At 49.2% G+C, this 840400-nt stretch overlaps 6 protein-coding genes, 1 long non-coding RNA gene and 2 pseudogenes across 11 annotated transcripts; 3 read left to right on the top strand and 6 right to left on the bottom strand.

Moving 5' to 3' along the window:
* The first annotated feature begins 15265 nt into the window (after positions 1 to 15265).
* On the top strand, positions 15266 to 67757 carry SEC14L5 (SEC14 like lipid binding 5). 2 transcript variants are annotated; one of them, XM_066382677.1, is made up of 16 exons: positions 15266 to 15508; positions 16235 to 16348; positions 34309 to 34458; positions 34858 to 34989; positions 35888 to 36016; positions 36581 to 36773; positions 42426 to 42538; positions 44211 to 44400; positions 46867 to 46955; positions 47058 to 47128; positions 48587 to 48758; positions 51472 to 51606; positions 52783 to 52917; positions 53288 to 53521; positions 55214 to 55374; positions 65737 to 67757. In XM_066382677.1, the coding sequence occupies exons 2-16, from the start codon at positions 16286 to 16288 to the stop codon at positions 65849 to 65851; spliced, it is 2082 nt and encodes a 693-aa protein (XP_066238774.1). In that variant the 5' UTR covers positions 15266 to 15508; positions 16235 to 16285; the 3' UTR covers positions 65852 to 67757. The 2 variants fall into 2 exon arrangements, with proteins under 2 accessions (XP_066238774.1, XP_066238773.1); XM_066382676.1 differs by lacking the exon at positions 15266 to 15508 and having other exon boundaries at positions 16237 to 16348; positions 34219 to 34458.
* Positions 67758 to 76433: 8676 nt separating this feature from the next.
* Positions 76434 to 86464, bottom strand: NAGPA (N-acetylglucosamine-1-phosphodiester alpha-N-acetylglucosaminidase). Its single transcript, XM_066382671.1, has 11 exons — positions 86347 to 86464; positions 85804 to 86259; positions 83606 to 83745; positions 82598 to 82706; positions 81097 to 81225; positions 80414 to 80619; positions 80263 to 80310; positions 79079 to 79207; positions 78750 to 78881; positions 78603 to 78666; positions 76434 to 77194 (listed from the first exon to the last, which is right to left on the bottom strand). The coding sequence occupies exons 1-11, from the start codon at positions 86430 to 86432 to the stop codon at positions 76984 to 76986; spliced, it is 1710 nt and encodes a 569-aa protein (XP_066238768.1). The 5' UTR covers positions 86433 to 86464; the 3' UTR covers positions 76434 to 76983.
* A 7916-nt stretch (positions 86465 to 94380) lies between these two features.
* C4H16orf89 (chromosome 4 C16orf89 homolog) lies at positions 94381 to 106101 on the bottom strand. The gene is made up of 8 exons (XM_066379982.1): positions 105858 to 106101; positions 104283 to 104432; positions 103049 to 103199; positions 101844 to 101961; positions 100131 to 100266; positions 99371 to 99475; positions 96851 to 96919; positions 94381 to 94656 (listed from the first exon to the last, which is right to left on the bottom strand). Exons 1-8 carry the CDS (start codon positions 106060 to 106062, stop codon positions 94481 to 94483), a joined length of 1110 nt encoding a protein of 369 aa, XP_066236079.1. The 5' UTR covers positions 106063 to 106101; the 3' UTR covers positions 94381 to 94480.
* A 6941-nt stretch (positions 106102 to 113042) lies between these two features.
* Positions 113043 to 113666, bottom strand: LOC136404335 (GTP-binding nuclear protein Ran-like; annotated as a pseudogene).
* Positions 113667 to 114065: 399 nt separating this feature from the next.
* On the top strand, positions 114066 to 127100 carry ALG1 (ALG1 chitobiosyldiphosphodolichol beta-mannosyltransferase). Its single transcript, XM_066382666.1, has 13 exons — positions 114066 to 114288; positions 115182 to 115259; positions 115374 to 115477; positions 117227 to 117375; positions 118704 to 118793; positions 119123 to 119233; positions 119996 to 120117; positions 120305 to 120343; positions 120862 to 120921; positions 121607 to 121717; positions 123566 to 123680; positions 124592 to 124667; positions 126491 to 127100. Exons 1-13 carry the CDS (start codon positions 114081 to 114083, stop codon positions 126620 to 126622), a joined length of 1395 nt encoding a protein of 464 aa, XP_066238763.1. The 5' UTR covers positions 114066 to 114080; the 3' UTR covers positions 126623 to 127100.
* Positions 122733 to 145270, bottom strand: EEF2KMT (eukaryotic elongation factor 2 lysine methyltransferase). 4 transcript variants are annotated; one of them, XM_066382669.1, is made up of 9 exons: positions 145151 to 145270; positions 142775 to 142834; positions 140531 to 140611; positions 139284 to 139385; positions 132482 to 132615; positions 132104 to 132399; positions 130304 to 130453; positions 129253 to 129298; positions 127249 to 128431 (listed from the first exon to the last, which is right to left on the bottom strand). In XM_066382669.1, exons 1-8 carry the CDS (start codon positions 145244 to 145246, stop codon positions 129261 to 129263), a joined length of 957 nt encoding a protein of 318 aa, XP_066238766.1. In that variant the 5' UTR covers positions 145247 to 145270; the 3' UTR covers positions 127249 to 128431; positions 129253 to 129260. The 4 variants fall into 4 exon arrangements, with proteins under 4 accessions (XP_066238765.1, XP_066238766.1, XP_066238767.1 ...); XM_066382670.1 differs by lacking the exon at positions 129253 to 129298 and adding an exon at positions 143785 to 143834 and having other exon boundaries at positions 145151 to 145207; XM_066382668.1 differs by lacking the exons at positions 127249 to 128431; positions 129253 to 129298 and adding an exon at positions 122733 to 122839.
* Positions 145271 to 146455: 1185 nt separating this feature from the next.
* LOC136402517 (ectonucleotide pyrophosphatase/phosphodiesterase family member 7-like) lies at positions 146456 to 180885 on the bottom strand. Its single transcript, XM_066379981.1, has 6 exons — positions 180592 to 180885; positions 162724 to 162869; positions 153660 to 154286; positions 150650 to 150890; positions 149383 to 149506; positions 146456 to 147369 (listed from the first exon to the last, which is right to left on the bottom strand). The coding sequence occupies exons 1-6, from the start codon at positions 180836 to 180838 to the stop codon at positions 147279 to 147281; spliced, it is 1476 nt and encodes a 491-aa protein (XP_066236078.1). The 5' UTR covers positions 180839 to 180885; the 3' UTR covers positions 146456 to 147278.
* A 60898-nt stretch (positions 180886 to 241783) lies between these two features.
* Positions 241784 to 245977, bottom strand: LOC136404334 (coronin-1B pseudogene; annotated as a pseudogene).
* A 10373-nt stretch (positions 245978 to 256350) lies between these two features.
* Positions 256351 to 796369, top strand: LOC136402619 (uncharacterized). The gene is made up of 3 exons (XR_010751012.1): positions 256351 to 256467; positions 551469 to 551528; positions 796336 to 796369. It is a non-coding gene; the product is annotated as an uncharacterized lncRNA (long non-coding RNA).
* The last annotated feature ends 44031 nt before the right edge of the window (positions 796370 to 840400 follow it).

The raw sequence follows: 840400 nt of genomic DNA, 5'->3' as shown, positions 1-840400 counted from the left end.
CCTGGCCCAAATACGCAGGAAGCTCGGCCATCATTGTCATCGTGCCATTTAGGGTGGACAAAAAATCCTTTGAAACTTGATAACTCCAGGCTCTGGCAGAACAAAACTCCTTCATAGCTGGTCATAAAAGCTTCTGGATTCCTATTCAGAACAGCCACATCGCACAGTTCTGCCAGCATGTGCGCCGTTATATTGTGAACAGCAGAGAAGACTGCAGCTTAACAGTCAGTAAACTCGGTCCAGGGGGTGAACCCAAAGGAGGCCCCGACTGCTAGGAGAGTTCAGCGCCACTTTGGAGGGCACTGAGGGCTCTGGGCCCAGCTGGGAAGGAGGAGCACTGAGTCTCCAGGGGAGATTACAGAAGGCAGCAAGATAAATTAAGGCCAAAGGGCTATTTTCGCTTAGACGGGAGCAATGGGGCTTGCTGGGAAGGGATGCAGGAACCCACACAGGGCATTCAGATTCCTCAGGCTAGTCCCTTCCCCACCTGTTTTTTACTGATCAAATAAGGAGGTTGATGGGCAAGTGGATTCCCAAGGGTTTACCCTGCCCCACACCCAGCAGCCTTTGAGAATACCTAGTGTCCTTTGAGGCTTCTTTTGTTTCTGCCACCAAAGGACTGTGGTTTCAGTGTTGTGGAGACTCTAGAAAATCTTATTCTTAATGGGGCAACTGTAAGTGAGCTTAAGGGGGTCTGTGAATTCCCCGGCACTTGCTTTCAAAATGCATGTCCATATGTGCATTTTTCTGAGGGAGGGTCTATCACTCTCAATAGGTTCATTCATTCACTCATGCAACAGATACTAACACTCTCCCGACCTTGACGGCCTGGTTCTGCCACATCGATGAGAAAAGGGAAAAAACAAACATAATAATAACAACAAAATATAGCAAAAGGACTTTCTCTTGAGAGAGGGGAGAAGATACATTCATACTAATAATTTTTTTAAATTGATGACCCTTAAATGAACTTTTCAAAAAGGTCTGGGAACATGACAGGAGGAATAAAGGGCCCTGCAAGACATATGGCTCTGCAGGTGTGCATCAGGATCCCCAGGGGAGTGTGTAAAAATGCAGTTCCCAGGGCTTAGAGCCCCTGTGCTCCTGAGGGGAGCGTGGGGAGGGGCCCAGGAATTTGAACTTTTGTCAAGGTCCCCTGTGAGAAGCCAGGAGCGAGGGCTCTTGCCTGTGGCCCCCCAGCTTCTCGGGATCGGACCTTCCTGCCACATTCCCCTTGTGAACACGCCTCTGCCTGGCTCCTCTCTCAGCACCCCTGCCCCCACTCCGCGGGGAGTTCCTCACTGGGCAGCCAAGGGCTTCGGCAATTCCTTCTGTCCTGAAGTGAATTCCTTCCAGGGTCTGAGGTTAGGACGGAGCCTGGAGGGCAGGCACCGAGGACCTCGCCTCCAGCCAGCCTGCTGGAGCATGTGCCAGGGAGGAGTCAAGGCTCAGAACACAGGTGGGGACCCACCTGGGACCTGCCGAAGCCTCAGCTCAGCACAGCACTTGGTCACCCAGGACCCCTTTCCCACACCCCAAGTGGACCACAGACAGGGGCTCAAGGAGGAAATCTTGTTGGTCCCCCTGCTTTGCCCATAGCATAATTCTGCCTGGAAACCCTTTCCTTAACCTCCCACCTTGCATTATTTTTCCCTGAGGAGGCCCTTATATGGACGCTAAACTTGCCTCAGGGAAATCCATTCAGGGCAGCACTGTTGCTGGGAGGAAGCCATCAGAAGGCCATTAGGAGGCGGGGTTAAGTAACCTAGGAGGCATCCACACCAGGAAAGATCTTGCCCCTGGAACAGAATGAGAAGCGATGTGGAGTGCTGCTGAGACCTGTGGAGAGGCAGGAGACAGAAGCAAAGTGCAAGGGAAGGGAAAGAATACACATGTGGCCTGACCAGACAGTGGCGCAGTGGATAGAGCGTCGGACTGGGATGCGGAGGACCCAGGTTCAAAACCCTGAGGTCACCAGCTTGAGCGCGGGCTCATCTGATTTGAGCAAAAGCTCACCAGCTTGGACCCAAGGTCGCTGGCTCGAGCAAGGGGTTTCTTGGTCTGCTGAAGGCCTGCAGTCAAGGCACATATGAGAAAGCAATCAAAGAACAACTAAGGTGTCGCAATGAAAAAACTAATGATTGATGCTTCTCATCTTTCTCCGTTTCTGTCTGTTCCTATCTATCCCTCTCTATGACTCCCACTGTCTCTGTAAAAAAAAAAAAAAAAAAAAAAGAATACACACGTGTGTGTGTGTGTGTGTGTGTGTGCACAGAAAACTTCTAGAAGGATCCACAAGAAACTTAGCCATGGTCCCTTCAGGAAAGAAAGACAAGAGAGAAATCTGAATCTTCATTGTATACCCTTTTATATAAAAATATTTGAAATTAAAGAATCTTTTCTTTTCTTTCCTTTTTAGGTGAGAGGAGATAGTGAGGCAGATTCTTGCATGTGCCCTGACCAGGATCCACCGGGCAACCCCATCTGGGGCCAATGCTCCAGTACTGGACTATTTTTAGTGCCTGAGGCCGATGCACTCCACCAGAGCTATCCTCAAGGACCTGTCCTCAGCACCTGGGGCCACATTCAAACCAATGCCAATGGAGCCACTGACTGCAGGAAGGGAAGAGGGAGATAAGGGAGAGAGGAGGAGAAGCAGATGGTTGCTTCGCATGTGTGCCCTGACCGGAAATCAAACCTGGGATGTTCATATGCCGAGCCAATGCTCTATCTACTGAGCCACTGGCTGGGGCCAAAACTTTTTAATTTTTAAAAAATGTTTTGAGGCCTGACCTGCGGTGGCGCAGTGGATAAAGCATCGACCTGGAATGCTGAGGTTGCCGGTTCGAAACCCTGGGCTTGCCTGGTCAAGGCACATATGGGAGTTGATGTTTCCTACTCCTCCCCCTTCTCTCTGTCTCTCTCTCTCTCTCTCTCTCTCTCTCTGTCTTTTTCTCTCTCCTCTCTAAAATGAATAAAAAAAAATTAAAAAAAAATGTTTTGATTTTTTTCTGTGTGTTTTTTGATATGATACATTAAATTTTTTAATTTATTGATTTGAGAGAGAGACAAACATTGATATGTTGTTTTACTTATTTGTGCATTGTTTCTTGTATGCGTCCTGACTGTGGATTGAACCTGCAACCTTGGTATATTGGGACAATGCTGTAACCAACTGAGTTATACTTAGTCAGGGCTGTATGTGTTTGAATTGCTTTTTCCAGTTACTTAAAAAAAAATTTATTTTTAAATGACCGAAATCTGTTATTCCCTCTTCCTAGAGCCTTCTTCCCTCTTTTTTATTTATTTATTTATTTAACTTTTTTACAGGGACAGAGAGAGAGAGTCAGAGAGAGGGATAGATAGGGACAGACAGACAGGAACGGAGAGAGATGAGAAGCATCAATCATCAGTTTTTCTTTCCGACACCTTAGTTGTTCATTGATTGCTTTCTCATATGTGCCTTGACCGCGGGCCTTCAGCAGACCAAGTAACCCCTTGCTTGAGCCAGCGACCTTGGGTCCAAGCTGGTGAGCTTTTTGCTCAAGCCAGATGAGCCTGCGCTCAAGCTGGCAACCTCGGGGTCTCGAACCTGGGTCCTCCGCATCCCAGTCCGACGCTCTATCCACTGCGCCACTGCCTGGTCAGGCGAGCCTTCCCTCTTATCTCATGTTCCAGGGAAGGGCACTGAGGTTCTGGAGTTCTGTGCCAGGTTGGATGGTTCCCAGGGCAGCCTGCTCAAGTGCTGGAGCTCTTGAACCCCGACCCCCTCCGCCCTCCCTGGCTCCTGCTGACTCCGCTGCCCTCTATACCGCCCCCCAGCTGCAGGGAGGACGAGCAGGTTTAGGGAGGAATTTGAGTTGTGCCTCACCATCCCTCCTCTCATTCTCTAAAGGCTGAGCTCTGAGCTGGTGCCGTCTGCACATGTGAACACATGCGTGCACAGCGGGTCTCTGGACAGACCGGACGGGGTGGAAACTGCGCCCTGGCCCCATGCATCCTCCTCTGGGCAGATGGGATTTGTTTGGTTCTCCTCTTATGCCAAGTGACTCATCCCTCTGCCATGTGGGATGGGGGTTCGGGGAGGGTGTTAGTTTTCCTGGCCCTTGCTTGGTGGTTAACCCCATGGAGATGGCACCTGCAGGGCCATGGCGTTCCCTGGCAACCAGGCCGCCCTGAGCGCCTGAACCCTGTCCGCTCTCTGTAGCTGGGCCAGGCTGCTGGCTCCCAGGTGGCCACCGCTTTCCTGAAGGGTCAGGAAACACTCCTTGTTTGCTGTCATCGTTTCCCCAGCAGCCAGGAGAGTTGCTCACTCACTGGCTGGCTTGGGGTGTTTCTGTGAACCAGTTTGAAACAAGCAGGGCAGCATTCCCCCAGGCCCGGAGAGAGGGGAGTGTGGAGGACCAGCAGCCTGTTCCTTACCAGAAGAGCCTTCTCCCAGGGCGGAGGCCTCCTCACCCTCCCCTGGGCAGCCATTCTCCCATCTCCAACCCAGGGACATTTGCAAATGGAGATTCCAGAGTCCCCCCTCTGAGGTTATGATGGGCATGATGGGTGGGGCTAGGTAGGGCCCGGGAATCTGCACATTAACAGACACCCCCACCCCAGGCTGAAGCAGGTGGTCTCTGGGCCCCCCTGAGAAGCACAGGGAGCAGGAAGAGCTGCCACACAGTGCAGGCCTGGTCTGCTCCCCCTGGGAAGAGCCCACAGGCTGCAGCTTGAAGCTGACTTGGGCTTAAATCCTGGCTCTGCCACGCATCCAGCTGTGTGACCTTGGGTAGGTGGCTTAACCTCTTTATACCTCGGTTTTCCTACCTGTAAAATGGGGAAGGGCCAGTGTGCCTGGCATCCAGGCCCTGTGCTTCCCCCCTCTTCCCCGCCCACCAAAGGGACAGGAGGGGGCTGGCCCAGCTTCACCCAGTGTTTTGTAACACATATTTACTTTCCTAGCAGAACAATATGAGGGATGGAAAATCATGCTGGCCCTCCAGCCAAGAAGGGCTGACTCACATTCGGTCCCGGGGACCTGGTGAACTCCCCACACTCCCCGCTGGGGCCAGATGGGAAGCTGGGCCCTGGCAACAGGGGCAGGAGAGGGTCCATGATGAGTCACCGTTCTGCCTGCCCCTGAGTCATTCCCCAACAATGTGCCAGGCAGCCATGCCCTCCTGTGCCCCCAGGGAGCCCCTGCTCCAGTGACCCCCTGCTAGCCCTCCCAAGAATGCAGGTGTGCACCTGCCAGCAATGCCTGTTACCAAAATATTGAAACAGTTCCCCACCAGTGGTTAAACAGCAGCTGCTCTGAGCCTCGTGCCCCTGGTCACCTGGGCCCTTCCCCCAGGACCCAGCCCTGAGGGATTAGCTTTCAGCTCAACAGGGGGCCTCTCCAACCCTGCCTCTCCCACAGGCTGGCACCCAGTCCTGACCCAGCCTTACTACCCCATCAGGCCGTCTTGCAGACCCAGGCTTCCTCGTGAACCCTGGTCCGCTTTCCCGCACAACCAGTCCCACATCTCTGGACACCTCATTTCCCGCCCATCCCTGGGCCTCTCAGACCAGGCTGGGAGGGCCCCACAGTAAAGAGGTCATGCTGTCAGGGCAGAGAGTGGAGGGAGCTGGGTGGAGCCAGACCGGCTCTTCCAGGCCTGGGATCCCCGCAGAACAGGCTGCCCAGCCCAGCCCCAATACTCGGTCCTCCCCTCTACTACGCCTAAGTCTACTTCCTCCCCAAGCCTGCTTCTTCCCAGCCCATCTGCCTCACAGGGCTCTGCCAGGGCTCCCCTCTGCCCGGACCGGTGGGGCTGCATTTCTGGGGCCATCCTGGAAGGGAAGGCCCAGGGGGGATGGCCCAGGTCAGGAGGTTAGGATTCCAGTTCTAATCTGACCGTAGGCAGGTGGCTTAACCTCTCTAAAACTCAGTTGCTCCTTCTGTAAAAGCAGGAGAGCCAAGGAGCTTAGATGTCAAGTCCCAGCTTCTCTATTTTCTAGCTGTGTCACTCTGGGGAAATGTCTTCACCTCTCTGAACCTCAGTTTTTCCAGCCGCAGAATGGGGATATTGGGCACCTGCTCCATAGGGTCTTGAAAGGATTCAGTGAAATCAGACATGCAATAATGACTTCAGCCACTTTTGTTGAGTGCTTACTATGTGCCAGGCCCTGTGCCAAGTGCTTGTCTTGGGGGGTTGGCGCTATGTTTTCCAGCTGTATTGAGGTACGATGGACGTGCAATAAAGCGCACATATTTAAAGTATACCATCGGATGGGTTTTGACATAAGCACCCAACAGTGAAGCCATCACTGTGATGGAGATGATGGTCTGGGCCTCTTCCTCTCTCCCCTTTTCAGACAGGGAAACCGAAGGTCCAAGGCATTACACAGCTGCTCAAGGCAGTGAGGAGGAGACTGAGGATTTAAACCCTGCAGTCTGAGCCAGCACCCTCGTCCCCACCTTCACCACCGTTCAGCAGGGTGCCTGGCACGGAGTAGGTGCTCAATGCCATTGTTAAGTGAATGAACGCATACATGAATGAAGGGGAGAGTCAGTGTACAGTGGTGGGTATAGGGAAGGTCCCCGATGGAGAAGCGACCAAGAGTTAGTAGGTCCCGAGTCGGGACTACGGTAGAGGAGAAAAGGTTCATCCATTTGTTCATTCAATATTGATCAAGCCCTTGCTTTGTGACAAGTCCTGGGCTAGGCACTCAAGATACAGCTCAGCACAACAGACACAGGTCCCTGCCCTTGGAGAGCTTACTACAGAGGCCCAGGACCGGGCTAGGGGTGGGGGGACAGTATAAGTTTGAAGCCACCTGTGGGTGGAAGACGGCACCTGTCCCATGTCCTCAATGACAGAGCACCCCAGGCAGACAAAGTTGTAGTGCAAGGGAGAAATGCCTCTAGCCCACAGGCTGAGAGCAGTCGGAGCCCTGGGGAGGAAGGAGGGACCCTGGTTCCCTCATCACACTCCCTCCCGCACATCACTGACATCTCCAAGGGGCCAGGCTCCTGGCCCACCCTAGGGGAGGATCTCCACTTCCTGTCCTCACACTGCCTAGCCATCCCCCCTATCCACTCATGAAGCACCAGAGCATGCCTAGCCCTGGGGATACAGCAGCTAACAAGATACGGACGGGCGGCAGAGACTCGCCTAGCCTGGGAGGGGAAAGGGCAAGGAGAGCAAGCGGACAACCACGTTTTGAAGAAATGAAACAACCTGGGTGCCCATCCAACAGGGGTCAGGAGTGTGGTGGGCGTGGTGGCCTCGCCAGGAAGGAAGCCCCGGGAGAGTAAGTGAGAAAAGGAAACGGGCCACCGTGGGGTGTTGTATTTTTGCCGTTTGTAATTTAAAATAGAGCTAGAGGCCCTGGCCGGTTGGCTCAGCGCTAGAGCTCGGCCTGGCGTGCGGGGGGACCCAGGTTCGATTCCCGGCCAGGGCACATAGAAGAAGCGCCCATTTGCTTCTCCACCCCCCCCCTTCCTCTCTGTCTCTCTCTTCCCCTCCCGCAGCCACGGCTCCATTGGAGCAAAGATGGCCCGGGCACTGGGGATGGCTCCTTGGCCTCTGCCCCAGGCGCTAGAGTGGCTCTGGCCGCTGGTGGGCAGAGCTTCGCCCCTGGTGGGCATGCCAGGTGGATCCCGGTCGGGCGCATGCGGGAGTCTGTCTGACTGTCTCTCCTCGTTTCCAGCTTCAGAAAAATACAAAATAAATAAATAAATAAATAAAAATAAAATAAAATAAAATTGAGCTAGAGCTGCCTCCATACCTCTGCCCCCTTGCCCGCCTGCCTTGGTCTGGGTCTGCCTGGGCCCTTTGCCCACTCTGTGTGCTGAGGTCAAACATTCCTGCCCGGGACCGGGGTGGCCAAGGCCCCACGAGCTGCCCTCCCTGTCCACTCTCCTCCCTGGCTCAGGCTTAATCCCTCACCCGGGGCCCAGGCCTCCAGGACTGATGAGTCAACACAGCCAGCTCTGAACAATCACCCCTCTTCCTGACCCCGGGCCTCTCCTCCGCCCCCGCCCTGGCCAGTCCACCCTGTTCCCCAGAAAGCACCCAGCCTCTGCTGGTCTGGGCGACTCCACAGCTGCCCTGTCCAGTGGGAAGAACTTCCTGCAGTGATGGAAGTGTTCCCACATACGGCTATTGAGCTCTTGAAATGTGGCTATGCAACTGAATTTAACATTTTATTGTTTATACTATATTTGCTATCATTCATATACATGCATGATACGTTCATATCCATTTAATTAATGTTAACAGCCGCATGTGGCTGGTTGCTAGGAGGATCCAGAGTCAGCCAGGGTCCAGGTGTGGAGAGACGGGCATCCTGGGACTGTGGCTTCTGCCCCAGTAGTCAGCTTGGGGGGTGGTTGGACAGCTGGGGCCTCAGGGACTGACTGGGGGGATCCCCTTGGGGTCCGGCTCTATTGACAGGGCTGAGCTGAGCTTTGGGTGCCTGTGGACTCCCCTCTACCTGCCCGGCCCCTTGGTCTGACTCCGGCTTGATGGGCATGATCATGAGCTGAGCTGACCTCTTACCATTGGGCTGCCTGGCCCCAGCACCATGTCTAGCTTTCTTCGTTCTCCCAGACCTCTGACTGAACACATCACAGCCCTGCCTCTCCTTCTGCTGGTTCCTGTCTCTGTCCCCACTCCAAGCAGCTTCCAGAGGACCTGAGGATGGGGGGTTGGTGTCATATCTAATCTGCTAAAAGGCAACAGGACACATACTCCTTCCAGCAGGGGGACTCACAGTCTGCCATTGCCCTGACCCAGCCCTCACAATGAGCTTGGGTATAAAGACTTTGATTTTGAAGTAAACCCAGGGCACAGGATCAGGGCAGGAGGAAAATCTTGTGGGGCGGCGGTGGAGGGGGCGATGAGTGTGGGAGAGGGGTGAGGTAGGAAGCTGACCAGCCCAGGGTGCAGTGGGCTAATGGTGGCCTCCAGAAGATACTGCTAAGTGCAAGACCTAACCCCCTGCAACCTGAGAATGGGATCTTATTTGGGAAAAGGATCTTTTTGCAGACATAATTAAGTTAAGGATCTCAAGAAGAGATCATCCTCAATTTAGGATGGGCCCTGCGTCCAATGACAGGTGTCCTTATAAGAGAAAGGCAGGGCGGGGGGTGTTGGAGACACAGAGACACATGGAGAAGTGAAGAAAGCCATGCGACCACTGACTGAGGCAGAGATTGGAGTGATGCGATTTGGGGATGGAGGAAGAGGCCGTTGCCAAGGATGTCGGCAGCTTCTGTGAAAATACTGACAACCACGGGCTTGCACCCTAGAAATGAGTGGATTGTATGGTGTGAGGGTTATGTTTCTAATAAAGCAGAGTTATCACTTCCCAACACTGCACCATCTCAAATGCCACCCCCCTCAGCCAAGTCCCATGGGAGACAGCCCCTCCCTCCAAGCTGGCACTATTTACCCTTATTGAAAAGTTTTTTTACAATGTGATTTCTTTTAGTGTTATTGTGGTAACATACATAACAAAAAGCTCACCACTTTAAGCACGCAGCTCAGTGGTAGCAAGCACACTGCCGTCCTTGTGCAACTGTCCCCACCAGACACTGGAAAAGGCCAGGAAATGCTTCCCCCTTCAGAGACTCCCGCGGGACCTAGCCCTGCCAACACCTGGCCTTCAGCCTAGTGAGACTGATTTCAGATTTCTCACCTGCAGAATTGTAGAGAATACATTTTTTTTTTTGTTTTTTTAGTCACTAAGTGTGTAGAAATTTATTATAGGCATCATAGGACACTGATAAATGTCCCTTCTTCCCTGCCTCACAGGGGAACCCTGTCTCTGCCCTCATCAAGGGGCCTGAAGCAAGTCATGGGTGAAGGGGAGAGAGCAGGGCGATAGGGTGGGTGTCTCTTTCCACCCTCTGCCCCCTCCCCTGCCAGTTCCCTGGAGTCTGCCCAGGTGTGTCCACCCAGGACACCCCCTTTAGTTACCCAAAGGATGAGCAGCATGTTGGTGGTTCCCTCAAAGGCAGAGATCCTTGCGTGACACTCCATGATTCCGTGGGGTCTGTACTAACTGCAGGTGGTGAGGGTCAGAATGGAACTGTAGGATTCCCAGTTGCTGTCCAGAGGGTTAGAGAATTGGTTGCTGAGGTGGAAAACCCCACACATTTGGGGCCAGAAGTGTTGTGAATAAAAACAGTTCGGCTGTGAAAAGGAATGAAGTTTGGATACCTGCTATGACATGCCTGATCCTTGAACACATGACGCACAGGGAAAGAAGCCAGCCAGCCACAAATGACACGCAGTGTGCGATTCCACTCACGTGAAATGCCCAGCACCGGCAAATCTGAGACAGACAGCAGATTAGCGGTGGCTGGGGGCTGGCGGGAGGGCCAGTGGGCGGGCGGGACTGTTTCGGGTTTGGGATTTCTGCTGGTGGGTGAGATGTTCTAAAATGGATGGTGGTACCTGACCTGTGGTGGCGCAGTGGATAAAGCTTCGACCTGGAAATGCTGAGGTCGCTGATTCGAAACCCTGATTGCCTGGTCAAGGTACATATGGGAGTTGATGCTTCCAGCTTCTCCCCCCTTCTCTCTCTCTGTCTCTCCTCTCTCTCTCTCTTTCTCTCTGTCTCTCCCTCTCCTCTGTAAAATGAATAAATAAAATGGATGGTAGTTATGGTTGCAGCATTCTGTGAAACTACTGAAAACCGCGGGCTTGCACCCTAGAAATGAGTGGATTGTATGGTGTGAGAGTTATGTTTCACTAGAACAGAGTTATTACTTTCTAACTCGCCACCCCCTTAGCCAGGTCCCATGGGAGATGGTCCCTCCCTCCAAGCTGGCACTATTTACCCCTATTTTTTTTAATATTATTGTGGAAAAATATACATAACATAAAACTTACCATTTTAAGTGCACAGCTCAGTGGCGTTAAGTACATTCACGTGTACAACCATCATCATCAACCATCTCCACAACTTTCTTCCCTGGCAAAACGGAAACTCTGCCCCCATTAAATATTAACTCCCCACGCCCCTCCTTCAGCTCCTGACAACCGCCTTTCTAGTTTCCGTCTCCGTGACTGACAACCTCAGGGATCTCATGTAAATGAAACCGTACAATAATTGCCCTTTTGTGTCTAGCTCCTTTCACTTAGCATAATGTCCTTAAGGTTCGTCTGGCTTGTCGCATCTGTTAGAGTTTATTACCTTTTAAAGGCTGAATATTTTCCACATTACCCCCCTTTTAAAGGAGACATTGCCACCAAAATCCTGTAGAGAAACTGGAAGGGGGCAGGGCCAGAGCGCACACCCAGGCCAGCCTGACTCGGGCACCCACTGCTCAACACTGCAACCCCACGCTCTCCTCTCCGAGCACCCAGAACTCCCTGCGCCCCCCTCCCCTTGTTTCTGCCCCCTTCCTCCCCACTGACAGCTCCTGGGGCTGGGAGTGCCTTCCTCTCACCTGTGGACCCGGAGTGCACATGCAGCTCCAGGTGGAGCCCAGAGGCAATGAAGCAGCATTTGTGGAAGTGACAGGAATTAGAGGTGGGTTAGGGGTCGAGAGGTGGGGGGGGGCTGGCCGAGCGGCTCCCTGGGTCAGGCATCCCTCAATTCTGCCTCTTGCTCAATCCAAGTCGCCCAATGACCAGGACCTCTGCATTGAGTGTGCGGGCTGCAACCTGCACCCCTGCACACAGCTGCCCTGCCAATGACACCTAAGACCCTCCATTCCCAAGCCCAAGAGGCCTCTGAGCTCTGCTCTGAGGAGGGAGAAGAAGGAAGGTTGAGGCAGCCCTGGGACAAATGAGATTAGTGCAGAAAGCAGATTAGGGTTTCCAGGGCTGGGGGAGGGGGAAGGAGTGACTGGTGGCACCAAATTTCCTCTCGGGGTGATGAAAATGTTCTGGAATTAGATAGTGGTGCTGGGTGCACAATCTTGTGACTGTATTAACAGCCACTTAATTGTATACTTAAAAATGGTTACGTGGTGCCTGACCAGGCAGTGGCGCAGTGGATAGAGGGTCAGACTGGGATGCGGAAGACCTAAATTTGAGACCCTGAGGTCTCCAGCTTGAATGCAGGCTCATTTGGCTTGAGCAAAGCTCACCAGTGTGGACCCAAGGTCGCTGGTTCGAGGAAGGGGTTACTTGGTCGGCTGTAGCCTCACAGTCAAAGCACATATGAGAAAGCAATCAATGAACAACTAAGGTGGCACAACAAAAAACTGATGACTGATGCTTCTCATGTCTGTCTGTCCCTGTCTATCTCTCTGTGTGACTCTCACTGTATCTGTAAAAAAAAAAGCAAAAAGAAAGATTGCCGGTTTGGTCCCTGGTCAGGGCACATACAGGAACTGATAGATGTTTTAGTCTCCTACTTTTTCTCTCAAAAATGAATAAGTAAGTTTTAAAAAAATTAAAATAAATAAAATAAAGATTAAGATAGTTGAGACTTGAAGAAGTTTTTTTTTTTAAATTTAAGTAATAGTCATATAACATAAAATAAAAATTTTAACCACTTTGATGTGTACAATTTGGTGGTATTTAGTACATTCAAAGTGTTGTGCCACCAGCACCTGTATGGAGTTCCAAACCATTTTCATCACTCCAGGCGTTGTTTTTGAGAATTCAGTGTGTGAATGTTTGCAAAGCCTTAAAGTAATGCTTGGTACATCAAGAGCCTAGGTGCATGTGCTCAATGAATGGCAGGAATGATTAGTGGGACAGTGGTCATAACAGGTGACATGTGGCAGGTGGTGGGAATGTCACTTCCCTTGGGCTGCAGGAGGAAGAGTTAGGTTATCACTTCCCTCTGGGTCCCATTTTCCACACACTCTGTCCCCGTCCACTGTCACACCCCTCCCCCCACCCTAAGTCATGTCCTCACCTGTTGGAAGGCAGGGGCTGATGGAGCCAGGAAACCCTAGCCTCTTCTGCTGTCTCAGGGACTCTCCTCAGCCCCTTCTGGATCTTCTTGGCCCACTCCCACGGCTGCTGCTGCTTCCCAAGCTGTCACCTTGTGTGGTTACGGAGACACGTGTGCGGTGGAGTGGCCAGGAAGATCCAGTCTGGGTGAAGAGAATGAACAGGAGTGGAAGGATGCCCACATCTGGAAGGAGCTCTTACGAGCAGACCTCCCTCATTTACTCTGAGCATCCTGGGATACCCTGCATCCTGCATCCTGCAGATCCCTGGGAATCTGCATATTAACATGTATCCTGCTGAAGTACGAGGGAGCTGGAAAGTTTGGGACAGACTACTCCTGCCCCATCCTTCCAGTGTAAACATTCTCACTCTGTGGTTACTTTGTGTCAATTGAACACATTTCATTTTGTGCTGTATAAATAGCGAAGTGTTACTGCTCACTATATACACTTGTACTGACACCCAGGAGAAGCGTGTGAATTTCCTTGATAATCCTGGGGTACAGCAAAACATCCCTAGACCCATTTCCCCAATTTCCCAACATGTGAAAATCCAGAAGCCATGGACTGTCATTTGCTGCCACCTTGTGGCAGACTCGGGAACTTTGTGCTCTTAATTTCCATCCTTGATCACTCTAATTAAGAAAACACACTGAACACCTACTGTGTGCCAGATCCCCCGTAAGATCCTGCGGACCTAAGTCAGGCAGAGAAAGATAAATACCATATGATTTCAGTTATATGTGGAATCTAAAGAAAGAAATAAATGAACAAACAAAACAGAAAAAGACTCATAAATAGAGAACAAACTGAGGGTTGCTAGGTAAGAGGGGTTCTGGAGGCTGGGTGAAAAAGGTGAAGAAATTAAGAAGTACAAATGGTAGTTAAAAAGTAGTCACAGAGATGGCCCTGGCCGGTTGGCGTCGGCCTGGTGTGCAGGAGTCCTGGGTTTGATTCCCGGCCAGGGCACACAGGAGAAGAAAAAAAAAAATAGTCACGGAGATGTAAAGTACAGCATAGGGAATATAGTCAATAATATTGTAATAACTATGCATGCTGCCAGGTGGGTGCTAGAATTATTGGGGGATCACTTTGTAAATTATATAATTGTCTAACAGCTATGCAGCACACTTGAAACTAATATAAAACAATATTGACTTTCAAGTGTAATTTTTAAAAAATCCTGTGAACCTGGAGTCATATAACAAGACAGACATGGCTTCTGACATTGTGAAGCTCACAGCCTTCCAGAAGAGACAGTCAGTAACCCACAAAGAAATAAAATGAATGAATAAATAAGATGACTACAGAGTGTGATACAAGCTAGAAAGAAAATAGGCTGGGTATCACAGAGTGAAAAGATATGTTTGAAAAACCGAGTATCTGTCTCCCTGCACACCCACTTCCCTGCCCAGGACTGTGGACCATTCAAGGGCATGTGTGTCTGTCAGACTTCCCCCTTGTGAATGGGTAAAGTCATCCAGTGCTGGCACATAGTAGGTGCTCAGTAAATGTTGAATGAGTAAATTCAGGACAACTCTGTCCAGAGCCAGCTTCTTGGCTCCTCCAGGCCAAACAGATGGGGAGAGGATAGGGGGGCTTATGGAAGGGAGGCTGAGTCCCCCGGGGTCCTGGGAGGGCTGTAAGGATGATGGACAATTGTTACCCTCTCACGGTGGCCCCAGTCCACCCTGGTTTAAATTGTATCCGTACTCGGTTTGCTTCTTGAACCCCTTCCTAGCCTATTTTTTTCACTTTGGCATTTTTCGCCATCTCACGTACTATATATTTACCTTATTTATTTAACCTCTGTCTCCACACAACCCAGAATGTAAACTCCACGATAGCAAGAATTTTTGTCTATTTTGTTCACTGATGGTGCTGCAGTGCCTGGAAGTGCCTGACACTTATTAGGTATTCTGTAAATGTTTGCAGAGTGAATGAGTGATGCATGGGCGGGAACTGGGGACAGGGCCATGAGGACCCTGGGGCTAGGCCCGTGGAAGGGGAAGGGCTCAGAGCTCGAGCAGGAGGTTGATCTGAATTACCATAGAGGCCAAGTGTAAATTGTACTAGGAGGGGCGGGGTTGGGTGGGCGAGGGTATGCTTAGAGGCAAAGCTACGCTTGGGGCGGAGTCTTGGGCCGGGGTTTTCCTGGGGTTGGGCCGTTCCCGCCGTTGAGTGCTTTAAGAACAAGACTAGTGTGGGGGCGGAGCCCATGAGACATGGCCAATCTGGAGGAAGAGCCGGGCTGAGGGCGTGGCCAAACAAGAAACATAAAACAAAGGGAGGGGCTGAGATTGGGCGGGGCTGTGGCAGAAAAGTGGGAGGGGTCATTCAGGGGTAGGGCCAGTCCCGGGGCGGGGCCAGGCCAGGATCTCTGCTGTCCCCGGTCCTGGAGAGCTCCCGCGGGGCAGGTCTCTCTCCCGACCTGCAGACCCCTCCCTGGCTGGCCAGGTCCCAGGGTGAGCAGGACCGGACTCCCCAGGCGAGGCGACTGTGGTCGGGCCTTGTCCCAGGCGCTGCGCTCTGAGCCAGGCGGCTACGGGGTCTCTGGCTGGCTGAGCTCTTCAGTGTCCCAGGGCTGCGTCCCCAGAGACTCCAAGGGCGAGGGTGAGCTGACCCGTGCATGCACGCGTGTGTGCCTGCCTGTGTTTGTGTGTCCACGTGCGCATTAGTGTGCGTGTGGACGTCTGTGTGTGCACCAGAGGAATAGTGTGTGAGCATGGATTTGGGTAGATGCATTTTGCAGGGAGCCGAGTGTGTGCAAAGTTATGTGCGTGTGCAAGAGTGGTCCCATGTGGGAGGAGAGTCGTGTATGTGCGTGTGCGTGTGTGTGTGTGTGTGTGTGTGTGTGTGTGTGTGTTTAACAGAGACAGTGCATGTGAAATTTGGTAAAGACTGTGTGGATCAAGGTATCTTGAAGAAAATGGGAGTGATTCTTGCGGGCATCTGTAGCGAGCTGTAGGGTGCGTGGGTGGTAAATTGTGGGAGTGTAAAAATTACGAATGTGTGTGTTTCCTTGTGAGTGGCAGTGAGAGATGCTTCTTGGGGGCCTTCATGTGAAGTAGTGAGGACCAAAGAAAATTTGGGGGTACTGATTGCTCTTGGAGGGTGAGTGTGGTCTGGGGCAGTCTGTAAGGGACCCGACCGGTGGCGGGTGTTGCGGCCTGGCCGAGAGTAACTTGGAGATTAAACCGGGTCCCTTGCTTTGAAGGCTAGGGAGATTTGTGGGTGGGGCCATAGGGGTGGCCCTACCCCATGCACCAGGGAAGCAGTAGGTATGATTCTTGCTTCATGGGGAGGGAACTGCTACCTCACCAGTCACCTGTCACCCAGGCTCCTGCTCACTTCTACCTGAGTGGCTTCCCCTGACGCTTCTGCGAGAACATGGTGCAGAAGTACCAGTCTCCTGTCCGCGTCTACAAGTACCCATTCGAGCTGGTCATGGCGGTGAGTGATCCCTGATTCTCCTGACTCTGTGTGATGGTTGAAGGGATATAGGAGGTCAGCTATGATTGTAAGGAAAGGGAGCCCCCCAGTCCCTGGATTGGAAGGCGTTATCGAGCTACTTTGTTGACATGGTGGGTCCAGCTTCCAACCAGTGACCCCTCAGCCTGGCCATCCTACCTCTTACTACAACTCCTGGAATCCTTGCTCACTGACTAAAACACAAGGTCTATTTTTCTTTTTCTTGTTGAAGCTTACCTGTTCTCTTGTCTCAGGACCCTCTGACAGAAAACAAGGACATCAGGGGATAAGCCACTGTTGTGTAAGGATAGGAATAGTAACAATAGTAAACACACTAATGATGATGATGATGGCAGCCATTCACTGAGGGTGTACAGTAAGTACAAAGAATCTATGAAAGTCTTTACATCTATTCCTTCATTTAATTCCTAATAGCTCCTATTATTCTCATTTGCCACCACTAAACCGAAGCTTGGACAGGTGGCAGGGTGGCCCCAAGTTCTGTGGCTAGGAAGAGGTCGAGCTGGGGCTCAGATCTATGCAGTGGGGACTCTAGAGCCAGGATTTGATCCTCGATCGTTTCACATACCCTGTGTGTGTCCTGCCTGATCTTATTCTATGATTCTACCTACATATGGGTTTGTAGTCACACAAATGATGAAAAATTATCACCTGAGTCTTTCGTACACATTGTGCTGTTATGTGTAGATGGTTCCAGGTCAGGAAAGAAGCAGGGGCCATACTGACTAGCTGGGTGCTCTTGGGCAAGTTACGCAGCTTCTCTGAGCCTTCACTCCCCATCTCTGGAATGAGAATTATATAGTTTCTAAATCTGGGCATCGTGCTGAGAATTAAATGAGTCAATATATGTAAAGCTTACCATGCAGGATCTGGCACAGATCAAATGCTGTTATTATTGTTGTTACTATTATTGTTGTTGCCTGTGGCTGTGACTTTTCTTCATTTGTAATGGGGGTGGGACACCAGCAGGTGATGAAGAGACTAGGGGACAAGTAGTCAGAAGCTCTGGGTCCTTGTTGCTGCTCTGGAGTGCCTGGCTTTGTGTCTTTGGGAAGTCGCTGAATTTCTCTGAGCCTTGGTTCCTTCATTTGTGAAATGAGGATAGTTATACACACTTCATATGTTGTCGTGAGGATTAAAGATGACTAGTGTGTGTGTGTGTGTGTGTGTGTGTGTGTGTGTGTGTGTGTGTATGATCTAGTGCAGGGCCTGGTCTATACTAAGCAGACAATAAATGGCAGCTAAATATAAAGAATTGTCCTCTAAGGCTCCAGGCAGCTCACCTATTCTAAGACCCTAGAACTCATTTGTTCATTCATTCATTTGTTCAATAGGAAAGAGACGCCGTCACCCCCATCCCTCTGGGACAGTGCAGGGACCTGTGGTTCTCTGCCATGAAGTGGAGACAAAATAATAATCGGATGGAAAACTAATAATTTTTTACTATTGCATGGACTTAATAAATATACATTTAATTTAGCAAGTTTAGGATTCTCAGAAATATTTACAATCATTGCACTTTAAGATAAAACATGTCTGTAGCGCTTCAGACCATATTAGCAGGACTGGTGATGCACACGTGTACATGTGTTTCTGGGCTGTGTGAAGCCTGTTCTGGAGGCTTCGTGGTCCATAAATGAAGGCTGGTCTCAGCTTGCTCCCCGAACTGTTAACAGTCTATAGGTGTTGGTGTGTAGACGCTTGTGAGTACAGCAGGGAACAAAGGTTTTCAGATATTTGTCATCTAGCTGCTTTAATTTAAGTCACGTATATTTTTCAAATACCATGCCACCCTTATCTTCCTTACAGTTTTTGTCAGTGAAAGGGCTCCAAACCGCTGTGACATCCCTGACAAAGCCACTTTGCCGTCTGTTTACAAAACATCATTGTCCCCAAAATAGCTGCATAACTCAACATAACTTGCGCGCTGTGTGGACACAAAAGGGGTTTTCTGCACTTGACATCCGCCTTTGTTTCTCAGCTAAACCCTCGCCCTCCGCTGGGGTCAGATGCCAGGGAAGTTTTGGATGAACTCAGCTGTTTCCACCACATCCGACTGACCAGACCAGCTGGCCTTTGGTTTTAACAAAACTGACTGGAGAATCAAAGCCTCTCTCATGTCTTCGAAAGTCCCCCAGGGTTAACAGAAAAGACTACAACTGGGCTGGTGGAATTGGTTATAACAGAGCACTGAGGAAATCTGTCAAGACCCAGCCTTACAAAAATTTTGTTTTAAAAATATTTTTCTCTTTGTTTTCAAAAATTTAACTAATCCAATAAATGGCCATCTCTCTCCTTGGGCCAAATCCCTTGACATGAATTCTTTTTCTGAGGGGTGAGATTCCAGGGGAATTTTCTTTCTTTTCTCTTGGTAGCACTCTGTATTGTTTGGTTCAAACCAACAAGCTTGGATCATATTGGTAGACAGAGGGAAGTAATTAAGACAACAAAGGCAGCTGCCTTATCCAAGGCTGGGGAGGGTCCTTGTTCCCTTCGCATATGAGTACCAGAAGGCGGTGCGTGTGGGTCTTTGCGGAGATCCCTGTGTATAGAACACGGAGGCCTTGTCTTAGACTGTAGATTGTGGTCACTTAGGTCCTGGAGGGCGCTCTGGTCAGCCCACAGCCCGCTGTGAATGTATTCTGGACTATCTGGGCTCTCTGCCTAAATGGCTTTCCAACAGCTGGGTCCCTGCTCCAGTGTCTCACCTGGAAAAGCGAGATAATAAAGGTCTGGCCCCTCAGAGAGCTGAAGTGATGATTCAGTGAAGAGATGTGGGTGTCCAGACAGGGCCTGGCACATTGTTCATGCTCGTGAAACAGTGCTTAGGTTTGTTATTATTATTTATTGTTTCAACAGCTTTATTGAGCTATATAGAACTCACATAGCATTCACCCATTTAAAGGGTGAAGTGAGTGGTTCTTAGTATATTCAGAAAGTTGTGCAACCATCATCACTGTCAGTTTTAGAACATTTTCATTCCCCCAAAAGAAACACTGTACTATTAAAAACCCCCAAAAACTAAGTTATTGATTTTAGAGAGAGAGAAGAAGGGAAAGAGAGACAGAAACATCGTCTGTTTCTGTATGTGCCCTGGCTGGGGATTGAACTGGCAACCCTGTGTATTGGGACGATGCTCCGACCAACCGAGCTATCCACCCAGGGTGAAACACTGTCCTCTTTAGTCATCATCCCCTAACCTCCCCCATTCTGCTCAGCCCCAGATAACTGCTAATCTACTTTCTGTCTCTATAAATTTGCCTATTTTGGACATTTCATATAAATGGAATCATAAAATAGTTGACTTTTTGTGACTGGCATAATATTTTAAAGGTCCATCCACATTGTGGCATGATTCAGAACTTTATTCCTTTTTATGGCCGAATGATATTCCATTGTATGGATGGACACATTTATTTATCCGTTCATCAGTTAATGGACATTTAGATTGTTTCCAGTTTTGGGCTACTATGAATTACATTGTTACAAACATTTATGTACAAGTTTTTGTGTGGACACATTTCTCCCGAAGAAATCCCTGGTGTGAATGATGGTAGTTATTTAGTGGGCTTAAGAAGATTCTTTATTAGTAGATATAGATATAGATATATATCAGACAGAGAGGATTTTAATTTTTTTTTAATTTGTTTATTTTTTTACAGAGACAGAGAGTGAGTCAGAGAGAGGAATAGACAGGAACGGCGAGAGATGAGAAGCATCAATTATCAGTTTTTTGTTGTGAAACCTTAGTTGTTCATTGATTGCTTTCTCATATGTGCTTTGACCGCGGGCCTTCAGCAGACCAAGTAACACCTTGCTGGAGCCAGCGACCTTGGATTCAAGCTGGTGGGCTTTTTGCTGTAACCAGATGAGCTCGCGCTCAAGCTGGCGACCTTGGAGTCTCGAACCTGGGTCCTTTGCATCCCAGTCCGACGCTCTATCCACTGCGCCACCGCCTGGTCAGGCAGGCAGAGGGGATTTTAGAGAGAAGGGGAAAGGAGAGAGAGAGAAAGAGAAACATTGATCTGTTTCTGTTTGTGCCCTGACCAGGGATCGAACTGGCAATCTTTACATATCAAAATGATACTCCAAGCAGCGGAGCTACCGGGCCAGGGCGAAGATTCTGTTGTAGGCCCTGGCCAGTTGGCACAGTGGTGGAGCGTTGGCCTGGGGTGTAGATGTCCTGGGTTTGATTACCAGTCAAGGCACACATGAAGAAGTGACCATCTGCTTCTCTTCCTCTCTCTCTCTTCCCCTCTCACAGCCAGTGGCTCCACTGGTTTGAACGTTGGCCCCGGGCACTGAACTTGGTTGATTTGAGCATGGATGGCCCCAGGTGGGAGTTGCTGGGTAGGTCCTGATGGAGGCACAGGTGGGAGTCTGTCTCATTATCTCCTCTCCTCTGACTTGAAAGGAAAAAGAAAAAAAAGAAGATTCTATTTTAAATTTTATTTAACAGACTTGCACACAGTGCTTCCTAGGTCCCAGGCACTGTTGTAAGCCAGTTCAAATATTAATTCATGTACTTCTCATACCATTCCATGATATAGGTTTGGTAGAGGTAGCCTCATGCTACAGATGAGGAAACTGAGGCACAAAAGGAATGGATGAATGACCCAAAGCCACAAAGGGAACAAATGGCAGGTGAGGATTTAACTGCAGGCAGTCAGCTCCAGAACTCACATTCCCAACCATGAGCTCTGCTATTTCTCAAAGCTGAGGATCTGAAATTATGGGGGTGACTTCTGGCTTGAGGGAGTGGTCCCACAGGGGCAGTTACCATCGGGACTGTGTCCAGAATGCCTGCACCCCGTAAGACCCTGCAAAGGGGAGCGCAGCCGAAGCCTGCAGACCCTGCCTCTCACGGGCAGCTGACGCGTACAGAGCCTGGGGGCGCTTTCTGACCCCCCTGAAGCCCAGCCCTTGCGGCCAGCTCAGAGGCAGGTCCTCTGACAGCAGCCTTGGCTGCAGCAGAGGAGGACACTGAGGCTTAGGGAGGTTAAAGAGGCCGTCCCTTAGTCAGTGTCCTCATTTGCTGCGCTGTGTAACAAAGTACTACAACCGGATAGCTTAGAACAACAGAAGATTAGTGTCACACAGTCCTAGAGGACGGAAGTCCAAGATCAAGGTGCCAGGAGGCCGTGCTCCCTCTGAGGGCACTGGGCAGGCTTCTCTCCTGGCTCCTGGTAGTTTCTCAGTGGTGGCAGTATAACTCCCAACCTTCACACGGGGCATTCTGCCTGTGTGCACCTGGGTCCACATTTCCCCCTCACTAGGATACCAGTCATATTGGATTCACAAGGAGACCCTTGCGACCTCATTTTAACTTGATTACCTCTATTAAAGACTCTACATCAGGGGTCCCCAAACTACGGCCCGTGGGCCACATGCGGCCCCCTGAGGCCATTTATCCGGCCCCCGCCGCACTTTCGGAAGGGGCACCTCTTTCATTGGTGGTCAGTGGCGGATGCATCCTGTGCTCCTGGAGTACTATATGTGGTGGCGCTGCAAAGCATGGCATCGCTCACGTACAGTACTACTTCCTTCCAGTGACACAGGACGCATGCGTCACGGCTCTGGAAGCGCGTCATATCACTTGTTACGGCTAGCAGTGACAAATATGGAACTGGACATTGACCATCATCTCATTAGCCAAAATCAGGTCCATAGTTCCCATTGAAATACTGGTCAGTTTGTTGATTTAAATTTACTTGCTCTTTATTTTAAATATTGAATTTGTTCCCATTTTGTTTTTTTTACTTTAAAATAAGATATGTGCAGTGTGCATAGGGATTTGTTCATAGTTTTTTTTATAGTCCGGCCCTCCAACGGTCTGAGGGACAGTGAACTGGCCCCCTGTGTAAAAAGTTTGGGGACCCCTGCTCTACATCCAAAGAAGACCCCATTCTGAGGTACTTGGGGGGACCTTTTCTGGAGGGGATACAATTCAGCCCACAATGCTCAGTAAATGGCAGAGGTTTGAACTTAGAGGACTGGACCCCACAACCTGAGCTCACAGCCAGACACTCTGGGTTCCGGCTTGATGTTCAGTAAACTTCTCTGTGCACAGTGACCTCTACGGCTTCAGTGACCTGGACGCCTTTTTTTCCCCCCCCTGCCCTGTCAGGTTCAAAAACTCCATGGCTTCAAGTCATCTCAGATTCTGCAAACCTACAGGAGGAAGGCAGCACGGAGTAGAATTTCCTAAGCAATAAGCCTTCATTGCGGAGGAAGGGTTACCGAGGTGAGGGCTGTCGTCAGCAATTAAGTGTTAAAATATTTAAAGACCTGGCTTTTTGTATTGATAAACAGCTTGTAATTTAGCAGATGGGTTATTAATAAGGAGCGACCTCTGACGGTATATCCTTGCAGTCCAGGCCAAGGGCAGTTACAGTTGAAATTGTTGTTATGGATGTAGTTTTAATAAAACAGCAGGGGCCTTATTTAAAGGAGTTTAAATTAGTTCCCTGGAGCCTGTTGTTATCTGATCTGTTGCTAACAGATTAAGAGAAGCAATGTTTTCCGCCCTGGATTGTCTACAGGGCTCTGAGACGCTCTGATTTGAGCTGGGAGAACAGAGATGATCCACCGCCCAGAAAGGTGATCTTCTGATTTCAAGGGTCCCTAAAATAAACAAGGTCCTCATTCATTAGTTTACACGTGCATTAATTCATGCATGCAAATATTTACTGAATTTCCCCTGAGTGCCAAGCCCTGAGCTAAGTGCAGTGGCTATGAAAGAGTTGATTCCTAGTACGTACTTTTTTGAATTCATCATTATTCTGTTAATTGTATATGGAATTTGCTTGTTTGCTTATTTATATGGGTCTTTTTCATAACAATAAGCTTCAGGAAAGTGGGACCATGTCTGCCTTCTAGTTCTGTCTTGAACTGGTTTTCTTGACATGATCCCTTTTTTCCTGGACTGTGTTTAGTGTGTGTGTGTGTGTGTGTGAGATAGAGATAGATAGATAGATAGAGAGAGAGAGAGAGAGAGAATGAGAAAGCATGAAGGATGATTTGTAATGGGGGAAGAACAAGTCCAGCCCAGGGTCTCAGGGCAGCCAGGTGGAGCCCAGCTGAGGGGTGGCGGGCCAGCCATGTGCAGGCCACTCGGGGCAGAGCTTGTCTCTGCGGAAATGAATGTGGCAGGGTTGGGCCCCAGTGACAGTCAGAAAGTGACTGGTGGGTCACTTTATCTCTCCAAGGACTTCGGGAGTTTGAAAAGTTTTAAGCGGGGGTGGGGGGGTGGGGGAGACATGGTCAGATTTGGGGGTTAGGAGGATTCCCCGGCTGCCAAAAAGTGGGTCAGCGGGCTTTCTGTCCGGAGCCTGGGGAAACAGAGGTGACGGAGTTCTGGTGCATTCCTGAGATGCTTGGAAGATCTAGAATAGCATTTCCCTCCCGTCAAGATCCTGACATTTAGTGGTGGCTAAATGTCAAGACTCGCTAGGCTGGCCTTGCTGCGGCCTCATCCCTCCAGGAACTATCAGGGGTCCCAGCTGATCTGGGAAGTCCGTGGGCAGGGAGAGTGTTCAGAGGAGGAGGGTGTGCCCTGCTCCTCACCCCTGGGCGAGTAGCACAGCAGGGTTTTGTGCAGTTGCTGGGCTGGGCAGGGAGGCTGGTGACCCCCACCCCCACCCCGAGCTGGAGAGCCCAGGCGGTGTGATGGTGTGATCTCAGAAGGAGACAAGGTCCCAGCCAGGCAAAGCGGGGACCCACCCTGAGAAGAGCCGTCAGAAGCAGAAACGAGTAATCACTACACTGTGCTAACTCTGCCCCATGTTGCGGCCTTGAGATCAGGACCCAGTGAAAAACAGGCAAAGCTGTTCATCTGTACCTTGTTCAGGATAATTTCTTGGTCAATAGCTAGAGATGCACTATCATGACCAGAGGGGAACTATTCAGGCATTTATTCACCTGTGCAGGAAGTGCCTTCCAGAACTTCGGTCTTTATAGGTGGACAGTGAACAGCAATGCGCACACACAGGTTACTCTCTGGGCAGTGCACCTGCTGCAAGGCACCAGCAGGTGTAGACAGAAACCCCCCCATGCTGAGCTGGGGGTACTGTGCCACTCAGTCTGCTCTTCTAGGCACTATATATGTGATGTGATGAGAGCTCCAGCTTCCTGCTCTTTGCCCCAGTACCTGTGCCTCCCTCCCTCCTCCCTCCTTTCTTTCTTTCTTTCTTTCTTTCTTTCTTTCTTTCTTTCTTTCTTTCTTTCTTTCTTTCTTTCTTTCTTTCTTTCTTTCTTTCTTTCCTCCCTTCCTTCCTTCCTTCCTTCCTTCCTTCCTTCCTTCCTTCCTTCCTTCCTTCCTTCCTTCCTTCCTTCCTTCCATGCATCCATCCACAAACATTGGCTGGGTGTCTGCAGTGTCCCAGGTTGTACGAGGATGCTGGAGAATCCAGTAGTGAAGAAAACAGATATAAAACAGAGGCGTTGTCTGACCAGGCAGTGGCGCAGTGGATAGAGCGTTGGACTGGGATGCGGAGGACCCAGGTTCGAGACCCTGAGGTCGCCAGCTTGAGCGTGGGCTCATCTGGTTTAAGCAAAAGCTCATCAGCTTGGACTCAAGGTCACTGGCTCGAGCAAGGGGTTACTCAGTCTGCTGAAGGTCCGCCGTCAAGGCATATATGAGAAAGCAATCAATGAACAACTAAGGTCTCGCAACGAAAAACTGATGATTGATGCTTCTCATCTCTCTACGTTCCTGTCTTTCTGTCCCTGTCTATCCCTCTCTTTGACTCTCTCTCTGTCCCTGTAAAAACAAAAACAAAAACAAAGGAACCCCCAAAAAACAGAGGTTATTAACTATAAACAAACACAGAATATCATATCCTATCCCAAATCATGACTGATGCTTTTGGTAAGGCTATAAACCACCTAGGAGGAGATGGTTTGTTTCTTTGTAAAAAATTGTGGTGAAATATATATAATATAAACTTTCATATTTTAACCATTTTTAAGTGTACAATTTAGTGGCATTAAGTACATTCACAGTGTTGTGCAATCATTACCTCTATCCATCTCCGCAAATGTTTTGTCTCCCCCAAATAAAATTCTGCACCCATTAAACACTAACTCCCTGTTCCTCCTCACTTCCCAACACCTGGTACCGGCCATTCTACTTTCTGTCTCTATAACTCTGACTGCTCTACATACCTCATGTAAGTGAGATCATACACGATCATACAAGTACTTGTCCTTTCGTGTCTGGTTCTTTCACTGAGCATCATGTTTTTGAGGTTCATCAGGTTGTAGCATGGATCAGAATATTCTTTGTTTTTCTTTTCTTTTTTAGCAAGGGAGAGAGACAGACAGACAGATGGACAGACAGGAAAGGAGAGAAATGAGAAGCATCAACTCATAGTTGTGGCACTTCAATTACTCATTGATTACTTCTCATGGTGCCTTGGCCATGGGCCTCCAGCTGAGCCCTTGCTCAAGTCAGCTACTTTGGGCTCAAGCCAGCGCCCGTGGGCTCAAGTCAGCGACCATGGGATCATGACTATGATCCAGTGCTCAAGCTGGCGACCCTGCACTCAAGCTGGCAACCTTGCATTCAAGCAGGATGAGCCCGTGCTCAAGCCGGCGACCTTGGGGTTTTGAAACTGGGTCCTCAGCATTCCAGGTTGATGCTCTATCCACTGCACCATCACCAGTCAGGCAGAACTTCCTTTTTTTTTTTTACAGGGACAGAGAGAGAGTCAGAGAGAGGGATAGATAGGGACAGATAGACAGGAACAGAGAGAGATGAGAAGCATCAATCATCAGTTTTTCGTTGCAACACCTTAGTTGTTCATTGATTGCTTTCTCATATGTGCCTTGACTGTGGGCCTTCAGCAGACCGAGTAACCCCTTGCTCAAGCCAGCGACCTTGGGTCCAAGCTGGTGAGCTTTTTGCTCAAGCCAGATGAGCCCGCACTCAAGCTGGTGACCTCAGGGGTCTCGAACCTGGGTCCTCCACATCCCAGTCTGACACTCTATCCACTTCATTCCTTTTGATAGCTGAATAATATCCCACTGTATGGATAGACCACATTGTGTTTATCCACTCATCCATCAATGGACTTTTGGTTTGTTTTTACTTTTTGCTTATTGTGAATAATGCTGCTATGAACACAGGTATACAAATACCTGTTCAAGTCCATGTTGATTTATAGCCCTAAAAACTCTACTATGTCCATTTAAAAATCTACTATGTGGTATTTGACACAACTAAATGCCTTATACATATTATCTCCCATCAATCTTTATAGCAACCCTTAAGAAATAGGTATTATCATCCTCATTATCCTTCTTTCTGAGGAAGCTGTGTCTCAGAGAGGTTGAGGTCACCCAGCTGGCAAGTGGCAGAGGCTGAGCCCAAACCCTGTGCTGTCTCTGGTGCCCTACCGTACCCCTCACTGGGTCTGGGTGCCCTGCCTACAGCCCCTTCTGACCCTCTGTCTTTACTGTCTCCTGAGCAGGCAGGCTTTGGCTAGGATAGCAACAGCTTTTTTTTTTTTAAGACTTTATTCATTTTAGAGAAGAGAGAGAAAGGGGGGAGGAGTAGGAAGCATCAACTCCCATATGTACCTTGACCAGACAAGCCCAGGGTTTTGAACCTCAGCGTTCCAGGTTGATGCTTTATCTACTGTGCCACCACAGGTCAGGCTGGGTATAGCTGTTTATAAAGGGTATATAAGGCAGTGATTTCAGAAGGCTTCCAAAACAATGCCACTGTGGTTCTGCCATGCCCACTTCCTTTCATCAGCTGGGATGACAGTGCTGCCATCGGGTGTCTGATGGCTCACTTCCCAAGCTCTGATTAAGCAACTTGGCCAAGTGTTGGGGATCCAGACAATGGCATATTACTCAGCCATGAAAAAGAATGAAGCATTCTCCAAAGAGGACATACGCATGGCCAATAGGCATATGAGAAAATGCTCAACATCACTAATCATTAGAGAAATGCAAATTAAAACCACAATGAGATATCACCTCACACCCGTCAGAATGGCGCTCATCAACAAAACAACACAGAATAAATGCTGGCGAGGATGTGGTCTGCTGGTGGGAATGCAGACTGGTGCAGCCACTGTGGAAAACAGTATGGAGATTCCTCAAAAAATTAAAAATCAAACTGCCTTTTGACCCAGCTATCCCACTTTTAGGAATATACCCCAAGAAGGTATATACCCCATAGCACTGTTTCAAAAGGAGAAATGCACCCCTATGTTTATGGCAGCATTGTTCACAATAGTGAAGATCTGGAAACAGCCCAAGTGTCTGTCAGTGGACAAATGGATTAAAAAGCTGTGGTACATATATACAATGGAATACTATGGGGCCATGAAAAAGAAGGAAATCTTACCTTTTGCGACGACATGGATGGATCTGGAAACTATTATGTTAAGTGAAATAAGCCAGGCAGGAAAAGAAAAATATCATATGACCTCACTCATTTGAGGAATTCAATGAACAATGTGAACTGAGGAACGGAATAGAGACTGAGGAGGGATCAAAGGCACCAGAGGAAAAGAGGACAGAGGGAAAGGGGATGATAGGATAGGATAAAGCTGAAGGGAAGGAAGGAGGGTACAATGGGGAGAGGGCAAGGGAGATGTTGAGGGGAATACGGGGAAGGGGGATGCATTTGGGGCAACACTAGAATCTAGGTAAACACAATAAATTCAAATCAATAATAATAAAAAAGAATGAAGCACTCATACCTGCAGTAATAGGAATGAACCTTGAAAACAATGCTCAGTGCAAAAGTCACAAAAGACAACATGCTGTATGATTCCAATGATATCAACTGTCCAGAGAAAGCAAATCCATAGAGACAGAATGTAGATCAGTCGTTGCTTAGTGTTGGGCAGATAAAATATCATATATTATGCTCACTTTGTTAAAGATGGCGCTGCCCAGGTGGCAGCCGTCTCCCAGGTGATATTAATGTGTGTTGGGGGCGGGCTGTGGGCAGGCAGGATCCTTGTAGCCTGGAGCTTGGTTTTAGGATTAAACCTTTCCTACCCTTTTTGATGTGGGGTGGACTTTGTATCAGAGACTTCTCTATTTTGTATATTGGATTAAAGGTTTTCATTTCTACACTATAAAATGGGGGCAGACCGGGAGCTTGCTCTCTCAGTTCCTGAGATTAGCATTAGAGAGAAAAGCAGAGAGTAGAGCAGAGAAAGGCCACGTGGAGGAGGCCAGGAGAAGCAGCCAAGATGGCGGAGTGCTGAAGGAAAAGCCAGTTAGTGCAGAGTTTGTGCAGAGAGAAGGAAGGAGATGGAGAACAGAGGTGAATAAGTCTGGTGAGCTAGAAACCTTTGATTCTAGGAAACTCGGATAAGTCAGTAGCTTTGTGAGCACTGAATGAGTGGGTTTTGGAGCCCAGTGTGTGTTTTACTTGCCCACTGGGTGCAAGCTAGGATTAAAGATAATGGCCCACCAGTTCTTGGCTCTGTTGTTTCATTACCGTCTGTCCGAATCCAATGCGAACCTGCATGGGCCAGGCTGCTGTGATGGTGGCCGCGGCTACTGGCTTCACACTCAGGGCTAGGGTGAGGGGATTGGGTAGTGACTGTCATTGGGTATGCAGTTCCTTTTTGGGGTGATCAAATGTTCTGGAATTAGATAGGAACGATTGTTGCATAACCTCGTGGATGTTCTAAAACCCATGGCGTTGTACACTTTAAAAGGGTGCGTTTTATGGTATGATAATTACATCTCAATTATAAAGAAGCCTTGGGGGAGCTAGAGTACTGACATCTGTCTGTCCCGGAGTCGCCCAGGCTGGCAGGGCTGAGCTGGCAGGTAGACAGGGAAGGCTCTGAGGTGGTCACATGGTGGTCAGTCCCCCAAGCCAGCCTGGAGCGTGGCGAGGAAAGGCGGCACACTGGGCCAGAGGATCTTTGTGCGGTTTGGATATTCCTTCCACATTTGTGGTTTGAATTTGCATGAGGAAGAGCAGGAAGGAAGGAGGGAGAGGAGGAGGGAGCAACTGTCAAGTGATTAGCAGAAATAGCTTTCCTGTACTTTATAGAATCTCACCCTTTTTAAAAATTTAAATTTATTTAACAAATGCTTCTGTGGAATGAACCATGTGTCAGGCTCTGTCCTCCGCACTTTACCAAAACAGGCTCCTTTGACCAAAACTCAGCGCCGTAGGTAGCGGTAGCTACTAGCTAGTCTCTTATTCTCCTTTTAACAAATGAATGGATTAAGGAACTGGGAGCTTGAGGACTTGTTTGCACGGCCACAGAGTTGTTCAGAGGCTGAGCAGAGATCTGAAGCCAAGCACCAGAGTCCATGCCCTCAATGACTGTGCTATGCTGTCATTCACTCATTCATCATGTCGATGTTTACTGAGTGTCAACTATGAGTTAGGCGTTTTTCAAAGCACCAGGGATTTGGAGGTGAGCAAACCCACTGCCGGGGTCTGATGATTTCTTTAGCAGTGTGACTCAGAAAGGAAGGAAGCAGGTACAAGTGAGTACACGTGGGGAAGGTCCACTCTACATACGGGAGTGAAGGGGGAGAGAGGACATGCAGTGCTCACGGTTCCCCAGCTTAGCTAGGAGCCCGGGGCTATCTACCTCCAGCTCCCCATTTCCATATGTCGCGTGTGTCTGGATTTTTGCAGAATGGAGGGAATATGGGAAGCATGTAGTGGAAGTTTCCATCAGCCTCTGTCTGCCCTGGCCAAGGTCCTGGAAGATGGGTTCTGGGCTTTGGACCGGCTTCCTTTCTGAGCCGGCAGGCTTGAGTGTCCCTTCCCAACTGCCTGGCAGAAGGGTTGTAACTGAATCCTTCTGCTGCCTTGTGTCCCTCAGGAGGCCAAACCACGTGTTTGTCCATCAGGGAGAGGCTCAGGCCTAATTTGTGGGACAGCAGTCCCAGGGGTCTCCAAACTTTTTGCACAAGAGGCCAGTTCACTGTCCCTCAGACTATTGGAGGGCTGCCAAATACAGTGGTCCTCTCACTGACCACCAGTGAAAGAGGTGCCCCTTCCAGAAGTGCAGTGGGGGCTGGATAAATGGCCTCAGGGGGCCGCATTGCGGCCCGTGGGCCCTAGTTTGGGGACGCCTGTAGGCTCTTTAGGCAGGGACTAAACCAGCTGTGTGAGCTGGTTTCCAACACAGCTTGGGGCCTGTGAATTCTTTGCTCCTGTAAAATCCTGTGATGTGTTGAAGGCAAAGGGTCCTTGATTTGTGGGTTTAGGTCAGGAGGACTCAGCATCTCTAAACCACAGACACTTGTGATATCGTCAGCGTCCCCGTAGAGGTAGGACAGGGTGGTTCAGGGCTGGGGTTTGGGTCAGCAGAGCCTGGCTCTGATCTTACTACCTACAGTGGTCATGTAGCGTCTTCCCAAGCGTCAACTTGCTCGGCTGTCAAGTGGGGAAACATTAGTTCCCATCTCATCAGGGCATCATAGGAAGAAACAATGCAGTTAGCATTTTGTACACGTCGGTGTCATTTTGTAAACATCAGTGACAACAGTGTCAGACACGAGATCTCACAAGCCCAGGGAATCTCCAGCTGACCGTCCTGACACTGGAGAGTGGGTTCGGGATGGACCCCTTGTATCGGGGCCCCTGCCTTCCAGATGAAGTCTGAGTTCTGGGCCCCACAATGCCTGGGGTGTCTCTGTCGTCGGAGCAGCCACTGTTCACTCAGAGAAGGCAGCGCCTTCCCTCACACAGACAGGGTATGCTTGCCCAAGCGCCTGTCTGCCGCTGTTCAGCCCCTATGCCTGCCTCCCCTCTGTTATCTGGGGGCTCCAGATGGGGCTCTTCTAACAAGAGCATCGTTAGAGCAGGAAGTTGGCCAATAAAATTCAGTGCCCTCAGCTGGCTGCGTTTGCTGAGCCATGGCCCTTCCTTGGGGCTCTTTGGGACTTCGGTAAGAAGTTTACATTATTTCGTTCTCTGCTCGTTGGCATTTCTCTATGAGCTCCCAGTGTGTGCCAAGAGCTGAGGTCGATGCAGATGTGAGGCCAGCGTTGCTGAGAAGCACGCAGCCCAGGCCTTGGGCGTACCACTTGCAGGCAAGTACGTACCTGTGGTTAAAATGTGCCACAAGTGCTATCTGGTAAATGAACGGGGTAAAGGACAGAGAACAGGGGAGATGCAGCTTTGCAGGGGAGGTGGGGGAGGGTGTCCCAGGAAGAGGGACCAGCCGAGACAGACAAGTCCCTGAAGCCTAGTGTCTCCTCAGCCCCCATCCTGGCCTCCTACTGACTGGGAATTCCAAGGACTCCTACCTCCCTCGCCCCCTTCACTGTCAAGTGAATTAATCAGTGTTCCAAGCAGAGGAAACAGCTAGTGCAAAGGCCCTGGGCAGGCACAAGCTTAGTGGGTGGATGTCCTGTTTCCTGTGGCTGACATAGCGAAGTACCACAAATTGGGGGGGCTTACACAGCAGAAATGTTTAATCTCACAGTCTGGAGGCTAGGAGTCCGAGATCAAGGTGTCGGTAGAGTTGGTTCCTTCAGAGGGCTGGTGGGGACAAGCTCTTCCAGGCCTCTCTCCTAGCTTCTGGTGTCGTCGTATCCCTGGTGTTTCTTGGCTGGTAGAGGAATCATCCTGATCAGTGCCTTCATCTTCACGTAGTGTCCCCGTGTGTATGCGTCTGTGTCCACATTTCCCCTTTTATAAGGACACCAGTCATACTGGATTAGGGCCCACCTTATTCCAGTATGAGCTCATCCTAACTAATCATACCCACAGCCACCCTGTTTCCAAATAGGTCAGATTTAGAGGTCCTGAGGGTTAGGGCTTCAACACATGAGTTTTATTGGAGGTGGGGGGAGGCCTGCAATTCAACTCATAACAGTGTGTGGTGGAAACAGCAAGGCTGGCATGGTGAAGGCAGAGGAGGGAGGCTGGGGTGGGAGGTGGGCTGGTGGGACAGATCTCCCAGGGCCCGGCAGGCACAGAATGGAGTGTGGGATTTGTTTTGAGCATCCAGGCCTGTTCTAAGTATGTCCTTTCATCTGGGGAGCAGGAGAGAGACTGAACAGTCAGTAGAAGTGGAGAAGCTCAGGGGCAGTGTGGCCATTGCCTGGCAAGCGATGAGGGACTGAGGGTGGAGAAAGGAGAAATCATGACTACACAGCCCCGGCGGACAGAGCCTGGCTGTTCCCCAGCTGCCTGGGAGAACAGGCCTGCTGCTGAGCAAGGGCTTCCTGAGCCAGCCTGGCATTCAATTCCAGGTTCACTGTTTTTGTGCTGTGTGACCTTGGGTAAGTTTCTTAGCCTCTCTGGGCTCCAATTTCCTCACTGTTGAATGAGGATGCCATGCAGAGAATTAAATGAAAGAACACACACAGCTGGAAGGGCAGAGTCAAGGCTTGAGGAGTACCAACTACTCTGAGACACAATCTGGTGACATCCTCCCATTACAGATGAGGAAATGGAGTCTCGGAGAGGGCAAGTGATTTGCCCAAGGCCACCCAGTGAGAAAGTAGCAGAGACCTGAACTGAGCCGGACGGGTTCTGAAACATGCAGCCCTTTCCCTCCTTATACTTTCCAAACACAGAGGCGGGCGGGGCTGGCTCCTCTGCCTCCCTCCTGCGTTTCATGCCAGCAGAGTGCTCCCAACTAGCTGGGAGGGAACGTGTGCTGTTCTTCCAATCCTGTACTGTGCCACCACTTTGTCCTGTTCCTGGAGAAAGAAAACGCTGGGTGCCTGCAATGTGCCAGGCTCTGCATGAGATTGTCAACCTGGTTTTGTTTTCTGGGAGACAAGCTTGGTATACACACCCCTTCTCCAGATGATAAAACAGACTTAGTTCTCTAAGGAACTTGCTTCTCTGTTAGGAGGAGGTGGCGCTCCACCCAGCTCTCATCCACTCCGCTGTGAGGCTTCCTCCTAAGCCCAGGAAGGCGGGGGCTGGGGGATGCCTTCCTTTGAAAGAGGGTTGGGGGGGGCTCCCTTGCCAGCCCGCAGAGCCCAGACTCCTGATTGGGAGCCCCCTGGTGCACTTTTATCCGGAGGACCAGCACTAACGCTAGTGTGTTTGTACAAAGCGACCAGCTCTGACTTATGGCAGGAGGCAGCCCTATCCTCCTGACCCTGGCGGAGGACGCGCTGGGTTGGCCTTGCGGGGCCTGGGATAACACCAAGGGCACCAGGCACGGTTTCATTTCTTCCTTCCCCCTCCCCTGCCTCTGCCAGTCGGAGCTTGGGTGGGTGCCGCCTCTTCGCTGGGAGGGATGGGGGTGGAAGTGTGTGTCCTCAGATGCCGGCACTATATTTGGAGCTCGCTTTGATCCTGATTCCGGGGCACGTGGGCTGTGACAGGCGCTTGCGGCAGACCCTGCTTGAATGCCTCTAGATGCCGGCACGCCCCCTAGTGGCTCTGACTCTGGCACTTCTGGAACCGGGCACATACTCGAGCCTTCCAGTCTGGGTGCCCTTTCTTCCTTTTAGTTGCCTACGTGCTTGCTCTGGGGGGGAAGCGGCCAGAGCAGACGGCCTTGCCTCGTTCCTGCTCTGAGTGGGGAAAGGGTTCCGTCTGTCACCACTGAGTGGGTTTGCGGTGCTTTTCTGTAGATGCCCTTTGTCAGGTCTCTCCTCGCTTGTTGAGTTTTTATCACGAAGAGGTGTTGGATTTTGTCCAAAAGCTTTTCCCCTGAGATATGCTTTCTTTTAAAATGTCCCAGGCAAGTCCACTCTTCCATCTGAGGGTGAAAGCTCAAATGTAAAGCCAGAAATTGGTCTGCCAGGTCACTGCGCAGGCACACGGCGGTCTTGTTGGTTCAACAGCAGTGGTCACTGCACTTCCCAGGGGCCGGGAAGGCTCGTCTCACTCTCCGGACCTCTCTGTTAAGTGAGAAATGAGAGGACACTCCAGCCAAGGCAGGAGGAGGGCTGTGCCCAGAGGACCTTGGCCAACCCTTCGCACTCCCCTCCACCCCCAGGCCTACGAGAAGCGCTTCCCCACCTGCCCGCAGATCCCGGTTTTCCTGGGCAGCGAGGTCCTGTGCGAGTCCCGCAGTCCCGATGGCGCGGTGCACGTGGTGGAGCGCAGCTGCCGGCTGCGCGTGGAGGCCCCGCGGCTGCTGCGGAAGGTGGGAGTCCAGGGGGCCGGGGAGCCGGGAGGAGAACAGACAGGCGGGTGGGGGACAGCAGAAAGAGGTACTCAGGGCCAGGGCCAGGCCGTGGGCAAATGTGTGAATGTTGGTGCCAAAGGAGAGTTATGCGGTGTGGTCTGGGTCGGAGGGCCGGATGAGTCCAGAGGGACAAGGGCTGGGAGTCTGGGCTGGGACAGGCGGGGGACCACGGGCGAGCAGGGGTCCGGGAATGGGGGTTGGGAAGATTGAGTCAGGGGCATGGAGTCAGGGATCCCGGCCTAGGCAGGAGGGCAGGCGTGGGGCTGGGGTCCCGGGGTCCCAGAGTGACCGCGGCCAGCCCGCGGGGTTTGTGCCGCAACCCGTCACCTCCACGCCCCCGCTGCCCCTTCCTTGCAGATCGCGGGTGTGGAGCACGTGGTCTTCGTGCAGAGAAACGTCTTGAACTGGAAGGAGAGGACCCTCCACATCGAAGCGCACAATGAGACCTTCGCTAGCCGCGTGGTGGTCCACGAGAACTGCAGCTACACGGTGAGCATCCGCTAGAGGTCCTCCCATCTCACCCCCCCTCCCTCGCCTGCGCCCTGAGAACCCGCGTCCCGCCAACTCCCTCCCTCCCGGGGCCTTGTCGGATAAGATGCAGCACGTCTGCAGTTTGGATACACAGCTGATACCTTTTTATTTCATTGATTATTATTGTTTTTCTGAGAGAGGAAGGGAGAGAAACATTGATCTGTTGCTCCACTTATTTATACATTCAGGGATTCTTTATTGATTGATTGATTTGCGAGAGAGGGAGAAAAAAACCCCACCTGTTGCCCCACCCATCCCTGGGTTCACTGGTTGACTCCATGTGCTCTGACCCCGGATGGAGCCCGCAGCCCTGGCGTATCCGGATGCTCTAACCAAGGGAGCTACCCAGCCAGGGCACTTTTTCTTTTTTAAAGTTTAAGTAGTCTCAAATATTGCTTGAGACATACTAAAATATTACTCCTCACCTAACAGGTGATGGCGAGGTTGGAAACCCCCGAGAACTCAGGCTTGAGGGTGAGCTCCTGGGCTTGAGCTCTGGTCACTGGCTTGATGTATTACATTAAATACATTACCTAAATATGTGTGTGTGTGTGTGTGTGTGTGTGTGTGTGTATGTGTATGTGTATATATATATATAACTATATGCATATAATTTTTAAGGGACAGGAATGTAGACCTCAGATCCCCTTACTTCCGGCCCATCCTGAGAAGGTCCTTTTTTCTCTGACACTTTAGAATCTGTGTTGTGCTCGGGACGGAGCCCTCAGGTGTTGCCAGCTGTGATGGTGCTGTCCACCGCATGCTCTAGCTAAGCCCAGGTCACCAAGAGAGCCCCGGGGGAGGGCATGGTGTCCCCCACCCTCAGACCGTGTTGTCGTCCCTGCCTTGCTTTTAGGTCCACCCTGAGAATGAAGAGTGGACTTGCTTTGAGCAGTCCGCCTCACTGGACATCCGGTCCTTCTTTGGCTTTGAAAGTGCCTTGGAGAAGATCGCCATGAAGCAGTACACAGCCAACGTCAAGAGGGTGAGAGGGGGCTCCGCTGGTCACAGGGAGGAAAGGCACAGACCTTGGGGGCTACCAGTGCTGGTTCCAACCCCGCCTTGCCACCTGACAACCCATGTGACGATCCTTAACCTTCCCCATCCTTAGAATGGGGATTCTCTCAATGGCCATATCACAGGAGATGGACAACTAGCCCATAATGGGGGCCTTATAATCACTGTCCTGATTGTTCCCAGGATTGAGTGTGAACTCTGTGGACATAGGAGGGGACGTTATGTGGTGCTTTCTTCTGGTAAAACTGTTCCTGCTTGGTTTAAAGATATCAGACCCTTCACTGAGTGGAAGCTTTTTAGTGTAATAAAATGGATGAAATCCATCTTAATAATATATTTTGTCCAATGCGTTATCAATATAAAACATATTTGGGGGCTATGGTTCCATTTGGCCTGACCACATTTCTGCTGCTCAATAGCCATGTTTCAGGGCTGGGCCCAGAGCCAGGTGGGGGTGACTCCCAAGCTGGCGGCGGTTACCTCAACTGTCCTGCCCCGGGGCTGACGTGTCTCGGTTCTCTCCGGCTTCCAGGGGAAGGAGGTGATCGAGCATTACCTGCACGAGCTCATCTCCCAGGGCATCTCGCACATTCCCCGCTGGACACCTGCCCCGGTCCGAGAGGAGGACGCGTGCTCCCAGGCCGGGCTGGGAGATCCCTGCTCCCTGGAGGTCAGCGGGCCCAGAAGCACCCAGGACCCTGCTCCAGAGATGGCTGGTAGCGACGGTAGGTGACTGTGGCTGAGGCCCAAAGTCCTAGGAAGTCTGCGTCAGGTCTGCTCAGTGCATGGGGGGAGCCTGGCCTTGGAGCCCCTCAGGGATGGGGCCGGGTCCTGGAATGACTCAGCCTCCTCCCTCTCACGGGTGCTCTGCCCGCTCTCTCTTCCTGCCCAGGAGCCAGGACTGGTTTATTTCTAGACCAGGAATTGACCTGATCTGGTGCCTTAGGGATCCCTCTTCCTCTGGTTTTATTACTACTTTAAATTATATGAGTAATGCACGCTCACGGTGGGAAAAACCTCAAATTGCTCAGAAGATGTCAAGTAGAAAGTAAGACTCCTTTGTCCTCCTTGGAGGCAACAATAGTTTTGTGTTTATGAAACTATCTAGGCATCTATACATACTTAATACATACATACATACATACACGTATAACCTACATTGAACAGATGAGGGCATATTATACACTCTATTTGATACTTTGTTTTTTTCACTTACTAATGTTTCTTGTGCAGCTTTCTGTGTCAGTGCCTGTGTCTGAGCACTTTGCAGTATTACATAGTGTGGTTACAATGCAACTTACTTATTAATAAACATTTATTGATTTTTTAAAATTAGTTTATTTAGCTAGTCCTCTACTGATGAATATTTAGGTTGTTTCTTTTCTTCTTATTTTTTTTTTAAGTGAGAGGAGGGGAATAGTGAGACAGACCCTTGCATGTGCCCAGCAACCACCCAGCAACCCCCATCTGGGGACTGTGCTCAAATCATCCAAGATATTTTTATCACCTGAGACTGACCAACCAAGCTATCCTCAGTGCCCGGGCTGACGCTTAAACCAATTGAGCCACTGGCTGTGGGAGGAGAAGAGGGAGAGAAGGGGGAGAGGGAAGGGGAGAGAAGCAGATAGTCGCTTCTCTTGTGTGCCCTGACTGGGAATCGAACCTGGGACCTCCATATGCCAGGCCAATTCTCTATCCACTGAGCCACTGGCCAGAGCTTATTTCTATTTTTATTTTTTTGTTTCTATTTTAAAAAATACAAATAATATGGTATATCTTTGTTTTTAAAAAATATTTGCATGAGTATATACATAACATATAATTAGAAAAGTTGAATTGATGAGTCAAGCTTATATGCAGCTAAAGTTCTGGTAGATTTACCAGTTAGGCCTGCAAACAGGTTGTACTAGGCAATGTTTTCACCAACAGTGTGTAGCCGTGGCTGTTCCGACTTCATCCTGGCTCCCTACAGATTGTCATTAGACATTTTAAACTCTGAAAGGCAAAGAGTGATCACTAGTAGATTAGTGATTATTTCTTTCCTATGAGTGAGCTCAAGTATTCTTTTTTCATGTTGAGCGACTCTCTTTACCTTTTTTTGTGAATTCCCCGTTCTTGTTCTTTGTTCATTTTCCTATTTGCCCATTAATTTCTTACTGCTTTGTGAGAGCTCTTTGCATATTAAGGTAATGAACTCTTTGTCATAGTTCAGTCTTTTATTGACATGGAAAGTGCTCACAATATGATGTCAAAGGGAAAAAACCCTGGAATACAGAACTGCACATGCACATGCCCCTGACTCCAGTGTTCACCATGTGTATTGTGCTCACCACACTTCAGCTTCTCTGAGGGGACGCTGAGCTGTAGGGCTTGCCTGACTTAGAGTCCATGGAACCAAAAGCACACCTGGGCTGTGTTTAGGAAGAACGACATTCATTTGCTTAACAGATACCTATCCTGTGCCAACTGTGTGAACTCATGGCTGCTATTGTACATACATTTTAAAAGTATGAAGACACATTTTTTTACAACACGGGTCAGGTCCTGTGCCCTCCTCGTTTCACACAGGACTTCCTTCCTTCTCTGCCTGTGCTGCCCACAGTGGGACTGGCAGGCGGGATGGCCGGGAGGAGGCACAGTCATGCCCCTTCCACCCCGCTCGGAATCACTGAGCCTTTGTGTTCAGGAGAAAGGGGCCTTCACACTGCGCTGGGGGCCGGAAGAGTGCTGGGATCTCCTGCCTCCCTTGTCTTTCTCCCTGGCCTTCCTGGTCCCCCCGCCTCCAGCCGCTCTGCTTCTGATCTCGCTGGGTGTTTCGGGTCTGGAGAGTCCGCCGCCCCCACAGCATCCCTCCTGCCTCTGGTGACCCAGGTGCTGCCTAGAGCAGATGGCGTGACCCCCAGCCCTGGGCTTTGTTTTCGAAGGAACCAGTTAGGTCCTGCTGCTAGATGTGAAGAAATCCTGTTTGTTTCTTATTGTGCCATCAGCACACTAAAAGCAAGCTATGCCTGGGGGGCTGCTCTTTGCAGAGGGTCCCCACCCACTGAACGGCCAACACACCAAGATGGCTTGCCATGCCAGCCTCTGCTGCTCCCAAAGTTAAGAGCGGGCGACAGGGCCTCAGGTTGGAGCCCAGCCTCTGAATGCTAGTACATGTTGACCCCAAACAGTCCAACTGTGTGAAACAGGGTTGAATAGTGAAAATGATCTGTGCAGCTATGGTCTGTAGTTTGGGGTCAGGGCTCTGTCTATCAAAAGCCTTGCACCCCACAGTGGGCCTGGGGTGGTGGAGAGGGAAAAGAGACCGGTATTCATCAACCACCTGTTATGCTGGGCGCACTACATGCATTTGTTCATTTGAGTTTACTTAACCTCTCTCAGTGTCAGCTTTGTGTTTTCTCAAGTGGGAACAACAGTGATGCCTGCCTCACAGGTGTGTTGGGAGAACTCACTGAGATAATGCGTGTCATATTGTTAATAGTCTTTAATCAATAGTGAACCATCAGGCCTGACCAGGCAGTGGCGCAGTGGATAGAGAATCAGACTGGGATGCCGAGGACCCAGGTTTGAGACCCAGAAGTCGCCAGCTTGAGTGCGGGCTCATCTGATTTGAGCAAACAGCTCACCAGCTTGGACCCAAGGTCGCTAGTTTGAGCAAGGGGTTACTCAGTCTGCTGAAGGCCCGCAGTCAAGGCACATATGAGAAAGCAATCAATGAACAACTAAGGTGTCGCAATGCGCAATGAAAAACTAATGATTGATGCTTTTCATCTCTCCATTCCTGTCTGTCTGTCCCTGTCTATCCCTCTCTCTGACTCTCTCTCTGTCTCTGTAAAAAAAAAAAAAAAAGTGAACCATCAGAAGGAGAAATTAAGAAAACAATCCCATTTACAATTGCATCAAAAAGCATAAAATACCTAGAAATTTAACCAAAGAGGTGAAAAACCTGTACTTTACATTTTATTTATATGCTCAGTTAATATACAACGAAGGAAGGAAAATTATACAATGGGGTAGACAGTGTCTTCAATAAGTGGTGTTGGGCCTGACCAGGCGGTGGCGCAGTGGATAGAGCGTCGGACTGGGATGCAGAGGACCCAGGTTCGAGACCCCGAGGTCGCCAGCTTGAGCGCGGGCTCATCTGGTTTGAGCAAACAGCTCACCAGCTTGGACCCAAGGTCGCTGGCTCCAGCAAGGGGTTACTTGGTCTGCTGAAGGTCCACAGTCAAGGCACATATGAGAAAGCAATCAGTGAACAACTAAGGTGTCACAATGAAAAACTGATGATTGATGCCTCTCATCTCTCCGTTGCTGTCTGTCTGTCCCTGTCTATCCCTCTCTCTGACTTTCTCTCTGTCTCTGTAAAAAAAAAAAAAGTGGTGTTGGGGAAACTGTACAGCTAGACATGGAAAATGAGATTGAATCACTTTCTTATACCATACACACACACAAAAACCTGAAAATAGGTCAATAACTTAAATGTAAGACTTGAAACCATAAAACTCTTAGAAGAAAACATAGGCAGTAGAATCTCTGACATTGCTCTTAGCAATATGTTTTTGGATATGTCTCCTCAGGCAAGGGAAACAGAGGAAAAAGAAACCAATGGGACTACATCAAACTAAAGCGTTTTTGCCCAGCAAAGGAAACCATCAACAAAGCAAAAAGACAACCTAATGAATGGGAGGAAACATTCACAAATGATACATCTGATAAGGGGTTAATATTCAAACTATATAAGAAACTTATGCAATTTAATACCAAAAAACCCAATAATATGATTAAAAAATTGGCAGAGGACCTGAATAAGCAGTTCTCCAAAGAGGACATACAGATGACCAACAGACATATGAAAAGATGGCACCATCACTAATCATCAGGGAAATGCAAATCAAAACCACAATGAGCCTGACTAGGCGCAGTGGATAGAGCATTGGACTGGGATGCAGAGGACCCAGGTTTGAGACCCCGAGGTCGCCAGATTGAGCGCGGGCTCATCTGGTTTGAGCAAAAAGCCCACTAGCTTGAACTCAAGGTCGCTGGCTCCAGCAAGGGGTTACTCGGTCTGCTGAAGGCCCGCGGTCAAGGCACATATGAGAAAGCAATCAATGAACAACTAAGGTGTTGCAACGCGCAACGAAAAACTAATGATTGATGCTTCTCATCTCTCTCCGTTCCTGTCTATCTGTCCCTGTCTATCCCTCTCTCTCTCTAAAAACAACAACAACAACAACAAAAACCCCACAATGAGCCTGACCTGTGATGGTGCAGTGGGTAAAGCATTGACCTGGAATGCTGAGGTTGCTGGTTTGAAACCCCAGGCTTACCTGGTCAAGGCATATATGTGAGTTGACGCTTCCTGCTCCTCTGCGCCCCCCCCCCACCCTTTCTCTCTCTCTCTGCTCTCTAAAAAGAAGAAATAAAATCTAAAAAAAACAAAAACAAACCCCCCCCCACACACACAATGAGATAGCATCTCACACCTGTCAAAATGTCTATCATCAATAAATTCACAAATAACAAGTGCTGGCGAGGATGTGGAGAAAAGGGAACCCTTGTGCCCTGTTGGTTTGGTGTAGCTACTATAGAAATCAGTATGGAAGTGCCTCCAAAAATTAAAAATAGAGCAGCCATATGATCTAGCAATTCCACTTCTGAGTATTTATCTGAAGGAAAACCCCCCACTAATTTGAAAAGATAGATGCACCCTTGTGTTTATTGCAGCATTACTAGTAATAGCCAAGATGTGGAAGCAACTTACGTGTCTATTGATAAGGAAAATAGGCAAATAGATGAAGAAGACCTGGTACATATATACAATGGAATATTACTCAGCAATGAAAGGGAACAAAATCTTGCCATTGGCGGCAACAAGATGGACCTAGAAGGTATTATGCTAAGTGAAATAAGTCAAAAAGACAAATAGGATTTCATTTCTATGTGAAATCTAAGAAAAAAAATAAAACAAATGAATAAACAACACAAAATAGAAACAGACCCATTGATGTAGAGAATAAGCTGATGTCTGCCAGAGGGGAAGGTGGGAGGATGGAAGAAAATATTCGGGGAAGGGGGTCAGCTCCAGAGGGTGGGGATTATTTCCATTCCTGAAGGACCAAGGGGACATATTACTTGCCATTGTGAGATCCAGGCTTGTCCCAGCACGGGTTTTCAGAACCGCCCTGGAAATGGATCAAAAAGACTAAAGGGCCTGGAGCCCACGTGGCTGTCGTCTGGTGAAAGGGCTACTGTGCCCCTTGGGACTACATTTCAGACCCAAGGTGGCCAGTCAGGCATGGGTTCCAGGAAGGGCAGACAAGGAGGTGAAGAGACAGAGCATCTCCCTGTTGTCCTGAAGCCCCCTTCTTCTCTCGCAGGGGACAAGCTGGACGCAGACTACATTGAGAGGTACCTGGGCCAGCTCACGCCCTTGCAGGAGAGCTGCCTGATTCAGCTTCGGCACTGGCTGCAGGACACGCACAAAGGCAAGGTCGGTGCAGGGCTGGGACCCGCTGGAGCAGCTGTGTACTCGGTCGTAGCGGCCCAGACTCACGTCCTGGGCAGGAAGGGCCAGGGAGAAAAGTTTGTGTAATTGGCCATGCTGGATATTTAGATTTTGACTTCTTTTCATTGTATCGTGTATCTATAACACATGCTGTGCGTTATCACTGCTTTGACACTGTTGACATTTGAGGCTGGACAATTCTTGATGGTGGGGACCATCCTGTGCACTGTAGGGTTTTGAGCAGCATCCCTGACCTCCACCCACTAGATGCCACAAGCTCTTTTCCCCTAGTTGTGACAACCAAAAATGGCTCCAGACATCACCAAATGTCCCCTGTGGGGCACACCTCCAATTGACAACCACTGCTGTTCACCAAGCCAGGTATACTGTTCTTTTTAAGAGGAATTTAGTGACTTGCGAGGGTTGATTTTTGACTGTATGTAGATTTTGTCTTTAGACTCTGAGCCCCATCACATGAAGGTCCCAAGCGTGCACTTGACTTTCAACTCTGTTGAATAAGAACTTTCTGTTTAGTCATGAGTTGCTGGCCCTTCCTCCTCAAGACCCCCCCCCCTCCCCACTTTGGAGGTCAGACAAGGGAGTGAGTGTTGGGCTGTGATGTAACCTGTCTGCCTGTTTGCTCATCTGTAAAATGGGGATAACATTAGCATTCACCTCCCAGAGTGAATTAAAGGGAATTCACGTCAAGTGCTTGGAGCCATGTCTGGTTCAGAATGAGCAGCAAGTAATTGGGGCTGGCTTTCTCTTGATTGTTGATATTTGCCCTCGGGCAGGAAGGAGAGCTGGTGGGGTCTTGGTTTGTCACCTCAGCTATTAGACTCTTTGGGCTATATGTGGCAGGAATGCCGCTTGAACAATAAGGCAAAAAAGGGGGGGGGGATTATTTATTTATTTATTTAGTATTTTTCTGAAATGAGAACTGGGGAGGCAGTCAGACAGACTCCCGCATGCGCCTGACCGGGATCCACCGGGCATGCCCACCAGGGGAAGATGCTCAACCTATCTGGGGCGATGTTCTGTTGCAACCAGAGCCATTCTAGTGCCTGAGGCAGAAGCCACAGAGCCATCCTCAGCGCCCGGGCCAACTTTGCTCCAATGGAGCCTTGGCTGTAGGAGGGGAAGAGAGAGACAGAGATAGAGGAGAGAGGGAAGGGTGGAGAAGCAGATGGGTGCTTCTCCTGTGTGCCCTGGCTGGGAATTGAACCTGGGACTTCCACATGCCGGACCAATGCTCTACCACTGAGCCAGCCAGCCAGGGCCAAAAGGGGGGATTATTTATTGGCTCAAATAACAAACTGTTAAGAGGGGTGTATTAATTTCCTGGGACTGCTGAAACAAACTGCCACAAATTTGGTGGCTTAAGACAACAGAAACTTATTCTCTTCTAGTTCTGGAGGCCAGACAGGTGAGATCAAGGTGAGAGCGGGGTTGGTTGCTTCAGGAGGCTCTGGGGAAGAATCTCTTCTCTGTCTCTCTCCTGGTTTCTGGTAGCTGCTAGCAGTCCTTGGCTTGTGGATGCACATGGCCCTTTCCCCAGCTCAGTCTCTTCAGATAAGACAGGAGATTCATTTTCCATAAATTCATCTCCGGGGTTAGGGACTACCATTCTATGGGCTGCTCCCCCTTCTTCTCTCAGATTCCCAAAGATCAGCACATCCTTCGGTTCCTGCGGGCTCGTGACTTCCACCTGGACAAGGCCCGGGAGATGCTGTGCCAGTCCTTGAGCTGGAGAAAGCAGCACCAGGTGGACCTCCTCCTTCAGACCTGGCGCCCCCCTGCCCTCCTGGAGGAGTTCTATGCGGGGGGCTGGCACTACCAGGACTTAGGTGCGTTCCCTGACCTACATAACGTAGAGGGCACATGTGGTCACTGCCTGATGCACTTTGAATAGCACTCTTCATGCTTCTTATTTTTCCTTTTGACTCTGCTGGGCTTCCGGAGGTGACGACACAGCCAGGAAGATGGCAGAGCTGGGCTTCAGGCGAATGGTGTCCTGGGACTGCCCTAGCCAATGACCTCAAACTGGGTGGCTTAAAGCCTCATCTCTCCCAGGTCTGGAGGTCAGGAGTCTGAAGTCAAGGTGGCAGCAGGGCTGTGCTCCCTCTGCAGGCATTAGGGGCGACTCCTTCCCTATCTTCAGAGCTTCTGGTGGCCCCAGGGGTTCCTGGGCTAGGCAGCATCACTGCAGTCCCTGCCTCTGTCTTCCCGTGGCCTTCTTCTCTGTGCCTCTCTGTCCTCTCCTCTTCTTATAAAGACCCCTCCGGTCTTCGGATGTGGGGCCCGCACTGATCCAGTGTGATCACATCTCGATCCTTAACTAGTTACAACTGCAAAGACCCTATTTCCAAATAAGGCCACATTCTGAATGTATGGGGTGGATATGAATTTTTTTTGGCGGGGGATATTATTCAACTCACTATAAGTATCTTTAGATTTTTAAAAATTAAACTGACGTTGAAGCCAGTGTCTATTATGATTTTCAATGTCCTTTATATAAAAATTCAGAGTTGACTCTTTTTTTAAAAAAATTTTATTTATTTATTTACAAAGACAGAGAGAGAGTCAGAGAGAGGGATAGACAGGTGGGAATGGAGAGATGAGAAGCATCAATCATTAGTTTTTCGTTGTGACACCTTAGTTGTTCATTGATTGCTTTCTCATATGTGCCTTGACCCCAGGCCTTCAGCAGACTGAGTAACCCTTGCTCGAGCCAGCGACCTTGGGTCCAAGCTGGTGAGCTTTGCTCAAACCAGATGAGCCCGCGCTCAAGCTGGAGACCTTGGGGTCTCGAACCTGGGTCTTCCACATCCCAGTCCAACGCTCTATCCACTGTGCCACCGCCTGGTCAGGCTCATAGTTGACTCTTGAACAATGTGGGGGTTAGGGGTGCCAACCCCCCGCACACAGTTGAAAATCCTCATATAACTTTTGACTCCCTAAAAACTTAACTACAGTTATCCTTTTGAATCCCCCTGAGGGTACCAAAATCAGCAGATGCTCATGTCCCTTACATAAAATGGAGTAGAACAATGCATACAGCCGGCCCTCTGCATCACAGATGCCCAATAGCGGACCGCTGATCTGCTGTTGGTTGAATCCATGGGTGTAAAACCCAGAGATATGGAGGGCTGATTGTACATTTATTGAAAACAATCCACATAAATGAACCCGCGCAGTTCAAACCCATGCTGTTCAAGAGTCAGCTGTGTGTTGATCAGAGCCAATGCTTGACCCTCCTGAACTGGCCAGGACACTTTCTTTGGCTAGAGGGTCATCCTCATTATCTGTGTATTACATAGTTGTGAATTTGCCTCCCCACTACAATTTATTTGTAGTCCCCAAGTCAATACTCAGGAAGCTTTTGTAGTTACTCATGGACATATGCAGAGTGGCAAAAAAATCTGAATGTCCCGCCCTGCGTGTCCGCAGCTGAGGTGGAACGAGATGTCTTCCTGCCTCCTGTTTCAGCTCTCATACTGCGAACAGGTGTTCTTTTTGCAGTCTACCCTAGTGCCATATATATATTTTTTCATTTTTGTGCTTTTGGTGGGTGATTTTGCTGCTTACAACAGTCCCCCAGCATGGTGCAGAAGTGCTGTCCGGTGTTTCTAAGTACAGGAAGGCTGTGATGTGCCTTGCGGAGAAAAGGCATGTGTTAGATCAGATTTTTTCAGATACGCGTTATAAAGCGCTGCTGGGGCTCAATGTCACTGAATCAACCATACATACTATAAGAAATAAGGCGTCCTTAAATAGGAACAGAAAACAAGATGTGTTTTTGATCAGTTGACAGAAATGTTCTGCCTGGAGGCTTGCAGTGGTCCCACGTTCACTAATTCAGTCAGTGTTCAAGGTCATTTTACGGAACAGCTAAGGCAAGGAACAAGAATCGACTGTGTTAGGGTATCGTTCCTCATTGTTCTGTTTGCTTTGGCTGACAGGACCAGGAATGGTCCTTCATCACATCGGTCATAGCCTCTTTTTAAAAAAGTTTTTAACTAAATGTTTAATGTTAGAACAGCTTTGGGTTTTCAGAATAGTTGCTAAGATCATAGGGCAAATCCCCATGTGCCTCTCACCCAGTTTCCTTTATGGGGTTAACCCATGGGTTTTCACCTGTGTGTTGTTTCTTCCACCGTAAGTGGTGTCAGCCCCTCTTAGGAACAGGCAGTAATGGGTGGCCTGGGCCCCGCTGAGCCACAGCCTGGCGCCTTCTTCCCCGAGGAGGGTAAGTTCTCATCAGGGCCCTGCCCTGCCCTCTGACCAGCGTTCCCTCTCCTCTCTTTGCAAAGATGGCCGCCCCCTGTACATCCTGCGCCTGGGCCACATGGACACCAAAGGCCTGATGAAGGCTGTGGGGGAGGAGGCACTGCTGCAGCATGTGAGTCAGCCCCCTTCCAGGACCCCCCGGGGTGGAGGGTGGGGCGGTCCCTGTGGGGGAGGAGCCAAGTGAATGTTCACCAGCGCACGCTCTCCCCTCCAGGTTCTTTCTGTCAATGAGGAAGGACAGAAGAGGTGTGAAGGGAACACCAAACAGTTTGGCCGTCCCATCAGGCAAGAACCCCGCCAGGGACAAACGCCCCTGAGTAGTAAAAACAGCCAAGGTCCGCTAAGCCTGGCGCTTCACAGCCCTGTCTGCGCTTAATTTTCATAATGATCCCGTGAGGCAAGGCCTGTATTGTCCCTGTTCTCGATGGAAGGGGAAACTGAGGCCCAAAGTAGTGACGCTCCTCCAAGGTGGCTCAGCGGGTGAGTGGCAGAGCTGGGATTCGAACCCGTTCCTGTCTGGCTCAGGCTCACGCCGTCCCTCCTCCTCGTGGTCTTTGGGGCCACCTCCTCACCCCAAGCTCCGCCTTGACTCTGTTTCCCCGGCATGCGGCATGCAGACTCGCAGCCGTCCTGGCACATCCGGGGACCCACCGCTCTTCTCTGACTCCCCGAACGTCTGCGCCTGCGCCTGGTTTCCCACGCCCGTGCTCACAGTGGCATCGCCAGCAAAGGCGCTGCACCTTTTCCCGTCTGTGAAGTAGGAACAGTACCACTAGTTCTAGGGTTTCTCTATGGATTATCAAAAACAGTAACCGTCAAGATATAATACAAACGTGCATATAGAACTTACTACATAGTAGGCGTGCTTCTGAGCACCTTGACCCCTGTTATCCTTACCGCAGACCCGGGAAAGAAGATCGTTTTCTACTGAAGCTTTTATCCCAAACTATCCTGAGCTTTGTGAAAATTTTGTTCCTTTGCTGGGTGGTGCTTTCCTAAGGGAACATATACTAAGGTGGGGGTGGGAAATCAATCAGTCAGGGTCCTGGCCAGAAGCAGAATTGATCCCAGATGGCTCAGATGACAGGGTGTCACAATGGGGCTCCTCACAGAGCTATGGCGGGGCGAAGGGAACGAAGCTGGGATGGAGGGGCTCCCAGGGACTAACACAGCAGTAAGACGGTCATTTTCCTAATGAATTAGTACTAATGAAATGGGGGCACAGAGAGGTTGAGTAACTTGGTCAAGGCCACACAGCAGATGGCAAAGCTGGGATTTGAGCCCAGGAGTGTGTGTGCTCGTAGCATTTATGCTCCATTTTGTCGTCAGTAGTAATAACTAGCTTTTACTGCGTGGGCACTAGGTCTCTGTCCTTGTGAAGACTTCTACATAGTCCCTCTCATTTAATCCTAGTAACAGTTGCTTGAGCTGGGGACTGCTACTGTTATCACTACTGTCCTGATGTGGAAGAAGTTGCCCATGTCACACAGCCCCTGGGGATGCAGGGGACCCTTGAACTTGGGTGCTCAGCCTCAGAGTCCACACTCTGAGCCCCTTTGCCTCACCATGATGGCAGGACCCACGGGTGTCTCCTATGTCCCCTGCCCCTTCTGTGACCAGCCCTGCTTCATGGAGCCTCTCTGTCCTTCCCTGGCCGTCAGCCCCTGGGGCCCTGTGGAGGGTGCCGGGGGCCCTCCAAGGTGGCAGAGCAAGGTGGAGTGAGGGGACTGGTGTCTGCTGCAGCTCCTGGACCTGCCTGGTGGACCTGGAGGGGCTCAACATGCGGCACCTGTGGCGGCCAGGGGTGAAGGCCCTGCTGCGGATGATTGAGGTGGTCGAGGACAACTACCCGGAGACCCTGGGCCGGCTGCTCATCGTGCGCGCCCCCCGCGTCTTCCCGGTGCTCTGGACGCTGGTAAGAGCAGGGGCCTGAGATGCGAGGGGTCCCTCTGCGAGCTGCCCTGCTTGCTTGTCCTCTGTCACTTCTTCTAACTCATACCCGTGACGTTTAAAGTGCACAATTCAGGGGTTTTTAGTACACTCTCCGGTTGTGCAACCATCACCGCTACTTAATTCTAGAACATTCTCATCATCCCAAAAGGAAACACTGTACCGGTTAGCAGTCACTCCTCTCCTCCTTCCCCCTAGCTCCTGGCAACTGTGAACCTACCTTCTGTCTCTGTGGATTTACATATTCTAGATATTTCATATAAATGGACTCAAACAAGATGCAGTGTTTTGCGTCTGATTTCTTTCACATCATGATTTCAGGTTCATCCACACTGGAGTGCATCTCAGTCCTTTCTTTCTTTTTATGTCTGAATAACAGTCCACTGTAGGACAGAGCACATTTTATGTATCCTTTGTCCTGCTCCGTGGGCACTAGAGTCACACTCAGCTGTACAGGCTTCCTGGGACTCCCAGGAGCTGGTTCCGAGGAGTGCTGGCACCCTGTGCTATAGGGATAGTGAAACATTTTGCCCACGACCCACAGAAATACACTTTATCTTGCAACCCCACACATGCACAATTCATACACGCACACGCAGATAGGCTAGGCACGATGTACTAAGTTGATCTCACAACCCCTGACAGGCTGTCACTTGCAGTTGAGAACCACAGCCCCCGGGCCTTGCTGCTGGTCCGTGGGCCAGGGCAGTACCAGGCTCCTTCAATTCTAGAGTCAGGGTTAGCATTTACCTAGTGCCGGGGTGTGTGTGTGTGTGTGTGTGTGTGTGTATGCGCGCGCGCGTGCGCGCACACGTGTGTTTTCAGTGCCCACAAAAGCCTGAGCTGTAAGTACACGTTTGATCAGGATAGAGATTCAAGAGTTGGAAGTTAAATGGACTCAATGTTTTACTAAGCACCTACTATGTGCCAGGCCTGTTTCTAGGCCCTGGGGATTCAGAGTGCACCAGCCAGCCACTATCTCCTGCCCGCTGTCATGGGGTGGGGAGAGAGAAACCAGAGAACCCCACACAGGTAAATGCTTCATGGTTCCCTGTGACAGGGCATGAGGACGTTCGGGGTTCTTGGGGAGACTAAGCCAGGTAGGGCTTGATACAGGAGGATAATTCAGATTGGGAAACTGAGGGCGGCTCCACTGAGAAGGCAGTGTGAGGCTGAGACCCCAGGAAGGAGCAGGAGTCATGCAGGGAAGGGCAGAAGGGAGGGTGTGGCAGGCCACCTGCGCAGCACAGGCAAGGGCCTGGAGGCAGGGCTGCGCTTTGGAGGAACTGAAAAACCAGCCCAGGGGCTGGAGCAAAAAGGAGCAAAACGGCTGGCCCGCGGCCTGAGGAGGCTGAGATGATAGATGCTCAGGGACCAGCACCTGTCTGTCGAGTCCAGGATGTGGCGATGATGATAGGACCTTGCACTGGGGCAGCAGGGAGCCCTGGAGCACTGTCAGCAGGAGTCGGTGTAAGCAGACTTCTGGGGCAGAAAGTTCTCTGGCTTCTGCGACTAAAACAGAGCTGGCCCGGGGAACAGGAGCTGTGGGAGGGACAGGCAGGACCTGGTACTAAAGCTTTCTACCCCAAAATATCCTGATCTTTGTAGACACTGTGTTCCTTCTGCTATCTGGAGATTTCCTAAGAGGGTGTACGTTGGGTGGGGGTGGAAGCCAGTCAGTGGGTTCCTGGCTGGAAGGAAGGTTCACCCAGATGGCGCAAATGCAGGGGTAGGATGACGTGAAGAAGCCCTTGCAGAGGTGTGGGCAGGATGGAGACCAGCCACGGCAGTGAGCTCTAACCACCCCAGCACCAGACGGACAAGAGGAGGGGTCAGGCTTGCTACCAGAGCCATAAGAGCTAGAACAGGGGTGAGGGCGGGGGATGCCAGTGAAATCTCCCTCTCATGTCAGTGCCCCAGAAGCACTCTCTCCCATCTCCTGCTGCTGCTCCCATCCCCTGACCTCACTAGGTGGACCAGGGGACTGCCTCCTGGGAGGGGTGGCTGAAGGAGTGGCCACAGAGGTGGGATCCTACTTCCCAACTGGTTTTTTGCCTGTAGCATTCCTCGCTGAATTGGCTTGTGTCCTGCCATGCTGAGTGCCTCCTCCCTCCCCACTTCCCTCCCTCCCTCCCCCCCATCCCTCTTTCCCTCCCCACCTAGTCACTGAATCAGACACCACAACAGCATGAGGATGTTGTGAAAACCCAATCAACATGCAGCTTAGAGCTCGATGTTGAAATCCATCTGGGATAATCAAAACATGGTCATCCAGACAGTGAACAGTCTTCAGTCATGAAAGGGAAGCCCCGATAATGCTAAACATGGATGCATCACGCAAACATTATGCTAAATGCAAGAAGCCAGTCACAAAAGGCCTTGGATCATACCACCCGTTTATACAAAATGTCCAGAACAGGCAAAACTATAGAGACGGAAAGCAGATTGGTGGTTTCTGGGGTCTGGCTGCAGAGGGGGAGTAAGTGCTAATGGGTGTGGGGCGTCCTTTTGGGGAGATGAAGATGTCTTGGAATTAGATATAGGTGATGGTTGCACAACACAGTGAATGAGCTAAGAGCCACTGAATCGTCCCCTTTAATATGGTTAATTCTAAGGGATGTGAATTATACCACAATAACGAAACAACTGTCCATCTTGCCTCACCTCCCGCATTTCAGATCAGCCCCTTCATCAACGAGAACACCAGGCAGAAGTTCCTCATCTACAGTGGCAGCAATTACCAGGGCTCCGGAGGCCTGGTCGACTACCTGGATAAAGAAGTGATCCCCGACTTCCTCGGGGGAGAGTGCCTGGTGAGGCTGCCGGGGGTGGGGGGTGAGGGGAGGGAGGCTCGAGGAGGGGGTAGTTTGTGGCCTTGAAGCACCCAGGGAGTGCTGGGGCGGGGCTGGTTTGATTGATTTTTAGAGAGAGAGAGAGAGAGAGAGAGAGAGAGAGAGAGAAACATTGATTTGTTGCTCCACTTATTCATGACATCATTGGTTGATTCTTCTATGTTCCCTGACTAGGGATTGAACCCATAATCTTGGTGTATCAAGACAATGCTTTCACCAACTGGGCTACCCGGCCAGGGCTCAGGGCTTGTTTTAGAAGCTTCGCCAAAGGCGACTCCCCTCTGGAGGAGGGCAGCCTTACCTTGGTTCTTTCAAACGAAGTGAGTGAGGCAGAGTTTCCAGAAGTCCAGAGACCAGGCCAGTCCTTTGATTCTAACCCATCCTGTGTTCGCCAACCCAGTCTAGGTTGCTAGGATACAGCCAGAGTTTGCACCCTCTGCTACAGGGGGATGTGACTCAATCGTCCTAGAGGTCTGGACCCCAGAATCAGTGTACCCACGGGATTTATCCCCAACTCACAACCCCTGGGCGTGGGATGATTGGGCAACTGCTTCCAGGGGACGTAGCCCTCGCCCCCTCCAGTTGCCCCTCGGGGGGGGGGTGTGAGATGACAGGCAGGGGGGACCCTGGTCACAGCTGGTCATCTGGCTGTGGGAGGGTAGGCTCCTCTCCCTTCCCTAACAGAAATACTGTACTAAACAGCATGCTTAGAGGATTTCCTGATAAAAACAAACAAACAAACAAACAGATTTCCTAGGAATTTTGCCAAGCTTGCCCACTGTATCCATTTGTCATGAGACATATGCACGGCTTATATTTAGCCGACGGGCCTGCATGGCCAGCACAGCAGTAAGGAACACGCTCCTGAGAGCCCGAGAACACGGGTCTGTGCCCTGGCTCAGCCACTTCTCCTGCCTTACTTCTCCGAGCCTCCGTTTTCCTCCTCTGTGAAATGGGAGTGGTCGTTCCCACTGCACTGTTGTGGTTCTGGGGGTAAACGGGGTCAAGGAAGCCCGGTGCCCAGCTCACTAAGAGATCACTGTGGTAAGTGTGGTCTCAGGGGTCACAGAGCATCCTTCTGTGGGTCAGCCAGGCCTGGCTGGGCCCTGACCCGCCACCGTTGTCTTCGTCCTGTAGTGTAATGTCCCCGAAGGAGGGCTGGTCCCCAAGTCCCTCTATCTGATGGAAGAGGAACAGGAGCATGCAGACCAGCTGCGCCAGTGGAGAGAGACCTACCAGTCGGCCAGCGTGCTCCGCGGGGCCCCCCATGAGGTGCTGGGGCCGCAGCCTGGGAGGGCCCCCTGGGCTGGGGTGTCATCGTAGGTCAGGGTCCCCCAGAGCAGAGACTGAAACAAGGGTTCTCGTGCTCGCGATGTGCTGAGGGCAAGCTCTCAGGAGGAACCTGTGTGAGGGGTGTGGGCAAGGTGGACACAGGCACGAATCTCAGGCCAGAGGCTGTCTGAGCCGGGCTGACCTGTGGGGAGCGCTGGGCCTGCAGAGCCCCATAGAGTGGCCGAGAGCCTCTCGTACCCTCTTGTCTGCCAGTCAGTGGCTGTGGGCCGGCCCCCAAGGCAGGGGGGACATCAGGCATTTTATAGATAGATGGAGGGTCCGTTCTCAGACCTCACCTGTCCCCCTGCAGGTCATGGTGGAGATTTTGGAGGGGGAGTCAGTCATCACCTGGGACTTCGACATCCTGCGAGGGGACGTGGTGTTCAGCCTATGCTACACCAAGCAGGCAGCCAAGCCGGGCTCCCAGGAGCTTGGGGCCGGGGCCAGGGCCAGCGGGCGACTGATGGACAAAGGCTGGGCCCTGGGCACGGATTACAGCCGCGTGGAGGCCCCCCTCGTCTGCCGGGAGGGGGAAAGCATCCAGGTTCGACTTCCTCGGTTCATTTATTCACTCATCACTCAGGACTGAGTGCTGACTGTGTGCCCGGGTTCTGGGGGCACCGCAGTGGACAAACAGGACCAGCTCTCGGCCTCAGGGAGCCTGTGTGACAGTGGAGGACGAGGGCAGATCCAGGCAGATCCAGGCCCCAGACCTTCAGGATCCTCTGAGACTTGTGTCAGAGATGCAGATGTCCAGGCCCTAAGCCTGGCAGGGTGACTCAGCACCGCGGGATGTGGGGCCTGGGGCCTGTACCCTCCCCCTCCCCCTCCCTCTCCCCCTCCCCTTCCTCCTCCCCTTTCCCTCCCCTCCCCTCCCCCTCCCTCCCCTCCCCCTCTCCCTCCCCCTCTCCCTCCCCCTCCCCTCCCCTTTCCCTCCCCTCCCCTCCCCTCCCCCTCCCTCCCCTCCCCCTCCCCTCCCCCTCTCCCTCCCCCTCCCCTCCCCCTCCCCCTCCCCTCCCCCTCCCCTTCCCCCTCCCCCTCCCCCTTCCCCTCCCCTCCCCTTCCCCCTCCCCTCCCCTCCCCCTCCCCTCCCCTCCCCCTCCCCCTCCCCTCCCCCTTCCCCTCCCCGTTCCCCTCCCCCTGTCCCTCCCCCTCCCCCTCCCCCTCCCCTCCCCTCCCCCTCCCTCCCCTCCCCCTCCCTCCCCCTCCCCTCCCCCTCTCCCTCCCCCTCCCCTCCCCCTCCCTCCCCTCCCCCTCCTTTCCCCCTTCCCCTCCCCCCTCCCCTCCCCCCAGTGATCTCTGATGCACAGTCAAGTTCCAGAGCCGGTCCTGCACAGACACTGCAGGTCTGGGAACACAGCGCAGACATGGCTCCAAACGCGGCTACCCTGCTGACCTCACATCCTCCGGGAGCCAGTGCTTGCCGGTCAGGCATCACAGGCCCCAAACACATACCCACTCATATGTGCACACACACACGCACACACATGTACACATGTGCTCTCACACACACACCCCCACATACACGTGCCCCACACAACGCAAACATGTACAGTGCTCACACATGCATTCACACATGCATGTCCACACACATTCACACATCCGTGCACCTACAGACACACGCATGCACACATACACTTGCTTTCTCTCTCTCACACACACATCCACACGTGCACACAGCACTGGCGAGCACTGCCTGACTGAGGCTCCTTGGAGAAGTATAGGGCACCAGCACCCTGTTGGGGTGCCATTGAACATCCCAGCCCTTCCCTGAAGTTGCTCTTATTATTTCGTTTTTACTTATTTTTATCTTTTTAGTTTTTAATTTATTGTGTTAACGTGGTTTCAAGTGTCCCTAAGCTGCTCTTCTTATAACAGCCAACACCCCTTTCTCCTTCTCTCCGGGTTCTCAGCAAACTAGCTACCTGCGAGCACCCCTCCCAAACCCCTCTCCAGAACTCAGTGTGTAAAACCTGCTTCACAGAACAAAAGCGCAACAAAATCCAGGCTGTTAGCCAACCACACCTCTGCTGTCCCACTGCCGCACCTGCCGGGCCTTGACCCCCTCCCCCAGGTTCAGAGAGAGGTGCTCAGCTGCCAGGGATGGGGGGTAACAGTGGGCGGGGAGCAAGGATGGCTTTGGGAGGCTCTTGGAGGAAGGACTTACAGGCGGGCTGGTTTAGAAGGGGCTCTGTCCCCAGGAGAACTAGCGCCTCAGGCATGGCTGCCATTGCAGGGCTCCCACGTGACCCGGTGGCCTGGCATCTACCTGCTCCAGTGGCACATGCACGCGCCCCCTGGCGGTGTGGTGGAGGACGTCCTGACAGCTCTGCACAGTCCTGGCCCCAGGTGCAAACTCCTCTACTACTATGAGGTGCTGGCGTCGGAGGACTTCAGGTAGGAGGGGCTGGGAGAGGGGGCCCCGGGCAGGCTGGGCCCCTGCTCCCTCCAGGCCAGGCGGGGGCGCTGCATTCACCTCTCCTACTTGCCTCTGGGCTTCTCCAGGGGTGGGGCACTGGCCCCTGTTAAAAATTTCCGGTGGTTCAGCCCCCTTAGTGTGAGAAGTGGACACTCTATCTAAACTCTGCCTCAGCTGCAGAACCGATGGGGGAGCCTGAGGTCCTGCTAGCTGGACCTCCCCTCACGCCTAGCATTCCATAAGACAGGATTTGGAATGTTCTAGAACCGTCTAGACTAGAGCCTCCCAAATGGTACTTTCAGAGAGACAGGGAATCTAGTGGTTAAGACCACGTGCACTTTCTGGTTGCTGTGTGACCTTGGGGGAGACATTTCCCCTCTTTCAGCCTCAGACTTCCTCTCTGTTAAATGGGACCACTGGAGCCCCAGCGTTGTGGGTGGGCTGTCACGAGGATAGAATGGTGGAAGAAGCCTACCCTTCACCGGGGCATTCAGTAAGCACAACGTAGCAGAAATAAAGCAGAGGGTGAGGAGTTAGAGCAGGAGGCTTCTCTAAGGCCTTGCGTTGTATCTTTCAGATGTGAGTGTGACTTTGCATTCTGCTTCATGAAATAGCTGTAAGTCTCTGTCTAAAAATAACGCTTTAGAGGTGGGTCCAAGATGATGGCGTAGGAGGATGCTGAACTCACCACCTCCCATGACACCCTGGAAAAGCACCTACTTTTAGAGCAATTTCTCCTGACAGACAACTGAGGGCTGCTTGCACAGCTCCTGCACAGCAGAAGAAAGGAAGAGAGACCGCATGGAGGTTGGGGGACCACAAGGTCAGAGGGAACTCTTCCAGATTGGAGGTGCTGGTGTGCGCCATTGTTTACATTTCCCCTCCACCTGGATAGCCCAGGAGGGAGCTCTCTCCAGGTGTTCTGGTTAAGCCACGAGGCAAGGGCGCTGCTGAGCATTTCAGGCCATCCTGCCCTGGAGCGTCCTTTAGCAGGGCCAACAGGGTGCTGTGGCCCACGTGCGGAAGATCAGCATGGCCCTGCCACACACACACACCGGCTGTCCTGCCTGGAGCCAGCTCATGCAGGGCCAACAGGGTGCTGTGGCCCACGTGCGGAAGATCAGCATGGCCCTGCCACACACACCAGCTGTCCTGCCTGGAGCCAGCTCATGCAGGGCCAACAGGGTGCTGTGGCCCACGTGCGGAAGATCAGCATGGCCCTGCCACACACACACCGCTCTCCTGCCCTGGAGCCAGCTCATGCAGGGCCGACAGGGTGCTGTGGCCCACGTGCGGAAGATCAGCATGGCCCTGCCACACACACACCGGCTGTCCTGCCTGGAGCCAGCTCATGCAGGGCCGACAGGGTGCTGTGGCCCACGTGCGGAAGATCAGCATGGCCCTGCCACACACACACCGGCTGTCCTGCCTGGAGCCAGCTCATGCAGGGCCGACAGGGTGCTGTGGCCCAAGTGCGGAAGATCAGCATGGCCCTGCCACACACACACCGCTCTCCTGCCCTGGAGCTTCCTTCAGCAGGGCCAACAGGGTGCTGTGGCCCACGTGCGGAAGATCAGCATGGCCCTGCCACACACACACCGCTCTCCTGCCCTGGAGCTTCCTTCAGCAGGGCCAACAGGGTGCTGTGGCCCACGTGCGGAAGATCAGCATGGCCCTGCCACACACACCGGCTGTCCTGCCTGGAGCCAGCTCATGCAGGATGCTGTATTGTGCGTCCACTGGGCTTCCCAGCCCAGACCCCACTCCAGCCATAGGGACCTGGTTCAGCAGGGTGCTACCATGCACACATGTGCACACTGGGAGCCCCATCTGGGGAGCTCGTTCTGGTAGTTCCCACAGGGCACTCTGGTGCACGTGCATTGGGCTGCCTAGCCCGAGCCCTGCCCCTGCCATGGACAAATGGAACAGCAGGGCACCACCCCCTCTGGAGCTTGCTCCTGGGGGACTGCAGGGCACAGCAGCATATGCACAGGGCTGCCCCACTTGGACCTCCCATTCTAGCTGCAGATAGCCAGACCAACAGGGAGCCACCACACACGCATGCGCACAAGGGGCCACCTTGTCCAGCCTGCTCCTCCCACCAATCAAGCACCACAGGCACTGCATGCACCTACCCCAGCTCCAAGTGGCCTGCCAAACCTACCCAGCACACAATCTGCACAGAGGTCACTTTTTCAAGATGGGGAGAGATGGCTATCTCATCCAATTCACAGGAACAAACACAAAAATTCAAACACAATGAGAAGACAGAGGAATATGTTACAAATGAACAAACAAGAAAAAATGGAAAAAACCCTAATGAAGCAGAGATAAGTAATTTGCCTGATAATTCAAGGAAATGGTCATAAGGATTCTCACCCAACTTGAGAGTAGAACAGAGGAACTCAGAAGTTCAATAAAGAGAAAGAAAATATAATAAAGAACCAATCAGAGTCGAAGAACACAATAACTGAAATTTAAAATCTATTGTAATGAATCAACATCAGATTAGATCATGAAAAAAAAAATATGATTTAGTGACCTAGAACAGTGGTCCCCAACCCCTGGGCCACGGAACGGTACCGGTCCGTGGGCCATTTGGTACCGGTCTGCAGAGGAAGAATAAATAACTTACATTATTTCCATTTTATTTATTTATTTATTTATTTATTTATTTTTTTTTTTCATTTTTCTGAAGCTGGAAACAGGGAGAGACAGTCAGACAGACTCCCGCATGCGCCCGACCAGGATCCACCCGGCACGCCCACCAGGGGCGACGCTCTGCCCACCAGGGGGCGATGCTCTGCCCATCCTGGGCGTCGCCATGTTGCGACCAGAGCCACTCTAGCACCTGGGGCAGAGGCCACAGAGCCATCCCCAGCGCCCGGGCCATCTTTGCTCCAATGGAGCCTCGGCTGCAGGAGGGGAAGAGAGAGACAGAGAGGGAAAGCGCGGCGGAGGGGTGGAGAAGCAAATGGGCGCTTCTCCTGTGTGCCCTGGCCGGGAATCGAACCCGGGTCCTCCGCACGCTAGGCCGACGCTCTACCGCTGAGCCAACCGGCCAGGGCTCCGTTTTATTTATATTTAAGTCTGAACGATGTTTTATTTTTAAAAAATGACCAGATGCCCTCTGTTACATCTGACTAAGACTCACTCTTGACGCTTGTCTCGGTCACGTGATACATTTATCCGTCCCACCCTAAAGGCCGGTCCGTGAAAATATTTTCTGACATTAAACCGGTCCGTGGCCCAAAAAAGGTTGGGGACCACTGACCTAGAAGATAGAATAGTAGAAATAACCCAGTCAGAAAGGCAGAAAAAAAATAAAAAAAGAATAAGAGAAACAAAGGTGACTTGTGGGACCTCTGGCACAATCTCTAACATATTAAAATTCATATTATAGGGAATCCCAGCAGGAGAAGAGAGAGAAAGGGGCAGGAAGTCTATCTGAAGAAATAAAGGTTGAAAACTTTCCTAATCTGGAGAAGGAAACAGACATCTAGGTCCAGGAAGCACAGAAAGTTCCAAACAAGATGAACCCAAGGAGGCCCACACCAAAGACGTATTGTAATTAAAACGGCAGAAGTTAAAGATAAGAGATAGTCTTGAAGGCAGGAAGGGGTAAACAACTATTCACATACAAGGGAAACCTGGTAAGGCTATTAGCCGATTTCTCAGCAGAAACCTTACAGGCCACAAGGAACTGGCAGGATAATTTTAAGTTGCTGAAATAAAGGAACCTATCACCTAGAATACTCTACCCAGCAGGTTACCATTCAGAACTGAAGAAGAGATAGTTTCCTAGACAAAAAACTGAAGCTTTACAAGAAATATTCAAGTGTCTTTAAGCAGAAAATAAAAGGCTATGACCAGAAATAAGAAAATACATGAAAAAGAAATGTTACAGGTAATGGCAGATATATAATAAACAAAGCATATCAACCACTTAAAAGGTTAGTATGGAAAAAAAAAAAGGTTAGTATGAAGGTTAAAAGACAAAAGTAGCAAAATTAATTATAACTATGATAAATAGTTGGGAACACACAAAAGAGAAAGATCTCAAATATGACATCAAAAACAAAGTGGAGAGTGGAGACTAAAAATGTAGTACTTTTAGATGGATATAAATGGATTTGATTTATATGACCATATGGTAACCACAAACCCAAAACCTAATAAAAATACACAAAAATTAAACAGAAATGAATCCAAACAAAAGACTTAAGAAAACCAGCCAACCAAAAGGAAAATGATCAAGAGAAGAAGAAAGGAACAGAGAAAAATTACAAAAACAACAAAAGTTGAACAAAATAGCAATAAATACATATCTATAAACAATTACTTTAAATGTACATGGACTAAATACTTGAATCAAAAGACATAGTATGGCCCTGGCTGGATAGCTCAGTTGGTAGAGCATTGTCCCAAAGCACCGAGGTTGCCAGTTCAATTCCTGGTCAGGGCACATAGAGGAACAGATTGATGTTCCTGTCTCTCTTTCTCTCCCTTTCTCTCTCTAAAATCAATGAAATAAACATTTAAAAAAATTTTTTTAAAGACATAGGGTAGCCCTGGCCGGTTGGCTCAGCGGTAGAGCGTCGGCCTGGCGTGCGAGGGACCCAGGTTCGATTCCCGGCCAGGGCACATAGGAGAAGCGCCCATTTGCTTCTCCACCCCCGCCCCCTCCTTCCTCTCTGTCTCTCTCTTCCCCTCCTGCAGCCAAGGCTCCATTGGAGCAAAGACAGCTCGGGCGCTGGGGATGGCTCCTTGGCCTCTGCCCCAGGCGCTAGAGTGGCTCTGGTCGCGGCCGAGCGACGCCCCGGAGGGGCAGAGCATCGCCCCCTGGTGGGCAGAGCGTCGTCCCTGGTGGGCGTGCCGGGTGGATCCTGGTCGGGCGCATGCAGGAGTCTGTCCGACTGTCTCTCCCCCTTTCCAGCTTATAAAAAAAAAAAAAAAAGACATAGGGTAGCAGAATGAATAAAAAAACAAGACCTATTTGTATGCTGCCTACAAGGGACTCACTTCAGTTAAAAGACACACACAGACTAAAAGTGAAGGGATACAAAAAGATATTCCATAAAAATAGAAATGAAAAGAAAGCTGGGGCAGCAATACTCGTATCAGACAAAGTAGACTTAAAAATGAAGACTAGGCCCTGGCCAATTGGCTAGCGGTAGAGCGTCAGCCTGGCATGTGGAAGTCCTGGGTTCAATTCCTGGTCAGGGCACACGAGAGAAGCACCCATCTGCTTCTCCACCCTTCCCCCTCTCTTTCCTCTCTATCTTTCTCTTCCCCTCCCACAGCCAGGGTTCCACTGGAGCAGAGTTGTCCTGGGCACTAGGACGGCTCCATGGCCTCTGCCTCAGGAGCTAGAATGGCTCTGACTGCAACATAGCAATGCCCCAGATGGGCAGAGCATCGCCCCCTGGTGGGCATGCTGGGTGGATCCGGGTTGGGCGCATGCAGGAGGCTGTCTGACTGCCTCCCCGCTTCTAACTTTGGAAAAATACAAAAAACAAACAGACAAAAACAACAAAGAAAACACAAAGACCTAAAAGAGACAAAGAAGCACATTACATAATGATAAAGGAGTCAAAGAAGTGGATATAAAAATCATAAATATTTACTCACCCAACATAGGAGCACCTAAATATATAAAGCAAATATTAATAGACATTAAGGGAGAAATTGACAGTAATACAATAATAGTAAGGGATTTAATATCCCACTTACATCAATAGGTCATTCAGACAGAAAATCAATAAGGAAACAATGGCCTTAAATATCACATTCGACCAGATTGACTTAATTGATAATTATAAAACATTTCATTCCAATACTGCAGAATATACATTCTTTTCAAGTGCAAATGGGAACTAGAAAAAGTACAAACAAAACCCAAAATAAATAGAAGAAAAGAATAAAGATCAGAGCAGGAATAAACAAAATAGAGACAAAAATATGAAAAGATATATAAAATTGACAAAACTTTAGCCAGATTCAGCAAGAAGAAAAATGAGAGCCCAAATAAATAAATTCAGAAATGAATGAGAAGTTAAAACCAACCCCACAAAATATAAAGAATCATTCAAGAATATTATGAACAATTATATGCCAACAAACTACACAACTTAGAAGAAATGGATAGAAACATGCAATCTTCCAAGACTGAACCAGGAAGAAACAGAAAATCTGAATAGACCAATTACTAGCAACAAAATATAAGCAATAACAACAACAACAAACCCTCAACAAATGAAAGTTCAGGACCAAACGGTGAATTCTATCAAACATTTACAGAAGAAGTAATACCTATCTCTCTCAATTTTTTTTTTAAAAATTGAAGAGGAAAGAACACTTCTAAAGTTGGCTTCTACAAAGCCAACATTACCTTGATACCAAAACCAGACAAAGACACTACAAAAAGAAACCAACACAAATAAATAAAAATAAAACTATATGACAATATTCCTGATGAACATATATGCAAAAATTCTTAACAGAATATTAGCAAACCAAATTCAAAGGATCATACACCATGATCAAGTGGGATTTATTCCAGGCACACAAGGATGGTTCACAAAACAATCAATCTGATACACTACATCAATAAACCAAGGATAGCCCTGGCTGGATGGCTTAGTTGGTTAGAGGACCATCTTTAAGTACATAAGTTACTGGTTCAATCCCTGGTCAGAGCACATACAGGAATGGATAGATGTTCCTGTCCCTCCTCCTTCCTCTCTTTCTAAAATCAATAAAATAAACATTAAAAAAATGAAACCAGGATAAAAATCATATGATCACCACAATAGATGAAGAAAAACATTTGTGAAAATTCAACTTCTATTTATGATAAAAACTCAACAAAGGGAATATAGAGGGAATATACCCCAACATAATAAAGGCTATAAATGACAAATATCCAGTTGTGAAAAGCAGAAAGCCTTTCCCCTAAGATCAGAGATAAGACAAGGATGCCTACCTACTCTTACCACTTTTATTCAGTATAGTATTGTAAGTCCTAGCCATAGCAATCAGATAAGACAGAGAAATAAAAGGCATCTGAATTAAAAAGGAAGAAGTAAAACTGTCACTATTTGCAGATGACATGATACTATATATAAAAACCCTAAAGATTCCACTAAAAAAATTATTAGGATAAATGAATTCAGTAAAGTTGCAGGATACAAAATCAATATGCAAAAATCTATTGTGTTTCTATATACAATAATGAACAGTCAGAAGTAGTTAAGAAAACAACCCCACTTACAATCACACCCAAAGAACATAAAAGACCTACTAGGAATAAATTTAACTAATGAGGTGAAATACTTATACTCTAAACACTGTAGAACATTAAAAAAAAAATTAAAGAGAACACAAATAAATGGAAGGATATACCATGCTCATGGACTGGGGATTAATATTGTTAAAATATTCATACTAACTATAGTAATCTATAGATCCAATGCAAACCCCGTCAAAGTACCAATGGCATTCTTCTCATAACTAGAACAAATAATCCTAAAATTTATATGGAACCACAAAAGACCTCAAAATAGCCAACACCATCTTGAGAAAGAAGAACAAAGTTGGAGGTACCATGCTGTCTAATTTCTTTTTTTTTTTTTTTTTTTTACAAATGGACATATTAAGTATTTTTTATTTTATTTATTCATTTTTAGAGAGGAGAGAGAGAGAGACTAAGAGAGAGAGAGAGAGAGAGACAGAGAGAGAGAAGAGGGGAGGAGCTGGAAGCATCAACTCCCATATGTGCCTTGACCAGGCAAGCCCAGGGTTTTGAACCGGCGACCTCAGCATTTCCAGGTCGACGCTTTATCCACTGCACCACCACAGGTCAGGCATGCTGTCTAATTTCAAACTATACTAAAGGCTGTACAAATCAAAACAGCATGGTACTGGCATAAAAATAGACACATAGAACAATGGAATGGAATATAGAGCCCAGAAATAAGCCTTTGCTTATATGGTCAATTAATCTATGACAAAGGAGGTAAGAATATACAATGGAGCAGTGCCAGTCCCTTTAATGAGTGATATTGGGAATACCGGACAGACCTGAAAAAGGTGAAATGGCCGCTCTTACACTATGTACAAAAACTCAAAATGGATGAAAGATTTAACTGTAAGTCCTGAAACCATAAAATTAGAAGAAAACATAGTAAACCCTTTTAAAAAAACTTTATTTTATATTTTTAGTAAACTTATTTTTTTTATTTTTTTATATTTTACAGAGACAGAGAGTGAGTCAGAGAGAGGGATAGACAGGGACAGACAGACAGGAACGGAGAGAGATGAGAAGCATCAATCATTAGTTTTTCATTGCGCATTGCAACACCTTAGTTGTTCATTGATTGCTTTCTCATATGTGCCTTGACCGCGGGCCTTCAGCACACTGAGTAGCCCCTTGCTGGAGCCAGCGACCTTGGGTTCAAGCTGGTAGGCTTTTGCTCAAACCAGATGAGCCCGCGCTCAAGCTGGCGACCTCGGGGTCTCGAACCTGGGTCCTCTGCATCCCAGTCCGACGCTCTATCCCCTGCGCCACCGCCTGGTCAGGCTATATTCTTAGTAAACTCTTTGACATTGATTGGTCTTAGCAATATCTTTTTGGATATGCTACCTCCATCAAGGGAAACAAAAGCAAAAAGAAACGAACGGGACTACATCAAACTAAAAATAATGCTTTAAATTCCTCACCATGGCATTAAAGGGAGGCTCCAGAAAGGTGTTGCATCTGGACCCACCTCCCAGGCATTGCTGCAAGGATCCTCAGGGCACAAGCAGCCCAGCGTGAGAAGCACTGGGCCACCATCTTTTCTCTAAGTAGGGTCCCATGGTGTGGCAGGGGGCTAGTGTGTCCCTTTTTGGGAGGTGGCCTGTTTTGGCCAGAGGGACTCAGACATGCAGACATAGGCATCAGAGGACGGCGGGTGGGCACAGAGGAATGGGCTAGACACTGCTCCCCAGCCTGTCGGCTCAGTTGGGGAACCTGCATGCTCTGTCCTTCTCAGCCTCATGGAGAACCAGTTCACAGGCTGTTTTCTGGCCACACTCAGTGGGCAGGCACCTGGCTGGGCCCTGAGGGGTGGGGGAGCCAGACAGACAGGGTCTGCTGTCGTGGAGCAGGAGGCCACATAATTCACAGATGTGTGCCCTGAAGGTATTCCAGCGTGGGGTCTTTATCCTGAGGTCACACAGCCAGGAGGTGCTGGAGGTCTTAACGTAGGATGCTGTCAGAATGCACAGCAAGGGGCCTGGCACAGGGTGGGCAAGGGGTGTGGGGGAGGTGTCTGGGAAGTGACATTGGTGCCCACAAGTCACCTCTGGGGCTTGTCAAAATGCAGCCCAAGAGTGTGTGCTCCAACAAGGTCTAGAAGACAGGTTGGGGCTGGCCCCCAGTCCACACTGAGTAGCCAGTCCCTAAAGCTGCACTGTTCAACCAAAAGCTACTAGCCACAGGCAGCACTTTATTTTATTTTTTAAGGCTTTATTTATTCAATTTTCAGAGAGAGAGAGAAAGAAAGAGAGAGAGAGAGAGACAGAGAGAGAGAGAGAGAGAGACAAGGGGGAGGAGCAGGAAGCATCAACTCCCATATGTGCCTTGACCAGGCAAGCCCAGGATTTCAAACCGGTGGCCTCAGTGTTCCAAGTCGGCGCTATATCACACTGCGCCACCACAGGTCAGGCACAGGCAGCACTTTAAACTTGGCTATTAGAATGAAATAAAATTAAAAATTCAATTCCTCGGTCTCCATAGCCATATTTGGAGTGCCCAGTAGCCCCACGTGGCCAATGGCTGCTGTGATAGAACAGATATACGTCTGTCATCACAGAAAGTTCTGGACGGTTCTACTCTGAGGTTTGGAGTGGGAGTTAATTAGACAAAGTGGGCCGGAGAGCAAGGCTTCTGGCAGGAGGCACAGACATACAAATGTCCCAAGACAGGAGTGTTGGAGGAGCTGAAAGGAGGGGGTGAGGGTGGGGATAGGGGCTAGGGACTTCCTAGGCTGTGGGACCACCCTGGGCTAGGCTAGCCACCCCCCACCCCGTTCAGTGAAAGCCCGGAATGGTTTGTAGCAGGTTGGGCTCTGCTTGTGGGTGCAGGGGCAGGGAAATGGGTGGAGCTTCATTTCTCATCTTGGCCTCACTTGCTTTGCCCTCTGCACTTGCCCTCTGCACCTGGGTGTTCACCATCCCTGGGGAAAGAGCCCTGGGGGCTCACTGGCAGCAGCCCCAGCCTTCCCACTGCTGCGGGTGAGCCCCAGGTCTGTGTCTCCACCGCAAGGTCATATTTGTGCTATGCCTTTCCTCCCCAGGGGCTCCATGTCCAGCCTGGAGTCCTGCACCAGCCGTTTCTCCCATCTCAGCGCTGCCACCTCCTCCTCCGCCTCCTCCGGCCAGTCCCACAGCAGCTCCCTGGTCTCCAGATAGCCAGGACTGAGCCCTGCAGGGCCGTCTACTCGCCTACCGTGTCAGGGGTCTGCAACCAGAAGCCAGCTTGCACTGCGACCCAGGACCACGTGGGCTGCAGCTTGGGTCTGGACACTGCCAGAGTTGGGGTGTCTGAAGCTGACAGCAATGATTCAGCTCCTGGCTTGCGTGTGGGAGCCTCTAAGTCGGAACCATGTCCTTTGGGCTTTGGGCAACGAAAAGCCAAGGAGTGGGTGGACCACTTTCAGGTCTGCCTGGTCTGGGAGCTCAGGGATGTCATGAGGCTCAGCCCCGCTCTTTCTTTCTGCCTCTGCTTTTTCTGGGATGGCCTCCTTCTCAGGTACCTTCCCCATTGCCACGAGGCTCCACCCCTCTTTCCTCCCAGCTCAGCTCCAGAAGAGCACTTCCTTCTCCCAAAGTTTCTCCAACCTCTCCGAACTGAGTCTAATCAGCCTGCCTGGGCTCCATGCTAGTCCCGGAACCAATTACAGTTGCCAGGGAAATGGACAACACTGATTGGCCAGCAAGGTCCTATGCCCAATCTGGACCAATCACTGTGTGGGGAGGAGGGTGCTGTGATTGGCCAGCCTGGACCACATGCTTGTCCCTGGAGCCAACAACCAGGGCTAAAAAGCACAAGGGGCCTCTCATATTGGGGTCCTCTAAGGAGAAGAGGGAAAGACTACTGGGCAAGCAGAAATGGCAGATATTCACCAAGGCAGGTACGGTGAGCAGATAGATGCACTACAGGCTTTGCTTTCTGTGGGGAGCAGCCCACCCTGGATTTGAAATCCATTTTCCTAGCGCTTGGCTGGGAGGGCCTCACCCTGACCACCCCTAACTTGAAGAGGGTGGGAAGGCGCATGTTTCTGCTAAGTGTCAGGCAGTGATGACGCGGTTCAGGGTCTTTATACTCCTCTGGAGGTCCCTTTCTCTCCTGGGAGCTCGCTCATTATGACTTTTTTTGGTTGTAAGCTGTAGAGACCCACGTAGAAAGGGTCACCATCCACGGGCACAGGTAACTGGCCAGTCCGGGAGGGCCTGCATGTCTGGTACAGGAGCTCAGCCTGGCACCAGGACTTTCCTGTGGGACGGAGGCTCTGACTTTGCCCTGGGTCAAATGTGACTCCTGGAACCAACTCCAGGACTGACAGACTTTCCCCGAGTTCCCGCATGGGAGAGATGTGTACACCCTTGGGGCCTGAGGACATTTCTCTTTTTTTTTTTCCTGAGCCTCCAAAAAGACGTCAGGTCATAAGTTGCCAGGTGGCAGCCTGCAGTCTGATCTGGCCTGTCTTTAGTGGGTTTTTTTTGCCTATAGAGCAATTTAAAAGTTGGGAATTTCTGGCTTCCCTTAGGCATTTGGTAGTGTTGGCAAAACAGGGCCACCATTGCCACATAAAGGCAACAGACACACAAAGGCCACGCCAGTCCCACCCCTATTAGATCCACCCCTAGCCCAGGTCACCTCACTTGCCTTGTCTGCGGGCAAGCCGCCTCACTGAAATGGCTTGGCAGGCAGCCAGGGCTCCCGTCTGCAGCCGAGAGGCTCGTGCTACTTCTATCTCATAACCTTACTTACAGTTGGGGTGGTCTCGGGCCATCATCCAGAGTCACTGGGCCTTGCCCAAGGGGTGGGTTTATAACTGTGGGGATTGTCGCTTCCCTGCAGGCTTGGCATGATGGGACAAGAAGAACAAGCTTACTTCCATGCGAACCCCAACCCCAAACCTAGAGCTGAGGGAAGGAGACACCCTTCTTCTTGCATAGAGGGAGACTTGTCTACCTCTGTAGGTTTCCGTTTGCTTTTCAGGTATAGAAACTAAATCTAAACCCGCATCCTGCATCAAGGTGTGTGCGTGCATGTGAAGGAAAGAGAATGAGGGAGACTGGAGACATTCTCAAAATGAATTGCCCCGTGTGACCACGCACTTCTTTTTTTTTTGTATTTTTCTGAAGACGGAAACGGGGAGGCAGTCAGACAGACTCCCGCATGCGCCCGACCGGGATCCACCTGGCATGCCCACCAGGGGGCGATGTTCTGCCCATCTGGGGTGTTGCTCTGTTGCAACCAGAGCCATTCTAGTGCCTGAGGCAGAGGCCATGGAGCCATTCTCAGTGCCCGGGCCAACTTTGCTCCAATGGAGCCTTGGCTGCAGGAGGGGAAGAGAGAGACAGAGAGGAAGGAGAGGGGGAGGGGTGGAGAAGCAGATGGGCGCTTCTCCTGTTTGCCCTGACCGGGAATCGAACCCAGGACTCCTGCACGCCAGGCTGACACTCTACCACTGAGCCAACCGGCCAGGGCTACCACGCACTTCTTGCTGAGAGCCATTTGTGATACTGTCAACCACCTTTAGATGAATTTCTAGCTTGCCTCTTAAAACTACGTGTTACCCTACAAGCATTTTGGGGTAAGCTGCGCTAGCACTCCCTACATGCTTATTGTCTAAGACTAGCACCCAGCGAAGGGGGAGAAGCCTTTCGTTGACTTAGGGTTAGAAATGGCTTTTGATAACTGGAAACTGAGTCTGCCGATTCCAGAGGTGGGGGTCTTCTGTCAGCAGTCCAGGTGTTTTACAGGAGAAATAAGGGGCCTCAGGCCCACTCAGTTCTCCCCTTCAGAACGCCCCCACCCCAGCTTCACCCAGGCCTCTTGGCTCTCCCTCTCTTTGCACACTGGCCTTGTCTCTCCTCTCTCCTCTCTCCGGTGGGAAGTGGCTGCCAGCATCCCCTAACCTACCAACCACAGGGCTCACCATCTCTAAGGTCAAGACGCTCATTCCATTTCAGACCCCACAGAGGGCTCGGATGGGCCCTGCATGAGCTGCATGCTCACCCTGTGGATGCACTGGCCACGGGGGTTGGGGCTCTGTGATGGACGTTCCCTCCAGAAGTGACAGTGGGATGAGGGAGTACCAGTCACCCAAGCACAAGGGGAGCTGTCCAGAGAAGCAGCAGGTGGCCACAGCACTGTCTCCTACAATTCTCTTGTGTTGAAGGTCTCTGGGGCCCACATGGGAACATCGGCCGTCAATACGCCATCTTCTGACCTTTGAGAAGCTTGGAATGAAAAATTCCAGGAAGGGCTGCCAAGATCTTGGCTTCTAAATGTCCCCGGCCTCAAGGCTGGAAGTTCCTTGGCTTGGTTTTTTCTCCAGTTTATTCATTCACCTGTTGTGACCAGGACAGAAACAACACACTCATAATAGGACCTGCCTAGACCCTGAGTTTAGGAGCCTGGGTCTTGAAATTTAGACAAAGTGGGATTCAAACTTAGCTGTGTAACCTCCAGCAGGTGACTTAACCTCTCTGTGCCTCAGTTCCCTCATCTGTGAAATGGGGGCAGCAGTGCCTACCTCATCCATTGGGTTGTACTGGGATGAAGGAGTGGCTGTGACGTCCACAGCCCACCAGCGAGTTCACCAAAAAGTCAGTGGTTATTCTGGTTATTAAATGCTTCTCATTCAAAGACAGTGCACTCCTTCCAAGGATGCCTGCCACTATTTTTCATGGGACAGAAGGCTCAGCGCCGGAGGCATCTGGAGAAAAGTAGGTGTCGAATATTATCTCCCTCTGACATTCCCTTTCAGTTGTTGCTTGTGTTTCCTGGGCAGATCCTCTCAGGTGGAACCGCCACTCGGAGTGGTGTCTCCCTCAACCAGCCAGGGACTGTGCTCTCCGCAGGTTGAAATAAGGGGAGTGTGAGACTTTTTTCCTATGCTGGACTCCCTGGGATTTTCCTGCCTGGAACATGAATTGTTAATGAGAAAAGTGTAATTCTTTTCCACACAGTCTGTTTCTTGGCCTGATCATTTGCTCCAACCGGAAGCATTAAGTGTTTCAGATGCGGACATACCTCTACTGTCTACTTCCTGAAACCCTGGAGGTTTCCCTTGGCTTGTTCAAGAATTACCCACCCTGGTCGGGTAGCTCATTTGCTGAGAGCACCGTCCCTATACGCCAAGATTATGGGTTTGAGCCCCAGTCAGGGGCTCAAACAAGAATCAACCAATGAGTGCATAAATAAGTGGGACAACAAACTGATATTTCTCTTCTCTCTCTCTAAAAAGGAAAAAAGTCAATGAAAAATATAAAAAAAGAATTGCCCAACTGTTGTCTAAGACTATAGAGCCTTTTTTTTTTTTTTTTTTTTTGTATTTTTCTGAAGCTGGAAACGGGGAGAGACAGTCAGACAGACTCCCGCATGCGCCCGACCGGGATCCACCCGGCACGCCCACCAGGGGGTGACGCTCTGCCCACCAGGGGGCAATGCTCTGCCCCTCCGGGGCATCGCTCTGTCGAGACCAGAGCCACTCCAGCGCCTGGGGCAGAGGCCAAGGAGCCATCCCCAGCGCCTGGGCCATCTTTGCTCCAATGGAGCCTCGCTGCAGGAGGGGAAGAGAGAGACAGAGAGGAAGGTGGGCACCTCTCCTGTGTGCCCTGGCCGGGAATCGAACCCGGGACTTCTGCACACCAGGCCGACGCTCTACCACCGAGCCAACCGGCCAGGGCCTATAGAGCCTTCTTAACAAGGGTTATATCACCCTCAGGGGTTGTAAGTTGGTTCTAGAGGACAGGGGGCACATTTTTAATATAGAAAGCACAGATGTATTAGTTTCCTGGGGATGCAGTTACAAATGATCACAAACTAGATGGCTTAAAAACAAAAGAAATTGATTCTCTCCCAGTTCTGGAGGCCAGAAGTCTGAAATCAGTGTCAGCAGGCTCTAGGGGAGGATTCTGCCTGCCTCTTCCAGCTCCAGTGGTTCCTGTTGTTGCTGGGCTGGTGGTTACATCGCTCCTATCTCTGCCTCCATCTTCCCATGGCCCTCTCCCTTGTGTTTCCTCTTCTTGTTAGGATACGCTTCATCAGATGTAGGGCCCACCCTAATCCAGGGTTTCATCTCAAGGTCCTTAACTAATTATATCTGCAAAGACCCTACTTCCAAATAAGGAGGTTCTGGGTAGACGTGAATTTTGGCGGACACTGTACAACCCTCCGTGTATGCATACAGCACATACCAGATATGTGCAGTTTATCCATGGTATTAAATGCAGGTTCCTGGGGCCCACTCAGCACTGCTGACTTGGGATCTCGGGGGGTAGGTTCCTGGGTTCTACTGACCAGGTATCCAGGTGGAGGTGCGAGGCCTGCCGCCCATCTTCCTGGGCTACCCTGCCTTGTGTTCTGGGGTTTTACTCAAGTCCTGATGTCAGGAGGGGGTGGGGCCCTTTCCCGGGCAACACCTGTTCATCCCAGGAGCTGCCTTGGGATACAGCAGGCATGTTGGCTGCCACATGAGTGGGATTCTGAAAAGTCTCCCTTGTTTTGAAGCAGGAAGCCAAGGACTGTCACTTGGGGAGCAGAGGAGGTGGGTTCCTTTGTGTGACAGCACTAGGGCCACCTGTCTCCACCCGCCTCTGTTACCCAGCCCTGCCCAACACGTGTAATGGAGCGAGAGGAAGCAGCCCCGCGTGCGGCGTCACAGCGCGTTCACTCCCGCCCTGCGAGCTTTCCGTGGAACTGTGTGTGAGGGTGCTCCAAGGACAGCCAGCGGACTGGGTGTGGCAGGTGTTGAGAAGGACAGAGCTCCCTGGGGCAGGTAGGCAGGTAGGCAGGCCACTGCTGACGTCTGTTTCCACAGAAGTGCTGCCCCCGGAGCCCCCGGGGGTTTGGGTCGGAGAGAACAGAACATGGAGGGTCCCCTAGGGACTGCCTCTGGGACCAGTTCTTCCTCCGGGCCAGGGCTGGCATCCAAGGCGGACCCCTAGGGCCTCTGCGGAGGGAGCTTTCAGGGCACTGGTGTGGGAGCTTGGGCAGGCCTGGAGGAGCTGGGAAGAGCCAGAAGGAGTGGAGTTGGGGGCCCTCAGGGATGTCAGAGGCGTCTGCTGCTTGCACGCTCCTCCCCAGCCCGTTTCCTCTCCCTTCCCCTCGGTGCCTCCGCCACACAGGGCGTGTCTGAGCAATGTGGGTCCCCAGAAAGCACAATTTGAAACCTCTGACTTGGGAGGTTTCTGGTGCCAAGATTTCTCCACTGAAAGCTGTGGCATTGCACTTGAATTGTTTCCATTGTCCACCTGTTGGTTCCGGAATCGGAACTTTTTTCTGGACTCTTTCCTGATGCTAAAGTTTTATAAAGAGATGCCAACAGCTGAGCTGTGTCACCACGGTAACAGCCTAGCACACAGAGTACTTAGGGTTCCGTGTCATGCCATCAGGACTCCCACATTCCACCAGAACCATGGAGGGCACCCTCGCGCTGCCATAACTAGGTCACATTAAGCTCCAGCCCGCAATCCTGAAGCTCGAGGACTTTAGCCCTTGCATATTTGTGTCACAGTCCCCCCACCCCACACCAAAGGTAGGTATTGGAATCTCGAACATACTCCTGCCTCTTGTTCCATGGCCCATCTAAGCTCTGCAAATGCCCGAGTCCAAACTATGCCTCTCCTGGAACGGCACGTTATGAGTGTCAGACTTTGTGGGTTGCCAGAGACCCAAGAATCTAACACAATCTGCCTCAAGCAAAAATGGGGATTTACTGGCCCACATAATTGGGAACTCCAAGAATGACAGTGGCTACAGGTACAGCTGAATCTAGGGGCTCAGCTGACATCTGTTCCCTTTCTCTCGGTTCAATTCTCCATGTTGGCTTCACTTTCCTCCTCCACGTGGCCCTGGACACTGGATGATCCCTGCGGAGTTTCGTTCCATCAGAGGTCCCGAGAGGGAGGGGAGCCCTGGCTGGCCGGCTGGGACATCTGGCTATCTCTGAGCCATGTGCTGATGTCACCTGGACTTGGAGGTAGGGGATGCTGCCAGCTGAATCACAAGGATGGAGAATAGGGAAGGGGTAGTACCCCAAAGCAACTTGACGAAGGCTTGTGGTTGTGGCTCAACCCACCGCAGCCTGTGACGCCCTGCCCACCTTCCCTGGACATTCTCATGACCGCAAAGGGCGTGTAGATGCAAGAAACTTCCATTTTCTCCCCAACGGCTACCTGAAGCACGCTTGGCCCCTGTGAAGCAGGCTGGCAGTGCCAGGGAGTTAACCCCCAGGAGCAGCTCTCACCCACGGTGAGTGAGTGCTGGCTACCTCCCACCCCGCCTGTGGGTGGCACAGGTGTTTAGTTCTCTCCCAGAGGGCCCCATGGGCAAGCCTGGCTGCCCCCAGTGGGGAGCTGCCCACTCACGTGCCATGCACAGATGTACAAGCTGCCCTCCCTTCTCTCCTCACTTCCCTGTCTCTCCATCCAGGGAGTCTTTTTATTTTTTATTTTAAGATTTAGAATCCATTTCTTTTATTGACTGATTCCTGTATGTGCCTGGACCAGGATTGAACCTGCAACCTTGGTGTATGGGGATGACACACTAACCAATTGAGCTACCCAGCCAGGGCTCCCACCCAGGGATTCTTGGGGTCACCTCCCAAATATACTACTTGCCCTCACATCAGGTTCTGCTGCGGGGAGGATCCAGACTCAGACGGGGCAGTTAAAGAGGAACTGGATGTCAGGCAAAGAGAATAGATACCCCTGTGACAAACTAAAAAATAAAAAAATTCCTTGGGGCCACAGAGAAGGCGGACATGTCCCAGTCACTGAACCAGGGACCCCTCGGGCATGCCGTGCTGCGCCCCCTTCAGGCCCTCCCCGGAGCTGGAACCCAGCAAGCCTGTGCACAGAACTGTGACCTGCGGAGCAGCTGCCGGCACAGCCAAGGACACGGAGAGGAGCCCTCTGCAGGCGTGGAGCTGTCATGACAAGGCTTTCCACAGTCTGCTGCCTCAGCCTCTGCGGGTGCTCCCTGCAGGTTCCTGGACCCCTCTGCTCCTGGCATTCTGGCTCAGTGGGTCTGCGGTGGGGTCCGGAAGTCTGCAGGGAGGTCCTAGAACATCCCTGGGGAACGCACTCTGACCCACAGCCAGGCTCAGGAACTGTACCCTCAGGAATACGCCGAAACGATCCCAAGGTGTCTGGGAACTTGCTCGAGCTCTTGCCACTATGTCCTACCCTTGATCATCAGAGCAACCCGGGGCCGCTTGGTGCATCAAAAGAAAGCAAAATACAAAATGCACCTTCCAGATGGAGGAACACATGAACTTGTTTCCATACATTTCCTGAGGGAGGAATTCCAACTTGCAGCATTCACTTGGTTCCTTGAACAAGTGGCTGTCCCCGAGTCCCGGACAGGCTGAGAATGCTCTCCTGTAATCCCTCTTCCCCCTCCCACCTGGGACACAAAGCAGGAGAGGTGCTGAGGAGGTGGACCCTTTAGTGACTGGCAGGCTGTGTGGCACTGGCCAGAGGACTGAAACACAGCACCCTGTACGGGAACATCAGTGGCTTCCACTTACCTATGCCCATCTTCAGGGGACAGACAGAAAGACACACAGACCCACAGACACATCCTTACAGGACCTTGGGAGGCTGAGAGCTGATCACTCTTCTGCATTCCTCTTTTCTAACGCGAAACTACAGCCACTTTATAGTAGCTCGACTGCAGCGACGGGTGCAATGCTGTGGCCGAGGCCAGGCGGGTTCACACTGGATTCGGGCAGACGGTAGAGGAACTGCGGGGCTAAAAAAGCGTTGGGCCAGGCCCGTTTATTGGAGGCTCACAGAGACGGGGTGAGTAAATAAGCAAAGGAAACTGCTTTTCGCAGTAGAGGGCAAGGGATCAGGAAAACCACCTCTCGTGGTGGCAGCTAAGGGAACCAGGGAACCTCACCTCGCAGCGGCAGAGCGACCTGGGACAATCGCCACTGAGGGCAAGCACCATAGCTTTTTATAGACACACGCGTGGCTTTCTGCCATGTGCTCATGCACTAATCATGCAAAGTGCTTGCAGCTGGGAGGCCAGCGAGCAAGCCTAACACAGCTGTTTTCCTCATAATGGGCTGGTTTCCTATATTCATGTTCCTCAGCAGCTGGTCTCTGGAAGGGGTGGAGTCTGTCTCCTTTCCCGGGAAAGCCAGCAGGCCTGGGCACTGATAGATAGGATGTGGGCAAACAATCTGAGCAGAGGCTTCAAAAGGCCTCCCTTGCTTCTTTTCTGGAATCTGTCTCCCTCCCCTTTGACCCAAGCCCAAGCCTGCCTCCTGGAGGACAGACGCCAGAGGCAAACAGAACTACCTCCGCAGTGGTGGCCCTCTGTGCCAGCCCGAGCTGGCCCACTCGCTGGTGGGAGGCACACAGTGAGCTCTGCCGAAGTCACTGATCCCAGCCCACATGAACAGAATCACCCGGTTGACCCGAGAATTGTGAGAAAGTTAGTTTTTCATGATAAGCCACAAGTTTGGGACTGGTTTCCTGGTCAGCACGAGGTGACGACGCCAGGTGTGCCACGTCTCCCAGCCTGCTCGGGCTGCTATGACACATGCCAGCCTGGGAGGCTTAGAAACACGTAGTCCTCACAGTTCTGGAGGCTGGGAACCCAAGGGCAAGGTGCTGACACGTGTGGGCCTGGTGAGGGCCTGGCTTGTAGACGCTGTCAGCTCACTGTGTGGGCGTGTGGCGAGGGGGCTTCCTGGTCTCTTCCTCTTGTGAGTGCTAATCCCATCAGGACGGCACCACCCTCACGACTTCAGCTAATTTACTTAGATCAAAAGCCCAGGCTCCTCATACAGTCACACTGGGTGTTAAGGCTTCAACATATGGATTTAAGGGGGCCGCAAACATGCACCCCATCACGTGCACGGGCATGTTTGAAGAGCTGCCGGGAGCTGTGGCCCTCCACCATGCCCCTTCCGGAACAGCTGCTAAGCACACAGTGTGATGCACACAGTGTGACACCTATCCACGGTGCAGGGGGGCTGTCGGGCACTTCCTAAAGACCCTGCAGGGCCACAAGTTATGAATGGATGCTCACAAGGCTGGGAGACCCTGGAGTTGCCTGCAGGGCTGCAGACCCCCGCCCTGGGAGCCCCTGCCTCCTGAGGGCATCCGCTGGGGCCACTACCACTCTCTTAAACAGAAACCAGAGACCTGGAGCTGTTCCTCTTGACTTCTGAACATTGGTAACTAATTTAAATGCTACTGAAATACAGTGCGCTAAACCTTTTCCGTTCAGTGTGCCCAGGGTCAGCCTCGGCACCACCTGGGAGCTTGTTAGACTTCAACTCTCAGCCTCGGGCCAGAATCTGCATCTTAACGAGATCTCTAGGTGTCTCACGTACACATTCAAGTGAGAAGCCCCGAATTACCCACAATACACCAGGGAGCTTGGAGGGGACTCCTGACTCATCCTGACTCAGGTGAAGCAGCCCCACCTGTTAAGACCTGAGTGCCCTGAGTCCATGGCTCAGAATTCAGCCACTGCCCAGGGGCTCCTTTTACCCACTTATGCCTCATGTTACATGACTGGAACTGCACCGTGCAGGTTATTGATACCCTACTGCTCAAGGGCAATGCCAAGGTCTGACTTCACACACGTCTGCCTCCTGAGGGTACGTGGTGTCACGTGGTGCACAGTGAGTCGCTGCTGCAGACACTGGCACGCTAGGAACTTGTCAAAGGGTGGTGTGAATTTTCGGAAAATTTTTGAAGAACTGAATTTCAAAACTTTCAACCTCCTGCAAAATGGGTTAATTATATTAATTTATTCCATTGGCATAAAAACCCTCTCAGCAGTAGGACAATAAAATAGAAAGCTTGTAAACATGATTTCGCCCTGTCCCTTCTAAGGAGCTTCCTTTGATAGGAAATAGAATTCTGGTTGGCAAATGTGGTGATGAGGTCTCTAAAAAGGGTCCTGTGATGCGGCCACTCTTTGATCCACTCCGGTCCAAGGGGCTGCCTGGACCCTGCCGCCTGGTCCCGGTGAGCTGCACTCGCTAGTGGCCCCTGCCCCAGCAGGCTGGAGGCTCTCTGGCAGAGACCCTCGGAGGACGGGCCTCGCGGGCAGCAGACGCAGGCAGGCAGGCGGGAGGCAGTCTCTCCCCGGGGACACAGGTATTGCTCAGGTTACGTGTGCCATGACAGACATTCAGGGGAGGGCTGAGGGCCAGGTGAGGGGCTGAGGCACAGAGGCTGAGACCACCCAGAGTCAGTGGCCTCGGACTTTCCCCCGCAGAAGCCAGACCACATGGAAACGAGCCTCCGTAACAGGCTCTGACAGACAGCTGGAGGCTTCAGTCCTTAAAGGGGTTGCGGGCATCACCTGGCTGCTCCTTGTCGGTGGCTGAGAGCTCCCCGTTCATCTCCTGCAGCGGGTGGTAGACATAGGACCCATCCAGGTCTCGGCTCCGCTGCGCTCTGCAGCTGAGGAGCAGGGACACGTTTGCCATCGTGCTGATCAGCAGGAGGAAAGCCAGCGCCAGGGTGAGGGCCAGCCAGGTGGTCCTGGGGGCAGAGAGAAATCCTGAATGGGGCTGCTGGGCAGACTCAGGGCTGTGGGAGCACTGAAGGGACGTTCCTCCCTCTCACAGGGCTCTTCCACCCAGAACAGGGGCAGGGTTGGGGCCTCCAGTCCCACACAGGGACAGTGGAGGAGCAAGTGGGCCTGTGGGGCTGAGGCACACCCCAGATGCATGTTCAGGGAGCAGTGGGGACAGCTGCTATACGGGATGCAGCTGGTGCTGCCACATCTCCCGATACTTCAAGAGAAACCATGAAAGAGGGCTCTATGTGAATGCTACTGAATTCCAAATGTTGTTAGTAACCTAATCCAGGCCCGGAAGGCATCATTTTGCCTCCTGTGCTCCATGGGCATTTGCTGACAGGGGACTGGACTCCACTCCAGGGTTCTCACAGCAGGCAGAGCGGGAGGTGGGGTGGGGGACGACGCACAAACGGACACCCCTTCCTCCAATGCAGGGAATGGCAGGCATGGGGCGGGGTCTTCAGTGATCTTTTTCCTTCCTATGAATCTTCAGCCGAAGCCCGCGAGGCCAGAGCGACACGGGCAGACTGCTGGGTGCGGGACCTGCGGCCATGTCTGCCAGCCTCCTGGCTGGCTCCCCTCCCCTCCCCTGTGGCTGCCAGTGGCTCTAAGTCAGAGCGGGAGAGGGGCCCTCACCTCTCACACCCGAGGAACGTGGGCTGACGGCCAGGGCCCTGGAGGCCCCGGGAGCCCCTGCTCCTCCTCTGGTGCGCTCTGAAAGCGCATTTTCTGTTTCTGCCGCCCGGGCCTCGCCCTGCCCAGACTCACTGGGGCAGGATCCCCAGGAGGGCCCGGGCGTCTCCTTACTGATGAGCTCCCAGGTGCTGCTTCTGGAACGACGCTGGGAGCTCTTCATACCCACACCTGGTTTCTCCTACAGAGGAGGCTGGGTGGGGCAGGTCAGGCCGGGCACCCAGGCCTGGGCTATGGGAGGTGAGAACCACGAGAAGGGGGTGCTCAAAGCATGTCCCCGCGCCATCAGTGTTGGCACCACCGGGAATGCAGATGCTTGGGCTCCTCCCTAGACCTATTGAGGCAGAAACTCCAGGGGTGGGGCCCGGAGTGCATACAGGTGCCTGAGAAATCCTGCAAGTTCTTTGGGGCCTGGTGCTTCTGGATCGGGAGCTGAGAACAAGTCCTGAATGTCAAGGACAGTAAACCCACGCCTGGCCCCATCGACTCCCACCATGGTGACCAGGGTCCTTCTCAGCATATCCCTCTGAGCATCAGCTGTGACTATCCCTGTACTCATGTCAGAGAAATGTTCCCTGGGTGGCCAGCTGCCACCTGCAAGCCTTGCCCAGTCCCTCGAAGGTAGAGGGAGGGGTCTCCTCTCACCCCTGCCCCAGGTCCCACCACAGCACCTACCCAGTGAGAAGGGAGAATTCTCTTGTCTGTACGGTGACCTCAGACGGCTGGACACACTGCTTCACTGTAAGAGAGCAGTGAGCTGAGGGTTCCGGAGGGTCCAGGCCTGCCCTCTGCTGCCCCCAGGCGGCTCGGGAGGGGCCGTACCTCGGGAGAGAGTGCTGTTCAGGGTGGGTGCCTGGGTGAGGTTGCAGCTGCCGGTCTGAGGGTTGCAGGGACACTGGTGCTCACACTCACAAGGCCTCTGGCAGCCTGGCCCGTGCCAGCCAAGGGGACACTCTGCAGCGAGGAGACAGGAAGATCGAAGTGGAGGTGCCAATGGCGGGGCCTCTCTGCACTGACAGGCTAGGCCCCAGGTGTGCAGAGCCCAGCTGAAGGAGAGGTGCACCTGCCTCCACACACGCCCCCACGCCAGACCCTGGGGGTGCCCCGGGGGGCGCTCCCTCCTGGTTGACTCAGGAGCCCACCCAGCTTACCCTGAACGCAGCTGTCTCCAGTGAAGCCAGGGGGACAGGTGCAGGTCCCCCGAGCCGGGTCACAGGCAGCCCCATTCTGGCACTGACACTTCTTGGCACAGTCCTCCCCGAAAAAGCCACTGCTGCAAGCTGGGGTGGGGGAAGAGAGGTCTTTGCAAAACCTGGCCCTGACCCTCCCAGGCTGGGGCCAGCGGGGCTGTAATGGACCTCAGGCCCCCCAGTGACCGCCAGGCTCACATATTCTCCCAGACAGTCACTGAGAACACGCCGGGGCCTGAGGCTGTGCCCTCACGGAGCTTCCAGTCTAGGAGGGCGGGCAGCCAGCAAGCTAGAAAAGCAAATGTCAAAGTACAAGTGAGGGCAAATACTGCAGGGACGGGACCTCTTGGCAGCAGCAAACCACTGAGGGGGTGGGGTGGCGGGGAGGCGTCTGAGAACACGACATTAGGCTGAGACTTAGAGAGGAGAAGCAGACAGACACAGTGAGCGGGGAGGGGCTGGACCACCCAGGGCCTGGCAGGTCACACTGAGCACCTCAGGGTTTTCACTACCTGTCAAAGAAAGCACTGAAGGGTTTAAGCTGTGGATAGCTATAGTGTGTTGACTTGTGTCCTCCCTCTCCCAAAGATACACCCTAATTCTTAGACCCTGTAAATGGGAACTTATTTGGAAATAGGGTCTTGGCAGATACACTTAAGTTAAGGATCTTGAAATAAGATCATTTTATATTTAGGGTGAGCCCTAAATCCAGTGACCAGGGGTCCTTGGTAAGAAAACAGAAAAAGTACTGAACACACAGGTGAGCCATGTGAAGACAGAGAAAGAGATTGGAGTGGTGTGGCCACAAGCCAAGGCATGCTGGAAGCCACCAGGAGCTGGAAAAGATAGGAAGGATCTTCCCCTAACCTTTCAGAGGGAGGATGCCTCTGAGGACACCTGGATTTTGGAGTTCTGGCCTCCAGAGGTGTGAAAGAATAATTTCTGTTGTTTTAAGCTGCCCAGTTTGTAGAATTGTTGCAACAGGACAGCCCCAGGACACCAACGCAGTGATTTACATGTGAAGAAAGAGCGAGACAAGAGGCAAGCGACGTGCAGACTAAGGGGTGAGGATGAAGGCAGCCATCACGCTCACCCTCTCCCCATGTGCCCGGGGGCCGGGGAGGGGCTGGCCTGCTGGCTTTTACCTTCACTGCAGTTGGACCCTGTCCATCCGGCTTCACAGCGGCAGCCAGCTGCCAAGACAAGACCGAGAAGGTCAGGTGAGGGCCCAGGCAGAGCTGGGGGAAGAGCGCCAGGAGCCCGGGTCAGAGGTGCCTCCCCAGGGCCCCCACTCACCCTCCGTGCAGAGCCCGTGCTGGCTGCAGTTGGAGGGCCCGCAGTCTAGCTTGTCGCAATCCGCGCCTCGCCAGAAGGGCCCTGTGCACTGGCAGTGCCCCTCCACACAGGTCCCATGGCCGTTGCAGTCAGGTGGCTGGCAGCGGGGCTTGTGCACACACACCACAGTGGACACACTTCGAGGACAGCGCCACATATTGTCCTGGCTGCAAGAGGACAGTGTTTCAAGAGACTGTGGTGCTGGCCATCCCTAGCCAGCCCCTCCAAACCTCCTCTGTAACCCACGAGCGCTGCCTTTCTTCACTGTCCCATCTCCAGACTTTTACAGGTTCTTACCAACCCCCAGGCCCTCTCACCCCAGGCCCTCTGCACATGCTGTTCTCTCTGCCCAGAAGGCTTTCTTACCACCCTGTCTACCCACCTCTTCTTCCTTCAGATCTCAGCTCACACTTCATTATTCTGGGAGGTTTTTCCTGACCAATCAATCCCCTTCCACCAGCTTGGGTAGTACTGGTATGCTATGTGTCTTTCCTATAAGCAATGAGAGGCAGGGAACCTGACGCTTCCTGTTCACTGCTGAATGCCCAGGGCCTGGCACCTAGCAGGTACTCAATATTTATTGAATGAAATAATCAGGGAAAGGCTTGAACTTAGATGTCAGGAAGGGGCTCTGGTGTGTTTACCAGTGGTCTGATGGGTAACTGGCCAAGGTACCATTGAGCACGAAGGTAGCAGAACCCCCTCCATCCAGGTTGATGGCGTTGACCACATCCTGTTTCAGCAGAAACTCCGCCATCTCCCACAGGTTAATGCTGCAGCACAAGAGCAGTGCGGTTCAGTGCCCTACCACCACTTCCGGTTTAATTCTTACTTCCCATGGTGGGTGGTACCACGTCCACAGCGGCAGGCACACTTCTAAACGGTCCCCCCAAAGATGCCCCATCACAGTCCACAGAAGCTGTGAACAGAATGAGATCACTCCCATGATTGTGTTACACTACCGGGCACAGTTTTCCACCAATGGGACACTGGCCTGGATTATCTGGGTGGGCCCAATGGAATCACAAGAGCCCTTAAAAACAGAGAACTTTCTCTGGCTGGTGGCGGAAGATCACGTGAGAGACTGGAAGCACGAGGGGGTCAGAGGGGTTTGACACGTCTCCGCTAGCATGATGACGAGGAGGGCTCACACTGAGGAGGAGTGTAGGCAGCCACAGGAGCCAGGGCCCCAGCTGGCAGCCAACAGGGACACCAAGGCCTCAGTCCTGTAACTGCGAAGAACTGCATTGCGCCAGCAACCTCAATGAGCGGGGAAGAAGGTTCTTTCCCAGAAGCTCTAGATCAGGGGTCCCCAAACTTTTTACACAGGGGGCCAGTTCACTGTGCCTCAGACCGTTGGAGGGCTGGACTATAAAAAAAACTATGAAGAAATCCATATGCACACTGCACATATTTTAAAGTAAAAAAACAAAACGGGAACAAATACAATATTTAAAATAAACAACAAGTAAATTTAAATCAACAAACTGACCAGTATTTCAATGGGAACTATGGGTTTGCTTTTGGCTAATGAGATGGTCAATGTGCTCCTCTCAATGACCACCAATGAAAGAGGTGCTTCTTCCAGAAGTGTGGCGGGGGCCGGATAAATGGCCTCAGGGGGCCGCATGCGGCCCGCCGGCCGTAGTTTGGGGACCCCTGCTCTAGATAAATGCCCTGCCCGGCCAACAGCTTGACTCTGTCTGTGGGATGCTCTGAACAGAGCCCAGTGACTTCTGACCCATAGAACTGTGATGTAAATGGGTGCTTACTTGTGACACAGATACAGCATAATATACTCTTTACAGAGCAGGAAACTGGCTCAGAGGAGATCAGTGACAAGAGAGCTAGCAGACAGCTCAGCTGGGGCTGGAATTGAGGTCTTTTCTCTGCCAACTTTGTGGTCATTTCCTTTCACCTCAAATGAGGCTCAGGAGGGAGGAGGCCTAAACTGGGGGGACTGGCAGGAAGTGTGTGGGGGACGGTGAGATCTTGGAAGTGGTACAGATTACGGAAAGGCAGGGGACAGATGGGCGTGAACATCCTCAGGGAACAGTTGGGAGGTCAGAGTGCAGCCCTTAGGGGTGCAAGTTCCTGAAAGCAGGACCCAGCCCAGGCCCAGAGGCTCTGGTTCCTGGAACTTACCCACGCTGCTCCGTCTGTCCGTCTGCATGGAAGAGCACCAGCTTCCCCTTCCGGTCATGGCCGACAGCTGTCCTGGCCGATATCACATTCACAAATTTGCTGAAGGAACCTGAAAGAGAAGCAGCTGGCTGATCACCGGCCCTTAGGGAGGCTGTCTGGGCTCTGTCTGCCACTTCCTGCCAGTTCAACACTACCTCCCAGTCCACGACGTCCAGCGTCTCCCTGTCTCTCCACTGCTCCATTCCAGTCAGTCCCATGTAGGAGCCAAAGGGTTCTTCTTAAGTGTAAACCGAGAAATGCTGGCCTCCAGGTGAAAACCCTCTTATGGCTCCCATTGTTCTTCGAGCAAAATCCAAACACCTTTCCAAAGCCCAGCATGACCATCCTGGCCTGCTCTTCTGCCTCATCTCCCGGTAGTCACTTTCTGTTCCCTCTGGCTGGACTGTGTCTTTCCCTAGCTCTTCCCACGGCTTGCTTTTTCTGATCTAAGTCACCTCCTCCATGAGGCCATCCCTGACTGCTCAGTCTAAAATAGCCCATTTCCACATTAAGCCCATGGTATCCCTTCACTGGCCCAGCATGCCATATCGCAGTGGTTTTAAAACTTGAGTATCTATCAAAACCACCCGATGGGCTTTTTAAAACACACAAGCTTGGGCCTCCCCCTCCCGGTGATCTCGTAGGTATGAGGGAGGCCTGAAGTTCTGCATTGGTAACAAGCTCCTCGGTGACCCAGATGCTGCTGGTCCACAAACATATTAGCAGCACTTCTCTGTTCCCTTGCCAGTAGCCCTTTCCCCCACCTAGCCCCTTCCCCCCAACTTTATTTTCTTTCTTAGAACTTACCATTTCTTTTTAGCAAATTATATGTCTCTTTTCTTTTTATCTATTGAGCAGGCACCTATCAGTCTTAGTCTCTGCTCCCCAGCACCTGGGACAGCACGTATTGAAAGACTTCCCCCACGACCCACGGGTCCTGGTTCTCGGGAGGAGCCACCCCCACCCCACCTGTCTCCTGTGTCTCATCGCACTCAGTGGCCTGGCTCTCATTGATGTAGATGCTTCCATTTCGAATCAGCCACACGACCCCACTCAGCAGCTGCACAAATGGATTCTCAGTGTCCAGCACCTCCTCTTCAGACAGGTACCTGGACACAGGGAAGGTGTGAGGTTCACTTACCAGCAGGGGCAGCTGTGGAGAGTGGGGCTCCTTCCCCACTCCACCCCGGACAGCCTGGCTGCTGGATTTCTTCTGCCCCAGGAACCTGCCTGGTCCTGATCCCGAAAGCAGCCTTATAACCAGTCTACACAGTCCAGGCTTCACGTCATTTAATAGAAACAGACTTCAATTTCCCAGGCTCTCATCCTGGCGTCACTACCACTGGATGGCTGTCCAGCTGTTGCTAGCCTCCTTGCTTCTACTATGGGGTTCTTCAGCCTAGTCTCCAGCCAGGGTTAGAGCAAGCTTTTTTTTTAAATTAACTTATCTTTAGATTTTATTTATTCATTTTAGGGGGGGGGAGCAAGAAGCATCAACTGCCATATGTGCCTTGACCAGGCAAGTCCAGGGTTTCAAACCAGAGACCTCAGTGTTCCAGATCGATGCTTTATCCATTGCGCCACCACAGGTCAGGCCAAGAACAAGCTTTTATTATTTTATTATTATTATTTATTTTTAATATTTTTTATTTTTTTACAGGGACAGAGAGAGAGTCAGATAGAGGGATAGACAGGAACAGAGAGAGATGAGAAGCATCAATCATCAGTTTTTCGTTGCGACACCGTAGTTGTTCATTGATTGCTTTCTCATATGTGCCTTGACCGCGGGCCTTCAGCAGACTGAGTAACCCCCCGCTCAAGCCAGGTCCATGCTTGGGTCCATGCTAGTGAGCTTTGTGCTCAAGCCAGATGAGCCCACGCTCAAGCTGGCAACCCAGGGGTCTTGAACCTGGGTCCTTCCGCATCCCAATCCGATGCTCTATCCACTGCGCCACCGCCTGGTCAGGCTATTATTATTATTTTTAAATATTTATTGTATTGTATTGATTTTAGAGAGAGAGAAAAAGGGAGAGAGGGCGAGAGAGTCTGCAACATTGATCAGCTCCTGTATGTGCCCTGACTGGGGATTGAACTAGCAACCTCTGCACTTCGGGAGGATGCTCTAAAAAAATAAGCTATCTGGCCAGGGCTAGAGCAAGCTTTTTATTTATTTATTTATTTATTTATTTATTTATTTATTTATTATTTTTGTGACAGAGACAAAGAGACAGAGAGAGGGACAGACAGACAGAAAGGGGGAGGGATGAGAAGCACAAATTCTTTGTTGCTGCACCTTAGTTGTTCATTGATTATTTTCTCACATGTCCTGGGGCGGGGGCAGGGACTACAGCAGAGCTAGTGACCTCTTGCTGAAGCCAGAGACCTTTAGGCTCAGGCCAGTGACCACAGAGTCATGTCTATGATCCCACACCCAAGCCAGCGACCCCATGCTCAAGCTGGTGAGCCTGTGCTCAAGCCTGCGACCTTGGGGCTTGGTGACTGGTTCCTCTGTGTCCCAGTCAGATGCTCCATCCACTGTGCCACCGCCTGGTCAGGCTACAGCAAGCTTTTAAATATTCAAAGTCAGTCCTGTCATCCTCTGATACTCGGCTCCTTCTTTCAGTCCTTTATACACACCAAGCCCCTATGCACTCTGAGTCTTAGCACTTGCTGTTCCTTCTACTGCAGTGCTCTTCCTCCAGTTCTGACCCTGGCAGAGTTGTGATTAATCTTCAGGCCTCAGCTCAAAAGTCACTTTCTCAAACAAGACTTTCCTGACTACCCTCCCTAAAACCAACACTATTTACAATAGGTTCACTGTGTTCACTGCTTCATTGCACATACACAACCTGAATTAACCCTAATTATCTCCCTGGCTTTTGTTTACTTTTCCAAGTAATGGGAGAGGTCCGTGAAGGGAAAGGCTGAGTGTGCTTGTTTACTGCTGTATATGTATCCCCTGTACACAGCACACTGCCGGACACAAAGCAAGGGCTCAATGACGGCTGATGACGAATAAACCCTGCAAGGAGGGTATTCCTTCTCCCATCTGCAGATGAGGAATCGGAGGCTCCGCTGGGTTAGGTGATTTGAACACGGTAGTACGGCTACAACCCAGCTCGCAGGCCCCCCGCCCCCGGCAGTCCCGGGGCTCCCCGCCTCCTCACCCGGTGACCAGGGTCCCGTCGCGGCGGATCCCGAACTGCGCGTTCTGCAGCCCCCCGGCGCTGCTCACCCGCCGCCCGTCGCTCACCACGTTCCCCAGGCACTCGCCGGTGTTCATGCGGAAGAAGCCGCCGTTCTGGGCGACGCTGCAGCCGGCCGCCCGCGCCGTCTCTTCCACGGTGGCGCGGCGCCTGGACGCGCAGCCGCCGGGTCCCCCGGGCTCCAGCACCGACAAGGTGCGCAGGGGCTCGGCGGCCCGTGTCAGGTGGCCGGCCACGGCGCGGCCGGCGAAATGCGAAACGAAGGCGCGCACCGCGGGGCCGCGGGCGCCGGGGGTCGCGGGGGAAGGCGGCCAGCTCTCGTGCTCGCGGGCGCCGGCGCGCACCCTCGCGCAGTCCCGGGCGGAGCGCGCGCGCGCGGTGGGGTAGGGCAGCAGCAAGTCGTCGTCCCGCGAGGCCCTGCGGGGCAGGGGCGGCCGTGAGCTTGGCGGGCGGGGGCCCCCCGAACCTGGCTCAGCCCGCACTGCCCCTGGGAGCTGTACTCACCCCCCACCGAAGCCGCCCAACGCCTCCCAGCGGAAGCTGAGCAGAGTAAGGAAGACGAGAGGCCGGCGACCCATGGGGGCCGCCATGTTGAACTCGGGCCTCCGGTCACGTGTGCTCGGCCCACGTTACTCCAGACCTCTGGTGGCCGCTTTCAGCTCCGACGGAATTGGTTCTTAACTTCGGATGTGGGTGAGGCGGGACAAGCTGTGCTGCTTTTGGGAGGGGACGTGGCACTGGGGTGGCGGCGGCAACTTTTGATGTATGTAGTTTGAATCCTACAGAAGTTGCAAGAGCAACTTTTTACTTTATCAGTTGTTAATGTTTGCTCCATTTGCTTCAGTATTTGTACCTTATGCATATGCATTGTTTCCCCTGAACCATTTGCAGCCAGGGCAGACATCGTGATCCTTCACTTCAAAAAGTCACTTGCCCTGGCCTGTTGGCTCCGTTGGTTAGAGCCTGTCCCACAGCGCAGAGGTTGCCGGTTTCATCCCTGGTTAGGGCACATACAGGAACATATTGGTGTTCCCATCTCACTTTCCCTCTCCCCCTCCTCTTTCTCTAAAATCAATTAAAAAGAAAATTCACAATGTTCTTCTTCCTACAAGAACATTTTTCTTGCATAACTACAGGCAAAGTAAAATCAGGACCTTTTATACTGGTGAAGTTCTATGAACTAATCCACAGCTCACATTTGAATTTTGCCAGTTGTCCGTATAATGTCCCATCAAAAAAGAAGCAAGAGGCCCCAAGTGGAATCATTTATGCTAAACCCCACATCACCAATAGAGACTGAATACCTAACCTAATTGCAATTTCAGCCCCTCTCAGGAAGGTAATCTCAACCAGTCAGTCTGAATTTTCCTGGCCAGCACTATAGAGCAGTAGTCCCCAACCCCCGGGCCGTGGAACGGTACCCGTCCGTGGGCCATTTGGTACTGGTCTGCAGAGGAAGAATAAATAACTTACATTATTTCCATTTTATTTATATTTAAGTCTGAACGATGTTTTATTTTAAAAAAAATGACCAGATTGCCTCTGTTACATCCGTCTAAGACTCACTCTTGACGCTTGTCTCGGTCACGTGATACATACATTTATCTGTCCCACCCTAAAGGCTGGTCCATGAAAATATTTTCTGACATTAAACCGGTCTGTGGCCCAAAAAAGGTTGGGGACCACTGCTATAGAGGTAATGTGTGTAGACAAAAAAGTGGTTCTATGGAAAGTAACCTCACAGGATAATCTGATCACAGATTCTTAATTGGTTCCTGAGATTAGCATTAGAGGAGAGAGCAGAGAGAGACCACGTGGAGGAGGCCAGGAGAAGCAGCCAAGATGGTGGAGTGCTGAAGGAGAAGCCAGTTTGTGCAGGGAGAAGGAGATGGGGAACAAAGGAGAATGAGGCTAGTGAGATAGAAACCTTTGATTCTAGGAAACTCAGCCTGACCAGGTGGTGGCGCAATGGATAGAGCGTCGGATTGGGATGCTGAGGACCCAGGTTCAAGACCCCGAGGTCGCCAGCTTGAGTGCGGTCTCATCTGGCTTGAGCAAAAAGCTCACCATCTTGGACCCAAGGTTGCTGGCTCGAGCAAGGGGTTACTCGGTCTGCTGAAGGCCCGCGATCAAGGCACATATGAGAAAGCAATCAATGAACAACTAAAGTGCCTCAACAAAATACTAATAATTGATGCTTCTCATCTCTCTGTTCCTGTCTATCCCTCTCTCTAACTCTCTCTCTGTCTCTGTAAAAAAAAAAAAAAAAAAAGAAACTCAGATCTAAGTCAGTAGCTTTGTGAGCGCTGAATGAGTGGGTTTTGGAGCCCAGAGTGTGTTTTTACTTGCCCGCCAGGTGCAAGCTAGGATTAAAGATAATGGCCCTACAACAGTTCATGGCTCTGTTGTTTCATTACTGTCTGTCCGAAACCAATGCGAACCTGCATGGACCGGGCGGCTGTGATGGTGACCGTGGATACTGGCCTTACAGACCCCCTGTCCTGGGCTGACCAGTCTGTAGAGATCACAACCCTGAGAGGGCATATCTGGAAAAGCTGATGAATATTCTATTGAAATCCAGCAAGAGAGAGAGGGAAAGGACAGACAGGGACAGACAGGAAGGGAGAGATGAGAAGCATCAGTTCTTTGTTGTGGCTTCTTAGTTGTTCATTGATTGCTTTCTCATACATGCCTTTGCTGGGAGGCTCCAGCCGAGCCAGTGACTGCTTGCTCAAACCAGCGACCTTGGGCTCAAGCTAGCAACCTTGGGCTTCAAGCCAGTAACATTTGGGCTCCAGCCAGCAACCATGGGATCATGTTGATGATTCCGTGCTCAAGCCAGTGACCCTGCACTCAAGCTGGTGAGCCTGTTCTCAAGCCAGATGAGCCTGCGCTCAAGCCAGCAACCTTGGAGTTTTGAACCTGGGTCCTCAGCATCCCAGGTCAACGCTCTATCCACTGCACTACCACTAGTCAGGATTTTTAACAGCTTAATTGAGGTATAATTTGCATATCACAAAATTTATCTGTTTTAAGTATACACTTAAATGTATGGAGATATCTCAACATCACTCCAGTGTACTTTTTTCTTAAATTTTTTTCTAAAATGAGAAGTGGGGAGGCAGAGAGACAGATTCCTCCTGCATGTGCCTGACTGAGATCCACTTGGCAAGCCTCCTAGGGGGCGATGCTCTGCCCATCTGGGGCCGTTGCTCTGTTGCAATTGGGGCCATTTTAGCACCTGAAGCAGAGGCCATGGAGCCATCCTCAGCGCCCGGGCCAACTTTGCTCCAATGGAGCCTTGGCTGCCTGCGGGAGGGGAAGAGATAGAGAGGAAGGAGAGGGGGAGGGGTGGAGAAGCAGATGGGTGCTTCTCCTGTGTGCCCTGGCTGGGAATCAAACCCAGGACTTCCACACGCTGGGCCATCGCTCTACCACTGAGCCAACTGGCCAGGGCTTAGGACTTTTTAATCACTTCCTTCCTCAAAGTCTTGTCAAGAGATTTTATTTGTATTAAATGTCTGAAGAAGGCAAATAGGCAGACAGAAAGCGGGTTAGTGGTGGCCTGGAGATGGGAACAGGAGCGACTGCGAACCGTGGGGAGGGCTTTAACCTGAGGCTGACAGCATGGGCACTGAGGGCGGTGGACTCCTCCTCTCAGACCTCGTGTATCCACCCTGTTCGGCTGTGGGGCACGTTTCCTGAACAGGCCTCATCTATTGCTGTTGGCCTTTTTCATGCATTTGCAGGCTTTCTGACTGAGCATAGGATATAGAAAGTATCGTTGTGATTCCTGCACTAACCTAGAACGTGAACAACATTTATGCATTGGTATATATGGTTATGAATTGAGGGGAAGACAAAAATGTTTAAGCAGTGCACCTCGTCTTTCCCCATCATAAGCTCGGTCTGCTTGATTAAACTGTTTTCTAACCCTGGTTCAGTTGGTTAGAGTGTTGTCCAGATATGCCAAGGTTGCTGACAAAGTTATAGGTTCGAGCCCCGGTCAGGGCACATACAAGAATCAGCCAATGAATGTATAAAAAAGTGAGCAACAAATCTATATTTCTCTTCGTTTCTCTCTTTCTCCAAAAATCAATAAATAGATAAAAAACAAACCCTATTTACTAATGTCTGTCTCCCGCCTTGAGTGCCACCCCTGTGAGGGCAGAGACCACTGCTTTCCCCCAGCACTGCACAGTGCCTGGCACACAGTAGGAACTTCACAGGTATTTCTTGAATAAATGGATTGGAACAGGGTCATTGTTTGTGTTCACAGCTGCATTTCCCGTGCTCAGAGCACAGCTTGGCACACAGCAGACTCTCAATGTTTATTGAACAAATGGATGGGTATGACCTCATTTGCCAGTAAGTACTAGGCGACTGATCAAACCCCAGAGGTGGTATGGATGCTGCGTTTGGTAAGACTCATAGGTCACAGCCACCAGAGGTCATCTAAAGCTTGGCCACTGTGCAAGGGCTTACCCTGCATCATTTTATCGGGTGCCCTCATGAATCCTAGAAGGTGGGTGTTATTAAGTTTTCCTTTATACAGCAAAGGAAACGGAGGCACAGAGAGGGCACTCTCTGGCCTGTGGTCACACAGCTATAGGAAGATGAGGCAGCTGGTTCTGAAGCATGAGCCCATCCATTGCCACTGCTCTCCTGCCTAGAAGCAACTTCTTCCTCAAGTGGGGATGCATGTTTGTTTTGGAGTCTGGAAAACCATTGTTGCTTTTTATAAAACCTTGTTAAGAATAATAAAGTAAGATCATTTTCTTATGTTTGCATTGTGTTCTGTATCTATTATATAAAGTGCTACGAGGGTATTTATAACATCCTAGAACCAGCTTTGAGGTTTTGAGAGGCAGGAGATTCTGTCATATGCTCCATGTCTTGGGGTGGGGGTGACGTTAGGGGCCCCTCATTCTGTGTGGACGGGGGCGGGGGCTGCCGGCTGGCCAGATCAGACTCAGCAATGCTCATAGCCCAGTCTCTTCCATTAGCTAAGACTTGGACACAATCCAAAGAGTCTGGTTTTCTCCCCCTCACCATTTAATTCCACAGACAAGTATTAAACACTTCTGCTGCCAGGCAGCTTAGTAGGAGCTGGGCACGGGAAGAGGAGCAGGATATCGTCCGTGCCCTTAAGTGGTTTATGACTTGATGATAGAATCGACAAGTACACAAATAAACGCCAGAACCAAGAGCCGGAAGAGCTGTCTATAGGAGAAGCAGGGAGGGAGGCAGGAGGGTGGGGAGAGATTTCACAGGACAAGTGACCTTCCAGTTAAATCTTAAAGGTCAAGTACAATCTTAACTGGGGACTGGGAGCAGAACGGGCAATCCAGATGGAAGGTGGAGAAGAAGCCGAGGCCTGGCAAATGCCGAGGGCCTGGGGAGATGCCTGACGCAGTCTCCCGGACTGGACCGGCGGGGTGTGGGGAGGAAGGAGGCCACGTCGCTGGGAGAGAGGACGGGGCAGAGCGGACGCTGCGCTCCTCTCTCGGCTCTCGCTAACTGATTTTTCTTCCCTTTGTTCTTCTCTCAGGTCTGGTTTCAGGCAACTGCAGAAATTGTTCCCACAAACTGATTCACACTAAGGTGACTCCACAGAGAGTCTTAACTCATGACTTTTCCCATTTTGCATTAGGCTTCCCTCTTCCTGCAGGTGACTTGTACGGTCTGGTTTCTCCCAGAGTCACCCCCTGGTTTGGTAACCGGAGCCTTCTGAAAAGAGTGTCAGGCTCCAGTGACTCATCCGCCCGAGGTCAGGAAGGACGGAGGGACAGGAGGCGCGGCTCTCCGCTAATCCAGCCATGTGCCTGTCTAGGCAGCCTTCTGTCTGCAAGGTACGTGAAAGGCATCCTGACGTGCACAGACAGCGAGTGCATATTAAATTCTGGCCCTGGTTCCTGGGAAAACCACAGCCTCAAAAGCATGTCAAACTTGCCCTGGCCGGTTGGCTCAGCGGTAGAGTGTCGGCCTGGCGTGCGGGGGACCCGGGTTCGATTCCCGGCCAGGGCACATAGGAGAAGCGCCCATTTGCTTCTCCACTCCCCCCTCCCTCCTCTCTCTCTCTTCCCCTCCCGCAGCCAAGGCTCCATTGGAGCAGAGATGGCCTGGGCGCTGGGGATGGCTCCTTGGCCTCTGCCCCAGGTGCTGGAGTGGCTCTGGTCACGGCAGAGCATCGCCCCCTGGTGGGCAGAGCGTTGCCCCTGGTGGGCGTGCCGGGTGGATCCTGGTCGGGCGCATGCGGGAGTCTGTCTGACTGTCTCTCCCCATTTCCAGCTTCAGAAAAATACAAAAAACAACAACAACAACAACAAAAAAAACCTTTAAAAAACAAACAAACATGTCAAACTCATCAGCAGAATCCGGGAACATCCCTGTGGGCCTAACAACTGAAGAGCAATTTCTGGAAAGCATCCGGGGCAGCGGCAAAGAGGAGTAGGTGGATGTTGGGCGGATAAAATATATCATGCTCACTTTGTTAAAAATGGTGCTGCCCACATGGAAGCCGTTGCCCAGGTGATATTAATGTGTGTTGGGGGCAGGCTGTGGGCAGGCAGGATCCTTGTAACCTGGGGCTTGGTTTTAGGACTAAGCCTTTCCCACCCTTTTTGATGTGGGGTGGTACAATCCTATCACGCCTCAGAAAGTGACTGTATTAGAGACTTCCCTATTTTGTATATTGGATTAAAGGTCTGGATTGCTACACTATAAAATGGGGGCAGAACGAGATCTTGCTCTCTTGGTTCCTGAGATTATCATTAGAGGAGAGAGCAGAAAGGAGAGCAGAAAGAGGCCAGGTGGCCAGGAGAAGCAGCCAAGATGGCGGAGTGCTGAGTGAGATGCCAGTTTGTGCAGAGTTTGTATCTGGGATAAGGAAGGAGATGGGGAACTGAGGAGAATAAGGCTGGTGAGCTAGAAACGTTTGATTCTAGGAAACTTGGATAAGTCAGTAGCTTTGTGACACTGAATTGTGAGTGGGTTTTGGAGCCTAGTGTGTGTTTTTACTGGAACAGAGGTGAATAAGTCTGGTGAGCTAGAAACCTTTGATTCCAGAAAACTCGGATAAGTCAGTAGCTTTGTGACACTGAATGTGAGTGGGTTTTGGAGCCCAGTGTGTGTTTTTACTTGCCCGCCGGGTGCAAGCTAGAATTAAAGATGACAGCCCATCAGTTTTTGGCTCCGTTGTTTCTTTACCGACTGTCCGAATCCAATGCGAACCTGCATTGGCCAGGCTGCTTTGATAGTGGTAGCCCAGGCTGCTGGCTTTACAGTGGAGCAGACCAACTTTCAAAGGAGAGATTTAGAAGAACTCCCCCCCACCCTGGGCATTTTCTTTTTATTGATATTATTGATTTTAGAGAGAAAGAGAAACACGAATTTGTTGTTCCACTTATTTATGCATTCGTTGGTTGTTCCTTGTATGCGCCGAGTGGGGATCAAACCTGTACCCTTGTTGTGTCGGGTCAGTGCTAACCAACTGAGCTACCTGGCCACGGCACACCTGGTGACTAAATTGCCACATAAGGATGATCAGCAGTGATTTCCCACTTTGAGGAAAAGCAAGGTGATGGCTCAAAGAGCTTTCCAGCCCAAGTACTGGATTTTAGCTGTTTTTTTTTTTTTCTACCCTGGAATCTTAATTTTGATGTCCGTCTGATGCCGCTCTGAAATCAGCACCACAGACAGGGCCTGGGCCCATAATAAAGTTCCCGAAGGTCTTTTCTCAAGCCCTGGGGTATTGTCAGAGCTCCAGCGGACACGTCTAGGTATGCTGACACTGAGGCTGAGCACGAGGGGAGACCCACAGATTGGGATAAGAGAAATGTTGACAAGTCAGCCTCCCTTCCCACTGCTTGGGGACCAGCCCCTACGTAACCTGACATCACCAGAGTTGTGGTGGTGGGCAATACTTACTGGGCACCTACTCTGTCACGGGCTCCATTCTCAGTCCTCTACAAACATAACTGTTAGCGCTGTAGCTCACCTTGGGGTGAGTGCTCTCGTTATCCCGATTGTAGGGAGGAGGAAACACAGTCACAGACACTAACTGACTTTTCCCAGGGACACTGAGCTAATTAGGGGGACAACTGGCACTTGGACTCATGCATTAGGCAGTCAGGGTACAGAACACACAGGTCACCATTGGTTTCGTTGCCTTCTGTAAAATGACGTGCCTGTGACAGGATGTGACTTCATGACACCACAGAGATTTCTGCACAAGATATGAAGATTTGGTAGGCTGTCTCTCAGGCCCCTCTCTCAAGGTCTAGGTCACGCCTTAACTTATTTTTCAAGACCCCTACTTCTCCCACTGGGAAAGCTGCAACAATCGACGTCTAAACAAATTGTCTTTAAGACTCAAGTTTACAGGTCTTTAGAATTGTGTCGAGTGGGGTTGAAGACTCAGAACACAGCCATGGAAGTTGTCCGGAAGGCTGAGAAACAAGGCTCACCTCCCCACTCACCTGCGCTCTGAGTTTATTCATCTGTTGTGGTGCCTGCATCCACCCCAACCCCCCCCCCCCCCGCAGCCCTGGCCTCAGGGGACAGAGCTGGGGTGCTTTGCTCTCAGCTGCCTCCTTCCCAGGGTGTGACCCAGGACTTCAGGGAGGAGGGACTAACGTCACGGGTTTCCTCCTCCTGGGGGAGCAGGAGTGGAGCCATCCGCGTCAGTGGCCGCTGGTGGCACCAGGGTGGCTCGCCACAGCTCTGCGTGTGCCGGGGCGTGTTGTGCCAGCAGGTAGAGGAAGCCTCCCATCGCCGCCACGGCCGTGGCTGTGTTGTGGGAGGAGCAGCCATCTGGGGAGAGAGACAGGGTCCCTGCTCTGAGTGCTGGGTGGGGGGCCACAGACCCATCAGCAGTGCTTTTCAGATACCCCCCAGCCAGCCTGCTGCCACAGCTCCACCTTGCTGCTTGGGCACCCGTCTGCCAGCTGCTGCAAGTGCGTGGGCTGCTAATGGGCCCCCTTCTCCGGAGAAATGTCTTCAACCATCTGGGAGGCTATACCTCTTCCCCATGACTTAGTAACACAGGGACACAAAAGCCAGGCCCCTGTCCTGGGGTGTGACTCTCTGGTGCAATTCCCTGTCCTGGGGTGTGACTCTCTGGTGCAGTTCACGCTCAGACCCCACCCTGTGGGAGCTGACCTGAGCCCACTCCTTGTCCAGCTCCTTCCTGTCTCCCCTGCCCTCAGGCCCTCATGGCCGAGGTTTATAGCTGGAGAGACACTGAGGCGCAGGTAACAGAGCTGAGCTCCCAGCCCTGGTGAGCCCGCAGTTCATTTCTTGACCATGACAGCTTCCCTTATTGCTGCCTCAGGCCTGCGGGTCCCACGTGAGCACCTGTCTGAAACAGGAGGCCCTTCGATGTTCTTTAGTTCTCTGAACTCAAAGTGGGCTGCCCACCTTGAGTCTCTGGGCAGGTGCAGGGAGCCAGGACTTCGCTCTCCCCTCACAAACTTGGAGAAAACCCCAGCCAGGCCCCCCTGGAGGGAGGGAGAATTCCTGTTTCAAGAAGTCTAATTACTCACCCTGGCAGTCCACACTTATCAGTGACCCACCATGCACCAAAGTCTTTGCACAGTGGTCTGATTATTAACCCTTACAGCCCTATGAAGGACTGTTTGATGAACCTGGCTGCCTCCCGGCGCGTTTTCTAGGCTGCTGGCCAACTATAAGGGGCCCCAAGAAGGGCCTTGGGCTTCTGAATCTCTACAGCTCCTCTCCAACTGTCAGTGTTGAGGGAGCAGGCAGCTCCCAGAGTGCCCACAGCAGGCGCCCTACCACCCACCATAGGCAGCCCCAGCCCCTCTGTCACGCAGACCAGACCAGGCCGGGGCGGGGGGCCTTTAGGGGCCTCCTGCGAAGGTCTCCGCCTTGCTCGCCCCAACCCTGGGGGCAGCTACAAAGTGGACCCAATGGATTTGTGACCCCCCCCCTTGTCTAGCTGCAGGTAGGGGATCAGGCTGTTGGAGGGCTGATGGTGAGATGTTCAGTTACTGAAATCATCCCCCGGCGTATGCTGGACACCTGCCCTGCGCTGACTGTTCCACTCCCCTTCCCACTTTTGCCTTGCAGTTATTGATTTTTGTTAATAAAAAGACTGAAATCAAGTCCCCTCTCTCTCTTCTTCCTCCCTCCCTGCCTCTCTCCTCTCCATCCCTTTATTCCATATTCTGTCTCACCTTTTTTCCCTTTCCAATAGAGTGATAGCCTATCCTCAGTCTCTCTGCACTGGTGGGCTGGCCACATAACTTACCACTTCTACCAGGACACTTTGAGGAGGAAAAGGGGCACTATTCGTAATGGCACCAGGACAGCTGGTGTAAGCTGGGGACAGCAGGACGCGTGGCCCCTGGGATTGTGCTGGCTACTCACCTGTTGGCTCTCAGACTCCCTCTGTGCCCTTCTTTGCTCCAAATGCCAGTGTACAGATCTCTTCAAACTACATTTCCCAGGCTGCCTTGCCCACCACCAGCAGGCCCAGGTGGGGCTAGGGGAGAAGCTCAGGTATTTCTCCCACCCCTCTGTCTGTGTCCGGCCTCTGAAGGTTCTGCTAACGCCTCTCCCTGCCCCTCCTGCTGCTCTGCCTCCAGGGAGGCCAGTGGGACCCTCCGCTGGTTCATCTCTGGGCTTCCTCACCTCTTCTGTTCTCATCTCTTACAACACCTTTGAGGCAAGTTCCCTGTGTTCAGTTCCCTCGTGGGAAGTTCGATGTGTGGATTCTATTCTCCTGACTAGACTTTGATGGAGAGGCGTCATCTCTGTGATTCTCAGTCGTACACGGAAACTTCTCTTCTTGTTCCTTTCACTGAGACCCTGTTTCCGGACTCCCCACTTTCCCAAGGGAGGGTATCGGGACTTCTACCCTTCTCTTCCCTCCCAAACACAAGGGCCCCCGGATCTGGCCCCTTCCTGGATGCCGGGGTCTGTTTTCCACTGAGGGCCACCTGTGTGTAGCCTTTGTGGGGGGTCCCTTGAGTATTGTTAATACCTGCAAATTGTTTTTCTCGCCTCTTGACTCTTCTCAAATAATGCTCTTGGTGTGGAGTGACTTCGGCATCTGAGAGAAGAGGGAAAGGTGAACTCAGGATGGAGTTTTAAACATGACTTGCCATCCCTTCCTCCCCTCACAACACCGTGAGCAACTCAGGTCCTCTCTCGGATCTGGAGGCTCTTCCGGAAGTCTCCTTGAACACCTGTCTGAAAACCCTTCACATGGCCCAACTTTGTCATCTACTGGTATTTCTCACCTTGTGGCCCCCCAACCACCCACATCTGAATGTCCAGAAGAGCTCATTAAAAATATAGGTTCAGCCTGACCTGTGGTGGCGCAGTGGGTAAAGCATCAACCTGGAAATGCTGAGGTCGCCACTTCAAAACCCTGGGCTAGCCTGGTCAAGGCACATATGAGAGTTGATGCTTCCAGTTCCTCCCCCCTTCTCTCTCTCTCTCTCTCCTCTCTATAATGAATAAATGAAATATTTATTTATTTATTTATTTATTTATTTATTTATTTATTTATTTATTTTTGTATTTTCCTAAAGCTGGAAATGGGGAGAGACAGTCAGACTCCCGCATGCGCCCGACCGGGATCCACCCGGCACGCCCACCAGGGGCGACGCTCTGCCCACCAGGGGGTGATGCTCTGCCCCTCCAGGGGGTCACTCTGCCTCGACCAGAGCCACTCTAGCGCCTGGGGCAGAGGCCAAGGAGCCATCCCCAGCGCCCGGGCCATCTTTGCTCCCATGGAGCCTTGGCTGCGGGAGGGGAAGAGAGAGACAGAGAGGAAGGAGGGGGTGGGGGTGGAGAAGCAAATGGGCGCTTCTCCTATGTGCCCTGGCCGGGAATCGAACCCGGGTCCCCCACACGCCAGGCCGACGCTCTACCGCTGAGCCAACTGGTCAGGGCCTAAATGAAATCTTTAAAAATGCAGGGTCACTTGACCTGTGGTGGCGCAGTGGGTAAAGGGTCGAGCTGGAACACTGAGGTCGCTGGTTTGAAACCCTGGGCTTACTTGGTCAAGGCACATGTGAGAAACTACTACTATGAGTTGATGCTTCCCACAATCGCTGCCCCCATCTCTCTCCTGTCTCTTAAAGAAAAAAAGTAAAAAATTAAAAAATTCAGGTTTATGAACCTAATATGATATTATTTGTCAACTGTAATTGAAAAATAAAAAAAAATTTAAAAAGCAGGTTCACAGCCCCCCCCCCTCTGCTGAATCTGAAGGTCTGGGGGCATTATAGTTATTTTTTTTTTCAGAGACAGAGAGAGAGTCAGAGAGAGGGATAGACAGGGACAGACAGACAGGAATGGAGAGATGAGAAGCATCAATCATTAGTTTTTTGTTGTGACAGTTTAGTTGTTCATTGATTGTTTTCTCATATGTGCCTTGACTGTGGGCCTTCAGCAGACCAAGTAACCTCTTGCTCAAGCCTGTGACCTTGGGTCCAAGCTGGTGAGCTTTTTGCTTAAGCAAGATGAGCCCAAGCTCAAGCTGGCAACCTCAGGTCTCGAACCTGGGTCCTCCGCATCCCAGTCCGACGCTCCATCCATTGCGTCACCGCCTGGTCAGGCCTTATAATCTTTATTTCACAAACCTCTCTGTTTCAAAAATAGACTCTCTTATTTCAAAAGCACTGCCTCTTGGAGCATCACAAGCTTATCATTTAGGACACCAGTATTTATTGGACGCCTCCTCTGCACCCAGGACAGGCTGGTTGGCTCACGTGTGTTATGTCTGCTCCTCGCAGTTTCAAAAGCAGAGTATTACATGCCCATTTATTTACAGATTGGTAATCTGAGGCTCAGAGAGGCAGAGTAATTTAACCTACACCGATGAGGCCCAGCTGTCCAGTGTCACGTGGCTGCACCTTCCACCCTTTGCTCCTGAGTCACCCCCTCCCAGACATCTCCCCTGACCACTCAGGCTGAAGAACACCCCAGGTGTTCTTTCCCTCCTCTGCCTGTGATTCCTTCCAGGCCTTTCAGAACTCAGTGATTTCTCACGGACATATTTGGGTGGATTCTGCCTCTTTCTCAGTGCCCTAGTTTATCTGGAGCCCAGAACAGGGTCTGGCACACAGTAGATGCTCAGGGAACACTCGTTGAAGGAATGGATTTGTGAATGCAGGTGCAGGGGACCAGCATCTTCCAACATGGCTGCCTCCTGCCCTGCAAAGTTTTGGCTTACAAAATTTATTTTTAAATGTTTATTTGATTGATTTTAGAGAGAGAGAGGAATGGAAGAAGAGAGAGAGAGAGAGAAACAGGAACCTAGGTCTGTTCCTGTAGATGCCCTGACCGGGGATGGAACCAGCAATCTCTGCTCTTCAGAACGATGCTCTAACCAGTTGAGCTACCTGGCCAGGGCAGGCTTCCAAAGCTCTGAGCCCATTTCCACCCATGCATGTGCGTTCATGTGTGTTCCAATCTCTCTCTGTGTCGCTAACACCACTGCACCCCGTCCCCACCACCCTCTGCTCCCAGCCAGGGCCGAAGGGCAGCTCACCGGGCTTCCCAAAGCAGCCTGCCTGCGGCTTCTGCCAGCTGAGAATGGCCTCCAGCCAGTGGAGTTTGTAGAAGTCGGAGAAGCCACCAATTCCACAGAACATGACTAGAAGCAAACACAGGGGACCCTCTGCAGCCCTGCTCTGCAGGCCCTCCTCTACTCCCCAAGGCCACTCCAGTGCCACCTGCCTCCTCCTGCCAGCGCTGGGCAGTGCCAGGAGGTGGGCGCTGAACGCCGTGGCTGGGGGAGGCAGCCCTGAGGCTCTGCGTTGGCGAGCAGCTCTCCCAGGCCTCCCAGGCCTCGGTCCTGCCTCCCACTCAGGGCCTCGTTCGAACTGGCTCAAGAGTCAGGATCAGGAGAGAGATGTGGGCCCCAAGGCCAAGGAGCAGCCGCCCAGGGACTCCCTTTCTGCCTCATCTCTGAGGCTCTAAGTGTCTGTAGGCCAGTCAGTTAGTTAGTCTGCTCAGACCTCTGTCACTGGGTCAGCCTTTGAAACAGTCAAACCAGTGGCAGATAAAATACAGGGTGCCCTGTTAAATTTGAGCTTTTACTAAACAACAAATTGAAAAATTTAAGTATGAGTATAGCTTGTGCCATGATTGGGATACATTTATAGTAAACATTATTCATTGTTTATGTGAAGCTCAAATTCTCCTAGGCATCCTGTATTTTTACTTCCTGTATCCGGCAGCCCACTGTGTGCGTGTCTGCCCGTGTCCAGGGACGCCCTGCTGCTGTGTCCCCGGAGAGGAATGCCCACTGTTTTCCATGAAGATGTCCCGGGTGGGGTAGGCATATCCAATGGCTTCAGCTCTCTGGTTCCGGTCCATCATGTTGGCGCAGAACAGGTTCATATAGTGCCGGCTCTGGCGGAACAGCCCCTCTACGCATCCCTTCTGCGGGGACAAAGGAAGGTGGCGGTACAGGTGACAGATGTGCGCTCTGTCATGGGAAGAGTCTTGCAATTCTGAGATGGTCCTACAAGTAGCTACCTTTGGGTCAGATCTTTCCCCCTTTCCCAGAATTTCCTCCCCACCTTACACTCTCAGCTGCCCGGACGCTCAGTCACTGAGGGTCAGAGAAAACCAGGTTCGAGTCCTGGCTCTGCCACTTAGGAGCTGTGTGAACTTGGCTCCGCTAAGTTAACCTTTTGGAGCCTCCAGGGTCCTCACAGGGATCCGGCAAGGCTGCTGGGAGCTGCAGTGGAGGGGTGCTCACACAGGGTGGGCGATACAGTACTAGAAAGTGCCCGACAGGATGCCCAGCGCTAGAGGGCACTCTGTAGCCGTTAGCTGCTGTTCTACATTCTGATCCCAGACTGACTGGTCCGGAGGCTTCAGCGCTACTGACAGGGTGGGACAGTGTCGCCGAGAGAAGACAGGAGGTGAGAACCGGCTTTAGAAACCTCTCCATAGCAATGTGTCAGGGTGACTTTCTACCTGTCGAATCTAATAGTCAAAATAATCCTCCTTGTAATTTGGTTTTTATTGTATTTACAAAAATACCGGTCCATGATGATTTGCAAATAAATAATAATAAAAGAATCCGTTAAACAGAACCATCGGGTTCCTTTTCAGCTAAAATTTCTGGACATTTAATAACTTTTTTTCTTTTCTTTTTAAGTGAGAGGAGGGGAGATAGTGAGACAGACTCTGCATGCACCCCAACCGGGATCCACCCTGCAACCCCTGTCTGGGGATGATGCTTGTATCAGCCAAGCTATTTTTAGCACCTAGGCTGCTGCTTGGACCAATGAGCTATCCTTAGCGCCTGGGGCCAATGCTCGAACCAATAGAGCAACCAGCTGTGGAAGAAGAAGAGGGAAAGAAAGGGAGATGGGAGGGAGAGAAGCAGGTGGTTGCTTCTCCTATGTGTCCTGACCGGGAATTGAACCCAGGACATCCACATGCTGGGCTGACGCTCTATCCACTGAGCCAGCCAGCTAGGGCCATTTAATAACATTTTGAATAGAGATAATAAGCCTTACCTTTCTAAGTAAATAAACACAGATTTAAAAAATGATCATTATTATACTTAGGGAAGTTTGAGCTCTTGGACTTGGAAGAGTGTTGGGAGCCGGAGAGGTCGGGTGGGACTGGTTTGGTCTTGATTTGGTCTCTGGAAGCCTCTATCAACTTCAGTCTAAGTCCTTTCCTCAGTGTTGGTATTTGCTGAGTTCTTTCTGCTGCTTCTCTTGACTCTCTTTTTGGTTTTCTGATGCCTTACGACCCACTTCAGCATGCAAAGCTCTCTGTCCAACAGAACCCCCGCCCCCACACCCCCCACCCCAGTTTGGTTCGATTAATAGCCAGTGGGTGGCAGACTACTCTCACTTCTCCTTCCCGATGTCCGAAGCACAAGTCCAAACACCTGCTTATTTTCCCAGCGTGCAGCCTGCAAAACCACACACCATGCCCCTTCTCTTCCTCCTGCACCTCCTCGGGGCGCGGCCGGAGCCACGCTGGGCGCTCACCATTCTGGCTGCGAGGAAGAAGAGCAGCTGGTGGGACAGGCAGTAGCCTGAGCAGCCAGGCTTGGTCATGAGGGTCCTGCAGAAGTCTGAGAGCCTGCAGGGCCGGCTGCTGTCCGTCCTGGGAGAGAGATGGGTCCAGGCTGTTAAAGGTATCCTAAAGGTAGCCCAGAGGTCTGGAGCCTTTCCTGGTCCTGGTTATCAGTTATTAGAACCCTTCCCTGGTCCTGACTCCCCTACTAGTTATTAGAACCCTGTAGGTTCCAGGCACCCAGCTGGGCACAAGGGGCTGCAAGATAAAACATAGGTGTCTGCGTTTTGATTGGCTAAATTGATACCCCCCCCGCACAGGGAGGTGACCTGGAGCTCTCTTGGATTGGAGGAGCTACTCAGGGCTGCAACCTCCCATTGCTTCATGGGAACTCAGAGCCCAGACAGCTTGGGGTCTGGGCCTAGCATGCTCATCCCCCCCTGTGCCAGGCCTGCCCCATGAAAGGGATAGGGCAACAGGGGTGGGTGCCTCGCTGGATGGAGCGCAGACCCTCTGTGAACCCAGATGTGCCCTGGCCCAGACACCTCTCTGAAGGATGTTGAGAGGATGGGGCCTCTCTGTCCACGGGCCCCTGCATCTAGAGCTGCCTTGGGGGACGTGCTCTAAGGTCATGGCTACCAGTGGTGCTAGGAGAGGCAGCCCATTGTGAGAGGTCAGCCTTGCGCATTGGGGTCAGGGAGGGTTCTGGAGGAAGGATGCTGGAGCTGGTCCACACCCATGACCTGTTAGGCACAGGGGTGGGCTGAAGCGGTGTGGGAGGAGGCCCCGCAGAGGCAAGTTCTTGGCAAAAGGACAGGCTTAGAGTGGGCGGGGCTTGGGGACCTGGAAGGCAGTAAGAGGCAGGGCTTTGTCCTGAGAACAACAGAAAGCTTTGCACTGGGGGTGGGTGTGCAGGTGTGGTTTTTGACAAGAGCCCTCTGGTGTGGGGAGACAGCCAGGAGGAGAGGGCGGGAGTGCAGAGGTGGGGGTTGGCCAGACAGGCTGGCAGCCTGGGTGGGAAGTGGGGCCCACTCACATGTGGTGGGGGCGAGAGGGCGGGGCAGGGCAGCCCTGAGGAAGCTGCTCCTGGCTTGGGGTAAACCCTTGGGGACTTGGAAGCTAGTGGAACTGGAGGACTCTGGGGTTTGGGGGAGGCGGGCGAGTACAGGGGGCCCACCCGGTTCCCAGCAGCTGCACCAGGCAGGAGTCACTGTCCTCCTCTGAGAAGGAGTCCAGGGGCTCTGTAGCGGAGTACACCATGGAGCTGTTGGTGTGCGTCCAGATGTGTGGCAGCTTCCAAAATCCCGGCTGGATGGTTGGCTGGAACTCTGGCAGAAAGAGGGGGGAACAGACCCAGGAGCGGTGGGCTATGTGATGCTTAACTGCCCCCCAGGCTTCTGGGGCTCAGAGCCAAGGGACCGGGCGAACCTCTCTGGGCATCCCTGACCACACACGGGTCTGCTGAGGGCTCTCAGCCTTGCCTGCTGGTTGGGCATTGTGTTTGAAACAATCAGAAGGCTCTTTCCCTAACCCTGCCCCCAAACCACAACAACATCAACCCCAAAACACACACACACACACACACACACACACACACACACACACACACACACCATGAAAATATCACTAAAACAATGTTGGTCTGGCTTTGGCTAAATGCACTGCACCTGGAAACTTGAGACTTATCTAAAAGGTTGTGTGGTTCCTTCAGTTAGAAAATGAAGCTCTTAGAATTGAGCTACCCAGCCAGGAGGCTTCTTTGGGATAATAGGAGCTGGGAGGGTGTAGGGACCAGGCCTGGGGGCGGGCGGAGGACCTCCCCTGCAGAGAGGGAGGCCAGGGCTCGGGAGGGCTGGGCTGTGGTCACGTGCATGGAGCGCTGGCAGGAGCGGTGAGCCTGGGACAGAGTCAGACGAGCTTGAGGAGCTGGTTTTATAATCACCCCTCCCAGCCCTCCGAACAGCTCAGACCAGGCTTATAGGATGGGGCCCTCGGCAGGGTGACTCAAGGCTGACAAGGAGAGGAAACTCTTAGCTTTATAAGGCACAAGAGAGATGCTAGCAAGATGCTGATATTGGCTGTGCCAAGGGCTGTACCATTAAATTCCCTCCTCTCGTGCCCTCTGGTCTAGGATGAAGGTCCCTAAGCTTGGACACAAGGTGAACCAACAGGGGGCGACATGTTCCCTACTTTCCACCCCTCTATGTGGGTCGGAGAGGTCGTCGCAATCTGAAGTCACGGAAGAAGTGACATTCCCCAAGGTCAGCCGTGGTGCTGCTTGGCTGACAGGACACTAGGCTACGAGCCATCTGGACCCTCCCTCTGCACCTGGGGAGCCACACTGGGTTGTTTCAGAAAATGTCCCCGGAGGCTGTGTTCCTGAAGAAATGGGACTCCCCCCATGCCATTACCTCTCAGGTACTGGGGGTCACTCTGCTGGAGGTAGGAGATGGATCTCTGGAGGAGAGGCGCCAGCTCTTGCACCAGCCTCCCCACGCGCAGGCTCTGCGGCCGCAGCCGGGGGTCCCGGGCCCACTCCTCCTGAACACCCGTCAGCTGCGCTGGGAGGGAACAGAGCGCGCTCACTCCACCACTTGACGTGCCACGTGGATAGAACAAAAATAGCCTAATATATATAAGGCTTACTGAGCCTCTCTGCCTCCTCCAGCTCCTGAGGGGGAAGAATTCGCTGAGCTCATTGGAAATCAGGCTACTGTGGAGCTCAGCTGGGCCATGGGCGTGGGGCCAGATAGAGTGACAGAAGGTTGTGGGTGGCCAAGACACCTGGAGCTGGGCCTGGGTTTGAATCCTGAATCTAATGCTTTTTTGTTGTGGTTGGGTGACCAGAGAGTCATTTGATTTCTCTCCACTTCACTTTCTCCATCTGTAAAATGGGGATAATGATAGTCCTTACTTCTTGGAAGAGGGGGTTATAAGGATCAGTTGAGCTGATGCATGAGAGGACTTAGCATTGTCCCTAGTGCAAAGTAAGCACTTAATAGAGTTTAGCTCTTAGTATTGATTCAGGAGACTTAGGGTTGCTAGGCAGGAGAGAACAATGGGGGGACTCCGAGTGCAGGGTGCAGAACCCCCACGTCCACTGAGCAAGCTGTACTCCGCCCAGGGACCACCCGTGTTCCTATCACAGGGTGTATGTGTACTAGGGCGATTTTCCAGCAGATGGCAGTCAAGTGACTTGAGGAAGGGGGTGCCTTTTTCTAATTCTCACAAAGGTGCCCTGTGGATGGACTAGCAGTGGCCCTGCAGGGGTGGGAGCGCATGCTGGTGGCTGGAAGGAAAGGAGATGTCCAGGGTCCCAGAGCCCCTACTCCTGCTGGGACCCGGGGTCCAGCAGCTGAAAGCTGCACGGGCCACACAGAGGGGGTGATGTGGGATGAGGGGGGGGGCGCCAGAGCCCCAGGCTGACGCCCAGGCTGCTCTTTGTCACTTAGGTGGCTTACTGCAACTCACTGTGTGTGCCTGGGGTGGCTCCCTGTTTGCTTTGGCCTGTCTCCAGGCCCCACCTTGGGCATCTTGCATTTCTCAAAGCGGAACAAACACTTGGCTCTTTTCTCAGAGCCTCTGTGTGGCTGTGGCAGGCAGTAGGGGGAGCTGGGGCTAAAGCCGACCTTGGGGGTTCCTGGTTTGGTCCATGGCCATCCCCCAAATACCCCTTCAAAGGGCACATTCCGTCTTCCCACCTTCTCCATGACATGTCAGGAGGGAGGGACTGTCAAATGGATCATTTCCTACCAGGAAAATCATAATTTCTTAATCTTTACTCATGTGGTCTTTGAATCCTTCCTGCTTCTAAAACATATGATCACAACAGAGCCCCCAAACACCCCAAAGAAGGAAGCCCCCCTGCCCCCCTTTCCTTACAGTCGAACCAGACGGTGGCCGGGTCCCAGAGGTGCAGAGCAGGCGGGCCAAGACCGAGCACTGGTTTTCCTGGGGGCCAGTCCGCGGGCCGAGAGCACACTCACCTTCCAGCACCCGGAACCCCACCACGCCATCCAGGTTGATCTCCGGCAGCCTCTTCTCCAAGAAGGAGGTGGCTCCCTCCAGTGCCGAGAGGATGAGGCCAGTGATGGTGGCCTGGCCCTCCGGGGTGTCCGGTGGTGGCAAAGAGGAGGACCACGCTGGCACTGCCAGCAGCGAGGGCAGGAGCAGGAGCCCGAGGCTGGACATGGCTGGCTTCTGCTTGAAGCTGGTGGAGAGTTCCAGCCAGGCCAGCCTGCCCCCACGCGCCTCCTCCTGCCTCCTCCTCCCCTTCCCCCTGCAGAGAAGTGCTGGGCAGGACTGACCCGGCAGCCCAGGTGGCCTGGGCAGAGGACTCTGGGAAGGGCAGCCAGAGGGGACTGACGGCCGGAGTCCACCAGTCGGGTGAGGCCTGGATGTGAAGCCCGCTGGCCAAAGACTAGGGAGAGGGGCCCCCACCCTTCTGACTGATTCTCCAGGCCCACAGGCTGCAGCTTTGATGCAGCAATTGCACTTACAGTGCAGAAATCCCCTGAAGCACTGAAATGCAAAGTTTCTTTTTTGTTTGTTTTTTTAAGTGAGAAGAGGGGAGACAGGCTCCCGCTTGTGCCCCAACTGGAATCCAGCTGTCAACCTCTGTCTGGGGCCGATGCTTCACGTTTGGATCAACAGAGCTATCCTCAGCATCTGGGGCCAATGCTCAGTCGAGCCACTGGCCGTGAGAGGGAAATAGAAGAGAAGGGGGAGAGGGTGGTGGAGAAGCGGGTGGTCACTTCTCGTGTGTGCCCTGACTGGGGATCGAACCTGGGACGTCCACATGCCGGGATGATGCTGAGCCAACCAGCCAGGGTGCAAAGTTGTTTTTTTTAAAAATGAGTTTGGAACAAACTCATTTGAGGGCACACTTGCCCCAAACCGACAGAAGATTCCTACAGCAGCACCTGTCCAGGAGAAACGAAACATGAGCCACAAAAGCAAGCTGCATGGCCACTCACCAACTTCCTAGTAGCCACATAAAAAAAAAGCTGAGAAGCAGGTGGAATGAATTCTAGCAATATATTTTCTTTAACCCAGTAGGTCCAAACTACTACCTTTTCAACTTGTAATTTATAAATGATTCATTTTTACATTCTTTTTAAAATATTATTTTTGTCATACAAAGTCTTTGAAATCTAGGGGTGTTTTTACACTCAGGGTGCATTTCAGCTCGGGCTAACCACATTTCAAGAGCCCTATTGCCACATGTGCTTCTGGACCATGAGAACTTAGAGCCTGGAGATAGCTCACTCAGTGTGAAAGCACCACCATTTCCCTGGGGAAATTTTGATGTTGGCTTATTGCAGCGGATTTTCCGATGGCTTTAGGCGACCCCTGTGTTTTGGTCGTTCGACCCCCGCCAGGGTCGCGACCCACAGGTTGAGAACCGCTGGCTTATTGAGTGCTATCCCAAACCTTGCCCCACTGTCATGTGTATGCGTGCCATATTCTCTTTCTAAAAGTCAAAGAACTGTGAATTCAGAAACATATCTAGCCCCAAAGCTCCAGTTAAGACATTACAGATATGTATATATAATAGAATTATTACCATACCAGTTAAGAGATTACAGATATGTACATATAATAGAATTATTATCATACCAATGTGCATCTGGCGCTCCTTGTGGGCAGGCTCTAGATCAGGGTTTCTCAACCTTTTCATTTCATTCTCGCCCTTCCCCACATCTCTGACTTCCAGCCTTTTTAGGCATTTTTTCCTGAACATCAAAGAATAACAGATTTGTCTGACCAGGCAGTGGCACAGGGGATAGAATGCTGGACTGGGATGCAGAGGACCCAGGTTTGAAACCCCAAAGTTGCCAGCTTGAGTGTGGGCTCATCTGGCTTGAGCGCAGGCTCACCAGCTTGAGCGTGGGGTCGCTAGCTTGAGTGTGGGGTCATAGACATGACTCAACGGTCGCTGGCTTGAGCAAGGGGTCGCTCGCTCTGCTGTAGCCCCCCCCATCAAGGCACATATGAGAAATCAATCACTGAACAACTAAGGAGCTGCAACAAATAATTGATGCTTCTCATCTTTCTCCCTTCCTGCCTCTCTGTCGCTATCTGTCCCTCTCTCTGTCTCTGTAAAAAAAAAAAAAAAAAAAAAAAAAGAGTAGCAGATTTATCTTTATTATATGCGGCTTAAGTGTCTGTTTGTCACCGATAGCTTATTGGTTGCTTGTGTAACTGTACTAGCCAATGGGGTGAAGTTGCCACGGCTGAATGCAAATTGAGCGGGTCAGGGGGAAGGTGAACATTTGTTTGCATTGGCAATCATCTGCTTTTGAAACAATTTAAGGCTGAACGCAAATTGAGTGTGTCAGGGGGAAGGTGAACATTTGTTTGCATTGGCAATCATCTGTTTTACATAAAAACTACATCTTAACGTAATTTCTTTTAAGAATGCCTCCTAGAAAATACAGCACTGAAGAGGAGAGAAAAGGAGCTAAAGCTGCACAAAAACGACTTTCTCGACAAAAAGAAACCACTGAGCAGAGAAAGACAAGGCTTGCTTCAGTCGCAGAGCAAATGCGTCTTTCTCGGCAAAATAAGACTGATGAGCATAGAGAAACAAGGCTTGCCTCAGATGCAAGACAAAAAAGCCTGTCTCAACAAAATGAGTCCCTTGAACAAAGGCAGGAGAGAAATGCAAATAAAACGACAGAGTAATGTTGACCGAAATGCAAAAAGGATTAAAACAGTTTCAAACGGAGAAACTTTAATTTTTGAGCATTCCTCTGGTGACATGAATATTAAATGTGAACACTGTCAGTCCTTAAACTTCAAGTTAGAAACTAATTGATTTGACCGTGGCAAGAAAGGATTTTCTCAATGTTGCAAGTACGGAAACATTGTAGTTCCACTAATTGAGAATTATCCACGTAGACAATTTCCTGTAAAACTTGCCTTTGCTATGACCATCAATAAGTCTCAGGGCCAAACGCTTAAGTGTGTTTGCATTTTTTTACCTGAGCCTGCATTTGGACACGGTCAACTTTATGTTGCCTGTTCAAGAGTTCGTGAAAGAATGGACATAAAATTAAAAATAATTGATGGTCCTCTGCAAGGCGAGCTTAAAAATGATGGAAAGATCTACACAAGAAATGTTGTGTACAAAGAGATCTTTGACATGTGAATTAACATTTTATTATTTAAATCACCTTTATTTATTGAGCTAGCGGTGGCTCTTAAGAAATGTACCGCCAGTGGTTTCCTTCATTGCACTCTACTTTAAGCAATTAAGCAAGTAGAAGGGGGAAACCCCATGGGGCAGTAAGCAAAGGGGCGTCCTCGCCGCCTGCCCTGGGTAATTCAGTTTGAATTAGCAGACACCTTTGCACAAATCATTTTAATTAGAATTTATAATATCTAGAACAGAGGTCATTTTGTATGACCGCTGGGCTTTCTAGTAGAGATATAATTCACATACCATAAAATTCACCCTTTTAAAGTGTACAGGCAGTATCTTTTAAAGTATATTCACAAAATTGTGCGACAACCACCACTGTCTTATTCTCGAACATTTCATCACCTCAAAAGGAAACCCCATTCTCAGTAGCAGCCACTTCCCACCGCCCCCACCTCCTCAGCCTTCCAACCCCTGACAACCACTCATCTACTTTCCACTTATGGCTTTGCCTATTCTGGACATTTCCTTCTTTTTTCTTTCTTTTTCTTCCTTCCTTCCTTCCTTCCTTCCTTCCTTCCTTCCTTCCTTCCTTCCTTCCTTCCTTCCTTCCTTCCTTCCTTCCTTCCTTCCTTCCTTCCTTCCTTCCTTCCTTCCTTCCTTCCTTCCTTCCTTCCTTCCTTCCTTCCTTCCTTCCTTTGAAAGAGAGAGGACATTTCCTTCTTTTTTCTTTCTTTTTCTTCCTTCCTTCCTTCCTTCCTTCCTTCCTTCCTTCCTTCCTTCCTTCCTTCCTTTGAAAGAGAGAGGACATTTCCTTCTTTTTTCCCTTCCTTCCTTCCTTCCTTCCTTCCTTCCTTCCTTCCTTCCTTCCTTCCTTCCTTCCTTCCTTCCTTCCTTCCTTCCTTCCTTCCTTCCTTCCTTCCTTTGAAAGAGAGAGGACATTTCCTTCTTTTTTCCCTTCCTTCCTTCCTTCCTTCCTTCCTTCCTTCCTTCCTTCCTTCCTCCCTCCCTCCCTCCCTCCCTCCCTCCCTCCCTCCCTCCCTTCCTTCCTTCCTTCCTTCCTTCCTTCCTTCCTTCCTTCCTTCCTTTGAAAGAGAGAGGCAAGGAGATAGACACATAAACTGTTTGTAGATTTTTGAAACTAGTGACAGGGCTCCGGCCAGATGCTCAGTTGGTTAGAGCATCGACTGTTTGTAGATTTTTGAAACTAGTGACAGGGCTCCGGCCAGATGCTCAGTTGGTTAGAGCATCGTCCTGAAGTGCAGAAGTTGCCAGTTCTATTCCTGATTAGGAATAGATTAATGTTCCTCTCTCTCTCTCTACCTCCTCCCTCCCTTCCTCTCTCACTAAAACCAATCAATAAAAATTCAAATAAAAAAAGATGCCTGACCAGTGGTAGAGCAGTGGATAGAGCTCCGACCTGAGACGCAGAGAACCTAGGTTCGAAACCCTGAGGTCGCCAGCTTGAGTGCGGGCTCATCCAGCTTGAGTGCAGGCTCACCAGCTTGAGCATGGGGTCCTTGGCTTGAACGTGGGATCATCAACATGATCCCATGATCGATGGCTTGAGCCCAAGGTCACTGGCTTGAACAAAGGGTCACTGGCTCAGTGGGAGCTCCGTGGTCAAGGCACATATGGAAAGAAATCAAAGAACAACTAAAGAAATGCAACTATGAGTTGATGCTTCTCATCTTCCTCCCTTCCTATCGGTCTATCTGCTTAAAAAAAAATTGGTGACAGGCACATAGGTGACTAATGTATAGGGCTTGTTTGGTGAAACTTTATTGTCATTACCTTTTCAGGACAACCACACTCAGATATGGTATGGGATGTTCCGATTCCTTTGGCCCATACTGCTTTGTTGAGCCTGTGTCAATGTACACATTGGGATTCCCATCTCCTTCATGGCAAATTTCCAGATCTCTTTGAGTGCCGAGGGGCATGTTTCTTGAAACCCACTCCATGGATGCGCTTGTAAATGTTGTTGGTATATTCTCTAGTCACTACCTTGTTGATGGCAGAAAAAACCTTCTTCTCATAACCCTGCTTTGTGGGAGTCACTCTGTTGGGCCCAAATTGGAAAGAAAGAGCACAAGGTATTGTCAGCATAACATTTTCTTTTTTTTGTTGCATTTTTCTGAAGTTGGAAACGGGGAGGCAGTCAGACAGACTCCCGCATGTGCCCGACTGGGATCCACCCGGCGATGCTCTGCCCATCTGGGGCGTTGCTCCGTTGCAACCAGAACCATTCTAGCACCTGAGGCAGAGGCCACAAAGCCATCCTCAGTGCCCGGGCCAACTTTGCTCCAATGGAGCCTTGGCTGCAGGAGTGGAAGAGAGAGACAGAGAGGAAGGAGAGGGGGAGGGGTGGAGAGGCAGATGGGCGCTTCTCCTGTGTGCCCTGGCTGGGAATCGAACCCAGGACTCCCGCACGCCAGGCCGACGCTCTACCACTGTGCCAACCGGCCAGGGCCTTGTCAGCATAACGTTTTCAAGGTTCATCCATGCTGCAGCATGAGTCAGTACTTCATTCCTTTTTATAGCTGAATTGTGTGGATGAATCACATTTTACCCAGCCACCTGTTGATGGACATTTGAGTTGTTTCCACCTTTCTGATGTTGTGAATAATGCTGATACAAACATTCATTTATAAGTTTTTGTTTGGAAATCTGTCTTCAATTCTCTTGAATATATACCTAGGATGTAATTGCTGGGTCAGGTGGTATGTTCTATGTTTAACTATTGAGGAGCTACCAAATTGTTTCCCACAGTGGCTGCACCATTTTACATTCCCACCAGTGATGTATGAGGGCTCCTCACGCACAAGCTTTTGTGCAGAACTCCCATGAAATTTTAATACTGAAGATATACTGTGTATTTCTTTATGCGCAGTATGTACCTGGGATTTATACATAGAAGAATATGTTTTTCTTTGCTCCTTAAGAACCATTTTTTTTTTACCTTTTTGATTGTTCCATTGTGAATGAATGTCCCAGGCAAAACTTGACACAGTCATCACTTCTCTTAATCCTTACAGAGACGCCCAAGTGGGTACTATTTTTATTCCCTTTTATACTTGAACCAAAAATCTTTGGCTCGGAGTGGGGTAAGTGACTTATTGTGACCCACTGGCTCAAAGCTGTATCAGGTGGTGCAGGGATGCCAGTTCCTAAGTTGTCATCTTCAGCATCAGGTGATCTTGCCAGTGTTTACTTCCCATCTCCAGGAGGGGGAACAATATCCTCCTGACGTTGGAAAGGACTGAATTTCACGTGTGGTAGGTATCGACGGGGCAGGCAGGATAAGCAGGGCTTGCTGGTGATGCATCTTGCTCCTCTAGAGAAATGTCCCCAACTTATTTTCTAATTGAAGTTTCATCTTCGATAGCTAGGCTTTACTCTCAGTTTGTCACAACCATGGTGCCTGGTCCTTATCGTCTTAGATCATCAGAGCAAGAAGATAGGAGATATGAAGATCCCTTCCTTAATTTACAGGCCAGGAAAGCCAATAGATCAAAAGTGACTTGCTCAAGATCAAGGAACCCATGAGGCTGAGGTCTCCAGCCCCCAGCCCCGTCCCACCACTGAGGGTGGACGCGGTGGGCGGAGCACATGCAGCTAAAAGCAGGGGCCTCACTGGTAACCGAAGCAACGATGGGGCTGGGCATGGTGTCTGTCTGCCCACCCCTCCCATCTGTACATATTTACTCCTTTCTTTCTTCAGCTCAGGTTTCAAGCCCTGCCTCTGCTACATACTCATTAATGGTGTGACTTTTTTTTTATTTATTTATTCTTTTTTTTTAGAGAAGAGAGGGAGAGACAGAGAGAGAGAGAGAGAGAGAGAGAGAGGAGAGACAGAGAGAGAGAGAGGAGAGACAGAGAGAGAGAAGGGGGGGAGGAGCTGGAAGCATCAACTCCCATATGTGCCTTGACCAGGCAAGCCCAGGGTTTCGAACCAGCAACCTCAGCATTTCCAGGTCAACGCTTTATCCACTGCGCCACCACAGGTCAGGCCAATGGTGTGACTTTAAATGTACTTTTCTGTAAAAAGAGGAGTGACAAGGTATTGTGAAATCAAACAGGAAAGTCCTGAGCTAGGGTCACTGGGGAAACACATGACACCCTCCGGTGGGGCGAGAGCACGCATGGAGACAAACTCCTTGTTAGGGTCTCCAATTAGTTTTCTAGCAAGCCAGAGGAAGGGCTTCTCAAAGTTGTAGACACTTTTGGCAGAAAAGTAGCAATGAAAAGTCTTTTGATGGAAGACAATTGTTTTTGCTTTAATTCTCTTGTCCTTAATATCCACTTTGTTGCAGCACAACACAGTGGGGATGTTTTCATACACCCGTACCAGATCTCTATGTCAGTTAGGCACATTCTTGTAACTCAAAGTTACATCAGACATTATAATGGCACACTGGGCTTGGATGTAACAGCCGTCCCTTAGTCCATGAACTCCTGCTGGCCCGCTGGGTCCCACACAGTGAACTTAACAGGCACTCGGTTGCTGTGAAACACCAGGAGATGGACTTCAACACCCAAGGTGGCTGCATACTTCTCAGATTCACCAGATTCATGAATGTAGTGTTCCCAGTCCCACCTTCAACCAATACAGGCTTGCACTGAACTTTGGCTCTCCTTCGGCAACCATCGGGATGTTACTTCCAAGAAGCATTTCAGGTTGGTCTGAGAGCTGGAAAGATCGGAGATTACTTTTCATTTTATACAAATGGATCCAGCCAGCATTTACTCTTTGGCGTCTGGCCTCTCTCCTCAACATTATGCTTATGAGATTCATCCAAATTGTTGTCTCACTATATTTTGAAGTTATCTTAGAACTTTTAAATAAATGTTCCTAGACTGCTACTTGGTAAAAGCTTACTTAACCTTACTGCGACTGATTCTTGAACCTCAGGGGCTCCTCATGGGTTCCCTAGACCGCCACCTACGGAAGGACGCCTTCGTGTACCTTCTCTCCGCCCACCTCGGGGGGCTCGACCTGCGGCTGCGCACAGAGCACCCGCCGGCAAGAGCGCAGTCACGTGACTGCGGCCGGCCGGCCAAGATGGCGGCCTCCTGGGTGGCGGAGCTGGCGCTGTTCATGCTCTTACCGCTGCTGCTGCTGGTCACCTGGAAGCGCTGGCAGCGGGGGCGCACGGCCCGGCATGTGGTCGTCGTGGTGCTCGGCGATGTGGGCCGCAGCCCCCGAATGCAGTACCACGCGCTGTCATTGGCCAAGCGTGGCTTCTCCGTGACCCTCCTGGGGTTCTGCAGTGAGTGCCGGGCATCTGGGAAGAAGGCATTCTCTCAGTCCTTGACCCGCGGCTTTAATCTCCGTAGAGGGGCCGGGGCGAGGACGCCCCTTTTCTCTCTCCTCCCTCGGGCAGCTCTCCGAGATTGGACGAGCCCACTTCTGGCCTGGACAGCTGCTGCCAGGTTTCTGCCTTGGCTTTCTTTGCTGGGTGGGTCTCTAGGAACAGCCTAAAAGAGTGTCTGCCATGTACCAGGACAGCGCTAAGCTGAGTGAACTCATGGCACAGTTCTCACTTATTCCTCCTAGTAAGTGGAAAGAGGGACTGGAACCCAGGTACCGGTGCCCGCATCTCTCAGGCTGCTCTTGTCAGTCTGTGTCTGAGACAAGTTCCTCTGCATTCCTCTGCAGGCAGGGGGTGTTTTTCATTTGCGCAGCAGGTCCCGCTTTTTCCCTCCGTGTGCGGGGTCAGACTTCTGTTCCTCCATCTTCCTCCATGTTGACATCTTCAGATAAAGGATAGCGCAGTTCCTTCTCGGGGACAAGAAGTAATGGCACTGGATGATGCCTTTGGTCCCTGTTTAGAGTCTGCTATCCCAGGGTGAGGAGGTGGCGTGGGACTTCAGAGAGGTCTCCCTGTGGTGGGATAATCCACCATCCAGGGAATCTAGATCACTTTGAGGTCCTACTAGGTGCTTTGCAAAGCTGGATGAGATTCGGTCCCTTCTCCTATGGGCAGTCTAGTAGAATCTGGACAGTAATCCGCCACTTTGTTCTGGCTATTGAGGAACAGAGAACTGTTTGCCAAAGTCCTATTTTCCAAAATACTCTCCATTGTTTAGCCTGAGATGGCAGACCATCTGACTTTAAATGAGTTTGTCCTGGCTAGTTCATTAAAGGGGACATTCTTTTCAGATTCGAAACCCCACGATGAGCTCTTGCACAGCGACAGAATTCAGATTGTGCCTTTGACAGAACTTCAGAGACTTGCAGGTAGGATGCAGTCAGCTCCAGATTCCTTTGAATTGGTGTGTGTTGGGGGGAAGGCATGGTTCTGCAAATTGCCAAGAAATCCTTTTGTAGTGACAGGTGTTTTCTGACTTGCAGTTGGGCCGCACATTGTTCAGTATGGAGTCAAAGTTGTATTTCAGGCAGTGCATTTGCTGTGGAAGTTGATGTGCATGGAGTCAGCGGCCTACATCTTTCTGCAGGTATGTGTCAACCCTGCTTCTTTCTGCGAGAATCACTGTTAGCAATTTTCTTTACTTTCCAGCCGTTAAAAATGCATAACTTGGTAAGTAAATTGCACGTGTGTGTGTGTGTATAAACTTTTAAGAACATGAACAGGAGTCTATGCTATGTGTCCATTCTATTTATGGTACCCATCCAGTCTGTTTTTCTGTGTCATTACAGATAAGTCTTACATTGAACTTATTACATCTCTAATAAGTTTTTTACATGTATTAACTCATTTAATCACTCACAACAATCATAAGAAGTACGTTCTTATATTATGTCCATTTTAGAGATGAGGAGACCTAGACACAGAGAAGTTCAGTAAGTAGGCCATCGTCACACAGCTAGGAAGTGCTGGAGGCAGGATTTGAATGAGATAGTCTGTCAGGGTCTGGAGTTATGCTCTTAACTTCTTCCTTTCACTTTTTAACATATAGAAAGCACCTTCTTTTAATTGGCGGATGTACCTTAATGTGTTTGTTTAGACTCATCTTGATAGACACTCAGGTTCTTCATAATTTGTTTTACTTTTACAAATATTGTGGTAAAGAGCATCAGTGAACATATGATTTTTTTGCACAGGTCCAGTCTCTTTCTTGGGATAAATTCATAGGGCTGGAAGTGCTTGGTCAGAACTCATGCACTTTAAAATGTTGCGGTTTGCAGGCTAGCTTTAGCTTAGCGTTCCTTGAAGTCAAGTTCAGTTGTTAAAATGTTGCAGTGTGGCCCTGGCCGGTTGGCTCAGTGGTAGAGCATCGGCCTGGCATGTAGGAGTCCTGGGTTCGATTCCTGGCCAGGGCACACAGGAGAAGCGCCCATCTGCTTCTCCACCCCTCCCCCTCTCCTTCCTCTCTGTCTCTCTCTTCCCCTCCCGCAGCCAAGGCTCCACTGGAGCAAAGTTGCAAAGTTGGCCCGGGTGCTGAGGATGGCTCTGTGGCCTCTGCCTCAGGCACTGGAATGGCTCTGGTCGCAACAGAGCAACGGCCCTGATGGGCAGAGCATTGCCCCCGGGTGGGTGTGCCAGGTGGATCCTGGTCGGGCGCATGCGGGAGTCTGTCTGACTGCCTCCCCGTTTCCAACTTCAGAAAAATACACACACAAAAAAAATGTTGCGGTGTGCAGGCTGGCTTTAGCTCAGCGGTTCCTTCATGTCAAGTTCAGTTGTTAAAATGTTGCGGTGTGCTACTGAAAAGTCCTAGAGTAAGGCTGGGCCAATTTATCCCCCATAGGAGAGGACGCCTCTTCTCCCACATCTGCACCACCACTAGCTGTGGTGTTTTCATTTCCACCTAACTAAAATAAGGGGATCAGGGAACATGCAGAAAGATACTCCAGGACTTTCAGCTTTTTGTATAGTGCATTTTCACCAATGAAATAAGTTGGGTTTGCACCTCATTTGCATAATCAAACAACTTTCTTTGACTTTGCTTTTCTGATGTTCTTGTTTAATAAAAAAATCGAATGCTTTGTTTTTTATCACTTCATATTCATTTTGAAATATCCCCTAAGTTTTGTGAGTCATATAAATGCACCTCATTGTTCCATTTTTTGTCTCCTGGATTATTGATGATCTTGGACTTTTCAGGTTGGTCAGTTTTGTTTCTTTTTATACCTTCTCTAGTGAGAAGAGGGTCTTCTGCTTACTGATCATGTATGTTGCATTTAGTTTATTGTGAATGGTGGTCTGGTTTCCTCCTCTTCATTCAAGTCTCTCTTTCTCCCAGAACCCCCCGGGCCTGCCTGCCATTGCCGTCTGCTGGTTCGTGTGCTGCCTCTGTGGGAGCAAGCTCGTCATTGACTGGCACAACTATGGCTACTCCATTATGGGTCTGGTGCATGGCCCCAGGCACTGCCTCGTTCTGCTGGCCAAGTGGTGAGGGTCTGGGAGGATGGAGCAGACCCCTTCCCTACACTGTGCTAGAAAGGAGGGCCTGTGCAGAGATGCAGTGAAGCTGGTTCCCTGTATTCTCTGTGGGGGAAGGGCTAGGCTGGGGACTTGGAATAATGCTCGTTAACAGCGATGGACAAAGGCCTAAGCAAAGGAGGGCATCTGTTGGCTCATGAAACAGAGGAGTCCAGAGAAATGGCTGGCTTTGAGCTCAAAAAGTGTGTTATCAGGCCCCCCTCGCCCCTCCTCCCACACCCCCCTTGGGGGATGGGAAGAAATGGAGGCATTTCTCAGGGCGGCAGCGCCTCTTGCTTTCAGCCTCACCGCAGCAGGCCCAGAGGAGAGAGTGAGCCCTGACTGGCACCTGCCGTCAGCACCCCGTTGTCTCAGCTTGGGACAAGTGCTCCACTGTGAGAGCTGGGGTTCCAGGTGTACCCCGACCAGGTCCCCAGATAAAAACTGGGACTGCTGCTGGAGGGTAGGGACATAGGCCACAGTTTGCAGCAGCTGATGAGTCAGGGAGAGGGAAGCAGGGCCTGTGGGAGCAGGGTTGACCTGCAGCAGGAAGAGTCGGTCTGTTCAGAGCCCCAGCGGGGACTCGCAGTGCCCAGCCATCGCTGCGGCCTTTCCCCTGATGGGTCATGCCTTGATGGTGGCAACAGTGGCCGTGATCGAGCACTTGCTGCATGCCAGACTCGGGCCAAGTCCGTTACCCCATTCAGTCTACGCGGCCCCCCTTTTACAAGCCACACAGCTAAGAAGTGTGAGGACTAAGACTGGGTCCCAGGATCTCCGATTCTGGAGCCTCCTCTCCTCCCGAGTTAGGAAGAAGCCATGATACACCAGTGGCGCCAGCCTGGAGGCGTGCTTTCCCCCTTTCCGGTTCTCTTTCAGGTCCGCCCTGTCATCGTCTCAGTTTGGAGCTAACCTGTGGTTCATGCCTCCCTAACATTTGCTAGACTCCCTTTATAACACATTGGGAGCATCCTCCGCCCCGCAGCCCTCACAGGGAACAGAGCAGTGTGGCTAAAATTTAATAACAGATCTTACTGTATTTCTTTTTACGGCAAGAGAGACTGGATTTTCCCTCCTGTAGTGATAGCTGTTTTCCTTTGAAAGTAATTTAAGCTGAAAAGCGATAGGATGTAAAGAAAGGTGTGAAGAAAATAATGGCACAGGTGGAACTCAGATAGTACTAATTCTGGGACCCCAGCTCTGCACCCTGTTCTGTATGGGAGTTTCAAGTTACATGGTGGTTGCCTTCCTGGGGCCTGGCCCAGGGCTCTGGGTTGACCAATGATATGTCTTTTCAGGTACGAGAAGCTTTGCGGGCGCCTCGCTCACCTGAACCTGTGTGTGACCAATGAGATGCGGGAAGACCTGGCAGAGAACTGGGGCATCAAGTAGGGACCTTGGGGGGGGTGTATGGGGTCCCAGCAGCTTGGTCCCAGCTGCAGTGCCTGCTTTGTCATATGGGCGAGGCCTCTGGAAATACCCCCGGGCCTGGGAGAAGGCTGTTGTCTTTGGGAAGCTGAGGGAGGGGAGGCTGGAGTTTCGTTCCTAGCCAGCCAGAACTTTTCTCTGGGCTTCCCCAAGTCATTTACAGCTTCTTATTGTCGTTGTCTGAGACTTGGATCCCCCAAATGCCCTTCATTTTCTAAATCCTCCTGGGTCTTCTGTTCCTTAGGCCATTCTCCACTCCTCCTAGAGCCCCCCAATGATCTCATTGCAGAGCTGTGACTGTCTACGACAAGCCCGCGTCGTTCTTTAAAGAGACGCCCTTGGACACGCAGCACCGGCTCTTTATGAAGCTGAGCCACACCTACTCAGTGTTCAGGGCCAGGTAGGTCTCCTGTCTTCTGTCTTCTCTCGTGTTCGCTGCTGTCCTGGCTCTCCTCCACCCCCCTCTTCCCTGCAGACCTGGGAACCCCCTAATACACAGGCTGGCTAACTATGGCTGCAGGCTCACTACCTGTTTATAAATAAAGTTTTATTGAGATGCAGCATATTCATTCATGTATGCATTGTCCATGGCTGCTTTCACACTGCAACAGTGGAGCTGAGTTTTGCAAAAGAGATTGAATGGCCCCCAAAGCCTGAAGTATTTATTCTCTATTTAAGGAAGTATTTGTCCTGTGCAAAGCTGTGGGCATCTTTCCCTCCTGCCTACAGGTCCTGACCCCGTGGCAGGGTCTGTGGACCTGTGTGTTCTGTGGGCTGTCTCACAGGGCTAAGGGAAGGCCCTCCGAGCAGCCCTTCACACACCAGCTGTTTGCCCCTTTTAGTAACCTGGGAGCCGTTGGGAGCTCACAGCATCCTCAGCCTAAGTTGAGGGAGTGATGAGAATAGTAAGATGGTGGAGCAGGGTTGAATGGCCTTGTCTGCTGTTGGGACCTCAGCACCTAGCAACAAAGAAGTATTGATGAAGAAAGCAAGGTGCATGTCTGTGCCCAAGCCTAGGGTGGCGGGGTCGGCTCGGTGTCTCTGACAGGGCCGTACTGTGGTCTTCAGGAGCCTCTGGGCCTTGCTCTGGCGGGAGATGGCCACCCTGGGTCCTGTGGGCCTACTCCGTGACAGGTCATAGGCTCTGTCTCTGCTCCTTCAGGTCGGAACCCCTGGACCCGGCCACGGAGAGGTCAGCCTTCACGGAGCAGGATGCTAGGAGCGGGTCGGTGACACGTCTTCGTGGGCGGCCAGCCCTGTTGGTCAGCAGCACAAGCTGGACAGGTGTCAGGACCCTCCTGGGCACTTGGGGTTTATACAGGCACCTGTCTGGCCTGCGTTCTCATCCCTGCCAGGCCTGTGCCCGTGTATTTGGGGCGCCCCGAAGCCCTGAGGAGAAAAGGGAGGGTATTGAGCTGGGCGGGGAGGCATCTAGAAATCAGCCGTGACACTTCGCCCTCTTTTCCCGCAGAGGATGAAGACTTCTCCATCCTGCTGGCAGCATTAGAAAGTAGGTGTGTGGCTGTGGTCAGGAGCTGGCTTGTCAGGGGCTGTTGAGCTGCGAGGTGCTCACCAAGCCTTGCATGGTGTTCTCTGCAGTGTTCCCGCCCCCAGGGCTGCAGGGTGGGTCAGCCTGAGCACTTGGGCGGTGGAGGTGGCAGCTCTGAGTCCCCGTTTGGGTCACTGAGTGACCAGGCCCTAGACCAGAGGTCCCCAAACTTTTTACACAGGAGGCCAGTTCACTGTCCCTCAGACTGTTGGAGGGCCGCCACATACAGTGCTCCTCTCACTGACCACCAATGAAAGAGGTGCCCCTTCCGGAAGTGCGGTGGGGGGCCAGATAAATGGCCTCAGGGGCCACATGCGGCCCACGCCGGGCCCGTAGTTTGGGGACGCCTGCCCTAGACCCGAAGTGCCACCTCTGGGAGAGTGATCCTGTGTTTGGCAGCTGTCCTTCCCCGCTCCCCTCCCCCACCCCCCCTCCCCTAACTACATGGTCCTGGTTATCATGTATTTATTTTTTTAAAGAGTTCGAACAGCGGATCCTGAAGGGAGAAAGCTTTCCTCCTCTGGTCTGTGTGATAACAGGTACCGCCCGGGCCCCTCCGCGTTCCTGTATGTAGCTTAGGGGCAGTGGAGTGGGGGATGCCACCTGCTTGTCTGTTGTCTTCCCTAGTCGGGCACAGAATGCTCCTGGTTTCCTAGTCCTGTGGCAGCTCTCTGACGGGGTTTTCTCCACCTGCTTGACAGAGGGGGAAACTGAGGCTCAGAAGGCCCTTCCGGCAGGGCGTGGCGTTCAGAGTTGAATCTCAGATAGCACAGCTTCAGAGACACTGAGCTTCCCCCTGCTTTGCAGGCTTTTTTTTTCCTTTTTTTTTAAACAAAGAGGCCACTGTCCGACATAAAATTGCTTCCAAAGTAGCCCAGTGGGGAGAGAGCTGTGGTCGGAGGAGGGGTTTGGGCCAGCTGCCCCACCTTGCACACTGCCCTCCTTCTGGCCGCTGGGCTCCCGGGCTGGCAGGAGCCCGTGCACATGCCACACCACGCGGGCACCTGGCCTCAGCGGTCAGGGGGAGCATCCTGGGGCGTGGTTTCTGGAAGGGGTCGGATGGAGGCTGATTGAGCTGCGGAGTGTGGGCCTCCTGCTCACACCTTCGCAGGGGCTTCTCAGACCTGGGGCCGGGGGCATGGGGTCGGGATGGGGTCAGGGGATGGGGCCAGGGGATGGAGCCAGAGATGGGCCCAGTGCAGAGACTCCGGTTTTCTCTGCAAGGCAAAGGGCCTCTGAAGGAGTATTACAGCCGCCTCATCGGCCAGAAGCGTTTCCAGCACATCCAGGTCTGCACGCCATGGCTGGAGGCTGAGGATTACCCCCTGCTTCTAGGTGAGAACGCCTGGCAGGTGCCTGCAGGGAGAGGGCCGAGGTTTAAACGGGAATACTTCAGGGCTGGGGGACAGACTGTCTCTGAAAATGGCCAGATTGTGTACATTTTTGACTGGCCTCTGTTATATATTCTTTGTTTTGACAACCCTGTAAAAATTTAAAGCCATTCTCAGCTCAAGGGCCATTCACACACAGGCCTCAGGCTGGGTTGGTCCCTGCCTTGGGCCTTGCTCCAGGGGCCACCTGGGCTGGAGAGATGCCGCCTGCCAGGTTCTGCCAGGAACCTGTCCAGGAGCTTTTGTCTGAACTCCAGGAAGTGAGGCTGTTTCCTGGTGTGCCAGCTCCTCCCTGCCTGGTGGGCTGACCCGCTCTTTTGTTCAGGCAGAACGGGGGCTAGGGCTTGGGGTGGGGCCCCACTGTTCCCAGAGCGTGGGAGGGTAGGGCACAGACATGCATTAAACGGTGTTAGCTCTCCCAGAGAGAGTGCCCCCCCTCCACCTCTGCCCGCCTCCATTACTCTGGGGAGGGACGGGGCTGGGGTGGCTCCGAAGCCTCCCTCAGCCTCCTCTCCCAGCAGCGGGTGAGCAGTCGGGCTGAGCGCTGTTGGTAGGCGGGCACTTCCAGCCATTTAGTGATGTGAGGTGGTTTATTTGGCTTGACTTTCACAGTGACAGCTGCTTTTCTGTTGTCTGCTGTGGGCTCTTTTCCTAATTGTGATAAAATATATATAGCAAAGTTTGCCAATTTAACCGCTGTTCCGTTTTTAAGTGCACGTACGGCTCAGTTTGCCAATTTAGCAAAGTTGTTCGTCTTTAAGTGCACGTGCGGCTCGGTGGCAGGAATGACATGCACAGTGCCGTGCATGCGGCATCGCTGTCTGTTTCCAAAGCAGCCTCGTCACCCCTCGCAGAGACTCTGAACCCAGTGAGCATAACTGCCTCGGGTTCTTCCAAAATAAATTGTGGTCAAGTAGAAAAATGGAGTCAGTTGCCCTGGCCAGTTAGCTCGGTGGGTTAGAGCGTTGTTCTGAAGTGCAGAGGTTGCTGGTTTGATCCCCAGTCAGGACACATAGAGGGACGGGTCAATGTTCCTGGTGCTCTTTCTCCCTCCCGTCCTCTCTTGCTAAAAACCAATAAATAAATAAAAATTTAAAAAGAGAAAAAGGGAGTCAACTTAAATAAAAATGTTAGTGCCTGGCCAGGCGGTGGCATTGTGGAAAGAGTGTTGGACTGGGACTCGAGGACCCAGGTTTGAAACCCCGAGGTCGCCAGCTTGAGTGCAGGCTCATCTGGCTTGAGCACAGGTTCACCAGCTTGAGCAGGGGGTTGCTGGCTTGAGTGTGGGATCATAGACATGACCCCATGGTCGCTGGCTTGAGCCCAAGGTCGCTGGCTTGAGCAAGGGGTTACTTGGTCTGCTGTAGCCCCCTGGTCAAGGCACATACGAGAAAGCAATCAGTGAACAACTAAGGAGCTGCAACAAAGAGTTGATGCTTCTCATCTCTCTCCCTTCCTGTTTGTCTCTATCTGTCCCTCTCTCGCTGTCTCTCTCTCTCTCTCTCTCTCTCTCTCTCACACACACACACACACACACACACACACACACACACACACACACACAGGTTAGTGATAGACAGGTTGTTTTGCGATAGGGCTGAGTGGCCAGGAAAGGACGCTGCTGTGTCCCTGCCCTGCACCGGGCTGCTTAGCCAACTCCAGCCAGTTGTATGTGGGGTCGGGAGTGTTTTCCACTTTCCACTTCCCACCCAGGATGTCAATCCACAATCCTTTCAGGATGTGTGGTCAAAGGGAGTGTGGCCAGTGCTCTGACGGCCCTCTCAACCTGCAGGGTCAGCGGATCTGGGTGTCTGCCTGCACAAGTCCTCCAGCGGCCTGGACCTGCCCATGAAGGTGGTGGACATGTTTGGATGCTGCCTGCCCGTGTGTGCCTTGAACTTCCGGTGGTAGGAGCGGAAACTGAATCTTCCTGGAGTTAGGAGTTAGGCTTTCAAATCAGCAGCTGGGGATCCAGTGCTGTCAGAGCTGCCCCCCCCCCTCCCGAAGGCGCCACCTTCTGATCTCTGCAGCTCAGCCAGGTGGCTCTCGGGAGCAGGAGTCCTCCTGATGGGCCGAGTGTTACTGCAGGCGTTTGGCTTCCCCTGAAAGCCCATGCTGAATGAAAACTACATGTCCTAAATTCTCAACTGGGGGCTTGCGTTCAGAGGATAATGTGGCTAGAATTGCCTGCACAGTTTACATGATTTTATTTCCCTCTCTGTCCCTTTGGGCTAAGCTGATTTACTTGGATTCAAATCAGTTAAATGAGTGTAATTCTCAGTCTCCACACTTCCTGGCAAAGACGGGTGTTTGGAGAGGGCAGGGTTAGAAGAGGCTCTAGAAACAGTGCCCTTCCGTGGGCTCAGAAGGTGGCCTCTGAGTGGGAAGTCGGGATGTTAGACCCTTGTGTGAGCTGAGCTCTGCACACGGGCCTCCCCAGGAAAGTCATCCCCCCAAAACGTAACCCTTAATGTGCTGCGCCTGCCTCCAGTGGGGTTGTGTCTTACTTGTTTCTCTGCCGTGTGATTAAGAAAAAAAGGCAGAACCCATTGAGTGTGTTCTCATTGAAAAGAGCAGAGCGTGAAGAGGCCCAGGTCCCCGTCACTGCCCCGCTGTCCCTGAATCGGTGTGGGTTTCTGATGTGTATATTCCCAGGTCTATGTTCTAAGAACAGATTCATTGGAACCAGCCTGACTGATGCTGACCCCTCGCTTAGCCTGTGGGCGGGAAGTGGTGGCTTGGGGGGTCCGGGTGGGCACCATGGGGCCCTGGTTTCTTCTCCAGGCAGCTCTCAGGCCTCCCTCGATTCTCTCTGCAGCTTACACGAGCTTGTGAAACATGAGGACAATGGCCTGGTCTTCGAGGACTCGGAGGAGCTGGCGGCCCAGCTGCAGGTAGCTGTGAGTGCCCCCATGCCAGGGCCTGCAGAGTTTGCAGGCTGGCACTGAGCCACACTCCCAGGGGCCTTGCTCCTGCCGCCCAGTGGTCCTGTGCCTGGTCCGAGTGAAAGGCGGGAGGGAGCAGCGGGCCCAGAGGCTGGGCCTCAGTGGGCCAGGGGAGTTAGGGCGCACTCCACCTGCTGTCAGGGTTTGTGGAGGACACCACGCAGATGATGTTGCACAGGTGGACGTGTGGCACTTAGGGAACGACTGGGTATTAGGAGGGATAGGGGGGAGTGAAGGGAGCTTCCTAGACCGCCCTTACAAGATGGGCAGGGGCCTTAGAAGTACACTTATTTCCTGGTACAAAAAGAAATACAGCATGGTTTTTGACAGTCGAGACCATGCGTGGCAAACTTTCTGGAAAGGCTCAGGTAGAAAAGTCTGTGGCGTGACTGTTCCAATAAAACTTTATTTACAAAAACAGTTGGAAGGTCGAATTCAGCCCACAGGCTGTAGTTTGGATACCTGAACTAGTTTAGCAAAACTGGGAAGAACAGGGACGTTGCCTTGTTCCCAGCCCATGGGCTGGATGGTGCTGGGCAGGGGCTGAGGGGTGGGTGTTCCTGGGGGAGGGACAGCACGGCAGAGGCTGAGGGGTGGGTGTTCCTGGGGGAGGGACAGCACGGCAGGGGCTGAGGGGTGGGTGTTCCTGGGGGGAGGGACAGCCCGGCAGAGGCCGGGATGGGGGTGCTCTTGGGGGGAGGGACAGCACGGCAGAGGGGGGTGCTCTTGGGGGAGGGACAGCACGGCAGAGGCCGGGATGGGGGTGCTCTTGGGGGGAGGGACAGCACGGCAGAGGCCGGGATGGGGGTGCTCTTGGGGGGAGGGACAGCACGGCAGAGGGCAGGATGGGGGTGCTCTCGGGGGGAGGGACAGCACGGCAGAGGGCAGGATGGGGGTGCTCTTGGGGGGAGGGACAGCACGGCAGAGGCCGGGGTGGGGGTGCTCTTGGGGGGAGGGACAGCATGGCAGAGGCCGGGATGGGGGTGCTCTCGGGGGGAGGGACAGCACGGCAGAGGGCAGGATGGGGGTGCTCTTGGGGGGGAGGGACAGCACAGCAGAGGCCGGGGTGGGGGTGCTCTTGGGGGAGGGGCAGCACGGCAGAGGCCGGGATGGGGGTGCTCTTGGGGGGAGGGACAGCACGGCAGAGGGGGGTGCTCTTGGGGGAGGGACAGCACGGCAGAGGCCGGGATGGGGGTGCTCTTGGGGGGAGGGACAGCACGGCAGAGGGGGGTGCTCTTGGGGGAGGGACAGCACGGCAGAGGCCGGGATGGGGGTGCTCTTGGGGGGAGGGACAGCCCGGCAGAGGTGGGGGAGGTGGGCTGGGGGTGCTCTTGGGGGGAGGGGCAGCACGGCAGAGGGCAGGATGGGGGTGCTCTTGGGGTGAGGGACAGCACGGCAGAGGCTGAGGCTATTGCAGGTCACAGTGTGAGGACGGTGAACAGGGCAGCATGGCCGAACTGCCAAGCAGGAACAGAGTAGATGGGGCCTGGCCCTGGTGTGAGGGCTCTCGTTGCCCGCTGAGGGAGGGGGCTGCTGGGTTGGGTGTCGGCTCAGAGATGCTAGAGGCCAGTCCAACAGGCTGACTGGAAGCTGGGCCGGCTGGCACCGGAGGCTCCGGGACACTGGTGGCGGCAGTTTGGCCACAGAGGGCGGGTGTCAGAGTCACTCGCCTGGCAACTGGTATTTGTACTGTGGTTCGGGTCCAGGCTGCTGGGAAGGAGAGGGGAGGGAAGCGGAGATGAGGGAAGTTTTGGGCTTCATTTTTCCTCTAGATGCTTTTCTCAAAGTTTCCTGATCCTGGTGGCAAACTGCACCAGTTCCGGAAGACCCTCCGGGAGTCCGAGCTGCTCCGTTGGGATGAAAGCTGGAAACAGACAGTTCTTCCTTTGCTTACGGACACGTGACTCGTTGGGCCAGACCGAATCCTTTTGAGCGCGTCCCGGTCCTGGACGTCAGGAACAGGGAGGCTCTGGCGCTGCTGCGAACCCCTCCCTGCTCGCCCATCCTTCCCGCTGGAACCTGAAACTTCCCTCCCCCAGGCTCTTCCAGCCGCTGCCCCGTCCCTGGGCAAACTGTTCAGAGCAGCGCCGCCCAGTGGCTGGCAGGTGAAAGGACAGCAGCAGATGCCTTTCTGTGGAATGGTTTTTTTCCTTCACTTTTCTTTAAACTTTAATTCAAGAGGCGAATTCGGGCAGTTTCATGACCTTTTGGTCAATAAAAAAATATCCTATGGTCATTTCTAAGTTTCCAAACACAGTCTCAGTTCAGGACAGAGAGGGGAGGGCAGCAAGGAAGTTTCTAACTCCTCGGTGCTGGTGCGGTGGCTTCCCACCACTGGACCACTCCGTCGCTCCCGTGACACGGGGGATGTGCTTTGCCCAGGCAGGCTGCGCTCGCGCGCTCGCGCTCTCTCTCTCTCTCTCTCTCTCTCTCTCTCTCTCTCTCTGCCTCCCGTGTGGGAGGTCCGCTCCACACACAATCTGGTGGAAGTCCCATCACTTCCTGTAGCCAGTTTTTTTGGAGAACGATCTAAACACCCCCAGACAGCCCATCTCTCGCGAAGCCTTGTATGCATCGGGCAATCACAGTCGCCAGTATTAACACGTATCAGAAATGGAGGAGGAATCTCAAACCAGAGGGCCACACATGGAATTTTCAGTAAGATGGAGGAGCTTGTTCACCAAGGGACGTGCTAGCTCCCAGTGTCCACTGTCAAAGGAAATCTCTGAAAAACCATTTCACTGCTCTTCACGTGGTCTCGAGGGTGGAAGGGTTTGGGTGTTGGGCCGTTCGGCGGGGGAGAGATTCTGTGATGGATTTTACAGAGCACTGCAGCCGAGAGGAGGTGTCTGCCTCGCACCCCACACTTCAGGAGGGAGCTTCCGTCGCTCCGCCTGTGAGGCTGACGTGACCTTTGTAGTACAGGGGGTGTGGTGGTCCGGCACAACTAGACAGCCAGCGATGGGCTCCCCAGACAGGCAGAAGCGGCAGTGCTGGGATTGGAATGACGTTGTTGTAATGCCCAGGGATTTGTGGCCCAGCCTGGTTTCTTCTTTGGAAGCCCAGTTACTCCTCTCTTCTCTCCTCTTTGTGTCTTTTCCTTCCCCCAGGTCATTACTTTTTTGTTATTTGCCTGTGGCCTATTCAACATCTCCTCCCTGTTTTTGTCTTCCAGTGTCTGCCTTTCTTAGGGTCTGCTCTGCCGTGTCCCTAATATTTTCATTCCTGCCTTGAAACAGGCACTGCAGCCACCATGCTGTAAGCGGAGACATGTCATGTGCATCTCGGGGTTGGCTTTATGAGGGACGTGTGCCCAGGACGGGGGAAGACAAGCGCGATACCTGTGCTTTTGCACATATGGAATGCTCATCTCTGAGCCAGAATGTTCATTTCTGATTTGTGGTTTGCTTAACAACCAGGAAATGCTGATAGGAACGGGCATCCCACACCTGAGCAGTTTCTATTTTATCAGAACATCATCTGTGATTCCTGATTCAGGATTTAACATTCTTCAAACATTTAAGCCCAGTGAAAGTTTTATCACCTTTCCCACTTAAAAGTCCCTCCCAGGTGATTTAATTTTCATGGTCGTTTTCAAAAATGTTTGTAAACCTACAGCATTAGTCTCAGAATTGCCATCTCCGAGTTCTCTTCATAGGGAAATAGTTTCTGGTTGTGACGAGGCACCGCTTCCCATGAGATCCCAGCCTGGCCTGGAAACAGAGCATTTGTGTCTCAGGATGGTGGGGTTTGGGGACAGGGCCTCACCCTCCGGGGCAGGGCTGCAGGACAGGCCTGGGGGGAGGCTGGACAAAGCAGGCCCCATCCAGACACCTAGAATCGGCCTCCAGGGGCAGGACCAGCAATCATGTTTTTAAACAGCTCCAACAGGCAGGTTTGCTGCCTCTGTCCGTTGGGCCATGCCCATCCCAGGAAGGTCACAGCCTGTCTTGGTTCCCTGTGGCTCTCTGCACCTGTCCCCCACCCTGTCACCAGGTGTAGCTTGGGTGGAGCTAAGACGTGAGCCTGTTCTGCCTGACTGCTCACCCCGGGGCCTCCTCATGCATCTGAAGGGGCTCCTGTCCCCTTTGTAAGCGCGGATGTCTGAAGAGCCCTTGGCGAGGCCCATTTTATCATCAGCTTTTTACGAAGGAAAAATTAACATTATAAAGGAAATATGGGACATAGACGTGTAGGAGTATCTATAATCCTGCTGTCCAAGTATAAGCACTGTTAACTAGTGTATATTCTTCCAGATTTCTGCTCAGATGAATATAAACATAAAAGTGATTATTTTTTAAAATTAAAATTGGCTTATACTATATATGCTGTTTGACACTTCGCTTTCTTCACTTAAACTATACTGTGGATTTTGACAGTTGCCAGCTGGGAGGGAGGCTGGGTGAAGTGGCGAAGGGAGTGAGAAGTACAGAGTGCTGGGCGCTGAACGGTCGCGGGGATGCCAGGTGCAGCGTGGGGGACACGGGCACTCACTGTAATAACTGGTATGCTGTCAGGTGGGTATGAGACTTACCAGGGCGATCATAACTTACACAAATGTCTAACCACAGGGAGTACACCTAAAACGAATATACTTTATATTAACTAAGTTAAAAAGTATATCGTAGATATTTCCCCCCATCTGAAGGACTTCTGTCTTGTCTGAGGCGCACAGCATTCCGCGATGGGGCGTGGGCACGTGGGCGGGCGTTGGGTGGTCTGTGTGTTAGCGGGGGCTGCGGCAGGTGGGGCTTTACTGGGGGTGGTTGTGGGGCCAACGGGTTCTACACTGCTGCCAGGTTTGGAAACCCTGGTTGGGCCTGGCATGTGGGGACTGCAGCGCAGCGGTCGTGGGGCGGGGGCTGGGATGGAGAGCGGGAGCTGGCCGCTGCCTCCAGTCCTTGGCCTTCCTACACCCCAGTGGATCCCTGAGTGACCCCAGGATGACGCCACAGCACTCCTAGCTATAGAGGGGCTGGCCTTTGTCAGGTCTGAGGACAGTGCCTGGCCGCAGCAACGCCAGTTCAGGCCGTAAATGGCAGTCCTCCTCCTCCTCTATTTCTTCCATCTCACCCCTGTTCTTCCATTTCCTGGGTGCCTAAGCCAGGAACAGCAGCTGCCGTTTCCTGGGGGTTCCCGTGATGGTTCCATTGTACTGGAGACCCGGAGGCGGGTGTGCTGGGACCCACCTCCACAGCCTGTGTCTGCCTCCATGTGGCCTGAACCTCCTCCCACACACACTGGCACCCGCCACCCCTTCCACTTCACAATGACACAGGCCAAAAGGCTCTTGAAGCCTGCTCCGCACACACACGTGGGGCTGCTGGCCTCGGCCCTCCAGGATCGCGATGTGAGCTGCCTCCTGCCTCTGTTAGGCAGAGCCCACGCTCCACCCTGCCCCCTCCGTTGACCTTCAGGGCGGGAGTCAGCAGCCAAGCCCTGAGGCTTACTGATTTATCCTCGGGGGCCCCGTTTTCCTTCTCTGATGTCTGCTGCACCGGTGTCCTGTGTGGGGCCAGCACAGGGGCCCTGCAGGCCTGGATGGCCCCTCAAACAACAGCCCAGCCCGGGGTCCCGGGACTCACCCAGCTTGGTGGTGAACAGCTGGCACGTCTCGGGGTTGCGGACGGTGAAGGCGACGTAGGCGTCGGGGGCCCGCTGGTCCTCGCGGCAGTCAGAGAGCCGCTGCAGGGCTCGGACCAGGGAGAGGGTGGTTTCTGGGCAGTACAGCACGTCTGCAGGGGAGAGACCCAGGTTACCGACCCAGGCCTCAGGACGGAGGGCCGGGGTGCCAACCTCGGCAGGGGGCGAGGGCCGGGAAAGGAGCAGGTCTGGCAGATGGAGAGAAAATTACGTGGGTAAAAAAGAAAGTCCTTCGGAGAGAATAAAAGCAGCTGAAATGTAACAACGAAAAATCTTTTTCCTTTAAAACAAATCAATTCTTTGCCTATGGCCTATTTAGAAGACGCTTAATAAAGCAAACCGAGTCTGCGTCAGCCTTCCGGGTTCTGGTGCTGCCGCTTGGCTCTCCGCAGCGTGGGGCGCGGGCCTTGCTGGGCAGAGCCGGGCTCTCTGCAGCGTGGGGCGCGGGCCGTGCTGGGCAGAGCCGGGCTCTGCAGCGTGGGGCACGGGCCGTGCTGGGCAGGGCCGGGCTCTGCAGCGTGGGGCGCGGGCCGTGCTGGGCAGAGCCGGGCTCTGCAGCGTGGGGCGCGGGCCCTGCAGGGCGGAGCCGGGCTCTCTGCAGCGTGGGGCGCGGGCCCTGCTGGGCAGAGCCGGGCTCTGCAGCGTGGGGCGCGGGTCCTGCTGGGCAGAGCCGGGCTCTCTGCAGCGTGGGGCGCGGGCCCTGCAGGGCGGAGTCGGGCTCTCTGCAGCGTGGGGCGCGGGCCTTGCAGGGCGGAGCCGGGCTCTGCAGCGTGGGGCGCGGGCCCTGCTGGGCAGAGCCGGGCTCTCTGCAGCGTGGGGCGCGGGAACTTGCTGGGCAGAGCCGGGCTCTCTGCAGCGTGGGGCGCGGGCCCTGCTGGGCAGAGCCGGGCTCTCTGCAGCGTGGGGCGCGGGCCTTGCAGGGCGGAGCCGGGCTCTGCAGCGTGGGGCGCGGGCCCTGCTGGGCAGAGCCGGGCTCTCTGCAGCGTGGGGCGCGGGCCGTGCTGGGCAGGGCCGGGCTCTCTGCAGCGTGGGGCGCGGGCCCTGCTGGGCGGAGCCGGGCTCTGCAGCGTGGGGCGCGGGCCCTGCTGGGCGGAGCCGGGCTCTGCAGCGTGGGGCGCGGGCCCTGCAGGGCGGAGCCGGGCTCTGCAGCGTGGGGCGCGGGCCCTGCTGGGCAGAGCCGGGCTCTCTGCAGCGTGGGGCGCGGGCCCTGCTGGGCAGAGCCGGGCTCTCTGCAGCGTGGGGCGCGGGCCCTGCTGGGCGGAGCCGGGCTCTCTGCAGCGTGGGGCGCGGGCCCTGCTGGGCAGAGCCGGGCTCTCTGCAGCGTGGGGCGCGGGCCGTGCTGGGCAGAGCCGGGCTCTGCAGCGTGGGGCACGGGCTGTGCTGAGCCGGGCTCTGCAGCGTGGGGCGCGGGCCGTGCTGGGCGGAGCCGGGCTCTGCAGCGTGGGGCGCGGGCCCTGCTGGGCGGAGCCGGGTTCTGCAGAGCGGGGCACGGGCCTTGCTGGGCAGAGCCGGGTTCATTTGTCTGATGGAACCACTGCAGTGGGTGCGTGTGGCCATTTTCTCACATGGGAGGACTGTGGCTTTAGGACACCCAAGGGGTACACTCTGTGCTCACAGTGACCCTTCTAGAAGTCTCATCATTATCCCCCAGGGTGCACGGTCCCCTGGTCCCCTTCCTCGAACCGAGAGCTGGGTGGAGCCACAGGGAAGCTACGGCCCCCGTGGCTGGGGCTGAGTGGTACCTGCGGCGATGACGACATCTGGCTGGAAGGCGGCGAGCTGAGGGGCCGTCACAGTGTCCCAGTCCAGCCGTGCCACTGTCACCCTGGGGCTCTCTGAGTTCTGGGTGTTGTGTCCTGGGTGCTGCGCAGTGCTGGTGGCATCTGGCTCCAACAAGAGGCCGTTGAGAAGGACGTTCCCTCTAAGCTGCTCGAGGACACGGCTGTGGCAGTCACTGAAGACATACGCTCTAGGACGGCACACCTTGCAAATGGCCAGGCCTGTGAGGCCGGCTCCACTGCCGAGCTCTAAGACAGTTCTGAGAGAGAGAAGGGGACGTGTGTCCGCCACTGCGCCGGGGCACACCCGCCTCGGCGCCCTGCCCTGCGCCCCGAGGTCACCTGTGGGTGAAGGCCTCTGGGTTCTCTATGGCCCATTCTGCAAGGTAGAGCGCTGCGTTCCACGTGACCAGGCCGGTGGTGCCGTGGGAGATGATGGCTGGGCTCTCAGAGAGTGTGATGGAGTCCCCGGAAGGCTGGATGGGGACAGGGGGAGAGAACAGCCCAGTCACCAGAGGACAAGGAGCTGGCGTTAAAGAGAAAAGAATCACAACAGGTGGCTGGCTAAACAAACTGGTACGTCTGTGCCATGGAATACTACACAGCAGTAAAAAAAGAACACCCTGTTGATGCACGCACCACCCTGGACGGAGTACAGGGGTGTTATGTTGAGCAAAGAGAGCCAGTCTCAGAAGGTTGCATACGCTGTGATTCCATGTATCTACCCTTCTCAATATTACAGAATCGTGGGGATGGGGACAGCGGGGGGTGCGGCTATAAAGGGGTGGCCTGAGGGAGGCCTTTGCAGTGACAGAGCAGCTTGGTGTTTGTGCGCGTCTGCACGTGTGATAAGTGGGGCAACATTACACACACACACACACTGCGCCAATGGCAGGGCCCTGGCTGTGACCCTGCGTGAGTGCCCGATGTTTCTACTGGGCAAAGCCAGGACCCCTCTGTGCTATTTTTGCACTTTCTGGGAATCTATAATTATAAACAACGACAAAGTTACCACACTCTGGTGTCATGAGCCATGTGTGAAAAATCGCAGTGCGTGGGGGCTTCCTGAGTTCAACCTGACATTTGGGGCTGGGGACTTCTCTGGCCTTTGGAGTTTCCTGCCATTCCCATTCCCAAAGTAGGTGGTGGGGGGCCCACGCTTGGCTTGCTGGAATGTGCTTCCTGAAACATCCAGTCCTGAAGTGTGCTGTCCAACCCGGGCTGCTGAGAATGCCACCCCCAACATAAATCACCCAGGGGCGGCGTCCTGGCTGGCTCTGAGCTTCCAAGACTCACGCAGAGGGTTCAAGTCTCTGGAGTGTGAGCAGTCATTCGCTCATCCGTCTACTCATTCATCATCACATTTTCCCCGAGCAACTACTATGGGTACTGGGGATTCAGCCGTGATAAGAAGAACTCATTTTCTGTTCTTATGGAACTTATGTGCCAGAAAGGGATACAAACTATAATAAACAAATAAGATAATTTCACACAGTTATCCAGTGCCATGAAGAAGACAGAAAGAGACCATACAGTAACAGAGACTAGGGATGGGAAGGGGAGGTTTCAGATGGATTGGTCAGGGACAGCCTTTTTGAGGAGGTGACACACGAGCTGAGATCTGGGTGAAAAGGAGAAGTGAGGCATGTGCGGGTTTGGGGGGAGAGCATTCTAGGCAGAGCAAGTGCAAAGGCTCTGAGGCAGCACTGCAGTTAGTGAGTTCAAGGAAGAGAAAGAAGACCAGGGGTCTGGAGCACAGGGAGAGTAGGAGGAACCAGACAAGAGAGAAAGGCTGGGGCATGGAGGGTCTCACAGACCACAAAAGGAATGAGGAGTGAGTCAGTGCAAAGAGTAGCCTCTGGTGGCTAATGAGCAGGTGAGCAGCATGATCTGATCTGATCTCTTACATCAGGGGGATCACCCAGGGGAATCTGGGGACGATGGCTGCAGTGTAGTTTTGGATCTTCCTGAATCCCACATAAGAAGAGACAGAGCAGCGAGATAGGGGCAACACTGACAGCACAGTATCTGTGAACCTGAAAATATCAACAGGTCAGGGAAAACCACAAACAGACAACCGTCAGGCTCAATGTGTCTGGAGACAGAAAAGGGACACAGTGGGGCAGGTGGCAGACCCAAGCACAGCGGAACACAGAGCAGACAGGCTTCACCGGGAATGCAGGGGCCGGCCCAGAACAGCGAGAACACCTAGGAGGGAACTTGACCCCCGAGTCACGGGGGGTGTGACGAGCCCAGGACGAGGCCTGATGGCGACCAGAAACACTCAGATACGTGTGACAATAATAGAAGACGGCATTTCAGAAATAAAGACTACCAGAAGGACCATGAGAATGAAAACAAAACAAAACAAAATATAAAGTAAAGAGAAATAGGAAGTGATTTTTATTTTATTATTATTATTTTTTATTTTTTTTATTATTTTTTTTGTATTTTTCTGAAGCTGGAAACGGGGAGAGACAGTCAGACAGACTCCTGCATGCACCCAACCGGGATCCACCCGGCACGCCCACCAGGGGGTGACGCTCTGCCCACCAGGGGGCGATGCTCTGCCCCTCCGGGGCGTCGCTCTGCCGCGACCAGAGCCACTCTAGCGCCTGGGGCAGAGGCCAAGGAGCCATCCCCAGCGCCCGGGCCATCTTTGCTCCAATGGAGCCTTGGCTGCGGGAGGGGAAGAGACAGACAGAGAGGAAGGAGGGGGTGGGGTGGAGAAGCAAATGGGCGCTTCTCCTATGTGCCCTGGCCGGGAATCGAACCCGGGTCCCCCGCACGCCAGGCCGACGCTCTACCGCTGAGCCAACCGGCCAGGGCCGTGAAGTGATTTTTAAAAATAGAAAAGAAATGAAGATATGCCCCCTGCTATCCCCCCAAATTCATATTCTGAAGTCTTAACCCCTAGTACTGTACCTCTGAGTGTGACCTTATTTGGAGATGGGGTCATCACAGAGGGAATGTAGTTAACATAATGCCATCGGGGTGGACCCTAATCCAGTATAACTGCACCCGAATGAGGAGAGGGAACCGGGCCCCAGGAACACTGCAGAGGGACAGTGACGTGGAGAGATGCAGGGAGGAGACGCCGTCTGCAAGCAAGGCCTGGAACACGCCGCCCGTCGCAGCCCCGCCGACACCTTGGTTTTGGAGGTATCGCTTCCAAAACTGACAGAATGATGAATTAATTTTGTTAAAGTCACCCATTTTTTAAGGTACTTTTAAATGAAAAACAAAAGCAAAGAACAAATGCTATAAATTATAATTCTAGAAAGTATTCACGAAAAAACAAAAAAAAGATTTGAAATACTACTGAAGGAGTTCCTACCTACACTGCACCAGCCCAGAAAAATCAACCTCGAGACACAGTCTGGCAAAATCACTGAACTTCAAAGAAAGAAAACCCTTTGGCCATCTAAGGAAAAGGGCCTGCAGCATAAAAGGGAGAGAAAATTAAAGTATCATCAGGCTTTTCCACAACAATGCTTTATGCCAAAGAAAATGGAGAAACATATTTAAGGGACTCCAGGAGAGAAAATGTGAGCCAGAATTCAAGTATGAATGTCGTCAACACATAAGAACTCCGGGAAGGTCAATCCCAGAACCCTTCTTAAAGAGTCTACCAAGGAATGAACTTCAACCAAAATGGCTAGCGAGACATCAACATGTAGATTGAGCTCTGAGAACACACAGATTGGAAAGGAAGAGACTGTGGAATGTGTGCTAGGTCAATAATGCCTATGGCCTAACCCCTGGACCCCGTGACTGTGTTTTGTTACACGGCAAAGGGGTTCTGCAGATATGCTTAAGGTTGCAGAACGTGAGATGGAGAAATTATCCTGGATTATCAGGGTGGGAGCAATTTCATCATCTGAGCCCTTAAAAGGAGGGCATTTTCCCCTGGCTGAAGACAGAGATACGTAGAAGAAAAGGGGCAAGAGAGATTTGAATTGCAAGAGGAACTTGACCCACTGTTGCTGGCTTTGAACGTGAAGGGCCCATGAGTCAGGGAACAGGGGGCGGCCTTGGGAAACTGAGAACAGCCCCCAGCCAAGAGCTAGAAAGGAAAGAGCCGCAGGAAATGAAATTGTGTCCAAGACGTGCATGAGCCTGGAAGCAGGTTCTCCTCTAGGGCCCAGCCCTGCTGACACCTCGACTTCAGGCCTGTGAGACTCAAGTAGGAGAAACCCTCTGAGCCCACCAGACTTCTGACCTACAGAACTGGAAGGTGATACAACAATTGATGTTGCTTTAAACTGCTCAGTTTGTGGTAATACTATGTAATGCCTTTATGATAACAATGTAGTTATACTATGGCAACAAACAAAACGAGGGAGAATGGGGAGAGTATATGTAAAAAATTTACATTGTTTCAGTAACCATAATTGGTGGTTAGGATTAGCACTATTGTTCTGAGGCAGCTGCACGAGTATTATGGGATAGAGCAAACATGTGGTTGGGGGCTATCCTAACACTGTCCCCTGTGTTTTGAGAACCAGAATTTCCAGTGTAGGAGAAAGGAGAAACAGATGCATTGTAAAGAGGTTCAGTGAAACACTGCAGTTCTGATTTTGACACAGAAACATCAATATGGACTCAAAGTATTCTATCTTAAAAAGTATACATAGTATATCTAATTTTGTATTGCGGATTTTTCCCTATATTGTGGGATTTTGCAGTATATAGGTATTTTTATATATTTATTACTTTAACTATTTTTGTGGTAAAACAGCATTTTCTAGCCTAAAAAATTGAAAACAATATAAAAATATTAATTAAACATACTAGTATTCACTGGTGAGTACCCATATAGAATTTAATATATTGTTAAAATTATGTAGGTTTAAGAGTGTAGAACAGGGGTCGGGAACCTTTTTTGGCTGAGAGAGCCATGAACGCCACATATTTTAAAATGTAATTCCATGAGAGCCATACAATGACCCGTGTACGTTAGGCATTATCCAATAAAAATTTGGTGTTGTCCCGGAGGACAGCTGTGATTGGCTCTAGCCACCCGCAACCATGAACATGAGCGGTAGGAAATGAATGGATTGTAATACATGAGAATGTTTTATATATATATATATATATATTTTCATTTTTCTGAAGCTGGAAACGGGGAGAGACAGTCGGACAGACTCCCGCATGCGCCCGACCGGGATCCACCCAGCACGCCCACCAGGGGCGACGCTCTGCCCATCCTGGGCGTCGCCATATTGCGACCAGAGCCACTCTAGCGCCTGAGGCAGAGGCCACAGAGCCATCCCCAGCGCCCGGGCCATCTTTGCTCCAATGGAGCCTTGGCTGCGGGAGGGGAAGAGAGAGACAGAGAGGAAAGCGCGGCGGAGGGGTGGAGAAGCAAATGGGCGCTTCTCCTGTGTGCCCTGGCCGGGAATCGAACCCGGGTCCTCCGCACGCTAGGCCGATGCTCTACCGCTGAGCCAACCGGCCAGGGCAATGTTTTATATTTTTAATGTTATTTTTTTTTTATTAAAGATCTGTCTGCAAGCCAGATGCAGCCATCAAAAGAGCCACATCTGGCTCGTGGGCCATAGGTTCCCGACCCCTGGTGTAGAAAGTGTTTAAGAGCATAGGAAGTGTTTATAAGAGTGTGGGAAAGGTTAATAAGTGTGGGAAAGGTTTTTAAGAGTGTGGGGCAGGTTTATAAAGCCTTAAAAATATATAAATAATAGAATAAATATAAGGTTGCTACTTCGCAGATTTTCACCTATTGTGGGGGGTTCTGGAACCTAAACCCCGTGATAGACGGGGGACCACTGTATAGATCGCCACTGATATCTCAGTCTGTCCACTGGAAAGGCCTACACTGCAGCAATGAGCATCCAAAGGCCCAGACTGTGTGATCTCTAAATACCATTTCCTGCTAAAAGAAACCAGGGCTTGTTGAAGACATGGCTGATTCCAGCTCTGGGACAGTAAATACGCAAGATGTGTCTGGAAAAGCTTGATAAAAAATAAAGAAAAAAAAAGATTAGGGTAATGTCAAAAGGGCTTAAAAGCTTATTTGAAGTGATTCAAAACAGCACATTTTGAGCTTCAATAAGGACATAATTTGCGTGGGCTGAACTCCTTTTGGGGATGACAGGAAACCAATTCACCATCTTGAAAAGAAAAGATCAAGCCTGTATCCTGCTTTTTTTACAAGCTGTACCTGTGGGTGACCAAATAGTGGGTAAAGGGAAGCACCTCCTTATAAAATTTCTCCAGCTAATCAATGAAAACAAAATGATAGAATCAGGAAGTCACCCTTTTGCATCCTCCAGTGAATGAATGAGTCTAAGCTTTGAGCATCCCTAACCACCATCATCAAGAGGATGAAAAACATACATGATGTGCCTCCTGGGACCCCGTACTGTGTGCTCACCAAAGCAATGAAACAGACATGAATCTGAGTGGACCTCTGAATTCAGACACCAATTTTCCGGAAACAGAATGGAGGAACAAGGTGAACAGCACCGCATGTGTGCAACCAAAAGCCAGCCTGTGGAAAGCTGTCGAGGCCAAACCCCCAGGACTGTTCCAAGGAGGCCCTGCCAGGAAAAGAAAGAGCTGGGATGGGGGCAGGGTTCCCGCGGATGAAGGGAGACTTCAAGCCACACCCAGTTAAGACAAAATGCTAGCCTGACCAGGCAGTGGCGCAGTGGATAGAGTATTGGACTGGGATGCGGAAGACCTGGGTTCGAGACCCCTGAGGTCACCAGCTTTAGCGTGGGCTCATCTGGTTTGAGCAAAGCTCACCAGCTTGGACCCAAGGTCCCTGGCTCGAGCAAGGGCTTACTTGGTCTACTGAAGGCCCGCGGTCAAGGCACATATGAGAAAGCAATCAATGAACAACTAAGGTGTTGCAACACACAATGAAAAACTAATGATTGATGCTTCTCATCTCTCCGTTCCTGTCTGTCTGTCCCTGTCTATCCCTCCATCTGACTCTCTCTCTGTCTCTGGAAAAAAAAAAAAAGACAAAATGCTAGTGCCCAGAGTTGGACAGGGCAGCGACAGACCCGCGGAGTTTAATCTGAAAGGGAGATGGTGGTTACTTTTGTAGGGATTAAGGGCTGGGAGGCGGATAGATCAGGTGGGGGCCTCACAGGTGAGGAAGGCGTGTGGCTCCTACCAGCAGATAGCTCCGGTGGCAGCGGGTGGGCTCCTCGGCCGTCAGGGCCTCTGCTATCGCCTCGTACAGCTCGTCCAAGGGCTCCTCGTGGACGGCCTCGTGCTGGGGTGGGTGGAGCGAGAGCTTCAGCAAGAGTGTTACATTGACCGTCATGAATCAAACAAAGGTCCTGGCTACTGGCTTTTACTGACTTTTAAAAGCGGCTGGAAGATTTTCACCAAATCTGGAGGGGAAGTTTGGGATGGACTGACATAATATAGGGTGTCTGACGTAGGAAAAAATCCACTTGGTGGGGGGGGGGGCTGGGGGTATCTCAAATAGGTGCAGAGAGGGTGAGGGTGAGTAAGGTGTCGTCTAGGGCAGCAGACACGGAATTGCCGGACAGCTGCCGTGGGACAGGGACAGAGAGCTCTGCCCTTCGACCATGATGTCCTGGGTGCAGAAAACAAATGGTGCTTTTAAGTAGGCCCAGGCACAAGCACCGAACAGCACTCCACATTTCAGTGTGGCTTCGGGGGGGGGGGCAACCCCTGTGCTGTGCCCCCGAGTGGATGGGGCAGCTTCGGGGGGCCATGCTCCTCCTGGCGAGAACCGGGGATGGAGGTAACGGAGAAGCTGGGATCAGTCCGTGTGCTAAGCCTGGGTGCGGAGCGGCCTCTGCATTCAGAGGCTGAACACAACGGGGGGTCTGCCCCGGAGGAATCGCCTTTCTGAAGTGCAGTCTAATGTGAAACTGAGCAAATTTGGGCTCATCCTTAAAATCTATCCTGTATCACCATTCCCGGTAGTTCACTGGGGAGAAGGCCGTGAGGAGAACCAGTTCTAAAGGCACTGCAGGACGTATGTTCTCCAACGAGGACAGTGCAGAACTCCAGCGATTGGCAACAGCAGGGAAGTGTCCAGACCTCTCAGGTGGCGGAACAGAAGGAGAACGTGGGGATTCCGGTGCTCAGGCTGCCCGGTAGGAATGAGAACTCGTGCAGGACTACAGGGGACCCCTCGAAGCAGAGAGGGAACAATGCCCTGGCTTTCCCTTTCCTCCCGTCCTCCATGGCCTTTCATTGGTCGAAACCAGCAGGGGACAGTTGCCCACCAAGTGCCTGCCATAGCGGGGTTTGCAGAGCGGGCAAAGGTATGGGATAGAGCTGAGCTCCAAAAGACAAAGCTGGGCAGAGGGCCCACTTCTGGAGAGCCAGCCAAGTCCCAGTCGCTGTTTGGCTACCGGACAGACAGTGCCCAGTACTGACCCTTCTGATGAGCTCCGAGAGAAAGCCCCGGGCATACTTCACCGACGGTGGATGCTTCACGCACAGAGGATGTTTCACGGTCTGTGACAAAGGACACATGTGAGATGCTGGAGAGACCTGGCCTTAAGTCTCCTATGAGCTTTAAACTGAGCACAGGGCAAAGCCCAGTTACCCCATCCCTCAGCAAAGACATGTATGGACACAAGGGGTCTGGCTCCAGGTGTTCCTCACACATCTGAGTTTTAAGAATAAGTCCTTTCCTAAAGAAATTCTCTATCACAGCAACACGTTCTGGGCATATGGATCCAAGCTAATACCCTGCCATTGACTGAATGTCTGTATTTCCCCAAATTCATATGTTAAATCTACCACCCAATGCAAGGTATTATGAGGTGCGGCCTTTGGGAGGTGATTAGCTCATGAAGGTGGAGACCGCATGAATGGGATCAGTGCCCTTTTAAGTGAGACCCCATAGACCTTCCTTGCGCCTTCCACCGTTTGGGGACACAATGAGAAGCTGGCTCTCTGTGAACCAGGTAGCAGACCCTCACAGACACTGAATCTGCTGGCACGTTGATCTTGGACTTCCCATTCTCCCAAACTGTGGGAAAGAAATTCCTGTTGTTTCTCAGCCACCCAGTCAGTCTCCGGCCCTCTGTTACAGCAGCTGGAATGGACGAGGACACATCCCTTCCGAGGGCAGCCAGCAGGAATTAGAGTTTGTAGTAAGGACAAGTGTGGGGTGGTCTGGCTCCGTGGAAGAGGCAAGAGTCCAAATGGTGGGAACAAGGAAGACTGGCACCTGTCCTGGAGCTCACATCCTGGCCACGGAGGCGAGCGGAGCCAGACGGTGATGAGAGCTATGATGGTCAGGACAGAGGAAGATGGGGGCTCTGTCTGGGACGTGGAGGGGGGGAGGGGGCTCTCAGGGGCGATAGTTCAGCGGAAACCTAAAGAATCAAAGAACAGGCGGGAGCAAGATCCAGGCAGAGGGAACCAGCTTACGCAGGTTCCAAGGTGGCCACAGCCTGGCATTCTGGGAAGGAGGGCAGGGTGACAGGAGCAATGAGAGTAGGGGCCAGGTCATGAGGCGGCCTGTTGGCTGGAGGGACATGATTTTACCCAAGGGCAACAAAATATCCACACACTGCTTAGAGGCTCTCTAGATGGCTGCTGTTAGGTGGGGTGAGAGCCAGAGCAGGCCACAAGACAATGAACAATGACCTTGGGCATCTCAGAGCTCACAGCCTGGATACTGGATTGCCTTGGAAGTCTCACAAGCCTACAGCTCCATCTTCACCTGGCGGTCAGATGGATATTCCTAGTTCACCCTCCACACAGGAATTCTTTTTTTTTTTTTTTTTTAACTTTGTCGTTTTTGTTTTTTTTTATTTTATTTATTCATTTTAGAGAGGAGAGGGAGAGACAGAGAGAGAGAGAGAGAGAGAGAGAAGAGACAGAGAAGGGGGGAGGAGCTGGAAGCATCAACTCCCATATGTGCCTTGACCAGGAAAGCCCAAGGTTTTGAACCGGCGACCTCAGCATTTCCAGGTCGACGCTTTATCCACTGCGCCACCACAGGTCAGGCCACACAGGAATTCTTAATCTGCGATGCTTGGATGGGTTTAGAGGAGAGTCTGTGATTCCTTTGAATTTGTATGCAAAACATATTCTGGTGCATTTTTTCAAGGGGAAGAGTCCATAGCTCTGGGTTTTGAGAAGGGTTCATGGCCCTTCAGGGGGTTGACAGCCAGGATGCTGTGTGATCTGCACTTAATCCACACGGCCAGGGGCAGGCTGGGGCCAGCCAGGCAGAGTGGTGGTTCCATATATACCCTCACCCGCATGCATCTTAGAATCAAAAACTCGCCCGCAAAAAGCAGGGGCCCATCTACATCTAGAAAAGAGACACAAATGGGCAAGACTTGCATCCTTATTTTTTCCTTAAATGTAAAGAAGAAGGTCTCTGAACAGCTAGCAAATGCTAGATGTTCCCACCGCTGTCATCTGTTTTCTCTGTGGACAGTTTAAAGAAACACCCTCCAGATCCCCCCTTTCAAGTCGACTTCTCTATATTCTGCTATGTTCACCTAAGAAAACAAGCTGCCGGCGTGCTCTGAAGTGTTACAACCCAGACACACTTTCTTTTTACAGGATATAAACGTACTCACTGCACTTTCCGTCACGTCCTCATGGGCAAGTCAGGGGGCTGGTGACGCGTCCCAGTGACTCTGTAATTCTTACCTTCTGCAAAACATCCAGCAGCAGCTCAGAACCCGAGTCCCTTACTTTCTCTTCTAGGCTCTATTTGGAGACAGAAGGGGAGAGAGAGAGAGAGAAATCTCAAGGGCATTTTCACAGGAATATTAAACATGCAAGAGGACATGTTGGCAAAGTGCTTGCTAAGTGATTTCTCCCCGGGGACCTGGGGCCAACTGGAGGTGGAAGCCACAGGCAGCTGAAAGCCTGACCTTGACAAGTCCCAGGTTACACCTGGATGAGTTGGAGAAAGAATATCGAGAGACAGCCTTGGTTTGCATTAGCCCTGGCTGCTAAGCCTCACCTGGGTCACAGACCAGCTCAGTGGCTGAACTAACTGGTCATCCAGGAATTACAGTTAGCCACGACATCAGTGTTTGATGGCCTTGCTTTGGACTTGACATCCGAGCTAAGGTGGACATATAAAACGTGTAGCGCCAGGCCCAGCTAAGTACTCTCTTCTCCAGCCTGGCGGTGAGCTCAGGCAGGCTGCCTGGCTGGTGTGTGACAATGAGCAAATTACTTCATTTCTCCAGAGCAACTTACCACACCCTGAAAGGCCTAGAAGACCGGGCCCTGGCCTCTCACCTCATCTGCCACCACCCCCATCCCATCCCTGCTCACCCCACTCCAGCCACACCGGCCTCCTTGCAGCAGCTGGCTCTCCCTAGCAGAACCTGTCTACTCCCTGCTCCCCACGACTTCCCACAGCCCACTGCTTTGCTGTTCAAGTCCCAGTCCACATGTTCCCAGTCTAGGAGGCCTTCCTTGACTCCCGTACTTTGTGATACATTTCCTTGTTTTATTGACTTTATAGCCCCTGTCATCCCCTGGCCTTTTCTTGCTTATTCATATATGTGTTTATTCTCTGGCTCTCCCTTCTGAGCAGGGCCTCATCTGTATGCTGCTGATCCTGGTGTCTGGCTCATGAAAGTCATTCAGTAAACATTTGGCGATGAAATAAAAAATACTAGCTGACACTTATATCCACTTACCATGAGCCAGGCACTGCCTCAGGTACTTCTCATGTGCTCCTGACAACGGCCTTATGAAATAAGCATTATTATATCTCCTGTTTTACTAATAAGAAATCTAAGGCCCAGAGGGGTGCAGTCACTTGCCCAAGGTCACACAGCTTGTATGGGATTGGGCCATGATTCCAAAGAGGCAGGCTGTCTCCCAGGTCTGAGCTCTCCACAGGTGCACCCTGCTTCTTTTCTATATGAACAACCTTTGTGGTCAGACACAATGATAGTAGTGGTACCCACCACATGGGTGTTGTGGGCCAGCCTAAGTAGACATTCAGTTGGTCCTGGTACAGAATATGCACTCATTTCTTGTGAATAATTCTAGTTGATATTGAATTGGGTTCCATAAGTGCTGTTATGAAGGTTTAAGTTTTGGGTTAAAAAATGTACATATTCCTTTCTGACCAGATATGAGGTCTCAGAATGCTAAATAGTTTATGTCAATGAAATACACGTGACACAACACTTAAGATGGGGAAGACGGGAATACATATCCAAACTGAGTCACCCCAGTGAGCTCACCGCAGGCACATGAATTATAAAGGAGGCCGTGTCATTAGAAGCCCCCCTTGGCAGAAGGAAGCTGCTGTCACACCATTGACAATGACAGATCCCCATGGCAGGGGAGGTGAAGCCTTTTGCATCTGTTTTCTGGCCAGCCTTGTACCTCCCTGTCTCTCCCATCAGAGGCTTAGGAGCCTCAAGCTGCCTCCGAAATGATTTTGTCCAATGCTGATGATACAGAAAAGAACACCCAGGCATGTGTGTGTGCCTGTCTGTGTAAGGAGTTTGTGACCGATGTGGTCACTGCGCTCATTGAAACGTGAACTCCAGCTGTCTTGAGGCCGCTGTTTAAATGGGCAACAGCAGCTGGTACTCAATGGCCAGGATGGTAACTGGATAAAATAGTCATTAAAATTATTGGGAACTGTCCATGGCCCTAAAAAACCCAAGTGAAAAGGGAACTGGGAGACCTCTGTGTGACCTTGGGCAAGTGACTGCACCCCTCTGGGCCTTAGATTTCTTATTAGTAAAACAGTTCTCCCCCTTCAGTTCGTGGGACTCAAGTATTAAGGACAGTCGATGGCGGGAAGGGCCCGGGGGAGGAGGGAGCTGATGGCCGGGTGTGGGGGTTCCCGGGGCGCGCAGGAGCACCGCTGTTCCCCGCCGCCAGCCCGCGCGGGCCACGGCGCAGCCCCGGGACGAGGACCCGAGGTGCCGCCTGACGTCCGAGGAAGTCGAGGCCATCACGTGGCGGGGAGGGAGCCCGCAGCGCCTCCCTCCCCAGTCCTTCGCCACCTACCGCTTGCCCTCAGCGCGCCCAGCCGCCCACCTGCCAAGGGAAGGAGCGCAGCGCCCGCGCCGCCAGGAAGCGGCGCTCAAAACTCTGCAGCAGGCGCGTGGCCTCCGCGCTCTCCTCCGGCGCCATGGCGGGGCGGAGCCGCGGCCTCGCTCCGGAGACCGGACGGAAGCAAGGAGGCGCCCAGAGGAGGAGAGCCAGAGCCGGCGTGAGGGCCGGGGGCGGGATCGGGGGCGGGACCGGGGGGCGGGACCAGGCGCTACTCAGGCTGTGGGAGGCGGGGCTTGAGGTGTCTAGGCGGGGCCGGGCGGTGCTCCGACCCCAGGTGTGGTGTTGGGGAGCGAATCAAGGTCTTCCGAGGCCCTGGGAGGCGGGACTTGGGGGGGGGGGAGGTTTGAGGCGGGTCCTGGAGGAGGGCTCAGAGGCGAGGTTTGAGGCTTGGGAGGTGGGGCCAGAGGCGGGGGGCGTGGTCAGGGCACCTCGGGGCGGAGTCAGGGTTTGTGGCCAGAGTTTCGCTCCGCAGGTTCCCTTCGATCGTCCCGTGAGGCTGAGATTCTGGTAATCATGCTCGCTGTTCCTGCACCTTTCTGAGGCTCTCATTGTCAGGGGCTGCCCTGCGGCCCTATCCTAGCCCTGTCACCTTCAGTGCCACCCGTCTGTGTGGATGGGCAGGAGGGACCCTCACTGCCCTCATGCCCCTCGAGGGTGCGGGTTGCCTAGCCAGGCCCGTACCCGTGGGCTCAGGCCATGGCCGCCTTTTCTCTCCTCGGGAAAGGGCAGTTAGGTCAAGGTGTTGGATTCCACACTGGCTGCTACACGGAGGGCAAAGAGAAACGGAAGCGAGTCAGGCCTCTCCAGATGTCTTGTCTTGGGTGTCTCAGGGGGAGTAGCTACCGGCCAGAAGCTTACACGTGTTGTGCACGTTTCTGCAGATGTCCGCGCCGGTTCAGCCACGTACCCAGTCCAGGTGGTCTCGTCACCACAGTTCTCTGAAGTCTGTGTCCGAGTATCGGCTTCCACCGTGGGAATGGTGGGCAGGGGAGGGCTCCAACTGCCCTGGGCCAGCTCGCAGGTCAACCCGCAGTCAAGTCCTCTCGAAGATCTCCATCCAGCAGAGGCAGGAGCTCTGGCTTCCCCAGCCTTTGAGTCCATCCTTAACCCGTGGGGACTTTTGTGCACCAAATACTTACTAAGCACTTTTTCTGTGCTTGGCTCTGTCAGGAACTGGGGCTGCAGCAGGGAGAAAAACCCAGAGTGGTTCCTGTTCCCTAGGGACTCAGGGACTCTTGGGGGAAAGAGACATTGAACTAATTACGCACAGATACATGCAGAAGTATGATGTTATTGTACACCAGGTGGGCGAGCACATGGGTTTTCATTTTGCAGGAAGAAGAACTCTGAAAGGGGGCTCTTGGGTACCAAGAGGTGGTACAGAGGTGGGGAGGGGGAGGAAAAGAGAAAGATAATTACTTGTTTGACATTATTATGTCTTGAGTGAAAGGCAGGGCAAACAGTTCACAACTCACCAGTGCTGCCTTCGTGCTCAAAGTCTACACAATTACCTTGACAAATCTCTTGTAAAACGCCACTGAGAAGCTTCTTGAGAGCTAATTTGTTAACTCTACTTGCGGAAGGTAGATGAGAGGACTGATTAGATCTCATTACCCCTTTCGGGTGAGGAGCACTGGAGCCCTGCTCGGTGGTGAGCACAAGTGAGAATTAATTCCAATTGAATGTATTTATTCTCTCATATCTGTTGTGCTTCTTCCACAACCAAGGGAGCACAGGACCTGACACAAAAATTGTTCATCTTTTCTTATCTCAATATTGTATTTTTTAAAACAAATTTTTATTTAAAATATTTTTAAAATTTTACTTATTTTTAGAATTTATTTAGCCAGAGAGGAAGGGAGAGAGAGGGAGAGAGAGGAACATCGATCCATTCCTGCACGAGCCCTGACTGGGGATCGAACCAGCAACCTCTGAGCTTCCAGATGATGCTCTAAAAACTGAGCTATCCAGCTAGGGCTCAACACTGTTAATTTAAATAAAGAAGGTGTGCTGTGGTTATTGCTGTGTTTTCACATGGAATTCATGCATAAATCCTCTTAGTCCCGGTGTTCTGAGATAGAATCACCTGTGATACAACAATGAGTCTTAACTATAATTTGATGCTTCGTTGTGTAGGACTGACGCTTGGAAGCTGGGTCTGGTGAGCCAGTTCACTTCTGCTGTTTTGATCAGCTCTCTGCCTGCAGTAGAAAAAACAATGGGAACCAGTCAGTTAAACTCATAAATACAGGGCTATGAAAACACAAGATAACTATTAATTGCCTTTCCTCTGAAGAGCAAAAGCACATGTATAGTCAATGCCACAGTAACACCGTATGACGTTATACTAAAGTATTAATCAACCCAGGCTGCTGGTCCAACCTTTTCTAATGCCACAGATGGGATGCAGATTGGAGAAGGACCCTGAGTGGGCCACAGTATTGATGTACACTTGAAAGAAACCTTTATCTTTGAGTGTGGGCTCTCAGGAGGGACAAAGGTGATGCATTTCAGGTCTGAATCTGGAAGGATCAAGGCACTGAAGGGATGGTTAACATTCTTTGGCCCTCAAAGAATGGTACTGTTCAGGAGTAGGTGAAGCGAGGACTGCTGTTTAACGTGACAAGTAAAAATTCCAGGTGGTGTTGAGATGGCGAGAAGCATTTGGACATATCCCAGTGGTCCTCCTAGTGGCCAGAGGGATGTGTATGTGCACATTACATAGTAAAGCTTCAGCTTCTGGATTTGAGGCCTCCTTTAACAGTAATAAGAAAAACCTAGTGCGTTTTAACTGTATTGAAGGGTTTCCTTTTAGAAATTATGCTGTGGGCATGGCGATTCAGTTAGTACATTGCAGTTTTTCCTGTAGCTCTCCTATGGCTAATGGTTTCTATAAAAAAGGACCAATTGATTTCTTTCTAAAATGTTGCTTCAGGGTGTAGAGACCTTTATAGGTCATGTTTCAACTTACAGGAACATTTTATAGTTTAAATATAAATTATGTTAAATGCGGGCTTTGAAATGGAGTTAAGGTTAAGTACAGTTCCAACTGCCCTTAGTTTATGGTGTTTTGGAAGCCCCCATGCTATGTTAAAGTAGAAGAATGGTCAGGATTGGGTGTAATAATACGAGAGGTACAGTCTAATGATAAACCATTGAGATGTAGAAAGTGGTGAACTAGGTTCATAGAATGCTTTGATTGGTGGTAGGACCAATATTATGGGTTGAAGGTTGAATTGTGTCCCCTCAAAAGATATGTTAAAAGCACTAACTCCGGCCCTGGCCGGTTGGCTCAGCGGTAGAGCGTCGGCCTGGCGTGCGGGGGACCCGGTTCGATTCCCGGCCAGGGCACATAGGAGAAGCGCCCATTTGCTTCTCCACCCCCCCTCCTTCCTCTCTGACTCTCTCTTCCCCTCCTGCAGCCAAGGCTCCATTGGAGCAAAGATGGCCCCGGGCGCTGGGGATGGCTCCTTGGCCTCTGCCCCAGGTGCTAGAGTGGCTCTGGTCGCGGCAGAGCGACGCCCTGGAGGGGCAGAGCATCGCCCCCTGGTGGGCAGAGCTTCGCCCCTGGTGGGCGTGCCAGGTGGATCCCGGTCAGGCGCATGCGGGAGTCTGTCTGACTGTCTCTCCCCGTTTCCAGCTTCAGAAAAATACAAAAAAAAAAAAAAAAAAAAAAAAAAAGGCACTAACTCCTGCTACCTAGGAATGTGACCTTATTTGTAGATATGATTAAATTAAGATGAGGTCATACTGATTACACGGAGCTCTAAATCCCATGACTAGTGTCCTTAGAAGACAGAGACACAGGGAGAAGGTGGCTGTGTGACAGAGGGGTCAGAGATTAGAGAAAGAACATAAAGGGTTGCTGGCAACCACCAGAAGCTAGAAGAGACAAGGAAGGACCCTCCCCTACACGTTTCAGAGAGACCCTGGCCCTGTTGACATTTGAATTTGGACTTCTAGTCTCCAGATCTGTGAAACAATACATTTCTGTTGTTTTAAGCCACGCGGTTTGTGGTACTCTGTTCTGGAAGCTCTAGGAAACTAATACAATCAGTGCATAATTTGGGGGCGGGGGAGGGCAGTACAACGTGAAAATGCAGGGTCCTTGTTAAAAATCAAGAATTTTGAGACTCTGACAGTAGATGAGGAAACGCAGCCGGGGCTCTTCTGAGCGCTGGGCCCATACCGTAGGGACCCCAAAGGCCACTCACTTCTTTTTCCGACGAATCGCTGTGTATGTCACCATAGTGACAAACAGAACTGCAAGGACTCCTGTGACAACCCCAAGACCAATCCCGGTTTTTTGGAGAACAGACGCCCTCTGCATCTCTGCTCCTGTTAAAAAAAATCAGATGGTTTTTAATTGTCTGATTATTAAGAGGCTGTTCCAGCTGCTCCTGGGTCCCTAGGAAGTTTCCCATCCATGCGCTAGTGAATATTAATTATGGAAATGAAATGTATATTTAACCCAAGAATGTGCTCACTGCAGAGAAATCTCACAGGGCAAGTCGTTGAAAGACGATTTACTAAATGACCTATTCGCCGAGTGACCCATTTGCCTAATGACCACTTTGCCAAATGACCATTTTGCTTAAAAGCCAATTCACTGAGAATCAGCGGCGAGGATGTCCTGCTTCTCAATAAGTGATGGTCAAACACACCTTACCCCGGCTCGCAATGAGCTATTGGACAGAGAGGTAGGGTCCAAATAGTTGAACAGAGCTCTAAAGTTAAAAAAAAAAAAAAACTAGCCTGAATAATTTGCTGAAGTGGTCATTTATTTCATTAGTTTTCTGCAAAACGGCCTGCTTTCTGTAAATTCACAGGGAGATCGTGGGCAGTGGCTTGGAAGAAGGGAGAAGGGTGATGTTGTTTATGCTCTGCTTTCATTGAATGTAGTTGCTCTAAGCACTCGATAAATCACCAGGCAGTAGCTAAGTCTCTCCCGGCAGAAAGAAAAGCTGGCTAGTGTATGTAAACAACTGAATTCCCAGAGATGATTCGTTTCTTCCTTTATGTTGCCCAGATTTAGGAATTAGCACCTCATTTACAGGAACCCCTGTCTCCCCCTTTATTTTTCAGCAACGACTGGAATGGCAGGCAGCTTTCTCCCAGGCGCCAGCTTCACGGAGTTGGGGAAGGAAGGCTAGTTTTTCATATCTACGAGGGGCATCTGGAGGCAGAGTGCAGACAATTTCTGAGGCTCAGGAGGATTATCCTCTGACTTCCTCTGTGGAGAGACTTCCCTTTGTCCCAGAGGCACTGTAAAATGTCACCAGCATGTCCAGGGTTCCCTACTTTCTCTGCTATCTTTTTCGAGCTGCCGACACCTTGGGCTGGGGGTGCTGATGCTACCGGGAGACAGGATTATTCTGCTCAATTTCTCCCTTCTCCAGGAAGCCACAGCGTGAACCTGTTCTCTCTCAGTACGGGACAGAACACACTGCCAATTTTCTGGTGGGCGCTTTTGTATCTCACCTGGCTGCTGCTGGTCGTGCGAGTCCACGAGCATTGCCTGGGTGACTGCCAGGGAGCCGTTGTGGGGCTCGGGGGTAACCCTCAGGAGCTTACACATGAGTGGGTAGATATGGATGCTGTCAAAAGGCTCAGCCAGGTGATTCTTCTTGAAATTTGGCCCGAAAGCTCTGAATATGGTCTTCATGTCCATGAGGACATTATCAAAGCCATGATCTCCTTTGTTGAAATATATTATGAGTCGCTGAAAAAGAAGAATAACCAAAAAGCCATTTTAGATTCCAGTTCACTGAAAGAAAACTGCCCCTTAGTTAATATTATGCTTGTTGGATCCATCAAACCTTTGAAATTTTAAATGACAAGGGAGGATACTGCTTTCTACGGTGGCAGAGAGAAGAGCAAGGAATTGAAAGATCTCTGAGAGAGAATAAAGAAAGCATATCCATTAGAAACAGCAAGAAGATAACAACACTGACAATGACAATAAGCTCAAGCACAGAGCACGCAGTGTACCATGAATTGTGAATGCTTTAAAAATATGTTAACTCTTTTTGCTCTTCTAGTGGCCCAACAAAGGCACTACTATTATTGTCCCTATTGTTTTTTGTTTGTTTGTTTGTTTTTTGTATTTTTCTGAAGTTGGAAACGGGAAGGCAGTCAGACTCCTGCATGCGCCCGACCGGGATCCACCTGGCATGCCCACCGGGGGGCGATGCTCTGCCCATCTGGGGCATTGCTCTGTTGCAACCAGAGCCATTCTAGCACCTGAGGCAGAGGCCATAGAGCCATCCCTAGCGCCCAGGCCAACTTTGCTCCAATGGAGCCTTGGCTGCAGGAGGGGAAGAGAGAGACAGAGAGGAAGGAGAGGTGGAGAAGCAGATGGGCGCTTCTCCTGTGTGCCCTGGCCAGGAATCGAACCCGGGACTCCTGCACGCCAGGCTGACACTCTACCACTGAGCCAACCGGCCAGGGCCTCGTTCCTATTTTGAAGATAAGAAAACTGAGTCATGTAGTAGCAAGGTTTGGAGCAGGTATCTGAACTCAGACTGTCTGGTTCCAGAGCCAGGTATATTTTTTTATGGCACAAAAGTGTGTATATATACTAAGTATGAGAGGGTCCTGCTAATCATGATGTATGCTGACTCTGGGGGCTGTTTGGAAAGGAGGTAATTGTGTAACGAGTGCTCTTTTTCAAACGACTTAGTAACATCAATCACAGCCTGTATTTTCTTAGGACCGACAGATAGTCTAGCATGTAAGAAATGTGATGCTATGTACTTTGGTAAGTTGGTCTCATGTTTGGCTTGGTGAATACAGAAAGCTCCTATAATTCAGCTCAGGCTCCCTCACCCTTGCTAAAGAAACCAGTCTAATGACCTTTGAGGCCATGGGGCAGCCCACCAAGAGCAAGTGCCCACGTGTTGGCCTCATGTGGTTTGTCAGCTCCTCAGTCCCTGCAGAGAGAAGGATAGTGTCCACTCTACTCTGTACCACAAGGCAGACAGGCGGATGGGAGTCTGAGAACTGTGCTCAGTGAGATGTACTGAGACCAAAGGATTTTCTATCTAATTGTCACTTTGCCAGGAGATTAAATTGACCCCAGCATCCTATTCCCTCAAACTATGTTGTTGGTCATGTTGGGAATGTGTCCCATTAAATGCCTTCACATCAGTGGATAGACTATTGTCCCAGAGCATCAAAGTTGCTGGTGTGGTCCTAGGGCCACTGGCTCGATCCCGAGGTCCTTGGCTCAATCCTAGGGTCACTGGCTTGATCCCAAGGGCATTGGGTCAACCCTGAGGTTTCTGACTCAGGTTCAAGCCCCAGTCAGGGTGCAGACGAGAAACAATCAATAGTTGCACAACTAAGTGGAACAACAAGTTGATGCTTCTCTCTCTCTCTCTCTCTCTCTTTCTCTTCTCTCTCCTCCCTGCCTCCCTTCCTTTCTATCAAAATCAATGGGAAAAAAAGTTGTAGCATGTTTCAATTCTTTGCTCCTTTTTATGGCTACATAATATTCCACTGTATGGCTATACCGTATTTGTTTATCCATTTATCAGTTGATAGGCATTTGCATTGTTTTCACCTTTTGGTTATTGTGAATAATGCTGCTGTGAGCATTTGTGTATAGATTGTTTTTTTTTATATATGCAGAGGGGAACCAGGAGGGTTTTTTTGTGTGAATCTTCTGGTGATCTGTGCATAATAAACAAGCATGCAGGCTTGGGTTCAGACCTCAACCTTCCACTTCTGATCCCAAACCACTTTTCTCTAGCTCTGGTTTCTTCCTCATTAGAATGAGGGAGATAAGAGTATTTCTAGGGTTGTTGTGAAGACAGAAATGAAATAACTCATGTTTTTAGCACAGCATTGGACACTTAGTCTTGGTCAGGAATATTTATCATTATTATTATTTTTTTGTGTGTGTGGTTTTTTTTTTGTATTTTTCTGAAGCTGGAAATGGGGAGAGACAGACAGACAGACTCCCGCATTAGCCCGACCGGGATCCACCCGGCACGCCCACCAGGGGCGATGCTCTGCCCACCAGGGGGCGATGCTCTGCCGCGACCAGAGCCACTCCAGCGCCTGGGGCAGAGGCCAAGGAGCCATCCCCAGCGCCCGGGCCATCCCCGCTCCAATGGAGCCTTGGCTGCGGGAGGGGAAGAGAGAGACAGAGAGGAAGGAGGGGGTGGGGTGGAGAAGCAAATGGGCGCTTCTCCTATGTGCCCTGGCCAGGAATTGAACCCGGGTCCCCCGCACGCCAGGCCGACACTCTACCGCTGAGCCAACCGGCCAGGGCAGGAATATTTATCATTATTATTGCATTATGGTAACATGGGGCAGGGTGGTTGGGTGGGATGGGGGGTAAGGGAGTGGGTGGGGAACATGTAGAAAACAGTGGGTTATCACTCATTGTGCGTGCATTTATATCTTACTGTTTTCTAGAACTGTCCCTATCCAGTGGTGCTCTCCCAGGTCCAAGATGACTTTATTTATTTTAGAATCAACTCACCCCGTTGATGTTATAACCAGAGTCAGCATACATCATGATGGGCAGGATCCTCTCATGCTTAGCCAAATGGAAGCGTTCCGGAAATTCCTCCTTCTTATAGACATGGAGGTGCGGGTGTGCATTCTTCAGCGCTTGGTAAAGGGCTTCCTCTTGCCCTGGTTTGGGCAGGATCATCCCAAAGCCTCCATAGTCCACGATATCAAACTTGACCAAGTCCCTGTACCTGATGTATTTGGTCAAGAGGATCTCAGTGACATTGGGCTTCTTTTTTACTGTGGTCATGCCGTGGTCCGACGTGATGATGACATTGAGATGCTCAGTCAGCCTGTGCCTCTCAATGGCTTCTACCAGGTACCCGAGTGTTCTGTCGATTTGCTGAATAATGACCCTTCTGTTTTCTGTCTCAGGCCCAAATTTATGTCCCACGTTATCTGGCTCTCCGTAGTACAGAGTCACGAAGTCAAAGTCTTCCTCAGTGAACCAGTTCATGACAATATCAATGTTCTCCCTCCACTCTGCCTCGTCGCTGTCTGGGTGAGTGTAAGACTCCACCAGGGACCGCTGGACGGCTTCCCCTTGGTATTTAGCCCCTCCGCCGGGATAGTGGAACGATGCAGTCTTCCTCCCCTGCAAACACAAGAGGAAAATCCCATCAGGGCCTTTTCAGGTACCTTCCTCATCACAAGCAAAGCTCAACATGTTGACACCCCCCCCCCCCCCGCCTTCCTGCAGAGGTTTAGAAAACACATGGGCTTTGGAATTAGGAGGGGTTGGATTTCATTCTTGGCTTCCCCAGGATTTCATTGAATATAAAATTTTGTGCGGTAGAGCGTCGGCCTAGCGTGTGGAGGACCCGGATTCGATTCCCGGCCAGGGCACACAGGAGAAGCGCCCATTTGCTTCTCCACCCCTCTGCCGCGCTTTCCTCTCTGTCTCTCTCGTCCCCTCCCGCAGCCAAGGCTCCATTGGAGCAAAAGATGGCCCGGGCGCTGGGCATGGCTCTGTGGCCTCTGCCTCAGGCGCTAGAGTGGCTCTGGTCGCAACATGGCGACGCCCAGGATGGGCAGAGCATCGCCCCCCTGGTGGGCAGAGCGTTGCCCCTGGTGGGCGTGCCGGGTGGATCCCGGTCGGGCGCATGCGGGAGTCTGTCTGACTGTCTCTCCCCGTTTCCAGCTTCAGAAAAATGAAAAGAAAAAAAAAAAAAAAAAAAATTTTGTTAGCTGAAAGACATGCCCTTATTTTATGGACTAACAAGAAGCTGCCAATTGAACCACTACACGCCAGTGATTGGAAGATGTACTCTAGCTTCAGAGGGGGCAAAATGAGAACAAAAAGTTCCTAAGAATGGAAGAAACACGGCTTTCTAAGTCGGTGCTGCTGAGTTCTTTAATCTCTTATGCTTTAGTGTTTCTACATGTGAAATGCCAAAACGTTGAATGGGGTTTTAGAGGTTTGAGCCAGATAACTTTAAGATAAAGTGTTGGGCATCATGTTTTGGCACCTAGTAGGCACTCTTTGCCTCCAGGTATAACAAGCTACCCCAGGCCCTGTGTGTAAAGTTCCCAGTGTGTGTAGTGGACAGTTGATATGTTTGCCTGCCCGGCACCCACTCCCCTGTCTGCTGGTTCAGAGCCCCCTGACTTCCCCTGGAGACTCCCCTCTGTGCCCTCGCTCCATGCCAGGTTTGGGATGTGTTGGCTCCACATCAGGCTCCAGATGGGGGATGTGGCTCTAGCTTGGTTACAGAGGACACTCATTCTCTGGCCACTGTATTTGGTCTAGTCTTGGGCCCGTGTCCCAGTCAGAACTAATGAGATATGATCTTGGGACTTCCTCTGGGGTCATTGAAGAGGGGAGAAGCTGCTCTGATTCCCTATATAATGCTTTCAAATTTTGGGGGTGTTTGCAAGAAGTGGGGACTGCTCTCTTGTGCTCTGTGCCAATCTTTGCTCGACCACTGGGCCCGATGACCTGCCCAGAGGCAGAACAATGTGGCAGTTAAAAGTGTGCTCTGAGGCTGGATTGCCCGGTTACATCCTTTCCCCCCACTTGGATGCATGCTCCTCATGCCCTCCACCTCAGTTTCCAAATCTGTAAACTGGAGATGATTATGCCACTTCATGGGGTAGTTGCGAGAACTAAATGCATGCAGAGCACATTAGTAAGTGTTCAGTGAGCGTAGCTTTTATTTTCCCTGGAGAGGGACAGAGAGCACTGGGCAAGGCGGAATGGTCAGGTGAAGAGGGGAAAGGATGATTTCCTCCGGGTTCTGCCTCCTGAGGGGCACTGGAGGCGAATCGGTACCTTGGTGTGTACACCCCAGGCTAGGGCTCTGCAGAGGGAAGATGAGACCGAGGGCTTCAGTAATGGCAGAAATGGCTGCAGCAAGGGGCATCGGGTTCCTTATATCAGAGGAGTGCGGTGAGTCAGCGAGGGAATGTGGCTGAGTCTTGCAAGGCCTTAGAGAGCCTGGGATTGCTGCTTGACACTGAGACCCTTGTTAGTGGGGCCTGGTGACCTTCCCTCTATGTCAGGCCATGCGCAACTCGGCAGGGCAGCAAGTTACAGCCAATAGGAAGAGGGTCAATGGCCTCCTTACAATCTGTCATGGAGGAGCTGATGTCTCTTTCTTCTCCCTGTTCGCAGAGAGTAAACCGGGAAAGGGTGTATGTGTGTGTGTGTGTGTGTGTGTGTGTGTGTGTGTGTGTCTGGAAGAGCACAGACCACACTCCTTCTCCTCCAGGCTGCTGGGGCCACCAGGGGGTCTGTGGAGAGAGAGGGTAGGGGGCATCTGGGGAGGAGAGCTTTGACTTGGATTGGAGATGAAGGTTCTACCATGAGCAGAACTGAATTTTCAGCAATGGGGCTGTTTTAACAACACAAGTGACTGCAAAGTCGTGAAAATATTCTCAAGTGATCTGCACCAGTGACCCTCAGGAGAAAGGTGGTTTTGGACAAAGCTTGGTAAAATAGTTAGGAAAAGAAAATACTTTTCTGTATGCTCACCGATGTGTTAACAACGAGATGGACACTTTTCACTAAGTAGGTTCCGTTTTTGCAAAGCAGCTCCTCAACCAGGAATGGGCACAGAGTAGGTACTCAATAGATTTTTGATTCAGTGAAGAAATGGCCTGCTTATCTGGGGAGTAAATACTTCCCTTCATCTCAGCTAAGCTGTTACCTTGAGGGCTGCTCTGTGACACTGCCTGGGTCACCCGAGATTTGGATATCCTGACAAGTTCATTGGCTTCAGGAGCACCAAGGGATGGCAGTGGTATGACTATGTTGATTAGGTATGGAGAATAAATGACTGCGAAGACTTTTGGGATAATGGCCCCTCGGTTGTGGTTATTTAGTCAACAAATGAGCGGAAAAGTATAACCAAGACTATTGCCCAAACTTCCCATATACGTTTAAGAAGTAGGAAAGGGATTTGGAGTTGAAGGGAATGCTATTGGTGCCCCACCCAGATCCCCTTCCTGGGCCAATGCACCCACACCCACTTATTTGAGGGTGGCTGCTAATGACTCTCAGCTGCCTCATTCTCTGGAAAATTACCCTCACCAAGTAGTCAGGTCCTGTATCACCTGGGAAGGTACCCCACACCGCTTCTCTTCCACCTCCACTTGCCTGTGAGCAGCGACTGACTGGCGGAGGACAGAAAGCCAGCTCCCTGGCCTTAGGATGGGTTAACATTAGGGTTCATTCATGCTCCAGAGCTCCTCATGAGGTCAGGCTGAAGCTGGCTCCGGCGGGGACCACATCTCACTTATCCTGTCCTCTGCGCTGCCAGTCTTCCTGACCCCCGTGTCCTGAGACCTCTCCCTCAGCGCTCTACATGCACCGAATCCCTGCCTCAGGCTCTGCTTTTAGAAAACTTGACCTAAGACAGCGTCTGAATACTAAATAGTATTTGCAAGAGTCCGGGAGCTTTGCTGTTCATAGCTATGGGCGAAATACTATCCCCTCTGTCCTCCAGCATTCATTTTCTATTAGGTGATGCAGTCTTATTTTCTCTGAAGTGCTTTCCCCAACCCATAATTATCTTGATTTGTTTACTTACTTACTCTGTCTCCTCTAGAGAGTGAGCTCAAGGAGATCAGGGGCTGTGTCTATCTTGTTGACCACACTTTTCCTGAGACCTAGGACAGGCCTGGCTCAGAGTAAGTCCTAACTGTTGATTAAATGCATGTTGAATGAATACATGAATTATATCTTTTTGTGGGTGACTTATGGAAATAGTCACAGAAACTTTCTCTTCTGGGTCCTTAGTGTCTTATTTACAACCTCCACAGGTAACACATTTCCTTTCTGATACAAATAGAATTTCTGTGGTTGCTTTAACTTGCAAATCCTCTAGTATTTATTTACCGCATTTCTGATTGGCAATCAACATAATTCTCAGTTTTTAGTGACGAGGTTTTGTTTAACTTACATGTGAATTGACTTGACTCTGAAGTATGGACTTGGCTGGAAGAAGGGTGATACTTCTAACATTTTGTAGGTGGAAGTTTGACTGGCTATTTTATTACTTAGAATAATTGACATTGCCGTTCCGAGGAACTTAGGCAGCCCTGCATATCCAGTTGAATTTCTGATGTTTGCATGTTAAATCTCAGAGGTTCCCAACTTGAAGTGGAATTGTTTTCTTGTGCTGTATTCTCAACACCTACCTTCTTTAACGATGTTTCAAGCTATATCTTAGGAAGCTATGATTTTTCTCACTTGGTCCCATAGGAATTTTAGCTGTGCTGCTCCATGAAATCAGCTCCAGAGAGAAATGTGTGTGTAGAGCGTGTATGCACACAAACACACGACTGTTTATTTGGGACCCGTGATAATCAAAAGTGCCACATTCAACCAATACTTCTGAGAAATAATCTGAGCACTTAATTGGATGCAAAAGAGTTGGTATTTACTATTCTACCCTTTAATTAGCATAATCACCGTTTCACTGGCAATAGCAATTGGAAAATCGCTAGTTTTATTAGGTTCATTATTCTCCTTTAGCATAGTGTGGCGTCAGTGTGGCCATTGCTTTCAAGATGCTTTTTAAAAACAAGAGTTGGTACTTCCTACGGCAGGGGTCGGGAACCTTTTTGGCTGAGAGAGCCATGAACGCCACATATTTTAAAATGTAATTCCGTGAGAGCCATACAATGACCCGTGTACGTTAGGCATTATCCAATAAAAATTTGGTGTTGTCCCGGAGGACAGCTGTGATTGGCTCCAGCCACCCGCAACCATGAACATGAGCGGTAGGAAATGAGTGGGTTGTAATACATGAGAATGTTTTATATTTTTAACGTTTTTTTTTTTTGTTTTTCTTTTATTAAAGATTTGTCTGCGAGCCAGCTGCAGCCATCAAAAGAGCCACATCTGGCTCACGAGCCATAGGTTCCCGACCCCTGTCCTATGGGGAAATCCTGACTGTTGGGTTCTGAGCAGACTCACAAAACTCTTCAGAACCAGTCGTTCTGGAGGAAACGTTTCACTTTGGCCTTGCTCTTGGTCTCATCTCTTCCTGGAGGCGACAGATGAATGCCACAAGGCACGCGTTTTATGAAGGCCCCTGTGCTTTGGCGGGGGGTACGTGTGGCTCAGGGAAAGGAGTTCCTTCCACGTTTCAGGGAATGATTGGGGTGGGGGAGGAGAGATGGGCCTCACGTGTTGGCAATTCAGAAGTCGAAATTGGTGCTGGGAGTGTTCAACCGCTTTTCTGTGCTTAGGAGGGGCCACTGGGCAGAAGGCAGCTAGATGGTCAGGGTTCTGTGTTCTCCCCCTCCTCCCCCGCGTTTGGAGGAGAGACTGTTATTCTTAGAGCCTTTATGATGTGTAATAAAGACACAGGTTGGGCTAATATTGGGATGCGTTACCTTACTGTGTTAGGCGGATCTTGCTCACAGCTCTTCCAAATTTCGAGGCTAGTGGAGACGGGGCTTGCCCTGAGCACCCAGAGCGGTAGCTGCCCTCCCACACCCTCTGCCCAAGTCCCCTCCTGGTAGTCGCCCACTGTGGTCCTGTTACAAACTCTCGGCACCCGTGAGGTCTCACTCAGCCCGTCCTCTGCCGTCACACAGCCGAACGTGCTCTATAGCTTCTTCAGGGAGAGGCGAAGAAGGTGCTGATAGAAAAGCTGCTGCAATCAGATCAAATTCCTGCAGCCCCGGCTAGTGCCCCATAACAGCACTCCAGCTGGCCCTAAATGCCGTTCAGGGGCACATCTGTATTGCCAGGCAGATTTTCACGGTTTCTCTGGGTCTCACCGTCGTGGCTGCCTGCCTTTCTCAGAGCGTTAGGGTTTGTGAACCTTGGCCATGGTTCATATTCAGTTATTTGGGGTGCTCACTGACACTCTGAGCCTGCTCTACCTGGGGCCTCTTGGTCTATCCCCTGACCTTCAGGGAAGTCCTGCTGGGATGTGAGCATGCTTGCGGGCTGTGACGAATGAATGTAAAGGTGGACGGGAATCCTATCTTTTAGGCACCATCCACCAGGGTGTGTCAGTTCTCGCGCACCTTGATGGACTCCAGCAACATTAGTGTCACCGAAGGAAAGCATTTTAGTCCTATCAAAGGTTCATGTATCAATCTGCACTAAGCTCACCGCGAAGAGACTTGGGAAAGGGATGTATTTTCCAAATGACAGATACAGGGCAGGCCCCCTTCCTCCAGCCCTGCCTGGCAATACAGATGTGCCCCTGAACGGCATTTAGGGCCAGCTGGAGTGCTGTTATGGGGCACTAGCCGGGGCTGCAGGAATTTGATCTGATTGCAGCAGCTTTTCTATCAGCACCTCAGGTTGCTGGCTGTCAGCCCTGTCTCAGGGCAGGGGCTGCCGGTGGCAGAACGAGATATACCAGTTAGACATTCATTTGCCAAATGAGTGGCGTGTTGTCAGTTGCCTGGCCATGCATCAGATCCCTTTTTTGCACAATCACTTATGAATTCAGCAAAGAGCAAAAACACTCTGATTATGAATTGAGCAGAAGGAAGCAAATCCTGCAAATAAATGGCAACGAGATAAGAACCATAAATAAGAAAAATGATAAGAAAGGAGAAAATTGCCAGAGGCCCATGCCAGTGAACAGATACCCTGGCAAGAGAGGCCCTGGGGTTTGAATAGTGAATTAAAGAAGACTGGAGGAAGAAGATGAAGAAGAAGAAGGAAGAAGGAAGAGAAGGAGGAGGAGGAGGAGGAGGAGGAGGAGGAGGAAGAAGAGGAGGAAGAAGAGAAGGAGGAGGAGAAAGAGGAAGAAGAGAAGAAGAAGAAGAGGAGGAGGAGGAGGAGGAAGAGGAGGGGTAGGAGGAGGAGGAGGAGGAAGATAACGAGAAGAAGAAGAAAGAGGAGGAGGAGGAGGTGGAGGAGGAAATTGTCTAGCCCTCCCCTGCAGCTAAGCAAATAGAAGATGTAGTATGAAATCCACAGCTTAATGTTTTGGCCACAGAAGTAATGTTATGTCATGGTTAACTGTTAAGAATTGCCAAACTCAGGGCAAAGTTTACATTTCAGCTCTGCCTCTCATTAGCGTTGTGACTTTGAGAAGCTATGGCACTGCTCTCTGTCTCAACTTACTCATCTGTTAAACGGGTATAATCACAGCACCCACCGCAGATGTTGTTATGCATTAATATATGTGTATATATATATATATATATATAATGTTGTTATATATGTAAAGCACTTAAATCAGTGCCTGACTTATAGTGTTATGAGCATTATTTCCTTGGGAGGACAGAATTTATTCGCGTGGTCTATGCCTCAAAGTTTAAAAACATGACAGGAGAGGAAGGAATTAAGGCCCAACAGTTAGAGAAAAAAAATGAACTTGAGGTAGGATGGGATTATTGACCACCCACTGTGATTCTTCTAGAGCTGCACTGTCCAATATGGTAGCCCCTAGCTACAGGTGGTATTTAGATTTAAACAGAAATTAATCCAACTTAAATACAATTAAAATTCAGTTCCCCAGGCTCACTAGCCATATTTCAAGGGCTCAGTAACCACACGCAGCTAGCGGCTCCCATATTGAACAGTGTGTGATAGAACCTGTTTGTCGTCACGGAATGTCCCATTGGATAGTTCTGGCCTAGAGCTGTAGTGACCAGCTGACCAAGTGCTAGAATGATTCAGCCTCCATTCAAAAGCATGACTGATATTTTTGAGCACTTAGATCTAAGTACCTTACAGGCATTATCTCAGTTAATCAATCCTCCCAGGGACCCTATGAAGGAGGGACTCTGACGATCTTTACTTTACAGATGGGGCAACTCAAACACAGAGAGAAAGTCACTGTCCAAGGTCACACAGCTGCGGAAGGGTGGAGGCAGCTGGGCGCCTGCCACGGGTGTCTGAGTCCACAGACTCCATTCTGAGCCGCTGCCTTATGCCGCCTTGCAATGTGACATGCTTAGTGTGGGCTTGGGACACAGAGATGAAGCCCTAGCACCAGGAAAACTTTGGAGGAAGGGCTGGTGTCTTGGGGAAGAAGGAAGAGGTTCTATTCTAAAGTGACGACTGGACGCTCATTGAGAAAATGCAAAGCTGGAAACAGGTGTTGGAGCCAGGAGTTGAACACACAGCTCTGATTTCTGCCTTTTCAAAGCAGTAATGAATGGCCATTGGAATCCTTTCAAGTGAGTGTTCTCATCAGGGCTTTTTATGATCCAAAGATTCATTAAATAGTCAGCTTTGTTCCTAAGGGCTTTTATGCCTAAGTCTGAGGCAGGTGTATGAACAGATATTTATTAAAGAGCTGCTGGGGCCAGACGCTATGGTGAGCCCCGGAGGTACAATCGTGATTAAGCCAGTCTCTGCCCTGACTTGTCCATCCATAACAGCTAAAACTTACAGAGCATTTGCTCCATGCCCGCTGCTTTTCACACATATCTCATTTAATCCTTATACCAACTCTGTTAAATAAGCGCATCATCATGATCCCTATTGCACAGTTAAGGAAACGGATGCTCAGAGAGGTTAAATCACTTTTCCAAGGTCACACACCTTCTAATCTCCATCCCACATGCCTTAGAATGAGAAGCCAGCCTCGGGTTTCTGATGGTACCTGTCTCTGGGCTGTGATCCAGAGGGGGAGTACGCCATTGTCCCACCACTCAGTCTTGTTCTGTGTGGTCTTGAAGGAGTACTTCCAACCTGTCTCAGTGTTAAACATCATGTTGTGAATGACTCCGTGATCTTCAATCCAGCGACCTTGGGGATAAGGATGGAAGGTGTAAGTTCTATGAACAGATGCTGCTCAGGATATAATGTGGTCTTAAGACCACCTCCCCCGGCATCCTCTGGGTTGGCCTGTGTCTTCTGGTGGGACTATGGCTCCAGGTGGCCACCCAGAGGCTTCAGACTTGCTTTTCTGCAGGTGTGAACAGTGGTAGCCACAAAGGAAGGGCTAGTCGCACCTCACACCTGCCAGATCGGATCTGCTCCCTGGGACAGGCCTCACAGCCCAGGGGGAAGCCGTGTCGGCTGTGGAAGCTGATGAAGGTGGAAGGGAGGCAAGGTGTAGGGAGGCCAGGTTTTTCGGGTTATTCTATGTCTAGAAACTAAGAGCCTGGGATTTGGACACTTCCTGTGGGGTTATTTTTCTTATCTTCTGCTTACGGTGATCTGATTCCATACTGAACAACCAGTCGGCCCGATTCTCAGCAAACCTTTTAGGGTTTCTCCTAGGACTCCCATGGGCTATGCTGTTTGAGGGAACCAGAGGACTCAGGGAGGATTTCCAGACATAGAGACTTATTTTTCTCTACTTGAGGGAGGAAGGTAGATGTTGGGGAATGTCAGCAAGCTAGATTGTTCCTGAAGACACCGGAATTGAACCGAATATGAAAAATCCCTGTGCTCGTACATCCAACCAGGGAAAAGGAGAGGCCACGTGGGGGCCAGTCTAGGGGGCACTGAGCTCCCGCTCCCCCGCCTCCTGGAGGAGAAAGAGTCTGGATGACCCTACTGACTGTAATAAGATGGAGATGATTTCTCTTATGTCCAAGGTAAAATGAGGCAGGACATTCCTGGTCATGGGAACAGTGAATGGGAAAGCGCTCTGCCGGGTCCGTCACCACCAGGCTGCTGGTGGGGAAAGTCCCCCATGGTGGCCCAAGACACAAAAAGAGTTGTTGCTGTAAAGCTTTAAAGAATTGTTTCCACCTTGTAGGTAGGCCACAGAGCCAACCACACGTGGGGTTACCGGAAAGAATTTGTATTGCTGCCCGGGGTTGGGGGCCTTGGAGTGTCAAGATGCTTGGTCAGGGAACAGATCAGACTGTCAGCAGAGGAAGAGCAGTGACCTAGAATGCCCAAGAACTGGGTGCCAACCCTGACATGACTTCTGAAGTTGCTGTGTGAACTTGAACAAGCTCCTGGCTCTCCTGGCCTTGGTTTGCCTGTGAAACAGCGATAGGTTTGTGATGAAACCATGGCACACGTTAACCACGCCAAGTCCTGTAGGGCAGTGGTCCCCAACCTTTTTTTGGTCCACGGACCGGTTTAATGTCAAAAAATATTTTCACAGACCGGCCTTTAGGGTGGGATGGATAAATGCACAAAATAAAATTATGTGACCGGCGTAAAAACTGTGGTATTCTTAAATATAATTGTCGAACTTACGAGACAAGTGTCAAGAGTGAGTCTTAGACGGATGTAACAGAGGGAATCTAGTCATTTAAAAAAAATAAAACATCGTTCAGACTTAAATATAAATAAAACGAAAGTAATGTAAGTTACTTATTTTTTCTCTGCGGACTGGTACCAAATGGCCCACGGACCGGTAACGGTCCGCGGCCCGGGGGTTGGGGACCACTGCTGTAGGGATATCAATTCATGTAACCTGCCCCAAAGCCCTGCAAGTGGGCATTACTATAGGCCCCTTCAGAGATTTCTCCCTTTACAGGAAACTGAGGCACAGAGTTTGCTTAAGGTCGTGCAGCAGAGCTAGGCTTTCAACCTGGGAGGTTTGGTTATAGCCCATGCTTTTTTGTTATTCATGTAAAATTTACATAACTTAAAATTACCATTAACATTTTAAAGTGTACAAGTCAGTGGCAGTTTGTGCAATGCAATCATAGTGAAATAATCACCTATCTCTAGTTCCAAGACTTTTAGTCACCCCGAAAGGAGACCTGTATCATTAGCAGTCACCCCCCACCCCCGCTTCCTCCATTTCCTGTTGGCCATTAATCTACTTTCTGTCTCTATGGATTTGTCTACTCTGGACATTTCATAGAAATGAAATCATACAATATTGACTTTTTGTCTCTGGTTTCTTTTACTGAACATAAAGTTTTCCAGGTTCATCCATTCTGTAGCATGTATCTCTATTTCATTCTTTTTCATGGCTGAATAATATTCCATATCATTATTGAATATGGAATATTCAATAGAGTTTTTTTTATCCATTCATTAATTGATGGAAATTTGGGTTATTTCCATTTTTTTTTGTCTACTGTGAATAATGCTGCTATGAACACTCGTGTAGAGGTATCGGTTTGAATCTCTGCTTTTAATTCTTTTAGGGGTAGAATTGCTGAGTCATATGGTAACTGTCTGTTTGCATTTTTGAGGAATTGCTAAACTATTTTCCACAGTGGCTGCACCATTTTACATGCCCGTCAGCAATGTACAAGGATGACAATTTCTCCATGTCCTCACCAACACTTGTTATTTTCCTGTTTTGAATCGTGGCCAACCGCGTGGGTGTGAAGTGGTGTGTCATGCTTTTGACTTGCATTTCTCCGTGCCTGATGATGTTGAACTCCACAGCCAGTGCTTTTAATCTCTGTGCTATACTGTCTCTCAGGAGTCGCCTGGACACCGCCAGTGGGAGTACTTTGTTACTTGTTGGTGGAGGCTGTAATGGGCAAGAACCGTTCAAGCCTCACCAATTAATCATGGAAGCCCCCTGCAATCTACCCTGAGCCCTCCTCTTGTTACAGTGCCTGAGCCTTCTCACGGCTGGGCTGTGCCATGTTCCGGCAGACGAAACGGAAGCACACAGATAATTCACCCAGGGAGCCGCTCGACTTTGCCTTCTATTTTTTTTTTTAACCTGAAATATCCTGGATTCTGTTCTGTCTTCCTGCTCAGTAAAAAGCAAGTCACCCTGGGATTACAAACACCTGCCATTTTGCCTAGTGTAGGGTTTCTCCACGGTAGTTTCTACCATCAGTCTTAGACTTGATAGCCCTTGCTGAATCCTCTCCTCTGGCGTGGGGCCTGGGAGCCTGAGTTTTAACGAGCTCCTAAGGTGGTGTTAGTGCCCATGGACTGTCAGCTTCACTGGTTCAGGGGCTTTAGTCATGCACACATGCATATGAGTCATTAACATCCACGCCTTAATTCCGGCAGGCGGCCCACCATGGAGAACCAGGGAGAGGGCAGGCAGGCATCAACACCTGGCTCCCTCCAGTATCTGGGAAGGCTCGGGGTCCAGAGCCCCTGGGAGGACTTGGGAGAAGGGATGGGAGAAAGCAAAGGGTGCCGTGGACATGGAAACTTCCCCCTCCTGCACCTTAAGGATGCTGATTGCATGCCCTGTGTCAGCCACAGGTCAATTATAATTCCAGCTAAGTAGACTAGCCTGGGAACCAATCATAGAATCCATTTTCTCCTCAAAGCGATGTTACCCAAGTTTCAAACAACTAAGCTAAAATGAGCTCAGGGAGCATGACCCTTCCATTCCGCACACGGCTAGTCTCAGTAATTGCACACGGGGAACCATCTCCGTGGGGCTTGGGTTATTTCTACCCTGACACTTAAAGGCATGTTCTAAATCCAGCCGCTAATGACCCGGCAGGGGTTTCCGCGGCCCCTTTGATTCCTCCTTCCCGCTGCTCAAGCCTCTTTATCCTGGTCGAGGGCCCGTTCTGGAATGTGGGCGCAACACGACAGAGGAGAAGAAAAGCGGAGAAAGGAACAGCTAGCTGTAGGGAGCAGCATTCATATTTTACTTCAATTGCGTTTTCTACTTTGGCCACAGCCAGGGACCTGGCTAGAAAGCCGAGGTGAAGGGTGCAGTGTTGCCTGGGCTTGGAGTTCCAGAGGCAGCGAAGGGGCGGGTCCCACTCAATGCTGCGCAAGGCGGGCTGGACTGCAGGAGAGGGTCGGTCTTGCCTCTCATGAGCCCCTTACTCTCTCTCTGGGCCTCAGTTTCCCTCTTTGTGAAGCAAGCCACGTTAACCATTTCCAAGGGCTCTTTCCTTCTCTGTCATACTGAGCGTCTGTCATCCATGTCATTTCAATGCCTGGTGATGTGGGCAATTAATTATGCAAGCTAAACCGGAAGTAGGATGAGTTCTCCTTGTGAATGAGATTTCTGCAGCTTGCTAATTACGCTCTAATCAGGGTACAATGCTGACTCCCACGCCATATCACTTATGGCAAGGTGTGGGCAAATGTACCCAGCCGAGCATTTCAGGTCTGGGAACAAACCCAGAGAGATTCAGCTCCTTCTCTTGGTTCTCAGGGACTGACATTTCTTTCTCAAACATACAGAGTGAGTTTAAGAAACCACGATGTCCAGAGTGTGGTCCAACTTTTTCTGTCTCCTTCCCCTTCTCAAATATTTTGAGCCAAGTATTATCCTGGATTGTCTCAGGGTATTTACAGAGAGGGGGGCAGGAGAGAGAGTTAAAAACAGCAAAAGTACATTCTGGAGTGCCTGCAGTGCTCACAGGAACCTTCTCTTAGAATCCCCTACTCATAAATCCTGATGAAAGGTGGGTCTAGGCACCATGTTTGTACCACGTGGTGTCTCCTCCCTATATTCAACTGGTTGGCCGGAAACCCAATTCTCTCTCTCTCTCTCAAGACTTGAGCCAAGAGAGACAGTAGCTAATCAGCTGGTGGTGGGCTCTGCTGTCTACCGTGGCTGACCATGGGCAGAAAGAGAAAGATGGTTGAGAGTGAGAGAAGCAGAGATAGGAAAGTCCATGGTGCTGATAAGAAAGACTGCTGGACTTCTGAGCGCCAGAAAGAGGAAGTTTCCATCCTTTAATGGCCTCTAATGTGGTTCTCACATTCATGAGTTTGCTCACTAGAGCCTTGCAGTGTGGTCCTTCCCCTTGAGCTAGCGTGAATGGATTTCTGTTTCTTATAACCGTTTTTCTCTGACATGCTGAGAGTAGGGTGGTGACATATTTATGTTGGAATCTCCCTGGCACAAAGCATGGGGCTGTTCCTTTAGTAAGCATTCAATAAATGTTTGCTGAATTGAATTGAATAAATTCCCTCCCACCCTACATCTCATTTGCAGTTGGCCAGGTATGATCGAACAACTAGAAAGCAGAACTTGATTTAGTCCGAAGTCAATTTGGGAAAAAATACTTTAGTGGAATTAAAATAAACCATGCTATAATTTAAAGACACAATAAAAGCACTCCCTCCATCCAACATTTCCTCAGCTTCTACCTACTAATTTTCAGGTGCAACAGTATCTATCAGGGGTAGTCAACCTTTTTACACCTACCGCCCACTTTTGTATCTCTGTTAGTAGTAACATTTTCTAACCGCCCACCGGTTCCACAGTAATGGTGATTTATAAAGTAGGAAAGTAACTTTACCTTATAAAATTTATAAAGCAGAGTTACAGCAAGTTAAAGCATATAATAAAATTACTTACCAAGTACTTTATGTCGGATTTTTGCTGTTTGGCAGAATAAATCTTTATAAAACAACTTACTATAGTTAAATCTATCTTTTTATTTATATATACTTTGGTTGCTCCACTACCGCCCCCCATGAAAGCTGGAACACCCACTAGGGGGCGGTAGGGACCAGGTTGACCACCACTGGTCTATATATTTGCAAATAGTCCACTTGGGCACTGACACGCTTTCATGCATCCACTTATTTAACAATCATTTGAGGACCTACTGTGAGTCATTTACTAATTCCTTTGAACTAATCTAGCATATAAGCTTTAAATGTACCTTCATTTTCCTTCTGATTCGTGAGGTCCAGTGCTTCATTAAACTCACATTCCCAAAACTAAAGAAGAAAATGTCTTAATAACCAGCCAGTATGAAATCAGCAAGTACAGCTGCCAAATCAAGTCAACCAACCACCTGAAATCAACCCAGTGCTCCAATCTTGAGCAGACAAATTAATGCAGAACCACAGCCAAATTCCCACTGAAGGAATCCCTTCCAGGGCTCAAAACCACACTCACCCCAAGTCTATAACCCTGAGTGCCACCCACTGATAACATAAAAATATGGAAATAAGAACAGGTGTTTCAGTGCACCAACTGAAATGTGACACCTTACCAACTCCTGCTCTAGAAATGAGGCCTGACCTCCACATTTAGCACCAGATAATGGCAGCCCTTCTCGGGATAGAGAAAATAAAACCCTAGTGCACCCATTTTACTAAGCTGCTCTTGCTCATGTGTATATGCAAATGAGAAGTGCTGACGCTGCTTCTTTTTGACATTACTTTTTAATTATAGCCATCAATAAATCATTGCATCCTTGAACAAGACTTGAAAATGGCTCTAAGGCAGAGGCGTGATCCCTTAGGAACGAGGCCAGCAGAGAATGGGCTTCCTCACCCGCACCTCTTCCTTTGAGCTGCTGTCAGAAACAGAAACGCTCTTTCTTCAAGGAGCCGGAAGCAGAGGTGCTGCCCTTGAGTTGCATCTGGGATCCTTACTGACACACAGTTCTACCTTTGGCCCGATTTACTGGCCATTGTCACCGAGACAGGATCTGTCCTTGCTTCTGCATATTTTTTTTCACTTTACCATTTCTCTTACCACGGTAATGGGCTGATGGTACCCCCTTTCCCTCCAAAGATAGGATAATATTCTTATCCTTAGAACCTGTGAATGCAGCCTTATTTGGAAACAATGTTACCTTACTTTACAGAAGTAAGGATTTTGAGATGAGGAGATTATCTTGGATTATCTGTGTGGGCTCTAAACCCAAAGACACATTTCCTTATAAGAAGCAGAATAGAAGAGAACACAGGCAGAGGAGACAATGTGACCAGGAAAACGGAGACCGGATTGATGCTGCCACAAGCCAAGGAATGCTGGCAGCCACCAAAGAAGCAAGGTAGGTAGGATTCTCTCCTAGAACCTCCAGAGGGAGCACAGCCCTGCCTGGCACCTTGATTGTGGATTTCTGGCCTCTAGGCATTTTGTTGTTTTAAGCCACCAGCTTGTGTTGCTTTGTGACAGCAGCCACGGGAAACTAATACACTTGTGCTGTCCGTCTCCAGTGATTCCAGCTTCTCCTCTCACTCAAGGCCTTGGAAGCCAGAGCAGTCACGATGTTTTGCTTGGTTGCTATGGTGTTTTGGGCTGACCCTTCTTCTTGTGTGCTCCATGGACCCTTGGTGTCAACCTCACTTGGGAGCTTGGTAGAAATGTGGACCCTCAGGCCCCAGCCCACATTCCCTGAACCCGAATCTGCATTTTAACCAGACGCCCCGGTTGTCTTTGAGCAGTGCTAGTAGGAGAGGCTCTGCGGTGGCAAGTAGATCTTTTACACACTTGCAAGAATTCTATTAATAGTTTCTTCAAGTACATCAGTTAAATCTGGCATGGAAGTTATGTAGAAACCAAACCGAACCAAACTCTTAGAAATGCATACTGATGTATTATGGATGGGATGACATGACGTCTGGCATTTGCTTTAAAAGATTCCAGAAAGGAAGGAAGGAAGGAAGGAAGGAAGGAAGGAAGGAAGGAAGGAAGGAAGGAAGGAAGGAAGGAAGGAAGGAAGGAAAGAAAGGAAGGATAGAAAGGAAAGAAGAAAGCAAAGGGCATTGTGTGGGGACAATGGAACTAGAGTGGCAAAGTATGGACAAATTCTTGCAGCTGGGTGCTGGGTGCGCAGTGGTTCATCATGAAACTTTCTCTGCTTTTTCTGCAGAAATTTCCATAATGAAATGTTAGGAGAGACCTTGGTTTTCCAGCTTTCATTATTTTCAATTTTTTTTCCATGATTCCATTTTTTTCTCCCTTTGTGGAAATGACAGGTGTTATAAGGTCATGTTTTTGTTCCAAATCTGTTGTTTCTTAGTTCTGCTTGCCTGTGTTTTGGCCTTTGTTGACTTCCAGGACTTTTTTAGCCAGGGGCTGTTGCTGGGGGAACAGGATGGGAGCTGATTAATTTTGACAGGATCTTCCAACTAGGTTTCCAACATCTGCTGGGCTTGTCTTGTTACCAGCAGCAGGAATTTAATTTTCTTTCTTTTTCTCTACTTCTCTTACCTCTTGCAGACTCCCCCACCCCCAATGGTTAGGTTGTCATCTGCGTGACCTTTGGCTCTCTGATTTACATGTGATTTGAATATTGTACATCTTGTTCAGGGGTTTTCAACTCGTTAGTGATTTGGCCCCATAAGAAACATCTGGCAATGCCTGGAGCCAATTTTGGTTGTCATAACTGGGGGAGAATGCTGCTGGCCTCTAGCAGGCAGAGGCCAGGGATTCTGTTAAATACTCTATATGCACTGGATGCCCATCCCCCCAAGACAAAGAATGAATGATCTGGCTCAAGATGTTGATAGTACCAAGGCTGAGAAACTAATTTTGTCCTAAAGCTCATCCAAGTACTTTTGGCCACCTGTCCTTTGCTCCTGTTCTCATGGAGAAGGGGAGGTGGACTCATGACTGGTTTACATCTACGGGAAGTTTTTTACCTCCTGCAGGTTGATTTTGGGATCGATGATAAACAATGGATCATTCGTGCAAGTTGTGCACTGCACACCTGCAGGGGGCACCACTCATATGTTATTCATGGAAACAGACCCCCAGGATTGTGCTGTTCACAATCTACATGGCTGTAAGTGGTTGCTCTGGTTTTGGGGTTGCCCTGGGGGCGGTTCTAGAACTGGAGACTTAATTTTTGGCCAGCAGGGGCCCCTAGGCTGCCATCAAGTGTCCTGTCAAAGAAGGAGAAAATGTTGAACAGAGAGAAACTTACTTTTATTATTCTTGACCAGTATCTAGTTATGGAATGTCTCCTTTACACCCCAGGGCCATATCCATTTGACTAGATCTAAAACTGTCAAATTATAATATCATGGCTATGCTTTTGATAGATTTTATCTGAAACACAGTGGTGATAGCTTCTTAATTTTAGTCGGTTCCTCGGGGGGAGAAAATATATTTATGCTGCTGCCATAAGAATTCCTATCCACCCCCCCACCCCCCATTTGCTTGGCAGGATTTCCTTAGTTTCAACAACATAACTTTTACGGGTTCTCAATCATTTTGTAATAAAAACTGAGATTGCAAAAAATGTTCATTGTCATTACTAGTGATGGTACAGTAAGTACAGGCTTCTCAAGAGAGAGAGAGAGAGGGAATTGGGTGATTTTGCCTATCAGAGTGAGCTGCTAAGCCTCAGAGCATGGCTTTTCATTCTGGTGAGATCTGAGGGGAACTATAATAGAGTTCAGAGAGATGGAGGGACAGTGCTGGGAAGTGGCTGTTTGCAGGTGTGATCACTAGTTCCCTGCTCTGTGGGTGGCCCCACAGACAGAGGTGTGATTTCAGGGGACTGAGTACTGGATTCTGGTCTGCAGACTGCCAACCCTGCCCTTCATGGTTACACTCAGGCTGAGGTGGTGGGCTTCTCTCAGTTTTGCCAGGCCTTCTTTCCTTGCTCCTCCCTCTGATAATAGTCCCCGACTTTCCACTGGGGACCCACCAGCCCACCACTCACAGTTCACACGCTTTGTGCTGGGCTAACCTGGGGGTGGGCATGTGGTCCCAGCTAGGATGGTCAACACCATTCCATCACCCTGACCACAGCAACTGGTTCTGAGAAGAATATTAGCCCAAGGAGAGTCATCTTGGGAATTCTGTGGTCACTCTTAGGAAAAAAAGGAGAGAGAGAAGGAGAGAGACAGAGGGAGAGAGAGAGAGAGAGGGATAGAGAGATCCTTTTTTTAAAATTTTTTTATTTTTAAAATTTTTTTAAATTTTTTAAATTTTTTATTTTATTTTATTTTATTTTTTCTGAAGCTGGAAACGGGGAGAGACAGTCAGACAGACTCCCGCATGCGCCCGACCGGGATCCACCCGGCACGCCCACCAGGGGGCGACGCTCTGCCCACCAGGTGGTGATGCTCTGCCCCTCCAGGGCATTGCTCTGTTGCAACCAGAGCCACTCTAGTGCCTGGGGCAGAGGCCAAGGAGCCATCCCCAGCGCCCGGGCCATCTTTGCTCCAATGGAGCCTTGGCTGTGGGAGGGGAAGAGAGAGACAGAGAGGAAGGAGAGGGGGAGGGGTGGAGAAGTAGATGGGCGCTTCTCCTGTGTGCCCTGGCCGGGAATCGAACCCGGGACTTCTGCACGCCAGGCCGACGCTCTACCACTGAGCCAACCGGCCAGGGCCGAGAGATCATTTTGATGACATAATTTGAGAACCTGGATGTAGCCACACCTGAAGCCATCAATGAATTATGAGTTGAATTGTGTTCCTTTGAAAAGATATGTGGAGGCCCTAAACCCCAGGTCCTCAGAAAGTGACCTTATGTGGAAATAGGACCATTGCAGAAATAAGGTCATACCAAAGAAGGACGGACCCTTAATCCAAATGACTAGTGTCCTTGTAAGAAGATGGCATGAGAAGACAGAGACACAGGGAGAGCTCCATGGATTGCACAGAGGATTGTAGTGATGCATCTACAAGCCAAAGAACACCAAGGATTGCCTGTGAATCACAGGAAGCTAAGAAGAGACAAAGAAGGATTCCCTATAGCAGGGGTCGGGAACCTATGGCTCGTGAGCCAGATGTGGCTCTTTTGATGGCCTCATCTGGCTCGCAGACAAATCTTTAATAAAAATAATAATGTTAAAAATATAAAACATTCTCATGTAATACAATCCATTCATTTCCTACCGCTTATGTTCATGGTTGCGGGTGGCTGGAGCCAATCACAGCTGTCCTCCGGGACAACACCAAATTTTTATTGGATAATGCATAACGTATATGGCTCGTTGTATGGCTTTCATGAAATTACATTTTAAAATGTGTGGCGTTCATGGCTCTCTCAGCCAAAAAGTTTCCCGACCCCTGCCCTATAGGGTTCACAGGGAGCATGGCTCTAATGACACTTTGATTTCACACTTCTATCCTTCAGAACTGCTAGACAACAAATTTCTGCTGTTTTAAGCCACCCAGTTTGCAGTATTTGTTATGGAAGCCCTAGAAAAAGCATGTGAGCAGTTACAGATTAATAATCTTCTTTCTCCTGCTCCTCCATCTCCTCCTCCTCTTCCTCCTTCTTCTTCTCCTCTCTCTTCCTCTTCTTCAAAATCATCACAACCATCTTAGTTCTCATCCTCATCTTCATCAGCTTAATTTCAGCAACAGAAAGGGACTAATACTAATGAGGTGACACATGGTGATGTGGGCGGTCCACCCTCTATGGTCGCTCCTTGCCCCTCTTGCACCAGCCCCTGGGGCTCAGAGGTTAGACCCTAATTCTGGAAGCTTTTCTGGGGTACCAATCCCTATTTCCGGTTGCCTTTAAACAAAGACTGATGCTCACCCCCTGGTTATCTGAGCCCCCATCAAGAACCTATTGATGTAGGCAGAATTCCAGCATGGCCTCCGAGATCCCTGCGTCCTCATATACACACCATGTTTAGTTCTCTCCTCTTGGACATGGACGTTGCCAGTGGCTTGCTTCTAACCAATAATACATGGAGAAGTTGAAGGGATTTTGCAGATGTTACTGAGTGAGACCTCTAAGCAGTTCACTTTGAGTTAATCAAAAGGGAAATTATCTAGGGTGACCCTGACCTAATCAGGTGAGCTCTTAAAAGAGGGTCTAGAGCAGTGCCTTTCAACCACTGGCCCACGGTCTGGTGCCAGTCATCGGAAATCCATGCCCGTCTGCAAAAGAGTTAACTACCGGGATAGTGTATGAAGATTATAGACCCAATGATCTCAGTCGAATTTGCTTATGCTCAGAGTGATTGCCACTTATCAGCCTGTATCACTGATAAAAATACTATTGAAGTTGTCTTAGGTATTTTTGGAACTTGTAGGCTTGTTTATACAACCTTCTGCACCATCAGAACATTAGCAAGTCATGTGCAATTGGCAAGAAAGCGTTCGGACAAACTTACATGGTATTCAATGCATCATACATGTGGAGTTTGGAAATCAAGCACCAGCTTGTATCCTATTGCACTGTTATGCACAGTAAGATAAAACTTTATTTGTTGCATGTTTCTGTTGCCGGCTGGCTAAGTCACTTGTCCCCAAGTATAAAAAGGTTGAAAACCACTGGTCTAGAGGAGAGAGACACTCTCTTGCTGACCTTGGGGAAACAAGTTGCCATGAGTTTTAAGCTGCAAAGAAATGACTTCTTCCAAAAGCCACATGAGCTGGGAGAAGACCCCAGCCTGGCCGACACTTTGATTGCAGCCTTGTGAGTCCCTGAGCAGAGGACCAAACTCGGTCACGCTCAAAATCCTGACCTACGGAAACTGAGAGATAGGAAGTGGGTATTGTTTTAAGCTACTGAGTTCGTGGTAACGCAGCCATTGAAAACTCATCCATCCAGCTTCCAGCTTAGGGAACTTTCAGGTGCTGTGGCCGGCTCCCCTCTGTGTGGGGCGGGGGCATGGAGCTGGGAGGATGGATGGGGGGGGGGGAGGAGACAGAAAACTATCTTGGAGGAAGTCATGTCCCATCCGTTGAGGGAGGGGAGGAGCTCAATGAATGTGCAGGCTTGCCCAGTGCTCCACCTTGGGGAGCTGGAGGGAGAACGTCACTTCACAGCCAGGTCTTGCTGCACTTGGAAGCCTTGATCCTAGACAGAGGCCTCACTTCCCCTTCTTGCAGGTGGTGCTGGTGGGCAAATACTTGAAGGAAAAATATACGCTCTTCCCCCCCCCCCCCATTGATTTGAGAGAGAGAGGAAGGGAGAGGGAGGGGAAGGGAGAGAGAGCGAAAGGAGTATCAACTTGTGTCACTTAGTTGTTCCATTTAGTTGCATACTCATCGATTGCTTCTCCTATGTGCCCTGACCAGGGTTGAACCTGAGATCTCTGGGGAACAGAGACAACCTGTTGCCTACGCACTGAGAGACCTGGACAGGGAAAACCTATGCCTTTCTTAGGGGGGCAAAGATTTTCTTGAATGGAGACATGATAAGTTGGGCTATTTTGAATTAACAGCCAGTTAAAATGCTCTCTCCCATAGCCTTTCCCTTATTCAAACAGCCAGGACTTCTGCCATGCTTCAAGGAAGGGACGCCATGGGGGAAAGTGGAGAAAGCAGAGACACCCCTGGCTTTGACTTTCACAAGCTGGGTTCCTTGTGGGAGCCACAGGGGAGTTGGGGTGCAGATCAAGTTTTCGGGGGGACACAGGTGAGTAAGAACAAAACTCCCCTGTCTGACGCCCTAAGCTGTCAGAGAAAAGAGCGGAGGTGGAAGGGTTCCCAGGACAGTGGCTTTTTTGTCCTTCTCCCTGGTAGGACTACAGAGAAACAGGAGCAAGCCCCGCCAAAGGTCTGCGGGACCTGGGGGAACAGGGGACATGGGCATGTGTCATAGGACAGGCTGTGGGAGGATGGCAAGGCCCTGGGGACACGTAAGTGTCTAGTTATCACTATCCTCACTGCCTGGCCCAATGGAGATGCTCAAACAATAACCGAATGAAAGAATGCATATAGCAGAGCATCCTAAAAAAAATCTCTCCAGGAAGACCTTCTTCCCTGGCAACAGGGAAAGCTGATGAGACTCCTGAGATCCTGGCTCCGGGGGGAGGCGGAGATATTCACACACCTGGCTGTCCCAAACACAAGGAGGGCCTGCTGCCCAGATGTGGGCTGTGTCCTGGGTGGCCCGGGGTTCTGACCTGGGCAGCCAAGTCAGCTATGCTTTAGGAGGGCCTACTCTTAGGCCCTGGGCCTGGGGCCTGGCTTCTCCAACCTTGGGACCACCTGGCCCTGCATCCTTGGAGTCTGTCTAGGGTTCTCGCAGGGGTGACCAGGTGGCTCTGTGGACCTAGCCCTTGTTGGCGCTGTGCCATCCTACTTTGCAGCTGAGATCTGGGGCAGTGTGGCAGCATGCCCCGTCACCCCCTCTCTCCCGTGTTAAATTGCCCAGAGGTGTTTGTAAGAACATCGGTGAATTAGCTGTGGGGCCAAGAGAGCCTCTTTTATCATAGTTTGTGTCAGGCCGACCCCCTGGAATCTGATGAGGTCTTTGGGTGCCAGCAGCACCAATTTGTATTCATTATTTTTCCTATTACAGATGATTCTTTTCCACATTGGAGTCAGGCAGAGGTCAGCGTGAGCTCAGCTCATGAAGACAAATACCAGTGGTTTTGCTGGGTCCAGGGTGGCCTCTCTCTCATTAATACAGCTATTCAGCATATATACTCATTGCCTGGAAGATCTGAGGACAGGCAACATTCAAGGGGGTTGGGAATGATTACTTAATCAAAGCAAAGATATCAGAGGGCTGTAGTCATCTGGAGGACAGGGGCTGAAGACCCATTGTCTTAACTGTTCAAGGCTGAGTTCGAATCCTGCTCCTGCCCCAGGGAAGATTTGTGTCTTCTGTGACCATAGAGAGAGTAACTGTCCTGACCTCATATCACTGTTAATGAGAATTGAAGGACAAGATAATCGTGATATTTGCCGGGCATCTTCATAAGCCAGGTTCTGGGCTCAAGCTCTCCGGGCAGTGGTTTTTCAGCCAGGGGCATTGGGCAATGTCTGGAGACGTTTTTGGTTGTCATAGTGGGTGGATGGAGGCTGCTCCCCATCCCACCGCGCACAGGATGGCCCCGCCACGGAGACGGAGCCGGTCCCTCGTGTCAGTAGGGAAACACCGCGCGCAGGATGGCCCCGCCACGGAGACAGAGCCGGTCCCTCGTGTCAGCAGGGAAACACCGCGCACAGGATGGCCCCGCCACGGAGACGGAGCCGGTCCCTTGTGTCAGCAGGGAAACACCGCGCGCAGGATGGCCCCACCACGGAGACGGAGCCGGTCCCTCGTGTCAGCAGGGAAACACCGCGCGCAGGATGGCCCCGCCACGGAGACGGAGCCGGTCCCTCCTGTCAGCAGGGAAACCCCGTGCACAGGATGGCCCCGCCACGGAGACGGAGCCGGTCCCTCGTGTCAGCAGGGAAACACCGCGCGCAGGATGGCCCCGCCACGGAGACGGAGCCGGTCCCTCGTGTCAGCAGGGAAACCCTGTGCGCAGGATGGCCCCGCCACGGAGACGGAGCCGGTCCCTCGTGTCAGCAGGGAAACACCGCGCGCAGGATGGCCCCGCCACGGAGACGGAGCCGGTCCCTCGTGTCAGCAGGGAAACACCGCGCGCAGGATGGATTAGCCGCAGAGCCAGAGCTGGTCCCTCATGTCAGTAGGGAAACACTGCGCGCAGGATGGCCCCGCCACGGAGACAGAGCCGGTCCCTCGTGTCAGCAGGGAAACACTGCGCGCAGGATGGCCCCGCCACGGAGACGGAGCCGGTCCCTCGTGTCAGTAGGGAAACACTGCGCGCAGGATGGCCCCGCCACGGAGACGGAGCCGGTCCCTCGTGTCAGTAGGAAAACCTGTTTTAAAGTTGAAGCAGAGCGAGTCCTGCTCAATCAATGGAAGGTCTTGTTTTAAATAAGGGGGATACAGAACTTGCCTTTTCCACACGGGTGAGTTAAAAAGATTTTTACTTTGTGTGTTATAACACTTTGTTTCTTCTAGTCAGTATGTCCACGTGGTCCAAGACCTATACCACATACGGGGCACACAATCTGAGTCTCTTTCGCACCCCACCCCTTTCCCTGGAGGACCCAGTGTTACCAATTTCCTGTTTACGTATCCAGAGGTCCTCTCTGCTTCTAGAAGCAATTGTATGCGTGTATATCCACATGTATAGAATTTGCACACATACACCCATACTGCACACATTCTTCGCATCTCACTTTTGTTACTTAACACATCTTGGAGATAGCTTCTTATGGGGCACCAAGGCCTTCCTCGTTTTTTTTCTTGGAAAGGTGACAGAGTATGCCATTCTGTGGATATATTTTACTTAGCCACTCTCCTCTGGGTGGGTCTTTTCTTTTGTGGTTACAAACACTAATGCAATGAGTAACTTTGTAAGTACATGGTTCCCCCCCCTCCCCCGCACAGATATATATCTGTAGGATAAAGTCCTACAAGTGCTATTGCCAAATAATAAAGTTCCTGCGCTCATGATCGTGTGGAAGCTGTCAAATTGCCCTCCACTGGAGCTGTTCTGTCCCCATTCCCCGCGGGCAGTGAGCTAGGAGAGGAGTTGGGGGAGATTTTGTAATTTTAAAAATTTGCTCTCACTGTTTATATCTTCTCATCAAAACCCTTTTGGGAAGAAATAAAGAGTGGGCAAGCCTTATAAAATTTCATGCCCATGTATATTCTCTGTGGCCAGGGACCCAGCACCTGCCCACGGGAGATCTTTGAAGTGTTATGAAGTTAGAGCCACCGGGAAGTGGTGTTTGCTTTTTCCAGAAAAGGGCTATTTAGTCCCTGCTTCCTGGTGCTAATAGTTCCCAAATGGCTAGCCTCTCAAAGAGTTTACATATAGGAAAATCTCTCTCAGCAAATCTCCCTCTGAGTGGTCGTTCAGCTTTATCTTTGAAGTTTCTGATTAGAGGGCCCCTCGGAGAGTCTGGTGGAAGAGATAAAACCCTCTCCCTGAAAAATGGCGCCGGCAGTTTGCATGTCATCTCAGAGGTGCCTTGAGCTGCCCTGGGAGCCCCAGAAAGTGGCACCTCTTCACGCCCTGTGAGAGGGGTCGGCGGATTCCCAGTTCCCTGTGGCCAGGGGCACCCTGCTTCCAGGCCTGGCCCCTCCCTTCCCCACTTCCTGGCCGAGCCACTGGGCAGCTCTTCAGCTTTAGAGTTCTCATCTGCGCAATGGGGACAGTGCTTTGCAGTATTGTATCAGAGTTAACGGAGGCAGAGCACCTGCCATGGTGCTGACGTCAAGCCCATGTGGGAAACGGAAGCAAATGTTATTCTTATTATAGTGGGGATTCTGGGACAACCATGATCCTTCTTGTCACAGAGACCTCACTCATGCTGTTCCCTCTGCCTAGAACACTTTTCCTTCCTCTTGTCCCTCGAGGTCTCTTTCACTTGCAGCTCAATTGTCCCCATCCTAGGACCCTTTCCTGCCTCTTCAATTTCATATCCGCTCACCCTGGCCGTCTTCTCCTGGAGAAGCTCTCCTCTTCCTCCCTGGTGCCTCTCCGAGTTGTAACGAGATCTAGTAGTGTGTGTGCTTGTCTAATGTCTGCCCGCCCCGTGGACTACCTGCTCCAGGTGAGCTGGGGGAAGCAGCCCAGGCAAGGGCCCTGAGGCAGGTGGGGCTGCCAGGAGGTACAGGTAGGAGGCCTTTGTCATATGGTGGGAAACACTCGAGGGGAAGAGAGGTGAGAGAGGTCAGGAGAGACTAGGAACCAGCCCGTGAGGACTTCTTGGCCCTTGAAGGACAAAATTTGCATTCTCTTCAAAGAGCATCCATGTCCCTTTAACCTGCCAGCGTTAAGCAGGGGGAGTTGCCTGATCTAACTGAGTTCTTTAAACTTTAAGGTTTTATTATTTTTATAAAATTCTTTAATGACTTACTTTTTAAAAAGACCACCAGCCACTGTGTGAGATGCGGGGTGGAGGGTGGGCTGGGTCTGGGGGGCACGGAGGTCCCTTGGGAGACTACAGCCCTAATCCTGATTCTGTCTGTAGCTCAGTGCTCCGTAGCCCACGGGGTTCTAGAAACAGCCCTGAGATCCCAGGGTATTCTAAGTTAGTGCTTCTTCCAGGGGGTGACCCCAAGTGACACGAGCTGCCTCGGTCCCCCCAGAACTGAGACAGAATGGGCTCGGCCTCAGGGAACGACAGATGTAGGGGCCTTCCACCAGCACGTGTGGACTGGCTGCAGAGTGGGACTCACCTGAGATTGTGGTGAAGTGAGACGGGGAGGTCATTGTCACAAAGGGCGGGGTGAGGTACTTGGCCTTCACTCCCTCCCGGGCCAGGCGGTCCATGTTGGGGGTGTCCACATCCTGGTCGTAGTCCCAGCGGAAGCCGTCAAACGAGATCAGCAGCAGCTTGTTGAAGCTCTTCCTCCCGGGGACGGGGTGGCCGCTGGCCCAGCCCAGTAGAACGGGCAGCAGCAGCCCGAGGACCCTGAGCCCCATCGTGCTGCGAGCACCTCGCAGGGACACGTCGCAGAGTTCACGGGCCTGCTCCCGTCTTCTCCCTTTTGTATCTGTGGTTGAACAAAGTCCAAACTGATAATTCGGCTCTAGCTCTGCTGAGGATCAGAATACCCGGAGTGTAACAAGATGGCACGTTTTCCACGGCGAAAAAGTTCCGGAAATGGGTAGTGGCGATGTTTGCACAGCATTGTGAATGCACTTACTGCCACAGAATTGTACATTTTAAAATGGTCAATTTTATGTTATATGTATTTTACCCCGATGAGAAAAGCCAAGTCGCGTGAAATATTTTGGACTCTTATACTCATTCTACTGTTGTAAAGATTTGGGAGACAAGTTAGACTGGGGCTTTCCTTTGCTTAGTAGATCCTGTTTGTATAGGGACGACTTTGCATTATAATTATGAAGACAGCCAGCATGATTTAAGTGCCCATGGGGGCTGGGAACTGTCTATACATTCTCTATCCTATTTTAGGAGTATTTTTTCAAATCTTAGGAAGGTTATTAGTTGAAAATTCCCCATCATAAGAATTAAAAAAAAAATTATTGTGGTCATACAGACATTAGATTGAAGTTACCACTTTAACCAGTTGCAAATGTACAAATTCAGTGACATTGAGTAGATTCACAACATTGTGCAACCATCACCACTCTCTATTGATAGTTGCAGAATATTCTCATCGTTTCAAAATGCAACCTCATATCCATTCATAGTCATTCTTCATTCCTCTCTCCCCTTGCCCCCAGCAACCGACAATCTGCTTTCTCTCTGTTCAGGATTTGCCTCGCCTGGACATTTCATGTAAGTGGAATCATACAGTACGTGGTCTTTTGTGTCTGGCTGCTTTCAGTGAGCACCATGTTTTCAAGGCTCATCCACACTGGAGCATGAATCAGTACTTCATTCTTTTTTATGGCTAAATAATATTCCATTGGATGTAATATATATATATATATATATATATATATATATATATATATATATATATATATATATATATATATATTACATTTTATATATCTAGTGACCAGCCGGTGGACATTTGGGTTGTTTCTACCTTTAGCTATTGTGAATAGTGCTGCTGTGGATATTTGTGTACAGGCTTTGGTTTGAATAATCCTTGCTATCCATTTAATTTTTATAATGTATGAGTTGGTGTTTTACTTTGTCGCTGAGTAAGCAGCTCATGGAGGCTATGGGGTCACTCCAAGGTCACACAGCACAAGTGAAGTCAGGACTACAGGGTTAATACTTGGCTACATGTTTGCTGAGCACAGGGGGGTTAAATTCCCCAAGGGATCAAATGACTTTGAACCAGCTTAAGTGTCTCCCCACCCACTCCACATTTATCGTGCGGGAGACACAGAGGCACAGATGCAGAGGTGGCCTGTGTGTGGCTGAGAGTCTAGGGGACCAGTGAAGGTTCACATGCAGTGGAAGGTCCTGCCAGAGGAGGTACGTGTGGGAAATGATATAGGAGCAGGTCCTCACCCTGAGAAGTGGGACAGAGGAGGGCTTCCTGCAGTGGGGAGCGCTAGACTTTAGTTTTACACGCTGGGAGGAGCTAGTCTCTCGGAAACATCTTCACGCAGCCACCCGTTTGGATATGACAAGTCTCCCGATGGATCCCCCTGGATCTGGCCTTTTCCTGCGGGTGCATAGATGACACTTGTCTTTACACTTTTAGAAAGTTCTGTGGAGGAGGCAGGGAGAGGAGGGAATAAATGGTGTTGGAAGAGACTTGACCAGGGCTGGTGAAGTGTTATAGAATCGTGCACCTGAAACCTGTATAAGTTTTGAAATCAGTGTCACCCCAATAAATTCAACTAAAAAAGTAAAAGAAGTACAAAAAATAAAGAAAGAAATGCAAAAATAAATTACTTCAGCCAGTACAAAAAGAGAAAGTTCTGTGAATTGTATAAAAATGTCACCACTGGGTTTTCTGGTGACAATCTGTCTGGGTTTTCAGTTTAAGCTTTTGGAGGGGTTTTGTCTTGACATGGTGGGCTGAAGGCTGGCTTTCAGATTTAGGTGAGATGATCCATCTCCCTTTTGCAGAATTGCTTGAGAGTTCTGTTCCAGGCCATTTGCTTAGGTTGACTCTCTGGAGTGCGGAGGTGGTGTGTCAGGGGAGCTCCACGATGTATTTGCATAACTTGGCTTGTTAGCACGGTGTTTTGCTAAATGAGGGATTTTCACAGAGTTTTGTGATGAGTATGCAGCACCATGGTTGAGAGTGTTTTGATGCTTGCCGGGCCTGGGTTTACATCTTGGCTCTGCCACTTACTATCTATGACACCTGGGAGCAAGTCCCATAACCCCTCTGTTTCCTGCTCTGGAAGGAGGAATGGCGATGTAGTTCCGGAAGCTGTGAGGCTCCCGTATGTTAATGAGTGTTGGCAGGAACATGTACTGCTCCTGGAATATGCATGTGCTCCCCTCCTTCCCCAGACCCCCTCAAATTCATGGCCAACATGCTGTGAATAGAAGCCACACGCATCACTTCCAGCCCGAAGCTTTCCAAGGCCGGGGCATTGCCATCCCACTCTCTCATCCCCTCTGCAGGAACTGTGAAAGCCTTGTGCTGAGATGGAGAATTTCCATCATTCTAGCTCTCTGAGTGACCATATGGAGCATAGTCCCCAGCCAATTCGTGATGGACATGGAATGTGAGAAAGTCAACCTCTGTTGCCAAGCCACTCATATTTCGGGGTTGATTTGTTACTGTGGCATAACCTAGTCAATCCTGGCTAATGCAACATGTCAAGCACTTACATTGGTCCCTAGTAAGTCCCCAACAGATATTAGTTACTTTTAGTATAACAATAAATTACCTGATCTGATGAGGCCAGTGATGGACGAATTGGACTTGGCACTCCTTCCAGCATGTGGGAGGAACAGGCGATCAAGGGCCAATAAATTACTATCATTATCTTTGGTTTGTATCCCTGGATAACCTTGGTGATGATGAACAGCGTATGCTACTCTGAGACGGCCAGGCCCAGAGGAGAGTCGTTGTTGATACCAGGATTAGGACTTTCCAAGGCCAAGAATTCTTTGGTCTGGAGAGAACCTTGAGTCCCACGCGTGTTAATTCTCCAAGAGAATATAAATACTTGTACTAAGTGGTTAGGCTCTTTGGGAATTGTATCCTAATCGTATACTAATTGTATACTAATGGCCCTTTTGCGGCAATCAGCGCATACTATAATCTCTTTATTCTGGAAACAAGATAAAAACAGCCAGCAGTCAGGCAACAATCCGCCAAGTCCACTGAAACTTCCCTAAAGTGCCACATTTGGTGTAATCAGCAAGGCCTGATTACCCATTGGTGGGTGGCCAGAGAGAATTCTCATTATAGTCACTGTGATCCTTGTGGTCACGGCGTCGTGGTGTGTCTTGGTTTCTCTCTGGTGAGTTCTGGTTTAGGAGGCATAGATCTATTATTTGTTTAGCAAATATTTATTGAGCACTTTGGACAGCTCAGAGAACAACATATGAAGGAGACTACATCTCTTCCTGCCACTCTGTTTTCAAGGGGTCCTAGTACTCAGCTCCGGGGCATGCAGGCTTGAGGGCAGACCCTGCAACAAGGGAGAGAGTGCAGGTGGTTTATGTAAGAGATGACCCCATGGAGCCCCCGTAGGGGAAGGGGGGAAGAGCGTCAAGGAAGGGAAGGAGGCCCCCACGAGGTGCTTCAGTCTTGGGTGCATGCGACTGGAATGATGGGTCCCGACAGGCGGTGGGCGGGGCATCTGCAGTCATTCCGCAGGAAGGCGGGGCTGTGGCTGGGCTCCGGGGCCGGGACTCACAGGCCGCCAGCTCTCTCTCTCTCTGTTTCTGTGTCTGCCTTTTTTTTGCACGTCACCTTAATTTGCTCTCACTCAGGACTGGTTTTCTCCATATGGTGAGGAATGTGATTACAAAAGCTCCTATTTTTCTCACTTCATAGTTCCTGTCATCACAGAGAAAGATTATACTTTTCCAGTTCCACTTAGGACAAAAAAATCCAAGGGAAGAAAGAGCTTTGTTTGGCCTTAATGGGTTGGATGCCCATCCTTGGAGCAATCAAGCGTGGCTGGGGTGGGATGGGGGGGGGGAGCATGTGGGAATATGGTAGTCCCCACTAGAGCCACGTGACTGGCGTAGGAAAAGGTACATGTTTCAGTAGAAGGGAGAAAGAGTAGGCTGAAAAAATAATAGATGGCTGTGATGAAAGGATTAGGAGATGCAGCCTGTTAAACCGATAACAAGTTTAAGCCCCTGTTAACAGAAGGGAAAAAACTGCTGTGAGCCAAACATCTCCTATGCACAAGCTGTTGCTGTGAATTCAGAGACTTATGGATTGATCCAAAGATCAATTATGATGCTTTGCAAGCAACATAACTCTGATGGGGTTGCTTATGATGAGGCTGGGGTTAAGCAGGAAGAGAACTGGGATGTAGGACAGTCTAATTTCTTTCTTCTATTGAGTACTGTCAAGTTTAGGCTCTGGTTGGCAGTGGATGCACCTCAAGGGAGGGTTGCTTATATGTGTGTGTGTGTGTGTGTGTGTGTGTGTGTGTGTGTGTGTGTTTTAGTTTCCAAGATAAGTGAAACATCCCACAAATGCCCTTTGCAATGTGATTGTGAGTCATTTCATTGAGAGGTGGAGTTTATTTCCCGCCCTTCATATCTGGGCTGGCCTATGACCTGCTTTGACCGATGGATGTGGCCAAAGAGATGTTGCTCAACTTTTGGTCCTAGGCCTTGAGAGCCCTTGTAACTTTTCTTATTTATGCTCTTTTGGAAGCTAGCACCAAAATAATCCCTTGATTATTAGCCATCAATACCTAGGCTCTGTAACTGATCGAGGTACTCATTCTTAGGAGTGAGCTGCCCACTCACACCCTTCTGAGTGTACCCTTACACGGCCAATAACCCCTTCTCAAGGGACTGTGTGGACATGGAGGCCCTGGAGGACAAGAGGCCATGTGGAGGAAACCCAGGTTTCCCAGCTGACAGCCAGCACCAGCTGCCAGGCATGTGCATGAGACACCATTGAGCTTCCCGCCCAGCTGTGCATCCAGCTGCACGGAGCTGTATAAGTGTGCCCAGGTGAGACCAGCAGAGCAAATGCCCAACCAACTCACAGAATCATGAGAAGTAACACATTGTTGTGGGGTAAAGCTATTAAGTTTTGGGTACAATAGATGTACCCCATGAGGGTAGGACATAGGGGGGTGCATATATCCCCTCTGCTGAAGATCCATGAGTTCCCAGGATCCAACCCAGAGCTCACATCTTCTCAATGTCTTTCTTGTTTTAAACGTTCATGAAAAAATGTTTCAAGACTTATTTATTTTTATTTTATTTTTTTGAGAGAGAAGGGAGAAAAAGAGAGAGAGAAGTAATCAACTCGTTCCACTTAGTTGTGCACTCATTGATTGCTTCTCATATGTGCCCTGACCAAGGCTTAGATTGGTGACTTTGGGGTCAAGCTGGCACCCTCAAGATTAAGCCAGTGAATTTGGGATTGAGCCGGTGACCCTGGGATTGAGCTGGAAATCTTGACGCTCTGGGACAACTTTCTATCCACAGTGCCACTTGCCAGGGCAAGACATAATTATTTATTTTTAAAGTTTATATAGTTTTTAATTAAGTGAGAGGCAGGGAGGCAGAGAGACAGACTCCCACATGTGCCCAACTAGGAACACTCAGCAAGCCCTCTGCTGGGGCAGTGCTCTGCCCATCTGTGGCTGCTGCTTTGTTGTTCAGCAACTGAGCTATTTTAGTGTCTAGGCGAGGCCATGGAGCTATCCTCAGCGCTGGGGCCAACCTTGCTCAAATCATTTGAGCCTGGCTGTGAGAGGGGGAGGGAAAGGAGGGGGAAAGAGGGAAAGGAGGGAGAGAGAGAGAGAGAAAGAGAGAGAGAGAGAGAGAAGGAGGAGGGGGTGAAGAAGAATATGGTCGCTTCTCCTGTGAGCCCTGACTGGTAATCAAACTCAGGACTTCCACATGTCAGGCCTATCTATACTCTACCTCTGAGCCAACCTGCCAGGGCCTGAAGACATAATTTTTTTAGAACAACTTTAGTTTCATAGCAAAATTAAGAGATTTCCCACATACCCCCAACCCCTGTGTTACCAGTGAAATGACAAGACCTTGCTTCTTGTCTTCTTTAGAGAAAGAATTCAATCAAGAGATGTACTGCAGCAAGCAAAGCAAAGGTTTATTGGCCGTGCAGGGGGTACACTCAGAAGGGGCTGAGTGGGCAGCTCGCTCCTGAGACTGAGTGCCTTGATCAGTTACAGAGCTTAGCTATTGATGGGCTTTTACTTCCTAGACGTTCTCATTCCTGTTTTTTCTTTTGCAAGCTCTCTTGCTTATCTGTATTCATTGTACTGCTATGTGGCTGATCCTGTATGGGGAGCTTGGGCCCACCAGTCTGGGTGTGCTGAGGGCTGTTCTGGCTTAAAGATTCATCTAGACCAGGGGTAGTCAACCTTTTTATACCTACCGCCCACTTTTGTATCTCTGTTAGTAGTAAAATTTTCTCACCGCCCACCGGTTCCACAGTAATGGTGATTTATAAAGTAGGGAAGTAATTTACTTTATAAAATTTATAAAGCAGAGTTACAGCAAGTTAAAACATATAATAATTACTTACCAAGTACTTTATGTTGGATTTTCGCTAAGTTTGGCAGAATAAATCTTTATAAAACAACTTACTATAGTTAAATCTGTCTTTTTATTTATACTTTGGTTGCTCCACTACCACCCACCATGAAAGCTGGAACGCCCACTAGAGGGCGGTAGGGACCAGGTTGACTACCACTGCTCTAGACCCTGCAGACGTGCAGGAATGTATAGGGTCATTTCATCCCTTCTCCTCTTTACCTGTCCTGGTTCATGTCTAATTAGCTACCTAACCTAACATTCCCAAAGCATTTGGGAAGCTGAAGGGCAAAGGTCTGGCTTCAGTAACTTCTTCCTGCTGTTAGTGGGTGTAGACTGGTGGGTCCCAGCCTCTTGCTAACTGTCAGGGACAGGATTAGGTAGGGTAGAAGCGGATTCCTGCAAGACCTAGGGGGCTGAGTCTTCTATTGAAGGAATGGGCTGAAATCCCTTCATGGCCATAGTCTGAAGCTGGATTGCCTGAATCCTGGAAGAGACAAAGCGAATGAGACAATTAAGTATGCACAGAGCAAAAAGTAAAAGGAGGAGAATTGATGTTCAGGGACCTGCGAGTGGAAGAAACCAAGTCAGTTTGGGAAGCATATTTTGGATAGAGTCCCAAATGGTATTTTCAATGCCCTGTTGGCTGTAGTTCTGCAAGCAATTAGCATGTTCCATAAATTTCTTGGTGCTCTCTTCGATTTGGTACTTATGTAAAAAGCAGCAAGAAGCATACATATTTGCTATAGCGCAAACTCCGCCTTGTGATGCCAGTAGGTAGTCTAGCGCTGAGTGGTTATCTAATATCATTTTGGCAAGTGAGTCTAAAGACTTTGAAAGCAGCTGGGAATCCTTCCCTGCTACATGTGCAATGACAGCATGGATACAGTTATATTCTCTGCAATTATGGCATACCACAGTGAGTCTCAACACAATTGCAAACTCCAGTGGGGGGAAAGTTAGCATATAGATCAGTGTAAAGAAGGGTGGTTATGGGTTCAAAGCAGCAGTGCTGAGTGGTGTTAATTGGAACTGCAGAACCTCAAACAGCTGCATCCGGGGTAGACAGAGGAGCCGGTAAGGGCAATGTAGAAGTACATCCTTAGGATCGGCGGGTCGGCCCAATATAATATCTTCTGCTCCCGGAGTGGGTTGTTGGTGGCCTGTCCGACTATCGGCTTAGACACCTGTGACAGTATCCCTTGGCTAGTTAGGAAGAGAGAGTTATTCTGCAGGATTATAGGTAGGGATGGATTGTAGTAAATAATAACTAGCAAAAACATATACATGTTGACTTGCCCCCTTCTTTAACCCATTGGGGACAGAAATATTCCTTTCCTGGGACTTTGGAGTATTTGCATAACAGCATGAACATGATATATAAAATAACCCCAATAAACAGAAGACTATCACACTGAATTATCTTGCGTTGCTGGTTTGTTTTCCTTTTTCTTAAAAAGAAACTTAAGGTCCTCCAAGGGTTTACTGATCCATTTAATTTTTTTTTTCCATTTTCCTTTTTTCCTGGCTTGGTGTGACGGTCGGGCTTGACTCTGGAATGGTGTATCCAGCTGGCAATCCCAGTACTTTGCTGTAGGGGTGGAAGGCAGGACAGGGTACGGCCCCTTCCACAAGGGTGTGAGCCGAGAACTGGGAGAGCCATCTCCGCAGGTTTTATTGTGACACCTTAGTTGTTCATTGATTGCTTTCTCATATGTGCCTTGACCGCAGGCCTTCAGCAGACCCAGTAACCCCTTGCTCGAGCCAGTGACCTTGGGTCCAAGCTGGTGAGCTTTGCTCAAACCAGATGAGCCTGCGCTCAAGCTGGCGACCTCAGAGTCTCGAACCTGGGTCCTCCGCATCCCAGTCCGATGCTCTATCCACTGCGTCACCGCCTGGTCAGGCTGTCTCTTCAGGTTTTTTTTTTTGTTTTTTTTTTTTGTATTTTTCTGAAGCTGGAAACGGGAGAGACAGTCAGACAGACTCCTGCATGTGCCCGACCGGGATCCACCGGGCATGCCCACCAGGGGCAACGCTGTGCCCACCAGGGGGCGATGCTCTGCCCCTCCGGGGCGTCGCTCTGCCACGACCAGAGCCACTCTAGCGCCTGGGGCAGAGGCCAAGGAGCCATCCCCAGGCCCGGGCCATCTTTGCTGCAATGGAGCCTTGGCTGCGGGAAGGGAAGAGAGAGACAGAGAGGAAGGAGGGGGAGGGGTGGAGAAGCAAATGGGCGCTTCTCCTATGTGCCCTGGCCGGGAATCGAACCCGGGTCCCCCGTACGCCAGGCCGACGCTCTACTGCTGAGCCAACTGGCCAGGGCCCTCTTCAGGTTTTAATGAGAACCTGGAACCCGGCTCATATAAAGAAGGAGTATTAGCAGTTGGGAGGTTTATTTGGTGACCATAATCTCGTAAGGCTTGTTGAAATTTGGCTAGCGATGTGAAATAGCGGGTGACTTGAGCTGCTTCTTCATCGAACAGTAGGTGAGCGTAAAGAAGTGTCTTCCATTTAGGGCTTCAGAAGGGCTTCAGTGGAGTTGAGTAGTTGGGCTGGCGCTAGGCCTTCAAAGAGCAATAGGGAGAACTTGCAGCCAGTTTTGTTTGGAGTCTTGGCGGAGTTTGTTCATGTTTCTCATAATAGTCCAGTTAGCCCTTTCCTCTTTCCCTGAGGATTGAGGTCTCCAGGCTGAGTGTAAGTGCCAGTGGTCCCTGAGCACCTTACAGACTCCCTGTGCAATCTGAGAGGTAAAGGAAGGCCCACTGTCATTTTGTAGTGACCTGGACGAGTCCAAACTGGGGGATAATTTCTTTTTAGGAGAAGGCCTGACAACCTCCTGGGCCCTTTCTGTTCTGGTTGGATAGGCTTGTATCCAGCCAGTAAAAGTATCACTAAAGGCAAGTAGATATTTGTGACCTTGACATGAGGGCATTTGAGTAAAGTCAATCTGCCAATCTTCCCCTGGGTAGGGTCCTCTCCTTTGAGCTGGTTTTATTAAGGGAGGAGGCCTTGATCCCTGGGGTTATTTCTAGCACACAGGACACATTTCTGACAAGCCTGACAGATGGTTTTTGTTAGACCCTTCTCAGTAAAGAGATGTTGACAGACTCCTAATTTGTCTCTTCCAAAATGGCAAGAGTCACTAGTCCTTTAATAACCTTCCATTGTAGGGCTTGTGAGAGGTGAGTGAGACCTTCCTGCTGGGTCCAGCCCTCAGTGTTTTTGGTCTATCAATGTTGTTTGGCCCAGTTAATTTCCTCCTGGGTGTACCAAGGAGTGAGGGTCTCCTCTGGGCCTATTGGAATTAAAGGCCCTAAAAGGGAACTTTGAGCAGAAGCTGCTTTTCTAGCAGAGACGTCAGCAAACTTATTTCATACGCTCCTTTTTGATGCCCCTTGCAGAGAATAACTGCTCTTTCCTTGGGTAAGTTTACAGCTTGGAGTAATCAAGGATCTGAGGTCCACGCTTGATAGGGTTATCTCTGGCTGTGAGATATCCCCTTTCTTTCCAGATAGCGGCATGAACACGAAGTACTAGAAATGGGTGTTTAGAAGCAGTGTAAATATTGATTCTTTTCCCTTCCCCTAGTTCAAGGGCCCCTGTTAAGCCTATTAGTTCAGCTAACTGGGCAGAAGTCCTGGGAGGCAAGGCTAGGGCCCCAATGACCTATTGAGATGTGACAATTGCATACCCAGCATAGCCCACCTCATGCCCATTGAAGCTACTCCCACTGGTGAACCAGACCTCATCTGCATTGTCTGGCGGCCCGTCCTTCAAATCTCTCCTGCTAGCATAGGTTTTTTGTTTGTTTGTTTTGTTTTTGCTATTTTTCCAAAGTTAGAAGCAGGGAGGCAGTCAGACAGACTCCTGCATGTGCCCGACTCAGATCCACCCAGCATGCCCACCAGGGGACGATGCTCTGCCCATCTAGGGCGTTGCTCTATTGTGGTGGGAGCCATTCTAGCACCTGAGGCGGAGCCCATGGAGCCTTCATCAGCGCCAGGGCCAACTTTGCTCCGGTGGAGCCTTGGCTGCGGGAGGGGAAGAGAGACAGAGAGGAAGGAGAGGGGGAGGGGTGGAGAAGCAGATGGGCGCTTCTCCTGTGTGCCCTGGCCAGGAATCGAACCCGGGACTTCCACACACCAGGCTGATGCTCTACCACTGAGCCAACCAGCTAGGATGCTAGCATAGGTTTGATCATTGATTTCATTGCAAGAGTAGAGGGGCTTCTTGTCCCCTGGAAGGGGCATTAAGGTAGCTGGACATAGAATCGGAAAGCACTCTATCTTGATCTGGGGGTTTTCTAACATTAACACCTGGTACTTTAGTATTCTGCTGTCAGTAAGCCAGTGGGGCCCCTTATGCTCTAGGAGACAGTTTATTTGATGGGAAGTATAAAGAGGGATTTCTTGTCCAAGAGTGATCTGGATGCTTCCTCAGCCAGCAGGGCTGCCGCTGCCACTTAAGGCAGGGGGTTCCCTCCCTGTGCTATGGGTCTAGTTACTTAGAAGAGTATCCAATAGGTTGTTGGGCAAGCCCTAGAGTTTGGGTTAAAATCCCTAAGGTTTTCCCCGTTTTTCAGTTACATACAGGTGGAAGGGTTTCTCTGGGGTTGGCAGCCTGAGAGCAGGTGCCTCCATTAGAGCTGTCTGTTGTTGAGTGAATGCTTGTTCTTGTTCCCTGTCCCCAGGCCGAGGGTTCTGTTCAGACTCTGATCTGAGAGCCTCGTATAAGGATTTTGCTATCTCCCGTATCCTAGGATTCACGGTCAAAAGTATTCCATTAATCTGAAGAAGGCTCAGAGCTGCTTTTGGGTACTGTAATGGGAACCAGGATCTGTTGTATGACTTAACTTTCTGGGAATAACCTTCATTCTCTGGGGGTGAGGATGAGTCCTAGATAATTTACCTGTTGCTGTAATATTTGTGTCTTCTTTCTAGTTACCCGGTATCCTGTTCATCAAGATAATTTAGAGTCTTAGAAATATGCCAGAGACCTAGCTCTTGGGTGGGTAAGCAAATGAGTAAGTCATCAACATATTGACTGACCTGGCCATGCCCCTCAGGAGACAGGTCCTTCAGGTCCCTTTGCTAAGGTCTGTTCAGATAGGTAAGGACTGTCCAGAAAGCCTTGGCACAGTCCAGTCCGGGTAAGTTGTTTTGAATGTTCATCTTTCCGTTCAAAAGCGAATAAAAATTGACAAGATAGGTCTAATGGAATGCAAAAGAAAGCATCCTTAAGGCCCAAGACCAGAAACCGTTGCGTCTCTGGGAGAATTTTCCGAAGAATTGTATATGGATTGGGGACCATGGATTGAATGGGTCTTATGACCTTGTTTATGGCTCATAAGTCTTGAACTAATCTATATTCCCCACTTTTCTTTTTGACTGGAAAAACTGGTGTGTTACAAGATGAGTTGCAGGGAATTAATAATCCACGCTGAAGGAATTTTGTGATTAAGGGGCATAGTCCCTCTCTGGCTTCTGGTTTAGTGAGGTATCGTCTGCAATAGAAACTGGTGGTGGGGGTGTCTTTAAGTTTAATAATGATAGGATGTGCTGTTTGGGCTCATCCAGGTATCCTAGAGGGGGGTCTAATTTAAGGTTTATATTGTCTTTGAAGGTGTTGGGACCCTCCTCAAGGCATAAAGCCGATGGAAAAACGTTGACCCCAGAGCTGAGGACAAAGTTATTTGGGTGCCTAATTTGCTTAAAACATCTTTCCGGGGGCAGGGAGGGAGGGGAGAGGGGCATTCTGCCATTACTAGGACCTGAAGTGAGAACGTAATCCGGCCCAGAGACAATGCAGAGGCGGAGTGAATCTTGCGTGGGCAGGCACCTTGTTCGTGCCCGTCACTTGGCTATCCTGGAGGAGAGCTGTCCGGAGTGGACCGTTAGCACAGAGCAGGCGGTCCCCGTATCCAAAAGAAGAGGTACGGTCCTACTTCCCACACCCAGGGTACCCTTTGATGGTAGTTGATTTGGGGGCTGGCCAGAGCATAGGGCCCCCTCAGTTCCAGGCCGACACAGACTGAGATTCAGACCCGGGAACCCTCCTGCCATTGGGGCAGTCCCGCTTCCGATGGCTGAATTTCTGGCAGAGGGGGCAGGGCGCACAGGGAGGCCTTCCCCTGCCTGAGCGTTCTCTTGCCCTGCCATTGGGGCAGTCCCGCTTCCGATGGCCGAACTTCTGGCAGAGGGGGCAGGGCGCACAGGGAGGCCTTCCCCTGCCTGAGCGTTCTCTTGCCCTGCCATTGGGGCAGTCCCGCTTCCGATGGCTGAATTTCTGGCAGAGGGGGCAGGGCGCACAGGGAGGCCTTCCCCTGCCTGAGCATTCTCTTGCCCAATGGCCAGGCTTCCCACAGCGGTGGCAGTTACCAGAAGGGGCCCCTCGTTGGGCCCCTTGGGGGCAGGTGGCCTTGTAGGGCAGCTGTGAGCTGTGCCTGCCATTTCTCCTTGGGTTTTTTTTCTTATCCCATCTTGGTGAGAAAAGACCGAAGTGGCCACCTTTAGGATGTCAGGCGAGGGGTGCCTGGCCCCATTCCTAATTTTTGGAGTTTCCTTTGAATGTTCGGGGCAGCTTGTATTAAGCACTGACCCTTCATGATCAGACCCCCTTCAGGTGAATCACAATCAAGATGTGTGTATTTCAGGGGGGGCCTCCCGCAGCCTTTCTAGAAAGGCGTTGGGCTTCTCATCTGGCCCTTGGTCGATGGTGTCTAATTTATTTATTTATTTTAAAAATATTTTATTTATTGATTTTTTAGAGAGAGGAGAGAGAGAGAGAGAGAGAGAGAAGGGGGAGGAGCAGGAAGCATCAACTCCCATATGTGCCTTGACCAGGCAAGCCCAGGGTTTTGAACCGGCAACCTCAGTGTCCCAGGTTGACGCTTTATCCACTGCGCCACCACAGGTCAGGCCATGGTGTCTAATTTATTAAAAGTTCACTGACTTAGTCTTGCTGGCCCTCATACCTTCAAGTATGCCACTCAAGATGTGATCTCGCCCAGAGGTCAGCTGGGGAGTTGTGATCTGACTTTGGGGCATGTTGGGGCGTGGCGGCTGCACCCTGTGGAAATTGTTGATCGGTGATATGTAAGCTGTTGGCAAAGTGTGAGGCTGCCTCGGCTATGGTTTGGCATTCCCCACGAGTGAGAATTGTATTAAAGAGGAGGGCAGTACCCTTCCCGGTCAGGTCAAAGGTTACACAGACCTTTTGGAACCCTGTTATGAATTAATCGGGGTTATCCGAGAACTTCCCTAGCTTGTTTTTGATTTGAAGGAGACCCTGCATTGAAAAGGGAACCTGCACTTTGATGGGGCCTCCAGGACCACTGCTTCTTGGAGTGGGCATGGTCGAGCCAGCTCTGGGCAGGGAGCAGGAGGCTAGGTCCCAGGGTGTGGAGGTGCCTGTGCTGGCGCTGGGTGTTGGGATAGCTAGAGCTTCCTTTTCTATTTTCTTTCCGCATGGTGCCTGGCTCCTCCAGCGACTCTATCTTCACTGGGCTCTGTTGTTCCTGAGGTGGTGGGCTGCTTATAGCTAGAACAGCTGGATTTAGTCTGCAGATCTTACAAAGGTCTGGGTTGTCACTGAAAGCCATAAAGACGTGTCCATATGGTACCTCAGTCCATTTGCCCTGATGGCGACAGAAAAGATCTAATTGGAGAATGGCACTGTAATTTACGCTACCATCTTCTGGCCAAGCCTCCTGATCTCCTCACTGACGTTGTGGCCAAGTAGTGTTGCCAAAGAACGTTAGGCTTTTCTTCCTTAAGGTTTGGGAATTTGATCGGTTCTTGAGGCTACATCCTAGGGGCGAGTCCTGCGGAATGGAGGAGCGGTTTCCCACATGGAAGGGAATAGAGGGAAGTGTGGGAGAGAACAGGTGTCCCCTGTTTTCCCTAGTGTGTCGTGGGCCCCGAGAGAGCATCCCCCGCTCTGTTCCTGGGTTCCCAGGGTCAGCCAGCCTTACCGTGCAACCCGCCCCTGGTCTCGCTCTGCTGCAGACCGTCCTTTGTCTATACACTCACCGACGGGACCTCCTTCCTGTCCGACCCATGGTCTTGAGCAACTGAGCTCCGCAGTGTGTACCTCGTCATTCCCATTCCCGCTCCCCAAGATGCCTTTAGCAGAGCAGCACCTGACCTCAGGGATAAGGACTTCACTTCTAGTTGTTCCATTACTTGCCAGAATTTCCAGAAGCAGCAGCAGCAGGCCTAGTAGACAGGACCACCGATGCACAGAAACCTCTGCCGCCTTTCCCTCCCTGCCCTGAGGCTCTCTCACGTCCCGTTCCCTTGGATCCTGAGGCCTAGTTCAGGAGGAACGGGAGGCCCTGCGAGGTCAGTAACCATGGTGACATGGGAGGGGGCGGGGCTGGGGTTCGGTCCCATAGATTGCGAGCTAACAGGAGGCACGAGCAACAGGTTTTATATGGACTTTTTCCATCTGCTTGATCTAGTAGCAGTCAAATGAGATGCCTGAATTAGACAAAAGTGTTTAAATATCTATTGAAAGACGTGATTTCTTAGTGGAGCAGACTGGAGACGCTAAGAGGAAGACATGAATAAGTACCTGTTAGTGGGGCTGGACCAGTGTCCTTTTCCCCAGGGGAGTAAGGGCTGGCATCCCTGGGACGCGCTGCTTGGCAGAGGAACAAACACAGTAAGGTTCACGGAGACAGGGGAGAAGGGACAGAAGAGCATGGCACCAAACATCAAGAAAGTGTTGTTGCATGCAGAGCGTAAGCAGATCTGAGTTGGCAAGGAGGCAGGGTTGTATCTCTGAGAGGTCGTTTCCGGTCACTCTGTTTATTTCCTAGCTTGGGAAATGCCGCAGGGGTGGGACTTGGTGGGTTACACAGTGTGCCTCGTTGCACAGACGTTCTCTTGTGGCTGGTAGGGCTCCTAGAGCAACCTTCCCGGGTCCGTGACCAGCTTGTCTCGTCATGGGTTTTCTAGCAGCGAGTGCCCTAATGGCTCTTAAATGCTCAACCTGCGCCTGTGCCTGCTGTGGTGCAGTGACGAGCAGAGAGAAAACCCCACGGCCGGAGGAAAAGGTGAAAGGAGGGATGAAAACCATGTCAAGTCTTCAAGCCATGGTGGCGGGGACGACCTATCTTCCCAGTAACGAGAGCGGAGTCATGGTGTCAAAAAGAGGTTACTGGTGAAATGATGAGACCTTGACTCTTGTCTTCTTGGGAGAAAGAATTCAATCAAGAGACATACTGCAGCAAGCAAAGTGAGGGTTTATTGGCCGTGAGGGGTACACTCAGAAGGGTCTGAGTGGGCAGCTCGCTCCTGAGACTGAGTGCCTCGCTCAGTAAGAGCTTAGGTATTGATGGGCTTTTACTTCCTAGACGTTCTCATTCCTGTTCCCCCCCCCCCCCCCCAAGCTTCTCCCTCTTGTTTATCTGTATTCATCGTACTGCTATGTGGCTGATCCTGTATGGGGAGCTTGGGCCCACCAGTCTGGGTGTGCTGAGGGCTGCTCTGGCTTAACAATTCATTTCCTGCAATCATGTAGGAGTGCGTGGGGGAAATTTATGCTTTTCCCCCTTTGTCTGTCCCAGCTCACGTCTAACTAGCTACCATATCGAACACCTGCACACACATACTCTCCCTCTGTTATTAGCATCTCCCAACAAACTGTTTATTTGTTACAACTGAGGAACTCACACCGACACAGCACAGTCACCCAAAGTCTATTGTTTATATTACAGTTCACTCTTGATGTTGTACCAAAATTTGGACAACTTGTATGAAATTTTCACAGATTGGGACCATCTCAGGGAAGTTTCAGAGCTCAGAAGTTATTTTTCCTCTTGGAATATTCCACATATGATTGAGCCTTAGGGATTTCTGAGAAGGATCTGAAATGAAAGAGAAGTTTAAAGAACATATTCCTCTGGCTTCATGTCAGCAAGATTCACGTTGAGTGTTACAGTAAGTAAGAGTGTTAATTAGATTAGTAATAATGTTCGATTAAGGAGCTGTGTTAAGTCAGATCATGTTTCCAAACACTCAGACAGCCTTGGGGTTGGCAGGATGGGAGTGGCCTCCCAACGTCGATGACATACCTGGAAAGGTGAGTTCAGCTGGAAGGGACCCAGATCTCTTTGAGGTAATATGCTATTTCATTAAGACAAATGCCACCCATGTCACATCCTCTCCTATAAATCTCCACTAATACAACCTCAGGAGCACTGAGAAAATATCCAGTAAAATAATTTTACGGAAGATTTCAGGAGAATGTAGAAGAAGAGATTATGTCTCACGCCACACGGCAAAACCTCCGTCTTTTGTAATTTCAGTTTATTGCTCTTTGTTTGATATTTTGGGCCACGCTGAACAAGTCAAATCCCTCTTTATTGCAACAAATGTTTGCATTTAGCCACATTTCCACCTCTTCTTTCTCTCTCCCTTCCCTTTCCCTTCCTTTTCTAAAGTTGGGTTGGCCAGATAGTAAATATTTTAGTCCTTGCAGGCCATATGGTCTATTTCATAACTACTCAACTGTGCCAATGTTCCATGAAAAAAATCCATAGATAATTGTCAATAAATACAGGGTGAGGGCTGGTTGGCTCAGTGGTAGAGCATCAGCCTGGCATGCAGGAGTCCCGGGTTCGATTCCCGGCCAGGGCACACAGGAGAAGCGTCCACCTGCTTCTCCACCCCTCCCCCTCTCCTTCCTCTCGGTCTCTCTCTTCCCCTCCCGCAGCCAAGGCTCCATTGGAGCAACGTTGGCCCAGGTGCTGGGGATGGCTCTATGTGGCCTCTGCCTCAGGTGCTAGAATGGCTCTGGTTGCAGCAGAGTGAAGCCCCAGATGGGCAGAGCATCACCCCCTGGTGGGCATGCCGGGTGGATCCCGGTCGGGCGTATGCGGGAGTCTGTCTGGCTGCCTCCCCGTTTCTAGCTTCAGAAAAATACAAAAAACAAAAAACAAAAACAAAATCAAAATACAGAGTGAGGGAAAAGGTCCGTTTACAGTTGTTCATATGGAAAATAATTCAATAATTAATAAATATTGATACAAGAATAAACTCTGTTTCACATACTAACAACTGTGGCTGTGTTCCAATCAAACTTTATTTACAGAAACATGGGAGTAGGTTGGATTTGGCCCAGGGGCCACGGCTTTCTAATCCCTTGCTGCTTCAAAAACTTCTCTCCAGTTTGATCATCTCTAACTCTTTGGACCGTTGTGTTTTGGTGTGGCTTTGATTTTCTTTCCTACGGCGGTAACCATTTTCTGAATGCCTGTTAATTTTTCCATCTCTTAAAATGTGGTCCCCAGAACAAGATGCCTCATTCTGCAAATGTAACAACGTAACACTCTCTCACGACACATTCTGGGCAGGAGAAAGAGAGCAGGAGTGACCATCACCCTTGGAAACTCCAACCTCGTGCAAATTTGGTGAGACTTCTCCGCAAAGGTTGTAAACCTGTTAATTCACAGGCCGGAAGGACAGAAACCAGAAGTGTGACCTGTCAAGCTTGAGGTTAATATTTTTTGCACAGAGATCTTGGGCTTGTTTGGTAGAGTGTAGAAGGGGTGGCGTCCACATAAACAATGTCTATCCCCAGGGGAGAGTCCAGAAGAGACTCTTGTGAGCAGAGCTTCCTGTGAATTGAGGTGAGGGACAAAAGATAGTGTTAGGAGAGTGAAAAGGTCAATATTTAAGTCTATGACTACATTGAAAGAGGCAAAATAAGAAAACTAGATTGCCAGGCAGGAAGAGCGAGAAATCACTGATGGCAATTAGCAGTGTAGAACTGATACTAAAGGCCTTTTTATTCTCTCATAGTCAGAAATTTTTTCCTTACACTCAATGGGGGAGGACAAGGCAAGTATGTTGAGAATCCTATTTCACTAAATACGGAAGGAGGATTCTGGGAAAGGTCGCTGAAGAATGAGTCACATGTAGGGGTTCATTGGAAGTCATCAGAGGCTGAGCCCCTTCTTGGCATAACGCAGAGACTGAAGGACAGAGGACAGCACACAGTCAGGTCTTTGCTTGGCCAACACAATCACCTTGACATGTTGGTTGTTCTCCCAGCCTAGCCCTGACTTCCTTCTTGCTCTCTCTAGACTTGCTCACTACACGAGCCCATCCATTTCCCTTGGCTTAGCTGCCATTTCTTGGCTGTTGACCCCTGAGTGTCTGTCTCTAGCTCAGACTTCTCCTTTGAACACCAGATTTACACAGCCAACATTTTTCTTGGTTTTTTCACGTGTCAACAAAGTTAACCTCTAACACTTAATATGCCCAAAGCCGCTATAGCCACTCTTACTTTTCGTCCCCTTCCCTCCTTATGTCCCATCCACACCTTCCCCATTCTTTAAATGGTGCCACCATCTGCCCAGCTTTTCAGGGCAGGCAGTAAGCCAGGCATTTCCCTCTGTGCCCTCTTTTGCCATCAGCAAGTCCTGGGATTCTGGACTTCATCTCAAGTTGTCCATTCCCTCCATCTTGACTGTCACTGTCTTAGTCCAGGACACCAACCATATTTTAGGCGCATGTGGCGGCAGCCTCCTGGCTGGTTTTCTGCTCCCGCTCCCGACCCTTAGCAGAACATTTCCCACAGGGCAGTAACGTGATCTTAGGGTCCCTGCATTGGTTTCCCGTTGCAGAGAGAGTGAAAGACCTTGAGTCTCCTGGTGGCTCCTGCCCACCTTTCCACCTCCTTCAGTCACACTGGCCCCATTTTGGTTCTTTGAACCCAACAACCTCTTCTTATCTTGGACCGATTGTTCCCTGGGATTGACTTTCCTTTGCTTTTCCCCAGAGTAACCTCCTAACCCCCTTTAAGTCTTATCTTAAATGTCTACACAGAGCGGTCTCTCCTGACAGTCTTGGTTTTCCATTTCAGTTTCTAGCTACTCCCTTCTTGAATTTTCTTTTTCTAATTCTATATTTCTTTATAATTTTTTATTCTTGTCTTCCCAAGAGCCCATATGAGGGTGGAGCATGCCTACCTTGTTCATCATGGCATCACCAGCACCCAGCACAGTGCTTGACTCATAACGGTTGCTTAGTAAATAAATCCAGAATGAAGGGATAAATAAATGAAGAGTAACTTCTCTGAACTACAGACAATGAACTTAAACACTGTGTTTTTCTTAGTCAGACATTATGTGCAATAAATAGACACACAATAAATGAGGATGATGAAGACAATATCTGTGTCTTGCCTGATGTTCATCACCAATCACTAGCTTAGTCAGTTGTGCCTTTTGGACAGTTCTGTTCTCAATCTAATTATTTGTTTCTTTGAAGTTATGGCTGTTGGCTTTGTTTGGGTTTATTAGCCTGATTGAGTGGCAAATGATATTAGCATTTACTCTTTCATTTATGTCATTACTTTTTAAAATGCCTTAGCTTTTGGTAAGAAGCCCTAGTTAGGATAATGTATTAGGATGGTTTGGGTTATGCTATTGTAACAACAATATCCAGTCTCAGTGGTTCAACTCTTCAAGGTTTATTCTTGGTCATGTTCTATGTCCAATGTGTGTCTGGGTATTGTGGGGGTGGTCTGTCCATTCTAGACATTCAGGAATCCAGGCTGTTGAAAGCATCTGTAAACATATCCTTTATCAATACTGCAGGAGGTAGGGAATGTGGTAAGTCAGTCTCTTAAGTCTTCCACCTGAAAGTAATGCTAATTACTTTTGCTCATGTTTCATTGGCCAAAATAGATCACATGCTCATTCTCAACTTGCATGTGCCTGGAAGGCCAACCAAAATGTTTGTGAATAGCCTTGTGGACTGCTCCCATCGGTTATACAGAAGACCTCATCTAATGTAGCTACCTGGTTGTAATTCCCCTGAAGTAGATTGTAACCTGTTAACACGCAGAAGATGTGCATTTCCAAGCTATTATTGGCATCATTTTGTTTCAGAATGTCAGACCTAAGACTTTTGTGAGAGGGAAATATGGTGTGATGGTTAAAAGCAAGGCTATCTCTGTTGCTTTTTGACTGTGTGATCTTTGACAATTTTCTTTACTTTTTCATGCTTTAGTTTTCACAATAATAAAAGTAATAGTATTATTAATAATAATAAGATCCATTCCAGTGGGGATAGCCCAGTGTTTAAAACATACGGATTGAAAATATGATTTATTTTTCTTAATTTTGTTGAAGTCAAGAGTTTAATAACTTTTAACATTTGGTTGGGATGTTTTATTGAAGGAACAGATTTTCTGAAGAGCAAGGCAGAGGAAGGGGGGAAAATTTAGTGGGTGTTTTAAAGATTGTAGCCTTGGGGCTGACTTCTAGGTTAAGCACCAGATAGCAAGGCAGCCTTTACTAAATTCCATCACTTCCTTGGGCCTCAACCTCATCTGTAACAAATGGAGTTAATAGCAGCCACTTTTTTCAGGACCAAGGTAAAGCTGATTAAGAGGGAATGGTAGTGCCTGATCAGTGATGGTGCAGTGGATAGAGTGTTGACCTGGGACACTAAGGTCTCAGGTTTGAAACCCCTAGGTTGTTCGCTTGAGCGCCAGCTCATCTGACTTGAGCCCAAGGTCGCTGGCTTGAGCAAGGGGGGTCACTGGCTCAGCTTGACACCCCTCCGCCCCCATAAAGCAATCAATGAACAATTAAAGTGACACAACTAAGAGTTGATGCTGCTCATCTCTTTCCCTTCTGGTCTCTCTCTCTCTCTCTCTCTCACACACACACACACACACACACACACACACAAAGAGGAAATAGCTAACTTTCATTGATAGTCAAAAGTCTTAGTTTACTTCTATATTAATATTCTATTGTTGTATAACAAATTACCACAAACTTAGTGGCTTAAATATTTTCCACTTATCATTTTATGGTTTTCATAGTCAAGAGTCTGGGCAGGGCTTAACTGGGTCTCACAAGGCTGAAATCAGGGCATTGTCTGGAGAGTGTCATTTGAGGCCCAGGGTCCACATCTAGGCTTGTTTGGGTTGTTGGCAGAATTTAGTTCCTTGTGGTTGTTGGACTGAGGTTCTTTGTTCCTAGAGGCTTCCCTTCTCCACATGCAACTCCCAGAATGCTGTCGGCTTTTCCTTGGAGGCCAAGGACTGAATCTCTGAAACTTCACTTTTTTTAAAGGACTCACTTGATGAGGATAGGCCTACTTAGGACGGTCTCCCTTTTGATTAACTCCAAGTCAACTGATTAGAAATCTTAATTGCATTTAGAAATTCCTTCCCCTGTGTTATGTCACCCAGTTGCAGATTCTGCCCACATTCAAGGTGAGGAGATGATAGAGGCACGAACACTTGGGGAGTGCGGATCTTGGGGTCCATCTTAGAATTCTTAGACAACTTATTTTCCCCAGGAGGAGCAGATGGCAGGGGTGGTTAGCACAGATGAGCACAGCCCAGAGGTCGAGAGAGCCATGTGTTGAGCTAGGATGAAGGAGGCTGAGAGGCAAGTGTGAAAAACTTCCTCCATTCTGGGCTTTGATGGGGCTGTACTCTCCCAACCAGCCAAGACCAAGGTAATACCAGGGCATTTTTCTCTCTCCCACCCTGAGGCCCACCAGGTGTGAGCTGGAATTACCAGGCGCCGTGATCAGAGATGCCGGTGAGCAATAGACAGAATCATGGGAACAAAGAAATAGTCAAGATAGTGTGTCCCACTGGCTTCATAAAGCCCAGGCACAGGAAAACAAACCTCAAATGAAATAAAACCCAGAGAGAAGATGAATTTTAAGTGGTGATTTTTTTTTTTTCTGGAGTCTGCCAGATGTTAGAGGCTCTTTGAAGCAAAACAAATGCCGTCTCGGTTCTGCAGAAGGAGGTCCAGAGAAGCTGGTGTGCTGTGCCGAGAACCGAAAAACAAATGCCGTCTCGGTTCTGCAGAAGGAGGTCCAGAGAAGCTGGTGTGCTGTGCCGAGAACCGAATTGCCAACCACCTGTGCAGGAAAACAGCCTCTTCTTGCTCACAGGGCCACGGGCTATGCTTGCTAACAAGCAGGATAGAAGTCATCGTTGGCGAGAGACAGAAAGCTGCTAACCCAGAAGACTCTAGGTTCCTCCAAGCAAAGCTTTGTGTATAACAGGGTCATTCCCAGGGAGCGACTGAGAGGGTCATTCTGAGACCCCTTTCAGAGGCCTGTGACAGATGCCCACAGCTCTCTGATGGGACTGCAGTGGAGGAAATCCGCAGGGGGTCTTGAGCCCCCCTGAGAGCCCGCTCCCCTCTCTGCAGGTGAGGCTCCGTTCTGCACTTTGACATTGCGTTCAGTACCTGTCTACATCCGCCCCACAGGATGGACAGAAATCCCTCGCTTGCACATCACTGCCAGGCAGGACGAAGAACGACCCTCCTCTGTCCACAAAAAAGGCGGCATGATAGTTAATAAGATGGAGCATCAGCTTGGCTTATGAAGGATTCTTAGAGTTGATATAATTCCAAAAGGGGAGGGAGAGCCCCAGCCGGCCCAGGTTTGGACCGACATTGATAAAGCCGGCGTCGCTCAGTGGGATACAGATTAGAAGCAGCCTCTGTCCTCGCCCGATGCTAAATGTGCTGCCTGCGAGATGAACTAAAGCTCAGTCGGTAAACAGCCGCAGAAGACCACATATCATTGAGCATTGTTGATAAGTGTCAATGAGTCGGGAGCCAGCCCTCGAGAGTGGGTAGAATTGACTGAGAGAGGAAATGAAATGCACTGACCAGTTCTTGACTATCTAAGGCGTTTTGTTTAAGACAGTGGTCCCCAACCTTTTTTGGGCCATGGACCGGTTTAACATCAGCAAATATTTTCACGGACTGGCCTTTAGGGTGGGACGGATAAATGTATCATGTGACTGAGACAAGCGTCAAGAGTGAGTCTTAGATGGATGTAATAGAGGGAATCTGGTCATTAAAAAAAAATAAAACATCGTTCAGACTTAAATATAAATAAAATGGAAATAATGTAAGTTATTTATTCTTTCTCTGCGGACCGGTACCAAATGGCCCACGGACCGGTACCGGTCTGCGGCCCGGGGATTGGGGACCGCTGGGTTAGAGCATCAGCCTGAAGCGCAGAGGTTGCTGGTTTGACTCCTGGTCAGGGCACTTACAGAAACAGATTGATGTTCTTGTCTCTCTTCTCTCTCTATTCCTCTCTGGCTAAAATCAATAAATACAAATTAAAAAAAAAATCTGATTTAGTGGGCCGGAGGCGGGGCCTGAGGTTCTGCTGTTCTGACCGAGTGGGTGCCGCTGTCCATGCTGCCGGCCTGAGGACCTCGCTCCTCACAGTCAAGGTTTCCAGGGTCCGTGCTACCACTGTGCGCACCAGAAGAGAGGTTCCCCATCCCTGACACTCACTGAGCCTCGCCTGTCTGCCCCCGGTCTGGGGGTGGCTGGGGAGCTCAGCAGGACAGGGGGGAGCCATAGCTACCTTCACCTGTAGAAACGGAGTGGGGAGCTTTGCTCCATGTGACAGAAAGGTTTGGAGAGGTTCCCGCCGCTGCCTTTAGCTCAGTGGATGGAGCGGGAAAGGGCAAGCATGGCAGAGAGGAAACACAGCACTTGGAGAGCCAGCTGCCCGCCCTGGGCCACATTCTAAGGGCGCCCTGGTGGAACCTGGTTGTCTACCCAGGCCGGTGGTGTCTGGCCTCTCTTCTCCTGCAGACATTTTTCTTTTAGCTCCTGGAAGAATTGGACCCATAAATTGAATCCGCCTTCAGGCAGTTTAACTGGCGTGGCCAGCACTTACTCAGCAGTTAACCACAGCCTCGTCAACCTTGGCTGTTCTCGAGAGGGTTTTTGGTGGGGTGGGGGGAGCCGGTGGTGGTTGTGGTGGTCATAGAGCTTATGAATTATTCTTTGCTAATTTCTGGGTTAGGTTGGGAGCAGAGTCATTTATTTTGTTGAGTAAACACAGTTGGTGTTCCAAGCCCTATTTGTCGGTATTGTTGATGTGTGTGTACACGTGTACTGTGTGAGTGTTCATGCGTGCGCACTTGTTTTAAATGCTGACTAGTGACTTCTCCCTGAAGGTGTCTCTTACCCACTTGGTGTTGCCAGGAGATCTGGAAAACCAGTGCCTTGGGTCTGTTAGCACCATCTGTCTCTAAACGTTGTCCTTTGCCCACCTGCATCAAATCACCTGGGACTTGGAAAATGCCGTTTCCTGGGCCATGCCAGGGACCTGCTGTATTAGAATCTCTGGTGTTGGAGACCAGGAGTCTGCATCTTTATCAACTCTCCCTGGCGACCCTGATGCACAGGACTCTGGAGGATCCAAGCTGTTGATGCGACTCACAGGGTTCCTTCTGCACGTGGGCCAGGTCCTTCCGCCTATCGCTGAGTGAGCGTCTCGCCTGTGCGACATGCTTGTGTTTTCTTTTACAAAGCGCTCGTGTTTCTCAGGGATCACTGGGTTGACTTGTTAAATGATCACCATGGCCCAGTGTAGTGCCGTTTGCTGCTTGCCTTCATTTCCTCCTGTTCTGTCAACAGCTTTGGTTGTAATTGGAAACTCTAGCCTCAAGGCCCTACAGCTGGTAGGTGGTGGAGTCAGGATTCAACCCCAGGAAGTCTGGCTTCAAGGCTGGCTCTTTTATCCACTGTAGTTTGCAGCTGTTGCAGACTGCTGGGCCCCTGCTTTCAGTACTCACATTCCTTTGTGCACTGAATTTCTTCTTGCACCCGTGACCACCTGCCTGTACAGACAGTGCATGGGGTAGACCAGATGTATTAGGAAGTTGCCACACCGGAAGCAGTCCCCAGTCAACCACAGGCAGGCGTTCGTGGATAACCCCCCAGCTTCCTTCCCCTTCCGGAGAGAAGCCCCTGGGACATGCTGCATGCAGTCTTTCTGAATTTCCCAGTGCAATTGAGCCCCCGAGGCCCACAGCAGGATCTGCTCATCGGACCTCCAGTATTGGCTTCTTCCTGTCACCGTCTGACATCTCCGCTTCCCTACCAGTGCTTCTTAGGATCACCTCCCAAATCAACTTCTTGTGCGCAAACCCCTGTCAGAGGGGGTCTGCTTCTGGGCCATCTTGTGCTTCAACCACCGTAGGCATATCATCTCACTTCATCTTCACCTCAGCCTTGTCCAGGAGGAACCATCGGCAGCTCCATTTCCTCATTTTACAGATGAGGAAACTGAGGCTTGGAGAATGGAAGCCATTTGGCCAAGCTTCGTTTCTGAGCCAGGACTGGAATCCAGGCCTGTTGGCACCGACGCCCAAGCTCTCAGCCTGTATCTTACACTGCGAAGTCTCTGGATACGTGGTGGGTGGTAGGTGATGCGTGGCGGGTGGTAGGTGATGTGTGGTGGGGTTGGGTGAACTTTTCTTGAACACCCCATCCCAACTGACAGGGGTGTTCACGGTTCACCTCTTTAAATTTGCAAGATGGGTAGAGAAAGCGAGAACTCTGATCTCAGATGTGGCTGCTGTTGCCCCATGGAGAGCCAGTGTGCCCACACAGGCCTGGCTCACACAAGCCTTTTGGACAACTCGAGCTGCACTTGTCAGAAAGAACCCCAGCCAAGACAGATCCTTTCTGGTACAGTGCCTGCCCCCTTTCCTTGCTGCTCCTGGCCTTAGAACCCCCCCCCCCCCATTCCCCCACTGTGAGCTGACCTCTGGGTCCCAGCGAAATGCTTCTTTCAAAATGGACTTTTCCTGGTGGGAAAGCCTTCCAGGGTTTTTGTGTTGATTGATTTCAAGTCTGTGATCATGTTTGCAGCCGCCCCGGTTGTTCCCAAGGTCTGCCTTCATGTTATAATTTTGCACTTGAGCCCACAGGCTATTCTGCCAAGAGTAGAATTTCTGTTTTAAAAGAATAAATAATAAACTGCTCTGGAATGGTAATAACTTCCAGAGCCTCCTTAGGTCCAGGCTCTCACTTGTTCATTTGATGAATTCAGCAAGTTCTTGAGCTCCACAGGTACAAAGAAGGGAAGGCAGACACCCACTGGTTACATGTCTGTGGAGTGATTAACATGCACAGGCCGGTGGCTGTGTATCTGCAAACGCAAGAGATGCTGTTATGGAATAGAAATGGTGATATATGAGAGAGAATGACAGCAGGCCCAATTCTATAACCGTTATTGGGTTTGTTGTATAGATTATTATATAATTTATAGATCTCACAATTAAATATATAATTATATATCTTATACTTATCACCTGTAGTTAACAATGGTAGGTTATTCTCCATACTCACGTTCATATGAAATACACACAGACATCAAAGGGATTATACCATATACATTAGTTTTCAACTCGCTGTTTCTTTTACTTTAGAATATAGCATGGACTTCTTTCCAAGAGAATACGTAAAGATGACCTCATTTTAACAAACGTTAAAAAAAAAACTTTTATTGAATTTATTGGGGTGACACTGGTTAATAAAGTGTACAGGTGTCAGGTGTACAATTCTGTAACACATCATCTGTCTATTCTATTGTGTGTTCACCACCCCAAGTCAAGTCTCCTCCCATCACCACGTACCCCCTTTACTCTCTTCCTCCTCCCCCACCTCGTCTCCCTGGTGATCACCATGCTGTTCTCTGTATCCATGCGTCTGTTTCTATTCTGTTTGTCTATTTTGTTCATTAGATTCCACAGAGAGGTGAAATCATATGGTGTTTGTCTCTCTCTGACTGACTTATTTCACTCAGCATAATGTTCTCCAGGTCCATCCGTGCTGTCCCATAAGGTAAGATTTCCTTCTTTTTTCTGGCTGTGTAGTCTTCCAATGTGTCAATGTACCACAGCTTTTTTATCCACTCATCTACTGATGGGCACTTGGGCTGCTTCCAAACCTTTACTGTTATAGATAATGCTGTAGTGAACATAGGGGGGTGCATATATTTTTTGGAATCAGTCTCTCGGGTTTCTTAGGGTATATTCCCCAGGGGTGGAATTTCTGGGTCATAAGGCAGTTCCATTTTGGGGGAAGTCTACACTGCTTTCCACGGTGGCTGCACTGATCCTCGTTCCCACCCACAGTGCGCAAGGATTCCTTTTCTCCACATCGTTACCAACATTCGTTCTTTGTTGATTTATTGATGATAGCCATTCTGACAGGTGTGAGATGACATCTCAGTGTGGCTTTAATTTGCATTTCTCTGATGATTGGTGACACTGAGCATCTTTTCATATGTCTATTGGCCATCTGTATGCCTCTTTATGACAGAAACTTTCAAAAACATACGAAAGTAGGGAGAATAGTAAAATGAGCCCCCCCCCCCAGCCAGCTTCAGTAATTACTAACTCTTGCCCACACTTATTTTGGGTTGAAGCCCCTTCCCATCTATTTCCTCCTCTCCACATTGTTTTGAAGACAATCCCAAACATCACATCACTACATTAATAAATGTATCAGTATACCTCATTCTTTTTTAACTGCTATGTGATACTACATTGATACATATACCATTATTTATTTAGCCCATTTCCTATTAAAGGGCAACTCAGTGGTGTTTAACCTAGGTAAAACTACCTGTTCAGTTGTAAGTGTGGAAGTAAATGAAAGGTTTCCCCTCCTCTGAAGGGACCCTTCCACTGAGGATGCAGAATCTCTAGACGTGAGTAAGATGGAAGCATGGCCCTTTGCTGCCCCCTGCCCCCTCCAGACCCAGTGGGGTGGGGGAGAGACGGGTTTCTGAGCCAGGCAGGACGGGATGAGGTGTGCCTGCCAGGGGGTGGGGGCAGGTGGTCATCCCCACGGCCTGAGAGGCCCCGAGAGGGTGTGAGTCAGGCCACTGGGTTCAGGAGACACAGCGGTGTCACCAGTGGGTCCCAGCAACTGTTAGGGCCACAGAACAGACTCGAGTGAGTATTGCCCTCTCCTGGGGCTGCCGCAACAAATCACCACTGGGGGGCTTAACCACAACATAAGTTTATTCTCTCACAGTTCTGGAGGCCAGAAGACTGAGATTAAGGTGTTGGCAGGGGGATACTCCCTTGGAAGGCTGTAGGGGAGACTCCTTCCCTGCCTCTTCTGGATTTTGGTGGCTTCTGGTGTTCCTTGGCTTGTGGCCCTATCCCCCCAGTCTCTGCCTCTGTCTTTACATGGCCTTCTTCCTTGAACACCTGTATGTCCTTTTCTGTCTCTTATAAGGACACTTTCTTTCATTGGATTTAAGGCCCACCCTAATGATCTCATCTCAGTTCTTACCTTAGATCAGGGGTCGGGAAACTTTTTGGCCGAGAGAGCCATGAACGCCACGTATTTTAGAATGTAATTCCATGAGAGCCATACTTGTATTTAACACTAAATACAAGTAAATGTGTGCATTTTATGTAAGACCAAGTCTCTGAATTTTAAAAGTACACTAAGTCTCTGAATTCTTTTTAATAATGTTGTTATGCTGTTGCTAACCAATGATGAATAAAGTACTTCTTACCATTAATGAGACTTCTGGTGCTGCATGGTTTTGCTGATGGCTTTGTAGTCTGGTTGATACATGGTGAAGTTAAGCTTCACGCAGGCGCTGAGACTTCTATCTGTTAAACGTGATCGTAGGTTTGTCTTAACGTTCTTTAGATGTGAGAAAGACTGCTCACATGCATACATAGAGCCAAACATTGTCAGTACAGCAATACGCACACGCTGTAGTGTGTGGTATGTGACGGGAAGCGCGTTCCAAGTTTTGACAATCAGCTGGTCCGCAGGTTAAAGTTTTTTCATTTCTCCTCACTTGTGTTTGCTCACCAACTCTGCTTGCTGTCGTGCAAGTCTTTCCAAATCTTCATTCAGTAACTTGAACTTATTCACCCACATGTCTGAGGCCTTCAGGTCAGCAGCTTGTAGCTCAAAATCTCTGACAGAGACATCGGGGATGTAACTCAGGTCGGCACTGTCCACTGCACACTTGTGTGGATGGGTGATGAACTTAAAAAGACGAGTGCACTCACAAAATTCTCCAAAGTGCTCTTTGAATGACTGCAGGAGATTAGATGTGAAGCCCGCTAGCTGCTGGAGATCAAGATGTTGAGCAGGGTCACTTGCTGTGCATGCATCTTTAAACTCTGCCAGTTTTTCAAAGTGTAGTAAATGACCTGTTTCATTGTCGGCAATGAAGAGTTCCAGCTTGTTGCAAACACTGCTTATTGAAGGGATAAGACTGTATTTCCAATGTCTTGCATTTTCACATTGAGCTGGTTCAGATGTTCAGTCATGTCCGTGAGATAGTAGAACTTCAGGAGCCACTCAGTGTTAGCTAACGCAGGATGCTTGAGATTTTTCATTTTAAGAAAAGTCCGGATTTCGCTCAGATAAGGCATGAAATGGCTGAGCACCTTCCCTCTTGACAACCAACGCACATTGCTGTGCAGAAGCAGACCAGGATAATTATTTCCAACTTCATCCATCAGTGTTTTAAACTGGCGATCATTTAAAGCTCGGGCAACAATAAACTTGACCACACAAATGACCAGCAACATCACCTCACCAAGCTGCTCGCCACACATCTGAGCACAAAGTGCCTCCTGATGTAGGATGCAGTGAAAACTTAGGATGGGTCTCTTTTCATGTTCATGAAGAAGTGCTACAAATCCTCTGTTTTTCCCCACCATGCACGGAGCACCATCAGTACACACCGAAATAAGTTTATCCATCGGTAGATTTTTTTCTTTAGCGAACTCAGTGAAAGACTTGAATAAATCCTCCCCTCTTGTTGTCTCTTTCATAGACAAAACAGCAAGACTTTCCTCACGTAGTATGTCACTGACAGCATACCTTGCAATCATGCTGAACTGGGATAAATGGCTTACATCTGTTGATTCATCCAAAGCGAAAGAAAAGAGTGGTGCTGCATTTATGTCCTTCACTTGTGTTGCCTCAATCTGATTTGCCATCATGATGGTACGATCATGAACAGTTCTTGCCGACAGAGGCATGTCTTTTATTCGTTTGATTATCTTGTCTTTATCTGAAAAGTCGTCAAAAAGTTCATTGGCAACATCAAGCATAAATGTTTTGGCATACTCCCCATCTGTGAATGGCTTTCCATTTCTCACAATTGCTAAAGCACCAGCAAAGCTAGCCGAATTCCAGACACCTTGTTGGGTCCAAACATGGAGTTGCTGCTGACTAGCTTGCACTCTGCACAGTAGCTCTTGACATGCTTTCTTCCTGCTGTCTCCTGCTGGATATTTCGATGCAAATGTAGTATGGCGTGTGTTGAAGTGCCACTTTATATTTGTTTCATAGATGCAATTTTATCATTGCATATTAGACACACTGCAGAACCTGCTGTTTCCACAAAGGCGAATTCTTCTGTCCATTCCTGCTGAAAAGTACAATACTCCTCATCTTTTTTTCTTTTAGCCATCTTCTTTGTCAAAAGGGTTTCTGCAATTAGCTAGCTGACTACTTGATTAAAAGGAAGGAGGTTTACTTCCTGACCTCACAACGACCCGTGTACTTTACGCATTACCCAATAAAAATGTGGTGTTGTTCCGGAGGAGAGCTGTGATTGGCTCCAGCCACCCGCTACCATGAACATGAGCAGTAGGAAATGAATGGATTATAATACATGAGAATGTTTTATATTTTTAACGTTATTATTATTTTTATTAAAGATTTGTCTGCGAGCCAGCTGCAGCCATCAAAAGAGCCACATCTGGCTTGCGAGCCATAGGTTCCTGATCCCTGCCTTAGATACATCTTAAGGTCATATTCTGATGTTTGGGCTAGACCTGATTTTTTCGGGGGATACATTTTGGCTCACTACAGGGAGCGTCCTGGTACTTTCAGTTGAACCAGGCAAAAGGCCAGGACTTTTGGAGGATCAATAGGTGTCACTGTGGCATTCGGGCAGTCATAGGCTAGGCCACTGAGCAGTTTGGGAACATTCACTTGCAAGCAACTAAGAACTCAACTCCTGGTAGGTGCGCAGGAAGATCCACAAGAAACCTGAAGGTCTTTCTTTATCTCTCTTTTCTTTCCTTCCTTCCTTCCTTCCTTCCTTCCTTCCTTCCTTCCTTCCTTCCTTCCTTCCTTCCTTCCTTCCTTCTTTTTCCTTCCTTCTTTGTCTATTGATTTGAGAGAGAGTGAGAGAGGAAGGGAGAGAGAGAGAGAGAGAGAGAGAGAGAGAGAGAGAGAAGCATCAACTTGTTCCACTTAGTTGTGCACTCACTGGCTGCTTCTCATATGTTCCCTGACCCAGGCTCAAATCCATGACCTCAGTGTGCCAAGATCCATTAAGCCATTTGGCCAGGGACTTATGGTTGGTATATCTGGGAATGGTTCCAACAGCTCTATGATATCAGGGTTCTGGATTGAGGGGTTTTGCAATTTTCTTGGCTTTTCCCTCATGGTTGCAAGATGGCTGCTGTGGCCCAAGTTGGAAACCTTTACACAGTTCCATCCAAAGATATGAAATGTGATTAAGGGGACCTGGGACCAAGGTGTGTGTGTGTGTGTGTGAGAGAGAGAGAGATAGAGATAGAGAGAGAGAGAGAGAGAGAGAGAGAGAGAGAAAGAAAGAGAGAGAGAGAGAAAGAAAGAAAGAAAGAGAGAGGGAGAGAGAAAAGAAGGAGGAAGAGTAAGAGGAGGAAGAGGAAGAAGAGGAGGAGGAGAAAAGGAGAGAGATGGTGAGAGGGTCTTCCTATGAAGGTGGAGATATCCCTCCTAGGAGATCTCCCTTTATGTCTCATTGCTCAGGACTGAGTCACAGGGCCACCCCTAACTGCAAGGGAGGCTGGGAATGGAAGCATTTCTTTTATTCAGTCTCTAGAGACAGAGACAAGAAAGGAAGGGCTGGAGAGGGGCCTCTACCCATGGACAAACAGCCCTCCAACTTTTCCAGACAAATCCCTAACTAATCCATTATGCTCATCTATCCTGCTCCATTCAGAGCACCCCACTGCAGCGAGCCACATCATTTTGTTTATCGCTTGAGACCTTCGTGCACCAGCTCGTGTCCGGGACTGTCTTGGGCAGCTTTTGTTTGGAAGGCTCATGCCCCAAGAGGGGGACTTTCTGGAGGAACACTCTTAATTCAGTAGCACTAGGTTTTTTTCTCCCTACAATTAGGACAGTGTTGAAATCACCCTCTTTGTCCATAAATATTGGTCCATCTGGGACTGCATTTTGGTAGGTTAGATTTATGGATGAGGGTTTGCTGTGTTTGAATACCCCATACATTTCTCATCGGGAGCTTTTTCTAAGGCCAGCTGAAGATCCCACTTGCTCATCTTCAAGCCAACTGTAGCCCACGGTGTTCAGGGAGAACTGGGCGGTAGCGTGCGTTTCTCTCGCTTCCCCTCCGAATCCGTTATCTCGGCCTGCTGTGCCTTCCCAGTTTTGGCAGCAAGGTTCGCTGATGCTTCTGGAGCTGTTGTATATACATTATTCATACATCTTCTTATATCACCTACTGTGGCACCAGCTGGGGACAGCAAATACTACAAACATGGCACCAATAAAAAAGAATGTGTAATCAGTCTTTAAAAATTCCTTCTCGACTGCCAAGGGCGGCACATGAGGGTGGAAAGCGAGCAGCTGGCGGTCCTGCTAATTTTAAGGCCGCTCCACTGTGAAAAGGACGTCTGCTTGGCCATCCTTCTCTCCCCAAACCGACCGCTGGAAAAGGCAATCCCAGGAGCCCTGGGAGATTATATGGGGAGGGAGCGCATGTCCAATGCCGTCAGTGAGGGGGGAAATGATTTCTTAAAGAACAGCTACCTTCTCCGCGAGCAGATGGTGTTATTTCTGCCTTTGTTTCTCAGAGGCTGGCAGGGCCGTGCGATGTGTTGGTTATTGCTTATTTTTTCCTTCCGTTTTGATTTATGGAGACATCATACTTGTACAATAACGTGCACTCATGTTAACTGTGCAATTTGATGATATTTTATGCACGAATACACCTATTGTTGTGAGTTGAATTGTGTCCTCAAGAACGTTACGTTGAGGTCCTAACGCCCAGAACCTTTGAATGAGACCTGATTTTAAAACAAGGTTGTTGTAGTTGTAATTTGTTAGGATGAGATTATACTGGATTGGAGGGGGCCCTTCATCCAAAGGGACTGGTGTCCTTGTAAGGAGACGGAAATTTGGACACAGGCACACACACGTGGAGAGAACCACGAAGAACCGGTGCAGACAGAAAGGCGGCCCCTATAGGCTAAGGGGGTCAGGGGTTGTTGGCAACCACTGGAAGCTGGAAGTTGAGTGCAGGGTTCCCCCCCCCAGGGTCATCAGAGAGAGAGAGAGAGAGAGAGAGAGAGAGAGAGAATGTGGCCCTGCTGACCCCTTTGCCTCAGGCCTCTGGCCTCCAGAACTGTGAGACCACAAGTTTTGGTTGTCTTAAGCCACCCACGTTATAGCAAGCTGATGTCACTCGTAAGTACCACTGAGATGAAGATACAGGACCTTTTCAACACCCAGAAGTTTCCTTCGGTCCCTTCCTGATCATAACCTCTTCCTCCACCCACGGTTATCATCTGTGCCGATTGCTATTATCACTGAGGCACTCTGCCTGTTCTATCCAGCCTCCTACGACAGAGACCATCTGGTAGGAAGTCTTTGTCTGGCTTTCACACAACATCATATCTGGGAGACTCCTTCATTGTGTTGCATGTGCAGATTAGTACTGAGTTTGTCTGCAGTCATTCACTGACCACCTGTGATGTGCTGTGTGCTGAGTAGGCGCTCTAGGGGTTGGTTCCCTGTCCAGTTTGGAAGGGAGAATTGTAAACCACTCATCAGGAGATGGTGTGGATATGTGTGGATAAGGGTATGTATGGACTTTGGGAGCCTGCAGAGCATGGGGAAGCCAGGTGAGTCTCCACAAGAGAGGCAGGATGTTCATGCTGGACATTCTGGGGTGGTGGACCAGCTTGGGCAGAGGCATTGAGTGAGGGTGCAGGGTTGCATGCTGGGAACTGTGAAGAACACGGGGTAGCTCAGGTATAACACATTGTGGGCGAACACAGTAGACATTTATCAACTAGTGCAAGGATTGGCAAACTACAGCCCTCAGGACATAAACTGGCCTTCCACCTGCTTTTGTAAATAAAGTTTTATTGGAACACAACCGTGTGCATTAGTTTACATATGTATGGTTGCCTTTGCCTTAAGTAATTGTGATAGAGGTTGTATGGTTCACAAAACCTAAGATATTTACTATCCACTCTTTAAAACTTTAGGTGACCCCGGGTCTACTGTATGCCAGGAGCTGTGCCAGGCACTCTTCAATTATACTCCCATTTAAGAACCACGGCAGCGCCGAAAGGGAGCCATTGTTTCCCCTACTATAAAGATAAGACCCTAAGACTCAGAGGTGAAGGAGCTTTCCAAAGCCACACAGACAGCCCAAGGAGGCACCCTGCTGTTTCGGTTCTAAGGAGCTTATCCAGAGGAACTAGAATCTTCCCAGCAATTAGTGATCATCCGAGGAAGTAGGTTGAGGCCCGAGTGTGGAGAGCCATGCCTGCATGCTCATCTTTGTGCAATGGGGAGACACAAGTTTCCTTAAAAAATTAAAAATTATTGATTTTAGAGAGAGGAAGAGAGAGAGAGAGAGAGAGAGAGAGAGAGAAATATTGATTTGTTGTTCCACTTCTTTATGCATTCATTGGTTGATTCTTGTTTGTGCCCTTACTGGAGATTGAACCTGCAACCTTGGTATATCAGGATGATGCTCTAACCAACTGAGCTACCTGGCCAGGGCCTCTGAAGTTCTTAAGAAAGGGAATGGCAATTTCAGGCCAGTTTGAGACCATCACATTCAAGTCCTTATTTGGGTGTGGGGTCCAAGACTCATCAAAGATTATATTCTCCCACAAAGTTCTCAGGAAAGTGCTGACCATTCTTGTTCATTTCTGAGTCATGCCTTGGAGCTGGAAGGTCACACAGAAACTTGTACAGGAATGTTCAAAGCAACAATACTCAAAATAACCAAAAAGTGAAAACATCCCCAAATTTCCATCAACTGATGAATGGTAGTTATTGCACAACTTTGTGAATATATTAAAAAACACTAAACTGTGCACTTTAAGATGGTGAATATTATGGTATGTGAATCATATCTTAATAATAATAATAAAAACAATAATAAAAGGCTCTTATTTACTATAACACAAGATTGTCAGGGTCAAGGTTGAACCCAAATTGCCTACTTCCAGAGCCCAAGCCTGATCACATCCTATCCGGAACCTGTACATCCAAGTAAGATAGTCCATGTCATACCTAAGAAATCCCAAATTACTGGTTTTATATGCTTTGAAAGAGAAGCATACATTGATCTAGGACAGGAGTCCCCAAACTACGGCCCGCGGGCCGCATGCAGCCCCCTGAGACCATTTATCCGGCCCCTGCTGCTTTCCAGAAAAGGCACCTCTTTCATTGATGGTCAGTGAGAGGAGCACATTGACCATCTCATTAGCCAAAAGCAGGCCCATAGTTCCCATTGAAATACTGGTCAGTTTGTTGATTTAAATGTACTTGTTCTTTATTTTAAATATTGTATTAGTTCCTGTTTTGTTTTTTTACTTTAAAATAAGATATATGCAGTGTGCATAGAGATTTATTCATAGTTTTTTTATAGTCCGGCTCTCCAATGGTCTGAGGGACAGTGAACTGGCTGGCCCCCTGTGTAAAAAGTTTGGGGACCCCTGATCTAGGAGATGGTGTGGCAGTGGTTGAATCACTGGATAGAATCTTTGCTCTGCCGCTCACTAGCTGTGCCTCAGTTTCCCCATCTGGCAAATCTGATCGGTAATAACAGTACTGATCTCATAGGGTTGCTGAGAGGAAGAAATGAGTTAAGACAAGTGAGCTATGTGGCAGTGTGTCTGGCTGGTGGCAGTGTGTCTGGCTGGTGTCAGTGTCAGTGAATGTTTCCCTGCCTCTTTCTGAGCTGTCAGGGATCTCAGTCTGGACCCTGGTTCATAGTCTTTGAGCTTGGGTGTGTCTGCAGCTGTCCCATCCTGACTGTCCCAGAGATACGGGATAATATCAGGCCCATGCTGTGGTCCAGGTACAAAGGTGAGAGGAGAAACCCCCTAGGGATGGATGACACCAGCATCAACCTTTGATCCTTGAATCATCACTATTTTCAGTTCTGCACAACCCTGCTTTTTAGCACCATATAAGTAAAGTTTAAAAAGATCTGATGGTAGAGGGGCCACATAGTAATCATAGCAAGTTTTAATATTGAAATTAGAATTTGAGTGAACTCAGATAATCAAAACTTTTCAATTCTCCTCCCCATTCTCTGCTAGGTCTTCTCAAGGCTGAATAGCTTTGAAATGGCCGTAAATTTGCATAATGGCTTCCATAAAGCTAATCACTTTAGGTCTGGAAGCTATTTTTGCCTGGGGCTATTAGAGTCTCACTGTTTCCCTAGCTGATATATAAAATCAGAAGCAGTGAGGATTTTTTAGTTAGAGCGAGGGGTGTTGGAGAGTCTAGCTGGGGCGACTGGAGCACTGAAGGATGGACCAGGCTCCAGGACATGCTGTAGGTGACATCAGAACTTGTTCCATTTGCCCTTCCTGGGTGGGTTAGGGAGGGAGCAGATTCCAGAGGAGGCTGGCAAAGGTCTATAATATGGGCTTTGTCTATTATTTGGGAGAAATTTGCTCTCTGAGTCCATCTTCGAAGGAGCCACTGGCTGATTCCCTGTGAGTCGGTGAGTGCCAGGTAGCCAGTGAAACCTGGTGAGATTTTTCTCCTTTTATCTTGTCTCTTCTTCCCAGATACCCCAGGTCTTGCATAAGCCCCAACCACTGAGTAGTGATCACTCTGTTTCTATGCTTCTTGAGTTTATACAATTTGAATAATCTGAACCTTAAAAATCTATGTGTTGCCTTACCAGGCGGTGGCGCAGTGGATAGAGTGTCGGACTGGGATGTGGAGGACCCAAGTTTGAGACCCCGAGGTCGCCAGCTTGGGCACGGGCTCATCTGGTTTGAGCAAAAGCTCACCGGCTTGGACCCAAGGCTGCTGGCTCAAGCAAGGAGTTACTTGGTGTGCTGTGGCCCCACGGTCAGGGCACATATGAGAGAGCAATCAGTAAACAACTAAAGTGCCACAATGAAAAGCTGATGATTGATGCTTCTCATCTCTCTCCATTCCTGTCTGTCCCTGTCTATCCCTCTCTCTGACTCTCTCTCTGTCTCTGTAAAAAATAAAAAATAAAAAAAAAATCTATGTGTTATAGTAGTGAAGTTTATTTTAACTAAAATTTTATGTTTTCGCTATTCAATACATTCTAATGGTACATTCAAAAGGTATAAAGGGTGTGCTATAGACTAAATGTTTGTGCCCTCCACACTCCAAATCATGTTTTGAAATCAGAACCCCCAATGTGATGGTATTAGGAGGTGGGACATTTGGGAGATGATTAGGTCATGAGAGTGTAGCCCTCATTAATGACCTTATAAAAGAGACCCCAGAGAGCCCTCTGGCCCCTTCTATCATGTGAGGACACAGAGAGACTGACATCTGTGAACCAGGAAGCGGGTCCTCGCCAGGCACAGAGTCTGCCAGCACCTTAATCTGTGCATCTCAGCCTCCAGAGCGGCAAGGAATGAACTTCTGCTGTTCACAGGCCACAGTCTATGGTATTTTGTTACAGGAGCCTGAATGGGCTGAAACAGGGGACACATTGAAAAGTCACCCTTCCATCCCCTTTTCTTTTTTTCTTTTTTTCTGTATTTTTCTGAAGTTGGAATCAGGGAAACAGTCAGACAGACTCCCGCATGCACCTGACTGGGATCCACCCGGCACGCCCACCAGGGGGCGATGCTCTGCCCACCAGAGGGCGATGCTCTGCCCATCTGGGGCGTTGCTCTGTTGCAACCAGAGCCATTCTAGCGCCTGAGGCAGAGATCATGGAGCCATCCTCAGCGCCCGGGCCAACTTTGCTCCAGTGGAGCCCTTGATGCGGGAGGGGAAGAGAGAGACAGAGAGGAAGGAGAGGGGGAGGGGTGGAGAAGCAGATGGGCACTTCTCCTGTGTGCCCTGGCCGGGAATCGAACCCGGGACTCCTGCACGCCAGGCCGACGCTCTACCACTGAGCCAACCGGCCAGGGCCTCCATCCCCTTTTCTTTGCGACTAGTTCTCACCACAGGCAAACTGTGTTACTGGTTCCTAGTCTCCTTCCAGACAGTATATCTTTATTATACAGATATCTCTCTCTATACCTACACCTATTCCTATTCCTAGACCTATCCATCTCCTGTAAATGAGAGCTTGCTATAAACACCATTTTTGCACCTTGCTTTTTCCACTTAAATTACATGCTGGTTTCCAATTGCTGCTATAACAAATTAGCACAAATTTAGTACTTAAAACACTGCTAACTTACTTTTTTGTACAGTCTGGAGGCCAGAAACCCCAGATGGATCTCACTGAGCTAAAAATCTAGTCTCTAGCTTCTAGAGACTGCCTGCACCCCTAGGCTCATGGCCTCTTCCTCGCTTTTCAAAGCCAGCAGCATAACATCTTGAAATACCTTTTTGACTCTGTTATTTTACTTTTTTATTTTTATTTTATTGTGTTGACATGGATTCAAGTGTCCCACTCCATGTAACACCCTCTATACCAGCGGTTCTCAACCTGTGGGTCGCGACCCTGGCGGGGTCGCCTAAAGCCATCGGAAAATACATAATGCATATCAGGTATTTACATTCTGAATCATAACTGTAGCAAAATTACAGTTATGAAGTAGCCACCAAAATTATTTTTTGGTTTGGGGTCACTGCAACATGAGGAACTGTATTGCGGGGTCACGGCATTAGAAAGGTTGAGAACCACTGCTCTACACGTTGCATTGTACCCCCCACCCTCCACGCAGTCTCTTTCCACCCCCATCTCCCCCTCTTTGCCCCCCTTCCCCACTCTGTTATCATAAGAACTCTTGTGATTGCATTGGACTCAACTGGATAATCTGATTTCAAAATCCTTAACTTAATCACACCTGCAAAGTCCCTTTTGTTGTGTAAGATAACGTAGTCTTAAATTCCAGGGATAAGAACATGAACATCTTTTGGGGGGGGAGCATTATCCTGCCTGTTACAGTTTATCTTGGAGATCGCCCATGTTAGGGTACAGGGTGTTCCTCTCCTTTTATCAGCGGCATAGATACTATTATGTGGATGTGCGATGGTTCACTTAGCCAATCCCCTCGTGCAGAATGCTTAGCTTGTTTCCAGCCTCTTGCTCTTACAACCAGCGCTGCAGGGAGTAATACTTTACTGGGCACTGTTGCCAGTACAGCTAATTAACTTCAAGAGGTGGAATTGCTGAGTCAAAGAGTGTGTACCGGTATGTCTGTAATCTTATTAGATAGTCAAGTTGCTCCAAGGGTGCTTAAGATTTATTATAGAAAGTTTCAAATATATAAAAAATAGAGAGAGTAGTTTCACGCACGGTTTGCGCATGGTTTGTACTCCCCACACATTTCAACAATAACACTTACCAACTCATGGCTAATCTTATTTTGTCTATAGCCTCCCTTTCCCATATGCTCCTTCCCCCACCAAGCACCTAGGTTGATTAGAAGCAAAACCCAGACCCATATATTCCAAAGGAGAGATTTAACAGCTTAATTTATTATTTATTAATTTTTTTCGTATTTTTCCTAAGTGAGAAGCAGGGGGATGGGGGAAGGCAGGCAGACAGACCCCCGCAGGTGCCTGGCAGGGATCCACCTGGCATGCCCACCAGGGGGCGATGCTCAGCCCATCTGGGGCGCTGCTCTGCTGCAATCCAAGCCATTCTAGTACCTGAGGCAGAGGCTATGGAACCATCCTCAGCACCCGGGCCAATTTTGCTCCAATGGAGCCTTGGCTGCGGGAGGGGAAGAGAGAGACAGAGAGGAAGGAGAGGGGGAGGGGTGAAGAAGCAGATGGGTGCTTCTCCTGTGTGCCCTGACTGAGAATTGAACCAGAGACTTCTACACGCCGGGCCGACGCTCTACCGCTGAGCCAACTGGCCAGGACTGAGATTTAACAGCGTTAAACATGGCTGCATCTATTAATGAGATTCTTGTGGCAGGACAGAACTGAGAGGAGAATCCTTCACAGATGTTACATTTGGAAGACCTGTGTCCCTCAGAAAGTGACCCTTCACCTGGGAGGGCCAGGGTGTCTCCCATCTGCGGTCTGCCTACCTGCCTCCCCCCCAACCCCAGACCGTTCCTTTGTAACCAGAGGATGATCCCAGAAACCAGCATTGCTTTGCAGATTTTCGGAGATAATGTTCTGGAAGTTGAGTGGTTATGAATTTGCTGACTCAGCCAGCTGCTTTGAAACTCTGATACTGAGCAAGAGCCCAAAGCAATAAAAAAGTACTTTTGACCTGCCATATCTGATCATTATCAATAAGTGAGAGCCTTTTCTATGGCAATACCAGAACTTTGATATGGTGCCTTATCAAGTTTTCACACCACTTTTCCCAGAATAACAGAAAAGGATCCAGGTGGGGGCGGGCTTTGGGGAGACTGGCTCTGCGGGTAGGAGGTTTCCTCCACCGCTCATATCCGGACAGAGGGTGGACTTTCTCTTAGCGAATTGGAGGGCGTGGCATTTGTGACTGGTGTAATTGGGATGGTAAGTCCTTCTCCCATCAAAGCTGTGAGTGTTAGCACTTTTGAACCTCGAGAACTTCTTCCTCTCTGAATCAAACAAAACATCCCAGGGAAGAAGGCCAGGTGATGTGACCACTGTCAAGATAGGGAAAAAGAAGGCACAGAAATGTGAAAGGACAGGAAAAAAAAAATCACTCCTGAGATCCACATCCTCGTCCCATCCGAGCAGAGGTTGGGGTTAAGTCACCAGAGGTTGAGGGCTTCTCCCTGCCTTCGCCTCCACGGCCAGCACCCTGCTCCAGGCCTTCCTCACCTCTCCTCTGAGTTATTACAGCACCTCTGACCGGTCCTTCTGCTTGGTAACAACCCCTCTCACCCACCCCCACGCAGCTGTCAGAATATGTCAGTCCTGGGCTCACAGCAGCACAGTGGCTTCATCTCACTGGGGCAAAAACAAAGTCTCCTACCACCTGCTGCTGCTCTACCCTCCCTCACCTGCTCCCAGAAAGCCTCAGGGCACTCACTATTGCTGTTTCCACCACCTGGAATGCTCTTCCCCTAAGAAGGCTGCAAGGCTTGATCCTGACCTTCAGGGCCTACTTGAAGTAGGCCTTCCCTGGCCACCCAGCTAAGACTGCAGCCCACGCCTGGCACTCCTCACCCCCTTACCTGCTTCACCTTCTCCTTAACACTTAAAACTAACAAACCAACCATCTCTGACTATAAAATATGTGCATATGTAATGTCTTAAAATATAGTTATATGCATTATTATTATATTACTATATCTTAATTGGATATAACTATATATTAAGACATTTCAAACATGATGTATTAATAATACATTAATATATTAACTTGTTTATTGTCTGTGTCTTTCTGAACTAGACTGTAGGATCCATGAGACCCATGATTTTTGCCTCTCTTGCTCACTGCTGTATCCTCAGTGCCTGAAGTGATACCTGGTACATAGTAGGTACTCAACCAATTCAATCTGGGGCCGATGCTTGAGTACCAAGGTATTTTTAGCACCTTAGGCTGATGCACTCCAATGAAGTTATCCTCAGCACCTGGGCCCTGTGGGAGGGGAAAAGTGGGAGAAGGGGGAGAGGGGTCAGATGGGAGGGGCAGAAGCAGATGGTTGCTTCTCCTGTGTGCCCTGACTGGGAATTGAACCTAGGATGTCCATATGCCAGGCCGATGCTCTATCCACTGAGCCACTGGCCAAGGCTTCAGTCATGTTTTTGAGTGATGACTGGGTCCAGGGTTGGTCACGGAACTCCAATTATAGGAATTATCCTAGAGGGGATAGGCTGTTGTTATCCTGAAAGCAGTGGCTTAGGCATCTTATTTTTGTTTATTTGATTTTTTAAGAGTGTAGCATCAAAAAAGAAAGCTTATAGCTCTGGCTGGATGGCTTGGTTGGTTAGAGCTTCATCCTAAACTGCAAAGGTTGCTGGTTTGATCCCCAGTCAGGGCACATACAGAAACAGATCAATGTTCCTGTCTCTCTTTACCTTCCTCTCTCGCTAAAATCAATCAATAATTTTTTTATTTTTTTTTTTAAAGAAAGACTGTAGTATCTTTGAATGTAGAGGGATTTTAATTCTTGGTTAACATGATTTTCTTGGTTGTTGTATCTGGGGCATAGTAGTGGCCTCAGCCATACATTTTGTTTCTATTCTTTCCCTCACGCCCCTGAGCTGCATGGGGAGGGTGTGACCAGCTCCTGCCCCGCCCGGCCCGAAACCAGGAACTACTGTCCAAAACTCCTTCCTGCACACGATTCCCTGAACGCACCCTTGGTGCACTTCTTAGAAAGGGCCTGTACGTCTGGGGCACTATCCCGGGAACCAGGGCGTACTTTGTCCTTTGGTATACAATAAGATAAATGGCCTGAAGAGCTGAAGACAGATAAATACACAATCTGATCTCATTATTTTGTTTTACACGTGTGTGTACATTCTCATCACTTTATTTTTCTTCCTCTCAATTGCAGCCTGCTGCCAAAAGTTAAAATAAAAGGAAAGTATTGCCTGGCCTGTGGTGGCGCAGTGGATGAAGTGTCCATCTGGAACGCTGAGGTCGCCGGTTCGAAACCCTGGCTTTGCCCGGTCAAAGCACATGTGAGAAACAACTATGAGTTGATACTTCCTGCTCCTCCCCTATGCCTTTCTCTCTTTCTCTCTCCTCTCTCTAAAATCAAGAAATCAAATCTTTAAGAAAATAAAAATAAAATAAAAGTATTTAAATGACTCAGTGATTAATGTTTAGTTTCTGTCTGGATGCTCAGCATATGGAAAGAGCTACCCAAGTGATTGCTTATGTCTGTCTTTGGACAGCTATGCCAGTGTGGGCATGCTCCCCGTGCCCACCTCCACCCCAGTGATGCAGAGTTGCATCATCCCTGGTGTGTCGGGGAATAGTTCAGCTGTGTTTAGCTCTCCGGAAGAAAGAGGCATATTCTTATCAATTACAGGATGCAATAAAAGTAGGGGTGGAATAGCCAGCTGATGCCTTGGAGAATCACAGGATAAAAGCAAAAGCGAAGCAGTGAATATGAAAAAAAGCATATATATAAAGTTTTATTGTTATTAAGTTATAAATATTTGGTATTTTTTATTGTGATTTCCCATTTAACTTATTTAAATTATAATTTTTTTTTTTTTTTTTTTAAACAGAGGCAGAGATAGACAGGGACAGACAGACAGGAATGGAGAGAGATGAGAAGCATCAATCATCAGTTTCTCGTTGCGCGTTGCGACTTCTTAGTTGTTCATTGATTGCTTTCTCACATGTGCCTTGACCGTGGGCCTTCAGCAGACCGAGTAACCCCCTGCTGGAGCCAGGGACCTTGGGTCTAAGCTGGTGAGCTCTTTGCTCAAGCCAGATGAGCCCGCGCTCAAGCTGGCGACCTCGGGGTCTCGAACCTGGGTCCTTCCGCATCCCAGTCCGACGCTCTATCCACTGCGCCACCACCTGGTCAGGCTAAATTATAATTAATATTTAAATTATTCAGCAGTATATTTAAAATTTTCCACATGTATGTTGTGTTTAGCTGCCTTTGTTTTTTTTTTACTGTTGATTTCTAATTTTGCTGCATTATGGTCAGAAACTATGTTGGTAGAATGTCAATTAGGTAGGGGATTTTGTTGAGATTTCCTTTATGGACAAATAAGTGATCATTTTTTTTTGTTTACAAACATGCCACATATGCTTAAAAGCAATATGGATGACTTCGGTTTGTTTATTGTCTGCGGAGAGAGTTTTCATTTTTAAATATTATTGACCTTAAAAATAAAATAGCAAGTTATTTTTACCAGCAAAACATGGGTATATTCAGGAATAGCAAAGAACTGCAATTTGGGATCAGCATGGTTTGGCAAAAACTATAGGCAAGTCTAGCAAACAAAAGAGAGAACAGTTGCTTTATTTAAAAAAGAAGGAAGTGGGTAGAGGTGGTTTGAACAGAAAGTCCGTTGGAGGAAAGTGAGAGTTCAGGGTGGCGAGGGCTTCTCATTGACTAGCAATGGTTCTCATTGGCTTGGCTTGTTGCTGGGCAAGGAGAAAATCTGCCCCCTGCTGTGGTAGTAAAGTGGAGACACTTCTTATTGGGAATGAAAGGTATGTCACTTCCTGTTGGGTGATGTTTCTTCCTGTTGGAGTATGTAATTCATGCGGAGTGGTTAGTGCATAGGTACCCCCCCTTTCAGGCCTCCTGACTCCATTTTAAATGAGGTTTCCTTTATTCATTTTCACAATCAATAATCAAGGTTAGCAGTGTAATTGAAGTCTACTTTTTCTGTCTGCTAGAGCTTTCTGAACCTTATATGTTAGGGTAACACGAGACAATGCTGTTGTGACTAATAAACTGAAAATGCCGAGGTTTTGCAAAAGCAACCATTTATTCATCACCGATGTCACAGTCCAGTGTCATTCAGGGGCTCATTGGTGGCTCTCCTCCAACAGTGTTTCAGAGAGCTGGGAGGTTTCTACCTTGTAATTCTGTCATCTCAGAGTTTTTTCTTTGTAGCCGCATGGATGGGAAAAAGAGAAAACATGGAGAACTCACACTTGCTTTTAATTATCTTGGACCAGAAGTTACATGTGATTTCTTACATTTTTATTGGTGGAAATGCGCTCCTGTGGTCCCAATGTAAACACAAGGGATGCTGGGAAACGTCTTCCTGCTCGTCCAGGAAGAGAAATGGTGTGGTGAAAACGGTATTGTGCCTGGCACACCGAGAGTATGCTAAACATTTCTTACTCTAATTGGGGATTTGTCTGTCTTTCCATGTACCCTTCTCAGTTTTTGCTTTCATAGTTCCAGGTTGCGTTCTTTGGTGTATTCAGCTTGATGATTATTATGTCTTTTTGGCAAAGTAGTAACGATTTTTATTAGTATAAATGAAAAGTATTTTGTAGATAGGTGGGGTCATGAAATGGAAGTACTTTCAGGGACCTTGAAGACCCTCCTACTTCTCCATTTTACAGACAAGAACAACTTGGAGTCCTAGAAGGGGAAAGCCATTGGTCACACTAATGAGAGGCAGAATTGAGACCAACAATGCAGTAAATAGATTTGCCTTTCTGCCATCCTGTTCTTCACTCTCTCCGTTTCTCCTCACAGTCTCCTAGCACTAAATGTGTAAAGATAGTGATTAATCTGAATGTCTCAAGAAACTCCTTTCCAGGTTGGCTTTGGAAACAAAAAATCTCAGTGGATAAAAAACATCAAGTAGTAGTACTTCTGTGAATGGCTTTCAAATTAGTCCCTTACCTTTTTGTTTTTTTCCTTCTAGAAGCATAGTTGCAGGAAACACATTAACCTGAGATGAAGCACATATTAGAGAAAGGCTCTCTTCATAGCATTATCTATTACCCTAATGAGCACAAAAAAGAAGAGAGGGGACACTCTCTTTCTAGCTATTATTACCTCCACCATAGAGTTGACATCTACAAGCTCATTATTGCATTATGTTTTATTCAACAAAATAACTTTAATGTTGTAGCTTAAATTGAATTCGCTAAAACATCTTCATCTCCAGCATAATGTGCCTCAAGTGTCTTCTTGGTGCCTGTGTTTTCTCCAGAATTATAGTGCTGAAGCTATGGAAATGGCGAAATTATATGCAATCTGCAAAACAATGTGGCTATAACGTGGTAATTGGCCTTCCACATAATTAAAGGAACATTTCCTCATCAGAGCTGTTCCATCGAAGACCCAAAGGCTATCATTGTACAAATCATCCACTTAGGAAAACCTTTATTCCCAGTAGCCTATAAAAATCTGGTTATGCAAACAGATTTGCTTATTCAGTAACATTAATGGCTCCTCACAGTTAAAAAATAATCAAGGTGATTGACCTATAATTTGCCTCCTCCATGACTGAGTGTCATTTTTATTTTGATAGTTGGGAGTTTTTGACTCTGTGAAAATTATTCACAGTTGGCATGAGGACCCAGGGAAGGGAATCTCAAAAAAACCAACAACCTGTGTATTCCCAGGCTGTTAATCAAAAGAAAATCACTTCAACTGGATTAGGATCTTGTACCTGGTAGAAAGGCACTTACCAACAATGAAATTGGATTCTTACACTTGATGTGACACCCTCTTGAGTCAGTTCAGATTCTTGTTTGATAGATGCTTACTGGAAGATTGCTCCAGTGTCTGTGCAATAGCTGAGCTGTTTTTTTTAAAAATTAATTTATCTTTTTAAAAAAAGCAGCATTACATGTTTTGAGATCTTCCAGCAGTTATTTTTAGATATGATCTTCAGATATGGTCCTGAATAACTCATACTAAGAAGACCTCCAGTCAGTGATTTTTGAAGAAGATGTCTGATGGTTGATGGTTGGTTGGCTTTAATCATCAACATCTCCTCTTCTGCTTCCCTCTAGGTTCTATTCTTATTCCTTCACACTGTTTTTTGTGGGATTGGGGGTATCACCTAATCTCAAGGTCCTCACATCCTCTTATTTACATTCCAGAACTCTCTGTATGACGCTGCTCTGGCATCTCTAACTACCCACTGGTCACATCCACTTGGCTGTCCCGTTTGAACTTGACCGCAGCTTACCCTTCCTCTCCTGATTTCCTCTTCTGCCTGGGTTCATCGGGCCCCAACTCACCCCATGATCCACCAAGCTTCCAAAAAACTGAGATGCCATCCTGTATTTCTCCTCCTTCCTCAGGCAAGTTAGTCCGCCACTCCTGGCCTTCTACAGCACCACAACCTTGGTCCAGTTGACCATCTGGTCTCGCTTTGGTTATTGCAGCCTCCCACCTGGTCTCCTAGCTCTCTCTCTATCTATCCTCCAGACAGACTTCTCTTTTTATAGCACAAGGATGATCATTACTCCTCTACTTAAAGAGATCTTTTGGCTTCCTTTGTCTACAGCGGTGGTTCTCAAACTTTTTGATGTCGGGGTGCATTTAAAATCCTACAAATAATTAGGCGCACTATATACACATTTCTGAGAAATATGTTATAATGATTAAGTCAAATATTAAAGAAAAAATATAAAGTCCAAGCATGCTTTTATGGTAATTAAACAAATATGACAAAATTAAACTTATTCTGACATTAAAAAACATTTTTATGTTACATTTTTTGTTATGCTTCTTAGAATTCATAAAAAAGAGGAATTAAAAAATAAAAAATGACAAAATTATATTTTTATATATATAGATACATTCTTAGTAAGATTTAGTAAATTCGGCTGGTCCCAGCATGAATGTGTTAAGTTTTTTCATTCTTGTGTTTCTGAGAAACATGAGCCTGATGTGTCCTAGTGATTTCTTCAATGTTTGGGCAAATATTTGAAAGGCAAACTCTTATTTCCTCATCAATACATTGAAGAATTCCTCTCTTTTTACTCTTAATTGTGTTGGGTGCAGAAAACCCCCACCATACATATCATCTTAACTTTACACCAAACAAAGGATAGAAAAAACTTGCCTCCAGTCTTTCCAGGTAACTTGGGGGGTAGTGTAAACAATCCAGCACCACAGCTTAACAGCCTTTTGCAACCTAATCAGGCAAGTGAGGTGGGGGTTGGGCAGACTGTCAGCTTACAGCCAATTCCCCACACCTCTGTCCCTCAAAAATCTAAACTCCAAAAACCGTGTTGGTTTTTTGGTCCCCAACAGGCACATATTTCTCTGGAATACCATAGGGCACACCTGGAAATCTTCTAGGGTGCACCAATGTGCCCTGGCGCACACTTTGAGAACCACTGGTATACAAGATAAACATGGCTGTCAAGAACCATTATGATTTGGTTTCAACTTACTTCTCCATCCTTCAGCTCTTACCCTTAGAATTGTATGAACTACTTTCATCTCCTCAAAAGCTCTGTCAGCTCTCAATCTTTTATTTATTTATTTATTTATTTATTTATTTATTTATTTATTTATTTATTGTGACAGGAAGGGAGAGAGATAAGAAACATCAATTCTTCATTGCGGAACCTTAGTTGTTCATTGATTGCTTTCTCATATGTGTCTTGACCAGGGGCTACAGCAGATCGAGTGACTCCTTGCTCAAGCTAGCGACCTTGGGTTTAAGCTGGTGAGCCTTGCTCAAACCAAATGAGCCTGCGCTCAAGCCAGTGACCTTGGTGTTTCGAACCTGAGTCCTCTGTGTCCCAGTCCGATGCTCTATCCACTGTGCCACCACCTGGTAAGGCTCAGCTCTCAATCTTTGCATACACTCTTCCCTCTGCTTTGAGCAATCTTCCACCCTCTGCCTTATTCACCTGGATAACCATCACCTTCTAGGCTTCAGCTGAAAGGTTGTTTGATGGGGGAAGTCTTTCTGACTACCCGAGACTAGACTAAGTGCTCCTCTCGTGTGGTCTGTGCGAACACTCGTCATAGCACTTTCCACTCTGAGTCACAAAAGGTGTAAACTGTTTATTTCCCTCACGAAATGCAAGACCCCTGGTGGTTCACTGTCGTACCCCAGCACCTGACACTTGAGAAAGCCGATGTTGTTTCCCACCTACCACGTGGTCTGCTTCAGGGCGTGCACACGAGTTCTTCCTAGCATCCATGCTGAGCTGGCTTGGAGAAAATCCAATAGCACTTCCCAAAACTCGAAACAAAAGGTTAACCTAACCCTAAAGTTCTTCGACTCCTGGCTGAATCAGAATCTCCTGGGAAGTTGTTACAAATGCTGACTACTGTGGCCCACTTTTAAAGAGTCAACAAGTTGCTCCCTCTTCAAAATAAATCCAGAATCCAGCCTCTCCTCAGCACCGGTCTGGACCGAGCCTCAGTCCACTCCCACTTGCGCCCCTGCAGTATCTCCTCGCTGGCCTCCTGCTTCTGCCCTTGTCCTCCCCAAGTCTGTTCTTCTGGAGCCGGCGTGATCCTTTTAACACAGAATTCAGGTCGCATCAGTTCTCTGCTCGGAACCCTTTGGTGTCCCCGCCCTTTATCTCACTTAGAGTTGAAGTTGAAGTTCCAACTATAACCCACGGCCCCGCATGACTTGGCCCCCAATTGCCTCCTCTCCATTCTCTTCTGCTACCTCTCTCCCTGTCACTGCCTCTGCCCAGCCACAATGACCTCTTCTCTGATCCGTAAGCATGCCAGGCCTGCCCCCTGCCTCGGGGCCTTTGCACTTGCTGTTCCCTGTGCCTGGAGCACAGTCCCCCCGACACCCAGGTTGCTGGCTCTGTTTCTCCCTCCAGCTCTCTCACCTCTCAGTGAGCCTTTCCCAGCCTCACTGTCTAAATTAGCAACACCCACACTTCCTCCAACACTTCCTGCCCCCTCCCTCCTTTGTTTTCTCCTTCACGTTCATCTCTAAGGCATACACATCTAAAGTATTATACTTATTTATTTTTGGTTCCTCCCACTAAATGTCAGCTCTACGAGAGCAGATTTTTTTCTTGGTTTTGTTCACCGCTGTATCCCCAGCACCCAGGCCAGTGCTTGGCACACAGTGAGCCTCCAATAAGTTCTGTTAACTGAATGATGAAATTAGAATCTGCGTTTTTTTTTTTCCCTGTGGTAAATACACATTCCATGAAATTGATCATTTCGACCATTTGAAGGTGAAGTGTACAATTTAATACGTTCACTAGGTCGAGTGACTTGTCACAGCAGCTTTTATGTTTTCCCAGAGCTTCTCCACCTACAGAAAGAAACCTCGCACCCATCACTGTCACTCTCACTGCCCTCCCAGCGCCTGGCAACACCACTCAGCTTGCTGTCTCTGTGGAGCTGCCTCTTCTGGATATTTCATGTATGGAATCACATAATAGGTGGCCTTTTGTGCCTGACTTCTCTAACTTAGCAAAATGTTTTTGAGGTTCACCAATACACAGGAAGCTGCATTATTTATTTGTTTATTTGACAGACAGAGAGAGAGAGTTAGAGAAAGGAACAGACAGACAGGAAGGGAGAAAGACGAGAAGCATCAATTCTTTGTTGTGGCACCTTAGTTGTTCATTGATTGCTTTCTCATATGTGCCTTGACCGCGGGCCTTCAGCAGACCGAGAAATCCCTTACTTGAGCCAGCGACCTTGGGTCCAAGCTGGTGAGCCTGTGCTCAAACCAGATGAGCCTGTGCTCAAGCTGGCGACCTCAGGGTTTTGAACCTGGGTTCTCCACGTCCCTGTTCGACGCTCTATCCACTGCGCCACAGCCTGGTCAGGCAGGAAGCTGCATTTTTTTAAAAATTTTTATTTATTTATTTATTTTTTACAGAGACAGAGAGTGAGTCAGAGAGAGGGATAGACAGGGACAGACAGACAGGAACAGAGAGAGATGAGAAGCATCAATCATTAGTTTTTCATTGTGTGTTGCAACACCTTAGTTGTTCATTGATTGCTTTCTCATATGTGCCTTGACCGCGGGCCTTCAGCAGACCGAGTAACCCCTTGCTGGAGCCAGTGACCTTGGGTTCAAGCTGGTGGGCTTTTGCTCAAACCAGATGAGCCCGTGCTCAAGCTGGCGACCTCGTGGTCTTGAACCCCGGTCCTCTGCATCCCAGTCCGATGCTCTATCCACTGCACCACCACCTAATCAGACGGAAGCTGCATTTTTAAGAAGCCTAGAGATTCTAATGCAAATGAGCTGAGCCCCGCAGACCTCCTCCCACCTCCCTGTCTCTCTGTCTCTGTCTCTGTCTCTGTCGCTGTCTCTGAGAGCTGCCTTGGGCACCTGTGTGATTCCCCTCAGCTTTCACACCGATACTCTCTCCAGTTGTGCCTTGATCTGAATCCTTGGGTTTCTATCGACTCTGTCTGTCTTGGGAGGAAGAGCCAAGTTCTCCTCCCGGACACGCGGCCCCCACGCACCTCTCCTCTCCCACACTGGATTTTGGTCTCTCACCTGTTTGATTTCCCCCCTAAGGCCACCAGCCTGGATCCCCTCGTCCCCCACCCAGACTGGGTGACTTCTCTCTGCATCCTACTAACAGAATAATTTCAAACACAGGCTTTGGGGGGAGAAAGCATGATGTTGAGACCCAATTCCACGACTCGTTAGCTGTGTGACCTCAGACTAGTTACTTACCTCTTTGAGGTTCTGTTTTGCTGCTATCAAGTGGGAATTGCAATGGTGCCCAACTCCCAGGGCTCCCAGGAGGATGAAACAAGCTAATTCTCAGCACAGCTTCCAGCCCTTGTTAATGTTAAATTAACAAACTACCAGACCCACGTCCACCAGCAGTGCACTTGCTGATTCCACTGGAAATCAGTTTCCAAGTTCCCAACGACCAAACTGGGTAACAAACAAGGGGTTAGCCCACAGCTTGGGAAAAAATATTTCATCCCCACACAGCGACCCTAAGATGCTGAACCAAAATCCCCCCTGACACATCCTGCTTTCTCATCCAAGTTCAACATCACCCATCACGGAGGAGGGGCGGGGGCTGTTGGGGCAGGGTTGGTGACCACTTAGAGAGCAGCGATGCTTTGAAAAGTCAGCTGAGAATCGTGTACTTGATGGATGGCACCGCAGAGTGCAAATGAACTCCGACAGAGAAACTCGTCCCGTTGGGGGAAATGTGCGTGGGCTGGCAGCCACGCCGGCACGGAGGGCTTTTCCTGCGGGCTCTCCTAAGCGCAAGCAGTCGGGAGGTTTTGCTTTCTGAGCTAAGGGGAACCATGTGTCTCGCTGCACATTGCCAGTCCGCAGCAACTGTTTATTCCCGTTGCACTGATTAAAAGTGCTTACAGAAGAGGTTTGAGGGGAGTGGTGACAGCGTGAGTTATGGCTCCGCCGGCTGCCGATGGAGCCTGCACTCTGCGCGGCTGTGCAGGGGTGTTTTGAAAAGTGGTTGGACCCATCAGGAGTGACTGAGTGTAAATGTTGCTGCCACAACATCTTGTAGCCTGATTGGGGCTATATTTGCAGAGCCCCAAACCAGGACGCTTGTTCAGACACATAAATAAGCTTACCTTCCTGCCTTCTGTGCTGAACCCCCCTGCTCTTTGTTTATGTCTCTATCCAGAAGTGCTTTTAGTAACCGAGTGACCCCTGCCCTCTCCCAATCTCTTCCTGCAACTGCCTTTCCGCAGGGGCAAGGTGGAAATCCTTGATGAAATCAATCACAGGACTGTTTGGAGGACTCTGGTTAGGCCCCAAGGTGTTTGCATTTTTAAATTGGTTACTAGTTATCTCAAATGAGTTTCTAATTAGCAGAGCTTCAGGCATTGTAAGGAAATGAAGTGCAATATCTAAACATTGTGAGGGAAGGCTCTTTCCCGTCTGCCTGCCCCATGAGTGGCTTTTACTTATCTGAGCTTCTTTCTTTGAGTCCAGCCATTTTTCTAAACTTTCAGGGAGGGTCCCTGGAGGTGGCTTGTTGGAGGCGGTTGTTTTTAAGTTTGTAAATTAGGACAGCTTGATGAAGTCAGGCAATACACAGTTTGCCGTGGCAGACTGTATTCCCTGAGAAGGTGGCCACAATAATATTTCCTATCCTGTGGACTCTTCTAGAAGCTTGTCACACCCCAATGGAGAAGCGGAGTACTGTTTCTCTCCCTCTGAATCTGACTGTTTCTACAAATAGGATCTGGTGGCTTTGGAGGCTGAAAGGAAAGCTTCCTCCTGGTTCTCTTCATAAGCTCATGTTTGAACTCAGCCACCAGGCTACGAAGAAGCCCATGGAAAGGCCCCCCCTGCAGAGGACCCCTCCGGCCCACAGCCCCGGCGGCTCTCAGCTGACACTGGCATCAACTCTGTAGCCATGGAACGAGCCATCGTCTTGAGAGAGGTTCCTTCAGCTCCTACGCAAGACACCCGGCTGATACTGCAAAGAGCAGAAACGGGCCCTTCCTGTGGAGCCCTGACCAAGTCACAGACCTGTTAGCGGAACAAGTAATATATATATATATAAATAATATTTTTTAAGCCACTCAATTTTGGGGTTGCTCATTGTACAGCAAGAATCAGAACATCTACTTTGCATAAAGCCCCTGCAATTAAGAGGCCTCTGGAGTGAGAATGCCTGGTCTCAATTCCCTTTTCCACCCCCGCATCCTCTAGTCTAGGTGACTTATGGCAAATTCCTTAACCTCCATGTTTCTCAGGTCCCCACCTGTAAACTAGGGATGATAATCTCTACCTCCTAGTTGTTGTGAGGGTTTACTACTACTACTGCACGGCTACCACTAGTAATATTGGATGGGTGATTCTGTCCCGTGAATGTGAATCCCTTCACACATGTGTTTGGCATGCCTATTATGTGCCAGGCTATGATAGGCATTGGGGAGAGAGTGATGAGAAAAATGGTCCTGGTGCCTGCATCCTGAAACTTATAGCCTAGTGGGGCACATGGGTCTATAAGTAACCAATAAGTCAACATATGATGATGGGTTCTGAGGGAGGCTGAGACGTGGGCGAGGGCTGGGTGTTGGCCGGATGGAAAGCCAAGGGAAAAGCATGTGAGGTATAAAAGGGAGGACTCAGACCGCCAATCTGGTCCTCACTCAGTGTATCACAACCGAGCACCTTTCCTCAAGCGTCTGTAAGTACTTCTTGCTGGCGAGCCTCTAAATGGTTTCTGTTTCCTTTGTGTAGAATTGCACCAATGCCCATCATTTGAAATATCCTCGGGGCTGCTGGCTCTGAAACCAAAACACAATGAACACAATGAAGTGTGGATCAGTCAGGATTCTTGGCTGCAAGCAACAGCAACTCACCTCGTTGATGAAGCAAGAAGGGAGTGCACTGCACGTTTTTCTGGGGGCTCAGAGAACACACAGGCACCTGTGAGACCAGGCTTGGGGAATGGGCAGGAGTGTGTGTGTGTGTGTGTGTGTGTGTGTGTGTGTGTGTTGGGGAAAAAGGGGGTTTAGAGCCAGCTAGCTAGAGCTATCCATGAGGATAAAACTGACCTCTTTCTTCTTTTCAAGAGTCAGAGCCCTGGTGGCAAGCATCATGGGTGTTGGGTATGGGGGTTGCGACAGTGAGACAAGGATTTTAGGATTTGCCCCCTGAAAGGTTGTACTCAATGAAGACTTCTCCTTGTTGACCTGGAGAAGGAATGTACCTACCAAAATGAACTCCTTGTGGTTAACAGGGCCTAGATTCATAATCAAAGTCTAGGAGCCATTGTTTACAGAGGCCTGTCCTGTCATGCACAACGTATATCAGGGAAAAGCAGAAGACTGAACCTTCTGTCTCCTGCACTGTGTTCCTGCTGTCTTAACTGAACCTTATAAAGGAGTTCCTGGCATTGTACTTCAACCAATGGGCTAAAACCTGCCCTGTCCAATTGTAGCTGTGCAGCTTTATCCTCATTTGCATCTTTACTGACCAATCAGAACAGCTCCATAATGACAAATCAGGATGCACAATTCTGACCATTTAGGACCGGGATTTCTCATTTGCATAAAAATGGAGCAATCAGGAGGGGGTGTATGTGGGGGGGTGGGAGGGGGTGAGAGGGAGTTGGCATTATCTCTATATAAGCAGGCCTCCTCTTTGCCTCCAGGAAGTGTGCTTTCATTTTCTACCCAAGGGTGTGTTTCCCTGGTTTGCAAACTGTTTGCCTGAATAAAATTTCTCCTATTACTGCGATCCAGTTTGGGGACTTCTGTTGGCATCAGATTGGTGACAGCAAACTTTTGTTGACACCCCAAAGACAGATTTGGATGCTAATGGGAATGTCAGCTACAGACCCACAAATGTCCACTCTCCCATCTTTCTTGGAATGCTTTTCACGCAGAGTGTAAGGATGGCTGTGTTCCCTGTCCACCCTGGCTTCTTTGAGAGAAGTCGTGACTCCAGAGTTCATTCTGCCTTTTCTCCACCTGCTTCTCCTGCTGGGAAGCATCACCAGGGTCTGAGAACTTTGTCTGACCAGGAGGCATGCACCAGCCTCATTGCAGGGCAGCCGTGCTACAGAAAGATGTTCTCACATGACATCACCGCTTTGGAGTGATTCCTAATTCACTTGTGGCTTTTATAGCCTTGGCTTTCTGACACGAGTATACAGCATTTGTCATTTATGGGACATGGTGCAGCCTCGGGGTTGGTCTTCCTCATTTCTCCTCTGCTCTGTACTTTCGTTTTATTGGAAATAAGACAAAGCATCCTCTCATTTGTGCCCAGTGCAGACCTTGGCTCTGAACTTGAGATGGAAAATTGGGAGCCTTTGTCAATATGTGAGTAGATTTGACCATGAGGCATTCTGGGCTTCCCTGGGGTGGGCTGGTGGGGAGGGGCAGGGAGACTGAGCAGAGTGGGGCGGAAGAAACGCCTTAAGGAGGGGGTGGTGAATCTCAGCATTCTCGATGACCACGAACACAGGGGAATGGAGACTATAGGTAGGCTTTGGGCTGGTGATTCTATCTAAAAGTGGTCCAGCTGTGGGGGTTGAGCTACCAGCTGTGATTTTGAATCAGTGCTGATCCTTAATCCAATCTGGTGGTCTGAGAATTGGGAAAATGGTGCCATCCCATTCCTGATGTGTAGGCAATAGAGTCCAGTGTCTTGGGGGAAGCTTGAGGTCTGAGCAGAGCTGCACCTTGGCATAGTAGCTTTGGACTCAGAGAGAACTCACCTGGAATCCTGGCTGTGACACTGACTTGGGGAAAGTGACTTACTTTCTCTGAATCCTAGTCTCCTTATCTACAATATGGAGATAAAATGGAATCCACACTTCAAAGGGTTACTGCTAGAATTAGTTGATATGATGCCTGATAAGCTCTCATTAGAGTTCCTGGCACCTAGAAAGTACTCAGAACTTGTTAGCTATTGTTAATAAAGGTTGGGAGTCTGTGGTTTGCTGAGCATGGAGGTGGATCCCCCAAGCTTATCCCAAGACCACTACAAATAATTTTATTGCAGCAAGGTGACCTCCAGGAGCCATGACTGGTGCACCTGAGTTTGCTTGGCCAAACTGGGTTGACATCTTTAATGCTTATGTCAGAGGCTGCAGGCTCCCTCTAAAATGACTGCAGACACTATCTCATCTCCATAAGCAGTCCCCTCAGGTTCTCCCCATTCTTTCTTCTTTGAAACTCCCGACCCCTGAGATCCTCAGATCCTTTCTCTCTGCCTAGACTATTTGGATAGCCATCTTGCTTTCCTGTCTCCCATGATGCTCTTCTCTTTAGGTAGTCCACTGGCTGATGGAAGGCACCAAGTTTCCAGACACCCAGTCCCAGGTAGTTCAAGTAGTTCAAGAGCAGTGATCTGGTACTCCTGGTTACCTGGTTTCTTGGGTAGAGGTTGGTTTAAAAGTAGGAGTGGAGTCTTCCCCAGCTCCTGCAATGGAGGAGGATGGAGGGGCAGGAACCAATGGCCTTTGCTTTTGGCTGTTGAAGTTCTTGGTCTTTTGGTTTCTATCAGCTAAGTTGGGTGTCAAGAGTTAGTTAAGATAGTGTGAACACTGAGTTCAGTAAAGGCCAGAAGGATGAGTGCTTTCATCTCTTCATGGGGTATTCTTCCAGAGTTCTGCACCTAACTCACTGAAACAGAAAAGGGAACGTATTAGTTTATACAACCAGAGCATAGATAGAGTAGCTCTCTCTTGCCCATTTTCTCCCTTCCTCTCACCTCTATATCTTGTTTTTGTTCCTACTTTAGATGAAATTTTATACATGGTGGGGATCTTGGCAGAAGTGTCTTTGGCATTCCTCTTTATGGTTTAGTTGTCGGGAGAAATAGTGACTTCCCTTTCCTAGCTCCAGTGTGAAAATTCTCAGGGGAAAGGTTGTCATGGGCCCTCCTGGGCCATTTGTCGACAGGCAGGCCAAAGGGGTTAGGGTAGTATGATTGGCCCAACATGAGTCCAGGGTTAGATTGGGCACTCCTGTTACCAGTTGAACATAGATAGGGGATTGGTGGCACAGACAAGGCCACCAGGAGATAGCACTGTGAATTGGGTCTCCCACAATAGATGATTCTGACAAAGCTACTTGCAATGCCCTATTTCTTAGCCACTTCTGCTTCTTTTTGGAATAAGGCAGGCCACTGATACATTTATCAATAAGAAATACGATTTTGTTATGGCAGAAATGAGCATGAAGTTAAAACAAAGAAACCCCCAGAGGGTTATCAGTAACCAGGAAATGACAAATAAATTAGTTCTGCCTTATTGTTCTTGATTATTTGTAGTTTTGAAGGCATGGGTGAATAGGAGATCAGGGTAAGGGTGAGTTCTTAGGCTCTCAGCCTGGAGACAATTAAAAAATAGAAACCCAGTACTTCCAGTTACCATGGGAGCATCTTCACAAATCTTGACACTGCAGAGGATAGGGGCTGTGGCCAGAGAGGGAAATAATTCCAAGACTTGGGAAGCTCTGCAGACCAAACAAGGTAGCTTCTAAGAGATGAGTTGAGTTGTAAATACAGCTAAAATATTACATTTGAGGTTTTTATGTAGACATATTTTAGAAACATATTTATTTTCTTGTCTGTAAAATTCTACATTGTCCTAGAGGCTGGCCTGCATAGCTTTTAGCTTAATAATATACAAGGTGGGCAGTGTTTGCAGAGGGATGAGGTCACTTAACTACATAGACAGTGTCACATTTTTAATTAACTATTGATTTGTAGGATTGTGTATTGAGGTTAATCAGCTTCAAGAAGAACAGATAACTTTACTTACCTGGCTTCCCTTAAACTCAAGCACATAAATCTGATGTGGAATGACTGCATATTAGAAATACAACTTTATTTATTTATTTATTTTTGTCTAGAAGTAATCAATGCAGCCTTGAAGAACAAGCACAATTCAACCTTCTATTTGTGAGAACCTTGTTTCATTTTTTTTTTTGGGTTATGGAGTAAAAGGGGACATATTTCTTTCTTGTTTGTAAATACCTCATTATATACGCTGAGCAAGGGACAAATGCAGTATTTTTCCAACAAGGAGTCACGGTACATCCCAGACCTCGCTGGAGCTAAAGTACAAGGATTAGTCAGGGCAGAAATATTGTTGAGCTTCCTAATAACTCGGGAGAATCTTCAGGTTAAATTTTAAGTTCTGGTGACAAGGATGAGAAAAATACACCAGGTGAGAATTCAGACTTACTGAAAGATGACTGTATCTCAGTGCCGGGTGGATGAAGCATGATTCCGTTTGTTGTGAGGTTGGGATCTAAGAGTGAATTTCAACCACATGGTTCTTTATCTGGCAGCCTCCCAAGAGATCCCGGAGCTCATGTCTTTCTTGACTAAATCTAAACCAACAAACCAGCGGCTCACCTAGCTGTCATTCTGGAATTTGGGAATGGCTATAGTTCTGTAAGCGTGGGCAGAGAAAAGCTAAGGAGAGGGTGCCCAAGGCATCACGGGACTTTTTACTTTTCACTCCCCTACAAGGTTTGGAGTTTCGAACCCTTTGTGATTTCCTATATTCTTTTTTGTTTAATTCCAGCTTACGTTTATTATTAGTCTGTATTAGTTACAGATGTGTAGCATAGTGGTTAGGCAATCATGTATTTTACAGGGTAATCACAAACAACATTTCAAGCACACACCTGGCCCTATACATTCCTATGTTCTTTAGATGGGCTTGCTGACTACTGGGTACAAAGGGCAGGTCAGCACTTCTCCCTTTGTGAGCAACTCTCTTTCATATTCAGAGTAATGTTGTTTAGTTCATGTAGTCCCCAGTGGTCATGTGACTCCAGTTTGTCCAATCAGATGGCTTGATCCTGCTTGACACATTGATTGGCTTGGGAACGGACATATCTAAGAATATCTCTGTTGCAACCACTCAACTCTGCCATTGTGGAGAGAAAGTAGCCATGGACAATATATGAGTGAATGGATGGATATAGCTATGTTGCCAATAAAACTTTATTTGCAAAACCAGCTGGTGGGCCAGATTTGACCTGCAGACTCTAGTTTGCTGACCCCAGAGTTAGACTAATTGGTACATGTCATTACCCTGGTGACTGTTATCTGACTGGTCGACATGTCCTAAAGTTGACCTAGTAATGCTGAAGGGAACTTATATCTCATGTATGAGAGAGAGGGCTTCTCTGCTTCCTCCTGGGAATGAAAGTGGAGCATGGAGCCCCACATGACATCACAGCGATGCTGTGAGCAGGCAGGGGACCAGCCTCAGGGTGGAGTGCAGGTTGAAGCTGGCAGAGGAGAGAGATGGAAAGAGTCTGGGATCTCGATGGGATTATCCAGGTACATAAGGCACTCAGACCCTGCCCTACCACAGGCCAGCTATTCATGCAAGTAGGCCACACAGATTTCCTTATTGAGTGAGCCAGCTTGAATATGGATTTCATTACTTGATTTTAAGAGCATTCTAACCAGGACAGTGTTCAAATAGATTTGAATGAATCTGGATCATTGGTCACTGAGTGAACCTGAGTAGTTTGGGGACACACCTTAAATTTCGGAGGGTGATATCATACATTCTCCAGAACAGGACCATATGCCAGAGTGGAAATTCCTATTATGTGGAAAATGGACTCAGAGCAGGAGAGTATGAATTTGGGACCCAACAGTGTTTATCATAAGGTTATTATTTGGTCTTTTGACTAAATTTGGAAGTAATTTATAATTGTTATGGATCCATTGATTTAGGAAAAAAAATGTTTTCTCAAAGAAAATGAAGATACAGGAGTTTTGACCAACTGCTTCAGGCTGAAGGCAGGGGCAGGATGGGGACACCTGGGGTGAGGCGTGGGTGGCGGTCCTCACAGAAGAGCCTCTTTTGTCTTTGACCCTGATCCCAGCCATCACCCTCAGGTTTCGTCCAGGTGGCTCAGGACAACAGCACATTTGTAAAGCATTTTTTCTGTTTAAAACATTTTATTTTTTGGTTGAGAGTATACATAATGAAAGTTACCATGTTAATCATTTAAAGTGTAGCATTTAGGGGCGTTGAGTACATTCACATTGTCGTGCAACCATCACCACCACCCTCTCCAGAACTTTCCGTCCCCCACACTGAAACTGCAGGCATTAGACATGCACTTGCACCCTCCTCTCCCCCACGACCATTCTGCTTCCTGCCTGTAAGTCTGATGATTCTAGGTACCGTACGTGAGTGAACTCATACAAGATGTATTGTTGCTTTTTTAAGAAAGGGAATACAGAGCCCACCCCTCCCACTCCTCCAAGGAGGGAGCAGGGGTCCAGGTGGGGGTGGGAGATGCTCTCTCAGAGTCTAAGCTTGCCTTGGTACAGGCCCCCCCACCCCCCAGTAACAATGACGAAAGCGGGCCGTGGCTCTGACCTGGGCCCGTAGGATGGGTCGGTGCAGACTGGCCCCTGGACCTGCCCCAGAGGCTGTCGGCAGGGGCAGGGGGCGGGGGCGGGGGCGGGGCAGTCAGCCAGCAGTGTGACCTGCCGGCAGAGGCTGAGTGAGCAGAGGGTAGAGGAGGAGAAGGTGCGGGTGGAATAGCACCCCTCGGCCATGGTCCCATGTGTCCCCACTCCCCACGTGGCCCAGCTGCTCCTCCGGGCCGCCAATTCCCTCCCCTCGCTCCTTGACAAACGCTCTTAGTGCCCGCAGCTCCGGCATAGCCTCCTCCGGCTCCCCGGCCTCCCCAGCCCCAGCCGGGCTGCTGCCGGGGGTGGTTGGACCGGTGGAGGTGGCAGGTGTGGGGGCCCCCAGGCGAGCGGAGCCAGGGGCCACGCCAGGCTGGCTGTCAACGCCTTGTCCCGGCTGACCTGCAGGTCCCGCTGTTGGCTGGGCACAGAGGCCTTCCACAGGGCGATGAGGACGGTATGGGCACCCCGCTGCTCACCCACTCCTCCGCCTCCAGGGCCGCCTGGGGTCCTGCTGGGTCCGGGCACGGCGCAGCCTTCCTGGCGCAGCCATGGCAATGGGCTAGCACTTGCGTTCACGCAGTCGGTGGACCCCGGCCAGCTCCCACTGGCGGACTCCCGGGCCCCTCTTGGCCACGCCGCCCCTGGTGCGCGTGTTCAGGAAGCGGGTGTGGCGGGGCTCCTGTGACTCAGGGTGCCGGAGGCTGGAGTTGCCCTTGTGGCAGATGCAGATCATACTGGAATTGGGGTTGTAAAAGGGCACCAGGGTCCTGCTGCTTGAGTCCAGCTCCTGCAGTGCCGGGGGTTCTCAGAGTTTTTCCCAGAGTGCCAGCACCACGTGCTCACGTGGCTGAAGCCTGGGGTGAACACCTTGCCATCCGCCAGGAAGATGCCCTGCTTCCCTTCGTCCCCTCGTGAGCCTTCTCCTGCTCTGCCACCAGGGTGGCCCGGGGTCGACGACGCACACTCTCCTGTCCTTTCACACAGTCCAGAAGGGGCTGCCCTTGTAGGTCCAGCTGACGTTGTAATGAGGTCGGGGTGCAGGCTGGCCAGGCGGTACAAGCTCCTCGGCTGTGCCCGCGTTCCACGTGAGCGCCACATTGTCGCAGCCTGTGTTGAACAGCACATGCAGCCGTGGTGCCAGGTAAGGATGCCCACTCACTTGGTGTGCCCCTCCAGCACCTGCACGGGCTCTGTCAGTGGGGAGCTAGCTGGTCCTCTGGGACCTGCCACACCATGACTGTGCAGTCCTCTGAGCTGCGGGCCATGACTTCATCGTTGCGGGGACACCAGTGGATGTCCAGGACAGGTCCCCTGTGTCCATCCGCCCCTGGGCAGGCCTGTCAATGCGGCCTGTGGGGGGCGCCTGGGGACCGCAGCACCAGCCTCTGGGAAGCAGGGAGGCCAGATGTGTCTTTTTGTGTCTGGTTTATATCACTGAGCATGTCTTCAAGGTTGTAACATGTTATATACTATTGTATATTTTGTTAAAAAATCTTTTATCTTTTATTTATTTTTGCGGAATAGCACATTTTTAGAAATTGTTATTCCAAATGGTGAGTTCAGAAAGAGAGATACAATAAGACATTAGGACTAACCCCCCCCCCCCAAAAAAAAATTAAAATAAAAAAGAAAAGCCCGTGTGTAGCCCAAGGTTCTGCTCACTGTCAGCACCTGCAGCTGCTTTAGTTTCTCTTTATCTGTGTCCAGGATGGCTCCTTGAACTCCGCTTGCTGTGATCTCCAGTGTCTGTCTCTCTGTGCTGAGACCCTGTCACAGGCAGAGTGGGAGGGGCGTGGGCTGTCATTTCCTAGCCCCGAGCCATTAGGGCTCTGAGCCTCAGTTTCTTCACCTGTAAGATGTGGATAATGACTGTGGTAAGTGTGTAGATATGTGTGTGTGTGTGTATTTAGATGCATGAATGAAATCACACTCGAAACAGCATTCTGCAACTTCCTTTTTTTTTTTTTTTTTTTGTATTTTTCTGAAGCTGGAAACGGGGAGAGACAGTCAGACAGACCCCGCATGCGCCCGACCAGGATCCACCCGGCACGCCCACCAGGGGTGATGCTCTGCCCACCAGGGGGCGATGCTCTGCCCCTCTGGGGCGTCGCTCTGCCACGACCAGAGCCACTCTAGCGCCTGGGGCAGAGGCCAAGGAGCCATCCCCAGCGCCCGGGCCATCTCTGCTCCAATGGAACCTTGGCTACGGGAGGGGAAGAGAGAGACAGAGAGGAAGGAGGGGGGGGGGGTGGAGAAGCAAATGGGCGCCTCTCCTATGTGCCCTGGCCGGGAATCGAACCCTGGTCCCTAGCACGCCAGGCCGATGCTCTACCTCTGAGCCAACCAGCCAGGGCAGCTTCCTTTTTTTCATAAGCCATACATATGTCTTGCAGATCTCTCCATGTCAACATGTACAACTTTGCTCCATTTCTTAGCAGCTGCATATATTCTGCTTCCTGGCCACTTATTTAGCCCCTCTTCCAAGTGTGGACATGTATCCTGTTTCCGGTGATTTGCTTTCCTAAATGATGCTGCAGTGAATTTCCTTGTACACCATCTTGGCTCAGGCATGTAAGCATCGCTCTAGGATCAGTCCCTAGAAGTGAGGTTTCCGGGGCAGTGGGTGTGAGCATTTAACATTTCAAAAGATGTGACCAACGTAGACAGTTTCATTTGCAAGAGTGTTTTATTAGGACAAAAACCTGTTAGCTTAGGTCCACCTTGTAAATGTTATAGTTGAGTAGTTCATTTATTAAATTGATTTGTGTTCTGCCTCTTCTCCAAAAGGGCTCAAGGAAGCTTTTCGCAGGAGGCAAAACAAATAAGGCGGAAAATAATAAACTGACAGTGAAAAGCCGGCATGGTAATAGTAACAGCTAACGCTTATTTTGAGAACTTGCTCTGTGCCCGACACTGTTCCAAGTGCTGTGTACGTATGAACCCATCTAATTCTCACAGTCTCACTAGAAAAGGATTGACAACCTTATGTTATAGATGGGGAAACTGAGGCCCAGAGGGGCTAGGTCACTTGTTTAGTGTCACACAGTTAGTAAGTGGTGGAGCTGGGATTTGAACCAAGGCAGTTTGGTTTCAAAATCTGCTCTCTTCGTGATTATAATGCTCTGCCTCTCCCAAATCAGGAGTTAAGGAGAGGAAGGGGGGAAGGTAGACAAATAAGATTATCAGTATTGCTGTGATTGATTTATTCAGCCTTTCTTTCATTCATTCAGCCATTTGTTTATTCACTCACCCATTCAACAAATAATTATCCAAGGCTGCTCTTTGCCACAAGTGCTGGGGATAACAGTGAGCGAAAGTATGTGTCTTGACCTCTGCTTTATTGTGAAGGTCAAATCACTACATGAATGCCCTCCCCTCGGTGCCAGACATTCTGATCGATGAGTTCATTCAAGAGTGAAGCCCTCTGAGCTCCCAGGACTTCAGCAGACCCCAGGATTGCTGTCCTGGTCCCCCTCTTGCGCCATCAGCCAGGGCCTGAGGCCTGATCTTGTAGCTTGTCAGAACCCCCTGGGAGGGGAAGGTGGGCAAGTGTGCAGGCCGTGCCGAAGTCTGGTCCCTGCACTGAGCTGCGACATATGACGTCCTTATTGTTAGGGTGTGGTAGCCTCTGGTCCCAGAGGGAAAGGGGACAGTCTTGAGTTTCTACTTCCTGTTCTCTGGTGAGGAAAGTGCTGGCCACACGGGCTCTCACTTTGCTTGGACACCTGATTGGCCACGCTTGGATAAATAAAAGTTTCTAGACTTAATTTTCCCATCTGTAAAGTGGCAAAAATCAGTACCATTTTTGCTTTGTGTATTGAAAGCCTGCATAAAGTAAACACAATACAACAAACAAACAAAATTTCCATTCCTTCAACAAGTAATTGTTTAGTCCTCAAAGGTGCCAGGCACTGAACTAGGCACTAGGGCAGGATGACCAAGCTCCACGTTCGCGGAGCACCCAGGCTTGTGGGGAGACAGACATGAATCAAACTGTCCCAGCACAAGTAACAGCAGGTGTTTATGGAGTGCTCACTACCTGCCAGCACTTACTTAGTTTACTTATTTCTAAGCACACTACTGACGTCAGCTCTGTCCATCTTTATAGCAGCTCTAAGAGGTGGGTGCTTTTATAGCCCCCCACTTTTTAGGTGAGCAGACTGAGGCACAGAATGATTAAGTAACATGCTCAAAGTCACATATAATAGAAGGAGAAATGAGGACTTACCCACAAGTCCCCAATTCCCATACCTGTATCCCTCAACAGGACATCATCTTGCTCCTATGCTATAAAGTGATATGGAGAAAAAGAATTGGATCGTCCATGAGAGAATAATAGCTGAGGGTCTGATTTAGAGTGGGGCTTTGCAGAAGACTCCAGGGAGGAGGTGGCATTGGAGAAGAGATGTTAAGAAAGAAAAGGAGCCAGCCTTGCAAAGCTGTGTGTGTGTGTGTGTATGTGTGTGAATTAAAAAGAGGCAGAGGGAATGGTACGTGCAAAGGTCCTGAGGTAGGCAAGGCTTTGGGGGCAATTGCAGTATAGCAAGAAAGCTTGGGCAGCTGGGATTGTTGAATTGAAGGTGCCTTTGAGACTTGCTGCAGTGCCTGGCACACTGGAAGTTGGTGTTTGCTGTGTCCTTTAGAAGAGATGAGAAATCAGACGAGCCATGGAAACAAGCTTTCAGGGAAAGCTTGCTGCCTCAAGCCTGTACGTGAGAAAAGGAGGTACCATCTCAAGGCATTCGCATCAGGAGCAGATACAGTACATCCCATCTGGTCTCCTTCACCAGTTGTGGGTCCTGCAGGGGACTTTTTTGCTGGGGAATCCTGGAGGGGCTTTGGGTCCCCACCTTTCGAGGAATCCTCTTTTGTTGAGTTCATTGTGCCTGTTTCCTCCCCTGGCCTTTCCCCGCCCCAGCCCCCATCAGCCCTGGAACAGGAAGAGGTAGTTCCAACTTGCTTTGAGAGCTGAGCAGATAAAGCTCTTTTACAATTGGTTCCATTGTAGAGACAGCATTCGACTGATTTATTCAAATCAATTCTGAGTAAAAGCCATAAAAGAGAGCTTAAAAATGAGTTCAGTTTTCCCGAGGAAACCCAGCTGATGTATTAGCGCCTGAAGCAGGTAGGCCTGCGACTGGTTCCAGAGGGGACTGGGGATCAGCCGGCACTCCAGGCAGATTCAGTGAGCTTTTTCCTGGGGGACTGACGTTGGAGGTGGCCCCCACCGGTGGCTGGGGATGCCGTGCTGCTTAAGCTCCCGGGTGGGGGGAGGGTCCAGTACTGCTTCTTCTGTGGCTCTTGTGGGGCAGGAAGCCTTGTTACGAAGCACCTTTTGGGCACGCAAGCTGCTGTAGCTGTATGAACAATCAGATAACCCGGGTGGAGCCCCTCCTTGTCGGCAGCCGGAAGGCCGGCGTCCTGGAGGGAGGCGAAGGCCTAGAGAACTGCAGCAGCTTGCCAAGTTAGTGGGGGGGGGGGGGGAGCCGGAATTCAAACTCAGGTCTCCCGGCAACCTTGTCTGGTGCTGTTTGCATCGCGGCATCAGTGTCCTGGCTTGAAAAATACACCCTGCCAGTAAGGTCTATTATCATTTATCCAGTTAAAAACAGCTATGTTTTGATTTAAGTCAATTTTCTTTTCTTTGCTACCTCGTATACATAGAGAAAAACTCATCGTAGTTGCTTTTATAAATATTTCTTGCCCTGGCCGGTTGGCTCAGCGGTAGAGCGTTGGCCTAGCGTGCGGAGGACCCGGGTTCAATTCCCGGCCAGGGCACACAGGAGAAGCGCCCATTTGCTTCTCCACCCCTCCACCGCGCTTTCCTCTCTGTCTCTCTCTTCCCCTCCCGCAGCCAAGGCTCCATTGGAGCAAAGATGGCCCGGGAGCTGGGGATGGCTCTGTGGCCACTGCCTCAGGTGCTAGAGTGGCTCTGGTCGCAACATGGTGACGCCCAGGATGGGCAGAGCGTCGCCCCATGGTGGGCGTGCCGGATGGATCCCGGTTGGGCGCATGCGGGAGTCTGTCTGACTGTCTCTCCCTGTTTCCAGCTTCAGAAAAATGAAAAAAAAAAATTTCTTGTTGAGATTAAAGACAGGAGGAAAAATAATTTCTAAGCTTGCTAAAGCCCAATTCATTGATCTTCCCTGCATAGAACTAGTTTTGGCCCTTTCAACCACGTTGTTCTTGTCGTTTAAACGCTTATGCCTGCGTCTGTCACTGACTAGCTGTGTGACTCTGATCAAGTTACTCAACCTCTCTGAGCTTCAATATTCTCAGCTACCTGATGGAAATAGTGCCCACCTCACAGAGTTGTTGTCATAATTAGATGACACAATGCATATAAAGCAGTTAGCAGTGCTTGGCTTTATCAATTGTTCAAAAATGTTAACTCTTTTAGAATTCTTTGCTCAAGGTAATAAACCTCTTCCCAGGTGGATCGTATCTGTTGGTTTTTCCTGCTCTAAAGCTGATTTGACCAGCATCTCATCCTATTGCTAGGGCTGTTCATGAACACGTCCCTCTCTCCCTAGCCCTCCCTGTCTCCCCCACGCATCTCTGTACACACTGAGCCCATTATATGCACACCTGGACTCTCCTTTCTGGGCTTAAAGTAAGAGATGGTAGCACGTGTGGGTGGGTGGTAAGAAAGGGTGAGTCCTTACTTCTTAGCCCATTTAGTCCCCAAGATTTCCCCTGCTCTGGACTGGGATGGAAAATGTCACATTTGGAGTTAGTGCATCCTGGGACCAGTAAGTGCAATGTCCACCCAGTATTTAACCCCTTTGATCCCTTATCCCTTCTACAGGGGCTCAGTGCCCAAATCAATCAGATGTCAGAGCCAGGACAAGGCATCTCCAGGCGGTGCTTGTGCCTGGTACCCACACAAATGCAGTGTTTTCTTGGCCAGCTGGACTGTGTCCCTGTATCTGTCATAGACACTTCCCTCCATGGGCACAATTTTGACATCACCACAGGTGTGCTCAAATAGGATTAGGTAGAGGGGAAGAAAAGGAAAGGGAAAGAGGAAGGATAAGAGAAGGAGAGGAGGAGGGGGAGAAAGAAGGGGTGTGAGAGGGATAGACGAGGAGAGAGGAGGAGTCAGAAATCCAGTCATCCACTGTCCTGAAGGAAAGGGGGAGATTTGCTCTGGCCGTGGTGCTGAAGTACAAGTCTAGCTGCTAGGAACCTTAAAGAAGTGAGCCAGCCAGCAAGAAAAGGGATGTGTGGTGAGGGTCATCAGGGATTATGTATTGACAAAAGAGGAGAAAGCCCAGGAAGAACAGAGAAAGTGAGAGAGAGAGAGAGAGAGAGAGAGAGAGAGAGGGAGAGATAAAGAAAAAGAGATAAGAGAGTTAAGAGAGGAAAAGATGTTTGCCAAGAGATAGTAGTGGGAAGGCTTCTGCCTGGATAAGGGGTCAAATGTCACAGACTCACAATAGGAAGACAACACATACTTTTTTTTTTTTTTTTTTTGGCAAGCATTTTCATTCTCCTCCCTGGGGGGTGGGGGTGGGGGAGAGAGAGTGAGCAAGAGCATGTGTGTAAGAACAGGGGTTATTATTACTATATGAATGCTGCTCAGCATTGGAGCCATTGCTCGGAGAACTATTTTACTCATGCTCATGAAACAGTATAGTAGCAGAGCTGGGACACAAACACAGGTGCCCTTGCCCACTGGGATTTGCTGAGGACTGGCAGCTCTGTGGGAGGAGAGATGAAAGATACTTCTGTTTTGTCTTAGGAATCTTTGACTCCTTGCTTGGCCTGAGGGATGGGGAGTCTCCTACTCTATCTGGATAATCAAGGGCCTCTCTCAACCCATGTGGTTGATGTGGTTGATGTTTGGTTGTCTCTGGAGCAATCTTCTGGAGGTAACCAGGGCTAGCCGTCTGCCCTCTGTGCCTCACACGAACCCTCCGGGGACTCGCTGCTCCCCACTAAGCCCAGGGCTTTCCATGCAGGAGGATGAGATGTTGGGCAGGTGGCTCATCATGGCCCAGCGCTCAGACTTGGCAGACAGCTGTACTTGGGTTCAGACCTGATTCCCTTCACTTCCTGAGGTCTGCGTGAGCTTTGTTCACCTGTTATTTTGTTACAAATATGGATGCGGAGGCTCTTGGGTGGTGAGTTGTGTTTGAACACAAGAAAGAGATAAAGATGAGGCTCTTGCAAATGTGAACCCTGGAATTAGAATAGACCACACTGTGGTCTTTGCTGGTCCTAAACAGTCAAGTCAATCTGATATTAAAGTGATCGCTAGAAAGGTCTGAGAGGTTAAGAGTCTTGGCTTGATGCAGACATATGAGTTTCAAGTCCAAGCTCCACCCCTTACGAGTTGGGAGACCTTGGATAAGTTGTTTAACTTCTCAGAGTCCCAGCTTCCTCATCTGTAAAATGAGGATATTAGTGACAACAACAACAATCATATCGCCCCAATGGGTTGTAGTGAAGATCTAATGAGCGAACACACATAAAGTGTTTAGAACAGTGCATGGCACATATAATACTAAGCTCTCAGAAACACCAGCTATTTTTTTCTTTTTTGCTAATATTATTACCATTTTTTTTATCAACCGGATGGCATGTGGAAGAACTTGTACTCTATCCTCAGTTTCTTTATCTGAAAAATGGGGCTGTTGGTAATAATTACCTCATAGAGTTAAGATGAGAAAGCAATGGGATCATATAAAGTGCCTCAGGCAGTGGTGGCACCCAAAGGCACTTCCTCCTTTCCTTGGTCATGTTCAAAATCAAGGTGTAGTAAATATTGGAGTGAACGCAGTTTGCCGTTTCTTCCTTTTTTTTGGGGGGGGGGGGGTCACAGAACTTGTTGCAAATTTAAATGCAGAGTCAGATCTTTTGAGAAAAAAAAGAAATATGCACATATCATTTTAGTGGTCCAGTCGTTCACGAGTTATTATTATTACGGGTTTTTATCTTATGGCCCCCGAAATAATTTTAATCTCCCCTTCACACAATGAATTACATAGACTTGCCTAGAAAAAAAAAGAATGTGATGCAGAAAAACCAGCCTTTAAGCGTCCAGCTCTGGTGATGGTGAGATGTTAGGGGTCTGAGGGCCCCAGGAGGCTTGGCTGTGAGTCTGTGGAGAGGCTTCTGAGCTCAGGACCTCTGCCTGCTTCGGGACTCATTGCGCTCAATGAGTCCGCCCCACACCCCTGTCTGGGGCCATCTCACGGCTCAAGATGATGGCGTTGGGTATTGGAGGGGCGCTGTCTTCCTTCTTCCCCGGTGCTGTCTCTCGTGCACGCAGGCTGCGTGGACGCTGCCTTTTACTCTCTCTTCAATAAACTGCAATTTATGGTGCAGTTGTGCCAGGGTGAAGGCAGGAATTCATCTTCGTTGTGAGTGTTGTACGTGTATTAAAAGGCAATTGGAGCAATCAACATCCCATGGCAGAAAACACTGGGACACAGCACATACCCATTTAGTAAGAGCAAGAGGAGGGGAGATCTGGATAGTCAAGATAAATATCCACGCACCCAGGATGCCTCTAGGGAGGTCTGGCAGGAATGGGTTAGGCAAATACGAATGTCTGATGTTTGTGTTCTTGTCCTGGCAGATGCTGTCTCATCAACTTGGTTCGGAGCCAAGGAGAGAAAACTTTGGGTGCTGGGGGGGAGGCATGGAAGAGACCCTCAGACACTCTGTTCATGAATTGGGTAAGTAGATGAAGAGCTGGATTGAATGATACTTGGGAGGAGAAGGAGAAAAACACAAGGATCTAGTCACATCCCAGAATTAAAGACAAGATAGGGAAAAAGTGACATGTTTGAACCTGGAATCTGATGATTTGTTGGAATGTCATTTGCATCTTGATAATATAACAAGAAAATTTTAAATTAGGAATAAGCCACCCACAGGGCTGATGGAAAGCTTGTGATGGCCCTGGTGGGAACTATGGGGTCCCCAAGAAATGTGCAGGTTCAGGACATACTGATACGCATGTGTTCCAAATGAAGTGAAGCAGGGAGACTATCAGCAGGGCTACATGACACTTGGGCAGATAGTTTGGGGGGGGAGACAGCCACCCTGTCCCCAGTGACCACAGATGGGAAGTAAGGTAGGATTTATGGGGTTCTCAGCAATATAGAGCAACACAAATCCTATTTTTTCTGTTCAGTATATTGGGGGTCATGGCCGACATTGGGAGTCATGGTTGTCATTGGAAGTCTTGGCTGACCTTGAAGATTATAGCTGACCTTGGGAGTCATGGCTGACAGCCGATGAAGATGCTGTATGTGGTGTGTAGGCACCAGATGCTACATGACTTGCAGGGCAGTTGCCCGAAGAAGTTATGGGTTTGGAAGGGTCAGTACTCCGTGTTGTGATTTCTCTTTGGAGAGGAAGCATCAATACCTTGGGACTGGGTGTCTTCCCTTATGGGGGCCAGTGCCCAGATAGCGGGGACGGGGAGAGTGCTTGTCTCATCTTGATGGCGCCCTGGCCCTCAGCCAACACCCTAAGGGGGGCATTAGTGGGAAGAGGGTTGTCCTAACTGCTGAATTCCTCCCTCTGCCTCCCAAATGGCTAGAAGTTTGCAAGAGGGATTTCAGGGGGGGAAGCTGTGGGTTTTCCGCTCAGCATGCCCTAATTCACGACCAGCTCACGATGTCAGACTCAGGTTCTTGTGGCAGACCTGGCTCCAGCGCAGGACGCAGCTGCCTGCCTCGCCCCCCGCCCCGCCCCCCAGCCCTGGCCTCTGACTTCCTGCCTTTGGCTGTCAGTCTCATCTATTCAGTCTCCCTCCTTCTCCCCTCACATCTGGAAGCCTTAGGACTCTAATTTCAGGACCAGACACGCTTTCCTTATAAGAAAACATATGGGTTAATGTTATTTTAAAAAAAATAGATACACTTTCTTTTTGAGCCTTTATGGTATGCCAAGCTAAGAGCTTTGTGTGCAGAATTTTGTTCAGTTCTCACAATTATCCCACAGGTGCTGTAGCGCCATTTTCCAAAGAGGGAACTGAAGCTGCCCAAGTTCAGGTTCCCCATTTGAGGTTATGGGGCTCAGCGTGAAGCCGGAAGCCCAGTCGCGCTCTGTCCCCAGCTGAGCTAACCTGCTCTCCAAGCCCACTGTGGAAGGATGACCGGGCAAAGGAGCTCCCCTCCCAAGTTCTCCTGACTCCGCTCTGCTTACCTCTTTCTGCCTGGAGCCAGCCTGGCCGCTGCTGGGTCGGGCTCCAGCAGATGTTGTTGGGACCTTTACCCACATCCCTTGCTCTCACTGCTTCTGCACATGCTAACTTACCTTTGCCTGAGGCTCTCTATGGCTACCAACTCCCACTTGCTGCAAGTACTTGGGAATTAAGACCCTCTAGGATGCCCTGGCCAGGTAGCTCAGTTGGTTCAAGTGTCATCCCAAGGTTGTGGGTTCAATCCCCGGTCATGGCACATACAAGAATCAGCCAATGAATACACAAATAAGTAAAAGAACAAAATGATATTTCTCTCTCTCCCTCTTTCTCTTTTTCTCTAAAATCAATAAAAAAAGACCCTCTAGGGAGTAGGCTGCCAGTCTAGATGTTGAGACTTGGTGGATGAACACCCCAGCTCCTGGACCTGAGGTGGCATGACTCCGAGGGCACTGTCTACACTTTCTCCCCGTTGGCTTAGCTCTAGGTGTTCACAGGGGCGACTTGGTTGACAACAAACCCTTTGTAAGCTGCCCTCCCTTCTCCATCCCATGTCCCCAGTCTATCACCAGAGTTTCCTAGAACCACCTCCAAAATAAACTGCTTACATTTGAATCCTTTGGGGGGGGGGACTCAAGGCTGTCTTTGGGGTCAAGTGCACCTTCTCAGTGGGTGTGTGGGTTAGGATGGCAGCCCAGAGACCCTGCCCATGCAGATGGTATGTGTTTTTGCAAATAACCCATAACCTCTTCCTCTGTTTCCATCACTGTAGCTTGTTGTTTTACTTATTTTTTTCCTATACCTGAGGTAGCATCCCGAAGAATGTATTGACATTTTCCCAGGTGAGGGTAACAGGGCTTACCTGGTCTGACCTTCCCCTCACCTTCCCAGTCATGCTTCTGGGAAGCTGAGGAGTGGTCCCTGGGGCATCTAGTCCTACTGGCTAGGTAAACGTGTGCCCTTTCTTTTGACGTCAGACCCTATGACCGTTTGGTTATCTCAGATTTCTCTGCCTAGTTTCAAATTCTGCAGAAATGTGGTTGACACTTTGACTGTCAGCCAGACTGGGGGTGTGGGGACTGGAGCCCTGAATTACACTTTCTTCCTAGTGATGTCAGGCTTTGTCGTGGTTAGGAGCATAGTAGGCTCGAAGTTGGAGACCCTGGGTTTAGACCCAGCTCGGCTGCTGTGTAATAGCCATAGGATGGGGGTGGAGACCCCCTGCACACATTGGGAGATGGACTTGAGCTAAAACTCCACTGGCCACCTGACCTCCATCAGCTCTACTCTGACTGGCGGATCCCCAGTGACCTTTTGAGTCTCCCAGAATTGGTGTCAGTACAGATTGTGGCCGGTGTCCATTGACCTTGGAAAGGTCTGATTTGCTTTCCCTCACTGCAGACTCTCTGGTGAAAGGCTGTGGATTCCTTTAGGCAATGCTGGGAGGAAGACTCATGATACACATTCTGGCAGCGTGCTAGGGTCTTCCCTCAAGGGGACCTGGCCACCTCTTCCTTCGGGGGTTCAGGGTCTGTAAACTGGCTCAAGTCTTGGAACTTACCGGGGGAGCCATGACTGTCTATTGTTTGTGATTACATTTGGACATTTTGTTCACTTGACCCAGAACACTTTTGCTTATACAGATCAAGTGAGAATATAGTAGGCATCCTATCTATTTCACTTCTAGGAACATTGTGATCAACTAACCAACGCTATAGGTCAGCAAGACTTAGACTCATCTGATTGCCACGTTGACTCTGTCATTTTGTACAATAACCATGCCAACTCGCCTTTGGTGCCTGAGTGCCTCCGCTTGGCCCCTGTCCCCCTGGGTTCCAGTGACTCTCGTTGCATTTCGGTTTCCCAGTTCAGGGGCAGCAGTCCCCCCTATAGTGTGCCTTGGGCCTGTCACCCTTTTTATGCCTCAGTCTCTTCCTCTGTATAGTGGGGGTAATAACAGGATTATTGTGGCATTTAGATGAATTAATTTGTGGAAAGTAATAGACGAGAGTCTCAAAGCCTCTCTGTGGTTATTAGAATTGTTTGTTGTAGGGGAGGAAGAGATGGAGGAGGGAGGAAGGGGCTGGAGCAAGAGAGGGAAGCTGTGGGATGCGGAGAACCCTTGCAGGGAGTGGATCCATTTACTCACCCAGCAAATAAATGTTCCTTGAGCACCTACAATGTGCCACCCACTTTTAAAAGTAAAATCATGGACAAGGCAGACGCAGTTGGAGAGGTAGGGGCAACAATGAAACAAGTAATAATAATACAGTCTGAACGCTTGGTCGGGGAAGCTTAGGGAACAGAGGAGCCTGGCGCTCACTCAGCCTGCACTGGGCACTGGACAAAAATGTCTCCGAGTCCAAACAAATAACTCCTGGTTCACGTCTGTCCATCGGCACTGCTGCTGTGCTGAGCCCTGCAGTGGTGCTCTGGCTGGTCTGGTCTCACACGCCTGGTCTCCCGTCAACGCTCCGCCCACCTCGCTGCTTACCCCTCCACCGCCTTGCTGCAGCCCCGCAGCGGAAGCCTTTCCCCCCCGCCTCTGGGCTGTGGCCCGTGTTATCCCCTCGGCCTGAACACTCTTCACGGAGCTGAGAACTACTCATCTTAGAATCTCCGTTCAGTGGTCAGTCCTCTGCCCCTCTGCTGGCCCAGACCTGTGAAAAGGCCCTCTTCTTTTCGGTCCCCAGTTCCCAGCACTTCTCTGCAGTCCTTCGCCCTGTTGACAATGTCAATCAATCACCACCTTCCCCACCGGGCACTGGGCTCCACAGGAGCAGAGGAAATACCTGTCACGATCATCCTTATAACCCCCTCCTGCATGGCCATGCTGGGCCCATAGACGCTTGATAAACATCTTTGATGGATGATGCCTGTACATTAAGCATGTCACCCTTCAGGCCAAATTTTCAATGCGTTTTGAACAGCCTCCTTTTCCCGGTCACCTCCAAATCATTCACAATGCACAACGTCCATCCTGGCAGGGCGTTGGAGAAGCAGACGTCTATCTGTCCCTTCATTCGTCCCTTCCGTGGGCAGGGAGACCACTAGGTGCATCTGGGCGGGGGCAGGGCTTTGCTAGAGTGGGCCTGGCCCTGGCCCCAGGCAGGGGACAGCGCGCGGACTGTCCCGGCAGGTGAGACCCGCGCAGGCCTCTTCCAGGCGTGCCCGCGGTGCCCGCGAGTGGCCAGCAGGGGGCGGCAGAGAGACAGGAGTGGGCCACGGAGGAGTCCAGCTCTGAGCGGCGCGGTGCGAACCCGCCGAGGCCGCGCTCAGAAGCCCCGTCTCCCACAGACAGGCCGCCGGGCTCGGGAGGCTGCTGGGTCCTTGCTCTTCCTCAAGTGCGGGCAGAGCCCCCGGGAGCCATGGCCAGCCCTTGCGGCAGCCCCGAGGACGCGGGCCGGCTCCGAGGCAGGGACGGCCGGCAGAGGCGGGAGGAGGAGGACGCCCCTCCGGAGGAGAAGAGGTTGAGGCTGGGGCTGCCCGGAGGAAGCGCCGCGCAGGAGGAGGGCGAAGACGCTGCGCGCCCGGGCAGGGAGGAGACGGGCACCCAGACCGGTGTTGACGGCAGAGGAGTAAGTGAGCAGGGCGCGGAAGGGACGTGGCTGCGGAGGGGGTGGCAGGGGCGCTTCCCCTCTGTCCGCCGCCGGGTCCAAGTTGGTCACTGGGCAGCAACTCCTGCGGGCGGGCGCGGCGTGACAGCTCGTGGGGACCTTCTGGGAAACTAGACGTTCCGTGTTGATGGCAACTCCCTTCTTGTTTATGTACCTTATGTACCGGACTTGCTGGTTCTCCCTGCCGTCGCTGCTGCTGGGGGACACCTGGGATGTGCGGTTGGATGGAAGGGGAGGGGGGTCTCTGCGTTCTGCCCCCCACCCCCGGGGAGGGGGTTGCTCTGAGCGGCTCACCCTGCGCCCTGTCCTGTTGGAAGGGGAGGTGTGTGTTCTGCCCCCCACCCCCGGGGAGGGGGTTGCTCTGAGCGGCTCACCCTGCGCCCTGTCCTGTTGGAAGGGGAGGTGTGCGTTCTGCCCCCCACCCCCGGGGAGGGGGTTGCTCTGAGCGGCTCTCACCCTGCGCCCTGTCCTGTTGGAAGGGGAGGTGTGCGTTCTGCCCCCCACCCCCGGGGAGGGGGTTGCTCTGAGCGGCTCACCCTGCGCCCTGTCCTGTTGGAAGGGGAGGGGGGTCTCTGCGTTCTGCCCCCCACCCCCGGGGAGGGGGTTGCTCTGAGCAGCGCTCACCCTGCGCCCTGTCCCGGACAGCCCGCTCGGTGTCTCCGTGGGACTTCGCTGGCTGCGTGTGCCTCTCTCCGGTGAGGGCTGGGGTGGGGAGTGTCTGGGCACCTGCTATGCCGAACCCTGCCCCGTCAGCCTGTGCACCGCCGCTCACCCAGCCTCCCTGCCCCGTGTCTTCCTGTCACTGCTCCCGTCCTGGCTGGACAGTGACAGTTCAGCGGGAAGGCAGATGTCTTCCACCCCCCAAGTCACTCCCCTCTCCCCCTCCCTTCAGGAGGGACAGAGGCAAAGTTCTGGGCGAACCCCACTGCTGCCTGCCTCAGGTCCCTGCCGGCTGCAGGCATGTGCGAGGGTGATTTGTGTGTGTGTTCGTGGGTATATGAGTCACTGGGCGCGTGTGGGACGGGTCTCCGTGGTCAGCTTGACCCCACCCCACCTCCAGCCCCCGCTTTCGGCTTTCTCTCCTGAATCTTCCATTTGTGACCCGGCTGACCTTACTTTGGGGAGCACAAGTGTCTGGAGGACAGACGAGGGTTGGCTGAACAAGCTGTCCCCACAGTGAGGGCTGCCACCTTGAGAGTTTTTAATAGATAATGGGATTGACCTTTTTGTTTTTTCCACATGTTTTTATTTTTGACCATTTGCTTGGCTAAGCATGTCTGAAAAACTAGATTAGTGACCGGTGAACCCCAGGGAGAGTTCTCCTTCTTTCTCCCCAGTCCCCGCAGGTAGCAGCAGCCTCCTCCTGAAGGTTAGTCTGCATCACAGCCAGGCTGACCCCGCGTGCCTCCCTGTGGCTGTCATTGTGTCCAGGTCCTGGGCCACCTGGACACCCAAATCAGATGGCTTTCTCTCTGAGATCCCAGGAGAAGGATGGTGCTTTTGGAAGGCTTCCTGGGACCCATCACGGAAAAGCTGAGAAGGGAGCAGTGTCGCAGTGTGATGGGAAGAGAGGTCCTGTGTCTGAAACACAACCTTTTATTTTGAGGGGGGGGCGATGCAATGCTATGACACCTTCACTGTTAGTAGCCTCTCCCTCCTGCTGTCACCTCCCTCGTTTACATGGAACTTTGCCAAGGACCAGGATACCAGCATGAAGTGACCAAGTGCAGGGGCATGCTTAGCGGTGGGGATCTGGAGCCAGACCACCCGGGTTTGAATCCCAGCTCTGGCTCTCCTTAGCTGGGTTACCTGGCACCAGTTATTTAACCTCTCTGAGCCTTAGTGTCCTCCTGGATATGTTAACAGGCCTCGTTTCATAGGGTTATTAAATAAAGATTAACCACAGAAGACACTTAGCATGGCATCTGACACGTAGCATGTACTCGATAACTGTGATGCAGTTCTGAAATTCACTCTGTGCGGCTTGCTGGCTGCCATGTTCGGTTCTGGGACTCATGACAAGAGACAAGGGTCTTAGGCCAGAATCTCCACCTGAAATGCTTTCTGGAGGTCAAAGGAACCATGGGTAGAGGATAACATTTTTAAAAGGCAGAAACCCCACTGAAATTTTGGTTTGCATCTGGAAACGGGGGTCCCATAGTTTGAGGGATTATGTCGTACCTGGACAGAAACGGTTCTTGCTTCCCGAGCCTGAAATATAACTCTCTCTCTCTGGGGACACTTGGCTGTCCTGGGGGGGGGGGGAGCAGTGGCACCTCATGGACATGGCATCTTCGTTTTCAAGTTTAAAGGTTGGCTACAGGCTGGGCTGCCCGCAAAGCCCTTCAGATAGATTTCTCCCCCCTTTCTAGTTTCTGTAGGAATATTTTCTTTAAGGAACGAGGAAGCGGTTTCAGGCTGGAGCCAGGAACAGCAGCTATTTCTCTGAGCAGAGCCCATTTCTTCACTCACAGACCACATCCAAATGGACCCACAAGAACAGCAGGCTTTCTCATGAGGGTTTTTTTTTCTGTGTGGACCATTACTCGGCTGAAATGTCAAAAACATCCTTGTTCTTTAATAAGTGCTTATTTTTAGATGTGGATCATTTTGGGCTTTTCTCTGCAGATGATTTTAAGGATAAAACACCCTCTTGCATCACCAGATCTGTCACTCTGGATGGCAGAGGTTTCCATGGGACAGGTGTCCCTCAGAGCAGCTCCTGGGCTCATCTCTCGTCTTTAAGGAGGGGACCACCTTTTCTGGTGATTGCTAGGGGATGCCTGTAGGCCGTCACCTGGAGCCCAGGAGCCCTCTCGGGCTGAGTCCTGCTGGAGGTGCGGTGGGAGGAGGGGCGTGTCTGGTGAGGGCTGATCCTCCAGCAGGAGTCAGAAGTTTCACAGATTTCTTCAACCCCCTCAGGACCACTGCTGTTGAGCTGGTATGAAAAACTGGTCCTCCCAAAGCCTTTATTGGTTCTTTTAGAGCGAGGTCAGGGGGAGTTCTACCCCCAGCTCTTCCCGGAAGGAGAGAAGACTTTCTCCCAGCTAATGGGTTACCAACCTCAGTCATTGTGCAGTTTGACCCAAGACCAGGCAGCTTGGCATAGATTTCTGGGTTGTGTTGGGCAGAACAGAGCTTTCAAGGGTAGCAACTCATCGGAATTCCTGATCTGCCCAGAAGGACTCTCCTCTCAAGAGTCCTTGGGGTTGAGTCCGGAGTGGGAGGTTACCCTTGGCACGGGGCCCCCTGGAGGGTGGGTCCCGGGAGGGGTGGGTCCAGACTGCAGGTCTCTCCCTTCTTGCTGGTGACGGTCTGTATCTGGCTGCTCCACTTCGGCACTGCTGACATTTGGGCCAGATAATTCTGTTGTGGGCCTGTCCTGTGCACTATAGCAGTGGTCCTCAACCTTTTTTGGGCCACAGACTGGTTTAATGTCGGAAAATATTTTCACAGACTGGCCTTTACGGTGGGACGGATAAATGTATCACGTGACCGAGACAAGCGTCAAGAGTGAGTCTTAGACGGATGTAACAGAGAGAATCTGGTCATTTTTAAAAAATAAAACATTGTTCAGACTTAAATAGAAATAAAACAGAAATAATGTAAGTTATTTATTCTTTCTCTGCGGACCAGTACCAAATGGCCCACGGACCCGTATTGGTCCGCAGCCCGGGGGCTGGGGACTACTGCACTATAGAATACTTAGCAACATCTGTGGACTCTGCCCACTGCATGGATGCTGGTAGCAGTGCCCCTCCACGCCAGTTGCGGTAACCAAAATGTCCCCAGACACGCCCAATGTCTGGGGCTGAGGGAAAAGGCAAGTGAAATCACCTGGGCTGAGAGCCACTTGTCCACACTTGTAAAAATGTTTCAGAGAATAGTTGAGTTTGGGTCTCCGCTGTACCACTTATAAGCTGTGAGGCCTCGGGGAATCTGTACCACTTCAATGGGCCTCAGTTTCCTCATCTGTAAAATGGAGATAATAAGATACAATCTCAATTCAGGTTGATGCGGGCACTCAGTAAAATGACAAGATTGTAACTGGAATATGCTTATAGCATTTAGATACTGAAAAAACATAAAACGAATGGCCAATTTAGTTTTTTAATTATTTGGAGTGAATCAGATTCCATTCTTCATTGCCTATCCACTGGTCAAGTGCGAGGGGAAGAGAGCGTTCAGCCCAGCTGAAAGGCAGATTGGATTCGGGTAGCTCCTCAGATTTCTCCGTGGAACTCACTGATCTCCCCCCGCCCAGTTTCCCCGCCCTGCTCAGGCCCAGGACTCCAGGAGGCCGGGGTGTGGGCAGACAGTGCACCCTCGAGGTTCACTCTCACGTTGGAGAATTCCAGGGCTGGCTCACAGAGACAGGGCTTCTGGAGCAACATCTGCATTTGAGGATTCCCATTTGAGCACAGCTGGACGCCACAGGGCTGAAGCTCTCTCTGCCAAGACACAGATATTTCCCTGGCAACCATCTCTCAAACTGACACGAAGACAGGGCCGCCCACTGGAACGTGGAGTGTCTGCCTCGGCGCTCCTGTAATTGGTGAGGCTAGCCTCTGAGGACGGCAGGGCGTGAGTGGGGTGCAGGAGAGGGTTTCCTCATCCTCCAAGGGCCAAGAATGGGGTGCAGGTTGGTGGGGGGGGGTCCTTGGAGGAGGGAGAAGGCATTTAGAACAAAGAGGCACGGGTCGCATACTGGACGGTTCCGACCTCTTCGGGGAGGTGTGAGCGTCTCCGTGCCTGCAGCAGTATTGAAGTGTGAGCTGCGTCGCCCATGGCTTCAATCAGTTCAGAAATATTAACCTCAGTGATCTGGCCAACTGGAGATTGATTTGGGCTCTTCAGCTAGAAAGACTTGAACTGCTGGCCGATGCCCTTCTAATTCTTAAAATTTCAGTAAGATGTTTGTTGTCCCTCTGTGTCCTCTGGAACAGGACTTGGTGCTCAAGGAGCAGGAAGGAGACCAATCTAGGGACTGGGACAGGGGTCTCTGTTGGGCTTGCTGGGAGCTTGGACAACGGTGATGGTGGTGGTGGTGGAGCTGTGTGCCTGAACTGAGGAAAGCCTGTGAGATACTTAAGGATGTAAGCATCTACTGGGTATTGGGAGTGAGAAGGAGGTGGCATCCAGTTGATACCCAGAATGGCAGGGGAGACCACGACTTTGATTTTGGACTCTGGCCGAGGTCACTCTGAGACCCACGTGACAATGTCTAACCTTGTAGATGAGTCTGGGGCCGGAGTCATGAGTGTAGATGTAGTTCGGTGATGGGAACACCCGAGATTGTCTGGGGAGAGAGTAGAATGGCGTAAGCGGGGGCTTTGATATAAACCTAGGGGAGTCTTAATGATGAGAGGAGAAGAATCCGTGAGGAGGGTCAGAGGGAGCAGCAGGCAGAGGCCACGTGGCTCCCCAGACGGGGGAGGGAGGAGGACTGAGGTCACTTGTATTGAAGAGAGCCTGCTGGGTTTACTATATCATGCTCCTTAGCTATTGTTGGAATTTTAATGGAGGTCAACCGTGAGAGGTACAAAGATTCACCTTGAGTCTGGGCACCCCAGCACCCAACCAGGGTGTGCAATGCTCACGGTCTTGACTTTCTCGCAAAACTGTAGTTTGTATGTATGACTCCAAAGCCTCTGTCCTCTCCACAATGCCTGGCTGTCACTCTTCCGAATTACCTTGGAAAAGGATCCGGCCTGGGTGGAGAGCCCTGCCCTGGCTGAGTTTCTTCCCACAAGATGATGCCCACGGGAGACCCTCACCTCTCTACACCGAGGGCCGCTTGCCCTTCTCTTTCCTCCTCCAAGTATTTGAGCAGCTCCGACATGCTAGGGGCTGGGCTAGGGGCTGGGCGAGGGGCTGGGCGAGGGGCTGGGCGAGGGGCTGGGCTAGGGGCTGGGCTAGGCTACAAGGTGGACGAGTCCCTGTTTCACTGGAGACCTTGCTCTCCTGGAGGACACAGACTCTGGTCTAAGGGCCAGTGCTGGCCCCCTGCCTGTGTCTATGAATAAAGTTGTGCTTTTGTTGTTGTTGTTGTTGCAAAATCCATATTTTATTACTTCACAAATGGCTATTCTGAAGTTGATCTTTTTTGTCCTCTTCCTCTTTCTTTCCATTAGAAAAGATTTCATAGAGCTGTGGGGGTTTTGGGTAAGCACTTCCACTGGTAACTACTGGTTATCCCATCCTTTCTATTCTGCATCCAACTTATTGAGGCGTTTAGAATGAGCCCAGTACTGACCAGAAGGTCATCGTGATTGATCTGGCCATTTATCACAGTAATGAAAGAAGCCAATAGACTAGAAAAACTGGCCAGATATGCCTCTGAACATATGTCATAGACGGAGGCAGGAGTAGAAGCCCTAATCCTATGTTTATGTTGTCTGAGACTTGTCTTCAACAGCAGATGTTCAAAGCAAAGCCAGAATCTTTAGAAAACATCTGTGAAGAAGAGCACACAAGGAAATGCTACCTTAGCCTAGCTATTAACACTGTGTTAGGAAACTGAACTGTGATTTACTTACTTGGAAAGCTTGTTGGAGGAGAGCCTCCAGCTCTGTAAGAGGAAATTCAAGCCTATTTTAGCGGGTATTTTTCTGTAGAGCTCCTCTGTGGTGTGAACTGAGGATATTTCCCCGGGGGTCATTTTTACTTTGTTTATGTCAGTCACCTAAGAAGTAATACTGGCCTAGGACCAATTTTAGGCTCATTCCTTGGCCTCCCCTGCTGAGTTCTCAGGGTGGCCCTGCTGAAGGGGCCTGTCCGGAAGGAGAGAGCAGAAGCGAGACCAGGCTGCTGTGGAGTCACAGACAACATGGGAGGCCAGCTGGAGCCCGACACCTCCACGACGACGTATTAGCACTTAGACATGTCCTGGGGGGGGTGGGCAACAGAAGCCCTGGCTGTGGCTGCACTGCCATATTTAATTCCTATTTGGGGGAGATATTTTGAGGGTGTGCAAATAGTCTTTCTTCTTCAAGTTTCAAACACTGCTTTTAGCATTTACCTATGGATCTTTGCCTGCAATATTTATCTAGTGACAATTTTATTTGCCTAATTCATTTATTTTAGGAATAGTTCTTTTTTTTTATTTTTATAAATAAATTTTTATTTTAATGGAGTGACATCAATAAATCAGGGTACATATATTCAAAGAAAACATGTCCAGGTTATCTTGTTATTCAGTTCTGTTGCATACCCATCACCCAAAGAGAGATTGTCCTCTGTCACCTTCTATCTAGTTTTCTTTGTACCCCTCCCTCTCCCCCTCCCCTTCTCCCTCCTTCCTTCCCCCCGCCCCCCGTAACCACCACACTCTTGTCCATGTCTCTTAGTAGGAATAGTTTTTTTTTTTTTTCTTTTCTGAAGCTGGAAATGGGGAGAGACAGTCAGACAGACTCCTGCATGCACCCGACCGGAATCCACCCGGCACGCCCACCAGGGGCAACACTCTGCCCACCAGGGGGCGATGCTCTGCCCCTCCGGGGCGTCGCTCTGCCGTGACCAGAGCCACTCTAGCGCCTGGGGCAGAGGCCAAGGAGCCATCCCCGGGCCACCTTTGCTCCAATGGAGCCTTGGCTGCGGGCGGGGAAGAGAGAGACAGAGAGGAAGGAGGGGGGTGGTGGAGAAGCAAATGGGCACTTCTCCTATGTGCCCTGGCCGGGAATTGAACCCAGGTCCCCCGCACGCCAGGCCGACGCTCTACCGCTGAGTCAACCGGCCAGGGCCAGGAATAGTTCTGATATGCTTTTTTTTCCTCTGAATTATTTGTATAATAATTCCTTTATGTCAGTATAGACTAATACATATTTATTTCACTTATGTTCTTGGGTCATCTTGTAATTGGGAAATGCAGATTTTAATCCTGTTCCATCTATAAAGAACTTGAGATGCAAAATATTTCCATGACTGACCCAGAATCACTAGTCACTTGGTTGCAAAACAGGACCTGAAATCATGTTCTCACTCCCAGCACTACTCTGCTCTGATTTTACCTTATACACTTTGCTGCATAGTATTAGTTTAATAAATACTTTTTTTAAAGAAGATTTTTTATTATTATTAATTTTAATGGGGTGACCTTGATAAATCGGGGTACATATGTTCAGAGAAAACGCCTCCAGGTTATTTTGACATTTGATTATGTTGCATATCCATCACCCAAAGTCAAATTGTCTTCCCTCACCTTCTATCTCAGCGGTTCTCAACCTGTGGGTCGCAACCCCGGCGGGGTCACCTAAAGCCATCGGAAAAATACATAATGCATATCAGGTATTTACATTCCGAATCATAACTGTAGCAAAATTACAGTTATGAAGTAGCCACCAAAATTATTTTTTGGTTTGGGGTCACTGCAACATGAGGAACTGTATTGCAGGGTCACGGCATTAGAAAGGTTGAGAGCCACTGTTCTATCTGGTTTTCTTTGTGCCCCTCCCCTCCCCCCCATTCATATAGTATTGTCTGTGGTTGCTTGACTGCTGCAATGAGAGAATTGAGTACTTGGGACAGAAACTGTATGGCCTACAATGCCAAAAGTACTTACTCTCAGAGTCTCAGGTTAAAGGGCTTTGCACCCATGGGGTCCCACGGGGAGGAGGGGGCAGGAGGACAGCTGCTTTTGAAATGCATACAGCTCTGAGGAGGGGTTGTAGCAAGTGCTTAATTGCAGGACTGCGCGGAAGAGAGGGTGACAGGCATCCTGCTCTCAACCTCGTGGTTCTTGGGTGTCAAGGGACTCTGACGGGTCTCTTCTCACCCCTGCGGCAGGGCCTCAGACTAGCACCATTGGTTTCTGGATGGGGGGATAGAAAGGAGGAAACGAAGGGTGCCTCGCTGACCCCTTCCGAAGCATCTCCCTAAGATGGGACTGGGGTTCTAGTTGGCAGAGTTACCAAAGTCTGGTGAGATCACCCTTCAGGGTGCTGCGACTCTGAGGTACCGAAACATCAAAGAAGAAAGAGAAAAGAAAGATGGTTTTTGCAAGCACAAAAGTACTCGGGTAATTGAAATTAGCATTTCCCCCCGAAGTTTTATAATGTCTGGGCATGCATATTTAAGCATCTGCCTCAAAACCTCTCGCTAATAAGCAGATGGTACATTTAATTTCCTCTTTTTGTTCTCTGAGCAACACAAGGCTTCCTGCGTGACCCTCCTTGCAGACAACTGCGTGTGGAGGTGACAGGACTTCTGGCCACCAGCACAGACCCGCGGGAGGCCACGGGAGAGCCCTGCGTTTGTGGGGCTGTTCTGCTGAGGAGCAGGCCTGTTCCCTTCCTTTCAGCCCCAGCCGGGAGTCGGCAGGTTACTCACGGCCCGCAGGGCTCCTCCTTTGCTTCTCCAAAGAGTCTTGGCTGCATCTGAGCCCCTGGACCTCACCAGCTGGGAAGCCGGGATCCCAGGCAGGCTGGGGTCTGAGAGGGCAGCCCTACAGGGGAGGGGGCCTGGGAGAAGCTGCTGGCGAGGGCGTTCCAGCAGGAAGGTAGAAGCAGAGTGGGGGAAGGGAGAGCGGGCACGCAGAGCAAGGACCTCGAAGACCCAAAGGAGGAAGAGGGAATTTCAAGAACAGAGCAGGGCAGGCCCTGGCCGGAGCGTCAGCCTGGCGTGCAGGAGTCCTGGATTTGATTCCCGACCAGGGCACACAGGAGAAGCGCCCATCTGCTTCTCCACCCCTCCCCCTCTCCTTCCTCTCTGTCTCTCTCTTCCCCTCCCGCAGCCAAGGCTCCATTGGAGCAAAGTTGGCCTGGGCGCTGAGGATGGCTCCATGGCCTCTGCCTCAGGCGCTAGAATGGCCCTGGTTGCGACAGAGCGGCACCCCAGATGGGCAGAGCATCGCCCCCTGGTGGGCATGCCGGGTGGATCCCGGTCGGGCGCATGCGGGAGTCTGTCTGACTGCCTCCCTGTTTCCAACTTCAGAAAAATACAAAAAAAACCCAAAAAACAAACAAAAAACCAGAACAGAGCAGGGCAGACTCTGTTAGTGTGCTCCGGCTGCGGCCGGGCGTGATGAATCTGCTGGCTCTCCTTCTCCCTGGCTTCTCTTGCTGTGTCCCAGGGGGGCACAGAAACAGCGCGGCGGGGGCTCCGGGCGCTTTGCGTTCCCATGGACTGCAGGGGCTGCCCCTGGGGCTTCCTCACCTCTGTGCCCCTCCTGTCCGGTCCCTCCAGCCCTGCCCGTGCGGGGACTGCCCTTGCCGGGTCTCCTCTCAGACCTGCGTCCTGGTGAAACCCGGGCGAGGTTTCTTTGCTCTGGGGTTTGTGTCTCGCGTGTCTGGAAGAGGAAGACTGCGACCTGCACACTTGTTAGCTTAAGTTGGGAGACGCACGGTGCCTGAGAAGGAGCACCCACCGCCCTCTTCAGTGGCCTTCTTGACCCCGTGTTCTGTGTTGTCCTGGCGGACTTGTCAGCCGCAGCCGCTAGGAGTTGGGCTGGGTGAGAGTCTACAAGGTCTGAGAAGAATTTCTTGCTTTTGTTCTGCTTATTAGCAATACAAGTTATGATTTGCTCATTGTGAAGAATTTAAACAGCGCCGTATATATAAAACAAAAAGCTCAAGTCCTCCTGTGTCTGGTTCTCCTCAATCTTGCTTCTCAGAGGCGACACCGGGGAGGGTGGAGATATAGTCTTCCGGCCCTTTCTCTGTGTGTGCGCAAGCACTCTTATTTGTACATGCATAGTTTGGTTTTAATCTTTTAAAAATAACAATAAGGTAATGCTATCGTTGTTGTTTGGAAAAGCCCCCTTTTCACCCAATGATGTATGTCTGACATCATCTCACACTGGAACCTGCTCCGCCTTCCTCTTAAGGGAGTTATTCTGCATTGCGCTTTGTTTAGCCAGCCCGATACCTGTAGGTTGTTGAGTGGTTTCTGCTCTTCCCCTAATACAGATGGTGTGCTCCGTGCCTGTGTTTATGTAAGTTGTTTCTAGCAGCAGGACAGCCGGGTCAGAGGGCGGTCTGTGCTGAATTCATGTGCAGGTTAAATATCCCCCTGCCTCCCCGCCCCGTCAGGCTCTGTGTGGCACCCTCCTCTGCAAGGGTCACCCTCCCCAAGGGCACCGTTCAGCATGGTGTGGCCCGCCTGGCTTCCACCTAGATCAGCCACACCCTTGTGCCCTGGGGCCCCAGCCACCCCCACCACTCCCTCCTGGCTGCGGACCCTGGCAGGGGGCCTCACCCCACAGGGAAAGTTTGCTTTCCCAAACATCCTTGGTGATATGACTGCAAGTTCCAAGGTTGGCATTTGCCTCCTTCGGGCCTGGCAGCTTCCCGCCTGTGTGTCCTTGAGCAATGCCATAATACATATAATAATAGCGATAATGACCGCCTCCTGGGGTTGCGGGGAGGATTCAGCGAAACCACCACCACTTCCACACGCGTGGCTCATGCACCCTCAGCAAGTGCCGGGCAGTCATTGCTGAGTTTTCAGCGTGCTGGGCTGTGGCTTTGACAGGAGCTGTGTCTTTGGTACCGAGCTGAGCACCAGGCCCTGAGGGCTGCCCAGTAAGTGCCCAGTGAGAGGGAGATTGGGGCTGAGGCAGGGGCAGCAGATGAAAGGAAACAGGCCCCCCATGGGTCCCTTGCTGGTGGGCTCCAGGACGAACCTCCAGCCCTAGAGCCCCTGCGCCTTGGTGGCACATGCCAAGGTCCCCAGGGCTCTGCGGTGTCTTCCAGGCGGGAGCGCAAGAAGCTGGGTCCGGGCAGGAGCTGGCCACTCACTCTCCTGCTGAATCGGGGAGACTCCCTCTCCATCTGGGACTTGGATGCAGAGTGGCCCCCAGGGGGCAGGGGCTCGGCTTCTTCTGAGCCCAGAGACAGCAGACAGCGAAACATGGAGGGGTGGGACCCTCATTTGGGCTCTTGCTTTCTCCTTTGCTTTGGACACTGCAAGGCAGTGTGTGTGTGTGTGTGTGTGTGTGTGTGTGTGTGTGTGTGTACATGTGCTCGTGTATGTTTGTGTTCTCGTATGGGTGTGCTTTCTCTGTGAGTTTTCCAGATCTAGGTGGTGTTTGTGTGGGATCAGGGCTGCCAGATTCAATACAGGAAGGAGTGCAGTTAAAACTTGACTTTCAAGTTAACAAGCGTTTTTAGTATAAGTATATCCCAGTGCAGTATTTGGGACCTGCAGTCACAATGATTTGTCATTTGTCTGAAACTTCGGTGTAACTGTCACCCTGTGCTTCCTCCCTGCTGTATCTGGCAATCCTGTGCGGGGGCTGGCAGTGTGCTGGTGTTTAGTACACGAGGGCCGCTCTGTGTGTCTGTAGGTGCCAGGATGGGGATGGGTTGGGAAGACCCTCCTGGGCTGCTTTAGCGGCTCAGAGGCTGCGGGATTGGATGCTTCATCCCCCGGCCTGGGCCGTGCTCCCCAGCTCTGCCTCTTCCCACCACCTTCCTTGGCTCCCCTCCTGTCTCTCTCCAATCACAGGGGCAAGAGCTGCCCCATCTGCCCTTGGCTGGAGCAGAGCCGCCCAGGCACACGAGATGCAAATAGCACGCAGATGGTTGCAAAGCTTCCCCTGCTCCCTCTGCAAGGGGCCCGCGGATGAAAAGGAAGCCCTTGTCCTCACCCCCACCCCCCTCCAGAGAACCTGGGCCAACAGCCACCATGTTGCTGCTTTGGACACTTCCCTCCCGGCGATTAAACCACCCTGTGCTTTGCCAGACAAACGAAGTCCTTTATTTCCACCATAAACTTGTTCGGGTACACATGAGCTTGACCCACCAGAGTGCCTGGCTCAACTGCTCCCGCTCCTGCGGGTGAGAGGCTCTATTCCCAGACCCTGTGAAGACCTGCTTAATTTCCATCTGAAAGAACCCCAGCTGCAACCAGCCACAGGTTTGGAAGAAAGCTGCTTCTTTCCCTCTGGCAGGTTCTCTGTGGCTCTTGATATTTGATCATCACTCAGATCATCCGGGGCCCTGGCCCTAGGATCCCAAGCTCCAGGGGGCCTTTGTGTCCAGCTGCCTGGGTGGCTGTCAGGGAAGGCATTGAACTTGGGCTCAGCCTCCATGACAAGGGCTTCATGGGAAATGCCACTCAGGAAGCTTGTCCTGTGTTGTTAGGAGAAATGACTACTTCGTCACTTGCTGAACTCCTTACAGAGAGGGTCTCGGTTTCCTTGCAACTCCTCTATGTTGCATCCGCTGAGACGTGCAGGGTGGGGTAGGGGTTGGCATCTCCCTTGGAGATCCCAGACAGGGGGTGCCGAGGATGGGGCTCTGGTCCTCACTGGCAGAGGTGGACAACAGCCTCCCTCCATCCCCTCGGCTGGAGGTCTACCAGAGTTGGGTCTGGCTAGTTGGGCTTAGGGAGCTGGCAATGGTGGTGGCTGTCACCTGTCAACACCCTCCCCATGTGGCATCTGGCAAGTCTGTGCCTCCGTCTCCTGCCTGGAGCCTGGGTTTAGGAATGCCAAGCCTGCTGCTCTCCCAGGACAGCTGAGAAGAGAAGATTAGATGACAAGTGAGGGCCCTTTGAAAATGAAAACATTCTATTTGAATGCAAAGTGTTTTGTGACTGTGATATTTTTCTTTTGTTTGTTTATTTATTTATTTTTGTCTTTTTCCAGAAGAGAAGCAGAGGGCTGTAGACAGACTCCTGCATGCGCCTGACCGGGATCCACCTGGCATGCCCACCAGGGGGCGATGCTCTGCCCATCTGTGGCGTTGCTCTGTTGCGACCGGAGCCATTCTAGCGCCTGAGGCGGAGGCCATGGAACCATCCTCAGGGCCTGGGGCCAACTTTGCTCCAATTGAGCTTTGGCTGTGGGAGGGGAAGAGAGAGACAAAGAGGAAGGAGATGGGGAGGGTGGAGAAGCAGATGGGCGCTTCTCCTATGTGCCCTGGCTGGGTATCGAATCCGGGACTTCCACTCACCGGGCCGATGCTCTACCGCTGAGCCAACCAGCCAGGGCCTGTGGTATTTTTCTACCCTGTGAAATCATTGTAGACCCTGAAACTGTCTGTACAACAAAGTGAATGGAGTTGACCTATTCCCATGTCTCTGCTGGAGGAGGGACTTTGTCAAAGATTGTTGTTTTATACACAGAGGATCTAAGGAAGGAGCAAAGCCAGGGCTGGGACCCCGGGCCCCGACTCTCTGACTACGTAGGGTCTACAGGGGAACCACTTGGAGGTCTCCCTGCCAGTTTGCTCTGTAGGAAACAATCCTCCTCTAATATTCACAGTGGGACCTTAGTATCTACAGACAAAAGTGGATGTTGGGTGGATTCAGTCATTTCCACAACCAGGACGGCTCCGGGGTTGGAGCAAAGGGAAACATCTTTGGAGTCACAGATTTGGGTCTGAATCCCAGATTTTTACAGTTATAACCTTTGAGAACTGAGGTAGGTTGTTTAACATCTCTGGGCCCCGGTGACCTTGGAAGATAGGACACGTTATACCGTAGCTTGTAGCGGAACTCCCACCTGGCTCGTGGCCAGCAGGGCAGAGTTCAGGTGGCTCTGGTGCTAACAGAGCCGCGGTCGTTCCCACAGCTGCTTCCCTTGCGGGGTTCTTCTTGTACTGGGGATCACGCACTCAAGATGTCGACAGTGTCTGGCACGGTAGTCACCATGTACAGGTTTATTTTATTTTATTTATTTTATTATTTTTTATTTTTTTCTAAAATTGGAAATGGGGAGGCAGTCAGACAGACTCCTGCATGCGCCCGACCGGGATCCACCCGGCACACTCACCAGGGGGTGATGCTCTGCCCATCTGGGGCGTCGCTCTGTTGCGACCAGAGCCATTTTAGCACCTGAAGCAGAGGCCACAGAGCCATCCTCAGTGCCCGGGCCAACTTTGCTCCAGTGGAGCCTTGGCTGCAGGAGGGGAAGAGAGAGATAGAGAGGAAGGAGAGGGGGAGGGGTGGAGAAGCAGATGGGCGCCTCTCCTGTGTGCCCTGGCCAGGAATCAAACCCGGGACTCCCGCACGCCAGGCCAACGCTCTACCACTGAGCCAACCGGCCAGGGCCTTCTACAGGTTTATTTTAGTGCCTTCTTTGGTGGTTTGCATAGTTCCATATTTCTCCAGCCCTTAAGAACATCAGAATCATGTGTAGGGAGGGTTTTTATTAAATATACCAATTCCTGGGGCTTGCTTCCAGAAATCCCATGCTCAGGGGTTCTGTTTGAATCTGTTTTCAAAAAGCTCCCAGGTGAGTCTCATGGAGCTAGCCTGGCTCTGGCTGGGGGATCCAGTTTGGGAGCCAGTCCTCAGTGCGGCTTTGCTTAAATTTCAAGTTTGGCTCTTCTACTCCTTCTCGTACGGCCACTACTTGTGTTCAAAGTCAGCTTCCCCCTCGGGAGGGTGAGCTCCTGGATGTCAGGGTCACCGCCCACTCATGTTAGCCTCCGTGAACCAAGCTTGACCTGGCTGCTCGGCGGAGCGGATTCGCTCGCCGAGTGGGGTCAGGCTCTAGGGAGGCGCGCGTGCTCACACGTGTGTGTCAGAGGCATGGTTCTTTGTTAAAAGAATTTGTGTTAAAACAATCTTTGTTGAAAGCGAATCTCTGCGTTTGCCGTGAGTCAGTGCGATTCACTCCAGGGGGAGCCAGCGCGGCTTGAGCGGAGGTCTCGCCTCGCAATGGGGTGGGTTATAGGCGGGCAGAGCTGCTGAGGGCTTTCCTGGGCAACACTCCAGTGTCATCCTCAGCTGGCTGACCTCAAGGTTTCGCTTCCCGTACACACTGCGTGGAGCCCATTCTGATTTCTCCGGCGGAGCTGGTCCTAGCAGAGTACCCACGGGAAAAGCGTGTGAAGGTGCCTGGGGCCTGGGTTTGGGGACAGAGGCGGTTGGACCGAACAGAAAGCTTGGGACACTGAAGCTGGAAGAATAGGTGTCAATCTCGATGACCCCCCGTGAGTGAGGGGGGACTTGGCATCTGAGAGGAGAGCCTCCTTTTAGGTCCTCACCTCTCAAACCATTCCTGAGTCCCTCTCGTGTCCCAGCGACGATAAAGGTGAAGAGAGGGCTTTAGGACAAAGCTGTCAAGGCCCCCTGTGCAAGGCTGGGGTGTGTAGACGCTTGCCACGCAGTCCACGCGTGGGGGGCGAGGGGGTGGGCATCCTGGCCCCGCCTGACCTTTGCTGTGGAGGACTCTGTGCCCTGTGCCTGGGCCTTCTGCATGTTCCCTGTACCACGGCCGTTCTCTATAAAATGTTCACGGGTCAAGGGTGACATGAAAAAACCCAAACCCAAACCGGGAAGATGTGGTGGGAATGCGCACATTGCTGAAAGAGAGCTTGATGGTTGTTCTTCTTTGCGGGTTGTTCTTTACTCTGAAATTACCTCTTTTCTATTTTATTATTTGGGGGGGGGTATATTCAGATTGTCTTCTTTTATAAAACGCTACAGGGTAGGAATGTCTAATATTATATGCAGTGCTCCTCCTCTTGTTGGCAGTGGAAGGACCCCCCCCCCCCCCCAATTCAGTGGTGGGGGACGGGACATCCTGGCCAATGGCCAGCGGGGGCATTGGACCCACAGGGACGGAAGTGAGGTGTGTCACTTCTAGGCTGGAGCATTGAGTTCCTAGTACCTGATCTTCCAGCATCTTCCCTTGCTGCCCTGACAGGTGACAGAACCTCGCCTAGCCTGAGCCCCCGGGTAAGGACAATGTGGAAATGGAGCTCCCCCCGCGCCTCTGCTCCTTGACCTGCGGTGACATGTAGCACAAGTGAGGAAAACAAGTCCCGCTGTTTTAAGTCCCCGAGACTTAGGCTCTGGTAGACGTCGTGGCAAAACCTGATCTAGTCTGACAGTTTTTTTTTCCTTTTTGTGGACTGAGGGTGAAATAGGTCATTTAAGGAAGTTCTTTCTTACCACATTCCCCGAAAGGTGTTTTTTGTATTTTTCTGAAGCTGGAAACGGGGAGAGACAGTCAGACAGACTCCCGCATGCGCCCAACCGAGATCCACCCGGCACGCCCACCAGGGGGCGACGCTCTGCCCACCAGGGGGCGATGCTCTGCCCCTCCGGGGCGTCGCTCGGTCACGACCAGAGCCACTCTAGCGCCTGGGGCAGAAGCCAAGTAGCCATCCCCAGCGCCCGGGCCATCTTTGCTCCAATGGAGCCTCGGCTGCCGGAGGGGAAGAGAGAGACAGAGAGGAAGGAGAGGGGGAGGGGTGGAGAAGCAGATGGGCGCTTCTCCTGTGTGCCCTGGCTGGAATCAATCCCGGGACTTCTGCCCGCCAGGCGGACGCTCTACCACTGAGCCAACCCGCCAGGGCCCCAAAAGGTGTTTTTTAAAAAATATTTTAATTAAAAAAATATTTTTAAATTTATTGTGTTGACACGGTTTCAAGTGTCCCACTCAATATAACACCCTCCACACAACTCATCGGTGTCCCCCCCACTGCATGCAAAATTGGTTTAAGGAATAGAAAACCCGGGAATCAGCAGCTTAAAGAACCGCAGCGTGCGATGTTTACAAGGTCAGGCTATTTCCCGTTCCAGAGGCTTGGCCAAGGCTTGGAGTATTTCATCCTCCCCCAGTCCCCACTCCGTGGATCTGGAGGGGCTGTTGCCAAAGCGCTGCGGTGGAGGGGGCGCACGCAGCCCCAGCACTCCGACTGAGTTCTTCCGCGGGCGCCTCTCTCGCCTTAGACTGAGGAAGCTTTGTGCTGCTGTGGCGTCTGTCTCAACCCTTCAGAGGTGTTTGTTCTGTACGAATTACATTCAAGCACGGCCAAAGCCTCTGTTTCATGGTCCCCCCAAATTAAACAGCTCAATCACGCAAACACACCCAGTTGGATTTAGTGCGACAAGTTCCCAACTAAGGACGTAATTAGATCATATTTTTCCCCAGTTCAACTAAGAGAAAATTGCTATTATGAAGTTTGCTCTCCGCCTTTGATGGTGTGTGTGTGTCTGTCTGTGGGTGGATGTCTGGGTATAAACAACAGTGTATACCTGAGTGGGTGTAGGAGGAATTCCCAGGTGGACCTCAGCTCTGTAGGGAATCTTAGGGCCTTGACCCCAGGGGATGGGGGTCAAGGGGGTCAAGAAAAATCGCTTGAAAAACGAGACAGAATTGAAATAAAAATCCCAGCTCTAAAGGCACAAGGCTTATGGGCAGCACTGGGATTTCTTTGTTTGGGATTCTACCTGCCTCCAAATGATACGTCTGCTTCCTATGAAGTGATCACATCACAGGGTTGAAATTGATCACAAGCACAAAAGTGTAGCTAGTGTATGATTCTCTTTGCATCAGGGCTTTTCAACCGAGAAACCGTTGATATCTTTGGTTGGCAACCCCCCCCCCCCCCGGTTGTGGGGCTGCCCTGGGCACTGTGGGGTGTTCAGCAACATCTCTGGAGTCTACCCAGCAGCTTCCAGGAACGTCCTTCCCCCCAAGTTCTGACAACCAGAAATATCTCCGGACCTTGGCGAATGGTTCCTGGGGAGCAGAATTGCCCCTGACCGAGAACTACTGTTTAACATAAAGCACAGAGTCAGGTGTAAGGAGTTGAGGTTGGCAGTGAAGGTTGAGCAGCAACTGAAAGTGGGGTACCCCTACCCCACTGGAAGGGGGCTGGAGTGCTCCGTTTCTGGATGTAGGCGCCGGTTATACGAGTGTGTCCAGTTTGTAGGAAATCTGTTGAGTCGGCCTCTTGTGTGTGTTCATTTCCACACGTAGGCTATAATTCAGCAAAGCATTTCTAACGAATCGGCCATAAGAGGAATGATTTGCAAACTCAAATGATTGGCATGAAGGCTGATCACCTTAATTCGAACCGCTGTCCGATGAACATGGGGGGCCGCCCAGATGAGACGGTCAGAGGGTTGGCCAAGGGGAGGGAGGGGTGCGTGTGCACTTGTACGGGCCCACGTGACCGGGTCCGCTAGGTACACAGAAGGATGAGACCTCCTCTTGAGGCCAGAGCAGTGACACAAGTGAAAAACCAAAGCACAGAGCTTCCTCGATGGACCTGCTAAGAGCTTGCACGCAGTATAGGCTTCCAGCCCCATCCTGGTGTCCGTATAAACGGGAGTTCTGCAGCCCGGGCCACGCGCGGGGTCTGAGTGTAGATGGAGAAAGCACAGCGGGACTGGGGAATTTGGCCACGGTTTCCTGGAGATATCCACAGTTTCTGGAATCAGAAACATTTATGGCCTGGCCTGTGCTGGCGCAGTGGATCAAGTGTTGACCCGGAACGCTGAGGTCACCAGTTTGAAGCCCTGGGCTTGCCCGGTCAAGGCACACACAGCAAGCAATCCGTGAACAGCTGAAGCGAGGCAATCATGAGTTGATATAATACTTCTCGCTCCATCCCCTCCTCTCTCTGTAAACTCAATAAATAAAATCTTTTAAAAAAAAAAACAACATATCTGGAACCACTGTGTTCCTAGAACTTGCCAGGGTAGGAGGTTAAAAAGATAGTTGTGAAACAGAACCCATCAGAGGTGCCTCTATCCTAAGACAGATGAGATAAAACACAAGGTCTTGCTGGGCAAGCGCTTTGATAGACCTCATCCTGTGTAGCCCATTTAAGAGTAAAGCATGCTTTTTTTTTTCATTACACATAAAAATGTATCATGGTTCATATATACAAATGCAAATCTGTGTTAATTCTACAGTGGGGCAATGCCCATATTCTTACCATTTGGTTTTGAGAGGTTTGTTTCTCTGAAAATCATCTCTAGGATATGTTACACTGGAAATTTACTCAGAACCAATAAAAGGTACAGGAAAGTCAGGCCTTATGCAGCAGGTTCTAAAGTCACTGGGTAAAGCAAAAATAAATTTAGTACAGTCAACATTAAATTCTCTCCATCTTTCATAAAGTCCACACTCACCAGGTCCAACCCAGCATGTCCTCCTGCAGGGCTGGAATAAAGCGTGGTTCCTTCCGTGGGTAGCTGATGAAGTCATCGAGGGGGCCACGATTTATGAAGACTTGTCTTCAACCCGAGAATCATTCATCAAAGTGAGATGTTCATACTGGGAAAGGCAAATAGTGACGAGCGCCTGTTGTTTGCAACTCCCCTTTCTCTCTCTCCCCTTCTCTTTGTTCTTGCCAAGTACTGACAGTTCATTTTCCACTGATTAAAAGAGCCCATGTTGGTCTATGCTGAGGAGTGAATTTGCTGCGTCATAGGGTAACTCTGTATTGAAACGTTTGAAGAACTGCCAGACTGTTTTTCAAAGAAGCTGCACCATTTTACATCCCCAGCAGCAGCGTATGAGGGTTCCGATTTCTCCACATTCTCACCAACACTTGATACTGTCTGTCTTTTTGATTATAGTTGGCCTAGTGGGTGTGATGTGGTATCTCCTTGTGGTATAGACTTGCATTTCTTCCACGGGTAATGAGGTTGAGCATCTTTTTAGGTACTTATTGGCCACTTGGTATATCTTTCGTGGAGATATGTCTCTCCAGAGTTAAAAACATAGGTCCACACAAAAAACTTATATATGAACACTTATATATAAGTGTAGCATCATTCATAATAGTCAAAGCCAAAAGGTGGGAGTAACCCAAATAGCAACAGATGACGAGATAAACCAAATGTGATGTATCCACAGAATGGATAGAAAAAGGAGTGACGTTCTGATACCTGCTTCTCCATGGATGAAACTTGAGAACAGGGTACTGAGTGAAAGAAGCCAGACACAAGAAGTCACATATAGGATTTCATTCATATGAAAGTCAATAACAGGGAAATCTATATAGATAGAAATTAGTGGTTGCCTAGCGCTGGTGAGGGCAGGGAGGTGGGTATAGGATTTTTGTTTGAGGTGTTCTAAAATCGACTGTGGTAATGGTTTTACATATTGGTGACTATATTAAAAAATATTGACGTGTGAAAATAGGAAAGGAGCCCAAGCTGCAATCCTGTTGGTCATTTTGACGGAATGCAGATTTTTGAGACCCACCTCCAGTGATTCTGACCCATTGGGTCTGGGGAAGGGCGTGGGTATCCTGAGGGATTCTGCTGTTTGGCCTGGTTTGGGGCCCATTGCGTTCTTAGGGAACCCTCTTTCCTCTGAAGTCTAGAGTCATGGTGGATGACGGCTCATGTTTGGGGAGAGCTCATCGTATTTTCGTCGATGTGCCCATCACCTTCCTCTCATCATCTTCTGTTACTTTCACAGTAACTTCCTTATGGGGTTCTGCTTTAGAGGGGAGGAACTGGGGTCCTAGAGGAGTTTAAGTAACTCGTTCAAAGCCCCAGTAGGAACTGGTGGAGTTGGAAGATATCATGGAGACATCTGCTTGGGAACCAATGCCCTCAAGCCTACAAATTTCACGATCCGTAAATATCTGATGTCCTGACTGAGATTTCTGCTGAGACTGAGTCGGAGGCTCAATATCTCAGAACCACCCCAGCCCCCTGGGCACTTCAGGCAATGCCTGCTGCCTCTATCCCACACGCTGATGACCAGAAATACGGTCCCTGCTTTGATTGCCACAAGCAGAAGCCATGGACACCAAGCACTGACGGATTTTGTTGACTTGTTGAGATTGGGGGCCACGAGGAGGGTCACGTCACTCCCCGCTTGATCTTGGCTAATATCTTGACTTCTCTCACTTTGCATCACCCCTCCATTTTCTACTCACCTCCTCCCTTCTGGATTGCTGTGGGAATTCTGATTCTTGTCCCTCTATCTTGCAGATGCCCTTTACTCTTCTCTGCAATGAATCCCAAAAGGGTGTAGTCGAGCCCACGTCAATGCTCAATGTGCAAAGGATTCCGCACGAGCTCCGCCCTCTGGAAAGTGGTAGTAGTTACAGACTGATGTGGAGGTTATTTTGTTTCCCCTATAAAACGTACTAGTTAGTGATCAAGCCGTGGCACCTGGCTGCTGTCCTTGGCTGGCGGCGCTGGAGTGGATACTACTCCTCTGTGACCTGGGAAGGAATAATGCTGCGTACTTAGAGAGAGAGAGAAACGGGCTCTCTTTAAGGCAGAAGAAGGCTTCCAGAGCTGATGCCAGGTTGTTTGGAGGCAAATGGTTTTTGTATTAACATTGCCCAGATGTGGGCTGATGCCTGCCTGTTCAGAGCTCACAGCCATGGTTGCTTGAACTATTTTTCCTTTGGTTGGTTTTCCATCCTGTTGCATGGCACGTTTCTGCGAATAACTTTAACCTCAAGAGTTCAGTTTAACAGACACTAACAGCACCTACGATGTGCTGACTTAATAGTGCCTCCCATGTGCCAGACACTGGGGATCCCGTGGTGAGCAAGATACACACAGCCCTCGAACGGGAGAGTGTGGTTCCCACTCTCAGCCTCTCAGAAAAAGAGAGGCCATCATAGGTCTTCTGAAGACACCCCTGCATTGTCTCCCTCAAGAGGGAAAGGGAAGAGCTTTGCGGTCTGAGGCCCACTGGGGAAGGTTTAGCTGGGTCATCGCCAAGGTCTGGACTGATGGCAGGAGCTGGCACCTGTGTTTAGAGGTGGGAAGCAGGAGGGGTGTGGTCTGAGAGGGAGCCGAGAGTAAGAGGAGGCTGTCTGGAATTTTCAGGTACAGTGAAGACCTGTTACATAATGGAGGGCTCTTGTGGCTGAGCCTGTGGCCTGTGGCAATGGAAGGATCAGATGAGGGTCTTCCTGTAGCAGACAGCTCCAAGAGGTTAACAGTTGGGAGCAGCTGCAATAGTGGTGACCTCCAAGGACCTAGTTCCTGCCTGGCTTCCCAGCAACATTGAGCCCACAGTTCTGCTGTAAGCTCACGGAGAAGAGAAAGAAGCCCCGATCATCACAAGATCGAATTCCCCACCTGCCAGGCGTACGGGGGCTTGCGACAGATTTAACTGCAGTTACAGAAATAGGAATGTGACATTTCTTACACCTGGATGTGGCGGAACGGAATGTACTCCCTCTGGTTCGGAGGGAAGAACGCTAGCAGACACAACTCAAGTTTCCATCCTTAAGCTGAACGTCTAGACATGCAGCTTCTACTGGGTCCACAGACCAGAGCTCCAGAAGCACCATAGCCAGGGCTGCATGTCTGCACCTGGCCCTGGCCCCAGCTTCCCCTGTCTGTCCCATAGAGCAGTGGTCCCCAACCCCTGGGCCGCGGACCGGTACTGATCCGTGGCCCATTTGGTACCGGTCCGCAGAGAAAGAATAAATAACTTACATTATTTCCGTTTTATTTATATTTAAGTCTGAACAATGTTTTATTTTTTAAAAATGACCAGATTCCCTCTGTTACATCCATCTAAGACTAACTCTTGACACTTGTCTTGGCCACGTGATACATTTTTCCGTCCTACCCTAAAGGTGGGTCCGTGAAAATATTTTCTGACATTAAACCAGTCCGTGGTCCAAAAAAGGTTGGGGACCACTGCCACAGAGGAAGGAAGTACAGGCATCACTTCTGTCCCCTCAGGGCTGAGCTGGAGCGGGAGTCTCCATGTTTTTCTGTATGTTTTTGTGAGAGGACAAGTTGATCTGGTTCCCAGATGTGAGTACCCAAGATCAACCAACCACCAGCTGACCTGCAGAGCCAAGACAGCTGTTGTGTTAAGCCACTGATTTGGAGTGGCATGTTATGCAGGTTGAGGAAATGCTAATTCCATCAAGCCACGTTTGTTTGGTTCGATGGGTTGGTTTGTCGAAACTGTGGCGGTGGGATCCCCACCTTGTTCCTTTGCACAGGACCCAGGCTTTTTGGGTCAAGTGGGACGTGTAAGAGCCATCTCTAACAGAGCCAGCCAGCCAGGGACCTACCACTTATTTTGAACAATGGGGATTTATCATAGTTTCATGTATTAAGACCAGAGATAGCCGATTTCAGGTTTTGCTAAATGAAGAGCTTGAGACAACGAGTTGCTGGTTTGACTTTTTTCACGATGCTCTTGCCTTTCTCCTAGTGGTCACAGAGGCTGCCTCAATCTGAATATGAGGTCCACACGTGACATCACAAAAAGGCAAGAAGGAAGGGGCACAGTATCTCCCTGCGTATTTCTATATTAAAGTCCCCCCCTGGGAAGCCCCCAGCAGACTTCCCATACCCCAGCCACATCATGCTGGACTGACAGGAAGTGCGGAGTCTCTCAATAGAATGACCAGAATGGGATCTTGGGACCAGTCCCAAACCAATTACAGGCAAAGGAGGGTTTGATTAGCATGGTTAATCTAGACCAGGGGTAGTCAACCTTTTCATACCTACCGCCCACTTTTGTATCTCTGTTAGTATCAATAATAACATTTTCTAACTGCCCACTGGTTCCACAGTAATGGTGATTTATAAAGTAGGGAAGTAACTTTACTTTATAAAATTTATAAAGCAGAGTTACAGCAAGTTAAAGCATATAATAATAATTACTTACCAAGTACTTTATGTCAAATTTTTGCTAAGTTTGGCAGAATAAATCTTTATAAAACAATTTACTATAGTTAAATTTATCTTTTTATTTATACTCTGGTTGCTCCACTACCGCCCACCATGAAAGCTGGAACACCCTCTAGTGGGCGGGAGGGACCAGGTTGACTACCACTGCTCTAGAATGTAAGCCTTAGATTAGGGGACAGCAAACTTTTCTGTAAAAAGTGGTAATATTTTCGGCTTTTTGGTCCAGACAACCTCTGTTGCAACTACTCAACTCTGCCATCAGAACCGTAGACAATGCATAAACAAATAGGCATGGCCTTGTGCCAATAAAAGTTTATTTACAAAAATAGTGGGCCAGATTTTGCCCTTGGGCTGTAGTTTGCCAAACCCTGCTTAAGTCAATTATTATTTATTCCCTGGGGCTGGGTCAACATTTCCTAGGAAACAGGGCAGCCAGTACCTAAGTAAAATAGGAGTTCTGCTAACAAGAAAGGAATAGCCAGTTTCTGGATAGGCAACTGAGAATGTCAGGGCCAAACTAGCTCTCCAACCCACCTTGTTAAAATAAAGGTCATTAGAGGGCCCTTGTCTAGCCGCTTGTTAAAATTTGGTTGAAACATATAGAGGTAAGGGATAGTGACCCTTGTATCAGTTATCTATCGTCACAAAAGTGCTGCATAACATGCCACTCCAAATCAGTGGCTTAACACAACAGCTGTCTTGGCTCTGCAGGTCAGCTGGTGGTTGGTTGATCTAGGGTACTCACATCTGGGAAGCTGTGCTCTAGTGTCTCTTATCTTCCCCTGGGACCAGCGGGTTAGCCTGGCATAAGCATAAGGGAGAAAGAAAAGGATTGAGTATCTACTCTTCAAGCTTTAGGTCATGAAACATAGACCAACATTCCATTGGCCAAAGCAAGACACATGATTAAACCCATCATCAAGGGCTAGAGAAATACACTCTTTCTCTTTACTGGGAAGAATGGCAAAGACATATGGCAGAGGGCCTGGATATAGGGCATTGTGAGGAATTTGGTCCATTAATACACCATCATCAACTATAACTCCCTAACCACCAGCAAAATTTAAGAAATATTTTTCTAATGCATCTGTGTCTGAATGCTCCTGGCTGTAGCCCAGGCAATGGGGACCTGGCAGGGGAGAGACCATAGCAGGGGTACTCCTATCTCGGAGTCTGGGTAGAATCGGGCACGGCTAGCTCTGCACTGACCATGGCTGACTGGCCTTGTCCTGAGTCCCCGAGGGGTCATGCTTGGCTTCAGTTCATTCCTGAGTAATTTTGACAAAGTTGGTTTCAAGAGCGCAGGAAGTAAATCAATTGAATTTTGCAGGGAGTGAGAATGGTTGAATTATATACAGGCTTTTACACGCTGGTAATTGTTTCCTCACCACAAAGAAGGCTGGTTATTAGGAAGCTGCTGTTAGATTCATTTGCCCCATGAGCTCTCTCTGGGTGTATATGCATGTGTGTGTGTGTGTGTGTGTGTGTGTGTGTGTGTGAACACCCACTTGTTGGAGCTACTTCCTTTTATAATAGCACGTACCAACATCTAAATAAAGGGAGAAAATGAAATAGGCTTCTTCAACAGACACTCTGCCCTGTCAAAGTGGATCACCCATAATAACATAAAACACAGTCACATTTTAAAAGACTCTGTGTTAAATTGGTTCTGGCTTCAACAAAGACACTATTTGCCTGAACAGAGGAAGTTCCTTGTAACCCTACATGATTGCATACAGCAGTCCCACACTCTGTTCCCTTTTCTTAATGAATTCAAGTTGCTGAAAAGACCGGCTGGATGTATGTGACTGTTCAAGTTTTGAAATTATTTTTGGAGTGGAGGTTGGAATAGATTCATTGATCCGTTTTCAGCAAACATTCAGGGGATGCCTGTCGTGTCCTGGGCGCTGTACTAGGGGCTGAGAAGACAGTAAATAATGAGCAGAAGCAAGCGGGGTTCCTGTCCTCAGGGAGTGAGCAGTTCAGAACTGCTCCTTGCAATAAGGTGGCAACTAAACACGGTAGTTTTGGGGCATGTGAATTGTGGTGCGTATGAATCGAGATTTGCTGGAAATGTACAGTACACACTAGATTTTTTTTTAAATCATTTTTTATTTTTCAATTATAGTTGATGTACAATATTATATTAGTTTCAGGTGTACACCCCAGTGATTAGACATTATCTAGCTTACTAAGTGATCATCTCAATAAATTTCATACCCATCTGACACCATACATAGTTATTAGAATATCGTTGACTCTGTTCCCTAGGCTGTACTTTACATCCCCACGACTGTTCGGAACAACCAATTTGTGCTTCTTAATCCCGTCACCTTTCCCACCCACCCTTCCAACCCTGCTTCCATCTGGCAACTGTCAAAATGTTCTCTGTATCCATGAGTTTGTTTCTGTTTTGCTTGTTTGTTTATTTTAATTTTTATTTCTTTATTTGAGAGAGAAAAAGAGAGAGAGAGAGAGAGACCAGACAGACAGGAAGGAAGAGAGATGAGAAGCATCAACTAGTTGTTACAGTACTTTAGTTGTTCATTGATTGCTTTCTCATATGTGCCTTGATGGGGTAGGGGAGCCTCCAGCTGGGCCAGTGACCACCTGCTCAAGCCAGCAACCTTGGGCTCAAGCCAGACACCATGGAGTCATGTTTATGATCCCATGCTGAAGCCGTCAACTCGGTGCTCAAGCTGGTGGGCCTGCGCTCAAGCCTCAGGGTTTCGAACCCGGGTCCTCAGTGTCCCAGGTTCTATCCACTGCGCCACCACCTGGTCAGGCTTTTTAAAATTTTAGATTCAACTGTTGACAGACATGTATTTATTGCCATGTTATTGTTCATATTTTTGATTTATTTTTCCTCCTTCTTCTTAAAGAAGACCCTTGAACATTTCATGTAATATTGGTTTGGTGATGATGAACTTCTTTAGCTTTTTCTTGTCTGGGAAAAATCTTTATATGTCCTTTGATTCTAATGATAGCTTTGCTGTGCAGAGTAATCTTGGTTGTAGGTCCTTGCTTTTCATTACTCTGAGTATTTCTTGCCACTCCCTTCTGGACTGCAAAGTTTCTGTTGAGAAATCAGCTGACAGTCTTATGGGAGCTCCCTTCTAGGTAACTAACTGCTTTTCTCTTGATACTCTTTGAACCAGTGACCTCAGCATTTGAGGTTGATGCTTTATCCAACGCGCCACCCACCACCTCCTTTGATTCTCTTGATACTTTTAAGATTCTCTCTCTGTCTTTAACCTTTTGCATTTTAATTATGATGTGTCTTGGTGTGGACCTTTTTGGGTTCATCTTGTTTGGGACTCTCTGTGCTGCCTGGACTTGTATGTGTATTTTCTTCACCAGGTTAAGGAAATTTCTGTCATTATTTTTTTCAAATAAGTGTTAAATGTCTTGTTCCCTCTCTTCTCCTTCTGGCACCCCCATGATGCAAATGTTGGCACACTTGAAGTTGTCACAGAGACTCCGTCCTACACGGTCCTCATTTGTTTTGGATTCTTTTTTCTTTTTGCTGTTCGGATTGGGTGTTTTTGCTTCCTTATATTCCAGATCACTGATTTGATTCTCAGTGTCATCTACTCTGCTCTTTTTTTTTTTTTACATAGGCAGAGATAGACAGGGACAGACAGACAGGAATGGAGAGAGAGATGAGAAGCATCAATCATTAGTTTTTCATTGCGCGTTGCGACTTCTTAGTTGTTCATTGATTGCTTTCTCATATGTGCCTTGACCACGGGCCTTCAGCAGACTGAGTAACCCCTTGCTGGAGCCAGCAACCTTGGGTCCAAGCTGGTGAGCTTTTTGCTCAAACCAGATGAGCCCGTGCTCAAGCTGGTGACCTCGGGGTCTCGAACCTGGGTCCTTCCGCATCCCAGTCCGACGCTCTATCCACTGTGCCACCACCTGGTCAGGCTACTCTGCTCTTGATTCCTTCTTCATTTCAGTTAGTGTATCCTTCATTTCTGACTATTTTTTTTTATGGTTTCTATGTAATTTTTCATGCTGTTAGTCCTTACCAAGTTCTTTGAGCATCCTTATAACCATTGTTTTGAATTCTGTATCTGGTAGTTTGCTTGTCTCCATTTCATTTAGTTCTTTTTCTGTTGATTTCTCCTGTTCTTTCACTTGGGACATGTTGCTTTGTCACTGCATTTTGGCTGCTTCCCTATGGTTATTTCTATATACTGGGTGGAGCTGCTACATCTCCCAGACTTGGTAGAGTGGCCTTATGGATGTGTCCTCCTATAGGGCCCCGTGGCACAGTCTCCGCAGTCACCAGTGCTGCATGCTCCAGGTGCATCTCTGTGTGGGCTGGGTGCGCTGTCCTGTTGTAGTTGAGCATTGGTTGCTGTTGGCACCACTGGGTTTGGCCCCAGGAACTGGCTGTGAGGACCAGCTGGGAATACAGCAGAGCAGCTGCTGTGCAGGGATCAACTGTGTAGTTGAGCATTGGTTGCTGTTGGCATCACTGGGAGGGTCTGGCCCCCAGGAACTGGCTGTGAGGACCAGCTGGGAATACAGCAGAGCAGCTGCTGTGCAGGGATCAACTGTGTAGTTGAGCATTGGTTGCTGTTGGCACCACTGGGTTTTGCCCCAGGAACTGGCTGTGAGGACCAGCTGGGAATACAGCAGAGCAGCTGCTGTGCAGGGATCAACCCTATGGAGCAGGACTTGCTGCTGTGGAGCTTTGGTGCTCACCGAGTTTGCCCCTTGAGTGTGTCTTTTATGGAAGTGGTGGGGTTGTAATCTGGCTTGGTCTGAAGTTGTCCTCTGGGTACAACTCTGGTTTTAGAGCCTTCTGGGAAGTATAAGGTCAGCCAGTGACTGTGCCCTGCCTGGGGCCATCTGGCATGAGCTACGGGGTGATGTGCAGATGGCTGCTACTTGTGCTGGGCTTGGGGGTGTCCAGGAAAGGCCAAGCTGTAAACCAAGGTGGGTTGCTGCTAGTGCTTGGCGTGGGGTCACTTAGCAAGTGTTATGGGTTATACAGAGGCCAGATGCTGCTTGTTTGAGGGATTTTAGGAAAGTGCAATGCATGAAGCAAGAGAAGCCAATTGTATGGAAAAGCCACTGGAAAAAGATTGAATGGGCCTGCCATTTGAGTGGGGTGAGGTCTCAGGGAATCAAGAGAGCAGTGCAGACAGTCTGAGCCAGTTTGATGGAGACTCCGATACGGCACCCACCTGTTGGCTCTGAAGGGGTGTCTCAGAAAAAGAACAATGGCCTCTGCCAGTACTTTTGTCTGGCAGAAAGCTGACCCCCCAACTCTTGTCCTGATGCCAGACAATTCAGTTCCTCCCCATATGTCCTCAGTTCCTTTTAAGCTGCTGCCCCAATGCTGGAGCTCAGAGTGAGTAAGTCTGGTTAACTTTGTGTGCAGACCCTTTGAGAGGAACGCCTGGGACTCCCTCAGCCCCCTGTCTCACTCAGCCACCATCCCCACCGGTTTTTACAGCCAGAATTATGGAGACTTCTCTTCCTGGCATTGGAACCCTGGGCTGGGGGGCCTGGTGTGCGCTGTGACCCCTCGCTTCTCAGGGGGTACCTCTGCAGCTGAGATATCCCTCCGATTTTAAACTGCCACATGTGGGTGTGGGACCAGCCCGATCGGCATCTCTGCTTTTCCTACCAATCTCGATGTGGCTTCTTTAATTCCCTAGTTGTAGGACTTCCGTTCAGCTAGATTTCAGGCAGTTGTGAATGATGGTTGTTCTGTAGTTTAGAAGTGAGTACTGCGTTTACCAATGCCTCCATCTTGACGGGCAGTCCACACTGGATTTTGAACACTTAATATAAAAAAAGAATGTAAAATGTTTCATTAATATTTAAAAAATAACACATGCTGAAATTATTTGCTTAAATAAATGATGTTCTTAAAATTACTTTCACCTGCTTTTTTTTTTTTTTTTTTTTTTTTACAGGGACAGAGAGAGTCAGAGAGAGGGATAGATAGGGACAGACAGACAGAAACGGAGAGAGATGAGAAGCATCAATCATCAGTTTTTCGTTGTGACACCTTAGTTGTTCATTGATTGCTTTCTCATATGTGCCTTGACCGCGGGCCTTCAGCAGAAGGAGTAACCCCTTGCTCGAGCCAGTGACCTTGGGTCCAAGCTGGTGAGCTTTGTGCTCAAGCCAGACGAGCCCGCACTCAAGCTGGCAACCTCGGGGTCTCGAACATGAGTCCTTGGCATCCCAGTCTGACACTCTATCCACTGTGCCACCGCCTGGTCAGGCTCACCTACTTTGTTTTGCCTATCTACAGAAATGTGAATACTATAAAATATAAAATTGAATGTGAGGGCGTCATATTTCTATTGGACGTGGATAGTCGAGAGAGGGTATGGGCATACATTGAGAGCTATCCAGGTCGTTATGTGTTTGCCACAACTGCTCCAAAAGAGAAGTACAGAGTGTAAAGAAAAGATACCGACGAGGAGAGGGAACCTCAGTGTCAGAGGGCCAGGAAGGGCTTCCTGAAATAGGCTGGCAGTTCCTTTAAAGGTTAAATATCGCATTGACATATGATCCAGAAATTCCACTCTTAAGAGAAATGAAAATGTGTCTATACAAAATATTTAAGCACATGCTATATCAGCACAATTCATAATAGTCAAAAAGTGGAAGCAGCCCAAATGTTTGTCAGCTGATGAGTGGATAATAGAAGGAGGTCTAGCCATACAATGGGATATTACCCATTCCATAGAAAGGAATGAAACATTGGTACATGCAACAACGTGGAAAAACCTTAATAACATTATGCTTAGTGAAAGGAGCCAGACACAAAGGGTGTTGTGTGGTTCCATTTATGTGTAATGTCCATAATAGGCAAATGCTTGAGGACAGAAAGATGAGTCATTGCCAGGGGCCAGGGGAAGAAAATGGGAGGTGCCTGCTAGTGCATATGGGTTTCTTTTGGGGGTGGTGGAGATGATAAATACGTGCTAAAATTGATTGTGGTGGTGGTTACCCAACTCGGTGCATGTACTAAAGACCATTGAATTGTATACTTTGAACAGGTAAACTGCTTTGTGCATTATATTTTAACAGATGTTAAACAATAAAGTCTTCCTTGATGAAATGACACCGAAGAACTGTGAGAACAGCTTTCCAGGGCAAAGGACAGCACACGTGAGGGTCCTGAGGTTGAAAGGAATGTAGTAGATTTGAGGGGCTTCAAAGAGGCCTGGTGGCGGGAGCCTGGAAGGCAGGGGCGAGTCAGGAAGGGAGGCTGGAGGAGGGAGGTGTGGGGCCCTGGAAGTCTTGCGTCAAAGGTGCTGAAACTTCACGCTAGCTGTGTCACCGTGGGCATCCCGCTTAACCGCCCAGCGGTGAAGTAAAGGATGAAATGGAATAATCCATGCTCAGTAGAGATGTTCACAAACAACCGGTTAATCATGGTGTCAGAAGCGCAGCAGGGCAGTGAATGGATTCCGGAGAGATTCAGGAGGTAAAATGAATAGGACTTGGCCATCGAATGTGGGTGGGGTGGGGCTGGAGGTCTGGAGAGGCAGACAGGAACCAAAAACTTGAAGCCAACTGCCAGGTGGGTCCCCCAGTCTGAGACGCTCTCTGCGAACAGGAGTGTTGGCGTGGATGATGAAGCTGTCTAGACTTCGAAATGCCATTTGCAGTATGTTCTTGTGCAGACAGCAGCTTCCACCCCCACCCATGTCCCGAACTTATTAATTCTTTGTTTTAATTTATCGCAGAGGGATGTTCATTTGCTTTTGTGAGAAATACAGAACGCTACCGAGAAAGCATATTAAAAATAATCTGATTGCCGTGGGGGAGTCACATTCATTCAGATTTGTGCCAGTTGTTATTATTTTGGTTTAAATCCACTCTGGCCGGCAGCGGAAGGACAGTCAGTGCTCCGCTGGCTCTGCCTTGCGAGACCCCTGCGGTCAGTGAGCACCTTGGGCGTTGCGGCCGAACCCCGTTGTTGTGCACAGCAACGTGAAGGTCCTCTGTTGGTTTCCCCCCAAATCATGTGGCAGAAATGTCGCGGGGAGCTTCACCGCTGATTTTCTCTGGTTTAAGATCTCCGTGGCAAGCCTGCACGCACACGAGTCCCTGTGATTAAGCCTCAGGTCCAGCGTGGGCTGTGATTTGTTTTCCCGTGAGTGACGGGACCATGTTTTCCATTAAAGCCTGATGCAGACAGACTGTGGGAGGCCGACACTGTCAGTGCCTCCGATTGGGAGGAGAAGTCAGCCGGGGTGATTCTAGTTTGGTACGCTCACCAGAGTTGTTTGCGAAAGCTCATTCCTCTTAAATGAACTCTGGGGTGTCCCACTCTGACTTTAGGGCAGAACTTTGGGTTTTCTAGAAGTGGCGATTCAAGTTTCAGAAGGAATTTGGAAAGTCAGGTTGGGTTATGGCTGAGATCAAGGCTGATCTCTTTATACCTCAGGGAAAAAAATGGCACAATTTTTCTTTGCAAATGACCCCTCACTGGTTTCCTTGGCCTCCTTGTAGCCTGGACCTGGCGAACCCATGAGCCATGTCAACTGTCTGAGGATCAGGAGGAGCTGAAATGTGTACCCATGCTCTGAGACTGGGGTTGCCGTGGTGACACCTCACCCCCATCTATTTAGCTGTTGGGTGTTCCACGAATGGTCCTCCTCAATGAAACGTCCCTGCCTCCCCTGACTGACCTATTTCATTCAGCCTGAACTCTATCTGTTGCTTAGATCAGCGGGTCTCAACCTTTGCCGTACCCTGGAATCCCCCAGGAGAGTAAAAAATACCGACGTCTCTTTCATCCAGTGGTGTTTCTGTGGTTCACCCAGGCCACAGCATGCATTGACACTTCATTCCTTTTCGAAGCTGCATAGTATTTCATCATAGGCAGAGGTAACGTTCTGTTTATCCTTTCATCCATGGATGGGCATTGGGGTTGTTTCCACCTTTTGGTTATTGTGTATCTTGTGTGATATGATTCCATCCATATGAAATATCCAGTGTAGGCAGATCCAATGAGACAGAAAGCGGCTCAGTGGTTTCCCGGAGTGGGTGTGACTGCTTCATGGGTGTGAGGTTTCCGTTCGGCACGGGGCAGATGTCTTGGAACTATATTGAGTGTGCATGTACTAAATAATACTGAATTGTATGTACACTCTAAAATGGTGACTTATGTTATGTGCCTTTTACCTAAATTAATAAAAAATATGGATGTCCGTGTTCATCCCTAGAGATTCTGAAGTAATTTGGGGGTGGAGCTCAGACCCTGGGGTTTTAAAAGCTCTCAGGTGATTCTTTTTTTTTTTTCTTCTTCTTCTTTTTTTCCAAGTGAGAGGAGGGGAGATAGAGAGACAGACTCCTGCATGCACTCTGACCAGGATCCACCCGGGCAAGCCCACTAGGGGGTGATGCTCTGTCCATCTGGGGCCATGCTTGCAAAGAAGCTATTTTTAGCACCTGAGGTGGAGGCTCCACAGAACCATCCTCAGCACCTGGGGCCAACACACTCAAATCAATCAAGCTATGACTGTGGGGGGGGGGAGAGCAGGGGGGGAGAGAGAGAGAGAGAGAGAGAGAAGGGAGGGGGAGGAATGGAGAAGCAGATGGTTGCTTCTTCTGTGTGCCCCAACTGGGAATCGAACCTGGGACATCCACATGCCGGGCCGACACTCTACCACTGAGCCACTGGCCAGGGTGAGTTCTCAGGTGATTCTAAGTGCAGTGGGGCTGAGCACTCCTGCCTAAGACTCTCCTCCTGGAAGTGACCCTTCCATGTTTTGCTTGTGTTCACTTCTAGCCTCTAGCATGGCCTTTCCATTTTTCTTCACATTTTTTGGGGGTAATATCTATAATGCAATCTAAGGATCAGCTACATCAGATGCTCTGGGATTCCTGTTAACTGTGTGGTGTCTCTATCTGCAACTCAGAATCCTATGGGTCGGGTGCGGGACTGTGCATATATGTAATAATCATCCCAGGTGATTATGAAGTGCACAACGATCTGAGAACTTCCACCAACGCTTAGGCTTCTCACTGCTTGCCCTGTCTTTTGTTTCACGGTTAGGCCCCTCCATGTATCAGGCACTAAGCTGTTGCCCTGCGCACGTAGCATGAAGGAGACAGAAAGGGTTCTTTCCGTAAGCTCTCAGGGAAGGAGGAGAGCACACGATGTTCCTGATGTTCCTTCATTCCTCAGAAATGCATTTGGCACACGTAGCGAGGGTCACGTGTTTGGCGTATGTATAGGAAACCCCTAGGCAGAAAGGGAGAGTCATCACAGCCCTGCATACCACTTTCCCGGGATGGGCTTCCCCTGAAATCAAGTTAAAATTCCAGTTTTATATCTTCCTTAGGTATGTCAGTTATGGAAGCCTCAGTTTTGACATGAATTGTCTATTTTTTTTTTTTTTTGTATTTTTCTGAAGTTGGAAACAGGGAGGCAGTCAGACAGACTCCCGCATGCGCCCGACTGGGATCCACCCGGCACGCCCACCAGGGGGCGATGCTCTGCCCATCTGGGGCGTTGCTCTGTTGCAACCAGAGCCATTCTAGTGCTTGAGGCAGAGGCCACAGAGCCATCCTCAGTGCCCGGGCCATCTTTGCTCCAATGGAGCCTTGGCTGCGGGAGGGGAAGAGAGAGACAGAGAGGAAGGAGAGGGGGAGGGGTGGAGAAGCAGATGGGCACTTCTCCTGTGTGTCCTGGCCAGGAATTGAACCTGGGACTCCTGCACGCCAGGCCGACGCTCTACCACTGAGCCAACCGGCCAGGGCCTGTCTATTGTTTTGTATCAATATTATCACAGACTTAGGGAATGACACACTTTCATTAGGTCATAGTTTTTGTGGGTCAGGACTCCAGGCACGGCTTCGCTGGGTCCTCTGCTCATGGTTTCACGAGGCTGCCATTCAAGGTATTGGCTGGGCTGTGTTCTCATTCTGAGGCTCAAGTGGTGATGGGCCTGTTTCTGAGCTCAGGTGGCTGTTGGCAGCGTTCAGTTCCTTGTATGCTTCCAGACTCAGGGCCTTGGTTTCCTGGTAGCTGTTGGCTGGAGGCTTTTCACAGCTCCTTGTCACAGGGGCCTCTCCATTATGGTAGCTCACAGGATGGCAGCTGGCTTCTTCAAAGCAGCCAGAGAAAGAGTCTCTTAGTAAGGCAGGTTTCCAGTCTTGTCTAACAATCACAAACACCCCATCCCCTTTGCCATATTCAATTGGTTAGGAATGAGTCACTGGTCTCATCACACTTGTGGTAGGGGATTATACAAAATGCATGAACACCAGCAGGTGGGAGTCTGCCATAGTTTTTCATCTATAAAATGGAGGTAACTGCTTTCTACCTCATAAAATTATGGTAAACATTATATAAGAGGATGCATGAAAGGCACATGATAATACAGCAAAAGCTTAATAAATATTAATTTCATTGTCACTTATTATTATCATCACTATTACCATTGCCAATATTATTATCAGGTCATCACGGGCCGTTGGTCTCCTGGCTATGACAGGCACCCCCTCTATGGTTCCAGAGTCCCTCCTAAGATCTTCCAATGCTATCTCACAGACACCTGCTTCACCCCACCTGGAAGATCTAACCCTACCTAGGCTCTGTGTCCTTTTCTAGTTTGACTCACCTGAAGCATGCACTAAATTAGCTGGGTGTTAAAGTTGGGTGGGACATTAAAAAAACACAAACAGTGTTTTTACCCAAGTTTGTGATATCCTTGAGGGACTATGTTCCTGGTGGCCTCTGTTAACTTTGGTCTCTTAGAGTTCTTTACCAGAAGAGACAGCTTCCCTTCCTGTTTAAAAAGTCTGCATCCCAGTCTCCCACTTGAGAGATGTTCATATTTCCAGTACCCACTGAGTCTATTTAATGAAAAACATGTTAATGCTTTCATCCCGATATTGTTTTTGGTTTCAGGAATGATGTAGAAAGCGATAATGCACATTCCCTGGTCTTTAGGGAGCTCAAGTGGAGCTATCTGGACTTGAGGCCAGTGTTTCTCACTTTGAGACAGAATATTGCTGGCTGCGTGCAAAGAGAATTTAGGTGTATCAAACGCCCGATTGTTGGTGATACACAGAGTTAGCGTTAACGAATAGTTCAGTTACAATGTGATAAAGTCATCCCCATTTTTGGTTCCCTCTTATCTTTATGATTATGTTAAGAACTAACTCTAACAGGTGCTAATATATCATAAACACTTTATGTTCTCCCATTGAAACCCATTTATTTGGGTCTTCTTTAAGTAACTTTCAGTATAGAAGTTTTATAAATCTTTCAGATTTATTCCTAGTTATTTAATGTCTTTTCATACTATTTTAAATAATATATATTTAAAAGTGTATTTTCCAGTTGTTTACTGCTAGTATATAAAAGTTTGACTTCTATTTATTAACCTGGTATCTAGAAATATTGCTAAACTCATTAATTCTGGTTAGCTTTCTGTGGCTTTTAGAGGTTTTACTGTGAACACACCATCATGTCATTTGCTAATAATGACAGTTTTACTTCTTTTCCTTATCATCTTTATGACTTTATTTTTCTTGCCTTATAGAACTAACTAGGACTTCTAGTAAAATATTGCATAGAAATGGTGATAGTGGACATTTTTGCCTTATTCTTGATCATAAAAGACAAGTATTTACTATTTTATCATTAAATGTGATGTTGGTTGGAGGTTTTTAAATATAAATAGATGCTTTTTGGCCCTGGCTGGTTGGCTCAGTGGTAGAGCGTCGGCCTGGCGTGCAGGAGTCCCGGGTTCGATTCCCCGCCAGGGCACACAGGAGAAGCGCCCATCTGCTTCTCCACCCCTCCCCCTCTCCTTCCTCTCTGTCTCTCTCTTGCCCTTTTGTAGCCAAGGCTCCATTGGAGCAAAGTTGGCCCGGGCGCTGGGGATGGCTCTGTGGCCTCTGCCTCAGGCGCTAGAATGGCTCTGGTTGCAACAGAGCGACGCCCCAGATCGGCAGAGCGTCGCCCCTGGTGGGTATGCCGGGTGGATCCCGGTTGGGCGCATGCGGGAGTCTGTCTGATTGCCTCCCTGTTTTCAACTTCAGAAAAATACAAAAAAAAAAAAAAAAAATAGATGCTTTTTATCAAATTGAAGAGGTTTCCTTCTATTTCTAGATGGATGAGAGCTTTTAAAATAATCATGAATGGGTGTTAAATTTTGTCAAATGTTTTTCTTCATCCTTTGAGAACAATCATGATTTTTACGTGCTGTGGGGATCTATCAACACCATGATGCTTGTATTCATAGGGTTCATGATTATTCTCAGGGTTTTTTTAATGTGATGATGAATTACACTAATTGCTTTTTGAATGTTGAACTAATTTTGCATTCCTCAGGTAAACCTCATTTGGTCATGTTGTATTATCGTTTTTATATAATGCTGAATTTAATTTGCAAATATTTTATTTAGTATTTTTGCATCAATATTCATGAAGAATATTGGTGTGCAACTATTTTTGTGTGATGTGTGGCTAGCCTTATAAAATGAGTTGAAGGTATTATTTCTATAATATTTTCTGAAAGAGTGTATAATATTTATATTATTTCTCTCTTAAATGTTTGACAGACTTCAACAGTGAAGACATCTGAGACTGGGCTTTTCTTTGTGGGAAAATATTAAATTATGGATTCAATTTGTTTAACAGCTATAGAGTTATTCATATTTTCTATCTTTTTTTTTTTAGTTTTGGTATTTATAACTTTCAAGGAATATATCCATTTCATCTAGTTGTTGAATTTATTGACACAATTTTGGTCATTTTATCTCATTATTTTTATAGTATCTGTTCTATATGATCTGTACTGATATCACCTCTTTAATTTCTGATACTAGTAATTTGTGTTTTTTTCTCTCTCTTTTTCTTGATCATTTTTGTTAGATTTGTCTGTGGGAGACAGTCTCTAATATAGCTTCCAATTTTCTCTGCTTCTTGATGTTCATACCCTTGTGTAATTCCCTCCACTTGAGTGAATCGCTTTTAATGACGAGAATATGAAAAAAATGAGGGGATGTTACAAAACAACCCTAGATTTTATCTTGCACATTCTTTTTTTCTCCCTTGCTTATATTGATATTTCTTATAAATAGCATGTAGTTTAATCTTGAATTTTTGTTTAAACTATCAATCTGTGCCTTTTACATGGAGTGTTTAGGACATTTACAGTTAATGTAATTACTGGTATAGTTGGGTTTAAGTCTACCATCTTAGGTTTTATTTTCTATTTGTAGTCTCTGTATTTTGTTCCTCAATTTCTTCTTTCCCACCTTTCTATTGGCTTAATAAAATTTTTTTTAAGTATTTTTTTTCTTTTAAAGATTTTATTGATTTTAGAGAGAGCATAGAGAGAGAGAGAGAGAGAGAGAGACAAAGGCAGGGTCAGGAGTAGGAAGCATCAACTCATAGTAATTGCTTCTCTTATGTGCCTTGATTGAGCAAGCCTGGGGTTTCAAACCAGCAACCTCAGAATTCCAGGTTGACACTTTATCCACTGTACCACCACAGGTCAGGCTCTATGTGTGCTTTTTGAAGTGTCCTTTTGGTTGATATAGAAAACTTTAACTTAGAAAATAATCTTTATTATTTTTGTTTCAGGAAAAAAATAACTTAGACTCAGAGACACGGCTGGTCTAGACCAGAGAGAACACTTCACTAGTTTCATTAATCCAAGCATCATGGTGTTGATGGATCCCCATAGCACATGGCACGGTGGATATCATTCTTGCTCTCTCTGGGATTTGCTGTCAGGCTGCAGTACATAAGCCAGACTGGCAGAGGATTATACGCAGACAGGCCACGCACAGGGCTCAGTCTGTGTGGTAAATGCTAGTCTGGTGGAATGTGCATTTCAGTTCCATGGTTAAGCTATGTCTCTCTTTGGAGGCCTCTAGACTTTGGCCTGCTGTCACCTCTCTCTCCATCACAGCTGCTTCTCTCACTTTGATAAGTGACAGGGAACATTCTGAAACCTCGGAGAAAAGCTGTTTGTGGCAGTCACAGACACTAGCGTTTTAGATAAACTTTAGACATGCTTCTGATTTTGAGGGATTTGATTCCAAACAATGCTTTAGTCTCCTCCCCTATCCCACACCATGGTGCATATTTTACGAAAAAGGAGCTATGCCTTACAGGTATTGAATTATCATTCATTCCATTTTTTTTTTCATTTTTTCTTTGTTTATGACTTAAATTAATTCTGAATCACTTGTACCTGGATGCCTATGAAAATTCCAATAAAGCAAAAATGATTAAAATTGGATTGCTCATAGAAACTGAGATGCCGTTTTTCCCTCGGAGCTAGGTACAGCATCTAAATAAGGAGGGGAGTCCAAACCCTGCATATTAGCCTTTTAAACAAGGCACAGTGGGGACACCTCAGTTTGGATCCATAAATACAAAACAGGAAAACTTAAATGGGATTTTTCTCTACAGTTTTAAAAAAATCCAATATGAGATTAGAGATTTGATCATAACTTAATTTTTCCCTTTCCCTTTGAACTTTAATTTTACTTAAATTTTCTCCTGACAAATCTCCAAAGGAATGTTTAAGTGGCATGGCATAATGCTGGCAGATTGTTCATCTCTTAGCCCTTCGGCGACCAACGAAGGCTTCGTCCTCTCAGAGTGAGTTTTATTGGAATCCGTAGCTCACAAAATATTGCTTTCTGACAGTCCCTGTGCAGTAGAATTTAAAGGCTTAGGTTTTGGGAGAATTTACACATTGGGGGCATCCTCCACTACACCTTTTAGGAACATTAAATCAGCGGGCTCCCCAGTGATACGCCCATGGAAAGGTGTTAGGCTAGGGAATCCTCTGGCATTTATCTCTAGATAGGTTTGTGGGGCTTAGAACAGCCCTTCTTTTTCTCAACTCTTTTAACCGGATTGGGTGAGTGGAAGGCAGCTGCTGTGCCCTTCCGTCCAATGTGCTTTCCCAAGGGAGAGCAGTCTGCCTTGGTGATGTAAACATGAGTGCAAAACCCCATCCTGGGGCTGCTGCAGAGATTTAATTGTGCTTCGTTCATTCATTCATCAAACCAATATTGGTTAAGCACCTACTATTGCCAGACACTCTTCTAAGTCTTGGGGACATAGTGGAGAGTAAATCAGACATTATTGATCTCTCATGGAGCACATGGGCGAGCAAGGAACGCAGAAATTAAAAGCACATAAATCCATTGTAACTGGTGATGAGAGCTAGGAAGAAATTAGCACCTCTGTGGAAGACAGATTTCAGCTTAGACTCGGAGGATGAGTGGAAGTTAGCCAGACCAAGGATTTTTTTAATTTGTATTGTCTCTAGTCCCAATGATTATTTGTTTACTTATTTTTTATTTTTAATCTCTTCATGGGGTTCTTAGAAACTTGGATCTGGTTTCTGGTTTCATGAAATCGGCCTCTTCATGTCTTTTCTCCGTTTTTCAATGAGTTGCCTTTTGCTTATTGATTTGGAGGACTTGCTTTTCACAAAGAGGTTTTAATCCACATGCAGTGTGTGTGCTGTTCTCCAGGTGGGCTCGCAAGGGGGCTGGGGCTCAGCGATGAGTGCCCTGCGTGGAGAAGTCTGAGCGGGTGGCCTCACAGAATGCTGGTTTGGTCGGATCGGTCTGGGACCAAGTGAGAGCGATGTGTTTTGGAGTCTGCTTTTTGGGGCTTGCTTTTCCTGCTACACTGAATTACAGAAGCTGGGACTTGTATTGAAAAGAAGTCAAGCTTCCCTATTCTGAGCCCTGCACTGCATGGACTTCTATTGTGATCAGCAAAAGCCTGGTGGGGATTCTTCCCACGGAGTCCCTGCAATACCTGACTTCTGTCGTTCATGGTGCAGGGGCTGGTGCTTGCTTCTGGGAGGGTAACTAATGGGTGGCTGGTAGTAAACACTAGGGTGCTGCTTTTCTCCTCTGTTTCCTGTGTATTCTTTAAAGACCATGCTTTATTCCTTTAATTAGCAAGACAAAGCAGCTCTCAGAAGCCTGGTGTTGAATCTGAATTTTTATTACATTTCTCTTCCTCATATTGCTTGTCCTTGTAGGAAACTTCTTGTGAGAATAAAGGCCAGAGAAGAAAGAAATGGAAAACCCATTTCATCATTTCTTCTGGATTTGTAAGAAACACTCTGTGCAGGAAAGGCAAACACCTGTGATGCTCTCTATCCCCCATCACTGTGCACAGTGCAGACATCACTAATCGAGCCTAGCCCCTGTGTGGTGAAATCTTCAGGATCCTTGTCTATGCTGCACTCCAGGAAGTCACTGTCGATGAGTTGGAGCTGGCATGTAAATGGAAATATCCTGGCTTTCCCTCACTAGAATTCTTTCTCTGCCACTTTCCCACTACAGCTAGGTCCCCTTGAATCTCTTTAGTCTAGAATTTTCCAAGAAACACTAATCTGACAAAAGAGTTTTGAGGTCAAATAAATTTGGGAAATGCTACACACTGAGATCAGTGAAGGATCTCTACATCACTGGAGAGAAGCAGAGTGCATAATTTGGTTAATCCTTAAAACATAGCGCCTACTGGCCCTGGCCAGGTGGTTTAGTGAATACAGTGTCATCCCCACGAGCCAAGGTCACAGGTTTGATACCCAGTCAGGGAACATATGAGAAGCAACCAATGAATGCACAACTAAATGGAACAACTAAGTGGAACAATGAGTTGATGCTTCTCTGTCTCTCTTTCTCTTCTCCCCTTCTCTTACTTTCTTTCTCTCTCTCTCTCAAATCAATGGAAAAAAAATAGTGCCCATCACCATCCTAAGAAACGTGGAGTTTGCTATCAGAAATGGTGTTCTATTTATTCACCAATTAAAGAGATATTTATTGGGCACTTACTCTGCGCTAAATCTTTTAGATGATAGGTACTTTAGAAAAGAACAAAGCGGAGAAGGTGGATAGTAGGTTGCCAGGGGGAGGGGTTTCAATGTCAGTAAGGTGGACAGGGATGAAAGAATGATGTCCAAACATGGAGGAGATGAGGGAGTGAGATATGTTGATAACACGGAAAGACATGCTGGACAGAGAGGATGGCAGGTGCAAAAGCCCTGAGACAGGAGCAGTTTGGTTGGGTTCAAGAAGAGCAACGGGGCTAGTGTGGCTTCAGCGGAAAGAATAGGGGAGAGTATGCCGGTAGGTGAGGAGGGTTGGAAGGCTGTCAGGGGTCTCCAAACTTTTTACACAGGGGGCCAGTTCACTGTCCCTCAGACCATTGGAGGGCTGCCAAATACAGTGGTCCTCTCACTGACCACCAATGAAAGAGGTGGCCCTTCTGGAAGTGCAGTAGGGGCTGGATAAATGGCCTCAGGGGGCTGCATTGCGGCCCGCAGGCCATAGTTTGGGGATGCCTATGACTTGTAAGCCATTGAACAAACTTCGGCTTGGTGGGTTTGAACACAGAAGCGGCATGATTTGACTTCTGCTTGAGGGTTCAGAAGGGTTCAGAGGTAGCAGGGTTGACAGGTAACTCAGCGAGGAAGCTATTGTGGTAATCCAGGAAAAAGGTGAGGGTCGTAGGCCGGTGGGGATGGTGAGCAGCTGTGAAGTGCTGAATGTATTTTGGACGTGGGATTTCCTGACAGAGTGGTTGTGAAATAGTGTGTTAATAACAGAGGCATCACAGGTGCCTGCGGGGTTTCGGCCTGAGCAATTGAGGACACAGTTGTTATTACCGGCGCTGAGGAATTAAGGAAGATTTAGGGAAGAAGTACGTTTTTTGTTTGCTGGGCTGTGGAGGGAGAGGATAGGATGGGGAGGATATGAAGAATTCATCCATGACACGTGAAGTTTGAGGTACCGATTAAACACGCGAGTGGGGAGGAGGTGTTGAGAGGCAGACTCTGAAGTCAAACTGCTTGGTTTTGCATCCTGGCCCTTCTGCTTTTTAGCTGTGTGACCTAAATTCATCTATAAAATGAAATGATAGTCCCCGCATAGGGCTCTTAGGAGGTATAATTGATTCAGTGTATGCAGAGTGCCTAGAAAGACCCCTGGCACGCAGTGCATGTTTGCTGCTGCTGCCGCTGCTGCTGTTACTGTATGTACAACTCCGGCTCAGGAGCTACGTTTTGGTGATGGGCATCCATCTGAGGTTTTAAACAGGGAGTTATACTTACATTTTAGGATGATGAATGTAAAGGAGATTTAGAACTTTTGCTGACATGGATAGCAGCTCCTACCAGTGTCCCAGACACTCCCTCTTTAAGGGCAGGGATCTTGTAGAATTCTGACCATCAGAGATTTATCATAAAAGATTAAGTTAGATGCACCGCCTTGCGCCATGGGGATTCCTTTACTCTCTGTATCCGCTGCAGCCCTCACCTGTCTGCTCTGCTCTCCGCAGGACCTCGGGGCAAGGTATCAGATACCGCTGGGGATGGGGACAGACGGACGAGCGACACAACGACAGGAGATACGACGACGACTAGCTTTCATCCCCTCCATGTTCTTTGCTATTATCAGGGTTTGCAGGAGTAATTTGGTGTAAAGAGAGAAGACTCGTTTCTAGAAGCAGCAGCCACGGGGGGGGGGGGGGGGGGGGGGAGGGGGGGGAGGTTTATTTTGCCTCTCCCGCAGTTGGCATCTCAGCAAAAACTTCAGCAATTTTGGTTGGTTGGGCAAAAATATGAAATTAGTATTTTCACTTCCACTTAAGCTTCTCAGTGAAAAAAAAAAAAGGCTCTTTCTGGGGCTTGGCGAGTCATAATGGTGACTCGCTTATTAAATTTCAGTTGCTGGATCCCCAGGCATGCCATTACTGTGCTTGCGTTCCATGCCCCGCAGGGGTGAGTGTGGCATTTGGCGGGTGGGCTTCCGCTCTCAGACCGGGAGATGTTTCTGGGCACTCAGGTGTGCAGGCCGTTCCTGTATTTACTCTGTCCACGCCCCCTCCCAGCACGGTCCACACCCTGGGTTCTCTCCCTGCCACCCTCCCCACCTCACATCTTAAAACAATCACAGAAGTAACACACGCTGGTGGTAAAACCGAACAGCAGAGAAGTTTGTGAAAGAAGATGAATGCTCCCATCTCTCCTTAGTCCACTTTCTCTGAGGGCGCTTCCTCCTCGCCCCTGTTCATAGAGGGGAGTGTTTTATTCCAGGCTTTTTGATGCTTTTACTACTAATACGTATCTGATCTCAGACCCAGAGAGTCATGCATACGTGTACACATTCACATGTGCTTGCGAGTCTTAAAATACATTTAATTTAAAATGATGATTCTTGTAGTTAAAAATAAAGTAGTATGGAAAAGCATGTAATGGAAAAAAAAAATCACTTAATCACTTTCTACATTTGTTCACTCCCCAGAGGCCATAACTTTGAATTCTTTTATTTTTTTAAATTATTTTTTATTTTCAATTACAGTTGACGTACAATATTATATTACTTTTATGTGTACAACTCAGAGATTAGACCAGGGGTCCCCAAACTTTTTACACAAGGGGCCAGTTCACTGTCCCTCAGACTGTTGGAGGGCCGGACTATAAAAAAAAAACTATGAATAAATCCCTATGCACACTGCACATATCTTATTTTAAAGTAAAAAAACAAAACGGGAACAAATACAATATTTAAAATAAAGAACAAGTAAATTTAAATCAACAAACTGATGGCCTGACCTGTGGTGGCGCAGTGGATAAAGCGTCATCCTGGAAATGCTGAGGTCGCCGGTTCGAAACCCTGGGCTTGCCTGGTCAAGGCACATATGGGAGTTGATGCTTCCAGCTCCTCCCCCCTTCTCTCTCTCTGTCTCTCCTCTCTCTCTCTCTCTCTCTCTCTCTCTGTCTCTCCCTCTTCTCTCTAAAAATGAGTAAATTAAAAAAAAATCCTTCAAAAAAAAAATCAACAAACTGACCAGTATTTCAATGGGAACTATGCTCCTCTCACTGACCACCAATGAAAGAGGTGCCCCATCCAGAAGTGCGGCGGGGGCTGGATAAATGGCCTCAGGGGGCCGCATGCGGCCCGTGGGCCGTAGTTTGGGAACCCCTGGATTAGACATTATATAACTTACTAAGTGATCATCCTGATAAGTCTCATACCCATCTGACACCACACATAGTCATTAGAATATTGTTGCCTGTGTTCCCTGTGCTGTACTTTACATACCCATGGCTGTTCTGTAACCACCAACTCATACTTCTTAGTCCCTCCACCTGTTTCATCCCTCCCTGTAACCCCCCTCCCATCCGGCAACCGTCCATATGTTCTCTGTGTCTGTGATTCTCTTTCTGTTCTGCTTGTTTGTTTATTTTGTTTTTTAGATTCAATTGTTGATAGACATGTATTTATTGCTATGTTATTGTTCTTTTTTTTTTTTCTTCTTAAAGGAGACCTTTGTACATTTTATGTAACACTGGTTTGGTGGTGATGAACTCCTTTAGCTTTTCCTTGTCTGGGAAAATCTTTATATGTCTTTCCATTCTAAGTGATAGCTTGGCTGGGTAGAATCATCTTGGTTGCACGTCCTTGCTTTTCATCACTTTGCATATTTCTTGCCATTCCCTTCTGGCCTGAAAAGTTTCTGTTGAGAAATCACCTGACCGTCTTATGGGAGCTCCCGTGTAAGTAACTGACTGCTTTTCTCTTAATGCTTTTAAGATTCTCTCTTTGTCTTTAACCTTTTGCATTTTCATTATGATGTGTCTTTTTGAGTTTATCTTGTTTGGGACTCTGTGCTTCCTGGACTTGTATGTCTATTTCCTTCACCAGGTTAGGGAAGTTTTCTGTCATTTTTTTTTTTCAGATACGTTTTCAATTTCTTGCTCTGTCTCTTCTCCTCGTGGCACCCCCACGATGTGAATGTTGGTACATTTGAGATTGTCCCAGAGGCTCTTTACACTAGCTTCATTCTTTGGGATTCTTTTTTCTTTTTCTGTTCTGGGTGGGTGTTTTTGCTCTCTTATATTCCAGGTTACTGGTTTGATCCTCGGCATCATCTATGCTACTGTTGATTCCCTGAAAATTATTCTTCATTTCAGTTAGTGTATCCTTCATTTTTTGACTGGTTCCTTTTTCATACTTTTGAAATCTAAGTTCCTTGAGCGTCCTTACAACCACTACTGTTTTGAACTTTGTATCCAGTATTTTGATGGCCTCCTTTTTGTTTAGCTCTTTTTCTGGAGATTTTTCTTGTTCTTTCATTTGGGACATGTTTCTTTGTCTCTGCATTTTGGTTGATTCCCTTTGTTTGTTTCTATATATTAGGTAGAGCTGTCACATTTCCCAGACTTGGGAGAGTGCCCTCATGTAGTAGGTGTTCTGTAGGGGCCGGTGGCATAGCCTCCACAGTCCCCTGAGCTGGGTGCACCAGGTGCGCCTCCTGTGTGGACTATGTGCACCGTCCTGTTGTAGTTGAGCTTTGATTGCTGTTGGCAGCACTGGGAGGGGCTGACCCCCGGGCCATTCAGCTGTGCGGACCAGCTATGACTAGAGCCGTGGAGCTGCTGTGCAGCAATCAACCCTGTGGAACAGGACTTGCTTCAGTGGGCTTAGGTGCTCACAGAGTTTGCTCCTTGAGAGTGTGGTGTGCGGAGGTGGTGGGGTTGTAATCCAGCTTGGTCTGAAGCTGTCTCCTGGGTGCCCTGGCTTTGGGGCCTCCCAGGAGGTGCAAGGTCAGCCACCACCTGTGCCCTGCCTGGGACTACCTGGCATGAGCTACAGAGTGATGTGCAGATGGCTGCTACTTCTGCTCGGCTTGGAGGTGCCAAGAAATGACCCAGTTGTGAACCAAGTTTGGCTGCTGCTAGTGTCAGGCCTGGGGCCCCTTAGCAAAAGGAACGAGGTATACAGGGGCCACAGACTACTTGTTTGAGAGATTTTAGGAAAGTCCAAAGCATGAGGCAAGAGAAGCCATTCGTATGGAGAAGCCACTGGAAATGTGTTGGGTGGGCCTGCAAGTTGGTGGGGTGGTGCAATGCTGTGGCCGAGGCCAGGCGGGTTCATGCTGGATTCAGGCAGATGGTAGAGGAACGGCAGAGCCAGAAAGCGTTGGGCCATTTCTGTTTATTAGATTCTTGCAACAGTGGGTGAGCAAACAGGCAGGGAAAACCTCTTCTCACAGTGGTGGGCGAGCAAACAGAAATAATGCCCCTCGTGGTAGCGGGCAAGTGATCCACAAAACTGCCCAAAGGGAAAATACCTGTAGCCTTATATAGGCTACGCTCATGTGGCATTCTGCCACGTGCTCCCGCACTAATCATGCAAAGTGCAAGAGAGCTAGCCTAGCACAGCTGTTTTCCTTACAGGCAGGGTCTCAGGGAATCACCTAAGCAGGGCAAACAGTGTGAGCCAGATTGATGGCAACTGTGATATGGCACCAGCCTGCTGGCTGTGTGTGTGTGTGTGTGTGTGTGTGTGTGTGTGTGTGGTGTCAGAAAAGGAACAGTGGCCTCTGCCAGCACCCTTGTCTGTCAGAAAGCTGCCCCCGCCGCCCCTGTATTTCTTGCTCTGATGCCAGACAATTCAGTTCCTCTCGTATGCCTGGGATTCAGGCAGCCCTGGGTCTGTCGTCCTTAATCCCTGCTGGTTTTTATAGTTAGAAGTTATGGGGACTTTTCCTAGCACTGCAATCCTGGGCTGGAAGGCCTGAGGTGGGGCCGGGACCCCTTGCTCCTTAGGGGAACCCTCCATGGCCAAGACACCCCTCCTGATTTTAAACCGCCACACCTGGGGCCAGCTGTTCTGCATCTCCACCCTTCCTACCCGTCTCGATGTGACTTCTTTAAATCCCTAGTTCCTGGCTTCCAATCAGCCAGGTTTCAGGTGGTTTTGAATGATGGTTCTGTGTAGATGTAATTTTTGGTCTGTTAGTTGAAATTTTGATGTGGTTATGGTTATGGGAGCATTCCGGTACCATGTTTACCTATGCCACCATCTTGACAGGAAATTCAACTTTAAATTCTATCAGCTTTGAGTTCCTGGTGGTGGTTACCACCGTAGCTCAAAAACAAACAAACAAACAAACAAACAAACAAAAAAAATGTATATCTCAGTGGTTCTTAATTGATCAACTTCAGTCATTATTAATTCACATTTCTGGCTGTGATGAACAAGATTTAACTTTATTTCCATCCTGTACTCCCCCTTCCCTCATCTCAACCTCAACAGATTATTATTATTATTATTATTATTATTTTACTATATTTAGGATATTAAATAAATAGCACTTACATTGTTTGGGCTATGTGAATAATGTTTTTTTCAGAGTCAATAGTACTAAGATGACATTTTAGCTCTTATTTGTTTTATTTTCTTTCTTATTATTCTGGAGTTTAGAGTTGCCTCTTTGTCTCTCCTTTGAACTATTTGCTTTTCTTGTGTCTTAATTTTTTTCAAGATTTTCCTTATGTTATGTTGATGGTTAACACTTTCCTCTTTTATTTTTTTATTTTATTTTATTTTATTTTATTTTATTTTGTTTTTTTCTGAAGCTGGAAACGGGGAGAGACAGTCAGACAGACTCCCGCATGCGCCCAACCGGGATCCACCCGGCACGCCCACCAGGGGGCAATGCTCTGCCCACCATGGGGCGATGCTCTGCCCCTCCGGGGCGTCGCTCTGCTGCGACCAGAGCCACTCTAGCACCTGGGGCAGAGGCCAAGGAGCCATCCCGAGCACTCGGGCCATCTTTGCTCCAATGGAGCCTTGGCTGCGGGAGGGGAAGAGAGAGACAGAGAGGAAGGAGTGGAGAAGCAGATAGGTGCTTCTCCTGTGTGTCCTGGCCGGGAATTGAACCCAGGACCTCTACACGCCAGGCCGACGCTCTACCACTGAGCCAACCGGCCAGGGCCTTCCTCTTTTATTTTTTTCTGGAGACACCCTCTCGATCCTCGCTGACCCCATCTACATGGCCGAGCTCCTTGGGACCTCCCTGCTGGTTGCAGGGGGGTTTCTCCGGTTGATTATTTCCGGGTCTCCAGGCTCTCTTCTTAAAGGCAAACTGGCTTCTTCCTTGGCCGACCCTTCTCCTTTTTCAGATTGTCTTGCCTGGAGTTTCCTCTGTCCGGCTTCCTGTTACCCCTCCCTCAACTATGATCCAGGGATTTATTAAAAATCTGTCTTAACAGACGATTCCCCACCTTTTCTTGTAAATCTTGCATGTCTCTTCAAGGCTTTAAAAATTCCTTTACATCATTGTAATGGGTTTTTAGAAGAGAAATGTACATACACGGTCTTCAATTTGAACCAGAAGTCCCATTTAGGGTTTCATAGAAAAGTCTCTCTCAACTTGTTTCTCTGTCTCTCTCTCTCTCTGTTATTATTTGCAGTAGGATACTGTATATGTAATGACTGATGACAATACTCTCAGACACAACTAGACAGAACTGAGTGCTTGCACTCCAGTGAGTGACATCAAAGTTAATTCATCCTGAAATTTACCTAGGGGTTCTTATTGCTTTGTCATGTGTCTGAGCCATCTAAAATTTGGTAATGACATTCAGTATTTTTTAATGACTATCTATAGGAGCGAGACTTTATCATGTGATGAAATATAAGAAGATCAATTTTATGAAATGATATGATATCTGCCTAGATATTCACAGACATACAACTACAGTTCATCTGATTCCTAAAGACTTTGTTTACCTGCCTGACCTTTTTAGATGTGTCATGGGCATCTGTCTTTGAGCCATTTCTGAATTTATACCGGAACCAGAGCTTCTCCTGGTCCTGTGGTTTCAGGTGAGCTGCTGGTTCCTTACTTTGAACAGATAGGGGGCCTGAGCCATAGGTGTGCTGTTCCTATTTTTCTCTTACGATTCAGCTCCTCTCAAGATCTTTTCCGGCCTGCCCAGGCCTAGGTAGCAGGGTGTAGAGGTGAAAGTGTGGACTTTGGGGTTAGACAGACTTGTGTTAGAACCTCCAGGTCAACACTTTCCAGGGACAGTGAACATCATTCAGCATCTTCAGGTCTCTGTGTCCTTAGAGTATAACAAGGGGGGCAAATTGTACCCGTCACTGTCATTTAGCTGGGCTAGAAATTTGTGGGCAGAGACCATAAATGCCCACAGAGGTTAGAATCAATCCTCAATTTTTTTTTTTTTTTTTTTTGCATTTTTCTGAAGCTGGAAACAGGGAGAGACAGTCAGACAGACTCCCGCATGTGCCCGACTGGGATCCACCCGGCACACCCACCATGGGGCGACGCTCTGCCCACCAGGGGGAGATGCTCTGCCCATCCTGGGCGTCGCCATGTTGCGACCAGAGCCACTCTAGCGCCTGAGGCAGAGGCCACAGAGCCATCCCCAGCGCCCGGGGCCATCTTTGCTCCAATGGAGCCTTGGCTGTGGGAGGGGAAGAGAGAGACAGAGAGGAAGGCGCGGCGGAGGGGTGGAGAAGCAAATGGGCGCTTCTCCTGTGTGTCCTGGCCAGGAATCGAACCTGGGTCCTCCGCACGCTAGGCTGACGCTCTACCGCTGAGCCAACCGGCCAGGGCTCAATCCTCAATTTTTGAGAAACTTGAACAGGGGTTGGTGCTCAGCTGGGGTGACACTGTGTACAGTAGAATCTTACTAGACCTGAGAAATTAATTTCTCATGCCATCACCAATCTTTTCTTTCTTTTTAATATCCAGGGTTTGTATTATTATTATTTTTCTACACACAAACATTTTATTTATATTGAAGAAGTATTGTTTAGAGCAGTGGGAGAGGATACTTTTCAGTAAATGCCTGAGGCCCACTGATTAATGTTGGAAAAATACTCATCTTGACTCTATCTCACACCAGAAACCAAAGACCAGTTCCAGCTGGATTTTAGAGTTAAATGTGAAAGTTTAAACCAGTAACATGGCTAATAGATAACACAGAATATGTTCATGGCCTTGGGGTAGGCAAAGATTTCTTAGAACAAAGTATAGTAAACATAAAAAAAATATTGACCACTAGGGTCTTACTGGAATGAAAGAAGTTCAGTTTATCAAAAGACACCTTTAAGAGAGTAAAAAAAAAGGCAGGCACAGAGAGAGGATAAGCATTTGCCCTGTCTAATATCTGACAGAAGACTTACATTTAAGATATGTAACTAACTCCCATAAATCATTTGCAAAAAAAGATGGCTAATCCATAGGAAAAAGACTGGCACAGGTTTGAGGAGGTGCTTCGCAGAAAAGATAACCACATCAAAATCAGTGTGTATGAAAAGGTGCTCCTCGTGATTCCTCATTAGGAAAAGGCGAAGGAAAACCACCACGAGCTACTACCCCGCATACGCCACAATGGAGCAAAGAAAAATAGTGCCGAGACCAAGTGTTGGTGAGGACGTGGAGCGGTTGGAACTTTCCTGCATGGCGATGGGACTGTGAAAACCATTTCTGTATATGCTTTGGTGTTGCATTATTTTTCAGAAGGAGCTTACACAGAAAAACTACACCGCTAGTGGGGAGTAATTATAGAGACCCTGGTCCCTCCTTGTTGTCAGTCCAGCTCAGGGGTCCCCAAACTACAGCCCGCGGGCCACATGCAGCCCCCTGAGGCCATTTATCCGGCCCCCGCCGCACTTCCGGAAGGGGCACCTCTTTCATTGGTGGTCAGTGAGAGGAGCATAGTTCTCATTGAAATACTGGTCAGTTTGTTGATTTAAATTTACTTGTTCTTTATTTTAAATATTGTATTCGTTCTCGTTTTGTTTTTTTACTTTAAAATAAGATATGTGCAGTGTGCATAGGGATTTATTCATAGTTTTTTTTATAGTCCGGCCCTCCAATGGTCTGAGGGACAGTGAACTGGCCCCCTGTGTAAAAAGTTTGGGGACCCCTGGTCCAGCTTCAGCAAGCCGCCATTGTTCACGGGAAGTCCTTCCGATGCGGTTCCCTCTCTAGACACCCATAGTCACGTGCTCCTTACCACAGTGCTGTAATGACTTGTGGATGGGTCTGTCCCCCCAGGAAACCAGGAGCCCTGTAAGGGCCGGGGCCATATCGTTGCCTTCTGGAAGACACACAGTAAGTGTTTGAGGAGCTACGTGAATGAAACCCCATATGAATCACAGAAAGGGTCAGTTTGTTATTTCATTTCATAAAAAAAAAAAAAAAAAAAAATAGCCAGGTACATTTTACCAACATGGAAAGCACATTTAGGATATTCTGTTAAATAGTATAGGCCTGCCCTGGCCGGTTGGCTCAGTGGTAAAGCGTCGGCCTGGCGTGTAGAAGTCCCGGGTTTGATTCCTGGCCAGGGCACACAGGAGAAGCGCCCATCTGCTTCTCCATCCCCCCCCCCTCTCCTTCCTCTCTGTCTCTCTGTTCCCCTCCTGCAGCGAGGCTCCATTGGAGCAAAGATGGCCCGGGCACTGGGGATGGCTCCTTGACCTCTGCCCCAGGTGCTAGAGTGGCTCTGGTCACGACAGAGCGACGCCCCGGAGGGGCAGAGCATCGCCCCCTGGTGGGAAGAGCGTCGCCCCCTGGTGGGTGTGCCGGGTGGATCCCGGTCGGGCGCATGCGGGAGTCTGTCTGACTGTCTCTCCCCGTTTCCAGCTTCAGAAAAATATAAAAAAAAATAAAAATAAAAAATAGTATAGGCCATATATTCTAAGTGGAACTTACTTTGGGTGGGAGAAGTTCTCTGAGGCACATTTCAGAACATATAGGCAGTCATCTTCCAGGGCTGTTGAAACGTAGGGTGGATTTTCTCCAAATTGGAAAGACCTGCCTTAAATTGTAAATGGCACGGGATACATTAGATTGATATAGAAGGCTCTGGGGGCTCCCCATAGAGAAACCTGTCGTCTGTGACAGTGGCTGACACTGAGCTTCAAGGAGGGACCCGTATGGGCCAGCTAAGATGTTTTGAACTATCCTCCGGACACAGCAAACGAAAGAGTATTTCCAGGTACAAGGCCAGAGCAGGGGTGGTATCAGAGCAGACGCGGCCGATTGCAAGATCGCCTTTGCAATCCTGCCGCTGCTCACATGAGCGACTCCAGTTAGCCTGCTCCAGCAGGAGGAGCAGCAGGCGTTTATTTGCTTAATGATGTTTAGTGACCTTTCCCCCAAGCGCGTCAGGGAGCGTGGCCGGCCCCGGGGGGAGATGTGTCCGCCTCTGTGATGTGCCAGGCGCTGAGCTGGGAAGCCACCCTGGAAGGCAGATACTGTTGCCGCTGCTTTAGAGATGAGGGAATGAAGGCGGGGGTGGTGATGCTGACTGCTCCAAACCATGCCCTGCCAAGTGGCACGATTCGGACATGGGCCTCTTCCTCCATCCACTCAATGCATGAGACTGCCTTCTCCTCCCTGAAGTTTTCCTGGGTGGCCCCAAGTCGTGGCAGTTGACAAGGGGAAGCAAGAACCAGGTGACAAGGCTGCCCTAGGGATGGCTGTCCCCACAGCACTGGGAATCTTAGCATTAGCACCATTCTTGTTTGGGGGGGAGGTTAGTCTGTCCTCATCTTACTCACCAGGGCTTTCCTTACAGAACCAACAGAGTTGTCTAAATATGGGCTCATCGTTTCCAAGGTGACCCAAGGTTGGGTAGGTAGGTTTTAGACACTGAGAGTAGGTGGTGAGGGTCTCAGCTCCCTGGAAATGGATGGGACATTTTGGACGTTCTTTCTCTGGGTAAGGTAATAACTCTCCCATCAGATTCTCAAGAGGGGTCTGTGACCTGGGGACATCACCACCACCACAATTACACAGAGCCATCTGCCACTGATGGAGCACCTTCCATGTTTTATCTCATCAAATAAATCCTCCTGGCAGTCAGTGAGGCAGGTGCTGTACCCTCCCCACTTACACGTGAGGACACGGTGGCTGGAGAAGCAAGGTCGCTGGCCAGGGTGGCGCGGCTGGTGCTTGACGCGGCTGGGCTGCAAGCTCAGGCGCTCTGACTGCAGAACGTGGGTCCTGCCAGCCCCGGAGGAGAGCAGCCCTGGGGTGGATACACAGCTGTATGCCCTCTCTCGTGCCTGCCTGCCAGCCGCTCCGAGGGGCGGGCCAGCTTGTATCAGAAGCTGGCTTATCGGCTGGAGAAATTTATTTGGGCTCTTGAGCCTCGTGAGTCATGATGGAAGCACTTGGAACATGTGTAAAATGCAGCGTACAGATCGAGCTGTCTGTGGAGCGGGGGCTGATGGCGGGAGAGGCAGGGGGGGTTCTGGACATGAACTCTCACTGCGGCCCGTCGGCTAAGGCAGGGGTCCCCAAACTTTTTACACAGGGGGCCAGTTCACTGTCCCTCAGACCGTTGGAAGGCCGGACTATAAAAAAAACTATGAACAAATCCCTATGCACACTGCACATATCTTATTGTAAAGTAAAAAAAACAAAATGGGAACAAATACAATATTGAAAATAAAGAATAAGTAAATTTAAATCAACAATCTGACCAGTATTTCAATGGGAACTATGCTCCTCTCACTGACCACCAATGAAAGAGGTGCCTCTTCTGGAAGTGTGGCGGGGGCTGGATAAATGGCCTCAGGGGGCCGCATGTGGCCCGCGGGCCATAGTTTGGGGACCCCTGGGCTAAGGGAAGAGGATGAAGGCCACCCATCTGTCCAGGTGAAATGTCTTAAGTCATTTCCATGTTTAATTCCACCATTATCGCCCCATGGGTTGCATAATCGCTGGTGATTGAATGGAGACAGAGGGGTGTGCCTAGAATTCCTGTGGGCCAGGGTCTACGTCAGCAGCGTTAAAGGGCCCTGTCGTGATTCTTCTCAGTTCCCACAGGTGAAATGACGGGTCTCGGAGCAGTGCTGGGGGTGGCGGTGTGTCGCTGGGCCCAGCGCTGCCTCTGCAGGTGTTTTGTGTTGGAGTGATTTCCCTCCACTTCGGGGGCTGGGTGGTGGGTGACAGGGGGCAAGGGTCCCAATTAAGCCTGATATTTGTTTAGCAGGAACTTCATTTGTTAAATGCAGTGAGTGCTTTTGCAGTTCATTTAAGGCCTTTTAAATTTGCTTTGCAGGGGAGCTCGTTCTTCTTTAAGCACACCAAGGAGGTAACTGCATGACTGCAGACCTGCATTGTTTTTTTCTGGTAGCTGGGCAGAGGGCGGGACCTTCTGCCTTCCCCCTGAGACCGCATAGGGTGGCCACACTGGGGTGTCCGACAGTCTACGCCCTCACACCGTCTAGGACCTTCAGAAGCACCCTGAAGCCAGAGCAGGAAGAAGACCCTTCATGCATATTCACGCGTCTGGATTTGGAGAGTCACCTGTTGGATAAGGCAGAATTTTGTGACAGATGCCATCTGGCCCCCATGTTCTCTAGTCCCACCCTCTTCGTGTTCTCTGGGCACCAGGGATGCCCCACTGTTGTCCTTGCCCTCTCTGTTCCAGCCTCACTGGCGGTCTCCTGCTCCCAGACTGAAAGTCCCGCCCCTCCCCCAGCCCCCTGGCACACGCTGCCCTTTGCAAAGAATGCCGTCCCTTCCGTTAACTCCCTTAACTCCTAATCGTTCTTTCCCTCTCAGGTCAGGTATAACTTCCTTCAGGACGCTTTCTCCACCTCTCCTCTTTTTTCTAGGCATCGTATTGCTTTTTTCTTTAAAAAAATTAAAAACTTCAAAAAAGTTGAAAGATATATCATATAAAATGTGCCATTTGCACCATTTTAAGTGTCCAGTAGCACGAGGTGCATTTACACTGTTGTGCGAACATCGGCACTATGTATTTATTCCCGACTTTGATTTTATAATCTCAAATGGAAGCTCTCTCCCCGTTAAGCAATAACTGTCCTTTCCGTTCTCCCCTCAGGGCTCGGTAACCCGCACTCCTACTTTCTGTCTCTAAAAACTGCTTTTGAAGAGGCAGGAGAAGGCTGGTCAATGAAGGCCGCCCTGGGCCTCTGATATAAAGAGCGGAGTCGTGTTCTGGGAAATGCTCGTGGATCTCTGCAGGTCTGGATTCGGGCTAAGATGTTTGAACTAGGTTGTTCGCACTGACGGATATTAAACCTAGCCGGCACTCCTCGATTTGGTCTCTGACACGTTCCCACTCAGAGTGAGCAAGCCCTCCCCTCTCTCACCCCCCATTACTTTGTGGATCATTTGAGATTATTTAGTTGGAAGTAATAGAAACCTCTTTTTGTTGACTTCAGCCAAAAAGGAAACTTTATCCTGGGGAGACTGAGGTTCCTCAGTGTGGTAGAATTCCAACATGGTCTCTCAAGATTCCTGTCGCCCTGGCTGGTTGGCTCAGTGGTAGAGCGTCGGCCTGGCGTGCGGGGGACCCGGGTTCGATTCCCGGCCAGGGCACACAGGAGAAGCGCCCATTTGCTTCTCCACCCCTCCCCCCCTCCTTCCTCTCTGTCTCTCTCTTCCCCTCCTGCAGCCAAGGCTCCATTGGAGCAAAGATGGCCCGGGCGCTGGGGATGGCTCCTTGGCCTCTGCCCCAGGCGCTAGAGTGGCTCTGGTCTCGGCAGAGCGACGCCTCGGAGGGGCAGAGCATCGCCCCCTGGTGGGCAGAGCGTCGCCCCCTGGTGGGCGTGCCGGGTGGATCCCAGTCGGGCGCATGCGGGAGTCTGTCTGACTGTCTCTCCCGGTTCCAGCTTCAGAAAAATACAAAAAAAAAAAAAAAAAAAAAAAAAGATTCCTGTCTGTACGGGCACCTTCTCCCTGTTACCCAAACGTGAAGCCAGCCACTGCGGCAAAGAGGTTTTGCAGATGCATCAAAGGTCCCAAGTCAGCCGACCTTAAGCTAGAGAGGTTCTCCAGGTGGGCCTGACTTACACGGACCCTTCGAGGCAGAGAGTGTTCTCTGCTTGCAGAAGGGCAGCCAGAGGTTTGCAGCATGAGAGGACTTGGCTCCCTGTTGCTGGCTTGAGATGGAGGTGGCCCCATGACAAGGAATGAGAGTGACCTACAGGAGCTCAGAGTGGCCCCTGGATGACAGTGAACAGGAAACTGAACTTTGTAAACAAGAATGAGCTCAGCAGTGGATTTTTCCCTTAGAGCCTCTAGACAAGAATTCAGCCTGGCAGACACCTTGATTTTAGCCTAGAGCAGAGAGCCCCATCGTACCATGCCAGCCTTCTGACCTATGGGACTGAGAGCTAATACACGGGTGTTGTTTTGAGCCGCTGCATTTGTGGTAACTTGTTATGCGGCAGTGAAAGCATACGCTCCTGGAATCCAGGGCAAGAATGCAGCTGGGTCTCTGGAAGAGACTAAACTGAGGATTAGAAAATGCTCGGGGTCTTGGCATCTTCCTCTTCTGTCTCTCCTCTCTGCCTCTTGCTGGATATCTGCTTTATCTTCCTTCTCTGGGTGCTGGGGACAGAGGATAATCAAAGCTAGGTGAACCTTGTCCTTAGTGAGTCCCCACTCTAGTGGGGGAGAACGACCATTTCAGTGTCATATATTAAGTTCAAAGAGAGAGAGGTATTGTATTAGCCAGGGAAAGTCACGCTAGCTGCTGGAATCACTCTAAAATCTCGGTACCTTGCGCAATGGAAGTCTGTTGCCCACATGGCAGTTCATGGTGATGTTGGCGGACAGCTTTCCATACAGTCACTCAGGGATCTAGGTTTCTTTCATTCTGTGCTTCAATCATCCTTTGGGCTTTGGTGTTCTCTGCTGAATTCTCTGTATCCACCCAGCAGATAAGGAAAGAGAAAGCCTGGAAGATATCATGGGAGGTTTACCTAGGTCACCTCTGCAAGGGTTGACATCAGTTCTTTTCACCTTCCTTTGGCCATAATATGGTCACCTGGCCTTACTGCAAGGGTGGCTGGGAAATGTAGTTTAGCTCTGTGCCCAGGAGGAAAAGGAACCGGGGCTTGGTGAACATATGGCTGTGTTTTCTCTCTGCCACCAATGTGCACAGGGGTTCTGGGATCACAGAAGAAAAATCATTTAGCTCATTCTGGTGGGTCAGAGAAGGGTTCTGGAGAAAATTGTGCCTGAACTGTGTCTCGAAGAATACGTATGCCTTAGTGAGCTAAAACTGGGTGGGGATGTCATTCTAGGGAAAGACAGAGCTGGGAAGTGTATTGGCGTGAAAGGGAACTTCCACTGTTTAGGTAGAGAGCAGGAGGAATTGTGTTAAGCAAGTTTAGTGGTTTGCTAGTTTACAGAAAGCCGGGAACAGAAAACAATAGGTCCAGAACAACGCCCTCCAAAGACTCTCTCTTCTTTTTCTTCTATGTCTGTTAGAGAGCTCAAGGGTTCCCTAAAATCATTCCATCTCAGACATCAGACCTACTGGGTTTTTTTTTTTGCTGCAGAGTCTGTAAAATGTGCCTTGAGAGAGCGAGAGAGAGGTGATCTTAACACTCCTGAATGTAGGGTCTGACTGGCGGGGCTGTAGGAGTGATGTTCCCGGGCAGATATAGTCAGGGACTCTCCTGGAGTGACGGGTTGTCAGGAAGTGGCCCTGGAAAGGTAGATGGTCGAAGGATCTCTCAGATTGCCCAGCGGATACAAATGCAACCTAACTGCATGCACAATCTGGGTGCTGGGCTGGGCTCCCTGGGAGTGGGGAGACGCTCACTTTCAGAGCCTGTGCTGAGCGGTTCTCACCACGGCATCACTCCTGGCCTGGGAGGCACCCTAGTCTGGAAGGCAGCCTAAACTGATCTGTCCCTCTCGGGCCAAAGGGCTCCCAGTGGTCGGAAACCCCCTTGCTCAAGGCCTTTTGTCCTCTGAGAGCTTATGTGCAGTGGGACACTTGAGCCTCCAGACCTTCCTCATCCTTCAGGGATCAGCTCAGATCCTGTCTGTGGTGCCACCTCCCCTGACTGTTCCACTTACTAGCTCGGTGGCCTTGGGTGAACTGCTTTCTTTCTTTTTTTTGTATTTTTTTCCCCTTGAAGTTAGAAGCAGGGAGGCAGTTAGACAGACTCCCGCATGCGCCTGACCGGGATCCCCCCGGCATGCCCATCAGGGAGTGATGCTCTGCCCCTCTGGGGCGTTGCTCTGTTTTGGCTGGAGCCATTCTAGTGCCTGAGGGAGAGGCCATGGAGCTGTCCTCAGCGCCCCGGCTAACTTTGCTCCAATGGAGCCTTGGCTGCGGGAGGGGAAGAGAGAGACAGAGAGGAAGGAGAGGGGGAGGGGTGGAGAAGCAGGTGGGCACTTCTCCTGTGTGCCCTGGCCGGGAATCGAACCCGGGACTCCTGCACGCCAGGCCGACGCTCTACCACTGAGCCAACCGTCCTGGGCCCTGAACTGCTTTCTTTCTGTGACCCTCGTTTATGATCTGAACAATGAGGATGGCCATAGCGCCTTCCTCACTTTATTTCGTTTGAGGGTTAGATGTGATAATGCACGTAGAGCACTCAGCAGAGTAGGGCTCACGCCCCCATGGTAGCGGTGGTTAGCAGCTTTTATTATGCTAACACTCATGGTGCCTCTCTCTCCTGAACCTTTGTCCTTGGAGTCTGAAGTCCTTGGGACCTAGAGTTTGGTTGAAATTGTGGGCTCTCAAGTCAGACCACTTGACTCCCCATCAGCTAGCTGTGCCCTTGGGCAAGCTTCTCTACCTCTTGGTGCCTCAGTTTCCTCCACCATAAAATGCAATCGGAATATATACCTTATAAGGATCAAAGGGTTTAATGTTCTCAAAACACTTAGAGCAAACTTGGCACGTGACACAATGTGATATATGTGCGTGCTGTATTTTCTTGGTGACTCAGCCTATACACATATGTGAAATATATACAGTGTGTCCATAAAGTCATGGTGCACTTTTGACCGGTCACAGGAAAGCAACTAAAGATGATAGAAATGTGAAATCTGCACCAAATAAAAAGGAAAACCCTCCCAGTTTCTGTAGGATGAGGTGGCAGCATGTGCGCATGCGCAGATGATGACGTAACACCGTGTATACAGCAGAGCAGCCCACGGCCATGCCAGTCGAGATGTGGATGGTACAGAGGAAAGTTCAGTGTGTTCTGTGGCTCGCTAAATTCTTATCTGTGACCAAAGTGCAACGTGAATATCGGCGCGTTGATAACGAAGCGCTACCACATAAGAATAACATTACTGGGTGGGATAAGCAGTTGAAGGAAACCGGCAGTTTGGTGGAGAAACCCCGTTCTGGTAGGCCATCAGTCAGTGACAAGTCTGTAGAGGCTATACGGGATAGCTCCCTAAGGAGCCCTAAAAAATCTGTGTGATTTTTTCACTGCAGTGAATAAGTATGGGAGAGTTTTCCTTTTATTTGGTGCAGATTTCACATTTCTATCATCTTTTGTTGCTTTCCTGTGACCGGTCAAAAGTGCACCATGACTTTATGGACACACTGTATGTACATGACTTCACATAAGACTTGCCTTTACTATTTGCAATGCATTCCCTTCCTTTCTTTTTCCCTTCTTTTTTTTTTCCCATTTGGTTAAAAAAGCTGCCAGTCATGACCCACTGAATTGATTTCATGACCCACAAATGGGTCATGGCCGGCAGTTCACAAAACACCGCCAGACCGGCTTTGCCCTCCCAGATCGCTCACGCTGATTGTCTGGGTCCCCGGCATCCCAGCCATCTGGCCCCACATCTGCAGCCTCGCCTCCTTCTCTACGCCCCGCAGCTCGGCAGACGCTTTGTTCTGCGCACCTTCGCAAGCCTCAGATTAATTAGACATTTTAGAGGAGATGGACTTTTAAAGCAATAGCTTCATTAGCATTGCTGTGCTGGAAGCTCTGAAAAGTGAAACTCAGTTCTCTGTATGTTAATAAGCCAACCCGGCTTCCAATGCCAGTGGATGAGCTTCGACTTTCCTCCACGGACCTCACCTGGCTTAGCGACTCACGCTCAGCCTTGCTGATAGAGCTGTGAAAATCTGCCTATCACCAGGGTCCCTATGACATCAATTGGGGATAAACCTGTGGTTTATCTCAGGCACCTGGGATCTGAGCTTGGGCTGGGTTTAGTTTTCACCCCTTCATTAGGCACTGAGTTTTGGGGATGCTGATAGATAACTGTGTTATTTTTATGGACCTTGTCATATTACATTTGTACGCCACTCAACAGTTTTCTTTTTCTTTTTTTAAATTTAGTGAGAGGAGGGAGGCAGAGAGAGACAGACTCCCGCATGTGCCCCAACTGGGATACACCTGGCAAGTCCACTACGGGGTGATGCTCTGCTCATCTGGGGTGTTGCTCTGTTGCTCAGTAACAGAACTCTTCTTAGCGCCTGAAGTGGAGGTCATAGAGCCATCCTTAGTGCCTGGGGCCATCTCATTCCAATTGAGCCATGGATGCAGGAGAGGGAGGGAGAGAGAGAGAGAGAGAGAGAGAGAGAGAGAGAGAGAGAGAAGAGCAAGAAGGGGAGGGTGGAGAAGCAAATGAGCACTTCTCATGTGTGCCCTGACCGGGAATTGAACCTGGGACATCCACATGCTGGGCTAATGCTCTATCACTGAGCCAACTGGCCAAGGCCAACAGTTTTTAAAGTGCTTTCTTATACTCTCAGGTGAGATGAACCCAGGCAGACCCACACATGCATACCGCTTTTATTGTTGAGTCCCATTTCTAAGTGCAAAGTCCCTCTGGCCAGTGCCTCGCTTCTCACCCCAGGGTCCTGAGGTCCTGAACCAGCGGCAGCAGCCTCATGTGGGAGGTCCTTAGGAAGTCAGACTTTCCGCATCCCCCCAGACCTTTTTTTTTTTTTTTTTTTTACAGGGACAGAGAGAGAGTCAGAGAGAGGGATAGACAGGGACAGACAGACAGGAACGAAGAGAGATGAGAAGCATCAATCATCAGTTTTTCATTGCGACACCTTAGTTCATTGATTGCTTTCTCATATGTGCCTTGACCACGGGCCTTCAGCAGACCGAGTAACCCCTTGCTCAAGCCAGCGACCTTGGGTCCAAGCTGGTGAGCTTTTGCTCAAACCGGATGAGCCCGCGCTCAAGCTGGCGACCTCGGGGTCTCGAACCTGGGTCCTCCACATCCCAGTCCGATGCTCTATCCACTGCGCCACCTCCTGGTCAGGCCCCCCAGACTTTCTTATCAGAACCCACATCTTAGCAACACCCTCAGGTGGCTTTCAGGACCCCTGGAGTCTGAGGAGCACTGAGTTTCTACATATCGTCTCTTTTTCTTCCTCCTTCATACCTTTCCCCTTCTCTCTCACCCCTCTCTCCCCTCTGTTGCCTTTCCCCAACTCCTTGTAAAAGGTACAAGTTAGGATCATGACTCTGACATGTGGGAACACAGGACTCACTTGGTTCTTTGTATCTGCACTTACTTTTATTTGATAGGCTCCTATTCCTGCACAGTAGTGTGAAAACTAAATTTAGCCCAATCCAGCAGATTTTCTACGATGTTCATTTTTTATTTAATTTTTAAGTTAAATGGACAGTAAGATGGACTTTTTGGGAGGTGTACAGCTCTATGCATAGATTCATGTACCCACTACTACAGTCAGGATACAAAACAGTCTACCACCCTCAAACCTTTCGAATCACATCCTCCTGCCACCCCGACCTCTGGCAACAAGTGACCTCTTCTTTGTCCCTGTCGTCGTCTTTTCAAGAATGCCCTATAAATGAAATTATGCAATCTGTGAACCTTTTCAGAAGAGCTTCTTTCCCTTACCATAAGGCATTCGAGAATCATACAAGTTGTGTGGTTATCAATAGTTCCTTTTTACTGCGGAGTCATATTCCATTGTACGGATGTACCACAGTTTGTTTATCCATTCACCCCGTGAAGGTCATTAGGTTTGTTTCCAGTTTTTGACTTTATGAGAAATGCTAAGGTGTTTTCCAGAGTGGCTGTATCATTTTACATTTTCATCAGTAATGTATGAGCATTCTAGTTGCTCTGCATCCTTGTCAACACTTGGTTTTGTCAGTATTTTTTGTTTTAGCTATTCTAATAGGTGTGTAATAGCATCTCTGAACCCCTTTAACCTTTTTCTATTTCCAAGACTCACCCTGATGTTGTGGCTGGGCTCCTGGGCTCCTGCAGTAAAGAAGATTCAGAGAGAGAATGTGACTAGCAGAGTCTCCAACTTTATCAGCCCTAGCACAGACGTCATTCTCCCACCAAAGAGACTCAGAGATTTCCACAGTTTAGCACCAATTAACAACCAAGTCCTTCTCACCGCTTTGGCCCCACCCACATACTTGAGGATATGGAGAAATTATATGAAGGACACAGGAAGTTACAGGAAGAAACTACTTAGGAGCCCAGCTTTTCTGTTGTAATTATTTGTCCAACAAGGACTTCCTCATCCTCTGACATTCCTAATGGGCTGTGAGCAGACAGAGCCCCTGATGTCCTTGTCCTGTATCTCATTCTAGACTTTCTATCACAGCACATGGACAGCAGACAGTCTTCACTCTTCCTAGCTAGACTGTAGATGGCTGTGACTCCTCCGAGGGCCTTAGCATGTTTGTTTAGCAGAGGTAATAGGTTTCTGAAAACAAGAGAAACATTTTGAAGCAAGACTGTTAATTTGACTCTGGGCAGCCCCGATGATCATGTCTGGCCGTGAATGGGGGAGGGAAAAATATACAAAAGTTTTCTGCCCGTTAGACACTATCTGCTAATTCCATTTTAACATCAGACATCCAAATAAGTAATATAACATCTCAACAGAAAGCACAGCACGGGCTCCAGATAGTAACGAATTAATTCTGTAATATGTATTACATACTGCGCACCAGGCTCCGGGCTAGGACCTGGGGATATCGCAGTGAACAAACAGGAAAATCCCTGCCTTGTAGGGGCTGCTGTTCTGGTTTGGGGAGGTATTGGTGGCTGGAGTTAAAAAGTGATGGAGTGCTTTGGGACAGGTAGATTGGGGCAAGGAGCCAGAGTGCTGATCCAGGAGATGAGTGTTTACCGGTACAGAGGAAAGAACTGGGAACAGCGGTTTCCGAGTGATCACGGAATAAATTTCCACCCACAGATTCCAAAAGTCTGGGTTATAGACACCCCGTATCAAAATGCTCTGGATCTTGTGCAGTAAGCCCGACCCTTCGTGCATCTGCTGATCGGATCGTGTCCTGGACCCTGCCCCAGTCTGCAGAATCTGCACACATGGCGGGGGGGAGGCCCTGGGAAGTCTGCGTGCCCCACAGCTCCGCAGGCATTCCCAAGCACCCCAAAGTGTGAGGACCGGTCTCTGAAGAATCCAAGATTAAAATAGGACATAATCCTCTCATCCCAAGAAGTGATCACAATCATCTCAAGCTGGGTCCAATTAAAAGAGCATTCACTGGATTAATTCAAATCTTGACACTGCCTGCCTTTGAAATTCGCAAATTTTAACCTTGCAGCTGCCACCGCTTAATTTTAGCCTTCAGAGAGGGAAAGGCCCCAGACTTCCAAATCGGTTCCCGGGCCCTTGATTGGCAAGCACCCTCCCCCCACCTCCCCACTTCCTCGCTTTGGAAACAGCGGAGGAGCCCTATCCCCACTACCCAAGTCCCCGGTCTCGGCAGCCAGCTGCCCTACTTTGCAAAACGAGAGTCTCTCACCTCATTAAGCCAAAATGAAAATGAAATCCAGGAAGATAATTTTCTTCTTGGCACCCCTCATAAAGCCACCGGCAGCCTCATCCATAGTTAAAGCATCTCATAACATCCAGCTTTTGGGGTCTTTGGTCTGGGAATGCTCAGAAGTAAAGCTTAGAAATGGTTTCATCCATCTCCGCTTTTACGTCTTTCTGATTGTGGTTGTTTCTAAGAATGAGGCCCGTCTTCCGGGAGAGGGAGAGAGATCACAGGAGAATTGAAGGTCCGGTAAGGGGACCAGGAAGATCTAAACCCCACGGGGCCCCGTGCTGCTCAGGAGGCAGGCACCGGGGGCCAGTGATTGCTCGGGTTCACGCAAAGCCCCTTGTGCCCGTACAGGTTTAATTGAGCGCTTCCCCCAATTTTGATGTTTAAGCTCGGAACCCTGCGCCAGAGTCCCAATGTGTCTGAATTTGGGGATAGGACCTTTACAGGGGCGATTAAGTTAAAATGAAGTTGTTAGGTGACTAGCCCAATCTGACTGGTGTCCTTAGAAGAGGGAATTGGACACATACGGGGACACACACAGAGGGAAGACCGTGTGAGGACACAGCAGGAAGCAGGGATCTGCAAGCCAAGGAGAGAGGCCTCACCAGAAACCAGCTTTGCTGGCACCCTGATCCTGGACTTCCAGCCTCCGAAACTATGAAGAAAAAAACAAGCGCTTCTGTTGTTTAAGCCGCCCAGCCTGTGGAGTTTTGTTGTGGCCGCCCCAGCCAACTAATACAATGCCTTCAAGGAAAACGCAGTCTTGGTGGCAAAGAATTGCTAATACCCACAAACCCAGACCAGAGAGCTCTTCCTAGGCTATTTTATTCAACTAAACACTCAGTTTTTGAGGTTCACCAAACCCAGGTCTACACATGATAGATATACAGTAATGCAGACATATCCATCTTTGCCCAGTCCTGGCTGTTCTCATGCTCATACTGAGCTGCCAGCTTGTCACTTACGCCCACCCCTTGGCCACAGCTGATTGGCTCAAGGGTGGCCACCGAATTCAACCTGGGCCAATCAGATTTTTCACATCCAGGGATCAGAGAAGGAGGTGTGAAATCCACATGGAGATGAGACCCGGTGGTTTCAGAATGAGAAAGAACCAGACCCTGTCTTGATTCCGGGTTCCACCCAGTTCTTCTTTCACGTGTCCAAGGATCAAAACACGGTGGGATAATTTAGGTGTGTCTCGGCTGGGTGGTTGGTTTTGTTCCACACCTTTTGTCTATCTCCCCATCTGTTTTGGGACTGGTGGGCTAGCCTGGGTATGTCGTTAAGGCAATGGCAGAGCCTAGCCACATAAACTCTTTTCCAGCCTTTGGTAACAGCAAATCTGTTGAGATTCCACGGGCAAAGTCAGTCACGTGGCCAAACACAAGTCAAGGGGTGGGGAAACAGGCTCCACCTCTTTAGTGGGAGAAACTACAAAGTCATCTGGCCAAAGGGTCAGGCTGCAGGGTGGGTCGGAGAGGTGGGGCTGCTACTGCAATCCACCACAGGTTGTCAGCAGAGCAGCCTGTTTGGAGTCTCTAAAGAGACATCCACCTGGCAGAGAGGAGCTATCGACCCCCCTGACCTTGTGGAATGAAAGAAATGAATAGAAATAAATGAATGAAAGGTGTAGACTTTAGCTCATGCTGTCTTCCTATTCTTCTTCTCCCATCCCCACTTTTACCTCTCTCTCCTCTAATGATTAATTTTATAGCTTGAGATAATGCACTCTGTATTAATCAATGTGAGGCAGTGTTTCTCGACTCTGTCATAGACAACACTAGGAAATTATTTCTACATTTCCTTCCATCTCACTTGCGCCTCCCCTGCCTGCTTCCTATTACTTTCACGTTGTCAAGGTTTCTTGTAGCATTTGTCTTTTCTCTTTTCTGTCTATAGATTGATTCTGAACATTGAACACCAGTAACCGGCATACAGAATATTATAACTCTACAACTATTATTCACTGCAGAATTGAGTTGGGATCGGGGCCATAAAAAGATGATGCATTCTGGACATTTTATGTAAATGAAATAGTACATTATGTGACTTTTTTGTGTGTGTGTATTTTTCTGAAGTGAGAAGCAGCAGGGAGGCAGACAGACAGACTTCTGCATGCGCCCAACCAGGATCCACCTGGCATGCCCACCAGGGGGCGATGCTCGGCCCCTCTGGGGGTGGTGCTTCACTGCATTAAGAGCCATTCTAGCACCTGAGGTGGAGGCTATGGAGCCATCCTCAGTGCCCGGGCCAACTTTGCTCCAGTGGAGCCCTCGATGCGGGAGGGGAAGAGAGAGACAGAGAGGAAGGAGAGGGGGAAGGGTAGAGAAGCAGGTGGGCACTTCTCCCATGTTCCCTGGCCGGGAATCAAACCCGGGACTTCCACAAGCCGGGTGGACACTCTACCTCTGAGCCAACTGGCCAAGGCCCGTTATGTGACTTTTTGTGTCTGGCTTCTTTCATTTGCAATTAAGTTTTCAAGGTTCACTCATGCTATAGCATGTGTCAGTATTTTATGTCTTTTCAGTCCTGCATAATATTCCATCATCTTGATATACCACACTTATTTACTCACTCGTCAGTTGGGAGATAGAAAGTATATTAGTGGTTGCTTACAGCTGGGGGCCCATGGGATTGGAGGGTGAGGGTGGGGGTGTGGAGTTTCTTTTGGGGTTAATGAAAATATCCTAAAACTAATTGTGGTGATGGTTGTATAAATCTGTGACTACTAAAAGCCATTGTATTGTACATTTTAAATGGGTGAATTGTCTGGTATGTGCATTGTATAAATATTTCAGTAAAGCTGTTTTCAAAAGGAAATATAATCCTAGGTCACTAAATTTGTGTTAGTCAAAGGAGAACCCACCATATTTCAGTGGTTCTAAGATATACTCTCCCCTTTTCCCCTCAAATACGATATACATATATCTAAAATCAGGGTGACATATCATATGTCTTATCTTTCTTAGGGGTTCCTAAAATAATGCTGTATTTTAGAACTGATGGTATCTTAGTTGTAATGAAATTCAGCAATTAAGACTATCAACAGGAGGAAGCATTAAACTGTAACAATTTAATCAAACTGATGTCAGATGCCATTACTGTACCACCAAGACCATCCAGATTTTCTCTCTATTATGAGTATCACCTTCTTTGCAGGTATGGCCTGACCTGCAGGAAGGTGATATGTAAGAAACTGGCCCCATTATTTCTAGTTTCTAAGTCGTCAGGTAGGAACAAGTTTACTTTAATCAAACTACATTAGAAAGATAAAGAGAGGGAGGGAGGGAGAGAAGGAGGGAGGAAGGGAAAAGGAAGGAAAGAAGGAAGGAAGAAAGGAAGGAAGGGAGGAAGGAAGGAAGGAAGGAAAGAAGGAAGGGAGAAAGAGGGAGGAGGGAGGGAAGAAGTAAGGAATGAAGGAAGGAAGGAAGGAAGGAAGGAAGGAAGGAAGGAAGGAAGGAAAGAGGGAAGGAAGGAAGGAAGGAAGGAAAGAGGGAAGGAAGGAGGGAGGGAGAGAAGGAAGGAGGGAGGGAAAAGGAAGGAAGGAAGAAAGAGAGGGAGGGAGAGAAGGAGGGAGGGAAGAAGTAAGGGAGGAAGGAAGGAGAAAAAATAGGATTAAAAAGCAATGGTAAAATTTATAAGTGTATGTTTGACAAATTAAACTTCTGTCACACTCACACACACTAAGTGTAATCCAGCTGTTCTATTGATCACATTGGACTTATAGGAATAAGGGCATAGTGTGCCGTGAGCAATGAGGTCTGGCAATCCAGAACAAGCTAGAGTTGGACAGTAAACACGCTTTGTCTCCATTCTGCCTGAGGGTCGTCGCGTTCCCATGTCATCTAACTTGGAGATAGTATCAAAAGTTGAAAAGTGAGGCCCTTCATGTGTTTTAGCTCAGGGCAGATGTCCTTTTTGGCTCCCTCTGGGACAGACCCCTCTCAGCCCCTGACCACCTTCCTCTGTAGCTTCCCGGGACATTCCCATCCATGGTGACCTTTCTGAGGCCTACTTTCTGGATTACACACTTGGTATTTTACCCCGTGGTGCTGGTGACATCTAATTAGAACAAGGTTTTATTTATGTCTCAGCTGCCTGACCTTTGATGCATCTGTCTCCTCAGGCCGGGAGCAGGGTGAGGTCTTACTGGGTTCTCACTGAGGTGGTCAGGGGCTGGACAGGAGAACACTGGGACACTGAGAACTCCTTTTCAGGATTAAGATATTATTATTGTTATTCTTTTTGTCTTATTATGTCCTGGTATGCCAAGCATGGTCATATGCTTAAACATATGTATTTATTTTCTATTATATAGCTTATGTATCTGAGACCACAAATAAAGATAATTTTACCACAATAAAATGTTTTCTATTATCCAGTGGCAGAAAGGAGAGCAGTGGTTGCCAGGGTCCCGGGGAAAGGGAGAAAGGGGTTGATGGCTAAGGGGCACAGGATTTCTTTTCAGGATAATTCAAATATTCCATAATTGAAAAAAAAATTCCTATTAGAATGTAAGCTTCATGAGGACTAGAATTGTGTCTTGTTTATTATTCTTCCCTCGATGCTTTGAAGAATGGGTAGCATGTCGTTGCTCAACAAATACTGTTGAATATTGAGCAAATATGTAACTTTTTTTTTCCTTTTATTGATTTGAGAGCGAGACAGAGGGAGGGGGTGGGGGAGGCAAAGAGAGAGAGAGAGAGAGAGAGAGAGAGAGAGAGAGAGAGATGCATCAACTAGTTCTACTTAGTTGTTCCATTTAGTTGTGCACTCATTGATTGCTTCTTGCATGTGCCTTGACCGGATATCTAACCTGTGACCTTGGCATACCAGACAACACTTTATCCACTGAGCCACCTGGCGAAGGCTTAACTTCTTTTTCTTTTAAACATCTTTACTGAGGCATAATTTATATACCATAAAATTCACCCATTTTAAGTTCAATTCAATGGTTTTTTTTTTTAGTTGATTTAACACATAATATTTTCAAACTATAGGAGTTCTGCAAAAAATTAAAATTATAAAGGAAATCATCAATCTAGAAGGTAGAAACTGGAAGCTTTCTCTGTTTTACACCAAGTTCCACTCCTCAAGGGTAGCCATTTCTAACAAGTCAGTGTGGAACGTCTAGATTTTTTTTCTTTGCCAACAGAACGCCCCGGCACACAATTACAAAAGCGGGCTAATACCGAGATTGTTTTGAGGATCGCTCTCCCCACTTCACAGAACATTGTAGACTTCCTTCCGTACAGTTAACTCCTTTGTGAAAACAGCTGCATCGCATTGCATTGTATGAACCACCGTATTCAGGTTTCTTTTCCCAGTTCTCTGTTGGTGGATACTTAGCCTGCTCCCCATTTTCTCGTTGCTACTGTAAATGATGTTCTAATGAATAGCGCTGACAGGATAGTTTTGTTCACTTGTTTGTCTGCGTGTTCCTATAGGACAGATGCCACTGGACTTCCTTCGCTGACTCAGTGGGTTTGCACACTTTCAGCGCTGACAAACCCTGCCAGAGTGCCCTCCCCAAATCATTGTTTCCGTTTCTGCTCTCTCTGTTTTTGGGGTGTCTCCTCCCTCACAACCTTGCCAAGAGCAGGTAATATAAATTTCTTACTGCTTTGGTTGTGTTTTTCTCCTTGAATAGCCAATTCACACTTTTTTTTTTTTTTTTTTTTGCAATTTAAACAGATTGGGTTCTTTGTCTTTTTTGCACAGGTCCAAAGGAATTCATGATTTATGACAGATATTAGCCTTTTGGTTTATTTGTTGGGTACATTGTGTATTGAATGGATTGAGTGCGGCCTGAGGCTTGCTGGTGTGGGACAGAGGTGAAGCTATGGGGGTCCCGGGTATTGGGGGTTCACATTGGGAGGGAGAGAGGTGGGGGCTGGCGGTTTCCCCTCATTCCAGGCCTTGGGGGGCAGTGGCTTTGTTGTCTACTCCAATTTCTTTATTGCTCATGAGTGACCAAATTAGGAGACAAAATGGAAAAATATTAGTGGCTTTTTTTTTTTTGTCTCTTTCATTAGCTTGGTGAGGGCGGGGACCGCATCTGTTTCTACTCATTGCCGTGTCCATGAGAATGCTGCCTGCACTTAGTGCTGTTTAGGAAATACCTGTTGCATGCATGAGTGAATGGAGCCCACCAGAGGCTGTTCTGAGACTGTTGAAACTTTGGGTGTTGGTCACGGTCACGGTGATCTGCCATCTTTGGACTCTTTCTTTGAGCCAGGCACTCTGCCTTGGCATTCCTTGTTTTATTTAATCTTCCCAGCCAGACTTGATGTACAAGTTATCATTTAGCCCCGTTCTACAGGTGAGAAGACTGAGGTTCAGAGAGGTTAAGTGACTTTCCCAAGGTACCACAGTGAGGATTTAACCCAGGAGGTGAGGTCCCAGAATCTGAAATCTTTATTGCTGCACTTTTGTGGGTTGCAAATCACCTGTTCCTTAAGATACATGGCCCTTTTCCCATCTTGGGGGCTGGAAAGACCAACAGAATGCCTGTCCTGCTGCTTTCTAACTGAAGGGGGCAGCACAGAGACCTTAGAGAAATGAGCAAGGACTAGGGAGATTGGAGGCTGGGTCTTTTCCCTCTTTGGTGATAGTGATTCAAGGCACAGGTTCTCAATTCAGACAGGCTCTGGAGTCTATTCCCTATTATCCATACGGCATTGGGCAAGCTAGCGCCCCTCTCTGAGTTCTAGGGATTATACAGGACTTCTTGTGCGAGCTTGTTCCGGGGATTGCACGAGAGCATACACGCGGTGCTGCCCCTCCCCAGGCTCAGAGTTAGCCTTGTCAGTGGTCAAAACTGTGGACAGCTTGATCCTGGGCATGCACCCTCTTGGGTAGGGGCAGAGGGTAGCTTACCTCTGTGCCCACTTGGACTTCCCTCCTGGCCTGTGCCAGGCAACCTCCCTCTCTCCCTTCCTCTGTGAAGCATGTCTGCTTGGCTGCCCTGGGAGACGGGTAGTGATGGCTCACTCAGGAAGCTGAAAAAGGAGCATAACCCTCCTCTGGGGCATAGCTGCTTCCAGAAGCCGAGGGCCTTGGGGGGGGGGGGGAGCTGGCCCCCTCTCCTTCTGCCTCGTTCTCAGTTCACGACTCTCAGGTGGACTTTAAATGGTGTTCATGGCTTTTTAAAAGACTTCTTCATCTTCCCAGATGCCAGAGCTAATGGATTTATGGATTCCTCCTGCCATTGGGGACATACGAGATGCCTTCTCTTTTCTCACTGGCTGCATCCTACAGCCATAAGTACCTTCCTTACTGGAGCTCAGGGAGATTTAAGAGGCACCAAATTAATTGCTTTCCAAGCCCAGCTGGAGAAAAGAAGCCAAACTCTTGGTATTTACTCTCCCAGTGGGTGGAGAGCAGAGGAGCACTTTGAGGAGCTGAGGAGATGGCCAGCCCACGAACAGTTGCCTCAACAGCCTGAGGCTAAGCCTGTGCATATGGTCCAGGTGGTGAGCGGACTTCCTTTAGCTGGGGCTTTGGCCTGTTGGGCTGTCGACTGGGCCCATGACAAACTCCTTTTACCATGCAGGCAGGGTGGCCTGTTGGAATGTATCTAAGGCATTTTTGATTTTGTAGGCGTGTAATGGTGAGTTTTCTCAAAGACCATTTTCCTTTATTGGGGGGCATCACCTGGGTATTGGTGAGCATATGTATCAAATTTAACCAGTTCATTCTGATTTCATAATATATATATATATATTCAGACAAGGTGATTTGCTAAGAGTATGAATTAATTTATAGATCCTTTAAAGGTTTTTTTTTTGCATAAGTAAATGCAGAAATTAAAAATAGCCCTTCATCAGACCAAGTGACCTAATATTTCTCTTAGTTTTATAGTTCCTAGAAGAAGAGTAGGTGCTCAATAAATGTCTTCTTAATAAATATTGTTGAATGTATGGTTTGGAAACCATGATCATCTTATCTCTGGGCTATGTAAGTTAATGGAATGAATTTAAAACATTATTATGGAAGAGATGGATTCTTCTCTAGGCTCATGAGGTCTGTAGCTGATCAAGTAGTTGAAACTAGAAAAAAAAAAAACGGCCTGCTGACTTAATATAGAAACTTGATAAGGCAAGAAGGGGACTGGAATTTTGGAATATAATTTATAGCCTTCTTCTAAGAATAGAGGGTGACACAAGGAAGAGAGGGTCCCGGAACGATGATGCTGGCCACGGTGGTTGTTACTAATTCTTTTTGAAGAGTCTGCTCAGGCCGTAGCTCCTTTTCTATGAGAACAAATCCTCCCATGATATGCCTGGCTAACCATGTTTTTATTTCATGGCCATAGATGATTGGTCAAGAGATGGGCACATGACCTAAGCTGGACCAATCACATTGGCTGTCCTGGGAATTTATAGTTGGGAAGTAGAGATGCTTGTTAATTTCTGCCATTGCTTCTCCATGTGAACTTGAGATCTGTGAGTTGGCCATTTCTTGTGAAGGAGAAGGCAGGACAGATGATTTGAAGAAAGAAAATGAAGGAGACCTGGAGAAAGAAGCAGACACTAAGATCATCTGATCCCAGAGACATAATGTGATAGCTTTCCAGCTTCTTCTTCCAGGTCCTCCTGGGAATCAGTCTGCCTCTCTTGTCCTCAGGGTGCATGGATCTTACTGTTGCTGTAATATTTAGTGGGTTTTAATTGTGCTATTATTACAAAATGCTAATTTAAAGCAGTTAAGGTAGATTTGTTCATTTCAACTAAAATGTTCCTAACAAAGGCAGTGGTCATTAAGAGACCAGAATCGTGTTAGTTTATGGTGAAGGTTTTAGAGTTCACCAAAAGTTAGAGCCAGCCTTGACAGTGAGTCTTCAGAGAAAAAACAGATGGGGTGGCCAGGTCAGGGAACACAAACCTTCCAGTATGGGGCACTGAAGCCTGGCAAGGGTGGTTTGGGAACTAAGTGGGAGAGCTTTTCTCGCTTGGGGACTGAGGAGCTACAGGACCCCAGGTAGCTGCAGGATGACAGGAGGCTGAAGGCAAGGACCCACATCCAACATTTCAAATGACTCTGGGAATCCCATTAGACCTTAGATTGGTGCCATGTTTATATGCAGAGCTGTTTAGAAATAAGTAAAGAAAGGTAAGTGGTCTGTTTTCCCAGTAAGCAGTGCCAGTAAAATCAAGGTGAAATTAGATTTGAATTACCTTAGGGTAAGGAAGCTGAGCTCTGTAATCCATCCACTCATTGTTTTCCTGACATTTTATTTTAAGTGAAGTTCTTCACAGAAGTATAATTTACTCTAGGTTGAAGTATGATAAAAGGCCATTTTCCATATTCTGGGGCTGTTGTGGATGCATTAATGTAATGTTCTCTGCCTATTAATAAGATCATTTATTAAAAATGGTTGGGAGAGGCAGGTGGACCATGTTAGTGATTTTGAGATGTTTCATCATATTGTTAAGTTAGTATAGAGATGCCAAAAATGATATTACTTCAAGTGTAACTTTCATCATTAGTTATGGTTTCCTGGAAGGGTATTTTGAGACTGATTCGGAGACTGTGTCCTGTCTTAGTGAGAAAGAATTCTATGTTTTATTAGTAATGCCTGGCATAGGCATATAATGAGGCCTGGTGACATCTGTCATTCTGAACTGGCAGAGTATTTTTCGGTGATAGTTAATGAACCTATTCATGAAGCACTTGGTTTATGGGAGTTGAGTTTAGCATTTTGAAGACTTTAGAAATATGAATTGGCCCTTGCCCCTAAGAAACTTTCACTACAGTTAATATAAATCAAGACATATAGACATGGATCAGCAACGGATGATTTAAAGCAGTACATAATTAATTCAATGAATTCATATACCAAGCACTCTCCACAGTTCTGCACAAGGGCTGGATATGCAAGGCTGATCAAATACCTACTCCAGCACGGGAGACAAAAGAGCAAACCAGCACAACAAACAGCCACAGCGTTCCAGGGAGTGATAAGTATTCAGGAGAAAAACAAAACCGAGGAAGTGGGAAGAAAGTGAGGGAGGTATGTGGCTATTTTAGAAAAGGTTTTAGAGAAATCTTCTCTGAGGAGATTATGGTTGAGCAGAGACCTGTGTGATACAAGGGAGCCAGATAATTAAAATACATGTGAATCTCTGAGGAAAGAGTGTTCCACACATAGGGAACCTCAAGTGCAAAGGCCCTGAGGCAGGAACAAGCTCAGTGTGTTTGAGGTCCAACAAGGAGGCCAGTGTAGCGGGAGCAGCACGAGTAAAAGAAGAGCAGAGGGGGCCCTGGCCGGTTGGCTCAGTGGTAGAGCATCGGCCTGGTGTGCAGAAGTCCCGGGTTCAATTCCCGGCCAGGGCACACAGGAGAAGCACCCATCTGCTTCTCCACCCCTCCCCCTCTCCTTCCTCTCTGTCTCTCTCTTCCCCTCCTGCAGCCAAGGCTCCATTGGAGCAAAGATGGCCCAGGCGCTGGGGATGGCTCCTTGGCCTCTGCCCCAGGTGCTAGAGTGGCTCTGGTCGCAACAAAGCGACGCCCCGGAGGGGCAGAGCATCGCCCCCTGGTGGGCAGAGCGTCGCCCCCTGGTGGGCGTGCTGGGTGGATCCCGGTCAGGCGTATGCGGGAGTCCTGACTGTCTCTCCCCGTTTCCAGCTTCAGAAAAGTACAAAAAAAAAAAAAAAAAAAAAAAAAAAAAGAAGAGCAGAGGGAGTGAGGTTGGCGAGGTGGGAAAGGGCCAGATCACACATGCCCTTTTCGGAGGCTGTTTCAACACAGTCCAGAAGAGAGATTAGGGTGGTTAGAATGAGGGGGTCAGGATGGGGCTAGTGACAAGTGGTTGGACTCAGGATGTGTTTAGGGTTGGAGCTGACAGGACTTGCTGATAGATTCGATGTAGAGACATCTCATAGGTTTCAGGGATATCTCATGCCCCATAGACATGCCACCCGCGCAGGGGGCCGGCGCCCAGCACTCTGAAGGGCCCAGTGCTTGGGGTCACACTTCTGTTGTTGCCATTTTGAAATTGATAATAACTTTGGGACAGGGGCCCCTGCCTTTCATTTTTCACTGGGTCCCGCACATTATGAAGCTGACCTTGCCTGAGTTATTGGGCGAATGGTGGCCCCATTTGTGGAAATGGAAGAGACCGGAAGAGGGTCATTTTTTGGGAGAGTTCTGTTTGGACCATGTTCTGTTTGAGAGGCCTGTTTGACATCCCAGGGGAGCTGCTGGGTGAGTTCTCTAACAGAATTTTCAAAGTGGGGAGAGGATTGGAGTTACGGAGGACGTTTCGAAGGAGGTGAGATTTGAACTGGCCTTTTGGGAAGAGCAGGTGCCAAGTCCTGCCTCCCCTCCCCCCGCCACATGGAACAGGGTTTGGTGGTGGGCACGGTGCTGGTTAAGTCATTCAGTGCTGCCTTTGTCTTAATTTTTATTCCAGAGCTTGGGCCAGATAGATGGTACATGTTGACTAACTGGACAGCCATAATTTTTCACCTCCTGATTGCTATGTTAATATTTCCCCCTTCCCCTCACACAGGGTCTGGGGTGACCGCCAGCTCCAAAGGAGAACTCTTCAGCCATCTGTTGAGTTTTGAGGAGACTCAGAGCAACTTTGGCTTTAGAAATTTGGATCCATCATGGTGACAAGTCCCAGGCTTTGAGTGACCCTGTCAAAGTCAAGGGGCTGAGTGACTCTGTCAAAAATCAAGGGCTACTAGCCCTGGCCGGTTGGCTTAGTGGTAGAGCATCGGCCTGGCGTGCAGGAGTCCTGGGTTCGATTCCCGGCCAGGGCACACAGGAGAGGCGCCCATCTGCCTCTCCAACCCTCCCCCTCTCCTTCCTCTCTATCTTTCTCTTCCCCTCCCGCAGTGAGACTCCATTGGAGCAAAGATGGCCCGGGCGCTGGGGATGGCTCCTTGGCCTCTGCCCCAGGCGCTAGAGTGGCTCTGGTCGCAACAGAGCGATACCCCAGAGGGGCAGAGCATCGCCCCCTGGTGGGCAGAGTGTCGCCCCCTGGTGGGCGTGCCGGGTGGATCCCGGTCGGGCGCATGCGGGAGTCTGTCTGACTGTCTCTCCCCGTTTCCAGCTTCAGAAAAAAAAAAAAAAAATCAAGGGCTACCAAGGAGGGTCCCTGCAGGCAGTGGGGTTTGTGGCTAACACTTCAGTCTCTTCATGCAGAGGGCCTTCCTCCCTTCCTGTTCCCAGAGCTTGGGAACTCCATCCACCCTCCATGGACCTTGTCTCTCTATGTGTAAAGGGAAGATAATAACATTTCCTGCTTTATTACATTCTTGTAAGGTATGAGTGAGGCAATGCAGACCCAGGAACAGGAAAATGACTCGAAGATGCTAGTTGCTCCTACCTCTCTGCAAACAGTTCTTCTTTCTGCTCTGGGGAAGCAGAGCTGCTCCTCGATTGCGTCATGAAGGACTTGGACAGTCACTAACTTGCATCTCAAAGCTTCTTTCTTCTCTTTGGGGCCCCCTTGACACACCAGACCCTAGTTAGGATTGGTGAAGCAACTGCCAGTGCAGGAAGCACTTATTTGGTTTTCTTTATTATGAGCATGTCGCTGTTTTTCCAACACCTACTACTCCCCTATCATGAAGCAGAGCCATGCAGTGTGTGTGTGTGTGTGTGTGTGTGTGTGTGTGAGAGAGAGAGAGAGAGAGAGAGAGAGAGAGAGAGAGAGAGAGAGAGAGAGAGAGGTGGGGAGTGACCTCAACCCCATATCCAGTGAAGGGTCCTGATTTGATCAAAGAAATACAGGTAATCCCTCCTCCTTTTCCCCAGTGATTCATTCAGGGTTAAGCATACCACTGACTGGCACTGCATGACCACATTGATTGATAAAGAGTGAATGTTCCAATAAGGGCGAGGCTCAAGACTTTTGTTTCTCAATGATCGGGTGCCAATTCCTCAAATAGTGAAACAGGGTTTACATGGTTCCTATATTTGTATCTAAGAATTTATGGAGGATTATTCAACTCAGGACTTTCGAATATAGCAAAGGATTATTTGAGAACAATGACACTCACATTTTGGAGTGATAACCTACATATTTTACTAAACATTTTCCTTAGAGGTACTGATTTTTGTAGCATGCAGTCTATGCAGGGGATTTCTGGTATAAATATGTGCTTGTTTCTCTCTAAGGAAATGGTAAATTGCTAGGGCACATGTTCCGGAGAGACTAGTCTCTCTCTGGGTCTGGTCTGGCTCACCCTTGCTGACTGACGCCTTGTACAGTCCGGCCCCCTCTCTCCCTTGCTGGTCTGGCTCTCCCTGCTGACTGACACCTTGTATTGTCCGGTCCCCCCTCTCCCTTGCTGGTCTGGCTCTCCCTGCTGACTGACACCTTGTACAGTCCATCCCCCTCTCTCCCTTGCTGGTCTGGCTCTCCCTGCTGACTGACACCTTGTACAGTCCATCCCCCTCTCTCCCTGCTGACTGACGCCTTGTACAGTCCATCCCCCTCTCTCCCTTGCTGGTCTGGCTCTCCCTGCTGACTGACGCCTTGTACAGTCCATCCCCCTCTCTCCCTTGCTGGTCTGGCTCTCCCTGCTGACTGACGCCTTGTACAGTCCATCCCCCTCTCTCCCTTGCTGGTCTGGCTCTCCCTGCTGACTGACGCCTTGTACAGTCCATCCCCCTCTCTCCCTTGCTGGTCTGGCTCTCCCTGCTGACTGACACCTTGTACAGTCCATCCCCCTCTCTCCCTGCTGACTGACACCTTGTACAGTCCATCCCCCTCTCTCCCTTGCTGGTCTGGCTCTCCCTGCTGACTGACGCCTTGTACAGTCCATCCCCCTCTCTCCCTTGCTGGTCTGGCTCTCCCTGCTGACTGACACCTTGTACAGTCCATCCCCCTCTCTCCCTGCTGACTGACGCCTTGTACAGTCCAGCCCCCTCTCTCCCTTGCTGGTCTGGCTCTCCCTGCTGACTGACGCCTTGTACAGTCCATCCCCCTCTCTCCCTTGCTGGTCTGGCTCTCCCTGCTGACTGACACCTTGTACAGTCCATCCCCCTCTCTCCCTTGCTGGTCTGGCTCTCCCTGCTGACTGACACCTTGTACAGTCCGGCCCCCTCTCTCCCTTGCTGGTCTGGCTCTCCCTGCTGACTGACACCTTGTACAGTCCATCCCCCTCTCTCCCTTGCTGGTCTGGCTCTCCCTGCTGACTGACACCTTGTACAGTCCGGCCCCCTCTCTCCCTTGCTGGTCTGGCTCTCCCTGCTGACTGACGCCTTGTACAGTCCATCCCCCTCTCTCCCTTGCTGGTCTGGCTCTCCCTGCTGACTGACGCCCTGTACACTCCGGCCCCCTCTCTCCCTTGCTGGTCTGGCTCTCCCTGCTGACTGACGCCCTGTACACTCCGGCCCCCTCTCTCCCTTGCTGGTCTGGCTCTCCCTGCTGACTGACACCCTGTACACTCCGGCCCCCTCTCTCCCTTGCTGGTCTGGCTCTCCCTGCTGACTGACACCTTGTACAGTCCATCCCCCTCTCTCCCTGCTGACTGACACCTTGTATAGTCCAGCCCCCTCTTTCCCTTGCTGGTCTGGCTCTCCCTGCTGACTGACACCTTGTACAGTCCGGCCCCCTCTCTCCCTTGCTGGTCTGGCTCTCCCTGCTGACTGACACCTTGTACAGTCCGGCCCCCTCTCTCCCTGCTGACTGACACCTTGTACAGTCCAGCCCCCTCTGTCCCTTGCTGGTCTATGCTGGGGTGGAGTGCACACGTTTCTATCACCTGCCTATTATTGTTCTTGTTTGTCCAAGGGTTCGTATTAAGAGCTGAGCTCTCACCTTCAGTATTTCTGTGGGAATCCCCCCTAGCGCCCTCTGTGAACACCTGCTGCTGTTCACCTCGTTCACGGGGTCTGGGTTCTCTGTGTCCTTGCCCCTTCTCCCTCAGTCACCCACGTGCCTCCGGCCTTGGGTCGGTTCCGTGTTCTCCATCGTCCGTGTCATTGGTAGGGAGCTGTAGGCCGATTCCTTTTGGCAGCCAGAGTGACCTGATTGGAGGGCAAGCTAAAAACAGCCTCTTCCCGTAATGCTGCGCGTGCCCAACTGAGTCACGGTCCCTGGCTGTTGCCCGTGTGGCTCCCCCTTAACTGCCTCCAGCCCTTTCCAGTTCAGAACTCACCCGTTCACCGTCCTGCGATGTTTCTTTCTCCACGTCGGTTTGCAGATCTCGCACTCAAAAGGCTGTATTCCCTCCTGGGGAGTTTTTCTTGGCCACGAGGACACCCCGACAGCCGTCCATGTTGGGGAAACCTGGTTGGAACTCTCACCTTCAACATGGATTTTATCTGCATTCCAGATTATATCCATTAAAACTTCACAGAGTTTTTGTTTTTGTTTTTTGGTTAGTGAAATATAGCTTTACTAAAATTATCCAACTTTATTTAAAAAGCACATGCGCGCTCAGGCTTTAAGGGGATAGGGGTGTCATCCTAGTACCTCCGGGCCTTGCCTCTGATGATACCGAGGGAGGCATGTTAATATCCGGAGCCCACGTTCATGTTTTTGCCTCGATCTATATATACGGGTCATCCAGGTCCAACTCTGTAACATCCGTCTTTCTCCCAGTACCTGAGCTGTATAAATGCCCATTCACCTCTATACGTGTTGCAGTCACCATCACGAAGACAGTTCTGTCCACGCCCCTGGGGGCTGCCTCTCGGCCCTCCTCAGACGTCCCACCCTTGAAGTGAGAGGCAGAGCTGTGTTCTGTAGTGAAAGGGGCTAGTTCGTCTCCAGTTCCCATTGCACTGTGTCACCCGGACCCCACAGCGGCTCCCCTGGGGCCCGGAGTCTCCCCAAGACCAGGCCAGGCTCCTCTAGTCTCCTCATTTCCTCCCTCCCCAAGGTGCCCCTCAAAACAAGAAAGCACAAAGCACCCCATCTAGACGTTAGGTGAAGCTCCGCTTCAATCCTGTGTGCCGACCCGTGCCCGTGGGATCAGCCACCCTCCACTTCCACCAACAGCCGAACCGTGAGCTTGGGTTCAGTGGCTCCCCAACCACTGCCTCGTAGCAGACGAGTTCTGTTCATGTGACGCGGCAGCGTTAAGATTTAATTACCGAGTCTGCATTTGGCCCTGCCTGTGGGGCTTCCTGGGCACCCAGGTGCCTCTCGCTCAGCCTGGGAGTTTCCTGCTAATCCACGGAGGGCGTGATGGGAGCCGATGGGCTAATGTAGTGCGTACACCCCCTTCCCTCCGGGTTTCCATTTTAACAAGGGGCCTTCCGGACGTGATGTCTAGACTTCAAGGAACGATGCTAATGGCACTTTGGTGGGCTGGTGGGGGAGATGTTTCAGGATTGGTTGACCTTCCAGGAGCTCCCCAGCCATGCTACGTGCAGAAACCTGCTAATTATGCCTGTGTGAATCTACCTTGCTTCCCTGGAGACCTGTGGAACAGCATGGTGTAGAGGACAGTCCCCAAATGCTTGCTTCGTGCCTTTCCAGATCTGTGCTGGGACTTGGAAACTCAAAGGCTCTTTGCCTTCCAGTAGCCGGCAGCGTACAGGAAACAGACAAGCCCAGGGACAACCCTGACCAACTGCGGTCGCTCTGCGGAGCTCCCGGGCTCCGGAGGTTCACATCCTGCATTGGGACCTTCCTATCTGTATGGGCTGGTGCGGTCCGTGCCTCCGCTCTCAGTGTAACCAGCCAGCAGATAAGAGCAGACACCGCCCATCCGATAGGGCCCTGAGGAGAGTCAGAAACACACGCGTCTGGCACATCGTGGGCACTCAGCTGTCTGATTTCAGTCATTATTGTTGGATAAATTGTCATGAGAGTAAAAGTGAGGAAGGAGTTACTTTGTAGAAACTACGGAGATGTGGTGATATTTTCACCACGTCTTAAGGGATGCCTCGCGTTTTGCACGAAGGCCGAGGAGAGGGTGCTCTGCAAAGAGGCGAGAGCAGGAGCGGACTCCTCCCGTTTCTGCACCAGAGTGCGCCCGACCTCATGGCTCATCTGGAGTTCCTGCTTGGCCCTCGCGTTAAGTCATCTGCGTCCTGCTGTGTGCACGTCTTACCTTCTCTAAGGGGCTTTAACCGCAGCATAGCGGGGCAGAACGTGACCTGGGAGAGGAGTTAGAGCAGGTCCTGGCTTTGCTGTTGTCTAAGGCATGGCCAGTTAGGAGCGTGGTCTCTGGAGTGGAGCTGCCTTAGCTCAGCCCCATTCCTCAAGTGACTTTGTCTTTCTGCTCCTCAGTTTTCCCATCTGCACAGTGGGGATAGCAGCACCTCCCTCAGGAGCTGATGTGAGGGTTTAATAACTGATCATATGTTTGGTACTTAAAACAGGACCTGGCACATGGTAGTACCTGTCACTTTAGGTAGATAACTGTTTTTTAATACTGGCTGCTCCCTCTGCCCAGAAAGCTCTTCTCCTGGACCCCAGTTGGCTCTCAACTCCTTCAGGCTTTTGCAATAGCAACGCATTTGCAGTGAGACCTTACCTGGCTAACCTATTAAAAATTGCAATTCTGTCCACCCCCAGGCAACTATATATGTCCTCTTCCTGCTCCATGTCTCTTCAAATATATGTTCCCTATTTGCCTGTTATTGTCTGTCTTTCCCAACTGGAGTATAAGCTTCATGGAGGCAGAGATTTCTGTTTGTTTTGTTTGGTGCTGTATCTGATACATAGTAGGTGCTCAACAAAGGCTAGTTGAATGAATGAATGAACTCAGCTTTTTGATCCATCCTTTCATCTTCCGTAAAATGGAAATATTAGCCTATGTCAGAGAGAGTACAAGATGCCTCTTTATAAACAACAAAGCACTAGATATATAGAAGAAGTAATAATTATCACTGGAGGCAAAGATTATGTCATATGTCTTCTATTGACACCATATATCTAGAAAATTACTATTCATTCCATCCATCCACCCATCTTCCAGTCACCCTTCCGTCCATCCATTCATTCAGCTGTCCATTGGCTCACCCATCTATTTCATTCCATCTCATCTCATCCCATCCGTCCATCCATTCATTCACCTGTCCATTGGCTCACCCATCTATTTCATTCCATCTCATCTCATCCCATCCGTCCATCCATTCATTCAGCTGTCCATTGGCTCACCCATCTATTTCATTCCATCTCATCTCATCCCACCCCCGCCCCCATCCATCCATCTATACATCCAACAAATATTTATTGGATGTGTATTAATTATTAAGCATTGGAATAACATTAATGACTAATATTACTAGGTATAATTTGTTGAGAACTTAATACATGCCACACCCTGTGTGATGCATTTTGCAAAGAAGATTTTATTTCAGTAGCCATATGAAGCAGGCACTAATATCACACCCCCTGTTTATAGATGAAGAAACGAAGGCATTGAAAGGTTAAGCGACTTGCCCGAGATTTCACGTCCACGAAGTGGTAGAGCTTGGCTTCGAATTCAGTTGGCTGGCTCCACCACAGTTATCCTGAACCCCCTCAAGGAGTTCACAGTCTGACCATAAAGACGGGCATGGAACAAGTAATTACGCAAAAAGTAGGCACTCAATAATTGTATTTAGTGGATATGTGCTCTTTGTATGTTAGTTAAGAATGAGGATTCCTTTCCTAGGGAGAGGGCCAGTTTGTGGAAATTCCCACCCCCAGTGCTGATTTGAAAACCTCTTAGCCTTTCTTTCTCCCGTCATTTGTGCGCGGACACTTCGGCAGATCCCATGTCTTGGCTATGATGAGTAGTCCTGCAATGAGCATGGGAGAGCAGATAGCTCTTCCTGAGACCCTCATTTCAATTCTTTTGGCTATATACCCCAACCTCCAAGTGGCTGGACCATTTTATAGTCCCACTAGTAGTGTACAAGAGTTCCAATTTCTCCACATCCTTGGTGACACTTCATAGCTACAATGGAATATTCTTCAGCCCTAAAAAAAGAAGGGATTCCTCCTGTTTGCATCAACATGGATGAAACCGGGAGCTGTTGTGCTCACTGAAATAAGCCAGTCATAGAAGGACAAAGGCGCAGAGCTCACTTATATGTGGAATCTAAAATCGGCAATCTCATGGCAAAGGAAGGCTGGAAGGGTGGTTCCAGGGCGGAGGGGCGGAGAAAAGGGGGAGCTGCTGTGTAATGGGCATCAAGTTTCAGTTACGCAAGACGAATGTTCTAGAGAGGTATAACACTGTGCCTACAGTAAACAATACTGCATAGCACACTTAAAATTTTAAAAGGGTAGAGCTCATGTTATGTAGAATGCTTATCACACACACACAGAAAGAAAACCTCCCTGCCTCTGAATGGCTTGGAAACGACTGCTGTCGACCTGAGAAGAGGGAGGGAGCCCGGGAGGAAGCGGAGCTGGGCCGGGACTACGGTGGCCTGTGCCCGGGACTATGGTGGCCCATGCCCCGCAGCGCTGTGCGGGAGGCTGGGAGGCTGCAGGGGACCAGCCCCGCCCCCACGGAGCCTCCGCCTGGCCAGGAGCACCCTTGCGCCGTCCTCCAGGCCCCACTCGCCCGTGTGCGTCCCCACCACCAGCCATTTTTCACTCCTCTATAATTACCCAGACTAATTAAATAAATTGATCTGCTGATGTACACTCCACAGTCGTTTCTGTGGTGTAATTTGGCTTTAATAGAACTGCTGCTTGCGCGAGGAAAAAAAGAAAAAAAAAAAAAAGAAAAAAGAAAGCCCCGGGTAAAAGTGGATCTTTTAACTTTCAGGAAAAATTACTTTTTCCGGGGGGTTTTCGGTTCCCTGCGTGTGCATAATGTATGCACTTGCTGACAGAATTAACTGGGAAACGGCAGCTGTCTGGTAAGGAGAATACCTTGGGAACCCTTCTGTAACGAGGAACTCCGACCAACTCCGAGTGTTGACAGGAAGCTCATAACTTTAGAGACAAATGGGGCATGAAGCACACTGTGAACTGCCTGGTGGCCAGAACGTGGGCTCTTTCCTCCGTGGGGATGTCCTGGTGACACATGGGGTGTGTCGGGCTGACTCACTCTAGGGCTGGAAGGATGAGGGGTCCCCAGGACCAGGTGATGGTTCAGGATGTGGTTTTGATCCCGAACGCTCTGGTTCTCGTGTCACCTTTGCCGTTTGCTAGATGTGCATGTCTTTCTGCACGGTGCTCTGCCTCCTGGAACCTCAGTCCCATGTGTGGAAAACATACCACCTGGCAAGGCGGTGGTTGGGAAAGAAATGAACTTAGCGAGTGTAACAGAAACATTAGCTGCTGCTCATGTGTGTAGCAAAGCCATTGCTCACCCGCCCAGCATTGATTAAACGACAGCCATGAGCCAGGTACCATGTCGGCGGCACAGGGTGCTTTCAGAGAGGTCTAAGCTTTGTTAAGACGAGAGTCTCTAAGGCAGGGGTCTCAAACTCGCGGCCCGCCGAACCATTTTGTGCGGCCCGCAGACTAATCCACGAAGTTCAAAATATTTTGGATAAAATTAAGTAAGCCTAGGGGCCTACTTGTATTTTTCATTTCTCTAGCATCCTAGCTAGATATTAGCTTAGTTAACAGCAGTTGTGATGCGAACTACAGTTTCTGGTCGTTTTGTGACACTGAGTAAACTGCATGTACGATTGTGCTTGTTGTACTGATTTTTTTTTGTTTTCAACTGCAGTGAGAAAAGTGTTGCGTAACAGTTGCCTTTTGTAGACCTAGTGCGGCCCGCGGAACGGCTGTGATCTTGCTCTGCGGCCCACATGCTGAGTTGAGTTTGAGACCCCTGATCTAAGGGGAGCCTGCTGCTCCGGGTCTGCCCACAACTGGAGTCAGGATCCTGACTGCGTCTCTAATTTTATTGATTTAGTTCACCTGGCTGTGTCCAGGCCCTGCTCCAAGCACTTTATGGTTCTAGTTAAATAAGTGATAAGTGTTATCTGTTGAGCCCCGTGCCAGACCTTTCATATGCGTGATGTCATTTCATCTTCCAACTACCCCATAAGGTAGCTACCCTGTGAGAGATAAGGAGAGTGAGGCTTAGAGAAGTTAAGGATGAGGGTCACATGGCTAGTGGGAGGGAGAGGCAGGACTGGAAATTGGGCTCTCTGACACCAGAGTTTTAACCATCTTGCCAAACTGCTGTCCACGATGGTGCTCAGGGCAGGTCTCAGAGTCCCTGGATTTACATGTAATAGTATACAGTTCAGGTGTTAAGATGATGATAAAAGGTTTTGTTGAAAATGGTTGAGCCTTCCCCTTCCATGGAGACTTGTGTGCAATTTACTGTAGGCCTGTGACCTTAGGAACTGATAAGACCCTCTAAAGTGGCTGAAGGAGGAAGTCAGTTAGGACCCCTTTATGTGGGAGGCCTGGGGACACTGCTGTGCGACTCTCATTGTTTCTCTTGGTGGCATCGATGATGTCTGTGAGAACTTGGCCATGATCACACGTCATTAGTGTTTTGTCTTCTCCCAAGATAGGCATGGTGTTGACTGATTTATTTCCCCCTCCTTAAAAAACCCCTGCAGGTTTATCGAAGTATACTTTACATACCACAAAATCCGCTTGATGTACTCACACAATTAAATGATGTTTAGTAAATTTACAGAGTTTTGTGCCCATTACCGTGAACTTGTTTTGAAACACTTCCATCAAGATGGCCAACAAACACATGAAAAGATGCTCAACACCATTAGTCTGTCAGGCAAATGCAAATCCAAAGCACTCCGAGACACTACCAGGGTACTGTGATGAAGACAGACAGGAACACGTGCTGGGTGGGATTTGGAGGAATTGAAACCTTCATACGTGGCTCGTGGGAATGGAAAACAGCACAGTTGCTGTGGAAAACAGTTTGGTGTTTTGAAAACAAGTTTGGCGTACATGCATCATATAACCCAGCAGTCCCATTCTTAGATATCTTTCTCTGATATTGTTTCTCTTGGTGGCATTGATGGTGTCTGTGAGAACTTGGCCATGATCACACGTCATTAGTGCTTTGTCTTCTCCCAAGATAGGCATGGTGTTGACTGATTTATTTCCCCCTCCTTAAAAAACCCCTGCAGGTTTATCGAAGTATACTTTACATACCACAAAATCCGCTTGATGTACTCACACAATTAAATGATGCATGCATACACATGTATGCATGTGTGGGTGGGTGTGTAGGCATGTAGCTCAAAAAATTTCAACTCTAAGGAAAAGAGGCAAACACAGTACACTGAATATCTACATACCTTTTGCCAGTTGTTAAATATTTTCCTTCATTGGATCTTTCTCTCTCTGTTCCTTTCTCTCTCTTCGTACACACACATATATACTTTTTATTAGACTCAATCAAGGGTAAGTAGATATTATGACACTTCACTCTTAAACACTTGATCACGTATGACCTGAGATCAAGGGCATTCTTCTACATGACTACAATGCAATGATCACACTCGAGAAATTTAATGATGATATAATACCCTTACTTAATATATATTCCATAGTCAAGTCCTAATAATATTCTTTATGGCTGCTTTTAAAACATTCTAGCACCCAGTCAAGGACAATACATTGCATTTAGTTTGCACATTTTTAAAAATTCTTTGCTCTGGAGAAATTCCCTAGCCTTTGCTTGTGAGTGTGTATGTGTGTATGCCTGTATGTATGTGTGAGTGTGCATGTATGTGTCTGAGTGGGTGTATATATATTTGTGTATTTGTCTGACTGTGTGAATGCACCTGTGTATGCATGTATGCATGTGTGGGTGGGTGTGTAGGCATGTAGTATGTGTTTGCATGTGAAGGTGTATATGTGTGTATATGTATATGTATGTGTGTGCATGTGATGCTATCCATGTTTTTAAACACTTTGGGTCAGATGTTGGCAGAACATCCCATTTGCAAGTGCAGGATGAATTTCTCTGATTGCTGCCTCCTGATTATATTGAGGTGAGCCATTCTGGCAGGCTTACTGCAGAAATGATGCTGCGTCCTTCTCGGTGCATCATGTCAGGAGGCACATGATGTCATCACGTGCCGACATTGGTGATGTAAACGGAGACACAGTTTAAAGTCACTTTGATGAGAAGAAGAGTCACCTCCTGCTTGACACCCTGACTGGAACAAGATGCCGTGCTCTGTCCTGCGGACGGCTGAGCGCCCCCTTTGGGACATTCAGGGGTGCCGTGCATTTGCTCTGCCCGCTCCTGCGTGGCTGCACAGAAAGCTGGGGCACTAAGGCAAAAGGATGGACAGAGTCTTCGCTCTACAAGGGCTGGTGTCTGGAGGAAGGGGCGGCAGGACGCAACATCCCAGAGCACAGAGATAAGTGCTGAAAATGAGGGTGTGTACGGGGCAGCCCTGCCTGTGTCGCTTGGGGGCCGTGTGACCTTAGGCTAAGTTGTTTCACCTTGCCAAGGCCCCGTGTTCTCCTGTGTGGTAGAGCTACAGCAGTCCCTCCCCTGGAGGGCTGCTGTGCACGTGAGCTGGCAAAGGTACCCTGTTAGGATTACAAAGCTGTAGGTAATCCTGCCTGGCTGCCTTGCTATCTTGAGGCTCAGAGCCAGCTTTGAAGAGGTATTGAGGACATTGCATTCACAGGCAGACTTTCTCCTTGATGGAACGAAAAACCGAAGGAGAGTTGGAATGGGACTATACTAGATTGAATAGTGTCCCCCAAAAGTTATGTTCAAGTCCCAGCCCCCCCCACCCCCAGCACCTGGGAATGTGACTTGACTTGGAAATAAGGTCTTTGTAGATGTAATGTAATTAAGTTAAAGATATCAGGATGAGATCATCTTGGATTTAGAGTGGGGCTTGAATCTGATGATTGGTGTCCTCAGAAAGGAGAGGGAGATTTGAGACCAGGGTCACACAGAGAGAAGGGCCATGGGGAGGCTGGAGGCAGAGACTGGAGGGAGGTGTCCACCAGCCAAGGACACCAAGAATTGCCAGCAGCTGGAGGGGAGGCATGAGGTGGAGTCTCCCTCAGATCCTGCAAGAGGAACCAACCCTTTCAACACCTTGATCTTGGACTTCTGACCTCCATATTTGTGAGAGGCTATATTTTTGTTGTTTCAAGTCAATGAGTTTGTGACAAATTTTTTTTTTTAAGAATTATACGCCAGAAGCCTATATAATTTTATTAACCAATGTCACTCCAATAAATTCAATAAAAAACAAAATAGCATGAATCTTTATCATATATATTTTTTTACAGGGACAGAGAGAGAGAGAGAGTCAGAGAGAGGGATAGACAGGGACAGACAGACAGAAACGGAGAGAGATGAGAAGCATCAATCATCAGTTTTTTCGTTGCGAGACCTTAGTTGTTCATTGATTGCTTTCTCATATGTACCTTGACCATGGGCCTTCAGCAGACCGAGTAACCCCTTGCTTGAGCCAGCAACCTTGGGTCCAAGCTGGTGAGCTTTTGCTCAAACCAGATGAGCCCCCACTTAAGCTGGCGACCTCGGGGTCTTGAACCTGGGTTCTTTACATCCCAGTCCGATGTTCTATCCACTGTGCCACCGCCTGGTCAGGCTATCATAATTTTTACATGCAAAAAATTTTAAAACAGATACGCTGAAAATAATAAATTTAATAAGTACTATAAAGTGAATTCAGAGACTGTGGTCTGGATTTCCTTAGACGTCACTAGACTTGAGGGGCAAATTGGTTGGTTTGATTACACTGATATTGTCTGATGTCATTATTGTCATCTTCATTAGCAGTACTAATGGTGATAGCTGATCTTTACTGAGCGTTTGCTTTGTTACGAGGCATTAAGTTAAGGGCTAGACATATGTTATTTTGTTCAAGCTTCACAGGTACCCAAGGAAGTTATGTCCTATTACTTTTTCCATCAGATATATGAGGAAACTGAGGCTACAGTTTAAGCAGCGTGCCACAGCCATCCAACTCAAAGCCGTGGTGCTCAGAGTGGCACACAGGTAGCCTGATCAGAGCCTGTGCTCTTCACACCATGTTCTGCCACCACTCAAGCTTGAGTCCCACGAGCGTTTACTGAGTGCACCTCTTGGGTCGGCTGTCGGAGCCTGTCCCTGCTTTGGGAACTGCACCTCCTACCCCCAGCGGTATGATACACTGCAGCCGGTCTGTTCTGTGTGGTAAGGCTCCTTGGCTGTAGCTGATTGGGCTGGGGATGAGCACATGACCAAGTCTGAACCAATCAGAGCCCTCTGCTTAGAATTTACAGTTGGGACTGAGGAACAGGGAGCCATCGCTGACCCTGGGATGTAGGCAGGTGTGAAGTAGCCATGGGTTCTGGCTTCTAGATGAGGGGAGAATCAGTCCACAGGGAAAGAAGAAGGAGGCATGTGTTCAGATGTGAGAGAGAGACAGGGAGAGAGAGAGAGAGAGAGAGAAGAAAGAGGAGGAAAGGATGAGGAGGAGGAGCAGGAGGAGGGAGAATACTCTGGATTTCTTACAACTGTGCATCTGAAGCTTTAATGTGCATACGAACCCCTGAGATCTTATAAAAATGCAGGTCTGGATCAGTAGGTCTGGGGTGGGCCTGAGAACCTGCATTTCCAACAAGCTCCCAGGTGATGCTGATGCTGTCCGTCCATGGACTGTAGCCCAGGCTTTGGTTCCAGCCCAGTCCTAAGGTCTGCCAGTGTCCCTGTGTCAGGGCCTGAGAAATGTTTACATGTCCGCCTCCTCCACTAGATTCCGTAAACCGGCTAACAGGCTTCTTGCTGGCACTTTGTATTTTGTTCATCATCTGTCCCCTTCTCCTGGCACATAGGTGGCTTTCAAGGAAGGTTTGTTGAATGAATGAAAGAAAGACTATCACATGGGATGCAGAAGTCCCAAGTTCTAGCAATGACTTTCTGGTTAAATCTCTTACTTTATAAAATTGTTATTCCGTTTGCTGTAGGTGTGCTGCTGAAACTATCACCTGTGAATTTTCTCAGCATTCTGTTGTTTTATTGTTAAGCACTGAGAAAGATTTAAAATTTTTTTTTTTTGCTTGATCACATTTCTATTTTGGCTTTTCCTAATGGGAAGCTTACAGACCAATTTGTCGTTTAATCAGTAATGGAGTAGGAATTCATGGGTCACATTTTACCCTCTATTCTTAACTTATTTTATTGTTTAATTTTTCCTGGTGCTTGTTATTTACATATGTATATTTTTCATCTGTTCTTTAAATGCTGTTCAAAATCCTTGATATACTGAAATGGGATATAAACCATATAAAGTAAAAACAAGTAATAATAATAATAATAACAATGAGTTTGAATACAGTAAAAACTGCTAGGTGACTTTATTAGTTCCATAAGACTGTCAGACAAAGTACCACACAGTGGGGGGCTTAGCCACCAGAAGTTTGTTGTCTCAGAGTTCTGGAGGCTGGAAGTCCAAGATCAAGACGCTGGCAGGATTGGTTTCCTCTGAACCCTGTGAGGGAAAGTCTGTTCCATGCCTTTCCCCCAGCTTCTGGCTGTTTGCTGGCATTCTTTGGCATTCTTTGGCTTGTAGGTGCGTCACCCTGATCTCTACCTTCATCTTCATGTGGCGTTTTCCCTGTGTGCATGTCTGTCTTCAAGTTTCTCCTTTTCAGAAAGAGGAGAGAGAGAGAAGTGGGGGGGAAGAGCAGGGAGCATCAACTCATAGTTGCTTCTCGTATGTGCCTTGACTGGGCAAACCCAGGGTTTTGAACTGGTGACCTCAACACTCCAAGTTGACGCTATATCTCCTGTGTCACCACAGGTTAGGCTAAGTTGGATTAGGGCTCACCCTACTCCATTATAACCTTACCTAAATTTAACTTAAATGTAAATATGTCTGCAATGACCCTATTTTCTATTCTTTTACTCTCTCTCTCTCTCTTTTTTTAAGTGAGAGGAGAGGAGAGAGTGAGAATCCTGCATGCGCCTGGCACCCCCTGTCTGGGGCTGATGTTCAAATCAGCCGAGCTATTCTCAGTACCTGACTCTTGAACCATTTGAGCCACTGGCTATGAGAGGGGAAGAGAGAGAAAAGGGGGACTGGGAGGGGATGAGAAGCAGATGGTTGCTTCTCATGTGTGCCCTGAGTGGGGGTTGAAACCAGGATGTCCGTCCTCATGCTGAGCCGATGCTGTGTCCGCTAAGCCAACTGGCCGTGGATGACCCTATTTTCAAATAAGGTCACATCCTGAGGTCTTGGGGATTAGGACTTCAACACATGATTTTTTAATTTTTTTTATTTTTGGTGGGGACACAATTCAACTTAGAACAGATTTTGAGTAAATAGCTTCCTCTATGGGCCTCAGAGTTCTCACTTATAAAGTGGGGATGCTGGACTGAATGGTCCCTAAGGGACTTCCAGTCCTCCCATCTGATGTTTCTCGGTGATTCTTTTTCCCTGTTCTCATTCCAGAGGCGTTGTTCCAGTGGGAAAGCACTCTAAAAAATAATTTCACAGTCAAGTTTAGTAAAATGATCCCTCGTGGGCGTCTGCTTGTTCAGACTGTAAGGGCAGAGTCATTGTTGTGCTGCAGATGAAACCACTCCTTTTAGGGCACAGGCCGTTGTGGACATTGCTCTATTGTCTGCTAATCATCCCACACCTGCAGCCACCTTCTCCATCTGCAGATGTGGCAGGCTAGGGAGGGGTGCCTGGCCGGCTCCGTGCACTGCTGACCTGCTGTGGGAAGGCTGGAGGGCTCGGCATAATTAACGGGCAGGCTCCTTCTGAGATAAGTGCTCCGGGCCTCTCTGCTTTGGAGCATGTCGGCACCGCGGAGCGCGGAGCTCGATGCTTTCCGTGTTCTGCAGCTTGAGACTGAATGTGCGAGTGGGAGGAAAGATGCTGGGCTGGCTGCTTGCTTGGAGGCTTCCTGGGGGCAGAGGCATGTCCCCCACCTTCACAGCTACTAGGAGAGACTGCACCCCACTTTCTCATAGTGATCAGCTTTATGCTAGCCCAGACCCAGTGAGTTAAAGATCTGGGTGTCAGCCCACGCTCCCTCAGAATGGTGTCTAAGTTAGAACCTTGGGTGGCAAACAACAGAAACCACTGTGACTAATGTAAGCAAGAAGGGGCGCTGGTGGGAAGGGCGTGGGGAAACTTCCGGTGTTGAATGGAAGGCTGGACAACTAGACAGCTCCAGAGAGTCTCTACAGCTGGCATTGCCCACTGGTACTGTCTGGACCATCGACGGAGGAATCACTGAACCCATGGCACAGGGTTTGGCATCTCTGGTGCTCCAGTTCAGTTTAGGGAAGAGTACGATGATGGAGTTAATATTATGAGCTTGTTTCACCAGCAGCACAAGCACTAGAAGAGGTGGCTCTAGTGGGAAGAGCACCCATCTTTGTCTTCTGTGGCGAGGAGGCGAGTGCCCTGACTGGTGTCCGCACCAGGACTGTGCCAGGGGCAGGGAGAGAGGACGGGGCTCCAGAAAGGCTGGTTGCTAACATGGTTGCTTACCATGTGCAGCACACTCTACATCCACAGAGACGGCGGCTCCAGAAAGGCTGGTTGCTAACATAGAGTGCTTACCATGTGCAGCACACTCTACATCCACAGAGACAGCGGCTCCAGAGAGGCTGGTTGCTAACATAGAGTGCTTACCATGTGCAGCACACTCTACATCCACAGAGACGGCGGCTCCAGAAAGGCTGGTTACTAACACAGAGTGCTTACCATGGGCATCACACTCTACATCCACAGACTCACTTAACCTCCACGACAATCCTGCCACTCTATTTACTTTTCAGGTTTAGAGAGTTAGAGGAAATAGGGGCTCGGGAGAGGTTTAGTGTCTTACCCAGGGTCACCCAGTGGGTCAAAGGCAGAGTTGGGATTTGAACCCAAGTCTGTTTGGGTCCGGCATTACTGCTCTTAACTGGTGAGGTGCTCCTGTCTCCTGACGCTGCCAGCTTGTCCCCCATGGTGAAGGGAAGAACTGTAAACATTGGTACAATTGCTGCCCAGGGATCCCAGCAGTTTTTGGCCCCGGAAATAGGTGAAGGAGTGGGCCAACTGGGTAGCTGCCCAGAGGGCAGGTTCAGAAAGAGCTGCGGGGGTTTTTGTTAGAAGGAAGCAGCTTTGTTCTTTTGACCATTATTCTGCTTGTAAAAGGGGCCGTCAGGGACTAGGACAGGTGTGCTCTGGTCAGCTGGGTGGGAAGACAGAGAGGCAGTTGCATTAATTTGCAGGGTCCAGTGCAGAATAAAATCGTGAGGCCCCCGGTTTAAAAAACTGAAGGATTTTAAGATGGCGTCAGCAGAGCCTTGTGAGTGGGGTTCCGTGTGCCTGCCTGCGCACCCCGCGCACCCCGTGCACCCTGTGCTCCCTGCATGCCCGTGCTCCCTGCACGCCCGTGAAGCAGCCCTGGGCTCGGAATGTAGTAGATGGTTGCTGAATCTCGACTGGGAAGTGGGATCCTCATTACCTTCAGGGCCTCCCTGCTTTGGGCCAGGCTTCTTGCTGGGCCCAGCACAGGTGAGCCACAGGCAGGTGAGCCCGCATGTCCCACGTGAGGCCTGGGAGGCTGACGGTGCAGGGAGGGCACTTCTGGGGCTGCAGGGCGAGGCCTCCTGACAACACAGGCGATGGGTGACCACAGAAATCATCTGTGCGTTCTGAGAACAGTTCTGACAGCAGGATAAGGCCAAAACAGCACTTCATTCACACAGCTAGGAAAGACAGTGCCGCAATCAACATCTCAATGAATGGACACCTACTATGTGCCAGGAGCATTGCATGAGCTACTGTGTTTAATGTCGCCCTCCCCTCTCTCACTTCAGCCATGAGAGCTTTCTTTCAGTCCCTCCGAGTGCCCTGGACTTCAGGGCTCCATGCAGGCTCTTCCCTCCGTTGGGAACATTCTTTGCTGTTCTCTGTTGTCTGGAGAACTCCTCCCCCCTGTAGGTCTCTGGTGCTCAGAGCTGCCCCTTCCCTCAAGATTGGGAAGCACCTTAGACTTCAGAATGGTGGCTCTTCTTGTACATAACATAGATCACGTGTGGAATCATTTGCTGGTCCTTCTCCCTCTCGTGTCTGTGTCTTGGGGGCAGGGACCCTGCCTGTGTAATTGTTGTTTCGTGGGGACCGGAAGAGGCAGGGGTGTCCACCTTGGGCCACTAGGGGCTTCCAGGGGACTTCATTTCTGGGTTGCTTGGATGATTCTGTCCGCTCATTTCTCTGCCAATACTTTTGCGCAGGTGAGCCAGACACGCCGACAGAGCTCTCCCCTGAATCACAGCTCCCGCCCGTCTCCGTTGTCATCCGGGGCAGAGCTTCAGAGCGTCCGCAGCTCACTTCACAATCGAGTGGTTGGTTTTTTCCAAGAGAAGGAAAAGCCGACTTCACGCGGGTCACTCTCCCTTCCCTCCCTGAGGAATTCCCCCTGCGGGGCACCAGAACCAGAGACCCGCGCCAGAACCAGAGACCCGCGCCGGGTCCCCTAATGAGGAAAGCGTCGGAGGATGTTTTGAAAAGTGTCACAGCTCAGGTTGCCCATCACTTCATTAATTTTTAAGTCGCCTTCACATTTCTGTGGGACAACTCCCTCTAGAAGTTCCAGCCAGGTGCGAGGTTCTCACTTGGATCCGTGCTGGTTTGAGACGGGACTGCAGCAGCAGTCTCCTGGGAGGACGGAGAGCACAGGACCCCTGGGCTGAGCTCTCCCCCTCCCCTCTCTTGACAATTTAAAAGTAGTTGTGCAGCTGTCACTCATTTTTCTAGAAACATAAGCCAGGCCCTAATCACCTTGGCAATACCCAAGCTCCAATTAGAGGTTGCCAATGGCAAGTATGACCTGGGCCAGGGAGCCGGCTTCGTTGGCCCCCCCAGTGCCCATGGTCTGGTCACAGAACCAGCTTTTTATGTTCCTAGAGGTTTTGCTCCCTGTGATCATAATTGCTCTATGTAAAAACATCTCCCCAATCACTCTTGAAATCTAACTCTTTTGAGCTCATTTCTTTGTGTCGATGGCTCAAGTTCTCTCCTGGCACCACTGGAAACCTTGGGTACCTACTGCTTTTTTAGCAAGCCCCAATGGGCTAATAGAAAGCCCCAAAGATTGAGCTCACTCTGTCCCAGGATCCTCCCTAAAAAACCTGATGAGGTAGGGATTGCTCTTCAGCCGGGGAGTGGAGGTCCAGAGAGGGGAATTAACTTCTTTACACGAATAGTAACAGAGTTGGGACTTAAACCCGGTCTGTCCAGGGCCACTGCCTGAGCTCCCTCCACTCCAGCACGCTGACCGGTGGGGTTGCACGAGAAGCTGGGGGGGATGCCAAGGAGGAAGGAGCCTCCTTTAGACGGTCTTAATTTGGGTTTCCCCCCAAAGCGGACCCTGAGGTGACGATCTGAATGCAAGGGTTTATTTGGGGGTGACCCAATGATGGGGTGTGGAGGAGAGAGACAGAAGGAAGGGAGCCAGTGGCGCGTGAGCCAGCGAGCAGCTTACCGCGGGCAGCCGGCGTTCCATCCTGTGGGGGCGCTCTGGGGAGGGCGCACACCCTGCTTAGGGTTTTCCCAGCTGAGGCCCACCGACTCTTACCCCCCCGCCCCCCGTTGCGTGTCATTCCAGGGGTCGTCACTCTCTGAAGCCTCCAGCCTGCCCAGAACACAGGCTGAGCATGCTCCTGTGGAGGGAGGGCGCTCCTAGGCAGAGATGCGGGCGTGTGGGGTAGAGACCCCTCAGTCTGGATGCGACTGTCTCCTGAAGTTGCTGGTGGCCACCGACTTGGCCTGAGAGCGTACGGGCATCCGCTACAGGGACCATAGGGAAGAAAGAACTGAAGTCATATCCATAATGTCACTGGAATATTAGATTCTTACAAACCCTGCCTGATGGATACTCTGGCAATATTTCAAATCCTGCCCATCCTAGAAATAATCCCAGCCCTAGCGACCATTTCTTAAATGGTCTTGAACCCGTGATCATAATTGCCCTATGTGCCAAACACTGTGCTTAATACTTTATCTACAGGGTGGGGCAAGAGGAGGTTCACAGTTGTGAGTACAAGAAGCATAGAGCTTGTTTTTATATCATTATTTATTAATTATTGTATTATTTTCCATGTGAACAGCTGTCAACCTACTTTTGCCCCAGCCAGTATGTATTTATTTCATTGAATTCTCACAACCACCCCAAGACTCAGAGACCGTTATTATCTTGCCGTTGCAGGTGAGCAGGGTCCCTCCCGCATGCAGAATGTGGCGGAGTAGGCTCTGAAACCCGGATCAGTTCGTTTCCAAAGTTGCAATACTTGACTTCCAGGCTAGTGAGGTTAAAACCAATCTTTAAAACAAGGAGAGGTTTTCTTTTTTTTCACTCACTCTTTGACAGAACCCTGGACAATGGAAGATCCAGGCTTTGCTCATTTGACCTGGAGTTATCAAGAGTTTTCCATTTTCTATTTGAATGAGATGCTCTGCACTCCATGTGGGTCCTATGAAGCAGGGAGGATCGTTAAGTGAGAAAGGTGGCCACAGTCAGAGAGACCCACATCAGCTCCAACTAGTAACAAATCAGGTCAGACCATTAGATTTGTCATAAAAGTGTGATGGATGCTCATTCCCCGGTCTCATATCCAACCTCTGGGAGCTATCTGTTTGAATGATGTCACTGCATAATGTTTGAAGCTGCTAATGTGATTATCTTGAATCACTGGAGAAACACGAGGCTTGAGCAGATTTCATAATACCTTTCTTTGCGCTTGCGACTGCATTTTCATCCATCAGTTCTATTCTGGTACCAGGAAAAGCTCGCATTTCTTTTCCTTGTGTATTGCCGTATTAATGCTGATGAGAATTGCTTCGCAATGCCCAGGCAGCTGACCCGGGTGGGTTTGCATCACCCTCCTCCCTTGTTTATTTTTCTTGAGTAAAGAGTAATAAAGAAAATGGCCTACCTTTATAGCAAGGGGAAATAACATCTGTTTAGAGGAACTTTAGATGAAAATATGCTTGTTTCATATTGGGTAATCTAATTGAGTAACTCTCACTTAGCTTCTACTTCCAATGATTTAATAAGCTGCAGTATGTATGCGTTTTTTAACGAGTCTCACCACCATTCGTGCACATTTTCTGAACTCTGTTCGAGAAACAAAACCCCAAATGCCATCCTTTAAATACCTGGCCCTGCCAGGGAGCAGGAAGAGGTGGACCCTGGGCGCCATGGCTGTGACCTCTGTAAGCAGGAGGTCTTAGTTGATTCTTTTAAATCTAATCCAGGATCTTTTTGACCATTCCTAGACCGGCAAGCACACAGTCTCTCGTCCAAAAAGGCCAGCCTTTGCTACTACCTTTCGGTTTTTACAGAATAGGAGACACGTGGGTGTGCTTGGCTTCCTCCCTCGAGTCTGGCTGCTGTTGCTTGAGCTCGCTTTCCTTGCATTATTCTCAAGAGCATTGAAGAGGAAAAGAACACAGGGCTTAAAGATTTTCCAACAATGCTCCCACTGCTCTTCCAGCCTTCCTCATTCTCATGAGGTTAGGACCCTTGGAATGACCAGGGACAGGCAGCTGACGGACGCGCCTCCCCGGATCACTGGCCTTTACAGAGGACCCACTTTGTGCCAGGCACCGTACTGAAACGCTTCATGCCAGGCCTCTGTTTTTTTTAAAAAAATATTTTTTTATTTTTCAATTACAGTTGACATATGGCATTATATTAGTTTCAGGTGTTTAACACAGTGATTAGACATTTATGTACCTTATGAAGTAATCACCCTAATAAGTCTAGTACTCACGACACACCTTACGTAGGTATTACAGTATTATTGACTGTGTTCCCTATGCTGTACTTTAGTGGTCCCCAACCCCCCCGGGCCGCGGACCGGTACCGGTCCGCAGAGAAAGAATAAATAACTTACATTATTTCCGTTTTATTTACATTTAAGTCTGAACGATGTTTTATTTTTAAAAAATGACCAGATTCCCTCTGTTACATCCATCTAAGACTCACTCTTTTTTTTTTTTTTTTTTTGTATTTTTCTGAAGCTGGAAACGGGGAGGCAGTCAGACAGACTCCCACATGTGCCCGACAGGGATCCACCCAGCACACCCACCAGGGGGCGATGCTCTGCCCCTCCGGGGCGTCGCTCTGTCGCGACCAGAGCCACTCTAGCGCCTGGGGCAGAGGCGAAGGAGCCATCCCCAGCGCCTGGGCCATCTTTTGCTCCAATGGAGCCTCGGCTGCGGGAGGGGAAGAGAGAGACAGAGAGGAAGGAGAGGGGGAGGGGTGGAGAAGCAGATGGGCGCCTCTCCTGTGTGCCCTGGCCGGGAATCGAACCCGGGACTTCCGCACGCCAGGCCGATGCTCTACCACTGAGCCAACCGGCCAGGGCCTAAGACTCACTCTTGACACTCGTTTCATAAGTTCGACAATTATATTTAAAAATACCACAGTTTTTACGCCAGTTGCATAATTTTATTTTGTGCATTTATCCGTCCCAACCCTAAAGGCCGGTCCATGAAAATATTTTCTGACTTCTAAACCGGTCCGTGGCCCAGAAAAGGTTGGGGACCACTGCTGTACTTGACATGCCCGTGACTAATTTTATAGCTGGCAGTTTGTACTTCTTAACCCCTTCACCCTTTCCACCCATCTCCCCAACCCCGACTCCCATCGCCTGGCAAACACCAGCCTGTTCTCTGTATCTAAGAGTTTGTTCTGAGTTTGGTGTCAGGCTAAGAGGTTTTGAATGCGGGGGCGATAAGCTAGTGTTTGCTCTAGAAGGAAAAGGGGAGTCTCTGAATGCGTTTTAACACAGGGATGGTTGGAGCTGGATTCTAGGAGCTGTGGGGGACGGGTGCCGTGCAGGAGAACAGGGCTTGGCAACTGCAGTCTGCCCTTCAGAGCCGCCCACCGCCTGTTTGTCTGTGCTCGGTGTGCGAGCGAAGAACTTCTACATTTTTAAAGAGTTGAATAAAAATACGAAAGAAGAGTTAATACTTCGCGACATGTGAAAATCATAATGAAATTCAAATCTTGGTGCCCATAAATGAATTCTGAATTCTGCCAATAAATGGTTATAGAAATATGTTTTCTCTCTTGTTACATAAATACCCTTGCAATGCCTGTGAGAACCTACAATATTTACTGTCTGGCCTTTGCAGAAGTTTGTGACTTCGTGGGACAGTTGGCAGGGGAGGGACCCGGATCAGGAATCTCGGAGGCGTGGCCACGTGAGAGACCCGGGCAGTGGCTCTCAATCTGTTTCGTGGTGGAAACAGCTATTAGGTGGGAAGAAAGGGTTTTGTAGCCATATGTGTTTGCTAAGTACTGGGTTACATAGAATTAAACATCTTTTTGTAGGACTTCTCAGAGCCTTTACCACGTTCATGTTCACTGTGACTCTTCGAGAAGATCACATGACATGCAGCATTTCCCAACATCAATGAACTGTGCAACGCCCTCCCTTTCCGAGGGCCAGGGTTCTTGGGAACCCACCTTGAGAAATGTTGGTCTAGGGACGGAGAGTGAAGAGGAAAGGAGAATGACAAAAAGGGGGGATATGGCAGAGGAGTGTGGCGGATGCATCCCCAGGATTGGAGGGAGGAGAGGAAGGCCAGAAGGACCCCAAGGCTTCCAGCCTGAGCTTCTGGGGCTGCTGACAGTGACAGTGATGGGGACGGGGTGCTCTTGAAGGAGAGCCAGGGGGAGGGAGGAGGAGAGGACAGTGTGAGGCACGTGTGCAGGGACTCCTGGCCTCTGTACTCACCTGTAAAATGGGATAACAGGAGTTACCAACAGACAGGGAGGGCTAGAAATAAGATAGCACGTGTGACGTGTTTAATGCGTCTGGCAACTACTGATACTGTGACATCCAACATTTATTAAGCACCCACCACGTGCCAGGCACTGTGCTAGGGGTTGGCACACTTTTCCTGTCAAGGCCGAGATAGTAAATGTCTTTGGCTTTGAGGGCCAAATGGTCTCTGTTGTAGCTACTCAAGTCTGTCATTGCAACTTGGAGGCGACCGCAGACAAGCTAAACCAAGGGGCATGGCTGTTGTTATAAAACCTGATTTACAGAAGCAGGCAGTGGCCGCATCGGCTCTGCCAGCTGGAGTTCACCTACCCTTGCATGGTGCCGAGCACTTTAATGTGCTACCGCTGAACTCAACAGCCCTCGGGGTGGAACTTTACCAGCCTTTTAGAGAGCGTTGGTGGACTGACCAAGGTCAGAGCAGGCGAGGAGTGCAGGCAGCGTTTGAGCACGGGCAGGGTTATCCCGAGAGCATTCTCTGAACGCACACGCTGCGCTGCCCCACATCTCCCCCAGATCTGCCCCGCTGCTGCTGCTGTTATTTCTGGCCAGAACTCAGGGGAAGAAGCCCCGGGCTCAGGAGTGACCTGCCTGGCTGCACAATTTGCTGCCTTTCTCAGAGGATGGGGTGGGGGGCGAGGCCATCTACGTGGATGACGGCGGTAGGAGAGGAGTTGGGATGGAGACCTCCACTGGGCAGGCGGGCGGTGATGGGAGAATTGGGAATTGGGAAGGCAAAGGGAGCGGGAGTTCTAAGAAGGAAAGGATGCCCCCCCCCCCCCGCCAAATGCTGCAGAAATGCATTTTCAGCACAACGAGGCTCTCTGAGACACTGGGGGTGGGGTGGCATGTGCTGACTGGGTCTCCAGTTGTGGCAGGTGCTGCAAGCACCCACTCTTATCCCCTTGGTACCCACCACTTCTGCCATTCTAATGGGTCCTCTGGTGGCACTCAGGACTCTGCCAAGGGGCCTTCTTTCATCCCAAGCCCGGTAGACCAGCGGTGTCAGGTGTCAGGGATAATGCCCCGGGCGGCAGCCCTCAGACGGTGACGAGTGTCTGGGCAGGGGACGGGGAACTCCGTGGCATGTTCTTCATTCTCTCCCTGAATCCCCCAGTTGAACTCTAGTTGCCCACACTGGTCGCGTGCCTGATAACACACCCTATACTGGCTCCCCTCCCTCCCCTGACTCCCGTCCCCACCCCGGGATCACCTCCTAAATAAACTCCCTGCACTTGTATCTTTGTCTGGAGGTCTGCTCGTGGGGGAGCCCACCCCAAGGAACCACTAACGGTCCAGGGAGCAGGTCAGTAAAGAGGCTAGGATCAACCACTTGATCCTGCAGGCACGAATATGAACTGAGCACCTATTGCACCTGCCAGGCCCCGGGAGAGGCCCCGGAGATATGAGCGGGAACAAAGGGACAGGACTGCCAGCCTTCACCGAGCAAACATTCTCGTGGGAACCACAGAACAGTGGGCGCGATGGAGACTGCACATCACACCCACGATCCAGCTACAAGGAGTGAAGCCCAAAGGAAGCTGCAGAGTGTTGAGGGAGGGAGGGAGAGGGAGGGAGAGGGAGAGGGGTGGCAGAGGGAGAAGCAGAGTGAGAGGAGAAGAGACTGAGAAGAAGAAGGGAGAGAGGCGGGAGGGAGATGCCTGGGTGGAATAGGAACAGAGAGGGAGCTCTTAGCGGTGAGGTCTCTCCAGGCCGGGGGCCCAGGCGAGGCTTGCAGTCCCAGGGAGGACTCAGTGCTCCAGCCTTCTGTTTCTCCACGTGTCCACAAGTGCTCCTCCCTCTGATTCTTAGCAGAGGAAGGAAAATAAATACAGCAGAAAGACTTTTGAAACATTCAGGGAACATTTAAACACAAGTTGGAAACACAATAGCAGGGTCAACATCCTTTCTCTTGAGAACATTATCCACTTGGAATGTTTTCTTACTTCCCACTATTAGGAACCCATTCAGGCAATTTTCTTTTCTGTCTTTCATTTATTTTTAAAGACTCGTTGTAAAGTACAAGGACCTTTATGTTTTTTCTTTCTATAGTCGTTCCCAGTGAGAGGGAGGCAACAGGACACAGTGTCACGTCGCCTGTCAGTTTGAGTGGAAAAAATAAAAAAAGATATCTAAAAGAAAAAAAAAATAAAGTAAGTCGACAGAGACATAGAGCATGCTGTTGCTGATATGGTGTGCGCTTTCTAGAATATTCAGCAACAGCTTCTAAAGGGAAGTAAGGTGACCACCTGTCCTGGTTACCTGGGACTCAGGGAGTCCCTGGGACTTTCAGAGCTTAAACCAGGGAAGCCCCTGGCAGAACAGACTAGCTGGTCACCCCAGGAAAGCAGCGCAGAGGAATGCATCAGGTGGCGCCCTCTGTGCAGGTCTCCTGGCCGGATGCTCATTCTCCAACACTCACATCTACATTTGCTGTCTTTATTTTTATACCCCCCCCCCCCCCGGGCCAAGGCAGGACTCAGCACCTCCTCTAAGTTCTAGTTAACCATGTGACTTTGCTAACGGCACCCCCACTGCCAAGAACGTAAACATTCATATGAAATATTTCTGCTCTCTGAGTAGCCTCAGTGGACCCTCCACTAGGGTGCCCAGTCATCCCAGTTATGCCCAGGAATGCAGGTTTCTGGAACATGAGGCTTTCAGTGCTAAAACCCGAACTGTCCTAGGTCAATTGGGATAGTTTGTCACCCTGTCGGGAAGGAAGAGTTTCTGGATCCCCTTCCTACCACAGAGTTGACCTGTGAGATTTGGGTGACTTATGTTTCTAGAGTCTAAGTTTTGTCATCTGTAAAATGGGTCTCATCCTTATAAAGTGTTTAGTGTCGTGCTGGGCTTACGGTAAGTGCTCAATAAATGTGTGCTGCTATAATAATTGTGGGTTAGGCAGAGCAGACTTTATACATGGGAGAGATTTCAGGAGCCTGAGATGAACTTTCTCCATTGAAAATCTTTTTGTTACTCTGTTGCCTGTAACTTTGCCATCACAGAGTCATTCCTTTAGCTCGACTTCTCAGATTTTTCTACCAAAGTATCTTAGAGGCTCTTAGAGGCAGAGGAGAGTGAGTTCATTTTGGAGCCAGGGCTGGAGGGGGATACGGTGGATTCGTCTGAAGGCACTGACTGCAGGGGCAACCTTGATTTGAAGTCTCTAGTTTAATTATAAAAGTGTAGGTGAATTTCACATTTTGTTCTGATTTCTGTCAAATTTTTAAACATAAAAGCAGCGTTTATAATTTTTTGTTAGTTGTTATTTAACTCGTCCGCACCCAGGCCTCTTAAGTGAAATCTCTGATGCGAGAGTCCTGCTTTTTTATTTTGTGGGTTAGACTTGGGCTATAGGGTTGAGAAGTCTGGCTCTAATGGAAAACATCCCTGGAAGGAGAATAATCTCTGAGTGAGATAAACGTTCACACTTTAGTCTAAACAAGCACAGGCATTGCAGAAGTTGGTGGAAAGCATGGTGGCCTGGGTGTCGGGATACCTGGACTCTGCTACTTACTTTTGTGTGGCTTTGGGTGAATGACTTCCCCTCCATGGGCTCTAGCCATCACATCTGAAAAAACAAACTGGACCAGGTGAGTGATCTATAAACTGTAGAGGACAGTGGGTGTCTCAGGGGAGATGAGGCTGTACCCCTTTAACCACCCAGCTTTGTTCAACCTTTTATCTGCTTTGTAAATTAGGATTCTGAATAGGATTTCAGGGTTTGGCTACTAAATCATAAAATCACTGTACTACTGGTCATCTTTCCCGTCTCTGCTGGCCAGAGGAAGCTCCTTTTATCATACTTTGCCTGGTGGAAGGAGAATGAGCACTTGGGGCGCCGTAGGAGGGAGAAGTGATCGCGGAGCAGGTGCCTCTGTTTATTGTGAACCTGGGAGCCTGGGCGTGGCCTCACGCACGGGGCCAGGCGGTATGAGGGCGCCGGCACGGCAGCCAGCTGCGGCCGGAAGTAGTGACTAATGATGTGCTTCCCAATTTTGAGAGGGTTAAGGACAGCTATTTATTTTGAGCGTGCCCCAGAATGTCGTCATCCTTCCCGTCCTTGGCAGAGACTTGGACGAGACCGTCTTCCGCCTGGCTCCGCTTCCTGGCTGCTCCGCTTCCCCAGCCTGAGATGCTTGGCGCTCCGCTGCCTCTGCACGTCCAATTCACTTCTAGTGGGGAGAAAGCAGGACCAATCTCAGTGCCCACTCGCGAGGGACCGCTTCCCACACCCTGGTGCATCCATCCAAAGGACGGACACACAGAGCTGTTAAAAAACAATGCGGGCGATGTCTGTGCATCTAGTATTAAACTATCCCCAGGGCTGGGTCAGCTGCACAGCAGGTTCAGAACCCAGGTCCGGTGTGGCCATCTTTATGCTGAAGGTGCACTTGTGTTTGTGGGGGGCACATTTAGGTCAACACATAGCAGAGGGTCTAGGAGGCTAACTTGCTTATTTATCTTTGAGGAAAAAAAAAAAGGAGTGACAGGAAACACTAACACTTCATATGAACTGAGCATTTCTCAGGCAGACCCTTGAGGCCCAGACAGGAAACTGAGTCACAGGAAGATTAGGAAGTTGTCCAAGAACACCCGGCTGGTAAGGAGTGGAGCTGGGATTCAAACCTGGGCAGTCTGGGGCTAGAGCCTGATTTGAATCCTCAGCGGTTTCTCTGCGGTAGGGGCGTTCTCTTTGAACTCTGTACACGTGTGTAGAATTTCAGTAGTTCATGTTGAGGATGTATTCGTGCGTTATTTACATATAAAAAGTAGGAAACACTAGAGAGACGGCGTGTGCTTTGCGACATGACTCTCGTGTGCCCCTGGAGTCGCTAATGTGAAGAGAACACTGCCCAGGACTTGAGGTTTGGCAGCATAGATCTGGGTTCTTCTGTCAGAGGTAGAAAAGATGGCGGCAGCTTGCAAATATCTCTGGGAGAGGCAGCACGGCCCTAAGTCATTCACACCATAGTGTGAAATAGATAAGCCAGGGAGAGGAGGCTCAGGATGTTGAAGGAGGAACAGGGGCTGAGGAATCAGAACTGGGCTGGACTGGCAGCTCTTCTCCTTTTCACAGCTGGTCTTTATCCATGTTGAGACTTCCTAAAAATCAGAGCACACCTGATACCCTTAGGGTGTTTGGTATGGACAAGGTTCTTTCATTCCTTCATGAGAGCTTTGCCAGATCCATGCGTGTCATGACTCAGAGTCTGAATTTTACTCTAGGGAATCTCTCTGTAGGCTACAGACAGTGATGACAATAATTAATATTTATTTACTGTTTACTTAGGGGCCAGGCCCTGTCCTTCGCTTGTTGTTTCTCAAATTTTAATGTGCACATGAATCCCTTGGGGAGATGGCTAAAATGCAGACTCAGAGTCAGCTGGTCAGAGGCGGGACTGGGATTCTGCCTCTTGAGCAAACTCCTGGCGATGCTTGGACCACAGTGTGAGTATAAAGAATGAAGAGGTCAAGACATCGGCCGGTGGGATTTGAAAACCGCACCCGTTACTTATTTCAAAGGGTTGTTATAAATATGGAATCCAATAATGTACATTCAGGCTCTTGGCACCATGCCTGGTGCAGAGAGAGAGCTTGCTGAATAGCAGCTATTATTATTATTATTAATATCTCATCAGATTCTTCAACAACCCTGAAACGCAGTTCTTATGATGTCCCTTCTTTGACAAACGAGGGAATTGAGGCTCAGGAAGGGGAGCTGACCCCTCAGTTCCATGCAGTTAACAGCAGCCTGGCTAACTCCTGGGCAGGGTTTCCCCACCTCGGCATGACGGACATTCGGGGCCGATCATTTTCGGTTGTGGGGACTGTCTTGTGCCTGTTGGAAGTTTAGCCTCATCCTTGGTTTCTTGCCAGTGGCGTTGTCATCTTCCCCAGTTAGTGACAACCAAAAATGTCTCCTGATATTGCCAATGTCCCTGGGATGGCAAATTCAGCCTCACTCGAGAACGCCTGCTCTGGACCGTGAGTGGTGGCCCTCCGAAGGTTCAGGCTGTTCCAAAGGCATAGTTGAGACATAGTGTTGTCCTTCCGGCCATCTAAGAGTTAACTGAGACCCAAGTATTTGAGAGAATGATCTCTAATGCAGTAATGCAGTGACTGAAGAAGTAAGAAGTCAGAAGTCAGGTCTTTTTTTTTTTAAATGTGTGGAAAGCTCCAACTGAGTTGTTATTAAACCATTATTCAGCTCTGAAACATTTTGGGTCTGATATTACATATTACCCCTTGTCTGAATATGTTGCTGTGAAATCATGCCATTTTCGTCTCTCTCTTTTGAGATAGACATTGCCAACTCCGTCTTTAAGTATCCTTTTCTTTGCCTTCTGGTATCTACATGTAACAGAGCTTCTGGAAAGTGGAACTTACGATTTGCAGTCTGTGGACGTTTCTGTGGCGTTCCGATTTGCAAACAGGATTCACCCCCTAGTTGGTGTTTTTCTTGTGTGCTTCCTTACGTCTGACTAATTGAAGGTGCTAATAGAGGCGCTTGTGAAAAGTTCCCTTATTTATCACTGGCGCTGCCTGAGCAGCCTCAATGAAATTGCATTGACCTCATTTAATTATTTGTAAAACCCATGTTCCAATTCACTTGGCAAGGTTGTAGGTGTCTTTTTTTATGTTTAAGGAAATTAAAGAGCAAGCATCAGATAATTTATTGGGTGCTTCTGATGTGCTTCTGCAGTTTATTTCTCTGAATCCCCCAAACGTTTCTTGGAGGTATTTTATGTCCAGCATATCTGTTGGAAAACTCAGATCTTAAATCTCCAGGTAAGATAACACGGAGAGTAAGTGGTAGGGGGTAGTATTTGAACCCAGAGACCACAGGGCTCACGTCTTTTCCTGCTTTGCTAGGATGCATTTACCGATCAAGAAGGACTGGAATTAAGGCTTTCTTTGCCCCCACGCTGTAAAGCACCCAGCTCCGCCTGTCTGGTAGGTGCCACGGTTTCCAGATGTAGCGTAGCCAGTTATCTGGATGTGCCGTCTGCCCAATTTCACACTCCAGCTGCTGAGAAATAGCTGGATTTCCAAAGCCATGGAGACACGTCAACGAGTCTTCATTCATTCTCAGGGAAACCGAGGGATCGCAAGGCACCCCTGAGGGCCTGGTGGGATCTGAAATCCATGAATGTGTAAGTGGCACCCGTCTACATGGATGTGAATCTTTCTCAAGTGGGCTGAGGAGCGGGGGTGGGGTGGGGTGGGGGGTAGGGGGGTGGCGGCGGTGTCTTGGGGGTAAAAGTGAACTGTGTTGAAGCAGTCAGGTTATAGGCCTGCCAGGAGGGTGAGATGGAAGGAAGAGGTGCTCAGGCTGACAGATGATGGCCGTTCAGACCGGGGCCATTAGCTTTTTTCCCTGCCTGGTCTCAGACAGTCTCCTCCATCCCAGGGCTCAGGATGCCAGCTCAGGGGCTTCAGGCCAGTCAGACCTGGTCAGCTGGCACTGATTAAGCACCGCTGTGTGTGAACTATGAAAAATATTGGGAGAATGAACAAATACTTAGACTAGATGGCCGCTCTGCTTATTTGGAACAAGTTTCTTAAACTTTCTGAGCCTCACTTTCCCATCTGTGAAATGGGGATAGGACTGCATACGCAGTCTCCAGAATCAACTGAGCTGCTGTTCAAGGAGACATTGGAGGCTTCCAACTCGAATTTCATTGCAGCACAGGATGAAAGGATGTTTCAGACCATGAGTCAGGCCCCGGGAAGATGAGTTAGGTTACACTGGTCTTAGAGGACCTCAGTCAAGGTCTGGAGATTGTTCTGGTCACGGCTCCTTAGGTTACAAGTGATGGAACCTCAATTCTAACTCTCTTTATTAAAAAAGGAAATTTATTGGTTTATATAATTGAGAAGTCAAAGAATAGAACTACGTCAGGTAAGGCTCGATCCGGGAGCTTGAGCAATGACTCAGGTTTGTGTTCGGTTCCCTTCCTCTCCTGTTCTCCATTCTCCTCCACTCTGGCTCCGTGCTCAGAAAGTACCTCTCCCCGAGGTGGTCTGCCGGCACCAGGCTTTAGTTTCCCGGCTCTGAATCTGCTCTCAGGTAAGCAAGTGCATGTGTGCGTCAGGCGTCTTGGGGTTCAGTCTCATTGGCTTTGACTGGGTCACATTATTGCCGCTAAGGAATCCCTATCGCCTGGGATGGTGTATTGCTCTGACTGGCGACACACGGGTCACAGGCTCATTCCAGGGGTCGGGGTGGAATCAGTTCACCCACTGCAAGGACTGTGGGGAGGAAAGTTCAGGGCTCATGCCAGAAGAAGGGGGGGTGTCTCTGTCTACTACAGTGGGTCCAACAGGCAATACAATCTGGCAAATGCCAACCAACAGAGATTGTTTTTCAAAGGTGAGAGGGGGTATAAGGTTGGGGCATCACTCTGTCCCAGGGAGAGGTATTCAGAGAGTTCTTCCTGAGGCAGTGGGTTTTAAGCTGGGTTTTGAAGGGTGAATTTGAATTTTCCCAGAAGAGAAAGGGTGGGCCACGCAGAGGGATAATCAAGGAAGGGGGGCAGACTGAGAACCTGGGATTAGAATGAATTTCAATTTTGTGCTAGAGGTGATGAGAGGCATTCAGGCTTTGGAGCAGAAGAGGGACTTGATAAAAGTGAGGTTTTAGGACACTTGGGGGAGAAGAGAAGATGGGTCCCAGGGAAATAGCTTCAGGAGCTTCCCGGGGGGGGGGGTGAGCCTGTTTGGCCTCCACAGAAAACACACGGGTTAAGACTTTGCGGTGAGTCACTCACTAGCTGTGTGACCTTGGGCAAGATGCTTAATCTCTCTGGGCCTCATCTATAAATGTGCATATTTATCATACCTGCCCCCGCCATATGGGGTGGTTGTGAGGATGAAGTGAATTCGTTCCTGTAAAGCAGTTATATCTGTCCTTGGCTCATAAGGTGGCGTAAACAACTATCAAACTAGAGCAAAACCATTTACTGAAGTCTTTCACAAATAGTGTTTGGAGGGAAACCAGCTTCATAGGCTATAACCGATGTTGGTACGAAAGAAGGGTGGAACAGTTTAATATGTTTTAAAAAAAACTTTGCTCAAGATTAATAATTATTATTTTGTAAAATAAGTTTTAAGTGCTTACCATGTATTACACACTGTGCTTTGCATTTTTTCCCCCTCTAATTTAATTCTCACAACTACCCTCCAGGGTTACACCGTAGGAAGTGGTAAGGCTGGAATTAAAAGTCTCACTCCAGAGACAGAGCTCTTACTCCTGATGCTACACTGATTGCTTTTCTGCAGGCCTTCTCAGAGCCTTTATGTTTACCTGTGCCCTGAAAATTTCCAGTTTCCCGGTGGAGAGAATATACAATGTATCCCAAGGATATTGAATAAAACCTCTCCCAGCCCCAGCGGATGTTCTGAGATCTGAAAACAGCCTTCTGAATAGAGAGTGCCTAAACGATCACAATGACAAGTAGTGATGAGAAGGTCTTGGTTGATAAAGTGACGTGAAGAAAGAAGAAAGAGTAATTCAGAGAACATTCCCCTCAAAGGGCTCACTGCTGTTTCCCCTTTAAATTACCTGGACCAGCCGCCTAATGGGCTGCCAGTGTCCTGTGTAAGCAAAAGGACACAGACATGACAGAATTTGCTGGAGGTCCTTCCCCACTCCATCTCATTATCTGTGTGGCTGCAGCTCTCTCTGGGTTTTGCATCCTCTGCTCAGGGAAGAGAGGTGAGCGCTGTCGGATTTAATGGGCTGTTGTTAGGGCCACCCTTGACCCTGTACTTTAGCAGTGACTTTGATTGTTTCCTGTGAATCCTTCAATCACTGCCACTATTGAAATTGTCAAGAGGCAAGCCCAACTGATACAATGCCTGATGGGTCTTGTTCTGTTCTGGGGAGGCAGGTGGGGGTTGGAGGCTGCATAGATCCACATTAGAGTAAAAATGCTGAACCATATTTTTGCACATCTAAACCACAGATGTATAGAAAGGAGGAAATGAATGCTTTTTTTCAAGCTCCTGCCAACAGCTCACGTTGCCTAGGGGAGGGACAGAGTTTGCCAAGCCAGGATAATTTATAGATCCCAGTTTGAACTTTGAGATTCTGCCGCTTTTTTGAGGGTGGATGAGGGGAGTTTACTTCATCCAGATTTATTAACAGTCGGCAGCTGAGGGGGTCAAAGCTAACAACAGGAAAGTGAAATAGGAAATGAAATTAGCAGCTGTAACGTGGAAGGCGTAGACAAGAATTAGGTTCTGGAAGCCCGAGGCTAGTTGTGTCTTCCTGCTTCATCCAGCGATCTGCGTGGGGAGCGAAGCGTGGGGAAGGGTTCCGAGAGCATCTGCATCACACCGCTCATGGGAACAGGAGAAGAGGCTCAGGCATTTGACATCTGTCTCTGTCCCTGCTCAACCATCCGGCTGGCTTCTCCTGGCAGCCCCACCATGTAAGCGCACTTCTTCAGTTTCACACGGCTCACCTTTTCTACTGCCCCTGCCCCCAAATGACCTCCCCTGTTTTCAGCACTCTGTCCATTGGACTATTGACCCACTGAGTGTCTCATCATCCCCCCACCCCGTCCCCCGCACGGGCCCTTGTGTGATTTTTGTCTTGCCCGTGACGTTCCCTCTGACTGGCATGTTCCCTCCCCTCTACCAGCTGCAGGCTCTCCTCATTCTCCTTTCTCCCCCAGGCGGAGCTCAGGCCTCCCCAGCCCAACTGCCGTCCTGGTAGAGAACGAGTCCGGCACATTGAATTGCAACTTACGCTTGAACTGTCTCTCCAGGCGAGGCCTCGAACTCTTGGGGCCCAAGGACTGGGGCAGGCTCCTGCTTGCATCTCTATCATCTAACACTCTCCGTGCACTCAGCACGCTCTTCATACATGCATGTTGAGGGATCAATGAATAAATGAATGCTTTTGTCCTCAGAAACCCTTAGGAACTTCATTTGGCGGTAACAGAACTTACTCCCACCCCCCCAGGGATATTTAAACACACAAATGTTGTTTGTTTGTTTGTTTCCCTCCTACATAAATAGGTCCAAGGCCGGCCCTCTAGGTTGTGTGGTGACTCGATAAAGCCACCACGGACCCAGGCTCCTGTCAGCTATCCATTCCATCGTGCCTATAAGGTGGTGTTGTTGCGACCCAGTGAGGCTGCTGCAGCTCCAGCCATCACATCTGATTTTAGACAGAATTGAGGAGGTGCTCTGAAAGAAGTGTTCCCTCTGTTTAAGACTTTCTGGAAATTTTACAAGCACTTAAGTTTCTTATCTTACTGGCTGAAACCTAATCTCCTGGCCACATCTATTTGCAAGGGAGGCCGGGGTTTTCTTAGAGGGATACGGGAGCGGATGTCTGATGTGGTAGACGGAATAATGCCCTCCTGGAGATGTCTACATCCTAGTCTCTGCATCCTGGGAACATGCCTTGCCACACGGCAAAGGGACGTTAAGGTTTACAGAAGCAATTAAGGTAACTGTCTGACCTTGAGATGAGAGTGTCCTCAGTTAATACATAGGTGGGCTCAATTGTAACCACAAGGGTCCTTACATGTGGGAGAGGGAGACAGGACAGTCAGAGTCAGAGTGAGGTGACACGAGAAGGACTCTACCAGCTGTCTCTGGCTTAAAAGATGAAGGAAGGGGCTATGAGCCAAAGAATTCTGGTGGCTTCTAGAAGCTGGGAAAGGTCAGAAAATGGACTCCTACCTAGAACTGCCAGAAAGGAGCCAGTTTCGTCAACAACTTGATTTTAGCCCGGTGGGGACCCTTTCAGACTCTGCCCTCCAGAGCTGCGAGGTAATAGCCTCATGTTTTAAGCCCCCGGCGCAGCAGTAGAAACCCTCACGCATGTGCCTAGGCGGTCGGTGGTTTCCGCTGCACCCCTCTTTCCAGGGCGCGTCACAGAAGGTGGGACTTTGTTTAGTTTGGGCAGGGGGTGGGGTGGAGGGGAGCTTTTCAGTGGGAGACTTTAGAAAACAAACGATGATTTATGTCAGCCAGCTTTTTCTGTCCAAGTCCAGAGAGTAAATATTTTAGGCTTTGTGGGCCCACAGGCAACACCAAGGCTGTTGTGCAGGTGCTTCGAGAAGCAGTTAAAAAATGCAAGCATTTCAGCATGTAAAAACCCCGTTCAGATGACGGGCTGCCCAAAACTCAGCGGTGGCCCGGATGGGGCTGGTGGGCTGTCGTTTTCGGGCCCCTGGCCTATGTCGTCCCTGTGAGGGATGTTTCTTTTTATTTATTTATTTATTTATTAATTTATTTATTAATAAAGGTAAGATTTTTTTTTTTTTTGGTAAAAATTTCGAAGAATGAAATATAAAAAAGGGGGGAAAAAGTGGAAATCCCCTTTTACGACTCGCCTCCCTCACATTTTACCTGTGTAACAGGAATCTCAGCCTCGGCAGTGTTGACACGTTGGGCTGGGTCAGTCTTTGTTGTGGGGCTGTCCTGTGTGCTGTGGGACATTTAGCAGCACCCCCTGGGCTCCACCCACTGGGTGTCAGGAGCACTTTCCTGCCACCTGAGTTGCGACAACCTGAAGTATCTCCCTAGAGCAGGGGTCTCAAACTCGTGGCCCGCGGGCCGCATGCGGCCCGCCAAACAATTTTGTGCGGCCCGCAGACTAATCCACGAAGTTCAAAATATTTTGGATAAAATTAAGTAAGCCTAGGGGCCTACTTGTATTTTTCATTTCTCTAGCATTCTAGCTAGATATTAGCTTAGTTAACAGCAGTTGTGATGTGAACTACAGTTTCTGGTCGTTTTGTGACACTGAAAAGTGTTGCGTAACAGTTGCCTTTTGTAGACCTAGTGCGGCCCGCCGAACGGCTGTGATCTTGCTCTGCGGCCCACATGCTGAGTTGAGTTTGAGACCCCCTGATCTAGAGGCAGCATCACCCCAGTGGAGAGCCACCCTGCCTCTGTCTAGCGGTCAGAACTATCCTTTTGGGCATCTCTCATTCTGACTCTGTCTCTTTGTTTAGTTATAATTCCTTCTACATTCCCTCCCTCCCTCATTCTTTTTCTCCTTCTCCTCCCCTTCTTTTTAAAAATAACACCCTACTACTATACAGTTTTATTCTGCAACTTACTTAAAAAAAAAACCATTGAAGTTTGACACAGATATATATATACATAAAAGTGCACAAAAAAAGGGGGTGGGTTATGAATTTTAACAACCTAGTTACATGTATGAGCTAGCACTCAGATTTTAAAAAGTTACCTCTCATCAACTTTATTTACCATGTATTTTTATGGGTATAACATTATTTAATAAAATATAGATGTATATAAGATATGATTGTAAATATTATAAAATATGTATTTTATATATTATTTGTATACAAAAGTGTAACGCTATAGGGTGGCTGCCTTTGTATATCACCATGTGTAAATCTCCCTCATCTTTGCTGCAAGATGGCTGGAGTGGGGCCCCATCTCCACTCCCCTAGGGACGACCTGAGCAGAAGCCAATCATCACACTGCATTCCTCAGACCAAATAATTTGTTCCAGAATAGACCCATGTCTCAAACAAAGCCAGGAAAGAGGTGCTTACTCTTTCTCACTGGGCTTAAAGGAGAGTACATGTGATGCTGGAGCTTAGGCAGCCAACTTGTCACTATAAGGGCACACTAGGGCCCACCTGGAGGAAACAGAAGGAAGACTGGATCCTGGGTGACATATTTTGAGGCCTGATTAAGCCATACCTGAAGCTAGACTCGCCCTGCGGTGATCAATCTAGCATCCTGGCAGGTGAGACGCTCAGCCAACGGTGTGATGTCTTTTTATTTTTCATTCTTTCATACATCACGCCTTCCCAATCAGACTGCAGGAACTTTTCCTAGAGATACAACCAAACACACATACTTTTTTTTTTTTATTGTTTGGGTTTTTTTTTCCCCCTTAGGAAAGCCACTTTGCTTGAAGTTTTAAAGAAACTTGGTGCATTAGTTTTGGGTTGCTGCTGGGACATAGGCCAGGGGCAAATGACCTCAAACGTAGTGGCTTAAACCAACACAAATGTAATCTCTGGAAGTCAAGAGTCCATAATGGGTGTCATGGGAACTAAAATCAGTCCAGGCATTGGCAGGGCTGTGTTTTTCTTTGGAGGTTTTAAGAATGTCTTAGTCTATTCAGGTGACTTATAGACAACTGGAACTTATTTCTCACAGTTCTGGAGGCTGGGCAGTCCAAGATCAAGATGCTAGAAGATTCGGTGTCTGTGAGGAGCCACTTCCCGGTTCACAGATGTCAGTCTTCTCACTGTGTCCGCACATGGCGGAAGGGACGGAGGAACTCTGGAGTCTCTTGTGAGGGCACTAACTTCATTCACGCGGGCCCCACTCTCCTGACCTGATTGCCTCTCAAAGACCCCCATGGCGCTGCTGGGTGAAGCCGAGCTGCAGCTCTCTGTGGGGGTCCCACCCCTGAGGTACGGGCAGGGGCTTCCTGGCCCACTCAAACCAGAGAGGAGGGCCTACCCTTTGAAACACCCCACCCGTTGCCTCCTCCTACTGCCCTTGCACTTTGGGCTTGTGATGGTGATGGTGATGGCAGTTCTGATGACATTTTAATTGCCTTTGACATTTAATTGTCTTTCCATTGTCTTGAGCAGTAGCTCCTGATTTCTATTGAGATGTCTGCTCTGCACTGATCTCCTTATCAAACGGTCACTTGCCACACCCTCAGCGCCAAGTGGGATACTGTAACCCTGAGGTGCAGGTTAGACCTTCCAGGAGAGATGGCAGAAAGTCGCCTGGGAGTGTGAGCCCAGGATCCAGAAGGGTTGTCATGGAGGGGCCCTGGGCCCAGGGCCTCAGCATGGAGATGGCTCCCAGAGGGGTGCAGACGGCCTCTAGCTCTGCTCCTGTCTTCCCACCCCTGGGCCATGGCTCTTCTGAGTTCCTGGCCCCCAACATTGGATACAGGTGCCACCTGGAAACCCCAGAGAGATTCGCTGAATGAATGAATGAATCAGATGAATACTGAGGAGCAAGGCCTGACTCCCTCAAAGAGCGGGGCTGTTATATGGCTACCTGGGAGTGTCTGATGGGACCCAGGAGCTGCTGGGACCCGGGAGCCCTGCTGGGACCCGGAAACTGGGACCCAAGAGCTGCTGGGACCCAGGAGCCCTGATGGGACCCGGGAGCCCTGCTGGGACCTGGAAACTGGGACCCAGGAGCTGCTGGGATCCGGAAACTGGGACCCAGGACCCGCTGAGACCCGGGAGCCCCACTGGGACCCAGGAGCTGCTGGGAACCGGGAGCCCTGCTGGGACCCAGGAGCTGGGACCCAGGACCCGCTGGGACCCAAGAGCCCTGCTAGAACAGCCTGTGAGGAGCTAATCTCCCCCTCTGCTTTTCTTCCTGCCCCTTAAGTCATTAAGCAAATCTCAATTTTGATTTTGAGCAAGTTAAAGAGGATGGGGTAGGGAGCTGATGAGCAGGGACATTCATTAGACTGTCACTTTTGATAAATGGCTCTTTCTGAGGGTTGGCACCTGGGGTTTTCTTCTGGCAAACATGGCTTCCGTGGGAGAGGAGCGGCCCAGGGGCCGGTGTCTGGACCGTGCTCAGTGGTGCCGCAACTTCCGGTAGCTCCCTGACGCCTTTTCCAAAGAAAGCTTCTTTTCTAATAGTTTTGGTAATATATGCATAACATAAAACTTATCATTTTAACCATCTTTTATAAATGTCCAATTCAGGGGCATTCATGCCATCCACAGTGTTGTGCAACCACCATCACCATCCATTTTCAGAACTCTCTCAGCTTCCCAAACAGAGAATCTGTCCCCATCAAACACTAACCCCCCCCCCCCCCCCCCAGCTCTGCTTTCTGTCTCTGTGCGCCGCCCACTCTCGGGCTTCGTCTGAACAGAATCATGCAGTATTTGTCTTTTCTGTTCGGGCTTAGTCCGTTCGCATAGGAGATGAACAATGTCTTTCCCAGAGAGCCCGTGCCACTCTATTCTCTGCCCTCCTTTGACTCCCTGACACCCCTGCCCCCATGCAAACCATTGGGCTCCCCTCCTGTCATAGGACCTGGCTCTCAATTTCTATTAAAATGATCACTTTCTGATTTTTTTTCCCCCCTGAAACCCATCTCCAATCTGTCTTTCCTTCTGGTCACTACATCTCTACTTCATCTCTTGCTTGGACCAATGTCATAATGTCCTAAATGGCCCCTTTGTGTCCACCCAGGCTTGTCTGTCATCCGATGGTGCTGACCTGATCCACCCTCTCCATTGGCTCCCCTTGCTCACTAGCTCCAGGTCCCAAGCCAAGTGTTCGACACCCTTCACAGCCTGTTTCCAGGCTGCGCCCCGCCAAGCCTCCGTCGTTGCCTTCAGGTTTCAGCCTCATGAAACCACCTGCTGGTGCTGGAACATACCAGCATCCTGGGGGCTCCACATTTGTATTTGTAGCCACACCCCCTTGGCATTCTTTGGCTTCTTTCCTTTTCTCCATCTAGCGAACTCATCCTCAGGCCAGGCACCAAGGGCCCCCAGCAGGGCAAACCCTTCCTCCCAGCCCAGGCTCCGTGTTTACTCGTCTATTGGATTCTTGCCAGATTGACCAGGAGGACTTGTTGCTGTCTCCGCGGTAGGTAAGGGAGACTATGACGACATGAGGGCGGCAGTGCTTTTCCGAGTAATGCACTTACGGGTGAGATCATGGGCCGTGGAGTTCTTCATTCTCGACCTCAAATTCCAGGTCCTCCACCTGGCTGTATGCTGGTGTGTGTGTGTGGGTGGTTGGTGGTTCAAGCCTTAATTTTTTTTTTAATCTGTCTAATGCATGTGCTGGTTAAACTTTGAGGTGGCCCTTATGATTCCCGCCTCCTGGTTCACGACTGTGAGATGATCTCCTCTTGACTGTGGGTGGGACCCAGGACTCACCTCTAACTAGTAGACTGTAACAAAGATGATGGGGTACCACTCCCCTGATATTCTCTGTTCTGTAAAACTCCATCTGGCCAGCGAACTTGCTCTCTCTCCATGGCTGGCCTGGAAGAAGCAGGTTGCTATGGAGTCGGTGGCCAGGCTGGAGAAGCCCACGTGGCCAGGAATTGCGGGCAGCCTCGAGGATGGGTAGGGAACTGATGGTGGCTGCCAGCGAGAAGTCCTTGGTCCTGAAGTCATATGGAAATATATCCTGTCCACAACCTGAGAGACTTGGGAGAAGATATTTTCCTAGTCAAATCTCTGATGAGACCCCAACCCCACCAACATCTGCATTGCAGCCTGGAGAGACCCCGGAGAAGAGAACCCAGCTAAGCTGAGCCCAGACTCCCGGTCAATAGAAACTGTAATATAATAATGTGTGTTGTTTTCCGTGTCCAAGTTTATGAGAATCTGTTAGGTGGCAATAGATAACTAATACAATGGGCATATTTCAGTATCTGCCCTAAGTGGACAACCCTCATCATAATGGGTGAATAAAACAAAGTATCTAGAACAATACCACATGGTAAATGTTAGATGTTATTGTGATTGCCATTATCCTTACATCCACCAGACCTTAACCCAACCAGAAGAACTGGCAGCTGGCTGAATGGATGAATGAATAAATATCCCCCACCCAGTGCTAGATTCAGGAACCTAGCCCTGTAGTCAAAGGCTCATCTGGATCTTGGAAAAACCAAAGATAAATGTGATTTCTATTTAGCTGGAACATTTTATTATTTCCTTGAAGTCGGGAGAGTGCAGTGGAGAGAGCAGATTGATTTCTTAAATGTGCCTTTGCAAAGAGGTAAACTACCATGATTTGTAGAGATTCTCTGCTAGAAGGGAGTTTGGGTAGCTTCTTGTCCAGAGACCTGTCCATCACCTCTGGGTAAGGGCCCACCTCCCGGCCTTTGTGTAGCCAGTACCAGCTTCTTGCCTTTGAAGATCTCAAGTCGTCTGGCTTTTCTGGGTCATCCATCCCAATGGCCACAACAGGCTCTAGGCAAGAGCATCTTGAGGATGAGTAGGAATGTCTGAGAACAGTCTGCTCATTCAAAGACAGATGTGAGAACAAAGTCAAACTGCAGCTGTCTGGTCACTTAGACCTCCCTGGAGGAACCTCTCCAATCCGTAGCAGAGAAACAGGGGAGCATTCTCAAGGACTTCTTCTTGAGGCGCTGTACCTCCTCTCGTTTCATGGTGTCCTGTATAACCCAGGTGCTCCACACTGCCTCCTTCTGGAGCGGCAGCCCCTCCTGGTCCCCAGCTCTGGACAGTTCTCCAGCTCTGAGTGTTGGTGTTGGGATCCATTTTACTAGAACAGGACCCAGCAGGCATCTGTCCAGTGTCCCCTGCGATGAGTGGATATGAAGTCTGTGATGCCTGCAGTCTAGAGGATGGGGTGTCATGCTGGGAGTCCTGGCACCGGGAGAATGCCACGTCATTAACCCCCGTCACAGAGCCCTGCTAGAGACATCGCTAGACACAAGACAGGGAGTCCTTCCTGAAAATTAAGTATAGGAGGACAAAGGACGAAATCCTCCAACAAAATGGAGGTGTGAAGAGAAGGAGAAACTCTGTTACGGATTAAAAGAGACTTAAAGGGCACCTCACCCAAATGTAATGCGTGGACTTTTTTAGGATCCTGATTTATACAACATAACTATCAAAGGATGTTTCTAAAATCTGAACTCATTGAAGGTAGTCTGGCATTTGATTTTATTAAGAATCATTGTTGATAATGTTGGGGTGACAATGGTATCATAGTTGTTTTCAAAAGCCCTTATTTGGCCCTGGCCGGTTGGCTCAGTGGTAGAGCATTGGCCTGGCATGCGGGAGTCCCGGGTTCGATTCCCGGCCAGGGCACACAGGAGAAGCAACCATCTGCTTCTCCACCCCTCCCCCTCTCCTTCCTCTCTGTCTCTCTCTTCCCCTCCTGCAGCCAAGGCTCCATTGGAGCAGTTTGCCCGGGCACTGAGGATGGCTCTGTGGCCTCTGCCTCAGGCGCTAGAATGGCTCTGTTTGCAACAGAGCGACGCCCCAAGATGGGCAGAGCATCGCCCCCTGGTGGGTGTGCTGGGTGGATCCCGGTCGGGCGCATGTGGGAGTCTGTCTGACTGCCTCCCCGTTTCCAACTTCAGAAAAGGGGGGGGGGAGAAAGCCCTTATTTGTTAGGATTACACATTGAAGTATTTATGGGTAAAGAACATAATGTTTGGGATTTGCTTTATAATACTCAGAGAAAACCAAGCACCCAACCACCCGACCAACCAAAGTGGGGAGGCCAGGCAGATGAAATAGGAATGCAGGCCTGGTGGCAGTGCAGGCTGGATGGTGGCTGCCTGCTGGTCTGGTCGTGTTTACTCTTCAGTGTGTGTATTTGAAAATGCCTATAATAAATGTTAACATATTCAACGTCTGTCACCTCTTAGGTCCTGGTGACTGCTGGTCCATGGTGGGATCAATCTTTAAAATGGTTGCAGTGACTCCTTCCCTCCCAAGAGCTATTCATTGACTTCCATGTACCATTACTCTGTGTGCTGTGTGCTTCTACACAAGTCTGAAAGTCCCCATCCCCAATGAGCTCATGGACCGGTGGGAGAGACAGATGTTAAATAAACCTTGGCCCAGGGATGCATTTAATTCAAGTGTGGTCAGTATTGTAAAGGAAAGCCACAGCATGCTGGGAGAGCTTATACCGGGGAGATTGGACCCCAGAGCTGGACAAATAGTGTCACAAAGGCGTCCCTGTTTTCCATGACATTTAAACTGAGACTTGACAGGTGGTGGCTTGGACAAGTGTGTGTGGATGTTGGTGCATGTACATATGTGAATGTCTATGCATATGTGTGAATGTGTGTGCACACATGTGTACATGTGTGCTTGATGTGTTGGGAAGGAGGAGGAGACAGAGTAACAGCTGTGCAAAGGTCGGAGGCACACTCAGAGCTGGGGTGATCAGGAGAAGGGGCGCAGGAGGTGGTGGGGAGGGGGCTGAGGGCTCTGAGCCTGCTGAGTGGCATGAGTGGCACCAGGGTCAGGGGAAGGTACCAGGGACAGCTCCGGCGACTAGCAGCACCTTGGGAACGCTGGGCATATTTCCGAGCAATTGAATTTGAGTCTGATGTAAGTTAAATGTTTCAGGCATGAGTCACACTGCCCAGAGACCCTATTATACGCTTCATTTGAGCCGCCGAGGTTCTGAACCAGAAAGGCAGCCGGCTTGGTGCTGGACGCGGCGACCACCCCTCGGTTCCCGCTTTCTCCTCCGCGGTGTTCTGGGCTCAGCGACAGCTGTTATCTGGGGGGTGGGGGTGGGGGTGGGGTGGAGGTAGGCCCCTTCCTCAAAGTCTCTTCTTACTTTAGTGTGTGAGAGTCAACTTCTCTTGGGTTTTATTTCATCCCAGAGGACTAGCAGATCTCTGCCAGAGGAGATTGGTTTCCGGAGGCGGGGGGTTCAGCTCCCAGCTCTGCCTTTTACTCCCTCGGCGACCTTGGACAGGTTATCTGACCATTTGGAGCCCGGCTTTCCTCGTTTGTGGTTGGGAGGAGTTGATGAGATGAACAGGGCACATGATGTGCCCAGTAATCAAGACTTTTTATTGCCAGTAATACTCTGTTATTACTAATAGTCGTTATCCAACATGGATCTCAGCCATAGGTGGGGTCAAGGGCTTGATCTTGAGTTATGTCTTGAGCCGACCAGATATTAGAGTAGGATAGGAAGGCAAGGAAACTGACGTGTCTTTTGAAGCCTATAAAACATGCCATTTTCCTTGTAGAAAATCTGGGAAGTAGAAGACAGAGGGGGAAAGAATAATTGTGCTTAATCATCTCACCAGGAGACTAGCGGCATGAACATTTTAGCGAATTGACTCCCGAATCTTTCTCTTTTTAACACTGAATTAAATACAACCCTTAGTCATGACATGATTTTAGCACTGGTTCAGTCATGGCCCGTCTTGTCCATCTGTCATCTGTTGCTATTTATTAAAGCAAACTATTGAAATCGCTATTTTTAAGGATCAAAAGAAGTTGATTATTAGCAATTGTACATGATTTATCATCATATTTATTTTATTTTTGATTAGGTAATAAGAACCGCGAACCCCCCCCCCCCCCGAACAAAAGCCATGTCCTTGACAACAACCTCTATTTAATTATATGTGACTCTCCCCCCATCCCATCTTCTGTGCCCTTCCTGACCAGGTACTTGTCACCTGGGACCTAATGTTCACCATTCTATGGCTTGATTTTCTTTTCTTTATTTATTTTTTTAAAAATCTATATTATTTCTATAAAGCATATATATTTTTCTCAGTTTTATCTATGCACATATATAATTCTCTTCAAAAATAAAATTGAAATCATGCCATATATAGCTTTTTTGTCCTGATGAAAAAATATTATCTCTTGAACATATCTCCTAAATGAACAAGCTGAACAGGAACAGACCCAGAGACAGAGGACATTTTGATGGTTGGCAGACGGGAGGGGGGTTGGGAGGACTGGGTGAAACAGGTGAAGGGATGAAGAAGTACAAATGGGCCTGACCTGTGGTGGCGCAGTGGATAAAGCGTTGACCTGGAAATGCTGAGGTCGCCGATTCGAAACCCTGGGCTTGCCTGGTCAAGGCACATATGGGAGTTGATGCTTCCAGCTCCTCCCCTTCTCTCTCTCTCTCTCTCTGTCTCCCTCTCTCTCTTCTCTAAAATGAATAAATAAAAAAAAAATTAAAAAAAAAAAGAAGTACAAACGGGTTGTTATGCAGTAGTCACGAGGATGTAAAGTACAGCATAGGGAATGTAGTCAGTAATATTCTAATAGCTTCGTATGGTGTCAGATGGGTGTGAGATTTATCGGGATGATCACTTAGTAAGTTATATAATGTTTAGGGTGTACACCTGAAATTAATATAATATTTCATGTCAACTGTAATTGAAAAATAAAAAAAATATTTAAATAAAATAAGTCTCTGGAAATATAAAATGTATTGCTTGCATAATATTCCATATTTTGCCTGGACCATGATTTATTTATAATTTTCCCTTCCAGTTGGGCGTTTTTGATTGTTGTTTTTTTTTATTGCAAATAATGCTGTATCAACTTATGAAGGATTCTCAGGGTATTTTATTAAATTGCTTTTAAGAAAGATGTAAAAAAAAATTACTCCCTGCCTACCCCTTGGTTCCTCACCCCCCAACAAGTCTTTTAAAAAAATGTTGCCAATTTGATATGGGTAAAGTGGTATTAAACATATTTTCATGTGTTTATTGCCTACTTATATATTTTTTTCTGTGGATTCTCCATTTAGATTCATAGCCCTTTTTTTTTTTTTTTTTTTTTATCATTGGGACATTAATGCTCTTCTTACTGATTTCGAAAGAGCTCTCTGCACATTGAAGCAGGCAGTCCTGATCTGTCCTAGTTGTTGAAGATATTTTCCAGGTTGGCCATTTGCCTTTCAATTTGGTTTATGATGATTTTAAAATAGAGATTTTTTTTCTTTTTCACTTTTAGGTAATCAGTTTACTCAGTCTTCTTCTTGGTGATTTGCTCCCCATTGATTTTGTGCTTGGAAAAGCCTTCCCCATCTTTTTTTTTTTTGTATTTTTCTGAAGCTGGAAACGGGGAGAGACAGTCAGACAGACTCCTGCATGCACCCGATCGGGATCCACCCGGCACGCCCACCAGGGGCGATGCTCTGCCCACCAGGGGGTGATGCTCTGCCCCTCCGGGGCGTCGCTCTGCCACGACCAGAGCCACTCTAGCGCCTGGGGCAGAGGCCAAGGAGCCATCCCCAGCGCCCAGGCCATCTTTGCTCCAATGGAGCCTTGGCTGCGGGAGGGGAAGAGAGAGACAGAGAGGAAGGAGGGGGTGGGGGTGGAGAAGCAAATGGGTGCTTCTCCTATGTACCCTGGCCGGGAACCGAACCCGGGTCCCCCGCATGCCAGGCCGATGCTCTACCGCTGAGCCAACCGGCCAGGGCTGCCTTCCCCATCTTAACATCAGCTAACAGTTTATCTAGACTTTGTGCAAATTTTTATGGTCAGTTTTTTTTTACATTTTAAATGCTAAATACACGTGAGACTCATGCTGATGTATGTATGTGCGAGGCTCTAACTTGATTATAGTCCTACAAATAAAACAATTTTCTAGAAACCAGTCTGGGAGCAGTCTTTCTTATTTCACCGGTTTAGGAGGCCTCCTTCAGCTTATGGTAAATGTTTCTATGTACAATCTGGGGTGGTTTGGATGTCCGCTCTGTGACTCTATCCATCAAGTCTTGAACTCACTCTTCTGTGCTTGAATGGCAGCAGCTGATGACAGAACATCTCTTCCTGCTATTAGTCCCATTTCACAGTGTGTTTATTAAGCCTTCTTGGCTATTTCTTCATCCAGGGAGGTTGGGAATAATTTTGTCGCTCCTCCCCTAAAAACACTTGGAATTTTGATTGGAACTCTCTTAAACTTATAAGCTAATTTGGAAAGGAATGGTCTTCCCATTCAGGCAAGCTGGTGTAGGCCCTATCAGTTTTTGTTGGGGTTTTGTTCCTCTCTCTCTCTCTCTCTCTCTCTCCCTCCCCCCATTTTGGTTGCTCTTGGGAATGGAATCCTTACACACCCAATATAGGTACATGTTCTGGCTGGAAACAAAAGATATACTCAAATTGGGTTATTTAAAGAGAGCCTATAAATGGACTATTTATTAAGAAGAGGGAGAGGGAGACTGTAGGAAAATCATAAGGTATTGCAGAGCCCTCCTGTGCTAATAACGGGGGGCCGGTCAGCACCCCAAGGCTGAAGAGGCAAGAACAGGGAGCAGAGACCAGAACCCAGAAGAGGGGTGCAGAGAGGGCCTCCTGGGCAGGAAGTGGAATCTTTGTTTTCGACCCTCACCTACCGGAGGAATGGGAGGGAAGGAAGTGGGGGAGTAAACGCCCCAGGCTCTGCTCCCTCCCTGGTATCCTGCTGGTGTTCTTCCTCAGCTAAACCCACGTGGAAGCTGAGAGCCAGGGGGCCCAGATGCCGTCCTCACAGATCAGCCTTGCGGATGGGCGGAGCAGACGGGAGAGGAGGCGGGGGAGACAGACAGAAGATACTCACCCAGCGACCCTGCCTCACTGTCTTCTTCCCCATTGTAATGCCATCTGGTATTTGTCAGCAGTCCAGGGACAGTTGATGCTTATGTCTCTATTCTACGATCCAGACGTTTTTCTGAATACTTGTTCTTTTGCTAAGGATTTTCTAAGAATTTTCCAGTTGATTCCCTTGGATATTTCAAGTGTATAGACATATGATCAAGTAATTATTTTGTCTTCCTGCTTCCAATGGTTGTGTCTCTTATTTTATTTCCTGTTCCTATTGCAGGAGCCAAGCCTGCCGTAAAACTCGATGTGGTTTTTAAGAGGCCCTTTTAAAAGCCTTAATATCAGCTCTTGAGAGTCATGAGAAATCTGTGGGTTGGTCTCTCTACTTCCTCTTCCCCCTGTCCCTCTTTCTTCCCTTCTCTTTCTCCAACCTTTTGTCCAATATATATATATATATAGTGCTAACCACATTCAAGCAGCGGGCAATTCAGAGAGACAGTTAGCAAATAAACAAAATAAACAATAAAAATAACAGAGCAGCATTTCTCAAACTTTCTGAACTCATCCCACAGTAAGAGTTTAATTTGACATTGTGTCCCAGCATATACGCACACGCACACGCACACACGCACATGCACACGCATGCACACAAGCACGCATGCACTGGAACAAAAGTTTCATTGAGCCCTATTACATGCAATGCAACGCATTAAATGTACTGTGATGTTTTCTATTCCAATTCACTTTATTTATAGAGAAAGAAAGGAAAGAGAAAAAAGCCTGCTGGTTTGGTTTTCACTCAAACGATTTCATGCCCTGTTGCTTGCTGCTGGCGTGCAGTTTCAGGAACACTGGGTCAATGAAATGTATGGAAGTAAACGGAGATGTAAACGGGGAGGGAGGAACAGGGTGGCAGCTTCAGTCGGGTGGGCTGGGAGGATACCTCCGAGGAAGGACACCTAATAACAAGGCAACCTAACTGTGTGATGATTAGGGTTGGGTGTGGGGTGGGTCGCACAGGGGAAAGAGCAGACGGAAACGCGCTGGTCTTGCTTGGGTGACAGGCAGATGGCCAGAGAGGCTGGGGCATTACTGTGGAGACGGGGGAGAGGGAGAGGGATCCAAGGAGAGGTGAAGCTGGTGGGGCAGAGGGCTTTGGTGGGAGGGGCGAGGAGTCTGTATATACATATGTAGATGTTGCTTGCATTTACAGACTCTCAACAAATGATGTATTAGTTTTCTATGGTACCACAAATTCAGCAGCTTGAAACATCACAGATTAAGTACTTCATTGTGGTGTCACAGTATCTCCTATGGGTCGGAAGTCTGAGTATGAGTCAAGTGGGTGGTCTGCTCAGGGTCTCACTGGGCTGAAGTCTTTGTGTCGGCCTGGGCTATGATTCTCCTGGGGGACTCTGAGTCCTCTTCGAAGCTCCTCCAGGTTGCTGGCGGAACTCATTTCTTTGTGGGCCAATTAGACTGAGGATCTAATTTCCTCGTTTGGTATTGGTTGGAGATACTGCTCAGCTCCTCGGGTAACCTACAGCTCCTTGCCACATAGCTGCCACGTAATTCACACTTAGCTGTTTGCTCTCTTCTGGGCCAGTGGGGGGGAGGGGGAATCCAGCTGACTTCCTTGCTTTTAAACATTAACCTGATTAGGTAGGGCCCACCCAGGATGCTCTCCTTTTTGATGAACTCTGACTTCTTGTTTTAAAGTCTTCACCTGATCAGTTCAGACACATCCAGGATGATCTCTCTTTTGATGAACTCAGAGTCAACTGATTAATAACCTCAAGGGGGGAGGATTATATAAGGGCATATACACTCAGGGATGGCCAGAATCTTGGAGGCCTTCCGAGGATTCTGCCCACCGCAAATGGTCAGGGCAGAAGATCAGGAACCCCGAAGTGATGAGGTCATCAAAGCTGTTATTCCAAAAGCAACCCCATCTATCGTAGGACTTAGAGTGAGCCCTCTCTGGGGGCACAGACTCTTATCGGATAACTTGGGAATCCTTTTACTTGCAACTGAAAGCATTCTAACTTAGAACTTGTATTTGAAATTCATTTCCTCCTATTCATTCACTATGCATCCAGGAACAATTTATTGTGCACATAATACATGATGGGCCCTGCACTAAGGGATGGCGATTCCATACTGAATTCAATCGTGAGTAGGAGAAATAGAGCTTCCTGTGGTGGGAGGCAGGTGAGAATCCAGTATCAACGGTAGTCACCACCGTGATACTGCTGTGAAGGGGGAGGATACCTTCAAGCTGCGTGATGTGGGGGGATGGGTCTCGTGAGGAGATCAGACGGGTTTCCCCAAGGAAGTCAGCTCTGAGGTGAGGGCTGAGAGAAGAGTAGGCGTTTGTTCAATAGGGAGGGGAGGAGGGGATGGGTCTCAGGCTCGCCGATGACTGAGGACAGGAGCTGATGGGTGTCCCAGTTGAAGTAAAAGAGTGAATTCGCTTGCCTTTCCCTGTTTGTTTCACTTGAGTCCTCAGTAGATTGATGATACCCACACGCATTGTTGAGGGTGAACTTCTTTACACAGTCTACTGATTCAAATGCTGTTTCCCTTGCAGACACACCCAGAAGCATTTGACCAGCTATCTGGGCATTGTTTAGCCCAGGGGTCGGGAACCTATGGCTCGCGAGCCAGATGTAGCTCTTTAGATGGCTGCATCTGGCTTGCAGACAAATAAAAAAAATAATAACATTAAAAATATAAAACATTCTCATGTATTACAATCCATTCATTTCCTACCGCTCATGTTCATGGTTGCGGGTGGCTGGAGCCAATCACAGCTGTCCTCTGGGACAACACCAAATTTTTTTTTTTTTGTATTTTTCTGAAGCTGGAAATGGGGAGAGACAGTCAGACAGACTCCCGCATGCGCCCGACCGGGATCCACCCGGCACGCCCACCAGGGGCGACGCTCTGTCCACCAGGGGGCGATGCTCTGCCCCTCCGGGGCGTTGCTCTGCCATGACCAGAGCCACTCCAGCGCCTGGGGCAGAGGCCAAGGAGCCATCCCCAGCGCCCGGGCCATCTTTGCTCCAATGGAGCCTCGGCTGCGGGAGGGGAAGAGAGAGACAGAGAGGAAGGAGGGGGGGGGTGGAGAAGCAAATGGGCACCTCTCCTATGTGCCCTGGCCGGGAATCGAACCCGGGTCCCCCGCATGCCAGGCCGACGCTCTACCGCTGAGCCAACCGGCCAGGGCCAACACCAAATTTTTATTGGATAATGCGTAACGTACACAGGTCGTTGTGTGGTTCTCACAGAATTACATTTTAAAATATGTGGCGTTCCTGGCTGTCTCAGCCAAAAAGGTTCCCGACCCCGGGCTTAGCCCATCAAATTGACACATAAAATCAACCATCCCAGAGGGACAGTGGAGGGGAGGTCAGCCTGGGCTGGCCCCCGGGGGGGCCTGGGTGCCATAACAAGGCCTTTGGTCTTTACCCCAGGACCTGTGGCGGTCGTTTTAAGCAGCGGACAATGGGAGGAGATTTGTGTTTGGGGAAGATCACTGCACTGGACTCCATTTGGGTTGAAAAGCTGTCACCAGTTTTGCAGAGCGGTGACCATTCTGAAATCACAGCTGGGTGCTGAGCCCTTTTCTCTCCCCCGTGTGGCGGTGACTGCAGCTCCGGGGGCAGGTGTGCCTCACTCGGCTGCAGTGAATCACGTTGGGTTTGACGCAGGCTCCTCTCTCTCTCCTGGCTTCGCCGCCACAGCTTCCGTCTGAGGAGAGCAGGGCATCTTTTCTGCTGCTCCGTGTTTGAACGCATGTTCTGACAGCAAGGCGGGCCGTGGGCAGCATGGGGTGTGGGAGAATCCAGAATATTCCAAAGCCTTAAAACTGCAGCCTGCACTCTGTGATGGGAACAGGTTAGGTCCCGTCCCGTCCCACTCAAGTCTGGCTTCTCAGGGATTTCTCTCCCTCATGGACCGCTCCTCTGGGCATCCAGGACTCTGCTTACAGCAGGGGTCCCCAAACTACGGCCTGCGGGCCACATGCGGCCCCCTGAGGCCATTTATCCGGCCCCCGCCGCACTTCCGGAAGGGGCACCTCTTTCATTGGTGGTCAGTGAGAGGAGCATAGTTCCCATTGAAATACTGGTCAGTTTGTTGATTTAAATTTACTTGTTCTTTATTTTAAATATTGTATTTGTTCCCGTTTTGTTTTTTTTACTTTAAAATAAGATCTGTGCAGTGTGCATAGGGATTTGTTCATAGTTATTTTTATAGTCTGGCCCTCCAATGGTCTGAGGGACAGTGAACTGGCCCCCTGTGTAAAAAGTTTGGGGACCCCTGGCTTACAGCTTGAGGTGGGCAGGTGAACCCTGTGAATGCCCTGCACTGTGGGGACCTTGGATAGAGCTGTGCCAAGTGTCGAGGTGGGGTGGACCACATTGCTGCTGGGCGGTCAGTCCACAGGCAGCCAGCAGGAGGCAGCGGGAAGAGTGCCCTCTGCACAGTGTGTGCGACAGCTGGAGGGGTTTCAGCATAGAGCAGTGTGGCCAGCCCATTTTAGCGGCTACTGCTGGACAGGAAGCGCCGCCCTGGCCTTTCTGTGCGTCGTTCGGGCCAGAGGGACAGAGACCGGCTGCCTCATCACACAGACGTCTCTTCATGTGGCCCTTCGCCCAGGTCTGGTCCCCTCAGACACCTCACTGACCCCCTTCTAGGCGATGTCTCATCCCCTCTGATCTCTTCTGACCTTAGTGACCCTCTCTGATTTGTTTCTATGGACTTTTATGACTCAAGAGGCTTTACCTTTCTCAAAATAAAATAAAATAAAATAAAAGCTCTCTTACAAATCAAGTTTGGAGCTTCCAAATGATTAATTCTGATGTAGCATCAGGAGCATTCTTTAAAAGTTAAAAAAAAAAGAACATTTTTTTTTTCCCTTTCTGTAGTCATCCAACAAATATTTATTGAGCGCTTATTATGTATCAGGCGTGTTCTAGATGCCAGGGATACTGCAGGAAACAAAACAGACCCCTCTGTCCTTGTCAAGCTCACCTTCCCATTAGAGGTGAAAGGAAAGCATGCGTGGTCCCCGACCAGGGCAAGGTCCCCCAGCGAGGAGAGCTGGGACAGAAAGGCACAGATATGGCTCTGGCCGGTTAGCTCAGTGGTAGAGCGTCGGCCTGGCGTGCAGGAGTCCCGGGTTTGATTCCCGGCCAGGGCACTCAGGAGAAGCGCCCATCTGCTTCTCCACCCTTCCCCCTCTCCTTCCTCTCTGTCTCTCTCTTCCCCTCCCGCAGCCAAGGCTCCATTGGAGCAAAGTTTGCCCGGGCGCTGGGGATGGCTCTGTGGCCTCTGCCTCAGGTGCTAGAATGGCTCTGATTGCGGCAGAGCGACGCCCCGGAGGGGCAGAGCATCGCCCCTGGTGGGCGTGCCGGGCGCATGCAGGAGTCTGTCTGACTGCCTCCCCGTTTCCAACTTCAGAAAAATACAAAAAAAAAAAAAAAAAAAAAAAAAAGAAAGGCACAGATAGGACTGGTCCGTGATACCATCTCCCTTCACTCTAGTGGAGTATTTCTTGGAAAGCAACTAGAATGGCCTGGTCTGAAATCCACTTCTCCCACGTTCCTCCAGGAGAAAGGTCAGTTTCTGTCTCTTGTCACTCATGGTCTTCGGTATCACTTCCGCTTGCATGTCCAAGCCTCTTCCTCACTCCTTCCCTTCACGAGCTCTGCGTCCCTGTCAGTCAAGCCTGTCCACGGACCTCTGCCTGTGGAGCATGCCTTCCTTCCTCTGGGCCTTGGCTCCAGCCATCTCCCTGTCCAGAATGCCCTCTGCTCTCTTTTTAGACGTTCTAAATTCAATCCACTTTTCAAAACCCCATTGGAAGTACTTGAACCTAGTGCAGAATGAGTTAGATACACCTGATTTCAGATACTGGCTCAGCCATAAGCGCGGGACAATCACTCGACCCCTCGGAACCTTGATTTTCTTATCTCTCAACTGGGTCGGGCCCTGGCTGGTGGTGCAGTGGGTGGAATGTCATTTCAGAGTGCCGAGGTCATTGGTTTGACTCTGGGGTCACCAGCTGCAGCCCAGGGTCTCCGGTTAGGGCACTGGCTTGATCCTGAGGAGGCCAGCTTGATCCAGAGGTCTCCGGTTTGAGCCCTGGTCAGGGCACTTATGAGAAGCAATCAATGGCACAAATATGTGACACAGCAAGTCAGTGCTTCTCCCTCTCTCTTCCTCTTTCTCTCTCTTAAAAAACAAAACAAAACAAAAAACTGGGTTGGTATGAAGATTAAGTGAGCTAACACAGCAATGTGCTTACTTATCAAATGGCAAGCACTCATGCAATGTGAATGGTCATTATTTGTGTATTTATTTATTTATTTATTTATTTATGTGTTTTTCCGAAGTAAGAAGTGTGGGGGGGAGGGGTTAGACAGACTGACTTCCACATGCGCCTGACTGGAATCCACCCGGCATGCCCACCAGTGGGTGATGCTCTGCCCATCTGGGGCATTGCTCTGATGCGGCCAGAGCCATTCTAGGGCCTGAGGCGGAGGCTATGGAGCCATCCTCAGTGCCCGAGCCAACTTTGCTCCAATGGAGCCTTAGCTGCGGGAGGGGAAGAGAGAGACAGAGAGGAAGGAGAGGGGGAGGGTGGAGAAGCAGATGGGCGCTTCTCCTGTGTGCCCCGGCCGGGAATCAAACCCGGGACTTCCACATGCTGGGCCGACGCTCTACTGCTGAACCAACCGGCTAAGGACCTCATTATTTATTTTTAATGTATTTTTATTTATTTATTTTTAATTTATTGATTGATTTTAGAGAGAGACAGAAACACCCATCTGTTCCTGTATCTGCACTGACTAGGGACTAACTCAAAGTCTTTGCCTATTGGGATGATGCTCTAACCAACTGAGTATCCAGCCAGGGCTGAATGGTCATTATTTACCCCTGTGATGGGTTGAGACTTTTGGGGTGAATATATTTTGCATGTGAGGTGAATATGAACCTTTTGGGGCCAAAGGGCAGACAGTGATAGGTAGAATAATTGCCCCAAAGATGTCAACATCCTAATTCTTGGAAAGTGTGAATATGCTGTAGGCAACTTGTACTGTTTAAAGACACTGAGTTTGTGGTAATTTGTTACAGCAGTAATAGAAAACTAATATACAGCCATCTTCAGTGATTCATGCTCTTCCTTTGGTACACTTGAAAGAGTCCGCTGAGGTAGTTACTATCCGTTCAATATTTCTGGTTAGCAGGACAGCACAGACACTTTCCTTAGGTACCGTCTGCCACCTGCACGCACGGGATTTTTTTTTCACCCTATATTGAAGGTAGTCTGCATTCATTATAGGGTTGTCACATCCTGACAACCTGATACAGCCCCGAGGTCAAGGACTGAGCTCTGGGTCCACCTAGACCTGGGTCTGAATCCTGAGCAACTACTATGAGAACTGAGGGAAGTGACTCCCGTTCTCTAGTCTTTAGTGTGCCCATCTATGAACTAGCGACACGAACTCAGCGCTATCCTAAAGAGCATAGGAAATGATGCGTGTAAAACCATGTGTGGCACGTTGTAAATACTCAACAAATATTAGTGGTTAGTGTTATTATTGCCATTAATCATTATTGTTAACTCGTATGTGTTATGGGCTTGGGAGTGTTATAGGGTAATTCCTGGGTGTTTAGGGGCTGTGGATGCTGTAGTCTTAAGAATCCCAAACACCGCTGCTCATGGATGACTGAGCACACATGCGGGTGGATTTGTTATAGAGGAAGAGATCCCAATTTTAGCTTGTGTGCTGCTAAAGCAATTACAGCGGGATGGGTAAGATGATGCCCAAGAGATTTTAGAGTAGGACAGTAAGGGGGTCAGATGTACTGCTTAACACGGAGTCCTTACCATGTGCTGGCACTTGCTAAGGGCTTCGCATGGATTTGCGGATTCACTGCTTCTAACAGTTCAGAAGCGTGGGAATTAATGACTGACTTCACGTGAGAGAGAAGAGATCCAGACCAAAGAAGCCAAGCAGCCCGGCCAGGTGTAGCTCCTAACCCATAGCTACCCAGCCTCGTCTGCTGGGCTTCACGTTCCTGGGAGGGAGCTCGGAGTCCTATAGCCCCACCATGAGCCGATAGAGGCTGGAATGCCCCGGCAGGGGTCGTCAAACTTTTTATATAAAAACCGCCCACTTTTGCAGTGCTGGTCAACCTGGTCCCTACTGCCCACTAGTGAGCGGTCCAGCTTTCATGGTGGGCCAATTGCAGCACTGTTTGGTTGCGAGGTAGGGACCAGGTTGACCAGCACTGCAAAAGTGGGCGGTTTTTATAAAAAGTTTGAAGACCCCTGCGAGAGGTGTGACCCATATAGAACAAATTTCCAAGAGCTTTTCAGTTGAAATAACACAGCCCCCTGGCCGAGCAGGAAGGTGGAGTGGCACTGGCAGTGCCTTCCTGGCGACGCTCTGGATAAAGCCACTCAGGCGTGTTTTGAGGAGAGGCTGCCCTGGCGGGGGAGGGGTGGAGAAGAAAGGCTGCGTTATTGATGTTTCCCATCACGACACTTACAGTTTCTCCATCTCTGGTCCCCGAGCCTCAGGACTCCTCAGTGCAGCTGCCAAATTGCTTCATGCTCCAGAAAGTGGGGTGCCTCTTAAATAAGGAAAAAAAAAAACAGGCATTTTCTACCAACAGCTCCAACTGTTACAGCTTCTTATAATATTAACAAGGCTTCCACAGCATTCCCCAGAGAACAACATGCTTCTTTTTCTTTCTTTCCTTTCCCAGAAAGGGCTTTGTTCTTCCTTGCTTCTTTCCTGACTATCAAGGGGACATTATCTTCTTGGCTTTCAGCATTGGTAGGGGTGCTGAGGCATCCAATATAGTATCCACAACATCTGTGCGGCTATTTAAATTTAAATTAATGAAAATAAAATAAAATAAAAATTCAGCTTCTCTGTTGCAGTAGCCACATCTCAGATAGTCATTCGCCACTGCAGCTAAACACAGCACACATAGCTTGTGGCCACCATGTTGGATCGCACAGATACAGAACATGTCCATCCTTGCAGAAAGTTCTGTCGGGTAGCCCTGGTCTAAGGCATTCGTTTATTCATTCATTCAGCTCTTATTGACTGAGCACCTGCTATGTGCCAGACACTGTTCCAGATTCGGGAAAATAAGCAGTCAACTAGAAAAGCAAATGCCCGCCCTTCTGGAGTGACTTACGTGGTGGGTGAGACAGTCATCGGGAAAATAGTTGCAGGATGTGGAAAGAGTCCAGAAGAGACCAGGAAAAGTGAACTGATGGAGGGTGATGGCGAGTGGGAGGGTCAGATAGTCACTGGGGAAGGCAAACACAAGGTGAGTGTTGGTATTGGCTCTCCACTCCCCTTCTGCCCCAGGTCCCTAAGAGCTCATTACTTCAGCCCACTCCGAATCCTTCAGCTGGATGGTGCCTGTTCAGATGCAGGGGAATGTAAAAAGGCTGTCTCTTCTCCGTGTGGGGTTGGGCAATGTCTTGTGATGAGATAAGGAGAACTTCCTGCTGCACTCCCCAATGCAGACACACCGTGGAGAAAACAAGGACGATCGCTTGACTGACGACAGGCTGGGAAAGGCAGGGTGTCAGGCTTTTTACCTTGGGGTGGAGGGAAGAGATATTGTTGCCATGAAGGGATCTCTATTCCAAAGCACAGGCTCCTCCCTCAGTTACTACTCAGTTGCTAAGGAATTAGGGTCCAGCTTCATACTTGACCTACTTACAACCCTCTGACACTGAGGATTGATGTTTTCATCTTTGTGGGCTTGCCTTAAGCAAAAAGTGGTGATACTAGTGACTTGTCTTGATGAGAGGAGATTTGTTACCTCTAACCAACAGAGTGCTGGGCTATGGTGAAAATCTGTTGGCATCCGCTACGGGTAGGGTCCTGGGCAATTATTGGGGCTGCTCCAGGCACGGTGTCTCCCACCATTGATTGTTTCATGGATTGGTGCCCAACTTCCAGAGATGTTGGTGAGAGGTGACAGGTGGACTCCTCCCCCCCCCCCCAGCTTCACCCAGTACTTCCATTAGAGTCCATTTGATTGTGTCTCAGTCTAAGAATACTGAAATTTGAAAGAGCCTCTAGCTGCGTATTCACCACTGGTCCAGATGGAGAATGCTTGCTTGGATCTCAAGGGTGGAACGGGCGAAGGCCTGGATGTAACTCAGCAGGAGAGGTTTGGGGTAGCCTGTGGCAATCGTACTCCCGGGTAGCCTGTGGCAATCGTACTCCCGGGTAGCCTGTGGCAATCGTACTCCCGGGCAGCAGTCCGCTGGAGGGAATTACAGAGCCAGTGGGGGCTGAGGATGTATGGGTCAGCCAAGGAATCCGGGTCTAGGCTAATAATTCATGCCTGTTCTTCATCCTTGGGGGGGGAAAGTTTTATTCTCTACATCTCATCACATTGTTCGGTTTTGTGTCGACCATATGGCAGGTGGTATGTCTCAATCTTCATAACAACCCTGTCAGGTTGGCCCCATTTACCACACCTGTTATACAAACGAGTGAACCAAAGGTCAGCCATTTGAGATAATGTCCACTCTACCCAGTGACTGAGCCACAGAGCTGGAATTCCCATCTTGGAGTCCAGCTCCGGAACCAGCTCCCTAACTGGGGCGGAATGTCTTCAACAGAAAACACTTAAGCACCGAGGCCTTAGCTCAGAGTCTTGGCAGACGGTCGCACCTAGCCAGAATTTAATATCGCTGTTTTTATTGCTTTTATTTTTACTTGAAACGACATTGGTTTCCTAGGTACAGCAGTGATAAAAATTTCCTCTAAATGTCAATGTATTTTATGTAAAAAAAAAAAGAGTGATCCCATTTAAATAAAAATATGAAGTAATTGTAAATGTGGCAAAAGCAGTGACAGTGGCACGAGCATGCCCGCGCCTTTCATTAGGGCTGAGTCACGGGGTCATCGTTCGTCACAAGGGCGAAGGGTGTCATAGAGGGGCCTTCTGGACATTCAGAAAGCACAATGCTAAGTGCTCCTGTGTGTGTGTCTCTGTCTGTCTGTCTGTGTGTAGAGACCACTGAGGCAGAGCTGAGAGTTGGAATGCATTTGATGGTGGCAGACAGGGGGTTTCTCTGAAACATCTTATAAAAGGGAGGCTTGATTGTGGCAAAGCAGGGCAGGGCTGAATTTGACCTCTTGCTGGGAAGCACTTGTACACTTCCTTTAAGGAGAGTTGACACGAGGCCTTCACTCTGTGTCAGCCACTTCGTGTTCATCATCTCATTGGATCCTTGAAACAATCCCCTGGACCCTTGGGGTTCCTGTTTTGCAGATGCGAACCCCAAGGCTCTGGAAAGGTGAGTCATGAGGCTAAGTCACAGAATTATGGGTGATGGAGCCAGGATTAACACTCAGGGAGCCTGACTCCAGAGCCCTGCCCTTAACCTCTGTGTGATGGTTAATCATGCAAGCTACGTAGACATACTTCATTTCTCTTCTTTTGACCTCAGTTCTCTGATGGATTGAAGAAGAGTTATTGATTTTTAATTTATTTTCCCCCCTTATTTGGATTGGAGTGAAGCCTTCTAAGCTCCCTCCATGCTGGACTAGAAACCTTCATTTTTGAACAATATTTTCACGGGGCATAGAATTTTGAGTCGACAGTTCTTTTTTTCTTTTAGCACTTTTAAATGAATGTCACTCCATTGTCTTCTGGATTGCTTGTTGTTTTTTTTTTTATAAGAAGTCTCCTGTAATGCTTATCATTGCTCTCCTGCGTGTAATGTGTCAGTTTCTTCTTGTTGGCTTCAAGATTTTCTTTTTTTGTTCTCCTCTGAGCCATGGTGGGCTTGAACTCCCCTCCTCCCATTAGCAGGTAGGTAGGGCTAAGAAACGTGCTTTGGCCAATGGAATACAAACAGAAAGTTCAGAGACTTTACATAGTTTATCGCCTTCTCTTTCCCGATGCCGTGGCAAGCGGCAGCAATGTGTGCCATAGCGGTTGCTCTGCAGATCTGCTTCTGCTGCGAAGACAGAGTGGACTGATGCCTCCAGCTGACCCACCGTGAACGTGTAGCATGCAGTAAATAAATTTTTACGGCCGCTAAGGTTTGAGGAATGTTTGTTATTGCGGCAGAAGCCAGCCTACCCTGTCTGACAGACTACATCAGGTTTCCTTCAGATGAAATCAAGGGGATGGTTTGTGGGAGAGAACCCAGTAATAAAAAAAGTTCTCATTTCTAACCCTCACCCCCTGACAACCACAAAGATGGAGGGAGAAGCCAGGAGGAAGATCCCGTAGAACAGAAGAAAAAGAACCCCACATAGCCCATCCTATAGAAATCCCGCAGACCCCCACCTCATCTTGCAAACAGCAATAGCACTGCTGGGTAATTAAGATGCATATGCCACCTGACATTAAGCAGCCTTTTGTGAACTGTTAATTAAGATTTAATCAGTCGCATATTTTATTCTTACTGAATTAGAAGATTAGTGTTAACTCTTGGCAGGGTTCCATTACTCCCCGTTGAAGGAAATCAATGTATCCCAATGTAATTTAATAAGAAGCTGGTACCGGAGTGAAAACAGGCTGGGGAGACATTATCTTGATATTTTAGGTAATTCAGTAAGTCCGGCGAAAGGGGAGTGATTGACAAAGTCATTATTTCTTCCACCAAGGGGGAGAAAGCACATTTATGACAGTGCATTAAGATTTTGGTGGTGAAAGAACACGGTGAGAATTAAGAAAGGAGCTGATGATGAAGTGCCCACTCACCACCTTGTGTGTGGCATCCGGACAAGGCTCATCTATCGTGGAATTTGCACTCCTGGCTCGAGACAAGGAAAACGAGCGGGACAGAGCAGAGGTGGACGCGCGTGGGCCAGTAGTGGTGGGATGCTTGTTGGCAAGGTGTTTTCAGGTTGGGTCTGGTGAGGACTGCTGTTTGCAGGAGGTCCGCCTGGTTGGCCGTGCAGCGGGCACTTAATAAACGTCTGTGGAGTGGATAGGTCCACAGAGATGAATGTGCCTTCAGAGAGTATTAGGTTTCCCTTCACTGCGATAAGTAAAATCTGCAGAAGTGCCCTCAAAGGTGTCACATCTTCTCACTGTATTGAAACCATAGTTCCTTAGGCCTATTTAAAAATGCAAAGAGAGATAATGGTCACTAGTTGATTTATGGGCAAACATATTAGGTGTTATCTGTTTATGATGCTGATTGGGAGATTATGGGAAGGCAGGTGGAGTGGGGTGTGTGGGTGGGCCCTGGCCCCTGATGATGTCTGGGAGCAAGGCCGGTGGGCTCTCAGGTATCGGTGTGGCACAAAGCAGGGAACCAAAGCAGAAGCTGGGGACCCAGGGGCTCAGTGTGAGCATCAGGTCCAATGTGGTCAAGCCAAAAGGTAATGACTAAGTGAGGCCAGGAAACACCAAATCAATGGGGGCAGAACAGGGACCAGGAGATGAACTCAGGAATTTCTGCTTCTGTTGAAATGGAGAGAGAGGGGAAGAGGGGGCTTGGAGGAGGCGGCGGAGGGTGGGAGCGAGAGAGACCATCAGAAGGTGCTTCGGCCTTGCCTGTGCGTAGGAATCTGCATCAGATCGTATGGGATAAGGATGGGTTTCTACCCCCCCCCCCCCATCTCTTTTTCCTTTCCCTTTCTTTTGGCCTTTCCTTCCACCCTTTCTCCCAGCATGCCTGTTTCCCTCCTCACACACTATATATTTATGGAGAACTCACAGCAGCGCTGTGTCTCTTAGCAAAAAGAAAGAGCCCCGTCTGGGGAAGAGACACACCACTGTTGGTTACACAGCATCCTGAGCAGACAGAATGGGTGCGGCGGACGGGCGCGTCTGGCTGAGGTCTGAGTCAGGCCCGGAGCACTGCAGGGCCAGCCTGGGCCAGAGCGAGCGAGCGAGCGAGCGAGGTTTAGGGAAGACACCTCACGGAGAGACCAGCCCGGGGTCCTGAAGAACCAGCTCAGCAAAGCCCCGCGGATTTCTCAAGGTGTGTCACATTCTGGGTGTGGTAGGCAGCGGCCTCAGGACTCCACACCCCTGATCCCTGGAACCCGCCAATGTGCTGATTTGTCACTCCCGTGACTGTGTTCTGTTCTATGACACAGTTCCCAGTGGGTCTAAGCAAATCCAGGGAGCCCTTCGAGGCCGAGCACTCTCTCTGGCTGGGGGCGGGAAGGGAAGTGAGAGAGACCTAGCAGGAGAAGGGCTCGAGGCTGCTGTTGGTTTGAAGACGGAGAGGGCCCCCCTGAGCGGCCTCTGGGAACAGAGAGGGGCCTCTGGCCAACAGCTACCATGGAAGCGGGGACCTCGGTTTACAGCCACAAGCGGTAACAGCCTGCATGCGCTGGGGGGGGGGGCAGAATCTTTTCCAGCTCCTCCAGACAGGAGCCCGGGTCAGCTGATATTGTGACTTTAGCCTGGGAGGCCCTGAGCAGAGAGCCCAGCGGAGTGTCCTACACTGCCAGACTGGGGGGTGTGTGTGTGTGTGTGATAAATGAGTGCTACTTAAGCTGCCAAGATTGGGGTAATTTGTTACGCACTAATAGCAAACTAATACACTGGGTCTTATTTGGCCAGAGTCATTCTAAGGCTGCATCATACAGAGGGCTGACAAGGTAGGTTTAAATAACAAGGTGGGTTTATGTTCTGCCTCTGCTTAGCATGGCTTGGTTGCCTTAGGTAACCAGGGAATAGTAAGAGAAATAGAAACAACTCCATATGCACGTTTCCATTCTGTTGAGACGTTTAAGAATGACACTGAAGGTTTTTATGAATATGAAATCATTTTATACGCACACCTAGCTCAAACAGACGCTGTGTCTACTTTCTTATATTAAAAAGAATAGAATTCGGCAAAAAGGGCAGCCTGGATTGGGCTTCTTACTTCTGCACTATGGACTCTAGTCCCTCAGCTGGGCCGGGATGGCGGACGCAAGCGTGGACCTCGGCCAGCCTGCCGTGAGTCCCAGGAGGGGGTGCAGAACAGAGCGGGCCCTGTGGGTGGAGCGAAGTCCTGAGGGGAAAGCCAAGTGAGGTCTTTGCCTCCGTGGTCTCAGAAGGAAAACACCCTCCCATCTAAGAGAGCCTGGGGATGCAGAAGGCATAAAAGAAGAACCAGACAGAATTGGCTCTTTATTAAAAACGATGTTTGAATGGAAAACTATCATAATGTCAATAGATGAATGATAGACTCAAAAAAAATATTATGCAATAAATATGTGAAGAAATCTTACGAGTCATCCAGATGAGCTGAAGAAACCGAACAGAAAAATGGTTTGGGCAGAGGCAGTCAACAGATGAGCAGCTCAGATGGCTGGCAAACTCAGGAAAACACGCTTGCATTAGTGGCGTGAAACCCCAAACCCTGTATCAGTTTCTAGTTTTCTAAATGTCCGGAATATAAAAAGAGTCCTCCTAATGGCTGCTGCTGCTGGTGGGAATACGGGGGAGCTGTCCACACACTGCTGGTAGGAAGGGAAGGGTTTTCTTGGAAAGGAATCGGGTGGCAGTTATCCATTAAAATTAAAATACACAAATCTCTCAGCTGAGTTGTCTTGCTTCTGGAAACAGCTCTAGCCCTTGGAACCGAAAGCATGAAGAAGCAAGAATAGATGAGAAAGGATGTTTGATGTGGCTTTGTTTGTAGAGGCAGAGAAGGAGGACGGCAGGGAGGGAGAGAGAGGGAGAGAAGAAGGGAGACAGAGTGAGTGAGATTGTACGTGCATGTACCTCTCAGCATCTTACTTGACTCAACAACACTTCACAGATATCCCTCCAACACAGCTGGTATTGCTCCAATTCATTCCTTTCAATGGCAGGAAAGTTTTCCTAAGTATGTAATTCTTTAATTCAACCATTCCCTTATAAGTGATCATTACCTTGTTTTCTTCCTTCACATTCTATCATCTATCCATCTATCTATCTATCCATCCATTATCTATCTATCTATCTATCTATCTATCTATCTATCTATCTATCTATCTATCTATCATCCATCCCTCTCTCTCTTCTTCCTTTCCCTCCGTCCTTCTCACTACAAAGGGGCTGCCCCTTATTCTTGTCCTCACCATGTCCCAGAGGGAGCATCGTGGGAGCAGAGCCCCCAGCTTTCCCCACTGTCCCTCAGTGAAGGTTTCACGGGCACCGGGCACACTATGGGCGCTGGCTCCATGTCCCTTCTGTGCCCATCCCTGTGGCTTCGCTGCCTCTCTGTGCCCAGGGCTGGCTCATCCTGCTCTGTGCCGCTGTCCTTTTGATACGATACCTTCCTCTGCAAGTCCATTGTGCTGTTTGCTCTGCCCCTTTTCCTCGACGAGGGTGGCTTTGAGCAGCTCCTAGACTCATCCTGTGAAATTGACTCTTTTCATACATCGTCCCTGCCCTGCTCCAGGTGGGGTCTGGCCTGACTCCGGCAGGAAGGGCTCTTGTCCTCTTCTGCAGCTACAATGGCCTGGCTCCTGCAGACGGGCAGCGTCTTTTGTTCAAGCATCTCACAGTTGTTTAGAGAATACAATGCCTTTCCCTGACAACCCTGAGAAGTGTCCTGGGTGTCATTACTCAGAACTCAGGGCTTTACAGCTCCCATTACTCAGGCAATTTAGGGAAAAAGGAGAAATCAACTAACCCTCAGCCTCCTGGGGACCCCTATGCCTCCTTGCCCTTCTCTGGCCCTGGCCCACTGGTCACTGTTCAGCTTTATGCTATTTCCTGTCCTTTGGTCTCACTTCCCTTCCTGTGAGCCTCTTACTTAAGTAGGTACTCAATGAATTTTCAAAGAACTAGGGCCCCTCTCTCTTTTTCTCCCTCTCTCTAGTTTGTTGAATTTCTTAGCACACTGATAAGGGCTCAATGAATACCTGCTGAATTGTATTGAAAGCACCACTTAATTTTGGCCAAATTATATGTATTATGACTTGTCCGCTGTGTCGTTTCTCAGTGTTGGGTGTTGGAACAAGACTGGGCTGGCTGTGTAGCCTCGGGCAATTTACTTCATCCTTCTGAGCCCATCTGTGGAATGGGGATGCTACCGTTCTGTAGGGCAAAGGCTAAGATTAACCAAGTACCCAGCACTCAGGGAGGATTTGGGCATTCGGCTGTCCTGTTACTTCTTTTGCCTCCTGGTGCCGGTCCTGTTGCAGGTGGAGGAGATTCTTGTTATTAGGATCAACACCTGTGGAGGGGGAGCCCACACCCATCTGGGCAGATGGAGCAGGTGGGCTGCAATGCAGTCTGGACCATGGCTTCTGTGGGGTGTTCTGAAGCTGGGATGGCGCTTGAGAGGCGTCCCCCAGGGGCGCCGGAAGCCTGGTGCTTATAACCTGTAACCTCAGTCACTGGATGGCGGGCTGCCCAGACCTACAGCAAGCCAGGTCCCCCTGCTGAGGCGATCCCTGGCAGGGTGACGGTAAGGGGCTTCTGCTGGCATCTCTGCCAGCAGCTCTGGGAGTAAGATGCTCGATCTGGGGGTGCATCACAACATCCACCAGACTTTGGTGGTGAGAGAGGGGGAGGCACTGATTCCTTAGGCTGTCTCTGAGGCAATTTGCAGGGTGCTTCTGAAGCTGTTTTTGGCGAAGACAGAAGTGCTGACATGAAAGGGTGCTTTAGGTAGGACTCTATCTAGGTTTTGGTTATAGAGCCTCAGGGCAACAGAAAAAGAGCCTTTTGACCTCTGTGCTGATTTTCTGGCTCCTGAAGGCAGATGGCTTCAGGATGGTTCTTGATTCTCTGGGGAGGATAGCAAGTCAGTTTAATAGAGCTCGCCAGTTCAAGCCAATTGCTCATAGTTGCGCGAATCGTGGTGTGAAGGATTCTGTGCTACTGTCTGGGTTTAGCAGGAAAAGCATTATGGTTGATTAGTAATGTCTGCCAAAGCGCAGGACTCAGAAGAGCTAGTAGGCATGCTACCCAGGGCTAGTGCTTCTTGAATCACCACATTTTTTAGGAACCCCAAAGTAGTTCTACAGAAAGCTGCTGGAGAAGGGGGTTTTATACTTTCTAATCTATTTTCCTCTCTTCTTCTTCATCCAAGGCTCCGAAATCTTTGAATGTTATTCAAGGAGATTCAGCAGCACTTGGCGCCTGCTCAGGCTACCAGTGTCCTGCTGCTTAATTTTTCCACAGACGGTGAAAATACTCCCTGAGCAATGCTTTCGCTTTTCCTAAATGTTAGTTGAGTGTTCCACACTATATCAGCAACAATGACTCATTATGCAGTGGTATGTTTTACATAATGAAATAACATTTGGCGGTGTTCATTTTATTTATGATCTATTAAGATTATTAATAAATAGTTATAGCCTGTAATAAGTTACTAATTAATGTATGCCTAATATATGCAGGCAATTTATATCCCTTAACTCATAACACCTTATCTCATTTACCAAAAGGGAAAATTGAAGCCCAGAGAGGTTAGGCAACCTTCCGGAGCTCACACAGCAGATGCTTTTTTTTATTCCAGTGGTCATGGCCTTTGTACTAGGTCACACTGCCTCCTTGGGGCCTCTCAGACTTTTATTTTCATGTTCTTTAACTATGTTAACATACCTTCCAGGATTCTTAGGGTTTTTCTAATTACTCCACAAGGAAGGGGAATAAGAGATGGATATCCAGAGAAGTTCCCCAGCAAATGCTACTATTTGATGTCCAAATTCTCATTTCCTGATCCTTGTGTCTGAGCTGTGTCTATGCAGTAGGTGATTAGGCATCTCCTTGATGCCTCAGGACTCTTTGGTTGTTATAAATGCCAGATCATGTAGCCTAAAGAAAGATCAGGATTTGGCCTGACCTGTGGTGGCGCAGTGGATAAAGCATCGACCTGGAATGCTGAGGTCGCCGGTTCGAAACCCTGGGCTTGCCTGGTCAAGGCTTATATGGGAGTTGATGCCTTCAGCTCCTCCCCCCTTCTCTCTCTCTCTCTGTCTCTCTCTCCTCTCTCTCCCTCTCTTTCTCTCTCTCTCCTCTCTAAAAAATGAATAAATAAAATTAAAAAAAAAAAAAAAGATCAGGATTTGCTGTGACCACAGGGGCATCTTGGGAGCTCTGAGGTCAGGGAGTCGGCTGGGCCTTCGGAGCTCCTGGGACCAGTGGAGCTGCTCTCTTCCTCTGCTCTGCCTCTCTGCACGTTGGGCACCTTTTCCTCTCCCATTGGAGGCTGCCTCGCTGTATTTCCCTGTCTACGTGACAGGACATGGCAGCCTCTGACGGCTCTCGAATTCACATGGCCTCTGTTCAACACACCAGCCAGAAAAACTGGACTCTCGTTTCAAATTCCTAGGCAAGGACTCTGGTTGGCTCAGGTGACTGAACAACCATGGCCAGGAAAGTGGTTTTACGTTGTACAAGTATGGCTGATCTCGTGCCTGGGAGAGAAGGAGGATTACCAAATTCTTTTAAAAAAGGATGGAAAAGAAGCAACAAAATTTAGTCAAAAGTCCAGAGAATTGATCAGTTGCTATGAAACTTGGACTGTTTTCTAAGCCTGCCACGCACTGGTTGCGTGGTTTTGGAAAGCCCCTTCGACCTATTTGGTAGGTAGAAATAGCTGACATTTACGCAGAGCCTTCACCATTGCCAGACGTTTACTGTTTTAGCAATTCTATGGGTCAGGATGGGGGGGGGGGTAGGTCACGCAACCTGCCCAGTACCCCCCAGCTAGTAAGTGGTGGGGCTGGGAGTTGAACTCAGGCAGTGTCAGGACAGAGTCTGCTCTTCCAACCAATGCACATGACTCTCTGCCATGTAGGAAATGAGGACAGAGAGTGGGGTGATCATCCCTGATTATACTCACTTTCCAAGAACAGAGCTGAAAGAACCTTGGAGAAATCCCTCCGAAAGTGACCTGCAGTGAAAATGTACCTTTGTCGAGTGGCAGCCCTGGCTGCAGCATGGGCCAGCCATGTCCCCAGGCATATGCCAAGGACCACTGTCAGCAATTCTGGGGGTGATGGGAATGGTCATGCCCTGGACTGCCCTTCTCTTCCTGGTGTGTGTACATTACATTTTGCATTTAAGGCCCATGGTCACATGAAGTCTCTGTGGTCCCTGACTCGGGCACCGACTATATATTTAAAGTTCTGATTGTGCTTTTTTTTCATCCGGAGAGTAAGAGGTGTCTATCTCTCTGTGCAAAATCGGGACTGCCAAAAGCAATGAGAAGTTTCTAAAAATACAGACTGTGCGAAATGCCATTTCACGGAGGTTCCGGATGTCGTTGGGTTTGCTGGTGCCCACGTCAAGCAGGTGAGGGTTTGGGCAGACTTTCCCCAGATCGGGCTTTTGTGCCTTTTCCTCCCGTGAGAAGATGGCATGAAACGTCTTGTTCTCCCTTCCGGTGACTTCACCTCCTAGGAAAGGATGTTTTGAAATGATCTGTTCATGTCCTCTGTCTGCGGATAGAGTGTCACTTCCGTGAGGATCCGTCTGACCCACCCTGATTCCTCACACAGCGTCGTGCGCACAGGACACGCTCTGCGAGTCATGGTCGAATGGGTAAAGAAATTAAGTATCTCTTTGTCTGCATTTTGTCTTGCATACTTCCTCCTGCAGTCACCAGATCTGTGCGTGCAGGATGACGTATTGTTTAGGAGCAAAGGGTCATCAGAGTCTTTCAAAAGATGCTGTGGTTGGATTTCACGCGTCTTTCCGAAGTTGCCTCTCGGAATGTCAAGCAAAATGTTCTCTCCCTTGGCTCTTGACAGAAAGCGCTTCCAGTTGCAAGCTTTTCTGGGGGTGGAGTTGATACTTTCAACAGAACGCCATTCTTCTTTCTCATGGCTGCAATTGGGCTGCCTGTTCCTGTCAGCATCTGCAGCTGGGCTCCCAGAGGAGAGGGGTCCGGGGCCACAGCCTCTATGTTTACTACATGGGGCCCCCAAACCTGCTGAATGATGGGGGGGGTCCTTTCCTGGCCAGAGCCCCCTAATCTCTCTTTGCACTGAAGACCTCTCAGGAAAGAGAAGAGGATACAGTGACTTAACCTCCTATTAAATGATGTCTTCTCAAAATGGGCACGATACAAAGTCAACTGTGAGGTTTCCCCTCCTTCACTGTGGTCCCCACACCCCAGAATGAGAGGCCACTTCCTTTCTCCATGGGAAGTGGACCTGGCTAGGCGGGGCGGGGCGGGGCGGGAGAGGGGAGGGCGCCCGCAGCGCATCCGTGCAGAACGGAGCCAAACGGGGTGTGCTCGCAAGCATGTGCCCCCTCGCACGCACGCACACGCTGACACCGTCAGGTGCTCGCCCCGCCCAGCTGGTCGGGACCCTCCTGCGTGCCTAAAGGGGGACTTGGGAAGTCTTGTCAGCTTCCCCCAGCTCTTAGAACTCTGCTTTTCGCTGCCAGTAGAATCCTAAACCCTGCAACTGTGTCGACAGCCTGTCCCTGGCTCAGCAGTGTGTGCCCCTTCCCCCCCCGGGTCTGGCGTTCACCCCTGTCGCTCACCCCACGGCCACCTGGGTCCGTCTCACCCCGGGAAGAAGAGGGCAAGCGGGAGTCGAGTTGAGGCTGGAGCGGAGGCGGTGCTGGCGGAAGTCTGAAACCTGAAACAAAACAAACCTCCAAAGCAAAGCCCTTGGAGCCTTCGTGCTGCCTTAAAGCCGGTTTAACATTCAAGTGGAATTCAAAGACATGGTTTTCCCTAAAGTGAATTCGCTCGTAACAGATGAAGAAATAATAACCGCAAACCCACCCGTTCCGTTGCTGGGCCCACGTGGACCTGGCCCCACCCGAGTTAGATGGCTGTGTGTCAGCGGGAGCGTGCAGGGACCCGCCCCTCCACGGGGCGCGTGCAGCATGCCTTCATTCCTGATCTGACTCGGGACATCTCTAAGCAGGAGGGCGGCTGATTTTTATTTTTATTTTCGAAAGGAATGAATAATTTAAAACCAGCAGATAAAAGTACCAGTTCCATTGAACCTGAAAGACCCACACGGTACCCAGTGTTCACAGCCGCTGCCAGGGTAGCTGTCAATAATGGAAAGGCTGGAGGAGGTGCTCCCGGGGTCAGCACAGAGTCTCCTGCTGGCTTCTCTCCAGGGACGCTACAGATGGTGCAAAAACACTCCCCCCCCCCCCCTTTTGTGTTATTGAATTCTTTGCTGGAGGAAGTGGCTGTTACCTGCTCAGCACTGAGTCCTGAGATGGCTTCTCACCAACCTGTTTGCTACTAAAATGGACTCTCTAGAGAGCAAAGAGCTGCCCCTGGAGACTTCTTCTTGCTCTTGCTCCAGGGAGGAAGGCAGGGAGGCTTCTGACTGAGCCCAAGGGAGTGGCTGCTCACTAGCCAACTGTTCCTTGTTTGCGCAGACCTGTCCACTCTGGCTGGGTTCCCGTTAAACGGTCTCGTTGGAGGGTGGGGTGAGGACCCCGCCAGGTGGTGAACAAATGACTCGATGACCTAGGAGCAGCAACCATTCCAGTTTTACAAACGAGAAAACCGGCGCTCGGAGAAGAATGGCCACTTGCCCAAAATTACGCCTGAGTAAGTGGATTCAAATACACGTTGCTGTCTGGCTCAGTCCATCCCAGGGCCCCTCAGTACCCCAACTCTGTTCACGGCGCAATCTGTGTTTTCTTGGCTCTCACCTCAGGGTGTCTCCCCGACAGCAGACCTGGGGCCCCAGCCATCTTCTCTCCCCTTTCCACAGAGTTTCGACCCCCGCCGGGGTCACGACCCACAGGTTGAGAACCAGCTGGTCTAGAGCACCGGGGCTGGTCTTTCTGATGTGCCTGGGGCTGGCTGTGACCTGGACGATGAGAGCCTTTAGTGGTGTCTGAGGCTTCTCCAGAGAAGCAGAACCAGTAAGACGTGTGGGTGTGTGCCGCTGCTCCCTTCTCTTTCTCCATGCTGCTATCTCTGTATATACAGAAAGAGATTCATTTTAAGGAACCAGCTCAATGATTATGGAGGCTGACAAGTCTAAAATCTGCAGGGTAGACTTTCAGGCTGGAGCCCCAAGAGGGCCAATGCTGCAGCTCAGGTCCAAAGGTCACCTGTTGCAGAAATTTCTCTTGCTCTGGGGAGGTCAGCCTTATGTGCTACTCAGACCTTCAACTGATTGAGTGAGGCCCCCCATACAAGGGAGAGCAATCTGCTTTCCTCCAAGTTGAACAATTTAAATATTGATCTCACTCAAAAACATTGTCAAGGAAACAACAAGAATAACATCTGTCCAAATATCTGTCTGTGCACTGTGACCCAGCCAAGTGGATACAAAAATTAGCCATCATAAGTAGAGTCAGGTCAAGCTGGAAACGTTTGACCCTGAAGCTGCTGCCATCCATGCCTACACTGTGAAGTTTGGAGGCTGCAGTGTGGATTGCTATGCTGCATGGGTGGCTTTGCCATGCAGAACCTGTCTCCCAGAGCGGTAGAGAGCAGGGGAGCCCTAGGGACTACAAGAGGCTTTCTGTGCGTGCGTGTGTGCATGTCTGCATGCATGGTGCATGGTACATGCAGTGGGAGACCTTCCCTGAACCTTCCCCATTTCAGAAATACATCCCAGCCATGCCTTGCAAAGCCAGAGAGATGCAAGCCTGCCATTGTTTGCATTATGGAACGGTACACGATGCATCTCAAGCATCCAGTACAGTCCCGGCATGTAGTGGTTACTCATATATGGTTGAGTGAGTGGATGGTCGGTTCAGTAGCAAGTGTACCCAACAGAGTTTCAGTCATCTGTTCAACAACAATTGAGTGGGCACCTGCTGAGTGCCAAGTGCTGAGCTGAGCTGAGCTAAGCAGGGAGACTCCGCAGGGACCGAGAAACGTGGTTTCTGCCCTTGTGCTGGCTGCGTTCTATGGGAAAAATGCAGCAAAAGAAGTCGTCAGGCAAATAAGTAGTAAACTTTCACATTATCATGAGCACCGTTAACAAACAAACATGAAGGGCCAGGAGTGTCTGACCTTTGCCAGGGAAGGCTTCTCAGAGGAGGTGACTTTTAAGTTGAAACCTGGAGAAGAGTGCTCTAGACCAGCGGTTCTCAACCTGTGGGTCGCGACCCTGGCGGGGGTCGAATGACCAAAACACAGGGGTCGCCTAAAGCCGGGGCATGCAGGCAAAGTCGGGAATGTCAACGTAAGAAACTTCTAGACTGGTAAGAATTTATTATGAGTTTATTTGAGCCAAAGTGTCCACAGTTTCTGGGAAGCAAAGTCTCAACGGATTGAGAAAATGGTCTGGAAAATCGAGGTTTTTACCAGGTACTTTATACATCAGAATCAAAGGGAAAGACAGGGGGGGTTACATGAAATTGATTGGTGATGGATTAGGGAGGCGGGAGAACCAAAAGGCAGGCATCTCTGGCATTGGATAAAAAAATGTGTAGAGGTATCTATCGACTTACGACCTATGCAACTTATGACCATTCGACTTAACGACCACAATCGCTAGCCACCACTGCTCCGCGTCTGGCAGTGCAAGCGTTGCCCAGCTGGGCGAACGACAGTGCTGGCCAATAAAATGTTTTGTACATGTTTATATATTTTGATATGTTTTGCAATTGGGAAAATGTTTCCTATGGTATTTTTTACACCTGTATTTTGTATTTTTGTATGCACCTGTATTTTGTAATTTTGTATGTTTTGCAAATATTAAACCAGTTGTACTGGTAATGCAGTGTTTTATTTAAATCCAACGAATGTAAAAATAAGAAACAAAATGGTGTAGAGATGATAACAAATGACAAAGAAAATTATGATATATAACAATAATGAAATAAAATTATGATAAAATATGACTTAAAGATTTTTATAACATCATTTCACAGTACTGTACAGATAGCCTACTCAACTTACAACCAAATCGTGTTACGACCGGTCTGTTGGGACCAATCGTGGTTGTAAGTCGAGCACTAGCTGTATACTGAAACTTCTTTTACCTAGGCAAGAATAAGATAGTTAACAATGAACCGGGTACCAATTGCAGTGGTTTTCTGGTTCTTGCTCTGGTGTGGTGCCTGCCCTGAGGGGGGCAGGAAAAGACCTTACATTTCAAAGGTAGGTTATTGCCTATACAAAAGACAACAGACAGGCTTGATTAAGTACTGACCTTTGTTAGAGTGAAAAACCTCCCTAGGACAGGACCACCCACCATGAACTGCTTGTAATTAGAAAGTTTTCATTTCAGACCATCCTGTGTGTTTACTTTAGGTTTCTGAGTCTTCAAGGCCACCATGCAGGGCTCACCTGAGCTTGTCAGGTTTAGTGTGTGGCCCTGTCTTTTTTCTTTTTCGTCCACAGGGACTAGGTGCCCAGAGTCCCATGGAGGCTTCTCTTGCTGGACAGTTACTGTTTTGTTCATGTACAGGGGGTCCTTGGCTTATGACAGTCTTGACATACAATGTTTCGAGTTTACGACACTCACTGCCATAAAAACTTAAAAAAACTGACGTGATGTTTTGACTTACGCTGTTAGTAACGTACTTAACGCTGTTAGTAACGTACTTACGCTGTTAGTAACGTACTTACGGACGACGTGGGCGACTAGTTTGGCCGCGGCAGAAGAATACACAGTAACGCGGTGTATGAGTGAGGGAGTTGACGTTCCCCAGACGCTTACCTATGCCATTTTGGACTGTTAAAAGCACAAGTGTTCCGTTTGTATTGCTTTCTTTAGTGACTTTTTGGCCCTTATCATGGCTCCTAAATGAAAGTCAGAGCTATTGGCATCCCATGGAGAGACACTGTCTGCTGAGGACCTCATTCAGCTGGAGAAGGAGCTGATTGAAGAGGAAGAGAGAGAAACCCCAGAACCCAAGAGATTTACTACCAAGGGTTTGGCAGGTTTTTCTCTGGTAAGAGGACGGGTTTGCAAGTTTCAGGCTGAGGACCCCAGTGATGACATTCAATAAGGTCTACAGAGCTCTTATAGAGGCCTAGCAATGCTATAGGCAGATTTTTGAAGAGAAGAAGTCATCAACCTTCCGGACTAGCCTGGAACAATTCTTTAAGAAGCTAGAGAGGCCTGCCACAGGTCCTGTATCCTTCTGGAGATGAAACACCTGTAGTACAGGTAGAATCATCTCTAGTGTCTCCTGCATGTTCCTGACCCAGTATTTCCAGCACTTGCTGCAGGTTCCCCTGCCTCTCCAGCTTCCTCCTCCCAATAGGTCACTCTCTCCCGCCTTGCAATGCCTCGTCCAGTGTGCAAGCCAACCACAGGAATCAAGGTAAGGGATTTTGTTTTACACTCACTTTTTCCTGTTACTACAGTACAGTGTATTTAGGTCCTTTTCCTTTATCTGTAGCTTAGTTGTGTTTTTATGTTCTAGATTACGAATTTACAACTGTGTTAGGATAGGTAAGTGATTTTTGACTTACACCAAAATTCAGGTTGCGTCACTGGCATAGGAACTGAACTGTGTCGTAACCAGAGGACCTCCCTGTAGTCATTTGACAAGGTCACTTGGACGGCTGTCTCTGTGAGGACCTGAGTTTCCTCGGCTCCAGGACAGCCCTCTAGTCTGAGGATTGTAAATGAGAAAGAAGCCTTGGGAAGGGTTTACTCAATGTTGAAGGTGTTAGCTTGCCTGGCTTTCAGGGTGGAGAGGGAGCCGGAGAAGCAGCCTGCACGGAGCTGTTTCCCTGCTGCCGTCTGGCCAACTCGCTGGAGCCCCATCTCCTCTCATCCTCCCCAGCAGGAGCCCTTCCATAACGCTTTCCCCACCGGGATCTCTTCGCTCAGGGCAATGAGTCTGGAAGCAGGGGTGGGTTGGTATGGAGCCGCTGCGGCTCCTGGTCCCCTGTGAGTCTGTGTCGAGTGGTTTGCTGGGGTTCATCGGCGCGGGGGTCACTTTGCCCCATGAGTCTCGGTGCTGCTCAGATGCTCCGGTCCCGGGCTGGACTTGATGGAGAGCCAGTTTCTCATTGACTTGACATTTACTGAAGGCATAGCTCTGAAGTGGTAAGGTACATTACTCTCAGCCACCTGGGGATTTCCAGGAGAATTGGGGTGGGTGGGTGTGTGGCATGGGGTCCTGGGAGAGTGATCTGAAGCGTGGCTGAGGCAGGTACAGCCTCTGATGAGGATGTGTGCAGTGCGTGGGTCTACACTGGGCCCTCTGGGATGAGGTAGGAGTGGCCGCAAAGGCCTGGAAAATTCACTCTCCCTCGGCTGGACCGTTTCCCCTCCTTCCAAACCATCCCGAATGGGCCACTGCACCATCATTCTGCTGTTAGCAATAAGAAACCAGTGCCAGTGTCTGGCCGGCTGTGGTGGACTGCTGGGTTGGTTCACTGAGCATCTATTGGGCCACGTGCTGTGTCGGGTGCTGGGGCGACATCGGTGAATGAAACAGACCCACGTCCATGCCCCAGGAAGCCGACACGCCTGGTGAAGATTTTTCTAGAAATTCTTCCCCCGAGGACGTCTAGTACCGATTCCCACTGTGCTGATCACACAGGGAGGCGCAGGGAAGGCTGTTAACTGTCTCAAGAACTTTGCAACACGAGCGTGGGTTTTCTGTTCACATTCACTCGCTCTTCAGTAAGTATTAATTAAGCAGCAGCTCTGGAGTTGTCACCTTTTAGGTGGGGGGATATAGTGAGGAAGGACAGAGGAAGAAGCCCCCATTCCTTATGGACCATTGAGTTAGCAAGGAAGGCAGATGCCCAGCAGATAATCACGTAGTCTGTTACAATTTTGACCACTGTTGTGCGGGAAACAGTAGCAGGTGGCGAGGCCTGACCGGGGCTTGGGAGTCAGGGGAGCTTCTCCAAGAATATGTCACCTGGAGAAGAAACAGAGGGAGGGGGGCAGGAACAGTCCAGGAGGAGGTGTGCACAGCACAGGTTCTGAGGTAGGGAGGAGCGCGGTGTTTGAGCAGCAGTGAGAAGAAGAGGTGGCCGCGACACCAGGAGGGGTGGGCTGGGCAGGGGCTGGAGGCAGCAGAGCACCCAGGAGTGGGTGGGGACACCAAGGTCCTGCCCAGAGCTCTAAGGCAAACCCGGTGGCCGAGGCTGTGAAATACGGACTGTCGGGTAGCGGGACTCCAGGCACCCACAAGTCGGAGCTCAGGGCCAGCCCCGCCTGGTGTTGACACATGAGCAACACCATAGAGCCTACGTGTGAGGCAGACACAATCAGACCGAATGGCCTGACAAATACTTTGCAACAGCCCCTTTTCAACAAACCTACAGATAACACAACCCACATCTACCCACGGCATCAAGAGAAATCTTTTCCAAATGTATAAAGGAGAAATAAAAGGAGGCAATTTATAATAATACGTACTTCAGTATGTAAATGCTCAATTATGCCGGAGTACGTGATATGAAGTAACAGCTCTCGAATCTAATGCTAATGGATTTTGGGATTTTTAGAGAAGGATGTCAGCATCCTGCTGGGTGTTACTGATGCTCTTTTTTTTTAGAGTGACATTTGGGGATGGGGGCCACTTCAGGATGCTTGTAGGCATTTAAAAATGCATAGGTACGCAGCAGAGTGGCTCTGAGTGTGACATCTACGGAGGCTGGTCTGTTGTCCTGCTGACTTGAAAACCATGAGGTGTGCTGTTCTTGGTGACTCAACTTCCCCAAATGCTAAACCGGTCTTAGTCAAGTTCGAATGGCACCAGGTATAATCTTTCTTCTATTTTTATATGTCCAAACACTGTTTATTTCAACCATGCAAACACACTTTGTATTTACATGTGAAGTGGACGGACGGTAAGGGTGAGATCATTCTAAATTGGCTTATTTATTCGTATTGTTTGCTGCTGAGAACGTCTGGCAGGCCAATTCAGAGCCGTGTGGCACCCGGGAAAGTGTGTAGGTCTGTCCTTCCCAAGGCAGGATGCCGACCCTTTCTGCTCACCACATGCCAGTTGTGCCCCCAGAATCAACCTGACAACCCCCAACCATGCCCACAAATTCTCGGAGCTCCCTCTGGGGGGAAACACGTTCCCCATGGAGAACCATAGCTCCAACAGGACTCACGCCCTGGATGTATTAGATATAAAAGGACTTTGGGGGAAGTTTTCAGACACAGTTGGTTGAAAGACACAATTCTGCAAGAGTGGGCAGAGAATGAGGTAAGTTGTGGCTTACAGTTCTCTCCTTCTTGGAGGTAACAAAGATGTCTCTTTTGGAGACTGCGTGGCCTGGAGCCTATGGGATTCGGGCCATGAGAGCCCCCCCCCCCTGTAGGCCCTTGGGGTCCCGAGCAGAGAGGAGGGCAGTGTGAATTTGCATGGGGAGGCCTGGTTGTCCCTACCATTTGAAAACCTTTGTGCCATAAATCTGAAAAACTCAATTCTGCAAGCATGGGACAGCATCACATTGGCCTATAAAAATGAAAACGTAGTTACAGCAACAGTGAGATGAGCTGGGGAAAGGCGGGCGCTCTCTGCACGGAGCTGTGGCGGCGCTAATCAGATTAGGCGCCTGTAATGGCCCCGGCGCGAGGCTCTCAGCCGCAGGCCTCTGCCGGCCCCTGTGATTTAACTACAGGACGCACCTGTGTTTACTGTCCACCCTTAGCCTTGTCTATTGGTCTTTATTGGTGCGGGATTAAGTTAAGGGCTCTGATTTTCTATAATTTTTCATTTTATAGCCTTAGCTTACAACTAGGAAGATCTTTTTTTGTTTGTTTTCGCTCCTTTCCCCCTCTAGCAAACATGAACTGGCAAAACGAGAAGAATCACTTTTTTTTTTTTCTGTTATCAGAGAGAGCACAAAAGCTCAGAGGGTGGTGACTGTGGATGCCAAGAGCCCATGTTTATGGGCAGCCCCTCTCGGCTATCAGGCGACGACCTCTGCCATCCTGGGTTAATGAGATCTATATATTAAAAAAATTTTATTTATTAATTGATTTGAAAAGGAGAGAAACATCGATTTGTTGTTCCACTTATTTAAGCATTCATTGGTGGATTCTTGTATGTGCCCTGACTGGGGATCAAGCCTGCAACCTTGGTGAATCGGGACGATGCTCTAACCTACTGAGCTGCCTGGCCAGGGCAGGACCTATATTTTTCATTGCTTTCTTAGTTCTCTTGGATAGTTATGGTCGGAAAGCAGTCAATGGAAACATCAAAAAGAACCCCTGACTGCAGGCCCGGGCCCTGTCAGAACCACGCCGCACGCGTGTTTGGAAGGTCTCCTCCTCTATGCCCTCTGCCCACCCTTCCCACTCCTTGCTGGCGGTGACAGTTTTAAGCCGCGTGCCTGCTGTATGCAATCACTCTGGCCACTTGCCAGGGTCTCAGGACACAGATTTTATGGTTGTAGCTTATGATGGCTTGAGGGGCAGGTTTCCAGCCCTTGCTTGGAGATAGAATTATAGCTCCTAATGGCTGGCGTCTTCGGGAAGGACAACGTTGCTGACCTCCAGTCTCTGGGAAAAGGGAGGGGCAGAGTGATTAAAAAAAAGAGAAAGAATGGATTTAAAAAATATCATCTATTTATTTCCTCCCAATTACAAAAATAGCACATAGTTTGACAGCACCCTTTCCTTTTTTGTGTAGCATTTGCAGTGATTATTATTATTATTTTTTTGTATTTTTCTGAAGCTAGAAACGGGGAGAGACAGTCAGACAGACTCCCGCATGCGCCTGACCGGGATCCACCCGGCACGCCCACCAGGGGGCGTCGCTCTGCCGTAACCAGAGCCACTCTAGCGCCTGGGGCAGAGGCCAAGGAGCCATCCCCAGCGCCAGGGCCATCTTTGCTCCAATGGAGCCTCGGCTGCGGGATTGGAAGAGAGAGACAGAGAGGAAGGAGAGGGGGGCGCTTCTCCTGTGTGCCCTGGCCGGGAATCGAACCCGGGACTTCTACACGCCAGGCCGACGCTCTACCACTGAGCCAACCGGCCAGGGCTGCAGTGATTATTGAATGAGTCGTTGCAATGAATTAATGAATGAGTTGTTTGCTGAATAACTGCCTCTCCCCACTCTCCCCACAGTGAGTTCCCCCGTCTATCGAGCTGTCTTGTTCACCACCCGATGCCTCGCATCAAGCACAGTAGGTGCTCAATAAATAGCTGGGGGAAGTTTAGGAGACAGAAGCCATTAGAAAGATCATACTTTTGCACGTCCACCATGCAGAGTGAGCCCGTGCTTCTCGGTCCTCGCAGCGCATTGAAGTTACCAGGGGTGCCTTCATCTAACCGTTCCTGAGCCCGCGCCAGACCGATCCGTATGAAATCTGAGCTGGAGGGTACGGTTCGGATACCAGAACTTTGAAAAACTCCCAGCTGACTCCAATTTGTAGGCAGGCAGAGAACTTCTGATGTATATCCTGCCATAGTTCCATTAAAAAATTTCTTTTTTACTTATTGATTTTAGAGATGGGGGGTGCGTGGGGGAAGAGAGAGAGAGAGAGAAGAAAGAGAGAGAGACAGAGAGAGAGAAACATCAATTTGTCGTTCTAGTTATTCATGCATCCATTGTTTGCCTCTTGCATGTGCCCTGACTGGGAATTGAACCCACAACCTTGGTGTATTGGGGTGACGCTCTAACCAACTGAGCCACCTGTCTAGGGCACTCCATTTTGTTTTAAAATGGTGTGATTATTGCATAACTAAAACATGCATGTGCTATGCAAATCAGGGAATAGAGAATCAAAACTCTTTTGCACCCCCATTCTCAAACCCACACATCAGAGGCAACAACTTGGAGCCATTTGTGTGTTAAGCTCTTCCAGTGACTCCCCTCCCCAACCTCCAAATGGTGTGCCAGTATCCTTATTTCTTGGTTATCAATTTTAAATGCCATATATATCAACTCTATCAATATGGATTCTTTTTTTTTTTTTTTTTTTTGTATTTTTCTGAAGTTGGAAACGGGGAGGCAGTCAGACAGACTCCCGCATGCGCCCGACCAGGATCCACCTGGCACGCCCACCAGGGGGCGATGCTCTTCCCATCTGGGGCGTCGCTCTGTTGCAACCAGAGCCATTCTAGCGCCTGAGGCAGAGGCCACAGAGCCATCCTCTGCGCCCAGGCCAACTCTGCTCCAATGGAGCCTTGGCTGCGGGAGGGGAAGAGAGAGACAGAGAGGAAGGAGAGGGGGAGGGGTGGAGAAGCAGGTGGGCGCTTCTCCTGTGTGCCCTGGCCGGGAATCGAACCTGGGACTCCTGCACACCAGGCCGACACTCTACCACTGAGCCAACCGGCCAGGGCCTCAATATGGATTCTAATAGAGAAATATCTACTTATTGACATAAAAGGAATTCAGCTCATTGGCACTACCTTCTCCCCTTCTCCTGATTTTCGGTGGTTCTAGTTATTTTGCTGGTTCCCTTTACACCTTTCAATAATGATCTTAAGCCTCTATTTTTCATCTCCTTTACATAGTGTCTCTTGATAGCCCATTAAAGAAGATGAAAAAATGATTAGGGCCCTGGCACTTAGCTCCATCTCTGCTCCTGCCATTCATTTTACATTGTCAAGGTTTATAACATTTCCGTTTTCTTCGGTAACTGTCCTTGTCATCCAGGCTTTGTCTGTTGATTGATTTTGTTTTTTAATAAAGATGTAAAAGCAGTTATTGATACTCATTATAGAACAGATAACACGATTGATTTCATGATAAGGAAAGGTCTCTTTACAGATACTGGGGTGGGTTTCCTCTGTTGAGTGTGGATCTGTTTTCCCATCAGGCTTCACCTCTGAACTGGAGTGCTGATTGTGTGTGTGTGTGTGTGTGTGTGTGAGAGAGAGAGAGAGAGAGTGTGTGTGTGTGATAGAGAGAGAGAGAGGGAGAGATAGAGAGAGAGAGAGAGAGAGAGAGAGAGAGAGGGATTTGGTAGGCTTTGCTTTGGGGAGTGAGGGAATGGATGGTGCTGGCAGGTAGACTGGTCACGCTCTCCCCAGTGCCAACACAACTAGGGCCATCTTGAGGGACAGGGACAGTGTCCTAGAAGTGCTGGAGCTCCCTTAGAAGGGTGGATCCATTTCCTTAGCAAATACCTGCCTAGTTCCACGTTCAGGTGAACTCCGTTGCTAACAGTTGGCACACAGGTAGGATGCAGGAGGGCCACTTACTCTTTCCAGTCTTGGCAGTATCATCATGTTTGTTATCGTTTCTATAAGATCTGGGGGCTGAGTGAAGGTAAACCTGTGTCCCCCAAGCCGTCATATTGAATGTTGTCTTTTTCTATGGACAAAGCAGTTACATAATTGCTTTGTGAGCTGCTTTTCAAAAATATCACTACATATTCTCTGTCACCTCAATTTTAGAGATCACGGGGCATTCTACTGCAATATGGATGTACATAATTTATTCCATCAGCTCCCCACTTCTGGTTGACCCTGTGGTTTTCCACTCTGAGTAGCGTTGCCATGAACAGCCCTGATGCTTCAAACTGGGTACCTACCTCAGTTCCTTAGAAATTTGAGCTATTTTTTTTTTTTTTTTTGTATTTTTCTGAAGCTGGAAACGGGGAGAGACAGTCAGACAGACTCCCGCATGTGCCCAACCGGGATCCACCTGGCACGCCCACCAGGGCGACGCTCTGCCCACCAGGGGCGATGCTCTGCCCCTCCGGGGCATTGCTCTGTTGCAACCAGAGCCACTCTAACGCCTGGGGCAGAGGCCAAGGAGCCATCCCCAGCGCCCGGGCCATCTTTGCTCCAATAGAGCCTCAGCTGCGGGAGGGGAAGAGAGAGAAAGAGAGGAAGGAGAGGGGGAGGGGTGGAGAAGCAAATGGGCGCTTCTCCTGTGTGCCCTGGCCGGGAATCGAACCTGGGACTTCTGCACTCTAGGCTGACGCGAAATTTGAGCTCTTTAAAGACATTTGGCACCCAGCTCTAGCCTGCCCTTCTCAGGGAAGCTTTTAAAGGCTCACATCTAAGTGGAGAAACAAACTGTAAAAGCTCATTTTCAGACTCAGTGTCCCAGTAGAAGCAGTCATGGGAGGGTGTGGGGGGGGGAGGGCCAGGGTCGGGGTGAGCAGAGCATGAGGAGACCCTGCCGTTTCCCTCACTCCTTTATCTGGAGGGGAGGGGGCTGCTCAAGCCTCCGGGTCCTGCCTGGGACCGCTCAGGCAGTGGCTGGTGACTTAGGCTGACCTGTGCCACTTTTCTTCAACAATGAAGCCATTTAGTGACCTTGGTTTTGAAACGCAGGCAAAAACCACTGGTTTCGGTGGATTGGATCAGGGACCACCGAGGACCCAGTGCCAGAAATCCCCATCACTCTGCGTAGCTGAGTGATTTACACTCATGCGGAGTTTCTTCTCTAAGCTCATCGCTTTCAGGCCACGTTATTAAGCAGCGCTTCTTTGGAGGAGATAAAAGATCCTTAGAACTCATCCTTTTTGCATTGAGACAGGGCTCTATTTGACGTGCCAGGAGACGATCGTTCTTTCAGATCACTTACATTCTTTGAACTGAGTTTTTAATTTTTATCCCCGTGCAAGTCAACCCTCAGAGTCATTTCTTCCACGTTGACTTTCTTGCCCTTGACGTATACCGGCCCCTGTGCGGGCAGGAAGGGCCGTGGCTGAGGGGGCTGGCATTCTGATCGGTTAATACTGATATCCAGAGCTGTGGACTGAACTATGGCCATATCTCATGACCAGACGGTGAACTTTTAGAGATGGTTGTGGGAAAATGCATTGACTTAGAGTTCTGCGGTGACTAATGGAAATTCATGGGTGGGAATATCATAGGAAAGAAATGAAAGGTAAGCGCTGAGAGGCACTCTTGAATTATGTCAGGAAATACTTAGGCACAGAAGAGAGAAAGCCAAAGTCAAAGTCACTCTGCTTAAAAGCAAACCATTTTTCTTTTTTTCTAAAAAAGGTAATTTGCCATGTCTCTTTTGGGAAACAATTTGATAATATAGATAAAAAACCTTAAACGTATCTTTAACATGAGTCCAGAGATTTTGAACATTTCTCCTAAGAAAATCACCCTAAGTGCCATAAAAGCTTTAAGGATAAAAATGTGCTCGGTGCTGTTAAAATATCGCAAGCAACCTAACTGTCTGACTGTAGGTGAACAGCTGAGAAACTTAAGGTTCATCCAATTGATGTAATTTTATGTAGTCATTAACAATTCTGTTTTTAAGGATTATGATATAAGAGCAGAAAGAATGGTACTATGATATTAACTAAACCATAAGGCACTCTATTGTAGTATTTACGTAGCATAAATCTAGCTCTGTTAAAAACAGTTGGACCCAGAAAAAGATGTCAGAATCCCCCAATGGCTGTGTTTGGATGATGGGGCTATGAGTAATTATTCTGTTCTTTCTCATGCTCTGTCTATTTCAGATCTTTTTTAATGAGTACACCCCTCTTTCATATTAAAAATAAATATTAGGAGAGCCATTGTAATATCCATTAGTAGCTCTAATTAAGGCATGTCATTGTTCATTGGCTGTTGAATATGACATTTTCATTTTCCTTCTAGTGCAAATGGTGACTATTCAAAAAGAAAGGCTCTGACCATGTCACCATGTTGTAAAGAGACACCTCTGAGTCCAACAGTTTGGATAAAAGAATAAATGAAGGAGCTGACAGGTACTAGTATAGAAGGCCATTCTTTTTTTTTTTTTTTAATTTTAATTTTATTTTATTCTTTTTTTTTTTTTTTCTGAAGCTGGAAACGGGGAGAGACAGTCAGACAGACTCCCGCATGCGCCCGACCGGGATCCACCCGGCACGCCCACCAGGGGCGAAGCTCTGCCCACCAGGGGGCAATGCTCTGCCCCTCCGGGGTGTCACTCTGCTGTGACCAGAGCCACTCTAGCGCCTGGGGCAGAGGCCAAGGAGCCATCCCCAGCGCCCGGGCCATCTTTGCTTCAATGGAGCCTTGGCTGCGGGAGGGGAAGAGAGAGACAGAGAGGAAGGAGAGGGGGGGGGTGGAGAAGCAGATGGGCGCTTCTCCTATGTGCCCTGGCCGGGAATCAAACCCGGGTCCCCCGCATTCCAGACCGACGCTCTACCGCTGAGCCAACTGGCCAGGGCCTAGAAGACCATTCTTTATCCATAACATTTGTTCTTTTGGAGCTGAAACAAAACATTGCATTGATCTTCTCCGTGAATGTTACATTTCCACTCCACATATGGGGCCCCCTTTTCCATGGGAGATATTGTCCCAAGACCCCTGTGAATGCCTGAAACCCCAGATAGTACTGCCTCCTATAGACATTACGATTTTTTTCCTATCCATGCTTGCCTATGGTAAAATTTAATAAATTAGGTGCAGTAAGAGAAGAACAACAACTAATAAACTGGAACAATTTTAATACTATTCTGTAATAAAAGCTGTGTGAAGGTGGTCTTTCTCTCTCAAAATATCTTACTGTCGTGCACTCTCCCTTCTTCTTGTGATGACGTGAGGTGATCCGAAGCCCACGTGTTGAGAGGAAGTGAGGTGGATGAGGTAGGTGTTGTGACAGGGTCAGGCTACTTACTGACCTTCTGATGACCTGGCTACTAAGTGACAGATGGACACAGTGTGGACAAAGGGGCGATTCACATCCCGAGCAGGACGGGGGAGGGGGGACGGCACCAGGTTTCATCATGTGGCTCAGAACGCCGCACCATACAAAACGTATGAATTGTTTATTTCTGGAAGATTTCGTTTAGTCTTTTTTGGCTCATGGAGCTGAAACCACAGAGAGCAAGGCTGTGGATAAAGGGACAGTACCGTACCGACGAAACAAAGCTGGTTAGGGGGTGAAACTGAGGGGAGACCCCCGTACAGAAGCAACCCTCGGGAACTCTGAGCCACACTCTCTCCCCACCAGGTCACCCGGGTTACCCCAAGTTCTGGAAGTGTCTAGATGGTCAGACTGAAGGTAGAAAGAGGGGGGATCTATTACTTGGTCTCCTTCCTCCGTGCAGTAAGTGTTTATCGAGGACCTGCTATGTTGCAGGCACTGGACATAAACCAGTGGACAAGTGTATGGCAGGGCCTACAGTTTTGATTGCCCTGACAGCTGTGGGCCTCACAGGGCCCCAAAGGCCTAACCATGAGTCCCCTTACTGTCATCGGAGCGGCCCCCACCCAGCCAGACCAGCTGCACTCCACCCGGTGCTTAACAGAGAGGTGAAATTATTCAAATAAGCCCATCGCACCTTCCCATGGGAACCAGGGGGCACCTCGCCCTCTTGTCATGAGAAAGCCTGCTGCTCACAGTCCCTGCTGGCTCACTGTATTCCCAAGCGCCATGCTGTGCGGTCTGGCCTGGTGTGCGGTGTTCTCTCCTCAGGCTGTGGGTACATGTGGCTCATAATTGATGTTGATCTCATCTGCCCAGTGCCGGGTGTCATGAGCTCGACCATCTCCTCCTGTTGAGGGTCCAGACCCCTCCTTCACCAAAGGGGTGAGTAGCAGGTGATCAGAATAGCAAGAGAGGCAAGGTCTCCTTGCTTTGAAGCTGCTACTCTTCTAGGGGTATGGAATGGGAGACCATGAGAAAGTAGTGAATAAATGAGTGTGTGGATTTCCAATTCTACTAATACCAAGAAAGTCACGGCGTGATGTGGTAGAGAGTGGTGGGGACACGGGGTAATTCCGCTCTGGGTAGGTGAGCAGGAGGAGATAACATTGAACTCAACTTGCAGGTGAGAAGGAACCAGCCTTGGGGACAGACAGGGGTCAGCCAACAAGGTGGGCTAGGTCTTGACCAGTGTGGCCAGCTCCTCGCTTGTCCGGAGGAGAGTGATCTGATGCGATCTGACCAGACATGCGTGGCTTCAGAAACCTTGAAGAAATTGGGCTCGATTTTCCATGTCATAGGCCATCACTGAAGTCTTTTAAGCAGGGAAGGGATGTGATATGGTGTTTGTTTTAAAGGGTTATTTTGGTAGCTGGGTGGAAAATGGATGGTGAGGAAGCAAGAAGACCACGTCGTCACCACAGTGGGAGAGAGAGATGACAGTGGTTATGGGTCAGGGGGACGGAGAGAATGGACAGACTCAGGCTATGGGCCCTGGAGGTGGGGACCCGTGAATCCTGCCGATGTGCTGGACGTGGGGGGGGGGGGGGAACGAGGAAACGGACAGGAGGATGTCTCTGAGGTTTTCGGTTTGAGTGGGTGGGTGGGTGGGTGGGTCGTGATGCCGTTGACGAGATGAGGAAGGCGGGGAGAAGATGAACTCGGAACAGGGTCAGTCAGTATTGAAAGCCTGATTTAGATTTTGTTCTGTCCAAGTAAGTATTCATGTGGCGACATGAGGCTGGCAGCGGGAAGTACTGTTATGTAGCTCAGGGTAAATGCCAGAGGCAAAGATATTAGTGTGGCTATTACCGCCATTTGATAGTATTTAAATTGGTTGAATAATATGGGGAGATGATAAAAAAAAAATTAGACTGATTTATCCTCCTAGAACAAATGTCATGTTAGATATGTTTTAATCCCATCAGCGGAATAATGTATAAGACCGCGTGGAGACTAGGAAGTGCGGTGCAGTGGTAACACCTCCTCCCACGGCCGTAGGAAGTACTCCGGCCCTGCCTGCACAGCCCCCGCAATTCTGGGCTCTTTGGCGCTCTACTGTTTCAGGCACAAAATCCCTTCTGCACTGTATACCCCATCCATGTTCCTTAGAGGGCACCTACCCTTCAGCCTAGGCCAGTGCTTTAGAAGGAATTCTTGCTAAATATTGGGAGTATTGGAGAAAAGAGATAAAGCTCATGGAGATAAAATTATCTTTTGTTTAGTTGAAAATTTCCACTGAGTTATTTTAGCCTCAACCTAAATGGACTAGGGTGTCTAGGGTATTTTGACTCGCACGGGAGTTTAGAGAAATGTACAATGTTCAGTTTTTCCAGGGGCCTTTTGGCTGAGGCCAGGGACCTCTCCGCGGCTCTGGGTAAACAGTCAATAATGTTATTCCTGCGAAGTGCTGGAGGTCATGGCTTCACAGCAGGACTGGCGGGAGGCCGTGCTCTACCTGGCCAGGAATCACATGACAAAGGATCTCCTTTCAAGGAGGTGAGTGTACGTTTGATAAAATTTAGTTGGGTGGGGTTTGGGGCGTGGGGGGGGATGAATTCAAGGGCAGTTATTTGAATTTCAAAGAAACAAAAATGAGATTCTCATGCGTTGGTCTTCCAGACTCACTCACTTGTTAAATAGTGGAGGCTGTTGGGGCCCCGAAGAAGTTAAGAGATTTTTCACAGGTCACAAAGCTGGTTGAGCCACATTTCTCTGACTTACCTTGTCATATGCCACCCAAGTACCAGGCTCCTCTTCGCTCCTCATGTAGGCATGTGCACATATATGGATGTAGATTTCCAAGGACAAATCGATGTGTAAATTAAGGTTTGTCTCCAAGACCATGGTGTCTTGATTAGGGCCATTGTTCTGGCCTAGAATATTGTTGTTTGGATTATTCTGGTAAGGGGACTCTAGTTAAATGACATGCGCAATTTCCATCTCATATTTATCAGATTCCTGTCGGGAGAGCTGTGAGGATTCATTCATTGATTCCTTTGTTCATTGGATTTTCTACATGGGCCAGGCTCTAGGTTTGGTGTTGGGGATACAGTGGTGAGTAAGACACCATCATCCTTGACCTAAAAAAACTCTTCACATGGCCAAGGAGATAGACAGGTGATTAGCACATATACTGCAGAGAGAGAGAGAAGTACTTTGATCAAGGTAGTCAGGGAATAAACAATAAGGCACTTACCTCAGAACTGGCCGCTCAAACTAGGAAGGCTTCCTGGAGGAGGCAGTGACTTATCTGAGACTTGAAAGTAGAGCATGACTTCATGGGGTCACATTCAAGAAGGATGGTGTGAAAGGATGTTCTATCCAGCCGGTATAACATTACAAAAAAATGCAGCATGTTAAAGGAACTGCAAGCCGTTCTGCATGGTTAACGCAACAGCTGGAGCTCGAGTTGGAGTCAGAGTCGAAGCTGGAGCTGGACAAGGAAGCAGGGCCAGACCCTGGGGTCAGGAGAGTTTGGACTCTGTCCCGAGAGGTCTGGGAAGTCCAGAAGAATAGAGGCCCTAAGAGGAAATGCATGTGAGCTCTTTGTCTTTTCTGTATGTAGGAAAGCCCCCTCTGGTGGCTGTGGGGAGAATCGAAGGGCACTCAGAGGTGATGACTCAACAAACTGTTGATGTAATTTAATAACCCAGACTGGGCATGGCAATGCGGACAGAAAAACCAGGTAAACAAGGGAAGTGAGGACAGCTGTGCTTCCAGGGAAACGTGCAGCTCTTTAAAACCAGCTGGCTTTGGGGAGTGTAAATTAGCATAGTTGTGTCTACATGTAGCTCCTACTGATGCCAGCTCTTGACCAAGCAGCTTATGTGCAATTTTCCCACTTGACCTCACTCACCATCCTAGGAAGCAGGTTCTATCATTACCCCCTGTAGTGGGTTGAATAGCACTGCCCCCAATTCATATCCACTTGGCACCTTGGAATGTGACCTTCTTTGGAAGATGTTAGTTAAGGATTTTGAGATGAAATCATCCTGGATTTATGAATTACCCAAATCCTAGACAAGGAGAGGACATACAGAGAGAGGCAGAGATTGGAGGGATGCTGCCACAAGCCAAGGGATACCGGGAGCCACCAGAAACTGGAAGAGGCAGAAAGGGTTCTCCCCTAGAACTCTGGAAGAAGCATGGCTCTGCCGAAGCCCTGATTTGGATCTCTGGCCTCCAGAACTGTGCAAGAGTAACCTATTGTTATAAGCCTCCAAGTCTGGGATTACTTCTCAGGGCAGCCCCAGGAAGCTAATATAGTAATGCCCTTTTTAGAGTTGGGGAAAAAAGCAAACTAATGCTCAGAGAGGTTGGCTGTAAGCCTGCGGTCACCCAAACTAAGAAATGGCAGAGATGGATTTGGACTTCATCTTGTGACTTGCAGTCCGTGATCTTAACCTCTCTAGTCTTTGTGCTCCCCTCCCCCTCTCATAAGAGCTAATATTTATTTAGCGCTGACTCTGCACCAGGTACCATCTTCAGCATTGTGCTTTGATGATTTCATTCATCTTGAAGGTTATCTTGTAAGAGGTAAGTTCCTTAGAAAAATATAGATGGGGCTTGTCTATATTTGAAGGGCAGTAAACCATTTTTTAAGGGCCCCGGATTTACTTTTTAGCTTGTCCCTGGCATCTCATTTGCCAAATGGAGATTTTTTTTTTCCACCTTGAGCAAGCTAAGCAGCATGAGACAAAGTGTCGAGCATGTCAACCAACAGCTCATGAAATATTTCATCTTGTAATACATTAATAGAGAAAATCGAGGCGATTTGCAGCCCCTTCCAGTAAATTGGTTTTAGCACTAATGAACTGTTCTGTTTGAGCAGAGCATTATTGGCAAAACGCTGACATTAATAATGACACGGAGGCAGTTGAAACTCCATCAAAAATTATAATCTCAAAATAAAAGGCTGGGAAAATTCCTGTGTTCTATTAATTAACGTAGGTTGTCTGATCAATGTTTTTAATCGGTAGCAGATTAAAGAATGGATTTCCGGCATGGCGGATTTGCAGATTGGCTGTCTGGCTACCTGTTGCGTCTGATGACCTCATTCCCACATTTATATTCAAATCTGATAGCTCAGAGCTTCAGTAGTCAGCGGGTCATAAATTTCACCCAGTTCCTCTGGCTGAATTTCAAGCGTGTAGACCATGTGCTAACAGCGAGAATGATCGGGAAGACAGTTGTAGACAAACGGAGCATGAAGAAAATCATTCTTATTGGAGGATGTGGCAGAAGCAATTTTCCTCTGTGCTAGGCAGACATCAGCTCTGCAGAGGTGGCCGGAAATAAAGATGGCTCCAGCGATGGACTGTACCACAGGGAAAAAGAGGGTACCTCCTCCCCAACCCACATATTTCAGGGTCTCAGGGCAAACGCCCATGGGACTCACGGCCTGGACGCACAGAATGGCCAGAGTGGGTTTGTGCAAAGACAGAGGTAGGACGAGCAGAGGGAGGAGTCAGGTGAACAACAGCCATCATTCATGGAGCGTCCCCGCATGCCCGGCGCTGCGCTAATCCCATCTCATCTTACTACAGACAGCCTTGTGAGGAAGGCATCGAGTTGAACCATATGGAATCGCCGTTCTTGTAGGTCAAAAAGAGCTGAATATTGGCAGTTACATTTCGTTCAACCTGTGCCATGATCAGCTCCCATTTGTAGCCGAGGAAAGGAGATGTTGAAGACAATTGCCCAAGGTCAACTTGCTAGGAAAGTCACGGCTACTCAGGGAAGCCACAGCTCCTTCCCCTCCTCTTTCTCCTCCTCTTCCTCCTCCACCTCCCTCCCCTCCTGTCTTACCCCTCCTCCCCTTTTTCTTCGGGGGGGGGGGCTTTATCAGGGAGGTGGGTGATTAGACTTCAAACACCGCTCTGGGCCACTCTGGCAGCGTGTGGGGTGTGTGCGGCAGGGGACCAGGATGGATTCCTGGAATCTCTTTAGAAAGCTGTTCCGATAGTCCTTGCATAGTCACTTGGTGGCTTAGGCTAAAGCGACAGCAGGGGAGGTGTGGAGAAGGAGACTCACCTGAGAAATACTGAGGAGGGACAATCAACAGGACATGGTGTTTGACGGCTGTGCCCCATCCCTCTGGCCCCTCCTCTCCCAGCTCCTGGGTCTCTGCGTTACCTGTGTTGGTAACATCTCATACCTTCCCTTTGCTACAGGGATCTCCACGGATGTAAGCTCCCCGAGGGTGGCAATCCTGTCTCTTATTTATGGCTGTCCCTAGACCCATCATCTTGTCTAATACTTAGTAGGCAATCAGTATTTGTTGGATTAAATGAAAGAATTCAGAGCAAGCAATCAATTCCAACCATCTCGAATCCTTCCTGCAGCTGTCACTCTCCATTTCCTCGAATCCTGGGTTCCCTGACAGGAGGCTGTCGGGGCCGGAGAAACACTGTCTGCGATCTGCCCTGTGATTCCTGCCCTCTGTGATTTCTGCGGCATCGTCTCAGCCACGTGGGTGGGACTGTGCTGAGCTCCACAGCCTGCTCTTCAGTGTCCACATCTACAGGGCGACATGCCTTTATCCATGTCACTCAGCTAGTTTGGACCATTTCCATTAAATTTTTTTTTTCTGGACTATTTAATAAGGAACAGTCTGACCAGTACTGAATGCTGAATTGCTTTTAAATAGGGGAAGTTTTGTCACCTGCACAATAAAACGTCTTTCCTCTGATTTCTTTTTTTTTTTTTTAATTTTTTTTTATTTTAAACCAAGTATGCTTTGAGTAGGGTGCGGAGTAAAAAGAACCCTTAGTTTGAAGAATCTTTATTGCCCTAACAAGTAAAAGACCCTTTAACAATCACATTGATTTTTGCTGATGGATATAAAGGGTTCTGAAAGTGAATTTCTTACCCTGGGCAAGACCCACGTGGATATGCCCAGATTGTACTGTGTGCCCTTATAAGACATTAATGGGAAATGAAGGAAGACAGATTTCACCACGGAAGTAACAATTCCAATTGATGAATTGCGTCAATAGGGGGACAATAGAAGTTGAGTAACTGACACTTGAGTGGAGATATTTGTCAGGTAAAAGCGACAATGATCTGGTGGCTGGTTTTGGCTGGCAAGGGATCAGAGAGAATCCGGTGGCCTCGGGGCACTCAGAAAACCTTAAAGGGAACGTGGATGGAAGCAGAGGCAGCGGTCGCCACTGCGCAGAAATCCAGGACAGGCTCCGAATCAGCAGCGATCCTGGAAGTGTGACTTCCTTTCTTGTCCGCAACTCTCTTAAGAATTTTGGAAGGTTTCCACCTTTTTAGCTGTTGAGTGTCCCTACTGACTTTTCCCTGGGTGTCGTCTGGCTGACACTTCATCCCCTGAAATGTCCTTTGGGCCCTACTCTCCATCCCCCATGACCAAGATGCTTCTCTGGCCTCTCTCTCTCTGCTGTGCTCAGCATGGTGGAAAAGTCACATGCCACACAGCCATGTGGTCTTGGGTGGCACATAGACCTGGCTTCACCAGAAAGTGACTTTATCATCTGTAATGTGGATTAATAAAAAACTCCTGCATAGACCTCTTGTGGCGTGGTCCGTGGGATAAGTGATATGAGCTTCTGGTACATATAAGCACTCAATAAAGGCTAAACGCCACCCCCCCCTCCCACCCCCTAACCTGACCTCAGTAACAGAAGACCATGCCAGAACTGCAACGCCAGCCCCGGGGCTGGTCTCTGCTGCCAGCGCCTTCTGCTCTTACTCTGCAGACCCCTCTCCTCCTCTGAATATCTTCCCCGCAAAGCATTCTACCTGCCACCCTCCTGCAAAAAGCAGCGTGCGCTGTCCCGAGAACTCAGAGCCTGGAGTTAGGCTGGGGCTCAAATCCTGGCTCAGGCTCTTACAAGCTGCGTGGCCTTCGCTCCGTTACTTACCCTGCGTCTGGCCTGCTCTCTCTCTGGGCTGGGCAGCCTCCCAGCACACTCTCTTAGTAGGTATTGTCTCCCTCCCCGATCTCTCTGCAGCCCATGGTGACCTGGCTTTGCTCACTTGTAGAGCCAGGGGTCACCATAGTCACAGTCATGCATGTGCAGGTTCTTGTTGGATTCAGGTAGACAGTAAAAAAAACAGTGGAGCCAAAAAATAGTGGGCCATCCTTTTATTAAAGTCTTGCACCGGGGCCAACCAGCAAACACACAGGGAAAATGCTTTCCTTTCACTCAGAGCTCCCAAAGCCCTGACACATTACCTGGTTCCACAACCGGGAGAATCTTCTCCAGTTCTTCCTGGAACCAAAAGCCCACCAGTCTCAGGGGAGCTCACAAAAGCCCCTCACCTCCGGTTCCCCATCTGCACACCGTCTCCCTCCCTGCCAACATGGCTTCTTCCTCAGCACCCTGCATTCTCTCCGCTCTCTCATTCGGCAAACACGGCTTCTTTCCTGCCTCTTCTCCTTCTTCTCTCCTTTTCAAAACTCTCGGGCACGAAAACCTCTCCCCCAGCAAATGTCAGCAAAACAATGGCCCTTCCCACGCAGGAAGGTAATTTGCAATTTCACAGACCACATATCCCTGGCACTGCCCAGCGCCATTTTGTAACGATAAGAGTGAGCCAACTCAAAAAATACAAATTTTACAAATTCATTTGGCCAACATCACTTCTCAGTCTCTTTCGTCTGGAACTGCCTGGGCACACAGGCTCAGGTGGCTGCCACCGCCTTTCGCTAGGGGGCTTCTCAGTTCATGTGCCTGTGGCTCCGACGACGGACGGCCTCTTCCCACTCACTCTGTGCAGAGTGAATCTGACTGGTGGCCCATCAGCCAATGGATCGGTTCCCTCTGGGTCAGATCACCTCCATCCAATCAGTTGAGGTTGGTGGTGAGGTCACAGGGGGCCACATGGCAGGGCGGGAAGTGATTGTGTGATGGAGGTCAGTTCCTAGACACTGGTCTGGATATGCCTTTTTTTTTTCTTTTTATTTTATTTTTTGTATTTTTCTGAAGCTGGAAACGGGGAGAGACAGTCAGACAGACTCCCGCATGCACCCGACCAGGATCCACCCGGCACACCCACCAGGGGCAACGCTCTGCCCACCAGGGGGCGATGCTCTGCACCTCCGGGGCGTCTCTCTGCCGCGACCAGAGCCACTCTAGCGCCTGGGGCAGAGGCCAAGGAGCCATCCCCAGCGCCCGGGCCATCCTTGCTCCAATGGAGCCTCGGCTGCGGGAGGGGAAGAGACAGAGAGGAAGGAGGAGGGGGGTGGAGAAGCAAATGGGCGCCTCCCCCATGTGCCCTGGCTGGGAATCGAACCCAGGTCCCCTGCACGCCAGGCCGACGCTCTACCGCTGAGCCAACCGGCCAGGGCCTGGATATGCCTTTTGACATCAGGTTCCTCAGTTCGGAGGTGTTCAGGTTGCCAGGAGGGGGCAGCCCATTTTTTTTTTTTTTTTTTTTTTTTTGAGAATCGGAGAACAATACCTCCGTTTCTTCACCTTTTAGCATTATTGTATTAGGCACGAACCCCATGCCTTCCACCTTCACCGCACCCCCATTTAGGGTCTCAAGTCCCGCCTGAACCCCACTCTCCTACCTGGGGAGCAGAAAGGAGGGAGGTGCTGTGTGCATTTCCAGAGACAAAGAACCTGAATTAGGTGTGTTGTGTGTTTGGGACACTTCACCACAAAATGGGGCTGTTTATTGAAATAAAACGAACAGCTGGGAAATAAACCTCTCCTATGTGGGCTGTTAAGCATAGAATTTCCCTAAAAATTGCTGCGCAGAGAAAACCGCTCACTTTCCAAGCCCTGTCGTGGCACACCCAGGTTTTCTGTGTACTTCTGGGGTGGCGGGGGGTGGGTGGGTGGGTGGGTTACAGACCCTGGGGAAGGTGCTCCGGGCAGGTGCTTGAGGACAGCAGCCTCTCATAGCTGTTGACAATCTAGAACCCTGGACTCCCCCTCTGGCGTTGCTCACCAAGGACCAGAGCTCAGTGCAAGGTGCATTCACCCCTAAGTGACTGCCTTGCTAATAATAAGTTATACGAGCTCGCCTTTTATAAGTTCAGCAAATATATTTTGAGCACCAACTATGAGCCTAGCATTGCTCCGGGCATCTGGGATAAATCAGCAGAGCTGATGGAAAGCTCTGTCCTCCAGCTAAGATGTTTATTCTTGAAGAAGGCGGGGTCTGCCTGCCGCCTGCCCCTCCGGTTTGGAGTCCTCGTCTCCTCCGTCTCTTGCTGCAGCCCCCTGGCTGTCGTCACTAGACCGCTTCCTTCCCATTACGGGGCCTCTGCACGTGCTGTTCCTCTCTCTAGGACGCTCCACTGCCCTCTTTACTGACCGACCCCTGCTCCTCTTAGCGTCCTCGGAGAGACATCCCCCAGGCTACCTTCTCCCCTGCCGGATGCTGTGGGCTGCTTTGTTGTTTTGCTCTCTCGGAACCATTCTTCTTTCTTTTATAGAAGAAAGACAAATAGCAGTTTCTGTTTATGCGTTTATTTGACTCCCTTTCTCTCACATTAGACCCTAAACTACACGAGGCTCAGAGAGGTTGAATAACTTGCCCAAGATACAAAAGGATGTGGCCGGGCTTTGAGCCCACCCTGCTCCACACTCCTTCCCCGGTCTCACACCGAACTGCCAACAGGGAGGTACTTGCGCCACCCCGGGCTTTCGAACATCTGCCCTCTCAAGTCACCTGCACCTCTGCAGAGCTCTTCACTTGCAGTCGGCTGTGTATACAGATAATAAGAAGAGCTAACATTTCACATTTGCTGAGGTCTCACTGTTCGCTTGGTTCTGGGGTAAATAAGTGCCCTCCTTGTGTCTGAGGAGGCAGGAAATGTAATTAATCCCATTGCACAGACAAGGAAAGTAAGGCTTGGGGAGAGGACCGGATACACCAGGGGTCCCCAAACTTTTTACACAGGGGGCCAGTTCACTGTCCCTCAGACCGTTGGAGGGCCAGACTATAAAAAAACTATGAACAAATCCCTATGCACACTACACATATCTTATTTTAAAGTAAAAAAAAAACAAAACGGGAACAAATACAATATTTAAAATGAAGAACAAGTAAATTTAAATCAACAAACTGACCAGTATTTCAATGGGAACTATGCTCCTCTCACTGACCACCAATGAAAGAGGTGCCCCTCCCGGGTGTGTGGTGGGGGCCGGATAAATGGCCTCAGGGGGCCGCATGCGGCCCGTAGTTTGGGGACCCCTGGGATACACTCAGGGTCTCACAGGCAAGGTCTGCAGCCCATCCTGCTGGGCTCCCAGCCATAGCGGCTCCTCGCTGTCTCCCTTTGGACACTCTCACTCCTGGATGAGAATGGAAGTGGGGTGATGAGGGGGTAAGCTCAACAGCTCCGGAGATTTACAAAGGGATCTGGTGATGCAGGGCGGGGGCAGGGGGTGGATGATTCACAAGTGTGTTGTTCTTGGATTTCTCCTGCTTTGGCGCACGGAGAGCTGAGAGATCGTGAGCTGGCTTGGAGAGCCCCTTCAGATGGGCTTCCCTCATGCTCAGACCCACTGCGGGGGGGAAAACCGAGGGGCCGGGCGGGCGGTGCTCTGTGTCATCAGAAGACGGGGACACTGCTTGGAGAGCCTGGGCCACGGCGCTTTCCTTCTTTGCTCTCAGGGCCTGTGTGCTGTTCTGCTCAGCTGTACACAAAGGTTTCTGTGCAGGAATCTCCGTGCGGGGGCGGAAGGGAGGGATCGCTGCCTGCGGGCAGCCGGAGGTAGGAGGAAACTCGCCGCTGTTGTCCTTCCGCGGTGACTTTGGGGCTTCAGACCGGGGCAGCTCTGTGCCTCCTAAGCAGGCTCCTCTGGGGCCCGAGTGACTCGGAGCTGGACACTCACACCAGGTATGCGTGTCAGGCTGCTCTGGGGAAACGTGAATAGGTTTCAAAGCAGACCGATGCGTCCTAATAGCTCCATGAGCTGAGCAGGCTCCTTCACCTCTCTCAGGCTCAGGACTCCCCACCTGGAAAACAGGGCTGATCATCGTCCAAACCTCTCAGCGTGGCTGTGATGATTAAATGGGGTCACGTGGAGGCTGCTTGGCTGGTGCCTGGCGTACAGTGGGCGCTCAATGAATGGCCGTGATACACGAAAAATACCCCATTATGATCGAGGCCCGAATAAAGCCTTCCATTTATTCCTCTTAAGCAGTATGGATTCTGCCTGGAGTGGGCTCGGAGAGAACCAGAACACCTCTTCCCCTGGTCTGGTGGGTCCCGCTGGTTAATTTCAAAGATCCATTTAATATATATATTTTTTTCTTTCGCTTTCAAGAACCAAGATATCCTGCAGGGAGACCCGGAAATGAGAGACAGTAAGGGGACCTCTCAGAGAGTGACGACTTGTAATGACCCAGCAACAGGGATAAACTCCGCTGTGGCAGAAAATAATGAAACATCGATTCTCAGAACTTATTAAGAGTCAGATTTAAGGTGGGAGTTTAAAAAAAGCAATTAGTCTGGATTGAAACTAATTAGTGATTTTCCGCCCCATCCTCAGATGGTTCAGATTACGGGGAGGTTATTAAGGACCTACTACGTGCAGGGCTTCAGAGGACTCAAAGGTGGGAAGTAATCTTACTCTACCTGAGAGAGATTAAATGCAAATTGAAATGACTGTTATTTAAAAGAGAAACCGGTTCCCCCACCGAGGTACCAGCAGCAGTGTCCTGAGGTTTTCAGAGACACGGATCCCTCTCGTTCTGCTCTGGCTCGGCTCGTGTAGGGTCCCTCTCAGGGCCTCTCGCCAGCTCTTCTTTCTGCACCGGACTGGCTGAGTTTTCTCTTTGGCCCCTTTCCTCTCACTCCGCGTACTTACTCTCCACACGGGCTCAGTCGTATCGGCGGCTCCCGACTACCCCCCAGGTGTGCCGACTCCCAGCCTCCCCATCTCCAGGCACCAACCCTCTGGTTGACCTCTCCTCCGGGAGGTCCAAAAGCAAACTCCCTCTCCCCAGGTGAACATCCCCACCATCCGCCCAGTCCCCCAAAGTGCCAATTCTGCAGTCACGCTAGGCTCCTCCCTTTATCTGCCGTCTGCGGTCACTCTAGGCTCCTCCCTTTATCTGCCGTCTGCGGTCACTCTAGGCTCCTCCCTTTATCCGCCGTCTGCGGTCACTCTAGGCTCCTCCCTTTATCTGCCGTCTGCGGTCACTCTAGGCTCCTCCCTTTATCCACCGTCTGCGGTCACTCTAGGCTCCTCCCTTTATCCGCCGTCTGCGGTCACTCTAGGCTCCTCCCTTTATCCGCCGCCCGGGTCTAACTTGGTCACTGAGTGCAAAGATGTTGCTCCTGAAACATCTCTTAGGACTGTTTTATCTTCCGCATCCCCACTGCCTTCCAGCAGGGCGATTAGATGGTCCTCTAGTCGTTCCCCTGCCTCTCCTCTCTCCTGCCCCAGTCCCCCCTCTCCCGACTGCTGCCTGCACGACCTTTCTGAACCACAACCTGGCTGCTCGCACCTCTTTTCCTTGACACTCTGCAGTATCTCCTCAAGGTCCTTAGGTGACTCTCTGCTGATGTGCATTTCAATAAGGCCTTCTGCAATCTGGATTCTGTTCGCCTCTTACTTTTGTCTCTTGCACCTTCTTCCTCTAATCTTATTTGTCCATCCTTCCATCCATCTGATATTTATCAAGCTCCTGCTCTATGACAGGCACCAGGATAAGCTCTATGTTTACAGGGGTGAACAGAACAGACACGGCTCTTGTCTTCCTCAAGGTCACAGTCTAGGGGACAGACCAACAGTAAACAAACAGGTAGCGAATAAAGCTAAGTGTGTAAGGTGCCCCGAGGGGAAGCCAGGGTGAAGCAAGAGACAGTGGAACTAGGGAGGTGCACGAAGATTCTTTCTCGACTCAACTAAGCATTCAGACTCTCCAGAACGCCATAGTTCTCTCTCGGCATCATAAGCTTGGGGAGGATAGAGGATGGGGAACCCAACTGGTCACCAGGGCAGTGTCAGGTGTCCCTCCTCATCAGCGGTCCACACAGTGTAGCTCCGGGACAAGGAGATGGCCCCACACTGGGCAGGCGTGGGGCTGCCCTGGCTTAGCATCAGCCAGTCTCTCTTGTCACAACCCTACAGGCAGAGCTCTCAGGGTCTCTGCATGGAGCATCTTATTACTGAGTAACGAGGTCCGAAGTGTGGCATTCTGTCAGGTACTTATAGTCCATTTACAGTTCTTCCCAGGCTGGGTGCAAAGTGCCCGTGAGAGATCACTTACACCCTGGGCCATGTTGCCTAGCGATACAATAGACATCCTCACTACTGAGGTTACCGGGGAGACAGTGTTCGGACGTTGACTGGTGGCTCAGTTCTCAGGCAGGAGCGAGAAGGGGTTAGTTACCCCTTTGCCCATTTGGGGTTTCCTTAGATAGAGTGGTGGTCGGGGAAAATGATGTTAAAGCTTAGTTACCAAGCGAGGGAAAAGAGGGGAGAAGGGGATTGTAGGGGAAGAGAGTAGGAGTTCGGTGTGACCCACGAGGGTGAGTGAAGGAACGGGAGCATTAGGGAAAGCCATCGGAGGTAGGCCGGAGGGGGTGGGGGGCTGAGGCCAAGTGATGCCCGCCCAGGTGAGGAACTGGGGTTTTATTTGAAGTTTGGACTTTAATTCTTGTCCTTGCTGTCCCAAGGTGAAACGCAGTTTCTCACTGAGGGAACAGCACTCACGGTGACTCAGATGTGGAGGCGCCTGGCCCGAGTCCTCCACATCTTCCTTTGCAGGAGTCTCTGTCAAGCGTGTCCTAATGTCGTATCACTGCATAACAATCCACTCTTAAATTAAAGGCATAAAACAACAACCCTTTAATTCTTCGAGTCAGATTTTTGGACTGGTGTGATGGTTAATTTTGTGTCTACTTGGCTGACCCACACAGTGCCCAGATATGTGGTCAAACATTACTCTGAGTGTTTTTTTTTGTGTTTTTTTTTTGACATGGGGAAATGAAACTGAGTTTAATTCTGAGTCTGTTGAGTTCCATGTGACATTGGGACGTACCAAGTGGTACAATCGGACTAAAACTCCGGTGAGCAGTCACGATGAAAATGTAAATGCGAAAGTCATCAACCCAAAGACAAATGTAGAATGTGAGCTATTCAACTAAGTGGAATAAATGACCACTGAGATGTTCTACCTTGTCCACGGGTCACTAAGAGGAGCCTCCATTTGTTTGTCTCTGGTTCTTCTATTTCTTAGTTAACATGACAAATGTTTTAAAAAAAAGCATCTGGCTTCTGAGGAGCAGGCAGGCAGGAAGGGGCATTCTCATCATCTATGCATTTGGTTTTCATTTTCTGAGAGCACTCTGAGTGTTCTTGTGTGGCTGTTTTTGGATGATACTTATATTTGAATTGTGGACTTCGAGTAAAGCAGACTGCCCTCCATAATGTGGGTGGGCCCCATCCAATCAGTTGAAGACCTAAATAGAACAAAAGGTCTTTCCCGGGCAAGAGAGCATTCTATAGCAGAAGACCTTTGGGCTTGAACTGCACACAACCAATCCAATGTGTGTGCATGTAGAAAGACATTTATTATAAGGAATTGGCTCACATAATTATGGAGTATGGCAAGTCAAATCTTCAGGAACCTGGGACATCCACATGCCAGGCCAATGCTCTAACACTGAGCCAACTGGCCAGGGCCCCGTGTCTCTTCTTATAAGGGCACAAATCCCACACAGGAGAGCTCTACTTTTATCACCTAATTACCTTCCAAAGGACCCACCTCCTAATACCATCACACTGAGGGTTAAGATTTCCACATGTGAATTTTGGGAGCACACAAACATTCAGTCACTGGCAGCCTTTGACCCAACTCTTCCCTCTGCTTGGAGCACTCTAGCTTTTCCCCCAAGGATGTGAGTTCAGATATTGCTTCCTCCAGGAAGCCTTCCTTGTCCGTACTCCCCCGACCACTCCCACGTGTGGGTTAGGTGTCCTGCGAGTGCTCGGTGTGTGACTATCTGCAGGGTTCCCTTCCTAGTACTTCCTTTAGCTGTCCCAGTGTTTTATGTTACTTCCCACCAGATTGTGAGCTCTGTGAGAACAGGACCTCTCCTCTCATTCCACCAGGTCTCAGCCTAGTGGCCAGCACATAGTGTGCCCTCATTAACTATCTGAATAAATGAAATCGTGGCTGCTGCTTCCTGGCCCAGCTCACTCACAAGATGATAACTCTGATCCACTGACAAGAACCGGCTCACAGCCTGCCTATATTTGCTCTCTGTGGGGTAGAAAATCATCGTCTAGGCAGAAAAACTCTTTAAAACAGAATAGGCGAGTGCTTGTGTAAATCATTAATAAATCTGTTTACTGCTTTTATTTGCATTAGATAACAAATTAAATATTGCATCGAGTGAGTTAAATATTAATATTGCATTAAATATATATTACATTTAAAAAATTAATTACTAGATTCTCTTCCTCGGCGTTGGGTTATGAAGACTTTAGCACATTCAGCCCAGCATGTGCTGACTGTGTACGGTTGGTTGTTCTGTCATTGATGACTGATTAGAGCCCCCAGGAATGAGGGAAAAGGTAAGAGGCTGTGGAGCCCTGGAGATGGGTGGTGTGGCTTGGAGGGCAGCCCAGCACGGTGAGAGCTAATGTCAGAGGTCGGGAAAACCGGAAAGGAGAGGAGGAGGGGGAGTATATCATTTATCGTGCACTCGTTATATTTGCCATATACACTGTCCTAAGCGATTTACCAGGAATATCTCATTTAATTCTCATTAGAGACCAATGAAACCGGTGCTGTTATTTTTCTGCCTTACAAAGGTGAAAACTGAGTTTCAAAGAGGTTAGGAGATGTGAGCAAGGTGTCATGCCTGGAGACTATTGCAGGCAGTCGGACTCACATTCATGGCTATGATTAGCTATTGCTTCTTGAAGGAGGTGCTTTAAGGTTGCTATGATTAGAAATAGACACATAGGTTTAAGGAATTTTAAATTTTGGTTATTTGTATTCTTAATAACAGGGGAACATAGTAGAATTTAGACCTATTTACCCATCCACCCATCCACCCACCCACCCACCCACCCACCCATCCACCCACCCACCCACCCACCCATCCACCCACCCATCCACCCATCCACCCACCCACCCATCCATCCACCCATCCACCCACCCACCCACCCACCCACCCACCCACCCACCCACCCATCCACCCACCCACCCATCCATCCACCCACCCACCCATCCACCCACCCATCCACCCACCCACCCACCCACCCACCCATCCATCCACCCACCCACCCATCCACCCACCCATCCATCCATCTACCCACCCACCCATCCACCCATCCACCCACCCATCCACCCATCCACCCATCCACCCACCCATCCACCCATCCACCCACCCATCCACCCACCCATCCACCCACCCACCCACCCATCCACCCACCCACCCATCCACCCACCCATCCACCCACCCATCCATTCATCCAGCCTACTGGTTGTTGTTGAGCTCCTGACAGGTACCAGGAATGGCCAGGTTTGGGAATATAGTGGAGAACAAGATATAATCCCTATGCTAATGGATTTTGTTGTCTAGTGGCAGAAGCCAGGACCACCTGGCTTTTAACATCCTAGGCTCTTTCTCCTCCACTGAGATGCTTCTGTAGTGAGCTACTCTTTGTCTATATGGTGTGTCTCACATAATATGATGTGTCTCATGTAATTTATTCATAAATTATGTGTGTATCTCATAAATTATGGTGTATCTCATATAATTTATTCATATGACTGGTCTGTAGACCAATCCTTTAAAAATTTTGTGCCAGCCTTTGAAAGAGGTAACCACCCTGATCTTTTATGAAGATTATAGACCCAATGATCTTAGTCGAATTCATTTATGTGCAGGGTGATTTCTGCCTTAGTGGTCCGGTAATAATTCTCCTATTTTCACTGGTCTCCAAATGTAAAAAGGTTGAAAACCACTGGTGTACCCTGCATCCCATGTCTGAAGAGCAGGACGGGGCGTGGTGCTGAAGGGTTATGGTTAGCTGCTTCTTCTATTGCTCCATCCAAATCATTCTCCATGTGCGAATGAGAGGAATTCAGTCCCTTTCTGCTATCATGCACATTGACTCCCCTATGTACTTGGAAATACTACAGGCTCCCGACTTGTCCTGAATTCTAAGGCTCCTCTGATTCTGTCCCCCCCCCCCTGTCCCTCGATCCTCACTTTATGGTCACCTTCTAGCTTGCTCTGTCCCCTCAGCTGGAATGCAAGCCTCACGGGGTATGGGCCACTCTGGGCTCAGCCTGTAATACCAGTTCACCAAGCGCAGCGCTGAGACACAGCAGCCCCCAGAAAATAGTAGGGGAGCGGCTGAATGAACAAACCAGGCAGCTTGGTGATGGGGCAGGTAATGATTCCTTCCATGCAGTGGTGGGACACAACTGACTGGGCTCCTTGCCCTGGGTGACACGATCTCCCTCCAAGGATGACGATGCTCTGTCGGTGTTGGGTTGACAGCTGCCTTTGGCTATTGAAAAGACTGAGCACTGTACTTTTTAGTAATCCTCATCCTCCTGGAAGCCAGCAGGAGGCCTCTGACCGATGAAAAGTCTTATATAAGCAGGGGCACCAAGGAAAAGCGCCACAACGAGTCCAAGTTCCAATCCCATCACAAGAGCAGAGCGTGTCACCTGCTGGGGCAGCACGCAGCCTCTGTTGTGAATATTGTTGCTTCATCTCCCAACATTATTGTAGTTTTTGTACTTGTCATCAGGGTGGGGGTGGAGGGACAGGCTCAGATACCAAGGGCGACCTTCTGCTCATGAAATGAATGTCAAGGGCAGGTGTGTCTGTGAAATGCTACCTTTGCCACCCTTTCTCTACCAGGAAGACGGACAGCAGAGAAGCTGCTGGCAAGCCCAGCCATTTCCCGGGGACTCCTGCAGTTTTGCGCTCTTGGTGATTGCATTGCTGGGAAGGAACAGAGAGAGGGTGACCGAACCCCATACTGGAGGTGACCGAACCCCACCCCGTGGTGGTCTTCCTGTTTGCAAGTTTACCTGAGCAGAGAGTCCGTTTTCAAGACTGGGGTATGGAGTAGTAGTACCATCTGAACTTCCACGGAGTGCAGTGGTTTGGTAATTAGTTTGCAGTTAGAGACACGATGGGTTCTGCTCTGAACTGTCTCCCGCCTTCTCTTCCTTTCTCGCCCCTCATTCCTTCGCCTTAAGGCACTCCTGTTCCCAGATCCGGAGAGCAGAGGGGGCGGGGAGGAGAGCAGCGGCCGCCGGGAGGGAAGGTGAGTAATTATTGTACTGGGCACTGTCCAGAATTAGGACTTCGGGCTCCGCAGCTCCTGCAGCAGCCGTTCTGGCTCTGATGAAAGTTTCATGCGGCTTTCTCTTCCCTTTAAAGCCCGTCGGGATAGTTTCAGCAGAGGAGAAAGGGGCGGAGTTCGCCTTAAACCTTCTCTGTCCCCTGTTTCTGCCTTTACGTGGATCCAAGCCGAGCCTTGTAATTATCTCAAAAAATAGAGCCGACAGCCGCGTTGCACGGTGCGGGTTTCCTTGGTGGTGTCTAATGAGAAAGCAGGTGAGGAGGAGCCGGCTCGTTGGCAGGGTGGATAGATGGCCCTGCGTCTGTTAATCTCACATTCATCTGTGTTTAAGCAGTCTCTGAGCACATTAATTGTCTTTCTGAGAAGGGCCAGGCATTTATCTTGGACAGCCATCTAGTCGCACTGGTTTCATGCAGATTAAGGAGAAGGGAAGGGACAGACGGAGCTCTCTGGTCTAGCTCATTTTACTGAACAAGAAGCAGAGCGTTAGATAGGGCGACGGGCCTCCCCGCCCACCAGAAAGGCTGCCCCACTGCCACCCCATCAGCAGCATAGGAGAGTGCCACTGTTCTACGCGGCCACCAGTGCTAAAGATCTCCCACCTCTTCTTGGCACAAGGTGAAATTCTGTCAATGCCTGCGCCATATAAACAAACACCAAAAAGCACATAGCACTGCCTAATGCACACAAGAGTATCTGTTTTAATCAAATGAGGAGCACAGTAATTCAAATTTTACAAGAAGGATAAAGTAAAAAAAATATATATCTCTTGTGTGTGTGTTTAACCGTTGAATTCCTCAGATGCACTTAAAATAGATTTTGAGTGTTGCTGAGTAGGGGAATAGTTAAATAAATGATGGTACATCCATAGTATGGAATTCTAAGCAGCTGTTAGAAAAAGATGGCTCCACCTCAGCGGTTCCCATGGAGGGGTCCTCTCGGGGGACCTTTGGCCATGTCTGGAGCCAATTTTGGTTGTCACAATTTGGGGAGGGGATATGCTGCTGGCATCTACTGAGTAGAGGCCAGAGATGCTACTAAATGTCCTACATGCACAGGACAGCCCCCACAGCAAAGGCTTATCCAAATGTTCTACAGTGCTAGCATTGAGAGTTGAATTACCTGGAAAAGGTATTTACACTCCATTGAAAAGTTTATAAAAACCAAGGGTGCAGATCAATATCTATAGCTCTGATCCATTTCTTAAAATGTAAAGTATATTTGTATATATGTATGAATATACAGGCAGGTATGTTTAGGAAGAAGGCTAGAGGAATACATGTCAAACTTGTATGTTGATGTTGTTTTCGTGGGTGAATTTGGTGAATAGTAAGGACTTTCTTCATTCAAAATTCAGAACTTTTGATTTATATAAATTCAGTTGACAACCTACCTTTCCAGGATCGCAGATGGGTGATGGGGCAGGTAATGATTCCTTCCACGCTGGTGGTGGGACACAACTGACTGGGCTCCTTGCCCTGGGTGACACGATCTCCCTCCAAGGATGACGATGCTCTGTCGGTGTTGGGTTGACAGCTGCCTTTGGCTATTGAAAAGATTGAGCACTGTACTTTTTAGTAATCCTCATCCTCCCGGAAGCCAGCAGGAGGCCTCTAATTACCAAACCACTGCACTCCGTGGAAGTTCAGATGGTACTACTACTCCATACCCCAGTCTTGAAAACGGACTCTCTGTTCAGGTAAACTTGCAAACAGGAAGACCGCCACGGGGTGGGGTTCGGTCACCTCCAGGATGGGGTTCGGTCACCCTCTCTCTGTTCCTTCCCAGCAATGCAATCACCAAGAGCGCAAAACTGCAGGAGTCCCCGGGAAATGGCTGGGCTTGCCAGCAGCTTCTCTGCTGTCCGTCTTCCTGGTAGAGAAAGGGTGGCAAAGGTAGCATTTCACAGACACAGATATTACAAAATGGATTTTCACAGGGCAGCACATTGGCATAAAGCATATGCATTGCTTTCCAAGGGACAGTTGTGTGACACTATCTAGATGGATGCTGTAAACCAGATTAAAAAAAATTATTGATTGATTTTAGAGAGAGTAAAGGAGAGAGAGAGAGAGAGAGAGAGAGAGAGAGAGAGATTAGTAGTTCTATGTATTTATGCACTCAATTCTAGTATGTCCCCTGACTGGGGATTGAACCCTCAATCTTGGCTTATGGGGATGATGCTCTAACCAACTGAGCTACCCAGCTGGGGCAGTAAACCAGATTTCTATAGGAGACTACTTGTTTTCTGTGTCTGCCTTTGATTATAGTAGAGCCTGGTAATACCAGGTCTTGATCCCTTAAAGAAATAAAATGAAACTTCTACTCTGGGTGAAAAATGGATCCAAGTGGTGAAAGGTGCGTGAAAATTCTTTAAAAACCACGTCACGGCACATCAAGATGACCAACGCTCTGAAAAATAATCACCGTGGAATATTCATTTTGACCAAATTGTTCTGGGTCCTCTTGCTTTTAGCCAAAGTGTTTTCAGCAGCAGAAAGAAGACCCGTCCAGAAGCCTTTGAAGAGTCTGGTACTATGCAATTCTTATGCTAAACCAGGCCCCAGGCCGGGGAGGAGAGCCCAGTGCAGGAGACAGGGCTGAGGGGGGATCAACAGGGACTGGACATGGGAGCAGTGAGAGGTGCTGCCCGGGCTGCAGGCTCCGGGGCTGGGAGCTCTGTGAGGCTTTTCCCTGGCCCAGGAGATGGAGGAGGGGCGGCTGGTGGAAAGAGGACAGAGAGAGGACAGAGGGGTGGCGGGGGCCATGTGGAGTTGAAATATCAGCAGGACAAGGTCATCAGGACTGGATGCACACCGTCAGGATCCTAAAGGAGGTGGTGTGTGGAGGTCAGGCTGGGGCAGTCAGTGGTTCGAAGGGTGAATTAGATGCACACAGAGGCAGGTTCCCAAAGGAGGCTGGTGTCCTGCAATAGGCCTAGGAAAAGGACCCCAAAGCAGGAAGTGCTTTGGAAAAAAAAAAGCCAGAAAAGGGACAGACAGAACTCTCAGAAGGGAGTGGAGAGTCCCTGCAGAGGGCTCCAGGAAAGGTGAGAAGAGAGAAGGGGTCCTGGTTGTGCCATGACGCCGTCTGGGCGGATGGAGCCCCGGGCGTTGAGGAGCAAATGAGAGAGGTGAAGGCCCCGCACCCCTCTTCTCCTGAGCTGTAGCCTTACATGCGCTCTGTGATTCCCTCCTCACGGCCTGCTCCCCGCCCCAGACTGTAAGTGCCACCGGGGACCCTGAGCTCCTCCTCGTGTCCCCCATGGTAAGCACGGTTCTGCAGGGTGGATGGAAGAAGCAAAGAGAACAGGGTGGCTACAGTTGCTAAATGGGGTGAAGGAGCAAGACAGAGAGGAGCTAGGCTTCTGGGCCCAGGGAAAGAGGTTTCTGGGCCCAGGAGTAGGGGTTGAAGGTAAGGAAGGGGAGGAGTGATGGCTGGAGGAGAGGCCGGGGAGGCACAGGCCTTGGATCTAAGATCGTGGGCGAAAGGAACAGGTTTACCCCCCACCCCGCATGGAGACCCCCGGGCTCTATGTTGTGCACTCGCTCTTGGTGTGTGCCTCCCTTTCATGCCCGAGGCCACGGGCCCACCTGGGCCAGCAGCACAGTGTTCTGGAAGCTGACATGGGAGGAGAAGACAGGCGCTTTACCCTCTCTGTGCATTTCAACACAGGCCGGCAGGGCAGGCTCTCTTGTTCACACCTTGCGAACTGGAGAAAAATGCTGAGGGCGCCCGGTGTAACAGCCTTTGGGCCAGGGTAGGAGGAGCAGCGGCTTCTCTGTCCGGTGTTTACCCAGCATCCACCTGGTGGGTTGTCAGTGTTATATGATTTCTCTTTAGGTGGACAGACTGTGCTGGCTGGCTCTAGCCCATGCTTCTCTGCCTTGGAGTCCGAGGAGATGGTGGATCCCAAAGGAACATGATAAAGGGGCTCGATCTGAGCTTCTGGAAGGAAAAAGGGGGAGCTTGTGGCATCTTCTCTCGCTTTGGGTGGGAAACCATCTTGGCCAATAGGAAATACGGTAGAAGTACGGGCCAGAGAGAAGGGCGAGAGAGAGAGAGAGAGAGAGAGAGAGAGAGAGAGAGAGAGAGGAAGAGAAGGTTTTCTTGGCTTGGAGAATGATGTCCTGGGCTCCGAGGCAGGCTGCCTCTGAGAGTCGCATTTCCCCAGGTGTCTGTGCAACTCAGCAGGACCCTGTCTGTGCTGGGTGCTCTGAGAACGAGGTGAGCAGGAGTGTGGGGCCAGCTGCGGTTATTGAGCTGGACAGGGTGTGGCTTATGGTTCTGTGAAAACACGCTGAAAAAAAATCTTCCTGTGTCCTTCCAACCTGCTTAGAGAAACAGCCAAACTCTAAATGTTGACCTTCAGGGAGAAACCTGATCTGGTCCCTGACCACCTCTCTGGTGTCTGACTACCCCCCGTCACGTGTTAGACACTCAGTGAACATATTTGGAATGAATGTGTCTAACACTTCTTTCTAAGGAACACAGCTGTTTTGTCTAAGAGAAAAAAACAAAGGACAAGCAGTTGTTTCAATGTGAAACTCAACATTTCTTGTCTTGGTTCATTCTTTCATGCAGGATCTACTGTTCCTGACATACAGCCTGGTCAAGGGTCAGGTAAATACTCACTGTGTCCTAATTTAGGATTTTTGTTAAGTCTGGTGGAAATGAAGGAGTTAAAATAATCTCATGTACTCAATTGCTATGCAAACCCAGCCTGTCCACTTAGGGGCGTGAGTAAGGAGAGCGGTGAACATCACCGGTGCTAATAACCGATCGTTCCTTTTTTTTAACCTGCTTTCTCAGATGGAGGGGCACCTGAGCATAGCAGGCACATACTCACCACCAAGTACAGCACTCCAGTCCTGTGCCCGAGGCAGACATCTACAATCAACCACAGCACCATTCAACCCTTACACAAAAATAGTCACTACTAATTGATCAGGGAAGTCTGGTGAGAGACACCTACTTGGCACCGTTAATGTGAGAAGTCAGTTTTGCCAGCGTTTGGGTGTGTGGGTGGGTGGTTACACGGCTTCTTATTAGGAATGACGAAAGCGGCCGGGAGGATGCAAATTATGCCCTCGTCGCCAGTCCATCCATCAGCTTTGGAGGCGAACGAAGGGAGCCCACACCTTCTAGCATTATGTCATATTTACATTAGCATTGAAGCCACCAGAGCTTGGCCATGTAAGAATATAATTGCACCAAACGGATCTATACCTTGGGGCAATGCATTTTTTTTTTTTATTGATTCCAGCTCCACATGATTATTGTTGCTTAATGAGGAACTAATGTAATTTCTAATGAAGCCACATGGCCCTCGGATAGATGAAGTAAGGTTTTATTTCCCTCGTGATGCTGTATCCTCTCTTCAATTAAAACCCGGGAAGGAGAATTAATACAAATGCAAGAAAATTCTTTTTTCTAAGATTAGTGTCAAGGCCGAAGCCTTTTATTACACATGTAAATTTCCTGTGTGATGGGATTGCAGGGGCGCGTGGTCGGCCCTTGAGCGGCCGGGAGGTGGTTTAAGTGGCAGAGGCGGCTTTGCGGGGAGGCCGGATCTGTGCCTCTGTCACCGGAGTGGAGATTAGAGTGCTCTGTGCTCTCGGGGACCCTCTCTTCCTGTGGGTGTCCCTGCGCGTTGGAGAACTCCCCTCCCCGCTTCTGCTGCTTGCTGCTGGTGATGGGCAGAAGAAATTTGAGCAACTACATTTTTTTTTTAAAACTAATTAATTAAGGTACAATTCACATAACAAAATTAGCCGTTTTAAAGTGATTGAGTGGTTTTTAGTACACTCACAATGTCATGTGCTACCACCAGCTCTAGACATTGCCGTCACCCCAAAAGGTAAACCAACTAGTAGTCACTTCCCCTTTCCCCTCCCCCTTCTCCCCTCCCACGGCAACCGCTAACCTCTGTCTGTCTCTGTGGATTTGCCCGCGCTGGACATTTCACAGAAATGCAGTCGTACAATATGTGGCCTTTTGTGACCGGTTCTTCTCCTTTACATCATGTTTGTGAGTTTCACCCGAAGTTGGTAGCAGGCATCGGTCCTTCATTCCTTCGAGAGCTGAGTAATATTCCATCGTGCGAATAGATGCCATTTCTCTATCCATTCATCTCTTGGATAATAGTGCTGCTGTGGACACGTGTGTACAAATATTTGTTCGAACACCCGTCTTCTGAGGGCACGGCGAGGAGCGGAACGGCAGGGTCAGACGGACAGCAACGCTGGGTTTAACTTTCGGAGGGACAGCCGAACGGTTCCCTCCCACCACGCGAGGAGACTGGGTCTCAGCACCGCCTCTGCGATGCCCGCTGGGGTTGGCAGCCTGGAGTCCTGGCTCTGAGGCCCGGGTTCCCAGCCGTCCTGGCCTGCACTCGGGGGTGTCAGTCTTGGTTAGCGTGCTCTAGTCTTTGTGCCGTACCGGGGAACGCAGGGGTGGGGAGCAGAGCGGAGAAGGGACAAGCTTCCCTCCTCTAAGGGGACCCAGTGCATGACTCTGGCCGTCCTCTCCCGGGGGCTTCCTGGCCCCTGAACTGCCCTCTTTTCCCCGTCGGCATCGTGACCTCTAAACTTAGGGGAGTCTACGAGGTTGCTGGGGGTCACTTGGTTGAGTTGGTTTGTGACCCAGCAACCTCGTTGGTTGATAGGTTGGTTGACCCAGTTACTCAACCTCTTTCTCACTTCCTTTGTCTCAGGGCTGACAAAGTCAATGTGATAAAATAATAACAATTCACTTGGTATCAGCTGTGAGCCATCAGATAACACTTGCATTTGCCTAAATCTCCACAGCACATAGGCCGACTAGGTCTCATCCTCCACCTTTTTCCATGATGGGGGGGGGGCAGAAGCCCAGAGAGGTGAAGTAACTTGCCCACAGTCACACAGCTTATAAGCGGTAGGACTGAGATTTGAACCAGGTCTGTGCATCTCCGCAGTCTCGATTCTTCCTGCTGTGTCTGCAGCTTCTCCAGACTCCCCCAGGCATCGTTTTCCACATGAGTGTGGTTTATTATTACTTTTAAACCTCATTACAGTTTTGGTTTTCCTGGACCTCCCCATCCTCCCATCCTGAGATGATACAAAGTTCCAAGTCGGTGGAGAAGATATGAGAATTCCCACTGGGGGGGGGGGGGGATGGCATTCAATTCTTCCCTCCTCCTGGTGGTTTAGTGACCAGCGTATTGCAGAACAGATGATCTGGTGTCTGTCTGCGGTCAAGGCGATTGTTATTGTTTGACTGACTTTGCATCCTGCCTCTCATTACCTTGGTAACTGGGGATGGGAGCTATTCATCCTTCTTCTCCTGCGGGGCAGCTCCACAAAACTGGACTGGGGGTGGGGGGTGGGGTCTGGGTCCCTATTGCTGCTGACAGCCCAGGTAGCTGGAGGCAGGATGCGTCTCAGTTGAGGGAGAAGAGGGTGATAAAGGTGACAGGAATAGGTAGGTCCTTCCCCCAGGGAGTCCCTGGTTGTCCAGGTGCCATCAGTTAAATGCTTTGCGTCTTTGAGAGTGAGTTCTGGGAGGCTGCACTTCCCTGGGTCCCCTCTTCTGAGCATGATGAAGCGCGTAGGGGAGCGGGGGCATATTTACACCCGCTCTGTGCACCAGTTTCAATGGCAGTAATTCTCTGACCTTTTAAAATGGATAACTCTCCTCAGCAGGGGCCTATTTCTCAAGCTGAGCTCGGCGTGCTTAGCCCAGGCCCTGGGAGATACGGCCACACCAAGGAGGAGATTGATGAACCCCGGGAACCCCAAGCAGGTCTGTTCTGGAAACCCGCCACGCCTACGACCCCAGTCAGCCTGGTTTGGGTAGAAAAAAAAAAAAAGTATGTTTTGGCTGGAGTGGGAGTCCTTGCGTCACCTTCCGGATGGATGAAAGCAGTCAGGCTGTTTTTCAGATTTCAACGGATTTATTCCTTTGATCACCTGCCTTCGTCTGCCTCCTCTCCCAGCGCTGATGGATGCTCTGTTCTCCTGTCTCTGTTATTCGCAGGGAACACAGGGAGAGAATCTTATTATCACCGGTTCTTAAACTCCCCTCCAGCAGCTCCAGGGAGCATAATAACTGCATGGTGGGCGGTCCCCTTCCTTTTATTCTCCTTCCCTTCCTCCTTGTTTCAGACCTTCTTCTGACCAAGAGGTGTGGAAGAACCCAGGGAGAAGGGTCTGACATTTCTTAGACACCTACTGTGTGCCAGGTGGACCCCCTCCAGAAAGGTTAGTATTAAACCATTTGCAGGTCCGGAATCTCCTGCTCAAGAGAGGCAAATAACTAGCCCAGTTCACCCAGCTCACTGGAGGAGGCAGGATGAGAATTAAAATCCGGACGTCGGAGCATTTGCCCTTTCTGCTGTTGCCTCAGGAACAGGGAAGGGTGTGTGGACGCTCCAGGGAGTCTCCTGCCCGAGGTCTGGGCTCCTCACTTAGTTCTCAGACGCCTCGGGGCTGGGGCTCACCTGCTTTCATCAGCTGTTTGTAAATGCATAGCACCCTCTCAGAAGCTGGCACTGGTTTCCCAGAGATCATTTTCTAGCAGAAGGGGGGTTCTTTCCTACTCAGCAAGTGTCGGTTCATAATCACCAGTGTAATTAGAGCAGGGTTTACCATCTGAGTCTCTGTGGATGCCACCAGGCTGCCTGTCTAGGTGGCTCTGGCTTAGAAGGGTGTCTGGCTCCCCAAGGAGCCCATAGTATCCTCAGGGCCTTGGCAGGACCATGCGGAATTACCTGCTGTAGGTACCCAGGCAGACCCAGAGGTTTCTCGTGGTTCTCAGGGAAATGCCCAGACACCCTGGCATGCATGGCTCCCAGGCCCCTTGCCGACCTTGCCTCTACCACCCCCTGGATCCCGGAGGCCCTTGGAGCCAGGGCCACCTGCTTTGGGAGTCTGTGATGACTGGCCGCAAGTGTCAGCATCTCTTCTGCCCCTCCATGCTCTTGCCACTGTACTGCACTATCTGCAATGACATTCTTTTCCATTCTCATGTTTATTGACTGACTCTCTTCCTCAAACATGTAAAAGAACCATTTCTTGTTCACTTGTCTTCACATGTCTCATTGAATGAAAACCTGAGACCTCAGCTGCACCTTATTATTCCTGTCACACTCTATCACGTCCTATTGTTCATCATCATGCCTCTGTTTATAATTACTTTGTCTAGTTACCTACCCCCTCTTTTTGTGTGTGGAGGAAATCTACAAAATATCTAATAAGGGGCACTTTACTTGGTATTATTCCATCTCCCCCAGCACCTTTATGTGGTAGTTTGTGTGGAGAAGATTCTTAACATGCATTGGCTGGCTGGCTGGCTGGATGGATGGATGGATGAGTGGGTGGATGAATGGATGGATGGATGAGTGGGTGGATGAGTGGGTGGATGAGTGGGTGGATGGGTGGAAGGGTGGAGGGGTGGATGAATGGATGGATGAATGGGTGGGTGGGTGGGTGGATGGGTGGAAGGGTGGAGGGGTGGATGAATGGATGGATGAATGGGTGGGTGGGTGGATGGGTGGAAGGGTGGAGGGGTGGATGAATGGATGGATGAATGGGTGGGTGGGTGGGTGGATGGGTGGAAGGGTGGAGGGGTGGATGAATGGATGGATGAATGGGTGGGTGGGTGGATGGGTGGAAGGGTGGAGGGGTGGATGAATGGATGGATGAATGGGTGGGTGGGTGGATGGGTGGAAGGGTGGAGGGGTGGATGAATGGATGGATGAATGGGTGGGTGGGTGGATGGGTGGAAGGGTGGAGGGGTAGATGAATGGATGGATGAATGGGTGGGTGGGTGGATGGGTGGAAGGGTGGAGGGGTGGATGAATGGATGGATGAATGGGTGGGTGGGTGGATGGGTGGAAGGGTGGAGGGGTGGATGAATGGATGGATGAATGGGTGGGTGGGTGGATGGGTGGAAGGGTGGAGGGGTGGATGAATGGATGGATGAATGGGTGGGTGGGTGGATGGGTGGAAGGGTGGAGGGGTGGATGAATGGATGGATGAATGGGTGGGTGGGTGGGTGGATGGTTAAATGGGCAAATGTGGCTGAATTTTCCTGAAATACCCCTAGGACCCTTGTAAAGGTATGCTCTTTATCTGACAAACTTTATTAATTTTACACTTTGGGAGCCCTGGGTCATTTTTTTTTTTTTTTTTTTATCTGAAATGGGTTGGTTAGGGTCTCCAAGAGTTACTATATGTCTGTCAATTTTGTGGGGGGTTTTGGTCAAAATTTGTGCTTTATATATATTTTTTCAGTTCATGTCAATTGATTCGCAAAGGCTATTTATCAACTAGCACTGGTATGGATCGACCATTTCATTAATATCAAATAACCATCTTGAGCTCGGATGATGCTTTCTGCTCAGGATTTTTCTGAAATCAATGTTGCTTTCCCTCTTTCTCTGGTTCCTATGAGCCTGCACACACCCTCTCATTGTTATTCTTCTTTTTTCATTTCCTTTTGTTGCCCGTGTCTCTTGGAAGTGGCCTATGGATGAGTCTTGTATATTCACTTAGTCTTAGAATCCTTGCCTTTTAATAAAGGAGTTCACTATAAGTACCTTCATAACAATAGGTGTGTTTGCTCACCTGTCATTTAAAAAGTTATTCCTGTGAAAGAACTTTCTCGCTGCTTCATTTGTCTTCTCTCTTCTGGGCTCTGTAGATTGTTTGATTTGCTTTTATGATATATTACCTGCTGATTTGGAAGGTAGGCATCCTGTTATTAATTCCACACGTGGTTGCCTTCCACTTCTTTGAAAAGGATGCTGTAACGCTCGCTCCTCTAATAGCCAAAGTCAAGAAAGAAATGGCATCTTTGAACTCCGTCCAGGCAAGATGGGGAAATTGAATTCACCTGCACTTTGCATTTCTTTACGCCTTCTTCCCTCTTCGCAGGCTTTGTTACTACAGTCGGGACCTGCAGGGCCAGCTTATTGTCCACCAGCTATGATTCGGACACAGTCATAGTAATAGCGGTGCTTGTGGAGGGGTTAATATGTAACAGCCACTGTGCTAAGTCCCCCAAAATAAATTTCTCACCCAATCTTCACAACAGCCCAATGAGGAACTATCCTTCACCTCCACTTTTAAATAGCGTGAGTCTCTGGAGGTTTTGTGACTTGTCTGAGCTCACACATTTGAGGTGGTGGCAGAGCCATTATATCACTACCTGGACCCGGCTCCCGTTTCTAACCACGATGGTTATGTTCACTCTGAGAAATGGCTGCTGCCAGCTGTGACTTTGGAAATGTGTTCCCACTGAGCAGCTCACTGTGGCTTTCACCTGCTCTGTCCCCACCCACCCGGCTCCCTTTGTGGATTAGATTTGCCATTGACCCCAGACCTCTGGACCAGCTTCACTCACATTTCAGTGTGTGGCAGAAGCCACCCCCTCTGGGGCTCTTGTTAAAATGCAGAATCTGGTTCAGCAGGTCTGCAAGAGGCCTGAGACCCTGCCTTTCTCAGAAGCTCCAGGCCAGTGATATTGCTGCTGCTGCTGCTGCTGGCCCGGATGCCTTTCTGTGATCGCGGGAGTCTGGCCGGTTCCGGAACCTCGTTTCACTTGGTGCTGTAGCGCGTTGCTCTTTAATGCCGTGGTTAAGCAAACGGACCCTGAAGACAACTGCTTCGATTCAAATCCAAGCTCTGCTTCTCACTTGCTAGGATGACAGCACCCATCTCGCTGGTTGTTGTGGCTTTAGGCAAAGGAAGAGAAACGAAGTGTTTAGAATGGTGTCTGGCACATGCCGAGGGCAAGGCACATGCTGGGTGTTATTATTTGCTCCATCGAAGCCCTCCAATTTTTTATTATGCGAACCTTCGCTGCTTCTCTCAGCTCCATTCCCAGCCTCTGGGCTGACCCTGCCCTTCGCCCTCAGGTCCTCCCTGCTTCCTCTCCATGAATCCTTTCATCACCTCTTCCATGCAGCCCTCTGGTGAACTTTTCTCAGTCTAGTTCTCCAGTTAGTCTTATAACGATGTCTACCTCTCCATCTAGCTGCCAAGAGTACATATTGAGCTTTGGTAACTGGCATTTCTGTGTGTGCCAATTTGAGAAAACACACTTGGACAAGCTGATTGGACCAGGGGCAAGGCCCCAGGGCACTAGCTGAGTAAGAACGGAGTGCTGTGGAACTACTGCAGGACGGCTCTTCCGGCGTCGGTTTTACAAGCTCAGACTCCAAAGGGAACTGATCAGGATAATAGAGGTGTGAGCCTAGTGGGCGGGGTTAGCAATGGGAGCAGAGGAGAAAGAGATGAGAAGCAGCTACCATGTGGAAGAAAACTTTGTGGAGACAGATCAGAGATTTTTAAAGGGAATTGTTGGGAAGTTCTGCTGTGATGTGCAATGTTCTCCTCTGTCCCGTCAACCCACGAACTGTTCAGCAAAATGTCCCTTTCCTGTCAGTGTTTTGTGGTGTTGGTTCTTTTTTGGGGGGATGATGATGAAATGCTAGGTGCGGTCTCAAGGGGGGCACGGCCGGGGTCAAGCTGACACGTTGTCAGCTCGTCCACACTTAGGTGGGACTCAGGTGTTAGTATTTTGGGAAACTTCCCCAGATGATTCTGATATCCAGCTAAGGTTGGGGTCTTCGAGCCATGTACCCCCACATCTGTTGTGTAAGGTGTTCATAGTGTTAAAGTTCCCAAGAGAAACTTTTCAAAATGGAGGTGGTCTTGTTTCTGCGGTCAGGTGAGTTTGGGAAACAAAGCTAATTAGGTTTCTTCGCTGCAGAGCTTACCAGCACCTTTAGTACACTGATGGTACCCTCGACCACTCCATCGTTTTGAGGGGATATCTCTTACCATCACGTGCGTACTTGGTGCCTGCTCTTTAGCTGAGGGCCCTAAGGCCAGTTTCCACCGAGACCTTTACATCGGTGGATGTGATGGTGATGACAGTACTGGTGAAGGAGGAAGTGATTTTGATTATGATTGTCTCATGACCCTGCAAAGATTCAGAGGACCAGGAGCCAAAGGCTCAGTGCCCACCATCTCCTCCTCTGCTCCGGGACAGGCTGTCTTCCCTTCCAGGTGGCCCGGACTGTCATTTCCAATTTGGGAAACAGTCTTATTTTGCATAAGTGATTGAAATAATTGCACTGGCTGCTTCTCTTAATCTGCAAGATGCTGAGTAGGGATGGGGCGGCTAATGGTGTTAGTTCTGATTTTCTCTAGATTGGTTTTGATCCGCAGTCACTGCCTTATTGCTCAGCCTAATTGCAAACTCCATATTGGGCGCTTGGGTGCGTGTGATACCGAACCCTCCCCTCTTCTGACGGGCCTGGACGTCAGGGTGGGTCCCTGATGGCTACTTCTCTTATGTGGATGCACCACAGCTTTCTGATTGCACAAAAGGTCCCCTAGAGAGCCAACCTCCTGAAGGTGTGCTGTGTCACTGAAGGAAATTCCTGGCTCGGGCACTATTGTTCTTCCTCAGCCACTTAGTGTGACATTTTTCATCAGCTCCGGCAGAAGGAACGAGATGGAAGGCAGTTCTCCTTTCCCATCCTGGGGGCCACCCTGACATACCCCACTCGTAGGCGACCATTCTTTTCTTCTTCAGCAGCTCAGGAGAGAGGGAGGAAGAAATCCACACGTCACAGAACTGAAAGTCTGCGCCCCCCCCTAAACCTCCCCTGCAGAGGCAGGTGACAGAAAAAGCAACCAAACATTCCTTATTCCACAGCCAAATGTTACCTCCTCCCTGGGGGCTCAGCTTGGTGAGGTAAATTTCAGAGCCTTGGCATTTTTCATCCCAATTGAGGTTAGACTAGCAAAGGGAGTTTGATTTCTAAAAGTGGGACAGGACTCACACCGTCTGATCCAAGCAGACAGAGAGCGGGAGGGGGCCCCCGGAGAGAGCGGAGGCTGGCGGCGGAGTTCCCGGGGTGCCTTCCAGTAATGGGTAATAAATGTGCAGTTATTTAATTTGGAGTCAGCGCGGCGGCGTTATGGATTGTCTGGACCTCTCGCGCTCTGGACGGTGAAATCTTGTGTGAGGCGCGTCTGTAGCAAATCGTTGAGCATTTAAAATTAAACACACACTGATAAAACATACATGAGGTCATTCTCATTGGCCTCATGAGAGCAGGATTAGCAGTGCTGGTGAACTCTGAGAACCAGCCCAGTATGCAGATCTGCAGAGAGATGGATGGATGGGTGGATAACTTCTGCTCGTGTCTCCAGATCCACTTTCTGCCCTTCTCTACCCTGCGCCGTGCCTTGGGAGGCTTCTCTATGCAGACCACAGCGCCAGGCTCCCTTGTCCACTGGTTGCTGGTTGAGTTTGAGCAGTAGGGAGCCACAGCAGGGTTTAGGGGAAGGCAGAAGTGGGCAGGTTATTTATAGACGTTGCTCCCTGCAGTGGGCTGCTGCATTCCGAACCTAAGACCTCAGGCACCTCTCTCTGTCTGGACTCAGGCTCAGAGACGACGGCAGAGCCTGCAGTCCCACTGTTACTAGACCAGAGCACTGTCTTATCTTGTGTGGTTTCCTTACCTCCGGCCCCCACCTTGATAAATAGTCCCTTTATTAAATTCCTCTCAGATGATCCTAATTTGAGTGTGCCGTCTCTTCCCTCCTGGGACCCAGGATCATATAATGGACCAGACATGGCTTATTCCACTAAATCAAAATGGGTCACAGTTTAAATGCTAGCTTTTCCGAGAGACCTCCCTGAGCCCCGTCACTCTCTAGGACAGCATTTGTTCGATTTCCGTTATGGCCCTCAGCCCATCTTGGTGCTGTCGTTGGACTGGCTTGTGATCTGGGCTTCCTTTCAATGGGAGACACGCAAAGGAAACCCCAGACATTCCCTGTAGAATCTAAAGATATGTGTTAAAATGTCTGACCACAAATGAAAGCTGATGGAGAAGGGGGGAGGCTCATCTAATCTTCCTCAAAGGACCCAAGGAGGCTGAGATAAAAGCGCATGCATGGCTGTTACACGTCCAGAAACACCTCACCCATCTATACATCATCTGCAGATGAAAAGCGGCTTCTGTGGTTTTGTTTCTCTAGACCGTAGACACGTATAAAGAAGAAAACCAAGGTGTGTTTCCTGATCCATCACCTAGTAACCCCTGCCGACATGAACAATGCACGTGGTTAGACAATTCAGGTGAGACAGAGAGGTACCAAATGCCCCGTCTCCCGAGCCCCCAGCCCAGCCTATCGTCCTGTTCTGTGGCTTCCTGAATTTCTTCTAGAAAAATCATCTACGGCTAAGCTAATGTATACATGAATGTGCGTATGCAGCCTTAAACATCGGTACCAACGTGGTCACGTGTAATGCACTCTTTTGTGACTTGACCCTTTTCTTCTTGTACCTTGGACTTCTGTCCACGTGGCACAAACAGTTCTGGTTTTCTTTTTCTTGCCGTGACTGCATAATACATTATTATCGTATGGATGCACGTGACTTGTTTGATCTTGACGAGTTGTTTCCACCAGTTTTCTCTTGGAAACAGTATGTCAGTGAGCATCCTCATGCATCTATCTACGCAGATTTTGCAATGCAGGATCCATCCCTGCTGGTGAGGACAGCCCAGTCATAGGTCAGAGCAGTTTGAACTTCAGTCGATATGGCTAACTTACCTTTCCTGCTGGTTACAGCCACATACGTGGTCATGTCATTTAACACGAGTGTCTGTATTCCACACAAGTATGTTAATTCTAAAAGAACTCACACACCCACTACTGGAAGTGAGGGAGTTAGTTTGTGCTTTTTCTTTTTTTCTTTTTCTTTTTTTTTTTCTGAAGCTGGAAACGGGGAGGCAGTCAGACAGACTTCCGCATGCACCCGACCGGGATCCACCCGGCACGCCCACCAGGGGGCGATGCTCTGCCCATCTGGGGCGTCGCTCTGTCGCAACCAGAGCCATTCTAGCGCCTGAGGCAGAGGCCACAGAGCCATCCTCAGTGCCCGGGCCAGCTTTGCTCCATTGGAGCCTTGGCTGCGGGAGGGGAAGAGAGAGACAGAGAGGAAGGAGAGGGGGAGGGGTGGAGAAGCAGATGGGTGCCTCTCCTTTGTGCCCTGGCCGGGAATCGAACCTGGGACTCCTGCATGCCAGGCCGACGCTCTACCACTGAGCCAACCAGCCAGGGCAGTTTGTGCTTTTTCTTTACATTCACGTTGGTCCGTACAACCTCTGTGGCGGCATGTTTCACGTGGAGTTGACTTTTCCCATCATGTCTGCCCCCCCGCCCTACACTGATGTCGTCGTCTCAGGCAGGATGGGGGTCTTCAGTTCAGCATTCTTACTCAACCCAGCAGCTACCTTCCAGCTGACGTCCACGCATGCTGGCTTGAATCTCTCAGCTGCTCTGTTCCGGATGACAACGCCATGGAAACACGGTCTCAACTCTTGGGGCTGCGATTGCCACCCAGCTGTGCGCCTGTCTTCTCCATCATGGCCATCTGCGGGGTCCTGGAAAAGGAGACGCTGTGTGTCTCACCTCGGCTAAAATTTCTCCTTCAGCCTTCGTACTACTTTGCTCAGGCTGCCGTAACCAATTAGCCACAGGCCGGGTGGGTGGTTTAAATAACAGAAATGCATCTCACGGTTCTGGAGGCTGGAAGTTCCAGATCAGAGTATGGCAGGGTTGGTCCCGACTGCGACGTCTCTCCTTGGCTTGTAGATGGCCGCCTTCTCCCTGTGTCCTGGACATGGTCTTCCCTCTGTGTTACTGGTGGCCTAATCTTCTTCTCTTATCAGGACACCAGGCACATTGGATTAGGGCTCATACTCTAATGATCTAATTTTACCTTAATTACCTCTTTAAAAATTCTATTGCCCAATACTGTCACATCCCAAGATACTAGGGTCTAGGGCTTCAGTGGATGGTTTTTGGAGGGGCACAACTCAGCTCATCGTAGCCATCCTCTTAGATAGCGATGACAGGGACCCTTGTCCCAGTAAGGATCCTACATTAGCAACTTTCACTGTGCTGAGTCACATGATAAACCCATGGGACATCCCCTTCCACCATCACGATGCCTTTTCCAGTCTCGTTTGGATACCTAGGACTTGTACGCCTCTTGGTCCAGGAGAGCTACCCAGTGTCTGGGCCTGGGGGACCTGGGGCCTGATTAGCTCTCAGGCTGTGGACACGGATGACTTTCCTATGCCCTCACTCCTGCTCACGGAAGGAGTCTGACCTGCCGTTCTCTACTTAGAAGCGAGGAGTTTGCCTCCCAGGCCGAGACGGAGATGGGCAGATGTGTGCTAGCTGTTTCTCCTGCCTCTTGGAGCCCAGCCAGGGCTGGCTGGGGAGGTGCAACTTTCCGCAGGCGAAGCCCGCACAGGAAGAGAGCCAGGGCTGCTGGCAGGAGGCGGTGTGCGAGCCGGGAAGGAAGACAGAGTGGGCACTTGATTCCAATCTAATTTTCTGTGCTAACGCCGAGGGATCATAGGCAGTGCTTAAGTTCCGCTTATACCCAGATTCTGAAACCACTCCCAGGCCCATTGAGAAAGGATGTTCTGCTCAGTGAAGGGTGTCTGTCCAGGGTACGGGGCGGAGTATGTGGGCATTTGTGCCATTCTTGCTTCTATGTGTGCCACCGTTGTGTAGAAAGCAGGCCACCCCAGCACTTACTACCCTTCGGGAGGCCTCTGGACAAACAGCTTGTGTGTGGGGAGCAAGGAGTGTACCTTTGGGCTTAGTTTGCTCCCTGGACAAGGGACATCCTCCAGGTCCTGAAGGGCAAACAGTAAGGCGAGAATCATTGTTCTCTGGAGACTGGAGGCAGCATGTGGGTTGGAAGACCCTTTTCCAATCCCTTGCTTTTGAATTTTCTCAGAGAGGTGGCCCCGTAAGGCAGATACAACCTGTCGTCCATCACGGTCCATGAGACCGGTCCCACACCAGTGTCCCAGAGTTCTGACTCCAGGAGGAGCCCTCGTGTCGCTAGCCCGTGTCCACAGCGTCCTGCCTGGGGTCGTGACTGCAGGGGGGGTCCTGCGTGAACTGGGGGCGTCCTGCATGAACTGGGGGCATCCTGCGTGAACTGGGGGCGTCCTGCGTGACCTGGGGGCGTCCTGCGTGAACTGGGGGCATCCTGTGTGAACTGGGGGCATCCTGCGTGAACTGGGGGCGTCCTGCGTGAACTGGGGGTGTCCTGCATGAACTGGGGGCATCCAGCGTGAACTGGGGGTGTCCTGCATGAACTGGGGGTGTCCTGTGTGAACTGGGGGCGTCCTGCGTGAACTGGGGGCGTCCTGCATGAACTGGGGGCATCCTGCGTGAACTGGGGGCGTCCTGCGTGACCTGGGGGCGTCCTGCGTGAACTGGGGGCGTCCTGTGTGAACTGGGGGCAGCGATGTGAATATTCTTGCTGTCTGAGACCAGCCGGAATCCTTTATGACCTGGTGCTTGATAATGGGGTAGAGTCACCTTTTCTGCTGGAGTCATTCTAGAAGCACCAGAAGTAGAGTGGCAAATGTGAGGTACGTGCCACCAGATGCTCTTGGCAGACGTCATTAGTCCATCAGGACCCACTTGGTCTCTGCTAATGTGTGACCACCGCTCTTTCCCAAGTCTGGGTCCACGTCACCCGGAGAGGAAGCCTTGCTTGAGTAATCCTAAGACCCCCCCACCTGTTCCCCCCACTGGGAACACAGTGGAGTTGTTTCAGATTTTAGGGCTCCTTCAGATCTGCTTGTCTCCAGTTTCTACACCCTTCCTATTTCATCTTGTAGACAGACAGCTTCCTGTCTGTATGGCTATCCTGGCTGTCAGGCCCAAGTTTGGAAGTGGGAACTGTGGGAACCTCACCACCTCTGGCTGTGCTGATTTGTCCCCCATCAAGCTCCAGACAGGATCAGGGCTGAAATTTGCCTTCTGGTCTGCTGATAAAGCAGAGGCTTGTTGAGTGAATACAGATACGAATGAGCGAATCGGTTATCTATGGCCGTGTAACAAATTACCCCAGAACTTTGCAGCTTAAAACAACAACCATTTATTACGCCACGATTTCTGTGCAGTGGCTCAGCAGGCGATCTGTCTGGAGATCTCTCCCAGACTGCGACGGAGAACTCAGCCGGACTGCAGTCCCAGACGTTTGCTGGGGAGGAGCCATTTCTGAACACACGCAGGACGCTGGTTGGACCGGGAGCCTCAGGTCTTCACTGGCCTCTCCATTGGGCAGTTCATAGGGTACCGGCTTCCCTTAGTGAAAGCAAATAAGTGAGAGGGGGCACCCCCCCCCCCAAGAGAAGCTGCGGTTTTTTGTAACCTAATCTTGGAAGTGACATCCCATTACTTCCGCTTTATTCCCTTCATTCAAAGCAAATCCATACCTTCTTCCCACATTTACGTGGAGGGGATTAGACAAACGTGTGGGTAGCAGGAGGTGGGGAATCATCGGGACCATCATGGAGGCTGCTGACCACAGTTAAGGCACATGGTGATGTGCTTAGTAATAATGGCAATACTACAGATAGTAAGCACTTGCCAAATGTCAGGGACTTACATGGATTTAAACATGTATTCCTCATTGTAAGTCAAAGAGAGAGATGCCACTGTCCCCATTCTACAGACTGAAGAAATTAGGACATGCAGAGGCTGTGGCGCTTGCCTAGGCATCCGACTCCGAAGCCCAGGATTTTAACCATGGGTCTCCATGACACTTGAACTACTTTAAGCAGTTGTTGTAAAGCCAATAGCCAGGGCCACTATCGTAGCAGCCGCCTGGCCCATGCAGGTTCGCATTGGATTCGGACAGTCGGTAAAGAAACAACAGAGCCAAAAACTGATGGGCTGTCATCTTTAATTCTAGCTTGCAACCGACGGGTAAGTAAAAACACACACTGGGCTCCAACACCCACTCACATTCAGTGCTCACAAAGCTACTGACTTATCCGAGTTTTCTAGAATCAAAGGTTTCTAGCTCACCAGAATTATTCACCTCTGTTCCCCATCTCCTTCCTTCTCCCGGCACAAACTCTGTATAAACTGGCCTCTCACTCAACACTCCGCCATCTTGGCTGCCTCTCCTGGCCTCCTCCACGTGGCCTTCTTCTGCTCTCTGCTCTGCTCCCTCCTCTAATGATAATCTCAGGAACCAAGAGCGCAAGCTCCCGTTCTGCCCCCACTTTATAGTGTAGCTTCACAACCTTTAATCCAATATACAAAATAGGGAAGTCTCTAATACAAAGTCACTTTCTGAGGCATGATAGGATTGTACCACCCCACATCAAAAGGGGTGGGAAAGGCTTAATCCTAAAACCAAGCCCCAGGCTACAAGGATTCTGCCTGCCTTTAGCCCACCCCCAACACACATTAATATCACCTGGGCCACGGCCTCTGTGTGGGCAGCGCCATCTTTAACAAAGTGAGCATAATATATTTTATCTGCCCAACAGTTGTTTTAAACACTGTCAACAATGTCAGAGGTGCGTGGGAACACAAGGATGAGCGTGGGTTGGGGACAGAGATCGAATTTGTGCTCTGGTTCCTTCTCTGTCACTTAACACTGTGACCTCAAGGATATTTTCATCTTGGACCTACATGTTTTCATCTGCAGAACGGAGGTGATGGTAGTTACGTTGTAGGATGACTGTGAGCATTGAAGGCGGCAGCACAGGCGAAGTTCCCAGCTCAAAGCAGGAGTTCAATCTGAGCTCGCTTCCCAATCATTTATTCTAATTTTGACAATTCTTCTCTCTCCCCTGAAGCACTGCCTCCAAGAATTGCTTTATTCCAGCCATTCTCTAAAGTAATAACACTTAAGACCCTCTAAAAATGTTCTGCAATGCAAACCACCTCTCCCTAGGAGGTCTCAGTGATGAGCCCTTTGGGCGGGGCTGGCAGAGTGATTGAGGCTAACTTTGACCTCCGCCCAGGGGTCAGCTGACTCCCTGAAACGACCCTGGGATGGAGAGAGCATCCGGAGAGATGGACCAACGGGGCCCCGTGAAACGTCTCGTTCTCCGTCGGACCTCTATCCTGGATTTCCTGCTTTCTGAGCCAGGTGACAGGGGCCGAGGGGCCGTTCCCGGCAGACACCAGTATTAAACTCCCTCACTGTTTGGAGTGGCCCATGTTAAGTGGACGCCCTGGCACGGGCAGACGGGGAAGCTGGGGAAAGCAGGTCTGGGCAGGTGGCAGCAGGTGCTTGGAACGCCAGACTGTCCCTTATGTGTCAAGACTCTGGATTGGGAGGAAACAACGCTTTCTCAGGGAAGTGCCCGGAGTGTCCCTGTGTCCCCTGGTCAGCTTGACCAGTCAGTCTCTCCCTGTCTCCCGTTCCGAGTCCGCTTTTGGCTCTGCTTGGATCAGTGCCGGGGGATAGAGGACGCTGATCAAGACTCAGTGCCCTTCTCATTTCAGAGCACAAAGCAAGCACTGGTAAGACTCAGGCGTCTTTGTTTTTCTTTTAACTTAAAATTTCTTTAATGGCTTCCAGGGATTTAAGAGTAAAATCCCTGTCTCCTTTACGTGGCTTAAAATAGACCCAGCAAAGTCAGAGCCCCCTTTATGTTGTCAGCTTGGTCTCTCTCTCTTTATCCCCGAACACCTGCCTGGGTGGAGATTCACGCCCCCCCTCCCCCCCAGACCTCCAGGCCTTGTACAAGCTTGTTCTCACAGTGCCTTTCCCTAGCTCTACCCTGTCCCTTCACTGTGAGAGTTCCTACTCAGTGTTCAGGGCTCAGCTCATGTGCCACTTCCTCAGGAAAGCCTTTCTGGAGTTCCCCAAGTAGGTCAGACTTCGCATTACATGCTAGAAAAGCTCCCTGTGTCCCTGTCTCCTCCCCCCACCCCCCACCCCGCCACCGCCCGGAACCCATTGTAGCTGTCAGTATAGCTCTAATGACCTGTCAAGCGTCCAACTGTCCCATTCACTAAAGGCTTCTTGAGGGTAAGGATAAGGACCATCTTGTTCTATACTGTTTCTTGAGTTCCTAGCACAGTGCCTGGGAATGAGAAGATGCTCATTTATTAAATTTTTTAATGAACAAGAGAATGATGTGGAGAAACAGGAGAGAGGAAGGCACCAAAGAAGGTATGAGGGTCACAGTGCAGGAGCTGGCAGTATGGGTGGCTCTGGGCGCTCTCGATTGTGGGGTGGGACTTATGGGTGAGGTGCCTTTGGCCCCGTTTCCCTCTCCTGGGCACTCAGGTCTGGGGGGACTGGGCCTGGTCCTGGGAGGTCCAGAGGCTGTGTTCCGGGGGAAATGGAGGCACTAGAACCTTTGTTACTATCCCTGGGATTCACTTGTGTGCTTAAGACAATGGCATATAGAGTCTAAGGAGCAAGACAGGGATAATAATGTCTCCCGAAGTGCTGGAGCTCGTGTCTGCCTTGCAGGGAAGGGCCGCTTTACCAAATATCTCCTTGTCTTCCATGCACTGCACCTTTGGTACACACTATCTCCTCGGAATCATGATAGTGTTGTTAATGATAATGGATGGTGTTGGTGGTGCTAATGGAGGGTGACGGGGATGATGGTGGTAGTGGCAGATGGTGGTGATGATGGTGATGGTGGCAAATGGTGGTGGTGATGGCGGATGGTGATGATGTCGGATGGTGGTGATGGCAGATGGTGGTGGTGATGGCGGATGGTGGTGGTGATGGCGGATGGTGGTGGTGATGGCGGATGGTGGTGGTGATGGCGGATGTGGTGGTGATGGCGGATGTGGTGGCGGATGGCGGATGGTGGTGGCGGATGGCGGATGTGGTGGCGGATGGCGGATGTGGTGGCGGATGGCGGATGTGGTGGCGGATGGCGGATGTGGTGGCGGATGGCGGATGGTGGTGGCGGATGGCGGATGGTGGTGGCGGATGGTGGTGATGATGGCGGATGGTGGTGGTGATGGCGGATGGTGGTGGTGATGCTGGTGATGATGGCAGATGGTGGTGGTGATGGCGGATGGTGGTGGTGATGGCGGATGGTGGTGATGATGGCGGATGGTGGTGGTAATGGTAGATGTGATGGTGATGGCGGATGGTGGTGGTGATGGTGGTGATGATGGCGGATGGTGGTGGTGATGGCGGATGGTGGCGGTGATGGCGGATGGTAGTGATGATGGCGGATGATGGTGGTGATGGTGGATGTGATGGTGATGGCGGATGGTGGTGGTGATGGCGGATGGTAGTGATGATGGCGGATGGTGGTGATGATGGCGGATGGTGGTGGTAATGGTAGATGTGATGGTGATGGCGGATGGTGGTGATGATGGTGGTGGTGATGGCGGATGTGGTGGTGATGGCGGATGGTGGTGGTGATGCTATAATAGCTAAATGTGGAGTGCTGGTTTGCATGTCAGTACTTGCCCAAGCATGTCAAACACACTATCTCATTTAGTCCATGCAAGGACATTTTCTGGCATTATTTGTATTTTCATCAATGAAGATACCATATTCCAGAGGGTCACTTAACTCTCCTGATGTCACACTGCTACCAAGTGGCAGAGTCAGGCCTGATCTCCAGCTCTGGCTGACACTGTGGGCAGACATTTCTGCATTATGGGAGTCCTGGGTCACTGGCAGCTTCGTCCAGTTTTCTTCTCTGACCTCCTTTCTTCTCTCTCTTGACTGTGCTCAACTCTGTGCTTAAAATAAAGAGTCAGGGACCAGGGGCTGAGTTGAGAGTTGTTAGCCTTCTTGGAGGGAAAATAGAGGACAAAGAATTGGACATAAACAACCTTAATGTCCAGGGTTTGCCCCTGAGGTCTGAGATCTGAGACAGTGACCTAAGTTCTAATACAGCCAGGTAGGTTAAAAGCACAGTTCTAAAACTAGACAGGCTTGGGTTCAAATCCAACTTTTAGCCCTAACTGGCTGTGTGACCTTGGGCAAGATGAGTCCTTGCCTTTACTTATTTTAGGAGTAATTTTCTTTGTCTGTAAAATGGAGACCATGGTGCTCACCCACAGGGCTGTCATGCCATCTAGTACGTCCTTACTTAGTAGCTGGTATTATTATTGTTGCTATCATTATTTTTCATGAGCTCGGAGCCACCCTGAGCTGCTATGTGCGAGGTGCCTGACGCAATGACCTCACGTGGCTCTTATCCCCTATAAGACAGGTGACTTCCCTATGAAACAGATGGCTCTGAGAGGGCAAGTGGTTTTTTCAGGGTCAGCCGATTGGGTGCCAGAGCTGGGATGTGGAACCCAGTCTTAGTTCTTCAGCCATCTTCTTCCCTCTGCCAGACCCGGCTGTTCCGAGTAGCTGCCAACCTTCTTGGCACCATAAATGCTGAATCCTAGGACATCGCACAGCCCAGAGCATCTGGAAGGAGATCAGACCCAGGCCTGGGCTGCTGTTTCCAGCTGCTGTCGACTACGGTGCTGCCAGCAGGCTGACCTCGGCCACCCTCTCACGGAGCAGAGGGCCACGAACTGTACCACTGGTCTGGCATGAACTTGTCCTCAGCTTCCTCGTGTGGCAGAGCTGGCTGGATGTAAGGAGATGACTCCTAATGCCCCTCTGTGATCACTTAGTACTGCCTAGGGGAGGAAGGGGGAGGGGCCCTCCGAGCCAGCACTGTCTACTTCAGTTTGGTAGAAATAGTAGCTGCTGATTACCTTCCGAGCCAGACAGCACAGCCCCATGAGGCGGGTGCTATCCCCTCCTTTCAGAGAGCAAGAAACAGAGGTTCAGTGTTTTGTTCAAGGCGACCCTGCAGGCAATGACAGCACCAGGACTTGAACCCAGGTCTCCCAGACTCTTAGCCACATGCCCTGTCTCTGTGTGTGCAGGGACTTGGGGAGGCAGGGGTGAGAAGGGCCCCAGGAGTACAGCGTTGCTATCCTGAGAGCTCTTTCAGGTTACTGGCTTGGGGATGCTGTGAGCTTTGAGGATGGAAGCTCCAGCCAGCTGTGGTGCAGAGCTCAGGGCCAGGGAAGGAGAGTGCGGCCCGGCTTTGCCCTGGCTCCTCTGGGCACTCTCTCCTGTGAGCTCGGAGCATCTGCTGCTCTCCAGGCAACCCTGAAACTTCAAGGAGACCTGGCCAGCCAGCCAGATTGCACACGGAGCTGGAGCTGGGAGAACAGAGTTCATGAGACTCCCGCGCCCCCTGCAGGCCGCAGGCAGGCGGTGCACACACCTCTGCACTGTGACTTTTTATTTTAAAGAAATATTCAGAAATTTGGAATATAATATATATACAGAAAAACAACTGGTATTAAGAATACAGCGTGCTGAGTTATCACAGAGTTAATGTATCTGGGACATCAGGACCCCAGTGCCACCGTCTGCCCAACACCCACTCTCCTCAGCACTGCCTGACTACCTGAACATAGGTTAACTCTGCCTGTCTTGAACTTCGTATAAACAGATTCACACAGTATTCATTGTTTTGTATCTGGCTTCTTTCCCCCCCACAAGAAATGCATACGTATGTTCACCAAATGATACGTACTAGAATGTTTATAGCAGTGCTATTCGTAATAGTCCCCAAATCATCGACAGTGAGTAAATAAAAACATCGTAGTATTTTTATACAATAGAATTCTTATGGTAATAGAAGTAGGTAAACAGCCGCTAGGCACAGTAGCTCTGAGGGACCCTCTCTGAGTTTTGCTTGCATGCATGTGGCTTTCAGATGTGCTCCAGAAGCTGTCCCGGCAGACAGCCGTGAGCTGGACCCTGAGGGGACGCCCCAGCAGCGTCTCAAACTGCCGCTGCAGCCCGGCCACAGCCAGTGTGGGAGCCCAGCCCCCAGGACAGCTCTTGTACTATAAACATCCCGTAGCCCGGCTGTTCTTAAGCTTAGCTGCACACTGGAATCACCACGGGGCTTTTTAGAAACAAAACAAAAACAAACCACAACGTCCGCATCCCAGCCTCTGAGCTTCTGATTGAACTGGTCTGGGATAGAGTCCTGACCCTGGTATGCTTTTGAAGCTTCCCGGGTGATTCTCCCGTGCAGTTTACCCACATCAGAGCTGAGGTTTGCAAAGTGTGGTCCCTGGGCCAGCAGCAACAGAACAGCATCACCGGGAGTTGGTTGGAATGACAAATTCTAGGCTCCATCCCAGACCCGCTGACTAACAAACGCTGTAGGGTGTAGGGCCTGACCCGGCCTCAGCGAGCCCTCCACGAGGGCTCTCGCACACGAGGGCGGGAGAACCGCTGCAGGTAAGGCTTCCGTACGGATCTGTTGGCTGAGCGGAAACTCCAAGGTCACAGGTTAACCGTGTTTTCCAGTTCTGACTAGAGTCTTCAGTGCCCACTTATTTAATACCTGTTCACTGAGAACTTCCTTCACGCCGGCTCCCTGCTGTGTGCTCAGTGGCAGGTGGGCAGGCGTGGCCTCGTGGAGTTTGCGGTCTCGTGAGGGAAGAGAGACCATCACATTGCAACATACCTGCAGTAAGAGCTAAGCACCTATGCCACAGGAGTGCTTGGCAGGAGTGGGCCACACCAGGCAGGTCTTCTCTGAAGGATGTCATCTTAGCTGAGACCAGGAGATGAAGAGGATTTAATTGAATAAAAGTGAAACAAAGAACATTTTAAGCAAAGAGAGCAGAGCATGTGCAAAGGTCCTGTGGCCACTGATACAAACTTATGCTTTTTTGGTCTAATGGGTGAGCCGTTTGGATGAAATGACTGAACCTTCTCCCACTAAATCATCAGCCATTAAAGTGAGGTCTTCTGCTTGCCCAGCACTGACCTGTGTGGGAGGAGAGAGCTGATCTTGATTTTCTCCATTTCCTGTGGGATCCTATTTACTTGTTTTGACCCTGGAGCCTAGATCAGGGATTGGTAAACTACGGCCCAAGGGCCAAATCTGATCGACTCCCTGCTTTTTTTTTTTTTTTTTTTCATTTTTCTGAAGCTGGAAACAAGGAGAGACAGTCTGACAGACTCCCGCATGCGCCCGACCGGGATCCACCCGGCACGCCCACCAGGGGCTATGCTCTGCCCACCAGGGGGCGATGCTTTGCCCATCCTGGGCGTCTCTGTGTTGCGACCAGAGCCACTCTAGCGCCTGAGGCAGAGGCCACAGAGCCATCCCCAGCGCCCGGGCCATCTTTGCTCCAATGGAGCCTTGGCTGCGGGAGGGGAAGAGAGAGACAGAGAGGAAAGTGCGGCGGAGGGGTGGAGAAGCAAATGGGCGCTTCTCCTGTGTGCCCTGGCCGGGAATTAAACCCGGGTCCTCCGCACGCTAGGCCGATGCTCTACCACTGAACCAAACGGCCAGGGGACTCCCTGCTTTTGAAGATAAAGTTTTGCTGCAATCTCACCAGGCCCATTCAATGATATATTGTCTGTGGCCGCTTTCATGGTACAGTAGCAGAACTGAAAGATGTGACCAGGACTGCATAGCTCTTTTCAGAAAAAGTGTGCTGACTCCCAGCCCATCCGATTCCTGAAGCTCAGACCCCTAAGGTCTGGCTTTCACTGGGACCTGATCGTCTTCCACAAGACAAACCGTCTCCTCCGTCTGCGTGTTTTTCTCCTCCTGCAATAAGAACTATCTGCAGTCTCAGGGGTGATGACTTAGAAGTAGGGAGAATGAACTTCCCTCTTTAAGCACAACAACCCCGTTGCCTCCGTCAGCCTAGCAAAACCTTACCAAGCCCCCACCCTCGCTGGCTTCCTCGGTGCTGATTGATTTAACATAATATTTTCCCTGCACACCCAGGTTGGGCAAATGAAATAAGAGCCGGGAGGGATGACACTACCGATCTGGGGAGATTGATGGACTAGCCGGGGCTTCTCCCCAGTGAGGCTGAGCCCGGTGTTGATGCAGCAATATGTTTGCCTGCTCTGCTCATTAGAGTTTGCTGTTGGAAAACTTCTTCTCCTTCGCCTCCCATCAGAGATCTTCTCGAGCGAACGAGGGAACGACGCCAGAGACTGATTAAAGCTTTACTTTTTTCCACCGGCGTTTGAGGGAAGGTGTTTCTGCAACTAAAGCCAAAATGTGAAATTAATCAACCTGTCTCATTTTGCGACTGTCCCGAAAGCGATAGGGGAAGAGGAAAGAGAGACAAAGGGAAGAAAATAGGAGGGGACTTGGGGGAGGCAGAGACGAACAGCCTTCTCACGGGGCTCTCTGAAGACTTTCGGGTGAGGCGATCGGCTTCCTGACGCAGGAGAGGGGGCCCTCCGGCAATGACCGTGCATTCTGTTGCCTTTTATTCTTGCTCCTGTGCTTTGCTGTCCTAAGCCTGGGTGCCGAGTCCTTGTCAGAGCTCCGAAAGGAAGCGGAGGCTGAACTCCATACGCTTTCTTCTCAAACGGTTCTACGCCGTCACACTGGTGGACCCCGTCCTAACGGAATTCTTTGTTCCCCGAATGCAGACGTTTGGACTCCAGTCTTGCCACTAGAATCTGCAGGATGTGTGACCTTGAGCAGACGCTTGACTTGTGTGTCAAAGGCGCTCATCAGACCGTGAGCTGCCTGTGTCCGGGAACGTGCGAGAGAACTGAGTTCTGGATGTGCCATCGCTTTCTAGCGCATACACAGAATGTGACAGTGACAGGTGACTCTGGGGGCATCGAGGGGTCTTGGGTAGGTGCCCGAGATCTGACCTGAGAGCCTGTAGAGGGTGCCAGGCTGTGGAGGGCACGGGAGAGCTGGCGCCACGTGCTGCGGTCGGTGACGCGAGGGAAGCGGAAGTCGGGAGGTGTTCCCACGTGTCCCTCTGCTCCCCTAGGGTCCCTCGGAGGCAGTGTGTTCCTGGGCCCATGGGCCGATGGCAGGAGAGCCATGCCCACTTGGCAGTCACTGGGCATGCTTGGATTTGTGTTATGGGGTACTGAATAGTGGGAATGGGATGGAGAAGGAACAAGAGGAAAGGTGACTTCCCTGGTGGTCCCTTTGGGGTCATATTTTCTTAGTCTTTGGGTTGTCACAGCAAAAAATAGCAGAGATTGGACAGTTTAACCAGCAGAAGATTCCTTCTCACAGTTCTGGAGGCTGGGAAGTCCAAGACCATGGCGCTGGTGGCTTCGGTGTCTGGTGAGGCCCCCTTCATGGTCCCCAGATGGCGTCTTCTTGCTGTGTCCTCACAGGGAGGAAGGGGCAAGGGAGCTCTCTGGGTCTCTGTCAGCGGGGCTCCAATCCCGTTCCTGAGGGCTCAGACCCCTAGCATTATTCCACCCACATGACCTAATCACTTCTCGAAGGCCCCGCCTCCTAATACCATCACCACCGGGGTTAGGTTTCCAACATACGAATTTTGGGGGACCATAAACATTCATTTCATTGTGGGTATCCAGTAGCTTTTGCTCGGTGGGCGTCTTGGGCAGACCAACTGAGGAGCCCCACAGATGAAGATGGTGACTCAAGGTGATGGAAAACCCCAAATAACAACTGTGATCCCAGACTGACGCCGCTGTGTCCACCCCTTGTTCGTTATGCCCCAACTGTACTGATCGTCTCCTGGCTCCCTCAGTTGCCTTTGCTCACTCTGTTTTCCCGCCTCCCCATGTCCGGCTCCTTCTCACTGTTCGGCCTGGTCTTCGATGTCCCTGCCTTTGCAAGGTCTCCCCACCTACGTGGCCTCTCTGTTCACACTGCACTCCGGCATCGTGTTTACTTCCGTCATCTTAGGTGTCACGATCGATCTGTCATTATCTCGTTGACTCGTTCGTTCGCCCTTGTTGGTCAGGAAGAACCGTGTCTCTCATGTTTACAGCTGTTGAGCGCAGGGTCTGCGCAGGGCACGCATTCAGTAATCGGGTGGGAGGTAACAGGGGATGGCTTTTTCGGGAGGAGGAATGGTTCCTGCTTGGAGCTCTCTGCGTTGCCAGAGAGTTTGGTGGTTATTACGTCTGTATTTGCAACTGGCCGCTCCATCCCCACATTGTGACTCATTTTTAGTCGGAGATCATTTTCAATTAAAAAGTGCATAAACCACAGCTAGGCGTTCAGACATTTCTGCTCAGTAGAAAGACCCAGATCATGGATTTTATCATTTGCCACCATTGATTTTCCATGAGTAATAATTACATTTTATACACAACATCTGCACTAAGTGATATTTATATCTGCAATTATCTGGAGTAACTTTTAATGTTAAATTATATTTTTTGGGAGGGGGGGAGGTGGAGCGGGATGTTGAGTAAATTGAATTTTTCACTTTTGCCATCACTTTTTATCCAGACAATGCTCTTTCTCATATGAAATAATAATTTGGCAATCAGAGCCTGAAATGGTTTTATAAATGAGGTTTGAATTGACATTTCCACCAGCTGGGATGGTAATTTTCAGCTTGCACGGGGGGTTGGTGAATTTAGAGCCACTCTTGAAATTTACTTTGCTATTATTATCTTTGAAGTCCTCCGGGGATTTTTCTCAGATAACACAGATGCCTCCTTCACCGTGCGCGGGGCTTTGCCCTCGCTGTGAAGTTCTCGGCAAATCTTCCTACACTTTTGCTCGGCATTCAAGGCTTCCTGCAACTGATGCAGTTTTTTTTAACGGATTCAAAAAGTGTTTGTTGAGCCTCACCGATGCACCGTGTATTCCAGGTGCCTGGAGTTTATTGGTGACTGAGACATTGCCTGTCCTGCCCCTCTCCCGGGACTTACAATCTGGATGGAGAGACGTAAAGAAGCAACTGTAGGCGAGAGAGAGAGAGTTGACCGATTCTGATAATTGCCCCAAGAGAAATAGGGTGATGTAACAGAAGGTCAGGGGGGAAGGTGCCTTAGGTAGGCTGGTTATTGAGGAAAATGTCCCTGGGGAGGTGACATTTTTGAAGACTAGAGAGGAGCGCAGAGTAGCTTGCGTGAGTGAGCACGGACAAGGGCCAGGCCCTGGAGGACGCTAAAGGTCTTGTCGGGGGGATTGGATCTCATTCTAAGAACAGAGGTCGGGAAAATTTAATTGGTGGTGGTAATGGGTGAGTGTTGGTCATTGCTCAGTTTGTTTAACGTGTGTTTTTAGAGATCACAGTGGCTGTTGTGAGGACACAAAAGGGCCAGGAGATCGTTTAGGAACGGGGACTGTTGTTCAAGCAAGAGATGATGGTACCTTGGTCCAGGCTGCCGGCGGTGGGCCTGGGGAGAAGTGGGTGCATGTGGGAGGGGGGCAGTCACACATTCAACCTGTATTCTCTTTCCTGCCAGCAGTAATCTCTGACAAGTGATCCCATGTGGGAGGGGGGCAGTCACACATTCAACCTGGTATTCTCTTTCCTGCCAGCAGTAATCTCTGACAAGTGATCCCATGTGGGAGGTGGACACACATTCAACCTGGTCTTCTCTTTCCTGCCAGCAGTAATCTCTGACAAGTGATCCCATGTATGATGCACTTTATTCTAGCAGGAGATGGGACTTCGCCTCTGGGTCTCATGTTCCTCACCCTCTGCCTTGTTCCTTGCTTTCTGCCACCTGTTGTCACCTCTGTGTTCGTAAGCTGGGCTCCAGAGTCCCTCTCCCACGAAGCCCCTGGCCACCGTGGGTCTGCTGATGCGTCTTTCTCAGAAGTGCTGTGTCAGTGGTTCCCAGTGGCGGTGTGTGTAATTGGCTCCTGGGCATCTTGATGAAATGCAGTTTTCAGAACTCACCTTCTGAGTTCTGAGCCCCTGGTTCATGGGGTCTTTGCGGGGGCCCGGGGCTCGGACTTGCCACAGCATCCCAGCTGACCCTGATGCTGGCAGCCCAGTCTGTTCTGTCTCCTGCCATTGCGGTTTTGTTCCAGCTTCTGTTCTAGGACCATACGCCCTCCGAGGGCAGAATCCGGCCACGTTTCATGTTTGTAACCCCTCAGGGCCTGGGTCCAGTGCTGTGCATGGAGGAGAAGCTCAAATCTTCACCTTACTTTGGTAGAAAACCCCAGAGAAGTGGCCAGCCTCGGTCACCAATGGCATCGCCCTCCTGCCCCCTTGCTGGACTCTCCCTGCCCAGGTCTCAGTTTCTCACCCCACACTGCTCGCTAATGTAACCTGCCACTCATTCAGGCCCCGATTAGAAAGTTAACTCTTCATTGTCCCTTTCACCCCCATTTTACAGAGGGACACACAGAGACTTAGAGAGACTAGATTACTTGACCAAGGCCTTGTAGTTATAAAAGGCAAGACAAATATTTGAACCAGGGTTTCTGACTTCAAAATCTGTGCTTCAAATGGCCACTGAACATTTCATCCCTTCATTCAGAAAATATTGATTGTGTGCCTACAATGTGCCAGGCCTCCTTCTTTTGCTGTCTCCCTTATTCCTCTTCCTATCCTCAAATTCAGGGGTCGGGAACCTTTTTGGCTGAGAGAGCCATGAACGCCACATATTTTAAAATGTAATTCCGTGAGAGCCATACAACGACCCATGTACCTTACGCATTATCCAATAAAAATTTGGTGTTGTCCCGGAGGACAGCTGTGATTGTCTCCAGCCACCCGCAACCATGAACATGAGCTGTAGGAAATGAATGGATTGTAATACGTGAGAATGTTTTATATTTTTAATGTTATTATTTTTTTCTTTTTTTTTGTATTTTTCTGAAGCTGGAAATGGGGAGAGATAGTCAGACAGACTCCCGCATGCGCCTGACCGGGATCCACCCGGCACGCCCACCAGGGGGCGATGCTCTGCCCCTCCAGGGCGTTGCTCTGTTGCGACCAGAGCCACTCTAGCGCCTGGGGCAGAGGCCGAGGAGCCATCCCCAGTGCCCGGGCCATCGTTGCTCCAATGGAGCCTCGCTGCGGGAGGGGAAGAGAGAGACAGAGAGGAAGGAGAGGGTGGGGGTGGAGAAGCAAATGGGCGCTTCTCCTATGTGCCCTGGCTGGGAATCGAACCTGGGTCCCCCGCATGCCAGGCCGACGCTCTACCGCTGAGCCAACCGGCCAGGGCTATTATTTTTTTTTATTAAAGATTTGTCTGCGAGCCAGAGGCAGCCATCAAAAGAGCCACATCTGGCTCGCGAGCCATAGGTTCCCGACCCCTGCTCAAATTCATCCTGAATCCGCCCTCCGGGAGAAAGATTAGGTCTGCTCTATCGCTAGTATCCACCCTGCAGATGTTTGTAGGCGGATCTGCAGCTTCCCCCTGGTTCTTCCGACCCTCGCCCCAGACACGATCTCCTCGGCCGGCCAGTGTCTCTCACCTGTGGGCCTCGGTTCTGGGCGCCTCGGGCCCGGTCCCAGCAGGGCAGGCTGGTCCTGCCAGCATCTGACCCTGTCGCCTCTGCCTCCATGCGCTCCCGGGATGGTGGCTTCCTCACGCAGGTGACTTACAGGCTTCCTGGTCTCCCTACTGTCAACCTGCACTCTGTGGTTAGAAGCTGCCCTTAGGATTGTGATGTTTGCCCACTTTACCCCTCATTCTCCCCGGCTCCCCGAGAAACAGATGGTAAGGACAAGGCGTGGATGACTAAGAGGAATTACAGCCCGGCGGTGTTTGTCCATGACCAGACATCATAATTTTTAATGTTGTTTGCCACAATCGCTTTCAACCTTTCATGAGCCTCGTAAGAGAAAACATGATTATCCATTTCCCGGCCGTAAAGGGCCCCAAGTTTCTAAATCAGTCAATAGCCCATGAACTATAGGGTCACCCCATTTATCAAGCGAGGGGCGGAGGGGAGGCAAGGCGAATCCTCTCTGGAGGCAGATGGGGCTGAATCCAAGCTGCAGCTGGCTTTGGCTGAGTCCCTAACCCCTCAGAGCCTCAGTTTCTCATCTGTGAACGGAGGGCGACTGTAGCACCGCCCTCCCACGCTGCTGAGATAGCAACTGAGACGGTGCACGCAGGTCTCTGAACACAGTGCACCCAGTGAACGGGAGTCTGGTTGCCGTTGTTCCCGGGGGAGACAGGCCGGCGAGCAGCTGCAGTGCAGACTGAGCCGTGAGGTCAGCAGAGTGGGCTGTGGGCTTAGGTAAGCCCGGGGAGGGCATGGAGGGGGGCCTCTAGGGGACGGGGGGTGGTGAAGGAGATGCTACATAAAAGGCAGCAGATGTGGGCAGAGGGGTCAGACATCCTCAGGGCAAGAGGACAGGTCTGGATGCACTTCAGCCCAGGGGAATAAGAGCTGGTCCTCCCTTCCCTTTGGGGTGTCCCAGTAGATGGGGCCACTCCATGGGGGGGTGTGTGGGGAGAAGGCCCTGAGTATTTGTCCCCAGCCGGGCCTGAGGGGCTGGGGAGAAGCTGCGCTTTGGTCCCCTGGTGCCCCGTTTCTCCCCCGAAGCACCCCACTCTGTTTCTCCAGGGCTGGCTGGAGACCTGCCTTTTGTCGCAGCTGCTGTAGGTGGCAGCAGAGGCCGGGCGAAGCCCACGTCTCCCGGGCAGCGGGAGGGGAGAGAATGCAATCAGACCCAGTAGCCTCCAGCCCCGGTTATTTCCACAGCGGTTAGACGGGGAGCTGAGGCGGCCCGAGCAGGCAGCAACCACATTAAGAGAATTCTCTATTGAGTTATAGCCTCTCTGCAGACGTCGTGGGGACGGCAGCGCGCCAGAGCCTGTCCCTGTGGGCCCGATCTTTATCAGACCCCCTTCTGTCAGCTCCAGACTCTCCTGCCTCGAGGGGGACCCCGAGAAATAGGCAGAGCAGGGAGACCAGGGCGCAGATGCCGAGCCGGAGTAAGGCCTGGAGAAACCTGGACCCGGGAAAGATGGAGTCCCCGCCACGGAGCGGGCCCCGAAGTTCTGTTCTTGCCCACGACGCTGGCTTCGATGGTTCCGTTTAGTGGCGCCAAATACACACATCTCTCCTAAAATGTTTCTCCTTCTTTCCTGGTGCCCGAAGCAAGTGTACAAGTGGCTTATTAGTTGGGGAGGATGCAGCCCAGCGGTGAAGAGGGCAGGCCGTGGACCCAGGCAGGCTGGGGAGGGCTGCCGTTTGCCGCTGTGTGATTTCGGGCAGGAGAATTAATCTCTCTGTGCTGCAGTTTCCTCTCCTATATCTTACCTGCTTTCTGTTCTTACACGGGGATCTGAGAAGACCTCTGGCTCTGTGGAGAGTCATGCCCATGCGAAGTCGCTGTTCCCCCACCAACTCCCTCTCTCTCTCTCTTTTTCGGTAACAACTTTGTTGAGATATAATTCACATACCATATAATTCACCCAGTTAAAGTGGACAAGTCAATGGCTTGAAGTATATTCAAGTTGTGTAACCATCACCCCAATCAATTTTAGAACAATGTCATCACCCCTTGAAGAAACAAGTACCTTGTAGCTATCAGCCCCCCAATCCCTACACCCTCGGTGCGCGTGAGTCTGCTTAGTGTTATCACGTACATTCGTAATAATAATAATCTGCTTTCTGTCTCTGGGTTTGCCGCTTCTGGATGGCTCATAGAAATGACCTCCTCCCTTCTCTGGAGGGGGTCAGCCATGTCCCCTCCCCGTCATGGCGTGAGAAGCTGGCTTGCTCGTTCCCCCCGGGGGCTGGGTTGGAGCTGCCTCCCCTGTCCCTCCCTCCGGTCCAGAGGGGGCGGCATTGGAGCAGACCTGCCAGCAGGCCCCGCGCTCACAGCACAAGCGGCTTGGCTCTGGATAACTCATCTCAAACTCAATTTGCGGCCCTGCCAAGAGCAGCAGCATCCCTGGAGCATGGAACCAGATTACTCCCATCCTGGCCCGGGGCCCGGGGCCTGAAGCCTGGAGGAGCACACAGCGTGCAGCCTCCCAGGACTGACAGCCACCCAGCCTGTCACCAGCCTGCCTGCGAGGCCTCTGACTCTGCTCAGAAGTGCCCGCCCCGCCTGGCCCCAGCTCCCAGAGGACGGGTCGCCCTCGGCTTTTGTCTTCGGGACACTGAGAGCCAGTTTCCTGCTGCGAGGCCAACGGTCCTGACCATTACGACTGCAAGTTTGGCCAGACTCACTGTTCACCTCAGTGATCCTGTAGATGCTCCCATTTGTTGAACAGAGTCTGGGTTAAGCCCTCCATGTGCGTGGTCACCGTTTATCTGCCCGGAACCCCAGAGTCGTATCTGTTATCTTCGAGAGGGAGGTCGCTGCGCAGCCTCTGCCAGGCCAGCCAGGCGCGCACATGCGCTCATGGCGAGTGCACCAGGCGGGCACATGCGCTCATGGCGGGTGCGCCAGGCGTGCACAGGGCGGGTGCGTCAGGCGCGCACACGTGCTCATGGCGGGTGCACCAGGCGCGCACAGGGCAGGTACGCCAGGCGCGCACATGCGCTCATGGCGGGTGCGCCAGGCGCGCACAGGGCAGGTACGCCAGGCGTGTGAACACAGCGGGTGCACCATCTCCCACTGCTGAGTGTTCCTGAGTGCAGACGCCATGGGAGGTGTTAACTTGTTTTACCCTCCCTGTTACATGAGTAAAGAACAATGATTGGCCTCGTGGTCCAACGAGGATGCTGACGCTTAGGAGGAAGGAGTGACGACAAGGTTGGAGCTGGGGCACAGCCGATGTTCTGGCTGCAGGGCTCACGCTGACCCCCCAGCAGAGGAGAATGGAGGCCATTTCTATGAAATGTCCAGGCTGGACAAAACAATAGAGACAGCAAGTAAATTAGTGGCTGCCAGGGGCTGGGGATGATGGGGTGCGGGGGAGGTGACAGCTAAGGGTACAGGGTTTCTTTTGGGGATGATGACAGTGATCTAAGATTGATTTGTGTTGTTGGTTCCACAACTCTGTGAATATACTAGAAACCATTGAGGCATACATGTAAATGGGTAGATTGCATGGTGTGTGAATTATGTCTCAACCAAGCTGTTACAGATAGAGAAGAAATGAGGAATTGACCTTGTAGATTGTATAAACATTGTGTCCCCCTTCACCCTTCACCATCCCATAATAAGAACCTGGAATTTATCAGCTTCACATTTAAGCCAGGGGTCATTGGAGTAATTCTGACTCTCAGTGGCAGAAGCCGTTGACCTTAGCCTTGATGTGCCTTGTTCAGAGCCTGGGGTCTTTCCCCCCTGCATTGCCACTCATAGGATTCAGGGAATGTTCTGTCTCTCATTTCAGATTGTCGGGGTAATCTCTGTGGGTGGGCAGACCCTGACCTGGGCCCTCACTCCTGCCGCCCCTCTGGCCCTCACAGTGGTCTAGCTTTTGGGAAAAGTCGACACACCACAGGACCTAGGGACTGTGCTACATGTCACCCACCCCCCTACCCCCACCCCAGCATGGGCTCCTGTGTCTACTTCTGCAGGAATGGTACCTGCCTCCTTTACAGCCCTGTGTTTAAGGACAAAAGGCCTTCTTATAGGAAGAGTGAGAGGGAAGAAAAACCCACCCCAGCACACGTTTGAAGGCCCCAGCTTCTAGGGGACCAGGTGGAGGTTCCTTGTGGAGGCGTCTGGTGCATTCTTCTCGGAATGCGGTCCAGGGTCTGAGTATGTATCTGGAAGGGCAGGAGCCTCCCTCTGCCAGCACAGCACAGCACGGCATCACTTTCTGTGTGCTGGAGACCTCTTCGCACCCTCCCAGCTCTGAACCCTCCCCTGTTCCAGCTGGGGAAGGGGGAGATGTTGACTGAACTTCAGACTGGCTCTGGGAGTCCCGAACCCCGAAACCCCCAAGAAGAAGGAGAAGGAGGAGCCCTGCCTTGTCTTTGAGCCCAGACGGTTCCATGCGGCACTTGCCTGTCGACCTGGCTTTGAATCATTAATGCACCATGTCCCCCAGCGTGCTGGGGACCCTCTGAAGGCAGGGGCCCCCGAAACCCTCTCGGCTCCGGCGCCCAGAGCTCAGCATGGCGCCTACATCGGCGATGCACTTGGGGCGTATCCAGGTGGATAAGATGCCGGCGGTCAGTAGGCAGGGGGAGTTAGAGTGGACACACGCTTCTCACAGAGCCCCTGTCCAGCATATCCAGTCTGTCCTTCTCTGCCCCCCTGGACTCTGCCTTTCCTCCCTCCCCCTCCGGTCCCTGAACCATCCAAGTCCAGTCATCCAAGTCCAAGTAGGTGAAGCCAGACCAGAGAAAAACAAACAAATTAGGAGTGTCCCCAGTGCAAAATGAATATAAATAAGTCTGCAGGGGCTTCTGCTCCGCCACTGATTACTCACACGCTGCTCCGGAGGCGTCGCCAGCCTCGCGCAGCTCCCTGGAAGTTAATGATAAATTAAAACTATTAATCACCCCGGGCAGTGGGGCCGGCCTGAGCGTGCACGGGGCGGGCGCGCTGTAGGACGGAGAAGCTGCTGCAGAAGGAAGCCGGGGTGCGTTCAGCGTCCCTGGGCCGAGGCAGCGTTGAGCACTAGGACCCCTCTTTCTTAGTGTGCTGGCTGCTGGGTATTCCAGAGCTGCTGGCCTCGGGAGGGGGCAGCTCCAAGCCCTTCCCCCACGAAGGATCACTTTACCATCATCACATCTTCCATTTACAGCCCCCCTCCCCCCCCCGTGACCTGCCACAGCCGTCTGGCTTCTTTGTTTGGGTCCCTGAAGCTCAACCACCTGGGTTTTAGATCCTGGCTTTGCCTTTTGTTGTGTGCAGACTCTCTGTGCCTCAGTTTCCCCACCTCTGAAATGAGATTTTTTAAGCGGCGATGCCATAAAGTCGCAGTGAGGATGGAGAGTGTGGATTCACACGCAGTGTTTAGAACGACTCCGGGCACACAGGAAGCACCGTCGGCTGCCGCCACTGTCCCTGTGACCGTTGGTACCACAGCAGCTGTGTTGTTATTCGTACTATTTGCCGTGGTTAGAAATGGTCACTTTGACATGCTGGCATTGACTGTCGTGGCTCCCCTCCCCCGCCCCAGGCAGAACATGAGCTCCGTCCCAGCAGCGGTTTTCCTGGTTCTGGTCCCCTCAGTTTGTCTATCGGTGGCAGCATGTGTGGGTGCTTAGCAAACGTGTGGCTGAGCCTAGAATGGGTGGGAATCGGAGTGAACAGCATGCGTAGGAGCCGGCAGAGAGAGCCACACAATGGTGTGTGCCAGGTGTGAAGACAGCATCCGCTGTGGGTTGAGTTTTGTCCTCCCATCCCCCCCAAATGATATATTGAAGTCCTAATCCTCGGTATCTGTGAATGTGACTTATCTGGAAATAAGGTCACTGCCGGTATAATCAACTTCAGATGAGGTCATAGAGCCTTAGAGTGGGCCCTCAGCCCATGACCGGTGTCCTTAGAAGAAGAGGAAATTTGGACCCAGACACACACACAGGAAAGGGCCACATGGAAATGAAGGCAGAGAGCGGAGTGATGCATCCACAAGCCAAGGAACTCTAAGGGTTGCTGGGAGCCGCCAGGAGACAGGAGAGGCGAGAAAGAGTCTTTCCTGGAGAAGGTGTGGCCTTGCCGACACCTTGATTCTCGACTTCTGCCATGCAGAACTGTAAGAGCGTGAACTTCTGACGTTTTGGGCCATCTGGTTTGCGGCGTTTTTGTCATGCAGCACCAGGAAAGTAACGACGTATTTCCATGAGCAGGGCTCCCACCAGGGTGGGAGAGAAATGGAGGTGGCAGCCCGGCTCAGTATGTAGCCCTGTTGCTACATAATAACAGTGCACAAACTCAGCACCTTAATACATATACATTTAGCATCTTACAGTGTCTGTGGGTCCCGAGCCTGGGCGGGGCTTAGCTGGGTCCTCTGCTTCTGAATGGAACAGACTGTCAGCACGGTATTGGTTACGACGGAGGTCTCATCTGAGACACCGCTGGGCAGGATTCCACCCCAGCGGCTGTAAGACCAGTGGGGCCCTCGGGAGTTCTCCCAGTCTCCAGGGGACGGGCATCATTAATAATCACTGTGCCTTCAGTAATCACCGTGGCTGTCACTCTTGCCCACTCCATGTGTTGAAGGGGTAAGTGGGGATGCCAGGAGGGCAGACACGGTAGCTGCTGTGAGTTCAGGGCCAGGTGGATGCCTGCATCTCGGGATGGAAAACCCGAGAGAGGGTTTTGGAGGAAGGTTGACGGGGCTCAGCAGAGGGGGTAAGTGAGTGGGTGGGAGGTGTCCCTGGTGCACCCAGTAGCCTGGGTCATAGCCTCGTTGAGTGTCTCTTGAATCAGAAGGTTGTCAGTCATTTAGTTCCTTTTCTGTTAGCAGGTGGCCACATGGTGTCAGGGCACAGGTACACCTGTGTTCAAAGCTCAGCTCCATATTTCCCAGGGTGGACCCCTGGAAACTTCTGATGTTCCATTGCCTTCTCTGCAGAATGGGCCTAAAATACCCGCTTGTCAGGATCATTGTAAAGTTGCATGATAATCAAATGAGTGGAAGCGCCCAGAACATGGTCTGGCACAGAGTGGGTAGAGGGGGAACCAACAGGCTATGAAACCTCTGTTCCTCAGTTTCCTCATTGCCAAAGTGAGTCCCATTGTTCAGGGGTTGCAGCAGAACAGACCATCCCAGAACTCGGTGTATTTACATGACAGTTACTCACTATTGCGCACAGCTGCGGGTTTCCTGGGGCTCAGCTGATCTTGACTAGGTTCGGCTGGGATGACTGCCTCGTACTGCAGGTCTGAGTCAGCGGGATGGACCCGTGCCTTGTGTCTCATTCTTCTGGGGTCAGTGGGATAGACGGGGCCTCCTGTTCACAAGGAGCTGGCAGGGGGCTAAGGGGAAGCAGAAACCTGTGGGGTCTCTCAGGGTACAGCCTTGGAACCAGCATGTTGTCACTCTGGACCAAGTGCCATTAGCTGTGGTTAAGTCCAGACTCACGGGACGGTGAATAACAGTCTGCCCAAAGAGAAGCCAGGGGGAAGGTGAAGAATTGGGGCGGGCAATTCAAGCTGCTGAAGTTGATGATAGTGGTGATCTCCTTTGCAGGTGAGTGTGGTAGTTAATTTTATGTGTCAGCTTGGCTGGGCCATCCGCTTCCTATACAGTCAGTCAAACACTATTCTGCGTTTTTTGGCAAGGGTGTTTTGGAATGAGATTGACATTGAAGTCAGCAGACTCGAGTAAAGCAGATTGCCCTCCATTGGTGGTGGGCCTCACCCAATCAGCCGAAGGCCTGAATAGAACAAAAGCCCAGCCTTCCTTGAGTAACTTAATCTGCAGCAGCGGCTCTCCCTGCCTGCTGGCCTCTGGACGGGAGCGTCAGCTCAGCTCTCCCTGGGTTTCCTGTGCTACACGCCAACCTGCAGACTTTGGACTTAGCAGCCTCCATAATTACATGGCGCCAACTCTTATAAATCCCTCTCTCTTTCTCTGTCTCCCTGTCTGTGTCTGTCTGTCTGTCTGTCTATCCAGCTCTCATTGGTTCTGTTTCTCTGGAGAACCTTAATACAGTGGGCAAGGAGCTACTACATGCAAAGCTCTTAGAACACAGCCTGGCCCATAATACATAATCTACGTAAATCAGAGTCTATCAACCTCGGCACCTCTGACATCTCTGGCTAAATAATTCTTTCTTGTGTGTGTGTGTGTGGGTGTGTGTGTGGGGGGAGGTCTATCATGCATTCTGCAGGAAGCTGCACAGCATTCATGGCCTCCACCCACTAGGTGGCAGTAGCACCCCTAGTCTTGACAACCAAAAATGTCTCCAGACATTGCCATGCCCCTGGTTGAGAAAGTTAGTTGTCATGACTGCTGTCTGAGTCCCGCAGGTTGTATGATCCATACGACTTTCCTTGGCGGTCTCACTTAAGTCATTGCTCTAAAAGAGGAGGTCTGTGGAAGGCGAGAGAGCCTCCACAGGCCGCAGTCTGCAGTGGGAAAGCAGTGCGGGTCGGTGTCCCGAATCGTCCTCCAGGGAATTAGAAAGTCACGGAGAGCTCAGCCTAAGCCCTGGCCTCCTAAGTTTTCTTTGGAAGAAAAGACAGGCAGTTCTTGTCACCAGAAGCAGCAGGAGCGGCATTTTAAACGATGGCACGGACTGAACACAAACACGCTGTGATAGCTTCGGTCCTCTGGCTTAAGGACAGGTGTGAAGCGGAGAGGAGGGGGGGCTTCTGGTCTCTTTGCTCTGTTTTCTCTGCAGAGAACCTTTATTTTCCTTGCCATGTAAAAGGTTTTTGTTTTCATTTGGTCCTCTCTCATTCTCTCTGTCTCTCACTTACACACACACACACATGCACACGCACACATGCGCATGCACCCACACACCATAAGCACGTGAGATAGGTTCCAATTTTATCCCCATTTTATAGATGAAGAAGCTGAAGCTCAGAGAGGTAAAGCGACGAGCCTGGAGTTGCACAGCTAGTAAGCGAGGCAGCTAGGATTCGAACCCTTATTGGTCTGATTCCAGTGTTGATCTTCCTAACTACATTATGATGCTTTATCAAGGTGAATGTAATGGTGTCCCCGGAGGCCTCAGAGTTGCAGGGTGGGGGAGACCAGAACACTGAACCGAGTTGTCTCCCCCCCCCCCAACTGTGTGGACTACGTCTTGCATGAAGGGCACAAAGCACCAGGTATTAGAGTTTATGAGTCTATTAATCCACGGCTTTGGGGGAATTAAAGTTTCATATTGATGATAAACCTTCCCTAATAAAACGTAAGGGAGGCAGGAATAAATCTCCAATTTCACAGGACCCCAAACCACTTAAACAATCGTATGCGAGATGGATGTGCGCGGGGGCAATGGGGTGACACGTCTCGTCCGGTGGAGGGTACTTCGGCAAAGTTTATTTTTTTTTCGCTCCTGCTAAGTGGTGGAGATAGAATGATGGATGTGTGCTATTGATTTCACGGTGGTGTGCGGGAGGGCGAGCACAGCTGGCGGAGGAGCCCGTGGCGAGGCTGAAAGCTGCTGAATATGCATCTAGGAGGAGAGGAGAAGAGGCATGTCGGATGGCCAGTCTCATCAAAGGCGAAACCATGGCAAATATACGGCACTGATCTCTCTCTCCCCCCCCTCTCCGCTCTCGCTCTCCTTCCCGCCTTTCTTCTCTCCTCATTTCTTCCTCCCTTCTTCCTCCCTTCCTTCCCTCTCCGTCCCTCCCTTTGTTAGTTCTGTCCTGTGGACCGGTGTCACGGTGTGAGTAGGTGAGCTGTAGGGTGCTGGTTTAAACGGGGTCCTGGATTGGAATCTCAGCTTTGTCATTTATTAGCTCCATGACCTCGGGCAGTTGACTTAATCTCTCTAAGGCCTCGGATTATTTATTGACTCGCTTTTAGCAAATCATTTGTTTTATTTAGACTAATTTTTAGATTTACGGAAAAGCTGCAAAGACGGTACAGCGAGCTCCCATTCACCCTGCACCCAGCTTTCCCCGATGTGGACAATTTTGCATCCCTGGGGCCCATTTGTCACAGTTAATGTACCGATATCGATGCGTGTTCCCGACGAAAGCCCGTGCTTTATTAGAGTTTTCTTAGTTTTTACCGCGTGCCCATTTTCTGTTCCAGGATTCCTGCCAGGACGCCGCATTGCACTTACTCATCGTGTCCTCACCGTGACGGTTTTTCAGACTCTCCTTGTTTTTTATGACCTGGACAGTTCTGGGGGGGGAGGAGGCTGATCAGGTATCTCACAGACTGTCCGTCAGCTGGGGTTTGTCTGATGTGTTTCTTGTGGTTAGACTGAGGTCGGGGTTTGGGGAGGAGCCCTGTTCTCATCACATCCGGGGGACCAGCTATCAGCATGACTGTCACTGCTCATGTTGACCTTCATCACCTGGCTGAGGTGTGTTTGTCTCAGGCTTCTCCATTGTTTAAATTCCGTTTCTTCCTCCCTTCCTCTCTGCTGTAGTCTGCGGAAGGAAGTCACTTTGTCAGCGCACATTTAAGGAGTGGGGGTTGATGTGCCCCTTCCTTGATGGGGAGTATCTAAATAAATTATGTGGAGTTCTTCTGTATGGGATATCTGTCCATTTCCCATGCTATTTATTTATTCAATTATTTATTCACACCAATATGGACTCATGGGTATTTACTTTGTGCTTTGAGTTATAATCCAATTCTGCATTATTTATTGTGTTGTTCAAATTATTCCAGCTTCATCTGGCCCGCACATTTTTTTTTTATAGATTTATTTTTATAAACAATAAATGGGATAATCAGGGCTGAGAATACGGTGAGGTGACTGAGTGGCACCAAATTTAAGGAGGCACCAAAAAAAACACCAACCCCAAAAAACAACCACTCAGTAATCAAGATAAATAATATTTATATATTAATGCAATACTTAAAACAAATAAAAATTCATAAAACAAACTTCATGATGAACAAAATATCAACATTTCAAATCGAGCCAGGAGCCATAATGTATGTAAATTATTTAACCAGGTGCTTAGTATTTATTCCATATTTAATAGCACTTGATGGATTATTTCCATCAATTTATGCAGATATCTCAGTATATCAGTGATTTCTTTCTTAATGTTGTGTAACAAATGACCCCGAAACTTGGTGGCTTAAAACAGCCAGCGGTAGTGTGGCTCCCGGGCCTGTGGGTCGGCTGGGGGTCATGCAGCTTGCCTGGGTTCACGTGTAGGTCCAGTCTGTTGGCTGACCTTGGATGACCTCAGCTGGACGAGCCAAGGCAGCTGGGCATTGCCCCCACGGCTCTCATCTTTATTCTGAGATAAGCAGACACGCGTCCTTGTCATGGTGACGGCAGAGAGGAAGAGAAATGGAAACACGTAAAGCCTTTTGAGGTCCAGATTCAGAATGGAGCACCGTCCTTTCTGCTCCATTCTGCTGAAACAAGCACGTCACCAAGCAGGCCCAGGTTCCCTGGGGAAGGGACAGTGAGATCTGCCTCTTTAGTTGTGTGACAAAGGACATGGTGTGGGTACAGGGTGGGGCAATGAATGGGACCATCTATGCATCAGTCTACCCGCCAGGCACTGTCGTAGGTACTGGGAAGGCATCAGTGGACAGACCCAAGTCTCTGCCCTTTGGAGCTCCACGCGGTAGCAGAGGTGATGACAGCGATGACGGTGATGAGGATGGGCAGACGAGTTCCCTGTCTCTCAGGCCCATGGAGGCCGTCAGCTCCACGTGGACATGTGAGTGGTTTGCCACGCTGTCCTCTGTGGCAGTCAGCACCTTGAGGGGTGCAGAGTGCCCGCTTCACTGCCAGCTTTGGGTGGCAGGTTTAAGTCCAGGGAAGGAACCAGACCCCAGCAGATATGCAGAGAGGGGTGCTGTCCCCCAGGGACGCTCTGTCTTATGGACTTGCTCACTAGAATCAAGTCAACACCTCCTACCTTTGCAAAACAGATGCCCTTTTCATTGAGATATTGGAAGATGCACTGCCTTAACTTCTGGCTAATGGAAAATCCTCAGGCCTGATCAGTTTGGGCCGGTTTGAAGCAGTTGCTGCTGTAAAGAAAGTTCATCTCAGGTTATTCATGTTAAAAACCAGTCTCTGGCCCTGGCCGGTTGGCTCAGCGGTAGAGCATCGGCCTAGCATGCGGAGGACCCGGGTTCGATTCCCGGCCAGGGCACACAGGAGAAGCGCCCATTTGCTTCTCCACCCCTCCGCCGCACTTTCCTCTCTGTCTCTCTCTTCCCCTCCCGCAGCCAAGGCTCCATTGGAGCAAAGATGGCCCGGGCGCTGGGGATGGCTCCTTGGCCTCTGCCCCAGGCGCTAGAGTGGCTCTGGTCGCAATATGGCGACGCCCAGGATGGGCAGAGCATCGCCCCCTGGTGGGCAGAGCGTCGCCCCTGGTGGGCGTGCCGGATGGATCCCGGTCGGGCGCATGCGGGAGTCTGTCTGACTGTCTCTCCCCGTTTCCAGCTTCAGAAAAATGAAAAAAAAAAAAAAAAAAAAAAAAAAACAGTCTCTGATAATTTGGGGAAATTCTGCTGCAGGAGAAGTTTTGGGAACGAGTGAGACTGGTGGGACCTCGGGTTCACGTTCAGTGCCAGCGTCAGCCTTCTGAGAAGTCGGTGAGGAGCTCTGGGCACTCCTTACTGGCTTCTCAGACAGAGGTCCGGCACTTCTGCACACATCCCCATATTTACTCTTCCCAACAGCCCAGGGCGATAGTCTATTCTTAGTTCCAGTTTATATATGAAGAAACTGGGGCCCAGGATAGTGTCGCTGAAACAGTGAGTAAGTAATAGAGTCAGGATTTGAGCCCAGGATCTTCACCACTCTATTGTCTCCGTCTTAACTATTTCCCAAGGTGGCTGGTGCCAGTTGAGGGCACATTCCCACCTCTGTCTGGGGATGGTCAGCAAAGAACACTGATTAAGCATGGGTGGCATTCAGAGTTTTGTATCTGGCCCCCAATTCCTCCCCTCTAAAGGAAGTTAAATGTTATGGTAAATGAATAATCTGTGAGATCAGATAGACTGTCTCCCATCATTTCCAGTCTCCCATTACTTTCTGTTTCCTATGACTTCCTATCTCCCAGCATTTCCTATCTCCCATCACTTCCCGTCTCCCATCACTTCCTGTCTCCCATCACTTCCCGTCTCCCATCACCTCCTAGTTCCCATCACTTCCTGTCTCTCATCACTTCCCCTCTCCCATCACCTCCTAGTTCCCATCACTTCCTGTCTCCCATCACCTCCTAGTTCCCATCACTTCCTGTCTCCCATCACTTCTTACCTCCTATCACTTTCTATCATCCATCATTTCTTATCTCCTGCCCCTTCCTTGCTATTGGCTTTGGATAAGTTCCTTGACCACCCTGAGTCCTGGTTCTTGGACTGTTTAATAAATGTAATAACACCCATGTTTTATGTATATGAACTGAATACTCAAGATGGTGATTACCTTTCAAGCACTCAGGAATATCGATTCCTCTCCCGACCTTCCTCTTTTGTGGCCCTTGCCCTCAAAAGTCTCCTGGGAAAGCTGGTGTGGAGGGGCAGGGAATGAAATGAAGATCTGTGAGACAAGCCGACGGCCACAGAAAGGACACTTTGGTCGCCAGGGACAGAAACCCACTCAGGCCAGCTCAAGTCAGAGGAGTTTGTGGGAAGGGGATTGGTGCACATCACAACATGTAGCCTGGCCTGAGCTGGGATCTGGGAGATCAGCAGGGTGCTCAGGCCACCCCGGGGCCCTTCTCAGAGGCTGTGTGGGCTGCCATGCCTGCCTCTCTCTTCCCACCCACTGCATGGTTGTCTCACCATGGACGGGTGTCCTCCCCTCCTTTATCTGTCTGGTCTGTGTCATTTCTGTCTCACCATGGACCAGCGTCCTCCACTCTTTTATCCATCTGTGCCCAGCCCCTGGTAGCTTTCCCAAATGGTGGCCTCTGCTCTGAGTCTGCAGGACCCTTCAGCTTGGCTTCTAATAACTCATTTTCCCAACCTCTCAATATATTGAGTCCAGTGACCCCAGAAGAGAGAAGCTGATGGGTCCATATCTGAACGGTTGTCCAACCCTGGCCCAGTGAGCTGTGGACGATGGTTCTGCCTCTATCAGGGTTTGGACAAGGTGAACTCTTTAAGACGTGTGACTGGGGAGGTCACATCAGGCATCTCCAGTGCGTTGGACTTTCAGAAAACTCATCAAGGGGACGAGGCCCCAACCAGATCAGAAACCGAGCAGGAAGGACTGCCCTCTCCCGCTCACTTGCATTCAGCTCACTGGGCAGTTCTCTCCCAGGGCTCGCCAGGGGGGACAGGGCCATGCGCTGCAGCAGTCCTCAGGCCTGGGCGTTAGAGACTTGGCCTGGAATGGGAACATTTTCCTCAGGGAGCCCCAGCGTCAACATAAATGATCTTATATTCATGCTAAACTTAAATGAACATTTCTTAGATAGTACAAACATAAAAATACTTATAAATGCCTGATGGTGACGGCTCTTAGATAGCTGTAAAGCTAAAACAAATTTATAAATGAAACACAAACAAACTACAAAACCAATAAAATCCAAATTAGCAGCATTAATTTAAATGTGATAGATGATGTTCCCGGGCCGAAACTAAATTACTTCTCGCAGAGCGCATCGGGGACCGATGGCTGGCGTGCGGCTTCCTTTGGGGTTAGAAGTGCCTGGACTAACTAACGACTCTTCGCCACTGCTGAATGACAGTGTTTGACCTTGTCTAGTTGACCTTCAGCGTGGAGGCGTTAAGGTCACCTCCCCTCTCTCTCATCAGCTCCAGCCGGTTCAAGTCGTATGAGCTGGCGCCCAGGGCCTTGTAAAGACAAACCACCAGTGCTCGAGCATGTGGTGGGATTTGCTGACTAAGGGAGCCAACTGGGCGATACCGAAACTGCACCTGTCCAGTCCGATTAGATTATCCTGGGATTTAAATTTTAAGATAATGAAAGTTTAAAAAATCAGAGAAAACTCATTAAATCCACCAGGATGTGTCCCTGCTAGGACTCCAGGGCAGGACTTGGAATTAGGGTTTAGACTAGTGGGTTCACCCAGGGATACAGCCCTGGGGCGGGGGGGAGGGAGTCTGTTTTCCTTCTGATTTACTCGCCTGGACGCCAGGCTTCCTGCCCTGCGTGAGGCACAAGCCTGATGTCAGGAAAACACAAAATGGAGTATCTGAAATTGCATTGAAAAATCACAAATTCAAGTGGTGGTGGTCATGGGGTTGAGTTGTGTTCTCCCCGTCCCCCAAATTTATCTATTGAAGTCCTAACCCCTCGGGCCTCGGAGTGTGGGTGTATTTTATAGATAGGCCCTTTAAAGAGGTAATTAAGGTCATCTGAAGTCATACGGACCGATTCCGTAGGACTGATGTCTTCATCAGAAGGGATTAAGGACATAGACACGCTCGGAGGGAAAGCCACGCGAAGACACAGGGAGGAGAAGACAGCCCTCGACAAGCCGGGAAGAGAAGCTTCAAAGGAAATCGGTGCTGCTGACACTTTGATCTCAGATTTCCAGCCTTCAGAGCTGTGAGAAAACGAAGTCCGGCTGGCTGTTCAAGCCCCCCAGCGTGTGGGGCTCCATTGTGGCGGTCTTAGGAAACGCAGACAGAGGCCAAGCTGGCAGGTAGGAAGTACTGGCACGTGGGTGAGCAGATTACCTGGGTTCTGGAGCTAAGGTGGTGTTTTCCATGCTGGGGGCACTTTCTTTTCTTTTTTTTTATTTTATTTTATTTTATTTTATTTTTTTGCATTTTTCTGAAGCTGGAAACAGGGAGAGACAGTCAGACAGACTCTCACATGCGCCCAACCAGGATACACCTGGCATGCCCACCATGGGGCGACGCTCTGCCCACCAGGGGGCGATGCTCTGCCCATCCTGGGCGTCGCCATGTTGCGACCAGAGCCACTCTAGCGCCTGAGGCAGAGGCCACAGAGCCATCCCCAGCGCCCGGGCCATCTTTGCTCCAATGGAGCCTTGGCTGCGAGAGGGGAAGAGAGAGACAGAAAGGAAAGCGCGGCGGAGGGGTGGAGAAGCAAATGGGCGCTTCTCCTGTGTGCCCTGGCCGAGAATCGAACCCGGGTCCTCCGCACGCTAGGCCGATGCTCTACCGCTGAGCCAACCGGCCAGGGCAAGCAGTTACTTTCTTACCCTGGTTTACTCTTCTCTGAGACGTGGAGCTCGATAGGTGCGCTCTCTCTCTCTCTCTCTCTCTCTCTCTCTCTCTCGTTATGGGCATGTGCAGTATATACTTCACTGTCTCCTGCCTCCTCTGCGCCGGGCACTGCAATGAACACGAGCTGGAGTTATAGTGGTAAAGATATAGCTCCTGTCTGCACGGAACCTGCGCTCTACTGGAAGCAGACATTAAAGGGTGAACGAAGAAACAATCACACAGTGTGGGCTGTGCCCTGAGGCCAGGGTAGAGGCTATGATACAGGCATTTGAGGAATGTGGAGGGCAGCGTTCGGGACCAAGCCTGTGTACAAGGAGGAGTGGCGGTCTGCCTGGCTGGAGAGTGGGGCGTGAAGGGGAGTGGGTAGGAAAGGCAGGTGTGAGACGGATTCACCTGAGATCTTGTAGGCTGCGCTAAAGATTTGGATTTCTTACCCATTAGAATTTTTTTTTCAGCGTAAAGTAGCAGAAATCTTAACTTTAAATGTCTTAAACCAGTGGTCCCCAACCTTTTTTGGGCCACGAACTGGTTTAATGTCAGAAAATATTTTCACGAACCGGCCTTTAGGGTGGGACGGATAAATGTATCACGTGGCCGAGACAAGCGTCAAGAGTGAGTCTTAGATGGATGTAACAGAGGGAATCTGGTCATTTTTTAAAAAATAAAACATCGTTCAGACTTAAATATAAATAAAACGGAAATAATGTAAGTTATTTATTCTTTCTCTGCGGACCGGTACCAAATGGCCCACGGACCGGTACTGGTCCACAACCCGGGGGTTGGGGACCACTGTCTTAAACAATTAAGGTGATGAATACTTTCTCAATAACAAGCAATTTGGAGGCAGGGCAGTCAGCTAACTCCGTTGGATGGCTAACTCAACCACCATTCTCTTCGCTACCTTCCAGACGGGAGTGGTCATGTGATCCAGTTCTGGTCAATGAGCTAAAAATGAAACTGCTTTGGGGTTCCTGGGAAAACTGTGTACGACTCTCTCCCTTCCTGTTTCTGTTTTTGTGGATTGGGACGTGATGGCCAGAGTACAGCAGCCATCTTGTGGTCTTGAGGGAAAATGGCCACGTGGCAGATTATGTTCCTGATCACATCTGTTTGCTCCATCCCCTATAAGAATATTATAACCCCTGTTCTTGCTGTGTGGCTTGTAAAGTCTCCCTCTAGGAGGCACACACATCCACTCTTCATTGTCAGACACGGCCGTGGAACTCTGGGCAGAAGCACGTGTGCAGATGTGAGAGCTGATAGTCTGAACAGACGCCCTCAATGAGTCAGACTCAGCCTCTCTGATCCCCTCTGTCAGAAGAAGGGGGATTGCACACGTGGGATATGGCCCTTCAGTCTGGGTCCTGGAATGAAGTCACGGGGGAGCACGGCCACAGCCAATTGCAACCTGTATGTCCCCTGAGTGAGTCATGCATATTGTTGTTGAAGGCCACTGAGATTTTGGGGGTCATCTGTCCCTTTAACAGAGCTGATTAGTAGAGGCCATGGGGATGGATACACTAAGTGGCCTCTGATTTCTTGGAATTTGTATTTATTGAGAGAACCCCTTGTTTGTTTAAGCTGCTGTCATTGGGTGTTCTGACTCTAGCAGCTGAGAGCATTTCCAACTGAGATGAGTTTCAGGGTTGGTTGACTCAAAGGTCAGCGGAATCACCAGAGCCTCGAGCTCCTTCCATCTTTCCGTGTGCCGTGCCCGGTGCATGCTCCAGCTAAGCCCATCTGAGACTGCGAATCTGTGCAGTTACTGCCTCAGGTCCAGAAAATCCACGCAGACTCACAAATCCACGCAGCCTTTCATCCCTCCGTAAAAATTTGCTTGCTTGAAGCTGCTCTTCTTTTGGTCCATGATACTCAGCATCCTTCCTTATACTGCAGGACCTTTGCACGTATGTTCTGCCCGCCTGGCACGATCATCCCTCCTCCTTCGACTTCATGAATCCCTAGTCATCGTTCTGCTGGAGAAAAGAAAAGATCATCCTGGCCACGCGCATCTGTCTTTATTATCCAAAATCATTTCTTAGAAGCTCCCAGAAGACATCTCCCTCCCTCGCAGCCCCCTTCTACCACAATCTCTCATTGACCTGGACAGGTTACCATGCCCATCCCTAAACCTATCGCTTAGGTTGGTAAGTGAGACCGCCGCGATTGGTCCATGCAGATTAGAGTTTTGCAGAGTTCCCCGGGGACAAGTGGAATCAGAAAAACAGTTGTGGGCTCTGCCAGCGTGGACTCTGGACGGACAAGCAATTGTCTGCTACAGGTTTCAGCTGGGAGCCAGTTCTGGCTCTGAGGTGAGTTAGGGGCATCTGTCCCTGTTCTCACACTACCCACCGGTGCCCATCAGATTTCATACTGGACCGCCATCTATCATGTACTAATGTGTCCGTCACTCTAGGAAGTTCACATCCTGCTCTGTCCCCAGAACTAGTCCACCCTGGGAGAGAGCAGTGCCCAGTGAATGCTGAGATGGCTGAATGGAGATGGTGACCTGTTGGAGGTGTCAGGCAGTGGAGAGGCTGGAGAGAGGAAACACTGTCTAGGTCAGGGGTCCCCAAACTTTTTACACAGGGGGTCAGTTCACTGTCCCTCAGACCGTTGGAGGGCCGGACTATAAAAAAAACAACTATGAACAAATCCCTACGCACACTGCACATATCTTATTTTAAAGTAAAAAAAAAAAGGGAACAAATACAATATTTAAAATAAAGAACAAGTAAATTTAAATCAACAAACTGACCAGTATTTCAATGGGAACTATGGGCCTGCTTTTGGCTAATGAGATGGTCAATGTCTGGTTCCATATTTGTCACTGCTAGCCGTAACAGGTGATATGACGCGCTTCTGGAGCCGTGATGCGTGCATCCCACGTCACCGGAAGTAGTACTGTACGTGAGCCATGCTGCGCTTTGTGGCGCCGCCACATACAGTACTCCCGGAGCACAGGATGAGGATGGATCCTGTGCTCCTCTCACTGACCACCAATGAAAGAGGTGCCCCTATTGGAGGTGCAGCGGGGGCCAGATAAATGGCCTCAGGGGGCCGCATGCGGCCCGCGGGCCGTAGTTTGGGGACCCCTGGTCTAGGTTGTAAGACACACAAGGGCAGTGACTTACTCACCTCTATGTTCCTGGCACCCAGGATTTAGCAGGTGGTTCAGGAAATGTTTGTTGAGTGAATGTATGTATACGTGCCGCAGGCAGCCAAACTCGGGAGTGGTCAACCTGCTTTATCCCCCCAGCTCCTCTCTGTCTTTGAAGGAGTTCAAATCTTGACTCCTCTACTTTTTTGGTGTGTGACGTTGAGGAGGTTGATATATCTCTGCGAGTCTCTGTTTGTTCATCTATAAAATGGGGCTCATATTAGATCCTATTTCAACGTCATAATGTGCACAATGCACTTTACAAACACGGAATGTAGTTGGCTCTCATGACATAGTGCTTTCCTTTCTCGGTGGTGGGTGGAGGGGCAGGCTGCAGAGCTCCTGGGAAGACAGAACACAGGGTCCCCTGGAGTCTCACTGAGGGGCTACTGCAGCCACCCTGGCCCTACTGAGCAGCAAACCAAGAGAGGGGTAAAGTTATCAGCACCCCTTTGCCTCCTGCTGGCCCAGGACAAGACAAGTGGTCTTTTGAGTGTGCTGCCTATTTAAAGCTAGATGATCCACAGACACCTTATAACCTGTTTCGTCTGTAGTTTAAAGGGTTTGTGGTTGAAAAAGTGCCAAATTCATTCTGCCAGCACGCAGGATGCAGCAAAGACACACTCTGGGAGAAGCTATTTAAAGAACGCTAAATGTGAGGTGGGAAATGCTTAAGAGCCGAAACAAAGCTGAGCTTTCCAGCTTATTGGGCATCTGGGTCCCGTCCGCACGGGATTACCCGAGCAGAGAGTGGACCTCTCCCAAGGGTGCGATTGGAGGGAGCCACATGCTGGAACTTCCGACACGCTCAATAAGCTCTTCTTTTAAAATTCTCTAGGTCAACCCTAGGGAGCCCCTTAAAAACCTGTGAATTTCTTTTTTAATTGAAGAGGTGGCCTGCTAGGAATTCTTGGGGTGTCTGGGGGTTCAGGAGCCTTGGAGGGGGCTAAAGGGAACAAAGGATGTTCTCACTTCAGCAAAGCCTCTTCTCCCTCCATAAAAATTTGCTTGCTTGAAACTGCTCTTCTTTTGGTCCATTATACTTGCCATCCTTCCTCATACCCCAGGACCTTTGCACGTATGGTTCCACTTGCCTGGCATAATCATCCTTCCTCCTTTTTACTTCATTAATTCCAGTTCAGTGTTCTGATTTCCTCCCTTTTGTCATTTCCTCAGGGAAGCGTTCTCTGGTTTCTCTGCCTGACTACAGCTCCTCCTGCCCCAGCAGGTGCGTTTCTATCAGGAACCTTATCTTAGTTGTAATTTTACATTTGTTTGTGTGATTATTTGATTAATGGCTGTTTTCCTCAACAAAGCTGAACATTAATCAGGGCAAGACATTTGTTTCTTCTCAACACAGCTTCCCTGGTGCCTCAATAGATGGGCTGGCTGGGTAAGCAGAAAGAGGGTTGGAAGGCTCCCGGGGGGACAATGGCTTGTTGGGAAAAACCCTCAAGGTAGTCCAGGAACTTGACCTTCTCCTTGCGGGGTCAGGCACCTGATTTGATCACTGTCCCCCAGTTGAGCAGACATGGAGATTAATAATTAAATCTAACGTTTATCAAGCACACTTCTGAGGCTTTTACCTGGACTATATCACTTCCTTCGCCGGCAGCCCTATGAGATGGGCGCTGTTATGATGCTGATTTGACAGCGGAGGAAACGGCACAGAGGGGCGACGCAGGAAGAGCGGAGCTCAGGTTCATGCCCCACACGGGCCGGCTCCACGGCCCACGCTCTCAACACAGCGACTCATGCTACAGAGCCCCCTGCCTGATGTGTACACCAGGGCCAACTTTTTAATACTAATCTACAATAAGCCATAAAAGGTTCAAGGCTAGTGCTTCTTCCCTTGAAGGCAAGCCTCATTGTGAACCACGCTGCCATGCGGAGACTGCTTAGGGAGTGTGACCACAAAGGACCACTTGTGTCAAGACTGGTATTTGGGGACCGTATGATTGTGACAGTCTCATCTGAGATGTGGGTGAGTCCCAGGTGAAGCATACTGACCCCTGGACAGCATGTGGGCGGACACTGTGAGCCCCTCAGTTTCTACCTTCTCAACCTCCTTAACTGCTCAGGTCACTTTCTACCTTCAGGGGGCTGAAGCCTCCATCTGGATCCAACTAAGCCACATGGTTTGAAAGCTGCTCTGTCTCAGGGGTGACTTTGTCTGTCTTTCTGTCCTGATATTTGTGTATTGAGCTCTAGAATTAAACTTACAGAAGGAAGCTTTTGTTTCCCCTAGTTTCCAGTGTTTCCCGTGCCCTGGTATCAACCTTAAACAATAGGACTTGTGTCCTCTTCCTTTTATGAGCTCAGAGAGGTTAAGTAATTTCCCCAAGACCACACAGCCCATGGAGGAGAGCTGTCATCCAATCTGTGTCATTTTACTCGCAGAGTCTGAATACCTCACCCCTTCTGCAGCCTGTGTCTCTCAGGATGAACCTGTATTTTATATAGCACATGGCCAAGTGCTTGGTGTGTGCTAAGCATCCATGCAGCAGGCGTGTGTAAGAGTGTGGGCTTTGAAGTCAGACTGCATGGATGGGAACTCAAAGCTGATTGGCTTTACCATTTGGGCGTGTTTGCTGGTCTCCCCAGCCTTGCTTTTCCCATCTGAGAAATGGGAATAATAACAGCAGTAGTCATTCATAGGGCTCCTGGGAGGGTTAAAGGAGTTCATGCATACCTCACACAGCACCTGGGACACTGCCATCTTGCCAGTGGGGGCTCTTTCAGTAACTGGGACAAAAAAATTGGCTCTCATCAGTTTTTAAAAAGAATTAGGTGTCCCGTTCCCTGGAAAGGCCTGTGGTGAGCTAAGGCTCGAGGCTTGGCTGGGCTCAGTGCTTCCTTCCAACTCTCACTCGGAGTTCTGGCAGGTTAACCCGACCGTCAGCCCACGGTGGGTCCTGGGCAGTGCGGGCCATGCTGTCGGGGTGGCCAGACGGAGGCCCTGCGCTGGGGCTCGTTATTTCTGATCATTCTACTTCAGATGACGTGCCCATTTCTGAACCGTTACCTGTCAGGGAAGCTGGGCACTTTGTTCAGGTATGGGTCACATGACTCCATCTGCTGGGTCCAAGGGGAGACAACCACTTCAGAACCAATTGGTGGAGAAAAGGGAGGATTAACCCCCAAATCAGGATGAATGGATACTGGGTGAGGGGTTGAGACTGTCCACTTGACACCCCCACACCGGTTCAGCATTATTGCTGTTATTATCATCATCACCTTTGTTGTTCAGCTCCCCATGATAACCTGGGTTGGGTTAAACAGCCCCGTGATTGAGTGTGGAAGAAAACAGTCATTATTTATCAAATCCATTTCCCCTTCATTGGTCCAAATGAAAACACTAATACTTCTGTTCACATTCCATTGGCTAAGACTTAGTCACATGATCATACCTAACTGCAAGGGAAGCTGGGAACTGGAGTCCATGAAACCCTCCCACACAGCATCCTCCCTGCTCTTTTCTCTTCTGCTAGCTGGATGCAGATGAGTATGGTGCTCTTAGGAGCCACATGTTGGAGGTGGTGATAGAAAGATGGAAACAAGATGGAAAGAAGCCAGACCTCCAGATCATTGCTGGAGGAGGGCTTCTCTCTGATCTGGAAAGGTTGTTTTGGACTTTATGTGAGCAAGACATTTTTCCTCTTATGCTTGAGCCATTGTCTGTGTAGGGGCTTGTTTGTCTCAGCAGCTAGTGCTGGCCCTCACTAACACAGTGCCTCCTCACCTCCCTTTTCCGCTTCTCCCCGCCAGAGGGCCGGGCGGCGGTTAGGGAGTTTCTTAGGACCTGTGTCTGAGTGGCAGAGTTGGAGAGGGCCGTGGAAGACTTGGTCCTCTCAGTAGCTTCTGGCCTCTCCTGGAATCCTCACACTCTGTGTTTGAGAGAGCTTCAAGGGGGCCCCCAAATGACAACCCGTCACCATGAATGAGCCTTTGGGTTTTGTCTCTGATACCGCAGGAAACAAAGTGGGATCATCTAAGAAAATATTAGGTATCAGTTTAATTGTAAAGCATAGAGGCTCCCCTGAGAGCCTGCACAGCGACTTCTACCTTTATGAGAAATTTTATGGCTTTGAATTGCCCGTCAGGATGTTTAAACAGCCCCTCAGAGCGTCTAATAGTGCCCTCATAGTCATTACACACCACTAATGGGTGCTGAGCTTTCTAAACACCTATTTACTGTGTGGATTTAGTCCTCCTGGAGGACTTACTTCTGATTAAATAATACATGACTTCAAAGTGTCTGAGTACAGTGTATGTGCCCAGGGCTGCGCTTCTGGGTCCTAAGGTTCTCCAGCTACAGACATTCTCCTGAGCTTCCTTGACGGGGACCCACAGAGAGCTTCCTCTTTGCCAGGATTGGAAGCTGCAGTGTCTATCAGTTTTCCTTGTGGGAGTGTAGGAACAGCAGAGGTCTGGGCCCTACCCTAGAGAGTCTAAGTAAGTATAGGATGTGGAGTCTGCATTTTTAAGAAGCATAACCAGCCCTGGCTGGTTGGCTCATTGGATAGAGCATCAGCCTGGTGCATGGATGTCTAGGTTCTATTCCTTGTTGGGGCACATAAGAGAAGTGACCATCTGCTTCTCTCCCCCTTCTATCCCTCTTCTCCTCCCACAGCCAGTGGCTTAATTGGTTCGAGCATCAGGCCAGGTGCTGAGGATAGCTCAGTTGGTCCAAGCATCATCCTTAGGTGCTAAAAATAGCTTGTTTGATTCAAGCATCAGCCCCAGATGGGGGTTGCCAAGTGGATATCGTCTGGGTGCATGTGGAAGTCTGTCTCTCTATCTCCTCTCCTCTCACTAAAAAAAAAAAAAAAGGTGATTCATTCACTCCATAAATACTTATGGTTTGCTTACCTACCTCGTGTCAGGTTCTGTGCTCAGAACCAGAGCTGTAACTGAGAACAGAGCAGACCAGATTGCTGTCTGCATGGAGTTTACTGTCTAAAGGTGGTGGAATTAGAGGGCAAAGCAATTTGTGGTCTTGCATATTCCCCACAAAGTTCTTTGTTTCTTCTTTGGCTTTACCCTGCCTGATCCCAATCCTCTCATTTTTCAACAATTGCCCTGAAACCCTTTGCAGTCTAGTAGCATGCCGCAGAGTAGCTGTGGCTCCCTTCCTCCTGTTTTCGATGGCTTGCTTGTGCCAAAGACTCCCTTTCTCTCCCATCAGTCCCTGCAGAATTTTCCTCCTTAGAGCCAGTCACGTGGACAGAAGACTCCCTTAGGCTGTGCTGCTAGGTGCAAAGTGTTTACCCTTTTGAAGCCTCACTTGGCTTATCTTTGAAATGGAGATGATCATAACTTACATGCCCAAGGGTGACCTCAAGACATTCTTTGATATGGTTGGAATTCTACCCCCCCCCCATGTTTGTATGTTGAAATCTTAATCCCTAGAACCTCAGAACATGATCTTATTTGTAATTAGGGTCATTTCAGAGATAATTAATTAAAAGGGGCTGTGCTGGGGCAGGGTGGACCCCCAGTCCAGTCTGACTGTGTCTTTGAGGAAGATTCGGACACAGAGGCACAGGGAAAACGCCATGTGAAGATTGGAGTTATCAGCCAGAGTGTTTGAGATCTTACTCCCTGGCATATATTGTCAGTTCAGCTCAGATAAACTCTCTCTCTCTCTCTCTCTCTCTTTTCCTTCCTTCCTTCCTTCCTTCCTTCCTTCCTTCCTTCCTTCCTTCCTTCCTTCCTTCCTTCCTCCCTCCCTCCCTCCCTCCCTCCCTCCTTCCCTCCCTTCCTTCTTTCTTCTTTCTTTCTTTCTTTCAGACAGGGAGAGAGAGAGGAACACTGAGAGATGCTCCTGTATGTGCCCTGACTGGGGAACTGAACTGGTAACCTCTGTGCTCTGGGACCATGCTCCAACCAACTGAGCTATCCAGCCAGGGCTTAGTTTTTATTGACTTTTAGAAAGACGGGGAGGAGGAAGGGAAGCATTCATTTGTTGCTCCACTCAGTCGTGCATTTTTTGGTTGCTTCCTACGTGTGCTTTGACTGGGGATCGAACTCACAAACTTGTTGTTTTGGGATGATGCTCTTAACCTATTGCACTAACCAGTCAGGGCCTCAGATAAACTTTTTTTTTTTTTTTTTACAGAGACAGAGAGAGTCAGAGAGAGGGATAGACAGGGACAGACAGACAGGAACGGAGAGAGATGGGAAGCATCAATCAGTTTTTCATTGCAACACCTTAGTTGTTCATTGATTGCTTTCTCATATGTGCCTTGACCGTGGGGCTACAGCAGACCGAGTAACCCCTTGCTCGAGACAGCAACCTTGGGTCCAAGCTGGTGGGCTTTTGCTCAAACCAGATGAGCCCATGCTCAAGCTGGCGACCTCGGGGTCCCAAACCTGGGTCCTCCGCATCCCAGTCCAATGCTCTATCCACTGCGCCACTGCCTGATCAGGCTCAGATAAACTCTTTTAAAAATTGAAATAAAGGAAGGAAGGAAGGTAGGAATGAAGGAAGGAAGTAAGGAAGAAAGGAAGGAAGGAAGGAAGGGAGGGAGGGAGGAAGGGAGGAAGGAAGAAAGGAAGGAAGGGAGGAAGGAAGGAAGGAAGGAAGGAAGGAAGGAAGGAAGGAAGGAGGGAAGGAAGGAAGGAAGGAAGGAAGGAAGAGAGAGAAAGAAAAGCTTGGAGTTCTCTGGCCACAAGCCAAGAAGCAGCAAAGACTGCCAGCAGAGAACTAGGAGAGAGGTGTGGAATATAGACCCCTCCTTCACAGCCTATGGAAGGAACTAACTCTCATGACACCTTGATAACAGGCTTCTGGCTTCCATACTGTGAGACAATAAATATGTTAGGGCACCCAGTTTGTGGCACTTTGCCACATCAACCCCCTTTGAACCTGAGGTGGCTGATTCTTGAGCACAGTTGTAAGGGCCTTATTCCCAGCCGTCCTAGGGACGGGCCCTGTGTTGAGGTCTATAGCAAAACAACACCATACTGAGGTCTATAGCAAAAGGTCTATAGCTTGATGAAGAGAAGATGAAGATGGTTATGATACCCACTCACCATTTATTGACTGCTTTTCCTGTGCCTGGTGCTTCTCTTACTTACTGTCTTATCGACCCTGGGAAGTAAGCCTTGAGAGTCCCATTTCAACGGTCTGGAATTGAGGTTCAGAGTCATGACGTGACTTGCTCAAGGTCAAGCAGCTGATAAGCAGGAGAATCAGGATGTGAGCCCAGACTACCTGACTCTAAGGCATGGCTTTCATCACTACCTTATTAAGCCTCCACGCTCTACTGTAACTATTGGTATTCAGTAGGCATTACTCTCTAAGGCAGAGTTTCTTAACACCAACACTATTGATATTTCAGTTCCAATAATTCTTTGTGTTGGGGGCGGGGAGGCTGCCCTGTGCATTGTAGAATGTTTAGCAGCATCCTTGGCCTCTAGCTACTAGATGCCAATGACAAACCCTCTTGTGCCCAACTGTGACAACCAAAAATGTCTCTAAGCGATGCTAAATGTCCCTTGGGGGGAAACAGTGCCTCGATTGGGAACCTTGGTTGTAAGGGATGTATTTTTTTTTTTTTTAGATCAGAGGCTTAGTGGTCCAGGAAAAGGGCTGTTAGGTGCATTGGGCATTTCAGAATGTCTCGAAGGAGGGCTTCCCCTCTGTGCGTAACACATGCGGTCCGTCGGGTGGGCAGAGAAGCCTGATTGTCTGCACACTGTGGGCCTTCAGGGGCAAGTTGTGGCTCCAGTAAAGAAGCAGAGGAGGGGAAGGCCGGGGGTGATGGCCAACCTTTGTGACCCTTTGTCCATGCTGTAAATTGTGGAGGGGGAGACTTGGGAACTCATGTAGACCCAGGAATGGGAAATAGAATGAATTTCTTTAGCTCACTATTTAACTCTTAAGTAACTTTTGAAATGGGACAAGGATGAGGATGTTTAAGAGCTGTGCTTGAGTCCTGGCTCTGTTACTAATAGGTGTGGACCCTGGGAAAGAAGATACCTACTAAGAAGGGATCCGGGTGGCTAATGGGGCTCAAATGAAAAATAAAACAAAACAAACCGCCCCACCACCACCACCAGAGTTTAGCAGCCATTTCTATATGATGGCTGTTTCACAGAAATCAGCCTCTCAAGAAAATTGGACATCAGAAGAAGCCGGCGTTGAACTGCATGCCTGCACTGTGTTTCTGCCACCTGAGCCAGCCCTTATAAAGAAGTTCCTGGGATCCTATTTCAACCAATAGGGCTGAGGCTTTCCCTATTCACCTGATGTTGCAGGGCTGTATTTCCATCAGCTTCTTCACTGACCAATCCCAGTGGCTCTATTCAAATCAGTCAGGACAGTGCCTTTTGGACCAATCAAACTGTGAGGATTTAGAGTCCTGATTTACATGAGGCCAGGCCAATCAGGGACCAGAGGTGGGGACTTCTGAGTATATAAGTCAGCTCCCCTCTACTCTGAGATCGTGCTTTCCTTTTCAGCGGAGGACCAAAGGATGTGTTTCCCTGACTGAGAAGCAGAGCTGTCCAGCGGACAGGGGCCTGGCCCCAGGGCTGCCTTGCAGCTGTGCTGCTTTCACAGTCCTGCTGAGTCACAGTTGAGCTGTTTTGCACTTCCTCTAGTTGTGACAACCAAAGATGTCTCTGGACACTGCCAAATATTCTTGGGGGCAAAATCATCCTTAGTGAAAACCACTTTTCTAGTTTATATGCTGCTTTAGACTTCCCTACTCAGTATCAGCATCACCTGGGAACTTGTTAGAAATTCAGATTCTCAGGCTCTGGCCCAAGCTCACTGGTCAGAACATGCATTTCAGCCAGATCCCCAGACGAGTCAGGTGCACAGGGAGGCTCAAGGCACAGCGCTTTAGGGAGCAGGCATTCTGGGTATGGCCCAGAGCTGGCACTGGGTTAGTTGCAAGAATTAACGGGTAAGTAAATGGTGGCAAAGATAAAAGTTGTTCTCTTAAGATTCTAACAGTCACCCACTTTTCCACTGCCATGCTCTGAGCTTGCTGGCTCAGACACAGGCCTGAGATCAATACTTTATCAAAAGTGGCTTTATCTAGGAATCTCAATTCATCCAGGCCCTCCCAGATAAAGGTGAATTAGAGTGGTGGGGGAGTGGAGCAGGCAGAGGCAGCTGTGGGCAGAGCTGGGAAGTGTTGACGACATGCTCCCAGCCTCTGAGTGGGGTCTGTCCACTCCTGCTCCACGTGGAGACCTGGATACCAACATCTGGGTTGGGCACCTGGAAGCAGTGCTTTCAAATGCCTCTCAGGTCATGACAGTGAGGAGAAGAAGGCATATAAATATGATACATTATATCCTGTAATGTTTTTGAAGTTTGTGCTGCAGTGAGTTTGTAAGAGAACATTAAAAGAAGTTTCCAGTACAGTAGCTTCAGAATTTTTCTTGTTTTGCTCCTACAAGTGCCGTCAAGGTGAAGGGAGCAAGGGAAGGCAGTGCTTCTAATGGCAGAGAGGAGAGGGAGTCTTAAGAGCAGAATGGATGCCTTTAGAATGTTGGTAAATACTCTGCAACGTGGGCCAGGGTGCTGGCGACTTTGAATTGGTGCTGAAAGGCAATCCACACAGCCCCTTTTGCAAGCCTGCAGTCTGAAATGTCAAACCAAATTGCAGAGATTAGACATAATGCTTTGAGAAACAGGCATCAGGTTTTAATGGTGTTTATGAAATCTGCTGAGCCAATTGCAAAAGGAAATGTGCCTTAATAAATACTTTTGATGGTAGCGATGAGAATTAGCCTGCGGTGTGGATAATAACGGGGGAAGAGGTGATGAGCTGCAGGTAGACCGAGAGAGACTCCCTGTTTAAAAACGTGGGCGGAATGCGTGTGTGTCCGGAGAGGCACGCGCATTTACAGTCTGAGCAGACTCCTGACAACTTCAAATAGGGGCTTGGCAGAAATCCCTCCTGGGCCCCAGCCGTCATCGCAGCATGGATGAAGTATTATCAACTCGTGATGAAGATTGATTTTAAAATAACTGGGTTCTCGAAGATCCTTATTCTGGAAATCAATTAGATTAATCGGCCTTGTAAAATGACAGTGTGGAATGTGTTTCAAGGTGACTGGGGAAGATTCTGAACCCGTCAGAACACGGAGCGTGTTGTGGTCTGTGCTGCTGGTGAGTCTGCTTTGGTTTCCAGGGTGGCTTGGAGAGGGAGCTGAGTTACCTGCTCCCAAGGTGCAGTAGGTAGGCTGGGGTTTTCATCAGAGCCCTGAGAGGCAAGTGACAGAAGGTGACTCGGGTGGTTTAAGGAGAACAGGAGTCCCTGAGCTGGCCATGAGGAACCCACACAATCAGAGGCGATATAGCTAGAATCGTTGCTCCGAAGTCACACCATTGAACTAGTCCCACACAGAAGGGAATTTCTTAAACACAAGAAGGAGGCCACAGGAAATGACACACTTTCAGTATAGTAGAATAGACATTCATTCACTCAGAAAATATATATTTGTGGGGGTTCACTATGAGCCAATACTCTCTCTGTGCCTGGCAACTCATGATGAACAAAACAGGCCAAAATAATTACCTTCATTGGACTTATATTCTGTTGGGAAGAGACAAAATTAGAAATATTATAGGGTTATGTTGACCACTATGATAGCCACTAGCCCTATACAACTAAAATTTAAACTATTAATTAAAATTAAATAAAATTAAACCCCCAGTTCCTTATTCACTATAGCCACATTTTAAATGCTCAATAGCCACATGTGACTAGTGGCTACCGTATTGAACACAAAGTCCAAAATCTTGTCTAAATCTCATTAGCTTGTCTAAATTATTCAAATTCAGTACAGGGGAGGCTATGAGTATGAACTATCCTGGTGCACAATTCCTTTCCATCTTTGGACCTATAAAACTGAGAAAATTCTCTCTCCCAAAATACCGCGGTGGCACAGGCATGGAATTACAGCTGTAGTTATCCTGGTTCAAAACAGGAGAAAAATGGAAGGTCAAAAGGTGTCACCAGTCCTAAGCAATTTATAAAACCAGCGAAGAAAATTCCATCAAGTTTCAAGCCCTGGGAATAATCCTCTGCTTTGTAGCTCCACCCTCTGGATTCACAGCTCCGCCTGCTGGGCCCTCTTACCCTTCATGAAAGGAAGCCCGTGTTTTGCAGTTGAGTAGCTTCACCAGTCTGTTCCCCGACTAGAGAATACGAGGGGCGGACAGCCTTCTTTCACTGTGTGCTCTTTCTTTAAGTCCAAGCTGGCAGTGTTTTGCTGATGTAAGTTTCTCAAGAATAGTGTGGATCTCTCATGCGCATCACCAGGATTCACTACCTTAGACAAGAGGATTGTCCGTAGATATTTCTGAGATCATCTTTAATTTGGGCTTCTGCTGAGATCGCTGAGGACGGGGTCCATAAGCCATACTTTAATGTCTGTGAAGAACACTTCTAATGATTGAATAATCTGAAATTTTGATCTTCCTGATAAATAAGAAAAGGTCATATAACCACACCCTTGGATTTTCTGCAGAGCGCCCTTTCCTAACAGTAAATCTCTTCATTTTGGCATCTTTTGCCGCTTGGGTAGGCTTATAGTCCCAGAGTATCCAGTCCTGCTTTATTTTACTTTTTTTTTTTTTTTTTTTTGCTTAAGAGTTCTTTCCTCAATTTATTCTTCTTCCTTTCATATTTTACAATAACTATCAAGAAAAAAAATAGTTGTACTCTCAATATTTTCTTGGAAATATTCGAAGTTAAATATCCAAGGTCATCATCTACAAGTTCTACTTAACACAAAACTGCAGAATACATTATGCTAAACTTTCTGTCAATATATAACAAGGGTCGTCTTAACCTGGTTTTCAGTATCCTATTCACACTTCCTTCTGAGTCCTCACTGGCAGGGTCCTTAAGGCCCATGTTTCTATTAACAGTCTGTTCATGTTGATTTCTGTATTCTGTAAGGCAATAGGTTTCTCTATAATGCTTTTCATTTCGTTCTGAGCCCTCACCAGTGGAATCTTAACATCCATATTGTGCTACAGTCTGTTCAAGGTGGTCTAAGTTACTTCTATCATGCTCCTCATAATTCTTCCAGACTGTACTCATTGCCCAATTCCAAAGCCACATTAATGTTTAAATACTTGTTAGATAACCAAAAATGTGGCTTGTGCTGCCTGTCACCAGCACTTCCAATAAAGCAGAGAGAGATAGACTCTTTTCCTTTTTTTTTAAAGTGAGAAGAGAGGAGATGGAGAGACAGACTTCAACATGTGCCAAGACCAGGATCCACCCAGCAACCCCCATCTGGGGCCGATGCTCGAATCAACCAAGCTATCCTCAATGCCTGAGGCCAATGCTCCAACCAACTGAGCTATCCCCAGTGCCCAGGGCCATACTTGAACCAAGCCACTGGCTGCAGGAGGAGAAGAGAGAGAGAAGGAGAGAGGAAGGGGAAGAGAAGCAGATGGTCGCTTCTCCTGTGTGCCCTGACTGGGGATTGAACCCAGAATGTTCGCATCTCGGGCCGACGCTCTGTCCTGTGAGCCAACCGGCCGGGGCCAAGACTGAATCTTTAAAAGCACTTTATTCAGAGGGTCAGCCAACTGAGAAGACAGAGGGCATCTATGCCTCCAGAGCCTGCCTTCACAACCTTAGTTGGCAGGCCTCTTTTATAGGGTGATCAGGGCTAGTCAGGGACAGGAAGGGAATGTGGCTACATGTCCTTTCTCAGATTCTGACCCTGTTCTTCATTAGGCCTTGGTATGCTCCCCATCCTTGGGAAGAGGTTTCTGGTTTTGTAATTTTTCTCAAGGATGTGGATCGGGTCTGAGAACTCTGTGGTCCGGGCTTTGGACTCCTGGATCTGGTATTGTTTTCAAGGCCTGATATCAGGCTAGGGAAGCAGTGCAGCTGGCATCCCTCTGCCTGAGAAAGAACCACTCAAGACAATTCTACAGTACAGAGTGTAAGACTAATGTGTTGGGACTATGTCTCCGTTCTGTCCCCTGACAGTCTCAGTAACACTTCACATCAAGGTACCAAAATCTGTATTATTTGTCTATTGCTGCTGTAACAAATTACCTCACATTTAGTAGATTAGCACAGACACACTTTTTTTTTTTTTTTTTTTTTAATACAATTCTGAGGCCTTGGCCGGTTGGCTCAGCGGTAGAGCGTCGGCCTAGCGTGTGGAGGACCCAGGTTTGATTCCCGGCCAGGGCACACAGGAGAAGCGCCCATTTGCTTCTCCACCCCTCCGCAGCGCTTTCCTCTCTGTCTCTCTCTTCCCCTCCCGCAGCCAAGGCTCCATTGGAGCAAAGATGGCCCGGGCGCTGGGGATGGCTCTGTGGCCTCTGCCTCAGGCGCTAGAGTGGCTCTGGTCGCAACATGGTGACACCCAGGATGGGCAGAGCATCGCCCCCTGGTGGGCAGAGCGTCGCCCCTGGTGGGCGTGCCGGGTGGATCCCGGCCGGGCGCATGCGGGAGTCTGTCTGACTGTCTCTCCCTGTTTCCAGCTTCAAAAAAATGAAAAAAAAAAATATTACAATTCTGTAGGTCGGAAGTCTGACTTGGGTCTTACTGGGTTGAAATCAAGGTGGTGACAGGATTTCCTTTCATAGCGGTGACTCCTGGGTAGGTATCTCTTTCTTTGCTCATTTCGTTGTTTGTAAAATGTAGTCTCTTGTGGTTGTAGGACTGAGGTCCTTATTTTCTTGATTGCTGTACCGAAGCTTGTTCCCAGACTCTAGAAGCCACCGCATTTCGTGGTCTGTGGCCTCCTCCTTCCTTCAGAGCTGACAATGGTGGGTTGGGTTGAGCCCTTCTCATTTCCTACCTGCCTAACTGTTCTCAGACCCAGCTGGGAAAGATGTTCTCTGCTTTTAAGGATTTGAGTGACTAGACTGAGGTCACTTGGGTAATCCAGGATAATCTCCTTCTCTCAAAGTCCATGCTTTGAATGACATTTGCAAAGTCGTTTTGCCACATAAGGTAATGCATTCACAGGTTCTGGGGATTTGTGTGGACATCTTGCAGGAATTGTTATTCTGCCTGCCATGAAGTGTCCAGAGTTTCCCCACACTCACTGAGAGCTATACCCGCTTTGATAGAATCAGCTCTTGACTCCGGAGACGTGGTCTGCAGGATGCTACAGCCCCACTGTCCACTCTTAGGTTCCTCTCCTACTTGGCAAGAATAGCCACCTCGTTGCTCTTTTCTTTGTTGCCATCAAAAATATGCCCACAGATCCTTTCCATTTTAAGAGCTTTCTGGAGACTAATTAGATCAGAAACTGATTAGATCAAGCAAAAGGAGCAAAATTGGGTTGATTAGATCAGAGACTGTTTTTGATCAGAGCCTGATGAGATCGAAATGTTGATTAGATCCCTGATTTAGATAAAAATGATTGATTGGTCCAAGGCCTATTAGATCAAGGGCTGATTAGATCAAGTGCCATCACACCAAGAAAGGTGATTAGATCAAGCGCAGAGCAGATCAGCAAAATCTGATTAGATCAGCACTTGATCTAGAATCAGAGGTTGATCCAATCAGCATCTCATCTAATCATCTGTTAATCAAATCATTTTCTGATTTAACCAATCTCTGATTTAATCAGAATCTGATCTAGCCCAGGGGTAGTCAACCTTTTTATACCTACCGTCCACTTTTTTTTTAATCTCTGTTAGTAGTAAAATTTTCTAACTGCCCACTGGTTCCACAGTAATGGTGATTTATAAAGTAGGGAAGTAATTTTACTTTATAAAATTTATAAAGCAGAGTTACAGCAAGTTAAAGCATATAATAATAATTACTTATCAAGTACTTTATGTTGGATTTTCACTAACTTTGGTAGAATAAATCTTTATAAAACAACTTACTATAGTTAAATCTATCTTTTTATTTATACTTTGGTTGCTCCGCTACCGCCCACCATGAAAGCTGGAACGCTTTCCCAGGGCGGTAGGGACCAGGTTGACTACCACTGATAGCCAAAACTTGATCTAATCAGCCCCTTAATCTAATTGGCACTTGAGCTAATCATCCCTTAATCTAATCTGCACTCAATCTAATCAGCCCCTTAGTCTTAACTGGGCTTGATTTAATCAGTCTCCAAGGGCTCTGAGGCAGGCACATCCTGACCCCACAGACACAAAGCAGTGGTTGACTGGGGCAGGGTCGTTTATGGAGACATCAATGATCAGAAAGTCTATGCTCTAGGAGGGGATAAAGGTATAAAGCATAGAGGCAAAGAGCCTGAACTTGTCAGATAGGTCTGGATTCAAATGCCAGTTTGTCCACTTGACTTTGAATTAACTTTGAGCCTTTCTAATCTGTAAAATGGGGATGATGCAAATATGTATGTCAAGGGTAAATGTTGGAAGAGGATTCAGCTGAGCAAACCATATGAAGCCCTCACTACCCATCTACTGTACACACATGTCTTTCTCAAGGGCCTTCAAAAAGAATTTGGGAGCTATACAGTGTGTCCGTAAAGTCATGGTGCACTTTTGACCGGTCACAGGAAAGCAACAAAAGACGATAGAAATGTGAAATCTGCACCAAATAAAAGGAAAACTCTCCCAGTTTCATACCTATTCAGTGCAGTTTGATGTGGGCTCATGCACAGAGTTTTTAGGGCTCCTTAGGTAGCTATTCCGTATAGCTTCTACAGACTCGTCACTGACTGATGGCTTACCAGAACGGGGTTTCTCCACCAAACTGCCCGTTTCCTTCAACTGCTTATCCCACCAAGTAATGTTATTCCTATGTGGTGGCGCTTCGTTATAAACGCGTCAAGATTCACGTTGCACTTTGGTCACGGATTCGAATTTAGCGAGCCACAGAACACAGTGAACTTTCCTCTGTACCATCCACATCTCTACTGGCATGGCCGTGGGCTGCTCCGCTGTATACACGGTGTTACGTCATCATCTGCGCATGTGCTCATGCTGCCACATCATCCTACAAAAACTGGGAGGGTTTCCCTTTTACTTGGTGCAGCTTTCACATTTCTATCGTCTTTTGTTGCTTTCCTGTGACCTGTCAAAAGTGCACCATGACTTGAGGGACACACTGTATATGCTGATTTTTTAAATGCTCCTAGGACAGATAAGATCACGCCTTTCAGCCTTCCTTGGCCCTGACTGAGGGGGTGAGGTTATAACCCTAAAACACCATTGTAGTTCTAGGCCCTTGGCTCAGAGGGACAGCAGGGAATGATGGGAGAGAAGGGATCTAGGAGAGGCCTCGGGGATGCTGCAAAGTGCACAGGGGTCTGGGCTTTATTTCCCAGGGAGAATGTGGAGGAATCACTTTATGTCTCTACTTGTTTTTAAATCTTGTTCTAAGGGAGTGGTGGAAACAATTGATTTGCAAGCATGAGGCTATTATGAGATATATATTTTTTCCCCCATTTTCTCCTCCAAATTATGCTCTTATGTTGGGCAATAATAAAGAAACCAAAACCAAACTTTGAACTTTGCTTAGATGCACATTTTAAGCATTATGATCTTGCAAGTTGGATTTATAATTAGACAAATGATATAAAATATTTACATGGACTTTATTTTTGATGACAAGGGAATTTAGGAAATTAACACTGAAGAGCTAAGCATGTAGCCCTGGCTGGGTGGCTCAGTGGATAAAGTATCATCCGGGTGCACCGAGGTTGCTGTTGGATCTCCAGTCAGGGCACATACAGGAAGCAATCAGTAAGTGTACAACTAAGTGAAACACCGAGAGATGCTTCTCTCTCTCTCTCCCCCTCCCTCTCTCTCTGAAATCAATGGAAAAATTTAGAAAGAGAGCTAAATATACATTTTTCTGCATATTTTAAGAAGAATTTTTACTTTTATAGGGTACAATTATTTTTGTCTAGGAAAAGTACAATTTAGCATTTAACCAAGATCAGCATGTTACATTCTTTCACAGATTTTTTTTCTGTTCTGTTTCCTGCCAATTTTCTTGAATGGAGGACAGTTCTTTTTCCAAAGCTAAGAAACAGATAAAGATGAAAAGCAAGGGGGGTGAGCAGGAAAACAAAGGAAGTAGAAGCCTTTAATGTTTTCTTTTTAACTTTACCTTTTTTATTTTTCAATTCGAGTTGACATACATTATTGTATTAGTTTCAAGTGTATGACACAGTGATGAGACATTTATATATCTTATGAAGTGATCACCACAGTAAGTCTAATCCCTACCTGGCACTGTTCACAGTTATTACAGTGTTATTAACTATAATCCCTGTGCTGTACTTTACATCCCTGGAATTGTTTTAATAACTGGAAATTTGTACTTCTTAGTATCTTTCACCTTTTTCACCACCTTCCCAACCCCCCTCCCATCGGTGACCACCTATTTGTTCTCTGTATCTTTGAGGTTGTTTCTGTTTTGCTTGCTTGTTTTGTTTTTTAGATTCCACATATAAGTGAAATCATGTGACGTTTGTCTTTCTCTGTCTGACTTATTTCACTTAGCATGTTACCCTCCAAGTCCATCCATGTTGTGACAAATAGCAACATTTCATTTTTTATGGCTGAATACTACTCCACTTCAATCTATGTCACATCTTCTTTATCTAGTCATCTGTCTATGGACATTTAAGTTGATCCCATATCTCAGCTATTGTAAATAATGCTGCAGTGAAGATAAGGGTGCATGTGTCTTTTGAATTAGTGTGTTAGATTTCTTCAGATAATATTTCCAGAAGTGGAATTGCTAGGTCATAAGTAGTTCGATTTTTACATTTTTTTTGAGGAATCTCTATATTGTTTTCCATTGTGTCTGCAGTAATTTACAGTCCCACCTACAGTGTAATAGGATTTCCTTTTTTCTACATCCTCACCAACACTTATTTGTTGATTTATTGATGTCAGCCATTTTAACAAGAATGAGGCCATATCTCAATGTAGTTTTAATTTGCGTTACAGAAGGCTTATTATTTTTTTTTTAAGTGAAAAGGGCTGAGGGCCTTAGGCACCATTTGGAACTGCTGAAATATCAGTTTGTTTATATCCCTGAGCCTAGGATTCTCCAGGCAACTGTCTGTAGGCCACAGGCTGTTAACACTCAAGCACAGGAGAAACAGGTTGAAGAGCCCTTGTTCAAACAAGTTTGGGAAAAATCGGCATAAATCAGTTAAACTGCTTTTATAATACAAAACTTTTCAGAGGGGATGGATGTGCCTTATGAAACGTCAAGAGCAGGACAAAGTAGCCAAAATTTCCCAACCTTAGTTGACCACCAACTTTTATTTATTTGTCTGTTGGTTTTTATTTATTTGTCTGTATGCAGCGTTGGTTTACGCTTAGAGTTCCAAATCTAAGTTGAAGGAATACAACACATTTCTCTGTGGAGAAATTTGGTTGAAGTTGAAAGGAATCCTTAAGTAAAAACTGGGGAAATCCACATTGTGCTGGGGCAGCATTTTTCCACATTGTGGCTCAGGAACCGCCTGGATCGGAATCGCCTGAAGGGTCTGTTAAAGATGCAGAGGCCTGGTCCTGGTGCCAGCTAGCTCTACTGTATGAAACTCTCTCGGGCTCATGTCCTGGGCTCTGAAAATGTAAAAAACACCCTAGGTCTTCACTGCCTGGAATCTTGTTAGAAGGCAGAATCTCAAATGCATCCCCGTCCTATTGAATCTGAATCCGCATTTTCAAGACTATCCTTAGGTGACCGGGTTTGTACGTTGAAAGCAAAATGCTGTGGGTTAGGGAAGAAAGCATATCACTTTACTTAGGTATTTTATATTCATTATATCTTGATCTAATGATGTATTCTGTTTAAAAAGCGATTTGAATAAAAAGTTCTATTTTAGTTTTAAACAAAATCATGATTGAAGGGGTAGCCTTGGTGAGCTCTCTGTCAGTTTACTGTGGCAAGCAAGCATTGATGTTCAGATTAGGGACCTGTTTAATAAACCATTGTTCAGTTGCTATCAGTGTATAATGACTTTATTCAAACTGCTGGAAGAAAATAGCCTTCTGAAAGGCTGATCTTATTCCAAATTTATGGACATGATGATAACTGTCAGATCTAGAGTGTGGAATATCTGTCAGGAGTAATTGACTCTGCACAGCTTAATTCTACCCCCTCCCCCCTTCTGTACCATCCATGAAATGCTTGTAGTCATCTCAGTTTAATAACCTAGATATTGATTTTACTGACTGCCTTGCATTTCAGTCTTGGAAAACAATGAAAGAACAAATTTTGAGTGGACAAAAAGACCACCCAACACTTCCACTGTTGCATTGATTTTTTTTGCAAGAAGGGCCAAACTGTCCATTTGAAATAGGAGTTTCGTGAGGTTTAGAGTAAGCAGGCCACAGTTATGCTTTATTTCTTTGTAGGTTCTATGATTTGATACTTGACCCTTCATATTAATCAATGATAAGGCAGGGTCCAAGAAGGTTCAGTGTCTGCTCAGTGACCCATTCTAGGAAACATAATTTAGCAGTTAAAAATTATTGAAATAGCCATCCATAAGGATTACAGGGAACTATGGCTGGTTCACCCATGGCTGAGAGCAATGCCCATTCCACCAGCCAGAATAGAAAACCTCATATTTCATGAGACATTGGGTGCTCAGATGATTCCTGCCCCCACCGTAGCGAATAATTACCTCTGGACTAAACATGGCTCTCGTTCTGTCTAACAACTCTTGAAAGTATTATCTGGAGGATCAAACCATTTCCAAGTAACTTACCTGCATCTCAGAACAAAGCTCAAGAATATTTATAAGAATACAAAAACACCCAGCCCAACCAGGTTGTAAAGAATATTGAAAATATAAATTAAATGTAGAGAAAAAACAACCGATTGAAAATAATACAGAACTGACACAGATGTTAGAATTAGTAGAGAAGAATGTGTTAAAAAATTAAGGAGAGACTTGGAAGACATAAAGAAGACCTAAATTAAAACTCCAGAGATAGAAATCTATAATATCTGATATGTAAAAAATACACTGGATGGGATAAACAGCAGGTTAGACATTGCACACACACAGAGAGATTAATGAACATGATGATATAGAGGAAAAACAGGAATAATAATGGGAAAAAAATGAGCACAGAACCAGTGGCCTCTGGGACAACTTCAAGCAATCTAATTTATGTGTAATTGAATCTTAAAGAGAATCAATGAGAGGAAGGGATAGAGAAAAATGTATTTGGAGACAGTGGCCAAATTTTTTTTAAGTTTGATGGAAACCATAAACCCAGATGCAAAGAAGTTCAATGAATACCAGCCAGAAGAAACATTAAGAAAACTACACTGAGACATATCAGGATCAAGGGCTCAAACCCATTCACAAACATCAAGATTTAAAAGGACCCATAGGAAAAAAGGATGGTTTACTTACAGAGGACCAAAGATATGAAAAAAAGATACAATCTTTTTTTTTGTTTGAAACAATGAAAATGAAAAAGACACTAGAGCAAAAATATTTAAAGTACTGAAGTGAAAACAAAAACAAAATAAAAAATCAGCTGTCAATATAAAATCTTATACCTAGCAAACACATCTTCTTTTTTTAAATTTTTTTTATTTTTATTTTTTTAATAAATAACTTTTTATTAATTTTAATGGGGTGACATCAATAAATCAGGATACATATATTCAAAGAAAACATGTCCAGGTTATCTTGTCATTCAATTCTGTTGCATACCCATCACCCAAAGTCAGATTGTCCTCCATCACCTCTATCTAGTTTTCTTTGTGCCCTCCCCCTCCCCCTCCTCCTCTCCCTCCTTCCCTCCCCCCGCCCCCCACATCTTCTTTGAATGAAGCAAAACAAATATATATTTTTTGCTCATAAGAATGCTGAAAGGATTTATCACCAGCACACACACACTATAAGAGATGTTGAAGTCCTTTGGGCAGAAGGAAAATGATACCAGATGGAAATAGAGAATCTACACAAATAAATGAAAACACCAGAATTGGCAACTATGTGGATCATACATAAACCACTTAAAAAATGATCGACTGTTTTATTTTTTTATTTTTTATTTTTTATTTTTATTTTTTATTTTATTTATTTATTTATTTTTCATTTTTTCGAAGCTGGAAATTGGGAGGCAGTCAGACAGACTCCCGCATGCGCCCGACCGGGATCCACCTGGCATGCCCACCAGGGGGCGATGTTCTGCCCCTCTGGGGCGTCGCTCTGTTGCATCCAGAGCCATTATAGCGCCTGCGGCAGAGGCCACAGAGCCATCCCCAGCGCCCGGGCCATCTTTGCTCCAATGGAGCCTCGGCTGCAGGAGGGGAAGAGAGAGACAGAGAGGAAGGAGAGGGGGAGGGGTGAAGAAGCAGATAGGTGCTTCTCCTGTGTGCCCTGGCTGGGAATCAAACCCGGGACTCCTGCACGCCAGGCCGATGTTCTACCGCTGAGCCAACCAGCCAGGGCCACTGTTTTATAAACATAACAACAAGGTGGTGTGGTGATTATAATATATGTAATAGTGTAATATAAATATATAGCAACAATAACACAAAGACGGAGAAGACAGAAATGGACATATGCTAGTGTAAAGTTTTCATAGTCTATATGAAGTGCTATAATGTCACTTGAAGGTGTACCAATAAAGAAGTATATCATGAACTCTCAACCAGTAAAATAAAATAAAAAAATCAAAGAGTTATAGTAGATAGACCAACAAAGAAGATAAACTAGAATCATTAAAAATATTCAACTAATCCAAAAGAAGGCAGAAAAAGAAGGAAAAGAGAGCAAAAAGCAGATACGATAACTAGAAAACAAGTGGCAAACTGATACTTAGCTGTATCAATAATCACAATAAATGTAAATGACCAAACACCCCAATTAAAAGACAGAGTTTCTAAAATTAGATTAAAAAGCAAGACAACTGAATTTATCATACTAAATGCCTTTGTCAAATTCCACCATAAGAAACTAGAAAGAGAAGAGCAAATTAAACCCAAAGAAAGAAGATAGAAAAGAAGAAAGATCAGAGCAGAAATCAATGAAATGGAAAATAAGAAGAACAATAGAGAAAATTAATGAAATCAGAAGCTGGTTCTTTGATGAAATGGGCAATTAAAGACACAATCAGCCACAGTGGTCAGAACAAAAGAACCTCAATTAATATCAGAATGAGAGAGGTGACATTACTATAGAGTCTATAGATATTAAAAGAATAATAAGGGAATATTATTAACAACATTATGCTCATATAGTTGACAATCTAGATAAAATGGACAATTTCTTTGAAAGACACAGACTACCAAAGCTCACTCAAGAAGAACTAGGTAACCTGAATAATCCTATGTCTATTTTTTAAAAATTGAATTTGTAGTTAAAATTTTCCCACAAAAAAACCCTTCAGATCGCTTTTCTATTAATTCTAACAAATATTTAAGGCAGAAATAACACCAGTTTGATACAAACGCTTTCAGAAAACTGGAGAGGATGGAATACTTTCTAATTTATTTAATGAGGTCATTACCCTGATACCAAGACTGACAGAAATGAAAAGAAAACTACAAACTAATGTCCCATATGAATATAGATGTAAATATTCTAAACAAAATTTTAGCAATAGTATATAAAAAAGAGTCCAATAGTATATAAAAAAGAATGCATGATATTCAAGAGTCATTTATGCTAGGTTGGTTTAATATTCAAAAATCGTCAATCAATATAATTTACAATATTAAAAAACAAAAAGTTAAAAATATATCCCAGTGGACACAGAAAATATATTTACCAGGATTTAACATCCTTTTCAGACTTTATAAATTCCAACAAATGAGGACTAGAATGCAATTTCTTCAACCTGATAAAAGGCATCTATGAGAAATAGTCAGTTAACATCATGCTTAATAGCAAAAGACTGAATGCTTTTCCCTTAAGATCAGGAACAAAATAAGGATGCCTGTTTTCATTTCTTTTCAACACTATGGTGGAATAAATCACTCTAATAAGCCAATAGATATAAATAAAAAACACATATATTGGAAAGGAAGAAATAAACCTGTCGTTATTTGCAGATGAAATGGTGATCCATGTTGAAAATCCTATGAGAACTACGAAAAGATCTACCAGAACGTGTGAGTTTAGCAAGGTTTCACGACGAGATCGTTATATTAAAAGCAATTGTGTTTCTATATACTAGCAACGGAAAATTGGAAATTGAAGAAAAAAATACCATCTACAATAACATCAAAGAATATGGACTACTTAGTTATAGGTTTGACTAAAGTTGTACAAGATCTTTACACTGAAAACAATAAAACATTGAGGAGAGAAATCAATGAAGACCTAAATAAATGAAGGGATGTTTGCAAATCAGAGGGGACTGAATATTGTTGAGATGTCATTTCTCCCACATTAATCTACCGATTCGATGCAGTATACAAATCACAGTCTTTTTTTTTTTTTATTTCTTCTTAATTGAATGTATTGGAGGGGAAGAGGGTTGGGGGCTGGGTGGAAAACGTAAAGGGATTAAGCAAAGAAAAAGACTCATAGACGTAGACAGCAGTATGGTGAACACAAGAGGGACGGTGGGGTGGGAGAAGACAGAAGAGGAGAAAGAGCGGATACATGGTGATGGATGAAACTTCACTTGGGGTGGTGAACACACAATACAATAGACAGATGATGTGTTACAGAACTGGGCTCATCGCAATTTTAACGGGGCTTTTTTTGGGTAACATTCAGCAAGCTGGTTATGAAATCAGATGTATCATAGAATGATGGAATAGCCAAAATAACTTTGAGAAAGAGGCATAAGGTAGGAGGGCTAACACGACCCGATTTCAAGATTTATTGTGAAGCTATGGTAATCAAGACAGTGTAATATTGGCACCAAGATAGATAGTTATATCGATGTAATACTAAAGAGAGTTCAGTGGGGAATAGTCTTCTCAGTAAATGGTGCTGAAAAATTGGATATCCATATCCAAATAAATGAACTCCAAACTATATATACCTTGTAGCATATAAAAAAAAATTAACTGACAACATATCACATAGTCACATGTGAATTCCAAATCTATAAATCTTCTAGAAAACATCATAGGAGAAAAATCTCTATGACTTTGGGTTAGGCAAACATATCTCAGATATGACACAAAAATATATGAGCCATAAAGATTGATAAATTTAACTTCACCAAAACTAAAAACTATATAGTTTTCAAAGAGAACATTCTGCACTTTGAAAAATAGTGTTTAGAAAATGAAAAGCCACAAACTGGGAGGAAATGTTTGGCAAATTGCATATCTAATAACTTTCATCTAGAATCTATGAAGGACTCTCAGAACTCAATAATAAGAAAACATGGGCCCTGGCCGGTTGGCTCAGTGGTAGAGCATTGGCCTGGCATGCAGAAGTATCAGGTTCAATTCCCGGCCAGGGCACACAGGAGAAGCGCCCATCTGCTTCTCCACCCCTCCCCCTCTCCTTCCTCTATGTCTCTCTCTTCCCCTCCCACAGCCAAGGCTCCATTGGAGCAAAGATGGCCCGGGAGCTGAGGATGGCTCTATGGCCTCTGCCTCAGGCACTAGAATGGCTCTGGATGCAATGGAGCAATGCCCCAGATGGGCAGAGCATCGCCCCCTGGTGGGCATGCCGGGTGGATCCCGGTCCGGCACATGTGGGAGTCTGTCTGACTACCTCCCCGTTTCCAACTTCAGAAAAAAAAAAAAAAAAAGAAAACATGTAATAAAACTGAAAAATATTTAAACAGGCACTTCTCCAAGTTGGATATACATGGCAAATAATCACATGAAAAGATATTCAACATCACCAGTCATTAGGAAAATAACAAATTAAAACCACCATGTGATACCAAACATCTAGACTGACTAAAATTAATAAGATTAACCACACCAGGTGTTGACAAGAACAGGAAGGACCTGGAACTGTCGTATGCTGCTGGTAGGGGTGTGAAGTGGTGTAACCGCTCTTGAAACTGCTTTTGAAGATGTTTGGCAGTTTCTTATGTGGTTAAGCACACACCTGTGTTGTGATCTAGCCGTTCCACTCCTAGGTTTTTACCTGAGAGAAAGGAAAGCATAAAGCTCAAAGACGTAGACATGCATGTTTGTGGTGATTTTGCTTGTAAGTGCCCGAGTCTGAAAACAACAGGTGGATGAAGAAACCATTTGTGGCACTTGCACCTCCTGGAATACCGTTCCACAATAAAGAGGAACGAACTATTTATGTGTACAATGACACTGATGAATCTCAAAAGCTTTATACTGAGTGAAAATGCCATGTACTCTCTGATCCTATTTATATGAATTTTTAAAAAATGCAAACTAATCTATAGTGACAGAAAGTGGTCACGGGTTGCCTGGAGACAGAAGTAGGGGGAGGGAGAGGGGAGGGGTGGGGGAGGGGTTACAATGGCCCACAAGGAAACCTTTGGGGCTGCTAGATGTGATATTTCACTGGCTTTATAGTGTGTTGGTGGCTTCATGGGTATATAATCTACATCATGGCTACTTATCAAGCGTACCCCTGAGCACTAAATTTAACCTTCTCAGGGAAAACACCGGATCTGTGGAAAACGCGGGTCAGGAAAGACCTGTCCAGGAAGAAGACGGAGGGACCACACGGGAGCTTCTGCCAAATGAAACGCCCCCCACATCGCACATTTCTCTTTGCTCTTTCTGAACATGTTCTTTGATTGGAGGATGATTCCACTAAAACCGGGTTCTGAAACGGCTCCTAACAATAGAGGCTGGCTCCAAAGCAGAGGGGTGCAGACTGCAGACTCTCTCCCGCAAAGGGAGGTGCTCCTGGAGGAGCCAGAATTTGAGGGTGAGGTCCCCAGCAGCCCCTTGCCGCCGCAACCCAGGCGATTGTCCCTGAGGTGGCTGTAAGCAACTGGGAAAATGGAGAAGGACCTGAAATGCAATCAGCATTTGGGAAAGCCAGGGAGCCCCCTCTTTCCAGCCCGCTGGCCTCTTTATCTCACTATCCCACTCCCTGAGCTTGACCATTCTGGGGTGGATTCTGGTCTCCCCGCCGCATTCCCTACCGGCGGTGGGTCTGCATAGGGTTGCCACCGAAAACCACAGTGTGAGGGGTGATGCTGATCAGAAGGAATTTCACTCTATTAGCATTCAGGTAGGTAACGGGTGTAGGAAATGTATCTTGTAGGTGATTCTGTTTGTTAAAGTTTTCCTTATTGGTTACAAGTTCTGGCAAACAGTTTGGTAAAAGGAACGGCTTAGCCAGCACGAGGCTCAGAGATGCAGATGTAAAAGGGGAGATGAGAGAATCAGTTCTGCTACGACGAGGCATGTGTGCTCCTAAGAGTCACCGCTCTGTGCAGAGTTGCACAGTAAAACTGCATGGATTGGAGCACATTGTTCAAAAACTTCATCAGTGAGACATTCAAAAGAGGTAGAAACCTAGCTTGACTGGCAGTGGTGCAGTGGATAGAGCGTCAGTCTGGGACGCTGAGGACCCAGGTTCAAAACCCCGAGGTCACTGGCTTGAGTGTGCGCTCACCAGCTTGAGCACGGGGTTGCTGGCTTGAGCTTGGGATCATAGACATGACCCCTTGGTCACTGGCTTGAGCCCAAAGGTCGTTGGCTTGAGCAAGGGGTCACTGGCTCAGCTGTAGCCCTCTAATTAACCCCCCACTCCCACCAAGGTGCATATGAGAAGCAATCAATGAACAACTAAAGTGATGCAACTACAAGTTCATGCTTCTCATCTGTCTCCCTTCCTGTCTCTGTCTCTGTCTTGCTAAAAAAACAGAGGGGGGCAAAGGAGGTATAATGGGGAACAAGGGAGGGGGATGAGGGTGTTATATTGAGTGGGGCACTTGAATCCATGTTAACACAATAAATTAAAATTAATAAATATTAAAAAAAGAAATCTAATAAAAAATGATAGTACAGTTTTATACTTAAATGGTTAAGCAATACACACATACTACAATAAGTATCACATTTAACCTTGGAAAAGACATGAAGGTCTGTGTGGAAGTGAGTATGGGAAGGAATATAGTTTGTGAATAACTATGGAGGATGTGTGTGTGTACTCACGCTGTGTTTTGCACACTTCTAAGTGCCTCAGTTCAGCTGATTATAGCAGGGGTCGGGAACCTATGGCTTATGAGCCAGATGTGGCTCTTTTGATGGCTGCATCTGGCTTGCAGACAAATCTTCAATAAAAAAAAAAAAAACGTTAAAAATATAAAACATTCTCATGTATTACAATCCATTCATTTCCTACCGCTCATGTTCACGGTTGCGGGTGGCTGGAGCCAATCCCAGCTGTCCCCCGGGACAACACCAAATTTTTATTGGATAATGTGTAACATACACGGGTCGTTGTATGGCTCTCATGGAATTACATTTTAAAATATGTGGCATTCATGGCTCTCTCAGTCCAAAATTTTCCCCACCCCTGGGTTATAGCATTCCACATTCACTTTGTGTTTCTGGCAGACAAACTCATGCATAAGCAAACGCAAAATATGTGTTATGCTCAAATTGTTCCCTAATGTATCAGGCGTATTGGAACAAATTCACATGTTCAAAACAAGCATTACTGCAGAAACTGTCATAGAGAGAGAGGGGCCGTTTGCAGGAGCACTGGAACGGAGCGTTTGTGGGGACAGTGGCTGAGGTACTGTGGGGAAGGCTCTAGGGTAGAGCTGAGCTGTAAGATCTCAAGAGAACTGAACAGGGACACCTGCCCTTTCTTTTGTTACTGGTATTAAGCCGGGAGTCCAGGAGCCCGTGCCCTGCCACTGCTGCTACACGGGAGGGCAGGAGGGGCAGCTCAGTCTGCCGGTGGCTGTTGTGAGTTGACCCAGGTTTTAGTTACTGGTCTGTCGGCCCCGTTTGCCATCAGAGAGGATGAAGGCTGCCCAGAGCAATGGGAGCTTTTTGACTGAAAACTGAGAGAGTTGTGCACAAACTTGGTTCCCAGATGTGCTTTAGAACTGTAACATTTAAAAAACAAAACGAAAAGCAGAAGTCACTGGTCTAATGTTGCCAATTCAATCAACAAGTATTTGTTGACTTACTGAGCACCTACAATGCGCCAGGTAGCATTCCAGGCACTTCAGATACAGACAAAAAATACGTGCCCTTCTAGAGTTTATATCCTGGTAGGAGAGTCAGATGAATGATGCTCATTGTTTTCCCAATAAGAACATAAATAATTAAAAAATTAGCAATAGCATTAAAAACTCACACTTTCATTAAAAAAAGAAAAAAAAAAGAAAAAAGAAGTCATCTGTGTTTTCTTTTTTTTTTTTTTTTTTTGGTATATTTTTCTGATGCTGGAAACGGGGAAGCAGTCAGACAGACTCCCACATGCGCCTCACCGGGATCCACCTGGCACGCCCACCAGGGGGCGATGCTCTGCCCATCCGGGGCGTCGCTCTGTTGCGACCAGAGCCACTCTAGTGCCTGGGGCAGAGGTCAAGGAGCCATCCCCAGCGCCCGGGCCATCTTTTGCTCCAATGGAGCCTTGGCTGCAGGAGGGGAAGAGAGAGACAGAGAGGAAGGAGAGGGGGAGGGGTGGAGAAGCAGACGGGTGCCTCTCTTGTGTGCCCTGGCCGAGAATAGAACCGGGACTTCCGCACACCAGGCCGACGCTCTACCACTGAGCCAACCGGCCAGGGCCATCATCTGTGTTTTCAAAGGGCATTGTCATGGGGCTGTGACGATTTCCAGAGCACTTTATGTCCACGTGGAGACTCTTGGAAAGCGCGGCTGCAGAGCAGGGAAGGGTTAAGCCATGAGAAAGACCTTGGTGGGCGTCTTGTCTCTGGCCTGTGGCTCTTCGAACTGAACCTGCGAATTAATAGCTCAGAGAATTGATGTGGCACTTCAGTGGTGGACATGCCCCTGGGTTAAATTGCAGTCTTAAAGGCCCGCCCTTCCCCCATGGGCCTTACTTGCTGGGAGCTGTCTCTTGCCACCTCTCATCATTAAGGTGAGTGACTTCCCCCGACAAGCTCTTCCCTGCCCGGTCCCTCCAGTCTGAAGGCTCAGCAGAGGCCTTTGGGCCTCAGTTCCATGCTCCTCAAGGGCTGTTGTGCCTTTGAGGCAGTGGCCCTGCCCCAGGACAGGCTACAGGGCACGTGCAGGGACACCTGCAACCCAGACACTGCTTGGTTGTTGCTAGGGGGTGCGGCTGGCGGTGCTGGCATCCAAGGGAGGGTGTTTCTGATAAGTCCCTTTTGCCACCCCCAAATTGTGGGGCAGCAGCAGCCATAGAAAGTTCCAGTTTTTTTTTTGTTGTTGTTTTTTTTGTATTTTTCTGAAGTTGGAAACGGGGAGGCAGTCAGACAGACTCCCGCATGCGCCCCACCGGGGGTCCACCTGGCACACCCACCAAGGGGCGATGCTCCGCCCATCTGGGGCGTTGCTCTGTTGCAACCAGAGCCACTCTAGCGCCTGAGGCAGAGGCCACAGAGCCATCCCTAGCGCCCGGGCCATCTTTGCTCCAATGGAGCCTCAGCTGCAGGAGCGGAAGAGAGAGACAGGGAGGAAGGAGAGGGGGAGGGGTGGAGAAGCAGATGGGCGCTTCTCCTGTGTGCCCTGGCCGGGAATCAAACCCGGGACTCCTGCATGCCAGGCTGACGCTCTACCACTGAGCCAACTGGCCAGGGCCAGAAAGTTCCAGTTTTCTTATGATATTGAGAACCAAAAATTCCTCCCCGCACAGCCTGCTTTGGGACCCTGGTCTATGCCACGTGGCCCTCGGGCAGTTTGCTGTCAGCAGGGTGATGAAGCCTGCGTGTTTCAGGGCTCACTGGGTCTGGGTTCAAGGCTCAGCTCCTTGTCCTGTCAGCTATCATTGCATCAGTAGCTTCTCTAAGCTTGGGTTTTCTCATCTAAGGATAAGGATAACGATAGAACAGACCGCATAGTGTTAGGGTAAAGCCTAAATAAGATGGTGTAATTAGCACACTCTAGCACATGGTAAGAACTTGACACCCACAGCTTCTGCCAACAATTTATTGCAGCTTCTCTGAGATACCTCTCTTGGTGACTGCCAGCCCATGACAATGAGTCTCTCCCTCTGGGCTGGAACAGTTTATTATCCATCTCTCCTTGGGCATTTAATCATACGTTGCCTCCTATGGAGTTTAGCATTCATGGTGAAGTGCCTTATTTCCCCATAATATTTGCTGTCAGTTTATTGAGCTCTAAAATGACAGATGTTGAACTAGATACTCTCCAAATGTTACTGTGTTTAATCCTTACATCAACTCAAAGAGGTAAGGCATTATTATTCCATTTTCCAAATAAGGAAACTGCAGATCAGGGAAGCTGAGTAACTTGCCCAAAGCCACACAGCTAGTTAAGTGCAGAGCAGTGGTTAGAAGCCAGGCTCTTCTCTCTACCCAAACGTTGTATTGCAAACTCTCAAGAGAGCTCAGGTCAGGGTGTGCTACATATTATTTAACCACAGGGAGGTTAACTATTAAAAAAACTGAAAATTGGCCTTGGCCGGTTGGCTCAGTGGTAGAGCGTCGGCCTGGCGTGCAGTGGTCCCGGGTTCAATTCCCGGCCAGGGCACACAGGAGAAGTGCCCATCTGCTTCTCCACCCCTCCCCCTCTCCTTCCTCTCTGTCTCTCTTTTCCCCTCCCGCAGCCAAGGCTCCATTGGAGCAAAGATGGCCCGGGTGCTGGGGATGGCTCTTTGGCCTCTGCCCCAGGCGCTAGAGTGGCTCTGGTTGCGACAGAGCGACGCCCCTGAGGGGCAGAGCATCGCCCCCTGGTGGGCGTGCCGGGTAGATCCCGGTCGGGCACATGCGGGAGTCTGTCTGACTGTCTCTCCCCGTTTCTAGCTTCAGAAAAAAACAAAACAAAACAAAACAAAAACCTAAAAATTTACTCAAAACCCCCCCCTAAAATGCCAGTCTTCCTTCCACAGTGCTTCCAGGCAGGTGGATTCTGTGGCTGGATGTAATGGCCAGACAATGAAGTTAATGCTGCTAAACAAACAAACCCCCAGGCCTTAGAGTCGTTGCAGGGGTTTGTAAACAAAGGAAAGGAGGGAAGGTCAAGACTTTTCCATTTTCATCTTCATCCCCAGCTTGGAGCAGGAGCTCATAGGCAATGTGCATGCCATATGTCTGAATATTTTAAAGCTGCACATTAAGCTAAAACAGTTAATGCATTAAAATTTTATAAGAAATTATTATTTTAAAACTTTGCACTTTTTTTAGTGCTATGGAGATAAGCTCCTGGTTGTAACTCTTTTGAAGTGAAAGTTGAGGGTCAGGAAATTTTTGACAAAGTGTGGACATATTCCTTAGAAACGCTCCTCCCTTTTATTCTGCTTTTATGATTTATGCTTAAGCCATACTGTTAGAATTTATGTTGGGGAAATATGAACACACGCTAGTTAAAGAGCACATTTCCCTCTTGTGGTTATGTTGGGAGAGTCTACAGAGGGTCCTTGTCATATTAATGCTGGTTTTGCTTTGCCTAAAGAATAATTCTGATCCTGCCATCTACAGAGCGGGTTATCAAAGGGATCTCAGCGTAAACGGTGACATTCGGGATTGGCTGCAGTGGGGGCTTGTCCACCCTCCCCAGCAGCTGCTGAAATTGAGCTGTCAGACGAGGAAGATGAAATGTTACTTTGTTCTATGGCTTGAGCTCCCAGAGGCAACGTTTCCAGGTCATTTGACTTTAGATCAGAGGATAGGAAAGTATTTATCTTTTTTTTTTTTTCTCTAAAACTTAGGGGGAAAAAAATGTTTTCTGCTTATTGGTAATTTGGAAGTGACAGGTCTCCAGGACAGCCTCCTGCATGTTTGAGGAGAGACGTTTAGCAGGCTGGCTGGTGGGAGTTCGGAGATGCCAGCTGAGTACCAGGCACCATGTTCCAAGCATCAGCCCTTAATAAGCAAGTCGCATACTGGCCGTCTTTAAAGCAATGCTTCCCGAAGGGTGTTCCTTGGGACATTAGTTATACACGATGCTCCAAGGAAAGGAAGATGCCGTGAAAAAAAATGAAAGTGTTTCTGTGGCTAAATGAGTCCGAGGAAAGACTGCACGCTCTCTTGATCTCCCTTCTGTTGACACACAGTTCATGTTAGTATTTTAAGGCTCTGAGGATTCCTATAGGCAAGAGACTTGTTAAGCTTTGCTTAAGCTAGAATTTCCCAAATTTATTTGAATTTTTTTAATTAAAAAAAAGAAGGAGACTTTTTAGTTTCTGTTATGTGTCTGGCACTTTACAAGGCACTGAGATGAGAGATTCAATGGTGAGTAAGGCAGGTGGACCTAATGTGGCTTTCTGGAGCTTATCGATAGAGAATACACAAATAAACAAGCAAAACAATGAATAACTACCCTGGTGATACGTGATGTGAGTAAATAAGCAGAGTGCGTCAGTAAGAAATAATAGAAGGGGTAGATCTATTGGAGGACAGGGAGGGACACTCCAAAAAGGCAACTTGTAGCTGAGAAATAAAGCATGTAAAGGAGGTAGTCATGTGAAATATGGGAGAAAGAGATGGGGAAGCATGTGCAAAGGCCCTGAGGTATCCTGGGTCTAAAAAACACCATGTGAAGCTCTGAAGCCTGTGTAAACTTCCCTGTGACCAGAGCAGCTCCTAAGATATTTACAAAGGGCTTGGTACAAAGTATGCAATCTGAATAGAATTGGTCCCTTTGGCCCTTGCTGGTTGGCTCAGTGGATAAGAGCATCAGCCCGGCATACGGACATCCTGGGTTGGATTCCTAGTTAGGGCACATATGAGAAGCAACCATCTGCTTCTCTCCCTCTCCCTGTCCCCCTTCTCTCTCTCTTCCCCTCTCTCAGCCAGTGGCTCAGTTGGTTCGAGTGATGACTCTGGGTGCTGAGGAGAGCTCAGTTGATTTGAGCGTCGGCCCCAGATGGGGGTTGCTGGGTGGAACCTGGTTGGGGCACATGTGGGATTGTCTCTATCTCCCCTCCTCTCACTTAAAAAAAAAAAAGAATCAGTCCCCTTCCTTCCCTTGTGAAGGGGATTTTGACCATGGCCATCAGGAAAGGTCTTGGCCTTGGACAAGCCCCGTGACTCTGTTCCTGCCTCATCTCAGACCTGCTCAGCGGTGTGTGGGGTGGGGCTCTGGCCAAAGCCCCTAGTTCATATCAAGTTTTGCATTTTGGGCTCATTCGAGGTGCAACAGTGAGAGTGCAAAGGGGTTAGACACCGAGCTCGGGGGTTCTCAAGCACCAGTGTGCGGAAGAGTCACCTGGAGGCTTTGTAGAACTCAACATCCACAGGCCCCTCCCCTGGCCCCTCCCCTTCCCCCTCGGACTGTCCGGGATGCTTCACCCACCGGGCCCCGCACTTGCTGAGTAGGCCCTCGGCACACACCCGGTTCTGGCTCTGAGCTTGCTTAGCCACCGTTTGTGTATGTTCTGATCTATCAACTCTCAGGGACATCTTACAGGCCACCGTAAACCTTGATTTAGAAGCCATTCCTTTGCAATCCAGCGTGGCTGTGGTCCCCAAGTCTGAAATAGGGAAGTTGGTGGGATAGTAAGTCAGGAAACAGACTTATTTATGTTCTCTTAAAATGAGAAAAACAAGGCTGTAGAGTTTCCACAGGTAAATGAAACCCACACCCATCAGGCTTGGGGCTCGGTCACTGGGGACAGAGGAGGGTGGCCCACAGCCCTGTCTTTAAACCCAGTCTGATTCCCTGTTCTACAGGGACCCCCTCTCTTCTCCCAGATGTTTCTCTATCAGTTTTGTCCTTTTGCCCTCCTTTTAGGATATAAACTCCAGCCTTTCTCATCTGAGGAAGGAAAATTCTCCCTTGTCCCTGACTGTCTTTCTTGCTACTGATCACGCTTCCTCGCACAAATCTAAAACTCTTCAGGGACGGCCACCTTCCTCCTATTGCTGTTAGCGTTAGACCCGGCTCCTGAATACGATTTCCAGGGCTGCCTGCCCCTGCAAGCTGGCATTTCACCCCTAGCTCCCCGGCTTGCTGTGCACCAGACGTCCTGAAATCCTTCCATTCTACCTACCCAACCCCCACCTCCGCCATGATTTTCTCAGCAGGATCTATTTGTGTCTGGATGATCATGTTTGTTTATTGTCTGCCTCTTCCTAACTAGAGTGAGAGACCAGTGAGTTTAGGAATCTCGTCTGTCCTGGTTCCCTGCTCTATTTCAAGTGTCTAAAACAGCGCTTATTTAAATGAGCGATAAATATTTATTATTTAAATGAATACATTCATTCTCTTCCGGGTCTTGGACTGTGTCGTTTCATTTGCTTGGGAGTCTCTCACTTCTCCCCCTCTCTGTACACGCACTGTGCCTGCTAACTCTTGCACATCCTTAAATTCTCAGCTCAAAGGTCACATTTCCCAGGAAGCACCCTGTCACTTCCTCCAGAGAGGATGACCTGACTTCTTTAGTTTGGGATGGGTTTCTCCTGTTTGCTCCCAGAGTCCTTATCCCACTTCAGTACAACTTCCTGTTTGTTTTATTTTTTGGTAGACTGTACACTTTAGGGGTGCAGGGGTCCTGGACTGTGTGTACCTTTGAATCTTAGCCTCCCTCCCACAAGTGCTAATATAGTGGCTGTGCCTGGTGGATATATGCAGAGAATATTTATTAAATAAGAGGTTTTTATCCCTCCGTCCCTCTTCTCTAATTTTTGTCTAAACATCTCAAGAGGGCCCTGGCTGGTTGGCTCAGCTGTAGAGCGTCGGCCCGGCGTGTGAAAGTCTTGGGTTCGATTACCCGCCAGGGCTCACAGGAGAAGCACCCATCTGCTTCTCCATCCCTCCCCCTCTCCTTTCTCTTTATCTCTCTCTTCCCCTCCCACAGCCAAGGCTCCATTGGAGCAAAGTTGTCCTGGGCACTGAGGATGGCTCCATGGCCTCTGCCTCAGGTGCTAGAATGGCTCCCATTGCAGTGGAGCCGAACATCACCCCCTGGTGGGCATGCCGGGTGGGTCCTGGTCGGGCGCATGAAGGAGTCTGTCTGTTTGCTCCGTCCGCCCCCCCCCCTACTTCTCACTTCGGAAAAATACAAATAAATAAATAAACCAACATCTCAAGAGAAATCTGTGCTCAGTGTCAATCTATTGCAAGTTGACTCTTGGACCTGCTGTTGGACTTCTGTGGGCAAGACTCTTGTCAATTACATGCTGCCAAACCCAACAGACACTCCCTAGCCCTTACCTGATTGGTCGACCCTGTGGCATTGAACACGCCCACCAGTCCTCCTGGACCTTCTTTCTGCCTGTGCTGGGAGCCATGGTGCCAGGTCCTGCTGCCATGTGCTGTGCACCGTGCGTCATCTTGGCTTGCAGGTCCCAGAGATTCCCGTGGCTGACTGACAAACCCCTGTCGCAAGAGAACTGGGTAATATGGAGACTTCACCTCCTGCAGAGAAAGGGCTTTTTATAAAGCCTTTATTATAGGTTGGGGGTTTATAAATTATATCAATTATATTACTTCTATTAATTCTGTCCTCCTTTCAATACAACCCTGTAACCGTCCACATCCGCAGGGCGGGAAGGGCGGGGACAGGAGCAGGAGCGGCTAGCTGCCTGACCCTTGGCTGGGGAAGGGATGTCCACATTAATATTCCCGAGAGGTCATGAGCATTCTCCTCTCTGGCCGGCGGTCAAATCTCAAAAATTCTTAATTGTGTGTTTTGAATCCCAGAGAGTGGGAAACAGACATTTTCCTCCCTTCCTGCCATATAGACATTTCTGGAAGCAAATCTGTTTAACAGAGGTAGTTTAAATTAATTAGTTGGGAAGAAAAAGTACAAAAGAACACCATTATGCAAATGTCAGGCCCTGTGAGGCACCAGGGAAAAGGTGACAATTTAAGCTTCGGAAAGTATTTCCAGTTCTACTTTAATGTTAGACCTTTGTGTGATTATGATGGCCAAGAATATGCCTCCACGCTCTTTGCCCTAAGGATGCTCTTGATCCTTGCATCTCTGAGGGTCTTCAGTCGTCTCTGTTGGACGGTCTGCTCCCTGCTTTGGGGGTGGGAGGGTCACTTGTTCTACTCGCACGTGTTTTAATAGAAATTACTTGAGGACCATGGTCTTCATTTCTTTTATCGCTGAAGTGTAGAGTTATGAGTCTCGGGTTGATGAGAATCCCTGTCTCCCACGTGTGTCACATCTGTTGAGGAAGGTGAGCCCACCCCATTTTATTCTTCCCAGGCCCTCATTCCACTTGTCACCAACACAGGCACCTCTGGGGTTCGTTACAGGGCTGCAACTTTATCAAATAAACAGGGCTCAGAACAAACAGGAACTTCCTGATATTTTGCTGAGCTACCTCCATGATATTCTGGGACTCGGAAGGAAAAGTGTGTGTGTGTGTGTGTGTATCAAGCACTCGGCAATAGAATTTGGAGGTGACTTTTCCTTCTTCATGACAATCTGTAAAGACAGTAGAATAGAAGTAGCCTGGAATCTTTTCTGTAAGCTGTCCTGTGATATTTTCCAATAGCCAGTCTACTCGGGCTGGCGTTGTGTAAAAATGGAGCTAGGAGAGGCTCCTTGGGGTGGGGGTCTTACTCCCACCAAACCTGGTCTTGAATCCTCCCCAGTTGTTCTTAGTTTTTTTGTTTGTTTGGTTTTTTTTTTTTTTTTTACAGAGACAGAGAGGGTGTCAGAGAGAGGAATAGATAGGGACAGATAGGAATGGAGAGAGATGAGAAGCATCAATCATTAGTTTTTTCATTACAACACCTTAGTTGTTCATTGATTGCTTTCTCATATGTGCCTTGACCTTGGGGCTACGGCAGACCAAGTAACCCCTTGCTCAAGCCAGCGACCTGGGTCCAAGCTGGTGAATCTTGCTCAAACCAGATGAGCCCACGCTCAAGCTGGTGACCTCGGGGTCTTGAACCTGAGTCTTCTGCATCCCAGTCCATCACTCTATCCACTGCGCCACCGCCTGGTCAGGCTTAGTTTTTATATGAAGGTTAATAGATGTCGGCCTATGTAGACTGACTTTTTCAGCTCTCCAGTTGTCTTCCAAACATCAGGAAGATAGACAGTAGACAAACAATCAAACACATAAATATCCACTTCCAAATAATTGTGCAGTATGTCAAGAATATTTAAGTGTCAGGCGTATAGTGGCATTTACTTTAGATGGAGTGGTTAAAAATGAAGATTTTTGGAGATAGAATTTCATATGCACTGACCTATGCCTTCTGGATATTATATTTTGTTTCTGGCTGACTTCCTGAATTTGGTTGATTTTTTTTTTTTTTTTTTTTTGTAACTTGCTCCATTTCCTAAAGATGGCAGAAATGCAAGAATAAAACAAAAATCAACTACAGTGTGGATAAACGGCCTGGATAGCTTTAGAGTGCTTTAAAACTGTTTATTTTTTGTTGAGTATTAGACAGGGAGACATTCACAAATGAGCCACAAGACAATTCACCTGCAGACACTCCACATCGACTCACACCCTTCTCGTGTATTTAATCAAATAGCCGCGTAATAAATTAACAGCAATTCGTTTGGACACCAAATACCAAGTTGTTCTCCTAAGTGACCTGGATTGATTTCCACATGTCGCAATTCATCAGAAGGAAGTGGCTTCACAGCTGGGAGTCCAAATTCTCTAACACGTTTCTGTTCTCGCTTTCACTTTAACCAGCAAAAGACATTTGGTTTTCTGCCTCAGATGGTAAACTTCACAATTAGTGGGACTGGAAATGCCAAACAAAGGTCCCTCAGATGGATTGGTTCCCCCAGAACAGAAAGGCCTTGTGAATCTCCTGGGGGAAATCGGATGGAACCCTTACCCGGGAGAGAAAGGCTGGGACGTCTGTCCTGTACCTCGTGGCCTTGTGGGTATATGGGCAGACATACATCCAGGGCTGTGTGTATATATCCACACGTATGTCCAGACCCCAGGGCACATCCCTTTGGAGCAGTTGTGAGTTATAGCACAGTTGTCAGATTAAATACTGATATTAATAGCTAACATACACTGAGCCTTCAGATGTGTGAAGCATTCTTCTAAGCACATTACAGTTACTAACTCTGTTCATCTTTATAACCACCTCATAAGGTAGGTAGCACTATAGTCTCCATGTTAGACACAGGGACAATGAGTCACCAGGGAGGAAGTCATCTGCCCATGGTTTCAGTGAGGTCATCGTGGATCGAGTCTTCAATATGAGGCTTTCTATAAAGAATGGGGCTAAGATCTATTTCTATGGGTGGAGGGGAAACCAGTTCAAACCATAGCAGTGGAATATTCAGATGGACAGCGAGAGAGCCTCTGGATGGAAGGGCTCTGTGGACATTTAGGTGAAATCTCCATCAAAACCACCACCACCATCACGCCCAATACTATTGCTATACGTTGTCGGTAAATTCATTGTCAGTGTTGGTGAGATGGGACACATAGCAGCTCAAAGTTCATGGGGATAAGTGCATACGTAGTACTTTGGAATTTGAGAGCGAGGCACATAGTGATATAGGAATGGGTAAGGGTTGGCATTTTGTCAACTTTTGTCAACCGCAGTGGGTTGGCATAATTTGGATACATTTTATGCTTTCCTATAGTTTTTTCTCTGCCCACCTTCAGTATGAATGTCTCCTCTCCTGTTCTTTGTCTCTCATCCAGACTCTTCTTGCGTTGTCAGCTTCACCCAGTGATAACCTTAGGACTCATATTTTGAAGTCAATACTTAAGATGTCTGTTTTTTACACGTCCTTCCAAATAACTCAGCCGAGTTTGGAAAGTCATAACAACTCTTCTTCATGTGTCCTCACGAGAGGTTGAAACCTCTCTCCTGATTAAGGCATTGGTCAGGCATAGAATATATGACAAGGATTGACTGCCCCAGTGGGGGTGTCCTTGGGATGAGCTTTGAAAACAGATACATTTGAAACTTGGTTCTGACTCTCTGAACAGAGTTCAGATTTACTGTCTGATTCTCTGGTCAATGGAATGAATGATGCTCTCTTCAGAAAATATTGGTAAGGGTTTATGATAAGAGTTTAACTTTTGTTTGAGTACTGTCTATATTTCAGCTACTGTGCTAGGAACTTACATTCACTATCTGGTTGGATGCTCAGAACAGCTCCAAGGAGCAGGTACTTTATCATCCCTATTTCACATATGAGGAAACTGAGGTTTAGAGAGATTAAATTAACCTCCCACAGTCAATAAAATGATGGGACTGGAAGTCTATATGACTCCTCCAAAGCCACTTCTCCTAACCACTCAGCATGAGAGAGTGGGTCAGGTATACAATTAATGAGTCTCCTTTATTCCTTCGTGATATCCCCTCTGTGTGACCTTTTCTACGCACAGTGCCGTGAGGTTGAGTAATAAGGATTATTTTTTTTCCTCTTCCTTTCTTGACATGGGTCTTTCTGATAGAGCAGTTTGGGGTTCATCCTGTTCTGTCTCCTACATAAGAGTATCCTAGTAAGAGAAAAAGACATCATTTCAGTCATATTGCAGATATCATAAAGATTAAAAACCCAGAGTGATGGGAACTCAGCAGCTAAGCGCAAACTTCCACATTAGGAGTGGGGCTTAAACTTTACCAGTCTTTTCATAGCTCCAACACACAGTGGTTTTGACAGAGGGGCATGTGATTGGGCACGGGACACAACACATGGCCAGGCACTGGGCGTGTGCTCCTTACCTGCCAGACTTCACGAGCCAGCACAGGAGGCTTCCACTGTCTGTGTTGTTTGCCTCCCCCCTCCCCCCCCCCACATCTGTTCTCTTTCCTTCCTCCCAACCCTTTCTTCTAACAGCTGGGTTCGTGTACAGCATACATGATGGGCTTGAACCGATAGTCTGGGTTCCAATCCTGATTTTGTCCCTTACTGGCTGTGGACTTTGAACCTCCATTTCTTTTCTTTCTTTTCTTAGACTTTATTTTTTTATTTTAGAAAGAAGAGAGGGGGGGGGGAGAGAGAGAGAGAAAGGCAGGGGAGAGGGAGGAACGGGAAGCACCATCTTGCAGTTGCTTCTCATATGTCCCTTGACCAGGCAAGCCTGGGGTCTTGAACCGGCAACCTCAGCATTTCAGGTCAACGCCTTACCCACTGTGCCACCACAGGTCAGGCTGAACATCCGTTTCTTTTTATCTGTGACATGGGGATAATAATCATTGTCATGAGGTATTTTTTTAAAATGTTTATTGTATTGCTTTTAGAGAGAACGGAAGGGAGAGAGGGAGAGAGAGACAGGAACATCGATCTGCTCCTGTATGTGCCCTGATTGGATATTGAACTGGCAACCTCTGTGCTTCGGGATGATGCTCTAACCAACTGAACCGTCCAGTCAGGGCTAAGCATGAGTTAGTACATGCCAAGGCCTGAGAAGACTTCCTGTTCCCCAGGAACAATGTCTGCCATGTGACCATTCTGAGCGCTTAATCACTGGCAGGCTAGGTTAGCCCCTGGTGGGCAACTAATGTTGGACATTAAGAGCATTTCATTTATTATACATGGAGACCTTTTAAAAAATAACACATTGAGCCCAGAACTCCGAGATATCTAGGAGGGTGTTTTATTCTTTGTGGCCCGATGGTGGGCTGATGCATCTTTAACTTTTATAACGAAGATAGTAGACCCTTTTGTCTTTCTGTGTCTCATAGAAATGCAGATCTGTTACAGAGCAAACCATGCATCTCTCCTGGTGCAGAGCAAGCCTTTCCACACACCTCAGACGTGCGCTCCTTCCCAGGTGGTAACTTAAATAACCGGTTGGGAAGGAAAGGACATGCTCCAGGTGGTCCAGGAGGGAGCCTAGAGTTCTATCCATCCATTCTGCACCAGATGCGGGAGACCCAAACATGGTCAGGGGGTCCTCCAGGCTTTCCTGAGCTTCCCCGGCAGGGTTGCTCACTCCGGGCAGTTTTAATATTTGGGCCAGATAATTTTCTGCGACAGGAAACAGTCTTGAGCATCTGAGGGTGTTGACAACATCTTTGCTTTCTACCCACGAAGTGCCACTAGTATGGCCTCCTTCCTCAGTCCTGACAACCCAAACCTCTGCAGGCATTGCCAAATGCCCTGTGGCAGGGGGCAGCCACCTGTGACTGAGAATCATTCTTCCATGGGGGGAGGGGGGTAGTGACTTGTCAAACAGTGCCATTGAGAAAAACTACTCAGGGGAGAGAGATGGATCCCTGGGGTGGGGTGGGCTGTTTTACAGACGGTGCAAAGCAAAGCCTCACTGAGGAGACATCTGAGCCTGTGGACCCTCAGTGGGGGAGGGGGACAGGAGGAGGACAAGTGCAGGAGAACGTGTCTGGAACAGAGTGAGCGAGGGGACAGGGCTCTGGGTGGGAGGCCAGGCAGGCAGTAGTGGCAGGGCCGGGGGGCAGATGACCATGGGAGGCTCTTCCTCTGGGGGAGACGGGGAACACTGAAGCCTTTATGAAGAAGAGGAGCATGACCTGACTTCCTTTGGTGAAGGGTACCCCGGCTCCACAGGGCAAGGGCAGGTGCCGGCGGAGGTGGGGGAGACTGTTTAGGAGGTTATCATAATGGTGGCGGTCCAGACTGGGGTGGTGGAGATGACGAGGGCAGCGTGTGGGTGTGCTGGTCACGCTCTAAGAGTCAAGCTGGCCGGCTGACTAAGGGGTTGGCAGTGGGGTGGGATAGGAAGGGAGGCATCGGGGCGACGCTGGGGCATTTGCAGTGAGCAGTGGAAGAAAGGGGTGTCAGAGTTTCCCAGACTGTGTTGGAGATGCTGGCCCTTGTGCCCAGCCTCAGGTGAGGCGGTGGAGGCCAGTAATGGAGTTCCTCTCCGGCTTTCTCATCACGGCTCTGGCCTGAGCTGTTCCACCCCCTTCCTCCATCTGTGTCGTGATCACTCGGGGGTGCTTGCTAAAATGCAGATTCCTGGGCCCCACCTACGTATACTGAATCAGTTACTGGGTGAAGCCGGGGAAACTGCATTTTAGGATAAGCTCTAGGGTAGAAATTTCATGTTGGTCGGCCCTGATGTCTGGAGATGAGCATAGGCCCAAGGATCTTAGCCGAATTCACTTACGCTCAGGGTGACTTCTGCCTTAGCGGTCCCCGAAACAGTTCTCCTATTTTCACTGGTCCCCAAGTGTCAACAGGTTGGAAAGCCCTGCTCTGGTGATTCCTACGCCGCTCGCTTTGGTAGCGCCAGCTCGGGACGTGTAGCTCTTCCCCTCCTCTAGAGGAGATCGCCTCTGTCCGGCTGTCTCCCTGGGCCCAGCCGCTGGCCCCTGTGTTTGTCCTTCCCTGCCTGGCCTCCCGAGGCTCCGCTCTGTGGATTAGGCCTGCCCTAGGCCATCTTGTGTTTATATCTTTTAGCTTCTTCATCACATTGTCTCTCCCCTCCCCCAGCCGGGTGACATCCTTTTTAATGAGATCTGCAGGTTTTAAGCTATTATTGTCTGGTGGCAAGCCGAGTGACTTGAACAACAGGCAGACTGATCCTCTTAGAGCGGTAGAATTTTGCACCCCCAAGGGACCTTCGAGGGCATGGGGGTCATCTGTTCCATTTTTTCCAGGTGAGGAAACGAAGGCTCAGGAGGAAGTCATTTCGTGCGTTTTGACCCAACACTAAGGCTGTGAGGTGCCGCTGCCTGGAAAACGGAAGATCTGGTCCCCCACCAGCCTGGCTCGCCACATCGTAATAGCTACTTTTGGTTTTTAACTTAAGGAAATCGTGGTGTGGCTTTTGCAAAGGGTGTGACGTGACTTCGCTCACCGTATTTTGGTCCCTGCCCCTCTGAGCTCTGTTTTAGGGAAATCGGGGGGGGGGGTTAAGGAAACTCTTGAAAGTTATTATTTTGTTTTCTCATTTTGCAACAGAGCGTCAGCCCCGGAAGGGGAAGCGTCACAAAGGCGCAGGGTGGTGAGCGGCAGGGGTGGGAACAGCCCCACTGCGGAGCGGCTTGACTGGCTTTTCAAATCCCGCTGCTTGATAAATACTGTGCGCAGTGGGCCTTGGCCCCGTCCCCCTGACTAACCAGATAACAGATGGATACGTTAATAACTTTGTGATAATAAGGGGCACTCACCTTGTGTTACTACAGCCTCTGCTGAGGGGTTTCACGTTGGGATTATTTTATTACCATGGAAGCCCATTAGCTTTACAAAGAGAACATATTTTTACCACAATGGTGAAGCTACCTTTACCCTTAGAAACATCCCACTTGCTCCCTCTGAATAGTCAGCCTCTTCATTCTAATTCTGAGAAGTCAAGCACCGTGGAATGGGTGCAATAAAGGCAAAGTAAGTCATTTGTCATCATCCCTGTTGGCGTTGTCACCGTCTTCACTGTCATCATCACCAGCCTTAGCATCACCTTCAGCATCCTCACTGCCATCATCGTCACATCATTGGTTTTATCACTGTCGTCACCATCATCAGGATCATCATCACAATCACATGACCCTCACTGTCACCACATCATTGTCATCATCAGCTCAGCGACTGTTTATTGAGCTAACTTGTCCTTCATGTTGTCTAATCCAGATGACCATCCTGAAAGTGTTAGGTCAGGTCTGACTTGTCTCATTTGATGGCTGATACACCCAGAGCTCGGTAAAGTGGACTTTCTTGTACCAAACCATCAAAGTCTCTCGAGGCCTGATCAGGTGGTGGAGCAGTGGATAGAGCATTGAACTGCGGACTTGGAGGACCCAGGTTTGAAACCCCGAGATTGCTGGCTTGAGTGCAGGCTCATCGGCTTGACCGCGGGGTTCACCAGCTTGACTGCGGGGTTGCTGGCTTGAGTGTGGGATCATAGACATGACCCCATGGTCGCTAGCTTGAGCCCAAAGGTCACCAACTTGAAGTCCTAGGTTGCTGGCTTGAGCCCAAGGTTGCTGGCTTGAGCAAGGGGTCACTCACTCTGCTGTAGCCCCCTGGTCAAGGCACATATGAGAAAGCAATCAATGAACAACTCAGGTGCTGCAACTATGAGTTGATGCTTCTCATCTCTCTCCCTTCCTGTCTGTCCCTATCTCTCTCTCTCTGTCTGACTCTCTCTCTGTCTCTGTCAAAAAAAAAAGTCTCTCTAGAACATGGCAACATCTGGCACCAGATTCCCTGGCAACTACTCCTGTCTGATGGGGGTGGAGCACACGTCTCATGTCAGTTAGGGCTGGAGCGATCCATCGCAGAGATAAAGCTTCCAGAGGCACATAGAACAGTCAGAAGTGCTACCTTGTGTAGATCCTAACCAATAAGTAGTTAGTTAATCTTGACGGATAGAATTGGGCCGACCACCTCCCTGTCAAAATAGGAAGAAGAGATGACTCCATCTCTATTGGTTACGGCAGGTCACCTCTTCGGGAGCTGGAATTCACGCCCAGAGGGTCTGGTGCCAGTATGACCAATTTTCCCTCATTAAAAAAAATAATAATACCAAGGCCTGGCATTATATGAAGTTTGCAGCAAATGAGCCACCAAATGAGCTGCTTGCTTATTTGGGCTGATCCCCTGGGGCTGGAGGCTTTGCAGCCATGTTTCCTCGTGATGGAGTCAAGAGGGACTTCGCTTGCTTCCTTCCACCTCTCCTTTGCTCCTTCTCTGCTCATCTTTCTTGTGGGTTCCTACGTCCAGCTCCACCAAGAAAAGTCGTTGAAAAATTCAAAGCAAATAGCTCCCACTCACCCACCTAAGAGAGGAACTCAAAATTTTGTTCATCCGTCAGTAACTGCAAGTTGCTTAACTGAGGAGTGATCATTTCCCAGATGAACACTTTGAGGATTGCATCCCGGCCCCTTTCTCCCAGACATCCAGATGATGTTTTGCATTAACAGGTAGTAGGGGAAGTGCCAAAGTCAATCTGGGGCTGCTTTTGGAGAGATGGCACACACGCTGACTCATTTATCTCTCTGGCCCTTCCTGAGTGTCCACCTTGGGGAACCGCCATCAAAGCCCAGTTCTTAAACGCACACCTTCTGGGTTGATACGTCAATAAGCCGCCCCGATCATAAAGGAAGTGAGGTGCAGCTGCGGGTATCATGGGGACTAAGAAGCTGAAGTGTCTGAGTGCCGTAGAGCTAAATAAATACAGGGCAGGATTTTTCAGAGCTGGTATTGATTGGGTGCTGAGGAGTTATTAAGTTCTAAGAATGGCTTATTACACCACTTGGGCCAAGATTAAGAGGAGTTAAGCCACAGATATCCATCGGGAGCCATTTCTACAGTTTAGAGTCCTCTGCTGATGCCCTGTCCGTGCCCATCTCACTCCTCTCCCCCCCAATCTCCCGCTTCCTCCCCCCTCCAGGTTGTTTGGATAGACGGTGCTGTCAGGATGCTTCCCAAGTTGGTTTATCGCTCTTAATTGAACACCTCTAGGAGCCTGTGTGGGATGTCTCTATTGAATCACACACACATTTACCCAAGTTCACGCAAACCATTTTCCAAGAGAAAAGGACATTGTCATTATGTCGTGTGGATCTGAGAACAAGCGGATTTGGGGTGTAATGAGAATCCTCTCAGGCCGATTGGCTCTGTAACGAACAGCTTCCCCTCTTTGTGGATAAGTCAGGGTTTTCCTTTAGATTGGGGGTGTTAGGCAGGCATGAACATGTTTCGGGGGAAGGCTCACCCCAACATTGCTATGTGAAACAGGAAGCGACCTCATCAACTAGAACTGTAATGGGGATAATGGTGCCTTGTATGTACTCACGTAATTGGCATGCATGGACCCCTTCCCCATCCTCCCTCCCAAGTGAATCATCTGATGAACAGAATCTTGTACGTGGAAAGGGCCCCACACGTGATTTGGAGGACGGTTCCAGTACTGCAGGTTTACACACCCCTGTGGCCAGGTGTGGTTTGGAATTTATTGTATCATTTTTCAGATTTCAGAAAGGCTCCGAGGTCCCTGTGTTGTACGTGACATCATGCCTCCGGGGGTGGAGCGGGGTTCTGGGCACCACGCTGTAATCAAATGCATTAATATTTCTGCAAAAAAAGCCACTATCACACTAAGTGGGATAAATTAATATCATTAGGCTGACAAATGGTTATTTTTTAGGTCAGAAAGAGTCCAGTCGAATGAATGTTGGAGATTTCTTTTTGTTCAACCTAATAGAGGGGTGGGTAAAAGTAGGCTTATAGTGGAGTGGTTCATATGGAAAAAGACATGCAGTTTATGATTATCCCTTTATTAACTCAAAAGAATGTCACAATGCAACTGGAAGCCTGCTTTTGCTCCCCAGTATAACGAGTCTCATGGGAGGCCTGGGGCGACTTTGCCACCAGATAAATCTAAGTTAGATTTAAGCAGAAACCTTCAGTTTATGGAGAGGTTCCGGGTTCCCGAATTTCTGGTGGGTGACCTGGCCTTCTGCTTACTTGCCCTCTTTTGTCAGAAGGTATATCTTTCTGGTAACCCAGTTTTACTTGATGGATGGTGTGTGTGCGTGTGTGTGTGTGTGTGTGTGCGTGCGTGTGTGTGCATGTGTGTGTAAGTGTAAAAGATGGGCGAGAGAGAGATGTTTCCTTTCCTTCATCCTTCCTCAATTTCAAAAAGGACCTTAGACCCCAAACTCCGCTAGGAACACCCCATCCATGGTCTGACATTTAGAAGTTTATTGACTGGAATGAAAGAATTGTCAATTTCAGAATGTGAAAAGCCACAGGGAGATCAGGTGCTTTCTGCAAATATTCTTGCCCAGTGACTCCTGGCACGGGGGAAAAAAGAAAGAAAAGCTGCCTTGTTGTTTTATTAATTTAGCTCTGACAGCTGTTGGTGCTGAAGCCTTCGAGGTTCTCAGCAGATATTAAAAGAATCCTCAGGAACCCCTCTGTGAGGTACCAGTAATGAACCATGTAGGAAAAGGAGGTCAAGTGAGGATGAAATCTCCACAGGGCAGAGCGGTTTCCACCCCTTTGCCCCAGAGGTCCGAGTGCATGCAGCATGCACACCCCTGATGCTGCAACCAGGTCAAAACCGAGCCCGCCGTCTTCTCCCCAGCTGGCATTTCCATGGGGACTCAGGTTTAGGAGAGCACAAGAGGCCACCCAGGTGCTCACAGAGACCCAGCGTTACCCTGTCCTCCCCTCCCTCACTCCCCCACGCCCCTTTGAATTCTCCCGTCCTGGGAAAGCCACGCCCCGAACCCCTCCCCGCCCCCAGCTCCTTCCTAACACCCACCTCCCTTGCATCTTGGGTTCTCCGGTTCCCCTTGCCTCTTTCTGCTGTGTTCCTCCCATTTACTCCTGCACCCCCTCCCCCAAAGCCAGAGCCATCTTTTCAAACACACAGCAGATCCCGCTCAGACACTGCTGCTCTCTGGGAAGGGCCTTCCAGACCTCAAATCCGCTGTCCTGCCTGTTTCCCGCCCTCCCTGCTGCCGTCCTCCGGGGACAGTAGGTTGGTCTGTAAACTACCAGCCCAGGGCCTTGGCCCGGCGGCCCTCGCCAGCGCTGCTGCTAGCCCCGCTTCTGCTGCCGACTCCTGTCCTTCTTTGGGTCTGGTTGCACCAGGGAGATCTCACAGCACCCTGACTCCTCTCCTGGCGCTTAGCCCACCTGGCTAGCGGTTAGTTCTGCGCGTTCCTGCTTAGCACCTCCCACAGCGCGCAAGCCCCGAGGGCAGCGAGCCTGCCTCTCTTTCCGGAGCTGCCCCCACGGGCTCCCTGGGCCCAGCACAGTGACGGCCGTGTCAGGACCCCAGCGTGGAACCAGCACAGTGATGGGCGTGTCAGGACCCCAGCGTGGAACCAGCACAGTGACGGGCGTGTCAGGACCCCAGCGTGGAACCAGCACAGTGACGGGTGTGTCAGGACCCCAGCGTGGAACCAGCACAGTGACGGGCGTGCCAGGACCCCAGCGTGGAACCAGCACAGTGACGGGCGTGTCAGGACCCCAGCGTGGAACCAGCACAGTGACGGGCGTGTCAGGACCCCAGCGTGGAACCAGCACAGTGACGGGCGTGTCAGGACCCCAGCGTGGAACCAGCACAGTGACGGGCGTGTCAGGACCCCAGCGTGGAACCAGCACAGTGACGGGCGTGTCAGGACCCCAGCGTGGAACCAGCACAGTGACGGCCGTGTCAGGACCCCAGCGTGGAACCAGCACAGTGACTGGCGTGTCAGGACCCCAGCGTGGAACCAGCACAGTGACGGGCGTGCCAGGACCCCAGCGTGGAACCAGCACAGTGACGGGCGTGTCAGGACCCCAGCGTGGAACCAGCACAGTGACGGCCGTGTCAGGACCCCAGCGTGGAACCAGCACAGTGATGGGCGTGCCAGGACCCCAGCGTGGAACCAGCACAGTGACGGGCGTGCCAGGACCCCAGCGTGGAACCAGCACAGTGACGGGCGTGTCAGGACCCCAGCGTGGAACCAGCACAGTGACGGGCGTGTCAGGACCCCAGCGTGGAACCAGCACAGTGATGGGCATGCCAGGACCCCAGCGTGGAACCAGCACAGTGACGGGCGTGCCAGGACCCCAGCGTGGAACCAGCACAGTGATGGGCGTGTCAGGACCCCAGCGTGGAACCAGCACAGTGATGGGCATGCCAGGACCCCAGCGTGGAACCAGTGGAGAGGGCTGCACCTGCAGAGGTGGCGGTGAATGCCGTCTGGCTCTTCCGGGTCCCGGGAGCACCGGTTCTGATCCGGAAGCAGCTGCAGAGACTGATTGGTGTTGGAGCTGTGGGAGAACATCCCCAGCTGTGTGGGTTTCAGCCTCGCACGGCTCTGGTCCCTTGGGACGAGTGCCGACTGGCTGAGCTTGCAGATCTTCTCGAGAACTCGGAGGAGTGGTCCCCACCCACCCCATGGAGGTACAGACCACCCCACTCCACCACCAGTGACTCGGCGGCTGCCCAGCACCGGGCCGTCTGCACGGCGGCCGTTAGACCAAGGCCAGGGCAGCTTGGCTGGTTTGCCACCTCCAGCTGGTCCTGCTTCAACCCTGTCATTGTCCTCTGGAGGCTTTCAGCTTCCAAACATCTGCTCCATGTAGATTTTGAGCTCCCCGCGCGGGCCATCTTGGTGCCTGATGCTGCCCTGGCTTTGCTTATGGGGTGGTGCTTCCTGATCCCACTGCCAGCCAGGGGGTGGGGGCTCCTACAATCAGGTTTAATTAAAGGCAAGCCGGTGGGATTCCAGCCTAGGGCAACCCAGATGCAGGCGACTGTTCGGCAGATGGCATTACACTTCTGTCATAACCTGTCTTGATCCCAGTCCTCGAACGGCGGAGCCTGGTACAGTATATACATCAGGGCAGGACCTTCCCTGTCCCCTTCCAATCTCTCAGCGGGTGAGAAAAGGCCAGAGCTCTTCGGGGACAGGCCGAGCCACGGGCATTTCCAAGGAGGAGGTCGGCAGGCTGTGCCCATGATTCAAGGGATGTCTGCATGAGTCTCAGAGAGGTGGGAGGGGCTGCCTGTCTCCCTAGTAAGTGCAAACACCCACATCAGCCACCCTCAGAGGCTGTGCTTGACTGGACCCAGAGGAGGACAGGGAAGGGCTGCCCTGCACCCGTATTTGCATTTTTCTGACAGAAGAAGATTAGAAGCCCAAGCCTGAGTGTGCTCTAGAATGCTGCCATTTTAGACCAGGCACGTTCATGTTCCAGAGACTCTGCTAGGTTCTCTGAAGGAGCAAATCTGGCTAAGGAACGGGCCCCACCTCGGCAGGTTGCGTTCATTAGGAAGAAGAGCTGTTCGAATGATTAAACATTCCTTCATTTAACACACATGTAACGAGGACCTGCGGTGTGCTGGTGGGGGCTGTGCTGGGGCTTGGAACAAAGCCGCATCCAAGGGACATGGATGGGACACCCAGGACCGTTATGCAAACAATGCAAATACCTAATGTAAATTAATTGCAAGCTTTAAGAAGTGCCACAATGTATGTGAGATGTCAAGGGTATGTCACTGGGGTTTTATATCTACTGTGATGCATTGCAGGAGGCTTCCTGGAGGAGGTGATGTTTGGATTGTGACCTACAGGATGTATAGGAGTTCAACAGCAGAATAGACCTAGAGAGTTTTCCAAGCCAGGGTGACAGCAGGTACAACTAGAGCTCAGAGAGTGAGAGGGCAAAATAAGAGAGTGGGGAAGTGAGTGGGGGGTGTGTGTGTGACCATATGCAAAGCCTTGTTTTGTTGGCCCCATCAGCCCTTTGGAGGCTAGCTAGGAACAGAGGGAAGCCACCGAGACGCTGGGAGCAGCATGAGCTCTAGGAAAGCAATGGAGGACACTGTGACATAGCCGAATCAGTGTAGTTGAAAGCAAAGCTGAGAAACTCATTTGAGGCTTATGCGCGACGCAGGGATTACACTTGAGCAGCAGTTGTTCCGAACAGAAGGTGGCTTCTAATTGCAGTTGTTCGGCATCGAATCCACATTCAAACTTGCAATTATTTCACTGTTAAAATAGCTGACAGCTCGCTCTTCTGCAGGGAGGCAGTCTCCAGGGAGCCCTAATCACTGGGACTTGGCTTACACCCGGGGCCTGTGAGTATCCGACCACATTCCCAGGGAGCTGTTCTATTGGTGGGCGTGGAGACAGATGGGGCACGGGGCATGGGGTAGAGATGGGCTGAAGAGGAGGAAGGGTAGCTCATCAAGGACCCCTGGAGCTGCTGAGTGACAGAGGGCAATGTGAGGGTCTCACCTTCCACACTGGGCACTGGCCTGGGGCCAGCAGGAAACCTCGAGAGCAAGGATTCCTGACCATGTACTGAGGAACGGATGCGCTATTATGATTTGCCTCTTTCAAGGCAGAGAGGTTACACAGCTCTCCACAGTCACGGGTCAAAGTGAGAGCAGAGCTGGGACTCGTACCCAGACTCCTCTGATTCCAAAGCACCGTGCTGGGTTTCAGCGGGGCCTGGGAATTTCCCGGAAGACGAGGTTGTCGTTAAGCCCCAAGTGCCTACTGATTGGCACACAGGAAAGGAGAGTGGGAGCTACAGTGAGACGGACTCGATCACCAGCTTTGTGTCCTTGGGCAGCTTGCTTGCCCTCTCTGGGCCCTGCTTGTAAGATGAGCTAATGTCAGTGGTGACACTGATAGTCACATTCATTGAGCCAGGACCAGGCTCTGTTCCCAGACCTTCACACATCCTAACTCATTTAGCTTCATAACAGCCCTGTGGAAAGGTGCTGTTACTCTCTCCATTTAACCAGAGGAGGAAACTGAGGCACAGAGAGGTTAATAACCTGCCCAAGGTCACACAACTCGGGAGAGGTCCAGTCTGGCTCTTGAGCCTCATGGGTAGAGATCAAATGATATGGTTCATATGAAAATCTTCCCACAGAATGCCACACACACAGCAAAAGCCATAGGTCAGAGAAACCCACGGATAAGCTTCAGTTACCTCTGTAAACTGGGATAACAGCTTGAATTTATTGAATGTTTATAATCGGCTCATTTAACAGTCTCCTACGATGAAGGCTGTTATCCTCATTCTACAGATGGGAAAGTTGAGGCTTGGGGAAAAGGAGCGAGTTGTTCAAGGTCATGCATAGAGCAAGAGAGAGAGCAGGATCTCCAGCACTGGCCGGCCTGAATCCAGAGCCCATGCTCTTAACCCTGCGGTGTAGTCACTCTCTGGCCGGTGGCCTCTTCCTTGCAAATACTTCTCTCCAGATTGACCCAGGAAGCTCAAGGCTGCCCCAGGCATTCCTGGTTCCACGGAGCCCGGTCCTTGTCCCTCTAATGAGCCAGCTCAGTACCCCGTGCTCCAACTATCCCATTTCTGCACAAATGGCCCGTGATGTCACACGGGTTACAGACAACTTCTCTCCCAGGAACCCTGAAGAAATCCTGGGCAGATTGGATAAAAAGCCCTTGTCAGACATCCTAATTTTAGTGTTCTCCCTTGTGAGCCCATTCAGGAAGTATTTATTTAACACTTCACTTGTTTTGCCATTCTCCCGACTTCATTTTGCAAAAAGCCTGGGTAATAACCCCTGGCTTCTTCCACAGCCCCCCTGCTGTCCCCGTCTTTGGGAAAACTCGAGGGCTGTGTTCAGCCAGAAATATGTCCGAGCTTCATCTTGCATCACTAATGCCCTCCTTCACCTCCGTGCGGCGTCTCCCAGCATCCTGTGTGCCCCGTCTTCCCTCGACTCATTACGTCCGTTTCAGACGTTGCTGCCCATGTGCACACGGTCATTGTTCACGCCCAGAGCTGCCTTGCAAGGGCGTGGCCGCAAAGTGTTTTGTCCCAGACTGGCTTTTATCCTCCCTCTCCAGCTTGTCTTCTCAAACATCTCCCCTTGCCTGGCAGCACAAGAAGGGGGGCTCTTACTTCCTGAGTGTCCCTCACCCCCGGGTGTCGGATGCTGTCCGCGCACCGTGGAGGGACCAGGGGGGCGTGGTTACCCGCACCTCACCCACTGACAGGACATTGAAATTCTCGTGGCGTGGCGTTGGGAGGACAGCAGTTCTGCTGTCGCTCGTGCCTGTTTCTTGATTCAGTGAATCGGTAACTCTATTAGGCATTACTGATACAGTCTCTATTCATTTTAATGGCTTTTGAGGTGAATAGGAGAGAGAGAAAAAAGAAACTTCTCTTGATTGTACAGATATATGTAGAAGCCTGTGGTTTTATATATTTCTTTTTATTTAAAAAAAAAATACGATTGGGTCACCAAAAGAGCGATAGTAGTCTGGGTCTCTTGGGATTTTTTTTTTCACTTTTAAATTGAGGTAAAATTAACATAACATAACCAGAGCTATTTGGAAGGTAACAATCTAGTGCATTTAGTGCATTCATAGTATAGTGTAACCATCACCTCTGCCTAGTTCCAAACATACTCATCTTCCCAAAATAAAACCCTGTGGGCCATGAAGCAGTTTTATCCCATCTTCCCCTCTCTCCCTCGACCACTTGAAACCACTAGTAATCTTTCCGCCTCTACAGATTTGTCCAGTCTGGGTATTTCACACCAGCGGAGTCCTACAGTCTGTGGCCTTTTGTGTCTGGCTTATTTCCCTCAGTACAATGTTTGCAAGGTTCACCCAAGGTAGCATCTATCAGAACTCTATTCCTTTTTATGGGTGAATAATATTCTTCCACTGAATGACTAAATCCACATTTATAGTTTATCCAATCATTGGTCGGTGGGTACTTGGGTTGTCTCCACCTTTCGACTTGGTTGGCTTTTTAAATTTGGCAGACTTTGTCCCAGATCCATGGCCACCCTCAGCACTTGGCTATTTTTAATTTGTGAATATCCTGTATCTCAGCTCGCCTCTCTTTGGAGAGAGCAGAGAGAGCATGGTTAGGAGCTGCCATGGTAAGTGAGAATCATAGGATCCTACAATGGAAAACCTGGCACTGCTACTGGCCAGTGTCCTGCCACCCATGGGGTGACCTTGACTCCTCAAAAGACAGCCCCTTCCCGGACCACCACAGCATTTACTTGGGGCTTAGAATAGTGATTCACAGCCTGGCTGCACACTGTTGTCACCTGGGGAGATTTAAGATTTACCCAAACTGGCCTTGGTCGGCTGGCTCAGTGGATAGAGCGTCAGCTTATGGATGTCCCGGGATCAATTTCCTGGTTAGGGCACACAGGAGAAGCCACCACATGCTTCTCTCCCTTTTCCACTCCCCCTTCTCTCCCTCTTTCTCTCCCACAGCCGGTGGCTTGATTGTTTCAAGCATCAGTCCAGGCGCTGAGGATAGCTCGTTTGCTCTGAGCATTAGTCTCAGACACTAAAAATAGCTTGATTGACTCAAGCATCAGCCCCAGATGGAGGTTGCTGGGTGGATCCCAGTTGGGGTGCGTGCAGGAGTCTGTTTCACTATCTCCCCTCCTCTCACTTAAAAAAAAAAATTCCCCAAACTCTTGCATCACCACCAGAATCTGACTTGATATATGTGGGGTCAAGCCTTGGCATTTTTTATTTGTGTGTTGAGTGGGATGAATAGTGACCCCCAAAACATTCCAAGTCCTAACCCCCAGGGGGTACCAGCATAGAAAGCTCCAAAGAAGTGCTGTGGCATGCCACATTGATTGTTTATAGGCAACAGGCATAACTAGGCTGCGTTCATATAATGCATTGTTTAAAAGTAACCGTACAGCCCAAAGAACAGGAGAAAATAATTGCAAATGATACATCTGATAAGGGACTTGTATCTAGAATATATAAAGAACTCTTAAAACTCACTTGTAAAAAGACAACTCAATTTAAAAATGGGCAAAGGGTCTGAATAGACAATTCTCCAAAGAAGATACACAAACAGCCAATGAGCACATGAAAAGATGATCAACATCATTAGCCATCAGGGAAATGCAAATCAAAGCCACAGCCAGATACCACTTCACACCCAGTTGGATGGCTAGAATCAAGACCACAGCTAATAACAAGTGTTGATGAGAGCATAGAGAAACTGGAGCCTTCGTTACCCTCGAGAGGGCTCGTGAAGTGATGCAGCCACTTTGGAAAACAGTGTGGCAGTTCCTCAAACAATTAAACAGGGTTACCATATGACCCAGCCACTCCACTCCTCCGTGTGCACCCAAAAGAACTGAAAACATATGTCCACATTAAAATAGCTACACAAATGTTTTCTGTAGCATTATTTATAACAGCTAAAAAGTGGAGGAAACAACTCAAATGCCTATCAACAGATTAGTAGATAAACAAAATGTGGTCTATCCATAAAATGGAACGTTCTTCAGCCATTAAAAAAAGGAATGCAGTTCTGATAATGCTACAGCTTGACTAAACCTTAGTGACATAATGCCAGTCACAAAACACAACATGTCACGTGACTCCATTTGTATGAAAACCCACAATAGGCAAATCGACAGACAGTAGATTATTGGATAGTGAGGGTGGGGGTCTGAAGAGAAAGGGGGTGCCAATGAAAACGTAGAGGGTTTCTTTTGGAGGTGATGAATAGTCTAAAAATGAGAGTGGTAGTAGTTGGATGCATCTGTGAATATACTAAAGACCACTGAATTATACACTTGAGTGAATTGCATGTTACACAAATTTTATCTCAATAAAGCTGTTTTTAGAGAAAGTGACTGACAACTGTGGCCCAGAGCCCAGTCCCCCTTCCAGCTTCTGCCACTGACCTCGCTGTGTGATCATACATTAGAGCACTTAGTATGTGCTCAGTTAATTGTGGCTTTGCTTTTCTAACATCACATCCCAGGAGGGCTGGGCACTTCCGCTGTTGCTGCGTCAGAGTGAGCATCGTCAGATGCGGTCTGTGCAGTGTCTCCATGACCGAGTGACATATTCAAGGACCACAGTCCTCGTTGCAGCCCCCGCATAAATGATGGGCAGCACTGCAATGTTCCAGGGACATGGGGGCGGGGAGTGGAAAGGTGTTTAAGTGGGAATGACATGAACCAATTCATACTGGAAGACGACTCCTCTGGCTGTAGAGTAGAGAATGAACTGTGGGGGAGAGAGGGCGGGGTCAGGGAGCCCTGGGCGGAAACCACGGCAGTGAGAGTGATCTGAGTTTGAGCAGGAGCACTGGGATGCCGAAGTGGGACAGGCAGTTTGCAGGTGGAGACATTTCACCGGTGGGGCAGTAAGTCTTGGTAACTGATTGGATGGGCAGGCAGAAATACAGGGCTGGCTTTTGCTGAAATGAAGAGAGGATGGTCTGGGACCACCTGGATATTGTGGCTCCAAGGGGCACCTGGTCAATCTGCTAGATGGTTGAAAAATCAAATACTGTCCTGGTCAGTTGGGTCAGTGGTAGAGTATCAGCCCTGCATATGGATGTCCCGGGTTCAATTCCTGGTGAGGGCACACAGGAGAAACACCCATCTGCTCTCTCTGTCTTCCCTGTTTGCAGCCATGGCTCGATTGGTTTGAGCACATCAGCCCTGGGTGCTGAAGATGGCTCCATGGAGCCTCCACCTCAGGTGCTAAAAATAGCTTTGTTGCAAGCATGGCCCCAGATATGCAAAGCATTGGCCCCAGACGGGGGTTGCCAGCTGGATCCCGGTCAGGGTGCATGTGGGAGTCTGTCTCTCTATCGCCCCTCCTCTCACTTGGCAAAGAAGGGGAAAAAATCAAATATTATGTGAGGCCATCTATGGCTAGGGTTGGGGTGGTGTGTGTGGAGTGAGTTAGGGAGAAAGCATCTCCTGATGGGAGAGGTTCCACCCACGGGGAGATGCTGGCCCCATTCTGCGACCTCTCACAGGTGGGTTTGTGGGATGTTGGCGGAGGAAATAGGAGTGTGCTATGGAAATATCTTGCTTACCCATAGGGTTTGCAGGAGTAAGTCCTGTGTGCACTATGATCACCTGCCTGGGGCTCTGGGGTTTGTGGCACCCTCTCCACCACGGGACCTGGGAAACCAGAAAACAGCGTTGCCTAGGGGATGGCACAATGGCTTTGGATGCATAGGTTCCAGGGTTCAGACCTGGAGCTGCCTACGTTATGAAACCTTGGCAAGTCACGTCACTTCCCTGAGTCCAGTTTACTCACCCAACTAAGTGAGTATGATAGTTCTCTCTTTGAAGAAACAGGTCATGTCTTTACTTCCATTTTCCAGAAAAATAAACTCAGGGACTAGGAGTTAAGTATTTTGTCCAAAGTCATGCAGCTCACAAGTAGCAGAAAGACGGTTTGGATACCAGCAGTCAGACTCCAGAGCCTGTTCCCTTAACCAGCTCACTACCCACCTCTTGATGAAGGGTAATTGCATGAACGTGGCCATCTAGACTAGTTCTCCTGGGTGTCTAACCTTTGACAAAATCCATAAAGGACTGAGCTGAAGGGTCCTGTTAGATCACCTACCCCTCATCTAATTTTAAGTAATTTTACAGCTACACACTCTGAAGTTCAGAGAGGTTAAGTAACTTTCCCAGAGTCACACAGCAAGTCAGCCAGACTCCTTTCTGGAACCCAACTCGGACCCTGTTGCTGTTCTCCTTCTACTTCCCTGACCTGGTCTGCAGAGGGTCATTGCTGCGTCCTGTTAATCCTGTCCTCCCCAAACTCATGCCCTGAGCCATTGGGCCGCAGGGCAGAGCCTCCCCTGCCGCTTCCCTGACTGATGCGAAACGCGTTTTTCTGTAGCTGCATATTGACGCCTTAGACAACAGCCTAGCATTTCAGAGGAGTCTGCATGTTACAAAAAAGGGCAGCAGGTGTTATTTGGGCTAAATTGACCTTGAAATTGATTTCTTTATTTTATGACTTACTGAGAGGAGATTAATACTTTTTTTTTTTTCCTGCAGTCTGAAACAATTTACATGGTAATAGAAGGCATAGTCAGTCAAATAAATTGCTGGAAGTGGTCGTGTTCCAAGGCAAAAAAAAAAAAAAAGAAAAAAAAATACAGAGCTTACTCACATTGATTTCTTTGCCCTGGGGAGAAGCCGAGATTTTTAACATCTGGGAATAGGGAGCTAAATTTTATCTCTCATTTTAAAAGCAGAGGAATGAAGAGCTTAATCTGACATTTACACAGAATTTTCTAAGTTGGGGGAAATGAGGGAGCCTGAATTCGCTGCTGAAGGTTAACTGGCGTTTCCTCAGAAGGGCTCTGGGTGGTTTGATCTGGGGATGGCAGGTGGGGCCCCGCTGACATTTTCAGAAGCTGGGCCTTGGGAAGTAGGCTGCTGTGAGAAAGTAGGCTCTGGTGGGGGCAGTGAGAAGCTGGTGACAGAAACCTGTGCCCAGGCCCTGGTTGGGTTGCTGAGGGATTGTGTGAATGGAGACCATCCTCCTGGCTTTGCCCTGTGGCTTCCTCACCCTACCTAGGGGCAGGATTTGATTTCAGCTGACCTGTCAATGTGCGTGGATAGGTGGTATATCTGAGTGTGTTGGATTGGATCCTGTTTATTGCATCTGGGCTCAGCACTTGATTAGTGCTGTCTGCCCTGGGAACTGAAAAGGCAAATATAGCTTGTATGCCACATATTTCAATTTCTGGGTAAAAACCATTAATGGTAATGTTTCTGTATTCAGACCACAGTGACAGGGCTTTTGCCCTTCAAAGAAATCTCAAATCATTTGCCACATTGTGTGAGCTCAATTTTTTTCTGTAAAATGTTAAGAAATGAATTTCATACCCAAAGGGCTCTGCTAGTACTGCTATGTGTTATTTTCTTAAATTAGTTTTCTTTTTAAAATAAAAAAAAATGTAAGGTAAAATAAATCTTTCTTTTTTTTCTTCCTTCCTTCCTTCCTTCCTTCCTTCCTTCCTTCCTTCCTTCCTTCCTTCCTTCCTTCCTTCCTTCCTCCCTCCCTCCCTCCCTCCCTCCCTCCCTCCCTCCCTCCCTCCCTCCTTTCTTTCTTTCTTTCTTTCTTTCTTTCTTTCTTTCTTTCTTTCTTTCTTTCTTTCTTTCTTTCTTTCTTTCTTCCACCTTTCTTTCTTTCTTAAATGAGAGGAGAGAAGATAGTGAAACAGAATCCTACATGTGCCCCAACCAGGATCCACCCAGCCACCCCCATTTTTGGCGTGATGCTTGAATCAACCAAGCTATTTTTAGCACCTGAGGCTGATGCTTGGACCAACCCTGCTATCCTCAGCACCTGGGCCAACGCTTGAAACAATCAAGCCACTGGCTGCAGGAGGGGAGGAGAAAGAGAAGGGAGAGACAGAAGGGGAGAGAAGCAGATAGTTACTTCTCTTATGTGCCCTGAGATGTCCATATGCCAGGCTGATGCTCTATCCAGTGAGCAAACTGGCCAGGGCCTGAAAAAAATATTTTCAATTGAAAATACATACCCAGAGTGCACAATTAAGAGTCAGAAGAATAGTGCCTGACCTGTGGTGGCGCAGTGGATAAAGCGTCGACCTGGAAATGCTGAGGTCGCCGGTTCGAAACCCTGGGCTTGCCTGGTCAAGGCACATATGGGAGTTGATGCTTCCAGCTCCTCCCCGCCCCTCTCTGTCTTTCCTCTCTGTCTCTTTCTCTCCTCTCTAAAATGAATAAAAAAAAAAAAAAAAAAAGTCAGAAGAATAAAATGAATTTTCTTACTACCTTATCCTGCACAGCCAGTTCCTCTCTCCCAAATATGCTATTTTTAAAAGCATGAAAAAACAACAATCTTCTGGAGATGTCAGTGCATATGCTATATATGAACATACCCCTAAAACAGCAAACAGATTGTGGCATGCTAGACATACCACTCTGCATTTTGCTGTTTTGTTCCTTTCTTTTCATACTGAGCTGCCTTGTTATTTTACCGAGGGTGTCTGGATGCACCCTAACTTATTTACACGGTCTCTGAGTAATGGAAATATGTGTTTCTCCCCGTATTTTGTGATTAAAAAGAAAAACTCTTTAATGACTATCTTTGGCATCGGTCATTTTCCACATGTGCAGACCTATAGCAGACATTTCAAGAAATGAACTTGCTTAATTCGAATGTTATCAACTTCTCCAACGTTGGCCAAGGCATGATTCCACTCTGGGTCAGAATGCACGTTCCTCTGTGCTCCTACCACCTCAGTGCTTTGCCTAACTTTCCTCTTTGCCAGTCTCAGTAAAAAAAAAATAAATAAATAAAATAAAGTATATATTATCTTAATTTGCATTTTTCTTATTATGGGTGGAGTAGAGGATCTCTTAATGTGTCTCCTTTGTGAATTGTGTGTCTCCTTGGCTTATTTTTCCCATTTGATTTCCATTGACATTTTTCTTATTGACTTGGGGAGCTCTTTATAAGTGTAGGAAATTACCCTTTGTTCAGTAAGTTATAATTTTTTTCATATTTTCTCGTGTCATACTTTGTTTAAGGTTTTATTTTTTTATGCAGAAAACATTATTATTCAAAAAATTTGAATCACTTGCTGTATGGGCTTTGGGTCAAAATTAGAAAGGTCTTCATCACCGCTACTCTGAGCTGACTTGTCATCTACATCAGTGGTCCCCAACCCCCGGGCCACGGACTGGTATCGGTCCGTGGGCCATTTGGTACTGATCCACAGAGAAAGAATAAATAATAACTTACATTATTTCTGTTTTATTTATATTTAAGTCTGAACGATGTTTTATTTTTAAAAAATGACCAGATTCCCTCTGTTACATCTGTCTAAGACTCACTCCTGACGCTTGTCTCGGTCACGTGATACATTTATCCGTCCCACCCTAAAGACCAGTCTGTGAAAATATTTTCTGACATTAAACCGGTCCGTGGCCCTAAAAAGGTTGGGGACCACTGCTCTACATGACCTGATTGACTCTATTGCATCCTAACCGATCCATGCATCAAGGAGTTAGTTTGGTTATTGGCTTTGGAAAATGGACTCTCCATGGCAGGGTGGAAATGTGTGTGTCTTCTGGGGTCACCTCGGGGCCCTGATCTGGCCTTGTGGGCTCCTCAGCCTGCCCTCCTCTCAGAATCTAGACTGCGTGAGGGGCCTCACACCCGTGTGGTGAGGACACTGTGGAGTGCAGTGGGATCCGGTGGCCTGGCAGACCTTTAGAGTGCTGACCCCACCTGTCTTTCACAGGTCGGGTCCCGGCAGGTCTCACTGGCTCCAGCCCCAGGAACGCCCCCACTCCCTGCCCTAGACCCACTCCCCTTCTGCCCATTGCTCAGGAGGCTTTAATTAGCCCGGTCTTGGCCTTCCATTAACCTGAAAGATAAACCCTTTAAAGATCATCGTTATGTGAAGAATGCCACATTCTAATGCCACCTGCCACTGCTCTCTGGGAACTCATACTAGTTGGTGACAAACCCTCAGAGGGTGATGGGTGACAGTTTCTCTTTGAGAGACATCATCTCTTTGTCTCGTCGGTGTCCTCCCCAAACCTGAGAACCTATGTGCTGCTTGCTGTGTTCGGGGTAAGAAGGGAAGTGGGCACAGGCGATTGGGCGCAGAGCCAGCGGCTCTGTTCAGGATAACACAGGGACTGTGCTAACGGGGTGGGGGGCGGCCAACCCAGGTGGGTGCACGCAGACTGCAGGGCACGGAAAGGTGGAAAGCTGACGGGGAGGGCGGAGACAGTCTTCCCAGGAACGCAAACCGAGTTGTGCCATCTCCGTCCCTAGGGCTGAAGGCTGTCCTTGCCCCTCCTCACTAACATGACATGGAAGTGTGGCACCACGAGGGACAGCTGGCTAAGCAGGAGAGCAGGCTTCTGGGGACCTTCGGCTCGGGGATGCGGAGAGGGGAGGCCCCCGGCCAGAGAGAGGAAAGAAATTCAGAACTTCGGCACTGCTGGCCCTTTAGAGGCAGGGGCCGCCTCCCCGAGCCAGATGGTGACCCACTGTAACAGGGTCCCGTGTCCTGTGCTTCCCGGAGAGGCAGAGGAGGCCCCCGACGGGGAACGTGATCCTGATGATTGACATCTACCCGTTAGCATCTTTTTTTTTTTTTTCCTGAAGCTGGAAATGGGGAGAGACAGCCAGACAGACTCCCGCATGCGCCCGACCGGGATCCACCCGGCACGCCCACCAGGGGCGACGCTCTGCCCACCAAGGGGCAATGCTCTGCCCCTCCGGGGTATCGCTCTGCAGCGACCAGAGCCACTCCAGCGCCTGAGGCAGAGGCCAAGGAGCCATCCCCAGTGCCTGGGCCATCTTTGCTCCAATGGAGCCTTGGCTGCGGGAGGGGAAGAGAGAGACAGAGAGGAAGGAGGGGGTGGGGTGGAGAAGCAAATGGGCGCTTTTCCTGTGTGCCCTGGCCGGGAATCGAACCCGGGTCCCCTGCACGCCAGGCCAATGCTCTACCGCTGAGCCAACCGGCCAGGGCCCCGTTAGCATCTTGTTGGCCCAGGCTCTGGCTCTGCTGCAGCTCTGCTGAGTTACTGTGGCCGAGGTCTCAGCCTCTCTGTGCTTCCCTGCCTGTAAAAGGGGACTCGACCTCCTTCTCACCTCCCAGCGAGGGTCAGAGAAGAAGATGCCCAGGGTACCGAGCAGACAGCATCAGAAGCGCCCGGTACACACCAGCTGCCGCTGGGGTTAAACAGCAGAACGTCAGCCCCCACACCCAGGAAGCGGGTGGCACGTGTGTGGCTCTCTGAGAACCGCTGTGTCCCCAGGCTGGGGGCTGCCCATGCTCAGAGAAAAGTCTAGACCAGTGCTGCCTACCAGAAACGTCACCGGAGCCACAGAGGCAATTTACAATTTTTCTAGTCGCCACATTAAAAAGTAAAGAGAAACGGATAAAATTAATTGTAACAATACATTTTATTTAAAATATTCATAATATTTTTATATATTTAAATATAATAACGCACTTTATTTTTATATATTATTAAATATTATCATTCTAACATGTAATTGATATAAAAATATTAATGAGATATTAATATTAATGAGGTATTTTACATTCCTTTTCTTCCTCCCATACCGTCTTCAGCATTCAGTGTGTAATTTATACTTCTCGCACATTTGAATTTAGACAAGCCATGTGTGGCCAGTGGCTGCTGTATGGGACATTGGGTGGTACAGGTGTAAGGGGTGGGGGGAGAGAGAGAGAGAGAGAGAGAGAGAGAGAGAGAGAGCGAGAGAGGAGGGAGGGAGAGAGAAAGGGAGACTACTAATGAATGTATTGTGGCTAAAGGTGGCGAGAGACTCGGGGTTATTTCGAATTGGAACTACTTTCCCAACTTCGGTTCCCCCACCTATCTCTGTCTGCTTTGTTTTTGCCAGGACTACACCTCTGAAAACCCAGCCCCCCTCTGCAGCGCCGGGGACAGCCCGCAGGACTCGGTAAGTAGAGGCGTTTCGCTGACCACGTTAGATTTTGAGACTTGCCTTTGCATCGTTTTCAGCCCCCTCGGTCTCCATCATCAATCACCGGGAGCGGTTTCTACCTGAAACCAATCTTGCTGGAGCAGTAACCGGGTTTGAGGAGAATCAGGGCTCCCGCGCGCTCCCAGAATTTCTATTAGGAGACACCCCGGCTGGCCAGCCGGAGTCTCAGCCCGGGTGGTGTCTGACAGGAAAGCCCAGCGCCATCCTTTCCAGGAAGGCCAGGTCGTTTGGGAACAGACCTGTGGGAGCAGTGATGGGTTTGGCGGGGGCCACGGGCTAGTCTCTGTACTTCTCGGATGTGGGGATGAACCCCCAGCTGCTGGGAAATGGGGAGGAAGTTTAACATCATTTGAGTGTCCCCACGGAAAAGACAGGGATGCTCCCTGAGGGCGTTGGGGCCCCACATCGTGGCCTTGGACTTGAGGTTTTCAGGGGCACGTTGTTGGTTGTTGCTAGATGCGGATCCTGGGTGTTCCCCGTCTGTCATCCAGGCAGAGATGACAGCCCCAGAGGTGCTCCCTGCCCCGGGCCGTCTGGTGTGGCGACTGTGTGATCCGTTCCCAAAGGGCGGTGTGTGTGTGCATTGCTGGTGGCCGTGCGGAGATTTGCAGGGGCAGGCAGACTTCCGGTGTTGTAGGTCTGTGCTAATCATTATGCCCTTGGTTTTATGATGGTCTCCACAGCCAGTGATATGGGCTTTCCCTGTAGAGTGGTGATACGAAATTTCTTTTGAAAATATTTAAGGAAAGACAGTAAGATGATTTAAAGAAAGAAAGAGTATGGGAAGGCGAGTTTGGAACTGATAATAATGTAGATCTGGAAAGACACGGTGATGATGATGAGTGAATGGTAGAGAGTCAAGTCCTTCATCCAGAGACGCTGGCACGGCCGTGGGCCGTGGTCGTGTGTGTGTGTGTGTGTGAGCTCCCTATCTGGCGCGCTTCCCTACTCCCTGCCCCGTCTGTGCTGAGACGTGGTGCAAACCGGACTCTCTGAGAACACATCTCTTGGCCTGTGTTTCCCCAAAGTGACTTCTGGGGCTGGGTTTCTAGGATAAACGGATTGCTGGCTTGTCTGAAGGAAGCGTTCATCTGTGATGCTGAGGGAAGGAGGAGGAGGAGGAGGAGGAGGAGGAAAGAGGACCACAAATGACAGTCGCACAACCGAGTTTTTTTGTCCCACTTTGAGGTTGACTAAATGTTTCATCTCTGATCTCATTAAGTTCCCTCAGTGGTCCCATTAGTGCTGTTTTTATGTTCGTCTGATGGATGGGGAAACCAAGACTCCGGGGGTGGGGGGTGAGGTAATGTGCCCAGAGTCACACAGGCTGGATGCACCCTCTGGCCCTGTCTGTCTTCGGAGAACGGTCTTGCAGCTTCATGCCAGTTCTGTGAGACACTCTCCTTACTTTGTAGAGTCAAAATGATCCATGGAGCAAGAAACTGTATCAGTTATCTCTTACAACATAAAGACGTACCCTGGACCTTAGTGGTTTTTTAAAAGGACAAACATGATCTCACAGTTTCTGTGGGTCAGGAATCTGGGAGTGGCTCGGGTGGATGGTTGTGGCTCCAGGTCTCTCATGAGCTGGGGCTGCTGTCACCTGAAGGCTGGACTGGGGCTACAGGATGTACTTCCAGGATGGCTCACGGGTAATGTTACTGTCGGGTGGCTTCAGCTCCTCCCACGCGGGTGTGGACTTAAAGTTGCTTGAATGTCCTAATGACTTGGCAGCTGGCTTCCCCTGGGGTAAGAAATCAGAGAGAGCCGGAGGGGGAGAGAGAGGGAGGCAGAATCTTTTATGACCTGTCCTCAGAAGTCACCTGCTGCTACCTCTGCTACATTCTATCCCTCGGGCCAACCAACCCTGATGAAAGTGTGGAAGGGGACCCCACACTGATGTAAATACCCCGAGGACCACTGGGGCCACTTGGGAGGTTGCCTACCATACTTTCCACAGTCTTAAAATAGCTATGTGTTATAATTCCATACAAGACTCTTGTAACCTCATACCCAGTCTGTGAAAAGAAAGCCTAAAGATACTACACCCATTTTGCAGATGGAAAAATGAAGCCTGGAACAGGAACGTGACTCACCAGAGAGTCTTGAAGTTGGAGGCGCCGTGAAGAAGCTTTTAAAGGGAAAAACAAGTGAAAAGTAGGGAGAGAACTTCCCCATTTTAAATATGGCTGCCCCCAATAGGACTGAAGGTGGCTGGGAGCTGCATTTTCCAGGAGTTTAGAAGAGCGCCCCCTGGGGTTTCAGATTTTTCTGGGCAGGTCTTCCTGGCTCCCAGCACCACTTCAGTAAGGCTGACTGATGGGTTCTCTCGACTGGAAACCAAGATTCTGTTCTGCTTGTTTCATCACTGGAGGCTGCAGAATTTTAAGATCCATGCTGTGAATAACCCTCTTCTTTTTCCCCAGCCCTGACCCTCCCAGGGCCTGCTGCTCTGGGTCCTCCTGGCTGGAATCCAGGGGTCAGCGGAGTAGCAGTCATGTATGTGACCAACCGTTCTGGATGGCAGTGTATCTCCTGTGTTTGCAGCATAAAAGGAGCTCACTATCTGACCCAGTAATCACACTTGGAGGTGTTTACCCATGTGAAAGTGTACACACGTGAGCGCAGTGTTTGTGTAGTTTTGGAAGGATGATTGCATTAGCAAAAATAATGACCTAAACGGTATACACCCTCTGGATCCATCAATAGGGATTGTTTAAATAAATTCTGTGCATCCGTGAGGTCCAATTCCAAGGTGCTGCTTGACTTCCGTGGCGAGGACTTCTGTTTATTGACTTGGAAAGATGCTCGTGACATATTGTTGAGTGAGAAATACAGCATATATCATACGATCCCAATTCTGCGCAGTTCCGTTCAGACGTCTCCCTTTCTCGGAATGCGCAGAGATGTCCCAAAGGCAGATGGGAAATTAAGCTAAATTGTTGGGTTTTGCATTTTTTCTTTTGACTCTTCTGATTTTAGTGTATATATCAATATCAATATATATATATATTTACATAATTGGTTATCTTCTTAATTAGTAAAAGTAGTAATAATAATAATAATATTTACAATGATTATTTATAAGATGAAAGGGAGGTTTCCAGGACACCTGATGGCATTAGTTAGAGTTTCATTCTCCGTTGTTACAGAGATGCTGTGGTCCTTTTAGGGGAGGGAAAGGAGGCTTACAAGCCTGAAGCAGGGCCTGGAGACACACTTTGGGCCTTGGCTGCCCTAGGAGGCAGGATGCCTCGGGCCTTGGCACCTCACCACCCTTTCTCTGCACTGGCCTGTGGTGCCAGCCAGCTCTGCACTTTCTGACCGCCAGTGTCCCACTTTAGTGGCCCCTCCCGGGAAGGTCCTTCCCTGGATACCGCAGGTGCCATGCACTTGCATCCAGAATACGGACGTGATAATAAGGACGATGGCTAGCATTATTGGACATCTAGGAAGGACCTGGCACTGTGCTCAGTGTTCCCAATGCACGCTCTTCCTGTGCCGTGGAGCAGCCCCATGAGGGGGGATCTCCCCCTCCCCCGTTTTCACAGGTAAGGGAGCGTGCTCTAGGGAGAGCGGCCAGTTCCGAGTCTCCCAGCTGGTCGGTGGTGGGTCTGGGACTCCACCCGGATTAGACCGTCTCCTGAGCTGAGCTCAGCGGAGGGTACAGCCACCTGGTTCTGTTCCGTGGTGCTAGCAACATTTCTGGGAACACCGTAGATGTGGGGCTGATTCTGGAGTCAGCAGGTGAGGTGAAAACTCACAGCTGGTCAGGTGCCGGTTAAAGACACCCCCCCCCCCCCCGGGGAGGATGCCAGGCTGCAGACCAACCTTTCTGCTCCTCGATCCAGCCGAGGCAGCCACGCTCTCCTCGGATATTAGAACGGACCGGAGTTTTGCTTAGGCACCAGACGAAGCGGTGGTTGTGTGGAGGTGATCTCCTGGACACACGATATACAACTGTCTTTAAATGTTGGGGTCATCGAGGGTCAGATGTTCACATGATGAGAGGCGTTTGGGAAGTGAGGCCCGAGCGTGCAGAGGCCCCCTCTGTCCTGGCGTTCGCTCTGGAGCGGACGCGTCCTCCACCGGGCGGAGGGGCCGCTCGCTGCCCCAGCCGGAAGAACATTACCGCTCTCATTTCTTCTCCTCCTCAATTATCCTGGAGACATGGTGCAGTTAAGTGGCCGAGCCCAGATTTCCATTCTGCTCTGCCTCATTTCAGAGCCGTACTTTATAACCTCCACGCTCTTCTGTAACAGAAATTGACTGTATTCATTTTCTTTTGCCGAATAAAAAATCACCAGAAATGTCGCTTAAAACAACACCCATTGATCACCCACGCGTGCAGGCGCCGGCCCTCTGCTCGGTGTCTCACAGGCTATGATCAAGGACCAGCGGGGTTCGGGGGGCTCCTCTGCAGCATGGGGTCCCCTTCTGAGCTCACTGGTTGTTGGACGATTTCAGTTTCTGGCAGTTGTAGGACAGAGGCCCTCGGCTCCCAGAGGTGGCCTGCAGCTCCCTGTCACGTGGCCCCCTTAGGGGCAGCTCCCATGATGGCAGCTTCCTTCCTCAGGGCCAGTACCAGGGTCGCCTGAGGGCATGCTAGTGAGACGGTGTCTTCTGTGTTTACGTTCTAACATAATCATGGGGTGGCATCCTCGTCCCCTTCTCCGGAGGGGAGAAGCGGGTCACAGGTCTTACACGCTGGAGGAGGGGCTGGTACCTGGCGTCGGGTGGAGACGTGCCCCCCAGCTGCTGTGTCGTCAGTCCTGAGGTGCGTCTTTCTCTTTGTCTTGGGGGCTGCAGGCACCTCTCCAGCGTCTTCCATCCAGCACCCTCCCTTCATCCCCCAGCAGAGGGCTCACCGCGCCCACAGCGCCCCCATCAGGACGGGCAGTCCAGCCGTCCTGACCTCCCACCATCTGGGCGTCTTGACTTCCTCCCCATGTCAGTTCTGTGGGACGCTCCCTGCTGCAGCCTCAGCAGCAGATGAATATTTAATGGAATGCTGCCACCTTTTGGAATGGAGCGAAAGTGGTCCATGCTGTTTAGAGGGAGGGATGTGAAGCCTGAGGAAGGAAGTGTGGTCCCGTTCCCTCCTACACACCCCTGCGCACGCACACCCCGCACCACTCACCCAGCCTTCACTTCCGCTGGGAACTGATGAAGATCTGCTGCCAGCTGCTAAAAGAAAAAAAACAGAAGGAGCCAGGTTCTTTTTGAGGCAGGTCTGTTGGTCTTTTTTGCAGGCTCCTAATTACTATGGGTGCTGCAGTGCCCTGATTGACAGCCCAAGAGGTGGCAGAGCGTGTGAGCGGGAGCTGCGGGGCAGTGGGGGTCCGTCCCCGCCTCTGCCACCAGCTCTCCAGTGACCTCAGCTTCCGCATCTGGAAAATGAAGGTCAGCCGGGCTCTTTTAGCTCTCCACCCCCTGACCCCAGGCTATGACGCCTGTGACCAGGCACGGGAGACAGGTGACACCCTTTGGAGATGCCAGTCAAATAGGTGTGGTGCTCTGGCCATTGCTGTCCTTAGCAGGAAAGAGTGGCACCATTGATTATTAATGTCTACCTGGGCACAGGAGGGGCCAGGGTGGGCAGGTACCATCCCAACGCCAGGTGTCTCATGGAGACTCATGGCAGCCAACACAGAACTGCCTGGCAAGCCCACCTCTTCTGTTACTTCCCTCTCTTTGTGGCCAAGGGCACTGCTGTCCTCGCGTGTCCCTTTGCGATTCCCTCGCTGGTCCGTGTTCTCATTACACGGCTTCTGGATTATCTAACCGGCTCTAACCAGTCATCCACCTGTAGCAGTTGGCCCCTCTCACCTGCTTGAGCTGACTCTCTCCTTTCGAGCACATGTCACTAGTGGTGAGAGCACAGTGTGCTCTCCTCTGATCCCATGTTGGCAAATGGTCCCAGTCCCCACCTCACCGGTCCCTCAACCCTGGTCCTCCAACCTCCGTGAGCCATGCTCTCTGACCGGACCCCTGCTCAGGTGACCCCCTCTGCTCGAGTTCTCCCCTCAGATCTAACCGTCCAGATTCCTAATTGCCCATCAAGATCCATCAGAAAAGCCTTGTGCAAAAATTCTTCCTCAATCCCATGGGTTGCATGAGTTTCCCTGGCCACTAGATACCCTCTGCCCTCCGTTCCTCCCTCCCTTCCTTCCTTCCTCACTTCCCTTTCTCACCTACCCCTCCCTCTCACCCTTGGCCCATTATACAAACCGTGTTGTCTTCCCTACTAAGGATTAGAACGTACAAGGTTGAGTTAGACCCAGACCCTGCCTTCAAAGGCCTTACAGTCTACGGGGAAAGACAAAAAAATGAGTAAAAGGACACCTGTCACTGAGGCGTAAGACCGACTGCTTGGTAGTGGAGACAGAAGGGAAAATTTGGTGGTGACACAAATAGGTGGTCAGAGAAGGCTTCATGGAGGAGGTGACACTTAGAGACTGGGGCTGGGGGTCCAGGTAGAAGGAGCAGCCTGGCCATGGCTGAGATTCTGGAGGAGGGGAGATGGGAGATGGGCAGGAGAGGCAAGGAGTGGGGTTTATGCTCGAGAGATCAGTGTGGGACCACTGGAGGGTTTTAAGCTAGTGATTATCTTGATCCGATTTGCATTTTAGAAAGAGCTCCCTGGGACCTGACTCGGGAGGCTGAGCGACCGGAGGAAGCCTCAGTTCCTCTCGGGCGCTTTTCACGTCCACGCCGCCCCGGAGCAGGCCTCGGGAGCAGCAGGGTCACCAGCTCAACACCCAGGTTTCTCTGCACGCTCGGCTTCTCCTTGCTAATATGCCTTTCTATAGCGTCTGCTCGGCAGAAAACCGAGTGTGCGGACGAGATAACAGCATTAGGAGCAGAAGGACAAAGCTGATACTCGGGGCAGTGAGACACGGAGGCTTAAATTCTTTCCCTTCAAAGTGTTGCACATGGTCCTGCCCACGTGATCCTGATCAAAGCAAGCCGGGCTCGCCAGGATGAAATGCTCAATGGCCCCCATGACCTCGGGCACAGCCAGGGCAGAGGTCTGCTGCTCTGACGAGCATCCCTGCCGCTTGTCCCCACCGCTCTCTGCCCGATAAAGGGGGACTCTTTTTAGTGATTTCCCCCAAATCCCTAAGGGTGATTGGGCCCCCTGGGGACGCGGTGACACTGACAGGTTTCCAATGTTAGCGCTGAACTTGGGGGGTGGGAAGGTCTCGTCTTCTCCCCATCTCCTGTGGGGAGGGGGTGCTCTTCTCCCCATCTCCTGGGGGGTGTGTGTGTGTGTGCTTACATTACAGTTGGCGCTCAGTACATGCTTGTTGCTGAAATGAATGAGGTGGTGAAAGAAGCCGTCTTATTGATTTCGGGGCACCCCACAAAGCTCCCCCATGTCTCTTCCCTGTCGATACGACCCCTTTCTGACTGCTCTCCGAATTCTTATCACCAGAGATTGATTCTGCTTGTTCGTGAACATGCGGGCGGGCCCCTTACAGCACACATGCCCCGTCCTCTTTCCTCTTAACAGCGTCCCTAAGGGAGTCAGCCCCGGTACTGACTGCGGGAGTGTTGTTCTACTTTAAGTTGTCCAGTGGTATTTCATTGTGTCTTTGTACCACGATTGATTCATCCATTCTCTCCTACCCGATGAGCATTTGCATTGTTTTTTAGTTCGGGGCTGTGCACGCTCAGGCACCTGTTGTTTGGTGGACAGGTGCACCCATTTCTCTTCGGCAGAGACTGAGGGATGGATCTGATTGGTCATGGAATAGACCCGTGTGTTGTTTTCACAGGTACTGCCCGAAAGTCTTGCAAAGTGGTTGTACAAAGCGGCAATGACAGTCAGTGCCACCTGAGAGCGTAGGTTGTGAATTGGCACAGCAGCCCAGAGGGGCAGGTGTGGTTATCCCCACGCCCATTCACAGAGGGGCACACTGAGTCTCTGTCAACCCGGTGAAGGCCATTATTAGCTCGTTCGTGACGGTGGGCTGCCATCAGCGTGACAGCAGGTCTGAAGCCACCACAGTGTCCCGTGGATCCTGAGCACCCAGCCCTGCTGTGCAGACGCCGGTGTCCGGGAGCGACCTCGTGACGGAGAGCAGTGTGGTGCAGTGGTCACACGCACCGCCCTGGGCACATCTGCAGACACTGACGCCCAGCTCTGCCGGTTACACCTTGTGGGAGCCTGGGCAGGCAGCTGGCTGAGCACCCTGTGCGCACTCTTCATGCCTGTGAAACGGAGTGGATAGATCAGGCCGTTGTGGGGATTAAACGAGTCCATACGGGTGAAGGTTTGAGGGTGGGCACCGGGAGCGAAACTCTTCCTATTACTATTGTTTCAGCTGCGCCCCATTTGAGTGCTGGCGTTATCTCTGCTTCTCGGGACACAGCTGCAGCCTTAGCCGGCTCTCACCATTGTCGGGCAGGCAGCGTAAGTCTCACCCCCTGGCGTCCCCTCCGAAGGTAGCTAGCTGCCTTCCCTGATGAAATCAGGAATCTAATTTTGAGCCCCGAGCGTTGGTTTCTCAGAGCCCGCTGGGGTGCAGTCCGGCTCGTCCCTTCTGAAATGAGCCTCTGCTCTTTGGTGCCCCTAATAAGAAATGCAGTCTGTTTGCTCAAGGTTTCACCCTTTATAGAAATGGCCGGATTCCTTTCACTCCCCCGCATCTCCATTCCACAAATCCATGCCAAATATTGATGTTTGATAACTACAAATATCACACATAGCTTTTAATCAAGAGAGACGGAGGGAAGATAGGGGAGTAAATACGTCTCTGTAAGGGAGTTCAATATTCTCGGTAATGATTTTGCTAAGAAATAAAATGACTGGAGGGAGGGGAGAGGGCTCTGTGATGTGCATCGAAATGGGCCAGACCACCTGGACATGCTGGACCGTGCCTGGCCCCTGGCTCCCAGCCCGAGGCTTGGATCTACGTTGGATGCTCATTACCTGGATCGCGAGATGCCATCTCATTTTACAGAGGGGACAGATGTATTCTAAATGTGAATTTGCAATATGCCATCAGTCTCTACTATTACCAGAAAAACACACTGAGCCAAGGCCTGTCCTCGCTGGCTCGTCTGAGACGGCAGAGGACTGCGGGAGCCTGCGTTCCCTGCGTTAGAGGCACGTCATCCTGCTGGAGGTCAAAGGGAGGTCGTTCTCCAGGCTTCTGACCACCAACGTTTTATTATATTTTCCTCATGTGGGGACAACGGGCGGGATAATCCTGGAATATTGGCAGGTGACAGCCATGTAGAGATGTTTGGCCCAGGTGGACTACTCCAGGCCAGAGCTTGGACAAATCAAGTGAGTCCTCACGACCTGAATCCAAACCCTCGCCCACCCGGCATCCCCCCCAGCGGCTCGCTGCCAGCCCCATACCACCCAGGTCCTGCGCTGGGTCGGAGCACAGCATGTTCTAATTCGGGGGCCTGTCTCCCCATTAGCATCGTTGCTGCTGTCTCCTTAAGCTCCGACGTTGGCTTTTCTTAACCTTCGTAGTCTTTTGCTTTGTATTTTGATGTCCTCAACTTCTTCTGATAAAAATAATCGATCTCAGAAATCAATGTCAACAAAAGTTTATTCTTTCGTCTATTTATCTACCTACCTTACCACCCACCTACCCATCCATCCACCCAGCCTTCCATCCACCCAGTAGTGGGCACCAGCCATGTGCCAGGCCCTGTGTGGCCGCCGAGGTTTTAGTGGTGAGCCATGACACATCTGAGACTGCAGTCCAGTGGCAGAGACACATTAAGCAGATGATCTCACTGAAGAGGATCTACAGAAACAAATGCTCCAAAGGAGGAACGTGGCTGTAGGATGGCCTATTGCAATGACGCCTGGCCCAGAAGTGGGGTATGTCTGGGATTCCCCACTAGGGGACGCATGAGCTGAGCTCTCAAGAAAGAGTACAGGGCCCTGGCTGGCTGGTTCAGTGGATAGAGTATTGGCCCAGCATATGGACATCCCAGGTTTGATTCCTGGTCAGGGCACATAGGGGAAGTGATCATCTGCTTCTCCTCCTGCCCCCCTTCTTTCCCTATTCTCCTCCTGCAGCCAGTGGCTCCATTGGTTCAAGTGTTGGCCCTGGGTGCTGAGGATAGCTCAGCTTGTCTGAGCATGTCAGCCTCAGGTGCTAAAAATAGCTTGATTGATTTGTGCATTGGCCCCAGATGGGCGTAGCTGGGTGGATCCTGGCCGGGGTACATGTGGGAGTCTATCTCTCTATCTCCTCTCTTCTCACTTAAAAAAAAAAAAAAGAGTTTAGGCTCAGGCAAAGTCAGGGAGGAGAGTATTTTAGACAGGGAGACAATATGTGCAAAGGCCCTGAGGCCAGAGGGGTGTGGTCACTTCCAGGCACTGTCAGAGGTCAGCTCGAGTAACTGCATCCTCAATGACGACAAAGGAATTGACAGGACAGGGGCCAGCCCACACAGGGCTCCCAGATCATGGGAGGACAGTGGCCTTTGTCCCAAAACTTCTTGCAAGTTTTTGCAGGAAGTGATCCAGTTTGCATTTTCTGAAGATCCTGTCTGACTCCTTTGAGGGGCCTAAGCTGGAATGGGGGCGAGTCACAGAGCCCACGAGATGGAGAACAGCCGGTGGACAGCAGTCGTTGGTCTCCTTCAGGCGTGAGCAGGATGTCCACCTGCTGTCCCAGTGGGCTTCCTTCAGGGGTCTCAGAACACACGTGTGCCCGCAGTCTGTTTACATTTGCACAGTTGAAGATGGATTTCCAAACAGAAACCTTCTGGTTCTTGGCAGAGGGAGCGTAAGAAGACATCTCTGTATGTGGGCTGCAGCGTGTGCCCCCACCCCACCCCATGCACACAGGGCTCTTCTGCTTCCACCATATCTGCCCAACATGGAGCCGGGTGATAGCCAGAATATGTCAGGTTCAGCTCACTGGACAAGTTCAGATCGCTGTGGGGGAGGAAGCCATCTGGTACCGGGGCCACACTGGGGCTGTGTTTACGGGGCCGGTTCTACTGTTGAGTCGAGTACTGGATACCCCGGTGCTCCTTTGTGCGCCTCCATGTTTGAATTCTAGCCTGGTCCTTATTTTAGTCCCCAAATCAAAGGGGATGGATGGGATCATTTTTGCAGCCAGAGTCAGAATGCATGGGTTCGCAGATGGGGGTCTGCAGTTTCTGTTTCCGTTCCACGTCGCCTTCCTTTCTCCTTCTCCAGGGTCCCAATGTCCCATCACCTCTCCTCTCAACGGGGGCTACAAGAGGGAAGGTCAGATCCTGTAGGATCCCTGAGAAGCAAGTTTACCCTATTTTTTTTTTTTAATTAGAGACTGACCGCCTCTTTTGGGAAACTCTCGTGTGTCCTCACGCTCCCATGTCTCTTTTCTGTCTAATCTGATACCCCCTCTAGGTTGGAAAGTGGGGCTTGAATAGGGGATCCTGTTTTGCTACTTGCAGCCTGGGATTTGCATGTTTCTCTCAGCGACCAGGACTGCAGACATTTTTAAACCGGAAGAACAAAGCGAATTTGGGCATAGATCAAAACAAACCCCATCTCCCCCCCCCCCAGCCACGCTCCTGGGGGGGGGGTGCAGGAGGGCCCTGGGCCGGCGGGGGGGAATTTTCAATGCAACTTCCATCTTTCTTGTGTTCCTCCCCGAGTCCACAGGGATTTCATAAACATTATGTTGCTCAATTTCAGTTCAATGGTACGGAGTTGTTCCAATGTGTTCTAATTACTCAGACATAAATGATTTCTGGTGCACTTTGAATGATTTCAGATGCACTTTTGTCTATCCGTCTGCTGATTTATAAGTCCCCGAGACTTTGATGTTGTGCTTCATTGATTTCTTTTAAGGCTCTTCGGAGATATATTTATCATAGACGATACATTTCCCCGTTCATTTGCTCCATACTTCTGCACTACTCAATTTCCAGTTGTCACCACGCCGCCGCTACCCCCAGCACGCACTTCCCTGCTGACAAGGAGGAGACACGTGTGCGGAGTGCTCCCTGAAGGCTCATCCAGGTCCTAGACACTCTGGCGGAGTGATACAGACTCAAGAGATACACAGATTAAATTCAGCAAACACAGGGCTTCTAATGGCATTCTTTTCACCCAGACAAAAGGTTAACACAGGCACACAGACCCATGGGACACGGCAGGGCAGACAGAACACAGGGAGCCCGTGATGGGGGCTTTGCTTCCTGAGCTGCAAAGGATACTGGGAAGAGGAGACGGGGAAGAGATGGGTGGGGTCAGAGTTTTGTGTTCAGATCTCTGCAGTGATGGTTCATTCGACAAGGCAGCTGGCTGTGGTCCTGATGCGGTAGGAGTCTCCACTGAGTTCCCTTCTCACGGGTCTCGAGCTTGCCGCTTGACGTTTCTGAGCCTCTGTGTTCTCATCTGTAAAATGGAGCACATGCTGTCTTGTTGGCTAGCCACTGTGGACTGAGCACTTAGCACGGAGCGCTTACCACGTGGATTGTGCCAGACTGGTAGATCCTCGTTGTGTCGGTCCTGAAGCTTAGTTGTTGTTTTTTTTTTTTGGGGGGGGTCTTTAAGAAAAAGGACCTCCAATTACGTGTCTGGCTGGGTTTCTGCCCCATGCTGGAGCCCACTAGGGTCAGCACTCTGGTCTCCTATGCTCTTTAAGCACTGACTCGTTCTCCTCCAGAACTGTTTACTCCTTGGATACCTGGTGCCTACAGCAGATAGTGACGGAGCTTCTGTGATGGGGAGTTCTTTCTTTCCCCCCTGAGACGAGGCTCTGAGGTGACTTGAAGAAACATCTCCTGTGACTGCTCTTTGGGCAGAGTTAGGCTCTGAGTTCAGCCCTCCTCTCCGGTCCCCATTTAGAATGTTCTGCTTGAGAGCATCTCTAAGACAAAGCCGGCCTTGAGAGGGGCAATGTGGACCCACTTGACGGGCAGCCCGGGCTGTCGGCCCTTGCCACTGCGGGCTGCTCTGCAGTCCCTGGGGCTGGCTTTAGGCATCCATCAGTGACAGGGACCTTCGACTTTCCGGAGGTCAGAGCTTCAGTTTCCCTGCAGCTGAGAACCTGGGGAAGGGACGGTGAGGAACACACGCCACCTAGTGACCATTTCCAGTAGCTGCCACTCCCTGCACGACCTCTGGGAGGAATCTCACTTAACTCCTGGCAAGGATGAATCAGGGGGAAGGATGCTGGTCACCAAGGTCCTGATGCTGCTGTTTGAGAAGGCGTGGCTCAGGTGAATACCTTGTTGCATTAAAGCAGGAGTGACTCGTGTCAGCTTTTCCACGATTCTCCCATGGAGACTCCGCCACTGTGAACATGGGCTCCCAGAGAAGTGCTACCTCCCTCCCTGTTCTCCCTTCAGCACCTCGGTCCTCCGGTCCTCCTCCCCTCTCCCTCCCCTTCCCCCCCTTCTTCCCTCTTCCTTCTGCTCCAACCTACCTGGTTCCCCGGCCCATTCTCCCCCTCCCCCCAGCCCCAGGCCTCATCCTCCCTGACCCTGTCCTCTCGCTCCCAGTCTTCCCTGTCCTGTCCTCTGACTCTCTCTCCTCCTTTCTTCTTCCTCCCCCTCTTCATGGCTCAGTCAGTCTTCCTGTAACTAAATAGGTATTCTTGGCATTTCTGTTATTTGGCCCATATGGAATGGGGGGGGGGTCAGTCACTGAGTTAGAGGCTAGGCCACGAGCCCCAGCTGTGACTACTGAGGAACTGAGATTTCCCTCATTCATTCATTCATTCATTAATTCATTCATTCTTCACTTGTGCATGCCTGATGCATTCACTTAACTCACGAGCACCGCACAGGCTCAGTGAATACATTTTGAGGCCAACAAAGTGTCAGGCATGGTGCTGGACTCTGACCCCACTTTTTGACTTTGACTCCCTGGGTCTTGGGCACAAGCCGTTCCTTTCTCTTCTCTGCCTGAAGAGCTCCCGCTCACTCTCAGGACCTGGTCAGACATCACCCTGCAGACAAGCTCTGAGCCCTCCGTCCCCCCACCCCCCCACTAGCCCTGAGGTCTCCGAAGGGTTTTCTGCCTCTGGGTTTGGAGTTCTTGTTTCTGAACCCAGGTCAGGGGTGCAGCAGCCAGAGCCAGTCTCACGTTTAGTCTGAACTCCCCAAACCTGGTTTTGGTCTGCCCAAGACTGTGCTCTCTAGTGGTGACGCTGCTTCCTCGTCCCAAGGGCACCCTGGACAGGACAGCACCCCTAGGAAGCCCCGAGTCTCGGCACCAAGTGTGGGCAGGCAGAGGGAATGTCTTCTGCAGCCTCGGGCGTTTGCCAATCTTGTCCCAGTTGCCTGGGTTTGTTCTGTTGCTTGTTGGTTGGTTTTATTTCTAGGGACTTAGTGAAAATGAGTTGTTTCTGAGGACTTTTATCTTCTGTCCTGTTTTGGTTTAGCTTTTTTCTCTTCCTCTGTATTTCCAGTCCATGCAGGAATTGGGGAGAGTCGGGGTGCAGTTATATTTGTTATTTATCACAGCGCACGGGTTAGGTATAAATTATAAAACGTGAGGGGAGGCCTGATGAGAGGGTCTGCACGTCCCCTCGGCCACATCTCGCAGGTTCATCTGTGGCCTCGTGAGAGATACCGCCCTCACCTGAAAAACAAATGTCCAAACTTCCGGTGTTGAAGGGCTGCTGTCCGCACACACTCCATAAGGGTTGGCAATTTAAAACATTGAGGTGTAAGTTACATACCACAAAGCACTGCTTCATGAATTTTTGCATATGCCTTCCCCTGAGACACCCTACCTACATAAAAAAATAAAACACTTTCTCACCTGGAAGGTTCCCTGGGCCCCTCCCAGTCAGACCACCCCTGAGCCCCCACCCCAAGCCCCACTCACTTCCTCTTTGGAGCAGTTTTGTCTGCTTTTGAGCTTCCTAGGAGTACAGCCCTGCCTCATTTTACTCGACACTATGGCTGCGGGCACCGCCCACCCGTGTTGCCAATGGCTGTGAACTCGCTTGCTGATTAATGCTGCACTTTGGACGTCTCATGTTGGGCAGAGGGGAAGCCAGCTCAGGAGCCTGGGTGACTTTCTTTTTTTTTTTTTTTTTTTGTATTTTTCTGAAGCTGGAAACGGGGAGAGACAGTCAGACAGACTCCCGCATGCGCCCGACCGGGATCCACCCGGCACGCCCACCAGGGGCGATGCTCTGCCCACCAGGGGGCGTTGCTCTGCCCCTCCAGGGGGCGATGCTCTGCGCCTCCGGGGGTGTAGCTTTGCTGCAACCAGAGCCACTCTAGCGCCTGGGACAGAGGCCAAGGAGCCATCCCCAGCACCCGGGCCATCCTTGCTCCAATGGAGCCTCGCTGCGGGAGGGGAAGAGAGAGAGAGGAAGGAGAGGGGGAGGGGTGGAGAAGCAAATGGGCGCTTCTCCTGTGTGCCCTGGCCGGCAATCGAACCTGGGTCCCCCGCACACCAGGCCGACGCTCTACCACTGAGCCAACCGGCCAGGGCCCTGGGTGACTTTCAATTCAAGTGCTTTTCTTCCTCCTTGCCTGTACTGTGGCCTTCGCTGAGCGCCCACACCTGTGTGTGTCGGCTCTGTGGCCCGGTGGCCCCTGTGCTCAGGCAGGTTCCTAGGATCAGAGGGACCCCATGTGGGGTGTGAGACATTGAGTCACTGGTGGACACAGACTCCTCCCAGATGTTTGCTCCACATGGTTCCAGGGAGCCCAGGACACAAAGTCCGAGGTACCCAGCTGCTGTCGTCCGGGGCCCGTCGGCATCAGCGCTGGAGCCTCACAAGGCAGTGGGCAGGTTTACGAGCCGCCCCAAGGGGTCCCCTTGAGGCCCCATTTCTGAGGCTGCGTTTGTTCCTGGTAAAGAGTGTGGGCCCCACTCTGTCCCCACTGAGGAGTCTGCAGGGTGCCCAGCGACAGGCCTTCTGGACTCCCGCTGCAAGCACTGGGGTGAGACTGCCACCCTGGGACAGGTGGCCTGAATTTCGGGACAGAAGTGCCCATAGAGGGCCACGTTCAACACAAGATTAGCAGGCTCTGGGTGTGGGGGGGGGAGGCTCGGGGCCCGGCGTTTGGACTAGATTGCTTTGCGAGGTGAGCTCTTGATTTCGTGACCTCATCTCTCACCCCAACCCTGAGACTTCACTCACAATCCGACTTGTTAACACGGAGAGATCTTATCCTGTTAGCCTCTCGCTCGAGAGAAATTGGATTGAAAATCTTGCCAGACTGCCGCCGGACAGAGCGTTCCATCGGCTGTGAATGACCCTCCGGCGGGGAGAGCTTCTCTCCCTGACACGCCATTTGCAGGTGGCAGAGGGTGGGGCTGTCCCCGCCCACCTGGCCGCTGTCTGGGACTCTGGGAGAGAAGTCCCCACCGGGTGCTTGCTGCCAGACCCATGGCCGGACCTGGACAAGTCGCTTCCCCTCTCTTTGTCTGGAATCACCTGTTACAGGTGCGTCTATCTTTTTTTTTTTTTTTGTATTTTTCTGACGCTAGAAACCGGGAGAGACAGACTCCTGCATGCGCCCGGCCGGGATCCACCCGGCACACCCACCAGGGGGCGACGCTTTGCCCACCAGGGGGCGATGCTCTGCCCCTCCGGGGCATCACTCTGCCGCGACCAGAGCCACTCTAGCGCCTGGGGCAGAGGCCAAGGAGCCATCCCCAGCGCCCGGGCCATCTTTGCTCCAATGGAGCCTCGGCCGCAGGAGGGGAAGAGAGAGACAGAGAGGAAGGAGAGGGGGAAGGGTGGAGAAGCAAATGGGTGCTTCTCCTGTGTGCCCTGGCCGGGAATCGAACCCGGGACTTCTGCACGCCAGGCCGACGGTCTACCACTGAGCCAACCGGCCAGGGCCCAGGTGCGTCTATCTTAATAGGGTCTCTTTGAAGACAGTCATACCTGGGCGAGTCAGCTGGGGCCACGAGGTTCACACCCCCCTCCAGCTGCCGCAGGGCCGGCGGGAAAGGGGAAGGGACGCCTGCTCTGCCGCAGCCACGTGTTCACTGTGCTCATTCTGCTCTTGACCAAGTCTCTGTGCAGGGTCGCGAATTCCTGAAGTACAGGAATCCCCTAAACTCCGCCCAGACCGGAGCTGATGACAACCCCTGGGTTGGTGCCCATGCTCTCCCTGGCCTGGTCTGCTCTTCCGGGCTAGTGAAAAGTAGCAACGGCTCAGTCCAGGGCACGAGGCTCAGGATCCGCCTCTTGGACCTCGCGGACTCAGGGAGATCCCAGCTGGATTTTATGCACCCAGACAGCCTGGCCACGCAGCCCGCATGTTCTGCCGAGACTTGCGTTTCCTGAGCAGTCACCGTGGCCCAGGCCAGGGGCTGGGGGTCCTCTGTGCTCTTTCCTGTGTGATCTCTCTCCCCTTATCCTCGGACCGCCAGTCTCCGTATTATCACCATTCGGTGGCTGCAGAGAGTGAGCCCCAGAGAGATCTGACGTGCCCCACATGTGTTCAGGTCTGCCTGAATTCTAAACGTGTTTCCTTAATTCCCTTCACGGCGTTGCTTTTCTGCAGGATGGCGATCGCTAACATCTACAGAGGACTCCGGCTTCCAAGAGCTGTGTTGGTTTGCTAGGGTGGCCATAACCAGTACCACAGCCTGGGCGGCTGCAACCACAGACAATTTATTCTCTCTCAGTGCCAGAAGGCGGAAGTCTGAGGTCAAGGTGTCGGCAAGGCCGCTGTCTGCCCAGGCCCCTGTACACGCCCACCTCCTCCCTGCATCACCACATCATCTGCCCTCTGTCCTGTCTGTGTCCTAGTCTGTCCCAGGGCACCATTCAGATTGGATTAGGCCCACCCGAAAGACCTGGTTTTAGCTTATTTCTTCAAAGACACTATCTCCAAATGCAGTCACCTTCTGAGGGCCTGGGGGGTTAGGGCTTCAGGATGCATTCTGGAGGGACACAGTTCAGCCCTTAGGAAGGACTTTGCATGTGTTTAATCCTGACAACACCTTGCGGACTAGATAACATTGTTAAGGAATGGTGAATTGATGGGGAAGCTGCACGTTGACAAAGAAGAGGGTGCACAGGCTTCAGGTGGGCGCAGTGCCGACTTCCCCTGTTCCAGTGCTGAATGTGACATTCTCAGTGCCAGCCCGTTCAGCCCAGTGTGACCCAGGGTGACTGAGCCAGAAGAGGATCTGAAAACCGTCGAGATGGAGGCTTCTCTCCAGGCGAAGGGCATTGTCCAACCACCCCCCACCCCGGGAAGGTTTGGTCACTAACCCTAAGACCTCAGTGAGGCTACCGTCCAGGTTATTGTGTTAGGATTTTATGCAGACGTGACTATATCCAGGTGCATAGTAATGCACCCAAGGGGTCTAGTCTTAGTGCTATGGGTCAGGTAAAGAGGTGCATACCATTGACGGTTCTCTCAGGACTCACAGCGGCCGCCGGCACCCCCGGCCTCGTGTCTCCTGGGAAGGGTGGGGTTCTTGCAACAGCTAAGACTGGCCACATGTTCAAGGTTAAGATGGCCGTGGGGCAAGAGAATTATCTGGGTTATCTGAGACTATTTCCAGAAGCACACAGATCCCAATTTCTCACATTATTATTTTTTTTATTCCTGAAAAATATATTTCTAAAGAATAAAAAAAAAAAATAGTACTATATGCAAAACCAGTTTTCTCCACCAAAGTTCAGCCTTTTCTAGCTCACTAATTTCTTCTGGCGTCGACGCTCCACAGTGGGGGGCTTCCGACTGAAGTGGAGGGAGGACGGTGCGCCCCTTCAGTGTAACGGCTCTCCAGGCAGCCTTGTCGGAACGCAGCGCACTCGTTACACACTGCACCTATGTATGCCGTGTGTGCAGTGCAGGGGTTTATTAGTGCATTTACAGAGTTACGTAATCATCACCACGGTTAACTCCAGAACGTTTTCGTCATCTCCACAGAGAAAGCCCACACAAAGGTTCTTGCGTAGACCCCCATGAGAAGAGGAGGCCAGACTGCTTCGCCCCATTTGTACAGGGGGGCAAATGAAGGCTTGGAGAATTTAGAGATTTGCAAAGGAAGCTTAGGGTATAAGTTCAGGTCCTTTAAAGGCACTAGCAGGTGCCAGGGAGTCCCCAAAACAAGGAATTAGAGTCTCCGGGTTCCCAGGGTTTCATAAGCAGAGGCTCCTGTTCCTCACCTTCTGCCTGGGAGGCACGAGGCCAGTGGTGGAGACGCCTGGGTAAGGGATTCAGGCCGCTGGCCACTCCCCGAACAGCCGGCTCTGTGCCATCATGCATATTCATCAGGAGGGCTGGCTTGGACAGAGCCGCCAATGCAGGGTGACAGGCCTGGGGCTTGCCTCAGGGACCCTTCGGGGACCGCATGCACTGAGTGCCAGGTGGCAAGGCAGAGAGGAATGACTGTCAGATGGGAGACAGAGACAGAGGGAGTCTCCAGCAGAGGAGATGTGCTTTCTGCTGACTTGGAGACCAACTGATAGGTTTGTCTGGAGTCAAACAGTATATGGTGCTGCCTGTCTGCAGGGACCCCACCCTGGCTTGGGGCAGTGCAAACAAGGGCGACTGTGGTGCCCGAGAGCCTGGCAAGAGGAACTATTAGCAGTCAGCTGCCACGGACTACTGTGGGTTGTATTTTAAAATGAGATTCCGGTTTTCTTCTACATGTAACCAGTTGGCACCTTGTCAGCAGATGGATAAAAAAAAAAAAAAAAGAAAAGAAAAGAAAGGAAGGAAGGAAGGAAAGGAAAGAAAAGGGGATTCTGGGACACTACATACAGTGCACAGAAATGGACCAAGCATTAGAATTTTGCAGTTAAGCCATTCTTCCATTCCTTGCTAAAGGGCTCGCATTATCATTATTAACTAGCTTCCCCCAGACGACAGCCCCACTACGAGGCAGGATGTTGTGTCAGTACCTCCGTATCGAGAGCAGTTCCTGGACCCCGTGCGGGCTCAGGACACGTTCGTGCAATGAATGAGACGATGATTTTGCTGAGCAGTCCCCTGTGTCAGGTGCCACTCCATTCTGATCCTCACCGCAGCTCTCAGACGAGGAGACCGATACAGAGAGGTCAGAGAACTGGCCCTAGGTCACGCCACTCATCACAAGCGGTCTGGCTGGGGGTGTGAACCCGGGCAGCCCGAAGACTAGTCGCTGTGCAGTCCTTCCTAACCAGCCGAGTTGTAAGGACTGGTTTGGATTTACTTTTGCAATTTCTCATTTCCTCCAATCTACCCTCTGGGTGAAGAATGAGTCAGTTCCGACATCTGCTTTACTCACCACTGACCCGGGAGGCTCCGGCCCCTGGCAGTCAGAGTGTAACGGGAGGAGGAGAGACAGAGCCAGGGTATCGAAGACCTTGTCATAGTCAGCTCAGCAGCCATAACAAAGAATCATCCATTGGGTGGATTAAACGGCAGAAGTTTAGTTTCTCACAATCCTGGAGATCAAGGTGTCGGCAGGGTCGACTGGGTCCTTCTGAGGCTTCTCTTTCTGGCTTGTGGTTGGCCGTCTTCTCACTGTGTCCTCCCATGGTCTTTACTCTGAGCATACATACCTGCTTCCTAATCTCCTTTTCTTATAAGGGCATGGGTCATGCTGGGTTAGGGCCCACCCTAATGACCTCATTTTATCTCAGTTACCTCGTCAAAGGCCCTCTCTCCAAATACGGTAACATTCCAAAGGACTGGAGGTTAGAACTTCACCGTATGAATGTGGGGGTGACACAGTTCAGCCCCAACAGATCCTAACTACAAAGGGTCAAGGATCCTCCCGCTGACTCCTCCAGCACCGTTTCTGCCTTGAGCCCCTGGGCAACCCCATGGGAATCAGATGTCAAGTGTTGACATGAACCACTGCCTACTCACCACTTTTTTTTTTTTTTTCATTTTTCTGAAGCTGGAAACAGGGAGAGACAGTCAGACAGACTCCCGCATGCGCCCGACTGTGATCCACCCAGCACGCCCACCATGGGGCGACGCTCTGCCCACCAGAGGGCGATGCTCTGCCCATCCTGGGCGTCGCCATGTTGCGACCAGAGCCACTCTAGCGCCTGAGGCAGAGGCCACAGAGCCATCCCCAGCACCCGGGCCATCTTTGCTCCAATGGAGCCTTGGCTGCAGGAGGGGAAGAGAGAGACAGAGAAGAAAGCGCGGCGGAGGGGTGGAGAAGCAAATGGGCACTTCTCCTGTGTGTGCCCTGGCCGGGAATTGAACCCGGGTCCTCCGCACGCTAGGCCGACGCTCTACCGCTGAGCCAACCGGCCAGGGCTCTACTCACCACTTTAAAACAGCTGGTTTCATCAAACTGCTTAGATGGAAATGAGTTTTCGTATTTTCTCATGGTGGAACTTACTTATGAATTGGACAGAGGGTTTCAATTGGGTTTTTTTTTTTTTTTTTAAATGCCTCAGATATCCTGTTTTTATTCAGCTCCCTTATGAGCACATTTGAGCAATCGTTTTATTTTTCATAAGAAAGAATTTTGCTTAATTGGATCTCATTTCTGTTCTCCCCTTAACAACCAAGTGTCTACATTTCTGTTGGGATTGAAAGCCCCAATCAGTTCAGATAAATCAGCTTCTTTTAAAATTATGATCTTGGAGGAAATAATGATCTAACTTACTTTTCGTTAATTACTTTTAGGTGAATTAGACATCCCAACTTTGCAGTACCTGATTTCCTCAGAAGTATTTAAGCCCTCAAATCTATTTAAACCTTTTCTTTTACTCAAATTAAGATGCTGAAAAATTCCGCTATTAGAAATAATTTAGTTTTTTAAAGTTCATCTCTATGGCTCTGTAATTTTAAATAATTTGAGCTGAAAATGATTCTATCACATCCCATATAGTGGCACCAAATTAGCATTTTCCCTTCAAAATTGTCTCATATTATTGGTATGCAAGGCTTAGTAAACAAATAAATAAAGAGGTAATTAATAACATAATCAATCAGGTAGAATTGTAAAACAAAAAACAACTGGATACCCCAGAGAGAGGAATTACACCTTTAACTGTAATGATCATCATATATGTGTTTGTGTGTATGTGTGTAGCTCTAAGGAAAAAATGAATTGTAAAGAACAGAAAATGCTATATATTTTACAGCATAAAGCAATAGATCTAAAAATAAATAATTTTGTTTATACAAAGAATTCTAAACTTTCAGGAGTAAACCAACAAGCTTATAAATAACAAAATTAAGAAGGCAATTAATATTCTATAAGAGATTAATATGATTAAAACTTGTGAAAGGTGGCCAAAGCAGTACTTGAGGCATTCTCATAGCTTTAGGTTTTACTATCTCTTCTGTCATCTGAGAGAGGAATTCCTTACATTTTGAGTACTGAGTAAGAGTGATGGTCTTTCTACCTCTGCAGCCCTCATTCCAATCAGCAAGAACTTTGCAGAGTTCGTGTTTAAGTGCTTATAACAATTCAGTATCTAACACCGGATAACTGCCATTTCATAATTTATTGAGAAATGTAATGCAGCCCAGTGTCTAAATGAATGACTAGGAAGGATGAAGGAACCCAACAGCTGAAGTTTCTCTCTACCATGCACATTTTTTTGTAGACTACATTCCCCTACCCCCTTCTCCTTTATTTCTGCTCTTTATTGACCCTTCTGGATTGTAAGCACAACATTCTTCATTGATAAGCGAATCAGAAGGCGCTCCTGACTTCTGGGGAAAAGGAACCATTGGAATAGTTTAGGTTTCTAGGATCTGGGCTGGGGAAGGAACCCTTGAGGTCAGCTAAGTAGTATTTAGCTCTAGAAAAGATCCTCAACCTGAGGCTGAATTCTCCTGGTGTTATTGCTCTGTCTTAATCCCCGGTGAGAGTGGAGACACTCCAAGAACTTTCGGCTGAGACAGCTGGGATAAGTGATGGAGGAAACCTTGCTATTATAGTCTTTGATAGCCAGCCAGGGCCAGCAGAGCAGTCTCCCGTTTCTCACCTGCCAAGTTCTGATGAGGGCATTTCATATCTTCAAGACATGCCAAATATAAGCAGCCTATCACTAAAGTGAGGTCCCATGGGACTCATGTCCATTCTTTGTCCAAATGCCTGTTCTTTGTGTGCCGTAATGAGTCCTGTGGCATCAGACCAGTTAGTGTTCAGCTAAGTCAGATCATGCACAAAGGAGTCTTGTAGCTTTGTATGGATAGCAAGTTATGGCTGATGCCAAATATCATTAGAGTAAACTGTGTGATTGAATATCTTTCTAATGAGGCTATCCAAGCCTCAAGCACCCATCATAGAGTGAACAGATGCACTGGAGCAGCAATTAATACAAAAAAAAAAAAAAGACATGTTGATGCTCCAAGAGGAACATGCTACTCTTCATTCTCCGCTCATAACATACTGGAGGTATGAGTTAGGCTAGAGGACTTAGACTGGGGGGAGGGGGGCCACCAGCATCTAAATTCAACCCGAAAGTGATACTGGAAAATCCTCCCTCTGTCCCCACTTCTCAGATTTTAAGGGCATACCAGGGTGATAGTCAATGTTTAATAACCCATAGGGCTCGGAAGCCAATCAGCCTGAATTGATGCAGCTACTAACAAAACAGATGTAGCTATAAATCCGGTCCAGCTGTGCCACGGTGAACCAGCAGATGAGCAGTGGTACCGCACCCTCCGTTGTATCTCTAAGACTCTGTCTGCAGGTTCTCAGACAGTCCCCACAGACTCCAAGCCACTGCCCAAAGCAAGAGGCGTGGGCGATGTCAGCACCGGCACGCTCAGTAACGAGAAGAATGTGGCCAAGGTCAGAACAAGTCTGAGAAGCTGGTCCGGGTGAGGCCAAGGCCACAGCTGCCCTTCTTGTTCATGCAAATGATCTTGCCCTTGGCACCCACCTGGGGCCCTGGTATGATACTGGTTCCCCAAGTTTTTATGGTATTGTAGGGAGATTCAATGAGCTAATGCTTATCAAGCACTTACCTCTTTTTTTGTGTGTGTGGTGACAGAGACAGAGAGAATCCGAGAGAGGGAAGACAGACAGGAAGGGAGAGAGATGAGAAACATCAATTCTTCATTGTGGCTCCTTAGTTGTTCATTGATTGCTTTCTCATATGTGCCTTGATGGGGGGCTACAGCAGACTGAGTGACCCCTTGCTTAAGCCAGCGACCTTGGGCTCAAGCTGGTGAGCCTTGCTCAAACCAGATGAGCCCATCTAGCACTTACTAGCAGCTCTCAGCGCTTGCTAATAACTCTTCCTACTTGGTTGGGATAAGATCTCTCTCTGTGTTCTGAGGGTATCTCTTGGAGGAGATCAGTGAAGATACATCCCAGGACCCTGTTTTCTCTAATTCGTCTCCATCTATTGCACAGAGGTCATTTGGGGTTCAGGGGCTCAGGGATGTGGTGCTTCTGAAGGAGGAGAGAGCAAGGAGGCATAGGGACTTTAGACATTGCTCCCCCATATTCCGATGAATAATTTTTACGTTCGCAGAAGGTTTTCAGGCTCTGTTCACAGATCACACGGGGAACTTCTGAGCATTGGCGGGTGACTTGCACAATATTCTTCATGGGAAAAACTTGGGTCTTCAATGGGTGGTGCCAGTGTCCTCATCAGCCAGCATTTCCCAGAGACGACCCATTTCTGATTGCTTTTTCCATCCTGATGAAGGGTACCGGCTCCTCATGCAAACCTCGGCAGGATCTGGGGCAGGATCTGTCCCACAAGCCTCACCTGGGGCTTTCGTTGTTGGAATAATGACAACAAGGGAGATAGGGTGTGTGGATGAGGGGGTCGCTTCAGGGAGGAGCAATTTGAGCTTTTGAAGTTTTTTTTGGATGCTGATGTTTAACCATCAAATATGGTTTTTAAATGGTTTCTCATATATCCCCCCCCCCCCCATCTATTGCAAAACAGCTACAGAATGGCAGGAACTGACATTTAAGAAGGGGAAAATAGGGTGGTGAAGTTATTTCCCTTGGAAAGGTCACACTTGCATCTGGAGGTTGTCCATGACAAATGGCCAAACCAGTTTCCAAAACTGTGACTGCAGACATTTGGAGGTACTGCCATCTCTGCTTGAACAAAAAAGCAAAAAAGAAAACTGGTCATTCTCTGTCTGTCAGCATTTGCTCTGGTGACGATGATGAGGTTGATGATGTATCAATATATTCCGGTTAGGCTTTCTGAGGCTCTGTTGGATTCCTCCAGATGCATTTAAAGGTCTGTCTTCCATGTCTCATTTATTTTTTACCTCATTTCTATTATATATAATTTATAACACACTATTGTGCCCATTGCTTTTATGTTACTCATCCCCTAGGGTGTAGCTACTTATGATCTCCCTTCTCTTTTTTCATTCTTTGTACCTGGTATGGGGCTTACTGAATATTTCTTGAATGAAATAAATATTCAGCATTTGGGGAAAGGAAACTGTTGCCTGGATGAGCTGTTCTCTTGAGGAGCCAGAGTTCTGCCCAAGGCATCTCCCGGTGCAGGGTCATTTCCTGGGACGGACACTGGGGTGGTCTACCAGGGCCTGGTCAACGATAACATGGCACACAGGTGAAATGCATCGTTCTTTGCAAAGGAGGGCTAAGCAATGTCTTCTGTCTGTAAGCTTCTGTCCAGAGGTCTCAAAGGGGGAATTGGATGCCTGAGATTTTTGTTCCAATCCTACCTGAGTTAGGTAGGGAGCCAGAGAGGGCATGGAGGTGCCTGAGGAAGGGCCAGGCTGTGTGTACCCAGCAGTCTCTTCATAAAGGTCACAGAGAGCTGCAGATCAGCTATTTCACTTGGTACCTGTCACATGGACACAGTCAGTGCATTATTAATATCATCATGATTACTGTTATTTTATATTAGGGAAGACATCATGAGACAACTAACTCAACGAGCCATGGTCTGGTATATGAGAGTAGGGATGGATTTGGGAGCTGGACTTCCTGGGTTCATAGTCTACATCATTAACTATACCCCCTGGGTAAGTCATTTTACTTCTCTGGGCTGTTTCTCGGTCATTGCTTCTTTTTTTTTTTTTTTTTTTTTTTTCCTTTTTCTGAAGCTGGAAACAGGGAGAGACAGTCAGACAGACTCCCGCATGCACCCGACCGGGATCCACCCGGCACGCCCACCAGGGGTGATGCTCTGCCCATCCTGGGCGTTGCCATGTTGCGACCAGAGCCACTCTAGCGCCTGGGGCAGAGGCCACAGAGCCATCCCCAGCGCCCGGGCCATCTTTGCTCCAATGGAGCCTTGGCTGCGGGAGGGGAAGAGAGAGACAGAGAGGAAAGCGCGGCGGAGGGGTGGAGAAGCAAATGGGCGCTTCTCCTGTGTGCCCTGGCCGGGAATCGAACCCGGGTCCTCCACACGCTCTACCGCTGAGCCAACCGGCCAGGGCTCGGTCATTGCTTCTTTACCCACAGCCCTGCCCCATCCCATGAGATGGAAATAGCTATACTGCCCTTGTAGTCTGTGAAGGGGGTCAAACTGAGTAGATGACAAGTGCCTAGCATAGTAACGACTCAGTAAATGAGCACCATCGCTTTTGTTATTACTGTTGTTCAGCAAGGCAAGGGCTGCAGTGTCTTTTAGGAAAAATTGAATTTTGATGTTATACGTCATATTAGTGATGATCCATCCAGAAATAATCGCTGCCTTCTGTCTCTTCCCACAAGCCACCTAATCCTGCCTGTGTTTATTTTGTCCTCTGCTTTCAGAGCTTGTCAGGAGGCAGTGGGCGGGGTGAGGACAGTAAGCACCGTAACTGTGAATTAGTGAGCGCTTACCACACGGCAGACGCCCCGCTAACACTTGACAGAGATGATGATCTTAAATTAGCCTTCACTCCTTCCCTGTGAGGTCGGTGCCATTATCACCCTTCTTTAACAGGTGAGGACATTGAAGTGCATTGGAGTTAAGTAACTTTCTCAAACACACCTAGGAAAACACAGGGTTGGAAAACCAACCCAATTCACCGACTTCTAGGACCTGCAATCTTAACAACTGTAGACTGATGTAAATTAAAATGTCTCAAAACTACCACTCCTCTCTCTGAAACCGTACAGCTGTGGTTTCTGTTTGCATCCTAAAGCATAGGTCGACGCACTCTTGATAGCAGATTCCTTATCATTAGCAAATCCTTCCAGAATTGTAATGGTGTATGTTCCCTCTACTGCCACCTAGGGGTTGGAGCTTAAATAAATGACTCAAGTTTTTGTGCAGTTTCTCAGGTCCAATTTTCAAATATCCCTTTCATTACTTTTCAGCAGATTAATATTCCGGGATATTTGATGTTGGTGTTGCCCGCTAGCTACTGGTTTGGTTTTAGCAAGGTCTGCAATTTTTTCACACAGTAGTTTTTTGATTATTTTATTCCACTTTTGTCCTTAATATTTTACAACGAGTGGAAAACAGGCCAATTAAAATACGTGAGTGATAAAAATCAGGGTCTCAAATGCAATTGAGACAAAAATAGAGACCGTTTAGCTCTAATTGGCTACTTACTAGGTTTAAACTAATTAATCATTTTAAATTGCAAAGGGGAAAAACAAAATTGAATAACTTGTACAGAGTGCTAAATATATATTTTTTTAATCAAAAACCTAAGTGTGATTCAAGATATTTATCTATTTTTTTCTGTAAGTGAGTCCAAGTCAGGATGTTTTGAGGAATAGCACCTAGTTCAGAGGGTCTAAGGCAAGGGGAATCTATTGGTTTACGTATTTGGAAAGAATTCTGGTCACCCAGAGAGTGAAGGAAGAATTACAGGACCCAGGGAGTTGGAGTAGAGAGCCATGAGTCAGCGACACCATGCTCCCTCCACCTATCTGTCATTTCCGGTTGGCTTTATTTTGCAGACAGACTGTCCAGATGGCATAGATAGTAGGGAAAATATTTACCAGCTCCCTGGCTTTCTGACCTCAGATTTAGCAACCACAGAGGAAAGAGAATCTTCTACTCATGACATTTATATGTCCCTCCCAGGATGGATTCTGATTGGTTCTTCTTGGCCAACATACCCCTCCCCTCCCATCAGTCCCTGTGTCCAGATGAAGAGAGTTAACATGATTGGTCAGGACTGGGTCACATGATTATTCACACACTCAGGAAGGCCCATAGTCTGTTGGAAGGAAAGAATTGGAGGAGACATATGCAGGGCAGCCCAAATAGCAGCCATCATACCCATCACTGAGCCACACTCCTTCTCCATCTTTCTTTAATATATCATTTTTTTTGGCTTATGTGCCCAGCTTCCTCACATTGAAAAAAAAAGCTCTGACTTTATCAGTGGTCAGCCATCTGATAGACTGGAACTATTCAGCTATGTCAACCTTGCTGCATAAATTGAATAAATAATTTACGTTCTGTACAAGGATCATACAAATAATTCTGGCACGGTGGGGATTTGGGTCCTCCCAGCCCATTCCTCTTTCTGAACGTGGTTCTCTGGGCAGCAAAGAAGCAGCATCTGTTCTGAACACCTGGTGGCCTCCATCCTTCAAGGAGTTAAGCTGAAAGCTAAAGAGAATGAAAATAGGGCCAGGGACCGGAGGGACTTTGTTGAGTCAAGTTCCCTGGCTTTGAGTGACAAATGTGTTGAGATATGAAGGAGAGAAATATGTATCCCATACAGATTTATTTTTCATGTAAATAAGAGTTTTAGCCTCAAACTTTCTGGCATCTCATTATGCGGGTGACTTAGTCATTGACATGCAGACAATTTGCATGTGCCCCATTCTTGCCAAAAGTTCAGAGACTGTAACTTGACCAAATTACACTTCCTGGGTGCACGAACAGGCAGCCATCTTGGGCGCATTTGTAAAAACACCCAGGGCTCTATCCAGGCAGAGTAGGACATGGGTTCTGATGATTTGTAGCATTAGGCTTTTCTAGAGGATTCTATCCTATCTGATTGCTAGCATGTAGTCCGTTCCTCATGTTATATATATAGATACTTCAGCTAGGCATATCTGGGGCTAGGTATGGAGGGGTGATATTAAAAATATTTAACAACCAATCAGGGACGGACCCCAGAGATGAGAACGACTGCTGGCCAAAGTGCTAGAATGGGATGTGAGGCCCTTCCCAGTGCCAGGCATTGACCCATCAGCTGCTGGCTCGGCTCATGGAGAGGGTTAGGAAGGTGAGCCTATGGCCACTTGGCAAGCCAGGTTGTGGCGGCCATTACTCAGTAGCCAGCATGGCAAGATGTCAGTGGTGTAGCAACTGGCCTTGCCACCGTCGTGCATAAGGCTGACAACCAATTCTTGCAGACGTGTGGGCCTATGGAACCAGCCGAGTTCCTGGTAGACCTGAGCTCGTACCCTGAGAGAGCCACCCCCAGAGCCCTGGGCAGCGGGTCGGGGGCGACAGCAAAGCTGCCTTTCCAGAGCCACTCCTGCTTGTTTCGTTTTATTTATTTATTTATTTATTTATTTATTTATTTATTTATTTTTATTTTTTATTTTTTTGTATTTTTCTGAAGCTGGAAACGGGGAGAGACAGATAAACTCCCGCATGCGCCCGACCGGGATCCACCCGGCACGCCCACCAGGGGCGACGCTCTGCCCACCAGGGGGCGATGCTCTGCCCCTCCCGGGCATCACTCTGCCGAGACCAGAGCCACTCTAGCGCCTGGGGCAGAGGCCAAGGAGCCATCCCCAGCGCCCAGGCCAGCTTTGCTCCAATGGAGCCTTGGCTGCGGGAGGGGAAGAGAGAGACAGAGAGGAAGGAGGGGGGGAGTGGTGGAGAAGCAAATGGGCGCTTCTCCTATGTGCCCTGGCCGGGAATCAAACCCGGGTCCCCCGCACGCCAAGCCTACGCTCTACCGCTGAGCCAACCGGCCAGGGCTTGCTTGTTTCGTTTTAAAATAGGAATTTGATTCAGGACTGGCTTTTGGTTTCTCCCAGATCTTGGAAGTAAACATTTCTCATTCTCAAAACCCACAAATTAATCATTTTTTGCAAATCAGAGCTGAGCTCTGAGCCTCCAACCAGGAGACCTGAGCCCGCTGGCCTCCGGAGCCCGGATCTGCTGGAGTGCGCTGCTGATGCATATGCATTTGTTCTTGTGGGAGCGGGGGCCCCGGGCATCAAGGGGTGACGCTCTGCTCGCTAATCATAATGCCATATCAGTGTTTTCTGCAAATCCCCTTATTATCTCTGCATCATTAGCAGTTTCTGAGCTTGTCTACAACTAATTTCACAGTGAATCTTATTTCTACCCGGTATTTTAAATAAGCTATCATGCCGGGCAGCAGCTGACACGCGCTGAGAAAGAAGCAAATCAACCTAAAACGGGCTTTCAAACAGTCTCCGACAATTAAGCTTTGTATCCTAATTCAGGGTGGAGGAATGTGGCAAGTTTCCAGACAACCCATGCCTCCAACCCCAATTTATTTAGTCATGCCTTCGTAGTTGGGGAAGGGATTTCTAGAGCCATGTTTCTCGGGTCTCATTGCTGCTCTGCTATTTTCCATAGGTGACACTTGTGAAATAAAGTCTCTGAGCTTCAGATGATAAAACAATGTCTACCCACAGGGTTGTGTGGGCTGCCTGAGCACGTTTAAAATGTGTTTGTTTGTTTGTTTTGTATTTTTCTGAAGCTGGAAACGGGGATAGACAGTCAGACTCCCGCATGCGCCCGACCGGGATCCACCCGGCACGCCCACCAGGGGCGACGCTCTGCCCACCAGGGGGCGATGCTCTGCCCCTCCGGGGCGTAGCTCTGTCGCGACCAGAGCCACTCCAGTGCCTGGGGCAGAGGCCAAGGAGCCATCCCCAGCGCCCGGGACATCTTTGCTCCAATGGAGCCTTGGCTGCGGGAGGGGAAGAGAGAGACAGAGAGGAAGGAGAGGGGAAGGGGTGGAGAAGCAGATGGGCGCCTCTCCTGTGTGCCCTGGCGGGGAATCGAACCCAGGACTTCTGCACACCAGGCCGACGGTCTACCACTGAGCCAACCGGCCAGGGCCTATAAAATGTGTTTGATATGATATACCTAGTATGTTGAGCACCTAGTGTGTGCTCCATAATCCTAGTTTATATTATTTTTTTCATTCATTTATGAACTGTTTAGGGGGTGATGATGCCTTTGTGCCCTGCACTGTACAAAGGCACTGACATCATGTGGCCACTTTCCACTGCTGGTCAGTCCATCGGTTCACTAGAGAAGGTGAGGGGGAAGAAGCCCTGAGCGTGGAGGAAGGGTCACACATCCAGGCAGCGATCGGAGAAGGTGTGGGTCCACGGCGAGGACCTTCTGTTCCTGCCTGAGCAGCGAGGAAGGAGAGAAGCTGGATTTAGACCTGCTCTGGACTCCAGGGACATCTCTTCACCCTTCGCCATGGCCAGCTGCTGTCCCCTGGAGGAAATGCGACCATTCCTTTGGCTAAATAACATGCCCCTTTGGGGAAGCATCTAGGAGCCAGTCTTCTGAAATGTGTCTACTCTGAAACATGTGCTAGAGTGACAGAATTCCCACTACTAGTATATCCTTTGGGTAGAATGGACAGTCCCCCCACTCCCATTCTCCCCCCCCCCACGTGGGAGCTCCTTTTCTAAATAACTGAAAACAACAAGGAATTAACGATAGGGATGGTCACAGAGGATTATCATTCCTATACACAGTGCTAAGTGTGGTACGTAGATGGTTATTTAATACCCACTATAGTCCTATAGAGGGGTGCGATTACTACTCCTATTTTATAATTCAAGGGTGTGGGGTATGGAGAAGCACTGTAACTTGTCCCCAAAAGCCTAGGGAGGGGGTGGAAGCACCTAGAGTCTAGTCCAGACATTCTGATTCTCTTGCCACTATCCTACCCTGCCCCATGGCATGGCTGGGCACTAAAGATGCTATAAAGGTAGTTTGATCAGCGTGGTTTGTGTGCAAACAGCCCAGGCACGGGGTGGCTGCCTGGCGCACAGCTGTCCTGATGTTGTAGATTGCGGCTCCCAGGGGCTTCCCTTTCATCTTTCTTTGCCTTTACCTGCTGCCTCCTGGACCGACCTCCCGGCCACACCCCCTAATCCTCTCGGTACACGTACTGGTCCCCTGGAAGTGATCCAGAATGGAGTATTTGGGATCTATAAGAGGTATGAGAACCTGCGATTGTAGGAATGGGATTGTGTCTCAGCCCCCCCCCCCATTAACATTAGATATTAATAATTTTCTTATTTCCTACAGACTCTAGATGAGGAAGTTTAGAATGAGATAAAGAAGGGAATAGATTCTCCACTTGCTGTCTGTCACGTGGACACTGGCTCTCTCGGTTGTAAAGCTTCAGCGGGACACTGCTAGCTTCAGAGGCATCCGAGGAGGGTAACGAGCAGAATGAGGTTCTGGGTTGAGTGGGCTCAGAGGAAGCAGGAAGGGAAGGTGCTTTGGTACTTGTGTTTCTTCTGCGCCGTATCATTCTTCTGCAAAAAAACTTCTACATATCCTGTAAAACCCAATCCCAATGGCCCTTCCTTTATGGTGCCATCCTTGCTTCCTACAGAGAATGACATTCCCTTCTACAGCAGGTCACTGTAGGAGGAAGGAATAGCATACTCGCTTAGAAGAGTTTGATCTCCTAAGGATGCAGAGACCTGTATGCCCCCTCCCTCTCCCCCTACTTCTCCTTGTCTCAACCTGTGAGATCCCCATATCTCTCTAGACTAGGGACTGAGTTCGGTGTGTTTGTAATCCTGAGGCAGGATGGGCTTCCTGTACCCACTGGGTCCTTCCCTCAGCTTCCTATCACAGAAGATGCCCTAGAATTGTGTGTGTGCGTACTCATGCATGTGCGTGTGGGAAGTGCCCTCGTTAAAGGAACAGTTGTGCGGACTGCAAGCTGCGTGAAGGCTAGAACTTCAAGTATCTAAGCTGCTCGTCTCACAAGTCTGACTTTAGGGATGTGTCTCACCCAGTAGACGTGTTTTATCTGTTTGTAGAGTTGGTAAAATTTTGGATTTACTTGTCAATGCTTCAAAATCAGGAGGTTTAACAAGAGTCTTAATTCATAGCTCCTCTTGGAAAGCCAGAGTTCTGGTAACACGGAGTCTATATCCCAACAGGACACTAGTCAACTGGAGTTGAGTAGCAGCTGCTTCCTTTAGAAGGAGCATGAACTCTTTCCTGCAGTCCCCACCCCTCCATGTTGCCTCCCCTACACTAGGCCTCTGGCTCAGTTTTCACTTACCATCGCTGATGCTGCAGTCTTTCTCTAACTGCCCTGCTTTACTCAGACATGTGACCCATCAGGCTGTAGTCGTCTGAGGCAGGGGCCTGATCGGGACTTAAGTGGAGCCAGATGACTGTAATTACTGGGGTGCTTGGCAGAGTGTAGGCCCGGTATTCAGTTGCCTGGGTTGATGTCATTCTGCTCTCCTTGTTAAGATCGTTGGTTCCTTCGTCTTGTTGCCTTCAAGCCCACACAGTATTGGAGGAGAGCTGTTTTCTGCTAACGTAAGGAGTATTTTTCTAACCAGACAAACAAAGCATCTCTTTTGCTCTTTCCTGCAAAGTGCATTGCTTCTCAATCAGTTGTGTTCACTGGGCATTTGACTATGTCTTTCTGTGATGCTGGGGTCACACCGATGGCCATTCTGTGGCTCACCTTTGCAGTGTGCACACCGCAGAGAAGTAGGAAGGATGTAAAAGGGGGCTTCTGCAGCTGTCAGGGAGCAGACGTGGCCACTTCCCAGGTGTGGAGGCCCACTCCTCTCATTAAGATGGGCAGCATCACTCTCGGAAGAATCTGCAGAGAGAAAAGGGTTATTTTGCAGAAAAGTTTCATTTATCCATTAGTCCCACGCTATTGTGAACCAGGGGTGAGAGGCTATTTCACCTCATACAGGCACACATGCACAGGAACATGTGCACATACATGTGCATGCAACGCACATACATGCACGCACAAATCGTGTACCCATTATTAGATGGGCTCTGTCCTAAGTGCGGAAAATATAGCGTGTGTGTGTGTGTGTGGTGGGGGGGGGGGAGACAAAGTCCCTGATTTTATGGAGAATGAATTCCCATGAGGACAGACAGGTAAGACGCTAAACAAAAAGGTGGATACATGGTGTGATGTCAGGTGTGATGGGCGCCATGAAGAACAGTAGAAGGGGCGAGAAGCCAGAGTCACGAGAGGCTGTTTGGGACAGTGGTGAGGAAGGCTTCTTCCAAGGTGGCACTTACGTAGGAGCTTTCTCAGGGCGCTGTGCTGCCCAACTCTTGGGGGGCCTCAAGGAGTGTCATTTATGTCCCTGGCACCCTGGAGGTGGTCCCTGCACTGGCCCGGGGAAACAGCCATGGGCAGAGAGCTCAGCCAGGGCAAACCTGTGGAGACCGGGGCATGCTCAGTGTATTTGATGAATAGCAGGAAGGCAGGTGACACAGAGCCGGGGGTGGGTCTTGTGCCACAGATATGGTCAAGAGTCAGTTCATGAAGGGTCTTAAAGACTAGCACATCTCACGCTTGACTCTGCCCATAGATCCTGTAGGGATGTGGCTAAGATGCAGGTCCTGGTCCCGTCGGCTTGAGATGGGGCTCTCTGTTCTGTGTTCCCAATGAGCTCCCACGTGATGCGGAGGCTCCCGGCCCAGACTTAGGGAAAGTCACTGGAGGGTCATGAACTGGTTGTTTATTCTGCCTGGCTGAAGAATCATTCGCTTTGGAATCCAAGTGCTCATCGAATCAGGCCGGGAGGGAGCATTTTTGATCCCTCCACTGCCCAAGCAAGCAAAGGGAAGCTGCAGGGAGAGATAAGGGGAGCTTTATTTGTGTAGCTACTCGAACTTGGGGCTATTTATAGTCGATGAATATCTGTCTTTAAGCAGCTGTGTGAATTATCCAAAATACATGAAAGCAATCCATTCGAGATCAAAATCCTTAATTCCAGACCTTTCCAGGTTGATACATCTTAAAAGAGGGTGGTTTGGTAACATTGTTGAACATTAATTAGGTAACACTTGTGCGGGACTGGGAGGATGAAAAGCCTTCTGCGGAGTGCTCAGGAGCGTGGCTGTGAATTCGTGCAATCTGAGGCCAGGATTGAAATGAACATTTCACATAAGCAAGCGCTGGTCCCCATCAGGTGCGGTGATTGGAGATTGTGCGAGTATGAATGTGCCCGGGCCACCCCCTCCCCAGCGGCACAGCCTCGAGTTTTCCCTGAATAGAAACCCGCATGCAGATGAATGGGGGAATTTACTAGAGGTAATTACAGAAGGAGGGAGAGAGGGAGGACCCATGTGTTCCCAGGAGGGGAGGGGTCCTTCTTTGTCCTTGTCACAAAGGACTGTTTCCCCTGATGGTGTTATTGGAGCCTTTGTTCCCCCAGGACTCAGGGAGGAGAATGTGCTGGAGGGAAGGGACGTCTTGGTGCCAAGTGCGGCTCCCAGAAGGGGGTCTCTATAGTCAGAAGCGCAGGCTGTTTGCCCATCTCACCTGCCCTCACCCGTGGGCCCACCTGCTCTTCATTTTCAGTTCCTGCTGGGGTTTCAATCCCAGGAGCAATGTGAACAGAAGTGCAGGGGTGGGTACCTGTGCTGCCCTGTGGGCTTCCTGCTTACCTGCTGGGACCCACTCCCTGGGACTCCGCACCTGAGGCCTCCCTGACCCCCTGGGGCAGGGAGCCACCACCCCCTTGGAGCCCCGGCAGGACCTGAGAAGGTTCTGTCTTCCATTAGCATTTGATCTGTTTCCTGCTCCAAGGTCATGTGGCAGGGGCAGGAGCTCGCTGTGACCTCTAAAAACCAAACAAACAAACAAACAAACAAATAAACAAAACAAAAATCAGAAACAAATGAAACCAGGAACAGGATAGCAAGAAAACTTGCTTCAAGTTCTATGGCGCCTCTGTGTGGGGGGCGCTTGTAGGGGGACACCTGTGTGGAGGGAGGCAACAGTGTGTGTGGAAGACCTGTGTGAGGGGAAGACCTGTGTGTGGGGGCACCTGTGTGGGGGGCACCTGTGTGTGTGTGGGGAAGACCTGTGTGTGTGGAGGCACCTGTGTGGGGGGGGCACCTGTGTGTGTGGGAGGCACCTGTGTGTGTGGGGGGGCACCTGTGTGTGGGGGGCACCTGTGTGTGGGGGGCACCTGTGTGTGTGGAGGCACCTGTGTGTGTGGGGGCACCTGTGTGTGTGGAGGCACCTGTGTGTGGGGGGCACCTGTGTGTGTGGGGGCACCTGTGTGTGTGGAGGCACCTGTGTGTGTGGAGGCACCTGTGTGTGGGGGCACCTGTGTGTGTGGAGGCACCTGTGTGTGTGGGGGCACCTGTGTGTGTGGGAGGCACCTGTGTGTGGGGGGCACCTGTGTGTGGGGGGGGCACCTGTGTGTGGGGGGCACCTGTGTGTGTGTGTGGGGCACCTGTGTGTGTGGGGGGGGGCACCTGTGTGTGGGGGGGGCACCTGTGTGTGGGGGGCACCTGTGTGTGTGGAGGCACCTGTGTGTGTGGGGGCACCTGTGTGTGTGGGGGCACCTGTGTGTGTGGGAGGCACCTGTGTGTGGGGGGCACCTGTGTGTGTGGGGGGCACCTGTGTGTGGGGGGGCACCTGTGTGTGTGTGGGGGGCACCTGTGTGTGTGTGAGGCACCTGTGTGGGGGGGGCACCTGTGTGTGTGAGGGGGCACCTGTGTGTGGGGGGCACCTGTGTGTGTGGGGGGGCACCTGTGTGTTTGAGGGGGCACCTGTGTGTTTGGGGGGGCACCTGTGTGTGGGGGGCACCTGTGTGTGTGTGGGGGCACCTATGTGTGTGGGGGCACCTGTGTGTGTGGGGAGGCACCTGTGTGTGTGTGTGGAGGCACCTGTGTGTGGGGGGCACCTGTGTGTGGGGGCACCTGTGTGTGTGGGGGGGCACCTGTGTGTGGGGGGCACCTGTGTGGGGGGGCACTTGTGTGGGGGGGTACCTGTGGGGGTCACCCATGTGGGAAGTACCTGTGGGGGGTACCTGTGTGGGGGAGCCCTGTCGGTAAGCTAGCCTTCCTCTTCATAAAAATGGCTGTGCTTTCTTGGCCTTGGGGTCATCCTTTTGCCGGGCGCTGTGGACCTCTGCTCATTTCCTTGGGCTCTTGGGAAGGTGGCTGAGCTTTATACGTCAATGTTTCCTCGATGCCTCCATGCATGTGGCCTTGGCCCTGTGACCACCCTGGAGCACAAACCAACTTCCTAAAAGCACCAAGTAGGGTTGCTCTGCCGGGAGGTGTAGAAATACCGTGAATCTGACTTCACAAATCCAGCCTCAGAAGCTCAGAAGTAAACCTCCATCTACTGGAGCAGTGAATGTTTCTTCATTTATTATTGTCAAACACTGATGCATTGCAGCACGATATTTAGGTATAGTGTCCCCTGATAGCACCTAAATGAAAAGTTGGCGTCCCCACACCTGCTTTGTCCGCAGCCTGAGTCTCCTGGGATGTAGATGATGCACCCTCTATTTTTTATTGCTTCTGTCCCTGATTTGAGACTAGCTACTCCACCAATGTCTGTGGCAGAACCTTTCCAGCCACGAGTGTCCCTGATTCGCAAGTTAAGCCACTAACGTGCCAGTCACGAGAAGGGATTCACCTGGAACCAAGCTCAGGTTGCACGCACGTAAACAATGTGAATAAAAATTAACTTAAAAATCTTTCCTCCCTCCTTCTCAATGGCCCTATACCGGTGGGCCCACTTAATTTCTTACATTTGTACCTTTTCAAAAGGGCCCGCTGTTTTACGATGTCAAATGTGACCTTTACAACAAAACGTGCAAACTGTGTTGTACACAGAGGACTCTTCAAAGCTAGTAATTTTCATGATGCAAATTTCAGAGCAGAATGAGCCCATTAACCAAATTAGCAATTCATAAAAGTGAAAGTTCATGGTCAGGAAACAATCACGTCTTTTCATAAGGTATAATTTTAGCCCATTGTAGAGTTAAAGTGTGTCCCCCACCCTCCTTAAAAAAAGTAAATTAGAATGCTAATTAAATAGGTTAAAGCTATATATGAAAGAGAACGCAGTTTTATGTGCAGGGAAGTGAATTAGTGATTCGTAAGAAGTCAGAGATCCTTGATGGAGGACATAGTAACCTTACCCCACGTGAATGAGTGATTTTGGCTACTGTGTGAAGGACTCACCCAAGGTAGTGGTGGTGGTGGAGGAAGGGAGAATTTGGTAAGGCCAGCAAAAGGCTCTTGGGCTGCAGGTGAGGCTGGGAATAGCTTCACCTTGCCCTCCATTACTACATATGGGGCATCCTTGTGAGATATGAGCCAAGGAGCCAACCCAAGATACATTTTCCGGGACACAGATAATTTTGAAGCGGGAAGGGCTGGCTGGGAGACATGAGACTGGCAATGTTTCCGAGTCTCCGTCTTTTCTTACAAAAAAATTGGTGGGCGATGCGTAAAGCACTCTGCATTCCACATCCTCGTTTTGATCGTCAGCTGAAATTGTTTCCATGGGAAGCCCCATACTTAGGTAGATTGAAAGCCCTATGCGCGTTTATACCATATTTGGTTTATCCACTCATCGGCTGGTGGACATTTGGGTTGCTTCTATCTTGTGGTTTTCGTGACTAATGCTGCTTTGAAAATTCATGAGCAAGTTTGAATACCTGTTTTCAACTGTTTGGTGTGTATACCTAGGAAGAAAGAAGTACGGATATGTGCCGCTACATGAATGAAAATTAGAAATATTATGCTGAGTGAAAGAGTCCGGACATAAAAGGCCACATATGATAGGATTCCATTTCTGCGAATGTCTAGAACAGGCAAACCTACAGAGACAGAAAGTAGACTCGTGGCTCCCAGGGGCTGGAGGGTTGGGGCACTGGGGAGTGACTAGCAATGGTATGGGGTTTCTTTTCAATATGACGGAAATGTTTTGGAATTAAATAGAGGTGATGCTTACACCATACTTAAATCACTAAATGTCACTGAATTCTTCACTTTAAAATGGTTACTGTTATGTGATTTTTACCCTCATTGATGAAAAGCCCCATGCAAATAGGAACAGGCTATACAAATTGGCTTAGTCATGTGTTGTTGAGTTTTTTGGGACAGATTCCATGTTTGCCTTATTTTGAAATCTCTGGTTCCCAGCAACCATGATCTCTTGGTGAACGATGCTGACCACAACAATGGTTAAATTGCATTAAGTACTTGGGACACACTGGACACTGGACCAGTCCCCCTTTATAAGAGTGAGGAGATGGGAGGGTCTAACCTCCTAGTTCCTAGTTTCTGAGGGCGGGCTTTGTTTAATAAGAGAGAAGCATGCGGTGGGGGGTGGCATGAAGGCCTGCTTTGCCAGAGCGCCCCAGGAGGTGGCATGGCATGGGGGAGGGGCTGGCCGGGGCCTGGGGGAGATGGGGCCAGGATATAGCACTGCTGTAGGGGCTCTGAGGAGAGGATGCAGGCGTGAATGCTGTTCTCATGTGATACACCATGTAAACCCATGCTCCCCTTCCATGAACGCCTTCATTGTTCTTCAATGCTTATGGGACCTGCGTGTGTGTGTGTGTGTGTGTGTGTGTGTGTGTGTGTGTGTGTGTGTAATGCATCAGTGGACAGAATTGGGCTTCAAGGCAGCTCAATTATAAATGGGTGACATGTACCTCCTTTCACTGACTATGACACCTGGGTTTATGAAAACAGTGGGGTGGTAGGTGGGTTAGGTCATTCACCGGGATCGTTCAGCCCTGTAAGCGCACAGTCAGGATGTAATCGTATTATACCATCTCTGATGAAAGTGGATTTTAGTAATACCAGGAGTCCCCTTTTACTCTCAGATGTGCCCAGCAGTTCCCATGATTAAATAGGATTCTTTGGTTTCATGTCATTTCTGTGACGACATTCATTCATCTGTAGCAAGTGAATACCGTTGTCCACGGTGCAGAGTTGCGATGAGGTGAGCAGAGATGGATTGCTGGGAGCTCATGGCACACAGTAGGTACTCAGCCAGTGTCGGTCTCTCCCCTTGCCACCCTGTCCTGCTCCACTCCGCCAACCCCCACTTCTCCTGCAGGGGACGAAGGAAGGAAGAGTGAAGTAACAGATCCCAGGAGCCGGGCAGGTGCCCTGGTTGCTAGGGTGAGAAGGGCCGCGCCGTGGCCCCAGCAGCTAGAACCTGCAGTTCCAGGTTCAAGACCACATCCTGCTCCTACTCAGCTACGGGGCCTGGGACAAGTGGCTGGCCTCTCTGAGCCTCAATCTCCACATCGAGGCAACAGGGTCAGGTATAGGTCTGAACCCCAAATGGAAATGAATCCAAATGCCCTCAGAAAACAGCCAAGTTCAGTGTCCGTGCGGCTTCCACACTGGCAGAGGAGGAGGCGGTGTGAGCTGGAGGGTTTCTCTGGGCCCGTGGTCATCTGAGGGCGAGTTCTGCCCCCCAGAGGACACTTGGGAGCATGTACAGGCATTGTGGTTGCCACAGCTGTGGGCAACATGCCGCTGCTGTCTAGCGGGTGGAGGCCGGGGGTGCTGCTCAAGCCTCCCAGAGCAGCCCCCGCAGCGTGTGATTATCCTGCCCAAAATGTCAGCTGTGCCGAGGCTGAGAAACTTGGGTCTGGAAGGGAGAAGATAATACATGGATTCTGGCAGGACAGGAAACGATTGCAGACATGGAGATAGACTTCCTTTTGTCTACACCCCTTTTTTGCACATCAAAGAATCAGATGTAGTTTAAAGGTAAATGAAAGTACAGATAATGTTAAAAAAAAAAAAAAAAGGAAACCAGTCACCCTGGCCAGGTAGCTCAGTTAGTTAGAGTGTCATCCTGCTATGCCGAGGCTGCAAGTTCAATCCCTGCTCAGGGCACATACAGGAATGAATAAATGAATGCAATAAATAAGTGAAATAACAAATCAATGTGTTTTTTCTCTTTCTCCCTCTCCCTCTTTTTCTCTAAAATCATTTTAAAAAACAACAGCAAATGACTATGTTCTTACTACTCAATCTTGGCAGCTGTTGTCTGTCTTTCCTAATATTTTAAATAAAATACAGAAAGTCACAGATAAGCTACCTCATCATCTCTTTTTCTTGTTTCCCTTTCATCCTCTGGAGATGCAGCCTCTACTCATGAATTTTTCTCTTCTGTGGTCCATTTCTTTGTACTTTACAAATGATATCCACATATAAAGCACTGAGTAGATTTCCAGATGTTCTCTCTTTCTAAAAAATTGATTAAATTTATTGGGGTGATATTGGTTAATAGAATTGTATAGGTTTCAAATGTAGAATTCCATAATACGTCATCTGTGTATTGTGTTTACCACCCAGAGTAAATCTTCCATGTCATATATTTGTCCCCTTTTACTCTTTTATTTCCTCCCAACTGCCCCTTCCTGCTGTTAACCACCATTCTGATGTCTGTGTCCACAAGTTTATCTTTGTTTGTCTTGTTTGTTCATTTGTTGCTTTCAGTTTTATGTCCCGCATATAAGTGAAATCATATGGTTCTTGACTTTTTCCATCTGACCTTCTTTGCTTTGCATGATCTTCTCAAGATCCATCCCTGTTGTTACAAATGGCAGTATTTCATCCTTTCCTTATGGCTGAGCAGTATTCCATTGTGTGTGTGTGTGTGTGTGTATATATATATATATATATATATATATATATATATATATGGTCCACATCTTCTTCATCCAATCCTCCACTGAAGGACACGTTGATTGTTTCCATGTCTTGGCTACCAGGAATAATACAATGAACATAAGGGTTCATGTATCTTTATGAATAAAAGTGGGGAGCTCTAAAATATGTAAAGTAACTACTAACAGAACCAAAGGGAGAAACTGACAAAAACACAATTATAATTGGGGACCTAAATACCCCATTGACAGCTATGGATAGATCATCTAAACAGAAAATCAATAAGGAAATATTGGCCTAACGTGACACATTAGACCAAATGGACATAATCACAATGACAAAGCTGCTCACCCCAGAACACCAGACTAGACATTCTTCTCTAGTATACAGGGAACATTCTCAAGGATAGACTACATGTTGGGGCACAAGACAAGCCGTAACAAATTTAAGAAGATTATTTAAGAAGATTGAAATCATGCCAAGCATATATATATATATATATATATATATATATATATATATATATATATATTTTTTTTTTTTTTTTTAATTTTTTTTCCACTGAACTCAAATGGAAGAGTATTACATGCGACTTGCTTTTCCACAAAACAGCTACTCATGTTGACCACATGCAGGCGGGGGTGGATTTGATCTGGGTCTTTTCAGTCTGATTGATTGCCCAAGTTGAACTTATTAGTCCTCCGTGCTGTGCAGATTATAGAGCAAAGTGAATTGCTTCATCAGAGTTTGTGGCCCTCGTGTGCCTGGAATGGTCTCTAATTTGGTACCCAGTGGGGGAGGAGAGCCCGTGAGCAGAGGCGGAAGTGGATGTCATGCCAATATCATGTCTCTCCCCATGTCCGGGGTCAGCCGTCTGGGCTGCTTAAGCAAACACAGGCTTTGAAGGCAGGTCGGGCTCCTTGAGGATGAGCTGCCACACCATTTTCCCTCTCTACAACCCCTGTGGTTTGGACAGGGACTCGTCAGCCTCCAGCCCTGCGCTCCTGCTGAGGCAGTCTCAAGATGAGCCTCTCCATCTCCCCTGTGCAAACAGATCAATGCTCTGGCCAGAGAGGTTGACGCAGACAGCGCCGGGAGACGTGAAGTGCCCTTTCTGGGCTTTCTGGCCACTCTTGTCATTCTCTTCACAGGCAGCCTTGGCCACGGTGGCTTTGGGGAGAGGGAGACACCCTGCTGAATGGCCCCTTCATCATCCTGCAGCCGGTGGGGGAGAGGGGAGGTGACTGCCCAGTCTGCATTTCTTAGAGAAAGAGAGGGAAAAGAAAGCAGCGGCTTCCTGCTATTAAACGGGACTGTGATTAGTTATAGGAAAATCAATTCATTCTTTGGCTTTGGGGGAAAGCTTTTAAGTGTGAAAGGGGATGCTAATCCCCTGGGAAATGATTTTTAAGCAAAACTGCCTTAGTTCTGCCAGCTGCTTAGATAAACACCAGCGGGGAGGGGACAGCTTTTCTCTCCATCTCACAGAGGTTCTGGAGAAATCTCCTTTCCTCCCTTCTCCCTCCTTCCTTTCTTTTCTCCCTCCCTTCCTTCTTCCCATCTTTCTCCCTCCCTCCTTCCCTCCCTCCCACATTCACCGAGAGTTCACTATGTGTCTTAACAGCAGACAGAAACAGCCCTGTCGTCAGGGACGGTGGGGCAGCAGGGAGGGTGGCGGTGGAGACGGAAACTCAGTGAGTGGATGGCGTTTAGAGAACACCTTCGGGCAGGGTTGAGTGCCATCGACATCTCTCTTCTCCCCACTTCTTTCTTATTTTTTACCTCCCTCTGCTCCATTTCTCCCTTCTCTTCCTGCCGCTGCTTTCCTTTGTGACCCCTTCTCCATCTCCCTTTCTCTTCCCTTCCTCTCCCCATCATTCCTGGGAGACCCTAGCACCTTGAGAGCCATCCCCAAACGACCTGCGAAGGACGCAGAAGGTGAGCCCAGTGCGGTTCAGCCCAGGTAGGGACTCACAGAATCCTGCCTGCTGGCCACTCCCAGAACGGCAGCACCCAACGCATAGCTTCTCTTAACACCTGTGTCCACTTCTGCCCTCCCAGGACTGTCAGGAGTCAGCATGTCTTTGGGGGAAAGAGCACCATTTGTTCTGTCCTGCGTGTGACCTTGTTCACCTCCACTCGCACCCGGGTCTTTTGTTTACAGCAGGGGTCCCCAAACTACGGCCCACAGGCCGCATGCGGCCCCCTGAGGCCATTTATCCAGCCCCTGCTGCACTTCTGGAAGGGGCACCTCTTTCATTGGTGGTCAGTGAGAGGAGCATAGTTCCCATTGAAATACTGGTCAGTTTGTTGATTTAAATTTACTTGTTCTTTATTTTAAATATTGTATTTGTTCCTGTTTTGATTTTTTTTACTTTAAAATAAGATATGTGCAGTGTGCATAGGGATTTGTTCATAGTTTTTTTTATAGTCTGGCCCTCTAACGGTCTGAGGGACAGTGAACTGGCCCCCTGTGTAAAAAGTTTTGGGACCCCTGGTCTACAGCATGAGGCTCCCAGCATTCCCCCTTGAGTCAGTCAGCCCACCTGTGTGCACACTGGTTCCCGTCTCTTCCTCCATGTTTTATGCTTTGCTCTCTGCAGATGCATGGGGAAGAGTGCTTGTTACATAATTTCTTCTAACCAATCTTGCCCAAAGGTAAGTGTCACTTGCATTTCAGTGAAAGGGTATAATGATAACAACAAAATATATTTTTTTAAGATTTTATTTATTCATAGAGAGGAAAGAGGGTGGAGGAGGAGCAGGAAGCATCAACTCCCATATGTGCCTTGACCAGGCAAGCCCAGGGTTTTGAACCGGCAACCTTAGCGTTTCCAGGTTGACGCTTTATCTACTGCGCCACCACAGGTCAGGCAACAACAAAATATTTTTTATGATGATGATGATGATGATGATATTTACAGAGCTAACATAACCTGAGTGATTAAAAGGCATCAGACACATTGCAGCACTTGACATATTTGATCTCATTTACTTTTTTGCAACAACCTCATAAGGTAGCTGCTATCAACTCCCATTTTACAGATGGGAACACCGAGGCTCAGTGAGATTGAGTAAGTCTCCCCGAGGCCCTGAGCTGGGAGATGAGTGCAGCTTTGCTTGACCCCAAAGCCTGAGCTCCTTATCACCGGCATAGTCCTGGCCTACCCCCTCTGGCATTGTAGGAACAGGGCAGGAGTCAGGTGTTACACGATGCTAAGAATAAGTTACTATTTTTTAGCAGAGTCTTCACTCAGCGGAAATGGTGGCAAGATCATACTCGTGGAACCTTTTTGTGTTTTGCCAAGACCGTACCACCCTGACCTCTGTTCCAGAAGTGTTTGTGTGTCCTGCTCCTGGCCCGCGCTCGGCCCTGCCTTAACCAAGCACTGGGGATGTGGAAACACAGAGATGTGGAGGGCTACTGTGTCCCTTTCAGGGAGACAGAGGTGAGAGAACATAGGATTAGGAATCAGACAGACCAGCACCTGGATTCCTCACCTGCCACTTCCTACAGGACCTTGGGTAGATGTCAGATCTCCTTTTCCTGGCTCAACGACCTCATTTACGAAAGGTTTCCAAGTCCCAGGCTAGCTGCAAGGACTGGTGGGTTACGATGTGTGTGGTCTCCGGCATATCGGTGGTTAGCATCACCCCTATACTTTCTCAAGTCGGGGGGCTGTGCCCCATCCTGTGCATGCACACGAGCTCAGCTGGGCGGCCAGGCGGAGGGTCCGGAGCCGTGTGTTGGGCTCGGAGACAGCCCTCTGCCTGCCTTCTTTGTCTAGCCCTCTCCTACTAGAACAGCCTTTTCTGCCTCGGAAGGAGATGCCCTTCTCTGTTTGGAATGCTGGACTTCAGAGGCAAACACCGGCTATGGGAGATATTATTCATTTTCCAAAACTGCTTAGAGCTGCTCATTTCTACAGGTCACGGCTGGGGTGGCTCAAGGCCAGGTGGTTCACCTGCGGCCACTCAATCCAGACCATATGTGCCCTCTTGGAAAGGAGGCAGAGTGTAGGGGACAATGCAGTGCTCAGCCAAGGCCAGCTCGCAGGGGGCTTCTCTCGGCTCCGGAAGGACGAGGGGATAAATCCAGTGTCAGCTCGTCCATCTTCCTCTCACTGCGTGGATGTTCTGAAATCCCATCTGGTCGGTCACTCACCCAGCAGGGTGGGCGGGGGGGTGCCCAGCTGGTAGGAGCTTTTGGTTGATGAGCCTGATGTCAGGAGTTCGACACCTGCAGTGGAAAGTGCATATGCTTTGCAATCAGACACGTGTGAGGCGATCCTAGCTGCTCTTGCTGTGTCACCCTGAACAAGTCCATTTATTCCTGGACTTTGACTCTCTCATCTGTAAAATGGACTCATAATTACAGCTTCCTAGGACTGTGGCGGTTCATTGGGATGATCCATGGACATGCTTCAGGGCGTTCTTAATCAGTGATCAGATACTAAAGTCTGCCTATGTCAGCTTCTGAGAACCAATTGTTACATTTTTAGGAAACTTGCAAGCTTGAAATTGGCCATGCGAAGCAGGACTATTTACACCATGGAAATCAGCAAACATTACTGATCAGGGCTCGCCCGCCCGCCCCTCCCTGGAGCCCACACGGCTGAACATGGAGGTTGCTGCCTATGTTTGTTCCTTTCCTTTCTCCCTGTTGGCTATGTTCTCTTTTCCAATTCAGCATCATCCCCCAAGACTCAAAGCACAGACATTTCTGGGCCAGCCTGGCTTGTACTGGATGTGAAAACACACTGTTCCTTTCCCACCCAGCCCCACGGAGCCTTTAGAGTGCCAGGTTCTTTCACAGCTCTCTCAAACTTGGCACGACAGCCTGGGGCTGACACTCTGGGCCTCCACGGATCCTGCTGCCTAATGGGACGTGCCCTTCCCTCCTGCAGCCCCTGAGGTCCTTGTCTTCTTGTTGTCCTCCCCCCTCTCTTCCTTCCTCCCTCCCTCCCTTGCTCCCCTTCTTTCTCTCCCTCTTCCTCCTTCTCTCTGACTTCTACTACATCCTACCTTTATAAACCCCCAGTGGGTCTCTCCCACATCTTGGCACCAGTTCAGCACCTCGGACAGCACTCCCCAGCTCCTAGCCTCTCTCCTGCTGTGGCTTACCTACTACTACTGCACTGCACTGCACTGTAGGTCCAGACCAAACTTTTCTGTTCCAAGTGAGAATGCATTCACCGAGTCTCATCCATTTCCACTGCTCGGAGAACAATCTAAGGGCGGGGCTGACAGGTGGTGCCATATTCAGATAGGACCCGTTTGATTAATATGTGGAATTTAGATTCCACGAGGGTCGCAACGGCACACCATCTTAACTCCAGGTCCAGCACAATGCCTAGAGTGATGGCTACAACAATGTTCGGCTCTCATAAATGTTTGAATTAATGAATAATAATCTGTAACTCCTTTGTCATCATAACCTTTGGAAAGAAAACAAAACTATACCCTACTTGGAGTGGAGAAGTGCAGTAGTGTGCCTGGCACCTTCAGTAGGTCACAGGACTTCCTTTTCTATGATATCAGCCTCGTGCTCAGCCACAAAGATCCAGATACTCAGACTTTAATGGAATTTTTCAGAAAAAAATGATAAGACCCCAAGAAGTCCTTTCTCAGGAGCTCAGAGACCTCCCCCTCCCGTCCCTTTTACACCTTGGGAAGCCAAGGTCCAGAGAAGTCCAGAGAAGAGTGAGCTTCTTGAGCTGAGGTTCTTTAGCTGAGGAGAAACAGCCCGCATCTGCGCACACTTAACCTTAAGCGAGAGCCTGGCTGTTTAACTGTCAGGATAACTTGCCTTTTTATTTTCCCTTGGCATCTCAAAGACATTACCGATAAACTGTAGACAGCCTGGTTAACTAGCACTGCCACCTGTATGTTCTCGCCCAGCCCTCACTCCTGTGACTGGGCAGAAGCACATGAATCGGGCACCCACATTGTGCACTAGGCACCAAACTGGGCACTAGGACATCCTGTTGTCTCATTTAGTTGCCCCACCAGTATTATATGTTAAGGACTACTTTGCCCATTATCCAGGTGGAAAATAGATGCTCGTAGATTGTAAGTGACTCATCCAAGATTCTATAGCTGGCGAGAGTCAGAGCCAGTGTATTTATCAAGGAGCAGGTTGACTCTCACTATTTTTTGTACTTTTTTTATATGAATATTCTTAAACTGCCTGCTCCTGGGAAGGGATAAAATATGCACTAGTTTGAGAAGAAATACAGTATGGTAAATAATGTGTGAAATAGTCATTACATCAGTGGAACTAGGTATAATGGATCAAATATGTATTTAATTGCTGCCACGGGTTAGGCATTTAAGTGAGTTAACAAACACTGGCTGTGTGGATAGAAGGGCAGAGAATTTAGTTTACATGAACTCCAGAAAAGGAACGCTGGGCTCTTGTTTGTGAAAGCACCACCAGGTTGAAAGAGATTGCAGAATTCCAAACCTCAGTCTCATGCAGAATACCCTGCAAGCTCCAAAGTCTCCAGGTGGCTAACCTGTGAGATGAGAAACTCTATGTTCCTTTCTTTTTTTGGACGACTTTAGTTATCAGAAAGGCCTTCCCCAGGCTGTGTCTCAAGGCCTCTCCTGTCACCCCGTCCACCGGTTCCCAGGCTCAGAGCTCCGCAATAGACCACACCATGTCTGCCTTGCTCTCCACTGTTTCTCCAGCACCTGATACAGGGCCTGGCTCACATCAGGTGCTCAAAAAATATCTGTGGATGATGAATGGTCCTAGTACTACTCTGGAAGCCCAGAATAAATCCAGTCTCTTTCGTATGCCAGTCCTTTCAGTATGTTGAACCAGGAATCATATCTTTAAGGAGAGACTCTTTCCTTAGCTGTTATTTTGTGTTTGGAAGGGTGGTGGTGGTGGGGGGAGCAGGATGGTAATAGATGAAGTACTTTCTATATTCCAGATGTGTTAACCTCTGTGCGTGTACGTGTTATTTCATCTCCTCCTTCCAGGACCTCAGTGAGATAGGTTGTGTGAAGATTCCTGTTTGGCAGGCGAGGAACTCAGTGCATTGAGAGTCTGTGTGAGTTACTCAAGAGGACACAACAGCTGAGTCAGGATGTAAACTCATGTATCTCATTAATCATTTTAGTGCTCCTCAGATTACAGGGCTTGAGTGCCCTTGAAACTTGGGGCCTGCTCCACGTTTGATAAAAGTGGGGGAAATTCAGGTCTTGAATTTTTCCCACCCCCAGAATTAGAAAAAAATCATGACTAATAAGAGTTCTGTGTTACCAAAATGGTATGGCTTCTAGAATTATAAAAATTACTGTTTGTGCCTGACCTGGCAGTGGTGCAGTGGGTAGAGCATTGGACTGGGATGCAGAAGACCCAGGTTAGAGACCCCGAGGTTGCCAGCTTGAGCGCAGGCTCATCTGGTTTAAGCAAAAAGCTCACCAGCTTGGACCCAAGGTTGCTGGCTCGAGCAAGAGGTTACTCAGTCTGCTGAAGGCCCACGGTCAAGGCACATATGAGAAAGCAATCAATGAACAACTAAGGTGTCACAACGAAAAATTGATGATTGATGCTTCTCATCTCTCTCCATTCCTGTCTGTCCCTATCTATCCCTCTCTCTGACTCTCTCTCTGTCTCTGTAAAAAAAAATAAATACTGTTTGTGATGCAAGTGTGGGGTCAAGGACAGTTGATGGGAAAACGTGTTCCATGAATCTTTTCAATATTGACTTCATGATAGTTTTTACTTATTTCATTGGCTAAGATTGGTGTGGAAAACCTAGTCATGAGTCCATTGCCTCAGAGAAGAAAGACCCCAACAGTCACAAATGTTCCCCTGCTGCTCAGGATTGGAGGTTGATTAAGGCTTTTTATGAACACATCTAGCAGGAACTCACATCTGTAGCCACAGCTGGCTGGAAAAAGACTGAGGATGAGTGGGGCTAGCTTCCATGATCAATGGTGCTTTCAATTTCTTCCCAGGATTTTCCAAAGTGAGTCTTATTATTCCCACAGAGGGAATAACTGGGTGAGGAGCCACCATGTTCATCTTTTGCAGAGAGGAGTGTTTGTGTTTCGTTGTTCAAGCTTTGCAGACAGATGAAATGCGTGTGCATTTGTACTTTTCCCGTATCTCTTTGGTACAGCACAGTCCCTGAAAGGGCTGGGAATTAACATCTAACAGGAACTTGAGAATACACCTCAGTCTCAGTCTTGCAAGAAGCTTAAACTGGCAGGAGGTGGCTTGAAGCCCCCATACTTTTCCGTATCCCTCCTCGGAACTTCTTTGCCCCCTGGGGGCTATTTATAAGGGTATATGTAATTATTGACTAAGCATCTCTCTTCTGTATCTCTAGATTGTGAGCTCTGGGAGGAGAAGGATGGTGTCCCCATGTCTGTCTCATTCACCATTATGCCATCAGCATTTTCAGTGGCAAGCTTGTAGTAGGCGTTCAATAAATGTTTATCAAGTGACCATCTGAATATCAGTTTCTAGAGTAATAACATCAACATCAATTACAATAACAAAAATATTCATATTAATAACAGGAATGATTTGGGGATCAGGAAAAAAACGGGTTCAGATCTTTGCTTCTCTACTTCTTAGATGTATGTCCTTAGGCAAACCACTCTGACTCAGAAGTATCTTATTTTATCATATAAAATATGAACAATAATGCCTGCCTTCAAGGGTTGTTGTGAAAGCCGAAAGAAATAATGCACCTCAAGCACTTAGCACAATGGCTAGATACAGTTAAAATGGTTATTTGTTGTCAATATAATCATTATTATTAGTGTGTCTTAAAACTCTCTTACATTTCTGTAAGAGATGTAAGAGTGGTGGTTGGGAGAAGGCTGCATTATTCTGTTTTAAACCACTTTACTGAGGTACGATCGGCATACAAAAAGCTGTACATATGTAATGTATACAGCTTGACGAGTTGGGAGATAAGTATACACTGTGAAACCATCACGACAATCTACACCATCAACCTATCCATCACCTCCTGCCCTTATTTGTTTTGATGATGATGATAAGAGCACATAAGATATATAGCTCCTATAGCTACACCCAAAGTCTCTTTTTTTTCTTTCATTTTTTTATTCTTTTCCAAGTGAGAGGAGGGGAGATAGAGAGACAGACTCTGGCATACACCCAGACTGGGCTCCACCTGGCAATCCCCATCTGGGTCTGATGCTCTGTCCATCTGGGGCCATGATCACAGTCAAACTATTTTTAGTGCCTGAGGCAGAGGCTCCACAGAGCTATCCTAAGTGCCCAGGGCCAATGAGCTTGAACCAATCAAGCGATGGCTGTGTGAGGGAAAATGAGAGAGAGAGAGAGAGAGAAAGGGAAAAGAATAGAGAAGCAGATGGTTGCTTCTCCTGTGTGCCCTGACTGGGAATTGAACCCAGGACTTCCACATGCCAGGCCGACACTCTACCACTAGGCCAACTGGCCAGTGCCCCAAAGTTTCTTTTAAGTAGACCTACTGTAAATATGTACAGTTTTTGTCTCTTAATTGGGGAGCTGTTGACTAATGTTCTTTAGGAATGAACCAGATGAGTTGTAGACCTCTGATTTTACCAATTTCAGAGCAAACTCTAATTGTCTTAGAACTCTAAACTTTCTTCAAAACAGCAGCAACTACACTACTAAGAAGTAACATGTAAATTCTTTATACAGCCAACACATTTCAGTCTTTCTCATATTTCATCTGTGTAGCAAACAGTGAGGTGGCTCCTACTCTCACCATTTTATAGCGGAGGAAATTGAGACTGGGAGAAATAAAATACTTTCAATCACAAGTCCAATAGGTGGTGGTGGAGTAAGAACAGGAACCCAGAAAGTCTGACTCCAGAGTCTGAAATATTGGCCAGTATACTACAGTCCATCTCCTATACAGAGGCACTCAATATTTACTTGTTGAATAAAGGGGAGGATAGATCAAGACTTGCAGATCTTTGATCCTGTTTTACAATCTAGACTGTATGAGAGGGTTGGGGGGGGGGGTGGCTGCTATGGGACTACAAGTCAGCTGTGCGCAGAAGCAATGCCAAGATAAACCCAGCAAGGGGGGTGGTGAGAGGGGCTGAAGAACTTCCCGCAGACCTGGCATGTTTATTCTCTTCTGCTGTTTGAGAACTTAGGCAAATGGGCTTCTAGGAAGCCTAGACTCCGTGACTAAGGCATCAGTTAGGGTTGGGATGGTATCCTGACACAAACAGAGTAAGATTCTCATTGCCATCCGAGTTTGGGGCTTCAACAGGCCCAGGGGAACCAGGCTGTACTACTGGAACGTGACCTTGAATGACTACCTTCCAGGTTCATCATCTAACTTTATCAGATTGGGACACTTAATTTATTTGATGAAACTAAGAGTGGTGCTTCTTGACTTTGGGGAAATTGCAGTGAGTTTCCAATTCAGTTGGCTTTGGTCATGGACCATTCATTCTGTTCCCTTCCTTCACCGGAACAGAGTTTCACCATGGAGACTGCCTGGGGGGAGATTCAGAGCCTCAGGACCAGACTGAGAAAGTCAACCAAGCATTTTAACTGAAAGGGCAAAGGTGCACCTGCAATAGTGAATATCAAAAAGACAAAGAATGATCTGTCCATCCATCCATCCATCCATCCATCCATCCATCCATCCATCTGTCCATCATCCATTCATTTACCCATTCACTGATTCACCTACCAACCCATCATTCCATACAAATACCCACCCATCCAACAAATATATATTAAGTGTTTATGCATAGTCACCATGCTGAGCACTGGGAGTATAGAGGGAACATCAAAGACATGATCCCCTCACCTCAGGAAGTTCACAGTCCAAGGGAAGGAGGAACTTCCTTCTTCTGTACTGAAGAACTTCTCTTTTCAGTAATTCTAGTTGTTGGGAACTACATTCTTTGTTTGTTTGTTTTTTTCTTTCTAGGCTTGAAACCCTCCATGTTACATAAAAGGTATCCAAGAAATGTATGCTGGATGGGTGAATACTATTTGGCATGTACACCCCAATACCACTGTGATCCATTTTCATCTAGTATTTTCCAGGTTTCCCACCTTCCAGGTTCACATCTTACAGAAAATGCAAACTTCTATGGGCTGGAACCATTTAATACATTATTTACACCCTCTTCTCATAATTTCTGTGTCCAATAAATGTTTACCAATAAAAATTATTTTAAAAATCACCCGATTTTATAAATAAAGTGTTTTGAATTTAAACCACGTATTTTCTTTTGTACCACAGGTGTTTTGGGTGACTCGAACTCAGTAACTTTTCCACGATGTTACAAAACAGCATGGGCTTTGGGACTTGAGGTTGGCGGCCCGGCTGTTTGGTTTTGCTAACTTCCTGGTTCCTGGTGGTGTTCTGTGTCTTTGTGGCTGCTGGACAAGGGAAAGAAAGTAAAACTGGGGGTTTCTATAATGGCTTCCTCTCTTGGAACCAACATTCTCTTCCTTCAAAATTCTTCTCTGAGCCGTTCGTTACTCTAATTCTGGTCTGCAAGGACCAGATGTTCTACAGTCTACAGTTTCCCTAAGTCTGAAACTTGGTGCTGCATTGTGCCCAAACACGTGTTTTGTAAATGCCTTTTTGTCCCATAATTCACCTTGGTTTTTTATTTATTTATTTATTTTTAATTTATTTTTTGTATTTTTCTGAAGCTAGAAACGGGGAGAGACAGTCAGACAGACTCTCACATGCGCCCGACCGGGATCCACCCAGCACGCCCACCAGGGGGCGACGCTCTGCCCACCAGGGGGCGATGCTCTGCCCCTCCGGGGCGTCGCTCTGTCGCAACCAGAGCCACTCTAGCGCCTGGGGCAGAAGCCGAGGAGCCATCCCCAGTGCCCGGGCCATCTTTGCTCCAATGGAGCCTCGGATGTGGGAGGGGAAGAGAGAGACAGAGAGGAAGGAGAGGGGGAGGGGTGGAGAAGCAGATGGGCGCTTCCCCTGTGTGCCCTGGCCGGGAATCGAACCCCAGACCCCTGCACGCCAGGCCGACGCTCTACCACTGAGCCAAACAGCCAGGGCCTTTTATTTAAATATTTAATGATGCAAAAATTGGTGTAAGTGCCTCTTTAGGAAATCTTGGGAGAAAACCACATGGACAGTGTTAAAAGAATGCAAAGTCAGGTGAAGAGAAAGCCCAGCCCAGTTAGGGAGGTTGGACCTGAGGCTAGGGAGGGGGAAGGAACAGTTTAGAGCCAGAAGCCAGGTGTGCTAGGAAGGCTGAGACAAGTTCAGATGGTGAGTCCCAGGCCAGAAACACCATCTTCCTCCAACTGACATAGCTTGCAGATTAACCGCTGCCAAGATTGTTGGAGGTTCTAGACCAGGCATTTTTAACCTGGGGTCCATAGATAGAATTCAAGGATTCTGTAAATTAGGATGTAAAAAAAAATGACATCTTTATTTGCATTCACTCTAACTGCAAAGTTAGCATTTCCTTCAATTATGAATGTAGGCAACACACAGAATCTAGTGACTGTCATCAGTCGAATTATAGATCCTTTAATTTCACATCACAGTTGCCGATATCCCAAAATATTATTTATGCCCATCATTCACTAGTTTGAAATTATGATAGTCATTAAGTCTGCTGCTTGATCTTTTTATTTAATGCATTAATAAAGGAATTGATGTCTTGCCAAATCACAAGTCTGATTTAAAAACATTTTGATAACTCTGTTGCAGTATCATTGTAATCCTTTGCATCCCAATTACATGAATTTAAAAACATTCTAAAAGCCTCATTAGACCAAAGGGGTTCAAGGTACACACAAAAAGTTTAGACTCTCTGGTTTAGAATCAAACGCTGCTTTGTTCAGAGGGAGTGAGTTTCAGGTCGGTTGAGTCTCAGGTCGGTTGCAGGTGCTGGAGGACTGAGGTGAGAAAAAGGATGTTTAGAGCCAAGGTGGCTTGGTTGGCTGGCTAGTGTTGAATGATATTCCCAACTGCCCCATTGAGAGGGGGTAATTACGTGCAAGCTCCTGCCTCCTGGTTGAGTTCTGGTGACTAGGATTGTGTCTGAGCAGGAAAATCTCACCAGGTCTCCCTCACTGCCCCTTAATGGGCTTCCCGGGCCAGGTCCATTGACTCCTGGTTGAGTTCTTGGGACTAAGATTGTGTCTGAGCAGGAAAATCTCACCAGGTCTCCCTCACTGCCCCTTGATGGGCTTCCTGGGCCAAGTGCATTGACTCCTGGTTGAGTTCTGGTGACTAGGATTGTGTCTGAGCAGGAAAATCTCACCCGGTTTCCCTCACTGCCCCTTGATGGGCTTCCCAGGCCAAGTGCATTGACTCCTGGTTGGGTTCTGGTGACTAGGATTGTGTCTGAGCAGGAAAATCTCACCAGGTCTCCCTCACTGCCCCTTGATGGGCTTCCCGGGCCAAGTCCATTGACTAGGAAAGAAACTTCAGGCGATCATTTCATGACTAGAACATGGAGGGAGAAATTCCTCTCCAGGTGCTTGTGCCAGACTTTCAAATTTATTATCATTTCAACCTAACAAATGCTGTGCGTGGTGCGATGTATTCTTTTAGGCTTATTCAATCACCCGGATGCTATTCCGATTGAGTTTTTTCATCATCTCTCAAAGAGACAGGGAATTTATGGTTGCAGTTCACTCTAGTTAGATAATTTTGACAGTCCCCCTTCCCCTCCCCTCCCCTCCCCTCCCCTCCTCCCCTCCTCTCCCCTCCTCTTCCCTCCCTCTGTACAAGTATTTATTTATTTATTTGTTTATTTTTGAATTTGCCATGGAAGTAAAGTGCTTAAAATAACTAGTCCAGAGCTAAGCTGATAAAGCTAACAGATCTATAAATTGGGCCACGAATGACCCTTTAAGATACCCGCTGTGCCTGAGAGGGGAGCTGAAGCAGACCGAGTGGCAGACGAGACAGGGGTCAAGGGGGACGAGAGCCCGGCGTGCCAGTGACGACTGCAGCTGCTCTGTGTGCTGATGGAAACCGAAGCCTCAGAGTACCCAGGAGGGAGCCCTGGCCCTCCAAGAATGGCTAGAGATAAGGTTGAGGGGGCACACGCCATGTTAAATTGGCCCCCAAGCTTTATTTTGATATGGTCGGGAGCCCTGGCCCCATGGCGTGTCCACCAATCATCCACTCCCAATTCCCCTGCCATTTTCCTTGTGGGATTTAGAAGAGAAGAGAAACTCAAAGGTCTCCTGTTTTCCTTTACAGCAGTGGTCCCCAACCTTTTTTGGGCCATGGACTGGTTTAATGTCAGAAAATATTTTCACGAACTGGCCTTTAGGGTGGGACGCATAAATGTATCATGTGACCAAGACAAGCATCAAGAGTGAGTCTTAGATGGATGTAACAGAGGGAATCTGGTCATTTTTTAAAAATAAAACATTGTTCAGACTTAAATATAAATAAAACGGAAATAATGTAAGTTATTTATTCTTTCTCTGCGAACTGGTACCAAATGGCCCATGGACTGCTACCGGTCCGTGGCCCGGGGGTTTGGGACCACTGCTTTACAGCTAGTGCTCGACTTATGACCATAATTGGTTCTGACAGACTGGTCATAATGTGATTTGGTCATAAGTTGAGTAGGCTATATGTACAGTACTGTGAAATGATGTTATAAAAATCTTTAAGTCATATTTTATCATAATTTTCTTTCATTATTGGTATATATCATAATTTTCTTTATTCATTTTATGCCATTTGTATCATCTCTACACCATTTTGTTTCTTATTTTTATATTCATCAGGTTTAAGTAAAACACTGCATTACCAGTACAACTGGTTTAATATTTGCAAAGACAATTTCCTCTTGGTAGACATCTTGGGAGGGGTTTGATGAAAAATATCCAAGACACAAAACACAAATTGCTGTACTGAGTCTGGGATAACAGTTGAAATGGTGCACGTGGAGATGGTAGTGCTGCCGGAAGCTGGTCGGCACTGTCCTACGCCCAGCTGGGCAACACTTGCGCTGCCAGACGCAGAGCAGTCGTGGCTAGCGATTGTGGTCATAAAGTCGAATGGTTGTAAGTTGCATAGGTCATAAGTAGATCAATATTTGTACTCTATCTCTTTGTGACTCAAAGTGGAATCTATTTTTCTCACCTGTTCTGAAACATTTGTAGAATGTAAAAGAATTTTATGAATGAATCATATAATGTATGCTATAAACCCACCATCCAGGTCCAACAACTGTTAATGTTGTGCTGCTTTTGTGTTGTCTACATTTATTACAGTATGTATTAAAATAAATACGAAAAAGATATGTGCACATGCACGTGTGTGTGTGTGTGTGTGTGTGTGTGTGTGTGTGTGCATGAACCACAGTACAATTTCAGGCATCGACCCGAAAATCCTTCAGCCTGCATCTTCTAAGGATAACAACATTATCTTTCACAATCACAATTTCCAGGCATCTGAGAAGAGACTAATCATCATTCCCTAACGCTACCTAATACACAGTAAATAGATTTCCCCAGTTGTTCCTTCAAATATTCCTTTAAATCCCCCTTTAAAAACCAGAATCCCATCAAGATTTACACGTTCCATCTGACTATTAACCTTTAAGACTATAGCAAACATCCACAGTATTTTTGCTCTCAAGATCTCTTTACAACTCATAAAAACGTTGAGGAACTTTTGTTTGTATAGGCTGTATCTGTCTGTATTAACTGTTAGAAATGGACACTAAGAACTTTTTAAAATGCAGGAAAACATGACCACATATGCCATTTCCTGCTACAGCAACGATATCATCATACATTTGCGGTTTTATAACAAAATACCATACTTCTCACAGTTTCGGAAGCTGGGAAGTCCAAGATCAAGGTGTCGGCTGATTCGGCATCTGCTTCCTGGTACACAGACGCTGTCTTCTCTATGTGTTCACATGGCAAAAGAGGTGGGGAAGCTCTGTGGGGTCCCCTTTTTTTTTTTTTTTTTTTTTTTTTTCATTTTTCTGAAGCTGGAAACAGGGAGAGACAGTCAGACAGACTCCCGCATGCGCCCAACCGGGATCCACCCGGCACGCCCACCAGGGGCGGTGCTCTGCCCCCCCCAGGGGGCGATGCTCTGCCCATCCTGGGCGTCGCCATATTGCGACCAGAGCCACTCTAGCGCCTGAGGCAGAGGCCACAGAGCCATGCCCAGCGCCCGGGCCATCTTTGCTCCAATGGAGCCTTGGCTGCGGGAGGGGAAGAGAGAGACAGAGAGGAAAGCGCGGCGGAGGGGTGGAGAAGCAAATGGGCGCTTCTCCTATGTGCCCTGGCCGGGAATCGAACCCGGGTCCTCCGCACGCTAGGCCGACGCTCTACCGCTGAGCCAACCGGCCAGGGCCTTGTGGGGTCCCTTTTATAAGGGTGCTAACCCCATTGATGGGGACCCCACCCTCATGACCTAATTACTTCCCAGAGGCCCCATCTCCTAACACCATCACATGGGTTTAGGTTTCACAGATGAATTTGGGGTGGGTGGGGCACAAGCATTCAGTCCATCATACCAGGGATGCTGTCAGACACCCTACAGTGCATAGGACAGCCCTCCACAGCAGAAAATCATGCAGCCCCAGACGCCAATAGTGCCGAGGTTGAGAAATCCCCATCTACGGCCGCCTGAAATGGCTGTAATCAAGTTAATCGTTAGTTGAGCTCAGGAGGTGCAATCTAATGTGTAATGTCAGCCTCTTCCTAAGGTCGATCAGGTACTGATGGTAGCCAACACTTGCAAAGCCCCCACTCAGTGCGAGGCACAGCACTAGGCGCTCTCTAGGGCGTGCAGCTGCCGAGGGTCTCTGCGTGGGATCCCTGCGGAAACTGACGGGGGAGGATCTCTGCGCGGGATCCCTGCGGAAACTGACGGGGGAGGATCTCTGCGCGGGATCCCTGCGGAAACTGACGGGGGAGGATCTCTGCGCGGGATCCCTGCGGAAACTGACGGGGGAGGATCTCTGCGCGGGATCCCTGCGGAAACTGACGGGGGAGGATCTCTGTGCGGGATCCCTGCGGAAACTGACGGGGGAGGATCTCTGCGCGGGATCCCTGCGGAAACTGACGGGGGAGGATCTCTGTGCGGGATCCCTGCGGAAACTGACGGGGCAGCGCCATGGTCGGTCCGGGCCACTCACCTTCCCTCATCACAGACACTCGGGAGGCAACCGTGGGTCTCAAAGTTGGTAGCAGAAACGTGCTGAGGACGCTGTGTGGGAATCATCGATTTTTGTTCAAAGCGAAGCAGATAGTCACACATGGGACAGTAGCCCTCTGTTCAGGGACCGTCCAGGACCCAGATGGTCCGAGTGCCTGACGTTCCCCAGTGTGTGGGCTGCCCCTGGACCCCTTACACTGAGCAGACAGGTGCGGATGGAAGGCACCCCGTCTTCTCCCACGCACGCTGCCCTTCTCGTCCTCATCTCCTTGGCTGCCTCTCGCTGTGGCTCCCCTGTCTGTTTTGTCCGTGCTTTGTTTCCTTGAGTGGCTGATTTTTAAGCGGTACCACCTCTAAGGAACGGAGTTGTTGGCTCGGGGGGCCTCCAGTCCAGTGCGGACCGCATCCCTGTGACCTGGATGGAAGTCCAGAGCCCGGTTGCTCCGCCCAGATGCTCTGCTGCGGGTCCAGGAATCCGGCTGAGAGACTCCCCCGGGATTCTTGCGGGCGGGGTGCCGAGCCTATGGAAATGTGCTGTACGTGCCAGAAAACGAGAACCCCACGACTGGAAAGGCTGGTCCTGGGTTCTTAAGGGCCAAGGTCTTGATTCTCTTTTCCTAATTCCTGGATGCCATTGAAAGAGAACAGTTTAGAATCCTGCTCTGGCTTCTCACTGTCTTCAGAATAAAATGCTCATGGTCCTTCCCAGACGTGCTCAGCTCGGTGCCCACCCCTCTCGTGCTCCTGGGCGGCCCCCTCCCTCCGCCACTGTGCGCGGGCTCCATCGGCCCCCGCTCGGCTCCCTGAGCAAGTTGTGTCCTATCTCAGAACCTCCGCACCCGCGAACAGTCCCCTCTGCCTTCAGGATCCTGCCTCTTGCTTTCTGGTTGTGTCCTATCTCAGAACCTCCGCACCCGCGAACAGTCCCCTCTGCCTTCTTGCTTTCTGGGCAGGTGGCTCCTTGTCCTTCAGGGTCAGTGCCCAGGCTGTCCCCGCAGACAGGCCGTCCTAGCCTCTTGACAGCTGGAGCAGCCCCCCGCCCCCATGACCTCACCTGCCACCCTTCCTTCCATATCTAGCGATAGCCACAACTGACAAAGCATACGGGACTGTGTATTTGCTGTCTCACCAACCAGCTAGGACCTGGGAGGGGGCCTTGGGTCATTGTTGTGGGCCCAGAACCTGGTTCCGTGTTTGGCACGTCATGCACTCAGTGACTATTCAGTGGAAGAATGAAGGACTGAATGGATGGGTGCGTGGCTGGACTTTCTCCCTCTTTTCCTGTATTTGCCAAGAGCCGCTGATCTCAGAGAGCAGATCCCAGAAAGCTCGGGCCGGGAGGAAGGACAGGTTGGCCCCCTCGGATCTTCCCGGCGGGTCCTCGGCCTGACTGTGTTCAGAGGCCTCGCAGCCACAGGCCTGCCGTGCCCTCAGAGCCCCCGGGAGTGGGGGCCGTGTCAGCTTCGCAGAGGCCTCTGCCGGAAGCGGTTGTTGGCATGTGTGTTGGGGGAGAGAAGAGCTGAGGAAATGTCAGAGGGTGAATAGGATAATCGGGCCCCAGCCGTCAAGACTGCCACGCACTCAAGCCTGTCAGACTCTACAAGAGAAATCGTCCAGACATGTCAGCTCCTTCACATGTCTAATGGCAGAGAAAAGGATGCACAAGGGAGGCTCAGGGGCCGGTGCCGAACGGAGCCTTCTCCGGCTCCAACCGGGAGAAATCCAATCCAACGTGGGTCTGTCCGGGAGGCGGAGGCTGCAGAGGAACGGAAATGCATTCAGGGTGTGGGGTGTCCGGTTGAATTCCCAGGGTGGGAAATAAATGCCCAGATAGAGCCTCACTGTCCCATTTTTGTTTCCCTTCTCATTTCTTCCACGTGAGTGCTCGTGAAGCTAAGCAAAGGCCTTGCAGTCCCTCGGCACAACGAAGAACTAAGGAGAGTCTTTAGTGATACCACATGTTATACCCACAACAAGGTGCATTGCTCCATTCAGTAAGTTAATATCCTTCCCTGGACCTCCAGGTATTATAGAGTCTGGGGAGAGAGTAGCAGACAGAGCAGATCGGATCCAGCCCCTTGGCCCCTGCATTCTCACAGAGATACACAGACAGCTGTTAAAGACACAAGTAAACAAGATGCTTACAGACTGTGATGAATGCCATAAAAGAAGGAAGCAGGTGATGTGACAGGGAGTGGCCTGAGGGTGGAGTGAGGGGAGGTGTCTACCTAGGTAGATGAGGAAATGATAGAGCCAGAAATCTGCAGGAGGATGAGTTATAAATCGCATACTTCCCCCCCCCTCACTTTTTCTTTTTTCTGAAGAGAGAATTGATCTCTATTTTTCCTGTTCAAAGAGTCAAAGAGAAATTGTTATTTGAAACTTCATGGTGGTAGAGGTATGATTTGTGAGCTAATCCAAGATTTTTCATTGAGCCCCAGGAGGACCAGTCTTAATCTCACCAGCACTCAGTTTGATGGAGTAAACATCTCTTAGCGATGTGGACTATCCTACATGTTTCATTCTTTCTCCTAATCAAACATCTATGGACAAAATGGGGAAAAGCCTACAAATGTATGGCCTTAAGGCAGGGTTCCCCAAACTATGGCCCGCGGGCCACATGTGGTCCCCTGAGGCCATTTATCCGGCCCCACCGCACTTCTGGAAGGGGCACCTCTTTCATTGGCGGTCAGTGAGAGGAGCACATTGACCATCTCATTAGCCAAAAGCAGGCCCATAGTTCACATTGAAATACTGGTCAGTTTGTTGATTTAAATTTACTTGTTCTTTATTTTAAATATTGTATTTGTTCCTGTTTTGTTTTTTTTTTACTTTAAAATAAGATATGTGCAGTATGCATAGAGATTTGTTCATAGTTTTTTTTTATAGTCCGGCCCTCCAACGGTCTGAGGGACAGTGAACTGGCCCCCTGTGTAAAAAGTTTGGGGACCCCTGCCTTAAGGGTTTAGCTTGTTCTTGGAAGGGCTGTTCAGAATCTACCCCAAATTCAATTCAAGTTGATAGAGATGCCTCCATCTACTTTCAGGACAAATCAGTACCTATTTTGCTAATGTTTACAAAGTAAAAGCTTTTAGCTTTATTGATACACCCCATTATTTTTGTGGTTGTTGTTGCTTGCTTTTTTTATTTGGTTCATTAACAGTTGCTTTTAAGTAGTTATTTTATTATACTTTCTTTGAGTTTATTTTATACTCTTGCCTTGATTCTTGAGTTAAAAGCTTGGTTTGGTTTTTTACTCTTTCTTGTTTTCTAATCCATATATTTAAGGCTATTCATTTTCCTCTGAGAACTACCTTGGCCTTATCCTGTCACTTTTGCTCAACCAAACCTTGTTATTTGGTTCTATATAATTTGCAATTTTCATTTTGATTTTCTCTTTAAAGGTATATAGTTTTAAATTATCAACTATACATAGAGTTTGGGGGACCAATTTTGTTTTTGTTTTTTAATTCTAATTTTATAGGATAGAATGTGGTTCATTAATTATCAACTCAAACAAAAATCTTGAGATTCTCTTTGTGGCCTGGTACATAGTTAATTAAAAAATGTATACTTGAAGATTACTGGGTTGATCAAATGCTCTATACCTTTTCTTATTTTTCTGCTTTATCTATGGCTTTATTTTCATTTATCCTGTCTAGCTGGTGTTTCTGTGGGGGAGCGTTTTAGAGTTCTTTGTTTTGTTTTGTCTTGCTTAGCTCTAGCACCAAGTCAGAAATTCCAAAGAAACAAGAACAAAAAGAAAAAAAGTCTTTCATCAGTCAGTCAAGGGAAATGTCTACTGATGAGACTCTATAGCAGGGGTCGGGAACCTTTTTGGCTGAGAGAGCCATGAACGCCACATATTTTAAAATGTAATTTCATGAGAGCCATACAACGACCTGTGTATGTTACGCATTATCCAATAAAAATTTGGTGTTGTCCCAGAGGACAGATGTGATTGGCTCCAGCCACCCACAACCATCAACGCGAGCGGTAGGAAATAAATGGATTGTAATACATGAGAATGTTTTATATTTTTAACATTATTATTATTTTTATTAAAGATTTGTCTGCGAGCCAGATGCAGCCTTCAAAAGAGCTACATCTGGCTCATGAGCTAGAGGTTCCTGACCCTTGCTTTATAGTAAAGTGAGGCTGAGCTTATTGATGTGGTAAAACTTCCCACAGCAAGAATGTCTATACAAACACTGAAGGGTCTGCCTCTGGACCACTTTTAGGGGATGGCAGTGGCTGTTTTGGTTGGTTTATTTACTGAGACATTTTTAAAAATACAGCACTTCCTCCATGGGTGTGTGTGGAGGGGGAATCTTCTAGCAACCATATTATCAACCAGCACACTTTTAAAAAGGGCTCACAAACATATAGAATTAAGGTCATCTTTGAGGTCTTTGGCTGAACTGAATAAACCTTGAAGCAAAAATTGTATCTTTTCCCAAAGCTTAACACAGAGTTTCAGATATCTGTGAGAGAGAACAGCACTTCAAACGTAAGGCTCGATTGGTATCATAAAGCACCAGAGGTGGTTCTAATAGCTCCCGGGGCTGCTGGGAAGTACTTCTAGAGTGATCAGTGACACAGTCACACAGTTCCAGATGTCTCCACAGTCCCTTGTGGCAGCATAAACAGGCTCTATGTAGCCTGGATTGCTTTCCTTTTCAGATTCAACTGTCGCCTTTGGGGAAGTGACAGGGAGTTGGGTGTGCATAACAACTCTTCACTTAACCAAACCAACGGTTTCCCTCCCCTCTCTGCTGTCATAAAGATGTTACTATTCTTCCTTGGTGTGTGACAAAGCTTTTGCCAGCAGGCTGCTCCCTGCCTCTCCTCCACTTCTGTCTCATGTGCCTGTTTTTAACATGTGTGGTTGTTCACCATGAACTTGGAAATGTGTGTGTGTGTGTGCGTGTGTGCGCGCGCAGTGTGTGTGTGTGTGTGTGTGTGTGTATAGTCTGAAGTCACCGGACTGGTAGCAAACGGAACGCACTTCTGAGTCCTGTGGTATAGATTCTCTATGACTTATTTATTTCATTCAGTTGCTCTCGGACTGGTTGCCCAGGCTTTGGGTAGGGGAAGCATTCCTGTGCTGAGATGCTCTTACTAGTCAGGGTTCTCCAGGGAAGCAGAAAGCAGAACCAGTAGGATAGATTTGGGTACAGGTATATAGATCTCTCTCTCTCTCTCTCTTTCTACACACACACACACACACACACACACACACGCACTCCCCAACCCCCCATATTTATTATATTTATTATAAGGAATTGGCTCATGTGATTATGGAAGCTGAGAATTCCCAAGATCTGCCATTGACAAGTGAAAGCCCCAGGGAGCCAATGGTGTCATTTTTTATTTTTTTTTTGCATTTTTCCGAAGCTGGAAACGGGGAGAGACAGTCAGACAGACTCCCGCATGCGCCCGACTGGGATCCACCCGGCACGCCCACCAGGGGGCAACGCTCTGCTCACCAGGGGGTGATGCTCCGCCCCTCCAGGGCGTCGCTCTGTTGCGACCAGAGCCACTCTAGCACCTGGGGCAGAGACCAAGGAGCCATCCCCAGCACCTGGGCCATCTTTTTGCTCCAATGGAGCCTCGGCTGCAGGAGGGGAAGAGAGAGACAGAGGGGGGGGGTGGAGAAGCAGATGGGTGCTTCTCCTGTGTGCCCCAGCTGGGAATCGAACCCGGGACTTCTGCACACCAAGCCGACGCTCTACCACTGAGCCAACCGGCCAGGGCCACCAATGGTGTCATTTTAGTCCATGTCAGAAGGCCCAAGAACCAAGAGAGCCGATGGTACAAGTTCTAGTCCTAAAGAAGAAGAGCACTCACTATTCAAGGCTGAGGTAGAGAGACAGCTCATCCTCCCTTAGTCAGCCTTTTAGTTTGACAATGTCCGCAGCTGACGGGGGGAAGCCAGTCCTCACTGGGGAGGGCGATCTGTTCTACACTGTCTCCTGATTCAGATGTGTATCTCATTCAGTAGCACCCACGTAGGCACACCCAGAACAATGTTTAAGCAGTATCTGGGCACTCTGTGGCCCAGCCAAGTTGACACATAAAGTTATCCATCACAGCTGCCTCTGTAGTAATATTCATAATACAATACAAAATTTAAATTAAAACAGGCCTTGCCCACTGAACCCATCAGGATGGTCTGAGTACCCATATATGATAGTTGGATGACAACAACAACAACAAAAACCTCAACTCAAAAACTAAGTTAGAAAAAAACAAAGTTATTTTACAAAACTGAAAATTTCTGAGGGTAGGTTTTTTTGGTTCGGCATGCTGGAATCTGGACCCTCTGCTGATGCCACAAAAAAATCCATGCCTCCCCCTTTCCTCTGTCCTGGCTCCCTTCTCGGGCAGGTTGTCTGCTCTCGGTGGGGTGATGGCCCCAGAAGCTCCAGACTTGGGGTTTTTACCACCTTTGTTCACCCAGCAGTAAGCAGGAGTTGAGTTTCTACAAAAGTCCCAAGCTTCTTTCTGTTCCTTGGGTTAACCTGGGTCAGGTACCCATCTCTAAACCAGTCCTGAAGAAGAGGGTAAGAATAAGCTGAATTTCTGAGATCAAATCACAGGGAAAGAGCATGATGAAGGGTGGAGTATGAAGGGAAACTTAGGATATCAACACTAGAAGTTAAGCATAGAATTACCATATGAGCCAGCAATTCCATTTCTAAATTCATAGGTCCAGACAAAGACCAGGAATGTTTATAGCAACACTGCTCACAATACCCCAAAGACGGAAATAATCCCAATGTCCACCAACTAATGGGGTTCATCCATGCAGTGGAATATTACTCAGCCATAAAAAGGAATGAAGTATTGATGCTATGAAATAGATGAACCTTGAAAATGTTATACTTGAGGTGACGTCATGGAAATGGCGCCGTGAGCAGCGCGTCTGACAGCTCTCCCCTAAATCACAACAAATTTATCAACTAGAAACAGATAAATCTATCCTCGGAGCATTCCGGAATTCCACACAAACTGATAGCAAAAGGACTGTTACCACTTGAATCTGAGAGACGAGGGTGTGGAGGAAGCTACCGCGGGGACGTTCATTCAAGCCGCGAGGAAGTGCGCCTGTGGTGAGTTAGCCCACACTCGGGAGCCGCGAGCCGCCACGAGCCGCGGCGAGCCAAGCCGCCGTGAGCCGAGCCGCCGCCGAGCCGAGCCGCGGGGCACGCGCCCGGTCCGGTTGCAGAGTGAGCACCACTTACGTTCCCAGTGGCCCGCGCACTATGAGTGAGAGTCGCCAGCCACCGGTGCCCGGAGCACCCCATTCGCGCGCGTGCCCTGGGCATTCCACGCGTCCAGAGCGCCCTACTGGCCCGCACACCCAGGGGGCCCCATTATCCTGCACCTGGTGCGATCCAGCCGCCAGCGGCAAGGCGAGCGGGAGAGGCTTGGGAGATTCTCTCCATGGGCGGGGCACCTCACCCAGCCATTCAAGCTAACAATCAAGCATTGGGGGAGGGGCGCGCGCAGGCAGCCTAAAATACCTTCGGGAGCACAGCTGCGACCCAATCACTGAAATTAGCTTAACCCATGAAATCTGCGCACCCTCGGTTCTAATTGATAAGATCTCTCTCAGTTCAGCGATCCAAGACAAGAGGCGTGATATTTTTTAGTGCCTCTCGCTAAAGGGGCGGGGGCAACTTCTGATTGATAGAGCCTCCATATTCAGGGATAAACGCTAACAAGAAGGACTTGGCAGATAATAAGATCTATACTACACTAGTCGCAAGCAGAGACTAGTGCCTCTTCTTCCCAGCAAAAACAGGCTACAAAGTGTGGAAAGCCTGGGTTGAGAGGTCCAACTGAATGATAGGCGCTGAACAGTCACCTTGACAACAATTGCCTCCCACCCCCGCCTGATTACACTGGAGGCCCTGTCTGCCAAAGCCTTTCCCAAAGCTTTGCACTGAGTGGGGATAGAGTGGGGATTTCCCAGCTCTTTGTGCCTCTTACTCCCCAGGCAGAAGCAGTGGCAGCCTTATAGCTGGATCACCAGGCTGCTAATTCAGAAAGGGGGGACTAGGAGAGAGAATCCAGGAAAGCAAACTCTCTCATCATTGGACCCTGCAAACGCCAACAAGCCTTGACTACCAGCAAGACTAAAGCCAATTATATGACATTGCAATAGAATCCCATCAACTGCAAATTCCTACCTAAGTGTGACACAGGGGCAGAGCCTGGGGTACAGAGTCACCGACCAGGAAGAGGGAGAGAAAAGAAAAAGGAAGAAGTTAACCTCTCAAAATCAAGAAAAATCCACAGACTTTACAACTTGTTCCACTAATTCTTTTTTTGTTGTTGTTGTTTGTTTCTTCTATCTTATTGCCTTTATTTCCTCCACCTCAGTCCTTCTATTCTCTGCCCATCTTATGCTTCCCTTTTCTTGAACTACACTACCCATGAGTGTTACATTTTATTTCTCTTCTTCATCCTCACCCTCCTTTAAGGTTATACTCCAAAACACTTAACTCTCACTCTCTCCTCTTTTGTTTTTTTTTGTCTTGCTTTATTTTGTTTTTTTCTCTTCCTATTTTATTTCTTCCTTCGTTTTTCTCTTTTTCTTATTTTTTCCTTTCTATTCATTTTTTCTTTTCTCATTTTACTTTCCTCCCATTTAATCCTCAATCACGAACAAATTAGTTAATTTGGGACTCAAGGCATTTTTTGGCTTTATTTTTCTTTTTTGCTTTTGTTTTTATTTTTTTTCTTGTTTGTTTATTTTTGTGGCATTTTGGGTCCTCCCAACCCAAGGTCTCCATTGTATTTAGTATTCGCTCCACTTAATACAACAGATTTTTACTTATTATTTTTATTTTTTTCTTCTTTATTATTCTTTTTTGGTCCTTTTTTCTGGTTCCCTCTTATCCCTCTCATTATATCTCTTAGTTGACCATCACTTACAAGCAAATCATCTTATGCTTGTCTAAGATTTTCTTCCTTTTTTTTTTTTTTTTTTTTTGCATTTAGTAGGTCCCTACTCCCTTTTTTTGCCCCTTGAACTCTTCACCCCAAATCAGGCCCTCCATTATAGGCACGATATTTCCCTGAGGAGGGGAGAGGAGGGAAAGAGAAGAAAGAAAAAAGGGGGAAATAATAAATTATTACTGTTTTTTTTTTTGTGGGGTGTCTTACCTTTTTTTTTTTTTTTTTTTTTTACTTTTTACTCTTTATTAATTCTAATTAGTGCTATCAACAAGACCACCCTCAGATGCCGATAAGAAAGAGGAAATCGAATATTATGGATACAAAAGAAAGAGAGGTAACACAAATAGATGTGGAAAAATCTATGGAGAAAAGATTTAACATATTGGAAGCCTTGGAGCTAAATGACAGAGAATTTAAAATAGAAATCTTAAAAATACTCAGAGATATACAAGAAAACACAGAAAGGCAATATAGGGAGATCAGAAAACAACTCAATGAACACAAAGAATATATTACCAAGGAAATTGAAACTATAAAAACAAATCAAACAGAAATGAAAAACTCAATTCACGAGCTGAAAAACGAGGTAACAAGCTTAGCTAACAGAACAGCCCAGATTGAATATAGGATTAGTGAAATAGAAGACAAACAACTTGAGGCACAACAGAGAGAAGAAGAAAGAGACTCAAAAATAATAAAAAACGAGAAAGCCCTACAGGAATTGTCTGACTCCATCAGAAAGAATAACATAAGAATAATAGGTATATCAGAGGGAGAAGAAAAAGAAAATGGAATGGAGAATATACTCAAACAAATAATAGACGAGAATTTCCCAAGCCTGTGGAAAGAACTAAAGCCTCAAATTTAAGAAGCAAACAGAACACCGAGTTTTCTTAACCCCAACAAACCCACTTCAAGGCACATCATAATAAAGATGACACAAACCAATGACAAAGAAAAAATTCTCAAGGCAGCCAGGGAAAAGAAGAGTACAACATATAAAGGAAGGCCTATTAGATTATCATCAGATTTCTCAGCAGAAACTCTACAAGCTAGAAGAGAGTGGACCCCAATATTTAAAGCCCTGAAAGAGAGGAACTTTCAGCCAAGAATACTATACCCATCAAAGCTATCCTTCAAGTATGAAGGAGATATAAAAACATTCACAAATACAGAAAAAATGAGAGAATTTATCAACAGAAAGCCCCCACTCCAGGAAATACTAAAGGGGGTTTTCCAACCAGATTCAAAGAACAAAAGAAAACAACACCACAAGTAACAGCTCCACCAAGAACACAATAAAACCAAACTTAAACTGTGACAACAAAGGAAAAAAAGGGGGGAGAGGATGGAGATTAACAGTAGCAAAGGACGATGAAGTGCAGAAATACTTATAAGATAGGGTACTACAATGAATATGGTAGGTACCCTTTTCATTACTTAATGGTAACCACCCTTGAAAAAACCACCACAAAAACACTTGACTTAAAAAAGGTAGCAACAGAGGAAAGAAGTATGGAACACAAACAAACAAAAACAAATGATAGAAAAACAAAAGAGAAGAATCAAACTAGATACAAAACTAACAGAAAGCAATTTATAAAATGGCAGTAGGGAACCCACAAGTGTCAATAATTACACTAAATGTAAATGGATTAAACTTACCAATAAAAAGACACAGAGTAGCAGAATGGATTAAAAAAGAAAATCCAACTATATGCTGCCTACAAGAAACACATCTAAGCAACAAGGATAAAAACAAATTCAAAGTGAAAGGCTGGAAAACAATACTCCAAGCAAACAACACCCAAAAAAAAGCAGGTGTAGCAATACTCATATCTAATAATGCTGACTACAAGACAGAAAAAGTACTCAGAGACAAAAATGGTCATTTCATAATGATTAAGGGGAAGTTGAATCAAGAAGACATAACAATCCTTAATATATATGCACCAAACCAAGGAGCACCAAAATATATAAGACAGCTACTTATTGACCTTAAAACAAAAACTAACAAAAATACAATCATACTTGGAGACCTCAATACACCGCTGACGGCTCTAGATCGGTCATCCAAACAGAGAATCAACAAAGACATAGTGGCCTTAAACGAAATACTAGAACACCTGGATATGATAGACATCTACAGGACACTTCATCCCAAAGCGACAGAGTATACATTTTTCTCTAGTGTACATGGAACATTCTCAAGAACTGACCATATGTTGGGCCACAAAGACAATATCAGCAAATTTAGAAAAATTGAAATTGTACCAAGCATATTTTCTGATCATAAAGCCTTGAAACTAGAATTCAACTGCAAAAAAGAGGGGGAAAAACCCACAAAAATGTGGAAACTAAACAACATACTTCTAAAAAATGAATGGGTCAAAGAAGAAATAAGCGCAGAGATCAAAAGATATATACAGACAAATGAAAATGACAATACGACATATCAGAATCTCTGGGATGCAGCAAAAGCAGTAATAAGAGGAAAGTTCATATCACTTCAGGCCTATATGAACAAACAAGAGAGAGCCGAAGTAAACCACTTAACTTCACACCTTAAGGAACTAGAAAAAGAAGAACAAAGACAACCCAAAACCAGCCGAAGAAAGGAGATAATAAAAATCAGAGCAGAAATAAATGAAATAGAGAACAGAAAAACTATAGAAAAAATCAATAAAACAAGGAGCTGGTTCTTTGAAAAGATCAACAAAATTGACAAACCCTTGGCAAGACTCACCAAGGAAAAAAGGCACAGGACTCAAATAAACAAAATCCAAAATGAAAGAGGAGAGATCACCACAGACATCATAGATATACAAAGAATTATTGTAGAATACTATGAAAAATTATATGCCACCAAATACAACGATCTAGAAGAAATGGATAAATTCCTAGAACAATACAACCTTCCTAGACTGAGTCATGAAGAAGCAGAAAGCCTAAACAGACCAATCAGCAGGGAGGAAATAGAAAAAACTATTAAAAACCTCCCCAAAAATAAAAGTCCAGGCCCAGACGGTTATACTAGTGAATTCTATCAAACATTCAAAGAAGACTTGGTTCCTATTCTACTCAAAGTATTCCAAAAAATTGAAGAAGAAGCAATACTTCCAAACACATTTTATGAGGCCAACATAACCCTCATACCAAAACCTGGCAAGGATGGCACAAAGAAAGAAAACTACAGACCAATATCTCCAATGAATACAGATGCTAAAATACTAAACAAAATACTGGCAAACCGAATACAACAACATATTAAAAAAATAATACATCATGATCAAGTGGGATTCATCCCAGAATCTCAAGGATGGTTCAACATACGCAAAACGGTTAACGTAATACACCATATCAACAAAACAAAGAACAAAAACCACATGATCTTATCAATAGATGCAGAAAAGGCTTTTGATAAAATACAACACAATTTTATGTTTAAGACTCTCAACAAAATGGGTATAGAAGGAAAATATCTCAACATGATAAAGGCCATATATGATAAACCATCAGCCAACATCCTATTAAACTGCATAAAACTGAGGACTTTCTACCTTAAATCAGGAACAAGACAGGGTTGTCCACTCTCTCCACTCTTATTTAACGTGGTGCTAGAAGTTCTGGCCAGAGCAATCAGACAAGACAAAGAAATAAAAGGCATCCATATCGGAAAAGAAGAAGTAAAGGTATCACTTTTTGCTGATATATGATCCTATACATCGAAAACCCGAAGGACTCCACAAAAAGATTATTAGAAACAATAAACCAATACAGTAAGGTCGCAGGATACAAAATTAACATACAAAAGTCCATAGCCTTTCTATATGCCAACAATGAAATATTAGAAAACGAACTCAAAAAAATAATCCCCTTCACGATTGCAACAAAAAAAATAAAATACCTAGGAATAAACATAACAAAGAACGTAAAGGACCTATATAATGAAAATTACAAAGCATTGTTAAGAGAAATCGAAAAAGATACAATGAGATGGAAAAATATTCCTTGTTCTTGGATAGGAAGAATAAATATAATCAAAATGGCCATATTACCCAAAGCAATATACAAATTTAATGCAATTCCCATCAAAATCCCTATGAGATTTTTTAAAGAAATGGAACAAAAAATCATCAGATTTATATGGAACTATAAAAAACCCCGAATAGCCAAAACAATCCTAAGGAAAAAGAATGAAGCTGGGGGCATTACAATACCTGACTTTAAACTATATTATAGGGCCACGATTATCAAAACAGCATGGTATTGGCAGAAAAATAGACACTCAGACCAATGGAACAGAATAGAAAGCCCAGAAATAAAACCACATATATATGGTCAAATAATCTTTGATAAAGGGGCCAACAACACACAATGGAGAAAAGAAAGCCTCTTCAACAAATGGTGTTGGGAAAACTGGAAAGCCACATGCAAAAGAATGAAACTCGACTACAGCCTGTCCCCGTGTACTAAAATTAATTCAAAATGGATCAAAGACCTAAATATAAGACCTGAAACAATAAAGTACATAGAAGAAGACATAGGTACTAAAATCATGGACCTGGGTTTTAAAGAACATTTTATGAACTTGACTCCAATGGCAAGAGAAGTGAAGGCAAAGATAAATGAATGAATGGGACTACATCAGAATAAAAAGTTTCTGCTCAGCAAGAGAAACTGATATCAAAATAAACAGACAGCCAACTAAATGGGAAATGATATTTTCAAACAACAGCTCAGATAAGGGCCTAATATCCAAAATTTACAAAGAACTCATAAAACTCAACAACAAACAAACAAACAATCCAATAAAAAAATGGGAAGAGGACATGAACAGACACTTCTCCCAGGAAGAGATACAAATGGCCAACAGATATATGAAAAGATGCTCAGCTTCATTAGTTATTAGAGAAATGCAAATCAAAACTACAATGAGATACCACCTCACTCCTGTTAGATTAGCTATTATCAACAAGACGGGTAATAGCAAATGTTGGAGAGGCTGTGGAGAAAAAGGAACCCTCATTCACTGTTGGTGGGAATGTAAAGTAGTACCACCATTATGGAGGAAAGTATGGTGGTTCCTCAAAAAACTGCAAATAGAACTACCTTATGACCCAGCAATCCCTCTACTGGGTATATATCCCAAAAACTCAGAAACATTGATACGTAAAGACACATGCAGCCCCATGTTTATTGCAGCATTGTTCACTGTGGCCAAGACATGGAAACAACCAAAAAGCCCTTCAATAGAAGACTGGATAAAGAAGATGTGGCACATATACACTATGGAATACTACTCAGCCATAAGAAATGATGACATCAGATCATTTACAGCAAAATGGTGGGATCTTGATAACATTATAAGGAGTGAAATAAGTAAATCAGAAAAAAACAAGAACTACATGGTTCCATACATTGGTGGAACATAAAAATGAGACTAAGAGACATGGACAAGAGTGTGGTGGTTACCAAGGGTGAGGGGAGGGAGGACATGGGAGGGAGGGAGGGAGAGAGTTAGGGGGGGGGAGGGGCACAGAGAACTAGATAGAGGGTGGCGGAGGACAGTCTGACTTTGGGCGAGGGGTTTGCAACATAATTTAATGACAAAATAACCTAGACATGTTTTCTTTGAATATATGTACCCTGATTTATTAATGTCATCCCATTACCATTAATAAAAATTTATTATAAAAAAAAAAAAAAAAAAAAAAAAGAAAATGTTATACTTGTATGAAAGAAGCCAGACACCAAAGGTCAAATGTACGATTTTACTTATGCTAAGTATCTAGAATAAGCAAATTCCTAGAGATACAAAGCAGATATGTTGGTGGCTAGGGACTGGAGGAGGGGAGGTTGAGGAGTGACTGCTTAATGGAGATGGGGTTTCCGATTGGAGAAATAAAAATGTTCTGGAACTAGGTAGATGGGATGGTTGTATGACATTGTGAATGTACTGTCACTAATGATAAAATTTTATGTTATGTGTATTTACCACAATGAAATATTATATAAATATGAATTCATCTTGAATTAAAAAAATGCTAGAGAAAGCAAGATAGGAATGCTGAGTAGACAAAATCACTCTATAGCCCGTGTCCATAGGAAACTCATGGAGATTAAAACCAAAACCAATTAAATAAGTGGTTATGGGGTAAGATATGGAAATTGTGAGAACATCTATGCATATACCTCTCAAACCACAGACTTAATTTTCATTTGTCCATTTGTACTTTTTGATACTGTCTGAGGTTCCGGGGGTCAGCAGAAGAGGCAGCTGTCATTCTTTACAAGGGTGATCCTAGACTCATATGTGTTCCTTTTTTTTTTTTTTAATGTAATCTAAAGTCCTGGGTACCTCACAGGGAAGTCTTTCTCATCAGTACCACTATACGAGTTTATGGAATTCCTATTATGATGCTTTTCTGAGATATGTCATCCAAACCTGGGTGTGTATTCATGGCAAATCTAGTAGCTAAGTTTAATTAGTGCTTCCTACGTGCCAGAGTCTCTGCTAAAGACATTACTCATTTTCTCCTTGGGTTCTCACAATGGCTTTTTGAGATAGGTACTGTTATAATTCCCACTTTACAGATGACAAGACTGAGGCTCAGAGAACTTAAGGAAATGGTCCAGCTACTAGGTGGCAAGAAGCAGGATTCGAAACAGAGCCCGCTGATGTCAAAATTCCCACTCTAAACCACCCAGCATAGTAGATGAGGACATCAGCCAACGCTGAGTGCTCTTAGCTCCATGCAAATCAGAGAAACATCCATTAGGATGCACATATTAGACCATCTTGCTCTTGTCTGTGGAGCCCTTATTTATAGAGTGCCCAGTGGATACTATTTCTGACTTAAGTTGGAAGGTTTCCTTTGACAGTTTCAATCTGCAACTTAAAAGCAAAGCAAGGGAGGAAAAGAGCTGGGAGTGCACGTCCCCAAAAGCTGTTCTGGAATCTGAGAGCAAGGACACCGGAGGAGAGAGATTATCATCTTATTAGCGTAGGAGGATAGAGATGATCAGGCAGGGATGCTCCATTATTTATAGGAATCCAGCTCTTTTCTATACACTTCACTGAGGCATTTGATATATTTATGCTGGAGATTAACACTGATGTTATTTTCTTTAATGTCTGTTTTTAGTGTATGCGATGCATGTTGGCATTCAGGAAATTCAGCCAGAGGAGAAAAACAATAGTATTAATTAGGAATGTCAGTCATGGGTGTTATGAAATTCAAAACTGCCAAGTTTCTGGAGCATTTAGTGGTAATTATAATAGACTGTGGAGACAAGCTGTTCTTCATTTCCTATAAAAAAAATGCACAGTTTGATGGGCAAGTGATCAAAGTGCTAATGCAAACCCTTGTGAAAGGGGTGCCTCTTCCACCCTGTTATTTTTAGGACTCGATGCTTTTGCTAATTCAGAGCTGCCCAGAGAGAGACCAGCTAGTGAATATAAGGCCCTTTGTCTTTTTATAATTTAAAATTACTGCAGGATTTTTTTTTTTTTAGTATCTCCACACAAGTTGTGTGTGTGTGTGTGTGTGTGTGTGTGTGTGTGTGTGTGTGTGTGTGGTGGTGGTGGTAAATGACACCACTTCCTGGCCTGGCAGGATATTCAGATTTAAGTCACAGCCACTGCCTTTTCCTAGGGAAAGTCATACCTATAATCAGTTTCTCTCAAAGTGATGAATAATAAAAGCCCATCCTATGTTCTTTGGATAGCTCAGTTAAGTAGATGGGGAGATTTGAATTTTTGAGAACTGAAATAAAAGAGGTGCTACTTACCTGAATTTTCTCAGGTTTCTGACCAGGAGTTTATGTTTCTTGATTTGTTTTTGGAGTATTCCTATCAACTTAGGGGCTGGGAATGGACCAGATGGAGCCACAGGGATGTAAGGATTCCATTTTTAGCATCCTAATTTCTTGTCTTACTTTTATGAGCCTTAGAATAGCTATTTAAGACTGTCTGGTCAGGTCTTGGACCACCTGATGGGGAAATTCAGTTGTAGAGATCAAGAAACTTGCCCAAGGTTATTTAGATGCTCAGTATCAGGAGGGGTCCTGACTCCATGCCTGGTGTTGTCTGCACTTCACTCAACTGCTTCCTGCCATTTCTGGACATGCCCCAGGGCCTTTGCACATTCTGTGATATATGTCTGTTGCGCTGAACCTCTTTAGTCTGGTTGTCAGCATACTTCTTTCTTAAAGGACACGTACTCCTCTCTAGTCCCTAGAAAGAACCTAGCTTGTAGGAAAGGCTACATGTGCCATGTCCCTTAAAAGACTGAAATTTTATTTGATTTAAAAAAAAAAGTCAAACAGGGCTCAAAGAGTAAGACAAGAAAGAGCACAGCCATAGGAGAATAATCCATCTATGATTTTTTTTTCTTTCATAGTCACTATCTCCATTAGCTAGAGATAATGATGTCAAGATGAGAAAAGTCTAGCTGTTTTTGGGTTGCCTGTAATTTGCGTGTGACTTGCAAGAAGCCCAGAGAAGTTCAGTGGCATCTGATCGTTCTAGCTGGACGTGAGAAATAAAGGAGAGATGATGAGAGGGCCTTCACGGTATATTTGTGTCCATGGGGTTTTGTTTTTAATAATTAATAGCAGGTCCTTCTTCATCCTGAACTTTTTCAGAAATAATTGGGTAGCTTGGGGTTGGGCCAGTAATTGCTGGAAGATGTGCTAGCCGTGGTGAAGACTCCACTCTTGGACTGGTACGTTGGTGGAAATGCCACCTCCCCCTCCCAGTTGTTTTAGAAGAATGTCTGGCAGCAAAGCTGCATCCTTTGGAAAAGCAGGGCACGTTTTCCTGCTGACACACACACAAGCCTTATAATTTAGCATTAGAAAAGAAAAATGGTTTAGGACACGAAAATATATTTAGAGCTCATTATTCAAGCAGGAGTCACAGAGAAGGGGCAAGGACGTAGCCAGTCAATGAGAAACAGCTCACATTACAGGGTCAGGAGGAAGCATGCGCCTGGCACTCAGACGCCAGGCGGGAAGGGCGACAGGGTCAATATCAAAGTCGAGAATCAGTCGGGGAAGGTGCCGGGGTTTGCCTTCTCCCAAAGTGAGCCTGTCCTGAGGACCCGATCCAGAGCCGCTTTCTAGCTGGGCCCTGCTCTCCCTGGCTCCCAGAACAGGGCAGCGCACAGTGAGTCTCCACATCCCAGCTCCAGAGAGGCCTCCGCTTGCTGTGCACATCCTGGCATTGCTGTCACTGAGGCCACAGCGAGTTGTCCTGTCAAATGGAAGGGGGGGGGGGCCCGGAGGCAACTGTCCCAACCTGGCGGAGTTCACGTCTACCTCTGGGTGGAAGGTCCCAGCGACGGGGCTTTCCCATCTTGGACTTACATTTCTTTACTCTTTCGCTCGCTCCCTGCTGTGCCGGCCTGCCAGCCACCTGTCTCCACCCCGCTCGCTCCTCCTCTACCATATATGCGAACGTGACCAAGTGACTCACGGTCGTTCACGGCCACGTTCCAGGGCTGGCGACCTTGGCCAGTGCTGCCTGAGACCTGCTGGCACTGCCCCGTCTAGCGTGCTGCCTGCGTTAGCTTCAGCCGACAGCCTTCCTCTGCGCCATCAAGGCTGGTCACGAGAGGGCAGGGAAGATGAGGAAGGCTCACGGCTCTCAGGGCAGCCGCCGAGGGAAGAGGAAGAAGAACTCGGGCTTTTTGAAGGCCTGTCGTCGTGCGCAAGGCGTTGTGCCAGTTGCTTTATAAACGTGATCCGTTGCGACTCCGTAATTATTTCTTGCTTGTCCGTCATGTGTCTAGCACTCTAGGTGAGGTGGTTCTACAGCGGAAGACCAGGCAGATATAGTCTGTTATCGTCGCTCTGAGCCTGGGAGGGAGGCATGTGGTTAAAAAGGAATTGCAAACATAACAAGTGTTACACGAGGAGGAGCATAAGGTTTTGTGAATCTCTCTAAAAGCGACTGGTTTTAACCTGATTTAGGAACCAGAGAAGGTATTTCTGAGTAACTGATATTTATGCTCAGATTTGAATATTTTTCTTTTTTTTTTTTAATTTATTTTTTAATTTTTATTTTTTTATTAAGTGAAAGGCAGGGTGTGAGCAAGGACAGAACCCTATAAAGACAGACTCCCACATGTGTCCCGACTGAGAGCCACCTGGCCAGTCGCCTACAGGGCGGTGCTCTGCCCACGTGGGGCCATTGCTCTGTTGCTCAGCAACTGAGCTATTTCAGCACCTGAGGCGAAGCCATGGAGCCATCCTCAGCATCTGGGGCCAGCTTGCTTGAACCACTCGAGCTATGGCTGTGGTAAGGGGAGAGAAAGGGGGAAGGAAAGGGTTGGAGAAGCAGATGGTCAATTCTGTGTGTCCTGACCAGGACATCCACATGCCAGGCCGACTCTCTACTGCTGAGCTAACCGGCCAGGGCCGAATAGATTGTTTTTCTTGTGTAATTTCCGCTTCCTTCTCAAATGGATAAAATACGCACATCTCTTTTTCAAGGGGGAGAACTGAAGTGCAGTGATATGTGGTATCATACCCAGAAACATGTTGACAGTGATGGATCCAGGACTGGAGCTCAGGTGTGTTTGACTCTAGAATCCATCTGTCTCTCACTAGATGCTGGTTCTCCTGGGGCTTTCCCTTCATGTGTCAAAGAGTCTTGACAAAGGGATTGAGAGAGCCAAGGTGGGAGAGGGGCTTTCTGACAGTCCTTAGGCTTAGAACTGGAAGCAGCTCGTAGTTTGCATAAAACATACTACAGTGTCAAAACCTTAAGCTTTGGAGAAAATTTTGAATTCAGATCCTGGATGGTGACATTTATAAATCTGTAATTTCAGGCAAGCCGTTTCTCCAACCCTATGGTCAAAACTTATCATGCAAAGATGTAATGTGGCGCATGGCAGGCATTTTAAAATAGCACATCTCCGGGTGTTAAGGAAGGAGGAGAGGGTATGATCAGTCCAGGAGGTTCTCCTGTTTGTAAGAGGCCACTGGCTACAGAATCCTTTCTGGGCTTTGAGATAAACGTGCTTCTGCCGGGGAGGAGAGGAGCCACTCTCGAGTTTCCAGGCCGGCAGCCACAGATGTGGACAACAGAGAACGCAGCTCACGTGCCCAATGGGAAGGAGACAATCGCTCCCCAAACACAGCTGCCTCCTTCTCAATTGGACCCAACTTTGCCAGATAATGGAAACACAGAAAACAAGGCATGGAAAAACGAGCTGTTTATGTTTAAACACGGCAATCGGACCTCGACACTGAGCCTTCTTGTATGTCACCCGGGTGTCATGTCATCTCACAGCCCACGCGGCTGCAGGGCCCAGCCCAGGGATTTTCTTTTTCTTTTTTTTTTTCTTCTTCTTTTTTTTTATTTTTTATTTTTTTCATTTTTCTGAAGCTGGAAACAGGGAGAGACAGTCAGACAGACTCCCGCATGCGCCCGACCGGGATCCACCCGGCACGCCCACCAGGGGCGACGCTCTGCCCACCAGGGGGCAATGCTCTGCCCATCCTGGGCGTCGCCATGTTGCAACCAGAGCCACTCTAGCGCCTGAGGCAGAGGCCACAGAGCCATCCCCAGCGCCCGGGCCATCTTTGCTCCAATGGAGCTTTGGCTGCGGGAGGGGAAGAGAGAGACAGAGAGGAAAGCGTGGCAGAGGGGTGGAGAAACAAATGGGCACTTCTCCTGTGTGCCCTGGCTGGGAATTGAACCCGGGTCCTCCGCACACTAGGCCGATGCTCTACCGCTGAGCCAACCAGCCAGGGCCCAGGGATTTTCAACACTGTGCTGAGGCTCATCCCTCAGGGAGAGATGGGTGGGGGACTCACGGCACCTGCTCCAGACGTCCTCGCTCCTGGGCGTCGGGGTGTTTGGAGACACTCGCCCCTCTTCGCTTCTGCTCGAGGAGCCCCTGGCAGCTGCAGACATTGCCCAGAAATAAAGGGGGTGGGGTGCAGAGCTCCTGTTGGGTGCAGTTTTAGGAGACAGATGCCTGTTTCTGGGAACATCATCTTCTACAAGTGATGCCTCCAGGGGCTAAGCCTTGTCTACAATGCAGGCCTTGATGGAGATCATTTAAAGGCTAAAAGTATTAGCCTTCCTACCAACCCACTCATTTATCCACCCACTCACCCACCCACCCACCTATCCTCCCATCCATCTGTCCATCCATCCATCCATCCATCCATCCATCCATCCATCCCTTATTTATTAAAAATTGCATTTGTTAAACAATTAGTGTGTATCTGTCACTAAACATATATTGCACATATAATTTAATGATTTGTCAAGAGTTAAGGGGACTCTTGAAAGCAGGGTCAAATGGCTAGCAGGAGGGACAGTCAGATGTTGAACCCAGGCCTCGCATTTTGCACGTTACTATAAATTCTCTTGGATAAGTTAGCAGTCAAGCGTTTGGTGCTTCCTGCATTCTGAAAGGACAGAAGTGCTAATTTCTTTCAGGGTGTTGAATGGGCACCTCTTAAGAGAAAGAAGAGAGTCGCACACAGAATATTCTCACACAGGAAGCCAAGGGTCTGGCGTAAGATTCACCTGCACATTCAGGTTTTAGTAAAACTGAGTTTTGTTTTTGAGTAGTAAGGGCTACTAAGAGGCTGCCAAAGCCTCTTGGGAAATGGTCACTTTCCCAAACGTGGGAAAACTGACTTTCCAAAGGCCCATGTTGACAGGGGACACTGCAGGGCATGGAGTCCAGGACAGAGATAGTGTAAATGATCCACATGGATAAATGGGCTAAGGCGTAATACTCACCTACTATTCACCTGCTTCCTCTGTGGTATTTTTATTTGAAGCCAGGGTTGAGAAATTAATTGTGCTGAGCATCAACTGTCAGCCAGCCACCATGTTAGCTGCTGTAGATGCAGCAGAGAATCACGCTGGTGTATTGTCAGCATTCATGGAATAAACATGCAATGCGGAGAGAGCTGTAACATGGATTCTCAGTCAAGTCTGGAGCAGACATTTCTCTGAGTTCAGAGGCTGAGTGGCAGCTCACTAGGGGAGGAGCATTCTGGACAGAGGAGGTGGTAAAGGGAACGCTGTGTTCTGGAGGAAAGGACCCGTGAAGATGCACTACAGATGGGAAGGGCACAAAGTGACAGATGGGACAAAGGAGGCAGAAGGTCTTTAAGACCAACGTCCTCAAGGAACTCTATCCTAAGAACCATTCACTGAAGTGGGTGAGAGGAGGGCATGCATGGTGGAGGCATATAGGTGTGTACCTTTTGACTGCTCAGCATCTGAGCTCCCTTCATGCATTTAGGGAATTATTGTTGGTGGGTGTTAATGGGAGTCGGGAAGCTAAAAGGATCATATAGCTCATCCCTCCTCTCTCCTGGCAGTTTGCTGCAGGAATGTGAGTGTGGAGAAATCTACTGCTTCCTCCTGGGATGTTGGCTCTGGAGGGAGAGCTTAGAAACCGTTCTAATGGCAGCACCAGCCAGTCAGTGACCTTTGGAGACACCTGTGTGGTTCAAATCCACTTGTTCTGTGGTATCGTCCCGGCTATGGTAGCTGATCTTACTCTTCAGCCTTCACTGCAAGTTGGTGAGAGATCCAAAATCCTTTTTAAGAACTTCTTTTTCCAGTTAAACCAATACCTGATAGTGTCTTATCATTTGTAACCAAGAGCCCTGATCAATACAAGAAGTAAACAGGTCTATGTGTGTACTGGGGTAGGAATGAGGTGATGGGGATGAGGGCCTCCTGATGATCTTTTTGACATTTTAAGTCAAATTGTGCTCAATAATGAAATAAGGGCGATCAGAGAGCCCTGTCCATGGTCCTGAACGCGTTCCTTTTGTTAATTATTGCCTCCTTCTGATGCGGCATATTTTCCCCCAGGAACCTATTTGCCACCACAGACAGGTAAAAACCTCAGCTGAGGTCTCTGCTCTTCCTCCAGTACTATTATTTCCCATGTCTCTGGACAAATACTACGTGAGATTTGTCTATATTTGTATTCTCAGAAGAAGGTGGTAGCTATATGTACAGGGTGGCGATGATTAAAATCCACTTTGGGTCAGCCCCCGGTGTCTACCTGGATATATCTGTTTCTAAAAACTCTCTCTTCCTATTTTTATTTGCAAGTCCAGCTCACGAGGAAGGGTGGACAGACTCCCGGGAAAGAGCAATGGCTTAATTAATGGTAATGCGAAGGATGTGGGTGCCTCGGTGATTGGGGCTCTGTGAATGCAAAATTGGATGGAGGGCTGAGATGCAAAATGGGATAATTGAACTGTTAGCTGAACTGGAATTTAGCAGTTAATCACTTTTATGAAACCTGCATCTCAATTCATTACTCCATTTATGCCTTGTTATAATACAGAGCTGTTCAGCTAATTGGTAAACAGGAGCCAGACAGTGTACCCCAGAAAGGGCAAGGCTATTGAAGACACTGTCATATTTTCTGTGAGTGCACATTTCCATTTAAGCTAGTCGGGAGTTGCCTATTAGCCTGGGCTTCATGTTTTTTCTCCGGTAGACACTAAAGAACCTGGTGAAGTTGTGCTTATACATCCCAAATAGTTCTGCTGGCCATCAATCCTGTTTCACACAGTCCTCTGTCTGATTACTACCTGGTAATGAACTTTTTTATGTGGTGATAAAAGTAATGGGTTCCAGCAGCAGAGCCTTCCAAATTGGAGGGGGACCCCACCGAAGATTCCCTGTGTGACATTGTACAAGATAATCTCCCCTCTGAATCTCTGTTTCAGTTGTACCTATCTCAAGCATGTTGTAATGAGAATTACATTTCATAATGAGAGCACAGTTCATGATAGAGTACATTTCATAATGAGAACTAATTTTCTAGCACAGTGCCTGGTGTAAGGGTTATGTATTCAATCAAAAGCAGATCTTACTATTATCTTTCCCCTGGAAATAGTTTGTTGTTGTTGTTGTTGTTTAAGGAAGAATAAGGAAATAGCTCTCTCGTATGTTTGTGGCATCAGACCCAAGAGCTGAAGGGGAAATTAGAGTAAGAAGATAATTGATTTAATAGAGATGTATCCACAAAGACTCCAAAACGTAAAGGGACTTCCTGAAACTGGCCAGGAACAACATGAGGTGTAAGGGGCATAAGCCATGGATGAGAGGTATGGATGCAGGATACCATCAAGGAAACTTATTATTTGGGGAGGAGATGCTTAATGAAAATAGGGCCTTAGTTGGCTGCAGTTCTATTTGTTTTGCTTGATGGAAGAATAAAGAAGCCCCATATAAAAATATATTCCTTTTGCAGCCAATATTGTATTTTTATATTCTAGTGAACCTTCTCCTCCTATTTAATTTTATAGCCCCCACTCTGCCCTAGGACCCAGACATTGAACCATGGTAGAGGCTGCTAAGACAGGCACAAATCTGAGTGAAGGACTCCACTATAGACTGGAATTGACCTTCTTTTTTCAGGACTAGGACTTTTTAATGAGAGAGACAGACAGACAGGAACAGGCAGACAGGAATGGGGAGAGCTGAGACCTGTAGTATTAAAAAGATCCAGTCCTACAAAGAGCTGGGTTAGGGTGGGGAATGTTCCAAGTAGTGTTATCAACATGTGCAAAGGCCCTGAGGCGGCATTAAGCCTAAGTGTCTGAGAAATACACCATAGCAAGGCTACTTTGGCCCCCGAAGAGTGAGTATGTGTGGTCTGAGAGGAGTCTGGAGGAGATAGGACCTTGAAAACCGTGGTAAGGAGTTGGACTATTTTCCTGTGCGCATTGGGATGCATGCACACATCGTCTCCTTGTTGAAATGCATGAGCACTGGGTCTAGAGGGTTGTGATACATTAGCTCATGTAGGACACAGTCATAGTTTGGTTTCAGATTACTGTTTCATGTCAGGCGCTGGTGTATACGATACTGAAAGCTATTAATGTAAATTAATGATCTCTCCTGCTGGCTTTGTTACTGTTTACTCCAATGAAAGATTAATAAATGCATCATGCCTTTCAAATCTGCATCCATTAAAATCTTTACCATTGTAGGGGCACCAGTGGTTCCCTTTGGGGGGCCTAAGAATAAAATATAACATCACACAGCTGCTGCAACTAGTATTTGCTATAACCTTGTTAAGATGAGATAATCAGGTGGTGCTAGAGGTAAGAGTGATATGAACTGACAGCCATAGTCTAGGTACCTCTGACACATGGTGGAAGAGGTCACCCTGACTGTGTCATGAGCTTTCATAAATGTAGTTACTTTTAATCCTGATAATTCTGGGAGGCAGGTATTATCCCCATCTAATAGCTCATGCAACTGAGTTTCATAGTAGATAAAAATTTGGCCCCAAATCTCACAGCTGGGAACAGGAAGAGCTCAAGTTTTTTTATCCAAGATTGTGTGACTAACAACCCTACACTGAAAGAGAGATGTCTATACCCTTGGCAGCCACACATTGAGCTGATGGAAGAGCCGGAGAGGTGCTTGAGTTTTCCTCACCAGGACTGACAACCGGGTACATGAAATCTATTACTGTTCTTTCTTTAAAAGTGAGAACTTCACATTTCAAAAACTGGTACAGTCTCTGTGTGAGGCAAACCACTAGGGAAAATGCAGAGCCTTGCAGCTCGCAGAGGTGGGTGTGAGCCCCTGAGGCGGCCTCATGCTTAAAGGATGGAGTATTTACCCTCTCTGGGGCTCTGCGCATTCACTTAGAAGGTGGGGATAAGGAGAGTGCCTACCTCTGGGGGTTATTGTAAGGATTTACCGAGATGAAGCACGGAGATTGCCTAGCACCATACCTGGTGTATAATAAGCTCTCACTACCAGTTACCTATTATTTTCCTCTTCCCGGGGAGATTTGAAGGAGGTAATGTGGAGAAAGCAAAATTCGTAGTTGCAAGTGCAATGTTAACCACCACTGGTTTTGTTGGAGGAAGAGGCAAAGGCAATGATTGTTTTGGTTTTGCTAAAGTCTAGAAAATATTGCTGAAGTTTCAGATTCCTTGAGCCTGAGTGTCTCAACCTTAGATGCAAAGTTAAATCCCTTGGGGAGGTTTTGAAAAAAATACCAGCGTCCCTCCCTAGAGGTTCTGACTCTGTTTCTCTGGGCTGGAGCCTGGACAGTGACGTCATTTAAAGCAGCCCGTGGAGTCCCAAGGTCCCGGGGATGCATCCGTCTGCTTCACCAGCCTTGATCTTGCTGGGACAGTTGGATGACCCCCATGGTGGGCTATACCTCTGACATGACAACAACGTTCCTCTCTTACTGCCCTCAATTGCTGCCTGCGTGCATACATGCCCGCGTGTCTGCTCATTCCAGGACTAGCCTCGGACATTTCTCTCGGTTTTCTGCAGCCTTCCAAGGACCCCATTGCTTAGTGAAGTGTCTTCCAAATGTGTTTTATATAGACACAGAGTTGGGATTGATTCAGTCTTTTCAATCAGCTTTTTCCTCAGTAGGGAGCCACTGAAGCTATCAAGTTATATTTCAGATACATCACCCAACGCTGTAATGAAGTGTAGCAAAATGAATGCTTGGCTGGTGTATCTGGGTCCTGTCCTGCGTTGTTTATATTTATTTATATTTTAAGATTGTGCAGGAGTATTGGGTTCCCCGGATTGTGATTCAAGTGAGTCTTTAAAATATTTTTATGTGACGCTGCCCTTGCATTCCGGCATCAGGGAGCATTGGGCAGTGACAGTCCGAGTGATTTCCCAGATATGGAGGGAGCAAGTCGTTAAAGAACGAGGGTGGGCAGCCCGCCTGAGCTTGATTTTATTAGAATCCAGTGTAAAGTGTGTGTGATAGAAACAGTCATGATTCTCTCTCCAGCTGAGATGAATTGGTCTCATAAGCGGACATGGGGAGAGGAGAGAAGAAGTGTGTGTGTGTGTGTGTGTGTGTGTGTGTGTGTATGTGTGTAGGTGTAGGGCGTGACTTCAGCAAGATCAGCAGCAATTGGTCCCATATACATTAGATAACTATATATTGCAGCACCCAGAGGCAGATGTCGCCCACCTATTAAGGACATCCTTGGCTTTTTGATTGGGCACCGAGAAATTGATGCACTGCTTTGGATTCTATTATGTTTTCAAACTTTAATTAAGTTTGTACCTCTCCCACCTGGACCTCATAAATAGTTAGCCTCCAAGTAAGTCATTTGTCATGGAGGGGCTCTTATGAGTAGATTCATCTTCTAAACAACATTACTGTTGCCTAAAACCTTGCCTTAAATCCATCAACTCCATACGAGCTTGAGCGCCTTACTCAGTTTTGACACACTATCCCAAGGGGTTATTTTCTGATGGGCAAGTGGCTAATTCATTAACTTATCACAAGGTGGGGGAATGCAGATGCGTTATTAGCTTTTCAAAGGATGCAACTGGTGATTAAAAGAGAATTAAATTAAACTTCAGGTTTTCGTGGGTTTTTTTTTTTTTTTTTTTTTTTTACATTTAAGTTAATCCATTCTCTTTTGTGGAAGGTCAAGTTCTTGGCCCAAGCTGAGGCCGTCTCAGCCTAAATCTAAAGATATTCCTCATAGGGTTGGGGAGATGGCATGTTCCTCAAGGGCTGAGGGCACCGTAGATTGGCGCGGCCTCGTCGAGAAACAAATTGGAAGAATCTATTGTACAAACACCTGAAAATACACACTCCTAGGACTTACCAATTCCACCTTTAAGCACGTGCATTGGACAAACGCTTTTGTGATTGTGCCAAGAGATGTGTACAAGGACGTGCAGTGCAGCAGTGCCTGGTACAAGGATGTGCAGTGCAGCAGTGCCTGGTACAAGGACGTGCAGTGAAGCAGTGCCTGGTACAAGGAGGTGCAGTGCAGCAGTGCCTGGTACAAGGATGTGCAGTGCAGCAGTGCCTGGTACAAGGAGGTGCAGCGCAGCAGTGCCTGGTACAAGGAGGTGCAGCGCAGCAGTGCCTGGTACAAGGAGGTGCAGCGCAGCAGTGCCTGGTACAAGGACGTGCAGCGCAGCAGTGCCTGGTACAAGGACGTGCAGCGCAGCAGTGCCTGGTACAAGGAGGTGCAGCGCAGCAGTGCCTGGTACAAGGAGGTGCAGCGCAGCAGTGCCTGGTACAAGGCTGTGCAGCGCAGCAGTGCCTGGTACAAGGAGGTGCAGCGCAGCAGTGCCTGGTACAAGGAGGTGCAGTGCAGTAGTGCATGGTACAAGGACGTGCAGTGCAGCAGTGCCTGGTACAAGGACGTGCAGTGCAGCAGTGCCTGGTACAAGGACGTGCAGCGCAGCAGTGCCTGGTACAAGGACGTGCAGTGCAGCAGTGCCTGGTACAAGGACGTGCAGTGCAGCAGTGCCTGGTACAAGGACGTGCAGCGCAGCAGTGCCTGGTACAAGGAGGTGCAGCGCAGCAGTGCCTGGTACAAGGACGTGCAGTGCAGCAGTGCCTGGTACAAGGACGTGCAGCGCAGCAGTGCCTGGTACAAGGCTGTGCAGCGTAGCAGTGCCTGGTACAAGGAGGTGCAGTGCAGCAGTGCCTGGTACAAGGACGTGTAGCGCAGCAGTGCCTGGTACAAGGACGTGCAGTGCAGCAGTGCCTGGTACAAGGAGGTGCAGTGCAGCAGTGCCTGGTACAAGGATGTGCAGTGCAGCAGTGCCTGGTACAAGGAGGTGCAGTGCAGTAGTGCCTGGTACAAGGATGTGCAGCGCAGCAGTGCCTGGAAGGGCAGCTGTTAGCAAATAACCCGCATGCCTGTCAGTGGAGACCCGGATGAGGAAAGCGCAGTGCATTTACGAGATGGACTGCAATGTATCAGTTAGGAAGACCGGTAGTTCTCTTTTCAATGTGATGCTGCTCTCTGATGCCTTGTGTCGATATGGACAGGCTCAGACACAGCGTGGAGTGAAGAAAGCAAGAGGAGGGGGAAGCTACTGGTGTGAGTTTTTGACCCTACATACAGAACGACACCAGATATTGAGACATATCGACCAAAGGATCCACATTAAGCTCTTGCCCGTGGCTGCCTGGGGAGGGAGTGTGTGGGGGTGGGGGGTGGGGTGGGAAACGGAACTGGCACATGGCTTTGTATTATCTGTAATTTTGTTTGTTTATTTGCTTTAAAGACTGGAAATAATTATGACAAAATATAAATATTCCTATTTTGGTATAGTAAGAATGTGAGTGTTTACGCCATTGAAATTTTATACTTTTTAAAGTCCTCAAAGGAGGCTAGAAGGTAGGCTCTCTGGGCAGGAGCAGGGGGGTGCTGTCAGAGCCAAACCTGGAGTCTGTGCCTATTCAGGAGGCTTCTGAGGGGTTTCCACTCAATGATGCGTCTCCTTTCTTGACTTCTGACTATTCACTGAGGATCTTGGTCTTAGTATTTGACCGATTGCCTTTTCTAGCGGCCATATAAGTTGACTTTTGTCCATATATAGATTTGTTCGAAGCTCCCCATTTCAACTACTTGGTGCACCAACTCAAGACAATTCAGTAATTTTAATGAAACCATACCTGTGACAACAAGGAAAAAAAGTCTATGTCACTTGAAAGTAAGGTCCCATTTGCTGCTGGATAAACTCCCTGGACTTCTCGGCATGCTCCTCCCTCTTCTGCCCCCGGCCCACAGTCATCCCGGGAAGGACATGACTCCTGAAACGGGGCCACGAGAGGGAAGGCAGGGGCTGTTCCCTCTGACGAGGTGACGTAAAGATTTTAGTCTCCAGGGTCAGAAAGTCCAACTGGCATTCCTTCTGGCACCTGGACATCTACTCAGCGCTTGGTCGAGGAGGCGTGCTGTGATGGTGACTTCACTCACAGGCGTGGAATGAAGGGTTGCTGGGGCCCGTGCTGGTGTGCAGACTGCAGGGCAGGGTGGGCCTGGTGCTGCTTTTGTTGTTTTCTCTGGTGTCTCGGACTAAGAATGCATGAGGCTTCCAAGAGGACAACCCATCCGTCCAATGCTTTCCTGTTCTCTCTTTGCCTTGGAACCAGTGACTTCCCTTCCTTATTTTACACTTGGAGCATATTTCTCTGCAAGGGTCCAAGTTTTAGTAAAAAAAAAAAAAAAAAAGATACTTTGAGGAATCAATACAAGATTTGATCCAACCAGGTCAGCCTCCCCTGCTGACCTAATCTTAATGCATTGTGTAAAATATTTCTATTTATCAAACCCTTGTAAGTCGAAGCAAAAGCTGCAAGAAATGGTGTTTAGGTTGGAAAGAAAGGGAGCTCAGAGGGATAAATTTAGACAACACCTGAGACGCTCTGCCGCTAAGTAGAATTTAATGGCGGTGCATCTCTGCAATCTTCGTATGTGTTTGGCATGACAATTTGTTTTGTTTGTCAGGAATGAATACTTCAGGGGGGAAAAAAAAAGCTTTCTGCATTGAAACAAGAATTTCATATCAGCAAGTGCCATTTTGGTTTAAAGGCTACTCATTTTCCATAGCAAGGGATCATTTATATTGGGGGGAAGGCTGGTTGCCCTCGCTTTGCCAGGAAGAATTCTTGAATACGTTTTGACTTCTTGAATCATGACTTTCCTCGAGTGGGAAGATGCAGAGAAATGGTTCGTGCATTCCTCTCCTGCTCAGAGACATTGTGGTTGGATTGGCCCAAACACGAGCTGTGTGGATCGTGGCCTGAACTGATGGTGTCTGTGGGTGACACTAAATAAAAATTCACAGTCTACCCACTGCCTCACATGAAACCAGTGAGACATGTTAAGCTACAAACTGGTCAAGACTAAATTAAAGGTCACTTGGACAAGAGGGAACTTGACTGGAGAAATATTAGGACATTCTAAGGAACCCATGGAAGTGAAGCGGAGCATCTGAGTTTCAAAGAAAACTACAACTAGAGACTCAGCAATTTCCAGAACTCCCTTTATTTTCTTTTTCTCAAGAGTTTCACTGTCTCTTCCTAGAGACCAGCCATGGGAATGTGGCCCCCAACTCTAGAGGCTCAAAACTTACGGTTCCGCCTACCAAAGATGGACCCCATCTCTTCCAAATACTCAAAGGCAGGATTTTATTGGGACCATCTTGGGTCAAGCACCCCACTTTGTATAAATCCTGTAAGGTCTGGAAGGTGTGATTTTGTACCACAGACATGAGGCTGGGGGTCCCACCTTGCGTGGAAGGTCATGCCCAGAGATCTGGGATTGTGGAAGGGCAGCTGTTCTGGCCCGTGCGAACTACAGTGTTCTGTGTCCTTCATCTCAGTGCCACCACCGAATGCGAGGCTTTGAGCAATCTGTTTACCAGTTACCTACTGGTAATGTGGGTATCATGATACCCGCCTTACAAGGTTGTTATAAATAGTTAAATAATACACATTCAGGGCATCGCCTAGTGCCTGCTATGCAGGAGGCAGTTGGTAAATAGTAACCATGATTGCACTAGCGTAGATGTAGATTTGGTGACGGGGTCAGGAGAGCGGGAGGTAGGGTTCCCTGCCACTCAAACTCCTGCGGGCTCTGAAAGCCGGTCTGGCACACAGGACACGTCGTGCTGAGTTGAACAGGGCTCTCATTTAACACATCAGGAAAGTTCTTTGGGCCTTGGGACATTTCTGTTTTTCCTCTGCAAAGACCAGACAGAGACCTGTCAGGATAAGATTTCTTGTGGAATTTCTGTGCGATGGTCACATTCATTCATTCATTCTTACATTAAAAAATATATTATATTATATATATGTATATATATTATATATATTAATATATATATATATATTTGAACAGTCATTTCCTGGGAACATTTTCACAATACAGACAAGGTCTGTTTTATTTTGCAACGATCACTGCGGTGGGGGTTACAAACAAAGGAGGGAAGAAATCAAGCAGTCAGTTCTGTATTATTATAACCACAAGGAGGAACATAAGCTGGCTGAGGTGGGAACGATGGGTTGGGATGGTCAAGGGAGGCCTCTCTGAACTGTTCCTGGCTGAGGAGACAGTGACAGTCTGAGGAGCGAATGGAGAGAAGGACAGCGGTGAGAGGGAGCAGCGTGGTCTGAGTGGTCACTGGGGTCTGCCCCGTAAGACTACGCCCGGGTTGGACTGTTTCTGAAAAGCACTTAGTGTTCAGCTGTTGGTCTCACCTATCGAACCGGCTATCAGGCGAATATAGAACACAGCCACGCAATGACTCCGTCCACGCAATGACTCCGCCCAAGTGCGTCTTTTTGCCATCGCTGCATCACCAATAAATTCTTCTAGATTCGAGAAGGAACACTGTGCCGGAAGGAACTCCTCAGTGTAGAATGCCCAGCAGCCAGTGACGTCCCTGAGAAGGGCTTGGAGTGCTGTCTGCCCAGCTGGTGGGGCTCAAGCAAATCTTGTACAGCTCTCCAGCACTGGGCAGTAGGGCAGCGGGTCACAAAAGGCTGTGAGAATTGGCTAATGTAACGAATGCAAACCCCCTGGCACAGGGCCTGACATGAAGAATGCGCTTAGTAAATACAACTATCATCACTACAGCCGTGACAACTGGCTTTATTTTTTATTTATTTAATATGTTGGGGTGACATTGATTTACACATTTACACAGGTTTCAGTTGTACAGTTCTATAACACATCATCTGTGTATTGTGTATATTGTATGGGCGCTCACCACCCCAAGTCGAGTCTCCTTCCCTCGCCATTTATTGCCGATTTTACCCTCTTCTGCCCCACCCCCTTTCCCTCTGGTGATCACCATACTGTTGTCTGGTCTCTGCTGCTCAATCCCTTCACTTTTTCACCCAGACCCCCCGACCCCTCCCCTCTGACAGCTGTCAGTCTGTTCTCTGCATCTACGAGTCTGTTTCTATTTTGTTTATTTTTACCTCTCCATTAGACTTCAAAGAATTTGAGGGCAATTACTTGATTATACTTTTCTTTTTCCCTGAAGGTTAGAAGAAGGCCTAGTAAACAACTGGTTATTCAATAACTGTTTTGAATGAGTAAGTAGATAAAGAAAACTGGTTTTTAGAAGGTTATCTCTTTCTCTCAGGAGTCATGTTACCTTGAACTGACAGCAGCCGCTGACCAGGTCTAGGCTGAGTTTCCTGGTAGGTCCACAGTATACTTCTGGTTTCACGACTTCCCTTTCAGTCTTTTATCCTCTTTGAGTTTATTATTGTGAATGGTATAAGTTGATAGTCTAATTTCATTTTTTTACATGTACCTGTCCAATTTTCCCAATACCGTTTATTATAATAAATAGACTGTCTTGACTCCGTTGAATACTCTTGTCTCCTTCGTCAAGTAGTAATTGACCGTAAGGGCGTGGATTTATTTCTGTGTTCTCTGTTCTGTTCCATTGATTTGCATGCGTGTTCTTCTGCCTGTACCAGGTTGTTTTGATTACAGTGGCCTTGTAGTATAGCTTGATATCAGGAAGTGTGATAGCTCCCACTTTGTTCTTTATTTTCAAGATAGCTGAGGCTATTTGGGTTCTTTTTTGGTTCCAAATAAATTTTTAGAATATTTGTTCTAGATCTGTGAAGTATATGCCATTGATATTTTAATAAAAATTGCATTGACTCTATAGGTTGCTTTGGGTAGTATGGATATTTTATTTTATTTTATTTTTAAGTGGGAGGAGGAGAGATAGTGATACAGACTCCTGTATACAGCCCAACCTGAATCCCCCTGTAACCCCTATCTGGGGCCAATGTTTGAATCAACCAAGTTATTCTTAGCACCTGAGGCCAATGCTTGGACCAACTAGCTATCCTCAGAGAAGGGGGAGAGGGAGGAGAAGAGAAGCAGATGGTCTCTTCTCCTGTGTGCCCCAACCGGGAACTGAACCAGGGACATCCACATACCAGGCCAAGAATCTACCCACTGAGCCACCTGGCCAGGGCCATAATGATGTTGACTTTTCCTATTCATAAACACAGTAGATGCTCCCACTTGTTTGTATTTTCCTCAATTTCTTTTTTCAATGTCTTATAATTTTCTGAGTACAAGTCTTTTACCTCCTTGGTTAAATTTATTCCTAGGCACCTTATTTATTTATTTTTTTGTAATAGTTAATGTGATTGTTTCCTTAATTTTTCTTTCTGACAGTTCATTATTGGTGTGTAAAAATGCCACTGATTTCTGAATATTAATTTTTATATCCTGCCACCTTGCCAAATTCATTTATCAGGTCTAGTAGTTTTTTTTGGCGGAAACTTTAGGGTTTTCTATGTACAGTACCATGTTGTCAGCAAATAATGACAGTTTTACTTCTTCTTTTCCAATTTGGACGCCTTTTATTTCTTCTTGTTGTCTGAGTGTGCTGTGGCTAGGACTTCCAGGACTATGTTGAAAAAGTGGTGAAAGGGGACACCACCCCTGTCTTGTTCCTGATGTGAAGGGGATTGCTTTTCATTTTTGCCCTTTGAGTGTGATGTTGGCTGTCACAGTACACTTCTGTCTTTGGATGTCTAGGATTCCTTTTTCCTTATGGCAAGGGACCCCTGGCTTTGCTTTGGGGCACCACTTGTTCCCAGCAGGTGGCAGCTTTACAGGAGGCTGTAAAGTAGCCTCATGCTTCCAAATAAGGGAACAAGTGACCCAATAGAGGTCCATCCTGTGCTTCGTCCCAGAGAAAACTTGAGTGGAGAGGCACAAATGACGGGAAGTAGTATGAGCTGTTTTCCCTGGCTGTGGCTCTCAGAGGAAGCCCTCCACTAGCACCAACTTCCTGGATTCCCAGAACTAGCACTCAACATTTCCTTCAGTTTTCTCAGCTCCCCAATATCCCACTAATCAATCACCTTATTTTGCATGATCTTCGTAGTTGGCTTTTGTTGCCTACAACCCAAGCACTCTGAGCCATGACAGAAGACTGGATCCAAGTCATGAAGCGGAAACGCTGCCAGCAGCACCCGGGCTCTGGGACACCGGCCATCCCCCCTTCAGGATCTGTGTTGGTGGAGGACGCGTCAGGGTACCGGGCTGGGCTGTGTGGTTGACAGACCAGCTCTTGCCTATTAGACATGCACAATTGGAATGGTTCTGCCCCAGTCAGAGGCCAGCCAAGCAGACTGTGGTCGTGAGAACATTAATTTGTCTCTGGAAAGAGGAAAACATGCTTTAGTGAATTTTAAAATAGACAGCAGATGGCAGGATGTTATGTAATGCTCTCCAATGACCATGTCAAATCAAGCTCTTTGTAACTAGTAAAATGAAACTCCAATTGTCTGATCACAAAATTTTTTTCAACGCGAGTTGTGCTTCTGTGGGTATGTATTGCAACATATTGACCTCACAGGCCTGCAGTGGCTGGCCACACTCAAAAAGGCACTCGCAGCAGGTGTTCTGACCTGCTGGGGTATCTCTGGACTGAAGTTCCAAGGCTGAGACCTGGACACACTTGGTATTGGACAGAATTTCCTATAAATTCAACCATGTATGGTATGTTCTCCATGCTAGCCACTGTGCAGAGGTAGAAAGACTTTGGCTGAACAGGAGTTACAATGAAAAGATTCTGAGATGACCAAAATTATAATATTTATGCCTTTATATAAACCCCTCCTCTTGACTCTGGGTAGGACCAGTGATTTGATTCCAACTAGTAGAGTATAACAAAGGTAATAGGAAAAGCTGTCACTCCCTAAATTGCCTTTATATATGAATTATTTTTATATCTATACTTATATATGTATAAATATATACCACAAGTGTGTATTATATAATACTTATATATGCTATTATATTTATATGCAGTATTATATATCCTTATAATACTATTATTATATATGTATATATAATAGATATGATAATAGAGATGCACAGGTGTGTATGTATATATACATATAGATGTATATACATTTGATTCTCATTATTTATGATAGATATGTTCTATATAGTTGGCATACTTTATAAATATATATGTATATCCATACATATATGTACATACATACATACATACATACAATGGTCCAGCAGTCACTATTTCTGCATTCCCAAGTGAAAAAAATATATATATAAAATATCTTTGTCTCACATAGTCTACAGTCTTAAATTTTAAAAAACAGCTCATCTGGTTGATTTCATTTTCTCTATTTTACAAAAGAGAGCTTGGCATTGAGACACAGTATGTGACTTGCCTGAGGCTGCCGCACTAACAGGTGCCTGAGTTGGGATTCAAGTCTCATCCAACTGGCCCGAGAGCCAGAGCTGTCTGCACTACCCGGCACAGCCCCCTGCCCCCTCCCGCTCCGGTCACCTCCGGTCACCCCTGTGGGAGAGCTGAAAGAGGAGGGAAGGCACCACCTGTGCCACCACAGCTGGCTGCTCCGATCTCCCCGCTGGGTGCATTTCACACAGATGTCACCAAAAGCACCTCAGGTATTGATTTGGGGGTTACAAATAAATTTTAACAAGTAGGCTAGGTTACAAATCCAGAACCCACAAATAATGACAGTTGACTCAGGGTGTGTGTGTGTGTACGTGTGTGCTTGTGTGTTACTACTAGTAGATGCACTGAGACACTCTCCCTCTTGCTTCTGAAGAAGACACTCTCCCTCCTGCAAAGGGCCACTTGGTAGGAACTGCAGGCAGCCTCCAGGAGCTGAGAGCAGTCTCTGACCAGCAGCCCGAGACAAAAAGGGCCCTTGATCCCACAGGTGCACGAGGGTGAGTTGTACTAATGACCCGAGGGAGCCTGGAGTGGATTTTTCCCCAGTGGAGTCTCTGATGGGTCACAGTCCCAACAGACACCTGGATTGCCACCCGGCACAGACCCTGAGCGTAGGACCCAGCCAGGCTGTGCCTGGACTCCGGATCCGGAGATACTATGTATAAACTAATCCGTGGGCGTTGTCTGAAGGCTCTGAGTTTGTGGGGGCTTGTAGAAAGGTGATGCGGGAGGTGAGCACTTACACATTCCTAAATGGAGACCAGGGGATTGATCCCTGGGTTTGGAGCTTCGCTCTTTTTCTAGTGATTCTGGTATGATTACCTGGTTGCTGAGAGGATCCAAGCCAAGCGGGGATGGTGGGGCCATCAGGACATGGCCCACCAAAGACAAGAGAGAGCCGAGGCCAGGTCACAGAGATCTGGTCATCTGGCCGCTGAGAAGTAAAGAAGTGAGGCCGCACCTGGCAGACCAGGTGAACAATAGAGATGCTGAGGCGAAAGATACAATGCAAGCTGTCTATCAGCCGAGGGGACGGAAGCAGGCAGGTTCTGAGACTGCAGCATTTATTCAGTTTTGCAAATGTCTATATTCACTCCGTGATTCACTCTCTTCCCAGACACCCCAACCCTGGGATGTCATGTTAGGGTGTTTTAAGTGTCGGCAAGTTTTTAGATCCCTGTGAAGGCTGTGTTCTGGTTGCCATGGAAGAGAGCTGAGTGGACAGACGTGGGTGTGAGGCATCCTGGTGTGAATTGTTAAGCACATCAACCTTCTCTCGCCAGCAGCCCCCTTAGATGATAAATCCCCCCCCCTCCTGTTAATGGGCACTTTAACTCTTTCCTGACACTAATTTTGTAAGTAGGAGATGACAGCTGTGGGTAATGAGGCTTGGAAACCAGCCAAACGGTAGACTTTCGCATTAAAAGAAAATGATTTCCAGTTTGCAATTAGTGTGATTCTAATTTATTTCCAAACTCTACATGTACTAAACACAGGGAGGAAAAACAAAATCTGAAAAACAAAATCTGAAGCTGCACGGAAGCATTACAGCACGGTGCCTACGCGGAGGGTGTTGACATGGATTTGACTTACTTTTTTCCTTTTCCCTTATTCCTTCTGGTCCTGCACACATACTTGCGGAACGGCGAAAGCTTAAAAGAACTCATTATGTATTGAGGGGAGGGAAAGAGAAGATTCTTTCTGCGAGGTCAGGCCTGTCTTTCGGTCCGGGGCCGTGGACGGTGGTGCCAATGGGGTCAAGCGTGGGCGTTTGACAAGGATGCCGTTATGCATTTTGTTTCAGAACTTTTTGGTGCCAGTGAAATGAAATGATCTTTTCATTGAATTTATTGGGCTGACACTGGTTCACAGAACCGTACAGGCTTCAGGTAGCACAACTCTAGAACGCATCGTCCGCATACTGCCGTGCAGGCTCCTTACCCGAAGTGACCTACGTCTCTCTCCACCACTGTTTACCCCCTCTGTCTTCCTCCACCTCCCCTCACCCTCCTCCCCTCTGGCGGTCACCTACTGTTGTCTGTCTGTGTCGGGGGTTTTTCTTCGCCTAATCCCTTCACCTCCTTCACCCTAGCCCCCAACCCCCCCCCCCCCTGACAGCTGTCAGTCTGTTTTATGTATCTGTGAGTCTGTTTCTTTTTTTTTTTTTAATTTATTTTGTTCATTAGATTCCACATAGAAGTGAAGTCATATGGTGCTTGTCTTTCTCTGCCTGGCTTATTTCACTTTAGCGTAATAATCTCCAGGTCCATCCACATGGTCGCAAAAGGGAGTACCTTTTGTGAAATGAATCTTAGACGTCACCTTCAGTGACACTCCCTCTTGCCTGCTCTGGCCAAGCTGAGACCCGTGGGTTGAGTCCCGTTGCCCAGAGCGCCCTCTCCGCTCTTCCTGGGAGCAGCAGCTTCTCCCTTCGAAAGCCCAGCACCCCTGTCGCTTCTCTGACAGGTCCCCTCATCCAGAGGAGGCTGGGGTTCCCGTCGGGGCCCCTCCCCAGTGCCGCCTCCACTCCCCGGGCCTCGAGATGTTGTTATGGCCCCGGTGTTGCCTGTTTACCCCAGTTGGCGGCTGACATCTTTGGTATCTACTGCCAGGATCTAGCGTAGAGCTTGAGGGCACAGAGTAAAGTGTTCAGTAAGTGAGATAAATTCGAGCTCCGCTCTCACGCTGCCTCGGAGGTGGAAGCAGAGCCCAGCTGTGCTTGGCTCAGAAGTAACCCTGAAAAGGGTGGGGGCGCACATTGTGCCGAACTGAAACGCGTGGCCAGGGGTTTTTGCATTCTGCATTTTTCACTCCCTAACTGGGGTTGTGCATGCAAGCCTGAGGGTAATGATTTACCAACCTCATTTTCCAAGGCCGTTATCCTTCATCTTGACACACTATTAAAATCATTTAATTATCACTATTTTGCCTTGTCATTATGGAGCCACTGTGATCCATTAGTTAGGTTTCCAGGTTTTCTGCCTTCCCACCCCCTCCTCCACGGGGGCAGAAGTTGAAATTTCCTTTGAGACCTGGGTTCTGCAACTTCATGAGCACAGACTTCTGAGCGGAATCAGCAGGCATTTGGGGGGTGATTTGGAGCATCGGCTGGGTTCCATTTTTTACTGAGAGCTTAATGACACTCATCCACTCCTCACTGCTCTCGTACTTTTCCTGTTCTGCAAACCCTCTAAGATCATCACTGCTCTGGGATTCGGGAAGGTTCCAGATTGCTCTGCCTGATGCACTCTTTCCCCAAGAGCCTTGCCAAACCAATTCTTTCAAAGGATAGCTGTTAGAGATGGCAGTTCTGACTCCTGACTTAAATTAGACCACTCACCTCTCCTGCTGCCCCTCCCCCCACCATTATTATCGCTCCACTTTGCTCTTGTGTTTGATCTAATTCTATATGTAATATATGCCTTTTATTAAGTTTAGAAATACAGTAGTGTAGAAAAGTCACCGGTAATAATCCTACCACCTTGGCATGAATGATGATAACATATTTGCAGTATTTCCTTCAGTGTTTTTCCTATGCATTTAGATTTTTATTTTTTACCTTGCTTTTATTTTATTTTCTAGATTTTATTCATTTTTAGAGAGAGAGGAGAGGAAGAGAGAGATAGAGAGAGAGAGAGAGAGAGAAGGGAGGGAGGAGCAGGAAGCATCAAGTCCCTTATGTGCCTTGACCAGGAAGGCCCGGGGTTTCTAATTGGTGACCTCAGTGTTTCCAAGTCGACGCTTTATCCACTGCGCCACCACAGGTCAGGCTGCTTTTATTGTATTTTTAATTTTGTGATAGGTATTTTCAAGCACTGAAAAGGAGAGAGGAGAGTGTAAAAAGTAGTTGTCCTGCACCCATCACCCATCCAGCAGTCATTAAGTTCCCATATGAAAGGGCAAACAGTGAGTCAACAAGGAAAGCCACAGCAGTAAGACCCGGCAGGGTGGGAAGTCAGCTGGAAATCCCTGGCAGTCACGGGCAAATCACCATTTCACAGCCCCTAGTGAAATAATAAAGGTAGGCAATAATGATCAATAACTGCTAAAACCATCAGGTGACAGGATGACGAGGAATTCGAAGAAGACGGATGGATCAGGATGACAGCACCTGGATCCAACATTCAGTCTGAGAATTTTCTCACTAGAGGTGGGAATGAATCTCAGAGGTCATTTTCCTTCTTATCTGATGTGCTAGGACATGCCCAGTCCCACCCAGGATGCGGCCTTCTTCTAAAGAAAAGACGTAAATCAGCCCTGAATCCAATGAAGCTTTGGGGTCTAATTGACAGTTACAGGAAATATCAGGGTGAGAGGAGGATGTTTAACATGATTTTAGATTTGGACAAAATGACAAAATCCAGAAAGCGGAAATCCTAGCGGAATATTAGGGCATAATCTAAATGAACCTCCCATATCCGCCTTCTAGCTTTCTCACATCTTAACGGTATTTTATATTTGCTTCAGAATTTGTAAAGATGCTTTTGTGTTGCCCTGATCTGTTCCCCATGCCCAGTGTCTTCCTTTGGTGCCTGAATTTTTATTCTCAGAGATACTTGAACTATTTTTGAATCTACAGACAAAATCTGGAAGACCATGAATCTTTTCAACTCAGTATTGTTTTAATTTTTTAAATCTACATTTTTACATTTAACTCTTATTTATTCAATTTGTCTTCTGTAATATTTTTCTGCATGACAGTACCACAATTTGTTATCCATTTTTATACTGAGGGACATTGAAGTTATTTTGTATTTTTTAAAACAGCGGTACAATGAAGATTTGTGAATTTACATCTTTGTGATTAGATTAAATATGTGGATGTGAAATTGCACAGTCAGAGGGTATGAGCACACACAGGTTTACCACCTGTTTCTAAATCTATCTCCAAATGCTCCAAAGTTTACACTATTTTTAGTTCTTCACGCCAGTATGTGAATTTAAAAATCAGTGTGTTAAAGTGTAATGAAAATTTTTACCGTTTTGATATGAAGTGCAGTAAATTTAAAGATTTATCTGAGAAGAGTCCATACATTTTTACATATTGTTCTCCGATCAAAGTTTATGGTATGTCTCACCATTTTTGAGAACTTCCTTTATAGCTGTCAATTATACATATTACATGTATAATATATATAATTTACAATGAAATTATTTTTATATAAATAAACTCTCTCTACCTATATATTATATATAAAATATGTATTTATATTTAACTTAAGTAATATTAAAATTTATTTCTTGGTGCCTTATAAGTTTTTTATTGTGCAAATGAGATTTTTTTTTCTTATATAATTTTGAACTATTTATTTCTGAATATAATAATGTTGAATTTTATATATTGATCTATATCGAGTAATATTGCTAAATTCTTACTAATGGTATAACTTTGTTGTAGTTATATTATCCATATCATTTGCCAAGACTGTTTTGTCTCTACCTTTCCAATCTAAATAAATAGATAAATAAATAAAGAAATAAAACATATATGTCTCTAAAGGGACAGAATATAATCATATATCTTAATCAAGTATATTTATTAATATATAATCAGTTAATTGCATTATATTAATTAATATAGTGTTATTTATATTCACTTATTGACACTACACTTATTGTCTATTGCATTAGCTGGAAGACCAAGGGGGCAACGGTGAATAAAAGCAGGGAGGCCCTGACCGGTTGGCTCAGTGGTAAAGCATCGGCCTGGCGTGCAGAATTCCCGGGTTCGATTCCCGGCCAGGGCACACAGGAGAAGTGCCCATCTGCTTCTCCACCCCTCCCCCTCTCCTTCCTCTCTGTCTCTCTCTTCCCCTCCCACAGCCAGGCTCCATTGGAGCAAAGATGGCCTGGGCGCTGGGGATGGCTCCTTGGCCTCTGCCCCAGGCGCTAGAGTGGCTCTGGTCGCAACAGAGTGACACCCCGGAGGGGCAGAGCATCGCCCCCTGGTGGGCGTGCCGGGTGGATCCCAGTCGGGGGCATGCGGGAGTCTGTCTGACTGTCTCTCCCCATTTCCAGCTTCAGAAAAATACAAAAAAAAAAAAAAAAAAAGCAGGGAGGGTAGGTATTCTTCTCCTGTCCCTGGCAGTAGTAAGAATCCACCTATAGTTTCACCTAAGTATGATCATAGCAGTAGACTTTTTTTTTCTTTAAAGTGAGAGGAGGGGAGATAGAGTGACAGACTCCTGCATACACCCCAACTGGGATCTACCCAACAACCTCTGTCTCGGGCCGATGTTCAGACCAACCGAGCTATTCTCAGCACCCGGTGCGATGCTTGAATCAGTCAAGCCATTGGCTGTGAGAGTGGGGGAGAGAGAGAGGGGGTCAGGGAGGGGAAGATAAGCAGATGGTCGTTTCTCACGTGTGCTCTGACTGGGGATTAAACCAGGACGTCTACATGTCAGGCTGACGCTCTATCCACTGAGCAAACCAGCCTGGGCCTGCAGCAGATTCTGATAAATAACCTTATTAGGTTAAAAAAGTTGGCCCTGGCTGGTTAGCTCAGTTGGTTAGACCATTGACCAGAAATGCCAAAGTTGTGGGTTCAATCCCCAGTCAAGGCACATACGTGAAGCAACCTGAATGCACAACTAATGAATGTTTCTCTCTCTCCCTTTCTCTCTGTGTCTCTCTAGAACCAATAAGTTAAAAAAATAACCTTACTGGGTTAAAAAAGTTCCTTACTATAGTTAGTTTGTTAAGATTTTTTTATTAAATATTATAAAATGCCTGTTCTGCATGAGTTGTTATGATTATATGCTTTCTCCTTGATCTTTGAATGTAGTGCATTACCTTAATAGGAGCTCCAATTTTGAATTGTTATTGCATTCTTGAAATAAGCCCTATTTGATCATGATGTATTATTATTTATAGACCTTGATGAATCCAATTATATAGCACTGTATTTGAGATTTTTACATCTATGTTGATAAGTGAGAATGGTTTAGAATTTTCTCTTCTTATACTACTGTCTTTGTTTGATTTTGTTACTAAGGTGATACTACCCTCCTTAAGTGAGTCATTACTTTCTTTTTATGTTTTCTTAAAAAATTATGTAGAGCAGAAAACTATCTGTTTTTTGAAAATTTGATAAATTTTGCCTGTATTTTTTTCTTTTTTACCTTCAGAGTGGGGGCCCTGGCCAGTTGGCTCAGCGGTAGAGCGTCGGCCTGGCGTGCAGGACTCCTGGGTTCGATTCCCGGCCAGGGCACACAGGAGAAGCGCCCATCTGCTTCTCCACCCCTCCCCCTCTCCTTCCTCTCTGTCTCTCTCTTCCCCTCCCGCAGCCAAGGCTCCATTGGAGCAGCGATTGCCCGGGCGCTGAGGATGGCTCTGTGGCCTCTGCCTCAGGCACTGGAATGGCTCTGATTGTGGCAGAGCGATGCCCCAAGATGGTCAGAGCATCGCCCCCTGGTGGGCGTGCCGGGTGGATCCCGGTCGGGCGCATGCGGGAGTCTGTCTGACTGCCTCCCCGTTTCCAACTTCAGAGAAATACAAAAAGAAAAAAAAAAAAAAAGAGTGGGCATCTTAGACAGGACAGGCAATTTGGATTACCAATTCTGTTTCTTTTTTGGTTATTGGCTTATCGTGGCTTCCGTATTGTTTTCTTGAGTTAATTAATTTATGTTTTTCTACAAAACTATACATGTAATGTACTTGTTTTGTTTTTAGTTTGTAGTTGCTTGTAGTTTATTCTTTTAATTTAAAAATATATAACTAACAGAAATACAATAGGGCCCAAAAATTCTGATCCCAGGTATATAGTGTATATATATTTGAAAACTGATATTCAAATAAAAACTTGCACACAGATATTCAAAGAAGTTCTGTTCACAATAGCCAAATTGTGGGGAAAAAAACCCAAATATTCATCAATTGATAAATGACTAGCCAAGATATGCCATATCCATACAGTGAAAAATTATTTCTTCGTGAAAATAAATGAATGGATGAAGCTAAGTGAAAGAAGCTAGACACTAAAGGACACATAACATATGGTTCCATTCACATAAAATGTCGAACATAGGCAAATTCATAGAAACCAAAAGCAAGAAATGTCATGAGGATTTTGATAGGGATTGCGTTGACTCTGTACATCACTTGGGTGGTATGAATATTGTAACAATATTACATCTTTCAATCCTTTTAAAAGGTGAATATATATATATATATATATATATATATATATATAGTGATACAGAGCCATTTAGATTGCAATACACTGTCTCATTTTATTTTATTATTATTTTTTGTTCACTGTATTTTCCCTTTACTTTTCTCTTTTGTTGTCTTTCGCCTCTTTCTCTTAGATCAATCAAGTTTCCTTTACTTCCTCTACAATGGTTTAGAAACAATACATTGTGTCAGTTCTAGTGTAGTGCTTCTCAATGGGGGGCGTGTCTGCCCCCAAGGGGACATTTGGTGATGTCTGGGAGACAGTTTGGTTGTCAACTAAGGGGTGGAGTGTTCCACCAGCCTCTTGTAGGCAGAGGCCCAGGGTGCTGCTAAGTCATCCTTCAGGGGACAAGACAGCCCTCCACCAACAGAACTCTCCAGCCCAAATATCAGTAGAACCAACGCTGAGAAACCCTCAGTGGTACCATAGTGTGGATGGTACCAGGCGGTGTCTGTTTATTCTGTTTATATTAACTGAAATTTTAGTTTAAAAATAACCTATTTAAAAATAATTATTTGTAGTTAACATTTAAAGTAGACTGCTAACATGTGTTATCCATTTCTGGGGTCAACTTTGTTTATTTAGTCCGTTCCTCTCTGTTTTTATCTTTTATTCGGAAGCCCACTTTGACTATTGTTTTGGTGAGAGTTGGCGGATGGTAAATTCTCTTGGCCTATTTACATCTGAAAATGTGTTACCTTCACTCCTGAATCACAGTCAGGTGAATCTAAAATATTAGATTCAGAGTAACTTCTCCTGTCATTCCCCTTGACGTGCGCTCCTCACCAAAGTCTTCTGTCAATTCTAAATGTCATTTCTTTGTAGGCAGTAATCCTTTTTCTGTGTCAGCTAAGATTTTTCTTTATTTCTGATGTTATGCGGTGTCAGTATGATGTATCTAAGTATACCTTTTATTTATTCTAATTAGAATTGTCGGGGCATTCATGTTACTTCAACTTTGGAAAATTCTGCACGATGATTTTTTTCCATTGCTCCTCCTGCACTACTGTCTTCCGTCACTTCTGGAACTCCGAGACTTTCAGTTAGTCCTTCTTATCTCTTCCTTGTTATCTCCTCGTCTCTCTTTAGTGCACTCTGGGTAAATTCTTCAGAGTTATCCTTCCTATGATCCCAGTTTGGCTCCCATTCCCACGCGTGAACCAATCAGGGGCTGACCCGACATAGATCACATGTCCGCCCGAACCCACAGAGGCTGAGAGGAGACCAGGGAAGTATAGTTCTTCAAAGAAGCATAAAAGAATGCTAACTCTTTTTAAAAAGAATGACATTGAGCCCTGGCTGGTTGGCTCAGTGGTAGAGTGTCGGCCTGGCGTGCGGGGGACCCGGGTTCGATTCCCGGCCAGGGCACATAGGAGAAGCGCCCATTTGCTTCTCCACCACTCCCCCCCTCCTTCCTCTCTGTCTTTCTCTTCCCCTCCCGCAGCCAAGGCTCCATTGGAGCAAAGATGGCCCGGGCACTGGGGATGGCTCCTTGGCCTCTGCCCCAGGCGCTAGAGTGGCTCTGGTTGCGGCAGAGCGACGCCCCGGAGGGGCAGAGCATTGCCCCCTGGTGGGCAGAGCGTCGCCCCTGGTGGGCGTGCTGGGTAGATCCTGGTCGGGCGCATGCGGGAGTTTGTCTGACTGTCTTTCCCCGTTTCCAGCTTCAGAAAAGTACAAAAAAAAAAAAAAAAAGAATGACATTGGGCAGGGGAAAATAGGAGATGTTCACTGGAAATAGGCCTCTCTCTCATCTCCATTTCTCCTAATGAGCCCAGCAAACTCTGTTTATTGTAGGAGAGCCTAATGAGTCCATCCTGGCTCCGTGTAATCTGTCTCTCGCACTGCATTACCGGCTAATTGTCTGTCTCCTCTGCCAGACCATGCGCTGGCAGCATCAGATACTAGGTCTTCTCCACACTCAGAGCTGAAATAGGACGTAGAAAGAACTCGGGCTCCAAAGTCATTCAAACCAATGCAAAAGGAGATCATGCGAAGAAAGTTTATTATGTTTGCAAAGTATGGGACGTCCTGGGGGGGAAATATCAGAATGCTCAAGCTGGACTCAAAAAGACTACTCTGTAGCCAGGTTTGTAGAGAGCACAGACACCCACTTCCCTGCAGGGACAAGTGGGTGGATAATCTCTGGATGACCATCCTTTCAGAACTATCTATTATCTGCCACATCCTTGAAAAATAGGTGATCTGGAGGTTTCTCTGGCCATTCCCAGCTTTCCTGGAGCTTGAGTTTGAATGCCAATTCTGAATAGTCTCAGCTTTCTAATTTTTATGTACCGGGGAGGTCTGTAAGTTCCTTCAAACAACATAAACTACAGGAGAGTGAAAACCTCTGTCTCGTTCGAGGCTGTTGCTTCCTCGTCTAGAATGACGCCTGGCAAAGAGCAGGCATGTGATATAGCTATGTGTGACTCGGTGAACGGAAATCTAGGTTCCTGGCGAGGTCCTGAGTAGCTATCATGAGAAGGACATGGGGAATTAGCAGAAAGTCTTAAGCACTTAACTTGACTAATGAGGAAACAAAAGGATGCTTTGTGGGTAGGTGTCTGAGCATTTGAATGATTTTGCCCTGATATTCCTGGAAGGGAAGAGGGGTTGGGAGAGGGTTCTAAACCTCCTTGCTTGCTTTTGTACTTTATTGAGGTCTATTTTAACAATAAACTTCTACAACCTCAATTAATGTTAATAGTGAGACTAGGGGGGGACCAGTCAACCCATCTGTAAAATGGGGATAATAATGATGTTGACCTCATAAGGACTTGGAGGGTCGGATGAGATGATGGATGAAAATGCTGCATGGGGCCTGGCATGTAGTGAGCTTTGCCCCTGTCTTGTGGAGCGAAGCTTAGCAAATGCTCTCATTTAAGGTAACATTCCCCGTGTCCACATCAGCGGCCTTGCTGGTTGCAAAGATGGGAAAAGAGAGGATATTTTCATTCTCTCGTGTCTACTGTAGTTTGACAAACTCTTCAGTATGCATCGTGATGTATATTAAAGTTGATCTTCTGTTAGGTCATTCAGGGGGATAGTTATTCTGTTTTCTGTGCACCAGGACCAGTGCGAGGTACTAGGGAGACAGTGATAAAAAAGATACACCCAGTCCTTGTCCCCCCCCCCATGACACTGACAGTCTGGGGGGGGGGGAAGAGATAAGGGACAAATAGTCAGACCTATAATTACTTAATTACAACTGTTTGGCTTATGAAAGAAGATTCCAGGACACTCTGAAGACAGATGGAGAAGCTAGCTGAGCAGGGGACAGGGGGACATTGGGAAAGGCTTTCTGAAAGATGTAACATTAAGCCAGATCTTTTTGAAAGATGTATAGGAGTTGGCCGAGCAAAGAGGGCAGTGAAGAGCTGCCCGGGGAGAGGACCACAACCCCTGGCCAGACAGTGTGTTTCATCGGAGGGTCAGTAGCAGCACAGGGTGGCTGGAGCCCAGAGAACAAGGAGGAGGGGGAATGCATGAGGTGAAAAGCCAGGGGCCAGATTTCCAGGCCATCCTCATATACCCTGTCAGGAATTTGGTTTTTATCCCGCGAGTCCTAGAAAGCTATCCAAAGATTTTAAGTGTAGTAACGATGCAGACAGTTTAGTACTGTTGTTAAGAACATACGCTCTAAAGTCAGAATGCTTGAATTTGAATTCCATCTTAGCTACTGAATAAGATATTTAACTCTCTGAGCCTCAGTTTTTTCATTCATATAATGGGATAATTAGAGTCCTTATATCATAGGGTTGTTGTAGCAAATAAATGTATATACTCTATCTATACAATATGTACAGGAATGTATATGTGTGTTTGGATCTCTATAAGACATCCTTAGGTGGAGAGGCGTCCATATATATATGTGTGTGGTTGATCCTTGCACAATGAAGGGGTTAGGGGCCCTAACCTGGCACTCTCCCCAGTCCTGCAGTAAAAAACCCCCAGCACATACGTTTTGACTATACAGTCGGCCCTTTGCATCTGCAGATTCACCCAACTGTGGATCCCAAACAGTATTTTTTTATCTACACATTGGGGGAACCACTGTTGGGAATGCAAAATAGTTTCTGCGATTGGTTGAATCCACTGAGGTGAAACGTGTGGATATGACAGGCTGGCCTTTTTTTTTGTACAGAGACAGAGAGAGAGTCAGAGAGAGGGATAGACAGGGACAGACAGACAGGAACGGAGAGATGAGAAACATCAATCATTAGTTTTTTGTTGCACATTGCAACACCTTAATTGTTCATTGATTGCCTTCTCATATATGCCTTGACCGTGGGCCTTCAGCAGACCGAGTAACCCCTTGCTCAAGCCAGCGACCTTGGGTCCAAGCTGGTGAGCTTTTGCTCAAACCAGATGATGAGCCCTCGCTCAAGCTGGTGACCTCAGGGTCTCGTACCTGGGTCTTCCGCATCCCAGTTCGATGCTCTATCCATTGCGCCACCGCCCAGTCAGGCTGGCCATTTTCATTGAAAAAAATCTGCGTGTCAATGGACTCCTGCAGAGCAAAGCCATGTGGAAGAGTCAGCTGTGTAGATACTTGTGTGTGCACTTACTACAACAGCACTACGACAAGAGGGCAGCAATCATTCCTATTTTGTGCACGGTGTGTGTGCGTGTGCATATGCGTGTGCGTGTGCGTGTGCATATGGCTTCTGTACCGGGCGGACTTGAACTTCTACAGAAACTTAAACTCACTATTTGGACAATCGTTGCTGTTGTGTTGCCCAGGTTAAATCCCCTGAAATCCTTATGTGGGAGCTCAGATCTATTCCAACTTCAGAGATTTAAAAAGCGGCCACGTCGTGCTCTTGGGTTTGCCAGGACGGAGTTTTCAGGAGGGGGGAAGCTCGCCCTGCAGGTGCATTCTCGTGAGCAGCAGCTGGAACAGCTCTTCGGGTCCGGAGGAGGAGAGAAGAGCCGGGACCACCTCCCGGGGTCGTCTGATGGAAGCCGCTAAGGGAGGTGGCTCAGCCCTGACTCAGACGAAGGTGTTTGGCTCTCCAGCCGGAGGAGGGCAGGGACCGTGCTTAGTTACAGAAGCTGCTGGACAGAGCGGTAACAGTTTGGATCAAACTTGTGCAAGGAGAAGTCTCCAAGTCATTCCCGTGCTCCTCTGGAGGAGCTCCCGAGGCTCATCCATCACGGGAAGGTAGAAACGGAACACTCTGCTTATCTCCCCAAGAAGAGCGGCACGCCACGAGGCCCCCAGGCCTGGGGTCACCACGGCGCACGGGGGGGCGGGGTGTGATTTATTAGCACGTGCACAGCTCTCTTGGCTTTTTGTCCTTTGAGCAGTGCTGGGAGCCAACCAAGCCCAGCTGCTTTGCATACTAATAAAGATTGGTGCATGTAATTATTCAGCAGTCACACCGTTACTCCTCGGAGATAAATCATCCCTGGTTTATTTACCCTTCTTCCCTCGAGTTATTTTAAGTTGCCTTTAATGTACCACATCTCAAGTTGAGTGGAATTATCAACTACTTCAGTTTTTAAGACATCCTTCGGTGGAGAGGCTTCCATTGGGTTCCATCTACATTTCCTAGGGGCCCTGCTGGCCCCGGCACCCTCCCCTCCTTCGGCAGCCTGGCCTGGTGATCAGGTGTGCTTGCGTAAGCACGTATAATGGCCGGGCGGGCGAGCTGGGGCGGGGCCAGGGCCCCCTGAACAACTACACAGCTGGCCGGGAACTTTTGACACCCTGGGGTTATTTGAATCAGGACTGAGACTAATTAGTTCCTTACTCCTTGATGGAACTGTTACTCTCCTTCTACCACACGTCACGGGGCCCTGGCTGATTGGCTCAGTGGGTAGAGCCTCAGCCCAGGCTGTGGATGTCCCAGGTTTGACCCCCTGGTCAGGGCACACCTGAGAAGCGGCCATCTGTTTCTCTCCCCCTCCCTCTCCCTCTTCTCTCTCATTTCTCCTCCCACAGCCAGTGGCTCAACTGGTCTGAGCTTCAGCCTCAGGTGCTAAGGATAGCTCGGTTGATTCGAGCGTGGGCCCCAGATGCGGCAGTGGGGATGCCTGCTCCCGTCTGAAAGGGAGCATATGTGGACCACCACCTCTCTCCCTCCGGGAACCTCTTCCTTAGCTCGTTTATTTTTTGCCCTCGTTGATCCACTTTGCAAACCCAAAGATGTCACCACCCACGTCACATGTCCTTGAGGAGGTGCTGAAATTTCATCGGCACAGATAATAAGACAGAATAAGAACTTGGTTCCTGCAATTATTGAGCTTTGTCCTGGAAGAAGCCTGTCTTTCATATTGCATTATATCTGTCCCATAATCATCCAAACCAGGAACTTCGTGTCTCAGTGAATGTCTCAGCGCTTGACAACCTCCGTGACTAACTAACAAACACTTGACGTCAGCACATACGTTTTTTTTGTTGTTGTTTTTTTTTGTTTTTTTTTTACTAGCAGCCAGGTGAAATCATTCAAAGTCAAATGGAGAGGCAGCGATCACCAGTACGGGGTCATTAAGTGACTGAGCAATGGGGAGAGAGGAAGATGAGGCTTGGCCATCTTAACAAGGGGGTGGAGGAACCCCAGCAGTGTGGGGGGGCTTTTAGGGACAGACACCGTCACTTTCGTGTTCTCCTAGAACACAATGAGTGAGTCCCCTTTTGCTTTGAAAGCAACATATTCGAAGTGCCTGGAACAGTTTAGTGCAGTGGTTCTCAGACGTTTTGAAGTCGGGGCGCATTTAAGATCCTACAAATAATTGTAGGCGCACTATATACAAATATCTGAGAAATATGTTATAATCATTAAGTCAAATATTAAAGAAAACAAAATAAAGTCCAAGCATGCTTTGATGGTAATTAAACAAAATAAATACGACAAAATGAAATTTATTCTAACATTAAAAAAACATTTTTTTATGTTACATTTTTTGTTATGCTTTTTAGAATTCGTAAAAAAAGAGGGGTTAAAAAATAAAAAAAACCCGACAAAAAATTATCTTTATATATATATAGATACATTCTTAGTAAGATTTAGTAAATTCAGCAGGTCCTGGCACAAATGTGTTAAGTTTTTTTTCATTCTTGTGATCCCCTAGCGATTTCTTCAATGTTTGGGCATATATCTGAAAGGCAAACTCTCATTTCCTCGTCAATACATTGAAGAATTCCTTTCTCTCTTTTCAGTCTCTTTTTACTCTCAAATCTTGCATTGTTGAGTGCAGAAAACTCCCACCATACATATCATCTTAACTTTACACCAAACAAAGGATAGAAGAAACTTGCCTCCAGTCTTTCTGGGGAACATGGGGGGTAGTGTAAACAATCCAGCACCACAGCTTAACAGCCTTTTGCAACCTAATCAGGCAAGTGAGGTAGGGGGTTGGGCAGACTGTCAGCTTACAGCCAATTTCCCACACCTCTGTCACCCCAAAATATAAACTCTAAAAACTGTGTTGGTTTTTTGGTCCCCAACAGGCACATATTTCTCTGGAATACCATAGGGTGCACCTGGGAATCTCCTAGGGCACACCAGTGCACCCTGGCGCATACTCTGAGAACCACTGGTTTAGTGGGAACATAGTAGACACCCAACAGATGTTTGTTGAATGAAGAACTGATCGTCTTGCCTCTTTTCTTTATATTCATATCAAGCTTAGAAAATGCATACAGGTGAGCTGTAGTGTCAGTTTAAACATATCTCCTAACGTAGTATGCCTGCAGTAATGAGGGTGGAAATACACCCCAAACCAAGGTAATGTCAGGGTGCCCATTTCCCCAAGTCTTCACACGTCTCCTTGAGCAGAATACCCACCCTCTGATTCCCTGGTGCCCCTCCTTCCCATGGGCTGGGCGAGTTGTTATCAGAGACAATTTAAAATATAACCTGAGCAGGAGGGAGCTGGTCATTAAAAATGTATTTTCTCTGGGAGTTTGTTTTTAAAACTTTGGGCCAGAAAATATGTACAGGAATATTTGGCTTTTAATAATTAAATCTTGCATTGTTTTAATTTTCTTCGGAGTGTCTCTCTGGAGGAAAATAAAGTCGCAAATCTAATATTTATGTCTTTCCTAAAGCACTAGTGGCCGCATGAAACGCGTTTGCTATTTTTTTTCCACCTCGATGGTTGATTTGTCTCCAGAGGGCTCCCTTTTAAATTTGCTGGAAGGGTTTACTGTTCCCTGAAAGTGGGGAAGAATCATGAAACAGGGGCAAGGGCTGTGGGTGTTCTTGTTTCAGGGGCCTCTGGATGTAGCGTCCTGCACCCCAACCCAATCCCACCCTGAGGGTGGCTGGCATCTTTCCTTCATCTCGCTCACTCCACACCCCGCCTATTTCAGCAGGGAGCAGGGGACTGGCGTCCTGTACAAAATTATTGATTTGTCTGAGTGCTTTGGGCGACCTTCCCTTCCCACCTCCACCGGCCCGCCCATACGCGAGTGTCCAGACGTGAAATGGGAAACAGACTCAGCATACTGAGTCGGAATTTGGGTCTTTAAGATCCTTTCCTTCCCAGGCAACGTGAACCTCATCATTGGGCATTTTTCCTTCCAGCCCCCACCTGTGGGACCCACACCTGTCACTATCTCCATTTCTCCATTTCAGCTGATTCTCCTTTAAGCCAAAAGAGGAATGGGGGGTGGGAGGGAACCAGACAGCTCTGTCCTGTGTACGATTGGAAGTTCTCAGCTCTGCTGCAGCTGCTCCAGGCAAAGAATAGCTTCTGTAATTGCGGTGTCTGCTGTGTTTGGCTTTCCAAGTCAGTTGTTCTTTACTGGCCCCGAGGAGGGGAGTGCATTCTCACAAAGCAGGGGCATCTCCCATCTCAAATGGTGCACATGAGTGCCCTGCTCAGAAAGGCAGTGGCCAGCCCTGGCCAGTTGGCTCAGTGGTAGAGCGTCGGCCTGGCATGCAGGAGTCCCAGGTTTGATTCCCGGCCAGGGCACACAGGAGAAGCGCCCATCTGCTTCTCACCCCATCCCCCTCTCCTTCCTCTCTGTCAACAAGGCTCCATTGGAGCAAAGTTGGCCCGGGCGCTGAGGATGGCTCTGTGGCCTCTGCCTCAGGCGCTAGAATGGCTCTGGTTGTAACAGAACGACACCCCAGATGGGCATTGTATCACCCCCTGGTGGGCGTGCCGGGTGGATCCCGGTCGGGCACATGCGGGAGTCTGTCTGACTGCTTACCTGTTTCCAACTTCAGAAAAATACAAAAAAAAAAAAAAAAAAAAAAGAAAGGCAGTGGCCCTGGGTGTGCCCAGGAAGCTCAGGAGGTGCTGGTTGCACCTGGACAGCTAGCACCGCTGCCTGCCATCTGCAAGAACCCCAGACGGTCAGTGAGAGGGGCAGTACCGTGCCTCCCCTCAACACTCTGGCTCCAGATGCATTGTTTGCCCAGCACGGTGTTGACACAGTCGGGGAAGGTGCAAAAGGCGTTCAGCACAGCTCTGTGGTTTAGTAGCAGTGCTTCCTTGAGTGGAAATCTTAATTTCTATGAGCGTCAGTAGCCTCATCTATTAAGAACAATATTTTTCCCTGACCAGGCGGTGGCTCAGTGGATAGAGTGTCAGACTGGGATGCGGAGGACCCAGGTTTGATACCCCAAGGTCGCTAGCTTGAGTGTGGGCTCACCAGCTTGAGCACGGGGTCACTGGCTTGAGCGTGGGATCATAGACATGACCCCATGGTTGCTGGCTTGAGCCCAAAGGTCATTGTCTTGAAGAACAAGGTCACTGGCTTGAGCCCAAGGTCGTTGTCTTGAGCAAGGGGTCACTCTCTCTGCTGTAGCCCCCTAGTTAAGGCACATATGAGAAAGCAATCAATGAACAACTAAGAAGCTGCAGCGAAGAATTGATGCTTCTCATTTCTCTCCCTTCCTACCTGTTCCTCTCTCTGTCTTTGTCAAAAAAAAAAAAAAAAAGAATATTTGCAATGTATTGGGTTCCTGTGAGGGTGCAGAAAGCCTATGTAGAGGACATGACTTAATACTTGATAATTAGAAGACATTCAGTGAAGATGTCTTAGAAAGGAAGTGTAGTAGCATTTAATAATGTTGTTGGAACCAGAAGGACTTGGGTTCAAATTCTAGCCTGGCCACTTACTGCAATTTGTGACCTTGGGAACCCTACAGCTAAGCTTTAGTTTTATAGTCTTGGGTGGAGGTACTAATGCCCCCCTCAGAGGAATTTTTAAGGATTAAATGTGGCCATATATTCAAAGTGCCACGTGGAAAATTATTGTTTTTGTTGTCGGTCAAAGAGGGAATGGATAAAGGAGGTTGGTTGTGGTCCGTGTTTACTAAACCATTTGTTTCCTCTTCTCTGGGCTTCCCCTGATTCCTTTTCTCTCCTGAAAACCCAGAGGAATCAGGTAGGAACTGGTAGGTGGAGAGAGAAACACATTCTCTCTTGAACTTGAACTTGACTGACTTCAGTTATTCAACTGACTTTATTCATGTATTCATTAGTTTCACTCATTCAAAAATATGTATTGAGCAGATGGAGTGGCAGGCACTGCCCTAGGTATTGGAGATAAAAGACAGAAGGATACAGTCCCTCCTCTCGAGTCTGGAACGATGTCTTAAACGTCCATAAATAGAAATTCTTTTGAGAGTCTAATAAAAGACAGGGGATGTATCTCAGGCAGTTGGGCAGGAGAGAAGAATCTTCACAGACTTATGGTTTGTAGTCTCAGGCCATTAACAGACCCACCGATCTGCACCTTGTACCTTGCTGATTTCTTTGGATCTGACATTCCTATGGAAATAGCATCCCATTTATTTCAGAAGATGACCCTCCCGCCCCCCTCGCAAGTGTATCTTTTCTAGTTTCCAGGCATCGGCATATATCATGAACACCCTACCAGCATACAAACAGACACATTCCACCCACAAACAGACTGCCCTCCACTGCTCGGCCCATCGGTGTATATGACACAGGCTTGGCCAATGAGAATCGATTTGAGGTGTGTTCAAACCGGGCCTGAGAGAGGACCAGTCTCCCTGGAAGAAGATGAGAAGCATTCTTCAACGCGCTTCCGACATTTGGAAGAAACAAGTATTTCATTATTGTGAATGAATCTAGCTTTTCCAGGAGAGTAGATATGAGACAGAGAGAAAGGGAGGGACAGAGAGACAGAGAGAGAAACAGAGACAGAGAGAATGGGCACAGCAGATGCACCGTGGCCATCTTTGAGCCTCTTGTTTAATTTCTTCCTGTGACCCAGCTGAATTCTGCCCCCTGCCCACAATTTGGATATTCAACCCAATAATGGATTTCAGGAGTCATCCCAATCAACTATTGCTTAACCTTGTTCAAGTTGAGTTTCTGTCCCTTACAACCTATATAGCCCTTGATGAATATCGCATCTGTGGATCAGTCTCGGGGCTCCAGTGGGAGACAGATCAGAAAACATGATTTTTGCAGCTTCGTTGGAATCCGTCATGAGAAGAGAGGGCACAGGATGCCCCGGCAGCATAGAGAACGGGTGCGTCCTCGGGAGGCCCGTGCAGAGGGGCTCCGCCGTGTCGTTTTCGGGGAAGAGTCGGGACTGGGGCCGCTGTTCTTTGATGAGAGAGCGTGCGTGCGTATGACCTAATGGAGACGAACTTACCTGGCTTGGTCAACTGGTAGAGTAATGAGAATTTAAAACAGACTCTCACCGTGGCAGGCTTTATCATTCAGTGCCTCTCACTTCCCAAAGCGTCCTAGGGTGTGTCTTCGGTAAGACAAATGGCAGCTCCGGGCCTGTGCATGTCGATCACGGCGCTAATCCATCTCCCGTCCTGCGGGCTTCCTCCTGACTCTTCCTGTTTAACAGCAGGACTCATTAGCTAGTGTGTCAGGCACCTTCGCTGCTGCCTTCTCCCGAAGGAAAATGTTGTCTCTTCTCTTCAGGAACCGAAATTCATCTGACACCTGATACCCTACTGCACACGTATAACAGCCGCACCGTGAGACCCTGAAATGGATAGCTCCCATTGTACGGAGCCCCTACAATGCATTGAGTTCTGTGCTGGTGTCCTTAGATAACCTACCTCATCTCTTTTATTTCTTATAAGGGCCCTGTGAAGTAAGTGTTATTGTCTTGTGTTGCAGAGGAACACCCAAGACTGGGTTGAGGCACTTGTCCAAGATGCTTTTGGTCTCTGACTCGGAGCTGTTTGAATCCGCAGCCCGTGGGCTGGAAGGCAGTGATCTTGGTTGGCCAACAGTCAATTTTCAGAGCCTGGGGCAGTTCCTGGCACATGGTTGGCTTTTGAGGAACTAGGTCCCAGATGGCTGGAACGTCCAGGTCTCTGAAGAGGCATATGACAGAGAGTAAACTCCCAGGAAACATCTGCTCCGAGACATGTGACTTTAGAGTTAAGGGTTATGTCGTAGCTGATACGATCCTTCTCTGCCACTTTACCGATGAGGAAACTGAGGCCCCAGCGGTGGGCATGATGCAAGGCTTGGCAGCATGCTTTTTGCTGTTGCTTCTACTGCCTTCTGTGTTGGATGTGGGGCTGTCCTCCTCCTCCTGCTGCTAGTGTCCCCGATAGGTCCCTTTCAGCTGTGTGCTTCCTCTCCTTCCAGGGTGCGGGCCTCGAAGACGTGAGAAGCCGCGTGGCCGGGGCTGCGGCCGCTGTGATAACGCAAGTCACAATAGCGCCCTGATTGCCTGTATCGCAAGCATGGCAGGCCAGGCACGCGGGGGTGCTCTCAAAGCAGTTCTCCAATTAATCTTTTCCTCTCTGATTAAGGCTCACGTCCTGTGTCTGCTGTGGTTGGAAGGTGGGGGTGCGGGATGTTTGCAAGAGCTCCGTGCGCTGGAGTGAGCGGAGGGATTTGGGGTTAACCAGGCTGACATTATCTCAGACATGATCGGTCTGTGGTCCGGAACATCCGAAACAATATGGAGCCCATTACCGGCTCTGTGTCCCTGGAGAGCCCCGGCCTTTGCTTGGCTATTGGCAACGGTTGCTTATAAAGCTGATGCTTATAAGATGGGGGGGGAGGGAGGGTCAGAAGGGGTTGGAGAGGCTTCTCTCTCCTGGCAGAAGCGAGGAAAATGTTGATCTACGCTATGTGTTAAGTTCTCCTTCATTAGTCTAATGCGTATTTATTGAGGAGCCATGCTGCACCCGGTCTTGTGCCTGGAACAGGGTGGCAGTGAGGAGCACGCCCCTGGACTCCCGGGGCATTTGATCTGAAAGGGGAAACAGTGAGTAATCAAATTATCATGGTAATGAGTGCATAATTGCAGACTTAGAGAGATCCTCTGGAGGCATGGGACAGTTTATTAATTTGATTTAGTAAACACTTATATAGCACTTACTCGGTGCCTGACATTATTTGAAATACTTTAATAATAATAACCCATTTAATCTGCACAAATAAACCCTAGGAGGTAGGCATCATTATTACTGGTATTGTTCTGTACAGATGAGGAAACTGAGGCGCAGAGAGGTGAGGTGGCCCAGGGTCAGACAGCAGGGAGGGGGTGCAGCTGAGGTCTGCGGCCCGTGCGGTCCTGCTTCAGAGATGGTTATCTTCACCCCTGAAGGTGCCCCCTCTCTGCTGAGACTGTATTCCGGAGGAAGCAGTCTCTGTCCAGTGTTCCTTGCAAAGTGACATTTGGGGTGAGATTGGAAGGAGGACGAGGACATGTTAGCGAACAAATGGGGAAAGAGCATTTCCAGTGGAAGGAACCGCTTGGGCAAAGTCTCTGTGGCTAGTTGAAGAATGGCAAGTGAGACTAGGCAGTGGCCAGTGAAGCTTGGTGTGAGAGGAGACCAGGAGGTAAGCTGGACCTGGACGTTACAGGGCACTGAAGGCCACACTGAGGATGTTTTTGGTCTCTGCCCTCAGGAAAATGGGAATACATCTAAAGGTGGCAAACAATCTGATTTGTTTTTTTGCAAAATATTGCTGTGAATCCGGAAGTCCTAGTACCTGGCAGGTTGGAGAGGTTTAGAGGGACGATAATGACAAGGACTATGCCGGTAGGGATGACAGAAACAATAGTAATATCCTGCTCACAAAAATTAGGGATATTTCAAAATGAATATGAAGCAATAAAACATCCCCTAATTTTTTTGAGCCGTGTAGTAAGTATTATTTATTAAATGCTTCTCCAAGAGCAGGGACCAGCTACATCATTTATTAGGAATACATCACTCAGTTCTTAGAACCCCCTTCTACAAGATTAGGAATAGTATCACACCCATTTTACAGATCATGCTCTGAAGGTTAGAGAAGTTCTACAGTTGGTTGGAGTTATGTTGCTGGTACCCGGCGGGACCAATTATTGGAACCAGACCTATGTGACCCCAGATGGCTGGCTCTTACCTAGAATAGTGACTTTTTGTCCTAGGAGAAGAGAGGAGGAGGAACACGTGGGGCATCTCAGGTAATGATCAGTAGTCCGGTGCCAACGTCCTAGGGGCTTTTCATTACATACTACTATCTCATTTAATTCTCATAACAACCAGGTAAGCTAGACATCATTGGTCCCATTTCATAGATTAAGAAATGGAAGATCAGATAAATTGCCAGGGTCACACAGTTCAGAGTCTGGATTTTAGCCCTGGTCATCTGGTTTTAAGAAAACCAGTACTTATTTATCTAAAAAAATTTCCCTGACTCCCTCTGGTCTGAATTCCTAGACTTTAATGCTACTCTCTTTGGCAGATGCATTTGGCTGTCTACCCAACTGCTACTCTGCCCCTCCCCCCCCACCCTGCCACCTTCTCTGTGCTGCAAAATTCTAGTTTTAAAGTATTGAGCAGGCGCATTCTTCAGTGGAGGCAGGACCTTGCCTCACCCCACACATTGTATCTTGATTTATATTGATTAGTCTCTAGGGTAATCCTTGTAATACATACAGATATTAATTATTAAGAATGGTGGGTGTGACTTCATTCTGGCCAATGAGAGATTAGGAAAAGTCTGTTGGGTGCAAAGTGTGGGGAAAGCCTTCCCTAGTTTTAGGGAAGAACTCAAAAGCTTGTCTCTCGTTGGATTAACCAACCCTGAACCAGCCTGTCTTTGGGTTTCTTGTTTCATGTCTTAATAAGTTGTGGTGGGTTTTTTTTTTTTAATAAACTTAAGCCATATGGGGTTAATTCTATCGTTACTGGAGGCCAATAGTATCCTAAATGACACACAGTCCCTTTGGGATTAATCTTCAGTCACCTTGAGGGAGGGAGGAGAGAAAGGAGCAAGACGGAGAAGGGAGGAAGTGAGCCAGGAACTTATGATCAGACAAGACGGAGGGGGTGTAAGAGTTCTCTGTGCCCTCTAAGCTGCCGGAACTGGTGGAACCTGTCCTTGTTTCACTCCTGCTATTTTTGAAATAGAACAGTCCTTTCGCTGCTTGAGACAATTTGGGCTTTGGCCCCCTGAACTCCCCAGCTCGCTCCCTCTGTGTTCCTAGGGAAAACGCCCGTCTCTCTAAAGGACGCCTCTTTGAAGGTTCTAAACGTTGACATCAGCTGATCTAGAAGTGTCCAGATCTTTGATTCTTTTTAAAGGCATGTTCTATAAGGGGCTGTGCAGTATGCCGTCCACTCAGCAGGGTAAGAATTTATAGGTAAACCCTCGCTGTGTTTCCTCACGGTCACTGAAGACACAAGCATCACAGAGACAGAGCATCCCAGAGAGACTCGGTATACATTCTGATCCCGCCATCCGGGAAAATGACGCAGTTTCCCCCAAGTCATTAAGGGCTAGACCTCGGAAGGCTCAACCCCTTGGACTGTGGTCTAAGGGTGATTTGTATCTGTTTTAGAGGCTTGATCTGTGCTGACCTTTTTGTTGGAAGTCAGAAGAAAGCCCAATGTGTCCATGCGATGAGGGATTAGCGTGTCCTTCCGTGACTTCTTTCTGGGGGATATGGGAGATATTCTGACAGAGCTCAGATCTGTGGACATTTTCAAAGCTTTAGGACACTTACTTTTTGGTAGAGAAAGACAACCAAAAGCCTCTCTACGGGCCCCGGAATGGACCGGTGTGGTCTGGGAACCCTGTGAGTCTCAGCCAGCAGCCTTCCTTGAGCCCTCTCTCCACAGCAGCGTGAGAAGCCGTCCTTATTCACGGCATCTCTGTAGAGGCACATGTAGACTATATTGCACTGATAAACCTAATCTGTCACCCTTCTCTGCCTCCACGCCTTCCGCCATTTAACCTTGCTGCCCCTCTCACCCTGAATCTGGGCACAGCCACGTTCTGGCTTTGGCCAACAGCACAAGGCGGAAGTAACAATGTCCCGATTCTGAGCCTAGACTAGACTTCAAAAGATCCTGCCTGTTCACTTGTTCTCTTTGAATTGCTGTCTGGACCACCATAAAAACATGCCTGGACCAGTGACTGGTTATAGGAAGTAAATTCAAAGGGTGTGGAATAAGGACACACCCAGCTAAGCTAACACAGACTGACACAAAATTGACCAACCTCAGGCAAATGAATCAACCCAAGTGAGAAGGCAAAGCCTTCTGGTCAAGACCTCAGATGTGTGAGCAATGAACCCTTCCAGTTGAATGCCACTGAGGTTTTGGTTTTTATTGCATACCACTACCGTAGCAACAAAGAACAGACACAAGATATGTCAGCCTTTATTACACTGTTTAGAAACAGTTTTAGTTTGTTACCTCTGCAAAACTACAACTCTTTGCAGACATGGAGAAAACAAAATTGCTGCTGCTGCTGCTGATGGTGATGATGATGGTGATGAATATGGTTTTGATGATAGTGATGATGATGGTGGTGGTGACGATGGTGAGGATGATGATATATCATATGTACCACACTAAGTGGTCTATCACAATCATCATGGCAGCCACACAAGATGGAAACTGTTTTTGTCTCCACTTCACAGGCTTGGAAACTGAGGCTTAGAGATCGGTGAGTAATGAGCCCAAGGTCACAGAACTATTACACATTTCAGTGCCTTGAGAACCAAACAGCAGTAAGCACAGAATCAATTCTCAAATGTCTGTCGGCTGAACGAGAAACTATACTTCAAATTGTGTTTAGCTGAATAAGCCTGAAGCAGATTAAAGTAGAATTGTCCATCTGCCTTAAGTGAACATAAATGAGAAGGATAACTTTTCCTGCTTCTTTAATCTTTAGCGTATGTAGGCTCTTTGTGCAGTAAACCCTAACTACCTAACATTTATCCATTTTGTTTCATTCCTCGGTAATACACTAACACTAACCATTGGCTGATTGTTACAAACAAAGAAATATAACCTGTTGTGGGTGTGTTTTTTAACAGCACTATCAATCAGGATGGCCTTATTTCGAAATCTAATTCAATTACAGAGAAACTATACCTTGTGGGCGATTAAACTGTAAATTGTGGGTGTCATCTGGGCGATTAGATTACTAAATATGTTCCCTGCCATAACTTACCTCTGTCCCTATTGTCTGTTGTCCATGCCTGCTCAAGGATGGGAGCATTCTGGCTGGCATGCGCCATAGTGAAGCAGATTTATGGTGCATCTCAGACTCGGAATATCTTCTTCAAGGGGATACCAATGCATCATGCAAACTCTTACGAGTATTATGCTTCTCTAAGTGGAAAAGCCCACTTGACCAATCGCTCTTTTTTTTTTCTCTTGCCAGTGCTCAGGTGTTGGAACACAGAGTTATGAAATGTGACCTTTCTTGCTTTCCACAGAAATAATCTCCATGCTGTCTCTTCTAGGTCAGAGCGCGCAGGCCGAAGGCCTTGCCTCCTCTGTGATGAGTTTCTCAGGGAAGCAGGCGATGTGCTGAGGTGGAGAGTCTCGGAGATGCCCGTGCCTGCCTTAGAAATTTCAGCTGCGAGCAGGAGGGGCAGGTTCCCAGGGCTTCCTTTCACTGGCCGAAGGCAAACAGCAGGGAAGGGGGTTTGATTCCATTCGTTGACTCATGGTCTTTTTAACAAATATTTTTTGAGTGGTGCAGTGTGCCCCGACCACTTAAGAACTGTAACAACATAGCTGTGTTTGTCTAGTTCTTCACAGCTTATAAAGCAGCTTTCGAATAATTCTCTCATTTGCTCCCCATAAAAATCTTATTAAGTAGGCAGGGCAGGAATAATCATGGTATGTTTGGATTGCCAGTGGTAATGTCAGGCATGAATTTAGCAATTATTATATACTAGGGATTTCATTAAACACAGCACAAATGGGTTCTTTGACATGGATCATATGATAGGGCATGTATATGTGTATATATGTGTGTATACATACACATACAAAGAAACCGAGACTCAAGGAGGCTTGAGTGACTTGTCAGAGATTGTATTATTATTAAGTGGCCGATCTTGGATTCAAACCTGGGGCTCTCTGTCTCCCAGGCGTCCATGCCTGAGGGACTCCTGAGGAGCCCTGCCTCCCAGCACTGTCACTTGGGTTTGCTCCCAATAGGGCTCTTCCCTTGACAACAGAAGACTCTTGGGTCCTTATCTGGCATCAGGAGCTGAAGTAGCAGCAGAAAACTCTGAACTCCTCAGGCATCATCTTCATTTTCTTTCTCTTTCTTTCTTTTTTTTTTGGTATTTTTCTGAAGTTAGAAACAGGGAGGCAGTCAGACAGACTCCCGCATGTGCCCGACCAGGATCCACCCGGCATGCCCACCAGGGGGCGATGCTCTGCCCATCTGGGGCGTCGCTCTGTTGCCACAGGAGTCACTCTAGTGCCTGAGGCAGAGGCCATGGAGCCATCCTCAGTGCCCGGGCCAACTTTGCTCCAATGGAGCCTTGGCTGCGGGAGGGGAAGAGAGAGACAGAGAGTAAGGAGAGGGGGAGGGGTGGAGAAGCAGATGGGCATTTCTCCTGTGTGCCCTGGTTGGGAATCGAACCCAGGACTCCTGCACGTCAGGCCAATGCTCTACCACTGAGCCAACTGGCCAGGGCATCACCTTCATTTTCTTGTTTGGCCATTAGAAATTAGAAATTCCTAGAGATGCTATTCTCTCTGAGGAGGTCAGAGAGTCAATTAAAAGAACCCAATTTTCTGGGACTTTTGGGAGTCTAGTAGAAATTCAAAATATTAATAATTTAAAATATCTCTTAACTGCTTGATGTGATTGTTTTCGAAAGGATTCTCGGCGAACCAGACCCTGGTTATTCTATACATGATCTATGACACCCACTTCTGCTTGAACAGGTCCACAGGACGAGCTTTCCAATAATTTGAAGGTCTTTGGTAACTACTCATAATAGTTCTTCATGTCTGCGAAGACATTTTCTACTTAAAGATCCTTCTACTGTCAGTATTTTATTCGATCCCCCCAACCATTATGTTCAGTGATAGAATAAATATTTTTACCTATTTAAAGTATACAATTCAGTAGTTTTCAGTATATCCACATGGTTAGACAGCCATCACTTTAATTAGTTTTAGAAACTTTTTATCACCCCCAATAGAAACCCCATACCCATTAAGCAGTAACTCCTTACTTTGACCTCCTCCCAGCCCTGGGAATGACTCATCTACTCTCTGACTTCATAGAGTGGCCTGTTCTGGACATTTCACGTGAATGGAGTGATATAATAGTAGTCTCTGATGACTGGCTTCTTTCACTTAGCGCACATTTTCAGCACTCTGCCATGTTGTAGCGTACATCGGCACTTCACTCCTGCTTATTGGTGACAGTATTCCACTGTATGGCTATACCACTTTCTATCCATTTGCCAGTTGATACGTGTTTAGATTGCTTCCACTTTTTGCCTCTTATGAATTATCCTGCTTTAAATATTTGTGTACAGAGTTTTTCACACATGTGCTCTCATTCCTCTTGAGTATATATTTAGGAGTGAAATTGCTAGGTCATATGGCAAATATATATCTATATATCTATATTTAAGAATTTTGAGAGTTACCAAACCACTTTCCGAAGTGGCTGCACCATTATACAAGGGTGGACAAAAGTAGGTTCACAGTTCTTTGTGTGGAAAAGGACATGCAGGTTGTGCTGATAAAAATGCAAGCATGAACTCTGTGTTTTGCACACTCACAACTGTAAACCTACCTTTGCTCACCCCTGTGCATTCTCATTCCCTCTCACAATCAACGGAGGTTCCAATTTTTCCACATCTTTGCCAACATTTGTTATGATGTTTTAAAATTCTATCTATACTAGTGGATATGAAGTAGTAGCCTGTTGTGTTTTCTTTTCATTAAAAAAATGTTTCCCCTTAATTTGAGAGAGAGTGAGAGAGAAAGAGAAGCATCAGCTCGTTGTTCCACTTAATTGTATACTTACTGGCTGCTTCTCATATATGCACTGATTGGGAATCAAATCCATGACCTCTGTGTGCAGGATGACACTCTATTTACTGAGCAACCTGGCCACCTGTTGTGGTTTTGATTTGCATTTCTGAATGACTAATGATTTTTAACATCTTTTTATGTGCTGTTGGTCATTTGTAGATCTCCTTTGAAGAGTGTTTATTAGTTTGTCAGTTATTTAATTGAGTTATTTATGCTTTGAATATTGAGTTGTGGGAGTTTTTTATGCTATGGACCCCAGTTCTTCATCAGCTTATAATTTTTAAAATATTTTTCCCATTCTGTGGGGCGTCTTTTAGCTTTCATGATGGTATGATTTCCAGCATGGTATTTTACACTTCTATGGATTTTAGTTTATGTATTTTTTGTTTTGTAGCTTGTGCTTTTATTATCACATCTAACACTGCTTTGCCTTACTCGAGATCATGGAGATTTACTCCTGAATTTTCCTCTAAAAGGTTTGTATAACTTTAGCATTTACATTTATGTCAGTGACCCATTTTGAGTTAATTTTTATGTATGTGAAATGAGGTCCAACTTTATTCTTTTGTGTCTGAATATCCAGTTGTTTTAACATCGTTGGTTGAAAAGACTATGTTCTCCCCAATGACTGCTGTTGACACTGTTGTCAAAATCAATTGATTATAAACATAAGGGTTCATTTATGGATTCTCCATTATAGTCCATTGATCTCTGTGTGTCGATCCTTATGCCAGCACCACGCTGTCTTAATTACTGTAGCTTTGTAGAAAATTTGAATTGGGCGTTTTTGTTCTTTATTTTCATGATTGTTTGGGCTATTCTGGGTCCCTTGTATTTATCTATGAGTTTTAGAATCAGCTTGTCAACTTCTGAAAAGACAAAGGCAGCTGGGAGTTTAATAGGGATTGTGTTGAGTCTGTAGATGAATGTGGAGGGTAGTTTTGTCTCCACAGTGCTCAGTTTTCCAATCTATAAATGTAGAATACCTTTTCATGCATTTAGTCCTTCTCAAATTTCTTTCAACGTTGTTTTGCATCTTTCAGTGTAAACATTTTGCCCTTCTCTTCAAGTTTATTTCTAAGCATTTTATTCTTTTTGATGCTATTGTAAATGGAAGTATTTCTTAATAACATTTTCAGGTTGTTCATTGTAAAGAAATACAATTGGTTGTTGCATATTTATCTCATGTCGTGCAACCTTGCCGAACTTGCTTATTAGTTCTAATAATGTGTGTGTGTGTGTGTGTGTGTGTGTGTGTGTGTATTCCTCAGGCTTTATTAATATATAATCTTGTCATTTGCAAACAGAGATAGTGCTACTCCTTCCTTTCCAATCTGAATACCTTTATTTTTTTCTTGCCTCATTGCTCTGGCTAGAAGCTACAATGTATGCTGAGTAGAAGCAGCTAGAGTAGACAGATATCTTGTCTTATTCCTGACCTTAGAGAGAAGGCATTCAGTCTTTCATGAAATGTTAGCTGTGGGATTTTCATAGATTTCTTTTTATCAGTGTGAGGAATTTCCCTTCTTTTCCTAGACTGTTGAGAGTTTTTGTCATGAAAAGTTGTTGGGTTTTATCAAAAATTTTTTTCCATCTATGGAGATGATCATGCCATTTTTGTTCTTTATCTTGTTATCTGCCCACTCTTAATTGTTATACCCTTGGTAATCTAACCTGTCCCAATCATGCCCATGAGACCTTTGCAAAGGGCCTACAGCTGGAATAAGCCAACACTAAACAAGTCCCAAACAGAAGACTGCTTTGAAATACAGAATGACAAAAACAGATATGATTTCCTGCTTTTTGGAGGGGGGGCAGCTAGGAGGTCTTAACAGTATATATCTTGGCTTCTTTCTGCATGGGTTGGGTTCTAAGCAGAGGCTTAGCTTGCTGGACTCACAAACCTGAGGGTATTGAGCTCTGTTAGCCAAGAGCCCTTATAGGACCAGGTTGTTCTACTGACATTCTGTCGTTTCCAGAGTTACATTGGATAATATAAACAAGTCCTATAAAATTAAAATCAAGATTGAAATAGGGTTTGTTAATTACAGTATTTAACTGTTGTCTTTATTGTTTCCTTGGAGATTAATGAGGTGAGTTATTGTAACATAATTAGGCTACAGTGTATCTAATCTCTTACAAACCTTTGCAATTCACTGTTGTTTCAGTATCGTTTGAAGGTTAATTTCACTTTGCTGGTATAGACTTGGCAATGCGCTATCTATTGAAATATGTTTTTAATTATATTTGAAAGTCATTAGTCAAGGGCTCTGCTGAGCTGTTCTGTACACGCTTGCTATGGAGAAATCCAGATACAATTAGACTCATTATGGCCATCCATCCCTATGTCCAGGTGCCCCTGGGGCATTGAGGAGGAATCACTGACAGATGGTGCATGTGACCTGCTTTGGGCCTCAGTCTGGTTCCAGCCAGGAATCTGTGTCAGTGGACTCTTTGGGGAAAGTCCCCAAGATGGCAGTAGGTCTGCGGGTCAGCATCCAAAGTGGGCCTTTAGGTGGCCTGGCCCCACCTGTGAGCTTTCTCAAACACACCTAGCTCTTCCCCACCTTGAGGCTTATGGACACCGTTTTCATGGTTAGAGTATCCCTTCCCTGGCTTAGTTCCGGTCACTTATCCAATCTCAGCTTAAATATATCACTACTTCCGAAGAGTCTCCCAGGATCCACCTCTCCCTCCTCCCCCTATCGGCTCCTCCTGTTATCTGCTCTCGTTCTGCCCCGTGTTTTCCTGTGTGGAACTCATCACCTTGTGTAATTGCACGTCTTTGTTTGACTATCTGTTTAATGTTTCCCTCCGCGCAAGGCAGCGGCTCTGTTTGCTCACTGCCCGCTTCACAAGCGCACGGCACACATGGAGACTCTCAGGTGTGATGGCTGAAGGGGCGGATCGGGGGGCTGGCTGGCTAACCTCTGACAGCCCAGCTGGCGAGGGAGCCAGCCTCCGCCCACGTCTCTTCTTTACACTCCGTTTCCACCCACGCTGCCTGTCTGGATGCCGCTCCTCACCTCCCCCTTTCCTGCCTCAGTTCACTCACCGGCTGCACGGGGGAAGCAGCACATGGGATCTTCCCCACAGGGCGTGTCGCGAGACGGCTCAGGGACCACCACAGGCAGACATTCACCAAGGGCCGCTTTCTCATGGGTCTGCAATAGGAGGGACTTGGCCTCGATGGTGCCTGAGGTCTGACTTCTAAGACCCTCGGTCTGAGACTGAACACATGGCCCACAGGAGGCTACGGAAGAGACAGTAGTGTTGGCAGCGGTTAGACCACCCAAGTCAAGAAGTTTGGCACAGACTGGGGGCCTTGACCCGTCGATTTCTCGAAGGCAAAGCGGGTTTTACCTGGGCGCCTCTTCAGAGAAACAAGACATGTAAGATATTTCACAATGACTTCCATTTGTAAAAATTATTGCTGCTGTAAGTGTTCTGAAGTGGCCAGATTCAGAGAGGAGTGCGGGTTGGTTGCTCCCAATGTAAGCAGAATCATACGTGTGCGCGGGTGTGCGCAGGTGTGTGTGTGTGTGTTGTGCATGTGCATGCATGTAGACTGCCCACCACGTGAACTTACTTCTCTCCCCCACCCTGTTGTGGATGGACAGAAATTTCTGCTTTTCATCGCGTTCCTAGGCATGTGAAGTCCTTTCCCAAAGGGGTTGGTGTAATTTGGATAAAAGCCATTCTTTGGAACAATGACCTAAGCAAAGTCCCCAGAGACAGGAAGAAGTTGTCAGAGAGGGTGGACTGGGCTCCTTGCCCACCGAAAGGACCCAGTGGGATTAAGGCCCAAAGCTGGCTGTCATTGCAGTTCGGGGAGGTAGTGCTGGGGTGCAGGAGTGGGGCGTCACTGGAGGGGCAAACTGGGACCTTCCCTGAGCCCCCATGCCTTCATCTTCAGGGAGGCAGGGTTGACTGGTGGTTAAAGCAGGAACCCCGGAGCCAACTGCAGGTGGTGTGAATCCTGGATCTACTCCCTCCTAGCTGTGAGAGATGGGGAAGGCATTGGAATTCTCTGAGCTTCAGTTCCCTCACGTGCAAAGCTGATGGGGTTGTTGCCCCCGCCCACCAGCACACAGAGCATCGGGTGAAATGACAGACAGCGAGGGGAGAGAAAGGGATCTGACCAGTTGTGAGCACCTACTAAGTGCATGGCAGCCTACTGGATGCTTCGTGTTCTTTACCTTGTGGAATATTCAGGCCACTGAGGTGGGTGAGATCACCCCCTTTCCTGGAGGAAATAAAAGTTGTCAAGTGCTCGTCTTGCCCGTGGTTCTCTCTGGGGAAGTCAGGTCCATCAGATTCCACACGGAGTCACCATGCTCTTCACCATGGACACGGGGTGAAATCTGCATGGTGAACACGGCATGGGGAGCGAAACACGGACCGGGTGGGTTCGGGAGAGGCCCCTGCGCGGGAGGTGTCCTCGCTCAAACTCTGCCCAATCAGTATGTTCCAGATCGGATTGTTAAGACCCAATCTGATAGGGGAGGATAGTACGTTGGTTAGTGAGCAGGCCCAAACAGCTCCTTGTGTTTCACCTCCCTTGCCTGAGATGTCTTGAGATAAATCCCCGTCGTAAGGTACTCGCATCCTCCCACAACCACATCAAAATTACAACTAAGCTACAGAACAGCCATCGCTTGGGATCACCTGCAATCTAGCTGAACGGAAACGTCTACAACCGGGGAATGAAAGAAGAAGCCACATGGAGACTGGTAGGAGGGGCGGAGACAAGGAAGGAACTGGTTCCATGCCCATGTGTGTGGTGGATATTCTGTATTAGGAGTGACCTTGGCTGTGGAGGTCGCCCTGGGGAGTGAGGGGTTCTGGCCCCACATCAGGCCTTCTGGCTCAGGGTTCCAGGAACAGGAGGAGAAGTCCCCATAACTTCCAGCTATCCAAACCAGCAGGGAGACGGGGGGAGACAGAGCTACTGGCGTCCCAGGCAGCTCCTCTTAAAGGGCCCACACACAGACTCGCTCTGACCCACTCCCTCTGAGCTCCAGTGCTGGGGCAGCAGCTTGAAAGGGAGGAACTGAATTGTCCGGCATCAGGATGAGAGCTGGAGGTAGCTTTCTCCCAGACAGAAGTGCTGGCAGAGGCCATTTTCCTTTTTCTGAGACAGGCCCCCTCGAGCTGGCAGGCAGGTGCCGTATCTGAGTCTCCATCAACCAGGCTCACACTGTTCCCCTCACCCTGGTGATTCCCGGAGACCCCACCCCACCCAGCTTGCAGGCCCACCCAAGCTGATTCCAGTGGCCTTTTCATACAAATGGCCTATCTTGGCTCCTGCTTCAAACTTTCTTAAAAGCTCTCAGAAAAGCAGCAGCTGGCCTCAGCCTGCCGCATACTTCACTGTAAGTGGCCCCGGGTCTGGCACCAGCAGCAGCCAGTCTTGGCTTGCAGTTTGGCTCACCTGGGCACCACCAAGCCCAGCACAAATAGCAGTCATCTACAGATTGCTTTATCGCTCAGGCTGGGTGACTCCCAGGCAAAACATAGGTGATGGCTGACCTTGGCCTGTACCTCTGAAGAGGCCCCAGAGCCAGTGCACCAGTGGACAGCTTCAGAAGTACACATTGAAGTACAACCCAACCACTGCCTCAAGCAGCACACTCAAGGAGCAGACTCAGTGGGCACCAGAACCCTGCCAGAATAAGTACTGCTTCCTACAGCGGGCCTCTGAACAGCTAGCTGATCCTTCACCATGGTTGGCAGTCAGTGGTCATGGTCAGTGGTCATGGCCAGTCCTTGCCGGCAATTGGCTTGAGGGCAAATCCCTCCCATCGATGTATCAACAGCAACAGGTCTCAACCACAACAGGCAGGTGTGCACAGCCCACATGGAGGGGCACACCTGGAGTGCCCAGCTTGAGTGATTGGGGAGGTGGTGTCACTGGATCCTACAGAACACATTTACTACCTTAGGCTACTCTACCAAGCCTGCAAGATGTAGCAGCTCCACTTGATACATAGAAGCACACACAGGGAGGCTGGCAAAATGAGGAGACAAAGAAACATGACCCAAATGAAAAACAGAACAAAACTCAGAAAAAGAACTAAACAAAATGGAGACAAGCGATGTACTAGATACAGAGTTCAAAACGCTGGCTCTAAGAAGGTTCCGCAAACTTAATGAGAACTTCAGCAGCATGAAAGCGTACATGGAAACTATAAAATAGAACCAGTCGTCAATGAAGAATACAAAGGATAATTTACAGGGAATAAACAGCAGATAAAGCAAAGAATCAAATCAGCAATTTGGAATATAAGGAAACAAAAAACAATCAGAACAGCAAAAAAGAAAAAAAGAATCCAAGACAATGAGGATACTGTAAGGAGCCTCTGGGACAACTTCAAACATAACAATATTCGCATCACGGCGTGCCAGAAGGAAAAGAGAAAGCAAGAAATTAAAGACCTATCTGAAAAAAAAATATGACAGAAAACTTCCCTAACCTGGTGAAAGAAATAAACATACAAGTCCAGGAAGCATAGAGAGTCCCAAACAAGATGAACCCAAAGAGGCCCACACCAAGAAACATCATAATTAAAATGCAAAAGATTAAAGGCAAAGAGAGAATCTTAAAAGCAGTAAAAGAAAAGCAGTTAGTTACCTACAAGGGAACTCCCAGAAGACTGTCAGCTGATTTCTTATCAGAAACTTTGCAGGCCAGCGGGGAGTGGCATGAAATATTCAAAGTGATGAAAAGCAAGGACCCAAGGACTGACAACCAAGATTACTTCATGGAGCCAGGCTATCATTTAGAACAGCGGTTCTCAACCTGTGGGTCATGACCCTGGCGGGGGTCGAATGATTAAAACACAAGGGTCGCCTAACGGTTTTGTGTTTTGGTCGTTCGACCCCCGCCGGGGTTGCGACCCACAGGTTGAGAACCGCTGATTTAGAATCAAAGAACAGATAAAGAGCTGCTCTGATCACCACCAAACCAGTATTACACGAAATGTGACAGGGTCTTCTTTAAGAAGAAGGAGGAAAAAAAGATAAAAAAAAAAATATGAATAATAAAATGGCAATAAATACATATCTACCCACAAGTGAATCTAAAAAACAAAATAAACAAACAAGCAGAACAGAAACAGACTCGTGGACAGAGAACATGTTGTCAGTCACCAGAGGGGAGGGGGGCTGGGGGAATGGGTGGAAAGGGTCAAGGGACTGAGAAGTCCAAATCGGTTGTTGCAGAATCGTCACAGGGATGGAAAGTGCAGCCCAGAGAATGTGGTCAGCGATGTTCTAGTAACTGTGTGTGTGGGCAGACGCACACAGGATTTATCGGATGATCACTTAATAAGTGATAGAATGTCTAGTCGCTGGGGCATACACCCGAAACTCATAAAATATTGTATGTCAACTGTAATTGAGAAATTAAAAAAAAAAAAAAAAGATAAATCCCATCACCAAGGAGCTCCCTGTGGGTCTCTCCCTTGAGCCCCAGGAATGACCACATGGTCTCCGTTTTCCAGCCGAGGAGGCTTGGAGAGGCAGTGTGAGGTCCAGAGTCACAGAGCTGGCGCATGGCAGAACCACCGGAGCAGCTCACGGCATGCTCACGTGTCAGGACCAGCGCTGGGACCGGCTGCCATTCCCACCTGGCTTGGAGCCTGTGCTTTCTAAGGGCGGCACCGCCAGCTGCTTTCTCCCCCCATCAGGGCTGGTCCAGATGCCAGGGCTCGAGGTCCTTGGCCTCTCAGCTGGCACCTGGCCTGAGGAGGCTGCTGGATTTCACAGCTTAACTTCAGCTGGGAGTTGATTCTCAGCACCGGCTCAGCGGCCTCCATCCGTGCACAAAACTGCTTTCCTGAGGCTAGTCACCAAAAGAGGGTCCCTCCTTAACAGGTGGGATATTTCATTCCATTGTCTTCTAACCAAACCTGAACCCATCCTGCTTCTCCCTACCTCCTTTTTATTTTCTACACCTTGTTTTTTAAAAAGAAGCCCCCTACCGCCTAACCAGGCGGTGGCGCAGTGGATAGAGCATCAGACTGGGATGCAGAGGACCCAGATTCGAGACCCCGAGGTCACCAGCTCGAGTGAGGGCTCATCTGGTTTGAGCAAAGCTCACCAGCTTGGACCCAAGGTCGCTGGCTCGAGCAAGGGGTCACTTGGTCTGCTGTAGCCCCATGGTCAAGGCACATATGAGAAAGCAATCAATGAACAACTAAGGTGTTGCAATGAAAAACTAATGATTGATGCTTGTCATCTCTCTCCATTCCTGTCTGTCTGTCCCTATCTATCCCTCTCTCTGACTCTCTCTCTGTCACTGTAAATAAATAATAAATAAATAAATAATAAATAAATAAATAAATAAAAGAAGCCCCTCACCTTTTTTTTTCTTCAGGGAATAGGCTTCTCTGACTTGAACCCTTCCTGTCCCAGTTGAATCTCCCTTCCCTAACATGCCGTACTGGCCTTTGCGAGTCAATCAGCTTTGTCATGCCAGATCCAGTGCCTTCCTGAAATGCAGATAAACTGCCCGCTGTGGAACCACTGTCTCCCAATCCTGGGATATCGTCAGAGAATTCGAGCAGATTTGTCAGGCCTGACAAATAGTTCAGGAACGGTGCTATGACGGGCCCTTTCTAAATTAAATACCGCTGAGCGGCCTTGGATGTTTCCCCCATCTGGCCTTAGTCAACAGCGCTTCCATTGCTTAGAAAGCCACCAGCATGCGAGGCCCTCGGCCTGCTTCGGCTCACTCTCCTCCCGCTGCCGTGGCCTGCTTGTCAGGTCGGCCCCAGGCCGTGAGGTCAGTTGGGCAGATCTTTGTCCGCATCCTGGGCCCCAGGAAATGGAGGCCCAAGAGCAAGGACTGCCACATCATACCCCCCTTTCTGCTTTGCTCTTGACCTGGACACTAGCATCACTGTATTATTTTAAGGCATATAACTACAGTATATTATGAGCAATACTATTAGTTATAGGTATTATGACCAATAATATAATATCATTGCTCATCTTGTGAGGCACAGTCATTACAAATATTTCAGTATTATCCACAACAGTAACAAGAGCATGTGCTGTGCACCGCGGAGCTGTGCCCTTTATGCACGGAGCCTCTCACTCCTCTGTAACTGTGACTCAGGTACCATTGTAACAACATCAGCAACAATAGCAAACAATAATGATGAGGATGAGATGCTGGAGCCTTGTATGTGTTCCAGGTGTCTGCAGATTTCATTTACTTGTCCCAGTAATCCAGGCACTGAGTAACTTACATCTGCCGAGAACCCTCTACCATCTTTACCACCGATATGGTTAAGGAAACTGAGGCTCAGAAAGGTTTTATAACTTTCCCGAGGACCCACGAGTGGGAACTCGCCCCAGCCTTGAATTCAGACTTAGATGTGAAGCCTGGCTTTGCTTGTTTTATTTATACAAGTCAGGAGCGCTTACATTTTAAAATTCCTAAGTGGAAACTCCTGTGAGCAAAAAAATGGGACCTGAGGGGACCTTAAGAGGATATTTGCATATTTGAAGGGGTTCGTTGGCACTTTAGCCCAAGGGAAAGCATCCACACTGGGTGGGGGTCCAAGATCACCTTCCGTCTGCCCATCCAGCCAAAATTCTGTACCTCAAGGGCCCCTTCCTGAGGGTACCCAGACACAATTCCATCTTTTCCCTTAAACTGATGGTGGCAGACAGTGGTAGGGTGAACCTTATCTGCCTAGTCCTGGCTCATATCCAGCCTGCCTGCTGACAGGTGAGAACCCCGAAATCACCCCAGGTCTCTCAGGACCCCCCGTCGGGCAGAGGGAGGCAGTGGCATAGATTGCAAGCACACTGTGGCTGAGTACTGCAACCAACTGAACACAGACTGTGGAGACGGCCGACCTATAAATCTGTCACGTGCAAGCTGTGTGTCCTTGGGCAAGTGACTTAGGCTTTCTGGGTTTCAGTTTGTTGGAGACACTAGTACCTTCTATGGAGATGCATAGAGAATAGGAATTAGGAAGTCTTTGGTAATTTCCCAGTGATTCCTAATACAGGCAGACCTCGCTTTATTGTGCTTCAATGGATATTGCATTTTTTTTTTTTTTTTTTAAAGCTGGAAACGGGGAGAGACAGTCAGACAGACTCCCGCATGCGCCTGACCAGGATCCACCCGGCACGCTCACCAGGGTGCGATGCTCTGCCCCTCTGGGTGTCGCTCTGTTGCAACCAGAGCCACTCCAGTGCCTGGGGCAGAGGCCAAGGATCCATCCCCAGTGCCTGGGCCATCCTTGCTCCAATGGAGCCTCGGCTGCAGGAGGGGAAGAGAGAGACAGAGAGGAAGGAGGGGGTGGGGGTGGAGAAGCAAATGGGCACTTCTCCTATGTGCCCTGGCCGGGAATCGAACCCGGGTCCCCCGCACGCCAGGCCAACGCTCTACCGCCGAGCCAACCGGCCAGGGCCTGCATTATTTTTTTATTTTTATTTTATTTTTTTAATGAAGTCAAGGCTAGACCATCACCCAGCAAAAAGATGGTGACTTGCTTTATCGCAGTGCCCACTGTATTGCAGTGGTCTGGAACCGAGCCCACCATATCTCCAAGGTGTGCCCGAATACGTCTTTCTATCCACCACAAGAAAAATAATAAGGCATCACCACGTCTCACACATTAGCCTCTCAATCAGTGGCCCATTATCTCGTCTGTTCAGGTGTTTAATGGAAGCTCCTCTCTCGTGCCGACCTGGGAGCGTAATGAATCCAGGCTCCGGCAGCCCGCATCAGTGATCTGGGCGGCCCCTCGCAAGGCGGCCTCCTCGCAGCCACGAGCAGGGTAATAGTTCCCCCCTCTCTTCATATTCTAATGAGTAAATGATATTCCCATTGGTTATTTATCTACTTTTAGAATTTGAATGGAATTCTACTGATAATTACGGCATTTCACCGTTTGATAGGAAATTGGCACCTGGTGCCTGGAGATAATAGCCCAATTCAGCATCTATGAAATATGGAATTTTCTGCTAATTCCTGCCTTGAAATGTGCAAATCACTGGTGGGGTTGGTTGTTAAAATGCAGGAGTGTAAAGACCTGGAGCCTTGGGGAGCAGCCCTCCTTCGCTGAGATTATGGAAACAACGTTGACTGGGGACCAAGCGCTGTCTGTCGGCCCCACGAAGGCTCAGACGACCCGGGAGGGAGCGGGGAAGCCTCTCGGTAAGGTAACGTGATTATCCAGGAGGCTCAATCCGGCAGAACAGGCGCTGGCTGGCTGTGGGGCGCTTGTCGGAATCTGCAAGAAATGAGAGATGGCAGCAAGTCACAGAGTAAAAGGCACAGGCGCTGGGGTCAGGCAGATCACGGCTGGAACTCTAGCTGAGTGTGACGGGAGGCCACTCTGAGCCCCCTTTTCTGTGCTGGTGACTTGAAAAGGAAAAAATGTCCTTTGTAGCAACGAATACCTACTTTCTATCTAACCTTGAAGTGAATCTAAGACCACGTCTATACATTGCTCATCTATTCGCTTAAGAACAATTGACTGCCGATCACCGGTGTGTGGGCAGGCTCTGTGCCGGGATGGGCGGGCGGGGGGTACAGCAGGGGAGCAAAGCCAGGTTTATTCTCTGACCTCATGGATGCTATTCACAAAAGATGGAGTTTTATGTCTTCAGCAAAGTCATCATTGATGCTGAATAAATGTGAAGGTCCAGCAAGGAAAAGAAACCAATGGTACCATTCCCGGTGATTGACGGGAATGACTGCCTGCTGTTAGTCCCCAAAATGTCGAATGGGTGGAACTTTTTGAAATGATGGAAATAATCCATTTTTTAGAGAGAGAGAGAGAGAGAGAGAGAGAGGGAGAGAGAGAAAGAGAGACATATTGATCTGTTGCTCCATTTCTTTGTGCATTCGTTGGTTGACTCTCATACGTGGTGCCCTGACCAGGGATTGAACGCACCAACTTGGCATCTCGGGACGATAATCTATAGTGGGCCAGGGCCAAAATATTCCATCTTCTGATTGTGATGATGATTTATATGACTGTATATGCTTGTCAAAACTCATCAAACCATATGCTTAAGAAAGGGCATATTATACTTTTTGTAACTTATAGCTCGAGACACCTGACTTTTAAAATGAACAAACAAGCCTGACCAGGTTGTGGTGCAGTGGATAGAGCATTGGACTGGGACTTGGAGGACCCAGGTTTGAAACCCCGAGGTCACTGGCTTGAGCACAGGCTCACTAGCTTGAGTGCAGGGTTACTTGCTTGAGCACGGGATCATAGACATGACTCCATGGTCGCTGGCTCGAGCCCAAAGGTCGCTGGCTCAATCCCAAAGGTTACTGGCTAGAGCCCAAGGTTGCTGGCTTGAGTAAGGGGTCACTCGCTCTGCTGTGAACCCCCAGCCCCCAGTCAAGGCTCATATGAGAAAGCAGTCATTGAACAACTAAGGAGCCACAACAAAGAATTGATGCTTCTCATCTCTCTCCCTTCCTGTCTGTCTGTCCCTATCTGTCCCTCTCTCTGACTCTCTCTCTGTCTCTGAAAAAAACAAACAAACAAAAAATACCCTCTTTAGAAATTAAACAGGCAGTGTGACATACTGCAGTGGTTGCTAGACCTAAAGATATCACCAATCAGGAAATCTGGATTTGAAACCGGTAACCAGGACTAGCAGGTCTAACCTTGCACTTTGGCAAGCGAGCACATACAGACGTTTGCACAGCCACCAACAAAGAGCTCAGAGTCTGCGTTCTGGGTGGGGGTGGGCCCTACCCTGGACTGTTGGAGATAGAGACAAGAAAGGCCACTGGGGAAGCCAGTTGGCATAATTATTCACATCTTCAGCTAATCTAAATATCGACCCCAATGCACGAATGAGGACTCTTGTCCCCAGCCCTGGAATGCCTTTCCACATCAATGCTGGTCCTGCACTAGCACAGCAAGGTGGCAGTGGTCTTGCCTCATTCGTTTACCTCCTCTTGGCCGGGGCAAGAACCTCGGCTTCAGTGTCCAGAAGGTGCTTTAACTCAACAGGTCACTTAATGCCCAAGGTCATCCGTCATGCTGTTACCCTTGTCCAACTGCACAGACTTCTCTCAAATGCCCTTCCCTCCTTCCTGCTCCCTCCTTCCCCTTTTTCTTTCTCCCTCTCTGCCTCTTACCCCCTCCTCTCTCCTCTTTCCCAGTTTTACCCTGCCTTCCCTCCTCTCCCTGCACTGATTGGCCCCGGCACTTCCCTGGGGCAGCTGTTTACAGCTGGAAGGAACGCTCGCTCCCTCCACCCCTGCCTGATTCAGGGGCCTTCTCCTTGCCTGCTGGGCGCCATGGCAGTGATGCCTCCAGTCAAAGGGCATCTGCTTTCATCCCCACTGACACCCCACCTCTCCTGAGCCCCACGGAGCCTCGCCACTGCAAAGAGGACGCTCGATGAGGGAATAAGGCAGCCTCAGCTTTTGCTGTTCAGCCCAACTGACCATCTTGCTTACGTCCACTGAAGCTCAGAACCACTGAGCTCAGAACCGAACCAGTGTGCACGTGGCTGACATTTTCCTCTTTGGGGCCAAGTGGACAAACTTGTATGTGGGCAGTGCTGAGATGACTTTATATTCTAACTTCCACCTGAACAGCGACCTCATGCCAGGCAAGGATAATGCACTGTGCTCACCAGCCCAGGACTTAGTGTAGGGCTTGGCATCTAATCACTGTGCAGTTGAACTAAACTGACCACAGAGAATGAGGAAAGAGGAAGAACATCCCCCAAGAAGGTAGACCATGAGAAGCAGGCATGGTCCACGGTGGTGGGAATGGCGGCGGCCATTCCTTGCAATAATCGAGCCTGTCCAGTTGTCCTTAGTTCTTGGGTTTTCACACCTGAAGGTCCTGTGGTCACAGAGATACTGGCTTTGCCTAGAAAATGTTAAGGGGCCATCGTTTACTAGCATCCCTATGTCACTTTAACTAAAGGGTCAGGACAGTCCACAGGTGATAAGAGGTTTCTCCACGTGTCATGGTTTTCATAGCTTTTACTCAACGTCAGGACGTGAGTCCTGAAACCGCGGAGGAGAGCAGGACTGCTCCCGGGCCCCGGTTTTCTCGGACACGTCTCTGCTCCCTTCGAGCAGAAAGCAGAGGTGCCTCACGGACTTGGCATTGAGGAAACATCTTTCTTGTCTTTAAGCAGCTTTCTCTCTCCAGGGCCACCCAAGGACATCTTTCCCGCCTGCCCTTTGGTGATTTTTTTTTTTTTCTTTCTTCCCAACCTTAGTCTTTCTTTTGCTGCAATTACTGAGCACATCAGCATCTGCTACTTGGGTCCAGGAAGACTCAGTGAGATCAATGGGGACATGCGTGAACCTCGTTCAGGGAATTGTGTTCACCCGTGTGTCGTCGTGTGCACTTGATGGATGAAGAGTGCGGGCATGCATGTGTGTGCTCTCTGCAGCTGGGATGTCATGGTGATCTTGCTGTGTACAGAAGGTACAGTGACAATAGCATGCTCAGTGGTACTGCCTGCAGAGGGATTTTGACATCCATGATCTCATTCATTCATTTCCCTTAACCACCAGTTATGATGCTGGGGACGGGTTCTGTGATCACCTGTAATCCAGTGCAGCGGCTCCTCATCCCTTTGCCGTAAGCCTGGTCACCCAGGACCCCGCTACCCATACATACTTCACGCAGGGATGACGTGACCTCAGCATCCTGGAGAGACTCTGGGATCTGTGTTTGGGGAAGTTAAGGCTACAGGGCTTTAAAATTCTCAGCTCTCTCCTTTGTTGCAGAATCAGACACGTCACTATCTATAGCTCCACTCCCCGCAATCCTTTCCACTTTCTGAAAAGCGCACCAGCATCGCACTGGGGGGAGGTGGGAGGCAGCCACCCACGACCATATGGGCCGCTCCTCGTCCCAGCGTCTGTCTCCTCCTTTCCCACACCCCTCGCCACTTCCCAGGGAGAGGACAGTGGCTCCCAGAACCCTGCAGGGAGCAGGGGTGCATTTTAGCCCTCTGTGAAAAGTCCAGCACGGAGGCTGTAGAGATTGAAAAAAATCTTTTTAAGCATTCTCTCTGTATCTCTTGGCATTTTCCTGTCCCAGTGTCTCCCGGACAGGCTGTCTCTGTGTCTTTCTGCCTCATTCTGGCCCCGCCCCTCTCTCCATCTGCATGTGTCTGTCTCTTTGTATCTCTGCTTTTCTCTCCTTCTGTCTCTGTGTCTGTGAATATATCTTCCTCTCTCCCCACCCGACCCTTCTCCACTCTGTCCTCTGTCTCTTCCTCAGTTTCTGTCTCTCCCCATATTTCTTTCTCCGACTCTGTCTTAGTCCCCCCCACACACACCACCACTCTTTTTCTCAGGCAACCCCCTAGTGCAGGGGTCCCCAAATTATAGCCCGCGGGCCGAATGCGGCCCCCTGAGGCCATTTATCTGGCCCCCGCTGCACTTCCGGGAGGGGCACCTCTTTCATTGGTGGTCAGTGAGAGGAGCATAGTTCCCATTGAAATACTGGTCAGTTTGTTGATTTAAATTTACTTGTTCTTTATTTTAAATATTGTATTTGTTCCCGTTTTGTTTTTTTATTGATACTTTAAAATAAGATATGTGCAATGTGCATAGTGATTTGTTCATAGTTTTTTTTTTACAGTATGGCCCTCCAACAGTCTGAGGGACAGTGAACTGGCCCCCTGTGTAAAAAGTTTGGGGACCCCTGCCCTAGTGAAACGGGCGGACAGGAACGGGCATCTTGCATTTTACCTGGGCTCCGAAACGGGCCCCTTTGCAGCGAGCAGTGTCATCGCACGAGCTCTGTACCATTAAACAAAATGACTCTGGGGAAACAGTACTTTGGCTTCACATTGCTGAGTACCACCCGGGCTCTACAATTTCCATGTCACCCTGCCCCTAAGCCAGCGAACTGTTTCTCCCTGGGCTCGTACGTCGGTCAATCTGTGCATCTCGCTAAGTGAAGGGCACTGGGGGCTTTTCCTGCTGTCAACAACTTCCACTATAGAGAGAGCTCAACCTTGTGATGAGGGCTGCAGAACCCTGTGAATAAACTAAACCCCGCTGGCTTGTGCGCTTTAACGGGGTGACGCACGTGGTGCATGAATTACCTCTCAACAGGGCTTTTTGGGAAAGTAACCCTATGGAAGGTATAAAGCACGTCCCATTGTTTTCGGTTCAGCTTTAGTCCCCCCCCACCCTCGGGAAATCTGCATCTGGGAGGCGGGGTGGGGGAGTGGGGGGGGCACAGCACAGGAGCCGGCATTTATTGATGACTCTGGGTAAATGCATCCCAGTGAAATACCAGCGTTCGCTTCTGCTGAAATCAGCTGGCTAATCTAAACCCTCGCTGGAGGGGTCTCGTGAATGTCAGAGCTGAAGCAGAAAACAAGGGAAGATGGATGAACTCATAGTAGGCTCGGCTCTCCGTGGGATTTCTTCTCTCTGATGGAGACGGGCTAATTCCTACTTCTCCCCGGGGCTTGGCGCAAATACTCTCCCTCTGGAAAGCCTTCGTCTGAACCTCAAGTTTAGAGAAAGATCCCTTTTTTTCTTTTTTTCAGCTGTGCTCCCCACGCGCCCTTTTGAAATTTGTCTTCAATTGCCATGCTGTATTGTCCTTCGTTTACAACCATGCCTTCTCCACCGGGCTTTCTTACGTCAGCTCCTTGAATATGGGAATTAGGTCTGTTTTGCACTTAGTAGGTGAAATAACTGGGCAAGGGGAGCTGAAAGAAAGGAGGGGAGAAAGAGATGAATGAACAAATAACTAAGAGGGACTTGGTGTCCAGTCTGGGCATCAAGCCGATCCCGATCAAATCTTCAACATCTGACCGTATTTGCCGAGCGCCGGCATACAATGTGACGGTGTCCCACACCCCGCGGGTCCCTGGGAGCCAGCAGTGACGACACAGGCAAGAACCCCAGGCATCAGGGAGCCTGCCCTCCAGCGGGGGAGAGACACAGGTGACAAAAACAAGTCAGTAACTGTCTGGTCTATGAGAAAGTGACACAGGTCTTGGAGGAACAAAGAGTAGGATAGCGCTGTGACCGTCAGGAAGGTATTGTCCCTCCTCCACCTGCCTGACGACGGCAGGGGAACAGAGGCTGCGTGTGCCGGGAGAGGGGACGGCAGAACTCTGCGCAGGACAAATACCGCGACCATGCTGTGCGTTGGTGTTTCCCTAAGACCCTGGGAGGTCCAGGGGCCGGAAAGACGGTGCGAGGGGCGGGGGCGGACCTCCTTCTTGCTGTGGGATCGGAGGGTCAGCGCTGGGGAGCCAGGGCCTAAACTGGCACTCATTGCATTCCAGGTTTGTGAGCATGAGCCTGGGCACGATGAAAAGGTAAACAGAGAAAGAAGAACAAATGGGCGCAAAGCGCAGCTGGACAGAGGAGGTGGGACGAGGCCGAGCTGACCCCAGGCCCCAGGGCGGGGGAGGGGAGGGCGCTCGCGGCCGGTGCGGGAGGGGTCTGTGCGCCCCGTTGCTCTCTTTGCACTGGGTGTTTTTCCACAGCAAACAGAAGCCCAGAGCTCGTTGGCAGTGGAGCCACATCCGGAGGGTGCAGAGGGCACAGCGGCCGGCTGTGGCCAGCCAGGCTGGGAGGAAGCAAACATAGGGGGCGGAGGCAGATTTTCCGGCCTTCACATTCCAGGGGCTCCCCGGAGAGTCAGGGCCAGAGTTAATATTCACCCGGTGCCCCGGCAATCAATCACGGGAAGTGAGGGAAGAGCCAGGCAGCAGGTCACGAGCGTGGCACGGTCCCTGGAGATCCAGAAGGGGGCTCTGCCAAGCGCGTGACCGGTGCAGACACGGAGATGCCGCAGCAGCTGGCCGCAGCTGGTCCCCACCGACTGCGACTGGGAGGAGAACAGCAGTAGCCAGGGCTTGCCGAGGACTTGCTTGTCGGACACTGCACGAAACACACACACACATACACACACACACACACACACACACACACACACGGGTGAGCCCACTCATCCTCACAGTCGGACACTGTACAAAACACACACACACACACACACACGTGAGCCCACTCATCCTCACAGTCGGACACTGTACAAAACACACACACACACACACACACACACACACACACACACACACACACACACACGTGAGTCCACTCATCCTCACAGCGAAACCGTGAATCATTCTGTGAATTATGACTCATTTTCAACAAGTGACCAAAAACCAAACGTGAAACGGTGAGAGGCAGAAAGGAAACGTGTCGGCTCAGGCAGCTGAAAAACCCAGGTGTCGCTGGCCTCAGGCAGGACCGGATCCAGGGACTGCAACAATGTTGCAGAGGCCGGTCTTTGTCCTGATCTCTTGACAGGTCTTCCCGTTGCCCGGCACAGTGCCCGGACAGGTTGTCACGGCGCTAACAGGCGGCAGCGCACATTCCAGCCGCACATCCTTTCAAGGGGAAGCCCAGCAGGGAAAACAGTATCATTTCCTGTCCCCAAAGTTCCAATAAGTCTCATGGCTTCTCATCCGCTCAGATGAGGATCACGAATTCATCCTTGGCTTCCCATTGGCTGGGATCGGGGTCACGCCCATCCTTGAAAACCAGGATGACAGTGGCAGAAGGGACGTCTCTGCCTGTATGTGCTTCTCTGGAGTGAGGGTGGACACGATCTCATAAGGAATTGAGTGTTTGATGTGGATGCTCAAATGAGCGTGAAGGGGTGGTGTTTGGACACAGCTATGACAGGTGGTAAAAAATAAAAATGCCCATACCACGGTGCTATGATCAGCTCCACTTTGTAGATGGAGAAACTGAGGCTTGGAAAGGTGAAGGCACTTGTCCAGGCAAGTCCGTGGGAGAGCTGAAGCGGCAGCCGACACCCTCTGTGGCCACTGTCAGTCCCTCTCTCCTCACAGCCAGCACCTCGCCTCCTGCTGCTTGCTCCCGGCTCCTCCCTCTTTCCTGGTCTGTCCTTGGAGCTGCCAAGTCAACCCAAGATACGAGGTGAGCCTTAGGGTCAACCCGAAGACAGCAGGAGTTGTCACGAGGCCACAGGCCCATCAATCCTGTCATTTCCAGAGGACCCTTCCCAAGGCAAAGGGTCATTGATAGCATCATCTCCATCTTCTCTAATGCTAATTACTTTTTTTTCCCCATGTCAACATAAAAATCATCTTAAATGTCCTCATTAAAGCAGAGGTAATTTCTGACCACAGAATCATTGACTCAGCCCGCGAAAGACTTTCCGGGGGAGAGAATGTTCTCCGAGCCACAGTGGCAATTCCGAGTGATTTAGAATATCAAGTTTGTATGATTTTTAATCATTAAAGGAGATGTAAAAACATATTTTATACACAATCTTTTATCTTACACTTATTTTTATATTTCTCTATAACAATTTATTGCGATGCATATATCACCATTACATCAGACATTTATGGCTCCATTAAAATTCAATGCCACCATAAATTTGGGCCGGTTAAAGTGGTGACATTTGTAACAGCTTCCACAAGGACATATTTTATATGTAAAGTGAAACTTTGAGAAGAAACTTTTGTTAAAGGAAAAAAAAAAACTGTGTCAGGCAGGAGAGGGGTCTAAGGTTTTCCCGCTCTCCGAAACACATAATGGCTACACTAATATCTAGTGTGGTAAGAAGCCAGACTTCAGCTAAATACCGTGCTGTTGCTAGTATTCGGAGATTAACGGGAATCACACGGTCATGCTATCATGTATGAGAAATCCTTCCTCCTGCCTAGACCTTCAGCATCCTCAGACCCGGGGGGATTTCAGAAGTAAATAAAAATATTAAATCAGACTTCTAAATGCTGCAGTGTCCATACAATGAGAGGTTTTCTGAATCTGGACCGTAAGAGTTTCCAGGGGATGATAAGCTGAGGGTCTATTGTTTTCCATCGTTTGATCCAAGATGCTGTGTGCTTCTTCTGGGAAACCTGAGGCCACCCCCTCTCTTTCTCTCTCTCTTCACCAGAAGGTATCAGGGCAGCTCTTGGGAGGTGTTTTTACAGATGATTTGGAAAGTGAGGGTCTAGTTTTTGTTCTAAAGGGACCTTTATACTGGGGTGCTCTGCATCCTCAGGGGTCCTAAGAATATCTGACACACAGTACACGTACCCACTAACACCCTGCATTCAACGCATCGGGACTGATGGGCAAGACATGGAAAACATGGGGCAGTCAGTGCCTAACTGGGCATATCTCATATGACCACAAAGAGAGAGAAGTGAGGGCTATGTGAACTTGAGAAGGGTTCACGGAAGAGGAAGGGGTCAGGTGGGTGTGACTTGACCCTCCACAAGCAGGACAAGGGGTAGTCTGGGCTGAGTAAGAGCAACTTTAGGGACTTCCTGTGGAGAAGGACCAGCTGGCTGAGGGAGGGGTTAAGGTGAAGTTGAGTTTACTCAGCATCACCATCTGTATAACAACAAGGGCAGCAAACACGCATTGAGCCTGTGTTCTGTCAGACAGGATGCATGCTATGCATAACAATAAAGATGGCCCGTAAAGATGGCAAAGGGTTATTTCCACCTCCTGTTAGCCTGGCAGGCTTTTCTCAGATGAACTCACTTTAATTCTCACAACCAACCTAAGGGTGGATATTCTGCTATATTCTGGCTGGAGAGAAGGGAGACAGGGAGGAGTGGATATGCAGGTTATAGACACAATCTGTATTTCTACAGGGGTGTCTCTGATCACATGAAGGAACGGAACCTGGAATATGCATGCTCCAGGAGTCAATTTAATTAGGGGTATTGAGTGGGTAACTTCTGTTCTCTTTTTACCGACTGATGTCACAGGTTGTGGCTTGCCATCAAGTGTCGTCAGAGGCAATGACAGGGAGATCTGACAAAGCAGAGCTCTCCTAAACGAGATAGCTCCCCTGGAAAGCAGGCCCTGGGCAGAGAGGAGTTCTTTACGTTCTCACAGGGGGATTTTGACGCCCTAGAACTGTGCTATCCCATACCAGAGCCCTGAGCCACCTGCCTACACAGCACCTGACACATGGCTTGAGCCACATATTAAAATGCTAACATATTTAATGCTACATATTAAGTTAAATCAAACATTTAAAAATAATTTTACCTCTTTATTTTTTGCTTGTTTTAACGTGGCTACTGGAAAAATTTAGAAGCACAGGTGTGGTTCTGTTTGCGTAGGTAGCTAGGTATTACTAAAGGAAGGGGCAAAGGGAATCAGACGTCATTAAACATAGTCAACTAGGGAGCTGAAACGGACAATAAGCCTGCTTCACTAGAAGGTCACAGCATTCACAGGCTCCCCAAGGGATTGCAGCATTGCCCCACCAAGGGGATTAACACTCTTCCTTCCCCCTGGTGTAAGGACAAAGAACCAACTTTCCAATCTCCCCAGGGTACAACCAGCCATTGTCCCGGATTACTGGGGGAAAGATAAATCAATGAAGGGGAAATTCCTCTGCTGGGCATATGCCCAAGTAAGAGCCAGGATAGCACAGCAGGAGGTAAGCACATGTGCAGTAGGGTCTAAGATGGTGACCATAATGGGCGGAGCCTAGCCTGGAGAAAAGGACCGGATTGGATAAGGGACACGAACCCCAGAAGATATAGGAAATAGATTGGTTAGGGAAAGGGCCCAACTGTAAGCCCAGGAAAGATTGGGAAGTTGACTGGTTAGTTTGAAAAGTGCTTGGTCCTTCCCAGACACGAAGTAATACAAGCCAAGCGTAATAAAGATCTTGCTCTCTCTTGTCCTGTAATAGGCACTTCCCCCTGCACTTGCATCTATTCTGTCTCCATAGCAGCCAAGCAGGCCTAGCAGCCTCACCGCCAGCAGCCAGGTGGACTCCAGGTACAGGCTCAAGCACGAGCCTGGGAATGGCAAAGCAGCACCAGCTGAGGGCAGCCGGGAATAAAGATGACGCTATCCTCTGCTGAACCGAACTAAGCTTTGGTATAGACTGAGCCAATGGCACAGAATTTCTAGACAGTGATCCTATTTCTGGGCCTGACGAAGATAAGGCTGGAATTTTTCCACCGAAGGACAGACAGAGATGAGAGATTGGGAACCAGGGGGACAGCCTTCCATTTCTATCCCAATAAATCTTACCACAACACCTCAACTTCTCATGCATGGGTCCCTGGAAATGCTTTTCTCACCACTCCATGAAAGGACCCCATTTCCACCAGCAACAGCTGCAGTCTGTTTTTTATCAGATGGAGCTTACTTAGAGTGTTTGCCTCCTTTCAGTAGAAAGGACATATCCAATGAAAGGCATCTGGTGGGCTCCTTCTTGATGAATTACGCCACTAACTTCTGGGCTAGGCTGCTTTAGTATAAAACTTTCAACCACATCTACCTGGTTACCATGTCCCCTAAACAATCATCTCTACCTCTCTGCCTTTCCTTGTGCCATGTTCTTCCTTTGGAATTCTTTCCTGTTACCCCTCTCACCTAGCTCACTTGGCAAACTCCAGTTCATGCTGTAAACCCCATCTCAAACACTTCCATCTTCTTGTAACTGCTCTATATTTAATTGCTCTGTTCTCTGGGCTTTAACAGCACCTTGAACTTGCTTTCTCTACTACTGCTCTGATCACCTTGTGTGTTAAGTAATCTGTCCACAAATCTGTCTGTAGCTGCTCATAGAATCCCGTGAGATCAGAGACTCAGTAATTTTAAGTTCATGAAAGGTAGTGTGGGCTGGTGCTGGCTTATAATCTGATTATAGGAACCACTTATAAGGCCGTCTTCCCACCTCCACATTTAGTAGCTTCATGTTGATAACTTGAAATTTGCCATTGTGGAGTATTTACACCACAGAAATGGGCAAACAATGTAAATCAAGATTTTTTAATAGAGTGTGACGAGTAGAGAGCCAGTCCTTAAGCATGTATCGGTTCGCACTGCTCTGAAGTCAAATAAAATAAAAGGCTTTTGTCATCTGAATCAGCCTCAGAAAGTGGTGGTAATTTTGGGGGGATTAGGTGAAGAACTGTCACTTTCTCTCTGATCCAGACAGTTTAAGGGGCCTCTCTGCAGGCTGTCATCTTTAGGCTCTGGTCGAGAGATGATGGATTAGACCGAGTGATTATCAAAGTTCCTTCCCAGCTCTGAAATCCGCCGATTCTGGGCATTACACGTATCACTCACAAGTAATTAACATGAATAGTGCCCTACATTTGTGGAGCCCTTATCTTTCTCTCTTCCCACAGAGCTTTCATATCCATTCTGTCATTTGACACCCTGTGAAGCGAGTTGGCTTCTCCACTGAATAGAGAAATTAATAAGTCCAGCATGGACTTTTGCTTAAAAGTCAAATAATTTTGCAGCTAATTGTCCTTGGTCTGAGAAGGGGGTGGGGGCCGCAGGGTGAAGGTGGACCATGATGTTCTCGGTCCAGGCAGGGTAAACTCTGAGCATCAGAGGGAGCAAGACGCTTACCGAAAGCCCCACAGACATGGGCGCACTGAGCCTACCAGCCCCATCTTGACAGCGTTCAAGATGAATGTATGGTGTGGGTAGTGGCGGGAAGAACTGAAAAATAGCCTGTCCATATAATAGCAACTATTCTAGTAGAAGAAAAAGACCACACTGACTCAACATTGAGAGGGTATGTCTTTGACACCGAACCTCTGAATAGTCAAATGATTTGTAGGGCTCCCTTCCATTTTCATTGCCCACAGAGCTGTGAGACCCTCCTAATCATGGCACTGTGCTTTGTAGGAGGTAGTTGGCTTCATGGGTCACAGAATCCTTTCTTTCCCCTCCAGAGAGTGATCCGATGAGTCAAAGATGAGCAGGCATTTTACAGAGGATTCACAAAAGGTTGGTACCTCAGCTCTTTGAGTTACCGGTGACGTGAGAACCTCCGTTTAGGAGGCTAAGGAGGAGGAAAATTGGATTTCATGAAAATACCGAGCCATTGAAACAAACCTGAATATAGAATTTTACTCACCCCTTTCCTTGGATCCATACAACTTTGAGAAGTATAATGTGTTTCCAAGTAGACACAGAAGTAAATTGAGAGGAAAGGAAAACTTGCAAAGATTATTGTCCATAAGGAGTGCACGTCTCTGTGTGGGTACGCGCTTGTGTGGTATGAGCTAGACTTTAGTAATGGTGCTCCTTTGGTGTGCCTCTGTTCTCACAACATGCTTGTAATAATTCTAGAAAGGAAGATTTTTGTGCCATTATGTAGAACATTTCAGTGAAAAAAATCTTGGTTGGTGTAAACTGTCTACAAATTCTATACTTTGCATACTAGTTATTATTATTATTTTTTTTTACTGTTCTCAATATTGACCATATTTTTTGCTCCATTAGAAACACTTTTTCCCCCCAAAAAAGGGGACAGGAAAATGCCCATGCATCTTATGGAGCAAAAAATATGGTATTTTATTAAATATTTTTTTTATTATTTTTCTGAAGCTGGAAACGGTGAGAGTCAGACAGACTCCCGCATGCACCCGACCAGGATCCACCCGGCACGCCCACCAGGGGCGACGCTCTGTCCCTCCGGGGTGTTGCTCTGTTGCGACCAGAGCCACTCTAGCGCCTGGGGCAGAGGCCAAGGAGCCATCCCCAGTGCCCGGGCCATCTTTGCTCCAATGGAGCCTCCACTGTGGAGGGGAAGAGAGAGACAGAGAGGAAGGAGGGGGGGGGTGGAGAAGCAAATGGGCACTTCTCCTATGTGCCCTGGCCGGGAATCGAACCCGGGTCCCCCGCACGCCAGGCCGATGCTCTACCGCTGAGCCAACTGGCCAGGGCTTTATTAAATATTTTAACACACAGCTTGGTTCAGAATATTTTTATTCTTATTTTCCTTCTTAAAACCCTAGGCGTGTCTTATGGTCAGGTGCGTTTTATGGAGCGAAAAATATGGTAAAATATAATTGTATAGGATTTTGACTGCACTTTTCACATGAGAATTACAAGTCTATCTCCAGACGGCAGAGTGGATCTCTCCAATGTGAACAGCGGCGTTGCTTCTCTTTTCAAGACCTGCCTACCGGACCTACTCTCCAACGCTGTGCCGGAACCAGCTCGTACTAGCTGCCAAGAGCCAACTGTTAAATTTTAAGGAAATCTGCCAGTTGGTTGATCTTCTATTGGCAGCTGAAATTGGCCATACTAGGGGCATTTACATCATAGAAACTAGAAAATGCTTTCCCCAGAGAGCTGGTTGTTAAGCATTTACTAGCACACTGCTGCTGTTCTCTACACAAGGTACCACTCCACTGTGTCGTTCATTCTCGTTTAATTATTATACCAGAGAACAAGTAGACAACCGGGTTGAGGTCACAGTCTTAATAGGAAGACCAAAGACCAGAACTCTGCAAGAAAGTCGACCAATCCAGGGTTCTCTACTCATGACCCCAGTCACCTCTAGGCACTTGGTAATTATCTAACGTCAGCATATAGCCTTTCTTTTTGTTCCTTTTTCTCATCTAGCTTAATGGTTCTCAAGCTTTAGTGAATATGAGTTAACATACAAGTACTGATAATGCAAAGTCATCTGTATGCCTCTTTATGGGAGCACTAGGGGGAACTGAGTGAGGGTAGCTTGGGCCATATGAGTACGTATTTTGCTGGAGTTGGTGAATATGGTAGTTAACAGCCAGAACACCTGGTTTTAAATTCAGGCTCTGCCACTCACATGCCATTTACCCTCTCTAAGGTTCAATTTCTTCCTCAATGAAATGAGGATAATAATGGTACCTTACCTCTAAAGTTCTTACTAAATGTGTTAATAGATGTAAACATGTTTAGTATTATTCCTTATACCTCATCAGTGCTAGATGCATGTTAGCTGTTGTTATTATGAAGTAGGGGAGTGTTTTAATTGATGACTGGCAGCAGAACGGGAGTGAACTTGGATTGGTCAAGACTCAGGGAGTCTCAGACAGGAGCCCATTGCTTTCACCCACCCTGCCCCTATTGAATGGATGGTTGATGTCACGTGGCTGTTGGGCATTCCATAGGCTAAGCCCGTGGCTTTTTCTGAAACTTAAGCTATAACTAAAGGGCCTTGGTTGACCATAACCAATGAGAAGACCATTTTTCCAGTTATCTGTTTTATCAACTTCACCTAGTTCATTACTGAGCTGGAGGGCGTGATGATAAATAAGGAGAGAGCAGGAGGAGACGGAGGGAGGGAACAGGCAGGCCACGGACCTCGAGAGCCTCAGAGCTCGTGGCGAAAGCTCAGATTTCATATTGTGTAATAGAAAGCTATGAGACAAATTAGGCAGGAGATTTGACTGCGGTAGGCACTGGGAGAGACCCAGCAATGTAGGTGGTCACAGGGACTCCCAGACTAGTAGGGTCTCCTGTACCAGATGTTATTCAATCTCTGAGAGTTCAGTTCTTACATCTTCCAGGTGACTGGAAATAATCCCTTTTCCTTCTTGCAGTGGAGAGACACGTGGAAGGCCATGGGATTGTAGCCTATGATAAATATAGGGGAAGGGCATGCAGACTGTAGGACTTCCCTAGGAAAATTGGAAACCCTACAGAGAGGGGACGGGATAAGATGAGCATAACTTTCATAGGACCTCTTCCCCTTTCAGCTGTTCAGAATGGCCTCACTGGGGACCATCTTTGCTGTGACGTTTGTCATATCTCCCAAAATGCCCAGGCTGGTCTCTTACTTCCTCCCACATCTAGGCACCATCTCGTGTCCTGGGGCCGATAATAAAGATAAATTTGAGAAGTAATGGATAAAGACCCAGTCCTTGTAGAGCAATAAAATTCATCATGGCTTAACTAATCTGGCACCATTTATGCCTGCTGCCTGCCTTCCCAACCATCGAATGACTAATTGATAACTAATTTCCTCAATTTGTACTTCATTACTTATTGCCGCAGAAAAGCTCGCACCTAACTCTATGAATCAAATAGACTTCACGAAATCAACGGAAATGTTACTTGCCAGAGTTATTTGGCCAGCTTTGCAGGAAAAGTGGCCCGTTCTCAATAATACACCTAACGGGTACTGGGTGTTTTCTGCGTGTCAGGAACTGGGCTATGCATATTCCATTTGTATAACTAAGGGCTGTGTTAGATGGTAAAAGAGAAAACTCTAACTTGGTTAGCTTTCCACAGTGGACATTTCTTTCCTTCTTTATCACTAACAATTTGGGGAGGGGTGGGGGAGTTTTGTTCCATATAAGTCACTCCAGTTGATGGAGACTCCCAAATAAGAGCCAGTTGGTTGGCATTCTGCCATCATCACAGAATAGCTTCTAATTTGCCCTTGGGTTTGGCATTCAGTCAGCAGAGGGTGGACAGGGCATGAAGGAGCAGAAGTGGGTGGTTTTTTAATGGATTAGGTCAAAAACACATCATTTCAACTCCTATTGTCTTGGCCATCACTCAGCCACAGGGAGACTGGGAAACGTAATACAGATATGACTCAGGAGAAAATGGGTCTTGTTGGACAGATTGCCCCACACATGATTTCATTTAATCCTTAACAATGATGCTCCAGTCAGCCATCCTTCCCACTTTACAGATGAGGAAACTGAGGCTTGGAGAAGTTAAGTAACTTGCTTAAGGTCAAGAGCGAGTAAGTGGAGGAGCAGAGTTTTCAACTCAAGTCATCTGTCTGATTCCCAAGTCCATGCTTTCAACCACTATGCTAGACAGCTCCTATCAGATCCTAAGCCAGGGGGAGCTCTGAAGATGACTCCTGCCCCCTTCCTATGCTCTGGTCACCACTACTTTTGCTGAACGTGACCCTCCATGAAGCCCTCTGCTTCGGAGGTATGCTGTTACCCTTTCCTATAGCCCCGAGTCTCCTAGTGAGAGCGGAACCGGGACATCTTGTGAACTTACAGAAAGCCAGAACTGGATGCCTGATGATGCTCCCGCTCAGTGCTACTGAATTCTGAGGCTGACCACCCACGTGTGCTCTCTCTGTGGGAGGCACAGGGTAAGTGTTAAACTGAGCCAGAAAAGACTGCACTAATTAAAGCTTTTCTGAACTCTGCTGTCCATTGGGTTTTGTTTTTTTTTAACAAGTGATACTATTAATCCGACATGTTCTCAGTTTTTCATTTGTTTGTGGGGGGAAAAAGTTGAAGGCGAGATTGTGGTATTTATCCTTGGAATAATGTTGCCATAGTTACCCCTCGACTTTATTATAACAGTAGTGCAATAATTGAAGCAGGGAGAACTGAAGATGCTCTCATAACTGTGAGCTTGGTCCCCAGGATGGGCATAAAAGCATCTCTTAGGTGGGGAGGGGGAGAGAAGAGAGAGAAGGGAGCTTGGCTTCAGCAATTAACCCCCCAAATCAGTCCAGTGGTCCTATGTACTTGATGAGAAGGTTGCTTGGTGATATCCAGAGTGAGCCATTTCTCTGAAGTTGCTTTGTTTTTACATTGTTTCACAGTGACACCCTTAGAGTGCAAGAATGTAGTGTCTCCATGGAAACTGGAAATGTACAAAATTAAGACCCACAATAGGAAAGCTTCTATAAGCACAGTTCCGCTGATCACTAATAAAGAAATGATGTTTTGGGAGCATTTGAGATCTTGCTCTCTGGCATATGTCATCAGTTTGGCTCAAATAAATACTCATAAAAATTCAAAAAGAAAAGAAGAAAAAAGAAACGACATGTCACAAGTACAAGGTGTTGGATATCAGAAGAGATAGGGAGTGATAAAAAAAAATTTGACAACTTCATTCAATAACTTCCACTTTTTGGACCTGGTGGGGAAAGATAATGAATGCACTCCTGGGTGATGTGCGGTCTGTCGGACAGAAGTAGGCTCGTCCATACCCCGTGGTAGGAAAAGAGCTGCGGACCCTACACGGAAAGGGAACCTTGACTTCCCTTTCCTGTTGAGGTCAACGAGAGAGGAAGTTAGTGGGACGCGAGGGAGGCAGTGATATCATGGAAAGAACGGGCTCAAGTTCCAGTGACTCCATTTACCGTCTCCTGCCTTGGAGCACCTTCCTTCAGCTTGCTGAACCTCTGCTTTCACTTCTGTAAAACGGGGTGCTAACAGCGTGGACCTTTCTGCAGCGCTGTGGGAACGGGACGCATTCGTACCTCTGTGCGTCTGTCTGTGTACACGGTTCCCTTCTTCACTTCGGCTCTGGGTCTTTATTTTTAGCGATACCAGTAGAGGTTCTTCACCCTGACTCCCTTTGCATGCAGACAAGGTCGAGTTTAAAATCCCGCCCCGTGGCACGTGATCTGTGTACAGCTGACGGAACAGTGGGTGGAAACCGGAAGGCCATCTCAGAGTCCAAATGCTTTCTGTTCGTGGTAGGAACTGGCGGGGTCCCTAGTCAGGTGCAGCTCCGTTCTGACGCCGCCACGTCTCCCGTGGCTCCACCCGACGTCTCTCACGGCGCCTGGATAATCGCCTCCCTCCCCCCACCTCTTCTTACACGTTTTCTGAAATGCCATCCAATTCTGTCAGGACATTCAAATGTAGAAAACTCCGGGCTCTCCTTCTGCAATCACTGTAGGTTTAGAGTCTTGTCAGCAATTTCTGCAGCTCTTCCTGTCTCTGCTTTCTTACATTTTGCATTAAAAAAAAATTAAAACTACTTTAGGGTGGTATGACTGACATAGATAGGACTGTACATATTTAATGAGTACAGCTTGATGAGTTTGGGAGTAATTATACCCCCCGTGAAACTCTCACTACAATCTACGCCGTAGATGTATTCCTTGCCTCCAAAGGTTTCCTCGTTCCCTTTTTAAATAATAATAACAGTAATTATTTTTATGATGATGATGATGATAAGAACAGTTACATAAGTTTTACTCAGCAAAATTTTTTAAGTACGTTGTAATACAGTAGTATTAACTGGAGGTTCTATGCTGTGTGTAGATGTCTAGGACTTACTCATCTGCTTTAACTGGAACTAAGTATCCTTCAGTTAATATCTCCCCATTTCCCACCCCCCCCCCAGCCCCGGCAACCAGCATTCTGCTCTGTTTCTATGGCTCTGAATAGTTTAGATTCCTCAGGTAAGGGGAATCATGCAGTATTTTCCCTGGCTATCCACTTGGCATAATGTCCTCCAGGTTTATCCATAGTGTCACCCATGACAGGATTGCCTTCTTTTCTAAGGCTGAATAATACTCCAGTGGCTGCACTGCCACACGTTCTTTGTTCCTTCATTTGCCCGTGGACAAACGTTTAGTCAGTTGTTCCCATGTCTTGGCTCTTGTGAATAACACAGCAATGTACACGGGAGGGCAGGTATCTCTTTCAGACCCTCATTCCATCTCCTTGTGATCAATACCCAGGGGTGGGATGGCCGGATCTTATGGCTACTCTTATTTTTCATTTCTTGAGCGACCTCCCCACTGTTTTCTGTGGTGGCGACACCAATTTACGTTCCTACCATTGAACAACGGTTCCTTTTTCTGTACATCCTCACCAACAAATGTCATCTTCCTTTTTGAAAATAACGACCGTTCTGAGTGAGGTGGTATCTCATTGCTGCTCTTAACGGCACAGACCTGAAGAAGGTTCCTTTCACTTCGAATGCCAAGCGTCCACTGGCTGTCTGTTTGGGTTGACCTGGAGCGCTCACACTGTCTCCGTCCCCGACGGAATGCCTCCTACGGGCCTCTGCTTTTTTCTAAAAAGAGAGCAGTTGCCACTCTGGGATGGGTGATGTTTTTCTGATCTGCCCAATGTCGTCAGGTAAGAGGGAGCCATATTCCTCTCTGGTGTCTGGCGCGGAGAGCAGCTCTCTCTCACCGCATGGGGGAAGGAAGCCTTCGATGTGTGTGGACATCTTCATCAAACGGCCTTAACGCTGCAACCTCCTCAGCTTCCCTGCCCGAACTTCTCCGTGACTGCTTCCACTGCACTGAGGGGGCAGGTTTCTATAATCTTATAAATTGCTGTAAATACCCCCCATTGATTTTTTTAAAAAATGATCTGAGTCTCAATATGCTGAAACATGTTATGGCAAGAATTTTTTTTACCTAACAAATATTAATTGAGAAGCTGTTTCATGTCGTATAATGTACTGGGTATTGGTAGAGTGACCAACTAGTCCAGATGTGCTGGGGCTTTCCTGTGTTCATTTCTGAAAGACCCCTGTCCAGGGGAACCCCTCAGGCCCAGGCAAATGGGACAGTCGGTTGCCTTAGGTACTAGGGATAAATTGGAAAACAAGATGAAACCTCCATCCGCAAGGACCTGACCATCTAACAAACCCTCGAATAAAAACACCCCAGCAATTGCACTACCAGGTGTGTACCCTAAGGAACTGGAAACAGGTACTGTAACAAATGCATGTCCTCCAGTGTTTGTAGCAACATAATTTACAACAACCAAATGATGAAAACAACCCGATCTTCACAACAGTTGACTGGATACTCAAGGTGAGGTCTATCCATAGAACAGAATTTTATTCAGCCACAAAAAATGTATGAATTACTGACATACGCTACGACACTGATAGCCTTGGGAAACATATGCTTAGTGAAAGGAGCCCATACGTTGTGATAAATGTATATGAAATATTCAGAGTCGATAAATCAATAGAGACAGAAACGGGGTTGTGGTTGCTGGGAGCTGGGCGGAGAGCCCGGGAGGGCGCGGCTGCTACAGGGTGCGGAGGGTTTCCTGCGGGTTGAGGAAGTTATTTTGGAATTAGATAGAGGTTGTGGTTGTACAACACTGTGAATGTACGAAGTGCCATTGAATTCACTTTCAAACGGTTCATTTTGTGTTACGGGAGTTTTACGACCATGGAAAGGAACAGAGAAGGGAGGGGCGGTCACTGATATGACGACTGCCCGTGGAGAGAGCTGGGGGCAGAACGGAAGCAGAGGGGGAGCTGGTGAGCCGCCTGCAGGGAGAGCTGGGGCAGAACGGAAGCAGAGGGGGAGCCGGTGAGCCGCCTGCAGAGAGAGCTGGGGCAGAACGGAAGCAGAGGGGGAGCCGGTGAGCCGCCTGCGGGAAGGGGGCAGTGTTCTCACCACGAGGGCAAAGGCTTACCCTGAGGGGCAATCCGGAGACACTGGACATGCTGTTTATGAAGTGATGCAATGATGCACCTTTGAGCAGGTTGTGGCTGCTTTGAGGAGCGTCCAAGACTCTGGAAGCTGTGGTGCTGGCACAGGACGTCCCAGCTTCTAAAACGCATCCTTAGCCGCTCAGCGGCCATGGGAAAGATCCGTCCGCGCCAAGTGGTCATTATTCTTCCCAACTATTTCCCGAGGAACAAATTCCTAGAGGCTCTTGGGATAAAATGATATCTATCTATCTATCTATCTATCTATCTAAAAAGTCAGACAGGGCAGGTTCTCTGAGGGAGCCACTGAGTGTTACAAAGTGACGTGGTGCCAGGCAGACCCCCTAGCAGGGACCAAGGCATCTTAGTCTGGTCCTTGCACAGCTTCTCCCGAGTGACCCAGAACCAAAGGATGTTTAAACAGCCCCTGGGCCGCAGTGATGGAAACGAACTTGGACACAGAGCTCAAGCCCTTTGCGCGGCACCCTCAGGCAGGTAGACACCCCGAGTTGTCTATCATCCCCCACGAAAGGGGGAAAGAAGAGACTCGTTGCAAGGATTAGCGTTTCTCCGTGAAGCCGATGGTCTGGCAAATAACAGACACTCAGCAATTATTAATTTTCTCCATTCTTTCCTCTTCATCCTAGGTTTAATTCAGACATGTCGCTGAAGCTATGAATAAACAATTCACGGGAAGGGAAGTCCAAATGGCACATGCACACAGAAAATGCGCAGGCTAGGTAGCAACAAAAGATTGGAAAGTGAAACAAGACCTTATTTTTCTTCTGTAAAGCTGCCCCCCCTCAAAAAACAAACAAACAAACAAAAAAAAAAGTGAAAAAAAAGATGTTGGCAATGAGTGTGGGAGCCATACTCTCACTCCAGGCTGGTAGGAGTCTGGTTTGGGACAATGTGTGTGTGCAGAGGGGGAGGGGTCAATTTGGCAATGGGGCTAATGTGCTTGTTTCAGAGTCTCAAAATGCACACGTTTGTTTGTACCTGGTGATTCCACTTCGAGAAAGTTACCCTCCCAGGGAATAATTAAGGATGTACTTGCAAACTCAGCCACAGAAGGCACTCTTGCAAACAGTTGTTAAATACAGGAGTGAGTGACACTCATCATTGCATTGTTTATAACAATGACAGTTTCAACAATAGAAAAAAAAAAAATCCAATAAATGACGGCCTGGCCATAAAATAGATTCCTACACTCCAGCATTAAAACTGATCTGATCCACCTCTTGGTTAGCTCTTCCCTGACATAGGCCTATAGGAAGGAGGCTAGTTCTGATTCCTCAAGTGAAAAAATCCTGTCGAACGACTCAGTATATGGTTTCAGCCTGTTTAAAAATCTGTATCCATAAAGAAGACAGGAGAGAAGAACTCTTGAAGGATAGATGGCAAAACATGAAACACGGTGGTTGCTGAGTGGTGCGCCCGGTGAATAATTTTTTGGTTTTGGGGTGTTGTTTTTTTTTTGCATTTTCGGAGCGTGGACTATTTGTACATATTTTTTTTAAATGTGCTGTTAAAACAGGGCGAGTGGCTGGAGATCCAGCTAAGAATGTGGAACGCACATGCGCCAGGCGGGAGAACGCGGGGCGTCCGGCTGGGTGAAAAGTGCAGCAGCACAGTGTGGGCAGCCGGCCCTCCCCTCCGTTTGCCATTTTAAGCTTTTTTGACTACAGGTCAACACTTTGAGACCTGGGGAGGCTCGATTTGGCTGAGGATGTGTCATGTCTGGGAAGCACCCCAGCCCTCTCCTTTGTCTCCGCTGCTCATTGGTTGTGCTGGGGGTGACTCACTCCCAGCTGGCGAGGCTGGTGCGTGCCCAGGAATCAGAGAGCGCGCCCCGCCCCTGGGCCCACGTCCTGGAGGGAGAGCCAGTGAGCCAGCGAGCGAGGCTCTGGCCTGGAGGAAAGCCCCCAGCCCGCCTGCCCGCCCCAGGAGGCCCCGGGATGAAGGGGATGCGGTCACCTTTTTCGCTCCCCAGATTTTTTGCTGAGTAAATTGCTGCAATGGAACATAATTGCTTTTCATTTTATTTTTAAAAATTGCTGTCAAGGCAGTCTGCTTGCCTCCTGAAGTCAGCACAAATCCGAGAACAGTTACTCCAAAGGAGTATTTTTAAATCTTGGGTTTGAAAAGCGATTTCCCCCTAACGATCAGGTTCGGCAGACCGCAGAAACTTGGCCACACTTGAGGCCCAGAGAGTCAGAGTCCCTGGCTTCCGTTCCCTCAGGTGTCCGCTTACACGCTACCTCCGGAGAGAGCACGCCTCTGACCCCGCTGTCTAACACAGCACCCCCCCCCCCCCCCCCCTCTGATGACTGTCTTGAATTTGTTGGCTTTTTCAGGCCCTTATCCCCACCCTGGCATTTGGTTATTTCTCACTCGCTTGTTTACTATAGATCTCCCCCAGCAGAATGCATGCGCCCCGAGGGCATCTTGTTCACTGCAGTCTCCTTTGTGCTTAGAACCGGGACAGGTGCACAGTAGATGCCCAATACACACCTGACGGAATGAATAGGCGAGCAGGATGGGAAAGTCTTTTGCAAACGGGAAGATGTAGGCAGGCAGGAAGATACGGGGCAGGAGAGTTGTGCTTGGGCCTCTACCATCCCCCAGCAGGTCATCAGGGGTCATCAGGCCCCGTGTCACTGGGGGACTGACTGTCCCTGAGCTCCTATGGCTCCCAGAACACTGGTGGCGGTTAGAATGGAGTCCGGTCTCCATGCTAGGAGGCTCCAATTGACCTTGATTCACCTTGAGTGGAAGGACAGGGCTCTAGGCTGTTGGTCACGTGTTACTGATGGGCTGCCAAGTTGGCTTCCACCGTCCTACTGGGCTGAGCTCTCTGGTGCCGCAGACCAGCCTGAGCACCCCCAGAAGTGAAGATAGTGACAGCAGTAACCTATGGGACTAGGACCCCTTGAGGAGAGTAGGCGCCCACCGAGGAGCTGGCACGTCCGCTCCCTGCAACACCGCCCCTCTCCCTTCCTTAGCCTTTTCATTGGCTCCTGGAGCTCTGGGGGCGGGCCGCCCGGATGCGCAGCAGAGCCAGAGCTGTACACAGCGGCGGGTTCCGGCAGCAGGCTGGGTTATCTCGCTGGCTGATTCTGGAAACACAAGGCTTTCTTCTTCCCCTGGGGCAAGTCCTGTCCTGCTGCTTGGGGTTCTGCTGGAAAGTACCATGTTGCTCCATGTTTTTGCAAAGCAGTCACAATAGCCACCTGCTAGAGAGCCACTCCTTGGGTGTGTGCGCTCATTAAGCACCTGCACTGTGCCAGGCACTGGGTATGCAGCCGCGAGCTAGACAGAGTCCCTGCCCTCCTCGCGGAATGCCTTCCTGTTCCTAATGGTAACGGTGGATGAGTGAGTTTGGGAGAGAAGAAGAGTCAAAAGTCTATTTCAGACCTAATTAATTATTGTAAGATATTTTTCCCCGCCGCCGAGGAAGAAGGAAGGGCGTAGCCACGAAGTGTGGAATAGTAAAAGCTTTATTGAGTACAGAGCGCATCCCGCCCAATGAGGTTTCCTGGTCCCAGGGACACAGAGGCCAGGGAAGTCGCATACAGTGACCCACGTGGGGGATATTTAAAGGGTCTCTAGGGTGGTTGAGCTAATATGACGTGGTGAAATCTCACTGGCTGATGGACAGTCGCTCTTTTCCAAAGGGCTCCTGGGAAGTTTCTTTTGGCGCGCCTGGATGTGGGCAGTTCTAGCCAAGTTTCTGGATCTGGTTCCTCACGTGATCGTCCCCTTGCCCACCACCTACATTCCAACCTTTTGTGTTAATTAGGGGTGCCGCTTATTTGTCTGGCTACTTCCTGCTGATTAGGGGCATCGTGGGGAGGGGGAGATCGGAAGGTGGTGGCTTTGAGGGGAGTTGAGAGGAACATCTGTTAGACCGTGACTGGAGAAACTTCGCGGATGTGGTTCTGTAAAGATTTAAAAAAAAAAAAAAAAAAAGGAGGAGTAATAGGGGGATCTGCAGGGTCCAGCCTTTTGGTGAGCTGGAGATGGGTAGGGGCCAGCAAACTTGAGGCAAAACTGTATGCCAGGAGTGACGTATGAAGGGGAAAAACTGCATGTCAGGGGTGGCATGCGAAGGAGAAAGGAAGAGGTCTCATCCACTCCCATAACAGAGACCTGTGAGGGAACTAGAGGTCCAGAGTGTGATGGCAAAACAGAGAAGGCAGCTCCCATGTCCACAAGATATGAGATGGACTTACCCACTACCTGCAGTATTACCCTGGGTTTGGTGAGGATGATGGGGGGGGGGGGGGTCTCCAAGTCCAGGCCGTGTCAGCCATCCATGAGGTCTAGAAGTTCAAGCGGTGAGCTCGTCTGGCTGGCTTGGTCTCCCATCTGAGTGGCTTGTCCTCCACATAGAGGTGCTGAGGAAAAGCCTGTTGCCCAAAGGGGCAATAGCTCCACCAGTGACCAGGCTGCTTGCAGTCAGGGCAGGGCTCAGTGGGCAGCCATGGGCAGGGGCCCTGCCAGGACCAGTGACCTTGCTTGCCACACTTAAGCAAGCTGCTGGTGGGATTCCTCTTTGTGGCTTGGACTTGGGTTGGGCACTTCCTGTGCCTTGCCCCTGTTGCTCTGCTGGCCTCAGGGCTGCCACAAGAACCTGGGTTTGGAGCGTTACCTTCTGCTGCATGCGGGCCTGGCAAACAGCCTCGGCCTTGCGACCATTAAAAACTTTAAATGCCTGTTCACAGGCCTCGGATAGGGGTTTGGAGGTTAGAATAAAAGGAGGGGGGCTCCTGGGGAGCCCGGCACCCAGATCCGGCAGGAAACACTGGAGCCAGAGGCAGAACAAGGCCAGAACTTCCTGTAAGCAGATTGGGGTTGGGTGTCCTGCAAACCAGTGTAAGGGCCAATGGCAGGCTGAGAATGGCCTGACGGAGGAGGGGCTTAAGAACACAGTGGAGAAGGGAGGGGCCCCTGGCCAGCAGGGGAGGAGAAAGAGAGACTGGTATTTGCAGGTGAATGAGAAACAGGATCCTGAGAAGGTAAGATAGGGGGCTCTTGGAGGGAAGAGACCCGAGCGAAGGGGTCCACAGAGGCCCCAGAGAGGAGTCCCAAGAGAGGGGTGCCCCCGAGGGTCAGGCAGGAGGGGGAGAGAGTTCAGAGTTGGGTGAAGGAGGAAAGATTAGGAGCGGAGGGTTTAGGTCAGGGGTCTCAAACTCAACTCAGCATGTGGGCTGCAGAGCAAGATCACAGCCGTTCAGCAGGCCGCACTAGGTCTACAAAAGGCAACTGTTACACAACACTTTTCAGTGTCACAAAACGACAAGAAACTGTAGTTCGTGGATTAGTCTGTGGGCCGCAAAAAATTGTTCGGCGGGCCGCATGTGGCCCACGGGCCGCGAGTTTGAGACCTCTGGTTTAGGTGATGTTTCTCTGGCCAAAAAAAGGGCCTGCGCGTAGAACAGGTGGCACAGAGATTAGGGTGGGAGCGCAAATAACTAGAAGCCCTGAATGTAAGGGATCTCCAACCAGTTCTCAGTTCTTTTGGTGATAGTTAAATTGGTGAGGGTGTTAAAACTGAAAGTCCCTTCAGGAGGCCACCTAGTCCAATTATCCAGTGGGGTCTGTGGTCCGGCCACAGCGGAGAAGAAGAACAGTTTCTTTTCTTTAGAAAGGGAGAGATTTCGGATAAGGCAACTCCAGGAGTGTTTTTGGATTAGGTTTAAATTCCTGTGCCCCCACGGCCGCCCTCAGTCCTCAGAGTGGTCAGAGTTGACAGTTGGTGTCCCACAACTCAATTTCTGGCCACCAGATGGATAAGTGAAGTGGATGTGCTCAGGACGTCTCCATGGGCACACACGCACTCGGAACAGAATGGAAAAGAGGTCCCTGACGCAGCTGCGGTTTTGAACAGGGAGTCTCGGCGGAAAGAACTGAGGGGAGGCTGGAGGCAGGGGACTTATGTCACCATGTGCCGAAGTGGGTGGAAGGTCGGAGGTCCTGGTTCTTTCTCGGAAGGGAAGGGGAGAGGAATGGCCCCAGTGAGCTTCTGACTCCTCTCGGGTTTTCAGCACCAAATGTAAGGTATTTTTCCCCACTGAGGAAGAAGGAAGAGTGTAGCCATGAAGTGTGGAATAATGAAAGGCTTTATTGAGTACAGAGCGCATCCCGCTTGACGATGTTCCCTGGTCCCAGGGACACAGAGGCCAGGGAAGTCGCATGGGGTTACCCCATGGGGGATATTTAAAGGGTCTCTAGGGTGGTTGAGCTAATATGACATGGTGAAATCTCACTGGCTGACGGACAGTCGCTTTTTTCCAAAGGGTTCCTGAGAAGTTTCTTTTGGAGAGCCTGGATGTGGGTGGTCCTAGCCAAGTTCCCGGGTCTGGTGTCTCATGTGACCTTTCTCCTTCCCCACCACCCTACAATTATTTTATGCTGATAGAAGTTTTTAATGTTATTTTTCTTCTTCAAGGATATGAGTATTGACAGTTGACTCCGACCCGCTTCCCCAGAGAACAGCTGGTGGACTGGCTGGATGTGGCTCTTGATAAAACCACATTCTCCTGCTTTGGTTGGGGGACTGCTCTGATGCTAGGTACCCTGCCCCTCCCCTAGTTTGGTCGGCACTCCAGTGACCGCAAATCAGAACGTTCTTGGGCTGTGGACACGGATTCTTTGAGCCCCCTGCTTTGCTGTCATGCTGAGAAGTGCCTCTTAGCTCCCGCTCAGGGCTTCTCTATAGTTAGAAGAGACACTGGCAAACACTTCTGGGCAACTTCCGAAGGATACCTGCAACATTTGCTGGTACTTCCTGGCTTACGAAATATTTACCAAGGGCCCTCTGGATCTTGCCTTGACACCTGCAGCTGAATGGGCTGGTGAGCGACTTGGCCTTTCCTCATCTACCAAATGGGCAGCATGATGTTATTCACGAGGCTCCGCGGGAACTGAATGAACTCCATATGCAGAGTGTCCGCTTCTGTGACTGGCACCTACCAAGTGTTCGGTACATGTTAACGGTAAAAGCGTGACGGTGTTTACAATGAAAGGTAGGTGCCTTACCTGAGGAATGGAGGGCATTGGAGCTCAGGGAGGTTTTTATTTGGCCAGTCCAAGTGTGCAGGTGTGGCAGTACTAAATCCAGGTCACTTTGCCCAAGATGTATGCCTTCTGTGCTGGCCCTGGCCTTCCCACCGGGTCCCAGGCTGTGTGCGTCAGCATGCAAGGATAGCTCGAACCCCCGGCCTCTCCGCAGCTCCCCCTGGCCCTTCTGTCTTCGGGAAATCACAGGAGCGCAGGCTGTGCCCTTCCTTCTGTCTTAGAGGCTCTCTACCTCTACTCTCTATGTCTCTATCCACCAAGTCCCTACTCATTTCCTTTCATTTCTCCGTTGGGAGCCCCTGTCTCCGATCCCATCCAGTCCTTAAGCAGCTACTGACAGTTCAGTCTGTAGTATGTCTTGCAGAGCATGAGTCTTCCTCACTTGGTGGCCATGATCTTACTGTCGGGTTTGGTTTGTTTGTGTGTTTGCTTCTGGTGGTGGTTGTTTTTAAGTTGCAGAAACAGTTGTGCAAGGTGACTCTCAGCCTTAAGACAGGGTCTGTGTCTTGCACACCTTAGCGGTTTTCTCTAGAGCCTCTGGCCTAGGACTGGGCATTCAGTTCTGACCACAGGTGGGAGGGCAGGTGTGGGCTGGTAGAAAGACTCCGGACATAACGTGGAGACTGCAAGACAGCAGCTCATCTGGTATTCTGATGGCCCGTGCTCTTTCCCTGACTTCAGGATAGATGAGGTGAGGAGCTGCTTGGAGCTTTGGGACTCCCAGAAGGAGGGGGATTCTCTCAATTTAGGTAGGTCCAGATGGGATGCCTCCCGGAGGCCATTCACGGAAACCCCAAGCCGAGAGAAGAACCTGTTATGAGAGTGAGAGTTGGCAACCGAGTTCCTGAATTGTCTGTCAACTGGGGAGGCGTGGGTGAGGACAGGAAGCCCCTGTTGACAGAGAGGAATAGAGCACAGGGCTCAGCAGTTCGGGGACCCCTTCCAGACGTCACACGGAGCGGGGACCATCCCAGTCTCAGCCTGAGTGGGCTCCCACGGTCACGCACATCACACGCGTCTCCAGATCCTTGGTCTCGGGATCAGCCCTCCAAGGACACAGCAGGGACTGCTGGGGGGGGGGGGGCAGTCTCAACATCGTCCCCACGATATTTATAGGGTGGCCTTCCTCTGGACTCCCGAAATGGCATAAGTGAAGCTTTCTATTTGAAAGGGGAAGCCTTGTTTACTGTAATTAGATGTTTAAAGACCCTCATCAGTCTCCTGTGCTGGGCCTCATACTCAGCAGTATCGAAACGAGAGGCTTTCTGCTTCGTCGCCCCTGCCCCTCCCCGAACGCCATTCTCCGAGCCTTCCTGTTTGTATTTCTCTCCAGTCCTTAAGCCTCACGACCATACTCTTGACCTAATGAAGCCCCATTAGTTCCTCTCTGCGGATAAAAATACATATATACAGATATATTTTCCAGTTAGAAAAGGTTAAGAAACAGGCCACCCAGCGGAGTGAAATGTGCCGCTCACCCAGCTCTGCAATTATCCCAAAATAACCCATTTCCATTTGCAAGAGCAGACTGCATTTAAATAAGCATTCTCTTCAAATAAACTTCCATTGAGTCAGACTTCTCTGGCGTGTGCATGCCTAATGAGTGCGTGTGCGCCTGTGTGCCGCACAGAGCACTCACCTACCCGCTTAGTCCTGGGAACACAAGAGAAGCTAAACTGTAATGAGATAACTGAATGTGTTTTTGGCAGAGATACCATTGATTGAACAAAGGGAATGCTACAATGTGCATCCAATGGGGGTTGCTAAGCTATCTAAGCCTCTGAAAATGGCTGCTAAAATTTCCTAGGCTACTATGACCTTCTGTCTTTTCCCCCCCCCACTTCACTTCTTATTAGAAACTCTGAGTCCAACATGCCCTCTCTGTTTAGATCCCTATATGATACCGCTTTCGCCACCTTCCTCGTGGTATGATTTGGACATGACGTCTGACTGACAGGGACCCTGGCTACGTACGGGCGCCACACGGAAAACACGAAGTTTCTAGTGTTTTCAGCCCGAATGAAATATCAGCATGGGTCCTGCTCGAGAGCTCCCAGGTGGCGGCATTTATTTTGGCTGAAACTGTGCATTGTCGCCAAAATCCGCTCCCCGGTGCTTTGCTCTTGTGCAGCGTGGAGTCCACCTGCTGCGGGGGAGGCAGCTGTTCCCAGCTCAGCCCCCACGGGCACCGCTGAAACCGGAGGTCAGGCCAGCTCGGCTGCTTCCCCGGGGCGGGGGGGGGGGGGTGCTTTATCAGAAAATGACTCTCGTTGTGTCCAAATGGAGCCAATCTCCAGGGGGCCCAGGTATAAGACGCCCAGAGGAAGAGCTCGATCACGCTGACCACCCCTGTTCTTTGTTCCAACCTATTGTACTCGAGCATTTTCCATTTACAAAGGAACAGAAAGTTAGAGAAGCCGAGGGTGGGATTGAGACACACTGAGGGCAGCATGCCTTCGGCCCCCTGTGGAGGAGTCTCAGATAGTGATGTCAGCAGGAAGCCGGTTGGAGAGCCTATCAATGATCATAAGCTAAAAAAAAAAACAACCAAAAAAACGATCCAAGTCAATTGAATATTGATTAAAGTAGAAGAGCCACGAGGGACTGAATTCTAAATCGGACCTTTTTAGGAGGAAACACCTTGTCGATGTGTTTACGGGTTGAATTTGGATCCCTCCGAGTTCACGTGTTGAAGTTCTAACTCAGAATCTGACCTGGTTTGGAGACAGGGACTTGCGGAGGGAATTGAGTGAAGATGGGGTAATTAGAGCGGACCTAATCCAGCATGAGTGGTGTCCTTGTAAGAAAGGGAAGTTGGGACACAGACACGAACAGTGGGAAGACCGCGTGGAAACGCAGGAGAAGACGGCCCTCTAGAAGCCGAGGAGAGAGAGGCATGGGACGGGTCCTCCCTCACTATCCTCGGCAGGAACCGACCTTGCCAACACCTTGACCTTGGACTCGAAGTCTCCAGCAGAGTGGGCAATGAATTTCAGTTGTTTAAATCACTCAACTCATGGTACTTTGTTATGGCAGCCCAACCAACTGATGCCGGATGTAAGCAACAAGATGTTTTGGAAGAAAATCAGGAAAGTATATGTAAGTCCTGGCTATTTGTTCTCCTCTGGCCGCGGGAGAGATTACAGAGATTACAGGAAGAAGCTGACCTATGGGAGAGATTCCCTGTGGGAAAAGTACAGGAACTTGGGGTCTCTGGAAATTCCAAGAGGTAAGGTTTTAGCCAGAGTTATGTTGTATGAATATGTGCATGTGTCTTAGGCCCCATGAAGGAGTCTCAAAGAGTTCCATCAGCAGACAGCCTGTTGCCTGCACGTCTTGTGTGTGTGTTAATGTTTGAGGTAATGACATGAGTTTAAGTAAGAAGCGCTCATGTTGGACTGACTTGTGGCACTGTTTAAACGTTGAATATCCAATGAACTGACAGGATGCACACAGCCTAGAGTAAAGTAGCATGTAGCTTATAGAACTCTACTCCATGCCTGTGACAGACATCACCAATCGATCATAGTACTTTTTCTCTCCGAGCTGTCTTGCCTCCAAATCTTTCCCAACTGGTGAACCAGATATGGCACAAAAAATCATCCTGACATGGCATGTGAAATGAAACCTATTTCCTGTCCCTGGTCAAGACCCTTTCTACTGAAGGTGATATCTATGGGCCAGTAGTGTCAGCATTGCTGAACAGGCTGGGGGAAATACAGACTCTGGGGTCCCTCCCAGACCTGCTAAATCGGAATCTGCATTTTTTTTATTAGGATCCCCAGGTGGTAAATAAGGTTTGAGAAGCTCTGACCTGGAGGGATTTTCCTACTGAGAAGGGGGTCAGGGCAAGCTCTGTGTATGCCCGAGCAGTACCGCCCATCCTGATTGAACCAATAGGCAGAAACTGTTGTACGTCTCAGAAGAAAGCACTTCAGTTTGGGGTCAGGCAAATGAAGATGTTCAATGTGCAATTTGATTCTTTCTCTGTTCTAGCTCCTGTATTATATGCATCACAGTGTCAGTTCAATCAGCAAGGTGCTTTTTAGAAAGTCCAGTTTGTAGAGTAAGATTAGTGAATTCATGGGACAGAGACACACGTGCACCTGGTGCCACAAGGAGGAACTCTGCTGTGCTCAGAGGAAATCAGCTGGACTCACTGGCAGGCTGCCTAAAAGTGGGCTTCCTCGGCCACCTTTCACAGCCTCTCCCCCTGGGCTTCCAAGCATCCAGATTCCTGGGCTCCACCCCCAAACCACGATGCGATTTAAGGCCCAAGAATCTTCGTGCTGAGCGCGATCCTCAGGGGATTCCCATGCCCCTCGAGTCTGAGACTCACTTCTCCATGGGGCTGGCATGAAGATTTACCACAATTACATGGCAGGGAACCTTGCGAGAGAGTAAATAATGAACGATTTATACAACACTATGAATTAGTATAGCTGTAAGTATTTATTAATGATGATATGGGCAATTGAGTAGGAAGGATGCTGGTTGCAGGTCTATTCTGGAAGACATAGTCAGCTAAGAAGGAGATAAGGGCAAGGACAGTTTGGACCAAGGGAGATTGACGGAAAGGGCAAAGCTTGAGTGATAAACAAGTGCCCTACCCTCAGGGAGCTTTCATCGTGACTGGGGCAGACACAGCAAACAGTGGCATGGCAGAAAGGGGTGAGTATGGCGGGGAGAGCAGAATAGAGGGCTGTCGGTTACCATTTTAAATAAGAGGACAAGAGCAGGCCATTAGCGAAGGGAGTTATGTTTATAGAGACCTGGAGGAAGAATGTTCCAGGCAGAGGGAGCAGCCTGTGCAAAGGTCCTGAGGCTTGAACATACTTGGTGTGTTCAAGGAAGCCAGTTGGCTGGAGAGAAGTGCACAAGGGTAGAAGCAGGCGATGCTGTCCGAGCGGGAGGCAGGACACATAGGCCTTCTGGGGACCATGGCAAGGACTTCGACATTACCATGAGTGACATGGGGAGTCATGGGAGGCTTCTGAGCCCAGGAGGGGTATGAGCTGGCTTAGGTTCCAGCAGTATGGCTCCATCTTCTCTATGCAGAAGCAGGGGGTGAGTTTAGAATTATTCAACAATTAACTGGATAAACTTATAAAACATATAAAGAAGGCAGTGGCATTTTCTTTTATCCTATGACAGCTCGCTCCCCACAGGTAAGTATTGCTTATGTTTTCATAAGCAGCCTCCCCGCTTCTGTCTATGGTCACACACACACACACACACACAACATTTTTTTTTTACATAAATGAGATCATACTATCACAATACTCTATAATTTACTTTTTTTTATTCAATATATCAGTCATATTCGGCTGTGTCCTATCCTTTCCTAAGAGCTGCATAACTTTCCACAACGTGAATGTTTAGGACGTTCTCAGTTTTTTTCTCATTGTGGGCAGTGCTGTGGTGATCATTTGTACAATGTCTAGTTTTGTGCGCCTGAGCATCGGCGTGTGTGGAATGATTTCTCAGAGATAGAATTGCTAGGTTGAAGGTCATATGCGTTTTAAGTGATACTAGATACTGCCCCGTTGCCTTCCAAGTGGGCTGCAGTAATGTACACCCCCACCAGGAGTATGCGGTCTGCTTGCTTTTCGTGTGGCGTTCCAGCTTGCAAGGGCCCCTTCGCTGCGTCGTCAGTGGGTCTGATGATATGAGGGAGGGGAGGAGTAGGCTTATCTCCATAGTGCAGATGAGGAGACTGAGGCACCAGGCCAGTGCCCGGGGAGATGGGAGGAGAAAGGCTCCATTGCGGACACACGGACGGACTCACAGGCCACATCACTGATTTAAAAATACTCGGGTATATAATTCATTATGGTATTTGAGTCGGCTTTGTAGTTTCCTACAGATTTAACAACGTATTGTGTGGTTTTGGAGGAGTTTTAGGTTCACAGCCAAATTGAGAGGAAGGTGCAGAGATTTGCTGTCCACACCCTGCCCCCCCCCAACATGCCTAGTCTCCCCCACTGTCAACACCCCACCAGAGCCGTGCCTTTGGTACGACTGACGAGCCTGCCCTGACATGTCATTATCACCCTGAGCCCACAGGTGACTTTAGGATTCACTCTTGGTGTTGCAGGTTCTGTGGGTGTGGACAAATGGATAATGATATAAGTCCATCATTACAGAATCACACAGAGTATTTCCACTGCCCTAAAAAATCCTCTGAGCTCAAACTATGCCCTCCCCAACCCACTCCCCCCCCAAAATAAGCCCTTCTCTGGAAACCACTGATTCTTTACTCTCTCCATGGTTTCACCTTTTCCAGAATGTCACAGAGTGGAATCATACCACACGTAGCCTTCTCAGAGTGGCTTCTTTTCACGACTGATCACTCCTGTCTCTTTAGAGCTGAGAGTAGAATTCCATTGTCTGGATATAACTCCACAGTTTCTTTACCCCGTTCACCTCCTAAAGGACATCTGGGTTGCCTCCAACATTTGGCAGTTATGGAAAAAGCTGCGAAAATACCCACGTGCAGGTTTTCGTTTAAGCGTTAATTTTCAATTACCTGTGTAAATCCCCAGGGGTGTGTGCTGGATGGTGTGGGGAGAGCGTGTGCAGCTGTGTGAGAAACCACTGCACGGTCTTTCAAAGTGGCCGCACCGTGTTGCGCTCCCACCAGCCAGGTATGAGAGTTCTCGTGGCCCCACATCCTCGCCAGCATTTGGTGTCGTCAGTGTTCTGCATTTTGGCTGTTCTAATAGGTGTGTCATATAGATGTTTTTTTTTAGAAATTATTCTCATAGAGGTGGTATTATAAATATAAACATACACAATATCTACAAATGTTCAATAAATGTTCAAGAGCGTTCAACAAATGTCAGCTCTTCTCTGGCTCTTTTTGACCTCCTTCTACAGAAAGAAGTCCCTGACTTCCCCAGGGTGGGCGGTAGACATCAGTAACTCAGCCACTGACTTGTTTAATTGTCCGTTTAGTAGCCACCATTGCACACCCATTCACGAGAGTGCCACCGTGAGTCAGGGCTTCAGAACTCCAGTGGAGTGTCCTTTCCCCGGTGCCAGAAAATTTATAATTTACTTTAGGGATAACAATGGCCCCCACACCATTTTCTCCAGCCCAATCTCCCACGAGATTGGAAAAATGTACAAAGTGCTTAATAAATCACGGTGCCCGCGGCTTGATCTCTGTGTGGTGGTGTGGGCGGAGGAACGGAGCCGATATCCGATCAGCTCAAAGTAACACATCCTTTCTGAGTGCCCTGCAGAGAACATTTCCCCCCTGCTCCCGGCTCCCCTCTCCTCTCGCTCACCAGAGCTTGTCCTCAACAAGCCTCCCCCTCTGCGGCCTGCATCCCTGCCCTTTGCTCGCTTTTCTCTCGATTCTCCAGGCCCACTGCCACCCTCAGGTCTTTCCTGAAGAGGGGAAGGCGGATGGGGCTGTGAGGGGCACTGCGTCAGAGGGTCTGATGCAGGCCAGGCTGGAATCGTTCAGAAGGCAGGGAAGAATAAGCAACAAAAATACTCTGGAAGCAGATGTGTGTTGCAATGTTATGTTCCATCCGTGTGGCCAGCTATAAAAAACAAAGTTGCCTTGGAGAGCCAGAGGCGAGCTTTTCTAACACCACGCCCACTGGGCTTGTCCAACTCTCACCGGGCCTGTTTGTTGCCCACCAATCCATCCACATATCCCCTCTAGCCAGCCACAGGAACCGGCCTTGGTGTGGCCTCTGTGTAGCCCCGGGGCTCCGGCAAACAAAGGATGAAACCAGGAGTCTGCTATTCTGCGTTCTTAAAGCCTACTGAGATACCGGAGACACACTGTGCTGTGTGGTCCGGTCCGGAAACCTGGGGCTGTGGAAGGAAGAACAGGCTTGGGGAGGGAAGGCCGGGTGATGCTTCTTCCTTTCTGGAATGGATGTTTCCTGACCTTGAGGTGCTCCTGCTCTGTCTGGGCTCCTGTTTCTGGCTCCCCAGGATGAGCTCTCCATCACCTGGCCCAGCCTTCGGGGCAAAGAGCTCTTCAAGAGCTCAATGAATCTTAATAAAAAATGGAAATGGCTTTCCCCCTTCGTTTTAATTAACATTATGTCTACATTTCTGGGATAATGGATAATTAAGTGAGTTCCCTTGGCATTACAATGTTCTTGGAAATAATTTATGGTTTCGTTTCACTCTGTGAAGGCTGTTGGGGCTGGTGCTGAGGTTCCATCATAAATATTTCTGAGGAGTGTTTGCATGTCAGTGATTTGCATTCACACGCCGTGACACTGCATTCTGGGGAAGTGTCTTATGTAACGTTTCCCCACAGGCCACGCTTGCATGCTGCGCCTGCTTTTGGGGCACAGAGTCATGTTCAGAATGCTGCAGCACGGGACAATGGCCACCTCTTTCACCTGCGTTCCCCGGGGTGAAATGGCTGGCCTGAGTGAGACAGAATGTCAGTGGACCTCCTGACACTGGGCTGGGCTCAGCCTTCTCATCTAAAAGGGCAACAGTAATAATAACCAGGGATGCTAGTCATTAAATGCCCACGAATACGTGCCACGGACCGTGCTAAAACATTTCGCCTGCATTGTCCACGTTCCGTCTTTATAATAAACCGACAGGCTAGGTGCGAGTGTGGTCCTCCCCAGTCTATGCCCAGCAGGGAAGTGGCGTAGGCGGGGCTATCCACCTGGCGGTCTGCCTCCCGCTCCCAGCGATGCCCGGTCAACACCTCGGGCCATCCTGGTGGAAATATTTGCCGGTGTGGAGATGTGTGGACCTTCCCCCTCTAGAGACTTTCTGTGATGGTGGGAATGGGGAAAGTTCTATATTAGTTTTGTCTGACATAGAGACCGCTACTCACGATTGGCTCCTGAGCACCTGAAATATGGCTAGTGTGACTGTAGAACTGAATTTAAAATTTAAATGTAATGACCTCAGCTTTGAAGAGCCATGTGGGGTTACTGGCTGGCACATTAGACAAAACACAGATATTGGACAGAGAAAAATGCTTACTCTTATGCAATAATACTCTGCCCCTATCTATTGCTGCTGTTACAAACTACTCAAACTTTTGGGCTGAGAAAACACAAAGTTTTTAAATGTTTTTTTTTTTAATGTTTATTTTATTGACTTTAGAGAGAGGAAGGGTAGAGAGCAGGAGAGAGATGGGAACATGTTTCTATATGTGCCCTGACTGGGGATCGAACTGGCAACCTCTGCGCTCCAGGATGATGTTCTAATCAACTGAGCTATCCAGCCAGGGTGAAAAAAACAACACAGATTTATTACCTTACTGTTGTGGAAGTTGAGGTTCCTAAAATCAAGGTATTGGCAAGGCTGTGTTCCTTCTGGGAGAGAACCTGTTTCCTTGTCCTTTGCAGCGTCTAGAGCTCCCCTGCATTCCTTGGCTTGCGGCCCCTTCCTCCATCTTCAAAGTCAGCAGCTAAGCATCTTCAAATATCTCTATGATTCTGACCCTCCTGCCTTCTTCTTATAAGGACCCCTGTGATATTATTGGCTCACCTGGATAATTAAATATAATCTCTTCATTTCAAGAGAACTTAATCACATTTGCAAACTCCTTTTTACCTACGTTACCTGTGTGACATATTCATATGTTCTGGGGATTAGGACCAGGACGTCTTTGGGGGTATATTACTAAGCTTTTAATATCACCCAGAATTTTTGCGTGGGAGTATCATTTGGAAGTTAAAGCTGAGGACCCTGAAGTTGAACTGACCTGGGGGCAAATCCCCCTATTCAGTTACTCCCTGTGTAGCCAGGCTTTGAGCAGGTGACAGAGCCTTTCTGCGTCTCAGTGAGCTGTCCTTTGAAAGGGGATTAATGCTAATACCAACCTGGTAAGGTTGCTATAAAAATTAAATGAGATTAAATGAAAAATGCTTAGCTCAGAGGGAGACACATAATAAACACTCAAGGTTGTTTAATGCTACTCCTTTTATTTAGTTTCTGCTATTATTTCATACAATGTCACACCCTTACTTTTTTCCTTAGCTCTTTTAAAAAAATATCCATGGGGTCAAAGAAACATAGAGATGATGAGAATCATGATCATAAGTAGTAATCTTTCATTTAAAGTGCTTTTTAACGGACTTTTGTTTCCTTTCATCTTTATCACCACCGTTTGGAGTAGGTGGTAACACCCTCATTCTGCATAGAAGAAAACAAAGGTTCAGTAGGGTGCAGGTACTTGCTCAGAACTCTAGGGCTCCCGGACAGCCAAGCTAGAACCCAAACTTGTATCTACATGGTCCCAAGGTTACTGCTCACTCACCTTTACACACCTGCCTTCTCGTCTATGGTGAAATAGAGAAGGAGGCCGGTCTCTGGGTTTGCACATGGTATAGAACAGGGGTCGGGAACCTATGGCTCGAGAGCCAGATGTGGCTGGCTCTTTTGATGGCTGCATCTGGCTCGCAGACAAATCTTTAATAAAAATAATAATAACGTTAAAAATATAAAACATTCTCATGTATTACAATCCATTCATTTCCTACCGCTCATGTTCATGGTTGCGGGTGGCTGGAGCCAATCACAGCTGTCCTCCGGGACAACAGCAAATTTTTATTGGATAATGCGTAAGGTACACGGGTCGTTGTATGGCTCTCATGGAATTACATTTTAAAATATGTAGCGTTCATGGCTCTCTCAGCCAAAAAGGTTCCCGACCCCTGGTATAGAAGGATGAATCGAGAAAGGTGGGGAGGAATGGTAATCGCATGTTGATTAAGAGTTACTAGTCCAGAGACATCCATTCATCGAGATACCTGAAATTTCATGTGCTTCCTTGACATCTTTGAACCTCTCAAGGCCCCATAGATTGAATCATGAGTTGCCTGCTTTCACCAGATATGCCCCCTACTTAGCAAGAAAGGCTCCAGTTTTCTTATTAGTTGAACCATGTGTCCCCCACCTGGTCCTCAACCTAACGGGCTTTACCTTCCTGCCAGCCCTCAGAATCATTCCAACACACCAATCACATCTCCCTGTGGGAACAAGGGGCCATGTTGTCCTCTGTCACTACAAAGCCTGCCTCCCCAGCTCCTGATGGGTCACGCTGCTTTGAGTGCAGACTCTGTGTAGCCCTGTGTGCTGTGTGGTATCTTAGCTCCTCCGGGCTATGTTGTACTTGACTGATAAGCCATGTTGATCTCATCTGTTCACTGTCAAGTGTTGTGAGTTCAGCCATTTTGTACTGTTCACAAGGGGGTAAATAGGAGGAGATTGGAGCTGAGTGAATTCTAACTCCATGCACTCAGTCACTAGGCAATCTTGAGCCCTCTCAGTGCCTCTGTTTGTTTGTCTCATAAATGGGGTGATTATTAGTGTCCATGTGGCATAATTTATGTGAAAGCTAAACTAAATAAATGTTTATGTGTCTGGCATGTACAACATTCAACAACTGGCCCTGGCCAGCTGGCTCAGTGGTAGAGTGTCAGCCTGGCATGTGAAAGTCCCAGGTTCAATTCTGGGTCAGGGCACACAAGAGAAGTGACCATCTGCTTCTCCACCCTACCCCTCTCCCTTTTCTCTCTCTCTCTCTCTCTTCCCCTCCCACAGTCACGGCTCAAATGGTTTGAGCAAGTTGGTCCTGGGCACGGAGGACGGCTCCATGGCCTCACCTCAGGCACTGAAATAACTCAGTTGCCTGAGCAATGAAGCAGTGGCCTCAGATGAGCAAAGCATCACCCTGTAGGGGGCTTTCTGGGTAGATCCTGGTTGGGGGACATGCAGGAGTCTGTCTATCTGCCTCCCTGCCTCTTGCTTAATAAAAATAAATTCAACAACTTATTCATTCATTCATCATTCATTAACTCCTTCAACAAATGTATATTCAAACCTCACTGATTTGTGAGGATGAAACAAATTATTATCAGAAAAACCCAGACGCTAAATTATGAGTATAGCTGACCATGCTATCATCAATGACTATCTGGACACGAACTCAAAATATTTTAATGACAAATTCTGAGTGAATTTGCAAACAAATCACATGCCTTCTTTTCGTGTGACATACATGACAGTGTTGCAGCTTTCCTTTCTCCCCCTTCCCTTGCACAGAACCCTCTGGATACATTATCTCTGCCAGTATCTCCCTCTTAACCATGCAATGTATCTCAAATTTAAATTGTGACAAGTTAAGACATGCATAGTGGTTAAACTTCCAAGCCTGAGCTTCACTGGCCCCTGCATTTCCAACCCAGCACAGAAGTGTTTTCATTAGGTGATCACCCAAGCTGTAGCTGGTGTCCTACAATTTCACTTGGCACATAAAAATGTATTTCTTTCCGACTGCATTATATTGCCCTACTTATTGAGCCATTTATCACATAGTGTGGGGCCCAAACTCTGTTTTATTGAAACTACAGAATCAAATATTCTTGTATTCACACATCCCTACATCTCTGCAGGTCCTTTTCTGGAGAGAGTTGCTTCTTATGAATGTTGACAAGCTAAGCAGTCTTCTCGCTCCACTGGGCTCAGTGTGGATTCCATAGGAAATATATGCATCTTATAAAAGGGCCTCCCCAAGTGGAATGATTGGATTATGTTTCCCTAGAATTCAGCGCTGGGTGCAGAATGGTGGATCCATTATAGGTCCTGGTACAGGAGACTGCCAGAGCCGAGTTCAAATCCCACCTCTTCCGCTTTCCCACCCTGTCACATTGGTCGGCTCTTTTAAACTGCCTGATATTCAGACCCCTCATTTGTAATATAAATGGCGATGATGATAGTACCAAATTTGAGACTTCTTAAAATGAGTAAACAAGATAGAATACGTTCGTCTGCAAGAGCATTCGTCTTACAAGTATATTAGCCATCATTTGTTGTTTTCTGTCCTAACTTGCTGTCAGTTTCTAATCCCTTCAGGGTAGAAGGAAAGATAGGATGAGATGAATTTTACGCATTTATCCACTTGTTCATTCATCCAGCATTTATTCTATACCTACTGTGTATCACGTACTATCTCTGGCATCTGTAGATGCAAAGAGATTATATGAATAAGACAGCCTGACCAGGTGGTGGCAGTGGATAGAGTGTCAGTCAACCTGGGACTCAGAGGACCCAGGTTCAAAGCCCCGAGTTCACTGGCTGGCGCATGGGCTCACCAGCTTGAGCACAGGGTCTCTGGTTTGAGCATGGGATCATACACATGACCCATGGTCACTGTCTTGATCCCAAAGGTCGTTGGCTTGAAACCCAAGGTTGCTGGTTTGAGCAAGGGTCACTGCCTCGGCTGGAGCCCCCAGTCAAGGCACATATGAGAAGTAATCAATGAACTACTAAGGTGCCTCAACAAAGAATTGATGCTTCTCATCTCTCTCCCTGTCTGTCTGTCTGTCTGTCTATCTGTCCCTATCTGTCCTTCTGTCTGCCTCTGTGTCTCTCGCTAAAAAAAAAAAAAGAAAAAGATGAATAAGACATAGCCTCAGTGCCCAAAATGCTGAGTTTACCGTGGAGACAGGCATTTAAGCTTTACAGGCAAAATATGCTGAATTCTGTTCTACTCCTCATGCCAGTCCGTGAACTGACACGCTCTCGAGAGGCTGCTTGGCTTCTGGAATTCCACCATTAAATTGCTTGAGAACAATATTAATAAGCAGCTCCTGAGAGTCTGGGGCCCCCAGACTGGAAGTCCACAGGCCCAGTAGAAGTGCAAGTTGCCCACTTAACCTTGAGCTTTCTCACTTCTTCACAGTCTCCTCTTTATAACCAGGGGTTAACATGAGCTGCACAGTCTACCCCGCAGAACAAAGTGTGTTGTACTATATCTGGAAAGTACTTTGTCACTCCAAAGTGACAGTGACGACGTGAGAGGCAGAGCACCCTCTCTGGGTCCCACCGGGAGAGGTGGAGAGTGTGTAAGAAAGCCAGTTAGAACCTGGTGGGTATTTCTGTCTCCTTCTGTTCAACTTGGCTTTGACAACTTTTAAAATTCTCCTCCTTGATTCTACAGTGAGATCCTAAGGGAGCCCGTGAGACAAGCTGTCAAACAATAACTGAAAAGTGAAAGTTAAGGAAGCTGAAAGGTGGGTGCTTTTCTGATGCTTCTTGCCTAAAGCTAGAGGGGTGGGGGGAGTGCACCTCTCTGAGCCGGGGACACAGAATTGCTCGGTCTTCATGTTCTCGGAAGCCTGTGTCTGGTCTGTGGCTGCCTCCTCTAGGTTCTCAACCTACTTGGACAGTGAGTTTCTCACTATTACAGGGCTGTGCAGGGCGGTTCTTCATTCTGCAGTGAGGTACCAATGTCCAATAAATGCCCCAACTTAGTCACTGTGAAAACGGAAACACACACACACTTTTCCAGATGTTCTCTAGGGATGAAGTTGGCAAACTTCACCTGTAAAGATCCAGATAACCAGTATTTTGGGTTTTGCCAGCCATTTGGCCTCTGTCACAACAACTTCACACTGCTTTGTAGTGTGAAAGTAGCCAGGGCCACATCAGCAACTGGATGTGGCTGTGTTCCAATAAAGTTTTATTTATAAGATCTGGTGGAAGGCTGGAATCGGCCTGTGGTCTTCCTTTGAGGATCACTGTTCTGGGGGATTGTGTCACCCCATTCAGATTCCTTTTTCTTTCCTTTTCTTTCTTTTTTTCTCTCTTTCTTTCTTTCTTTCTTTTTTTATTTTTTATTCAGGGAGAGGAGGGGAAGCAGAGAGACAGACGCCTGCATGTGCCCTGACTGGGATCCACCCAACAAGCCCACTAGGGGGCGATGCTCTGTCCATCTGGGGCATTGCTCTGTTGCTCAGTAACCGAGTTCTTCTTAGCACCTGAGGCAGAGGCCATGAAGCCATCCTCAGCACCTGGGGCCAACTCACTCCAATCAAGCCATGGCTGCAGGATGGGAGAAGAGAGAGAGAGAGAGAGAGAGAAGTGAGAGGGAGAGGGAGAGGGGTGGAGAAGCAGATGGGTGTTTCTCCTGTGTGCCCTGACCGGCAATCGAACCCAAGGCACTCACATGCTGGGCCCACACTCTACCACAAGCCAACCAGCCAGGGCCAAGATTCTTTTTTCTATGCAAGGAGAAAGCAGTGCAGAGAAATGGGCCAGTTACCTGTGTGGCACTGATAATTAGAAAATTATGGCTTCCTCAGAGAGGCAGAGAGAGAAGAAGGAAATACCAAAATGAGAGATTTTGTTTTTTATTAAGTTAAATTTATTAGGGTGACATTAGTTAATAATAACATTAAGGGAGATTTTATTTTGACTGTCCCCTTGAGTTAGTGAGGGTTTTCCGGTGAAACACAACCAATAGATAGATAGATAGACAGACAGACAGATAGATGGATTTAGTATAAGGCAAGGGTAGTCAACCTTTTTATACCTACCGCCCACTTTTGTATCTCTGTTAGTAGTAACATTTTCTAACTGCCCACCGGTTCCACAGTAATGGTGATTTTTTTTTTTGTATTTTTCTGAAGCTGGAAACGGGGAGAGACAGTCAGACAGACTCCTGCATGTGCCCGACCGGGATCCACCCGGCATGCCCACCAGGGGCAATGCTCTGCCCACCAGGGGGCGATGCTCTGCCCCTCCGGGGCATTGCTCTGCTGCGACCAGAGCCACTCTAGCGCCTGGGGCAGAGGCCAAGGAGCCATCCCCAGCACCCGGGCCATCTTTGCTCCAATGGAGCCTTGGCTGCGGGAGGGGAAGAGAGAGACAGAGAGGAAGGAGGGGGGGGTGGAGAAACAAATGGGCGCTTCTCCTATGTGCCCTGGCCGGAAATTGAACCCGGGTCCCCCTGCACGCCAGGCCGACGCTCTACCGCTGAGCCAACTGGCCAGGGCCAGTAATGGTGATTTATAAAGCAGAGAAGTAACTTTACTTTATAAAATTTATAAAGCAGAGTTACAACAAGTTAGAGCATATAATAATAATCACTTACCAAGTACTTTATGTTGGATTTTTGCTAAGTTTGGCAGAATAAATCTTTATAAAACAACTTACTATAGTTAAATCTATCTTTTTATTTATACTTTGGTTGCTCTGCTACCACCCACCATGAAAGCTGGAATGCTCACTAGTGGGTGGTAGGGACCAGGTTGACTACCATTGGTATAAGGAACTGAGGCAGAAAAGAAAGGGTGACTCCCTCCTTCCTCCTTTTGTTCTCTGCAGGCCCCCAGCAGTGTGGATGATGCCCACCCACACAGGGAAGGCAGTCTTCTGGGTCCACTGATTCAAATGCTAATCTCATCTGACAGCACCCTCAAAGACACAGACCCAGAAATAGACTTGAACCAGATAGTTGGGCATCCCCTGAGCCAGTCAAGTTGACAGTTAACTGTCACAGGGCCCTAGACTTATATATATTTTTAATTGAGGTACATTTACATATAATAGACATACAATACATACATACAATTTATAATAATCTGTATAATAAAATGCACAGATCTCAAAAACACAGTTCAGTGAGTTTTGACAGAAACATACCCATGTGACCATCATCTTATTGTATATCTAGGGCCTTTTTCTTCCCCGCAGAAAATGCCTCATGCCACGGGCCAATTGGGGAGACCCCACACCGAGGAGACTACCATTCTGATTTCTATCTTGATGGGTCAGGTATCTGTCTCCGCTTTTGTACTTCATATATCGGGAGTACAAGGCTTATACATTTTTGTGTTCAGCTTTGACTTTTTTATTAGATAAAAGGAGGGTATAAAAGATAATATAGGAAAAATTGATTGTAAAAATCAACCTAATCTCATCACCCGAAGAGCATGTCCGTTTTCATCCTGGTAAATTCTCCTCCAGCTCTGACCCATGTGTGCACATATTTTAACTTTTTTTTTTTTTCCAGCCTTTGCACATCATTTCCCCTGATGTTTTAATTTAATGATACACCAGCCACATTTCCCTTGTTTCCATGAAATTACTTTAATGATTGTTTAGCGGCTGTCTAAAATTCCAGCCTGCTGATGTGCTCTGAGTTACCCAACAACCCCCCTCCCCCCCCCCCAGAGATGGGTGCATGACAGAGGTGTGTTCATGTGTGTCATGGTGTGTTCATGTGTGTCATGGTGTGTTCATGTGTGTCATGGTGTGTTCATGTGTGTCATGGTGTGTTCGTGTGTGTCATGGTGTGTTTATGTGTGTCATGGTGTGTTCATGTGTGTCATGGTGTGTTCATGTGTGTCATGGTGTGTTCATGCGTGTCATGGGGAGAAGTGGTCCTATCCAGGTGCACTCTGAGGAGGCTGACCTGGTCCACATCCTGACTCCGTGCCCTGGTGGCTCATCTGTGAAGCAGACATCATGATGAGATCTATTTCACAGGGTTGTTCTGAGGATTCCATGAGTCCCACTAGGTCAAGCGTTCAGAACAATGCCTGGCACATAATAAGCACTATCATTATTGAGTATCTCTAGACTGTGGTCAAGTTTTTTTTATAGACCACGTTGTCATAGTAACTTAAGGGCTTACAGCTTGTACCTTTCGCCGAATCTTCCTAAGATAAATTCCCAGGAGAAGAGTTGAAGAGATCGGATACCCCCCGGGCCCGTGCTGGGCATTGTCCAACTTCTGTTCCCTTTTCAGCTGATGGAAGCCCCCTAACTCCTCATCTGTGATGAACCTTCTCCGTTACTTCTCACACCCTGGAAGTTATCAGGTTCTCTGGATAATGTCCCCAATTTCTTGAATGAATTTGCTTCCCTTCATTTCCACTGCCATAACCTGGTATATATTACCAGTATAATGGCCCAGGTGACCTCACCTTGCTTTGGGATTACTGAACCCCCCTCCAGTTTTCACTTCCCCCTTCATGCTCATCTCTTCCTGTCCTGCCAATAGGTTCACCTGATCATATTTCTCACCATTAAAGATCCCACCACTCAGGATAATCTGAAGTTGTTAATAGGCTTTCCAGAGCCCTTGTTGATTTGGACTCTGCTTTTATTGCTCAACCCTCTGACCCAACATGGCCTCCTCTCTATCCTTCTCTCTGTCTCTCAAGTGAAGCATCATCTTCCTCACCTTCATGGACCACTCTTCTCATCCTTCTTGGCAAACTGAAGCTCAGTCTTGAGATTTCATCTTGGCTTCACGCTCTTAGGGAAACCCATCTCTGACCTCCCAAGTCCACATGTGGGGCCCCTTTCAGCTGTCCCTTGAGACCTCTACACTTCTCTTAGTCATTCAGCACTTTTAGGATCACTTGTTTATTGTGTGTCTCTACCACTAGAAGGCACCTGGCTTTTTACCCTCCCGAATCCCTTACACTTAGTCCAGTCCCTATCATATAGTAGGCAATCAGTTGTTAAATGAATAAATGAGGGATTTATTGATGTCAAGGGAGCGGCACCGACTTACTAAGCATCAGTGGCGTGCAGATGTTATTTCACCTGTGGGCTTGACAGCTTTGGCTGCTGTTGCTTCAGAAATGCTTTCATTAATTCCATTAGTCCAAAATGACACCTCCAGATTATTTTAATTTGCATTTATTCATTTATTAACAAGTCATAAATTCTTTTCAAAGAAGGTGACCAAAAGTTTAAAAGGAGAAGTCTGAGACGAGGCTCAGAGTAACCTTCCCTACTTCACTCACTTGCTCATTTGTTCATTCATCAAAGCTACACAGTTCCGGGTTGTGTGCTCAGGATTCGGGGTGAGAGAGACAACCTCCTTCCCATGGCGAAGTCACAGTCAAGTGAGGAAGTCAGGCATGTGATTATATAACAGCAAGAGAGGGTAATGGGGCCCTGGCTGGTTGGCTCAGTGGTAGAGCGTCGGCCTGGCATGCAGAAGTCCCGGGTTCAATTCCTGGCCAGGGCACACAGGAGAAGCGCCCATCTGCTTCTCCACCCCTCCCCCTCTCCTTCCTCTCTGTCTCTCTCTTCCCTTCCTGCAGCCGAGGCTCCATTGGAGCAAAAGATGGCCCGGGCGCTGGGGATGGCTCCTTGGTCTCTGCCCCAGGCGCAAGAGTGGCTCTGGTTGCAACAGAGCGACCCCCCCCCCCCGGAGGGGCAGATCATCGCCCCCTGGTGGGCAGAGCGTGCCCCTGGTGGGCGTGCCAGGTGGATCCCGGTCAGGCGCATGCGGGAGTCTGTCTGACTGTCTATCCCCGTTTCTGGCTTCAGAAAAATACAAAAAAAAAATAAAAAAAATAGAGGGTAATGGACATCGTGATCAAGAGATTGGCAATGCACTGATGCTTGTTTCAAGCCTGAGAAGACTCTGGACTACCCTTATGTTGAGAGCAGAACTTGATTCCAGGGGTTCCTTTGTCCATTCACGAGAATCAAAGGGCCTCATGGATGATTCCTTCATTTTCTTCATGATCTCCTCAAACATCTTGGCCTTATGTGAAATTCATCAGCATGCCCATTGCCCAGGCTCCAAACGTGGACACCATTCTTGATGATGGTGCTCTTCCTCCTCACTAGACTCCTCATTGCACCCGCTCCACATCTGACCAGCTTCATGATGAAACAGGAGAAGCTAGCAACCTTCCTCTTTATGAAGAAGACCTCATAGTGACTGTACAGGGCCCTCTGTTGGGGAAAAAGAAGCAAATATCCACACCAAGGGCATAGCTCTCAGGGATCCTGTTCTTTGGGGACCTGGTTCTAATAAACATCAGACATGTTCTCCAACACACACAGAAGCTTCTCACAGCAAGTGAGATGGAAGATCAATGATATTTCCTGACAGACAGTGTTCTGAACAAGGAGTTTATGCCCTAGGAGTCCCAATGTAATTTTTTCTATGAATTGCTCAGCAGAACAATAATAAGGTTATTGGGTTTCTGGTCGGCTCACCTTTCACTTATCCGTGAGGGGCTGGCATGGCTTAAATGTGACTTATCTTCAAAGACTTTATGGTTTAGGTGGGAAAGCAGGAAACACAACAGAGAAAATATAAAATAATAAAGTCATTATATGTTTGTGCTGAAGAAGAGGAAGGTCCCTGAGAGCTTTGCAGAGAAGGTGGCAAAGAATGGGATCTTGGCACATGGGTTTTGGCAAAAATGGAGGGAATGGGGAAGGCAGCTCAGGAGGGGGCCACTAGCAAAAGGATGCAGGAGGAGTGAGCCTGGGGTCTTCAAGGCTCAGCAAAGATAACTCCCTGAGGATATCTGATACACATTGGCAAGAGCCGGTGAACAATGTTGGAAAGGATGAATATACTGTGATTGTAGAGCATTCATCTGGGGATCTTAGCTATTCAGCGGTAGGATGTTGGGTTTTGCTAAATGAATTGGGCAGAGACCAGATGGAGGCAGTGCTAGGCTCAACCCCAATACTTGCCAACGCCGAGCTTCTGAAGAGAAGACTCTCTCCTTCCCTGCCAGGAGGTCTGGGAAGGAGACCACTCTACCTTAGTCTGTAGCATGGGGCTCATCTGACGATTGACTTGCAGGAATGTGGGAAGATTGTCCGGGAACCCATCTCTCAGGTGCTCCAAACAGGATACCCAGAATGTAGCCTTTGACCACCCTGGAGGTCATTTCCGGGGCTGCACCATGAGTCTTCACTGTTTGCCAGTAATTTGTGTTTGCCCTGACTGGAAAGAAAAAATAACTGAGTCTGTCAACCCTTTGGTTCATTATTTACCTTTTAATTTTATTAACTCCTGTCCTCATCAGAGACATTTAGTGAAACAAAAGCATTATTTAAAAGAATAATTGCGCCCCCCAAGAAAAGCAAACAAAGTCTTATTTACCAAACTGCCAACTTCATCAGTGATTGTGAGACCTACCTCCCCCAACCCCACCTCACCCCACAAGTATCCCTGGGGGGTGGGGGGGAGGAATGATGTTTTTGATGAGAGTCAAGTGATTTTTGTTCCACTACCCACCTCCCAAATTATAAGAAAAATTAGCCCTGGCGAGATAGCTCAGTTGGCTAGAACACCATCCCAAAGCACAGAGGTCGCCAGTTCGATCCCTGGTAAGGACACATACAGGAACAGATTAATGTTATACAGAAACAGATCAATGTTTCTCTCTCTCTCTCTCTCTCTCTCTCCCTTCCTCTCTCTAAAATCAATAAAATAAACATTTTTAAAATGTTTAAAAAATCATACAGAAGAAGCCTAAGAGGTCCCAGAAGCAATTCTGATCCGTGAAGATTCCCCTACCCCATCTGACCTCCTTGGGTAGAGCTTCCCCTGTGTCCTAGAAAAACAGAAGCCTCTTTCAGGACATCGACCCTTGCCCACCACATGTGGCAGAGGGCTGGCAGCCAACATTGCTCTGCTTCCAGCCGATTCTGCTGTGACAGACAAGCAGTCCATGCTGGCAAAAAGTTTGAGAGTCCCGGAGTCCTTGTGCATAAATCCTTTCCCCTCTCCCCTCCCTCCTTCCCTCCCTCTCACGCAACATGAAGTAGGAAGACATATCTGTGTAAGGAGGATTCATCAAAATCTCTAATTAAATACATGGCAGCTGGTGAATTAAAGCATTTGTCTTAGCTCTGCCATCCTATAATACCTTATAATCCTGAGAGTCCAAAGTATGAATTAATTATAATTTCTAAAAACCCAGGGAGCCAGCAGCGTCGAGGAGGGAGGGGCGGAGAAGGAGAGGCTGTGAATGGCGACAATTAATGCTTGTGAGAAAGGGACAGAGTCATCGTTCTTTTTATTTAGAATAAGAAGCCACTCTGGGAAGTTTGCAAGCCTGCATATTTGTATATTTTATAGGAGTGAGTGTGTGTGTATGTGTGTGGACATGAGAGTATATTCAGGGTCAAGTATTAAACTCTGATGATAGGGCATTTAACAGTATCTGTTTAGTGATTGTTAGTAGTAGTAGTATGTTACCAGCTATTGAGAGCCCCTTATGTGCTTTCTACAGGCTAAGCATTTCCCCTGCTATATCTTAAGATGCCGGACTCTGTCATCTGTCTAGTTAGTAGCTCTCTTTTTTACCAGTGAGGAGATAAAAGCTCAGAAGGGCTAACTAATGTTCCCAGTCTCCCGCAGGTCCCAGGTGGCAGACCAGTCCTCAAATCCAGGCTGACCAGGTTCCAGAACCCCTTCTTTCAGCCATCAGGACCTCCTTCCTGAGTTTGCTAGGTACCAGCCCTGTGCCGGGTGCCCAGGTTGTAGAATTTAATAAGAATGATTCCTACCCTTAAGGAAAAGAGCCCGCCATTGAATCGGATGTACTCGCTAAGGTTAGCTTAAGGTTTGCTGCTTATTTCTGCTTCGTGGGATGTGCGGCCACGTGCAGGGGGTGGTCACTCTGCCCCTTGCTGTTATTCAGGACCCAGGCCCCCCACAGCTCTGTGACTCCTCCACCTTCCCGTAGGGTTGGCTGCCAGTGGAGAAGAGGGTGAGGGTCTCCTGAGGAGAATTTGCACTGAGACCTGGGAGGGGCGAGCAGGCCCTTCACACTCCACCCACTGTAACTGCGTCACGTGGCCACGCCTGACTGCAAGGGAGCAGAGAAACGGAGGTGCGCTGTGTCCCCCGGGAAGGAGGAGAGAAAGTGGGGTATGTGGGAAAGGCTGGGAAGGGGGAGAAACCCTTGCATTTTCCAACGTCAAAGGTGCAGAGGCTGCACAGAGAAAGCAGAACTGTCTGAATAGCTTCATCTTTATCTCCTTCCCCTCTGGACATGGTGAGCCCAGTACTTAAAAAACGATGAAAAGAAGATTAAACGATTCACAACATTTAAAAATGTAGCATGCGGAGTGAGAAGAACTGAGCTCCCAAAGTTGTCAGGGGTTGGGGTTCCCATCCCGGCCCCACAGGGAAGAAGACACTTCTTACCCCCCCCCCCCCAGCCTGTGCCTTGCTCGCTGCCCTCCTCGGTGGCATGGAGGCAATTGCCCCTGCTACAGAGGGACTGCCGTGCAAATGCAAGAAGACAAGAAAGCAGTGTGGAAAGCCTGGTACACTTTGCACTCCCAGATCCCCGACTTTTCCCATTGTAGTAGCAGCGGGCTGGTCCACACTCTCTCGGGAGCTTCTCCCGGAGACCCTGCGCTGCTGCTGGGAAAGCAGGTGCTGGGTCTTTCTTCCAATTTCTCACAATACCCAGTTACCCAGATCGGCGAATAGCCCATGTTTACACTTGCCCCAAACTATATGACCAGTTCTTCTTCTCTTTCTTTTGTCTTCTATTGCTTTAAAAAATACGTCGCTCAGCTTGATTTTTTAAAAAATGGTCAGTAGAATGATGTTATGAGAAAATGATACAATGAATAATTCTATTATTTTAACAGACATTTGTTAAGGGATAGCTCACTGGAGGCACTGTTCTTAGACTTCTCTATGTGATAGATATATCTTTAATGTTCACAACAAACCTACGAGCTGGGTCCTATTATAATCCCCATTCAGAAATTAGCCGAGAGCACCGAGTTTTTAAAATGTCTTGTTCGCGGCCCCACGTTCAGCACCTAGGAGAGTGCCTGTAGACAACGTGTGGGTGAGCTGATCACTCTCCCATTTCGCAGGAACAACAAGGCTTAGCTAGATTACGTGGCTTGTCCAAAGTCACGTGGCAGTAACCAGGAAAGCTGGACCCAACCCAGGTCTGTCTGGCCTCAGACTGCAGTCTGCAGAATAAAAAAGAGTTAGCCAAGGTTGGGCCTCCTGCATTCAAATGGGAATAATCCCAAGGCGCCGTGACATGTTTGATTGCTATGGATACTCTTTGCTTGATTTTCACGAAAAGGGACTCTTTCCTCCAGAAATGAAGAGGCGGAGAAAAGGATGATGGTCCCTGTGGCCCAAATGGAGACTTTGAAAATGGCCAGCCAGAGGGCTGAGCCCACCACCTGGATTTCGTGCGGATGTCTCTGGGGCTTAGAGGTTCCCAGTGCGGCAGGGACTCTCAGGATGACCTCAATGAGGCTCTGTCCTGAAACTTGTTTCGTCTTCCATAAAACCAGCAACTTGGGAGGGATGCCTTCTGAGCCCCTTACAGCTGATGATCTTGGACAAGCAATTTAAAATCTTGGGGCCCCAATCTCATAGGCCATGGAGGCAAGACCATTTCCGAAGGAATGGTGTGTGTGGACTCCTGGCACCAAGTGGTTTCTCCATAAACAGTCCGCGTTGGTGCTTTCGCTGCCTGACCCGCTGCAGTCCCTTCCTAGGTGTTTTGGACTACACTGGAGAGAGGGCAGCATGGCGGTGTATACATCCTGTTTTCTGAGCTGTGAGCTATGTCTGGGGGTCTGTAGAGGCCACATTTCCCCCACAGACTCCTCTCTGTTGGGCTGACCTCAGTTCTCTCCAACTTTGCAGTTCGCCCCTGGGGAATGCTGAGAAGGGCCAGAGCCCCGCCCGGGTGAGGCCCCTGGTGCTGACTGTTCCCTGTGGCTCCCCCCCCCCACCACGGGCCAGAGGCAGCCTTGCTGCTCCCCACATCCTGCTGGCGGGTCTCCCAAAGTCAGTTTAACCGTGTTTGTTTCTGTCTCTTCTTGTTTTGTCAACATGCCATTGAGAAGGAAGTGCAAACCTGCGCCTTGATTAGACATCTCCCTCGGTGCAGATTTCCCCTGATTTCCGATTCAGCACGTTGGCGTAGGTGCTGGGGCACAGGGTTGCTGCCAGCCTCAGGTCCTGGGAGCCAGGAGGCACTGACCGGAGTGCGGACAGTGACGTGCAGGACTGAGGTGCTGCCTTTCTCAGGAAGAGGTGGGGTGGCCCTCCCTCTCCACCCCGACATTCCCAACTTCTCAGCTACTCAAGAGCGGGGCTCGAGGCTGAAAGTAACGGGACCTCTGCAAACTCCCCAGGCTGCTGGAGGTCCCAGCTCTTCTCAGCAGGAGGAGTTCTGGGTGGGGAGGGAGCCTGGGTCTGTGTGTGTGTGTGCATGTGTGTACACGGGAGCCTGGGTCTGTGTGTGTGTGTGTGCATGTGTGTACACGGGAGCCTGGGTCTGTGTGTGTGTGTACACGGGAGCCTGGGGTCTGTGTGTATGTGTGTGCATGTGTGTACACGGGAGCCTGGGTCTGTGTGTGTGTGTGTGCATGTGTGTACACGGGAGCCTGGGTCTGTGTGTGTGTGTGCATGTGTGTACACGGGAGCCTGGGTCTGTGTGTGTGTACACGGGAGCCTGGGTCTGTGTGAGTGTGTGTGCATGTGTGTACACGGGAGCCTGGGTCTGTGTGTGTGTGCGCATGTGTGTACACGGGAGCCTGGGTCTGTGTGTGTGTGTGCATGTGTGTACATGGGAGCCTGGGTCTGTGTGTGTGTGTGCATGTGTGTACACGGGAGCCTGGGTCTGTGTGTGTGTGTGCATGTGTGTACACGGGAGACTGAGGGTGTGTGTGTATGTGCATGTGTGTACACGGGAGCCTGGGTCTGTGTGTGTATGTGCATGTGTGTACACGGGAGCCTGGGTCTGTGTGTGTGTGTACACGGGAGCCTGGGTCTGTGTGTGTGTGTACATGGGAGCCTGGGTCTGTGTGTGTGTGTGCATGTGTGTACACGGGAGCCTGGGTCTGTGTGTGTGTGTGCATGTGTGTACACGGGAGCCTGGGTCTGTGTGTGTGTGTGCATGTGTGTACATGGGAGCCTGGGTCTGTGTGTGTGTGTGCATGTGTGTACATGGGAGCCTGGGTCTGTGTGTGTGTGTGCATGTGTGTACACGGGAGCCTGGGTCTGTGTGTGTGTGTGTGCATGTGTGTACACGGGAGCCTGGGTCTGTGTGTGTGTGTACACATATGTACACGTGCAGACTTCCGGGAGACGGGGATCCAGGATTCTTGCCCTGATGCCCCATAAAGCTGTGTGACACTGGCTGAGCCACTTAGCACTTCTGAGCTTTATTTCCTTGCATATGGGTAAGATCATAAAGCTTTCAGTTCTTGGCCAAACCTCTCAACTTCTCTGCCATTCACTTTTTCTCACATATATAATCATTTGTAGTTAAGGGAGTGAGCGTTTCAACGATCAACCTTGACATCTAAGCACATATGTGGTCTTTGGCATATAATTTAGTTTTTCTGGGCTTCAGTTTCTATATAAAATGAGAATGATAACAATCTCTACCTTGTGGAATTATTGGGACATTGCGTGGAAATGTACAAACTCTTAAGAAATGGTCCTTCTTCCCCTTGCTCTCTCCTTTTCCTTCTTTTCTTTCTTCCCTTCCCTTCCACCTTTGCCTTCACCTCCTTCTTCCTTCTCCTTTACGTATTTCTCCTCCTCTTTCAACATCATTATCATCACTGTCATTGCCACTGTCTCACTGAGGTCAAATCCAATTACGTACCTGAAAGTGCTATGTCATTTTGTAAGCATTAAAAATACTGAAACAACTCTGACCTTATGGATAGACTCGGTTGTGTGAAACTCGATGTCAGCGTGTATGTGTGTGTGTTCAGCCTTTTATACTCGCTCAGTGGCGGGGCAGGGCTGCCAGGCAGGTCCGACATTGTGTGTCGAGGCTTGTGGTAAGAGAACTGAGTGTGCCTGTGGACGAGGGGTCCAGCCAGAGGAGTGCGGCCGCCCAGTGGGGCAGGGGGCCAAGCAGCACACCTCAATAATGGCTTAAGAAACTTGCAAACAAAGCTGAGATTCCCAGTGTTTAATTTCACGTGACTGAACATTAACATTTAATTAACTCCTGACTGCTAAGCCAATATTAAATCTCTGCAGAGGCTGGGGGCATCTCTTACAAGGGACTGCGATGCCATCATGACCACACACAGTCAGAGGGAAGGTCCTGTCCTGTGGGATCCCGGTCTGCACACTCACTGTGCACTCCTTGGGGAACATATCCTTTCTCATCATCTAGCTGGTTCTTGGGAGGAGAAGAGGACTCACATGCAAACCAACGAATTTTTCTTCACGTTCTACCTCTCCCTATTTGTATGAGTATGGTCAAGCTCCTCAAATGATCTGATCTCGGTGTCTCACCCAGACCATGGAAAGAATGATTCCTACCTTGTCATGTTGTTTCCATAGATTGGTGGCAATGGCTAAGAAACATAACAAAGGACCTGTGGACCACAAATTTGTGTCCCCTCCCCAAATTCATATATTGAAGCTCTAAACACTAATGGGATAGTATTAGGAGATGTGACCTTCAGGAGGCATTTGGATTTAGAAAAGATCATGAATGTAGACCCCTGATGATGGAATTAATATCCTTATAAGAAGAAAAAGGGGCTCTGGTGGGCTAGCTTGGTTGCATAATCCTCAAGTTCAGAGGTTGCCAGTTCGATTTCTGGTCAAGGCACCATACAGAAACAAATCAATGTCCTTCTCTCTCTCTCTCTCTCTCTCTCTCTCTCTCTCTATCTCTATCTCTATCTCTCTCTCTCTCTCCCTCTCCCTCTCTCTCTCTCTCTCTCTCTCTCTGTTTCTTCCTCTTTCTTACTAAAATCAATCAATAAATTTAAAAAGAGAGAGAGAGAGAGGGAGAAAATGAAGAGAAAGGAACTAGAGTTCCTTACCCCTCTCTTCTCTCCCCTCGTGAGGACACAGCAAGAGGATGGCTGTCTGTGAACCCAGGAAGCAGGTCCCTATGGTACCAGATCCTCCAGCACCTTGATCCTGGACTTCCCAGCTTCCAGAATGGTGGTTAGTGAACGGCTGCTGTGTAGGCCGCCCAGCCCAGAGTGATTGAGCTCTGCATAAATAGCAAGTTCTGCTTCTGCTTCAAATTCGTTCCCCTCGTCTCTTAACACTAATCCCAACTGCACTGAGCTTCTTGGTTCCTACTAAGGGCCAAGATCTAGCCTATCCTGTTTCCAACATGTTATTCCCTTGGCCTGGAATTCTCTTTCTTCTCAACCCTTGACCATTTCTCTTGCAAGTCTCAGCTTCTTCAAAAAGCCTTTACTGGCCTCCTAGATAGATCAGCTTCCCTTATTCTATATGTCCACACCTTCCTCATCACATCTGACTTGAAGCCAGGAAGAGATCTGATTCCATTCCTCCCTTATGCTTATGTCTGCTTCCTTTTGTGGCTGTCCAAAGCCATTACAGCCCCACAATCTCTCTTGCATCCTCAAATGAGTTAGTTATTTTGTTTACTCGCTTGGTGACAAGTCTGACAACACTCACCACTTGCATCAATAATTCCCCCTGTTCAGAGACACTGGCGCTGCAGCTGGCTTTTCACATTTGCATGGGGCCGAGCGATGCATTCCAAGACGGTCACAGGAAGGGACTGCAGTTCAGCTTGCCGACTGGGAGGGAAGAGTGTTCTGTCTCTTGGTGAGGATATGGTTGGGCTTTGGTGAGCTATTATGGAAGGTCATAATCTGCAAATAGGCTGGTGTCAGAAATGGTGTGCCCCACCACCAAGGAACCCAGCACCATCTGGAGTTGGATTCTGAAATGCAAAGCTTTGGATCGGGAAGGAAGTGGATGCAGCCCACATGGAGGAGTAGATTCTGGGATGTGAAAGAGACCAACTTGTCAGAGGAAGAAGGCTTTGGCAAGCCCAGTGTAAGGGATCAGGGTAGCCTCGGTCAATCCAGCATGAGAACCTTAGTCAATCCACACTGAGCATGTGTCCATTTCCCTTTAGGTCCTGGGACAGTAGGGGGATGTGTGATCTGATCAGTGGCCTCAGAGAGTGTCACATGGAATCAGAGACAGGAAGAGAGGAAGGAGTGAGGCTCCCACAGGTTAGTTTTCAAAGATGAGCTGGAATGAAGCTAAAGAGGTGGACCCAAGGAGTGAGTCAGGATGATGAAGGTGATGGTGATGATGATAATGATGGTGGGTGATGATGATGATGATGACAATAACAATAACTGCTAACCCTTAATGAGCACTAATTATCTTCCAGCTACTATACTAAATGTTTTACATATCAGCTCTTATTTGATACTCTTACTCTACAGGGGAGGCACTAATATTAACCCCATTTTGCAGATGAATAAACTGAAGAACAGAGAAGTTAAAGAATTCATTTGTGGTTATCCATCTAGTAAGAGACTATGTCAAGATGTAAACCCAGCTCTGTTTGACTCCATCTCTGTTATCTTTTGCTTCTTGTTTCCATGTTAACCTCTGTGTGGCCCTCTCATCACCCACCATTGTTCATTCATCTACTATTCACTCATTCAACCAATGTTTATTGAGTAGGTACTAGGTGCAAACACTGCGCAAGTTCTCTGCCCTCCTAGAGCTGATACTCCTGTGGAGAGGGAGAAGGGACAATTTAGCACACACATGTACAATAACTATAAGGGTACAGAGCACAGTACCACTTTGTGGGGTACAGAACCCCACAAAGAAAATGAAGTGGGGTTCTGTGATAAAGCACTGATTTAGAGGGACAGTAGAGTCATCTTTATGGGGAGAGGTCAGGGGAATTCTGCAGAGGCGACATTTACACTGACACTTGAAGGATAAGAGGAACCAATCAATCATGCAAGATGCCTTTGGAAGAACGTTCTCATTTTCCCATCTCTCTTCATTGTCTTTTGGGTCTTGAGGACTAAAAACAATGTGTTGGGTTTTCATCCATGATGTAGACCTTCAGGACACTTTGGGGATGGCCATTCAAAACAAGGTGGCTGTGTACATGTACTGAGTGGGACCTCTCCTGTAAGTGATTCTGCAAGTTACTCCCTGCTGCTCCTTCCTCTTCTGCTCTTCCTATAACTGAAGATGTATTATTTCTTGTTGTCTTGCTTATATTTGTCTTCCAAACCTTTATCCGGAGGGCTCCCGAAGGCAGCTCAACTCTAGGTCACTGGGGACCAATTATGAAGCTGTCCTCTCCTCTTAGTCAATGCTGACTGCAGCCATAAGCTGAAAACCCGAAATCCAGTTAAGTGTTATTTGCTTGAAATATTTGAAAAAGCCAGCTTGGCCCATCTTCAAATATTTTGTCAGCTAATCAAAGCCAGATTGCGGTCAGAGGCCATATCTAAATTTATTAGGAAAATTAATAGACCATTTAGATTTTATTGGAATTAAGCTAAAATACGATCAGCAGTCAGACCAGCAGATAGTCATTAATTATTACACTGACCTGCATGATGAGCTCATAATGAAATATTGACTTCTAGGTAAGTCATGGGGCCTTAGGACAAGCAGGACAAGTTCTAGAAGGATGTCCTTGCTCCATCTGAGCGAGATTAATTAGGTGGGACACAGTACGAGTGGCTTTCGGTATATGAGTACCTTTTCTTTATTTTTCAATTAGCATTTATTGGGCACCTACTGCGTGCTAGTCCGTGGCCTGGTTTGAACAGAACAACTTCTTAGCTGTGTGACTGTGGGCATGTTCCTTAACCTCTCTGAATCTCCATTTCCTCATCTGAAAAACAGGGTTGCTGTGACTAAGTCATGGAAATGATGCGTGCGCCGTGCTTATCACAGTGCTGGTACATAGATTTTGCTACGATTATGATTGTCCTTAGTAATATAAATGACATATATTCCCCTCAGAGAATTCAAACAACAAATTACAATACAGAAACCCTCCAAACAAGGTTGATCCCTTCCCTCCATCCCCCCACCCCATGAGCCACATAAATGCTAGCTAGGGTCAGAGAAGTCTTTGATGAGAAGGAGGTGTTTGAGCTCAGTTTCAAAGGGGTGAAAGGGTTTGTTTTCCAAGTGGACCAGAGAGGTATGGGACCTCCAGGGAGATGGCACAGCATAAGCAAAGGCACAGTGGTTTGAATGAGCTGGCAGTTTGTGTAACTTTAAATAGTTTGGCCTTGTAGAACAGAGGCACCTCCTTTAGGTTATTATCTGGCAACAGGAATTGGAAGCTGGTTAGGATGCTCCTATCCCTCACCATTATGCTTTTCTCCATGAAAGGTACGCGGATCAAAAGTTACTGTTTCCCTTTTTTTTTTTTTTACTTTTGCTAGATATTTTCTTTTGTCAGATGGAAACAGAAGGAAAACTTTCAAGTATTGCCACAATCAAAAACCATGATCAGGGGCCCGAGCTATTTTGCTCTTTTTGTGCACTTCCTACGTGCCTTCAGGGTCAGCTTGGGTGCTGCCTGGGGGTACAGTCCACTGCCTACCTCAGACAGACCTGGGTTCCAGTCCAGTTCTGCCACTTAACCTCCCAGGAGACCTTGGGCGAGCCTCTTGGAAGAGCTACCCCACTGGGCTGTGGACAGGATCATTGGAAAAAAAATATCAATCAAGATATATATGACTCAGTGCATCTACATATTCAACAAATGTTAGTTCCCAGAATATAATGTGGCATGTTTAATTTTTTTAAATTAACTTTAAAAATAAGTGGGGGAAGTGTTGCTATATGTGGGCATTCTGTTTCATATGCTAAATATATCTGTCCTCAGAAAATGAATATACATTTCTCCAAAGACGTATATGCATGTTTATGCATGTTTCATTTCTCCTATTAAGTATTATATATCCGTATGACTATTATGAATGTGTGTATATATATGCATATAGAAATATATAAGTATATAAATATATATCTCACTTATATACTACGAGAAATAAATAAATACAGAGAGTAGATATAGGGAACTGTAGAATAATCCGGATTGTTCTAGAAATAGTGAGAAGCGTGCTGAGGACAGGAGGGCCAGATTAACCCCATAATGATGTGGTCTAATGAGTCCAAAACGCTGTTGCTTAATTTTGCATTAGCTAAGAGAGCTAGGGGAGAGCTGTTCAGAGAGTTCACCCCGTCTCTCCTGGTTAACAGTGACTGTTGAAACGGAAGGTTAACAAGGTAGAAGGAAGTAAGGAGCAGACAGGGGTAGGGCATTCTGTCGCCAGGACTTGATGGACGTGGAGTAGAGGGAGGTGGAGGCTGGGCCTCTGCAGGCAGGTGGCTCCCAGCCTGGTCACATGCCCCTGAGCCTTGGCCAGGTAGGCGTGGAGCAGGCTTCTTTGCGGCGCGGGGCCAGACTTCCAGAGAGCAAATGAAGCGGCCGTCTGGTCTGCCCTGACCCATGGTTCATGCGATCAGGAGAGATGACGGTGAGATAGATGTGACCAATGTGTCAGGGCCTTATTCCCTAGTTTCAGGGTGACTTTGGGGACACATTGGAGGAGGGAAAAAGTACCAATTCTACTGCTATTACTACTGCATCATCATCATCATCATCATCATCATCATCATCATCAGGCAGGAGCGGCCAGAATTTCTGTCCTCGGTGGAGGCTCCTCAAATGGCGTGCGGGGCCACAGGAGAGGCCGAGCCAGGAGATTGGCTGTCACTGCTGTTGGCCGACTGCTGCCATTGCACCCCCGTCCTGAGACGAAAGTGTAGACGAGGCCTCTCTGCTGGAACGGATGGACGGGCACGGGAGGGAAAGTCCAGAGGAAAGTGAGTTATTGTTGAAAAATTCCTGCCCCGTGAGAAACAGTGGAATCTGGCTCTTGAGCTTTGCGGTAGGCTCGGTGGGATCCTGGAGGAAGGAGACTGAAAAGCCTGTGAGTGACAGGCGTGCAGCGGCCCCACACCAGAAGCCGTCTGAACGTGGCACCGCCCACTCTGATGAAGACGCAAACCAGTTAAAACTGGTCCGGGTCCAGGGTGCGGACAGAGGCGGGCCCCCAGGTTCCCGGGTACACGTGTGACAGAAATACAGTGGGGCATTTTAATTAGATCCCTTTACCAGAACTCCTGACCTTCTGTGTAGCACATTAATGTATTTTACTAATTATAAATGCAATTAAAAAGTACTGAAATAAAATTAGGCTGATCTATCTAATTTACATTAAGCACTTTCAAATTATGCAGATTTTAAAGTCTCTCTCACTCTCTCTCTCTCTCTCTCTCTCTTTCAATTTGGGTTTCAGGGTAAAATTGTCTGCATTAAAACAGCTGGAAAACAACCTTGTAGGAAAACAAATTTCTTTTCTGTGATTATTCTCAGTGTGCGAGTTAATTTTCCAGGCAGTAATATACGTCGCTGGCACCAAGCAGTGACTCATAAAACAGAAGACATATGTGTCTGGATGCAGGCGCGGGAACAGGGTCCGTGGGGGCACTAAGTGTGGTTGGGTTACTTTGGGGAATGAGGTTGAAAGGCTAACTAGGCAAAAAATACTGACGTGATGGTGGCTAAACAGTTGAGATTTACAAAAGAGTGGGAAGCGACGGCAGGCGTCCTGTACAGTTGATAGAGACGGACCATCTGGTGAGTTTATCCAGCGTCGCAGGACTCCCCCCGCCCCCAACCGCGCTGCCAGGCAGACAGAGTGATCCGGGTGATGAAATGACTGCCTAGCGTTATTAAGAATCAGGTCGTTCCGTGTTGCTGGCTCGGGTGTTTACATATGCAGAGCAGCTATCTATTAGGTGGGGAAAAGGAGCATTAAGGAGAGCCAGTGGCTGCTCCGGACACTCTCCCCCCCAACGGTCGGCCACGCGTGTGCTGGTCTGCCGGGGAGATGACCGCCTTTCCGCCCCGGTCTGCTGGAGGCTGTGTTCGCTGCGGAGGAGACCCCGACGGGACCTCTTTGCAGATTAAATCTGATCTGCAGGTTCCCCAGAAGCAGAGGTGTAATAAGCTGTTCTCTGGAGCTGCATATAAGCTCCTTAAAGCGCTCCCAGGTTGGTGTAACTCCCCTGTGCTCAGTGCACTCAATTTTATTTGCAGCCCCAACTTTGCCCTTTAAGCTCCCCATCCTAAGAAGGCCTACAATAATTCCCCAAATTGCAGCTCTTGAGCTGGAGCAAGGAGAAGATTTAGAAAGCCCTTTAACTCTTTTTTTTTTTTTCTTCCCTTTTTGAGGCTAAGGAATCCTTCTACTTGCATTCAGGGAATCAATCCTGTCTACTCTGATGTGGAAGCCGTGGTGGGTTCTGGTTTTCCACCATCTTCCCCCAACGACGGTTATGGGTAGGATGCCAGACAAGTGCAGGGGATGGGGCCCTTGGTGTTCAGGGATCTCCCAGCTTAGGGGTCTTCACTAGGGTAACGCGGTTCTCTGCCCCTCCGTCCTCCAAGCCTCCATCACCATCAATGCACGCAGGATATACACTACTGATAGAACTGCGTGCTAATCAATGGGAAGTGTCGAGATCTTTCTCTCCAGCCAGGGGGAGCGTGTCAGCACCCATGTGGATGACCAGATGCTAAGTTGAAGCTAGACCCTGTGGGTTTCTTTTCTATGACAACCCAGCCAATGGCAGGTGTCAACAGATGGGAATATGACCACAGTCGCGCCCCCTCCCGCCCCCACCCAACACCACAACAAAATATCTCCTGTGCTTTCCTTTCCACTCTGCCACAACCCCTGGCCACCTTGGTATCAAGCAAGGCTCCTGTCACCCTTTTGGCCCCAGGCTTGGTTCTCCTCTGACAAACTCGACCCCAGGGGATTCTTTGTCTTATTTTATGGTCCTCCTTCTATTGACTTCTGCGGGGATGTTGGAAGAGGGGCAGACAAAAGCCCTGGACTCCAATCCCAGCGTTCCCCCCCACCAGATGTGGACCCTTCAGCAAGTTATGTCACTCCCCCCAGCCTCAGCTCCCTTCTCTGCCTTTGAGAACGATACTACTCTCTTTGAGAGTTTGTAGTACGCATCCCCCTGACGTCACTGACATCATGAACGTGAAGCACGGGCTGGTTCCTGACATTCATTCTCTCACTCAACAAATTGTTGAGGAGGGTCTTCTCTGGGCCAGGCACTGCTGTACTGTGCCCTGATGTTCGGTGGTTGATGAGTTCCCACCACGCACCCTGCACCCTTGGGTGTGTGTGGTGGGCATTCATTCAGCACTTGATGAAACGGGGCTGAGTTAATACAATGATAGAATTCTGCAAATAGTTATTGAATTCTTACCTGGACCTTGCATTCTACCATGGTTATATTGCTTCAGTTACCTGTTTTAAGACTTCAGAAAGCTGTTGTACCTTTTCCCTTGGTCTCCTGCCTCACCTCTTACGATCCCCCACCAGTCATCAAACTGCCATGCTTTCGCATAGGCAGCGTTCTCTGCCTGGAGTGGGTGTGCTCATCCCGACTCAGGCCGTTCCCTAGGCGTCACCTTCCTGCTCGTCCTCCAGAACCCAGCGCAGAGATTTACTCTGCCTTGCAAGCCAGCATTTGCAGGGGGTCTGCGGCTTCGTCCTCTCTTTCTGGGGTCGCGGAACCCAAGTGTATGTCTGTTTTTCTTTCCATCCTGAGAACTTGTGACCAAGGACCTCTGTCCAATTCATCACGACCACCATATTGTCTGACACTGAGAAATTGTTCAGTAAATGCCAGTTGAGCGAAGAAATAAATGCATGAGTTACCGGATGGACGGTTAGATGGATGGATGGAAAAAGTGAGAGAGAGGGTCAGAGGCATGCGAACATCTGTCCGTGGGTGCGTGGGTGGAGGGAATCAATGCACTAGCGACCACGTGAACTTGTTTAATGGTGGCAGCGATGGCGTCTTCATCTCTCATCTAAGACGGGCTCTGGTTAGTGAAACACCAGAGCACAGCCCTCCTGTTCGCAGGTAAGATTTGCACTCCAAGGACAACTTTGTAGGGAGTTTCCAGGTATTTCCTGAGCAAACAAATCTTAGAGAAAAGGGACATGTCACTGTGCTGGGGACTCTGAGCATGAGTTGCATTCCACGCAGCCGAGGGGGTGCCTGCCCTCCGAGTGCGGACTCGCCCCTCTCCACCTGCTTCGCGCTCCCGCCCTCTCCACGTGGGCCGTGATGGCCACGTCCTAATTAATTATGGTGGCCTTTCAGCAAGCTGGGCCTGGACACCAGGGTTTTATCTGCAGCTACGGCGCTTCTGTCCTTGCTTCCTGCCAAGCTCACCTCCCAGACAAAACATACTTAGCAGGTGTTTTCCCCACATTAATAATCAGAATTGACATATCCTAAATGAGGACCTCCTTGTTGTGCAGGGCAGCGCTGATGGATATGTGGGGGGAACCGATGGCCTCCGAGGAATGTTTTTGCCATTACCAGCATTTCTGTGACAGGTTTTTAATAGTCCCACTAAAACCGCAGTATATTGGAAAATTTTGTAGATGAAGTGCAAGGCGCTGCTGTGACTCAGAGGCTCTGGAGTGGAAAAATACAGTTTGGGAAACACTGAGCTCCTCCAGTCATGGTGCTGCTCGGAGAAGCTGTCTGGTGTCGGGCTGGGCTGGAAGCTGGGCAGGGGTCAGTTTGACCGGGGGGCTCTTTCAGGAGGCCTGGGTTATAGGTGGCACTAAGAGAAGATTCGTGTGGCTGAAGCCTGCATTTAAACACTGGGTTAGAGAGAGTCAGACAGGATGGGCTCATCCATTCATCTATCCACCCACCCACCCACCCTTTTTTCTCCTTCCTTCCTTCCTTCCTTCCTTCCTTCCTTCCTTCCTTCCTTCCTTCCACCTACCCATTTATTTAACAAGTTCCAACTCATGCAGCACAAATATAAATTAGACTTCGTACGTTCAAAATTCTATGAACAATTTACGGTCTGGGGCTATTTATGCAGCTCTGAAGCTTGAACCTCAGTTTCCTCATCTGCAACATACAGTTTATAATGCCTATACTTTAGAATTGTATTTGAGGTTTAGAGATCAAATAAGTTAGGTGCTCTGAGGGCCAGGGTTTCTGCCTGAAACAGATGACATTCAGTCATGGCGTATTTGAGAAGAGTTTAGTATAGGAATTACTTGTCGATGAGTGGGCTGGGCTCAGGGCAGCAGATGAGAGAAAGTGCAGGGCCCTGGGGCAAGCATCAGTGGTGGGGGGCTGTCACCACCCTGAGCCTCAAGGAGCAGGGGAAGAGGGAGTTTGCCAGAACCCAGAGGCTGTAGGAGAGGCTGCCTGATATGTCTGTGACCTTCACTAGAGGGTCGAGTCATTGCCAGGAGACATTCCAGCGGAGCAGGTTAGGAGGACAAATGCTCCGATCTCCCAGGGGTAGAAAGTGGGTCCACGGGGACCAAAGAGGGCTTTCCATCCAGCACAAACACCAGCACAGCTGGGCTCTCAGTCAGTTAACCAATAATCATGACCACGGGGACGAGGCGCTAACATCCCACGGGTTTCCTTCCGCCTGACACTGAAGCTAACGAAGACAGGATGGTCCCCAGTCTTGGCTAGCAGACCTGCCTCCCTCATCACCTTGCATTCTCGTATTTTCCCTCTTCTTTATTGGCCACCAGAGAGAGGTCAGCAAGGGGGCAAGTCTGCTTTGCTTTCCAAGGGTTAAAATCAGGCCCTTAGAGTGAAACCAACTATTCGGAGTTCATTAGAAAACTGGGTTCTTGCCAGGCACTGCAGTCCGTGGGAGAGGCTGGACCGGAAAGCGAAACAAACCTGACGCTGCCCCAGGACAAGCTTTCCTAATTAGTGGAGGTGGCTGCCAGAGCACGGACGCTCTGCCCGGCTCAGCCCTCCGGGAGCAGACACATCAGGAGCGCTTCTGTCTCCTCAGCCCACGAATCTACCACAGGCTCTTCCGAAGCCTCTCGGAGCCCCTTCCCCGAGGGTAGGGCAGGACCTCCAGGAAGAGATGGAACAGCCTGGCAGAAATAAAAAATGTCTATACAAGACCTCAGGGAGAAGCTGAGGTTGCCCCTGACACCACCAACAGCTGAGACCGGCCCAGGGTCAAAGTGAGGTGCTCATCCATTGGCGTTAGACATCTGGGTTCCCATCCTGGCTCTTCCATGTAATTCGCTGGGTGATGAGGGCATGATGACATAACCGTTCTGAGCCTCCTTCTCCTCCTGTGAAGGGGTGGGGGGGGGCGCGGACCAACCTCCAGCAACGTGGTGGATGTTGGGACAGTAATTGCGGGACACCCCTTTCCCTTCACTGGGCGTGTGACCTCAGCTGCGTGTCCCCTGGTCCTCCATTGGGAGCACCTATCCTGGCATTTCCTTGCCCGTTTTACAGGATCCTGAGCAGGCCACCAGGCCAGGACCCTTTGCGAACCATCTCCCTCCTAGGTCATCTCTAAGCTGCCTGGTGAAGAAAGGTGGAGCTGGGTTTCTGCGCTAATTTCCAGACCACTAAAATGGGTCATTACCGAGCACGTTGGCGCAATCAGGGCATCAACTGCAAACCAGTTTGCTAATAGGACTCCTTAGAGTCTTTCCGTTACTTAATTGCAAAGGTAACCACACTAGCGTGCACACAGCGATGGAACGGAGTAGGCGGTCTGAACAGAGAACTGTCTGAATGGGGAATCCATTCTGGAAATCCTGGCTTCTGCGGGGGGAGGGCGTTGGAAGAAGTCTGGATTATAGGCCAGTGCCTCTCAAACCCGAATGGGTCTGGGAAGGGCTAGAGAGGCTACATTTTAAAGAACTCCCAAGTGATGCTAATGCTGCTGGTCAGACCCACAGTGTGAGGAACGAGAGCACTCCACACTTCCGGGAGCTCCATCTGCCCAAGGCAGCACAGTCAGTCAAGGACATTCCACATCATGAGCCTTACCTATGGAGGCGCTCTGTCTGCGCTTTCTTCAACCTCCTCATTCAGTGTTCTCCTTCCTTTTTGCTGTCGCTCCTGCATACCTACCAGGCTTGCTGGTTCTACATCGATATTCTCCCAGGCTGGTATGGACTGAGTTGTGTCCCCCAAAATTCATATGTTGAAATCGCAGCCCCCCATGCCTCTGAATGTGACTATATTTGCAGACAGCATCTTTTTTTTTTAATTAAAAAAAAAGATTTTATTTATTCATTTTAGAGAGAGAGAGAGAGAGAGAGAAGGGGGGAGGAGCAGGAAGCATCAACTCCCATATGTGCCTTGACCAGGCAAGCCCAGGGTTTCAAACTGGCAACCTCAGCATTCCAGGTCGACGCTTTATCTACTGCGCCACCACTGGCCAGGCCCAGACAGCATCTTTTTTTTTTTTTTTTCTGAAGCTGGAAACAGGGAGAGATAGTCAGACAGACTCCCACATGCGCCCGACCGGGATCCACCCGGCACACCCACCATGGGGCGACGCTCTGCCCACCAGGGGGCGATGCTCTGCCCATCCTGGGCTTCGCCATGTTGCGACCATCCTGGGCGTCGCCATGCTGTGACCAGAGCCACTCTAGCGCCTGGGACAGAGGCCACAGAGCCATCCCCAGCACCCGGGCCATCTTTGCTCCAATGGAGCCTTGGCTGCGGGAGGGGAAGAGAGAGACAGAGAGGAAGGCGCGGCGAAGGGGTGGAGAAGCAAATGGGCGCTTCTCCTATGTGCCCTGGCCGGGAATCGAACCCGGGTCCTCCGCACGCTAGGCCAACGCTCTACCACTGAGCCAACCGGCCAGGGCTAGACAGCATCTTTAAAGAGGGAATCATGTTGACCTGCACTCATTGGTGCGGCTCCTGATTCAATTCTAAAACTCTGAGGCTATACTATTCTCCCTTCCCTATGCTGGACCTCGAGGGCAGAGTCTGCATAAAATGAACCCAAGCTTCCATCCCCCTTGGAACTGAGGGTTCGTAGTTAACCCTGTTTAATTCTGAGCCTCACTCCTGAGACCTCCCTCTGAGACGTGGGTTTGTACGCAAAAGGCAATGGTCACCATGAACCAGGCTGCCTTCCCCTGAGAGCCTTTCCTCCTTAAAAAGAAACAAACAAAAAAATTAAAGATATAATCGACACCCAGAAACTGCAATAATTTCAAAAGTAAATTTTGATGAGTATTTACATTTGCATATCCCTGTAAAACCTTGTCACAAGACCGTGAAAATATCCACCTGCTACCGAGGCTTTCCCGCCCCTCGATAGCCTCTCATCCTGCCACTCTCTGCCCCGACCTCCTTAGAAAACCACAGTCTGCTTTCGGCATCTATAGACTGGTTTGCATTTTCTAGAATTTTTTATAAATAGACTCATATAGTATACACTGGTTTAAAGCATTATTGAAATATAATTGACATACTGTAGTATTTCCCTTTTGTTCATGTGGGATGCCATCTTTAGTAAGTCCGTACAGTACAGTCATCACCCCAAACCAATTTTCACGCTTCTCCTTCACGCCCAACATACTGCATTTGTAGTCAAACCCCCGTTCCCCCGTCTCCAACTCCAGGCAGCTCCGGTAGCTCCTCGAGACTCCGGGTCTGACTTCTATCTCTTCGACTTTGCCTTCTCTGGGTGTTTTTATATAAATTGAATAAAAAGTATGTTGTGTTTTGCACCTTACTGGCTTTTCTCACTTACTGTCATGGTTTTTGAGTTCATCTATGTTGTCGCCAATAGCAGTATTTTCTTATTTTCATTGTGGAGTCGTACTTGACTCTTCCGCGTTTGTTTATCCGTTCACCAACTGATAGACGCTTGGTTGGTTTCCAGCCTGGGAGCATTACGAATAACGCCGAACATTTGTGTACACATCTTTGTGTGGACATATGCTTTCATTTCTGCTGTTGTGAATTCCTGGACGTGAAACGGCTGGATTGCGTGTAGGTGAATGCTTCACTTTTTTAGAAACTGCCAACCTATTCTCCAAAGTGGTTGTACCATTTACCTGCCCCCAGTCGGGCGTGGGGCCGCAGTTCCTCGCATCCTCGCTGACATTCAGTATGACGAGTCTTTTTCATCTGAGACATTCTAATAGGTATGTGGTGGGATCTCACTGCGGTTTTGTGTTTTTAATTTCCCTGATGACTAATGATATTGAGCCTCTTTCATTGGCTTGTCATCTGCATATTGCCTTTGGTGAAGTTTCTCTTCAAATCCTTTGCCCATTTTTATTTGGGTTGTTTATTTTCTTATCGTTGAGGTACTTTATAGTGGTAAAATATATGTAATATAAAAGTTACCATTTTAACCATTTTAAAGCATGCACTTCAGTGGTATTAAGCACATCCACAGTGTGGTGCAGCCATTTACTACTATGATTTTGGAACTTTTTACACTCCAAAGAGAAACTCTGAGGGCCCTGGCCAGTTGGCTCAGTGGTAGAGCATCAGTCTGGCATGTGGAAGTCCTGGGTTCGATTCCCGGTCAGGGCACACAGGAGAAGCTCCCATCTGCTTCTTCATCCCTCCCTATCCCCCCTCCCTATCTCTCTCTCTTTTCCCCTCCTGCAGCCATGACTCAAATGGTTGGAGCAGAATTGGCCCCAGGAGCTGAGAATGGCTCCGTGGCTTTACCTTAGGTGCTAAAATAGCTCAGTCGCTGAGCAACGGAGCAGCTGCCCAGACAACCAGAGCATTACCTGGTAGGGGGTTTGCTGGTTGGATACTGGTTGAGGCACATGTGGGAGTCTGTCTCTGCCTCCCTGACTCTCACTTTAATAATAATAATAATAACAACAATAATAATAAAAGAGACTCTGTAGCCATTAAGCACTCACTTACTCCCATTCACTCCTTCCCCCAGCCATCAGCACTAATCTGCTTTCTGTCTCTACGTGGTATATTCATACAGTGGAATAGTATCTAGCCATATTAAGGAATAGAATCCTGACACATGGTACAATACGAGTGAACTCTGAACACACTCTGAACACACGTGCTAAATCGCAGAAACCAGACACGAAAAGCCAGGCACTATAGGACTCTATTTATTATTAAATATCAGAACAGGCGAACCTTATTATTGAGTTTTCACTGTTTTTTATGTAATATCAATCTTTTATCAGCTATCTGATTTGCAAATAGTGTCTCCATGCTACAGGTTACAAAGTTGTTTGAGGATTAAATGAGCTAATATATCAAGTACTTAGTATAGTGCCTGGCATCGACCAAGTGCTTAATATATATTAGTTATTATTGGTATTTCAGTGTTTGGATTGAGTCTCGTTGGGAACTTCAGTGATGTCGTCTGACCCTGAGCTTAGTGCAAAGCCATCTGTGTATAATTCAAGGCTCCCACTGCTGGGCTGAATCCTTGAGATTATGGTAGATGCAATTCCAGGATTGTCACATGGTTAAGTAGGTTCTCAGCTAATTTTCAAATAAAGTGGTGTGGTAATGATAAGAATAATAACCAGTTTCAAAATAACCTGTCTCAAAGTTAACTAACCTGCCGTTACCTTGGCCAGCGGGCACCTTCCTGGGTTTGGAACCCTCCGGTGGGAATCACTCTGGTCCCCTCCTCAGCTGCCTGAGTCTGTCCAGCGGGGCCCTCACCCCCTGGACCTCATCTCATGACTCACCTTCTTTCCCGGCATTAGCTGAGTCTCTGGCAAATTGTACACTCACCCCCCCCCCCCCCGTATACTATTCCTAACGATGCAGAGAAAAAGGGGTTTCATTCCCTAAAAAGCTTTTAATTTATGCAAAGATCACCCCCTCGCCCCAAATCCCGGCCTCGCTGGCCTGTTTTACTCTCCCTTCTCGGTGCTATCAACAGCAGCAGCAGCGACAACCATCGTCGGTTCCGCACCGAACACTTCACTCGTTTTAGTTAAAAGTGGCATCAAGGCCCATGTCACAGATGAGGAAATTCAGGCCCAGAGGTCCTGTAACTTGAACAAGGTCACCCCTGTAGTGAATGGTAGGGTGTATGCATGCCAAACCTACCGTCTCGTCCACTAACAATGTGAACTTCTTTTTTACTTTTATTCTTGGCTGACTTTCTGATGTCTTCGTCACGGGTGGTCTCCTTTAAATTTCCTTCTGCCCTGCAAGCCCCTGATGGGAGGACTCAGCGGTCGGCCTCTGCCTGGGCCTCCGGCATCCGAGGGTCTGGTCCCTCATCCGCTCGGAAGCACTAGACAGGAGCAGCCCGTCTGATCAGAAACCAGAGCCAACACGACTAAGGAAAGAGCCTGAAAAATGGGCATTCGGTCACTAATGGACCAAGAAAGGGGCCCCATTCTGTTTGGACCCCGCTCAGAAAGCCCGTCGGCACCGCTGGGGACAAGGCCGAGAAGAACAAAGTGGCCCCTGTTCCAGGAAAGAAGCCCCAGCAGTTTCCACAGAGGCAAAGAGAATCATTTTTCTTAGGTATGTGAAGGTCCTCAAAGAGTGAGGTAATAGGTTTCTTTATTAAAAATTAATCTTCTTGTAAAACCATCGCAATACAATGCACTTTAATAAATCACCCCACGCTGCCGAACACATTTATTATCCCTCCTCGGGAACCGTGCAGCCCGGAGAAACCCGTGCTGCTGTGAGCAGGATGCTGAGCTCGGTAATGAACTTGGGTGGGGGCGGGAGGGGGCCCCCCTGCTTGACACCTGCCGGCGCCACAAGTATTACATGGGTATCGCAATCGGTGAATATCTATTGGGGTGAGCTGGGTCTCACGGGTCCCAGGTATGTGGTTCTTGGTACCTCTGGGTTGGGCAGGGCCCAGCAGGTGGGACAGCAGCTCTTGCTATGGTGTTTTGGGGAACAGCTGTATCTCTGTACTTGCTAGAAATTTCTATGTTTCTACACACCCCACCTGTCACTGCCTGGGTTGTGTGAGCCTCTGGTTCCTGATGTGGGTGCTCCGGAGAGACGGAAGTGCTGTTCTGCTTGGCAGGCCGGCACCGGCCGTCGGCCCCGCAGTGCTGCCTGCCGGTGGCCTCACCAGGCTTCTCCGTGTGTCCCTTGCTGCCCCCTTGGGCTCCGTGCACGAGTGGGTGTCAGAAGCAGATGGGGTCCTCTGGACCTCCTGGACCGTATGCTACCTCTTCCTCTCAGCTCCGTTCCTACCTCATCGAGGAAGACCTCCTGACTTCCAGGTCCTCCAAGTTATAAAACCTTGCAGGTACCTTTGAATCTCACTGGCTGAAGCCACATGGGTTTTTTCTGCAGAAGAAACAAGACCAACTTCTCTCCTTCAGCAGCTGGGTCAACTGCATCCCTAAACCATGCCACCTGAACCCCAAATTCTGTGATCTTGGAGATAAACCAGCTCTTTCACCTCCTGTCTGAAGCTCCTTTCTCTATTATTTTTTTTTAATCCCAAGATCCAGGCTAAGAAAGAGGCCGTTTCATTCTCTCTGTTTTGTCTTCTTTCCTGGGAACCTAAGAAAAAATATTTCTTCTTCAGGTCTCTCTTCCTCTTATGCACGTAAACACCCTGGGCTGCAACTACATCCGCCTATCAGTGTATCCCACACATACACAGACTCCAAGTTCCATTCAGGGTTCAGCTGAGGACATCCCTTTCCTGAACTTCCTCCCTAATTTATAATCCTCCTGGGGTCCTCTTGCTAGGACATGTGTGCGCATGTGTGTGTGGGTGGGGGGGGGTAGGTGTTTCTGGGAGCGGCCATATTTCTATTACTATAATTAAACAGGAGTGGCGAGCAGCGTGGGTCTAGGGGATCTGTGTCCTTCTATCCTAGCTCATTGCCCTCACATTTCTTTTTAAACTGAGCTTGCTGACAAGAAGGTGTGGATGGATAATGAACTGCTAAGTGATATCCCATTCGTGGCTGGAACATCAGGCACTTCGATTTTTACAGTGCCTGGCACAAAGTAGGTAATGGATAAATGTCTTTTAAATGAGTAAGAGGGTGAGAAATTAATGGGAGAACAAGTGAGTGAGCCAGAAAAATCTCGCAGCTCGGGGTCCAAGAGAAAGTCCTGCTGATACTTGGCAGGATGGCAAGTCACTGAGCCCCTTGTTGAGAGAAGCCAGGCTGGAGAGGAGGGAGGGAGGTGGGGAGGGAAGGAAGCGAGGAGGAGGGCTCATCAAGATGGGACAGGGGGTATGACAGGAGTCGGAGGTCCTGTGGGCCACATCAATACCTTTGCCTTTATCATGGGAGCAGTGGGATCTGGGAAGGGTTTTAAGCAGGGGACTGATGGACGAAGGTATTAAATAATCTTCCTCACCATCCAGATCAAAAGTAGCGGGAGATCATTGGGATTGTCGCCACTATTAGCATTGTTGCCGATGATATATGGAACCGCGGCCGAGCCAGGCTTTGTGCCGTGTGGTTTCCACATCGGACTCAGGGATGCTGTCAAGCAACCCCGACCGTCGTCACTCTGCAGGTGGGGAAACTGAGGCTCTGAGAGGGCAAGTGATGTGCCCAAAGAAGAGAGCTTGGGATCCCTTGTAAGTGACGCCCTGCAAGTATCCGCATCGTATGGCTCTCAAGTTCCATATGTCAGGAGACACCAGTGGGGACTGATTCCTGTTCTTGGGGGATCTATACCCAAACACAGGAGCTCTGCCTTCTGTCACTCAGTCAGCAGGTTTCTGGAGCACATGGTGCTAGATCTGGCCCTCGGCAGGCCCGGGGCCACGGCGATGACCAATCAAAGCTCTCGGCCGTGAGGAGCTGACTCTCTCCCTTAACGATTACCTCTCACCTCCATCAGAGAGTGTGACCTTCCTGTTTGCTCTCCCAGTACCTCCCACTCTGCTGCAATGCCTTGTTCAGAAGCTGTGTCCCCACTGGGGAGTCATCCCCAAAATGTTTTTAATTCGGGCCACAGACTTTTCCCTTGGCTCCAATGGTGTGCTTGTCAGGCAGTGGTCAGAAAATGAGCTTTGTGAGGAGTGGCATCCTCCCTGCAAGAAAGAGAAGTAAAATCTTTCCTCTGAAGGCCATTGCGGCATCGTTCGGAACCGTGGCCTGTGGCTCTGGTGGCCTCCTGGTGACAGCATGGGTCTCTGGGCTTTCCCAGCCTCATGGGGTTGTAAGTGGGTCAGACGGTCACACACGCCCATCTGCGTCAGCCCTCTCTTTGATGGCAATTTTCTGATCAGGGGACCTTGATCTCAATTTCAGAGTGCTGTCCTCTCTCTGCTGGACGGTGTTCCTAACCTTTGCACCAAAGTCCCATATGGCTAAGGTGGTCCATTGTCACAGCACCACCCCCCCCATGAGCCTGTCTCCCCTTAGCTCCACAGAGGCTGGCCTCCCCTCCCTCCCTCTCCTGTAGACCCACTGCCCAGAGATGCTCCTCCGGGACCTCTGCAGGCCCCGCCCCCCAGACTGCAGCCCTCCTCCATCAGGACAAAGTCCTCAGACAGGACGAATACCTGTGCAGCTGACTGCTGTCATTTCCTGCTCACCTGGCCTGAGAGATACCATGGGAGCCGTGTCACATGCTGGATCTCAAGGCCACGGCCAGTCTGGACACTATCCACTCCAGCCTGCATGGGGTACGGGCTCCCCATCATTTTCTTGGCCTCGTTGCTGCCAGACCGCTCTGCCCTCCTGGCCAGACCCGGCCAGTCCCGGCCAGTCCAACTCAGAGACACTGGGCGGAGAGAGGTCACAGTATAATAAATCGGTTAAGAGTATGTTCTCTGAAACCAGATGCCCAGGCTGGAAATTCTGGCTCCATCTCTTATAATTTTTTTTTTTTTTTTTTTTTTTTTGTATTTTTCTGAAGCTGGAAACGGGGAGAGACAGTCAGACAGACTCCCGCATGCGCCCAACTGGGATCCACCCGGCATGCCCACCAGGGGCGAAGCTCTGCCCACCAGGGGGCAATGCTCTGCCCCTCTGGGGCGTCGCTCTGCCTCGACCAGAGCCACTCTAGCGCCTGGGGCAGAGGCCAAGGAGCCATCCCCAGTGCCCGGGCCATCTTTGCTCCAATGGAGCCTTGGCTGCGGGAGGGGAAGAGAGAGACAGAGAGGAAGGGGATAAGGGTGGAGAAGCAAATGGGCGCTTCTCCTATGTGCCCTGGCTGGGAATTGAACCCGGGTCCCCCCCACACCGGGCCGACGCTCTACCGCTGAGCCAACCGGCCAGGGCCCACCTCTTATAATTTGTGAGACTTCAGGCAAGTGACTTAGCCTCTTTGTTCTCAGGACTTTCTTCTGCAAAATTTGGCCCAAAATAGGTTTCCGGTCAACAGAAGCTGTGAGATTTCGGTACAAAGCGTTAAAGCACTTAGATCCGGGGTCAGGAAGCTTTTTGGCTGAGAGAGCCATGAATGCCACATATTTTATTTATTTATTTATTTATTTATTTATTTATTATTTTTTTGTATTTTTCCCAAGCTGGAAATGGGGAGAGACAGTCAGACAGACTCCCGCTTGCGCCCGACCGTGATCCACCTGGCACGCCCACCAGGGGCGAAGCTCTGCTCACCAGGGGGCGATGCTCTGCCCCTCCGGGGCGTCGCCCTGTTGCAACCAGAGCCACTCTAGCGCCTGGGGCAGAGGCCAAGGAGCCATCCCCAGCGCCCGGGCCATCTTTGCTCCAATGGAGCCTCGGCTGTGGGAGGGGAAGAGAGAGACAGAGAGGAAGGAGAGGGGGAGGGGTGGAGAAGCAGATGGGCACCTCTCCTGTGTGCCCTGGCCGGGAATCAAACCCGGGACTTCTGCATGCCAGGCCGATGCTCTACCACTGAGCCAACTGGCCAGGGCCATATTTTAAAATGTAATTCCGTGAAAGCCATGCAACGACCCGTGTATGTTAAGCATTATCCAATAAAAATTTGATGTTGTCCCGGAGGACAGCTGCGACTGGCTCCAGCCACCCGCAACCATGAACATGAGCGGTAGGAAATGAATGGATTGTAATACATGAGAATGTTTTATATTTTTAACGTTATTTTTTTTTAATCAAAGATTTGTCTGCAAACCAGATGCAGCCATCAAAAGAGCCACATCTGGCTCGCGAGCCATAGGTTCCCGACCCCTGACTTAGAGCCATAGTTGGCACGCAGGACAGATCCGAAAAAGTGTTGGTGACTCCACCATATTGTTTTTGTTACTGTTACCGGACTCAGAGCTCCCCCCTCTCAGCACACTTAACCCCTGGCACCCCGTTGTCTGGCACGCCCGCCTCCCCTATCACCACGGGTCCGGGAGGGTAGAGGGAATCCTGGCACATGGAGCGCCATCAGAGTCTGGGCTCCACGCAGATGAATATCTCAGGCCTGGCACAGAGCAGGCACCTTACGACCATGTTGGGAGTGAGCTGAAGGCCAGTTTAGGTGAACTGACAAATGCGTAGTTGAATACCAGGTGGTGAGTAGGCGGAGTAAGAGGCAGCTTTTGGCATCAGGGGACTAACCGGCTCACGGAGTCATCATGCACGGCGTGACACAGTTCCACCAGAGGTGGCAGTAGGTCTTGTTTCTGGAGAGCCCTGTGTGTGCTAGGGGCCGTCCTCTGTGGGAGAGGAGCTAAGGTCCAGCCACCGGACTCTGGCTTCGCCTCCAGGTTCTGCCATGAACGAGTTGTGGAAATGGGTGACTGGCTTCATCTGTCTGTTCCTGGGAGCTGGAAGGGCTCATGTCCACGTTAAGGAGTAAGAAGCCCAGGTTCGAAGGAGTGAATTCATTATCTCAGGGTCACGGCCGCGGGAGAAGGGGCTCTGAAGTCTGAACCGATACATATTTCCTGTGATTTCTAAAGATCAGGGATGGGCCCGCTGGATGAAGAGGGACGGAAAGACTGCCGAGAAGTAAGGGGTCAGGGGCTGTTTCCCTCTTCTGGTCCCCACGCATGTCATTTTCACTGGCACGGAGACTGTCTCTCTCCTTGACGGGGAGAGCAGGTGCCAGCCAGTGCCCCAGAGTCTGGGGCAGAAGGCCATCTGGTGTTTCCATTTGTCTCAGAAAGGCTGGGGCACACTCCCAGGGCCCCCGCTAATGCTCCCTCCATGCGGGGGTGACTTCAGGCTGGTCAGCGGCTTTCAGGGGGGTGATTGACATATGCAATTTCTCTCCTCCTGTCTGGCCGAGGTGTGAAGGGAAAATTGGATGTTGCTGAATAATTGAAAATGAAAATCCCTCCAAATTGATTCCTATGAAAACAAAATTGAGTTCCACAATTAGACATCCCGGTGCTGCAGGGCATCTGAGGCCTCCGTGTCCCCGGGCTGTGGGCGCCGAGGCGGCTCCTCACAGGATCCCTGCACACGGGGAGCCCGGCGGCTTCGCGGGTCTCAGGGCAGCTGCGTGGGGGTAGCAGACAAACCCAGAGAGTCACTCAGAGGGCCTCTCGGGGCCTCCGTCTCTGGCTCTGGGTTCCAGGGGTGGCTGGGAGATTTCTCCTCTTGTGTACTTCCCCGGGGCATCCTAGTGGCACGACGAGGTGCCCTGTCCTGGCTCATGTGCCGAAGGGACTTGGACGGGACGCTGTCCAGTTCGCATCCCCTCCCTTGCACGGCAGGCAACGTCGCTGCACTTTCTGGTCCACGGCCTCTGATTTCCAAAGACGAGGTGGGGACGGGCCCACTTAGACTCCTGGATTGCATTTGGTCTGTTACTTAGAGTCTTTGGATGGACTTCAGGCAGGTCCATGAACCTGGATGGAAAAAAGAAAAAGTCTATCATTATCTTTCTCTGAGTGCATTATTTAGGGTAGAAAACACATAACACGAACTCTACCATTTTAAGTAATTTGAAGTGTACAACAATTCGGGGCCATTACGTGCCTTCACAGTGCCGTGCAGCTTGCATGGCTGTCTGCTTCCAGAACCGCTCCGTGACCCCACAGGGAAACCCCACACCCATTAAGCCCTCACCCCCCAGCCCCTCCTCTCAGCACCCTTTACCTCACTTTTACCTGAAATATACTGTGCCTCTCGAGTGTGAATTTCAAAACAAACCACAATAGCATTAGCAGTACCTATGACTCCATCCCCAACTGAAATATTTTCACACCACATTACAATGTTACAAGTATCTCGCAGGCCCTTTATGTTGGAAGTTGGCAGACCTTCTCTGTAAAGGGCCTGATGGCAAATGTTTTTGGTGTTGTGGCTCACAAGGTTACCGTCTCAACTATTCGAGTATGCTCATTAGCGTGAAAGCAGACAGCCTCCAGTGGAACTGGCTATGTTTCAATAAAACTTTATTTACCAAAACAAGTGGTGGGCCAGACTTGATCTGTAAGCCATCGTGGGCTGGCCCCTCCTTTGTGCTCACGTCTACCTCAAGCTACTTTAGTTATTAGACCGCCACTGGGTATTGTTGTTTAATGTGTCAGTTACAAAGCACATCCGTATTGCTCTATTACAAACTTTTGATATCCCTATGTTAACATACATCTCCTTTGTCATTCTATAATATGTTACTTGTGCTTTGTACAAAGAACATTCTGAGAAACGGTGTTTGGAGGTTTGGTTTCCCCTCACTTCTAAAGGGGTCCATGACACAAAGGAGCTAAGAAGACCTAAATCCTTGACCAGTCACCTAGGGCCTAGGCAATGCTAGAATATCTTTCCAGTGCTCCAGAAAATGGTTTTCTTGTTTCTCCTTGCACACCTCCAATGACAGAGTGCTCACTACTTCCCAGAGAAGCTTGTTTCTTTGGAGGCGAAACTCTGACTCTAATATTCTTCCTGTTGAGTCTACATCAGCCTCTTGTTCACATACGGGTTCTGTTTTCTACCCTTTGGAAGCTATGTATAAATAGAAATACAACTTATATTTCACTTCTACACAATAACTGAAGACAGTGCTCACATACACCCCAAATCCCCTCCCTCAATTAAGAGTTAGAGAACTTCTTCTGCAAAGGGCCAGATAGTCACTAGTTTAAGCTTTTGGGTCATGCTACTCAACTCCTCTGTTGTGTAGAAGTCACCATAGACTTCCACAAAATTATGCAAAATAAAAATGGGTGTAGCGTGTGCAAATTACCCCACTGCTTCCAAGTCCTCTTGCTGTGGTGGCCACCTTTCGCTGAACACACACTCACGTGCCTTTCTCCTCATTCTTTCAGCTATCCATTCATTCATCCACCCATCCATTTATCTATCCACCATATACATAGTTATCGACCTCATAGATACATCATTTATAATAATTAACCATGGTAAGAGCTACAAAAGGAATAGACAAGGATATTAAAGAATAATGGTAGGCAGGATGACTACTTAGATGGTATCATGAGGTCACTTCTCTGAGAAAGTGACAGCTAAGCCTAGAAATAAAGGAGGAGAAACCTCCATCCACATAACGGGCTGGGGGTGGGGGCCCAGAGCAAGGCAGAGTGTGTGTCTGCAGGCTGACATGGGGAAAAGGTGGCTAGCGGTGTTAGCTAGGCACTGCTGTGTAACAACAAAGTACGCCAACATTCAGTGACTTCATAAACAATGTCTATTATCCCCCGGTTTCTTTGGGCTAGAAATCCAGGTGCAGCTCAGCGGGAGCCTCTGTTTCAGGGTGTCTCACAGGCTGTGGTCAGGGTGTGTTACCTGGGGCTGCGGTCATCTGAAGGCTCGGCCGAGGAGGGATCTGCTTTCCAGCTGTCTCACCTGTGCTGTCTGTTCATTACGAGCACGTCCCCAGGTGTGGCTCACAGTCGAGGAGAGGGGACCACGGAAAGGCGTGGGTGCAGGGAAGCGGGAATCACAGGGACCACCTTAGAAGCTGCCGGCCGCACTGGAGCGAGCCGGGCAGCGGGCAGGGTGAGGCGGGGGGCCTCCTGCAGAGACTTCCAGGCTTCAGCCAGAACTCAGAGACGGTCCTGAGCACCTCAGGGAGCTCTAGAAGGGTTTTAAGCCAGGAGTCCCACGATCAGCTGTGTGTTTTGAAAAGATCACTTTGACTGCTGTGTGGAGAGTGGGCTGAAGGCGCAAAGAGACAGGTGAGGGGACCCGGCGGGCGGCTGAGGTTGTCTGGGGAGAAATCATGAGGACTCGGGTCAGGGTGTGGGCAGGGGAGGAGGAGGGGTGTCGGCCATATTTTGGAGATAGAGCCCGGAATGTGTTCTGAAGACCTGCGAGGGAGGACTCAGGGGTCCCCCTCTGCCTCCATCACCTCCATCTCCCCTCAGCAGCGCCCCTGCCTGCACCACCGCTGCTGTGGGCTGTGCGGGTCTGCTGGCCACAAGCCAGGCATCGACGGCTCAAGACAACAAAGACATCGCTAATGCTGTAAATCCGGGATCTAATTTATTTGTTATTCCCACTCATTTGAAATGCACCTGTTACCCCCAAGGCCTCCGAATGCTATCAACAGCAGCAACTACAGGATCAAAGAGCAACTGGAGCCTTTTGGGAAAACCCTCAAGTTGTTCAAAGGGGAAACAAATAGATAAAGAGGTGTTTGTTTGTTTTTTTTTCCTTGGGTAACTTACTGGCCTAGATGGCCAGACTCAGGGAGGACCCCCTCCTCCTCAAGAGCGGGACCGCAGGATGCTTGCTGTCCCCTTTCTCTGGATTCTGGCTCCTTCTTCTGCTCAGTGTATCCAGACGACCCTGACGTTTCATTGCAGGGTTTCTAAAAACACCAAAGTGCCAAACCCCCTCCGGCGAGGCTGGCCCAGCACCTACATCTGCAAAGTCCACTTGTGAAACGTCCCTGACCCGGCGGGATCTCTGGCTCTGCTGTCACCTGGCCGAGTGTTGGGCTGGAGACCGTGTGCTTGGCAGCTGGATGGAGTCGGGAAGACCTCATTATCCACGGTCCATGTCCACCTTCCCCGGGTACTTTCTGATGATGGGGGAGGTGGGCATCGCTTCCGCCCCGCCAAGGTGGTCCAGCTGTCTAACGGGCACTGTGGAACACAAAAGGATCATTGGATTTCCGATTATTTGCTCTTCATTATTTTTTCTATCGAAGTGAATGGGACTCAGTGAGAGTGCAGTGTCTGTCAGAGACTGGCAGCTGAGGGGAAGAGGGTTCCATGGGCCAGGAGTGCAGGGGCTTGGGCAGGTCTGCACGGCTCTCAGGGGGATGGGAAGCAGGTCCCAGCCGGCGTGGAGGTGGTGGCTTCCAGCTCTGTTCTGGTGGGCGTTGGTGGGTCTGGTCTGGGAGGGGAGGGGAGGCTCCTGTGAAGATGACCAATCGCAGCTGTGATGATCCCTGAGCCCAAGTCAGGTCGCACTGATGCCTTCTCTGCGTGCCAGCCCCCACCCACAGAATGACGCCCGCGTCCTCGCTGCTGCTGCACGGTACCTGTCTCCCACCACTGCCCGTGGCTCTAACGAATGCCCACGGCTTTGACAACACTGGCCATTTTCTTCTACTGCCCGAGGTCAGTCTTGCCTTCAGGCCACTTCCCAGCTACCCCCTCGGCCCCCAGCGCACAGGGTGACCACTGCTTCTGGGCACCAAGGGTCACTTCCCCATGCCACCTCCTCAACTAGACTGTCCCCTCTAAATGAGGCTCCCACTTACCACTCTGTCATGCTCCCCACCTCTGTTCCATTGTGGCCCTTACACCACGTGACATAATCTGCTAGTGTATTTGCCGGCTAGGTGGACACGTTCCCCTCCCCCATGTAATAGAAATGTCTATGACACTTCTTGTCACATTGTAACTGCGCACTAAATATTTGGGGAGATAAATGAATTTTTTTTTTTTTTGTATTTTTCCGAAGTGAGAAGCGGGGAAGCAGTCAGATAGATTCCCATATTGCACCTATCTGAGATCTACTCGCATGCCCACCAGGGGGCGATGCTCTGCCCATCTGGGCTGTTGCTCTGTTGCAACCAGAGGCATTCTAGCACCTGAGATGGAGGTCACGGAGCCATTCCTAGGGCCGGGCCAACTTTGCTCCAATGGAGCCTTGGCTGCGGGAGGGGAAGAGAGAGACAGAGAAGAAGGAGAGGAGGAGGGGTAGAGAAGCAGATGGGCGCTTCTCCTGTGTGCCCCGGCCGGGAATCGAACTGCCGGGCTGATACTCTACCGCTGAGCCAACCGGCCAGGGCCTAAATGAATTTTTAATAAAAGCAAATGTGTAAGCTCTTTTAGGTCAGGAATTCAGTCTTGTTCATGGGGTCTAGGACGTGGTCATCTTTCAAACATTGTGTATTCAGTATCTGAATTCTAGAGGGAAGGCCTATCTGTGTGGTTGAAGGAAGACCCCAGCCAGCAATGGGCCATGGCCCAGGACCCAGCATGGAAGAGGCAGGACCCAGATAAGGGCACAGGGCAGAGCTGGACTCTGGGAGAGGAACAGGACTGGGTAGGTGGGCAGAAAGGCAGATCCCCCGGGTCAGGTGTAACCTGAGCGGCCTGAGGGAGGCCGAAGCTCAGTGGACGTTGGGGAGGTCAGAGTCTGCCCCAGGCCCTCCCGGATCCGGGGCAAAGGCAGTGAGACTGGATCCCGTCTCCGGCTAGTTCTGAACTGCACTGGCTAATGGACCGCGGGGGTGACTGCACAGAAGAAGAAGATGGAAGCATGCAGGCAGGGGCGCGCTGTCCTGTCACTTCCTAGCTGTGTGACCTTGGGCTGGCTTTCTTGGCATCTCTGTGCCTTAGTTTTCCAAAAGGTCCTGTTCTCGGGGCTACGGTAAGGGTTAGACAGTCCATTGTGTACGAAATGCTTCGCTCACAGCCCGGCACGCAGTGCTTCACAGGACAGAGTACATGTCAGCAACCATTGTTCTGTTTCTGATTGCACTGTGATTCCCTCCTATCGATAGGTCTCTGCCCATAAGCGCAGGTGCACGCTCATGGGGCATTCTGTGCAAACCTAGCCAAGGTCCGGTGGCTTCTTAGTGAGGGCATCATGGACTCCGCAGAGGGAGAGAGCTGGGCTCTGGGTCCGAGGAAAAGACAGGAAGAGTGGGCGCTCCAGACACATCCCTCCCGTGGACTCCACAGGGCCCTGGGGAGGGGGGGGGGTGTCTCTCAGAGGAACCAGAAACTTGTTACAAATGATATGGGGACAAGTTTCCCAGAGGTAATCTCAGTCATCCCCCTGCTGGAAAAATCCAGTAACAGGGAAACCTTCTCCTGTGGGGCTTTTATCCCTTTTGGGCCACGATGTCTCTGAAAGGAATGACCTGCCCCAAACCCATAAGCATAATTTTTACATTCAATTTCAGTGCATCCAGAGACCTCTAGAAGCCAAGTCAAGTGGGGTGCACAGCAGGGGTCTGAGCACGAATCCCATTAAGAATTTTAGTCGTTAATAAGCCTCACTGCCTTTGCCAGGTCACCCAAGGGAGGGACAAAAGGAAGGGGAAAGGTCATCATGATTTACTAATTCAGCAAATATCTGTAAGAAATTTGCAGAATGGTAAAAGAAAGGAGGCCACCCACTTGTATTCTTTCCTTATAAAGGTAACTTGGCTGATACAATGTTTCCTATTAATACACTCTTAGAGGATCTTTTTTTTTAATTGAAAGATAAAGATTATTTGTGAGCAGTACATTAAGAACTGACATGCGTGTTGGTCCATAAAATATTTTATGTTGGCAAAATCTCTCTCTCTCTCTGTGTGTGTGTGTGTGTGTGTGTGTGTGTTTCAGAGAGAGGTAGGTAAGGGAGAGAGAAAGAGAGATTCTTTCTTTTGCCTTTCAGTTTAGTTATCCCTTCTTCAGTCCAGCCCTGTCCAAATTATTTTGTTACAATGTTGGAAAGATTGTTGACTCTTATGTACCTACTCATTCATGCCTATGCTCCTCTCCCGTCCCAACCCCTGTGGTTGAAGCTCTCTTTCCTCCACATTACTGACCCAGCCGTCCTGCAAATGCACATAAAATGTGAGGGACCCAGTGTCCCTCTGGGACAGGAAATATGTCCTCTTGCGATCAGGTCCCTGGCATGGGCTTGGCTGACCTCAAGATAGGACAGCGGAGCTGAGTGCAGAGAGTACTTGCGAGCAAGCGAGGCCGCGGGCGGGTGGCAGTCCAGGCGGGCAAGGCTGTGGGCAGGCAGAGCAGGGCACACGGGCACCGCACGCAGCTTCAGGAACCTGCAGATGCATCGATCGGCTTGGTAGGAAATGGTATCATCATGCATCTTGTTCTGATTAATTCTGACGACGAAGATTGGAGAAGCTTAGCAGAGAAAAGGGGATGTGCGTCCCTCCGTCCGAGCCCGGCCAGACTGTAAGGTATTGAAAACTCAGCCTGTGGAAGAGTTTAGATTCCCGCCCCCACCCTTGGATCTGCTGAATCCGCCCCTTCAGAGATAGAACCCAGGACTGTGCATCCCTAACCTGCACCCCAGGGGATTCGGAGGCAGGTGGCCCTTTGAGAAATGGTGCACGAGATGGTCCCCAAGGACCCTTCTTTCTCAAGGTCTTATGAGGAAATGAGTCTCATCTGCAGCCCCCATAAAAACCTGTTTCCTGTCTCATCCATTTTAGTCCTTGATTAAACTCAATCTGGCAAGTCTTCGCATCTGATTACTTATTCATCCTCGGAGTCTTTCTGTGGGGGACAATGAAGACGAGCTCCCGGGGGGGGGGGGGGCTCCTGTCCTCCCGTGGCCCCGTCTCGGCCCCGTCCCGGACCCCTCACCTGACCCTTCTGCATGGCCATTTGGACAGTGGGGACACAGAGACATCTGGGGAAGACGAGGGACATTGCGGGGGTGGGGGGGTGACGCTGGGGCTGTCTGGAGGAAAGCTCTGGGTTTCAAGTTGAGAACTCAGATTAGTCCCTGCCAGAAGTTAGAGTGTGAGGCAATTTAGCAAATTGTGGCTTGTAGCAGATGTTTAATTAGTCGTGAGGCTGCGGGATGACTGGAGCCCAAGGAGTGGGAGGGCAGCTCATCTGCTGTCGCCGCCGCCAGCAAGGGGGCCGGGGGCTCTGCAGCGCGGGGCAAGGCTGGGCCGGGGGCTCTGCAGCGCGGGGCAAGGCTGGGCCGGGGGCTCTGCAGCGCGGGGCAAGGCTGGGCCGGGGGCTCTGCAGCGCGGGGCAAGGCTGGGCCTGGAGCTCTGCAGCGCGGGGCAAGGCTGGGCCGGGGGCTCTGCAGCGCGGGGCCAGGCTGGGCCTGGAGCGCGGGGCCAGGCTGGGCCGGGGGCTCTGCAGCGCGGGGCCAGGCTGGGCCGGGGGCTCTGCAGCGCGGGGCCAGGCTGGGCCGGGGGCTCTGCGGCGCGGGGCCAGGCTGGGCCAGGAGCTCTGTAGCGCAGGGCAAGGCTGGGCCTGGAGCGCGGGGCAAGGCTGGGCTGGGGGCTCTGCAGCAGCGCGGGGCCAGGCTGGGCCGGGGGCTCTGCAGCAGCGCGGGGCAAGGCTGGGCCAGGAGCTCTGTAGCGCGGGGCAAAGCTGGGCCCAGAGCGCCGGGCTCGCCTGGGGGGCCCGTCAGCGGGAAGCGAATGCAGGGCCGGGACTCTGGGATAGGGCAGCCCAGGGGGACCATGGGGACTCAGAGCTCAGTGGGGGGCCCAGGGGGCCACTGCGACCCTTTGTCTTAACCACTGGGGAGCTGGGGAGCGCCAAGGCGGTTTTCCTCTGCACACATCCAGGCGGCCTCCCTCAGCGTGTCCCAAAGTGAGTTGTTTATCCTGACCCCTTCTGACTGCTTCTCTGGGCTCCCCGTTGCCATGGAGGGAACCCCGATCCGCCCGGTTACCTAGGACCCATCCTTGACACTTTCTAATTCTTCACCCTCCACATCCAATTCCCCCTTCTCGACACAACTCAGGCCCACCTCCCCACCGCTCTGCGCCGGGACTTCTCAGCCTTGGGCGCATCTGGGGCTGGGACATTTGCTGTGGGGGCCGTGCTGTGCTCTGCAGGCTGTGCAGCTGCACCTCTGGCCTCCAACCACGAGGTGCCAGTCGCACTTACCCCCACGCTGTGATGACCTGCGGTGTCTCCAGGCACTGCCAAGCGTCCCCCAGGGACAGACACGCCTCGCTGAGAGCCCGCTGCCGGCCGTCTCTCCCTCTCCAGGGATTTCCGCTGCACCTTCCTGACTTGTCTCACGTCTCCATTTCTCCCCTTGCTTCCCCCAGTGCCGTCTCCAAAGGGATGTGTCCCTAGAGGAGACTGGACCATGCGATGCTCTTACTACAACCCCCTGGTGGCCTTGGGCACCTGCAGAAGGGTCTGTGTCACCTAACCTGCCTGGAGGTCTCTCATGGTAAGAGCCTCGTCTTCACGTCTAGCCTCCTCGTCCACCTCTGTCCCCCTCACCCACTCTGCTCCCACCCCTCTGGAGTCTATTATTTTTTTTGACGGCCTCCCACCCCCACTTCTCCCACGGAGCCTTCAAGATTATCCTCTTCCAGGCCGGCTCGACTTTCCTGAGGCCTTTGAATACACACACACACACACACACACACACACACACACACACAGTGCCTCCTCTGCCTGTAACAACCCTCAAAGACGTAGCCCCGGGGGGGCCTGGAATACCGTGAATTAAGACGAGAGTTTGTCCTCCTGCCAGGATACTACGTGATCTTACTGTCCACGTGGGTTTGATATCTTGTCCTCACCCAGACCCGACGGGAGACGGCTTTCGCAGAAATCACACAAGCCTCAGAACCACAGTGACTGTCATCACCACCCCAACATCTCCCTGCTCCCAACCCCATCAACTACCACCCCCACACCCTCTTGTTGGGGGAAGGAAGAGGTGGAAGAATGTTCTTTTCTGGGAAGCCGCTGGCTGGCGATGCCAGCCTCCTCCTCTGCCCTGGCAGGTTTTCTGGTCCTCACTGGGAAGGACCCGGTGGCAGAGTCGGAGTTTTCTGGGACTACTTTGATTCCTGGTTTAATTTCAGGGCCCCCAGTGACTTCCAGTCCGGCTTATCGGTCATTATTTACACTGGCTCTACCAGCCAGACCTCCACGAGGCAGGGTGGACCGTGCTTATCTCACTGATCACCACATCCCTGGTAGCTGTCGTGGAGCCTGGTGTGAAGTATGTTTCCAATGCACCCCAGTCAGTCGACTGGTGATCCCGTCGGAGGCAGAGGGAGGGCTCTTGGAGAAAGCTGGCTCGGATTTCTGTTTCAGAAAGAGGCAACACAGTTCCAGCATCCGAGATATCCTGACTCTGGGTCCCGAGCTGAGGCTTATTATGTGACACTGGTCAGATCACCCTTTCCTCTCTTGGGGTCTGTTTCCTCTTCTGGAAAATGGGAACTTGGATCGATGAATTTCTACATTTTTTTTTAATCAGGTCTAATATTGGTGAGTGCCATGTCACAAAGCAGGCCCAGCCAAGTCTGCCTGTGGGACGGTCATCACCATAACGGTTAACGGGGACTTAGCACCTTTTGCTGAGTCTACCTCAGGGAACGCTCCTACCAGCCCTGTGAAGTCATTCTCTCATTATACCCACTTTACATGGGCCCTGGCCGGCTGGCTCAGTGGTAGAGCATCAGCCTGGCGTGCAGGAGTCCTAGGTTCAATTCCCGGCCAGGACACACAGGAGAGGCACCCATCTGCTTCTCCACCCCTCCCCCTCTCCTTCCTCTCTGTCTCTCTCTTCCCCTCCCACAGCCAAGGCTCCATTGGAGCAAAGATGGCCCGGGCACTGAGGATGGCTCTGTGGCCTCTGCCTCAGGTGCTAGAATGGCTCTGGTTGCGGCAGAGTGATGCCCCAAGATGGGCAGAGCATCGCCCCCTGGTGGGCATGCCGGGTGGATCCCAGTCGGGTGCATGCGGGAGTCTGCTTCCCCGTTTCCAGCTTCAGAAAAATACAAATAAATAAATAAATAAATAAATAAATAAATAAAATATATACCCACTTCACAGATGAGGGAAAGGAAGCCCAAAGGAGTCAGTCTCCTTACTCATGACCGACCGGTGAGAGAGGCATAAATCCCAAGGAAATGTGAACCCCAAAGAACATTTCATAATGTCTGGAAGCATTTTTTTGGCTTCAAACCTTAGAGTGAGGAATCTTTCCTGGCATCTGATATTGCTGTGGATCAACGTTCTCTAGTGGCTGGGAGCCCCCACGGCAAGGACTTCTCTGGCCCAGTGTCAATGGCGCTGAGGTGGAAAACCCCGACTTAGAACTAGACGCGCCTTCCACTCACCTTAGCCCGTTCCAGGGCCGCCGCACTTCAACCTACTCAGACCCCAGCTGCGTTTCTCTACCCTCAGCTCAATACTTACCAGAGAGGCGGAGTCTTTGTAGAAGCTACAGAAAATCAGAACCAGAACTTCTAATGTCTCTACCTGGAAGGAAACTCAGAGTTTTGTTGCAGGACCCACTTTCTGTCGAAAGCCGTTTTCTCAGTTTATGGCCATAATTCTTTTAGTGCCCAACCATTAAGTGCCCTATGGGCAGTATCTGGTCCTGATTCACCAGATGAAGATTGCCTCTAAGTGCCCCCCGTACAACTCAGAAAATGTTTATCAGGGGCTGTAGCAACAGGAGTGTTCTGGGCTGTAAGCAACACGCCTGGCCAACAAAAACTTGTCAATACGGCGCTATCTCATCCAACAAGAAGATGAGTCAGGTGGTCTCAGGTCTAGTTCAACAGCATCAAAAAGCCAAACTCTGCTTTACGATCTTGCTTCACCGCCCTCAGCACGGATACTTTCATCCTCATGGTCATGGTCTCATCCTCACAAAAGGGCTGCCACAGCTCCGGACATCATGACCTCCCACTGTGTTTCAAGGCAGGGAAGTGGATGACGGGAAGGAAGCGTTTTCTCCTTCAGGCTCTTTTTATCTGAAGAGTTACTTTCTGAGAAGGCACCCTCACTGGCAGTCCTCTTGCAGCTCATTGGCTAGAATCAGTCTTGCGGTAACCTCTAACTAAGGGCAATCAAGACTGGGAAATTAAGGTAGACAAGAAAGAGGTGGTTCAGAAGCACTGTTAAGGTAAACAGCCAACAGTGTCTGTGACAAGCCCCTACCATGTGCCAGAGACTCTGCTAGACCCCAAGAATAGTAACCAACGACCTGTGTTCCGTTGTCTACAGTCCATCTGATATCTAACTCAGCAACTCCTCCCCACACCCCAAGTCAGCAAAGAGTCGCTGTACTTCAGGAGCTAACCTAGGCACTGTGTCATGAACCAGGTGACAAATATAGGACAGTTTTCTGGCGTCTCCGTCCCAGCTCCCTCTCGCCACCCCCCCCCCTGCGGCTCTGTCCTCACTTGAACCCGAGGCAGCACATCTGCACAGCAGTGAATCAGACCGCTGTTCTAAAGAGCCCGGGAGAACAAAGTCGCTACCAGAGCGGCCGCCCCCTCTCCCTGCTGTCATCTGGCCCAGGATGACGCTCCGCTCTGCTGGGTGGAAAGCCACCTTCCCCTCCAGACTGGGCAGAGGGTGACCTGGCTTTGCACCTCCTCTCACCTGCACCTCCAGAACACCTGGAACACAGCTCTCCCCGAGTCATCACGGTTTTTACGTAAACACAGAGCTGGAGAGGAAAAGGCGTGGACGGAGGAAGGGCTACCGTGGGTGGAGGAAGGGCTGCCGTGGGTGGAGGAAGGGTTACCGCGGGTGGAGGAAGGGCTACCCCGTGGGTGGAGGAAGGGCTGCCGTGGGTGGAGGAAGGGTTACCGCGGGTGGAGGAAGGGCGACCGCGGGTGGAGGAAGGGCTACCCCGTGGGTGGAGGAAGGGCTGCCGCGGGTGGAGGAAGGGCTGCCGCGGGTGGAGGAAGGGCTACCGCGGGTGGAGGAAGGGCTACCGCGGGTGGAGGAAGGGCTACCCCGTGGGTGGAGGAAGGGCTGCCGCGTGGGTGGAGGAAGGGCTACCCCGTGGGTGGAGGAAGGGTTACCGCGGGTGGAGGAAGGGCTACGGTGGGTGGAGGAAGGGCTACCGTGGGTGGAGGAAGGGCTGCCGCGGGTGGAGGAAGGGCTGCCGCGGGTGGAGGAAGGGCTACGGTGGGTGGAGGAAGGGCTACCGTGGGTGGAGGAAGGGCTACGGTGGGTGGAGGAAGGGCTGCCGCGGGTGGAGGAAGGGCTACCGCGGGTGGAGGAAGGGCTACGGTGGGTGGAGGAAGGGCTGCCGCGGGTGGAGGAAGGGCTACCGCGGGTGGAGGAAGGGCTACGGTGGGTGGAGGAAGGGCTGCCGCGGGTGGAGGAAGGGCTACGGTGGGTGGAGGAAGGGCTGCCGCGGGTGGAGGAAGGGCTGCCGCGGGTGGAGGAAGGGCTACGGTGGGTGGAGGAAGGGCTACGGTGGGTGGAGGAAGGGCTACCGTGGGTGGAGGAAGGGCTACGGTGGGTGGAGGAAGGGCTACCGTGGGTGGAGGAAGGGCTACGGTGGGTGGAGGAAGGGCTGCCGCGGGTGGAGGAAGGGCTGCCGCGGGTGGAGGAAGGGCTACGGTGGGTGGAGGAAGGGCTACCGTGGGTGGAGGAAGGGCTACGGTGGGTGGAGGAAGGGCTGCCGCGGGTGGAGGAAGGGCTACGGCGGGTGGAGGAAGGGCTACCGCGGGTGGAGGAAGGGCTACGGTGGGTGGAGGAAGGGCTGCCGCGGGTGGAGGAAGGGCTACCGCGGGTGGAGGAAGGGCTACGGTGGGTGGAGGAAGGGCTGCCGCGGGTGGAGGAAGGGCTACCGTGGGTGGAGGAAGGGCTACCCCGTGGGTGGAGGAAGGGCTACCCCGCGGGTGGAGGAAGGGCTACCGCGGGTGGAGGAAGGGCTACCGCGGGTGGAGGAAGGGCTGCTGCGGGTGGAGGAAGGGCTACCGCGGGTGGAGGAAGGGCTGCCGCGGGTGGAGGAAGGGCTGCTGCGGGTGGAGGAAGGGCTGCCGCGGGTGGAGGAAGGGCTACCCCGCGGGTGGAGGAAGGGCTGCCGTGGGTGGAGGAAGGGCTACCGCGGTGGGTGTGGGCTCGCATAGGCGAGGGGATGTCAGAGGGAAGGGATGAGGACCCAGGTTGGTGAGCAGTGCAGCCAGGGGTCCAGGTTACCTGGAGGTGTGTGTGGGCACGGCAGAGGGGAAGAACCCTCTCCTGGTGACTGGGCTCCAGCCTGGACCAGGCCATCGGCCTGGGGCGGTGCTGGGCTCCCTGTCACGGGAAACCAGCTGGCAGAACCCGGAGAAGCGCCTCTCGGGGTTGCTCAGGGGAGAGCCTGGGCTGTCAGAGGCCGCTCTGTGCACCAGACGCTGTGCCCCTCTGCTTCTAAATGCCCTGCTCTCTTCCAAGCACCTTGGCCACTGTGGGCAGTGAGGTTCCTGCCCTTGGGAGTGCTCCCGAAGCCGGCCACTGCTGCTCGAGGCTGCGGGCGGGAGCACTTCACCGGCAGGTGAGGCACGATGAGAGTGTGTCCAGCCCCTCCAACCAGGAACTTCTGCCATCACCCGCCCCGAAACCTTAAGTGTCCACAAAGGACAGTCACCATCAGTGTTACAGTTCTCCATCCAACTTCACCTTGGAATCTCAAACTTGGTACCTCTGCCCGCACGTCAGGGCGGCATTGCCGTAGGAAAGGATGCATTTTACATGCTGGTTGGAGGGGCTGGTTCCTGTGCTGTTTACAGAGCCCCCTGGGATAAAGTGTCCCATCTCACTAGAGTCTAGGCTGGTCCCCAGAGTAACTGGCACTGCTTCGTTGATAGAGGCGTCGGACCATGCGGAAATAACGGCATCGTCTTCCTCCCCGACACATGGCTACTCCACGCGGCCCCTCCGCTCGCTCACCTTGGGCATGCGGGCAAGTCGGGCGGCACCGATTCCTTGATTCACTGTCAGCTTCAAAACGTGCTGTGTCCAAGGGAAAAGGGGAGGGGGCAAGGGGGAGGAGGGGGAGCAGGAGAGGGAGGAGGGGGAAGAGGGGGAGGAGGGGAGGAGGAGGGGGAGGAAGGGGAGGGGGAGGAGGGGGAAGAGGAGGGGGAGGAGGGGGAGGAGGGGGAGGAGGGAGGGGAGGAGGAGGGGGAGGGGGGTTTAGCATTGCGTCGGTTTCGGAATATTTGTCCTGAATTTAAAAAAAGCGGGACTTTGGCGCTCTTGTCCTTCCGCTGCCGTCTTGGAAATTGGATTAGTCATTATTAAACATTTTGAAGTGGAATAAAAAGAGGGAGAAGATTCCAAGGGCACACTGCAACTTTGATCTGAACAGAGCCGTCGTCGTTGTCAGAAGCCGGCACAAAGACAGTCTGCGCTGCACACGGAGACCCTGGGAATTGGGGCCTTGTGACGACCCGTTCCAAAAAGAAACAGCTCTGTTCCTTATTCGCCATTAGGAACACCAAGCGTTTATTTGCAGAGAACTGGGTTTAATTCAATTAGCAGGAATTGTGAGGCATGCACAACACGAGGTATATTAGCCCGGCACTTCCTCTGTAATGAGACCCAAAAAAGCATTTAGGGAAAGAAAAGCTAATTATCCAAGATTTCTTTTCTTTCTTTTTTTTTCTTTCTTTTCCAGTAACATGGAGGGTTTAGTCCAAATTTCAGTGACCTGCATTCCCAAATCCCTTAAGCTTTAATTAATGATTAACAGAGCAGCAGGATGTGGAGAGGTACGGGGAAGCTTTGCCAGGGAGCCATTGCCAAGGGGTATTATTAATAACCTCCACCCTGAGACTGCGCTTCACAGTTTACAAAGCGTTTCCACCACCATTCTCTGCTTCGAATATTCATTTCCTTCTACTTCTGGGCCAATTCTCCAATTCCCCGGGACTGGGGTGACTTCTCCCCAGTCTCTCTTGAGTTTCATGCAGATCTGGGTTTGTGTGTGGGGGGGGAGCCCTAGGGCAGCTGGGCCCTCCCCTCCGAGCTGCGCCCCGGAAACTCGCGGGTGCAGGTTCAGGTCTCCGGCTCCTTCCGCCAGGATGGGCAAGTTGGTGAACTTCCTCAGACACCATCTGGTTTGTTTTTTTTTTCACCCACATCTATAATATTCTGTACAACTGGATGACCATGGCCACATGGGGCTACATAATATTTTTTAAAATTTATGTATTGATTTGTGAGAGAGAAACTTCAGTTTGTTCTTCCACTCATTCATGGGTCCGTTGGTTGCCTTGTGCGTGTGCCCTGACTGGGGATTGAACCCGCAACGCTGACATACAGGAACGACACTCCAACCAACGGAGCCACCCAGCCAGGGCCACATGGAGCTACTTAAATGTAAATTAATTAAAGTGAAATTTAAAATCCAGTTTCTGGGTGACAGTCGGCCGGCTTTGCGGGCTCAGTAGCCACCCGAGGACAGCACAGATGCGAAGCCTTTCCATCACCACAGAGTTCCTGGACAGCGCTGATCTGTGTGTTCCACGGGAGCCCAGCCCGCTCACCCTTTGAGGGCGACGTGAGGATAGTGAGGACGTGCGCATGACGCCTGTGGCTAAAGGCAGACGCTTAGTAATAGCGTCAGGGGGAGCAGAAGCAGGAGCACCCCTGTACTCACCCCCTTTCCCTTCTGAGTCTTGACACAATGTAAAGAATAATGGGGGGGGAGAGAGATGGAAAGGAAGGAGACTTCCATTGAGCATATTACGTATATGTCTCCGTGTTATCATTCAAGTCTTTATTTAGTGTCAACCATCTCATAGGCTTCTCACAATAAGCTAATGAGGAAGGTTTTCCATCCCTGACTGGACACGTGGGTGGAGAAATGGGGGCTCGGTCAGGTGACACGGTGTGCCCTGGGTTGCAGAGCCAGTGAACAGCGGAGCAGGGAGTGCCCTGTCCTGAGGGTGGGCAGGCATCCTCCTCCCCACCCCCTTCGCTGAATCTGTCGGCACAGTTCCAGCTGGGTCTTACGAATGTGAGGACTGGGTACCAGTGCCCCAGGTGGCCAGGGGTGTCCCCCCCTCACGGTCCTTGCCAGGTGGCCAGGGGTGTCCCCCCTCACGGTCCTTGCCAGGTGGCCAGGAGTGTCCCCCCTCACGGTCCTTGCCAGGTGGCCAGGAGTGTCCCCCCTCATGGTCCTTGCCAGGTGGCCAGGGGTGTCCCCCCTGATGGTCCTTGCCAGGTGGCCAGGGGTGTCCCCCCTCATGGTCCTTGCCAGGTGGCCAGGGGTGTCCCCCCTGATGGTCCTTGCCAGGTGGCCAGGGGTGTCCCCCCTCAATGATGGATAGATGTGAAGAGCCACTCAGTCCCTGAGAGGCTCCAGCCCCTCATCGTCTGCTTCGGTGGGGGCTGGGAATTTCCTTCAGAGCAGCTGTGGGAAAAGCATGCTTTTGCAAACAGCCCAGCGGAACACACAAACTGCATTATTAGCTGAAAAATCAGTCAGTGCATTGGGGTTCAGGCTGCACAGAGCAGCCCGGACAGATGGCCATCAGTCTGTCTCATCCCCTTACCCAGCGCCTTTAGATTCCAAAGAAAGAGGAGAAGAGACAGTGGCCTCCAGGAGAGTGATGACCTCGGGAGCCCCCCCGAGAGCTTGGAATAGGGGGTCTCAAAATGGCGGTGGTGCGAGGCTCAGGTTGTTCTCCGCAAGTCATTAGAGGGATGAGATTCAATGTCCTGCCGGTGTGGGGCGCCTCGTTGGAGTTGGAGTGCGAGGCACTCGGCTCTCAGGTGGGAAACACACGAGCATCGTCCTGGAGCAGATGTGCCCCCGGGAGGAGGGTGGGGGGGCGCTTCACTGGGGACGGGCAGGGGCTGGATTCCACATCCGGCTCTGCAGCCGCTGCGCTGCACGGCCCCGGGCAGGCCGCCTCACCGGCCGGGCCTCAGGATCCCTGGGTGGAAGAAGGAGAGATGGAGAAGCTCTCACGATGGATGCTGCTTGCCCCGCAGGACTGAAGTGTGTCCACAGATGTTACAGGAGACAGGTCCGTTTCCAGATGACAGGAGCTCCCGAGCTCTTGGTAAAGAAAGTGAGGCAGACACTGGCGGGTGTTTCAGGGTCTCACCGAAGGTGAGGCGGTGTATCATGGCTAGGTGTGTCACGGTGCTGCCTAAGAGCTGCGGGGACAACGTGAGGGTGAGCTGCACGGTGCTCATGCCGCGGCTTGTTCTCACTTGATGCTTTCAGTAAGGCTGGCCGGTGCTCAGAAGCTGGTTGGCCGGCCTCCCGCTCCCACCCCAAGCCTCCCAGCGGTGGCCTGGGGCCAGCTCCTCTGTCACTGCCTCTCTGTGTTGTCCCTCCCCCCCCAAGGAGGCAGCCACCACCTCTGAGGGCTGTCAGGCAGGGGATGGGGTCCGTGCTTACATCAGAATAAACACTGAGTGATGTTAGCCACTGGCATTGCCAATCGTGTGCTGGCGATGGTCCAGGCCCTGGGCTGCCCTCCGGGGACACGAGACTAAGGGGCCGTTACCTGTCTGCGAGGAGTTAGCAGGCCAGCTCAGTGGCTGTGACAATTTCTGGGCTTGGGAAACCTTTTGAGAATCAGATAAAATGGATCTTCTCCCCAGAAACACGCCCCCACCCCACAACACACACACACACACACACACACACGTGATTACACACACACACACGTGATTACACACACACGTGATTACACACACACGCACGCACACGCACGCACGAACACACACACACATGCGTGATTCTGAGTCAGGAACCACCAAAAGCCCATTAACTTCAGGTTTGCAGATGAAAAGATTAGTCTAGTTTGGGGATAAACCAATGTTTGTACCCTGTGCAAGAAGGTACAAAATAGACTTAAAAGAAATCTGTTGTCACAGGCAGGGACTGGTTGCTGTTGGAGTTGGGAGCGGGGGCGGGGAATGTTCAGAGCCGGTGACGCTGGGCGACAGTAGAAACAGGAACAGATTGACTAGACTGGTGGGGGGGGGCGGGGGGGGCAGGGCCGGGGCTCCAGGCAGGAGTGACCACAGCGGGCAAGGCGAGCGGAGCAGGAACCTCGCATGAGAACATGGTGTCCTTAATCCCCCAGCAGACAGAGGACTGCAGGGTCCAGCCTAGTCCCCTGAAGGTCAGACAGACGTGACGACACCTCACTTACGTTTCCAAACTTGCACTTCCTGCGCAAAAGAGGTTCCTGACTTGAAGAGCAACGCCGTGTCCTGATTTTAGGGTTGCGTGGATCTTGGGAATGGCAGTGACCGGGTCTCTGGGTGGCTGACCCAGACGGGAGACGTGTCTGTGCACAGCAGCCCCTTGCTTGGTCAAGTCGCTGACCCCCGTCTCCCCCACCAACGCCGTCCTCATCCTCAGGTGACTCCCAGGAAGCAGACACCGAGAGGAGGCTCTGAGCTCTCGTGGCTCATTTGAGAGCTGGTCCACGAAGCAGCCCGGGAAGGGAAGGGTGAGACGGGGCGCTGGGGAGACCAGAGCAGGGGTGCTGAGGAGCAAGTCACCAGGTGCACAGCTGGGTCCCAGTCCCAACGGGAGCTGTGCTGGTGCTGTGGATGTGTCTCAGAGCTGCGTCACCCAGGGGCACAGGCGAGACTCGTTGGTGGAGGGACACTCCTGGGACACTAGTGCCAACAGCCCTCCAGCCCGCTGGGCACGGAGAAGCACACCACGACGGGGGCTGCCGCAGACGGTCTTGGGGCGGGAATGGTGAGGGGACACGTGGGAGACCCCCACGCCCTGTGCTGTGGTCTTCCATTCAAACTCACTTCCAGGTGCCCGTGTCTCCCGGGAAGGCCTCCCAAACTCACAGCGGTGCCCTTCCAGGTGCCCGTGTCTCCCGGGAAGGCCTCTCAAACTCACAGCGGTGCCCTTCCAGGTGCCCGTGTCTCCCGGGAAGGCCTCTCAAACTCACAGCGGTGCCCTTCCAGGTGCCCGTGTCTCCCGGGAAGGCCTCTCAAACTCACAGCGGTGCCCTTCCAGGTGCCCGTGTCTCCCGGGAAGGCCTCTCAAACTCACAGCGGTGCCCTTCCAGGTGCCCGTGTCTCCCGGGAAGGCCTCTCAAACTCACAGCGGTGCCCTTCCAGGTGCCCGTGTCTCCCGGGAAGGCCTCCCAAACTCACAGCGGTGCCCTTCCAGGTGCCCGTGTCTCCCGGGAAGGCCTCTCAAACTCACAGCGGTGCCCTTCCAGGTGCCCGTGTCTCCCAGGAAGGCCTCCCAAACTCACAGCGGTGCCCTTCCAGGTGCCCGTGTCTCCCAGGAAGGCCTCCCAAACTCACAGCAGTGCCCTTCCAGGTGCCCGTGTCTCCCAGGAAGGCCTCCCAAACTCACAGCGGTGCCCACAGCCCCTCGGCTTTCCCTCCTGCATGGCTCCCGGGCTTGGTTTCTCTGGGCCCTGGAAGAGCCATCACCACTCGTTCCCTGGTCCCGCCTGGAAGACAGGCAGAGGTGGGAGGCAGGTGAGTCCCCGCCTGGAAGACAGGCAGACGTGGGAGGCAGGTGAGTCCCCGGTTCTGACGACCTGTGGGGGGCTGTTCTTGTGCATACGGCCCCCTCACCCGGAGGCATCGGCTAGCCTGGTTCGGATGAATACTATTAGAGTCTCCCGGCGTGCGGCCTCCCTGCAGCTCCTGTGTGATTCTGGGGGCAGCGACCCTCTGCGCCCGTGTGTCTTCGGAACGTGGAGTGGCACTGTCATTTGTCCCTGAGAAGTAAGCACGGGGGCTCTCTGTTCCCCCTCCAAGCATTTCCAGCCCCTCCCAGCGCCGCCCAGCGGGACCCTGCTCCTCACTCACACAGAATGCTGTCTAGTCGGACGTGTTTGCCTCTGCACATCGTCTGCTCACAGATGTTTGTCCTTTGGCTTGTTTCTTTTTCTAATTAATTTTTGATTAAGTTTTGAAACACCTTCTGTCTCCGCCAGTTCCCGCCACCTCAGGTAATCCCATTTCCTCTGAACTCAGGCGGGGGGGGTTGGGGCTCTCCACTGCTCTGCGGTCTCTGTGGCGGCTGCGAGGGGATGGGGACTTCCCATTAACTGGGTAAGTGGCCGTATCCCCTCTCATCTGGACAAGGGAGGGTGATGCACGGGCTGAGCATGCGGGACGGAGGAAAGTCAGTGAATCTGAGATCGCTCTTTGAGGGAATGAGTGGAGTGGAGGAAAGAGAAGAGTCAGGAGTGAGAATTAATTACCTGCCAAAACCACAGCGCCAATACTGCGTCTATAAGAGCCGTGTTTTCCAACGGCTGGTCCGCAGGCTGGTCTGCTAGAAATTTCATGCCAGTCGGCGGAAAGAGTTAATCACCCTGATGCTCAATGAAGAGTATAGACCCGATGATCTTAGTGGTCCCTGAAATAATCCTCTTATTTTCACTGGTCCCCAAGTGTAAAAAGGTTGAAAATCACTGTATTAGAACACGTGAGTACACACACACACACACACACACACTCTCACACTCACACACTCACACTCTCTCTTTCGCACTCATGTCCATAGCCCTCTGTTCTTTGGCATTATTTAGAGAAGGGAGGAGAAAGAAATGAACAAAAATCACCAATTGCTGGTATCCTGTGTGCTAAGCTCTGTGCTAGGTTCTCTAACAAAGCGGCGGCAGAGGAAGCGATACTCACGGTAATGCTAATACACGGTGACAGCAGACAGCACTCGCTGGTCTTTACTTGGCACCAAGAACTGTCCTAAATGCTTTGCATGCGTTACCACGTTTCCTCTTTTAGAGAACCCTCTATGGTCGTTATTTAACTGATGGGGAAACTGAGGCTCACAGAGGCGAGAAGCGACTTGCCTCCACTCACCCAGGTGGGCAGGGGCAGGGCTGAGGTTGAACGTGAGCGGGGCAGTCCAATGCCCGATCTCTCTTTGTCTTCACACACCACCTCCCAAGGGCCCCAGACCAGGTGCAAGTGCAGACTGGAGCCCCCAGGCAGGGAGACAGCCAGCTCAGCGTGGGAGAGAGTGTGGCAAAGGATGACTTCTCAGAGACTGGCACAGCAGGCGTGCAACCCGGCTGCAGAATGATATCGGTGTATCCCCTGAACCCAGCCGAGCTGTGGCCACCCGACACCTTCCCGTGTCTGTCCATTCCGGTTTTCCTATGCAAGGTGCACTCCAGCCCGCCTCCCCCTCTCTGCTTCCCTCCTTGTCGCACACTGTGCTTGTGGGCCTACCTTCGGAAGTTAGCTCCGTGAGAAGGGACTGCTGTGCCAGAGGTTACGATGATACCTCTCGTGATAGTCATTACTAAGATTCCAGATTGTGTCCCACACCGGGCGAGGGGACTGTCAGCGTCCACTCAGAGCTGATCTACAGATCACCGCCTAACTGGGAATGAGCTCCTTGTCCAGGGCACTCCGTGGGCACTTTCCCTTTAACCTTCAAGCGCCAGCAGTGGAGGTGCCCACCTGGCACGTGTATGTTACCTGCGGACCTTTCCCGAGAACTCCCCCCGCCCCCTGCTGCCCGGGCGCCCCCCCCCCTGTTTTTCTCTGTGTGTTTTGGGAGGCACGCCCCACTCTGCAGGGGAAATCCTGAGGCCTGGCAGCCCTGCCGGGAAAGTGCTCAGGCGTCCCCCAGCAGGACAGGGTGATACGCAAGGCAGGCGGTCAGGTCAGCAGCAGGCCGGGCCCAGCTGTGGCTACCACCGAGTCTCCCCTCTACCCAGAGACTGGCTGTGTCAGAGCAAAGACGATGCCATCTCCATGCCGTCAGAGGTTCTGAGCAGGCAGTCCTTTTCATTCTGGCTCCGTCGGTCATGGAACATGGGCGTTCAAAGCTGACAGAGGAACCACGGGCTTGGGGTTCTGTGTGCGGGTGTTTCAAAGGCACTGCCTGTTGCTGGGGAGGCTGGCGAGTCGAGGAGGTCAAGGAGGTGGGTGTCTGGCTGAGCTGTAGCAAGTTTGTGACTGTTTCCAAACAGTGTTTGGACGGCAGGGCCCTCTAACCAGACCCACCCGAATTCAGGTCCTCATTCCGCCGCTTATTAGCCAGACCCTTCGGGGATAAATACATCACCACTCTGGCCGACTGCTTTTACCACTGCGGGCAATGAGACTTCACAGCATAGAGCTGTGAGGATGTTTAAAGATTTTGAGAGCAGAGTTTTATTCAGAGCCCACAGGGTAATCCTTAGTTAATTTTAACTCTTTTGTTTTGTTGTTGTTATTATTAATAATATTGCATAGTAAGCGTCCTGAGCTTCCAAAACCATGTCAGTGCGTGCCTGAAGCCTTTTCCTGTGCAATCGGTTCCTTCTGCCGGGAAGGCCCTCCCTCCCGCTGCGGGTCAGCCCTCCCCCCCCTGCGGGTCAGCCCTCCCCCCCCTGCGGGTCAGCCCTCCCTCCCGCTGCGGGTCAGCCCTCCCTCCCCCTGCGGGTCAGCCCTCCCCCCCCCTGCGGGTCAGCCCTCCCCCCCCTGCGGGTCAGCCCCCCCCCCTGCGGGTCAGCCCTCCCCCCCCAGCGGGTCAGCCCTCCCCCCCGCTGCGGGTCAGCCCTCCCCCCCCTGCGGGTCAGCCCTCCCCCACCCGCTGCGGGTCAGTCCTCCCCCCCCTGCGGGTCAGCCCTCCCCCCCCTGCGGGTCAGCCCTCCCTCCCCCTGCGGGTCAGCCCTCCCCCCCCCTGCGGGTCAGCCCTCCCCCCCCCTGCGGGTCAGCCCTCCCTCCCGCTGCGGGTCAGTCCTCCCCCCCCTGCAGGTCAGCCCTCCCTCCCCCCCCCTGTTGCAGGTCAGTCCTCCCCCCCGCTGCAGGTCAGTCCTCCCCCCCCTGCGGGTCAGCCCTCCCTCCCCCCCCCCTGCTGCAGGTCAGTCCTCCCCCCCCCCCGCTGCGGGTCAGTCCTCCCTCCAGCTGCGGGTCAGCCCTCCCCCCCCTGCAGGTCAGCCCTCCCTCCCCCCCCCCTGCTGCAGGTCAGTCCTCCCCCCCGCTGCAGGTCAGTCCTCCCCCCCTGCGGGTCAGCCCTCCCTCCCGCTGCAGGTCAGTCCTCCCCCCCGCTGCAGGTCAGTCCTCCCCCCCCTGCGGGTCAGCCCTCCCTCCCCCCCCCTGCTGCAGGTCAGTCCTCCCCCCCGCTGCAGGTCAGTCCTCCCCCCCCTGCGGGTCAGCCCTCCCTCCCCCCCCCCTGCTGCAGGTCAGCCCCCCCCCCCCCCCCCCCCCCCGCTGCGGGTCAGCCCTCCCCCCCCTGCGGGTCAGCCCTCCCTCCCGCTGCGGGTCAGCCCTCCCCCCCCTGCGGGTCAGCCCTCCCTCCCGCTGCGGGTCAGCCCTCCCCCCCCATGCGGGTCAGCCCTCCCCCCGCTGCAGGTCAGTCCTCCCCCCCCTGCGGGTCAGCCCTCCCTCCCCCCCCCCCCGCTGCAGGTCAGCCCCCCCCCCCCCCCCCGCTGCGGGTCAGTCCTCCCTCCAGCTGCGGGTCAGCCCTCCCCCCCCCCCCCCCCCGCTGCGGGTCAGCCCTCCCTCCCCCCCCCCTGCTGCAGGTCAGCCCCCCCCCCCCCCCCCCCGCTGCGGGTCAGTCCTCCCTCCCGCTGCGGGTCAGCCCTCCCCCCCCCCCCCCCCGCTGCGGGTCAGCCCTCCCCCCCGCTGCGGGTCAGCCCTCCCTCCCGCTGCGGGTCAGCCCTCCCCCCCCATGCGGGTCAGCCCTCCCTCCCGCTGCAGGTCAGTCCTCCCTCCCGCTGCGGGTCAGTCCTCCCCGGCAGCGCTGAGATGTGACCCTTGTGCAGATGAGCCCCGAAGGCGAAGGCCTGTGCGTAGGGGGACCTGCCCCCGCGTGGGGAGGCCTCTAAGGAAAGAGGTGGTGGCTGAAGCGGAGCCTCCCGGCTGGTGTGCTTCCCGACCCTCCGCCCTCCTCTCGACTGGGCCTCGTTTCCATGTCCCCTCTCCCGGCCTCACGTGCAGAGGCCAGAGTTACGGCTTCTAGCTTATCATCTTTGAATTGGGGATCCCCAGGACTGTGACCATGAAGAGGCGAGACACTGGGAAGGAGGGACGGTACCCAGCAATTCAAGTTTTACCACGCGGGCTTTGCAGAGGAAGGACTGGTACAGCCAGGGCGTCACCAGGTTTCTGTCCCTGTCCATCGTCCGTCCCCCCTCCCCTTGTCCCCCCCACGGCTGACGGCGAAGGAGCAAAGGGAGCAGCGGTTGGAGGCGGCCGACTGGGCCGACATCCCCACCTTGTCTTCTCGCTGCTGTGCTGTCCTAGAGACTCCTCTAACCTCTCAGGCCTCTCAGTGCCCGCGGCACGGATGCAATGGTGATGATAACGCCTAACCGGGCAGGCTTTGGGGACTGAGCCAGTGCAAATAAACACACAGCACGGGGCCGGCAGGGGGAGCGCGCAGAACTGACGTCGGGCCCCTCACCCCTTGCTCTGTGCCGCGTGGCGCTGCACCGCGTGACGTTGCTCCCGGGCTTTGCGCACCAGTCCCCGTCCTGTCCCGGGAGAAGGTAGCAGTGGGGAAGTGGGTGGACTATCCAGAAGGACTGGCAGGAACGAGGTGCTGCCTGAATAATGGCTTTCTGCACATGTTCTGACGAGAGAAAACTTAGAAAGTACAGAAGGCAGCAGAAAATGAGATACCCAGGGTTGCCTCCCATAGAAAAACACTATTTAAAGTTTCTTTCCCCTGGTTTCTCCTATTCCTGTTTTAGCATAGCTGAGCATGTGTAGTCTGTGGCAATTACATCCTGTCTCTTCCCCCCCACCCTTCATATTAGCATTTCTCCTGTTCTTTCACACTTGGCTCCGCCATTCGCTTAGTAGCCAGTCACGTAGCAGTCCATGAAAAGGGGTGACCAAGCTCACTGAGACCATCCCTCCTTGTTGGACAACCAGGTTGTTTCTAACTTCTTATTATTTTTTCCATATATAATGACGTGTATGCATGCTACAGAACAGTTTTGTGCCGCACGCTTTTGGCGTCAGTCCAATATGTCCTTAAGGAGAGGTTTCCCCGAGCCGAATTCATTCGTGGGCCAGAGGAAAGGAGGGTTGTCAAAGATCTCCATGGGCAGCCCGGGACTGCTGAGTGAAGGCTGAAGCACAGCCATCCGGGAGCCTCCTTTCATCTCGTGGCCCGACCTCACAAAGCAACACGCGGGCCCCTGGGAAGGAGACTGCTAGAGAGCAGCAGCGACTTCTCCCAGAGATTACAGGGCGCGGAGGGAGGGGCCCCCAGGAGGGGCCCCCCACCCCCGGCCGCCTAGCTCTCCCGGCTCCCCCCAGCCCTGCCTCCTGTCTGGCTCCTAATTAAGCTTCAGATAATGTTTGCAATCTCGCCGTGTTTCCCAGCACATGTCAGGGTGACTGATGGGCTCGTCACAGCTCAGACACCCATCAACCCGGGGCTGTAACTACTTTAACCTTCCTAATACACACACTTCAAGGGCAAGCCAAGGGCAGGGCTTCGTCTGCCCCTCCCTGCTCTGCCTCCCCTCCCCTCCCCCCCCCCCCCCCCCCCCCACGGGCAGGCTTTACCTTTGCTCATCTGCTAGGTAGACCTGAGGCAGTTGTGCCAACGCCAGACCTGAGATTATTCTTAGGTTACAAGCTGCCAGGGTTTTGAAGCAAGTGCGTATAAATATTGCGTTTCTGACAGTGAGACTTATGAAGAGAAAACCTTGTGCGTTTTCTAGAAGAATTTGGAGAGATTTATGTATTGGCCATGTCTGGAGCTTTTGGAATTTGGGAGTAGGGGTGCTGGTGAGGATGAATATCCTCTGTGAATGGGCTCTTTCCTTTTTTACACTCACATGAATAAATCTGGGCTGAGTCCCGGCTGCTTTGCTCTGCTCTGCGGCTGGAGCCAAGTCCTGGGCTAGAATAGAGCAGCTGGGCGGTGGGGAGTGGGGAGCCGACTGCTTTCAGGAACAGCCCTGAGGGTGCTTTGTTCACAAGCGACTCTATCAGATGCAGTGGAGCCCCAAATATGGGGTGCTAGGACTGCTGCCACTGTTGGTTAGGACACCCCAAGCTAACCAAGTGACAGCGACTCATGCTCCAGCTCCCCTGCAAGGCCGGACACGCCTGTAGAACCCAGGCCAGACAGGCGGCAAGGCAGATCTTTATTGAAAGAAGAAAGGAACCCTGCTGGGCACTTCTCCAGGGAGAAGGGCACTGGTTACAGACTAGGGGCAGATTTTATAGGGCTTCGGAGAGCCTGAGGGGGTACAGAGTCAAAAGTTCTGGTATGTGCCTTTTCCCTGGCCGTGGGCACGGCCTGTTCCTGGTCGGGCAGCGTTTGTAAAGCCCGGCTGTCTCGGACTCCTGAGCAGCCCACACACACTTTACCGGCTGGAATTCAAATGGAGGGCTCTGAAAACCGTCCCCTGTCAGTAGATCAGGACTACTGTAGCACGCGGACGCGCACAAGAACAGTGTGTGTGCCGACGGTTTTGTGAAGGCGCGCTGCTCACTGTGTCAGGGACCGTGTCAAGCACTTTGAACATATTGTTTTCTAATTCTTAGAACAGTCTTGTAAAAATGAATTCTATTTTCATCTGATAACTAGACACTCCCAGGCTGAGAGAGGATAAGTACCTTTTGTTGTGATTATCTATTGCCAAGCATAAAACGTAGTGGCTCAAAATAGCGATCGTTTATTATAGCTCAGGATTTTGTGGGTCAAGAATCCAGGCAGGGCGTGCTGGACACAGGGTGAGTGAGGTTTCTTGGTGGCATTCGGCAGGCAGGTGGATCGCCTGGAGGGTCTAAGAGGGCACACTGGCCAGAGAGGCTGGAAGTTTGGGTTTAGTTGGGACTATCCAACAAAGTACCACAGTGTGGCCTGTCCAGCATGGTGGTCTCACGATAGTCGGATCCTCGATGTGGCAGCTGAGGGTGCCCAGACGGGGTCCCACTGGACAGTAGTGGAAGCTGCTAGTGTTTTAATGCTGGACCCCAAACTGGCACAGTGTCCCTTCTGTCATCCATTGGGTGGGTGGCTTTAGAACCCACCCCGATTCAAGGGCTGGGAACACAGACTACCTTTCAGTGGGAGAAATACCAGAAGAACATATGGCCACTTTTAATGACCACAGGTGCCCAAGATGATGTATGTATGTATTGATAGAAAGTGGCAGAAGCAGGTTTTGAACCCGGGACATAACTCGACAGCTGTGCTTGGAGGCCCCAGTGTGAAGGGAATGAGGTATCCCAGGGAGGAATACCTCGCTGGAGGTGCTGGTATTTTCCAGTCAGGAGATAACATGGAATCAACGCCACCCTGGGGAAGGGTTTCCCCATCCCCAGTTTACAGGGCGTTCGACTCTGTCGGAGAAGGGAAGCCACCCCAAAGCCCCGTACTTGCTGAGACGCAGGAATCCCATTTGTCTTATTCCACAACCCTAACTCATTTCCTGCTTTACCTGTCTTTATGATGCTGTGTCCCCGTGAGAGTGACCCAGAGATTCAGACAGTTCACGTAAAGTGTTGACTCCGTTTGGTGAAGGGTGCACAACGCTTTGCTGGCCCCTTGGGTCAAGGTGACTGTAAACTGTTTCCCGTGATCCCAGAATAGATCACCAGGAGCCACACTGCAGACAAAGGTATTCAGAACGTCTCTTCTACTTGAAACAGGGCCAAACACCATGGGGTTCAAATACCTCCTCAGGGCTCTTTGAGAGAGGACAACCAACACTGCTGTTACCAATGTTGACTAGACGTATAAGCAGGAGATTAGACAGGATTCGAGGAGAGAGAGCATTACCAGTGTCAACCTGAAGACAGACTGAGCTCCCAGGAGACCTCCCGTAGACACTGGGAAGCGAGTAAGGAGAGGATTCCGTCTGCTCATGCAGTGTCTTTGCTGAGCGTCCTTTCTGCCTATTTGAGCAGGGAGTGGGGGAAGAAAACAGGAGAGAGGGGGCATGGAGTCTGTGCTTTGCTCTTGCCAAAGGACATGTTAGTTTCCTGAGGGCTAAGAGGATACCACGGAAGAGCTGGGTTGAAGACATACGGCTGATGCACCCAGGAGGGCCAGATGCAAGGTGGGGGACCCCGGTGTCGAGAGACGGTGCATCATACAACCAGAATCATATTCCTGGGAGGAGCTGGAAGAGGGGGAGAAGTGGATTCTATCAGGAAACCGTGGAGAAGGATCTCAGGCAAGGCAGCGCTGCTGTGAGGAGCTGTGGCTGGGACAGCGAGCTCTGTTCTCTGAAACCATTTTATCTTTGATGTGCAGCTTGACTCCATGTCCAAGCCCCCTTGCCATTATACGTGGCCATGTGACTGAGCTCCAGCCAATAGAATATGAGCTGAAGTGATGATGCATGCCGCTCCTGGTTCTGGTCCATAAAAACCACCTGCACACATCCCTCCATGTATTCTCCTCTTCCTGGTGGGCTGGGATGGAGATGGCCGTGGCGACTTCGAGAGCCACTTATGAAAGAGGGCGGGGCCTCTGTCAGCCTGGGTCCCCGAATGATCACGGGGAGGAGAGCTGGCCTCTGATGTGTTCTCCTATCTAGGACTGTTACGTGAGCAAGAGATGAATATCCATTGTGTTCAGCCATTACACATCCGCTTCCGTTTGTTACCGCAGCTTCGATGTCCCTGACAAATACAGGAGGCCTGCACTCACAAGGCTCTCAAAGTCCCACACCTGAGCCCCCTGAAGGCGCCAGCGTTCAGACACCTTTCATGCAGAGGGCACCTATGGCCATCTGTATTGGCCAGATAATCAGCTTTGACAACAGATGAACTCATCTGGTGTATGTTAAAGTGGACAGGAATGTTTGCCCCTTGTCCTCTAATCCATCTGCTCAGACCCAGGGACAGCCGTTCAAACCAGAGAACCAACGGGAGAAGAGGGTGTTCATGCTCCCCAGGGAATCCCTCTGGTCCAAGCCTGCCTGGCACAGTTGCAGGAGTGGGGGGTGGGGGAGAGGAACACATTGCCTATGAGACTAAAGTTTCACACTGAGCCAGAGCGGGATTCTCACGCCCGAGGGTGACCAGGAAGCTCCAGGTCTTCCTGAGAGGTCCCCAGAGCCCTAACCACGGAGACAAGAGGGAAGGATGGTGGGTGGAAAGAGCCAGGCTTCATGCTGGCGCTCTTCTGGTTTGGAAATTTTCAGTAAAAAGTTCGCCTGACCCCGGACAACCTGGCAGCCTGGCAAAGACCATGTGATGGTCGACTACGGGGCGTGAAGATTTAACACCATCATTTGAAAGACTGTCACTAGAAGAACTCTCCAGAACTCATGAATAAGAGCCTCACGGGCCTCTCTACCTGGAATGCCTGTGTCGGTGACACACTGACACCGAATGACAGTGGGGCCGTTTGTTGATGTGGACACACCTGTGTGCCAGGAGGAATAGGACTATTCCACCTTCCTGCCTGGCCGGCTGCTACGGCCTCATTAGCCCAGCCCTGGGGGCACCCTGCCTGAATCCTGGAGAAAGGGAGGGGGTGAGCTGGTGGAAGGCAGAGAGCATGCATCATTCAGTGAGATCGGAATCGGGTAACATCCGGCCAGGGAACAGGGAACGATGCTGTGTCCCTGGATTTCTGCTTGGAAGTGCTGCGGGGCCTTGCAGAGAGCTGCATCGAATCACAGGGGCCTGGGTTCAGTTCCCTGCCCTCCCACTTGTCAGAGAAGTAATTTAATCTCTTCGACCCTTATCTGGATCCATTTAAAGTGAGCTCTGTCAATTGAATGAGCTAGTAAATTCTGTTGTGTCTTTTCGCTATTCTGAGTTGTTTCTAGCCCAGGTGAACAAAAACAGACCTGTCCGACCCCTACCCCTGCAGAAGTAATAGAGCGGTCCCCCAAAATGTTCAGCACAGAAGGTTGGCTGGATTGGAGCAACAGAGCCCCAGATGGTGTTTAAGCGTCTCCGACGGAGACGTAGAGAAAACCGAGTGGGTTGGCTTGGCCAGTGATCACCCCACTAGCAATGAGCGCAGTCCAGATGGACATTTATTTGTGGGAACTCTCAGGAGGGAGCCCATCTCTCTGCGGCGCGGGCGAGATCTCTGGGTGGGCCGTTTCGGAGTCCGACCGTTTTGGGGTTTACGCCCCGCGCCTCACACTGCCTCGTGCGGCCTTGGGAGAGGAACTCAGCATTCTAAGCTCAGTTTCCCCACCTGAAAACGTGTCAGGAGAGTTGGCTCCGGGGTCGCGGCCGGAACTGAAAGGGAACCACGTATGTCAAGTTCCCGGCACAAGCGAGGAGGAAACCCTTAATGTCGGGCCTTTGCCGTTTCAAACAAAGGTAGAGAAGGGGAAGGAAATGATTAAAGGGCTGGGAACACACCGGAACAAAGCACTGGGGAACGTCCTCCCAGGAGTACCCTGCGTCCCTCTGTGCCTTGCACTGGCCCACAGAACGGCCCACCTCAAACGCGGCTCTAATCATATCAGCCCCCGCTGGAAACCCTCTGATGGCCGCCGCTGCTGACGAGATGAAAGCCCAGCACCTCAGCCGGGCACTGGCAGGCCTTAAAGAGCCCTCACTCCGGCAGCTGGCCTCTGCAGTCCCCGCTCGCTGCCCGACATGCCGCAGCGAGTTACGGGCGGGCCCTGATGTCTGTGGGCACCGCGTCCCTGAATAAGCCCTGAGCTGATTGAAAGTGGATCTAACATAATTATGACTATAAAATCAATCCCAAGTGCACAGTGGATAGAGGGTTCGGCAACTTTCGCAGTTTGCTTTTCATATATTTATCTACTACATAGAACTGTCAAGCAGAAGTGAAATACGGTTTATCTCCAGTTGGCCACAAGCCCCACCCCTCTCTACTGATCACACGGTCTGTGGCACATTCTATGCTGATGAAGGGGGAAGCGTCATTTGCAGCCTCCTCTTCAATGAGAAAAAAAAAAAAAAGCCAACATTTCTATAAAGTCCCTTATTAATATTGAGGCGTGTAAGCTTTATTTAAATCACATTTTAGCCCTGGCTGGATAGCTTGGTTGGTTAGAGTATCGTCCTGAAGTGAAGAGGTTGCTGGTTCAATCCTCAGTGAGGGCACATACAGGAGCAGATCAATGTTCCTGTCTCTCTCTCTCTCCCTTCCTCTCTCTCTCTCTCTCTCTCCCTTCCCCCCCTCTCAAAATCAATACAATAAACATTTTTTTTAAATCACATTTTTAAATGTATGTTTAATTTGACAAAGAATACATGGATATGTTCTCAAATAATTCAGAAAAAGAGAGCTCCTCATGACTTTTCTTAATCCATTACGTCCCAGTAGCATTCCAATTTCTTCCTCAGAGGCCAATCTTTTATCAGCTTGGTGCAAGTCCTCCCGGACTCTTTTCAGACACATGCCCGTGTGTGTGGTGGGCAGAGAGGGAGGAGGAATGTGTCATGTACATATTCTCCAGTGGGTCTTAGAGACTGGTACCGTTCTGTGAGTACTGGTCTACGTCTCCTCTTTCCCATTAGCAGCATCTGTTAGAGAGTTTTTCCTGTCAGAACACTAAGATCCACTCCATTCATTCTAATTAAATTTATAATATGATTTACCATAATCTGTTTGGCTTGGGGACTCATAAACGGAAAGTCCAGCCGCCACATCTGGACTATGCGTGTGCTCTGTTTGGCTAGGGCCAGATGTCGTCTGCTGGAACCTGAGTGCAGAGGGCTTTGGCTCGAGTAGGGACTCTGGGTGGGCCACTCCGTATTGTCATACAGCCAGCCCACTTTTTACACTTTTAGTACTTTCCTGGCCCCTGTCGGCGTGTGAGTGTCCAAACCCTGTATTTGAGCTATTCTTTGATTTTTTCTGTAGATATTAAATCTTTTTTTTTTTTAAAGAAATGTATTGTTATCATGAACAATGCCGCAATGACTAGCCATGTCTATGCCTCTCCGTTCGCATTTATCTATGGTGCATGCGAGAATTGGGTTTGCTTGATAGAGGGGGAAAGGAAGGGGTCACACAATCGAAAATGCACGGGCTTAGGAGACGTACACTAAGATGATGAAGTGAAGGAAATCAGGGAAGTCCCGCTGCTTAAGACCCGTAGCTGTTGAATAGCACCGTCCCTCCCATGTTCCTGTAGGTTCTCAGCAGGGCAGTGCCCCCCCCCCCCCACAGAGGATTGCTTGAGGATCGGCTGCTTGCGCTCCCCACCCCAGCTCTGAAAGGGCTCCAGGGGGAGAGAGGGAGAGAGGGAGGAGGGGTGAGGCTCTGGACCCATCCATCACGCCTGCCTTGGAGCGTTTCTCCAGGGCTGGCTTGTGAATTCATGGCTTGGCCAGCCTCGGGCCACCGCTAATAGACTTCCTTAGCCAGGGTCAGTCTAAAGGCTGGCCTCCTGTTTAGGAGGCTAATGGGGCGTGAAAGCTGCCTGTCGGGTGACAAGCTCCCTCGGAGCCACTTCCGGGGCTAATGGCATAGAGGAGGGCGGGCCTGATCCCTGGGCAGTGAGCACGGCAGAGGTGGTGCTGAGATCGGGCGTGGGCGCCTCAGGCCAGGGAGCTCGGGGAGCCCCCCGTGGGGTACACAGCGGTGAGCTGGTGCTGGTCTGCGTCGGCTTGGGCTTGGGCTGCCGTAGCAAAGCGCCAGGGTCTGGTGGATTCAACAAAAGGAGTTTGCTTCTCTTAGTTCTGGGGACTGGAAGTCCAAATCAGGGAGGGTTGGTGTTTGCTGAGAGCTCTCTCCTCGGTTGCGGGTGGCCTTCTCCCCACCGTGTCCTCATGTGACCTTTCCTCAGTGTGCTCAGGGGGAGAGAGGGAGAGAGAAGAAGGGCCAGAGGGAGAGCAGGAGGGCCAAGAAGCGCTCTTTGGTGTCTCCTCTGCCGGCAGTCGTCCCATCAGGAGGACCCTACACTTTTGACCTCTTCTGAACCTAATTACCTCCCAAAGGTCCCATCTCTAAATACCAACACAGGGGTCGGGGTAGGGTTTCATAAATTCCAGGGGGGTGGTGAATTCAATGTATAGTAGCCGGGTAGGAAAATGTGGCTGAGGTTGGCAAGGTCAACCAGAGGAATACGATAGAAGTTTGCAAGAAAAAAGCTTTCCTGCCCCCAGACAGGCGACCCCTTCTATGCATATGACAGGGGTGGTGTCCACACCAGGCCCTCAGCACAGGCTGGGCTCTGAGAGGGAACCTGCAGTTTCCACATGTCTTTATCAGGGGTTTAAGACTCAGCTCTTCTAATAACTTTGTGGGTTTTGAAAAATGGTTTAAATTCTCTAAGGCCAATGCTCTGGTCTGCGAAACGGGGGTACTAAAAGTTGTTGCACGGACTGGAGGAGGCCATAAATGTAAACAACTTGGCACCATGCCTGGCACAGCCTTTACTGCCCCAAAATGTGGAGGCGCCCCGAAACAGAAGGCTGTTGTCCATGTAGCCGGCGGTTCTGCCTTCTCGTAACACCGATTCAAATCTTTGAGGGGGAGACAGAAAAAAAACTCACCAGTGTCTCCAATGCCTTTGCTTTGGCTGTGCTCACTTAATCATCATCAGCGCCCGGGCACTGCGCACGGCCCTCCTCCTTGTTTGTTTTTTGGCTGGCAAGATTGTGATCATGTGTTAAAAATATTAATTATCCTCTTCACCTGAAACGTGGGCCTGGGACAAACAAATTGTGTTGCTGTGCTTGGTGGAAGAAAAAGTGCCTTTGTGTGTGTGTGTGTGTGTGTGTGTGTGTGTGTGTGTGTGTGTGTTGTACCCATTGTCCCTCAGGTCAAAACAAATTATTGATGCCAGTTTCTTTAAAAAGACAATTAATCCAATTATCTTCTTGTTGAATCGATACTAACGTCTTTTTTTATTTTCTTTGCCTTGCAGGTTTCGGGGAGCCTGGCTGCCAGCGAGTCCGAGGTAGGGAGGGTGTTGGCCTACTGTCCCCGGGGTGGGGTGGGGGTGGGGACAGCTGGAAACGGGTTTGTTTTGCGAAGCGGTGGCTTGGGTATTCTAGGTGTGACGCCCATCACTCGGTGGCCTTTTGAGTAAGATCAAGTCTAGCTGCGACTCCGTTCTGTGTGGGCCCCTGGTGGTGCTGTGGGCGATGGTGGGAGTGAACAGGGCACCAGGGGTTAGACCAGTGGGGTCAGACTGGGCCTGGGTTCCGCCACCTCGGGACGTGAGTTCTGGCTAGGACAGGATTCAGAGCCGAGACTCAAACTGTGAGAGAAAGTTTATTTAGAAAGTCACAGAGGTAGAAGAGATGGGCGTTAGGAGACGAGGTTCAGAGGCAGAAGAAGGGGCGCTCAGGAGAAAGAGAGGGACGTGCCTAGGGGTGAGGGGAGGAGGAGAGGAAAGACTGTGTGTGCTCCCAGGAGGGGGAGCACTGGGTCTTCAGGGCTTAGGGCTCCTAAAGCTGTAGACTCTAGGGGAGGCCCCAGGGGAGGAGCTCAATAGAATATTCATCAGCTCTCCCAATGTGTCTTTTTGGGGTCATGACCTCCACTGATTGGCCGGTGCTGGCCAGGGGTCCTTAGTCAATACAGCTGGTCCTGATGTTCAGCTGTGGGGTCACTAGTCTGGTTTTGCTGCTTTTCTGGGCTTGGAGCTGAAACACAACTGAGGCCTGGGCTGTCGTCCTCGCTTTGGTGACCGTCTGTGCCTGGCCCATCGTCCTTGCTCTGCTCATGTCTGTCTAACCGCCTGCCGCAGTTTGGAGGACGTGCTGTCATTTGGTGGCTTCTTCGGTGCTGGGTCTGGGGCTAACCCGGTCACCCCGCTGGTCCTCACGAAGGGGCGCTGCGTAGCCTGGTAGAGACGGTGAGCGGTTTTGAGGCTGGACCACTGGCTCACCTCAGGGTCCCCCTCTGCATACACACGCGTGGTTCCTGCCCCGCTGAGCCGAGCCTGTGCTTGGGCAGTGACCCTCCCTCTGTCTCTGTGGTGTTTCATTCCCTCTCTCCATTCCCTCTCCCTGACCCTCTGGGGCATGGAGGAAACTGCAGCTCAGGTTCGCAACACCAGGAAAGAATTAGGGGAAAAAAAAGATATTGGCCAGAGGTCATCAGCAAGGTGACCATCCATTGGGAATGGTACAGGATGTCACTTACGGGCATCTCTCCCAAATAGATCCCATGCCATGGAGCCAGTCCCTGCCCTACTCCCGAGTTACAACATGAGTGGGCGGAGCCAGGATCACGGACCTGGGCCTCAGCTGCCCTGGGTTTCACGTGACATCACGCAACATCTTCACGGCTGAGTCTTGCTTTTCTCAATTACACCTCTTTCTGACCCACCACTTGGTTGCTGGGAAGGTAACATGAAATGCAGGATATGGAGGCAGATTGAGGCAGCCTTCTACATAACGTAAGGGGAGGTCGCCATCAAAAGTGGAAACTTGAGTTCGAATGTCTACATGCTTGGTAGACACATAACAGCTTTGTTGCAAAAGTTTTCCAGAACTGTGATGCATTAAGGGTGTAAATGGTGTCAATGTTATTTTAAATACGGAGGCAGGTATTTGGGAAGGAGATCAGTGGGCCGGGAGGGAGACTGGAAGAGGAAAGGTGAGGTGCAGGTAAGTGGACACTGCTGTCACCTGCTTCCCAGTGACCAATTGCTTGAATCAGTCAGTTATCCACCTAAACTGTAGTTCCCTCATTTCCAAAATGAGAATGACAATACCCATCACCTGAGGCTATGGGGAACATTAAAATGGCAATGGCAGTGTTTACTTCCTTGGTTTGCTATAACCAGAATATGGGTTTCTATATATTCATCAACACCTATTACAGACCATTGATGATGAAATAAATGGCTTTGCATGAATCATTCTATAATAGTCTCAGAAAAGTCTTGTGATGTAGGGGCTATTATAATCCTCACTTTACAAAAGAATAAATCGAGGCTCAGAAAGACCAATATTTTTCTAACTAATGAGCGATAGAGCTGGGATTCATACCATGTCTAGTTGGGCAAAAAGTGCTGGCTATGAACTGCCATCCCATATGTCTTCACTAAGATTGCTCTAACAAAGTAGCATAGACCAGGTGGCTTAAACAACAGGAACTTTTTTGTGAAGGTTGGGAAGTTCAAGATCAAAGTGCTGGCAGATCTGGTGTCTGGTGAGGACTCTACTCCTAGATTATCAGTAGCCTTCTTCTCATTGTGTCCTTACCTGAGAAGAAAGCAGAGAGAGAAATCAGGCTTTCCTGTTTCTTCCCATGAAAGGCACTAGTCCCATTCATCAGAGCTCCACTCTCCTGATCTAATTACTTCCCAAAGGCCCCGCCTCCTAACACCATCACATCAGGGGTTAGGATTTCAACAGTCCGTGTACAGCTTCACATAAACCACCCTTATCATTGTCTGGTGCATAGTTAGTTGGTGTGCAATAGATGTTAGCACTGCTACTCCTTGAAGGCTGATTGTGCTTTTTAGGCCGTGCCTGAATAAGTCTCAGGCCTGTGTAGTCAGCACCATGGACAGATGCCGGCTTCTGCGGTCTTCCTTTCCCCTAGGCACAGTCTCATACTTGTGCCACATTGGGCAGTTTAAAACAATCAATCAACAACTAAACACCTTCTCATATGTTACCCCTCAGCAATTTCAGATAAACCACATATGGCAGGATATTTGCTATCACCATTTTACAGATTTTTAAAAATGGGCTTTTGTAGAATGGAACTACTGTAAACACTGGTGAAATGATGCTTAATAATCTAGCAATTCCACTCCCAATTTGTGTGCCCAGGAGAAATGAATGCTTATAGCTACCGAAAAAAAAAGAAAGGAAAAGAAAATATATGCAAGAATTTTTATAGAAGCTTTATTTATCACAGCCCCAAACTAGAAATAAACCAAATGTCCATTAAAGGGATAATAGAAAAATAAATTGTAGTGTATTCATACAATACAAGACAACAATCAAAAAGAAATGTGAAACAGCTGTGTGAATCTCAGAGTTAAAATGTGGAGTGAAACTTGACCAGGAGGTGGCACAGTGGATAGAGCACTGGACTGGGACACTGAGAACCCAGGTTCAAGACCCCCGAGATCGCCAGTTTGAGCGCGGGTTCATCTGGTTTGAGCAAGGCTCACCAGCTTTAGCCCAAGGTCACTGGCTCGAGCAAGGGGTCACTCAGTCTGCTGTAGTTCTCCCGGTCAAGGCACATATGAAAAATCTATCAATGAACAACTAAGGAACCACAACGAAGAATTGACGTTTCTCATCTCTCTCCCTTCTTGTCTGTCCCTATCTGTCTACAAAAATAAATAAATAAATAAATAAAATGTGAGTGAAAAAAATATCAGAATATGCCCTGTATGGCTTTCTTTACATACATATGCTAACAACACTCACCTCTGATGATGGAAGAGGTGGTTACCTCTGAGTAGGGCACAAGAGAACCTATTGGATGGTGGGGAATATGCAATACCTTCATCTGGATGTGGTTACATAAGTAACCATCATGTGTTACATGTATAGAGCTCTTCACTTAAGATGGGTGTACTTTATATTATGCAACTTATATACAAGGAAAAAAATGAAGCTGCTTGGCATAAAAAGAAAACACAAATATAAAATGTATGAAACAGAATGAAGAGAAAGAAGATGATCATCAGCAGGGGAAATGGGAAGGAGGAAATGAGGAAGTGTAGTAATGCTCAGCATATATAGACAAAACTGCAGATCAAAAATAATAATATTCATTCATTCATTCATTCATTCATTCATTCATTTTTACTCCAGACTCCCATTTCCCAGATGAAAAAATTTAAAAACAAAACAACTTTTTCTTTCTCTAACCACTGTTTCTAATGCTGCAGCCAGACCATATTATATATATATTATATATATATATATATTATATATATATACACATTTTTTTTACACTACTGCAGGGAGGTAACATTTTATTAATTGAATTTCTAATGGCAATCCATCAAAGCAAGCGATCACCATTATTTAATGCGCGATCCATATTCATGGCCTGTCCTGTTAGGTAAATGACAGTGGTGCTGGAAAAATGTTTCTGTGAGGTCCTGTTCCTTCTCTTTTTCGCCCTAAGTACAGACAGGCAGTTGTAATTAAGCAGAACAAAACCCACCTGTGGAGAAAACACTGGCGAGAGGGATAAGACAAGACGAATTACAAGCCCACAGAATCGGTGAGAATGAATGGCTTCGCCAGTTCCCTTTCTCTCTGCAGATTGACAGCGAATATGTGAACACCGTGTGCTAAATCTGGACTTTGAAAACATGACAGCAAGCTGTTTGTGCCAATAATTTCTCATGGCATATGCCACCACCCCCCACCCCCCGCACCACACACAGTTTTAATAAGATGGCATGTGGACGATTGAGAAATGTTAAAATCCTGCAGAGGAGAGAGCTTTATCTTTGACCAAATTCTGCCCAGCGATGTTTCTGACAGCTGAAGAATTTATCTTAAATTCCCTCTGCTAGCCGCAAAGCACATGGCCCTTTGTCCCCGAGCAGCCTGTAAGAACCAAACTAAGATGTCACATACATAATATAACAGATAAATGGCCCAATTTCTATGTCCACATGATGAATGGAATGCAAGTTCAGCACACACATATTTGCACATTAATTGGCCCTGCATGGTTCCATTTTGTTCCTAAGTTGCTACTGTATGTCTCGTGGACTGTTTCCCCTTCAGAATCATTAAGCCCGTTTTATCGCACAAATACATGCACATTCCCCCCACCCCCCACCCCAGTTTATCGTCATGCCGCTTGCCCTGCTGAGAGAGAACCAAGTAACCTGGGCACAGCCATTGGATTGCAAATGCTGACATCTGAGTTCTCTCTGCCACCAACTGCCCATGAACACAAAGATCTGAGACCCAGCCCCATGTTGGCTACGCTGACAGCCAAACAAAAGAAGGTTGCAGGCCGGGATGTTGAAAAAGAAAATCATTTCTTTTCAGTTACCGGTTGGTTTCTTGCCTCACCTTAATGATTTCCTGTTGATAGTTTAATGGCGATACAAACCCAGTGGAGAGCCTCCGTTTTGATGAATTGGCCTGCTCCTACTTCATGGCAAAGCTGTCGAACCGAGATGGATTGATTGTATGGTTTTGCTATCCCAAATAATTGCAGTGGCAAACCATGCAGGTGGCAGAGCCCAGTGGCCCTCGGGAAACAGAGGTGGAGTCCCCTCCCACCCATCCATTTCTCCTGCCGGGAGGAAATGTTATCCCAGGCCAAGCAATCATTTTTTTTTCCTCCTGTCTCAAGCTTGATCCTCAGAACAGCAGATCCAGGACTGCTCTTAGAAGTCTAGCCATTTGGAGAGAAACTGGTGCCTTTGAGAAGGGACTGAGTTTCTTTTGCTGTGAACAAAAGACCAGAGCTGGCCATTTTGAGTCCCTTGGGAAGCCAGAACATTCTACAAGGCACAGCAGAGCTCTCGCACCGAAGGGCTACAGAGGAAAGAGGGTGAGCTTTGGCGTCTTACAGACAAAGTGTGACTCCTGGGTCCACCCAGTACAAGTCGTGTGCCTGCAGGCAAGTCACTTAACTGCTGAACAGCCTCTTATCAGTCAGATGGGAGTGATAAGACCCCCAAAAGATTGGTTTGAATTTTAAATTTGAGGACCGATATGCAATACCCAGGATAGTACCGGGCAGACGTTTGGCAATTCTTTCGCTTCCCTTGAACAACCCTCATCCTTTGTCTCTTATGTAAAGTAAGACGATACATAACCAAATTAGCTTATTTTGAGGCCTGTGGCTTTGAACACTTGCTCCAATAATTTTGCAGCATGGCTGACCCGAACCCTAACCAGGCAGAAGTTTACTGACATGACTAATGCCCCATGGAATTAATAGCCCTCTTTGATCCTCCCAAGGGCAAGATCTACCTGAAGATCAGCAATACTTTCTGAGGGGCAGTCTTGGCCTTTTGTCTTATTTTACCCCAAAACCACTTTGATAGTCTTCTCTGTCTTTGGAGCCAACTGAAAAGAATATTTTTAAACAATCATGAGGTCTTAATTCAAGGGCCCAGAATTCTCAGTTAGAGATATGGTTGTTATTTTTTAAATCTGATGGGCATCTAAGGACAGCTATTATATTCTGGGCAAAGCACTAGGCACTGGAATACATATGTCAGTTTGAACAATCATACTCTCAAAGACTAGATGGGCCAGTGTTAGGGGGGAATTATATCATAAACACTGTCGTAACATTTGTTTTATGAGGGCCAGCGTTCTCTTAAGAGCAAAGCCCTCTCCACAAGTCCTGCTCCGTATTCAGTAAGTTTTGGATCCGGGTTCAGATATAACTGAGCCTAAGATTGAAGTGGGGTGTCTGCGACGCCTTCCCAGAGGAGGCGATAGGATAACGGGAGCCCTGAGGGGTGAGTTAGGTCGGCATCAAGGAAGGAAAAGTGGAGACCGTGGTACGAGGCAGAGATGAGAGACAACTCGCACGTCCAGGGAAAAAGTAATGAGGGCGTGAAGCAGTGAGGAACATGGAAGAAAACGCGAATGAACACAGAGAAAGAAACCCAGGCCACGTGTCCTCACAGGACGCAAAGAGCAAGAGGGTTATGAGAAAGAGGGGAGGGTATGAAATGGTTCAACTGGATCAAGGAGAGTGAGCACCGTGTTGATGGCACCGGGTTTATTGAGTCTACAGTCATTAATGTCCCCAACAACTGCCTTTCCAGTGGAGGTGACAGAAGCCGAGGGTAGATGTGGTGGCTTAAGGGGCAAATGGAAAGAGAAGACACGAAAGCACAACTCAGACCAGCCTATCACGGAGTTGAGCCACGGGGATTTTGGTCCCTGGCTGGAAGAAATTTTGAAGATGGCGATGGGAGGCTTAGCCAGGTGGCAAATTTGGGTGTGCGGTGGGCGGGGAGGACGGTCCTCAGAGGGTGGGGGTGGGCATCGGAGTGCAGATGGGCTTTACCCTCTGAATGTCGACCAGGGTCTCCCTGCGGGGACTGTGCTCTGCCCAGCATTGTGTCACCGGGGCCCGGCACTGTGCCGGAGAGCCGAGGCATTGACTGGACTGAGATAGGACATTTTTCCTCTGTGACACTGAGAAAGAAAGGGTGGAGAGCACGAGTGGATAACGTGGAAGGCGAGGGAAGAGAAATTGGAAGACGTTGGGCTTGGGGGGCCTCCTCTTCCCAGCCAGTAGCAGAGGGAACAGCTGGTGCTGAGGATAAGGCAGCAGAGGTAGAACTGGGGGTGAGAGGGGAGCAACAGCAGAGAGAGGGAACCGCCGGCCTGAGATCCGGGCGGGACGCTGGCGGATCACACACCTGTCCAACATGCTGACACCCGAGAGCAGGTGGGGAGGGAGGCGAGCAGGGGCCTGACGCGCAGCCGCAGTGAACGCCATGGCGACCATTCACCACGCGCTTCCCACCACCGAGCATTGTATCGTCCTGACCGAGACCTTGAGAGTGAACGTCACTGTGCATACTTTACAGAGCAGGAAGCCAGGACTCTGAGGGGTGACGGAGATGGACCAAACTTACTTAAGAATTAAACAGCAGGACCACTGTATGAATCCGTGTGCTTGACTTGCAGCCCTGGGGCTCCTTCCACGACGAACCATGCCGTCGTGAGCACCGGCCACGGAGCCCAGTGCCCGCCTTCTGCTCATCACTTCCTGTCTCCAGCCCCTTCTTGCACTGAAATGCTGACAAGTTACTTTTCACCTTTGTGTGTTGCATTTGTCTCCTCCATAGAATGAGAATAATTAAAGAATGAACCTTATACGTTTTCTTTATTTTTATTTCTTTTGCAAAAATAGAAAGGCATGATATAAGGAGGTATGGAAGGCAGTTAGAATATTATCTGGTGCATAATACAGGGGTCCCTAAACTACGGCCCCCGCCGCAGTTCTGGAAGGGGCACCTCTTTCATTGGTGGTCAGTGAGAGGAGCATAGTTCCCATTGAAATACTGGTCAGTTTGTTGATTTAAATTTACTTGTTCTTTATTTTAAATATTGTATTTGTTCCTGTTTTGTTTTTTTACTTTAAAATAAGGTATGTGCAGTATTCATACGGATTTGGTCATAGCTTTTTTTTTATAGTCCAGCCCTTCAATGGTCTGAGGAACAGTGAACTGGCCCCCTGTGTAAAAAGTTTGGGGACCCCTGCCTTAATACATGCTAGGCATTGTGGTTGTTAGAATCACTGGGGACTCACTCACAGCTACGACAGGAAACTGCAGACGTGCCAATGAATACCTGTTCATTGCCTCTAAACCATATAGAAGCATCGGTCCTACCGTCTTCCAGAAGCTCCACACCCCATGGAAATTAATTAAGGGTCGCCAGAAACGGTGAGCAGTTTAAAAATCTCTCTTTCTACTGCTTCTATAAGAAAAAAAAAAATGTGTGTCTCTGTTACTATGAGGCTTTGAGAATGTTAGAAGAATCTCACCATTTATAGGTTGCAATGGGGTCAAAAGTAACCCAAAACAACAACAGAAAAGGGTAACGTTTAATTAACATCTGAATATATGCCAAGCACTCTATAAGTTGTCTTATATACCTTATCTTATTTGATTTCACCATGACAAGAACCCTATGAAACAAGCACTATTTCCTAAAAAGGTCCTGTTTTACAGATGAGTAAACTGAGGCTCAAGGTAGCTGATTAAACGAGTAATGGGAGGGGAATCGGGACTCGTATCCAGCATAGGTGATGAGATAGTGATGCCAGGCGTCACCTCCCAGCTGGGCCTTTCACCCTCGACGGAAAAAATCTAGTCTTTTCTCTAGGTCCTTTCTTCTTCCCAGCCTTCCCCCGCCACGGCTCAACCAACCTCATTGACTCACTCTTTTAAAATTTTGTGACTGTTCTGTGATCACAAAACCCCATTCCCGCACCATAAATTATTTCCTACAGTTTTGACACCATTTATTTCCATAGCATTATACATTCCAGCCTTCTGACTGTTTAAGATCAAAAGATGTGCTCTGGGCTCATATTTCACTTCAGCTCTCAGACTCCATGCACCAAATTAGACAGAACAGTGGAGGCTCGAGCCTGTCATAGTCGGTAACGTTGCATAATTACAAGGATTCGGCATGTTTTATCAATGGCAGAGGAGAAATGGACTCCCCCACAGTGGTAGGGCTTCCCACAGAGGTGACGGGAGAAGGCTCAGGGAGGTGGTGATTGAAGAAGAGATTTGGGATGTTCAGAATCAGCCTAGGGGGTGGGCATAAATTGGTTGATTTGTGGAAACCAGGGTCAAGGGCAAAGATTTATAAGAGGTCAGACAATGAGGAGGAGGTCCGCACGAGAAGCTGTGGTGCCCCAGAGAGGATCCTGGCGATACTGGGTCTAGGGAGGAGCAAGGGAGAGGGCTGTGGCTGGGATCCAGGCTGGGCGCAGGGGTTCGGGAACCCAGCGAGCCACATATATATTAGCAGATGGAACTCTTTGGCAGGGGGGAGGCATGAATTGATTCAATGAACTTAAGGAGCATCTACTACTCAGTAGCTACTCTTTTAGATCCTGGTCACTTAAAATGCATAAGACACATGCTTTCAAGAAGCCTGTGATCTAGATTCTAGCGAAATATGCAGGAGGGTGAGGAGATACTTTTAACCAGGTTCTAAAGTAGAAATGGGATTGAGGGGGAGAGTGAGCACCTAGAGGGGGTGGTCACGTCCCCTGGGAAATCTTCCGAGACTTCCCAGATGATGTGAGTCTTTTTTCCCCAAGCACCCATGTGCCCGGGCTCTAAGATCAGTAGGATGCACTGGGGGCCATATACCTGGATACTACATTCTGTTAACATTTTTTTAATTCATTTTTCCGAAGCTGGAAATGGAGAGGCAGTCAGACTCCCGCATGCGCCCAACCGGGATCTACCCGGCATGCCCACCAGGGGGCAATGCTCTGCCCCCTCTGGGGCATTGCTCTGTTACATCCAGAGCCATTCTAGCGCCTGAGTCAGAGGCCATAGAGCCATCCTCAGTGCCCGGACCATCTTTGCTCCAATGGAGCCTTGGCTGCGGGAGGGGAAGAGGGAGACAGAGAGGAAGAAAGGGGGGAGGGGTAGAAAAGCAGATGGGCGCTTCTCCTGTGTGCCCTGGCCGGGAATCGAACCCGGGACTCCTGCACGCCAGGCCGACGCTCTACCACTGAGCCAACCGGCCAGGGCCCGTGACATTTTTAATAGTCTGGAACAAGTCTGATGATCAGCAAAGAGACTGCTTTGGCTGGACTGTGTGTGTGGGTGAGGGATGAAGAGGAGGGAAAGTGTAGATTGGCACCTGATAGTTGACAGCACTGAAGGTGACTCTTGATGATGGCAGTGATGGTGGTGGTGGTGGTGCTGCTGCTGGTGGTGGTCATGGGGGGGGTAGTGAGAGCAGCAGCATTTATTGAGTCCTCACTGTATGCTAGGCACAGTGTTAAGCATTTAATATGGACTGCCTCTTTTATTCGTTCTGACAGACCTGGGCAGATGAGTATTACTATAACCTTCATTTAATGTATGAGAAAATCAAGGCTCAGAAGACTTGATGGGATCCATCCAAGGCCACAGGGCTAGGAGGCAGTTAATATTTGATTCTAGGTCATTTGCCTTTTGAACCAGCAGCCCAACTAGGATGGGGGGGGGGGGAGCAGGCCTGAGAACCCTCTGGTTAAAATCTGCATTGCTTAGCACAAACCCCTCATGACAAATGACGCTCACATCCTTTGGAGAAACTTCGTGACTGTGCCTGGTTCTCGGCACTAATGTAGCTTGACTCAGGGACGCTATCCCACTTATCTCACCAGAATGACAATTGGTGGGAGGGGGGGAGAGTTATTGCTCTTCCAGCTTCCTCTATTGAGCTATGAATAAATGATGATAGCTGTGAAATAGTGTCGTATTTAGATCGTTTCTGGTAAATTAAAAAAAGTAAAATTGAATCAAGGGGTAATCCAGGCGGCCATTTAAATAAGAGGAGAATAAAATTAGTAAACTCTTATGAGTCTCTTCTTGGCCTTGTCATTCTAATGTAATTAGTTTGTGAAAATATTAATTAATACTCAAACATCTGACAGGTTTTATGTGTTGATTTGGAACATGTTAATTACATTTTCTACTTTGCCCTGCTACCGTCCTCTGCAGCAGCGTGTATGGTCCCCTCCTCCTCTTCCTCGCAGCCTGGCAGCCTATAGATACTGAGAGCTCTGTGCCGCGCCCGGCAGGACCCGCCCCTTCGAAGAGAAGCAGAGTGACTGTGGTAGGGAAATAGCCTTTTAGCGGTTTCAGCTAACATAGCTGTGGGCTGCAAACAGTATCACAGGAAGGCCGTCCGAGTTCCAGTGAGTTAATGCTGCGCTCGGCCAGCAGGGTTTTCAGATGGTCGGTAGAAGCTGCAGTGAGTGACCATCGAGCGTCTTTCCTTGGACTGCATTCAGTTTGGACTAGATTCTGTGCAGATCTTGCCAATGGATTGCGCACGCAAGTCCTAGAGGAAGGTGCTGAAGTCTAGGTGTGTCTCATGACAGACTGAGCTGTTATCATTACGGGAAGTCATCTGCTTCTTAGTGGTCTTCTTATGTTGCCTGACCAGGTGGTGGCACAGTGGATAGAGCGTTGACTTGGGTCACTGAAGACCTAGGTTCGAAACCTTGAGATTGCCAAGCTTGAGCACGGACTCATCTGTCTTGAGTGCCAGCTTGAGTGTGGGTTTGCCGGCTTGAGCGTGGGATCACAGACATAACCCCATGTTCACCGGCTTGAGCCCAAGGTTGCTGGCTTGGGCAAGGGATCACTGGATCAGCTGGAGCCCCCTAGTCAAGGCAGGTATGAGAAGCAATCAATGAACAACCAAAGTGTTGCATCTACGAGTTATGCTTCTCATCTCTCTCCCTTCCTGTCTGTGTCTCTCTGGCTTAAAAGAAAGAAACATTTGCTGCATTTTCTCAGTCAGGAGAGGGTAGGTTGTGCAGAAGTAACACACTAACCGTAACATCTCAGTGGCTCACCCGGCAGAGGTTTACTTTCTAGCCGTGCTGCATGTCTCACGGGAGGGGAGGACTCTCCAGGGTAGTCCCCTTCCTGCAGTGGTCCCTCCACACAGATGCTTCTGTCTGGTAGCCCCATTGTTCCAACGCCTGCCTCTGCCATCCAAATGCTGGGGGAGGAAACAGAACAGGGAATCTGGCTTTTGTTTTTCATTGTCTCGGCACAAGAAACGACATACATCGCTTTCATCCACAGTCCTCCAGCTACAACTTGTCCCATGGCACCCAATGCAAAGGGTATGGGTAATGTGAGGAGCACAGGATATTCCGTGAGCATCAAGTACCTGCTGCAGTGTGAGAATGACAAAGCATGATGCTGATGATGACATTCACCTCTGTTGTCATCTAGACCACTGTGCTTCCCTGAGCCCCACACTGTGGTTACTTGCCAGGCACGCTATCATGCACCTTGGACAGTTTGTCTTGTTTTGACCTTATTCTTTTCAACATTACAGAAGAGGAGGCAGAGAGGCTCAGAGGGGTGAAGCTGTTTATCCACAGTCGTAGAGTTAGTAAAGGGCACAGCCAGGATTCTGCCCCAATCCAGACTGGAGAGCGAGCCTCTGATGGTCTTCCCCACCCAACGTTTTTGGTGACTTTCCTTTTGCGGCATTGGAGGCGGGGGAGCTGGGACCAGCAGTCAGAGCACCAGGAGGAATCAGGATCAGCGTCTGTTAGGTTTTCCAGGCGCAGAATGATTGATGCGCAAGCGTGTGCAGAACCTATTGCTCTTAGCCGATAGATTCCCTTTCTGCGTCACAGCTGACTCCTAATAATCCTATTAAAGATTTGGGAAGACTACTATTAGCTCATCATTATAGATGCAGCAACAGAGGACCCAGGAGAACCCCTGCCAGAAGACACCTACAGAACCCCCGACAGGTTCCTGGAGACCTGCCCCGGCCCCCCTGTGTATAGAAGACTGAGAGCCCTCCAGACCACAGTCTAGGGCAGGCATCCCCAAACTACGGCCCGCGGGCCGCATGTGGCCACCTGAAACCATTTATACAGCTCCCGCCGCACTTCCGGAAAGGGGCACCTCTTTCACTGGTGGTCAGTGAGAGGAGCACTGTATGTGGCGGCCCTCCAACATACAGTCTGAGGGACAGTGAACTGGCCCCCTGTGTAAAAAGTTTGGGGACCCCTGGTAGGGGCCTCTTACCTTTCCTGGCATGCATGAGCCCTTTTGGCATTCGGGGAGAAATATGGGCCTTTTTGTAGAATAAAGACTTAAAATACATAACATAAAATGTGATTACTAAGAAACCATTTATATTGAAAGGCATCTACTAACATAATACATTTGATCTAGTGAAATTGTGGCTTTTTTTTATTAACACATTAAATAACAAGCCTAGTAATTACTGTTATTTGGAAAAAGCGACAAGCCTTAGGATATTTTGAGATATCTGTGACTACTATAATGTAATGTGACTAAAAAGTCTTTGATTTTTGTTGGTGACAAAGGCACAAGTACGGTAATAGTACTGTGATTTGTTGCTTATATTTATAATTAAATCGAGTACTCAATTACAGTTAGAAGCTAGGGGAAATGAAGTTCTATTTTTCCTATCCAAGTTCACGGACCCGCTGATTTCTACCGAGGGATTCTGGAAGGGGCTTAGGTCCAGTGTTAACAGTCTAGCTGGGCCCTGGCTCTGAACTGCCTTCTGATTCCGGAGGCGAAGCCTAGGATGGGATGGCTCAAGGTCGTCGTGTTACGGAAACGTGACGTTAGACTGCGGTGGATTCAGCCACTGGTTTCCTTCTACTTCTGCCATACTGTTCACCCCAGCGCCTGGCCTGAGCCCTCAGATCCTTCCTTCCCACCAGAGCACATGTGGCATTCAATAGGACAAGAGACTATTCAGGGCTTACATTTTTTTTTTTTTCAGTACAAAATACTATGGTAAGACTTGGTATCCATTAATTCACTTGATTCTGATAGATTCTATTGTTACATTTATTTTACAGTCATAGTGATATTAACCTTTATGAATACTCCTAAGCACCAGGTACTCTTCTGAGCACACTTTATATACCAGAATAACAATAGTTGTTAAAATAGCAGCAATAGCCACAGGGACAGCAGTAGTAATATGTAGTAGCAGGTAAGATTTATGTAGCACTCACTGGACACCAGGCTTCTGATGTTCTAAGCATTTGATGTATTTAATTTCAATTCTATCCCATCATATACCTATCAAGTAGGTATTAGTTATTCCCATTTTACAGACTGAAAAATATGTGCAAGGAAGCTAAAAAATAAAAACTTGCCTGAAGTCACAGAACTATGAATCAAAGCCTTCAACTCTGACATTCTGACTCGCAGCCCATGAGGTTAAACACAGAGTCCTACGGCCTTGCTGTTACTGCATCGGGCGTTCTTCAGGACCACTCCAGAGACGGAAGTTCTGTTTGCTCCATTTCATAGGTCAGGCAGTTGAGGAACAGAGAGGTTAAGAAACTTGCTTTTGAGTCAACTTCCTTCAGCTTAAAAATAGAACTAGGGAGAGCCTGGGTGGGTGCCAAGTCAGGAAACTTGTTATGGGCTATGCTTGGGAAATGTCACACATCACTTCTGCCCACCTTCCATGGGCCGGGACTCAATCACGTGGTCCCACCACACAGCGGAGGAGGCTGAGAAATGTCCTTTAGCTGAGAACCCGGGGCGGGGGGGGCAGAAGGAATGGGTTTTGCTGGACCCGGAGCCATCTCTGTCTCTACCATCGGCATTAAGGAAAGTCTGAGCGCTCACACCTCGAGGGGAAAGCCATCCACAGCAGAAGCAGGATTAGGGCGCGGCAGGCAGCCAGAGTCCCATGCCTGTGCACAGCCCCGGTGGCGCCTGGACCACCTTCCGCCTGCTTGCTGCCGGTGCTGAATCCGATACAAATACATTACTGCAAATTAGAGAACGTGCACATTTTCATGCTGTGCAGATTTGGACTCTGGGTCTATTTTTAAAAGCCATGAAGAGTTTGCAAATGAGTATTGTCAAATAGGAAACAGATTAAAATGTATAATAGTTTATTACTCTACATTTAAATGACTATTTAAAATGTGGTCTTATTTTTTTAAGGAAAATGGTTGTTGACTTTTCCCCCTTTGGTTCGGTTTGTGTTTTTAATTTGAATGAGTCAGCCCCAGCCCTTAGAATCTTCTGTTCAAAGCCTCTACATGTGGCCAATTTATTGTCTCATGGTCAGACCCACCGGGCAAGCAAGAGAAACGGACACTTCAGCCCTATACCGCTGAGTACAAGGTACTGGGCCGTTCCCTCTACTCTCAGATGCCATGGCTTCTACATTGCAGCCTGACTTTCATAACGGGTCCTTTTCTGGAGGGAGGGAAGACAATGAGGAATAGAAACAATACACCATTGATTCAAAAACACATTCGAATGGCAGATATGTTTACAAAGTTATGTGCATATTAAAATTGAAAAAAAATCTCCCCACACCCCCAAGGAGAAAGGAGACCAGTAAACAACAATAACAATAATATAACTTTGTGCAGGAAGAGTCTCTTCTTCACATTCTTCGAGTGTGGAAACAAGGCCACTTAATAAGTATCCGACTCGTAGCCTTCCATCTTATCACAGCGGGTCCCTAGACTGCCTCAGAGGACACGCAGCCCCAAGGTGGAGGACAGACACCCACGGTCCCAATGTGAGGGCTTTGACCACACCTGTCCCTCTGCTGCTGGGATCGGAAGCCCGTCACCTGGAGGCAGAGAGCATGCCACGCAGCTTGTCCGATAAGCCTTGTTATTTCGGCCGTCCACTTTCCGTTTCCTCCTTGTCTGCGTAGAACACCAGTCACGTAAGGCAGCTGGATAAGAAAGTCACTTTGATTAGTGACTTTCCTGTGGATATATTTCTTTTCTTTCATATTTCACATTCTGAATATTTTATGAAAATGTTTCTCTTTCCCAGTGAGTTAATGCTGTGGTTTAAATAATAGGGCTGGAAGATAGAAACCCTGATGTTTCTCCCTTGAGACGCAGCACAAACTCTTATTGATGGGGAGAAATAAGCACGGACAGGAAAGAGCCCATTGGGTGAAGCACTTGATCAGACGAACGTGGGTGTGATTTCCAGTTCTCTAATGACTGTGCCACCGCTCCGCATTTCAACTTCTCACCTGTGAGTTGGAGACAATCATTGTCACTACCTAACGCCAGTGTTGCCGGTGGAAATGGGTCCTTTTGTGGAATCATGAGGAGAGTGTTTCTGGGGACCCGTGCATGGGAGGTCGAGGTGTTGTGGTAAGATTTATTGAAATAGAAATGGAAGGCTGCCCCCCCAGGTTCCCAATGTCTCATCTCCATCCTTCGTGCTATGGAAAAAGTCCAGCCTTGTCTTCATCAGGCCCAGAAATAGGGCCCGTGTCCAAAAATTCTGTGCCGTCGGCTCAGGCATATCAAGGCTTAGTCTGGTTGAGCGTTTGTCCCTGTCCAGCTAGCGCAGTCTTTGTTCCCAGCTGCTCTCCGGCTGGCACTGCATTGCCACACCTAGGCTTGCGCTTGGAGCCCGGGTGACTGCCAGGCCCCAGGCAGCTTCTATGGAGAGAGAACACACCAGTGCAGGAACAAACCCGTGTTACCTGGTCCGGAGGGAGACAGAGAGAGAACTTGGATGATGTTATCTCTGTCTTGGGAAGGACCAGACACTTTTCCAAACTGACCCATCAACTGCCCAATCCTTCACAGGCTTGTTTTGGGTCCTTCCTCTAACCAACCCATTTCCTAGATCTTCCAGGGTTCCGTGTCTCTTGTCCAATCTGATAATTTTCCCAGGCGAGGCTCCGCCCCTTATGGTCGCCATCTTAGCTCCTACTGCACATGTGCTTACCTTCCTCTGTGTGAACTTGGCTTCTAGTGGGCATGTGCCCAGCAGAGAAGTTTCCCTTTTATCTTATCTTTCCCTTGGTAATCGTGGCTAATGGTCAGTAACAGATCCTACCTGCTTTGGGGATTAGGTCCCCAGGGCAGTGGATGCATGCAGCCATCCTCTAGGGAGTGTGTGAAGTTGTCGCTTCCTAGTGAAAGAGGCTTATTGTATGATTCAGCTCCCTTGATGATTAGGCTTCCTTATGTCTGAATTCCCTTTGCGCCCTTCCATTTTACTATGCAGCTACCTATGCTAACACTATTAGGGTAAAGATTCAATAAGACAACACAGTGACAGCAGGGGGTTCAGTGCCTGGCACACAACAAGTTGTCAGTAAATAACACCTCAGTTTTACATTAAATTAGCATCCCAGATGACCCCAGAGCATAGATAAATTTCGTTTCTGCCCCTCAACCACTGAGTGCTGTCCAGTGATATGTTCTAAAGCTTTCCTTGTAACTCTGAATGTAGGCAAGGTAGGTAATTGAAAGGTTTTATAGGGTGTGTCTTCAAATCTGGCTTCTGAGACTAACTTGAGCCCTCTAGGCTTAGCACCTGCAGTACGGACAGTTCTGAGTTCATCAGAACCACTTTCCTTCTTCCTCTGGGGTTTATTGCTAGACTACATTTCCCAGTTCCCATTGCAGTTCAAGGGGACCATGTGACTAAGTTCTGGCCAATGGAGGGTGAGTGGTAGTGATGTATGACTTTTCCACACACAGCCCATGAAACTTCCCATGGATTGATCATCTGTGCTCTTTCTTGTTCCATCTTTGAGCTGAATGTCAAGGCAAGTTTCTTAACCTCCCTGTGTCTCAGTTGCCTGATCCATAAATTTGGTCAGAAGAACAAATAGTTATCATGACAAATCTTGGTGTATGTTCGATGAGGTCCAGACGGTGCTTACAGGAAGCTCTGTGAGGTGACTTTGGTGCCTGGGTGGCAAAGTGTGGCATTGGCTTGGGGAGAAAGCCTCTCTCCCATTCCCTGTGCTCCGATGCTCCAGAGGTCCCTTTAACCTCCCCACAAATAGCTGGCGTTCGGTCAGGGAGCCTGATTCCCCACTTGGGCCCAGAAGGGGAGGAACTGAGAACCATTGCTTTGCAAGCCTGCATGGAAATGATGTCTTATTGTGTAAAGTCTGGTCACTGAGGCCAGATGTTCTGTGGCTTCCTGGTGGATGAGCATTTTCCAAATGTAGATGCTTCTGGACCTCTTAACCTTTCTCACTTCTTCCAAGGCAGGGGTGGCAGACACAGTTTACCAGGCTGATGTAAGTTGCCTGCCAGTTCCTCTCCACCCCCTTGGTGATCTGCTGCCATAAAAAGATTTCATACATCATTAAGAGAGATGTCATATGCATCAACATAATGCTGTGTTCTTACCCAGAATGTCACATTAGACTCCTGGAGGCTTAAAAAAAAAAACCAAAAAAAAAAAAAAAACAACAAACTTCAAATACAACCACATTTTTTTCTTCCTAAATCATTCAATCTGCCATCTGATGCCCCAAAAGGAAGCTGCTAGTAAAATAGCAACTTGAAAAGTTAAGAAAAGCATCACACGAAATGTTAGCTTAAAAATGTGAACTTTCGCAACCTGTGTTTAGGGAGTGGAGTCAGGGGTACACAGAGACATCTTGCTTTTTCAGAAGCTCCTGTCTCTCCTCCAAGAGAGGGACAGAGTGATTGGGATGTAGCTAATGTCCGCTGAAGGCCCCGGCTTGATTTGAGTTCTCTACTCTATGTTCCCTTTTAGAATTTTCCCCGCGGTGCTAATGTTTCCCAGAGAACTGTGCTTTGAAGCTAAGATAAAAATAACAAAACAAAACAAAACACGAATGTATACTTTCTCATGGAATTTGGAGGCAGGAACTGGTTTTCTTACTTATGCACTCATTGACAAACATTTCCTAGGCATCTGCTTGGAACCAGGTTGCTCTGATGGGTCCTGGGGCTTCTGCTCTGAACCATGGTTCTCAAGGCACTTGCTGGGGGTGGGGCTTAAGCAATCAGGAAGAAAAGGTGCTAGCGCCTGTGGGGACAGTGCCTGCTGGGAGCCCACCAGCTGAGGGAGTGACCCTCCAGTTCTGCTCCTAGGATTCCGATGCAGGAAGTTTCTCTCCACACCGCACAGTTCTCTGATACCAGCTGAGTGTCCTCCAATCCAACTCGATTCTGACACTGCCAACCAGCAGATGCCACGGGTTAGGGAATCAGTCCACCAAGGCTGCCCCAATTCAAATGCCAAATGCCAGGCTCCAGTTCACGCTGTCCCTGTGCTTCTGACCAGTTGACTCTAGATCAAAGGTTCCCGTGACCCACTCTATGGTTTTGATTAACTCGCCAGAGCAGCCCACCCAATTCAGGGAAACGTTTTACCTACTGGATCACAGGTTGATGATGAGAGGTGATAACTCAGGAACAGCCAGACAGAAGAGATACATAAAGGCAAGGCGTGGGGTAAAGGGGTGCGGAGCTTCCAAACCATGCTCCTCAACTCTCCATGTTTACCAGCCCGGAAGCTCTTCAAACCCGGCCCCTTTTGGTGTTTATGGAAGTTTCCTTAGGTAGGCACAGTTGACTAAAATCATTGGCCATTGGAGATTGATTCAGTCTCCAGTCCTTCTCTCCTTGGGGAGGGGGGAGAGAGAGAGAGGGAGAGAGAGAGAGAGAGAGAGAGAGAGAGAGAGTCAGGGTATTGGAGTTGAGTTCTATCTAACCCTCTAAGGACAGGGTTGGCCCCGCCCACCCACAGCCAGTCTCCACCCGCCCATGACAGAGGGGCTGTCTGAAAGGCACCTCATTCACATAGCAAAAGATACACCTTGATTGCTCTCCATGCTTAGGAAATGCGAAGGATTTTAGGATCTCTGTGCCAGGAATGCAGATGAAAACCAAATATAAGTTTCTTGCTATAAATCCCAATATCACCGCCCTGCTCGGGACCGTCTGCGGCAATCAAGGGTGGAGGTCCCAGACCATCGTGCCCGGGTTCCAGCCCCTACTTGTCCTCGTACTGGCTGCGTTACCTTCAGTGAGCTAACGTATCTCTGTATCTCTTTTCTCATCTGTAAAATTGGGAGGACGGGTGTTTTTTTGAGGATTAAACAAATTAATTCATATAAAGCTCTTAGCCCTGTGCCTGGCAGAGTAAGGCTTATCACATATTGGTTATTACCTGTCAGGAGGATGTTCTGTAAAAAGAGCCAGAAACGATGCTGGGATCACATATGCTCCTGGACTTGGGAGAAGCTCCTTTTTCCCATGGACTGTTCAGGTTCCCGGTGGCTGTTTTAATTAAAACTACTACTATTTGGTCACCTCATCTGATGAAACCACTGGTTTAATTGCAGGGTATTGCATTATTCAAACCATCCATTCATCTATCCATTCATTCATTTTTATCTGACCCATCTTTTCTTTATTCCTGGGTTTCTCAACCTTGGCACTGTTGACATTTGAAACCAGATAATTCTGAAGTTGGGGGGCTGTCCTGTGCATTATAGGATATTTACCAGCATTCTGGGCCTTCCCCCTCCCCCACCAGATGTGAGTAGCATCTTCACAGGTCATTAGCGCCCTAAGAGGACTTTAGAGATGACCTCCTGTTTTTGCAGATGTGAGAGCATAAGCGCAGAGAAGGGGATGAGTCCACCCCACCCCCAAAACAAATGATTGTGGCAGAATTCTGTGTGGCCCCAGCGCTTCCTGTTCTTCTCACTGCTGACATTTTTTTTGCATACCTGCTACTTAGAGCTAAGTTAGAGGGCATGTGTCCAGTGACATGAGCTCAAATAAAATTATGACATTGAGATTTCTAGTTTTTTGGACAGCAGAGCAAACACCACACACACACACACACACACACACACACACACACACTCCCAGAATACCTGTGAAGTCTGCTGCCCTCAGCAGCCTCATCTGCGACCACTCCATGCTCACTCATTTCCTAGCTTCAGTGACCTTCTTAGACTCTCCTCTGTTGTACCAAGTTTTTCCTGCCTCAGGGCCTTTGCACAGTTTGTTTTCTCTGCCAAGAATGACCCCTAACTGGTCTTCTACCTGGTTAGCTTCTCCTCATCCTTTCTAAAATGCCTTTCCTAGTACTACATTCCAACATCAGGGCCTTCCATTATTTTAGACATGAAGCTTTAAAAAAAATTGGCTTATTACAATTTATAACTATTACATTCCCATTTGCTTACAAGCTTGTTTGATTCCATAGCTGTTCCCTGAAAGTTTAAGTCCTGTGGAGAATGTCGTGTGTTCTTGCCTCCACCATTGGACCCATCATCGGTAAACACTTAATAACTATTTTGTTGAATTAAAAAAATGAATTAATAGAAAGTGAAAAAAAAAATCACAGCACTTATATAACTTTGCCTAGAAAATGGGCACGGTGGAGAGTTCTAATGTTGTGATGCTTCCCGTCTAAGGGGAGGGTCCTTAGATGGGCTGTGAATGTTTATTTCCTGCGAGTACTAACCAAGGCTTTGGATTGGTCAAGATTTGGCTGAATAATACATTGGTCATCACACACCCTGCAATAAAAAAATGCCATCATGCACATTTGCATTCGTTTGTTCATTCCACAAGTTTTTATTAAGTCCCTACTCTGACCTATTCTGGGCACAGAGGAAACAGTACAAACAGATTCCGTGCAGGTCCTCATAGAGGGGCAGGCCCCTGCGGACAGCCAGCACAGGAAAAGCCACAGAGGAGCCCCAGATGCCGCAGGGGAGGGGACAGATCCTAGAGGGATCCTGCCGGTCTGGTGAGGGAAGGCTTCCCAGAGGAATTCATGTTTCAAATGAACCCTGAGAGACCAACCAGTGTTGGCCAAAGACAGAAGCAGCAGCCTGCGTTAGAGCTGACGTATGTCCAGTCTCGGCTGTTGTAAATGATGCTTCCATGATCATAGGGGAGCGTTCCTTTTTGCAAAGTAGTGATTTGCATTTCTTCAGATAAAGAAGCAGAAATGGGGTTGCTGGGTCCTAAGGCAGTTCCAGTTATAATTTTTTTGAGGAGCTTCCATACTTCTTGCCACAGTGGCTGCACCAATTTACAACCGAGCATGAGGGTTCCCTTTGCTCCCCACTCCCGCCGACACTTGCTGTTTGTTGGTTTATAGGAACAGAACCCATCTGAGAGTGGGCAGGGAGCAGAGAACCGGATACTGCCCACAGCGAGCACCCGGTGGAAAACAAGGATCTGATAGACAGTGGTGAATACAATGATCATGATGTCAGGTCCGGCATCGCCTTTCTGCGCACCTTTTCAGAAGCAGCAAGGCTGCCCAGGACCTGAGACAGGAGGCCTGCGGACCAGGGATCCTGGGTGCCCAGACTGCACAGAGAGCTCTTGAGCAAAGCCCTGTGGACCCTTTGGTTGTGGGGAAGAGAATACAAGCTTGGAGACCTCGCTCTAAATCCCCACTGTGTGTCTCTGAGCAAGCTGCTTTACCTCTCCAAGTCTCTCTTCCTCAGCTGTAAAGAGAATAAAAATAATGATGATGATAATACCATGAGCGTTTATAATGCTCACTGTTTATTAGGTTCCTGGCCGGGGTTCCCTCCTGCATCCGCTCACGTCACCACACACAACTCCTCGACTCCTCGTGCGGCCAACCAACCTGAGGTGCCGGGGTTAGCACCCTCGCCTTGTGGTCCCAGAGCCACACTCCGTGGAGGTGCTGGGGTTCACCCCACATCTGTCCGACTCAGGAGCCGGGGCAGCAAACTCTACCTACACCACACATATTGCCATTTAGATCAGTGTTTTTCAACCACCGCACAACATTTCTGGCGGACCAGTACCGGTCCACGGGGCGGAGGTTGAAAACCACCAATTTAGATGATTGGGAAGATGAAGGGAGGAGTCCTGTCACAGATTTGCACGTTTTGGCCAGCACAGATTCAATGAAGCACCATCTGGTTATAACCAGATGTGGGCTGTCACCCCGGTTTTATCTCTTTCTGGCTGTGTGACTCTTTCTGCGGCTTCTTGGGTCTGGGCCTCCACGTCCCCATCTGCAGCCTGGGGACGAACTGGGATTCTCTCTCATCTGGTGGGAGCACTCAGAGAGTTCGTGCCTGCAGAGCCCTTAGCTCAGTGCCAGGGCCGGGAAAGTACGCCACGCGGACCAGTCCTCAGTGTCGTATGGTAGCCGCGTGCTCACGTCAGCTCTCTCCGGCCCGTCCTGCGTCTTTGTGTTGGCACGAGGGGCTCCAGAAAGTGCAGAGTCCCTCATTCCCTTGTCTGTGGGAGAGGCCGGGGTGTCCCCCCTGTGAGGCGGTGACAGGAGCCCAGGGCAGGGAGGGCCACCGGAGCTGCCTCCCTCGGGCGGACTGCAGCGTGCTCCGGCGACGGGGATGCCCTTGGTGTGAAGTTCTTCGTGTTCCCCAAAACAAGCGCCTTCTATGCCAAGCCATGTTTTCTGCACAGTACTTTAATTTACATCTTTTAATAACTTTGGTTGCCATGGAAGCGTTGGAATTCAGTTTTAAAATAGACAAACTAATTGTTTCAGTCAGTTGGGGTATTTGCTGTCAAGGAGACAGTGCGCTCTCCCACCACCGAGAGCCCGCCTAATTGGATGTGTGAGATGCCAAGATGGCAGAGGGGTCTTTGCTACCCAACGGCCAGGCGGGGGCGGCACCGTGAGGCTCCAAGGCAACCCACAAGCCCTGGCTGTGTGCCCGGGAAGGAGAAGGCCTGGACTAGTGGGACGAATGGGTGTGGAGGACTGGGGCCTGGGAGGGACACGGGGGTGGGGTGGGGGGGGGTGACACAGGTCCCACGGCCGAATGGGACACGGCACGGGACTAGGGAGTTCGGACAGCCGGGCATGATTCCTCTGACGTTGGGTGGAAGCCCAGAGCCCCTCCCCCTGTCCTGAGGGGTTCTGGGAGGACAGCAGCAACAATAACAGCAAGACAGCAGCGCCAGGGCTGGAGCGCGCCTGGAGCGCGCTCCCTCAGCGAGACTGATGAGGACGCATGGCGCTTGCGTCCAGCGTCCAACGTCAGATCCGTACTTGCCTCCTCCACTGCGCTAGGTACGCGCAAGGCTCAGGGGTTCTAACTGATCCAGAGGGCACGTGGCATGGTTCGTTTGCGCAGCCATTCAACAAATATTTATCGCATTCTTGTTAGATACATCAGGGAACGCACAAGTTCTCTGTCCTTCGGAGTTTATATTCTAGCAGGGTAAACAGACGGCACACGGGAAGAGTAATGGATTACACAGGAGGTGGAAAGTTGATACGTGGAAAGAAAAAGTGGATCAGAGGATGGGGTGGGGTGGGCGGGCATGCTGGGTGCAGCTGCAGTCCTCGTGGCTGGCCCGGGTTCTCCCCTGAGAAAGGGAGGTCTGAGCAAAGACCTGAGAGAGTTGAGGGCATTAGCCAAGCAGGACTTGGTGATTAAGTGTGATTAGGAGTGATTAAAAGCTTTGCCTCTGTTGCTGGGACAGACCTGAGTTGGAATTCCCTCTTTATTCCTCGGAGTCTTCATCTCCGCAGTGGGGAGGAGAGTACTTCCAATGGTTTAGTGATTTACTGCTTGCAAAATGCCTGGCGTGTAGTGAGAGCAATGATGATGGTGATGATGAGGAGGAGGAGGAGGAGGAGGAAGGGGAAGAGGAGGAAGAAGAGAAGAGAACTAATGAACCAGTGAAGGTCAAGAAGAGAGTGAGCCTGATCTGTGGTGACACAGTGGATTAAATGTCAACCTGGAATGCTGAGGTCACCGGTTCAAAACTCCGGGCTTGCCTGGTTAAGGCACATATGGGAGTTGATGCTTCATACTCCTTCCCCCTTCTCTCTCTCTCTCTCTTTCTCTTTCTCTCTCTCTATCTCTCTGTCTCTCCTCTCTGAAGTGAATAAATAAAAAAAAATTTTTTTAAAAGAGAGAGAGAAGCAGCAAAGCCCTGAGCACTTGTTAGGAGAAGCAATCCAGGGTAGAATGCAGCCCAGGGTCTGGCGAGTGGTCCCCAGTGGAGCCATCGCCCTGGTAAACAGGCTGTCCAGAAGTGATGGGAGGCATCGCAGTCCCCCGGGTGGGAGGTGACGTTGGCTTGGGATGTAGTCAGTGCAGTGGTGGTGGAGTAGGGAACACGGGATATTTCTCAAAAATATGCCACCACATCTTTTTTTCTCTCTCTCTCTTTTTTTTGTATTTTTCTGAAGCTGGAAACGGGGAGAGACAGTCAGACAGACTCCCACATGCGCCCGACCAGGATCCACCCAGCACGCCCACCAGGGGCGACGCTCTGCCCACAAGGGGGCGATGCTCTGCCCGGACCAGAGCCACTCTAGCGCCTGGGGCAGAGGCCAAGGAGCCATCCCCAGCGCCCGGGCCATCTTTGCTCCAATGGAGCCTCGGCTGCGAGAGGGGAAGAGAGAGACAGAGAGGAAGGAGGGGGGGGGGTGAAGAAGCAAATGGGCGCTTCTCCTATGTGCCCTGGCCGGGAATCGAACCCGGGTCCCCCGCACGCCAGGCTGACGCTCTACCGCTGAGCCAACCAGCCAGGGCAGCCACCACATCTTAATGCAACCTCAGTAGTCTGTTTGTCTGGGTGTTTCTTATAAGAACACATTGATTTACTTTTAGTCTTTTATTATAACATAATTTAAAATTTGAGGTAGACGGGTACCACTGAACATAACAAAAATTAAACACTTACAAATAATTTTAACATATTGTAAGAGTGAACATCCAAGATAGATCTTAGCCACCAACGCTCCCTGATCCCTGAGCTGCCTGGCAGCAAAGGCAGATTGAGCGACCTAGTGGGTCATGGAATCCCCACTGCATGGAGAGAAGGAATACAAGGTCATGGAATCCCCACTGCATGGAGAGAAGGAATACAAGGTCATGGAATCCCCACTGCATGGAGAGAAGGAACACAAGGTCATGGAATCCCTACTGCATGGAGAGAAGGAACACAAGGTCATGGAATCCCTACTGCATGGAGAGAAGGAACACAAGGTCATGGAATCCCCACTGCATGGAGAGAAGGAATACAAGGTCATGGAATCCCCACTGCATGGAGAGAAGGAATACAAGGTCATGGAATCCCTACTGCATGGAGAGAAGGAATACAAGGTCATGGAATCCCTACTGCATGGAGAGAAGGAATACAAGGTCATGGAATCCCTACTGCATGGAGAGAAGGAATACAAGGTCATGGAATCCCTACTGCATGGAGAGAAGGAATACAAGGTCATGGAATCCCTACTGCATGGAGAGAAGGAATACAAGGTCATGGAATCCCTACTGCATGGAGAGAAGGAATACAAGGTCATGGAATCCCCACTGCATGGAGAGAAGGAATACAAGGTCATGGAATCCCCACTGCATGGAGAGAAGGAACACAAGGTCATGGAATCCCTACTGCATGGAGAGAAGGAATACAAGGTCATGGAATCCCCACTGCATGGAGAAAAGGAATACAAGTTCATGTGCAAGAGGAAGACGGCACCAACACTGAACCTGGAGTCAGTCACCTGCATCCCTGTTAAAGGGGCATGTTAGAATAGACAAGCAATATCTCCTAAGAAAGGATTGCTTACGTTGATTTTTCCCCCCTCATCTGCTATAATCATAGTATTGTATCTTAACTTAGTTGATGCAGTTTCATGGGGGGAGATAACATAATATGGTCCAGGTGCCTGTCATTCTAACTTAATTCAACACTAGAGCTTAGAGAATCCCAAGAAATGGATGACTCATATGCCCATTAGATTATCTATCTCAGATATTAGATTTCTCAGATGAGCTTCTGGAAGTAGGAGCTGGATTTCAGTCAACTCGTGGCTGGAGCCTAGTGAATGCCAGCCTCGGTGCCATTGCCCGAAGCAGAAAATGTACGTGCCCAAAATACCAGGGCTCAGGGAGCCTGCAGGTCCGTGTTGAGCTGAGAACCTGGCAGCTTGATCTTTATTCTTACTGAACTGGAGAAAAGTCCACTGTATAGAAAGCTGGGGTTGGAATGACAACATGCTGGTCTGAAGGCATTTCTGCCACTAACAGGCTGTGTGAGTAGGGGCAAGCTGGTTTGCTTCTTGCAGATTCGGGGTCCTCATTTCTAAGATCGGGTAAAAGTGGGCATCTGCTGGGGTGATTGGGAGCATTAAATGCTATAACAGGTGTCCAGTACCTAAGACAGTGCTTAGAACAGAGGCATTTAAGACATTATAGATATTACTATTTTAATTGTAAACTGAAAGTGATTTCACTGTTTTGCTGAACCTTGAATCTCAGAATATTATCACAGCTCAAGAGTTGCGTTTCTACATAAACAGAATGCGAGAACTAAGTCTGTATTGCTGAGAGCTCACGGGGGAAAAGGAGCGTGGCCAAGGGGATAGCATCATAGAGCACAGTGAAACTTCCTGTCTCGCCCCTAGAAGCAGAGCCCGAGAGGGAATTCTTGTGAGGAGAACTGTTGGGATAGTGCTTCCTGGACAAGGGGAGTGGAGGAAGGATAAGGGAAGACTAAGCCAGGCAGGGGGTTCAGCCAGAATGTAGTCTCAGACTAATTTCACCAGAGACTCTAAAGCGTCTTACCACTAATTTTGTCCCATCTTGAGGCAAGGAGGCTAAGCTTCTTGTACCCTGTGCCACTGGCTGAGGTTTGCCTCCCGGAGCAGGGGAAGGTGGGTGTAGACTCCCCCGTGAAGGGGTTTCCATATGGAAAAGGAGGACACGTGACTTATGGTCAGCCAGCACTCCTGCGCTGGGCGCTGTCGCTCTGGGTGGTCAAGGCGGCCTGGCTGAGGCACCAACAGCATCCACTCCACTTCTTAAATGTCACCTGTCAGTTCCCAGTCTTCCGTCCTTCCCCTCAGCTGCCCCAATCTCTCTCCTTTCTCTCCACTCTCCTCCTTTGCAACCTACCTTACTCCTTTCCTTTAAGTCTGAGGTCTCTTCTCTCCTTGTCCTCCACTTACACCTACCCACCCACCCCCTTTGACCACAGGGCTCTTATTCCATTCTGGCTTCTTCCCTGCACATCCTTATCTGGTCTCCTGCAAGGTTCTTAGATGTGGGAACGTTAATATCATATTTCATATTTCTGTCATTAGTGTCTCCTGGGAGACGTGTGGGTTGGATCAATGGTAGTCTCAAGAATCAGCCTTGAATCTCTAAGGGCACATGGGGAATTAGACAGTTGCCACCCTCACGGTTTGCTCTGCTTAAGTTAAAGAAGAAACTTGGTGTTAGAAGGACATGCTTCAGCCCCTAGCAAAGTGACCAGCCTCAGTGTGGGCCTCTCTTGGCCGACATATGGGGAACAAACCCTTCCGCTTCTCCTGCATGTTTCTCAGACAACAGTTCAGCCTGGAAGACTCAATGGGTGTCCTCCACCTTTTTTTTTTTTTTTTTTTTTTTGCAGGCTGGGTAGAGCCACATGTGAGATCATATCACCAGGCAGACAATAAATCATGCATGCCCTTTATTGCAATGGGTCTACCTTCTCTCTCTTTGAGCGCACTGGTTTCACTTGGGAATGTTACAGGCTTGATCTTTGTAGCTCCAAAGATTTTCTCACAGTTACCCAGAGGGCAGGAATTTAGGAAACAGTGTCTGTGTACTAGAGAGCAAGGCACTAACTGCGCTACCCGAGAAGAGGGGGCAGGTGGAGAGGACTTAGGGCGGGCGTGTTCCTCAAAGGTCTGGAATCCCTTCTGCTTCTACACAAAGCCAATCAAGCTACTGATGCACTGTGGCCTAGAGCAGTGTTTTTCAACCAGTGTACCGTGAGACATGGTCAGGTGTGCCGTGGGGAAATTGAACATGGGTCCCCAAACTATGGCCCACGTGCTGGATATGGCCCGCGGAGGCTATTTATCCGGCCCGCCGCCAGCGGCCTCCAACTGAACATAAACATTCCCCTCTCAATCCCTCCAGCTATCAGCAACAGGAAGAGTGGGGGCACAGGGAACACTCACTGACCAATCACCTTCTAGCATTCATCCTGACCACTAGCGATGAACCAATAGTAGGCCGCCTCTCATCCACACCCAGGAAGGTCCCCGCTAGGGCTGCCGCGCACTTGTCATTGTGTGGCCGCTGAGAGTAGTTGAAGCTGCTACTCCTCCCCATGGTCCCGATTTCTAATCCTGGTCAGGACTGGAGGTAAATGTTGCCACCACTAGATGAAGCCTCAGCCTCAGCTGGTTATATCTATCCTGATGGTGTATATAGATATTTGACCTTTTTCTTTTTAAAAGAGGCCCCGCAGAGGGTGATATACAATGCATCACAATGTTATCTAACTTTAAAGCTAAAGTTTGCTGATCTTCCTTTGGACAGTTTTTGGTTATCTGTTGCCAAGGAGTTCCCCATTCTGGCCAACAAAGCTATTTTGACATTGCTCCCGTTTTCAACCACATATCTATGTGAGCTGAGCTTCTCAAGCTTGACTGCGATAAAAACTAAAAACAGAGAGAGACTGAGAACTGTTGAGGAAGAGCTTCATGTGTGTCTTTCTACCATTCCTGCCAGGAGATCCCTTTTGTGTTCATCGAAACAGGCCCAGGTTTCACACTGAGTATAAATACATTTAGAAACTATATTATTAACTATATGTATAATATGTACTGTGTTAGAATGTCATTTTGTGTCATTTTGGTAGGTGGCGTGCCCCAGGATTTTGTAAATGTAAAAAATGTGCCGCGGCTCAAAAAAGGTTGAAAATCACTGGCCTAGAGAATGATCCTGGGGCCAGAGTCCATTGTCCTGGTTGACCTTTATAAGGAATGACGATAGTAATAGCCAACAGGGGCAGACGTTCTTTTGGGCACCTACACGTTAAACTGTATTTCATCTGTTCCACGGTGCATGTAGGTCCTATTCTCAACACCATTTCAGATAAATAAATTAAGGCACAGAGAGGTCAGCCCAGGGGAATGACTGATTGAGCGTCCTTACAGCTTGGCAAGAGTTCTTTCAACAACATTATCTACGTTCATAATCATACCCTTTTTTTTTTGTGGGGAGGGCAGCTCATTGATTAGTATCTGAGCTTTCTCCCTGCTCTCCAGATTTTGTGGGTGGCGGTGGAATTTTATCTTGTTTTGTCAGCGTGGCGCACTCCGACTCAACCGCAATGATATAGGTGCATAGTCGGTGTTCAATACATCTATTGATTTGTGAAAGGATGCATGCAGTCATGGATGAAGAGGGTGGAGGAGATGCTAGAATGTGTCCCAGGCAGAGAGAACAGCCTGTGTGCCAGGTTGGAGGGGAGAGATTGGGTGCAGAGAGAGAGAGAAAACTCCCCGAGCAGCTGCCCTTCTGAAGAGACTTGTTTCGGTGGGTGTGAGAAAGGAGACGGAGACTCTCCCCCCGCCCCTCGCCCCTTCGCCTCCTCACCTCCCCACCTGCTCTGGCCTCACAAAGCAGCTCCTCATCCGTATGCTTCCCAGGCCGCCCTGCCAGCCCAGCAATCCATTTCTGTCCTTTTAAGAAGTTAATAAGACAAAAACAAATCACCGCTCTCCAGCAAGTCATGCAGGATTCTTGGGGACCTGCTCTGAGAAGGACACGAGAGGCGTGGGCAGTGCCAGGAATGCCAAATCAGCCTCCTCTCCCTGGAGGAAGTCACAACCACCAGGAAGACCTCCGGGAAGCTGCAGGAGCCCCGTCCTGGCCCCTGGGGGCCCCAGACTCCCAAAGCCAAGGCCACATAGCTCGGATGGCCTGGGGAAAGTAAGGGACGAGGAATCTTCCCCATGGGACAGGAGGCCAGCGCTGTGGCTCTGCAGGGAGGTGTGGGGGACGCGGAGAAGCTTTAGTAATCCCTGCCTTTGGCTCCAGAAATACCTGCCGCCTCGCCTTGATTCCAGATAACAAGCCTCCTTCTGTCTCCTGCGCCTGATGTCGCAAGACACCGAGACACACATCGACTAAGTTTCGCATCTCGGCATCTCCTCGGTCCCGTTTGTCTCCCGTGACCCTGTTCACCTGCTGTCTTCTGAGGGCTGGACATGGATGGGGGCTGTTTTTCACCTCTGTCCTCTCCTCTCCATTCTCCTGATTATGGCTCTTCTGATCAGTTTTGGGCTCTGGCAATCTGGTTCTCTCCCCTCTGGGGTCCCCTGTTAGAATTCATCTTGTTCTCTGCCACTGGAGTGGCTGCCGGAGCTGGGCTGTGATGGGTGAGGGTCCAAGGGCAAAACGTGACTCTTAGCATGGCACTCGGGGCCCTCCACAGCCTGACCTCAGTTTCTTTGTTCAGATGGCTCATTGCTAATTACCCGCCTCACCTGTGCAGACCTATACGGTAGCCATTAGCCACCCGAGGCCCGTACCTTTAAGTTTAAATTAATTAGAATTTAATTATAATAAATTAGAAATTCAGTTGCTCAGGCATAGGAGCCCCATCTCCAGGACTCCACGGCCACATGGAGCTGACGGCCAGCCTGTTGACAGTAGGATGTGGGGCGTTTCCATCATCACAGAAAATGTTGTTAAGCAATTTCACAAACTGCAAGCTCCACCCACCTCCGTGACTTTGTGATCGCCTTTGTTCGTACCCTCAGCTTTCCCACCTCCGTGCTTCTGCTCAGGGTCTCACCTGCCCTGCAAACGCCCTCCCTCCATCTCCCCATGCTCACACATTTTCTTCTTCTTCCTCCTCCTCCTCTTCCTCTTCCTCTTCCCCTTCCCCTTCCCCTTCCCCTTCCCCTTCCCCTTCCCCTTCTCCTCCTCCTCCTCCTCCTCCTCCTCCTTCTTCTTCTTCTTCTTCTTCTTCTTCAAGTTTCCTTTAGGAAGAGCCTTGCTTCTCCACCTGGAAATGACTTGTCTTACATGTGAACTTTCATAGACCACAGTGCTTGTGATGGTTCTTATAACTTTCTATTGTTCTTTAGAGTTATACATGTCACAGTGGCTGTGATATGTGCAGGGCTCAGTAGGTGTTTGTTGAAGGAAGGAAGGAAGGAAGGAAGGAAGGAAGGAAGGAAGGAAGGAACGGAGGAAGGAAGGAAGGAAGGAAGGAAGGAAGGAAGGAAGGAAGGAAGGAAGGAAGGAAGGAAGGAAGGAAGGAAGGAAGGACACTCTCTCTGTTACACTACAAACTCCAAATACTGACAAATACCCATTGTTGTTCACCTACCACAAGTCAGGCATCATTCTAGGAAATTGTGCATAGTATCACTAACCCTTAGAAAGAGGCAATAAGTATTAATGTCTCCACTTTACAGATGAGTAAGGGGAGCCTCAGACACTCAGCACCCTATCCCAATGCCTACAGCTGACAAATAGCAGAGCCGGAGTGTGAACCCAAGTCTGAAAGACTCCACCCTCTGTTTCCCCACAGAGTAATGCTACATGCTGCCTTTTCTCGAAGCAAGTTTCCTTCATTTTATTGTAGGAGAAAAATGTCTCCATAAAATCTCTCTCCCACTTCTGCCTACCTACCCTTTTCCCTTCCACCCCAAGCCCGCGGTCTGGCATGTAGTTGTTACTTTTTAAACACTGAATGGCAAACTTACAAGTCACCAAGAGACCCTGGGACCTGGTGATAACCTTTAAGTTCTGCCCACACGAACTTTTTTAACTTGTGGGATTGATGCTACTGTGAACCTGGCCCTTGGCTGTCAGAGTTCTCATCTCAGGTGCATCCTAAACGTCCTCGGCCTCAACACGTGTGCACGCTTTGCCAGCCTACCACGGTTGGACTTTGGGCCTCCGGCCTTCCCTTGGACATGCCTGAGCCGACTTACTTCCTATATCACGGGTGTATATATGTAGTGTGTGTGTATTTGCACGGGGGGGGGATGTAGGTTCTTTACTAGAAAGTGTAGACAAACTCCATCCAATATTACCTAAGTAGTTCCCCCCATCAACACATGACATCATAATCTGCACTCCATGTCTTTGTTCTTATTATTCCCTGATGCCTTTTATTTCTCCCCCGCCCTTCTTCACAGTCCAGTATGGCTGGATCTCCCTCTGAGCAGTCACCCCTGCCTAACCTGCCCTTCCTCGAGTTTCAGAACCCGCATCACGCAAAGGCGTGGCTGGATAGAGATGCTCCTTTGCACAAGGGGGCATGTATCAGACACGCGGTATGATCCTCTGTCTCCTCTAGTCCGTGAAACAGCCCCAGCTTGTTTGGATGGAAGAGAAGGATAAACAGACAGAAAGCAGCAGTGGGCAGGCGGACCTAAACACTGTCTATTCCCCCAGAGGTGTATCTCCGCTCATTTCATCTCTAAGACTTCGGAGGCTCCCAATGGAAAGCCGACTGTTCCCAGCCACCTTCTGCTAGTGAAGCTTGCTCTCAAACTCAGGCATCTGACCTCATTTCATCACTTTATCTCCCAGCCCCCAAAAAACCCACCAGCTTACACATTGCTCCGTCCCCCAGGAAGAAGGCACCCTCTTGAACTCACCAGTCCTCATGGCCAGGGACTGTAGGAAAGCAGATCTGGGGGGCCTTGGGTGGCACAAGCCATTCGTGTGCTCCCCGGAGCTGCCACCCTCTCCCCTCGCTGGGGGTAGCTGGGGGGAGGCATGCTACACGCTAAGCCGGGCATATGTCACCTTCGGGCAAAAGATGAGCTAATAGAATTGAGATGGATGTAATTGGCAGAAGGTCAGCAAGGGAGCCATGTGCATCTGGAGCTTCCCGAAGAGGCCAGTGTGTTGCCTGCTCCCCTGTCTCGCCATTAGTATGCAGGTAAGGCAGATGGGCCTCTGCAGAGTAATTGGATCATTCGGAGATCGGCAATGCCTGGTGTATGTACAAAGCCTCAACAGTGATTAGATCCTGCCCGCTCATCTCGGCAAGCCTTGAAATTCTTCCCACTGTGAAAAACTAATTTTCTGGGGGAATTTATTAAATAAGAAATCTGCATGCCACTTTACCTTGTAAGCCAGGCCAGCGGAATACAAAGATTCCCCTCGACTTTGATGCGTGTTCCTAGCAGAGACTTCTCCGCCGCTTGGGGAGAGGTGTTTAGGAGCTAGTTTTGTTTCAGGGCGTGTGTATTTGTCAACCGTGTTCTCAGGGCAGGACCTAGGGGGAAACTCCTCCAGCTGAAAGCCCACGGTGCAGGGAAGTGACTGAAACAAGGAGAATGCTGGGGGTCGGTTGGGGGGGGGGGAGAAGGCATGCTCTCTGTCCTGTCGCAGACCGAGCTGTGTCCCTCCCCCCCAGACTCATTATGTTGAAATTCTAACCCCAGCATGTTAGAATGTAACTGCATTTGGAGATAAGGTCATTAAAGAGGTAATTAACTTAAAATAAGGCTATTAGGGTGACCCTAATCCAATATGACTGGTGTCCTTATACGAAGAGGAGATTAGGACACAGATACACACACACACAGGGATGATGACCACGTGCAGATTCAGGGAGAAGATGGTCATCGACAAGCCAAGGAGAGAGAGGACTCCAAGGGAACTGACCCTGATGGCGCTTTGATCTCGGACCTCCAGACCCCCAGAGCTGTGAGACAACCAATGTCCGGGGTCTGAGCCTCCGCATCCGTGTGGCGCTTTGAACGGCAACCCCTGCAAACGAACCCGTTCCTGAGACGCTTCTTCCAGAAGCCTTCCTAGCTTTCCTGCTTGGCATTCATCAGCCCCCCACCCCCTGAATCAAAGGTAGACATGCCTCCTCTTTGGGTCAGCTGTTCTGATGGGCAGTAGCCACCCAAAGCCCCGCGTTGCGATGAGCGCAGGTTGAAGCCAGGCAGCGGGCAGAGCCGGGCATACTGCCAAACCCACTTGGGTTCTGCATGGGGAAAGAGCCCGCCCATGGGCCCTGCTTGATGTGTCTTCGCTGGCAGCTCACACTAAATTGGTATTTTCCTTAAGACGAGTGATAGGGGTTGCATTAGGTCCCACCCAAGTCCACATGTTGAAGCCCTTAACCTCCAGTACTTCAGCGTAAGGCCTTGTGTGAGAATAGGGTCTTTGCAGATGTAACTGGTTGAGATGAGGTGGTCCTGGAGTAGGGTGGGCCCTAATTCAATATGGCCGATGTCCTTCTAAAAGGGGAAATGTGATCGCAGACACAGACATGCACGGGAGAACGCCATGATGAAGGCAGAGATCGGGGCGCTGCTTCCTTAAGGAGCTTTGAAGGTCGCAGGCAAATATAGAATCTCGGAGAGGGCCAGGGGACAGAGGGGCCCTTCTCTCCCAGCTTCAGGAACCAACCCTGTCAACATCTTAACCTCGGCTTTCTGAGCCCCAGGCCTGTGATCGGCCCAGCCCTGTTGTTTGGAGCCCTCCAGTCTGTGAAATGTGTTGGGGCAGCTGCAGGACACTGACACAAAGATGGAGGCTCTTTCTCATGGGAGCGGCCCTGGACTGGGAGAGGGGACCTTGGTTCTGGTCTGCGCCCCGCCTCTCAGGTGGGCATGTGTGACAGACAGGTCGGGCTTCGGAGGAAGAGGGCTCTGAGCTGGCCGGCGTAAACGAGAGGGTTAGGAAGAAGGTCTCTGGGGCTGACACCTGCAGGAGGGAAGGAAACGAGGCCGGAGTGAGGCAGACGGAGGTGTTGAGCTGCAATGCCATCCCAGCAGGAGCCTGAGTCGAGCCCAGGGGGAGGCTGGGAGGTGGAACAGCTACTCAGAATGGCTCCACGTGGGGGGCGGACGGGCCAGGTCTTTACACCTGAGCTGCCCAGGAGGAAGGCATGAGCATCAGAGAGGCGGCTCCCTTCCTTCGGCTGAGGCAGTCCTGAGAGGGCTGAGAGGCGAGGGCCGTCTGCTGCCTGCACCCCCAGAGCTGGGGGACAAATCCTTGATTCCTGAAGCGGGTCTGGTGGCTCACTCCAGCACCCACCATAAGGTCTGATCTTGGTCAGATCTCTAGAAGAAAAAATTCTTTGTCCACTACCAATGGTAAGCCTTGATAGGTATTCAGGGAGGCTCATTGTTGAATTACCTGCTAGCCAAAGGATGCTTTCCCAGTTTTGAGAGTTGAGTCACTTGGAGAGGGTGGGCAGTTCATCAGTTGGGGGTCTTGGAACAGAAGCTGTATGGCTTCCCAGAAGTATCTGGGAGGTGAGAAGGTCTGGGGGCTGCATGCCTTTGGTGGAGAACTTTTGTAATCCCTCAAAACATATAAACTTTGCAGATTATGGACCTACCGTGGCTTCAGGATGACACGAACAGACCCAGGGATTTGTCTGAGAAAATAGCACACAGTTGAAAGAGGATAAGACTTGGAATTGAGACACAGGAGTTCCCCTCCTGCCTGGCACACTGTGCATGACCTTGAGCCGAAATCATCCAGATTGAACATCTCCATCTCCCTAAGTGTTAGGAGAGGAGACACATGTTTCTGTCCATCGGTCTGAAGCAGTTCTCAGGGAGCCACGCTGCTTTCCTCAGTATACGTTGTACGTTTGCAATGATATCACAATGAATGTGACCACATTGTCTCCTTCAGTCAGCTAGGACTCACACAAAGAATAGGAACTTGCCGTGTTCATACTGCACCACACACATGTCCAGTGCACGAGGACACATTTAGTCCTCACAGCAATAGGGTGGGGCTCATTACCAGTGGGGAAATGGCATGAGGCCATGCCCGGTAAGTGCCTAACTCAGGTGTGAACTCAGGAGGACTTATTCTTAGTTACTCTATGATATTTCCTCCCAGGACCCCAAATGATGGCAGAACATTGCAAAATTTTAGTTTCAATTTGATGCATATATGATTGAAAACTAGCAGGCTCCTTTCTTAAAAAAAAAAAAAATCTCATAGAGATGCTCAATATTACAGAGAGAAAAGGAGAGATGCTCTGTTGTGTGGAAGGTGGTGCCCGATACGTCCCTTCCTGCCAAGAGAAGGGACTTCTCTTCTGCTTAGTACATGAGTGAAACTCCCAGGGAGCCCAAGTCTGCAGCCTCCCCCCTACTCCAGGCATCTCCACTGTCTGAGGTCTGCGTAGCAGTTCAGTTGCTGGAGGGTGGCTCATTCACCAAAGGTGGGATAAAGGTCGGGAGGAAATCCAGCCCTGGTGAGATGTCAGAGCGTTGAAACCATCTGTGACATGCTTGTATCCCCCACTGACTCTCTGAGAAGCAACCTGACCACCGGGGATTCGTGAAGCCCCTTCCGCCAGCAGTCTGGAATGGTCGCCAAAGGCACTCGGAATTAACAGGAAGTAGAGGTGATGGAAACCTCCATTCAGCCTGGGCTTTAATAATCTCCAGGGCCAGGTTTCACTTAGCGACTCATAGAGTGGGGCCCCGTTTTTACTACTTGGCTGGCTACGTAGGACCTCCCGACTCAAGGATACACGGTCGGGGGAGGAGCAGAAGTCTTCTTGACTGGAAGTCTCCCCCTCTCCAATTCAGAGCACTTAACTGTGGGTCAATCTGCCCACTGAAAGTCTTGAGAAGGGCAACTGTGAGAGTCTTCTCTGAGCACCCTGAGCAGAGGGACCTTGTAGGGTAGGCTCAGGGGGCCTGGAGGCAGGCTGATGGATGGGGGAAGGTGACATCCTTGAATCAGGGCTGCGCCGGCAGAGGAAGGAGAGGAGCTGTCCAAGGTACCTTCTTGGTCCGACGGGGAGAGGGATTGCCTGCCTCTATTCTTGTAGCTCTCTCGGCGCCCTGCTCCTGTCCTTGCCACTGGAGGGGGGGGGCACAGTGACCCATCGTTCAGCTAGCAGCACCTACATCTCTGCCTCAGAAGTCCTTTCTTTCTTTCTCCTTTCTTTTTTCCCCCTTTGAAGCCATTTGGGTTCCTCTGTGAGCAGAGCGAGCTGGAAGTGCTGGCGGATTAACTCCCTCTGGTAGGCACCCCCCCCCCCTTCTCATGATGGATGAAAGCAGCTGGTATAGAAAGATCCTAGGCTCCCTGCCCTTTGGGTAGTAGGATCACTCTAACTCCCAGAGTTCCCCAGGGGGTCAAGCTCCAGTTACCCACGGTGGTCATCTGCCTAAGAATGCAAGTCAGGTCTTTCCCCACCTCTGTACCTGTAGTCACCTTCCTAGATAAACCACTGTGCTTATATCTTTGACTCAGCATTTGCTTCTAGGAGAACAAAAACTAAAAAGCCGATCATTCCATTGACGGTTAGTGTTGAGGTAGTTGGCAGAAAGGGGTCTTATCATTTGGACTGGATGGAGCTGCCTTGTTCTCCAAGGCCTCACACTTGGACTCCGCTATCTGTTTCCACCCCCTAGAAGTACTTTCATCCTCTGTGTTGACTCCAGAGTTATCAGCGAGGAGGATTTTTGCTGGATACTTGTGGAAGCTCTGAGGCCCTACAGCTCCCATTCCCCTTATCTTGTGCGGCAGCCGTATCTTCAGAGACCTCTGCGGCTGCGATAAGCGTGGCTTCCCTGGGGCACCGTCTTAGTCTCTCCCTCTCCAGCCCACAGCCTGAGCATGTGTTTATTTTCTCCCCTAAGAAGGTCAGACAGCAGGGGAGCTGGAGAGCTCCTCGAGCCTCCACTGCACCAGTCACTGCACCGCATGCTTACTCCCACTTAGGTCCTCTGAGGGAGGTACAAAGGCATGCTCACGGAGAGAGGCTTGGATGCAAGGAGAACCTCTAAAGGGAGGGCCCACCGACTCCTCCATCCTCACATCCCCAGTCAAGCGCTACACCTAGAGTAGAGATCGGTGGAAAGAATAAACGTTTTAGGGTGAGAACTCCAGGCTTCGTCGCTGCCGTTTGCTGACTTTGTGACTTTGGCTAAAATTATCTAGCCTCAGTTTTCTCATCTATGTAATGGGCATGCTGACAATGACCTCTTAGGCTATTGTTGTGGTTAAATAAGGCAGGGCACATCAGTTTCCTAGAACAATGCTTAGCCTATAGCACAGAGGTCAGCAAACTACAGCCCTGGGATCAGATCGCACTCAACCCTTTTCTTAAAAATAAAGTTTTATTGGGACACAGTCATGCACAGTCATTTATATATGGGCTGCTTTCACCCCATAATGGTAGGATCAAGGGTCCCCAAACTTTTTACACAGGGGGCCAGTTCACTGTCCCTCAGACCATTGGAGGGCTGGACTATTAAAAAATACTTTGAACAAATCCCTATGCACACTGCACATATCTTACTTTAAAGTAAAAAAAAACAAAAAAAAAAAACAGGAACAAATACAATATTTAAAATAAAGAACAAGTAAATTTAAATCAACAAACTGACTAGTATTTCAATGGGAACTGTGGGCCTGCTTTTGGCTAATGAGATGGTCAATGTCCGGTTCCATATTTGTCACTGCTAGCCATAACAAGTGATATGACGTGCTTCCAGAGCCGTGATGTGTGCGTCCTGCATCACCGGAAGTAGTACAGTATGTGAGCGACGCCACATACAGTACTCCAGGAGCACAGGTGCTCTCACTGACCACCCATGAAAGAGGTACCCCTTCCAGAAGTGCGGCGGGGGCCGGATAAATGGCCTCAGGGGGCTGCATGTGGCCTGCGGGCCATAGTTTGAGGACCCCTGTGTAAGTGCATAATCAATACCAGTCATCGTTTTCTCTTTGCGCCCCACTGAAGCGCACACATTTTGCCCCTCCTGGGGAGGGGTTGGCCAGGCGTCTGCTTTGCACTGATCATGTTCGGGAGCGTGCCCTGAGAAGAGTGTGGTTTGGGAACATGCTGGAGACGGCACTGGTTCTCCAGCTCCTCCTACCTCGCTCCAGACCCCTCCACATTCCAACTTGGCAGGAGGAAGATTCATCACAAGTTGAAGGATATTCGTGACAAAGTCATTTTTCTGCTTGTGACCTCCTGTTTCCGTACAAGAACTTAGGAGGTATCTGGCAACATATCAGCCACAACCCAGATAAAAGTATAATTATTTCCTATTTGCTTGCTGGGGTTTTCAAATCAGTACAGTAATTTAAGCATGACACTTGGAGGCTTACAAAGAGATGTTATGATTAGTTTTATCTCCTTTGTTAAGGAAAAATAATTACAGTGAAATAATTAGAGGCGGCGGAGTTGACATGAGATCAGGAGAGCTGGCTTGGCAGGGAGAGTCGAGTTCTAATGAGGAAAAAGTTGAACAAAGGGAAAGTCCACGGGGAGAGCGGCAGGGGGCTTGTCCAGTTCCGGTCAGGACTCCGAGACGGAGGGGAAGCAGGGTGCAGGCTCACTGACCAGCCCCGGGAAGGAACTGAACCCCCCAGGAAAAGTGCTCTGCGTGGTGTCCTCAGTGTGCGACCTCAGGTCCCTCAACGTGTCTGAGCTACATTTAGTCGCTGTGTGTTGGCCTCTCTTTCTTCGTCTTAGAGGCGGAGCTTCATGGAGGAAGGATAAGGATGAGAGGGACCGGGCTTTGCTACGTCCAAAAGCACACATGTGCCTGTGCTCCCTACCCTGTGTATCCGACTAGTTATCCACCGCCCCCTTCTGCCTCCCCGTGTATGCCGTCTGGGCTTACACAGGTGTGTGCGCTCAGGTCCTTGCTCAAGGCTTGTCCTAATGTTCTGAAAACGCGGCCAAAATTCCAAGGATTCCACATCAGACCTTCACTAATGGCCTGATCAAAGGTAAACAGAACACCTAACGCTGTGTTAGCACCTACCAGGTGTCAGGCACTGTGCTAACCACTCTGAGTGTGTGAGCTCTATTTCTGCACCAATGCAAAGAGGTGAACAAGGTAGAGCCTGTCTCTCTCCCCCCACTCTGCTCATGAGGAAACTAAGGTTAAGAGGTGATAAAATACTTATTTAGTTGTTCCTTGCAACTGACCTTGCTTTGGCAGGGGCAGGGTTCAAACGCGGGTCTGTAGGACTCAGAGGCGGAGGCATTCATTAACTCCCAATTTTAATGTGCTCCCTGTTGTCTCCTCACTTGGTGACGGCGGCCAGGAGGAAAGGAGGTCGTGGCCTTGAGACATCCGAGAAGAATGTGGGAAACTGTCTCCATTCTGCGTTAGCCGTGCTGGAAGATGTCTTCTCATGTGTGTTAGTTATCCACTTCTGTAACAAATTATCCCAACGTTGGGTGGTGTGAAACAACGGGTGTTTATTATCCTAGAATTTTTGTGGGTCAGGAATCAAGGAATAATGACATTTAGTGAGTGATCAGAGAAGTTCTGGGAAGATAACAAATAGATGTTATTGTCACGTGCACCCCTGCCCTAAAAGTTGTCACCATATTCAAATCCGTGCTGACCAACCACAATAGGAACAACGCTCCTCAGAGCCGTTCAGGGCACTGCGCTCCAGGCAGGACTTGTCTTCCTTATCTCCCCAGCCTTCAGAGCAGCTGATACCGTCTGCCCCTGGTAGATGTGAGATTAGATTGTGCAGGTCCCGGCAGTCCATGGTAAGGGTTTTACGCTCTATCTCGAGTACACACGGCGTCCCCAGGACAGCTGGGAGCAGGAAGCTGTGTCTAATAATCTGTGCCCTGTCTGAACTGGCTCTGTGATCACGGGGCAATCAGCACAGATGAAAGAGCCCCTTTTTCTTCGTCACCACAGGAGGGTAGGTGACTGTGTCTGTCGCAGCCCTGATCACGCCTCCTTCCCCTTCCACTGGTGCCGGACGCCACGCTCTCCGTGTCTCTGTTCCAGGCGCATTTTCTCTCTCCTTTCTTTCTCTCCCTCCCTTCCCCCCAGTTCTTCACTCCTAAGAATACGCTCAGGGCACAGTCCTAGGGGAGAGACCTCTGCTTGACCATGACTTCTCTCTAAATTAGACTGTTTACCATCAGCCTTCTGCTTCTGTGGGGGCCCGGGGTGCCCCCAGCCCTTTCTCTTTCTAACTCAGAAGTGCTGAATCCCCCCCCCCCCCCACCGCTGCCTCCTGGCCTGGGAACTAATTTCTGTGGAAACATGAGGATGATCCCCCGCGAGGAGGAGATAATTCTCATTTTCCCTGCTCGGTGGCTCCACAAGTGGCTGTCAGGTGAGACCACGGCCGGGTCAGCACCAGCCCTCTGCGCTAAGCTGCTTATCGCTGCCTCCACGGGGCTGCTGCTTTATTAGCTTAACTTCTGGAAGGCACAGCTCCCCGGACCGAGCCAGGAGAGGGTGGGAAATGACATCTTCTTATTCAGGAGAGAAAACTCTCTCGCTGGTGGTGGGGACGGCGGCTTAGCATCCCCTAGATAACTCCCGCCAGGCCATGGTTCCGCTGGGCCAGGAGGGGGTGAGCAGGGCCAAGGTAACCTCTGGATGGCACCGGGGCACAGTTGGGTGGGTCCTGCTGTGGCTCTTCTGGGGGCGGGAGAATAGAGTCTCTTCTGGGGGCGGGAGAATAGAGTCGGGACAGAAATAACCATGCCCCTGCTCCACCTCCCCATCTTTTCACACCTGGACACCGGCCCTCGCCTCCCCCTTGCTTTCCAGCCTGGCCCCTCGAATGTATTTTCTAATCCATTTTGAAAGTATAGCCAGAATGATCTAGAGAAGTGGTCCCCAACCTTTTTTGGGCCACAGACCGGTTTAATGTCAGAAAATATTTTCACGGACCGGCCTTTAGGGTGGGACGGATAAATGTATCACGTGACCGAGACCAGCGTCAAGAGTGAGTCTTAGATGAATGTAACAGAGGGAATCTGGTCATTTTTTAAAAATAAAACATCGTTCAGACTTAAATATAAATAAAACGGAAATAATGTAAGTTACTTATTCTTTCTCTGAGGACCGGTACCAAATGGCCCATGGACCGGTACTGATCCACGGCCCAGGGTTGGGGACCACTGATCTAGAGCAATACCTCTCTATTTAAAATGACTTCCCCCTGCATGTCCAGCCCTTGGTCCTCTCCGACTTCCCCTTCCCCCTCTCCCCCACCCCCTCTACCCTCACACTCCCCTTCTCTCTCTCTCCCTCTACCCTCACACTCCCCTTCTCTCTCTCTCTCCCTCCCTCTACCCTCACACTCCCCTTCTCTCTCTCTCTCCCTCCCTCTACCCTCACACTCCCCTTCTCTCTCTCTCTCCCTCCTTCTACCCTCACACTCCCCTTCTCTCTCTCTCCTCCACCCCCTCTTCCCTCACACTCCCCTTCTCTCTCTCTCTCCCTCCCTCTTCCCTCACACTCCCCTTCTCTCTCTCTCTCCCTCCCTCTTCCAGACAGGCCCCTGTTAATTGCATGATCCATTCTTCCTGCTCATCACACTCCCCTTCTCTCTCTCTCTCCCTCCCTCTTCCCTCACACCCCCCTTCTCTCTCTCTCTCCCTCCCTCTTCCAGACAGGCCCCTGTTAATTGCATGATCCATTCTTCCTGCTCATCACACTCCCCACCTTCCAGGTTCCCATCCTCAGGCCTCGGGGCTCAGCTTGGTCACCATCCATCAAGGAGGCCCTCTGTCTCCGTGGCCAGGTCAAGTCCCACGGCCTATACACTCAGGACAGACAGCAGCAGGCTGTGGGTCTCTGTCTCTGTCATCACATGGAAATCTTACCCTTTTTTCACCAACATGGGACCCTGGGAAACTTGGATCAGAGCCCATGCTCACCTAGTCTCACAGAGAATACTACCAGCACCTGGCAGACGATAGGTGGTCAGCTAAAGCCGGATAAATGAATGAACGGGCCACGTGCACTCACCGTTTCAACCAAGATGAATATATTCAGTTTACTGGATTTCCTCGAGTGGGTCGATGTAGCCATGATGACTGCAAATCCCATGAGATGTCCCTTCTGTCATCACCTGGATGACAGTTGGGGGGTTGGGGCAGATTGCACTTATGGGAATACTAGGAAGCCCGGCGGTCATATGAAATGACCACTGTTCTAGATATTATAAATTGTAATTAAAATGATTTGTGCAAAGGTGTCTGCTAATTCAAACTGAATTACCCAGGGCAGGCAGCGAGGATGCCCCTTTGCTTAGTGCCCCACGGGGTTTCCCCCTTCTACTTGCTTAATTGCTTAAAGTAGAGTGCAATGAAGGAAACCACTGGCGGTACATTTCTTAAGAGCCACCACTAGCTCAATAAATAAAGGTGATTTAAATAATAAAATGTTAATTCACATGTCAAAGATCTCTTTGTACACAACATTTCTTGTGTAGATCTTTCCATCATTTTTAAGCTCGCCTTGCAGAGGA

The sequence above is a fragment of the Saccopteryx leptura genome, chromosome 4, assembly GCF_036850995.1.
Source record: "Saccopteryx leptura isolate mSacLep1 chromosome 4, mSacLep1_pri_phased_curated, whole genome shotgun sequence".
NCBI classification, from domain to species: Eukaryota; Metazoa; Chordata; class Mammalia; order Chiroptera; family Emballonuridae; genus Saccopteryx; species Saccopteryx leptura.
This window is presented reverse-complemented; position numbering and strand designations above follow the sequence as displayed.

What these genes read in the sequence shown, in the direction of transcription:
- NAGPA (XM_066382671.1), bottom strand. Translation starts at nt 86,432, where the DNA reads ATGGCGGCCCCCATGGGTCGCCGGCCTCTCGTCTTCCTTACTCTGCTC. An exon ending in GGACAGACGGAGCAGCGTGG is followed by an intron (nt 81,226 to 82,597) that starts GTAAGTTCCAGG and finishes CTTGTGCTGCAG; the next exon opens with CATTAACCTGTGGGAGATGG. An exon ending in GCACGGGCTCTGCACGGAGG is followed by an intron (nt 80,311 to 80,413) that starts GTGAGTGGGGGC and finishes TTGTCTTGGCAG; the next exon opens with CTGGCTGCCGCTGTGAAGCC.
- ALG1 (XM_066382666.1), top strand. Translation starts at nt 114,081, where the DNA reads ATGGCGGCCTCCTGGGTGGCGGAGCTGGCGCTGTTCATGCTCTTACCG. An exon ending in GCAGAGAACTGGGGCATCAA is followed by an intron (nt 118,794 to 119,122) that starts GTAGGGACCTTG and finishes ATCTCATTGCAG; the next exon opens with AGCTGTGACTGTCTACGACA. An exon ending in CCTGCTGGCAGCATTAGAAA is followed by an intron (nt 120,344 to 120,861) that starts GTAGGTGTGTGG and finishes ATTTTTTTAAAG; the next exon opens with AGTTCGAACAGCGGATCCTG.
- SEC14L5 (XM_066382676.1), top strand. Translation starts at nt 34,225, where the DNA reads ATGAGAGGACACTCCAGCCAAGGCAGGAGGAGGGCTGTGCCCAGAGGA. An exon ending in ACGAGAACTGCAGCTACACG is followed by an intron (nt 34,990 to 35,887) that starts GTGAGCATCCGC and finishes CCTTGCTTTTAG; the next exon opens with GTCCACCCTGAGAATGAAGA. An exon ending in CTGGCACTACCAGGACTTAG is followed by an intron (nt 44,401 to 46,866) that starts GTGCGTTCCCTG and finishes CTCTTTGCAAAG; the next exon opens with ATGGCCGCCCCCTGTACATC.
- C4H16orf89 (XM_066379982.1), bottom strand. Translation starts at nt 106,062, where the DNA reads ATGTCCAGCCTCGGGCTCCTGCTCCTGCCCTCGCTGCTGGCAGTGCCA. An exon ending in TGACCCCCAGTACCTGAGAG is followed by an intron (nt 103,200 to 104,282) that starts GTAATGGCATGG and finishes TCTTTCTGCCAG; the next exon opens with AGTTCCAGCCAACCATCCAG. An exon ending in GTGCAGCTGCTGGGAACCGG is followed by an intron (nt 101,962 to 103,048) that starts GTGGGCCCCCTG and finishes TCTCTCTCCCAG; the next exon opens with GACGGACAGCAGCCGGCCCT.
- EEF2KMT (XM_066382667.1), bottom strand. Translation starts at nt 145,246, where the DNA reads ATGGCGCCGGAGGAGAGCGCGGAGGCCACGCGCCTGCTGCAGAGTTTT. An exon ending in TGCTGGATGTTTTGCAGAAG is followed by an intron (nt 140,612 to 142,774) that starts GTAAGAATTACA and finishes CCTTTGTCACAG; the next exon opens with ACCGTGAAACATCCTCTGTG. An exon ending in CCAGAGGCCTTCACCCACAG is followed by an intron (nt 132,400 to 132,481) that starts GTGACCTCGGGG and finishes TCTCTCTCTCAG; the next exon opens with AACTGTCTTAGAGCTCGGCA.
- LOC136402517 (XM_066379981.1), bottom strand. Translation starts at nt 180,838, where the DNA reads ATGGGGCTCAGGGTCCTCGGGCTGCTGCTGCCCGTTCTACTGGGCTGG. An exon ending in CTGGTTATAACATCAACGGG is followed by an intron (nt 150,891 to 153,659) that starts GTGAGTTGATTC and finishes CTTCTTTTTCAG; the next exon opens with CGACTCATAATATATTTCAA. An exon ending in GCGATTCGTCGGAAAAAGAA is followed by an intron (nt 147,370 to 149,382) that starts GTGAGTGGCCTT and finishes TTTCTACTGCAG; the next exon opens with GCAGAGAGCTGATCAAAACA.